Source organism: Uranotaenia lowii, chromosome 2, assembly GCF_029784155.1.
Source record: "Uranotaenia lowii strain MFRU-FL chromosome 2, ASM2978415v1, whole genome shotgun sequence".
Lineage (NCBI taxonomy): Eukaryota > Metazoa > Arthropoda > Insecta > Diptera > Culicidae > Uranotaenia > Uranotaenia lowii.
The window spans coordinates 292417847-293365333 of NC_073692.1; the positions used below are offsets into that span (position 1 = coordinate 292417847).

The window sequence follows — 947487 nt, forward strand, 5'->3', positions numbered from 1 at the left end:
TATAGGAGTACAGTTTGATTTGTGGGTGTATACTTTAGATTGAGATGGAAATTTGCACCCGTCAGTTCTCACATACGGGTAATCGATTTCAGGTATCAAATTTTATTTGAGAGGGGTTTTCAGATTTTGTGTAAGGTTCCGGTAAAAAGGGTTCGTGTAAACTACACAAATACTGTTTTTTTATGTTGACTTGATTATACATTGGATTGAGATTAAAATTGGCCCACGGAAGTTTTAATGGACGAGTAATCGATTTCAGATTTCAAGTTTTGTGTAAAGGGCCTGCAAACAAGGTTGCCGAGATCACAGAAAAATCTGTATTATCACAGAATTTTGAGCAAAATTCCGTCACAGAATGTGTGTCACAGATCACAGAATTTTAAAATTTTCACAGAATTCACAGATTTTCTTAATTTGGTAAAGATTTTCAAAATTGTAAAGTTTCATCAAACTTTCGACTTTTTATTTTTCACTCTAATTCATGAAAATTTGGAAAGAAGGTGATTTATTTCTATTAAAAAAGTAAGTACTTTCTAATATATTGATGTTTCACATAATTTCCTAATGAACTTAAAAGAAATAGCGTCACAGAAAACCGTCACAGAATTTAGGTTCAAATCACAGAATTCGAGATTTTTTTTTGTAAAAAACACAGAATTTATTTCGGCAACCTTGCCTGCAAATGGGGTCGTTCATATATTAACTTTTTTGAGAAATAGATGTGAAAATATATCGGATTGGGATTAAAACAAAGGCACTTCTTTGACATCTATCCAGTTTACCAGATTTTCAAATTTCAACACTTTATAACGAATAAGTAATTAGTCTCTGACTGTTCAAATCCTTGAAACAAGATTAAAAAATCTTGTGTGTGTAATTATATTTTAAGTGAAACTAATTAAGTTTAACCGGTTTGTTGATCTAAACTAAAAAGTGGGGTAAAAAAAGTATTTCTATATTTTGGGCAATTACATAACTCGTTATTGCTTTGCATTGATACAACTATTTCAAAAATTAAAAACATTCCGTGAAGAACTTTCTTGACTGCATAAATGTTCCTCAATATTAGACTCTTCGGCACCAGAACAACTAACTTGTTATCCCAACACCAGTCTGAGTGACTCCGTTCCCAGTTTATTGCTTTATTGACACATTGACAAACGATTCATTCATCTTTTCGTTTGTTGGATCGTAAAATTCATTTGCGCATCGCGTCGATTACGCTCGCTCGGTAAAGCAGGAAGGTGGCACAAACATTACATCAACCCAAATTGTTTTCATCTCCCGGGGGATGTCGTAATCTTTTGGATAAGATTTGGTGGTTTCTTTCAGGTTATTGGAAACTGGTGCATGAAAACAATTCTCGGTAGATTGAGGTTGGCATTGTGATCAGATTTCTTATTAATTGTTTATTTACTCTGGGAATTGACGTCAATGCGATACTGGGATAACCTTTATGGACATTCTTGTGCAAAACACTCTTAAGGGATGGCGAATTGAACTTTCTTATTCCAGACTTCTTTATTCCGCATGAAAATGTGATAAACATTCTGAGAATCGTATCTCAGCTCATGTGTTAGTTGAGATGATGATGCTAGTGAATTAAGGTATTTTTTTTTGTTCGGTTTTAGTCGTTTTACCATCTTTATGGCATGGCATTCATAACAACGTTGCAATTATTGAAAAACTTATCCGGTACAACTTTGTTCAATGTTTACTCTTGGGCTCAAACTTACGGACATCGGCTCAGGAAGCAATTGCATGCCAACTGAGCTATATCACAAGCCCTGAAGTAATAAATGATAAACGCTCTTCAAAGAATTGTTTAAATTCAGGAAATGCAACCCCAAAGTGTCAACAGCAAAAACGATAAAAGGTCACAGGAAAAAGTTTTACCTGTCATGATCTCACGCCTTTTTCCTGTATCATCTTGATCGGTGAAATAAATCATATTGCTTTAATGGCCGCAATGATTTGTTCCGAAGATCACCATCATCGGCTGACCGGAGATAATTTCGCATCAATTGAAAACCTCTCACCAAGATCGTCTTCTGCTTCAAGCTTCGAGCAAATTGATAGACTTGCTAGACGGATGGGCTTTGTTTTAATTTCCAGTGCAATCAATATGCAAATCGACGCTGCTGGCGGCTGCAATCGACAAAACCCGATCGGTGCAATACGTTCCCTCTGATCGCCAGAAAAAGGAGGAGCAGGAGGAAGAAAATTTCAAGTTCAAAAATAATGCCTCCCCGCACCGATCAATGCAATGGATGCAATTCAATGGGGTGACGATCGATAATACCGGGTGGCTTGACTTTGATTGATAGCGTTTGACCTTTAGTGGCTCCGGGGTTCGAAGGATATCGTTCCATTCGTTTGTCCGGTGATGATTATTGCTCTCGGAGGATGATCATTCATTCGCTGAATTTACACCCCCCTCGGGGATGTTAAGCCATGGAGATGTCACTGGCGAGAAGCACGCAATCGATGGGTTGGCTTTCGTTTGACACGTGCTTGGGCTTTGTTCCAAGATAAATGTGAGTGCTTTGCGTGTTCTTCAGTGTTAGAAACAACTTGAAGAATCTTAGGTATATTGAACAAAGAAATCTCGGGAATTCCTTGCGATACTTTCCATTCGTAGAATAAGTAACAGAAGCTTTCCTAGTTACCAAAAATCAAATTATGCCTTAAACAGAAGCATTTTAAGTCCACGTTCGATTCAGTATTTCAACTTTATAAAAGAACTTACCCTTTACACGTTATCTTGTTAGGAACGACTTTAAGAGAAAAATACAGCATCTCTGAAAACTTCCAGTCATAGAGGAGACTCTCCCCTATCCACCGCACTCTTAACGAAAAAAATCTATCGGGATGTGTAGATCATCTTTTTTTTTTAAAGACTTGCGAACAAAATACACGAGCGAGTTTTTATTCTTAATTTGCACGAACAACTATTCCTCAATCTTCAAATTTTTCCTTTTAAAGCTTCAATGTATTCACCACAAATGACAAACAAAAATTTAAATGATTTTTTACTTGAAAACTTGTCAAAAATGAAATTTGGAAAAAAGTCAAAAAAATTATCAAAAGTTAGCTTGAATAAGCTGGAAATATAACTAGAAACACTGTGGTTTATTTACAAAAGCATTATTATAAATATGAATTCTATATAATTATTTTAAATGAAAATTGAATGCAGTTTTGAGTTGATTGAAGAAAGTTACAATTTAATCATGGTTTCTCTTTAAAAAATCATTTGTACAAAAGATTTTTTTTTGTATTGTTGAGTTAAAAAATATGAATACCAACTGTTTTGATAAATATTGAATGTATGCAGCATTAAATGTAAAACATCAAGTTTCCAGGTTCCAGAATGCTTAATACATTGAGTCGATTTTGGGTTATTTCAGAATTTCTCAAGCCCTGGAGTCTTAAAACCTTTGTTTTGATTCAAAACTCATTCATGATTTTTTGCAGAATTTTTAAGTAACGTTTACATGAGTAAATTTGAACTTTTGGTATGTATGGAAAAATTCTATATTTTGTACTGAAAAATCAACATCATTTGTGTTTCTTCTGTGGAACCGAGCCTGCTAATGGTTTTTTGTGCCAATTTATGAATTTATTGAAGGAAATTTTTCGTTGAACAACTTTGTCGAAAATCGTAATTCCGTATCTTCGTATCAATATCCGTATCGTAGATAAAAAAATAGGTGTTGAATGGGGGCATGTCTTTTGGCATTGAAAAACTATAAATTTAATTGACATCACTGCTGGGTACCCATCGAAGTATTGCATGACTTCTTTTCATGGTGTCAATTGAATTTATTGTTTTTCAATGCGAAAAGACATAATCGGATCAAACATATAATAAATTTTTGGTAAAATAAGATACGAAGGTACGGTCTAAGACAAAGTTGTTCAGTGGAAAATTTCCTTCAGAAACTATTAAATTGGTACAAAAACCTTTAATAGGTCTGATTGCACAGAAGAATCAAAAATGATGTTGATTTTTCAGTACAAAATATTCAACTTTCCCATACAAACCGAAAAGTATAAATTTACTCATGTAAACGTAGATTAAAAATTCTGCAAAAAATCATGGATGAGTTTTGAACTAAATCAAAGCTTTTTAGACTCAGGGTTTTAGAAACTAAAAAATGACCCCAAATCGGCTCAGTGTAATACTTTCATTAAATTTATATTTATTCAGATCGTCGTAGCTTGTCGTTCCTTTATATTTTTAATTAAATATGATTTTCTTTAATAAAATTTACTTTTTCTTTTCAGGACCCGAACTATTTCCTGGGAATGTGACAATATGCTTACTTCAGACAGGAAAAGAAGGAAGTAAGAGCAACCAAACACGCAGTATTGTTTATTTTAATCTGAAAAAAAATAATTTACTATCCCTTCGAGCCTCGTCAAATCTCCGGAACCAATAAAAATCGAGTCAGAAAATCAATCCTCTCTTGAGTGTCAATATGATACTATTGGAAGTTTGCCGGCTTGTAACTTTATTCGTGCGCATCCAAATAAAAAAAATTCTTTGCGAACCCTCAATGTATTCTATGAGTCTTTAATTTTGCATCATCACTTTTTTATGGAAGCACCCTGAAAGCCCACGAAACAAACTTCCTAATCAGACCTTGAGTGTCAATTTGACACTCCTCGCTTAAAACCGCTATATTAGGGTTACCATATTACGCAACGCCATAAAGAGTACAACAGTTTTTCGATTTTATCACTGTTTTAGAAATCATTCAGAAACCATTTCCAGGACCTTAATTTTTTTTTCAATAGCGTAGAGCGTCTTTGTTCATGATATTTTTCATAGTTTATGTTAAATTAGGAGAAACTGGAGAAAGTGGGAATTTTAAGCCATTACAACATTGCCAATTAGTTACAAGTTATCTGATCCATATGACAATCAAATTTCTTTCATGGAAAAAACTTTTATGCTTTTGCTGTTGGGTTATTCGAAGGTATAGAACCCAAGCAACCGAAAGGCCCATAAAACAGGTACCGTAAAACGGGGTAAGATTGATCACTTTTTTCAATATTTCTCAATTCTTTTTTTCTGTTAAGGGGTATGTGGCATGTTTCATATTTTTAAAACCAGTACTGGACTTCGTCTTTGTTTAGATTTTGATGCTTTGGGGTAATATTGATCAGTCTCTATTTGGACGGTTTTTTACGAGTTTTCTTGATCATAAAGGATACAAAACTCCTTCATAATATTTACAAATGCTGGTAATTGATAATCCTAGGCAGTTCGGAACAAACTCAAATGATATAAAAATAATCATAAAACTCTACAAAATTGAACACAACACTTTCGGTGGCTAAAAGATACTAAATTTTTAACTTTTAGTTCAGTGAATTCTGAGATATACAAAGCTGAATTTCGGTGTTTCTTGATTTGGATTTCTTCGTGGTCCATCAATTAAAATCAAAAGGTGGACAATGATACTGCATAAATTAAGGGGCAAAGCTTTTAACAATATTTATAAAATTTTAACTACATAAACAAATGAAATTTTACCTTCATTCAGTTCTCTAGGCCCTCACATAATTCCCTATATATATTTACTTCAAACTTTACCATTTGATGAGGTTTCAAGCCTTTGGTCCTAGACTGGCTTACTCTTGGAAAACGTCTCGATTTTCGAAATTGTGTAGGGCCGATCTGTTAGCCACACGCACACTGCCTTGACCATTGTTGAGAGTGTCGCCTTTGTCGGAGTTCAACTCGATTCTCCCTCTCTGCTGCACGTACACGAAAGCCGAGCATTCGCGATTTCGAAGCTAATTTTTGACAGCTCGTGTGTGTGCAAGAAAATGTAAACAAACGGGTGGAAATACTAGCTTCTAATATTGTGTCGCCAGTCCAGCGCTGTAAAATCAGTTGAGCGACAATGGATTTTTCTCAGAGTAGGTAAGTTAAACCTAACGTCGGAAGTAGTGCGCTGCAATCGTACGGTGACCCGCCATCCAGCGCACTACTTCCGACGTTAGGTTTAACTTACCTACTCCGAGAAAAATCCATTGTCGCTCAACTGATTTTACAGTTTTTCCCTGTAACGACAATAAATCATTATTTTCTTTGATTTGGTTAGGATTTTCAGAAAATGACGGATACAGATTTAGAGTAGAAGGTTCAGAGATTATTGTGAGCTATAGGAGAAAATGTGTATGTACCGTGAAGCATCGCAAATCGACATAAAAAAAAGGTCAATTTTTTACTACTCCAAAAACTATTCTGAGTATTTTACATATTTTTGAATGAAAACTCGAGCCAAATGCACATTTTCAATTGCAATTTGTTAAAAGAGTAGTCAATTAACGTTCCTTTAAAATTTGGGAAAGACCCAACAATTGGTAAGGTAGAATTTTTCATTCGAGAAAACATAAATTTTTGCTATTTTCTATTAGGTTTCCTTCTGCAGCTGCATACAATCAGGCGTAATAATTTTAAAGCTGGAAAGCGGATTTTTATATTTGATGGTGGTTGACATGAAAAAAAAAATCATATCCTTGGATTACTACACAATTCAAGTTTACTTAAATGCTTTTCAATTTCCATCGTTCAAGGGTTATAAAATGTTTTGTATTTTTATCGGACCTCATGATCTCATTTTTTTTTGGAAAATTTTATTGAAAATTATATTTATACAACCACTAGCCGTAGAAAATTTTAAATTAAAACTTAACATTTTATACTGTCTTAGGCTGAAACTATTTAAATTTTTATATAACGTATTTATTAAATGAAACAACTAAACCAAATCCAATAGTTATAGTTTAAAGTAACAACGAGAAAATCGTTCTTTTATATAGACCAACGAGAATCGCATAAAGTTTAATATGAAGATATGATAAAAAATATTGATTATTGGCAAAAATTAAAAGTTAAGAAAATGGACGAAAAGGTTGATTCACATAGGGGCCGTTCAGATACCACATGGACAGAAAAATGAGATTTTTGACCCCCTCCTCCCCCTCCGTGGGCATTTGGCAAACCCCTGCCTCCCTCCCCGTATGTCCACGTGGACAGATTTGATTTTTTTTTAATCTAATTTGTAATAATTATAATTATTATTAATTTCAAAATTATCATATTTATAGCTTGCTTTCAAGTGGCTACTAGTTGCTTAAACTTAAACTGGAAAGCTTTGCAATTTTAAGATTTTGATTAAAACATCTTAATATTTATTCACCTTTAGAAAATGTTTTGAAAGTAAGTATGTCCACGTGGACACTACCCAAACCCCTACCTCCCTCTCCGTGGACATTTTCATACCCCCTCCTCCCCCCTTAGTTGTCCAGGTGGTATCTGAACGGCCCCATGTTAGTTTTCTCTGACCGACTGACTTTTTTAAAATGGAATTATCAGATAGAATTGACTCTCCTACCAGGCTAATTTATTTAAATTTACTTTAAAACAGTCTCCAATTTTTCAAAGGAGTGTTTTTTTTTCAAAATCATTTGGATTTATGAAAACTTAACTCGAAGCAATGTAAAGTTGTCTATAATTTATCGTTCACCCAGAATGTTGCTCACTCTACATCGTACTACCCCAGATGGCAGCAGCGCAGCTTCGAAAGAGCGGATTGAGTAATGATGCAATGACACCTCATTCGTGGGTCAGCTTTTGGCCAAGTAATTCGCGTGTGTTCTACGCTCGCGTGTGGGGTGATTCCTTCACTATAAAGCGGATGTTGCACAGAAATATCAAAAATTTACCTCAAAATACAACAGAAACTACACCAAAACTACAAATTTACCAAGGAAAAAAAATGAACTGTGACATAATTAACCTGCTGCTTCAAAACGCTTTGATTTCATCAGGAAGGGTGAATGTTTGCAAGCCTTAACAAAAAAATTCTAAATTTTGAAATAACACTTTTACATACATTTGAAATTTTCAAAAACAATCCAAGTTTTTCCCAAATTGAAACTCAACATGTAGGTTTTCAAACGTAGAAAAATGTTTTGGGATATCTTAACTTGAGATTCAGTTATTGATGAATAATGATTATGTGGAAAAATTTCAAGTTGTTCAAAGCTACCCCGATGATCAATACTACCCCGTTTTACGGTACAAAAAAGCTTACTCAGCCGCATCATTGATATGAAACACGTTCTATGCAGCTGAAAATATAAGTTCTTATTGATATTTTCAAGTTCCAAAACATGTGTTATTGATCTTCTATTCAGCTTCCAGCGGCCTTTTAAATCAGCTTCCAAAAAATCGTAAAATGAACAAAAAATTCTTTAACTATCTCAATTGCACACTTGGTATCGGTTCATTTATCACCTTCTCATGATTATTTACTATGTTCAGAACATGATTCCACCATGATGCCACGCGCCGGATTCCAAACTCGAAAAATAGCTAAATTGCTTCTTTCCTACATTTTCTACATAAAGCATGGATCACGACAAATCGGGACGCATTAAAACGGGTCTATCTCGGAGCTATGTAAACGAAATAAAAATGTTTTGTACTTGAAATGTAGGGTTTTTATTGTAAAAATAATAAAAAAAATATTCGGATGTTGTTTTGATGAATTTTTGAACTTTTCATAGAGTGCCTCTCTTTATAGTTTGGACACCCTATTGGCTGACCTCACCGGTCATTTTGTTCCACAATCTCTTGATCTCTGTTGTATACCGAGTCGTCCTACCATTCTTCTTCATCTTCTGCTTAATGTGCTTAACAATTTCCCAAAATTTTTCGATAGGGCGGAATTGAGGCCTTGCCAAATCTGGCGAAAACTTTACTGGTCCTTTGTGAGATCTAATGTACGAAAAAATAACGTTTTTAGGCACTCCTCCTTGTACATTTCGGAGTCCATGGTCTTGTTTTAGCTTAGCTTAGCTTAGCTTGATTGACTACTCACATCCACCTTTAATCATTGAACCTGAAATGCAACATGAAAAATATTCTAAATCAATAGTTGTTGATAAAAAAACAAACGCATTTCAAATTCAATGATCGCAAGCGTGGTTCAGTAGAACGAATTCCACATCGCCAATGGTTGCTACTCCGTGATTGACCGAGGCCATCAATTTTGTCCAGAGGTCAAATGAATGGTATCTGAGATTGACAGAACATCCACAATGAACAAAACTTATGCTCTCTCTTTGAATATCAATGACGGCTCCGGCCAGTAGTCAATGGATAGAAGTAAAATAGAGAAAAAGAATTGAAGATTGAAAGAATAATAATTCACGCTTTAGGACCGAGGCCACCTCTGCATCCTAGAAAAACATTTTTTTTGTGTGGATTGGGTAAAAGGATATGATCAGGAAACACTTTTGACTAGTGTTATGCAATTTGGGTTAAAATCCTATTCTCCTAAGCTCCTGTAATTTCGTATTGAAACTCTTCAATTCAGATAATTTTTTAATAACTACCTAAATAACATTTAATAAGATATCATAAGAGTTCCCATCACAAGTTTTCGCATAATTAACTCCCTGCCTAAAATTCACCTAAATTTACCAAAACTCAAAACAATTTTTGATAAATTTAAGTGGATCATCAAATTGCAGATGATTTGAGTATCGAAATTATAATGGTTTGATCTTATTCTTTACGAATTTCGGAGTCCATGTTCTTGTTTTTCACAAAATCCGAGTTTTTTCGTCCGCAGCTGTAAATACCTTGCCAGATCAAACACTTTTTTTGCAAACTTAACAGCAAAAACGAATTCGAACTTGCCGGGGACATCACCCCGACCAGTGGTTTGTGAAATTTTTGGCCAGGAAGCCGTTTAAAATCCATCTTCACGAACGTTTCTGTATCCATGAGTATGCATCCGTCGTACTTCGTTAGAACCTTGTTGTATAACTTCCGGGCCCGTTCTTTGGCTTCTACATTCTTCTTTAATATCCAGTTTGGTTGCTTACTGGCCCGATAAGATCGTATTCATTTGCGTAGACGAATCCTTCTGACGGTGCACCGTTTGGCATTGAATTCCTTGAAGATGTTACAGCCTTGATCGTTCTCAACACCTCCAAATGCAGTTTCCGAACCTTAGTTCCACTATGACGCTTGGTAATCGATTTGGCCATTTTTAACGATTTCGCGATTTTTGAACATAACCCCCTCAGGTTTTTGACGTGGGTGTCCAAAATTAATTTTCGTCTCGCAGCTTCCATCATGTGCAACTTTTTTGAAACAAAACGAATCATAATAAAATTATCAGCACTGATAGAGGAAATATTTCCGAACAAAGCAATGTCAAAACATTCCAGATCCGACAACTAGGAGCGCTAGGTATAATAAACAGTGCTTCCAGATTTTGGGTGATCCATGCTTTAGTAATATGCAGTTTCCACAGATCATTAGCCTCCTCAAGTACTAGGCATTACATTTTTCAAATTTTTTCTCCCTATTTATCTTCGGGAAATAAAGACAAGACGTGTCAACGAAAATTTTCTGTTTGGAAACCTGCCAGATGACCGCTAAAGTGTTTGTTTGGCTGTACGTTACAATTTTTTTTTTCAAAATATCTTCCCACAAGCAGTCTAAATATTATGTGCAAGATTTGACCACCGTATTTTGTTTATTTTACCAGCAAACAGCTTTTCAACCTTGTAGAAATGAAGTCAGGCTTGTTTATAAGTCAGTTAGACAAACCAGACAGAAAAATTTTACCTTTTTTTTCATCACTTCTTCTATTCATATTTTTGAATTGAGCTTGAAAAAGGCACACCTCTCGTATTCCTCTCACTCCATGGAATCAATAATCTTCAATTTAATTCAAATTGAGGCTTACTATTGGGTCCTCTAGGACTTTTTAAACGATTGACCATGTGAATTTTGGTCGAATAGTTGTTTATATATCTCCCACTGAGACTTTTCTTGATTTGTCCATGAACTTAAGTATCTCAAAAACCACTTGACTGATTGTCATCAAATTTTGTGCACGTACACATTACACTATTTACTAGGTTATTTATTTATTTACATAGTATTCCGTCTCACGACATAACTTGACGAACATAATTCCTAAAATTCACTCGGTCCATGGCAACCGTTCTCCAATTTCTCGGGCACCCCACGTTCGCCAGATCACGCTCCACTTGGTCTAACCACCCCGCTCGTTGCGCTCCCGCTCGTCTTGTTCCTACCGGATTCGTAGCGAACACCTGTTTTGCAGGACAGTCGTCCGGCATTCTCGCAACATGTCCCGCCCAGCGTATCCGGCCAGCCTTCACCACCTTCTGGATACTGGGTTCGCCAAAATCATACTAATCACTTTTAAAACGCTAGTCTTACATTTATCGTTAACATAAATCCATATCATAATCTTATAGTGAATTTTCCTGGCTACAACTTTGTAGAAAACATCAAAGGGATACAAATTGAGAGAAAAGAGTTGTTATGTGGCAAACAGGGTGATTATTATTTCGTATGAATAATCTAATAAAAATTCTTATCACTGATTTCACGAAGAAAAGAAATAGTTTTCTACCAGCATAGTAATTGATTGTAGATTGTTTGAATGTTCAAGATGGTTTATTTATATTAAAAATCAATCTTTTACATAAATTTGACTAGGATAAGATAGCGAAAAATTTCCTTCAGAGAATTTATAAATTGGCACAAAATCCATAAGCAGGCTCGATTGCACAAAAGAAACAAAAAAAATGATGATTCTTCAGAGCAAATTATTAAATTTTCCCATACAAAAATAAAAGTTCATATTTACTTGTGTAAACGTTACTTAAAAATTCTACAAAAATCATGGATGAGTTTTGAACCTAAACGAATCTTTTTAGACCCCAGGGTTTGATAAATTCCAAAATGACCCCAAATCGACTCAGTCTAGTGACGCAATGTTATTTTTTGTTATCATTAAAGTGAGAAAATGGCATTTCAGGAGGAAACCAAAAATGCTGAAATCCACAGACAAATGTTTGCAATGTTTCATACTACCAGATAGAAATTTACCCAGAAAATTGGTAAAATCAATTTTGTCAATTTGAAAAAATGCAAAACTTTAATAAAACAAAAAAAAATATTCGCAAAAAAATCTGACAACTTATAGTGAATTGAGAGAATATTAACAAATAATAGTATTACATCAAATCAACCACTAAAAATTGTAGAAAAAAAAAGTTGTTGTTAAGATTCGGTAATCTTCTTTTTCCATTTGTTCGAAAAAAATCAATGAAAGATATTTCGAGGAACAATGACCGTAATGGGTAAAATTCCTGTAAAAAAGAATTAAAAAAAAGAAAGATATTAGGTTCAGCTCGTCTACTAATGACACAAACGAAAAATCTTTGATTTCCGCTTGAAAACTTGAATTCGACCATACATTCACGAATGTCTCCAAAAACGCTAACCTATGTCAACATGAACAACAGGTTGAAATTTATTTTTGGTTTTATATGACACTTTATCATATTTGTGGTACCCGTTTTTAAGGTTTAACAATCGATTAACAATAAAAAGTATAAAAACCTTCAGAAATCATCAAAAAGGATGAAAGATTTTCAACAAAGATATTTCATTTTGATATCCAGGTGATTTTTCAAAATTTGAGCTTAAATATAAGAAGATAGTTTGCAATATGCATCCTAATCCCAAATATCTGTTCATGAAGACCCAGCTTTCGAATGGTGCAAAAACTAACGATGCTCATTTTCGAAAAATAAAGTTTTCTCCTGCCCCCCCCCCCCTTTCTTACCGATTTTTAATTTAAATGATTTTCAGTTTTCTTAGTTCAAAAATACGTTAAAATAGGGTATTTTTTCTTATTTTCACAGCTAATTCTTTATGATTTTTTATGTTAATTTTGAAATATCTTCGAAATTTATGCATTTTCTCTCAAATCTTTGGTTAACATTTTTTCTTCTTCTTTTTTAGAGTAATTTTTCTATTCTCAAAGAATTTTTTTTTACATTTAATCTTAAAAATGTAAAGTTTGAAGTTTTAAGGAATAACTGTTAGTGATTTTTTTTAAATTTGCGCATGTATTTCTTTGCAATTCATAAAAAAAGTTATTCAAGACGCTTCATGGGTGGTCAAACCTGTTTTTAGGGGTCCACGAAGCTTTTCCAGAATGACCACATTCCAATCTTAGTTCTATTAAGGCATGTCAAACTGGGGGTTTGCGGGCCGCATGCGGCCCGCGGCCTTGGTCAATGCGGCCCGCGTAGCCCCGTCTTAAATTGTCACAAAAAAAAAACCACTGATTTTAATGTAAAATATTACTGCAAAAAACTGAAGTTGTTCAAAGATGTTCAAATTTCTTCTCAGAAAAAACGCGTAACATTGTTGATCTGAACCACAGTTTGAGGTGATTCCCGCTTCCGTGTAACATTGTGTGTAAACATTCATTGCGTAAACAACATAAATATCTTCCAAATATTTTGGATCTATTATTTTTGTTTTACCGAAGGAACAACATTAATATTGTGATATTTTTTAAATTGAAAATGTACGTAAGCGTGAATATCAATATTATTCATTGTAAAAAAGCACATCCTAAATAAGCAAAAAATTTCTGTGATTAAATTTGTAGCTCTGAATAATTTTACATCAGTGACCACTTGTCTAACGTTCAGGTAATTTTGCGGTAAGTGTGTTGGTTGCATCGGAATTGAACAAAAACATATCCCAGCGCTGGAGTTTTCTTATTGTCTCAAACCTATCCGAATACATGAGTATAAACAGCATACATTTTTAATAACACTAGTTAACAATATTTTTTATTCGTAAATTGAGAGTCAGTTTTAATACCAAATCGGTCACTGAATTATAAAAAAACCCAAAAATCCGAAAAAAGTTTTTAAAATACAGTAAAATGAAAAAAATAATTGTGTTTTTTTTCAGCTACTGTTCATAAAATTATCTTTTTCTATAATCTGACCAATCGTCGATTTTAATTTTGATACTTGAAGTCGATAAATAAAGTTCAGTTTTTTGTAAACAATTGCTATCACATCTTATAAGGCCCTCAGAGCCAAAGGGGTATAAGTGCACAAAAGCTACTTTCGAGATAGCACGCTTCAAAGTTTCATTGTTGTGCGATTTTCCATATACTTTTTGGGAAGTTGTAGTGTTTGTCCGTTTAAAAAAGTATGAAGATAAAATTATAAAAATCTGAAATAAGCACTGAATAAAGATTTTAATACAACTAATGGTGCAATACTGCTGGCGAAAATAAGGAAGACCAATGGCAATTTCAAATTTGCTCATTTTCAATGTATTATTCACCAAGAGTCATTATGCGCAAAGCAATTAAAGTTCCAAAATGTGTTAAAACCAGTTTCAGATACTATAAATTTTATCCATTCCCGTAGCTTGAATCATCGCCAATTTTCGACATTTTTGGAAGACATTGGACATGAATTCGATTGTGTTCCCTACTACACAGAAGTACGCTGGCTTTCCTGCCACAAAATATCAAAAAGATTTTTATTTTGCTACGAGAGGAAATAATATTATTTTTGGAAAGAAAGGCGAACCTGGTGAACATTTTCAAGCAGACGACTGGGTTCAGGATTTGGAATTTGCCGTTGATCTCACTGGCCACCTGCAAGATTTGAACTTATAACTTCAAGGAAAAGAAAAACAATGTCATAACTGCTTGTGATGATGTAAAAACTTTCAAGCGAAGTTACGGTTAAGGATCAACCAAATTTCCAAAGAATACCTTGTGCACTTCTCTACGTGTCAAGAACTGAAAAGATTAAATGAGGCTGCATCATTTGGTGAATACGTACTTCACCTAGAATCGTTACTAGATGCATTCAAAAGCAGTTTTCTTGACTTTAATTCATGCGAGCAAGAATTTTCGTTGTTTGTATCTCCATTTTCGTTTGCTCCTGAAAATGCTGCTGATAATTTGCAACTAGATTTGATAGAGCTGCAGTGCGATTCTTTATTAAAAGCGAAATACATTGAAGTGGCTATACCAAAATTTTACAGCTATTTGCCTGAACGCTACGTTGAGTTATGGAAATTTGTTGCCAGTATTCTTGCTATGTTTGCAAGTACCTATTTATGTGAACAGTTTTTTTCCATAATGAAAGCTACAAAAACTTCTCATCGTTCGAGATTATCTAATGAAAATTTATCATCAATAATAAAGTGTCAGTGACAAATTAACTTCAACCTGATATTAATAAACTAGTTTCTCAAAAAAGATGTCAAGCATCAGGACAATAGATATAATGCATTATAATATAAGAATGTTTAACATTAAAAGCTTTAAAAAAAAATTTTACGTAAAGTTTTATTCCAAGTTTATTTATAACTATATTCCATTGTATTGTATCTAATCTCCGCGAAACCAATATGTTATGTTTTCGAACTGATTTTGGCTGCGGCCCTCTACGTCATAGATTTTTTTCAATGCGGCCCGCACACCTATACGAGTTTGACATGCCTGTATTGAGAGATGAGATTTTTTATGGTTTTTGTACCATTTTGAGATAAAGTGATCAAAATCTGTATCGAAAAAATAGTCGGAGAAAAACCTGTATGTTTTTTAATTTACAGTTCTTCTGAATAACAGATGTGTATTGAGATGAATTTCTCTTATTAAATTACCTTATACCCATATTCTTAAAGCAATGAGAGCTCCTAAATGGGTGCAAAGCACTAAATAGTTAGAATTTTGACTGGTGGAATGGAGAGAATAATATGATATTTTCAAAAAAAACTTCTGTAAATTTTAGCATGAAGTTACAGTAAGCATCAAAACATATTTTTTTACGAATAAAACAACTTATTTGTCAAAGTTTAGTATTTTAGAGCAAAGAATCTTACTTCATTTGTCAGCTTCCATTGAAACCAACGAAATTTGTACTCTAAATATCACGGAAAATAGATACCGTAAACTGGGGGAACTTTGATCAGCGGGGTAATTTTGATCAACATGAAATTTTTGCAGATAATCATCATTAACTAGGTATGAAATTAAAATTTCTTAAAACTGTCTATTACGTTTGGAAGCCTGTAAATTGAGTTACAAATAAGCTAAATTTGGTTTATATTAGGAAATTTTTTATATTACTTTAAATTTAATTTTAAAATCTTAAAATATCTGGTTTTTTTAAGGTTCACAAACAAACATCTTTCCTGATCAAATTTCAGCATTAAGAAGCATAAGGGTTGTTTTATTAGAAAGTTTAACTTTTTTCTTAGTTTAGGTTAAGTTTAAGTGTTGTTTTTATGGTCATTTGATGATAATTTTTGGATATTGAAAAAAAAAAGTTAATTTTCCATGAAAAAGCCCGTATAGAAAAAATGACTAAAAACCCTATCAAATGGTTAAGTTTGAAGAAAAAAAGAACATGGGAACAGTACGAGGACTTAGTGAATTGCATGAAGGTAAAATTTTATTTCTTTTTGAAACCAAAAAATATTAAGAAATGTTTATAATTTTTGCCCCTAAATGTATGCAGCAACATTGTCCATCTTTCGAGTATATTTGTTTTTAAAGAAAACGTTGAAAAATTCAGTTGAATCCAAACAAAAAAATACTGTTATCAATATTTTGAGCCTTCTGTGCTTAATGCATCAAAACAATAAATTTGAAGATGTTGAGATACGTAAAAACCATAGTGATCAAAGTTACCCCGAAACTCGAAATCTGGTTTTGTAGCAAATATTTAATTATAACCACCAATGTCGTTTGAATTTACTGTAATCAATTATCATGTTTAATACTCCTCACCTCAGTAAGGGTTTTAAAGTTTTTAGGTATTACGAAAGAGCAACCCCTTGCAAAATATTCAAAAAATGAATGAAAAAAGTGATCAAAGTTCCTCCAGTTTACGGTACATTATATGATAGTTTGCGTAGGGTGTCTTCGGATTCTTACCCAATTTCAAAGATTTAAGTTTTCTACTCTAATTTTCGATTGATTATTTAATTGTTGAAATTATAGATTGCTTTATTTTCGAATGAATCTCTTAATTTTATGAGTTGTCTTGTATGTAAATAATCCGGAGTAGTTACTAAAAGGTTAAACTTTGACATCCGAAAAATATCGACTCAAAGACAAATAAACGGCGGTATATCCAGGCTATTTTCTCTTAAAACCTGATCAAATCCGGGCATTTGATTTCAACATTTTCAATTCAAAATCCGGGCAGTATCCAGGAAATTTTTTACAAACCAGGAATGATTCAACAAAAATGAAGAGAAAAGGTATTTCAGGCTTCCAAAGTACCGATCATGAATATGTTGAAAAAAAAAAATTGCCTAAAATATATCGTTTAGGGATCAAAAACTGTAAAAGCTCCATCTGAGATTTTTTTTCGTTTGATATTGCTAATAAAGTTTGAGAATCCAGGCCAACGAAATCCGTGACAGATGTTTTGACAGGTCCGGATAAAACCGAAGAATCTTACAAGCTTACCATAAACAAAACACTTAACCACAGTTATTTAAAGAAAAAATTCTGTTGTTTAAGCTTAAATTATTATTTTGATCAACCTCTTGGAAAAAAAACTTTTCAATTTATTGGAAAAATTTAAGTATTTAAGACACATTCTAAACCATGAGATTTTCTGTCTTTTTTCATTAAACAAAGAGAGGTCCTCAGAAAACACCCCTAACAAAATTAAGGAGATCGATCTAGTACAAATCGATTTGTTGTTTCCGGATTTCGTTAAGATCGATCTTTTACTGAAGATCTATCAATTCTTTGGTCCAAGAAAACTGGCTGCCTATATGATAAAATTATTCTTACTTAGCACATTGAAGAGACTAGAAAATAGATTCTTATGAAACTTGATTGATTAACTCTTTAATTTTTAATTCATCTAAACTAAACCAAATTCAAATGATCTGAATTTGAATGTAATAGCTAGCAATTACATTCTAGAAACTAAAATAAATCGACTTTTGGTATTTTTATAACTGAATATTTATTCTTTGTGAGTAATTAGAGATCAATAGAATAAAAACAAAAACAAAATGGAATATAAAAAAACGCTCTTTAAAAAATGCTGTATTTCCAAAGATTCAGGAACTCTCAAAAAATGTTTAGTGAAAAACAATCACAAAAATCGTCCTGTTTTAATGAACAATGTTTGGTGAACAATTGCAGAAGGAAAGAACGCAAGAACATAAGAAGGTAAGATAGCATTATGGTAAGAGGACTAGAACGTGAGAATCAAGGTATGTAAGCAAGGAATATTTAAATAAGGTAGTGCCGAGAGCCATATTGGATTTTTTTGTGACGTCACAAAAACGATTGTATCGAAAATTTATATGGGAATGGTAGGAATTTCAAATAAAAACACGTTTTAGAACGAAAATGAATTCCAATTTCATTTCGATTATGTTGTAAGGCCTCTATTTCACTATTTTATGAAGGTTTTTTTGGTCCTTTGGAGATTGCATTATGTTTTTTTTTCCTTATTTTATGTTCCTTGAAGCTAAAACTTGCAAAAAATGAAGAAAAATCAGCTTTTAAGAGGTCTAGCTGGTAGATATTGAGTGTTCGACTGATTGTCATGATTATAATTCAATCGGTTTACCATATACAATTCTTATGTAGAACAATTAACTTCAATATATGATTGTTAAATCAGTATATTAAAATGCCAATAAAAGATTGATATTTTGCATAAAAATTTGTGTTTAGATCACTTTGTTGTAAGAAGGAGCTTAAAAGGCACTGACTTGAACATTTTCATGGAAGACTTTGAAATAATTTTAAAGTTTTGCTAATTTCAGTGGTGAAAATCCACCATTTTTCCTAACTTTGGTGGTTTATTTTATAAAAAAATTATTCGGAAATACACTTTTTTTGTACCGATCTTGAAGAGCAAGAATCCTTCTACAATAATATGTTTTCAAAGTGGTAAATTTCCAGCAGATTCTACGAATTTTCAGCGAAAAAGACAAGTTTCCTAGTAAATCAACAGATTTGTCGTGATTGTGACGTCTCAGCCTCTACCAATACTGAAGCAGGGCTGCCTTGGCACTACCTTCTTTAAATATTCCTTGGTATGTAAGAAGGTTTGAAAGTAAGAAGGTAAAAGGGTAAAATAGCATACGGTAAAAAAGTAAGAATAAAAAAATAGTAAGAAGGAGAGAAAGTTAACAGGTAAGAAAATAAACATATTGGAAACTTGAAAGGTAAGAAGATAAGATAGCAGAGTATCTAGAGAATATATGAAATATGATTCAGTATTTCATTTACTTTGGGAAGCAGTAAAATACACAATTTTGTGGGATAATATCTAGTAAGAACGAATATTGTTCATATTTTTTGAGTCTGTACATTGTACAGTCATAATAAAGTTGACCTAGCCGGTCCATCTTAGCAAAAATTGCCTGCAAGATGAAATCGATAAAGATCAAGGGGCTAATGTTCAATTTGACAGAGCCCAAAGTAAATACATAAATGTTTGCAAACTGAAAGGGAACAACAAATTCGCTCAATTGCGGAAAAAGGTCTGCTTGCGTGGGAGTGCACTTTGAGATGATTTTGAAAAAAACAAAATCAAGCCCACACGCTGCTCATCTCCATTGCACGATTTGTTTTTTTGTGTTGTCTTCCTCAATCGCTAACGATGTGCTCCCCTATGCGCTCGTCTAGGTGGTATCTTAAACGATATTACATAACCCCATTTACCGGCAGCTAGCTCCGGGCAACTGGAAACCCCATTTACAATTAAGGCATATGTTTAAAAATTAGCTCAACACCCTCGCTAGGGTGCAAAAATTTGCCAAGTCTTTCAGACCCTTATATGGATCAGCCGGCAATCTCTTCATTGAGTTTTTCCTTTTTTTTTAACTTATGCCTCCGTTGCACCGATGGGAAATCACCCCGTTTCAAGTTTGTTCGAGTGGGGTGCACTACTTTTCTCGAGGGATGTTTTGGGGAGTGATGTTTTTTAAACTGCAATCAGCAGACGACATGCGATAATAAGCGATTGTTCACAACACGTAACAGGTGTTGTAAATGAGTGATTTTGGAAGAGAACTTTCTGTTAAAACTGCAAGCTGCAATGAAAATTTGTTAAACTTATTTGTTCCAGGATTAGAATTCCAATATAAAAATACTCTAAATCTTCATTATGTGTTGAAATAAATAAGCATAGATACAGTTTTTTCACATTTGGAGTATTAAATTCAGATTTAAAATTGGCATTGCTCTTGTATTTTTTGAATAAAAGTTATGGGTCCAACCTTTTCATTCTCTAATCATTTCTTTGTTCTCGAACTAATTAAATATTGAAAATAAAAATGATACGTTTTATGTTTTATCTTCATCAGTTTTGTCACGCTCATGCTATCATTTAGTAAATTTTTTCGGCAAGATATCGTTTCTCTGACTGCAATATAATTTAGCCACTAAATGCAACACGAAACTCAGATTCTCCCGTCTACAACGCTGTATCATTTTTGGTGCAATTTTTCTACTAACCAAATTGTACGTTTCGTGTGTGCCTCCCCCGAAAATGAGCATGGCTGAAGCAAAGAAGCATAAATACAAGTTGCTGCCACACACTGTTAAGCTCAACTGTCAAAAACATGATATTCTCACATATCTTGCTAGGTAGCACCAAAACAAAAATCGCTGCTGAAGAAGCTGCATTTGAGACGTTCATCCGCCACAATTGGCGAAGAAGGAGTTTCCTCATCACATAGCAGCAAATAATTACCCCCTGCTACCAGAGAGAAAGAGAGTGTGGGTGGGTGGTTGTTGGTGAGGATTTTTCGATTCTTAGATTGGCAATATTTCTGGCTTGGCTTTCTCAGCACGTAGGAGGAGGATGCACCCACCTGTGATTTTCAGCGAAATGAGAAAAAAACCTATTGCCGAAATCTATTTAGCATCGTGGTTTCGTGATAATTGTTTTCGATGGAATAGAACTCGAAACAGCATTCATTTACTGGCCTCATGAGAACACCGAAATCACAGCTGTGATGTGAGGCTTGTGGCAGATCCACCTACGACGATATTTGTGAAACACACCCTCCCAGGGCGATGCCTTCGTTCAAGATCACGAAATATTGAGAAATTGTTGTTTGTGGTTGCTGAACCCGGTGGGGTAAGAAATTTTAAAGCAAAATACTAGTCATCCGATGGACACGTATGTGTCGTTAAGTTGGCTCGTTACCGAATTCCAAAACCCTCAGATGGTGCATCACTACACAGCTTATAATTCTAAGGGGAAAACATTTCTTCAATAAAAACGTCATCTGTCACCATTCAGTTGACCAGGTCAAACTCATTATACCGAGCTGAGAGTCGTGACTGAAACGACAAATTATAGAAGGCTTTTCTTTAAACTCTCTTGGAGATTGTTTATTTCTGCTGGTTAGGTGAAAATAGATATAAAAATTTGTCTTCAACATAAATGTCTACTTGTTACAACAGCTTAACTATAATTCTCTATAGAGTGTCAATATGCCACTATTGGAAGTTTGACGGATTATAACTTTTCCAAATAAATTTTGCACCCACAGATCAGGATCTACCTCAATCATGGTAAGCTGATATTTGCACATAATTGGCACAAGATTTGCACGCTATTGGCAGGAAAAAGCCAATGGGAATAGAGCTAATATTCAAGCCACCTCCCCAAAGGCATAAAACCTAATTTTCGAAAGTGATGGAAAGTTGGCATAAAACCTCCTCATCACTCCTTTATTTTTTTATCTTTCCAATAATCTTTTCAATGATATTTCTTTACAATAATAGAAAACAGTCTTTTCACTAAACATTTTGATTATATAATTGGTAGTGGTTGGGGGTGGCGCTTGCGGTGGCGGTGGATGGAGGTGAACACGGCAATGGCCGGTGGCGAAAAGTTGTAAAATATTTGCACAGGCATAAGTTTCTTTTATGATACGAGTTTCTAGTGGGTTGAAGAGTGATGAAGATCCAGGAGTTTGAGGCATTCCCAGTGAGAAAAGTCTCTTTTATGGGAACGCTGGATAGTCAGGTTACCAGAAGCCGGACCCTTGGTTTAGTTCACGGAATGTATGTTTTTATGTAAGCTCTTGTAAATCTCTTGATGAGATCTTTGAATTTGGCGATGTTCCTTTCTGATCGTATGTTTTCAGGAAGTAGCAAATCTTACCATGATAAGTAAATGCTTTCGTGGGAAATTAGGAGGTGGGCTGTCTGACGTAAAGGCAACTTCGGTGTCTTTAAGAATATCTGTGATACGGGTGGTCGTAAGTTTGGTTATGATGTGCAATTGGGCTATGTAGGTGATTATGGATTATTGAGACAGCTTGTAACTTCCTCAACGCGTTGATTGGAAAACAGTAGATTTATCAGTACAGGTTCTTGGTAGGGTGTAATTAAGGACGCTTATAAGCGACATTCAAACATCTGTTTTGGGCTGCCTGTAGAGGCTTGAGCCGTGTTTTGATAGCAGCTCCCCAGATGAATACTAGGTATTGAAGTTTAGACTGTAAAAACTCATGGTACATAACGGATAGTTGTTTTGAAGGCACGAAGTTTTTAATTTTCCAAAATAGTCCACATGCTGAAGTTACTTCACTTTTTAAAGATTGAATGTGGTGAGTCCATTTCAGAGCTAAATCGATCTTCAATCCGAGATAAGTGAATTTCGACACTTTTTCAATTATCTCTGATTCGACAAGCAGTTCGTGTAATCCACTGTCAGGAGTGCGGGAACGAGTTCAAAATCATGTGCTTCGATTTCGATAAATTCAGGGATAACTTGTTCTCGCTGAAGTATTGTTGAAGAAGGTTCATGTCTTCTGCCATGTGTTGAATTATCGTGACGGGATTTTCCTAGGTGTAATTTTCTAGGTGCCATTTTCTCCTTATGACAATTTTTTGCTTGTTTCAGAGCTCGTAAGTTGTATAGCCGGTACCAAGGCCATGAGACAGATGATTTCTGATGAACGTCAAAACTCATGAAAAACCCTATTTCAAACAAATTGGCCAATAAAAACCTCTACATAACCGAGGGCCACCTTATTATACACTCAGCATAATTTGAAAATTCATTCTCATGTAAACTTAGCTTTTGTTGCATCTAAGCGATTCTGTAATTTAGCTACTCATCTACCATCACTGCTCTTCCGTGGCCAAAATGTTCTCTCCTGACCGAAAGCTAAGCTGGTTCTCGGTCCTTCACGTATCCAGTGAACTGTAGGCTGGATAGGGTACCCATTTTGACCTCCTTGGTCGTTCCTTCGATTGCAGGTTGTTTCGGGTAAGTTTTCCGACCGATCTTGGCAAGCAAAATTAACACACGAATTTGTAATTTACACGCAATTTATTCCCTCAACAAAACTCATTTATTCCGAGTATTAATTAACATTAGGTATGTTGAACTACTCTAAGATTACAGCTAATATAATAATCAAATTGCCATCGATCTACTCGCCTTGCGGCCAAACTAAAACCTGATCTGTTAAACAATTAGATGCGCCTTTTTTTTGATCATAAGAAAAAATAGAACAAACAAGTAGGGCTCCTATGCTATTGTCGATGATTTCAGAAACCAAAATTTCTTCTTTTTGGGTGGATTCTAAAACCAGATTCCCCAACCTCCCTTTCGGGTGCTGTTAATTTTTAGCATCCCCCTGATGTGTTGATCGTCTCTCGCCTTCCTTCCCTCGGATAATTATTGTGGTCGGTCGCACTCCCGTTGGAGCGATTGGGATGATGATGATGATGCTGTGCAGCTCTTTGATCTAAGTTGAAGATGATGATACTGTAGCCACTCTCATGGGATCCTTTGGTTATCTCTTGGTTTGCCTCAGTTGTGGATTGCAGTTAAGCAATTTGGTGACGTCATGAACCAGTGGCTCACAACCACCGTCGCCCCCGGGATGAAGTTGAAGTATGCGTGCCAATTTACACCAGGCTGATGGTAGACCTTCTTCACGCTGACCTTCAGTAATTTTGATTGGCGGTTGCCAACGTTTCGCTCGTCCCTGTAGTTGTGTCAAGTACTCCGTACCCATCTCTTCCAGAATTCTCGTAATTGTTTTTGAACTGCCTGCCATTAGTGTAGTCGGTTCATGGGAATATTGGAGTAGTCGGGATCTGGTAGTTGCTGTACTGGTTTGCGAATTATGAAGTGTTCGGGCGTCAGAGGTACCAGGTCGCTGGGATCTTCTGACTGCGATGTAATTGGTCGTGAGTTCAAGCAGGCCTCAACTTGAACCAACAATGTGGTGAAGTCTTCAGGGTTGACTGGATCGTCCCCCAAGACGCGTATCAAATGATGTTTAGCCGATCGTACCGCCGCCTCCCACAATACTCCGAAGTGTGGCGCGTCGGCCGGATTAAAATGCCACTTGATTCCTTCTCCAGCGTACTGTCGTGCCATTTTCTTCTTATGACCTTCGCTGTTCAGAAGTTTACGAAGCTGATTATTGGCGCCTACAAAATTTGTCCCAATGTCCGAGTAAATGTCCAAATATTTTCTTCGCCTTGCGGTGAATCTCCTGAGTGCTTGAATGAACCGTTCCCTCGACAATTCAGACACCAGCTCGAGGTGTACGGCCTTTGAGGTCATTCAAACAAAAAGGGCGACATAACCTTTAGAAACTGGTCTCCGGGGGGCAAGACGTAGATAAACCGGACCAAAGTAGTCTACACCAGTGCTACTAAAAGGTGCAGCAACAGTGACTCGGGCTGCTGGAAGGGTTGCAGGACCCATGAACTGCTGGATGGCTCTCGGTTTTACTCGAGAGCAACGCTGCCACTGATGTATGTACCACATTCCGGGATTTCCGGGTGATATTCCGACCTCCAAGGGGCCAGTACTTGAACCGCATTGGTCCTAGTAGGAATTGCGGGCTGGCGTGGAGCAAACGCTTGTGGTAGTGATCTATAATCACTATGGTTATCGGGTGTTTTGAAGGTAGGCCTGCCGGATACTTCTCAGAGAATACTGCTTCGCTATAATGTCTGAGTCGACCACCAATTCGGATAAGGTTGTCTTCTGAAAGCATCGGGTTGAAAAATCGTAACTGTGAGCTTCGGGGAACAGGCTGCTTTTTGAGTGCTTTCCATTCTTCATTAAGGTCTTCTTGCTACGCGTGACGAATGATGATGAATTCTGCTTCTTTCAGCTCTTCCGTAGCCAGGAAACCTTCGTTCGTTTCTGAACTGGCTTCAAACACCGACGCAAGGACGCCGTCCTCCTAACCATGCCACTGGACGTTGAAAACCGCTTAACGCACCACCTTCCAAATGTTTCTTTTTCGACCACCGAACACTAAACCGCCTCACGTCGGAATTCTTTAGTTACCTCGTCTTGATTGAATGTTACCGGTGCGTTAGGCCAAGAGCTGTCGTCGTTACTCAGCCATTAAGGCCTTCCCACCATAGTTCGTTGTTGAGAAGGATCTGGAGGAAGGACTGCAGGATCTGGGTCTAGATCAACACCAATCTCTCCTTTTTAAGCCAAATTTGAACAGTATCGAACCAGCAAATGTCAAAATGTCCCAAAACACCAGCATTTTATCAAAGCCTGGAGAAAATCAAGAGGAACTGATTAACAACAAAGGCATCTCAGCTCATGAAATCTCATATCATACACATCCACCCATATGAGATCCCATCCCCCTAGCTCGCTAGTCGTCGTTATGCATCACTATTGCAACGGACCTTAATTGCGGCTAGTCGGTCAGTAAGCAGCTCATCGTCAGCTTGGCATTATGTGAGTAACACACTAGTTGTTACGCTTCTGGAAGAAAGCCTCCACCTTCGAGGAGGGATCGTCTTATCGCTATTGGCTTTCCGGAATAATGAATCCTAGCGGGAGTAGTAATGGTTCCCAGTTAACCCCGACTTGTTCTAAATTCCAGGGAAATTAAATTTAAATGTCGAAAATAATTTGTTGATATTTTTCGTTAGCTTTGATAGTTTTTTTTTACAAATGAAGCTTATCCTGAAAGCTAATTTTCAAATGGTTTTGAGAAAATGTTCCATACCATTCTTATCTAAAATTCTCAAATAACATAACCAATTCATGCCACGCATATTTAGTCCAAATCTTTGTTTTGAAGCGTTACTAATTCTGTCAAATGTGTTGGAGAAGAATATATGTTATCTTACAAAAGTGAACTTTTAAAATAGGTACCAATTAGAGGTTCATTTCATACATTTCAAGTAACCATCAGTCGAATAAAAGCGTTAAACTTTTTGCCATTTTAAAATTAAATTTAATCATTCGGGTTTCAAACCAATTTCCAACATTTTTTAAGTTATGGTTGTAAAAAAAGGGGAAACAAGATACTCTCAAGGCAATAGAATTTCTTCAATTCAAACATCCATTTGTACACTTAAAAACTATCGAAATTTTAAGCTCAAAACATGTTTACTCGGTTTCAATCTTCAATACGAGCGGATCTTCTCGATAGTCCCATTCCAGGCTGAAGAAAAAAAAACTTGTTTTTCGGTGTCAAAGCGCTCAGATTTCTGCGCCCATTTGTTGACTTCTGGGAGATCGAACCTGTGTTAAAATAAATGTAAATGATTTTGGATCAAAGAGTTTGGAGGGTGCCGCAGAAAATTTCGTTGCTGTTAGCATTATGCTCTCTGCGAACGTTTGGGTGTTTGTGTCTTCTGATCTTTTCCAGATACCAGTCTCGATATCGAGACTTCTTTGAGATGGCGAATTTTTCGAAATGACCATCTGTGCAAATCGACCGGAGAATTATGAAAAAAAAATCGTTGGTCACTCGGTCATCGCCTCATCGAGACGGGAACGCTTCATGAATGGAAATTTGCTAAAGCTTTATTGCTCCCCATGGCCTGGCATGGTCCCTCTGATCCGAGACGACCGATCTTAGTTTCGGGGGATTTTCTGGGAACTGATTAGACTTGATGGCTGGTAGATTTATGACGTGACACGGATCGTGAGACGAGATTTGGCACATCTGCTGAAATTTTCACCCTCTCGGGAACAGGTTTTTCCCCCTGCTGGTTAGAAACCGGTTAGGATTGCAAATCAGGACAGTTTTTGGGGAGGTGTTTTATTTTTCTGTGGACCAGCATATAACACCGATAAAACAGCTCGATGAGCACCTGTTGGAACAAAGAGGGATATTTCCTAGAATTGCAAAGTTTTGTCGAGGTAAGATTTCTCGATTCAAATTTTCAGATCCTGATTTTGCAATTCTACGGACAGGCTTTAAGACAGAATTTAAGAATTTCACAAACTTTTATGGGTATAAATACCTACTTATTAATTAATAACCGATTCAATGCTGTTTCGATTAGTGTCTTTTTGTGTAAAAAACAGTCAACAGCTTAAATATGTATATCGAGAAAGTTTCAAACGTAAAGATTAGTTTAGGGCATAGGTCGGCAACCTGCGGCTCACGAGCCGCATGCGGCTCTGAATGTATGACTGCGGCTCTTTTGCTCAATGTGTCAAAGTTTCGAAAATCCTCGAAATTTTCTAGAGTCAACGGACGCAAGATAAGTTTTCTTTCAGTTCAGATAATATTTCCCAGGATTAAAAAGAAACCAAAAAAAAACTACTTAACAGCATCTTGTCAGTTTGCAATCAAGTTGGGATTTAAAAATCCGTTAACGTCTTCATAAAAGTCTGATATTTGGAAGCCTGGAGAAATTTTTCTTCGGTGGATTGGGAAGTTTTCCGTTGGTAAATTCCTCACTGTTGAGATTATGAAATTTAGTTTGTTTTTCTTGAATTGAATATTTTAAAAATAAATTTGCTTTAGGTACCACCAGGCTTCCGAAAAGTACAGCTTTGCTATGACAGCTTTTTTCTTGCCAAACAAACTGTCTCGGTTTTCCTTACCACTCGGTTCGCTGCTGTACCGTCGGTAATGAAACTTAATGCTTCGGCTACATCGCACACGTGCGAGAACCCAGGCTGTATCTGAACAATCTGCTCAAAGCATGCGTTGCCGAAAGTGTTGTGCTCAGAGTAGCCACTCAAAATCAATTTTTGATTTCCCGCATTTTTCCCGTTTTTTTCCCGCATGGTCTCACGAAATTCCCGGTTTTATACAACAGAAAACCAAACAAAATTCCGAATATTCATCCGAATAAACGAAAATCGATTAATTTTAGTGGTAAATGATCTTTAAATTGTTTTTGTTTCAGTTAGTTTACCAATAAACCTACAAATCATTAGATTGATACGCAGGTTTTTTTTTAAATTTCTAAAACTATGTCACTCGATTCGAAAATGTTAAGTGATGCTTGTCAACAAGTACCTCTAAATACACACAGGTCTAAACGTTTTTTTTTGCAATATCTGGATAGTGTGCAACCACATCGGGATTGACCCACGATAAATATCGAGTGATGGCATAAGGCATGGGAGATCGTATAGCCATTTTAGTCAAAAAAATTTCCGCTATTTCTGAATACAAGTATATCCTTGTCGGAGACATGACCAGACTCTTTTTCTTTCTTAATTGCCGATTTGGTTGAGAATCAAATTTCCACGCTTCCAGGAGGTAAAATATTTATTTCTGAGAGTTGAATTCCAAAGTGTTTTTGATTTTATGTAGTCTTTCAGGCTTTACAACTCTTACAAGCCCGGTTAAATCATCGAAGAGAAATGGAACCATCGGTGCTTCTGTCTGATACTCGCATAAAAAAGACTCAACAGTCGAAGCGGCCGTAACAAAAAAAAACTCAATTTTGGTCCAGCAAATTATCCTCTACAGCTTTAGCAACATTGTCGAATACCTTCGACCGGAAAATCGATGAAAAACTCTGCTTAAAATTTTGATGGTTTTCCTTAATCTTTTTCTCCTCTTGTTTTTTTAACTCGTGGACAAACCGTTTGAGATACGGTAGTATTTTGGCAGCACGTTCTGCAATGCGTTCATTTTCCACCCAGTGAACGTCACACAATTTTAACGGAAATGTAGTTGAACCCGCACTGCAGTATAATCTGCCCTTCTAAGTGGAATGTTTTTGAACAGGCTATACAACGCCCTCAAAAATTCATCCAAATTCCATTCACTTTTCCTCAGTCCCTCCTTGAACGAGTTATGAACAGTGTGAAGTCCACAGCTCCCAATGGTGAGAATATCGTACGCCGGATAAGAAGCAAGTTCTTGAAACTCGCTAGTTTGTTTCTTGAGCATTTTCCAATTTTCTGCTGGACCATCCATGGAACACTGGATCACTCGTTTCAGTAGATCAGGATTTTTCGAAAAACATAGTTCCACGCTATTCAGAAGGTTATTCGAGCGCGTCGACGATAAGAATGTAGAACCAATATACCTTGCTTTCCTTTTCACAGCCAAGAATTCCCGACTTTTCGGAAAAATTCCCGCATTTTCCCGTTTTTTCCCGTTGGATTTCAAATCCCGTCTTTTTCCCGCTTTTCCCGTTTTTCCTGAATGGGTGGCCACCCTGGTTGTGCTTTTAGCTGCAGCGAACCCAACCGACAGTTCGGTTTTCATCCCTTTATGCCTCCGGTTTCGAAAATAATTTCATCCTAACTGTCGGCTGCAGGGCGTGACAGTTTGGGCAGGACTGTCACGGGTGACTGTCGTGCCCATACCGTACCCATGCCCGATCATATGCGCTGCTGCTTAGTTCGAATAGATCGAACGAGCCATCTATTCGCACCGAGCAGCAGCATACGATCGGCGCGTAACGCGATATGTGGTGCCGGTGCAGGTTAGGCGAAAAGGGGAGGGGAGGGAGGGTGATTGGGGTGATCACCACCCGCAGTAGCTTCAGGAAAATACGTTCGTTCGAAATCAACTCAGCCCAAGCGAATCTCGGCTACAGTCGGACGGAGTAAGTAGTACTGTCATGCGAAATTCAACGCATTGAAAACTGTCACGAAGATTTTCCCAAATCAGTCACGAAGCTTAAAAAAATTTCATACCCACGAACAAACTCTCGCATGAGGTAAAACAAGCCATCGCTGTACATCGCACGACCGCTCCTTTTAAAACTGTCGGGGAAGAAATATTCGCGAAGCTTTCATCGAGGTGCATTTGCGACATTCGCAAGAATACTGTCGTTCGCCAGTACTTTTCGGAAGCCTGGGTACCACCATTCTGATCAAATATGAACATTAGTTGATGATTTTAATAATGCTTTGAATACTGATAATAATTTTGTTATGTGCATTCTTTCTTAATTTTTTTTGTTTTTAAATTTTTCAAATATTGAATTCCCTCTCTCAATGTTTCTTTTCAAATTCATGAAAGCATTTCACAAATTTTCAAAAATTTAAGTTCTTCGTTCTAATTTTGAACATGAGTTCAAGTGAACAAAATTTTCAAGATTGTTAAAAAATATTTTTGTAAACCGGGAGCTGAGTGCTGGATCTATTTTTAGAATGTCATATATAATATGAATATTTTAATGTATTTATTCGAAGGAACAACTTTATTTGGTAAAGAAGCATTTTCTTCCATAAACTTTAACATATTTTCTTACAACTTTTATTTACACGAAAATACGAGATAGCTATCAAAACTTTCTTTGGCCCTCAGCATATTTATACATCATCGGATGACTCTATTCTTGACAATTACAAAAATCACTACACTGAAATACAGCAAATCTATCAAGAATTACCTTAAAGTATTTTAAAAATATTTTTTTGACTGTTTGAAATATTTGCAATTGTTGTGAATCTTATATCATTATAATCGGTTAACATTTTCGGCTAAATTTAAAATATGAATTTGTGATTAGAATTCATAGAGCATGATATATTTGAGACTCAGAGGTTTAGACAATATTTTTAATGATTTCATAAGTATTGAGAAGAAACTCCTTGAGAGGGTTAGACTTTGAACAGAATTGAGAATTTAAATTTGAATTTTCGTTATCGAAAAATATAATTTTTAAACCTTTTTTTTATTTTACCAGAAATCAAAATGAGAACTAGAAAGCTGAACTGGAATGCTTGTAATGAAAAAAATAATAAGAAATTTTATAACCGTATTATCAGACCACATCTCGCGACCGGTCGTTAAATTTTGTCAAATTTAGACTTATTTTTTTCAATCCGTTAAATGAGCATTCATGGATTTAATTTGTTGGGTTTATTTATTCTAAGGCCCGGAAAATACTTATCTAATTGAAATGATAGTTATATGCGCATAACAAACAAATGAACCTCAATGGTTTTTAGCAGATGTTCAAAACCAAAAAAATTTAGGCTTATTTGCAGAATCTGAAGAAAAAAATAATAGTAACAAACCCTCGCTTATTTTTTAAATTAATTTACCTCTTGTAGAATGCATTTTTATGATATAAAATTTTCAATGCATCTTTTCAATATTTCAACAGAACACATCGAAAGTCTATTTTTTTTATCTGGGAATAGGTGTTAGGAATGAATTGCACCAAAGTCTGAAATGATAAATTTTATCAGGTCACAATAGCAAATCTCCATAATTTCAACGCTACTAAGTTGTACACGTTTAGAAAATTTATTGATTCAGAAGAATGAAAATACCTTCTGTTTGCCAATAAAGCAACGAAAATCTGTGGTGATGTGAAAAAGGTAATAAAACTGAGTTCATTTCAGAATGCCTTGTATCTTAGCAATCACCATTATTTTTAGTAAGGATAAAATAAAGTGCGGCTCTTTCAAACTTGGAAATTTCCTTTATTTGCAATTTTTGGCTCTTCTGTCTCAAAAGGTTGTCGACCGCTGGTTTAGGGAATTAAATTCAAAATGATGTATAGTGAATGTAACGAGGCATGTTGAAAAACTCCAAAAACGTTGCACGAAAAATTAGGCACTCTCTTAATATAAGGAGCACATATTCTACCTTAAAATTAGTCTCCAAACTCGCTTTTTATCGATTCCAAGTGTGTGTCTGATTTCTGAAAAAAAGTAATTAAACGATTTCGAGAAAAAATTATTACCCCTTTATTTTAGGTTTTTTTTCCTCAAGAATCAAGAATTTTAAACAGTTGGAAATGATGAGTACATAAAGAAAAAAAAAATAAAATAAAAAAATACGATTTTTCACTTTTTCCATACATTAATTGTTGCAAATTTGTTACTTTATGAAACGAAGGGTTAAACTTTGCTGAAAGCATAAAGTTGCCAGCAAATAATCTTCTGCCTTTTTCTTTTGGAACATCAGGAAGATTAGAAGTGAAAATCTATATATATATATAAATGGATTTCTGTCTGTCTGTCTGTCTGTTCCCTATAGACTTGTAAACTACTGAACCGATTTGCGTGAAACTTAACAGGTGAGGGTATTGAAGGCAGGAGAAGGTTCCTATTGTGGTTTGAGACCCCTCCCTCTCTCATGAAGGGAGGGAGGGGCCTCCCAAACAAAAGACAATTTTTTGCATAACTCGAGAACCAATCAAGCAAATGGTATCAAAATTGGCATGGGGTGGTATTTGGGAACGAGAAATATTCTATGAATATAAGATACCCCTCCCTCCTCTCAGTGGGGTGATAGCATGGGGGGAGGGGGCTACCTTACTATTTTTCATATAACTCGAGAACTAATCAAGATATTGAAACCAAATTCGGCATGGGAAGGTATTTGGATACGAAAAATATTTCAATGATTATTTGAGACCCCTCCCTTTTTCCAGTAGAAAGGGGGAGGGGGCTTCTTTCATATTTTTTTACATAATTAAAAAACTAATAAACCAAATGGAACCAAATGTGTCATGGGAGGGTATTTAGATAAGAAAAATATTTCTATGATTATTTTAAACCCCTTCCTCTTTCCAGTAGGGAGATATAAAGGAGAGGGGGGGGGGGGGGCTCTTTTATAATTTTTTACATAACTCGAAAACTAATTAAGCAAATAGAACCAAACTTAGCATGGGCGGGTATTTGGGAACGTGACATGTTCTAATGATTGTTTCAGACCCCATCCTTTTCCAGCGGGGAGAAAGAAAAGAGGGAGGGCATGGCACGGAACGATATTTGGGGACGAGAAATGCTTCTATGAATATTTGGTATTCCTCACTTCTTCCAAGAGATGGATGAAAAGGGGAGGAGAGGTCTCTCTTACAATTTTCAGTATAACTGGAGAGCTGATCGAGCAAATTGAACCTTATTTTACATGTGAGTGTATTTGGATACGAGAAATGTTTCTAATATTAATTCAACTTTTTTTTACAAAATTCGAAAAATGGACAAAACTTAACATGGAAAATCATGTTGGTATGATTCTATGAGTACCTGACACACCATTCTCCTTTCAGTGAGTAGGTACATGGGAGGAGGGAGGTGAGCCCAATACAATTTTGTTAGCAAAAGTTTTAAATTTATGCTATTAAAGGGAAGGACAGGGGCGGGGGCTCTCTTATTAGTTTTTTAGCATAAATCCAGACATATCAAGCAAAAATAACCATATTTTATATGTTAGATTACTTGCGAACGATTTATTTGAGACCCTCCTTTTTCAGGGCGAAGCTTAAGGAAACAAATTAAAATTATCAGATCTTCAACACAAATCTAAAGATCAAGATTCATAATATAAGTTTAAGTTATCTTTGTGTTGCAATTCGAAACTCCAGCTATAGCTCTAACTTTATAGCGGTTGCTTATGAATTATGTCATAATTTGATTTAAAATAATGCCAACAAAACATTTTTTTTTTCAATATTTCTGAAAACATCATTTGATTTTGAAAGGTGTAGCAAAGCACACCGGGTCAGCTAGTATTGTATAAAATTGGCCCAAGCAAACTGTCTAGGGGGGCAGATTTTAGCTAAAAAAAGTAGAAGAGGTTGTGTACGCGACACGACCGCAATGTTTACGTAGAATTACAATATTCTATTTTGTTCCACTATATAGATCTATATTAAATCGAAAACTGAACTGGGGTTTAGAAATGGATTAGTCTGTATTGTAAATTTGTGTAAAATTTATAGATGAACACGACAGTTATTGTTAACGAGGGTGCCGTACATTCTAGTATGTTTTGCAAGATATCAAAGTGATTATCAGTCTAACTCTGCCTTTCACCAACAGTGGATGGAAGGGTAAAATCGAAACTGTTTGTTCAGCGTAAAAATCGTTTAATACGTTTGAAGTGCATAGGCGTTTAATTTTGCATCATAGTGCATGAAGCAGGTCAAGCGGGCAGTCTAAAATTAATCCTGGGAAATCTCTTTTTAGATCATCATAAGACCACTGTCGCCTAATTTCGACCGCATGGTTTGGAACGCACTCATAGAATAAGCTGCTGACGGAGCTATTGCCGCCTTTTTATCAACTTTTTACCCCGCGGACTCTACTAGTTTATGTTTTATTGCTTCCTCCGGGTTTTTCTGATTCTCCCTCGTTCTACCAAAATCAACGCTTGCTTTGACGGATTGAAATATCCACTGTTAAATTTTATTTGCCTTAGCTCGGTCAAATGCATGTCATTGAAACCAAAATGTAAACTAGCATAAACTGTAGATTTTGAGGAACACCGTGATCAAATAAATAAATATAGAAATAATACCAGTTTTTCTTTAAATGTAGCACTTTTCCAACGAAAAAGTGAAAAATACGACTTCGGCCTCTCACGAAAGCCAGCTGATTTGGGCTTGGCTGTGAACGTGTGGTTTTGCATTGCAATGCTAATAAAATTTCACCCAACTTTCGAGTTTTTTTCATTTGTAAAAACAATAACTCTTAACAGCTTTTCGCATCGCGTTAAGAATAATTGTTTTCAAAGTGTACGTAGGTCGAGCAGAGACCAGGCAAGTAGTCTGAAATTAAATCTGGACCCTCAATCATTTTTGGGTCGGTCGCTGGATTGCGACCGCGTGGTACAGAACTCAATCGCAAAATGAGCTGCTGATGGCGCTTTTGCCGCCTTTTTATGATCTTTTTTCCTGTGGAACGCTGCGAGTTTTTTTGTTACTTTCCCTGGGTTTTCTGATTCTTCGTTGTACCAAAATCAACGCTTCCTTAGATGGATTCAAATTTGCCGTTTGTCGAAACTGCAGTGACTGCACCCGTTTTCGGGAGACGAAGACGAGTGTATTTCTTGGAGATACAGAAAAACGGCTACCCAACTGAGGCCATTCAGCTACCACGTATGTCCACGTGGACAAGACCCAAACCCATACCCCCCTTTCCGTGGATATTTTCATCCCCCCCCCGTTTCCTCCTAAGTTGACCACGTGGTATGTGAACAGCCCCTTAGGTACTACTGAACTGATTATTTCTTCCTATGCAGATCCCGAAGCTCTAGCCTTCTTGTTCTTAGAAGTCTTCGTCACCACTGCCTTCTCAATGAAGGTCACCCGGCAAAGACTATTAATTCAAAGTTTACGCGATCATCGTCAGGACCATGCGTTGACCGGCGAATGTGTTAAATGTTCTTTTGCTTCGATGTGCTCCGTTTTTATTAGTAACTGGAGGAGCAGCAGCTAGAATCGCGACACGGAACAACACGCATCCGCAGCAATGACATTTTTCAGCCTCTCTTTCATAAACTAGTGGCCCTGAAAAGGGCCGTTTGTGGAATGAAGCAAGAAAATAAATTTCCATGCATTCGACGAACCAGCTGAATAATCTTCGGCCGGCATGATAGTCCCCCGCTTGATGTGGAAGACGAAAAGATTGGTGTCCTCATGCAGTGCCATGAGCTTTGGAATTGCAGATCCGTCTCTCCGTCGATCTCACTAACCAGACGCTGGAAAGGCAGCTTGCGGATCGACTGCTTTTCTGGAAACGCCGGATCTCACGCAAGGCAACGATTCCAGGCCGGAAACGATGCGGTTTCTTCACTTCTCCGGTGGCTAGCCGCTAGAGCACACTTTCGGGCAGCCGTGGTCGCCAGCTGCTTGTGGGAAGCCTTTCGTCCAGTTTCTTTGGTACGCGATGTTTTCACTTTGAAAGCACGAGCACGAATGGAATTTGAGGCAGTGAAAGACACTTCATTTTATAACTTCGTGGGGAAGATTTCCGTTTCATTCGTATTTGCGCTGAATTGGTATTGGTGTACCAACACATAGCCGACCCAAAATAATGTATGGAAAAGATGTCTTTGAAAGAGGCGTTTTTCGTGACGGTCGGTCCGTTCGCGAATTTCAATTTGCCCCCCTATAGTGTTGCCGTAAGACGTAATTCTACGTCAAAAGTTGAAAGTACTTTCAGGAAACTTTTAATTAGAATGTAATAATCCCATCATCCTCTGGAGCTTTCATATTTTTAACATTTTCGAAAATCAATATAAGTTCATCAATATTTGTCTCGCAAGAACTTTCACGTTTAGCTAATAAAAAATATTATCAAATTCAAGGTAAATTTGAGCATCAATTGGACTTCCAACGTATAAATTTAAATCGCGAGCAGATTGTTGAGCTAATTTCTTAACTTTTTTTGCGTTAGTTAAAAAAGTTTATTTCCATCTTTCATAGCAGAAATTGGCTTCATTTTTCCTGGTCCTTGGCCCTTTTTCAAAATTTAGGTTAATTTCTGAAATGGCTTTGAATAAGGTTTCATGTGCTTGCTTTAGCAATATTTTCATAAAGAATAAAATTCAAACCACGTTTGATCTCTTTCTGAAGGTCGCAATAAATAAATTTTCAAGAAGGATCTCTACACCCAAAATCATCTGCACGTCGTAGCTACGTGAAAAACTACATAAGTTTTGTCCACTTTTAAAATGAAATGTTTGTTGATTAACGCATATTGTTTTTGTTTTCTTTTTGATGGAATAAAAAACAATGGAAATTAAATTAAATTGAATTTATTTTCACAATCACTTTGAACAAGTTGCACTATCACTGCACTCATTGCTTTATAAAAATACACTTGCATTATTCACGGGCTTGTGATATAGCTCAGTTAGCAAGTCTGTTGTCTCCTGAGCCGATGTCCACGAGTTCGAGCCCAAGAGTAAACATCGATCACAGTTGTACCGGATAAGTTTTTCAATAACGATCCGCCAACTGTAACGTTGATAAAGTAGCGAATACCATAAAGATGGTAAAACGACTATAATCGAAAAAAAAACAAAAAAAAACTTGCATTATTCGGGTCCACCTTTGATTTGTGAAATCCTGAAATTGAAATAAAAACTTTTATAAAAATTACATCATTAATAAATATCTCAACATTTAAGATACATGTGCCCACCCATTGACGTTGGAACCAAACTTAGGAAGCTAAATTGATGCTTCTCGAGGTGCCGGAAATTCCTCATTCTCCATACTTTTAGGCCAGTGGCAGTGGAAGAATATAATTCAATTCAGCAGGAATCAAATTTCATAGCTTTGACTTACCTTTATCTTTCAAACTTCAAGGGTGTGAAATTTTAAACATCAGCAGCTTCAATTACGGTTCCGGATATCCAGAAAAACACGAAATTACCAAAAACCAAATCGTTCAATTTTAAACATCTGTTAACATCCTGTTGTCATCTTCTTTTCTTATAGGAATTGCTGGCAAAAATTACTCAAAACAGGTTTTATGTCATCCTCTTAGATGTAACGTGAAGTTCATGAGTCAGTCATGTGAAAATAAAGTATTTATCACAACTAGGTCAGGCAAATATTAATTTGCTGCAGCATTTTTGCGGCATTTTTTTTACTTTTCAGCAAAAACCTAGCACTTTTTGAAAAGAGTTGTAATCCTGCCGGAGCCAAACAAAATTAACAAAACTATCAGTTTAGAGATAAGGCATGCTCAGTTTGGTGAAATTTTTAAACTTGTTCAATGCAAAACTCTCTCTTAGACTTAAAAACAAGTTTTGATAATGATCATTCTAATGAAACAAAATTTGTTACCTGCTCACTGATCGGTAATTTAATCAGACCAATTTGACGTTTGAGTGCTTTTTTGTGTATTCCAGCCCTGGTACCACAAAACTTACGTAGAATCGATTGGATGCATCAATAGCTTAGTTTACGTGAAAAATCCCGTGTATTTAATTTCTAAATTATTTTTCGTGTATCTTGTTGATATTGGCGTCGACGAATGCTTTTCAGTCGTATCAAAAACTAAAGATCATCATCGATCAACGGTTGATTAAATTTATGTTTTACTTTGGGTATTGAAGCGGCTTAAGCATTGACTATTAAAGTTGTCAAATTTTCTACAGCCAAATCTATATCTTCTATTGAATTCAGTGGAACGTTTACATCTAAATTACGTTCAATAAAATTCTTATATCGCTCCCAGTTAGCCTTTTGAAAGTTAAAATTGGATTTTAAAGAGTTTTCAATTGGACTTTGAGATAAAGAAAAAGTTACTGGAAGGTGGTCTGAATCGAGGTCCGCATGAGTAACTAATTGACTACAATGCTCGCCTAAATCCGTTAGAACCAAATCAATTGTGGAAGAATTTCTAGTTGATGAAAAACAAGTATGCCCATTAGGATATTCAACAGTATAATAACCTGCAGAGCAGTCATTAAATAAAATATTCCCATTAGAATTTGATGAAATATTATTCCAAGATCGGTGTTTTGCATTAAAGTCACCAATAAAAAAAAATATGATTTATTTCTGGTGAGCTTTTGTAAATCTCCCTTCAAAAAATGTTTCTGTTCGCCGCTACATTTGAAAGGCAAGTATGCGGCAACAATTATAATTTGCCCCATAGAAGTTTCTAATTAAATTCCAATTGTTCTGAGACTTTTGTATTGAAAGAAGGAAAAAGTCTTAAATTGGGACGACTATTGATGACAATAGCTACACCCCACCTTGTCGATCAAGTCGATCATTTCGCAAAATTTTAAAGAAAGCATTGCTTTTCAAGATATTTTCTGGCTTTAAAAAAGTTTCAGTGATTGCAGCAATATGTATGTTGTGGGTTTTCAAAAATAAAAAGAGCTCATTTTGGTTAGCCAGCGAAGATCTAGCGTTCCAATTCATAATCCCCCTTATTCTGCGCCGCGCGTGAGGTGACGATAGTCGAGTCGAGTCGGAGTCACGTGAGTCTTGTACCTTATTCCCGAAGCCGATGTGACAGAGGTTCATGCCCAGCTGACTACTAGATTAGGATAAGAATTCAAAAAGTTCATTCTCAAAGACTTTTCTCACCCAAAGCGACTACTGGAATCGGGTGACTAGGATGACTCGACTATCGTCACCTCACGCGCGGCGCAGAATAAGGGGGAATATTTAAACACCTATTTGGTTCCATGGCGGACTCGTAAAGTCATAATATTTTGTTAGCATAATTAAAGGAAGTTTGAAAAGCTTCAAACATTGAATTTGCTTTCAACATAAGTTGCATCATTTCCATTAAATTTAGGTTCAAAACTCTCACCCACATCAACAAAATTGTTAGAATCAGAAAATGAAGAAGAAATGTTATTTGAATAACTAGGAGTATCCCAAGCCTTCGCATGTACGTTGAAACTTGGTTTTTTCGCATTAGTTTTACCCGAAGCAGGCAACCCATTTTCAACCACCTCTGAAAACGTTAAAAAACGAATCTGTGGCACTGAATCAGCCCAGGTAACATTGAAATCCCTTCGAGCATTACCAAGCCGTGATTCTAAAATAGGCCGAGGCTGACTTCGAACAGGCAGATTGTTTGCCGGCCTGACGTGTGAAGACGAAATAGAGGAAGGAGGAGAAGGAACTTTTCTGAAAACTTTGGGGTTTTTCCTAGAAGCAATAATTTTTGCCCTAACGGGTCAGTCTATGGAATTGGTGGAATGATTAATTGTGCAATTCCCACACCAGAAAAATTCTGTTTGTGATTTATCATCACCAAAAAGGCATTTAGATTTGTGATCATCGAATGAGCCGCAAAGCATGCATCTGGCATTAATTTTACAATTTTTAGTTCCGTGACAAGAAGCTTGACAACGACGACATTGCGTAATATTTTGTAGAGAATTGGTAGAAGATTTCCGAAAAGGTTCAAATTTGACTCGAGAATGAAACATAAGACGACCCTTTCAACAATTTGCGAATTTTTCACCTGATCCTGTTAAAAATGGATCAAATAAAGCTCAGGATCAAAACCAATTCTACTGGTATTATTCGTGTTGGTTCTTTTGCTCAATTGAATTACTTATATCGGAGAAAAACCTAACAAAGAATTCAATTCGGTTGTTATTTCTCCCGGTGTCTGATCGCCGGTGAGGCCACGAAGAACAACTTAAAATGGACGATCACTTTTAGTGTCGTATGTGAAAAAAAGGTGTTTTTTATTATTCAAATAATTTAAAACTTTATGAAAATCATTAAAAGATTCCGCCAATATACGAGCAGTTCCCCTTCAACCGATCTGAAAAGAAATCTTCACATCCTTGACGGAAGTGACGATTTCTTTCCAAAAGGCATTGAAGTCAGGAACCGTGACCGCAATTGGTGGAACCTTTTCATTTTCAAGAGTGTGGGAAGAAGAAGGTTCTTTACTATATCAGAATTAAATATGAATATTTCCGATTTTATGAAGGACATTGAATGAATTGGGAATGTCATCTTTTTTGGCCGATGGATCTGGATTAGGTTTTGCGATTCTTTTTCGTCCTGCTTTTGCGCCGACTGATGATTTTCCTATGCTGTGGAAAAAAAATTGAAAAATATGAATAAAAGAAAATGAAAATAATTTTCGCACTTAATAGTGTTGATTGAATAACAAATAAAAAAAATCATGTAAAATGTTCCTGCAGGAACACAGCAACAATACGTTGCTCCGGCGTACGCATTGACAACTCAACGGTATAGATGAAAGTGTTAAGTACACATATTTTGAACACTAATCACTAATCACTAATCGTACTTCCATAGCCAGAACTTATGTCTGAGTCCCAAAGAATAATAAAAGTGTCTTATTATTCTTCTTGTCTTTGTTCATGTCTATAATTATTTTAACATAAAAACATTAAAATGATCAAAAACACGAAGTGGTTGGGCCTACCATGGAGCAGAGAACGCAGAGATATCCGGAACACAGGAACAGGAAGAAACGTGGACCACCAGTACCATACGTTTCAAATGGGGGGTTATCGTTGGAAGCATGCTAAGAAAAATGCTCCTTGATGAAGTAACCATGCGCGAGGTAAAGAAATTCTGCCAATCACTAGGACCATTCTAGAAGGGCTGGAAATGATTTATTTTGTACACAGAAATCCTAAACCTCAGAATAAAAGATTTTTTAAGAATTTGATGTTTTAATGAAAGGATTCCTAAATATAAAGTTTTATTTTCATCGTTAAACTGTTGAGGATTTCAGTGTTCAATCATTTCTGGTCATCGACCAAGGATAAAGCGCCTTTACTCGCTCTTGAAAATAAAAAAGAGAAACGGAAAATATCAGTAGACCATGAAACCTTTCCAAGTCTGTTTAGAACTCGGAAAGATTTTTTCATAAAAATTACTCCCCCCTCACATTCATTCGGTAAGAAAAATGCACAAAAAATAGAAAAAATCCTGCAAATGTACTCACCAAGCCTTATAAATATCGGAAATATAAACATTTTAATGCAATCGTCTTATACATAAAGTAGGTATAAATAGAACGGGCTCACCAATTATGTCGACAGGGACAGGAATCTCATCAGGTGTGAAAATATATGAACGTGGGTTACGCACTCTGCAATCAATTTTTCTGTCACTGATTTTAGGGACCCTTACCAGTTCTTTCTATACCTCGTGCACTTAGAAATGATATCAGTTTTTACACCCAAAATCCAGGCTAAATCAGCCGGAAAAAAACCAGTACAAAAAGGAGCTATGCAGGAAACCATGTTCACATTTTTTGATATTTTTACGCAATCAACATAAAAACAAATCCATGAGATGTCCTTAGAATAATTACTCGGTTATCTTTCCAATACTAAACACTTTTTAACAACCCAATAATCTGCCAGAACATCACTTGTTTCAAAGCATGTGTGCAAATTTTCTCCCATTAAAAACCACTGACTGAACCAAAACTGAAAAAAATTCTGGAAATTCCATCCATTCAATAATTTATTCCCAATATATTCACTGTTTTTCTTCATTTTGATGACTGCATCCACCCGTTTATTCCACATTGCGCACAATTAAAATTTTCTTATTTTCGAAAATCCCGAATGTACTGCAAACTATGTTTCACTAATCTGCTTGATAGAATGCGATATATCTTTCACCTAATTATCCCAAACCATCAACAATATTTTCAGAATGTTTGATCGCCCATCACTTCCCCCAACCGGGCAATAGCATTCTGAAGTACACCATAAACCACTTCGGCAACTTCCGTCAGTCACTTTTCAAAATATTTTCCACTATGCTGCTCTTTTACCCCTAGTTAATTTTAATTTTATTGAAAATTTTGCTGGAAGAAAATAAAAACGCGTGCGTTGCCAAAAAGTCATGGCTTCGTTAAGTACACATATTTTGAACACGTGTCTATACTCCGGATGAACTAAAAACTGAGCCTCAATAATGATCAATCATTTCTTTAAATGAATTATCAAAAAATCATTGCAAGAAAAGAAAACAAAAAAGTATCAAAACAATATTACAAATGTAACCACAAAACCGTACATCGATCTCCTCCTCGGCATTCTCTCGCCCCGTAAGCTTTTCTCTTCTTTTCCAAAATTCACCACTCCATAAGCCGGAGCCGGAATTGATCTATGCTTCGCTCTCCGTTGTGGTGAATTTGTTATGCTCGCCTTCCATGCTCCCGGTTAAGGTCTAGCTCAATGCTGGTTTAGCCATTTTACCGATTCGATGGTTGAGACTAAGCCGGGGTAGGTACTTTTAGTTTCTATGCTAGTAGTGCTAGTTTTTTTTTTTCTTTCATTTTACAAATGCGGCCCCCGCGATCGAGTGGAAATGCTGCTCGGGCTTGGGCTTTACGGATTTGGTTTTACTTTCAGCATTATTGGCTAACTCGTTTTTCCATTGAGTTTCAACTACCTATCCACCTTTGCTTAGCATGTTTTCTTCTTTCCATGCCTACTTTCGGCTGACTAGCTGGCTGACTTAAGGTGGTTATAGCCGCCCCATAAAGAGAGTCTATTCGATAGGTTGGTAGTTGAGGAAAGATCGTAAAGCTCGGGCGCCATCACTTTTACTCTCGATTTCACGTTGTTGGGTCCGCATGTTGTTGGTGGAGTTGGCTAGTTGAAGCTCGCTCTGGCTTGGGGACGATCGATGTGTTGTTTGCAAGCAGCGCAGTGGGTGCAAGAAAATTGTGGAGCTGCATTTGCCTTTGCTGTTGATCGGGTTGTGATGCAATCGTTTCTCGCCGACGACGACGGCGGCGGCCAGACTCACTTTCATACGCTGAGCGTCGGTCGTTGTGCCGGGGAGCTTTTGCAGTTCTTGGTTCGAGCTTTACTGATCTTGGGTGTGCATGGCTACCTTATGCTTTTGAATAGTTGCTTCAAGTCTAAGTACCTTAACAAGGTATAGAATTATGTTCTTTGGATGAAATTGCTTCTAACTTTCATTTGTCCGTAACCTTAAAATCAGATACACGATAAATGAACTTGCTGTAGATACCCAATCCATTAGAAACTGAAAATTGATAAAGGATGTTGAATGCACTAATTTTGAATTGATTTGCAAAAACTTGTGAATCAGAATCAAACATTTGTGCCAACATTTTTTTAGAAAAAACAACAGTTTATGGTGATATTCTAAGAAGAATGTGCGAAGATATTTTTACCATATCCTTTGTCATCGCAAATTTCTGAAAAACACATAAACTTAGACATTTAAAAAAATCGAGTCATTTTCATTACCAACACAACGCTGCAAAAATTTTAAAATGGCGATCCAAAATTGAAAACCTAAAATAAGATTCATTCATTCATCATTCAAAATTCTTATTTTAATTCAGATTAAAAAAATCAATAATGAATTCAGATTGCAACACAGAACATCATATATAAAATGGTGGATTGATGATTGAGGGCTCTGAAACAAATGTGAATTTTTGGCTCATGTCAAAATATTGATCTTAAAGCTAAACTCATTAATCGCTTTTTTACATTTCCGATCGAATTGAAATTCGGAAGAAGATCCATAATTCAAATTTCACAATAAGTAATGTTAATAAATTAAATTCAATTATGAGCTTAATCTGAGTTTTGAATATAAATGCTGTATCTGAGTTCTGAACCTGAATTCATATTCAGGTTCAGAACTCAGATACAGAATTAATACTAAAAATTCAGATTAAGTTCATAAATGAGTTATAGTTATCAAGCTTACTATTTTGATGAGGAATTCAAATTGCAAGAGATCGCAGACTTATATTTTTTTTGTTATTTGAATTTCATAATTTCAAATTTGTAACCAAAGTCAGTAAGTTTTTATTTGAAAAACAAAGTCTCAGGATTTTAATCGAGGGATTCATTTTTATGAAAAGTATTTGCAAATAATGAAAGATCTAAGAAATTAAATAATATTATTATTGCCAAGGAGCCATATTTCAAACTAAAACTTAATCCGGATCGAGATTTCAAGTATGAGGTTCAAACCGCAAAATTAATTTTACTTTTCAAAATTTAATTTGATTCAACCAACGATGTAGCATGCAATCTCCTTCTATTTACAAAAGAAAGAATTTTCCTATTGCATTCAACCCACTTCGTACCATGTTGTCGAGTGTTTTAACAAATTATGTTCTTATTCTTATTTAAATCTAGCAATATTTCATTTAACCCTAACATCGAATAAAACAAATAAACATTCACTCAACTTAACAATGTACCAATTTAAAAACAACAAGAATTTTGTAACAAACTGTTACATTTCATACAAATTTAAAAATCCAAGATAAAATATGCTTGTACATCGATTGAAATGATTAGTTGCACTAGAATTGCACTGTAATTTCTTTAAAAAAATCAGCTTTTGCCAAGTTTTTTAAATAACGTCAACTGCGTTTGGCTTTTCAAATATTTACTAATGTGCCAGAGACAAGTTTCACAAATGGTTAATGTTACCTTATTTTGATCGCCGCTAGGGGACAAATGAAAAATGGAAACTAAGGATTTTTACAACTTTTTCACATTGTTTACCAAAGCTGGTAGACTGGAAATTCACTGCTTAGTTTTAGTATCCAATTTTGTACTTTTCCGCAAAAAATAGTATTTTTTGTCAATAATTGTAATCTTTTCAATAAACATATTTTCGATAGTAAGTTTCACAAATGTAGTAAGTTGATAGGACATTTAACTTTAAACTTCTGATTTGATTTAAGTAATTTTAAAAGTAAACGTCGAAGAAACTTAGTTCACCAATGTCAATCGACCAACTCATTCGTAAATTTTGAGTCTTAAGTGATATTTGAAGGTTATTTGGTCCTCGGGAACTTTGAAAAAGCTAGTTCTGTCATTTTGACTTTTTTTAGATCAACCTCTTTCCCTACAACATATATTAATCAGCTTTAAAAACTGCAATCAAATCTCAACTTCAATTATATTAACATCCATGAATCTGCAAAAATTATCATAACAAATTGAAAATAAACTGAGCTATGGTTAAATGCAAAACTAGTGAATCAAAGCAATCGAATGATTCCTCCGATTGCTTTGATTCAGTTGAATCATTCAACCAAGCAGGCTAACACCACAATAGAGCAAAACTAGTATTTTCTTCAGAAATGAAAAAGCTTTATTTGTAAGCACAACAAGAAAATAAAATTCGATTCTTCACACTAGTCGGTAGATTAATGAACGATTTGACATTTGAACGATTTTTTTTATTTTTTCTTTCAAATTATCCTGCCCTGGATTGTTTGTTATACCGGCGACGAAAAAATAAATAAAGTATTATTTAAAATATATCGTTTTGTCCTTCACTTCGATACAAAATAAAACACTATTGTTTAAATGTTTTATTAAATAGAATCTTATTAACATCTTGTTTATGTTTACAAAATGCATATTTTTTTTACTCAAAATTGATCTTGTCCATCATTTCGTTGTTTGCTTTATGGACATATGGTCAGAGATACCGGTCCATAATACATCAGCAGACCCCTGCTGAAACCAGAAAGAAGAAGAAGAAGAATTTGTTTGCTTTTGAATAAGTTTTCAATATCGGTTTTGGCGAAAACAAAATATCTAATACCGGTTTTTGAAAAGGTGCTGACGAAAAATCTGTAAAATTACATCAAATATGATGAAAAAAAATAAAAAGAAGCATCACATATGACGGAATTTTCAGTTCGAGTTGAATATTACACGCTTGTTAAATTTTCAGAACGTTTAATACAAAAATTGTGATGAATTTTAAAACCACCGACTTTTCAAAAAAAAAAAAAAAAACTTTTTGGTTAGTCGCTTTCACACTTCGACCTTTAACTTTCTTCCGAAGAATGTACCCGATCCAAGGCATAAGGGAGGTCTCCGGACACAAACTAGGAGAACTTTTTCAACAAATCTTCTGGCCACCCGCTATGGTGCACTTGACTGAACACTTGTTTCAATTTGTGTGTGCCTGTTCTTGACAATCTGTATTTTTACATGGCATTATCCCGTTCAGTGTAATGTTATGTAGTTTTACTTCACAATCAATGTACATGTCGTGTGTTGTGTAACTTTAAGAAATGTCTGATTCAGTGCTGTTAAGGATTCATATAATTTCAACAGTTTGGATTTTTTTGTAGAATTACATCACTTAAGATGTAAAGTAAAAAAAGCTTTATAAGTGACGACATTTTATATTAGGAAATCGTGTTCTGTGTCATGTAATTGTTAAGGAGTGTATTCGAAAAATTTGCAACACTTTGTTTTGTGTCTAATGATGCATGAATGAAAATTGATAAAATCCAGCAAAACTCAGTGGTAATATTAAGTTTACATGTGTAAATTTCTGTTAAGTAATTTTTGAGAGAGCCTCCAATGAAGCAGTTTTTTTACTTTAATTTTGAGCTACACGTGCGCCATCTACAATACATACTATGAACCACCCTTATTCTAATCAAGGCTATTTTTGATTACGTTTTCTGTTTCCTGAAGCTTGACTTTCAAAATAACTCGAAAATTTTGATTTGGTCGAATTTAACCAATTGTCCTTCCTCGGCAAAAAAAAAAACACGTTTCCAGATCCAACTAAGTAGAGCAACTAATCATAGTATAAACTTTTTGGAACCTATTGAAGTGTTTTGCCGGGAAAACAGTCGCATTTGGAGGCAGTTGTATATTCATCCATTCATCGTGTCAAACGTTATGAAATACTGAGTGATTTGCAGTTTTCACAGATCGTCTACAGCTTCCTCAAATAGTAGACCAAATTTTCTGATTGGACACTTGCCAGGTGACCGCTAAAGAGCTCGTTTTGCTGTCCATTACGACATTATCCAAAATATCCACTAGCAGTTCAAATATTTTGCTCACGATTCGACCATCGTATTTAGTTTATTTTACCGGTGGCAGCTTTTCTACCTTGTAGAAATTAAATCAGTCCTATTTATTAGTCAACCACATGAACCAGTCAAAATAAATATCTTTTTTATCACTTCCTCTATTGATATTTTCGAATTGAGCATGAAAAAATCTCTCACATGCCTTAACTTCATGGAATCAATCATCTTCAAATTTATTAAAATTTTAGTTCACTATTGAATCCCATAGGACTATTTGAACGATTGTCTATGTGAATTTTTTTTGAATAGTTGATTTTCAGCTGTTTTCGACTTAATTACAAACAGATGCAACCATTTGAAAATTTTTCTCGGACTTTGTTGATTTTGAAAATATATATAGGCCTCTCTATACTTGAAAAGAAATTGCAGTTGAGCTTTAGTCTTTTTTCTAAACAAAAAAAAACTGAATGAATCTTAACAAAGTTTGATGAAATCTAAAATCTGCTTCATTTTACAAAAATGAATGTACTTTGCATAAGCGAAAATTGGATGACAGATAACGTAAATGATATTTTGCTAACAATTGCAAACAGCTAACAAATTATAATCTATTTAGAAATGATCGAGTTGGTAGAATGGGAAGAGGTATAGCTATTTTTTTTAGAAACCATATTAATTCTTCGATAATGTGAAAATCGGATCGTGATTGCCGCACTGAGTTCATTTTATATGAAATTTTGATGGAATATACGAAAATATTGATTGGTGAGTTTAACAATCCCCAAGATAATGATTGTAGTGATATTTAATGGTTTTTTAAGAAGTTATCTCCCATATGGTTTCGTTTGTTGTCTTGGTGGTTTCAATACAAATCTCATCGATATTAATTCTGTTAAATCATAATAATTTTTATCAATGATGTCAACAAACAGTATACAGAGTATATGTTTTGAGCCAACATATTTTCATAGCTCTGGGCAGTCACAACTAGATCTAAATTTAACGAACGATATTACTTAAAAGCTCAAATTTAACCAAATTAAATTCCCAGCGCTTTCAAATCATGATTTGATTTTTGCTCTCTTAGATTTTAATACGATTCGTACAATTCAAACACATTCTTATCGCGAGTACAATGAAATAAACCAAGACATGTTGATTCGAGAATTTGAAAGAGTTGATTGGAAGCTATTTTGTAGCATGGATGATCCTGATATCTTGAAAAACTTTTTCAACTTAAATATTGGCAATATTATATAGAAATGCGTATCAATACGTCAGTAGTAGGATATATTGACAGTTCTTTACGAACACTACCTTACCGAAACGCCTCAGCCCTAACCTCTAAACAAGAATGAAACAATTGGTTTTATCAGAAGGGCGTACCCGAAGCGCAATTTTCCTAATACAAATCTGCCGTTTTCGCCCCTTCGAGAAACCGGTTGACTTTTCAATGTTTAATTGATTTTGAACGCTACCCAGTGGAGCCAGGTCAAACAATTTTTAAATATTCGCACTGATTATTTTAAATGTTATCCAAAAATCACTATAATTTTAAAAACAAATTTAACAATGTTTTGAAAAGTCCTGCCTGTTCATATCTCAGTTCAAGTAATAAATTTAGCCTTAAAAGTAAACATGTTCAGTAGTAATTGTTACTTGTTTGAAATCAACTTGTAGCAATTAGTTTGAAATATGCTCATAACTCTTGTTAATTTGTAGAAATTGAACCGTTTCATGGAACACTTTCAGCTTCTTTATAACTCACTACTGCCTAAACACCCAAAATTTCCAACGATATCATATACATTATCTTTACTGAAATTAAGTTTTTGCGTATACGCGAGGCACAAATACGATTTTTTTTAATCTGAAAAGTTGCAATCAAAAGTATAGGGAATGTTGAAAGTTCATAATCGAGTTTAAGTGTTCAAGAAAAAAAGGAGCATATATTAATTTTTGTCATAACAACCTGTCAACTCTGATGAGGCCAAATCCAAAACAAATTTCGAGGTTAAGGCTGAGGCCAACCAGCTATTAATACCATCGACCGTATAAACCCTTATAGAACGAGCAATCGTAGATAGAAAATTAGCGTACAGACAATCGAAAATCACACGTGAGATAAATAAATAATCTTGGTTTTTATAGAAGACTTCGGAATCGTGTCGATTTTCTCGTTTACAATGCAAAAAGAAATTACTTCAATAGGTACTTTGATCTTAATCTACCATCAAAAGCAATATGGAAAAGATTGAAAAAAATCCAGAATTCTTAAAACATGCTCTAAACCGTAGAATGGTTTTCATGCCGAAGAAGTATTCACTCGTAATAACATGCAAAATAATTATTTTTATCAACCTGGGGTTCCTTTGGTTTTCATGAAGTTAAAGAGAATGAAGTATTGAGCTAGATTTTCGACATCCAATCTGATGCAATCGTGTTAGATGAAAATCCTCTTAGACTCATCAAACAGCTTCTACCAGATATTTTAAACCCCTCTTATCTATATTTTTAATAAAGTTTTAACTACTGGAAATTATCCTCAAACAAAGAAACATTCTTAAATAATCTCAATAAAAAAAACAATTTAAGCTCGTTGGACCATCTTCGTCTTGTAAGCACTCTTTGTGCTTCATTAAAACAGCACAAAAAAAAAGCTGAGATAAAAGTATTAGACAACATGTATTTAGTTATCGACAAGTCTCAATCTGTTGTTTTGGTTCTTCTAGATTTTTCAAGAGTATTCGACAGATTAATAACGGTGTCCTATGCAGGAAACTGTCAGAAAAACTTTGATTTCTGAGTTCTAGAAATTTCGTTGATAAACTCGTATTTAACTAATCGTTTTCATACTCTTCCTTACAATGCTCAATTTTCAACGCCACTTCAAATCATATATGGAGTTCCTTAGGGATTCATTCTAGGTCCCATTCTTTTTACACTGTACATTAGAGTGCCCCAAATGACCCGACTTTCTAAAAAGTTATGCGCTGCGGGCTAAAATTAATCCTAGGCCTAGTACAAGATCTTATGCCGAATTCGGGCCAGATCGGATCACGGGAAGGAGTCGCTCAACGAACTCGAGTTTTTCATGGGATTTTAAGACATTTTTTTCGAGAGAAACATGAAAAACCTGTTTTTCATCAACAGCTATGATTCCCTTCTGTTGATTTCATTTGAATACCTCTTCAATTCTCAAAGTATAAATCATGACAAATATTTCTTCCGAAGACTGTATTTCGATTAGAGTTAAAATAAATAAGTTGCTAGGCTTCAAAAATTGGCAAACTTTTTCCAGGGTGATATTCATCAGTGTTTATGAGGCCTCAATATGTTCGACCGCCCTACTTATAAACAATCATGAATACCACCCTTAAAAAGTTTGCCCATTTTTGAAGCCCAATAACTTTTAAATCTTAACTCTTATCGGAATGCAATCTTCGGATGAAATATTTTTCATAGTTTAGGTTTTGAGAAAATTTGTATTCAAAAGAGATCGGCCCAAGGGAACCAAAGGTATTGATGAAAAGCTGGTTTTTCACGTTTCTCCCGAACAAAATGTCTTAAAATCCCATAAAAACTTCAGGCTCGTTGAGCAATCCTTCCCGTGAGCCGATCTGGCCCGAATATGGCATGAGATCTTGTACTAGGCCTCGGATAAATTTTAGTCTGCAGCGCATAACATTTCACAGGTTTTGAATATTCCATACAAATTAAGGACAATCTACTCTACATAAACAATCTTCCCAATATTCTTAAACACTTTCAAATACATATTTTTTCAGATGATGTGCAGCTTTATTTAGACTATACAAGCTTGTCAGAAGGGTGCATAAACGTTCGTATCGATGATTGTCTATTATAAAAGCTTTATCGTTAAATGTTGAAAATCACATGCAGCTCTGCTGAAAAAAAAAATAATTCGATGCAAATAGTTCCTAAAATTAGCAATACTCCTATGACTATTGTATCGAAGTTTGGGTTTTAAAATACTAAGTAATTTCAAATGGGATTCGTGTATATTTACTTCAACAGTGTGGGAAAATATACTATTCCATAAGAACCCTTCGTTATCACAAAATCTTTATAAACACCGACTTGAAGATACAACTTTTCAAGCCATTGATATTTCCCCATTTTATCGCTTGCAATTTTTTACTGTTTCAGGTTTTTCAAGCGGTTCTTAACAACTTCGGGTTGCTCTTAATTCTTTCGTGAGGTTTGCTTTCAACCTAATCCGAATGAACCATGTTTCGCATTTGCAAACTCGTATAATTGGATGATCTTTTGAAAATTTTCCAAAAATCCTAAGTTGCCTATTTATTTCAATTTGTTCCATTGTAAGAAACCTACATATCTTTACATTAAATAATCTCAACTAAGTTCTAAAGCATTGAAAATTTACATTTCTCGTCACAGATTAGAGCTTTACAGCAATTCGATTTTTGTTAGAGGTGTAAGCTATTGGAATTCACTTCCTAGTTCTTTAACGTTAAAAAATTCGTTTGCAGTTTAAAAAAAATGTTTGAGCACTTTACAAATTAAGATTGGGGTTTTTTTTTTAAATTTTTGTCTCAATTGTTTATTTATCTTGAATTCGGATCTAAAGCACATGGATTTCTATCAACGCGCAAAATGTAAAATTGAATAAAATTGAAAAAGATATAATATCTTCCTACGTTACTTATTAAAGTATCAATAATAATAATAATTAATAATAAAAGCATCACCAAATACAAATCGATTTTACGGATCCCTGGAACCTTAAAAAAGATATTGATATATTATTATAGGGTTAGTTGCCCTACTTTGGACCCATTAAGCGGTGGTTTTTAAATAATCAAGGTTTTCTCACAATTGGACGGGAAATTTATATCCTTCAGGAAGTTCATTTATAAGTCATAATCTTATCTGCAAGTTACAATGAAAATTTTCAACATGGGTTTCGCCATTATTGAGAGATTTGCAAAGATATGGATGATTTAAATTTCCAACTTTGAACCTACTGTTCCTATTTTGGTACTGGACCGGTTCCTCTCATTGGACCTAGAACTAAAACTCCTATAAAAAGTTTTATTTTCGAAAATAACAAATTTATTGTAAACGTAAACTTAAATCAATTACTGTAATAAAATAGTATTACAGCTTTTTAATATTTAAAAAACTAAAATTTCTGTTATGAATATCAAAAACACTTTTATTCCCCGTCAGCTCTATCAGCAAAACGATAGCTGAAACTTGATTGTGTTTACTTACATATAGTTTATTTGCGTAAATCTGGCAAAAATGTTGGAAATATTCAATATTGGTTCTGAATTATGCCCCAACTAAAAATTCGTAACATTGTTGATTTGTTGGTTTTGAAACAAAGATTTGGTGATGTCAGGTCTAAACATGGAACATCAAAGTTGAAAGTTTCCTATATTTGGACCCTTTGCAAATTTTCCGAGTTTTCCATTGATTTTCATGAATTTTTGGAAAAATGGGTAGTATGGTTCATATTCTTCACAGTGAAAGTAATTTCCCCTTAAACTTTGGCTTGGAAAGTTAAAAATCGTGAATTTTCCTTAAACACTCTAATTTCTTAATACGCGCCCCACTAAATGAGCTGTCTGATTTACCAATGATGAAGAGGTACATTTTTAAAAACGTTGAAAATTTTATCAGAAAAACTTTTAATGGCAAAAAACGGTATGGTAGGGTTCAGGAAGAATAAGAGTTCATTGTGTGCATAGGAATATCTTTATTTTATGTCAGCAAAATGAATTATTTTCAATTTTCGGCATTTTAGGACTAAAGTAGGCTCTAGGTCCAAAGTAGGAGCACTCACCTATATAATATTATTAACTACGAGAGTTTTGTTGATCCATGTTCCATAAGTGGGACCTCAGTATGGATTTTAAGCGCATATTTATCAGTCTCATGTCAGTCATGTTCACACATTTGTTTTTAAACGCGTTTGCTGTAAATTTTACATATTGTTTAGTTGTGTGAGGTCTATTCTATCGCCAGAACTAATGTAACCCTCTACGAACCATAGCTTCCAACCCGAGTTTAACCACCCAGTGATCTAGTGGGAGATCTCTAAGCGGTTGAATATTTATCTGTTCCTAAAGCTGCCGTTTCGTTTGTAGGCAATTCATTAAATTTTGATTTTGATTTTTTATTGATTTCTTAGTAAAATGAAAAACTAATGATGAATTTATTATTCATGGTATTCTTCTTAAATTACAACGATAATTTTCCAAATTAACTAACATTCCGTTGAAAGCTCTGATAAGAGAACTTCACAATCACGATCACGACCATTGCTAAGAACCAAATGCAACACAACGTCGTCGTCGCACGACATAAAGCTTTCCCTTGAAGCCGTCTCACCTCAGGCTTAACCTTAAGTTCTCTCCTACTCTCTCGAATTTCCACTCGTCCAACAAACGACTCCAACGATCGACGCGACCAACTTCATTCATACCGTGCTAGCTAGCCAGGCGCGGAAGCTTTTCCTTTCAGTTTCATTCACAACATCCGGGAGTCACTTGTCACATCGCCATCGAGGAGAGCATGCGCGTGATCAGTGAGTAGTGACTTCACGAGCTTGCGCACGACCCGAAAAAGTGGCGAGCTTTTGAAGCGTCGAGACGCCTAAGAACTACTACCGAACTGGTTGCACGTTGTTGGGTTAAGTTTTAGTAGTCAGAAGGTAGTCGTCGATCGCGGGTTGAGAGCTTTCGCGGATTTTTGGGTGCCTACGACGCCGTATTCACCGTCTCAAAAGTTTCGACGCATTCGGTAACGTCGCCATAACCGTCGTCGTTTGTCGGTGGGGTGCCTCCATTCGGGCTCAGATTTTCATGGATTAGTTAACGTTTAACCGTCTCACCGATAAGCTCGTTGTTTTTCCGTCTTAGGGAGTCAGTCCGTTGGGTGTTCTATCTATCTCGTAGTGCTCTCCGGTTGGTGATCGGGAGTGTTTGGAGTTCTGACTCTCTAGAGTGTTCGGCTAATCGATTCTGTGTGTGACTTGTGTGGAGCCACTATTTCTGATTCTGGAGTCAGTGGCAAGTGAAGCGATTTGAAGTTGTGCATGGTTCGAAAAGAAAGTGAATCTTTTCCCCTTTTCAATCTGTTATTGGTTATTGTAGTGTTGTAAAGTCCAGAGTGTTTTGCCGTTTGGGTTTTCGATTCGATTGCTTTGAACGATCACCCGAGGATCGCCACGAGGGGCACCTTTTGGAGCTCGTTTTGTGCGAGTGCGCGCATTTCGTACAATTAAAAGTGAAGTTGAGCACTTTTTTTTTCTCCTCGCGACCAATGAAGGCAAAATAAAATAATTCATAAGGCGAGCATATGAAGGTATACGTTGCATGGTATAAGAGTCGTTGCTGGCCAAGTGTTCAAGTCCAGCTAAGTCGTGTGCTATGAACGGACTTTCCGCCTTAGCTGTCTGAGTGAGTCGTTTTTTTGCTGCTGCTTCTTGAGGCAAGTCTTGCCCGTACCTAGAGTAAAGTGCAGTGAAACCAGCTGAGAGTTGTGGCAGTTTGTGAAACAAGTTACAAACTCGGTAGTAGAAGTTTTTTTTTGCAGTTCCAGCTATTTCCATCCGACTCTTTTTTTCTTAGCTTGGACTAAAAATATACAGCATTTGAAAGCTGCGGTGCAGTCATCTTATCAGATGCAAATCGAGTTTCGTAGATTTTACACGCACTAGACCAAAACTGCCCTCAAAAATCACCGAATCAAGTTCAAGCTAAAAACGGAAACTACCAAACGTTAACGCCTAGACGCACCGAAAAAGTAAAACAAAGCGCACGGCAAAAGTTACTTAACGCGGTGAAAGAAAACAAAAGTGAATTTGCGGCTAAGTAGCCACCATTCCGTTAAAAAAATTAGACAAACTGAAAGAAAGAAGCAATGAATAACCAGAAAGGAACCGAGCGAAGAAGTGAATCAATTAAACGGTGCGCGCAACTAAAAAATTAAAAACGAAAGAAAAAAAAACGAAACAAGATCGGAAATCTCCGGAACGAGTCGTCGCGCTGCGATTTTTCTTCTACACCTTTAAAACAACTTCCTTTCGTCGTCTTCTTTGTTCGCATCTTCGTGTAGCTGTGATATTTTCTTCGTCTCTATCTCGTTTGAATCTCGTCAAATTGCCGCCACCAAACTTTATGTAACTCGGCTGTTCGGCTCAGCTTAACTCAACACACTGTTTTGTGGAGATTACTCCATCCAAAGTTAAATTCCAACCAAAAGAAAAAAAACCCAAACCGAAGGCCGGAGAAAGAAAATTTCTTCCTCAGACGTGTGCGGACAGACAGACCCCTGACCGAATGATAATTGGCCACGGCCACGGCGATTGAATGAAATATAATCCCCCCGAAATAAAAAAAAAATCGGAAAATAAAAACGGAATAATCGTGGAGACGCGAAATTACGCACTCGATGCGCAACTTTAAACGATCGGTGCCCACGAACAACAAGTGCCGGAAAACTAACTCACTCACACGAGCGTTTGAAACAACAACAACAACAGCATCAACAAAATTGCTGAGAAGCTTTTAATTAGTGTTAAAATTAGATAAAAGTATTTCTGTTTCCGAACGCGCGGAACGTGAATCTTAAAACGTGCGCCTTTGAGAGTGTTGTTTTTTTTTCCTTTGAATTGAGAATTTGTGTTCAAGTGATAGAATTTTGTGTTGTTGAGGTTGCCTGTGACAGAAGAATTTGATTCTTAAGTGAGATCTTTTTTTTTTATTAAAGCCGAAAAAATTGAAGTGTTGATTGGTTTTTTTTTTATCGAGAAGGCTCTTGAAATAAGGTTTGTGTCAATGGCTGGATAAAAACCAAGCGAGAGTATTTGAGAGGGTTTTTTCTGTTGCTGAGATCGATCTGATCGAGTGTTTGATCAAGAGGGCAATCATCGCCGTAGAGCAGTTTCTTGTGTGCGGTACAACGGATTCTATTCATCTTCCTAGCTCAGACAGATCAATGAGAATCGTTCTTTGGTGTTAAAAACGATCAAGTAAGTGATAGTTTTATTTTCGATTCATGGGCTTACATAGAGGATTGTATTTTGTCAGCAACAAGTGAATAGTAAATACTTCTTGAAAAAATGGATACTCAACAAACAGATTGATGACTGCTTGAAAATCATAAATGTACATGAAGTTATCTTTCTCTCTGCACTTGTAGTCGCTGTTCAGTTTCGTTGTCAGCTCTATCGTTGAAGTCTTTCAAAGTTTTTCCTTTGAGATTGTCGGGATTTGACCTCAGCAAACTGAACGCGCCATCTGCATTTGTTCGAGACCCTTGAGTTTATTGTAATAATGTTTTCAACTTAAACAAGAAGTTATCTGTAAACCTCATCAACCAGTAGGAACAAGTAGTTTACAATCGAAGAAAACCATCTCCATGAGTTATATTCGGTTTTTCGGACTCACATCAAAATTACATGAATTTTAACATTTGAACTTTAAAAACTTTCTAATGTTGCTCAGTTTGGTTGTTCGTAGCCCGGCGAAATTATAATTACATGAACAAAATACTACACTAATAGGATAGACAATTAACAAATGTTTCAAAAAAAATAGATGATTTTTAGGGGAGAATGGTTATACTTGATTCCTTTTTCTTATCTTCATTCTATCTTTTTCTAAAATTTTTTAACAGTTCGCTGTCTTTTACATTTTCTGACAGCGTGTAACTTCAAGTTTATATGCTGCAAAAATTAGATCGATACATGTAGATGAACTAGAAACGGTTTGGAAGGATTTTAAAAATTGTGATATTTTGAAAGTTAAAGGAGACTTGATCCTTTATAAAAGAAGACTTGATTCTTTAATCATGGGTACCCTAAGCTTTGGGAAAATCTAGCAAAATCCAAAGATAAAAGGTCCGTTCACCACTTTTGAACAAATATGAGTTCTCATTTCACAGTTTTAGTATCAGACAAAGAGAACTTTAAAGGTTTGTCTACTATCCTATAGTCATTGCATACTTTAAGGGGAAATTTTCTAGTTTTAAGAAAAATGCAGTATTTTGAGTCCTTTTTAACAGATTATTACTTGATAAACATCAGTTAATGGAGAAATTTTAGTTTTTTCGTGACATCGTATGATCACGATTCATTTAGAAGAAAAATATATCTTTCTGAACTCTAGGGATCAATTAAACCCATAACATACAATTTGGAAAACCTTTTCTTTAAAAAATTGAGAGCTTACAATTGTTTTGAAAATAAGGCATTCTGAAGTTCATGTTATACTCTTACGATTGACATATTGCAATAAATATTTTTATAATTATTTTTTCGTGTGGCAAACATTTTATAGTGATAAAAAAAGATCTTCAACTCACATTTCGTAAGGTTTTTCAAGCAAAGTGCAATGCAAATTTCATTTTTTTTACATAACAGGTTTGTTGTTATGTTCTATTTGATATTTGATATTTGTAAGACATTCCTGTTTCGAGGTGTAGCGAAGGAATGAAATATCTTCATCCTACAGTATTTTGACTCTTTTTCAACAGAATGTTCACGATTCATTCAGAGGAAAATTTATTTAGATTCATTTAGAGGATCAATTAACCTATAAAATACATTTTGGAAAGCTTTTTCTTGAAATAATTGAGAGTTTACTGTTGTTTTAAAAATATGGCATTGAGAAGTGCATATTTTACTTCAACGATTGGCATTTTGGAGAAATACTTTTAGGTATTATATTTTTTTTCGTATGTTAAACATTTTAAAGTGATAAAAACGATCTTTAAGTCACATAATGTTAGATTTTTCAAACAATGTGATATAACTTAGAAAAAAATTTGATCTATGGAAAACGTTTCAGTTCCGAGATATGGCTGAGGAATAAAGTATCCCCAGGGACCAAGTATCGTCATTCTCCCCTACTTAAAATTAAAAACTTTAGTGTAAATCATAATCCAGCGGTGATCATCTATTAACACAAAACTTTAGTTTGTACATTCTCTGGCATTTGCTTGAACCTTGAAATATGGAGAAATATTGAATTTTTCATCGTTTGGGACAGTATGAAGGTTTTATACCTTCAATACATTATTCACTGAAATCTAAAAAATTTCCAGGCGAATTAAAAAATGAAAAGAAAAAGTTTTATCCTGAGTTTTTAGATTTTCACAATTTAGGCCTCAAAAATCCAATTGAGTTCAGACTTAGAATCAGTTTAAAAATGTTTCTCGACAACGAGCACTTATAAAGATTTCATGAGAAATCGAATGAACTGCTGAAAATTGGATCTGATTTTTGTTCGAGGACAAATATTGTTGATCAAGATTTTTCATAATCCCAACATAGTTTTCCCGATCAGATAAACTTTTCAAACTTTTGTACCGGAAAAGGAGTTTATTTCACTTTCCACGCTGTTTTCGTGAAAAGGTTCAAAATTAAAAAAAAAACAACAGTAAATTTGAAAAGTGTTGCTATGCAGTATAACATAAGACATACCCGTAGGAACGAAGGGGTTATTTGGGGTTTAAATCCCCTCCATGAGGGTCGAAAATATTTCAGGCAAAATATTCTTCTCAAAAATCAAAATTTTAAATTCTTATACCAATTTTGATGAACGGCTAAAATGAATCAAGAGTAACAATCTCGGCTCAGATCTAATGCCAAAACCTCTTAATCTTTTACCAGGTCCACAATTCTACTTCAGGTTTTCAAACCTTTTCACATTTGATGATAGATATTTAACGACTGTACTCGTTAAACGATATCAAAAGTAATTCACAAAAGAAATAGATGTATGAATTTTGGATACAGTCCTTAGTCTCGAATAACGAATTTTCAATAAGATTAGACTCACAAAGGTTGTCCGTAGGCCAGATTTTGCCCAAATGTTTTTATCTTACTTGAAAAATCAAAGCAAAATTTAAATTGCCTCATACCAGTTTTGTGTTTTGCGTCCAAAACATTTTTTTAACAAATTTTATCCGAATAAACTGGCTGATGGGTTCCGATAAAAAGATCAACTTTTCGAGTTTTTTTTCTTCTTCGTTTTAATTGAAGAAATTCTAAATTTGCTTGGATATTGCCCAGATTTTCGGTTGTAAACTGTGAAATCGAATGCCCGGATATTGCAAGGTTTTTAGATATTATAGCTTGGGTGTGCCCTGCCCGGATAAGTGCGGGAAATTATCTGATGAGCTTAGGTTTGAATAATTTTCGATGTTCTGGTTCCATTTTTTTTTTAAATATAAATCTTAATTTGTTCCCTGTGACGGGATTGTGGAATCTGTATCCAGTTTATTATTCTTGATTTTCAGTTCGGTTCATCATTGGTATCTGATTCAAATCTTGGTTTTCATTTAAAACTAAATAATATTCATGTTCCATGTTCGAAACTTTTCATTCCGGAGTATCTAAAGAAAATATTGAAAATAACAAACCATTTATAAGATTTGGCTTTAAAATTTTTACTCATAATTTTTATGCAGAAATGAAACCTAAAAAAATCCAAAATGGTGATCCAGAACTGAAATACCAGAGTTTTATCATTCGGAACTGTCATTCAGATTCACTAGTTGGATTACAAGTAAATAATTGAAAAAATCCGTATAGAAAATCAAAGATTCAAAATTGAAACGAGAAATTTCTGGTTGAAGATTTATTCATAATAATGAATAATTATTGTGAATTTTTGTTGTCTGAAGACGATTTCACTTAGGAATTCCGAATTTTTATTCAGCTTCCAAATGCAGAATTGCGGTTTTTGAAAAATCTCAATTGTAATTTAAATTTTTTTACAGGATTGTAATGATAAAATAAATTTTTAATGATATTGTTGATTAAATAAATAGTAGGTACTTAATATTCAGGTTCCGGAAAATTCAGCTGCAAATAAACTTTTGTTGTTGTTCAACCTAATTTATATTGTTAATACCTACTTAAAAACAAGGATTTGAACAAAACTATTGAATTTATAATAGTTAAATATAAATCTGATTTGAACACCAAACAAGTTTTTCGTTCAAATGAAGCCTTCAAGATCCCTCATTTATATTTAGAAGCTTCAAAAAAGCTGAACACTTTTAAGAACTTATTTTTGAAAGTTATGATTTTAAATGAAATTAAACCCGAATAATGAAAAACTCTTAGTATTACTTTTTTTTACAAATCTTTATATATGCGTTTTTAAGCAAAAAAGTTATAGGAAAATTTTTGTCAACAACCAACCCCTCCTTCCCCATGAGGAGGTTCATCCTACGGTCCTGAATTAAGATTATGACAGCAGTTCTTATTAATTTTTTAATATTTAGGTCCAGTAAAAGACGATTTTATTTTTAAAATTGAGATATCCCCATTAGACTTAAATGCTTTTCTTTCCAGCTTTTGGAAATATTATAAAATCTAAATTGAGTTCCATAATACATAAATATAAAAAGAAATGAAAATTAAACCATAACTGTACCAAGTTGTTTAACTACTTATATTTTTCGAGAGATTTTTGAGCATTCTAAACATTGAAACAAGCATGTTATATATTTCTTAAAAAAATATTTGTCGAAATTTGTTTGTCAACCAAGAAAGAACTCAAAATATAGACTTTGATAGAAAAAGTTTGATCAATAATCATTGTTGAAATAAAAAAAACAACTGTCAGAATCTATCCCAAGCAAAAAAAAGTCACACATTTACTTAAATGAAGGCTTTGAAAGTTACATATTGGTCGACAAAAAGAAACAACGGCCAAATTCCTTTGAGTATATTATATGTATATGGATTTTTGGATTTTGGAGAACTTTTTTTTAAGAACAATAACGGATTGCAATTAAAAAAATAGTCGAAAAACTGGGATACAAAATTCAGGTGAAGATTGATCAGTCCAAGTGCTTTTCGTTAAACAGTTTTGAAATTTAATTGCTCTTAAAAAGCCTCTTATTTCAAATAGATATGTACAGAGGAAAATTTATTTTAACTATAATTAATGTTTTTATCACCAACGTTAACAAATAATTTCAATCCATGGTAATTATTGGTGATTCAGCTAAAAATATTCATATAGAATAAAAACTGGTCTTGGCCCGGATTTCGTTGATACAGGCCTGGATTTTACCCGGATTTATTCATTTGATTTGCTAAATCAAACAAACAAAAAACAAGCTGTGTTGTTAAAATTTATTATTTATGCCTTCAAAACGAAATTTTTCCAGCTCGTTTGATAAAAGTATTCATGGACGAATTTTTGGAAGCCTAATATAAGATTAAAAATATGCTGTTGAGTTTTTATGAAAAAAAATTTTTTTTTCAATTTTTTGCTTAATTTATGTTGAGTAATTTCTGGGTTTAGACTAAATTTGCTCTGAAATTTCAACGATTTTTGGTCAACAGTTTTCAAATCAAATTCCCGGATTTTGGCATGATTTTGGTATGGAATAGTCCGGATTTGTCCGGCCCGAATACGTGCTGATAAAATTCTGGCAACCTTACCTTAATGGGGAGGATAAAAAGCTTCAGTTTTGATATTGAATTTGCGACGTGAAAAGTCGAGCTCGTTAAAATCGTTCGAACAATCTAGCTAGACCAACTCTTAACAGCACGTTATAAAATTCTGTAAACAATTTTTCAACCCAACGAGTAATATTCTTTCATAAAATTCCTTTTTACTTTATTTACAGAGATTTTTACCATCGTGGCTAGTCGTTATCTAGTTTTTTTCTTCGAAAAACTTGATTGACGATTTCAAACTGAAAGGATGAAAAGTTTAAATTTGTAGTTAGCTGAACTGGATTCAATTTTGATTATTGAAAGTTTTTTGTTTAAATTTCGGAGAAGTAAAATGAATGTTTTACTGATAGCATCTAATATTATATTCCTTGCAAAAAAGTTGCAGTGTAAGTGCCAAAATCGACAATTTTGAGTTTAGTTTTCTAATCTACTTATCTTAATCTACATCTGGTGAAAAGATTCGGATTTTTTTGAAATTTTATCATTCTTGGGAATGAACTAAAACAGCTGAAATTGAAAAAAAAAATTATAAAAAAGTGAAGCACCGTTAACAATATTGAAAAAAGTTTTCTTGAAACTATCATTTGGGCACGATTCTGACCTCCTCAAATATAATTAACTCAGAACACATAATTTGTGCGATTTCAACAGGAAACTTGAATCTGAAATCAGATATCCGAATCGGAAAAGGGATTTAAAATCTTAGTCTTGAATGGGAATCGAAAACCTTGAAATTGAATCTTAATCTGTATCTTGTCCTGTAATCTTAACCTGTATCTGGAGTCGTAATCATTAACCTGAATCTGAAATCTAATCCTGAATTCCGAATCGTAATTCGAACAGATGTTTGATTTTCAATGATCATAAATTCTTATTGATAAAACTGAATACGAGCACATCATCATAAACGGGAAATAGAAATCTTTTTTCAGTTCAATTTGAACTAAGATTTTCAAATCCAAAATAAGCACGTTTTTTGATAATAGTGGAATATTTCAAAAATCGTTAAGTATGAAAATCCCAATTTAAATCTCATCAAGAAACATAGACTACTTTCAAATCCTCTTATAATAGGGTTGTCAACTGGGTCATCTTCCGCTTTTTTGTTGAGTGGCCCGCCGTTCCGGTTTTCCCTCAAATTATTCCGGTTTTTCTCATGGATAACTTTTACAAAGTTCACTGACCTATACTGGAAAAGATCTAACTTTAGCCTCAATTTAAATTCATTTGTTCAACACAAAAAAACTTTCTAAACGTCTTTTTTTTCTCAAAATAAAAGACACAACACAAAACAAATTTTCGAATACGTCCTTTTTCTCAAAATAAGCGTTTATTTTTTAGAGGTCACACAAGACCATGCTGAATTACCATAAAGTTACAGTAAAATTCTGATTCAGTGAAGCTTTCTTGGAGCACTTTCAATCACTGCAATGTAAACAACTTTGGTATGAAGAAAATGTTGTTTAAGTTGCTTCCAAATGATTATAGATCTTAATTTTTCGACAGAATCTTAGTGAAATGGTCTTTTATCATACTCCACTTTTTTTTTATTCCATTTTCCAAAGTATACAATGATGTGAGTTTTCCTGAGTTTTAAAATTTTAAAAACAAATTTAAAATATATTTCTTACTACACAAAGGTTTTTTACGCGATCAAATCTGCCGTTTACGTGTAGGACTTGAAACATATCTGAAATAACGTGTTAATGTGAGAACCGTGGAAAATAACCGTGTACCTGTATGGCAAAAAACCGTGTGAATAGAAGTCATGTAAGAAAAAATTAACAAAATCTATCCGGTTTGAGAAAAAAACCTTAGTATCTAATAATTTCTTAAATGTCCGGCCTTTTTCGATTGTGTCCTACTTTTTGTTGTGAAATGTCCATCTTTTTTCTGAAAGAATCTGGCAAGCCTTCCTTTTAACTAAGCATTTTTTTTTAAATTATAATGAATTCTTTATAAAAAAGTTGCTTTTTGAGTTTCAAGGGAAATTCTGGATGCAGATTCTAAACACTGAGGGCTTTAAATAAGGTTGTGTTTTGAATTGAATATAAAGCAGTGAAAATGCTGTATGATCTATGTAAAAAAAGTTACTGTTCCCGAATTTTTATTAACTATGAATAAAACACTTTACATTTTCTCATTAAACTAGAAAATTTAACAAAAATGTTTTGGAACCCGGGAACTTAAACGAAATTTGAGTGTTGTTATCCAATAATTAGTTGGTTACCTCACCAATGACGTTTTCACGTTCTTAAGTTGTTCGCAATTGAATTAATTCAATTAAGGACTCAATTCTTTATACGTACATTCTAGTCTCGAGAATGTTATCAAATCAAATTGAATAAATAAAAAAATATATAACAATAAATTTTGATGGACGTTTTTGAGTTCTTGATTATAAAGTATTCAATTTATTGAAAAACGTTGTGAAAATTTTCAAATGCTTCGACTTATGCTTTAAAAATATCTTAGATTCCTTTGGATTGAGGGTTCCTCAAAAAATGTTATCGATAATGAGATAAAATAAACGAAAAGATGTCTATATTCTCAGATGCGTAAGTGGTATGAATTGTTTTAATGATTTTTCCTATATTCAAGAGCCAAGCTAGAGCCAACCAACTGAATTGTGTAGATCTGTGTTATCAGTTTCATTTTGCTATAACTATTTAAATTTGATATATTCTAAATTTCTCAAAGTTCCAACAATTTTCTGGTTTCTGCTTACACTCACCTGAATTCAGTTTCAATAAATTATTGTAAACTATAGCTGCTCGGTCATTCGAATGATTGATTTAAAAAAAATCTAAACTTAAAATACTTGAGAAGAGTTTCGTTGTTTGTTTTCCTAGATCAAAGTTACATAGTGTTCCCTGTTTGCTAGAAAAAGGTTTTACTAGGATTTTCGTTTTATAAAAAAAATTGAAAATGTTTGATCATTTTTTTCGTCTAAAAAATAAGCTAGCCGATAGTTTTGTTATATTTATTGTGAATGTTTTTGTCAGAAAAGCCATCTTGGTACCTTCTCTTTGTCCCATTGTTCAAATTCGCGTCAATATTTGCACTAAGCCAAAAATTATGCTAATCGATGTCGCCATTTTCAGTTTCGATGTTGGTTTTTGTGCTCGTATGTTTCAGTCGGTTGGTCTTCAGCAACCAGTTTCTGGTTCTTTTTTCCTCCTCCCAATGAGAAAAGCACTTGCCACACATTAACATTCTTGGCAGAGATTTTCCAGTTTTTGCCGAAAAAAAAAAACGCTGACCACCTCTAGTTTAGGTGTTTTGCATAATGCTTTCGGTGTCATCGTTAGCATAGCTCTAAGAACACTGTCTTGCTTTTGGTGATGTTTTTGCTCCGATTTCTTTTCAGTATTCTTCAATACACTAATTCTCGCAAATCAAATAATTTGCAAGAAATATGCTTGTTTTCGGTAGTCAAACTGATCATAGTCATGTATTCGGTTGATGTTTTTTTTCCTTTTAATAAAAAATAAATATAACCGGTTGCACCGTAAAGGATATCGAATTTCGGAAGCGAAACTTATCTGAAATCCGCTGTCAGTAGAGCCTCAAATAACAGCAAGATAGATCAATTTATTAGATTCTACTTATCCTGTTTTAACGGAACTGGCTTAAAACGGCTTTCAAATTTCAAATTCCAATCAAGCTTTCGTATAGAAAAATCACTTGAATATATCACCAAACATAAAACACTTTTGTGCCTCTTAGCTTATGTTATTCTTTTTGTTATATGTTGTTATATGTACCTTTCTTTCAAATTTCTATAAAATAAATTCTCTCTAGTTTTCATTCCGCCGCACATGCCATTAAAATTATAATCATGTTATGCTTTTTGCGTATCGAGTATTTTAAAACACTTTTTTTCGCTTTCTCACAACAGTGGTTAGAAGAAAATCATTTTCAGCTAACCTTTCAGTTACATAAAACAAATTTTCGGTCTTCAACGACAATCTTCGGCCGGAAAATTAGCCACTTGCTCTTGCTGGTCGCGGGCTGCTCATCTCTCGTAATGTTAAAAATTATCTCCTGCTCACCTAGAGTGAAAGTTGTTTTCTCGAGTCGATTTGTCTGACCAACGCGCGACTAACTAAGATGCTTGCCGGCAAATGGTTGGTCATCTTCTACTATAGGCGGCTTTTTACTTACCTCACTCAGCCTCCTCCAACTTTCGGATGTCTCTTGGTTGATCATTCGGAAAAGAGCTGTTGGTTGAACCAACTAAATCTATCTCGTCGTGTTCGAGTAATTTTCGGATGTTGTAATAGGTAGTACTCAACAACAAAAAACGTTTGAAGAAAATCATTGCTACTTTGCTTAGTTTCCAGTCTGACTGAGATGGGAGAAATTGAAGTCTTTGATGATCTGTCAGTTTACGTCAAAGTTTTGGTGTAAGCAAAAAAGGCTTGAATTCAGCTTTGAAGAACAACAAATGGGTTCTATTTCTTTGGAAAGCAATTAACACATTTGTACTGATGTTGAGAGAAATAATTGAAAAGGTTAGAATGACTCAAACTTAGTTTAACTCCTAAAGAGCATTTTTCAATAACAGAACTGTGCCAAAAAAGATATAGATTCAGTCAAACACCCACGTTTGGCACTAAAACCCTTCAACCGGAAACTTCCATCAGTTCGCATCATAATGTTCCTCTGCGGATGAGCACGATTAATTGCCAAATCGGAGAAATTTTAATGGCTTTTTCTCGTTTGGCTAAGCTTGTTTTGTCTTTTCGCACCTCCACGCCTGCGCTTGGGCCGATCTTATTTGCTCGCATTTTGGATTCCGTTGCGCAACCGATGATCGTGGGTCACTTATTTTTTTTGGTTTAACACTTTACTTTTTATGTGTGAATTTTTGGTGATTAATTTACAAACCTTGATTCATCATATTTCTGTTTAATTTTAATTTGTTGAATTACAGGTGTTGTTGTAAAGCGTGCAATTTTACAATCAAAGGAAGAAAAAAAATGAGAAAAATAATTTCTTATTTGAATGTGTAATACTTTAAGCACTAAACACGGTGTATTGGCTTGTATCGACAAATTAGTTTTTTTAATTTGAACAACTCTTGAACTCAAAACTTTGCTATTAGTTTAGTTTGAGCATCATCTTCTTCTTCTTTTTAGTTCTGTAGCATTTATTTTAGTTTTTTCAACTACCACACTCTTAAGTTCTTTGAAATGTGTCACAGCTACAATACACTTTACACAGCTATCGTTAACTGTCTTAAATCTCATAACTACAGGAAGAATATCATGAAACGAAAGGCACAAAATGAGTTACCATAAAAACACCTTCCGTTTGGTACCCATTTCAAATCTTATACCGCCAAAAATGCGATAGAAAAACGAACAATAGTGACTAGTTATAACTATGAAAATCTAAAAAAGCAATTAGTGTAATCAACAAAAAATCAACGCTAATAAAGTTTATATACTAAGTTGTCCAATTTTACATTGTAAACAAAAAGTAGAAAAAGGGGAAAATATAGAAAAAAGTAAACAGTAAAAATAATATCTAATGTTTATAAATGACCCTTTAACCTTGTAAGACATTCAGGTCAGAACAGTAGACAGTAAGATTTTACTAAAAGCACACAGAAACGATTCAATTGTGAGTAGGATCAACCATTTTTCACAATTTTTTTTAATAATTTAGTTATAATAGAATAATTTTAGAATGTTAGGTGTTAAAAATAATAATGGTATTTGAATATAAAGCGAAATCTTCATGGAAAAAAAGACCAGAAACCCAAAAAGAGGAAGTTGCCGCTCACTTCCTAAATTCTTGAAAAGAAAATCATTTTACGAAGAAATAACCAAACAAATTGCCCATAGTCATCATAATACAGCAAAAAAAATCATGAATAAATGCAAGAAAGAGCTAGAAAAATTGGAAAATAATATGAATTTTTAAGATATATTGTAAAAAAGATTCTTGTACATTAAAGATCATAATGTTCATACGAGCCCTTTCTAAAAAAAATGTTTGGAATAAAATGTGGCTTCTGGAGGATGATTAAAATTTTACCGAATGTGACACGATTTGGCATTCTTGTTTGCGATTTTTCAACGTTGTTTAAAATTAGGACATTTCTGATGACTCACACTTTAGTGTGAGTGGGATACGAAAACTATAATACGGCTCGATGCGCTCTGCATTTTTTACATTGGTCACAATAAGTTAAGAGACTTTTTTAAAAATTAACAAAACATACCTTTAATATCTGACTCATTTTTGTTAACCGGGGAAACATTTATAACATTTGCCTGATTTGTAGCCTATTCATTTTACTACTCATAACGTTTATCGGCTAAAAAAAAAAAATTTGGTCTATAATCGATATACTGAGGTTGCCAGAATTTTTTCAGCACGTTTCCAGGCCAGAAAAATTCGGGCAATTTTATATAAAAACCTGAAAAAAAACCGAGCATTTGATTTCAAAATTGACGACCAAAAATCCGGGCAATATTCGAGCAAATTTTGTGAAAACGCAGAAATTTCCCAAAACAAATCAAGAAAAAAGTGAAATTTTTTTTTATCAAAACTCATCGACAGATTTTAAATCGTATTTCAAGCTCCAAAAAATCCTTCTATGATTTTTTTTATGAACTTGCTCGAATAATTTCGTTTTTGAGACATAAGCCAAGTTTTCGCTTAACTTGTTTTTTGTTTGATTTTCCTAATACAGTGAATAAATCTGAGCTAAATCTTGGCTTTTTTTTAGTGAAATCCAAACAACCGGCCGGACTGTTCTCGAATTTTGAAATAAATATCCAGGCAAACTCAAATAAAACCGGGCAATCTGGAAACAAAACAATATACGCTTTAAGAAACATGGTACAGGAGTCAATGGAAAACTCGAGTAAATTTAGTTATAAATAACACTTAAGATCACAATCAAAGTTGTGCAATATTTAACAAAATCTATTTTAAAAAAAATATTTACAAATGCTCTACAGAAAAGGCGCAAGTCTTCGAATTCTCAGACATCTGTTGAAATAACCTTTTTTACGACATTTCAAACTGATTGCCGTGCGTGCGCTATTCCGATTAAGCTCCCTCATTTCAAACTGAGTTTTTGGATTTTTTGATAAACTTCACTTTTACCATAAAAATTGGAGTCCACTTTCTTTCGTAAACACCCCCGAAAGGTTCACTGTACTTATTGACATAAATATGTGTGCGTCATTTTATCCATACGTAGCTTCTAATCAATGAATTATAGGCGCTTTTTACTTCCTAATGCGTCATAGTTAAACAATCTTATTCGGGTTTAAAGTTTTTTTTATTGACACCAAATAAACTGTTTTAGAAATAGGAATATGTGATAAAACATTTTATTGCGAAAAAAAAAATCGTGTTTTTTCATCTATTAGAGCACTTGCAACGGTACAGACGTAAACATTGGTTTCAGGTATACCAGTTTTGGCACAATTTCAAAATCAAAATCGGCTTAAACACGCACTCTCCACCGGTGTGATAGCATATTTAAAACGGATACACTTTCATTCCAGACCCTCAACATTTGAGAAGAAAAAAACAATTTTATTAGAAAAAATACATAAGTTTGAGTTTCACACAATCTAACATGTTGAAATTCATTCTAAGAATATTGTTTTTGACAGAACCGTCAGGATAGAACCACCAGGATTTCATTAACTTAAAAGCCAAAATTACTACACAGTGAGAAAAAAGGCTAAATTAAACAAAAAATCATTTTTATTTGAAAATCAAACAAATGTATGTATTTGTTTGGCAAACTACATTATTAATATTTTAAAAATAAAGGTTTTAACTCAACGATCAACTTTCCCCAGTACTGCGAGTAATTTTGACTTCTGAGAAAAAAGTTATTGAAGTTTTCTTTTTGTTTATTTTTCAAAATTTACGAAAATACGAATATAATCGATCAATTATGAGTACAGGACATGTTTGTTTATGAGGTAAAAGTGAGCCCCCGTGCCAGTGGAAAATAAACGAAAACGCTTTTAGTGATTTATTAAAATTGAAATCAACTGCCACCCACGATTTCCCCTCAATTTAATCGAAAGTACTAGAGTAGACTAAACAGCAATTTATTTATTTATTAGTACTAAGTCAAGAATTGTGTGACATGCATTTTTAATACGTGAAATGGTTTTTATTAACATCTTTTCTCTATTTATGTTAAGTAGAGGCTGGTTGAAGCGAAAAAAAACATTCAAATATTATCTCAAAAATAAACAATTATCACACTCAATGTTACCCAAACATGTGTAAAAATAATCATCGTTGGCTAAAATTTTCTCACCGTGAACCCCAAACGTCAAATCGATCCGTTGTATTTTTTAAAATCCTGTTTCAAATTTGCATGAACCATTTTGGAACAAAGGCGTACAACAGTTGGGAATTTGGAAATCGATAACTGTGCTCAACAGCAATTTACGCCACCGATGCCAGAAGGACTATTTTAGCGTGTCCCTAAACTTAATTTTCCATACACCTTTGGGACCGGCCTTAGTTTGATTGTGACTGGTGGTATTAAAAATAATCCAAATTGTCAATAAATGGGAACAAATTGGACTTAACCTTGCATTCAACAAACTTGTACAATATTGAAAAAGCGAGAAAATTTAGACTGAAAATTTAAAAAAAAATATCAATTTCAACAGGTGATACAATCTTTATCTTTTACAATATGACCTTCACTCTTTTAACTCTTAGAATTTTCGAAGAGTTTACCGATCCACTACTGCTATATGCTAAGAAAAAAGATCCCTGCTCATATACAAAATGTGCTCATATAAAAAGATTGAATGTCATTACTTCATGTGATGTCTTTAGCCTTTTTGCCAAATATTTAATACTAGAACCACAAATATTTTGAAATAGTATGATTTCCTTTGGAACCATTTTTTATCATTCTACTGTGCAAAATTTAAAAAAATATCTTACAGGTGAATGATCAGTTTAAAAAACCAAAATTTTAATTATTCACTTAAAAAAAAAACCAAAACAAAGTTACTTGCTTTTTTTAAAGCATGGTTAATCATCATTTTATGCACGTGGTTAAAATGTTATTTATTTCATGAAGTGTTCCAAAATTATTAAACATTTTCATATTTATATTTTATATTCAAGCTTATGTAAATAGTATTTTTAAGGGAAGAATTCTTCATTCATGTACGTCAGTAGACAACATTTAATATATTCAATAAACGGTCTAAAATCAGATACAATTAGTTTCAGGAGTGATTAACAAAAAATCCACGTTTTGCAAAGAATTTGGTCAGTTTGCTATTCATGCATAGAACATCAACAAGATGACAGCGACCTTTATAAAAAAATGTATAAGAACCGAACGAAATAAAGTTTTCATCTGAAAGTTAAGACCAAATTAGATAGTTACCAGTGAAAAAAGTAAAAATGACCCAAAGATCACATGGGACACTTCTGCATAAAACAGTTTTATACACTCAAGAAACATTTATCAAGAATGCCATGTGAAAATATACATAGATTTTTGCTGCAATGAAAATATCACTAGATAAACGTGAATAAGGCAGCAAACAAAGCTCGTGTTGGCATTTAAGAATTCGCGTAATGTTTTAGTGAGTTATAGGTGAATTCGGTTGAATCATGCAGTGTTTGTGAAAATAATGTTCATCGAATATGAATGGGGTTTTATTCTGCTTCGTGCATTTCAAGTCGATTTCATTTAAATATGAACGTAGAAGTTTTATGGTATCTTTTAAATATTTATTGAATGTTTTAAGTAAGCAGGAAAATTTAATAATTTCAAAACAAAGTATTTGCTGAAAAAAACTAAAGATGTATATAGCAATCACATAACAACGTTTTTTATTACTCACTCTGCTAAATATGGCGTGGATCTGTGGTTGCAAGGTTGCCGAAAAAAAAATTTCTGGGTTTTTGCGAAAAGAAATGCTGACTTCCTGTCATTTTACCCAAAAATTCTGTGATGGTTGTCGGTGATGCTATTTACTTCAATTTCATTGAAAATCCATTTATTGGACTTTTACTACATTTTAAGTAAACTGTAAGTTTGCAAAAAATAAAGCACAGTTTTGTTTTAATAAAAATTCACTAACCCCACTTACCTCGATGTTCCATACTTGAAATTTAAATTTTGCATCACTGTCTTTTAAATCTTATAAATAAATGGGTTTAAAACTATTGATATTTATTTCTAAACAATCTCTCAAAATCGATTTTGGGCGTACAAAAAATTAAAACTTGTAAGAGGAATTTGGCCATATTTGACCTGCCTCGAATTCATTATTAATTTTGTTGAAAGCCTGGATACATTCAAAAATTCTGTAATCAACGATAATTAAACTATAAAGTGACCGAATATTTAGTACATTTCAAATTCAAAAGGAATCCATCGATAGTCTTTTCAATTATATCGTAGTTAAATTCCACTCAAAGCTCTTACCCAAAATCAGAATGTATGATTTCAGAACAAATCAATACCTCATACCAGAAATTATCGAGCCAGTAGTGAGCAGTATGATGCTTTGTTTAATCAAAATAACTAGAACTGTTAGCATTAAACTCAAAACCACCTAAAATCTAACAATAACTGAAAGTTTAAAATGAAATTTAATTCAATGTGGTCCGTGTTTTTAAACCTTCATAAAAGTTGATTGTTTAACGAAATTTTGAGCAAATTTTCCCCACAGAGGTATCATTTTTTTAAATTAATTGAAATCGCGCCTCAGAAATCATTAACAGATTTTTTTGTATAAATATATAAGATTTACAGATATTTATTAAAATCTTCAACATAGTTTTGTTTTCGGTAGCTTTTCCTTATAAATTATGTAGCTTGAAGTTTTTGAAGCTCACTTACTGTCGAAAAGTTGTTTCTCGATCAGATGTGCCTTTACAAATTTTTCAAACAATTTACTTTTGACGCAGAAAAATCGTTCACTTCTAGCGATCGATAGCGATTTTTTTCTTGTCCGATCGACTAATGCAACTCAACTCCAGTGCATCAAATATTTCAAGAAGGGTATCAATCACTGCTCGAGAGAGTTGGATAGCAAAATACACTCCGGTGTTCTGCAGTGCTACTTCCTTGGCACTCTTCTATTTTAATTTTTCCTCATATTTTTTTTTATTTGTACATAAGCATTGCAAAATAATACTGTAAAATCAACGAACGACTAGGTCGAATCGCAATTTTAAGTTGTGAAGTTCAGCATTCTATTTTATTGTCTCAAAAATCACTTAAATTACATTAAGCTTGTCAGATTGCCAGGTTTTACCCAGACTTGCCCGTAAATTCTATACTAAATGAGGGATAAGTCATACAAAAAATACAAATTAAGATTGTATAAAATTTTATTTTTTCGTCCAAAAACGAATTTTTTTGAGCAAATTTTATCAAAACAATCATGAAAGATATTTTGGAAATCGATACGATTTAAAGTTGGCTGATGTTTTTCGAGGAAAAGAAAAGTGTTTTTCTTCTTGTTTTTTGTTTAGTTATTCGGGGTTTAGCTAGGGTTTGCATGGCCCTAAGACGAACGGGGAAAATTCTGGCAACCTTAAATGACATAATCTTCTTATCCCTCGCTTATCCGCTCTGCTGGAACAAATAAATATCCATAATGTGGTACTCTAACCAGTCATTATATTTAACAGTTTTTGGTTTTTAAACATTTATCGATGTTTTTTTAAAACATAAAGTGCGCATATAGGAATTTCCACCCTTAAAATGGGTATTATCAATATACTCAGCTAATGAGGATACAATTGAGTTGCATTATGGCAAAACAAGTGTAATTTTGAAAAATCTGTCAAATGTGATCATTATTTTGACGATAATCAATTCCTGATGAGAATAAACCTAAAAAATGTGTGGTTTTCTACCGCTGTTTTACGTTTTTAATTCCAGAGTAGTCGGAAACAGTAATGGTTTAACATTAGGTACGATATACATATTTACTTCTTGTATGATTAAGTTTCATCTTGCGGTTTTCCAAATATTGAATTCATAGAAAAAAATCTTATTTCACAAAACCAAAATTTTAACACTTTTCTGAAGGCATACAAGGTATAACCAGAACAAGTATTTTTTCTGATTTTCTAGATTAAATGGGGCCAAATTTCCATAGAAACTTAAGCGTTATTGATCAACACCCTAGAGCAAGGCGGGTAAAGTTTCAGGTGTGTTCTTATACCAATGCACGGAATCGTCCATTTTGTGACAGGCAATCGTAATCGTAGGCATGGTAGACGAACAATTCGCTGTCAAAAAACGCTCCGTCTCCACCTCCCACCAATGAGAAACTTTTGGTACCCCTTGCCTACTTTTCCTCAATATGCACCCACCCTACTGACCCACCCTGCCCTAGAGGAAACTTGAGAAAAATTTGCATGATACCTTGTGGCTGACAGAGCAAAAAATCTGTTTAGTTCCAAAAGTTTTATTCCTGTTTTTTAACCACTCTTATAAACACGTTTGGAAATGTAATGGTGAATAATTCACACTTTCCTGTAGAATTTTTTTTTTATTTTTTTTTCCACGCATTGCTTAACATTGTTAAAATTTCATAAACGGGTTGAACGATAACTAGAGTGTTCACCTCTTGTGCTCCGAAGGAAACATCAACGATCAAACTATTAGCTTAAGCGAATAAAGATGCTTTTATTTCGTTTCCCACATCGGAGCGCGTGATAATCCACACCAATTCAGTCATCAACTAGCGGCTCACAGCCGTCAAATATTTCAGAATCACTAACAACAGTGGAAAAATTTAGTCAGCACCATATTCAACTTAATCTAAAACACGCTACACCTCGTCAAGGATCTCCACTATCGCGCTTCACAAATTGATTGATCTTGTAGGCTGCTTGGAGTTCCGTTTGGCGTTTTTTCACTGTTCATTAAATAGATCACCAACACTGGAGAGAACAAAATTTGGACAAGTGAGAAAATCGAATGAGTTTTTTGGAACATTCATAGCGGAGTTGATTCACCTACCTATGGACAATTTTATTGATTACAACCTGTCCTTGGCATCAACACGGCTATGTTTAGATTTTGTCGACTTTTGGAGTTTCATTGTACAAAAACTGTCGCAGTCAACAAAAAAGTCGCTCCAAAGTGATACCGCCAATAAAAGACGGATTTCGAGAGCCCCCGAAATGGGGTGCCCGGGGGGAAGTTTTAAAGCTCTCATCTACATATCCTGCCAGCCAGGCGTTATCAAAATCGCGCTAGCCGACCGTGAAATGGTTTATTGACTTCCCTGGTGAGAGGAGAACCCCTCAGCGAGCGGTGGATTCTAGAGCATGACGGGCTCTAAATATATTGATTTTGATTCGGATTAACAAATAAGGCATAGCTTGGCTCTATTAGTCGAAAAAACAAGGGTGGATTTCACACCAGTGAGTTTGGGGCATGAAATTGGCGAACGCCCCAGTAAAATTTCAGCTTCGAAATCATAATCGCCGGATTGGGCAATCTACTGAAAACCGCCCGCCCGCTCGACGACTCAAGGTGGAACTTTTCTACGGCTGATGGCGGCGGTGGGGTTGTTATTATTTTTTGTTTCGTTTTCCTCGATCGCTCGACTTTCCGATGTCGTAAATCTGACCGAAAGTATAAATCCATAGAGAGCTTCGAGCGCAAAACCAAAACAAAAATTCATCCAAAAGCGGCAGCCGGCAATTGTGCCGTAATCGGACCCCCGAAAGCCATACGCCAAACAAACGCCAATCGTCGTTGTTGCCATATCGCGGGTTTTGCGGGTTTGTTTCGATTTCTGAGCCAAGTTGTTGGCTGGCTGGCGTTGGCATAAAATATCATTGAACGCGACAAACTCGAGGCGATATCGAAGCGCGGAATCAATAAGGAAAAACTTAAAAAGAGCCATACATAACAATAAAATAAAGCTCGCCAAAATGTGCTCCACAATAATCCGGGGGCTGCGCTCTGGCTGGTGTAACTGGATACGGTTTATTTGAAAAGTGCCACTTGCCAACTGCCTTTCGTTCGGCGTTGAAGGAAAATCAGCCTCGAGACCCAGTGTTAAACCAAAACAAAAGCCGATGTTTACCTACTAAATAATTCAAGGTGTGTGCAGTATGAGTGAGCAAAGTCCCGCTTGTAATGCATGTAGGTATTGGTGTAAGTAGCCATGTAGTCATGTAACAGCGAAGAGCCCCCCGAACGGAACACGCGATCATCTCCTCAAGGCGCGTGGTTGGTCACTTAAATGGTCGGATTATTGCTTTCTTCTACACTATAGCATTATGTGGCTTTTTTAACTATCGGTAGCCTGAGTGTGCAAAAACGAAAGAAATAGCTTTAAAGAGAAGCTGCACGTGACTGATCAGGTGAGCATATGGGTAGCTCTTGATTATCCCAAGGTGATGTTTAGAATGATTGGAAACATATCTGTAGCTAAATTCTTTGGGAATCTCAGTTATTTTTTGATTGTATTCTAAACTAGGTTTGCTTGTCAGGAGACCGTTTTCCAGTTCTGATTTTCACGAGTTCAACATTATGTTTCTTGGGGTATGGACTTGACTTTATCTCGGGAGAGTTTTGCATAGTTCCCATTGAGTAAAAAGCTTAGTCCTGACAACTACCTACTTTGATTAGTCCCTCAATGGACTCATATGATTTTCTCAAAGCTTTGTCCTCCCGAGGATTAAAATTTAAGAGCATCATGTTATAGCTGAACTTCTGTAACTGTGACTTCTGTAATTTTTTAACTAACACAGTTTCAGTTTCGGATTAAGGCTGCGCAGATCTCATACCTAAGTTCAGACCTAGACTGCATTATAAAAAAGGCATTTTAAATTCAGATTCTAACCTTACATTTGCTCTTCTAATATAGATCTCTTATTGATAGTAAACATCAAATCAAACATTTATACCTCAGGTCTCATATTTTTACTAAAATAAATCAGGGATTCGGATTTCGAATCACGCAACAGTTCAACACTAAACTCAAACTGCTACTAGACTCGAAGCCTCAAACTTCCAAATCATAGACATAAACGTTCGGCGTAGATCCACTATTGAAATTCAGACCTCAGACTTACATAAATAGGCCTCGACTCTATCTGCAACTACGAAATTCGGCTGCGATTGGAGACCTAGTTCAAAAACCAGCAATCATAATCTGAAATACTAACTTTCGAGATTCAAAACAAAAATTTCAACTCAGATCTCAAACAGAAAATTGACATCCGTGTTAACTTCTTGAATAGTCATAACAATCGAAACTCTACTAGCCTTGCGTTATAGAAAGGCCTGCACCATGCATCGTTGGACAGAGAGTCGAAAGGCCTGTTGGTACTCCGAATTTCCGAAAACCCTAAACAGCCCTTTCAGGATACTTAAACTTTCCATCTCTATTCAAGGAACTGCACCTACAGCAGCCCTTTCAGGGTATTAAAACCTTTGAATCTCCTTGTACTTTCCTTCAAGTACTTATACCTTATACGGCTTATACCTTAAGACTCTACCTTCTTCGCAGTCGAACTTCTAGGGGGAAGAGTATTCACGCCACGGAATACTCTCGGGTAGAGTGACTTCACGTCGTCAGCGGGTGAGTCACTCGAGTCGGTGTAGGATGAAGTCTTCGCCGGGAATAATCCGAGTGGTTTTCGCAAAGCCCCGGACGTGTGCTGTGACAGACGCGAGTCTAGGATAAACTGCTCTCGATTCTGCACACGGACGGGCAAAGTGAAGAGGGCCTCGAGACGAACCAAGCAGAGCCAAGATCTCGAGTCGTTAAAGGAGAGGTCATTGGTCTCTTGCAGTGGTCTCGAACAGAGACGGAGCGCACGATAGTCGTGCAAACCAAGCGAGCCTCGAGTTACGAGTAAAGGCCGAACCTCAAGTCGTCAGAAGAGAGGTCCTTAGTCTTGAATTGTAACAAGAGGCAGGGTATATATGCTGGAGTTTCGACTTAAAACCGAGTAAGCCAAAGAGCGCTTAAGCGCGGACTTGGTCTCCCATCTCGGGTACAGCCTTCGATGCAGGTCCGAATGGGAATTATAACCAGAGGCACCAGGTGGACTTTAAGGCTTAGGGGTACATAGTATCAAGAGTCGGCTAATTGCACCTATGGACCCAAAATAGCATACTGGGGAGATGCGGTGGCTCGCCGTGCCTTGGAATGCAATCCGTAAAAAGAATTTACCACCTGGGTGATCAACTAATAAATAAAAATACATCAATTCAAGTACTGCCCCTCTCGGGGTGTTTGTACATGTCTAATGTGCTGCCCCTCTACTTCAACTCAAGTGCTGCCCCTTTCGGGTGTTTGAATAAAACTCAAGTACTACCCCTCTCATGGAGTTTGTACATATCTCAAGTACTGTCCCTCTCATGGGGTTTGTACATATCTCATGTGCTGCCCCTCTCAGGGGGTTTGTACCTCGACCTTTGAACAAACAGTTCGTCGTATAGAATCTCCCAACACATGCTTGTCCAACCTGTCCTTCTAAAACACTTCTTGCTAAAGCAAGCGGTCGTCCCAACACACTTGGCAACAATAAGCAGTTAATTTTTCGAGAATTGAAACGCAAGCTTTCGTTCTTTTCTACAATCTGTAGTTATTAGGAGTTGTCTAACTCTTTCATAGTTCAACGATGAGGAGTGAGTTGTTGACTCCAAACCTCTCGTAAACATTAAGAAACAAGAAAATCTGAACGTCTGAAGAGTGTCCCCTTTCAAGATGCATTAAAAATGGGTGAACAGCAACAGACAAGCTAAGGAAGAGACCGGTCAGATAAAACATTTACACAAATGTCGATGCGGCAGGAAGCTGTCTCCCCTACTCTCTGAAATTCTCTGAAAAATTCGACTCCAACAATGAACTTCCTTGGAGGTGAAATTATCGGCATACGATTCTGTGCCGAACCGCCATTAACAAGCCGGATTAACTTATAAATGTACCCATAGAAGAGGTTGGAAAAATCCATTGCCTATTAGCAAATATTTGGGCTGAAAATTCCACAATTCTCATTTAATAGGAATCCATTCCCTTTCCCTTTTCCTTCACAAGATGAAGGAAAGCCACCGTTGTGCGATTTTCGGTCATTGATCGGTGGCAGAAAACCTTTGCAAAATATTCTTCGTTCTCCAGACGGCTAAGGAAGTAACACTGGTTAAGATGTCGGCAAGGTCTCATAATAATGATGATTTGAGTTCGATACTCACTTCCCTACGGCCATGTAATTTTTTTATTTTCTTGTTTCTGGGATGAATTACCCAATAGGATGAAAATCCCATAAAATTATTTTTCTTGTTTCACTTAAATGTAGTGGTCATGCATCATTTTGTTTGGGAGATTGAGTCTTTGAGCCAGTAGTGCCTTTCCAATCGTACCATGTTTAGTACAGTACACTTTTCAGCGCATATTCTTCACAGAAATTTGCTGAATAGGCATTGGATTTTTGCAACCTCTTCTATGGTTGTGGTGAATGACAAACAAAGTTAAGTTGAAGGGGTCATCTTTTGTAGTCGCTATGCTCCACCAATAATGTGATCTTTGGAGACGTTTGGCACTATGAAAAATAAGATCGAGTAAGAGCTCTATGGTTAAGATCGAGGACTTCAACCCATGAACAGAAGAATGAGTCAGCTGACTAACTAGTTACGAAGAACTGGGAAATGTTGGTAATTTCAGAATCTACCAAAATTACCAACCATAATACTTGAATCCATCGTGACATCTATGATGGATTTAGGTTCAGGTTCGTCGAGAGTCCAGTCAACACCTCCAGAATACGACCAGCGTCTGTCAGTATTTTTATCGGTTTCATGTGCACACTCTCACACTTCTTTAAAACTAATTAAGAAGCTGACTAAACTGTAACTTCAGTAGTAGTTGCTTCATTTGTTGTTGCATCGGTTGTTGTTTCTTCAGTTGTTGGTAGCTTCAGTTTTTGTAGCTTCAGTTGTTATAGCTTCAGTAGTAGTTGCTTCAGTTGATGTAACTTCAGTTGTTTTAGCTCTAGTTGTTGTGTCTTCAGTTTTGTTGCTTTAGCGGTTGTAGCTTCAGTTGTTGTAGCTTCCGTTATTGTTGCTTCAGTAATTGTAGCGTCAATTGTTGAAGCGGCAGTTGCCGTAGCTTCAGTTGTTGTAGCTAAAGTTGTTAGAGCTTCAGTTGTTGTAGCCACAGTTGTGTTTGCTTTAGTTGAGGTAGCTTCAGTTGTTGTTGTCTCAGTTGAGGTAGCTTCAGTTATTAAGCTTCAGTTGTTAAGCTTCAGTTGAAGCTTTAGTTGTAGCTTCAGTTGTAGCTGCTTCAGTTGTTGTAGCTTCAGTAGTTCTGTCTCCAGTTTTGTTGCTTCAGTGGTTGTAGCTTCAGTTGTTGTAGCTTCAGTAGTAATTGCTTCAGTAGTAATTGTTTCAGTTGTTGTTGCTTCTATTTGTTGTAGCTAAAGTTGTTGTTGCTTCAGTTGTGGTAGCTTCAGTTGGAGTAGCTTCAGTGGTTGTAGCTTCGATTTGTTGTAGCTTCGATTTGTTGTAGCTTCGATTTGTTGTAGCTTCGATTTGTTGTAGCTTCGATTTGTTGTAGCTTTAATTGTAGTTGCTTCAGTTGTGGTAGCTAAAGTTGTTGAAGCTTCAGTTGTTGTAACTTCAGTTGTTGTAGCTTCGGTTGTTGTAGTTTCAGTTGTTGTAGGGTAGGCTAAAAGACTGTTTAGTATGGGTATGTTAACTAAAAATTTGAGATTGGGGTGATCACTAACCTTATTTCAGCGCAATCAGATGTCATTGCAGTTGGACCTTTCGGTATCGACTCCAAACGCGCAATTGCATGCCCGGGGTAATGTGAGCAGCTGCAATGGCCGATCAAACGCAGATCATGTCGGACACCTCGACGATCATATGCAATAGACGGAAGGTATTGTTGAGTGTTACCAGCGACTATAAAGTTAAAACATCATCTGAAGCGGACCGTGTGGATGCGTTCGTGTGCGTGGTAGAATAACTCAAACTAAAGTGGAGATAAGTTCTGACCATCTGAGCGTCTTTGTGTATTAGTATAGGTATCAAAGTCGGTGAAGGATGAATCTAGTAGCAACGAAATGCGTTTTGAGCCAGCTTTGAGTCATTAAGAGGAGCGCTCAGACCTCGAACCGATAAGATGGGATCTCATGTCAGATCTTACGTTAATTTGTTATTTCTCGAGGCTATCATGAGGAGATGTTGCACTGGAGTGTATACTGAAGGTGTACATCTTTGGAGGGTATAATGGCTAGCATCTTACAAATGCTAAAAACACCAACCCACAGAAAGTATAGCATGTATACCGTGACCGAGAATCGAACGGGACCGTTGACATAGAAGACTTGAAGGCTATCTTCTACGCGGCGTTCACCGTATCGAATGAAAGGAAAGTAGAAGGTTGAAATTGTTATCCTTTGATACATTGATAAACCATAAGTGATCATTTCTACTCATGGGCCCTACTTTTGAATTATTTTTTTCAAATCTCCTAGAGAAGTTGGTTCCAATAATATTTTTCAAGAGTATTTACAAGTGAAATTTTATGGAACCAATCCTGACCATTTGCCAGTGATCAATTCGAGTTTTCTATCAATCCTACTATTATGTGGCCAGTGTTGAAAGTGTAGTAAATAAAATCTCATCGCTGAACATTTTTTAAACTATTGGTTATAGACTTGGAACTTTTGGAATGAAATCTTTACCCGTTAGCTCAAAATCTTCAAATTGTAACTTATGTAGTTTTTGATTCGTTGCAACTAGATGAAAAGTGTTTGGAATATTTCAGACGCAATGTATTTGTTCCCAGTTATGTTGACTGTCAAATGCAAATCCTTTGAATTTGTTTTTATTCATTCGATTTAGTCACAAACGTTTGACTAATTTTCAATAATTCAATTTTTGTAACATGTTGACCCAGGGGTTTGCTGGCTTTTCGTGCATAGCGTATAAACTCTAATTTCATCGAACCAACTCAATCTATAGGACCGAAACCTACACCAACAAAACAACTGTAGGCTGGCTGTCCCAGTGCCATAGAGTCTAATATGTGTGGAATTGTTTGCAAAAAATGTTATACATACTACAGGTAAACCTACAACACGGCTTAACAACAGTTCCGATCGCGATTGGCTTTTTATTGGCACGTCACGTTTCGGCTTCGTCATCATCGTGTGCCGCGACGTCTTCGTAATCGTAACAACGAAACGACGACAACTCGTAGCTTAGCGTAAGTATATCGCGATTACCTATTAGTTAGTTATTCTACTGATTTACCTGCCATTTATCGCACATCCAGAGCACGTAAATATGTAAAAGGTACCTTACCGACTACTCAATACCAACAAAAAAATCGACGGCCGTGCGCCTCAAAAGAAAACTAAACCGACACAAGACGGCAAAGTCGTAAGCTCGCGTGGCGGTGGCGTCGCGACGACATGGTAACGACGATTACACGATCAGCGAGTAATGGCGATTTATTTCCCTTTCGTTTTGATACAGAAAAGGAAAAAAAAACTAGACTCAATCGCCGCCGCCATCATGGGCAAAAACTAACCGACATGTGCCATGTATTTACCTACCCAATTCACCAAGCTAGGTGTAGTGTTCTACTTCTCCTAAGTCGACGACGACGTCGGCTAACTTGGCTTAAGTTATGACGTCAGGTTGTTCGAGTACAGGTTTTACTTTCATTTTCAATAAGTCGATTTCGTTTGACTCGTGCGAACAGTAGGGAGTAAATAAGTAGAATGTGTTTTTTTCTACAAACATGGCATTTGCTATGTCTTTTGTTTTGATCAAAATAATGTCATGAACTGAATACTATCATCAGTCTCTTTATGAGACCTCGAGTATATATTCTGCAAAACAACCAATGTATTACCCCTTTTACCAGTGATTAGGTTTTAATGTTAATTTTTTTGCAAAGTTGGCTACTTCCGTATTTTTTGATTAACCGGAGATTTCTCGGAAGCCTTTCTTTTACTAACCACTTGTATTCTATCACGAAGTTCTTATGTATAGGAATTTTCCCTAACTATCTCAAAAAATCTTTACGGCATGACTGCTACATAAGAGTAACTCTCTCATTCAACTCATCTTTTTCAAGGCGTTTTACAGTAGGGTTTGTTGAGTGGCAACTTTTCTCGAAATAAAAAAAACCCTGTAGTTTCCGTTTTGATCAAAACGAACGACAGAATTTTTGGCAGCTTTGATAATGAAGTTTAGGTACCCAGGTTTTGGTTTGAAATTTTGTGTGGAAAAACACGATAATTAATTTGGAAAATGTCACTTTTTTGATTTTCCTTGCATGTATTGAGCTCAAGCAATGCAAATGAAATTCCAATACATGAACTGGAAAATTTCCTTGCTAAATCTTGCGAAAACGGCAAAGCGATTGGAATAGCGAGAAAATAGTTATAAATAGCTCAAACAGAGTATTCTTTATTTCAATAAAAGAAACTAGCAACACTGACAGATTTTCCGTCCAATTAGGAGAACGTAACAGGTAACAAGAACGTTATTGATTTTGGATTGCTAAAATGTTCTGATGAAATGATTTGTTTTAGATTCTCTATAATTTGTGAAAAAGTTAGATTTACCAGAAATTTAAAGTCACCAGATACAACGCTTTATGCAAACATTAAACTTAAATTGGGTGGAGCATATTATAAATTAAGTTTGGACATTTCCAATCGTTCAGCTTGTTGAGCTCGAACAAATTCATGCCTTTTTTCGAACGAGCCTACACTTTGTCTGAAGTCACCGACACCTTCTTAACCAGCCGTTCGATACCTTGACTATCTCATGGCATATTTTATTTACGCTTCAGCATTTAAAATAACAAGAAATAAATGTCCTAGAACAATGTCTCGGAACCAGAGATGCCAATATGCCTGATTTTTCAGGGATTGCCTGATTTTTCGAGGCTCTGCCTGACAACCTGAAAAGCCATTGAATTTCCCTGATTTTTAAAAATATGCCTGATTTTGCCTGATTTTTGCGAATGTGATGAAAAGTGGGCAGTAAGGAACTAAATTAGGTACCATTGCTTAAATTAAAAAAGCTAAAATATGGCTGAATGAAAGCAATCGAAAGATTCCCTTTAATTCATATTTTAAAAAGCGAATGAAACAGTATCTTGCGGCTTTGATTCAGTAAAATAATGCAACCAAGTAGGCTCACAACACAGTAAAAATGTACAGTGATGACCAAAAAAAAAAAAGGTCATCACTTTGAGCGGAATTTCCGTTACTTATGTAGCCTGATTTTGCCTGATTTTTATTTCACCAGTTCCCTGATTATTGAAGAAATATGTTGGCAACCCTGCTCGGAACAATTCTTATCAAGCATATTATGCTCTCTCAAAAATAGGGAATGAGATTTGGTTATAAATAGAATTTAAAGTGTTAGAAAATAAAATAAAATGTCCTAAGGCAATAATTGTGTCAGACTAACAAAAACTCACAGGATCAATGAGGCGTCTTACAATTTTCTTGTAACTCTTACTGCTTTGCCGTTTTCTGCATAGTTGTAGTTAGAAAATTTTCTAGTAAGCTCTATTTATTGAAATCCCAATTGTATAGTATGAAATTCCAGAGAAACAAAAAAGTGACATTCTCCGAACGAATTTACACGTATTTTTTAAACAAAATCTTAAATCAAAACCCGGGTAGCTGAATCGCATTTTGAAAATTTTTGTGGTTTGAAGACTATTTTTTTTTATGATTTTGTTGCTCAAATTATGTATAAAAACAAAAAAAAAGCTTCTATATGCATTTGGATATTCATTCCAGGTTTGATTACATAAGTCATCTTTCGTACACTAAGAAAATATTAAATTACCTACAGTTTTTACGTGAAAACTACATGTTTTTCTATCAGCTAACAAATTCTGTGGATGATTTTATTATAATAGAAAATCAGCTTTTTCCATAAAACAAACTTGCAAATAAAATCAAATTCTTTCTTCTATTTATGATTTTCAGCTGAAATTTGAAATTGCATTAAAATTATAAGTATCCGATCTCTTACGATTTAAATTCCTGAACGAAATAGTTATCTTGATATTTTTTGTTCATTTTAAAACTGATTTCTGAACATGAATTTTGAACATCAACTTTGATTCTAAATTCTGAACCTGCATTCTTAAAGTGGATTGATTCTCTGCTTTCAGTCTCAAGTTAATTTTCCATCCAACGTTTCGATTCTTATAGGATCTTTATCAGGGACTAAATATTTTTACAACATTAAGTTTACGTCTACTGTATCTAGGTTATTCTTACCGAAAAAGTTGTCGTTTTTTGTCCGGTTTGATATAGCTTTTCGTTTACTGCTGTTGGTTTCTGTTTTGAACTATTGTAAGATGTGTTGGATTTTTTGTGTAAGTTATAATTTTATGTGTGACTTACAGTTAAAAATTCTTTTTCTGGGCTGTTGTTGATTTTTAAAACATTTTTTATGAACAAAATACTAGCACTGTGTACACTTTTTAATGTTGTGTGTGTTTTTTTTTAAATTTATGATGGCGTTTGTGGTGTACTCATAAAGTCTGGTTGTTGGTTTTTTTTTGTGTTGGTTCCTTTTTATAAAACAAAAGAACGGAAGCACAACGAAATCCTGCATTCAAAATTTATAATTTGAATCTATTTCCAAATTTTAATACCTTTCCTGAATCTTAATTCAAAATCAGAATTTTTATTTTGAACCAACATGTGAAATATGTTTCAGAGTCTTCAATCATCAATCAATTATTAAAATATTGAAATTTTTGGTTACAATTTGGACTCATTATTTCAATTTTCTTTTAATTTCTTGTGAATTTAAATTTAAATATGAGTTTCAAAAGATAGATCTGGCTCCAAGTTTTCAAATCTGGATTGTCGTTTTGAAGCTTTGCTATGTTTCAATTCTGCATTAGAATTAAGTTCAAGAACTTAGAATCTGAATACGAATCAAAAATTTCGGAGGGTTCATGATTTTCTTTTTTCATATTCGGATGATTATCATTTAGTTTAGTTTTGAAAATCCGTATGCATTTCGAAATTCATAGATCAAACTTTGTATGAAATACAAAACCAATTTTTAGACCAGCTCTTTATTTTTAAATACTAATAATGATTCGAATTGAGGATAAAAAATCCTTTTCAAGATACAGAATACGAAAATCGTGACTATCCCAGTTCTGCCCGGATGCCCGGTTGTAGTACAAAATTGTTCGGATATTTCCTGGATTTATTCACATTATTTGCAAAATAAGGCAAGAAATTCGAATTCATCAATGATAAGTTTTGATTTTTTGGGTCCAAAAGTGATTTATTTAGAGTAATTTTCATCAAAGTAAACATGAAATTTTCAAAGAATTTTCCTTTATCTTACTCTTGTCATTCTTTCCAATATTGCTTAGATTTAAAAAAAAATCCCCGGATATTGCCTGGCTTTCTTCACTTTTTTTTCCTGGACCCTCATGGAGGGAGGGGGGTTAACCTCCAAAACTCATGACCTCTCCTACGACAGTATCAAAAATTAAATATTTGATAAACTACTGGAACAAATTATAAGAATTTATCTATTATCGAAAAACTAAAATTAGATTAACTAAAATATTATTAAATTTATATAATTGAAAATATTATTGCTATATTTATTTATGTTAACGTTTTCTGTTCTGGGAAACTGTTTACTGACACGGAAAATAATAAAAAGGTAAAATTTACCGAGTTAGCAAAGGTGAACGCTCGTGAAAGCCAAAAAGGTAACTTCTACCTCTTCGAGGTAAAATTTACCTGAATCGAGGTTGGTAAAAAGGTACAATTCACCGAGAAAAAAGGTGAATCCAAAAAAGGTAAATCTTATCTCGTAGCGAGGTGAAGTTCACCTTAATTGAGCTCAATAAAAAAGTATAATTCACCTAGAAAAAAAGGTAAATCCAAATAAGGTAAAACTTACCTCGTAGTGAAATGAAATTGACCTGGATTGAGCTAAACAAAACGGTACAATTCATCTCGAACAAAAGTAATTATTTGACGAATCCGTTTATTGAGGTTAAGCTGTTTTGTCGTTCAGAAGGAAAGTTATGTTTCGTGCCAATATGGGAAAATCGGAACAGCTTTTGTTTCAGATCGGCCCAGCTTCGAGGTATATTTCACGTCATCCTCCAGATATCATTCCGGAAAAGCCGGATCTGTCTGGATTAGTCGCCATTATGGCGCGGAAGAACGTGAAGCTGAATTGCCACGAGCCTGGCGAAAAAGGATTTACTTCAATAATTTTTTAAACACGGTTTTTAAATAAATGAATAGTCCCTATTTATTTCAAATAAATATAAATATTTGAATGAATTTTGTTTTCATTTTTATTGAAGAAACCAACCAAACCAAAAAGCATTTACATTTTAAATCAGTGAATGGGAAAATGGTATTATTTACTATTTTGCTAGGTGAATGCGAAAATGGTAAAATTTACCTTTTTGCCAGGTGAATTGAAAAAATGGTAATATTTACCTTTTTGTTAGGTGAATGAAAAAAAGGTAAAATTTACCTCGAAAGAGGGGTGGAAAAAATCACCTCGCAAAAAGTTAAATTTTACCTTTTTATTATTTTCCGTTGAGGAAAAACCCAGCACAATAAACAGTTTAACTTATTTGTACGCATAATTGCGTCTGCAAAGATCGAAATTTAACTTCCAATTAAACCACAAAATTGATTGAAAAATATGGGGCTTATACTGACAAATAGCGAATACAGTGAGATTGAAATAAGATATACATTTTCTGAAATTATGATGTAATTCGAAAAAGGAATCCAAAATTTATATTCACAAAAATGTGTAACTGTGTTACATATAGTTCTGGCCTGCTTTAATATTGGCTATCAGTATTAATTTCTTAGCGTGTCTAAAAAATAAAAAAAATGTGTACTGGCAGCGACATCTAATGGATGTATGGCCACCTTGGATTTTGGTTTGAAACTGCGGTTAGTATTTTTACACACGGTTTGAGCTCCAGCTCGAAAATTGTTCTCTGTGCTACATCCATACGAATCTATTGCAAATATTCATTACTATATATTTAATTGGCTTTCAGTTAGCCGTTAGCTGAAAGTCCTTTTATAGGACTTCGCTCACTTTTACAGCACAGTCATCGGTTTTGATTAGCAATGCCAAACATTGCACGCATGCATGTTGTTCGTATAGAAATAAGAGAAAATGTTTTTTTTTTAAATTTCAGTACAACAGATTGGCAACTGTAGAACAACATTAACCTTTTGTGAATATTTTTCCTGATTTTCCTAACTGTGTGGAACTGTGATAAATTATCTCTCATGTCTTTACAAAGTCAAAAGTAGATCTACACTAACCTTGCCTGTTTGCCGCTTTTATCCAGATTTGCACGGATATTTAAAACAAAATTAGAGAGAATTCCGATGTAGCCCGGTTGCCCGAATTTTATTAAAAAATGCTCGGATTTTGAACGGATTTATTTACTTTATTCGCTAAAATCAAACTAGAAAATCAAATTGTATTGAGAATTTTTTGTATTTATTCGTACAGAACAAAATTTCTCGAGCAAGTTTTATGAAAATAATCCTGACAGGTTATTTCGAAGCCTAAAAACACGATTTAAAATCTGCTGATGTGTACAATTGGAAAAATATATTTCAGGAGTATTCTTTTTATTGCATCATTCAGTGGTTTTGACCTAAATTCAAAAATTTTGAAATCAAATGCCTGGATGTTGTCAGATTTGTACATAAAATAGCCCCGATTTGTCTGGCCCGGATACGTGTGGAAAAAAATCTGGAAACATCAATCTAGACATTGTTTTGCCTGTCAGCAGAGATGTCAATGTGCCTGATTTTTCAGGTATTGCCTGATTTTTCAAGGCTCTGCCTGACAATCTGATAAGCCATTGAATTTTTTTAAGCCTGATTTTTTTAAATATGCCTGATTTTTGCGAATGTGATGAAAAATGGGTAGTAAGGAACTGGATTAGGTACCATTGCTGAAGTGAAAAAGTGTAAATGTGGCTGAATCAAAGCAATCGAAAGATTCCCTTGAATTCTTTAAAAAAAAAGGGAATTAAAGGGAATCTTTCGATTGCTCTGATTCAGTAGAATTATTCATCCAAATAGGCTCACAACGCATATTAGAGAGAAAATGAGGATCGGTGACCAAGAAAAAGGTCATCACTTTTAGCGAAATTTCCGTTACTTTAGCTTAGCCTGATTTTGCCTGATTTTTATGTCACCAGGTCCCTGATTTTTGAAAAAAAATATAGGCAACCCTGCCTGTCAGCAATAATTTATGCTTTAAAGAATTTCAAGTCTAGTTTTCTTTCGCTCGGAAAAATTCAAATAACCTACGTCTCAATTTATTTTTGCTAGGCTCACATACTCAATACATGTATGCAATTCCAGTTTCTCATTCATATGTGTAAGATTGTTCAAACAGTCTAATGTAGACGCCCGCTGACTGTTCAAAGCAAAGTGAAGATTCAATTGGTCGTGCAAAAAAAAAATACAAATCTAAAAACTGCAAACAGCTGAGCTAGCTTAGATATCGGGTTAATCACACGCTCCAGTTTCGATTTAATAATAGGTAGCTCAGCAATGAACTTTCCGGTTGAACTTAAGTAGGAATAAAAAAAGCTCTTCCACCTAGCAAAAACACAGCCAAGTGTAGGAATTCTACCGGAAAACAGCTGTTGCGTTGCGCCTCGGGAGCTTTATTTTATTTTTTTTTCGCTTGTTATGATATTTAGAGTGTGTGTCGTCAGCACCATTAATGCCACATAGCGGAAATGAAGTCTCTCAGGCTGGCGCGCGCGATTCCGAGAGGGATCTGTTGTTATGATAATTAGTTAACAAAATTGGTTCTGAACTTTTTTTTTCTATATAGAATAGTCGTTCCCATTCCAATCTTCGGCATTCGGTGAATGGCGAAGTTGGTTTTTTCTTCTCTTAAAATTCAAATCTGTGTTCAAAATTTAATTTTCTCCAAGTCGCGCAAAACTGGTTTCTCTTCTGAGCTAGGTGGGGCACACCTTAAGAGTCGAAATACTACTACATACTACACTAGTCTCAGATTTTACCACCACTTAAGATATTTGTATTACAGTAGAACTTCTTGGAGGATTTAGCCGTCTTATTTTTCTTCTACTGTTCCGTCTAGCAAATATCAAGCTGTAAAGTTTAGGAAATTTCGTCTACGGTGGCGCGTGTTCTCGACTTCGAGACGAAGTTCAGCCCTAAAGTTCAAACCGACCTCACGTTGTTGTTGCTGAGTCAACGACAGAAGACGGTGGCGTTTGGGTAATTCTTGGTTGAATTGTTTGTGCCAAGTTTGGCTCCTAGCATTTGAACAGATTTGCACCCATCTCAGATATGGGGTACCGGTAAGGTTAACAAATCGAGTACTAACTACAATAAGCCTTAGTCGCGACTTTGACGACTGGCGGAAAAATAAAACTTTGATTTCCCATGGCAATTCGCGGCACAGGCTAGTCGCCGGTTTTCGGGTGGTTTGGATCCAAGGTATCCAAAATGCTACAAAGTCTACTACAAACATAAGAAACAGCACTCCCACCATTCCTATAGCTAGCTAGTGGAGATTAAGTCTTGGTGTTTTTGGCGTGCCGGTACCATAAACTATGTATTTTGTACTACCCTATTCAGATTGCCAACCCAACCCTGTTAGCCTCTCAAGATAGTGAGATCACTTTGTGTGGATTGAATGATCAACCGAAAATTTACTTTGTCTAGCTGTGTACATTAACAGAAGAATGTGACTTATGTGAGCTTTGTCGTCAGTCACTGGAGGGTTTCAAACAATTTGTTGTTTTCGAAAAAAGTAGTTGAAAAAATCCAGAAACCTGTGTAAAATTTCAAATGCTATCACTTAAACTAAGCTTGCCAGATCGACCATTTTTATCCGGGTTTGTCCGGATATTAAATAAGAAATTTGGGAAAAGTCCGGTACAGCCCGGATGCCCAGATTAAATTGAAAAAGCCCAGATTTTATTTATTGGTCACTGTCTACGGCAATTTAATGTCATACAGACTGATTACTTAATCTTATCTTAAAACTATCCTTACTTACATTGAAATCAAAATATACATACACTTGGTTGAACAATTTACAAGATATGTCAAACGGGTTATAAAATTCGTTCCTACCATAGTTGTTCACTCTCAGAGGCTCAAAACCCCGTAAGGAACGAGAGGGGACATGAAACGGTATCATTTCCACGAGGCTAGCACTATCAATATTACCGGATATGACGTCGAATATAAACAGACGACGAAGTAGTATAATACGTGAACCAATCGGTTCGATGTTCAAGATTCCACATCGAGCATGATAATGTGGAAGGCGTTGAGGTTCGTTCCATGGTAGGTTAGGCAGTGCGTATCTCAGGAATCGCTTTTGAACTGACTCGAGTAGCTTCTATCCTCCGATCGTGTTTGGTGCCCAGACTTGAATATTGTACTCCAATCCACAGCGAACAAGCGAGCAATATAAAGCTTTGAGAGTTGTAGTGTCATTGAATCCTTTGGTATTCCTGACAAAAAATCCTAGGACTGTTTTTGCTTTTGCTACCGTTACAGCTAAGTGTTCCTTGAATGATAGGGACTTATCCACAATAACACCGAGATCTCGAATAGACTCAACTTTTCCAATAGCCACGTTATCAGCTGTGTATTGATGCGAAATTAAAACCCTACTTCTGGTGAACGTAATAATCTTACATTTTTTAAGATTCACTTCCATCGTATTCACTTTGCACCAAAGCATAAGCTTATCGAGGTCCTGCTGTAGTGACAGGCAGTCTGTGTAGTGAGCTATTGAACGGTACATTTTGAGATCGTCTGCATAGAAAACTAATTCGGAATCGATAATGTGGACCCAGATGGCTGTGGACAAAAGTGGACCCAGATGGCTGCCTTGAGGAACACCGGATGGAACCATAATGTTTCGGGATTTGATGTGACCTTGTCTGACGAAAGCAGTTCTGCCTTGAAGATATGATTCAAGCCATTTCACCAGCCAAGTAGGGAATCCCATTTTGTCCAGTTTATCAATCAGGTGCTTGTGGGGTAGTCGATCGAAAGCCTTTGAGAAGTCCACGTAGATTGCATCCACTTGCGTCTTATTTGCCAAAGAACTGCTAACGAAGGGGACATAAACAATCAGGTTTGACAATGTTGATCTCTTTTTTCTAAAACCGTGCTGACATTCATCAATGATATGAGATGCAACTGTGGTCATTGCGTTAAAGATCAGTAGTTCGAAAACCTTTGCCAAGCAATTTAATATAGAAATTCCACGGTAATTCTCTACGAGGTGAATGTTCCCAGATTTATGGATAGGTGTTATTGCAGCAGTTTTCCAGGCTTTTGGGAAGATTGATGATTACAAGGATTTATTAAAAATGATGCTTACTGGGAGTGCCAAAGAGTTACAGCATCGTTTAATAAATAGCGGGGGCAGAACATCTGGTCCAGCTCCCTTACGCTCGTTTAATTCTTTAAAAGCCTTTGTCACGTCGCTTGGGGTAACTTTTATTTCGCCCGGATTTATTCAACTTATTTTCCCGGATATATTCAACTTATTTGCCCGGATTTATTCAACTTATTTGCCCGAATTTATTCAACTTATTTGCCAAATCAAACAACTTGTATTGTAATTTTTCTTTTATTTGTGCGGCCAAAACGAAATTTTTCGAGAAAGATTTATTAAAATTATCATGGAAGGTTTTATGGTAGCGAAAAACGATTTCAAATCTACTTAAAAGTTGAAATAAAAAAAAAAATTTTCTTGATTTTTTTTAGCAATTTCTGGGATTTGACCTAATTTGCCTGGATATTACTCGGATTTTTGGTAGAAAATTTTGAAATCAAATTCTCGGATTATGCCTGGTTTTTAGATAAAATATGTATGTATGTATGTATGTGGATATGTAAAAAATTATCCGATAAGCTTAATTGAAACAAGCCATTCCAAATAAATAAGAAAAAGTGTCATCTGTTGCTCTATTGAAAAGTTACAAATCAACTTCTGAAGTATGGACGCATACGTAAAAGTACTAAAAAATTAAATCCTACACTTTAATCACAGACACCAGATACGACATCTAGTGTCTGCGCTTTTCTTCTGGTAAACTTGGTAAATTTATCCGGTAAATTTAGTATTTACTCTTTTTACTTAAGAAACTCTCGAGATAACTAACATATCTTGAAAGTAAAGATGAATCAGAGGTTGCCAAAAAAAAAATCATCGTTTATTTGAAATAAAATTCTGACTTTTTGTGATTTTAAAAAGAAGTTCTGTGACGGGTTTTATGTTGCAAAAAGCATTAATTTAATAGAAAAGTCATGAGAAATTGTGTCTCTTTTACATTTTACTTGAGAAATATTAGTAAAAAATAACACTCTTATCATAATTGATGTTGACATAAAAGATTAGAATTTCAGAAATACGTACAAAAATCTAAAAAATCTGTTAAATCTATGAATATTAAAAAAATCTGTGTTCTGTGACAGAGATTCTGTGATAAAAATTTGCTTAAAATTCTGTGAAATTATAGATTTTTTGTGATTTCAGCAACCTTGGTTTGGACACACGTTTCAAGGCTTAGCTTGTAAATCTGTTCATATGTGAATTAATCCCAATATCATTACACGTGCTCTCTCGAATAATTTATTTTCTTAACTACCATTTAAACAAAAAGTCGTTTGTTCCTACTTACGATTTATTAATACATTATATATCATACTCTTCAGGAGAGCAATGGCATGACATTTGTACGGCATGGTAAAGGTGATGATCACTCTGCTCTTTGGGATATTTCCATAAAAGAAAGTGGACAAAAATATTATTACCATTTTTTCAACAATTTGACAATTTTCTTCGGATTCTTATGGTTCAAACTAGAATTCTTAGATCATTTTTTGACATTATTACGTAGAATTTGAGATAGTTGCATTTTTGCTAGCTGGTATAAACGCCCATAGTGAATAAGCCAAATAAGCCGCTTTAAATCTCTTCATCGCAAGTGGTTGCAACCTCATTCAGCTCTGTTAGCACATACCTAATACTTGAATTTATTCAAAGTTACAGCATTTATCTAATGAAAAAAAATACGTCGAAAATCTTTGAAATTTTGATTATTTTAAGCGATTTTCATAATTTGATTTCAAAATAACCGTGAAAATTTAGTCAAAACCCAGAAATTACTCAACATAAATTAAGAAAAAGAATTGAAATTTTTCTTTAGTCAAAACTCATCTCAACTCAAAAATTTCATGTTAGGCTTCGGAAAAACCTTTCATGATAATTTTTTTAAAACTTCGATTTGGAGGCATATAAAAATTACAACAAAATAAGTTTATTCTAATTTGACTTGACAAATAAAGTGAAATAATCCGGGAAAATCCAGGCATTCTTCAATGAAATCTGAGAGTGAGCCGTTTCCAAATTTTATATTAAATATTCGGGAAAACTCGGATAAAACCGAGCAATCTGACATCCCTATTCATGCGTTTTTCTTCTTTTTCTCAACTTCAATGTCACACTAAACTACACGTTTAAGAAGGCTTGCTTTTAAATATACAATTATGTATGGCACTTAAAACTTTTAGTTTTTAGTGTTTCTCATTACGTTATTTCGAATTTTTTTTTCGACAAATTATGTTTTTCTACTTTTTTCATCATTATTTATCAATATCTTGAGTATGGTACCTACTTAAGCTCCAAAACTTTGAACATCTACTAATCAAACTGTCAGATTTCCATAAAAATATAGAAAAAATATTGGTGAAAATCACTTTTTCGATTTTTGTCCGCCTGATATCCTATAGTACTATGTAACCAACGATAAAAGTCGCGAAGAATTTTAGTTTTTCAAACAAATTCGTTTACGTTATTTTTCAACCATCAAAAGAAATAGCATGGACGAAACTTTTAATACACGAGGTATATCTTTTTTAAATTTTTTTTTAAACTTTAAATCATAAAAAAGCGAAATAAAGAAATGCGAGGTAAAAGAGTTGCTACTCAAAATAATCAATTCATCCGCATTGTTTCTTTTTTTTTTTTCAAGTTAATGCATTGATATGAAAATTGAATTTTCACTTAAATTTATCGTTCTGGTGATTTGATCTCTAGTAGTTTTAGTTTTGTCCCTTGAACTTAACCTGAAGTTAGAACATTTTCAAAAAATCGTACTTAATATTCAAAGCCGATCATCTCGGGATAGGGCGGACCAAATTTCACTACTTTAAGTTCAATAGAATCCTTATTCTTTACTTCTCAAAAACAATAAAAAAATTTGTACAAAAATTTAAGAATGTGCTTTTAATTAATAAAATAGACACTTAAGTACTCGTCCAAAAGTTTGGGATCACCCCTCAGTATGGTGTATCGGCCAAAAGTTTGGGATCATTCTTTTAAAAACATGCAAATTTATCTCATTCATATCTTTCTCATCTAACATCGTATTGCAGATCTGAAGGGTGCATTTGAAAGCTTAGAAATTGTCGTTTTTTTTTTCATAAATTCATACAAAAGTAATATTTTAAAATGATAACCATATCTCTTATTATCTTTCAAATGAGATCAGAAGATTTGCCATATGTCCTAAGATGGCTGAGATATGAACGATCAAAATTTGCATGTTTTTTAGCGGGTGATCCCAAACTTTTGGCCGGCAGTGTATATCCTGTTGATGCATTGGCATGGAATTTAATTTTCTCTTAAATTTTTCATTGAGGTGATCTTTTGAAGCAAGTCACAGGAGCGTATGACTTCTATATTTGATTTTATTTTATTCGCAACATACATATTTAGGTAATATGAAACAATGACAAAAAATATTGAAAAAACTATTTTTCCGTGAATGAAGGCTAAACTTATACCAATGTTTGATAGCTAAATGTCTTTCAATTCGAAACATCGTGGTAGGTTAACTTTTAATTGCAAACCTAGAGTGTGACTGAAACCTTTTTAAAACATAATTCTTCTTCTAACGACGTTCTAAATAATGCAAATAACTTCAAAATAACAAAATTGAATTTCTTATTTTTTCTTTCGGACTTGAAACCACTTTGAAAAATCATAAGAGGGAGGAGGATAACCCGAAGATTATTCAAAATAGCGATCACATAGAACATGTTGGACAAAACCTTGTATGCACTAAGATTGTTTACAATGTGCATTGTTCAAAACCAAAAAATCGAGGTTTATATACTTCAAACTCGAATACAAAACGCGATAGAATTCTTACCTAGCTCTTTTTACGCTCTTGAATGTTGAGTACTCGAATAATTTATTAAAATTTAAACAAATATGCTTAAGAATTCATTTTTTGCCCTGGAGGAAGACAAAGGAAGCATTTGATATTCGTTCCGGAAAAGAATCAAAACTTTTCATATGGGAGAAAACACAATTGCACTTTTCGTGATGTAGCTCCTATATGTTTTGAGCCATCACGGCAGCCTAAAATTTTTCAATCATATGTGTATATGTTGGTTTTTATTAGCTTTTAATCAAAACTCAGAGAAAAGTGTTGATTCTGAAAAAAAAAAAACGTAGAGAATGATGGTTATATTTTGAGAATTTGCAATATTTTGATATTTGATATAAAATAAGGTTGTTTTCAAGTTACAAGAACTAAAAATTTGGTCTTCAAGCGTTTCAGGCTCGAGTAATTTTCGTAATTTTTTGGTGTGTATGCTTTTTGGGAGTAAGGTAAGCATTGCTGCGGTGATGATGGGTGTGTTTTTCTCTGCAGAAAAATTGAAAACAGAGAAAATTTTCGAAAATTTACATTAAATGTGAAGCAAATTAAACTGTACGGACCCAAATTTTCCGGATTCCGTTACTTACCTGCATTAAAATGAAATATTTAAGGCTAGAAAAGCTTTCCGGAGAAGCTTAATTCAAAACTATGGCAGATTGGGTACCAGTTTACCTCTTACAAGTTTCCTCTGGATGTATCCCAGGCCCTCTTGCCGCAGTTGGTGTGTGAAATATCATAAATTATATCCAGGAATTATTTATACATAGGTACTATCTGATCCGGTGTACTTTTCTACACCTTCCAATAATGACTTAAATTGGTTAAAATTATTTAAATTTTAATATTGTTGTAGGCATCATTTTAAACAAAATTTCAAAATAATTCAGAACTTTTAAATTAGGGTTTCAGTTGGAGTTTTGAATTGCAACACAAAGATGAATTCATGTATATTATTTACTGAAACATGATCTTAACATATATTTGTTTTTTTTTTTAAGATCTGACACATATGTATGTGTCAAATATTTGATTCAAAATTTGATGAGCCAAATATTGGTACGCAAATAACGTTTCTTATAAAATAATTTCCATTTTGCTTGATAAACTTATCATCATCGATTAAAGTAAAAAAAAACTTATATGGGAGACCCCCTTCCCCTATCCATCTCCTACTGCTATAAGGATGAAGGCATTTATTTTATTTGCACCCATTTTTCCTTTCCAAAAACCCTCTCAGAGCAGAGCAGAGTTTGTTCCATTTGTTAACAATTTTTAAAGCTTTATAACCAAATTATATTTCGATAAGTTCTCAGGTTTAGCAAAAAAAAATGGTTGCCCCTTGTCCTTTCTATATCCACAATGGAAGGCTGGAGGAGTCTCAAATGATCATATAAGCATTTCTATACCTCATGCTCTCTCATACCAAATTTGGATCTGTTTGCTTGATAAGTTATCAAAAGATGAAAAAATTATCAGAAAACCCCCTCCCTTCTCATATCTCTCTACAGAAAAGAAAGATTGGTACCAAATATAAACAGAATTTTTTGTTCGTAGTAAAAACTTTTCCAAGCCAAATTTGATTCCATTCACTCGAACAGTCCCCGTGTATGCAATATAAAATTGCTAGGGAGGTCCACTTCTCACTTCATATCTTCCCAATGCATTGAAGATGGGAAGGGTCTCGAATAATCATAAAAACATTTCTCGTACCGTAATACCGTCCTATGTTAAATTTGGCTCGAATTGCTGGATTGGTTTTCCAGTTTCAGTTCGATTCAGTTTCTTCCTATCAACTCCACAAAGTTTTGTTTCATTTGTTTGATTAGCTCTTTGGTTTTGCAAAAAATAAAGGGAGATCCCCTTCCCTTCGTATCCACTTATGAAAGAAATGGGCCTCAAATAATCACAGAAGCATTCCTCGTACCCAAATACCCTCCCAGGTCAAATTTGGTACCATTTGCTTCATCGGTTCTCGAGTTATGCAAAAATTAGTCTATTGCTTGGAAGTCCCCCCCCCCCAACTTCATGCGAGCGGGAGGGGTCTAAAACCATTATAGGAAGTTTATCTAGCTTGTCATACCGCCCCCCCCCCCCCCCCTCTGCCAAGTTTCACGCAAATCGGTTCAGTAGTTTATTAGTCCATTGAGAACAGACAGACAGGCAGACAGGCAGACAGGCAGACAGACAGATAGACAGAGATCCATTTTTATGAATCTCGTGTGAGCTTTCATTACGTCGTACGAAACATCTTAAGAATTCACAGAAAACTGCTGCAAAAGTTATCAAAACAACTTCAAAATTTGTATTTTATATAAAGAATCTGTTGTCCAAACTACAAATATTCTCAATGGAAAAAAAGTTGCTACTAGTTTATGTCAGTTCTTGTATTTTTTTGTAGTAAAATTGTTCGTTTACATTTTGTTTCCCGCAAGGTATATAGAAGTTTCAAAAATTGTTCGAATATATAATATTTCTATTTATATTGTTTAGGAGCCCCCCTAAACAAAAACGATTAAACAATACTTGAAATAATTTCATGACTTCAAAAACTTCATTTTGTGCCAAATTTTATCATAATCGTTTGAAAATCGTTCGAGTTCTGTAACATTTTACCCCAGTCTAAATTTCAAACAAAGGGATTTTTTAATACAATAACTCATCCAGATAAAATAAAACCTGTCAACCAACTATATAAATCATTTGATTGTATTAAAACATGTTTGTGTAGAAAACTTGATTAAACTCACTTGTAAATTAATCAGATTATGTCATATATTATGTTTGTTTGTATGAGAGCCCCTCCTCCCCCCTCCCAAGTCGGAGAGCTCTGAAACTGTTATCGAAACCATCATCAGTCCTACAAACGGTCAAATACCAAATTTCACGTTGATATATTCAGCAGATACTGAGTCTATAGAGAACAGACAAACAGACAAACATTCTATAGCAAGAAAAAAACTTATGAACATCTAAATTCGGGAGTTCAAAATTGCAGCTTTTTTAAATGACAAATTAAGTTATTCCCTTTTACCAGATAATCTTTATAGTTTTCATTTTACCGTTTATTAGAACAACTTGTGCCACAATTCAATACAAATTTGAATCTAGTCAAGCGACCCTCTTAGAGTTGATCAAATGAGTTGACATGCTCCTTTCTGAAAGGCCAAGAAATGTATTAACCCTTAAGGTTTGGATTCTGCGTAACAAAAATTTTAAGACCACCTGATGTATAAGTTTGTTTTAAAATTTAGGCAATCACTACTCATACTAAGTGTTCAAAGTCCAGTCTATACACTAAGCAAAAAATTCAATCATGAATTTGCATCGCTAAATATCAAACCACCACATTTAAATCATGCAATTGAAGCTTTGTCTGTACTTCATCGTGCCAAAAGTCTCAAGACAAATCTCAAGACTTCATGCACATTGGGTAGAAAACAATTTACGGGAGGAGGGGAGCCTCTGGTACATCCATTATTATTGTTCCCGCTCAGTTTTGACACACCTTGAAAGTGGTATTCGACATAAAGATGTTCGTTCAGTAAATTTTGCTTCAAGCGAATAGCTCTTGGCATTGTTCAGCATAATTCTTAGCTTGGCTGTATGACCATGAGCGTTTTTTTTGTTCTAAGCTTTTAGCTGTGCTTTGCTTGGCTATGAATGATTTTTGAAAGTTATTTATTGTTATTTTAGAGTTGTTTTTACAATGCCTTAATAAACAATACAATGATTATAAATACGAAAATCTATTATTACAAATTAAAATTATGGAAAATGCTTAAACATCTTGGTTCTAAATTCAATTAAATTATATAATACCCTTTCTGATTAAAGCGGGGAAAATTGAGTTCTTTTGCAACTCTTGCCGGTTCTTCTAGTTGCCGATTAATTTTATTCACCTGATTTCGTCACCTCTCGTGATACAGTTTGGAGCTGATAGTCACTTATTTAGAAGGAGAGGCACAGCAAAAAAAACCTTAATAATCAAAACCGGCTGATATGGCGGCTGCAGTTTGAGCGTAATATGAGCAGGCCTATTGCAACTCTACTCGAGCTTGAGCACATGCTCTCGTATCACGTTCAAATGGAACTCGTTTGAATCGAGTTGGAGCAGTTTTGATTTTAAATTTGGCTCTTGAAAAATATGAAACATCCAGAAGTAACATTTTTTTGGTTCGAAATGTGATTGACTAAAATTCCAAAATAAATATATTCATTTTCAAATAAATTCCATCTTGTTGGGAAAACAAATGTGGAAATTTGTTGATGTTAATCAATCTTACAATAAAAAAAATATTTGTAGGCCTAAATTTATCGGATTATGCAATTAATCGAATGATTCTATCTTAAGAGGTGGAATTTTTATCCTACCTGAGCTCTGAAACATTTTGCCAACGGAATGAGATATCCTCGTTAAACAATCCCAATAACTCTTATCACGTTCTAAAATCTTTGATAGATTTAAGGTGCTTTATGTGGTCGGAATTTTTCGCCCTTTTTATTTCTTCTCCTTGAAAGGAGATCGCGACCGAGATTGGGTCCCGGGTAAGGTGCTGGCAGTGACTAACTGGTTAATATTATGCAAACGATCGCAGTTTTTTCTCCACGAAATAAAAACGAAGTCAAACTGGTAAACTGGCGACAACATTTTATCACAGCCACACACACTTACTTTAGAAGCAAAACGGGCGGCCGATTGGGCAACTTGTTTCGATTAGAGCAGCCGATATTGGATCGAAATTGGCCCTTTTTCGCAATTTGTACCTGTTTTTGGAAATGATCTGGCCCGGAAGATTGTGGGACTTTTCAAGTTCGGCAAAACAAATTTTGGCGCGGTAGGAATACATATATTTTGGGGGATGTAATAAAATTTATGGGTGCGCGTCGTCGTCGGCTCTTGCGCATGGGGATTACATGGGCTTGTTAGCGTTAAAAATTTACGATCTGATTAATTTTTACAACTTTTTTCCAGAAACTATTCCGGTAAGAATTTGTCCTGAGGTGATGGCCAAGCCGAATTTTACAGGTGCCATATGGTTGGGATTATTTTTCATGTTGCTATAAAATATTAAAGTATCACTCGAATGACGCGTTAATAAAAATAAGCCTCTATAGGATGGCCCAAAACAAGCAAGTGTTTATGAATAAATTCAATAAACTTAGTATTCAAACAAACTCGTAATGCCTACATACTCCAAAACAGCAATAAAAATCAAGATTCTTCTTATTTTATTTCTAATGTCGGTATTTTTTTTCTTTACAGGTGAGTGCTCTTCAAATTTCCTTCAAATAAATAAGGTATAAAGATATGAAAGTTTATATTTAAGTTGGATTATTAAACGTATTTTTTCATAAGAATTTCAAAATTTATAGTAAAAAATCGAAAATTCTTTTAGATTAGGTTCATTGTTGAATTTTCAAAATTCGTACTTATACATTTCTATTCAACTAATAAAACATGAAACTCAAAAAAGAAAACACAAAGCTTTTTTGTTCTAAAACCGGTTAGTTGCCATTTTATTTTTAAGAATTGGAAGTTGAGTGTATCAACAAAAGTTTTATTTTAAGGGGTTAAAAACAAATAATGATTATTGAGAAATGTTTGAAATTAAATTCTTCCTTCAATGAATAACAAAATAAAAAATGTAATCTCAAATTATTGGCTCATACTTCTGATGTAAAATCGAGCACTGAATCCAAAAATGAAATTCAATAAATTTTAGTGAAACAGCTTTGTGTTATGCTCAAATTATGAAATTTTGTTAAAAGAAAAAAAGTATTTATACATTAGGGTGATTTTTATTTTGAAACTTTCAGGAATCATAGCTCCCACCCCCTAAGCTTAGTCCAATAAGTTCAATTAGTCCAATTAGTCATTAGTTTTAGTTTATTCGGATTACTCTGAGGCGACCCTCATAGACCTTGAAATTTAAAAGGAAGTTTCTATGGGAAAGAGTTATTTTTACGAAAAAAAAATTATAATTTATTCTGGCACCTTTGCAAAACAATGTATCAAAGCAATCGAAAGATTCCTTTTGATTCAACCACAATAAATGAAAAGTTCATATACCGGTATTTCGATAGCAACTTTCTACTTTCTTTAGTGAGCGTTTTCGATGAAATGCGATGAAAATCACACATTTAATTGCAAATAACTCATCTCAGTCAACTTGTATCGCATCACTGGTTGAACTACAATTCCTGAAATTCTGAGCTTTCTAGCATACTGGAAACGTATATAAGAACACAAAGAGTGAAAGTATATCGATTTTCCATACATTTTGCCGAAAATCTCCATACAAATTACAAATCCTTTGCGCCAGCTCGTGCTTCTGCCAAATGACCTGAAACTTTCAGAAAGTCATTTTTTTACCTAAATGCACAAATCTAGGGGGTGCGCGTTGAAAAACATATTGTAAAAATCATCCCATACAATTTTGGGCCAGTCTTATATACATACATCTGATAACACTGATAATAACTGCATTGCATCGAACTAACCATTTTTTTAGAGATGAGATGAAGGATATGCAGAAAAAAAAAATCAAATTTTATAAAAGTAAAATAAAATAATAGTTGTATGCAACACTGAAAATAAATACAATAAAATAAAATTCTTTGGCAACGTTTGTTGTTTTGGCAAAACTAGGCAAATCAAAGTCAGTCATTGATCTATTCTTGTGAGTGATATACGTGTCTGAGTGAATCTCTGAGTTGAGATTCATAAGAATCGTAAAATCACGACAATGGCTTTTTGGTAGATGAGCACAGATTTCAAGCTGATGCTCAGAAATGCTTCCGGCTCCTTTTATTAAGACGGAGAGTTTGGACAAGCGCAGATTTTAAAAGCTGCTGCTTTGATTGTTTGTTTTTCCGGTAAATCAGATGGAGATACTAAAAATCTCAAATTGTTAAGGCTGCTGCTTTGATTGTTTGTTTCTCCGGTAAATAAGACGGAGAGGGCGCAGCTATGATTGTATGTTTTGATTTGACCTTCAGGTGGAATAAGGTGGATTGGCTTAGGAAGCGTAGCTTCTATGACTATTGCTGCTGATTGTTTTGATTTGGCCATTCCGTTAATAAAAAACGGATTGACTTAGGAAGCGCAGATTTTGAAGGTTGGTACTGATTGTATGTTTTAATTTGGCCTTCCGATGATATAAAATGGATTGGCAAAGAAGCGCAGATTTATAAGACTGCTGCTATGATTGTTTCTTTTGATTTGACCTTCCGGTGGAAAAAGGCGGATTGGCATAGAAAGCGCAGATTTCTATGATGGTTGCTGTTGATTGTTTGTTTTGATTTGGCCTTTCGGTGGAAAAAAGATGAAATTGGCTTAGGAAGCGCAGATTTTTAAAGTTGCTGCTGTTGATTTGGCCTTCCAATGGAAATATCCGAATGGCTCCGAAAGCGCAGATTTCCAAGGCTTTTTAAAGTTTGCTGCTGATTGTGTGTTTTGATTTGTCCTTTAAAAAAATTGATTGGCTTAGGAAGTGCAGATTTATAAGGCTGCTGCTATGATCGTTTGTTTTGATTTGGTCTTCCGGTGGAAGTAACGGAATGGCGTAGGAAGCGCGGATTATTAAGGCTGCTGTAGCTGATCGTTTATTTTGACTAGGCTTCCCAGTTTAAAAAGACGGAATGGCTTATGAAGCGCAGATTTTCAAGACAACTTCTGCTGATTGTTTGCTTTGGTTTGGTCTTCCGGTGTAAAATGATGGAATTGGTTTAGGAAGCGCAGATTTTCAAGACTGTCCAGCTAGTTGTTTATTTTGGTTTGGCTTTCCGAAGGAAAAGGACGAATTGGCTTAGGAAGCGCAGATTTATAACGCTGCTTCTGATGGTTGTTTGTTTTGATTTGCCCGTGTGGTTGGAAATGCCAACGTAGAATCACGGCAATGGCAAAACAACTGACACATCGGCCACAAAGAGAAAAAATTAAAACAATACAAAACAAATATGGATTAATCTTTTTTCTTCTATTTATTTATTTTTTTTTTTTTTTTGTTTCGATTATAGTCGTTTTACCATCTTTATGGCATTCGCGGCTTTATCAACGTTGCAGTTGGCGGATCGTTATTGAAAAACTGATCCGGTACAACTGTGTTCGATGTTTACTCTTGGGCTCGAACTCGCGGACATCGGCTCAGGAGACAACAGACTTGCCAACTGAGCTATATCACAAGCCCTCCTTCTATTTATGCTTTCCCGTGTATTTCTCAAAAAAAGTATAGAAAAGTATAGCTTTGTTGAGGTGTAACTTTTTGCGTTTAGTTTAAAACTAAAAGCTGACTTTTGAGAAACCATTCGAAGACTTGAAAATTTCATTGAAATGAACTTTTTTTTATAAATTTTTCAACTTTAAGTTGAAACTGCAAAAGCCAGATTGCCCGATTTTTTTCGGGTTTGCTCGGATATTTAGAACAAAATTTGAGAACACTCCGGCCCGGCCATAAAAAGCCCGGATTTTGCCCAGATTTATTCATTTTATTAGGCAAATTAAACAAAAAAAAAACTAATAGGGTTGTTAATTTTTAATATGTGCCTCCAAAACAAAATTTTTTGGGCAAGTTTTATAAAAAATATCATGAAATGTTTTTGGAAGCCTAAAATACGGTTTAAAAACTGTCGATACGTTTTGATGAAAAAAAAAATATTTTCAATTTTTTTTCTTTAATTTTGTTGGGTAATTGCTGGGTTTTGACCAAATTTGCCCGGTTATAGGCTGGGTTTTTTTTTGCAAATTTTCGATCAAATGACTGGATTTTGCCAGGTTTTTATATAAAATTGCCCGGATTTGTCCAGCCCGGATACGTGGTGAGAAATTCTGGCAACCTTACTCATACAGCTTAGAGCCATCCTATTAAATCCAAATGTCTCGGACTAAGTAGCATCAATTTGAAATTTCTATTTTGACCATTGAAGGTAATCATTTTTGAAATCCATCCTTTAAATAAAACTTTTGAGTACAAATTACAATATTACTGATATTTGTCAATTTATGGTCGCAAACACGATAAACATTCGTTTTAGAAAAATTCAATTCCAACGAGGGTTTTGGACGAGATGTTAAGGTTAAAGAAATAATATTTTGTTTGAACTGTTTATGTCAGTTCACTGTTCTACTGAGTACGAGCCCATATACATATGTCCTCGATGTTTTTTCACATTTTTTAGCATTATTCAGTGCTGCAAAAAAAAATCAAATAATTTTAATGTATATATGAAGGATTTCCAAAGCCGATGGCTCGTCGAAGGAAGGTAACCTACCCTCAGAAATCTAAAATGTCCACTGTCCAGCTATCCGTGTCGCTGGCAATAATTTCTTTTCTCCTAAGATGCGTTCAAAAAATTCACAAAGATGCGTGGTAGTGAGGAAAATTACTCAAATCAATAAATAAATACAAACAATTTTGTTTAGAAATTTGTTACTATTAAAAAAAAATACGAACCTGAAATATGAACTATTTTGATCTTAAAGCTAGAAAGTAGAATTTCAATGAATAAATCATCAAACACTATACAATCAAAACACTAATCGGATATCCTTTAATCGATATACACCACTTACGAGGAAACGGGAGACACGAATAGCGATATCTGGTAACAAAAATGGAAGTGTTACACTGTGATTTTTTCCGGAGCTTTTATCAGAGATGCCAGGTGTTCTGATTTTTCAAAATTCGTCCTGATTTCCGTAAAAACACAAACAATAGTAATCGATGGATTTATGTTTTAGTTAATTTGGTATAGGTCAGAATCGCTTTTTTAATTTTATCAAGAAAATTAAAAAGTTTGATGCAAATTTGCCTCTATAACATAGAATGGTTAGCCTTGGTAACAATTGGTAAGCATTGAATTTTAAGCCTGAACATAAATTTTTGCCATTCTTCCTCTATATTGGAAACATGGATGAAGCTTAGATAAATGGTCTATCAACCTCACATTTTGATGATGATTAGCCTATTTGTTCTGAAATTTCCAGAGTCTAACAAGAAAAAAAAGCCCAAGATAGAAACAACACCATGTTTGGATCTTAAATCGTCAAAAGCACTAATGGCTTAATTGGAAAACCAAATTATAGAACACGATAGGATTTTTCGATTAAGTTTAACGAACTTGAGTTCAGCTAAAATAACTCATCCGTCTTCTAGTATAGAAAAAGTGGCGAATAGTAGTGTGTATAATATGGCAACAGAATAAATAAATATTATTTTTCCTAACTGTTTGCATTCAAAACAATTATGCAAAAATGAGAAGTTTTTTTTATATACAATCGAAATTAAAAATGATAGCCCTGATACACTTATTTTGTGTAAATATTTTCAAAACATGGCAAATTTTCTTAAAACATATTTTCACAATTTATTCATTCAAGTTTTTAAAGTTTTTGTGTAGGAATAGGAATGAAAAAAAAAATTATTTATTATAACTGGCATCCCTGACTAAGTCGTGTCCGGAATTCATGCTATCACTAGTGAACCTGCTTGTTAGAAAAGCGACATCAGATTCCTCTAAAAATAAAATATCTGGCCACATTACCGAAAGATTGAACTAAAAAATCCTCCGCACTACTTTCGGGCTCAATGTTCAAGCTCTAAAGTGAACGCCCAGTAAATCCAACAAACATTATTTGTTTTTATGCCCGGTTGATCGCGTTAAAGGTTATTACTTGAATTTTGTGACCGATCGGATAGTTTTATAACTACGAACATGAACCACCCAAGCAGTGAAAAAACTTGCTCCGAATCATAAATTACAAGTTTTAAAAATATTTGCTTGCACTACAACAGCAATATCAATACCCTCTTTGGTTGAGTTTTCAGTTGAAAAGCCAAAAGCTCTACGACCAGGCAGGGGTGTCAGGTGTCCTGATTTCGCCTGTAGTTATGCAACCTTATCAGAGCTGCATGTTATTTTCATCAACTTAATGGTGTCCTGAAAAATACTAATTTTTTTCATCGCAGTGTCCTGATTTTCGTCAAAACCACCTGGCACCCCTGTCTACGACAAAAGCTCGGATCGATTGGAATCGATTTTGACAGTTATTTTGTATCGATTGGAATTTTGTCAATAAAGAGACAATTTTTCGTTCAGAACTTTTTCTGTTTTGCATGCATGTGGTTGCTCAATTCTATTTATTTATTTAATTTCTTGATCTTCTTCTTTTTCATCAATACCCTCTACCACCATCGTGTAGAGCTGTCAAACTTCATGTTAAATAAAACGACCTGCGCAGCATATCATATGGGCAAAACCATCAGTTGGCTCCAATCGAGAAAAATGTATTTGATATTTCCGAACATTTTAGCAATACTTATTAAAAAAAATTAAAAACCATTTGCCTAAAAACTTATGCTAAATATCAAATTATTGTTTTTTGAATATCAAAATTAGGGAATTTTCCATTAAATTTTTGATATTTGAAAGTTTTTCCATATCTTGTTTTTTTTTGTCAATTTTACTTATATCTGGAAGATGCCCTCAACCGATCGTTTGCTTTTTATCGACTTTGCAAATGCATACTTCTTATGTTCCTACTAAAAAAAACTTAAAATATGCCATTTTATCGTGAGGTGATGTAAGGTGATGCTTTCAGAAAAAACATGACAATTAGGAAGTTCTTAAAAAGCGTAATTGTGTAGCCAAACTTTTACGTATATTATTAGCAAAATTGTTCATAGAAAGTACACCTAGATATTTTTTTAACGCGGATTGATTTTCCTCTGGTTTTCTAACATGACTTCTATTTACATTTATTTTGTTTTTTTTGCCATATGCACTGTTATCTCCCACGGTTAACACGAATTAACACGGTATATACGAAAAAATATTTCAAATCGTACATTTAAACGGCGGATTTAGGTACTACCGTAGGTAAACCTTTGTGTAATTTGTATAAAATATAGTTTGTTTGGTGATGTGTTTAAAAGTTTGAAAACTCGAGAAAATTTCCATCTTTACTTTGGACAATTGAGTCGGAAAGGTTTCGTATAATATAAAGCAAGTAAACTAAGATTCCGTTGAAAAATTTATCACTATAATTCTATAATCTGTTATTATTTGGAACCATATTTTCTTCATACTTCATACTCTTCATTCGTTGAACGTGCTCCATAACACTTAACTCAATCAGAATCTTATTGTAATGCTAAGAGTTGTTCACTGAACTGTTCAGTTGTTCAGTATGTATTGTCTTATATATACTTTGAGAAATGCTGCTTATTTTTAGAAAAATACGTATTTGAAAGATTTTCTGTTCATCATAGGATTCAAGTTCAGACTAAAGATCGAGTTTATTCCAGTGCTAGACAGTTAACTTTGTAAAAGTTTTCCAAGGTGAAAAACGGGGCATTTTGATGAAAAAGCGGGAGAGAGACATTCAAAAAAAAAAACGGGACATGTCTCGCTTTTGCGGGACGAATGGCAACCCTAATTTAATACGATGGCGTAAGCATGGGAAACTGTGGAAGGCACTGATAATTCGCAATAAATAAATTGTAAACAAATTTTCAATATTTATCTGGTGTTTGAGTATCTGATCTAAAGAGCAGCGCATGTGTATAAAATTGAGAGCAAAAAAGTGGAATTTGCAGTTTCGCTAACATAAATAGTGTCAAATTTTCAAACTTGACACTTGACATGCCACCTTCTAAGAGGCCAGGAAACAATTTCAGCCCTTCATGGTTTTGATTCTAGAATATAATACTATTTTTTACAGTCCTATTGGTCGGTTTTTAAAAATCAGTTTAATTGAGAGGTCATTTTGACGCATTGGGAATTCTAAAGAAAGATTTTTAAAACCTTGAGCTATCAGTGTAAATTTTCTAAACTGACTTTTTAATGTTTTGCGATACAATTATTCTCTTCTAGCTTTTCAATTAATAACACTGATGCATTTGTGAAGATTCAAACACCCCCAAAAAAAACTTCAGAAATCTGATATTTTTTCCTTAAAAACAAATTAAATTTTTACTGTTATTTATATCTGTGATGTCATCTAAATCTGAAAATATCTGATTTGCCAATAATGCTAGTGTTTAAAAAATTAAACATAACTTTGAAATCTCCAAAATCTAAAAAAGATTATAACGTTTGAACCAAATGGCATGGCTTACATCCCATGAGTCAATTTCAATATATTCGAATTTGTTTTTGCTGAACCTTCAATATCACAGCAATTAGCAATCGTCTAATTGAAGAGTTTCATAAGTGTGACCCACATCTTCAAAAATGGGAATCTCGCTAGGACTAGTTTAGTAGGCCATCATCAACATGCATCGATAGATGGCTGGATGACCTCTTAACACTGAACTTATCACAAAACCATCCCTTCACTAGCCAAGGGGTGCCAATTTTTTTTTGTGGTCGTCCTCATCTTCTTGGTCGAGTGTGACACCATCACATTTTAAACGCCCGTCGTACATGTTGCTGTGCTATATCGTATCTTACTTCTATCTTCATACCAGATAAACTCGTTCGTATGATGATGACCCCTAGCTTGCTGGCATCTTTCCCAGCGTGAAACTGACCGCCATCAGCTCAAGTTGACCCATGGAAGATGTTTGCTGTTTATGGGGTCCACCATATGTTGGAAGCACCCCCGATCGTATGGGTTTGGGTTTTGCTGCCAGCATGTCTTCTGTCTGACTATTGATTGTAACGTTGCATCATGCATGATTAGACGGTTTTGGGTATATACAATTACCGCAAATTGTAATTATAAATGATTTTTTTCGTGAATGAAGGTTGATGGCATTTGAACAGTTGAAAAAGATTATTGAGGTCATCTTATAAGAAAAAAAAACCTTTCTCAGGTTCACCATAAGCAAGTTTTATCTGTAGTAAGTTTGAATAAAGTTCTCTAAAACAAACACGGTAACCGACTAGAAAAAAAATTAAGGTTTATATGGGAATTATAGGACAAATTTAAATATGTCTACCTTTAGTCTAATGAAGACGTGTCTTTCAATGTTGCAACAAATGTGATCGAACCTGCACCAAAACCGATCAGATACTTAAATGTTTACCGCTATCGTCATCAAATTCCAGTGCCAATCTCCCGATCTGCATAGCTTTCATTTTCACATCAATCTCGCTAAATGTCAACTCATCACACCACCAGCTGCTTCAGCTTTGCCGTTACTCCTCTAAAGCAGCCCTCCTGTTGTCCCCGATTTTTACGAACCCTCCATTAGTGCACCTCTAATTGAGTACCATCGTCACTAGTAAGGAAAAAAAAGTGCTACCGAATATACTGAAGAACCGTTTTAACCTTAGAAAACGATCCTCCGAAACGATCTATTACGAGTTCACTGCCGAAATGAAGAGAAGGATTTATTATCTCGCCACTCCAAATCTAGCGCCATAAAAGTTGGACGCATGTTTTTGTATCGGTTTACTAACTTTTGGCGCGACGACGGCAAGCCACTTACTAAGTATTTTAGTAGGTGGGTATCAAGACGATATCTGCTAGTTGGCCATCTCAACTTGCCAAGATCACCCTACGAAGATCGCGATGAACCCAAAATTAAATGGCCCCGCGCGCGAGGCTTATTCCAAATGGCAGATACATACATACTCCGTTAAACGATGCGATCCGATGCATATGTAAGCGACAGGGAGATTGTAATTGCAAATAAGTTTTCATCAACAAATGATGAGGATTGAACTTTCGGTGGTGCAGTTAATGGAGATTCCGAACAACCATCAATCCGTCGAATGTGTGTGATATAACGACCCCGTCGATTGACATTTGAAGGATTGTGAAAGATGTGGCCTTATGGGTTCTGAAGTCATCTGGAAAAGGCTTCAATCGATTTAGTGTTGTAAGATTTTTTTTTCGTTTAACGCTAATAACTGACTGCTATGGTATGCTATGTCATCGTTTTGATTCTTAAGACACGCATCCATGTCATTTTTTTTTTTATCAAAAACATCTCATCACAACAATTACAAGATTGCATAGAAACTTATTAAACTTTTTTTTACAGTTGCCTTATGAGGTTTTTTCGTCAACACCAAAAAAGCACAGTTTTATGTTTTTTATTTTTCTTGGATCACGTCTTATGGCAACACTTTTTGTTACTTTAAAAGACATCCTAATTAAAAGACTCTTGAACTTAAAACTTATTGGTGCATACGAGTGCTTGTGAAACACATTAGCCTGATAAAAATTCAGATATTGGTCATGATATTTGTAAAAACATGGATTAGGTGAATGAGAAGATTTAAAAATCTGCTCTTCATCAATAGAACATAATTCATGATCAAAATTTCAATTATAGCAAATCGAATGTGAAATAGTATCGAACAGAGTTCAGCATCAAAGGAAATGGAAAAATCATATTTTCTCAAGACCTTTCCATTGGTTCCTTTTTTAATTCAAATAGATTTTACACATGAAAATACTCAAGTTTGATTATTTCGCATTACAGTTTTTTCAATCCATGATGAATTAAGGCAGGGAGCATATAAAACATGTTAGCAGTTTTTGTTTTTTCTCTCGATTTCGTGAGTTCTCTCAGTTTTTTTTTTTTCAATTTTTCCCTGCAAACGAGTAGAAGTCAAATTTCGTTATCTGACGCCACACACGATGGTGACTTTAAAATGCTGTTAATGGTCGAAAATTGTCATGCGAGTTTCAGTGATTTACAGTATTTTCAACCGTCATCTTGCTTTAAAGATGGCGCCAGGAAGCTCCAATTCGAATATTTTGAGAGTTTTATACAATTATCTTTGATTTACAGCATATTGAAGTTTAGCGGAAGTCATCATCTTGGAATTCAATTCACCCAATACCCAGATCGTGAGGGTTTCGTGTGATTTTAGTCTTTTTTAGCATTTAAAGTTCAGTGGAAGCCGCCATATTGGATTTCAAGATGGCGTCAAATAGTGCAATTCAACTTATTTTAGTTTAGCCCTTTCGACTTATACCCATATTATGGGGGTTTCAAGCAAATATCAGTAATATACAGGTTTGAAAAGGAAAACCGAAGCCGCCATCTTGGATTTAAAGATGGTGTCAGAATACCAAATTCGATGTCTTATTGTATAACCTTTCAGCCAATACAAATATTGCTGCAAAATAGAAAAAGGTGTTCTTCCAGCAGATATTCATTTTAATAATGCCCATTTTTTATATCTTTTCTGCTATTCACGCTAGAGTAAAGCTTCAAGGTGGTGCAATAATCTGGTGACGAAAATAATCTTAGAAAGATGTTATTTTACGAATATTTCAGTGAAATCGGAAGCCGGAATCTTCCGCGATAAAGCTTAATAACATTTCTTATAACCAGTTGGATCAAGTACTCAGAATACAAAATCACGATCGGGATCAAGAACCCAGAATTCAGGATCAGGATCGAGATCAAAATACGAGCTCTTGAGATGGAAATCCGAGATGGAAATATCCGATTCGAATGTGGCATCATGATTCAGGATTGCTTATTAAGACCTGAATCTTGGATGGGGATCGGGATCAACTAGGTACTCAATACCTGGGATCAGGTTCAGGATCTGAAACAGGGAGTAGCTCAACTCGACCCAATGTGCCCTCTTATCAAAAGCATGACTCAACAATCAACTGATGGCGACCGGCGTTTTATGAAAGCGCGGTTGAGGGATCCCAAAATTATGAACATCGTTCGCCTTTATTTGTCCGACCTTCATGACAAGGATTCATCTTTGTGCCATGAAGGGATGACAAGTGCAAGGAAAAGCTTGGCTTCCGAAGGACTCCCGACATCGATCCATGAGCTCAGAAAAATATTTTTCGAGGTTCATCAGGAGTACGGCGTAACATAAAAGGCGGCTTTGGTTGATTTAGAGTCTTATCGAAGCTATATCCATAAATACTCACCGAATCCAACACCTTTAGCGTAAGGGAGGAGCGGGCTATATGCGCCTATTAAGAAGAATACTGATTTAATCAAATATTACATCGAATATATGTACAAAAACTATGTACACATGAGCAGACATCTGTTTTCTATAGATTGGAGAATTTTTTTTGTTAAAATCTCCTTCTGTTTTTGAGAAATCGATTTTATTATAACTGTTGTCAAAATAGCCGAACCTCAAACCGTGCCGGCTAAACGCGCCTATTTATGTTTTAGGTGGTAAAATTTATCTTTTTTTGGCAATATTTCCGTATAATTTCATTGGAAATGCTAGAAACTGATATTTTTCATACGACAAAGCTGAAGTTTTATAGAAAACTATGTCTTTTTATAACTTTATAGAATAAACAAATTTAGGGTTGCCATAATATGGAGGAATTTCATTCCTAAGATAAATTTTATCAAATCTGTTTTGAGATCTTCAATTTGCTCTTAAGATGTTTATTAGAGCTTGATTTGAATTTTAAATGATAAAAATCATATATTTATTCTGTTTAACCTGTTATTTTATCGGCATTTTACAAACATGATGGGGGCATACAAAAACACTCTCTTATTCCACTTTCCCATTATTATGAAACCATCATAAATTTGCTTAAATTAGTTTTACTTCTAAGGTTCATTTGAATAAGAAACAAAAACCTCCAAATTTTTGTTTTGAGCTTCTTTACATACAATTTTTAAAAGACAAAATATTACATCAAAAGGTATCAAAACCTTGTATGATTTTTATTTTTTTTTGAGTTGGTTTATTCATAAAATTCTTTCTTGCCTTATATTCAAAGCGTATCACCCTCAAAATGCATTGATTGGATATGTTGTCTTGTCAGCCATTTCGTCAAACGGCCGTAGGCCCATTTAGGAAACCTTTCTCCTAATAGAGAGAGCAGTAAAAAATTTCACAATCCGACTTTTCGAAAGTAAGGACTTCTTTTGAAGAGAAAGAGGTAAATAATTAATTGTTAGGCATCATGCATTCAAATATCTCTAAACTTTCGCGGCTGAAGTTTTGATTTACTGTCTGAATTTCAATCGCATGAAAGGTCCCGCTGGAATTAAATATAATAATTTACTTGGTTCGTCTTTCACAGCAGCTTTGCCAACTGAAACAAACTGGAACGAAAGCGTTAAAAGTGATGAGATCTTTGGAAGCGTGTTTAGTGTTTCTAGGGACGATAGGAGCCTTCAAGAGTCTGAGAAGAAGTCAGTCGGAGAAGTTTTTAAAGCTAAACCTTTCTAGAAAAATACTACTTCAAAATTTAATGAATTCAAGCATATTTAGGGAAAATGCACATTTTCGTTTCTGTGTGTTTTTACCACAAAATGCAAGTAAAATTTCATTTTGTAAATTCTTAAACAGTGCACAAAAAATACTTAAAGAAAAACTTCCAAAAGTTTAAGTTCACATATATGGGGACATTCATCAACGCAATGCTGACTTCATCTCGGACCCTGAAAATAAAGTTTCCTTCTCCCAGTCATTGGGGAAAACAATACTTTGCATTACATATTTGACAAAAACGCCAAGTTAGACCTTAACCAGGTTAATCACGTACAAAATCAAGAAACTTTTTTTTTTTCTTTCATTCTCTTTTGGCGCAGACCTTTGGTCCATGACAGCCAAGTTTTGTATCAAGAAAATTGTAATTTGAATCTTCTTTTGACGGATATTCTTGAAGATTTCTATGTGACCGAATCATTGAATCCATTGAGGAAGAATGAAAATTTTCATACAGTGATTGAATTTTTTTTCTAATACATAAATACAACTGACCCAGACTGCCAGTTTAAAGAAGTCATCGAAAAATAAACTTACCTGTGGCAATCGGCAACAAATTGTTAAAGATGATGGAAATGTCGAATCATCGGTTAGTGACTTTTATCATATTTTGAACAAAATCATTTCAGAATCATTACAGAAAAAGCGACGCAACACAGTGGTTCAAATCCCCAAAAAACTGGAAAAAGTAAAATTTTCAAGTCAGTGACAACAAATTTTATTACTGAGGATTCGAATCTTCAATTCTCAAATAACGTTTTGATGAAATAAGATATTTTCTAGGACTTTTTATACACCTTCACTGAAATAAATAAGAACGACAACTTAAACATAAAAATAAAAACTAGGATTTTTTATTCTTTACTACAAAAAATTAATAAAATGACATCTAGGGGAGATGAGGGCATAACGAGCACCCGAGGCATAATGAGAACTACGCTTTTCTACGAAAGTGCGTATTTTCTTAAATAAATTTTCATGAGGATTTGTTTCGTACTTCCTATAGTATTAATTTTTCACAAAAAAAGGAATCTCCTTATCATCTTTACAGAGATATTTAAAAAAAAACTAGCTTGGTTCTCAAGTTACGAAAATATTATAATTTTTGAGCACCACGAAATAAGCTCTTATGATCTTAAAATAACCTTGATCTATAATGTACGCACTGCAACATGATGTACACATTGTTTCTCAATTTTTACCATCAAAAAAGTTTTGATTTTTCATTTTTATCAATTTTAAAACACGTTTTTACTTAAATTTGTTGACTAGGGGCATATAGAGCACCATATTATCGAGGCATAATGAGCATTTTCTGCCGTAGAATCTAGCAGCGAATTAAAATTGATTTATAGCGCCACACCTTGAATTGTTTTCATCCGACAATTTAGCCTATTGGTAAGGTGTCGGAGAGGTAATCAAAAGACTAGAGTTAGATTTCTGTTCGAGGTGATTTTTTTCCATTCACAATTCATGATCGATTTTTTTATTGTTACATTATACGGCTAGTAGCATCATCCTCCGAACAAAGCACTTAATGTATGAGCGTGCGTGAATTGTTTGTATACTACAAACAGATCTAGATTATTTTGTTATTGCTTTGTTTGATGAATCTACGACTCACCTGACTTCATCGAATTGAATTCGCTGCTAGATTCCCCGGCAAAAACGCACATCTTGCTCTGATTAATGGTGCTCGTACTGCCTCAGGGGGGGTTCTCATTATGCCTCCACAGTGGCTGGTTTTCAGCTTTTGGCAAAATTTTTTAAAATGCATTTTTTAACGTTTTCATTTAGTTTTTCACGTTTCAGCCCGTTAGGGAATAGGCTTTTCAAGTGTCTGAACACGAAACAATGATGTAACCTCCATATTATAGCTATTTTCTATGGTTAAATAACCGTTTTCCTTAAGGTGGCCATTATGCCCCCATCTCCCCTATATCTTTTTAATTCAAAAAATGTCAAAACCGAAGTGATATAATCTATTTTCCAGATTTGAGATGAAAAACATACACAATATAAAGAACTAATAAAGTTTCACATGAGTGATGATAAAAAAAGTTCTATTTTCTCTGTTTATTTTTCGGAAGCAAAAATGCTGGCGCTGCCGATCGCCGTGGTTAAATATACACCGTTTGAAAGGTGGAAGCTTCAAGAAAAACATATCTTAAAACCAGCTGCTTGTTTTTGCTTAATTTTTAATACGATAGCTTTGAGTGGAATGCTGTTTGGTTCAAAAATGAAAATGTCAATATTTATACAAAGTAAATCAGGCATTGTTTTCTTTGATATTTTTGTAAATTCATCATAAACATCACCATGAAGAATTCAATCAACTGGCCTAGGAGTAGTTGGAAGTCCATACTAAATTTTTACAAAAATATTCATATATAATCGAAATCTATTCAATTTTACAGTATGAGACTAATAAAAAGACTGTTATGAAAATTTTTGAAAAAAAACCAAAAAAAAAAATTCAATTTTCCACATACATTCTTCAATAAAAAAGCTTTCTAATAATTTTTGCTAACTTTTTTTTTAACTTCAAACCACTGTGCGCCATAGAAACCTTAAACATCCAATTTGGTTTCATAAACATGAACATATTATTTAGAAATATACGATCAACTGATTTCAGAAATCAAAAATGCAATTCATTTTTCAAGAAATCTATACCACTTATCCGAAAAAGTATCGCAACCATGATTATTTTGCATTTTATCCAAATTATCAATTATCTTCTTGAACAGGATATTTGAAATGGTTTGAAAAAGGAACCTGGCCCAGTTGGAATTCCTTTATTATTTATAAAGAACCTTGTCAAAGAACTTACATACCGTCACACGGAGCATCATGCAACAGCAGAGTTTTTTAGATGCAACATTTGTTTATCACTACACTTATTCAATTTTTATTTGAATAAAATGTAATGAAAGTATCATTTAATGATTACAAATCGACAGTGACAGCTTACACATAATGACAACAAAGTGAAAAGGTATCGGCTAATTCGGTTTTGTATGCTTCGTAATAATCACTCTTAAAGTTATGTAGCAGTTCAATTGCCGGACCGTTTAGATACGAGATCAGGGTTTGGGATAATGGATCTGGAACAGAAACCAGAATCAAGATTTATGATCCAAGACTAGAATCCAGAATCGGAATCCGAAAGTCAGTACTGGGACTAGGATGTCATATTAGTATTTAAGGTTCTAGTTTAGAATCAGGACCCATGATTTAAGATCAGAATCAATAACCAGAATTATTGGTCATGATCCAGGACTAGGAGCAGTTGATTTTCTTTTGTATAACAAGCAATACATTGGCAAAATAAGAGTGTTGATATAAACGTATAAAAAATCCGGGCATCATCCGGGCCACTTTTTTCTAAACTAAGGAATAACTCAACAAAAATCATGAAAAAAATCAAAACTTATCAACATTCGGGCAATTTGGCAAGCTTAGTAAAAATACTGTTACTCACATTCGGTCTTCCTAAGAAAATGTTTTTTCTTTCGATTTTCCTGAGTTTTGTTTTAAATCAATACGGTTGTTGGTTATTTCAACGGCTCGTTTGTTTGATTTTTGTAAAACAATCACAGTGGACTTCGTGTTCAGAGTAGTGAGTAGTGAATAACAATAGACCAATCCCCAAGAAGGCTACATGCAGCCATCGTCAATCCAACAACCCAAAACAAGTACGGCAATGTCACGAATAGCCCATTAGCGAAGCATTCCTGCCAGTTTGAATGTCAGGCAGAAGAATCTCCACGTAATCGAGTGCAAATCCGAAGCGTTGATTCCGGGCGCCCAAACCCAACTCAACTCAAACCAAGGTAGAAGCAAATCAAAATAGGTGCCAGAGCCACATTTTGTAACGCCTTTGGCACACTTTAGCGGCTATCCGACACTTTAAGCGAGTTGGGTAGAAAAAAACTGAAAATCATCCTATAACGCCAAGCCCCGGCTGCTGGGTTGTCATCGTCGTGGATCGCCCCTCGTCAAAGCCGAAAGAGCTGACAACTGCCGAAGCGAGGGGCGAGCCGACGGGTTCGTTTATTTGCAAATATAGAAGCGCCCACAATTAGCTTGTGCCGAACCGACTCAGACTCTGAGTGGATGGCGGCCGGCCTCAGTTGTTTTGTTTTCCAAGAAGCGAACCGGGGCTTTGGAGGTTTCGAAACAGTTTTCGGGGAGCCAGCTAGAAGACAATGAATGCAAAAGGGGCAGCAGCAACACGATAATGCATTATGGGACCCTCCTCAATCAGCCACAGACACAGACAGCGAGACCCGCAATAGTCAATTGCAAAGCCGAGCGATGCTGGTGAACAAGTTTTTTTTTCTTTTCGCGGGTTTCGCGGTTAGAAATCAAAAAAGTTAAGTAATAAACCCCCATACACAACAACAGTAACAATTGGGTTGTAATTGTGTGCTGGAGAACAATTGAAACCACATTCGTTAATTCTTACTTTTTTTCCACAGCTGTAGTCGTCGCGTGTTGGCTTAGATGTATGCCGGACTGGGTTTTACTGTTTTCGGAAAATTTCCTTCTTGGTTAGATGAAAATTCGATTATATGGTTTGGGACAAACCCAAAAGGTTTTGTAATGTTTTCTGGGTCCTTATAAAACATGGAAACTCTTTTATATGTTCCTTTGGTCACGACTTCTAAACGTTTATAATGAAAATTTGCCTAATTATGAGGCGATTCTCCCTTTCTAACGAACTATTCACGAAAAAAGAACAAATTTTATTAAAAGATTTGCCAACAAAAAAACGTGTAAATTTTCCGAATTCCCAAAAACTTCTATCTTTACATTTTTAGGCTTGAATGAGTTGAGGCTTCTTAAGAAATTGATAATTTAACAAAACATTTTAATTGAAAATATGCTAAAACTACAAATTCGGCAAAACGTACGGCAATTGAACTGCTACATTAGACTGAGTTAATTTGGGATCATTTTTGAAATCCTCAAACCCCTTTTGAAGAATTTTCAGTAACGTTTACATGAGTAAATTTTAACTTTAAGGTTTGTATGGGAAAATTGAATATTTTGTACTGAAAAATCAACATCATTTTTGTTACTTCTGTGGAATCGAGCCATAGTTTTTGTGCCAATTTATAAATTTCGTGTCTTATTTGGCAAAAAAATTATTACCTGTTTTAGAGAGGTATGTCTTTTGGAATTGAAAAACAATCAATTCAATTGACATCACGGCTGGGGGCCTCGTGCACTCGGAAGATAATATGAGATCAGAAGCATGTACTTCACAACGATATGGTGAGGCTCGTCAAGCTACTGTGGCGACACCTACCATGGTGAAGATCATCAGGATGCGCCCTGAGAGAAATCCTCGAGATAGTTTCGCTAAATTGGCGATAGATTTGAATATACTGCATCAAAATTGCAGTCAGATCTTGTTAGATGATTCTGGAACCAAGCCTTACAAAATCCTGAGATTTCAAGACCTTCCGTTAGGACAGATGCATTATTTTATTTACATAGTATACCGTCTCACGACATAACTTGACGAACATAATTCCTATAATTCACTCGGTCCATGGCTACCGTTCTCCAATTTCTCGGGCACCGCACGCTCGCCAGATTACGCTCCACTTGGTCTAACCACCTCGCTCGTTGCGCCCCCGCTTGTCTTGTTCCTACCGGATTCGTAGCGAACACCTGTTTTGCAGGACAGTCGTCCGGAATTCTCGCAACATGTCCCGCCCAGCGTATCCGGCCAGACTTCACCACCTTCTGGATACTGGGTTCGCCGTAGAGTCGCGCGAGCTTGTGGTTCATCCTTCGCCCCCACACTCCGTTCTCCTGCACGCCACCAAAGATGGTTCTTAACACTCGTCGCTCGAATACTCCGAGTGTACGCAGGTCCTCCTCGAGCAATATCCATGTCTCGTGTCCATAGAGAACAACCGGTCTAATGAGCGTCATATTTAGGTTACATTGGGGAAAAACGTTTCAATATTGCCCTGTTTAATTAATAGTCTTATTTATTTTCAATTGGTCATTGAAAACAACTTCGATAATATTAAGCGATTTAAAAAAAGGTAAATTTTGAAAGAGTGAGAGAGAGAAGTTGCTGCACACTGCTCCTTCTCCTACAATTGTATCTTATTGAACTAAATCAGAGATATTTAGATAAATTTAAAAATTAGACGAAAAATTCGAGTTTCTTAATTCATTTCCTATATAAACTTATTTTGATCAATCTCAAATCTAAGAACAAAAAATGTTAATTTAAAGATGATTTTCGTTTTTTTATACCTAAAAGTCACAAAAATTATTGACTTATGAGTTAATTAAGGAATCTCTCGTTTATTACGAGAGTTTTTTACGAGAGTTTACTAATGAAAGTTATACAGTTATTGTAGAAAAGAAGAAAAGTTGAAAAAAATGGCATTATTATTTTTTTGAGCTTTTACATACACAAGGACATTTTAATGAATTTCTTTTTGCGATTTTTAGTTCGTATTACTTAAGTTATTGAAACTGTTTTCAATACTTTGATATATTGTTACAATTATTCTGATAGATTTATTGTTCTAAATAGACATTGGGAAACATCGTCTTGGTTTTATCAATTCTGAAATCCATTTCGCATTGTGAATTGTGATCGAAGTATTTATTTCTTAATCTGAATTTAATTCAGAAAAAAAACTATGAAATGTGATTCTGATGTCTCGATCATTAAGAATTCTATTTTAATTGGTTTGCACTTGAATTTAACTTAATCTGGAACAAATAAAATGACAATTTAACCCTTCGTTTTGAATAGTTACAAATAACAAACAAAGAATGTATGAATCAAGTAAAAAAAATTTCACAGATGATCAAATTATTCCCATTTATTTTAAACAGATTTTCAAAGAAATAAATTGAAAATAGAGATGTACCGAATAGTGGTATTCGGCGAACGGCCGAATACCGAATATTGACCTTTACAACTATTCGGCCAAACGAATATTCGGTCGAATATTCTATTGAGTTTTTAGTGAAAAATACCTAAGTGGTTATTTTAATGCTTTTTATTTCTTCCATAATTATGCCCCTCATGTTTTTAGTCAATTATTTTCAACCAGATGATATAATCGGATGATGTATTACGAGATATTTTTTAAGTAGGAGTCGTTCTGAATTTGAAAATATCACCAATAACTGAAAAGACATCTGATGACTAGTCACTTCTAGGGTGTTTATCACCAGAAAATTGCGTTCTCGTGAAATCTGGGACCAGACATGTCGAAATAAGTGCCAAGCTATTTGAAATTACTTCTTCGATATTGCATTAGATGAAGATTCAATTTGAGCAAGATATCTTCAAATATGTTGTTGAAAAGAAAGATCTTTAACCTTAAGCATACCATACTTTCAAACACACGTATTCACACGGTTCACAGGCGTTCAGGACATTAAAAAGAAATAAAAAAAAGGCCAAAATTTATGTTTACTTAGAAATTTTAAAATAATCGTTATTGAACACAAATCTAAAATTTTCAAAGAAAAACTTGAGTTTTTTATTTGATTTGGCAAATAATCTGAATAAATCCGAGCAAAATTCGGGAAGTTTTATACAATATCTGGACATCCCCCCCAGATTTTATTTATCTGGAATCTTTACTGATTTTACTTATCTGGAATCTATACTGGATTTATGGGCAAGCCTGAATTCAGAAAATCTAGGATAAACTATAATCCAGGTATAAAACGATACTACGCTCCTGAACGAATGTACAGTGAAAGATACGCGGATACACCTTAGATGTTTTGCTGAAACCATAAGGTTTAAATGATTGTGTATCTTTTACAACATTACTTTTGGATGTTTTATAAATTATCCAAAATCAAGTCTGTAGTAGATATTCGGCCTATTTGGCCTATTCGGCCGAATACTTAGCTCAACTATTCGGTGAACCGAATATTCGGCTTAACGGTTTTTCGGCAGTATTCGGCGCCGAATATTCGGCCGACCGAATATTCAGTACATCTCTAATTGAAAATCATAAAATTGGGGATCAATGTATGATAGCACAAGTCAACAACATTCAGAATATAAAATAAGGTTAAAATCAAGTAATTGTGAGTGATTTAGCCTTCTGAAAAAAGTTACACATGTTTTTTTTCCAGTTCATCGAAAGCTCAATTACACAAAATTTCAATGAAAATTTGAAACCAAAAAAAAACCTTAGATATTTTTTAAGGAAGCCTTACGCAGTTCTTAACAAAGCTATTAAATAATTGAAAATCTTCAATGTAAAAATCATTTATGTAAACACCCATTTTATGATGTCAGGAAAAGTTTTATTTTTTCTTCAATACATTTTTTCAAATTTTATTTTTTCATTTATTCATATGAAACTAGAAAATCTAGATAAAAATAATCTCCTTCATTAATAAAAGGATAGTATAAATATTCAAAATCAATTTTTAGTTTTAATGCAGCTTTATTTGATATTCAGCTATCAATGACTGACTTCAGTAAAAAATGGTAAATTTTAAAATTTCTACGAGTTATAACTCTAAACTAAATCTAGACAAAATGTGTCCAAATATTCGATTTCACAACGACAAAACAATTTACAATCAGTAACTTAAACAAAGCTTAGAGTTTTAATCAATTGCAATTAAAATAATTAAGTTTTTTTTGTCAAATCTGAATCTGGCTATCTAATAACTAAATTTTAATTATCATTACTCGAATGATCTGGAAACAAAATTGACTGGCGTGAATCTTGAAACCCAGCCATATTGGTCAAAAATTACTTCAAGATCTTTCGAGTTTTCAACTCGAAAGAATGTCGAGTTGCCGAGTAAATAGTTGCCTGATTCAACGTTCTAGTTTAAGTTTCTAAATTCGTAATATTGTATATTCGATTTTTATTTTGTAAGGGTACATTTTTTCACCCATGATGGTAAATATTGAAAACGGAATACTGAATATAAATTATGATTTTAGAATTTTGAACGAACAAAATTTTTTAATATTATCTGTTTCGAGTTCCATAACTAACGCAGCAGAAAAGCATTTTTGGTGTCTGTGTTTTAATAACTGATTACGAGCGATTTAAGCGTCCTGATCTCGAATCTTTTGTCAGATTCTGTCTTTTACCTTTAGGATTCAGATTTCGCCGAAATATTCTAGTTTCAGTTATACAACGCTTTAAAAAAGAAGAAAAAATTTATGATTTTAAGAAATTTTTCAACATAATACCTAATACAATTATTACAAATATCACTAAAGAATGCCTTTGGGTTTTTTATTTTGAAGATTACAATTCATTTTGCCACTTTGTTGTAGACTGCAAATCGATTTTACTTAAACCTTACTTTTAAAAATATCCACGATTTAATTAGAGACACGCTTTTGAATTGATGTGTTTGTCCATTTTTTATTTATTTTTCGAAAATTTGTATGTTTCTGTGTGAATTATTTTCTCAAAATCTGAACAAATCACCTAATATAGAAACACGAAAAATCGTTTGGCATCATGAGCAAAAATTGTTTATTTTTGCACTAACCTCCCTTTTGGCTTCGAATGTTTATGAAGTTTCAATTTTACATGATGATTTGTAAAATGAAAACTTAAATAACTTTTTTCTCAATAGTCAAAATTACCCGCGGTCTCCTGGAAAGTTGCTTATTGATTTAAAATCATAAACTTCAGAACACTTATAATATTTTCCAGTTTTGCCACAAAAAGTGCACAAATTCCTATAGGATAGAGTGTATTTTTGTGTATTTTTGTTAATTTTCTAAAGTTTTTGTATGATAACTGTTGAGCTGGTGGCAAAAAAAAACTAATAGAATATTTGGAATCAACGCCTTGAAATAAGTCAAAGTTAGCTCTTTAATTCTTTGCACCTTTTTTTCAATAATGGCTGATATGAATTTAAAATTCAAATTATCATTCTGAAATAAAAATCCTTTTCATTTTTCCAAATTCAATGTTTTAATTTTTAATTTTAATTCATGATTTTCCTTCGATTTAAATTCAATTTATTTTCGATAACCCTTCAGAACAAATCCTGCTTTTAAACTTTATTTATTGAAATCAGTATGATACCAAAGCCAAAATTAAATTTAAATAACGTTTTGCTCAGAATAATTTCAAAACTTCTGGTCAATGTATTTTGAACTAAAAAAGCTACTGGCAGTAAGTTTTAAAATTTACCACCATTCTGGAATAATTCTTTTAAGAAAAAAAAGATCAAATGAAAAAATGCTCAATCGACAACAAATGGACAAATGTGTTCAATACTTTTTACCAAGAAAGTAGTGAAATGAGTTTCTTTAACCCATGAGGTTATGAAATGAACAATAGAACAGGGTTTCTCAAGATAAACATTAATGGTTACAAAATTAAAAGATAGATAAGAAAGATAGACTGCCAGTAGAAGTCTTACGCTTCTAAAGCGACTATTGAGAAATTGATCATCCCTTTTAAAAATTGACTTCTTTTTAAATTTCTTAATAAAACCTCTTTTCTCTAATAAATTTTCCCACGGAGTGAAAAATTTAAAAAATGCGAGGGTGCACCGACTAGAAATACTTCTAAATTTTTATAGAAGTTTGTGCATTTTCGTATATTGTGTAACGATTATTTCCCCCCAACAATGCTTCTACAAACTACTTGAATGGGTAACTGCTTTTTAAGGCGTTTCTAAAATTTCAAAAAGCTTTTAAGAGGGTTTCAAGAGATTCTCCTAGCAGTAAGGAATATGTCTTTGAGCTAAAACTATTTTTCAATCTGCTTAACTTCTCATTACCATGACGTGAAATGATAAAACATCGATTGTAGGATGAATTGAAATTCAGAAAAGAAGGCTTCTAATTCAAAAATATAATTTTTTTAAATCATCCAAACACTGTTTTTGAGTTTGAAATCGAAGATGACAATCAAATTCTACTCACTCAATTTCAGTATCTTTTCATTTCTGCTAACTTTCTATTCGTCTGTAATTATCATAAAAACTGATCCTGAAATTGATTGTTATACGTTATTCAATTAAGGAAATATATTTTGATAATAATTTAGAAGTATTTCTGACCTTACTAAAGAAAGTAAAAAAAAAATTATTTCATATTACAAATTAATTTGAAATATCTGAAATATCTGGAATTCTGATGAACTATTTCCCATTCTCTGGCCCTGTGATATCTGTTAATTGAATAAAAATACGTGTGCTGTCGTTCGTGTGTCACTTAAGACTAATCTATTTGCTACTTTCTTTACAGTGCTGCGTGCGGTGACCGACCGAACATAGTACAGTCCGAAAGTGCGGAGTCAGCATCTTGCGCTGAGCCCTCACATTGGACTTTGTTCGATATACAGTTTGTTTATGCTTTGCATGCATAAACGAACTGTAATATTGATAAATACAATGTTGCGGGTCCACCACACTGAAATTAATTTAATTAATTTAAATTTTTAATCCTCAAGATTGGGAAAAGTAAACAAAAAGTAAAGTTTTATAACTTTATTAGCAGGTGTCAATATTACTTGGGATTTTGAAGAAAGTTGAAAAAACCTTTATTTTAAAATTTTTACTAATGTTTTGAAGTTTAGTCAGAAAAGTGAAGAATTTTCTTACATAATTTTTACTGTTGTAAATTAGCTTTAAAATTCATTGCAACTTAGAAAACTGTGAATTTTGTGGCCTTGTGCAATTGATTTAAATCCTTTTAAATATGGAGTTGCATAACAAGAAATCAATAATTTAATTGTGGTTTAAATTGATTTCTTCAATAAAACTTCGCATCAAACCATTTTTCTTATAAAAGTGAATAGTAATAAAGGATTGAAAATAATATGACATCTTAATATTATATAACTCATTTTAGTGGGTTGTGCCACATTAGAACATCAAACTACATCAGTAACACGCAGCGTATAACAAGACAAAACACTTAATGTTATTACTAACGGAAAGAAAGGATTTTATTTTTTTTCTCTGTTTGACAATATAATATAGTGAATAGTGTGCACTTTGATAAACGTTCTAGAGAAAAACTTATAAGCAATTATACAACTGTGTAATTAGCTCAATAAATTGATTTTTTTAAAAATATTTTTCAGGTAATTTGAATATGATTGAATTATCGATCCAAATTTGGCTTGAAGATTTATTTTAAAAATTTCAATTTTTTAGTACAGCAAAAATATGAAAAAAACATTAATTCATTTATTTAAATCTTGGAGAATGATATAAATTTTTCGGTGCCATATTTTCCGAGCAATCGTTAAGTTTACATTTTCTAAGAACCAATTTTTCACAATGTTCATGAACTATGAACGATAAGCTCAATTGAAGTATTAGAAGTTTCAATTTGAAACCTATTCTTTAGAAAAATTTGTATTATGGTACTGATGGAAAGATTCTGATAAAACAAAAGACAAAAATTTCATTTTTTTTTTAAATTCTTTTCAAAGTTTTATTTAACTGAAAGAAGAACTGGGAAATGTAAATTCCACAAAAAGACAAATTTGAATTAATTAGAGTAAACTCCTAATTAATTCCGTTTACAAGGGGTATTTTATTTGGATTTTGGCAAAACGTTAAGAAGTTTAATATATCTAGAATAAGTTGCATGCACATGCACATTTTCTTTCATAAACTCGAATCACGATTTCTATCAATGCACAAGATTAAGAAATTACCGATTTGAATTGGAACTTGATCAAAATTAAAGCAGACACTGTAATGCTGTTTTATTTTGAACTGCTGAATGATTTTGAAAAAAAAAACGATTAATGATAACTGAAAAAAAAATTAATCCAATATAAAAAAACAATGGATTTATCTCTTAATAAATTTTTATCTTTAAGTTAAAAGATGAGATATTATAATTTTTCCTAGAGATACAACACTCTTATAAACTAAAATTCTACTTTTGTGGATAAATCGATATTAATATTCATAATAATTTCTGGCATTATTGAAGGACATTTTTTAGCATTTGTTTTGAAAGGTTGAGATTTTAGTAGAGATGTACCGAATATTCAGTCGGCCGAATATTCGGCGTTGAAAACCGCCCAAAAACAGTTAGGCCGAATATTCGGTTCACCGAATACTTGAGCTAAGAGAGAAAATTCTAATTTAAAGTCTTCATATTAATAAAAACCGCTTTGAAACTCATGGCATCAAGAAAAATGTGAATTTGACAGACCTAAAAGCTTGGCAGAGTCATAATGCTGATTGGAAAGGATTGAATACAGTTTCGTATAGTTTATTATAGTAAAAAAATCAGTTGGGCTCAAATGTTTATGTTACATGTTTGGTTTTTAATTATTGGAGTAAAGTGAATTGAATTGTTGTTTTTGTTGGATATTGGATTGCGCCTTGATGTTGTTGTTTAATTTTCCATGGCGACCGTCAAAATTTGGCCTCAATTAGGCTACGATTTCACCGTGACAGTCCTCTTTTCAGTTTTTTTTTGGCTTATCTCAAGTAGCATTAATCTAACAATAAATTTTTCAATTTCTTTCAACAAAAATTGAATGACATCGATATTTTGACTGTTTCGATTGTCAAGCTGCAAATTAGTAAGTACTTCCTTCGTTGTTCATATGTTTTTTTTGTAAGTTCAACAAACCTTCCTCGGTTCACAATAAAGGAAGGGGGTTTTGACGAATTAGTGCTTATACTAATGAGCGCGATCCGATTGTATCGGGAAAAATCGTGAAATTTCACAGCGTGGCCTTTGTCCGCTCATTGAACCGAACGATATTTTTCCGTCCATTCATGTTCCTCGGTACTTTACGCCATTAACGTTACGAAGAGCTATGGTATAGATTTCCATCGGTCTGTACCATATAGTTTGCCAATTATTGATGGCAACGATCGTGGGGTCTCTAATTACAGATCGATCGGTCGATCGATTGGCGGATGGATGCAACCTGAACAACTAGATCGAACTTTGTGCCACCACAGCTTGAATCACTGCAGCTGTTGTTTTATTTTTGCTGAGGTTGAACTCATTGATGCACATAATTTGAGGAAGAGTCTCGGCAGCCGACATGAGCATACGCCGTCAGTTATTGGGGGCCATGTTTAGTAATGAAACCCTTCGGTGAACGAAAATGAGGGAGAAAAAATACCTTCATAAAACACAACGACCAACAACCCTTCCCAACAGTTACTTAAGTAGCGGTTTCATTTGAAAATTAATGTTGGTGAATTGAAGAAAAAACTTCAATGACTTATTTATTGCTGGTTCGGTTTCGGTGAGCTTTGTCAACGATTGATCACAAAAAATGAATTCTGTTCTTTTTTGTGTACATATTTTGAGATTGAAACTTTTTCTACGTTCTGGAAAATGAAATATGATAATTATTACTATTATCATTATAATTTTTTACAAAAAATAAATTCATAGGGAAATCTCATCATATTTCAAGAACGTCTTAGCCAATCAAACCGAGCCTGCCGCAATGTTTGCCTATTGATAGTGCTAATTTTTCCAACGAAAATGCTCTACCTCAATACTTAAACATCGGAGAATTTGACAACAGCCTCAGTCGTTCATTCGCAATCGCTGCTAATGGTGCACGTGATTGGCGTTTTGTAGATTTTTGTTGTTAATGGAAATTTCTTGCCGCGGCCAAAGTCTCGCATAATGCCGAAAGACGGGAGCAGCAACAGCAGCAGCAGAAAAAAGAGTCACTGTCCCCATTGATTTACAGCACCCGATCCAGAACTGTTGCTGCTCCGTATACTTTTTTTTTTATTTCCATAGGGCTGAAGCCTCTTCTTCGATTGTGCCCCTCGCGTTATTTATTTTCATTATTACCGAAACGCCGATAAAGTTGAAACATGGAAGTGGTCTCGCTCGCCGAACGGAGGAGGAGCCCTCCAGAAGAGCGTGTGTCCCACGTTTGTTGTTGGGACAACCCGAGTTGATATCGAACAGATCGGCGTGTTTAAATTAATATGATTTTATTTCGTTGGATTTTCTTTCGGAATGGTCGAGAAAAAAAATCGGCCAGGGGACTCATTCCAGGATTCGGAATTTGGTTTTTTTTTTCCAGAGACTTTCCCGGTTGACCGTATAGCAGCAAACATTTTCAATGAATTTCGGAGGTTCCTTTCTCCCTGTTTTCTCAGAATACTTTTGCTACGGATAAGAGGGTGTGTTTAAATTCTTATTTTAGGTATTTTTTAGGTTTTTTATTGCACTTTGAAGAAAAAAATAATTCCGATGTGGTTTTGATGAAATTTCGAACTTTTAGTGAAAGACGGTACAAAACGCCAGAAATAAAAGAATAATCCCAGATACTTGGTCACTTGTTTGACGTCTGTCGGATAGAAAATGAGCTTCTGGATGGCTTCTAAATGTGAATTGTTTGGCTTAATACCTTTATCACTAGCTGTGAAGCCCAATAACTCTATTTCAGTATAACAAAACTGACACTTTCATAATTTTAGAACCTTCCTTGATGAACGTATCCAACACCATGTTGATAAACCGCTGAAACATGGCAGGGGCATTTCGCAACCCAAAGGGTATCCTTACATACTCATATTGTCCACCGGATGTCACAAAAACAGTAAACGGAACAGAATCTGGTGACATGCTTTCTTATGGAATTCATTCTTCAAATCCAAAACGGAGAAATATTTTTTCCCTTCAACTCGCTCCAAGCAATCATCAATAAGCGGTATCGGATAACTATCACGTACGGTAATTTTGTTTAAGGACCTGTAATCAATACACATACGACGTTTACCGGATTTCTTCGTCCTCAATACAATAGGAAACGAAAAAGAATCCACAATTTTATTCATCTCAACTTTATCAGCATAAAAATGCCGCCCAGTTGGCCTCTTCATGAAGGGAATCGATAGAAGAAGCAACTCGGGGACACTGGGTCGTGGTCATGGCTTATCTGACCGGTTCCGGAACGAAATATTTCAAAGTAATTGGATTGAGACTTGCAACATGTTGATAGGAAGCTTATGGCCTCTTCATGAAGGAAATCGATAGGAAAAGCGATCCAGGAACACCGGGTCGTGGCCATGGCCCAGTAAGGGATCAAGGGCCACATAATGTGGGACATCTTGAGCCACCTATATAAATATGTTTTCTCAACAGTCATAACTTAAAATATCTTTACCTCATCTGAATAGTTTTGTATGCCAAATAACTCAGTACTTTTGAATTGCTTCTTCTACCGATTGCCTTTATTGTTTATTGTTTATTGAAAATAATATCATCTGACAAAGGTGTCTTAATGATCTACTTAATACTATTTGTACATAACATTATAGGCATTCTTAGTTTCGTAATTGTACGCTTAAATCAGATTCAATCCGACGTCTAAAAATTGAAATGGATACATTAAAGTCAAAGTGTGTAAAATGATGTAAAAAGCATGTTATTGCGGAACGTAGAGGGTCGTTGCTGCCATAGCGTGTACTTCTTGATTCCAGAGAGAGCCAATTTCGATTGCGAAGAGTTCGTTCTGGTGCATAGATGTTACATCGGGAAAGCAGCCATGCGCAATCGATTTCGTTCCGTAAAATCTTTGCCACGAATAGAGATTGGCCGATGGAATGACGATTCGATAGCGTCTGGAGACCAAGCAGGGCACAACGATGAGCATAAGGCGGCAGGTTTAAAGGATTCTCCCAGGGTAGCTCACGAAGAGCATAACGCACAAATCGTCGTTGAATTGCCTCAAAACGCGTAATCCAAGCAGCTTCGAAAGGCCACCATACCAGGTTCGCCGATTCCAGTATTGATCGAACCAGGCAGCAATACAGAGCTCGCAAGCAGATCGGATCGGTGAATTCTTTACTCAAACGTTTGATGAATCCCAGCATGCGGTTTGCCTTTTCAAGTACCACAGAGTAATGACGTTTAAAAGTCATACGACTGTCCAATAAGACGCCAAGATCCTTTATTTCCTCCACACGATGCAACTGCTCACCCAGTATATTGTAATTATAGAAGAACGGATGTTTCCTGCGCCCAAATGTTATAATACAGCACTTTCGAAACGCTCAAAACCAATAAATTACAGGTACACCAGCTCACTACTATGTCCAGGAAGCGTTGTAACGCGTAACAATCAGCTAGACTGTTTATAACTAAATATATTTTTAAATCGTCCACATACTGGAGGACGCCACATCCCATGAGTAGCAAATTTATATCATTACAGAACAGCGTTAACAATAATGGACCCAGATTGCTACCTTGTGGTACGCCAGAGTTTGGAATGAAATCAAAAGATTCAGAAGAACCAATTTTAACAGCTAATCGGCGATTCGTTAGGTAACTTTTTATCCATGCACACAGTCTTTCGGAAAATCCTAAGCGTTGCAATTTTTTCAGGAGGATTTCATGATTCACTGAATCGAATGCAGCTGATATATCTGTGTAAATAGCATCGATTTGTTTGCCGCCATCCATTTTCGATATACAGAAGGATGTGAAAACTGTTAGATTTGAAGTTACCGATCGTTTAGGGAAAAATCCATGCTGATTCTCAGAGATCCAGTTCCGACAAGCTGAGAACATAACATCGTTGACGATCCTCTCCAATACCTTTGAGCATGCAGCTAGCGATGTGACACCTCTGTAATTAAGAACATCTTGTTTGTCGCCTTTTTTGTGGACTGGACTCATATGTGATTTTTTCCAGATGGAAGGGAATTTCTGTTGTACTAGGGACTGATTAAAGATGTGGGTAAGAGGTTTTATCAGTGAATTGCGACATTTTTTCAATACGCACGCTGGTATTCCATCTTGTCCGAATGAAGTGGAATACTTCAAATTAATGATAGCCTCTGAGACCATTTCCTCACTAATAGCAAAAACGTCCAGATCCAGAACATCAATGGGTAATCGCGTGACGGCAGCGTTTAACTGATCGGCAGTTAGCGATTCGACTGAAAAAATACTGGAGAAGTGCGTTGCAAAAAGGTTGCATTTTTCAGCAGGTGACGTAGCAAATCTACTATTTAGTTGGAGTATCGCAGGAAGACCGGATTCTTTCCGTTTGGAGTTCACAAATTTCCAGAACTGTTTACGATTACGCCGAAGTTTACTCTGAGTGCGATTTACATAAAGGCGATAGCAAAGTCGATTGTATATCCTATATCGTTTTGTAGCATCGTTTAGTTTGATTTTTGTAAATGGGCACCTGGAATTACAAAACTTCCGCAGCAATTTCGAACGTGTCTGTTTCAAACGCTTCAGGTGAGCATTAGTCCAAGGAGGTCGAAGAGGAGGCCGCACCAGGGATACGGATCGGTCAAAAACTTCATCCAAAATTGCGCAAAAAGTACTAACAGCCATATCAACATCAGTACAGCTATGGAAATTAGACCAATCATATTCAGAGAGAACACGGTTGATTGTATCGAAATCCGCCAGACTAAAGTCACAAGCAGATGTATCGAAAACCTCTACAAACTCAATGGGATTCGGGAACGAAATTTCAAATTGTAAAGGAGGATGATACATGTCTATTGGGACGACGACATCGCTGGCCTCGATTATGGAGCTGATCATAATAGATTCATCCGAAAAAACCAAATCCAACGTTCGATTTTGGAAGTTACGTATCCCGTTTCGTTGATTCATTCCATTCAATGTTGTTCCGTCCAAGAGTTGAGCACCACCAGAGGCCAACAGCTTTCTATTCATATGCTGCAAGTCTCAATCCAATTACTTAGAAATATTTCGTTCAGGAACCAGTCAGATTGGCCACGGCAACGACCCAGTGTCCCCTAATCGCTTCTCCTTTTGATTTCTTCCATGAAGAGGCCATAAGCTTTCTATCAATATGTCGCAAGTCTCAATCTGTTAGTTTTGATATATTTCGTTCCGAAACCAGCCAGATTGGCCATGACCCATTGTCCCCGAATCACTTCTCCTATTCACTCTCATCATGAAGAATGCAAGAGCTTTCTATCAATATGTCGCAAGTCTCAATTCGATAACTTTTATTCCGGAATTAACCAGATTGGCCATGGCCACGACCCAGTGTCCCCGAGTCGCTTCTCCTATCGATTTCCTTCATGAAGGGGCCATGAGCTTTCCTCTAATATGCCGCAAGTCTCAATCCGATAACTTTGACATATTTCGTTCCGGAACCGGCCAGATTGGCCATGGCCACGACTCAGTGTCTCTGCCCTGAACAACTACATTTGTAGTCTATGTTTACCCTCAAATGACTTTCGATTCACCTATACTTTCAACCCATTTCGACTGGAGAGTCCACAACAATCTCTGTTCTAGCGATCACGACCCCATAATCATTTCTCCCATTATTAGCGATTCTAAATAATGTCTTCCATCGTCCAAAGTTTATTACACAGGCAGCAGACTGGATGTTGCACCAAAATTTGGTTTCCACCTTAACCTAGATAATCTCCAAGAAGAAGATGGTTTGAGTACGATTGATCTGTTTAATAATTTTATTGTATCAGCTGCTACCGAGTCTATCCCTAAAACTTCAAGTAGTGTAAAGAGACCCAAACCCCCTTGGTGGACCTCTAAGGTTTCAGAGGCCATTCCAGGAAGGTAGAGAGCGTTGAGGATTTTTAAGTCTCATATATCTAGTGAAACAGAAATTGAGTATAAAAAAGCAAGAGCTAGAGCAAAGAAAATTACATGAACCGCGAGAATTGAAAGTTGGCAGAACTTCGTTCCCACTATAAATACATCCACTAAAGAAGTCTGGAATAAAATTCAAAATATTCAGGGAAAATCGAAATCACAATCCATTACTGCAATTGAACTAAATGGTTCTTTGATAACTGATCATCGTCATTTTGTAGAAGCAATAGGAAAGTCGTTTGAGTCTATATCTAGCTCTAGTAAATACCCTCAAAATTTTCTACTTAATAAAAACTCTTTAGAAAACCTTCCCTCGATAAAGATGAGATAAATTTTAACGAACCTTTTACAATGATTGAATTAAAAATGGCTTTGGCTACATGCAAAGGATCGTCCGCCGGATCAGATCTGATTCCCTATAAGATGCTTAAAAATTTACCAAATGACGGATTCTTTTAAAAGATGTCCACGATGATATTGCCACAATATGAAATTGCTCTTTCTTTTTAACCGTTGAGAAGAATTTAATGAAAATTTGGGTGGATTTAGTTCACAGTGCATTGTTTACATCCTGCAAGTTTTAAAACCCTGCGATCAAAACTCACGGAAATGGAGTCGAAAGAACAGTTCGTGCATGATTGTCCATCGCTAAAACGTTGGGAATCGCGAATTCCACGATGTCGCGAGTGATAGAGCGGTTCGAGGAATGATTGACCACCGACCGGAAGCCCAGAAGTGAAGGAAAAAGTATTCCGTACAACACAAAAAATCACAACCGCGTAATTGGGGCCTTCAACCGAAACCCAAACGCCTCCGTTTGGGATGTGTGAGAAGGCCAAAACTAAGGCTGGGCTTCGAACGTTCAAGGTACAAAATGCCCCTAATTGTGACGAGAAGCAGAACATGTCCATCAATACACTTGCCGGAAGTTGTACCTCAACAAGCTGATGAAAATTGAATGCTGCATCATGGACGACGAAACATATTTGAAGGCCGACTTCAAACAGATCCCCGGTAACCTGTTTTTCACGGCTAAGGATAGGTTCAGCGTTCCGGAGCATGTCTGCACTTAGAGGATGTTCAAATTTGCGAAAAAATTCCTGGTTTGGCAAGCCATTTGCACGTGCCGGAAGCGGAGTGCACCTTTCGTGACCCAGGACACGATGAACGGACAGATGTTGGTACATGAAAGAGTACCTCCAGAAGCAGCTGCTTCCTCTCCTGAAGGCTCACAACGTCCCAACAATCTTCTGGCCGGATTTGCCCTCATGCCACTACTCCAAGGACGTGCTGAAGTGGTATGTGGACAATAAGGACAATTTTGTACCGAAAAGGTTCAACCCTCCCATCACTCCGGAGCTCCGCCCCATCGAGAAGTACTGGGCGATTATGAAGCAGCACCTTCTTAAACGATCTAAGGTAGTGAAGACAGTCGAGGAACTGAAGAAAGTATGGGTTGAAATATCTTAGATATCTAATTCTGTAGGCTTAAGTCCTAAAAAAATGCTGTTTGCCTGCAATAATCCTAGAGAGTAACATTTTTGGAAAGCTCATGCGAGTTTCACTATAAAAAGGGATGATTTTATTTACGGGACGTAGTTAAAAATCTGTATTTCAAAATGAAAAAAAACTGTAGATATTTGAGTTGAAACTGAATTTGATGGTTTTCTGTTTTTTTCATTTTTTCATAATCTATATACTGCTTTAATTTTTTACAAATTTGTTTGAATAACTTAGGATTGTCTCACTAACCGAGCCGGTGGAAAAAAAATCTTCCCATTGACCATTCGATTGCCTCTCGGAATCTTCTGGACGACAGATTCATGCTACACGAAACATCTGTAATGTTGTCGGTTGGCGGCGGCGAACGGCAAGACAGAGATCTCAAGCCAGACCCACAGGAATAACCAGAAGAGCAAAAAAAAAAATGCTAATACGTTCCTGCCCGGGGTAGAGCTGAGGTAAATAAGAGGCTCCAGAGGCTAAGCAGAAAAAAATCAACAAGAACCGCCAAATTTATGCGAAATTTTACGGCAAACCCGCAAGGAATTCTTCGCGCGATCACCCGCGTCTTGGACACAAGGCTTTTTTCTCGGTTTGGCTTTTGGCTTTCTCGAAGTGTGTCGTCAGCTACCTTTGGCCTTTTATGTCCCACCACGGATCGTGTGTCGCACCAGAAGTTTGATTTCTTTTTTTTTTGGCTGGCTGGCTCATAAGACTATTTGCTGGAAGATTTGAGCGAAAAAAGTTGAAGTTGAAGAAGAGGGAGGAGGTGATGGGAGAAAACAAGAATGAAAGCTGAAATCTCGCGCAGCTGGGCTTGGGGGAGAATTAAAAATTCAAAATTTCTGCATATATTTAGGCGAAAAACTGGATTCGAGTGAAACTTTTTTTTTTCGGGAGAGCCGCGCGAATTGTTGTTTGGCATTTTGATTGTTTTCCTCATTCAAATTCGATGATTTTGGTTTCTCCTTCAATTGATTCGTATGTTGTTGACGGACTTCTGAGGGGGAATTCGATGAGTCTTTCCCAAGGGATGGTTTTGATGATGTTTGCCAATCAACAGCACCATTTGATGAGTCATCGACGATTGAAAATTTGGAATTGTTGAAATTTCTTACAATTTTGACAAATTTTTCGATTAACAAAGATTTTCCATGTCATAGATTTGTAACGGATATTTTTGTGTCACCAACAATGCCAACAAATTATTTTAGGGCACCACTTTCGGAATGGAAGATTGCTTAAAAGTGTTGAAAATTCCGACTCAAACCCTTTTACAGGGCCATTCCAACGTCTTATCTTGAAACAAGGTAGTCCATAATACATATTTTTATTTTTTTGGACAGGCAATTCATTACTGTTTCAAAATGTTTTATAGCTAAAGATTCGTAAAGTTCAGGCATTTCTTGTCAAGAGGATTCGTTGTGAAATGACATCAAAAACTAGTTTGTGTCTAGAGAAAATTTGTATCCTCTAGTTTCAAGCCAGAATTGCTTCGTTGAAGTTCATTTATAAGTTTTTTAAATAATGATCATTATTCACTCTCAAGTTCACTGAAAGGTATTGCTTCTCGTCACGCAATTGTTTGTGTTCCAAAATTTAAGCAAGGTCGTGACCATTAGTGCAGTATTTTTCAATTGACTGGTTAAGTTTGTTTCCGTGTTCTTTCAGATCGCGTGTAAATAAATTGCTCGAAAAAACAAGAAAACCTTCAAACTGTGTGAACACAAATCTTCTTCAGCTAGCTTCAAGCAACATTGTATTAATTTTTTTTCTTTCCTTTCTTCTTTCAGGTACGTACACTTTGTAGTTTGTTTCATTTTGACGGTTCGACGCACTGGAGATAGGTCTGCGGGGTAAATAACAAAAATACTCAAATTCAGTATTCAAAAAATATAGTTCATCTCTCATCTGATACAATTGTTAAAACAAACCATTTTTCAAACATTTACATCAATACTTTCAAATGCAACTGGAATTTCTACGATTTTAGGAAACTTTTCATATCGATGTTCGTCGCTTGCCAGAGTTCGCGCTCGTTGAAGTCTTTTGTTGTTTTCTTTCAAGTAACGCTGATTCATTGCAGTTTAAATGGAAAATTCCAACCCTCACAGACGAAAGTTCAGTTCCGATTGACTCGTTCCGAATGGATAACAAATCGGAAAAGATCAACAAAATAAATATTTACGAGTCGCGCGACCCCACAATTACTTACCCCTTAACGAGATTACCCATTCAGCTGTGATGATGATGATGATGAAACCGGTAACGTAACATTTGTCAATGCGCCATTGCTATTATTGTGGGGTAGTGAAATTACTCTCACTTTTATCGTCGTCGTCTTCGTCGTCGTGATGGTGGTGAATGAAAAGCGATAAAAAGAGTCGAGGAAAAGCCTACCTACTGAAGATGACCAGAGGTTTTCTGACTGATCGATACTTATCTACTACAGGTGTAGTCGATCATCCGTTCGCGATGAGGAATGTTTGAAGCTTTTATCATCCAACCGACGACCGGTTCGGCAATGTTCACATACCGGATGATTGCGATAATGATATGCTACCTTCCTTCTGAATGACATGCGTCAGTGAGATAATGTTGGGGTGCTCTTGATATTTTTTTCTGTTTTGTTTTGCTCTTGTGAGATAATGTTAACCTGATGTTATGTCTTTTGAACAGACAACCAAAGATATTATGCCTAAAGAAAATCTGATTTTTTATTATCGATTTTGAAAAATTTTAATACAAAAATCCTTATTTTGTAAAGGGGTTTAACAAATCAACTGTTAAAATCCTTCCCGACGCGAAGCAACACTTGAATGCCACCCAAAATACCTAAGTTTGGAGGCAAACTTCCCAATTTTTCTTCTCAAAATATGCACCAAAAACCTTCAAAGTGCCAAAAGTATTAAAAATGTGCTTCAGGAGTTGCCCGTTGTATGATTTCCCAAAGAAGTGGAAAAACGGCTTTGTCCGGTGGGAATTTCTTTTCTGTTATTGCCTGCTGATGCGTTTTGTGCTACCACCAATTGAATTTGGCTCAAATATGGCTATTCTTAGTGCCACGTCTCTTCCGCATACAAGCTATCTTCTGGTGGGAAATTCCTTCGATCCGGTTCGAAGGACCAAATGTTGAGGCTGAGATTGGGCTCACTGGATGATCCGAACAGTTTGTTTCCATTTTACTCCTGTTATTATTGAACGGCCCAGAAAATAGAAACCAAATATCATGAACTTCAACAACTTACGTGAAATAAGCACTGATATTTTGCAATCTTCAACTGCAACCATTTCCACCACACATTAAAAAGCAAACCTTCCACTTAATCGGATTCGAAGAAATTAGACAGTTTCTTATTTTGATTGGTAGAATTTAAGATTTGCCTATGGCAAAAAACAACGCACAACTGAGGAGACCAAGTTTGATTTATTGAGCTTTGTACATTTTTATTGTTTCTTGAGAAAACGGTATTCTAATTTTTACATTTGGGTTTTCATTTGTATCAACAATGACTGTTTTTGAAAGGTTATGTTAAATTAAAGTTGTTTCACATAAACTTTAAAAATAAAAACCTTCTTATTTTGAGATATGAATATTTAAAATTGCGAAATATTTTTTTCGATCTAAGAAAATTAATTCCACATATATTTTTTTAGAAATATGTCTTCCATTATTCGAATTTTAAATTTTAAAATATTTTAACATGAAATATATTGTTAAAAGATGATTACTAAAAACGAGTCATTAATCTAACAAGGCTTGCCGTGAATTTGAAGTTTGAGAGTTGTATTGAAGAATACAAATTTTGAATCTATTGACTTTACATTGTAGTTAAACTTGAATGCGATTTTCTATCGGCAGGTGAAAATTTTTTACATAGTTGTGTCTAGTTGATGTCTGGAGCCATGTGTCTGGTTGATTCTTTAAAAATTCCCGCTTATTTTTCTCGTCGTTTTTTTCAATTCATGTCCAACATCCATCGATTTGAAATTCAAATGTAAAATTCCCAATCCTTTCATCCTGTGTTTTTCTCAATAAGTATTTTTATCATTCCACCAACTTCAGTTTATCGTCTTGAAAAATAAATTATATCAGGTCTTATCCTAAACTGCGTAAACTGCTCATAAAAATATGAATTTAAACTTCAAAATTATCTGATTATAAATATTTTTTATTAAAATATACAAGGAAATTCATCTCATATTTCTGACAGGGTGGCAAGCGCGTTTCTTTTTGGAAATTTCCTGTTTTCCCGGTTTTCCGGATTGAGATTTATGATTTTCCGTATTTTAAAAAACACAAATAATTATGATGATCGGGTTTTGTTTGACAAAAAAATAAAAGATATTTTTTATGATTGTTGAACGAAAATATGTGAGAGGACTAAAAATTATTAAGTATTTCATTCTTGATTATTAAAAGTTATTCGGGTGTGTAGGTAAAACAGTAAGAAATAATGCTTGTTGTAATAATCTTAGCCGAAATTTTTACCTTTTTTCAGACTTTCACACCAACTTCGCTTGTTATAAGGAAAGATCCTTCATTTTTGCATGAGATAAAATAAAGTTTCGATGTAATGTGCCATATGATATTTTCGAAATTTCATGTTGAAATATCAAATTTTACTATTGAACTCTGGTTTCTGAACTCTTTAATTTGAAATATAATCATGAACGATGAATTTCGGATTGAAAAGCCAATAAATCGACTTTTTTTTATTTGGATTCATAATTCGAATGTCATTTTTTATTTCTGACGCTTGTCTTCTGAAAAAAAAAACAAGACTGCTGTGCAACTGTTTGACACGTTGCGGACCAAATACGAGATTCCTCGAGTACGCTTCACTGAGAAACATAACTCAAATGTGATTCTTTGATATGAAAAAACTAGTTGTGTACAACACTTCCAATAACTCAAAGATACCTGATTTGTAGAATTTGGCCCAGTCATTTCTGTGATAGAGAATGTCATATTTTGGTGTTTTCGGGCTTAGTTGTGTTGACACAGATTCCGCTAAATCTTAAATGTCGGAAAGACAGGGCCGGATTAAGCCATCGGGGGGCCCGGGGCAATTTTTCTCGGGGGGCCCCAATGATTCATTTTTTTTTCAAATGCTATCCCAGAGAATCCGTAACATTTCAACCGTATAAAAGAACTGGAGATGAGTTCAGTACACTGTCTTCGAATAGCCATGTTGTCTGCGTAAAAGATAGTTTTTGGTATCTTCAAATAAATTTTTTTAATTTATCACGTGCAAACATTGCGGAAGAGTTTAGAAATCTCTCAAAAACGAAAGCTTTGATTTGAGCTGCAAAATGCAAAATTTAATTTTCATATATTTTTTAAATATCCTTATCACCAAATTAAATTCTCTGATTTGAAAAAAATCACCAGATAGATATTTTGAATGATTCTCATTTCATCATTAATTGTCTGGTTTGTGCTTTATCGAATAATATATTCAAAATGACAATTGGGAAGTATCATGAAGATTTGAAACATAGAATACAAAATTAACAAAATGATTAATTTCACATTCCATAGAGATACAGATATAAGAGTTTAAGAATTTCAGGTTATATTCAGAACCACAATTCAGTGTCTCAAATCAAAATCATAAATTCAAATCAAGTTTTGAGGAAGAAAATATACATTAAATAAAAAAAGAGATTCAGAGTTACAATCAGAGCCAAAGCAGGAATTGCACCAAATATGAATTTCAATTTTATATCTTTGAAATCCAAAAAAAACCTTTTCATCCCAGTTTATAAGTATAATTCTCATCAGATAAAAAAAATTGTAATCAAATTGTTATTCTGATTGTGACAAAAGTTTCATTCGAAGCCTCAAAGCCAAAGGGGTAGAAGTGCAAAAATAGTCGATTAAAAAAAAACAGAATAGAGATTAAACACAGAATGATTTTAGTACCTTAAACAAAGATCCCGAGTTCTAAAAATTCAGAAAAACTATGAAACTGAACTTCAGTAAGTGAAGAAACAGCATAAGGCTTGAAAATCTCAATGAATTTAATTTGGAAAAATGTAAGATTAAAAACATAGAAATATTCATGTTAAGAGAGTCACTTAATGATATAAGCAACTCAACTATGAGATCGTTTTTATTATAATTATAAAATGATCATTTGGAAAATGATATGCTGAATTCAGGATATTTACTACTGTCAAATCTGTTGAAAATGTTTCCATACGAATTTCAAGTCTAAGACAGAAATTGGGATTGTACTGTCGATTGGTCCAATTTAAGCAACTACAGTTCTTTTTTTAGATTTTATTTGTAAAAATAGGTAGGGAAAATGGTTTAGAATTTAAAAACCAACGTAAATTTCAATAGCAATGATTGAAAAGAGAAAAGTCATAAAAATACCCGGTATCAACCCGGACACTTCCCGCGTAAAATTCTGAAATGATTATCATAAAGCTTCTCTGTTATCTTTTAGCACTGAGAGCCAGTTTTGACGAAATTTGCTGCTATTTTTGTACAGTAATCGTTTCTTGGAAAGTTAACGTAATAATAAACAGTTTTATTGTGCTAGACGTTTATATGTAATGAAAATCTGGAGATATTTTTCTATACTTTAGCTTTTCTGTACAGAATATCCTGACTGACATGTTCGGATGGAATAAAATGAAAATTTGAGATGTTTGCCTCATATTCTTCCTAATTTATGTTGATTAATTTAGGAATTCAGTTAACATTATTTTTGGTCAGATTTTGGGTTGAAATTTTGTATTTCAATATCAATATTGTGATATTTTCAGCCCGCAAAATTCGCGAGAACTCCTTTTCTACTTACTATAGGGGACGTCTTATGTAAGAAAAAACTATTCAAGATATTATTTCATTGGGGCCTTTTTAGTTGGTTTATTTCAAGTTTTCATTCCGAATATCTAGTCTTGAATTCTTTTCATAGATTTGAAGAAATTGGAGTAGTATGATTAAAGTAATGTTAAAGCTTTTTTTCCCTCGGGGGGCCCCCCTGAGCCAGGGGGCCCGGGGCAATTGCCCCTTTTGCCCCCCCGTTAATCCGGCTTTGCGGAAAGGCCAAGTCGATGGAGATCAATACAGGAAATCCCTCCAGTTTCATGGTAGCTGGGCAACTAGTTGAGAAAGTGGAGTGCTTCCAGTATCTTGGTAGCCAGATAACGCCTGATGGTGGTACCAGAAAAGACATCGAAACCCGGATCAGAAAGGCCCGATTTGCGTTTGCGAGTCTCCGAAACATCTGGCGGTCACGCCAGATCTCTCTACGAACGAAAACCCGAATCTTCAACTCAAACGTCAAATCCGTATTGCTGTACGGGTGCGAAACTTGGTGCACATATGCGGTGACGACGCGAAAACTGCAAGTATTTGTAAACCGCTGCCTGCGGAACATCATCCGCGCTTGGTGGCCTGGCAACTGGATCTCGAATGAGGAACTACATCGCCGGTGTCATCAAAGGGCGCTAGAAATCGAGATTCGGGAACGTAAGTGGAGATGGATTGGGCACACGCTGCGAAAAGATGAAAACGAGATTTGCAGAGAGGCGCTTGACTGGAATCCAGAAGGTCATCGAAGAAGAGGCAGGCCCAGAAACTCGTGGCGGCGAAGCTTAGCCGCTGAAATTCGAACTGTCGACGAGAATCTTGACTGGGACCAAGTGAAGACGCTGGCTCCGGATCGTCAACAGTGGAGGTCTTTTACCACGGCCCTATGCACCGGAGGATCGGCGCGGGATCATTAAGTACGTTAAGTAAGTGTTGGATGACATTCCAAAAGAGCGAGGACGAATATCCCAAAAAAAAGTTAACCTTAACCTCTTTTGAAACCTGAGTTCTAGATGCTGGATACTGAATCTATTTAGCTAATTTCTGGTTTATATATCTGAATTCTAAGTCTGAACTTTCAGTCCAACTTAAAAATTCATGTTTTTATCTGATTTTTCACTTTGTAATCCTACTCAAATTTTGAAAATTTTTGTTAGTTGAAATTTGCTTTAAAATTCCGATTTTTGAGATCAATACCTAATGTTGGTGATTTCGAAATATCAAATGTGATTCCATAACTCAATAACTTATAATCTGAACTAAAGATTTTTTTAATATCAAGAATGTGGTCGCATCAATTAAAATTTGTTTTCAATTTTGTGCTAAATGATAAGAGAATATTTTTGAAACCAAATGAGAAAAGCACCTCGAGGTTATGTCGTTTGTCAAAAATTTGATATTTTATTTTTGAATTAATGTTAGTTTTTAACAATTTGTAGTATGCGTAGGACTCCAAATGGCCCAACTTTTGAAAAAGTTATGCGCTTAAGGCTAAAATTGATCCTTTATCTAGCACAAGATCTCATACCAAACTTAAGCCAGATCGGATCACGGGAAGGGGTCGATCAACGAGCCTGAAGTTTGTATGGGATTTTGATATTTTGTTTGCGAGGGATATGAAAAACCAGTTTTTCATCAATAACTTTGGTCTCTTTCGGCCGATTTCTTTTGAATACGGTTTTTTAAAAGCTTAAACTATGAAAAATATATTATCCATAGACTGCTTTTCGATTCGAGTTCGAGATAAAAAGTTATTAAGCTTTTAAAATGGGCTAGCTTTTTTAAAGTGATATTCATCACAGTTAATGGGTATGAGCCACTGCATCGAACATTTCTTCAATATTTTATCAATTAAAAACTTGGAGTTTTTTTTCGAATAATTTTAATTGTTGATTTATGTACCGATAACCCAATGATTTGGAATGTGTTAAAATGTAAAAAAATAAAAAGACTACTGTACAGGATTTTAACCCGGAATTTCCGGCTTTCTAAGCCAACGCATGAGCAAGATTGATGCTTTGCCCTGAATTCACTGGGTAAACCACATAGTCCTGTAGCATAGTCAGTAATGTTTTGGGCTAGAAAGCCGAAGATTGTGGGTTCACATCCTGTTTTTAATTTTTTCCGACATTTTTCAAATAAAAAGGTTTTTTCATTTTCCTTTACTTCTTTGTCAATAAAGGTAATATTGACATGGACTCATTTCCAATGAAAAATATCTAGTTATATCTAGTTACCTACATATATTTTAAAATAAGATTGCCAGATTTTTTTCAGCACGTATCCGGGCCAGACAAATCTGGGCAATGTAATATAAAAAACCTGGTTTAATCCAAACATTTGGTTTCAAAACTTTAGACCGACAATCTGGGCAACATCCGGGCAAATTTTGTCAAAATCCAGAAATTACTCAACAAAATTCATCCACAGATTTTAAATCGTGTTTAAGGCTTCCCAAAATCAGGATTTTGCTCAAATTTTGTTATAAATATCCGGGCAAACCCGGATAAAACCGGGTAATCTAACAATCTTATGTTAAATCAGTTATTAAAATCTAATCAAGAGTTCTTAGTTTTGAGCTGTAATGTTAATCAAACGCTGTTTTTTTATCTTTTATTTCATTTCTTAAAAAAAAGACGATTGATTACTTTCTTTTTATTTATTTGCTTCGACAAACATCGTTGGATATATATGTTGTCTTAAACCACATGATTTTTTTTATTATTCGTAATCATACTGTCCTTATTACAAAGCTTTTTCTTTTGCATCTTTTCCATTTTCAGACGATCTCGATAATCGAGATTGTGTGGGGGGGTGGGAGCTGGGGGGGGGAGGGTGTTAAATAAAATTTTCAGCTGAATATTAACCTGAGGATAAAAGAAACAAGTTCAAAGATTATTATTTATTATTTTGATTTCATAATTAAAATCCTGTGACTGAAGTTTTCAAAATTAAAATCTAGATTTTTCAAAAAAACTAGTTCTTTGAAATGAATCTAGATCATATTTCGTATATGTGATTTTTACCAGGTTTGTGTTTCTAAACTGATTTTGATTGAATTCAAAATTTTAATTTAGAATCACTAATCAAAGTTATCCAGCTGCGATCTCCTCCAATTTGAACCCTTAATGAAATTTTAACATTGATATTTTAAAATTGATTATAAAACTTAAATTTGAGCTTAAATTTGAATAAAAACCTTGGACTTTAGTTCTGCATTTGTGTAGAATTCTGCATTTTGAACCCAAATTCAAAACCTGAATCTAAATTTCAGATAAGAAATCCTATTAATTTGAAAACAAAAAGCGAAATTTGTATCAGAAAACCTTAACCAGAAATATTTGATTCTAAATTCATTGTTTTCAATGTGATTTTTTCATTTTTTTTCGTAATTGAGCTTTAACTTTAAATAAAATTGTGAATGATAAAATTGTTTCATATTTTCCTATTTTGGGATGAATAAACCCACTTGAATGAAAATCCCCGAGAAAAAAAAAACATTTTCAGTTTTGGACTCGTTGAACTTTCTCATGTTTCAACTTTGCATATTAGTTTAGGATAAACATTTCAGATCCAAGTCTTAAAATTGGTTTGAATTTTAAATATTTTCTTTTAGTTATCCGAAATTTATAGGTTCAAATATGGAAAATTAATCATATTTTAGATTGAAACGCAACACCAAGGTTCGAAGCAGGATTCTATACCAATGATGAACCAAACTGAAAATCAAGAACAATAAACTGAATACTTACAAGTTTTATTCCCGCGAGTATCCGAGCTGAGCAAATTCAGCCAATTTTATACTAAAACCTTGCAAAATTAGGGCATATTGTTTCAAAGTTTTCTCAAAAATCTGGCCAATTTGCAGGCAATTTTCGGAATTATTCCATTAATATTATGAAGAAAAATATATGGAAAACTAATAAACACATCAGTCGATTCTGAATCATTTTTAAAGCTTCCAATAAATCGTGAATGTTTTTTTTTGACAAAATTTGTTAAAAAAAGGATCTGGGCACAAGATACATAATTCTAGAAACTCAATTGAAATTTTCGTTTGACTTTGCAAATAGGATTCGAAAATCTGGTCAAAATCCGGTAAGCTTAGTCTAACTTTATTGGGATTCAATATTTGGGACTGATTACTTTCACCAAGTGAGAAATTTTTTGAAAAACTGTTGTAGAATTGTGGACCTGGAATGAGATTTTGAGGTTCTGGAGTCGAAATTGGTACTCTTGAATAATTTTCGTTGTTCATCAAAAATTGATTAGATTCAAATTTTATGTTCTTGAAAAAAAAAATCACTTGGCATTTTTCGACCTTAACCCCCGTTCCTACGGCTATGGCTGTTAGTTCTTTAATGCAGATTTGATATTACCATACGTTAAAATTTTAGCACTAGATTTTTTGACGTGTTTGGAGTTTCATTTAGCAAATTATAAAAAAAAAACTTGAGTTTCTAGGAGAAAATCCGTGTCACTCTCATACTGCTTGATGAATAATGATTTAAAAATCGTTTCTCTAGCTTCAAACATCTTTTTTATCCCTTATTTAATTATTTTGTTCAAAAAAGCTTATGATTTTTAATTTGATCCATTTAACTATTGGAATCATTAACGATCAACATGATAATCATTTTTTTTTTAAACGAACACAAACACATAATTCTTGTAATGAATAATCTAAACGAAATTTCTATAATTATTCTTGCATTATTTCATCTACTAAAATTTGGTGCTGGTAACAATTTCATGAGACTGTTATTATTGCGAAAAATTTGTAAGTAAAAAGATATATTTGTAGGTTGCTCAACACTCTAAAGCTATTTTCCGAGCTGGAAGGTATGAAAAACACATTTTAGTAGTAAGTGACTCGTGTCGTAAATAAGTACAGTGAATATCGGATTTTTTCACCCTCAGGATCATGTTTTTTATGTACATTTCAAAAAACATCAAAAAACAAATTGTGGAAGATGGGAGTTATTCCACCTTTTGTATTATCTACTGATTTTATGGATAAAATGATTTTTTTTTTTCGATAAACAAATACTTGATTTATTGGTTTTGTGCAATGATATAGTATGCAATTTTGTTATAAACAAGCTTTCGTACAATTTATTCTAATTTATTTGTTTTTCGCATTTTTTTATTCTCCCCCTATCTTGATGTTTCAACTCCGAGTGACAAAAGAGAGATTTGAAATTTGTTCCGGCCTTATTAAGTGGACATAAATGACGTGACCAGTAATACAGTGTGGAAGAGTTTTCGTGAGCTATTAATTGATTGATTAATATGGAAAAAGCTTAAAATATGAATTATTCCATGCGCATATTGGTTCAAGCATTTTGTTTTGTCCGGTATTATCGAGAACGTTGATTAAAACGTTCTAGATTAGAGGTTGAAAAACATTTTGTTGAAGAATATTTTTCATGGAAGCACGATGCTGAAGTACACGGGTGAAGTACATTGAACAGTTATTTAGCTGTTCTAAGAAATCTATTAGTTCCGTCTCCATCAACATGCATTCAATTAGTTGGATTTCAATCCAATTGAAAATGGGCTCATATTGAGTTTTGTTTGCTTTGAAATAAATATGGTGACAAAATCGAGTCAAAAAAAATCGAGAGTAGACTAAATCGGAGCCAGAAAAAAACGATGCCTGATAAATCAAGTTTTCACTGTGCTGCTCATCATTCCTTAGGTCATAACTTCGGAACACTTACTCGAATCAAAGCAATCATTTCGGAAGAAGTAGTGTGATGATTTGTATAAAAAGGAGCACACTATTTCAGTTGTGTATGATTAAAAAATCCTAGGGATTGCGAATTTTAGGTTGCTCTCTGTAATCCACAGTAAAGGAGCAGAATCAAATCCACGCAAAACTGGTGGATAACAAAACTAACCATGAAATATTCAACAAACAATTAAATATTAAATATTTATTTTAGAAGTGGTCCCAAGGTAGTTGTATCATCTATTTGTTTATTAAGAATAACAGAATGACACTTATCAAAGTGGTCTTAAAAAGGTCCGTTACCCTTTATTATTTTGATTGTGTTGGTTATTTTCACAACTTTGAAATCCCTCTCTACAGTCAAACCAATTAAAAGGATAATCTTTTATTGAATTTTATCGCCGCATGACAAAAAACTTGAACGAACTTTTAAAAAATCACTAAAAATATATTAAGCTTAGTACATTAGTCCCTTAAAAGTCTTCACACATTCGCTCCTGACAAGCAGCTGACACATGGGCAAGTTTGAATGACTTCATCATTGAGGGGACTTTGCGAAATGGCTAAGCTTGTCTTTGCTAGCTGTCGTTCGGAGAAGTTGAAGACGGATTTCTCAACTTCCACAAAGTCTGTTCAACAAATCTTCTAGGTTTGGCTCTGACAGAGACCACAAGAAAAGAAACCTTCACCGGTAACGACGACGACAAGAAGTCTTCTCCTTCGACACACCTCCCCAAGAATGGACTGTCTCTGACTGCACAATGAAACCATACGGGGAGTTTTTTTTTCTGAAGAAGTAATCCTCTGAACTGAACCAAACCTCACCTCACTCACAAATTAACTTGGCCAGTGGCAGGGGCAAATCAAATGGTGTGATGTTTCTATTTGTGAAACTGCCTCGATGCACGCAAATTCCGATTTAATCATCCGAATGTTGGGAAACGAGCAAACAAACCGAAAAAAAATACAAATCGAATGAGACGTTTGGTTTGAGGTTGAGGTTTAAACCGCGCTGGCCATAATCCGACACTTTAGCGATGCAGCGATTGGCTTCTTCAAGTGAACATCTTGAATGAAGCAATAATCCATTAATTAATGATCATTATTGAGGCCCGTATGCATGAGTGATTGTGTTAGTCCGAGGCTCATTATTCGGATACGATTCATAAATTTAGCCAATCCATTTGAGTGTGTTGCTGGAAGTGCAGCAACAATGTCTGTCGATTTGCTAATTTTGAAATGAAATTCTATACAATGTTGTGAATGAATAGGTGTTTGAAATTTAATCGGTACATTATCATTCTTCAATGAAAATTCCCTCATAGCTACCTAAAAAGCACTAATTTGACCTATCAGCAGGTTTTTTTTTGTTCCAACTCTCCTAATTCAAGGATGCAAGTAATAGCTTTCTCACGGTTGTTTCTTCATCGGTCAAATTTAATTATGGCTCTTCAAACAACAATGGCGACGGGCGGTCGTTTTTTTGACACCTTTCGGGCCCACAGACAATTCAATGCTGTTAATTTGAACCAACCCCGGCTGAGCTGACACTTTGAAAACTGTGAACGGCGGAAAAAAAAATGATACAAATGAGAAGAAATCCGGACGAAAAAAGCGCAGCGATACAGTTAAATGTCAGCATCCAATCAGTTTTGGGCCAACCTTCGTCAGCTAGCTCGGAAGAGTTCATTTATGAAAAAAGAGGTTCAAAATTGGCAAAACGAATCAGTGAAAAAGATAATCTCACGAAGTGAGCCTAGTTGACAGGCAGTTTTAACACTTTATGAGGTTTATTTAACACTTTATGAAGGTTCTCACCCTTATGAATTACTAAGTGTTTATCAGAAGCAAAAATTGAGACCTTCACTTTGTTGAGATTTTCTTTTAAATTTTGTCAAAAAAAATTTTTCTATTAATTGTTACTTATATCATGGTTAATGGCAACATAATTCATTAATGTGAAAATAGACACTTCCTGAAGAAATAAAAATTCGTTCTTTATTCGCAAAATTACAGAATATACGGGTAAATTTCGCTCATATTAAAAGATAGAAATGATAAAAGAAAAAAAAACAACACATTTACACTAGATATTAAGGAAGAACAGTTCATTACAAAAACGATAAATTAAAACAAAACAAGCTCAAAAAAGATAAAAAAGAAAATGCAAGATCAACAGGATAAAACCAAAAAAAAACTAATTGCTACCAGATAAAACAATCAAAAAAAAATAAAAAGAAGGTGAAAGAACACAAACAAAAAACAAGATGGAAAAACGTCAAGCATAAAAAAATAAACAAATAAAAAAAACATAACAAAGCAATATATCTCAAAAGAGGATAAATCAAGGTTCAATCATTATAAACATGATAAACATGCGAAACCTTGAAAACACATTATTCATTTATTTCTTTATTTCGACAAATTTATGTAGATTTTAAAAGTACTTAATGCATTATTTTTTTCAAATGAGAACAGAGTTAATAAGTCAGTGAAATAATAACAGTTTAATTTGAATAACACAACTGACAGCTAAGTCAGTGAAATAATAACAGTTTAATTTGAATAACACAACTGACAGCTTTGAAGAAAATAATTTGAGTCTTTTGGGAGTTATGGCTCATAAGATATAATTTTTGAAATTGTTGGTTTATTTCGATACAATTTTGCAAGTTTCTTCAAAACATTGTTCATAAAGTGCAAATAGATGTTTGTGATTGATTGAGGTTAAAACATTTTAAAAGATTTACAAATTTGAAGAAATATCAGCAATTTACCAAAAACTACTTTTTTCAAAAACATAAATAAATTTTATTTGAGCATTTTTTCTGTAACTTTTCTTCAATTTCTCAAACAAACATTGAAATATTGGGAAAAAATACCAGGGGCTGAGTTCTTTTACAAGTATTTTTTATTTATTTATTTATTTATTAAGTCAAACTATGTAGACTACAATACTTAAAACTACTTAAAACTAATGTAAGCTATTTTGTTGTTCTATGAAGTTGTTTTTGAATGCCTTTTTTAATTGTGTTTTGTTCATCGCTACGTCTATAATTTCACTTTGTAAATTGTATTTGTACATCATTTGATTAATAGGTTGATGTTTTGCATAGTCTTTGTCGTAAAGTTTAATGTAGAATAAATGTTTATTTCTTAATGGACGGGAGGGTGCGTAAAAATTTAGTTTTGAAAGTAATTCAGGACTGTCTATTCTTTGTGTAACAACATCATTTACAAATGCAATTTGGGAAAATTCTCTGCGTTTACTGAGAGGTTCTATATCAATAAGCTTACAACGAGATTCATACGATGGCAGAGGAAAAGTGGTCCAATTTATTTTACGTAGCGCATATAACAAAAATTGTTTTTGAACTGATTCGAGACGTTGCTCGTGAATATTTGAATAAGGATTCCATATGATGCTACAATACTCCAGTATCGAACGAACATAGGATATATAAAGTGATTTTATGGTGTATGGGTCTTGAAAGTGTTTGCTGAAACGTTTTACAAATCCTAGCATGCAATTTGCTTTATTGATGATATTGTTCTGATGTTCTACAAACGTGAGTTTTGAATCCAGTATGACGCCAAGATCCCTTACAATTTTGCATTTTTGTACTGGTTGATTGCCTAATTTTGTTTCAATGATGGGGTAACTTTGCTTTCTGCTAAATGATATAGAGTTGCATTTTTTAACATTCAATTGAAGTAAACTTTTGTTGCACCATTCAAAGAAAACATTGATTTCGTTTTGAAATGTTTCAACATCTTCGGTTGTTTTTATTTTCAGAAATAGTTTAATATCGTCGGCGTATATTAGGTATTCAATCCGTTTTAGAATAAAGGAAATGTCGTTAACGAACAGTATGAAGGAGAAAGGAGAGGTCCTAAATGAGACCCCTGAGGCACACCAGAGGTCACAGCTACAGATTTAGATAATTCGTTTTGGAAACGAACGATTTGTGTTCGATCAGTTAAATATGATTGTAACCAGGAGAGAAGATTTGGATGAAAGCCAATTTTTTTTAATTTGAAGATTAAAAGGGGTATGTCAATGCGATCAAAGGCTTTGCTAAAGTCGGTATAAATAGCCTCAACATGAAAGCCTTTGCTCATAGAATCGATAACGTATGTAACGAATTCGAGAAGATTTGATGCTGTAGAGCGCCCTTTGAAGAAACCATGTTGTTTACTCGTTATAATATTTTTTACTTGTTGATAAATTTTTTCATTTATTATTGATTCAAAAAGTTTTGGGATGCAAGACAAAATAGCTATTCCTCTATAATTTCGTACATCTGATTTTTTTCCGGACTTGAAAATCGGAATTAAAAAAGATTTTTTCCAAAATTTGGGTACTTTTCTATAATTTAATGACATATTAAAAAGAATCAGAAGAGGCTCTGTCAATTCGGCCGCCAAGTTTTTAAGAAAACATGGGGGAAGTCCATCAGGCCCTGCTCCTTTGGAAGCATCAAGTTTTCTAAGTCCTTCGGAAACATTATTGTAATCAATTTCATTGACCTGAATGTCACACGCTAAATCTGGAATGATTGAAAAGTATTCCCTATCTCGGTCAGCCTCAGTGAAAGAAGTGTACACTTCTTGAAAAAATGTTGCAAATAAGTTAGAAATTTCCAGTGGATTATTTCCAATGCTTCCGTCAAGTGTCAATTGAGTAGGGAAGTTTGAATTCTTCATCTGCTTTTTAGTATAGCCAAAGAACGCTTTTGGGTTTTGTTTAATTTCTTTTTCAATTTTCTGATTGTATTTTTCAAAAGAACTTTTTATACATGAATTAAGCTGGTTGCATAAATTTATATAATTTTGATGATTTGTAACACTTCTATCACTTCTGTAGACTTTATGAGCTTTTTGCTTCCTATTTTGTAAGTTTTTCAAATCCTTGTTATACCAGACAGGGTGTTTAGAGCTGTAGGACCTTCTTTTAAATTTTGAAGGAACATAACTGTTTATTAGATTAATCATTATGTTATAAAAGGTTTCTACTGTTGTATCAACATTTCCTTCATTCTTCAATACACTTGACCACTCTATATTAATTAGTTCTAGTTTCAATAGTTCGAAGTTTGAATTCTGATAGTCTGGCATTTCCTCGTATTCCCAGTCGCGAGGTTTGGCACAGTTATGGATAAAGAGCGAGTATTCTATCGCTTTGTGAAATGCTTCGTTTTTCCATAGTGGATCAGCCGATTCGTTTACGCAAAAGTCTTCTGTACAGTTAGTAAAAAGTAGATCAAGATAATTATTGTTACTATTTTTAACATGATTTACTTGGTTTAAGCCTAAAATAGAAGCTTTGCCGAAGATTAATTGTAACGTTTCGTTTTCGCCTACGACTGGAAGTAGAATTGCTTCATTGTCATCATCCAAAATAAAGTCAGCGTTGCGTTGATTGAAATCGCCATAAATATGTAATTTTGCTTCCGGTTGTTCAGCTAATGTATTTTCAAGAATTTGGAAGAATAATTCAAAATAATGTGAAGTGGCATATTCAGGTGGAAAGTACACGGAAGCAAAAATGTGCATTTCTTTTGCCAATAATGTTTTTACAAAGATAGAATCAAATTCAGTATATGTTTGCGTTGTAATTTCTTCTGAGGGAAAAATAGAATCCAAAGCTACAAGAACGCCGCCACCTGACTTTTTTTTGGACAATGCTAAATTTCTATCGCTGCGGAACACATTAAACCTCGAACCGAAAACTTCTTCACTGTTAACGCTAGCGTCCCAGCTAGTTTCAGTAAAGAGAACAATTTGAAAAGAGGAGCCTAAAAGTTTCAAGCTTATTTCCTTCATTTTTACCGCGCTTCTCATACGGTTCACATTTTGGCAATAAGCTAGAATTTCGATCGAAGATCTAGTACCTACATTGGCACGCGTCGTTGGGGCAGAAAATTATATTGCCCATACATTACCGGGTAATCAAACGCCGTGGGAGCCGTTGGAGCGCGATGGCAGCATGGGGCAGCAAACGGTGTGACGTACGGGTTGGGAAACGGATAGGCAAACGTCGCTTGTGGGGAGACAGGTGGCACTGAAGGCGTCATGTTTCCGTTATGATTCGTTGGCAAATTTGATGGGACGGCAGGTACAGTAATTCTCGGACGTCTTTTACGGCGCGGTGATACTTCAGGCGAAGAATTCGTTGGCAAATTTGGTGGGACGGTGGGTGCAGTAATTATCGGACGTCTATTACGGCGCGGTGACGGCACGGGGCTTGGTGTTCCTCGAACGTTGTCCTTTGGAGGGTTTAAAGTTTCACCCCTTATAAATTGGATACCTCGTTTGCTTCTGCGTTTACTGGGGCTGGCTGGCGGACGCGAAAAAAGGTTTTTGGCCGCCGCAAGAAGCTCTCGATCAGGCGGTAGTGAATAATTCATGTTGTGGGTAGAACGGCTATTGATGTGGGGGTTCATATTATTGTTGTTAATATTACGCGCCTTGCGTTGCCGTCTTTTTTTTGCTCTATCGGCTTTTAGTTGCTGCTTCTTGCGGCGCAACTGTCGATTGTCGTATTCCGTCCAATCGGCTTTCCATACTTTTATGGTACCCAGAAGGCGCCAACCTGAGACAATTTTTTGACTTATTTGTTGATTCAATTCCTCGGCCAAACACGTTCTTGGTTCAAGCAAAGGGGTGACTGGTTTTGCTGCAACTGCGTCGTGAATCGACCGTAGTTCATCAATCAGGTCCACGTTACTCGATGGGTTTTGGACGGTTGCCCTTAGTGCATTAAGTTCCAAGGCAATGGACTGGAGCGAAGGAGTAAGCTCCTGTTCTAAATTGGAGAAGCAATTTTTGTGCTGCTCCTCCACCATGGACATAAGGCAATTTTGATGGCCTGAGATCATTTCTTCCAGCATTTCGAAGGTTTGCGCCATCTTCTTTTTATGTGCGTCGAAAGTTGACACGTATTGCTCTTTCATAGACGATGAGAGCGTGTCAAATAAATTATCTGCTGACGGAGATGGTCGCATGGCCGCTTTTATCAATGAGGAGAGTTCATTCTTTTGGATACTTATTTGATTCGAGAGTGTATCGATACCTTCAATCAAAGTTTCAATATATGACAATTTTGAAACCTTAGAGCTCAACTTCTCATATGCCGTATTTTGCAATTTGAGCTGCTCCAATATTTGTGTTTGCTGGGTCATCATTTTTGTATGGTCAATCTGCTCGTTCATTGAAAGTTGGCAGTCATGGCACACCGGGAGCATGAACCGCCTAATCGATTCTTCACAATTCCGCTGCACTCCAATACAGGCAGCATGGTACCTTCGGTGGCATGGTCCAGTACACGTCCAAAGGTGGACGCTATCAACGATATTACATGTGGCGATATGGCACGGCATGTTTCTATAACACTTTTTTATAAACTTTTGAAAAAAAAAAAATTATACTGACGAAGGCACTTCGAGCACTAGACGGCTATGACGAAAAAATAAATAATTTTAACTTAAGGAACTGCGCGAAAACACGTCTGTATCACACGGCGGTTCGAATCGGAATCGAATAAATGAAAACAAAACAAGAAAAAACACAAAGACCAAACAAGATCAAAAAGACATGAACATGATAGAATACGATGAAAAAGACTAAAAAAAGTCAAACAAGATGATAAACTTGAAAAAATTTCACATTTCCTAAAAATAAATGAAATAGAACAGAAAATAAAACAAGATGAAAAATAAATATGAAGACAAAACAAGATAAAAAAAATGAAGATTAAACCAAAAAAAAAAAACAAATAAAGTTTATTAAAAAAATTATTAATTTTCAAAGTTGTCAGAATTGACAGAAGAAATAAACATTTTGATAAAAATAACGGAATTTAAAGTTTTTCTTGAATGACAAAATGTGTTGCTGAAATCCAAAAGCATTTGAGAAATCTTCGCAAATTTTCTATTTGTCAATTTTGTCAATTTGTCAATTTTGTCAATTTTGTCAATTTTGTCAATTTTGTCAATTTTGTCAATTTTGTCAATTTTGTCAATTTTGTCAATTTTGTCAATTTTGTCAATTTTGTCAATTTTGTCAATTTTGTCAATTTTGTAAATTTTGTCAATTTTGTCAATTTTGTCAATTTTGTCAATTTTGTCAATTTTGTCGATTTTGTCAATTTTGTGAATTTTGTCAATTTTGTCAATTTTGTCAATTTTGTCAATTTTGTCAATTTTGTCAATTTCGTCAATTTTGTCAATTTTGTCAATTTTGTCAATTTTGTCAATTTTGTCAATTTTGTCAATTTTGTCAATTTTGTCAATTTTGTCAATTTTGTCAATTTTGTCAATTTGGTCAATTTTGTCAATTTTGTCAATTTTGTCAATTTTGTCAATTTTGTCAATTTTGTCAATTTTGTCAATTTTGTCAATTTTTGTCAATTTTGTCATTTTTGTTAATTCGATATTTTTGACAGTTTTTAAATTTATGAAATTTTGACATTTTTGAAATTTTTGAAATTTTTGACATTATTAACATTTTTGACATTATTAACATTTTTGAAATTTTTGACATTTTTGACATTTTTGACATTTTTGACATTTTTGACATTTTTGACATTTTTGACATTTTTGACATTTTTGACATTTTTGACATTTTTGACATTTTTGACGTTTTTGACATTTTTGACATTTTTGACTTTTTTGACATTTTTGACATTTTTGACATTTTTGACATTTTTGACATTTTTGACATTTTTGACATTTTTGACATTTTTGACATTTTTGACATTTTTGACATTTTTGACATTTTTGACATTTTTGACATTTTTGACATTTTTGACATTTTTGACATTTTTGACATTTTTGACATTTTTGACATTTTTGACATTTTTGACATTTTTGACATTTTTGACATTTTTGACATTTTTGACATTTTTGACATTTTTGACATTTTTGACATTTTTGACATTTTTGACATTTTTGACATTTTTGACATTTTTGACATTTTTGACATTTTTGACATTTTTGACATTTTTGACATTTTTGACATTTTTGACATTTTTGACATTTTTGACATTTTTGACATTTTTGACATTTTTGACATTTTTGACATTTTTGACATTTTTGACATTTTTGACATTTTTGACATTTTTGACATTTTTGACATTTTTGACATTTTTGACATTTTTGACATTTTTGACATTTTTGACATTTTTGACATTTTTGACATTTTTGACATTTTTGACATTTTTGACATTTTTGACATTTTTGACATTTTTGACATTTTTGACATTTTTGACATTTTTGACATTTTTGACATTTTTGACATTTTTGACATTTTTGACATTTTTGACATTTTTGACATTTTTGACATTTTTGACATTTCTGACATTTCTGACATTTTTGACATTTTTGTCATTTTTGACATTTTTGACATTTTTTACATTTTTTACATTTTTGACATTTTTGACATTTTTGACATTTTTGACATTTTTGACATTTTTGACATTTTTGACATTTTTGACATTTTTGACATTTTTGACATTTTTGACATTTTTGACATTTTTGACATTTTTGACATTTTTGACATTTTTGACATTTTTGACATTTTTGACATTTTTGACATTTTTGACATTTTTGACATTTTTGACATTTTTGACATTTTTGACATTTTTGACATTTTTGTCATTTTTGACATTTTTGACATTTTTGACATTTTTGACATTTTTGACATTTTTGACATTTTTGACATTTTTGACATTTTTGACATTTTTGACATTTTTGACATTTTTGACATTTTTGACATTTTTGACATTTTTGACATTTTTGACATTTTTGACATTTTTGACATTTTTGACATTTTTGACATTTTTGACATTTTTGACATTTTTGACATTTTTGACATTTTTGACATTTTTGACATTTTTGACATTTTTGACATTTTTGACATTTTTGACATTTTTGACATTTTTGACATTTTTGACATTTTTGACATTTCTGACATTTCTGACATTTTTGACATTTTTGACATTTTTGACATTTTTGACATTTTTGACATTTCTGACATTTTTGACATTTTTGACATTCTTTACATTTTTTATATTTTTTATATTTTTGACATTTTTGACATTTTTGTCTTTTTCTACATTTTTGGCATTTTTTACGTGAAACTATTATAATAAGGGTTAAATCAAGAGTTTATCATTATATTCAGCAAATTATATGCTGGAATGAAAACATTCATGCCACAACACGGTAAGGAACGAATATCAATTTTTGGATCCTACCAAATGTCTCGTTAACATGCAACGAAAAATGTAGAAATTGATTCTCATATTCACCTGCGGCTAAAATAAAGTAAATTGTTTTCCGAAAATTACTATGATTATCAACTTTTACTCCCAGCAGCGACCGTGTGCGTCTAGTCCAGTTAGGTTGGTCAATCTTGAGCTTTATGTCAAAAATTGATTCGAAACAACCCAAAAAAAATCACATCTTGCCATCTTGTCAATTTTCTCAAGTGGACCTCCCACGGAAATCTACTCGTGGCCAGCCAAAAATCATCGATCCCCGGGTAATCGATTAATGGCAATCGGCTTGTTGCCTCGATGAAATACGACCATTAATGTGCTCATACAATTACCATATTTTGGCAATGGTTTTTTTTTCTGCCTCTGCTGTTGCTACTCAGCTCTCAATGGACCGGCGAATTGTCTACGCGGAAATTTTCGTTGTCGACTTATGTTTGCTTTTGATGGCGATGTGGCAGATGGCAGCACACGCACGCATCATCGTCCGCAGTCATACGATCTGGTCACGTATCTTTTTAAAAAGCAATTATGCATAAATAAGAGATACTAGACAGGCACTTTGGGTAGCAGAAGATGGAGTGAAAAAAAGAACTCAAATAAACAAGCAAGCTCTAGTCAAGATCAGTAAATTAGTGATGTTTATGGATGTATTTTTTGGGGAGGGCACTCCATGCTGCACCATTTCTGACCAGGTGGTGACTTATTGAACTTGGTTTCGCGCTAAGGTGGGGCGAAGTGCTGTTTTTCCTCTTGTGACTATCAGCAAATTGATAACACATTCAATGTGTTTGTGAGCTTAGCATCCTAGCAGACGCTTTGGAATTCGTGGAAGCACAAATTTTCAGTGCTAAGCCGTTCACAACTTCCGAGGTTGGAAAGCGAATTATGCAAGGAAATCAATCGTCTCCATTCAAGAGGCGCTCGGTTTGCACGTGTCTTCTCCAGGTCGAGAGTTGAATGACACCTTAAATAGGTGTGTTTTTTGCTCTCTGGATAGGAAGCTGAATTCATTCACGTATACGTCCTGGGAACACGTTTTTGCTGATGTCATGAGCCAGGGAGCTGAACTCCGTTAAGTTTTTTATCTGCCCAATTTTTTGTTTTTGGCTAAAGAGTCAGTGACCATTTGACATAAATTTTTGATATGGCTCGTTAATTTCGTCAACTATTTTATTTGTTTACAGACTTGGTTCTTGGCTTTAAGATATCATCTAGGGCCTGTATTTACTTTTTGACGTCATTTTGTCTTAGGACATAAACTGAAACGTTAAATGATTCAGTAAAGTCAAGCTTTCTCAACATAGAAAAGACAATGAATCCATGAACTTTTTCTCTCGATACTGACAATCTTATGCTGTATTAAACTGAGTTCTGATCCACTAACTATCCACTAGAACTATCTTTTTTTCGTCTCGAATTAGTATTCGAGGACGTCATTTATACTTAAAATGTGCCACAGTGTTTTTGTGTGAATTTTGATGCATTAATTTTCATTTCTATGACGCAATACTCTTAACCTAATCGTTTTTCCTCACGACTCAGGATAATATGTTGAAATAGACAGTAACTTCGAGTGAACCTGTTTCTTACGCAATTTAAAATTTACAAAAGCTTGATCACATATTACATTTGTCCGTTATATTTATCACGTTTGTCTTCGTTCATAGCTTTCTCTTCTGCGTGCCCAATTTTCTGTACTTTCCGCTTTATATAAAGCAATTTTCCTTAGATATCAAAAATTAAACGTTAAGAACGTCTTTATTGACTCAAATATCTCGAGGGTCTGAAAGCTGAAAATGAATACTACTTTTACATGTTCCTTATAGATCCTGTTAAATTTTGCCAACACTAGGTATTTTTCAAAAGCCTTGTTTTACTTCCTCTTAACTCCAACAGTAAAGTATTTAACAGCTTCTTGTTGGTCAATTAAAAAATGTTCAAGGGAATTTTTGGAATTCGCATGAAAACTGTGTATGCAACTCGGACCAAAACGCGTTTTTTTATCACTTATCGTTTCTATCCATTTTGAAAAGCCTCGATGGATAAATTTACGACTCGTGCTGAAAAATCCAATTTTTGTATCTTGTTGCATCAATAACTATTTTAGATGGTAAAACTCGCCGAAAAACATCAATAAAATTCATCAACAAAATTTATTTCATTACGAATGCAATGGTTTTAGTGAATGCGAGATTTTCATCTGTCGAATCAGATCCTCGCAAAAGTCTTAAAATTCGAGTAATCAACCAGAACTGGTTGAAATTTATAATCCATTTTAAAACAAATTCTTTTTTTGATCGCCTTAATCTTTGGACTAAATTTCAAGTTTTTTAAAATGAATGTTGTCAAAGATACAGCGAAAGAAGTGAAGCAACTCCAAATTTCCTTTTTTCGGGTAAAGCTATATCTAATTTTTTTTTCAGTTATGTTTCCAGTTAATTTTGTAGAGTGTTAGTTGGATATAGATTCTCCTTCCTGGGATTTCCAGACCCGAAAATTCATTAATTAGGTATTTCATTTTTTTTAGCAAGAATCATTTAAGTTTGTTGGTTAAGGTACTTAGGTTTTATAGATAAGTATTGTTCGATCTTCTGAAAAAAATCGATTCCGAAGATCGATTCAACTGAAAGGTTCCAAGATCGATCCACCTAAAAGAAACGAAGCAAAAAGATCCATTTCTGCCAGTTCGATCTTTCAAACTTTTGTGATGAATACTGCCTGTGGGCTGCATTTTACTGAAATTAATAGTGAAAACCGAAAAATGCAGTAAAATGCAGCCCACAGGCAGTATTCATCACAAAAGTTTGAAAGATCGAACTGGCAGAAATGGATCTTTTTGCTTCGATTCTTTTAGGTGGATCGATCTTGGAACCTTTCAGTTGAATCGATCTTCGGAATCGATTTTTTTCAGAAGATCGAGTATTTAAAATTTTATTACTTTTGTTGAGAAATATATTACACTAGCTGACCCGGTGTGCTTTGCTACACCTTCTAAAAACCAAAAAATCATGTGAAAATAGTTTCATTATAAGTTTTTTTTTCGATATTTTCAATGAGAGCTTTAACACCAAATCATTATTGGAATACATAAGAGATTAAATTCTCTGAAATGTTTTTTTTTAACTTGTTCTGAAATTGTTTTTCAATATTGGTTTCAAATTTGATTCCCTTCTCTTATCCCCCACTGGAAGGTGAAATCGATTTTTATAACCATAGAATCCTTTAAAGTACTCTTATACTCTCTAAAGTAAAATTTGGTTAAATTTATTTGATGAGCTCTTGAATTTATCAAAATAAACTTATGAACCATAACTACCATTTTAAGACACGAACGACATGATAGTGTTAAAGTGTCTCTAACCAAGCAAAAAAAAAAAAATAACTACAATTTCGTGTCCGGTTAGGGAATCCAAATCGTTTCGTGTATTTAAATACTCTTTCCAATTTTTTATCATCTGCCAGGCACTCGAGTTATTAAAAAAAAATGTATGGAAGCTCAGCTTCCTCATTCATCGAATCAGTGAAATGGAGAAAAAGCCATAAATAATCATTTAAAAAAAAAATCTACTCAAATACCCTCTGCTATTTTATTTTTCAATAATAATAATTCAATAATAAGTTCTCTAGTGATCCAAAAATATTAAATGAAAACCTCCTACCTCCTTCCCTTTTCCAGTTGGAGAGAGAGAGATTTCGAAACATAAAAAAATAACATTTCTTGTACTCGAATATACTTCCATGATAAGTTTAGTTTTTTTTGTTCAATTATTTCTCGAGTAAAAGGGACACCCCCTCCTCCCTTTTTATCCCCCCCCCCCCTTTGGAAGGATAGACGGTTCTCAAAATTTCGTAGAAACTTGACTCGTTGCATTATACTTCCCATGTGCATGATTTGTCCTCGAAAAATGCATGAAATTGTATGGATGACCCTTTGTATCTCCCCAATCGAAGAGGGTGAAGTCCCAAATAATCATAGAAACATTTCTGGTATCCAAATAACCACTCATGTGAAATTTGGATCCATTTGCTTGATTAGTTCTTGACCTTTGTAAAAAATTGTATGGGATAACCCCCCCCCCCCCCCTTATCTATCTCCTCACTAGAAAGAGAGAGGAGCCTCAAACCATCATTAAAATATTTTTACTTCCCATATACCCTCGCATGCCAAATTTGGCTACGATTGCTTGATCAGTTCTCAAATTGTGCAAAAAATTGTATGGGAGCCCTCCTCCCCGCTTTCTATTACATCATTGGAGGGAGGGAGGGGTACAAAACCATTTAAGGAACATTTTTCGTAACCAAATACACTCCCATAGCAAATTTGGTTCCAAACTTTTGAGTTGAAATTATAAGCGCGTTAAATAGGAGTAACTTTTAATGTGGAAATTCGACTGATTAAAAACAATACAACCATTTTAATTTAAGCTTATTCTGAAAAGACAACGGATTTTTATATACGCAGGTTAAGGCAAAAAGGTAACGTGTTCACTGTTCACCTATAATCTGTAAGGCTCAACTTCAATTTTTAAAGCATCCAAAATTTTCAAGGATAATTTTCATTGATAGTGCTCTATTAAAATATTTTTATTTGTTTCGATTACAGTCGTTTTAACATCTTTATGTCATTCGCGCAGTGGTCGACACTAAAACGCTAATCCGCTAATCGCTAGTTGGCCCGATTACTTTTTGTTAGCGGTTTAATTTACCGCTAAATTTTGATTGAGCTAGCGAATTAAAAAGTTCCGCTATTTTTTGGTTCCGCTAAATGAAGAATGCTAACTTCCATTTACTTGTTTCAAATTCACAAATTATTACTGATTGAAGTAGACTTTTTGTCATTTGACAAGTAATGGAGACATCGGGCATCATTCTTACACCAGTATGCGCTCCAAGTGAAAATGGTCACATCGAATAGTCTCAGGGCAGAAATGCCTCATACAGATTAACTTTTTTTTCGCTTTAAGTACTTCTTTTCTCAACATTCTCAGACAAACAATTCAATAAATATTGTTAAACAGTTTTAAACTATTTTAAACATCATATATATAATTCAAAGCTAGAAGGTCAATTTTTAGATACTGTTTATTGCTTGCAAAAGTACAGTAAACGGCCTACTTGATCAATATTTTACATGACTTTAGCATGGTCGTCCACATGCGGTGATTAGTTGAAATGTGCTTTTTAGGTTTATCGATGGATTTTCAAAAGCTTTTCCAGATTTCTAAGTTTGTTTAGATCTCACATTACTATCTCACACGGCAAGTCTCGAATAATAAATGCTCGAAAAATTCGCTTTTTACAACTTGTTTTAAGTGGATGAGATATGTACTTTTCACAAAGCTGTTTATACAAGTATTTCAAATCAGGTAAAATAAAAATAAGGCAGTATCACCATATTTGCATATTGATTTCATTTAGTTTTTTAGATACACGTTTGGTAATGCTCCTATCATGAGAATTTTGCATTACTATTTTAAACATTTGAAAAAAATGTGAAACCTGGTTAAAGATTTTTCAACCGACTGGGCACAATAAACAATTTGCACTATGTTTGTATAGTATTTGAGCAAACGAATTGAGATGCAACCATAATCCATGCTGTTGCCATCCTGTTTACGTTATTGTTTATCAACAGTTAACGATAAGCGATTAACGCTGTAAGCTTGAAGCGATAACTTTTTCCGCTAATTTAGCGGTTTTAATTAGTGATCGCTAAATTTGAATGAGTTAGCGATTTAATTAGCGCCGCTAATTTTTCAATTAGCGATGCCGAACACAGCATTCGCGACTTCTATCAACGATGCAGTTGGCGGACAGTCTTCTTAAAACTTATCCGGTACAACTATGATCGGTGTTTACTCTTGTGCTAGAACTCTTAGACATCGGCTCGGGAAGTAACTGACTAGCCAACTGAGCTATATCACAAGCCACAATTTTAGGAATATAATAATTCTAATGAAGTTATAAAATGAACGTTTAAATTTACTTTTTATTGTGGTCTCATCTCAAGGCTCAACAGCCTTCTACCAAGTTTCGACTTTGAAACTTGAAAGTTTCAATAAGAACTTAAATCTAGAGCAGAATTAAATGCTATTTAGAGAAGCAATTTTAATGTTTAGTTCAAAGCTGAGTTACCTTTCAAGTGGCCGTTCTATGAATTTTTCGATTACTTGAGCATTTGATAAAAATTCTCGTTTTCCTCAAGAATATAGGTGGAGTTAAAAACGCTATATGTATATCAAGCCAGTCTCGAGCATATTGACTTGGAAGCTCAAACCATGAAAAGCAAGCTTATTTCATTTAGAAATGGGATAGTTGCGAATGCGTGTAGGTATCTCAAAAACCATTCGTTTGATCGAGATACTTTCTATACTCCCGTCCCGGAAGCTGCTTGTAGTCGGCTTTGACGTAGGTTTTGTCGTCCAGTACCACGCAGTCAAACTTCGTCAGCATCGTCGTGAACAGCCTCCGGGATCGCACTTTGGCCTTTGTATTTTGTTTATCATCGCGATTTGGAGTCACTACCTTCTTGTAAGTCGATAGTCCGGCTCGTTTTTTTGGCTCAATGCACGGTTGTAGACGATACACCCAGCTTATTTGCGGCATCTCGGAGAGAGAGGTTAGGGTTTCGCTTGAAACTACCGGCAACTCTCTTTGTCGTCTCAGCGGCTTCCGGTTTTCGATTTCCCCCCAATCCAGACTTCCTGGCTGTCGACAAACGTTCCCCAAACACTTTAATTACATTTTTAACGGTTGATTTGGCAACTTTTAGCGATTTGCCAGCTTTGCGTGCGAGTAGCTCGGATTTTCGCGATGCGCGAGCAAAATTTTGGTACGCTGCTCTTCTTCCTTGGACGTCATTTTGACATCTTTAGAGTAAATTCCAAAATCAAAAAAGGAGCAACATTCTACACACACACACACACCTTCAAAATGAGGGGTGTTCAGGTTTTTTAAATGCAAAATTAAAAGAAATACGTCAAGTTGATATTGACCAAAATTTTGACCGTATCACCCTTTAAATAACTTTTTTTAAAGAAACAAATTGAAATTACAAATAAACAACCTAACCTAATATTTATTGATGCAACTAAAATATTTTCTCTAAGAAACCGTGTTGATTCGTGTCGAAGACAAACAACCGAGTTAAATAAAGCCGTGTTTGGAATATGGAGGAAAAACAACCCGTATTAAAAAGATCTGAGAGTACAATAGTTTGTTGTGATTTCTTCCCCAATAAATTTTGGTTTAAGGCACGCACAGTGCCACAGGGCAGGACCTATGAAAGCTTGGCCAAACCCCCTTTTTGTAAATTTCGAAAATTCATCCTAAATTTTTGGTTTTCAGAAACTGGACATTACTTCGATCACAAATCTGTCAAACAAATCATAAAATTCGTTGTTTCATACAATTTTCTACGTAGGTGAAGTTGGGGTTTGATATAGTAGCATTTTATTGCAAAAACAAAAAAAAATTTCAATACTCCACTTAAATTTTATTTCTTCTAGAAAAAAAAAATTAGCATAGATGTGTTCAGAATAATGTGAAATTTATTTATTTATTCAAGGATGAAGAATTGAAAAAAAAACGTATTTTTAACGAGCATAAACGTATAACGTTAAAAAATTACAAATTTTTATCATATTCAGACATCTGGAAAACATGTTTCCCTACGTTACCCCACTCTCATTCCTACTCAAACATTTAAATGGAAGTCTCAGCTATCCATCAAAATAAAAACTAGTTGCCACTTTTTGCCAATTCAAAAGTTATTCACGTTATTATTGGGCAATTTTCGTACTTTTGTGCTTTTAATAATGGTTTTTGCTAGAAAAACTTTAACTCCATCGAGTATGAAATTCAGCTTATTAAAATTTTTTTCAAAACTTATTCAAATGGAAAAAATCTAGATCTTTTAGTTTTACTCAAAAATAAATTAAAAGTGATTTACACACTGAATGTTTGTGGAAATAAAAAAATCAATACAAGTATGTTTTATTGCGCTCATATTAAGCAACAGCCTACTTGATCCATTACGTACTTATATCAGGTACCAATATTAGTTTATGGCTTATTTATCTGAACTTATTTGTTCTGTAAATGAGCTCTGACCTCGTGCACATGATTTTTTATTGGTTTGAAAAAAGTTTGGCTGATTTTTTCAGAAGTTTTTTTTTCGAGGTTTGGTTCAAAATGTTCCGAAAATGAGACTTAATGCTCAACTTTAGTTCGGTTTGATTGCTGAATCCATTTATTCCATTTTATATTTAATTTGTATGGATGTATTCGTTTCAAAGATGGAATGAGTTTTAAGCCATCATAATAAACGATTTGTCATACCTCGAAATCATCAGAGGTCAAATTTGGGTCAATTGGCTTGATTTGTTCTTGTCAAGTTCCTACCGATTGTTAAATCTTTCGTGGTTGTTTGATTGGTTTTAAGAAATGTAGAAAATTTTAATAAATAATAATAATAATAATAATAGAAAATTTGTACCATTTCTATGAAATCTCCTTCTTCCAGTAAAGAGATGGGTCTCAAACTAGCGTTGAAATAACGTGCATTTCTCTCTTGACAAATTTGGATCCATCTGCATTATTAATTCGAGAGTTGTGCAGATATTCAGGTAACATTTGTATTGGAGACCCCTATTCTTGTGAGGGGAGAGATTTCAAAACATCATTTAACTTTTTAACGGTCCTAAAAAACAGTGAAAATTTTCACGCCGATCGACTGAGTAGCTTCCAAGTTAATAAGGATATCAGCCATACAAAGTTATCTAGATCAGATTTCACAACATCAAGATGAAAAAAAGTTATATCAAATTAAAGATTTTGATCAGTTGAACCACTTTTCAGAAGATTTCAAAGCAGTAAGATTTGATTTGAAAAAGTTATAAATTTTTGACCGTAGATTGTTCAGGTCTGCCTCACTGTGGCACGCAAGCAGAGTAAAAACTTCTTATTCTTACGAGTGATTCCATAAGAATCGGAATGCAATCCATATGACTATAAAGTAGCATCTCACTTTCACGTACGAAAAGTTGTATAGCAAACTCATAAGCGAGCCTATCGCGATTAATCACTGACCGCTTTTTCTACGAGCGTCACTTTTAGGAACTCGGAAACGACCAAGATTTTTTAACGGGGGGCCACTTGTGAGTATTTCGGTCAACAATTTGAAACCTTGGATCTGAAATAAATCTCTGTTCTTAAACCAACACTTATTTTTCCTATACTCTGGACCATTAAGCAAAGTTATAGAAAATTTAGAGTTGTAAATACGTTACAGGAAGGCTAAATTATGGAAAAACTAATCAACCATATCTAAAAGCTAGTTTATTCTGAACCTAGATGAACCTAGATGTTTCCCAGTTCCCTAATTACAACATGGATTCTTCCAGGCTTCTACACAACATGTCATTGTATCATTGAGTAAGGGGCTTTACTACCGTTACATTATCAATGTGAACGGGAAAATTGTGCCAAGCCTTTTTTAAACTTTAAAACCTCAAGAAAGGTGAGAAATTGAGTTACATCTATTCAGAGTGATATGAAGCTTTGAAGCTAAATTGGCTGAGGAATGACATTTCCATTTCTCGTTCACAATATCGATTTTTTTTGTACATTTATATACCGTCCCAAAAAAAGTAAGCCGTCTTCTTGCAGGTTTCAACGAACTGTCTACACATGGGGTCAAGGTTCTTCCTCCATTTCAAACCCGCTCAATTGGGACTCAAAACTGACCGGATGGAACGCTCCTTAGTTGGCTGATTTACGTTCAGGTCGGTCCGATCGCTGATATGGGCAAGCCCAAAATACCCAACGAAATGCATGACGCTCCTTTTAAATTTGAAGCAAAAACAAAAACCATTCGCCGGTACCTCCTACCTTCTAGCAATAATAAATACAAATGAAAAAATAACATTAGAAGGGCAGTTTTGCTAACGGGGGACGTGCAAGTTTTCGAGTGAGCAATGAAACTGAATCACACAAGTGTACAGTTACTCACTGCATTCACTACTTGCTCAGGAAGTGACCAAAGAAGGAAATAAAAACAGTTTCGTGGTGCCGATTTTTTGCCCCAGTTTTATAAATTAACTCGGTAATTTGATTTTTCGTGTACCAAGAGTCTGCTTATGATTTTGAAGTCTGAAGTGAGTTTTTTAACCAAGTTACTTTTAAACATCCAATCGAATAACTCTCACATCCAAAGATTGCCCTCTAAACGGTGACTGGGAGACCGGTATTCGCTTCGATAGTAAAAGTACTATCGATTGATCTGCTGTGCAAGTTGCTTGTTTTAAACTTACTACAGACCTTCTTATTGTATACTATAATATGTAGTAGTAAGAGTTGCTGTTGTTGTTTTGGGTCGTTGATCGAAGACCTAATGGCCCACTCCCCTTTTCGTGAACTCTCGCTCGGCATAACTGTAATGCACACCTTAGATCTGTGATCAAAGGGGATCGGCTAAGGCAAGCGATCGTGTTGTAGTTCATTACTCTGTTTTGATTTTTTTCTTCATCACAATGTCTGCCAGAATTAGGGAATAAAGTGGAAAAGTTGAAAAACTATAATATTTAAAAAAAAAACTGATTTTTTTTTCAATTGTGGCGCTAAGAATGCCAAAATCTTGAAAAAAGATTCTAGATACTAATTGAAATCTTTGACCATGTTAACCTGCACCCCACTATCCCCTAGACAGACTAGGACAGTTCAAGGCACGGCCGTTCAGCAACAATCCACCCGGCAAGTTCCTTGCTGAAATTATTGGCATTGCTCGGGTGAATGTGTTGAATGTTTTCCGGGGCAAGCCTTTCGGTAGGTTGACGGAGCCACCCAGTTACAAAACCGCTCGAATCAGCAAATGGTGGATCTTAATCACATATATCTTAAATGAAATAATGAATACATTTTTCGATAGAAATGAAGAAATAGGAATAATAATCATAATTTTACATTTACTATTGCCCTATTTTGCTTTTGATGTTAATATGACACTATTGGAAGTTCGGCGGCTGATACCTTAAATCTGGAACATCCAAACAAAAAAAAAATTCTTGTTCGACCCTCAATGAAATAATGAAATATCTAATTTTACGATATTAACACGACTTTTTTTTTAACTTTTTGGGCTGATGATCTAAAAACAATTCAAATAAATGTATCATGTATTGTTTTTTTTAAGATCATTTCCACACAAATTTAGAAAAGTGGTGTAAAAAACCGTACTTTTCAATCAATTTTCCGTCAAAATTGTCGATTCAGTCGCAGCAGATAATTTGAAAAAAAAAACTATTGCAAAGTTTACGTAATTTTGCGTAATTCTTTTTTCACTGAATTTTTAAAATATGGTCGCAAGATTTCTGCTATAGATTTATATTCACGAGAAAGGAAATTTGATAAAAGTTCTTGTGTGCTATGAATAGATTCTAACTTTACATTTCTTGGCCACTAAGTTTGTTTTGAGTATTTCGTAGCTGATCTACAATATTTTTTTTCAAGCATGTTTTTTAAGAATTTTTTTCTTAGACGTTGACTAACAAAAACTAATGTGTTGTTTAAAAACATATTGAGTTACGTTACGAGATTTCCAAAACTATAAATTTTGTACAAATCGGTTAAGAAACAAGAGATATATAGCGGAATTAGTCAGGAGTGTCAAATTGACACTTCAGGAACTTAAACGGGTGTACATTTTTTGCACGGATGAAGGTTAAATTATTGTGATTTGCAACACTCATGTAAACATTGAGCAATGCAAAAGAGGGAGCTTTTTCTCTGTCTCACAGGGGATTCTCACTTATCCAGGTTCTTTTTTATAAAGGAACAGGTAGATAAATTAATTTATTACAAAATTTGGGAATCGGCCCGGTTTCTCGGATTTCGTTGAAAAAAGCCCAGATTTTGCCGGGATTTATTCAATTTATATGTCTAATCAAACAAAAAAAAAACAAATTGTGTTGTGTTGTTATTTGGCAACCTTAACATAGATGCATATCTACATGTGATTCGAAAATGCAAAATAGCCATATAATATTCAAATCAATTCAATAAATCCAATAAATTGCATAGAGATGATGCTCCTTCTCAATGTTTTTCTAAGCAAATATCACAACCAGTGATTTTAAATTTTTTTCACCCACCGCCCAATTTTGCTTAGTATTTGAGCACAACGCCCTTCATGAGCAAATTTAGTACGGTACACAGAATTCAAATACACTGCAGATTTTGCGATTAGAAAACCTTTTGCCTGTACTGCAAATAATGTGATTTTCTCCCAACTGAGCTTATTTCTAAACAAAATCTTTTAATAAAGTTTGCCAGATTGCCCGGTTTTATCCGGGTTTGCCAGGATATTTAATTCAAAATTTGGGAAAAGTCCAATCCAGCCCGGAAACCCAGATTTCGTAAAAACAGCCCGGATTTTGCCAAGATTTATTCACTATATTTGCCAAATCAAACAGAGAAAAAACAGTTGTGTCTAACTTTTTTTTTAATTTATGCGTCGAAATCGAAATTTTATGAGAAATTTGCAAAAAAACAATCTCGAAAGATGTTTTGGAAGCCTTAAATACGAATTTGAATGAAGTGATAAGTTTTGTTGAAAAAAAATATTTCAAGTTTTTTTCCTTGATTTTTGTTGAGTAATTCCGGGGTTTTAAAGAAATTAGCCCGGATATTGCCTGGATTTTTAGTCGAAAATTTCGAAAACAAATGCCCGGATTTATCTTGCCCGTATAGGTGCTAAAAAAAATTCTAGCTACCTTACTTAAAATCCATTAAGTGTTAAGGCATTTGTTCAATGATAGTTCAAGAAAAAAATCCGGAACAGTTTTCAAAATTTTTAAAAATATGCATTTTGAAAAAAATACACTTATAATCCTGATAAAAAAAATAAAAAACACCCATTAATCTAGTTAAAACCGGGGAAAAATACCTCGTTTTTAAAAACTAATTTTATTAGCATTTAATAGCTGGTTAAGCAAAGCTTATCATATTTCCTTAAAAACCCAGATTTATTCATTTACATACAAAATCAAACAACGAGCTGAATTGATTTATTTTTATTGAAATAAACATTAACGATTTTTCGGAGCGATAAAATACGACTAAAAATCTGTTGATAAAGCTTAGTTCTTTTAGAAATGGGACACTTTCATTTGCTAATAGCTCGTTAACTAGTTATTGGATATTAAAAATTTTGACAGCATTTTGTTGCCTGTAAAAAGTACTATTCGACCTATTTTTTTCAAAATTTAAAATTTACTCGTTTTTGAGATATGTACGATGCAAGAGAAAAAGAAAAAAATAATTTTGCACAGTTTCCTTTAAAATTCGTCATTATCAAATTGATAGCTGACAAAACCGTTGATTATTCAAAGAATTACTGAGTTTTTGTGGTGGATAAGTATGCAAACACTGTCAATAATGTCCACAAAGTTCAAATCAAGTATTGGAGTGAAGCACATGATCGGCAACAACGGTTAAGGGTCATCAAGGAAGTCAAGTCTCATACCAGCCTTTTTAATTTTCAATAAACGAAAAACTAAGGGTAGATCGCTGAAATGTCCAAAACAATTTTCTCCGATAAGCTGAAAGTGTTGCCTAGTGATGACTCATTGAAACCTAACCTCAAACAACCATTTTTTGATAGTTCCAAAGCTCTTAAGCTGTTAAACCGGTACAAAAAAAAAACGTTAAAAAATGTGATCAAAAATAATCAAATTTGTTCATTTCGAAACAACTGTATATTCACTGAAATGCTTCCAGTTTCTTTTAAAAGAGAAGTATTGGACCGAAAAGTATCAGAAATTGAAGAAGGAAGGTGAAGCCACCTAAAATATAGATTTTACGAAGTATAAGTTGAAGAAACTGATCAATACCATGACTGAGAAAAGTGTGCGCCGGCCAATGGGAGATACCAAAAATAAAGTAGAAATTTCCTTAACAAAAAACAGTAAATATTTTTTTTCAAATTTTTTCATGAAAGATCATAACATTACCTTCATTTTCTTCATAGAAACTATTTCGTTCAAACGAATAGTTTTTGAGATACAGGCATTCGTAACTGTCCCATTTCTAAAAGAACTAAGCTTTATGATTCGATGCGCAAAAATGAATGATGAAAATTATTTTCTTCTTGATTTTTGTTGAAAAGATTTATGAAGAGATTAATAAGAGGTTGTTGAAAAGTACTGGGCTTGGGTCTTTTTTGCCGGATATGGGCCTGATTTTGGATTGATTTTTTTTCTTTGATTCGAATGACTGAGTTTTGATCGTTTTCTAAACAAAATAGCCAGGATATACCCGGTGGAATTTTGTTTGCAAAATGTTAGTAACAAGGCAGTCAGGCATCTCATGAACTTTTTAATACTTTTAGCAAAATGACTTTCTATTATAGAGGTTCAAGGATGAGAAAATCATGGAATCCGATGATTTCTTTTACTTATAGAGGTTTTTCTTTTCCAGATTTGACTATATTATCTTCTGAATAAGTAGAATGTTAAAAATGTTCAGAAGGTTTCTAAATTTTGATGTTACTAGAGTCGTTAAAAATTCAATAAAAAATCAACTTTATGACATGAAATTTATACTTAAAATCTGAAATTGGATGCTTGATTGTTTAAAATAACTAACCCTATCGGTTAGAAGTTCAAGCAGAGTTTTCTGGTTTGTTTCATTATTTATATTTCAGTGGCTTGAAGCCAAAAGAGGTTAAAGTGCATAAAAACTTTTTTCGGGAAACACGGAAAGTTTTCGCCCTGTGCAGTTTCCATATGTTTTTCAAAAAGTTTATGTTTTTGTCCAAACAAAGAAGAATGGGGAAGAATGGGGATGCTTGATCTTTTTTTCTTATTTTCATCATATCTTTTTGGAAACATTTTGCAGATCAACGTCTTTTGCATTTTCTGAACCCGTAGATGAGATAGAAGCATATTTGTAGGACCAAAAAATTGTGATATTTCAAAAGTTTGTAGAAGGTTTGACCTTTTATTATACGAGGCTTGATCCTTTTATCAGGGTTCCCTAGGTTTTAGAAAACATCAAGCAAAATCTAAAGATCAAAGTTTCATTTTGGCCATTTTTGTTTTCATTTCACAGTTTATAAGTGTTAGACAAAAAGAATTCTAATTCTGCATACTTGAAGGCGCATTCTTCAAATTTTCAGATAAAAGGACTCAATCCTTTTTATCATGAAAATCATTAGATAAATATGAGTCATCCGATGAATACTTTTTTTCAATAATTTCATGCTAAGCAATGATTAACATCCATTCAGAAGAAAGATATGTATATCTTTTTGGACTCGAGAGATCAAGTGAACTTACAACATACATTTTGGAAAACTTTAAAAAATGAGAGTTCACTATTGCTTTGAAAATATGACAATAAGAAGTTCATATTTTACTCTAACAATTGTTTTATTGGTAGAAATATTTTTTTAGACATTTTTTTTTTAAATTTTTTGAGATAACTTTTTTTTTGTTTTGTTCAATTTTGCAAATTTTTCTTTAGCATTTGATCTATGTAAGACATTCCAGATTCGAGATAAGCTGAGGAATCAAGTATCCTCAGGGATCAAGTACCCTCATTCAACCCCGAAAACTCTAAAAATTGTACCAAAATTAATTATAAATATGATGCATATCTTGGCATTATATACTCAAATTTACCCATATTGTCACTTACACCAGTTTGTCTCTGAGTGTCTTCTTTAAATTTCAAACTAACTCAGCTAATTCCATCAATCGGTTTGAAAAGGAAATACAAACTAAATTCACAAATTTGGGGTCTAATTTTAGATTTATTAACAATATCGAAAATTTTTATTCAACACTGATCAAAATCACATTTAGATTTCAGTTCAGTATGATTAAATTTAATGTTCCTTGTACTTGATTATGACCATGCGCCATTTTCATAAATATAAAATTGAAATTTTTGAAATTTTCATATGATTTATCCATGCTTAAAATTCGAATGTTGAATTTCATTTCACCATTATGACTATGAATTTAAATCTTACATTCAAAATTATTAGCTTAGTTCCATGAGCTGTTCAAGTTAAAGATAGTATTATGTTCCATGATATCAAAATTTATACAGATGATGGATATTGAGGTTAATATTGCAATGCAGAATTCTCATTACATAATTTTTTGATTCAAATTTAATTTTTGTGAAACTTTTAACGGGACCACTAGAAAAACGAATTTTCCCTCGGGTAAAAATTTTCCACTGACGTCTGTCTTGTAGCCAACGGACACTTAATCGGATCAGGTGGCAATCCGATGTCTGGCTGACATGTTTTAGTGGATTTTCCTGTTTGTTTATCTTTCACAGAAGTGCAGGGAATCTGTAAAAATTAACGATTTGCGTTTTTGCGCATAACATAGTATCAAAAATTTCAAATTTAAAAAACTCATAATTACAACGATATAAATATATTTTAATGTTTGACAAAGAAGTTAGGTTTAAATGATTTGGATTTTTTTAACTAGTTTCCCTCACTTGGGCTGCTTAGAAAAAAAATTGTTTGAAAAAATTGGATCCACGGTCTACATATACTTTTAGCAAAGACAAACAGACATAAATAAATAAATAAATATTATGATGCCGAAAAAAGTGCAAACAAAAATTTTGCTGTTTGTACTAAGCCGTGCATTTTAATTTTTATTTTTTCTTATGAAATTTGGCCAATTAAAATAAATCAATCCGAAGATAAGATAGTTTACTTAATTTTTTTCATAAGACTAAGTGCGAAAGCAGTCTTTTCAACAGTTTGATTTCTTTCCTCAGTTAGGTTTTCCGTTTGGTGCTCTAATTTTGAATGAAATTTTCATTAACGGCAGCAGCAAATCGAAAAATAAACTTAATTCCCGAAAACGTTAAAGTTGAAGTTTCTGAAAATAAGCACATTGGTCTCTTAATTCGTGATTTTATAGTGAGTTTATGTAAATGCATCATTTTTTTTACAAAAGCATTTAATAAGAATAATTTAAGTACAAATCCGTGGATTCAATTTTTTTTATCAACAACATCCGCCATTTTCTCAAAACAAAAAAGAGTATCAACGGTTCAACGGTCTAAACCTCAACACCTTGTAATGTATTGTCACTAAGCGAGCTTTTTCAAACTATTTACCTCAAAATGTTTACTTGCTTTTATTCGATTCTGGTAAACCAACTGACCGAATGCTATTTCCAAAACAATATCTGTTGATTTATGTAATTTGCCGTTTCCCCAATAAATTATAAAAATCAAGGGATTTAAAAATTAATATTGTTATTTTAAGACATACCGTTAAAAAAACTGTTATTTCATCAAAACTTCTCGATCAATTGTCTTTATTATTTAAATTTCAGCACACTTTTGTACATGAACGAATAGTTACATTTTTGGCGGGAGATTCCTACTGATTTACTTATCATCCGTCCCAAAATCAGTTGGTTGAAGCCACCAGCCAGATTTTCCTATGCACTTTATTTCCACTCTCGAAAGCTGCTTCTGTTCAATTTATTACGAGAAGGAGATTCCAAAAGGTGAGCTTGTGTTTTCCTCTCATAAGAGCACTGTAGAGCGTTTCAACTCTTCATATGATTCCTGGATGAAATATTTAAAAAATGGTGTAATTTCTCCGAGAGAAATAGAATATAAATGTACTCACACTTTTGTGACCAGGAAATTCTGCAGAAACTACAGCTCTATACAACATTCTTCAACTTATTCACATGCATTTTATAAGAAAAAGTGTCTGGTTGTCAGGGAAAAATAAACAAATACAAACGGCCACCATGAAGAAAAGTGAAATTTTTTTTCAAGATGGAGTTGCGCAATCTGGTGGCGATATTGTCTAGCTCTCTGGTTTAAGGTCATGGTTTCTCGGAGAACGGAATGGGAGTGTCCTGTCTGTTTGTCTGTGCTTTTAGTTTTACCAAATTTATCAGCTCTTTTGCTTTCCTACAAAATTTTATTCGTCAAAATTTAATAGAAATGTCTTTTTACATCAATTTTTATTTGATCTAGAATCATATGATAGGTTTTACATCATCAAACAGGAACAAAAAGTTACATTTTTCAATAGCAAGTAGCTTTTCCCGAATGAACACTCAGGGTCATTAATAAAATTGAAAAAAATTCTAGCTTTTATCTTGTTTTGAGTTATAAAAAAAACCCAAACGACTGATTTGAATGGATCTTTGAACATTTTTTTTGCATTGCCCTCTGTATCAAAATTGAATTAAAAAAAAACGATCGTGTGCTATCCACATTTGGAATGGAAATAATTTGATTTTTCTCTTCTCTTCCTACAATTTTAATAGTTCAAGGCTGTGTGACACAAAAACCATTAGCAGGCTCGGTTCCCTAGAAGAAACAAAAATGATGTTGATTTTTTAGTACAAAATATTCAATTTTCCCATACAAACCTAAAAGTTCAAATTTACTCATGTAAACATTACTTAAAAATTCTGCAAAAAAACATGCATGAGTTTTGGACCAAAACGAAGCTTTTAAGATCCTAGGGTTTGATAAATTCAAAAATTACCCCAAATCGACTTAGTCTAATAATGTATACCATTAGCTAAACGGGAATCTTTATTCAAAATACCACTACGGAAATCTCAGTACTGCAAAGTTATGCCTAGGTTTTATGTTGATGAATTCATATGGATAAGTCAATTCATATTTATGGACTTTTTTATAATTGAAATTACCAACATTGTTTAATTTTTACTACTTTTTGGTAGGCAAATGAAATAACAATATTTTTTTTCCTTTATTTTCAGCCCCACCCGGCCAAGATGACGCTTCTTGGCGTATACCTGGCGGCATCATGGACAATACTTTTCGGTTACAGCGTCGCCATGCCAGATGTAAGTAATGCACAGTAAACCTTACGTTTATATTTTCTAAATATCAATTCTTAAGATAAAAACTCCATTCTTCAAACAACCACCAATTGAAAGTCCATTCAAGCGGGTTTGTCGATTTCTATTAAGCCTCTCAGAATTCACACCAGCTAAGCTACGGCCCGGCTAAGTCATGCAACCGAGATATTCCATCAAAAGTATGTTCTCGCGATTGTTTCAACCTTAAGCTCGGTCGATTGGCGGCGGCATTGCGCACATGCACTAAATAGAAATGAAACCCTCCCTCATCAAGTGGGGGTGGATGATTGCATCAAACACAACATGCTTGCCGGCTGTCCATTCGGCCGCTATAATTTAGAGAGGGTTTAAGCAAACAAAACCTGAGACCTTTGTGGCAACCGCATCAGCGACTTAGTAGGAGGTAGAAGGTACCCACAATTACTGTCTGTTCTGATTCTAACTGAGCTCGGTGAGATTTTTTTTCTGAACACGGGGATGACTCAACATCGATAAGCTTTGGCAAATAAACTAATCGCTTTGCTCCAGTACCTAGTTGTAGTGTTGAGGCTGAAATTTATGAGTCGAAAGAATCATCGTGAGAACTTTTTCCCACTAGTTTATCGCGTCTTTGTTCACAGCTCACATTTTAATGGTCGATCGATAATGGCATTAGCCGGTCTGATCGGTCGGACGATGCACTCTACTTAAAATCGGTTGAGAGAAAAAAAAACAGCATGGCAGAATGCATTTCATTCTTGGGCGTTAGCTACTTAACGATTGGAGTTAGAAAACGTGGCAAACTGTGCAACTCACACAGTTCGGCTTAACCTTTTGGATTTATTTTTTCTTCACACATTTCTTTCTTTTAAATCTGTTTCATTTACAGTCTGGGTTCTCGGCTTCAACTGCAACTAATTTATGTTATTTGCACTGGGACCGGAGCTTATTCAATAATTTTATTGGCCAATAAAGATGAAGAATGAATGAATGAGAAAATAATATGCAAATTTCCGTGGGACATTTGATACCCCACCATATGTGTGCTACAAATTATTAATGGGACAAAGGTTCTATCGAACGATGAATGAAAGTAAATGCGAAACGATTCTTTGCTAAAGGTTTACTGCTTTTCAAAGAACAATCGATAAACCGTCTGGTTAAATGTCGTTAGCCGGCAAAAAGATTTATGTAACACTTAATTTTATGTGGATCTTTTGAGTAAACTTTACATTCGTGAAGAGTTTTAAAAATTACAGTTTACTCAAAAAAGTATCAAGTTCAAAAATAAGCTATCTATTTTCAAAGTTTCATCTATGTATGACCCATTCCAGCGTGACGTCACAACGTTTGCAAAATTGTTTGTTTTATATTGTATGTAAATTTTACAGTTAAAACATATCGCACATTGAAAAAAATATATACCTCTAAGTTCAGAATTTAATTCGCTACAATTTGAAATTAAAAGTATTATTATTGAACAAATAGTTATCAAAATATAAGTAAAACCGCATTTTTCTGCTCTTCTATTCGATCAAATGTTATGAAAATTTCAGAAAAGTTTTGATTCATTACAACCAAAACTTCGCTGTTTTAGATTTTTTCAAATGTTGACTAAAATTTATTTTAGAGCGATTCAGTTTCGTGAGGTCACAGTGCGCCGTTTTTTTTTTCTAAAAGCACGGCAAAGCAATGCAAAGCTTTGTGACTTCACGAAATGTTATGATCAGCTACATGAAATAACCCAATGTATAATATTGAAATTAATGCTCAGTTCACTATACATGTTTAAAAACTCAACAAATAGTGTAAATTGGTGATGAAATCGATCCATTTATTCCCAAAAAATTAGAGCATTGAATCTTAAAAGGCCCATATAAGCAGATATGGTTTGCAACACTGCGCATATCAATTTTATTCGAAATTTTCATGTGTGATCATGTGAATATTATTTAGAAAAATCTTATACTAGGAAAATGTTATACGTAGATGCGTTGAAATGTGTTTCTGAATCTTTTAAATATTTAATTGCAACGGAAAGGAAAAACAAATGATAAATTCAAAAGCCTTTGATCTTTTAAAAGTTAGTTATATCTAACTACACAAATAACACACGACGTATTACAGGACACGACACTTAACGTTCTTACTAACGGAAAAAACGGAACTAAAATTACCTTTTTGTCGACCGGTTTCGGGCTCGATGTTGCCCATCTACAGGACGATGTCCGACTGATTCCGCAGAAGAAAAACACTAACACAGCATCATACTATCACGTAGTATTTGTCGAAGAGGGGTTGGTTTTTATACATTTTTGTTTGCCAAGTTGAAAAGCGGCGAAATGATAGGCGCGTCATCCTCGTTCATTAAAGGCCTCTCTGAAGTCGTGATGTACATCGATTCCCAGGCATTTAAATGTGACGCTTTTCGAACACATTTTTTGAATTTCACCTTTTCCCAATCTATGGAATGGTTGAATTCTGATGCATGGGCGGCTACACTGGATTCGTTGGATCTGTTGTTTTCTACGGCGTTTTTATGCTCCTTTATCCGTGTTTTAAATTTGCGCCTTGTTTGGCCAATATAGACCGCCGGGCAGGCCTCGCAAGGTATCTCGTAGATACCAGATCTTTCCTCCGTAGGCACCTTATCCTTTAGTGAAACCAAACAATCTTTTAGGGTGTTGGAACTTTTGTAAGCCACTTTCAAACCGTGGTTGGAGAGGATCTTCCGAATGCCATTGGTCAGTGGTGGGTGGAACGGCAAACTGACCCTTTGGGATTCTTCCTTTTCTGGTTTGAAAGTGGTGGCATTACTTCGGAACCTTTTTCTTTCGTGTTTGCGTAGGATTTTATACACGAATTTTTCGTCATAACCGTTCAGATTGGCCGCCAATAAAATCCTTTCTTTTTCGCTTTCAAACTCACTGTTTTCCATCGGTATGTTGAACAAACGGTGTGCCATTGAATGAAACGCAGCTTGTTTTTGTGCACCAAAATGATTTGAATCTACCGTTATGTAGCGATCGGTTGATGTCGGTTTTCGGTAGATTCCAAATTTCACCGTGCTATCATCTTTTCTGGAGATGAGCAGGTCGAGAAAAGGGAGTTTTCCATCCACTTCTTTTTCGACGGTGAAATTGATCGAGCTGTGTTGGCTATTCAAGAGCTCAAGAGTTTGTGGGAGATATCGTTCTTTAACTGTGGCGAAGATATCGTCGACGTAGCGCCACCAAACTCGGGGGAAAAGTTTTTCCCTTTTTTCGAGATCGCCTTCAAAATCGCTCATGAACAGCTCGGCGAGCAAAGGGGAAAGTTTGCTTCCCATACTGAGGCCAAAGGTTTGCTTGAAGAATCTCCCCCGGAATATGAAATAGTTTTGGTTCATACATACCTCAGCTATGGTCACGTACGCTTCTATACAATTTGGTGGTGCTCTGCGTTTTTCCAAATGTCTCCGAAGGCTGCGTAAGGCGTCAGGAATGGGGACGCTAGGAAAAAGTGCGGAGACGTCAAACGAAACCAAAATCTCACCTCGACGCACTTTGAAATTTTCCAATTTTTCCACTAGCTCCACCGAATTTTTGACACTTTTTCCGTGTTTGATCGGGTATTTTCTCATTTCCTCGACCAGCCATGCTGCCATTTTTTCAGTTGGAGTGCAAATATTCGAAGAAATAGGCCTCATCGCAATCGGGTTTTTGTGTATTTTTGGGAGGCAATACAAGGAGGCTACTTTTGGGTTCGGGACTAGAAATTTTCTTTCTAATTTTTGTTCACCCATTAAAAGGGCTACTTTTTGCCTTGCGTTGTTAGCCTCCTCGATCAACGAATTGAGAGGGTCTTTTGGCTTACCATTTTTGTACATGCATTCTTCGTACGGCCCTGTAGAAATCATGTCCCGAACCTTATTGTCGTAATCTTGTCGATCCAAAATTACTACGGCATTACCTTTATCCTCCCGCGTAAAAACAACTTCATGTTTTTTCAGCTGAGCAATAACTTTTTCAGGACTGCCTATCCCCCGTTTTGAGCGACACTTTTTCCTTTTTGCGGCTTTGAGAATAGAATTCTCAATATCGTGGCGCAGGGCAGCTTTGGAGGGAAAATTCCTAAACTGTATAGCGCTTTCGATATTGTTCACTATCTCGGCCACTGGGGCACTTTCTTGGGCCACGGCAAAATTCAACCCTTTATTTAGCATGGCATTCTCATCTTCCGTCAATTGAATTGACGACAGATTCACTACAAATTTCTCAATAGTTTTTGGTACCCCCGTATTCTTCTTTGTTGGCTGGCCGTTCGCAAGAGAAGCCAATTTTTTGCGGTGCTTTTGTTTTGTAGCAATTGTACGTTTGCACAGATTGCCGTTTAAACCATTAAGCGCCGTCTGCCAACACATCTTTTTCTTCGCGGCGCACTGCAGCACTATGCACTCGGCAGCTGTGTGGAATTCTTCTTTTCTCAATAGCTTCAAGTGAAGCTGCTCTTCAACAATTGATAATGATTGATGTTTGGATTTAATTTCTTCAGCCAACCATATTTTTTGTGCACTTTTGGTGGCTATATCACTTGCTCGACTATGTGTCGATGCTTTTATGCTTATAAATTTTGGAACCAAACCCCTTCTTCTGCACTTTGTTAGGAATTGGATATCCAATAACAGTTTCTTCTTTTTGGTAGTTAAAAGTGGTGTGTAGTTAAAAGTTCTTACGTTGGCACAAACCACTAAAATGAGTTATATCTAACTGTTTTATGATAACTTTAATCAAAATGCGTTTTTAAGATGAAATATTGTCATAATTAAAGCATTAGAACATTGGTTTGGCATCACTCGCCGAAGGCGGTCGCGTTTTTATCGCTGCTAGTGAAAAAAAAAAACAATTTCGTCGAAAGAGTGGTTTCAAAGTTTATTTTTGAAGTGCGACTACAATAAAACCGTGGGTGCAATATTACACCGATTGGAAAAGGATTATTCCTTACCAGCAGCCGGATACATCCGAATAAAATCTCCCGCAGCGCCGGTTGGATCTTATTGGAAGCCCGAATAATTCGGACTTTGATTGCCGTTGTCGGGGAACCAACTCATCCTGGTGACCACAATTGTTGACCATCTACGTCCTGATCAAGGCGGACAGGCAGTACGGACGGACGGACATCCGATCGAAAGAAAACCACGTGGCGGTCGGCCATTGTTGACGTTAGATATTTGGACCATCGCAGACACTGAAGGAAATCGTCGTTTTCGAATTAAGAAACAAGTTTGTAACTTCTTTTTTTTTCTCTTTTCCTACCCTATCATTTTCACTATTATATTTTGAATTTTCAGTGCTTCGTTCAAATTTTGAAAACGGAAGACACTAGTGTCTCCGTTGATAAAAATGGACGAAGGCGGGGGGTTAAACGCCTCAACCGAGGACGATGAGAATTCAACCTACGAGAATGAAGAGCATTTGGAGGATACAGATGATGCTGGTCCCTCAAATGCGATCCATTCTCAGGTGGGTGGTAATTCTTCATCGCCCTCGGTTAAGAGTGGAACAACCCGGCTCCGAAAATACACAGAGGGCTCATCTCTCACTGGACCTTGGGTGGTTTTCATCCGGCCCAAAGTAAATGGTAAGCAACTAAATGTGGTACAGATCACCAAAGATCTGGCGAGGTGGCCCTCTGTATCTAGTATTACTAAAGTACGTCCGAACAAGCTGCGCGTTGTTGTGGCTGACCGGAAAGCCGCAAATGAAATTGTAGCCAGCAATTTCATTAACCTTGAGTACCGTGTTTACATCCCCTCTCGAGACGTAGAGATCGAGGGCGTGATCACAGAGATGAGTCTCAAGGAGGAGTACATTAAATCCAACGGCGTTGGTAAGTTCAAGAGCCTTGATTCGACTTCGGTTGAAATCTTGGATTGTCGCCAACTCAGAACTACCACCGTCGTTAATGGAGATAAAAGGTACACTCCTTCAGCCTCATTTCGTGTTACCTTCGCAGGTACCGCCCTCCCTAACTACGTCTTGATTGACGGAGTTTTGAGGCTTCCTGTGCGGCTCTTTGTGCCTCGACCGATGCAATGTAAAAATTGCATAAAATTGGGACACACAGCGTCCCACTGCTACAACAAGACGCGTTGTCCCAACTGTGGGGAGACTCATGGGGAAGGAGCGTGCTCAGCAATAGAGCAGAAATGTGTCTATTGCGGGGGCTCACCCCATGATATCTCCCTGTGCGAGGCATTCAAGAGCCGCTGGGATAAACAAAGGCGCTCTTTGAAGGAACGGTCAAAACGTTCCTATGCCGCAATTTTAAAGAGCGCGGCGCCTCCGACCCAACCCCAATGCAGTAACATCTTCTCAGTGCTGTCAGTTGACAGTGAAGACACTGATTCCACTGATCAGGATAGACCAGTTATCTTCGTTGGAAACTCCCGGAAACGGGCAAAACCTGCTCCTAAAACCCCCAAAGTTCCGGAAAAAATACCCTCAGTTAGCTCTACAATAAATAATAGACAAAAACCATCAAGTTCGAGAAATGCCAAAACAGGCCCTCCTGGATTCCCCATGAAATTTGTACCCCAGAGTAAACCAGAAGTGGCAGGATCTTCGAAGTCTCCAATATCCAACGTAGTTTCGGGAGAACCAACCTCCCAAGCGGGAATTTTCAAGCTAACTGATATAGTAAATGGAATATTATCGTTTTTCAACGTATCTGAATCCATAAGAGACATTGTTTTCGCAATGCTCCCCTTGGCAAAGACATTTTTGAAGCAATTGATGCAAACCTGGCCCCTTCTTTCAGTGTTTATCTCTCTCGATGGCTAATTTACGCCGAGAGGTCGGAGATATCACTGTTCTACAGTGGAATTGTCGTAGTCTAATTCCGAAAATGGATCCGTTCAAACATCTTCTTCATGAAATAAATTGTGACATTTTTGCGTTGTCCGAAACTTGGCTTTCTTCTCAATCGAACATTTCATTCCACGATTTTAATGTTATCCGTCTGGATCGTTACGATTCTTATGGAGGGGTGCTTTTGGGGATCAATAAGCGCCACTCCTTTTACAGAATCCACCTTCCATTATCAGGCGGAATTGAAGCTGTTGCGTGTCATACAACTATAAGAGGTAAGGACTTATGTGTTGTCAGTTTGTACTGGCCTCAGAGAGTTGCAGTGGATCGAAATCACCTAGAGGACCTGTGCTCAGTGCTCCCTGAGCCAAGGTTAATCCTGGGCGATTTCAATTCGCATGGAACTGTCTGGGGAGAACAAATTGACGATAGTCGTTCTACTCTTATCTATGACATTTGTGATAGTTTCAATTTAACAGTTTTGAACACGGGAGAAAAAACACGAATACCTAAACCACCTGCAAGACACAGTGCAATTGACCTCTCACTCTGCTCAAATTCACTATCATTGGATTGCCAGTGGAAGGTAATCCCTGATCCCAATGGTAGTGATCATTTGCCTATCAAAATTACAATCACCAATGGGGTCAGCTCTTCAAACACAATAAATATGACATATGACCTTACAAGACACATCGACTGGAAAAAGTACACGGACGAAATAACATCAGCTATCGGTTCTACGAATGTTTTACCTCCTACCGAGGAGTACCACTTTCTTTCACGATTAATACATGAAAGTGCACTTCGTGCTCAAACAAAACCCATCCCAGACTCATCAGTTCCTCGAAGGCCTCCAAACCCATGGTGGGACCAGCAGTGTTCCAAGCTTTATAAGGACAAATCAAAAGCATTCAAAGATTTTCGGAAATATGGATCTCTCGCCCTTTTTGAAGTATATGTTTCCCTTGAAAATAAGTTTAAAAAATTGATCAAGGGGAAGAAAAAGGCGTACTGGAGGAATTTTGTGGGTGGCTTATCACGAGAAACATCCTTGAGTACCTTGTGGAGAGTGGCACGCAGCATGCGTAATCGATCATCTACGAATGAAAGTGAGGAATATTCACATAGATGGATATTTAACTTCGCACGGAAAGTCTGTCCAGACTCTACGCCTGTACAAAAAATAATACGGGATGTGCCTCCAGATAGGTGTGGTATGGATTCCAGCTTTTCGATGGTCGAATTCTCACTTGCCCTCCTCTCTTGCAACAATTCAGCTCCGGGTATTGATAAAATCAAATTTAACTTGTTGAAAAACCTTCCGGACGCTGCCAAATTTCGCTTGTTAAATTTATTTAATCAATTCTTGGAGCATAACATTGTTCCCCAAGAGTGGAGACAAGTGAGAGTTATCGCTATCCAAAAGCCCGGAAAACCAGCGTCCGATGCGAATTCGTACCGTCCAATAGCGATGTTGTCTTGTATACGCAAATTGATGGAGAAAATGATTTTGTTTCGTTTGGATAAATGGGTTGAAACAAATGGTCTCCTTTCAGATACTCAATTTGGGTTTCGAAGGGGCAGAGGGACAAACGATTGTCTTGCTTTGCTGTCGTCAGAGATACAAATGGCGTACGCAAAACGTGAGCAAATGGCTTCAGTGTTTCTGGACTTAAAGGGAGCTTTTGATGCAGTTTCAATAGAGGTGTTGTCAGACAAGTTGCACTCCCGGGGTCTGCCTCCTCTCTTGAACAACATCTTATACAGCTTGCTTTGTGAGAAACATCTGAACTTTGCTCACGGAGATATTGCAATTAGAAGAACCTCTTACATGGGCCTCCCGCAGGGTTCATGTTTAAGTCCACTTTTGTACAACTTTTACGTAAGTGACATCGACAGTTGTCTCTCTGAAGGCTGCACTCTAAGGCAACTTGCAGATGACGGCGTGGTGTCTGTCACAGGATCTTCCGAGTCTCATCTGCACAGACCTTTACAAGATACTTTAGACAGATTGTCTTCCTGGGCTTTAGGGCTTGGGATTGAGTTTTCCCCTCAGAAAACGGAGATGGTGGTTTTCTCTAAGAAACATAGACCTGCTCAACCTAAGCTTCAACTCCTAGGCAGAACGATCACTCAATCGAGGTGTTTCAAGTATCTTGGGGTTTGGTTTGATTCCAAGTGTACCTGGAGAGCCCACATTGAGTATCTGAAAGGAAAATGCCAACAAAGAATCAATTTTCTCCGATCAATCACTGGCACCTGGTGGGGAGCCCATCCAGAAGATCTTTTAAAATTGTATCGAACAACTATTCTTTCAGTGATGGAGTATGGTAGCTTCTGTTTCCAGTCAGCTGCTAAAACTCACCTCATCAAACTCGAGCGTATCCAATATCGTTGTCTCCGCATAGCGTTGGGCTGTATGCCCTCAACGCATAACATGAGTCTTGAAGTTTTAGCAGGCATACTCCCACTGAAAGATCGATTTAATTTATTATCTCTCCGGTTCCTCATCAGGTGTGAGGTCATGAACCCATTGGTGATCGTAAATTTTGAAAGGCTGCTTGAGCAAAATCTTCAAATAAGATTTATGTCTATATATCATGTCTTTATGTCCATGCAGTTTAATCCTTCTTCGTACTCTCCAACTCGTGTTTTCATCCATGACTACGACACCTCTTCTGTCCAGTTTGATTTGTCTATGCAGCAAGAAATTCGTGGAATCCCGGAATCGCATCGTCCACTTTTGATTCCAAGAATTTTCGATGCTAAATATAGACACGTCGATGCTGATAAAATGTACTTTACCGATGGGTCTCTAATAGAGGAATCAACGGGATTTGGAGTTTTCAACGAAATAGCTAGCGCCTCATATAATCTCCAGTCACCATGTTCTGTATACATTGCAGAGTTAGCAGCCATTTTTTGGGCGTTGGAAAGCGTCGCATCACGGCCAACAGAACACTACTATATTGTAACGGACAGTCTTAGTTCTGTTGAAGCAATCCGTTCAATAAGATCGGGAAAGCACTCGCCGTATTTCCTCGGGAAGATACGAGATATTCTGAGTGCTTTATCAAAACGTTGCTTTGCCATCACCTTTGTTTGGGTCCCCTCACATTGCTCGATAATGGGTAATGAGAGGGCAGACTCTCTGGCAAAAGTGGGGGCGACAGAAGGCGACACGTATCACCGTGAAATCGTCTTCGACGAATTTTACTTCTTGGCACGAAGGAACTCTGTTGTCAACTGGCAGCGCAAATGGAAAGAGGATGATATGGGTCGGTGGCTCCACTCGATTATTCCAAAGGTAAGCCTCAAACCCTGGTTTAATAGATTGGACCTGAGTCGGGATTTTATTCGTATATTCTCCCGTCTCATGTCCAATCATTATTCCATGGATGCGGTACTCTATCGTTTAAATATTGCTGGCAGCAATTTGTGTGGCTGTGGCCAAGGTTACCACGACATCGAGCATATTGTTTGGTCGTGCGAGGTCCATCTTGTCGCTAGAACGAATTTGATAGACTCCCTTCGGGCCCGAGGAAAACCACCCTATGTTCCAGTGAGGGATGTGTTAGCTGTGCTAGATTTGGACTACATGTTCGAAATTTATCTTTTTCTAAAAGCTATCGATCTCCGTCTATAATTCTTTTCAATTTCCTATTTCCCTTTCTATCTTTTTCTCCTCTTGAAACAAAAAGTGCTAGACCTAAGTAATCAATTGTTATAAACACAAAAACGAGTTTGGCTCCTTAAAACTCAAAGGTATGAGCCGTTTCAAATAAAGTAATTTATAAAAAAAAAAAGCATTAGAACATAAAAATTCAAAGAAGAATCGGTTGATATAAATCAAAATTATTCATGAAAACTGTTACAGGTTTGTTGCGCAACCCCTTTCCGTAGTATAATATGGCCCTAATTTTGCATGAGACCGTGTGCTTGTACCTTCATATTTAAATAGTTTAATTCAGTTAAAAGTCTCTTCGTGGGATTAAATGTGAATTAGGGGTTAGATTTCGATTATCTAGTTACATTCTTTGAGGTGGAAGTTTCAATTTGGCTCCCGTACAAAATTAACAAAAAATTGACTACTACTAGGTACTAGGTAATTGTACGATGAAAATGTGACTTTTCCACGAAAAATGAGAAGATTCTACTTCGTAGAGTAGTTGTATGTGTTATTTTGTATTGACAAACATTGGATTTTTTTTCTCGAGTGAAAGAAACTAAGTCTCTGTGATAGGTCCAGGAATAATAAATTGTTATTCGTACTACACAACGCTGTCCTTTTTATTTTTTTTTTGGTTTTTTTCTCAATCTGAGCTATGGCTGTTTGAAAAATATGTACATCTTTTTGATAGCAAAAGCCTTTTAACTAACGAATGCTTCAAGATAGACATTTGTTGTCAAAGTAAAAAAAGTGCGCATTTTTTTTTGATTTGTTAAAAGTTTTAAGAAGACACCACTAATGTTTAAATTCAATCAATAGACTTAGAGCAGTGTTTTGTTAGACACGCTCTAACCTTTCAACATTGAAAAAATCATTGCGTGCTTCCTAATCGTTATATAATTTTGATGTCTTGGATAAAGTAGTTTTAATAGGTATTGGTTGCAATTTTGTGCAAGACAATTTTACTCTTTCTTCACAATTGAAAAGGTTAGTGTGTCGATATCATGGAAAAATGACACGTCCTTATATCTGATACTGTACAGTTAAAGCACATTATTAATATTATGGTTTCTTCGTTGTAAATTTTGTCTCACTGGATTCGCGTTGTGGACCACTGTGTAATGGAAATGGATTCGAAGTCAACTTGAATTTTGATATTTCATCCACTCTACCATCTTGCTAAGTCTACAAATGAGCACAACAAAAAAGATTAATTACCTGGTCAGGATCAATCGGATTCCGATCATTATTTTATTTGAAGAGGTAAAACTATTAAGCCAATTTTTATAAATTATTTCAGTTCGAAATTTTCTGAAAGTCTACTATAAGTGGGTTTTATAAAATTGTGGATTGCATATTGTTGGACTCTAGGAAATAATCCAAATAGAAAATATTCCTCGCAAATTGGTACAGTACACCTGGGTTAGCGAGAGTCCAGGAGACCGACTTTTTTCTTGCATAAAGAGTTTTCTCCCCCATTCAGGATTCCTCCTTAAGAGGTTTCGAAGCACATAAATGCTAATGTTGCTCAAGAAATTTACAAAACACAATCAAATTCAATATACCCTGTGTATCTGAAAATAAAATATCCATTCAATATTAATAATTACCCAAAACGTTTATTGACTAATTCTCAATTTTCCTTCGCTCCACGATGCCATGGAAACGTTGTTTTCTTAAATTTCACAAGGCAGGGAAAAACGCTCGCTTATAGAGCTTTTGGGAGAAATAAAATCATGGGACCTGGCGATTTCTCTCACTTCTAGAGGTTTTTCGATTATCCAGTTCTCTCTTATCCAGGTTCGACTGTATTTCACAAAAATGTCCAACACGTTTTTATTAAAAAAAAACAAATTTATGATTTTAATTCAGATACATTCGAAGATAATTTTAAATCCGTTAGCTTAGGGTTGGCGACACTGACTTAAACCCATTTATCGGGAAAACTTGTGGTAATTTTTTTGTTAAGTCTTGTTTTAACAAAAATGTTGAAGAAAATTAATGGAATAGGCTAAGCTTGCCACATTCAATCGCTTTCATCCGTTCCTGTCCGAATATTCAATGTTAAAATTTAGGAATGCGTTCCGGCGTGGTGAGACGAAAATCTTTAAAAAAAACCCATTTCATCCACGTTTCTTGCACATTACAACCCAATGAAAAACTCAAGTTGAGTGATGATAATTTTCAATTTTTGCTTCATACATCAATCTGGCAAGCAAAGATTAACCCGATGGTATGTTAATAATTTTTTTGTCATTAATTTATGAGAAATTAGCAAAAAAACTGGCAAAACGATGATTTATAAATAGATGCCCCATGTTTGATATAAATATGCTAAATCGTAATGCAATTAGTTTGCAGTTTGAAACTTTGTTTTTCAACAGCCAAAAAATTAGTGGTTTCTTACATGTTCAGTAGCATTATTCGAATTAAAATGAAATTATTTTGCAACGTAAGCAATTTTATTACCCGTTTCAAAAATCAAGCGATCACCATAATTGGTTTATACCCAAAGCCCACTAAAATATTTAAAAAAAAATCTGTTAATTTCAGTTCAATTCAAGTTGAAGTTGATTGAGTAAAAATGTTTTTTTCTAACCCTGAGAGCAAAAAAAAGTTTGAAAAAAGTTTTCACGAGATCTAAACTTTTTGAAGATGAAAGTGGGTGTGAGTAATTTATTCTAGTTTCTAAATATATCAAAATGAAGTGAATTTGTTTTACCAGGTCGTCTGTAGTTGGTTCCGAATGAAAAAAAAGTCCCAAAAAACAATTTTATTTTTAAATTGCTTATAAGTTTTGACAGCTTTGTAGTATTACAGTATTTCATTTATGGTTGGTCATGAATACATCTATCCGACGATGTAACGACGATGTTACGACTAACATCTATCCCGGATTTTCCGGTGCAAAAAATCCTACTTAAAACAAGGACCTCCAATTTTGTTTTTGCTTCGCTGTATATCATTTTTCATCAGAATTTCAAAACTTAAGTTTTTTTTCTCGTTAATTTCATTACAATTTTTATAGAACATATATGGTCTCTTTGAAATCTCAGTTCTTCAGTACATTGAAATGACGTTTAAGATGCTTTGAATCTGCGCTTCGGGTCATATTAGCCCAAACAGCTTTGGAGGGTTAAGTAAATTATTCTATGAATCAATTTGTGTCATCTAATGAATTAAGCTGAAAATTTGTATCCATTCATGATGCCAAAAGTTTCTCAAATATAGTTCTCAATCAAAATTTTTCACTTTAAAACAAAGGTATGTATTTGACAATGTTTTTAAATTTGCCTTGATTATGATTGCCAGATTACCCGGGTTTATACGGGTTTGGCCAGATATTTAATATAAAATTTGGGAGCAGTCCTGCCCGGCCCGGGTGCCTGGATTTTATTGAAAATAGCCCGGATCATGCACGGATTTATTCACTTTATTTCGCAAATCAAACAAAAAAAAAAAAACAAACTTTGTTAAAGAAATTTTCGAACTATGCGTCCAACGAAATTTTTTTAACGAGTTTAACAAAAATTACTATAAGAGGTTTTTTAAGCCTAAAATACTATTTAAAATCTGTTGATAAATTTAGCTGGATAAATTTATTTTTCAATTTTTTTTCTTGATTTTTGATGAGTAACTTTTGGGGTTTTGACAAAATTTTCCAGGGTATTGCCCGGTTTTTAGTCGTCAATTTTGAAAACAAAGGCCCAGATTTTATCAGGTTTTTATAAAAAAAATTGTCAGGATTTGCCCGGCCCGGTAACGTGCTAAAAAATTCTGGCAACCTTAGCCTAGATGGTTCTGATGGTTTCAGCCTATTCCGCGAATTAATGAACCCCAGATTTTTTCCGTTGAAACTTTAAAACGCCTGCAGAAAATTATTTGTACCTTTATTTATGCAAAATTAGAACGTTTTGCGCTTATTCAGTAAATATTTTTTTAAATCCTTTCTTATTAGGTGGCCCACAAAATAAAAAAAAAAAACATGGGAGGAAAACGTCAACTTTTGCAGCGGTCTAATGAGTACCAATGACAAATTTCTGCCCTCTTTGTATTAATACGATAAAATTAAATTTAATTGTAAAATTTGTTCGTTTCCGACACAGCCTGGTTTTAAGAATTTGGTTAAGAAATTAAACATATTCACAAAACTATACGAATTGATCAAGTGAATTATACTACCTAGTTACTATTTTTTTTATGACTTCGAACGTTTGTTCAAATAAAAACAATCTTTTATTCAAATATCAAAATAAATCGCTAAAAAACCTATGCAGCATAATCTACTCTAGTGGCTGTAGTAAACTTCCAACAACAACCTTGCTATTTGAGCTAACTACGCAGCTTGCCCCTCATTAATATTATTATCTCTGCTAGTAAAAAGCAACAGCAACAGCTAGCCCAAGCACCCAGATCGGACTCAATGAATCAATGCACAAGTACCCAGCCAAGTGCAGCGGGATGTTTGCATACTCAGCAGCTTTTTTCTCAACCCTAAAAGCCCTTGCCAGCGAGCAACACTTTTCTCTCAGACAGCCCCACACACCTTTGCTGTTTGTCGGTTCTAGGCAGACATATAGCCCATGTGTTTATTTTTCATACATAATTTATTTCATGTTTTAAATTCAAATAAAAAATGGATTTCTTCAAATTCAAAATCAGTGAGAAATTTTAATTCTATTGAGGCTTAAAAAAATAATGTGTGACTTTTTATTCTAATATACTTACTATTGCAATGGTTCATGCTAATCCGAATCAACTCGCACTAAGCCTTGTACAAATGATTAGCGCCACTTAACCCGATTCCGTCCAAACGGCAAATGAAACCTTTGCAGTTCAGGCGAAGTGTATAATGGTTGTTCAGTTGTAGCTTTACCCAGTGAATCTAGGGACGGAAAAAATGTTAAAAAAGTTAGAAACATTATGCAATCCGATAACAGAAGGAGTAATGAAGCAAAAACTTACCAAGCTAGAGTTCCTTTGGCATTAGAGTTCAAATTTAATGATTTTACTTAGGTTTCATACCTATTTTACAAATAATTCTGTTAGTGCTACTAACACAGTGGCTCATCGAATAAATATATCAAGGTATTCAACATGAGTAACAATTATCGATTGCACAATTGACACTGCAAATAAGATACCATTACAGCTTGTTTATCAGATGTTTAAGTCATTAATGTGCAAAACATCACTGTTCGAATTCCATGTCAACGACGAACGGCATCAAAATGCTTCATAATCATCAACGTTATGGTCCATCATCAGGGTCTGCATAAACCAACGACTTCGACGATTCATATCATTCAAGAATTTGCTCTCGAGATTGAGTAACAATGGTCACGACAAGAAGTGGGCAGGTTTCTATAGGAGGAAAAAAAACTGACGACGATACCTCTCACCAACAATCAACCAAGAGACCGACCGGATGCAAAAACTCAATCCAACGAGACGTGGGGAAGCAAAACTATGAGAATGCAACTGGAATCGCGTGCTCGAGATAACTGCGCGAGGGTCCAAGAAAACCAAACCGAATAATAAGAGGTGAAGAAAAATAAAAAAAAAATGGTGGCAAGGTCACGTCGGAAGTGCTCCGGTTATGCAACAACAATACCTACCGAACCGACAACAACCGACAGAGAACGACGATAAAAGGCGAACCGCTCGCTGCTGCTGCTCGTGTGAGGAGGGCCGAACAAAACATAACAACACCCTTCTTCGTTTGTGGGGTAAATAGGTACCTATCCAGCTAGAGAGACAATCGAGCTAGCGTCTCCGACACATTCCGCAACCTCCCATTATAGTCCGCGATGCGGTTATTAATAATATTTTCGCTCCCGGCAATTGGCTGCAAGATGCCTGGCAGTAAGCCATCTGGGGCTTTTGAGAAGGTTCGATGGATGCTGGGACGGAACCTATATTAATGGTCTTCTTAATCACACTGCTGATGCTAGCATTAGTCTCCGAGATATCGAGGACCCTTTCTTAGTCGGTAATATAGACCAGGTTGAAAAATGTTGTGTTGCAAAGTGTTGATCGGTTGCAAAAAGATGGAATAGTTTGATTAGAATTTATCTTTAAGCCAATTCCGCCAATTCTGCCGACAAAATTTAGAATAAAAAATTAATTAAACATTCAAGCAGTGTAATTTTTGTTTTAGGTTAAGCTTAGCTTGTTTGACTACTCATATCCAACTCAAATCAATAAACTCGAAATGTTTTATGTAAAAGCTTTATAAGTATCCATTCTAGAGGATATTCAATATTGTTATTATGTTATCAATATCTTCATAAATTTCGAATTCCATGATCGACTGCGTGGCTCAGCAGAAAAAGTTATATGTCGCCAATGGTTAATAGAGTCCATCATTTTTACGCAATGTAAAAAAAATGGTGCTTGGGATTAGTATTACATTTTCAATGCATTTATGCATCTTCCGATGCTCTTCCTGTTTAAAATGATTAATAACGGCGCCGGCCACGTCCCAGTAGTCAATGGGGATAAAAGGAAGGAATGTTAGTAAGATACTTATTTGGTTCAACTAGCAACCTCTTGTATCTGTAGAATCAAAAAAAAAAAAAAATAAATAAATAAGCCAAAGCAGAGATAAGTCAGTATTACCAGCCATGGAAACCGTCTGTACGTCTGCGAATCCATATTCAAGTATCCAAGTAAGGGGTAACCATTCACATTTCTAGCTTTTTCCCGCAACTTACTCCCTATTTCATCAAAGAATTTACAAAAAGGCGTAAAAAAATCAAAAACTAATATTTGAAATTGTCGGTGCTTTTAAATACATAATTGATTATATCTTCAATCTTTTTTTATCGTTCAGATTTATTCAGGGCCGGATTAAGCCATCAAATGCTATCCCAGAGAATACAAAACCTTTTAAACGTGTAAGAGAACTGGAGTTAAGTTTAGTAAACTGTCTTCAAATAGCCATGTTGTCTGCGTAGAAGATAGTTTCTGGTATCCTCAAATAAAAATTGTTAAATAATCACGTGCAAAAATCTCGGAAGAGTTTAGAAATTTTTCAAAAATGTGCTTCAAAATGAAAAATTAAATTCTCATTTTATTTCATTTCATCATTAATCGTCTGGTTTGTGCTTTATCGAAACATAATCACCTAATGACCATTGGAAAGAAAAAATCATGAAGATTTGAAACATAGAATATAAAATTAAAAAAAAAAATAAACAAAATAATTAAATTCAAATGCCATAATGGTATCTACAGATATAAGAGGTTAAGAATTCAAAACTCAAAATCAGGTTATATTTAGAACCACATTTCAGTGGCTCAAATATAAATGATAGTTTTGAATCAAGTTTTGAGAAACAAAATATGAATTAAATAAAAGAAAAGTGATTGAAAGTTACAATCAGAGCCATAGCAGCCATTGCATCAAATGTGAATTTCAATTTTATATCTTTGAAATGAAAAAACCTTTTCATGAGACGCTAATGAATATGATTCTCATCAGATAAAAAATATGTTTGAAACACAAAATCAGTTATCAATTTATAGACCAACGGAAATTTCAATTATTGAAAAGTAAAGATTTATAATACTAACACGTTTACTGCCCGGGTAAAATTCTGAAATGTTTATCATAAAGTTTCTCTGTTCTCGCTTAGCACTGTAAGCCAGTTTTGGCGAAATTAGTTGTAATTCAAGTGCATTAACCATTACTTGGAAAGTTAACTTAAGCACAATCATCATTATTGAGCAAGACGTTGTATGTTATCATAATGAGGAGATGTTTTTTTTATTTATTTTACTTTATATGTTTCGATAAAAAAATTGAAAATTTGAGGTGTTTTCCCTCATATTCTTCTTAATTTTTTTTCGAATTCGGTTTTGGTACATTACTGTCCAGATTTTGGGTTGAAAATTTTGAAATTCAATACCAAGATTTTGATATTCTCAGCTCGCAAAATAGGGGAGAACTTCTTCCCTTCTACTCTAGGGGCTCCCTAAACTTATGTAAGAGAAAAACTATTCTAGATATTATTTCACGAGGAAAAATATTGCAAGTTTTTATTCCGATTTTCTAGTGTTGATTTCTTTACTTAGATTTGTAGCAGTATGATTAAAGTTATGTTAAAACTTTTTTTTCTTCGGGGCCCCCCCTGAGCCTGGGGGCCCAGGGCAATTGCCCCTTTTGCCACCCCTTTAATCCGGCCTTGGATTTATTGAATAATTTAAAAACCATTCATCTTATTATTTTTGGTATTACATTAAAAAAAGGCATTAATTTTAATAGATATTCATGCACCTGCATTTTCTCTTATGGTTAGGCTAAATCAAAACTTTAACTGAAAAATTCATACAAGATTTCCCAGCAAACATTTTTCTACACAAACATTTTTTCTACACATTTGTGTAGAATAGTTTTGATAAACGTTCCATACACATTATAAAATGATCGTATGAAAGTTGCAAAATTAGCTTTTACCTACCAAAGTGGAGGCAATATATAAACATAAATTTCGTTTCTTTCTAAAGTGACGAAAAATACACCAATTGGGCGTTGATCAACACCATATTCGTACCTATCAGAATAATGCAAGAGAGCGCAAGATTTTGCTCTTATAGCCTAAATTAGTTGCCATCGATAATATTTTCCAGTTGTCTCATTGGTCAATAAAACTCAATTCCCATTTGATTGCACTGCTGGTTGCCGAGAAAACGGGACGATGATTTTCTCATTTGAAGCCCTCGCGGGAGCTTAATACTTTAAAAATTTACAAACATGGTGGGCTTTCTATCATACCGCTTCAAACTAACTTCATACAACATTGTATACGATATTTTTTTACTATGCCGTTGGAATTGCTATTCGCAACACCATTATAAACGATTTAACTCATCATTTCAGATACAATTTTATGATTTCTGGGTTCTATTTCATGGATTTCTTGTTTGTGATAGTTCACATGCTGGTATTTCCATAAAAATGTTCAATCTATCTAATGTAGGGGAACTGGGGGTAAGACGCACACGTTAAGAAGAATTCTTTATAACTCGTATATGAATAATGCCATCCAGTAAATTCGACAAAATTTTTAAAGAGGAGACTGCTCTTCACCAGAATATAAAATATAAAAAAAAACATTTAAACCAATAATATATGTCTTTATCGTTAAATTTTTAAAGGTTTTCTAAAGTATGATTTCAATTTCGTTTGGGACAAAGTGCGCTTATGTATGTGTGTACCCAAACGCGCCTTTAAACGTTTAATACGTGATTATTGATTCAAGTGCCTTCGAAAGTGTTTGACAGGTAAGAACACTTTTATTCCACTTCACAGATGGAAAAATGTATTGCTACGCACAGTGCTGCCAGATATACTGATATTCTTGAGAATAGTTAAAAATAGAAATTCAGGAATTTTGAAAATTTCACTTCGCCCTGCCTCGACATGTTTATTAAAAATCGTTCAAATAATAGAAATAATAATATAATTGGGAAATTTTTCATAATGTGATGAGTATAAAGACCAATGTTCACCATTAGATTAGATGAAAAGTGATTTTTTTGCTTTGAGATACCGTAATTCCTTACGACGAAAACATTGCAAGGATGACTCCTTTAAATTATAGTTTTAGTTTTTTGTTAAATTTAAGTAATAAAGAAAACTGAGAAGGTCTACAAATATTTAGGAACGCACAAAAGTGTAAAACGTACAGACTGGCATTTTCAGAAATGTTGAAAAATGTTTGTTTCGTGAAATACTGATGATGGGTCATCTCGTCGGCTCTGCGCAGTTTATATCCAGTTCCTCTATCTATATATTTTTAAAACACGCTTACTGTTTGATAAAATTATCAATATTTTATTGAGAAAAAAACGGAAAGCTCAATTTTTATATTGAGTACAATATAATGCAATCTACTATATTCAGTTGATAAAAAAAACTGCTTCAATAAAATATTGCTGTTAGACAAGACATGCTTAAATCGCGAGTCTACATACTCGCAATTTGTCATATTTACAGATCAATTGAATAACTGCAATGATGGTATCGGTAAGGGTTGCCAACAATTTTTTTTTTCAAAATTCAGGGACATAAAAAATAAAAATCAGGATACATGGTTTAACGGAAATTTCGGTCGAAGTGAGGGCTTTTTTTGGCCATGAATCCACATTTTGACCTCTATTAAATAATGTCTTAAATGCTGTTCCGTACCACTCATTTTCCATCATATTCACAAAAATCAGGGTCCCGAGGGTGCCTAATCGGGAAAGTGCATGGCAACCTTCCAAATGAACGAATTTCAAATCAAATCACAAAAACCAGGGAAAGTCAAGCTTATTTCCCAAAACCTGGGAAAACCGGAGGCTTATCAGGTTATCAGATTAAGCCTCCAAAAATCAGGTAAATTCTGAAAAAAAAACAGACACATTTTTTTCTCCTTTCAAAACCAGTACAACACTGCCGAATAAACAAACAAGATGACAGCATCTAGTGGTGCACCAGTGCAACACTAGTGCAATACTCGGCATAAACAAATACGATATAAGCAAAGCAATTGAGAGATTCTCTTAAATTTCCTTTTTTTTTAAATAAGAAATAAAGGAAATCTTCCGATTGCTTTGATTCAGCCACAATTTTATTTTTTAGCTTCAGCAATGGTACCTAATCCACTTCTACTACCCATTTTTCATCACATTCGTAAAAATCAGGCAAAATCAAACATATTTTCAAAAAAATCGGGGAAAATACAATGGCTTATCAGGTTGTCGGACTGAGCCTCGAAAAATCAGGCAAATCCTAAAAAGGCACATTGGCACATTAGCATCTCTGGTTTTATGAATTCAAAATTCAAAGTCGTGTTCCTTCGGCAGCCGAACACATCAATTGGACAACGCAGCGGGGCGTGGCTAAAAGCATCGGGCAACGAACGTTCGTGCGCATTTTGTGTTCGGTAAGCTTCGTTTGTTGTTTCGTTGTGTGATTTTATTTCGGCGATGCTTCGAAATCATCAATGCAGAACTGTTTTCTTCGTTTTGTGCGAATTGACGTCGTGATTGAAAAAAAAACAACAGACTGATTTTTGCCGAAACGAGTTTACGCATGTCTGTCATTCGGATCGGAATCCAGCTTGTTGCCGTCAGGATGTAGCTTTGATTTTCTCCTAGATCCTGTTCAAACATCATTTTTAATTATAATATATTTCGTTCTGTTGTTTATGTGAAATTTTCCTAACAATTTTTTTTAAAGTGACACTCACATATTATCACATACTTTTTTATAACGAAAAAAAATGTTATCATTAATGTGTGGCGCTCTAAATTCTTGAATCCTTTAAGATATCTTCTAGTTTTGTACGCAATCTAGCTTATTTTTTATATACGATTAACTAAAAAGAACTCTGAAAATTTCGAGACGTGGAATGTTTGCAAACATATTTTTCCAGATTGCCAACTTGATAAATTTGTATTTCTGTTTAAAATAAGTTATTAAAACATTGCAAACAAGCGAATAGATAATTTCCTGAGTCCCTTAGGTTAGAATATCTGATATAAAAATTTTAGATGCTGTATGCAAAGCGCAATGTGAACTTCTAAGAATAATAAAACTGTTGAGCTTGATCTCAATCAACTAATTCTAAATCAACCATGCTTACGATTAATGACTTTGATATGCTAATTAATTGTGGTTTACGTGCAAAAAACAATACATGTAATAAATTTGTTTTTTTTTTCAGCGCGGGAAGATTTTATCAGCTCTCACTCTAATGCGCTCACAATGACACAAAACATCTCGGTTTCGGAAATCAGGAAGCAACTCTGCTGATCCGCAACAATAATGCAATAAAAAACAATAACAACAACAATAACATTAACATCAACATCATCATCATTGCGAGCAGCATCAGCAAACGGCAGCTAAATGAAACGAGCATTATGGCACCTGATAAACCGCAGCATTTTTCACCTTTTGCTGAATAATTCGCTGCCTCCGGGTGTGCTGATGAAGATGGAAAATGGGAAAGAAAGAGAGAGGAACTGTCTGTCGGTAGATTTGCATTTTTTCCCAGGCTTACATAACATATTTTTCCGCTCTCTGAAGCAATCTTAAGTCGGGGTCCAATCTATGTGAATCAGTCAGTAGGTAGGCAGTGCGATGAATGCTTCGAGTACGGGGAGATGATCTGTAATTAGGTACCATTAGAGGTGTGGGCATCTGGCTGAGGTGTTAAGGTTATTGTGGTCTGACATTTGACCATTTTGTCAAATTATTAAAACGGAGATCAACTTATTCAAAAATTCCATCTGAAACTGATGGTCTGAAATTAAATCTTTAATAAGGAACTTCGAACCACCCTAGTTAAAAAAAATCGTACAAACCGTCACTTTTAGGTATCAAACTTTCAGTAGTACTGATTAGGATCGGCCTAGAGATCATTCCAATTCCGAATAAGTAATAATCAAATGCCATCCAACAAGACCGAAAGTAAGAGGTTTACAACCGAACAGCTCGATTGTAATGGAGACCCTTTGATTAGGATCTCAAAATTGGGAAACAAATGGCGTTAACGATCATGGGTAATCACCCTTTGAAGCTACTCAAATCCATCATAATCATCTTCATCATCATCACCTGAACCCGGCATGAAGGCACGATTCAATATCGTGAGGTGCATCTTGCATTTATGTTTGAATCATGAAATGCCCCCGGCGGAGCAGTTCAGTTGGGAAGACCGAACGAACGATTCTCAACTTTCGGGTGGCGTCTACCGGGTCTAGTTTGCTACCTTACTATTGAAGGCATCAGGGCGACTTTCATGGGGAAGTTAAACTTCCCCGATAGAAAGCTGCACCTGAAAGTTTGCAGCGGTTTTCTTTCCGGTTTGGAGGCACGCAATTCTGGAATGCAATTAGTTTGGTTGATTGGTGTTTTGTTTAACGCTAAATTTAAATCAAACGTGTTTATTTTGATTAAGTTTATTCTGATGATGCTGAAGATAGAACATTGAAATGAACATATTTGAGGTTACAAATTTGAATAAACAAATTATTTGTCAGTGGTTGGTGATTGAATTTCCGGGTTTACAATATCCGGTTTTATGTTTTAATAAATTTTGGGGATAGCTTATATAATTTAGTTTTATAATACTAAGCCCTCAGAGGCGGAACGTAGTGCCTTGAGACTCTCCAAATACAAAACTCTCTATGAAGGAGATCTTACAGGACACCTCAAAATCCTAAAGAAATTTAAATTAAACTCACTTATTGTGAAAAATGATGACTGGATGGAGCCCATTTTCAACCTAGACATACCATACAATGTAACTATCAATGATAGGGACGTGTGGGAGTCAGGTGGACCTACGGTTCCTCCCAGATCGATCCTATTCTTCACTGATGGGTCAAAAATGGATAAAAGAACTGGGGCAGGGGTTTTCGGACCTAGACTCAGGATCTCAATTCCTATGGGAAACTGGCCAACAGTATTCCAAGCTGAAATTCAAGCCATTCTAGAATGCACCTTAGCCTGTTTGAAAAGGGGATACAGGTACACAAGTATCTGCATGTTCTCTGACAGCCAGGCTGCTCTCCGAGCACTAAGTACGTTCACATGTTACTCCAAACTAGTTTGGGAGTGTATAGTTGCACTAAGAAACCTGGCCATAAGGAACAGAGTATCTTTATTCTGGGTACCAGGCCACTGCGGTATCCTAGGGAACGAAGAAGCAGACCAACTAGCTAGGGAAGGATCTCAGGGACTGTTGATTGGACCTGAACCTTTCTGCGGAGTATCGAGAAGTGCTTTGACTATGGAGCTCAAGAACTGGGAAAGCACCACTATTGTTTCCAACTGGAAAACAGCGGAGGGAGCAACCCAGGCAAAAAGATTCATTGAACCAAGCGCACGACTCTCAAAAAACATGTTGAACTTAAGTAAGCACGAATTAAGTACTTACACAGGTCTCTTGACCGGACATTGTCCAACAAAACAGCATCTCAAAAGGATAAACATAATTCTGAACGATGACTGTCGGTTCTGCGGGTTCGAAAAAGAAACTGCAGAGCATCTTCTATGCAACTGCTGCGCCCTCCTAAATAGGAGAGAGCGTGTACTTGGGGCAAAGTTAATTAGCGCACAAGACATATGGTTGCATATCAGCCCTAAGAAGGTTATATCATACATCTTTGATATCATACCCGATTGGGATAAAATGCTTAGTCAGCAATCAACTGTCACTCCAATCAATAGTGCAGGTGAACCTGACAGCATATAGTAACGCGGGGTAAACACCACAATAGATCAACTACTGGTCGCAGTGGGCTCTCCCCTACAGGAAAAAAAAGCCCTCAGTGCTTAAAGAGTATAAGTTAAGGTTGCCAAATTGTCCGGTGTTTCTGGTTTGCCCGGATATTAAATAAAAAATTAAGGAAAAGTCCGGTTCGGCCCGGTTGCCCGGATTTCATTGAAAACAGCCCGGATTTTGCCTGGATTTATTCATTTTATTTGCCAAAACAAAAAAAAAACCCACTTGCATTTTTGCACTTTTTTTTTATTTATGCATTCAAATCGAAATTTTCTGAGCAATTTTTATGAAAATAACCTTGAATGTTTTTTGGAAGCCAATAATACGATGTAATAAACTGATGAGTTTGAATGAAACATCTGAAACAAATCTTGCAACCTTTGTATAAGTTCAAAAATAGAGGATTTCAAATTGATGATGCCAAACAATTCTACTATTTCAAACTTTATTCGATGATTTTTTCGGATTATAAATTTTCTTTAACATACTATGACGTATGATAAAAATGCCAAATTTCGAAAAATATATCGAAAATTGCTAAACACGACAATTTAACAGCGTGTTTTCTCTAAATTAGCGTTTATACATTTATACCCTTTCGGCTCCAGGGGAACTTGTATCTACTCGATTCAGCTGAAACCTCAGTACAAAGCACGATTCGAACACTGTCTATAAGACAGAAATTGAATAATTTTGTAACTGTTTTGATTTCTTCTAGAGATGTACCGAATAGTGGTATTCGGCGAACGGCCGAATACCGAATATTGACCTTTTCAACTATTCGGCCAAACGAATATTCGGCCGAATATTCGGCCGAATATTCGGTCGAATATTCTATTGAGTTTTCAATGAAAAAATCTTAAGCGATTATTTCAATGGTTTCCATTTCTTCCATATTAATGCCCCTCATGTTTAAAGTCGATTATTCTCAACCAGATGATGTTATCGGATGATGTATTACAAGATATTTTTCAAGAAAAAATCTTTTTTGTTGTCGTACGTTTATTTAAAGAGGGTTTAAGCCTTAAACTTTTACCCTCAGCAGGTGTCTTTCTGATTTTTAAAATGTTATTAATAACTGAAAAAACATCAGATGACTAGTCGCTTCTAGAGCGACTAGAGATTGCGTTCCTATGAAATCTGGTGCAAAACATGTCGAAACAGGTGCAAACTATTTGAAATTGCTTCTCTGATATTGAATTTTATGAAGGTCGAATTTAAGCAAGGTATTTTCAAAAGCATATCATACTTTCAACCACACGTATACAAACAATCAGGCATTCAGGACGATTGTTGAAAATAAAATTAAAAAGTTCAAAATTTATGCATGTTTTTAAATTTATGAAAAATCGTTATTGAAGACAAGATCTAAATAATATTAAAGAGCAATTTGAGTTTTTGATTTGATTTAGCAAATAATCTGAATAAACCCGAGCAAAACTCGGGAAGGTGTAAACAATATCTGGACATCTCGGCCAGATTTGACTTATCTAGATTCTTTACTGGATTTATGGGAAAACCTGAATATATCCAGAAAATCTGGAATAAACTATAATCAAAGTATGAAGCGATACTTGTCAGCCTTCTCCTGAACGATCTACAATGAAAGATACGCGGATACATCATAGATGTTTCGCTGAAACCATAAGTTTTTAATGATTGTGTAGCTTTTACATAATAACTTTTGGATATTTGATAAATTATCCAAAATTATTTGAAAAATTTACAAGTCTGTAGTAGATATTCGGCCTATTCGGCCTATTCGGCCGAATACTTAGCTCAACTATTCGGTGAGCCGAATATTCGGCCTAACGGTTTTTCGGCGGTATTCGGCGCCGAATATTCGGCCGACCGAATATTCGGTACATCTCTAATTTCTTCGAACTTAACATTCGTTGATCTAGCTGCGTGACTGCGTGAGGCCCATCGTTCTCTTTTCGGTGTTGTTTCTCGTTCTCTCAGACTTTTGTGAGTTATTCTGTCTTTCGTGTATGCACGCTTAGTTAAGAAATATTTATTTTGAATAATTACTAACCTTTTGAAGTATTTCAATTTTGAAATATGTATCTGCGTCCTCTGACAAATAATACAATAATTTTGCTAAAGGTACTATACATATCATTAAACTCATTTGTTACGCAAATAAGGAGCCAAGACTTGGAGAACCTTTTAAACAATGTAATTCGTATGAGTCTTAAACTCCAGCCGATGGTCTCGGATAACGCCCAGATCGTTGATGTGGTCACAATTGGAGGCGATATATCTACAATGACAAGATTACAACGATTCGATTTCCCACAAAAAGCAAAATAAACGAAAAAAAAATTCCCCGACCGAGATTTGAACTCCAGTCCTCCGAGTCGGCTGTCCGATATCTTACCACGATGTCAACTCATCAACTGATATGGTCCACGGAGACCGGAAAGAGTGTTAATTGAAGGACCGCCCATTTATCGTAAATCAGTTCACTCAAATCGTAAATGTTGAATTAGCATATTCTCAACGTTTTGAAGACATATTTACGAATTGACTAAACTGCTATCGGATTAATCTTTTTTTAGTCAAAGCTTGTCGTAAATGAATGATGGAAAATCACTCAATACCAACGTGTTAACGATGGTTATTGGAAATGTCTTAATATTCGATTTGGATTATCATTTCTATTACTATTTCATATTAGCTGGGGTCCATCTGGTTGATGGTTTCGTTTCCGAGAGTGTAGTCTGCATGAAGAGAGTTCCGCTTGTGAGAAAACTTAATTGCTGTGTTTCAGAGGCAGGCAGTTGGTGTCACACTAGTGAGCGAAGGTGTTGAACTGCCTTTGCAAGAAATCGACATCGTCTTGGCCATTGATGGTGTGGAATAGTTTGAGGTCGTAGACATTCGCAAGTTTTGGGCCGTTCAAGAGAGTGAGTGCATCGTTAAAATAGATGACGAAAATTATCGGTTCCAAGTGGCTTTCCTGGGGCACAACTGAACAAGTGGAAAACTGTCTTGAAAGGTAATTTCCAGTTTGCACTGATAACTTTCGTCCCGTTAAATAGCTTCGAAACCAGTCCAGTAGGGATCCACAGAATCCTAAGCGTTCGAGTATAGCTTTAACAATATCGTGATCAACTTTATAGAAAACAGCAGACAGATCAGTATAGATGGCGTCAGTTTGGGACTTCCTGGCTATCATGCACGATCAATGTAAAAGTCAGCAAATTTTTTATCGTGGAAAAATCCGTGCTGATCGTTGGAAAAGTATTGCTTTGAGGACGAAAAAATCGGACAACCTATTCGAACAGTTTGGCTACCGAATACAGAGCTGATATTCCGCTGTAGTTGTTTAATCTCCCTTATTTATCTTCTGTGTTGTGAACAGGGAACATGTAAGCTTCTTTCCAAAGCGAGGAAAACATTGTGAAGTCCAGCGAAGGTCGAAAAACATGTTGTTGTGTCGGAGGTTTCGGATACAATCAAAAGACGTCTGCTAGATTGCGCGGGCAAGGTAAAACTGATTGTATTCTCTCGTTCTGATCTATACATCGAATCGTGCTATAACAGGGTTGTATTCAATAGGTGTTTCTGAAAGTGTTGCCAACTTGGCTGGATTGTCTACGACACTACATTCCTCTTTTACCTTAAAATTGGACGACATTTTGCAGATCAAAATCGTTTAAATAGATCGGCCGTTTGTTTGTACGAAGCGGTCTGGTTCGTGGTTGAGGAGCTTGGGGTCTTCCATTGGATGGTGATTCAGCCTGACCTTCTTCGCCCATTGGTAGTTGTACGACAGTTTGTGAGGACTCGGTTTCCTGTTCGGCGGTGCATTCGTCTTGTTGTAGCATCTGGTTATTTGGTGGTTCATCTGAAAATAGCTTTTTAAGATGATTAGTATTTCGGTGTATGATTTTCCCGGATTCCTTAGATTTCAAGGTAACATCAGCTCCGTTACGGGTTTGAATTTCGAATTCTTCAGCATCAAATGTTGTTGACAGTTTGTTTTCTTTCTGTACGCGTTTTGCTACGACTGTATCTCCAACTTTAAGATCCTTCATTTCAGCACGCCGCTTTCGGTTCGCATATTCCGAGCTTCGAAATTTCCCGATCCTGTCTCGATCTTTGATTTCTTCCAGAATGTTTTGTTGCTTTTTAATAAGACCAGGTAACTTATCTTTGATGATTCGGCCAAACATTAAGGATGATGGTGCCACTCCGGTTGTGGAATGAGGGGTAGAATTTTGCATTAGGACAAACATTCTGAGGTCCCATTTCCAGTCAGAACCTTCCGTTTCCTGACTTATTTTCAACCTTTTTCCTATAGTTCTATTTACCCTCTCCACTTCCCCGTTGGCTTGTGGCCAGTAAGGGGTGGTTTTTCTGTGTTCAATGCCGAATTGTTCTAAGAAACTTTTGAATTCAGAGCTTAGAAATTGGGGTCCGTTATCTGTCTTTATAGATTCAGGCATGCCGAATCTACAAAAAGTTTCATGTAATGCACGAATTGTCAATGAAGCCGTTATCTGTTTCATTATGATGACTTCAGTGAATCTGCTAAAGTAATCTATTAGTACTAGAAGATTATGTCCTGTTGGAAGGGGACCAACAAAATCTGCGGCGATGTGTGTCCATGGCTGATTGGGCATTTCAGTTGTACGTAATGGTTCAGGTGGATCGAGACTTGACACCAGGATACAAGCCTTGCATTTTTTTACGATTTCCTCGACATTTTTATCTAATTGTGGCCACCAAACTTTTTGTCTTAGATTTCGTTTCATAACTACCATCCCCGGATGAGTCTCGTGTGCTATTTCCAGAATCTTCTGTCGAAGTGTTTTGGGAATAATCAGCCTGTCCCCTCGTAGTAACAAACTTCCTGAACCGCTTAATTCTGATTCAAAAGGTTTGAATTCCCGGCAGTTTTCGGTCCATACTCCAGTTTCCAAACATTTTCTGAGCTCTTCAAACTGTAGATCATTTGCCGACGATGATTCTACTTCCTGAATTGATATAGCATTCGGTATCTCTACTCGACTTAAGTGATATATACAAGCTTCACCCGCTACATCAAAATCCGTTGGCACCTGAATTGACAGTCTTGAGAGTGCATCAGCAAGGTTAGAATCGCCGGGAATGTGGATCACTTCAAAATTGTATGCCTGTAAGCGCATAACCCACCTCTCAATTCTGGCACATGGTTTTGATCGTGGTTTGAATAAAAATTGTAGAGGTTTGCAGTCTGTCATCAGTTTAAACCGAGTACCAAGTAGGTATAGCTGAAATTTATCTACAGCCCATACCAGGGCAAGAGCTTCCTTTTCGGTTTGGAAATACCTTTTTTCAATGTCAGTGAGCGCCTTACTTGCAAATGAAATAATCCTCGTTTCATTTTTGGAGTTCTTCTGTAGGAGTATTGCTCCCAAACCTGTTGGACTTGCATCCGCTACAACCATAATTTCATCCTTAGGGTCAAAATATCCCAAAAATTGGGAATTGCATACCAGTTCTTTAATTTCATTGAATGCTTTATGATGCTCTTCCAGCCATTGATATTTTTCGCCTGTTTTCAATAATTTTCGTAATGCGTCTGTTTTATCTGCTAAACGTGGTATAAATCGCCCAATATATGTCACTAAGCCCAAAAAGCTTCTTAATTCAGAGATGTTATTTGGTTCGCGAAATGATTTTACTGCCGCCAATTTACTCTCCGTTGGCCTTATACCTTTGGCAGAAAGTTCATGCCCCAGAAACTCAATCTTTGGAACATTATACATGCACTTCCCTTCATTCAACATTATACCATACTCTTTCAGTCGTTGTAACAAGCGATCGAGCCGCTGATCATGCTCTTCTTGATTCCTACCCGTCACAAGAATATCATCCAGATACACCGTAACCCCGTGTAAACCCGCTACCACGGATTCCATCACCTTTTGGAATAGCTCCGGGGCACAACAAATTCCAAACATGAGTCGTTTGAATCTATTGAATGAATTGAAAAAAAACTCAGTAAAAACTACAATTATTTTAGGTTTATTTATTTTTTTATTATTATTAAAAGAATGTTCCGGAAAATATACATAAGGGAAATCACCTGAAAAGACCTTGCTTTGTAATGAATGTCGTTATTTCTCGTGAATTCTCAGCTATTTCAACCTGATGATAGGCCTCTCGTATATCGACTTTTGAGAACCTCGTTGCTCCGCTAATCCCTCCAAACAGCTCTTCAACGATGGGAAGCGGGTGATTCTCTCTCAATACAGCCTCATTCGCTTTACGCATGTCTACGCACAAGCGAATCTCCCCTGAGTCCTTAATTATTGGCACGACGGGTGAAACCCAAGGAGACGGTTTTCGAACTTCTTCGATGATATCCTGATGAAGGAGATATTGCAGTTTTGTAGCAATTTTTTCCTCTAGAGCAAACGGGGCCCGCCTGTATGGTTGTTGAACCGGTTTAATATTGTGATCTATAGGAATTTCCACTAGTACACCCTTGATTTTAGGAAAAGTTCCAACGGAAACAGAATCGATATTGTATCCAATCTTGAGAACCTTCAGGCGTTTAGCTGTTTCATCTCCAAGTAAGTTTTGTTTTCCATTTTCTGCAACGTAAAAAACGGCCGTTGTGGTATTCTCTCCGGCGGATATTTCTGCACAAAACATGCCACACATTTTTAGAGGAGTATCTGAACCATATGCTTTAAAATTGCGGTCAACCTCGTTTTTGAAACTCAATACAGCTCTCGTCGTTTTAAGCTTATTCCATGTTTTTACATCGATTAAGTTTGCTGCCGCGCCGGAGTCAATGGCCATTTGAACACTGAGTCCTGCAATCTTAAACATGAATAAATTTTGTCCCATCACAAAGCATATCTCATTTGCGGAATCGGTATCTTTATCATAACTTTTTGGTACGTTTTGTTTGACGTCACTGTAAATAGCCTTAATTGGTTTTGTGGTATGTAAATTCTTGACACCTGTACTTTTAGTGCACCATGTTGCATAATGGCCAGACCCACCGCAGTTTTTGCATTCAGCATTCTTAGCTGGGCACTTTTGTGACCATCTTAGATGACCCTTTCTTCCGCATCCAAAACACGTACGGGTTTCGGCATCTTGTACATGAAAAGGTGGAGTAGGCTTTGTCAGTTCCCTTTGACGCGGAACCCAGTTTCTTGGAGTGTCGTAGCCAAAACTTGGTCTGTTCACTCGTTGTTGTACTCTACTGTATTGATTTCGGTGAACCAGACGACTGGATTGGCCAAAATTTTGGTTTCGTGCTCTAGGCATTTCCGAAAAAGTTACTTTGTTAACTTCTATCTCATTTGTATTTTTGTCTTGTCTTGTGAGATGTTTACATTGTATCTCAACATCTTCAATAGTTCTACCCATCGCAACCACTTCGTTGAGAGTGCGATCTTTCTCTAACGTCTTCTTTCGAAGTGTCTCGGAATAGCATTTTTCGGCTATCTGGTCAATAATCATCGTATCCAGAGTATCTGGATCCCATTCGCACCGACTTGCCTGGACTCGTAATCTCATGAAGAAATCATTAAACCTTTCCCCACTATGTTGCCGAATTTTCCGAAAAATACTGCGTTCATAGGTTCTCCTTTGAGTTGGTTCGAAATGAGCATCTAATTTCTTTACAGCTACGTCAAAGAATGGCGGGTCAGGAGTAACATATGGTACTTCATTAACACCCGGCAAATTTTCAAAAATGTCTTGGAGATCAGGCCCCCCAAGGTGCAATAATTGATTGCGCTTTTCACGTTGACCAGTTATATTATTTGCCTCCAAATAATATTCGAGCGAGCGCTTCCATCTCCTCCATTGTGCTCCCAATTGAGATTGGTCAACTTTGGCATCAAATGGTAAAATTGGTCGAAAATTGTTCATTCTAAAACAAAGCCCAAAATAATTAGTCTGAAGTTTTTTTTCCATCTCATTTTTAATGTAATATTCCGTTTCTTCAACCACCAATCGAAAATATCAATTTTTCCCAGATCCTTAAAACAAGTTCTGAATCGCGTTCTAATGCTGAAAATGCTTTTGTTTCATTTCGTTCATCCCCATGTATTTGTAATGCCAAATTTTCAAAATGTCTTCCCCGAATACAAGTGGTTCTGCGCAACCACCAGCTCTTATTATTGCATATTTGCCCCAGTTGTTAACGTTATTCAAAGAAAACCACTATCATCGGTAACTCAATACACCAATGGTGTCTAATCATGTCATATTTTCTTGTATGTCTGTACCACTAAAGTCGTTGCGTTATTTTTTTTTTTTTTTTTGTACAAGTAAAACGACTGTTATTCCGATCAGCACCTCTACCAAAAAAAATAATAAAATTTCATCACTACACTCATGTACCATAAAAAATCGTTTTCGATTTTTTCTTTCGTTCAACACTAAGTGAATCCGACACACGGTCCATTTCACTTAAACATACATCGCGATGATAGATGCCATCTTGTTCCAGCATGTTAATTTCTACTTACACTGTACTGGTGGATCCGACACTCAGCCCATTCCACGTATGCATACCATCGACACTCGGTCTCTATCTTTGGTCAACCATCTTACTTACATCTGAAGTGAATCCAACTCTCGGTTCCTTTCACTTCTTTTCTCAAACTGATACTCGGTCTGTAAAGTTCGTTCATCGACACGCGGTCGGAATTTTCTTCCACACAAAAGGAGCTTAGAAGTGAATCCAACTCTCGGTTCATTTCACTTCGTTTTTTATACCAAATTGAAACTAAAACAAAACAACAACAAAGTGAATCCGACCCTCGGTCCATTTCACTTGCAATTTTCCGACTCGCAGTCCTGATTCCTTTCCAAATAGCGATTAAACGAGAACATTCCTTGTTTGACTCATTTCATTGTGTTTTTTCTCTTCGAAAAAAAAATATCATTCAACATTTTCATTTTTTTTTTCTTTTTTTTTTTTAAATTTTAGTTGACACTCAAAAACATTCGACGATAAAAAAAAGAAAATACTGTTTCAGCGAAATTCGTATCGATCGACAAATTAAAAGGATACTTACATTTTCAGATGTTTTTTCTCTCATTCGTTTTACTAACCTGCGCAAACATCATACGCATGTATGAACGTTTCCGACCATCCGGCCACCCCTCCTTTACTCTGGTATCAACTCAACCCACTCCGAAACTCACATATACAAACTTACCAGAATTTGTAATTTTCCGTGTGCTCTAGCTTCTTCCCACCACAGCTAAAAAAAAATCACATTTACTATATTTCCTTTCTTTTCTGTGCACAAACTCTTGCTCGTTTTATACCAGTATTAGTTTCCTCTAATCCTGTTCCCACCTTAAACACAGCTTTATGAATTTTCCATACGCATTACTTAAACCCGCACTCTTTTCCATTCAAGAGGAGATGTTTTTCTTCCTTTCATCTCTTTTCTCCATTCAACCACTCAATATTAAATTGCTCATGCTTCCTTGGTATTAGACAAATCCACAACAGAATTCTCCATCCATTTTTTTCTTGTATGACATCCAACCCACAGCCAAAAAAAACATTCCCCATGGTTGCTCACTTCGTTCGCATCATTTTTTTCTTCCTGAGGCTTTCAATAAAACACAACCCATACATAGCCATCGAATCACTCCCAACAATTGTATACCTTTGCTTATTAAGCCCCCACCCATACTTTTACAATCACATATTGCATCATCAGAACTTATGCGGATCCTCCATTTTGGAATCCCACGAGGTTAAGAAACGGAATATTACCACCTTTTCCATTCTCAAAATGACACAATTTGTTTCACTTACTTGCTCTCACAACCGAACCGGCAATAAAAAAAAAATTCCAATCAATATACTTATTCCGAACACACGATTTATTCCTCCTCATCGCCAGATGTTGTGTCGGAGGTTTCGGATACAATCAAAAGACGTCTGCTAGATTGCGCGGGCAAGGTAAAACTGATTGTATTCTCTCGTTCTGATCTATACATCGAATCGTGCTATAACAGGGTTGTATTCAATAGGTGTTTCTGAAAGTGTTGCCAACTTGGCTGGATTGTCTACGACACTACACATGTCTGATGAGAATCAGTAAATGATGCATGAAACGTTTCAAGGAGAAAGCTGGTAAAATGGCTGCGTCATCAAAAAAAAAACCGTTAAAGGAAGAGTCTGGAGGTGAGATATTTCCCACAGCCATATCCAGTTGCTCTGGGGAAATGGACCCAGTTGTGAAAACGCTAGAAAATTTCTCAGCAAAAAGATTGTGTTCAGTCCGACAAGCGGACTGAGAAGAGAGCGAGAGGGGATGAACGCGAGAGGAGCGCCAGCCAATCAGCGAGCAGCAGCCGACGGGACGAAAGTATAAAAACGCGCGCTCCCGCGCGTTGCGTGATCAGTCTTTTTTCAACCACCATCGCGGAAACATCGGTTTGGATAAATCGGAGAAGAAGGAAGAGAACAGCCAGCCAGCAGTGGCCTTCTCTGAGACCAACCGAGGAGAGCAAGCCGACGATACTCGTCGTACAGTGACTGGAGAATAAGTGTAAATAGTTCAAAAGAAATAAATCCACAATGTTCCATTAGAAGTGTGTTGTTCCTCTGTGCTTCCTCCTCCAGCTGCTTCCGATCCAATCGGCTCTTATCAGAGCCCCCCTTAGAAGAGTTTAGTTTGGGATCACTGCAAGCTAGTGATCAACCGGCCTTGGCCTCCAGGCAGCCAGTCCGAGGACCTGCCTCCACTGGTGAGACAACCACCAGGGGTTGTCTAGAAGAGGCTCGCTCCCGCAAGGGGAGTGAGTCCCATCAGTGGTTGTTTTGCTAAGCGCCGCCTTACAGTCCAATGGCTTTTCATGGCCACAACAGATTGCCTTTTTTAAGATCGGTGTTCGCTGTGTAGCCGTTCAACATCATTTGGGACGGAAGCCCGGATCCTTTCCGCTGATTTTTGATGTACTTTCAGAAAGATATCCGGATGTTCTTTAAATCGCGCTGTAGTCGGTGGAGATGGTTTGGGAGCACAGCCTACTGTCTTTTTGTACGCCAAGGTTAGCTTGCGGTATTCTTTCATTGTGACCGGACTTGTGACCGGACTTGTGACCGGACGGCATTCCGAGCGTCGCAGTGTAGGCCGCGATCAGGGAGTTTCCCGATATGTTCCAAACATCGTTTTAACTATACGTGATGGAACGGGTGTTCCCTGATACGTGAAAACAGCAGAAACTCGTCCTTCTGAAAAAAAAAAACCGCGTAAGCCTCTAGGAGACCCATCGGCGTATCGGCCGATCTGTCTACTGAATACAGCGGGTCCTGGAGAAGGTGATTCAGAACCGACTTCAGAGATACACTGAAAGCGAGGGCGGACTCTCGAAAAAACAGTCTGGTTTACGTAGAGGTCGCAGCACTGTAGATGCCATCTGCTCGGTCATCGAGGTAGCGGACAGAGCCAGGTTAACCAAGAGGAGAGGGCTCCGTTTTTGCGCCGTGGTCACTCTGGTTGTGACGAACGCCTTAAACAGTGTCAGTTGGACAGCGATTGTGTCGTCGCTCATCCAAATAAGGATCCCGGCATATCTGTATAAGGTTATGGAAAGTTGGCAATGGCCACGGCCGCACTCACACGGATGATGCCGAAGTAGTAAAAGGAGGATCCTGGCAAGTGTGATCACATCAATCTTGCGGTACGGAGCAGCCCCAGACAACCAGAAGTCGTATTTTCTTTTACAGATTAAATCGTATAGAATGTTATTTATACTCATTTCCGTATATCTGCACCTACAATGTGCGGTCCATGCATATTCTTTACCGTATTTAAAAGCATTGCATGATTTTATTACGACAAGAAGAGAGACTCGTATTTATGTACATATGAACTCGACCTTTGTGTACGACAATTCGATTTTTTTTCTTCATCATATAAATTTTTCAATTTTTCAAAGTCTGATGTCTGTGGTGCGTTCAGTATTCAAGATAAAGAGTTGAAAAACTGGGAATATCTTAGTTAAATATTAAGTTATTAACTAGTAAAAATAAAAAAGCGATCCGATAAAGTTCAGTTTTTGACTTTTTGCCGCCTCAAACCCCATAGTGCAGTGTTCGGAAAATCGCTCAAGAAAAGCAATCAGGAATGGTTTCTAGCTAGAATGATGCTACCTCCGAGTGCTGTGATACGCACGTGGTAAAAGTACCCATTGAATATATGTCGAAAATCAACACTAACTTGATACAAGAAGATATACCATGCCCCACCGGAGGCTACCGTTGCTATTCGTCACGTGGCTAATCGACGGTGACCGACATACTTGGTGATACATTTTGAACGTCGCTCCCTCAATCATTCCCGAACGTCTATCCTCGCATCATTGTTGATAGTGCTCGTTATTGATAGACGATCATTAATGTTTCAAAAGGAAAAATCTGAATAAATACCAGGACCACATGTTCAAAAAAGCTGTAGCACATGCTGGACAGTTCATTGCGGTTACCTAGTCATGATTTTGTCCTTCTAGGCAAAACGAAAAATAAAAAATCATCTGATAGCCTACATAGATCGCTCAGAACTGATACATATCAGTTATGATCCTAAAGGTTGAAAGTCGTTAGGGGAAGGAAATCAGCATCGAGACGTTCGTTGCTGATAGTCTGCGTCCTTTTTTACCTCATCATGTATCGCAAAAGTGTTTCAAATACAGAAGCGTCGTTGTCATGCATGATTATTTGTATGATTTGGTTGAAGAAGGAAAATTTGACTGCTTTGATTTTTTGGCTCTGAATGTAGTCAAGCATGGCTCAGTAAAAATGATTGATTTTCGGAAGCATGGAGTAGACGGACCCCAAAGACAGGGGGCTGTCGAGTAGAGTGCGCCCGACCCCACGGTTTGAAACTACCAAGATAAGGCAACATCTTCTGCGCAGCGGATGCCGTGGGTGCGCCGCGTTTGTGCGTAGAATGCTCCACCTTCGGGGAGAATCCGAGTTGGGCGGTTTCCAACGGCAGAAGCTGCGGAGATAAGACTTGACCTTCTTCGCAGTGGAAATCGTTGGGAAAGGGTTATTCCACGATCGGGGAATACCCACGGGTAGAGTGGCTCTCGACGCCGGGTGAACCATTCGAGTCGGAGTAGGATGGCGTCTTCATCGGGAATCATCCGAGTACCGCGCGTGTGCCGTTATAGGCGCGAGTCTAGGATAAGCTGCTCTCGTTCTGGCACACGACGGGCAAGGTGGTGAACCTCGAATCCTGAAGATAAGAGATCGGATCATTTACTACCATTTTGCAACGAAAAATTTGAATTTTGACTGTTCTGTCGAAAAATTAATGTCAAATCTTAAAAGTCTGGAAATGTCTGCAAGAAATGACAAATGTCTGGAAGCTTGGCTAAAAAGCCAAAAAAAATGTCTTGCATAAGTCCTATAAGTCTGGAAGATCCAGACAAAACCTGGAAGGTTAACATCAACGATGAGAACTGTGTTTTGTTTACTGTCTGTTTGGGTGTAGAATGACAACTCATTCCAATTAAAATTCATACGTTGAGGACTTCTAACACCAATTCTAACACTTGTCAAAAGTGCCTCTGACTATGCCCATCGTGGGCTCTGATACTGGCTACAAGGGCTTCTGACTGTAACCGTTCCTGGCTGCTGATGTGGTTGTGCTGATCAGTGGTCGGTTGGAGAATGAGGACGAGTCAAGGACTGACCTTGGCTTGACCCTACTGAAATCATCTTTGGTGCCGAATTTTGGCCGTTTTTTTCGGCTTGCATAGCTATCGGTGATGTTCGCAGCATTTCCATGTTTTTCTGGGACTTTTCCACCTCTACACCCATAGAAGTTGCAAAAATCCAATGCCTATTTGCAAAACTCTGTGCTGAAAATGCGCTGAAAAGTGGACTACTAGCAAAAAGACTTGAGCTCCTCAGGTAAATGACACATGTTCACGAAATAAGAAAAACATGTAATGGGATTTTCATCCCAAGAAAGAATATAGTGAGAATCGAACTCAAAGCAACATATCTTCTCGACTTGTCAGTCCGGTATCTTAACCAATGGACCATCTGAGTCGGTTAGCAACCGCAAATTCATTATCATATTACTTCTGCTACCACTGATTATCAAAAAAACGCACTGCCATGGTCGTCTGCCGTTTGGCCGGTTGTTTTTGTTGCATCCTCCTCTGTCATCGATGGGAAAGGAATGAGAATGAGATGGGAATGAGGTGGAAAGGGAAAATAGAAACTGTTTTCTATTGCCGGCCGGTTAACATACACACGCACAGCTCATCTTGGCTGATAGTTTTTGCCATTTTGGTAGGAAACAAAGAATATTTTTTTCTGATGCCGGTTTACATACACACACAGCGTTCGTTACATCATTCGACAATATCCTTGCTAACTGATTGTTTTGCCTTGAGATAGGATATGGTATAAGTTTTATTCAGTTTCTTTCAGATATATGCAATGCGGTTGTGCTGGGAGGACAATGTCAGTTATTAGAAAGCTTGTTAATGCCGGTTCGACATAAAATCTAATACCGATTATTCCAAATCCAAGTTAGCTCATTATTTTATTAGAGTCAGATCTGTGGGTGTAGGGTTCCCAGGATAGCCTTGTTCATTCCTGAACAGTCACAAACAACATAAAATGATGAAACGGCTTCAATGGAGACAAAATGCTTAATTTCAAAGCTAATTTACAATTTAACAAGGTTTGGGGAATGATATTGATTTTAACGGAATAAGATATTCCCCAATATTCGGATACGAATTAAATAAACGCGAACACGACTGGTTCGTTCGAAAGTCAAAACTATATTAAAGCTATTTACAGAGTTTGGGATACACAAAGGAATCACTTGCGATCGGGTGATCGCATTGTTCGCTGGCCGACGACCGTCATCATCGCACGTAGTGGTGTTGGTGGGCGATCGGCCAAACGATCATCGGATGATGATCATCGAATTTTTGGTGGTGTGTTGATCCAAGATTTTGTTCGCTTGTGCGGACGATCGGATGATTCCGCCACAAAGGTATGAAATTTTTACTTATTTTACACTTCTAAAACGTCGATCAATCACTTATTTCCGCAGAAATTTTCATGCTGCTCAGATCAGACTGACTGCACTCAGACTGATTTTGAACCGTGATCTTGACACTCGTCGGAGCATCGGTTCCAATAAAATTCCATAAAGTGCCAGTAAAGATCCAATTAATAACCCAAAGCTGGTAAATGAGGGAATAGGAGAAAAAAAACTACCCACCACCTGCATAGATGGAAGTTGAGGACTGCATTTGTTGTTAGTTGCATTTTTATTTTTGTTCAACCTCATCTAAATTCAATTCAAACTAGGTTGAGTCGAGCGCGCGCTCGATCGCAATTCATCTGGCAGATAATCTTCAATGGAACTCACTCTTGTAGCTTCGAAGTTCACCCGGATTACCTCAAGTCTAGAACCATTTTGTCGATGACTGTGGTAGGTAGGATGTAATTGTAGGTGACCGTCATTTGTGAATACGCGCCATCATTCTACAAGATCACAGTTTTAGCTCTAGAACACGAGAGACTCTTTTTATGGGGGGACCAACAATTTATTCTTACGCTAGAGGTGGACGGTCAGCTAACTGGCTTATCTGAGATCGATTCAAATTACATGCTGTTTCGATAAACAGAATGGCGAGGATAAACTAAAGCAAGCAACTTGTAAAAAGATCAACGATACTTGGGCGAGTGATCTAGGTTTACAAGTTCAGATTAGATTTTGTTCTGTGTTCTCCAAGCTGACAATCCATAAATGTACGAGTACATTACAGATTGTCCATAATGGTCAGTTTATTAAATTTTAATTGATTTTTAATTGCAAAAAAAGTTTTTCTAGTATCAAATGAACATAATTGAAACCAACGACTCAAAAGGGTGACACTTGAAATCACGATTTCTCGCATTATTAATTTGACTGATCACCATCTCACCAAAATTTTGGAAGCCACGACAAACTCGATTGTTCCAAACCCGAAACCAAACGACAGCAACGACGGTGGACAAGTTAAATCATCAACTTGGGCGACCAAAAAGCGTAACCGACCCAAATCAGTTTCGTGGTGCCAAAATAGCAGTCAGTGGCAAAACAAACTAGAAGCCGAAAGCAGCAGAGAGTTCAGATTACGCAAACGCAAGCCAAAAGTATAAGCCTAAAGCCAAAAAAAAAGGGCGGTTTACCAATGAATGTTGTTTAGTGAATCGGTGCCCCTAAAACAGGGCTTCGGTTTTTAGTTCAAGTGCAAAACAACAGTGTCGCGTGTTGCTTGTTGTTTAACGTCGCGAATGCACTTTGCTGAGTCTAGTTTGAAGTTAAACAGCTAACATATATGCATTAGCTACTAACCGCACTAAGCTACTAAATACTGTCACTGTCATCGTTGAATTACCAACTACAATGCGCTTCGACTATGACTGGGTCGTTTTGTATCCGCCCCATGAGCATCATCAAACAGTCAGACTAGCAGACATATGTCAGTGAGGTCGAGGTAACGCAGCGCCGTCTTCTGTCGGCTTTTGGCGGATTAGGGTCTCAATCAGTTCACTGTCATTGGGACACAACTGTGTCAGAGGCTGAAGATCATTGGGTTTTGGAAACTGGAGCTCGCACACATTGAATGTCATTGACAGAATGAGACATCTTTAGGTTTATTGATCTCTTTAAAGATTTCAAAACGTAAAAAGAAATATAGGGGAGATGAGGGCATAACGAGCACCCGAGGCATAATGAGAACTACGCTTTTCTACGAAAGTGCGTATTTTCTTAAATAAATTTTCATGAGGATTTGTTTCGTACTTCCTATAGTATTAATTTTTCACAAAAAAAGGAATCTCCTTATCGTCTTTACAGAGATATTTAAAAAAAACTAGCTTGGTTCTCAAGTTACGAAAATATTATAATTTTCGAGCACCACGAAATAAGCTCTTATGATCTTAAAATAACCTTGATCTATAATGTACGCACTGCAACATGATGTACACATTGTTTCTCAATTTTTACCATCAGAAAATTTTTGATTTTTCACTTTTATCAATTTTAAAACACGTTTTTACTTAAATTTGTTGACTAGGGGCATATAGAGCACCATATTATCGAGGCATAATGAGCATTTTCTGCCGTAGAATCTAGCAGCGAATTAAAATTGATTTATAGCGCCACACCTTGACTAGTTTTCATCCGACGATTTAGCCTATTGGTAAGGTGTTGGAGAGGTAATCAAAAGACTAGAGTTAGATTTCTGTTCGAGGTGATTTTTTTCCATTCACAATTCATGATCGATTTTTTTATTGTTACATTATACGGCTAGTAGCATCATCCTCCGAACAAACACTTAATGTATGAGCGTACGTGAATTGTTTGTATTCTACTAACAGACCTAGATTATTTTGTTATTGCTTTGTTTGATGAATCTATGACTCACCTGACTTCATCGAATTGAATTCGCTGCAAGATTCCCCGGCAAAAACGCACATCTTGCTCTGATTAATGGTGCTCATACTGCCTCAGGGGGGGGGGTTCTCATTATGCCTCCACAGTGACTGGTTTTCAGCTTTTGGCAAAATTTTTTAAAATGCATTTTTTAACGTTTTCATCTAGTTTTTCGCGTTTCAGCCCGTTAGGGAATAGGCTTTTCAAGTGTCTGAACACGAAACAATAATGTAACCTCCATATTATAGCTATTTTCTATGGTTAAATAACCGTTTTCCTTAAGGTGGCCATTATGCCCCCATCTCCCCTATTGTTTTTCCTTTTACAAAGGTTAAACAAATAGTACAGTATGAGTACCTACTGATTTTAGGCACATGCAAAGGTCTCATCATGAGGGGGAAAGATGAGTTTTGAAATACAAATTTAGCTAGAAATAATAACAAATCTAAAATTACACAATAAATAAGGAATTTGATTTCTTACACCATTTTCTTAAAAATGAAAGTTTCAAATCAATACTATTTCCGGTAAGTCATTGATAAGTTATTTTTTATTTGATGTTCCTTTTTCTGAACTGCGAATTTGCTTCAAAATTATTTCTTATTTAGCAGTCTAGTTTCCAAATTTGGAATGAATATTTCCGAAACACAGATTTGTAATAAATCTAAATTCTGAAATAAATGTCACATCAGGTCAAAAATTATCCATGATTAAATTTGTTAGGAAAATGATAATAATTGATATTCGTTATTTATCTTAATTACCATTTCTTTTCTTCATTTTCAATTGATTTGATTGATTGAAAAATTCTGTTGTAGTATTTTGAATTTGAAAAAAAAAATTAATCACGATTTGAAATGTGTTCATGATTACTTTATACATTTATGATACATCATATTCAATTATACTGGCTTAGTACGTGTCACGTCGCAAATGATCAATAAAAAACTGATAAAAAAAATACAAGTAAGGAATTCCACGATTTGTTGTAAATGTTGAAAGCACAAAGCAAATACAAATTAAGTCAATATTTCGCAACCAAATTAAGTTCCAAAGTTGCTACTTCGAATCATTCGTTGAACTTTTTAAAGAATTATTCTAAAATCATGATTAATTTATGGTTAAATATAATAAAAATAAATAAAAAGATTATAAATTTTCAGGATTTATAGTTCAAAATTTCAAGCTCTGAAGATTTTGTCAATTTCAATTTTTTGATTGGGTTCTGGAAGGCACAGAAGGTAGGAACTATGTTTTTTTTATTGTAAATTTAGATTCTTAGGCTCTTGTTTTTAAAACACAAAAATTCTGAATTGAAAAACAAAGGCAAACTTTTAAAACATATTTCTCAAAATTTAAATATACCATTCGGTAAGTTTATTTGAAAATTAAAACAATATATGAAGATAAAAATATGAGTTTTCAAACACTTAAGAAGGATTTTTTCAAATAATCACGTAAAAAGTCAATGTTTCAATGATTAATTTGGTATACTTTATCGTCCTGAACTAGCATCTTTTGCCAAATATTGATTATCACCAAAATTGCCGAAAAAAAATCTGTATTTTTAAGAAAAAATTCTAACTTTCTCTGATTTTACCTAAAAATTCTGTGATGGTTTTCTGTGATGATATTTTCATCAACTTCATTAAAAGTGCATGATAAATTGTGTTTTTTTTTACATTTCAGTTGGGAAAAATAATTTTACATTACCAATGTTATCATATTTTCCAAATTCAAAGTAAGAAATCATAATTTTATATTGGCCAAAAAAATTATAGTTTTGAAAATCTATTCAAAATTCAAAAATTCCGTGTAATCTGTGAATATTTCAAAATTCTGTGTTCTGTGACACAGATTCTGTGATGAAAGCTTGTCCAAATTCTGTGAAGTTACAGATTTTCCTGTGATTTCGGCAACCTTGGTTATCACTTTTATATTTAGTGATATGTATTTCTTTTTTTAAATTTCTTTTCCGATATGTAATTTATTTCTAAAACTTCAACTGTTACTGAGGAAAATGCATAAAAAATAACAACAACCACAGTTATCTTAACAATTTATAATACTAGTTCAAATTGAAACCGATTTTTACATTCAAGCTAATACATACATTACAAGTAGCGAAAACTGATTACATAAAAGTTATTCAAGGAAAACACTAATCGTCGCAAAATACGATCTGATTGCATAAAACCCGTATTTTTTATGTAATTAAGTACCGTAAACCGGGGCAACATTGATCACCCGGACTTTGATCAAAATGAAATTTTTCCACATAATCATCAATAACTAAGTCTAAATTTAAAATATCTTATAACTTTTTTCTACGTTTTAAAACCTATGAGTTAAATTTAAAAATGGAAAAAAATCTTGGTTTTTTTTTTCAAAATTTCAACTATAAGTAAAACTAAAATTTCATAATCTTGAAATATCTCGGTATTTTTTCGAAGGCTCGCAAACAAACACCCTTTCTGATGAAATCAAAGCGTAAAGAAGCAGCACTTTGATTTATGTGAGAGTCCAACTTTTTTGCTTAGTAAATTTATAGTTTTGGTGTGGTTTATTGTAGTTTGAGGTAAAATTTTGATATTTAAAAAAAAGGGACATTTTTCAAAATTTAGCCTGTCCAGGACAAAAGAATAGTTAAAATAAAAAAAGGAGAATAGTGTGAGGGCCTAGGGACTTGAATGAAAACAAAATTTCATTTGTTTTTGTAGTTTTTTTTTATTTATTTATTTATTAACGGTTTTCTTGGCAGTTGGATTAGTCTGAAGACTGTTGTCAACTGCTCATGCCAGTGCTTGTACAGATGTGTACGTGAAAACACTTTTCCTTTGCTTTCTTCCGGGGGATGCTCTGGGTTACCGACTAGTGTCTACATTTCACATTTCTATTTTGCTACAGTTAAAATGTTATAAGTTGAGTTGAAAAATTAAGCCCCTTTATTTATGCGGAATCATTGTCCCTCTTTCAATTCTCATTGTTGTTCGGCCTTAACACATTAAGGACCGCGACGTTGTTTTTTTCTGGACCGCAAAGAAATCTTGACCAAGAAACACCGATTAGAATATCTCAGAATTTACTGGACCAAAATTAACAAATTTAGTATCTTTGAGCCACCGAAAATGGTGTGATCAATTTTGTAGAGTTTCATGATAAGATTTATAGTGTCCCTAAGAGTAGCTCATTCGCAGAAATGAAAGAACGAGAATTCTCATGCTTGGTCCGCAATTTGTAAACAATTAGCGTTTCGATTATGAGCAGGGGAATTTTTTAAATTTTATTTACAACTGCCTTAGCAATGGATAAACTAGCATTTGTAAATATTATGAAGGTGTTTTGTATCATTTATGATCAAGAAAACTCGATAAAATTGTCAAAATGAAGATGATTAAGGATGAATTCGAAATTTAAAAAAAAAATTAAATGTAGGTACTATTTGATAATTTATTTTAAAATTCTTAAAAATTATTTGTTTTTCAAAGATAATAGAAAATTTCGAAAATGCGTTGAAAAAAATATTTATAAGGGTAAGCTATATCTTTAAAGTCTTCATTTTTTAGCAACAAAATAAGAACTTACTGTCATTGATGGTTGGAATCTTTGGAATAGCTCAAGAATCTTTTTGATTTACTTTTTTCAATTTAAACATATAATAAGTTTGTTTTTTAATCTATCAATATCTTTAAAAAAAACTTATTCTATATTCAAATCGAATGAGCCTAATCTTCCAAATTTTTGAGTTAATTTCAAAACACAAACTAACGCCCGTAGGCAAATAAAATCAAATTTTCAAAAGTGAAAGTTAAAGATTACAATTTTACGCTTAAAAATTTTAGTTCGAAATTTAGATCTTCAATAAACTGAATTATTTATAACGTTCAACAATGCACCAATAAAACATGGAACTCTCTGCGGATTTTTTATTTTTATTCTACACAAATTGTGAATTAAACCTCAAATTCTACTTAACACTTGTAATTGTCAGCTTAATTGTGAATACAAACAGGCTTTGATTAAAACCCAAATTTTTTAAATGGAATTGAAAATTAAAATTGTGAACCTGCGCCCTCTTGCGATGAGAGTTCCTCAACTATTCTTGCGATTAAATAACAGCAATCTTGATATTTTTCCTTGGTTTTCCTTCTGTTTTCGATTTTCAATTCGATTTCTTAAATGTACAAAAAACGAGCTGTGAACTCATATTCAATATCAGAACTTTTGATATAAACCAAGAAGTGACAGTTTTTTTTCCGAGCCCTCAATCATGAACCTTATCTTTTAAATTAAGATGTTTTGGGTATCAATTTGTTTAAATTGGACATGTGAATCTGAATCTAAATTAGAGTTTCGAATGATGAAGCTTTACCTGAATTGGGTTTATTTCAACTAGTCTCTGTGACGAAATCTAAGTTTCTTTAAAAAAATAGAATTTGTCATGTTTGTTTGTTTCATTAAATCATATTCAAAACTATGATGATTCCTAGCCCTTAGAGCAAAAGAAGTATAAATGCAAAATTAATCGTCTTTAGTATATAACACCAAACGATTTTTAATGTTTCAAGCTATATTTACGCTTTTATGCACATGAATATACCCTTTGACTTCAAAGGCCTCATATAGTTTTGAAACTTAAAACACTTGAATGGTTGTTTCTTGGAAAAAATAATCGATAACCTTGCTTTTAACTTTTTATAATCAAGATGTTTTAGGCATCAACTTGTTAGGAGTTTCGACGTAAATATATGTCTTCTAGATTCAAATGTTATATTTAAGATATTTAATTTTTGACAATTATTTTGGCTGGAGGATATTAAAACTAACCTACTTAATTCAAATTCAATTTTTAAATTAATTGCATGATTTGAAGCAAAATTAAAACTGTCCTTTATTTAAAAGGATTTTCCCCTCACATTATTTTAAAACAATTTTTATTTTTTATAATTTTATAAAATTAAATTATATGATTTTTTTCCAAACTAGGATAGAAAAAAAAATGTTTAATAGAAATGATTTTTGTTGGAACGCCATCACTGGTTCGTGAAGTTGCATGCCAAGATAAGCCATTCAAATCATTTAAAATTTTCTCACTCTTGATTGAATCTGTTCGTTGTTTATAATTTTATCTTTATTTTTATGTTTTTTTCTGAATCCGTCGGTATTTTTAGTGATTTTTCTAAAAGAAAACATGTGTGCAAAATCAACCCGATGGTTGATGGATGCACTAGCAAGATAGTTTTATTTGCATTTCTGCAACATGAAAAAAATATAACACAGTTGTTGAGATTTAATTGTTGGTAAAGGTATGCAGAATTTTAACAAATATGATTTTTTTTGAGGTTTTAATTTTCAATATTTTTAGTACTTTATTTGGACATGAAACACCAAAACGCATATTGCCATGCTAAGAAAAGCTGTATGCCAAAATAAGGCTCACTTCCCCTATCCTTATAAGCGATTTTGAGATATGTTTGTTTCCTATATTCTCTTCAATTACAATTCCTTTGAACCAGCTGGAAAAAAATAATTAGCTATCTACAAAATATGTAGATATACGATTTTGCACTTTGAAAGTTCAAATATTCAAAAAAAAGTTCATACATTTTTTTTTTTAATTTATTCTTTTTGAATTTGTCGTTTAACCAAGTTTGTCGTAAATTATTCATGGAAAAATGCCTCCAGTTATGTCACAGCATGATTGAAAAATAACAGTATAACCACAATTTAGGAGCAAATCCAATTTCTTTTTCATTTTTATGTTCTCTATTATTTGTTTTACAGTAAATGGATGAAAAATAGATTCCATGCAATCGTAGGCCAGGGACCGAATTCTTGACCGAAGACTGCTTATAAGCATACGATTTACGATGGTTTTGACCACTTTTTTCAGTCTTTTGCAAAAGTTTCGATAAGATCTATAGGCTCCACATGTTTTCTTAAATACGATTTGGTATGGGCTCAAAAAGTTCTTATTGGTCTCGCTTATTTGGTACTATCTGGATTTGCGGGATTGGTACCAATCCATCGTGTCCTTTGAGTAGTGAATTGTGGGAGAATCAGGTCAAACCAGTACTGGTTTACCGGCCATGCTTGTGGATCATGGCATGAAGCGACTGTTAGGCACTCGCGAACGTAAACAGCTGTATTCATTGAGTTAGTGATTCGGAAAGTTTGCCACGTTTACATTTGGCTTGTTAAACCATTGTATTTTTACCGCATTTTTCTGTAAAAATTATATTTTTTCGTCTCGTCAACACGTTGATCACCCCGAACAGTGTTTTACCCAGAGGCGTTTTGTTATTAAATTTGTCCAAGATAACGCACTTCAGTTGATCATACTTAATTTACGAGCTCTTGGTTGGATAGAAGCAGCTTGTTTTGGACTCCGCTTCGAATTCTTTTGCTTTTAATATGACTTTAGACCTAATCTTACCTTGGTACGATGGACAGTGCAAAGAAAAGATTCCACTTTTTTGATCATATCTTAAACTGAGACAGTCTTCCTACTGGCGTAAGAACGCATGACTTTTCGGTCCAAAGTTTTGTCCACCAGATCGTCCAATGTTTTTGTCCACAGAGCAGCTTTCCTTTACATAGGGGGACTGGGGGTATAATGCCCAGTGTGGGCAAAACGCGCCACTGCAATATCTAGCTAGATATACACTTTTTTAAAGAATTCTGTACGTAATTTTCTTCTAATTAACAGTAGAAATCTTTTGTACAAAAAATTAGCATCAAATATGCGATAAATCCCTGCAAAAATCCAAAAATATTTTTCAAGCCATATTCTTTGGAATTTTTGCCTTGACTTTCGTAAGGAATTACGGCATCTATCGTCAAAAAAAATACCTGACATCTGTTACAATGATGACCATTGGTCTTGAGAAGCATCACAAAACGAAAAATTTCCTTATTTAATTATTTATTCTGTTATTTTGAATGATTTTGAATAAACATGTCTAGGTAGGGCAAAACGCGCCATGTCCGTTTATTTCTAAGCATGTTTCATATTTGTTTAAATGTATATGCAGTTTCATCATATCAATTTTAAAGATATTTATATGTTGTATTGGAAAACATAACTTGAATATAAACGAATATATTTAAAATTCCTGAATTTAATATAGATTTAATTAACTATTCACAAGAGTTTCAGTATATCTGGCAGCACTGCGCGTAGCAATACATTTTTCCATCTGTGGAGTAGAATAGAAGTTTTTTTACCTGGCAAACACTTTCGGAGGCACTTGAATCAATAAACACTTATTATACGTTAAATGGCACGATTGGGTACACACATATGCGCATTATGCCCCTACTGAATCTGAAATCCAATTTTCAACCTACTCTTCAAACTTCATTAAATTTGTGGCCTTTTTTGACCTTCCAGTTTTTCTAACTATTAAATTTAGACAAAAAATAAACCAAACTTTCAAACACATCCGAAAATTAAAGTTAATCTTTTCAAATGTTCTCTAAAACAAGGCTTTTTCTTAACGTGGGCGTTATGCCCCCTCTTCCCCTACTTCCGAATTGCATTCGTACACGATATTGTTTATCTCACGATAAATCTGATGAACAATATTGTTTGAAGTTGAAGTTGTTTCAAAGAGCTCCATTAAAACCAATAAAGAAATGTTGGTTTTGATTAATTTTTTCAAATGCAGATTGCAACACGTGATGAGGTCAATATTTTCAAGCAAATGTTTTTTAGCTTTACACAAATAGCAACGTGACTGGAGTGTTACTATGAGTTTAGTTCCAAAAACTCACATGCACTCCATCAAAATGTATCTGCAAAAAGGGGTCCCTCGAAAATCTTGAAGGCTACAACCGCCCTTCAATAAACCTTGAAAATATCACTCGAAACTGATTCAAGATATCGGAATTCCCTCCTTCGATCGAAAAACAAAAACTTGTTCCGATACCTTCAAGCTATCGAGGATAGGACCACAAAACGGATCTCTCCAAGGCACAACCTAGACCTACAGAGGCCTACAGCTTCTGTTTTCTTCACGTACTGACTCTTGACATCTCCCAACCAAAACAGACCATTTTGTCTCAAATGAACCGCACTCTCTAGATACTAAAGCTTACTGGTGGGCCGATACTATTTTAACACCCAACTTGCTATCCTTCCTCATCCATTCGGTCAAACTTGCCTCCATCGATGCATGTTTCGAAAAACCGCCGCCGCCGCCATTATCTGTTTACGGTCTTGCCGATCCGGATATCCTTCAATCTGAGGGGGGCCAATTTTGGACTTCTAGCAAGTACCTAGTCCTAGCAGAGGTACTTTACTGGTACAAAACTCGTTCCAAGCTTGTAAAATGCAATGCTGAAACGACTAAAAAAAAATTGAATCAACCAACTTAATCACTACTCCTGCCTGGCACTGAAATAAACATGAATGGTTCTTAACTGTTCGTCGCGGCCGATCGTTGGTGTTGTGGAAAATTAATCGATGTCATAAGAGATTTGCTGACACGCGTTCCAGTGATTTTGTCGAGCTTTAGCCGTGTGTCATTTGTTTGGGTTTTAGCGGCCCGTTTGGATTTGAGTGAGACATGCAATTTTGTTTGGGCGAGAAAAAAATAACACATTTTTCGCTTACTTTTTTGAAGTTCTGATAGCCGGAAGTCGGGGATCAGATGTCAAACAAGCAACCGTTGTGAAATATTTGTGCCGATCAAAGATTAATAAAGTTTTTTTCCTAAATTTTAAATAAAACGGTGGAAACGTGTCACACTAATTTGTAAATATTTGTTTAACGTGTAAGTTTTGCGAAGACTTGTATTCTTCAGTGTGATTGATTCTCCTTACGAATGATCGTATAGAGCACGTATTTATAGGAAGGATTTTTGCTTCGATATTTTCATCTTTAGACATGACATAACATATTACTAACTGGGCAAATCCGGATTTTTTTTCCAAAACCTGCCCAAAATTCGTTTTGAAACGTATAAATTAAAAAAAAAATAGTTCAATTCACGTATTTGTTGTTTTTAATGTTTTGTTCAGCAAATAAAATGATCCGGGTAACATCCGGGCTTTATTTTTTTGCAATGAAATCCGGACATCCGGAACAGATCAGACTTTTCCTAAATTTTGAATCAATTAACCGAGAAAGTTCGGATAAAACCGGGCAAAGCTACTCATTCCACAAAAGTTTGTGTAAAACTCAGAGGAATTCCTAGTCGCACAACCCCTGAATTTTTTAAAACTTTCCACTTTGAGAAAGTTTCTCAAACAGTGGATGCAACGATATTACTTAAGTAATAAAAAATGAAATTTCGATAAGAGTTTTCAATTAGGTAGCAGTAGACTGAGTCGATTTGGTGTCATTTTTGAGTTTTTCAAAACCTGGGGACAAAAAAACTTCGTTTTGGTTCGAAACTTAACTTAGGTTTCTATTGCAGAAGTTTCAAGTAACGTTCACAAGAGTTTATTCTAACTTTTTGGTTTGCATGGGGGAAATAGAATATTTTGTTCTGCAAAATTCAACATATTTTTTGTTTCTGGTAAGGGGTCTAGAAAATCTTCCGTGGATGAGTTCTAGGGGCTCGCAAGAAAATCAGCTTAACACACAGATCGTTTGAAAATCTTTAGAAGTCAAATTTTCTCGCGAGATTAAAGGAATTTGATTTTTGATTTAAAACATTAAAGAAGAACATTTTAAAAAAATCAAATGGAGGCTGTTTGCTGAATAACCGTTAAGAATCTTGTAATGCTGACCAATGTTATGCAGAATGCCCGCGAAAGAGCTGAATTGCCTATCAGGTGACGGTGCTCATTTAATCGACGTTGTATTCAAAATCTGGTTTAGAATAAATGACGTAAAATATCCTGAAAAAAATCATGTTTTTTTGAAAATAAGCTGAAAATGCAGGATTAACTAACAAAATAAGTAAAAAACTATAACCTTGTGTTATCAATTTTGTACACTTAAAAAAGACTGTAACTAATCGATTCCATTTATATGTTTCATTCTATTGCAGCTCCACCTGCAGATGTCGGCCGACCAACTGCGGGAGGTTTTTCACGTGGAACATCCGGGTGCGGTGCCACACTACGAGGTGGTCCAGCTAACCCATCACACGAATGCCCCTCTCCGGCTAGGACTCCATCAGAGGCGGAAACGTAGTATAGACACCGGTGGGCCTCCCAATTCCTTTCCGGCATTTAGTGGAGGAAACGACCTCCCAGCATCCTCAAAACATCACGTGAAGAAAGATCTGAGCAAAGTGCCGTTTAGTGGGAAAGTGAGTGAAAGTTTGTTTCCTCCCAAGAGGAAGTTCGTTGGACCGGTGCCGGTGGAACAAAGTTCCCAGTTGCCGGAAGAAGTGCAACCTCAGCAGCAAAATGCGAGAGGAGAAGATAGTGATAGTGAGACAGTGAATGGGATCAGTGATGTGAGCTTGAGCGACATCAAAGAGCATCGGGTTTCGTTCAGTGCCTTCGGGGACAGCGTGAACCTTACGTTGCAGAAAACGGAAGGCCTGTTCCGGCAAGGAGAGCCCCACTCGTTGCGCATGTGGAACGTTCGGGTTGATCCCAACGCTACGCAAGGATTGGTCTACGAGGAGATACACGATGAGGTGAGTGATTGGAATCAAACTTTGACACGCCTGGATCTATAATGATTAAAAAATTCTGGGTCAGATGAGGGTTAATGCTTGTTACTGTTTATGATTTTCTATTCTGTTTTTATTAGTTTCATGTTAATTCCTAAGTCATTCAGTGTAAAATCAAACAAAATGGGAGATCCTTTTCGATAAATACAGATTTCATTGCGAACTTTGACTCATGAATCGCAAAAAGAACTGCTTTGCCAATGACTTTTTTTTTATTTACATAACCCTGGAAAAAACATTTCATGTAATTATTGAAAGCTCGAACTAGCAGTGGATTCATATTTATTTATTTTGAAATATTTATCATATTTTTATGAAATACTCAGCTTCTGCTCATGTTAGCAAAAATTGTAGCAAGAATAGGCAATGCCAATAACTGAAGACAAACTCCATTTCTAATTTGAATTTTCTGGATGAAATATGTAAAAATTTCTTCTTTCATACCATTTTCCACACAAAGTTAAACACGTTGCGCTAATACAGGAATCAATCAATCTAAAATTTACACCGATGCTTGGTGACCCAAAAAGCAAAATCGTATGGGAACAAAAAGTTATGTTTTGCAGCGGTCTAAAGTACACCTAATTATTCTGTTCCTAGTCGCATTATTACTCAAGGAAAGTTCCATAAAACAGGTACGAAATGCGTAAGCCAATCATTTATCCTAAGTACATTTTATGCAGCTCAATCGAACACGCTACCACAATGCCTAGATGTTACTGTAGCTGATACTAAAACTTGAAGCCATCCAACCAGACAGCCAAAGAGAATGCACCTCAATGCATTTTGAACTCGGTTTTGAGTACCGTAAAACGGGGTATCTTTGATCACCGGGGTAAATTTGACCATTAATAAACTTTTCCACATTATCATCAATAGCTCAGTCTGTAGCTTGTATTTTTGAAAACTGTTTTCTGCGTTTGAAAGCCTATTAGTTGAGTAACAAATAGGCAAAATTTGGTTTATATTTGAATTTTTTTTCTGCTAGTAAAAAATCCAATTTCAAAATCTTAAAATATCAATATTTCCAAAGCTCGCAAACAAACAGCTCTCCTGATGATACCAAAAAGCATTTAGAAGCAAACGGGTTGTTGAATGTGAAAGAACAACTTGTTTTCTTTGTATATGAACAGTTATAGTGCTATTTTTATAGCCATTTAATGATAAATTTTTGATATTTAAAAAATAAGGACATTTTCCAAGAGTAAGCCCGCATTGGACAAATGGATAGGAACCCTATCAAATGATTAATTTTGAAGAAAAAATGAAAATGGATATAGTGGTAGAACCTAGGGGAATGTGTGAAGGTAAAATTTCATTTGTATTTTGAAGCTCAAACTTTTTAGCAATTATAATTGTTTTTGCCCCTAAATGTAGGCAGCATCATAATTCTTTTTTCGATTATAAATATTTTTTAAATAAAACGATAAAAACCAAGGTAAAACTGATAAACTAGCATTTGTAAATGTTGTGAAGGTGTTTTGTATCCTTTATGACCAAGAAAACTTGTTAAAACCGTCAGAATTGAGACTGATCAATGTCACCCCAAAGCATCAATTTCTGAACAGAGACGAAATAGATTTTAAAATCAATTTTAAAGAGGTCTTATAAATTTCTGCAGCCATGTTTTACGTTCATAGGAGTCCAGTACTGGTTTTAAAAATATAAAACATGCCAAATTCCCCTTAACAGTAAAAATAATTGAAATATATTGAAAAAATTGATCAATATTGCCCCGGATTACGGTACTTTTGTGCACTTTTTATAACTTTAGTCACATGTAACGTACATAGAAATCCTTTTTTCAATTTTCAAGTTCATTAAGGCCGGAACAAATATCAATTTCTTCTTTTGTCACCCCCTCCCCCCCATCAAAATTTCCAAAAAAACACGAAGGGGGAAATAAATAAAGTTTGAAGTATTTTATGGAAATTTCGAAAAATTTGTCAAATATTCAAATGATTACAAGAGCAACAAACAAATTGTGAAAGATGGGAGTTTCATCACCTTTTGTATTCTTGATTTCATTGAATTTTTCGGTTTAAAATTACTTGATTTTTCATTTTTGTGCAATGATAATGTATGCAACATTGATGCGTACAAGATTTTGTGCAATTTATTCTAATTTATTAGTTTTTTGCATTATTTTTTAATATTTCCCCCAACGCGATGCTCCAACCCCTAGAGACAAAAGAAGGATTTGAAATTGGTTCCGGCCTAATGAGAACATTTAATTAACTTTCTGGAATTGGATAGTTTTTACTCTTTTTCAACAAATATGTAACTTTTAAAGCCATAATTTAAGTAAAAATATTACTTTTGGTTACTTGAGTATTACACTTGATAAGATATGATAATTCTATGATTATTTACATGCAACGATAGAAACTCGATTTTTTTTTTAAATGAGATGATTTACCGCTAAATAAGTGGATAACTACGTTTAACTAGTAATTGTAGTAATTTATGTACTTCAGACAACTTTTTTTTAATTTATATTTTTTGCGCACACTGTTGATTTTTTATAGTTTAACTTTAGTGAAGACACTTTAATTATGTTAAAATTGATGATATTTGTTGTCCTTGGAGTCTGCCTTTTTATGAATTTTCTTTTCAAGTTAAAGTTAAGTATGGCAAACTTTTTTTTTATATTTCATTTTTCAAAAGTTCACTTTCCAGATATATTTATTTTACCTTCATACCTTTAAAATAAAGTTTCGAGTAAACTAATATCCTGTCAAAGTAGCCTCTAAGGCAAATAAACTTCTTTGACTTTGAGGGAATCCAAACAATCTTACGATTGTTCTGCCATACTACTGGTTTCCAAATTTCGAAATTAGCTGTTGCATCCAAAAGACGAATCCTGAAGAATGGTATTCAAAAGGGGTCGTTTCCAAGCTGGATTACATTTGAACTAAAAAAATTCTCATTATTAGCTTCAGTAGGTACCAAATATCAGCTCCTTAGACCGAATTGAGGCTGAGTCTCTAGAAAGCGTTTAAGATGTGCAAAAATTGGCAGAATTAAGATGGCCCAACATCAAATAAGCGTGGGGGCACAAATAACCTTGTTCTGTACGAATCAATCGAACAAGTGAACAAACGCATATAGAGTGTTTTTTCAGCTATTTGCGTCCATTCTGACTCTCCACGCCTTTAGCTTCATGCAAAATAGTAAGACATTTTCAGTTGTCCGTGAGAACTTATTCTTAACGTTCAAAGAGAAGAAAAATTTGAATCGGAATGCACAACTAAGAGAGAGCAAAAATGAAAAAGGATAACTGCTAGTATTGTGTGCTTGCGGATGATTTTCTCACTCACGGGTGTTTTGTTTGATCTGCAAATTTTATCGGAGGATAACGATTTTGGAATCCCCTGCATTTTATACGATCTTTTCACTATGTAGTTGAAATTGCGATTTGCAAAACCATTGTAAACGACTTAACGTAAACGTATGTAAACGTATTTTATTTTAATTTTTTTTCTTGATGTACTCGCCATTTCCAAGTGTTAAAAACGATTTTTAAAGAAAAATAAAAAATCATGAAACGGAGGGTTAAGTTATCATTTCTGATACAATTTGTGTATACTGGGCTTATACAGGCGATTAAAGCTGAATCAAAATAGAGTTTTAAAACTAATCGTTTTCTATTACATACCCAGACAACCAGAAGTCGTATTTTATTTTACAGACTATATCGTATAGAATGTAATTTAAACTCATTTTCGTATATCTGCACCTACAATGTGCGGCCTATGCATATTCTTTATCGTATTTAGATGCATTGCATGATTTTATTACTACAAGAAGAGAGACTCGTATTTATGTACATATAAACTCGACCTATGTGTACTCTCGTTGCGGTATCTCCGGTCGCGGCGCGCGTCGATGTATTTTAATTCATGGGTGGTTTAAGAAAGTTGTGAAACATTAGGAAGGAATTTTATCCTTTCACCAATCGAGGCATACTTAATAGTTGTCGAGCGATCCGACGCGTTTTTCGAAAATAATTGGGATTAATCACATTGCGTTGCGGCCACCGTAGAAGTGAAATTTTGAAAAATTGTTTCGTGGTTCGATAGAATGACTCACGGGCAGTGAATAATTTGCAGTTTGTGATTCGCGCCGATGTATTTTGTTTATTGAAAATTGTGAAATATTAGAATGGGCGTTCATATTTTGTCGGATGGTGCCAAGCGGAGTTATAGTGCAAGAAATTCTACGCGGTCTTGTTGTTGCATGTGCATTTTTATGAGCGAGAAAATTACTGGTGGCGGAGGCTCAAAAAGTTCGGTCTACGCACACATTAATATCGAACGGTTTGCGTTGTTTGTGGGTGGAACATTTGTACGGTTTTCGTTTGCTTTTCATTGTGTGGTATTTCATCAATGAGTTTTACTTAAAAGCTGGAGTAAAGATATGTGTGTAAGCGTAGTGTCATCGGGTCAAACATCCGAAATCCGAATCCTGTTTAAACCGCTTGGCTGTCGGCGTTGGTTGAATGATGGCGGCTACGGATAGGCTGCCGGAATGAGCGAAACAGAACCCGGTGAGGAAATTCCATTTATAAGAATATCTTTGTTAATTTCATCATTCACAGACACCTAACCATTTGATTTTTTTTTTTTTTGCTTCGATTATAGTCGTTTTACCATCATTATGGCATTCGCGACTTTATCAACGTTACAGTTGGCGGATCGTTATTGAAAAACTTATCCGGTACAACTGTGTTCGATGTTTACTCTTGGGCTCGAACTCGCGGACATCTGCTCAGAAGACAACAGACTTGCCAACTGAGCTATATCACAAGCCCAATAACCATTTGATGTATTCCTTTTCTTGTTTTTCACCCTGTGATGAGCTTTCTTCTTGGCTGAGGATAATTCAAAATTTGACTTAGTATGAATTGCAATGCAGTTCTATGCTATTTAAGTAGAACCTTCAATATTTCAGTTATCCGGTGAAGATATTCGAATCGCTAGATAGGGACACAATGTTAGTTTCCTGTGGCACCGAATCATTTTTCATAATAAAATAAATCAACATTAAATTAATAAATTGCCTACCATATAAACTATGCCTTTACCTATTTATAAAATTTGCCGTAGATTTAAAATTTCTTTCCAGGTCCGTATCCTTTTATTAAAGAAAACTGTTTACTCTATATAACTGCATATTTATTGAATATTTTCCTTTCCACTAGATATTTTATAATATTTATATTTTTAGAAGGAATGCATCTGGGGATAACCCAATGAAAGTATTGCAAGCGGCACGGGTAGCCGGCCATTGTAGGTTTCTGAGGGTTGGATGCCTTCCTTCGACGAACCATCGGACCGTGGAAGCCCTAGAAGAAATTCGAAGGCCAAGCCACACAGACATAGGCAGGACCTTGCTACCGATGGGGGAACCATACATACATACATACATACATATAAACTCGACCTATGTGTACGATAATTTGCAAAAAATCTGTGAAACGACCGATATACCCCAGACAACCGGAAGACGTATTTTATTTTACAGATTATATCGTATACAGTGTAATTGAAACTCATTTTCGTAGATCTGCACCTACAATGTTCGGCCCATGCATATTCTTTATCGTATTTAAATACATTGCATGATTTTATTACGACAATACAATCCAATTCAAGAAATTGTATGCTAATGTACTTATATGGACTCCAAAATATACGTATATACTGGTTTTGCTGCATTATATGCTATATGTTTACACGTATATTTGTGTTGCAAATTCAAAATACCCACCAAATGGTTGTCTGAGACGATGATCAGCCATGATTGACAGAGTTTGTCGTGCTATGCATAAAATTATTCGAAATTAAGATTTTTTTTAACATGAAATACAATTTACGATAACAACCAGGTGTTGGATCTTAGCAGAAAGAAAATCAGCTCGCGACTTTGCTTGCCACTTGGAGATATATGCTATAAAATCGTTTATAACTGCATTGATTCGTAATAATGTGCATGTAATCGTATACCTATGCCAATTAATTCGCATGTCTGATTTTCGTAAAACGTATTTGCTGGCAATCGTAAAAGAATACATATAAGTTCAATAAAATCGTTTATGATAATACGACATCGATGATTAGACTAGTATTTAAAGAGGCTTCAAAATGCTGATCTATTTTTAGATCATCGGTGACGTGTTCTACGATCTTAAAGACTTAAGTTATAGAAATATACGATTTGCTTTTGGTTTAATGCCTTTGAAGCAAATCCTCATGTATTTATTTATTCCAAATAGCGTCGAGGAACCATCATGAGCTGCAGATCGTATCGTCAGTGGATCAAGTCCATGTACTAACAATAACTTCATGAACGTTTGAAAAATACCAGCAATCAGGCAAATATTAAATTTGTACGATATAAACTTGAATTTGACAGCAAAAAACGCATTTCTTTGAAATAATCTTATTTTTATTATTTTTGGGGATGCATAAACCAATTGGTTTAAAGTACAAAAAAAATAATAATCTTATTTTTATTCAACTGACGGAAAATTAGAGCCCTGCACTAAAGTCGCAAAAGACGACCAAATAAGTCGTCAAACTTTCCATAGTTTTACGAAAAATGTCTTATATTACAACTTCAATCATCTATATGATGATGTAAATTGTCATAGTATAGGTATTCCAAAAATAATCAGGGTAGTCGCAAATGATGCGCATGACAAATCGTGCAAATCGTAATTTAATACAATCCAAATCAAGAATATGTTTGCTAATGTACCTATATGGCCTCCAAAACGATACGTATATACTGGTTTTGCTACATTATATACGATATGTTTACACGTATATTTGCACGTATATTTGTGTTGCAAATTCGAAATACCCACCAATTGCCGAAGTAGGGCCATCAGAAGCATTGTACAACAATATCTCTGGAGGATCTCCGTGCTGTTTTTTAGTGCAAATTCAAGACCAATACTGCTACATGTGGATTCATTGCTCCAGTAGGTTGAAGCTTTACGAAATCCGCAATATCGACCATTGTTATCTAGAAAAAGCAGTTTTTCCGCTTTTGGGCCCTAAAGGGTAAGAATACTTGCCTGCCAAATTCACAGGTCTATACCTAAAGGAACATCCCGTGTTATCAAAAACTCCCAGCTGTACGGTGTGATACCGGGGATGACCTTGAAATGGCACTGACCGAGTTTTACGGAAAAAGTGCCAGCGAGAATTTTCGGAGGCGTTCGCAACTGACTGAAGAAGTGTATTGAGGTCGTGCGAGGGAATTTTGAGCCCATCTTAATTTTTTTTGTCGTTTTTAGTTTTCGTCAAGAGTCCATAGCACGTTGCTTGTTAAACACTGCCGTTCCAAGCACAATTGTCCTATGTGAAAAACGTGCAAATGAGAAACACGTGATTGAAATTTCAGCTATATTTTCAATATTTCTCTATATCTGAAAATTCATCGACAGTGTTTTTGTAGTAAACAGTTCAAAAATACATTACCTACAACAAATTGAAAATTAGAGTGAAAAATGCTTTTTGGGTCACTTTTGCGTAGAATCAGAACGCACACCGATGCTAGTTTTACGAAAAACTGTCACACGGCTACACATTCAATATCATTTTATAAGCTCGCATAATTTATATTTTCCCCAAACAATTAAGTTGAATCGTAATTTAAGACCGTTTAACCGTTCCTCTTTGTTTATAAAAAAAAGTATATTTGAGTAACGATCTGGTAAAAGTGTTGATGGAATTTTTCTCTATGTATATCACTGAAGGCTCCTCGCTTCACCCCTACCCACTATTTTTGTATTTTTCTAGTTGAGTTACATTATATTAAGCAGTTAAATTTCATTTTAAGAGAATTTTTTGATAAAGTTTGCATTTTTCATAGAATTTTCTCTAGTGTGACATTTTTGCGTAGAAACATCCACATAAAGACAACCACTTTGATGAAAATTTCGTATAAATTCAGAACAAAGTATACTTGTTATGTGTTTTTATTCGAAAGTTAATACTAAAAGAGATTGTTTCCATCAAAAAAGTGAAAAAGACTCAAAAGTCGCATGGGATAGTTTGGCTTGGAACGGCAGTTCAGGTGCATATATTTGATTAATTATCAGGCAGGGTAGAGGAATTTAAGCATTTTTAAAGTACGGAAACTTTATTGTCACCCTTTATTTCCATAAAAAAAAAATCCAGAACACCCATCCTTCTTCTTATTCATAAACTTGTTAAAGAATAAAGCTATCTTCTTTCAAATGGTTGAAGCTCTGGTATAATGACGTTCACACTCTCCTACTGGTCTACTGCTCGCATTTACGAGCGGCCCACATCTATAGGGGAGCAATCAATGTCTACACAGGAAAAACAACAATCAAACAACTCTCGAAGTATTCCGCAATTGGAACAAATACCTGTGTTACGCTAAAAAAACACGTGTTATCTACCCGTCTTCCAACAGCTCACTCTCCTCTCATCAAATTAAGTGTCTAAGTCTATGTTTGCTCACCTTTCCGCAAGTCTATTTTCCTCAGTCAGTCGTTTGACTTAATGACTGACAGAAGAGGATTACGATAACCAAGATAGTCTAGGCATCATAGTCATCGCCGTCATGATCATCATCATTGAGTATCAGATAGGCTCACCCAGACGATTACTTTTTCCCACCCACTTCCGATCTCCACCTTGCAATGCAATGATGGTTCAGCAAAAGCCTTCCTTCGACCTTTCTCAGATTGAGAAATTTGCTATCTCACTACGATTTTTTCTATATTGTTTTTAATAGCACAGTGATACATTCTGAACTAATAATGGTTAAAACTGATTTTCAAATGTTATTTATTATTTTTGACAAAATTTGCTGTTTTTTATCATTTAATTAAAATTTATGAAATTCTAAAAATTAGGGTTTTTTTTTAAATATTATTTATATTATTCCACCACAGTTGAATGTTTTCGCGTTTATTTTGCTTTCCCACTGACATGTTTCTTCCTACTCAAACTCTAGACGTTTTGCACGCGCCAAGTTGCTCTGAGTCTATTTAGTTGTATCAATGCCGAAGTTGCATGATGTTGTTATCGATGTTGTTGTTGTTTTCCCCTTGCTGTTGTTGCTTGTTACCAACCAGTCTTACAATTTATATAAAACTTTTGCGGTGTTATCTCGGCCGGGTCCGAAAGCCCTGTTGCATCGTTTAGCTTTTTCCTATCTTGGGACCCGTTTTCCGCATATCGTTTCGTGAGCGAACGCTTACTGAAAATGTAGAAGGCTGGAAAAATAGTCGAAAACCATTAGGTCTTCATTTAAATATTTGAAAAAAAAAGTTAATTTTAAATAAGGTTCATTGAATAAAAAGACATGTTATTAACTCCTTTATAATTTAAATTGGCATTTCAGTCGGAAGGAAGCAACTACTAGAATTTACAATTTGCCCGACGTTTCGGCCTTTGGCCTTGGCCTTCCTTAAGGTATATCTAAAATTATTTATATTTTTTGAAATTTTTTTTAATATTAAATTGCAAATTTTACAAAACAAGCGCCGATTTGGTCTAGCGGATAGGCTGGCGCGAGTCTGGTTTTGGTAAGCCAGGCATACTGGGTTCGATTCCCGGTATCGGTAAGAAAAGCTTTTGGGTTCGAATCCCATAAGTGTTTTCTCTTATAACTGACTATATAATAATAGTGTTCAATCAGTTGCCAGCTGGCCAAGTATATACACGAGTGCGGAATGCCTGTCGTAGATTCATAACACTAAAAATGTGATGAATTTTATACGGTTGCGGAACTGATAGTCTCGTTCTCCAAATAAGACTTACATGTACACTAAACACATTCATTACATGACAGTTCACACGTAGCCATGGTGTCGGGTATGTGGTGATTTGCATTGAAGATTAGCCGAACTCATGATCTAAAGAATGCAATTCAGCGCATACGTTGGCAAAACTGCGGTGAGTCCGTGCACCCATTGTGGATTATCTACATGAAATTAAAAGTTATTTATTTTGAAAATAAGTCCTTGAAGTTGCCTATTAGCTCAGTTGTTAACCAGTTGCCTTCTAAGCTGATGTCCGTGAGTTTGAGCGCAAGAGTAAACATCGAACACAGTTGTTGCAGATAAGTTTTTCGATGCCTGGTGCGCCAACTACATCATTGATAAAAGTCGCCAACGGCACAATGAGGTAGACTACGACTATACTCGAAACAAAGAAAAAGGATTTTGAACGTTTCATTTAGAAAAAAAAAACAAACAAATTCTTTTGAATTAATGCAGATTTTTTATTTTTTTGTATGTAATTTTCTCCAGGTTTGTGTTTCTAGACTGACTTTGCTTGAAATTAGAATTATAATTTTGAATCGAGAATCAATATTTTGAAACCGCAATCTCCTTCAATTTGAATCCTTAATGGAATCTTAACATTGATATTTTAAAATTGATTATAAAACATCAATTTGAGCTAAATCTTAAAACAAACCTTGGATTTAAGTTCCAAATCTGAATTTTGCATTTTGAATCCGAATTGAAAATCATAATCTTAATTCCAGATAAGAAATCCTATGAATTGGAAATCAAAAAACGAAAATTGTATCAGAACCTTTGAATTTTGAATGTATGGTTTTCAAAGTGATTTTTCTAAATTATTAAACTTTTAAATTTAAATAGCATTGTGAATGATGAAATTGTTTCACATTTTTCAATTCTGGACTCATGAAACTTTCTTAATCCAAATGTAAAAAATGGTTTGAATTTTAAATATTTTCTTTCTTTCTCAAGCTGTATTCTTCCATATTTTCTCGTTTTACCAATTTGGAATATGATTTTTCATTTAACTAATCTCTTTGCTTTCCTAGTAATTCCGTTCAATAAAATCTCTTCACAAGTGTTCAAATGTGAATCGCAAACGCATCGCTTACGGACCAATTGCTTTTGGCTATCTTGTTAATAATAACCGATTTGAAATCATAGAAGAATATGATCTAAATTATATCAGTAATATCTGTTACGTCAAGCGCAAAATTAGTGTATTTTCTTTATAATGGACAAGTATTCAGTCCCTTCTATCTTTGGATTGGTAACAGAATTTTGTAGAGGTTAATGTCCGTTCATATAAAGACATTTAATTGTAAAAATTGCGTCATGGTTATTCAATCATTCAAGCCGTACAAGCATCGTTTCCATGGAAAAAATGTTCAAAAAATATTTTCTTTTAGGTTGCCAAAAGGCTTTAAAATTCCCTATTAAATCAAGCTTCTGATCAAAACTTGTATCGCATGTCGACAGTCATATCTATTTCACCTGATATATGTCACTTCTCTTGTATTGACACATGTTCCCTTAGCTTTGGAATGGTTATAGTGTTAAGAAGAGTCGAAGCTCCTTTAATATCGTACTCTGATATTTCGTATCATACGTCAATCCTGGTTCTGGAATCAACTGCTACAGCGTCGTGTAGTGTTAATATCACTTGTTTCAAATTTGGAGTCACAGAAGCTCATTGTAGTCGTCTAACCAGAGCGCTAACTGGTCAGTTAAATAAAAATATATAAAATCAAAACTTTGTGTTCTGAATCGTCTCCTGTATGGTTAAGCTATGATTCAGAGGTACTATTGTACCTATATTTACCTTCCACTTAGTGTGTACATGTCCCTCTTTTGCCCGACTACATTTTTTCTTAATGTTTGTCAGAATTTAACAGAGTAAGTTAAAAAAAAGTCCTTGTTTCCAATATTATGATTAAAAAAAAAGCTTCATTGCTTAAAAATCCCTATGTGGATAGGCTAAAGGCCAACTTTGCCATTATAAAATCGTTTAATTGCCCTCATTATAGCATCCTGGTTAGAACATTTTCTGATCATTGTAAATTCAAATCTCCTGAATTTTGTAGTTGTGAATCAATAATGTATGATTCTTTTTAGCTCATATATGCCTGATTTTCGTTTGATAGAAAGCTTTTATGTACTCTCGCCTATCCTGTTATAAGTGTATCTAATTCTAAGAATTTAAACTAAAATAACAATCTGTCATTTTTCACCCACTGTGGTTATAAGCTTCAAGGCTTCAAAATCCCTACGTGGATCGGCTTTATGCCCTAAATATTTATTTATTTTCTAATCCTTTTACGGTTTTCAGGTTTCTCAGGTATATGATGAAATCTGTAAAAAAAGGCTAGGCACAATTTTCCCGTTTGTTTGGATAACGTGCCGCTATCAAGCCTACCCATTTTCTGATACCTGATACCTGATAATTCCAGATAAGAAATCCTATGAATTGGAAATCAAAAAACGAAAATTGTATCAGAACCTTTGAATTTTGAATGTATGGTTTTCAAAGTGATTTTTCTAAATTATTAAACTTTTAAATTTAAATAGCATTGTGAATGATGAAATTGTTTCACATTTTTCAATTCTGAACTCATGAAACTTTCTTAATCCAAATGTAAAAAATGGTTTGAATTTTAAATATTTTCTTTTTTCATAATCCGAAATTATGAGTTTTGAATATGGAGAATTTATCAAATTTCAGATTGAAATGATGATGATCCAAACTGAAAATATGGCAAATTTCGGAATCATTCCAACGAAATCAAGAAGAAAAACACATGGAAAACTGTTTATAATTTTTTTTTAAAAACATTAACCGTTTCAGAATCATCAAAAAAAAATTCAGGCTTCCAGAAAATCGTTTATGTTTATTTTGACAAAATTTGTTTGAAAAAAATGATTTGGACGCAAGATACATTATTCAAAGGACTCAATTGAAATTTTGGTTTGATTTTGCAAATAGAGTGAGCAAACCTGGTCAAAATCCGGACAATCTGGTAAATTTATTCTAACATTATTGGGATTAAACATTTGGGACTCAATTACTATCAACAAGTGAGAAATTTTTGGAAAATCCGTTGTAGAATTGTGGTCCTGGAATGAGATTTTGAGGTTTTGGAGTCGAGTTTGTTACACTTTTGTTACTTTTGAATAATTTAAGTAGTTCATCAAATAAAATTAATATAAGACATACACCATGTAAGCCGATTTAGGCTTTACAGACTGAATAAATGACGCGGACAACTTAAGATTATCATTTAACACCCAGTACCGAGATGGGAATCGAACCCACTCGACCACCGAGACGTACAAAATCCTAAATTACTAAAAAATCCAAATTTTCTAAAAAGCATTTAGAAATTGACATTAAAACCAGTTTACCCCTTTAAACATTACTTAAAAACTAAGAATGAGTTCTGAACCAATACAAAAATGAATTTAAATCGACTGAGTCTATTGTACATTACATAGACTTGTATATGTGAGGAAATTAAATTAGCTTCCAACGAATAATGAACCTATAGTTTATTCAAAATATTAGCTAAACTAGACGTTCTACTAAGGTTGCCAAAATTTTCCTACACGTATCCGGGCCGTGCAATTCCAGGTTTTTTTTATCAAAAAACCTGTCTGTACCCGGTCATTTGATTTCAAAATTTTCAACCAAAAATCCGAGTAATATTCGGGTATATTTGGTGACAACTTTACAATTATTCGACAAAAAATCAAGAAGAAAAACATTGGAAATTTTTTTATCGACTCATAAGCACATAAACACATAGCCAGATTGTATGTCGTTTTTCCAAAACCCGTTCATGATTATTCTGAATAAACTTCTTTAAAATCATTTTGTTTTTGGGGGCAAAAATCAAAAATAATACAAAATAACTCAATTAGATTTTTTTTGGGTGATTTTGCAAATAAAGTTGAAAAAATTCGAGCAAAATTTGGAAGTGGGGGGTGGGAACTAAATCAGGGCAATCATGCCAGACCGGACTTATCCAAATTTTGTATAAAAAAAAAACGGGCTTCACCGGATTATACCGGGCAATTTGGCAAGCTTAGCATATTGCCTGTCATATTAGATGTTTTTTTTCGAATTTTGACAAATTTTTAGTACTTATTTGGACGAAAGTTTAAAATCTAACAATTGAAATTTATTACAAATATTGTGTAAAAATATATTAATAATTTTTTTTGTCATATAACAGTCTTTAGACCAAACATTTAGGAGGACGTGGTCAAAACGTTCAAAACTTAGTCGAATGAACATTCCAAAAACTTCTTAATGGATATTTTAAACCGTAATTTAGATCTTCGTAGATTGTCAGCGTTTACTAACATTATTTTAATAACCATTTTCGAAACGTAATTCACCTAGGTATTCATAATCAAAAGTTTTCTAGAAATTTTACTTTACGCTCATTATGGACTAAGCTTTCCAGATGTTTTACTGAACTTATCCAGACTGGCAAATCCGGACATAACCCAAAAACCTAGTCAAATTTGGAAATCGGATTTAAAAATTATCAGCTCAAAAATAGGCCAATATACAGGCAATTCTGGCCAAAATCCAGGATTTTCTAAAAACATTCTTCTGAAGTTCGAGAGAAAAGGTGAAAGATAAACGCATAAAAAATTACGAACCATATCAACTACATTTAAAAGTTAACAGCAACGAATATGACAATTGTTATAAATTTTTATTTCAATTGAACTTTTTGCTTTGCTTTTTATTGGCTCAGCTTTGTATTCGGCCAGCTGTGTGATCCTTGGGATATGAATTTATAATATTAATCCTTTTATACTCTTATTTATTAAATTTACTGTGCTTATAATAGGTCTGATATTCATAGACAGGGACGTAGGATGAAGTGCTTGAAAAATTCATACATACAGAATAGTAAAAGAAAAAAGATATTAAGAGTATCTCATAATTCGGGTAAAAGTTCTTTCATATAAATATGTATAAGTCATTATGTTCTTTCGAAAACATATTTACAGTTTACAGTTTACAAATTTACTAGATTACTAGAGGGGTTCTAAAGGCTTCATTTGAAGGATTCATCTAAAAGGAAAGCTAGTTAGGGGTTCGAATCAGTTTTATTTTTGACTCTTGTGAATTCGATACATTCAGATTTTTGTTTAAATCTTGGTTTTTGAAGTATCTACAATATAAATTATGTTAAACAACATACTAATAAAATATTATTCTAGCCGAATTCTCTAGAACCTAAAGAAAAAGTACAAGTTTGTTTTAATCATCATCAACATTATAGCTAGAATATAATAATTTATAAAAGATTTCTCTAGTTTTAATTTTGACTCGAGAATTCTATTTTTTATATGAATTCTTTCATAAATAATTTATTCGTAATTCAACTAGTCAGTATGAATGAAAATTCCAAATGATGAACTTCTGGTATTTCAATTCTGGATCACTATTTTGGAACTTTTTTAAGTTTCAATTCTGCGTAATAACTAAGAGTAAAAATTTCTATACAAAATTTAGAAATGGTTTGTTATTTTAATTATTTTGATACACCGTAATTATGAGATTTAATCATGCAAAATGAATCTAGTTTTAGTTTTGGATGCAAAACCAAAATTTGAAGCAGGATTTTGTCCCAATGATGAATAGAACATTTGACAAATTTTGATTTTTCAAGAAAAAAAAATTGAACCAGAACATTGGAAATGATTCAAATCTTAGCTCATCAGATACTCTCCGCACTTATTCGGACAGGGTGGATCCGGGATATTTTATCTTGAAACCTTGGAAAATCCAAGCACTCGATTTCAAAGTTTCGAACCTAAAATCTTGGCAATATCTAGGCATATTTGGGGATTCTTCTAAAAAAATCAAGAAAAAATCTCGAAAAGTTGTGTTTTTTAATCGAAATACATTTTTTTGGATAAACTCAAGAATTTTTTTTTACATAAAATGCAAAGTAATTATCACGCAATGTCAATTTTTTTTAATTTAAATTTCCCAAATAAAGTAAAATATTCGGGCAGAATTAGGGCAATCAGGCAACCAAAACGAGTCTAATCTTTCTGAAAATACGATATTTGAGACTAAGGACTGAACCTAAAATTCATGCACCAACTTCTTTTGTGAATACCTTTTGATAGCATTTTTCGAGTAAGGTTTTTAAATATCTATCGAGAGAATTTTTTTTGATAAACTGTATTAGAATTGTGGACTTGGTATAAGATTTCGAGGTCTTGGCCTAAGTTCTGAGTCGAGATTGTTACTCTTCATTCACTTCAGTTGATTTGTTGAGAATTGAAATTTTGAGTTTAGAGGAGAAAATTTTGCTTGACATTTTTTGGACTCTCATAAGGGCAAGGGGGGGTGTTACACCCATAAACTCCCCTCCCCCCCCAGTTTATACGGCTATGTTCAGAGATAAACCATATGTTTGACAAAAGAAGTTACAATTTTCCAAATCAGTGTTACTTAATCCAATTGAAAAAATGATTGCATGCATATAGGATATTAGAGAAATTTCATGTTTCTTTGCAGAGATCTAATTACTAAGCGTACATCTTTTGAGGATATGATGGCTCGCATATTGTTAATGCTAAAGCCACCAGCCCACAAAACCGTGACAAAAATTCGATCTCATGACCTCTGGGTTAGAAGACTTGAAAACTATCCTCTAGACCACGGTCGGCAAATCCCAATATCTACCAATTTTATACCAAGTTAAAAACACAATTCAGTTAAATTTTTCAATTCAAATTCCAGAACTCGAAGCAGACTTTGAATCGAAAATGACGAAAATTGCTTCTTATAGTTTCTACCAAACTTTTGAATCAAAAAGGATACCCAATAATTAAAAACGAAAAAAAAATCGTTTTATCTTATTATTAGCAACTCTTAATGTAACTGTCTTAAGTTTCATAACATTCTCCCTCATGGATGTTTCTAGGACAAGTGATTATTCATAAAATTTCCCAACCATGCGGTTCTGCAGGTCGACCAGTTTATCATATCCACACATTATTGATGAAACCGCAAGAACCAATCCATCAAGAACACATCAGCCCCGTCTGGGTAACCACATTCATGCCGGTTCTGATGTCTTGAGGAAAATTTTGTAACCCCCCCCTAGAGAGCACTAACTGTTCTGCAAATATGCAGGTCAACCTTTTTGGAAGTATCACGGTACCCACTTAAAGGGCTTTCGATTGTTGGGTCTTTGGTCTTGGGTCAACGCTGATGCTGCAAGAAGACCATATCTGGCCGATTGTTCGTGACCCATTGGACGAATCACCGGTCGACCTACTAACACGTGAATCAATATCTGTATGTAGCCTATACCCATAAGGTCTCCGGCATGTCTGGGAGATTCTCAGCTACCGTAAGACCGTCTGGTAATCTGCAACTTCCGGTCCCTATCCAAGATATTGCGCCGCTCAAATGGAACGGATGGTTGCGAGTGATGTATGCAAAATTTGCTTTCAGAATCGTACTTTTTCAAGTTTCCCATAGAAGACCAAAATGGACGGATGACGGCGGATTGCTTCATGGAACATTGATTTCAAAGAGGGGTCGTTTGATTCATGAGCCGACCAACACCTACCCAGATTAGCGCCTTCCTTCCGATCGATCCACGTTGAATGGGACTGAATCGAGTCGGCAGCCAAGAGAATGGCACACAGAACATCTGTGTCAAGTGGTTTGGCCGGTGGAAGTCGGATTGAAATAAGTCCGGACAACAAGTGCCACTTTGAGCTGGCCAGCTTACCGACTAAATACCAGCTTCAGGCGTCTTATTGACTAATGAATGGTTCGATTGTTGGTTTTTTTCCTCGGGAAATCACTCGCCAGTCAGATTCAGCGATTTGCATTCCTCCCATTTCATGCAATTGAACTAGCAGCCAGAAGATATGTTAAAATGTGTGGGGGGTTTCTTCGAATGCAATGTAAACATGTCGCGGATTGTTGCTGGCCATGCTGACCTGTAATTAGTTTGAAGGTCGCGCAGATTTAATCTAGATGTTGAACATCGTCCCAGACGGGCCGTTACTTGCAGGTGTTACACCGATTCCGTTGATTGTGGGTGCCAATAATCCGTAATTGTGGTTTTAAGCGTCCGTTAAGAAGGTTTTGGAATGTTTTGGTAAATTACAAGCCTTGTCAGCTTTCCTTCGATATAATATTAATCGTTCTTGGCATCTCCTCTTGAATGTCCACAACCAAATTCTTTTGTATGACTAAAAGTTTAGTATTACACAACCTTGGTTTTTTTATCAACATTTTTAAAGTACTAGAATAGTTTCTTCAGCTACAAAGTTGTGCACGCCATATAGAACTCCAAGATGGCAGCATTCGCTTTGCTTTAAAATTCTGTTATTTACTGAAAATCGCACGAAATCCCCACAATTTTGGTATTGGGTAAAAGAGCTATATGAGTAGAAGTCAAATTTCACCATCTGCCGCCATCCAAGACCGTGACTTCCGTTGATCTTTAAAATGCTGTAAATGATATAAAATCTTAATAAAATTTCATGGGATTTTTAGTGATTCACAGTATTTTTTAATTAAGGGGAAGCTGTCATCTTAGATATGATAGTGGCATATAAAAGCGAAATTTGACTTCTACTCGTTTAACTCTTTCACTCAATACCCATATTGTAGGAGTTTCATACGATTTTCAGTGATTTACAGAGCATTTTGAAGTTCAGCGGAAGCCGCCATATTGGAATTCAATATGGCGTTTGATAGCGAAATTTGACTTCTTCTAGTTTTGTTCTTTCAACTTATACCCATATTATGGGGGTTTCGAGATGGTGTAAAATAGCCAAATTCGACTTGTAAACACTCGCTGAGCCCTTTCAATTTAAACCTATATTGTAGGGGTTCCATGCAATTTTTAGCCATTTACAGCATTTTTATGTTAAGTGGATGAAACCATCTTTGATTTCTAGATGGCACCGGACAGTGAATTTCGACTTCTATTCGTTTAGCCCGTTCACCCAATACCCCTATTGTGGATGTTTCATGAGCCGCTATCTTAGAATATTGATGGCGTCCAGCAACAACTTTTTTCTGCTACTAGTTGGGCCCTTTCACTCAATGCTTGAATTGTAGAGATATGCATACCACTTCTGGTGATTTGAAGTATTTTTATATTGTTTTATCCAACTCAAAAATAACACACGTGACTTATCAAAACTGTTTAAAAAATGGGAGTTTCAATTTAAATATGTGCAATATAGCCTGTTTTGACGTCTGCATCGAAAATTGTCACCTAATTTTATTACGGTGTCATGCAAAAAAAAAATGCTAGGAAGAAACTTCTAAGTATATGTTTTATTGGTGTTGAAATAGAGCATTCAGAATAGAGTGTCCTACCCGGGATTTCCCGGTTGGATATTCCCGGGAATTTAAAAAATTCGGGAATTCCCGAATCACGGGAAACGCTTAAAAAATCCCGGGAATTCCCGAAGCCAATAAAAAGTGCTAAATTACTACAAATTTACACGATCCAATTTGGAAAAATGAATCAGATTGAACGAGGAAAATGATAGTTCTTAATTGGTGGTTTAGCCTTAAATATTATTTTTTCTTGAATCTGAGTTTAAACATTGAATTTTGATAAAAAATAGTATTTATGATCGTAAATTTAGTGTAAAAGAGCAAAAAGAAATAGAATCTATAAAACCAAACAATTCCGATAATGAAACGGTACGGAAAGAATCTGAATGTTCTATTTCTCAACACTCATCATTAGGAACTTCTGTTTCGTATACTGTTGACAGTAGCAAAATCATCAGCAATGAAATGACATATTGTTAAACTAATGGATAGTTATCTGAAAATTTACGATACTTGATGAATTACCTGAAATCTAGCTGACCAACTGCTATCGATAGTGAAAAATCATTGTAAATAATTCAAAATTATTGCAGCTAAATTCAGACCAGTGTGTCGGTTAGAGTACTTTATTTGTGGGTCTTGGATTTATTTATAGAATTGTTGAATCATTAAAGAAGTTTGAAATGTATTGCAATACTCCTACCTGGAATTTAAAAATATCATATTTATAAGGATTCGTACGCAGTAGATGGTTAAGATCTTCATATTCTTTTTTCCCGGGATCCCGGGAATTCCCGGGAAAAGGGTCGTCAGATTTCCCGATTCCCGGGAACGTTAAAATGACCGGGAAATGGACACTCTAATTCAGAACACTTTCTTAACAACTTAAACAGTACATTAAGTAAAAATTTGATAAGCATTTTCAGAACTACCTGAAAACAAATGATTGAATCAAGAATCCAAGCATTTTTTTATGATCATAATAACACCCAAACCTGGAATTTTTGGAATATTCGACTCACCAAACAGTAGCGCGTCGTTTACGGTCATAAAGATCGAATTTTTTCAAACTACGAAGTAAATTTTAAGATGAACATTAAAAACTGAATTTGGATCTCCGTAAAAATTCCAAGCAATACGGGAGAGCATTTCTAAAAGCTTTGTAATATTAATGTGTTATGATGAATCATTATACCATTCATCAAATTATGTCCATAGTTTGGCTGCAAATTTTTGTGTTCAAAAATCTAATTTTTCTTGAATTCTTCATCAGGATTGAACTCCTCAAAATATTTTCATAGTGCTTACTTTAGAATAACCCATTATTTTTCGATGGGTCTCTATCCGGTTTATTAATCGTATCCTTGTCCTTGATTACAAAATTGCCCACCTTTGTTTCAGATATCTCCAAGGCATTATTTTAACAAGGAAACTTTCGAAAATATGACGAAATGGAGCGGAAGTCTGCTCTATAGCTTACTTCGGCATTTTAACTGCCCCAAAAATACGGATTCGGATACGAAAAGCCTCTGTAGAACATTTTTACGGCAATTCAGGCTTTGTTCGAGTCTCGATTTTCTTCAAAAATTTTTGTATTTGTTTTCATTTTTTCGACGCTTTTAAACTATACAAATCAAACAAAAACATACCAGTTATTTAGCCGTCGACCGTGGCCTAGAGGATAGCGCTCAAGTCTTCTAAGCCAGAGGTCATGAGATTAAGTTTTGGTCACGGCAAACATAGTATTCTTTCTGTGGGTTGGTGGTGTTAGCATTAGTAAAATGCTAGCCATTATATCCTTAAAAGATGTACGATTAGTTTTAAGTAAAATTTAGATCTCTTCAAAGAAACATGAAGTTTCACTGAGATCCTATATGTGTGTGTTTGTTTTAAAATCGCTTTATTAAGACGATTTCATACCAACTTTATTTTTTAAAATTGGTTCAATAGTTTTGCAGCTGGAGACAAAATTGTAAACCGATAATTGGCAAATTGATCAATTGTTTCAGAATAACTAATAAAATGCTTGTAGCACGTTATAAACTTAGGTAAATCATACCAAAGTTTTATTTTATCATAAAATAAATGAAATATCAAATAATTGTAAAAGCATTGAAAAAGATGTTTGGCATCCAATTTGTATAGAATTACCACATAGTGCCCTGATCAAAGAATAGAAATTTCACTTGAAAATGTCACCACACGTTTGTGTTCATGATCACAAACTAATAATCTATTTTGACTATATTATTCTTCATTCCAATATTTCGAGTTCTAAATGTTTTTGAAAACAAAACTCGCCGTTAACTGCGTGATTCGAAGTTGTTTTGCAACGTACCGAGAAAAAGTACGAAATAAATTTCCCTCGTCTAACAGAGAGTGATGCCAAGTTTTTCAACTTTCAATAAATCGACAATTGAAAAAATACATTGTCACCAATACATTTCAAACTATCTATATGCAAATTTTCTTCAAAAAATATTCAAAGGGTTATTTCCACAGCGTTTCTCACGCTTCTTCATGCATAATGAATCAGGTCAGACATTAAAATATGAAAACATTAATAAATTTTGTGAAATGATTGTTTTCATTGATTGATAAACTTTGTGAAACATTTTTCTATGAAGATAAGTTTTTGAGGATTCTGCTTAAATTATGAAGAATCTGTGTCACAAACAAAGATGCTGGGAAGTTCACATAAAAAATGTTTCGATACAAAAAAAACATAAAAGCTTGTTTTTCAAATCTTTTGGAAGTCTGAAAATCTGTTATATTGATAATTAACCAGACTTTCTTAAAGTTTATGATTTGTACAATGTATTTTTTTGCATCTCTATTGTCCATGAACGATGATCAAACAAAACTAAAAAAAATCATTTCTTATTTTAAACTTTATTAAAATAACAAAAACTTTTAACAACCAAAATCGTGAAATTCAAAGGAAATTTTGTAAACACTTAACTTGAAACACAAATCTATTATAAGGGATGTACAATACAATATCATAAAATAAGTTTTAATGTTTTTCTAAAAAATCGGCTTAAAAATAAACTTAAAAAACATTTTTCTTTATTAAAATGCTCTTTGAAATACATAAAATTATTCATTATTATGCTCTGGTCAAATGAAAAAATTTTTAATGTTAATTTTTAAACTTCTCGAAATTGGCAAATGTTTGCAAATATCAGGGTAAAAATAATGCAACGATTTTTTTTTATTTTCACAAGTAGTTTGTAACACAATCAAACTCAAAATAGTGTTTGAATCTTTAGTCTTAAGATTTTTGGATTAAATTTAACCGCTTATTTCAAAACGAAAAGGAAAACTTTTTATTTACAACTTCAAAAATAGTTACTCTCAATTCCCCCCGGTTTATGGATTGCATTGGGTCAAAAATTTATTCACATTTAATTATCAAATTATCAGAAATGTAAAATTTTGTTTTTTTTAAATATTTCCAAAAATAAATACATACATAATGTAATCAAGGATGCCGAAATCACAGAAAAAATTGTATTATCACAGATTTTTGAGCAAAAAATCGTCACAGATCACAGAATATTTGTAAAATTTCTCAGAGTTCACAGATTTTCTAAACTTTGTTCAGACTCCAAAGTTATGAACCTTTTTGACTTTTTATTCCTGACTCAATTCATAAAAACTTGAAAACAAAGAAAAGTAATTTTATTTTTTCCTGTTACAACTGTGAAGATTTTCCAACTTATTGATGTTTCATGTGATTTTTCAATGAACTACATAAAAATTAAGTCACAGGAACAAACAGATCTACATTTTCAAAAAGAATACATTGCTGAGACCTGACTTAATGGCTGATATGAATAACGCTCTAATAATTGCTTTTGCTATTTTTGAGCAGTTTTGTGAGTCAAATACTTCGAATGGTATGCATATTTTTATTCCGGAGATGGTTGAAAGTAAATGTTTTACTCTGCTTTTTCATACTAATTTAGTTGATCAAATGCTTTCAAATTTAGCCATTCTAAAGTTAGAGCTATTTTCTTATTCATATCACCTAATGTTTCAATGCAATGCACCCTAGATATCTCATTTCTCGTGGAAATGGAAATTTTAGTAATTTTTAATCTTTTTTGTTTCGAGAAAAGTTAAAACACAATTGTATTGATGGGTTTCTTGATTCAAATACATTCTTACAGCAAGTAAATTTTCAAATTATTTACAGGTTTAATCTACATGACATTGATGTATAGTTGATATTTTTTTGCTCCTTTTACGTTTTGCCTCATGATTTAGAACAGCGCAATACTCTTCACGCGCCATGTAAATTGCCTAATTTCCCCCGAATTAGTTTTTATGGATTCATCCTAGAAGTTTGGAAGAAAAATCACCTTTTGTGGTCTGTGATGTCAATCTGAACTGATCTGAAACTTAAATTGATTGAAAAATTAAATGAGAATTTAAATGATTAAATGATTTGAAATCTTTTTTTTTTGCTCCGGTAAATTATTTTTCCGTTTCATAAAGCCAAAAGTAACAAAAATGAAAATCGAAACATCTCTTCATTATTTCAATTAACAATTCCTGCAGTTGATAAAATTATTTATTTATTCATTCATTTTTTATTTTTTAAAAAAAAACCTTATCTATGTACTTAGATTTTCAAATTACCCGAATAAATTTTTGGAGTAGATAAAAATAATCAATGCAGATAATTTCATCCAAACAGTCTTGAACAAAAGTTAATAAGTTGTTTAAACAATATTTATGAATATTGAGTTCTTGGCGGTGTTGCTAGATTTTTTTTTTTCTAGATAAAAACACTGATGAACTGATGTACAAGCGCGAACAAAAAATCTTCAGAAACTTGTGTAAAATTTCCAGTGCTCTCTTTTAAAGAAGCCGTTAAAAAGTGACAAAAAACAGTGCCATCTATTGCTTGATTTGTAACTTTTGAACGGCGCAATAGATGACACTGTTTCTAGATAGCTCTTTTGAAGGTAGGAATTTTTCGAGAGAGCGCAATGATGTTTGAACTCATTATTAAATAAACTTAAATAAAATTAAATTAATTGCTCTATATAGTTAGATGAACTATGAATAAATTTCAGCTGAGAAAAATAGCATCATCATAATGTTGTCACTAGAGAGACTCACGAAATGACAGATATACAAGATTGAATTATAAAATTCCAGAAACGTATTCAAAATTTCAAATTCTATAATTTAAACAAGCCGAATCAACTTTTGAAGTACCTGATTTTTGGAAAAAAGCAACTGTATATGATCTAAAAAAATAATAAACTAACATCGTGGAAAAATGGACGGCTACAATATATTCACAACAAGGTAAATTCATCTGGTTGATTTTACCTTGATTCTTTTTACTAAAGAGTTACTTAGCACTAACAACTTTGAACAAGTCAGACGAATCAGTTATTTTATCCAGTTGAGCTTAAAATTAACAATCCAACGAAGAAATTCTGATTCTATTCTTCTCTGAGCGGGTATTTTCACGCATCTTCTCTGTTTCCATTAAGTGCTTCATGCTAGTTTGAAGCAATTCGAAAAACAGCTTTAAGCGTAAAATTTTGATAACGCAGATCAGAAATGTGTTACGAATCTTCAACATCAATTTGCTCGAAACTCGTCAAATAGATATGACCTTTTCATAAGTGACTAAAAGTTTGTTATTTTGTTTTGTTTACATTTCATTTTCTTCTTGACAGTTCTCTCTGGTGTCCTTGGAGACATCTGGTGGCTCAACCAAAAAACATAAAATTGATTCAAAACGGTCGTCGGGACTTTACACACTTTTCGAGGCTTAGCTTGTACATCAGTTCATCAGTGATAAAAATACAAGGGAGGCTGAGTCGGCCGAAAGCCATTCAGCTGAAGGTTATTCGGCTGATGCACGTTAGACCGAATGGGTTATCTGGCCGAATGGGTTATTCGGCCGACAATTATCCAAACCGAAAGGATGTTCAGCAGAATGGTTACTTGTCCGAATGGCCATTAGGCCGAATGGTCGTAAGGCCACATGGACGATAGGTCGAATGATCGCAAAGCCGAATGATCGAATCCGGCCTTGCATCCATTCGGACTGATGACTATTTGGCCTTACGATTATTCGGCCTAACATGCAAAAAAGCGATAATGTGTCTAAAAAGCCGTGCATAAATTCGGCCCAACGACCATTCAGCCTAACAACCATTCGGCCTTGTGACCATTTGGGCTTATGACCTTCTAGCATCCATTCGGCCTTACGATCATTCGGCCTAATGACCATTCGGCCAAATGACCATTCGGCCAAATGACCATTCGGCCTACCCAGCAAACATTTTTGTAGGTATATTTCTCAACAACTCTGTTATACGTTTCATATACATTATAGAATGATCGTATAAAACACGAAAAAAAAGCATTTACCTACCAAAGTGGAGGCAATATACATACAATTTTTTTAACTTCTGGCTAAAGCGATAAGAATATACGATTTCGACAACATATTCATACATACTTAAAGAATGCAAGAGAGCACAAGTTTTTTCTCTCAACGCATGCGAACTGTTGCCAGCGACAATATTTGCTGCTTCTGTCATTGGGCAATTCTTGCAAATACACCATCTGATTTTTAGCAATCTGGTTGCACTACTGGTCGCAAAGAGAACAACAAAGCTCTTCTCTCTTTTGACCCACGCGGGAGAAATAAAGGAACGAAATCGTCTTCAAAATCTGCAAACATGGCGGACTCGTTTTATCATATCCGATTCAAACCATATTTAATACGACTTCGAGTAACGATTTTTACGACATTTTACTTGCGTTAGTTGGAATTACGATTCGCAGTAACGTTTTTAATGATTTGAGTTATCATTTTTAATGCGATTTCATGTTTGCTGGGTAATGACCATTCGGCCAAATGATCATTCGGCCTAACGACCTTTCGGCATAGCATCCATTCAGCCATACGAACATTCGGTCGCACGACTTTTCGGCCTTGCGATAATTCCGTCTTACTGCCATCCAGCATAATGACCACACGGCCAAATAATATTCGGCCAAATATTCTTCGTCCTAATGTCCCATTTGGCTTATTGTCCTATTCGGCCCAACATCCGTCGGCCTTTTAACACAATTGGCCTAGAGACCTTCGGCCTAGCGACCCTCGGCCTAACATCTTTCGGCTGAATGTTTTTCTCCACATTATGATCGCTTTGCGATCTTCTTTTTTTTTTATTTCATGAGATTAAATATTCTTTTTTTTCGTATTGTCGATTCATTATCTATGTGTCATTTGCGATTTCATAACAAAGTTGCACACAGTCATTGAAAATCTTATCCGATACAACTGTGTTCGATCTTGCGGACATCGTCTCAGGTGGCAACTGACTGGTCAACTGAGCTTTATTACAAGCCACGACGACATCAATTTTAAATATATTTTTTTATACAAAAACTTCAAATCAATACCATCCGCGTCCGGGAAGTCGTGCGGTTCGGTTCGGTCAGTTTTCGTCCACTATAAGCGGTTATGATTTGTGCGGTTTTCGGTTGGATTGATTTGTAATTGTAAAAAAAGGATATTTAAGGGTGGTAAAAGTGAAATGGCTAAAGTTTAAAAAGTGATTACTGAAAAAAAAGTGAAATAAATGGAAAAGTGTGTTAAGTCAGCCTCAATCTGCCTAGCTGCTATAGGGGCTGGTTATTAGTAGGTCTGGTTATACATAATAAATTGAGATTCGTCGATCCATTTACGGTGTGCCGTTGTCGTTTGCTGAAAAGTTACCGGTTGATTGAAAATTTCCAATTTAATCAAAAGGGTCCGCTCTATATGAAGTGCATTTTAAGTATCGAGATGTGCGCTTTTTCATTCGTTTCATTCGTGCAGAAACAAACGCGCTCGATTGCCATTCGTCCCATCTCGCTCCGTCAAGAGAAATTGATAGCTAGAATGTAGCCGAAAATACCGAGCTTCTCCAATCGTTTCGTGCAGTTTCGCGAAGTGCGTATGTAAGTGTGCCCCTTCTCGCCTACCATACAGTAATTAGGTAATTGCTGCGGGTTGGACTACGGAACAGGCCGAGATGATCAAAAGCTCTTCAATAATGAAAGATAAGTGGTTTTCGTTTTAATTAAGGTTCTCTCTTTATAAACTGGAAACTATAATTTTGTATCTATAAAAAATCATTGAAAATAACTTAGCAAAAAAACAGATAACCACCAAGTCGTGTTCTAAGTCCTAACAAGTCCCACGGCTAGTAGTCATTAAATTTTTGCAGCGAATTCAAATACAGCATCGAAGCAAGCCTTGCACCGGTTACATGTCAGCAGAGCGAGCCCGTGAACGGGGTCCGGTGATAAATTTTCAAACTGTTATTTTTCTCTATCTCTCTTCGGCAATATAGTTTAACTAACAAATCTCGTAGTATATTTTTTACAGCTATAGCATTATTCATTTGAAGTAAGCTATTTTAGTTTTTTTCTTCTTTTCATTCAGATTTATTTTAATTTTAAAATTAATTTTTTAATTTTGTTGAATAATTACTCTTGCATATCGAATGTAACATAACCCTTTACTTTCATTATTTAGCATCCCAAGGACATGTAGCTGTTGATTATTATAAACTAAAAGATTTAATGATAATTGAAGTGTCATATTTGACTCTAATGATCATACTTAATTTCTTCACACTGTTTACAGTTTATCGGATATTATTCAAGAGAAAGGGCAGAACTGAGTTCATTTAAATTTTTTTTTCCAGATTAACAATTTCCGCACATTATCATATTATTGAAGATGAAAATTTATTTCAAACTTAACACATCAAAATTTTCTTTCAAGCTTTTCATTCCCACGAATATATAAGATGTTGAGTTGAAATAATTGTTACCAGAACAAACTTTTCCAGGAAATTGAATATCTGAATTGACTTTAAATTTAGTTAAACATGTATTTTATTTTTGTTATACATGTGTGTTTTGTTATTGTTTTTGATATCTACCAACTCTAAAAAATAATTTTAAAAAGTGAGAAGAAACTCATCAAAATTAACTAATACTTTATCAACTTTGTTCAATAATTTAGGTAGCAGATTGTTTTCTTATTTTTAGAATATGATCAATACATTATTTACACAGTAGAATTTTTAAAACAAAATTTTCGATTTCAGATTTTTAACAGTGCAGATTTGGGTACTTCGTCAAAATCATAAAAATAACACTCAATTTATTTTGTTTGTTCGGCAGCTTTATTAAAATAAATTTTTGATTCGTTCTAGCAATTTGTTTATTTATTTATCTTCGACAGAATCTATTTTTTATTACAACTATATACCTCGCGTGAGCTTTCCTTACGTAGTATAAAATACCTTAAAAATTCACAGAAAACTACTGCAAAAGTTATCAAAACAATCGTAAAAATTGTATTTCACAAATAAAATATGTTGTCCAGGCTACAAATATTCAAAATGGAAAGAAGTTGCGACTAGTTTATGTTTTTTTTTTCGTAATAAAACTCTTTATTTACATTTTATTTCATTCGACATAATTACATTTTTGAATAATTTTCAATAATAGCTGGCTAACTCTTGTTCTTTTTTCCGCTACATCGATAAAAATGTAAACTTTGTAAGTTAATAATTTTGTTTAAATTTTACAATTCAAAAAAAATCTCATCAAATGCTCCTCAATATAGGCATTCCTTGTTTTATTTTTCTTCTCATTTACATAATAAAAATATTATAGATTATTCACACTAACAAATTTTAGTTTCAGCACCTTTCATAGATTGCAGTTTATACATACGTTTTTCAAGTTTCAAAAAATGTTGAAGGCTCTTTTTATGACTCTACGATATAGACGATTTTTAATATTTCCTGAGAAAATATACAACATTCTTCAGTATATGATTGTATATTTTTAGAATGCATCATCTCGTTATTCAACATTATCTCTCCCATTTCTAATAATTTCATTATCATTTTCTGTTCTATTTTCTTTAACATGTTTGAAACCAACACATTTTAATTTGGTTAGTTATCATTTAATAGTTTTCCAGCATAATACATATCTCCATAAATAACATCATGTATTAGATAACATTATAATACATATTTTATATTTAATTAACATATTATATTGTATTGTAATGTACCATATAACTTTGTATCATATTATTATATCCTATTATCTAACATAAATTGGATTTCATTATATTAAATTGTACTATTGTTCAAATTTTCATTATTACAAATTTTTCAGTATTCAAATATTCTTCCATATGAAACTATTAACAAATTTTTATGTTTTCAGATATCGTTATAATTTTTCAGATTAACTTTTTTGAAACACATTGTGATAGAACGGATAACTCAACATCTTTGCGAAATATCTATAATATAATACTGGAATATTGTTTATCGCCGCGCTTTAATGTAATTTGAATCATCGACGTTTTTCGGCGGATTTTAGAATCAAAAACGTTATTACCAGTTGTCCAGACGTTTCGAGCTACTATGGCTTTCGCTCCTCTTCAGTGGACACTAAAATTATATTTTAAACAATGAATTTTTAACCTTAATTTACAATATTTAAAATCTTACAAACTACTGGCCTTCGTCTATACTAGTTTGATTCGGGACATTTTGTTTTGATTTTCGTTTACATCTGTATGTTAGTGTTTGTGACAATTTTTTGATTACAGAGTCGTAAGCTGTCTTAAAATTACAGGAGTCTATCTGCCTATTGACTACATTGTTGTCACCTCTAATCTTAATGTAAAAAGTTTCAGCTGTGATTCTTGTATTATAGCCTGTAACTTTTTCTAAAATGTTTGTATTGTCGAAGTCGAAAAGGTGACCAGTTTCCAAACTGTGTTGTGCTAGTCCAGTGCTTATTTGTTTTGTAGATACATTCGTTTTATGTTGTTTTAATCTTTTTTCCAAGAACTGACTAGTTTCACCTATATATGATTTGTTACATTTACCACAATTGATTTCATACACGACGTTGGTATTTTTGTTTTTGGGGATTTTGTCCTTAGTTTTTGTTAGGATCAGATTTTTAATTTTATCTAAAGGCTGGAAGGCGACATTAATGTCAAATTGCCATAAGTACCTTGAAAGTTTCTCCCCCAATCCTGAACAATACGGAATAGTTATAAATTTGCTTGAATTTCTATTGATTATACTTAAAGTGTTATAAATTTTATGTGTTCGTTCTTTGACAATACTCGTAACAAAATATTGTGGATAGTTGTTTAAGTTCAAAATTGACCCGTTGACTCGATTTGTTTACATTTGGCAGTTTCGTCCTTTTGAAATGTTACGCTAGTTATAAAAACTTCACATCAAAACCCATGAAACTATTTTTACGTTTGAAAAAATAAAAATCTTTTTTGGAGCTATAAAGGAACTGTTAAGATCTCAGGCGTTATGAAATTCAAAGATTTGACACAGTTAAAAAAATAAGGTAAAGAAAATTTAAAAAATTCATAAAGCAGTATAAGATCTAGCAGGTCCGTCTTTTTTATCTTCCCGATAGGATTGATGAGCTGCAAAACACTGAACAAATTTCACATCAGTAGAGTTTTTATCTGATACATCGAACGTTTGTTAGAATCATATGAATATTCAGAAGAAAAGAAAAAAAACAAAATGCCTGAATTGTTAAAAAGTTATAGTTTTGATTTTGGAACCTCATGGTTCATTTTCAAGTATTCAAAATTGTTGACAGTTTTTTTTTTAAATGTTTGATTTTGAGTAGCTTAAATTTTTTATTGTTAAAATTTCATAAGATCGCAGATTGCTTGAAGTTCTATGTACATAATAGCATAAACTAATCAAACATAAATTGTTCTAAGCTCAACTAATCTAGATCAACATCAATCTTACCAATAAATGGCTTCTTTATGGCTAAAATCCGCAATTATTCAGTCTCTAAGCTGCTGCCACATAATGTTCTCGCCCATTGTAGTTTATTATAACACATTTAGCGGCGACAAAGAACGAATCCTAACCTTCCAAGAAACGAAACAAGCACAAAAAAAACCCGGTCAACATGCAAATAACACTTGTTTGCGGTTTACGCTTTTGCATATCCATAAATTGTACAATTCATCGGAGGTGTACTTACTTACAAGGAGTAAATCGCACTGGACACTAGCTTCTTAGACGACTTAAATAGAAACGAAACAAGAACTTGAACTTTCTGGGAGGCTCCTTCATCAGTGCCAGGCGCCTCCAAAGGCTGCCGCAGGGTTTTAGTTTTTTTTCCGTATAGGAACAAAGTCCCACTAATAGCTACTGCCTTAAGAACTAAAAGTCGCTTATTTATTGTGGAAGAACTGAATTACCATAAGGGTATAATTTGCAAACTCAATGAGCAGTGAGTCTAATATAATCTAATGCTTTCTGTCGTCCAGTGGCAATATGGAAGGAGGTCTCCGATTCGGACACCTGTCAACTTCAGGGCTCGACGTTGTTGAGGTTTCTACATCTTGTTGTTCTAAGAAGAGAGAAAAACGGCTTTTGAAGGTCACGATCAATCCAATATGTACTAGGAACACACAAATTGTGATCGAATGACATACACGCTCGAGGACTGTTGTTAAGGGATTCGTTTCACAACAAACCGCTGCTAGCGACATCTGAGTGACGGAATAAAGTACCTCCACCTGTTTCAGAAGGCACCACGTTTTAAGATCTCGATTTATGGCCTCATGGAATGCTCCCTCGAGCAGCTCAGAACCGGAGCTTTTTGGTTTGGGCAAACATTCAGATTATTCTGAAGAGTGAGCACAAACAAAACACGTATGTTTATCCTTCTGCCCGTCGACGACCATTTGGCAAATAACAAGTCTATGCGGTGTGTGAATTAAAAGGTGCTTTTAAGCGGGGTGAACCAATTTATGATCTATTAGTTGGGTTTCATAACATAAATCTACCGTACAACTTTACATTGAAACATCTCTTCTGACAACCGTTCATATGGTCGAGCTTCTTACGAAAAGGTCGAAACTAGAACAGTGTCACTTTGAGAAGCATCACCCTAAGTGGGTCGGTGAGCAGCGGCCTGTGGTTCTAAATGCAAATTTCGTGTCATTTTGTGCTGTGTTGTCCAAAGTTCTCACCCTCAAACCGAATGATGACGACTCGGTTCCATAAATACCTGCCAACTAACCCGCTAAAAGAGTTTGACGTTTTGCGGGCCCATTGAAATCGTATCCAAATAAGTGTTTTTCTCTCATTTTGTGGCCATTCTTACTTTTAGTGACACGTCAGGCTGTTGGCCAGTTTGGTGTGAACAGAAGTTAATGAGTTGACATGGATATGGATTCGTGTCGGTCGGCTCGGGTCGATAAATGGCGTTACTGCTCGGTGCAATTTAGTATTTTATAAGGTTTTATTAGGTTTGTCACAGTTTTTATGAAGCGCCGCCGAGGCGCGTTCGGCAGTAGTTGAACGGTGAGCTTTTTCCGATGTAATCTGGCCATAGAATAATAAGAAAACGAAGTGAATAAAATCTGGCTATCGTTTTAATTACATTCCCAAAACCTGGTTCATACCTTCATTTTGTTATGATCATTGAAAAGTATGTTTAAGTAGAGATGGACGGATTTATGTATCCAATGAAGAAATTTTTAGACTTTAAGTTTTGGCCAACACGTGCACCATCTGTAATGCATACTACGAACCAACTTTTTCATATCACCTTGACCTTCAAAATAACTCAAAATATATATGGAAGAGTGGGGAATCATGAGCCACTTTTTTTCGTTGTTCCATAGCTTCTTTTTTATAAAAGATAAAATGAAAAACAAAAATGGTATGGTTTTCTACATTTTCAAGGTATCATAAGGATTTTTTTTTTTAAATTTAATAAGTTATTTTCCCCAAATTCTGACTTAAAAAAAAGCAATATTTTTTGGATTTTGAAAAATGGTGGGGAATTGTGGGCCACTAAATCCAAATTGACCAAATAACATGCAAAGTTTATAAGTTGACCCAAAACTGAGATTTAATAATTCATTTCGTTATTTTAAAGTAAGTTCAGATAATGAAATAAAAAAGTGAGCTGTTTTTGATCGAATAGATTCCAAAACCCGACTCGCGAACGTTTTGGCAAAATTCCTTATATAGGATGGACAAAATATTTTTCAAAACTCTTCATTTGGTTATGCCAAACTTTACAGATAGGAAAAACGTATTTTAAGTTCTGAATGTGTATAAAAACATAAATATATAGGTAGTTCAAGATGTGTGGCCCAGGATTCCCCACAAGCTATGATTTGCAAATTGGTTGCAATTGTGTGACTTATTGATGTTTCATCAAAAATTCCTTTTCCACGTGAAAGATCATGACAAAACTAAGATCATAAGCGTATGAGCATATTTTTGTTATGAACTGTAGGTTCCCCATCGATGCTATTAGCGGGTTTATTTTTAATTATGAAAGTAAATTTTTCTAACTTTTTTTAGCTTGATAAATAAAAGAAGCATATGATCCGTATTTAAGTCAGCAACATATAGAAATATATGCTCACGCAAAGCGACGACGGTGACAGTTGGTTCGAAATTTTTATCTCAACACACATCTGAGATATTAAAGGTGGCCCACGTTTCCCCATGGCCCACGATACCCTACTCTCCCCTAATATATAAAGTATAAACATTGTGTGACCAAGAAGTTCTAGGTAGAAAAAAACGGTAGTATTTCGAGGCAGTCTTTTTGAATTTTTATCCATCCATCGTGTTAATCGATTTGAAAGAATGAGTAATTTGCAGTTTCCCTAGATCGTTAGCCTCCTCAAGGACTCGATATTGTCTCGATTTTATCTCCGAGAAACACAGGCGAGACTTATCAACGAAAATTATCTGGTTGGCAACCTGCCAGGTGACCGCAAAAAGTTCGTTTTGCTGTCCAATATAACATTTTTCAATCTATCTCCCCACAAGCAGTCCAAATATTGTGTACGATCTGACCACCATTTTTGCTAATTTTACCGGTGACAGCTTTTCTACCTTGTATAAATAAAGTCAGGCCTATTGGGTCTTCTTGGACTTCTTAAACGATTTACCATGTGTAATTCGATCGAATATTTGATTTCCAGCTGTTTTTGGGTCTCTCACTGGGACTTTTCTAAATTTTTTTCGATCCTGCCCAAAGAAATTTGTCATAGAAATTCAGTATTGGACGCTATCTTCAAAACTATTGGACTGACTGTCACCAAATTGTGTACACTTACACATTACATTATTAGGTCGCTTCAATGAAAATTTCATCATTTTCCATCCAAAATAATCACAAAACAAAGTGTTGCATTTTTTCCGAATACACTTCTTAAGAGCATCTTACAAAATTTCAGTCGTCAAAACAAGCCTTACTTCTGAATTACAATAATTGGATTTCATTATCGAGGTTAAATTCATAACCTTCGGATTATAAATGAATTCGTTTATATGAAAGTTCAGCTTGTGTTTTCCAATGAATCGCATTCCAAACGAATCTCAATTGATAGATACTACGAAATTTTTAAAGAGTTCTTAACAACTTGTATCCCTGGGAGCAGTCTCATGCAAGGTTGCGAAAAAAATGCTGTGTTTTTGACAAAAAAACTCGAATTCTGTGATTTGAACCAAAAACTTTGTGACGGTTTTCTGTAACGCTTTTTCAATGAAGTTTTTGGGTAATCATGCCAAACATCAACAAATTAGAAATTTCTTACAATTTTAATAGAAAAAAAATCAATTTACTTTACCATGTTTTCATTATAGTCAGACTTCAAATGTCGAAAATAATAAAAAAAACATTATAATTTTGGAAATAGGTACAAAATTTAAAAAATCTGTGAGTTCTGTGAAAATTTAAAAAAATCTTTGATCTGTAACACAGATTTCAGCTAACTTTTTTCTCTCATAAGTAAACGCAAAATTAATTGTTGACAATGGTTTTGGATTTTTTTTTACCTTTGAAAAATTCTACTTATAGTGACCTACAATAATGTAATAATATTACGTTCGCCTGAGAATACATTAATGTTAACTAATATTAGTAAGACAATTCTTTTCAAACATATTTTATATCATAGGCATGGTATACATGGTAGCCAATCATTTGCGAAAGCTGGGAATTGTGGGGAAAAGTTTAGATTTTAAATCCATCTCCATTCAATCTGGAAAAAAATTGCGAATTCCTACAAGAAAATAATGCATGACAATAACTGAAATTTTATTAAATTTAACCACTCAATCCATGTTGTGGAAAATTAAAAACGAGACTTTGAGCAAATAAAAATGATAACATCCTAGGATTCAGTCCAAAAACCGGAACCTTGGCTCCCTTAAACTAAAAGGTTCGAGCCGTGTCAAATAAATGAATTAAAAAAAATAGGATTCAGTCCAGTGGTTATCGATAATTAGTACCTACATACTTAGAAACTAGAAATTTCTCCCTTATAATTTCTTAACGAATACTCCCTTATAACCTTACATCAGTTTATTTTAAAATGATACAATATACAAATAACTAAAACAGCATTGAACATTTGAATTAACGTCTTAGAAGATCTGAAAAATTGAAAATTGAAAAAGTGTTGTAAAAACCCCTGTGAAAATTCCTCAAAAATCCTGTAATTCGTATTTTGACAATCTAAAAATGCAAAAATTTCGTCAACTTTTCAATCCTTTTTTCAAAATTTTCCTGGTACGGGGTTCACACCACATCAAACATAATCTTGAAAAAATTTAAAATATATATCATTATGGGCAACGTATAGCTTCTAACTTCAGCTTTCTTGGACACTTAGTGAATTTTTTTTTAGCATTCCGTAGCTGGAAGCACGTTTTTTAGTAATTCTTCTTAGAATTTAGAGTTTGGACAACTGAAGTGTTGTGTTGAATAATGCCTGGAAAACAAATTTTAGTTAGGGGAGAACTGTACAAGACGCACCAGCGAGGTTAAATAGCCCATGCCTTTCTTTCTCAAAAATATAATAACCTTTGGCTCCGAATGGTGTTTTTCTTCATTTTAATTGTAGCAAATGAGCATTTTCATCATTTTCATCATTGAAAAGTTCACAAAAACGACTTTAATTCTAAGAAACAGAAGAATTAATGGATTCTGCCTAAAACTAGTTATTTTTTTTGGTTAACATATAAGGTTTTATGGTAAACCAGTCTACGCTATCTCATCCAACTGCAGCTTTTCGTTATAACACTCGTATGCACTTTCGAATGACAATTAATATTTTCACTAACTTCCCCAAATTTTAACAAAAATCAATCATATAAAAATTGGGGCAGAATGCCCGCAAAACCACTTGTTTTAAGGTCAAATTTTGAATGCAGTTAACTTTTCAGAAAAACCAAATGTCGAAACAAAATGTCTTTCTGTTGATTTGCTGACTCCCAAATTACGATAAGAATGCATAATTATAACAAATTTCGTCCTTGTTTGAGTTTAAAAGGTGCACCAATATTTGACTCGAAGAAGTTATCTGCCGCCATGTTTGCCGCGATATCAGTCAAGAAATTGAATTCCGTTGCCTACCTGAAGGCGTTTAACCTATAAGGATATAAAAAAGTGAATTTTGAACAGCAAAATTTTCGTTAAATTAAGCAATAATAAATGATTTTTTGCCAAAGTATGGTTAGTTTGCAAAAATACGATGAACATGTAATAAAAAATTTGATGTTTTAATTACTATATTCCGTATAATCATTGTTCCATTTCTCACCACCCATCCGGTATGGTGCGTTCTGTCCACTAGTTTTGGCGTTCTACCCCGCGGCTTGTTTTCTGGCTATTTAAGATTTTCACAAAAATATTACCAAAATCGTGTTTTTAAGATATTATTTCTTTTTGATAAGATGTAAAAGTGATCACTGAATCGTCGTGAACTTTCAATTTGGTTCATAGATGATGGGTATCGCTGTAAATAGCGATTATGCTTAACTGGTGCGTCTTGTACAGTTCTACCCTACATTACAAGGAATTTGTCAAGAAATAAAAGAGATATAGCTGTTTCAAGTGAAGAGGGTCAAATTGACGCTCAAGGTCTGATTAGGTAGTTTTTTTCCCGGGCTTTCAGGGTGCGTCCTTAAAAAATATTTCAAGAATTCATTGAGGGTCCCAGAAGAATATTTTGTATGTACTCCAATTATTAGTTGAGTCTATTCGAGATCTCGGTGTTATTGTGGATAAGTCCCTATCATTCAAGGAACATTTAGCTGCAACGGTAGCAAAAGCAAAAACAGTCCTAGGATTTTTGGTCAGGAATACCAAAGGATTCAATGACACTACAACTCTCAAAGCTTTATATTGCTCGCTTGTTCGCTGTGGATTGGAGTACAATATTCAAGTCTGGGCACCAAACACGATCGGAGGATTGAAGCTACTCGAGTCAGTTCAAAAGCGATTCCTGAGATACGCACTGCCTAACCTACCATAGAACGAACCTCAACACATTCCACATTACCATGCTCGATGTGGAATCTTAAACATCGAACCGATTGGTTCACGTATTATACTACTTCGTCGTCTGTTTATATTCGACGTCATATCCGGTAATATTGATAGTGCTAGCCTTGTGGAAATGATACCGTTTCATGTCCCCTCTCGTTCCTTACGGGGTTTTGAGCCTCTGAGACTGAACAACTACCATTGGTAGGAACGAATTGTATAACCCGTTTGACATATCTTGTAAATTGTTCAACCAAGTGTATGTATATTTTGATTTCAATGTAAGTAAGGATAGTTTTAAGATAAGATTAAGTAATCAGTCTGTATGACATTAAATTGCCGTAGACAGTGACCAATAAATAAATAAATTATACATGCTGCCAATCTTTCAAAAGTGTCATATTGACACTCAAGAGCGGATGAAGGTCAACAATGTTTTTAATGAAACTTTACTCATTATACAGACCCCTCCCGCCCAATCATTATTCTCTTAACGTATCCTTTCACTACAAAATGATCGCTTATTCGGATGTTAGTAGACAAAACAGCAGGAATAACAATAATGAAATATTCAATCTCTAATTAGTTCCTTTGGCTAGTTTTGACTAATAAAAACATATTTTAAAAACCCGATTTAATACACTTAACAGTGGATTGGAGGCTTTCTTACATAGTGTAAATTATCTTTGGAAACATATAAGACAATAATGGATTCCTTATTTCTGAATTATATATGATTAATCTATAAAAAAAAAGATTATGATTAAAGAAAATCAAAAGCAAAAATTACTAAACTCAATATAAAAAAGCCAGTACGTTTTTTGGAGGATAAGCGAGCTGATATTCAACGAGTTCATTTACTATCAAAATATTTCAAACTGTTTAAGTTTGAGAGCCACATGTTTCGACGCTCACTAGTGGTCAAGGGGTTAGCCTCCTAAACTCTTATGATATATGTCGTGGGATCGATTCTCGGCTGTTTGACGAACTTTTTGTCAAATTTTGTATTGCCTCGGTAATTAATTTAGCGATTGCTGGCAACTGCTGCTGAGCAAATGGCTACCTTTTTTGGAGCCAACGTAGGCATGATATGTTCTATGGAATGGAACAATTTTAAACAATTTTGTTTTTTTTTTGGTTTTGAGATATGACCTACAGGAAAAAATCCAATTTTTTGATACTAAATTCATCAAAATCGTGAAACCTAGAATAGGAGTTAATGTGGTAAGAACGTTTCAATGGAACATACAAATTCACGGACATCATCGTAACTCGTCAAGCTGAGTCGATTGGTATATATAAAGTGGGGTCTTGGACCCTTAATTAATGATATCCTCAACTGACCGTTCGCTATGCCTTTCTGTGAGAAAGCCAAAAAACATCCACGAGAATTGATTTTCAATGAGGGGTAGTTGATGATAAAGAAACATGTATCTTCTCTTAAAGAAATTGCCAAGAATTTCATATGTTTTGGCGAATTGTTCAACATCATTAACATTGTGGTTTTTTTCAAAGAACCAAATCTCAAACTCAAATCTTTAACTAGGATTGAATTCACACAAATTTGATTTGAACAGATTTTTTTTTCGTTTTTTCATGATTTTTGTTGAATTATTTCAAGATTCAGCTACTAACAAACTTATTTAATGTTTTCTGCAATTAAAACTGCTTTTTTTTTCAAAAAATATACCGTATCATAAGTTAGAGAAATGAAAGTGATCGGTTGTGTTTATGACAGCTTCGTGAAAATTATCTCGAAAGATTTTTTGACTATGGAAGCGTTATTTGAAAAATTGATAAATACGAAATTGAACCATGTGAAGAAGAAAGAAAGATTTGAAAACAAGTTCTCAAGAGGTGTATCTGTTTTTATTCAAATTTAGTTATGGCGTTACTGAAACTCGTTTCCGGTAAATTAAGCGCTACCAGATCGGCCAACAAAAGAGTCCTGCTGCCTCGGTGAGCCCGTTCCGATCTATTTTGTATTAGGATGATCTTATATATTAAGACAACTCATTTTTTTTTTGTTATTTCATTCTACAACATTTCTCACTTTATAATGTTGTTGATCAAGCATCATAAATTTAATTAGTAATGGATTTGAGAAGTCATGAAAGTAAGTAATTAAAAAAAACTTTGAGCAGAGTCGAATTCTACCGGATTTGAAAATTTTGTATGTTGTATGTATGTTGGTTATCCACCATGGGTGCACGGATTCACCGCAGTTTCTGCCAAAGTATGGGTTCACATACATTCCTTAGTTTATTAGGTTCGACAAATCTCCAATGCAGCGCGCCACCATACCCGGACCCCATGGCTTCGTATGAACTGTTATGTGGTGAATGTATTGCGTGTGTTGATGTAGGTATATTTTGGAAGAACGAATCAATCAGGTGGGCTAGTTTACTTACAGGTATTCCGGCATCCGTGTATATACCTGGCCAGCTGGCAACTGATTGAACATTCCAATTATATAGTCAGTTATATAATGAAACTCATCTTACCTGTCGGCCCGCTTATGGGATTCGAACCCAAAAGTTTTTCTTGCCGATGCCGGGAATCGAACCCAGTACGCCTGGCGTACCAATACCAGACTCGCGCCAGCCTATCCACTAGACCACATCGGCGCTCTCTACCGGATTTGAAAATTTTGTGCACAGAAAGTCAATCGTGTACACGTCCTCTCAAGATTTTTCGTGAGTTGATATTTAAAACTTTGTAAAAGTATGTTCTGTAGGATGTGACATTACACATCTGCCCAACCAGACATTTTCAAGTGCAGTTTCCGATAGAAAGTTGTTCAATTTTATACGCCAATTAGCGTTAAAAATCTAAGTGATCATTACACTTTGAGATTGTTGTTGAATTTCTAAGCTCAAGATATTTTTTAGGATTATTGAAAAACCAGTAAATTTGAATCTTTCGTTCAAAAATAGAATTATTTTAAAGGGAAAACTTTAATGATAATCCATGCTTGAAACTTACTATTTTTATAAGGTGAGAATAGCTGATCTACAGAAACCCAAATGTAATATTCTATATTCTAATTATTATTGCGGTGAGTATCGTTATTTCCAAATTTCTTAACAGCATTTAATGTATCAATATTCCATATATACTTTCCCAAATGACATAAATTCATATTTAGGTCTTTACATATTCAAAATATCATATGAAGCGTTTGGTAGGGAAGGGATCTCCACGCTTCCTTCCGTCCCTGTATCCTGCATCTTTCGCGGTTTTCATCACATGGTTGGCCTGGCCGTAGTAATATCTGCAATGTATAGGAATATGTAACAGGTAATACGCTGAAAAGAAAAATGATATGATGCCTACATGTTTTGGCCATGTTGATGTGAGAAGAAGAAGAAGAAGAAGAAGAATATACCGTATCATAAGTTAATCTTTTCCGTTTTATGAGTACCAGTACTAGTAGGGTGACGGACTTATTTTGGACCACCTTGTCTAGATGTCTTATAAAGCGAATCATGAAATTTTGTTACAAATTTAGTTAATGTCTGTGCAATAAATTTGTTTATGATAATTTGCTTTACAAGAGAGCTAGACAAGGTGATCCAAAATAAGTGCCCTGGTCCCAAATAAGTCCATTACCCTTCTTCCACTGGTACTCATAAAGTGGAAAAGGTTAAAAAAAAAACCTTTAAATTGCAGAAAACTTGAAATAAGTTAGTAGCATAGTTATCTTGAACTTTGGTGTTTACCTTTGAAGACATTAATTTATTTTAGTGAAATGAATACACCTGAAACCTTTTGTATACATTTTTTTTTCGAATATTTTTCTTTACGTTTATATGTATAGCAACTCAGGACAAATTTTGTGATAAAATTCACATGGCAACGATATTCTCATTATTTCGAAGTGTAAAATAAGAACTTGGGCACTCAAAAACAATTATCAACGTATTGGATATACAGATTTCAATTAAATAATCAACTTTCCCATAAGTCAAACCGTTTTGCAGTCTTCGAGAAAATTGTTAAATAAGTAAACACTTTTAATATTTTCTCAATAAATTTCTGAAAAAAATGTTGAAAATCGATGTAAATTTATAAATTAGAACTTAATTTTCAAAAGCGCTGTTGGCTGTATATCTGCAACAAGAATATCTATGCAAAATCTGTATCTTGGATTGAATGAGGGATAAAAAATTGATACAAAATCAGCTTCCAGTTTACATGTATCAAAGGTCGATTTTACCTAATACTGTTCAATTTAAAAATTTCTACACGCCACACCACCAAAACTAGAGGTGATAGACGAAATCTGACAAATGTTCTTAATTCAGTACGCTAAAATCTTCCACAATCAGTTGTTGAAACATACACACTTAATCTTTTCTCCTGTGGTCGGGACGATTTCGTCCTGTATTTTCAACAGCTGAAATTACAGGACGATTTCAGGACAACAAAACAGCTCAGGAAAACATCTGTCAAATTCGCCTGGATCTTCGAAACGGTTTTCTCCTGTGACTTGCAGGGACTTTGGAAATTTTCCTGTGAGCTCGAAACGGTTTCCTACTGTGAAATGTATTCCGCTACCCTTTCCCCTGGTTCGATTTTTTTTTCAATTTGGAATAAATTTCAATGCATTGTTTAAAAAAAATGAAACACAGTTGTTGTTTAAACAAGTTCCATATATTTCAAGAAACTTTTTCCTCTTCTTTATTAGTACATTTCACTTTTTTTGCACATTTCACCATTCTTCGCAATCATAAGTCACAAACAAATTTCTTTTCTGAAAGTAGAAAAAGAAAAGATTTCCATTTTTATCATTACCCAAAGCTGAATGGTAAAGAAACTTACCGATGCGCCATTCGATCCATGGAATTTAAATCCTTGCGCTCCTGTTCCATTTCCATGTCAGCAAATATCTTAATGGATCGACCAAAGCTCCAAAACCGGGGCGAAAGAATACCACACCAGCCGAAGAGTTTTTCCACGCAGTTCTGTGATTTTAATGGTTAAAAGTTCACCAGAACCTGGTTCCGGTTGCACATGATGAAGAGTCGTTCTCAGCAGCCAACAAAATAAAAACTTCTAAAATTCACCAACAAGCGTACGGTAACCGCAGAAAATTACAAGTTGAAACGTTTGGCGGTTTTAATTTTCATGCCCATGTGGAAAAGAGAGAAAAAAAACTTGTTGTATTTTGAACAGGAGAGCAAGAGAAAGAAAATTTGACAACAATTGGATGTCCCGTGATTCTGGAGAACACTGTCCTGCATTCACGGGGATACATTAAGTTTCTGTGCTCTCGTAGCAAGTTTGTCTTGGATTCCAGGAGAGATGAAGCGTCCTGAGATTCGGGTGAGTTTCCTTTCGAACTTCGTTTAAATTGAGCAGCTTTCCCGTGACTCAGAGATTCATGGTCCCGAGCGAGATAAATGCAATCTTAGTGTGTAGGCACCAAAAAACGCCTTATCCTTTGATATTATTAAATGAATTTTTTTTCTTGGTTTCATTGTGCTTGCATGTGCTTATAAAAATTAATTAATCGCATAACTAAACATAAAATTTAACAATTAACTTCTTTCATACTTGACTTGGCTAATGTTTTGAACAGTTTGTATAAAATGTGCCTCTTAATTAGGACCCGTTTCATTTCAATACACTTTTTTATAATCTTCATAACAAATTTTAACGATAAAACAAACATTTTTACTTTGTTTTGAAAAGATCTATTGTTTAAAAAAACCCGATGATTTTCAAATGGTGGATTACTTATTTTTCTAATATTATCACTGCGCATTTGAAAATGTGCAGAATTTGGGCCGGTCACTTTGAAGATTTGAATAAACTGATTTCATTTGAAATAAAATACAATTTTTGGGTTTGGAGTAAAAAAGTAGAAAAAATAATTTAATTTAAAGAAGAAAATCGTTGTATTGAATGATTGATTTTTTTCTTCAGATTTTAGGAATCTTTTATTTTTGAAGGTCCTGCGGGAACACGTCGGATAAAATGCTAGAAATCGAAAATTTAAATTGATCGCCAACCCTAGGAAGAAAAAAGATAAAGATATCCGTTTTGTTGAGAAAAAAAGAAAATTTGTTCAGAGTATGTATTTCTTTTGTTGATTTTGAATGTTTCAAAGTTTATTATTTTTATTTAAAAAAAGATTATTCTTTTATCGACGTTATGTTCAACGTATTTTTTTTAATATTCCTAGAAATGTGCCAAATAGAATAAAACATCGATGCAGTTATCTAAACAAATTTTAAAAATTTTGTTTTTCGATTTATTGAATTGGATTTCATCTAAAAGCTAGAAAATTACGCCTTAAAGTATGCAATAAATACAGGGTTGCAGACAAAGTTTTAGAATTCATTTTGTCTGTCACTTACAAACTGTGAAATGAGTATAAATATGGCAATAAATATTGAACGAACTTTTTATCTTCGGATTTTACTAGATTTTCGCCTAGGGTCAGGGCACCCTGGATTAAGGATCAAGTCTCCTGTCATTTCAAAAACAACAAAATTTTTTAGTCTCACGAAAATGCTTCTAAATCATCTACGAGTTTATGTATCGTTCTAATTTTTGAAACATATTAACTTGAAATTATGCGCTGTCAGAAAATACAAAAGACGGCAAGTTTCTAAATTTTCTCAAAAAGATATGATGAAAATCAGAAAAGGGGATCAAATATCCCCATTCTCCCCTAATTACATTTTCCATCGAATAGAAATTCCAATAGAAGGTGAATTTTTAAAAATTTTACAAAACATATACAAGATTTTTTTTTAAATTCATTTTTAAAATTTTCGAATATGTCCCGTTGACGTAATCAAATAGATTTAATGTTACAGCAATAAACCAAATTTGAGTGCATAATTTGCATCTCAATTAAAACATCGGCCCAGCAGGAGATCGTCTGTAAGGTGCCGGCAAACCAATTTGAATGATAAAAAACCTGTGCTGATTGATTTCTCTCATCGAACTTCTTCTCGACTAATTGGAGCCCTTGATTCAATCGATCTCTGCCAATTTGTGTTTGATGTTTTTTTCTTTCATACCAAACCCTTTCTGAATTTCATTCATTTTGTCGTTTCCTCTGACAGCTCTCTGTGGATTCAATAAATTACCGCATCATTTAAAAACCCGCCAAAATCAACTCCCAATGTAGGTAATTTGCATACATTTGCATGGTTCATTATTGTTGGTATGTTTTTTCTTCCCAACAAAATTTTCCATGTAAAGACGAGTTCGGCCAAGTTGTTTTCGAAAGTCAACAACTTGACTCGGATGATGTTTGTTGGATTTGGGTAGGATTTTTACCCTCAGTCAACATATTGCCTACCTTCATAGGCATACAAACAAATTTAGCTGTCTGTTGTTCAAAGGTGGTAAAAATTGATAGCCGATAGAAATCTGTTTGACCGATTTATTATCGCTACCTTGGAAGACATTCAACTCGCTTATTTTTGGACACAAGGTCAATGTTCGAAGCGGGTTTTTCTCTCATTCATAAGAAGATATGTGATCTTCAATTTATTGAAAAAGTCAACTCGAATGGCTGTCAAGAAAATTTTTAAAATTATGTGTAATTTTTTTATTCAAATTGATGAAATTAAACTACAAAAATTAAAAGGGATTCCATTGAGAATTTTTTTTATGTTTCTATTAAACATATAGGTTGTTGAATTCCATCCGAAAGTAAAAAGTTCAATTGGATTTCACCCACTTAATCAAGACAAATGGCAACTTAACGAAAGTGTATCGAAAATGCCATGTCCGACTAATGAGATCCGATTTCAAAATTAAAATCTGCCGATTGTTTTGGAAACTCTTCTCACATGAGAGGAAGGAAGGAAGAAAGGAAGGATGAGCTTATGAATGAAAATTGCTTCTTCCATCTGGGACCACAACCTTCCATCTTTTTTTTTTGCATTCATTAGGGCAAAACTGCCAAACGAATAATCAAAACAAAACACAAATTAATGGCATCCTAACGAAGGTATGGGAATACAAACATTTACACTCTTGTTCCATCGTGTGTCGGACTTCCAGACGACAAGATGACTTGCCCCCTTAAGCGAGCCATTTCCAGAACTGATGAGTGCAGAACCGCCTCTTTTCCACGACACGGTACCCATTAATAAGCATATTACTTTGCTCTGATTAATCTGTGGCTGGTGCTGATTAGTAAACAATCCTATCAAGGGATCAGAATCGGTTTGATTAAACGCTTTGTCGATGGGACGACGCTTAATTGCGTTATTTATTAAGTAATTAAGCTGTCATCTGACGTTATAAGAATGCAGGTATATGCATCCAGAGATGTTTGTACAAGTGAAGGTGATTTATGTATGTTCAGGAGGTTGTTTCACATCGATCTTAATTTTATCGTAATATCCATTTAATTATTGCATTTCGAATGAACCTTTGTGTGTGAGTTCAGTCAATGGAAATAATTCACGAACACAAAAATCGAGTTTGTTATTTATATAAAAATCCATCTGAGCAACTCACGTCGACAGATTTTTAGTCAGGGAAGCATCCCCAAATGCTTTTAAAGGTCCATGAAGCCATATTTAAAATTATAAAGATTTAATTTTACAAGACGTCTAGAAAAATTACAATTCAATATTTAAGAAATATTTTTATTTGAATTTCTGGCAAAAATATTCAAACTCGGAATACATTTAATAGGAATAGTTTCAAAAGTTACTGGCAACACTGCAGCAAATGAAAAAAAAAATAACCCACTGGCTGGGGTGCCAGGTGGTTTTGACAAAAAATCAGGATTTATTAGGACACCCCTAAATTGATGAAAATAACATGCAGCTCTGCTTAAATTGCATAACTAAAGGCGAAATACAGGTGCTGAAGACGCCTCAAATTATGCAACTAGAGCAAGAAGAAAGTTGGATGGCCTGAAAATAATATTTAAAAACAATATTTAAATATCATTTGAACCAAAGATTATTTATCATCGGTTAAACTGGTTAAACTATTTTATTAAAGATTTGTTTGATTTTCTCACCGTTGAACTATAAATTTGGTTATAGTTTAGATGTTTTTCAAAAATCAGGACAGATCAGGACATTTTAAGGGTCCTTTTTTTAAAAATCAGGACAATTCAAGCGTTTTTGAAAAATCAGGACGGCCTCTCGAAAATCAGGACAAATCCTGAAAATTCAGGACACCTGATACCCCTGCCCGCTGGGCAAGAAAAGAGAAAAAAATAAAAAAAAAATCGCTCAAATGCCAACTGGGTTGCCAGGTGCCCAGATTTGTCTGTAAAACCAAGACTTTTGACCCTTCGTCCAGATATTGGTCAGACACAGATTTTGCCCAGATTTTTGCTTAGAGTGCCCAGATTTTACAGACTTTCAAAATTGAGTGATGAAATCGATATTCATGTATCGAATTTGATCCGCAAGTGCCAGATTAGACTGTAAATCTCGCTAGTATTCATGGGTATTTGACCAATGATTCATTAAACTTTTTTTTTTTAAATAAGACTGGCATGGTACGTGGTAGGAAACTGTGTTAGTTATATAGTTCTCAACTCGAAAATAACCCGAATACAAACACATCCCCCCCCCTCTCCCACACTTTTTTTCAAAATTGCCCAGATTTTTTATCCTCAACACCTGGCATCCCTGAATGCCAAACTGGTCTGATTAAATCACCGATCAGTGAGTGAGTACCAAACTTTGTTTCTTGGAAATTATCATTATAAAAACTTTTTTTTAAGTTCTAAAGAAAGTTTTTCACTAAACAGGCTTGCAAATTAAATCAAACTGAGCATACCTTATGCATTAAAAAATTGTTTTGTTGATTTTGTTGGTTCCCGCATGACTTTTTATTTTAAACGATTACAACTCTTCGCAAACTGCTCAGTTTTTTATCGGAAAGTTAAACAAAATGCAGCTGCGAAATTCTATTTGCCTTTCCCAGGTTAACCTTAATCTGCTCTTGAGTGTCAATATGACACTATTGGAAGTTTGGTAGCTTGTAACTTTATTCGGGTGCATCCAAATAAAAAAAAACCTTCGGGGGCTCACAGTAAATTCCTCAAATCTTTAATTTTACATCATTACTTTTTTATGGACGCAACCTAAAAGCTCAGGAATACTAACTCCCTGATAAGACCATGAGTGTCAATTTGACACTTCTCGCTAAAAACCGACATATCTCTCTTGTTTCTCAGCCAATTTTTACAGAATTGATAGTTTTGGAAACCTCGTAATATAAGTCAAATATGTTTATCAGACAATATTCAGCTACAACACTTCAGTTTTCCGTTATTCAAAGACTACGAAAAAATTTGAAAATACATGCTTAAGAAAAAGACTGAAGATTAGCTATGGAAAGCTGAAAAAAATTTCACTAATTGTCCAAGAAATTATCATCTTACGGAAATATACTCATTATTCAGTGCAAAGTTGAATGTAAATCTTAGAAAATATGAAAAATTGCAATCGTTATTTTTAAGAACCTTTTTTATCATTCGGGTCCATAAATTGCAACTTGAAAAAAAAAACGTTCGAACAACCGCTATCCTTGAAAACTCGTCAAAAACTTGTGTGTTTCGTATTATAAGTATCTAAAAATGGAAAAATGTTCAAATTACGTCAACTCACAGAGATCTGTGGTCAACTTTCCAATCCTATTTTCAAAATTAATTTGGTGTGACTTTCTTTGATTGAAAAATATGGATTTACACCACGATTTACATTGTTGTAGTCATGTTCTAAAAAAAATCTAGAAAATATGCCCTTATGTGCTTCTAACTTCAGCTTTTTTTGAGCATTCCGTAGCAGATTTACAGTTTTTCCCCACAGCATATATTTTTAGGATTTTTTTATTTGAATAAACTTTGAATAACGGAAAACTGAAGTGTTGTAGCTGAATATTATCTGAAAAACATATTGGACTTACATTACGAAGTTTCCTAAACTATAAATTTTATAAAAATCTTAATAAAAAAACAAGAGAGATGTATTAGTTTTAGTCAGAAGTGTCTAATTGACACTCCAGGGACTGTAACGGGTTAAAATTTCAGGGACTGATGAGGGTTAATTTTTATGAAGACTGCAAAATAAATTAGTTCCTTCGAAATAAAGGTTTTTTTTCTTGTGACCAATCAATGCACAAAACTACTTAAATTTAATTTTTCTTTTTCTTTTCCTCTCACCATATTTAAAGAAATCCAAAAAACAAATGAATTTTTATTGAAACTTTGAAGCATTATTAAAAATTTGAACGGCCATCCGTCAGCTCGCAAGTAATCGTTAGAGGAAGTTCACTCGTGTTGAGAAAAAGTGGTAGAAATTTTGACACTTGAAAATTCTACAATGCAAGCATTTTTTCACGACCTACTGCCGTCATTTTTTTTTAATAACAGAGTTTCTATTTCAGCTGTGTGTGATAGTAATCCAACTACTTATGCATCACAGCTTGCAAAAATAGACATAATGTTGATGATAAAAATGACGGCAGTTGATCTTTAATAAAAAATCACATTGTAAATTTTTTAAAATGTGCTTCAAGTATCAAATGTTCTACCATGAGTAAACTTGCTCTTAGAGCAAGTTCACTGGTGTTGGGAAAAAGTGGTAGAAATTTTGACATTTTGAAAATTTTACCATGCAAAAATGTTTTCAAGATCTTGGGGCGTTGTATTTTTTTACAATACTGTTTCTATTTCAGCCATATGTGATAGAAATATTGCTATTTTTGCATCACAGCATGCGACAATACAACACGTGTTGTAAAATAACTTGAAGGCCACAGATCTTGAAAATGTTTTTACATGGCAAAATTATCAAAATGTGCCGTAAGTGTCAAAATTTCTATCACTTTTTCCCAACACCAGTGAACTTGCTCTTAAATGAGCAAAAACAAAAAAAAATCTCCTCTCCTTTCTTACTTCGGTCCAGCGACGCGACATTAAAATCGGTACTTTCAAGCCCGAAAAAAATCGGTATTCGGTATAGAAATTTCAAAAATGTGTATAAATACCGATATATTTCGAAGCTTTTAAAAAAAGTTTTTTGGGAGAATATTGAAAAAATTGCTATTATTCAAAAGTTTCATGAAAAAAACAAATATTTTTAACAATTACTTCAACATTCAGTTGTTTAGCTCATTCAATATGTACAGATGACGAACGACCCTGCGTGGTTAAATTTCTCTTGAGAACTTAAATTTCCCTTTTCCTTTTTCAATTTGTATAGAATGCTTAAACACCATGAATACTACATTTTTGATAACCAGATAATCTTAGAATCCATGTTAAGCTTTTCTTCTGTTTCAAATGATTTTTTTTTCGAAACTTAACTTTCAATTAGTTTAAAAAGTTTTTCAATTTGCTGATTTTTTCAACTGTTTGGTAATTGAAATTTAGTTCCTTTCTGTTTGCTTACAATTCGTACATAGGAATTATTTGTAAATTTTGTGAAGAATTCAACAATTTTTGTTGTTTTAACTTTTCCCTTAAGAAACTTTAACATCTGTTATTAATCTTCGTATCAATCATTAATCAGACTCAAGGCAAAGTTTGATTAGTGATTTGACATTCGCTCAGTATCGCGATTTAAAAAAATTCTAATTTTTGTTAAGGAGACAGTCCTCTGCAGCCATATTGTGATATTCACTTTTAACACTTTATTTTCCTTTAGTATTTTTATGCTTTCAAATTTTTTATACTGAATACTTTTTATTTCGAGCGCACACTTATCTTAGTTCCTTTTTTTAAATTCATCTTCAAGATACGATCTATTAACGTCTGAAACTACCATAATCTCTTATATACTATTTTGATGACCAAGATTCCATCTTAAAACAGTTGATATAGAAAACAAAGTTCCTATGCACTAAGTTGAGGCTTGTTAGCTGATAACTAGCCTAAGATTTGTTCAAAATTTGAAAATAATAATGAAAAACGATAGTTTTGATTGCATTTTGGAAATAGTTTTTCTGTTTGATCAAATTTGTCAAAAATCGGAATGAAATCGGTATGTTTCGGCAAAAATCGGTATTCGGTATATACCGATTTTTGGTCGAAAATTTCCTCCTGTGTGGCATCCCTGACTTGCCTGATTTTTGGAGGCCCAACCTGATAACATGATAAGCCTTCGTTTTTCCTTGATTTTTGGAATTATGCCTGATTTTCCCTGATTTATTTGTAACATGATGGAAAATGAGGAGTACGGATCTGCATTAAAGACATCGGTGGAGGTCAAAATATGGATCGATGAAATAGAAAGTCCTCACTTCGACCGACATTTTCGTTAATCCCAATTTCATGATTTTTGGCCTTCATGTGAAAAATAAGATTCTCACGACCTAAACTCAGCGCTAGAGGATACAATCGAAAGTAACAACAGTAGATAGAAAGTGAAGTAAATCAAAAATTTAATGCTGAAAACATTATTTACATAAAAATTTAGTGTTTACTACCAAAATGATCTTGAAATAATCACTTTCTTTTTCTTTGAAAAAAAAAAAACATTAATACGTAACTGGTATACTTTCCCAAAATGATTTTTTCAACACCAGCCGATCAGTGAATGGACAATAGATTAGTTTTTTTTGTCCGGATGGATCCTGCTGTAGAGATGATATGAACTCTATGCACGAAATAAATAAAATTTAATTGAAATTATATCAAACAATAGTTGTATTCGGCAACACTGAAGGTGGATAAAATAAAATAAATATATATAGCAACATTTGCTATCTTGGCAACATTAGGCAAAACGAACAAAACAAAGTCAGTCATTGTTGATCATTTCTTGTGAGTGACAGACGTGTATAAATGAATCTCTGAATTGAGATTCTTAAAAATCGTAAAATCATAATGGCGTAATTGTTAGAAGAAGCACAAAGAGCGCAGATAGTCAAGGCTGCTGCTATGGAAAATTAGTTTCTGATTCGGCCTCCGATAGAATTGGAACAGGGAGTGCAGATTTTGAAGGCTGCTGCCACGGAAAAATGTTTCTGGTTCAGCTTCCGGTAGAAAGACGGATTGACAAAGGTAGCGAAGATTTTGAAGGCTGCTGCTACGGAAGCGCAAATTTTTAAGGATGCTGCTACTGCTGATTGTTTGTTTCGCTTTGGCCTTCCGGTGGAAAAAGACAGATTGGCTTTGGAATCGCAAATTTTCAAGGTTGCTGCTGCTGATTGTTCGTTTTGATAAGACCTCCGATAGAAAGACGGATTGACACAGAAAGCGCAGATTTTCAAGGCTGCTGCTACGAGTTTTTTTTTTCTGATTTGGCCTTCAGTAGAAAGACAGATTGGCTTAAGAAGCGCAGATTTTTAAGGTTGCTGCTGCAGATTGTTTGCTTTAATTTGGCCTTCCGGTAAAAGAGACGGAATTGAGTTAGGAAGCGCAGCTTTTAAAAGCTGCTGCTGCTGATTGTTGATTATGATTTGCCCTCCTGGTGGAAAAAGACGGATTCGATAAGAGAAGCACAAATTTTTAAGACTGCTGCTGCTGAGTTTTGGTTATGATTTGACCTTCGGTGGAAAAACACGGAATCGAGATATTTAAGCCAGTTCCTGCTGATGATTTGTTATGATTTGGCCTTCAGGTGGAAACAGGTGTGTTGGCTTAGGAAGCGCAGATTTTTAAGCATACTTCTGATGATTATAAGTTTTGATTTGGCCTTCCGGTGGGAAGAGGCGGATTGGCTTTGAAAGCGTAGACTTTTAAGGCTTGTGCTGCTAATTGCTTGCTTTGATGGCCTTCTGATTGGGAAGGTTGTTGCTAAGATTACTTTCGGATTGTTCCGGCTCTGGTAGACAAGGACAGAGCGTCTGAAAATGCACATATTGGAGTGCTAAGATTATTTTCGGATTGTACTGGATTGTTATAGTATTCAAAGACAGAGCGACAGGGATAGTACAGGTTATTAGGATTTTAGGATTTTTTTTAATTGTTCCGGCTATGGAAAACACAGGAAAAACACATAGATGGAATGTAAAATTGAAATAAAGGATATTTGAAAAATAAAATTTTGTTTTCAAGAAAAATAAAAATTGCTTAAAAAGTTTATATTGAGTGTAAAGATGTTATGAAGGATATTCACAAAATAAATAAAATTAAATTGAAATTATATGAAACAATAATTGTATTCGGTAACACTAAAGGTAAATAAAGTAAAAAAAAATATCTATAGCAACGTTTGTTATTTTGGAAACACTAGGCAAAACAAACAGAACAAAGTCAGTCATTTATCTATAGGGCTCTTGCTACACACACATACAAGAGGTCTGTTTTGCGCACAACACTTTTCATATGCAGAAAAAGCAAAGTTTAAACAAAACTTCGCATTTTCCGTTAATGTTTGCACATTTTCTCTTAAAAAGGGTATACATATTTTGGATCATCTGGTAAAAAGTGGAAATGATACTGAAGATATTTAATAAAAAATAAGTCCACACAATCCGGAATCAAACTTACAAAAAAAAAACACAAATATTTTGGCTTCTTTATAATTTGCTGTTAAACAGAAATCTGTCAATAGTTTTTATAATTTACTAGAAAAAATAACTTTCTTCTGTCGAGTCATTATTGATTTTACATGGAGCTGTCCCTTTTGTTTGCCTAACGGCTTACTTATACTATTACACAGTGCAAAAGCCCTATTCTTGTGAGTGTCAGACGTGTATGAGTGAATCTCTGAATTGAGATTTGTAAAAGTCGTAAAATCACGACACCTCCGTGAGTAATTTTGAGGATCTAATGCTTGCATCGACGCGTGGGACTTGAAGTGTTGCTTTGAAAACTAAACAACTAATTTTATATTTTTATTTTCTAAAAAAATAAAAATAAAATAAAATAAAATTTTTATTATATTATTATATCCACAACAATATGAACACCAGAAGTTTCTTTCAAACAAGTTTCAAATTTTACATGTGTTTTTCTCGGTTTGAAATTTTTACACGATGGACTTGGCAGCAAGGTTGCCGAAAAAATTCTGTGTTTTTGACAAAAAAATTCTGGAATTCTGTGATTTGAACCAAAAATTCTGTGACGGTTTTCTGTGACGCTATTTCTTTGAAATTTATTGAGAAATTATGTCAAACATCAATTAACTGGAAACTACTTACAGTTTTAATAGAAAAAAAAAATTAATTTGCATTAACTTGTTATTCTATTTTCATGAATTTAAGTCAGAAATAAAAAGTCGAGAGTGACAAAAAAATTTATAATCTGGGAAATCTGTACAAATTTAAGAAAATCTGTGAATTCTGTGAAAATTATAAAAATTCTGTGATCTGTGACACAGATTCTGTGACGAAATTTTGCTCAAATTTCTGTGATAATACAGATTTTTCTGTGATTTCGGCAACCTTGCTTGGCAGTTTTGTGACTTAAGCAACTTTCAGATTGATTAATGAGTACATAGAATTCACTCACGGGAATTGGACTGTTTTTAATATTTTTCATCCAAAATATAACTTCCAAAACTCTCATTTAAGTAAATGTGATACTTTCAGTTGCTTGGGCTTTAGACTGAGTCGATTTGGTGTCATTTTTGAATTTCTCAAACCCGGGGGTCTAAAAAACTTCGTTTTGGTCCCTACTCATCCATGATTTTTTGCAGAATTTTTAAGTTAGGTTTACATGAGTAAATTTTAACTTCTAGGTTTGTATGGGAAAATTGAATATTTAGTACTGAAAAATCAACATAATTTTTGTTTGTTTTGTGAAACCAAACCAGCTGATGGTTTTTGCGACAATTTTCAACTTTTCCAAAGAAAATTTTCCGTTGAACAACTTTGTTGAAGACTATAACTTCGTAGGCTACTTTTCATGCTATTTTTCTCGAGGCTCCAACAGTGATGTCAATTTTTTTTTGTTTATCAATGCGAAAAGACTTACCCCCATTAAACAGCTAATAATTTTTTTACCATACAAGATACGAAGTTACGGTTTTGAACATAGTTGTTCAGAGAAAAATTTTCTTTAGGAAATTTACAAATTGGCATAAGCTGACGAGGTTCCACAGAAGAAACAAAAATGATGTTGATTTTTTAGTTCAAAATATTAAATTTTCCCCTACAAACCTAAAAGTTCGAATTTACTGATGTAAACGTTACTTGAAAACTCTACAAAAAATCATGGATGAGTAAGGGACCAAAACAAAGCTTTTTAGACCTCAGGGTTTAAGAAATTCAAAAATGACCCCAAATCGACTCAGTCTATTGGGCATGCCTCGCCCGGAGAATAAAAAGTTCACATAAAAGTACTACCAGTATGTGGATTTGTTTTCTTCATAATGGGCCAAAATGAGCTAATGTATCCACCGTGGATACATTAGCTCATTTTTGCTGGTTTTATTGATATAGTTTTGTGTTTTTTTAGTTAAGAAATGTGCCACTTTAATGGATGAAACCAAAGGACTAAAATGTTTTTTCTCTGTACAAAAAATTAATGTTCACTAAGTTTACTCAAACTAACTCACGTTTTCCTCAAATCTATTCTAAATTTGAAAAATGATTCCCCTTTCTATAAAGAGAACGAGTTTCAATCTTCGCATTAACAGTTCCCGGCCTCAAAAACTTATTCACGTCAATTTTCATATTTATCTGTCTTGACATACAGACCAAACAATTTTTATATTAAGATTTGCATTGTTGCTTTTGAAATTTTCTTCGTGATTGAAACTTTTCTGTTAAAATTTCAGATTAAAAACTGATTTTTCTCATAAATTGTAATAACTGCCAATTTACGGAGAAGTTTTGTTACATGTAACAAAATATCTCTGACTCGAAAAAACCTTGGATACCAAATTTTATTTTATTCCTACCCTCCGTTCAAACGTGATGGTGTTACAAAGAAAACGCCTCCATTTTTATAAATAAAATTTGCTATTTTTGTCATTCTTCATCATTTTTAAGTTATTTTTTTTCTCATTTTTAATTTGTTCGTTTTTGGCAACATTTGATTTTGGCAGCATTTGATAAACCAAACAAGAAAAGTGCCTAATGCATCAAAACATTTTATGAAAAAACTAAAAATGATCAAAAAATTACTAAAAAATATGTAAATGATAATAGTAACAGTTTTTTTTTTGCAGAAATAAGTGGAAAAAAATTGAGAAAAAACCGTTCGATTTTGGCATCACAAAATATTCGGGCGTGTTGCCAGAATCGAACGGAGTCTGATTTTTTTTTTATTTTCATCTTTTTGTAATTTTTGAGTAGGTGTTTTATATATTTCTTTTAAATTTTTGTTTTGTTGTTGTATTTAACCTCTATAAAAGAACGTAGAAATATGTTTATGATATTTGTCTAAATTATATTGGTCCTATTATAGCAAAAAAAAATTGAGGTTATGTTGTTAGTACAATCTTCGAATGTTGCCCAAAATCAAAAGTTGCCAAAAACGGACGGGAAAGTATTTTCTACATACTAGAAAATTGGCCGATTTTCTGTGTGAAATCGTTCTTAAAATACATAAACTGCTCGGTTTATTGTTAATTGTTAGAGATTTCTTTCTCGATAAAGCTCAAAGCATCAATCGCTAATTTTATGTTTTGTTCTCTATTTCCAGGTACGTAACCGATTGTGCTCCCCGAATGGCAAGTATCAGTCGGTCTTAACTTGGTAAAAAAAAATGTAAGTAAATTATGGCTCCGAAGGAAGGATTTACTACTCTATTCGAATGCGCAACCTGAATGGTTCTTTGAAACAAAAAATTTCCGTGTGTCATAAGTGAGATAGCTAGTAAGTAACCGAAGACAAGTGCAACTGGTAGAAAATATTACCAACAGAGAGAAAAAAAACTGGACCAGACGCTTCCGCATTAGGCTCTTCCAAAACACTCAGAAGATAGTATCTCTCCGATAGGATTGCACAATCCGTACGTTCGTTCGTCCATCCTATGTTGTCGGTTCCAAGAAAGAGAGGCTCGCCAGATTCAGATCAAATCGACTGCGCGTTGGACAAGACGTCGTTTTATGGTGCAACCTGATTCATAAATGTACTATCTGGTCAGTCAGTGTGAAAGTGTAACATTGCACGGCTTTTCTTTTGCTTCTGAATAAAGTACATGCCACAGGCTTTGATCCTATCATGTGTGATACCATGACAAATTAAGAGTATAAAAGCTAATGTTTTCCCACCGTGTCTAACCCTGACCAGATGCCGTTAAAGACATAAAAAAATGAAAAAAGTCTGATTGTTAATGATGAGAAATTAAAAAAAAACCAATCCTGTGAAACAGTTTTTCTTAAAATTAGGTTTCAGAAACAGGATCTGATTCTGAGAACATGTTGATCTTTCTTATGCCGAGATTTTTCTCAAGGAAATTAACCACAAAAACGAAAGCAACATCCATTTGGGATACCAACTTCCTATTTCCTTCTCGAGTAATACTGGGTGCCATGGACATATTGGTGGGTACCTTCAAATGACAGTTTCACAGGCCGATTTTCACCGCCAATTCAAACCAAGACGCTAGCAATTACCATAATGACAACAACCGTGCTGTCGTGGCGAATTGCCCGGGAAATGATCGAACCCAACCAAGTAGGTCTCGCTAAGTAGGTATCCATCGAACGCACCGGGTGTAATTTGTTAGGAACAATTTACTACGGTCAACTAAACCTGTCCTCAACACTCGTATGTCACGCATTCGATCCCATCTACATCAGTGGATCTACAAATCACACGTTTGCCTGATGAAATGGATTTCCTCAACGATCAATGATTCATAAGCCAATGCTAACGGTCCTAACAGTAGCTAGAGGGTATACAAATTAGGCATTCTATTCGGTGGCAATCCGACTCGAGCTTTTTCTAAGCCAAACAGTCTCTCGAATGCAGTTATAAAATCTACCCAAAACGAAGAAAGATGCTATAAAATAGAAAAAATATAACCGAAACGTGAATGCCAAGGATGCATGGTCTTGACGATCGATAGTTTAGTCGGTGGGAATTTCGCAATAACTGGATCGTGACACCGAAAAGCTCTGCTGTTATCAGCGCAGCTATGCGATAACCGCTAAAATCGATTGGATGGCAGCAGGTGGAGTGCATGCTGTCTGATCCGCGGAAAACAGGTTGATGCTGTCGTATTTAACCCATTTTGATCAGGCTGGTTCTATTGGATTTCTTTATTGATGGATGGATTCAATTTTCTGGAGCTTGATCATCAAACTTAGAATAGATTTTTTTTAATACAGTACACAGAATAACACAGAAGTAACACAATAAAAATATGTATGGCTTCCCGCGACCCTTTATTTCCCGCAATATCATTTCCTCGTCTCCAAATAACCTCCCCTACCTTATTTGATCTCATATGTGCGTATAGTTCTCGCATTATGCCAATAATACTATTCGCAAACCCCTCCTTTTTTCCTTCTAACATATACCCACTAGCAGAAATGAGAGGCATCAAGTAATTATAGAATCATTTTGGTCCATTCGTTGATTACTCAATCTCTTTCCCATAGAAAATGCTAGTTAAAATGAATTATATGGATGTCCTCCTTATCTCCCCACCGGAATAGTCATGGAAACATATCTAGTACCTAAATTTCCTTCCCTTACCAAATTTGAACCCATTTGCTTGATAATTCCTCGAGATGTACAGCAAAAATTGTATGAAAGCCTCCCTCCTCCCTTCCCATCTTCCCTTTGAAAGGAAAGAACAGCATCAAAATTTTGTCGTGTACAAACACCCTCTATTTTCATGCCCCTTCTAATCTTTATATCTTCTAACGAGGAAGTAGGGAAAGATACCAATCTATCATAAAAATATTCCTCGTATTCAAATATTTTCCGTACCATTCCAAATTCGGTTCCCATTGCTTGATTAGTTCTCTAGATACGCAAAAAATGTATCAAAGTCCCCCCTAACTTCTTCCTTTTTCTGCACAGGAAAGAGAGAGGGGTCTTAGACTATGATATTTTGTAACTTTTCTTGAATCCAAATGTCCTGTCATGCCAAAATCCGTTCCATTCTTGAGTTATAAAAAAAACTATAAAAGAACTCCCTCCCCCTTCTTATCTCCCCATTGAAAAATGGAGGGGTACCAAACTATCATAGGAACATAATAATTTCAGAACCCTTCAACTTCCAAGAGGGAGGGCTCGCATATAAAAATAGCAAAACATATGCCTCGATCTGATTAATTTTCAAAAAATGTTTATCAAATTTTCTAAAAAAATTTGTTTTGACAAAATTGAATGTTGGTTATTTACATTTGAATGAAAAGTTGTATTTGAAAAACTTTTGTAGGAAAAATAAGGGAAGATTCTTAAAAATTTGTTGGAAAAAAATGTCAGACCCCGAACAAATTTCAAACGATGTTGATCAAATTTGGCATACATAGGGGAGAGTATACTTGATCCCTGTGGATACTTGATTTCTTCTATGAATCTCTAAACAGGAATGTCTTACAAAAATCAAATTTTCTAGTAAAATATGCTAATAAAAAAAAAATAAAAATTCTGTTATTTCAACAGATTTTAAAATTTTTATTTTTAATATCATTGAACTTCGTTTGAAAAATTTAACAAAATGTGATTTGAAGATTTTTATTTATCACTTAAAAATGTTTCTCATATGAAAAATATATGATGATAATTTTTTAAGAGGTGAAATCACCGTGAATTTGTTTATTGAAATTAATTTGCGGCTTTATCGGTGAGGATTAATGTGGATTGATGCGGGACAAAGAATTTAGTATGTGGTCAAGCTTCTATTTCAAATGCTCTTCGCTCTTTTCATCACCTTAGAATTTTCTTCTGATCTTCTATCCCTCTTTCATTTCAACTGTTTAATCCTCACCTATAAAGCCGCAAATTAATTTTATGATGATAATTTTAATTTAATTTTATCTGATGGAGAAAGCAAAGGGCATTGCTGTGTGGTGGCGGCTTATAGAATACTACCACTGGGATACTGGTCCACGTCGTAAAAGGCGACTTATCCAGTACTTCCCATATGCGTTAGTCATTCTTCAAATGCGACTATCACATTGGGAGGGGGGGAAACTTGGCTTGGGATTTTGAAGTTCTAAGCCAAGTTTTCTTCAGGGAGGATTCACCAATTGTGCTTTTTGCTTTTAATGCGCATGCACGAGTTGAATTCTCCTAAATTTTGTAAACACCCGCTTCAGGGTGGTTCTGTGCCTGTGGGCCCCAAAGTGGGGGTAGGAGGGTGAATAATAATCCTACCTTAAGCAGAACGTTGTTAAGGTCTGCATTATAGCCAGGCACTGGTGCAAAAGGCCGTATTTTTCCTGGCAACTCGTGGGATTCAGATTATACACACGATTTTTAAATTTTCATCCTGTATGGGATACCCCGCTTCATGCGTCGATATGAAGGTGCAGGGGTTCTTGTGTGTGATGAAAATATGTGTGGAATTCTTTGATAGAAATGCTTTCTATTAAGGTTGCACAGATAAATCTGCAGCACAAAAGAACCGCTACACTTAACTTATGTCGTTTAATCCTTAATGGAACTGCATCAATCGCCTTGGTGCAAGAACCCTATTTCCGAAATGGAACTTTTTACTTAGGGAATTTGCTCAAACCAAACTTTACTGTGTTCAGTGTAATTGGAATGACTAATGCCCGAATAATGCCTCGTGCATGTATATTGATAAACAATTCTTTAAATGCAACACTTATACCCAATCTAACAACAAGAGATATTTGCGTCGTTCAGGTTTCGCTGCCTGATAGAAAATACGTCTACTGTTCAGCATACTTACCATATGAACAATCATCCCCTACGGATGATTTAAAAAATGTCATTTCATTCTGTGAATCACAAAATACACCTCTTGTAATAGGCTGTGATGCCAATGCTCATCATTTTGTATGGGGTAGCTCAGATATCAATCTGAGAGGCTTAAATTTAATGGAATATTTAAGCAGCACTGATTTAGAAATTCTAAATGTAGGAAATAAACCAACTTTTGTTAGGTGTGACAGAGAAGAGGTGATTGACATCACACTTTGTTCTAGAACAATTTCTCAGGAAATTTCAAATTGGCATGTGCCTAACGAAGAATCGATTTCTGACCACAGGTTTATCTATTTTGAACACTCAGGTGAGTTTTAAGAAACAATTACATTCAGAAACCCAAGAACAACTAATTGGGACCTTTATTTGGAGCATATTGCTATTAAATTTCATGGATATACACCTGAAATTACTACTCCTTCTGAGTTGAATGAATTGGTTGCAAAAACCACCGAAATTATTTTAAATTCTTATGAAGAAGCGTGTCCCGTACGAACGTTGAAATTCAACAAAAACAGTACACCATGGTGGAACTCAAATCTCAGAAAATTACGAAAAAACTGCAGACGCTCTTGGAACCGAAGGCGCACGGAAGGTTTTGATGCCTTCAAGTTGGCTCGCAGAGCTTACCGGAAAGCAACAAGAGCTGCCGAACGCTCAAGTTGGTAGAACTACTGCACAAACATTTCAAGCTTGCACGAAGCAAGTAGGTTAAATAAAGTCTTAGCCAAATCAAAAGATTATCAGGTTTCATACCTTAAAACCCCTAGTGGTGATTATACATCAGACGACGAAGAAACATTAAGTTGTCTATTCAATACCCACTTTCCAGGATGTGTTGATCAAGATTCATCGATAGAGCCTGAGTTCTTTTCTGGAAGTCTAGATTCCTTGCATTTTGCTCGGAAAATAGTTACTACAGAATCGATCAAATGGGCAATCGATGGTTTTGCTCAATACAAATCTCCTGGAAGTGACGGTTTATTTCCAGTTTTGCTTCAAAAAGGTTTCGATCATTTCAAACACATATTAAGAAAAATAATGATAAGCAGTTTTGCTCATGGATATATTCCTAAACTTTGGCGGCAGATAGCCGTGAAATTCATCCCTAAAGGGGGACGATCATCATACGACGAAGCCAAAAGCTTTCGTCCTATTAGTCTAAGTTCATTTCTATTAAAAGCACTTGAACGTTTAATTGATCATCATATCAGGCAAGAATGCCTTGTCCAACATCCGCCTAATGCGACACAACATGCATACCAAACAGGAAAATCAACATTAACTCTTCTGCACAACGTAGTACATAATATTGAAAATAGTTTTTCACAGAAAGAATCATGTCTAGGAGCATTTCTAGACATAGAAGGAGCATTTGATAATGTCTCGTTTACATCAATAATGGATGCGGCACTACTTCATGGAGTGCCTAGTGTAATAACTAACTGGATTAGCGCAATGCTAAGTAACAGGAATCTTCATTCGTCTTTAAGACAGGCTTCAATAACAAAAGTTAGCACACGTGGTTGCCCACAGAGAGGTGTACTATCACCTCTTTTAAGGAACCTAGTTGCAGACGGTTTGCTGAGAAAACTCAATGACCGTGGAATACCAACCTATGGATTCGCAGATGATTATCTTCTGCTGGTAAGAGGTTTGTGCATAAGCACATTATTTGATATAATGCAACAAGCTCTGCGCTCTGTTGAACGATGGTGTTCTCATGTAGAACTTTCAGTTAATCCTCTAAAAACTAATATTGTTTTATTTACTAAAAAACGTATCACCCGCGGGGTGCACCCTCTGCTGTTTTATGGTTCCGAAATCACCGTGTCTAATCAAGTTAAATATTTGGGTGTCATTCTTGACTCCAAATTAAACTGGTCCGATCACATCGAATTCAGAATCAAAAAAGCATGCATGGCTTTCGGCCAATGCCGACGTGCAATCGGAAAAAACTGGGGACTCAAACCTAAACATATTCACTGGATTTATTCCACAATAGTAAGACCAATTCTGGCCTATGGGTGTCTAGTGTGGTGGCAGAAAGGAGAAGTTGCAACAGTTCGGACTAAACTAAATCACCTTCAAAGAATGTGTCTTTTGGGGATGTCCAGATCGTTCACTACAACTCCTACTGCAGCACTAGAGGCTCTGTTTTCTATCAAACCTCTACACTTGTTCCTAAAACAGGAAGCCTTCTCATGTGCTTTTCGTCTACAGGCAGTTGGTCTCTGGCTGTCAGGAAATATCGAAAGATCATCGAGTCATACAAATGTGTGGCCTGAATTAGTTAGATTAAACAAGTTTAATCTAGCGCCAAACGATTTAACACTCTCGAGTAGTTTTCCCTACATGGGGTTTAAAGTCAAATTTCCTTCTCCTCAAGAATGGTTATCAGGTTTCGTAGAGGACCAAATGTCCTCTCATATTGTATTCTATACTGACGGTTCATTATCAAACGGCCGTGCAGGTGCAGGAATCTACTGTCACGAGTTGAACATAGAATATGCTCAACCTCTAGGAAAATATTGTACAGTTTTTCAGGCTGAGCTATATGCTATTATGTATGGAGTGCAAATTGCACTTCAAAAGAAGATTATGTTCAGAACAATTTATTTCTGTTCAGATAGCCAAGCAGCTATCAAATCACTCAGTGCTTCCAGTTCTAGATCAAAACTGGTAATCGCATGCCGGAAAGCAATCGAAGAACTTGCTGAAGGCAATGGATTAAACCTTCTATGGGTACCCGGACATAAGGGAATTTTTGGAAACGAATGCGCCGACGAACTAGCTAGAGCTGGGTCGGAAAAGGAATTTTACGGACCAGAGCCGGCTGTCCCAATATCACCATGTTGGTTCAGAAACCAAATCCAAACTTGGTCCTCTAACCAGCATGAACGATACTGGGAAGAGTTGGACACTTGTCGTCAAACTAAATTATTTTTAGAAAAACCATCTCCAATCATATCGAGTTACTTATTAACTTTAAATAAATTTCATTGCAGCATCTTGATCAGAGCACTCACCGGTCATTGTAAACTCAACTATCACATGCACAACATTCAGCGTGCTGAATCTCCAGTATGTGGTAGTTGTGAATCAGATGTGGAAGATCTCTTCCATCTTATATGTAACTGTCCCTCATTTGCCAGACTACGTTTTCGTACTCTGGGATCTTACGCTTTAAGCGAATCTGAGTTTAAGAAATTAAACTTAAAAAACATTCTATCATTCCTTACCGAATGTAGAAAAGAGCTTTAATGCTAATAATCCCTAGTGGAAAGGCTTTATGCTATCTTAAATAGATTGAATTTATTTCTTCCTTTTATAGGTTTTTCAGGTTTCTCAGGTAAATGATGAAATCTTGGATAAAAAAGGCTAGGCACAATTTTCCCGTATGTTTGGATAACGTGCCGCTATTAAGCCTACCCCCATTCTGATACCTGATACCTGAAAGGGCATTAAACATAGAATTGCACAAAAACTTGCGCTGTAAGTCCAAAAATCCCAATTTTTTTTAAGAAATCCCCGAGTTGTCGCGTATTTTCCCCATGGAATTTAAGTCCCAACATTTCCCCGCTCCTGAAAATTAAATTAGTCATTATGAAGAGAATGAACTACAGAATTCAAAAGGGTCATGTATGCAAAACAATCTTTAATTTTTTCCCGTTTTTTTCAGGTTTTTCCCGATTTTCCTGGTTTGCCGGCCGCCTTTGCATTTAGTAAATGGACCTCATAACTTGTTTCTGATGATTTAAATTTTTTTTTATTTATTTCATTTAATAAAAACTGTCAACCAAAAAATCGTATCTAAACATAAATAAAATTTGATTATTTTTGTATATGAGCCTAGCGATTGACGCATAAATAATTTCATTACATCACAAACTTGAATAAAGTCTGCTTCATTTAATATTGGAACACAAACAATTGCGTGTAGTTCAGTCATTTATTAACGAATTCATAATTTGTTTTTCATACAAATGTAGCATTTTCTTTACTCTTTCATAAAAAAAAATTTAAAAAATTATTCATTGCTGTTTCGAAGAAATTCTCGTACTCGTACTCGTAAGAAAACTGTGCACAATTTGATCTCTCCGTTCGGCTTCCATGGCGGTTGTTTACAAAATGCTATCGTTTGGTGTTATGACATAAATATATGGTGAAAGGTAATGAATTTCCGACACGTGGGTGAAAAAAGTTTCCAAATCCGTCCACTAGGAGCGCCACAATGAGCAAAAGAATTTGTTCCAATATTAAATGAAGCAGACTTTACATTGGGGAGAATGGGGATACTTGATCCCCTTTTTTTTATTTTCATCATATCTTTTTGGGAAAATATAGCATTTTGCATTTTTCTAACAGCGTGTAATTTCAAGTTTATTTGCTTCAAATAAATGAACGATACATGAACCCATAGATAAAGTAGAGGAATTTTCGTGAGACTTAAAAAATTGTGATCTTTTTAAGTTACAGGAGACACTTAAGGAGACTTGCTCCTTAATGCAGGGTTCCCTGACCCTAGGCAAAAATCTAGTAAAATCCGAAGATAAAACTATTTTCTGTCATATTCGTTCTCGTTTCACAGTTTGTAAGTGTTAGACAAAGAGAATTCCAAAACCTTGACTACTACCCTAAAGTCATTGCATACTTGAAGGCGCAATTTTCTGGTTTTTAGATAAATACAGCACTTTTAGTCCTTGTCAACAGAAAATTACTGGATTATTATTAATTAGTTATTGGACAAATATTAGTAATTTTATGATAACCAATCATTGCAATCCATTTAGAAGAAAGATATATCGTTTTGGACTCTATAGGGATCAATTATACCCATACCATACATTTTGGATAAATTCTTTAAAAAAATTGAGAGTTTCTTTTTGCTTTGAAAATATGGCATAATGTAGTTCAAATGATACTCTACCGATTGACATCTTGGAATAAATATTATCATCATAAAATTAATTTGCGGCTTTATCGGTGAGGATTAAAGAGTTGAAATGAAAGACGGATAGAAGATCAGAAGAAAATTCTAAGGTGGTGAAAACAGCGAAGAGCATTTGAAATAGAAGCTTGACCACATACTAAATTCTTTGTCCCGCATCAATCCACCGATAAAGCCGCAAATTAATTTTATGATGATAATATTTATTCCACTGTTAGTAGGATGGATTGGCTAAGAAAGTGCAGATTTTTAAGGGTTCTGCTCATTGCTTGTTTTGATTTGGCCTTCCGGTGGAAAAAGATAGATTGACTTAGAAAGCGCAGATTTTTAAGGCTGCTACTGCTGATCGTCTGTTTTGATTTGGCCTTCCGGTGTAAAAGGCGGATTGGCTTAGAAAGCGCAGATTTTTAAGGCTGCTGCTCATTGCTTGTTTTGATTTGGCCTTCCGGTCGGAAAAGGCGGATTGGCTCAGAAAGCCCAGATTTTAAAGACTGCGACTGATTGGTTGTTTTGATTTAGCCTTCCGGTGAAAGAAGACTGATTGGCTAAGACAGCGCAGATTTTTAAGGCTGTTGCTGCTGATTGTTTGTTTTGATTTGGCCCTCCGTTGGAAAAAGACGTATTGGCTTAAAAAGCGCAGATTTTTAAGGCTATTGCTTATTGTTTGTTTTAATTTGGCCTTCCGATGGAAAAGGCGGATTGGCATAAGAAGCGCATATTTTTAAGGCTGCTGCTGCTGCTGATTGTTTTCTTTGATTTGACCTTCTGGTTGGGAAGATTATTGCTAAGGATACTTTGGGATTGTTCCGGTACTGGTAAAAAACGCAAATTGACAAGAAAAGCACAGTTTGGAAAGGCTGTGGCTAAGAATGTTTTCGGATAGTTCCGGCTCTGGTAAACAAACACAAACGAAAGGAAAAACACAGATAAGGAAATACTTTGCTTAAATTGGAATGTAGATTGAGATGAAGAGTATTTAAAAAATAAAATTTTGTTTTAAAGAAAAACAAAAGTCGGTGAATGAAAATTTCTATTGAATATAGAGGTCATAAGGAATATAGAGATGAGAGAAAGGATATGCAGAAAATGAATAAAATTTAATAGATTTGAAAAACCTGTGCTAAGAATAGATTATAGAATTAAGAGAAAAGACATTCGGACAAATAAACAACATCTTTTGCTTAGAATGGAATGAAGAATAAAGATGAAGGACATTTGGTAAATCAAATCTAGTTTAGAAAAAAAACTTAAAGCGATAATTAATAATTTTCAGTTGGGAATAGAGGTAAGAAGGAATAATATTAGATGAAGGATTTCCAGAAATTAAATCATATTTAAAAATATAAACTAAAATAAAACTTGTATTTGGCAACATAGAAGTTCATTAAAATAATATAAATTTCATGGCAGCGTTTGTTATTTTGGCAACACTAGGCAAAACAAACAAAACAAAGTTAGTCATTGATCGATTCTTGAGAGTGACTGTGTCTAAGTGAATCTCTGAATTGATATTCGTAAATATTCTTGGAATCACGACAATGTCACAGTCAGTAGGTCGGATTGGCTTAGGAAGCGCAGATTTTTAAAGCCGTTGCTACTAATTGTTTTTTTTTTATTTGTCTTTCCTGTGGAAAAAGACGGATTGGCTTAAAAAGCGCAGATTTTAACGGCTGCAGCTGTTAAGAAAGTTGTTTGAGTACGACGGTTAACTTCTCGCCTGCTTGAAAAAAAATCTTGATCCGCTTGAATGCTTGTATGTAATGCATCATCTTGCTCAATACCTCGAGTCCTAAGTAGTGTAGCTTTTATGCATTCTTACTCTTTTTACTCATTCAATATATTAATTTTCAAGAGACTTTTTTTTAACAATTCGAAATTTAGGATAACTGTGAAAGTCTAAGGCTTAAACCCTCTTAATTTATAATATGTTCATAACAGGTTAGTTTCAACACCGATGACTCGAGATTGCTGCAATATTTTACCATATTTTTCGCTATCATGGCTGATTTTTTGTGACTCCATTTCGACAAACAGCTATAACTGTTCAACCCTGTTTTTGTCACCCATAAATCAAAGAAGTGCGGCTGCCAGTCAGGCAGGTTTTGTGATGAATTCTCCGAATGACGGAGGCCAAAGTTAAACGTTGATCCATTCGGAGGTGAGATGAGCCTCTCGATTTTCACACACTATTTAGCGAATCATAAAAACGACTGATTTATTGGCCATAAGTCAATTGAAATTTGAAATTGGAATCAGTCCCAGTTGATGGCATTTGGCAGAAAACAAATATGTCACTTGATGATATTTGGGCGGATCTTCTTTGAGGAGATTTGATTTTGGGTGTGTTCAAGTATATCTTAAATGAAAAGCATCATCAACTTATTGAACCGAACTTAATTACGTGCCAAAAATTGTTGAAACATTCATCCATCCATTACATTGTCTGAACTAGACAAGTTAAATTTTTTTATATTGCTTTCATTATTGCAATACAAAGCGGCCGCACTCCATTAAACCCTTCAACTAGAACTTGGTAGATTTGTTTTCTGTTTACCGAAAACAAATGGACCACATGTAATCACCTTTTCAAAGGTTAGAACATATGTTTGCGTTAAAACCTTGCGCGATAACGTATTAAATCTATCCATTAGGGACCAACAACTTATAGGCAACCGTGGAAGTTAATCTTGAAAAAAAAAACAACACTTTCGATTGCCATGAAGAAAATGAGGCCCTTTAGGGTGCTTTTAACAAGTCAAAGTAACTTATACTAGTCAGTCAGTTAGTCGAAGCCATTGAGGAAAAATACCTCACGGTCATCGATTAGTTGCGCTAGCTAGGTTTTCGTAAATCGAAAGGGCATAGCGAGGAACACATAGAAAAGAGAGAGAAAAAAAACACGTTAAACCTTAAACCGTATGCAGAACTAATTTGCGGTAAATTTCATGTTCATTCTGAAGAAATGTGCGGTTATCCAAATTACGTACCTCGTAAGCCTGTGAGCTCTTTATTTGTTTACAAACAGCCGAGCAGCGATTGAAGCTGAATTTGACTGAATGTGTGGTTGCTTCGGGTGGGCTGAAGAAATCTGCATTTCAAGGTTGGGCCAATGTCATCAGCTGGGGTTTGCTGGGTGATTTTCTACCGAAAAAAGATAAATTGTTGCAAATAACGATGCAAATTTATGCGATCACATGGAGAAAGTGTGTCATTGATGATCTGGTCTGAGGGTGCACTTTGATTCGATTTTGTTACTTTCATAGCTAATTTTAAAGCTAAGAGAATTGAGCTGGTTGAGAGGTTAGTCTTTTAAGTTTAAGTCTCAGTATTGAAAATGAGCAATTGAGATTTTTTTCCTTTGTAGGGGAGAGCATACTGCGGCCAGTAGTTGATCTATTGTAGTAATTTCTCCGCATTACTATATGTTATCTGGCTCACTTGCACTATAGATTGCAGTGACAATTGATTGCTGATTGAGTATCTTGTCCCAATCGGGTTTGATATTGTTGAAACTCATTCGCGACGACCAAACGAGCGATGTTAACACTGCGGCAATTATTCTGGACTAACAAACTGTCAAACTGACTGTCAAATGTTAATAATAATGGGCGATGGGCGCGCTCGCAATCCCGGTATACGATTTCTCGTGTGTTAAACAGAGAGAGAAATAGCCTTCACTCCAATTTCACTCCGATTAGCTGTCATTTTTATGGAAATCTGTGTAAGAGTAAAGAGCCGGCTTTTTTTCTTTTAAGCAGGCCCAAGCCCACTAGAAAGTCGCAAGTGAGAGAGAACGTCAATTCGCTATTGTTCTAGAATCGACGGAGAATGAATTCGTAGTATTCACTAGAATTTTTGCCAGTTGAATAGATCGGAAAACATTGGGGAGGTGTTGTCAATATGACGGATGGATAATCCAATATATAAATCACTATTGTAACCTGACCTTTCAACATGATTTGACGAGAATAAATATGATTTGTTGTGATATCACAACAGATCTTCTTAGGACTTATGTGAAACCATATGTATTGTGCGCTCATTAACTTTGCCCCAAGTTTACGCTCTCTTCAATTTAGGAGGGCACAGTTGTACGTGTTCTGCAGTTTCATTTTTGAACCTGCAGACCCAACAGCCATTGTTTTGGATAATGTTTATACTTTTGAAATGGTGTTTTGTTGGACAATGTCCGGTCGATAGATCTGTGTGAGTACTTAACTCATGCTTACTTAAACTCAACATGTTTTTTTTGAGAGTCGAGTGCTTGGTTCAATAAATCATTTCGCCTGAGCAGTTCCCTTGGTTGTTCTCCAATTTGCTTTCCCAGTTTTTGAGCTCCATGGTCAAAGAACTCCTCGATACTCCGCAGAAAGGTTCAGGTTCAATCAACAGTCCCTGAGATCCTTCACTAGCTAGTGTGTTAGCTCTGTTCCTTATGTCCAGGTTTCTTAGTGCAACAGTACAATCTCATACTAGTTTGGAGTAACATGTGAACATACTTAGTGCTTGAAGAGTGGCAGGGAACCATTAACGCATTAACCAGCATTGGAATAAGAAAATTTCCTTCATCGAGGCTGTTTTGATAGCAAGCCAAAACATGCTCTCAAATTACACTTTTCTAGAATGTAAAACGGATGCTGTGTAAAAGAGGTACATTTTGTCGGAAAAATTGTTGCCCAGAAGGTAAATCCCGGTTTACGGATTGTATTCCAAAGCACGACGAGCCACCACGTCCTTCCAGTTTGCTACTCTGGTCCATGAGTACAGACTCATGATATACTCCGTGCATACCTCCTACTCCTTAAACTCCCTCTGGAGCCACAAACCTGATTTCCACCTCGAATTGTTTAACACACTATGCTTCAATAGGGGGAGGTCTATTCACGCAAGTGCGCTCCAATGCAATACCTATTAACGAGACCACTTTCAAAACAATTCATCCTTACGACTCGACGCATGAACCTTCGTCTAACGACTTGAAAACCGAAATCTCCTCGCAGTGACAGTGACGAGATTCCCATAAACCTCTCTTCTTCGCGACTCGAGACCTGATCTCTCCTCTAACGATTCGAGATCCTACCCCTCCTCACATCGACTCGAGGTTGACCTCTTCTCCGCTCGATTCAAGGTCCGATCTCTCCTCTAGCGATTCGAGATCTGACCTCTCCTCGTAATGACTCGAGGTGACCACTTATATCCCTCCTCTTGTTGATTAACGACCTGATCAAGACCCGAGACCCGTGTTCATGTCGTAAAAACTCGGGGTTGACCACACAAACCTCTCCTCCTGAAGATTGGAATCCTGATATCTCCTCTAACGACTCGAAGGCCGACCTCTTATCTCCAGGATTCGAGGTTTGCCACTTTTATGCGCGTCCTGTGCCAATCGAGAGCAACTTATCCTAGACTCGCACATGAATCAGCACACGCGCGGGACTTAATGCAGCTACTCGGATGATTCCCGACGAAGACGTCATCCTACTCCTACTCGAATGGCTCACCCGACGTTGAGAGCAACTTTACCCGTGGGTATTTCCCGATCGTGGAATAACCCTTTCACAAAGATTTCCACTGCAAAGAAGGTCAAGTCTTATCTCAGTACCTTCGGTGGTTGGAAACCACACTACTCATCTCACCCACCTCGAAGGTGGAGCATCCTTTGCACGAACGCGGCGCACCGAATGCATCCGCTACGCAGAAATTATTGCCTTATCTTTGTAGCTTCAAACCGTGGCGTCGGACGCACAATACTCTACAGCCTCCCATCGATGGGGTCAGTCTACTCCGATCGTTGTCAGGTCGTCTATCCCTTTGGCTGGCGACGTATCTTTTTCTGCCCTTCGTGTGCCAGATCGAGAGCAGCTTGTCCTGAACTTGCGCCTGTCACGGCACACGATCGGGAGTTTGAACGCTACGACTCGGATGTTTCCCGACAGTGACAACATTCTACTCCGACTCGAGAGGCTCGCCCGGCATCGAGAACCTATCTACCCGTGGGTATCCCCCGACAGTGGTTAACCCTTCTTCCTTAGGAAGCGCCCTACTCGGATACCCCCCGACATTGGGGTATCCTACTCACGTTCACGGCGCACCCCTGACCTCCGCTACGCAGAAGATGATGCTTTATCTTTGTAGCTTCGATCAAGGGATCGGACGCACACTACTCAGACGCTCCCCGTCGATGGAGTCATCCTACAACGTTTGCGGACTGCCGTTGGTTCCAACTCCTATGCAGGGTAGTCATGATCCGGGTTAACCCATCGCTGACCGCATGCCAAGTGTTGGAATCCGCACACATCCTCTGTACCACGTTGTCTGCTGTCGTGTCGGACACCGCAGGAAACCTCGGACAGACAAACACCACATGATCGGGTGTTTCCTCTGCGTCCCCACAATCTGGGCAATATGGCGAAGCCACATGTCCAAACCGGTAGTGGTACTTCATGAAGCATCCATGACCAGTCAGGAATTGCGTCATATAGAAGTCCACTTCACCGTGCCTTCTCCCGATCCAGTTCCCGATGTGCAGAATTTGACGATGGGTCCACCTTCCTCTCGTTGAGCTGCCCCACAGCTGCTGCCAGTTGGACATTGAGTCCTCATTGGCAAGATCTCGTGCATTGGGCGTGTCTTTGTTGTCGTAGCAATAGACATCCTCCTCAAGCAAAACCGAGATGGGCATAACACCCGCCACTACACAGGCGGCTTCGGACGACAAGGTCCGGTATCCGCTGATAACCCTCAGGTTCATCAGCCGCTGAACGCTGCTAAGTCGCTGCATTTTACAGTTTCTTCCCAAGGCCTGCCTCCAGGCTGCTGCTCCGTACCGCAAGATTGATGTGGTCACACTTGCCAGGATCCTCCTTTTACTACTTCGGATTGCCGCGGAGTTCGGCATCATCCGTGCGAGTGCGGCCGTGGCCATTGCAACTCTCTTGCACACGTAGTCGACATGGCTCGCAAAGCTGAGCCTGTCATGTATCATCACTCCTAGGTACTTGGTTGCTCGTTTGGACACGATATTGCACGGTCCAACTGCAATGGTACTTGTTTGGGGTGAGCACCAGCCTTGCCAGATCTACGGATTTCTCCGTAGTTCTACGGATTTTCAGCATTTCTACGGATCTACGGATCGATGCTCGAAATCTACGGATACTTTTTTCCATTTTCCTAAAATCTACGGACTTGAGCGGTTTTCAATCTGGCAACGCTGGTGAGCACATGTCCGGTTGCTGGGAGATGGATATCGATCTTGAAGTTCCGGGGAGCTCAGTAGATCTTCCAGCGCTTCCTGTACTACATCGTACGGGTCCGCTCGAACCTCGCTCGGTGTTTCTATCGATTTCGCCATCGGGTCCATCGGGTTGGCAGATTGCCTAACCGGTGAACGTCTAAGGCCACTCCCGTCGAACGGATTCTGGCTTTCGCCTTTATCCGTTCCATCGTTTTTCTTGGTTTTGATGATTTTATTCATTCTTTATCCCACGAGTCGCACGGTAAATAAAGGTCGACTGCGCCAGTGACTTGCTTAGCGCAGCAAGGACTGGGATACTGTGGGGTGTGTCCTGGTGTCCCACAGGCAACCGTTAGAGACTTGAACATTCGGGACTTTACACATTCGGGACTTTGAACACTACGACTCGGATACTCAATACCAATGGGCAAACCCCGACAGTGGTTAACCCTCTCTCTGCGAAGTCTGCTACCAGGAAGGTATAGTTTTATCCCCGCATTCTACATCCAACATTTCTTTATTTTGCTTTAAAACTTGTTTTTTTTCAATAGATTTTCGTAAAGAAAAAAAATAAATGAAATGTTTTTCAACCTTGAATTTTAACACCCGGTGATTTACGTTAACATCCTTTTTCTACGAAAATGAGAGATAGTCTTCTTCACATCCTTACATTTTTCAGTGGAGTTTTGCTTACAGCTAGTTTTTTTAATTTTTTTTTCGCGAAATCATAATATGTTCGTATTCATATTGAATAACAACATCAACACAACTTTGAAAGCAAACATTTTGACAATATCTTATATTTTCAGTTGCATTTTTTTAAAGTTTTATTAGTGATATCAATTGCAAATGCATTCCATTCGTTGCATACTAAATAACGGGTTTCCACCCAACTTCATTACATCCATTAGATATCGATTAATTTCAGCCGAAGTAGTTTGATGAATAACGTCAACACTTAATTAAGCCGGTGTCAACAGAATATGAAATGAAATGACTTTATCAAGCGGAGGAAAAAGTGATTAGATTATTTAGCTACTGCATGAAACTTGGATGAAAAATGGACGTGTTGCATAGTGTTGAATAGTTTTTATTGTTAAGTTGGAGCATGGAGTTGTACAGTAATTCTTAAACCGAATCTCAGAATGAGGCGAATTTTTTTTTCAATTATTTCACCGACCATTTTCTTCCAAACCTCTCATACCTTTGTCAGAATGGTCAGAATCTAACTTTGAATGAATAATTCATCGCACGGGGGGTGATATTCTAATGAGTCTGTCGCCGACATCCCTGCGGATCAATCTGCCGGCGGCATCTGGCCGCGCCGGTTTCCCATTTCTAAAGCAGCGCTTAAAGTTATTGATTAGATCGTTTCCTGAGAGGTTTTTTCTTCCAAACACTTAAGCTACTTGCCTGAACTTATCTTAGTCAGGTGCCTAGCATAGCCGCTCTGAGATCCAGATTTAGAAAGGATTTTCGAGAGAGATTTATGACAGCATCGCCCTACTAAATAGTCACGCCCAGGCTCAAGGTCGATCCTTCGGATAAGGGAAGGGAGTCGATACATTAGGTTGTCAGTTATTGCGCAACTGGGCGACTTACGGAGCTAAATTTTTTTATCAAATTGTGCTGCAAATAGCTGAGAAAATTTGAAAAAAAACTTTGTAAGATTTTCATTGATGCAACAACTTAAATCAGAGATGTACCGAATATTCGACCGGCAGAATATTAACTTAAAACCTTTTAGCTGAAAGTTCGGTTATTCGATTAGTTGAGCTAAGTATTCGGCCGAAAAGGCCGAATATTTATTTTCGAAAATTCATTTAATAAAAGACTTTTAAAATTTCCAAAATTTTGTTGGAAAATTAAAAAAAATATCCAAAAGAAAAGTGGAAAAAGCTACACAATCATCAAAAACTAAAGTTTTCAGTAAAACATCTTGAGTGAATTCGTGTAGCTTTCACTGTAGAACGTGTTGGAGAATGCTGACCAGTATCGCTTTAAACTTTAAGATTATTTCAGTTTTTCATGGATATATCCAGGCTTGCTCATAAATTCAATAAAGAATCCGAGATAAGTAAAATCTGAATAGAATGTTCAGATAGGGGAGAATAGGGATACTTGATCCGCTTTCTAATTTTCTTCGTATCTTTTTGGGAAAATTTAGCAACTTCAAATGTATATGCTTTAAAAGTTAGAACGATACATGAACTCAGAGATGAACTAGAAGCATTTTCGTGAGACTAAAAAAATTGTGATATTTTTTATGTTACAGGAGACTTGACCCTTAATTAAGGGTGCCCAGACCATAGGTAAAAATCTAGTAAGATCCGAAGATAGAAGGACCGTTGACTATTGTTGGCCATATTAGGTAGTTTTCATTTCACAGTTTGTAAGTATCAGACAAAGAGAATTCTAGAAGTTTGTCTTCTACCCTGAAGTCATAGCATACTTTAAGGCGCAATTTTCTTTTTAGATTTTTTAGTTTTTAGATAAAAACAGTGTTTTTAGTTCTTTTTAACATATAATTACTGGATTAACATAAGATATTGGACAAATATTAGTAATTTTTTGATAACTAATGATCACGATACAATCAGAAGAAAAATATTTCTTTACGGACTCTAGGAATCAATTATACATTTTAGAAAACTTCTATTTGAAAGAAAGTTGGAAGTTTACTATTGCTTTGAAAATAAGGTATAAAGAAGCTATATATACTTTAACCAGTGCTCTAACGATTGACATATTGGAATAATATTATTTATGGGAGAAACATTTTGAAGTGATAAAAAAGATCTTAAAATCACATTTTGTTAAATTTTTAAAATTTGTTGAGATAACAGCATTGTTGTTTTGTTCTATTTCCACATTTTTCTAAAAAAATGATATTTGTAAGACATTCCTGTTTCGAGATATAGCGACGGCATCAAATATCCTCATTCTTTCCTATTGTAAGAAACTTCCGTAATTTTGCAAAGGGTTATTATTTTTCTCAAATTTAATATTTTCTTAATCAGATTAAAACTCAAATTTCTTTCTGGACAATTTTGTTTTCTGTTTCCAAATTCGATTTCAGAGGTAATTACAAAAGTGAACATGAGGTTTCATAATTCTCAGAAACGATTTGAGCGCTACTGCTATGGGGCGATTAAAAATTTTAATTTCAAGTAAACTTTAATCACTTTGTTCCTGTATTTCTTGGAATAATTTTTTTTTTCATATTTGCCTTTTATCAAACTTTTTCGAAATTGCTCAGAGGCATGCTTAAAATTAAGGATCATCTTATTTTTAAATACCTTTTTTGAAAAAAAATGCTCAAATTCGATTTTCATTTTATTCAATATCAAACAGAGAGTTTTTGCACCTTTGGTAGTGGAAACAAGTACGTTCTAACGGTCTACTTTCGAATCTTTTATTTCGGGTGAAGTTCACTTCCGCGAATAGTGGTTTGGTTGCGAGCTCAATCGGCGGAGCAAAGAGTTTTGTGAAGAAGTGGAGAAATTCCTCAAAGTGCTTGATAAAGACGATATACAAACAATTTAGTTGGTCCCGGCTAGTGGCATCATTTGTCCATTGTTTTGACATAGCGACAGAACCAAGCCAACTAGAAAGCAGCTTCATGCAATATTGCTTGCAAGTAGAGCTTGCACGGCTAAAGCGCTAGCCATCTAGTTGCGAGCGAAAAGCTTCACCAGCAGCAGCATCTCAATGTCACCTGTGAGACATCTGCTGTAAAACGTCTGAAGCTCTAACTACACACCGCACATGTAAGAAACCATACGCCTCCATCGAAAAATCTGTTGAGGAAACGTGGTTAAACGCATCAATCGCAGTGCGCGCGAGCTGGTCGTTCCAGCACCGAGCTTGTTTGTACCTTTTGGACGTCTTGGGCAAGTCTCGTAGAAAAAGGGTAAAACGTCCCTACTTTAGGTTGTACCTTTAACGCTTGGCCAAAGTAGTATCAAAGGGAAAAGCGTAGACGTTACCCGCTTCGGCGGAAACGCATTACCGGTCACTTGTACCTTTAACCCTTGGGTGAACCGAAGCAATTTGAGGTAAAAGGGTAGTCGTTCCTCACTACGGTGAAAACGCATTAGTCTGATTCGTTATTTATTCCTGAGAAAAGTTCTCATCTGAAGAAACCTTGAAAGCTACACCTAGTTGGCAGCCGTCATGGCTGCAGTAAGCCCCCCCACGGGGGCAACGACAACAAGAGATCCTCCCGATAGAAATGATAGGACACTGCCTGAATATATGGATCGATTGGGAACCTTCGGAAAGCTAATTATTTTGTCGTTAGTCCCAGCTGATGAGCAGCACCCATTACCCAAAAATCCGTTCATCATCAGCAAATCTCTTGACCAATCCATCGGAAAAATTGAAGCTGCGTACACGGAAAACAACGGAACGAAGTACGTTATTAAGACTCGTAGCTCAAAGCTAGCTGCAAAGCTCACGCAAATGACAGAACTGATTGATGGCACGAAAATTCAAATAATTCCCCACCCCGTCCTAAATGTAAGTCGTTGTGTGATTAGCTGCAAAGAAGCCAGCGAACTTTCGGAGGATGAATTACAAACAGAACTCTCTTCTCAAGGAGTGATTAAAGTCCGCAGAATAACTCGTACGGAAAACAAAAATAAAATCAATACACCGACAGTTGTCCTGACAATTTCTGGAACAGTTATTCCCAAGGAAATCAGAGTGGGAATTATAAATTGCAGAACTCGCCTGTTCTACCCATCTCCATTAGTCTGTTACAAATGTTGTACTTATGGACATACAAAAGATAAATGTAACAACGATGAAGTATGCAAACACTGTTCGAATATCCACGAAACTGCTGAAGACAATCAATGCCAAGAAAACGCCTTCTGCAAAAACTGCAGAGGGAGTCACTCCCCGATCTCCAGAAATTGTCTATTGTATCGGAAAGAAGAAGAGATTGTAAAAATCAAAATCGACAGCGGAATAACATTTGGAGAAGCTAGAAAAGTCTACGCTCAGAAACACGCTGAAAACTCTTACGCCAACGTCTGTGGAGCACAACAGCGTCTCGATCAAACCCGCAGAGATCAAGCAAAAGACCTGCAAATAGCTAAATTGACCCAAGAGAACGCAGAGCTCAAACAAAAAGTGCCACAAATAAACGAATCGGAAGAAATTGGAAAACTTCGAAGGGAAATAGAAAACCTCAGAAAAGTCGCAAAGGAATTTTACTTACTAAAAGCGAAATTGAAATCTGCAGAGGAGCAGTTGGAAATTTCCGAGAGCACATCTGAACATGAAATGGAATTGGATGATGAACAATTATCCCTTTCTTCCGCAAAATCGACAACGTTTGAAGAAACGCCAAAGTTCAAAAAACAGAAGCTGAGCTCTAAAAACTCACTACCACTAAGTTCACCCACGAAATCAGAAGAAATCGCTGAGAGTCAATACCAGCCCGTAGTCAAGAGAAGAGGTCGCCCCCCGAAGAATAAAAATGGCCAGCAAAACAAACAGTAACTGCATTATGAATGACACTGCACTCGAACATGGACACGACTACGGACTACAGATTATCGAAACTGAAACGGACGGCATTGAACCACGCAACTCAACAGGAAACTCTAACGGAACGACTGGAAACACACGACAACGGCAAAACATCCACCACTCGTTGGGGACCGGTGAAGAAGGAGTAGCCCCCCCTCTTCTGAATACAGGAGAAGACGATCGAGGAAGCGGGAGCGGGAGCGGGGAAGCTATCCCTCAACCTGTGTTCTGTCAGCCTACTCATCGCTCTACCAGCTCAGGAATACCTACGAGACTAAACATACCACCAACTGTAATTTCCTGGAACATTCAAGGACTAAGGCCCAAGAAGGCTGAACTGGATATTCTCATCCAAGAATTTCAGCCACGAGTATTATGCCTGCAGGAAACAATGTGCCAACCCCAACATCGCCCACGGATTTCGGGATACAATGTATATCACCGCCCCCGCTCGACAGGAAGCCGAGCATCAGGCGGAGTTGCAATTGCAGTAAAGGAGAATATCGACAGCACAGAAATTGAGCTCGAAACTACTTTCGAAGCGGTAGCCATCCAAATTGGAGTTCCATTCAACGTGAACGTTTTAAACATTTATTTACCACCACGAGAGCATATTGAAAAGTCGCAATTAACAGCCCTCATTAATCAAATCCCAAAGCCGACTCTATTAATCGGAGATTTGAACGCCCACCACCCGTTGTGGGGTTCGGACCATGTCAGTGTACGTGGGAGCACCATAGCCGAACTAATAGAGGAATACAACTTGATCATGCTTAATAACGGAGAGCCGACATATGTCGACCAACGACACGGAACCTTCTCCTGCCTAGATGTAGCCGTCTGTTCAAACGAGCTAGCAGGATTACTTGAGTGGGACGTGGTATCTGATGCCTTCAGTAGCGACCATCTACCGATAAGAGTTATTTTTCCTGGGAATATTACTCCTCAAACTCGCCGAAAGAGCTGGAAAATTGAGGAAGCCAACTGGGAACTGTACCAAGGTGCTCTTAGTTTCATTCGAGATTACAACGTAGAAGTACAAGTCGAAAAAATTACACAAACTATACTCAATGCAGCTGAATTGTCCATCCCTCAATCTAAAGGCTTCTCAGGAAAAAAGTGCGTCCCATGGTGGAATCCAACAATTGCAGAACTCGTGAAAAAAAGGAGGAGTGCACTGAGACGGCTTAAAGCCAACAGAGTACACCAAGAACAACAAGAAGAAAACTTTCGGAGCGCAAACGCTGCTGCAAAAGAAGCTATCATCGAAGCAAAGAGAAAAAGCTGGCAAGAACTTGCGGAAAATTTCTCCTCACAGACCCCGCTGAAGGAAATGTGGAGTAATTACCGGAAAATTCAAGGGAAGAATCAGAACAGCCAAATAAGTTCGATATGCTACGATGGCAAAACAGCGACAGACTCTGATGCAATTTGTGAGCTCCTCGGAATCGCTTTTCAAAATGTGTCCAGCGAGAGTGCATACAGGCAAAATTTTGTTACGCACAAACGGCGGGTTGAATCAAATCCGTTGTTCATACCTGCTGATACAGGCCATCACAACCGGAGCTTCAGCATGTACGAACTCGAAGAAGCGTTGGAAGGACTTAAAGGACTCCATTACGGGATGATAACCCATCTCCCCTTAGATGGTAAACAATTGCTTCTGGATACATACAATCGGCTGTGGGAAGAATCTGTGTACCCGACGGAATGGACGAAATCCCTTGTCGTGCCAATATTTAAAGGCAAAGGGCAGCGCTCAGACCCTCTGAACTATCGCCCAATTTATCTCAACAGCTGTTTGGGAAAGGTCTTTGAACGCATGATCAACAATCGACTGATGCACCTGCTGGAAACCAGAGGATTGCTCTATAAACATCAATATGCGTTTCGAAAGGGAAGAAGCACCACAGATCACCTCTGCACGTTGGAAGAGATAATCCGTGAAGTGTTCAGCAAAAACCTTGTAGCACAGGTAGCCTTCCTGGACATAAGCAAGGCATACGACACAACGTGGCGTCGGCTTTGTTTGGAACAGTTGGCGAACAACAACATCGGTGGAAAAATGCTAAGTTTTCTACAAGAAACACTACGCAAAAGAGTTTTCCAAGTAACAACGAACGGAACAATGTCAAGCAGCAAAACGATGGAGACCGGCCTGTGCCAAGGTTCGGTTCTTAGTGGTACCATGTTTTTACTGGCAATAAATACCCTGGACAACTACCTGCCAGCAAATATACAATGCTTGATATACGCTGATGATGTCATCTTAATCGCAACCGGTCCTGACGCCGAGAGCACAGAAAATAAGCTGCAAATTGCCTTTAACCAGCTTGAATCATGGGAATCAAAATCAGGATTCAAAATATCAGCAGAAAAGAGCGTCACTGTCGTATATCGTACACCTCGAAAGAAGAAACCACCGAGCCGAAGCAACTTAAAGCTGAATGGAGCCATAGTGCCTCGTAAGACCAGCCATAAATGCCTTGGAGTAATACTCGACCAACACCTGAAGTTCCGAGCTCACGCCGAAGAGGTGAAAGCAGCATGCCAACAAAAAATTATCTTCATTCGGAGTATAGCCTCTAGAACTTGGGGAGGAGATCGGAACACCTTGCTAAAGTTGTACCGTTCAACAATATTGGAAAAACTCCTCTACGCAGCTCCTATCTTGTCCGCAATGGACGGAAAAGCTCTTCAATCCCTGGAAAAAGTACATAACGCAGGTCTCCGGGCGATAGTAGGTGCATTCATCACAAGCCCGATTGTGAGTCTTCAGGTCGAAACTGGAATCCCCAGTTTGAAAACATTAATCGATCAGCGAACTATGCTTTATACGGTTCGTCGCTCAGCCGTTGGCCATGCAGAGCAAAATTTTCGAACTGAAGTCACCGCAGTGGTCGAGAATAATGTCAGCAGTAGCAGCAGCTCTAGTGACGAGGGTTCTAGTTCTGATGAACGGTGGGGAGAAAGACCGAGAATTCAAGCAAACACCTTCCAAAATAGAGGACGAGATGGAATGAAAGAACTAGGTGTTCACCTTCCAAGAATAGCTAGTTTTGGTATCCCAGAATGCCCACCATGGCACAGAACGAAGCCTCGAGTAGATAAAAGTCTGCACATAAAACTTGCTCAAGGAGCTCCTCCAAATGATCTAAGAAACACTTTTTGTGTGCTACGGCGTACAAAATATCGCATCCATAGGACAATTTATACCGACGGATCCAAGCAGAATTCTAAGTGTGGATATGGCGTAGTAAGCGAGGAATTCGTGCTTCAAAAACGACTGAATGACATATGCAACATTTTCGCAGCGGAGAGCGAGGCCGTCAAGCATGCACTTTCATGGATTGTCGATCAACGAGTTGCCCGGGCCTATCTCCTTTGTACGGACTCCATGAGTGTGATAACGAGTCTGGAAAAGCACAAGGTAAATTCCAGGTGGAAAGATCATATACAAATCCTCCTTCATAAGATAACAGAAATAGGCGCAGAGGTAGTATTTTGTTGGGTTCCGAGTCATATTGGCATTCCCGGAAATGAGAAAGCTGACCAGGAGGCAAAAAAGGCGTTGGAACTAACAGAAGACGAACAACTTCTCGTCGACTTAAAAGAAGTTCGGAAAATCATCAAAAATCAAATAACAAATAGATGGCAGGCTGACTGGCACTCGAGTCCTAATAACAAACTGCGTGAGGTTAAAAACACCGTATTACCCTTCAAAGCTGTGTTCCAAAGTAATAGGCGAGAAGATGTCATCTTAGCACGACTGCGCATCGGGCACACTCAGCTCACACATGCATTTCTTCTGGACAAAGTTGATCGCCCACTGTGCCCCAGGTGTAATGAAGCATTAACAGTGAAGCATTTTATGGCAATGTGTCCACAACTGGAAGACGAACGGAGAAACCATGGAGTTCCAGGAAATCTGAGAGAAGCTTTAGCGGACGACAGCAGCATGGCGAAAAAAGTTTTGGAATATCTAAAATTTATTCAGTTGTATGATAGAATTTAAGCTTTATTGTATTATTGATAAATAGTTTGGACCGAATGTTAAAAAAGGTCCTAAATAAAAAAAAAAAAAAAAAAAAAAAATATCAAACAGGCAATTTCAAATTGCTTGGCACCTTTTTGGACATTTTTTGTCTCAGATTTCAGAAAGATAAACAACTTAGAAGTGACAATTGATATCCTTTCAGTAAGTAGTAACATTGTAGTAGTAAAATTTACTTGTGATTCAATTTAGAAATCCTCTTAAATATCAATTTTGAATTTTTTTCTTTAATATTTTGGGTGATGATGGAAAATGGAATAGAGTTAACTATTATTGATTGACTCTGATCTCCGTTCCTGTTTTTTTTTTAATTTTAGGTCTTTATTTTGAATCCATTTTCAAAAATCAATTAATTTTTGTTCCAACTCGAATAAGAAGTAGGCTTTAAACCACCCTAACCCGCTCTTGAGTGTCGATTTGACACTATTGGAAGTTTGGCGGCTTGTAACTTTCTTCGGGTGTATCCAAATAATACAATTTCTTGGGGAACCCTCAATTAATTCTCACAATCTTCAATTTTGCATCATTGTTTTTGACACTCCTTTTTAAAACTGCTATATCTCTCTTGTTTCTCAACCGATTTTTACAAAGTTTGTGGTTTTGTAAACCTTGTAATGTAACACAAATGTGTTTTTCAAACCATATTCACCTTCAGCAGTTCAGTTTTTCGTTACTCAATGTCTGAGAATAAAAAATCCGAAAAATCATGCTTCGGAAAAAATTCTATAAATTAGCTACAGAATGCTCAAACAATATTTCAATAAGTGTAAAAGAAATCTGAAGTGAAAAGATATACGATGGACATAAGTACATTTGTTTGGAAATTGTTTGAGAAAATGACCACAAAAATGAAAAAAGTGTTGTCAAAACCACAATTTTTCATCAAAGAATCGTCTAAATTGTTCTAGTCATATCATAGTTACGTTACAAGGGTTCCAAAAATATTGGTTTTAGTCAGAAGTGTCAAATATACACGATATTAATTTGGTGCTCCACTAAATCGTAGTCAGTTTTTGTGGTTATTACCAAATTGAAAGGAAATTTAAAATTATTAATTAACTTTAACTTCTTCGCAAACAATCGATATCCATAAAAAAAATCTGGTTTTCTTTTTTACCAAACACTGAAATTTTTCATGTTTTTTTTTACGTTTCATCAATTTTTTGAACCATTTTCTGTTAAAATGCTTTTTTGGTATTTCAATGTCAAGAGATTTTATGAAAAGAGATTATAAATTAAATTTAAACAGTTTCTCTTCTTCTTATAAGCAGAGATGTTAAAATCGCGAGTCTACATACTCGCACTTTGCCCTTCTTTGCAGAACGATTTTATTTCGTTAAACTCAATCTGCAATGATGCTATCTAAAGTTCAACTCGGAAAGCATCAGGAAGTAAGCTTCGGGTAAACTCGGCAGGAGTAAACAGCAATCGGGGGAGAAACATCAGCGAAGCAAACGAACAGTTCAGCGAATTAAAGAAAAAATCGTTTTCGTTCGGCAGCCGAACACATCAATCGGACAACGCATGGAGGCGTGGCTAAAAGTGATAGATACAAGGGAACGGGAAACGAGCGAGAGAAGGGTGCGAGGAATGTTAACTCGGTCCGTCGGGCAACGATCGCTCGTGAGCATTCGTGTACGGTAAGCTTCGTTCTGTTGTTTCATTGGTGTGATTTTATTCCTGCGAGGAGGGGAAAACATCAACTCGGAACTGTTCTCTTTGTTTTGTGTGCAATCACGTCATGATTGGAACGAAGATAAAATCAATCTGCACACAACAAGTTAAACTCGGAAAAAATCAGCCGAATGATTCTTTCCGAGGCGAGTTTAAACACCGCTGCTTATAAGCTTAATAATAAGCTTAATAAGGTTAATAAACTGTTTCTTGATTTGAAGTTCTGTAAATGAACATTTAATTGAGATTAATTGAGATTAATTGAGATTAATTGAGATTAATCGAATTCACATAAATAAATAATTTCAGAGATTTTTTTTACCAAATTTCGTTAAAGAGGTTAGAGCTTACGGTCTTGATGCTTGACAATATTGACAGAATTTAAGGACTTTTTAAATTGATTTTCAGGGATTGGATCACTAACGCTGTTTTAATTAAAATCGTATGATATTGGTAATGTGTATTTTCTAAATATAATTTCTCAATTTGTTAATATTTGACATTCTTTTCTAATGAATTAAAAAGCATTTGATATAAATTATTCACAGACATTAAAAGTCAAATCACAAAATTGCAGGTATTGTTTTGTTAGGCACTAAAAATTTTTGTCTCAAACTTTGATATTAAGCCATGTCGATGATCAATCTCAAATTGCTCACCCTGACAATGCTATTCAAATTAGGAAAGTCATATCCGTTAATAAATATTCAAGAACAAAAGTGTCACACTTAGTTTTTTTTTATTCTATTCACTTTATCAATGAACTTAAAAATTTCAGTGTTCATCTGTAGCCTACGAGTTGTTTTGTCGCTTTTCAAATCCTCTTTCATTTCTTTTGAATTTTTAAGTGGTATTTAAAAAACTATGATAAATGTAATCTGAATAGGTAAAATACAATATAACGCATTTGACAATAATATTGTAGCTATACTAAGGTTGCCATGCCAGATTTCCCGGTTTTATCCGAGTTTACCAGGATATTTAAAACAAAAATTTAGGAAAAAAATTAGCAAAAAAAATAAAATAAATTGTGTTCTTAATATTTTTGATTTATGCCTATAAAACTAATTTGTTGAGCTAGTTTGCGAAAATAATCATGACAGGTTTTTTGGAAGCCTTAAATACGATTAAGATTCGGTCAACGAATTTTGATGAAACATTTTTGATCATTTTTTTTTCTTGATTTTTGTAGAGTAATTTCTGGGTTTTGACAAAATTTGCCCGAATATTGCCCAGAGTTTAAGTCACAATTTTGAAAAGAAAAGCCCGGATATTGTCAGGTTTTTATATAAAATAAGGTATTTCCTTTGACAGACGTTGGTCCGCTTTGTTTTTTTTTGTTTTGAAAATCAAATTGTTGATTTTCATTTTGAACTGTGAAGATTAGAATTGTTCAATGATTTATCGAAATAGAAATCGTTTTCGTTCAAATTGAATATTCATCTTCATTTTCAAACTCAAGATTGTGGTTGAGATAATTTTGAAGGGTGACATCCAAATCCTTTTGGGCGACTTCATATATGTATGTATGTATGTTGGTTTTGCACCATGGGTGCACGGATTCGCTGCAGTTTCTGCCTAAGTATGTATTCACGTGCATTCTTTAGATTATTAAGTACGAAAAATCCATAATGCAACGCGTACACTATACCTGAACCCTATGGTTTCGTATGAACTGTTATGGAGTGAATGTATTGTGTAAATGTATTGTGATAATGTAAGGTATTTTTTGGAAGAACGAGTCAATCAGTGGGCTAGTTTACTTAAAGGTATTCCGGCATCCGTGTATATTTCTGGCCAGCTAGCAACTGATTCTTATTATATAGTCAGTTATAAGAGGAAACAAATCTTACCTGTCGTCCACTTATGGGATTCGAACCCAAAAGTTTGCTTGCCGATACCGGGAATCGAACCCAGTACGCCTAGCATACCAAAACCAGACTCGTGCCAGCCTATCCGCTAGACCACATCGACGCTTTCAAATCCACTTAGGCAACTTCAACGCAAAAATTGGCCCCAATAATTAGGACTTTGAGCGCATCATGGGGTGCCTGGGTGGTCTAGAACAGATGAGTGAAAACGGAGAGCTGTTTGTAGAGATTTGTGGTAAAAACAACATGGTGATTGGTGGATCGCTCTTCCTCCATCGACCAGCTCATAAGGTCACTTGGAAGTTTGATATTGATTTCGAACATTTATTTGTAGCCTGAACGGAAAATTCGCTGAGTCAGTTAACGAAAATGTAAGAAGTAAGCATTAGAGCGCTTTGAAATGCGATTCAGAAGTAGGGGTTTGTTTGTTTATTTGTCTATCGTGTTATTCATCCCTATACAAAAGTAGGGAGGAAATCAATTTCATGGACAAAACAATATGGACGGAAACCCGGTCCGGTGGACGAAACATTGGACCGAGAAGTCATGCTTGCGTACGCCAGTAGGAAGACTGCCTGAGTTCGGGATGTGGCCAAAAAAGTTGGATCCCCTCTCCGTGCCGTCCATCATGCAAAGATTGGATTGGGTTTTGAGACTTATAAGAAGCAAAAGACGTCGAAGCGAAGTGAAAAACAAGCTGCTTCGGTCTTTGTCGGGATTGCCAAAGTGTTGGCGAGACGGTGGCATCAATTATTACAGGAAAAATTGGTAAAAAGAGTAATGATTTGTCAAGTCATATGTAACTGTGGCATACATTCCCCAGTACTGTTTTTCCTTCAGTCCACAACTCCAAGGACATGATAGCTTGGTAAGAATCCAACAAAATCCCGAGCTTACCGAAAAAGATGAATTCACCAAATTGTTCTCAAACGAGACCGATTGAAACTTGTTGCACCAGTACCAAATCGTATTTAAAAAATCATGTGAAGCCTGCTCTGCTGATACTATCGAAAACATTGCAAAAGACTGGAAACAATTGTCAAAATCATCACAAATCACTTTATGCTGAAGCTAATGAGCCGTCTTCGATCCAAAATTCGATGACTTGCGGGAATATAGTTTTAATTTACTGTTATTGATTCACTGTAGAAAAAAAACTAACTTAAAAGTGAAAAAATGGATTTGTTCCACAATTGTGTTCAAACTGTTCATTTTTAATCGTGCTTAGACCACTGATAAGCTGATATAATTCCCCCTGCGTAGAAGAAAAATTTTCATCGCCCAGAGCTCCTGGCGCCAACTAGCTCATCATTCCCTAAGCTTCGTTTCCCGATCATGTAATGATACCAATAGCTAAATTTCGATTTTTTCGTAAATCATGAAATTTTCATTTGACAATTCGAAAATATTTTTTATGAAGAGTGATTTAACTCAGTTAGTTTAAATTTTAGTTTCAATGTATCGGATCAACTCCATCAACTGAACTCAACTGAAGAAAAGTGTATGATCTTTTGAAAATTTTATCCAAAGGGGAAATTTGAAGGAATTCCATATGATCTAGAAAGTATTTTTTTCTAATAAAATGCCAAGACTAAATCGTTGACCATAAGATCCTTTTTTAAAGAACTGCTACTTTTTTCCTCAATAAGATAAAGATCATTTTAACTTTGAAAGTCTTTAATTCTATAACTTTAATTCATTTGCTTAAGTTAATTCTTAAAAACTGTTAAACTTTAATTCAATTATATTGTGAAATTATTTTTTTAATTTTAATATCCTATTAATTGGAATAGTTTTTTCTTTAATATGAAAAATTGCTTTTCATATCTAGGCACGTTTCAAATTTTGTTCCTCAAATTCAAAGCTCAATGAATCTAGTACATTTCATCCATCGGGACCTTTTTTCACTGGGAAGAAAACAAAACAAAAAATTGAACACTATAGCAACTTATAATTTTGCACGCAGAAAAATTGAAGCAGGCTAAAAATGCTTGGTAGATAATAAAATTTCTATATATTTTTCTACGTGTCATTAGAACACGTGGAGTAATTTTTGAATGCTAGCGCCCCATCACAACCAGTGTATTAATCACTTACTAAGCAGTTAAGACACGAACCTTTGGTTGATGGGAATGTGGTTCAGAGTTATATAAGTTTATCAGTGCTTAGACATAATGGGACCCCCTAGTACTTTCGTTTAAAGTATTTTGACTAACAGTATGTTTTAGTGAACAAAACGTGTGTTGGTTTTCCTATTAATCAATAAAAAGAATTCAATTGAGCAACCCAACCGAGATAAGTGGGAAGGAAATGGGACCAAGGGTGATTCGGTTCCGTTTTTCCAGGTCACCTTGACCAGACCAGACCAGCTCTCCGGCAAGATCAGCAATATCAGAATCGGTAGCCAGCGCAAAACAAGTGAAACAATTCAGAAACAACGACAGCAACAACAACAACAACAACAACTGGTCTGTCAAAGCTAGTAGGTACCAGTAATAGAAATAGAATAACTAAACTATTTTATATCGATTTGTGATTCAAAGGATCAAGTAGAAGTAGTTAAACCAGAGCTTGAGGCAGTGGGGGAGGTTGCAAAACGCGCGTAAGATCGAATCGGGTGTTGAGGTCGCGAAGGTCGTTCAGTTCGTTCCTTCGGCTTATGTCAGCCGGTCTCAGCCGGAATGGGAGGTATAGTTTAGTTTGTCGTCCTGTCCGAACATGTCAGATCGAATCCGCTGGGGAAAACTCACCCCTACACCTTCCCTTCCCATTCAATAAATCATTCATTCCATATCGGTTAGCCAACAAAAGTAGCGGACACGCGAACTTACTGCTATCGAAGAAGTGAGGAGGCTGTGTATCGATCTCGATTGGCGTATCTAGATCACCACGATCAAGTGCGTCAACCAGGCCATATTCATTCGTTTCTGGAGAATAGTAGGTATCACCTGTGTGGTGTGTAAAGGCTTTTAACATTCCATTCATGTGTAACACCGCAAGTTACGAGCTTTTTTATTCTATATCTCAGGGCAGGGGGCGGACAACAAAACGGGGGCCACCCTGGGGGCGTTTGATCAGCAGAATGACAAGTGTATGCGCGCGTGTGTGTGTGAAAATGTTCTACAAAACTTGGATCGGTTCGGCTTCGACTACAAAGAGAGCATTTAGCACCCGTTGACTCGTGTTTTCCCGCTCGGAAACAGCCGTATAATCGTCGTTTTCGTTGTCGTCGTCATCCAAATGTCCGACCCGCGAGCAGCGACGAGACTTGCATAGATGATAAATGGCTAGCGATTATTATTTGGTGGAACAGAACTTTATTGGGCGACGATTTTGGCACCCGAGACCTTGAACTGGCACAAATACCTGTACCTGGTATTTTGTGATTTTTTTTGCTAATGGATTCTATGGAGTCCCTTAAAAATGGAGCTGGATCATTTGGTGAGAAGACTATGATTTTCACTCGGTGTCTTCCTCGTTTCGATGATTGATGATTATGATCTCAACCCGCTTGAAGAAAAATTGCCGACATCACTTAATCTTTCCATTTGTACTAAGAAGATGATTGAGTATTGTATAGAATTGAATAGTATAGTATAGTATAGTATAGTATAGTATAGTATAGTATAGTATAGTATAGTATAGTATAGTATAGTATAGTATAGTATAGTATAGTATAGTATAGTATAGTATAGTATAGTATAGTATAGTATAGTATAGTATAGTATAGTATAGTATAGTATAGTATAGTATAGTATAGTATAGTATAGTATAGTATAGTATAGTATAGTATAGTATAGTATAGTATAGTATAGTATAGTATAGTATAGTATAGTATAGTATAGTATAGTATAGTATAGTATAGTATAGTATAGTATAGTATAGTATAGTATAGTATAGTATAGTATAGTATAGTATAGTATAGTATAGTATAGTATAGTATAGTATAGTATAGTATAATATAGTATAGTTATTTGACACATGTTAGCATCTTTACATTCTCAAAATACGGAACAATGAATTTCTCACGAATTTGAACTTTTTGTCAATTTGCAATTGAAATTTTATTTGAGCATTTCGTAGCTACAGTCACTTTTTACAAGAAAGTTTTTTCGAATTGTTTTCTTAGACTTTGGATAACGGAAAACTGAAGTGTTGTAGCTGAATATAGTCTGAGAATCATATCTAAGTTACATTACGAGGTTTCTAAAACCATGATTTTTTTACAAATCTGTTAAGAAACAAGAGTAAACATCGAACACAGTTGTTCCGAATAAGGTCTGCCAACTGCAACGTTGATATAAAGTCGTGAATTCCATAAAGAAGGTAAAAGGACTATAATCGAATAAAAAATATGAAACAACTGCAACATTAATACGTCGAATACGAGCATTTATACAAGAGATAAGAAAAAGCACAATTCATTTATGATAATTTAAAATCATATATTTTTGAAACAACCTGAACTTAAGAAAATAAGATTTGCCACTTTCCAGGATAGATATAAATTGTCTTAAGTACATTTTAATTTGTAGAATCATGTAATAAAATGGTTTTTTTTTGTTTACTTTCAGGTGAGCAAAAATGAATACAGCCAACAGTTCGTGAGTACAGGAAAGCACAAATTGAGAAGACATACACGTCACGTCTGAGTTCAAAATGTTTCATGTCATAATCATAACTGTTTTATATGAACTGTTTTAGATTAACCTGTAGTTTTCCTTAAACGGCTCTAAATTCATATGTAAATAACTCAATTATAATTTTTCAAATTAAATTTAACAAAATTCAGCATGTTCAACAATGAGAATAATTTAAGATTATTTTTCCTTCATAATCTACAAAAAAAATCTGAATCATAATTCCTCTCGAAACTTTCTGGTACAACCTAATCCATTTTTCAAACATTGCGAAAGATAGTTGATTGATATCGAAGTAGAAGAATATTTGGTCCAGGAATTCAACACATCGTTGCATTGTTCCTCACTGGCAAATTATTTCTATAATTTGAAAATTCATCTATGTCAATGTACCGTCAACTGGGGCATCATGCAACACTGTTCAACTTCAATTGCTTCTTTAAACTCAATGCTCACAGATAATCATACCGCATGTTCATCAAAAGTTTTAAGGTTGATCTGAAATCGAATTGACATAGACAGAAAAATAATTAGTTTCAAACATGCGATTTTCATCCTACTAAGAAAAAGGGGTAAGTAAGTTGCAACAAACTTTGTTTTTAATGAAAAATCAAACGTAAACGTTTGAAAATTTAAATTTTTTGATATATTTGTGATGTCATTTCGCGTAATTTTACATTTTTGTTGTCAAAAATATTTAAAAAAAAAACATATGAATGCTGCATACATTTGGGGGTTAAAAATACTACAAAAAATTCTACTAAATAAAATCATAAAAATAAATATTTGGATGGATGAAATTTTTAAATTAACAAACGTGTGATGCAAAACAATCATTTTCCTGCATATGGAAAAGTGATTTAAAAGGTGAATTTTTGATTTGCATTTTGATGCATTTATGACCAGCCTGTTAATTGAATTATAAAAAAAAATATATAAAAATTGTGTGATTGTCCGAAAAATATTACAACACAAACAGTCTTAGTGGAGGATAATAAAAGCAACATACAGTTTGAAGGCCAATCTGTCATACTGGATAAAGTTTTTCACGGCATCGAAAAAACTAAAAATTTGTGAATCTTTTGCTCGATTTTTTAATTTCAAAGGAGAATAAAAAAATTATCTCACGACGTAAGAAAATATGTCATCATCATTTTGACATCATTAAATGATAACTTTATTACATTATATTTAAATTAAAATTGAATAAGTCTAATGGTTTTTAAATTTTGCATCTAACCCTGCTGTTGCATGATGCCCCGTTCGATAGTATGTTTTATAACTCTCATAACTAATTATATTGATGAAAATATTATGATGTCAATTTGGTAGGCCTTCAGATTACCATTTATTTTGATTTTAATTGAAGAAAAACTTGCTCTTAAAATTGTTTCAGGCAAATGTTAAAAATTATTATTATAATAATATTACATAGTTGTTTGTTATATATTTCCAAAATTATCCGTCCAACAAAATCAAGCCAAACCTTCCCTTTCCATTTTAGCGTTCCGAGAATCGGGAAATCTGACGATCATTTTTCCGTCCCGGGAAAATTTTTAAACGGAGGTTTTGACACTTTACTGCACACGAAAACTTATCAATATGGTATTTTTAAATTTTAAGGAAGTAAGTTTTGCAAAACATTTCAAACTTTTTTAATGCCTCCTAAATTCAATCAGCAATTATAAAACCCAAGACCCAAAACTAAGCCCCCCGACTAAGGGGGACCTCCTGGTAAAAAAGCATTACTTTAATCATACCAAGTACCGTAATCCGGGGTGATATTGATCACTTTTTTCAATACTTTTCGATAATTTTTTCTGTTAAGGGGAATGTTGCATGTTTCATATTTTTAAAACCAGTACTGGACTCCTATGATATATATCACTAAATGACTATAAAAATAGCACTATGATTGAACACATAGAAAGAAAAAAGTAGTTTTTTCACTTTCAACAACCCGATTGCTTCTAAATACTTTTTGGTATCATTAGGAGAGCTGTTTGTTTGCGAGCCTGGGAAAAAATAAATATTTAAGGATTTTCAAATTTCATTTTTACTAACAGAAAAAAAAATCAAAAACAAACCAAATTTTGCCTATTCAATACTCAAGAAAAAGGCTTTCAAATGTGAAAAACAGTTTTCAAAAATTCAAACTATAGACTGAGTTTTTGATGATAATGTGCAAAAATTTATTCTTGATCAAAGTTTCCCCGGTGATCAAAGTTACCCCGTTTTACGGTACTTGAAATTTTGAAAAGGAAATAGAAACTAGAAAATTAAAACCTAAAATATAAATGCTCAGAGGGTCCCCTTGAAATAATATCTAGAATAGTTTGACTCGAATATAAGCTAAGAGCCTCCTCTCCTAGAGTGAATATTGCATCATTTTTGCAGTTATGAAGGCTCAGCAAATTAGGACCATTTTTTCCATTACTTGGTAAAATCTGTGCATATGATTTGAATTTGTTTTAAACAAAATCCTATAAAACTTACAGAATTTAGTGGTTATTTGAATAAAATAATTAAAAACACTTCGAAAAAAAAAAGAATAATACTGCAAATTACAGCAAAATTATAATCGTTTTCCAAACTTCCAAATTAAAATAAATTTAGCTAAAGCTAGCTCAAAAAAATTTAACCCTACTTGAATATTCTGTTTTTTTTCTGTGTATAAATCCAGCAAAATGTTTCTACAATATTGTGGAAACTAGCCAGACCGTAGTTTGCTTTACTTGTACATTTATTTTGAAATCCGTGTATGTCCGAAAAAATCTGGAAAATCATGAATGTCTACCCACAAAGATTATTACATCAGGTTCTACAATTTATTTAATAAAGAATATATTTTAGTAGTTCCCAGTGAATGAAGCATTATGCTTTAAAAAGGAAATATTTTCTCAAGAGTAAAAAATTGTTTAGGCTTTGATGACGATCAGAGTTACTTTGTTGAGATTTGAAGAAATTGCAGTATCTTATCATCAGTTTTTGATTGAAGACTTGCGGCACAGAATAGGTAGAACGAAGAAAAACACCGACCATTTCAAATAAGTTCGAATGTCTTGCAAAATTGCAAGGTACATTGCTTTTAACTCAAACTTTACCGTTATTTAAGAGGAATTTATATTTCATGTTTATCAAAATTAACTTGATTTTATAAAAAAAAATATTCCTGAATGTTATCCGGACAATATCAGAGCAAATTTCGGGAATTATTGAAATTAAAAAATTAAAAACTTAGGGAAAAACATTTAAGTCAAATGGAATTGAATTTATTAAATCGGGAAATCTAGAATGCCCACTTAATAAGCTAAGTATGAGTCTGTTTAACCCTTTCCTTCCCATGGTAGCACAGGGGATCCACAACTTTGCACTGCTCGCATTTGAACTGGGCGCTTTGGATCAAAACCATTTTCTCGCCGAATGTGTAGATATGAGTCAAGAAACATTTCACGAAATTTGAAGAAAATCGATTCGCTAGGTTTTTCTTGGTAGATCAAAAGCTGCAAAATAGTCAGATTTTTTTAGAATTTAAATCATGTCGTCATTTTTTGTTCGATAACTTGACAAGTTTTTATAATTTCACTCAAATAAAAATACTGACGTGCAGAAGGTTACACTGGGAACAAAACGTACTTTTCTTCTTGTGAAGCTTTTTTATCAAAACTCATGAATATCGTCAAAAAAATTTTCGCTTCAGTATAGTTTATTCACCTGCTTAAATGACCTCATCTATCGAAATATTTGTAAAAGTTCGTGATTTTTTCGAAAAACGACATGTTTTGTTTTCCTGGCGCAAGTGCCATGGCGACCATTGTTCAAGGCAAAAATGAGAATATCAAATATTTCAATAAATAGACTATCGAAGGATAGGCATACCAATGAAGTTTTTTTTTACCAAATAGGATCGTTTGAGTTTGTGATCAATGAGGTGATAAAATTCCATGTTTATCTGCAATTATTTCTTGTTTTTTATTTATACCCTATGTGTTGTTATCTTCCCAATGGAGCATATATGATCCAGCTCAAAACCCAAATTAATCGAATGGATCATTAAAGTAGCCTTAAATTATGCATCTTTTGTGCTAGAACTCTAGTTTTAAATCAAAAATTTATACTTTTAAAACGGAAAAAACCTCGTGGGAAGGAAAGAGTTAATGTCAAATTATTGTTAGTATTTTGAACATTATTAGATTTGCAAATATAAATTAAGGAAATTTTTTAGTTGTCTCAATAGGTCCAATCGGCCATACTGAGATTTTTATTGAATTTTCATTCCAGTTTCAATCTTAGATTGGATTCTCAAATTGAAACTTTTCCAACTGAAGTTTTCTACTTTTGCTTCTGATTGGCCTTTATAAAAAAATTTACTGAAGTGACTATACTGCATTCAGCTTATCATTTTCCAATTGATAATCCTGAAATTGTTTTAATTACAAACAGAGATACTATTTATTGTCATTGTCAAGTCTTGTGTTGTTTTTATCCAGTTACATGTTTTTTTTTAAATTTCGGGAACTCGAGATTTTAGTTGAAATTTCTGAACTAAGGTTGCCAGATTGCCAGACTTTTAGATAAAATGTCCGGCCAGGGTACGTGCTGAAAAAAAGAATTGGCAACCATATTTTAAAGTCATCTAATTTTTTTAAGGATTCAGGATTATGTCTAATCTACATTCGCATTTAATGTGTTCAAATTTATTTTTTATCACATTTAGAATGAATTTTTGACAAATTTTTCTGTTTCCAATACTTGATGTAAAATTCTGAATCCACATCAATTTTTTTTTTTCAACACGTTAAATAAAAACGATATCTTTGTGTTTATGAATGTGAAATTGAAATAAATATTTTGTTTTGAATTGAAAATTTAGTAATTTCTTCTTTGGCTTTGATTTTAACCTTGTATTTCAAGCTAGTTTATGAATTGCATTTATAATTTGTTTTCAAATATTGATGTTGCTGTACTGTGTGTATACTTTTGAACTCTCATACCCGTATCTCAACAGAATTTGAATATAACTCGTAGGGGCCCCTTAGAAAAATAGCCCCGGCATCACCCGGTCCTGAATGAATCTTTTAATAATTCCATCAGGAAATTTATGTTTTTCTTTAAAAAAAACTTAAATGGTAACAATCTATCAACTGGTTGGGAAATGAATAAATTGGTTTATTTGTGATTTCATTTCACTTAAGCAGATTCAGAAAAACTTTTTGGACAATTAAAACGAGAAATTTCAGCAAGTACACCAATTATTGTTACACCTTTTTAAACACATTATTAATTATGTCATATTAATAGACTTTACTTTTTCTTGTTTCGATTATAGTCGTTTTACCATCTTTATGGCATTCGCGACTTTATCAACGTTGCAGTTGGCGGATCGTTATTGAAAAACTATCCGGTACAACTGTGTTCGATGTTTACTCTTGGGCTCGAACTCGCGGACATCGGCTCAGGAGACAACAGACTTGCCAACTGAGCTATATCACAAGCCCAATAGACTTTACTTGAAAAAGGCATAATAAATGCCGAAACGTCGAATGAAGAAATAAAAATCGTTTTAAGAGTTTTTCTTAACTGAAATCGCCGAAAATCAATTTATTCAGATTCTTAAATGTTCTGTTTTCTTTTTTGTAGAGAAATGAATCTAACTGTAAGTTGAAATTTCAGGGACTAGACAAGATGAAAATTAATGTTGAAAAACATGCGAAAAAAATTCGCCTTGTCTCCCGGTAGGACTTGAACCCACATCTTGCGCCTCTCCGGGGTCCATGTATTAACATTTTACTACAGTAGACAACCTGGCGTATGAAAGTTATACTGGTCGAGTGTCGAAGTCTATCGGAATGAAGGGAATTGTTTTCCCATGTGATCATCATTTTCGTAGTCTATTTCTATTCCCATCATTTCGACTTTCGTTAGTTGGATTCAAATTTGGATATTTTTTTTAGGCACGGCGTTCTGTTTTCTTTTCAAAAGATTTGTGGATCAAAATCTGATATCATGGTGCAGGATAAGGCAGTATAAAGTAATAAAGACTCAGTGTTCATCAATCAGGATCAAGTTCCCTGAAACTTGAATCAGGATCAAGATCAGAGTCCGGAGAGTTCAAGATCATCGTTAGAATTCAAGATTTACATATGATCCAAAATTAAAGATTATGGATGCAAGTTTATCAGTATCATCATTAGTAGTTGGCCCGTGCTGAATAAAAATTTGGTATATGATGATAATGCTTCTAAATAAAATTCTACCCACTCATTTTCACCATTTTATATTTTTTCGAACTTTCTATCCTAAAGTTGCCAGAGTTTTTTCAGCACGTATCCGGGCAATTTTATATAAAAACCTGGTAAAATCCGGGCATATGATTCTAAAATTGATAACCATCAAACCGGGCAACATCCGGGCAAATTTGGTCAAAACTCAGAAATTACTCAACAAATACAAAGGAAAAAAAATTAAAAATATTTTTCATCAAAACTCTTTGACAGATTTTATATGTATTTTGGGCTTCCAAAAAACCTTTCATGATCATTTTTATGAAATTTGCTCAAAATATTTCGTTTTGGAGGCATACATCAAAAAAATAACATAACAATTTTTTTTGTTTGATTTGTCAAAAAAAAGGGATTTGTCCAATAATCTGGGGAAAATACGAGCATTTAAAATGAAATACCGGCAACTGGGCCGGGCCGGAATGTTCCCAAATTTTGTTTTAAATATCCTGGCAAACCTGGATAAAACCGGGAAATCTGACAGCCTTATATTATCCGTCTAAAGAACTTTCAAAATGCAAATCAATTAACAACCATAAATTTCGTTGATAAATCTCTTCTTTAGGATTGAGTATCTAGATCCAAGATACGGACTCGTGTTGAATGATCAAAATCCTAAGTTTATAATCAAGTATCCAGAAGCCAGAATCAAGATCAAAACAGAAAGCCTGGAGCGGAATGCAGCCTTAGGGTTAAGAATCTAAATAATTAACATAATATTCACAAAGAGATTAACCAGCTGAAAGCTGGAAATCTCTATAGAAAGATATTCAAAAGGAAATTAGAAACATAATATTCACAGATAAGGCCGTTAATGAATTTACAAAAAAAAACCATTATCACCATATAATATTTAGGATTCTGCATCAGGGTTCTGGACCAGAATCCAAAATCGGAGATAGGGGTTCATGATCCAAAATCAAGACAAGGAAATCACGAAAACCAGAATTTGGGATCAAGATTCGAATCCCCGATTAGAGTCTAGGATCAAGATCATGGTTCATAATCGAGTATCGGGATAAGGATTCAGGTTCCTTATTCCAGGATCCTGAATCTTGAATCAGGATCTGATCAGGTTCATTATAAAAATCGGATGAAGAGAAATCTTTGGAAGTTTTCGCAAAAATATTCGAAACAGCATGAAGCTGAAAAAAAAGTCGAAACTCATATTGCATCACATGATTTAACAGCTAGTCGAAATGATTCAAAGCATGAAGAATGTTGATGTTCTTGAAAGGGCTTTGTCAAACTTAATGATACTTTCAACTTTTGACGCATAATCCAGTTCATTTGATTGATAAATGTGTCCGCATCGACTAAATCATAAATGTTAATGTCTTTATTGAATTTATTGAGAGCAGTTTAAAACCGTCCAATCAACAAAACAGATCTTTTTATCCGTTGTTTGAAACCTTTAGAGAGTGGCAATAAAACTTTGACGATTTTTTCCACATACCTAAGAGGGCGAAAGGGTGAAACACCGGAGGTCGAAAATACACTGCAATAAAAAAAAAACCTTAAGCGCCCTTTAAGCCCGTCTTAATTTTGACTGACACTGTTGACACTGACTGTGATAAATAATAGACTCCTCAACCAATTGATTCATGATCAGCAAAAGCGACAGGTGCATGTTGGTTTCCAATTCAGAATGTGCATCGTAATTTTGGGCAATTTCGATTGGATCGATTGTGACCACCGGCCATAGATCAGATTCCGCCTTTAAAAGCCTAATAGATTGGTACCTACAATATATTTATTTCCTCAGATTGGGTCTAGCGTGTGTCACCTTCAAGGGCTCTTTTTTTTACAACTTTTAAGTCGAGTGTTGATTCCAAACCAATAGTTTTTTTGCTCTTGATTGCTCTATTCTGCAGCAGGTGGTTGACTAGACTGGTATTAACAAATCACTGGGTAGGAATTTGTTTTGACAACTGGTTAAAGGTGAAATAATGAGACTTGTCGAAAGAAACCATGAAATTATTTCAATACGAATTTCAAGTTAAACGATTATTCGATCTTATGTTTCGAAAGATTACATTGATCTATCTTAAAATTAAAATGAAGAATAATAAAAAAAATTCTTGACTCAATCAGACCTCATAGAAGTTTCTACTTAAAAAAAAACTTTTTGACAAGCCTTACCGGTGGCCTTTGCTTCCAGATTCCTCAAGACCGGAACCACCAATTGGAGGAATTCGACCGAAGTTATGTGTGACCGATCTTTACGATCTGTGAATAAACTCGAGCACGGCCCACATCATTCGTTGAGGTCTCTGAGGAGAGATATATGTATGAAGTTAGGCTAGACTAAGCCGTATGCTATGAATGGCTCAAGGCTGCTCGAAATACCTTCATGAGAACATACAGACGTAGAAGAGCGCAGAGACACTAGAGCCAAGCTGCTACAATTTATTGGCGCAGTTGTCAACTTTGGCCGAGGTTCGATGATGAATGTTCGTTTAATTGAGCATTTAGGCAAGGTTGTTGTTGTCTGGTGTGGACTTTCGGGAAATTTATTGGTCTTTTTGGTCGACGTTCGTCGATGACATGCGATGATTTGTGGAAGCTGCGCCAATTAGCTTAATTAATCAAAAAAAGGCTGAAGGACGTGGTTGAGATCCCGATGAGGGACGGCCCTCCCACGCGAAATTCGATTAATTTAGCTAAGTTTACGAAAACATTTCCTCAAAGTGGGACACACTTCGAAGTTTTTCCCATCATAAGAAGCCTCCAGCATCGATTGAAGTTAGATAAAATTAAAAGTTTTTCCTCCAAGACATGTTATGTAATTGAATCAATACCAGACACAAACAGTAATCAATTAATGTCTGAACATGGAATCTCTGGTGCTTTTTTCTTTTATTGTTCCTTCGGCGGATTGGCATCTCGGTCGGTACAGACATTTACGTCAGTAGATGATGCAAATTGAAGACCCAGACTCTGACTGCAATAACATTTAAATTGAATCAGACCACCTATCTAATCGCTGCTGATGGCCGCAAGTGGAAACAGAAACTGCCTTTCGGTTTTGCCTGCTTGCCGAAGCCGGAAGAGTTGAGCAGCGACCCCAAAAGATCAAACCAATCAAACCAGCTAAACTGTAGTGTTTTGTGACTTTTCAATGGATTTTGAGCTACCCTTTTTTTGGACAGTGGTACCATCTCAGCTCATTTGTAGATTTTAGGTTAGCTCAATAGAAGAACTTAGATGAATAGTTTTGAATTGACTTTCTTTTATGTTTGTTACTTATTCATGAAATCAAAACATGTTCTGAGATTGGAAATTGGTTATTTTTACCTCACAATACTTTGGAAGCTGAAAAATTAGTTTCAAACATAAACGTTCATTTTTTTCTTCTTTCTCTTGTCAATGACTCATCAAAATGCACTTCTTATCATCGTTTTTACATTGTGTCTTGCAAGACTTACAGATTTTTGTTTAAAGACTGCTTCTGAACTGCATTTGCTTTATGATATAATGGAATTATACAGATGGTCTTTTTTTTTAACTATTTCGAAAAAAAAGAGTTAGGCGTAATTCACCACTTTCTAGAGAAGACTTTCCCCTATCAAACAAATAAAATCGATTGCAGTTTTCCTGATATTTATGCATAAAACATAAAATTTTCCATTTTAAGCTAAAGATGTATTGAGTTTCCTCCGAAATCAATAATTTTGGCAAAAAGGTATAAATTTCGATGAAATTTTTAAAATTTTCAATGAAAAACCTTTAGAATTAGCTATTAAAATTACTGTCAACTATAAAAAAATATACAAAAACACTTTCATAAAGGGGTCTCTTCTATAGGTATCAATTACATTCGGGGATAAAATGCAATTTTGAGGTGAGAAAAAAAAATACAATTAAATTATGGAACATTGAATTAATCACTTGTACTTTGGGCATATTCGGGTGAAGATTTGAAGAAAAAAAATTGAAAACCAACTGTTTATATAACTTTTGAATGAATTTTGCATTATGCAGGGTGTGGTGAACTGACGATTAATCTGAATCATAATTTAGAATCTCACTTCAATACGTCCGTCTCTCACCTTATAAGGCCAATAACTGATTTATGTTTTTGTTTACATTTTGAAGCTTCTATATCAGTATTGCCAGATATTTGTTTTTTTACTTTTATTTTTATTCTGTATATTTTTTATCTCATCTCCACTTTTCTTCTCAGCTCTTTTCTCAAATTATTCTTAATTCTAAATTTGATAAGCAATTTTCTTAACCGATTCATTTTCAATTTGATTTTCTTTATTCTTGAATACTTCAGTTGATCTTCCTTTTAAATTCGTTCCTAATGAAACAAACAATGCAGCAGCCTTTCAATTCTGCGCTTCTTCAGTCTGTTTTATTTACCGGAACTGGCAACATTTCAAAACAATACTAAGCAGCAATCTATCAAAACTGCGCTTCTTCAGTCCGTCTTGTTTACCGGAACTGCTATTATTTTAAAAAAAATCAAAGCAGCAGCCTTTCAAATCTGCGCTCATGTCACCAACTACGACATTGCCGTGAACTGACGATTAATCTGAATCATAGTTCAGAATCTCGTTTTAAAACATCCATCTCTCACACGGTTAAACCAACAACACATTTGTGTTTTTGTTTACACTTTAAAGCTTTTATATCAGTGTTGCCACATATATGTTTTATCTTTTTTTTTAACTTTCATTTTTATTCTGTACGTTCTTCATCTCATCTTCACATCCCTTTTCACCATTAATCAAAAATTTTGATTTTCATTCCAATAAGCAATTTTCAAAATCGATTATTTTTGAATCTGTTTTACAAAATTTAAAGTTCTTATATGCTTAAAGTTATATCATAAGTGCAATAAATAATTAAATAAAAAAAAATGAAAAAAACGTATTTTCGAAAAATTGTTTATTTTTTCGATGCAAAAATTTTGAAATCTTATATACTTACAGCATAAACTCCTTAAGTTGAGTTTTTTTCAAATTTGAAGTAGTTATAATTTTGCTTTATTTTATGTACATATTCTATTTTCAAAATTTGTAAGGATGAAAATTAGGCCTGAGATGATTTAAACACGAGAAAGACCGCATTAGTAAAAATGACTGGTTGGACACTTTGTTTGTTGCATATCTTTTAAATGCTTTGTTATATAAATTCGCGAAAAATACGACTATTCATGAATTTCGAAAAACAACAAACCTTTGTACTCATGTATTAAAATTTGAACTCATAAGTTTGGAAACTGAATGAAATAATATTTCATCATAAAAGCACGGAATAACTGCAAATTCGCCGAAAAAAATTATATAGAGTGAAATAGTTCTCAACTTGCTTCATATACAAAATACTTAATTTAAATTTAAATCAGTTGAAATGTCATTTGATATACACGGATATTAACAGTACCAAATAAACAAAACTTTCGTTTGTTCAGTTGAGTTCATCATCATCAAGTAATTTAATAACTAGCTTATTTTAACACGTACTTTATCCTAGTAATGTTTTTCATGAACGGTAAACATTTAATTTTTTAAATTTGTCAAGATTTCTTCTCGCTTGATTTTGATAGGTAAAGTTTTAAACCATGAGTGGCCAAACCATGGCTCGCGATCAGCTTTTTGTGGCCCGCGAAGCTCTTTTTGGAAAAATCATGTTCTAGGAATTGAACGTTTTTCTTAGTTTGCATACATCATTTTTATAAATATACCTGACTCTACACTAACTAAATTCAAAATAAAGATCTGAAAATCTCTTTGAATTGATAAAAGTCAAAGAGGTAAAAGTGTATAAAAACTAATTTTGAGAAAAAAAGATTTAAAATTATTGTGTTCTGCCATTTTCCATACATTTTTCGAACATTTGCAGTTTTCTTTCAAACGATAAACTTTAAAAATTTGAAAAAATTACTAGACATAATGTGAAAAATGGAGAATCGCTTGGCATTTTTTACTAAAATTCAATCATGTTTTCACTTATGCTCCGTAGGTTCTGAGGGCCTCATATAATTTTCTGAGGTCGGCATTAAAACGCTATTCGCTAGTTAGTCCGCTACATTTTTGTTTATATATTTATTTTATAACTTTATTTTTAGAAAAATTACGGCTAAAAAACTCCATAACCTTGCAGAGAATAACATTTATCAGCATTCCGGCTTGAAAAATGGCACCTAGTGGAGTTTTTTTATTCGTTATTCCAACAGAAATCCCGTAATACCTTAAATCTGCCAGCAAAAAAGTAGCGGACTAATTAGCGATTAGCGATTCAACGCCAGACAGAAGAAGAAACCATATATCAGCATTCTTCCTTGACTGATTTCTTGTGGTGGAGTTTGTCTATCTGTTAGTACAATCGTTTGGTCAAAAAATTAATTAAAACGATAATTATTTAACAAAAACGGAATCGACAAATTAGCGATTAGCGCTTTAATGCCGAACACTGATAATTTTACAAAAAAGGCTACCGTCACTGAATAAAAAGCAATAACGATTACGTACAATTATACGGTTTGACACATTTGACACATTATTTGTAAATTCCATTACACATTTTTCAATGTTTTCCGATTAGGTTTTTATGATTACGTATCATTGGTATGAAGAGCCGTCAAGCGAACTCTAGTTGGGTGGCCTAAGAAAAAATGTAAGATCGTATTCAAATCGTAAAAAAAATCATATCAACATCATAATTAAAATTATACCTTTACAACAAATTCAACCTTTCGTAACTTGAATGCTACTTCAACTACTTCATTCATTCATTAAAATTTACTTACTTTGGCAAACTAAGTAAAATATCAAAAGTTTGCTCTGTAATTTTTTCCAATTTTTTTTTTTGCTTAGCTTCAACAGAAAAGGGTATATTCACGAAAATAAAACCAATTCCATATATATATTTTAATTGGCAACGTGCTTTGTATTTATGTACATCGATAATGGAAAACTTGACAGAATTTAGAGTTTGGTACAACTACAACGGTTTTGTGCTGACAAATCTATCATAAATACGACTTTTTTTAAGCAAAATTATTGCTTCAAAAAGAAAGGCTTTCCCAATACACTTATCAAATCGAGATACTCAAAAATTCGATTGAATTGAGGATGGGGTCCGTACCAAGATTGCCGAAATAAATTCTGTGTTTTTGTAAAAAATTCTGTCTTTCCGTGATTTTACCCAAAAATTCTGTGATGGTTTTGTGTGATGCTATTTCTTTTAATCTTATTGAAAATTCATGATAAGTTGGGGTTTTTTCACATGTACGTTGGGTACAATCATAAAAAGTTACCAATCTTATCATTTTTTTTTAATTCTATGTAAAAAAAAAAATTCCATATTGGGCAAAATAATTAAAATTTTGGAAATCCATTTTAAATTCAAACATTCTGTGAAATCTGTGAATTTTTCGAATTTTTGTGTTCTGAGTCACAGACTCTGTGATGCAAATTATCTCAAAATTCTGTGAAACTACAGATTTTTCTGTGATTTCGACAACCTTGGTCCAGACTTTGAAAAATCAATATTATTGATGATATAACGAAACTTCGTTGAAAAATTTATTCTTTTAAATTTCAAAAATTTGTCTGAGAAGAACGGTGAAAACTTTGGAAAATGGGCGGTTATTTTTATATTTGGAGACCAGAAACTTGACTAGACGTCCATTGTAGACACGTGATTTGTTATTGCTGGGATGAATAAACCGAGAAGGTTTAAAATAACATAAAAAGATTGACGTACATACGTATGTTTGGGGGGGATTGCAGCAAATCTTCGAACTGCGTAATATTTCTACTAAATATCAAATGGAGCAAAATTAGTAAAAATAAGAGGGGACCAAAATGACTTATTAAGATCAAAACCTTTTTCAAAAAATCTGTTATTATTTGTTTTAAAGCAGATGAAAGAAGGGCAGAAATCAAAATGCGGTGATATTATTGCCTTGTACAAGTAAATAAGACTCGAAATGGTTTTTGAAATTCAATTATTACACCAAGATACTTAATTTCGTGAACTATTTCAAGACGTACACCATCGATACTAACATTTATTATATCACAGTGTGCAGGCTTGTTGGATACAATCAAACATTTAATTTTCGAGACATTCAGTATCAACATTTTAAAATTCAACCATTTACTTTCCAAGCAACCGTAAGCACTATAACATAGCCCTTAAGCAACACCATATTCCCATATATAACTCTCAATTAATGCTTGTTTTGCACTTTATGCGTATATAATGCAAAATTAATGCTAAAAAGGCGAAATAGCGGGCTGAATAAATGCTATCACAACTTAGCCTTTGATAAGCATTACAAATGCTGAATTAGAGCACCATCAAAACGTAATTTTTCACCAGCCGTATAAAAGCATTAACAATGCATACTTGGATCACCTTTTAATTTTTTAATTGATTGATCATGATTGATGTGAAACGCAAATTCAAAATGGGAAATTATTCTTTGATTAATTAAAATGAACAAAAATTAAAAAATCAAATCAAATCAACCTGCTGAATGAAGGATTATGTCTGCTTAATGAAGGGTTCTTTGAAATAAGAAATGAAACCGAGGATCCCGCAGCAGCCTTTATCTTTTCTTGCGCCTTTACGATTTCGACCACTCTTGATAATAATAAGGTAGTTAAAAAAAACCCGTACTTCAAGTACTGTTTGAGTCACACATAAGATTTAAAGCTTTTTAAAAGCTTTGTATAAGCATTAACAGGAAGTTTAAGTGCTACAGTCTTAATGCTTGTTAACTTTATATTTATTTATTTATTTCGCTAAACATTGTAGGTTACATATATAATAACTTAAAGCTAGGGATTACCATTTTCAAATAGGCTTAATAATAATGATTTTAATTTACATATACAAAGTCAGGTTCTTCGGTGCCTGTTACCGTATAAATCTTTTTTCAGCTGCTGTTTTGACATGGTAAAGTCTATGTTCTCATAATATTTATTTTAACTATACATTAAACAATTCATTGGACTATATTTTCCATAATCAGTTCGAGTAGAGGTTATAATGAAAAGATTTCTTGTTCTTAAATGGACATAAAAGTTTAATTGATTTAGTAGATAAGCAGACTGAACGCGCTGATTAATTATGTCGTTTACGAAACAGATTGCAGCAAACTTTCTTCTTACACTTAATGTTTCTATGTTTATAAGCAGGCAACGTGATTCATAGCTAGGTAATTGGCTCTGAGACCATCCTAAATTTCGTAAAGCGAATAGAACAAATTTTTTCTGGACTGATTCCAAACGGCTTTTATGTGAAATTTTGAAAAAGCGACCATACAGCGCTACAATACTCAAGAATGGATCTAACATAAGCTGTGTACAATGTTTTTATTGTGTATGGGTCTTTTAAACTATAACTAAAGCGTTTTATAAATGCTAACATACTGTTTGATTTCTGGATTATTGAGTTATAGTGATCTACAAAGGTAAGTTTTGAGTCCAATATCACTCCAAGGTCTCTAATCTTGTTGATTCTCTTGACAGGATCATCTCCCAATTTGACAATTTCATATGACTGACATTTTCTTCTGGTAAATACAATATTTGAACATTTTGCCAAGTTAAGTTTGAGCAGACTTTTAATGCATCATTTGTTAAACACATTAACTTCGTTTTGAAAGATTCTGAAGTAGCTCTATATTTGCATATCGTGCTATCATTAGTGCTAATTTTTTTTATTGCTTCTATACATTAATAATGCTTATATAAATCTAAAAAGCATTATGAATATTGGTAAATAATGCTAACTTGCATTAGAAATGTTGATTTAATTCTGATTAAGGGTTAATGCTTAATGCTTATGTTTACTTGGGTTAAGTTTTTTAGATCACAGTTCAGTTGTACAACAGCAGCATTAGCATTGTCATTAGCAATAAATATTACAGTATCGTCAGCAAACAAATGTATATCACAGTGTTTCAGGATTCGTTTCATGTCATTAATGTATAAAATATAAAGCAAGGGTCCAAGCACACTACCTTGTGGTACACCGACATTCGTTTCTTTGGTATTGGATATCACAGTGGCATACTTCGTACGTTGATAACGGCATTCTAAATACGATTGGAACCAATTTAGAGTTGTCCCCTTTATACCGTGTTTCCATAGAGTTTTTATAATATTTCTACTGGAAATAGTCACTCTGTTCTGGAACAAGCAGTTTACTCGTGTCAATATAATTTATCAATTGTTCCTTAACTGCTAACTCAAATACTTTCTCGCACAGGGAAAGCATATTAATTGGACGAAATTCTTCTGCTTTCGATGTACCATTGATTTTTTCTATTGGGTCAACCAAAGATTCTTTCCAAGAGCGGGGAAAAATTTCAGTCCGTAGTAGAGATGTACCGAATAGTGGTATTCGGCGAACGGGCGAATACCGAATATTATCCTTTTCAACTATTCGGCCAAACGAATATTCGGCCGAATATTCGGTCGAATATTTGGTCGAATAGAATATTGAGTTTTTCATAGAAATTCAAAAGAGAAAATTTCATTTTAATACACCTTATGTTTTTGAATCGATTATTTTCAGCCAGCTGTATAATACATCAGATCTTTCTTTAATTAGAGAGAGGTCTCTTCGATTTTCAAAATGTCACTAATAGTTGGAAGGACATCAGATGAATGTCGCTTCTAGGACGTTTATCACCAAAGAGATTGGGTTCCAATGAAATCTGGGACAAAACATGCCAAAACAGATGCCAAGCTATTTGAAATTGCTTATTTTATATTGAATCAGATGAATGTCAATTTCTTTCCAGATGTCTTCAAAAGAGTTACCAAAAAAAAACGTTGATCTTTAACTTTAAAAATACCATATTTTTTACCAAACGAATCCACCCGGCCACTGGCCACTGCACTGGCCACCACGGGCACTGTAAGCAAAATGGTTTATATCAAGGTTCATTTTCCGCTCAATGTTGATGCTTTTTTTTTCAATTTATGCAGATTCTTCGGAAGTTCTGTGAGTTAAAGCACACCGTGAACCCTAATGTTTCTTAAACAAGAATGATTTTTTAATTCAGTTTTATCTTTATTATTATTAAGTTTTATTAGTGACACTTTACCATCTTCGTGGCATTCGTGTCATCAGTTTTATGTGATTTTCTTTTAAAATTACTGAAAGATGCAATCCATTGCAAAAAATATTTTTTAAACCTCAACCCAATGTTTCCACAAAGCCAGTTATTTATTGTTAAGCGCAGAATAGATAGTAGACAGATGTTAAACAAAACATTCCAACAAATACTCACACACCACACCTACATATCTACTTTAAAAGTAAATTTTTATCACGATTAATCTTCTTGGGATTTTTCCCACTAATATGAACAGGCGCACCCATAAGTGTACTTAAAAATAATCAAAAAAGTTCAATAATTATGAAATAAATAAATTCAAATTGCAACATCTAAGTCCTGGCAACGCTGCTCACCACCTGCTCAAGAGTAACTCCGCCAAAGCTTTCGTGAGCCGTAAATTCTATCTCGCTGCGTTTTTTTCCCCCGGAAGAAAATCGAAAGCATTGACTTTTCCTGGCAATGCAATGCATTGAAATTACTCCAGACCAAATCGAGCAAGAAGCCCAACAACCGTTTGGAAAGCCTCCGCCCACCCATTTTGGTCCACTTCAGTCAGTGGTCACAAACAGCCGACAAAGATATTTAGATGGCACGTCTTGTTCGAGTCTTCGCAGAAAAATTTTAAAGCCCCCAACAAGCATGTCAATATCTCGTTTCGATATGGGAAGTAACTTTAGCAAGCTGCAGATCCGCCGGCATTTTGCCTGTTACATCAATTTGTTTTACAGGTTTGCACAAACTGGTTACTGACTGGAACGTGTGCTTGCTTAGCCAGTGTCAGCAAAAGGTTTGTTCGTCAGTCAGTCAGTCAGTTGGTTGATGGTTGAGACTTGAGACGATTCGGTTCGACAAGGAGGTCTATTTAGTTACATTTTCCCTGGTAACCTAATGACGAGACATGGACACGACGTGAAATTAGTGACATTTCTGTTGAGCTTTTCTACAGCAGTTAATTTCAGCTGAACTTTGGAAGCAGGAAGTATTGAAACTTGCCGTTCATTAGCTTTGACAAGTGGTGTAATTGGTTGAGGGGCACAGAAAATGTTACTCGAACGTGCAATGAATCGTGTTTACAACCAATTTGAATCCCTTAAATCTTTAGTTTTTTTTTTAAATTCATGAGTTGAAGAAGGTTTAGTCAAAATTTGAATACAACATTAAATATTTTTCGGTCTTTAAAGTATATCAAAAAGTTAGTTTTGAAATATTATTTTTCTATCATCTAGGTAAAAAAATGTTTGAAATCCTTTAAAATTTTCGAGTTTGAAATTTTGCCTCAATGTAATGCCTACGTAATGATTGCGAAGACATTGGAAAAAATATTGGAGACGAACCCTGTACCCGACCCTTAAACAAAACCTGTAACCAATTACTGTTAAAAACTATACTGTTAAAACCTCATGTGCAGATTTTCATTACAGTCAGTTGCATAATCGATAAGCCCCAATTACCATTTAATCACAAGCTCCTCAGTTAAAAGCGAAATAAAATTCGTACGCCATAAGGTAGTGTTTTTTTTATCAACACTTTTTGACATGTTCAATAAACTGAGTCGAATTGGAGTCATTTTTGAATTTCTCAAACCCTGGGGTCTAAGAAGCTTCGTCTTGGTCCAAAACTCGTCCATGATTTTTTGCAGAATATTAGGTATCGTTTACATGAGTAAATTTAACCGTGAATAGGTTTGTATGGGAAAATTGAATATTTTGAACTGAGAAAATCAACATCATTTTTGTTCCTTCTGTGGACACAGAAAAAGTGTCAATAGAATTTATTGTTTATCAATGCCAAAAGATATACCCCTGCTAAACAGCTAAAAACTTGTTTGCCTAATGTATACGAAATTACTATCTTCGACAAAGTTGTTCAGCGAAAAATTTTTTTGAGAATTTATAAATTGGCACAAAAACCATCAGCTGGCTTGGTTCCACGGAAGAATAAAAAATGATGTTGATTTTTCAGTACAAAATACTCAATTTTCCCATACAAACCTTAAAAGTTTAAAATAACTCATGTAAACGTTACTTAAAAAATCTGCAAAAAATCACGGATGAGTTTTAGACCAACACGAAGCTTTTAAGATCCCAGGGTTTGAGAAATTCAATAATGACCAGAAATCAATTCAGTCTAATTTTCAATCAATCATGAAATCAGGTGAAATATTTTTCGTGCGTCGATTTTTAATGAAAATTTTTCTGAAATGTTTCGGGATTGGTAATATTTTTGGTTAAATTTGTACGGGAGCCCTCTTTACAGAAACGAAAAACTCTGTTAAATATTTTAAATCAACTCATTACTTTAAATCTTACACTTGTGCAAAATTTGATCAAAACATTTTGAAAATTATTCGTGTTCTAACACATTGATTTCAAGGATCGTTTCAATACAAAAACATCTGAATTGGAATATTGTTTATCGCCGCGCTTTAATGTAATTTGAATCATCGACGTTTTTCGGCAGATTCTAAAATCCGCCGAAAAACGTCGATGATTCAAATAACAAACATCTGAATATGTCAAAACTTGTCCATCAAGAGAATAAATCATCTCATTACGATAAAATTCGTTTGGGTCGCAGATTTGATGAAAATCCCTAATTATTGGTATGGATTGTGTCACATTCGTTATTAATTTTGTATAAGAACAACCCCCTTCCTTTCAACCATAGGGGTTTGTTACTATAATAGAAACCATCATTGGCCCAAAAACCCTCAGATGCCAAATTTCTCGATGATCGGTTATGTAGTTTCCGAGTATATAGGGAACAGAAAGACAGACAGATAAACGTTTATTTTTACATACTTTCATTAAAGTTATATAGCAAAAAAAGGTGGCAAAAAAACAACCCATTTGCTGCTTTTAGCTACCGGTAAAACCGGTAAAACCGTCCATTTTCTCAATACCGGAATACCGGCATTTGGGCCGGTAAAAAACCGGTATTTCCGGTAAATTTTTATCATTCATTGGCGTTGTAATAAAATTGACACAGCTACATGTTTTTTTTATTATCAAATATGTATGACTACAAATACTCAAATTTTGTTCAGTCAGCTTCAAAATCTAAGCTCAATGAACCTTACTGCAAGGTTTATTTGAGATTTGATTATTGCTAAAAGTTGTCGACGTAACTTTTTGAATTAAAACTATAGTAGCGTTCTTAAGACCATTGAAAAGCTGCAATATCTTTCTTAGATAATGTTTTTTCATGAAACTTTACTCTTTTTAGTTCAGCTATAGAACTCCAAAACATTGAAAGACTGCACAAGTGTACAATGACTGAAACAAAAAAAAAACAGCTATAAGAAATTTAAGATTGCTACACAATAATCACTGTATTTTTCATTGAAAAACTGGAATTTGATCAAAAGATGCAAAAATGTTTTATCTATAAACAGGCCAAATTTGTCAAAATCGTTGTAAGCAATGCACGGCCTTTCTAAGCAAGTTTGTCCCATGTGGAAAAACGTGCAAACGAGAAAAACGCGATTGAAATATCAGCTATATTTCCAATTTTTCTCTCAAACTAAAAAATCACCGACAGTTTTTTCGTAGTGAACAGTTCAAGTTTATAATTTTTCAATGTTTTCAGCCAAAAAAATTACATTTCCTACAAAAAAAAAAAAAACAGCAAATTAGAGCCAAAAATGCTCCGTGTGACACTTTTGCATAGAATCAGAACGCATGCCGATGCTAGTTCTACGAAAAACTTTCACACGGCTACAATTTTTCTATCATTTTAAAAGCTTGCGTAGTTTATTTTTTTCCAAAAACTTGTTTATGAATTAATAAAGTCATTTTTCAACGAAAATTTTTTTTGAATATTAAATTTCATATCATTTTTATGAAAGCTTATAAAAACTTTTACTAAATCTGTAAAATAACGACAAAAATTCGTTGAAAATTACATGAAACTTCTATAATTTCTGCACCGATACTTTTTCATGAATTCGATATACTTTGGAAAATACCGGTTTTACCGGTTTTATCGGTTTTATAAATTACAAATACCGAAATACCGGATTTGAAAAAAAAACAGGTAAATCCGACCACCTTAATTTTTTACAAGATAAGAAATAAATAGCATAAGTATAATCTATTTCCGAGGAAAAAATGTTAAAAAAGTTTACTAGATTTTTTTTAAAATTTATATAACTGATACTTCATCTATCCTCACGTAGTGAAAGAAAAAAACAAATCTTTTAAGGTTCTGTGCAAGATATGAAATTTTAACAAAGACATGAGAAGAACTGATAAAGTTATCTAGTAATCACAGTTGTAATAAAAAGATTGTCTGCAAGAAATAATCAGCATACGAATTCTTACTTGCTGCAAAAACGTTAGGATTACCTGTTTGAATTGGCGTCAAACTTTGGAAGTTTAGGGTGAGATCAATCCATTTCTTTTTCCTCATTTTAACTTCACAAATACATGGTCACTTTAAAACACATCCTTCTTTAAACATATAAAGCGTTTGGCAGGAATCTATATTTTTTACGTTTTTTCATCTCATGATTGGCCTGGTCGTAGAAGCAGATATACTTTAACCGATAAACACCACTCAACAGAAATTGGGAGACGCGAATAGCGCTATCTTGGGACTGAAATGGAAGTACTACACTGTGTTTTTTTTTTCGAAGCTTTGCAGAGGTTCCAAATGTCCTGATTTTAAAGGATTTGTTCTGATTTTTTTTTATTATCGCGGATTTAATAGTATCCTATTTTTTGAAAAAGGGTCGAATTGTTCTGATGTTTCAAAATTGCCCTAATTTTCATCAAATTTGGTTTCATTAGAATGATCATTATTAAAACTTTGTTCAAGTCTTTGAAAGAGTTTGGCATTGTACAGGTTTACAAGCATGCCATATTTTTAAAACAATGGTTTTTTTTATTTTGGGTCCGGCACGAGTTTACAAGTATTTTCAAAAAGTGCTTAGTTTTCTGACGAAAAGTAAAAAAAAATGCAGCAAAAATGCTGCAGCGAATTTCTTTGAGGTTTACAGCCTTCGCTTATGTAATCTAGTGGTGTTCTAAAAGATTCAGATTTTTTTTTATGTCTTGATTTTTGACAAAAACAGCCGGCAAAGAAATAGAGAAGATAAAAAAATTGTGAAGGAAAAACATAAGTTACTAGCTGACTCGGTGCGCTTTGCTTCACCTTCTAGAAATCTATTAATCGCGTGAAAATAATTTTATTATAAATTAATTTTCGATATTGTTGAATGGGATCTTTTACATCAAATTATTATTGGAGTAAAAGAAGATTAGATTCTCTGAAATTATTTTTTTTAAACTGGATCTTAAATAGTTTTTCAATCATGGTTCTAAATTTGATATTAAAACTCGTTTTTATTTTCCTTTTTCTCTCAATATGGGGAGAGTTCACGAACTGCTATAACAACGTTTCACATATGGCTCCATTGGCCCGATAAGTTTTCGAGCTCTATTTTTTTTCTTTTTTCCTTTTCTTCTCTTGAAGAAGGAAAGGTCTTGAATCTTAAAAAAAACCTCTCATGTAAAATATGGTTTCTTTAGCTTGAAAAGTTTAAAAAACTATACGATAAAACCTCCCCCATCCTCGGCTCCGCACTGTTTGGAACCTTTCCTTAAAAAAAACAGAATATTTTTTGTACTCGAATACTTTATCTTTCAAATTTGGTTCCATCTGTTGGATGAGTTCTCAAGTTATACAAAAAATTGTGCTGAACTCCTTTTCCACTCTCTTATCCCCGCTGGAGGGTGAAAAGGGGTTTTTTTTAATAACCATAAAACCATTTTTGATGAGTTCTTGAATTTATCAAAACAAACGTATGACAGCTCTCTTTTCTAGCCCATCCCGTGAGGGGATCCAAATCATCTTAGAAATATTTCTTGTATTGAAATAATTTTTCAAATTTGTTACCATCTTCTAGATTAGCACTCAAGTACCTAAAAATATTGTATGGGAGCTCCCCTTCCGTCTTCCTATCGAATCAGTGAAAGAAGGAAGAAAGTCTTAAACAATCATAGAAAAAAAAAATCTACTCGAAGAAATTCTGTAATATTATTTGAATAATACGTTCTCGAGTGATACAAAAGATAGTAGGATAGTATCTCTCCGCGAAACATAAAGAAAACATTTCTAGTACTTGAATATGAATCCATGATAAATTTGGATTTTTATTCGATTGAGGCTATGATCATTTAGTATTCGGACACTTTATTTTGGTGATAGTTTCTTTAGTTGAGCTCGGATTTGCAAAACTTTGGCAGCATTGTATTGGTTATAATAAGGACTATCTTGCTTATTAATTTCATATTTTTAAATCTACGAGTGTTTGAGATATTTACTATGCAAAAAGACATGATAAAAATAATTTTGCACAATCGCCTTAGAAATTCTTCATTGTCGATTTGAAAACTCATGAACTGTTGATTTTTTCTGAAACTTTTTTTGGCCCAAATGGTTAAGAAGTATAAGAAGCCACTCTAGGATGCTCACGAAGTTTAAACCAAGAATCGTAGTGGAACCTTTGATCTCAGCTATGGTAAAAAGTCTATGGTTATTGACGATAACTTAATGCAGACTCCTTAACTTAGCAGTAAATGCGTTTCCGGCTGGCAATTAGTGCTGCCTGTCTAGTAGATACTCAGCATATAACTAAAAATGAGCAGTTCCATGGATCGCAATGTGTTCAGATCAGATGTGTTCTGATGGTCTTAGAAATTTATGTTAAAACAAAATTTAAGAGGTCAAATACTTCGAGATGCCTACTAAAGAAAAGGTTCCAAACAGATTCCAATTGGTTTTTCCAGGTGAATTTGTGTAAAAGATCATAATTTTGCAAAGGTTTTGCTTCTGTGGTATAAATAATAGATCAATACATAACTGAAAAAAGTGTGTAAAATTAAAAAAGATGTTTTATGTTAAGGTTACAGTATTTCTTGAAATCAATAATTTTTTTTTTCATATTTTAACATTAAATCATATAAACACCTTCATTTCCTCCATAGAAAGTTTTTCGATCAAATGAATAGTTTTTAAAATTTACACGTTTGTAACTGCCCGGATTCTAAATGATCACAGCCTTAGTTCTTGAGTAATGCATTAAAGGGAGACTCTTTCCCCCTTCTTATCCACCCGATGGAAGGACAATTGGGTTTCAAACTTGACCCGTAGCTTTATACCTTCCTAAGTGAGATTTAGATTCATGTGCATGATTAGTTATCGAATAATGCATAAAATTGTACGGAAGATCCGCTCCCTCCTTTGTTTCTCCCCCATCGAAGAGGGTTTGGACCCAAATAATCATAGAAGCTTTCTCATACCCATATAACCGGCCATGTTAAATTTGTTCCAGGGAAAGGGAGGGGTCTCAAACCATTATAGGAACCTTTTCCGGCCTCCAATACCCCCAACTGCCAAGTTGATCTAAAATTGTTCAATAGTTTTCGAGTCTATAGGGAACAGACAGATAGACAGACAGACAAAAATTTATTTTTTCCTAGGTATATTTAAGCTATTTGTTAAAATTTAAAACTATTCCCATTTTTAAATATTTCGTTTCATAAATTAAAATCTTGAATATCAAAACTTAGAAACGTCCCCCAGGAATGCCGATCTTATTGTTAAAGTCTGCTTCATTTAATATTGGAACAAATTCTTTTGCTCATTGTGGCGCTCCTAGTGGACGGATTTGGAAACTTTTTTCACCCACGTGTCGGGAAATTCATTACCTTTCACCATGTATTTATGTCATAACACCAAACGATAGCATTTTGTAAACAACCGCCATGGAAGCCGAACGGAGAGATCGAATTGTGCACAGTTTTCTTGAAAATCCATTGTTGTCGGCATCGAAGCTAGCTAAACAGCTTAAAATGCCCAGAAATACCGTATGGCGTGTTATCAAGCAGTACAAGGAAACATTGACGACGGCTCGGAAGCCGCATTCGAAGCGTCGGAGTGGAACTGTCGACCGGAAACTGCGTGGGAAAGTCATCAAGGCCGTCAAGAGGAATCCCAATCTTTCAGACCGCGATTTGGCCAATAAGTTCCAGGCCGCTCACAGTACGGTGCGACGAATTCGTCTCCGGGAAGGAATAAGGTCATTCCGAGCCAGCAAACAGCCAAATCGGACGCTGAAGCAGAACAATGTGGCCAGAAACCGTGCTCGAAAGCTGTACGACCAAGTGCTGACCAAGTTCGACGGATGTATTCTGATGGACGATGAGACCTACGTGAAGGCGGACTTTGGGCAAATCCCAGGTCAAAAATTTTATTTGGCGACGGCTCGTGGGGATGTACCTGCAAAATTTAAGTTCGTGTTTGCGGATAAATTCGCCCGCAAGTACATGATTTGGCAGGGGATATGCAGTTGTGGACAGAAAACCAAAGTCTTTCTCACTGACAAGACAATGACATCAGAAGTCTACAAAAAAGAGTGCCTACAGAAACGGATTCTGCCGTTTATTCGTGCCCACGACCGTCCAGTAATGTTTTGGCCGGACCTCGCAAGCTGCCATTAAAGCAAAACGGTTATGGAATAGTACGCAACGAACGGGGTCAGCGTAATACCGAAGGACCTCAAACCCCCAAACTGCCCCCAGTTCCGGCCGATAGAGAAATACTGGGCAATCACGAAGCGGAGGCTTAAGGCAAAGGGAAAACTTGTTAGGAACATGTCTCAAATGAAGAACTGGTGGAATCAAATCGCCAAAACAGTGGACGAAAAGGGTGTGCGCCGCCTAATGTGCCGTATTACGGGAAAACGGAATTGAACAGGCATGTACCGGGTCAGCCAAAGCAGCCGCCCGCTTACGACATGCGGAGCTGGAAAAGGCAGTTAAACAAGCTTGTAGACGAGACAAGAGAGTCTGGACAAACTCCCTAGCCGAAGAGGGAGAAAAAGCCGCCGCCAATCGAGATATTCGATTACTTTATGACATATGTACTAATGCTAGAATGCCGCTAATAGATCGAGCAGGTCAGTTATTGACCGATCGAACAGATTAGCTCAAACGATGGACTCTCTTCCGAATCACGAACAGCGATGGCCAACAGAACCCGCAGCTCGCAGCGCCCACAGTAAGTCGCATTAATGGCGTCAACTGGGAAGCGCCCTCAATGGCTGAAATCGAAGCGGCTATCAAAAGCATGAAATCCAACTAAGTGCCTGGGATCGATTGCATCCCTGCTGAAATGCTGAAAGCCGACCCTGTCTTGTCAGCACAAATGCTGCACCGTCTTTTCGCTGACATCTGGGATACTGCAACATTCCCGGCCGACTGGATGCAGGGTATCCTCGTAAAGGTCCCGAAGAAAGGAGACCTGACAGAGTGTGGTAACTGGCGTTGATCTGTACAACCCTCAAAGTACTCTGTAAAGTGATCCTGAACAGGATCCAGGAGAAAATTGACTCTACCCTCCGAATTCAACAAGCTTGGATTCAAATGCGGACGATCATGTGTGAACCACATCACAACGCTACGAGTCATACTGGAACAAATCAACTAATACCAGGACTCTCTCCTACTGGTGTTCGTTGATTTCAAAAAAACATTTGACAGACACAAAACCATCTGGGCTGCCCTTGGACGACGAGGAGTTCCAGAGAAACCAGTCCATCTCATCGAAGCTCAGTACGAAGCATTTTCGAGCAAAGTCTTGCACGACGGTTTTTCGTCCGATCCAATCCCGGTAACTGCTGGAGTGAGATATGTGATGTATCTTATAACTGCTACTTTTTCTCATCGTAATGGATGAGATTCTGACTGGATTGATCGATTGTGCAGCGAACCGAGGATTGCCGTAGAATCCTTCAACAATGAAGCAACTAAATGTTTTGCTTGCCCAAAAAAAAAAAAGACATGTAGAACAAACTCGACGACCTCACCAAAAGCTCCAAGGCAGCGGGTCTCAAAGTCAATGTCGGAAAGTCCAAATCGTCGGAAATCAACACAGAGAATCCTTCCAATTTCGTGGTAGCTAGGCAGCAGGTTAACAAAGTCGAGTGCTTCCAGTATCTTGGCAGCCAGATAACGCCTGATGGTGGTACCGACAAAGACATCGAAACCCGGATCAGAAATTCTCAATTTGCGTTTGTACAGATTATCAGAATCTTCACTCAATTGTCAAATCCGTATTGTAGTCCGGACGTGAAACTTGGTGTACATCTGCGGTGACGACGCAAAAACTGCAAGTATTTGTGAATCGCTGCCTGCGGAGTATCATCCGCGCTTGGTGGCCTAGCAACTGGGTCTCAAATGAAGAACTACATCGCTGGTGTCATCAAAGGGCGCTAAAAATCGAGATTCGTGAACGTAAGTGAAGATGGATTGGGCACACGCTGCGAAGAGATGAGAACGAGATTTGCAGAGAGGCGCTTGAATGGAATTCAGAGGGACATCGAAGGGGAGGAAGACCCAAAAACTCGTGGCAGCGAAACTTAACCGCCGAAATCCGAACTGTCGACGAGAAACTTGACTGGGATCAAGTTAAGGCGCTGGCTTCGGATCGTCAACAGTGGACGTTTTTTAATACGGCCCTATGCGTCAGAGAATCGATGCGGGACCATTAAGTAAGTAAGTATTTAAGAGGTTTGTAACCTGTTCCGGCGGAAAAAAACAAATACGGTATTAAATTGTTTAAAGGATTACTGTTTACTACTTTTTCAACAACCGAAGAGGTTTTTATTTACAAGTTTCGTAAATGAATTTGTTAGTGAATTCATACCTCGAAAAATCGCAAGTTTTGGAACTGGTCCCCGTACTCGTTAGACGAGCTCTAGACTATTTGATTTGCAAAACAACAGTTTTCCAATGAAAAGTTTTTGAAATCTGCTACTGTAACACGCTTCCCAGCCATGATTACATCCGATTTCAAACTGTCAGCCGTGACTAGTCAAGCGGACAGCCAAATTAATCGAATGTCATTGCACGGAACATACGCCATTCATGCAAAAGGAGCCCAAGAGTACATTGTTTCCGAAAGAATCCTACCATTAGCAGTGATTCGATCTTTCTACTCGACATGACTCGCAACATGACATTACACCAAAAAAAAAACAGCAGCCCCCAAACTATCGTTCGATTCGACCCTCCTCGTCTCTTCAAAAGCCATTGCGGTGCGCGGAAAACTCACTGAATGGAATCGGACCTTCCGCGATCTGAACCGCGGCAGACAGACGACATGTCCTCAAATAAAAGAAACAAACCAACATTGGGAACATAGGCCAACTTGGTGGAACACGCTTAGGCCTGACCTGTCACGGTCATGTTCCTTCGATCGTCATAGTCGTTGATCCGCGGGCAGTTTCGTTTATCATATTTCTCCATTTCGTAGGCGGATGTGTTTATTAAAAGGCGGTCGGCGAAGATCGGATCTCTGATTGGTTGAGCTTGTAAGGCGCAAAGGGGTGATGGTCTTCGGGTGGCGTTTTACTGACAAGTGGAAAATGACGGTGTCATTTTCCTTCAGCCGAAGCGTCCGGACCAAGTCTCTCCTCGCCAAAGCGCGAATTCAAAGGCGCTTAAGCATGTTTGTTTGGTTTCTTTTCTTCCGTGGCGGGTTTTTGTTGTTTTTCCTCTAGATGCCGCCATCATCGTCGTCGAGGAAATAGCTTTGTGTGTGAAATGGAGTAGCAAAAGAAGCTGATTTGTTTGCTACGGATGACGTTTTCCTGAATAGAGAGGGTGACATCACAAAGAAACCGAGAAGACGCGGTCTCATTATTAGCATTACTATTTGCCGGCAGTCAGCGAGGATTGCGGCGGACAATTCGGAATGTGCCTACATTCATGGAGAGTTCAAAGCAGTTGTGTCATTTGAATGCTCAATGAATGAATGAGTTGCAAAGTTGTGGATGATGATGATGAAGTAATAGGCTTTCGGGAGCATAATGAACACATTCTGTACGTGGCTTGCATCCGGAATTGTTGTTTGTGAATTGAGATGGCAAATTTGTAGGCATAACTAATGAGTCTATTTCAGCGTTGCGTCATCGTGTCAAAACTTCTGTGTCAACCATCTTCCGAGGCAATCTTCTTCTGGGATAGTCTTTCTGAAGACTTAATTTCTTGGAACTAGAAAATCTTTCCTGGAAGCCAGTAGAGCAACAAAGTAGCAAAGATGTTTGATGCGTCCAGAATACATTATGATCGCTGTATCTGGAAGTTTTTTTAGTTATTAACACCTTTTAGCATCACAGAGCTATACGTTCTCAGCGGTCGTTGCCTTTTTAGTGATCTTCGATTTGTTAAAAGACGTTAAAAAATTTTTATAAAATCAATTAATATCATGTTTCTTTTTCTTTTCCAGAATGCTCCAGAGGAAGATCACTTTGGTAATGTTTACCAAGATCAGAAAAATATGGCCGCAGTTCTTATGCGGAGACACCTGGAAAGTGGCGATCTAATAATGGTAAGTTTATTTTTAACATTATTAAATTTTTAGAAATATTATAAATTGGATTCAAAGTAAAAAACTCAAAGATTCTTATCCCAACTTAAAAGATCACAGGATCAATAAGGAAGCCAAACTACTAGGGATCAAGACCCGAGTAAAATTATTAATCTTCCCATTAAAGTCAGCTGATCTTTCAGAACCCACTTATCATGCCAGCAGGTAACCCAGAAGTAGTTCAAGGTTCTCGACCTTTCCTCGTTCAAAAGGAACAGAACATAAACTCGCAAAAATTAGACCCATCAACACCCATCAACATGACGACTATTAAAACAACACAAAAAAGCCTTGCTCGGTTTTGAATGAAACGGTTCCTTCTAATCAGAATCACTCAGTCAGTCTTCGCTACTTAGCTTCCAACGATGATAATGATGATGATCACGACACGATGAAGACTTAATGGTAGGTGTTTGGTTCATTGTGTGTTAAGAAGCGTAAAGCACCTCGGCAAACTTCCAGTGACGAATGGGGGTTGTTCTTTCCTAATTCCAAACATCCTCTCTCAAAGAAGCCGGTGACTTTTGGGGGAGGACCATGATTTAGCACTTTAGCTTCCCATTCTTGGGAGCCAGCAACGAACTCCGGCGGTTCATATCTCTCCGGCCCCTAATGAATGGTCGAAAGCTTAAATCGTGTTGGAAAGAATGGAACAAGGAAAAATCTAACTATTTACGTTTGAGGTTGAAAAAAACATTCAGCTGCATTGTGTGTTGTTGTTACTGCTCGACGGGGAATCTGAAATTAATTGAATACTTTTGTTCAGCCCCAGAAGTGTCAGACCACGACACCCAGCTGGTTGGCTGGATCTCGATAATGATAACCCCTGTCAGTGTAGGCTGCACTCATTAGTTGGATTGCTTCTCAAATTGACCGGAAAATAATCGTGCTTTTGAGGCATGTTTGGCACTGTTCGTTCTTTCTTTCGAGACCTTGTGCTTCCGAAGCTCTGGAGTTCAGCACGAGTTAATTTGCTGAACGCTATGATTTAAGCATAAGCTGTAAAACAGATTCATTCCATCCTGATACAATGTACCCTCGCTCTTAAAGAGACATTTCTCGGCTCGAAAAGTTGGATATTTACGTCGAGTGCTAAATAATAGAATTTTACAACTTGTTGCATGAATAACAATCATCTCTTCAAGTTAACGATTTGAAGTGTGAATATGTTGTTCTCATGCAATGCCAATGAAATTCCAATCCATGAAAATTACTGGAAAGTTCTTTCAATACTACTTTAAAGAAGACGACAAAGCGGTTGAAATAGCGAGAAAATAGTTTCGACGCGTCAAATAGAAATTTTTTTTCATGACAGAAACTAGCAACACCAACAGGTTTTCCGTCCAATCTTAAGAAATATTATTTTAACGAGATAGTTATTGATTTCAGAGTCGTCAAATGTTCTGATGCAATCATCAACATCAACATTAGGACTGCTGGAATACCATAAAGACAGCCATCAACAGCGTTGCGTAGAACGTCATTCATTAGGCATGTCGATTCATTGTCGAAGGAACTCGACGGAACGACTGATTCGACGAGGAGTGTAGGAGAGTTGCGCTATTCCAGCTGAAACATCCATTTCCTAAAATCCTTCGCTCGTCATGTATTGTAGATTACGGTTCTGGAAATAGCTTTCCACTAATTTTCAGAGATATTTCATTATCCTCATTTTAATAAACGAAAATGCACTCGCTGCCCAGCTGACACTGTTTGTTTATTTTTTTTTTGTTATTTGTGTAAATGTTGATCCTAATGATAGCTATTAAAGGCGTTGCGCACGTCCAATGTTACTACCGCACAAAAACGATCCCCTATTCTCTCCTTGAGTCTAGCATTATCAGCCGTTTCGATGAATGTTGGAATGCCGCCAACTGTGCATCCCCCTTGTCGAAAGCCAAATTGATTGTTGGACAATCCGCCTTCGCCCTCGGTGTACCGCTGGATACGATTCAAGATTATCTATTCCAGAACCTTTCAACCGTATCCAGTAGGTATGCCGATGGGTTCCCCAATGGCTTTCCTGGTTTGGGCAGCAGAACCAGATTCCGCCGTTTCTACACCTCTAGAAGCGTCCTTTCCTCAATACAAATTTGCAGTAACGATCGGAACATAATCGCGGCCTTAAATGCAATGTTCGGGATACCATTTGGACCGGGAGCCTTTTTCAGCTGAAGGGATTTTGCGTGTGGCGCAGTTCTTCCAATGATGTTAGCTCCTCCTCGCTCGTATCCCAGTCGAACGGAACTTTCAGCCAGCTATTGATATTATGTTGAGGAAACAGCTCTCTCGTTATTTCATCACATTTCAGGTGGTGCGCTACCGCTTTCGTTTTTTGCCATGACTATCCTGTAGGCATCACAACATGGTCGGTCATTGGTATCAAGACAAAGTTTCCTCAAACATGCTATTTCACTCCCTATTATTGCCTTGCAGAGGTTTTTTTTCGCATTTTTGAAAAGCGACCTACGCTCGTCTCTTTCAGTTTCAGTTCATGCTCTCTGCATGTTTTGCCTAGCGCGAAGGTACACAAATTCGCGATTTCCTCTGTCCACCACTTCAACACCTCGACAAAGACTTTCCGGTCAAATTGTTTTGCCCTCCAGCGTCGTTCACCTACCATTATCTCTTATCTGACCGACTGTGTACTCTTACCCATAGGATAGTGGATCGCAAAGTGGTCGCTATGAATGTATTCCTCGCTCACTCTTCAATTACTTTTCCATCTGGGACTAGCAAATGTGATATCTATAATGGATTCACGTCCCTCTGTATGGTAGGTCCTACATTCGCCAGGTCCACATTCAGCCTTGCAAATGCTTCAAGTAGACTCTGTCCTCTGGCGTTCGTAAGGAAACTACCCCATTACTGGGCCCACGCATTAAACCCCCCCGCAAAATCCCCGAGTTTCAATCTGTTAGCACTCCGACTATCTTATCCATCGTAGGGCTAAATTTCTCCAAGGTCCACCTCGGTGGAGCGTAGCAGCTACAGAAGAAGTCTATCACGGAGCCTTCTTCATTCGATGTGACTACTTCGTGTATGGGAAGCTTTTCTGTCACTCTTATTGCGACCAGATTGGCACTATCGGTCACCCAATGTGTGCCATTCAGGGCTCTATAATAGGGGTCTGCTATTAACGCTATATCTAGCCTCTTCCACCGCCATCTGTCGCAGATGCTGTTGTGATTCGTGACAGTGATTAAGGTTTATTTGGATTACTCCAAGCCCTTGGTATCGCTGCTAGCGCGTTTTGTAGGCAGGGCACCTTGGCTTGCCAGTTACATGATCACCAGTGCAAATAATACACTTCGCTGGATTACTGCACCTAGCTGCTAATAAAATTTATTTATTGTACATCAACAGATCACATATTGATCCTAATGATAAAATTAAAAATTAAAATTAAAGACACTACAAATACAATGGTCTACACAAAACTTAAAGCTTTAAGGATTTTTCTTCGGAATGCATCCCTCGAAACGTCAAAATCAAAATGCTCGGAGTAGCGGTTGAATGTCTTGATTACACCTATAAGTGCTGTGTTAGCCCCATAATTATTCAAACGAAGAGGGACGTAGAGCTGGAAATCACGATTTCTCAAACCACGTGGTCGTATGTTGAGTTGAAGACCTTCCAACAGTGCTGGACAATCAGTTCTTGATGAAAGCAAATCAGCTACGACTTGGGCTCGTGCGGCGGTCCTGCGGGCTTGCAGCGTGTCGATGTCGATTAAACGACAGCGGCTCTCGTAGCTGGGAAGTCGGAACGGGTCTTGCCAGCTCAGGAGACGAAGGGCGAATCTCATAAAGCGCCGTTGGATAGCCTCAATACGCTCAGAGCCGTTTTGGTAATAAGGGCACCAGATAGCAGAGGCGTATTCGAGGATCGAACGAACCAAACTGCAATAGAGACTCTTCAAGCAGTAAATATCTTTGAAGTCTTTCGCCATGCGAAACAATAGACCTAGGCTTCTAGAAGCTTTATCGACGATGTAATTGGTATGAATCTTGAAATCCATCCGTCTGTCAAGAATGACACCAAGATCTTTCACGTGCTCAACTCGAGCAATAGCCTCGCCGCCGAGAAAATACGCTGCATTTGATGGAAGCCGCTTACGGGAAAAAGAAATTGCTGCGCATTTACTACGATTCAAAGGCAGACAATTGACATCGCACCAGGAGGCGAAGAGGTTGAACTGGTCCTGCAGGAACTTGGCATCGTCAGGGCCGGAGATGGGATGAAACAACTTCAAGTCGTCTGCGTAAGCTAATTTTGGTCCATCGAGGAGTAACAGCACGTCGTTGAAATAAATCAAGAACAGTATTGGTCCTAAATGGCTCCCTTGTGGCACTCCAGAGGTGGCGAAAAACTGGTTGGAGAAGGATTCTCCCGTTCGGACAGTAAGTTTCCGACCTACCAGGTAGCTGCGAAACCATTCCAGTAGAGACCCACAAAAACCAATGCGATCGAGTTTGGCGATAGCAATTTCATGGTTCACTTTGTCGAAAGCGGCTGACAGGTCGGTGTAGATGACGTCTGTTTGGAATCCTGAAGCAAAACTGTCTTGCACCTTAGACGTAAACGCCAGCAGGTTTGTGGTCGTAGAGCGCTTAGGCATAAAGCCATGTTGATCTTCGAAGATCCGATATCAGCGACTCGTAGCACGCCAGAGAGCGGCGAAAGAAAGCGTTCTTTAATAGTTTGCAACACTCATCGCAAACCCAAAGCAGGTTTTTGTTGTCAGACTTCGATTTTAGGTGGAATGCTAAACTGCAAAGGCCTTGGCAAACGATGATATCTGTATCGTTTGTTGGTTTAGCGCTCTTATCACAGGCCATTTCGTTCGAAGACATAAACGTAACAAAAATGAAAAAGATTTATTGCAACTATCAGTGCCTTATCTGTTCACTAGAATCTTTGATGGGTTCAATTTGATCGAAGGTCCACGTCTGATTGTCTATGTCACGAGCGGGAACAAAAACAAAACAAACAACAAGTTTGCAGCGCGTAGTTATCAAACTTTCGGAGGTGTTTTCACGGCTCGGAGAGGGCAAAACAGTTTAGTTTCCACAATCCGCGGCTGGACCGGTACGAGAATGGTGCACAGGACACAAACGGAACGAATAAATCCGAAGAGTTCACGGGAAAAACAATAAAAAAAAGCGAAGCACAGTAAGTACACACTATACACAAACGTTTGAACAAAGCATGTAGCATGCTATGTGAACGGATTCCCCGCACCCCCAGCATAATCCTCGTCTGTTAACTCCCTTGCAGTCAAACGACTTGTGGCCGTACTCCATGCATCTAAAGCATACCTCTGATTGCTGGGAGATGGTTATCTGAAAAACTGACCATCCCACCTTTAGCCGCCTGCACTCGAGTGCTGGCTGCTACCACTGTAAGCCTCACAATTGCAACCTGTGTTCCGTGTTTGAAAGGACCCTGTCTCAATCGGATCGAGATCTGATCTTCGCCGATCTTATACTGGTCGACTAGCGCTATTCGGCCTTCATCTTCTGTCGTAATTTCGTCGAGGTTTTTGATACGCCTTCTCGCCTAGAACTTCTTCCGCTAGTACCTTGAAGGATGCACTCTTTGTTGCTGGACTTCGTTTCAACTCCCATGAACAGCACACCTTGGGCAACTTGGGTTGTTTCTTTCCAATAAGTCCGGTAGAGTATTCCAGTTCCGTTTGCCATTGTCGTCATCGAGAGGGGGTTGCTGAATTAAGTCGCCTCTTAGGACATGAACCAGTGACCCAGGAGTAGTATTCTTGGGTCGCTACTCCACGGCGGTGTAGGAGGGTGATGCAGAACACCACACCCATCGAAACTTGGCAAATCACCGAAAGGGAAGAGGCCACGAGTCCAAATTTTCCAGGAGAAAGGCGCTTGGAGGAGCAGGAGCTCGAGAAGCTGAAACAGCTGCATCGTTCACAAGAAACACGTAAATTCTATCAGAAACTCAACGCATCCCGCAATGGGTTCTTGCCGCAAGCCGAAATATGCCGTGATAAGGATGAAGGCATCCTGACGCACAATCGTTAGGTGATCAAAAGGTGGAAGTAGCACTTCGATGAACACCTGAACGGCGCACATGAGAAAGACCAAGACAGTGGGGGAAGTTACATCGCCAGAATAGCCGACGATGCGAAGAGGAGCCACTCTCAACGATTAAGGAAATCAATCGCCTGGCATGGACAGCATCGCAACTGAACTCATCAAAATAGGCTCGGACAAGTTGGCCGATTGCCTGCACCGATTGATGGTCTAGATCTGGGACACAGAACAGCTATCGGAGTAGTGGAAGGAGGGGGTTATATGCCCATGTACAAGAAGGGCGACAAATTGAACTGTGAGAACTATCGAGCGATCACTGTCCCAAATGCCGCCCTAATCCCGAATCCTACTCCACCGCCTACACCACAAGCAAACAGATTCGTGGGATCGTCATCGGGCCGGCTTTATGTAGGGACGGTCCACGACGGACCAGATCGTCACGCTACGGCAACTGGTGAAGGCAACGATGGATGGAACTCAGTGTTGTGTGCGGGTTTCGGCTGAATTGTCAAGTTCTTTTGATTGGCGCAGGTTGCGCATGATGTGCAACGTGGCGCTAGAAGGTGTTATTCGATGAGCGGTTGGTGAAATATGGGGCACGATTTTCAACAGATCCAGTCAACTTATCTACTTTTCCTCGACATATTGATATAGTCAACAGATCATCTGCGGCGGTGGAGGATTCCTACCGCAAACTGAAACGCGAAGCAGGAAGGATTGAGTTAATGATTTAAACGTTCAATACGAAGTATAAGCTGGCCTGCGGAACCGAGACCGACCGATCTCGCTTGTCCAGTAATAACAAAATCACGATCAACGGCGACGAGCTGGAGATAGTCGAAGACTCTGTCCATCGCGGCTCAATGGTGGTCGCAAATAATAACACCAGCAGGGGATCCGACGGCAAATAATTAGCGGAAGTCGTGCCCACGATGGACTCCACAAGCAACTGCGGTTGAGAAGATCTAGCCATTTCTTGAAGTGTAACCTGTACACGACGCCCATTAGAACGGCTGTCCTCTACGGGTACGAGATGTGGAATGATGATCTGGCGAATGTGGGATGCCCGAGAAGTAGAAGAACGGTTGCCATGGACTGAGTGAATTGGAGGAATATTGTTCATCAGGTTATGTTGTGAGAAGAAAAACCATAAATAAATAAAGGACTGTAGTGACCGGGCGTCCTTTTCTGAGGGCACATTTATTTTTTTCGACACTTCATATTTTTAGGCGTCCGTCCGTGTGAAATCTCTTTTCTTAATTGGCTATATTTATTACTCACACCAAAGTGCTTCTAAGAGCTGCTCACGCACACCTTTTGAATGACGCAGAAACACACGCACACTCACAGACACTCACGTCGAATTTTCGCTCAACTGTCATGTTCTAGTGGCACTCGCGAGTTCATTTTTGCAAATTCTCTTAAAAGTATGCAGGCCTCCATTTTTGCGTACACTTTCAATGTATGTAAGTCCATAGCCCCAACATATTTACTATTCAATTCTGGGTAACCATACCAATTTCCTACAATCTTCTACTTTTCATTCGATAAATTGTAAAAGGCCGTTGTTGAACCTAGTTGTGTCGCTCGGGCGATGGGTGATCGATCTTCCGACTGTGGGGGTGACTGTGCAGTGGGTTTTTGGCTGTATCTTCGGATTGTGAGCTTTCCTTCCTACCTAAGAGGTTCGGCGCCGATTGTCCGACGCATAGGGCTATGATAAAAGATCTCCACTGCTGGCGATCCTAGCCCGCGTCTTCATTTGTGCCAGCCAAGGTTGTTGCCAACTATGCAGATTTCTGCTTCTAAACTACATCGCCACGAGCTTCTGGGCCTGCCTCTTCTTCGATGCCCATCTGAATTCCCGTCAAGCGCCTCTCTGCAAATCCAATTTTCATCTCTTCGCTTTCGCTTGGGCTTTCGGGAGAAGTGAAAATGATCTTAGGACACTAAAAAAGGAGATGAAGGCGTTAAAATTACCTAATCAAAACTCTTTATTTGAAAGTACCCGATTCAACTATATCTAATCGCCGCGACGTTAAACAATTAAATCGTTTTTCGCGAATTCTAGCCCTTGTTTGCCCCTTCGGAGTCCGAGATCAGAAACCTATCTCATTCTTTCTCAAATTGTAGGTTAACAACGCGTCCCGAAGAAGATCGTTCACCTGATGCAAAAAAAAGTCGGAGGTGAGTGGTCTGCAGAAGACAGCGGCTCAAGTTTCATGTTTTGAAGTAGAAATGTTTCGGTTGATCTAGCATCTTCATCTGCGTGGAGATGTTTCTAATGATTGAACAAATTGGGTGGCATTCGAAGTATTGCAAAGTGTGTGTTTTTTGCTCTTTTTTTTAAATTGGAATAAATTTCGGAATATTACAGGTTTGCTTATAATGAATCAATTGAATTTGATATGACCAAGTGAATGTATTATGGATATTGGGTTTTAATTTAGAATATTTATTTCTAAAAAACCGTCACATCTTTATGGTATAACAAGCTTATCAAATACTTAAAATTGTCATTAAGGGGGGAAAAGGGTCTAACGGGTAAAAAAACACCCCTTTCACGAATTTTTTTTAGAGCTATCGTTCAAACAAATGTATTCAAATTTTTTGCATTATACAAAGCATTGTTAAAAGAACATTTAGTATTTTTTTCGAAGAAAAATATTGAAAAATAAGCCGGTGACGGAGCACTTTCGAGGATGCCTTTTAGAAAACAGGATCTACGGTGGACACTGTATCTCAGCACGGAATCATCTGAAGTCAAAAAATCAGAGCAAAATATTTTTAATAGATGTTTTTCTGGACCCCAACGATTTTATTTAACTTGGAAATTAATTTTTACGGCCTTATCGGTGAAAGTTATGTTCTCATAGTGAGAACATTTCAAGAATTGAAAATTATAGATGGATAGAAGAACATAACAACCGGTACAAGTCTGACGTCGATAGAACCGTTGTACTGTTTACGGGAGCTTTTCAGAGCGACCACATACTTTCCTTTTGTTCGTTCGCACTGCAAGTTTCGCGGTGCGAACCACGCAAGATCAACTATTGTGTTGTGTTAGACTCAACCCTGTCCGATTCTAACATTTCAAAATAGTTGATCCGTGATTGAACAAAAGTTAAGTATGTGGTGAAAATGCTTCTTAAAAAATTCTACCCGCTCATTTCAACACCTATAATTTTCTTCTAATCTTCTTCTATCCATCTATAAATGTCTACGGACTTTAAAAATATGCTTTCGAGAAAAACGCGTTTGAAGTTTCTGCTTAGATAAAAGAATAAAGGCCTATAAGAGGAGATAAAGGCCTATAATTTCTACAGTTTTGCTTCGATTGACTTGAAAATTTAACACAACTTTTTTTTTTTTTTTTTTTTTTTTTTTGAGACAACCCGTGCAGGATATGAGAAGGCAATGCAAATCTAGCCGTGCTTAAAAATGTCCAAACTTGATTCCAACTACCGTAAGATGAAAATGATTATGATCACATGGGAGAACTAGGGTAAGTGAGCCCTATTTTGGTATGGTCCTTATCTTGGCATGCCAACATGTCTTTTCATGTTTTTTCAGGTCCAAATTGAGCTAAAACATTTTGAATATATTTTCATTGCGAAGATAATAATTTGTTTCAAATCTCTGCATACCGAATTTTTTGATTGTTTGTACTTTATTGAAGTAGTTAATTTTTTTCGATCTGCATCCGAGGCAATTATGTTGGAAATCACCATATGAAAATCAGATGAACTCACCTTTCTAGTGCAACTGTTAAATTCCCATGCGATTTCAAAAGCGGACATTCATTTGAAAAATTTGCAATAAACACTCATGCCTACAGTTAAACACGGCAAAAAATCTAAAAATACTAGAAAGACAAAAGAGTTAATATTTATTTAGGTATTGAATAAAAATTTAAAACTAATTTTGTTCCTTTTCTTGGCATGACACTTCAATCGAAATACACCACCAGTGTTGGAAGCTGGAAAAAATTCATGTTCATTAAAGAGGTATTTTTGGGCTGATGTTTTCTCTAAAAATTCGTTTAAAACTACGCACAAATGTTTTCATACTAATTGGGTTGTATGATAAAACCGTTTCTATCAACTTAAGCATCGAAATAAGTTGGAGAACAAAAAAGATTCGACTGACTAAAAGTCATATCCAAGCATTGAAAATGCAAAAATCGCTATTTGGAAACCATGATTCGAAGGCACATTGGTGTGCGTGAGAACAGCATTTGCATTGCAGTCTGCCGAGCAAAAGCCACGTGGTCTCCTACAGAACACAGTGGTTCGAAATAAAGAAAAATTAAGTGAAATTAAGCAACTCGCAAGACTTAAGATGTTTTGCTTACCTAAAGACTGTTAGATCAATGGCAATTTATGACTTTAGTATATAAAATACATAATTCATTGAGTTTTGGAATCGTTTTCTATTGCTTGGGAACCATATAAATACTCAGATTTAATTTTTTGGATTTTTGTTCGGATTTTTTCCTGGGAACAGAAGTTGGAAGTTCAGGAAAATATCGTTTTCTTTCCAATTATTCCTTATAACATTAGATGTGAGTCGAATTAAAAAAAAATGTTTTAGCAAGGTTTACATTCTAACATCTTTTTGGCGTGTCAAACCACTGCGCAACGCCCCGGGCATTCGAGATGGTTCTTGCTAGAAGCTCAGAATCTCAGCTAACAAATCCAAAAGGGCAAAATTTTAAAATACCATTCAAGGAATTTTTCAATTTTTTATTTTATGAAACCAAACTCCACAATATGAAGATAGTTGTTTCGTAGTGAAAATAACCCTATGTGTTGCAATCGCAAGTCTCTTAGAGTATTTTACTATCAACTTATGGTCTATAAAAACTCAAAAGGAAAAATTTAAGCAATGATTTATAAATGACAACACATCATGATGCACAGAACGATATAAATTTCGTAAAGAATCTGTCGTTAGGCTTAGCATTCCTGAATTTGTCCAGTTAGCATTCAAGTCAGGAAATTGAAAAAAAACTGAGCAAAAAAATCCAAGCAATTTTTCCAATATTTGGAAAAATCTAATCGATGAGAATAGTTCAAAATAAGATATTTCAATTCAACGTTACAATACCACTTTCACAACAACCACGTTCAAGTCATTTTTTTTTTGTTATAATTAGTTTATCTGACACGGCTCAAACCTTTCAGTATTACTTCCTTTCAAGTCGTAAAAAACTTCGCAAAAGTGATGAACTGTGAAATCTCTTTAAAAAATTTCGAGAAATGTGAATCAATTGGGGCCAGAAACGGATATTTTACCTCAATATTCTGGCAGCTGGCCCACACCAACTGTTTTTAAAACTCTACGTTGAAAAACTGGGCTAGTCTTGATAAGCCCATGCCATCTGAAATACTTTTTCTAGATTGATTGGCTTTGATTGATTTTATCATTCCTTCATAAGTAACTTACTATATACATATTGGAAAAATTTTGGAAGAGTTCAGTTTAAAAAGTTTTCTTACATAATATGTTAGTTTAGATTTCATCAAAGGGATTTAATGTTCATAAAAAACAGTAAGTTCAAACCACTCGCGGACATAATTCGTTTCTGAATCGGTCCCCCTGATGAAGGTTTGGTTGTCATTCATAAACCAATGTTTCTTGTTCATATACAAATATTCTGAAACAACTTGAGGTGTTTATAATCATCACTTTGATTATTTGAGTGAAAAGTTTAAAGTTTCAAAAATTAAAAAAAAATTGTGGAAATTCTGGACTTCCGACTTTTTGAAATGAAAGCTTTTTTTTGTGTTTCCTTTCCAACCGAATTTCATCAATGTTTTCAAAAGCCTTTTTGTTGTATGAGTGAAGCCCGGTGTTCCATCGTCGCATAGAACTTTACGCTCAGGTGACGTCATTCTGTCAGTGGCCTTATATTCAGAATAGCCAACGATTCTGTTAACTGACAATTGAGCATTGTTGGTAAAGATCTATTGCACATTGCTGGTGGCCAAGAATCGGATCATTGAAACGGCAAACAATTGGTACGGCGGCCAAGTAATTGGAGCACCGCAGTGAGTACTTTGCATGCATTTTGCTCACAATAATGAAAGTTCTATAGAGAAAACATATTTTTGTTGAATTCTAAGCATGTTAGCAAGTAAATTCTTCAAAGGATGTTCTATGGTGCACTCAACAGGAAGGTTGGAATATTGAAAAAAAGGGTAGACCATGCCTTAGGTGCCAAGGTCGGGTACATTTACCCTATTCCCTTTTTTTCGCATGTTTTTCAACATCGATTTTCTCTTATCTAGTCCCTGAAATTCCATCTAAGTTGGATTCATTTCTCTACAATTTAACACAACATTCTTGGAATGATTTACAATAAGAAAATAAAAAAAATAAAAAATCGATTTTGTCAAAGTGCTAGACCCTACTCCCCCCTTAAAATAGCGTTCACTAGCTTAGGAATTTCGAGATGCATTCATGAACTCGAAAAAAAACGAAACTGAAAACATAACATTGGCAACACAAATTTCTCCTTTTCCACAACACAACATAAAACTGTTGTAATCCCTACGACAAACTAATAGAAACCTGTTCCAGACCGTTTACGATAATCTACGATCGAAAGCCCTCCAACCGGCAACCCTTGCCGGTAGTGGTTCAATTCATCTCCCGGTGTGCGGTGCCTCATAGGTTTCCAAAAAACCTTAAAACACACACAAAACTTGTTTGCAAATCACCTGTTCCAACACCTTGGAACATGAAATGGCAACTCAACCGTCGTCGCCGTCGTGTGCCAAGTTTTGAGCCATAATCATAACCATCATAATGACACGTCACATTTACACTCCACGGCACCAAAAGGCTTCGGACGTTGGCGATGATGCCGAGGTGATATGAGAAACCCGGTTTGTTCCGGTCTTTGGTCGTCGATGTCTTCTTCCTCGTTCGGTGGGCCACCAGGCCCACGATAGATGTGAAAAATAAAAACTCGTAGAGGTCTTACGTAAACTTCAAGCTCGGCATCGCTCAGATCAGTCTCGTTTGGACAAATTTTCGGGGGAAGCCACGGTTTTACCGATTCGGAAGTGGAAGTGAAAAACGTAAACAAAAACATGGAAATCGGTTGCATTATTCACAGACCACGCGGGCGGTGGAAGCTGATACCGACTTTTTTCATCTCTCCCTCAGCGGGCTGCTTAGGAGTTATGCGGAGTAGCATCACCGACCTACGAAAGTTGCAGCCGGTTTTGATGAATGGATGACTGATCTCTGACCCGACCCAGAGCCCAGCCCAGCAGTCAAGATCAGTCAGCCGGTTGGCCGGTCGATCGATCGATGGCTGTGGTTGTGAAACACTTTCACTGTCAATATCAAGTTTATGTGGAGTCATCGGCATTCGGTTTCGGTATCTTCCTCATCTTCCCGGTTAAGCTTTGTGATTGCGATGGGCGGAATGGAAGTTTTAAAATTATGAAAAGTTCCATTCGGTTAGCGTAAATGTTTAAGTGTAGTTAGCTAAATTTGAAATGGAATTAAATATATAGTCCTTAAAAAATTTCAAACAAAAAGAAACACACATTTGAAAAACTCAAGAACTTATCAAGCAATTGGAGCCAAAACTGACATGCGTGGGTATTTGAGTAGTATAACCATCCTATTACTTTGTAATAGGATGGTTGGGGATTGCTCCCTCTTTATAAATAATAGGGAGATAGAAAGAGAGTAGGGGGACTTCCACACAATTTTTGCATAAATCTAGAACTCATCGAGCAAATGGAACCAAATTTTGCATGGGATGGTATTTGGATACGAAAAAAATGTCTGCCATTGTTTGACACTCAGATTTTTTTCATTGGATAGATAGGAAGAGGCGAAGGGTCCCTATTAATTTTTTCGCTAAACTTGAAAACTAATCAAGTGGAACTCAAGGAAGGATATGATAAGACCGGAACAAATTTAAATTCGTTTGATGGCTGGAAATAATTAAATAAATCCTTCGGGAACCTTCTCCTTTCAGCGCAAAATTGTGTCCAGAATCTTAATTCTACCATCAGTCTCGTGCTTGATGGTGATTTGAAGCATTTGAAGAAAACTGTTGAACGTGTTCAGAATGTCCATTTGTTGATCGTTTTCGGCAGCAACCAAGCAATCGTTGACGTACCTATCACTTGAAAAACATAGGCGTGATTCCCTTTCCTCGAAGCTCAGCAAGCGTAAATTTCACTTCAAACCACAACAGTTGGATGTGTTTGCTGCCGTGAGTGGGTTCGTCCCACTAAAACCACCTTGGGCTTCATGTGTCTGATGTGCCCCTTGGTTTTCACCCTATGATACTTCGTCAAGGGTTAAGTTGTGCTCATGCACTTTTACATTCATCTTTTTTTTCATCTCTTGTTCTTATTACTGTAGGAAAGATCGTAGCTGAGTACGTGAGACCTTTTAACGCGATCGTCGACATTGAATCCATATTCTGGTGACGGGTGTATTTCCTGGGAGGCCCCATCATATCAAACACGTGTGACGCTCTCTTTAAGGCAGAAACACAATACAGCGTCGGTCGTCGCGTCACGTCAGCGGTAAACGCTGTCGATAAGTACTAAAACGCGGACGCGACGCACCCGACGATTTTTGCATAACAATTCAGCGTCAAGAGACATCTAAGATATCTCTTGACGCTGAATTGTGATGCAAAAATCGTCGGGAGCGTCGCGTCCGCGTTTTAGTACTTATCGACAGCGTTGACCGCTGACGTGACGCGACGACCGACGCTGTATTGTGTTTCTGCCTTAAGCCTCTCAGTTTAGCCACATGTTGCACACGCTAACTTTTGGCTACCCCTTAAAGGCGTAAAAATGGCCCGTTATTGAGAACCTCCATGATCTGTCAAATAACGGGTCATTTTGTCGGGTCAATATTACCCCTTATTTAGAAAAGCTCGAGTCTGCTTCAAAGGGGTAGTTTTAGATGTTGTTACATTCATAACGTTGTCATTTGTCCGGTTAATTAGCAGCGATGAAAAAAATTGTAAGTAATTGATTGAATAAATATTCGTATTCTTTCCTTTTTGGAATTACAATGTATTCATCTTATTATTTCAGAGCTGCGCAGTTCCAGATGAGCGCGACGAAAACAAGCCGTTGATTGAAGGTCGATTCCCATAGAAGGGGAAAATTTAAATTTTCAAATAATATGAAATTATTTTCGTCATTTAAATAAACCAAATAAAACTTATGATATCTTGTTGTGATTTATTGCCCAGCATTCATTTCCGATAAGCAGCTCCTAAAATTTCCACCACAAGAAGCCTTTCAAATAAGGGGTAATCATCTGCTATAAGCATTTGTAATAAGGGGTATTTTCATCCGCTGAAGCGTTATCAGGCTGAGTACCCCTTAAAGAGTACAGAAGCTTTATCCGGAAAAAGGATTCTCCCAGTCTTATTGAATAACGGGTCAAAAGTATTCGTTAAGGGGTAGCCAAAAGTTAGCGTGCAAGTCTTGGAGTTCTTCCTCTTTACTTTCGCTCTCTCGGGAATTTTTTTGGGCCTGGCTAGTAGAACTACCAAAATGAGTGTTGCGACCAGGAGTATGAAATGTTACACGATTTCTCTATGTATAGTGTGACCAACATCTATTTGCTAAATGTTAGGGAAACTTGTTTTTTAGCTTTTTTCCTCAAATTTAAGCTTATTTTGCCACGATGGCATTGGAGATGAAAGCTCAAATCTGAGAAAAAAAAAGCTTAAATCTGAGAAGAAAAGCTTAAATCTGGGTGATGTGCTCCACACGATTGTATCCCATTTACCCGAAAACCATTGCCCAGAATGAATTTTTCCCAGAATGACAAATACCCGAAATCAAACCCCAGAATGAACCATTTCCCAGAAAAAAATTCCCCAGAATGCACCATTTACCAGAAATTTTTTTCCCAGAATGGACCATTTCCCAGAATTTTTTTCCCCAGAATGGAACATTTACCAGAATGGCACAAATCCTAGATTTTTTTTCCCCTAGTATTTTTATTTGTTTTTTTTTTCTAATGAATTCTTGTATATTTCATATGATTCGAAATTAATTTTTTCAAAATGACTTTTTAAATGAAACTACGACTTTGAAATTTTCCAACTAAATTTATTTTAAAACCAATATTGTGCTTTGTTTATGGTTTGGGTACTTTAATTGATTCAATGCTTACCATGGTCCTTTTAAAAACCGTTTTGGTATCCGACTCCTCACGCTGCGCGTTCGAACTTGAAAGACGTTTTGTCCTTCACGCTGTCGCGTGGCGGACGGGGCTAAGGGATCACACCTAGCTTTCACGCAGACCTAGGAAGCCCCGGCAGACCTAGACCAATGTCTTAGGGCCGCCGCTTCCGACGGCAGGTCGGCGGCCACCTCGGATTTGGGAGCTTCGGCGGCTTTGTGCCGCCTTACCCCCTTCATCCTCGTTGGTTGCGGCTTTGCCGCAAAAGATTAAAGTTATGAAACCCCATTTTTTTGTAACAATTCCTGTTTTATAAATCATTTCTAGTAAGGAAAAATGTTTTCAATTTTCTGGGAAATGATTCTTCTGGCGATAAAATTTCTGGTAGATGGTTCATTCTGGTGAAAAAAATTCTGGGAAATGGTACATTCTGGCGAAAATTTTTCTGGGGAATGGTTCGTCTAGGGAATGGTTCTTTCTGGCGATTGGAATTCTGGGGATTTTTTATTCTGGGCAATGGCTTTCGGGTAAATGGAGTACAACCCTCCACACGACTTCTATAACGTTGCATCCGGGTGGTGGCGACGAACGTGTTAAGCCTCACCACACGTATGAGTCCAGAATATCGCGCCCTTAGATTGCCTTGCTTTTGGTAAGTGGTGTCATACAAGGCCAAAGACTTTCCTGAACCTGACTTTTCTGAACACTTTGATTTCGATGCATCGAGGGATTTATTCGGAAGAAAAATTTTAATAACGTTTTGAACAGTGTAGTTTCTGTAGTGTTTTTATTTTTAATTTTAATAGACTTGTTTTGTATACTTTTAATCATTGGGATCAACATGTGATCCGTTAATTTGTTACCGAGTAATAATAATAATTAGGTTGACTTTCTCTTTTTCTCCGTTTATCCTCTCTCCTGATCCGTATCAGATCACATATGATCTGCTAGATTTCATCGTATAAAGATCGCCATGAAAGTTATTTGCGAAACATTTCATTTACAACATTCTCAGCGTTCAAGGTTCAAAGTTTCCTTCGCCTTTACATGAACGTAGGGCAGACAAATTTCGCATGTGCTGCTGATTCCTCTATATCTACGCATTCCGGGCAACATGGCGAGCTTATGAGCTTAAATCGATGAATGTATCGCCCAAAAAAACCGTGGTTCACAGTGATAAGAAACCAGAAAGGCTGGCAGAAAGTGGATTCTCGAAGCGCTGAAAATCAGCTATCCAAATATTCCATCGTATTCCGGCATTTTCAGGCTACAAGAAACCATAAAAATGATAGTCATAACCTTACCCACTTAGGAGTTCTGAAAGGAATGCTAAGAGAAGTTTGAATATTTTTGAAAATTTTACACCTTATTTAATAACATACATTTGAATTTGTGTTTTAAAATGAAGTTGAGATTTTTGACATGGAATCTAGTAGCAAAACACGATAAATATTTAAGGTTTTTAAACCCCAATGTTCACGTTCGTGTATCTCACTTCTCAAAAGTGTTATCCGAGTTGAATTAATTTTATTTATATTAAGCATCACTAAATCACAATAGTTTATAGTCAACTCTCTTCTTTTAAGATAGTAGACTAAACAAAAACAACAATAACGATCAAATAAACATCGGCAGTTAGTGCACTGTAGAACTTTGTGCAATAAACAAGTAGTACCTCTTTGAACTGAATAAAGTTGGTTTATCATTAAAGTGAATTCCCGCAAATATTCATTAGTTCCGGAAGTAACTGTCATTGAGGAAGAAAACTTAGAAAGCTTAGGCGTGTGGTTACTAACAGCTTCGCATGTTTGGTGTTGCACTTTCGGTTACCAGTTCTAAGTGCCAACAACATCACTTCGGAGTTACTCGAGGTGAACTTTTGGGAGATTTTCAAATCGTTCGCACTTCACTTTAGTTATCAGGCAGTATTGATATTATTTTCAAATTTTTCTCACTATTCACTACTCAACCTTTAATACAATGTTAATAATAGGCGATGGAAGTGAAAAGTTTTTTCCTCTCCTTAAGAAAACCCGTAAGATCTGGGCTTCGCTGCTTCGAAGATGTGGTGTGTCCTCCAACAGTTATCTCCATATGCGTCACAACTCTTTCGTTGGTCACGAGTAATACTTCGTTTTATGGTGGGCTATCTGAAGCTTAACTCCTTATATTCAGATGCCAACACTTTCTACGGAAACTGTTAAAAGGTCTTCCACAACCTCGATTGTTTCGCCGGTGATGATGAGCACAATATCGTCTACAAATCCGACTATCTGCGAGCCTGCTAGTAGTTCAGCTTTACCATGACATTATACATGGCATTCCCGAGTACAGGTTAGAGTATGGAACCCTGTAGAACGCCTGCTGTTAGGGCAGCAGATCGTAGTCCGATTTTGGTTTCGTAGGTCAAGACACGATTTCCAAAAATAGCACCTTATTATCCTACAGAGGGTATAAGGAACACGCATCCTGTGCTTTCCAGCTAGCATTGTTGATGGCATTTTTCACGTCGATCGTCACAATGGCGCAACGACGAACACCTTTCCTCTTCTTTTGATATGCGCGTTTCGTGTGCTCTGTCACCATAGGGATGGAGTCCACTGTGGATTTTTACTTCCAAAAACAGAACTATCTGTTCGACAGTCCCCTTTTTTCTTCTGTGCAAACAGTTAGTCTGTTGAATATAATCCTCTCTAGTAGTTTACCGGGGGGAATCCAATATACATATGGATCTTTACAATGATGGGGATTTTCCGGGTTTCGGTAGTAACACCTGCTTAACAGTTTTCCACAGGTTGGGGAAAGATCCCTCGTCGAGACACTTTTGTAACACCACTCTGAAAGTATCCGGAATTGTCTGTACCTTTACCACTGAATTTGGAATTCCATCCGGCCTTATTCACCGCGAGTTTCTTGGCGATGGCCACAAGTTCCTCATTCGTTACTGGCTCAATGCCGTGGACTCCCACGTCATACGGGGCTAGTGGCCATTATGTCGAGCCATACTGTGGGAAAAGATGCCCAACAATCTCCTTCAAATTTTCCGGACACCTTTTGGTCAACGACCTCGGGCTACCAAATCTGCAACTCTATAGGTTTGGCCAAATGGGTTGTCATCTACGCTCTGACGCAGTCGTAATAGCTCACTTGAGTGCAACCCTGACTACTCGATAAACGGCACCTCTCGTTTCTCTATCGGCATAGTTTCTCGCTCGTTGAGCTCGTCACCTGGCTTTTAGGCAAATTGCACGCAGCTCGGCAATTTCTGATGTCCACCAGTAAGCCGGTCGTCGCCACCACTTGGGTATACTTCTTCGTGCAGCATGTACGTGTTACGAAAAGGAAAGCTTAATTAAAAAAAATTAGATCCGTAATCAAACACTGGCTTAAGCACAAAAATTCTAAACTAATTGGCCAAATCCTAAAAAAACCAAACTAAGTGAGAGCTCTCACGGATCAGCTTCCGGTCCGACAGGAGCGGCATACTTCAGCTGAATCTGGATTCCTTTACGCAGTAAATAAACCGAAAAAGGCCGATGGTGTTCTGCCAAGTCACGGGTTTTCGTAAGTGATCATCAAAACAGGAATCCACAATGAAAAAACTTACTCGGCCTTTCTGCATTCGCGTACTTGGGCGCGTGAGAGCGATCTTCGTTGACCTCTTTCGAAACATTTTACTGGCAGTGAAAACTGCCGATTCCGCGTTAAGCGGTCTCTTGCCAGCGGAATAGGCATCCCGATCGCTCCCACGATCAATCTCAGGATCCGATGCCACAGCACCTTGGTCGTCCGGCAGCTTTCGACACGATGCTCAATGTCACACTGGCAATATGTCATCACGTGATCGAACTTGATCGCACTTTGTGGCACCCGAACACACACAGCACTAACCGGCGACTGGGTGAGATAACGCCCGAAAACAGAATGACCCGATCGCAGCAGCTGGCGGCCCTTTTATCACTTCGCAACTCGTACGATCCTGTGGTGACGGATAGGGAAAATGAAAGAATGTGCAAAGTTCTTGCCTAGCTATCTAACTTGGACTATTTATCAAGTGTTGATCGTTTGAATGCTACTTCTAGCAGTGGTTCCCAAGCTGAGTTATGAAACTGATCAAAAGCTTTTTCATCCATCTCCGCTCTTGAACCGGTGTGGTTGCCTCCAAACCACAAGATTTTGGCATCCTACGCTATAGCGTATCGCCTGGTGATACTAAAACAATGATCCGGGTCCCTAACCGGCTAATTGTCCTTTTTTGCTGAGTGACTCTGGTAACCCTATGAAAAAAAATCTAAAAAATGGGAAATTGTAGAATTCCTTATTTAAGGAAATATCAGAAAATTTACTGTCTAAGGCTTTAACCGTTCCTGAGATATCGCTTCGAGAAAATACATTTCGGGTCATATAGAACCCGACTGCACAAGAAGGTTGAATTTGTCAAGTTCAGTTATGACTGACAACTAAATTCATGGAAAACATCCAATAATTATCCTGTCGGCCCACTGTAAGTTGAAATCTTCATTCCCTTCAACGATCTTAATATTTCCACGGACTCATCGAACCCGGTGGAAGATTTCGGAACCAAATCCGAGCCCTCTAAGAGGAATATTATTCAAGGTAGCGGTTTCACCCGACCTCTAACCGAAGAAAAAAAACACAGAGAGAAGTCTGAAGAGCGCAGCAATCGTCAATCATAGATATTACCCGGCAGCCAACTCGTGACTTCCAGCAGTTCGAGTATTGATTTGATTGGAAGACCCTCTCGAGACACCCTCGATCAAATGGGCCCCCAAGGGCTATAATAAGAGTTTTTTTTTTTATCTTCGAACCTTTCTTCTTTCACTTGGCTTTTCACACTCTCGCTTTCGATGAGACTTAAGATGTGATGATTTCCGATGAAACCGAAACCAAGCTGAAGAAAAAACAACACTGAAGAGTTCATAATTCAACATGTGGTTTTACGACCTTACAATATCAATTTATGTAAAATTGATACAAATGGGCAAGTGATTGGGCAAATGAGATTCGAATGAACGATCGGCGTGTGGTTTTTCTAACGTGAGGTTTTTGTGCGTAGGGTTAGCCGATACTCATCTGGAATATTAAGTAGCTCATCATCAATGAAGACTTACGGCGTGGTTTATTGAATAGGTCCCGTTATTGAATAGGTGCATGATAGACTTTCGTTAGCTGTTGAATAGCATGAGTAGCTGAAGCAAAAGGTATGGTTACCTTGAAGTGGTCGAAGGTGAAATTTTGATGTTGATTTCGATTTCATTTGAGTGTGAAATCGGTGAAGTGGAATAACGAAATGAGATGTGGGAAATAAACTTAAAACAGCTTTTAGAAATAAACAATTCTCGATATTTTTTATTTTGAACGATAATTCTTATAACATGGCGTTTTTGTGGGGCTCAATCAACGAAAAAAATTTCGGCAGCTCTGACAATTTGCCACAAATAGAAGACCGATACGACCGATAAATGAAGTAGGGGAGAGTGGGGCAACGTGGACAACTCTGAATATCTCATCTGTGTTTTGAGATAAAAATCTCAATCCAACTGTCATCGTTGTCGCTTGGCATAAGCATTCTTGGAGTTTCCAATTTTCGCAAATTTGACTAAGAGCGATTAAAATGTGATAAATCGATTAATAAAGCATCGCAATGGACTCAGACGACTGAAAATTCGACTTTTTCACAAGAGATGGAGATGATTTCTTTCACAGGGTCTTAAAAAGTTTGTATTTGTATTGAAAAACGAACTTTGGAATTTTTTTTGCTTGAATTAAAAAAATTACTTATTTCTCATAATTTCACAATCCAATTATTCGTATTTGAACTGAATAATGCCGTCAAAAAATAATTAATTTTTCGTTTGCACCAATCCGAGATATGACAGTTTAAAAAGTACAAGTTTTTGCTACTTATAACTAACGAGAACCTCTAGTAACAATCATTTGTCAACGTATTAGTGGCCTATCTCATCTTCTAGATCACAATTTTCCGACATTGAGTTTTGATTTGTTGCTGCAGGAAATTACAATCTATTAATTCCTCATTGGCCGTTATTGATCGATGCGTTTAAGAATTCTTAGAAAATGCAAATCTTTCCCCATTAATCATCGGAAGCGACAAGATGTGGCTGCACTTGGTAGGGGCCAGTTGATCTTGACTGTTTCCAATAAGTGAGCAAAAGTGCGATGATCTACATGACCTAGAGAAAGGTAATCTCCGGAAACCTTCTCGAGAAATTGAAGTCCATCGTGGATGATGGATGAGGTATCAACCTGGGCAAGGATAATTCTTAAAATCCATACCGAGTTGAGTTACTGGATGGGCTTTTAATTGACCCACACACGCACTGTTTTTTTTTCTCGTTCCCAGATGCCCTAAGGTTGCGAATTTTCAGTCTTCAAGCGTGATGAAGGCGGAAGAAAGACAAACAGCACTTGGGGATGACCCACTCACTTGTTCGCCTTGGCCCCGGAGGGTGTTTTTTTACTCTTCCTCACTAGCTCAATATGTTCTTTTAAACGCTGTATAATTTATTAATCAAACCCCAGACATTGAGAGGTAAAACTGGGGAGAAAATTGCATAAAATATGATGACAAGCCTATTTGCGGAAGAGTCTTTCGTGGGTTCGTCGCCGGATGAGAGCAGCTAAAGCAAAAAAAAAACCTCCCGGGACACCAGACTGCCTTCAACTTTGTTGGTAACACTTTTCTTAATGGCATTGATTATGGTGTGCCGATGGGAATGATGATGAAGATGATGAGATGGTCATGATCAGATAGTACCTTCCCCTGGTTGATGTCCACCTCTTTCTTGACTTTCTGGGATATTGCGTAATCGATCCGTGATCGGACGTCGATCGGCATATCTATATTTTTTACTCCTTAAAAGTTCTCCTCCTTCGAATGGAGTGCAAAAATACATTATGGTTGCGATTAATGCACTGTTGAACATAAATTTTCTCACTGTTACAAACGTCTGTCGGCTAGTAGGTAATTGTAATGTGTGGTTGAAGTTAATCAATTTATGACCGAGACAGCGATATTGTCGGGTCGTTTATGCAGTTTACTTGAACCCAACGCACCTTCTTTGTCCTCAGGTTTGAATTGATAGTTTATGATACTTATGAAAATACGTAACATGCTGTTACATTTTTGAAATTTATAACGTTGTCAGTTGATGTAATGAGTGTAATGAAGTATCTTTAGACATTATTATCAATTCACCCTATGATAACATATGTCTTGCTCTGTATTTAAGATTTTTATGAACGTTAAATATTTATAAAAACCAGTTATCAGTTTCATTATTGATTTTTTTTTTGGATACCTACCACTGCGACTAGCTAATGAATGTTTTTCACTTATCTTATAATTGTCATCAGGATTTTGAAGACTCTTTTATGATTTACTTACTTAGATACTTACTTAATGATCCCGCGCCGATCCTCCGGTGCATAGGGCCGTGGTAAAAGACCTCCACTGTTGACGATCCGGAGCCAGCGTCTTCACCTGGTCCCAGTCAAGATTCTCGTCGACAGTTCGGATTTCAGCGGCTAGGCTTCGCCGCCACGAGTTTCTGGGCCTGCCTCTTCTTCGATGACCTTCTGGATTCCAGTCAAGCGCCTCTCTGCAAATCTCGTTTTCATCTTTTCGCAGCGTGTGCCCAATCCATCTCCACTTACGTTCCCGAATCTCGATTTCTAGCGCCCTTTGATGACACCGGCGATGTAGTTCCTCATTCGAGATCCAGTTGCCAGGCCACCAAGCGCGGATGATGTTCCGCAGGCAGCGGTTTACAAATACTTGCAGTTTTCGCGTCGTCACCGCATATGTGCACCAAGTTTCGCACCCGTACAGCAATACGGATTTGACGTTTGAGTTGAAGATTCGGATTTTTGTTCGTAGAGAGATCTGGCGTGACCGCCAGATGTTTCGGAGACTCGCAAACGCAAAACGGGCCTTTCTGATCCGGGTTTCGATGTCTTTCCTGGTACCACCATCAGGCGTTATCTGGCTACCAAGATACTGGAAGCACTCCACTTTCTCAACTTGTTGCCCAGCTACCATGAAACTGGAGGGATTTCCTGTGTTGATCTCCATCGACTTGGTCTTTCCGACATTGACTTTGAGACCTGCTGCCTTGGAACTTTCGGTGAGGTCGTCGAGTTTGCTCTGCATGTCCGGTTGTGTTTGGGCGAGCAAAACAATATCGTCAGCCAGGTCAAGGTCGTTCAGTTGCTCCATTGTTAAAGGATTCCACGGCAATCCTCGGTTCGGTGCACAGTCGATCGATCCAGTCAGAATCTCATCCATTACGATAAGGAAAAGTAGCGGTGATAAGATACATCCTTGTCTCACTCCAGCAGTTACCGGGATTGGTTCGGACAAGACACCATCGTCCAAAACCTTGCACGAAAATGCCTCGTATTGTGCTTCGATGAGATGGACTAGTTTCTCTGGGACCCCTCGTCGCCTTAGAGCCGCCCAGATGTTTTCATGATTAAGTCGGTCGAATGCTTTTTCGAAATCAACGAACACCAGCAGAAGAGAGTCCTGGAATTCGTTGATTTGTTCCAGTATGATTCGTAGCGTTGTGATGTGGTCCACACATGATCGTCCGGATCGGAATCCAGCTTGTTGCCGTCGGAGTGTAGCGTCGATTTTCTCCTGGATCCTGTTCAGGATCACTTTGCAGAGTACTTTGAGGGTTGTACAGATCAACGTTATGCCTCGCCAGTTACCGCACTCTGTCAGGTCTCCTTTCTTCGGGACCTTTACGAGGATACCCTGCATCCAGTCGGCCGGGAATGTTGCAGTATCCCAGATGTCAGCGAAAAGACGGTGCAACATTTGTGCTGACAGGGCAGGGTCGGCTTTCAGCATTTCAGCAGGGATGCAATCGATCCCAGGTGCTTTGTTGGATTTCATGTTTTTGATTGCCGCTTCTATTTCAGCCAGCGAGGGCGCTTCCGAGTTGACGCCATTTATGCGACTTACTGTTGGCGCTTCAAGCTGCGGGTTCTGTTGGCCATCGCTATTCGTGACTCGGAAGAGTTGTTCGAAGTGCTCAGTCCATCGTTTGAGCTGATCTGTTCGATCGGTCAATAACTGACCTGCTCGGTCTTTCAGCGGCATTCTTGCATTAGTCCTTGCACCACTGAGGCGGCGAGAAATGTCATAAAGTAATCGGATATCTCCATTGGCGGCGGCTCTTTCCCCCTCTTCGGCTAGGGAGTTTGTCCAGGCTCTCTTGTCTCGTCTACAAGCTCGTTTAACTGCCTTTTCCAGCTCCGCATATCGTAAGCGGGCGGCTGCTTTGGCTGACCCGGTACATGCCTGTTCAATTCCGACTTTCGCCTTTCTCCGATCATCGACCATCCTCCAAGTTTCATCGGACATCCATTCACTTCTTCTTCCACAAACTTTACCGAGAGTACCATGGCTCGTCGTGATAAAGGCATTCTTGATTCCACACCACTGTTCTTCGACTGTTCCGTCTGTCGGCAGCTCCGAGGCTCGAGATTCTAGCTGTTCAACGTATGCCCTTTTCACCTCTGGATTCTCCAACCGGCGGACGTCGTATCGACACCCGACTTTCTCCTCGCGCCGTTGGACACGCGCAACTCTCAGTCGTATCTCGCCAAGGACGAGGTGATGGTCAGATGCAATGTCTGCGCTTCGTTTGTTGCGGACATCAAGAAGGCTCCTTCTCCATTTTCGGCTGATGCAGATGTGGTCAATTTGATTTTCTGTTCGGCCATCTCGGGATACCCAAGTGACCTTATGTGCTGGTCGATGGGGGAAGAGCGATCCACCGATCACCATGTTGTTGTTGCCACAAAATTCTACAAACAGCTCTCCGTTTTCGCTCATCTGTTTATGATTTATAGCATACAAAAAAATAATAAAAAATAACAAGCTTAAGCTTTGTAAATGTGCCTTTGGATTTCATTTTTTCTACTCATCAATAGTTTAAAACTCGTATAATTTCCAGAATGGCGATCCAATTTTTTAAGGTGAAGTGATCATAAAGTTTATCATTAACAATTGACAATTGGATATTAGTAACAACGGGTTCATTAACGATCATTTTAAATAAAAAAATACAGATCATGCTCATAGTTTATTTTTATATTATCATGCTCATAGTATGCATATTAAAACAAAATTAAGCTCATCAGCTCGCAAATTTTAGAAAATGAATAATATCATGTGAGGTTTCTGACTACTAAGAGTTTATTATTGAAAGTTTCGACTGTAGTGTACTAGAGTGGCACGTCAAAATTTAAGTTCTTATTGATACTTTCATGTTCCAAAACAAGTCTCAATGATCTTCTATTCAGCTTACAGCGTCCTTTTTATTCAGCTTCCGAAAAATTGCAAAATAAGCAAAAAATCTCTCTCTATCTCAACTGAACCCTTGGCTTCGGTTCATACCACCTTTTCTAGATTATTTACTGTGTTCTGTACCGGTGCTACCATGATGCCACGTGCCGGATTCCAAACTCGACAAATTGCTCAACTGCTTCTTTCCTACATTTCCAACATATATCCCATCAAAATGGTCACTCAATTGCTAAATTACTTATTGAAAAAAAACTTGCCCGGCTTGGGGATCGAACCCCGACCATCGTGGAGAGAATCGGACACGCTACCACAAGACCACGCCTAGATGTTGTTCTTACTGAAAATAAAACTCGAAGTGGTGATTTGATTTTGAAAGCATATCAATGCACTTTTTGTGACTTACCAAATCCCGTATTGAGCACTTTTGTGCCCTTTATGTGACTTAAGTCCTCCATAACGTACGTATAGATCACTTTTGCAACTTTCAAGTTCGTTAATGAGTACATATAGTTTACTCATGGGAATTGGGCAAAACAAATTACATACAACGTACATATTAATCAATTTTGCAACTTTCAGTACAAAAAATTCACTAAAGGGAATTAGGCAATTGATTCTTTTTTTCAGCCAATATGTTACTGTCAATGCCTTCATTCAAGTAAATATGTGACTTTTGGTCGCTTGAGTTCAGCTCAATTGGACTTGATTTAGGGATGCCTCAAAGTGATTAAGTTTCACCTCAAAAATCACCACAGAAAGACCAAAGGAAAACGGTATCATCGAAATATCAATGTTGATACCAAATGACTTAAAAATGTAGAATGCTTCGAAATCTGGTATTATCATAAACAATTTGTTTGTCAGAAACCGACTTCAAAATTTCAAAAATCACGTAAGGAGGACCAACGGAAATTCAAATAATCTAAGCTTAAATTTTAATGCCAAATGACTTAAAAATATATGAAACGTCGAAAAAAAAAATTGTGCTAAGAAACAACTCTCTGGGACTTATGTACTATTTATAAACCAACAGACATTTGCCTCTCACGACGGACAACAAAATTTGCAGAAAAATCCTAAATCTAATATTCTCTACCTTATTACATAAAATTTTCATTTAAAAAAATCGTTTAAGTTTTTACACATGTTATGCTGATATGAAATATTCTTCAAGAAAACAATTTTAGTCTCAGTTTTATTATGCGTTTCTTGTTCTTCTAAATGGGAGAGGGTTTGATAATTTATTCAAGGTAACAAAATTTAAATTTTTCCGAGGTGCAATGCATTTAAAACGAATTATTGACTAATTTGAGAGCCCTGCATGTAAATATGCAAGTATTCTATCAGCTTTTGTTATTAAAATAACTTTTCAAAACATGTTAAAATTATTTAAGGAAGTTTTGCACTTTTTTATTTAATGAACTTGAAAACAAAAACATTGCATTCTAAAATTATTGTTTTTAATTTATTATCAACTTAATTTTCCTAATTTCGTCAAGACTTCAAGTAATTTTGAGTTCTGCGAAAAAAGTAATGGTAGTTTTTTATTTGTTTACTTGTACTTTTTTTCATTTATCGATTTTTAAAAGATTTAAATTTTCAATACTTTTCAAAGCAAAAATCGAATCGCTTTGGAGGTTCCAACAAATTTATGAATGAACACAATGAACAAATGATGAATAAAATTTAGTTTTTTTTTAAACTTTCTCCAATAATATTACAAAATACTTTCCAAATATTGAAAACTGTTGAATTCTATTTTTTTCATCATTATTAAAATATTATTAAATATTATTGAATAAAGTATAATACACAAAACTAGAATCAGATTTCTTCTAAAATGTTGGTTTAATAGTTAATCAGTCATCAATGATTGATTTCACTTGAATCTCACACATTTCAAATTTACATATAATCAAAACTAAACGTGATAGTCCAAGTTTGCAAAATATTCGAGTTCAGGACACTGAAATCTTCCAAACCAATCATTAAAACAGCATTAAAATGTTGTCCCCTTGAGTTTTTATAATGATAAGACGTTTTTAATGTAAATAAAATTCCTTACATGTTAAAAAAAATCATTTTCATCTTAATATTTTGTTTTAATTTTTCAAATGAATTTACCGAATTCTATAGAACAACTTTTTATTCAATTTTTAATTAAATTTAATAAATTTAAAGTAAAGCTTTTTAAATGTAAAGAAATATTCTCAATGTTTTTTTCATTCTGAATTTTTGTTTTCTTAAAGCATCGAAAAACCTTTACATTTTTCCAAATCAAAAATGCACATTTTAGATCGCGATTAATTTTATATTCAAATTCGAAACATTTCAACCAACTTTTCTGTTGAAAAATGTAAATAAAAATGAATAATAAATAACAATTACTATAATTTTCCAAACAATTGATCATGGTTGATTGATCTACTTTAGAAATCAGGTTTTTTTTTCTCAAATCTGCTTAGAAATAATTAAGATCATATTTTAATTTCATAGACTACGCGATTAATTGAAATTTGATGGAAAACTCGTTACAAAAACCCGAATGATGCTTTTTTTGAGTTTTACTAACATTTTAGTCATTTGGAAATCAGCTGGATGTTTACTCCTGTACGCAGCCAAAATTCGGTTGAGCACAAAATGATTTTTTAAAAAATGATTATTTTTAATGTAGGGGAAACTGGGGATACTCGATCCCTTTTCCTTGTTTCCATCATATCTTTTTGGAAAAAATTACAGCTCGTTGCCTTTTGTATTTTCTGACAGCGTGTAGTTTCAAGTTAATATGCTCCGGAAATAAAAAAGAAACCTGATCCCGTTGATGGATTAGAAGCATTCTGGTGGGACATAAAAAAATACTGATATTTTCAAAGATAAGGGAGACTTGATCCCATATTAAAGAAGACTTGATATTTTATTCGGGAGAGCCAAACCCTTGAAAAAAAATCAAACAAAATCGATAGCTGGAAGGTCTATAGACTGTTTTGATCTATATAAATTCGCATTTAACAATTAAGAGGTGCTAGAAAAAGAGTTTTCTAAAATTGTATATTCAACCCTATGCATACTTGAAGGCGCTTAATTCTAATTTTACATAAAATAATTTTTTTTTAGACATTTTTACGAAGCTATTTTCGAAAAATATATTAGTAAGTAAATAATTAATTCCGCACTTTGCAATGATCACGATCTATTCAGAAGTAAAAAATATTCTTTTAAAATCTAGGGATCGATTGAACCCACAATGAACATTTTAGAAAACTTTGTTTGCACAATAGTTGAGAGCCTACCATTGCTTCGAAAATATGGCATTATAAAGTCCATGTTATACCCAAACGGTTGATGTATTTTAATAAATATTTTTGTTACTATTTTTTTCATGTAAGAAATGGATGAAAAAAGATTTTCAAGTAACATTTTATGAAATTTTTCAAACAAAGTGCAATAACTCAAAAACTTAATTTGTTAAAAAAATTTGAGCTTATAGCATGTAAGTGAGGCTGTTTTTCTAGAAATCCAGGATACTCTTTTCATTCATTAATTTGAAATTGGTTTAACTTAAAATGTCTTTTGGGGTATATGTAATAGAAAAATATTCTAGTATGAGCAGGGCCGGATTAAGCCATCGGGGGGCCCGGGGCAATTTTCCTTGGGGGGCCCTTATGATTCGATTTTAATTTCAACTGCTATCCCAGAGAATACGGAACCTTTTGAACGTGTAAAAGAACTGGAGATGAGTTGAGTAAATTGTCTTCAAATAGCCATGTTGTCTGTGTAGAAGATGATTGGTGGTATCTTCAAAAAAAAATTATTGATGATTTACGTGCAAACATTGCGGTAGAGTTTTGAAATTTCTCAAAATAAAAGCCCTAATTTGAGCTACAAAATGCAAAATTAAATTCTCATTTTTTTAATACCCTTATTACCAACTTAAATTCCCTGATAGACCAGAAAATAGACCAGATCGATATTTTAATGATTTTCATTTCAGCATTAATCGTCTGGTTTGTGCCTCATCGAGAAATATTTACCTTATGACGATGGGAAAATGTCATGAAGATTTGAAACATAGAATACAAAATTCAATAGAAATAAACAAAATAATTAAATTCAAATGCCATAGCGATACGGGTATAAGAGTTTAAAAATTCAAAACTTAAAATCAGGTGAAATTTAGAACCACAATTCAGTGTCTGACACTGACAATTCAGTCTGAATAAAATTTAAAATAAAAGTGATTTAAAGTTACAATCAGAGCCAAAGAAGAAATTGCATCGAACGTGAGTTTCAATTTTATATCTTTGAAACAAAAAACCTTATCATTAAAGACATACACCGTCTTAGCCGATTTAGGCTTTACAGACTGAATAAATGACGTGGACAACTTAAGATTAACATTTAACACCCAGTACCAAGATGGGAATCGAACCCATGCCATCAGTGAGCCAGCGATTACCGTCTTACCACGCTAACCACTCGACCACCGAGACGTACATCATGAGCTGTTTATGGATATGATTCTTATCAGATAAAAAAAATTGTTATCAAATTGATATTTTAAAGGTGACAAAAGATCTAAATGAGTTTAGTACCCTAAACAAAAATCCTGAGTGCTCAAAATTCAAAAATACTATGAAACTGAACTTCAGTAACTGAAGAAACAACACATGTCCTAAAAATCTCAATGAATTGAATCTGGACAAAGATAACATTAAAAACAAAGAAATATTTATGTTAAGAGAATCACTCAATAATAGTAGCAACTCAACTATGAGATCGTATTTATGATAATTTGAAAACGATTATTTGTTAAATAATATACTGAATTCAGGATATTTACTTCAGTAAATGATAAAATTTTGGTTAAATCAGTTGAAAATGTTGCAAGTCTAAGACAGAAATTGGGATGGAAATTCAATAATGAAACTCTGTACCGTCGATTGGTCTAATTTATGCAACTACAATTTTTTAAGGTTTTTTTTTCCAAGAATAAAGAGGGAAATGGAATGTATATACCAATGGAAATTTCAATAATAATGATTTAAAAGTGAAAAGTTATAATAATACCCGGAATTAACACGTTTACTGTCAGGGTAAAATTCTGATATGTTTATCATAAAGCTTTTCTTTACTCTGTTTAAGAAACGAATGCCATACAGATGGTAAAGTGTCTCAAATAAAATTATAATAATAATTTTCTTTACTCTCTTAGAACTGTGAGACAGTTTCGGCGAAATAAGCTGCTATTTTTGTGCAGTAACCGTTACTTGAAATGTTAATGTAATAACAAACATTATTATTGTGCTCAAGACGTCTGTATGTAATGAAAATGAGGAGATGTTTTTTTCCTTTATTTTACCAAATATGTTTCGATAAAAAAAACGAAAATTTGAGATGGTTTGCCTCAAAATCCTCTAAAAAAATTTTCGAATTCAGTGTACAATATTTTTGTTCAGATTTTGGTTGAAAACTTTGAAATTCAATACCAAGATTTTGATATTCTCAGCTCTCAAAATGTGGCAGAACTCTTTCCCTTCTTACTCAAGGGCCCCCTCTTAACCTATGGAAGGGAAAAACTATTCTAGATTTTATTTCTCGGGGCCCCCTTTAGTAGTTATATTTCAAGTTCTCATTCCGATTTTCTAGTTTTGATTTCTTTTCATTGATTTGTAGCAGTATGATTAAAGTAATGTTAAAACTTTTTTTCCTCGGGGGGCCCCCTGAGCCGGGGGGCCCCGGGGCAATTGCCCCTTTTGCCCCCCCCCTTAATCCGGCCTTGAGTATGAGCTAATAATGCCATAGGTACGATACTTATACAATAAGACAACCGTTTGAACAACAGATTGAAAAACAGTTAGTTAAGTTTTAATATTTACATATATATTTTTTCGAATTTTGTTTTCACTAAGATTCTTCGGAATGGTTCTGGTTGTTATTTTTCTTTCTTAACATTGAAATTTAAATGTACTGAACTTATATTTGTATAACTATAAAGACGCTAATTTTTTTTATCTTTTCTTTCTATTTGCAGGTAAATATGACTATCCATAATAAAACAAGTAAGCAATTGAAAGCACAGATTTATATGTCATGACACATCAAACTTTAACTCAAATACAACCCTCAACAAGACACATGTTTCAACACGATCTCAAAGGTTAATGAAAACCGATGCTCATGGCATCCATTATCATACCTGATACTAATCGGTCATCATAAAGCTTAGTTCTTTTAGAAATGGGACACTTTCATTTGCCAATAGCTCGTTAACTAGTTATTGGATATTGAAAATTTTGACAGCATTTTGTTGCCTGTAAAAAGTACTATTCGACCTATTTTTTTCAAAATTTAATATTTACGCGTTTTTGAGATATGTACGATGCAAGAGAAAAAGAAAAAAATAATTTTGCACAGTTTCCTTGAAAATACGTCATTATCAAATTGATAGCTGACAAAACCGTTGATTATTCAAAGAATTACTGAGTTTCTGTGGTGGATAAGTATGCAAACACTGTCAATAATGTCCACAAAGTTCAAATCAAGCATTGGAGAGAAGCACATGATCGGCAACAACGGTTCAGGCTCATCAAGGAAGTCGAGTCTCATACCAGCATTTTTAATTTTCAATAAACGAAAAACTAAGGGTAGATCGCTGAAACGTCCAAAACAATTTTCTCCGATAAGCTGAAAGTGTTGCCTAGTGATGACTCATTGAAATCCAACCTCAAACAACCATTTTTTGATAGTTCCAAAGCTCTTAAGCTGAAAAACCGGTACCGAAAAAAAACGTTCAAAAATGTGGTCAAAAATATTCAAATTTGTTCATTTCGAAACAACTGTATCCACTAAAATGCTTCCAGTTTCCAGTGTCCAGAGAAGAATTGGACCAAAAAGTATCAGAAATTGAAGAAGGAGGGTGAAGCTACCTAAAATATAAATTTTACGAAGTATAAGTTGGAGAAACTGATCAATACCATGACTGAAAAAAGTGTGCGCCGGCCAATGGGAGATACCACGAATAAAGTAGAAATTTCTTTAACAAAAAACGGTAAATATTTTTTTTCAAATTTTTTCATAAAAGTTCATAACATTACCTTCTTTTTCTTCATAGAAAGTATTTCGTTCAAACGAATGGTTTTTTAGACACAGGCATTCGTAAATGTCCCATTTCTAAAAGAACTAAGCTTTAATTCACTGTAAGCGAAACGCGTCATGAGGTTTTGCCAACCCCCTAGCAAAATAATCAAACTTCCATCAAGTTTCGTTGAAGGCGTCGTCTAGAAGAAGAAAAAAATCATCACTTCTCATCGAAATTATACCCATTAATATCTGAAATGCGCTCTCCGTTGGTAAAGTTTATGATTTCCTTCCATTCAAGGCCACAACCATGCAATAATGATATGCAATCATAGACCGTCGTATTTGCTGTTAAAAGAAAGGAGCAAAAAAAAAAACAATTTGTAACGATGATCATCCGTTTTTGCGAGTTAGGTAAAGCTATAATTGAATTTTTGATTAGATAAATATTCATCTCTTAAAGCTTGAAAGTCTAATTTAAGGCTCAAAAAAGATTCAAAAAATGTTGAGCCCTGTTTTTGTAAGGCTCTGATCAATGATTGAGTAACATCGTTTCGATAGCTCAATTTTTTTTTAACAAACGACAAAAATAACAAAAATGACAAAAATGACAAAAATGACAAAAATGACAAAAATGACAAAAATGACAAAAATGACAAAAATGACAAAAATGACAAAAATTACTAAAATTACAGAAATTACAAAAATTACAAAAATTACAAAAAATACAAAAAATACAAAAATACAAAAATGAGAAAAATTAGAAAAATTCCAAAAATTACAAAAATGACAAAAATGACAAAAATGACAAAAGTGACAAAAATTACAAAAATGACAAAAATGACAAAAATGACAAAAATGACAAAAATGACAAAAATGACAAAAATGACAAAAATGACAAAAATGACAAAATGACAAAAATGACAAAAAATAAAAAAATTTCAAAAATATAAAAAAATACATCAATGACAAAAATAACAAAAATTACAAAAATTACAAAATAACAAAAAATAACAAAAATAACAAAAATTACAAAATTACTAAAATTACTAAAATTACAAAAATCAAAAAAAAATTACAAGAATTACAAAAATTACAAAAATTACAAAAATAGCTAAAATGATAAAAATTACAAAAATTACAAAAGTTACAAAAATTACAAAAATAACAAAATTACAAAAATTACAAAGATTACAAAAATTACAAAAATTACAAAAATTACAAAAATTACAAAAATTACAAAAATTACAAAAATTACAAAAATTACAAAAATTACAAAAATTACAAAAATAGCTAAAATGATAAAAATTACAAAAATTACAAAAGTTACAAAAATTACAAAAATTACAAAATTACAAAAACTACAAAAATTACAAAAATTACAAAAATTAAAAAATTACAAAAATTACAAAAAATTCAAAAATTACAAAAATTACAAAAATTACAAAAATTACAAAAATTACAAAAATTATAAAAATTACTAATATTATAAAAATTATAAAAATTACAAAAATGACAAATATGACAGAAATGACAAACGCGACAAAAATGAAAATGAAAAAAAAACGACCAAAAATATAGAAATGACAAAAAAAAACACAAAAAAATGTCACGAAAATGATTCAAATAACAAAGACGACGGAACAGTGACACAAAAACACAGAAAAATGATACAAAAACGACACAAAGATGGCATTCAAATGTCACAAGAATGCCACGATATTGACACAAAAATACTACAAAAAATGAAAATAAAAAATGGCAAAAGAATTATTCAAATATAACCCAAAAATAAAACCAAAATATTTAAAAAAATGATTCAAAAATGTCAAAATTCAAAAATACACATAAACACTAAAGTGGCACAACAAAAAATGACAAGAAAATGACTTAAAAATAACAGAAAAAGACACCAAAACGACACGAATGACACTATAAAGCCACAAAATAGACAAAAAACGACTCTTAAATGACATGAAAAAAGAAACAAAAATAGACAAATATGACACATAAATGTATGTATGTATGTATGTATGTATGTATCCACCTTGGGTTTGCGGCAGCGCCGCGGTTATGGCCAAAAAAATAACCCACACGTCCATCTTGGCTACCACGCAACAAATTATAACCCCTCAATGAGACTTTTAAGGGAATGGAATCGTAAGCAGAGTCACTTACGGTATCCAGGGTTGTAAAAGGAAAAGTCTCGAGAAACTATAACCATATTGTTGACTAACCAAGATGGCATGTAAATTATAATCCCGCCCCCAAGGCTTACGAAAAAAGAGTGCATCCTTATTTTACAAAAAGTAATCAAATACGCTATTTTTCACAACCATGCCAAATTCCCTTGACATAAATTGAGAAACGTCCAGTATTCGAAACGGGTAACAAGCACATACAGCTACCCGCTCCTTTTGCAAAACAAGGTTACCCTGATGCCCCTACCCTAGTTGTTTGAATTTATAATAATGATAATATGAATGTTGGTTAATCGCCGCGATATATTGTTGTTGAATTTAATCGACGTTTTTCGGCGAGTTTTACAAATTAAAAACTGTTTTTTACCAGTTGTCCAGACGTTTCGAGCTACTTTGGCGTTCGCTCCTCTTCAGTGGACACTAAAATATATTTTAAATTACAATTTAATACTACAATTACAATTTTTGATTTCAAACTTATAAATTACTGGCTTTCGTCCATACTAATTTGTTCTGGCTCAGTTTGTTTTGGTTTTCGTTTACATTTGTGTGTCAGTGTCTGTGTTAATTTGGAAATGACGGGGTCGTATGCTGTTTTAAAATTACATGAATCCCGTTGTCTGTTTACAACATTGTTGTCCCCTCTTAGTTTTATGTAAAAAGTTTCTGTAGTTATTCTTGCGTTGTATCCTGCTACTCTTTCTAAAATGTTGGTGTTTTCAAAATCAAAAACATGACCAGTTTCTAAGCTGTGTTGTGCTAAACCAGTGCTCATTTGTTTCGTTGATACATTTGTTTTATGTTGCTTGATTCGTTTTTCTAAAAACTGGCTAGTTTCACCAACGTATGATTTCTTACACTTTCCACATTTTATTTCGTAGACCACATTAATGTTTTTATTTTTTGGAATTTTATCTTTTGTTTTTGTGAAAATTACGTTTTTTATTTTGTCTAATGGCTGGAAAGCAACATTAATATCAAATTGCCTTAGATATCTGGCTAGTTTTTCTCCTAAGCCGGCACAGTAGGGGATGGTTACAAAATTATTCATAATCTTATTCGTAACACTTAGGCTATTATAAATTTGATGTGTTCTTTCTTTTATAATATTAGAAACTAAATTCCTTGGATAGTTATTAAGTTTTAGAATTTTGTTAACTGTACTCAATGTTTTTTCCCTGTAAACAGTGTGTGTGAGTCTTATTGCTCTGTCTACTAGTGCTACAACTGTGTTCTTTTTGTGTGAAAAAGGGCTTAATGAATTAAAATCAAGATAGCGTCCTTCTTCATACAGCTTCGAGTTTGTTGATGAAATGAGAAGAATTTTTCTTCCCCCGGAGACGGTTTTATTCTCGTTGGATGTTGTTTCCCTTTTTACAAATGTGCCTGTCGATTTTGCCATGGAAACTATTGAAAACCGTTGGGATGATATAAAACAACATACACTTATTGAAAAATGTAGTTTTTTATAACTATTGGACCTGGTGCTAAAATCTACATTTTTTCAATACAACGGAAAATTTTACGCCCAGAAGTTTGGAGTCCCAATGGGTTCACCACTGAGTCCTGTGGTTGCTTCAATAGCTCTCGAACGGATCGAGCAGTCTGCGCTTGCTGAGCTGCGAGGAAAGGGAATCGCGCCGGTGTTTTTCAAGCGATACGTCGACGATTGCTTGGTCGCTGCCAAAAACGAGCAACAAATGGAAATTTTGAACACGTTCAACAGTTTTCATCAGAGGCTTCAATTCACCATCGAGCACGAGACTGATGGTAGAATTAAGTTCCTAGACACAATTTTGCGCCGAGAGGAGGATGTTATCACGACAGATCGGTTCCCGAAGGATGAAGAAGGACGCTATCTTGATTTTAATTCATTAAGCCCTTTTTCACACAAAAAGAACACAGTTGTAGCACTAGTAGACAGAGCAATAAGACTCACACACACTGTTTACAGGGAAAAAACATTGAGTACAGTTAACAAAATTCTAAAACTTAATAACTATCCAAGGAATTTAGTTTCTAATATTATAAAAGAAAGAACACATCAAATTTATAATAGGCTAAGTGTTACGAATAAGATTATGAATAATTTTGTAACCATCCCCTACTGTGCCGGCTTAGGAGAAAAACTAGCCAGATATCTAAGGCAATTTGATATTAATGTTGCTTTCCAGCCATTAGACAAAATAAAAAACGTAATTTTCACAAAAACAAAAGATAAAATTCCAAAAAATAAAAACATTAATGTGGTCTACGAAATAAAATGTGGAAAGTGTAAGAAATCATACGTTGGTGAAACTAGCCAGTTTTTAGAAAAACGAATCAAGCAACATAAAACAAATGTATCAACGAAACAAATGAGCACTGGTTTAGCACAACACAGCTTAGAAACTGGTCATGTTTTTGATTTTGAAAACACCAACATTTTAGAAAGAGTAGCAGGATACAACGCAAGAATAACTACAGAAACTTTTTACATAAAACTAAGAGGGGACAACAATGTTGTAAACAGACAACGGGATTCATGTAATTTTAAAACAGCATACGACCCCGTCATTTCCAAATTAACACAGACACTGACACACAAATGTAAACGAAAACCAAAACAAACTGAGCCAGAACAAATTAGTATGGACGAAAGCCAGTAATTTATAAGTTTGAAATCAAAAATTGTAATTGTAGTATTAAATTGTAATTTAAAATATATTTTAGTGTCCACTGAAGAGGAGCGAACGCCAAAGTAGCTCGAAACGTCTGGACAACTGGTAAAAAACAGTTTTTAATTTGTAAAACTCGCCGAAAAACGTCGATTAAATTCAACAACAATAATGATAATATGAATAATAGAACAATATAATATAATTCAATACAATATATGTTATGATATTCGACTATATAATGTAATACGTTACACTACAATATAATAATGTAATACCTACTATAATATAATATAATAAAACTAGCAGACCCGGTAAACTTCGTCTTACTATGTTAAACTTGGCGTCTATTTCATTTTTTTCTTCGCTGTTTAACTTCAAAAAAACATAAAATCTTGAGTTGTTAATCGTCTCGCTTTCTTGAACATGTCCTAGTTTTTTCCCATATCCAACTTTTCCGTTTGCTAGAATTGTCCCGCTTAATTATATCGGAATCAAATCTAAGAATTTTAACTCAATTCTACGGCTCTTTCCATAAATTAACAAAAAATTTGCTCCAATCAATCTTACATGCATCTTACATGAATACTTTTCATTTACATTTCTTTGATTCGGATGCTTTGAATACTGCCGAATTGGTATCAGATATCAGCTTCCCGCTGCAATTTCGATTTTTTCAGCACTCAACGTAACCATCAAACTTGGCAAGCCTTATTCTAAAAGAAATCTACTCTTTGTAACTTGTTCCATAAATAACATATGTTGATTATATCTATGTTTCATTTATTGTATACCATTCAGTTGACTTACTCCGCTTTGCTCAAGATCACTTTAAGGTTGAAACTGAAATCAAAACTTTTTCATTTATTGAAATATATTGCATATGAAACTTTATGGATGAAGCATTTTGAATGTTGGGACAATTTTTGGAGTATTTACCCAATATTCTGCCTAGCGCAGCACTTTTAGCTCCCGACAGATTTGGATGGTACATTTTTTAAAACTGAAGAAATAAAAAACATTAGAGAAGATATTTTACAAACCATTTTCAAGCCGCTTGCTGTTCACTATCCTCACCCTTGGAAGCAGTGGTTATTAATATCCATATTTTCATCAAAACCACGTCAAAAAAAAGTTCGCCCTCTTTTTATTTGTCGGAGCAAAAATTGCAAAATTTATTCAATAAAATATAAACTCAATAAATCAAGTTTTATTGATTTATTGGTTTAATGTTCAAAGGAATTTAATTTGGTTTTGAAAGGAGAAAAACATATGTTTAATTTTTTTGTTATTAACAGTGTTGAAGGTGATTTACGATTTCATTTAAGATTATGTGATATTTTCAAGATTCAATAACATTTAATTGGAATGCAGGTTTTTAAAAATTAAATACATAAAAAGAACTAATCTGTTAAGGCTACGATGATTTCATGTGTTCATTCTATTTTCTAGAAATTTTCATGTAAATTTACCTCGAAACCTTTAACATTTAAGTGTCTTTCTTTATTATACATTGTTATTTTTATTAAAGAAACATCGGGGCAAGTGCAAATGGATATCATCACAGTTCAACTTTAATATTCTTTCAAAAAGAAAAAGAAAGACTTTAAAATGAATTTTATATTTGTTCCTGTTTGTCTTTTTCATCACCTTTCATTGATATATCTGCAGTTTTTCTCCAGAATAAAATAATTCTTGGTTCTTCAATTTTCTGAATACTGTTTAATCAAAAGACCTTCATTTACGAAGACATTTATTAATTTTTGATTATCCGCTTCAGATTTAACACTCAGGATACACTTTCTGACTATTTAAGAGAAAAATTGGTATGTATATGTTTCATGGCTAAATAGCGCGCTGCCACTTGTTTCACCGTGTGAAATGACAGGAGTTAATATTATGTATTTTCAACACTTTCAGGTCATCATAAAAACTTATCAAAAAAAAATTCTGCATCTGCTATCAAAAAATTATGCTTCTGGAATATCAATCACAAAAAAAAATTCAACAAAAACGCGAATCTAAAGTCTTTTCTATGTAGCCAAAATATGTTAAACAAAAACACACGTTTATGTTAAGTACGAACTTGAATTCTGTGTAAATAAACAGGGAACCTGTAAACAGTTTTTTGGTGGAAGATTTAAAAAAAGTTGAGTTTATTTAGTCAGATTGATTATTCGGGCCCAACCATTTATAAACTAAGAAATCGTGCATACATTTTTTGTAAATGTTGAAGGTTTGCACTTCTTTGCATTCGGCCTTTAAATAAACATTAATCCTATATAATCCATTTTATAGGACAGGCTCTTGTTCAGTTCATGTGTCTGTTCATTTTTGACGGATTTTGTAGTTGTTCTGTTAATTTAAAGGCGCTTGATACAACTTCAGTAAAGCACATTTGTATATGTTCGAAAAATGTTTCTAGGCGTATTGGATTATAAACCAAATCTTTCGACTTTTCTTTTTTTAAATGTCCGTAAAGAGTCATACCATTATTTCATACGCATCAGTACTAAATTCGTATTTTTCAGACAAAAATTCCTTCTTTAAATAACACGAATTAAAGTTTTTTTTTAATTATTTAAATGGTTTTAATTTGATCGGCAAAATATCAATTTGGGTCACATCTAGGCGTCATTCATTACTATGTGCTGTACAAATGATCTAGGAATCAAGAAGAAAAAACACATCTAGGCTTCATATGGCCACCACATGCATTGAAATTATGCTTGGCTGAAAAATGCGCGCCCAAATATTCCTACTAATAACAATCAGTATGCTATGCCATGGTTACTACCCTCTCTCGACGTTTGCTCGCGACGCCTCGACCTTGGAGACGAAAAACAAACCGCCCGGCTGGCGCTTAAAGGAAAAAAAAATCTCGAATGGAAGCCATGACTTTAATTTGATTGAAAAAACTACAAATTTTATTAAAACGGACAATTGATGCGACTTTTGGTTATTTTTATTAGATATAAAGCGATTCGCATGGCTACAGAATATTCTAAAAATAATTTCATTCGAATCGTTTGGGTCATTTTGGAGGAGTAGTACTACAAACACCGTTACAAGAGAATTTTATATAATAGATATATGAATTATAATGTTATCTAATATATAATGTTATTCCTGGTAATGTTGATTATGCTGCAATTGAATCCCGAAGAAGATGCTCCTGGAATGTTAATAAAATGAAGAAAAAATCAGAATCTTATGTTAAATGTAGAATTCCATGATGTCATAATATAATTAAATATATTTATGTTGATTGGCATCGAAGAAGCTGTAAAAATCAAATCATTATAAATTTTTATTTCAATTTTTGGCACTATTCTAAAATTCTTATTTGAATCTTAACTAGGATGGTCGTGTATTTAGTTTAACGGTTGAGTTTAATAATGTTAGTACATAATGCTATATGAGAATTAGCAATATAGGTAAAAATGAAAGTTCAAATAATTAATTAAAAAGGATAATACTGGTCGGCTGAGCTGAAAGATAAAAACCTTTGAACTAAATATAGTTTTTTGCTGGATTTAATAAATAATCATATGTGTATATGTATATTGTTCATAAACTATTTGAGAAAAACTTAATAAAGTGAATTTAATGAATTATGCATATTAATAAATTTCACGTGACGTGAGGATCGTTCTTTCTAATATCTGGCTGAACGTGTAGCTGTAATAAATGTTAAGGTAAATCAGTGAGAACGACGAAAATTGATTGCTTTCAACAGTAATCCATTCGATGAATTTGTGAACATTTTGGCGCAGACCTTAAGTAAAGATAGTTAATTAAGGGGGGGGTAGGGTCTAACACTTTAAAAAAATCGATTTTTTTATTTTTTTATTTTGTTATTGTAAAACATTTCAAGAATGTTGTGTCAAATTTTCAAGTCAATTGAAGCAAAACTGTAGAAGTTATAGGCCTTAATCTCCTCCTATCTAATACTGCAAGAAAGCAAGAGCAGAAACTTCAAACGCGTTTTTCTCGAAAGCACATTTTTAAAGCCCGTGGACATCGTCATTTGAAAACTACTTATCCGATTCTTTTCAAAATTGGAATATATTTTCTACATATAAAATACCAGACCCCAACGTTTTTCTTTTTTGATTTTTTTACTTTGGGGAGATTTTATAGGTGAAAAATGGCGGATTTTTAAGTGAAAAATCGTAGTTTTTACTTTCAACAGCCACAAAAATTTCATAAAAATATTTTTATGCTAAATAAAAACGTTGGGGTCCAGAAAAACATCTATTAAAAATATTTTGCTCTGATTTTTTGACTTCAGATGATTCTGTGCTGAGATACAGTGTCCACCGCAAATCCTGTTTTCTAAAAGGCATCCTCGAAAAGGCTCCGTCACCGGCTCATTTTTCAATATTTTTCTACGAAAAAAATACTAAATGTTCTTTTAACATTGCTTTGTATAATGCAAAAAAAATAAATACATTTGTTTGAACGATAGCTCTAAAAAAAAATTGGGAAAATGGTGTTTTTTTATACCCGTTCGACCCTACCCCCCCTCCCCCTTAAGTAGTAAATGGTTGATCAACTATTGTCAAATATCCTTCAAGTTCAAAAAAGTTTGCTGAGAAAAAAAAAACATTTATTTCGTTATTTGTAGATTAATTTTTGAAAGTGAAAAATAATATTTTTTTCATGTGCAAGCGTTCAACTAGGTGGGGGGACAGACCCGCCCACGATCCTGTGCTGGTGAGTTAGCAGAATGCTTTTCTCAAGAATCCCTTTAATCGGCTGCCCGGGTGGATCCCCTGATACCCCGAATCACAATTAGTTAAACAATGATAAGGAAATAAGACTACTACTACTACTTAAATGTATGTATGTATGTATGTATGTATGTATGTATTATCCATCCAACGACCCCCTGAGCTGGCAGGTATGTTATGCAAAAGAGCCAATGTTAATCTATTTGATTAACATTGTCCAATCGCGGGTGCTGGTGGTGTTAGCTCTATTGAAATTCCAGTAACCCATTTCAGAATGGCAACTGCACATCCCGAGGTTACTTTCATTGCCGATAAGCCCCGCCCAAGCATAGCCACATAACCAAACGGGTCATGTAATTATGATTAAACTTTCCTTTTTTCATTGTTGACATATCCAGGTACTTCATATATATAATTACCTAATTATATAAACTTAGCACCCTAATATGTCCAATGAAAGATGGACGTGTATATAGTATAAAATTTGAATTATAAGTATTTTTATGGTATTTATGAAGATATATGTAATTGGCAAAAATCAATATATTTATTATTAAATGGTTATTTGAAATATTGAAAATAATAATTTTGATAATTAAATATTTAAAAGTTGATAAGAGGGACCGGAAGCAGAAAAATATCTTATTATAATATTGATACTGAAAATAAAATATAAAATATTAGTAATAGACAAGCATGGTTTTCCAATAAAAATAAAGTTTGCTGCAAGTTACCCCATTTTCAGGATAAGGTGAAAATTGCATGTTTTAAGAAATTGAAAATAATTTGCAAAACCAATTATTTTTAAGACTATATTAATTTGGTGTCCTATCAACTTTGAAACTTTTGATGCATAAACTTTGTGATTATCTGTCGATATAACTTCTAAGAAGTGATTGAAGTGGGAAATTTTTGCATGTTAAAATAAAGTATAAACAAAATTTTCAATATTTTTTTTTAAATCATAGTAAATCATTTCGAGTGATGAGGTTGCTGTAAGTTATTTAGTTGATTGCCTGAAAATCGTAATGCATGTTATTTCGTAATGAATATTATTTAAATGCATTTTTTTTAGAAAAGAATAATTTTACGTTCATTTCTTTTATTTAATAACATGTCCGTGATCATCTCATGTAAAATAAAACAGATTAAAATAAGGTTTTAACGCCGAAATGATAATGCTGAAATAAAAATTAGATTAACTTACAATTAAAAGTAAAATAAATATCGATTTTTCTGATGAACCTGGTAATAAACAAGTAAATAATGAAAACATTAAACACTTATAAAATAAACAAATTTGAATTTTCAAATAAGAAATTATAGAAATGAATAGATATCCAACTTGAATTTAAACGATTTTCTTTAGTTGACTCCTGTTATTAATTTTTAAGTTTATAACTTTGATTTATAATTTTCTATACAATTCTTTCGAACAAAAAATTACCCTAGTATATTTTTCACCAATTTGTCGGAAATAAATTCAATTATCCTGCACGATCATAAATAAACATTAAATTTTATGATCGTTCAAAACTCTGTTATTTATACTCTACTCATGCTGATCTGAAAAAAAAAACATTCACAAGATCTTGAAAACATTTGAAGTTATGTCCGCAATAATTCGCAATTCCACAGTAAACCTGAAATAATAAAAGGTTTAAAATATTGATTTTTTCCTTAATTTCACAAGCTGTGACGGTGACCTTTAGTGGGAAAATGAAACTCCATCGTAATTTAGATCTTAAATCGCACCACCAACTTAGTATGTAGTCACAATATCGACCGCACCTAAAACTATTTTAAAATATTCAATAATATTTTAAACTATTGTTTCTAGAAAATAACAATTCCTCTTCATTCTATGCTTATCAGATAAAACAGAGGATGGGAAAACGAGATCCCTCGTGACTCAATTAATGATTAATGAAATTTGAAAATTACATAATCAATTAAATATAATGATAATAATTATAAGAAAATCATGTTACTATTAAAATATGATTTAAAATATTAAATATTATTTCCAAAATTTTTACAAAATAAGTGAAACCTGAAAGAATAAGATAATCGAAAATTTTATGCAATAGTTATTAATGTAATGCATAGTTTTAATTATTATTTCTAAAGCATAGTCTTTATATGGTGATAAACAAAATAATCACATTCTTCGAACTACTTATCACACGGTCTGCCACTTATCATTAGAGCAAAAGTTGGTCAACTTCTGTTCTCCTACAAAAAGAGAACGCATATGGGATGTAATGCAGCATCAAGTTTGTAACGAATGAACCTATAATTGTTGTCCAGTGAAAAAAAAACTTTTTTTAAATATTAAGTATCTCATACATATTAGCGTGATCGTAGAAGAAATAACAAATTACGAATATTAGATGAATTTCGTCAATCTATCGAGGAAACCTTAATAACTACCATTAAGAAAAGATCTAGTATTTTCAGGTAGAAGTTATAAAGTCCCTTTTCCGATTGCCAATTGAAATTGTAGAAGAAGTTTATCCCACTAAACTAAAATAGCTTTACACTAGATAAGTTGAATTCTAAACTGATCTACCAATCAGAAAGGCTTACACTAAAAGGATCCAGCACTAAAGAATGTAAATTAAAAAAAGCACAGATATCAGAAATAAATTAAGTAAAACTTATACTTAGCTTTGATCAAATTATGTGTGAAAAACTCTTCGGACACCTTCGAAATTTGTAGCGACTTCCCCGCATCGTTGTGAAGCGTAGAAAATATATTTTTCGTGGTTTGTTTTGTTCTGCTTCCATTTGGGTTGACGTTTGTCGACCAAAGGCGTTACGTTTCGTTTCTCGTTTGTTTTCCGTAACGTCTCATCGAGGGAGAATTTAATCAGATAATCCGAATGAAAGGCATGCAAAATGATAAGCAAATGGGAGCACTTATTTTCGATCAGGGGACAGTTCGAAAGTGGAACGGTGAAAATTTTGGCTCACATAATTTTAAACATCAAATATGGCACTATCGTAGAAGCGATTTGAAGAACTTTCACACACATTCACTGGCGCGCTTTCACAACTTTAATATTATAACCACACAGCCACTCAGTTCAGCTTTTTACAATACTAAATTAAGATTTTCAGCACCGCTAGTAATGAAACATTTATATCGAGCAGCGTTGGCAGCCTATCTCCCTAGACAAATATGACACATAAATGATACAAAAATGATACCATAATGACACGAAAAATTTAAAAAATGACAAAGAATTGACAAAACAATGGCCCTAATACAAAAATCACACAAAAATGGAACAAAATGACACAAAAATGGCACGATAAATAACACCAAAATGACAAAAACGACCACATGATGACTTAAAACTGACTCAAAAATTACAAAAAACTTACATAAAAATGACACGAAAATGCCAAAACAATTATACAAAAATTGGGAAAGGATTTATCAAAATGACACAAAAATGAGACTTAAATATGACTAAAATGATTCAAAAAATCCAAAATTCAAAAATAACACAAAAAAACTTAAATGGCCCGAATATAAAACAAAAATGACTTAAACATTAGGGAAAAAGTCACCAAAATGATACATCTAATATATAAAAATGAGTTGGACTATATATGTTTGTTTGTTTGTATGCACCTTACACAAATCCACACCGCTGAACCGATCAGCCTGAAATTTGGTACAGAGATGTAGTTGAACCAGTGTAAGGTTTTAGTAATAGTTATGAGCTCCTCCCACCTAAGAGAAGGGACCCTCCCATACAACTTTCGGTTTTGTTCACACAAACCAAAAGTCATGGCTCACATTTTGCTAACAGATTTTCGTTTCCTTTGGCGGGTTTTTTTTTCACCATCTCCATGGGCCAGGCATTAGAAACGACCATTCAGAGTTCACGTGTACTGGACAGCAAATCAAAGCTTGCTGAGCCTTAAGGATTTGAAAGGGGAAACTTTGGCGGTTTTTTTGTCCTTCAACTGTTCAAAGCACGTGGTACCGGTACGAGATATTGGGATGCAAAATATGCCTACATTTTGAATTGAAAAATACAACTAGCCTAAATAATTAATTGGAATATATTGACTAGAATTATAGTGGCTTTCGAAGTGCTTTTTACCGCCTCTGGAGGGCTTTGAGGGTCTACAAAAGCATACAGTGAACTGAACAGTGAACAATAAATTGACTTTTTCAGCGGAACAACTATTTTCACTGAGTGTTGAAAAATGTATGAACCGATTTTCATAAATTCCAGCTTTTAAGAGCCAATTATTTTCATATTTTTGGGATTTTTCATAGAGAAAGATAAATTAATTAGATTCAGAGTTATAAGTCCAAGGCTGCGATTTTAACGCTTCGATAGCTTTCGAGGAATTCAAACGGGGGTTTAGAAAATTGATTAGGAAATTAAATCCAAGGTTTTGAGTGTTATAAAATCCAATTTCATTGGCCAATTTCTAACTTTTGAGTCATTTTTGGTCATCAATGTGACTTGACAGCATTGAACACTTTTCGAAATAATCAATGGGATGATTGTGTCCACCAATGGAAACATTGAAATAGAACTCAAATTAAATCTATTTCTTAAAATTATAATGGTAACTTCGGTTCAGAGATAGTTTGTTTTCGATAATTTCAAAAAACTATAAGTAAAACTTTCAACATTTAAAAACAAGTACCGTAATCCGGGGTAATATTGATCACTTTTTTCAATATATTTCGATTATTTTTCCTGTTAAGGGGAATATGGCATGTTTTATATTTTTAAAACCAGTACTGGACTCCTATGAACGTAAAACATGGATGCAGAAATTTATTAGACCTCTTTAAATTTTACAAAAAAAATCGTTTTTGCCTCTGTTCAGAATTTGATACAGTGGGGTAATATTGATCAGTCTCTATTCTGTCGGTTTTAACGAGTTTCCTTGATCATAAAGGATACAAAACACCTTTATAATTATAATAAATGCTAGTTCATCAATTTAACTTTGATTTTCAACGTTTTATTTTAAAAATATTTATAATCGAAAAAGAACTAAGATACTGCCTACATTTAGGGGCAAAAATAATAATAATTGCTAAATAGTTTGAGCTTCAAATTACAAATGAAATTTTACCTTCATACATTCCCCTTGGCCCTTCCACTATTTTCATTTTCATTTTTTCATCAAAGTTAACGATTTGATAAGGTTCCTATCCATTTGTCCAATACGGGCTTACTCTTTGAAAATGTTCTTATTTTTGTAATATAAAAAAATTATCATTAAATTACAATTAAAAAAGCACTATAACTGTTCATATACAAAGAAAAAAAAGTTGTTCTTTCACATTAAACAACCCGTTTGCTTCTAAATGCTTTTTGGTATCATCAGGAGGGCTGTTTGTTTGCGAGCCTTGGAAAAACAGATATTTTAAGATTTTGAAATTAGATTTTTTACTAACAGAAAAAATTTCAAATACAAACCAAATTTTGCCTATTTCATACTCAATTGATAAGCTTTCAAACGTAGAAAACAGTTTTCAAAAATTCAAACTATAGACTGAGTTATTGATGATAATGTGGAAAAGTTTATTGTTGGTCAAATTTACCCCGGTGATCAAAGTCACCCCGTTTTACGGTACTCATAAAGCAGTGTGATTATAAAAAGCACACATACTATTGAAAACATGCAAAGTGAGTTTTAAACATGGTTCAACAATATTCTTAAGTCTTTTTTGAAAATTTCTTAGTAAATAAAACTTGAATATACTATTGTACAGGGAGATCAGCCAGCTTGAAAAGTGGGATGATCTCCAAAAAAAAGATTTTTATCAAATGGGGGATGTGAAAGTTTAACAAACAGTTTCATCAGCTGAAGATAAAAAAATCAGGTAAAAGCTATTCAAGCTTCCTTAGAAATGGTGGGTGGGAAAAAATGATTGTTATGATAGGATGAACAAGCATTCAAGGGATATAATTTTGAGTTACTTTGAACACAAACCTCATATTCAAAATTATAAATACGAGAAAAACAATAATCTCAATCTAAACTTAAAAAAGACTAACAAAACTTACAAAGCTAACATGGCCTAAAATTTACAAAATTTCTTATATCTAATGATGAATACAAAGCTTCCCAAATTTTGAGAAGTCAAACGACTCATTTGGAATTTTTGCTTAAGCGAACCCGAGCAAGGCCGGGTAAAATCAGCTAGTATTACATAATAATGACACAAAAATGACGGAAAAACGACTTTTTTATGTTATAAAAAATGAAACAAAAGTTACACAGAAATAGACTAATCTGACACATAAATAATACGAAAAAGACAACATAATAACACAAAAAGAAAAAATGACACATAATTGACACAACAAAGGAAATGATACAAAAATGATTCAAAAAATGGAACAAAATGACATAAAAATGTAGCGATAAATAAAACCTAAATGATACAAATGACAGCAAAAAGACACAAAAATGACTTAAAAATGACCCAAAAATGACCCAAAACTCATACAAAAATGACACAAAAATGACACAAAAATGCCACCAAAAATTGAACATAAATGACACAAAAAAGATACAAAAATTACACAAAAACGACTCAAAACAAACAACGAAACAAAAATGACAAAAAGCGAACAAAATTCACACAAAAATGAAGGATTCAAAAATATCACAAAATGACTCATGAATTAATCATATTAAACTGACACAAAAATGACACACACAAAACAAAAATGGCACGAAAAGGATGTAAAAATGTTACAAAAAAGGAACCAACGTGACATAATAATAAACCGAAAATGACACAAAAACATTAAAAACAACGACACAAAAATGACACAAAAATACACAAAAATTTCACATAAATTCACAATTTTTTTGTGTATTTATGTGTCATTTTTGTGTCGTTGGTTTTATTAGTTTTGTGTCATTTTCGATTAATGACACCATAATGAAACTCTAAAGTGACACAAAAATAATATAAAAGTTATACAACAATGACACAGAATTGATCAAAAATGATACACAATTGACACAAGAATGACACCAAAATTGAACAATAAACAAAAGTGACATCATAATGACACAAAAATAACACAGAAAAGACACAAAAATGACACAAAAATGACACAAAAATGACACAAAAATGACACAAAAATGACACAAAAATGACACAAAAATGACACAAAAAAGACACAAAAATGACACAAAATGACACAAAAATAGCACAAAAATGACACCAAAATGACACAGAAATGACACAAAAATGGCACAAAAATGACACGAAAGTGACACAAAACTGTTTCAAATAAAAGAAAAAATGACACCAAAATGAAACAAAAATGAGGCAAAAACGACTCAAAATGACACAAAAATTACACTAAAATGTCTCAAAAATGCTACAAAAATGACATAAAAAACAAATATCGTAAAAAAGACACACAAATTATACAAAAATGAAACAAAAATTACTTACAATAACATAAAAATGACATAAAAATTACACAAAAATAGCCCATAAATGACAAAAAAGTGACACAAAAATTAAACTAAATTGATACAAGATTGACAAAACTAACGCAAAAATGACAAAAAAAAATGAAAGACCAATGAAACGAAAATGTCACTAAAATGACATAAATAACACCCAATAATGGCATAATAATGACTAAAAATTAAAAAAAATAATACAAAAAAAACAAAAAATGATACAAAAGTAACTCAAAATGACACATTATGTCCCAAAAATGTCTTAAAAATGACAAAAAAATCGCAAAAAAAAAAATTAACAAAAATGATACAAAACTGACGCAAAGATAAAACGAAAATGACTCAAAAGTGGCACAAAAATGACAAAATGATGACTAAACAATAACACAGGAAAAATTACACAAAAATGACCCATGAATGACACAAAAGTGACTAAAATAACACAAAAATTAAACTACGATAATACATAACTTCACAAAGTGGCACAAAAATAACACAAGAATGATATTAAAATGCTATCATAATGACCCAAAAATTACTTGAAAATGACACAAATCTGACACAATAGTGCTTCAAAAATGACAAAAAAAACAAAAATTACACAGAAATGAAACCAAAATAACACAAAAATGATTCAAAAATGACTCAAAACGACACAAAAGTTACACTAAAATGTTTAAAAAATGCTACAAAAATGTCAACAAAAATCGCACAAAAAAGACACAAAAATTATACAAAAATAACTCAAAAATGGTACAAAAATGCTACAAAAATGATACATAAACTACTTAAAAATGACAAAAATATTACACAATAATGCATTAAAAAATGGCATAAAAAAATGACACAAAAATGATAGAAAAATGGAACAAAAATAAAATTTTCGAAACTCTGATGGGCCATTGCATTATTAGAATAAAATATGATTTACAACTCTGCTCACGATGTCGTTAGAACATGAAGGACAGGCATCAAACTTACAGTACAAGAAGTCGTGTGTAGCATAAGAAAACAACCTTTTCCAACCATTCTTTAGTTAGATCAATCGAAAAGGCTTTAAGAACAAGAAGATTGGCTAACCTTCTTGTAACATTTTACCTCCTTCTTTAAACCGGAGCAAAAATCGTGTCAGAATAGAACCAGCCACGATGACTCGTCAGCATCCAATCATGGATCGAACAAATCAACCATATTGAAACCTTAATAAGAACGGAAAGATAGAAAAAAAAACCCCGACCAGTAAAGAATCAGTTCTCAGTGTTTATTTGCAGAAACATAACCTTGCATAATCCCTCGTTGTGGCCGCGTGCCATCGGATGACATAAGAAAATGTGCTCGCATAATGGTGGATGGCGGCGGCGTGTGACTGAAGAATCGGATTAGCCGCGTTAGGAAAACAAAGCTTATTGCGGCCAATCCATCTTTGACTCTGACTTTGCGGTTCATCTACTTGGGCTGCTGATTCATGATGAGTTGCTCCGAGCTCATTAACACTTCACTTAGAGGGTAGGTACTCTCTTTGGCCGGAGGCTCACTTGGCTTTCAACGAAAAATTTTGCGAATTTTTTTTCGGACTTTACTTTTTTTAATTTTTCTGTAAAATTTCAAACGTTAATTTCTTGAGTCCAAACAATAATTTATTTAAAAAATATATTCTTACCAATTTAAACTCATCAACGGCCCATTGTGCCTGATTCAGAAGTGTCGAATGACAACTGTTCTTCAGCACTCGCAACATCACTTCTAAAGAGGGCCACCAAGGTTGGTTACATTGAAGATTTCTTTTGATGGACAAGACCTTGGAATCAATCGGTTAAGAATTTCATAATGAGATCGATTTCTGCCGCTAGAATCATTCATACATGTCGTTGCCCAGAGGATCCGCAAAGAATTCACCGGAGACCTTACCTTACCTATAGCGTGCCAAACGCAATGCAATGTCTCCAAGAACTTGGCCGTTTGACGAATTGGCTGTTCGTCAGTCAGTCAGTCATTCAGTTATTTAGCTGTCGCTCGGTGAATTAATCCGATAATTGTCGGCAATTAATTGGTCGGCCTGGGCCAAAGGACTCGCGGCTGATGGAGTTGAGTAACATGAGAATGAGAATCCGTTTGATTGGAATCCCAAGAAGGTTGTTTATTTGAAATTCGAAACATCGGGGGATTATTCCATTTAATGTTAAAGGGCGCCATTTGGTAGTCAACTCATGGAACTTGGAGGGAACAAAGAAAAGTGTTCAGTTGACTTGATTTATTTTACACAGACCGAAAAATGGGAAATAACAGGTAATAAAAGCCATCAAAATGCACAAAAAAAATTAGTAGAGATCGCTTCACCGGTGAGAATAATAAAAATAAAAAAACCAAAATTGGATATCATACTTTCCTGTATGAGGGCCAAAAGAAGCAGCTCGCCTTTGCTTTATTGTGTCAATATAAAACTATTGGAAGTTTGGCGGCTTATAACCGTTTTCGGGCGCAAGATTTTCAAACTGAAATGGCTCGAAATATAAAATTCAAAACTAAGGATTCAAAATAGACACTTTAATTTGTGCACCATCGTTTGAACTGTAATAAAGAACTTCTGTACCTTAACAGAAAATGAAAGTATTCAAAGTTTTGATACCAAAATCATGGACCACAACAAACTTATAATATGATTTGGAAATGTTTCAATTATGTCTTTGAATTAAATTGATGGCACTTCAGAAAAGGTTCAAGGAACGCGCATAAACATTAGTATTTGTTAAAAAAAAATCGTACAAGCTCACATTTTTCCTTATTTCTTTGATTCAATTTTATTAAGGTTTACTAAGTTCACCATCAAAATAGAATCGATGGCTGAAAGAATTTTGTGACAATATTTTTTCTATCTCATTTTGGCTTGAACAATGCTTATAAAACTAAAAATAAAAATGTATAGGTTCTTTATAGTTATTCAGGTTGAAAGTTGGTTATTTATTTTGAATCTTTATTTTCGAGAATAAGTCCAAGAAGTTGCCATTTTTTTAAGTTTAAGAAAAAAAAAAAGGAGGTTATGAAGGTTTAATTTATAAGAGAACTTTTCTGCTTACTTTAATCAGCAAGTAATAACCTTATTCTCTCTAACCACAAAATAACTTTTTTCCGGTTCAATCAGATTTATTGTCGACTCTTGAAAACTGGATTCAAAATCAAGATTTTAGTATGACACTTTAATGTGTTCACGAAATTAAAAAAAAAATATTAAAGTTGAATTTTAATTTGATGATAAAGTACTTTCACCAATACAAATTAATAATGAATAATTAGAATCTTGTGTTTATTTTATTTTAATCGATATCTAGATTTTTCAATAAACTAAATCTTGGAATTGAATCCAAACTTTATGTTTTATTAGGTATTTCTTTTGGTTTGTGGTTCAAATTTGACTCTGATTGCATAATTTTAAATTTCAATCATGAAACTACAAACTCCTGCTATTTCAATTAAGAATATTCTAAAAGTGGTGTTTTAATCTTGGTTACAAAACTAAACTTCAAGCTTAACCTCAAATCTCTTATTAAAAGTTGGAATTTCTAGATTTCAATCAGAATTTTCTCTTCAGTTATTTATTCGAAATTCAACTAGTGTATTTTAATGAAAATTGCTTATAAAAACGCTCTTTCAATTCTGGATCACCATCATGAAATTTTCTAAAATTCCGACTTTGTATAACAGCTCAAAACTTTAAATCCAAATTCATTCGTATTCGGAATGATGAGTTTCGAATAAGGAAAGTGCAACTAGTTTAAATTTGAAATGCTAAACCGAGACTCGAATCAAGATTTTTTGTCATTGATGGAAAACTGAAATTCAAGTTTGATGAACTGGATATAGAATCCAAAATCTGCCAAATGCATAACTCGAATGACATAATTTAAATTTTTGTTTGCTTTTGCAATTAAAGTGAACCCATTTGGGTTAGACCTGGGCAATCTCGCAATCTGGGAAATATTGAAATTCAATATTTGGACTAATTTGCTAATAACAAGTGAGGAAATTTTCGATAAACTATAGTAGAATTGTTGTCCTGCCTGGGATATGATTTCGAGGTTCCTACTTCTGAGTCGCGATTGTTACTCTTGAATTATATTGGTTATTTATGAAAAATTGCATACAAATTTGAAATTTTAAGTTAAGAAAATAAAATTTCGCTTGGCATTTTTGGAGCCTCATCGAGGTATTAAAACATCATTTTAAAATTATATTATCATAGTTTTTTCACATTTCTACCTAATCTATAAGGCCAATTATCAATTTCTTCCTAAGAACCCGAAGGAGGAAATAAATAAAGTTTGAAGTAATTTATGTTAATTTTGAAAAAAATTCCAATATCTGAAAGATTCCAAGACCAAAAAACAAATTTTAGAAGATGGGAGTTATTGCACCTTTTGTTTTCTTGATTTGATTGAAATTTTCGATAAAAAATTACTTGATTTATAGGATTTGTTCAACGATATAGTATGCAATTTCGTTGCATACAAGCTTCCGCTCAATGTATTCCAATTTATTTGTTTTTCGCATTGTTTTTTATTGTCATCCCCCCCTCCCTCGCGATGTTCCAACTCCGAGTGATAAAAGAAAGATTTGAAATTTGTTCCGGCCTAATTGATTTTTTTTTCTTTTATTCTTTATTGGAGGATAAAAGGCAATTCTCACAGGAATTGAAAAAAAACAAGCAATAAATGTACAAATTTTGATATTTTTCGATGCTATGAAAACTTTACTAAGCATGATGGATTGGTTTAATCCTTTCATTTATAAACTAAGGATTTTTTTAAATCTTTACCGACACTGTTGGTGTAAAAATATTTTTCAGCTCAGCCAGAATTTTTTTTTTCATTATGAATTTTTTTTTATAATTAAGTTACCTGTCTGGAGTTAAATGCAACAAAATTCAATTCAAATTGACCTTGTAAATATCGTTTCTATAGGCTAGAACACGATTTGTTAACATCTAAATTTCATCTATCTAAACATTCATTTTCATGATTTCAGCTTGTATTTTTTTCATAGTATTTTACCCCTAAATGTAGGCAACAAAATGAAACAGGTTTATTGATAGAAATAATGTCAAATTGTATTCGAACGAAAGTAATATTTATTTTTTTTCTATTAAATTGGTGTTTTTATGCGTTATTACCTTTATAGCAACTTAATTATATCAAAATTCTCACATTTTTTTACGTTTCAAGTATTTTTATTTTCAATAAAAAAAAAATTGGGCAAGTTACTTCATTTTATGAGTAGGGTGAAAATTACATCACAGTGTCTTTGGGAAAACTTTATCGCTAATGCATCGCTATTTCTTGCACCATATGAAAGTTGGGACATGCCTCTTTCATTTGAGCCCAATTTTGAAATAGCCCTTCGGGGGGTCTAGAACATTTTATTTCTTGAAGTTTTTTTTTCAAATCTTTACCTAATCACTGTTAAAATGTTTGTATTAGCTTTAGCGTTATTCCAACTCCATATGTCAAAAATATGAACTTATTGGAAAATTTCCTATTTAAAATTTTGTCGAAAACATTAAAGTGATACAAATTGAGAGAAAGAGCTGTAATGTCGCAAATAAAATGATGATTAATTTATTTGAAAAATGTAATAAATCTTCTCATCACTGCATGTACCAACCAAGGTTGCCGAAAAAAAAATACTGTGTTTAAAAAAAAAATTCAGACTTTCTGTGATTTGACCCAAAAATGCTGTGATAGATTTCTGTAATGCTATTTCTTTGAATTTCATAAAAAATTCTTGATAAATTGGGTATTTTTACAGTTTAGTTCTGCAAAATCAATTACCATTACCAAACTTATCATACTTATCTATTTCAGAGTAAGAAATCTTAATTTGAAATTGACCAAAAAAATAATTTTATTTATTTATTTATTTTAAAGGGATTTTATCTCCACAGGAGGCATTCGTCCCTTAATCCAAAAAAATATATGAATATATATAAATTTTGAAGTCCATTCAAAAATTCTGTGAAATCTGTGAAAATTTTAAAATTCTGTGTTCTGTGACACAGATTCTATGATGTAAATTTGCTCAAAATTCTGTGGAAATACACATTTTTCTGTCATCTGGACAACTTAGGTACCAACACCAGAAATAGTATTATGACGACTTAGTTTTTGATTGTAGAGTATCAAAATATTTGGTTCATTTACATTCAAAAATCAATCTCTGTATATATTTGATCAGAATAATCTTAATTAAAGAGCATTCATGGGTTTTTTATATGAAAAAAATGTCTTCTACTTTTGATGAAAACTATGTAAGTATTTTAAGCTTAGTTAGTTTGAGGACTTTCATGAACATATATTTTTGACTAGGAAACAAATTTGACTTTTTTTTTAAGTTTAAACTCTAATTTTAAATAATTCACTTGGATATCAAAACAAAATATCTTATGGAAAATCATTCAACCGTTTTAGAGAATTTTTGAGATTTACATACTTTAAACTGTAAATCGATTGTTAAACCTTAGATTATAAGCATGAAAAAAATCAACATGTTTGATTACATAAGCTTGTGTTTCAAGCGGCATTCGTGTATGTAAGGATTGTGGTTGAATTCGAGTTTACACACTTTCTTAAGCGAAAATTCAAGATTGATGATTTTTTTTTCATAGAAAAAAGGGTTTCATTTTACTTTCAGTTGGTTGACTAGGTTTTTTTCAACAGTTTTTTTGATTTGATTTTAATTTTGATTTCTAAAAGTTAAGCTTTTGTTCAAATTAAGCTGCAAACATTTTTCTGTAAAGTTTTGCATTTTTGGCTTTCCGCTGAAATGTCATTTTCTTTATTTTCATGGAAAAAAACCCTTCAGAGCTGATAGTGTCAGGACAAATGAAATTGCAGTGACCTCAAATGTTTAAAATAGTTTTTCTTTATTTATTTAGCTTGATTTTGAACGTGCTCAAAAAAATCTTCAAAAAACAAGAAAAAAGTTCAAGACCCCCGGTGGATTATTTCAAATTTTGGTTAAAAGAGAGGAGGAAAATCTCTGATTTCGAATGGTGCTTTTATTAGCGATGCTTATTTCTCAAGAATAAAATTGTTTTGTCAGAGACACCGTGTGTATGTTCTTAGAAATTGAAAAATAACTGATGGAACTCAATTTGTGTTCCATCAACCTTAAATTTTTTATGCATGAGCTTTATGATAATCTGTGGATACTTTTAGTAAAATCTATCATTAATAACTCATGAACCAACAAATCTACATCAAAATCAAAAACTGATTTTGAATCTCTTTGTTATCATCCATTCAATCATCTTTTGAGATTTTGCCTAGATATTATCTATTCTGAGATGAACACATAGCTTTTATAAAATTAAATTCTACAATGTTTAGAAATTTTTACAGATAACATTACAGCTATTTCTGACACCGCTGAAGAAAGTGTTCGAGTATTTGATGTGAAAGATTTCAATTCATTTGAATTCTTTGAACAAATTACAAAACGAATGGACTTATGGTTTTATAAATATTTGAGATTCAATTTAGATTGAAAATTTTTCAAACTTGCTGTATTTTGCAAAATTTCAAATTATAGACAATAAGAAAACTTCTATAACTTATTTTCCGGAAGTCAAAATAACTCGTGACCTTCAAAAAAGTTGACCCTTTAACTTCCGAATTTTTGTTATATTCTCAGTTATTCAGTTCTTTGCACCTCGAATTTTTTTTTGCTTCTGTAATCAGTTCTCTTCTCGTTTTGTCAAACTTCACACTCCTTTTTACAGGGTCCGGCAATTGAAGTGCTACATTGGAACTAACGAATAATTTGATCAAATCAAAAACTTTTTCTTTCAAATTTAATACAATTTACATCAAAACAGATCATCTTTTTAAAATCCATTGGTGCCTTTCGATTTTTTGTCCTTGAGCTTAACCACTCGCTGCAGAAGCTCAAGGCACATATTCTTAAAAGCCCGCTGGTGGTTTTTGTGGTATCCCAGAATTCAACTAGATGGTGCTTCAGAACTTCCAACCCGTCATGTTTTGTAGAGTAGACTTCGTGCTTCTGAATACCCTAGACAGCCAAGTCTATAAGGTTCAGGTCCGGCGAACTCCCCGACCACTTCGTACTCGGAATTAACCCTCGAAAAAAAATCGCACACAAAAATGGGAATCTCTTTCCTTCGTAAGCCAATGCGAAGTTCTGCTGAAAAACCACCAACCAAAACCAAAATTAGGACGTGTCCACAGTTTTAGGACATGCCGTAGAACTATTTTCGATACGTAAATTGATTGATCTACACCTCTTCAGGGTGGTGTTCGGTTGATCTTCATCAGGAAATTACGGTCGATTCCGACTCAGACCTTTAATAAGACAGATTTCTGCCGTTTTGTGGCCTTTAATACGTTTGCATACGTTCGTGATCTTTCTGGCAACCAAAATCTCTAGTTCTGTTTTTTCGCAGAAAACACGATATTCTCCGATTTTTTCATGCGCGGATCGCGTAAGCTGCGCCTTCGCACTTTCTACCCGCTCTTGCTTCTGTTCAAACGAAAGGTCTTGAAATCTTAGGATCTTGTAGGGCTGGGCCTAAAGATCATCTTCCAAGATCCGACGGCAATTTTGATCCGGTGTATTAAAATCTATCGCCAATTTAGTGTTACTACGCCAAGAAATTCTCTCAGGGTGCATCTTGATGATCTTCACCATGATAGGTGTCGCCACTGTAGCTTGACGATCCCCGCTATACTATACTTGGGTTCTTCTGATCTCCAGGTATCTTCCAAGTGCGAGCCAAAATTTTAAAAAATACATACATTCATTGGACAACTCACGAAATATATCTTTCTACCGTTTCACAGCCTGGAACTAGGCAATCAAAGCACTACGTTAAGGTTCGCGGACTATTTTTACAAAAAACACTTGATTACAAAATTAACAAATATATCCTCTGACATCTTAGACATAATGTTAACATGGCAACAAATTGTCATCTAACTCAGTTTTGTATTCTTCGAAATAATCACTCCTAAAGTTTTGTAGTAGTTCAATTGCCGGGCCTTGTATTCTAATTCGATGTGAAATTTTGGAGCAACATCATTCAAAATTCGAAACTTGTTCGTTGCCAAGCGCCATCCAGGCCGGTACAAAAATTTAAGCACTTTGAAAAGCCATTATCAATTCGAATATTTCATTTTGTTTAAATATGATATCCGGATTATTAGAAAATACTAGACTGTTCTTAAGTCGGAATTCAAGCCGAACTTATATCTTTCAGTTCATACACAGCCGTTGGTTCCCTACAAATTCCTAGCTTCAACATGGTTGCCCAAATTATTTCGTCACTGTTTATTAACCAATAGGCAAACGACCGTACAAATATTCCCAGCTCAACCAAAACATTATCGTGCAACATTTTTACTACTTTACGACCTCACAAATCAGTTTTATGACTTTATTGCTGCGACAACATAGTCGGGGGCTGACTTCGGTTGAAACTTTTTGGAGAAAAAAGGAAACCACAAAACCTACACACATTTCGATTCAGCAGCAGTCTGAAGGCTCCTAGCCAGCGCTCAAATAACTTGGTTTAGAAAGAGACGAACCCGGCTTTTCCTAATGTTGTTTTGTTCTTTCGCTAAAACAAAGCCAAACGTCAACCGAAATGGGCAAAACTGAATGGATGAATGGAGTTTTGAGTCAAGAAAAATTCTCAATGGCAATGTGACAATATATTTGGTTGACAATCTCTTGGCCGGTATCAGGAAATTGATGTGGCTTTGCCTAAACTAAATTTAGAACTAATGTTCTGCAAAGCTGTTCAAATTTAAATCTGTTGTCGTAGAGTCATGGAAAATGTTAAAACAAAATTTTAACTAGGTCATCAACCAGACCCGAATGATCTACCATGGTTAAAAGGCCTTTAAAAAATATTATTTTTATTTAACTAGGTTATGAAGTGATCATTGTATTTTAATCAAAAGTTCATTCTTTTAAAATTGACTATTGACAAAATATAGTTCATTTTAAAAATGGCGGTTAATGAATTAAAGTTGATAATGGTTTCAAACAAATTAAAAATGAGACTCGAAGTAACCAATTATAGATCAACAGGCTACATTAAGTTGTTTTTTATAATCATAACAATTTAAACGACAATTATTTCAATACCTACATCTGACTTCACCGGATTCAAGGAAATATAAATTACACACATGTGATTCTCACGTGCTTCAAATTGGCGAAACGAACAAAACAAGGAGGAAGGAATAATCCAAACCAGAAAACCTAGAAGAAACAAAAAACTGTGAGCCCGATTTGTTCGAATCTTAATAATCGGTTCCGGCCAAACGAGCGAAACACAATTACAAAACGATTCGAACGGATTGATCGAAACCTGACGAATCGACCTTCCCCAACAATGAATGAATAAATGAACGGAGACAACAGACATATGGGCGAAAAAAAAACAACGCTTGTAGAAACTTTCAAATTACGACTTGGGGAGGTTCTGGGATTAAAACGAAAACTAAATTCAGGTTTTTAAATTAAAAATCTTATACATAAAGAAAAGGTTTTTTTTTGTCACCATCACGTATAAACGGACGGTCGGAATGAAGTGAAATTTGGTATCCGAGGGTTTTTCGGGTCAGATATGGTTTGTATAATAGTTTCAAAAATCCCACTTTTTATGGAAGGGGGGCCCCAATACAAAATCAAATTAAAATAAGATACAACTCTAACAATTTTAAGGCGATTTTCAAACAAATTGTATTACGAGCACGAAGAAGTTAGCGAATAAACTAAGGACGTGTAGATGAAGTTAAACATTTTTTAGTGATTTTTCAGTTAAAGATTACATGTAAAATAACCAGCTGTTTGTTTTTAACAAGAAATGTACCGAATATTTACTTTTTGAACTATTAGGCAAAATGAATATTGGGTCGAAAATTCAATCATTATCCCATTCTTCATTTAATTTTATTGGGTGAAACATGATCTGTAAATTGGGTTTCCAAGAAAGTTTTAATTTTTTTTTCACGTGTTTCCAGTGCGGTTTTTAAATTTTATCCCGAAAAGGATTAGCCGAGTTCGTGTTATGTTTCCGTGAAATGTCCTGTTTCGAGGAAGTTATAAATAGATGCTATTTTCTAGGTTTTATTTCTTCTTCGAGGCAGCTGAGTAGAGAGGGGCTTGTAATACGCCCTCCCAGACCGGCTGCGATGGAACATGAGCTATATCATATGGTTTGAGCGAAACGGTTCCACTTTCCAAGTTTAAGATTAGTTAATTTTGTTTGTTTATCCATTTTACTAACTTTTCAAGAAATTTTGCCTGTAACACTAGTTTACAGCATTTTTGAACTTCGTAGACTGAAGGTCTTTTTTAATGTAAAATCAGGCGCTTACAAGTTGACACTCAGACTTCACAGTGAGAGGACGCTTTCGACGATCACTGAGCCTATTGTGAAGACTTTGCCGTAGTATCGGCCATTTGTATTTTTTTCCGCATAGTATTGCGGCTGGAAACAAAATGGAAGACATAGTGAAGAACACGTTGGTTTTTCAATTTCCGGAGAAATCAGCAGCCCCGTCGCTGACTGAGATGGCGCGATTTGTAAAAGCGCTGAATGCAGACACAGCATCGATGGAAAGCACCTATCGCATCACGGACGAAAGGTGCGTGTGCATTAAGTTTTCCTCCGAGAACGCAATGAAGGACGCATTGCTTCAAAACGCGGAGGTACAGCAGTTCCACTATTCGAACAGAACCACGGTAGATATCAAGATGTCGGTTGCTGGAGGTTGCCTACGATATGTCAGGGTGTTCGACCTTCCACCAGAGGTATCGGATTTGGACGTTTCACTTGTCCTAGGAAAGTATGGTGTGGTGAAACGGTCGGTTCGAGAGAAGTTCCCTGCTGAGTTCGAACTGAATATGTACACGGGTGTACGTGGCTTGTACATGATAATAAAGAAAGACATTCCGGCCACCTTGTACTTTCAGAATCGCAGGGGACGGATCTATTATGAGAACTTGAAGCACAAATGCTTCTTGTGCAAGCAGGAAGGCCACTTGAAGGCAGATTGTCCGCGCAAATCAGCAGCTGATAGTATTCAACTGGATACTAGCGTGCCATCTGCTAGTAACTCATACGCCAGCGCTCTCAAGAGCAAACCCGCCGCAGTTGCTGGAGAGCTGAACTTGGTTTCTCTTACTCCAAGAAACCGAGCTAATGTTGATCTGAACGGAAAAACAACGGAGAAGGGAAATGAGCTACTCGTGAGTGCCAAGGAGAAAGAGGAAAATGTGGAGGAAGCCGAAGCCGCTGAGAAGCACGACGATGTCATGGTTGTAGAGGACAACGAGGTGGGCAAAGTTACGAAAAGGAAGCACGTCTCTGAAGGAAGGTCTACGACTGACAGCGAGGAGGAGATTGCAAACGGCTCATCGGTAGAAACGAACAGGACGTCAAGAATGTGCTGAAAAGCATTGCTGATCACTCCAACGCCATGGAGAAGGGAAGGTATCGGAAAAGCAGTAAGTAGTTATACAGTTTTCCCTGCTGCTTTGTTCTTTTAAGGGGGGGGGTAGGGTCTAACACTTTAAAAAAATCGATTTTTTTATTTTTTTATTTTCTTATTGTAAAACATTTCAAGAATGTTGTGTCAAATTTTCAAGTCAATTGAAGCAAAACTGTTGAAGTTATAGGCCTTTATCTCCTCCTATCTAATACTGCAAGAAAGCAAGAGCAGAAACTTCAAACGCGTTTTTCTCGAAAGCACATTTTTAAAGTCCGTGGACATCGTCATTTGAAAACTACTTATCCGATTCTTTTCAAATTTGGAACATATTTTCTACATATAAAATACCAGACCCCAACGTATTTCTTTTTTGATTTTTTTACTTTGGGGAGATTTTAGAGGTGAAAAATGGGAGATTTTTAAGTGAAAAATCGTAGTTTTTACTTCAAACAGCCACAAAAATTTCATAAAAATAAGTTAAATAAAAACGTTGGGGTCCAGAAAAACATCTATAAAAAATATTTTGCTCTGATTTTTTGACTTCAGATGATTCTGTGCTGAGATACAGTGTCCACCGCAAATCCTGTTTTCTAAAAGGCATCCTCGAAAGTGCTCCGTCACCGGCTCATTTTTCCATATTTTTCTACGAAAAAATTACTAAATGTTCTTTTAACAATGCTTTGTATAATGCAAAAAATTTGAATACATTTGTTTGAACGATAGCTCTAGAAAAAAATCGTGAAAATGGTGTTTTTTTTATACCCGTTAGACCCTACCCCCCCCTTAAGGCTCTTTGTCATATGATGGCCTCCTGAATTGTTTCCACTTTGTTACATGCAAAGTGGATAACAGATCACACTCTTGCAGTAAGTTGTTGCTTTCACAATCCTATATTGAGCCATGAATTATGTCAGGAGAATTTGTACGTTAAACATAAATTCTATAACAATTCAGGCTAAAAAAAATCTGCTCAGGGATTTTATCCATCAATATGATTTGGACATCATACTTCTTCAGGAAGTATCATTTTGTAACTTTTCCTTCATTCCAACCCATCATGCTATAGTTAATAGAAGTAACTCCAATCTGGGCACAGCAATTCTGATCAGAAAAACTTTAAACTTTGAAAATCTTATGTTGGATCCTTCGGGTCGCATAACATCAATTTTGCATGAAGACATAAATATCATTAATGTGTATGGCCACTCTGGCTCGCAACATAGGGATGACAGGGAAGAGTTGTTTGGAGAAAAAATAGTTCCTTTTATTGGGCGAGCAACTCCCACGCACATTGTGATTGGTGGCGATTTTAATTGCATATTGGATGAGAGAGACTTCAAGAATAGTAAAGGGCCGCTGTGTAAAGGACTAAAGGTTCTCGTGAATTCTCTTAAGCTTGTAGATCTTGGTGCGCCCAACAGGCGTTTTACTTTTCTAAGGAATAACTCAGCCTCAAGGTTAGATAGATTCTATTCAAATAGTGATTTTGCTAAGAGAGTTGCCAAATATGAAGTAGTAGGAGTACCTTTCTCAGATCACCATGCCGTTATTATGAACTACTCTATACAACAATCTGTAGTGGCACCAGTTATGGGTCGAGGCTACTGGAAGATCAATCACACAATGCTTAAAATGGAAGAAACCTCTGTCGACTTTGGTAAAACTTATGAAGAGTTGAAAAAAAGAAGGAAATACCAAAATAGTTTTGCAGAGTGGTGGTCTTATGACTTCAAAGCTAAAGTGCGTCAATTTTACAAACAAAAATCCTTTGAGTTCAATCAGCAAACTGCAAAAAATAAAGAGAAATGGTACCAAAAATTAAATGAACTGTTAGAGAAACAAGCTATTGGAGATGTCGTGGATGATGAAATAAGTGTTGTTAAATCAAAAATTTTTGAAGTTGAACATCGGCGGTTGGCTTCATATCAGACTCGATTTCAGCCATCAACAATGATGGACTCGGAAAAGATGAGCATCTATCAAGTGTCCGCGATAGTTAAAAGAGGTTACAACTCTCCGTTAATGAATTTTTCTAATGATTATCAGACTTCTAAACAATATGTTCACCAACATTATCAGGAACTATTTAAGAAAAACGATCAATCAATCGGTAGGCAATATCCATCACTAAATTTCATTAACAAATCTTTATCCGATGATGCAAACGTTGAACTTACGAAACTGATAGAAGAAGATGAATTACGAACAATCATTAAGCAAACAAGCAAGAAGAAATCTCCAGGCCCAGATGGGATCACATATGAATTCTATGAACATCATTTTGAAATTTTAAAAAGTGATATGCTACATCTGTTCAACGGAATATTAAACGATGAATTACCAGTTCAAGACAATTTTTCCAATGGTATAATAACTCTAATTCCCAAAACTGGAAGTAAATCTGATATCAACAATTACCGACCTATAAGTCTTTTAAATACTGATTATAAAATTCTGGCCAAAATAATGTCGGGTCGTCTTGCTAAATGTATGAATGAGATTATTTGCGAAGGGCAAACAGCTGGAGTTCCAAATAAATCTTGTATTTCCAATCTCGATCAAATAAGAACATTAGTCACAAGAGCTCAACAATCCAAAAGAGTTAAATTTGCTTTGCTAACTGTAGATTTGGAAAAAGCCTTTGATTCCGTAAATCACAATAGATTGTGGGAAGTTATGCAAAAGCTAAATATTTCACCTACTATTATTCAATTAATGATGAACTTGTATTCTAAAGCTTCCTCGCAAGTTTTAGTAAATGGTTCTCTAACATCTTCTTTCCCGATAGAAAAATCTGTCAGACAAGGATGTCCCATGTCCATGCAACTTTTTCCATTATATTTGGAACCTCTTATACGACAATTATATGATTGTTTATTGGGACTTAACGTAGACAAAAAGATAATTAAAGTGTCTGCCTACGCAGATGATTTGACCTTGCTGATCAGGAACGACAATGAATTTGATTCAATTATTTCGTGTTTTGATGAATTCACTAGAATCGCTGGAATTAAAATCAATGTTAAAAAATCTGGATTCATAAGATTTAACAACTGCATCTTAGGTCCTCAAAAGGTCGAAGAAAGAGAAAAATTGAAGATACTTGGATTGATAGTATATGGGACATGGAAAGAGATGGTGGACAACAACTATGATTTACTGATCAACAGATTTAAAGTAACCTGTGAACTTCACTCCATGCGTCACTTGTCTTTACTAGGCAGAACAATAATGCTTAATACATACTTACATACTGTCTAAGCTATGGTACATTTCTCAAATTATTCCACCATCGAATGCACACATTGCAGAAATAAAAAAAATTACAGGATTTTTTGTATGGCGCTCACACTTTTCTAAGATTAAAAAAAAAACAGCTTTATTTAGAATATGAGAAAGGTGGACTTAGATTGCTGGATCCAGAAAGTCAATGCAAATCACTATTTGTAAAAAATCTTTTAGTTCAATGTGGAGAAAAAGTAGAACATTTTTTAACCAAAATCGAAAATGTTAAAGGTCTTACTATAAACGCCAAAAAGTGGATAACTGAGGCCAAGCAATTAGGCGAAAAAGATATTATCCTATCCAATAGTAACATCTATTCTTTGTTTATAAAAGAACTTAACATAACTCCTGATGTAAAGGAAAAGTTTCCTACTTTAGAATGGGATTTTATTTGGGAAAACATAAACCAAAATTTTCTTTCGATTAATACAAGATCTATGCTTTATATGATATTCAATGATGTAATTGCCAACAAAACAAAAATGTTCAAGTACACGAATCTTGTAGACAACAATATTTGTGAAATATGTAACCAACCAGACACGAACTATCATAGAATTAAGTTTTGTACAAAATCAGGCATTGTTTGGAACTGGATAGGAAAAATAATGGAGCAAAGATTTAAAATCAAGTTAAATAGTCCTGAAGAAATTTTATACAGTAGAATATCTCATAGAAATTGTAAAAATAAGGCAGCCTTATGGCTGGTCTCAGAAGCTATTGTTTACAACGTTGTTCATTATCAGAATCCTAGTCTTTATGAATTTAAAAAAGTAATAAGGGAGCAAAGATGGAATAATTGGAAAGTTTTTAAGAAACATTTTGCTGATAACCTTAACATTTGCTAAAATGACAAATTTTCAAAGAATTATTAATTATGTAATCAGTAGTTTATAATTAGAAATAATATGTCTGTATCTAGGATTTTAAGTGAATAAAAGTATTTTTTAAATAAAAAAAAAAAATCTGAAAATGAAATACAAAAAAATCTCAGTAGAAAAGTTTTTGAGTTATGCTCTAAATATAAAATTTTGGAAAAATATAAAAAGTACTTGTACTTAGATTGAAATATCTCGGACTGCATTACAGAAATTTGAAATCTCTTTTTTGCATATTTAAGGTGAACAAATTTTCTATCGATCATCTGAACTTCATTTCTGCGCATCATCAACAGTATTGATGTAATAAGTGGCTTTATGAAAGAAAAAATTATAAAAAACGCATTTTTTAGAGAAAATTTTGTTTGAGCTAAAATTTAAGAGTCGATAGTAACATTTAAAAAATCTGATTTTCTATTGACCTTAAAAGTGAGTTCAAAACAAAGATTTAAAACGGTTGTTTATCAAAATCGGTTGAAAACTGAAGAAGTTACGGTTACTTTACCATAACAGTGATTTTTGCATTTTTTTTATTTATTTAACTAACCGCAGTATACTAATCATAGTATAGGAAGAATTAAACTTGGTAAATCTCACTCGCTCCAAGTCAAAACTATTTTTTAGCTAACCAAAAGATCACATACCAAATTTCAGAAAGATCTGATCATGGGGAGGGGTTGCTTGAGTTTCAAACGTGAATTGGATTTTATGGCAATATCCCCGGGAGAAGCAAAAAATACTGGTTTTTCATTAATAACTTTTTTCTTCACTAGCCGATTGTTTTTTCTGGTTAATTTTATTTAAGCTAAAGTTCAGACAAACATTTCACTCGAAGATTGTAACACGATTGGCCTTGAAAATAAAAAGTTATTGCGGTTCAAAGATTGTATTTTGGCTTAAAATTCTCGTATAAATCTTAATGCGTAAAAAGTACTCATTTCGTGTTAGACATTTTTTTTTTAAATAAGAGCAACTGGGTTTCTAGAACTTGTTTGACGATTTAAATCTATGAAAACGCTTTTTATGAATCATTTTTTCTACATTTTTTGATAATTATGATGAAAATACCATATTCTGAAATATACCAGACATTTTTTACAACATTTCAAACAAAATTAGATATCATATAATATTATTAAAACTGTAATAAGTCGGTTGAATTGTCGCTTATCGGTTTTGAAAGTTTACCCTAAGAAACATATAGCCTATCCGTCAATTCCGGACGATTGCGTTTTGTTTGAAAAATAACCATTTTTCAACATCTCTGATGTGGTTGAAAAATAACCACATTCTCATTTTACAAGAATATAGTTCCAGAACACGGTACTTGTGTGAATGAATATACCAACCCTTGGTCATCCTCCATGAGCGTGTACGCTGGACGGTCAGTCAGTCAGACTGCGATTAAGCGAGCGAGTCAAATAGTGTGTGCATTCTCTAGTAGTTTGTGATCCGGTGGTTCAACGGCGTTGTTTCCGAGCTTTCGGAGCTCCGGACAGGTCTGCACATTTGACGACCGTAGCAGGTGTTTCTCCTTGACTTACTAAAGCGGATTGGAGAAACGAAATGTGAACCGAAAAGAAAAACACGTATTCTAAGATTCACGTAGAAATAATTATAGTCAAACTCGCTTTAAAATCAAATGGATTACAAGCTACCCATTGTTAAACAAACTGAGTAATATAAATGCCAATTGGGTAAAAGCATTTGTAACAAAAAAAAGCTACGCTGTTTCTATTTCAGTCAAATGGAAAAAAGGGAAACCGTAGTTTCAAATGTGGGAAATAAGTGATTTTACGAATTAGCAGATTTTGAAATATCGCCAAAATTGGCATTGATGAACATGAGATATAAAACGAATTGAGAACACAGCTTGATCATGTGATTCACAATTTCAAACGAGTTGAGAGACCAGCTTGAAATTGAAAGGTAGTTGAGAAGGCAGCCTTAACATATCGATAAGAATTCAAGCGAGTTGAGAGGACAGTTTGGAATTCAAAGGTGAGTTGTGAAAACTGCCTGAAAGTATTGATCGGAATTCAAGCGAGTTGAGAGGACAGCTTAGAATACAAAGACGAGTTGAGAGGACAGCCTGATCATATCGATAAGAGATCAAGCGAGTTCAGAGGACAGCCTAAAAATATCGATAAGAATTTAAACGAGTTCAGAGGACAGCATGGAATTGAAGGCGAGTTGAGAGGACAACCTTAACATATCGATAAGTATTCAAGCGCGTTGAGAGAACAGTTTGAAATTGAAAGACGAGTTGGGAGGACAGCCTGAACATATCAATAAGTATTCCTGCGAGTTCAGAGGACAGCTTGGAATTCAATGGTGAGTTGAGAGGACAGCCTGAACATATCGATAAGTATTCAAGCGAATTGAGAGGACCGCTTGGAATTGAAAGGCGAATTGAAGAGACAGCCTGAACGATATCGATCAAAATTCAAACGAGTTGAAAGTACAGCTTGGAATTGAAAGGCGAGTTTAGAGGATAGCCTGAAAATATGGATAAAAAATCAAGTGAGTTGAGAGAACAGCTTGAAATACAAAGGCGAGTTGAGAGGACAGCCTTAACATATCGATAAGTATTCAAGGAAAGAGGACAGCTTAAAATTCTAAAATTTTTACTTGGGCACTGGAACCTGCGTTGATTACTTATTTCAACAAAAATTTGTATTGTTGATATTGAAAAGCATTGCATTCGTTAAATAAATAAAGTTTCTGCGAAATAATTTTCGCTTATTTCTATTTTATTTTCTGGACAGCGAAGACTATCAAGGAAATGTGTTAGATGATATGAGCTTCACGCAGAAACAAGTAAGAACTGATTTAGATTCAAAGAATTTCGGGTACAAACAAAATCCTTTTTTCATTTGAACCAATTTCTTGAGCTTTATATCGAAAATTATACTTTTATGAAGAAATGATTATTTTTTTTTTGGATTTTAGTAGATGTGAATGTCATGGAAAAAATGTCACAAGTGTCTCTTTTCCGACTGTTATAAAGTTCATAGATCGCAAAAAAAATAAAATAAGATCGCTATCCAAAATGCGTTTATTTATTAGTTGCCGTGAGATTAATCGCAAAAACAAAACAAATAAATGATGATTATCAGCACAAGTATCGCGAGAAATTGACTTTCAACTTGCGACACCTCTAGTGAAAGGATTTGACTTGTAGGTGACGAAAACTAGTATTGCGAGCTCGCTAGTAAAATTTGCTGGTATTTGTACCGTTAAAAATAAGTTTAGCTCCGATTTCAACTTGCAACCGGTCGACTGAAAGGGTTTGACTTGTAGATGACAAAATTAGTTGCGCAAGTTCGCCAGTACAAGCTACTAGTGTTAGTACTGCGAAAAATAAGTTTTGCTCCGCATCAACTTTCGACCCCTGTAGTGGAAGATTTTGACTAGTAGGTGATGAAAATTAGTGTCGCGAGCTCACTAGTATAAGCTTTCTTCACCTACAAATCAAGCATTTTCAGTATAGGGAGTCGCAAGTTGAAATCGGAGCTGAAATTATTTCTACCGGTACTAACACTAGCAGCTTGTAGTAGCGAACTCGCGACACCTGTTTTCGTTACCTTCAAGTCAAGCCCTTTCACTAGAGGGGTCGCAAGTTGAAATCGGAGCTTAGCTTATTGCTCGCAGTATTTGTGCCGTTAATCATCATTAATTTGTTTAATTTCACGTTTAATCTCCCCAAAGCTCATGGAAACTAATTAATATTCGAATCATCTACTACATCTATGGCTTCTTATCTTCGTACCTTATTAGGCAAAAAAAAAATTAGCTATTTATTTGTCGAATGAGATACGAAGTTACGGTCTTCGACCAAGTTGTTGAGTAGAAAATTGCCTTTGGAAAATTTATAAATTTTCACCAAAACCTTTAGCAGGCTCCATTCCACATATCTACTGATGTTAATTTTTCAGTAAAAAATATTCAAATTTCTCATATGTTCAAATTTACTCATGTAAACGTTACTTAAAAATTCTGTCAAAAACCATGGATGAGTATTGAACCAAAACGATGCCTTTTAGACTCCTGGGTTTGAGAAATTCAAAAATGACCCCAAATCGACTTAGTCTAATTAAAACTTAGTCTTCTCCCATATATAGACCTTCTAAGATTTTCACTTTACCAATGCTTAGCCAGGAAGTTATAATATAAGTGGGATAATTAAATTTTAGCTCCACCCCATATAGTCTCAGAAACAGTTTTTACACATTCTTCTATCAACGCGTAGAGGAAGTCTGCTGTCAATTCTGGGCGTCAATCTTTGGAGGTTTCAATTGATACGGATCGGTAATGACGGGCGTTTTTTTTTCTCGGCAGTGATGAAGATCAGAAAAAAAACAGATCAATGAATGGTCTCTCTGGGCGCAAAGGAGAATCGAAACTGATTGAAGAGAACAATTCAGTGGTACGATTTAATGACTATCATTGGTCGGTGATGGGCTACTAAATAGTGCGGTCCAATTGCTCATCCTTCTTTAACGTTTTAACGTGGTCCTTAGAACTTTTTCAAAATACTGTTCTATTGACTGTTTGAGTTCATTTTTTTTTGTATAAAATTAACTAAAAAGTCAATTAAACCACTCTAGGGGTGGTAAGCTCCCCATTTAATGCCGTCATGTTGCGGCATTTCACGACCGGTTGGTTACGGTTACTTTTTACGCCAGCCGCCCGTGTCGTCTGGCCAGGAACTGGTTTCCGAATGAAAGTGAAATCCAAACCAACCAACCAAAAACCCAAACAGAAAAATCGTGGACTCTTGGTTGAGATCAATGGAGGTCAATGTCGTGGGCCCAGACAGACAGTCAGACGGCTGATGATGGGTTTTTGTGGTTGAGTAGCTAAATCACGAGACCGGGCGTTGTTGTACCTACTTCGGTGCTTCCTCTTTCTCGTTAGCTTCCTCCTTCATTGAGAGGCGCGTTTATCTAAATCAACTCCTGGTACTGGAACTGGATGGGGGAAAGGAAATCAAACGATCAATCAAACTGCCGGGCTGAGAGGCGTGTAGCAGCATTTTAGTCAGTGGTAGCCCCAAGAATTTTGAATGGTGTTTGAACGGTTTTTTCAACAATGAGAAGTTTTTTTTTAATGACTGACAAGGTGCTGAAGCGTGGAAGTTGGGAGTTGATTGAATTTTTTTTGATAATGCATTTGATCTCGATGAAAGGGAAATCAGGAACTAAACTTGTTGGAGCATAAGCATCATGAAATGTGTCTGTCAGATGTTGGATGTTTTTTTTTACTATTTTACTTAATTTGATGTGTAAGAATAAGAATAATATTGTCTTTATTGATATAAGGTTACGAGGGAAACATTTATCGAAGATCTATACCTATGAAATTTTACAGCTATTCTAGATCATAACAAGAGTATTCATATATGAATAAACTAATCCCATTTTTAACATGTGCTAGTTTTCCTGTGTTATTTCTGTTTATAATTTTCTGTATCGTACTAAATTAAACATTCCAATAACGTTTATTCTTTTTTTTTGCTTTCAGGTGAGTGACGCTACCGATCAATTGGAAATCTACGGTATTTATAGTCTCCGTAAAACATCCTTTCGATTATTTAGTCATAAGTAAATAAGTAAAAGAAAGAAACAAACTACATTTCGATTCATACAAATATTGACATGAATTTGAAATCATAACTATTGAGCAAAGTTGTTTAACATTTCACTGAGTCCAGTCTTAATGACATTTATTGAGCATTGAACTTTTAAGCTATATTAAAGTTTAACCGCCCTACTGGCCCTACTATCGACAGCTTTTTTTACGTTTTTAAGCTCAGGTCGGTACAAAGAGTGTAAGCTTATTCTTATGTTATATGAAAATATTAAAAATATTGCATTTTTAAGTTCATTTCAGGTGAATTGAGGTTTTTTTTAAATTAAAATTAAATATCTTTGAAATTTTCAAATTTTAAAAGTGACTTGAACATTATTTTGAAGAATTAAACAATGAAATGAGCTATTTTGATCTTTTCGTCTAACTCTAGATCTTGTTCTGAAACTCAGATTTTTAGTTGTTTATTCATATTTCGGATTCTTAATAATTATTTTAAGTTCTCAGTCCAGATCTCCAGTCTGAACTAAAATATTAACTTCAAATGACATACAAGAAACTCATGGCCGTAAAAATAGAAGCTGTTTGAGGATTAAACCCCTCATTAAACCAATAATTTAAAACGAACAAAGTAAAGAGCGACATTCAGCATCAAATTCATTTGAAACAATAAAGAAAAAATTTCAAAAGTGTTTAAAAACAATAAAAATTTCAAAATATAAAAAAAAAGTAATAAATAATAATAAAAAAAAATAAAATAAAAAACTCTAAAACAAATATAAAAAATATAGAAAAAGTGAAAATTATAAAAAAAATTCAAAAAATTTAAAAAAATATTTAAAAAATGCATAAAATTCTTCAATTTTAGAAAAAAACATCTTGATAAACTGGTCATTGAAAAACTTATCCGGAACAACTGTGATCGATGTTTATTCTTGGGCTCGAATTCACGGACATCGGCTCATGTAGCAACTGACTTGCCAATTGAGCTAAATCACAAGCCCCTAAGATCAGAAATACAAATTTTAAATTCTCCATAATTCTTATTAATGTCTCTATGAATGCTTCAATGGGATTTATATTTTCAACTCAAATTACACAACCTCGTATAAAACGTAAAAAAAATAAGAAAAAAAACCTGGAAAAGCAGATGATGGGACGCGTTAATAATGTTCATGTTCCCTCAATTGCGAAATGTAAAATAAATATTAGTTTAGTAAATTTCATGATTTTCGCCACTTCAATTTAACATATTTATTGACCAACACTCAATCAATAAAACCTATAAGGTAGGAGAAAGTTTTTAAAATTATGTACAATATTTTAGCAAACTATTGAAAATATTGAAAAAAATGTCAAAATTGAAGTAATTTAAAAATATTATGAACGTTTTGAAATCTACAAAATTGTCATTAATGACACAAATGGCAATTTCATAAAACCGACAAAATAGAAATAAAACTACTTTAAAAAACTGACAAAATTTATCATTTTAACAAAAAATACAAAATTGACAAAACAAATAAAATTATAATTTATTGTAACTAACTTAAGGTTGCCAGATTGCCCGGTTTTATCCGGGTTTGCCTGGCTATTTCAAACAAAATTTGGGAATAGTCCAGTCCGGTTGTCTGGATTTCATTGAAAAATGCCCGTATGTTGCTCGGATTATTCTCTTTATTTGGCGAATCAAACAAAAAAAAAACAACTAACGCCTCCAAAACGAAATTTTTTGAGCAAGTTTTATAAAAATAATAATAAACGTTTTTTGGAAGCCTTAAATACGATGCAAACTGATCTGTCGATGAGTTTTGGTCAAAAATTTTTTTTTCAATTTTTTATCTTGATTTTTGTTGAGTAATTCCTAGGTTAAGAGAAAATGTGCCCGGCTATTGCCCGAATTTAGTGTCGTAACTTTTAAAAACAAATGCCCGGATTAACATTTGACAAAATTTACACTTTCGAAAAAAATTAACAAAATTGCCAGACTTACAAATTTGACAGTAATGCAAAAAATATCGAAATTGACATAATGAAAAAAAAAAAACAATCAAAGGTTATAAAAATGTCAAAAATGACGACTATGTGAAAAGTTAAAAATGAAAAATGTCAAAAATGAAAAATATAACCATAAATAACAAAATCAAATTATTGACAAAAATTAAATAAATTACAATATTGAAATTATTGAACAAAATGATAAACGATTCTCAAAGATGAAAAATTACATAAAGACAAAAACGTTAAATTAGTTAAAATAGAAAAACAAATAAAAAAAATTATTTTTCAGTTTTGTCAGTTTTGTCAGTTTTGTCATTTTTGTGCACTTAGTCAGTTCTGATAATTATGCCTGTTTTTAAGGTTTTTTATTTGAAAATTATCTTCAATTTTATGAAGAGATTAACCACCGTAATTTATGTTTGTTACTTTGATTGAGGAACAAAAATTTGGTATTTGATGATAATTCTTCTAAATAAATTCTATCTGCTCATTTTCACTATCCTTCAGTTCATCGAACCTTCTATCCATCTATATAAAAAAAATCATAAAGGACATCACTTTTCACCGCTAAGGCCGATCAATTAAAGTAACAAATAATTTTCAATTATGTCAGTTTTGTTATGTTTATCAATTTTTTTAAATTTCGGCATTTTTGTACCTTTTGTCAATTTTGTCAATTTTGTCAGTTTTGTCAATTTTGTCAATTTTGTCAATTTTGTCAATTTTGTCAATTTTGTCAATTTTGTCAATTTTGTCAATTTTGTCAGTTTTGTCAATTTTGTCAATTTTGTCAATTTTGTAAATTTTGTCAATTTTGTCCATTTTGTCAATGTTGTCAATTTTGTCAATTTTGTCAATTTTGTCAATTTTGTCAATTTTATCAATTTTGTCAATTTTGTCAATTTTGTCAATTTTGTCAATTCTGTCAATTTTGTCAATTTTGTCAATTTTGTCAATTTTGTCAATTTTGTCAATTTTGTCAATTTTGTCAATTTTGTCAATTTTGTCAATTTTGTAAATTTTGTAAATTTTGTCAATTTTGTCAATTTTGTCAATTTTGTCAATTTTGTCAATTTTGTCAATTTTGTCAATTTTGTCAATTTTGTCAATTTTGTCAATTTTGTCAATTTTGTCAATTTTGTCAATTTTGTCAATTTTGTCAATTTTGTCAATTTTGTCAATTTTGTCAATTTTGTCAATTTTGTCAATTTTGTCAATTTTGTCAATTTTGTCAATTTTGTCAATTTTGTCAATTTTGTCAATTTTGTCAATTTTGTCAATTTTGTCAATTTTGTCAATTTTGTCAATTTTGTCAATTTTGTCAATTTTGTCAATTTTGTCAATTTTGTCAATTTTGTCAATTTTGTCAATTTTGTCAATTTTGTCAATTTTGTCAATTTTGTCAATTTTGTCAATTTTGTCAATTTTGTCAATTTTGTCAATTTTGTCAATTTTGTCAATTTTGTCAATTTTGTCAATTTTGTCAATTTTGTCAATTTTGTCAATTTTGTCAATTTTGTCAATTTTGCAATTTTGTCAATTTTGTCAATTTTGCAATTTCGTCAATTTTTTCAATATTGTCAATATTATCAATATTGTCAATATTGTCAATTTTGTCAATTGCGAATTTCAATAATTAAACTGAAATTTTTTTTTGAAATTTTGAGCGTTTTGGAACGAATTCTTGAGTTTTAATTTTGTGATAATTTTTTAAAATCGAATAACATTCAAGTGTGATTTAAAGCAATTTCAACATTATCTTCAAGGGGAGCAAAACAGATCGCTTTTTAAGTTTCTCATCTGAAAATGGTGCCTTTTGCTTATTTTTGAGTATTTGAAAATCTTTGAGCTCGTTTTATGAACTTGTTATGACTTAAAATAAAATAATAGGGGAGAATGAGGATACTTGATCCGTGGAGATACTTGATTCCTTAGCTATATCTTCGAAACTGGAATGTCTTACAAAGATCAAATGTTCTAGAAAAATGTGCCAAAAATCAGCTAAATAACAATGCTTGTAGTTTAAAAAACTTAAACAAAATAATTGTTTGAGTAATTGAACTTTGTTTGAAAAATTTCACAAAATGTAACTTGAAGATCTTTTTCCATCACTTTCAAATGTGCCTTACATGAGAAAATTATGAAAAAAATATTTGTTCCAATGTATCAATCGTTCGAGCGTGAAATGAACTTCATAATGCCATATTTTCAAAGCAATGGAAAACTCTCAACTTTTTTCAGAAAAAGTTTTCTAAAATGTTGATTATGGGTACAATTGATCCCCTAGCGTTGGGCACAAATGATCCCCCTTCCAAACGGCATATTCTTCTTCTGAATTGATCGTTATGATTGCTGATTACGAAATTACTAATATTTATCCAAATACTAATATTTATCAAACAATTGTCTGAAGAAAAGAGCAAAAATAATTAATTTTCTCTTCATTATAAAAAATAGCGCCTTTAAGTATGCAATATCACTAGCGTTGAGACCAAGTTATAGAATTTTCTTCTTATGTCTGCTATGAATTGTGAAATGAGAACAAACATGACCAAAATAGTCAATTAACATTCTATCTTGGGGTTTTGTTTGATTTTTATATTATATTTTTAAAATTTTTATAAAAGATCAAGTCTCCCCTAACTTCAGAAAAATCGCAATTTTTTTACTCCCACGAAAATGCTTCTAGTTCATCAACGGGTTCAAGTATCGTAGAAACTTAAAGTTACAAGCTGTCAGAAAATGTCAAAGACGGCGAGTTGCTAAATTTTACATGTGGTGAACACGTATACTCCGTCCGGAGTATACGTGTTCACCACATGTAGACTTCGGACCAACCAGATTTCATTGTATAGGTTAAGGTAGTGCCACCTCTATCCCGGTACTACTTCTCCTAAATAATGAAATGTTGCAGGGTAAAGTATGGTGTACGTTAATAAGTTTCCTCGCAAAAATGCTCTTTCGCTCTTTTCAACATCTGTAAATTTTCTTCTCACTTCTCTATCCATCTTTATCAATTTCATAACTACTTTTCACCGATATGCCGAAAAATAAATTTACAAAATTAATTAACGGTGGTTAACTTATCTTAAAAATCAAAAAGAAAATAAGAAAAGGGGATCAAGTATCCCCACTCTCCCCTACTGAGTTTAAAGCTTCCCAAGCTACCATAAGTTCCATAAATTAGGTATGAAAAACCTCACTTCCGATGCAGCTCAAAATTAAAGTTCTTATTGATACTTTCATGTTCCAATACAAGTCTAAATGAAGGTGAAATAACAGTGTTGTAGACGCCTGAATTTATGCAACAGATTTGTATGAAATTCGTTTATTTGGAAGGGTGCCAGAATTTTTTCAGCACGTACCCGGGCTGGAAAATCCGGGCTATTTTCACCTAAAAACCTGGTAAAATCTGGTCCTTTGATCCCAAAATGTCGACCGAAAATCCGGGCAACATCTGGTCAAATTTGGTCCAAATCCTGGAAATACTCAACACAATTTGATTTTATTCAATGTTTTGGCAAACAAAGTGAATAAAGCCAGGAAAAATCCGGGCATTTCTAACGATAAGGCTCTAATCATGCAACAGCAGAACTCAACTTCTTGGCTGGCTTGAAGTTTACATAGAAAAAAAGCGTTTTATTCATCTGAACCAAAGATTACTATTGGATTTAGAGTTTTAAATATTGTTTACAGAATTGTTTGATGTTCTCATTGATTAATTAAATATTCAATCATAATTTAAATTTATTTTTCTTCCTTTTTTCTCAATAGGTTTTTCACGTTTTCAAAATAGGAATATTGACTTACAACTAAAGTTCTAGATCAAAAAATGCATAATTTTAGTCTACTTTAAAGATCCAGTAGATAAATTTGAGTCTTATATATGCTCCATTGGAAAGATAAAAACACATAGGATGCAAATAAAAATAAGAATAACGGCAAAAATACACATACTCATACATCACAATCTTATACGGTTCATTTTATATTTCTTGAGTAGATATATCCTAAGGTCGACAGATTGCCCAGTTTTATCCGGGTTTGCTCGGATATTTAGTGCAAAATTTGGGAACAGTCCGGCCCGCCCGGTTGCCCGGATTTCGTTGAAAAATGCCCGGGTTTTGCTTGGATTTATTCACTTTTTTGGCAAATTTAACAAGAAACAGCAAACACCTCCAATACGGAATTTTTCGAGCATGTTTAATGAAAATAATCATCAATGGTTTTTTTGAAGACTAAAATACGATTTAGAATCTGTTGATGAATTTTGATGAACTTTTTTATTTATTTGTTTTTCTTGATTTTTGTTGAGTAATTTCTGGGTTTTGAAAAAGTTTGCCCGGTTATTGCCCGAATTTATGATCTTCAATTTGAAATCAAATGGCCGGATTTTGCAAGGTTTTAATATAAAACTGCCCGTGTTTCCAACCCGGATACGTGCTGAAAAAATCTGGCAATCTTAGCGTATCCTTCCAAATTCAAACTATTAAATTTTTTTAAATTTTTGTTTTTGGCTTAACCAATGGCCGCCATGACACTTGGCGCCAAAAAAACTGAAGAAACGTTTTTTGAAAACTCATTTAACTTTCAATATTTTTTCACACCAGTGGTTTTTTAGTACGTGAAATACCGTTTCTGAAGAGAAATCCCAACAAGAAGAAAAAACCCAGCTAACATGAAATCGTAATAGAAATGATAATCCAAATCGACTATTAAGACATTTTCAATAACTATCGTTAACACGTTGGTATAGAGTAATTTTCTATCATTCCTTTACGACAAGCTTTGTCCAAAAAAGTGGAATAGAATAGCAGTCTACACATGCAACATTCTACACGTCACGTCAGTATTTTTATATGTGAATCATTATTGAAACTTGTTAAATTATTGAATATCGAATGACGACTTGATTAAAATTTGAAAAAAAAATCCACGAATGGCTCATTTCAATGAGCGGCTCAGAGCCCATCTCTCAAATCATTGAGATGGTTCATTTGGACGGCTCAAAATTCAATCGTGACTCGCAACTCAACATAAACTTAAGAGCAAAGAACAGCTGAAAGCCGTTCATTCGCTTCTCGAAACAAAGAACCTTGATGGTTAAAAAAAGAGCCACGGCACGGCTCGTAAATGAAGCACGGTTCGAAAAAAAATCGCAACTCGCCGCTCAAATCTGGTTTAAAAACTTAACGGAAAAAGCGGAGTATGGAGAGCCGTTCGATTCGCTCGAATAAGCTGCTCGCTCACCATCCTCTGCTCGGTTCTTTTTCGAACCATGGCTTTTTTCGTGCTGCGTCGTTTTGAATCATCACGGCTCTTTTGGTTCAAGAGCACGAACGAACTGCTATTCTCCGCTCGTCAGTTAATGTTGCTTGTTTAATGATGGGAGGATAACTAAGAGCTTTTTTGGAAAGAACGAGCGAATCGTGGCCCGTTCGAACCACGGTTTTTTATTCGAAAGAACGGACGGCTCTCCATTCTCCTCTCTTGCATTTTTCATCGATTATGTCTTTCAACCAGTGTTCTGTTGAGCAATATGTCACGGCTCATTTTCGAACCACGGTTCTTTTTTTTATGAGCCACGATTCGTTCGCTCTATTTCCCAGCAAACATGAGATCGTATCAGAATGGAAAACTTAAGTCGTTTAACATGATGTTTTTTTGTTAGTTCTTTAGTTGAAACGGCTAATTCCTTTAGGCTTTAAGAAGCCAAACTCGTTTTGTATTCTTACAATTTGTAGTCTTAGTTTAATACTTGTTTAGACGAAAAAGGAGGATAGAAAGGGATATATAAGAATGAAAAGAATTACAGACGAAGATCAGTAGCTTTTATGAAAAGATATATTTCGAACATGTAGTCCAAGTCTAGAACAGCTAATACATCCCTAACTGGAACATTGTTTGGTTTTCTTCGGGCCCGAAGGGAATCTATGAAGTTCGTTCTGGCAACAAGGTGGTCCTCACACGACCAACCAATATGATCAATGTCATGTAACCTAGGCCGCAACCGCATAAATTGCTATGAGCAATATTTATATGATAGAGTGCCGCATTCAAGGAATAATGATCGGACATGAGACGGGAAAACATACGAATAAAATCTCGACTTAGATCCAACTTATTGAACCAGGGTTTAAGGCAAACCTTTGGGATAATCGAGTGAAGCCATCGACCCCACTCACCCTCGTCCCATTCGCGCTGTCAGTTGACAAGGGAGTTTCTCCGAGCCAAGAAGTAGAATTCGTTGAATACGATTTCACGCTGGTAAATGTTGCTTTCCATCGCACCTACATTTGCAAGCCCTCTCATTGCCTACTATCGAGAAATGTGAGGGGACCCAGACAAAGGTGATGGAAAAGCAACGTCTAGATAATGTAGTCAATATATCTCGTATCTTTTCCAGGAAGTACGGCATGAACTTTCCTGGTCATAAAGAGCGGATTTCTTCAACAGAGATAACCATGATGTTGCGAATCGCAATTCTAAATGCATAGTGAAAAGATCGTATAAAATGTCGTCCGAAGTCAGTTTAAATCGAATAACGTAAAATAATGTCTATGAGAACAAAATCTAGCGCTCTCTTGCATGCTTTCGGTATGGTATGATTAAGATGTCGGATAACATGGTGTCAACATGGTGTAGTTTTCGTCGCATTAGAAAGAAATGAAATTTATGTACATATGTATATTGCCTCCACTTAGGTTGGTAAATGCTGTTATTCAACTTTCATTCGATCATTCTATAATGTATATGGAACGTATATCAAAACAGCATAAGAATATAGCTACAAAAATGTTTGCTGGGTTGAAGAACCGGTTCAAATGAGCGGCTTTTGAACGTTTGAAAATCTCTATCCTCAGCACAATGCGCAATAGATTTTTCCAGAGAAGGGAGTTCTCTTCATTAGCAAATGTGAATGATGTCGCTCACGCTTATGTGTTGACAATCTCACTCTTGATTGCATTTTGCATAGCTTGGAAGGGATCTAAAGAAAAACAAAATTACACTCTCTTTCACTTGACATGCTGACCTGGGGAGTTTTGTCATGCATGATGGTATTTAGATACCTTTTTCTTTTCGTTACAAAAGTTGGAACTGAAAATTTTTCTTATTTCACCCACACAGTTATATACATATAGTTGTACAATCGTGTCAATCTTATTGACCCTGAACGCTAAACTTATTGAAACAGAGTTGTAACTATATTTTTTCAAAAAAGCCTTGCTAAATTTCGCTGAACAAAAAAACACTAAATCCAGATTACCTTATATGGTTAAAAAATAGACTGTTAATTTTCTTGCTTATGAGTAGGTACTGAAGTTCAACATATAAGCTTATTTTTTCAAAATCAAATCGGTTGAAATCAATTATTTCGATTCTGTTCTTTCTCGTGTCATAAAAAAGTTATTTCGACTTCCATTGAAAATTTACTCTCCTAGTCAATTATGCTTTTACATGTACGCCGTATTCTAAAAAAAGGCAGTCGAGAACTCAAAATACTGTACACCCATCACATAGTGATTCTTTATTTTGTTAGAGAATATTTTTAATAGAAAGTTTTCTATAACAATTTATTCATCAAGTCTCATGACTTAATTTAATAAAAGCCTTAACCATGTCCTTCACGCGCCGATCGATCGGTCCATCCAAGCATGTTTCAATGCATCGATGCATACATAAATAAATTCTTCTTTCCTTTACCACGAACTTGAATTTGGACCGTGCAAAATTGTCTAGACTACAGCTCATCAAGCTGCGCAGCGTCGAGGTTACCCATTTAGGCTCAACTTTCGGGTGAAACTGCCAATGAAGTTGCATTAAAGCACTGGGTGCCCTTTTGATGCCTTCCACCCCATTGCCATTGTTGGTTAGTTAGGCTTCAATCTTATTAAGACCGTAAGGACACACACGCACGACGCATCACACGGAATTTTCATTCAGCCTGGCAGTGGCATTGAACTTATTCTTCGCGCGTGATCGAAAGATGAGGGAGATGATTGAAACGTTTCTACAAACTTGACTTTCAGATCGATTGAAGCAATGTGCAGACATCTCTGTTGAGGTGCAATGTTTTTCTAAGATCTACTCTACATTTTTAGGCAAAGCACTAGTTAGACAATTCTAAAAATATTCACTTGAATAAATTGTCTGGTTCCACTTGAACGGATTCTCGTACACAAATAGTTCCCCGATTGACAGGACGGAAGGGTTATGAATAATTCGTCGAGATCAAGATTGTTATGGTTTCCTGTCAAACAGATTTTCATTAAATGTCACCCGCAAGAGAGATCCTTTCAATTACGAGTAGCACTCGAAGAGTCTTTGGAGGTCTTGTGGTGGCACATACATTACAAAAATTGGTATTGGCATTTCGAGTGCCTTGCATACTGGATGAAGAATTACCGTTCTCTGTCAGTAAATTGAGAGATCAAATCGGCTCAAACGCGTTAGGCTTGAAGGTGACGTTAATAAATCTTAACTATCCAGAAATCCAGTAGCGGTCTCGAGAGGAAGCTAGCCGGAGGCTGTTTGTGATGATGATGAATCAGTTTCCATTTTAAATGTCATTTATTGATCTACTTTCGATGACTTATGAGTGGGTAGGCACTTACAATTAATCTTATGGTAAATATGTATGGAGGTCAATGTCGTGAGAAAAGACCATTAAGATTTTTCTGATTGTAAAACTTAGAGGACTGTATATCGAATATTTTTTTAATTTTGTTTCTGCTGATAATGGGTTAATGTGTCTATTGCTGTGAAAAAAATGTTTTTTTTTTTAGTTTCAGCGTTTTAGGTAAAAACTACTTTTTCACATGAACCAGCTTATTTTTTATTCAACCCTGATATGTTGACAAATTCAACCGTTTCAGCTCAAGCACCCAGCCATTCTTTCTAGTGCCTTAAGTTCTTAACAGAGAAGTAATGCAATCATTAGATTCCATTCAGCTCCCATGAGAAGCACTTCAGCGCGAAGGGAAAAACAATAAATAATTAGATAATCTACACTACCTAGTGTCTTATGAATGGTTACGCAGCGAGATTGTGCTGCGGCTTCAAAGTGCTCCAGCGAAATAAGATTCGCGCGGTAGGCAAATTTTTGTACGCATTGAAATGCAGCCGCGAAACCTAAGAATAATTAATTCATTTTCGCAATTGGAAGCAATTTTTATGAGTACAAATTGAATGTTGGCTGTTTAATTGTTTCAGAAGTTGAATGGGTAGCTAATAATAATAAATGCTGTGCTGGACTGGAACAATAATCTAAAACGTTCTCAGTCATTTGTTAGCCTTTTATGGTTGAATCATGCATCTCATTTGCGTTTTAATGATCCTTAATCAACACCTTTTCGGTGTAAATGTCACTGAATGATAACGAGAGCAATCATAGAATGTGACAGAATGTTAGAGACATCACGAGAATTGCACGATGACACGCATATCAAATGTCATTTGAAAGAATAATTGATCACATTAGGCATTCCTAACAATTAGAAAGTTATTAATTAATGAAGATTGCTAAGCTTTAATTTGTTCACTTATATGCTAACATTATGGACAACTAACATTTGTGATTAAATTCAGTAGCCCAGTTTAGTTGAATTCTGAAATAATTGTCTTTAAAATGATCGAACCAAAAAGCATTTTTTAAATAGTTTTCAGAAACTCCGAGACAATAAGCACTCAAAACAGAATACTATAAATTTAAAATAAGAAGTTAAAACTCAATAATTTTACCATGGTATTTGCAAGAAGAAGGGTTCCTTACTTTAGGTGTTGCGGTGTTTAAAATGATCAAAGGCATATTAATTATAGTTCTTCTTTGATAAACTTTGACAATAGAGGAAAGACTATAGAAATTTAAAATTTGCAAACGGAATTTGGAATAAACGGTTTACGGGCAAGAAATCGGAATCAGATTTAAACGCGTTACTTTCAACATTTATTATTAAGTTTATTGAAAAGTTCCCATTTGGCAAGAGGACCGATCCTTTGCTCTTCCTCTTGAGTACCGTAAAACGAAGTAACATTGATCCTCGGGGTAGCTTTGATCAACATGGAATTTTTCCACATAATCATCAATAACTAAGTTGAAAAATCTGAAAACTTTTTTTTTACGTTTGAAAACCTACATGATGAGTTTCAAATTGTGAAAAATTATGTTTGGTTTTGAAAAACTCAAATGTAAGTAAAAATGTTATTTCAAAATCTTGAAATAACTATTTTTTCTAACGCTCGCAAACAAACACTCTTCCTGATGAAATCAAAGCGTTTAGAAGCACCAGTTTCATTTATGAGACAGTTCATCTTTTTTTTCTAAGTAAATTTTTAGTTTTGGTGTAGTTTTTTTTTGTTTTTTGAGGTAGATTTTTGATATTTAAAAAATAGGGACGTTTTCCAACAATAAGCCAGTCTAGGACAAAAGGCTATCAAATGGTAGAGTTTAAGAAAAAAATTAAAAGGGTATAATGCGAAGGCCTAGAGAATTAAGTGAAGGCGAAGTTTCATTTTTCTAAAGATAAAATTTTATAAGTAATGTTAAAAAATTTAGCCCCAGAATTGATGCAGCATCATTGTCCATATTTCAATTTTAATTGTTTTTTGGCCTTAACACACGAATTGCCTTAGTTACTCAATAACTAGCATTTTTAAATATTAGGAAGGTGATTTGTATCCTTTAAGATCAAGATAACTCGTTACAACCGTCAAAATAGGACTGATCAATGTTACCCCAAAGCATTAAATCCTAAACATAGATGAAAATGATTTTTAAATCAAATTTAAAGTAGTCTAATAAATTTCTGCCACCATGTTTAACGTTCATAGGAGTCCAGTACAGGTTTAAAAAATATGAAACATGCCACATTCCCCTTAACAGAAAAAATAATCGAGAAATATTGAAAAAAGTGATCAATCTTACCCCGTTTTACAGTTATGAATGCTTCCAGATTTTTTACGATTTCAACGGACTAAGATAAGATGTAAGATAGATCAGCTATCAAACTATTCTATCATTTGAGCTTTCAAAAGTTTGTGTGGCCTGATACATTAATTCTACCAAAATCGGATTTTTTAGATTTCTACCATTCAAATCGCAATATCTCAGAAACTAAGCTACGCCTATAAGTGAAATTTTGCAGAGGGTTTGTTGAAATATAAAGTTAGCATGCCTGAAGTTTTCAAAAGTTCTATCGATGGGATCAAAAGCTACACGAGGTACAATATTTCAGGCATGAATTTTGGACAAATGTTTCCATAGGAAAATCATATCCTAACAAACAAAACAATATTGTGAGATTCTCATTTCAAAAAACAGATGGATAATTTATTCCATTTTTTTATTGCTTTTAATAGGAATTTTTTGACAGATTTTTGGGTAGAAAAGTTATTGATCTCATGAATCGTCCAAAATTCTATAGAAATCGCATTTTTCTATTCATTCCTGAAATATTGAGCCTCGCGTAGTTTTTGATCCCTTCGATTGAACTTTTCATAAGCTTCAGACATGCTATCTTCATATTTTAACAAACAGTCTGCAAATTTTCAATAAAAAGTGGTGGGAAGTTTCTGAGATATTGAAGTTGGAATGCTAAAAGTCCGAAAAGTCCTATTTTCGTAGAATTACTTAATCTCATGCCACACAAACTTTTGAATGCTGAAATTTTGTGATATATAAGTTTGATAGTTGATCTATCGTACGCAGAAAATTTTAATAAAATACATATATCATAAAGGTTAAAAATTATTGAAGTTAAAATTCGAAGTGACAGTGCGCGTGCTTCCAATTTCTATAGAATTTTATATAAACAATACAGTAAATATCGAGGGAAACTTTTTTGTGAATTTAAAAGGGTTACTTTCTAATTCAGTTTGATCTATGAGATCATTTCATTGTTTGTATTGTCAAAAAACTTGTATACGGGTTTGAGAATAATTATCAGATACATTAAATTCAAAACATAAAATTCGCATGAGGAGTTTATTCGAAAAAAGGGCAACACTTTGTTTTGTGATTGACTTTTGAATGCGTGGATCGAAATTGATGAAATTTTCATTGAAACTACCAATGTATACATGTGCAAAATTTGGAACCAATCTGTCAATTGGGTTTTGATATAGCGTCGGATACAGAAGCTCATTGACCAACATTTTAGGGGCAGGTTCCTAAAGAATGCAGCATGGTTACCGAAATCACAGGAAAATCTGTAATTTTACAGAATTTTGAGCAAATTTTCATAACAGAATCTGTCTCACAGAACACAGATTTTTTAAGTACCTATTCACAGATTTCATGATTTCACAAAATTTTAGAATTTTGAATGGGTTTCCAGAATTACAAAAAATGATAATATGGGAAATTTTAATTGATTTTCCCCAACTCAAAAGTAAAAAAAGCCAATCCGTAATGAGGTTTCAATGAAATTAAAGGAAATAGCTTCTTAGAAAACCATCACACAATTTTGAGGTAAAATCACAAAAAGTCAAAATTTTTTTCTCAAAAACTCAGAATTTATTTTAGGCAACCTTGGAATGTAGGAAAGTCCCGATTGTAGACCTTAAAACAGCTGAAAATCAGCTATATATTCGACCAAAATTCTTATAGTACTCTTTCAGAAGGCCTAAAGAATCTAACAGTGAGCGAAAAAAGATGGTTATGATGATTGATTTCATGAAAATAAAGAATGTAAAAGGTTCATTCAAACGCTATTGGAAAAATTTCGATTGGAAAAGTGGTAAAGAAGGTCAATTATTTTTTGTCTTTTTTGTTCAGCTGACAAAAAGACAGCCCTGATTTCATGTCTGCACTGTAAAGAAGATGCTCACCGGTAAAATTAACAAAATACGTTTGTCAAATAGTGCGCAAAATATTTGTTCCGCTAGCGAGTAGATATTTCCGAAAAATTACGTGAAGAACTGCAAAATTATACCTTTAGCGACACCTAGCAGGTTTAAAGCCAAAAACTTTTCGTTCACAAGTCTCGCTTAGATGTACCAGAAAAAAAAACGAAGGAAAAATTTGAATATTGATGCCTAGTACTTGAGGTGGCTTACGATCTGTGGAAGTTTCACATAAAAAATGACATAATTAGTGTCTAAATATACGAAAAAGGCTACCGCTTAGTCGCTTGATAGATCGTGACAAAAATAAGCACATGAAAACATTACATTACTAGGCAGCTTCACTGATACATTCATAATTTTCCATCCGTACATTCAAAAGTTAAACACAACACAAAGCGTTGCACTTTTTCGTATAAGGCTATGATCATTTAGAATCCGGACAGTTACAAACGTGTGTATTTAAAAAATTATTTATTTCAACGCTACTAAAATTTTGCTTATCCGAGCTCTAGTAACGTTGCTATCATCGAAAAAAGTGTCCGGGTACTAAATGATCATAGCTTTATACTTACCATATACTTAACATCGATACTTTTTACACCATTCTAGAACCTTCCTTTCATTTTCATCTCAGTATTGTATTTAAGTTTGTTATTTTTGTAATTTTGCATACCTGAGACTAAAGACTTTCTACCAAAGATGAACCGAATTGAAAATCTGGATCTGGATTCACAATTCGATCACAGGCATCAAATTTTGATTAAAACAAATTGAATCCAAACCATCGGAAATTATTTAAACCTAAGCCGAGCTGATATTTTTAAGACTTATCAGGGTAGGGGAAATCCGGACTATTTAATCCAAAATCACTGCAAATTCGAGCATTCGATTTCAAAGTTTACAACCCAAAATCTGGGCATTATCCAGGCTAATTTGGAAACTTTTCAATTAAAATATGTAGAAATAAAAAAAAACTTGAAACATTTTTTTTTGTCGAAGTACATCAGCCAGTTTTTTTAAATAAAAATTGCTCAAAAATTGTCTTACGCATCACGTGATCACGCAATTTGAAATTTTCTTTTTATATTGCAAAACAAAGTGAAAACTTGCGGGAAAAATCCGTGCAATCTGGCAACCTTAGTAAGTGTTTATTCTTACTGAAAATTCGATATTCGGGACTAAGGACTGTACTTAAAGTTCATACATCAACTTCTTTTGTGAAAAACTTTGGATAGCGTTTTTCGAGTACAGTCTTTAAATTTCTTTCAACAAGTGAGAAAACTTTCGAAAATTGTAGTAGAACTGTGCTGCCATGTTACGCCGAATTGACGCATAAACCAGTTTTGTTTTTAGCGAATAAAAGCGATTTTATCTTTTTCCTCTTTATTCGTTCAAATGGGACTTTTCATAAAATGTGATCTATAGAATTTATGAAAAGATAGATGACAAATGCAGCCTTTTGAAACACAATTCTTTATTTACCGAAAAACTCGTATAATTGCTTCAAATGGATATGCGGCAATTCGGCGTATAAACGTTTGTTTTGATTTGGCGATTCTCTGGGGGAGTGATGTTTATCCTTAGTCTTGTCGTGCAATTGGAACAAATTTCGTTCTTCAGTTGAAATGGCTAGTACGTTGGATCTTCTTAAATTGTATTATAGTGTGGAAGAAAATTTGAGTGATGCCACTTCTCAAGGTATGTATTTTTTTTGTACATTAAAAACAATTTCCAGTCGTTAATAAAATTTGAGTTAGAGCTTTAAAAATAAATACCTAATACTGTTGATTTCACAACACAAACAAATTTATTTGAAATACAACACAACTTAAAATTTATGAAAAATAAGTTGTATTCTTCAAATGTTAAATAATTTCTCTAGTTTTTAAATTAATTAAGATGTTGACATTTGCATACAAATTTTATTAAACAGCCTAAACACCTTCTGTTTTAGAGACCCCTTTTTTCTGAAGAATGGAGGGTGGGGGGGGGGGGGGAGGGGCTTCTCTATTTATTTTTGAACAGGTAGTCATGTTAGAATATGATTTTATTCCAAATCTGAAGAATGTCGCTTGTAAATTATACTAGTTATTGAAATGGTTCTGTAACACTTTCAAAAACGCATAGATATGCGTCACTTCGGCGTATAAATCGCACTTTTGGCGATTCGTTTTCCTCAATTTTCTCAAAAACTGTTTGATGTTTTTTTAAATTTTATGAAACCATTTGAAAGCTCGTAAGAAAACGCACAAAATAGCGTAGAAAAGTCAAAATCGAAAAAATTGATATGCGTCACTTCGGCAGTGTGGACCTGGGATAAGATTTAGAGGTTTAGCCCTAATTACGAGTCGAGACTGTTACTCTTGATTCACTTTAGTCGTTCATCAAAATTTGATTTAGTATTTGAAATTTCGAGTTTAGAGAATAAAATTTTGCTCAACATTTTTGGAACCCCCCTACTCCGTTCCTCCGGCCATGTTAGAAGGTGTATCAAAGAAGTTATTTCATAAATTTAATATGTTACAGGAGACACTACAGGTTTTCGTAGCGTACATTCCCAATTTTCTTTTGTGAAATATTTTAATATTTTGAATCATGTACAAGTATTCAACGAATTTCAACAGCTTCCCTCAATTGCTTGATAGCATAAGACGTAATCAAATGAGAAAAAAAAACAAGTATGACGTTGAAAAGATTTCAATAGATTTCAATAGATACAAAAGTCGGAAGTACGCGTAAAGTAGTCAACTTTGAAAAATTGTAGTAAATTTATTTTTCATTTTATCGAAAATTTAAATAAACAAAATGTTAGAATAAAAATAAATTTTGTAATCATATTTTTTTTTAAACTTTACCGCCCCTCAAATAGTCTTTACAAGCAATAGAATGAAAAGTTGGTTTTTCAGACCACTTTTTTGGACTTTTTGTTACCACTTCTATAAAAAAAAAATTTTAAAAATATTTCTTGGCTTCATCATGTAGACATTAACTTCAGCTTTCATGTGCATAAAGCTAAAAATTTTAGACTTGTAATATATGAACTACAGCACTTTTCCTGAGGCATGTTTTTTCGGATTTTTTTTGTTTCATGCTGAATAACGAAAAAACTATAAGCTTTAGCTAAATATAAAGTTCTAAACATATTTTACTGACATTACAAAGTTTTTAGTGATATAAATTTCATTTTAATAAGTTAAGATATGATATGAAAAGAGTTATAACGATTTTTGCTTGGAGTGTGAAATTGACACTCTAAGGTCTGATAAGGGTAACGAAATCTTGTGCTGATGAGGGTTAAATCGTTTTTAAGGCTGTAAAAAAACATTCATGATTATTTTTTAAAATTTGCTCAAAAAAATTCGTTTTGAACGCATAAATAAAAAAACATTACACCACAAATAATGTGATTAAAACCGGGCTTAATCCACCTTTTCCAATGAAATCCGGGCAGCCGAACCGAACCAAACTTTTCCCAAATTTTGTATCATATATCCGGGCAAATCCGAAAAAAACTAGGCAATCTGGCAACCTTACTATATACTCTTGAGGAAAACCTCAACTGTTAGCGAATGTTCAAGTAATCGAAAGTTCCATAAAACGATCACTTGAAAGTTTAATCAGTCTTCAAATAGAATCTTAGCTATAGATTTTAAGTTCTTATCGGAACTTTAAAAACTCATAATCGATAGGTTATAGATCCTTATTTATCTACATTTGAATTATTACATCCCTCATATTAATAATTTAATATTGCCTCTAATCTTGATCAAAATTATAGGAACTTGAAAAATTTGGATACTTGAAGAATTTTATTTGAGGCTTCCAGATGATAGCTGAACATGTGTCCTTCGACCAATATCTGTGGCTGGATTGATGGTATTAAAACACCAGCATGAATAAGAAAAATCTGGAGCCTTTTTTTATTTGGCATTTTACCAAGTGAGCTAACACAAAATGGTTGAATTGATTTAATAAATCAAGATACAAGTTTTAGACTTATTCCTATTTATATAATGCGCTTTTTATTTGAACTTCATAGTATTTCGTACGGAGAAATGCTTTTATTAATTCTTTTTTTGATAAGTCTTAAACATTCAACCAAAGTCATGAAAAGTTTAACATTCTGATGTTGAATTTGAAAATATATATTTTATATGCTCATACACTTCATACAGACTTTTGGAATGTATTAGCTTTCCTGCCGTTTTTCACTTTTTACTTCAGTATAAAGCAGCCCTCAGGCAACACCGCTCTTTATTTAAAATTTAGAAGATCGATCAGCTTGTTTAGGTGGATTAAACCTGGAACCATACAGCTGAATCGATCTTTTCCAGAAGATCGAACAATCCTAGTCTAGAAGTACCGCCTGCATCACCAAATATCATTCAATATATAATTGTTATGATAGAAATAATAACAATTAATCTAGTATATTCACCAAAAAGGCAATTCATATGAAATTTTAAATCTGCAATATCAAAACAAAATGTAATTCCAGAAAATTAACGAAAATGCTTATGTTTTAGTTGTTTTCGCTACCTTTGAAAATTTGTCAAATACGCTGTGTTCCGTATTTTGAAAATCAAAAGATGCAAAAATGTTCCAAAGCACGTCAACATTCCAATCCTCTTTTCGAAATTAATCTGGTTTGTCTTAAACAATTTTTAAAGCTCATTGATTAAAAAGCACGATTTTCACACCACGTTTTTTTCATTTTTTTGTGGTCATGATTTTAGTAAATTTAAAAAAAAAAATATACCCAAAGATTTTTTTCGATTATAGTCGTTTTAAAATTTTTATGTCATTCATTCATTTATATCAACGATGCAGTTGACGGACAGTCATTGTCAGTACAACTGTGATCGATGTTTACTCTTGGGCTCGAACTCACGGACACCGGCTTAGGAAGCAATTGACTTGCTAACTGAGCTATATCACAAGGCCATAGTCCCTGAATAAGATTTTTTTTTATTTGGATTTGACCTTAACAAAGGTATAAGCCGCCAAACTACCAATAGTTTCAAATTGACACTCAAGAGCGGAAAAGGGTTAAGATACAAAACACATCGATTGATCCGATGCACAGCATAATCGCACGACTGTCCATCCAGTAAAGGTGATTAAATTTAGCCACGCGTTCTACCGCAAATTATTTGAATGATCTCGTAAATTAACACCATGAATTGTTCGGAACGATCGTGAGTTAAATTACGCTTGACACTATACAAGCATTGAATCGATTTCGCACAATCCCGCCCGATTATGCCGAGTGGTACGGCTTATGATTAGCAAATTTATGACCGGTAAACATTCATTCATTTTGAGGAATAGCTATTGCCGAGTAAGGGAGCAAATCTTTAGGCAAGTGCCTCGTTCGATACCGCACTGACCAGCGACCATCTAACCTTCTCACCCACTTTGATCACTTCCAAATCGCTTCTCTCGTCATAATCTGACAATTTCTCTGGTTGACGGAGTGTCGGAAGCAGGTTGGAATGTTGAAAATCATTATAAGGTACCTTAAGTAAAACAATGTTTTTGAAGAGAACATTTTAGATTTTGGAATTTCGATTTAGAAAGTCAAGAATAATTTTTTCAAAAAAAAATCTGCATTGAGGTTCCGACGGGGTAATCTTAAAGTCTGTGAGAAGAAACTTAACTGAAGCATTTAAAGCAGGATACTTCCCAGAACCTGCCGCCTATTCACTAGGTCAAGTTCAAGTTGCAATTTGAAACAAGTTCACAACTTCGTTCCTATGAGTTGGACTAAGCCACAACTTAATACAGAACATGGACTACCGGACAAGTTCTGCTACCAAAGAACTTGCCTTTGGCTAAACTCAGTTTGGCGCCGCCTTTTCAACAAGAACTCACCGTGACCGAAAACGATATGATAGCTAAGCAGTTTCCCGATTGCTGGAAGATTAATGGATATCAATCAAAAGTGGTGCACGTATGCATGTGTACCACCGCCTAAATGAATGAATGCTTCTGAGGATTTGCCATTTGACTACTCTTAGCACCTACCAGGCTCTGTTCAGCATGAGAATTGAGACTTGTTGTCGTTGAAATAATAGTTGCTGTCATGAATAAAATCGTACGTAGGTGATTTCGATGAATGGAGCCGACAGTAAATTGAATTTCGTCGTCCAGCTCGGTCCATTTAGTGAAGGTGTTGAATGCGAAAAAAAAACAGATCAAGAGGAAAACCTTCGGGAGGGTCAAGTTTAAACACTCCATTCAAAAGCCAATCACCAGCAACTTTGAATGGTTAAATGCTTTATACCACACCCGTGAAAAGATTTACGTTTGCCTAGTTCTTCTTTCTGAGAACTATTAAATCGATTGAATGAGGAACTCATTGAATTTTTAATAATGTTATTTTTCTTTCTTTTATTTTCAGGTAATTTCAACTTTCAAACCCACCATGAAATTTTGTGAGTACGATACATAAAATACGTGAAATGTAAACAGAAACAAAATGTATAAAAATACTAGCAGACCCGGTAAACTCCGTCTTACCATTTAAAACTTGGCGTCCATTTTCCATTTTTTCTTCGCTTTAGAAAAGAATCAAATGTCGAGTTGTTAATTGTCTCGCTTTCGTGAACATGTCCTAGTTTTTTTACAGTTCCCTCCTTTCCGTTTACTCGAATTGTTCTGCTTAATTCTATCGAAATCAAATCTAAGAATTTTAACTCAATTCTATGGGTCTTTACTTAAATTATCAAAAAATTACCTTATATAAATCTAAGATGCATCTTACATGAATACTTTTTTATTTACTTTTCTTTAAATCGGATGTTTTGCATATTGCCGAATGGTATCATCATAGCTGCAGTCATCAGCTTCCCGTTGCAAATTCGCTTTTTCCAGCACTCAACGTAATTATCAAACTTGGCAAGCCTAGTGCTAAAAAAATCCACGTTTTGTAATTTGTTTCATTGTTAATATCTATGTCAAAACATTTATTGAATACCATTTACCATTAATTGGAATTTTTTGCATATGAAACTTTATGGAATTCGAATTTTGAATATCGAGACAATTTTTGGAGTATTTGCCCAATATTCTGCTTAACGCAGCACGTTCAGCTTCCAATTAGCTTTTATTTTTTAGAACTGAAGAAATAAAAAACATTAGAGAAGATTATTCACTAACCATTTTTTGTTCACCAACCTCACCCTTCGAAGCAGTTTTAATAAATATCCAATTAAACCAATTGTTTTTTAAGATTCTAAAATTGGGGTGTTCTGATTTCAAAGTTACCTGAACAGTGTTGGAGGTGATCTGCAATTTCATTTAAGATTATGTTATATTTTCAAGATTCAATAACATTTAATTGAAAAGCAAATTTCAAAAAAAATAATTTTTTTGTAGTTCAAAAAAGTGATCTGTTAAGACTACGATGAATTCATGAGTTCATTTTCTGGAAATTTTTCATTTCATCTCGAAACCTTATAAAAAATGTTTGTTTCTTTTTATTGTAAATTGTTATTTAAAAAAAATAATACCGGGGGAAGTGCAAACGGATGTCATTACAGTTAAACTTTCATATTCTTTCAAAAAGAAATATCAGAGAATACATTTGTACCATTTATTGGTGTAAGTGAAAACACATAGCTCATTTCCAGATGCGTCAGTATAAAGACTATAAAATGAATTTAATACTTGTTCCTGTTTGTCTTTTTCATCTACTTTCATATCCTGCAATTTTTCTGCAGAATAAAATAATGCTTGGGACTTTAATTCTACTGATTACTGTTTAACCAAAAGACCTTCGTTAACAAAGACATTGAATAATTTTGAATATCCGCTTCAGATTTAACACTCGGGATACCCTTTTGACAATTTTGGAGATAAAATTCTTAAAAGGTAGATGTTTCATCAATAAAAGGCGCATTGGTACTTGTTCCACCCTGCGAAATAACAGAAGTTAATATTATTTTTAACACTTTCAGATCATAATAAAATCAAATACAAAAAAAATCTGCTTCTGAGTTGGGCCCAAAAATTTCTAAATGAAGAAATAATTTATACATTTTTTGTAAATGCTGAACGTTTGCACTTGCTCTGTTGTACCTTCTCAACTGAAATTTCTTCCGAAAAATGCATATGCTCACTTTTAGTTATGAAAAAGTGGTTTATTTTATGATAACTTTCATTTATGCTTGCAAAAAATCAAAAAGTTCTTTGCATTCGGCCTTAAAATAAACATCAATCCTGTATAATCCATTTTAAAGGACTGGCTCTTGTTCAGTTCATGTGTATATTCATTTTCATGGGATTTTGTTGTTGTTCTGAAAATCTAAAGGCGCTTGATACATTTTCAGTTAAGAACCTTTGAACATTTTCGAAAAATGATTCCTAGGCGTATTGGATTATAAAATTGTATGTAAATCTGCCCAATTTTTTTTCCCAAACGTCCGCAAAGGGTCATACCATTACATCATATGCATCAGTTTAAATTCATATTTTTAGACAATAATTGCTGCTCTAATTAAAACAAAATCGAAATCGTTTTGATTTTTAAAACTGTTTATATGGTTTTGATTCGTTCGGCAAAATATCAATCTGGGTCACATCTAGGCGTCATTCATTAATATGTGCTGTACAAATGAGCTAGGAATCAAGAAAAAAATCACATCTAGGCTTCATAGCTCCACCACGTGCATTGAGAGTATGCCTGGTCGAGAAATACGCCCCAAAATGTTCCCACTTATCAGTATGCTATGCCATGGTTACTATTCTCTCGCGACGTTTGCTCACGACGCCTTGACCATGGAGACGAAAAACAAACCGCCCGGCGCCCAAAAGAAAGAAAACTTCTAAAAAATGTAAGCCATGACTTTTATTTGATTCAAATTTTTACAAATTTAATTATTTCGGACAATTGATGCAAATTTTTGTTATTTTTATTCGATAAAAACCGATTCGCATGCCTACAGAGTATTCTAAAAATAATTTCATTTGCATCTTTTGCTCCATTTCAGAGGAGTAGTACTACAAACACCGTTACAAGAGAATTTTATATAATAGATAATTTAAAGAGGATTATTGTTAGGATTTAAAAAATAATCTGGTTAAGATCATTCTTGTATTTGAAATTGTTTTGATAGTGAATCGAAGTATGTTGGTTTGATAATGTTTGATATATTGTGTGACACAAACCACCAGAATCAGGTTGCGGGTCCTTACGCTAATTCTGACCCGCAACATGATACTGAACCTGTCCCAAAACATTATCCCGTTTCTGATTCCATTCCAGACAGGGTGTCCAGATTGCAAACCGTTCAAATCCGTAGATTATCCGAAAATTATATGAATTCAGGTTAAATGAGATTTAAAGCCTGGTTTTGGTTCGAATCATCGTTTATCCGCAAAATCCATATAATTTATTCAATTACCCCTAGAAAATCCATATAAAATGCTGCAAATCCGAGAATTACAAGCATCGATTCGTAGATCCGAAGAAGTGCTCAACATCCGTAGATCTACGAAGAAATATGTAGATCTGACGCTGTTCCTGGATCGTGGTCTCGGATTCTGATTCTCGATCCTTATCCTTGACTCTTACTCTGCTCCTGTAATTGATTCGAGATCACAATCACGTTTCATACCTTGAATCCTGAAACTAGATTCTGAGTCTCGGATCCTACTACTGGAGATTCCATTACTGCATAAGCATTAAGGTTCTAAATCAATAGTTTTTTAACTTTATAGGGGAACATGCCCTATTATGCGCCACCTAAGCGAATCGCTGATTTTCTATGTATTCCACGTACAAATTATGTTAAAAATGGGTGCAATCGTTGAAGAAAATTGTTTTCTACAAATGCCTATGATTTTTTATTACTCAAATTGCTATAGTTGCTTCAAAAACTTAATTTTTATAAACCTTATTCAAAGCCACAGAACAAAACTGTGTTGCAAATACGCGCCGCCGTGTATTCAATACGCGCCTAGCAGCCGAACACACCCGAAAGCAGCCGAAGACCGAAAACACACCAATACTTACAGACACTTTGAATGAAAATAAAATCATAATGGACTAATCAAAATTTAAAAAAAAAATAAAAGTAGTTTTTTTGGGCTGAATTAACGCTCAAAATAAGGTTTTAGACTTTTTGTTCATCTTCAATGAAAATTGGCCTTTTTGAAAAATTAATGCTATTTTCAGCCTACTACGATTGGCGCGTTATAACGAGCGCATGGGCCGTGATAAAACATACCCATGAAAAGCATACCATAGCGAGTTAGGTATAATTTTTTAACATTAAATCGTAGTTTAGATTCTCCTCTATCGATGTGTCAGAAAATATTGTCTTATTCGTTTTTCTCTGCTTGGTGACACCTTATTGAATGTGTTTTAAAATTTAGATCGAAATGAAGAAAAACCTAAATTGTGAAATTATCACACGCCACAGGAGCATTTTAAGGAAAAATTCATACTTGCCATGACCAATCACAGCATTTAGAACAAATTGGTAATATTTTGCAGGTTTGAAATGCTTCAAATTCTTGAAAACAAGGGAGGCGCGTATTAGCCACATGGGGCGTTATATGAACTTTTCCCCTACCTTTTGAGCGAGTTTCAAAAACAATCAAACTGGTTTCCAATATTACTGAACTAATAAATTGAGGATCAAAATCAGGAGTTGAATTAAAAAAAAAATTAAAAAATGCAAACATTCATTAAGTTACACTAAATAAATGATAATTTGCTGGAAGAAAATAACACAGGAACATAAATCCAATTATCTCGAGCTGCAAAACATTTCATGGTTTCTCTGATAGAACATTTTTATTTATCGAAAACTAGCATCGCTAATTTTTTCACAATTTAAGATCTTGCTTGCTTCTTTCATTCAATGTCAAATTTGAAAAAAAAATCATCGGGGTTCTCGAACAATTTATTTTTTAACCTTTTTATTGTTTATTCATATGCCAAATCATATTTATCTCTGTTAAAACACTTGTCTTATCTTAAGCGCTACTTCAAACTCCATATGTCAATAACATGACCTAATAGAACAATTTCTTGCTACAACTTTGTTGAAGACATCAAAGTCATACAAATTGAGAGAAAAGAGTTCTTATGTCTCAAACAGAGTGATTATTATTTCATTTGGAAAATCTTTTTGAAATTCTCATTGCTAATTGTACTAAGACCAGAAATTGTATTCTGAAGACTGGATTATTGATTGGAGAGTGTCAAAATGCTCAGGATGGTTCCATTATATTAAAAAAGTGAATGTTTTACATAAATTTTATCAAGATTTTCTGAGGAAAAGAGAATATACATGGTTTTAACAAAATTGTTGGCTCCTGCTTTACTAGAAAATTTTTTTGCTCATTTCTTACTTTGAGCAGTGTTACCTCTTGAAAATGTGTAAAATCTTGGCAATATAATGTAATAAAAACTATTTTTAGCATTTTAAGCCTCTTCTTAAATATAATTTCCCTCCTCCAAGGGGTTTTTATTCATTAAAACAATTGAAAAATGACATTCCATCAGAAATCCAAATATACAGAAATCCAAAGATAAATGTTTGCAGTGTTCCATATATGTAGAGTACCTACTACAAGAAAAAAACGCATTTTAAAATATTTTTTAAGAAATTTGCAAAAAATGTCGTTAGTTTGAAAAAATGCGGATCTTTTAGAGGCAAAATTAAAAAGATTCAGATTCAATTGAATTTTTCGTCGTTTTCTTCCGAAAACAAAAATATTCAAAAGATGGAGAATGTTGCTGCAAACTTTCAGGGGCAAATGTTATAAACATTTCTCAATGTGCTTTGGCCACAAGAACAAATGAAATTTTACCTTTATGCAGTTTCCCAGGTCCAATACTGTTCCCTTGTTATTTTTTTCTTCAATATTAACCATTTGATAGGGGTTTCATTGAATTTTTCTATAAGGTACACCGGGGTAAGTGGGGACGGTGGCTATTAAAACAATACTGTGTACAATTTTTTCAACTTTTTAATGCAGAATGTTAAATTTACTTGTAATCTATCCAATAACTGTAAAAGAGTTACGGTTCCGACAATTGCGGATGTTTACGGTGACTTTTTGTAAATTTTCTATTTTCAACTACGATGTGGAGTTGATGTACATCTTTTTCAATCGCAAATTTCTCGTAAACTAGCTGGCTCTTGACGAAAAACTCTACATTGAAACAATCCTTACATTCGAAACAACCAGTTAGGAAAAGAAACGACGGTTAAAAATTGAGAAAAAAGGGTTTATTTGCAAAAATCTAAAATTTTGTCTCCAAACCCTACCTGGGGTAAGTGGGGACGGCTTTATAAAACTTGATGTTTACACATTTTTTAAATTTTCTCTCCTTCATTCAATACAATTTAGCTTTATTTAGCATTTAGATAAAGAAAAATTGGAAAAAGTACTTTTTTTTTCTAAAATAAGTATATATTTTCGATAATATCGGATTACACACAATAATTATTGAAAGATGCCTTATTAATAGTACCATGAACTTTTTTCAAAATTTCGGACGGTTCGAGCAATAATGTAACGCATTCAACCAAAAAAACACAAATTTGTTGAAAATTTCCTGAGAAATCAAAGGGAAAATCTACCGTCCCCACTTACCCCATAAAGCGGGGCAAGTGAAGACACTAGCAGTCCATAACAATTTACGTGAGAACTTTTTTCGCTTTGCTTCTATCAAGCTCATCTCTTCAGCATTTGTGGAAAACATGTTCAGCATCATATTGAATGCAATTTTATCAAAATTGACCCACTGCTGATTTTTTAAAGATTTTTTAAAGTTGAACTATGTGAAAACCCGTCCCCACTTACCCCGGTGTACCTTACAGGCTTTCTCAAAGAAAATATCCGTTTTTAAATACCCAAAAACTATCGCAGAATGACCATAAAAAAACACTAAAACTATACTTATACAAAGGAAAATAAAAAAAACTTTCACAAAGAACAACCCATTACTTTCTAAATGCTATTATTTTATCAGGAGAACATATCTTCGAAACAAAAACATATATTTCAAAAAATTTCAATTACATTTTGAAAAATATAAAAAAAAATCCTATTACAAACCAAATTAAGCCTATTTGTAACTCAGTTTATAGATTTTCAAACGTAGAAAACAGTTTTTAGATATTTCAACTTCAGACTAAGTAAATGATGATTATCTGTCAAAATTTCATTTGATCAAAAATACCCAGATGATCAAAGTTCCTCCAGTTTACGGAACTAAAAAAAATTTATTAATTTTGAATTTTCGCTTACTTAATATGTGCAGGCTCACATTCGACAGTGATCACATGTCACATCACATGTCCTAACATTTTTCTACCCTACAAGAAATAACTAAATCCTCAGGATACAATTTGTGGTCCTGGTACAATCAGCGATTTGAAGTTTAAATAAATAGCTTTCCAAAGGAAATATAATCACTCTGTTCGCGACATTACAACTCTTTTCCCTCAGTTTGTATCAATTTGATGTCTTGAACAAACTTGTAGCCAGGGAATTTTTCTATTCGATCATGCGATTGACATATAGCGTTGAAATAACGCAAAAGATAAGATAAGTGTTTAAACAGAGATTAGTATGATTTTGCATTTGAATAAACCATTAAAAAGTTCCAAAAACTTCAAATATTTCAATTGTTCTAGACTAGGGTTAACATAAAAACTCTTTTAAGAGTACATTTACTCTTTTTCGATCGAGAAATGAGCGTACTCTTCTTTTTTTGTGAAATCTTGCGGTTTGTACCCTTTTTTGTAGAAAGACATTTTATCAGAGAAACGAACTTATTTGTTTCAGTTCTTAAATTGGTGTCCCTATATGTACAAGAAATCCGAAAGAAATACAAAACTTTATGAATTCATGGCACGGTACTCCAGGTTTCTCTACTTTGTTGAGTTTTCCAAACGATGAATTCAAATGGAAAGCATCACTAAGCGATAAAAATCTAAACTTTTCGTTAAATACAATTTTTCTGTTTCATTAGCAGTACTTTTCTATAAGTAAAATACAACAACTTCAAAAGTTTTAGACCGCTTTTGAGAGAAACTTCTCCCAGGCCTCGAAAAAAAACTGTGCAGGCAATCAGCGCCTTCAAATATGCAATTAGCGCTCAAACATTTGGCAAAGAGCACAACAGCAATTTGAACTCTTTTTGAAATGCAACTTTTTCTGATCTTTTATGACTTTAACGTACTATTTTTGTCTTTGAAGGATATGTTCACCCTATTATAGACCCCCGATGGATTATTTCAAATTTCGGTTCAAATAAAAGGGGAAAGTCCCATCTTTTGAATGGTAAAATAATTTGAAGTTTTGTCTCAGAAACACCGTGATTTATTAAGAATACCCTTTGCCTCATATTTATATTGAAAAAAATGCTATCGATCTTTAACACTTCACGATCAACGTTATTGTTGATTTTTGTAAATTTAGTATCGGAAAAACGACGAATAAAACATTTTAAAAATTCCACCATGACCTAGCCTAATCGATATGTTTGGATACTTAACTTTTTTCTTGAATTTCCACTCTATTGAAACCAAATATTTCCCTGGTGAGGCGATCTAGGGACTATCTGGTAGGTGGATTTAGCAACTTTGAAATTTACTGGAGTTGGTTATTTTTGTGCCATTTTTGGAAACTGCCATACGTTTCCACGGGGATGTCAGTTAAGCTGACGAAATCTGACCGAAACATTCCAGGATTATCATAAAGTTCAAACAAACTTAACCGTAACCGTTTTAGTGTAGACAGTAAATTAAGATGTGAATAAACGAGAATAATCTTTTTATGCTTTAGAAATCGACGAACACAAAAGTTTTTGCCACGAAAACTCCGACTATATCATCACAAAGTCAAATACCAACCATGTTACTTTTCACAAAACTATCGTAAATAATTTTAAACGACATTCTTGGCAGTATTTTAATTATTTTTCACCACTCTAACCATAGATTTTTTTCTAAAACAACAGTTTTGTCTCATTTTTTTCTAGGTCAGGCAAATAGAAATTTTGCTGCAGCATTTTTTTTTACTTTTCGACAAAAAAAAATCAACAAAGCGGTTGCTTCATAGATGAGGCATGCTCAGTTTGGTGAAACTTGTAAACTTATCCAATGAAAAACTCTGTCAACCACTTAATAAAAGTTTTAAGAATGGTCATTCTAATGAATCAAAATTTGATGTCTGCTCACTGGTCGGTGATTTAATCAGATCAATTTGACATTTGAGCGCCTTTTTTGTTTTTTCTTCTGTTTTCCACCCCTGGATTCTTTTGATTGATGAATGATTTTGAAGGAAAGTGTGCACAGTAGACCGCTGCAGGCTTTGTATGGGAAATCTGAAATTTATAAGTTATTACAACTCCCATACCATTTTTTGATGGTATTTTCACACACAAAAATCTCCGTAAAGTTTGGAAGCGATAATACATTGAGTCCTGATTTAGCGCAACGAGTTTTAATTTTTGATGGAGAATTACATGGGGAATCATTTTTCTATTCAAACATCGTTACAGATTTACAGAAACTTTAAAAAAAAAACAAAAAAAGGCGAATTACTATTCCTCGAATTAATCTGTACAAATGATGTGAAGGTACTATGATGCATAGTTGTAACACAACAAAGATATTTGGAATTCTGAAAAGATTTATCAAAAACTCAGAAGAGTTTGCTTTACTCATGGCATCGCTGCCTGAAAACTTGCATGCAAGTTATTCTTTCCCAGATCGAAGGAACGGTCCCGAATCGGTTCGAAATCGATCAAAAATCAGTCCAAAGCCAGTCCGTTCAACAGGTGAAGATTTTAATGTTTAATTCTCCATAAACTAAAATTAGTTACTTTAAACTATGGTGGTATTATTTAGAATAAAAGCCCCATTATTACAGTATAACAATCATAACTTGTGTACTTTTCAATCGATTTCGAGACTATTCTAGCACCTAGATTTGGTTTTGCACTGGATCGCAGCGTTCTCAGGCACTAAGTGAAATTCTTTTCGAGTACTTATCAACTGATTTATAGCCTTTTCCAGAAGCCTGTTTTTCGATTTTTTTTCTTCGAGTTTGAATAACTTTGAGAAAAATAATTGTATCTCAATTTTGTCTGAAAATCGTATTTGAGTCACATTACGAACTTTCTAAAACTATAAACTTTGTAGAAATCGGTCGAGAAACAAGAAAGTTTTAGGCGAAAGTGTTTGCCGCAATTTGACCGCTCGCGGTATGCAAAGGTATACCACATGCCTAACTTAATCTTATTTTTTAACTTGGTTGTGAATTTCGGGAACGTTTCACCACATATATCACCGTGTATCTCCTATAATCTTAAAAAAATTGTATCCTACTTTTACTTTAAAACTTTCCCCGTACAAATTTCCATAAAAATTTAAAAACCGTTGTGCTAATTTAGGGATGATCCAAATCATCTTATATTTAACACAGATGATTGGAGAGCAAAAAGGAATCGGAAAAACACATGTGAACAAAAAGTCAGTTTTTGCAGCGATCTAGTGCACAGTTTTTTGGCTTCTGCTTGTGTATCGTCAATATTTCTAAAACAACTGTTTGTACAAAAATCCGGTAGTCGCAATCCCTGTTCAAACACGCCTTCATTCATAAATATTTTAAATGTCTCTCGCTCTCCAAAAATAGAACGCCTAGAATCTGGCGCTAATAGCCCTGTGCCTGTATTGCACAGGCTATAGATTTATAACCCAATAAACTGTTGATCAGTACACACTCGTTCCGTTTGATCCTTTTGTTCTGTGTCTGATCGTTCGCTAAAAATAAATTTCTGTCCATCCGAACCGTCGCGTTTTTATTCGTCCAATAAAAGTTTCTCCAGTTAATTGAGTGTAAATCAATTGTCCCCGAAAATCTCCGATCATCCAATTCCGGTAAAAACAACAACTATATTAAAAATTCTGACAAAAATAGGCAGGATAGTATATTTTATAATCAACAGAACACTGTCCAAAATTTTTAAGTCTAATCATAAGGAACGTAGCTATAATCTAAAGAAAGTATCCAATTTTTGTACTGAACAAAGTGTGTCAAAATTTAAAAAAAAATCTGGTGGGGCTTAAATTTTTCATGGGAATTAGTGCTAGCCCTAAAATCAATTAAAGCGTGCAACATGTAAGGTTTCAAAGTCGGCTGATTTGTGCCACCATAGTTCTGCATCATTATTCTGGGTTAAATAACCGGATCTTGGTTTTGGATAATAATTCTGAAAAATAATCCTCATTCTAGACTCTGATTGTGGAATCCGGTTCTGATCATGATTCCTGATGTTGGTTCATTATTTTAAACCTTGAACTCTGACCTTGATCCCGATTTCTTATCCTGATTATGAATTAAATTCGTGGATAATGATCTTAGAGCTTGTTTCCGGTTATTCATTCTTAAAGCCTGACCCAACATTATAAAACCATATCCGCATCGTGGGCCCTGATCCCAAATCTTGAACTCTGACCTCAGATCGTGGATCCCGATTTCGGATTTTGACCAACAATCTCAAATCCTGGCCGTTCTTATATTCTGATCCCAGATTCTGATTCCACACTCTGATCCCAGATTCTGATCCTGATACTGATCCTAATTCTGATCCTGATTCTGATCCCGAAAATTGAATACATTATTCTGATTTTGAATCCTGGTTCCTGATCCTGATGGTGAATCTTGAATCATGATCTCACAACCTATCTTAAATTTTGACCCCAAATACTAATTCTGAACCCTGATTCTAGATCCAGATTTTGATTTCTGGTTCTGATCCTGTTTCCAGATTCAGGATTATTGATCCTACGAGGCATCATTAAGGTTTCAGTGAGACCTACACTTAGGATTATCGAGGTATCCATACATGAAAAGCGAGACCCAAATGTTGGGATTGTACCACCTTTTTCGGGAAAAATGATACAAAAAATTTACTTCAAGGCATGATACCAAAATTAGTTACCATTTTGCCGTAAAAGTCTGCTCGGGATCCTGATCCTGGATTCTGAGTTATTGATTCTAATCCTTGGGCATTCCGGACCTCGATATATGATGTTCGATGATACTAAACTCAAAACTGAGACCCTGGCCCTGAACTCTTCTTTCCGAACTTGATCCCTATAGTGGATGTTGAATTCTGAACACGAATTCTTATTCCGGGTTTCTAATTCTGATTTTTATCACTGATGCTCATTCAAATACTTGATCCTGATCCAGACCCCACAAACTGATCCAGAACCCTAAGCCCAGATTCTGATACTGATCCTGATTCAAGATTCTCCGGATAGAGATTCTGATTTCCGAATTGATACTGATAGTTGATTCTGGATGATGCTAATCCTGGATCCCGATCCCGGATTAGGATTCTGACCTGAGCTTGCCTTCTGGTTTTGTATGAAAATGGTGACTTGGTTTACGCGGAAGCTCAGATAAACAGAACTCGAATAAGCCAGGTTCTACTGTATTTTAGTTTTGCCAGTTTGTTAAGAAATTCTGCTTGTCTGATATCGTTATACTCATGCCATTCAACCTAAAGCCTATGTACGAAACCAAAGACTAACGTAAAATACATTGTATTTAGGTAACTCGAAAGTGTTCCAGCATCCCAGCATCAATTTATGGGAATAAATTGTTCATAATTTAAATTTGACAGGTGCTCACTACTGATCAGTTACGTACGTAAGGCTCGAGTCACTGCTGCGCCGCCGCAAAAGTAAAAACATCCACCCAAACAAGCATTTCATGACTGGTCTTTGAAAACAGAAAACAATCCGTAGCGCAGCCGAAACGCAGAAAGGCAGAAAACTGGTTCAGTAGAGTAGGAGGATAACCAGCATAATTTATAGACAGTCGAGTCTTGGTGATGTTGCTCTAGATCCCAAGCCGCTGAACATGGATACCCAATCGCAGAAAACTTCCGTCTCCATGTTGTGCTGGTAGATTACCAACGTGTAGCTTAATGATGGTTGTCTTAAATAAAAGTTAACCGACAGGATTGGCAGTTGTTTTTGCCTTTCTTGGTCGATCGTGTAACCGCAAAGAATCGATCGAAGCCCGAATAAAGCGAAGAAAAGAACCCTCGGTCCGGGTTCGGTAACAGCTAGGAGTTGATGGAAATTGCGACAGGCCATGGTTATTTCTGGTTTTCCAGGATTGAATGGGCGACGATGTTTTCATTTAAAAAAAATATGACAGGACATGTTGAAGACTAAAATAAATTTAATCAAAACTTCTAAGAAGCCAAAACAATTCCTGTTAAATGAGGGGAATCGACAGATCTTACGACTTGGTTTAGACGAAGGTTGCCAGATTGCCCTATGCACCGGAGGATCGGCGCGGGAACATTAACTTCAACGCACTTTTTTTAAGACCGCCAGATAGTACGAGTTACGACAAAAAAGTTATAAGGGGTAGAAGAAATGTATTTACCGCTCAACCTTGAGATTAGAATTCCTTCCTTCTTCTCTTCATAACTGTTTTGACGTAATGCGTACCATCTGACGGCCTTGAAAGGAAATGTGTGAAATTACGTCAAGATTTAGCAATCCAAACTTGCCAATCAATCGATCCAATTTTAAATTTATCAAATGTTTGTCTCGGAGGAGCTTCATCTACCGTAACGAATCTTCTACACTTAAAAAACTCTTCACATGAATGCTACGTAAAATTCTACATGGATCTTTTTAAAATGAAAATAACTTAAATCTACGTGAATTTATAAAAAATTAAACATCCTTTACAATTATAAAAAGTCATTACACCATATGTCGCTATGAAACTCTCGTTCTCGTACTAAATTATCGGGAAAGACTGGTTCATGGAAGTGTGAGAGAATTTGAAATTAAGGATTTTTTTTTTCTCCTAATCAATTTTAAAATCTATTTGATTTATTCCATAGCAAATAAACATATTTATGCCCATTTGAATGTAGCTGGAGCTCAGTAATGTTACTGGTTTTTGTGGTTATGTATGATAGTTTAGTTCAAGATGTTTTTTTTTGGTTAGTTAGGTTAGTTTTTGATTTTTTTAGTATTTTTGCGTTAAATAGAAGCTTAGATAATAAGGAGAAAATTTTACGGAAAGAATTAAAAAATTTCTGAAAGAAATAGATTTACTTATCTCACATAAACTTTCTATGCAGTAAGGGTTTATACGGTCCTGATATACGAAATTATCGGACTTTTCCTTAAATGAGAAAGTCTAGAAATTCTCATTTTAAGTTTTTTGAATAGGGTTCGAATGTAATTGTCTTGGGTGAATTGAACTTTTATCTGAATGTAGGATATGAATCTATTGAAGTTGAGTTCTTATCAATAAACAACCAATAAACATAAAAATAGGGTTACCAGGCTCACCCAGCAAAAAGGACAATAAGCCGGTTAGAGTCATATAGACCAGGATAACTGTTTTTGATATAAAATCAAAACTTCAGAACCGATTATTAAAAAGTTTTGATTAAGTTTTTTGTGGTCTTCAGAAACCGATCTGAAATTGCTTTTCTTTTCAATACATTGATTTTTTTAATCGAAATGGATAAATTTGTTATGAAAAAAACTGATAGGTTGCCCAATTTGAGTACTTAACCTTCCAAAGCCGTTCGCTAAATATCCGTTTTGGGGAAATATGCGTTGTAATTTGATTTCGTTCTCCTGGCTGTAAATGTTAACCGATTTTGATGATATTATATTCATTGTGTAGGTAATTTATTCTAATTACTCAACATTTCAAAATAAAGTCGATATGTATTACCAGGTTTTCAGAAACTGGTTCAGAAAGTTAAAAGTCCGAAAAATCAATTTTATTTTTAAAATACTCATAACTTCTGACAGCTTTTCTGTATTTAATTATTTCATTGATGTTTGAAATTGTCAAGAATCCATCTGTCCGACAATGTATAGATAGGTTGGGGTCCAATGAAAGTTTTTACCGCTATGACAGATCTTCCGGTAGAAAAAAGTCTTACTTTAAAAAAACGACATCCAGTTTTGGCTTTGCTTAGCTGTATTTCATTTCTCAATGAACCGATCTTAAAAACTCAAATTTTAGTTTTTTTTGCGTTAATTTGATCATTATTTTCATAGAACATACTTGGTATGTCAAAACTACCAGTTCATCAGTATATTGGAATGATGATAAAGATGTTTGAAATGTGCGCGTCGGGTCATATTGACCCGAACGGCTTTGGAGGGTTAATCAGATATATTGATTATTGTTTAACGCTTTCCGTTTCACTGCGCTCAACTTCCAAAAAATTTTAAATTTGTATAGCAAATAATATTATTAGAAATGAAAAACGATCCTTTGATTAAATCAGGAATATTAAATCTACATATTGGGTCCATTTAATGCCGATTGCCGGATAAGCTGTAATAAGCTAAGCGTACTGCGGAATTTTTTCATTGTGAGGTTTTTTCGGCTATAGTTGGAATAAAAATAATTAAAAATGTAGTTATTATTCATTAATTTTGATCATTTGAATCAACAAATCATTTATCGACCTAGTTTAATGAATATTTGCTGATTATTTAGTAAAATACAATGATTTTCAAGAAGAAAGTCAATGATTTTTCTGTTTTTCATAGATTTTCATTTATGGCACATTATTTAAAAAACCAAAAATTTTTATTACCTCAAATCAAATTTTTAAACCAGCCAAAATTAAACTGACACAGAGAAATTTCATTTTTTGAACCGGGATAGTTACGATCTTCGTTCAAAAACGACAATTTTTTTAACCATTTTGTCTTTCATCTCAATTTTCAGACGCCTGAAAATAATTAACAAATTAATTCAAAAGAAATCATATCAAGGATCATAATATCAACTGATAAGTTGGCATCGTGGCATTCCACCGCGAATGAGGAGGACTGGAGTTCAAATCTCGGTCGAGAAAGTTTTTTTAATTCAAATTGCTTATGTGGAATCGTTTATTTTGCTTTTTAAGGGGAAATTGAAACGTTAGAATCTTGTCATGGCAGATATATTTATGCTATTTTAATAAGTATAATACAATCATTTCATCTGGTATATTTGTTTGAATAATTCAGTTGTTCCTGCGATGTATCTTCTTAAATGTTTACTGGGTAACCTTCAAATTGTTCCTTTTTTAATCAAATGGGGTTAATAACTAATTTTCAAATTCTTAAGTATATTCAATGTAATTTTAAACTCTTGAATTTCAAGGTATATATTTCATTCTGAACCCAAGCTTATTTTTGTTAAGAAATGAAAAAAAAAATCAATTAAACTTTAACATTACTATAGGAAATGCTCTTTGCCCTTATTTATATTTCTTATGTTCGTTTCAAATTTAACTACCATAGCTGATTTTAAGAATAAATTAATTTCAAATAAGTTGAAAGCATTTTACAAAGGACTTTATGAATTTGTTTTTTTTTTTTTTCAAACAACACTGTCATATTTGAAGAAACCAAATACAATACTAAGAACAAAAACTTAAATATCTAAAATATGGTAATATTGTACCGAAAGAAAGAAAAAACGAATTTCAAAAACGTCTCATTGCATTTATTGACCTTTTAAACGTGTTCAAAAATATTGTTAAGAATTTTTTTTTCCATTTCAATTGAGTTCAATATTTTCATGAAATAATACATTTATCAGGCGAATTTTGTTAATATTGTGTAATGCATTGATTTAAAAAATAAATATTTATATTCAAAAACTTTTCAAGCTTTCTTATAAAACCAATAACTTCGTATGGTGAAAAACTAAAAACTTTTAATACTTCAATTGCACTTTCTCAATCACAAAAAAAGTTTAAAAATGAAATTATTCAGGTTTTTAACAACATTACAATGCTTATTTTGAAATTTAATAAAAACATGATTACTTGGGCAAAAAATATCAATTCATTTAGGTAAAGAACCCAGCGATACTTAAATAAAGCCGACCGTGGCTTAGAGGATAGCATTCAAGTCTTCCAAGCCAGAGGTCATGAGATCGAGTCTCGGTCACGGCATACATAGTACTCTTTCTGTGGGTTAGTGGTGTTAGCATTAATAAGATGCTAGCCATTATATCCTTGAAAGATGTACGCTTTAGTCTTAAGTAGAACTTAGATCTCTTCAAAGAAACATCAAGTTTCACTGAGATCCTATATGTGTGTGTTCGTTTTATAAAAAAAGTTAATAAAACTTAGAAACACACGAATATATATGGTTCAACATTTTATAACAGAGTTATGTAAAGAACTAAAACAGAGATTTCCAATATTTACCAAGAATATAGGTAAAATAAACAACTCGTAAAATTAAAAATAAAAAAAGTTTTGCAAGCAACATTTTCAAATTATTTTAAAAATTCACATTTTGTGGAAATATTTTGAAAATAGTTGTTTAGTTTGATTTGACATGATTCTGACCTGTTGGAGAAACGTTTGAAAAGAGCCTATCTCAAAACAGATAGGTCATTTTAAAAAAAAACTTTGCAAAAATTTTATTATGTCTTTTTCCAAGTCACATACGAACTTATGTTTGTAATAAAATGTTATTGTAAACAACAGACAATTTTAAAAATCAATAATTGCTATATTTGAGAAAATCTTTCATGAACTTGCTAGATCATCTACCAAACGTGACATTTGAACAAATTCATTCGAATGCATTTACACTCAAGGTTCAAGGCTTAATTAAAGGCATTTATTTGAAGATTTTAAAATTTTCAATCAAACTTATATTTAATACAGTAGAACCCCGCCAAGCCAAGCTTCCGTTTACGAGCTTCAGCGTTATCAGAGCCACAATTTTCAAACAAAATTCTTTTAAAGTTGCTTTTTACCACCGCGATGATTTGCATGCTAGTGCCTACTTTGGTCCTAAATTGTCGAAAGTTTTAATTTATTCATTTCAGGGGCATGGATTTAAGATGATCTTACGCAAACAATTAAATGTCAATCTTCCTAAATGATATCAAACCGCTTTTTGACATAAAAAGTAACTTCAATGAAATCCTCAACGTTTTTAAAAATGTACTGTCTCTTCAGTGTGATAAAACAGAAAGCTAATTCATGAGAGACATTTTGAGAAATAAGAGTGAATAAGAAAAAGAATACTTTATCCATTTATCTTAACCAAAACTAGGGAAACCACTACCGCTGTGATAAATATGAACTTTTCTACATATTTTTTACAAAAGTTGAGGAAAATCTTTAGAAAATTCAGAACGATTGCATAGAATCCAATAAGAGGAAACTTTTGATCGTCACGTTCCACTTTAAGGCCAAAAGTTATAAAAATATTTGTTTCAATATCAACCAATAAATATAGGTGCGAATTTTCATAAGAGCATAATTTAGATCTAAAGCATGCACATAATTTAGAACCTGAGCATTTTGAACATTTTTGATCAACTTTATGTAAATATGGTACAAGTGAAGACGAAAAAGTTCTCATTAATGTGATGCTTATAATACTGACTGGGGGTGAAAATGTTAGGAATATTCTTAACGAGTACTTTAGAGTTTATTTCAATCGTGATAGAAAAAAAATTGTACAGTATAACGTTTTTTTATATTTTACTAGGACCTGAATATTTAAACAGTATGTTCAAAGTTGAAAATTTTGGTCGTCCGCATCATTGTAAATATTTAAAACCGGCGATACAAAACTTCAAAATAATCATTCCAACTTGCAGCTGAAATCTTTGACTTCAAATAGATTTGCTGAAAAAATGCCGTCCCACGGTGTCTCTGATTTAGATAGAACAATTTTATGCACCATTTGAAAGCTGGGATTACCCCTTTCATTTCAACAAGCAATGCTAGTTTTCGAAAAATAAAGCTTTTTCCCAGAGACACTGTGATCCATTTGGATGAAAAACATGGATTTATAAAAACCACCGCTTAAAGGTTCCAAAAAGGGCAATTAAACCTATTTTATCAACGTTTTGCATATATTAAAGTCTATCTAAACTTGCCGAAAAAGCGGGGTTCTACTGTTTTCAGTAAATCATGAATTATTGTTATTACATTTCGTGATTTTATTTGAGTGCTAGCTGATCCCGCTTGAATTTCGTTACGCTTTCCATCATGAGTACGTCAAGATGAGTTTGGAATATTGAATTTGATGCATTTTTTCGTCAACATCGGGTAAAACATTCAACAGAGTTTAAAGTTACCACTTTTTCTTGTCCTACAACTTGAAGTTCAAATTATGAGGTTGATTGGCTTTTTAATAAAATTTATGTGAGAGTGTTCACTTCTCGATCGTTGCAAAATCATGAAATTATAACAGAAACATGTACTATTTGTTTATTTGCATGTCTCCTCTACTTGACCGTCACACTAAAATTGGATGACTGTCTTACACAAAATTATTGTACAAAACACTGAAATTCTAATAAGGACGACCTCTTTTACCGTCCCATGGCCCCAAATTTGAGAATTGAAATCAACTTAACGTTCCTCCAAGCTCCCTTGTGCTATGTTCAAAAAATTTGTATGTTAATATCTTGGAAAAAATGAACAATTAATATAGACGACCCCTTTGACTGACCCGTGACCCTGAACTTGCTTCCAGGAATCAATTGCTCATATCTCATAACCCCCATCTGCAGATTTTCAGTACATTTCTATGCATAATTAAGACCATATCGCAAAAACAATGTACAAACATTATGGACGACCCCTTTGCCGACCCCCTTAGCCAAAATTTGAAACCTGAGAGCAAAAGAACGTCCCTCAATGTTCCTATGTGAAAATTGTCATCTCAATCCAATGCAATGCAATGTACAATAATCGCAAAAAAAATTGAACGGTTGATATGGACGACTTCTTTGGCTGACCTCTGACCCTTAACTTAAAGCCTGGAATGGATTGGTTGTTTGTCAAACACTCATAAGCTTATTTTCATTACAATTCTATGTACAATAACGCCAATATAGTAAAAACAGTGAACAGTTGATATGAACGACCCCTTTGACTGACCCAAATATGAAACTTGAAATCAATTTCTCGAAACTTAAAACTCCTTAAAACTTAAAAATTTTAACGCCAATATCACAAAAACATTGAACAGTTAATACGGATCGATATAGAGAATTTAGTCAATGTTTTTGTTATTTATGCAGATATCCTTTTAAGGGATTCGCTGGATTTGGAATGCTATCATTTAAAACTAGGATTTTAAGCATTTCAATAGCCTGTTTTTTACCTTTTTTATACTTCAAAACTGTATTTTGAGTATGATAAAAAAAAAAACATAAGTTGCCAAAGTTGCACGAAAGAACTCCAATAATGACCTTCCTTGGAGGTGGAATTATCGGCATAACATTATATCCCGAACCGGCACAAACAAGCTTTCTCATCGCTGGCATTTTTCCTCCCAGCGCAACCGCATTGCATATGTCTGAAAGAAACCAAATAAAACATTACCCATACGGTATGTAAATCGGCTGGCAATTGAAAACAGTTTCAATTTTCCCATTTTCATCCCTTCCCCTCCCATTCTCATCTCTTTTCCTTGAGAGACAATGGAGGATTAAAAAACCGGCCAAACGGCAAATGGCCAAAGCAGTGGCCATGGCCATGGACAATAAACCTTTGAACTTTTAACTAGCTTATTAGAATTAGATAAAATCAAATTTTTGCTTAAGTTTGTTAAAATATTTTTGAATTGAATTTTACTCAAAATTCTCTCTTTAATTTCAAAGCCATTAAAACAAAATTTACCTGATGACTTAAAATCTCATAAAACAATTCAACAAATTTGATTTACGTAAAAACATCGATAATGTTCATTAAACTCCTTACAAAATTATCAACGATTTGCATTCTTTTCCTAACTTTTGGAAGTTAAAACTAAGCCTCTAGTAGTTTTTTCCTTGAATTAACCAAAGGAAGCGTTAACCGCCTTTGAAGGATATTTTTTCAAAAAAAGTTGAAAAAATTTCATATTTTAAAATTTAAACAGTCGAAACAATTTTATTATGTTTAAGTTGAGCATACAATCGCTCTCATTTTACATAATTTTTTTGGCCTATTCTAACAGTTTTGAATCGATGAAGGTACACTGTTGACACGCCCTTATATTGGATTTCAATTAAATAAAATGACGCAATTACCATCCAGAAACTGAGGGCCAATGTTGTGGTTTATTTTCTGATGATTTCGATTGAAGAACTGGACACAAGATAGCCGTGAAAGATAATAATGTCCACCTAGGAGAATCTGGATCCGTTTTCTGGAGCCCTTAACATGTGAATGCAAATTCAAATATATTTTCTTTCGTAATAAAATATCACTTAAATAATGTCAAACGATGTTTTTTTATTTACCAACTTTCAAATACAAACCAAATAAGCAACGATGAAAATAGCTGATTTACCACGGCTTCCCCTAGTGATTAATATATATGGTGAATGTTAAGAGAAAGGATTCGCCCCATTCGATGTAATTGTTTCCTTGTTCCTTAAATTGGCCGCTGGGAAATAACCGGATCAAACCTTTCTGGGAAACTTGCTTAACAACATCGATGATATAATCTGATTCCACATAAACCACATGATGAAAGGTTGAAAATTATATCCAATAAAGTGGATGTTGGGTGATCGGGTAAATTCAATTGGGCTTATTAAACAGGTGTTTTGTATTTTTTTTATTTTCTGAACTCTTCACGTTATCATTTCTTGACATAAACAACTTTCTAAGTTGATTTAATAAATATTCTGAAATTACTTAACTCGACGAAGCAACGGTAGACAAAATGTCAAGTAGACACAATGTTCAACAAATTTATCACAAAGTGCGATCTAGATCAAACTTAAATTTGCAATTCTCATTAAACGCGTTTCGAACGCTGTCACTCCGATCCTAAATAGTCGAACCAATCCCAGTGCAAGTGAAATGGTCAACGAAAGTAAACAAACCGCGAACCGATTTTCAAGCCTCAAGTGGCTAGCTCGGCTAGTGTTAATTACTTATTTCTACACCTTCTAAGCGATTGGGGATTGCCCCCATGTCGGTTTTTTTTCGTCATTTGCTTCAGTTTTCGTTGTTACGACGACATCCATTTTTGCTGAAATTGAAACCCACTTCAGGGAGATCACTATCGTTAATTACGATATGTGGGCCCGGTTCGTGAATGTTTGTGCTGTAACACCTTCTCTATTTTTCCCCTGCCAAAGAGAGAGAAGATCACACTTAAATGGAGCAAACCGTTTCTTACGCGTCAGTGGCACCTTCAATAAGAAAGCTCACGTTTTGCGCGAGTTAAGTCGAACACACTCCTATAATTCACTCACTTTGCTCCGGAATGCTAGCCGTTACGTATTGGTTGTTACAGTTTTTTTTGTTAATGTTGTTGTCTTCTGTCAAAGAGAATTTCTTTTGGTTTAATTTCTCGATGGGTCCTAGAGTGCCTAGAGCGTGACTTCAAAGCGCGGTGTTTTTTTTATTAGAAATGTCGATCGAAAAATGCACTCTTAAGCAGAGCAGCATAACCGCTTTTTGCGCATAACGGACCAGTCCGACTAGTTCCACTTCACTTAGAGATGAACTTAATTAACGAGGTTTACGTAAAACTCATGTAAATCGTGAAATTGTCAGGTCTGGTTGATCCTTGTCTCAAATAAAAGTGCTCTCTTGATTTATTATGGGAAGTTTGAAAATAAATCCGAAATTTAAATTTAATTTCATAACATAAAGATTACTTGAATCGTTCAACATCGGAATATGCAGAATTAGATTTGAGATTGAACCTTGTGCTACTCTCATTATGATGTACTTCATGATTTGTGTTGTCAGGAAGATTTTGCTTATCAAGAACAAACTGTGTTAGTTACTTCAAACTTCTGTAATCTGGATCATGACTTTGGTCACTGAGTCAAGATACAAGTTATGGGGTTAGATCCTGATCTTGATCCCAGAATATCTATACTTGATCCTGTTCCTAACCATAGATCATGGAGCCTGATTTGATTCCTGATCCTGGATCTAAATCCTGATTTAGGACTTTGGACAAAATAAACAAGATTTATAAAACAAAATTGACAAAATTGTCAAAATTGATAAAATTGACAAAATTGGCAAAATTGACAAAATTGACAAAATTGACAAAATTGACAAAATTGACAAAATTGACAAAATTGACAAAATTGACAAAATTGACAAAATTGACAAAATTGACAAAATTGACAAAATTGACAAAATTGACAAAATTGACAAAATTGACAAAATTGACAAAATTGACAAAATTGACAAAATTGACAAAATTGACAAAATTGACAAAATTGACAAAATTGACAAAATTGACAAAATTGACAAAATTGACAAAATTGACAAAATTGACAAAATTGACAAAATTGACAAAATTGACAAAATTGACAAAATTGACAAAATTGACAAAATTGACAAAATTGACAAAATTGACAAAATTGACAAAATTGACAAAATTGACAAAATTGACAAAATTGACCAAATTGACAAAATTGACAGAATTGACAAAATTGACAAAATTGACAAAATTGACAAAATTGACAAAACTGACAAAATTGACAAAATTGACAAAATTGACAAAATTGACAAAATTGACAAAATTGACAAAATTGACAAAATTGACAAAATTGACAAAATTGACAAAATTGACAAAATTGACAAAATTGACAAAATTGACAAAATTGACAAAATTGACAAAATTGACAAAATTGACAAAATTGACAAAATTGACAATATTGACAAAATTGATAAAATTAAGCAAATTGCCAAAATTTTCAAAATTAACAAAATTGACTAAATTGATAGAAATTAACAAAATTGACAAAATTGACAAACTTGACAAAAATTGTACAGAATTTAGAAAATTTACAAAATTGATAAAATTGACAAACAATTACAAAAATTATTCAATGGGTAACAAATGACAATAAATGACAGAAAAGACAAAACTGACGAAAATGACTAGTAAAAATGACAAAATTGACAAGAATGATAGAAAAGGCAAACATTACAAAATTCAAAAAAAAAAAAACAAAACGAAAAGAATTTGTTGACTATTTGACTATTTTGAAAAAAAAAAAAAAAAGGCTGAACTCAACTTACAGTTTGTCGAAACTGACGAAATTTACAAAAAGAACAAAATTTACTCAATCGACCAAATCAACAAAATCGACTTATTTGGAAAAAATAACTAGATTAACACCATTAACAAAACTATCATCACTGACAGGATAGACCAAAGATTATAAATTAATCAAATTGAAAAAGTAAGTCAAACTAACACACTTCACAAAAATTGAAAACCAACATTTTATGAATTGTCTCAGTTTTGTAAAATTAATCAATTTTTATTCAATTTTGTAAATTTTTCAACTTTTAGCAATATTGTTTTATTTTGCAAAATTTCTCAATCCTTTCAATTAAGTCAGCAAAATGGTAGCAAAATAAAGCATCAGTAACGTTTCAATAATTTTTATTTGAGAACAAGCTTGGACAAAATAAGGTATCAGCAGCATACTGATAGCATAATTTAGTGTTGTTTTCTTCGTGAAAGCAAAACTTAGCAACACTAAGCTATAAGTAATTTATTTCAACAAAAAAATTTAAAAAAAAATCTAAATGATGAATCATTTATCAACAAAACTAAGCATCATTACATTTTTTTTTATTTTTATGTTAAAAAAGCAATTGACATAAAAACGTTAGAGCAATTTTCTGTTCTAACGATTATAACAAACATTTCATCAGAAACCTAATTTTTAAACAAAATTTAATATTTCAAATTCTACGGATTTGAAAGATATGCAATTTATGGCATTTTTTGTGAAAAACAAATTTAATTTTCTTCCTCCTAAAATGATTTACTAAATATTTATTCAGATATAAATAAACAAACGTACAATCACTGTACCATGCAATTTCTATCTAGGAGTTTGCAGGCCGTATGACGCTGGTTTATGTATACGGATTCGAAAGGAAATAAATGCCATCCTAAACTTTACTCATTTTAAAAATTACACAACTTTTTTTATGAACTTTCACGATATACCTTTAAAATAAAAAAAAATCTGCGTTCAGTGGAAATGAGTGAAATAGGTCAAAACAAACAGTGAAATGCGAATAGTAAAGCCGGGATGAAAAAAAGGATACCGGGATGAAAAATTTATTTGCCAATTAAAATCCCGTGAAAAAAAATCAACAACTGCCAGTAAAATGTAAAATCAAAAGTTTCATGTTGTGCACAGCAAAAATAACACAAGGAAACAGCGTGTTTGGTTCCTACTTTATTTGTCATATAATTATTCAACATCCTTAATTGAAATCATTCTTCAGATTCTGTCTATAAACCGTTTTTTGGTGATGTGGCGTATGAGAATTTGAAAATTGATCGGATTTGAGATAAATATATCTTTGATGATTTATTAACCAATTTACCTACAAGCAAAACAATAAGAGATTTCAAATCTATTCATGATTTTTCTTTCAATGTAGGGTTCAGATATTTTTATTTGGGACACACAACGCTAAGAAATAAATTAAATTTTATAGTTTTCAGAAATTTGAATGGATAAAACTATTTCTGACATCAATTAAAAAAGTCGTTGAGATTTTTATATTCAAGATTTTAACTGCAACTTTGTTGTGCTAATTGATTTGACTTATTAAGAAATGCCAAAGCCTCCGTTTGCTGAAAATCGTTTTAAAAATATCGTCTAAAACGGCGTCTTTCGGAAAATTTGTAAAAAATTTCAATAAGAAAACTTCTATTGCTTTTTTCACATAATTAAATTATTCGCGGTCCTGGGGAAACTTCTGCATTGAGTTAATATTTAATTTATGTTTTAAATTATTAGCAATTTTCAAAACTTATTTCCAAAATCAAAGCTAATGTAAATTTGGAATCAACCCTCAAATGATCAAAAATTATCTCTTAAATTCTTTTTTCCTCAGAAAAATGTGATGACATTTAATTACATACAAATGTGAGGCGCGAATAAGAAAACAAGAAAAAAACATTTACGTGTTTCAAATCACCAGCCAAGCTGCCTGACTTTTAGCAGCTGTGGGTGTGTATGTGTGTGTGCGTATGTAAGCACGCTGTAGGAAAGCAAAACAGTTCTCGTTTTCAACTCCGTCTCCCATCATGAGATAACCTCCGGCCACTTCCCGGCAATGTTATACAAACCGTATGGAGCACATCTCTCAAATTTTCCCTTATATTTCCCCTTTTTTGACAGATTTTAGCTTTTTTCTTCAGATTTGAGCTTTCATCTCCTATGCTCTCAAGGCAAAAAAAAGCTTAAATCTGAGGAAAAAAAGCTTAAAAACGAGATTCACCAACACTTAGTTAACACTAGAAAGACCGCACCAGTCAAAATGACTGGTGGGACACTTTGTTTGTTGAATATCTTTTAAACACTACGCTCTAAAAATTCGCAAAAAATACGACTTTTCATGAATTTTGAATCTCTAGCTCATTTAATAAGCGAGTGAAATTTCGCCATGGACACTCGGACCGTGACCAGTCAAAATGACTGGTAAAATTCACAAACCTATAACTCAAACAAGATAAATTTTTTTCGCTTGCTTTTGGTTTTATTTGCAATCTACATTCAAGACAAAGAGCCTTAGTTGATTTATGGTGGGCAGGAGTGTGTCATAAGCTATGAAATTATTGATTTTCGATGCGAAGTCATGGAAATTTGTAGAAAAAGTTCTCGGATCGACCGCTGTGTGGCGCTGCAAGCACTTGACTCCCAATTTTTTTGGTCTGTTTTGTTGCTCAACTATAATCGAACTTTCTGTCAAAATTTGGCGAAATTTCATCAAGATTTGTAAAAGTTATGTTAGTTTTAATACATGTCCATTCGAGTAATCGAGTAATTTTAGGTGATAAATTTGTTTTATACTGAACTAGTATGAGTAAAATAATTATGAATTGTATACTTATTTATTCAAATTTGAAGACCTTATGTCAATGAAACTGAACAATTTAAATGATTTTTTTTTATATTTGATTATTCTTCATACGTTGGTTATCCACCATGGGTGCACGGATTCACCGCAGTTTCTGCCCAAGTATGTATTCACATGCATTCTTAGATTATTAGGTTCGACAAATTTCCAATTCAAGTTCTCTTACAGGTATTCCGGCACCCGTGAATAAAGCTAGCAACTGATTGAACATTCTTATTATAAGATGAAACACATCTTACCTGTCGGCAACTTACGGGGTTTGAACCCTAGAGTTTTCTTGCCGATACCGGGAATCGAACCCAGTACACCTGGCATACCTAGACTAGACTCACGCCAGTCTATCTGATAGATGATATTTTTGAGTTAGATATGATAGGCATTTGAAATGCAACATTAGTCAAACGAAAAACTTTTAAGGAAAAACAAATCAATGTGTACATTTGACCATGTTGATTAATTATTTTTATTTCCACTGTTTTCTGTCGCACGACATAACTTGATGCATATAATTCCTAAAATTCACTCGATCCATGATAACCGTTTTCCAATTTCTTGGATTTTGATCAGATCTTATCAGATAAATATACGATGGCAAAAACCTGTTTTTTAATAATAAATAAATAAATTTATTATTTCAAGATATAATTGAAACATTTTTTTTCCAGGAATGAAAAAACGGAGCTTAAAATAAAAATCGTTTTTTAAATAATTATGTCTCAACATGAAAGACATGATTTCGACTCTGGTTTAGTTAAGATTTGTAATAATGCTTTTTAAAAAATTGCAAAAAGTCCAATATTTGATTAAAACGCGGTGAATCCGTGCACCCATAGTGAAAAACCATGTATATAACACAAATTTTCATTTGAATCTTTAAAAGTCTTTATTCTTTACCTTTAACATGCAAAAAAATTGATTTTCTATGAATGGCGGTGAATCCGTGCACTCATGGTAAATTGCTCTACTTATATAAAAAATATGCTTCAAAACCTACAATATCAGGTATAATTTATAGGCATCGGGTTGAAAAACTTCAGAGCGATGGATGCTAGAAAACATCTACTAAAATAAAACTGAAGTGAAACCGTGCACCCATGGTCAATAACCATAGCCATCTAACATGTTTTTATTATTAGATTGATAATGTGTTTCAATTTTTTGATAATTATTTGACATAGATATTCATTTTATAAAATACACGCATTCGTCAACTATGCCAAACTGAGGTGATTCCGGGCACCCATGGTGAAAAAATATTTCAATTTTATAACAAAAATGTTATCGAATTAATAACAAAAGAATTTCAAAAGAAAAAATTTAAAAATATTTTGATAGAAAAAATTTCCCCTTTACCAGTCATTTTGACTGGTCACGGTCCGAATAGGTATATTCAATTTGCCGGTCCTTCTAGTGTTAAAAGATGTTGGTCACACGATACATAGACAAATCCTGAATCGTAGCCGGGATCTGCCTCCGGCCAAACGCTCGACACTGTGCATTGTTTTGGTGATGGGCCGTTGCACAACGACTATGATAATTAACTCTCGTTCACAATCTGGCTCAAGTGGTACCCTGATTAAGGCGTCAGATGGGCAAAATAAAGGCAGAAAATTTTGTGAGTTCAATTCCCACCGACGGCATTTTGTTTTTTTTTAACTTTATTGTTTATGAGACGAGTTAAATGATCCAATAGGAGTAAAATTCCATAAAATATTTTTCTTGTTTCGCTTTAGTGGTATGTATTTAGTGGTCGTACATCTATTTGCCTGAGGGCTCGAGTCTTTATGACAGTGAGAGGAAAAGTGAACATATCATCTTTGGTGAAATGCACATTTCAGCGCATCTTCTGCACATAGTTAGCTCCGATCGGCATTGAAATTTTTCAACCTCTTCTTTGGGTGTAGAGGAAAACAAAATTTCAACTTCAAAAATTACCTGAGATATACTGAAAGTTACGAAAATATAACTTGACTAGATGACCCGGTAAACTTCGTTTTACCTTTTACTGAACAAATCGTTGGAAAATGTTTAACTTTATCTGCATGACTTTAACTTCGTGCTCGTGAGTCAATTTTCATGGGAATCGTCATAAAATTAATCAACTTGTGTCAGTGTCATATTTCAAGTTGAATTTGTATGAAAGCCACCCTTTCATAATAAGTGAAATTCTCGAGGCTATTATACAAACCATCTTTGACCCAAAAAACCCTCGGATGTCAAAGTTCACTTCATTCCGAACGTCGGTTTATACGTGATGGTGTAACAAAGAAAACGCCTTCATTTTTACATATGGGAGCCTTCTTTCCCTAAAAAGTGAGATTCTCGAAACTATGATACAAACCATCTCTGCCTCGAAAACCCTCCGATAAAAAATTTCACTTCATTCCGACTGTCCGTTTATACTTGATGGTGTTACACTGCATAACTCGAATACCTATCAATCTAATGAAAATAAATTTGCATATGGAGAGTATAAGAATTTGGGTACAAGAGATATTTCTATGGTCACCCCTCCGTCCTTCCAGTGGAATGTGAATAAATCTAGCCAGATCTTCACAAGATTTTCACAGATTTTCAATAAATATTCAGTGTATATGAAGAAAAAAAATGTGTTAAAAATACAAAACTCTGCACGATTTTCTGAAATCCTGATGTTATGAATTCCATTGAAAAGATATTTCTACAGATGAATCGAATGACATTGTTGTACATTGAATGTACATTTTTTTAACAATTCAAATTATAATCAATGTAAAAACATTTTCAAAATTAAGAATCAGAAATCCAAAGTCCACAGTATAATATAAAATTTATAACTTTGAAAATATGTTGAATATCTGATAATTTTGTGAAAAAATTCAAAATTCTGTTATACGACACAGACTTTGAGATGAAAATTTGCTCATAATTCTGTGAAATCACAAATCTTTCTGTGATTTAGGCAACCTTGCGTACGAGTTCGGAAAAATCCAAATTATTGAAATCTGACATAAGCATTCTAGACTTTATTATTCTTAAGTTTTCAATATTAAATAGTGTTAATCGACTGATTGACGCTCACTTAACTTTAAACTAATAGCTTAGTAGGAACTTCCGGCTGTACGGTAAATATAATCTGATAGATATTCTGATAGATATATTGAATTCATTACGGGGCGTCCCTTAATGGATGAAGAAAGCTATCTTTTGCTAATGAATTTTCAAGGTGAATTTAAAACATCGGAAATATCTGCTTGGTAGATTAAAAAAGAGTTGTTTCTAACTTCTAAACGAATGCATAATCATTCACTATCACAAAAAAGTAGTTTCATGAAAGCCCCGTCTATGTTGACTTTGAAAATAATTGCCTACATGCTCTGAATATTTTAAACATATCCACATAATTCGCTACATCGTTTAAGTGTGCGATACAGGCAGTTGATATTGTAGAATTTTCCGGTAGAGTCCATCTTCGTTCAGATAAATGATGTATTTGATTTCACATTCAAATACAAATCTACAGGAAAGTTGCAAATTATCAGTACTCATGAAAAAGTATTTCAATACCAATGCAATTAAAAAAATATAATCATTTTCCAAATATCAAGGCATTTGGCATCCCTGAACACCCAAAAAAATCCAAACACGAACATCTGTGTATCGCTCTCCACAGGGCGAATTTGTCGATATTAGTACCGGATTATCACGTTTATCGTGCGCCCTTCTAATAATTCGGTTCTGCTCTCCAATGGTTTAAGGTTAGGGCTGAGGCCTCCTGCTAAAGTAGTGGTCGTGTAGAACTGTCAATATATCCTAATAGCGGTATTTCGGTAATACTCAACCGAACACCAATATTTCTGTAATATAATTTTTGAAGATTCAACCGTCCTGAATTGAAACCATTCGTCAGATAATGTCTGTAACCTTTATTTTTATTGATATGGCGTGTGATAATTTTAAAATTGATCAGTTTGAAAAAAATCGATAAACCAATCAACTTACAAGAAACTAAAAACAGATTCAAAAGCAATTCATTATCTTTCTTTCAATCGAGGATTTAGATTTTACCTACATATTTTAGTTTCTGAAACACAACGCTAAGAAATAAATTAAATTTTTAAATTTTAAAACATTCGAGTGGTTATAACTATTTCTGATATCAATTAAAAATTTTGTTGAGTTTTTCATATTCAAGTTTTTAACTGATTTAACAACTTTGCTGTAGACTTAAAAATGATTTCACTTATTAAGAAATATCAATGATTTTATTAAGATATATTTTTTTAAATATCGTCAAAATCTGCGTCTTTTCCAGAGTTCGTATAAACTTTCAAAAAGGAAACTCCAATAGCTTTTTTCTATAAAATCTAATTATACTCACGGACTTAAGGGAAACTTGTCCATTAATTTAATATTTTATTTTAATAACATTGTAATGTTCAACATTTTTGCCAAAAAGAGCACAAATCTATATTTCCACCAATTTTACCAACTTTCAAAACTTACTTCGAAAATCGAAGCAAATGGATGAAAGATTACTGCAAATTTGGAATCAACCCTCAATAGATCAAAAAGAAACTCCTTAATTCTTTGCTCCCCTCAGACAAATGTGTTGAAGGTTACGTATTTTTTAAATTAAACTTGTTGAAAAATAAGATCACTGTTGTTTTAAATTCCGTACCCAAACTTTAAGAAATTTTCTGCTGTGCATAGACAACTGCCACTATACAAAATAACAGTCATTCTATTCGAACATAAAATACAAAACCGAACTGAATAACGTAGGGGAGTGTGAGGTTATTGATGTTTCATCAAAAATTCCTTTTCGACGTGAAGGAACTTGACAAAACTAAGATCATAAGCGTATGAGCATATGAACTTTAGGTTCCCCATCGATGCAATTAGCGGTGCTTGTTTAATTATGTAATTTTTTTTAATTTTTGTGAGCTTGATAAAGAGAAGAAGCATATGAAGCGTATTGAAGTCAACAACATATAGAAAAATATGCGACGGCGATGACAAATGGATTGAGATTTTTATCTCAACACACATCTGAGATATTTAGAGCGGCCCATGTTACCCCACTCTCCCCAACTTCAAGTTCTGAAATCTACGATAAGCTTAAATCAAGCTTTCAAAAATTCCAAACCAATACTCTTCCTATTGATACGTCCCATGCCAAAAATCGAAGCATCAGTCAATCTCGCCAATTCTGTTCATGTTCATTCTAAAGCTGATAAAATATCTCATCCATTCACGAAGTGTTGAGTAACTCCGATCATGTCATATTATTTAATAAATTTTTATCATTTCTCTTTCCAGGTGCGTAAAACCAAAAAAAAAACTTCACATTTCCCATTAGCCCGGGTGCCTGGTTATGAGTAAGTAAACCACACTGCCTGATGTCTGGTTCCATTTTCGGTGCAGTCAATTTGGGGGATTATCCTTAATTACCGAAACCCCCAAGTTGGCAGCAGCGACGACGACGACGATGAACGACTGGCTTTTTGGCCAGACAGACAGCTTCAACTGATTATTGCATCACCCGCAAATTGCTGCTACTTTACGATCGAAAACAGTAATTTCTGGCAGCAGCTACTTTTTCCACTCATCATGCCTCTTACCGAATCGGAAAGTTGATCTGCTTTCAGTTGGGTACCGATTTTCTTTCACTTTTCCGCAAGGCAACTGGCGCTAGGAGCTGCCTCAATGAGTTCTGAGATGCTCGGTCGATGAAAAGGTATCCATTTTTGTTGAAAGCCTATCCTTTCAATGTTTCTAAAAAGTGTTCACGCCTAGTCTTAGTTTTGATCAAAAATGTACATTAATCACCTGATCTCGCCGTAAATTAAGCTTCTACTCAGCTCGCCTTTCAGTTGTAAACCGGCGATTATGTTCGGTGCAGAGGCTTAAAATTGACACCTCCAACAGGAGTAAAACGCAAGTAAAAACACCTATTCGACAACCATTTTTCCAAGTAGTAGGTAATCTTGAATCTGACCATCAAGAAAGAGACCTACTTTAAGGCTCCTCTCGAAAAAAAAAATCCGTTCCCATTTCCTTTCTCGGAACTACTCAGCAGCCAGACTTTCAACATCTCTTGAGCATTGCATTACTTTTTCATGAATGTGGGGGCTGAGTCGAAACAGCTGACAGTTTATGTTAGTTCTTTTTTTCCTCTTCTAAACGCGTCACTTTCTCACTGAAGACGCATGAGAGTAGCCATTCAATGGCGTTGGCGTAATCCAAAACCAACTACCGTAAGTCCTGAGTAAGTTTGTACGAAAGAAGGTTTGTACTTTCCCTTTCACGGATGACGAGGCGTCGTTCGTGTGATTCGGTAACAACGAGTGCTGCTTGTGACCCGGAATCTCCGAGATGACGGAAATTAGATAAACAGAGGTCAGTCGGACAAATTTAAAAAGTGCTACTGTAAAGAAAGATTACAGCAGAAATCATCTCAAATCTTCAAAGACTCTTCAGAATCTTTTAAAAATGTCCTTCTTATATTTACACGCAATTTATGAAAATTTTAAATGAGTGGAAAAATATTGATTCTGATAAATAACGAATTTCAATAACATCCTTAAAAGTCCGGATAGTAATGAAAATAATCAAAAATAAACAAAACCCGTTAATCCATTTTGCTACAAAGCCAATGCCTGTGAAGCAAACTGAGTGAATCTTCAAAACCGATTATAACTGCCTTCACAAATTTGCAAGTGCCCATCGAAGGTGGGGTAAACATGACATGGCATGGATGGTTGTTGTTTTAAATTTACCTTCTCCGGCCGGGTGGTCCCACCATATGATGGGAATTGACACTGGAAATGCGAAATGACCCACTGCTGGCTGGTGGATTACCCTTTTTTGGGTATATGTACGACGTACGTATAGGCCAATAAATAGTTCCTCGACATATCATCGATTCAGGGGACGACGCTACGAAGTAATCGAAATTGTCAATAATAAACGCGCCCCTCCACAGAAGTATGTAATACCAACTCCAGGGCAGGAAACAATGTACTATCTTGACGTAATCTGACGCCACACTTCACTTTTGGATGATTGGGGAGGCGCGTTGCGTAACCTTCTACAAACAATCCTCCATATGAATGGTTGAGGACCAATGAACGAATCCATCCAAACGAGGCCAACCGATAAGGCCGAGAGTTTTGTACGATTACTCAAATTTAGCAGCAGCAGCGACACATTTGCTTCCTTCTGGGTTGGGTGCAGGAAAAAAAAAGAAAAGCTATTCAGCGTGTTCTTTTTTTGGATTATCACCTTAAATGGGGAAGCCACCCCAGGCTCCCAAAAGGGTTTTGGCCAACAGACGACGCGACTTGCCGGCTTGAGGCAAGGTTGAAAGAATTTTAACGATGACCATTAAAATTGACTTACATTATCCATGGTTGTCCGATCGTTGGAAAACGGTTGGCTGAAGCCAAACTTAAAAAAATGAAAGCATTTTCATGTGAGTTCAATTTTCCAACGCTGACGACATTTTATGCCTGAGATTTTTCAAAATTTTCCAGCTCAAATCTTGAAGAAATTAATAAAAATTTGTAAGATACATTAATAACGAATTGACGCGACGTTAGGTTTCCAGTTCATGGATTTCAATTTAAATTTTGAAGCAGCTGCCTATTTCTAAATATCACTTGGAATTAAATAAAGGATAAATAAAGTTATCATCAGTAAAAAGATTTTCATTACAAAATAATAAAAAAAAAGTTAATTTCAATAGAAAAAATTATTCAAACGGCCGTCAAGATAATTGTGTCTTTTTCAGATCTTGAAAAAATAAGCAACTTTGGAAATTTGGTCGGATAAGCCAAAGTAAGTTCTGAATAAAAAAAATTAAACAATTGTCACATTAAAGAAAAGACTTTTTACTATCTAAGGCACTATTCACAATAAATTTTTTTGAGCAAATGGTTTTCTACGCAAATTTCTAACATCAATGGTTTTACAAAGATCTGTCATTAATGTTTATTTATTCTGAAGACAGAATGCAGTTTAGATGCTAAAAAGAAAGAGACAGCATAAATAATATTGTTTTTTGCAGAAATGAATCTGAGAGTTTTTTTTCAAACTTGTTCTCTATTGACTTCAGACTACGTGGTTCCGCATTCTGTCTTTGATAGACCTAAATCAACAAAGAGAACAAACCTTTTAAAAGTATTCAAAAAAAACTACAGTATTTCTGAATACCTTGATCGTTTTTCATTGATTATTTAGCAATATTATTTATTGTGCATTAAATTTGTACATTTAATGCAATAAATTGTGTTCAAAATCATCTTCAAAATTTTCTAACTTATGTTAACTTTTGAAAAATGTTAACGTGTTTAAGATTCAAAATGTGAAATTTTAGATTAAAAAAACTATTAGTGGAAAAAGGAGTGACTATTTTTCTGTACGTGGATATACTATAATTTGGTCGAATCTTGAAAATATAAAAATATTTATAAGTATTAGTATATCAGTTTTTAAGCTATGGCGTTTCCAAAATAAAAAAATCCAGCAGTTTAGCAGTTTGAAAGAATAGGTCAGTAATATTAATTAAGCTTTCCCGATATTTTCTAAACCTGGCATATGCCGGGCATCAAAATTTTAACTCAAAAATTGGCCAAATTCGGCAAACATCCAGTAATTTCTGAAAAATTCAGGAAAAAAGGTGAAAGATAAACACATGCAAATTTGTTTTTTTAAGTGCGGAACATCAGGGAAGATCAAATTAAAAGTCAAAATCAATCAAATGTTTGGAAGTTACTTAATTTTAATGAAACAATAAATGCTGCTATTTGACGAAAAAAATTATGCAAACTGATTTGAGCTTATGGTTTCGATTTTGCTCATAAACTGTAGTTTGGGTTTGTCAGATTGACCGGGTTTATCCAGGTTTTAACGGATATTTAATATATAATTTGGGAAAAGTCCAGTCCAGCCTAATTGCCCAGATTTCGCCCGATTTTAATTCCTTTATTGAACAAAAAAACAAATTTTGTTGTTTTTTTACTTATGCGTCCAGATCGAAATTTTTTAAGGTAATTTTATAAAAATAATCATGAAAGGGCCTTCGGAAACCTAAAACACAATTTAAAATTTGCTGACAAATTTTGATGAAAATTTTTTTAAGTGTTTTTTATTTTGGATGAATATTTCCTGGAATAAAAACCATATTTATAAAATTAAAAGCTTAGAAGCTTCAATTTTACCAGAAATTGAAACGAATTTTTATATCTTATTTTCCCCAATAATATATAATTTTCGTTTTTTATTATTTGAGAAAAACCCACATAAAAGCTATGAAACAATGTCAAAAGACTTATTTAAAATCAATTTTTGTTTTAGATAAAGTTTTGCCCAGATTTTGACCTGGATTTTTGTCGACAATTTTGTAAATAACCGAGTTTTGCTAGGTTTTAAGATAAAATAAGGATACGTGCTGAAAAAATTGTGGCAACCTTACTGTAGATACATTCAGGCAGAATCGGAGCTTTTTTCTTCGAAATTCGGTAGCCCGGTAGGATCGAGCTTTTCCCATTTTTTGCTTTTAAAACCCGAGCAAACTGTAATATCTAAGTTGTACAGAAGAAAACTTAAAAAATATTCTATATAATTTTGATGTTTTGAGGTCAAATCAGATTAAAGTTTTTGCCTAGATTTGATAGTTTGATAAACATGAATATTCAATTAACAACTCCCAACTGTTTGGGAGTCCCAATCATTTTTGAAGAAAATTAAATAGGACACTAATAGGTGCAGGTCTACAAATCTTGAAAATCCCAAGTATTTTTGACCTCTGAAAGAAAAGATACAACTCATCTATTGTCTAGTTTTGTTCTACTTATGGTATTTTAATATGGGAGCCCTCCCCCTGCCAGGTCGAAGGGCTCTGAAACTGTTATAAAAATCCATTTCCGGCTTCAAAAATCCTCAGGGATCAAATTTTACGTTGATCGGCTCAGTAGTTTCTGAGTCTATAAGGATCTTACTTAAAACAGTTCTTATTCTTGAAATTTTGTTTGTTTATTTTTTTATCATTGTGTGGTGATTACCAAAATCTAAAAAAAGATTCAAATTCAGAGAGCCGAAAAATCATTTCAAATGAAATTTCGAACTGCGCTTTTTTCGAATTAAAAACGTTTTCTTAAATCGTTCGACTTAAAAAAAAACATCTAGATCCTCCAATAAATTATTTAATTGTGATTTTTTCAAAGCTTGGATTAAAGAGTGTAACCGATAAGAAGCAACACTTTATTTTTGGAATTTTTGATTGCAAAGATGAAATTGATGAAATTTTTAGTGAATTTACCCAGTAATGTAAAGGGTACGTGTGTAAAATGCAGATGCTTATAGGCAAAACCTTTTAGGAGAGGATCGAAAAAAAAATCTTGTAAATTCCTAGTGATAGACCCAAGAACAGCTGGAAACTAACTATTTGACCAAAGTTCAAAGGTGAATTGTTTAAGAAGTCCAAGGGGATCTATCAATGAGATAAAAAATGAATTAAAGTGAAGATGATTGATTCCATGAAGTTGAAGAATTTGAGAGGATGTATCAATCGGAATCTGAAAATTTTATTAGAAGAAGCGTTAAAAAATGTAATTTTTTGACTGATTAATCTAGCTGACCTATAAACAGGCTTGATTTAATGTCTACCAGATTCTACCAGCTGCCCACTGGTAAAATAAACCAAATACGGTAGTGAAATCGTGCGAAAAATATTTGGACCATTGCTTAAAGATATTTTGAAAAATTTCGTAATGAACAACAAAATGAACTCTTGATGATTGGCTTAATATACAAAGAAAACTGTCTCCAAATGCTACCGTTTCCCTGCATAGCATCTTAATAGGTCCCACAAAGTTTTTACTTTCTTTTGGTTGGAGCTTGAATCGTGACATTACGTGAAAACTGTGGTGGAGTGATAAAAAGTCCAATATGTTGTTCTTGTGCCGAAGGAATAAAATTTGCTGAATTCGTCATAACATCAAACATGTTTAAAATTTTGAGTAATTTTGAATGTAAAGCTTAAGAAAATAAACAATAATATCCAAAACAGCCTTGAATTTGATTTATAGTACCTATACCTACATCAAAGGTGGCGCACGTGGTGCCCAAAAATAAAAATCGAAAAACTGCTTCATTGAACGCTTACTCTAAAACCACTAGACAGAACGTCACAATAATTTGCACATGTAAGAATTTCATTACCGGCTAGTTACGCTAAAAATTCCATAAATTTCTATTTATTCTTTCAAAAATTATTCACAAAATAAAGTGTTGCTTTTTTTCGAATACATTCCATTATTTTATATCGCATTTCTTCCTAATAGAGCTTGTTTTGACAATCATTAGAAAACTTTGAATTGTTTTCTTGCACCAAAAAGATTGCTTCGATGCTCGAAAACTACAAGGTCGTTGATGTTGTGTGACCCTTCAAATTAAATTAAAGAAAATTCTTCCCCTGGGGGGCCGAAACAAATTCATCGACGATACCTCAAAGCAGAAGCATTTAATGGCCACAATAATTCCCCAAAACCAAATAAAGATGTGATAATTGCAACTTCGTCTAGTCTGTTGTTGTCTAGACGATCTTTCTAGGTTAGGTCTACGATTATGCCGTAGCAGATCTTTGGAATCTGAATGCATCCGAATTGCCGGCACTGACATTGAACTTCAATGTTCAAATTAAAACCCGATTTACACCCGGTGTGTGTCTGTTTATTTAGAGGTCTGTTTGGTTTGTGGAAAGTGGAGAGGGCCTAATTTAGTTTGTCGCGATTTGGATCGCTCGAAGTTTTTTTCACTATTTACTTTCAAAGATTTAATTTGTTTAGTGTAGAGATTTTTTCCTTTTATTTATTTATTCAATGGTCCGAACTGAACAACAGGGCGTCTTTGTGTGCCAATTATGGGTGGAAATTGATTTTTAGGTTTTTGGCAATGACTTTGAAACCAACTGAAGCCATCATGGTGTTGATGATGAGACTCCAAATGTGTTCGGAAGGTCTTGGACGAAGCGCTTGGAATTTGTTTGGTCACGGTGAATCTGTTTCCTTAAATGGTAGAGATTTGATTGATGCAACTAAATGGTGTTGGATATAGGAAAATTTCTTTCCACCTTTATTGGTTTGTCTTCGAATTTATTGAATCAACTTTTAGCAAGATGATTTGTTGACTTATTGAAAACCTTGGAGTAAGGTTTCAGCTGCAAATTTTGGAACAGATGTTTACCAGAATTTCGAAAATTAGAATAATGATAACGCAATAAGACCCAATTTTTTTTTTAAATAATGTATCTTAAAATTTTGTGTTTTAGTAGGTCTGAGAATAAGCAGTAAACTTAAGCAAATGCATGCTATTTATATGTTTCCTGGAAAAATCCTGATTGTTACACAAATTTACAAGACCTTCAAAAAACCGCAAATTTATTGACTCTTCCATGTTTCTAATGTAAAATTGGGCGCTGTATTCGTACACAAAAGTGACTCAAATGAGAGATTTCAGGTTTATTCACATTCAATATGAGGGAAACAGATTTTTAATTAATGACATGTGGCCCGAGATTTTTTAACATATGTACAGGTATTTTTTTTTTTCAAAAAATAGCATATTTTGAACATAACTCATACCTTTTTTGATTTTTTTTATTTCATTTTTGAATTCAGCACCCGATTTGACAATAGAAATAAGGATCAGTCAATTAATTAGCATTTTTCTTCTAATTGTGTAAACAAGTGTAACACAATACACGAACAATCAATGAATTCGCGAGAAAATCACACATTTAACTGCGAATATCTCACCACAGTAAACTCGTATCACGTTACAATCAAACTTGTTCTACACTGTTCGAACAAGAAAATTTTGCAATTCCGAGCCATATAGGCATATTTTAGAGCATAAAGAGTGAAAGTATGTTGATTTTCCATACATTTTGTCGAGAATATCCATAAAAATTTGAAGTCGATTGCGTCAGCTTGTGTTTCAATCAATTGAGCTGAAGCTTTTAAAAAGCTATTTCTTCACCTAATGGCACCAATCTGGTAGAAGCCGCGTTGAAAATCGCTCGAAAAATTATCCCATACAAGTATAGACCAGTCACATATATATTGACAAATTTAAACTTTAGACGCGGCCAACCGAAAATTGAATTACAAAAGTTTAAATTAAGCTTGTAATTTAGCAGTAAAATAAAAATGTAAATAAAAAAATTTAAAAAGTCAATCAATAGTTTTATAATCATTTCGCTTTTCAAAATAATTTGCATAGTGTTCATCAGTCTGTGTATGATTCCTTTTTCATTAAATTATGTGAATATTTCAATTAAAGTTTCTTACATTAATTTGCACTACAAGATAACTTAAAGGTTAAATTTTTCTGGACGAATGAGAAATTTCTAGATGTAAAAATATAACTGAAAAACAATAAATTGACATTGAATAAACTGAATAAAAAAACAACTAAAACTATAGAGTGATGATTATGAATCCAACATTTTGAGTCGATTGCAACAAACGTCTACACACTCACTTTTTTCAAGGTGTCATCAATTCAAAAACTGATTTCATCTTAGTTGGGAGTGCTAAATCCGAATAAAAAAAACTATTTATTCTTTAACTTTATTTTATAGATTCAAGAGTTAGTCCAAAAAATGGCATATGTTCATAAAAAACTTGAACACTTTTTTTTGGATCGAATAAAAAATCCTTTTTTTTTCAAAAGTAAATATTTTTTATCTTTGAAAGTATTGTTAAAAACCAAAAATCTCTTTAGTCTGAAACAATGTTCAGTTAAACAATCAATTGTTAAGCCTTTTTTTAGTTGTGATAAAATATCCTTAAAAAGATGACAATTGGAACTGAAAATGAAGATTATTAAAAATGGATCAGTTTTAAGTGGATTCCGAAGAATTCAGAGTTTGAGGATTTTTTTGTGAAAAAGCTTTTGATCTCCTTTTTTGAAAAATTAATTTATACTCAATTTGAGTTTGATTTTGTATTTAAGATGTTAAAATGCTTTCAGAAAAAATACCCTTGTCATCAGCAAACACTACAAAACGGTAGTTAGCATATTTTTGAAAAATCAACAACAATAATTTAATATTCGATTTTTAAATAAAAGCGTGAAAAACAATACTAAATCAGTAATTAAACATGTTTTTGATATTTCTGAACTGAAACAAGCCAATTCTAGAAATTGAAAGATACTAAATTCTCATCTGATTTGATCCAGTTATTTTTGGGATATAGAATGTCAAAATTTGAGGTTACTCAGCATAGCTTTCTTCGCGGTCCTTAATGTGTTAAGCTAAGGTTGCCAGATCTTTTTCTGCACTATTCCGGGCTAATTTATCTAAAAACCTGTCAAAATCGAGCATATGATTAAAAAAATTTAAACTCAAAATCCGGGAAATAGTATGGTAAATTAGAGAAAACCGAAGAATTTTTCAACAATAATTAAGAAATAAAATGCTTGAAACAATTTTTTTATTTTAATTTTTTTTTCTGGGGATTTTCAACCAATAGGCTGATTCATCCCTACGTCGTTTTTTTATGAAAACACATCAGCAAATTTGAATTGTCTTTAAGCCTATCAAAACACCGTCCATTATTATTTTAATGAAAAAAATTATAACAAAAAATCCTTTTTGAACCAAAAAAACCATATTGAAATGACTCGATTTGAGTATTTGTTTGATTTGGCAAATAGAGTGAATAAATTAGGGCAAAATCCACGATATTTTCAACGAAGTCTAGACATCTGGATCGGACCGGGCTTTCCTCAAATTTTGTTTCAATTATGTAAAGCATTTCATAATCCCAGATTTTATCTGGGCCTGTCCAGATATTCAGTGCAAAATTAGGAACAAGTTCCGTACGACCCGGATTACCGGTTTTTGTGAAAAACTGCCTGGATGTTTCCCGGATTTTTGGGTGAATCATCTCCGAATCAACAACAACAAAATATTGAAGCTTTTAATATGATTAGATCGCTGTTGATGTGCTTTGATGAAATATTGTAATTTGAAGTAATTTTCTTTCCTGTTCTTTTTTCATTCCTTCGAGTAATGTACGGATATTGCTCAGATGTAACCGGATATTGATCGGTTTTAAATTGGGAAACGCTAAGGTTAGTAAGATAGAGTCCTGCAACGTGACGCATTAAACAAAATAAGGAAAATTTTGAATCATAAAAAACTTCTAAACGTTATTAGTTTAAACCTTTTGACCGAAATTTGAGGATTTTCCTCCAGATAGTTACAAAGAAGCCTAATAAACACTCCACCTTTAAAAATGGTTGAAATTTTCTAAAACGTTGTGAGATATGAACTGTTTTATGAGGAGAAAAATGACATCAAAAAATGGATCCTCAAAGTTTTTGTTTGTTTTGTTTACTATTATGAGACCTTGCTTGCTATAAATAAACAGAGGGTCTCGAAAGTGTTGATATACTAAGGGGAAAATGTTGAAATTTTCGAAATATTAAAAATGTCCGTTTTACCCGCTGTGTCCGTCTTACCCGACTTTCCCCTACCTGAAATTAGTAAAAATCATTTAGCTTTTTTGTAAGTATGATTTTAAATCAATTCAAATAAAATTCAGCATAAATCAGAAAATTTTACATAAGTCAGAAACAACCCTTTTTTTAAATGAGAACTGCAGCTGGAGATTTTAACAGCAATACAAAGATTCTTATCCCATGATAAATTCTTAAGCGATACAATAAAATCATATGAAACCCCTTGCTTCCTTCCTATCTCCACCCTGCAAGGCGGAAAAGTTTATAACAATCTTGGAAACTTATCTCGTACCCAAATACCTCAAAATATGCCAAAAAAAAATTGAATTAGGGCCCTTTCCTCTATGTACTTATTGGAAGAAGGGTGGTGTCTCAAATAATAATAAAGGGTGATGCGGTCAAAATTTGGTCAAGGGAAAACGCGTGTAAATCGGTGAAATCGTTTATTAAAAAAATCAAATTAAATTTCTTTTTCAACTTTAATTAGTATAAAATTCAGGAAAAATATTCAATCAGGCTCCCACTTTTCCAAATCCGAGTTGCCGGGCCTTACGCTTAACCCCTGTTATCAGATTTTGTACAGCCACCTTGTCCACCTTCTTTGCCGCAGAAAGCCAGTTTGCCTTGAACTGCTGCTCGTCCTTAGCAGTTTTTTTGGTCTTCTTTAGGTTCCGCTTGACAATAGCCGAGTATTTCTCGATTGGGCGGAGCTCTGGCGTGTTGGGAGGGATCTTGTCCTTGGGAACTACCTGCACGTTGTTGGCTGAGTACAACTCCATGGCCTTTTTACCGTAATGGCAAGATGCCAAATCCGGCCAAAACAGTACGGAACAACCGTTTTTCTTCAGGAAATGCAGCAGACGTTTATTCATACACTCTTTCACGTAAATTTCTTGGTTGGCAGTCCCGGAAGCTATGAAAATGCTGCTTTTCAAGCCACAGGTACAGATGGCTTGCCAAACCAGATATTTCTTCGCGAACTTTGACAGTTTCATGTGCTTGAAAATATCTACTACCTTTCCCCTTCTTTTTGCGGTATAAAACTTCTGTCCAGGAAGCTGCTTGTAGTCGGCTTTGACGTAGGTTTAGTCGTCCATTACCACGCAGTCAAACTTCGTCAGCATCGTCGTGTACAGCCTCCGGGATCGCGCTTTGGCCATCGTATTTTGTTTATCATCGCGATTTGGAGTCACTACCTTCTTGTAAGTTGATAGTCCGGCTCGTTTTTTGGCTCGATGTAAGGTTGTAGACGATACACCCAGCTTATTTGCGGCATCTCGGAGAGAGAGGTTAGGGTTTCGCTTGAAACTACCGGCAACTCTCTTTGTCGTCTTAGCGGCTTCCGGTTTTCGATTTCCCCAACGATCCAGACTTCCTGGCTGTCGACTAACGTTCCCCAAACACTTTAATTACATTTGTAACGGTTGAATTTCGCGCTGCGCGAGCAAAATTTTGATACGCTGCTCTTCTTCCTTGGACGGCATTTTGACAACTGGAGAGTGAATTCCAAAATCCAAATAGGAGCAACATTCTACACACACACACACACACACACACACACACACACCTTCAAAATGAGGGGTGTTTAGGTTTTTTAAATGTGAAATTGAAAGAAATACGTTAAGTTGATATTGAAAAATTTTGACCGTATCACCCTTTAGAGTCATTTTTCGTGGCCCTAGTTATTTTCCATGTGAAATTTGGTTTCAAATTCTCTAGTTGTCCACAAAAATGTACCTATGGGAACGTCTCTACTTTTATCCCTTATGAAAAAATGGAGGGGTTCCAAATTATCATACAAACTATTTCTCGTATCATATGCTCTTCCATGCCAAATATGTTTCCATTGGTTGATTAGTTCTCAAGTTATTCAAAAACTTGTACACGAGTTTCTTTCCTATCTCCTCAGTGTGAAGAGAAAGTGGTACCAAATTTCGATCCAAACCTTTTGTGTTCTCAACTACCCTTCCATACCAAATCTGTTTCGAATTGTTCAAGAGATATACAATAAATATTGTATGGGAGCCTCACTCCTCCCTCCCAACCTCTCAACCAAATATATTTCTCGTAATTCATCTGCTTGAATAGTTTTCGAATAATGTAAAGTTGTTAGAAGACTGTTAGAAGAAACACGAATTGACCCCCTTCAGTTCAAAACTTCGAATCGACCAGAGCAACCACCGAACGACGGCCCATTTTGGTGATCTTCAAACCGATCGTTTTAGTTTAGTGACACCATTGCATATCTTTAATCGACAAAAGACCAAAATTCAGACCTGTCTCCCGATGTCGATCAACGTAAATGTTCAGTTCACTGACGCAAAAGTAGCGGCACCAGTGAAGTGATGATGGTGGGGCATCGACGCCCCATCGTATACCCACTAACTTTCAGGTGGAATAGAAATGCAACCAAGGTCGCGCTGGAAGGTGGCCACCGGTTTTTGCTTCTACTTCTTCATTTTCTTCGTTGAGCGTTATTCACAAGACGGGGCAGCGCCTCAAGATTCAACTTGTTTTGCTCTCTGTCTTCGGCTCGTTTTCCGATCATCAATCGGTTGCAAACGATTGTAAACCAGGCACCCCCCGAAAAAAGTCTGGTCAGCAGCCATTCGTTTTCTGGGTTAACAATCAGCTGCACGGCGAAAGGTTCAAGGTCGTTGGTGCAGCATCTTCATCGAGAGATTTATACCGAAAGATGTATCCTCTCAGGTGAATGAAATATACATACCCACCTAGACAGCGTCAGAGATTACATCTCTCTTCATCTTTGTTTATTTTGAAAAAATAACTTTGCCGCGTTAAACGAATGGACCCGTTTAGCGACTTAAGGTCGCCGTTTGCATGGAAATGACACATAAGTTTTGGTTGTTGTTTGTTTTGAGACACAACACTGACCCGGGCATTTACTGCAAGCGATGATGATCTTTATCGAGTTTTGAAGACCCCCTTTTTCGGCAGCCATCTTCGTTGGGTACCTAGCAATTTTTTTTCATAAACCTGAATGCATCGGTTGTATGAGATACATAAAAAAAATAATGGACTGAGATGCAGTTATCGAGGACTGTGATCAGACGATGAAACTTGCAATTATGATTCGAGAAAAAACTACAGTTAAAAAGGCAATCTTTAGGAAGCCATCTCCAGTTGTTCAGCAAACGACCAAACGTATTAGTTTGCAGTGTTCAAGGGGGTCACCTTAATTAAACATATCATCAATAAGATTGCGAATACGTTTGAAACAGTTATTATGAATAAAATATCGGAACACAGGAGTATTTTTTACGCCAATACATACAGTATCGTTCATAATTGTATAGAAATTGGAAGCACGTACACTGTCACTTCAACTTAGAACTCCGATAACTTTTTACTCTTATGCTATTTTTTGATCAAATTTTCTGCGTAAGATAGATCAACTATCGCATTATTATATCATTATCGATTTTGGTTGATATTTTTCGGTGAAAATTAAGTCAAATCCAAACAACTTCTTTACGTTTCGGCTTACTGTTTTGTTTCGGCCATCTTCAGAAAAACTGTATTTCATAAAATTTTAAAAAATAGAATATAATAATAAAATAGAATATAATACATGTATTATATTCTATTTTTTAAAATTTTATGAAATACAGTTTTTCTGAAGATGGCCGAAACAAAACAGTAAGCCGAAACGTAAAGAAGTTGTTTGGATTTGACTTAATTTTCACCGAAAAATATCAACCAAAATCGATAATAACAATTAGCGGTGATCGAAAATCGTCCCCATTATTATATCACGAAATATGAGCTTTCTAAAGTTTTTGTGGCCTGAAATACAGTAATTCTACGAAAATAGGACTTTTTGGAATTTTACCATTCAAACTTCAAGAAACTATGCTACGGTTTTTATTAAAATTTTGCAGAGTGATTAATGTAATATAAAGTTAGCATGCCGAAAATTTTTTTTAAATGTTCTATCGATAGGATCAACAGTTACGCGAGGTACAATATTTTAGGCATGAACCTAAGAATGCGATTTCTATTAGACTTTTGGACGAATGCTTCCATAGGAAAATCATTAAAAAGGTTTTTCTCAAGAAAAATTTTAAAATTTTTCGTTTCTAATAAATAAAAGGGAAGCAAATGATGTTCCGTTTTTGTAAAAAAGAATATTCGCTAAACATTTCAAATCATTTAAAATATTTCGATTTTTAATGATCAAGATTAAGTGATGAATCTGTTCAATTTTGGCAGGTTTAATTACCTTAAATTAAAAACAAAAAATGTTTATGAAAGTACATGAATTCGTTTTTATCCTTTTTCAGTTTTGTTTTTGTCAAAAATTTGTCCTCATAAAAAATACGCAAAGCTCTGCAAATTATTATTATTACTAAAATTTTATTTGAATGCGGCCCGCCAAAAGAATTTCAAAATAAAAGGGGCCCATTGCTTTAAAAGGTTACTCACCACTGCAGTAGAGGGTTAAGAGATTCTATGATCTGAAATCTGAAACAACGTCGAACGATCTGAATGAATTAGGTTCTTTTGTATTACAAATAAGAAAGTGTAACATAGTCTAGAAAAAAGGAGTTGCAATTCACAAACGAGAGTTGACAAATCACACCAAACCAAATAACATCCACCAAATAAAAAAATGAACACGCACATAAAGGATCTCAGTGAAACTTAATGTTTCTTAGAAGAGACCTATTTTAAATAACTCTTAGGCGTAGGGTAATAACCGACGAACACTTTCAATATTTCGAACACTACTCTGTTTGACACAAATCTAATGATGATAATATGTTCACCTTGGAGCATCAACACCTTCGAGACACTTTGTTTTTTTTTTACATCAAGCAAGGTCTCATAATAGTAAACAATACAAACAAAAACTTTGAGGATCTATTATATGGTGTAATATTTATCCTCAGAAAAAACTTCATAACTCGCAACATTTTCGATAATTTCAACCGTTTTCGAAGGTGGAAGGGCTTGTACAAAAAACGTTTTGAATAAAATGCTGCTAAGGCGGGTAAAACAGGCACATAAATTTCTCCGGATATTTCAAATTTTTCATCTTTCATTTTTCACTATTTAGCAAGAACAATTGTCGGTCGAAAAGCACTCAGCATCTCAAACAGGCCATTAAAACTGAGAAAACTGGATCTCCGGTGAAGACAGCGCCTATAAAATATGGAATTCCGAAAAATAAACCCTATACCGCTTCTAGACTAGGACGTTCTCAAATACTTAACTCACAAAAGTACTGATTCAAAGCGATCGAAAGATTCGTTTTAATTCAATCACGGTATACCGTGGTCTTTTACAGTAATGTTTCCGGCATGATGTACCTTTCTACTAGAGATGTACCGAATAGTGGTATTCGGCGAACGGCCGAATACCGAATATTGACTTTTTCAACTATTCGGCCAAACGAATATTCGGCCGAATATTCAGCCGAATATTCGGTCGAATATTCTATTGAGTTATTAATAAAAAAAAACTTAAGCGATTATTTAAATGCTTTCTATTTCTTCCATGTTAATACCCCTCATGTTTTAGTCGATAATGTTAAACCAGATGACATTCTCGGATGATGTATTATAAGATATTTTTGAAGTAGGGGTCTTTCAGATTTTTAAAATGTCACCAATTACTGAAAAGACATCAGATGATTCGTGGCTTATAGAGCATTTATCACCAAAGAGATTGCGTTCCTGTGAAACCTGGGATAAAACGTGTCGAAACAGATGCCAGGCATTTTGAAATTGCTTCTCTGATATTGAATTAGATGAAGGTCGAATTTGAGCAAGATATCTTCAAAATAGTTGTTGAAAAAATTGATGATCTTTAACTTTAAGCATACCATACTTTCAACAACACGTATCCACACGGGTTTTGAAAAAAAAATAGGGCAAAATTTATGTATATTTTGAAATTTTTGAAAAATCGTTATTGAACAGAAAATTCAAAAAATTTTAAAGAGGAATTTGACTTTTTTTTCATTTAGCAAATAATCTGAATAAACCCGAGCAAAACTCGGGAAGTTTTTTTTAAATATCCGGACATCCTGGCCAGATTCGACTTATCTAGATTTTTAAGTGGATTTATGGGCAAGCTGGAATATATCCAGAAAATCTGGAATAAATTATAATTAAAGTATAAAACGATACCGTTCAGCATTCTCCTGCACGATCTTCAGTGAAAGATACGCGGATACACCTTAGATGTTTTACTTAAACCATGTTTTTCCTTTTTTTTAACCCATTAAGGTCATTCTTCCTCGTCAATAACTGCTGAAACCATAAGTTTTCAATGATTGTGTGGTTTTTACTACATTACTTTATAAATAATCCAAAATTTTTTGAAAAATTTACAAGTCTGTAGTAGATATTCGGCCTATTCGGCCTATTCGGCCGAATACTTAGCTCAACTATTCGGTGAGCCGAATATTCGGCTTAACGGTTTTTCGGCGGTATTCGGCCGACCGAATATTCGGTACATCTCTACTTTCTACCCATTGCAGTGTCCGCTTTACCCGAAGTATTTGAAAAGTATTATTTGCAAGCATGGAAGGAAATTTACTAATTCCCATACGTAATGCGATAGCAAACAACTTAAACTGTCCATATGCACAAAAATTGCGATGAAAAAAGCAATATCTGATTTTTTTTATTCTACCTTAGGGTGTCCGTCTTACCCGACTATCCCCTTCATCTTTCAATGACATGATGGCGAGCATCTTACTAATGCTAAAACTCCTAGCCCACAGAAAGAGTACTATTTATTTATTTACACAGTGTTCCGTCTCACGACATAACTTGACGAACATAATTCCTAAAATTCACTCGGTTCATAGCAACCGTTCTCCAATTTCTTGGGCATCCCACGTTCCCCAGATCACGCTCCACTTGGTCTAACCACCTCGCTCGTTGCGCCTCCGCTCGTTTTGTTCCTACCGGATTCGTAGCGAACACCTGTTATGCAGGACAGTCGTCCGGCATTCTCGCAACATGTTCCGCCCAGCGTATCTAGCCAGCCTTCACCACCTCGCGCGAGCTCGTGGTTCATCCTTCGCCTCCACACTCCGTTCTCCTGTATGCCGCCAAAGATGGTTCTTAACACTCGTCGCTCGAATACTCCGAGTGTACGCAGGTCCTCCTCGAGCAATATCCATGTCTCGTGCCCGTAGAGAACAACCGGTCTAATGAGCGTCATATACAGGTTACATTTCGTGCGAGGGCTAAAGGCAGAAACACAATACAGCGTCGGTCGTCGCGTCACGTCAGCGGTCAACGCTATCGATAAGTACTAAAACGCGGACGCGACGCACCCGACGATTTTTGCATCACAATTCAGCCTTAAGAGACATCTTAGATGTCTCTTGACGCTGAATTGTGATGCAAAAATCGTCGGGTGCGTCGCGTCCGCGTTTTAGTACTTATCGACAGCGTTGACCGCTGACGTGACGCGACGACCGACGCTGTATTGTGTTTCTGCCTTAAGTCTTCTGGACCGCAGTTGCTTGTGGAGTCCATAGTAGGCACGACTTCCGCTGATAATTCGCCTCCGGATCTCACGGCTGGTGTCATTGTCTGCGGTCACCAGTGAGCCGAGATAGACAAAGTCTTCGACTATCTCCAGCTCGTCGCCGTCGATCGTGACCTTGTTATTACTGGACAAGCGGGTTCGGTCGGCCTCGGATCCGCACGCCAGCATGAACTTCGTCTTGGACGTATTAATTACAACCCAATCCTTCCTGCTTCGCGTTTCAGTTTGCGGTAGATCTCCTCCACCGCCGCAGATGATCTGCCGACTATGTCAATGTCATCGGCAAAGCAGATAAGTTGACTGGATCTGTTGAAAATCGTGCCCCGCATTTCGCCCACCGCTCGTCGAATAACACCTTCTAGCGCCACGTTGAACATCATGCAGGATAAACCATCACCTTGTCGAAGCCCCCTGCGCGATTCGAATTAACTCGACAATTCATCCGAGATCCGCACACAGCACTGCGTTCCATCCATCCGCCTTGGTCAGTCTGATCAGCTTCCCGGAAAAGCCGTTCTCGTCCATGATTTTCCATAGCTCGTTACGGTTGATCGTGTCGTATGCGGCTTTGAAGTCGATGAATAGATGGTGCGTAGGGACTTGGTGTTCCCGGCATTTTTGGAGGATTTGCCGTGAAGTGAATATCTGGTCCGTCGTAGACCATCCCTCCATGAAGCCGGCCTGATGACTTCCCACGAATCTGTTTGCTTGTGGCGTTAGGCGGCGGAGTAGGATTCGGGACAACACTTTGTAGGCGGCATTGAGGAGAGTGATCGCTCGGTAGTTCTCACAGTCCAATTTGTAGCCCTTCTTGTATATAGGGCATATTATCCCCTCCTTCCTTTCCTCCGGTAGCTATTCTATGTCCCAGATCCGGACTATCAACCGGTGTAGGCAGATTGGCAGATTGCCAACTTGTCCGGGCCCATTTTAATGAGTTCAGCTGCGATGCCATCCTTCCCAGCCGACTTGTTTCTATTCAGCTGGCGAATGGCTTCCTTAACTTCACTCATCGTTGGGAGTGGCTCCTCTACGTCGTTGCCTACGCCGGCGATGTACCTTCCCCCACCGTCTTGATCTCCTGCATTTGCGCCGTTCAGGTGTTCATCGAAGTGCTGCTTCCACCTTTTGATCACCTCACGATTGTCCGTTAGGATGCCTCCGTCCTTATCCCGGCACATTTCGGCTTGCGGCACGAAGCGTTTGCGGGATGCGTTGAGTTTCTTATAGCACTTTCGTGTTTCTTGGGAACGATGCAGCTGCTCCAGCTCCTCGAGCTCCTCCTCCTACAGGCGGCGCTTTTTCTCCTGGAAAAGTCGGACTCGCTGCCTCTTCCGCTGTCGGTGACGCCTCTTTGCACTTCTGCCGCCCGCGCGGCATTCTCTTCGTCCATCACCCTCCTACACTCTTCGTCGAACCAGTCGTTCCGCCGAGTTCCCTCCACATAACCGATGACGTTCTCCGCAGCACTGTTGATGACTGCCTTGATGGTATCCCAACAGTCCTCGAGAGGGGCTTCGTCAAGCTCGCCCTCTGCCGGCAGCGCTGCTTCGACCGATTGTGCGTAGTCTGGCTCGACCTCAGGTTGCTTCAGTCGTGCGCACTTCCCGGCAATGTTATACAAACCGTATGAAGCACATCTCTCAGATTTCCCCTCAGATTTCCGCTTTTTTGACAGATTTAAGCTTTTTTCTTCAGATTTGAGCTTTCATCTCCTATGCTCTCAAGGCAAAAAAAGCTTAAATCTGAGGAGAAAAAGCTTAAAAACAAGATTCACCAACACTTAGTTAATAGATGTTGGTCACACGATACATAGACAAATCCTGTATCGTTGCCGGGACCTGGTCGTGCGATATTTAACCGAGGCAGGCGCCGGTTTCGTGTGTTGTTCACTACGGAGAGTTTTGGGCGCATCTTCACCATCACCAGATAATGGTCCGACTCGATGTTGGCGCCCCGACAGGATCTGACGTCGATGATGTCCGAGAAGTGAAAGCTGTCAATCAAAACGTGGTCGATCTGTGATTGCGTTTGGTACGGTGATCTCCAGGTGTACTTGTGTGTGTTTATGAATAAAAAATAAAGGTACTATACTAAAAAGCAAAAAGCTTTGCGATCAGTTTTGTAAATATGCTTGTTGTGAAATTGTAAAATTTTTATTCGACCAAAAATCTGTAGGAATCTTTTATTATTTTTATTTCACAAAATTCTATTTGGAATGTTTTTTTTTTAATTTTTGTTCTAGGCTATGAAATTTATTTAAATTTTTTCCCCTCTGCGCTTTTAAACCATTTTTCCATTAAGTAGGAAACAAATTTGCCACAGTTTTTGTACTAAATTTAAAATCTAACTTTTTCATTCTCGATGCATATCTAACTGTTTATAAATATTTTTAAGGAAAAAAATCATGAAAAACAATAACACAATTTTATATAGAATCTTCCTTCCACAGTTAATGTTCCCCATTCATCTGGGAGCAAAATGGGTCATAAAATCTGTAAGCTTCAAATCTGGAAACGTGAGCTTTGTTTTCGTTTATTAGCGTTATCTTGCCGCCCATTGTTAAAACCAAATTAAGTTGTTGTGTAGTTTTGCATCGATAGCCTTTGGACACAATGGATCGTAACCGAAGATAAACCAGAGAACTCATTAAAAAGTATTCTCCTCGGCTAATGATATGAAATTAACACCTCTTCCATAAATAGCTTTGATCGCGATAGATGGAGAGGGATGAAAATCTCTTGTTTTAAGCAAACAGGAAAAAACAAACTAGCGGAAATAATAACTTATTTAATTTTATTGCACCCCATCTAATCGGGAGTAGCACGATTGATCATAATTGTTAGAATGAGTTTCTTCTCGACGATAATTGTGGTAAGAAATCGAATGAAACAACTGGTGGGTACCGATTTTTTTTAGATATGAATGTTTAATGTGGTCAAAATAAATCTATTTGACAAATTAAAAAATAAAAATTCTGCTATGCTAATGTTTGATTTGTTTCAGAATATTAACAATAATGTTTATTGTTATGCCTTTTACGACGAATAGGAATAGCATTAACATTTCACTGCATTGTTACCCTTTAATTTATTAAAATGCCCCTACGGTTCCAGTTTGTTCACCTTTAAACATCATTAGGCATCCACACATTTGGGACCCACATTAGTTTTTTTTTTCTTTGTAGAGCACCCTTATTTTCCCTCCGGTTGATCCGGTCCACTGACACTGACCGCATTTCATTGATTAGCACCCATGAGAATCGACAAACGAACTACACACGCACAGCACAATGGGATTATCTAATCCCAAAGCCCAACTCTAAACCTTTCTCAAGCAAGACCCTCTTTGGGCACCCTGCTCGTAAACAAAGGGTTTCTGTTGCGAAGTCTTGCTTGAAACAAGAAAAAGTGACTCACTGCCTTTTGTGGAGGTGTGTAATCAGTTTTATCTCTAGGCCCAACCAATGGACTGAACTGACTGAATGATTATCACACAGTGGTGTCAATTGACAGATGATAATTGGGCCGGCTTACGAAATGTGTGCGGTTTCCAAAATGGTAACGGAATATCAACAAACATTGACATAACATGTGATTTGTTTTTTTTTTCTTAGAGCAGGACTTTTAAAAGTAACACAGATGCACAAATTCTCAATATCTAATATGAATATCGTGACGAAGATCATACCTGTTTAAGAAAACTGTGTTTAAACCAAAATCTGAAATCTGTCTTTAAAATTTAACAAGAATAACTCTTGGTGTTAAACAATTTCAACTGCACCTACTTTTTTTTCGAGTATTGTCGTTTACCATCCAAAACTTTTCCGGTTCATCTGAGTTTGGTGTTTACTCTTAGGCTCCAACTCGCGGACATCGGCTCAGGAGACATCAGACTTGACAACTAAGCTATATCATAAGCCCACTGCACCTTCTGAGATTCGAGTTCAAAACTCATCCTTGGTTTTTTTAATGGACTCAGGCTTGTGTATGTACAGTACAGTAGGGTGGCCATAGATGAATGGGAAAAATTCTATCATCGAATAATAAAAATCGCCAATACACATTTCGTAGATTGGTACAAAAACTTAGCTGTGCAAAATTTCAGCTAAATCGGACTTCATTAAGGGCTGTCTCAAGGCGCCCAAAGTTTCAGTTTTTTAACACTCAAAAATCACCTAAGGCAGGACCAAAGGAAATCGGAAAAATTGAAATAATAATGTTGATGCCAAATGACATATAAATGCATTAAACGTCGAAATCTCGAAAAAGAATTGAGCGAAAATCGATCTCTGGGACTACCACTAAAACAGCAAAAACAGAGTTTTTTTTCTTCGAATTTTTAGTGTTTCTAAACGAAAAAGCTCATGATTGACTGCTATCCAAAACTAATGTTAAATTTATATATCAATGGAAAGCCAATAACTTGGCCAACAAGACCCACTCAAAAAATTATACGAACTCGACCGAACTCTTAAGATTATAACTTTCTGAAAATGGCATTATTTTGGATATTTTAGTATATATCCTTTCTTAGTACATACAAACACATATTTTTGAGATATTCCACAAAATTGTGTGTTTTAACAATTTAAACAACTTTCTCAAATATACTTAGGTTGTAAATCGTACACTGAAAAAGAAATCAAACGAAAACTCAAAATTATTTGAATTATTTATAAAATGCTCGAAACTTGTAAGATTTTCATGCGATCTTGATGGTGTCTTTAGAAAAGTTTCTTGTCATAATAAGAATGCAACTTTTGGGAAAACATCAAGGTTCTAAACTAATTATTTTAAAAAATATTTTTTTTATTTCCCTTCCAAGTGAAAAAAAATCACTTTTTCTTTCATGAATTTGATAGATCATCGAAAAATATGAAAATGTTTTAAAGACATTAAATGTCTACCATTTACCGTTTGTCCGCAAATAATTTTGATCGCGTTTTAGGTGCATTAACCCCTGTGTGCATCTTTAATTTCTTCTTACTTTCTATCCGTCTAGAAAATTTCATAATCTTAAGATGTTCCTTCTAAAACAGGCATAACTTCTCACCGATAAGGACGAATAATTAGGTAGTTAAAATGAATACGTCAGACACTAGATACATAGTAGTATTCTTTTCGGGTCCTATGATATTAGGAATTTTTTCACGGAAATCGGACACATGTATAAGAAATTTTTTGTACACATGTTTATCTAAAAGCATTTTGAAATCAATTTCGAATCAACAATCAATCACAAAAGGCACTAGCAGAAATCTTTGAACTCGTACAAATAAAAGTTTGTGAATATTTTGTGATATATTTCTCACAGTCCCCCAGGATTTAAAATCTCACAAAATTTTAATTCCAATCAAAATTGCAACTTTCTATCGATATTAAACTTCTTGAAATGCACTTTGAGGCCAATTAAATTTAGTGGTTCCAAAGCCATTTCGAGAAAGGGAAAAAAAGTGATATAGTTTTACAATATACATATGTATGTCACTGCAATTGAGAAATATTACGATACCTAAGGTCGTTAATAAGAAACATTACTAAACGATTAACTTAGATGGATAAACCCGACAAAAATGAAATCAAAGTTTTCCATTTCCATTACGACGCTATTTAACAATGATGAATAAACATTGATAACAAACTGGAAAGCCGTTAAATGTGAATAATTTGAAAAAAAATATATCGACCATACCATCCCTCAAAAAAGTTCTTCAGCTCAAATTTTGTTTTTAAAACATCGATCTCCAGCATCTTATATTGCCAATTGAAATCAATTTTAGGAAAAGAAGTAGTGGAGTAATAATCACAGCTATTTTTAAGGTTTAGAAAACCACTTAATCATACATTCTCAAAACCCTAAATTTTGATCGCTTTTGCGCATTATTCAAAATTTGTTGTTATTGTTCCGGATAAAAAATCTTCAAAATCAAATCTTTGCATAATACAAGGGGCTATCTCTAAGGTCTCCGAAATATTGCCAAAAATAATTACATAGTACAAAACTTGTAAAAATTTGCTGAATAGTCCAAATTTTGCATAATCATTTAAATTCATAAAAAAAATTAGAATGGTCAAGATAATCATTATTGAAATTGTCAAAATTTAAAGAGTGTTGTAATTGGAAAAAGGGTGTTGTAATTGGAAAAAGGGTCAAAATTTTCAAAGTTTAAAAATTTTTAAGATAAATAAAATTGTTGCAAAAAAACTACAAAATTAACAAATATATTAGAAAGTGAAAATGTTTAAATGATAACCCTTGAATCAAAACTAAATGTATAACAAATCATATTTGCATTCAGTGACGCCATATCAATTACAATAAGATCTTAAATTTGAGGCACCTCAAAAAAGATGAATATTGTATTGAATTTTCTAAATGCTTTATCTGCTCTCAGTATAACTAATTTTTCTAATTTTTTTGTTTATTACAGGTAAGATGTTGTCTTCAAATCTGGAGTACATGTGAGTTAAAGTTTCCAAAAAGAGGTAATCGTTTAACAATAACAATAATATTATCTACTCATCTGAATTATTGTAAGATTGTATGAGGACGGTAAAATAATTTTGGTTGAGGCTACAGAATCTGGCGATCACAATTGAAGTAACAATTTAAGTCTGCATAACCTAGAGTTGTCATCCGTCCCACAAAAGCGGGACATGTCCCGCTTTTTTTTTAATGTCCCGCTTTTTTTCTCAGAAAACTTTTACAAAGTTTCCTGACTTACACAGGATAAAAATTTAAGCCTCGATTTCTATTCATTGGTTCCACAAAGAATACCTCTCAATTTCGTCCTCTTTCTCAATATAAGCAATATTTTCCATAGTTTATATAAGACAATATTGAATAACTCTAAAGTGACAGTAAGAATATGAATCAGCTAAGCGTTCTTCGAACATGTTCAACCAAAAGCAATGTAAATAACTTTAGTATGAAGAAAATATTGTTAAAGTAACTTCCAAATGATTATTGATCATAATTTTTCGACGGAATCTTAGTTAAATTACCTTTAACCATACAACACCTTTTTCGACTCAACTGTCCAAAGGATTGAATGATGGAAGTTTTCTTGAGATTTTAAATTTTCAAAATAACTTTGAAATATATTTGATATCATATAAAGATTTTTTACGGAGTATTCAATCCGCCGTTGACATGACTTGAAATGTTTTCCCTTAAATAACGTGTTAATTTGCGAGAACCGTCGTGAGAATAACCGTGATTTTATTAATAATACAGTAATAAAAGTCATGCAAAAAAAAATCCAAGTGTACTTTCTACGAATAACTTTAGATGATAGTAGGTACACATATAAGTTTGGCTGTAAATTTAAGCTTTTTTTTAAGAGTTTCCTGAATGTCCCGCTTTTTTCAGCTATGTCCCGTTTGTTTTTTGTAAAATGTCCCGCAATTTTCTGAAAAAAGCTGGTAAGCCTAGCATAACCAAATATCTATTCTGCACTTTTTTCGTACATTGTTAAGAGTTTGCAGCAAAACTGATTTAAAGTTTGAACCAAACAATTCGAATTTTGTTAAAAAATTTCACATAAATTTGCTTACATTGAATAACGAACAATTAATAAAACCATGAACCGCTTTGCAATAATTTTTGCTAGGAACACTTCACACCTAATTGAAGGAAAATTATTATTTTTTTTATGATGTTGGAAGTTGATGTATGGAATTTATTCAAAATAAACGATATTTTTTTTATTTGTGAACTTTAACTAGAGATTAAAAAAACTCCACATAACTTTATTCTAATTATATAAAGGATAGATTCTCACATTTCTGAACTTTTTCATATTGCAAATTGGGCTGCCTTTTTTGCCATTTTTGAAGATCGGTTTCGAACAGTAGAAGCACTTTTTCTTCAAATTTGACTGAGCAAATAATTTTTCGGATCAAGAACTAGATTGATCTCTAATTGGATCTTAAATTTTCTCTCGAAAATTCAGTTTTCTAAAGTTTCCTTTAAAAACATCCCTCTTATATTTTAAAGCAATGGCAATATAAATTGCTGTGTATTATGAGTTACTTGTTTTCAGAACTCCCAAAAACACGGTTAAATGGCGGTATTTGAAATACTCCTCTGATTTTAACCGTATCATGTAATTTATTTGCTGATCGAAATTCATGAAAACCAATTGGAACATCAAAAATAAATAGAAACATTTGTAGTTATTTATTGATAAAATAAATCAGTTAAATATAATAAAAACAATTTATTGCGTATTTTTTATTTAAAACTGCCGTGTGTTTGGTGATAAAAACAACCATTTGAATAAAAGCTGATATTCAAAAAAAAGCTCCTTTATACCCTTATTTTAAAATTTTGGTAAATATTTTCGAATGTATTAAAAAACTCTTATCTTACTAAAAATTAATGTCGACTGGTAAAAAAGAAAAAAGTAAACGAAAAATTGAAAATGTGTTAAGTACCGCATCTAAAATTTGTGTAACTGGTTTGATTTAACTTTTTTGAGTAAAATTTGAGTTGAAATTAGCTTAAATGAAGCTTTCTAGAACATGAGACATTTTGCAAAAAACTGATAGAAAATTTGAACACTGGAAACCACTTACCAAGCTATTAAAATTTTAAATTTTATTCGGTGAAATTTATTTAATGGTTTTTTTAGTAAATATGGATATAATAAGGTATTATTAGTGAAATTATGATAATTGAAGAGTTTTAGTTAGTTTTAGAGGCAAAAATTTTGAAAACATAGTTTCGCCAGGTTTTATGGGAATTGGACCACAGAATCTTTTTAAACCTGGAAAAATGTAGGCATTCGAATTTGATTTTTTTTAAACCACATTCGAAGAAACATAAGCAGAATTGAGCGATTTTTCAAAAAAAAAAAATCCAAGAAAAATTAAAATAAAAATATCTCGATTTTTTTGTTTATCAAAACACGTCAGCTGCGTTCAATTTTTTTAAAAATAAAAGAATCTATTTAGAATAAGGGGCCATTCAAATATTACGTAACGAGTTTAGGAGGGGAGGGGGCATAATAGCCTGTTACGCTTTGTAGATTTTAGATAGAAAATCTGATCCGAATGTGTTATGTAGGGGGCTGGAAGGGGGGAGTTGTTGGAGTTGAAAATTATGGAAAAATGTGTTATGTAATATTTGAACGGGCCTTAAGCTTGCTCAGAAAATTGAGTCCAATTTCAGTATTCTATTATTAAATAATGGGAATAAATCCAGAAAAATACGGACTTTTTTTTACAATACACTGGTAATCGAATCAGCCTATAATTTGCTTTACTTTGATGTCCCAGGCATGTCCAAAAAATTCGGGAAGTATGGAAAACTTATCCTACAATAAATATCACAAGCCAACAAAACTTATATTTTTCCAATGTGCAAAGAAAAAAAGAGCTTATTTCAAATCAAAATCTGCAATAAAATTTCATATTCTTGAAGCTTTGGTTTTCGTGAGAACTTTAGAAATTAGTTAAAAATTCAAAAGAGAAATTTTTGCACTTTTACCAAATCTCCTAAAATCGGATATTGAAACAAAAAACCTAAAATTTCGTGGAAAATCTCAAGTTTCTTATTTTGTTTTTGAATTTCATTTGTAAGTTGTTTCTCTTACCTTGATTTGAAAGTATAGTTATGATAAAATAAGAGACACTGAATTGTGGTTCTGAATAAAATCTGGTTTAAGGTTTTGAATCATACTCTTTTACTGTTATATCTTCATGAAATTTATATTTATCTCTTTGGTTATATTTTATTTTATTTTATTTTGAACTTTTTAACTGAGATCTTTATGTTACTTTCCAATTGTCATTAGAGAAATATGTATTTTGCTTTCGACAATGGACATACCAAGGCATCATTATAATATTCATACATATATTCTGGATTTTTTTAATTTTGGGGGTTTAAATTAATGATAGAGCTATTAAATAATTTGCGAAATGAATTTTTCTTTTAACAGTTCTACACGAAGCAAAAAAATAGATACATCAGTTATATAACGCGTCTACTATTACATAAATATGATTGTTTGGTTCTGACCCGAAAATACGATCAAGCCAACCATCAGAATATTCGATGCCACAAAAATGGCTATGGCTAAACTAGCGATATTTAAATCCAATAGAATGACTGTTTTAACCGTAACTGCTATTCCCCATAAAAGTAGAAAATTATTGATGTATTGATGTATTATTGATGTAATAATTGATGTATGATATATTGATATTGAGGCAGGCAAAATTGATTGTTATTACCGTTCAAAATAAAACACATTTTTTTCTCAATAAAACTCATATTTTGCAACCGATTTTTTTGGTCTCATGGCCAAGATATGCTGGGGGAAGTAAAACACCATGGCCCCGAAAGAAAAAAAATGGTTCCGTTAAAAGTCCGACCGATAGAATTATGTAAATATTTGAAAACTAACACGATATTATTGGTCCGGGAATCTGGTCGGAAATCCGAAGTACGCCTGCTGCTACTCTTTGCCCATTGATATCTAAAACGAACATTATCTAACATTATCTTATTACAATAAAAAAAACAACTTCAAAAGAAACTAGCATTACCTTTTCACTACTTGGTGGCGATAAACTTTTCCAGAAAAAAACTCCAACACCTCTTTTGGCTTTTACTTTATTTTTAATTCCCAAACCAAATAAACATATTACTTGTTATTCTGGGAAATCAATGTTGGTTGAACAAAATTCGAGATCGAATAAAGCTTGAATGATATTTGAAAAGTAACTATCAGATTGTATAATGAAGGCTAGGAAAAATAGCTAAATCTACCAGCTGTTGATATATTTTAGCAATAAGCATTTGAGAAATCTTCTACGGACAAATCAACTTCACATGAACGCTAGTTTATTCGTAGTAATGGACGTTGATTAAATAAACTTATGAGTTCAACCAAAAATCTGTGATATGGAAGCTAACAATACGAATTTTGATAACAACTAGTAGAGTTTTTTATCCGTGTAATCGGGGTTTTCATTTTCAATATGTTCATAAACTCGTCTACAATGTTTGCTCGAGATGTTTTCAATATTTTTGTTTGGAGAAGAAGATACATACCAGAAACTACCTTCTAAGCAGCCATAATGGAAGTTTTTTTTTTTTTGTGTGTTTAAAATATTTTGTATTCTCTGGGATGAAATATATGAAACAAAAAATCACACCGAAAAAAAAACAGCAAAAACAAAAACTAATTCGAGTTTGACAGATCTATTGCTGGTTTTTCAGCAATGCAGATCAAGTGCTAGAGCAACAGCAAGAGGGAGAATGTTCGCAGGTTTCCAGCAATAATTTGGATTATTGGACGTTTCCAGTATTTTTTTTGCTGGGAAATCTAGTCAAAAATATGCTGTGTAGGGTCAAGTGGGGTAATTAAGAACACGGGGTAATTCCGAACAAGTGCCATACGTGCTGGTGTGGGGGCTGAATGAACACAAAAAGTTCCAAAAGTGGTAGTTTAACATCCGATTAATAGCTATAAGCTGTTTCCGATCTGTTTTCAAATCCTAATGATATAATTTCAGATGTTTTGAAAAATCATTACCCCGTGGAACGGAAATCGTTTTGGACAGTGTTCAATGTTTTGAATATCTGATCACAGGAAATCCAGCTAGAATGTTGTTATCAACTGATTTACATCCGGTTAATGATGTTTTGTCTGGATTTTGAAGGAATTTTAAAAAATATTATTAGCACAGATTCACAGATGACTGTTCATATTTACCCCATAGTTTTCGTCCTATGGGGTAATTTCCTGACATTTCTTTGGCTTTTTGATGGTCAAATGTTTTATTCATCAACTTCGGGGGCCATTCATTTATTACCCTAGCATTTCCAGACCCCCTTCCCCCTCCTCCCCTTGTAAGAAATTTCTCAAAAAAATAACCCCCCCCCCCTTCTGTATGATCTTAACACAGGACCGTAAAGAAATCTTAGCCAGGAAACATCAACACTCGGCATTCTATATCCCAGGAACTTACTGGACCAAATTTTACAAATTTCATAATAAAATTAAGTCCGCAATGTGTTAAGTTTTGAATTTTTGAGAAATTGATTTTTTTTCTTCCAAAAATGAGATTCGGATTTAGAAAAAAAAAAAAAGCTATGCTAGTTCTTTTCAGTCTTTGAAAAAATGTTTTGCACACAATTTTATCAAAACTTAATAAAACTTCAAGAGCGAAAAAAGTTTATAAAACAGAAATTTTGAAAAAAAACTAAATCAGCATTTAAACGAGTCTTAATTTTGTTTTAAAAAAAAGTGATAAGAACTTGCTTTTTGTTGATAGAAAAAAATTCAGTCAAATGTTTTCTCAGGTTTAGTAAGTGGTGCGGGAGGATAGTTTTACTGGTAATACCGAAACCGAATCCCAGGAATAGTTTTCTAACACCGAATATAGGTTTTAAGTCCTTCCAAAACCAGTTCTTTTTGTATTGATAAATAACAAAGTTATAAACTAGACTTGGAGAAATAATTTTACTATACTAAAAAAAATCCAACATTTTTTAACAAAAGGTTTGCTGCTCGAGTTTTTATTCATTACCGCGTGAAATTTAACATTATTATAAACCTTAAATCTCTTTGGTCAACAGTGAAATATGTGAAAAGCCACGATAAATTTAAAAGATGAATAAGTCCACAAAACAAAGATCAAAAAGATAAATTTTCTTGTATGTTTGGACAACGTGCTGCTATTGAGAGCATTAGAATTACTGCAAAGAATAATTGTTTATGATTACATTCGGATATCAAAGATCCAAAATCTATTTTCTTGCAGTGTTATTTTTATACATAGTTACCTTTTTCAATCTTTATTTATTCGAATACATTTTCTGAAATTTAGTACAAAATGAAAATCTGTTGGTTGAAAATTTTCTCTTCCAGTTTGGTGATGAAAACTTCTGCAGTAATAATTTTGTTTTGAGAAAATAGAGTTACTAATGTGAAATTTCGTACAGGTGATAAAAATTAATTAGTGTAAATATTTTTCAAAACAGTCGATCATATAGAATTGACAAGCCTTGCAAAAAATGACTGTTCACTGATCCAAGAAGATTTTAATGGGTGTTTTTGTGAAACAACCATCTTTTAAAAAAATTAGAACTTTCTGTATACAGTGAGGGGCAAAATAAAGTGTCCAAATTATTTTTTTTATCATTTCTTTTATTTTTCTGGTTAAAATTCACCGAAAACGCATCGTAATCATTTTTAAAATATTGTTTATTATGTGCTTTTTAATTTTTGTTAATGTAGCGCTGGAAAAAAAGAAAGTTTTTCTGACCGAAAATAAACAATTAATATTCCAATAAAAAATGGGCAAAATAAAGTGTCCAACTCAAAAATCAATATAATTTCGACAAGTTTCCATCGCGAGGCCCCTCGAATTTGTCTGTTTTGTGTATTTTGACGTTTCATAAACAACTGGCTTGGCTCTGGAGTATTCAAACAGGTGTCTACACTCGAATAAGTTGTAAAACATGGAGAACGCATAAATTTCTGTTCCATTCCGTTGTCCATCCGGAAACTGGTTGTTCGTGATGTGAATAACGGTCAAACGCAACGGGAAGTGGCCAAGCTCTACGAAATCAGCAAAACAGCGGTATCAAAAATCATGAAGAAGATGAAAACGTTCGGATCGGAGATGGAGCGCCCAGGACGAGGACTAAAGCCCAAGACAGATGCCAGAACGGACAAGAAAATCATTCTTGAAGTGAAGAAAAACGCAATAACAACAATCCGGCAGATACAGAAAGAGTTCCAATTTTCGGTATTGCGTTGTACTGTCCGTCGCCGCATCCATGCAAAGGAGTACCATAGAAAGATCGCAGTGAGAAGGCCTTTCATCAGCCAGGTGAACAAGGCTAAGCGGCTCAAGTTCGTCAAGGAACACGCCGATAAACGGCTCGAGTACTGGAAAACATTGTTGTGGGCCGACGAATCCAAATTCGAGCTATTCAACCGGAAGAAGCGGGATCATATGTGGCGCAAGTCGGGTGAGGAGCTCCAAGATCGCCATATCCAAGGAACAGTCAAGCACGGAGGAGGTAACGTGATGGTGTGGGGGTGCTTTTCTTGTGGTGGGGTGGGCAATTTGGTAAAAATTGACGGAATCATTACAGCTGAGTCATATTCCAATATCCTGCGGGAAAACCTCGAGGTGTCCCTCATCAAGACGGGCCTCGAAGAGCGCTTCGTTTTACAGCAGAATAACGATCCGAAGCATACAGCCAATCTGATGAAGTCATTTTTCCGTTCCTGCCGCATCAGACCCCTTGAATGGCCCCCACAAGGTCCTGATCTGAACCCCATCGAAAATCTGTGGGCCATCCTCGATGCTCTGATTGATAAGATTGGTGTGATAAATTAAAAATACTTATTTTGATACCATGGAGCATGCGTGGGAGTAACTCGACCCACAACACTTGCACAACCTTGTTGAAAGTATACCGAAGCACTTGTAGGCGGTGTTGAAGGCCGAAGGAGGCCATACCCATTATTAAATCGTTCTTGTTTGCCTTCAGTTTGAATCAATTTGAAGCTGTACCGATCTGGACACTTTATTTTGCCCCTGTTTTTTTGGAATATTAATTGTTTTTTTTTTTCTATCAGAAAAACTTTTATTTTTAACAGCGCAACATTAACAAAAATTTTAAAGAACATAATAAACAATATTTAAAAAACGATTACGATGCATTTTGGTTGAATTTTAACCAGAAAAATAAAAGAAATTGAAAAAAAGTTATTTGGACACTTTATTTTGCCCCTCACTGTATGTATAGGCTTCAATTTTATGATATCTCGCACGTACGTGAAAAGCATAACCTACGACATTTAGGTGAAAACTTGATGTTTGCTGCGCAGGACATTTAAAACGGATGTAAAAACTATCAAGTAGCCTAACTCGCCTAAAATTTCACACGTATGGAGAGCTCCTATAACATAAAAATGATCTGCAACGACATAAAGGATACGAAAGAAAAAGAAACCAACAAAAACGTAAAAGATGCAACAATTTAAGATGCAAAAATTTAACTACCGAAACAAAAGATATAAAAAATCAATACAAAAGAACACTAAATAGCTATTTTTTGCGTTGTTTTACGTACCTCTAAATTTTGATTACATTTCTTTATCTTATAATTTTCTACATGAATTGAATTGAGTTTTTATTAAACAACCCATTTTTTTATTACTGCTAATTATTTTCATTATTTGGTGTTGAATTGAGATTTTCTGACACCATATAAATCATATTGGACAAGTCTCGGGGTAAATATGAACAGCGTTCGGGGTAATTATGAACATAATTTTTTAAGTAAAAATCACCATACACTCCTTACTATGGGTAAATGTAACGTATAAATACTGTTACTTTTTAAAAATTTTATACCAAGTCCGTAATCCTTGTTCATAATTACCCCCTAGACAGGGGGGTTAATATGAACAGACGGGATAATTATGAACAGACGTCTCAAGGACATAGGTTGCGACCAAGAAAAAAAAGTTGTTCTACAGAATGATGAAGAGCACGGAAACATACAATATTGGCAGGTTTTCAGAATTTATGATAAGAAATAAACATATGGTGGCTGTGAATGTGCCAAATGGAGAAATTTTGTCCATAATTACCCCACCTAGCCCTACTTCATCAAACAGCAGAATTTTCATCTAAATTTTGATGCTTTAACACGGGTAGTATTAGCATCATCTTACCGGAGTATTGTATTACCTCAAAAGAACCTTCAGATCAACTTCAACCTTCCCAAGGTGTGCCATTCACTCTCCAGTCGAGTCAAGTCGAGACTCACCTGCAGCCAGCCTCTGAGGATTGTTGCAAAAGTGGGTAGATTTCCATCCGACCGTTTGCGGTACCCCGAAGCAAGACCGGAACCTAAAAGACTTGAAAGATCGCTGTCGACTCTCCGATGAAGCGTTGATGATCCTCCTCAAGCGACTCACACCCGGGCACGCAAGTGTGAAATATTTAACCTTTTGCCGATCGGTTCGAGCCACTTAAATATTGACCAATCGATTAAAGAGGTTCTTTTCCGAGAGCGTTGTACATTCATAAATCCACACTTGGTGTAGGTACCCAACAGTAGATTTGTATACAAAGTTTTGCGGCAACTTGTTGGCAAAATAAATCAACTCGCAGATTTCAAAACATTGCCGGCACAAACACTGCCTCCAGGTGCCAAGCTATGTACCTTTGCGTATCGGTTAGGAAATATGTCTAAAATTAATCTACGCGAGCAAGACGCGAGACGAATCGATTGGAGATGCGTTTGTTCCTTTCTAAAAGTGAATCGAACGTCCGCTTCGAGGGTTCTTTCTTAAAAACAAAATACATCAATTTCGATTCGGGTCATTACATTTGGATGATAGTTTTTCCTTCTTAATTTGGCAGCCAATCGCACTGGTTGAAACATCCAAATGATTAATAGGTTCTTGCTGGTGGTGGTAGAACACATTTAACATCGTGAGCTGGGTCTCAAGAATCGACCGAGGGACCCGCTTAAGGTCCGTTTTGTTCAAATGAATTGTGGGTAACCAATTCGTACGGTAGGACCAAAAGTGCATCCGCGATGCCCCGAAAGGTTAATTGAATGTTGAGCGCGGGTCGTGAGATGGAAGAACTACCAACAACTGCAGGCTGTTGAGGTTGAGTTGATTGACTTCTAAGGTATTTTGACAGGATGGATTCGGGGTTTCGTCATAGCTGTTGCCGTCTGCCTGTCAAATTGTTGGCGCTTCAGCTGTTTTGGTAACGCTTCCAAAAGTACTGATTGGTTAAGGTCAAATGGAAGCGTGATGAGGCTTATTAGTCAAATTCATTCAGCTTTTTAAGGTTAGGACGAAGTTCACCGCTACATTTTGATTCATGTGGCTAAGAGACCTTATTTATGTTTTTACTTACCTTTCTAGAATAGAATAAGCATGTAAATTTACAATTTACAATACTTCAAATGGGTCAACTGATATTACACAGCAAACAATTTTGGAAAATAAAATATTTCATGGTTACATCCTACTATATTTTAATGTCAACGAATAAAACTGTCATTCAATTAGTTCATCGTGAGTGATCTCCAATTTGAGAAAAAATGCTATAGTGCGAACTACTTCCGGTCGCTATTTTGGTTCGAAAGTTTGTCATTTCGCCAGCGTGAATTTCAAGAGCAAATAGGAACAAAGTTGCGAAATGGTTCGTGACATACCACTTGTGAATCGGATAGTGTTGTTATGAAATTTTGAATGATTGAATGCACAGTCAGACTCATTTGTTTATGGGTAGCATATTTCAAGGGAATCGATGGTTTTCATCTCGATTAATGGAACTATTCAATACATGTATATGAAAAATTATGTTGTTTTTCGACTTAAAAAAATAGAAACGGAGAGTATGAAATGTTGATTAAAATTAAACTTAAATATTTTCGACTCAAGAAGACAGATTGAAGAAGTAAAGTATATACAAAAAAAACTGCCTGACTTATTTTCTGGTTTGATTATAAACATATTGACGATCCTTTTGGTTGATAAGAATTCATGTCTGGTCAATCAGTGAATGATGTATGGCTAAGGTTGCCTGGCTTTACTCGGGTTTGCCCAAATATTTAATTCAAAATTTTACAAAAGTCTCGTCTCGTTTCATTGAAAAAAGCCCGTATTTTGCCCGAATTTATTCACATATATTGCCAAAACAGACAAAAAAAGCTAACTGTGTTGTAATTTTTTTTAATGCTTCCAAAACGAAATTTTTTGAGCAAGTTTTATAAAAGTAGTAATCATGAAAAATTTCTTGAAAGCCGAACACACGATTTAGAAACTGCTGATGAAAACAATTTTTTTTTCCTTAGTTCGTGTTGAATAGTTCCTGGGTTTTGACCGAATTTTTCCGGATATTCCCGGAATTTTAATCAAAATTTTGGAATTAATGCTCGGATTTTGACAGGATAAATAGCCGTGATTTGCCCAGCCCGTCTACGTACTGCAAAATCTGGCAACCTTCAGTATGCCCCAGCTACAACAGAGCCCCAGCTTCAATTCGGTAGTTTGGAATTAGGTAGTTCACCTTGCAGAAACAGATTTAAAAAATACAGGAAGAATTTTTGGAATAATTTTAGAATGCCATTTTTGATTCCCTCTACCCACCAAGTTGGGAACATTAAAACATTGGTAAAAATGTTAACAAAATTGTTGAATTGACAAATTCTTTGGAAACACAAACGTTCAAACTGTCTCATTTTTAAACATGGATTAACTGCATGTTTTTTTGCCCAGGAATTTACATAGGTTAGGTGACCTACTTTGGCACTTAAACAGTGGTTTTAGTTTTTTACAAACCGCTTATTTTTTCCCCGAAAAACGTTTATGAATTCAATTGAATATTGTATACTTAAGAATCCACCACGAATCAAATTATTATTAATTTTAAGGATATAGTAACGCTGTTATGAAGTTTCACAAAATAAGTATCAGCACAGTGAGCAGCACACCTTTTTTGTTTTTCATTGAAGTTTATTTGCATAATGCTGAGGGAAGAATCAGGATACTCAATCCCTGGGGTCCCTTAGCGATATCTCGGAACCGGAATGTCGGACAAAGGTAAAATGTTCTAGAATAAGGTTGCTTATTTTTTTCGGCCCGTGTCACTCGGACAAATCCGAGCTATTTTATTTAAAAATCTGAAAAAAATTCGAGCATTTTTTTTTCAAAATTGTCGAGCAAAAAACCGGACAAAATCCTGACAAAATTTATTCCAAACATAGAAATTACTAAAAAAAAGAATATAAGAAAAGTTAAAAAAAATCTTCATCACAAAAATTCATCAGCAGATTTCAAATCGTGTGTGAGGCTTCCAAAAAACCATTAATGATAGTTTTTACGAAATTTTGTTAATTTTGTGTATGGGGATCGACTGAATATATTGTTTTTCCTATGGGAATTCCGGCTTGCAGTCTTTTTTTAAGCAAAAACGATTTTTGTTTTTATAAATCCAACGATTCAATCCGTTTTGGATCTTCTTCAGGGACTGAAAATGTATTTTTATAAAGTATTTTACCGATTACAAATATGTGAAATTTACCTAAAAAGTTTCGTTTTCTTGTTGAGGTCGACTCGGCTGGTCGTTTTGAAGCTGTCTTTTAATCTGTTTTTAAATGTTTCCGAATTAAATCGTGTTTTGTTATAACAAAGGTGTTGTGTTTAACTTACTGTGAATAGTTTTTCATGGATAAAATCCGTTTGTCTGGTGTTTTTGGGATAGTTTTTCCTCAGCATCAGAATATGCACAGTCTTCACTTTTCACTTTTTGTTTTGTTGTTGTTAAATGTCAGCTTGTTGTGTGTTTTGTTTTGGGTGGTGTTTTTTTATTTTGTTTTCTGTGTTTTGGATCTTCGTTTATTGATTGTATAGTTTTGAAAATGTTAGAATATGTAGGGTGGATGTTTTCAGTGTCTTTTTTAATGTTTATGGCATTTTTTGTTGTTTTAATGTGGTAGCTTTCCAGCATTCGTAATTTTCCTTGGTTGTCTCCTCTGTCGATGATCCGAACTCCATCGATGTCGAACAGGTGGTTCATAGCTATCTCATGGTCCAAGAGTGCAGTTTGTTGTCGAAGTTTTGCTATTGGGCAAGCGTTTTAGTTCGTTAGTTTGGCAGCGGTGTTGTGACATTCGTTGTTTTAGTTTCACGCTTGTGAGACCTATATAGCATGCCTTGCATTTTTCACCATTTTCTTCTTGAGTGTCTTCCTCTTGATTCTCATCATTATTTTTCCATGTTCCTTTACATTTTATTTTGTATATGACGTTGGTGTTTTCGTCATATGGTGTTTTGTCTTTTACAATTGGAAATAGTGATCCGATTGTTTTTGTTTGTTTGCATGCTATTCTTGTATTTTTATAATCTGAGTGCAATGTTTTAATAATTTGTGTTGTAAGGTTTTCGATATTTGTTAGAGAACGGTAAATGTATTTTTCTGTATTTTCGTTCTCGTTCATAGCTTCTTCTGGTATCGTTTTTTCATATGATTTGTTAATGATTCGGTTTATGAGAGACATAGGGTAGTCATTCAAGCTAAGTTGTTTCCGAATGATATTATTAGCTTGGATGGTTCCTGAATGTGATGAGAACTTCATGACTCTCTTGGCGAAATTAACAGCTACATTTATCTTCTGATGAAGCGGATGGAACGAGTGAAAATTAAGAAATCGCCCCGATGCTATTGGTTTCATATACCAATCGGTGGTGATTTTTCCCTCTTCGCTTCTATACAGTATCGTGTCCAAAAATGGCATTCGACCGGTTGTTTCTGTTTCTACTGTAAATTGTATATTTTTGTGTTGTGAGTTAAAAGTTTCATTGATGGATTCAACTTTGTTTTTTGGTAGAAGCAGAAACAGGTCGTCTACATACTTTCTAACATGCAGTGGTGTGCAAGAACATGCGTGTATGGCATCGTCCAGTAGGTCCTCCAATACTAATGTGCTGATTGGATTACTCATCGGGTTCCCCATGGCACAGCCAGATTTTTGTTTGAAGTAGGTTCTGTCGAAGCTAAAGTAGCTGCTATCAAAACAAAACTCTACTATTTCCCAAAATATATCAACGCATATAGGTGTGTGTTCCGAGATCTGGTCCCAGTGTTTTAGTACACTCTTTCGTACGAGTTCGATGGGTATCGAAGTAAAAAGTGAAACCACATCGAAGGATACCATGATATGGTCATCGGGTACAGTGAGTGTGTGTACAAATTCACAAAATTCGAAAGAGTTTTTTATATCGTATTTTGATTTGATCGATTTTTGTATAATCGTTCCTATGAACGTCCTGATAGACGTGAAAACAGCAAAAAAGCTGCGCACATATAAAGCGGTCTGCCCAGCGATTTACGGTCAACCAAAATCCCATAAGGTAGGTCTCCCCCTCCGTCCCGTAGTCTCCTGTATGACTGCCCCTTCCTATGAACTATCAAAGTTCATAGGAACGATTATACAAAAATCGCAAATCAAAATACGATATATAAAACTCTTTCGAATTTTGTGAATTTGTACACACACTCACTGTACCCGATGACCATATCATGGTATCCTTCGATGTGGTTTCACTTTTTACTTCGATACCCATCGAACTCGTACGAAAGAGTGTACTAAAACACTGGGACCAGATCTCGGAACACACACCTATATGCGTTGATATATTTTGGGAAATAGTAGAGTTTTGTTTTGATAGCAGCTACTTTAGCTTCGACAGAACCTACTTCAAACAAAAATCTGGCTGTGCCATGGGGAACCCGATGAGTAATCCAATCAGCACATTAGTATTGGAGGACCTACTGGACGATGCCATACACGCATGTTCTTGCACACCACTGCATGTTAGAAAGTATGTAGACGACCTGTTTCTGCTTCTACCAAAAAACAAAGTTGAATCCATCAATGAAACTTTTAACTCACAACACAAAAATATACAATTTACAGTAGAAACAGAAACAACCGGTCGAATGCCATTTTTGGACACGATACTGTATAGAAGCGAAGAGGGAAAAATCACCACCGATTGGTATATGAAACCAATAGCATCGGGGCGATTTCTTAATTTTCACTCGTTCCATCCGCTTCATCAGAAGATAAATGTAGCTGTTAATTTCGCCAAGAGAGTCATGAAGTTCTCATCACATTCAGGAACCATCCAAGCTAATAATATCATTCGGAAACAACTTAGCTTGAATGACTACCCTATGTCTCTCATAAACCGAATCATTAACAAATCATATGAAAAAACGATACCAGAAGAAGCTATGAACGAGAACGAAAATACAGAAAAATACATTTACCGTTCTCTAACAAATATCGAAAACCTTACAACACAAATTATTAAAACATTGCACTCAGATTATAAAAATACAAGAATAGCATGCAAACAAACAAAAACAATCGGATCACTATTTCCAATTGTAAAAGACAAAACACCATATGACGAAAACACCAACGTCATATACAAAATAAAATGTAAAGGAACATGGAAAAATAATGATGAGAATCAAGAGGAAGACACTCAAGAAGAAAATGGTGAAAAATGCAAGGCATGCTATATAGGTCTCACAAGCGTGAAACTAAAACAACGAATGTCACAACACCGCTGCCAAACTAACGAACTAAAACGCTTGCCCAATAGCAAAACTTCGACAACAAACTGCACTCTTGGACCATGAGATAGCTATGAACCACCTGTTCGACATCGATGGAGTTCGGATCATCGACAGAGGAGACAACCAAGGAAAATTACGAATGCTGGAAAGCTGCCACATTAAAACAACAAAAAATGCCATAAACATTAAAAAAGACACTGAAAACATCCACCCTACATATTCTAACATTTTCAAAACTATACAATCAATAAACGAAGATCCAAAACACAGAAAACAAAATAAAAAAACACCACCCAAAACAAAACACACAACAAGCTGACATTTAACAACAACAAAACAAAAAGTGAAAAGTGAAGACTGTGCATATTCTGATGCTGAGGAAAAACTATCCCAAAAACACCAGACAAACGGATTTTATCCATGAAAAACTATTCACAGTAAGTTAAACACAACACCTTTGTTATAACAAAACACGATTTAATTCGGAAACATTTAAAAACAGATTAAAAGACAGCTTCAAAACGACCAGCCGAGTCGACCTCAACAAGAAAACGAAACTTTTTAGGTAAATTTCACATATTTGTAATCGGTAAAATACTTTATAAAAATACATTTTCAGTCCCTGAAGAAGATCCAAAACGGATTGAAACGTTGGATTTATAAAAACAAAAATCGTTTTTGCTTAAAAAAAGACTGCAAGCCGGAATTCCCATAGGAAAAAGAAATTTTGTTAAAAAAATTCGTTTTGGACGCTTAAAACAAATTTTTAAAACAATTTTTTTAGTTAGTTTGAGAATGAGAATGAGAATAAACCCGGGCAAAATCGGGATTTTTTCAAAGAAAATGGCAACCGTGCTAGGCCGGACTTTTCCCAAATTTCATATTAAATGACAAGCCTAGATAAAATCAGGTAATCTGGCAACCTTATTCTAGAAAAATGTGCCAAATAAAATAAAAAAATAAACAATACAAAGCTGTCGTCTCTAAAAAATTAAAAAAAAATCTTTTTTTAAATTTATTATACTTTGTTAGAAAAATTTAACAAAATGTGACTTCAAATTTCAGATTATATCATAAAAAACCATTTCAATAGGAGAACTGTAGATGGAAACGATTTCATCTTTTTAAGGAAACTTGATCTTAAAATTTGTTTTTTAAGATCTAAAATTTTTACTACCTTTGTTTTTGTATGTTTTATGAGTTCTTCAATTATGCTAAAATATATGTTTTGTTTGGATTCTTCACTCTTTCCCTTTCTCTGAAAAAAACTTATCTCCTTTCCATCTCCGCTCTGAAAATGGAAGGGTCCAAAATTATTCGTACATAGACAACCTCTCTTATACAAGGTAGTCTCTTTTGATTGACAACTTCTCGATTTATGCTAAAAAAACTGTATGGGTGCCCCCTCCCCTCTTTCCCTTTCCAATCCTCCACCAGTTTAAGGAGGTAAGCGTTTCTAATAATCATACTACTCTGTTCGTACTTCTCTCTTTTTATGAGATAAGTTCTCGATTTGTGCTAATTTTTTTAAAGAAATTGGGGAGGTCTCAAACAATCAGAAATATTCCTCGTAATCCATTCGCTTGAAAAGTTTTCCAGTTATGTAAAAAAATTTAAAGGAGGAATCATCTATCATACCTTAATACCATCTCAGGCAAAATTTAGTTTCATTCGATCGATTTGTTCTTCAGTTATAGAAAAAGTTGCATGGAAGCCCCCCCTCCCTCTTCTATTTTCCCATCGGAAGAAGAGAGGAGTTCAAACTAATCATACAATCATTTATCGATCCAATTCATCCACCCATGTCAAATTTGGTTTTTTCCATTTGTTCGATTCGTTCTTCAATTATGCAAAAAATTGTAGGGCAGCCCCTCTCTTTCTTTAATCACCCCGTTGGAAGAAGATTTGAGTGCCAAATATTTATTGAACAATTTCTCGTACCCTATTTTTTTTCAAACTTGGTTCCATTTGCTTGATTTGTTTTTGAGCTATTCAAAAAATTGTAAGACCCTTACCTATCTCCCTACTGGAAAAACGGAGGTAATAATCGAAGAAATATTTCTTGTACCCAAATATCCTCCCACGCCAAATTTGATACCATTTGCATGATCGGTTCTTGAGATATGCAAACATTTGTCTTTTGTTTGGGAGGCCCCCTTTCCCTTTCCTGTGAGAGAGAGGGGTCTCTAATCATAATAAGAACCTTCCCCGGCTTCCAATGCCCCACGTGCCAAATTTTAAGCAAATCGGTTCAGTAGTTTCCGAGTCTTTTGGGAACAGACAGACAAGAATTCATCTTCTGTTCAATGTTTCCATTATTTATCCAAAAAGGCCTGAACAAATATCAAATTCTTCTTTTGTAACCCCTTCCCTTTCGATTTTCCCGAACATCCTGAAGGGGAGAATAGCAAAAGTTTAAGGTTTTTTACTGAATAATTTGATTATTTAAACAAAAAATTCAAACATTTGAAGAGGGAAAGTCAATCTGTAGAAGATGGGAATTGTATTACCTTTAATATTCGAGATTTTTCTTTATTTTCGATCTACAATAACTAGATTCTTCAGTGTTTTTCGTTGTACATAGTATGCAAGTTTTTTGCATGCAAGCTTTTGTCCAATTTGTTACAGTTTATTGAAAATTTGGATTATTTTTCATAATCTTCCCCTCGTGATATTTCAACTCAAAGTAACAGATAAAGAATTTCATTTTTCTTTCGAATTGCCAAATTGCTTAGTAAAATGGACTCTTAAAAGAGTTTTTTTAATCTTAAAATAAAATAAAATGGTTTCTTTAAATATGCACTGACTAAAGAACAGTAGACAAACATTTAGAAATCTATTTCAGTGAAATGTAAAATTAGAACTAATATATCCAAATATAACCAAATATGAGCCTTTCAAATTTTGGTCACCAAAGCTTTTATAAAACATGTGATTTTCATGAGCATCTTTTCTACTGCCAGTCAAGATTTCAGGTAAAATATGTATGATATAGTATCTTAAAATAAATGCGCCTCGTCAAATCTGATGGTCAATCATGATGGAATTGATGGAAAATAGGCCTGAAAAAAAATTTATAAATACTTGACATTGCGAATCCATCAATATGGGGTCATTTTGTACCTTTCGATCAGTAAATGAGGATAGAATTGGAATAAACCATGAATAGAAGTCGAATTTCGTTATCTGACGCCATCTTGAAATCCAAGATGGCGGCTTCCGCTCAACTTTAATGCTGTAAATGACTAACGTCTTAATAATATATTTTTGTATATATTGGTTACTCCTCTTATTTGAAGAATATCAATATTATTATTACATGAGAAAGGTTAGCATAAAATTAATTTTGATCATGTTTACGTGGAAACATACATCATTTCAAGTTAGCTTTCACTCAACTCCAAAAGTGTTCTCATTGCCAGACACAAAGAATTATTTGACCAAAGTTTACACTGCCGCTATTCGCAAGACTGTCCCATATGCATTTTCGTCATTTTTCAGTTTATCTCAAAAATCGTTCAAATACAGTTAGTTCTTCAGTTTAGACTAAAAACTTTCATAACTTTGTTCTCAACATATATGAAAAAAATACCAAGTCATGTCTGTCCCATATGAAATATACCCGCAAAGCTGTCCCATATGTCTATTTTTACCGAATGCTTTAAAATTGCTCCTCTAATTTACGTTAATTTTACAAATATTCATACAATGTGTGCGACAAAATAAGCATTCATTAAAATTACGAAAGTTAGACTAGATAAAACAGTACAGTAAAGTCAAATATAACAATTTCCATAATTTTTACAATCTATGATTAGCCTGCCTAAAGGGTAAATTTCACAAAACTGTTTTTTTTATCTCGCATGAGGCTTATTGAATTGTTCGTTGTAAAACATGGAAAATAGTCAGCTACAAAGCCATATTTTTTTAGATTTTTGTCATGCTGTTACTTGCTGCTTGGACTTCCATAAAATCTATGAACCAAAATACGCGTACCTGGTAGCACACGCGTAAGTCATGTTGTATTGATTTTTCTCATTAAATATTTGCAGCCAAGATGCTTTGCTGTTTCTGATTCAGCATTAGTTTAATTTGTTGGTATCTATAGTCTTTCTAAAAAGATAATCGACCGAAAAACTTTCCAAAAGATGAAGGTACACGTACAGGTTGTTTTATTCATGGAACGTTGTTATTGATTTTATTTTAGACCTACTCAATTCTTACGATAAACTTACGTTATCTTTATCTAAATATGTTATAAACATCATTTTAAACATATTTTCATCAGTAAACAACCAGTAAAGTGAATAATACAACACAGATAGAGAGAATCAAATGATCAACTCTCAAAAGAAAAGCCAAATATGGGACAGCTTTGCGGGTACATTTAATACGCATGCGAAATATACTCGCAAGGCTGTCCCATCATTATTTTCTCCTCTGCATCAACAAATTTCAAAGCAAAACAACATTGGGCGAAATTCTTCAACGATTATCTTAATATCTGTGAAGAAAGAAATAGAAAAGGTAAAGTTTTGACCGAGAAATCCACGAAAGTTTATAAAAATCTTCAAAGCCGTTTTTCTCGGTTCGTTGTTTTTGCATATGGGACAGACTTGCCGGCAGCGGCAGTACACCAATAGCACAAAAACGTAGGAAAATGACTCAAATCACTTTCAAAGATCTTGAGAAATTGAATTGTTTAATACTGACGATCCGAAGAAGCCTTTCATTAAAATTTTTTTTTTAAACCAGAAAACCATTTAGATCGATGAAATAACTAGACGATTTACATGTTAATCGCAGGAAAGTTTAAATTTCTGCGAGAACCCCAATATTTTTGAGTTTAATTCCTTATCTCCTGCTTACCATTTGAGGGTGTTTGTTTCAAGTGTTTTAAGTCTTCATTTTCTTTGAATTCAGTGTTTTGACCAAATTTGCCCGGGTATTGCCAGAATTTTGAAATGGAAATTTGGAAACAATTGCTCGGATTTTGCCATACCATAAATTTATATAAAACAGGATTGGAGTATATATCAGTTAGTTAGAGCATTTTAATTAAAAACGTTAATGGGTTTCAGAAATTTCATCTTAATTTTGTGCATTTTCGATGTTGATTGCATGTAAATTTGAAACTTGAAATGGACTTCGAATATTCAAATCTTTTTTAGAAAAATTAACATTAAAGTTACAATTTTAAAATCTAGATCCTAGTGATGTGTAAAGAATTTTTTTCAAAGTTTAAAATTTCATCCTGGCCATTAAACAATATTCTGAGTCAGTTTAGTGCTCAGTTCTCAAAGAAATGTTCAGGTGCATAAATTTTGAAATATTTTAAAAGAAGTTGTAATATATTTTTTTTAATCAACATGATTTTTCTTTCAACTGGAATTGAGCCATCTTACCTTTACGTGCCAATTTATATTAAGAAAAAAAAAGAAGTCTTTTACTAAACGACTTTGCGAAAGGCGTAAATCCATATCTCTTAAAGCAACCTGATAAAAGCTGTTAATAGCAGGTTTATCTGTTGGCATCGTTTTATGAGAGTTTTTTCTTGAAGTCTTTTTTTCAATGCATTGTAATTTAATATCTATTTGTCGTTTTTTCAGCGCTTCATGATATTTTTTTTAATTTGGTTTTCTTTTTTTTACAATAAGGGAACATAAAAGATTTCTATTAATAAAATAACTTTGGTACAGCAATTGGCCAAAATTTTTAAATTATAAACTAAAACTTCTTTTAATTTTAATACGCATTTAAATTCAAAAAAATTACCAGCAATAACTAAGAAAAAAAAAATCAAACATATTTATGAAAATTTTGCAAAAAAATCTTCAAAACAGCATAGATTTCATAGAGAAAAAAAATTGCGATAAATCAGTAAATCGAACTCTAGACAGAACTTTGCATTTGTTTATACAAAATTTCAAGTTTAATCTGCGTATCTTAATATAAAATGAAAATACCAGTAAAAGTTATACTGTTTAATTCAAAAATAAATTTGGTACAAGAGCTAAGGTAAAAAATTAAATTTTTTCAATATTTTTATACAGTTATCAAAAAATCCTATAAAAATATATTAAAAGTCGTTTAAAATGAGGGTTTCATCACAATCATATAAATGTTCATTCTGAGAGATTTTTCTTGATTCATTAACAATATTTCATACCCAAAACCTTTTGAATCGAGCAAACGATAACTCTGTTCGTAATTATTAAGTCAAACACTGTTGAAAATGTTGATTGCGATATACATACATGCATATCTATTTAGTTTAACATTTGCTTAGTAAATTCTTCGATATTAAAAAAGCACTTATAATAAAACTTGCCACCACGCATACAAAATTTTTTGCAAACATATTGAAATGATATTATTAAAATCAAGAATGAATTCCATTACCTTACACATATCTACCTTAATTTCTCCTGTGAGCTCGCTCTCTCAGATTGAGTAACCCTTTTTTCGAAGAAAGGACGTGACGCAATTTTCCCACCGGGGCACCAGACACAACATCACATATCGTTACGAAGCCACGATCAGAATATCAATTTCAATCGAAGCGGAGGGATCGCGTGTCAAAATATGGACATCACGAGAGGGCTCGCTTCACGTCCATTCGATGCATAATCGATTGATTTCGATCGCTTGCCACTAACCTAAACGGGTGAACTTATTGTAGTCATTCTTGGCCCCAGCACGCCAAAAAGGTGCTTCTGGTACATTTTAATTAGAGGCACAAATGATGACAGCTAACGGATTCCGGTAAGGATTTATTACGTGACATTAATCGTTTGTTCTGGACGAGAATAAATCTATTGGATAGAAATTGATGAATGAAGAAAGGGTTTAAATTACTATGAATCAGTATGAGAAAAGCGTGACTAACATCGAAGCGATCAATTGAAGATGATACTTCGATAGCAGGATCATGAAAGAATTTTGCATTTTCAAGCTTGGATTGAAATGTGAAGAAAGAAGCAGATGAGAGTGAAAGATTAATGTGACATTTGTCTGATTTTTATCGTTTGCAAATGTCATGACTTCTAAGAATCAACGATCCGCCAATTGATGGATTTTTTTTTGTTCTCTTTCTCATTCCAGGAGGGTAGTATAGGACATCAACTAGTGATAAAACCAGTGCCAACCGAAATCTCCCAGGCGGAGGACGGAAGTGTTCATCACGTTATCTATAAGCGGACGGTGGACGAACAAAATCACGATGATACCAGCGATTATGGTGAGTTGGATTCCTAGAATTCGTATTTACAGTGACCGGCACAAATAAAAATCCACCCATCTGTTATGTCGATATTTTCAGTTTCTCAAAATCATTAAAAATTTCAGTGAATTCGTTGGAAAGCTGGTAATTTCAAGATAATTTTAAAATTTTGGCCTTGATGATTCACTGACCACATCGTGTTTATAAATAAAATTCATGTTGGAGCTAGGGATGGGCCCAAGATTGGTTTTGGACATGTAGATCCATGGATGGAAAAAAACTCCTCAGATCGGCTTGTCCAGTGAAAGAGAGTGCAATTTTTTTCGTCTGCTCTCCCCAGGCTGGGCGGAGAGAAATGAATCGCACTGCAATCAAGAGTGAGATCAACACATTAGGGTGAGCGAGAGCATTCACATCCGCTGATGAAAAAAATTCCCTACTCCGCGAAAAATCTATAGCGCATTGTGTTGAGGAGAAATCTGAGAGCTAACACAGTTTATTCTTGGTATGTTCACGAGAAAAGATACTGCTCTCCAAACCAAAGGTACCAGAGGTGTCCTGATTTTCAGGATTTGTCCTGTTTTTCGAGAGGTTGTCCTGATTTTTCAAAAACCCTCGAATTGTTCTGATTTTTGAAAATTGGTCTTTAAAGTGTCCTGAATTGTTCAGATTTATAAAAATGAGTAAATAAGTAACAAATTATAATTGAATTTGTTGTTAAATGATGAGATCTAATAACATCAAACAAATCTATAATAAAACAGTTAAACCTATTACACTGATGGATTTCTAAGGTTCAGATGATATTTAAATGGTGTTTTTCGATGTAAACTGCAAGCCAGCCGACAAGTAAATCTCTTCTGTTGCATAAATGAAAGCGTCTACACTCTACAGCACCGTTATGTAAGCATTATTTATGCAATCAAAGATGAGTTGCATTTTATTTCCACCAATCTACTGGTGTCCTAAAAACCCTGCTTTTTTAACGCGAATCTTGATTTTTGATGAAACCACCTGGCACCCCTGCTCCAAACGCCACCTTTGGCAGTATTTTTAAAAGAAAAATTTTTTAACATAGCAGTGAGCTTGGTAGCCAAAAACACTAATTATCTTAAGAATTACAAATTATTTCAAAATATATTGGTCCAGATTCTGTTAGCACAGAAGACAGATTTTGAGGATATCGATGGATCATTTTATAAGGAAAAAGACAAAATTCAGATCAAGTCATCGAAATAATAACACAGTTGAAAGTAGCTTCCGGATTTAAAAAACAACTTTTAGAAAATTTATTGATTTTAATTATTGAAAAATTGAGCGAACAGAAATGGCATCAACAGTCAAACAAAATTTAAAAAAAAACAGATTTGAATAATATTCTACACTCATGACCTTTTTGTAGAAAGTGTACATTTGCGTGCAGATTTTTGTCGGAGTATTAGTTTTTCAATAAGAATAGAGAAGAATGAAGATACTTGAATATACTGTACAAATTGCAGTACGGTTTCAGACCTGGATCGAGTACGCTAATTGCTATCACAGAGTTAGTTGATTCTATTATTTCAAAAATTGATTCAAAGAATATCGTTGGTGCTTTGTTCTTGGATCTTAAAAAAGCCTTCGACACACTAAACCACGACATATTATTGTCCAAATTGAATGAATACGGAATAAGAGGTGCTGCTAACAACATCCTTCGCAGTTATTTATCGGAAAGGAAACAATTCGTAGCGATCGAAAATACTAGAAGCGATTTGAGAAACATTGATATTGGTGTACCCCAAGGAAGCAACATTGGTCCGTTACTTTTTCTTTTGTATGTAAACGATCTTTGTAATTTACCACTGAAAGGCACAGCTCGATTATTTGCTGATGATACAGCTATTTTTTATTCAGCTGCATCAACGAATGTTATAACTCAACAAATTGAAAATGATTTGAAGTTACTATCAAAATATTTTAAATGCAACTTGCTTTCTCTAAACTATACAAAAACCAAATATATGTTGTTTCGTTCTTCACATAAAAAAATACTGTCAAATAATGACCCAATTATGGATGGAATTGTTATTGAGAGAGTTCACTACTTCAAGTACCTAGGAATTTTCTTGGATGAAACACTTTCTTGGAGTTGTCACACAGAGAACCTAGTAAAAAAAATTTCTCCTCTTTGCGGTGTTTTGTGGAAATTAAGAAACTTAGTACCCCAACATGTTCTTTTAAAGTTTTACTATGCATTTATTCAGTCTCATCTAAACTATCTTATTTTGATATGGGGAAGAGCCTCCTTGTCACATCTTCAAAAACTTCAGACCCTACAGAATAGATGTTTGAAAAACATCTTCAGACTACCCCTGCTTTTTCCTACCCAACAGCTATACTCTCTGGGAACGCACAACATTCTTCCAATAACCGAACTCTGTAATTTGCAAACCGTTATATATGTTCATGATAATATACACTCGAGTAGCAATAACCAAAACCTTAATTTTACTACGGGATTAAGAACCCACAATACCCGTCAAAATAATTACTTGCAACGATGCCGATCCATGACATCTTTAGGGCAAAAAAGAATTTCTTTTATAGGACCTACAATATACAACGCTTCACCTACTGAAATAAAGACCATCAACAACCGTTCCATGTTTAAAGTCAAAGTAGTACAGTTATTAAAAGAAAAATTGAATCGTTAAAAAAGTCGATCAACAACCAGTTTTTTTAAATCAAATTTTGTTTGTTTTTGTAGCATCGTAGTTTTCTTTTGTCGTATTTTTAACTATTAATAAGTAAACTTAAGTAAATGTAGCATAATATTTGATTAGTTAACATTATTAAAAAAAAGAAATGGATCTCTTTAAAGGAAATTTTCTTCCATTGAGATCCTTATCGTAATATTGTTTAATTATAGCATACATTTCCTCGCAGTAAATAATAAACTTTTGTGTTCTCAGCATGATTAAAATTTTGTTCGCGTTGAAATTTCTTTGTTTTGCTGCCAGACGTGCTGAGAACAGTAGCGTCCATTACCAGGGGGCTCAATTGAGCCTCTTGGTGTGGGGGAGTGTGGTGGGCCGCTACAAAAAAAAAAAAAAAAAAAAAAAAAAAAAAAAAAAAAAAAAAAAAAAAAAAAAAAAAAAAAAAAAAAACTTGATCCCTGGAGATACTTGATTACTCCGCTATATCTCGAAACTGGAATGTCTTACATATATCGAATGTTCTAGAAAATTTCCAAAATAGAGCAAAACAACAAACCTGAAAAAATATAACCCACTCGAAAAAATATAATCAAAATAATAATTTCAATATGTCAATCGTTAGAGTATAAAATGTGTTTTTTAATACCACATTTTCAAAGCAATAGTAAACTCTCAATTTTTTAAAGAAAAAGTTTTCCAAAATGTATGTTTTGGGTTTTTTCGATCCCTCGAGTCCAAAAATATATATCTTTCTTCTGAATGAATGTTGATCATCGCTAAACACGAAATTATTAATATTTATTCAATGGCTTATATTTATTATGTAAATTCCTATTAAAAAGGACTCAAAAAGTGCATTTTTCTACAAATTAGGAAATTGCGCCTATAATTGCAATGATTATAGAGTTTTAGACAAACTGTTAGAATTCTTTTTGTCTGACACCTATAAACTGTGGAATGAATTCAAATATGGCCAAAACAGTCAATGGGACTTCAAGTCTCCTTTAACTTTCTAACTATCACATTTCTTCTTTAATTCACAAGGAAACGCTTCATGTATCGATCTAAATTCTGCAGCATATAAACTTGAAATTACACGCTGTCAAAAATGCAAAAGACGGCGATCTTCTAAATGTTTCCCAAAGATATGATGAAAATAAGAAAAATGAATCAAGTATCTCCATTCCCCCCAAATGATTTGAAGTGGCATCGCTGATTGCGGGGAGGAAATTGTCGTTATTTTTTGTACGTTGTGTAGTGGGAGTCTAAATAATTGACTGCAACACTAGAGCGCTCTTGGTTAGAATTCTCTTTCTCCCATTAAAATGCGCAAGCTCTCACACATTTTCCGTCCGAGTCGCTCAAAGCTCGGATAACGAGTGAAACCCGATCAGCGAAAGAGGATAGGTAACACTCGGAAGCCGAATTGAAAACAGTGTTGTTATCTTTAGGGTCTTTTTTTTTTGGGAGAAGATGACCAACCATGCGTAGATCAAAAGAATACTGCTGTTGTCTACGCTTTTTGGCTTGGGTCATTATTTTTACTAAAGAATAGTTTACTAAAGAATGTATTTAAAAATGTATTTTCTATTTTTCTTGAATATGTCCCGTTTTTAGCATGGATTATTCCAAGTTCTCGTCAAAAATGTCGCTTTTATCATCTGCAAACAAATTTGCATTGATTCGCATAAAAATTTTCACCGACGACCTCTTTAGACACATTATTACCATATTCTCCATTTTTACCGTTGGTTATTTGTGCCGGTCACTGTTTTTCATTAGGGGAGGAGCGGGCTATATGCGCCTATTAAGCAGAACACTGATTTAATCAAATACCACATCGAATATGTGTACACAAACTATATACACGTGTGCAGGCATCTGTTTTCTATACGTTGGAGTAATTTTTATGTTAAAATTTTCTTCTGTTTCCTAGGAAATGATTTTATTATAAGTGCTGTCTAAAATGCCGAATCTCAAACCGTGCGAGCTAAATGCGCCTTTTTATGTTTTGAACAAAATTTCTGTTTTTTGGGCAATATTTCCGTATAATTTCATTGAAACTGCTAGAAAGTAATAATTTCCGTAGTACAAATCTGAAGTTTTATAAAAATCTATGTATATTATAGTTTTATGGAATAAAACAAAAGTTAGGGTTGCCATACTATGGAGGCAGTTCATCCATGAGAAAAACTTAATCAAATCTGTTTTAAGATCTTCAATTCTCTCTTAAGATGTTATTCAGAGCTTAGATTTGAAGGTTCAATGATGAATATCATTTATTTATTCTATTTAACTTGTTATTTTAGGACGGAGGCATTTTACAAACATGATGGGGGCATACAAAAACACTCTACTATTCCACTATATAATCATTATTAAACCACCACAAAAGCTGAAATATGTTTAATTTCTAAAGTTCATTTGAGTAAGAAACAAAAACCATCCTAGTTTTTGTTTTAAGCTTCTTTACGTATAATTTTTAAATGTCGAAATATTACATCAAAATGTATCAAAACCTTGTATGATTTTTTAATTTTTTTTTGAGTTTGTAAATTCATAAAATTTTTTCTTGCCCTATGTTCTAAGCGTATCACCCTTAAAATGTATTGGTCTGATAAGCTGTCTAATTAGCCATTTCATCAAACAGCCGTAGGGTCATTTAACCCGATAGGCCCATTTAGGAAACCTTTCCCCTACTGCCATCAGCAGTCACACTTTACACTAATTAGCAGACCCTTCCACAGTGGGGAATGTAAACCCCAAATCTCAAAAATATCAAAGCGGCAGGTTGGTAGATCTGAAATAATACCTACTATTCTTATATGAAATATTCTCAAGAATTCAATTTTTGCCAGTGTTTTCCAGAACGATTTGCGCATGAATTGATTTAGCTCTAATTACCCAGAGAAAAGTTATCATATCTTCGAAAATAGCATTCTAGCAAAATATTTTTTCAAGGGAAATGTGTTTGGAAACAATTCTATTGTGTAGTGGAAGTTTCATAACAGTTGATAGAACGCAATAGAAGAAGGAGTAGGGGAAAGGTTTCCTAAATGGGCCTATCGGGTTAAATGCGCCTACGGCCGTTAGACGAAATGGCTGACAAGACAACATATCTAATCAATGCATTTTGAGGGTGATACGCTTCGAACATAAGGCAAGAAAAAAATTTATGAAGGAACCAACTCAAAAAATTAAAAAATTCATACAAGGTTTTGATTCCTTTTGATGTAATATTTTGACTTTTAAAAATTATACGTAAATAAGCTCAAAACAAAAAGTTGGGTGGTTTTTGTTTTTAATTCAAATGAACATTAAGAGTAAAACATATTTATGCTTTTAAGATGGTTTCATAATGATGGGAAAGTGGAATAAGAGAGTGTTTTTGTAAGAACCCAACATGTTTGTAAAATGCCGTTATCCTTAAATAACAGGTTAAATAGAATAAATATATGATTTTTATCATTAAAACATCAAATCTAAGCTCTGATTAAAATTTTAAGAGCAAATCGAATATATCAAAAAAGATTTGATAAAATTTATCTCAGGAATGAAATTCCTCCATATGATGGCAACCCTAAATTTTGATTATTCCATAAAGTTATGAAAGACAAAGATTTTTATAAAACTTCAGCTTTGTCGTATGAAAGTTATCAGTTTCTAGCATTTCCAATGAAAGTATACGAAAGTATTGTCAAAAAAACAGAAATTTAATCTAAAACATAAATAGGCGCGTTTAGCCCGCACGTTTTGAGGTTCGACAATTTTGACAACAGTTATAGTAAAATCAATTTCTCAAAAACGGAAGAAGATTTCAACAAAAAATTTACTCCAATGTATAGAAAACAGATGTCAGCTCATGTGTATATAGTTTTTGTACACATATCCGATGTAATATTTGATTAAATCAGTATTCTGCTTAATAGGCGCATATTGCTTGATCCTTCCCTAGGCTTTGCCTTGATGGCAGCGCACGTGTTTTTATCCCTCCGCCCGTGGAAATTTTGTGTATTTATTGGTATACATACCTACGTAAGAAGTGAAAATTATCAAAAAGTCGTGATAAAAGACTATATTCAAACAGTTTGAAGATATGTTTGGCCCAGAAAAAGGTTGATACCATGCTTTAAAATGATAACATGTGATTCTGCAATAAATATCTATTGCAAAATCGTTAAATATTTCACTTTTTAGACAGTCGTCGTTTGGTCGAGTTTTCTATTCGATGTAATAAAGTTGCAACAGAAAAAGGGATAAAAATTGCCAGCGGCCTTGGCGTAAATAGTGGTTAGAGTTCAAGTCATCTACGCCAAAGTTTATGAGATCGAATCCTGGTCATGGCATACATAGTACACTTTCTGTGGTCTGGTAGTTTTAGCATTTGTAAGATGCTAGCCATCATTACTTCGAAAGATGTGCGCTTAGAGTTAAGGAAAAAAGATCTCTTAAAAGAAACATGAAGTTTCACTGAGATCCTATGTGTGTGTGTGTGTTCGTTAAAAAAAATAGGGATTAGAAAATTAGAAGTGAAAGTGCGTCTTGAGGTTATTTTTGTTCAAATGATGGTGTAATCGCATAATATTGAAAGTGTTTTGATATTGAATTGAAACAAAATGTTTGCCTCAGTGAAAAAATCAAAATTGTGACGTTCGGAAGAAAAATATTTGAGCAGCATCATAGTCAAATTTTGACCAAAAAATTGTATTTCGAGATAACACCAGATTTCGATGTTTTTGCATTTTTAAGGCATTGGCATCAAAATTCAAATTTCATTTTTTCCGACTTCCTTTGGGAAATTTTTGAGGGACAATAATCTGCACCTCTGTACACTTTGAAAAACCCTCAATCAAGTCCAATTAAGCTTAAATTTGGCACAGGTAATTTTTTTTGTGCCAATATACAAAAGGTTTATATTTTGTTAAATTAATTCCTGATGTCTGTATAAAGCCACGTTCAGTGGTTAGTCGTACTAATTGAAGATTTCTTTTCATGAAAGTATATAACCGATTGTATTTATTGTATAGCGGGTTGGCGATTCTGTTGACTAATTATCTAAAGCGTACGGTTCAAAGAAAAGATTGAGTTGAGTTTGACGTCGGTAGCTTCGCTCGAAATGTCGAAATAACTATTTATATATCGACAATATTCTATCATTCTCAACATGTTGATTTTTTTCTATAACTAGAGGAAATACCCAATCCCTAAACAGTCAATAGTTCCATATGTTTCACTAAAAAAATGTTTGGAAGGGTTTTGTAACATTTTTTTCAAGATGAATTTATTTATCTTATCTATTTGAGACCAAAAACCAATTTTGAATTAAATAAAAAAAATTAAACATGTTGGAAAACTACCAATGCTCTCAAAAGATGATAAAAGCCATCGTTAAAGATAACCGATACACATATATCTCTATTAACTAAGAGCCTTTAATTGAAATCTGATGAAGAAGCGCTCGGTTTGATGAATATTACAGACTAATTAACACCTGTGCGGTCGTGTTGTAGAAAACTTAATAAATCATTCACTCGACTCAAGTCGCTTCCCTACTAGTAAGATCAACCAGCAAACATTTGTTGATGTCGTTATCTTTGCTCTATCTTCCTCCGCGGAACAGCCTTCATGGAACCGGACCGGTTACAGAAGCGATTTCGCAGCAAACGGCAGGCTTACTACAAGCAATCGCGGGTGCTGGACACCACCATCTATCCGGAGATCCTGGTCATCGTGGATTACGACGGGTATCGGTTACACGGAGGCGATAATGTCCAGGTGAAGCGGTACTTCGTTTCCTTCTGGAATGGCGTGGATCTGCGATATCGGCTGCTCAAAGGACCCAAAGTGCGCATCAGCATCGCCGGTATCATCATCTCACGGGTAAGTCGGGAGTTCTTTGATGAGGTAGTAAAACAATGAACCAGTTTTTTTAATGTCTACGAATCTATGATTCGTGGAATTTCTCACATCGGAGTCAATTGTTCCTCATTTTTTATGAATTTGAAATCTTAAATTGCATATTATTTTTTTTTAACTTTTTATTGAGCTTGAAAAAATTAATCGGTTTCACGACAGATTTAAATATTCTTAAATATAAAGTGTATAGGAACTCTCAATCAATCACAATTTTCCAACGTGTTTTGATAACGTCCCAGCAAACATGAAATCGTAATAGAAATGATGATCGAAATCGAATATTGAGACATTTTCAATAACGATCGTAAACACGTTGGTATTGAGTGTTTTTCTATCATTCATTTACGACAAGCTTTGCCCAAAAAAGTTGAATCGGATTGTAATCACATTTACTCTGGGGGAGAATGTAAACCGTATAGAGTAAGTTGTTACCCGAAATGTCCCGCAAACCTGCAATGCTAATGACCACCTCACTTGTGCGCCAACGACGGAGATCATCCGCCGATGTGAGACGGCGTGTTGGATGCCCAGCTAGTTAAACTTTCTCTCAGGGCGGGTCAAGCGGACGGAAAAGGATAAATACTCTTAAGCGAAACCCAAAACGCAAAGTATAGAATTTGCAATACGAGACGAACCAACCCAAAACTTACTTTGTCCAAATGAGCTTCGCTCACAAAATACCATTTTAGCTTTATATTCGGTAGCTCTCAATCAAAACATAACATGAATACAATATTATATCCGTAATTGTAACCTGAGGCTATTTACCCTGGGTTTGCAAACCATATTATAAATATTTGGTCGAACTAAACTGTTAATGTTTCATATAATAATGTTTATATATCTTATAGTCTAGAGAAGATCTGACCTTATTTGTTGCCGACGCAGTCGGATAGTTGTCCACGGTTCCGTTTCGGTGGTGACAATTATTGTGGTCGAACCACAGACGAACGGCTTCAGCGACTACCGAGGCTTGGTCTGGTTGACTCAGAGCTCGGATGGGAGCTCCTACTGACCTGGCCTAACCCGTGAGCTAGATTCGGATCGCCGATCGGAGAACCCGATGGGGAATCCACGGTAGCCGTGTCCACTGGCTCAGGGCAGAGACTGGTGCCCCTACGGACGGATGACAGCATGCAATGCCGACCCGGAAGTGTCGGAAACCCTTAGCTCGGAACCCTAACGGGAGTTCCTACGGCTTGATTCGGCTGGTGAGCACAGCTTTTACGCTAGCCAGATGGCTTGCGTCTTCGACCACTAACCGACCGGGGTACTTTGGCTCGGAGGTGGTTGCTGGTACCTCCTACGGACGTGCAAGCTGCCTGGATGACCTTGACCACGCTATTGCCGTTCACTCGGCCCAAACGTTGTTTTCTCCCACTGGCCAGACTCGGTTCAAGAGGCTGGATTCGGAAGCGACTGGCCGAGACGACGGAACTGTAGAATCTACAGAAAAAAACCTTCGTGTGAAGGTTTAATCTACACACACGTGTACGATTAGGTTATGTATCACACGAAAAACGGACAAAACGGACAATGGTCATACCTGATGATCTTCTTTAATCTAACGGATAGATCTCTTTGCTGTAGCTTTAATGTGGTATTATTAGAGCAGTTCTAGTACAGAATGGATATCATTTAGTATTTCGTTTTTGTTTAACAAAATTCTTATCACTCACTTTCAAACACGCTATTCATCGTATGTACCGATGATACATTTAGCGACAGTAAATAAAGGCTGGAAATATTATAATAAATCTTTACAAACTATTCCACCATGTGGTATTTCACCGCAGCCTACCATTTGTATCGAACGGAAACGGAAACACTTAAAATCTGCTGCGTGTACAAAACTTCAACTGCTCTCGATGAAGCCCAACGAACAAAGAGGCTTGAGTCAGCTCCTCGTGGCTTTACCAATCCCTTGGATAAGTCGCCAAACTCACACAATGGGTTTCGGTCGAACCTAAGAGTTAGTGGGAAAGGTAGAAAGAATGCCACAGTTGATCAAGTTGTACTAAAAGATTTATCCAAGACACCGCTCATATACACTGAGGTGATTCTAATAAACGGTGTACAAAATACTGTTACAGGATAGCAGTTGAGTGAACTCCTAAATATGCCTCCAAAAAGTTGAGAATATGCTAATTCGACAAAAACGATTTGAGTGAACTGATTTACGATAAATGGGCGGTCCTTCAATTGACGCTCTATTCCTCTCCCTTTCTTCATTTGAGCGGTTCGTAGAAAGCAAATCCCACATATATAGATATAGCGTGGATGATATCAATTAATGTGTTGGCATCGTGGTAAGATACCGGACGGTGGACTCGGAGGACTGGATTTCAAATCTCGGTCGGGGAACTTTTTTTTCATGTTAATCCAATTACTTAGAATCGTATATTTTGCTTTTTGTGGGGATATCAAATCGTTTTAATCTTGTCATTGAAGATATATCACCTCCACTTTTGTGGCTATATGCTATTTTGGTAAGTTTAATACAATCTTTTTATCTGGTATATTACTTTGAATAATTTTGTTGTTCCTGCGATATACCTTATTAAATGTTAGCTGGGGTGCCACTAAGTATCATGCCTATACCTTCTCTTTCTGAACTTCTTCCTTAACCCTAGTTTACTCTTGAGTATCAATATGACATCATTGGAAGTTTGACGACTTGTAGCTTTATTCGGATGCATCCAAGTAAAAAGATTGCTTCCCGGGAACCCTTAATGAATTCATGAAATCTTTAATTTGACATCATTACATGGACGCTCCCTGAAAGCCCAGAAAAAAACTCTCTTATCAGACCTTGAGTGTCAATATGACACTCCTGACTTAAACCACTTTTATCAGAGTGGCCACTCAATTTAAACTTTTCATTTTCTGCATTTTCCCGACATTTCCACGCTTGGTTTCACGAAATTCCCGATTCTCAAAAACAAAAAATGAGTCAAAGGTTTTCTATCAAAAACTGAAAATGGGCAAAGTAAGAATTCAATTCAGAAATGGTTTTGATTATACTCGGTGAATTCAGGTCAGGTCATTAAGTGATGTGCTTTTTTTCCATACAACCGCCATTTCATTCTGTTTGATATTTCATCTAAAAATATTTCTTAGTATTTAATTACATATATAATAGAGGAAAAATGGTCGGAATTTGAGCAGACAGAACAAAACGTCATCAGCATTTTTTCGAAAAACTTCAGTTTATTGTACATATATTCATACAAGAGACAAATTTTATTAATTGAAAGGACGAGAATCACTTGTTTTTATCCATGAAATTATCCATGATATTTAAATTCAAATGTTGTTTGAAAATTATCTCATGACGATGGCTTTTAGTTCGGCCTGATCAAAGCTAATCAAATTTTCGTGAATTTGTTTAATTAACCTTTAAATTAATTTAATTAAATTAAATTAAGTTAAATTAAAGAATGCTAGGCATTTATTAGAAAATTATTCATTTAAAGTTTATGTCCAAACCGTTTCACTATTTAAAGATTCAACGATTCAAAAATTCTCCTTAAAGCTAAAGTAAACGACAAATCTCTTAATTTTTTATGCAGATATCGACCATTATTGAAGTTCTTATTAAAATGCTATTTTAATTACATTTAATTTTTCAATTGAAAAGTTTATGTTCGGAATTTTGCTAAAACATTCCGTTGATTAAGGGGGGGTACGGTCGAACGGGTAAAAAAAACACCATTTTCACGATTTTTTTTTTAGAGTTATCGTTCAAACAAATGTATTCAAATTTTTTGCATTATACAAAACATTGTTAAAAGAACATTTAGTAATTTTTTCGTAGAAAAATATTGAAAAATGAGCCGGTGACGGAGCACTTTCTAGGATGCCTTTTAGAAAACAGGATTTGCGGTGGACACTGTATCTCAGCACAGAATCATCTGAAGTCAAAAAATCAGAGCAAAATATTTTTAATAGTTGTTTTTCTGGACCCCAACGTTTTTATTTAACTTAAAAAAAATTTCATAAAATTTTTGTGGCTGTTTGAAGTAAAAACTTCGATTTTTCACGAAAAAATCCGCAATTTTTTATCTATAAAATCTCCCCAAAGTAAAAAAAAAAATAGAAAAGAAAAACGTTGGGGTCTGGTGTTTTATATGTAGAAAATATGTTCCAAATTTGAAAAGAATAGGATAAGTAGTTTTCAAATGACGATGTCCACGGACTTTAAAAATGTGCTTTCGAGAAAAACGCGTTTGAAGTTTCTGCTCTTGCTTTCTTGCAGTATTAGATAGGAGGAGATAAAGGCCTATAATTTCTACAGTTTTGCTTCAATTGACTTGAAAATTTGACACAACATTCTTGAAATGTTTTACAATAAGAAAATTAAAAAAATAAAAAATCGATTTTTTGAAAGTGTTAGAATTTTAAAATAAATAGATCCTTGTGTGTCATGAATAGCTTCTAACTTCAGCATTCTTGGAACAAAAGTGATTTTTTTTAGAAAGATTTCGTAGTTTATCTTCAGTCTATTTTCCGAAGCATGTTTTATTGGATTTTTTCTTACCCTTTGAATAACGGAATATTGAAGCGCTGTACATATTGAAGTTACATCACGAGGTTTCCAAAACTAAAATTTTTGTAAATTTTGGTTAAAATACAAGAGAGATATAGGGATTTTAGTAAGGAGTGTAAATTTGACAATCTCGGTAGGAAATCTAACGGGAAAACAATTCTTGAGGGAAAAGAAAAAATAAAAAAAAAAGCAATAAGCAATAAGCAAATGAGCAATTGTGTTTCCTTCAATTAGAAATTTCTTAATCTTTTGCAAAAATCTTATAAATTGAAAATAAATGTTATAAAGCAATGATAAACTTTCCTCAAGACCACAAAAGTTTTTAGAGATTTCAATTTATTTCCTTTACCCGCATTCTGTACAATACAAAAACATATTTAATTTTTTTTTATTTTAAACTTAATTGCAGGATTTGACAAATTAAATTAAATAAAGCCTTTTTTCCCAACTTTTATAAGTACTGTCAGTAGTATTTGTGATGATATGTTTCAAAATTTTTGAATACTGTAGAATTTAACTCTTTTAGATTATTTATTAATATCTTTTTCAAAATATTATTCCTTGATTGAAGGAAGTATGAAAGACAAATTCAGACCCTTTTTTCATGTAGATTTATTAGTTCATCTTTTTTTTAGTTTATTAGTTATCATTAATTGATTTCACTCAATACTCGACATCATTCAAATTAGAGTTTGGGACGCCAAAATCTACCAGTTTTTAAACATAGGCTCCAAAATACTGTTCCCTTGAGTAATCAATTCAATTTTTCCAAATCCAAATTTAAATATAAAGGAGAATAAACCCTAACATCACTGAGAAAAGTTTTCAAGCTATTGGTATTAAAGATTTTCAACCATTTAACTACTTTGTTGAAATCAGCAAAACATTATGAATTATGCTGTTAAATAACAAAGAATTGGTTAAACTTTAAAATGCCTTCAAAATTTCTTTGAATTTCAAATGTTTTATAGAATCAAAAAATGAAAACAATCTTCTGTGATTTTTTCCCAGATTTCAAAATTACTAACTGTCCTGATGGCAGTCTATAATTGATCAAAATTTTTGAATAATAGCAACAACAATTTTTGTAAGTAGAGTCAGAAATAAGAGAACATCACACACAAATTTTATAATTACACGTAAATAATTGTAGAATCCCTGAAGATGATGTCATACGACATCGAAACGTCGGTTTAAAAATAAATTTCGTTTGTTAAAAGATAATTGGACTGATTTGCTGGAAATAAATACACATAACTTTTGAATCAATTTTTAATTATCAAACATTCTAGAAATTTTCTCAAAACTATATGAGAAAAATATGCCCATAAATCATTCAAATCAGTTCTAAAAACCAAATGTCTCAGGAAAAAAAATTGTAGATCTGTTTTATATAAGTACTCTTCTAAAATTTTGATTTTCTTTAGACATCCAATTCTTATGTTTATATTGACTATTCTCGTTTATTTTTAGTGGAAAAATCATCTAAATACTGATACAATATTTTGAAATAAAAATTCGAATTTCTAATCAGTGCAGAAATTCGTATCTTTTTAAGGATTTCAATAGCCAAACTTAGCCATTTATTTTTTGAAAATTTCCGTTTCCTTTTCGTATACTTTTCATATGATTTTTACTTCTGATTCAATCATCTTTTCTAAAGTTTTTATTTTTATGCTTAAATATGACACTGCATTTTTTTTTTTTGCATGTTTCTTTGTTCTAAGTTGTTACTGTTCTAAGCTTTGATAAAAAAAAAAATGCCAAAATTGCGTGAATTCGTTGAAAATACTGTTTAATATCCCCTCTTAGCTCAAAAGTAAGCAAATCAGCACTCTCCCACGATAAATAAAAATAGAGGAGTAAATAAACTTCCAGCTAGAGCCGCCCATATCGCTAGAAGTGAGTATACGACATAAATCATTCGCCAACTCAAACTTTGACCGCGGTGGATGCTGCTCCTCGATGCCTCTTGTCAATATTTACGAGTTTTAACTAAATAAACTCGATAAGCAACTTCCGCGTTGCCATGCGGTGTGGCGGCTCAAAAAAAAGTGTGAGCGATATGCTCTTGGCATGTGTGAGATAAAAGATTGAAGCATCTTCAATCGAATTGACTGAACTGAGGAGACTATCGGTCGTCATCTTGATAGACTTTGAAGAAGCATCTTGCTTGCAGCCATCTATCCGATTCAATCATTCATCTCTGACGGATTGGCTAAGCTGTTGTAGGTAGATGATTGATGGTCGAGGAGGTGTTTCAGAAGTTTTAGTGATGAAACGATGAATGAAACATGGCGAGGCAGATGTTTTTTCGAAGCAATCTGATATCAGCAATTAGATGGAACAAGTTAATTGATGAGATATAATTTGGAGATGTTTCATAAATGGTTATCTTGATGGTTTTAGCCATATTGCTCTAGAGTGGGTTCTAGCAATGTGAGAATTTTTACTATAAATGAAGTAGATGTTCTTTATATGTAGTATGTATATGATAAACGAAGTAAAACTTTGTTCAACAAAAAAAAAACGTTAAACAAACTATTGCACTTTAGAAAAAAAAATCTGCCAAAAAATTGATACATAGTGTGGATATGCCGAAAATCTCTACAATGTTCACAGTTTTACTTGGACACACACGATTTTTTTTATATAACACAAACACAAGTTAGATTTAATATCTATTCAAGAAATTTTTTATCGCTATTGTTCAGTGAAGTTTTGATGAAAATATTTGTTTTGAAGCTTAGTGCATTTAGAAACGGGACACTTTCATTTGGTTATAGCTAAATAAGTCTCTAGTTTTCGGACATGCGAAATTTTGACAGCATAATGTTGCCTGTAAAAAGTTCTATCCTGCTTATTTTTTTCAAAATTTTTAAACTAACGCATTTTCGAGACATTCAAGATGCGAGAGAAGAAGGCAAAATTAACTAGGCACGGTTTTCTTAAAAATACATCAATATGATATGGAGTGCTGACAAAACAAGAGACGACCAATTTAAGGAACTCAGAAAGGGCCAGGATTTGGAGCGGGGGCTGCGTTAAGGAGCACTCAATCAATAGTTAGATAGGATTTATCTCAAATTATCCACAACATCAATGCTAGGACAAATTTTTACTGCATTTCAGGCTAGTAAGCAATCATATTTGTCGAAGTACATTCTAAGGTGCCCAATACAGGACGGCAACAATCATGGGAAATTTAATCAATCATGCCTTAGGATCCAAGGTCGTAAACATTTACCCTGTACCGAAAATCACTATGCTTAGGTGGTGAAATAGTATGAAAAAACTGCTAACAATGTCCAGAAAGTTCAAACCAAATATTAGAGTTAAGCACATATTCGGAAACAACGGTTAAAGATCATCACGAAAATAAAGGATTATACCAGCATTTTAAATTATGAATAAGCGCAAAACTCTGTGTAGATTGCTGAAATTTTCAAAAAAATATCTCTAAGAGATCAGAAGAGCTGCTCATGACACATGACAAATTTTCTGTTAGTTCCAGAGCTCAAAACTGTTAAGCCGATGCCGAGCCAATGCGACAGATAACTTTTGATGGACGACAAAAAATTTTTTTTGTTTCGATTATAGTCGTTTTACCATCTTTATGGCATCCGCGACTTTGCAAAACTTATGAAAAAACAATATTTCACAAGTTAAGGCATTTGAATTCTTTAACATCGCTGCTTCATATTTGCAGATTGTTTTAGGAAAAATATCATGATATGGCAAGACTCTGCTTCTGTAAAAAAAAAATTCGTGGAAACTTTGGATTTCGGTGTTTTCAAAAGCTTAAAAAGAGTAGCTTGTTTGATAACTTCGTGACTTACTATCTCAACTAATCGATTTTACTTTTAATTGGGTGTTATTATTATTTTGTTACTTTGATTTATCGGCCTAGCGGTGAAAAGTGATGTCCTTTTTAGTAGGGACATCTAAAGATTATGAAATTTTTTTTTATATAGATGGATAGAAGGTAAGAAGAAATGAAAGATGGTGAAAATGAGCGGGTAGAATTTGTCTAGAAGCATTACCATCACATACCAAATTTTTGTTCCTCACGTATGTGATGGTAATGCTTCTAGACAAATTCTACCCGCTCATTTTCACCATCTTTCATTTCTTCTTACCTTCTATCCATCTATATAAAAAAAAAAAAAAATTTCATAATCTTTAGATGTCCCTACTAAAAAGGACATCACTTTTCACCGCTAGGCCGATAAATCAAAGTAACAAACAAAAATTACGGTGGTTAATCTCTTCATAAAAGTTATTATTATTCTACACTGTTTTTGTCCGATTTTTTCAGCTGACATTCCAGTAAAAACGTGTTGAAGTGGTACAAAATAAGCAAGTTTTGTAAATTCGGAATGGTTTTATCCATCAAATTGTCCCCAGTTTTTGCCAAATAAGCAGTATTCAAAACAGTAGCAGAAATTGAAAAAGAAGGATGCAGTCCCCTAAATCACCGATGTGATTTAATATTACTGGAAAAACCTCATCAATATCATAATTGAAAAAAGTATGCGAGATATACCAAGAATAAAGTATAGATTTTTCTTACAAAAACGATAAGAATGTTTTTCATATTTTTTCATAAATATTCATAAGATACCCTTCATTTCTTCTCAGGAAGTTTTTCGATTAAACGATTTGTTTTCAAGATACGCGCATTCATAACTGACCCATTACTAAATGAACTAAGCTATATTTTTTAATAACAAGTTAAGAAACGTAACAACGGATGTTGTTACATGTTTACGAATGATTACAAATTTAACACCGTCAACAAAGATTTAAGACTCTGAAAGGAAGGCTTGAAATGAAAATTAGAGCTAAACAAAAGAAAAGAGTTAAGATATAGCTAATACACGATTAATAATAAAAACATAATCTCGGCATCAAGCATTGAACTACAGAATATATATAAAAAAAAATAAAAAAGCCAATTAAAAAATCCAAATATAGCTCAAAATTAATAAAAACGATTCCAAATGAGAATTATACATAAGTCAGTTTGATTGCTGAACTTGGGAATCAGAATGCCCGGTCAATATTTTGCAAATCATGGTATTTCATGCAAAGTAAATAGTCAGGCAATAGCTAACTCTTTAGGCAAAAGCTGTGACAATATTTAAAATTAGAAATTAAAGAAAGAAAAAAGATTTTAATTTAAGAGAAAAAGAAAAACGCTAGTTTTTTTCAATATTCAAATCTAAAGGTTCAGACTATCACAGCATTCCAGTTTTTTCTTGAGATTATTCGGGCATTTCTGGGATTTTTCTAAATCCAGCAAAAATCTGGTGTATGACTTCATAAAAAAGAAGGTGAAAATGTAAAAAAAAAATCACTTTTTTATCGCAGCAGTGTTCAAATTGTTTTGAAAACTTTAAAAAAAATCTTTATTTTATTGACCCTTAGAAGTTATTTTGAACCCAAAACTAAACCACAAAACCCGGATCCTGGCTGGACCAGATTGTCTCGGATTTTTTATGTCATTATTTCTATCATAATTCTTAAAGGAATTGCTGACCCACTTTGGTGTCTTTAGATGAAAGTTGCATCAAAAATTGGACTATACAATGGTTTTTTTTTGCAGAATATTTGGTGATGCAGTCGGTACTTTTGAACACCATCTAAAGTTTATTCAAAATTTTTCATGTCCTAGATCATTATGTAATTTATGTTAAATATTTTATTTGAAAAACTGATAAAACATCACTGCGTTTTGATGTGCTAATTTATGATTTCCGTCGAGATATGTTTCATTGAAATATGGTTTAATTTTATTTACAAAAAAAATCTAACCGAATCGAAATCGAAAAATAAAAATTTTAGAAATCTGAAAAAAATGTTTTACATTCATAAAAATGATAAAAAAAATTTCAATTTTAAGGAACATCTGAAGACCCTCGGTGCAAACCCGTCAGAAAATATAAAAAAATCCCCATCAACTCAATACATATCAAAATTCATGAGAATTTTATATCCATTTTTGTGTTGCATGTAGCTTAAGTTTACATCAGAATCGATGTTTATTTTAGATATATATTACTAGCTCACCCAGTGTGCTTTGCTACACCTTCCAAAAATCAATCAAATGTGTGGAAAAAAATTATGTTAAATATTTGTTCATCATTTCAAATTAAATTTCAATATCTTTACAATGAAATCTGCAATTTGAACTAAGAATAGCAAAAAAAAATTATTATTTTTTAAATTATGATCAAAACTTGTTTTTTAATAATTTTTTAATTTTCAATTAAGAATTGATTTTCAATTGGCTCTCCCTTCCGAAATGGGGAGGAAAATAAATTTTACATTTATTCCTTTCGTTTAATAAGCTTTCGTTTTTTAGAAAAAAAAATTATAAGAGTCTCCATCTGCTTGTTCCTATTGCTCTTCTGAAAAAGGATGGGTCTTTAATCGTCATAAAAAAAAACTTTGTGTACACAAAACCCTTACGCGTTAAATTCGTTTTCTTTTGCTTGACTTTTTTTAAACTATGCGAAAAGCGTGCATGGGAGTCCTATCCCCCATTATCATCTCTACACAGTATGGAATCTCTTCTTCTAAATAACAAAAAAATAGGGACTTTTCTTGTACTTAAATGCTTTTTTCTGTCAAAATTTTCTCCACTTGCGGAACTCCTCTCTTCCTTTAATATCCCCTGAAAGAAGGAAGGGGGTTTCAAATAACCATAGAATCATTTATCATACTAGTATAATACTCAGTCTGTTAAATTTAAATCCATTTATCTGATAAGCTCTTGAATGATGCAAAAAAAAGACATACTTCATATGTTAAATTTCTTGTATTCAAAAAAATTCCTCGAGTTCTCGAGTATCGCAAACAAAAATGTATGGGAGCTCCCCTTTGCATTTGTACTCAAAAACCCTCTGTTTAATTTGAATAATAAGTTCCCGAGTGACCCCCAAACATTATTTGAAAGCCTCTCATCCTCTTCCTCTTTTCTTATTGGAGAGAGGGAGGGGTCCCAAAACATAAAAAAATAAAATTCTTGTGCCCTAATCCTTTTCCATGAGAAATTTGAATCCATTTCTTGAATAAGTTCTCGAGATGTGCTAAAATTGTATTGGAGTCTCCCTCATTTCTTCTTATATCCCCAAAGGAAAAATGGAGGGATTTTAAATATTTTTTTACCCCACATACTCTCCCATGCCAAATTTGATTCCATTTTCTTGATTGGTTCTCAAGTTTTGCATAAACTTGTAAAGAAGTCGCTCCCTCTTCCTTATCTCCCAACTGAAATCAAAGAGTGGTACAAAATATCAATAGAAACTTTTTTTGTTCTCTCCTTACATTGTTTTCTAGAAATGCAATATAAATTGTATGGAAGTAAACTCCTTCCTTTCTTTCTTGCCAATTGAAGAAGGGAGGAGCAGGAGTCTCATATAATCATTAAAAATATTTCTCGTTTTCAAATACCCTCACATGCTAAATTTGGTACCAATAACTTGAATAGTTTTCGAGTAATGGTTAAAAATTATACGTGAGCCAAACTCTGTCTTTCAATATCCTCGCTGAAAGAAAAAATGGATAACAAAAATTGACGGAAACATTTATCGTACCTCTATCAAAACTGCCATACCAAATTTTATTCCATTAGCTCAATTTTTTCTTCAGTTTCAATAAAAAAGTTTGGAAACTTAGAAGTCTCCCTCCCCCTTTTCAATTTCCCCATTAGAATGAGGGTCAAATAATCAGAAAACATTTCTCGTACCCAAATACCCTCCCATGCCAAATTTGGTTCCATTTGTTTGATCGGTTCTCGAGTTATGCAAACATGTGTTTTTTTATTTGACCACCAAACCAAACCAAACAAATATCAATTTCTTCTTCTGTCAGTCCCCCCCCCCCTCCTTCAAAATTTCCAAAAACCCGAAGGGGAGAGTAAATAAAGTTTGAAGTATTTTATGTAAATTTCGAAAAATTTATCAAATATCCGAAAGATTACAAGAGTGGAAAGAACAGAGTTTTATCTCCTTCTGTATTCTTGATATTATTGATTTTTTCGATGAAAAATTATGGATTTTTAGGTTTTATGCAATGATATAATCTGCAATTTAGTTGCATATAAGCTTTCATACAATTTACTCTATTTTATTATTTTGGACAATACTCTTGAGGAAGACCACCAAAAATGGTCGAAACGTCGGGCATTTCAAAAAGAAAGTTTTTTGCTAGAAGTCCAAAATCGAAAAAAAGCCAAAAATAAATCATTAAACATAAAAAACGGTCGATAACATAAACCTAATTTTTTCGCATTATTTTTTATCATAACTCCACTCGCGATGTTCAAACTCTGAGTGACAAAAGAAGGATTTGAAATTTGTTCTGGTCTGGCCTAACTTGAACCTTCCCCTGCCTTCAGAACCCCAACCTGCCAGGTTTCATAAAAATCGGATCAGTAGTTTCTAAGTCAGAATGACAGACCAACAGACAGAAATCCATTTATATATACATCGATTCCGCTTCGAAGAAATTGACGCTTGAATGTATTATGAAATGAATTACATGTAGTTTTAAAATTTTTTCAGTGCTTTGATGTATGAGATTTGTATGTATGTAGTTTAAAAAGAGCTTAAAAAACCTTTCAGTACCGTTATGTGCATTTCACTTGTTGATACAATTTGAAGGATGAGTAAAAATAATAGGAAAAAAATGTTATTTACAAAACAAAAACCTGCACTATGAGTTACTGAAAAATAACAAAAGAAACATTTTCATATGTGATGAAAGAAATTAGAGAAACATGAACTATCAAAGAACGAAAGAACATAAGCCGTAAATATCATGAAAATTTCGAAAAAGATACAACGGCTCACCGACAGGAGCCAGGTACAAAGATGTACCAAGCGATTTCATAACATCAGTATTGAACAAAAGAAAGGAATTTCGACATTTTTTGGATGTCATGACTTTTGATCTCAAAGAATCAAACGAACACAGTATGGAAAGCCTTTTCTACAATTTACGTAAACCTATCTCAAGCCAAATAACATTACAATGCCAAATATCAAGCTGATTGGTTTACAGTAACGTTGCCAGAACCTCTATAGCACGTATCCGGGCCTGACATTTGATTTCAAAATTGTCGACAAATAATCCGGGCAAAATGCCGGCCGGACCGGACTTTTCAAATTTTGTTTTAAATATCGGGGCAAACCCGGATAAAACCGGGCAATCTGGCAACCTTAGTTTACAGTGTGCATTTGTATAAAAGACATATGTGCTTATGTGAAAACATCCAAACAAACATATGTAGTCCAACTCATCCTTATACATAAGAAGGAAACCCAGAAAAATCGTCACAAAACAAGACCTGTTTTGAATTGGTAAAACAACTGAAATCTAAAACAATATAAATTTGGTTTTTACTGATATTTATCTGGGATTTATCCTAAGGTTGCCAGAATGTCCGGGTTTGCCCGGGCGTTCAATATAAAATTTGGGAAATGTTCGATCCGGGCCGTTCGAATTTTGCTGAAAAAGCCTCCTCCAATAAAATTAAAAAAAAAATGTGATTTAATTTTTTTTTATTTATGCCTAAATATGAAATTTGAAAACAAATTTCCTAAAAATAATCAGGAAAAGTTATTTTGAAGCCTTAAACACGATTAAAGATTTTTTGATGATATTTATAAAAAAAAAATTGACCAAATTTTCGATTTCGCCAGGTTTTTAGATAAAAACGGGTCGGATTCGTCCGACCAGGATACGTACTTTAAAAATTCTGGAAATCTTAATTTAACCCCAGTTTTCCTGCAAATAAGTTATTTTCTTATTCTAGAGGATTTATGAAGTGAAGTTCAAAATATGCATTATATTTTGGAGGGAATCCACCGGATATGTTTCTTTGAACTTCATACATGATTTTTTCAATTGTTTTCAATTGATCCCCTGTAATTTGTGGCATTTAAATTTAAAATTAAAATCGAAAGATGAACAATGATGTTGCATAAATTAAGGGGCTAAATTTTATAACATTACTTATAATATATTAAATGCAAAAACAAATGAAATTTTGCCTTCATTCTATTCCCTAGGCCCTCGCACTATTCCTCATTTATTTTATCCTTCAAACTTCACCATTTGATGGGTTTCTAGCCTTTTGTCCTAGACTGGCTGACTCTTGGAAAATGTCTCTATTTTTTAAATATCAAAAACTTACCTCAATCTGCAACAAAAACTACACCAAATTTACTCACATAGATCAACCTGTTTGCTTCTGAGCGCATTGATTTCAACAGGGAGGGTGTTTGTTTGCGAGCCTTCGAAAAAATGGATATTTCAAAACTTTGAAATTTCATTTTTGTAACATTTAAAATTTTCAAGAGCAAACCAAGTTTTTTTTCCAATTTGAAACTCAACTTATAGGTTTTGAAACGCAGAAAACAGCTTTGATTTCAATTTTAGATTTAGTTATCGATGATTATGTGGAAAAAAAATCGTGTGGATCTAAGTTACCCCGGTTTGCGGTACAACCTAACATTTTAAATTTAAAACATTTCAGTTTAAATTCGTAAATTTTTAATGTTTGTGTTTACCAAATAGATAAACTTTTAAGTTTATTTTTCGCCATTTCTTTGCCCTCGTCTTAATTGAACTATGACCAACTGAATTGGGGGACAATGGTTTTATAGAAGAATAAAGGATACTTCTCTTTCATTTATTTCCTGAGGTTCGTACTTAGTTATTGTTATATCGTTCACTTGATATGTGCTGTTTTTCAAGTAATTCTCTTTATAACCTCTCCATTTAGTTTAAAACAAACCTTAAATTTCATCACGTTGTTCATAGAGCCCCACTCACTCGTTCAACAAAGATGCACATATTGATAAAATCGAATAAAAAATCTCAATGTCAACAACTTTTTTAGCGGGGCTGACCGTTCCCATCGCTGGGTGCGGAGTTAAATAAATTCGCACCTACCTACCTACTAAATACATGAACTGAGCTGAACAGCATCACCCAGCGCATCTCATCTGCTGCTACCCGATTCACGAATCACCGGCATCGGGCAGATGAGACTTTTACTTTCAAAACCAACTTATTTAGTGGGTTTCTCACTGACCGCAGCAACTTAAGCCGGTTTGTCGCTTCAGCTGAGCAGACCCTGATCGTGTAATGTCACTGCTTTTGGATTAATATGTTTTTTTTTCATCAACCAACCCTTTCTGCACCAAACACAGTCTGGAGAGAAAAAAAAACCTGTTTGTCACAAAAGTGGGCATTTCATGTTTTTATTATTACATTATGGCCTACTGCCCGTTAAATCGCGAAAACTGTTGCTGTTGGGTGACATCTTTACCAGCAATGCCATGTTCGTGAGGATTAAATTGTCGTTTTTGGGGTCGTTTAATTAAGACAGGATTTTTCCCCTGTCGACATACTGAGTTGTCGAACAAATCTTCAGTTATAGAACAAAGCTACCAAGTTACATGTAGGAAAATCAATCAACCAATGCCGTTTTGAGAATGCCCACAACTAAGCTTATCACTCTTCACAAAATAAAAGTTTTATAAAACCTGATAAATTAAGGCTTGGTGAGTTGAACAGTGTTCGAATAGTTATTATTATTTTTAAAAGTTCAAGATAGATATTTATTTGATCGAGATAACATTTCAGAGAAAACCTTAACAAGCTTGCGTTCCTCTAAAAGTTTCCTATATAAATTGAGTATAATTTTACTTTTACATAAGACGCTCTAGATTGTTTCTAAGAAATTTTTATACAGTTAAATATAGGTACCTACACTATTTCTAATCCTAATGTCTCTACTCAGACGGTTGTATAAATTTGGGCCTGTTGAGGTCAATCTTCTTTCTCCAACTCTTGTTGAAGCATTTCAAACAAATAATCTATCGATAAACTTGGTGTTGTAGTTATGTGTTACATGTTGTACATTAAAATTGTGGGGGATGTTTTTAGTTTTACCAATCCATTGCATAATTATTAACGTTTGCAAGTACTTTAAACAGCTTATTGGAAGTATATTATGACCTGACAGATTATATAATTCTAAGCTAGGATAGATGAAAGAAAATTAAAACATTGATTTTAGGCATCTGTTCTGCTGAATGAATCTTCAATGTCAATTTGAAATGCAATCAAGGTCCTGTTCGAAGTTGATAAAGTGTGATTTACACTAAATAGTGTGAAATGAAGTTTAAACTACAGTAAAAATAAACTGAAAAAAGTCACTTCAACAGAGCTTAATAAGGGGCTCATAAAAATTTATAAAATAAGACTAACATGACAAAAAAGCAAGTAATAAAATGCCTTACTAAAGCATAGTTCTTGAAGAAATGGGAGAGTTACGAATTCGTGTGTCTATTTTTGGTACCTGCCATCGGTCAGCGTACACTTTTTTCAGTCATGATAATGATCAGTTCCTTTTTCAAACTGATACTTCGTATTATCTGTATTTTAGGTGGCTACATCATCCTCCTGCAATTTCTTCTACTTTTCGGACCAATACTTCTCTTTTCAAAGAAACTGAGGGCAATTTAGTGGATACAACTGTTTGGAAATTTACTGATTTGATTATTTTTGAGCCACTTTTTAAGCGTTTTCAATGGAATTTCTGCTGGCAAAATCTGGCAATACCGAAGTAAAACCATCAGGAGATTGAACTTAAAGTATAATCGGTTAGTATTGATCGTAGGTTGTGAAGGGTACATAAAAGATCGCTCTTTTCGGGCTTTTGAAAACAGCGAAAACCATAGTTTTCGTTTTGAAAATTGTTGTTTTTTTTTCACAGGAGCAAAATTTTGGCAAATCATTATATTTTCTACAAAATAACCAGCAAATTTATACTTTAATATACTCGGGACCTTGCCACGAGCAGACGTAGTATAGGGTTCAAAAGCTGGAATTTGTTTAAAATAGGATATTTCATAATTTTTGTCGTTCACAGAAATCATCTGTCCCATAGCCTCGGAACCGACGGCTTACGAGCTGTGGAACTAGAAAAAATTTGTTGTTTGAGGTAAAGTTTGAATGCCTCATTACCGGGCAACACTTTCAGCTTTTGGGAGAAAAAAAATTGGAAACTTCAGCGATCTACCCTTAGCATATTGTAAATTAAAAATGCTGGTAGGAGACTTGATTTCCCTGATGACAATAAACCGTAGTTGCCGATCATATGCTTCACTCCAATGCTTGATTTGAACTAAGTGGACATTTTTGACAGTATTTGCATACTTTTCCATCATTCACACACAGTAATTTTTCGAATAATCAACGGATTTGTCAACTATAAATTTGATAATGATGGATTTTAAATGAAACTGTGCAAAATTATTTTTTCCTTTTTCTCTTGCATCGTAAATATAAATTTTGCATTTTTATTGTTATACATTTTCAATCTAACAGCGGCTATTTTTGTGATCGTAATAATGAATTGATAAAGAAAAAACAAATTTTTGCAGTGTTTCGATGAGCTAAATTTTTCTAATAATTCTTTTTGTAATTTGAGAAAGGTTTTAAACTAAGGTTGCCAGAGATTTTCAGCACCTATCCGGGCCGGACAAATCCGAGCTATTTAATATAAAAAACTGGCAAAATCCAGGCAATTGATTTTAAAACTGTTGATCACCAATCCCGGCAATATCCGGGAAAATTTGGTTATCAGCAGATTTTTAATCGTGTTTTAGGTTTTCCAAAAACCTTTTACTTACCAGTTGCAGTTTGCGGAAAATGAGCTAGATTTATTGAGGTTAAATTATCTCTCAGTTCAGATTTTTGTTGTCAATATGTAGGGGAGATAAGGGCATATTAGTCACCTTAAGGAACACGATTAATTACCCATACGAAACACTTGCAGTAAGTGAGTTGCACCATGGATCGTGTTCAGGCAATAAAGAAGTTCAATTCGCATTCTGTTGAAAATTTGAAAAGTTGATAGTAACGCTGAAAAATGCATTTTAAAAACGTTCGCCAAAAACTCACTGGGACACTAGACAGAGTTTTGAATTTCTCAAAACCTGAGGTTTAAAAAGCTTCGTCTTTGTTCAAAACTCATCTATGATTGTTTTGCAGAGTTTTCAAGTAGCGTTTACATGAGTAAATTTAAGATTTTAAGTTTGTAAGAGGAAATCGAATATTTTATACTGAAAAATCAACATTAATTTTGTTTCTTATTTGGAACCAAGCCTGCTCATGGTTTTTGTGCCAATTTATAAATTTCTGTAAGGAAATTTTCCGCTAAACAACTTGGTCGAAAATCATAACTTCGAATATTATTAGACAACAAAGTGATAAGCTGTTCAAGTTTTATAGCATTGGTAAACGAATAATTCAATTGACATCACTGCTGCGTGCCTAGCGAAGTATTGCATGACTACTTTTCATGCAATACTTCACGAGGCACCAGCAGTGATGTCAATTGAATTTATAGTTTTCCAAGCCAATAGACATACCCCTGTAATTCAACTAATTACTATTTGCCTAGTAAGATAAAAGGTCAATCTTCGACAAAGTTTTTCGTCGGAAAATTTATTTAAATGAATTTATAAATTGGCACAAAATTCATGAGCTGGCTAGGTCCACAAACAAGTACAAAATGATGTTAATTTTTTAGAACAAAATATTCAATTTTCTCATACAAACTTCAAAGTTCAAATTTACTCACGTAAACGTTACTTAATAATTATGCCAAAAAAATATGGATAAGTTTTGAATCAAGACAAAGCGTTTTAGACTCCAAGATTCGAGAAATTCAAAAATGACTCCAAATCGGCTCAGTCTACTGGGGCAGTATAAGCACCATTAATCGGGGAACAAAGGGCATTTTCTGCCGTAGAATCTTGCAGTTTTGCGCTTACTGATTTAATCCTGATCTTTATGCTTTCAGAAGTCTACCAGTTTTGCATAAGTTTCGAACTAAATGTAAGCGATGGCGACTCGTAGAAGTTGTCAAAGTTATGGATGAGCAATTTAACATTTTATTTGAAGTAAAAGTTTGCTACTATGTAGGGCCGGATTAAGCCTAAAAACCTTTTTGTGAGATGTTTATGAATATGATTCTCATCAAAAAAAAATCAAATTGTTATTCTAAATGTAACAAAAGTTTCATTCGATTCCCTCAAAGCCAAAGGGCTATAGGTGCAAAAATGATCGATTGAAAAAAAAAACAAAACAGAGATTAAATGTTTAAAACACAGAATGAGTTTAGTACCTTAAACAAAGATACCGAGTTCAAAAAATTCAGAAAAACCATGAAACTGAACTTCAGTAACTGAAGAAATAAAACTTAAAAATCTCAATGGATTGATTCTGTAAAAAGAAAGGATTAAAAACATAGAAATATTCATGTTTAGAGCATCACTTAATGGTAGAAGCAACTAAACTATAAGATCGCTTTGATGATCATTTGGAAAATGATATGCTGAATTCAGGATATCCCGAGCAGACTTTTATGGCAAAATTATACCTAATTTTGCTATCATGCCATGAAAGTAAAATGAGGTATCATTTTGCCCGAATAAAGGTGGTACAATGCCAAAATTTGGGTCTCACTTTTCATATACGGATACCTCAATCATGTCAAGTGTAGGTTTCAATGAGACCTTAATGATACCTTATTTAGCCAACGTTTCAAAACGATTTTCGAGGGCATAACGATGCCACTTTTAGGTATAATTCACAGCCAAAATTTGGCATCGTTGTGATATTAAATCCGCTGCCAAACGAGGCATCATTGAGCTTCTTTAAAAATAAAATTTGGCATCATTGTGCCATATTTCTTTTTAAAACGATACTCAAATTTTGGTAATTTAACACCATTTTTCGGGCGAAATAACACCAAATTCGTCATTCAGGCAAAATTATGATTATTTTGCCAGTAAAGTCTGCTCGGGAATAACTTGTGACATAAATCACAAATAATTATTGCAATCGCTAGTGTTGGAATGAATCATTAAATCCTTGCAAAAAATCGCCTGTTCTTATGCAATTACCCTGCATTACACTAGCAATATGCGATGAATATTCATACTTTAAAAATCGCCTTCAGTTATGCAGCGTATATAACACTTTTCACGTGAACGTGTCGTAATTTTTTTTTAGTGTTTTAATCATTTTTTAATGTGATTTTAGTTGAGCGATGTGTGAAATATGAGAAAATCTCGTGAACAAAGTCATTGGAAAATTGTTTTTTTTTGTAAACGAAAGTTCTTCACATGTAATCTTATATTGTGATTACTACAATCGTATTACATTAGCGCCTGAGTACAGAAAACGATTATGGGTGATTTTGAATAAAAATAAAAACAGTAATAATTTGTTTTCCTTAAAATCGTTTCCCAGCTAGGGCTACGCTCAAAACCGCTTAACTGCCGAAGTATATGATAACATCATAACCAAGTTAACCACAATAGTAGGTCATCATTTAGCTACTGGTTCTTTTTATCGATTAGTTAAGTCAATTAATATGATACGAGCGCGCATGAAGCACGTTATCATATTAATTACATAATTCAAGGCACAACTGAACTATCGACATTAAGGCATTTAGAATTTGTTGGTCAGTAACTCGAACGAATAAAAATTTTTAGGCTCATCAATAAGAGCATAACATTTAATTAGTTTTTTGTAGCAGTGCTATAAATTTTGTATACATTCAGGTGTTATGCTGTGACACATTTTTATGCCTTTTTAAGACTTATTTACACTTTTGGTGGCTAACAGTAATCACTGATTTTTCATTTCATTCGGAAGACTTTATACATGTAATTTTCTTAATTTCTTTTCGATAAATAACTTTTTCCTAACTACACAATTTTCCTATGACACCTTTTTCTTTGTTTTTCTATATAAAATATTGTTCCCAAGTAGTTTCGGAGGCCTTGCAGTCTGTAATTAAATAAAAACATACATTAGCAAAGTGAGGTTTTTGAAAACAGTTGAATTATTATTATTATTATATATTAAATGCAATTTTAACACTTATGGAAAAATAAATCATTTGGAGAAAAAAAATTATATATAAGTTGCAGTGTTTGCCTTTAATAATTTAAAAAAAAAGTTTAATTTCAGTATGCATGTGAAAAAAAACAAAACAAATGCTGACTCAAAAACAAAGACAAACAAAAAAAACTTCGGTTAAGTACATTACACACTAACATTGCAATTTTTTACTAAAACTTATTCCATACATTTAGAAGATGTTTTGCTTGAACCACTGCAGAGAAAATTATTTAATAATCTACACAGTAAGATTAGCACCACAACAGTAATACAGAGGACTTTCTTACCAGATAATGTGTTCCTTTTGTTTGAACTTGTTACAACAATATGGGCATTACTAGAGCGACTGTATTACCGAACATGGTCCGTTAGGTGCCACTTCTGGTTAAAGATTCTTTTGGTAACAGCTTTGCTGATGGGTTTGCTGTTGACGGATGTAGTTTACTGGAAGTAAAAAAGTGAAATGCTTGAGTTGTGTTTAATGGTTTAGTGAAGATTTCAGTTCTGTGCCTAGCGTTTTAGTTAGATATATTTTTAGTTATATCGTTTTTAGGATACATTTGTGAATTAAAAAGCAATTTCAAAATTACAAATTACATTCAATTGTCTAAAATTATTGCTACAACCAAACAATAGTTACTTTAAAGATAGACAACTAAATGATGAAGTAGATCATACGAATTGAACATTTCAACCCTATAAGTTGATTATAAAAGCCATACATGAAATTCAAAAACACTCTTCGAGTTGGTAAGCAATATTCTAGAAAATAATATCCCAAGTGGTGGCCTAAAGTAATGTGTTTGACGTGGTATGGTCTGTATCAGAAACCGATTCCAATACTATAAATTCAGGCGTATTCAGAATGAAGTCTTCCACACTGATACTGGTCCCGTCAGTATATTTTTTTAATAAACATTGGGAAATATATCATCTATAGATAGTCTTTGTGAATCGGAAAAATAACTAAGTTGAATCTATCAAAAAGAACTATTGTTTCGAATTAAAAAAAATTGAAATCTTAAATGATGAAAATTGCTCTGATGGCTCAAGAACGTTCGCAAAAGCACCTATGCTTTTTAGAAACAAATCAAAATAGCAACTTACATTCATAATAACTATGGCCAACCCTGGCCGTAGTATTCTGGTCGCAAACGGTTGAATTAAGCCCATTAACGGTCTAGTTGACTGGCCCATTAGCAACATCACGGAACGCTAAAAATTAAATGGGTGAAACATCGAACTTCGTTTGCTGGGATCGAACACTTCCGGAACGTGAATTTAGGCAGTCGATCCGTTTCGGTGTTGCACATGGGTCGGTAACAACATCTTGAACTTTGGCTTCACTTCCGGAAGATGTTACAGCGGTGACGTGTGTGGGAGGGATGGGAAGTTCCTTGAGCGGACACGTGTGATGCACACTACCGCTGCGGCCGGATGAGTTAGCGCAAATTCTGTAACTCGGGATGATCGCTCAGCTTTTTTGATAAAAAAATTATTACTGCTGAAAAGACACTGAACATCACTGTTACCTATAGGCGATTCTAAATAACAACTGCCGGTACTGCTCGCAGCAGATTCAAAGAGATCCGTAAAAAATATTGATCCTGAAATAAGTATTAGGTACAAATAAAAAGGTTAGTCAGTTTGTAAAGATAATGAAATGGTTCACTCACCAGAAACGGAATCAAATTATCGCTCGCCTTCGAGAACACTTTCGATCCACTAGTAAACAAAAACTTTTGTTTACATTTTTTGCGATGCATGTTTGGATCAGTGACACTCTATGTATGTCCAATACGATTGTTATGTTTGAAATGAGCTCAGCTTAAGCAATTAATGTCTCGATTAATTTCCATAATTTTTTGTACAGAATTGAATCAAATTTTAAGTTACGGTAAAAGCGTTCCTTGAAAGGACAATAATTTGCTCAATAGAATGCTCTTACGTTCTGTGAAAACAACATTGTAAACGAACTGTTTAGAAGTTTGTGCCTTCTTAAAACAGGCTTTTAAGAAGCTTAATTTCAGCGGGCTTTCCCCGTCCAAAGAAAAACAAAAAGGAACGTGACAAATTTGAAGCTTGGATTATAAGTTTTAATAATGTGATTCATTTTTTCCATTTTTTTCCGTTTTGCTCGTGTTGATTCGATCCTGCAGCTTGAATATTCAACTAAATACAAGGTTATTGGTTTGAGAAGCGAAGATATTCACTTAATTATTTTACAGTGATTTTGAATTTTAACACTTATTCATCGTAAGCTATTTACTGGAGTTAATAATAGATTCACTAAAATCCGTTTCAATCCAAGATGTACATCAGTTTGATGGAATTTTCAGCGCTAAACAAAGTTATTGCCGTTTTTTGAAGAAACATTACATGATATGTTTCGCTTTTGCAGAATACCTAATATGATTTAGACAAACGCTGTTAATATGTTTTAATATTCTTTAGTGTTGATTAAATATAACAACTATAACAACAACTATAAAGATAGTAGAAAAAACTGACGAAGGATAAAAAAATTTAAAAATTTAATTACAAATAGAAACAAAAGATTGAAAATGACAAAGCTAACTAAGAACTTATGTAAAATCATAAATGGAATCAAAATAGCGAATATTTACAACAATTGACAAAAGGTACTAAGTGCTCCTAAAACATGATAAAAAATAGCAATGGTTGAAAATTTGTAATATATAACGTCAATTACAATAACAATGGTTTTATTATGCAAATATTTAAAAGAAAGTTGAGAAAAAACCGTTTGATTTTGACAACACATTTTTTCAAGTCTTCATCTACAAGCATAGGTGTAACTTCAGATTTCGAAATAATGATACCTTACTGATGCCTATTTTTGCAATCACTGAAAAATCAATACTAGAAATGCGCGCTCTATGCCGGCAACAAACAAATAAATCTGCTTTTTGTGTTCAGTTAGATTAAATTTTGAACATTTAAATAAAATTGATTTTTCATCACAGAAAATCGAATACCAAATCATGCTTTCATTTTGATCTCACTTTTCCGCCTTATCGTGATAAATGAAACCTTAATGATACCTTGTTTTGATATCTTGGAAAAAAACGAAACCAAATAATGCTTTCATTTTGGTCTCAATGCCTTATTTAAGTATTGATTTGGCATCAAATTTCAATATATTGATGCTTTAATGAAACCTAGTTTTGCCATTGGGAGAAATGCGATACTAAATATTGCTATCAATTTGGCATTGATAGCTCATTTTGGTTACTGCTTGCTATCGATTCAGGCATCAAAGTCTACTCGGGATTTACTTCAGAGATAAAATTTTGGTTAAATCAGCTGGAAATGTTTAAATACAAATTTCAAGTCTAAACAGAAATTGGGATCAAAATTATATAAGAAAAAACTCTGTACTGCGATCGGTCCAATTTAAGCAACTACAGTAATTTTTAAAGATTTTTTTTTTTCAAAAATAGGTCAGGAAAAGGGTATAGAGTTTTGAAACCAACGGTAATTTCAATAGTGATGATTGAAAAGTGAAAAGTTATAATAATACCCGGTATCAACCCGGATACTGCCCGGGTAAAATTCTTAAATGTTTATCATAAAGCTTATCTATAACAAAAATGTTTGGATGTTTTTCTTTATTTTACCTGTTCTGTATAGAATATCCTAACTGACATTTTTCGATAAAAACAATGAAAATTTGAGATGTTTTGCTTCATACTGTAGAATTTTTTTTCTCATTCAATTTACAATATTTTTGTACAGATTCTGAGTTGAAAATTTTGAAATTTAATCCAAAGATTTTGATATTCTCAACTTGCAAAATGCGGGAGAACTCCTTCACTGCTTACTTTAGGGGGCCTCCTTAACTTATGTAAGAGAAATACAATTCAAAATATAATTTCACGGAGGCCCCTTTGGTTGTTATATATCAAGTTTTCGTTCCGATTTTCTAGTTTTGATTTCTTTTCATAGATTTAAAGAAATTGAAGTAGTATCTTATCAGTGGTAGTATGATTAAAGTAATGTTAAAACTTTTGACGTAGAATTACGTCTTACGGGAACATTATAGGGGTACAAATTGAAATTCGCGAACGAATCTCGCGTCACGAAAACGTTCCAATTAAAGGACATCTTTTCCGAAGAATAATTCGAATCGGTTGTGTGTTGGTACACCAATACTAATAAAGCGCAAATACAAATTGGTGCGCAAAACACCCGAGCGAAAAAACCTCGATCGTCGACCCAAACTGCACTAGATCCGAAGTTATAAAAGGGCAAAGATTGCGCCTCCACGGTTTCATTTGGTTTTGGGCATTCTCCCGTGTGGTCGGAGAGGCATTATTTCCTAGAGTAGTTGATGTACTTACACTGCCGGCCAAAAGTTTGGAAACAATTTTTGGATGCCATATCTCAGCAAATTTATGGCACATTGCATATCTTTTCTTTGTATGTATTCGGCAATAATTTTATACTAAGCCTTACAGATTCGCATAAACTCGTAAGATGACAGAGCTTTAGGTGATAAAAACTCCAGGCTTTTTTAGAGTTGGTAAAAATTATCAAGAATTAATCAATCTTTTCTTGAAGTTTTCATGAAGCACAAATTTATTTTAACAAATTTCCAACAAGTAAGCTTAATATATTAGCGATACGTTGTTTGATATCAGGGATAAAGATGATATAAAGTTGCATATTTTTGAAGACCGATAACAAACTTTTGACCGATTCACCATACTTCGGGGTGATCCCAAACTTTTGATCGATAACTTACACTGATGGACAAAAGTTTTCGACACATGCTAACTCATCGCATCTTACTACATTAATTCAGAAAAGTTGGTGATGTGAATAGATTCTGGGGAATGTTCTCTATTTAAGGGCATAAAATTTTCTATACTCAACTTTTCCTCCATAAGAAGGATAGACTATGCTAAAAGGACGAACATTTCAACAAAACACTAAAAGTGTCGAATGTTTATGTGCATCAGTCTAAGTAGCTATTTTGATAATTGAAGTACAAGGCTATCTATTGCTCAAAGTTTAACGATGTACTTTGATAAGTATGTATGTTTTCATGGTTTTTGGCCGGCAGTCTACTTTAAATTGATCCGGAAGAAAACCCAATGGATCAAAGCAAGCTTTTGTGCGTCGATACTCGCATGTGTTTTCAACCCTTTTTCGTTATTATGCTTTGAACTTTACTCTCGTTTTGCGTGCGCTAAGATATTTTCGGAATATAAAATAAAAATTTGAGCGAATTAGATTAGTTGCTCGGCAACTTTTGAACTAAACACTTGCAAGTTCAACAAGGGCTTGGCTCTATCGCTTTTGCGATAGTGTTGCAATGCTTAGGAAGTCGGCGGTGGAGCTGGTGCTTATTTGGTTTACATGTTGCTGTGTAAAGGGGTGAGGGCTGACTTGAAACGGCACCATTGATAACAAGAAAAAATATAAAAGTCAAAATTTATCGAATGCTACATATTCGTTATAAATAATTAAATAAATTTTTGTGAAATGGAAAAAAATATTTCGTAATTATACGCAAACTTTGTGGTTGTGATATACAATCTCTTAAACTTTTTTACCCTCAGGGGTAAAGGGCAATTGCCCCTTTAACCCCTCCCCCTTCCTTAATCCGGCCTTGCTACTACGCCAGTGTAAATAAACGAAAACGCTATTAGTGTTAAATCTATAATCCTCTTGTAATTTTACCCAATAGTCTCAAAAGGTTATAGAATTTTAGTCCTGCATGATAAACTAAGACTAGTTCTGACAAATGTTAAGGTTGTGAAAATTATGTTATGGTGATCGGGTATTTGAAATCGGGAAATATAAATGTGATTAAAATTGCCCCTCGCCGTTTCAATGTTGATAGGAAGCGAATTTCTTCTACCTAAAGCGCTATAGCTTTGATCTTTCCACCTAGAATACTTTCATTTCTGTCTAAAAGGTAGAACCTTGAACTTCATAACTCGCCGAAATGCCAAAAATTAAATAGGAATATATCCCAGCGGCGATCAAAATAAGATAACTTTTTATCTTCTATAACAAAGAAGTAAGGAAGCAAAACAAGTGGCCCATGATACCCCACACCTCCCTAATAGAAATTGCTGATGATAAGAAACACAGTCTCAGTTTCTCAATTTCAATTGTTTTAAACATTTTTTTTCCAAAAATCATCAAACCTAACTTTAATAGGTACTATGATTGTATGATGAAAATCTTTAAAAAAAAAATGTCTACTCGTTCATTTTAAACATTTTTCTTCTTTCTTCTAATCTTTTTCTGTCCATTTTTGATTTTTTCAAACTATGAAATTTTGTTACTAAAAGATCATAATTTTTACCGATAAGGCCGCAAAATTCATTCCCATATAATTGCTTAGCTTGATTGACTACTCATATCCACCTTAAATCATTGAACTCGAAATGCTTCATTAACAGGTTTTTGTTTATTAAAATCGATTCTAGAAGAACTAGATATGTTTTCCATTTCATTTCAAACTATACATTTCGAATTCCATGATTGCTGGCAAAGCGGATCAAGTTCCACATCGCCAATGGTTGCTACTCCGTGATTAATCGAGGCCATCAATTTTGCACAAAGTCCAAAAGAATGGTGCTTGGGATTAGGAGCAATTCTTGTTGTACAAATCTGATGCTCTCCCTTGTTTATATGACTTATATGATTAATAACGGCGCCGGCCACGTCCTAGTAGTCTATGGGGAAAAGGGAAGGATTGTTAGTAAGAAACCATTGAAGTTCAACTAGCAACCTCTCGCTCCTGCATACTCTAAAAATATTTTTTGAAATAGTCAGAACCAAAGACGAGCTAGTATCACCAACTATGGAAACCGTCTATACGTCTGCGAATCCATATTCAAGTATCCAAGGAAGGACTTGTGTTAGTTTGTGAAAGGTAGAGATCAGGGTCCATTTTGGTAAATGGTGCGATCATGATTTTCCTACACATCCTATGCTCCTAGGCATTTCCTAAGGAAACTCCTATAACTATGAGGCATATGATAAAATGTCAAATAAAAATGGATCGAGTAAAATATTGAAGGCGATCATTCAAATTTCTTCTTTGATAAACTTAAAATTCATTCAAATATAATTGTTATTTTAACATATGTATGTATTCTAGGCATTCAGCTCGCTTAGAAGCAACTAAAGCTCAGTGAAGAAAACATAAAAGCATGTCATGAAAAATTATATTTATATTTTTATGAAAATATACAACCAAATATGAAAAAAAGACTACACCAAAAGACACGACCACATGCATCTGTTACAATTGATAAAACTATAGATTAATCTTGATTTTATACACTTTTGGAGTCTATAGCATTATTCTGATCATTTAAAAAAAAAAGAAATAACTTGAAATGTTTTTCCAGAATTTATAGAAAATGGAGTGTTTTTATTCGATCATGTTTATTTATAGAGGATTTTAACCAGCTTGGTCATTCTTCCTCTTTAGAAAGTGTGTATATATATTTCGTCTCAATTCTACAGTTTATCCAACAGTTTTGCACTTTTCAGGAACATCAATAGTTTGTCCTCTTTTGTTATGTTTAAAGTTGCCGATAAGTCGTAACCGATTCTACTGTTTTGCCGTTCCGTTGCTTACAGCCTGCACTCTCCGATTTCTTTTTTAATTCGTATCAATTCATCATTACATTTATATTACATTATTACATTAAACTAGCTGGACAGTTCAATAATGAACTGTGCAGAGCCCTATAGTTTACTAATCACTAAAATTTGTATATTCGACTTAAATTTGCTGAGCGCAATCAAGTTTTTTTTATGTAGAAGAACATCATGTAATGTCAAAAATATTTAAAACTTACAACTAAAAACTAAAAATATCCTTAAATTGAACTAATCTGCATTCTCCGATAATATGCGAAACTGTGAGTGGTTCATTGCATGAGTTGCATGTGATTATTCCTTTTGTAAAGAACTTCAGGTGCGTTAACTTCGTGTGCCCTATCCTAAGCCTTGTCAAGGCAAGTTGGTCGAGAGAAGAACTACTTACTAAAAGCATATATCGGACAGCACTGAAACCCACAATCTCCTGCTTCATTTGGCTAATAGATTACGGAACATTTTTCTGATTTTTTGATATTCTTTTTTTATCTGAGAGAAGTAAATTTTTTTTTTACTAATGAACTCATAAATAAGTAAAAATATCACATAATTTTTCAGAGTATCCGCCATTTGAAAGCATATTCCACAATATCACATAAGAAGTTCATTGAATTTTAACTGTCAAAGGTGCTTCATAGCCAACGGCTGTTTGTAACTTTAACTGTTGATTTTTCTAGGTACTCGGCTGTGATAAACTGTTAGGTGGCTGCAACTTCCATGTGCGTTTAATGACTCTCAAAGGCTAGTCAACCCAAACGTATATAAATCCGTTAGTGAACACCGGACAATCCTTTGCACAATAATATGACGCTTCTGGCCATTAACAGAAATAAGGAACACTGGAATCGTTTATGTTTTTTACTAACGGCGGGTTCGGACATGAAAAAAAGGTGAACTCAACACCTTTGCCACTCATTTGACCTCCTTAGGATCAACGAACTTTTTCGATGGCTTCAGTTGCATCACTTAGGCATGATCTCTCTAGTATGAACTCAACAAAATAATCTTCAGATTTTACGTTATTTCCCACTTTCCCTATTTTATATGATTTCTATTTTCCACATTTTTGAAAATGTGTCGGTTAAAACACACTTCACGTAATTTTCATAAACGCATCAATCTAACTGAAAATTCACATAAGTGACATTCGTTCTTATTATTCACCTATTTTATCCGAAGTCGATTGGAAAAAAAATGTATAGATTTTAATCTTATTATCTTATTTATTCACATTCTATCCTAAATATCGTGATCGTGTGTCTTCTTCAAGATACTCAATCCTGTGACCTTTTCCGAAACATTCACTCGGATTAGCTCATCTTAATATTATGCCATGATACTCCATATTATGACCATAACTAGTAGAGTAGCTGGAAGGTACCAAAGTGGCTTAACCGAGTGATCAAGTACCCACTCATCAACAACGCAATCGTCAAGTTAACATCATCTCGTAAGTCGTAAGTAAGTACAGGGGTTCATCTTTCGATGGCAACTCCGACGATCATCGGTCAAGCGCAGGAGAACCCTAATGGCAAAGGCAAGAATTGCCGTTGGCATTTAGGAGAGCATCATCCCTGTCATGTCTGTTGCGGAGCGCAATTTTTAATATAATGTAATAATAAGTGCACCTTCTGGTTACCGTTTTGTGATTGCTCCCGGTTCGGGCAAGTGAGTTGTCTGCCTAAAGGAAGGCCCCCGATGAGTTCAACCATTAAAGTAAAGTGACTTTTAGTGTGGGATCACAAATCACTGTAAGCTGCTCCTGCCAGAGCGATGTCGATTGGCAAAATCTTAATTGAAAACCACCTTTGCAACACTGCCGCCAAATAAATTAACACGGTCTGAGCCTGGCAGCTGGGAGCGAAATCTATGGGAAAATGCAATCCTGCAGTGATCTACTTTGTACCGGTTAGTCTTATGAAGAGTTCAACTTTGGAGCTCTGAGAGCTTAGGCAAAGACTATTGCTTTATAGATTCAAAATAGGTTGTTGACACTTGTAATTCATCGTATTAAAGCTTCAAAATTTCGGTTATTTTTGCTGAAATATCGATCTGAGAAATAATTTTTCGATTTAATTCTCTGGTACCTACTCATCTTATTATAGTCAATCCAGACAACTGCAAAGAAGGCTGAGTGACCCTACTTTGGAGCTTGAGCCTTCTTTGGTTCTAAAATGCCGAAAAAAGGTGACCAACAAGATGTTCTTAACTACAGAGGTATGCCTTCGCTAGCTGCCTGTTCGAAGGTATTTCAGAGGATCGTCAACGATGTCATGTTTTCAGCAGGCCGGAACTGGATCTTTGAGAATGAGAATGGATTTATTCCTAAACGCTCGGTAACTTCAAACCTGCGATGGTTTTAGCATCCTTCTGCATATCAAATATGGATGGCGGCAAACAAATCGATGCGATATATGCCGATATTTTGGCGGCATGATTCTGTAAACCATGATATTCTCCTGAAAAAATTGCAACGATTGGGGTTCTCTGAACGAATGTGTGCGTGGATCAGAAGCTACCTAACGGATCGTCGATCGTTGTTAAAATTGGTTCTGCTGAATCCTCTGACTTTATTCCTAAGTCCGGGGTACCCCAAGGAAGCGATTGGGGTCCTTTATTGTTTAGACTGTTCTGTAATTACATCAATTTGTTGCCCACTGGGTGAGGAGTTCTGCTGTATGCGGATGACTTAAAAATATTCTTAGTCTTAAACAGTCAATCTGACTGCTTCAAGTTGCAACGCTTCTTAGACACACTTGTGAACTGGTGCGCTATCACTTACCTTGCTTTGAGTGTTGCAAAGTGCTGTATTATCACATTTGGGCGCAGGGAAAATCATTTAGTCTATAATTACAATATTATGGGCGAGCTGATGCATCGTGTTGAGGAGATTAGGGATCTTGGCATTTTTTTGGACAGTCAAATGACTTTTAAGCGGCATTACTCTGTGGTACTCGAGAAGGCTACCCGAATGCTGGGATTTATCAAACATTTGAGCAAAGAATTCACAGATCCGGTCTGCTTGCGAGCTCTGTATTGCTGTTTGGTGCGATCAATATTGGAATCCGCGAATCTTGTATGGTGGACTTTTGAAGCTGCATGGACAGCGGATTTCAAATTATATAAAATTTAATGGAAACTGCCCGTGTTATACTGTCGGATACTAAAATCGACCTTTAGATAGATCAAATCTATAATCTAGCAGGGTTCAAAATAAATGGATATAAAATTTATCAATATGATAGCAAGAATAACTACCATCAGTTTGGATAGACCAAGGAGTAAAATGTTTGAGGCTATTTATTAAAATAAAACATGCTCAAGACTGCACAACAGAGAACTGTCTTTAATAAAAACAAATTAATTGAAAATAAAAAATGGATAAAATTATGAACATTTTATTACATACAGAATAACCAACTACGCCTACAAAATTTAACTAAAAATCAGAAAATTTTGTCACAGTATTATGACAAAAAATCACTTACTTCGAGAATTTGGTTCGTCAAAAACACATTTTTTTTCGGTAACCTTGATCTTATCGCAATTTGACATAAAAAGTCATTCTAATAAAATTGTCAACGTTTTTAAAAACGAACTCCCTTTTCAGTGGTAAAGCAAATATCTTTATCCCTTAGTGGGAATCATTTTATCAAATCAGAGTGAAAAAGAGAAATAATTTTTTTTTTAACTTTCCAAGCCAAAGTTTGAATGGAAACTTTGAGACCGCTGCAAAAATGACTTTTTGCTGCCATATGTTTTTTAGATTCCTATTGAGTCGTCATGCATCAGTGTAAAATTTGAGATGATTTAATTGATTCCTGAGTAAGCGCAATGCGTTTCAATTTTGTATGGAAATTTGTATGGAAGAAGAAATTTTTGCACATGATCCATAAAACTCATATAAGCTTGAAATGAATAGGATCTTTGATTTTTGGTTTTGACTTTTCTTAAGGTTTATTTTTGTTGCAAACATGACAAGCAGCAGAGCTTTTTATTGAAAAAGTTATAACCATTTCGAAATAGCAAAATCTGAATCCATTGAACAGTATTTAAAAATGGCAGACTTTGCTTGCTAGAGCTTTCATAAATTTATAAAAACTTTCAGCGGTACAATGAACCATTCTACCTGATTTAAAAAAAAAACATTGAGGAACACGCTTTATTGTTGGACCTGACATCATCAAAACATTGCTTCAATCCAACCAATCCATTAAGCTGCGAATTTTTACAAATTATCCATAAATCATTGATTTTATGTGAAATGCCCTAGTGTAGGCAAGTTATGCTCCAAAATATTAGATCAAAACGACACGAAAACAACCCAATGTTCACGTTGAAAATAAATTAATTCTGTTAATAAATTCGAAAAAAGTGATAAAAATATGTTTTTCAATACTGATGTTATGAAATCGCTTGGTACATCTTTGTACCTGAAAATAATCACATTTTCGTAGGTGATGGAAAGATTTAGAGAAACATGAGGTATCAAAGAACGAAACAACATAAGCCGTAAATATCATGAATTTTTCGAAAAAGAGCTCGATTGCTCGTGTTGGCCAATTTCATCATGTTCATTGTGGTGAAATTGGCTAACGCGCCGTTGTACTGAAGCGTCCTGCCGGTGAGCCGTTGTATCTTTTTCGAAATTTTCATGATATTTACGGCTTATGTTCTTTCGTTCTTTGATAGTTCATGTTTCTCTAATTTCTTTCATCACATATGAAAATGTGATCATTTTCAGCTACAAAGATGTACCAAGCGATTTCATAACATTAGTATTGATTCCGAAAAATCAATTTTATTTTTAAAATGCTCATAACTTTTGACAGCTTTTCTGTATTTAAGTGTTTCATTGATGTTTGAAATCGTCAAGAATCCATCTATTCGACAGTGTATAGATATGTTGGGGTCCAATGAATGTTTTGACCGCTATCTCCGATCTTCCGGTAGAAAAAAATCTAATTTTAAAAAAACGATATCCAATTTTTGCTTTGCTTACCTGTATTTCATTTCACAATGAACCGATTTTCAAAACTCAAATTTCAATTTTTTGACGTTAATTTCATCATTATTTTCATAGAACATACTTGGTCTGTCAAAATTCCAAGTTCTTCAGTATATTGGAATGATGATGAAGAGATTTTAAATGTGCGCTTTGGGTCATATTGACCCGAACGGCATGGGAAGGTTAAGTAAACATACGACAACAACAAAAGGTTTTTAATAAAATTTTTATGTTTTAACAAACTTTCTGGGAAATTACCCAAAAATTCGGTGTGTTCTGTGCGTCTATTTTTACGTTTTACTTAAGAAAAATAAATTAACATTACCATTTTTATTATATTTATCTAATTGAAATATAATTATCCAAAATTTATATCAATAAAAGAAATTTATTTTGAAAAAACGTCCAAGATTTTAAAATTTTGTGAAATCTGTAAATATTTCTAAAAATCAGTGTTCTATGACACAGATTCTGTGTTGAAAATTGGTTCAAAATTCTAGGAAATTATAGATTTTTCTGTGATTTCGGCAACCTTGATTCATACCCCCGCTGAAAATCCCTTACTGCATTCACAGTAGCGGCACATAGACAGAAAATGATACCCCGTCCTGGAGGTCTGGAGGGTTTCTTCCGCGACACTAAAAGTCATTTTCTTTGGTAAAATAACTCGCACTGCACTCAATTTTGATCTGATTACTTTTTCACCGCTTCTCACCATTACCAAATGGAAAATTTCAGAACAGGACCTTCTTGGTTTGTAAGAACGTTAAGTGTCGTTTCCTGTAATATGCCATGTTTTAATTGAACAACTGAATTGAACAGGTTTTAAGTGATTTTTATGAAGCAAGTACACAAGTAATTTTCTTCATAACCAAGAATTGAAAGTCACCCTCTTTAAAAGCATCAGCGTACAGTTCAATCTCGTTCTTTTTCCGTTCTTGGAAATCGAAAAATCTTGCAGACAATTTCCAAAAAGTTCCCTCGTTTCCAAAACAAAAATGTTAATTTTAAGGGGGGGGGGGGGGGGGTAGGGTCTAACGGGTATAAAAAAACACCATTTTCACGATTTTTTTCTAGAGCTATCGTTCAAACAAATGTATTCAAATTTCTTGCATTATACAAAGCATTGTTAAAAGAACATTTAGTAATTTTTTCGTAGAAAAATATTGAAAAATGAGCCGGTGACGGAGCATTTTCGAGGATGCCTTCTAGAAAACAGGATTTGCGGTGGACACTGTATCTCAGCACAGAATCATCTGAAGTCAAAAAATCAGAGCAAAATATTTTTAATAGATGTTTTTCTGGACCCCACCGTTTTTATTTAACTTAAAAATATTTTTATGAAATTTTTGTGGCTGTTTGAAGTAAAAACTACGATTTTTCACTTAAAAATCCGCCATTTTTCACCTGTAAAATCTCCCCAAAGTAAAAAAAAAGAAAAACGTTGGGGTCTGGTATTTTATATGTAGAAAATATGTTCCAAATTTGAAAAGAATCGGATAAGTAGTTTTCAAATGACGGTGTCCACGGACTTTAAAAATGTGCTTTCGAGAAAAACGCGTTTAAAGTTTCTGCTCTTGCTTTCTTGCAGTATTAGATAGGAGGAGATAAAGGCCTATAACTTCAACAGTTTTGCTTCAATTGACTTGAAAATTTGACACAACATTCTTGAAATGTTTTACAATAAGAAAATAAAAAAATAAAAAAATCGATTTTTTGAAAGTGTTAGACCCCCCCCCCTTAATTCCGAAGCATTTCAGGATTATGATTTTGATGCTATTTCATTCGGTTGATCGTAAGAAACATCCCAAGGAACAAAAGTTTTACAAAAAAGTGAAAAGTTTTGTATCTGATGATAGAAAATACTGTTTTAAGTAAAATAGTTTTAAGAAATTTTACTTAAAAACATGTCTTATAATTTCATATTTTGGTGAATAACCTTCGTGATAAAAAAAGCCTGCGGATCAAATTACTTTGTAGAATATTTTGAAAATTCAATAATGACTAGAAAAAAGCTATGATTTAAAAAACTGGCGTGAAATGAACGTTCAAGAAAATTTACGTTTCACAATAAGATTCATGAATTGTCTATTTTAAACAAATTTGTCGAAGACTGCGAAGAGATTGAACCAACGGTTTACAAAATGGATTATTTATCTCACTTAAAAGGGGAATAAATAACAAAAAAATCATTAAGTTTTCTGACAGAGCACATTTTACTGTTAAACTTCTTCGGAATTCCCCAATTCCGTGAATTACTGAACCCCGGGAAACGCTAAGAAATCTCGTGTTTTCCCGAAGCCAATCAAAAGTGCTAAATGGCTAAAAATGTACACGATATAAAAAGAAAAAATGGATCAGACTGAGCAAGGGAAATGATAGTTCTACCTTTACATATATATGGCTTGGACTTCAATTTTTTTTTCTAAAAATTGGTAAATGAATTGAATTTGATAGAAAATGTAAGTTCGGTTCGATAAATTGGTGTGAAAGTGAAAAACGACAAAGAATCTATTCACCCAAACAATTCCAATTTAAAAACTCTACAAGAAGAATCTGAATGTTCTAACACTCATCATTTTGAACTTTCATTTCGCAAATTGTTGACAGTAAAAAAAATCATCGGCAAAGAAATGACATATTTTTAATTTAACTGAAAGTTATATGAAAATTTATGAGATTTGATGAATAACCTATCGATTGTGAAAAATCTTACTCAATTCTTTCTCATTTTTTCAGCAAGAATCAGTCTAGTTTGTAGTTAAAAGTACTTAATATTTGGACCATGGGTGTTATAATTTCCAATTGAAATTTCGAGGCAATAAAAAAGTTTGAAATGTTTTGAAATACTACTACAATAAAATATAAAAATATTTAAAGATAAGGTTACGTATGCAGTAAAGTGCTGAAATCTTAAATTTCAATCTTTCAAGGGATTCCGTGAATAAAAATAAAAATATAAAAATCATCAGATTTCCCGATTCTCGGGAACACTAAAAAGGCCGTGAAACGGACACTTTTGTGGGGTAAATGTAACAAACGATGCTGTCTGAAGAATATTCAAAAGATTTTCATCAGATTTTTTCCACACATTAGTTGAACATAAAGATTTTATGAACTAAAAACCTTCAAAAGAACTCAAGATTTTCTAATTTATCGAAGTTATGGCAAATTTAGAATTGTCTACCTTCGGCAAAAAAAACAACATTATTGACTTTCTATCATTCTACTACAGTTTTTGTAGAACGAAACGATTTCAGATCCAACCAAAATAGGGTTATTTTGTATTTACATAGTATTCCGTCTCACGACATAACTTGACGAACATAATTCCTATAATTCACTCGGTCCATGGCAACCGTTCTCCAATTCCTCGGGCACCCCACGTTCGCCAGATCACGCTCCACTTGGTCTAACCACCTCGCTCGTTGCGCCCCCGCTCGTCTTGTTCCTACCGGATTCGTAGCGAACACCTGTTTTGCAGGACAGTCGTCCGGCATTCTCGCAACATGTCCCGCCCAGCGTATCCGGCCAGCTTTTACCACCGTCTGGATACTGGATTCGCCGTAGAGTCGCGCGAGCTCGTGGTTCATCCTTCGCCTCCACATTCCGTTCTCCTGTACGCCGCCAAAGATGGTTCTTAACACTCGTCGCTCGAATACTCCGAGTGTACGCAGGTCCTCCTCGAGCAATATCCATGTCTCGTGCCCGTAGAGAACAACCGGTCTAATAAGCGTCATATACAGGTTACACTTCGTGCGAGGGCTAAGTCTTCTCGACCGCAGTTGCTTGTGTAGGCACGACTTCCGCTGATAATTCGCCTCCGGATCTCACGGCTGGTGTCATTGTCTGCGGTCACCAGTGAGCCGAGATAGACAAAGTCTTCGACTATCTCCAGCTCGTCGCCGTCGATCGTGACCTTGTTATTACTGGACAAGCGGGTTCGGTCGGTCTCGGATCCGCAGGCCAGCATATACTTCGTCTTGTACGTATTAATCATCAATCCAATCCTTCCTGCTTCGCGTTTCAGTTTGCGGTAGATCTCCTCCACCGCCGCAGTTGATCTGCCGGCTATATCAATGTCATCGGCAAAGCAGATAAGTTGACTGGATCTGTTGAAAATCGTGCCCCGCATTTCGCCGACCGCTCGTCGAATAACACCTTCTAGCGCCACGTTGAACATCATGCAGGATAGACCATCACCTTGTCGAAGCCCCCTGCGCGATTCGAATGAACTCGACAATTCACCCGAAATCCGCACACAGCACTGCGTTCCATCCATCGTCGCCTTGATCAGTCTGATCAGCTTCCCGGAAAAGCCGTTCTCGTCCATGATTTTCCATAGCTCGTTACGGTCGATCGTGTCGTATGCGGCTTTGAAGTCGATGAATAGATGGTGCTTAGGGACTTGGTGTTCACGGCATTTTTGGAGGATTTGCCGTAATGTGAATATCTGGTCCGTCGTAGACCGTCCCTCCATAAAGCCGGCCTGATGACTTCCCACGAATCTGTTTGCTTGTGGCGTTAGGCGGCGGAGTAGGATTCGGGACAACACTTTGTAGGCGGCATTGAGGACAGTGATCGCTCGGTAGTTCTCACAGTCCAATTTGTCGCCCTTCTTGTAGATGGGGCATATTACCCCCTCCTTCCAATCCTCCGGTAGCTGTTCTATGTCCCAGATCCGGATTATCAACCGGTGTAGGCAATCGGCCAACCTGTCCGGGCCCATTTTGATGAGTACAGCTGCGATGCCATCCTTCCCAGCCGACTTGTTTCTATTCAGCTGGCGAATGGCTTCCTCACGTCGTTGGCTACGCCGGCGATGTACCTTCCCCACCGTCTTGATCTCCTGCATGTGCGCCGTTCAGGTGTTCATCGAAGTGCTGCTTCCACCTTTTGATCACCTCACGATTGTCCGTCAGGATACCCCCGTCCTTATCCCGGCACATTTCGGCTTGCGGCACGAAGCCTTTGCGGGATGCGTTGAGTTTCTGATAGAACTTTCGTGTTTCTTGGGAACGATGCAGCTGCTCCAGCTCCTCGAGCTGCCAACCAAACCAAAATAGGGTATCAACTTTAAAAAAATCCTTGAAAGGGCTATGAAAGGAAAACGGTCGGTTTTGTAGGCATTTTTTCTGTACTTTGGCCGTTAATTTTGCCAATCATAATGTACCACCTGACAATATGTAGCTTTCACAGATCGCCATTCAAATTCAGTGCAAAATATTTTTTTAAATTTTTCTTCTCTTTCTTCTCCGGAACATTCAGATGAGCCTTGTAGTTAACGAAAAATTTCTAACAGTAGGTCCACCAGGTGCCCGCTAGAAAGTTTGTTTTGGTTTCCTTCACAAATTTTTTAAAAATTTGAACTCGCTAACGGGTTTACCATTTTGCGCACGGTTTGACCATCGTGGGCAACGTTTTTATCATATCATATTAGTATATCTGTTTTTTTTTTAATTGTGCGAATAAGACGGAAAAATTGACCTGCTTCACCACTTCCCCAGTTAAAGGGTTCGTTTCATTTTATTAAACCTCTCACTTCCCATACCTTCATACCCATACCATACTAACCATTCTTAATTTTATTCGGATTTTAGCTCATTGTTAGGTTGTCTAGAACTTCTTGAATGATTTACGACTTGAATTTTGGTCGCATAGTTGATTTTCAGCGGTTGCGGGGTCTCTTTATGGGACTTTCCTAGATTTTTCAATATCCTGCCCAAAATTTTTTGTCGATCAATTTATGCATTAGACGCTATCTCAAAAACCACTTGACGGATCATCACCAAGTTTTGCACATGTAAACATAACATTACTAGGTAGTATCTTTGGAAATTAAATCCATTTCCATCCATCCGCTAAAAAATCATCAACAAATGAAAGTGTTGCATTTTTTCGAATGCAGTCCTTAAGACAACTTTATGCATCTATTTTATTTTTTTTTTTACGAAAAATGTACTTGCAAAAAAAATCTAAATTAAGTCCTGCACATCTGACAAAAAACCGTTTAAAGACATGCTTCACGTGATGAGAATTGTCTACTGTCCGTCTTATCTTTAAGATCTCAAGCATATAAAAAACTATTTTAATTTGATTACCGTAGATGGCGACTTCCTGATGCACATTCCGGCTCGCCTTTATCGGCGCACACGATCAAGAGATACGAAAATCTGAAAAATTCCACAATCAACATGTGTGGTCCCACGTTTCGAACTCATCCTAATGGCACCTAATAAACCATTCACCTTACACTCAACAATAAGGTTCGCGCGCGGATGATGATTAAAGATGTTCACTCCCAGCTGGCAAGGTTAATGAGTTAACCATTTGGATCAGTCGCCAATAAAAAAAAAAGTCTGCGAATCGAATTAGTAGCAGGTATACGATCTTCCCAGCCCAGCCTCGGAAATGGCCAATAAACTCGGTAGTCATTCTTTTCGTTTTTTGCGTCTTCTACTACATATCGATTTTCTAAAACTTGTTGAAACCATTTAGCATTGTGAAGATCGTTATCGCCCGGAGCTTAGTCGGGATGTGCGCTGTTGGAAAAATACAATTCATTGATTAATTGCACGTTTGATGCGATCAAGATCGATAATCCGTCTTCGAGCCGATAAGATCTGATGCCTGGCGGACTAATTTGAATGTTTATTGAAAATTATACGGTTTTAGCTGATTTTGGAAAATAACAAAGCGTGACCACATTTCGCGAAACGAGCTAAAATGCGGAAATAAACACCTATACTTGTAGTTTTATGGGAAAATGATTACGTCGAAACTGGATAAGCGAGAACTGATTCGGCAAGAAACCTCTTCAAGTGAGGGAACTCTTCATGTCAAGCCTTTTTATAGCACTAATTTTCTGTAAGTGATAATGATAACCCTCACTTAAGAATTATTTTTTAAGTTTACTCAGGAGAAAGAAAAACTATCAATACATTCCCACACAGGGGTTTCAAAATATTCTTCTGACAACTATTTTTTTCCCGTCACAGTCCCTGAAGTGTAAATTTGACACTCCTGACTAAAACCGCTATATCTCCCTTGTTTTCAACCGATATAAAAATGTACAGTATTTAAAAGCTTATAACGAACTCAAATATGTTTCTCAGACAATATTCAGCTACAACACTTTATTTTTCCGTTTTTAAATTGTACAAAAAAAAATCCGAATAAGCATGCTTCGGAAAAAAAAAATCGTAATTCAGCTACGAAATGCTCAGAAAAATATTCACTTAGTTCCAAAGAAAGCTGAAGTTTGAAGCTACATGTTGCGCACAAGAATATTAGTTGGAAATTTTTGTGACCATGGCCACAAAAAAATGTGAAAAAAATGGTGAAAACAGTACATTTCAATCAAAGAACCATAAAAATTGTTTTACTCACAGTAGAAAAAAATTGAAAAGTGGATTGGAAAGCTGAAGAAATTTGACACATTTTTGCACCTCAAGATTCTCGAAATACGAAACACAGAATTTTTGACGAATTTTCAAGATTTTTTTGTCAATTTTCCATAAATGAAACAGATTACAAGGTTTCTAAAACTGTAAATTGAATGCAAATCGGTTAAAAACCAAGAGAGTTATGGCAATTTTAAGCGAGGAGTGTGAAATAGACACTCAAGGTCTGATTAGGGAGTTTTTTTTTGTCTGGGCTTCCAGGGTGCGTCTATGAAAAAATAACGATGCAAAATCAAAGAATTTATTCATTTATTGAGGGTCCCAGAAGAATTTTTTTTATTTGCATGCGCCTTAAAAAAAGATACAAGCCGCAAAATTTCCAAAAGTTGAATAGACCATTACATGTCTTGTGGCTTAAGCTATAAAGTTACATTGCATAAGTTTCCTTTGTGGTCAAAATGAACGCTTGAATTTTTGAAGATTTTTTAAATGAGATAGAAGTACCCGGGCTTCAATTTTAAAATTTGTATGGAAAAACGTGAATATTTGATCGGAGACTGTACCTTTTTTTAATATTTTGTTTTCACGCGATGCAAATAATTTTCCAATACATAGAGCTTACTGGAAAATTCACTGGCTAAATCCGCATGATCCACACCGCTCGATAACTTTTCCACTGCGCCAGTGCCGGATTTTAAAGATGACAGCAACATTTCTACCAACTTTTCCGGATGAAAAATTATTTGCTGCGGTTCGCTGTGTCTTGTGAATGTCTGAAATTTAATTCAACAGATGCACAAAGTTAGCGAACGTCGACCAGAGGTGCATTCCAAAGTTTGCATTATTTTTGCGTTTATTTTTCACTCGATACGCTTATTATATTTCATGAGAGTATAGGTTAATTGCTCAAAACCGTTTAAAAAATAATTACCTAATATTCAAATGTAACAATTTTTTTCCTTTAATTTAACAAACTTTAATTTAATCCGACTAGAAAAATTCAAATGGGGTAACACATTTGTTAATTATTTTTTCCTAAAATTAACCACATGGCAGTCTTGAGAAACTTACATAGTGTTCAGTCCACCAAGCGGACTGAAGAATGGGAGAAACCGAGAGAGCGGAGAAAACCCGTTGCGCGACGCCCAAGTAGCGAGAGCTATAAATACAAGCGGTCGCGCTCCTGTCGGGTGAGTTTTGATCCAACCGTCGCGCGAGCAACATCGTCCCGAGAGAGCCGAGAGCGGCTCAGAAAGAGAACCAGCCAGCAGTGGGCTGCATCAAGGCCACCAGAAGGAAGCAGTAATCAGCGTTGCTCGTCGATTAAGAAGTGGAAGAAGTGATAGTAAATTAGTGTGAATAGCTACTTAGAGAAAATAAACAATGAAGCATTATTAAGCAACGAGTTCTCTTTTGCTTCACTCCTGCTCTTGCTCCGATTCCACAACCAATCGGCTCTTTTCAGAGCCATCTATAGAAAGAGTTTGCGATCACTGTGGAAGACAGTGATCGACCCGGCCTTGGCCCGCCCAGGTACAGTCCGAGGACTTGCCTCCACCGGTGAGACAACAACTGAGGTTGTCTGGGAGAGACTCACTTCCACGAGGGGAATGAGTCCCATCGGTGGTTGTTTTCCAAGCGCCGCCCCACGTCCACTAAAGGTTGTTCATGGCCCAACATGAAATGGTCCTTCGAACCGGATGAGGAATTCGGTACCTTCCGACGGAATACCTCCGTCTTTGAGAGAGCGGATCGGGAAGCAAAGTGATGTGAGTGAGGCATAGAGGAAGCAAAGTGAACAAGAGGAAATGAATCCAGATCCAGCGAGAAGAAACGAGAAGCTTCAGGCGCTTATCTACATCCGTGGATTGGCGCAACGCAACATCCAGCGAGTAAAATTGGTTCTCAAACGAGCCTACCAGGAGAAAATTGGGCTAACTGCAGCTCAATTGAGAGTGTATCAACGAAGTATCGAGTGCTCTAAGGCTGAGTACTCCAAGCACCACCAAGATATCATCGCACTGACGTCATCAACAGACCGAGAGCAACAAGATGACATTTATTTTGAGTTCGTGGCGCTATATGAAGAGGTGTCCATAGCAATCGAGAGTCGCCTTGAATGGGTTCGAGCGATGCCAATTCATCAGCCACGATCTGAGAGTTGCCAGCGACAATTGGTCCCCCCAGAAGAGGCGAGTCTTCTACCGCAGGATTGCAACAAGGTCGAGCGATCCAAGCAAGCGGATCCAGCAGAAGCAAAATTCATGCCAGGTTCAGCAGCTCGGGTTCGCATTCCAGCGAGCGAGCCACTGACAAGCGGTGTGTCGCCGTACAATGCTGCTTCGAAGGTTCCAGAAAGTTCGACGACAACCACCAACCGGGACAACTTCTCACTTTCCGGTGGGGAGTATGTTCAGTCCGACAAGCGGACTGAGAAGAGAGCGGGAGGAGGAGAACGCGAGATGAACGCCAGCCAATCAGCGAGCAGCAGCCGACCCGACGAAGGTATAAAAACGCGCGTTCCCGCGCGTTGCATCATCAGTCTATTTTCAACCACCATCGCGGCAACATCGGTCCGGAGAGATCGAAAGAGAAGGAAGAGAAGAGCCAGCCAGCAGTGGCCTTCTCTGAGACCACCCGAGGAGAGAAAGCCAACGATACTCGGCGTACAGTGACAAAGTAAATTAGTGTAGAAAGCAGAGGTGCAAAGCATCGCATCATTTTGTAAGCAACGTTTGACTTTTTCCCGACCACATCAAACTAACTTCATCTTCGGAAGCGTCGGCTTGCGAACATAGCACGCCGACTTTTGATTGTAAATGAACGCATCGCAACGACGCTGTGGCACGATTGGTTCAAATGACTGCATCTCTTAAGTTCATTCCGATGCTTTGCGAACAGTTCGCCTACTGATTTTAAGGCGACGTCAACCGAAGGATCCGTTCGTTTGAATTTATCGGGGATAAGTACAAACGACCTTATCGAGATAGGGTCGTTTGAACATTCAATTGAATGTTCACTTTTGAACGTTCAATTGTATGTTCGTCTGATGCGTTCGGCAGCCTAAGGCAAGACGCCGAGCCGTGTTAGGATGGGATGGATTATCGATATGGTGCATTGCTTGCGTGTGGTGTTCGGACGTCGCTCGACGATTGAGGGTGTCGGGTGTCTTGTAGCGCGCGGATGACTAGGTAAAGAGAATGAGGCGCAGTTACAGTTTACTTTAAAAGTCCATTTTTACTGAATAAAATGCAAACCGCCCAACTACGGTTGGGCTTGTAAGAGATTGTTTAATCTTTTTCAATCCAATTTGCGGATATTGGCTGTTTGCTTTAGTTCTGAACCTTAAACTAAAGCAAACCATCATTATCCGCGAAATTTAATTTCAGGTTCAGTATGCATGAAAATCTGTTTTTAGATTTCAGATTCCCATTTCAGATTCCCATTTCAGATTCCCATTTCAGATTCAGATTTCAGATTCAAATTTCAGATTCAGATTTCAGATTCAGATTTCAGATTCAGATTTCAGATTCAGATTTCAGATTTGAGATTCAGATTTCAGATTCAGATTTCAGATTCAGATTTCCGATTTCAGATTCCAGATTCAGATTTCAGATTCAGATTTCAGATTCAGATTTCAGATTCAGATTTCAGATTCAGATTTTAGATTCAGATTCAGATTTCAGATTCAGGTTTCAGATTCAGATTTCAGATTCAGATTTCAGATTCAGATTTCAGATTCAGATTTCAGATTTCAGATTCAGATTTCAGATTCAGATTTCAGATTCAGATTTCAGATTCAGATTTCAGATTCAGATTTCAGATTCAGATTTCAGATTCAGATTTCAGGTTCAGATTCCAGATTCAGATTTCAGATTCAGATTTCAGATTCAGATTTCAGATTCAGATTTCAGATTCAGATTTCAGGTTCAGATTTCAGATTCAGATTTCAGATTCAGATTTCAGATTCAGATTTCAGATTCAGATTTCAGATTCAGATTTCAGATTCAGATTTCAGATTCAGATTTCAGATTCAGATTTCAGATTCAGATTTCAGATTCAGATTTCAGATTCAGATTTCAGATTCAGATTCAGATTTCAGAATCAGATTTCAGATTTAGATTTCAGATTCAGATTTCAGATTCAGATTTCAGATTCAGATTTCAGGTTCAGATTTCAGATTCAGATTTCAGATTCAGATTTCAGATTGAGATTTTACATTCATATTTCAGAATCATATTTTGATTTAGATTTCAAATTTCAGATCCTGATTCAGATATCGGATTCAGGTTTCATATTAAGTATTCAGTTTTAGAATTAAGGTTAAGATTTTGGGTTTAGATTTCAGATTCATATTTGAGGTCCTGCTTACTGAAAATTACTTTTTGTTTGGAGCCGAAGGGGTATAAGTGCAGACCCCTTTGCCACCAACCCAAACGTCATTTCCTGTACGAAGTGTTCATTCCATCGGGACGGAATAAAAAGGAATTTAATTGGCATTTGAAAAGTAAATCATGTTTGAAATATACTACCAACAGTTAATCATTTCATTGCATTTACTGATAGTTCTTGTGAACAAAATATTATCATATTTTTCATTAATATTAATATTGTATTAATATTATTCTTAATCATATTGTGTACGCCACGAATTTGGGACTCAATATATTTAAGCTCAATGTGTATAAGTATGAGATGATTGGGTTAACGTTGAAGCGCTAGTCGTAAATGTACTGTTAAACATCAACTCATAATGAGCGGAAGGCCATTTCCAATCTGAAATCTGAATCTGAAATCTGAATCTGAAATCTGAATCTGAAATCTGAATCTGAAATCTGAATCTGAAATCTGAATCTGAAATCTGAATCTGAAATCTGAATCTGAAATCTGAATCTGAAATCTGAATCTGAAATCTGAATCTGAAATCTGAATCTGAAATCTGAATCTGAAATCTGAATCTGAAATCTGAATCTGAAATCTGAATCTGAAATCTGAATCTGAAATCTGAATCTGAAATCTGAATCTGAAATCTGAATCTGAAATCTGAATCTGAAATCTGAATCTGAAATCTGAATCTGAAATCTGAATCTGAAATCTGAATCTGAAATCTGAATCTGAAATCTGAATCTGAAATCTGAATCTGACATCTGAATCTGACATCTGAATCTGAAATCTGAATCTGAAATCTGAATCTGAAATCTGAATCTGAAATCTGAATCTGAAATCTGAATCTGAAATCAGAATCTGAAATCTGAATCTGAAATCTGAATCTGAAATCTGAATCTGAATCTGAAATCTGAATCTGAAATCTGAATCTGAAATCTGAATCTGAAATCTGAATCTGAAATCTGAATCTGAAATCTGAATCTGAAATCTGAATCTGAAATGGGAATCTGAAATCTGAAAACAGATTTTCATGCATACTGAACCTGAAATTAAATTTCGCGGATAATGATGGTTTGCTTTAGTTTAAGGTTCAGAACTAAAGCAAACAGCCAATATCCGCAAATTGGATTGAAAAAGAATAAACAATCCCTTACAAGCCCAACCGTAGTTGGGCGGTTTGCATTTTATTCAGTAAAATTGGACTTTTAAAGTAAACTGTAACTGCGCCTCATTCTCTTTACCTAGTCATCCGCGCGCTACAAGACACCCGACACCCTCAATCGTCGAGCGACGTCCGAACACCACACGCAAGCAATGCACCATATCGATAATCCATCCCATCCTAACACGGCTCGGCGTCTTGCCTTAGGCTGCCGAACGCATCAGACGAACATACAATTGAACGTTCAAAAGTGAACATTCAATTGAATGTTCAAACGACCCTATCTCGATAAGGTCGTTTGTACTTATCCCCGATAAATTCAAACGAACGGATCCTTCGGTTGACGTCGCCTTAAAATCAGTAGGCGAACTGTTCGCAAAGCATCGGAATGAACTTAAGAGATGCAGTCATTTGAACCAATCGTGCCACAGCGTCGTTGCGATGCGTTCATTTTTTTCAACCACAAGTTAGGCGTCGTAGCTGATCTTAACCTTTTCAAGAAATAATCAGCTTGCGACTTTTTCTCGACGACGTTTGCGCTGAACGTTCATTTGCACCTCTGCCAATGCTTTCTACTAGAAAGAGAAAATAAATCTAGAATGTTCCAGCAGTAAATAAGTCTTGTTCCTCCGTGCTTCCTCCTCGTTGCTTCCGATCCAATCGGCTCTTATCAGAGCCCCCTTAGAAGAGTTTAGTTGCGATCACTGCGAGACAGTGATCGACCCGGCCTTGGCCCCAGGTACAGTCTGAGGACTTGCCTCCACCGGTGAGACAGCAACGGAGGTTGTCTAGGAGAGGCTCACTCCCACGAGGGGAATGAGTCCCATCGGTGGTTAGTTTTCCAAGCGCCGCCCCTACAGTCCAATGGCTTTTCATGGCCACAACACATAGTATCAGTCAGTACAGTTCATTTCATTAAACATCCATTTTATAAGGCACATGCGCAAATTGAGGGAAGAAAATGTTCTTGGCACAGAAGAAAAATCAGAAAAGTGGTAGGTTTAACCTAAGGTTGCCAGGTTGTCGGTTTTATTCGGGTTTGCTCAGATATTTATTACTTAATTCGAGAACAGCCCGGCCCGACCTGATTGCCTGGATTTTATTGAAAAATGCCCGGATTTTACCCGGATTTTGCCCGGATTTATTCACTTTATTTGGCAAATTAAATAAAAAAAACAACGAACACCTCCAAAACGAAATTTTTTGAGCAAGTTTTACAAAAACAATCATGAAAGGTTTTTTGATGCCTAAAATACGGTTCAAAATCAATCGATGAGTATTGATGAAAAAAAAAATAATTTTTTTTCTCAATTTTTGTTGAGGAATGTCTGAGTTATGACAAAATTTGCCCGGATATTGCCCAGATTTTTGGTCGTCATTTTGAAATCGAATGCTCAGATTTTGCAAGGTTTTTATGTTAAAATTACCCAGTTTTTTCGGCCCGGAAACGTGCTGACCTTAGTTAAACCATCTGTTCGGATCAATATAAAACGAAACGCAGATTCAAAGATCTGAGATTTTTAGACACCAAGTATGTTCTATTTAAATTATTATCAAATTAACGAGAAAAGACTAAAATTTGAGTTCAGAAAATAAATTTGTTGAGAAACAAGATATAGCAAAGAAAAGCCAAAATTGGATGTAATTTTTTTTTAAGTAAGATATGTATCTACAGGAAAATCCGGGAAGGATTATTCATCATCGGATTGAAATATTTTTGAAAATTCTAAAAATCAAAGAAACTGACAATACTGCAAAGTTGCCAGAAATTATAAGCTATTTAAAAATAAATTTGATTTGTGGGACTTTTCTCATTCGGAACCAACTACAAATGTTCTAGTAAAACCAATCCACTTATTTTGAAATATGTGTTAACTAGAATCAATTAACTACTCAATGAATTTTTTAAAATCAAAATCAGTCAACATTTGTGAACACGGGATTAACAGCATACTTTAAGTCAAATTTATAAACAACCCTCAGACGAATAAGACCTAAATTAATTTAAACAAAACCAGTGTGTCGATCGCTACCATTGATCTTAGACATTGAACAAATTAAAAAAAAACTCAAATTAAACCAAAAGTATAATTACTTAACACAACTTATGATGAACATCTTTTGCATTCCTACTGGAAGAAAAAATATCATTTTATACCCAATAGGATCTTTCAAAATAACGTTTTTTAAAATCACTTCAGCTTTCAATTTAACTTGCAAAGTTCATTTTGAAGAAAAAAAAATCTCTAAAATTTAATGATTGCACCCAAATATCAAAATTTAACATAATTAAATGCTTAATTTTGCAAACAAACTCAATGCAAAATTTGGTGACTTTCCATAAAATTGGGTTTTCCAGGCCCGACTGGGAATGTCACGATTTTTTCTCGGATATCCGGAAAAAAACGGAACAATCTGAAATGCTTAAAGTTACAGATAAGCATGGGCATCTGTAATTCAAGTGGGAAAGTGATTATTTTTAGCACTGAAATATTGACAAAACTGTGAAACCATTAAGAAGTGAAATATTTTTGTTTCGAAAAGTCATGCCAAACTAAGATAGATTGAATCATTTTAGGAAAGGATAATGACAATTCACATCAATGTCATAATATTTTCATAAATTCGCTCCAGAAATCCTATCCCAGCAGTGGTATTTTGACTAAGTAAATTAGCAAAACCTTCGAAACATTAGAAAATTTCAAGAATTTAGAATCAAAACTGTAAATAAGATTCTTCGGGAAAATTGCTTAAAAATCCTTAAAATTATGTAAATTTTATCCTAAACAGAACAAAAAAACAGCTTATGTACCGTTTGTAGGAAGAAACAAGAGCTTCGAGAACAAATTTAAACTGTAAAAAACTTTAAAAAATATGCGCAGAAAAGAGAAATTAAAGTCAATAATTTTTGATAAAGGATCAGTGACAAAGAACGATTTCCATAAAAAATAATACAACAATTAGTTTGAAAGTCTCTATACTTTCAAATGTAAGTACAAAGTCTTTAATAAGTCGTAAAGAAAAGCCTTCGTAAATTTGCACTTTTCATAAAAAAAAACAAAGCAAATGATTCCTCTTTTTAGAAGAACGAGTGACGGCAAAGAAGTAAAAATCAATCGAAAAAAATCAAATAATTCAAAAATTATTATGAAACTTACTGAGATCGGAAGTCACGACTGGTATTATCGACTTGATTTGAAAACGGGGTTCAATTTCTCTTAAAAGATTTCAAGCCAACAACACATGAGTTTATTTTATATTTCCTTTTTTAGTGATTTTTAAACTTCTACAAATTATATCAATCAAAAACCCTCTTGGCAGAGAAAAGGTTAACAGCGATTAGGTAGCATTAGGAAATAAAGTTTTTGATAAATTTGAATCAGTATCATTTTGAGTGCGGTCCGTCGAAAATATTTGAAATTAAAATTGGCCCGTGTTGGTTCAAAAGGTTGCTCACCCCTGTTTTAGATCAAATGCGAAATTTTTTAACGAAACCAAATTGCTCTATCCCCTTGTTAAAAACATCATGACTTTTCATATAGAAAGTGGAAAAGTGTCATTAAGAAAACATTGCAAAAATCGTTTTTAATGCTGCTTGCAAACGTTTTGGGGTGCCAAATATGGGATAATAAAATTATCATTAAATACTGTGCAAACCCCGATTGATTTAGACAACAATCATTTTTGGAAACATTGTGCCAAAATTGAACGGTTTTTTTTAACCAACTCTCCTTAATGTTTCCGCTTTTTAAGGACCTATATAAGGTCAGAAAAATGTTGAAATCCTTCTTTTGTAGCTTGGCGTTGAGCCAAGTTGGAGACAAAAATTTTCCTATAACATTGCTGCTTGAACTATACATGTCGGAATGCTAAAAACATGCATAGGTTCTATCTAATTATTCATGTTTAAGTTATTTCACATGAAAAGTTATTTACTTTAAATCTCTACTTTTGGTTAATAAGTCCAAGAAGTTACAAATTTTCTTTTCAGTTTTAAAAAATAAATAAGGAATTTTGAGGGTTTCATTTAAAAAAAATTTTTTGTTTTTATTCAATTAAATAAGCAAATCATAAGCTAACTATTTTTAACCACACGCATTATCATTTTAAGCATTGGTGAAAATGTGTCAAATATGTTTTAAGAAATAGAAGTGAGAAATTGAGTTTGCCCTTCAAAACAGATTAACTATCTTGTCTTGTAAGGTCGATTGAAATTTGTGATTTTACTTTGAAACTTTGTTTTTGAAGAGCCAGCAATATAAATAGTGTTTAAGATCAAACTAATGAAATATATGGATTTTCACTCGTAAATAGATGGATTGACCAACAAAAATGTTCATTATTGATTCAGTTCATAATTAGGATTCGATCAATAGCTTTTCAAAGTTAAAATCTAGATTTTCTTTGGAACAAAATCCTCAAAATTTGTGATTTCTTCTGATTTGTGTTGCCAAATGGAGTTTGAGGCAAAATAAAATTTTAAATTCTTTAACGAAATACTCACATTGATTTTTTAATCTTTTATTCGAGCCGAAAAAAAAAATATTTATTTATTTTATTTTATTTTCAATTTTTAATCTGAATCTTGTATTTTCAACGTGATTTCAAAGGCCTGAATTCCGAATCTGAAAACGATTTTTGAATCAGAATTCCAGATAAAAATTCATATTTATTTTGTATGAACGAAAAAGCAAAATTTGTATCCGAACCTTCAACCAGAAATCTTTTATTTGCATTCTGAATTATTTTAAATTTGGAACATACCTAAACTTAAGTGATTCCAATTATAAATAAAAATTTAAAATAAAAATTTCAAATTCAAATCTTTAAAATGGTTTGTAATTTTGATTTATTTTTTCATACTCCGAAATTATGAGTTTGGAATATGAAATTTGCATCTATTTTCAGTTTGAAATACAAAACTAAAACCCGAGTCAGAATTTTGTACCAACTGAGCAAAGCCCGAGACTGTTATATCGCAATTTTCCCCGAAATCCGGTCAATAATGACAACATTGGCAAATTTGCAAATTATTCAATAAAAATCGTGCGGGAAACACTTAAAAATGTTTTCAAAATTCATAATTATAAAGACTAACTTGAAATTTTGTTTGATTATGCAAAGAATGAGAAATAATTCGGTTATAATCTAGGCAATGTGGCAAGCTAAGTCTAAACGTATTGAAATTTGATATTCGGGACTTAATTTTTATCAACCAGTGAGAAGTTTTTTTCAAAATTGTATTCAAATTGTGTACCTGGGGAAAGATTTCGAGGATTTTGCTTTAGTTCTGAGTCGAGATTGTTACTCTTGAATCATTTGAGACGTTTCTAGAAATTTCATCAGGAAATTGAAAGTATGAGTTAAGAGAAGAACATTTCGTTTTGTAGTTTGAGACTCTCACGGGGGGCTTTAACCCTCAAAAACCCTCCATTCCTACGGCCATGATCAGGATAATATTCATCAAATAAATTTTAAATCTACATGGAATTTCTGCTTTTTTTCAATTTAATTTTTTTTTATCGCAAAATGGGATATTAGACCGCTGCAGAAAATGTTTGTTTTCTCCAATATACTTTTTTGATGCCTTTTGGGTCATCAAGCGTCAGTGTTAAATTCAAATTGATTTGGCTGATTCCTGAATTAGTGCAATGCTATTCAATTTTGTATAAACATTTGTATGCAAGAAGAAATTTTTGCGTTTTGTGTATAATCACGAAAAATCAAATAAGGTTGAAATGTAGTTTGGCGTTATTTATTGGTTTTGCCTATTCTTAAGCTTCATGTTTTGGTAACATGGAAAGAATCGAAGTCTTTCACCAAAACAGTTCTAATATGACTGGTCCTCTCTCGAAATTTCGAAAAAAAACCCAAAGGGGGGAGTAAATAAAGTTTGAAGTATTTTACGTGAATTTCGAAAAAAAATTACGATATTCGAAAGATTACAAGACCAAACCCTTCTTCTTTGCGATGTTCCAACTCCAAGTGACAAAAAAAAATTTAAATTTGTTCCGGTATTATTTAAAAATCAAAAATCTGAATTCAATTAGAATTATTTAAAAAAAAATGGCAGGTTTTGATGGCTAGAGCTTTCAAAAATAATAAGTATTTTTGTCTAGGTTAAATAAATCAACAAATTCATTGGCTATGCAAAGCAGTTTTTTGCGATTTTATTATTTTCATTCTATGTTAAAACAACTTTGAAATGATCAGTCAAAAACGCTAAAATTTAAAAAAAAATTAAATTTTTATTGAGCATAACATCGAATATCTTTTATAGAGTTTTCTGGGGTTATATTTGAGGTTCATTTACATGAAATGTACTGCAAGAATCAAGAATATCTTAAATCCAAAGATGTATTTTTAAAAACTTTTAGCATATCTCTGGCAATTTTTTAAAAGAATATTTTTGTTATTCCATACAAATTTCCATACAAATTTAAAATCGTTGCGCTAATTCAGGACTGAATGAATCGCATCCAAAGTTTTTATTGCCACTTGTGGCAATAAAAATAACCTCAAAAAATGATGGGAGATCTTATTCATAAGATCGTGAACAAAGCCTATCTTGTATGTAATTGACAAAAAGAATTTGTTTACTTTAATCAACATTATTTAGCTTAATGTTGAAAAATTTTCTAAAACCTGCACTTAAAAGTTAAATCTGGTTGTCTCAGAGTAGGGTGGACCAAATTTAGAAATTATAATTACACTTCGAATCTTATCATAACCCATTTGTTGAATTTTTAAATTTAAATTGTACTTAAGTAAATAAAATAGCTACTTAAGTTAAGGACCAAAAGATTGGGATCACCCCTTAGTATGGTGTATCGGTCAAAGTTTGGGATTAACAATCTTATTTCGTTCGTATCTCTGTCATCAAACAAGTTGTACCTACTTTGTGAGCATTTAGTGAACACATTTTTTTCAGATGAACTTCGTGAAAACTTTTGCTAAAGTTTTATCATTCAACAATCGCAAACGCAAATATCATATTCAAACAACAACTTGTAGTTATCGTTAATTTCATTCGATAAGTATTTATTCGTGTATCTCAGCCTTCATCCTCACTAGAATGTTGGTTTCAAGTTTTCAAACAAGCTAAATTTGGTACACAAGAATCATTTGAATCTTTTAGATGTGTACATTGTGTTGCTCTGATGTTTACATGTCAGTTCCCTTGCAATTGTAGATCCCTGATACTATTTTAACAACATTGTTAATGCTCGTACATCACATCACATCGTTTTTCAAAAACAGAAATATTAAATATTTTAAGTTTCTATACTTCTTCTGACTCGAAAATAAACCTATTCTCAAAAAATGAGTTTTCAAAAAATTTGCAAATTGATTTAATCTAAAGCATTTTAGTCCAATATGTACCTCTCTATTATTTTACACATGTAGATAATTTTTCACTAGATGTATAATGATGATTTTTATTTTTCTCTCTTTCCAGGTGAGTTGTCAAAACATTCTGTCTTCTCATAACTTGAAGGTGACCTCAGCGCATTCAATGAATTATTTCAAAGGTATTTTGGAGAGCAAACTTAAAATTTGTTCAATAATCTTTCTTTATGACCAAGCAGTAAACAACTTAATTGTAACCGACATAAAACGATTTTTCAACGAATTTCTTCTTAGACTTTATAACTATGTATAACAACATCCAATCAAATAATTGAGCAAGAACAGTTGTTTTCTAATCGCAATGAGTTTGAATAATTCTCAGCGTTCAAGGATGCTCCATTCAAAACACGATGACTAAAACTCGAATAAAAAACCCTCAATGAAGTTCCGAAATAGCAAAATTGAAAAAAATCACGACTAACGTTGACAGGCAGGTGTCAAACAAGCGATAAAATTCGTCAAAATTGTTTACCTTCGCTCGGCGATATGTTGTTTATTTGGCATGTAAACTAAGAGTTCAAAACCAACCGTAAATAACCCTTCCAAAATCGTTCGAGTCAGAGTTTTGGGGTGTTTTGCATTTTAATGGGTCCAGCATGCGGAAACCTGTTGTTGTTCCATTCAGTTCGTTCTTTTTCTAAGGGCTAGTCCATTCAACGAAAGATTCCGTTGTGGTTTTTTTAGTGGAAGACCTAGAATAGCTCCAAAAGATTTGTTTATGATTGTTTCATTTAAATACCTACTAAATTCGGGGTGCTGAGGAACGTACTATTGAAAAGGATTTTTTTCGGAATTCAACGACAGACCTTCTGGTTGTCAGGAAGATTCCTTTTTGGAATTCGATTTGATCGAACATAAAATGGTACAGCTTCACTCTATTCCACAATTTGGACACCACCAAGACAGACAGTGAGTTGTTTGAATAATGAGCTAGTTATTAATAATAAGAATGGCATCAGGAAGTATGCGACGTTCTCATTGACGTTTCATGACGTTCTCTAAAACACAAAACTTCAATGTCGATTTTAGTCATTTTTCCTCGAAACCAACCCTTCAATGAAGTAGTGCTGCTTCTGTTCACTCGAAAATAAAATTTATTAGCTCATCATGAAATCCAATGTTTATTTTCTAGGTCAGCTACTCAGTGGTTCTTTTCATCTCCTGCTATCAATTTCAAGTCAGCAATTTCGTAATTTCTTCCAAACCTTCATCTTTTTGCCTTCTCACTTCTGGGTAGGTATCTCTCATCGCGAACCAATGATCGCGCGTTTAACCTTTAACCAAACAATGCAAAACCGAACCAAGTTGAGGGGACAACACCGTCGCTAATCTCCAGAAGATGAAAGATGGTGACAAATTGATGTCATAAACGTGGGAACCATTCCTCGGTTGAACTTGAGCAAATTGCAACAGAAAGTTTTCTATGTTTGTCTTCTATTGTTGTCAACTGAGAAACGATTGAATGTTGAATGGTAGAATTTCATAAAATTATACACAGCTCCTGCGATACCATAACCCTTTGTTTCATAAAGTAACAGATCTGCAACAACCAATGTATGAAAAAGGTGAAAAATCGTATTTTATTATAATTCTTTTTCTCAATGAACACATAATTTCCAACTGTTCAAAATGATATTTAAAGGAAAATAAAATATCATGTAATGAGGTTTCTTGCATCTGAATACATAATCAATAGTTTGTTTTGAGACAATCGATATATTGATAATCTATGAGTAGAAATTAGATCCAAATAGCTAAAAAAAATATTTGAATCAAGTGAAATTCTGATCCTATAAAAAATTGAAAAATGTAGTTTTGAACGTTGTTCACTCAAAAAAATTCCTATAAAGAAAAGAATGTTATGACGGACATTTTCAATATTTTGAAAATTATAAAGTTTAGCACAAATCTTATTATTGAAATGTATTTGCCTAAATTTTAAATCACTTTTGAGACCATTGATTGATCTATTCACAGCAAGCAAGGTCTCATAATAGTAAACAAATAAACAATAATTTTGAGGATGTACCATTTGACGTTATTTAAATTTAACCAGAAAATTACCCCTAACTCACAACATTTTCAGACACTTTGACCGTTTTAACGGTGAAATGTTTATTAGGCTTCTTATTGACTAGCTGGATGAAAATCAGCAAATTTCGGTCGACGTGCTTGAGTGGTGAACGTTTCAAAAAAAGTTGCTAGGTCGGGTAAGACGGACACTTTAAGGTAGGGTAAAAAGGACACTAAATTTTTTCCAGGTAGGTATCTTAAACATTGATCACTTTTTTAATTCATTTTCGAATATTTAGGAAGAGGTTGCTTTTTTGTAACACTTTAGTTTTAAAATACTAACTGAGGTAAGGAGTACAAAGCCCGATCATTGATTGCAGAAAATTCAAACGACATTAGTGGCTAAATGTTTGTAACAAAACCTGATTTTAGGTTTCGGGGTAACTTTGATCACTACGGTTTAAACAACATCTTCAAAGGTATTGTTTTGACAGGGGTATGTCTTTTCGCATAGATAAACATTGAATTCAATTGAGATCATTGCTCAAGCCTCGCGAAGTATTGCATGAAAAGTAGTCATGAAATACCTCGCCAGGCACCCAGCAGTGATGTCAACTGAATTTATTGTTAATTAATGCGAAAAGACATACCCCTGTAAAAAAGCTAATAAGTTTTTTGTCTAATAAGATACAAAGGTAGTGTCTTCGACAAAGTTGTTCAGCGGAAAATTTCCTTAAGGAATTTTATAAAAAGGCACAAAAACCATCAGGTGGCTCGGATCCACAAGAAAAACAAAAATGATGTTGATTTTTCAGTGCAAAATATTCAATTTTTCCATACAAACCTTAAAATTCTACAAAAAATCAAGGATGAGTTTTGGACCAAGACGAAGCTTTTTAGACCCCAGGGTTTGAGAAATTTAAAAACGACTCCAAATCGACTCAGTCTAATGTTATAATTTTATCAGGAGAGGTGTTTGTTTGTGAGCCTTCGAAAAAACAGATTTTTTATAACTTTAAAATACAAGGTAATATACATAATCTCCAACTGCAAACCAAAATTAGCCTATCAAAAAATCAATTTATAGGCTTTCAAACGCAGAAAACAGTTTTCAGATATTTTAAAAAGACATACACCGTCTTAGCCAATTTAGGCTTTACAGACTGAATGAATGGCGTGGATAACTTAAGATTAACATTTAAACACCCAGTACCGAGATGGGAATAGAACCCATGCCATCATCGCATCAGCGATTACCGTCTTACCACGCTAACCACTCGACCACCGAGGACGTAACTTCAGATTTGCAAAAATTGCATGTTTACCGTATTTAAAATTGCTCATTGCTTTGATCCTCCATATGCCATCTACCTTTTTTACGCAGTGTTTTTATCCGAACATTTTTGGTGCCGATGTTTCAATCACTGAATCTGGAAGATTTTAGAGTCCTGAATTCGAATCATTTATCAGATTTTGTCAATTACTTCTATTGTCGAGGATATGGCGTGTGAAAATTTTAAAATTCGATCAGTTTTGAGTAAAATCTGTATTTGATAAGTGATAAACTAACAATCCCTCATGAAAACAAAAAACAGATTTCGAATCTGTTTACGATCCTTAATCCAATGAAGGATTCAGATCTTGCAAGATATTCTACTCCCGCGATTCAGCCCTTACTCCAATCATGAGTTCTCGGTATCACTAAACACAATTAAATGATTCCTTATACTGGTTGACAGGTTTTGTAATATTTTGGGGGGGGGGGGGGGGGGGGTGGGGGTCTGGGGTTACCTCACAAATTCATGATACAGAACTTGATCGATTTTCAAACGATTATGATCAAATTTGGCAGAAAATGATGTTTTTGATGTCATGAAATTATTGAAAGTAATATCTTATTGTTTTTGTAAAGAGGGCTCTTTTAAAAAATTGAAATATGATAAATTCAAACAATTTTCGAAACATCTTTAAATGTAGAATTAATTTATGTCTGTCTGTCTGTTCCCTAAAAACTCGGAAACTATTGAACCAATTTTCTTGAAAATTGGCAGTTAGTGGCTTCTGAGAACGAGGAAAGTTCTTATAATAGTTTGGGACCCATCCCTTTCACTTTAAGGATGGGGGGGTCTCTCAAACAGAAATAACAATTCTTCATAACTCGTGAACTGATCATGCAAATGGAACCGAATTTGGCGTGGGAGTGAATTTTGGAACGAAATATGTTTCTATCAACATCTCTCTTATAGTTGTTTACATACTTTAAATTTTTCTAAGGTTATTTTAGTCACCTCCTTTCTTCCAGCGAGGAGAAAGGGAAGGGAGGGAAGTTTCATTGCATAATTCGAGAACTATTCCTGCAAGTGGAATCGAATTTGGCATGGGGGAGTATTCGAGAGATGTTTCTGTGAATATTCGGTACCCTCATTCAATTGGGTCGATGGAAGAGGGAAGGGACTCTTTTAAATTTTCAGAATAACTGGAGAGCTGATCGAGCAAATGGAACCAAATTTCTCAAGTGAGGGTATTTGAATAAGAAATATTTCTATGATAAATTTAAGACCCTCCCGAATTTTAGCGGATGATATAAAGGGAGCACCTCTTTCACCTTCATACATTTTTTTGTATACCTCATGAACTAACCAAGCAAAGGGAACCGGATTTGTTATAGGCTGGTATTTTAATACAAGAAACATTTCTATGATTTTTTGAAACCATTCCTCCCTTGCAGTAGCAGGACAGGATTGGGAATATAAAAAGCGTGGAGGAGGGCTTCCATACAATATTTTTTGCACAACTCTATAGTTTATCTAACAAATGTACATAATTTGACATGGAAAATAATGGTATGATTCTATGATTATTTGAGACATCACCCTAGGTGCATAGGATAGCCTTATACAATTTTGTTAGCATATGTTCTTATTACTAGCAAACTTCTACGAGGAAAGTGTTCTATATAAATTTTGTTGTAAAGCTTGAAAACTTATTAGCCAATGGAACTGATTTTGATCTGAAATCGTTTTTGGATACGGAAAAATGGGTATAATTGTCAGTGACTCCGTCTCTTCTTTCAACAAGGAGGATGCGAACGAAAAGAGGGCTCCCGTGCAAGTTTTTTGTCATAACTCGACAAACAGAAGGGACCATATTTTTTAATATCGGTTGTTTATGTACCATCAATTTGAGACCTTTCCTTTTCAGGGAGGGTTCGAGAAGAAAACGAGCATTAATATTTATATTTATACTGGATTTGACATTACTCGAAAACTCTTTTCAATCAATTGGGGTAAAATATGGCATATGATAATTTTCAGATACTTTAAATCTTTCTTTGGTATAAATGGTAGGGATCGTTTGAAGAAAGGGAGGAAGTGATGAATTCATATCAATTAAAGAATTACCAGAATAAAAATTTCCAATCTCGAAAACAAGACCAAGTTTCAAAAAATTAGTATGCAAGGTGTAGCATAACACACCGAGTCAGCTAGTGTGTCATAATTTTGGCTTAAAGAAACACCATATTCAAAAGAAATCGGCCGAAAGGAACTGAAGTTATTTATGAAAAAACTAGTTTTCCATGTTTCTTCCGAAAAAAATGTCTCAAAATCCCATAGGCACTTTAAGCTCGTTGAGCGACCCCTTCCCGTGATCCGATCTGGCCCAAATTTGACATGTAATCTTGTAGCAGGCTTAGGATTATTTTTAGCTAGCAGCACATAACTTTTTAAAAATTGGGACATTTGGGCACTCCTATCAAGATCTATTTTGGTAAATGGTACAATCGTGTTTTCCTGCACCTTCTATGGTTCAAGATATTTCTTAAGGAAATTCCAATTTATATTTTTCAGGCAAAGATAAGAAGTTTAATAGTACAGTAAAAATGTGTTAATTTTTTTATTAAATTAACTTGTTTTCCGAATTTTCGTTCCTGATACACTTAATGTGTTTTCAAAATCGACCTTTCAGAGTAAAGCTACTTCTATCAACTTTGATAAATATTGAAAAAGAGATATTTCAAATATTGAAATTTGTTGATAGATAAAGAGAATCTCCATTTTGTTCTTTTCAATTTTTTACTTGTAATGTAGATTATGATTACTGAATAAGATCGTTCTTGGAAACTCATCAGTGCAATTCAACTCTTTGCCTCATATTGATTTCACGATTGCAAGGAGAAAACAGTATAAAAATAATATCCGTGGTTAAAACACGAAAACTTTTTTTTATTTTCTTAGCAATCATTTCTATAAATTTTTCAGATTTTCAAAATAAACTGAGTCCAAAGATGATTGTATAATTTATTTACTAAGATCATCTTTTTTTTTTTAGTTATCTCACACATATTTATTCTATGAATCGTCAACTAATTGTATTGAATGCTTTTTAAAACAAAGAGAGAGTGGAACTATCTAATATCCTCTTTTGATCCTATTGCGCTAAAAAAGCGAATTTTAAAAAGACGAGAGTTCAAAGAGTCGAGAGAGACCTACCTACTAAAATGCTTTAGAAAAACTAGGATTCTAAAAAGAATCTCTAAAGCCGAATATTAAATTTTTTTTTTTTTGAATTACCAAACTCAAAAGAAAATAAAACAAAATGAGCTTCTGAAACTTGTGAAAAATAACTTTTTTGAGGGTGAAAAAATCACCAGAGATGAGAAATGGGCATATAAAACATTTCATAAAATTTCACAAAAATCTAACTATTTTATTTAAGCTTCATTAATGTTTATCTCAACCAATGAATGAAAAATGAAAGTCAATCATCGAAAGACGATAATTTATGAAGCCTTCACTGCCGGCAAAAAGTTTGGGATCACCCACTAAAAAACATGCAAATTTTGATCGTTCATATTTTAGCCGTCTTAGGACATATTGCAAATCTAATAATCTCATTTGAAAGATAACAAGCAATAGCTATTACGAAGATATTTTGCCCAGAAGTGATGTTTAATTTTTGTACCTCCAACTTAACCTAAAGTTAGATCATTTTCAAAAAATCGCTCTCAATATTCAAAGCCGATCATCTCGAGATAGGGTGGACCAAATTTCAAAATTTGAATTGCATTAGAATCCTTATTCTTTACTTTAAAAACACAATAAAAAAATTGTGCAAAAATTTAAGAATATTCTTTTAATAAATAAAATAAACACTTAAGTTAACGTTCAAAAGTTTGGGATCACCCCTTAGTATGGTGTGTCGGCTAAAAGTTTGGGATCATTCTTTTAAAACCTGCAAATTTGTCTCATTCATATCTTTCTCATCTAACATCGTATTGCATTTCTGAAGGATTAATTTAAAAGATTAGGAATTGATGTTTTTTCATAAATTCATTCAAAAATTATATTTCAAAGTGATTAACATAAAAAAACTACCTGAAATTAATTGTTTTTTTTTTTAAAGTTCACACTTATGATTCTGAAACCCTTCAGATCTGCAATACGATGTTAGATGAGAAAGATATGAATGAGACAAATTTGCATGTTTTTAAAAGAATGATCCCAAATTTTTGGCCGATAATCCAAGTGTCTATTTTATTATTTAAAAGAATATTCTCAAATTTTTGCACAAAATTTTCATATTGTGTTTTGAGAAGTAAAGAATAAGGATCCCTATGCAACTCAAATTAAGAAATTTGGTCCACCCTATCCCGAGATGATCGCCTTTAGATATTGAGAGCGATTTTTTGAAAATGTTCTATCTTTAGTTTAAGTTTGAGGTACAAAACTAAAAAAGCATTTCTGGGCAAAATATCTTCGAAATAGCTATTGCTCATTATCATTCAGATGAGATCAGAAGATTTGAAATGTCCTAAGACGAATGAGATATGAACGATCAGAATTTGGATGTTTTTTAGCGGGTGATCCCAAACTTTTGGCCGGCAGTGTATATTTTATTTTAAAAATCGATATTGCTAGAAATCAAACTTAGCTGTCCAACAATACGTTTAAATTCATTAACAGAATCAATGCTTCTGCTTCGATAATACCTCAAAGCTCTGAATGTTTCATCTGTGAACTGTAAATCCCATAAAAATTTACATTGTAACTTTTCATAAGTCAAAATTTCAAATCAAATATTTAGATGTTGACCGTCTGTTTAGTTGCCGAAGATTTTTATCACTCCAAATATGTTTTAATCGCGCCTCTAGGTATACTATATTTGAAATAGATAAACAAATGGCTGCAGGTAACGTTTACGCCTGTCATGATACTATCTTTTCGAATCCAAAACACTTTCATGGATTTTTTTTTTCTTTTTTTTTTTTTTGAGAAAAACGAACACAAACACATACAGGATCTCAATGAAACTTGATGTTTCCTCGAAGAGATTCCTTTTTCTTAACTCTAAGCGTACATCTTTCGAGGATATTATGGCTAGTATCTTGCAACTGCTAAAACCACCAACCCACAGAAAGTGTACTATGTATGCCGTGACCGGGATTCGATCTCACATCCGCTGGCTTAGAAGACATGAAGGCTATCCTCTACGCTACGAGCAGTGCTTTCACGTTCTTGGTTAGTTTTGCAACAAAATTTGTATGGTTAGCTCTTAAGCTACACAACATATATTTTTATGTAATCTCCCTATTGTAAGACGGGTAAAGCTTTGAATAATACAAAAATTGATTTCATTTGCTTATTAAGTTCTCGAGATATGGTAAAAATCATGACTCAGGAAAAAAGAAAAAAAGTCTTGAGTAAACATAAAACATTTCCATGCAAAATTTATGTCTGTTTGCATGATAAGCTCTCGAGTTATGCAAAAATTGTATGGAAGGTCAAGCATAAAAAGACAAAAGAAAATAAAAGGCGTTACAATTCACGAGAGCTTTTCAACAACATGTTCTCTAGCCTAAAATTTCAACACCTATCAAGCTTTCTCCTATTGGCGCACTCATGCATGTCTATCCACTTTCCTTTCATATTTTAAAAAATTAATAGAAAATAAATTTTCTCGGGTTTTTTATTCCGCCGAGCACGCCAAATTAGAATCAAAACAAAACATAGGGACGCTCGTCTCACTTCTTATCATCTCACTGAAAAACGCGAGGGGTCTGAAATCTAATCATTTCTCAAATTCAAATACATTTCCATGCCAAATTCGTTTTAATTGGCTGTATCAGTTCATAAAAATTATATGAGAGACCCTTCCTCCCTTCCTATTTCTCCCCTGGAATCATCGAAACATTTTAGTACCTACCCAAATATCATCACCAGCCAAACTCAGTTCCATTTTCTTGATAAGTTCTCGGGTTTTGCAAAAAAAAAATACGGGAGTACCCTTGACATTTTGTTTCTCCTCATAGGAAGGAGGGAGGGGTGCTTATCTATCTTACTAAAATTAAAAGTACCCAAATATCTCTTCAAGCCAAATTTGGTTCAATTTACTTAATAAGTTTTTGAATAACGCAAAGAATATGTATAGAGGATCTCCTCCCCCCATCATATTCTCCCAATATAAGGAGGGGTCTCAAATAGCCATCGAACAATTTCTCGTATCCAACTACCCTCTCATACAAAATTATATGATTGGAATCACAAACATTATGGTCAAATTATATGATTGGAATCACAAACATTATGGTCACCATCAGCAGAACGACACCTGATCCTATAGAAGTCTGCCGCATACTATCCTTTGACCTTTTGCATTATTCGGTCATAGTGTTTAAAAGTAAACAAAAAATATTTTCAATGTCAAAAAAAACATCACTTCAAACTTACCAATCAGAAGGTCAGAATTAATTACGCCACAATTTCCTATGACGAATAAAATATGGCTGATGGAATGAATTTGTTCATTATTTTTTCTCAATGAGGTTCTTGGTTCTAACACTCTAAAAAGCGGTTCGTAAGACGTATCTTATGAACATAACAATAACAATTTTGCTGAGTGTGAAGATCTTGAATCACGAACTTGTTTTCAATGTAAAAAAATCAATGATTAGACCAACATCATTTGAAAATTGGAATTCAAGCCAAAAATATTTAAACTCTCAGTTTTTCACTTTAAAATACAAACATGTAATTTTGCAAAAACCAAGTCTTAAACGAGTTTGTCTCCTTAAAGCTCAAAGGTATGAGTCGTTTAAAATAAAAAACATATACAAAAAAACAAGTTGCGTATTTGAATGTTACTTGATGAGGAAAGATTAAAAAGTATGAAACTTTTTTAAAAATATTTAATTTTTCAATTTTTAATCTTTCCAGAAAAGGGAAAAACTACACACAGTGCAAATATCGCCATAAGTAGATACATTTTATTGACAACATTGTATGTGGTTTGACTATATCTCCTTCAGAAAAAGATGACACACGGCATTGCATCTCCAGGTGTTGTAAATCTTACAGCATCTGCGCCATCAACGAGTTTACAGAACATTTCTTGTTCTACCTTCCCATTGTAGTGGTTTTTTTTCTCTGCAGATATTGACTAAAGGTTAAGAGATTTACGATGAAATGCATCCACCGTACCATCTTTGACAGAGGAAACTCCCATGAATTGATCAAACAAAACCGTACTCGATGATGCGATATGGCTGATCAGAGTCCTTCACCCGCTTACCCTGAGAAGACAGAACTAGTTGGTTCCATAAATCAACCATCATGGGTGTCAACTGCGACGGAGACGCTGCGCAAACTTGGTTCCTTCCTTCCTTTTTCCTGAAATTTGTTAACGGAGAAAACCTCCAACTTGTATGACAAGTAGACGACATGGCGGTAGGTCATTGAAGAACAAAAGATTTGCTGATTGCAGCCGGTTTGTGGAAAAAATGAATGAACCCATCTTCATCGAGGTTCGTCGCTTGGTCGCCTCTCCAGAACGTTGAAGTCGTTTGTCTTTCAAAATGAGCTATAAAATTGTTGTTAATTTTTATATACCTTCTCGCCTTTTGCTCCTTGCACTGCACGTGCTGCAGCTCCTCTTTCCAGGTACCTACCCAATGAAGAATTTTTATGGCGCGACAAAGTAGCGCGAATGAAGTTGCAAGTATTTATGAAAGCACCAGATCGCGGGACCTCTATGTTGCGGTGATAAAGCAAGAGGCGCGCGCACGCGTTCAAAGTTATGAGTATGTTTTGTTTCAAAATTTGCGCTCGTAAAACCTAAAACTAATGGGCAAGCATGCGAACCACCACCTATGGTTTGGGTCATGGAAAGAGCAACGAACTGTGCTGATTGCGTTTAGCGATGGGTTTGGAAGATAAATTCGGTACATTAGCGCCATGAATGGGCGATTTGGCAAGTTTATTAACCTTATTAGATGGACCTACGAATGAAAGTTATCTTAAAGAGCTTATCAAGGATTTTTTTAAATATAAAGTCCGTGAAAATTGTCAGAAGCAAACAATTGTCGAACATTCATGGCACACAAGAGTGTTTTATTTACCCCAAAACCTGGGCAAAACCTCAAAATCAAAATTTAAAAAAAACTGAAAATTTTAAGTTTTTCTGTTGTCAGGTTTTTTTTTGTATACATATTAGAGTTGTCGAATTTTAACCATTGGTTCTGTGTATTCGTGATGGCATAGCTCGAAACATCGTTGAATTTAAATTGTATTGAATTAAGGCTAAAATTGCGATTTTTTATTGTAGTAGAGAAGCTCAACAAAATAGTAGAACATTTTCGAAAAAAAATGCAATATTAAATTTTATAAATTATAACTTTTTCGGGCTCCTCTGGGCAAAATTTCTCATATCACACTAATGCTTTTAACTTCCTTAAACATGTCCAAAGAAAAATCTTCTGCATACTTTCCCGCTCGGGCTACTTTCAATTTCTAAAAATTTTAAAGTTTGAGCTTTTTTTGTCCCCAATTTTTCCTATAATAGCTGATATTTTGTTCAAACTTTTGTTAATGGATTTCATTTGCTCAACAATGGACGAATACAAAAAAATAGAACAAATTATGTTTTTAAATATATGATCATTCATTTTGAAGTACTTTTACATCAATAGGCAATAAACAATACACCGAGAAAATATAGAGTTTTGTGCAGATTTTAAAGGTGAATGCAGGTAAATTTTTCTTAACTGCAATTATTTTGCATAAAAATTCCATTCCATAATAAAATAATCCGTAATTAGAGTTTTTTTTTTTTGCATGAAACAAAACTTAGGAGCTAAAGTATGTATAATTTACCAACAAACAAACAAACAAAATTTAGAAAACTAACTCAAATTCCACGTGATATTTTTGATTTTCAGCTGAATTCTGAGAACAATCTAATGTTGATTAAAAATTAGATATCTGGAAATTGAATTGACAAGCAAATTTCGAAGTTCATAATCTCTTGAGTTTCTTAACAATACCTCCGAATAGCAATGTCGCCACCAGGCACAGTAGTTCAAATCCCCAAAAAGTTGGAAAAACATCCATTTTTAAAGGCAGCGACAATCAATTTTTTTATGTTGGAATCCAATAAAAAAATAATAAATAGCTAATAAATATAAAAATAATAAAAATAAAAAAATAGCTTTTTATTAATTTTTTCCAACTTTTTTAGATTTTCAACCAATGTGCCAGGGTGCACTAGACAAAATCAAGGTTATTAGATCACAAGGTTCTCTGACTTTGTCAGTAAGTAGGCGAGGAGAGAGCGGTGAGGTTCAGTGAGTTTGTTTGTAAACATCGGTAAATTTGTTTGAGCTGAAGGCTTTCTTGGTAAACAAACTCCACGAACTCCGAAGCAGCCAAATCAAAATGGCTGATTCGGAAGTTTTGCATATCGTTACACCTCCTATATATACACACCTTGGTCTGAATATTAAAACTTTACCATCATAGTAGCTGTTTGTTTTTAATATGAAGCCTTGAACAAATCAAACTTGAAAGTAAACAAAGTACGTATTATCCAAAAAATAAAGTCTGTCAAGTGTTTTAGTTCCAAATTTCCAAAAAAAAAACCCGAAGAAACTCTACCTCTAGTGTCCAAACGGATCGTGATTTTATTCGAAATAGTTTGTACCAGATAGTTTCTTCTACAACTGTTCCAAAATCGGGAAAATCGTCAACCTCTGCTGAGTGTATGAGCCAGTTCTGTGATTTCTTTTAAGTCCAATTGGCATGAGTTGAAAAAAAATGTGACAGCATTATCAAATATTTCAACTCAAAAAATAAGAATTAGGTATAATAACGGAAAAAACAATTCGGTTTTTTCATATTCCATATGTTTTTTGTTTGTTTGCTTTAAAGCACATGAACCAGACTTTTAAATACCAGATCTTGTTAATTAAGCAACTGCTCACAAATCGAAAGTTGAACCAACAATAATAGCACAATCATTTCAATTCATTTCTTTTTAATTAAAAAAAACCTCTGGAGGTGATTCAGCGTGTAATAGTTTTGTAGAAAAAAATCAGATAAATAGGTGCCCAAATTGCTTTGCGGGAAAGGTCTGCATTGGGGAAGGTTTTTTTTATCAATTGGCTGTCACTCTCTGTAAAGTTCTAACTGGAGTATCATTTGATCAAATCAAACATACAATAGATGACGAGTTTGACACAAATGTGTTAGCTAAAGAAACGCACTTATTTCTCAATCACTTATAAATGGCTTCCAACAGTTTAAAGAACATTTTTATCCAAGCTTCATAAGGATTTTATGCATCAAAAAATAGGTAGAAAGTGCTTTCCAAATTAGACATTAGACATAAATATTATGCAAGATTTCAACAACAATTCAGAATAGTCTGTTTTTTTTTGTAATATTTTATGAAAAGTTAGATTTCATGAGTATCTTGATGGTTCTTCATTTTGCTAACGGTTCATGACTGCATTTTGTCTTAATGTCTTAATGTTGACACCAGATGGCAATGCAGGCATTTTTGCGAAAAGTTTGTACATTTTTCTTCGAAGTGTCATGTCTGTTTGTTTGCGCTCACTCCATTACCATAATTTGATTTTGAATTTTTATTTGTAAGTGTAGTGTAGAAAATCTCGCTTGTTTTTTTTGGACGCTTATGGGGGGGGGGGGGGGGGTTAGACCCAAAACACCCCTTCCCCTCTTTTCTTCTTCTGAACACTGAAACAAATTTGATGCGTTAATAATTCGTAAGGCCGAATTTTCAATTAATTCTAAACTTTCAATTTAAAAATTCAATATTTAAAGGGTAATAATTTTTTTAAAAAATCAATAAATTGTGTTACATCAATATGCTTCCACATATAACTGAAAATTTCTACAATTTTATTGAGGGCTTAATAAATTGTCACCACCTACTTTCAAGAAAGTTCTTCAATCTTGTCGACACCATCAATTTGTGTCCATGATACTCTATCCATCTGTAATTTTCAAAACTCTATACAAGTACAACCGATCGATCCACAATAAAATCTTCAGAATTAAAAATCTATTTTTAGACAAATACACTACATCCTGATTAAGTATGTGCCGCATTTTTTTTTTTTGTCATTGTAAATTGTACATTCATTCAATTTTAATTATGTTTCATCAATATGCATTCATTTTCTGAAAGAACCTACTAGTTCCCATCAACTGTTGACCACACAACGTTTCGTATTCAAAAATTTTATTGATTAATTAACAAAAAAAAACACTGAAACTTCTTTCCATGGCAATCAAACTTTTTGCTTAGAAATTATTTCGAAAATCACCGAGAGATCACATTAGAACTTGAATTTTTTTTGACGGTCGCCAGAAAGATAACCAACGTTAAGTTTTCATTAGTATGTTTTAAAGCAGTGGTTTTCAAAGTGGTCCCTACCGCACCCCCCCCCCCCCCCCCCCCCCCCGGGAAGCGTTGAGATGCCATTTTGAAATTTGAAGGGCATTGGAAGGGCTCAGAGCAGAGCAGAATTCTTGAATATTTAATGGGTTCTCAGATATATAATGTTTATCAATATAAAATTTAGATTTCTTTTTAAATTTTTTTAAGCTTTGCACAATGTGGAAAAATGTGTATAAACAGCAAAGAAATTCAATACCTTCCGTCTTACATAAGCCAAATCTACTTTCCTTTAGTGAAAATGTCCAGAGAATCGATTGGGCATAGTTTCAGACGCCACACAAGCTTACAAAAGAAAATAAAGTGCCTCATGAACCCTTTAATTTCCCTCTATTTTGTATACAATCAAGAAAAACACTGAATTAAACTAGATAATTTTGAACAAAAATAGATCTATCTTTTGTGATTTTTACGAGGAATCAAACGAAGGCTGTTTGAGCCACCTCACGTATCGTTAAATGGAGTTATGGCCGTTTTACCCTCATTTTTTTTCAACATTTTAAGTATAGTTCAGAAAAAGCATGTTCGGACATGAAAATTGTTGTAAAGAGGTATCCAACGCAATAGAGATGTACCGAATATTCGGTCGGCCGAATATTTGGCGCCGAATATCGCTGAAAAACCGTTAAGCCGAATATTCGGCTTACCGAATAGTTGAGCTAAGTATTCGGCCGAATAGGCCGAATATCTACTACCGACTTGTAAATTTTTCAAATAATTTTTAATAATTTATAAAATTTATAAAATATCCAAAAGTAATGTTGTAAAAGCTACATAATCATTAAAAATTTATGGTTTCAGCAAAACATCTAATGTGTATCCGCGTATCTTTCTTTCACTGTACAGGAGAATGCTGAACGGTATCGCTTTATACTTTGATTATAGTTTATTCCAGATTTTCTGGATATATTCTGGCTTGCCCATAAATCCAGTAAAGAATCCAGATAAGTCAAATCTGGACAGGATGTCCAGATATGGTTTAATACTCACCTAGGTTTGCTCGCGTTTATTCAGAATATTTGCTTAATCAAATAAAAAACTCAAATTCCTCTTTAAAATTATTTAGATTTTGTGTTAAATTTTTCAAAAATTTCAAAATTTCAACATAAATTTTGCCCTTTTTAATTTTAATTTTTACGAAAATCATTCTGATTGCTTGACCGTCTGGATACGTGTGGTTGAAAGTACGGTATGCTTAAGGTTAATGATAATCTTTCATTTCAGCAACTATTTAAAAGATATTTTGCTAAAAAACGACCTTCATCTAATTCAGTATCAGAGTAGCAATTTTAAAAAGCTTGACACCTGTTTCGACATTTTATATCCCAGATTTAACAGGAACGCAATCGCTTTGGTGATAAACGCCCTCGAAGCGACTTATCATCTGATGTCTTTTCAGTTATTGGTGACATTTAAAAATCAGAAAGACCCTTACTTAAAAAATATTTTGTAATACATCATCCAATAGTATCATCTGGTTGAAAAAATCGACTTAAATCGTGAGGGGCATTAATATGGAAGAAATAGAAAGCATTGAAATAATCGCTTAATGTTTTTTCATTGAAAACTCAATAGATTATTAAACCGAATATTCGGCCGAATAGTTGAAATGGTCAATATTCGGTATTCGGCCGTTCGCCGAATACCACTTTTCGGTACATCTCTACAACGCAGGTTTCAGTGATGGAATAGAGTTATCTTAATTCAGTTTTGTCTTAGTGTGAGTATGTTACAATACAAATATATTAATTAGCGATAGCTTATTGTCACTTTCCACTTCTCATATTCCCTAACCGGCAATATACTCATTTCTGCATAAGTTATTTGGTTCTTCTATTCAGAATTTCTGGCAACACTGTTGTGTGCCCACAAACCCAACTTCGGTAGTGTCACTTAACCGTGTACCGCGTTTATCATCATCACCTGTGATCAGGGGCGCCAGGGGGTTTTGACAAAAATCAGGACACCACGATGAAAAAAGTCAGGATTTTTCAGGACACCACTAAATTGATGAAAATAACATACAGCTCTGCTTAGATTGCATAACTAAAGGCGAAATACAAGTCCTGAAGACGCCTCGAATTATGCAACTAAAGCGAGAAGAACCTTGGATGGCCTGAAGTTTATATCGAAAAACACTATTTAAATATCATTTAAACCAAAGATTATCATCGGTTAAACTGTTTAAACTATTTTGTTAAAGATTTGTTTGATTTTCTCACCGTTGAACAATAAATTTAGTTATAATTAAGTTAGTTTTAAAAAAATCAGGACAAATCAGGACATTGCAAGGGTCATTTTTCAAGAATCAGGACAATTCAAGCGTTTTCGAAAAAACAGGACGGCCTCTCGAAAATCAGGACAAATCCTGAAAAATCAGGACACCTGACACCCCTGCCTGTGATTAGCATTCAACGGTTCTATTGTTCGAAATTTGCAATTGCATGGAAAAACAAACCAACCAAAACAATGTGTTGTTTCGGTTTCTTTGAAGAATAGCAAATGTCCTCTGCTGAAGTGTTCGGGATCTTCCGGAACCTATCCGAAACCGTAAGTATTAACAAATATTTTGAACCAAATGAGTCTTATCTCATATGGTTTCGAACCGCACGCAGCGTCAAAAGGTATTATGCCTTTTTTTTACCTCAAATCCCCTACATTTTTCAAATATTTCAGAAAAAGCACGTTCTTACCTGAAAATTTTGACGAAAGAGACTTATCTTGTGTTTGTTTTTCGAGAAATCCAGTGATGGCTATTTAAGCAACCGCTCGTTTCGTAAAATCCTGTTAAAGCTGATTTTACCCTTGATTCCCCTAATTTTTCAATAAATTATGAAAATAGAAAGTTCTGACTTGAAAATTTGGAATCAAATGAAACCTATCTTATGTGATTTTTTTCGAGGAATCAAATGAAGGCTGTTTGAGCCACCGCACGCATTGTAAAATGGAATTATGGTCATTTTCCCCTCCATTCCCCCACATTTTCCAAATATTTCAGAAAGAAAAGTTCCGACCTGAAAGTTTTGAACTAAATGGGACTAATCTTATGTGATTTTTAAGAAATCGAAAAAGGCTATTTGAACCACCGCACGCATCGTTGATTGGAGCTATGGCTGCATTTACTCTCAATTCCCCTACATTTTTAAAATATGAAGTTCATTCGATTTCTCGGGAAAAATCACACAAGGTAAGTCTCATTTGGTTTTATATTTCCAAGTCCGAACATGCATTTCTCATAAATATATGAAAACTGTGGAGGAATTGAGGGTAAAGCAGCCATAACTCCATTTTCCAATGGCTGCGGTGGCTCAAACAGCCTTCATTCAAATCCTTGAACAAAAATCACTCAAAAAAAGATCTCGTTTTTTTCAAAATTTTCCAGTCCGAACCTGGGGGAGGAAGACTGAATAAAAAAAGAAAAAAATCTGTCAAACGTCAAATTTCTCTCATCAATCTACCGACCAGTGCGAAGGTTCAAAATTTTACTTTCTTATTTAGTGATTTTCAATAAAACTTTGTTGATGCTGAAAAGCACTTGTTTTGCTTGAAACAATGATTTAATTAAGATTTGTTTTGCTCTGGCAAATTCTAGCATGATCAGGGGTATTAAGTCGCTCAAATTTCGTTAAAGTTTTGAAGCTGATACATAAAAATGGTTTGATTAATGGTTGTTCTAAAAATAGCTAAATCTAAATTTATCACCTAAACAACTGAGTTACACGACTCGCTACACGAAACTGATCATCTAAATTTGAAATTTGAACGATTACAAATCTTTTCAACAATTGCTGGCTTTTTGCCGAACAGTAAAAAAAACGATACAGAAAACGATACAGCGAATTTCAGTCTTCCTCCCCCAGGTCCGAACCAGTTCATTCTGGACTTTATTAAACATGTTGGGTATTTGAGGGTGAAACGGCCATAACTCCATTGAATGATGCGTGCGGAAGCTCAAACAGCCTTCATTCGATTTCCAGAAAAAAAAAACCACACAAGATAGGTATCATGTGCTCCAAAATCTTCCAGTTCAAATAAGCTTATTCTGACCTATACTAAAAAATGTTGGGACATTGAGGGAAAAACAGCCATAACTCAATTTTGCGAAGCGTGCGATGGCTCAAGCAGCCTTCATTCGACTACTCGGAAGAAAAAAATCACACAAGATAGGTCTCATTCGATTCAAAATTTTCAAGTCCGCATGTGCTTTTTTTCTCAATTATGTGAAGAAATGGAGGGGAATTGAGTATAAAACGACCATAACTCCATTTCACGATGCGTGCGGTGGCTCAAACAGTCTTCATTTGATTCCTCGAAAAAAATAACACAAGATAGATCTATTTATGTTCAAAAATTTCTAGTTCAAATCAGTGTTATTCTTGATGGTTTATAAAATATAGGGGTATAAGGAATATTAGGGATTTAAAAGGTGCTATGTTTCTGTCCGTAAGCTTGTGTGGCGTCTGAAACTATGTCCAATCAATTTTCCGGACATTTTTACTAAAGTAAAGTATGTTTCAAACCATTTGGTGTAGGGAAGATTGTGCGTTGATTTTATCCATTAATTAATTCATCTTCCAAACGTGCGTCACACGTGATTAAAACGTGATTTTTATTGCAAAACCAACGTAACATTTTATCTTGCGAAAACAAACGCGCATTTTTCACAAATTATTACCGTTGATATCAGATTTCCTCTTGCACATCCCCACGCCGACGACGACATCAGAAGCCTACCAAAGTTAGTCAATAGCAGTAATTCATATTAATTATCCGTTAATCCGCTCGCAGGGGCTGACCAGCTTGCGACAAATATCATCCCCTACTCAGCCCTTCTAACCCTCGTGACGAGAATCCAAGGCATCCATCATCAATCCGAATCGACAAACTAGCCAAAGGACTGCCGTTGTGCAATAAAGCATTAGCAAAACAATAAAGTAGGTAGCAAGCAGTTAACGACTGCACTTTTGCAAACGGCCGGGCGCGCGTTAAATTTAGAAGCAAAACAACGAACGTCGAGATGAACGAAACCGGTCAATGAGTCAGTCAGCTGAGTCCAAGATTACCGATGCAAATAGCGCCCTATAGCGGAACCTCGACCGATGCAATGTTAGGTATTAACATTCGCATCTCACTAACTATTAAGTATAGCTTTAGGGGTTGAGCTTCAAAGAGGGTGGAGGGTCTGCCGATAATTTTTCCCCGCTCATCAACTATTGCCAAGTCAGGCGACCGACCGGAAGGTGGTTATTTGGCACCGCAAGATACATTTTCACAGATTGTATATTAGGGGTAGTTTGTTGCGGCAACCCCTTTGGGCAATTGAGGGTTGAAAAGCGCCTCTAAATTGAAGAGCTTGGAAAATTGATACAGAAGCATAAAAGCGGTTGCGTTTGAAAGATTTTTGTAGAAATTGAGAAAAACAGCTTGGAAAAATGTTAAAATCAATTTTTGAATCTTCTTTAAAATTTTTGAGAAAGTTGAACGTCGCTAATCCAACAAAAAACTAAAAAAAATTATTTCATTACAAATCCATTTGCATTTTTTTGGAATTTATTTTCTGTTACTCACTGTGTTTTAAATTTGTTTACTAGTTAGTTTCTACACGTGATATGAAGAAAGTTATCGAAAATTAAAACTCTCAACCATCTGGTCGCCTGTTGTCATCTTTTGTCGTTAAAAATTAACTTTTATCTTCCTTTCGACTTTCGAATGAATGGGAATTTTATTGATTGTGAATGCTTTTGCCATATCATACAGAGTACAGGTCCCGGCAGTCAGCCATTCATTGATGAGTGATGTGATAATACATCCGCGTCGTTTATTTTGCACCGTAGGGTCGCTGGTTTTATGAACGTAAACAAACACTTTTGACGGGTTACACTCGGGGGGAGGGCGCGTTTGAATTTTAAAAGTTACAACTTAACAGTTGTCCCAGTCATAATCAATTTTTCATCAATACCAAACATGATCTCATTTGAATATTTTGCATTTTCCAAACTGGTTTTCCCATTTCGCACGTGTGACAGTCAGGTTTGATTACAACTTTCAATGTTTGATTGAACTTTATCGATTGTTTATCGCTGTTTGTCGTATAACTGTTGTAAAATTTGTAAGAGATCATTAGAAAAGAATCGTGATAGTCGATTGATGTTTTCCTGTTTTCATTCATGAGTTTTACATTATACATTAAAACTGGTTATAGTTTTAAAAATTTATAAGGCACCTAGGATTTCAGATTATATTGAATGAAATCAATTGTGACAAATCCCAATTAGTTTCAGAAACACTTCTCCTCTTTTATTTAGCAGGGTCAATTGAACTTCAACATCCAATTACCAGTAATCACAAATCTTATTCACAACAACAAACGAAGTCTGCCCCCACATGTATTGCATAACTGTTAGAGTAGACTGAGTCGATTTGGGGTCATTTTTTAATTTCTCAAACCCTGTGGTCTTAAAAGCTTCGTTTTGGTCCAAAACTCATCCATGATTTTTTCCAGAATTTTTATGTAACGTTTACATGAGTAAATTTGAACTTTTAGGTTTGTATGGGAAAATTGAATATTTTGTACTGAAAAACCAACATCATTTTTGTTTCTTCTGTAGAACCAAACCTGCTAATGGTTTTTTAACCAATTTATAAATTTCCTGAAGTAAATTTTCTGTTGAACAACTTTGTCGAATATCATGACGTCGTATCTTTTTAGACAAAAAACTTATCAGCTGTTTAATAGTTGTATGTCATTTTGCATTGATAAACAATAAATTCAATTGACCCCACTGCCGGGTGCTTAGCGGGGTATTGCAAGATAACTTATCATGCAATCTTTCGTGGGGCACAAGCAGTGGTGTTAATTGAATTTATTGTTTATCAACGCAAAAAGACATACGCCTGTTAAATAGCTAATAACTTTTTTTGTCTAAAAAGATACGAAGTTATGATATTCAACAAAGTTGTTTAACGGAAAATTTCCTTTAAGAAATTTATAAATTGGCACAAGAACCTTTAGCAGGTTCGGTTCCACAGAAGAAACAAAAATGATGTTGATTTTTCAGTACAAAATATTCAATTTTCCCATACAAACCTAAAAGTTCAAATTTACTCATGTAAACGTTACTTAAAAATTCTGCAAAAATCATGGATGAGTTTTGGGCCAAACCGAAGCTTTTAAGACCCCAGGGTTTGAGAAATTCAAAAATAACCCCAAATCGACTCAGTCTACTGTTAGAGCCCTTCTGTAGCCGTATGACAACCCGCCATACTGTAAATGAACCCTTTATTCCGAGACAAGAAACAAAATAAATTGCTTCATCTTCATATTTGGAATGTTAGTATGGGCCAAAGTGCTCACAAGATGAGTCCATTAGCGGGTGTTTTTCTTCTATGTTTCTTTCACATGTTATTTCGACCTTTGCCAGGCGGGCTTTTCCATCAATCAAACTCATTCACCTCTGACACACACGAGACGAAAGACGTCTGCCGATGACAGCTCGCCTGCAGACTTTTTTTTTGTTTTAGGACCACGGTGCACTGTGACAACGTTCTGTTGTTGGGCTCATTTGCTAAGAATTAACTGCAGATTTATTCGACTAAGACTGAAGATTGCTGACGATTTTCGATGAATTCGAAATTCCTAATTTTAAAAAGTTGATTCTGAGTAGTTTGAAAAGAGTTAAAAAACGATTGAATTGGAATTTACACAAACGGAAAATGTCAATTATGAAAAATAATAAGTTGTAAGTAGCTTCTGGATTTTAAACACCTAAAACACAGATAATTAATACATTTTGATTATTGAATAATTGAGAGAATAGATAAAGTATCAACTAACAAACAACATTTTTGTAAAAAAATACAAATTTTTCTTATAGTTCCCAATGATGATCTTTTTCGTTGTTGATGCACATTTCGATGCAAATTTTATCGGTGAAATTTTTTTTTTAATCAGAGTGAAGATTTGAATGATTTGAATGTGGCAGTGCTGACAACGGGGAAGACATTTTTGTTATTTTTTGTACGTTGTGTGGTGGGAGTCATAAATAATTTTTATCTTAATTTACATTGAGACGCAGCGTTGCCAGATTGCTAACCGCTGAAATCCGTAGATTAGACCAAAAACGAAAAAAGGCACTGATTTTGGCAAAATAAAATTTGATGACAATTTTTTTTGTCGTCAGGTACAATTTTCGTTTATCCGTTAATTCTGTGATGTGCTCGATGTCTACTGATCGACGGTTCTCTCCAGACTGACCCTCTGTTCTCGTCGCTGCTCGTTATTTATATTCTTTCGTACTCTTAGCGCACTCATATGACAACGTGGGTTTTCTAGTCAATTCAGGATGCCACATCCTCCCTTTGATCAAAAATGGATTCTTTGAAATAATTTACAATCTCATAATCTGATAAAAATAATAAATATCATAATCCCAAATAATGCTGTTATTTTCGTTTGTTTTTATTCAAATCTTTCTCTTTCTATTTCTTTCTCTTGATCACCCACGTTCCCATTTTCACTACCACTTCCAGTTTCAGATGTCAATACAAATATTTTCTAACGTTCATTCTATTCTTGAAGTTTTATCTCTATTTTTCTCTATTATCCTCCTATGGATCACATTTTTTGAACTCATTTTTTCAATCTGATTTCTATATTTCATCGATTTTCATCTTGACCAACAGCTTTTTTGTAATACAGGATTTGGGCATTTCATCGCCTTCCATTTTCAATTTTTTTCGACACCTGAACATTTTTACTCGGCTCAAAACGTTTGCAATCCTTTTTTTTCCTGCGCCTTGGGCTTAACCCGACTGCAGTTATCATTAAATAATAACACTGTCCTGGGCTTAACTCGACTAGTGTTTTGTTTTCTTTTTGCGTCATGGGCCTTACCCGACTGCGTCAGTTCGGAAATAATAACACTGTCTTGAGCTTGACTCGACTAGTGTTTTTTTTTTTGCGCCTTGGGCCGAACCCGGCTGCAATAATTTCGAACTATATCAAAATACACTGCCTTGAGCTAAACTCGACTAGTGTTTCTCATCATTGCTAAATATTTGTGGTCCCTTTAAATATACTCGCACTCCATAAAGAAACAGTGGGCTCCGTTGAGTCCTTTTCTTTACAACTCCATGTCAACTTAGTACAGAAAGTCCAATAGCTTTAACGCAGCTCACATTCGAAAATCGACACAACTTTGATCCCGCAACACGCATCGCACGCTTGGGGAATCGAAATACGCCTCCTGGCTTACGCACCATTCTGGGAACTGCAACACGATATCGCCATCGGTCCTGGCACTACCCCTCTCTCTGACCAACACCATACTAAACTCTTTCAAGGGGAGAGGCAGCACTCGACTCCTGGCACGGATCGCCAATGTGATGTGCTCGATGTCTACTGATCGACGGTTCTCTCCAGACTGACCCTCTGTTCTCGTCGCTGCTCGTTATTTATATTCTTTCGTACTCTTAGCGCACTCATATGGCTACGTGGGTTTTCTAGTCTATTCAGGATGCCACAAATTCCTTAACAATTTTCGATAATCCGTAGTAGGGAAACATGCTCTATTTAAAGCGGGCCATAGACTACACAAATTCGATGATTCCACGACGATTGTTTGATCTATGCTCGCCCACACACTATACAAACATATTTCACGCGAACACAAATGATTGCGGCGAAAACAGCAACAGCAACAAAAAAAACCATCTCCACCCCGGCTGGGAAAATGTTTTGTACAAAATATTTCGAACCCGACCGATTTTACTCCAACCGTTTGGGCGCTCATTCAAGCAGTGCCATACACTATGCAAATCGTGCTCACAGCGACAAAATCTCATCGAATTTCATCGCATTTGTACAAATGTTGTGTAGTCTGTGGCCCGCTTAACACTAGGGCGCTCTTGGCTAGAATTCTCTTTCTCACACTCAGATGCGAGAGCTCTCACATTTGCTGTCAAAGCAGTGATGCCACATTTAAATCGATATTTTCAACACCGAAACATCTGAATAATTCGGTATGAAAATTCCAAAAAATTGCATAAATACCGTTTTTTTTTTGAAGCCATCGAAACCAAGTTTATTGAAAGAATATTAAAAAAAATGCCTATTTTCAAACATCATATATTGCTAAAGCCTAATGCAGCTTTATTGTGTTATTCACTTTAAACACTATTATCAAAACTACACAGGGGATCCTTTGTTTTGGTTCCTATTGTTTGAAAACTGATTTTGGAAGATTTTGGCGTCCTGGATTCAAAACATTTGCCAGATTTTGTCTATCACCTGTATTGTTGGTTATACGATGTGTGTGAAATTTCGACATTGCTCAGTTTTGGATAATATCGATCTTTGACAAATAATAAACTAATAGTCATATGTACATGAAAACTAAAAGCTGATTTTGATTCAATTTATTATTCCTCATTCAGTCATGTCTTCATCGCGGACTTCGTAAATGTTGATTATTGAGTGAGAAAATGTATTTTGAATTGTTATGTTTTACTGCTTTGCCAAAAAAGTGCCCAGATTTATACAATCAATTTAAACCTATTTTCAAAAGTTATCTCAAAACCAAGAGCAGACAAAAAAAACTGCAATGCAGTTATCTTGGGTCCTCAGTATTACACATACAACTTAAAGATATAATCTATTAACGTCATAAACTACTATTATTTCTTGTCTACAATGTTATTCGATTATCAAGATTCGTTGACATAGAATGTCGATTGCACTGAGAGTTGCTGGCTTATAAGGCAATTAAAAAAAAACGATTGTTTTGTTTTTTTTTAATCATAGGTTTGTTTATTAAGGCATTTCATTTTGCCGAGTGTATCACTTAACTTATCTATGTTAGTAGAAGAGGGGCCGTAATAGTAGCGGCGAGTCAACTGTCAGATTTTATTTTAATTAAGGTAAGGGAAAGGAAATCCGGAATCGGAATGCAAACGATATGCTCTGCCAAAAAATTGGTATTCGGTATATACCGATTTTTGGTAAAAAAAAATTTCATCAAAATCGGTATACCGGAAAATCGGTATGTGTGGCATCTCTGCGTCATAGTCGCTTACAATCAGGGTTGCCAATGTGTCTGGTTTTTCAGGATTTGTCTTATTTTTCGAGGCTCAACCTGATGATTGTTTTCCCAGATTTTTGGAAATAAGCCTGATTTTCTCTGATTTTTGTGAATATGATTGAAAATGGGAAGCAAGAACTGCATTAAAGCCATTGGTGGAGGTCAAAATGTGGATTGACAATCAAAAAAGTCCTTACTTCGACCAAAATTTACCATAAAACCATAAGTATATCCTGATTTTTATTTCTGATGCCCCAGAATTTTGAAAAAAAAATTGGCAACCCTGCTTACAGCTCGTGTAAACTCGGGTAACACTCGGAAGCCGAAATGAAAAGAGTGTTGTTTTTTCCTGGCTCGTTGTCGTTTATGAAGGGCCGACAACGTACCACTCGTGTTTTGAAGTATCTGTAACATTTTATGCCTGAAAAATATTACCACTTTGTTTTAAATGCCATGTTATTGGCCATGACAAGTATGCATTTTATCTTAAATACCCCTGTGTCGTAAAAATTCCACAATTTAGCTTTTTGTTGATTTCGATGTTAATTTAAAACACTTTCAACAAGGTGTTACCAAGCTGGGAAAAATGAATAAGACAATATGATCTGAAACATCGATGGAGGAGAACCTAAACATTGATTTTGTGCTTAAAAATCATACTTAACTCACTAAGATACGCTTTTTATGGGTAGGTTCTATCAAGGCCCATGTGCTCGTTATAACGCGCCAATCATAAAATCCTGAAAAAAAACATTAATTATCCAAAACAACCAAATTTCATTGAGAATGAACAAAAAGTTTACTTTTTTTTTACAAATCTTTGCTTCGAAAATCAATAATTTTATAATAACTGACACACTTTTTTAAACCAAAATCCAACTAGGGGAACCGTTTTGAATTAGAAAAAAATTAATTTACTAAAGATGGCAAAAATAGACAAAAAAAAAATTTTTAACTAAAGTAAGCAGGACGCTCCTTTTGAAAGCTGTAATACAATTTTTTTTCTCAAGTGATGTAACGTTATATCAAATTTCATGGTGAAAAATTACATTAGGTCGCAAAAACTGTCATTCAAAAGAATCGTAAAATCCCTGAAAAATAAGCAGAGAACAGACGTACAAGCTAGCCCACAAAATTTGTGTAAAAATTCCAACGCTCTTTTTGAACCAATTTATGTTTTTTGGCTGGGCCACCAGATGTCTCCCAATACACCAAAGAGAACTGTCAAAACAAAACTGAGAAAAAATATCAAAATTTAAGTCAGTTTTAAACAGGTCGTATGAGCTATTTGACATGTTTGAAGAAAATCACTGTTGGAGTTTCGTAACAAACTCGTCATGTTGCATGAAAAATTTATTCTTAAATTTATTCTGTATTTTCTTCAAACTTGCGAGAAGAACCGTAAAATGGGGTAGGATAACTTTTTTTCAATATTTCTCGATTATTTTTTCTGTTAAAGGAAATGTGGCATGTTTCATATTTTCAAAATCAATACTGGACACCTATGAACGTAAAACATGGTTAAAAAAATTTATAAGACTGCTATAAATATGATTTAAAATTCGATTTAGTCTTAGTTTAGAATTTGATCTCAATACTGATGTTATGAAATCGCTTGGTACATCTTTGTACCTGAAAATGATCACATTTTCATATGTGATGAAAGAAATTAGAGAAACATGAACTATCAAAGAACGAAAGAACATAAGCCGTAAATATCATGAAAATTTCGAAAAAGATACAACGGCTCCAGAAGGTCCAGCAGTTGATCGGCAGAGCTCGATTGCTCGTGTTCGCCGGTTCCATCACGTTCACCGTGGTGGAATTGGCTAACGCGCCGTTGTACCGAAGCGGAGATTGCAGGTTCAAGTCCTGTCGGTGAGCCGTTGTATCTTTTTCGAAATTTTCATGATATTTACGGCTTATGTTCTTTCGTTCTTTGATAGTTCATGTTTCTCTAATTTCTTTCATCACATATGAAAATGTAGAATTTGATGCTTTGGGGTTACATAGATCAGTCTCTATGTTGACGGTTTTAACTAGTTTTTTTATCATAAAGGATACAAAACACCTTCATAATACTTACAAATGCTAGTAATTGATAAACTAAATAAATTGATTGTTCAATGATGAGAACAACAAACAAATCTTAAATTAAATAGTTAAACCATTTAACCAATGATATTCTTTAATTCCAATGATATTTAAATGATGTTTTTGGATATTAATTCCAAGGTTATTCTCGCTTCAGTTGCATAATTCGAGGCGTCTTCAGCACCTATTTTTCGCCTTTCGTTATGCAATCTAAGCCGAACTGCATGTAATTTTCACCAATTCATTGGTGTCCTGAAAAATCCTGATTTTTTCTTCGCGGTGTACTGATTTTTGACAAAACGATTTGGCACCTCTGATCCTAGGTGTAGTGCCAGCTAGCTATGACTATGGATAAACGGCAAAGCAATCTCCTAAAACATATCAACTTGTAAACTTGTCCATACATGGCTGCTCTAGTGATGAAAACTTTTAACTTTTTTTGACAGCCAAATTAACAATTGTGAATTATTTAACTTGCCAAATCATCAACTTGTGAACAAATTTATTCTCGAAAATTCATTCTAACCTATCTGGAACATTCCTCTTAAGGTTAGCAAGATGAAATTGCTGCCTCGAGTTTAGTCAATCTCGAGAGTTTGAAAGTTTTGGCGATCATTCCTCATGACCATATAGGGTTTGCCACTTGGTTGTGCAAAATTAATTTCCTCCTCGTTAGCAGATAAACAAATCTTACAGATGAAAACGCTGTCATTAGTTTCTCGGTTCGAAAACTAGAGGCGCTGCCTTCAATAAAATAAAACCATACAATTCTGAGTGGTACAAGCTTTACAATTATTGAAAGAATATCGAAATATGTAAAATAAGAATGTAGATTTTCCAAAAACTTCATTTAAGCAATTTTTTTGCACATGTTTCTAAATTTCTTTTACACAATTGCAACCGCTAACTTTCCGTACTGATCGCAGGCCCCACAAGTCAGTTATCACATCAATCTTTCTAGTTCTTTCTGCGCCGGGGATCTTCAGATCTTCTCCAAAATTGACAAAATCTTCAGAGTTCCACCGTCTATTTCGGAACAAATTATCGCAAATTATCTGAAAATTTGAGCCGGGGGTCTTCAGATCGACACCAAAATTTATAGAATCTTCAGAGCTGCACCGTATATTTTCAGAAAACAACCTGGAGCACTACCGATGCTAAACTGAATGCATAAACAAAACAAACATGACAGCAAAAAGTTCAAAACTGGCAGTGACTTGGTGCAAAACTGGGAATAAACGAATATGCTATTAGATTATTGGTTAGAACTTGAAGTATTTTTTGAAATAGTATTTGATATTTACCTGCTTTGATCGGTATTTTTATTCCCACATTTTAAATGCGCGCGCTACCCGCATATGTGAGTGAAGTTGTTCGACCATTGTTTGTTTTCAATGCAAAAAATAGATTTATTGCCATTATGTATTTCATAACTCTTAAAGGGGTTGTTGGCCCACTTTAGTGTCTTCAGATGAAAGTTGCCTCATGAATTGGGTTACAAAATGCTATTTTTGCAGAATATTCGGTGATGCAGACGGTACTTTTAGACACCATTTAAAGCTTATTTACAATTTTTCATGTAAAAGTATAGTTGCCAGATTGCCGGGTTTTATCCGGGTTTTCTCGGATACTTAATACACAATTTGGGAACAGTCCAACCCGGCCCGGTTGCCCAGATTTTATCGAAAAATGCCCGGATTTATTCAAATCGAACAATAATAACGATTTTTTTTTTGTAATATTTTGAACAAGTTCTAAAAAAAACAATCACGGCAGGTTAAAACGGAAGCCTAAAATTTGATTTAAAATCTGTCGATGAAGATTTTTCGTGAATTTTTTTTTTTGATTTTTGTTAAGTAAATTCTGGGTTTTTATCAAATTTTCCAAGATTTTGGATCGTCAATTTTGCCGGATTTTTCCAGTTTTATAATTAAAATGTTTTTGTATTTTGTTTTTAAAAATTCTATTTGAAAAGCTGATGAAATGTCAATGCGTTTTGATGTGGTACTTTATGATTTTCGTTGAAAAATAACAGAGATATGTAGGTTTGAAATATAGCTGTATTTTATTTACAGAAAAATCTAGGTGAATCAAACTCAAATCATAATTTTTTTAAGAACTCTTTTAAAATACAAGTATTTTCATGTCATAAAAATGAATCAAATTTTCAATTTTGAGAAAATAAAAATTGAAATAATATAAACAAACCCACATTTGAATTAGCCATTACGCATTTATAACACTTACATAGATAAATGGAGAATAAACCTAAAAAAAAGTTTTCCAAGCCTTTGAAAGTTCGAAAATTTTATTTCGAACGGTTGCCATTTTTCACAATAAGCGTGATTGACAATTTAGAGAACATTGGGCTCAAGTTATGAATGTTGAATTAGAATCTTCATCATAAACACAAAAAAAAGGTTTTCCAGATGGTTAAATGATTTCTCTTTAAAAATATTTTCAAGCAAATACAAATTTCCATCACAATTTTTTGTATGTCAACTTTTGGTTGCCTATAGTCTGGAGCAATAAAAACAGAGCATCCTAGAGTAAATATTTGAAATTAAGATTCAGCAAGCAGTCACAAAACTCCCACCCGGGGGTCAAGGTTCGTTTGAAAGCGGTCGATTGCTGATTGGAGAGGCCCACGGCGCGTAGCATCTGTGAATTTCTAAATATTTTCAACCAGACGCTTCCGCCATTTTTACGACATCAACAAAAGCAACAACAACTTTATTATTATGAACTAATTAGTGTTCGATATTTTAACGGCAGAAGCATCAGAGCGCCACCAAGTTGGAGCTGTGAATAAAAATAATACTAGGTATAACAATAATAACCCATTAACACTGACTGACTGAATGAGTGGGTGATGTGTTGGGGTAAAGTTCGGCAGGAAGGGAGCCAAGTTTGTGAATAGCTTTACATCGTTCGACTCAAATCCATCAACATTCAAACAACCTCAGGGAAGCTCTCTATACACAGAGTGTTGCTCACTTGGCGCGTTTTATGAATTATTACTCCTCAAATGGTAAAACATTTCCATGTTGACAGCTTAACAGTTTGTCGGGTGAGGATTTTCGATAAGCACACTCTAATGGTGTTATTTTGGTTTATGGCATGAAATAGGACAGCCGGGTCGTGGGAAAATCGGTTGAACCTTCCAAGGCTGTTGTTACTTTAGGCTTCTGAATTGACCCTAACAGATTTGTCAAAACGTTACCCAATTTGACAGTCTTGTCACTTCTTATTGCTGTTTGACGTTAATCTAAAGTATTATCTAAGTTGTAAAACATAAGACGGAGAATGACGGGAAATCGCAAAGTTTTTCCTTGTCAAACACCAACAAGTGTAGGAAGGAAATCATCCGCATGTCAGTTGGATATAAAAGTAGACATATCAGTCAGTCGGTCAACCTGTGCCCAGATCGTGAAACACATTCAAAATTAAGGAAATACTCACTCTTCATATGATGGCACAGTTGGATTCAATCCACTCAACATTAGCTCATACATTGCATCGCAGAATAATGTGATACCTTCTCCTGGCTCTGTTCGGAAAGGCCGGAATGGTCGTTGCTTTTTGGTCAATTGAATCTCATGTGATGCTATAGTGTAATGTTTGCAGACAAGGATCGTCCATTTAAAACGAAACATTTTAAGTGCCACGCCGGTTCGTCTCTTGCGTCGTTGAAGTCTTTTGTTTTCAAAAGCTTTTAACGGAATTCTCTTCTAATTCGTAAATAACATTTAACTACGCAATTTAAAGAGCTACCCTTTCTCAGCTCAGAGTCTCACTACCATACTAATTGCAGTCAATGGAATGCATCATGTCCGCAAAGAGGGAAGCCCACATTCATATGCTACTGAGTGTGGTAAAATTGTGATTTTATGTCAGTAGAGTCATCTTCAGCGACCGGCTCACTATTCCTTTCACTTCCTCGTGGCACATAATCGAAAGATGGCTCTAATGTCTGCTGAAAGCTTGGCTACCCTTTTGCTTACTTCTTTGCGAACGCCCATAGACAATTTTTAAGGACCATTAATGATTTTACTTGATGCTTTTTTAGTAAAATTAAAAAAAAAACATTCTCTTTTGAGAAAAAAAAAAACAACTTACTAATGTTTTATTAGTTACGAAAAAAGTAAAGAAATCAATGAGACACGTCTAAAATCATTTATGTTTTATTTGAAATGTCTGCTCTGCTAGTTTTCAATAGCAAGGCTCAGAACCGCAGTATACAGACCGATAAATTTGGTCAAAACTTGAATAAATGTAATTGTGATCATGTCCTGAATTGAATTTAGCCCCCTCAAAGTATCAGCTGTGCTTCTTACTAAAGGCAAAAAAATGTCCCGCGAACCGGTTGCTAAATTAAGTCGAATTTGTTAAATTATCGATACGCGCAGTATTCGTAGCTGCTGAGCCGCTTTTGACAGCAATCAATTTGTCAACCACTTTTTGTGAGGTTATCATATAGGTGAAATTTGCATGCGGCTGATTCCAAAACTTCAAAGCTGGTCTATCTATTTACATTTTAAGTTGTCCGATAAATGAAAACAACATTTCAAATGTACATACAACTATTCTCGATTTATTGACACCACCCTCGATAAAGCTTGAGAGTTGAAATTAAATGAATTTTGAACCAACTTTTATTTACAGTGAATTGGAACAAGTTCAACTATCAATGAAACTACTTCATTCGTAATGATACTTGTCATATAATGAGTACAAATGTTTCAAAACAGGTTGTTCAACTTATTTCAATTTTAGAAAAAACAATTACCTCAGACACTTTCCACACTGCTTCGATCCAACGGCTTCAACTCTATTCGAGAGACGCTCAATATCAACCAGTGTTGTTTATTGGTTTGTATTCTCACTGGTAGACTAAGATTATATTATATTACTAGCTGATCCCGTTCGAACGCTTGGCTTCAAACTTTTAATATGTATTAAGGAGTTTGTGCTTAGATGGTAATAGAGATGCATTTTAACGACATTGATATCGATTTAAATTCCGTCTAATATTTTAAAAGAAGGAATTTCAGGCTACTAACTTTGGTTCTCCTTACGGTTTTGACTCAGCGAAAAAAAATAAATGCTGCTTTCATGCAAATTTTTGACCTCATCTGTGAAGAACTGAGTGCATCAAATCACATCGAACACAAAAATTTACCTGTCCCGTTTGAGTCCATTTTAAATTTTGATGAAGATTCCGGAAAATGTAATCTTTGTAATTACCATGAGTTAGCTTGCCAGATTGCCTGGTTTACCCGGGTTTGTCCGAATATTTGACTCAAATATTTGGAAATCCCCGGTCCGGCTCGGTTGCTTGGATTTCGTTAATAAAGCCCATAATTGGATCTGATTTATTTACATACAAAATCAAACAAAAAATCCAAAATGAGATTTTTTTTTCAAGGAATTTAACAGCAAACTGTCATTCTTCCCAACCCGAAAAAAAAATGAGATATGAGAAGTTTTGTATTTATATGTACCCGATTTCTTGACGAGCTAAATTTCTGGGGTTGAAATTCACGTTATTTCGTAAAAAGCTCTTGCTCAGTGAATGATCTACTGATTAAGTAAATTTATGATTTTTTGGTTTCTTATATATAAGTTAATATTGATTGCATCTTGAAAACCAAGAATTCAAATCAAGTTAAAACAATAAATACCATAAATTAATTACTTGTAGAATGTTTGTTTCCAAATAAGTCAGCAGAACTCTACAATGATTACATTGGTGAAAGTTGCGTTGTCGTACTGCGAATTATTTTAATGATTGTAAGTGAGAGTAAGTGGAATACGACCCTAATGTTTTCTGTGAATAAATTCGTATGACAGAATACGAACAAAAATGGATTATTGCCAAAATGCGAATAAATTTTGTGTGGCAGAACACAAATTTAAGAAAAAAATCCATTTAGAGTGGCAGGAGTGTTAAATTTTATCGACGTTTTTCGTCGAGTTTTACAAATTAAAAACGGGTTTTTACTAGTTGTCCTGACGTTTCGAGCTACTTTGGCGTTCGCTCCTCTTCAGTGGACACTAAAATATATTTTAAGTTACAAATTATTGCTATAATTACAATTGTAGTTTTATTTTTTGGAATTTCATCTTTTGTTATCGTGAAAATTACGTTTTTTTATTTAAAAACATTAATGTGGTCTACGAAATAAAATGTGGAGTGTGTGAAAAATCATACGATGGTGAAACTAGCCAGTTTTTAGAAAAACGAATCCAACAACATCAAACAAATGTATCAACGAAACAAATGAGCACTGGTTTAGCACAACACAGCTTAGAAACTGGTCATATTATATTTTGAAAACACCCAAATTTAAGAAAAAGTAGCAACGCAAGAATGATTACAGAAACTTTTTACATAAAACTAAGAAGGGACAACAATGTTGCAAACAGACAACAAGATATATGTAATTTTAAAACAGCATACGACCCCGCCATTTCCAAATTAAAACAGACACTGACACACAAATGTAAACGAAAAACAAAACAAACTGAGCCAGGACAAATTAGTATGGACGAAAGCCAGTAATTTGTAAGTTTGAAATAAAAAATTGTAATTGTTGTATTAATTTCTAATTTAAAATATATTTTATTGTCCACTGAAGAGGAGCGAACGCCAAAGTAGCTCGAAACGTCAGGACAACTAGTAAAAAAACCGTTTTAAGTTTGTAAAACTCGCCGAAAAACGTCGATAAAATTCTACAGGAATATAAAAATCATATTTTTTTGGAAAACATGGTTGAAATTTTTTTTATGTAACGCAAAAATCATAGATTGAAGCTGATTGTAATTTGCGTAATGGCGTACTACGGAAAATTTTAAATAAGTGTGTCAGTACACGAATAGTAAGGAAATTTATCAGAGAAAGATATTTTAAAAAGTATAAAATTGAAGTTATCGACCAGATAAGTATAAAATTTGACGAAAAAGTGAATGAGATAGGGAAGAAAAAAATCGAAAAAAGAGAGAGTTAAAAATCATAATCAAATTGAAATGAAATTTGAGATACATTAGAGCGAATTGAGAAAATAATAGAAAAGTCGAAAAAAGGAAAATGTGAACTGGAAAAAGAATCAATGATATTTAAGAAGGAAAATTTTTAAATAAATTTATGAAAATTGCGATAAGCAAAAAAAAAAAGAACTGAAAAGAAGGAAGTGAGAATTGACCAGGAAGCTAAAAACTAAACACGATTATAGTAATCAAGAAATGAATTAAGACTGTAAAAAAAAGTCTGAAAATGTAATAAACGAGAACTAAAGTAAAAAATTGTTATTTTAATTAGAGACGGATGAGATTTACTCCATAAGTAAAAGGTAAGTAAGGATTGAAGAATGCAAAATTAGACGAAAAAGTTTGAATGAGAATAAAGAACGAAAAAAGATATTCATTTGATTAAAAATGCGATAAGGATCAGGAAAGGAAAGTGAAGACTATATTAAGCGAAACTAAGAGGAGAGACAGTAAACAAACCGACAAGCAGCCGAATAGAATAAAATTGTGCTGCTTTATTTTTTGTAAGTGATGTGAAGTATTGTAATTTTGATAAATGTAATTAATTTTAAAAGTTTAAAGTTTTTAATAAAAGTTAATATTTTTAGACGTCTGATGATGGGTGAAGAAAAGTAACCCGAAACTTTACGTAATTTAAAAAATTTGTTTCACTCACCGAAAAAAGTCAATAAAAAAATCGTATATTAAACTTTAAAATGAAAATGAGAAAAAAAAAGTAGGAGTGTTTTGTAAGAAGTGGAAGCTTTCGAGTTCGAGTTCGAGTATTTGAGTATGTAACTCATATATTAGAACAAAGAGAAGGTTGAGCTCGTTTTAATTTCTAATTTATGTGCTATTCAGGATAAACGTCACAGAACCACATTCCAGGAATATGCTTGTTTTTTAGTTAGTTATTTGGGTAAAATTTAAAGAGACTTCAAATTTTTTTTTAAGAATCGTACAATGTTCCAAAATACACAAGATTACATAAAATCAGGGAAAGCAATACTGTGTTCCAAATACTTAAGAAAAAATCTTCACATAGTAAACTAGATGGTGTGCGAAAACATCGTTAGATAAAGTTCTTATGAAAGTATATTATTACATTCACGAAGAGTAGAAAATTTAAAATAAGAGTAGAGAAGTTGACGAGTGTAGGGAATAGAGCCTGAAACAACAAAATAATTTAAATAAACAAAAATATTGTGCTTATTTCTGTTTGTGAATCTCGTTTTTATGCATTTTTTTTTCCTCAGATTCAAGCTTTTTTTTCCGCAGATTTAAGTTTTTTTTACCTTGATGGCATTGGAGATGAAAGCTCAAATCTGTGAAAAAAAATCTAAAATTTGATGAAAAAAAAGCTTAAATCTGAGAGATGTTCTCCACATGGCTTCTATTACGCTGCATCTGAGAGCTTTTATGAAACTTTATAACAGATTAGCTGATCCTATACAAACTTCGTTTCGCTTTCAATTCAGAATATGTCATGAACAGTTTGAATGAATGGCAGTTACCAGGCATTTTCAAGATGCATTTCCGGATGCATTGTTAAGCAATAATTGCAAAAATGTTGAACCCGTAATATGGACGATTACGTTTTCTGTCGTTTGCTACTAAATTCTAAATACTATATGAATTTTCGTCCCGATGCGATACACACTCACGTAATTACTTCAAAAACAAATTTGACAGTTAATAATGAAGACCCTCTTTTCTGTCGTTTGTTCTAATTTTAAAATCAAAAATCAATTGACCGTCCCAACCCCCGTGTATAAATTTTGGCTGGCCCCTTGAACAAAATTTGATACAGACTGTCCGTCCCTAAAAATATCCGAGTGCAAATTATCTCCTCAATCCGATGTATGATAACGTCAATATCACAAAAATATTGAAAACTTAATATGAACGACCCCTTTTGCCGACCCCTGACCCGAAACGCAATAACTAAAATCAATTTTCCATCTCTCAAAACGCCCATGTGCAAATTTTCATAACAATCCGACCAAAAATAACGTCAATAACACGAAAGCAATATTTGTGTTGTATGGACGACCCCCTTCAAAAGGGCTCACTTTGCTCTGAGAAAAATTGGAAGCATTAGAACACTTTAAACAAAAGTCAGAGTACAATTTGTTTTTCAATATTTTTGTAAACTCATAGTGATATATTTATCAAGCATGTGTACAGGTATAATAGAATCGTAGATCTATATAGAAAACTTTTTTCTAATATACTCAATGCAGATAATTTTGTTTTATTCTTGAAAAATAACATCTGTAAAGAACTTAACTGACTGTTTGAACATGTGAAATCTTTTTAACTATTTCTACCCAAACTACGTATTCGAACAGGAAGGAGTGTGAAGTTTCACCAAATTTGACTATTATTTTATTCTAATTATACCAAAGTAACTATATAACCATACAGTTTCTGATTTTTCTAAGCATTATAATTCGTATCTTGTTGCAACATAATTTGATATATTGAGGTCGCTGAAACCTTCTTAACTTAATGTTCAAAAACATAGTCATAAATACTCACTTTCACAATCTTTGCGTATCTTTTTCTTATTTTGAGAAAACTATGTTGAAAGTCTTCAAAATACGGTGACTTTCAGTCCAAGCCCATCAAAGAATGTTTCCGCATTTTCAACATACATATATAAGAATCGCATAAATTTACTAACCATTCATCGATTGCTATTTCCAAACGCGAGTTGTCTGAAATCGATAAAAGTAAAGCGAGTGTTATGGAAAATCTGCCATGCTATCTAATTTTAACTCGATTTTATCTCTTTAATCTCTTTATTTTCTTCAGTCAGTGCAACCAAACTAGTGAAAAAAAATTTATACGTTTTGAAAATCCTAAATCAAAATTAAAGATTAAATTATAAATGAACGTAAGCCGTCGAATTAATCAAACATCAATTAATTAATATTTCTCTTTCACCCGACATAAGTCCGGAAATTAATGATGATTGCCGCTTAGGTCACTCCACCAAGTGATTGATATGTAATGTAACGTAATCAATCGAAGATAATAAATAAATGAAAGTGAAAGTTGCCCTGTCGTTTAACCCGGTTGCTGATGAATTCTCTCTCTTTTTCCCCTGCCAGGGTCGCGATGCCACCCCGTACCTAGAACGGAATCGCGTGGGCCGAGACGCCATCGATTCAGCGGCCGCCCTCACCGACATGGGCAAGTATCTGTTCCGGGAGCGACGATTGCCTGTGTACGACATTGCCGTAGCCATCACCAAGTAAGTATAGCGTGGTTGTCCAATTCGAATCGCGCGGAGGCCGGAAAGCAGACGACCGAAAAGAAGAAATAAACAGGACTAAATATTTTCTCCAAAGAGAAAGCGATCAATTAGGAGAGGATCCCGTATTCCTCGAAAGAGCACAAACAGACTCGTTAAATCTGCACCCTCCACATCGGAGTATCCCGGGAGAAAACGAACAATCCTACAAGGACTCTACGAACTTGCACCATGGACTGAGAAACGAAAAGTGCTGCACCAACCATGAAGGACTAAGTGAACGGTTTGATTGTAAAAAGAAAGACTAATCAACAGACCAGTTGAAATCGACCGGACAAATGTTCAAAGTCAGAATGTTAACTTATAACTTTCTTCTCTACCGTAGCTGATCTATTCTACTTCAATTACTACAAACACACCCTATTGCATGTAACTAAACGTTCCTTTCCCTTTTGATTCCTTTATTGTGGTGTAAATTTGTTTTCTTTGAATATAAATATTATTTTTTTTTTTGTAAAAATCAAATGATTGATAAATAAGCGGTTCAAACTATGAAACTTTCAACATTCAGTATGAATCAAAATGTTATCACCTCTATGTTTTAGTTAAATGTGAATATCGATGACTTTGTTTTTCTTAAGATTGCCGCACGATGATACGATGATTTTGCATTGACGGATTGCAGGATTCAATTCGGCTCTCCACATTTTTTCGTTGGTTTCTGGTTCTGATTCCTGATCCACAGTACGTAGATTCTTATCAATGGGAACTTACCTGATTCAACCTTGCTTTTCATCGGCCCTCCTCCAAATGTTTTCAATTCAACTGGAATCTAATCCGTTGTACTCCCTAACTTTGAAAAACTCACTTCATCCAAGTTTCGACTGATAACACAGTGTGGGGAAGTTGAAGTTGATCGTTGTTTCGTTGATCTTACAGTAAATAACATTGTTGAGCTTTTTTGAGCTGTTTATCCATCGAATTTACTAAAGAGGATGTACTCATGGAATACCCAGGTACCCAACCCTGTTCCCTTAAATCTGCTTTGAATCTCTCACTTTGATCTATCTAGAACTGCGTTTGAGCTTTCCTTTGAGTGTGGGATGTCATATCCGCGTTGGTACGCTTTACGCCAAACCGCATGAATGAAACTATCTACAACCTATAATGAATTATGACCACTCCTCTTTGTGACTCAAGGTCTGACTTGACCTTTAACGACTGATTCGATTTGAGGTCCGACTTTCTGCTCGCGCTCGTCGAATGCAAATCGAGGGTCGCATCCAAAACTTTACGCTACGACTCGAATGATTCCCTACAAAGACTTTGTCTATCACCGATTCAAAAGGCTTGGACGGCGTCGAATTGTCTCTTCTTCGAGAGTATTTTCCACCGAAAAGTAACTTGATCCCTTATGATTCGATTGAGTAGAAGGTTAAGTTTTGTGCCCACAAAATCACTCGTAGGATAAAGCACTACTCGAATACGCTCTCCAATTTTAGCCACTACCTCCACTACGCAGTTAAATGGTAACATGGTTCCCGGGGAACTGAAATGAAGGGATCCCATAAACTCTGCCTGGAGCCTTTAAGCTTGGTACCTACCTCGAAATGTCATTAAACTATCCTTTGGTGCGAGAGAGCACACTTGCGTTAGTGCGCTTCACGAATTACAAACAGACGAAACCACTCACAGAAATACGTCTTCTCATTACTCGAAGCCGGGGCTCTGATTTAAGGACTCAAACTCCATAATGCTTCTTCATGATTCGAGGTAAGCGCAAAAAACTCTCCGCTTGGCAACTCGAGGGCTGGTCTCTGAAGACTCGAGATCTGATCCCTCCTCGCACATGTCTCATGTGCATGACATGTCCATGACTAAAAGAAAAGCAGCGGCTAGACCAGCCATGGCAAGGTACTCTCGATTACGGAACCTCACGGCCGGTTGGCCTTTGGGTAAACAAGGACTTCACGGATAATGTACAGAAAACCTGAAATTCAATGATTTTTTGTTTTTTTAATAATGTTTTTATGCGGCGTGTTACCTGTGTGTACGAAACAATGTTCTGCCTGTAATGTGCCAATGTAAAAAAGCTCACTAACCGTGATATACTGCTCATGGTGTTGCGTCCCGACGTCGTGGTTCCGGAAATCCAGTTCTGGAAGCAGGAGGACCGTCGATGTATTGATATATGTGTCGAAGGGATGCCAAAACTTTCGGCACCAGCGCGCGTTGCTAGTCCAGTTGTCGTTGGCGTCGAGTTTGCCTCGTATCCGGACAGGCCAAGAAGGGAAGTTCTCCTTGGAAGTTAGGATTCCGCAGATCCCGAGGAAGATGATGATGGTCTTTTACGGTTAGGCGCAAGACCACAAAGAATCTGCGGGCCGAGCCGTGAAGATGCCATCTGGTGTTTCCAGGCGAATTCCTTGGAATAACAGGATCACTTAACACAACACGGACTTTGCTCACGGACGCCTGATTCAGAAGAGCGATTTTTTTTGGAAGATAGATTCCTTTTCGCTTTCCATTTTTCTCTTTTTCTTTCCTCCTTTTTCTCCTCTGTTAATTGACAGCAGGCAGCAGTAAAAATGTAGCCTACTGTGGTGCTATCTTTTTGTGAGACTTTACAACACGGGTTGTTCTGATGGGAGCATTTAACGGCAGCAATGATAGCAATTCTGAGCAATCCACGTGGTTCTGCAGGAGTTCGAAGATGAAAAGCCGTTGTAGGTAAACGCGCCTTGATTCCAGTGTCAGCAAATTCAATAACAAACAGCGTTGTTCATAAGGCGGAAGGTTATGAGCATCGATCCATGGTAGTTGACGCAGGGCATATCTGATGAAGCATCGTTTTACTCTCTCGACGCTGTTTACATGCACAGTCTGATATGGTCCCCAAATTTGTACCCCGTACTCCATAATACTGCTCACAAGAGCACAGTACAAAGATTTTAAACTGTAGACGTCATTAAAGAATTATGTGTTTCGTCGTATAAAGCCAAGAACTGCAAAGCCTTTGCTACTGTTGCGGAGATATGCTGGGAAAAGTTTAGCTTACTGTCCAAAATAATTCCAAGGTCCTTGACAGTAGATGTCCGGTTCAAAACGGTCGTTAGTACTGTATATTTGAAATTCAGTGGACGACACGTAGCAAGAGAATGAGATGACACTGTACTTAGTAACATTGGGTGCCATACCGTTTTGATAGCACCAACTTGAAAATGTTTCCACGTCCCTTTTGAAGTGCACAACAATCAACCAGATAGGAATCCGTTCGGAAAATTTTGAGATCATCGGAGTACAGTAACTTTTCTGATTCGATCATGGAGCTTAGGTCGTTTATGAAGAGAAGAAAGATCAAAGGTCCTAAATGGCTTCAATGAGGAACTCCATAAGTGATTTCAAAAGGTTCCGAGTTAATGTTTTTCAGTCATACAAAGTCAGTTCGGCCTACAAGATATGAGTTGAGCCACGTACAAAGCCAATTTGGGAGTCCAATACGACGCTTTTTTCAATAGCCAGCTCGTGTGATACCTTATCGAAAGCCTTGCTGAAGTCTACATACACAGCATCGACTTGTTGACGTTTTTCTAGTCTAGAAACCAACTTGACTTGGCTTGATATCTAGTCTACCGACTCGAGACCTGACTTCTCCTTGACTACTCGAGGTTAACACGCATGCGACTCGAGATCCCACCTCTCATCATAGAGATTTGGGGTTGAATAAACAAACCTCTCTTAATGGATATCTTATATTTGTAGCTACAACCTTGGGACCGGATATACATTACTCGATAGCCCCCGTCGATGGGGTCTGTCTTCTCCGACCGTTGTCCGGTCTTCTTCTCTCCTTTCGGCTGGCAACTCTTAGATTTTCAGCCTCGTGGCTCCTTCTGCCATCGTGTGCCGATCAAGTGTCGCTTGTCTTAGATTTATACCTGTCACAGCACAAGTTTGGAACTTTTTTACGATACGACTCGGTTGTTTCCCGACAATAACGACATCCTACATAGGCACGAAAAGCTTGCCCGATGTCTTAAGCCTCTCTAATCGAGAGTATCCGCTGACAGTGGTTCACCCTTTGAAACAGGTTGAGTACCACTAACTTTCAGTGCGTGCTACACGGCTAACTCTTACCCTAAAAACAAACAATCAAAACCCAAAACTTCGTAGATACAATCACAATTTAGTCTTACGACATATTAAAAACCTAAGGTAGCTAAATATAATGTGTTGCGATGTTTCGGAGTTAAATAATTAATATCAGCGATTACTATAACTACTTATAATTCGAGTTTATTGCGATCTCGTTTACTAGCCGCTAACCGATAAGCGCGCGCTTTTTAGTAGTCTCTCCACAACTGACTACTTCCTGTGTTTCTCGGTCCATCTGTCATAAAAAGGCTCCTGTCACTCAGCTGCAGATAAAAGCCTTTCGTGGTATCCCAACATCTCCCTCTCAATAAAGATGATAGTCTCTGTATCGAATGGGAATGGTTCGTGTTCTAGCAGATCTCCTCAATGGAACCACAGCTTCACTCGCTTCTGCTGTAGGCATCTCTGGTGTGGCAATTTTCCTCGTTGGCTGCATGTCAAAACTGTCGATCAATATGTCCAAAGGAAGTTGCTGATGATCACTCGGTCCTTCACTGTAGCGACGTATCATTTGGTTAATGTGTGCTGATACAATTCGCCCGTTGTTCAACTTCACCATATACATCACGCTCCCGCGACATTTAACCACTTCCCCCGAGCGCCACTTCGATGATCCTCGCACATGCTGCTGAACATACACTGCATCGCCAATCTCAAAACGTCGTATTCCTTCTACATCCGGAACCTCATATTTCGTGGTGTTCTTTGGTGGAAACAAAAGATCTAAATGTGAACGTATACGACGTCCAAATAAAAGTTCAGATGGTGATTTTCCTTCACTAGCATTACGGTTCGGAGTTATTCTGTAGTTTAACAAAAATGTGTCTAAAGCTGATTGCAAGTCTCCTTCTGGATGATAAATTTTGGCCAGCGATCGTTTAAACGTGTCCACAAATCTCTCAGCCTGCCCGTTAGACTGCGGGTGGTAAGGTGGACTTCGTATGTGCTCAATGCCATTCTGGGTACAAAATTTGAGGAAAATATCCGCAGTGAATTGCCGACCATTATCACTGACTAGCGTTTCCGGCATTCCAAAACGACAGAAAACATCTCGAAGCATTTTAATTGTAGTGGCTGAAGTACAAGTTTTGGATGGAATTATTTCGGGCCATTTGGTAAAAGCGTCTACAATTATCAAAAAATACCAACCGTAATGCGGCCCTGCATAGTCAATATGCACTCTTTGGAAGGGCCTAATTGTTTCAGGCCATGCCTGCGGATTTGCTCGAGCTGGAGCTTTCAAAGATATGGCGCACTGTCCACATCCGCGTACCCACTCTTGAATATCAGAATCTAGCCGTGGCCAATAGATGTAGCTTCTTGCCAAGGCTTTCATCCGCTCTATGCCTGGATGAGCAGTATGCAATTGTTTCAAGACCTTCGTGCGATAACAGCGCGGTATGACCAGACGATCTCCGAACATAAGGCAACCCTCAGTGATGGATAAAGAGTCCCTTATTTCGTAGAATTTCTTCGTTTCTCCTTGAAGCTTGTTAGTTGTTACCGGCCAACCATTCTGAAGAAAGTTGACAACCTTCGAAAGCTCATCGTCTTTGTTGAAAGCAGAGCGAATCATTCTAAAACTGAGAGGTATATTTAACGAATTTATAGCAACATGAAGTACCTCTTTTAAATCTGCGTCAACTGATACGGCTGCTATGACAATATCATCGTCTGGTTTTGCACATCGATTGATCAGTCTAGACAATAGATCTGCATTTCCGAAGTCAGTGGTTCGCACATAAAGAATTTCAAAGTCGTACGCTAAGAGCGTTACTGCCCATCTCTGTAGTCGATTCGCAGCATAAACTGGCACTCCTTTCTTAGATCCGAAAATAGAAAGTAAAGGCTTGTGATCCGTTTCCAGCTTAAAATGGCGTCCATAGATAAAACGGTGAAAACGGGTAACAGCAAAAATCAAAGCAAGACCTTCTTTTTCTATTTGTCCGTAATTTTGTTCTGCTGATGATAGCGCACGAGATACATGATAAATCGCTTTCCTAGTACCATCCGGAAAAACGTGTTGGATGCAGGCACCGATACCAAAGTTAGATGCATCAGCGGAAACGATTATTGGCAAATGTGGATCGTAGTGTGTCAGTGCCAAATCTGATAACAAAATCGTTTTAAAAGAGTCGAAACTTTTCTGGCATTGTTCAGTCCATTCAAAATGCGTACTCGATGACTTCAATAAATTGTCCAAGGGATACCGCAAATTACGCATATGCGGGATAAATTTTCCATAATAATTTACAGCACCCAAAAATGACCGTAATGTTGCAACATCGGTTGGTGCTGGCATGTTAGAAATGGCCAGTGCTTTTTCCGGATCTGGACGTATTCCCGTACGATCAATGATGTGGCCTAAGTACTTTACTGACTCCGCAAAGAATTGGCATTTCTCTTCCTTCAACCGTAATCCGAACTCTCGAAATTTCTTCAGCACCTGTTCTAGACGGTCATCATGCTCTGCTTTCGTACAGCCAGTGATAATGACATCGTCTATGTACGGTTTCACGCCAGGAATTCCTGCAAGAATGGTGTCTATTACTTGCTGGAATGCTCCAGGTGCGGAACGTAGTCCCGGTGAAAGGCGATTGTATTGATAGAGGCCTTTGTGTGTATTTATAGTCAGGTACTTACGGGACTCTTCCGAAACGTTCATCAGCAAATAACCGTCACGAAGATCCAAAATGCTGAACATAATTCCACCGGTTAAAGTTGCGAATATCTCGTCTAGAGTTGGAAGTGGGTATTTGTGAGGCGTTAACACTGCATTCAAGCCAGTCGAATAGTCTCCACATATCCGCACCGTCTTATCCGACTTTTTAACGACCACGATAGGGGCTACCCAATCGGAAAACGAGACAGGGGTGATAACACCACGTCTTTCGAGCCTGTCCAACTCCTGCTCAACAAGGTTTAGAGAACCAAAAGAAACTGGTCGCTTTGGTCGAAAAACAGGAACGGCGCCGTCTTTCACTGTTAGGTTAACTTCAACTTTGGCACATACACTTGGTTCATTAGAAAACACATCCGAGTATCTGGATTTCAGTGCTCTTATTTGATTATCGTCGGATAGGTGCAGATTCCGACAAATGCTGCTAATAGGAACGTCCCAAATGCCAAACCGTTCGATCCAATCGATTCCCAGAATGTTAAGATTGGATTTGGTAACGTAAACAGTACCTTGTTTTGATTTTCCTGCTAACGTCAAAGTTGCTTGAAACTGCGATGATAGTTGTAAGTTGGACCCAGATGCTGTTAGCGCTCTTGCTGATGTAGTTGTGGTGACAGGTTTACCAATGATAGCCCAGCGCTTTTCAGAAATCACTGTGATGTCAGACGCAGTATCAAGCTGTAGATCTGTTTTGACACCGTTTACTAACACTACAACATATTTCCTCGACGCCACATTCAGTACTTGATTACACACCAACGATCGAGATTTGTATCGGTGCCAATTATTACCATCTCCGCGACCACCACCTGAACGATTATGTTTGTATGGCACATTTCTGGATGGACGAATACAGCCACAATAACCTTCTTTATGCCCGACTTGTTGACATTCCGCACAACGATGGTTTGCGTACTCACATTCACGAACGAAATGAACTCCGCCACACAACCAACAGGGAGCTTTCGGTAGATTCGTTGATGTTGCTCGAGTATCAGTGTGTGTAGCTGCCCTATGCACAGAATTCACTTCTTGCTGCTCAACCATAGATGTGTCTTTCCGCAAATTCACTAGCCTGTTACATTCATCCGCCAGTAGAGCCAGGGTCATGGTATCTGGTTCGGTTTCTAGTCGATTTATAAGACGCATTCTTATTTCCGCTTCATCTGGCGATTGCAAGCCGCATACGAACACTAGGCACTTAAATTGATCAACGGTTGTTCTGCCAACATTAAACTCTTCACAGCGCCGGTTAACTGCCGCAGAATAGCTTATATAATCTTCGTGGCTGGATTTTACCGTTTGGAGACAACGATAACGTTTTCGAAACATAGATGTGCCTTCGCCGAAAACAACTTGGAGTTTCGCAATCGTTTCATCAAAATTTAAATCCTTTGGAGTTTTTGGAAGTATGAAATCGACATAACGTTGATGTGACACAGGGGAAAACTTTCTTAGCAATAATCTAACTTTGCTCGCGTCGTCCAGTGCTGACGCATCCTTGCTGAACAAATCCTCATAACGGCTATACCAAGTTAGGAAAGTAACTTCATTTTCGGGATCGTACACAAATTCGGACATAGTGTTTGATAACGATTCCAAAACAAACTCATTAGCATTCGTTTTTTGTGCCACTGAATTTTTAACTAATTCTTCGAGAAGTTTCTGCTGACCTTGAAGAATACTCATAAGGAGTTGATCGCTTGGTGGATGATTGGTAGCCATCGTTGTTCTAGAAATTCCAAATGGCTTAAACGAACGTTTTAAGAAACACACGCAACCGGAATCCTCGTCGCCAAAATGTTGTGATGTTTCGGAGTTAAATAATTAATATCAGCGATTACTATAACTACTTATAATTCGAGTTTATTGCGATCTCGTTTACTAGCCGCTAACCGATAAGCGCGCGCTTTTTAGTAGTCTCTCCACAACTGACTACTTCCTGTGTTTCTCAGTTCATCTGTCATAAAAAGGCTCCTGTCACTCAGCTGCAGATAAAAGCCTTTCGTGGTATCCCAACATAATGTCTACTCACGGGTCCGTTTCTTACCTTAACTTCCAAACAATAACAATGTTCAAATCACTGCTTGGACGGCACAAGTGTATTACTCATAGCATTCAACTTCACAGTCGCATCCGGTAAACTGGCAACCCTGTCGGGCTGCACTGGTCGAAGGGCTCATGTCAACTTCCCGAAGCACCTCCGTCAACTGCTTCCAGCTGACTCTTGCCGCGTCAGCACTTTTTCCTCCGCAAAAGCGGGACTCGCAAAACCAAAATGGCGCAAAATCGAGTTCGGCTCAGTAACGGCTCAGTTCCCAAAACTACCCTATCAATAATAAATCCTAGCTTTAGAATTAGCTGATCCAACACATCAAACAACCAACTCACCTAAAGGGGCCGTTTTGTGCTAGGTCTAATAGCAACTGGTCAATGCGAGGTCGTCTAGGTACGACTCTACAATATTTATCAATCACTTGAATGGTTTTGTTTGGGAAGGGAATTCTTTATGTTTGAACTCTCCCTTTGCCTGGTCTAGAAGCGGCGGCTCCTTCTTTTTCCTTTTGTCCTGCGGCATCGAAGTCTTTCGCAATCTATGGCAAATAATTGTGTCTTAGCACTCTCATCTTTTTTCGTATCACAACGTTTTACTCGCCCACTAAGGGTCGTTGTCTGTTCCCGATTACAGCTTCCACCGTCGGTCGGATGAAACCAATTGTTATGGCTTGTGTGCCTGCAAAATCAACGTTATCCTGACACAGTTTCGCAATGAACGTTTGCACTTCACTCACTCACCCAGCTGGAATGGTTTCTTTTGCCTTCTTATTCAGTCGTTTTCTCAAACCCGGCGCTTTCTTCGATCTACAGTTAGAAGCAAGTTTTGGTAAGGAAAAGTGATAACTACATCTGCAGTATTACCTTAGTTTTCGCTAGACTCTATTTTGTTGCCGCTAAGGAACACTTAACGAGCACCTGTACTACACTCTGTGAGTTGAAGAAATGCCTGATTTCATGCGATTCGACAACGTTAGTTCGCTTTATCTCACCTTATGACCCACGCGGTTCCAAAATCTTCTCGATTGTCCTGAATGCGACTCTGAAATGCGAAAAAATGGCACGATTTTAGTCACAAACTATTTTCACAGCGATGGGGAGCCGAACGATGAATTTGTCTTCTTCGGTTGCTATTATTTTGATTTTTCGATTATTGTTTGTTTTGCTTTCCCATGTGTGCGTTTGACAGAGATACACTCTCATTTATAAACACGCATTTATGGTGGGTTTTTGACTCAGATGGTCGGACTACACGCACAAAACAAAATAGCTACACGAACTTAATTATTATGCTACAGCTCTTTCTACAAGATCCACTGCAGAAAAGTCGGTTCTTTTATCCCATTAGTTTCCTTCATAGGATGCGGCAGCACTCGGATAATAACCGACGCTATAGTATCATACACACGCATGTGGTGCATCCATGACTTCCACTACGGAGAAGGTCAATCTTTGTGGTTTCAATCATGGGATCTGACACACGCTACTCAGATTCTCTCCGAATAGAGAATAATCACACACCATCCACGGACTGCTGTAGATTCCAGCCCTCTTGATAGGCAGTCATGATCCGAGTGAACCCGTCACTGACCCGACTTTCGTGTCCGCAACCGGCCGCAACGTGCCACAACGAACATTGGACAAGTGAACGCCACATGTTCAGATGTTTTCTCTATCTCACCGAAAGTCTGGAAAAAAGGCGAAATCACTTTTCCGATACTTCATGATCATCGGGCAAAATGGCGAAACCACGTGTCCGGATTTCATGATCATGTAGAAGTCAACTTCACCGTCCCTTTGCACATACATATTGGCCAGTGTGCCAACGGGTAATGTGGCTTACCCATTTTTGCAGAGTGACCGATTTCTACCTCTTTTGCACAACCGGAAGATTTTAAGGAATTCCATGATCATCGTTTGAAACGCCGTATGTACCCCGAACAGTATAATATTTAAGCTGTTAAAAATAAATTTCCAAAGACCGCTTAGTATGAATTTGATTTGTCTACATGTTTATTAAATTTGTAACTCATTTTACACCACTAAATCCTCTATCCCACCTTCTCCTCAAAACCGTTCCTAAATATTTCATCCTTCCCACACACATGAAAAAAAACCTTCCCATCCCAAGAACCCAAAATTGTGTATCACTAACTTCAATTGAGATTTTCCACAGGTATGATATGTGCAGAAGAAGGAAAGGCGGTCGCTGTACGAAAGGCACAGCCGGTAATGATTCTCTGCTAGATCTTCAACTAGTTGTTACGATAATTTCACATACCTACTCTTAGTATTGTGTTTTTCTTTTCCTCGAGGGAAGAAAAATCATGCCCGTATTCAGAAGTTAATTGTCACCTTATCTTAACCGCATTTACCCGCTACTACCTACGTACCTGCCTGCCTGAATAATAAAATCCCAACGAAAGGGACCACCCAATGACCCTCCACACACCCACCCACAGACTGTTGCCAAATTTCACTAATACGCGTAGATATGCATCTTTGTTTTTAACTTTTGTTTCTGTCATGTTGCTTCCAAAAAGCATAAACCTATCGGTTTGGAGTAGCTTAGCAATCAAAAGCTACGTGATGCTAGCAAAAGATAATTAGTAACTTAATTGGTCCTCCAGATCAATCCATTTAGTAGAAGTAGTTCTAACAAAAACAAACAATTAAACCAATCTTATGAAACTGCATTGAGAACCTAACCTCAAAAAACGAATTTACGTACGTCATAATACAGCTACGAACAAATCAGAAGGACTTATCAGGACTTTTGACCAAACGTCAGAAACATAAACAAGATGGCGTCCAAAGAGACAATGTTTATTTATAAATGTATGTTCCTACCCCTTTTTCCTCGATTTCCTGTTCCCTATCTTAATAGTTCCTGAGCTTTCGCTCCCCCATTTACCTCCTTTTGTTTATATAGCTGTTCCACCGATTTTCCCATTGTTTTATACATGTTTTGATCAAATAAAAGCTGGAAATTATTACCTTCTGTTACAGACTAGATATGTGTAGAAGACAGTACGCAAATGACGCGTGTAATCGCGGTACTGCAGGTAATTATAGGCCAACAAATCGGCTCCTCACCACCAATCAATTTCCACCAATAATCGAATTGTTTATGTATCAATTTCAACCTGGGACACCAACATTTTGGTGTACTGTTGTTTTGATCTATTGTTTTCTCTGTCATCAATATTCTCTTGTGTAGAGCACCAACAACTACTGTTTGTTTGTTTTGTTTTCCTTCATTGTATCCTATTCTATTCGCGTTCTCAAACTGATTGACTCTTTCACTGCGTGGGAATTGTTTGCACTCATAAAACCTAAGTGCTTATTTTCTACTTTTGTTTCTGTTCTCTCCTCTCTCTCTCATTCTCTCACAATTGGCTCTAAGTTTCAGAAATGACTGCCCTATCTCTCTGTGTGGTCACAACTCCTGTAAAAACTTTCGGTAGAGAAATTCTTGTAAAAAAATCTTTTCATCACTGTGATTTTTCATCGATTCAGATGTAAATTGTCATCAAGCGTCTTTCTCTTTGAGGTTTTTAAATGTTTTTAATCATAATGGCACTTTTCAAATTAAATCACTTTCTCATATGATTTTATTTTTTTTATAAATGTGTAAATTCAAAATCATTGTACACAAACATTTTTTAAATAACACTTCTATCGGAATCTTATATATAAAAATGGAGGCGTTTTCTTTGTGATAACATCACGTATGAATGGTCGATCGGAATGAAGTGAAATTTGGTATCCGAGGGTTTTTTGGGTCAGAGATGGTTTGTATAATACTTTCAAGAATCTCACTTTTTATGAAAGGGGGGTCCCCATACAAAATTATCTCTTCACATCTTATATATAAAAATGGAGGCGTTTTCTTTGTGATAACATCACGTATGAATGGTCGGTCGGAATGAAGTGAAATTTGGTATCCGAGGGTTTTTTGGGTCAGAGATGGTTTGTATAATACTTTCAAGAATCTCACTTTTTATGAAAGGGGGGTCCCCATACAAAGTTATCTCTTCTTCACATCTTCTTATATATAAAAATGGAGGCGTTTTCTTTGTGATAACATCACGTATGAATGGTCGGTCGGAATGAAGTGAAATTTGGTATCCGAGGGTTTTTTGGGTCAGAGATGGTTTGTATAATGCTTTCAAGAATCTCACTTTTTATGAAAGGGGGGTCCCCATACAAAGTTATCTCTTCTTCACATCTTCTTATATATAAAAATGGAGGCGTTTTCTTTGTGATAACATCACGTATGAATGGTCGGTCGGAATGAAGTGAAATTTGGTATCCGAGGGTTTTTGGGTCAGAGATGGTTTGTATAATACTTTCAAGAATCTCACTTTTTATGAAAGGGGGGTCCCCATACAAAATTATCTCTTCACATCTTATATATAAAAATGGAGGCGTTTTCTTTGTGATAACATCACGTATGAATGGTCGATCGGAATGAAGTGAAATTTGGTATCCGAGGGTTTTTTGGGTCAGAGATGGTTTGTATAATACTTTCAAGAATCTCACTTTTTATGAAAGGGGGGTCCCCATACAAAATTATCTCTTCACATCTTATATATAAAAATGGAGGCGTTTTCTTTGTGATAACATCACGTATGAATGGTCGGTCGGAATGAAGTGAAATTTGGTATCCGAGGGTTTTTTGGGTCAGAGATGGTTTGTATAATACTTTCAAGAATCTCACTTTTTATGAAAGGGGGGTCCCCATACAAAGTTATCTCTTCTTCACATCTTCTTATATATAAAAATGGAGGCGTTTTCTTTGTGATAACATCACGTATGAATGGTCGGTCGGAATGAAGTGAAATTTGGTATCCGAGGGTTTTTTGGGTCAGAGATGGTTTGTATAATGCTTTCAAGAATCTCACTTTTTATGAAAGGGGGGTCCCCATACAAAGTTATCTCTTCTTCACATCTTCTTATATATAAAAATGGAGGCGTTTTCTTTGTGATAACATCACGTATGAATGGTCGGTCGGAATGAAGTGAAATTTGGTATCCGAGGGTTTTTGGGTCAGAGATGGTTTGTATAATACTTTCAAGAATCTCACTTTTTATGAAAGGGGGGTCCCCATACAAAATTATCTCTTCACATCTTCTTATATATAAAAACTAGCTGACCCGGTAAACTTCGTTTTACCTTCAAAAGTATAAATCGTAATAAATGTTTAATTTCATCTACACGTCCTTAACTGCATTGTGCTCGCCAATAGATTCTTATGGAAATCGTAACAAATAAAGTTTAATTTGTATTGGGACCCCCTATCATCGAAAGTGAGATCCTTGAAACTATTATGCAAACCATCTCTGACCCAAAAAACCCTCGGATACCAAATTTCACTTCATTCCGACCGACCATTCATACGTGATGTTATTACAAAGAAAACGCCTTCATTTTTATATATAAGATGTGAAGAGATAATTTTGTATGGGGACCCCCCTTTCATAAAAAGTGAGATTCTTGAAAGTATTATACAAACCATCTCTGACCCAAAAAACCCTCGGATACCAAATTTCACTTCATTCCGACCGACCATTCATACGTGATGTTATCACAAAGAAAACGCCTCCATTTTTATATATAAGAAGATGTGAAGAGATAATTTTGTATGGGGACCCCCCTTTCATAAAAAGTGAGATTCTTGAAAGTATTATACAAACCATCTCTGACCCAAAAAACCCTCGGATACCAAATTTCACTTCATTCCGACCGACCATTCATACGTGATGTTATCACAAAGAAAACGCCTCCATTTTTATATATAAGAAGATGTGAAGAGATAATTTTGTATGGGGACCCCCCTTTCATAAAAAGTTAGATTCTTGAAAGTATTATACAAACCATCTCTGACCCAAAAAACCCTCGGATACCAAATTTCACTTGATTCCGACCGACCATTCATACGTGATGTTATCACAAAGAAAACGCCTCCATTTTTATATATAAGAAGATGTGAAGAAGAGATAACTTTGTATGGGGACCCCCCTTTCATAAAAAGTGAGATTCTTGAAAGTATTATACAAACCATCTCTGACCCAAAAAACCCTCGGATACCAAATTTCACTTCATTCCGACCGACCATTCATACGTGATGTTATCACAAAGAAAACGCCTCCATTTTTATATATAAGATGTGAAGAGATAATTTTGTATGGGGACCCCCCTTTCATAAAAAGTGAGATTCTTGAAAGTATTATACAAACCATCTCTGACCCAAAAAACCCTCGGATACCAAATTTCACTTCATTCCGACCGACCATTCATACGTGATGTTATCACAAAGAAAACGCCTCCATTTTTATATATAAGAAGATGTGAAGAGATAATTTTGTATGGGGACCCCCCTTTCATAAAAAGTGAGATTCTTGAAAGTATTATACAAACCATCTCTGACCCAAAAACCCTCGGATACCAAATTTCACTTCATTCCGACCGACCATTCATACGTGATGTTATCACAAAGAAAACGCCTCCATTTTTATATATAAGAAGATGTGAAGAAGAGATAACTTTGTATGGGGACCCCCCTTTCATAAAAAGTGAGATTCTTGAAAGCATTATACAAACCATCTCTGACCCAAAAAACCCTCGGATACCAAATTTCACTTCATTCCGACCGACCATTCATACGTGATGTTATCACAAAGAAAACGCCTCCATTTTTATATATAAGAAGATGTGAAGAAGAGATAACTTTGTATGGGGACCCCCCTTTCATAAAAAGTGAGATTCTTGAAAGTATTATACAAACCATCTCTGACCCAAAAAACCCTCGGATACCAAATTTCACTTCATTCCGACCGACCATTCATACGTGATGTTATCACAAAGAAAACGCCTCCATTTTTATATATAAGATGTGAAGAGATAATTTTGTATGGGGACCCCCCTTTCATAAAAAGTGAGATTCTTGAAAGTATTATACAAACCATCTCTGACCCAAAAAACCCTCGGATACCAAATTTCACTTCATTCCGATCGACCATTCATACGTGATGTTATCACAAAGAAAACGCCTCCATTTTTATATATAAGATGGAGGCGTTTTCTTTGTGATAACATCACGTATGAATGGTCGGTCGGAATGAAGTGAAATTTGGTATCCGAGGGTTTTTTGGGTCAGAGATGGTTTGTATAATACTTTCAAGAATCTCACTTTTTATGAAAGGGGGGTCCCCATACAAAATTATCTCTTCACATCTTATATATAAAAATGGAGGCGTTTTCTTTGTGATAACATCACGTATGAATGGTCGGTCGGAATGAAGTGAAATTTGGTATCCGAGGGTTTTTTGGGTCAGAGATGGTTTGTATAATACTTTCAAGAATCTCACTTTTTATGAAAGGGGGGTCCCCATACAAAGTTATCTCTTCTTCACATCTTCTTATATATAAAAATGGAGGCGTTTTCTTTGTGATAACATCACGTATGAATGGTCGGTCGGAATCAAGTGAAATTTGGTATCCGAGGGTTTTTTGGGTCAGAGATGGTTTGTATAATACTTTCAAGAATCTAACTTTTTATGAAAGGGGGGTCCCCATACAAAATTATCTCTTCACATCTTCTTATATATAAAAATGGAGGCGTTTTCTTTGTGATAACATCACGTATGAATGGTCGGTCGGAATGAAGTGAAATTTGGTATCCGAGGGTTTTTTGGGTCAGAGATGGTTTGTATAATACTTTCAAGAATCTCACTTTTTATGAAAGGGGGGTCCCCATACAAAATTATCTCTTCACATCTTCTTATATATAAAAATGGAGGCGTTTTCTTTGTGATAACATCACGTATGAATGGTCGGTCGGAATGAAGTGAAATTTGGTATCCGAGGGTTTTTTGGGTCAGAGATGGTTTGTATAATACTTTCAAGAATCTCACTTTTTATGAAAGGGGGGTCCCCATACAAAATTATCTCTTCACATCTTATATATAAAAATGAAGGCGTTTTCTTTGTAATAACATCACGTATGAATGGTCGGTCGGAATGAAGTGAAATTTGGTATCCGAGGGTTTTTTGGGTCAGAGATGGTTTGCATAATAGTTTCAAGGATCTCACTTTCGATGATAGGGGGTCCCAATACAAATTAAACTTTATTTGTTACGATTTCCATAAGAATCTATTGGCGAGCACAATGCAGTTAAGGACGTGTAGATGAAATTAAACATTTATTACGATTTATACTTTTGAAGGTAAAACGAAGTTTACCGGGTCAGCTAGTCTTATATATAAAAATGGAGGCGTTTTCTTTGTGATAACATCACGTATGAATGGTCGGTCGGAATGAAGTGAAATTTGGTATCCGAGGGTTTTTTGGGTCAGAGATGGTTTGTATAATGCTTTCAAGAATCTCACTTTTTATGAAAGGGGGGTCCCCATACAAAGTTATCTCTTCTTCACATCTTCTTATATATAAAAATGGAGGCGTTTTCTTTGTGATAACATCACGTATGAATGGTCGGTCGGAATGAAGTGAAATTTGGTATCCGAGGGTTTTTGGGTCAGAGATGGTTTGTATAATGCTTTCAAGAATCTCACTTTTTATGAAAGGGGGGTCCCCATACAAAATTATCTCTTCACATCTTCTTATATATAAAAATGGAGGCGTTTTCTTTGTGATAACATCACGTATGAATGGTCGGTCGGAATGAAGTGAAATTTGGTATCCGAGGGTTTTTTGGGTCAGAGATGGTTTGTATAATACTTTCAAGAATCTCACTTTTTATGAAAGGGGGGTCCCCATACAAAATTATCTCTTCACATCTTATATATAAAAATGGAGGCGTTTTCTTTGTGATAACATCACGTATGAATGGTCGGTCGGAATGAAGTGAAATTTGGTATCCGAGGGTTTTTTGGGTCAGAGATGGTTTGTATAATACTTTCAAGAATCTCACTTTTTATGAAAGGGGGGTCCCCATACAAAGTTATCTCTTCTTCACATCTTCTTATATATAAAAATGGAGGCGTTTTCTTTGTGATAACATCACGTATGAATGGTCGGTCGGAATCAAGTGAAATTTGGTATCCGAGGGTTTTTTGGGTCAGAGATGGTTTGTATAATACTTTCAAGAATCTAACTTTTTATGAAAGGGGGGTCCCCATACAAAATTATCTCTTCACATCTTCTTATATATAAAAATGGAGGCGTTTTCTTTGTGATAACATCACGTATGAATGGTCGGTCGGAATGAAGTGAAATTTGGTATCCGAGGGTTTTTTGGGTCAGAGATGGTTTGTATAATACTTTCAAGAATCTCACTTTTTATGAAAGGGGGGTCCCCATACAAAATTATCTCTTCACATCTTCTTATATATAAAAATGGAGGCGTTTTCTTTGTGATAACATCACGTATGAATGGTCGGTCGGAATGAAGTGAAATTTGGTATCCGAGGGTTTTTTGGGTCAGAGATGGTTTGTATAATACTTTCAAGAATCTCACTTTTTATGAAAGGGGGGTCCCCATACAAAATTATCTCTTCACATCTTATATATAAAAATGAAGGCGTTTTCTTTGTAATAACATCACGTATGAATGGTCGGTCGGAATGAAGTGAAATTTGGTATCCGAGGGTTTTTTGGGTCAGAGATGGTTTGCATAATAGTTTCAAGGATCTCACTTTCGATGATAGGGGGTCCCAATACAAATTAAACTTTATTTGTTACGATTTCCATAAGAATCTATTGGCGAGCACAATGCAGTTAAGGACGTGTAGATGAAATTAAACATTTATTACGATTTATACTTTTGAAGGTAAAACGAAGTTTACCGGGTCAGCTAGTTTTTATATATAAGAAGATGTGAAGAGATAATTCTATAATTCTATATATAATTATAATCTATCGGAATATATGTATATATATAGAATTTTTCAAAAGTCAATAATATGGTAATTTTACTATTTTTATGTTAATGATAAGCACAAATCAGTTTTACATGCACTTATTAAGGGTTAGTTAACTTTTTTAAGAAGAAATCTTTTTAGTTTGTTAGAATGAAAAAGGGAACATAATTTTTCAAATATACTTCATTTCAAATGTTTTCAGATTGTTTTCGAACATAATTGATACTATTTATCACTTTGTTTTATTGTTTATTCTTTTTTTTCTTGTGAGAGTTAACATCCCAAAGAAAACAGATTAAACGAACCGGTTTAGCCACCGACCATGGCTTAGGGCTTAGAGAATAGCGTTCAAGTCTTTCAAGCCAGAGGTCAGGAGATCGAATCAGTACTATGCTTACATAGTACAAAGTTCTCTTTCTGAGAGCTGGTGGTTTAAGCATTTGTTAAATGCTAGCCATCATATCCTTGGAAGATGTTTGTTGAGTTTCATTTTGATTGCTGTATTATGCAGCTAGTTTTATTGTTTTTTTTATGACAGCGCTTAAAATGCTTAGATTTTTCCTTCCACCAATTAAAAATAGTTTTGGAAGTTCTGAGTTTTAACTAAACATCATGTTTAAGGTGTTTAAAACAGTTCAGAAACTCTGTAAAAACTTCAATCAAACACAACATTTTAACTTTGCTGTCTGAATGCTTTTTTGAAACACGTGGTGTTAGTGTTTATAATCCGTATCAAATTAAGTGTCAGTTCTTAATCAAATTAAATCGTTTTTTATTGTAATATTTTGATAAGATTTAACAGATCAGTTTTCTAAAATCTCATACACTTTAAACATATGTTTTCCTTTTCTGTAACTAGTAATCGCCATTTACGAAACATTAAAACCTTACATTAAAAGGCAGTTTCAATATGTTATGGTTATTCTAAATGTCTGAAGATAGTTCTTTATATTCGTTACAAAGATGTCCATAAATTTCCTTGAAAAAAAAGGATTTTATTTAATTCTTAAAAAAATGTAGAAATCATATTAAAACAAATTTTTAGAAGAACTTGCGATTTGGTTTTAAACAAAAAGCATTTTTTGAAATTAGAATTAAACAAATCTAAAAATAAATGGAAAAAAATGGCAATATAATATTTTACTAGCCCAAAAATTCTTTTGAGCTTATGGAGCCAGCTTTGAAAGTTTGAACATTTTTTATTCGTATTATTAAAAGTTTTACTGATTTTTTGTCTCTGACACCCATTTAAAGATTTTAAAAGTTCCACTAGAGCTCTTTCAGCGATTTTTTCTTGTAAATTTTGCAATCTTTTCTTTAAAAAAATAAATGTATTCTGAGAAGTTCACAGGAGCAAACAGAGGAAATTTTTAGAATATTGTGAGCAATTCATAAATGCTGAAATATTTTATCAAATAGAACAATGCAAGATGTTTCTTTTCTACTTATTACAAAAATGAATTTCTCTGCAGACATGATTTTGGTAATCAACACCTAAGTTTTTTTTTTCAACCGAAGATTCAATGTAAACAAATCCTCTTGCATAATTGAAGTAAAAAAGAAAATAACCAAAACCCATTGTAAGTAAAAAAAACTATTACAAAAAATGTATTCGATTTTCAGGGTAAATGAAGAGTTTTTCGATTCAAACTCAACATAAAAATTCAATATCAGTTCATTTCAATAAATTTTAGTTCTAATTATTTTTATTTTTATTTTTATTTGCAGCAATAAATTCCACATATTTTATTTTTATCAATTCTGTTATTAATATTGTTATAATTTAAAATTTATATTTTTTTAAAGCCAGAAGTGTATAGTTTTGAAATTTTAGACTTGAAAAAACTTATGAAATTTTTTTTGGGAGAAGAAAAATAAGTTATTAAAATAAATGAAAACAAGAACATGATTAAATAATTTTTCCAAAATTATTCAATTTAGAATATTTTAAATTTTAACCGTTTTTATCATATAAAATATCAAAAATAAGCAGAGCAACTATGATGTTCACTGTTATTTTTGTCAAAGTAGTAAAAATTTAATATCAGTGCATTCATCATAAAATTTACCATTTGAAAAATTGCGTTATTTGGTAAATGAAATTTAATTGTATGAGAACTGAAGATGAGAATTTTCGGTTTGGTTTGGAAAAACTTCTTTTCAACTATATTGTTTATTTCTTGTAAATAATTATTTACAATTTCGCAATGTTTTTGAAAATATTAGATGAAGTTATGTGATATTTTGTATTCAAATTACTATAAACAGTGTGTTGCAAGATCATGAGAAAAATATTCAATTTCATTGATAAAATTCAAAAGAGACTTTGGATTACTTTCTAAAGTTCTGGATCAAATTAGTTCTCAAGATGACAGGCGTGATAAAATCACAAAATAGATTTGTATTTACGTAATTTAAATGCACAAATTTCTAAATTGTTGAATATCTTGGCTGTAATCTCTCTAATGATCTGTTTGATATTTTAATCGATAGTTTTTATATCATTTTTAAATAGTTTTTTTCGAACCTATTTCATATTTCGAAAAATCAACTGGTACATAAAACCCTAAAACTGAAACTTTGAAATTTGGCTGCTAAAGTTAAGTTTATTTAGGAATGGGACAGTAGACTGAATCGATTTGAGATCATTTTTATATTTTTCCAACCCTGGGGTCTAAAAATTTCGTTTTGGGTCAAAACATATCCATGACTTTTATGTTTGTATGGAAAATTTTAATATTTTGTTCTGAAAAATCAACATCATGTTTATTTCTTCTGTGAAACCGAGCCTATAGATTTTGTGCTAATTAATAAATTCTCTACAGGAAATTCCCTACTGAACAACTTTGTCGAAGGCCGTAACTTCGTATCTTATTAGGCAATAAAAGCTAAAAGCTTTTTGTCAATGCTTTTTGGCATTGAAAAATAAAAAAAAATCAATCGACATCACTGCTGGTTCCTCACGAAGTATTGCATGAAATGTTGACATGCAATACCTCGCAAGGCACGCAGCAGTGATGTCGATTGGTTTTATTGAATTTAAAATGCCAAAAGACATGCCCCCATTAAAAACCTAATAACTTGTTTGTCTAATAAGAAACAACAAAGTTGTTTAGCGGAAACTTCTATGTAGAGAATTTATAAATTGTACGAAAAGTGTACCATAAGCGAGTTCGATTCCACAAAAAAAAAACAAAAATGATGTTGATATTCCAGAACATAATTTTCAATTTTTCCATACAAACCTAAAAGTCCAAATTTACTCATGTAAACGTTACTTAAAAATTCTGTCAAAAATCATGGATGAGTTTTAAATCAAAATGTAGCTTTAAAGACCCCATTGTATAAAAAAGTCAAAAATGACCCCAAATTGACTTATTCTAATGAGACAGTTATGAATGCGTGAATCTTCAAAAAACGACCGTTTGATCTAAATACTTTCTAAGAAGAAGGAAATGAAGGTAATCTTATGATAAATCATGAAAAATATGAAAAAAGGTTATCATTTTTAGTTGGAAATATTCCAACTTTATTCGTGTCATGATATTGATCAGATCATTCAGTCATGATATTGATCAGTTTTACACTTAAATTTAGTCAAATCGGTAGAAAAGTTGGCTGAATTTTCCTTCTTCAATTTTCGCTACTTTTTTGCCAAGTACTTCTTTTTAAATAGTAATTAGGATCAATTTCGAGGATTGAGCTTTCGGCAGATTTCAATTTTGAAATTGACAAGACCTGGTTTTTTGTGTTTCTCTAAAACACGTTTTTATTGAAATGTCTGGCTGACAAAATCTGACAAAAACATAGCAGAATCATCATCAGATTCAATTGAAAGTAATTTCGATTGGTTTAGATCGCAGGTTTTCAGCTATACAAACAACAGTACTCATTTTAGGTTTTTAAAAACAATGAAAAGCAGTTAATATACCTCTCTCAGATATCTTAAACTTCTCTTTTAAAAATTTCAAAACAGTTAAAATGAGCCAAACAGTAAAAATGAACATCTGCCTACCGTCAACTCTTATAAAGTAATAAGGTGTATTAGGGTGTCCCAAAATTGCATAGCTTCTGGGAATCTGGGGGCTCACCCTCCAAATGGTAGATTAGGATGTGCAGAACAAACTTTTGTATGGGGCCGACTAAAAAAAATCATGTTTAGAGGTTCCGCAAGCGCGATCTTTGAAAGAAGTCCACTTTCAAAAGGTTTGATTTTAAATAAATTCTGAGTCCAAAAAATTTATAATTTATAATTTATACATTTATTTATACTTATAATTTATACATTTATTATTTTTTAAATTTTTTTTTGAGTTAAATACTACTCGTAAAAAATGAGAAATAAACCAAATTTGTATCAAAATGTAAGACAAGCAGGCTATTTCCAAGAAAAAAAAAATTGTTGGTCCAAAATTTTTGGATTCATCTGAACAAAATGTGTACCAAGCGTAGAATATTATTGATACCAATGCCATCAAAAGATGCAAATTTTTATGCACTTAAACTTTGCTGAACAAAATATGTTGTTTGTATCATTGTGTGAAGAGCTATTCACGGTTTTATCCTTAACAAAAACTAAAAGTTAGGATATCTTTAATTCAATTTATCAAATTTGTCTCAATAAATAACTACTTTAAAATCAAAATACTTGTAAAAAAATACTTGGATGGTTTAAGGTAGTCATCAGAAGGCCATTTGCCAAATTTGAGCGGAATCGGACAACAGGAAGGGGTTGCACTGAATCTCAAGTGTAAAAGGGATTCTGAGACATAGTGTTCTAAAAAAGCATAAAAAACTGGTTTTTCATCATAATTTTTTTTCTTTACCAATCGATTGCTTGATAATGTAAATTTTATTAAAATTTCAATTGAGACTAACATTTTACCTGAAGACTGCAACTCGATTGGACTTAAAACAAAAAAGTTATGGCTGTTCAAAGATTGTATTTTTGTGGCAAATTGTCCTATAAAACGCAATGAGTAAAATGTACTCATTGTGTGTAACGACAATTTGCCACAAAAATACAATCTTTGAACAGCCATAACTTTTTTGTTTTAAGTCCAATCGAGAATCCCTTTTACACTTGAGATTCAGTGCAACCCTTTCCTGTTGTTCGATTCCGCTCAAATTTGGCAAATGGCCTTCTGATGACTCCCTTAAACCATCAAAGTCTTTTTTTACAAGTATTTTGATTTTAAAGTAGGTATTTATTAAGAAAAATTTGATAAATTGAATAAAAAATATCCTAAATTGTGATTTTTGCTAAGGATTAAACCTCGAATAGCTCTTCACACAATGATACAAACAACATATTTTGTTCAGCAAAGTTTAAGTGCACAAAAATCTGCATCTTTTGATGGCATTGGTATCAATAATATTCTACGCTTGGTACACATTTTGTTCAGTTGAATCCAAAAATTTTGGATCAAAAAAATTTTTTTTTCTTGGAAATAGCCTACTTGTTTTTCATTTTGATACAAATTTGGTTCATTTTTCATTTTTTACGTGTAGTATTTAACTCAAACAAAATTTAAAAAATATAAAATGTATAAATTTTTGGACCCAGAATTTATTTAAAATCAAATCTTTTGAAAGTGGACTTTTTTCAAAGATCGCGCTTGCGGAACCTCTAAACATGATTTTTTTTTAGTCGGCCCCATACAAAAGTTTGTTCTGCACATCCTAATCTACCATTTGGAGGGTGAGCCCCCAGATTTCCAGAAGTTAGGCAATTTTGGGACACCCTAGTGTATACTTCATTTCTAAACAGATTCTCGTTCAATTTCATCATTTTTTTCTGTTTCTTTGAATAAAATTTACATCGAAGAATTATCCATGCTCAGTGATGGTTTGAATCATTTGACTTATTTTTGAATCATTTGGTTATAACTTCTTTTGAAAACATTTTTCCATGAAATGATGTTCTAAACTTTAGTAGATACAGATCTAAGCTACAACTTTCTTGTATGTCATAAATATGTATCTTCAATGTGGTATGAATTGTAGGATTTAATCCAACCCGCTAATCCAAATGATTGTGATTACGATCATTGCTCAAAAATTTAAACTTTTCGATTTCTCATTCATAAGGCATAAGAGATACAGGTTTGTGTTGGTCACAAAAGTTGCAGCTAAGATCTAGTTCTACTAAAGTTTAGAACATCATTTCTGGGAAAAATGTTTTCAAAAGAAGTTATAAGCAAATGATTCAAAATTAAGTCAAATGATTCAAACCATCACTGTCCATGCTTATGAACTTTCATACATTTAATTTTAAATTTTCTATTTAATTTACAACCTTCTTACTGAAAATATTTTTCCAGCTTATCCTCGTTTATTTCAATCTTTCAAATCTCTGTAATGCTGTACAGTAAATAATTTTTTTCAACTGTCCAATTAATTGATTTCCACTTAACTTTTACTCGAAAAGTAATCCTCTGCAATTTTTCCAGATTACAAATGACTCAGTTACAAACTGTTTAACTCCGACACTGCTTCATGTACTTGTTCCACAAAAAACTAACAATCTGGTGAAGGTTATCCATAAAAAAAGGTTTATATAGATTTAAGCTTTCTACTAACCTTCTATGATTTAGCGTAAGTTGTTGGTGTAATGGCTCCTTTTGTAAATATGCATATTCAACTTCCAAATCAGTTCTTCTGTACAAAGTTTCGAACTACCACTAACCATAATTCTGTACTGTTTCATCGCGCAATGCAATGCATCCTGGTGGTCCGCTTTGCTGCTAACCGAAATCGAAACCAAAACAAAAACAATCCTCCCACCCCTCAAAAGGTTTTGCGTACGTTGGAGGCGCTTGCGTCGTGAACAAGCGGCTGGAGAAGGTCAACAGTGTTGCCATCATTGAGGATACCGGTGGTTTCAGCGGAATCATCGTTGCCGCCCACGAGGTTGGCCATCTGTGAGTATCAACCGCCTGTGATGACACTATTTTGTTCTGTAAGAAATGTTTTGCCTTAATTTTGAACCTCTTTTACAGCCTCGGAGCTGTCCACGATGGGTCTCCTCCACCGAGCTATCTGGGTGGACCTGGGGCCGAGAAGTGCCGCTGGGAGGACGGGTACATCATGTCCGATCTGCGACACACGGAACGGGGCTTCCGGTGGTCACCATGCAGTGTTCAAAGCTTCCATCACTTCCTCAAGTAAGTTTAATTTAGTTTTTTTCGTGTTTTAATCATTTGTTTCTAGTATCATTCTATTTATGTTACGATTTATAATTGAAAACTAGGAAAATCGTTTATTTCGAATGAATCAATCTATCCTAGAAACTCTTTATGAACTATGTATGTCGTATTTTTTCATAAGATTAGACTTTTGAGTTATAAGATAAATTAATTTACAAGTACAAGAACAAACCTGTCTTGTCTCTCGGTTCATCGAATCGACTCTTGGTATTACCCCTACTCTTTGGAGACCCTACTCTTGATCACACCTCGAATCGCGATGAAACTTTACTTTAAAGTAGAAAGTATGCAGGTGACTTCTTTCCGATACTCATAAACTTAAGGGTGATACGGTCAAAATTTGGTCAAGGGAAAACGTGTGTAAATCGGTGAAATCGTTTATTTAAAAAATCAAATTTAATTTCTTTTTCAAGTTTAATTAGTATAAAATTCAGGAAAAATATTCAGTTAGGCTTCCGCTTTTACAAATCCGAATTGCCGGGCCTTACGCTTAACCCCTGCCATCAGATTTTGTACAGCCACCTTGTCCACCTTCTTCGCCGCAGAAAGCCAGATTGCCTTGAACTCCTGCTCGTCCTTTGCAGTTTTTTGGTCTTATTTAGATTCCGCTTGACAATAGCCCAGTATTTCTCAATTGGGCGGAGCTCTGGCGTGTTGGGAGGGTTCTTGTCGTTGGGAACCACCTGCACGTTGTTGGCGGCGTAACACTCCATGGCCTTTTCACCGTAATGGCAAGATGCCAAATCCGGCCAAAACAGTACGGAACAATCGTGTTTCTTCAGGAAAGGCAGCAGACGTTTATTCAAACACTCTTTCACGTAAATTTCTTGGTTGACAGTCCCGGAAGCTATGAAAATGCTGCTTTTCAAGCCACAGGTACAGATAGCTTGCCAAACCAGATATTTCTTCGCGAGCTTAGACAGTTTCATGTTCTTGAAAATATCTGCTACCTTTCCCCTTCCTTTTGCCGTATAAAACTCCTATCCCGGAAGCTGCTTGTAGTCGGCTTTGACGTAGGTTTCGTCGTCCATTACCACGCAGTCAAACTTCGTCAGCATCGTCGTGTACAGCCTCCGGGATCGCGCTTTGGCCGTCGTATATTGTTTATCATCGCGATTTGGAGTCACTACCTTCTTGTAAGTCGATAGTCCGGATCGTTTTTTTGGCTCGATGCACGGTTGTAGACGATACACCCAGCTTATTTGCGGCATCTCGGAGAGAGAGGTTAGGGTTTCGCTTGAAACTACCTCCAACTCTCTTTGTCGTCTCAGCGGCTTCCGGTTTTCATTTTCCCCCCGATGCAGACTTCCTGGCTGTCGACAAACATTCCCCAAACACTTTCATTACATTTGTAACGGTTGATTTGGCAACTTTTAGCGATTTTTCCAGCTTTGCGTGCGAGTAGCTAGGATTTTCGCGATGCGCGAGCAAAATTTTGATACGGTGCTCTTCTTCCTTGGACGACATTTTGACAACTGAAGAGTGAATTCTAAAATCAAATAGGAGCAACATTCTACACACACACACCTTCAAAATGAGGGGTGTTCAGGTTTTTTAAATGCAAAATTGAATGAAATACGTCAAGTTGATATTGACCAAATTTTGACTGTATTTAATCCTCTCCGTCTAAAGGTACTCATTTGCGACTTCCTCTGAATCGTGAGATTCATGGTTTGCTTTCCACATCGAAACGCGTTACGATCGGGAACCCCTCATTCTGGACTAGCATCCTTTTACGTTACCAAGCTTCTTCGTTACTTATCAGATCAACACTCTGTGTGGTCAGCTGCGTCCAATCTCAACTTCTGCACCAGCTGAACCGTTCGACTTCTGCGCTGAGCAATCCTGGGACTCCACCTTCCGGCCGCCAGTAACACGTATTCTGCACTGGTGGTCCCCTGCGCTTTGCGCTTTGAGAGTACCCCGTTCGATCTAACTAATTTGGATGGAATAGAGTTTATTCTTTATTCCTATTCTAAGTATGATCTTCACGTAGCTACTCTTAACACTAGTGCCACCAGTGATCGTCAATACCCGAATTGCCCATATTTAAGTTTCAACAGATCTCATTCCACGAACACTGGCTCTTTTCAAAACGTTTTTGAAAACTAGGCATTTGGGTGAGTGAAAAGACTTCAAATATCTTGTAATACAGCTAGGTTGCGAGGTTTTCGTTTCGAACGTGATTATAAGTGAGAAGAAAAATTTAAACCCAAGTGAAAGTGGTCAAATCACTTGCTATACCCGCTGGAGATGGCACTCGGACACATCAACAAAACTTATTGGTCGGATTCTTTTCGTTGAAACTAATTCCATCACTGATCAAGTGAGAATGTAGTTGAATCAAAAGATTTTGAAATGGATTCAATTGAAGGAGATAATTTATACTTATTAGGTCTCAGTTCTCATTCAAGTCCTTAGAGAGGTATGTATGTTATGTATAAAACAGACTCTGTTTTATTACTATCGCTTGATTGACTATTATTCGATGAATATTGTACCCTTTACCCATCTGAGAAAAACAATTCAAGTAAATTTTGTGTGACACGATTACGTATAACTTATGGATCAGAAATGCCTCATCATCATGGTAGAAAACATTTTTATTTTCACAATAATCACATGCCTGCGATTTAATGCTTTGGTGCTTATTTCTACTTAAGCCTAGTGTCGTGACGGCACTTGCTCACAATCATAAGCAAGACGGATCACGTGCTTCTCCGATAAAATTCTCCAATAAACTGAGCTAAAGCGTTAGCCGATCTTATCGCGTTGCGAAAACGAAACTTACAATGTGCGAGCAAGACTTATCCGGTTTCGCTTTCTTCAATTTGACTTTTCTCTCACTCTCAGATTTTTCGACTCAATTTGAGCTTTATGTTTACGTTTAGGGTAGAAACATTTGTTTTACAAAGTTGCTAACCTTTTGTAGCATTGATAATGTGAGGTATCGATATTTATATTTGATAATGATTATTATTATTTATAACTGCCAATGCTACACACTACACCTAGTTATACCGCTGATCCGTTGTTGAGTGTACAAGGCCCCGGCGTACTTCCTTTAAACAGAATCCTTTCTTTCTACTTCGAATCACAGGAAAATCAGCTGACTCATAAGTCAAAACGCAAGGGTGGAAGAACCAAAATGAAGTCGAGATAACGATATTCCAGCATTATGTTGGTGAAGTGCTCTCTTATCCCGTTTTCTTCACCAACACCGTTGATTGTCGATTCGTTCAATGCTTCTTGCAACATTACGTCACACACAATCACTATTCTTTTACTTGACGATCACTAACACAAGTCTTCAGCAAAAAATGAAGTGATCTCTCCCAGCTTCGGGAATGAGAGACGTCCGCATGCTATCTGTGATTGGTCGGGTATGTACGCGCTCGATACAGGTTCTCCAATACTAGTATGCTATACGGTCACTGCCTCACTTCCGCTACTTCACCTTCGCTGCCTCACTTGCTAAGTCTTCCTTCACTGCCGTTCAATCTTTATAGAGGTGCTGCCTCGAGTCAATTATAGAAAAGTCGGATACTCGGGTGTGTTGACGATGGAATGCTTCGGTTGGATCATCCTTTATCTGTTGCGACGAGCCTCTATAAAAGCCCCGAGGGCAGTCCTTACTCATGCAAATTCCGCGGTGTGACGGAATTATGGAATACAATTCTGTTCCCAAATGGTTTGCTTCTATCCTGTCTCACTGTCGTTCACATGCATTAACGATCGAATGTCTGGTCACCCTACAACCGTGTATCGGTAGCGAAACGCGTTGATGATCCTATGTTCCAAAGATGCAACATTTTGGATATTTGTTCGATAGACTTCTATGCTATACCTTTATACTAAGCTACTATTTACTGGTCTTTTTTATTAGTTGAACACCTAGGTGATAAATCCTTTTTACGGATTGCATTCCACGGCACGGCGAGAGACCGAGTCCCTCCAGTATGCTGGAGGCCCCACAGGCTCCGTGGAGATAAGACATGACCTTAGCTACTACTGGTCTGGCCAAAGTTCCTGAGTAAACTACCTTGAGTATACGATCACTCACGTGTTCTCGGTAAATGCGTGTGGATGAGTTCATGTACCTGATATTGTTAGTTTCTTAGAAACCTTTTCGCTGCACTTTCATGCTTGTTGGGCATTACCTTTTGTCATGAATCGTTTCTTCCCTCGCTACCGTTCCTAACAGTTAAACAGTTCGGGTATTTGGCGACTCTCGACGCGTTATCCGGATGAGAGAATATTTTTGTCGTTTAATGTTCATCAGGAAAGCAATTATCTAAGTTATTTTGTCGATACTCCTCCTTATTTCATATAGCTTTTTATTATGCGTCAATTTTCTACGTTGGAGATGCAGTTTGAGGATTGGAATTGACTACCTTTCGCCTTTCTACCGTAGAAGACATCGTTTCACTGGGGACACTAGAATTGAATGACTCAGCGGAAGTTATCTTTCCAGCATTTGACAGTGTATTGACTGGTGTCGTTGGCATCTCGAGCAGATCGGTTGGTGGTGGATAACAGTTTACATGACTACTGTGAATATTTGGTTTTGTGGACATTTAGCTCGTTCATGGATTTTTAATTATTTGTTTGATACTTGAATATTAATAAATTATTAACGGTAATTTGTACTAGCCATTCACAGATTGAAAATCTTTTTAGCTTCGTCGACTGTCGACTTCTTTCTATATGAATACCAGCAAATTCTTTCACTCCCAGCAGTAAAGCATGCAAACCACAGCGTAACATAAAATCACGAGGTTGACACTGTCAGTAAGGATTTTCATCCAATCTTGATATCAGACATGACCCTAAAGTGAAACGCCTTTCAGCATCCAAAAACGAACTCATGCCGCTGAACGCAATACACACTACGAGCAGCTCCTTCATATCCCTCTGGTTAACTTGACTTCTGCGCTTATATTTGTGACATCTGGCTGACCTCTGCAATTAAAATCAAACACAAGTTACCTGAAAATATATAAGAGCAACCACTAACTAACTTTTATATCATCTGTCGATCAACACGAATGCTATTAGGATAGTGAAGTGTCCCTTATAAAACTTAAAAACAAATAAATGTGTTCATAGCCCGTTGAATTAATTCATTTGCTCGATACATCAAGAACCTAAATATAGACCTGGTTCTAAGGTCTAAGTAGTTTTCATGGTACATTGATGATATCAGTATCATAAAAAACTGACCTCTTACGTCGTCAAACCTGTTTTGAGATCCGAGAACGAGTTTTATCTCCGTCGGTTTTCTTTTTAAGTTGACATTTTCCGGTGATAATGGATTCTAATTATTACAACCCCTTTTGCTTCTCTAGCGTCAAGAAAGCATTCGGCGAAATAATTATTTTCTTAAAATGACTTACATTATTCAGTGAGCCGAAAAGTAGAAGAAGTTATTATTGTTTGATTCCACAATCATCAAATCATCATCAAAAAGATAAGAGAATGACGATCCAGATTGAGTGGCATCCCGAGCAGACTTTGATGCCTGAACCGATAGCAAACGGTAACCAAAATAAGCTATCAATACCAAAATGATAGCATAATTGGGTATCGTATTTTTCCCGATGGCAAAATTAGGTTTCATTGAAGCATCAATATGTCGAAAGATGATACCTAACCAATACCTAAATAAGGCATTGATACCAAAATGAAAGCACTTTTTGGTTTTGTTTTTTCCAAGATAACAAAACAAAGCATCATTCAAGAAAAGTGAGATCAAAATGATAGCATGATTTAGTATTCAATTTTGTGTGATGAAAAATTTAATTTAAATAGATGTTAAAAAACCATTCGAGCTGAAAACAAACAGCAAATTTGTTCGTTACCGTGCGTGTTTTAAGTATTGATTTTTCAGTCATGACAAAAATAGGCATCATTAAGGTATCACTATTTTGCAAACTGAAATTACACCAGTTTGTTAACAAACAAACATACGTTATCAGCATGTGCGGGCATTAATTGGTGGGTGTTGATTTTTCATTAATATCAAAACTAGGCATCATTAGGGTGTCATTAATTTTTACCTGTCATTTTAATTTCCGCATAAAAACAACAATAAAAAATAATCAAAACTGCTAATCTTTTTCTTAAAAAATCTTAATTTTCATACAATAGCAAACTGAGACCAAACCGAGGAGTAGTAGAGTTATAGTAAAATTAAATATAAAAGAAAACTTAAAATTCACACTGTGTGTTTTTTTATGAGGTCTTAGAGCGAAAGGTATATTATATGAGTGCAAAAAGGGTCGATTTTAAGTGAATGAGTTAAAAAGCGTTATTATTAATAATATTAAAAGTAAATTTAGATTTATTTTATTCAAAAGTATTTTTGTGATTTAGTTCAACAAAATTTTTTTTTTTTCGTTCTATTCACAACTTTGCCAGAAGAGGGTGAATTAACGTTAAAAATTGCAATTTCGAATCAATATACAAAAACCGATGACCTCTTTATAAAAATTCTCGCATTGTTTTTTCCAAATATTTAATTAGAAATCACACTGAAATAAGAAATTAAAATTAAACGTGTGATTAGAAAGGTTGACTTTAAATAACGCATCCTGTAGTTTAACTTAATACCGTGAAAACATAAAATGAAAAAAAAAAATGCCAAAAGTCTCTTAACTTTTGCATATAAATGACGTTTTACACTTTTTGGCTTTTTGATGAAGAAATTATTTGTAATTTCCCAAGCAACCAAAAGTCGCGTTTTTACTTAACTCCGAACTCCGAAGTTCACATTTGGCTGAAAAAATGTTTTACGGGAACTTCAGGTGACTCTTGTCGCGTAAAAGTCACTCAGGAACTTCCATCGCCCTTTGAAAGGTTAAACTATCGATAACGGAACTTCTAAGCGCTTTTAATGGAACTTCTTTCAAGAAGGTCGATAACGTTCGCGTAACATTCCAAAACGCACCATTAAGATACTTGAAGGTGTTTTAAAGAACCTATTTGGGAATTCTAAGCGACATGTCAAAAATGTTTTTCAAGAAGGTCGATAACGTTCGCGTAACATTCTAAAGCGCACCATTAAGATACTTGAAGGTGTTTTAAAGAACCTATTTGGGAATTCTAAGCGACATGTCAAAAATGTCTGTCAATTTCTTGTCATGGTATTTGTTTTGTTTATATCTGTACTGATATTTACAAATGGAATTCAAGATTTTTTCGAATTTTTCTTATAAATGTTAAATAAGATATTCGAATAAATTTTTGATGATGCGAATTTTTGTTATGATTCATGTTGTGTACTGAAAGTCATTTGAACGAAATAAGGTACCTTCTATTGACCAACCTCACTCAATCATCCCAAATGACGTTAAGTTTAAATACTAATCATTACAGTGGCAATTAGCTATTGCTGAATTGGTCAAGAGGCTGGTGAGTTTCATTGCAACCTAGAGAGCAGCGGTTCAATTCTCTAGGCGTGTTAGCAGCTTTTGTAATCAAAACATATAATTAAAATCAATGAGATAGACCATGATAGACCGGCAACCTAGCATCTGACATGTGGTTGTCAGTGCAATCTGTCAATCGGATTTTTTTTTTCGGCGCGTAGAAGTTTCTTGACATTCTCTTAGAAGCTGAATAGCGTTCTCTACAGCCACCTAAACGAACTTGAAAGTAGCTTTAAGAACTTAAATTTTGGGCTGATTAGCATTCTCTTCAGACACAAACGAGAGCTGATTAAGCTTCTATGGAACCTTTCTAAGGGAATTCTGGTTGCTTGGGTTCTTTTCAATTCACTAGAAAAATAAATTTTAAATTGAATTTGTAATATTTGAGGCCTTAAGATACAGGTTATGAGTACAAAAATGATCGATTTTGAACTAATAATGTCAAAAGATTTTTCATATTTCGAATTATAATTTTTCAAATTTTTCAAATTTTCATTACATACTTTTACGTTTGAAATAAAAATTTTCAAAAAAATGTATGGAAACGGGCTAAACACAACACAACTAATAAGCATGTTTCCTCGAAATTTGGTTTTATGCACTTTTTTGTTTTATTTGTCTTATTTTCATATGTTAAACTGACATTGTGATGGCATTATGAACAAATTCATTTCATTTTTTCCATTTCATTTCTTTATCGAAAAAAGTCGCTATCTGTCGCTAACAAGTAATTAATATTGTCTTTTGGGATGGAAGTTAATTTTCGAGCAATGTTTTACATTCGCTTTTATTCGTACAAAGCAGTGATTAACATGAAGAAATAATGATACACTATTCGGACAACTCGCACATACATAATAGATAAAGCAAACTTTGTGCCCTTCGCGCAATAACTTTACATGTACGAGAAATTTTAACTTAAATTAAGACTGCGTCCGCGAATTCCAAATCGAATTGCAAACAGTGCTTTATATTATTTTCAGTTTAAGTTCGAATGAATAATCGTGTAACAAAGTAAACAAATACCCTTGTGTTCAGTTTTTGTTTTTGTTCCTCCGCGAGCGCTCCAGAAATGTATCCCGCGCAAGTTGGGCCAACACTGGCCCTAGCGGTCTCGTCAACAGGGACAACTTTAAAGAAAAAAAATGTATCCCGCGTTCATTTTAAACACCTGCATATCGATCCGATGCCGATTTCCCGACTCGTAGGGCCGAAATATAAAATCTCCAATCGCTGGCGACCCGGAACCAGTGTCTTCATTTGCTGCCAGCCAAGGTTCTCATCAACTTACTGTGAGTATTTCAGCCGCTGGAGTACGCCGCCACCAGCTTCAGGGCTAGCCTCTTCAATTTCAATTATAAATATTCAAAAAATAAAAACCACTTCCAGTCAGATCATCATTGATAACAACCGTCGTAACTGGAACAACAACGACGATGCAAAGCAAATCGAAGACCCGGAAGAAGGTAATTTGCCCCATCAGATCGGATTTGGAGCTAAACATTTCCGAGGAATCTCTTCGCCTTCCAGAGCAGGCAGTCAGCATGTTTGGATTAATCTGGTTCGTCTAATGTGGTCCTTTGATGACTTGATTGGTGCAAGAAGGAAGATGGGAAAAATGTTGAAGAAGACATTAGACTGGTAAGGTCATCTATTTTATTATTACTCTACTGGCGCACACCCGTAAATATATTGTAGTTCGTAGAAGAGTCCAACACTGTTCCTATTATTAAGTTCATTGTAACATGACATTTTCCTGATTAGGTAATCTACAATAATTATTGTTGATAACTACTTATTGCCAACTCAAGTCCATCCTCTGCCATTAGAGCCAAAGAAGAGCACGGTCCATATTAATGTGTCCGAAAAAAAGTAACAAAATTTAGTGAAGTTTTGTTGTCTTGCAAAACTATTATTCTTTGATCTACATCTCTTTCTGGTTAATATTTCGATGAGTTTAAACAGTTCTACATTTGCCAAAAGTCTTCCTGTTAGTTTAAAATTTACATAAACTGTTCGACCCATGCTCGTTACTTTTCTAGCTATCTGATAGTTCTTATTTTCTTTATATGAAAAAAAACACTGCAACTTACGTTTTCCCCATTGGAAGGCCAAAGAAAATTCTGCTATCGATCCTCCTGCGGAAGATTCCCAGGTGAAGTTTTATCGCAGGTCCTATTATCCAAACTTCTTCAAAGACATAATCGTTGGAACTCAGGTATTTCGTTTAGCAGAAAAATTTCCCACCTAAAAGTTTCAATAGTTCAAATTTCATTACGCCAAAAAAAACAATGAGATTTATTAAAAGGGCGATTGCCATTTATGTTAATAAATATTTATTTAAAAAAAACCTTTAGGTTAATTTAATTGAAATTAAATAATATAAATTTTTCAATATACCACAAAGGTAAACAAATGAAGAAAAACAAACAAATTTTCCCGTTGATTGATAATCGATTCCATGTAGGTTTTGTAAGTTTTTCGAAAATCGAGAATACGACGCGACGATTTGAAAGGGTATGATATTTCATCGAATGCATTCAAGACGCGTACATATAAACGGGTGACATATTGTCGTTATCAAACCAAGGTACTTATAGGGACACTGCATGCAACTGCAGGCAGTGATGCCAGGTAGTTTTATAGAAAATCAGGACACCACGAAGAAAAAAAAAGGATTTACAAGACATAACTAATGAAGCATAGATTACATTAATGAAAGCGAAATATAGGTACTGCAGACGCCTTAATTTAAGAAACTGAGGCGAGCAGAATCTAGGGTGGTCTGCAATTTATATGGAAAACATCATTTTAATATCATCTGAACCGAAGAGTATTGTCAGTAAAACTACTTTTTTTTACAGATTTGTTAGATATCCTGATGATTTCAATTACAGTTAATATATTTTGTTTTGAAAATCAGGACAATTCAGTACATTTCTCAAAAACTAGGATAATTTAGAAAATCACGACGGTCTCTCGAAAACCAGTACAAATCCTGAAAAATCAGGACACTTTGCACCTCTGCCTGCTGGTCACAGTCAGGTCGAGTACAACTTCGGGTGTGTTCTTATACCAATACACGGAATTGTCCATCTTGTGACAGGCAATCGTAATCGTAGGCATGGTAGGCGAACAATTGGCTGTCAAAAAGCGCTCCGTCTCCTCCCCCAACCAATGAGAAACTTTTGGTACCCCTTGCCTACTTTTCCTCAATATGCATCCACCCGTAGCTGTAGGCACTCTGGTCACAGTGACACCTATAATAACCTTGCACGGAAAAAAATTGAGTGGTTATCCCAAAGACGCTGTCATGATAATTTTACCATTACAGCGCTATAGTATTTTCAACCACGAAAATTTTAACATCGATTTTGTAAAAGTGCGCATGAAACAATATTGAAATTACTATGTACCTGGTAATTTTCGATAACTCTCAATGTTTGTTGTCGAAAATACTATGGTCATGATAATTTCATCATAATTTCTATTACAACTAGCATCCGCATAGTAATTTAGACATTGTGGCACCAATTCATATCAATAAAATACTACGCACATGGTACTTTTGAGAACAAAACATTATTGACTCAAAAACATCAGTGCGTATGATAATTTTACCATGCAAAACATTCTTGTTGTTTACACTAATTCAGGATCATTAATCATCAAACTCGTGAGTAAAAAAACTTATTTTGAGCTGCTTTAAAGTTTCATAACTTTGAAAATCATTCCAGAGCATCGGGAGAACACACTAACATTGACCGACGTGTGTCGGAAGTGTGAATTTTAATGTTTCAAATAATGTCATAATGCATGCATGCCAATAAACAAACAAACATACATAGTAATTTTACTATTTAAATCAAGCTCCTCGCTCCTCCTAATCTTTATCATAACACATAATAGTTTCATCATGAAACATATCAATTATACTAGGCACGAAGTAAAACAATGCATCATTTCATTGACAGTTTTACTAAAACGCAGTCGAATTTACTATGCGCAGCCAAATTGAGCACATGGTAAAAAAGCTATGCGTAAGGTATTATAAACAACAAAACATATTTGACTCAAAAATATGGTTGCCTGTTGTTCATTTAAACCACGGATTTAGTAATTTTACTATGCTTTTTTTTGTGTGTGGTTACACAACAACGATAGCTCACCTGTTTATGTACGCGTGTTGAATGCATTCACGGAAATATCATACATTTTCAAATTGTCGTATTTTCGGTTGTCGAATATCTTACAAGAATTGCATGAATTCGGTTTTCGTTTGTTTTTTGTTTCGTTTATTTATTCATGATGGTTGATTTGAAAATATAGTATATAATAATGGAATTTGCCAAAAAAATTCAGATATTCAACAACATAAATATCAATCACCCTTTCAATGTATATGATTGTTTTTTTCCATGGCAACAAAAATTTAATAGGACCAAATTTGTTTGGAGAAAGATTTTGCAGAAAAAATTTCGCTTATCACATTGTCTGAAAAAAATTAAAGAAAAATGTATCACATCCGAAATTCGCAGATTATTATCAAACTAACTGAAATTATGTTGGATTAGTCAGGGTAAAAACTGTGTGGAATAGAACGCAAATATTATAATATTTTCGATATCTGTGAATCGCCCTTTGAGATATCTTGTTGTTTGCTTTTTTTCTAGCTGTTATTTTATCTTGCGGGTTTTGTGAACGTCGAAATTATTGAGAATTATTTTAGAAATTTGGATAGGTAGTTCCAGCGATTATGTACCCTGGAGAATCTTGGCTAAGATGCAGCCCAGATTGAAAACATTTTGCTTAGCACATCGAATTGCAGGATTTCTCAACAATGGACAGAGGAAATTTCATCAATCTTCGGCATTCTGTAAGTAATTTTTTTTCCTTTGAAGTTGTCCTTGTTGTGGGACCGCTAGGGCCAGCGTTGGCCCAACTTTCGCTGTAAGTAAAGTTTAACGTCGGAAAAATGGAAAGCTTTGAAAAAAGTTTAATAAAAGTAACTGCTAAAGCTTATCCCGAGCAGACGTTTAAGGCAAAACAACACCTTATTTTGCTATCATGGCTTGAATGTAAAATTTGGTACTATTTTGCCCGAATAAAGGTGATACAATACCAAAATTCGGGTATAGTTTTAGATTGAAAGATAACACAGTGATGCGAGATTTTTCTTTTAGTGAAAGCTTAATGATGTCTTGTTTCGAACCATTTTTAAAAAAATATTTGATATCACAACGATGCCATATTTTGGTTGTTAATAATCAGCGGAAGTCGTGCCTACTATGGACTCCACAAGCAACTGCGGTCGAGAAGACTTAGCCCTCGCACGAAGTGTAACCTGTATACGACGCTTATTAGACCGGTTGTTCTCTACGGGCACGAGACATGGATATTGCTCGAGGAGGACCTGCGTACACTCGGAGTATTCGAGCGACGAGTGTTAAGAACCATCTTTGGCGGCGTACAGGAGAACGGAGTGTGGAGGCGAAGGATGAACCACGAGCTCGCGCGACTCTACGGCGAACCCAGTATCCAGAAGGTGGTGAAGGCTGGCCGGATACGCTGGGCGGGACATGTTGCGAGAATGCCGGATGACTGTCCTGCAAAACAGGTGTTCGCCACGAATCCGGTAGGAACAAGACGAGCAGGGGCGCAACGAGCGAGGTGGTTAGACCAAGTGGAGCGTGATCTGGCGAACGTGGGGTGCCCGAGAAATTTGAGAACGGTTGCCATGGACCGAGTGAATTTTAGGAATTATGTTCGTCAAGTTATGTCGTAAGACGGAATACTATGTAAATAAAAAATGGTTGTTAATTATACCTAAAGTTGGTATCAATATGCCCTCAAAACTCGTTTTGAAACGTTGGCTAAAAGAGGTATCATTAAGGTTTCAGTGAAACCTAAAGTTGATATGATTGAGGTATCCATATATGAAAAGTGAGACCCAAATTTTGGCATTGTACCACCTTTATTCGGGCAAAATGATACCTCATGATACTTTCAAGGCATGATAGCAAAATTAGGTATAATTTTGCCATAAAAGTCTGCTCGGGATAGTCTCATATATTCCGTCGATAGTCCAGATAAAAGACATAATTTTAATCATAACTAGAACAGGTCGAATGTGATACCTTGATTTGATAAAAGACAGATTAGCAGTGTCCGGCACAAAAACGCTAATCCGCTAATCGCTAATTAGTCCGCTAACTTTCGGTTAGCGAATTAATTTTCTCGCTATATTTTTCTTCAGCTAGCGGATAAGAAAGTTTCGCTAATTTTTAGTTCCGCTAACTAAAGAACGCTAATTCTTTGAATTGTTAATTTGCCCAAAGACTTATAGATGATAAATTCGGCATCATTCAGGTTTAAAATTTTGAATCCAATCAGGTATTTAAATTTTCGTTAAAAATTGATTTCAGAAGCTATTCGATCTCGATTTTGATTGGAATCATAGGAATAAGAGTCTATTTGAATTGTCTTCATTTGAATTTATGTCTTAAGCATAAGCCTTCTTCGAATATAAAAGAGATGAAAAAAGTTGTGAAAAATGAGATTCCCAGAATAAAATAAGTCAATAAATCAATCAACCTTTTGAGCATTATTGTCAAAAGAGATGAAAAACTTTTTCGGACAAAACAAAACATCTAACTAAAGGTTGCATTAACTGATGTAAAAAAATTAAAGAACGGGTGAATATTTTGAAAAATTTGATTCATTTTTTTTCCTTTTACTTTCTACCAAATACTCTTAACTAAAACTAAAAGTGGACTGACGCAACTGATATGGACAGAAATATTACAAAATTAGTTCGAAAACTGCCCCTATTGATATCATTTAGTAACTTTTCTAGTCAATATATAATTAAATAATTAATATAATTATGATAATTAAAGATGGCTGCAAAATTTGTGTTTTGCTTGCTTTTCAAAACTTTCTACTATCGATTAGCGATTAGCGCTTTATAATAAATCGATAACTTCAACGCAACATATAGCGGTTTTAATTAGCGATCGCTAACTTTGACCGAGATAGCGATCTAATTAGCGCCGCTAACATTTTAGTTAGCGATGCCGAACACTGCAGATTAGACGTCATGATGTGAGCTACAGAGTATGGCCTCCGGCGCCATGCTTTTGAACAGTCCGAGCTAGAATTAAATTCAGAGGCCTTGTAGAATTTAAGGCATGACCAGGTGTATTAGTCCTGTTAAAATGAATAAATGTACGCAGGTTTCAGTGGTGGATAAGAGTTATCTTATTTCATGTTTCGTCAGTCTAGTCACAAACTACACAATTCTTTAGCGATTGCTATTGTCGCACTCTCCACTTATCATATTCTCTATCCGAGAAAGTACTCATATTTGAATGACTAAATGAGAAACTATTCATTTTTGTGTGAATATTCTGAGTTATCCACTCAGAATATCTGGTGACACTGCTGAGTTACCAGTTTGAGTCACGTGTTTGTAACAGAAACTTTCATTTTGAATTTTGAAAAATCGATAACGTGATGGTAAATAAAGTTTTTGCAGGTATTTGTAGTGAAACAATCATCAAAATATTCGAAAGTTTCTCAATATATTCTTTCGGAGGATTATTTTTAATTGGGTGTGAGTCGGGAAACTAATAAATTTTCTAGTAGTTCAATGTTTCTAAAAATCTTGTTCTGTTGAACCCCTAACAGAAGGAAACAAAACTCTAAGCATGCAAAAATTTCTGTATTTACAGTGGCGACACCGCCAGCTGCCTGCAAAACCCACCTCACGAGGACGAAGCCCTGGGCCGGTCACTTCCGGGAACGCTGCTCTCGCTCGATGCCCAATGCCGCCGGGATCGGGGAACCTCGGCCTGCTTCAAGGATGAACGCGTCTGCGCCCAGCTGTTCTGCTTCGACTCGGCCAGTGGCTACTGCGTGGCGTATCGGCCCGCTGCCGAGGGCTCCACCTGTGGCGATGGACAAGTATTAAGGAATTTTAGAAAGAAGAAGTTTTGGATTGATTTGTGGTTTTCGTTCTCCTTTTTAGCACTGTCTGGATGGGCGCTGCGTGGCAGAGCACGAAAACATAATCCCAGACTACTCGCAGCACACGCCATCGTACACGCGCTTCAACCAGCCGCAGCAACCAAGTGTCAAGTATGTATGATCCTCTAGAGCTCTAGAAATCGTCCTGCACATCTCATGTCAACCCGATTAGGTCACACGCACACACCCACAGTTAGGAACATATGAGATCACGCACTCTGATTATTTTTGATAGGAGAGTTTCACGAACGTTTTGAAGCCCCATACAAGAGAGAAAGGATCAGTCAGCTCTGATTTATCACTATGTGTATATACTATTTGTTTAGAGAGGTCATTCACCACCAGTATATCTACCCAAAATCAAACAAACAAACAATCAAACCTGTTGAAAGATGCAATTTTAACGGATCAACTTCTCTAGATTTAACTACGACGACAAGTCAGGTCAGCAGGGAGAATATTATGAACCGTCTAGTAGCACTGCGTCGTCCACCACCTCAACCACCACAAGTACAACATCAACAACAACGACAACCACCACCACCACCACTACACCACCTCCGCCGCCACCGACGTCGACGAGGAACTATTACCAATATTTCAACCACAAATCCACGAGTACATATCACAGTAATTTCCAATCTCCTCCTAGTTCTAGTTATAATGGTAACAGCGGTAATAACTATAACCATTACAACCATAACGATAATCAAAACAACCATCATCAACAACAACAACAACAACCGACAACTGAATCAGACTACTACCGCACAAAAGCGACCAAGACCCCGTACGTGTTCAGTAAATACACATTCAGCTCGACCAAGAGCCCATACACTTACCAAAGCCTGTTTACGGTGAGTAGTACTAGTCCAGCGACCACAACTACTACTACCACAACAACACCACAGTCCCCGGCACACTACTGGGACCACTACAATCAACACCACCAATACAATCAACAACAACCACACCATTACGAAGATTCGGCGAGCACTTCCTCACCCACAACCACCACCACGACGACTACGCACAAACCGAAATCCACGTACCATCCGGTGTTCGATGTGTACTTCAACCGGATCGCACAGACGACCACACGCAATCCGTACAACTTCAGTTTCTACGTTAAGCGCACGACCAAGGCCCCGAACTACGCGTTGAACTACGTGGGGGCCAACAGTCAGCAGAGTCCGCAGGCCCGGACTCTGAACGGTGCCACGGTGGGAAGTAGTTTCGGTAGTAGTGGATAAACAAATGGCTAGGTCCTGGAAGGAGGCCTTAGAGAGCGAAAAAAAATCCAGGATAGAAGAAAATATTAGAACAAAAAAAAACACCAAAAACGAAAAACTTGAACGCACACGGTGGGATTTGATCCCCATTTGGTTGAATCTTGACAGAGGAACACAAACACGCACCACGCAACAGACGATGCCAGCACGTCATGTCACGCGCATTCGTCAGTCAGTCCGTCTGTTCGACCGGGGGGTGATTCACTGTTGTGTTGTTGCTCGATTCTTCCCAAACCCCGCATTTACCGTCGAAGGGGGGTGGCGAAATGTTTGAGTTGTTTCAAACGGGTTTTTCAACTTTGTGTTTGTGTGTTCACTGCTTCTCCCCCCCCTGCTTTTACGATTTCCGAATATCTGTAAACAAACAATAACGCACCTCACTTTCTGTCTGTTTCTCACTCTCCGTTTCTCTGTCACTTTTTACTCTTGCCGTTAGTATTCCGGTCTCTTTATTATACATACTAGTTAAGGTAGTAAATATAAAGATATCTCAGAGAGCCATCACCAGAAACTATGGCAGAAGTGCAATTTTTGCACTGTAAACACGCTTAGAAGCAAATAATTTTTTTTTAATAGATTTAAAAGTTTTTGCATAGTTTATATGAACTCCACAGGAGCATAATACAACAGGGTTTCAATAAGTTATCTTTCAGAATTTAGAAAAAAAAATGGTTGAGATTCTTTAAAAAAAACCCTCTGACCTCTACATTTTAAATTAATTTATATTGTCTTGATCATTAAATTTGATGCAATGAGAAAGATTGACCTAAAAGATGTGTTTTATTTGAACTTTTTTTTTAAACAGTGAGTGAAACAAGAATAGTACCACTATTAGGTTTTATTGTAAAAATATGAATGACTGAAAATCATCAAAATGTTCTACTACTGATTGTTATAAATTCTTCAACGGATAAATCAAACATGAGTTTACTATTTTTGGAAGAAGCAATTGGCGTTGAAGACCAAAAATATTTAAAAAAAAAAGTTTTTAAAATTCTGATTGGAACCTCTATTGGAATTTCTACAAAATTCAATATAACTTCTTAAAATTTTCCGTGTAAAAGCAAACAATAATACTTCCACAAACTACTTGAATGGATAACTGCATTTCTATGCGTTTTCTAGTATATCAAAGGTTTTAATGGAGTTTTTAAGAGATCTTCCTCTAGCACTGAAGAATTTGACATTTGAGAAATAATTGTTTACCAAACTCAAGCAACCAGAATTCCCTTAAAAGGGTTTCATAGAAGCTAAATCAACTCTCATTTCTGTCAGAAGGGAATTCTAATCAGCCCAAAATTTAAGTTCTTAAAGCTGCTTTGAAGTTCGATAAGGTGTCTGAAGAGAATGCTATTCAACTTCTAAGAGTATGTCAAAAAACTTCTAGGTGCCGAAAAAATCTGATTGACAGATTGCTCTCACAACCAGGTGACAGATTGCTAGGTTGACAGTCTATCATAGTCTATCTTATTGAGTTTGATTATATTGGTTATTTTTTGCTATTTACGCCTAGAGAATTGAGCCGCTGTTCTCTAGGTTGCAATGAACCACACCAGCCTCTCGACCAATCCAGCAATAGTTCATTGCCACTGTAGTGATTAGTATTTAAACTCAATGTCATTTAAGATGATTGAATGGGTTGTTCAATATATCGTACCTCATTTCGTTAAAAGCACTTTCAGTACACTAAATAATAACAAAAATTCTCATCATCAAAAATTTATTCAAATATCTTAACATTGATGAGAAAAATTCGAAAAATTCTTGAATTGCATTTGTAAATATCAATACTGATACAATCAAAACAAATACCATGACAAAAAATTAACAGAAATTTTTGACATGTCACTTAGAATTCCCTTATAGGTTCTTTAAAGCAGCTAGAAGTATCTTAACGGTACGTTAGAAAGTGTTAAGCGAACGTTATCGACCTTCTTGAAAGAAGTTGCATTAAAAGCGCTTAGAAGTTTCGTTATCGATAATTGAAACTTTCAAAGGGCTATGGAAGTTCCTGAGTAACTTTTACGTGACAAGAGTAACCTGAAGCTCCCGTAAAACATTTATTCAGTCTAACATGAACTTTGGATTTCCATCTTATAGTAAAACGCAATTTTTGGTTGCTTGAAAAATAGTATCTTGGCTGAATTTGAATCCAAAACCAGTTTACTTATTCGAGAATATTTTTTTAAGCAGTAATACACTATTTTTCTCAGTTTTAAGTCGTAGATGACAGCACTATCTTGCTGTCCATTTTCGACTATCCGAGTTTAATTAAGATGTTCTGGGTGGTTTTGGTCTAGAAATGAGTTCTTGGTACACAAACAAATGAATTTGTTTATTAATGAATAAGAATTGCATCAAGGCCACTAAATAGTGGATTTCTTAGACCGATAATTAGCTTAGATTTTTTTTTATCAGTAAATCTCACTTTTTCCAGCTCAAGTCGTAGATGGCAGCACTGTGTTGCAGTTAATCCAAATTAATTCTTAATATCGATTTTCCGGATTTATTTGGGCCCATCTTGATCTTTTGGAAGTAGTTTTCCAAAACAGTTCTGTTGAATTTCACGCTGATTTTTTTCAGCGGTTTCAGCAGGTTTTCTGAATTTGCTTATCTCACTAGCACAAGAATATACCTACCTGCCGAAGTTTCTGCCCATTTCTACTTCGAAATTCAATTGCAAATTAAACCACCAATACTGCTTGCCACCTGGTCCATCAAACTTCATCGAAAAATACAACGTTTGATAGACCAGATAGCTAGAAATGTTATTGGTATGATTTGAAAAAGATTCGGAAATTGAAATGAGCAAAAACTTTGGCGGTGCTAAATTCTTGTGCTGCACAGTGGTCCAATTCTCAAAAAAGCTGGCAAAAAGTCTGTTTTCAACAATTTTGTAAAAATTCAAAAAAAAGATTTATTTTAATAATCAGTAAATATATTCTTGTATTAAAATTTTCCAACAGATTGCTGCAAAATCTATCACATCCTAGAAAGGTTAAATGAATCTAAAATTATCTCAAAATTGAAATACATATGAAATTAAATCAATACAGATTGACCTGACAACGCTCTAGTACCGATCACTTTTTTTAATTTTTCATTAATTGACAAGTCAATATAGAAATTTTATGATAGATGAGAATTGTTCAACCATTTCGCCACTAGTGATCAAAATTTTGAAAAAAAAGGTTTGTAGGCTTTTTTTCTTAAATGATCATTTATTATATCAATGGTTGTTTTTACACAAAACACCTAATTTACATTTTAAACGAGAAATACAAACTTTTTGCTACATTTAACTTTTAATATTTATTTTTAATTTATTTCATATTTCATATTTTCAAATAATACCATAAAAGTTTCTAACAATTTTTGAAGTTTCAATTGGTTTTCATGAATATTGAACAGCAAAAAAGGTTCTATGATTTGAACAATAATCAGAGGAATATTTGAGAAACCGTAATTTAATTATGTGTTGGGAGTTTTCCTAATAGTAAAAATAACACAGAAATTCATATTGATATTGCTTCAAAACATGAAAAGGATGTTTGATGAATGGATTTTGAGAAAAATCAACCTAGAGATTCAGTAAAATATCAATTTAGTTCGTGATCCGGGAGGTTATTGGCTAAGAAGTCAAATTTGATGAAAAAAGTTGTACAAATCTTTGACGTCGTTCTCCAAAAATGGCAAAAAATTGAAGCCCAATTTGCCATATTTTGTTGCCCAAAAATGTGGGAATTTATCCAACCTAAAATTAGAGTGGAGTGATGTGGAGTTTTTTTTAAATTTCTAGTTGAAGTTATAAAATTCAAAATATTTATCGTTTTTTGCAACAAAACTACATATAAAAAATTTCTACTTTATTCCAAATCACAAACTTTTATTAGATAAAGTGTAAAATATGCCGAACAAAAATATAAAAATAATTGAAAGCAATATATATTCGCGATTTGAATATCTATTCGTTTTTCAATGTAAGCAAACCTTTGCGAATTTTTCAAGTAATATTAAATCTTTTCTTGGCATTTCTTTGAGAACTCCGAAACGGGTAAACTTAAGACTATCATTTTCATGGTTTCATTTAGCTTGAAAATGCTGGAACACGATGAAATATTTGGATAGATAATTTTGAGCGCTTCAAAAATCGACTTTCTGCCAGCTTTTCTGGGTTTTGGACCACTGTGTGCTGGTGAGATTTTGCAAATTCAGAAAATCTTTTTTCAGCGTGAAATTCAACAAAACTGATGTGGAAAACTATCATCTTCCAAATGATCATGATGAGTCTTAATAATCCCGGTAAATCGATATTGAAAATTAATTTGGATTGACTGCAAGACAGTGCTGCCATCTACGACTGGAACTGAAAAAAGTGTGATTTACTGGAAAAAAAATCAATGATTTCAAATTAACCCAGTATGTTTGTTTTATCATTTCATGTCATATTTACTTAGAGAGCAGACGTACAAGTTGAACAAAAAATCTTCAAAAAAATTGTAAAATTTCAAACGCTGTAATCCAAAAAAATATGTTGAAAATTGACTTGAAACAGTGCCATTTATTGCGCCGTTCAAAAGTTACTTATTAAATGTTCAAATACCCAGTTTTCGAAAAGGCGTAGACGTATATGAGCTCATTAATAACTCTAATTGACAGCATTTTTGAAATAAGTAAACTGATGATCACTTTTAATGTGAAATCGGACGCTGATTCCAAAAATGAAATTCAAAAAATCTCAGTAGGAAAGTTTTTGAGTTATGCTCCAAATATGAAATTTTCTAAAAATTAAAAAAGTACTTTTCCTCGGATTCCATTATTTCGGATCAAAATCGGTTGATAGTTGAAGAAGTTATGGTTACTTTACCGTACAGTAATTTTTGCATATTTGAACAATTTAACGAACCGCGGTGTATTTTTACCTATCATAGTATAGGAAGAATTAAACATGGTAAATTTCACTCGCTCTCAGTCAAATTTTTTTATAAGATTACCAGAAGGTTACATGCCATCGAATTCCATTTTCGGATTCAGCGCCCAATTTCACATTAAAAAAAGGATAGAAAACAAAGCTCACGATTTTTTTTAAAATTTTGTAAACTATAGTGTAATCAATGTATTGCTAGATAAATGCAATAAGAGTTGATTTGACTGGAAATTCTGTCCTTTTTATTTTATAAATTTTCCTTATTGACTTTTTTTGGTGAGTGAATCAACTATTTTTTTTATTTACGCAACGTTTCGTTACTTTTCTTCACCCATCTGATGATGGGTGCTCCAGAGAATCCAGAAATGTTGCAAACGTTTAAAAAAAAAAGTTGTTTTACTCACCAAAAAAGTCAATAAGTAAAAACCGTATAAAAAGTATCGGTGATAAACCTTCATTAATTCCTTCATTTTTGCACTACTGAGGAAGTCAAAATAACAGTTTTACAACAAGTTTTTGCATTTCTTGAACGATTATTGAGGACGAATCGGCTACATGACTGGATGTTAAAAACATTCTTGACAATCAGTCTAGACATCTCAAAGTGGGTTACTTTCAAGTATCTCTTGAAGGAAGCTTGAAGGAAATAGCGTTTAACTTTTAAGATATTTTCCATTATGCAACCGGACGAAAGTGTTACGAAACTTTAACAGCAGCTTTCTTGAAACATGCCAAACAGTTCATACGACCTGTTCAAAACTGACCAAAATTTTGTATTTTTTTTCTCAGTTCTGTTCTGACAGTTCTCTTTTGTGTGTTTGGTGACATCTGGTGGCCCAGCCAAAAACAAAAATTGGTTCAAAACGATCATTGGAAATTTTACACAAGTTTCGTGGTCTAGCATGAACGTCTGTTCTCTGTGATATTAATGAAGAAATTAAGCAGTTTGATAAAGAATCATAGCTCAAATGTCAAATTCCTTGATACTAGAGGAAAATCTCTTAAAAACAATTCAAAAACCTTCGAAATACTAGAAAAGGCTTAAAAGTACAGTTATCTCTTCAAATAGTTTGTAGAAGCATGATTGTTCACTTTTAAACAGTAAATTTTAAAAAATGATCTTAATTTTTTGTAATTCGACGGTTTTTCATACTCAACGCCAATTGTTTCATCTAAAAAAGTAAACTCATGGTTGATTTATCAGTTGATCAATTCAAAACAAATTTCAGAAGAAAGTTTTTAATGATTCTCAATCATTCATATTTTAACAAGTGAAACACAAAGTTGTACTATTTTTTTTAACTCACTGTATTAAATTGCCTGGGATCTGAAAAGCTTCTGATTTGCTCAAAGTGAAAGTGTTATTTTTCATATTTTCAAATTGAAGTAATTGATTCAATGTATAAAATGGAAACATACGAAATTTAGGACTTGCATTGCAAAAATTTTGAGAATAAAGAAAATAGAAGGAACAAGCAACAGGAACAAATTTAAATTTTTTCCATCAATAGGTGGCGTAAAAGTCAGTTCAATGTGAAAACTAGCGAGGTGGGGTATCTTTATATTTACTTTCTTTGAAACAAGTATTATTTTTGTTCGGTTATGATTATAAATGTTGATCAGAGTTATTTGTTTTTGAACAATTGTTTACGTTGTTTTTTTTGTTTGTAACACGGTCTTGCACTTTTGCTCTTTACATATAATCCTCGGAACTAAATCTGTAACTAACAGTTCGATATTATTTTTAAATTAATTCTAACCACAAAAAAAGAGAGCACACGCCCTTTTCGTCTAAACGAAGTTAAAACAAAATTATTTATATTAAAAAAAAACAATCAAACGCAACTCGAAAAGTCTGCCATTTATTTATGAAACAAAAAAAAAATCAAAAATGAAACCTAGCAAAGTAAGTGCACCCTGCCACATGGAATGAAATTACATTCCACCAAACATATTTTTCGCGGGATTACGAAAAATCAAATAAAAAGCCACGCTACGACTAGTACCACTACTTCTACTACTACCAAATGCACACCTCCAAGACACATCACGGGTAAGAAATTGCACTTTGTCAAAGCAAATGATTTGAAAAGAAAACAACTTGATTCTCCCTAAAAAGCTCAACTTGTCTCATCAACTCTATTCTGGAATTTCTTTTTAAAATAAATTCTCAAGTGGCACAAACTGTTAACTTTTCCCACCTGAAATCTGAAAATCTGTTAACGACAATCTTGTAAATTTGCCTTTTCACTGCCAAACGGTCACCGTAACATTGTAATTTAGATCTCACGGATTCTCGAAACATTTATAAAAAAAAACTCTATACAAATTCTCGCTCTCTGAAACTGACTTTCGACTACCTACCTAATAGTGTCTTGCTCTATTATATAATTAAATAAAAAACTACTCGACTCTCCACTCTGTACATAAACTGTCTAGAAACCTAGCACTGTCACTGGTACTGTTTACTATTATTGCGCATAACAACAACAACTACAAAACCATTCACCACTACTACCTACACCTATTTACCTACTGATGAACTGTGATCCACCCCAACTCTATTCAGAACAACAAACTTTTCCTTCGACTTTCAATCATTTTAATTCAATCGAAAGCTAACCTCTTTCGTTCTTAAGGATTGTAGTCTAACCAAAAAATGATAACACAATAGTTTGATAAGATGGCTTTACCCCATGCGACCTAACCTCCTATCGTTATTTTGCCCTAACGTACGCTAACGTTGCCTCTCAAAAATTGATATAATAAACCATAACAAGCATGCATGAATGTTTTCGTTCCATCAGTTTGACATTCGGCGCTAACAATTGATGAACATATTGTTGAATGTTTGATTGTATGTATGCGTATTTGCGGAACTTATGTAAAAAGGCAGGCTACATATCGATGTAAAAAAACAAAACATTTGGGAAAATTTCCGGTCGGTTGGCATCACGGAAATCTAGCTCGGAGCTGCGGAGGATTTTCTCAGGAAGGACACCGAGGGCTGATCCCAGGAGAAGTGACTGAACATCGGCAATTGCATCAGAAGAAGAAGAAATGAATTTTGTCTTTAGGAATCAAATTTTAGATTACAGATAAAATTTAAGGGGCTCAATCCATTTGATCTTTTTTTTTTATCAATATTTCTAAGAATTTCATATACCATTCAATCCTACTGCTACAAGCAAAGTCACAATTTGGAATCTCTATATACTGTGTCGTAAATCGGCTGCCAGAATAGCTCACTACTGGGCACCCTGGCCTGGCTCAGTTTATCATCGCCATGGTGTATCAACGACTGGTATGTGTGCCGGATCGGCATGATCCGGCTCGAAGGACCGTGTTCAGGATCGCTCAAATCAATTCAGGCAGATATCAGCCCTATCGTCCAAGGTCGATCATAGTCAGAGGCTTAAGTGGCAAGCGTTAGAAGTCTCAAAGGATCACAGAGTGATGAAAGATATCTAGCACTGCAAATTAGTTAAAACCATTCCGTATAGCACACTCCAATTCATAATTATTATTATTGCCGAGAGAAATTTTTTACAGTTATGAAAAAAGGAATAGACAGGCATTAGTGCGCCAATAGAAGAAAGCTTGATAGGTGCTGAAATTTTAGGCTAGAGGGCATGTTGATGAAAATTTCAGCACCTATCAAGCTTTCTTCTATTGGCGCACTAATGCCTGTCTCTAAGAGTGCCCCAAATGACCCGACATTTGAAAAAGTTATGCGCTGCAGGCTTAAATTAATCCTATGCCTAGTATAAGATCTCATGCCAAATTTGGGCCACATCGATTCGCGGGAAGGGGTCGCTCAACGAGCTTGAAGTTTGTATGGGATTTTGAGACATTTTGTTCGGGAGAAACATGAAAAACCAGATTTTCATCAATAACTTTGGTTCCCTCCGGTCGATTTCTTTTGAGTACGGCTTTTCTTAAATCCCAAATGACAAATATTTCATCCGCGGACTGCATTTCGAGAAGAGTTTCTCCCAAACAAAATGTCTCAAAATTTCATACAAACTTAAGTCTTGTTGAGTGACCCCTTCCCGTGATCCGATTTGGCCCAAATTTGGCATGAGATCTTGTACTAGGCCTAGGATCAATTTTAGCCTGCAGCGTAAAACATTTCACAGGTTTTTATTTCCCATACAAATTTGGGGCAGTCTACTGTCTATCCAATTTTCTTTCATGTCTGTAAAATATTTCTCTCTAAAAGTTTCTTCTCGCCGAGCATGCCATGAAAATTTGAATCATTATTATTGTTTTGGAAATGAGTGAGCTTTTTATCCTACCAGTGATATCTATCGCCAAATACCCTCTGTTGACGATCCTGAACATGGTCCTTCGAGCCGGATCTCGTCGACAGTATTGACGCTCAGAGCAATGGTTAATGGTTGCACCATGAGCTAAGCCCGTGCTACAGTACAGGGAACTGTAGTCGACTACCTTCCCTGCCTCTGGCCCGACGATTTTCTGGTAGCTCTCGGTTCAACGACCTTCTATTGACCCTGGCCTAACTCCACCTCGGTAATGGTAATGGTCCTGGCTCACAGTGCGTGGTCCAAAACGGCCAAAAGGGGCCTGTCAAATGTCTTCAGAACATGAAAAAATCAAACATGAAATTACAATTGTATTACGAAGAAACGTTTTAAAATGTTGGCTTGTGATATAGCTTAGATGGAAAGTTAGTTACTTCCTGAGCCGATGTCCATGAGTTCGAGCCCAAGAGACAACATCGTTGTACTGGATAAGTTTTTCAATAACTGTCCCCACCAACTGCAGCGTTGATATAAAATGAGCAATGCCAGTAAGATTGTAAAAACGACTATAACCGAGAAATAACGATTTTAGAATTTTGAAATCTTCTGTGAACAGCGTGATTTGAGTGGCTAAACATATGTTTAGAATAAGATTGTCAAACTTTTAAATATCAGCGCGTAGCCGGGCTGGCAAAATCCGGGCATTTGATTTAAAAATTGTCGACCAAAATACGGACAATATCCGGGTTAGTTTGGTCAAAACCGAGGAATTACCCATCAAAAATCAAGAAAAAACTTTTTTTTTCAACAACGCAACAACGTTTTGGACGCATACATTAAAAAAATTAAAACACATATTATGAGAATGAGAATGAGAATAAACACGGACGAAATCCGGGCTTTTCCAATGAAATCCAGGCAATCGGGCCGGACCGGACTTTTCCCAAATTTCAAATGAAATATCCGGGCAAATCCGGATAAAACAGGACAATCTGGCAACCTTAGTTATGAACATCACATTCAAATTCATCGTAATCAAACAATAGTTTAGAAAAAAAACAACTTTTAAGAAACTTTTGAAAACTATCAATTTAAAAAAAAAACTTTAAATGATGAGATACTATAAGGTTGCCAGAATTTTTTTTACTACCATCCAGGCCTAGCAGTTCCGGGCATTTTTTCAAAAAAAAACCTGGCAAAATCCGGGCATGGATTTCAATATTTCAAATCCAAAAACCGGGCAAAAACCGGGCAAAATTTAGGTGTTATTATTTATAAAAGCAAAGAAAAAATGTAAAAAAATCGAAATTAATATTTTTTTAATGTAATTGCAGACTTCCAACAACTTTTTGGAACACTTAAATATTTAAAGTTTTATAAAAGTGAATCAGCGAAATTATTTGAAACAACCATTGAAAATTACCATACCGATAATCGATTTTGCTGAAATTTACTCAAAAACTTTGTTTTTTTTTTTTGGTTTCTTTGTGAAAATTGTGAAAAATCCGGGCAATATCCGGACTTTTTTCACGATATCCGGGCAACCGGGCCGGGCCGGACTTTCTCGAAATTTTGCATCAAACATCCGGGTAAACCCGGATAAAACCGGGCAATCTGGCAAGCTTATGATACTATCTATATCTCTATCCATCTCTTTTTATATATTATTTTCATATAAGGTAACAGCCTGCTATGAGTTTATGATAAATTCAGGTTATCGGCGATGGAATCGAAAAGTTATTCTTTCTTTCCTTAAGAAACCCCCTTAAGATCTGTCAAAAGTTGGGTGAAATTTTAGCTGCATCCCACTTGCACTAATGCAAATCCATCACCCAAATTCGGCAGCGCTTCCATCGCCTATAAAGGATGTTTCAAGGAGCAAATGTTCTGTCAAAGATACTAAAAAAACAACACCTGTCCAAGGAATATTTAAATAGGCGATGGAGGCGCTGCCGAATTTGGGTGATGGTTTTGCATTAGTGCAAGTGGGATGCAACTAAAATTTCACCCAACTTTTGACAGATCTTACAGGGTTTTCTTAAGGAGAGAAAGAATAACTTTTCGATTCAATCGCCTATAAGGTGGTGCTGAGCCTAATATGGTATAGGGTTTTTTGTAACGTCACAAAGACGATTTTATCGAAAATTTATACGAAAGTGACAGAAATTACAAAAAAAACATCTTTTAGAACAAAATTGAATTCCGATTTCATTTGATTGTGTTGTTGTACGCATGCGGGAAAACCCCGTTACAAAATACACAAAAATGCTCGAACTTCTATAAAAATTTAGAACTTTGCCAGTCGGTAAACCTTTGAATTATACAAAATTTTCCTCTCCGTAGGAATAGTTATAAAATACAATTATTTAAATTGCCGTTATGGTAAAAAAAATTAAATTGCAGTAAAATTTTCCAATCAGGTCCAATAAATTTACCAATAGGCGCTTCAGAAGCATAGGACTTCTACTGGCAGTCAAACCGTCTTACCCTCCGTTCAAAATTGTAACAATTGTTTAATGTTAACCCTAACAACGCATTTTTTTCGCTGTGAGTTCAATAAAATTTTGTTTTATGATTTCATGCAACTTAAATGAATTTTTACCTTTTTTCAAATGTTAGCTTGAAGAACAGTATAAGAGTTGATAGAATGTAATTTAATGCATATTTGGATTCAGCAGGCCCAAACCAGTAGGAACCAAGGAAGCCGAAATGACAGAAAAATCTGTAATTTCACAGAATTTTTAGAAAATTTTCATCACATAATCTGTGTCACCGAACACACAATTTTGAAATATTCACAGATTTTACAGAATTTATGAATTTTGAATGGATTTCCAAAATTATATTTTTTTTTAACCAATATGAAATTTAAATTTCTTTCTTTGAATTAATAATGAAAGTATAATAGGATTGGTAATGTTATTTGATTTTTTTCAAACTAAAATGTTTAACAGACCCATTTTAACATAATTTTCAATTAAATTGAAGAAAATAGCATCACAGAAAACTATCATAGATTTATTGGGTAAAATCACAGATAGACAGAATTATTTTTCTCAAAAACGAAGAATTTTTTTCAGCAACCTTGGTAAGAACCAGCTCTTAAATTTTTTAAGTTAAGGAAAAATGTGAATTTGGTTGCCTTATGCTTTCAGAAATTGATCCTTTATTTCATGATTTCTCGGAAATTCTTACTTTTCGAAACGAAGGCTTCAAATTACATGTCATCCGTACCATATTGAATAAAATTAATAATTTTGCGTGGTACCTTGAAATTCAAGAGGAAATCGATGAAAGTAGAGTTCCCAAAATTCCAGACATCAAAATCACAAATAATAATTTTATTTCAGAATTTACCTAAGATTTAGAAATTAAATTCTCCGACCGAAATTCGCAATAAAAAATGAGCTTCAAAGAATATTTAAAAAAAAACACAATATTCCAAAATCTCTATTCAGAAAATACGTCAAAATAATGCGATAATATCAAAGTTTTAAAATTAAGTTTCAACTTATGGCAATGATAATAAAACTTATCTCGAATATTCGCTTTTTTGAACGTATGAGAATTATTAACATTTCGTTATGTTTGGAGAAGCTCAAAAAAAAAGATAGTTGAAAGATTTCTCAAAATTTTCCTTTTTTTCATCAACATATACAGACCCCGTTCGTTGTTGGCAACACGTCCGTAAATTTTATGCTGCCGTAATCGAATGTTGCCAAAATCGAATGGTATTTTTGTCAATATTTATTTTTTTATTTTATTTCAAATTAATCAAAATTAATGCGAAACATAATATTAGTTAAAAAAAAATAATTTAGCTCAATTTTATTAGTTTAAGCAATTGAAAATGGAAAAAAATATATTTTTTACTGTTCGAAACTATTGTTATAAGGTTTTTTTTTAAATCAGGCTTATATGATGTTTTAAATAAATTTGCAATACACTTGAAATAAAAATTAAAAATTGAAAAAGTGACAAAATACTATCTTGTTTAGGATGTGGCTATACACAAATGGTTTTGCACGGTTGTTGCCAAAATCGAACGGAGTTTGAATATTTCTTTTCTGTCGACCGTGGCTTAGAGGATAGCATTCAAGTCTTCTAAGCCAGAGGTCATGAGATCGAGTCTCGGTCACAGCATACTTAGTACTCTTTCTGTGGGTAGGTGATGTTAGCATTAGTAAGATGCTAGCCATTATACCCTTGAAAGATGTACGCTTTAGTATTAAGTAGAATTTAGATCTCTTCAAAGAAACATGAAGTTTCACTAAGATCCTATATGTGTGTGTTCGATCATTTCTCTTCAATATTTATAACGAGAGATTCCTTAATGAACTCATGAGCCGATATTTTTAGACTCCATGAGTCCTCGGTATACAAAATACGAAAACTTTCTTTCAAACAAATTTTTTTCCGCAGATTTGCAGATTGAAATTTTATCAAAGGATACATAAATAAGTTTATTTAGAAAACGGTTTAAACAACTTTTAATTTCTTTTCTTATTTTTCAAAATAGACATCTGACTTAGTTCAATAAGATCAAATTGGAAGAAGGGGCAGTGTGCAGGATCTTCCTCCCCCTTCACTATATGAACCTTTTTTCACTAGATATCAAAATTGTGTAAATTATGTTATGAAGTTTGTTTATCCTGTAAAGATTCCATTATATATTTTTTATTATTTTTTTATTAAATGCTTTGTCCCCTTGAAGTTAAAGCGTCCAAAAATAAAGAAAAAAAATCAGCTTTAAAAAGATCTAGCTGGCAGTTATTGAGTGTTCAACTGACAAAAATAAATGATTGTTACCTTAGTTTACTAAAGTAGCAAAAACTGAAATGACTTCAACATTTATTTCCAGCAGATTCTTCGAGTTATCAATGAATCATGCAAGATTCCTTGTAAATTAAAAGATTTTCCGCTGAGCTGTCTTGGCACCTTCTTCAAATATTTCTTGACGTTTTTTGTAATTTTGCACGACTATGTAACCTCCTGATGGCTCCAAATCACTGACATTCCAGTGGCTTGAGTTTCTATTTAAGTTGATATTTCGTGGATTTGAACTTGTTAAATCAGTAAATCCCAAGGACAAATTTGTACTTCAGACTTTCTGTAAGTTTGTTTCGTCCTGTTTATGTTCATTTGAGTCATCATTCTCATCCATCTAGGGAGTTTGACTTTACTTTTCATGATTTGCAAACATCATACATCGGTTTTTCCCTTTAGGTGGTCTCCTTAAGAATTCTGGATTGTTAAATTTCTTACTATGGCTGAACAAGGATGAGCATCTACAGTAGACTGGCCCAAATTTGTATGGGATGATTTTTACAACAAGAAGCACGAGCTGGCGCAAAGGACTTGAAATTTGTATGGAGATTTTCGGCAAAATGAATGAAAAATCGACATACTATCACTCTTTGTGTTCTAAAATATGTTGCCAATATGATAGAAAGCTCAAAATTTCAAGAATAGTAGTTCAAACAATGGCAAACAAGTTTTTAGAAGATTGTGACGCGATACGAATTGGCTGTGATGAGTTATTTGCAATTGAATGTGTGATTTTTTTTTTTGCATTTCATCGATATATCGTGAACGATGTCGCTTTGTCACACTATGAAAATAACAGATAGGAAGTTTGTATACTTGGCAAAGTTGTATCTTATCTTATAACAAATATCTTTGCAAAAAGTTGAAAGAAAGGTTTGCTTTCTAGCATACATTTTGCCGAAAATCTCCATACAAATTCCAAGTCCTTTGCGCCGGCTCGTGCTTCTGCCAAATGACCAGAAATCTTCAGAAAGTCATTATTTTACCTAAAGGCACCAACCTAGAGGGTGCCGCGTGGAATGTAAGGATTTTTTTTGGTTATGGGTCAGTCTAATCTACAAAATTGGCAAATGAACTATTCAATAATTTTTTTAAAGTAAATTTCTGCATTAAAATTGTAGAAAATACTTCAAATGTGGTTAAAAATACCGTCTGCATAAACCATAACGTTATAATAGCAATTTGTCAGAGTATAGTAATCATGTTTCGGTAAAGCGTTGGATTAAAATTTAAATTCTGAAGATAAATTGATAACACTAGTTTACAGCATTTTTGAACTAAGTAAGCTGCCGATCACTTTTGATGTAAAATCAGGCACTGAGTCCGGAAATGATATTCAAAAAAGAACTCAGTGGAACAGTTTTTAAGTAATGTTTCAAATATGAAATTTTGAAAAAATAAGAACAGTACTTGCACTTGGATTCAAATTTTTTGGACTGCTTAAAGTTCATTTGAAATCTCTTTTTTGCATATTAAAGGTGAATTACTTTGCTAACAATCATCTGAACTTCTCTTTTGCGTATGATCAAAAGTATGGCTGGTAATAGTGAATTTCTGATAGAAAAAAAATGATGAAAAAGGCATTTTTTAGAGAAAATTTTGATTTATTGACAGCTTTAGACTCGATAGTAACATTTTAAAAATCTGATTTTCTATGGACCAATCGTGTTGCCGTCATGGGGAGAAGTATTTTTACGAATGCCAAAATGCCAAAAATTAAATAAGAATTTAGGCTTTAGAAAAATTATTCATTAAATTCAATCAGCCAATGAAGAAGAAAGTTTTTAATGAAAAACCAGTATTTGAAGATTCAAGTAATCCCTCCCCATGGTCAGATCTTATTGATATTTGGCATGTGAACTTCTGGTAAGCTAATGATCAATTTTAGGTTGGAGCAAGTGAGATTTATCATGTTTAATTTTTCCTATACAGTGTACCGTAGTGTACTAATCTTAGTATAGGCTATACTAAGATTAGTTCACTGCTGTTCGTTAAATTATTCAAAAATGCAAACATTTCTGTTTTATTAAAGAACTTCTTCAATATTCAACTGATTTTGAAAATAATCACTTAAAATCTTTGTTTTGAATTGACATTTATAGTCCATAGATCCAAACTCAGATTTTCCAAATGTTATTCTCGAGTCTGAAACTGTCTATAATACCAAATATTCTCTGAAAAAAACATTTTTCATCATATTTTCTATCAGAAATTCACTATTTTCAGCAATAATTTTGATCAAACGCACAAGTAAAGTTCAGATGATCAATAGTAAGGTTATTCACCTTCAATATGCAAAAAAAAAATCAAATTAGCTTTATGCAGGCCACGAGATTTGAATCCAGTACAAGTATTTTTTATTTTTTCAAAATTCCATATATAAAGCATAACACAAAAACTGTTCTACTGAGATTTTTTATAATCATTTTCGGATTCAGCGCCCGATTTAACATTAGAAATTAGGGTCGATTAATAAATTTCACGATGTCGTTCACTAGTGTAATCAATTTTTTGAATAATAAATCAACAGAGAAGGTTAGATTAGCAGAGAAGTTGAGAAAAATACCGACGGCACACTGTGTAGGATTTGAACTCTCCATCTATGGCTTTCTAGGCTTACGCATTACCGACTAAGTCCGATTTAAAATACATGCAGGGACTTTAAAACTTTGAAATTTCGTTGAAGTCCAAATGCATTATTGATTTTGAAGAGTATTTGAAAATTCAATTTGAATAAACTTTTTTTATACTGGTTTTCTTTCCAATTTTCTAATTAGGAACTAGGATCCTAAATTCTGTATCAATAGTCTCGAAACAAAATTTATCAACAAAATGCTGCCATATTGATAAATGTTTTTTAAATGCAAAAGAATAATAGACATACCTATAGGTAGTTGTGTGATTCAATAATTGTAAAAAAAAATATTGTCAGTTAAATTTAAGAGAAAAAAAACGATGTAATTACTGTACAAATAGGTTCTGCGATTTATGCTTGTTAATCTTTATCCACTAAATGCATGAACGAAAAACAAAAACATTCTGTAGAAATTTCGCCTCCAACTCTGTAGATCCTGTGTGAAATATCGTTTATTTTCCACCAATACCTATTTTGTAGATTTGCTCCTGAAAAAAAATCATAACTTCTCATCAATTCTCCAGTAGCAATCGGCACAAACTAGCTATCGACGCTTCCATTTTGAATAAGCCGATTCCCCACCCATGAATTGAGTAGATTTTAACCATTTTACCTTCTATAGAATTAATTTTGCATTCTCATTTTAGCATTTCCAGTAGTAGTTTTTTTTACTTCCTCTCATCTTAGCACTCAAATTTTCCCCTCAAACTTCCAGCTGTATAATGCTCGTGTATTTTTTCTCGCTGCCTTCTAAAACCCACATTTATTCGCATCTTTAGAGAATAAGTTAGAATTTTACTCTTTAAACGCTACTAATATTTTTTCTGTTTTTTCATTAATTTTTTTCCTCTTCCATAAAACCGTTGATCAACAGTGGATGATGAAACCGATCGACGATACAAAAATTTCATGAATGCCATCAAACGGAAACGGTTACAACATCTGAAGGAGCAGCTTCGGCAGCAGGAAATCGTCAGCAATCAGCAGTGAACTTCTTTCGAAAACCGAAAAACATCTGACAAATGAGAATTCAAATTTATCATTACAAAAAAAACACAAAGGCCACAACAACAACAAAATAAAATGTTAAGTTTTGTTAAAGTTTCCATAGAAACCAACTCCTAGGCTTTAATATTTTTTAAGAGCAGAGACTGACCTGAACCTGATCCTGCAAGGGAGCGAACCTCCTTGCCGAACTCGGTTTTATTTTGAGCACGAAAAGAAGGAATTTCGATCGACTCGTGAATGTGAACAGTTTTTTATTCCCTTGTGAATTGAAAAAAAAACAAATTTTTCTAATTTGAGCTTTCCCAATTATTATTATTATTAATATTTATTTAAAGGGTCCTTTAGCAATTGTCATTCGGGTCAAAAAGAGCTTTCCCAATGATCAGAAAAAAAATCAGACTCAAAATCAAAATAAGAATTACAATTGAATATTCAGATTCAGAATTCAGGTTTTAAATTAATAACTCTTCTATTTTTAAATTTTCAAGGGAATAATAATGTGTTCGTCCACTAAATTATAAAACTAGTAAACAAATCCGATCTTCCTGAAAATTTTTGAGCACTAAAGCTCAAGAAGTCAAAATGAAAACCAGTCTGCTTCATTGGCGTTGATCATTCATGATATTCAATCAGACATCTAACGAACAAAACAAATACTAGAAAGACGAAAATAGACAACCTATCTTTAGCTAAAGTTTAGCGACTGCAACGTTAAGCGGTGGCAATAAGCACTAGAAAAACTTTTTCAAAAAAAAAGTTAGTAGGAATTCAACAACGTCGTAGCTAAGTAGTATGTCGTGGGATTTATGCGCATGAACAAACTTAAATTATACAGAAAAAAAACGAGAGAAGGCAGAAAAAAAAATTCAACAATCATTGTGATATAAATTTGTGCAAATAGGTGAAAACAAAAGAAACAGCTGCAAGTTAGTTTGTTTCTTTTATGTAAGGTAATATTATTATTGATACTTTCCATTTACCAAGTAGGTTATAAAAAGACGTAATTTATTAAAAATTATGGTCCATTTCAGAACTAGCTTAAGATAAAAACGAACAAACGTCAAAGAAATGAGTTGAACAAGTGACTTTTCCAGTTACATGTTAACAGCGACATTTTCATGCTGAAAATGTTAGCCAATTCATTCTATGAAATCAACCCGACAAAGCTTTAAAAATGTCTAGATTGGCAATTCTAAATGTTGAAATTACCCAAACGTTACAATATTTCAAAATGGAATGTAAACATCCGTCCGCCATTTGTTTCAGTGCAGATTTGCGAAACAAACCTTGCCATAAACGAAATCAAGAAAAGCTTCTTAACATAATTTGTTAGTAAGTCAATCAATCCCAAACGTAACTACAATCACAAAACCATCCTTCAATCCGAAGTGATTCCTACCGATCAAATAAGAGATCTCTCGAAACTGATCTGCCAAGCCAAGCCAATAGGTGGTATGAATAAGAAAAAAGCAATTACTTCGATAGCTTTTACTTAGCTCGAACTTTAGAATGGCTAAATTTGAAAGCATTTTCTTGACTAGATATGAAAAAGAAGAGAAAAACATTTACTTTCAACCTGCTCCGGATTAAAAATATGCATGCCATTCGAAGTATTTGACTCACAAAACTGCTCGAAAATAGCAAAAGCAATTACTAGAGCTTTATTCATATCAGCCAATGTTCGCCGACTTTAAACGCCCCGATGTAGGCAAAGCCGGCGTTACCCTCCGATCAAAGCACACGAAAAAAGAGGAAAACCAGTTTTTGAGTTTTCTTCTCCGATACCTACCGGCACAATTTGAGTAAACCCAGCTTAGCGGACTGCAGCTTGCATTCCCTGTGAAGCTGGGCGAAAAACATTTACCACCGAACGACAAATCAATCTTCAATTTGTTAACCATAACAACAAAATCAGAACAAGAAACTGCCTTACTAAGCAAATAGAAAAGTGTTTTTTGCCGATATCAATCGTAATACTGCCCTACAGAAGGAGAAAACATTACAAAACATAACATCGAAAAACAACGAGCATACCCACAAAAGAAGAACAAAAACTGTTAAATGTTAACTCTCCATGCGAAATTCTCAAAAAAAATAACACACACAAACAACGAAAGTCAAACAAACATTGTAAATATGAACCCATTCTAGGAGATACGACAGAAAAAATTCAACGCAAATTCGATGCAACCATTATATTGGAAGTGTCCCAATCCTTGATGGAAATTTGAAATTTCGACACGCTAGTCAAACTAGCAAACGTTTCGGTGAAAGTATGCAAAGGCTTTTTACAACTTTGCACCCAAGTTTGTGCAAACGAATCTTTATCAATCATCCTAGTTATGCTGCTAGCTGCTAGGTGTATAGCCTCTTAATTTATCCCGTTTTAAGTAACTTAGGACCGTAGGGCAACTTTGAGAAAAGAAAACGAAACTCAAATAGCTGTCCCCATTATTGCGCTAAATCAACCCTTAAACCATTCTCCCATTCTCTCAATGAACTCAATTGAGCTATTTTTAATTACCACTCTGAGAAATTGGAACATTAAAGCGTCTGATTCCTAACTGAAGAAGAAAAAGCAATAGGAAACTATTTTATCTATTATTTAAGAGATACTTAAGAACACATCCACCCACACACAAACTTTTGAATGGAAACGTTAACGGTAACGTGGGGTATTTCCTCGTGCTTCAATGGAGTACATAAACACACTCTGTATAGAACACAACATAAAAAAACCAATTTGAAAAAAATACAAACTCCATTCGAAGCCGATTTGAAAAAAAAACTGTTGTAGGGAAATGTTTAGTAGGTAACCTATTGTTTAGTTTGTTTATTTTTATTCTGCTCTTCTTCGCTGTATCGTTTCGTGTAAAATATATTATGTAGTAAAGTAAAGAAACGAGAAAGATGATGATGATAATAAATGAAAAACAATCCAAGAGAGTATTTTGGAATGAATAATTGTTGAGTTTTTTTTTTATTTAACAACCGAAAATCCAATACGTATGTATTTTGAAACAGAAGATAGATGAGAACCACTGTCCAATTCCCTATGAAGTTGTTCAAGATTTTATCACATGAAAAACAATATTGCTGACACCTATTAATTATTTTCTTTACTAGTTAACAATAAAAAGAATAACTTGGCGTAGGAGAATTTGATTTGATTCACAAAACAACATGATCCCTCCACCATCTTCGAATGTCAGTAAGGATTTTTATTTTTTTTTTTTTTAAATAATAGGAGGTGTACCAAAAAATGTTAACAAAAAATGTTCCAAAAACAAGGACCGAATATATCATCGTCCATGAATAAGAAACATTTTCGTGGAGCGAAAAGTAAATTGATTTATGAAAGTTAACTTTTTATTTAATTCAGCTTAACTTTTCATTTAATTAACCTTTGTCTAAAATTAAAAATATATTAAATAGATGAAAGGTCATTGACTACTTTTTACCCACATTGCTTCTCATGTCACAGGTTTTAAGATTTAAAATTTATTTTTAAATTTGCCTTCAACCCTAAGATAGCATTAGAATAAAAAGTAGGCAAAAGTAGTATTTTAGAAAATTTATTCGAAAAGAAACTAGAGCTACGGCAGCTACCCTTGATATTATAAATATATGGCATTGTAAAGTTCATATTATCAAAATTATTTCATAATGCTTGTTTACCAATCATTGCGCTTGTGCGCCTTATCGTACAACAGTGCTGCTTAAAAATTATAATAAATTCATGTTAATATTCTTAAATTCTGACCACCTCACAATTAAATTTTGAAAAACTTACATGCTTAAAAGTTGATGAACTATAAAGGTAGAATATATTTTGATTAGAAATTTAAATGTAAAAAGTTATTGAAAAGCTTGTTTTTCTTAAGTCAAAATATGAATTTATTTATTCACATAATGTTCAGACATTAATGAAATATATGTGATATTTTTTCATGTCATGTCACTCAAATGTGCGAAATAACTTCAAAAATTATTTTTTTGTAAATATACGTTCCTTTACTGATTTGAAGAGTATCAATATTCTGATCACTAAACTAAATTGAAAAAATATGAATTTGCAACAAATTCATGTGGTGAGAGAAATAATTTTATGTTTTCACTCATCTCCAAAAGTGTTGTCTATGGCCGGACACAAAAACGTAGCAAAATGGCTCAAATCACTTGCACAGGGGAATATGGAACATTCTTTAAAGCCTTTCATAAACAAGTTTTTTACAAACTAAAATGGAACATAAGTTTAAAAAAAAAACATGAGAAAATTTGTCTATGACTGGACAGTAAAATTTAAAGTTTGTAAAGGACCAAAATTTTTTCGTTTTTAAATCCTTATCTTATGTTAACCATTTAAGAGTGCTATAGAGATGGAAAAAATCAAAGTTTCAAGTTGAAATAACGTTGGATATTTTCTTGGTAATAGACAACAATATAATGTCCTGTCATAGACTAATTGCATTTTTTTTTAAATTACCTAATATTTTGTTTTAACTTCTGTTTTGTTATCTTATACCTGCGGTAGTAGAATGATAACTAACCAATGACGACGTTTATGTGCAATTCACATTTTACAAACCGATAAAACTGACCACAACATCAGTACGGTAAGTGAGCCTAATCTCGCTATATTTTGTCAGAGGTTTTCTGATTTGACATCAGTAGGCGAAATCTTTAATTCTTTAATATACAATTTTTTGGTAACTAAGTTTCGAATTTTTTTCTGAACTCTGTTATAGTTTGAAATAATCATTTCAAGCTTTAGTTCACGAAATATATCATGTTTTTTAAAGTGTGTCGATGTTCCTTATTTGGCACTAATTGTTCCTAATGTTAACATATAGGTGTTCCTTATGTAAACATATGAGGAATAATGTATCCACGTACCCAATATTACACAATTTATTCCTGATTTTGCATATGGGTCTGTTTTTTTTTATTACTTTAATGAGAAAAATCTCGAAACTCACATTTTTCTAAATTTTATTACGTTTTTGGAATATGAATAAGGAAATAAGGACTATTGAAATCCTACACAATATTCCTTAACGCTAGTTTTGAAGAAAGTAGTGGATGTTGAGCTTATTAAAATTTAAACTTTACCTATTCCTTAGAAAATTGTTATTGTAATGGATACAAATAAGTACAGTCATACAGAGCATCATGCAACATCATGGTTAGATGCAACATTTGAGTACCACAAAACTTATTCAATTTATTTTTATATAATGTAATAAAATTAACATTTAATGATGATCCCATAGTATCTCGCATCGTGAGATAGTTTTTTGAAGTTTTTAATCCTCATAGAAAATTTAAAAAAATGAAATTTTTACATTACACAGTATGACGGATTGGCTTAATGATATTCCCTACAAACTTAATATCTAATAATTTTGTTATCCTATATCAACACTGTTGGTGTATAAATTTTTTACGGACAAACATTTAATTTTTTTTTAAATGAATATTTTTTCGTTACCAGTCTGAGCTAAAATGCATAAACATGCAAATCAATGCTTCACAGTTAAAATCTTGTTTCCATGTGTTTGAATATGATTTAAAAATTTTTTTTGTAGTATTTTTTATCCTTAAATGCAAACAGCATCTTTATGCTTTCTCTTAAAGAAATCATTGATAAAAAAAAAATTAAAATTTAATTCGAAAAAGATAAAAAATAACTGCAGATCGTGCTTAATGCGTAACGAAATTACGAATATATCAGAAACTATAACTTTTCAAACTTTTTCGATTGATTTTGCATTAAAAACAAAGGTTGTTGCAATCGCATGGTTTTGTAAATTTAAAAACAACTGGTGAAACCAATTATTTTCCTGATTACGTCAATTTGATGTCCCATTAACCTTAAAACTTTTGATGAACAAGCTGTATGATTATCTGTAGACATTTGGTTTTTAGAAGCCATTGAAGTTGAAAAGTGTTGCATTATGCCCCAGGTGACGGTATACAACGTATTTTTTTATTTAGATTTTATCCATTTTTTTCTTTCGATTCTGTTCTTGTCGAGAAGCTCTCTGTAACTTGATGGTTTCCTTTTCTGTCGCGTAGGGCTCGATCTTTACAACCTGCAAAAATATGTTTTCAACATTTTCAGCATTGAAATACTAAATTTTCAAGAAAAAAAATCGGTTGACAAATGCAACTTTTATCTTCCATTTCTAAAAAGGTATTTTTTAAGAAATATGCTAACAATTCTATTCAATTAGACATGCTTTGAAACAATCCGAATTTTACGAAAAATCCTGTGTGTTAGAAAACTAATTTGATTGTTAAATTGCCAAATTAGGAAACCTACCTTAAGTCAATATCACCAACTATAGAAACCGTCTATACGTCTGCGAATCTATATTCGAATATCCATGGAAAGTCGTTCAATTAGTTGTACCTGCCGTCAGCAGCCGATCGAAGTGTGAAGAGATTTGCCAGTCACTCTCAGGAGAAATTTTGACCATGTGTAGGAGCTTCGCCAGTCGATGATGGAGAAATGTTGATTGTTGTCGTGCTTTATCCGCCATGCGAGTAGTGAGACTCCGTCAATTGAGAACAGTGCCAGTCGGTTGATGAAACAAAACAAGTCGGGTCAAGCGTGACGGGCGAAATTTACCATCACTGATACTTCTATCAAAATACGAAGAATACTCATAAGGAGATATACAAAATATTGAAGCTTTGTCAATGGATGAAGTGAATTTCCTTTCTGTTCCTTTTAATTTTTAATTTGATTTGTAGGTTGTGATAACTGACTAAGATCGTTTTTGGAAACTCATCAGTGCAATTCGACTCTTGACCTCAGTTTGATTCCGTGATTGCACGGAGAAAACAAATCAAAATGTGTAAAAATTAAAATAATAGATTTAAAATTCATAAAATTCAATAAAATTCAATTACATAGTTCTTAAGATTTTTTGCTTTCAAAATATTACGCCTATGAAATTCTACTTGTTTTAATATTGTCGGGATCCTACTTGTTCGGATAATATTCAAGCCAGATTTTTAACTATTCCTTGTATCAGCCAGTAACAGATCAAATGTAAAATATTTATTTATAATGCATGTTAGATAGGTTTTTCAGAAAATATGCGAATAAAGGAACTTACAAGTTTAGTTTCGCACATGAGGTTTTCCTCAAGCAGACTGCCTAACCTTAGTGAAATTTGTGAGATAGATGGTTTGATACTTCCAACTATCCGAAAACTAATTTTTGTTCACACGTGGCAAACGATAAATGTTGTTCGCGAGCTTCAATAGAAATTTTCCTAATTAAATGAGATGGCTTTACTTCGTCCACGACCAAACACTTAACTTTCTATTGTACTCTTCTGAACTATAATTTTCAATTTAACTTTTCCTCCACTTTAACTTTTCTCTGCTTAACTCCCCTCTACTACTACTACTCTCTCTTTTTCTTCCGATTTACTGCTTTTCCTCTCTCATGACATTCGTGACATTCAATTGACATTTTGTCTTTCCGACAGGGCCGTCCATCGAGCCCAGCGGTGTTGATCGTAACACTACTGAAAATATTCTTATACGAAAATGTGAAATTTAATAGATGTTCATGATAGATATGCTCTGGTAGTAGACTTTAAATATTTAAATATGTGTGATAAATTTTAAACTTTCGAAAAAGATTTAAAAAAAGAGATGATTTCCAGGCAACAGAGAAATGGCAATGAAAGTGATGGAATATTTGAAATCCATTCAATTATATAACAAAACTTAGTATAACTTTGTAGCATGGAAACAGCAAGGGACCGAATGTAAAAAAAGGTTCTTAATAAAAATAAATAAATAAATAAATAAATAAATAAATAAATAAATAAATAAATAAATAAATAAATAAATAAATAAATAAATAAATAAATAAATAAATAAATAAATAAATAAATAAATAAATAAATAAATAAATAAATAAATAAATAAATAAATAAATAAATAAATAAATAATTCAGCTACTAATAATTCTATACCACAAACTTCATTTTCATTTTTGAACTCGATGCAGCATCATCTGAAAACTATGTTTGAAATGGTAATTTTGATAAAGAAATATTCCAAATAAATGACACCTGTCTATTTAAACATGTTTTGAAAAATTTATGAAGCACTGAAGATTTAATTACAATCCTGAAAAAAATAAGTTAAGAATTTATCATTTTTGAGATAGTGAGAGAGAATCATTTACTTCGTACTAGTAGGTTTATTGATAAAGTACTACCTACCTACCTAAGGGTCCAGCGCCGATTGACCGGCGCATAGGGCTGAGATAAAAGACCTCCACTGCTGGCGATCCGGAGCCAGCGTCTTCACTTGCTGCCAGCCAAGGTTCTCGTCAACTGTGCGGATTTCAGCGGCTAGACTTCGCCGCCACGAGCTTTTGGGCCTGCCTCTTCTTCGATGCCCATCTGGATTCCAGTCAAGCGCCTCTCTGCAAATCTCGTTTTCACCTCTTCGCAGCGTGTGCCCAATCCATCTCCACTTACGTTCTCGAATCTCGATTTCTAGCGCCCTTTGATGACACCGGCGATGAAGTTCAACGTTTGAGATCCAGTTGCCAGGCCACCAAGCGCGGATGATGTTCCGCAGGCAGCGATTCACAAAAACTTGCAGTTTTCGCGTCGTCACCGCATATGTGCACCAAGTCTCACACCCGTACAGCAATACGGATTTGACGTTTGAGTTGAAGATTCGGATCTTAGTTCGTAGAGAGATCTGGCGTGACCGCCAGATGTTTCGGAGACTCGCAAACGCAAATCGGGCTTTTCTGATCCGGGTTTCGATGTCCTTCTTGGTACCACCATCAGGCGTAATCTGGCTACCAAGATACTGGAAGCACTCCACTGTCTCAACCTGTTGTCCAGCTACCACGAAATTGGAACGATTTCCTGTATTGATTTCCATCGACTTGGTCTTTCCGACATTGATTTTGAGACCTGCTGCCTTGGAGCTTTCGGTGAGGTCATCGAGTTTGCTCTGCATGTCTTGTTGTGTTTGGGCGAGCAAAACAATATCGTCTGCCAGGTCAAGGTCGTTCAGTTGCTCCATTGTTAAAGGATTCCACGGCAATCCTCGGTTCGGTGCACAGTCGATCGATCCAGTCAGAATCTCATCCATTACGATGAGGAAAAGTAGCGGTGATAAGATACATCCTTGTCTCACTCCAGCAGTTACCGGGATTGGTTCGGACAAGACACCGTCGTGTAAGACCTTGCACGAAAATGCCTCGTACTGTGCTTCGATGAGATGGACTAGTTTCTCTGGGACCCCTCGTCGTCTAAGAGCAGCCCAGATGTTTTCGTGGTTCAGTCGGTCAAATGCTTTTTCGAAATCAACGAACACCAGCAGAAGAGAGTCCTGGAATTCGTTGATTTGTTCCAGTATTATTCGTAGCGTTGTGATGTGGTCCACACATGATCGTCCGGATCGGAATCCAGCTTGTTGCCGTCGGAGTGTAGCGTCGATTTTCTCCTGGATCCTGTTCAGGATCACTTTGCAGAGTACTTTAAGGGTTGTACAGATCAAAGTTATGCCACGCCAGTTACCGCACTCTGTTAGGTCTCCTTTCTTTGGGACCTTTACGAGGATACCCTGCATCCAGTCGGCCGGGAATGTTGCAGTATCCCAAATGTCAGCGAAAAGACGGTGCAACATTTGTGCTGACAAGGCAGGGTCGGCTTTGAGCATTTCAGCAGGAATGCAATCGATTCCAGGCGCTTTGTTGGATTTCATGTCCTTGATTGCCAATTGGGTTATTTCTTCTCTCAGTTTCTGTAACAATATAAGGTATCAGGAGCAGTAGGTTGTTAGCCTAAAGTCCCTATCCCGCGATGGGGCTGCCATCTTGGACTTAGCTGGCGGGAGCTGCATTTCATAAATTCAGCCGCTTGCTGCAAGACAGACGCTGTTTGAGCCGCCCCTGACCTGGAGAACAGACGCTCGGTTGTTGTTGCACGCCGCCCCTGACCTGGGGAACAGACGCGTGCGGCCACCTTCTCAGTCTGCATGCGACCAAAGCATCCACCGGGGTTGGGTACCCGATCTCCGCTTAGGTTACTCGCACCCCAGCCGGCACCGCGGGGAGGTAGAGATAGGAGTTGTGAATAAGAGGTGATATGACCACTATGGGGTCTCGTGTTGCACATTATCCACCGTTTACCAGCCGGGTTGTACTCCATTTTTTTTTTTCATTCTGGGCAATGGTTTTCGGGTAAATGGTTGTACTCCATTTACCCGAAAACCATTGCCCAGAATGAAAAATCCCCAGAATTTCAATCGCCAGAAAGAACCATTCCCCAGAATTTTTTCCCCCAGACGAACCATTCCCCAGAAAAATTTTCGCCAGAATGTACCATTTCCCAGAAATTTTTTCACCAGAATGAACCATGTACCAGAAATTTTTTCGCCTGAAGAACCATTTCCCAGAAAATTGAAAACATTTATCCTTACTAGAAATTATTTTAAAATAAAAAGAATTGTTACTAACAAAAAAGGGGTTTCATAACGGCAAAGCCGCAACCAACGAGGATGAAGGTCCCAAATCCGAGGAGGCCGCCGACCCGCCGTCGGAAGCGGCGGCCCTAAGACATTGGTCAAGGTCTGCCGGGGCTTCCTAGGTCTGCGTGAAAGCTAGGGGTGATCCCTTAGCCCCGTCCGCCACGCGACAGCGTGAAGGACAAAACGTCTTTCAAGTTCGAACGCGCAGCGTGAGGAGTCGGATACCAAAACGGTTTTTTAAAGGACCATGGTAAGCATTGAATCAATTAAAGTACCCAAACCATAAACAAAGTACGGTATTGATTATAAAATAAATTTCGTTGGAAAATTTCAAAGTCGTAGTTTCTTTTACAAAATCATTTTGAAAAAATTAATTTCGAATCATATGAAATATTGAAGAATTCATTAGAAAAAAAAACAAATAAAAATACTAGGGGAAAAAATCTGGGATTTGTGCCATTCTGGTAAATGTTTCATTCTGGGGAAAAAACTCTGGGAAATGGTCCATTCAGGGAAAAAAATTCTGGTAAATGGTGCATTCTGGGGAATTTTTTTCTGGGAAATGGTTCATTCTGGGGTTTGATTTCGGGTATTTGTCATTCTGGGAAAAATTCATTCTGGGCAATGGTTTTCGGGTAAATGGGATACAATCATGCCTCGGTTGTATGGTGCCCCTACTACCAAAATGGCTCGGAGCGTATCGAGGCCATCCAGAGGCGTTTTTTGCGCTTCGCTCTCCGGAACCTGAACTGACAAGACCCGTTCCGACTTCCCAGCTACGAAAGCCGCTGCCGCCTTATCGACATCGACACGCTGCAGGCCCGCCGGACCGCAACACGGGCATCTATTGTTGCCTGCTTTCGTCGAGAACCGACTGCCCTGCACTGCTAGAAGCACTCCAACTCAGCGTACGATCCCGAGGCTTGAGGAATCCGACAGAATAACTACGGAGCTAATACAGCGCTAATTGGTGCAATAAGGACGTTTAACCGCTTCTCCGATCATTTTGATTTTGACGTTTCGAGGGAATTATTCCGAAGAAGAATCCTTAGTGCTTTAAGTATAGTATAGGGTAAATTCCGTGTAATTGTAGTTTGTCTTTAATTTTTAATCTCTCATTTGGATCAATATGTGATCTGTTGATGAAAATAAACAAATAACACAATTAAATATTGAAAAAAAACCTTTTTATTCTAGCTATTCTAAGATTGAGAACTGCTGGAAACTGGAGAAAAAGAAAAAAAAATACAAAGAGAACAACATCGTTGCACAGAGTTATTCAACGTCATATATTAAAAATAAACAAAGAATATGTGCTTGTGTAACTTTTCTATTAAGTTTTCATTGGTCATTCATTGTGCTATTGAGAACTTTTGCATGTTGTGTCCATCTTATAGGTCATTTCACACAAAAATAATGGTTTTCGCACATTTCGGGGGAAGGGTAAAAAAAGTTCGTTCAATCCATGAACGTAATTTATTTACGCCGTCTAAGACAAAAGTTCCCTCTCCAATTTTTATGGATAAGTACTTTGCATTTATGGTCGGTTCCTGAACATAAGGAAAAAAATCACGAAAAAAATTGTGACAGTATGTGATAGAAAACATCCAGACATGTAAAGGCATAAATTATGAAAATTTGGGTTGTAGTTTTGATTTTTTAACCAAAACACTAATCTACTAAAAAGTTTTGTTTTTGTTGAGATGGTACGGTGCCTGTTTAAAAAATAAATGCACTGATAAGGCATCTTATTTTTGTTTAATGTAGATACGATTGCTGCTGCTGTGATTCAATGAAAACCTGAAATTTCACTTTCCTTTCTTTCTTGTATGTTTTTAGCCAAGATTTTGTTCAGGTTTGCCTTTTTTAAATTTTTTTCTAAAAATCCCCTTGAACTGCCGACCGTGTTATAGAAAGTATGGTATGCTTAAGGTTAACCTTCCTAGGCCGTTCGCAAAATTTTGAACAAATTATTTTTCGCTTGTTTTGACTAGTAAATTGATTTCGTTCCACTGGTCACATATCTTGACCGATATTTATGAATTTAGATTCATTGTTTAGGTAATTTATTCAAGATTTTAAATATATAAAATTTAAATCGATTTGACTTAGCAGATGTCCTATAGAACGCTTTGAACAGAAAAAAGACATCATTTTAAAATTCTTATATCTGCAGTATAGGTTAGTGTAATAATTTTTTTTATATGTTTTGAAATTGTGAAAAATAAATCTTTTTAAACATATATAAAAAATTTAGGGTCCCATGGGAATTTTGGTCGCGATCTTGGAATTACCGGAAAAAAAAATTCTCACTTTTCAAAAGAGGTAACATTTTTTCTTAGCAGCGCAGTATCTCATTCATAATTGGACCGATTTTCAAAATTTAAAATTTTAGTTTTATTTTGATAACATGATAATCATTTTCACTGAATACACTTAGCATCTCAAATATTACTGTTATTCGTAGTACGAGAATGAAAACAAGAAAAAAACCGTGATTTTCGAACCCGTCTGTTATGATGCGCACATTTCTCATTTTGTTATCGTGATTTCTTAAAACTTTTCATCAAACCTGCCCATTTTTTATATACCCAATGATAGATTTTAATCTCTACAATCGATTGATATGCTGTTTATGTAGTTTTTCAAAAATTTGTAGCGTAAATCGAACAAAATCCATGGCTCTCCCAGTCGTGCTCTCGAAATCTGCCGTCCTATGGCAGACTGAAGGAATCGCCCGCATGGTTACGTAGGGTGGTTTGTGCTGATACGTATGAATATTTTTACGTACCTAATTCATAGCTAAGTCATTGTCTTCATCATTTTGATTGTTTTTCAGCTTTTCAAAGTTACAGAGACCTAGTTCAGAAATGTTTTTAGAATTCTCATTTGGCAAAATAATTTCGGTGGCATCTTCTTTGATTTTTATTTGTAACATAAAATTTACATACATACATAAGACTTTTACACAAGTGTGAATGATTTCGGTGTTAATTTTTGAATTATTTCAAAACAATACGTATTAAAATAAGATTTGCTGTTTATATTTCAGATTACAAATCTGAACTTCAAATCCGAATGAAGAATAAAATTTTAGAATAAATAATTCAATATTCATGATTCATTTTTCTATGTTCACAATTTATTTTTTCTGAATTCAAAACTCTTAAATCGAAATAATAAAATTGTTCACAATACTAAGCTTCCAATGGTGAATTTTGAATTAAAAGTCCACAATTTTCAATTCTTTTTTAAACCCTTATTTAAAGAATAAAACAAACTCACGATTGAAAACTCGTACTCAAAAATTGTAAGTTTCATATTTATGATACTAAAATCGAAACTATCAAATTTAAATTTGAATTCTGATTTTTGTTGGGTTATAAATTTGAAATTAAGAATAAGCAATTCTTTTGTCTTAGTTTTCAATTACTAATTTATTCATTATAAATTCCAATTCTGAACTCTTAGAAAAATGTTAATTTGAATTGCAAAATTCATATTTGGAAATTTAAAAATTGAAATAAAAAATCCGAAAAACTAGTTTAGATCTCACAATTCGAAGCACAGCATTATGAATCCATAAAACTATTTCTGAAGTTTTAATCATAAATTATTTATAATTTATTTAGAGTTTTTTTAAATTTTTTTTTAATCCTGATAATAAGTTAAAATTATGAATCTTTTTGAAGAAAACATGAGTAAAATCATAAAAATCACACTTGTGTAAATGAAGAATGTCTTTTTCAAATAATATCACTGAAACAAAAGATGTCGATGACAATTTTCTGGAACATAATGTCTTAACCTTTTTAAACACGAGTTTTTTTGAAATTGATATGGCAATCACTAATTCATTCAAAGCTTCTTTTAATTCTCATAACACCACGAAGAGTTCAAATTATGATTTAAATTACTTTTATGCATATTTTGTCTTATATTTTACATGTAAATTAAAACTCGATATTTAAAGTATTATAAACTTAAAGATTTAAATCGTTGTAATATTGGTTGTGATTGTTTTTCATATAACAATATCCACGCGCTTCCGAAATAATTCAAACTAAGTGTCGTTTTGAAACCACACTATGCATTAAAGATAAAATAAATTCTGAACTAGGTCTCTGTAACTTTGAAAAGCTGAAAAACAATCAAAATGATGAAGACAATGACTTAGCTATGAATTAGGTACGTAAAAATATTCATACGTATCAGCACAAACCACCCTACGTAACCATGCGGGCGATTCCTTCAGTCTGCCATAGGACGGCAGATTTCGAGAGCACGACTGGGAGAGCCATGGATTTTGTTCGATTTACGCTACAAATTTTTGAAAAACTACATAAACAGCATATCAATCGATTGTAGAGATTAAAATCTATCATTGGGTATATAAAAAATGGGCAGGTTTGATGAAAAGTTTTAAGAAATCACGATAACAAAATGAGAAATGTGCGCATCAAAACAGACGGGTTCGAAAATCACGATTTTTTTCTTGTTTTCATTCTCGTATTACGAATAACAGTAATATTTGAGATACTAAGTGTATTCAGTAAAAATGATTATCATGTTATCAAAATAAAACTAAAATTTGAACTTTGGAAATCGGTTTAGTTAAGAATGAGATACAACACTGCAAAGCAAAAGTTCATAAAAAGAAGCTTTTTTCAGAAATTCCACGCTAGCGACCAAAAATTCCATATGACCATCAATTTTTATATATGTTTAAAAAGATTTATTTTTCACAATTTCAAAACTTATTAAATAATTTCAATACGTCAAAGCAATTAGAAGATATGGGAATTCTGAGAAGACATTATTTTCTGGGGTTTTTTCCTTTCGGAGCAGAATCCAGACGTTCGGATAAGTTACATCAACTGAAATTTTATACATTCAGAAATTAGAATAAATTTCCTAACTAATGAATGTAAAATCATGAAAATCGGTTAACATATATCATCAGGGGAACGCGCGCAAACTCTCGGGTCATATTGACCCGAACGGCTTTCGTGTAACTTTTTTTTTCGGCTTGCCAGTTGTGGCATATCCGGTGGTCACAGGAAGTTGCTTTTTTTACAGGTTATGTATCTCGTGGTTTTAGTAATATGTTCCAAGTTTCATATTTTTTCGATTTTTTTCAAAAGAGTTATGACGATTTTAAAGTTCGCTTCGGGTCATATTGACCCGAACGGCCTAGGAAGGTTAAAGATCATCGCTCATTTACACAACTATTTCATGGAAATTTTTCCCTAATTCAAATTTCATCTAATTCAAATAAGCAATGTCGAATTGCTTTGCACATGTTTTGACGTGTTTTGTCACAGATTTTACAGGAATCTATTCTTTTTGGTGATAAAAGCCCTAGAAGCGACAAGTCATCAGATGAGCTTGCTTTCAGTTATTGGTGATATTTTCAATATCAGAGAGACTAAGAAAAAGAGGGAAATTGAAATAATAGCTTTTTAATTGGTATTTAAAACTTGACAGAATATTCGACCGAATATTCGGCCGAATATTCGTTTGACCGAATAGTAGAAAAGGTCAACATTCGGTATTCGGCCGTTCGCCGAATAGCACTATTCGGTACATCTCTAGTTCAAATAGACTGGAGTGCCCCAAATGACCCGACTTTTGAAAAAGCTATGCGCTGCAGGCTAAAATTGATCTTCGGCCTAGTACAAGATCTCATGCCAAATTTGGGCCAGATCGGATCATGGGAAGGGGTCGCTCAACGAACCTGAAGTTGTATGGGATTTTGAGATATTTTGTTCGGGAGAAACATGAAAAATCAGTATTTCATTAATAACTTTGGTTCCCGTCTGCGATTTCTTTCAGGTTTTATTAAAGCCTGAGATATCAGAAATATTTCATCCTAAGGCTGCATTTCAATAACAGTTAAGATAAAAAAGTTATTAGGCTTCAAAAATGGGATAACTTTTTTAACGGTGGTATTCAGCACTGTTAATGAGGCGTCAATATGTTCGACCGCCTCGACTCATTAACAGTGATGAATACCATCCTTAAGAAAGTTAGCCAATTTTTGAAGCCAAATTACACTCTTATCTTAACTCTTATTGAAATGCAGCCTTCGGATGAAATATTCTTCATAATTTAGGCTTTAATAAAACCCGTTAATGAATAAAAATCGGCAGACAGAAACCAAAGTTATTATTGAAAAAAAAAACCGTTTTTGAAAGAAATCGGCCGACGGGAACCAAAGTTATTGATGATATACTGGTTTTTCATGTTTCTCCCGAACAAAATGTCTCAAAATCCCATAAAACTTCAGGCTCGTTGAGCGACCCCTTCCCGTGATCCGATCTGGCCCAAATTCGGCATGAGATCTTGTACTAGGACTAGGATTAATTTCAGCCTGCAGCACATAACATTTTACAGGTTTTGAATTTCTCATACAAATTTGGGGCAGTCTAATATAGCCCCTAACCCAAAAAATAAGTTTTAGAGTTTTCTTTCTTCGGTTGCTCAATTTAAAAACCACCCTTTCAATACAGTTCTTTATCTAAACGTATAGGCTATCTTAATTTTTTCAATGATCAAAATATTTATTTATTTATTCATTTATTTATTTATTTATTCATTGAAAAAAGTAAAACAACTCATACTTCCACGAAATAAAACTTCTTCAATCACTACATTCCCAAGTCGGTTACACTACGTGAAGCAGTATAACAAACAAACATGAAGCTTTTATTTTCGAACAGTTTTCAGTAGATCTTTCTCCTCGCCGATGTTGCCGAGCTTTTACAAAAGACTTCAACGCACCGATTCGCCGTAGCAAGCGACGAACTTTTTTTCCAATCCAAATCTTTAGGCGAAAACTGCCTTCTGCCGGTGAAAGAACATGTTCGGCGTATGAGATGAATTAATTTCACGCCAAAAGAAGAGACCTCCTCTCGAGTGTGTGTGTGTTTATGCATTTTTCGTGCCGCGTTGTGCGGTGGCGAAATTTGGATTTGCCAAAATCGAATCAATCGAGATCAAGGTTAGGTTAGGTGTTTGGCTTTTTCAAACGTTCGTGAAGCGTAATCTTGTTGGATGCTTTGTTTTGGCTAGGGCTTGCTGATTGATTCTGTGATGGATTTTGGAGAGAACGTTGAAGTTGATAACAGATTGTTTGGTGATATTTTCCAAGAAAGTCATGTGGAAGGTCCGGTAGATTTTCAACCGAATCGTTCGCACAAATTCAAAAACTAAACGATAGATAGAGAATCTGAAATCACTGGAAGAAGCTGTCATAATTGTAAATAAACGTGTTAATGTTTCTTTTCAGTTGTATGTATTGCTGAGAAGACTCGTACAAACTTCATCGTATATCATGGGACAGCCATTCGAGTGAGTGGGTGGTTATTTGGCGTTGATTCGGTTGATGGTTCCAAATGTTTACTCAGCTCATTTGTCCATCCTCTACACATCATCATTTCGTGAACGAACTGTCGTAATGGATTACAAACACCGGCTCGTCCAAACGTTAGCTTAGATACTATAAATATAGCCCAGAAAGATCGGTGGTGCGTGAAAGAAGCGGAATCGTCAATTAGATTCGTCACAGATTAAATAACCGTTCGTCTTAAATAATTTTTTAAGAACTTTCGGCACTTAGCTGTAAGCAAATATTCTGTTAAAAAAAACCGAAATAGAGTTTAGTTTGGTAAATTTGAAGCTACCATCACTAACTGTTGTCCATTTATCGAGACTACTAATCAGCGGTCATGAAATTTGCGCGCCAAAAATTTCCCAACGCACATCATAAATTAAAGCATAGAGAAGGAAAAAAAAGCCTACGCTTGTAGGTCAACGCGTCTTTTTGCACGATCCACATACTTCGCAGAATCACAGATCAGCTTATATCTATATACTCTTTGGATAACCATCAGAAGGTGCCAATTGTGCACGAATGTATGTAGTATGGTCGGATAGTTAAACCATATGTAGTGAGCAACGCGATTATGCAACTCCAACTGCTGCCAGATCACAGCTTTCGGTGTGTCTTATTAGAGTGAGTGCTTTGCTTCGCCATTGCTGCGCACTATTGGTTTAACCTTTCTTGGGGTGTCCGAATTCTGGCGAGATGGTTGTTTTATGAGAGCCTAAACCAAAAAAAAAACATAAAATTAGTATCATTTTATGGCCATATGAAACCTCTCTTTTGGAAAATTAATTGCAGCAGCACGGACGGCTGCAGAATTGTGAGGCAATTTACGGTATTTACGAAACCATTACATGATGTTGGTGTGAACGAACAGCAATGTTTACGAAAGGGCTGATTCCTAAATTTTGGCAAGTGATTCGCAGTTTTCAAGGGTAGGTTGATACCTCCTTTAAAATCTCTGGGCCTTGTGAAGTTTCAAAACCACGAAATAATTTTTTTCAATCAATCTCAAATACCTCGCGATAGTGTAACTAATAGTGTATCACCAAGAAAAAGAATGTCAACAAGTGCATCGTACAAATGGATTTGTGCGTTAGAAAAAAAAACGCTGTTGCCAGGCTACTAAGTAACTAAAGAACACATTGATACAAAATATAGCGGAATAGCGGCCAAAGGACGTGTCTTGAAGCTGTACAATGAGATGCTTTCAAAGTATGAAGGATAAACATCCAAGAAAAGAGGTTTAAAAACCCAAGTAACCAAAAGTCGCATAGTTACTAGAACGTGTGCATTTAAAGTTTCGTAAGTGACGACTTACACATGAATCTGAATACTGTCTTTTTCTTAAAGAAATTTTCATACAATATGGTTTCTTTTTCCTATCTAAAAACGCTTTTTGTGGTCTATTTTTTTTAATTGGTGAAATCTGGGGCTACTGCTGTTTTGGATTTTTTTTCTTGCACCAAAAATTAAAACATCGCGAAGAAAAACAATCCGGAATTTTCAAGAAATTAGTAGATTGGTAGAATTAAAATGCAGACCTTAATGAAGGCGAAATAAAGATGTTGTAAACGCCTAATACATGCAATACATGATATCATCTTGTTTGCTGGCATGCAGTTTGCGTCGAAAAACACCGTTTGATTATCATCTGAACCGAAGATTATCATCGGTTTAAGAGGTTAAATTATTTTATTACAAATTCATTTGATGATCTCATCATTTAACTAAAAATTCAATTACAATTTCGATGTTTACTTTTTTTTGGAAATCTAGGACAATTTAAAGACCAATTTTAAAAAATCAGGACAATTCGAGAGTTTTTGAAAATCAGGAAGGCCACGTAACGAAAATCAGGACAAATCCAGAAAAATCAATACACCATGTGTTCATAGAGCAGCGTCTTTTCTCTTAAACGTACCGAAAAAAACTGTGTTAGATCCCAGATTTCGCCTCAACCGCAGTGCTGTCAATTGTTTTTCAGAAATGTCTGGAAGCTTTTGAAAAATGTCTGGAAAAGTGTGGAAAAGTCTGGATGGCAAAAATTTATAAATTGCCGTCTCTAGGAAATAACACTTATTACTTCATCATAATCATACATTCTATACACTATCAATGCCTGAGACTATTGTGGTGATGTCGGCGGTACTATATTTATGTTTTACTTCCTGTTTTACTACCATCTTCGTGGCATTCCTCACTCTTCAATTTCTAACTCGAATCATTTCCTGCCATTTTGCAACGAAAATTTTGAATTTTTACTGTTTTGTCAGAACATTAGTGTCGAAACTCAATAGTATGAAAATGTCTGGAAGAAATGACAAAAGTCTGGAAGTCTGGAAACCTTAAAAAAAATGTCTGGACAAAGTACAAAAAGTGTGGAAGATCTAGAAAAAATCTGGAAGGTTGACATCACTGCTCAACAGTAGATTTTCCCGGAGAAGGGAGTTCTCTTCATCTGCGGATGTGATTACTCTCGCTCTCTCTTATGTGTATACAGTTTTACACTCTCGATTGCAGTGCGGTTTATCTCTCCCCACACAGCTTGGCGGAAGAAGACAAAAAAAATTGCATTCTCACTGAACAAGCTGAACTGAGGAGTTTTGCCATCTGTGTTGGTAACAGTTCAATCTACCATGCTCATTTAGATGTTTAACCAAAAACATTGCTCTTTTGCCTACGCTGATGGTGAATTGGACAAAAATGAATGGCGGGAGAAACATAAAAAAAGTAAAAATTATTTGGGAAATGTATATTAGACTGCCCCATATTTGTATGGGAAATTCAAAACCTGTGAAATGTTATGCGCTGCAGGCTAAAATTGATCCTAGGCCTTGTACAAGATCTCATGCCAAATTTGGGCCAGATCGGATCACGGGAAGGGTCGCTCAACGAATCTTCACTCTTATCGAAATGCAGTCTTCGGATGACATATTTGTCATAGTTTAGGCTTTAAGATAAACCGTTTTTGAAAGAAATCGGCCGACGGGAATCAAAGTTTTTGATGAAAAACTGGTTTTTCATGCTTCTCCCGAACAGAATGGCTCAAAATCCCATACAAACTTCAGGCTCGTTGAGCGACCCCTTCCCGTGATCCGATCTGGCCCAAATTCGGCATGAGATCTTGTACTAGGCCTAGTAGGGGAACATGCTCTATTATGCGCCACCTAAGCGAATCGCTGATTTTCTATGTATTCCACGTACAAATTGAGATAAAAATGAGTGCAATCGTTGAAGAAAATTGTTATCTACAAATGCCTATGATTTTTTAATACTCAAATTGCTATAGTTGCTTCAAAAACTTGATTTTTAAAAACCATATTCAAAGCCACAGAACAAAACTGTGTTGCAAATACGCGCCGCCGTGTATTCAATACGCGCCTAGCAGCCGAGCACACCCGAAAGCAGCCGAAGACCGAAAACACACCAATACTTACAGACACTTTGAATGAAAATTATATCAAAATGGACTAATCAAAATTGAAAAAAAATAAAAGTAGATTTTTTGGGCTGAATTAACGCTCAAAATAAGGTTTTAGACTTTTTGTTCATTTTCAATGAAAATTGGCCTTTTTGAAAAATTAATGCTATTTTCAGCCTACTAAGATTGGCGCGTTATAACGAGCGCATGGGCCGTGATAAAACATACCCATAAAAAGCATACCATAGCGAGTTCGGTATAATTTTTTAGCATAAAATCGTAGTTTAGATTCTCCTCTATCGATGTGTCAGAAAATATTGTCTTAATCGTTTTTCTCTGCTTGGTGACACCTTATTGAAAGTGTTTTAAAATTTAGATCGAAATGAAGAAAAACCTAAATTGTGAAATTATCACGCCACAGGGGCATTTTAAGGAAAAATTCATACTTGCCATGATCAATAACAGCATTTAGAACAAATTGGTAATATTTTGCAGGCTTAAAATGCTTCAGATTCTTCAAAACAAGGGTGGCGCGTATTAGCCACATGGGGCGTTATATGAACTTTTCCCCTATCAATTTTAGCCTGCAGCGCATAACATTTCACAGGTTTTGAATTTCCCATACAAATTTGAGGCAGTCTAATATACATTTCCCAAATAATTTTTACTTTTTTTTTATGTTTCTCCCGCCATCCATTTTTGTCCAATTCACCATCAGTGTAGGCAAAAGAGCAATGTTTTTGGTTAAACATCTAAATGAGCATGAGTCTGTGGTTAAACTACCAAAATGAGCGTGGCGACGAACGTATTATCTTTCCTTTAACTTTGTTTCCCACTGTCATGCGTATAATTCAGTTGCGCTGGGAGGTTAATGCCGGTTGTCTCATATGGAATCACCGCTGCCGGCGTTCACATCGTATGCCAATGACGTTGACATAATGAGAACTCATGATTTTAGTAAAGGCTATATCTTGGGTTAGATCTATACGAGAACCCGTCAATTTGACGGGTGGAAGAAAGCAAGACTATTGAAAATTACTACAGTACTGAGTTCTATCAAACTAACAATTTGAAATAAATAATTCACTTTCTTCATAACATAGAGTAATTTTAGCTTTTGCGAAAATAGCTTAGGTTTCATTTTGTTTTTTTTTGCTGTCCTGGAATTTCGCAGCCAAATATGGCATATTTAAGACACATTCCACCGTAACGTGAAATCGCTTTTATGGACTTTTCTGAACTGTTACCATTCTAGTAGTTAACCAATTTACTTGAAAATGAAAAAAATAGTAGCAAACGGTCTTAAATTGAATTTTCTTGAATATAATTTGGTTATTTAAAAAATTTTGTCGTTTGTGTTGTGGTCAATTACTTTTGTGACGTGAATTCACGCTAGAACTGACCATTTTTGACTTCAGTACATAAAACTTTGATTTCTTGTTCTTTCTGCGGAAACAGAATATCGGTGTTTACAAATTGTTGTTGTTTATAATTTGATGTGAGTTGCTTTTCGATTGCACATCAACGAACAAAGTCATGTCTCTTTCAAGTTGTGTCGTGAATTCACTATGTTTAAACAGAGCAGGGTAGTGAACTTCGTGTAACGAAATTTCTACTTATTCTGAGCCATTCTTAACAACCCTTAAAATTTATGAACACATTCAAAAGTGATATTTTGATATTCCGGACAGACAGAAAGACAAACAGACAGATCAGGCAGATCTATTGCTTTTTAGTAAAACTTTGACCACCAACCCAAAACACGTTTCAATTGTACAAAGATTATTTTTCTTGTTAAAACTCAAAGTTGTATTCTATTTCAAACAGAAAGTTTATAAAACAAATGAAGGTAATTAGAAGGCAATTAATTAATGTCGATGACGTATCTTTTCAACTACTAGAAAGAATGAACTCCTACAACTCCTACAGCATTTAATTTTTGAATTGACACTTAAATTGCAGGTTTATTTATACATTCACGATTCGCACGAAAAAGTCGCCTCTTTGCATCACTCGTTCAGTGTAATTATTTTTACGTTATGGCTCTAGAGGGGTCTGTGCTTTCGAGCACCAGAAGCGAAGTGCCACTAGTTCTCATTTTATTAGTCTCGCTTAAATTCAACGAACTCCCGGCACAAGAACTAGGCCTAAGTGAGTACATACATATATTTGCAATATCCAGTATAGGTGAAGCCCTTTCCATTTTTTATCTGTACTGTATACGTTACCTACCACTAAACCTAATTTGGATTGCATTTTTTTTGCTTTTAAGCTTCTTGGTTCACAAAACTATGCAACGCGTCGTCATCGTTGGAGTCTTTCTTTTAAAATATTTTGGACTTGGCGACACGCGATGGGTGCAGCTGCAACCGGTTGACACTTCATTATATCGCATTTTTATCGTATCGACTTCGTTGGAGGCGATTCTTGTCAACATTTTATTGTGTTTATATTGCGATGCCAATTCTGTGATTTTGTCAAGGAAATTATTTCATATTATGTTTGATGGCAATTGTCAATTTTTCGGCTGTTTACCGACAAAACTAGCCTTGAAAATTAACTTGTAATTCAGCTTTTAGAACAATATTTTACAACGCACGAGTGCTTTCATAACTGATTTTGCGAAACAAATACGTCGTTGTAAAAATGTGTTTCTGCACGTTGTTGGCGCGTTTTCGAAGCAGCATCAGTGTATGATGCTGTGGTATATATTTTGACTGTAGGTATTTTCAGTATTCTCGTTTTATTTAATAATCACAAGCTCAAATAGATATTCTGTGGTATTTAATGATTTTCAAAGATATTTTCTACTTAACAATAAGGGCAACTGCAATTCGGATTTGTTAGCACCAAAATAAGATCTCGTCCTGTGAGAAAATACCACTGGTCATTTATGTGCTGTTCAACTGTTTATCACTTCAAAAAATTTGTGTCCAAATCACAAAATTTTGTATCTAGCTTAAACCAGTTTAATAAAAAATTGTCTACCGGTGCCCTCAGTGAGTTTGGAGTTTGGAAAGTTCACTGGTGTTAGGGGAAAGTGGTAGAAATTTTGACACTTGTAGCACATATTGAAAATTGTAACATGCAAAAATGTTTTCAAGATCATTGGGCGTTGTATTGTTTTACAACACTGCTTCTATTCCAGCCATATGTGATAGAAATATTGCAATTTTTTCATCACAGCATGCGAGAATACAACTTACTTACTTAATGATCCCGCGCCGATCCTCCGGTGCATAGGGCCGTGGTAAAAGACCTCCACTGTTGACGATCGGGAGCCAGCGTCTTCACCTGGTCCCAGTCAAGATTCTCGTCGACAGTTCGGATTTCAGCGGCTATACTTCACCGCCACGAGTTTCTGGGTCTGCCTCTTCTTCGATGACCTTCTGGATTCCAATCTAGCGCCTGTCTGCAATCCATCTCCACTTACGTTCCCGAATCTCGATTTCTAGCGGCCTTTGATGACACCGGCGATGTAGTTGCTCATTCGAGATCCAGTTGCCAGGCCTACAAGCGCGGATGATATTCCGCAGGCAGCGGTTTACAAATACTTGCAGTTTTCGCGTCGTCACCGCATATGTGCACCAAGTTTCGCACCCGTACAGCAATACGGATTTGACGTTTGAGTTGAAGATTCGGATTTTCGTTCGTAGAGAGATCTGGCGTGACCGCCAGATGTTTCGGAGACTCGCAAACGCAAATCGGGCCTTTCTGATCCGGGTTTCGATGTCTTTCCTGGTACCACCATCAGGCGTTATCTGGCTACCAAGATACAGGAAGCATTCCACTTTCTCAATTTGTTGCCCAGCTACCATGAAACTGGAGGGATTTCCTGTGTTGATCTCCATTGACTTGGTCTTTCCGACATTGACTTTGAGACCTGCTGCCTTGGAACTTTCGGTGAGGTCGTCGAGTTTGCTCTGCATATCCGGTTGCGTTTGGGCAAGCAAAACAATATCGTCAGCCAAGTCAAGGTCGTTCAGATGCTCCATTGTTGAAGGATTCCACGGCAATCCTCGGTTCGGTGCACAGTCGATCGATCCAGTCAGAATCTCATCCATTACGATTAGAAAAAGAAGCAGTGATAAAATACATCCTTGTCTCACTCCAGCAGTTACCGGGATTGGTTCGGACAAGACACCGTCGTGCAAGACCTTGCACGAAAATGCCTCGTATTGTGCTTCGATGAGATGGACTAGTTTCTCTGGGACCCCTCATCGCCTTAGAGCCGCCCAGATGTTTTCATGGTTAAGTCGGTCGAATGCTTTTTCGAAATCAATGTGGTCCACACATGATCGTCCGGATCGGAATCCAGCTTGTTGCCGTCGGAGTGTAGCGTCGATTTTCTCCTGGATCCTGTTCAGGATCACTTTGCAGAGTACTTTGAGGGTTGTACAGATCAACGTTATGCCTCGCCAGTTACCGCACTCTGTCAGGTCTCCTTTCTTCGGGACCTTAACGAGGATACCCTGCATCCAGTCGGCCGGGAATGTTGCAGTATCCCAGATGTCTGCGAAAAGACGGTGCAACATTTGTGCTGACAGGGCAGGGTCGGCTTTCAGCATTTCAGCAGGGATGCAATCGATCCCAGGTGCTTTGTTGGATTTCATGTTTTTGATTGCCGCTTCTATTTCAGCCAGCAAGGGCGCTTCCGAGTTGACGCCATTTATGCGACTTACTGTTGGCGCTTCGAGCTGCGGGTTTTGTTGGCCATCGCTATTCGTGACTCGGAAGAGTTGTTCGAAGTGCTCAGTCCATCGTTTGAGCTGATCTGTTCGATCGGTCAATAACTGACCTGCTCGGTCTTTCAGCGGCGTTCTTGCATTAGTCCTTGCACCACTGAGGCGGCGAGAAATGTCATAAAGTAATCGGATATCTCCATTGGCGGCGGCTCTCTCTCCCTCTTCGGCTAGGGAGTTTGTCCAGGCTCTCTTGTCTCGTCTACAAGCTCGTTTAACTGCCTTTTCCAGCTCCGCATATCGTAAGCGGGCGGCTGCTTTGGCTGACCCGGTACATGCCTGCTCAATTCCGACTTTCGCCTTTCTCCGATCATCGATCATCCTCCAAGTTTCATCCGACCTCCATTCATTCCTTCTTCCACAAACTTTACCGAGAGTACCATGGTTCGTCGTGATAAAGGCATTGTTGATTCCATACCACTGTTCTTCGACTGTTCCGTCTGTCGGCAGCTCCGAGGCTCGGGATTCTAGCTGTTCAACGTATGCCCTTTTCACCTCTGGATTCTCCAACCGGCGGACGTCGTATCGACACCCGACTTTCTCCTCGCGCCGTTGGACACGCGCAACTCTCAGTCGTATCTCGCCAAGGACGAGGTGATGGTCAGATGCAATGTCTGCGCGCTTCGTTTGTTGCGGACATCAAGAAGGCTCCTTCTCCATTTTCGGCTGATGCAGATGTGGTCAATTTGATTTTCTGTTCGGCCATCTCGAGATACCCAAGTGACCGTATGTGCTGGTCGATGGGGGAAGAGCGATCCGCCGATCACCATGTTGTTGTTGCCACAAAATTCTACAAACAGCTCTCCGTTTTCGCTCATCTGTCCTAGGCCATGGCGCCCCATGATGCGCTCAAGGTCTTGATTGTCGGAGCCAATCTTTGCGTTGAAGTCGCCCAAATGGATTTGAATGTCACCCTTCGGAATTCTCTCTACCACGCTGTTCAGTTGACTGTAAAACTGCTCTTTCTCCTGCAAATCGGCAACGTCAGTTGGCGCATAACACTGGACCATTGTAAGGTTTCTAACCCGTGTTCTGAATCTGGCTACGATTATTCTTTCGTTTATCGGTTCCCATCTAATGAGGGCCGCGTAGGCCTGCGGGCTTAACAGGAAACCAACTCCTCGTTCCCGAGTAGCATGTTCTTCTCGTATGCCAGAGTAAAGCAGGACTTGCTCGGACTGTGTCTTGTGTTCTCCAGTGTTAGGCCAACGGACTTCGCTCAGTCCTAGAATTTCAAACTTGAGGCGGCTAGCTTCTCTAGCTAGTTGAGCCAGCTTGCCTTGTTGAGCAAGGGTTAAAACATTCCAAGTTCAAATTCGTGTCCATGTTTTCATGTTAAAAGTCGTCGCCAAAGTTCCCGATCGGTCATTTCTTTCGGATTCCGTAACAAGTTTACAACACGTGTTGTAAACACTCTTAAAGGCCACAGATTTTGAAATATTTTCGCATAGTAAAGTTTTTAAAATGTGCTAACAGTGTCAAAATTTCTACCACTTTCTTTTAACACCAGTGAACTTGGTCTAACATCTAAAAGAAAAACCGAAGCAGCATAAAGTGTTCCAATACCGTCAATCAAAATTTAAGATCAAGCCACTACCTTTTGGCCGCTGGGGAAAGCTTGGAGTAAACTAAGCCTAAAAATTAAAATAAATCAGAGTTCTAGGGAACTATTGAAAGTTCATTAAAGGTACGTCAAAACTTGTTGGCGATTCAAATTTTAAGGGAGTCATTTTAAAGTAAACTAGCTGACCAGGTAAACTTCGTTTTACCTTTGAATAAATAAATCATTATTAATGTTTAACTACACTTACATACATATCCTTAACTTCTTTGTGCTTGTGAATCAATTTTTGTGAAAATCGTATTAAACTATTCGACTTGCGTCCCATTTAAAGTTGATTTTGTATGGGGGCAAACTTCCACAAAAAGTGAGATTCTTGAAACTACTATACCAACCATCTCTGACCCCGAAAACCCTTGGATACCAAATTTCACTTCGTTCCGACGGTCCGTTTATACGTGATGGTGTTACAAAGAGAACGCCTAAAATAATAACTCATGTATTTCACTTAAGTTTAGATGTGATTCCTCATTCCTGGAATGGGAAGGTAGGAGGAGGAAGAAAGAAAACTATAATGTTATTACAAAACTTATTAGTATCTCCTTTTGATTTAATGAAAAAAGCTCAGCCATTATGAGGAAAAGAGGGAGCATTGAGATCAATAAATCATCTTTTTTTTTGTCAAAACATTCTTGTTTTCGTTGTATCGCAAGTAAACTTTTCATCTGAAAAAATTCTCGAGTTGTGTCGAATACATGTCTCACATTAATAACACAGAGCAGCTTACAGTATTGTATAATTTTCAAAAACTAATTTAAGAAGTTTTGACGAATTTTCTGATAAATATAAATCTCTATTTTCTCGTCAAAAACTAAGAATTCATCAAATTTATGCAAATCGTACTAAAAAACGGGTGCGTGAAGACAAGTGATTTATGACGTAGTTTGTAGTACTTGAATCAGGATTTAAGATGTGGTATTATGTTTATGAATCCACTTGTCCCATTTTACCATAGAAGTTTTAAAAATTAAGGGAAATTTAAACTTGAAATTGCAATAAAAGAAAGAAAGCTTTATACATCCGCACTGAATAGAGATAAAACTGTGATTATTTCGGCAAAGTTTCATATGTAGATGATATCTACAATTTTACGGATAAAATTTTGTCTCTATCTTTTCAAACACTATAGTTAGTGTTCTTATTTTTATCGTAGTAGGCTAATTTTCAATACTTTCACGTTATGAGGAACAATCCAACAAGTAAATGTTGGGAAGACACCTAGCAGCTAAAGTGAAAAACAAAAGTGCTAGGAAAAAAGATCCATTTTAGGCAAACAAGAAGAATAATAACACTCTTTTACTTTTCTTTGGGACTCAGACATAAGTTCTGAACGTGGACTTACGAATCAAATGAACAAAATATTGAGACTTGGAATCACGTTGAAAAACAGGTAGGTTTAGCAATGCATAAACAATATTCTTTGGGCTTGAAAATAAAAATGAAAGTGAGAATAAAAACAAAAACAAGTCTCTAGATAACATCCGCTTACACAGATCCTTGCCCTCGCCGTCTCGTAGACTACAGCTTTCAACAGAATACTGGACTTTTAGTAGGAACGAGCCACGAGCAGTTTGGATTTAGTAACCTACTAAGCTAGTTTGTCCAGCCCGCGCTCGCGGTAGAACACTCAGCGGGGTTTTTCTCAATTTTCGGTGGAGTTTTGCGGTTTGCTGAATGCAACTGGCCGAATAAATATGTTGACTGGAGCAATACCGCGACCGACCGGTTCGACCCCATCGAGATCGTCGAGAGGTCTCTTGGACCATATTTGCGCTTGAGTGGCATGTGGCGGCGCGGCTGCATCTACTTACCGAAATTTTGTATGGGGTTGATAGTAGGTACAACAGCACACTACTCGCCGCATACATCTAGATACGTAGGTACAAGAAAGAAGTCAGCGCGCGCCTCGAAAGACAAACTCGCAGAGTCGCACTTTTGGCAGGACCAGGTCAACTCAGTCGAAAGTCTCCTTCGGCGCGGTACGGTTGCGAGTGTGCTCCTCAATCAGTCGGCGTAATCGATTCAATTCGATTCGATCTGTGCGTGTGGTTTATCCCCCTCATTCTTTTGGCTCTATTCTCAAGTGGCTTATCTTAGGTCTTTGGATCAGCGCATTGTTTGATTAACAGTCTGTGATTGCCGTTGATGCAGAAACTTGTGCGTGAAGTTTGATCACGTGTGTGACGTCATTTGCTTCCTGATTTCTGATTGCATAACCCAGAATTTGCGGATCTTGTGGTGCAAGCCTGAAGAAAGTCTCTTTATGGCTTTGTGAAATTCGAAAGGTGTGTATTGAGTGATATCGTGTGGTGTACGTATTGACAAATATTATTCGAGGCTGCAAGTTTCGAATCAAACAACCAAAATGGCTGTGATACTAATTTTAAATGTCAATCAACGGCAAAACTCCAATATAAAAAAGTGCAGCAACATTTCTTCATGAAGAACCATTCCGTCGTTCGTCTGGGTGACCCCGACAAAACTCGTAAAATAATGGTGCAAAACGTGGTGAATGAATGAGCTCGAGGGGCTCTAGGGGGCCCCAGATGAAGATAGCAAGAGCCCCCAAAAACAGGATTACAACTCCGAAGGTCGTCTTACGTGAAGAAAATAAAAGTCAGTCAGCCAGTCAGTCACTCAGTCAATACTGGGTAGTGGCCTGGCGTCTTATGACTCTGACTGACCGACTGACTATCTCTACATAGTGAAAGCCACGGCTAAATGCTTTTTGGGCAGGGTTTTTCTTCTGAATTATTGGCGCACACTGGTTCGTTCGGGGAGTTCAATGGTTTTGTGCCAATGTCATACCGTACAACAAATCATATTCGAAAATTCAATGGAATATCATTGTCAGGTGGTCGCTCGACTATCGATTGGTTTGTGTGAAAGTAAAATCTCTTCGATGGTGGGGACAACGTGTTTGATGAGTTTTACTCAATGTGCTAAGGTCTTCAAAAAAACAAGGTTTATATAGCTTAAAATAACATCTGCGAATATTGTAATCATGTTGAATACTCTTTGGAGTTGAGTATTAGCTTAGGACACATTTTTTTTCCAATACATTATGAATTATGATCAATGTTTATTACCGTACCCAAATTTATCGTATTTCTGTATAATAACAATCTTTCCTGTAAAGTACCAACGTGCATTTGTTACTAAATTTCGGTTATATGTTTGAAGAAGCACATATTTTTTAACAATTTGGGTGACTATTTTCTACAGCCGCACAACTCTGCTTCGGTTAATTGTGAATTTCGTGATTTACTCAATAATACAACGTGGAAATACCAAATAACGATGCCCTAGTAAACAAAAAAGAAGGGATTGATTGAAACATAGAAACATTCTAGAAGAATACTAGACTATTCATTACGATTTTTTTTGTTTATGATGATTTTCGAATTTTGGGATCCATTCTGTAGCCTTGGAAAAATCGATAAGATGGGTTTATTTTAGATGGGATCTTTTCGATCTTTTTATTTTTATTTCTTCTGTATTTCCTATCTTTTAAGATATTGTGCCAAATAATTTCTTCTGTATCATCAGAATCCCTGATAGAAAAAAGTAAACCATTTCAGTGAAATATTAAGTTAAAGATGCCTTTTAGTCATTTAAATTGCTAGCTTGTGGATTTAAATCAACTGTTTAAGTCCTTTTACAGGCCAGTTCTTGAATATTCGAAAATACGGAATGTTCTGAGAACCTGATATAAGTTTAAATTTTACAGAATCATGGCATCTGGTAGCTCTTAATTTCTGATTTCAATGCTCTAAAACATGGGTGGCCAAACCATGGCCCGCGGGCCACATGTGGACGCGACAAACTTTTTGTGGCCCGCGAAGCTCTTTTTGTAAAAACCTAACCATATTCTGTGAATTGAACGTTTTTCTTGGTCTGCATATATCATTTGGATAAATATGTCTGAATCACTGAATCTACACTAACTAAATTCAAAATAAAGATCTAACAATTTCTTTGAATTGATATAAGTCAAAGGGGTAAAAGTTTATAAACACTAATTTCAAGAAAACACGCTTTTGAATTGTAGTGATTGGCCATTTTCCATACATTTTCGAACATTATCAATTCTCTTGCGAACTTAAAAGTATGCGAATATAATTTTGAAAATCTGAAAAAATCAACATTTAGAAATTGAAACATGGAGAATCGTTCGGCAATATTAACTCAAAATCGATCAATTTTACACTTATAGCCATTATAGGCTATGAGGGCCTCATACAATTTTACAAAAAAGGATATCGTCACAGAATTAAAAAAAACAATTACAATTAAAAATTCTGAATGATCAAAATTGTACGGTATTTGACACATTCTCTGTAAATTCCATCACACCTTTTTCGATATTTTCCGATTGGGTTTTGGTGACTACATAACATTGGTATAAAGAGAATTCAAACGGACTCTAGTTTTTATATTGATGAGTTTGGATAGCCTCAGAAAGATAATAAGACCGTTTAAAATCGAAAAATAAATTAAAATTAAAATGAAAATAATATTTACAACAACTTCAACCATTATTAACATAAATTCGACTTCATCAACTTCATCCATCAGAATTGAATAACTTTTGTAAATTATTTTTAAATATCGAAAGTTTGCTTTGTAAATATTTCCCATTTGTTAATTTTTGCAAAGCTTTAACAGAAAACGGTATATTATGAAAATTACACCAAATCCGAATATATTTTAATTGACAACGTGCTCTGTAATAATGAACATCAGTTATGAAAAATTAGACAGGATTTGCAGTTGGGTAGTAGAATTCAACTAGCACCAGTTTGGTACTGATAAATCTATCAGAAAAAAGAAAAATTTACATTACTTATGATATAACAAAAGTTTGTTAAAAATTATTCTTTAAATGTCAAAAGCTTGTGAACGTTACTTTTTCATCCATTCTATTCTGTGTTTTTTTAAATCCTCGACCATTTTTTTCTAATGAGAATGGTAAACTTGAAAACTTTGGATAAAAACGATCACTTTTTATATTTGGAGAACATAAAACTGACTAAATGTCCATTGTAGTCACGCGATTTTTCCTTTTTTGGGATAGATAAACCGAGGAGGTTTTAAATCCCTTGAAAAGATTGACGTACATACATAAGTTGGGAGGGGTTATTCATTTCGTCTGGCGTAATATTTCCACTATTTTTCAAATGGAGCAAAACTTGTGAAAATATACAAGTTACAAAACTGATTTATTAAGATACTGTATGCTCGATGTGACAAAGGTAAATGTTTTTTATAGCGTTTTAAAAAATCTCTTATTATTTTTTTTTTAACACTCTAGAAAAAAAATTTTTTGGGCCGCCAGCCGATCTCAGTTCTGAAATTTGGCCCGTCTGTTGAGAATGTTGGCCACCCATGCTCTAAAATCAATCACTTTATTGTTAAAGTAAAATTTCTGTAAACTTTATGTAAAATTTGTCGGTAATGCTAGTTTCTTGAAATGAAAAAAGAATGCTCTGTTTGTGACGTTGTAGCTAGTTTCTCTATTTTGTATGTAGAGAATTTTCCAGTTCCCATTTACTGGGATTTCATTTGCATTGCGTGAGTACAAACTTTAAAAAAATAAAATTCTCCGAACAAATTTTCGCATTTTTTTCATACAAAACTTCATTTACATTCATCTAAATCCCATTTTAAAAATCTGCACACGTTCTGTCGTTCGATTTGTCGAAAAAGGAAATTTTTTAGACTACAGGGTTTTAGAAATTTTATAAAAATTGCAGTTCCATACCCCTTAATCAAGTCCGATTGAGCTGAAATATTGCAAAGTTAAGATTTTGAGTCAATCAACAAAATGCATTTTGTCAGTATTGAAATTGGACATCATCATTTAGCCGGCCACCCTGGTGTAGGTACATTTAAAATATGTTTTATTAACCTTGCAAGAAAAAAGAAATTAAAATTAAAGATTTAAGCAAAGAAACAAATAACGTTTCAGAGCTGGATATGACTGATTTGGATGCGCTGAATACAATTATCCATTATTAGGACTTCAACCAAATCGTAACGAATATAAAAAATGACGCTAAACTCAAGATGCACTGTGATTTTTTAATCAATTTAAATATAAAATCATGCGAAATAATTTGATTTAACTTTTAAGTCATGTATGCAACTGTCTTGTTAAATTGAGTAACTCGCAATCAGATTTCTCAGTTGTGAAAAGAAAATTAATAAGTAAAATGATAGAAAAATTTACGATCACAAAGTTTTAAAGTTGATAATTAATCTCACCAAAGATAAAAATCTTGTACCAAGCATAGCATAGCATAGCAAAGCAAAGCATAGCAAAGCATAGCATAGCATAGCAAAGCATAGCATAGGGTGACTACACACATCTTGAATTGGCTGATACACCAAGTACAACTAATAATCAAAAACAACACAAGATGCCAAAATGAGTACCTGGACTGAATACTCATTTCAAGCGTTGGTATTGAATATGAATGTACACCGCGAAAAGTCAATATAATCATTTTAGGGACGATCTGAAACAGCTTAATAAAACTTTTCAGGTTCAGAGAACTCATACGACCCAGAATGCTGTGTTCAGAATGGTGGAGAAGAATTATTTATTGGGAATCCTACTTGGCAATTAGGATTGATGAAGAAAAAAATTAAAAAATACCGACTAAATAAAATGTTAGATTACTCAAAAAAGAGCAATTGTATAGTAAAAAAAAGGAACGAGCTCACAAATCTTTGGATATCTGTGATCATGATGTACATATTGATTTGGATATGAGGTGCTACGATGCTTTAATCATCTCCAGTGGGGCCGATAGTCTAGTTCTCTAGGATTGCCGCGTCATATTTTTCACGGCTTCATCCCGGTATGAATTTCTTGTCCATCCTCAAATATATGTACATTGTTTCGAATAACTTCGAAATCAACATAATCCATCAACTTCTTGAATAACTCCTTCAATTTGCATTACTTTAATATTAACACGCGCACGAGGGAACTAAAGAATTTTTTTTTCTTTTTGGTCACAGCAATCAGTGTTTTTTTTTATTTTCATCGTTTGCTGTTCCCAGCATTAATTTTTCAATGTTAATACCTAGTTTCTTATTATCTTTCCTTAATACGATTTTTTATTTCAATATCATCAAACAATATCATCACTGTTACATCACTACCGAACTTCGATAGAATTTAGACATGTCTCTTTTAAAAGAATAGAACATTTTCTCGGGGCCGAAATAAACACGACCAACCACGATAACTTTTCATGGCCAACTCACAAAGATAAAAAAAAAGTTGTACCTACATGGAAAATCATAATTTAAGAAAAACTATTTAAGAAATTACCAATCATAGTTACTTCGTGGAAAAGCTTTTTGTCATAAGCCCTATTAAAGGGTGATACGGTCAAAATTTGGTCAATATCAACTTGACGTATTTCTTTCAATTTTGCATTTAAAAAACCTGAACACCCCTCATTTTGAAGGTGTTGCTTCTATTTTGATTTTGGAATTCGCTCTTCAGTTGTCAAAATGCCGTCCATCGAAGAAGAGCAGCGTATGAAAATTTTGCTCGCGCATCGCAAAAATCCGAGCTACTCGCACGCAAAGCTGGCAAAGTCGCTAAAAATTGCCAAATCAACCGTAACAAATGTAATTAAAGTGTTTGGGGAATGTTTGTCGACAGCCAGGAAGTCTGTATCGGGGGGAAATTGAAAACCGGAAGCCGCTCAGACGACAAAGAGAGTTGCCGGTAGTTTCAAGCGAAACCCTAACCTCTCTCTCCGAGATGCCGCAAATAAGCTGGGTGTATCGTCTTCAACCGTGCATCGAGCCAAAAAACGAGCCGGACTATCGACTAACAAGAAGGTAGTGACTCCAAATTGCGATAATAAACCAAATACGACGGCCAAAGTGCGATCCCGGAGGCTGTACACGACGATGCTGACGAAGTTTGACTGCGTGGTAATGGACGACGAAACCTACATCAAAGCCGACTACAAGCAGCTTCCGGGACAGGAGTCTTATACGGTAAAAGGAAGGGGAAAGGTAGCAGATATTTTCAAGCACATGAAACTGTCAAAGTTTGCGAAGAAATATCTGGTTTGGCAAGCCATCTGTACCTGTGGCTTGAAAAGCTGCATTTTCATAGCTTCCGGGACTGTCAACCAAGAAATTTACGTGAAAGAGTGTTTGAAGAAACGTCTGCTGCCTTTCCTGAAGAAACACGGTTGTTCCGTACTGTTTTGGCCGGATTTGGCATCTAGCCATTACGGTAAAAAGGCCATGGAGTGGTACGCCGCCAACAACGTGCAGGTTCCCAAGGACAAGAACCCTCCTAACACGCCAGATCTCCGCAAAATTGAGAAATACTGGGCTATTGTCAAGCGGAACCTAAAGAAGACCAAAAAAATTGCTAAGGACGAGCAGCAGTTCAAAGCAAACTGGCTTTCTGCGGCGAAGAAGGTGGACAAGGTGGCTGTACAAAATCTGATGGCAGGGGTTAAGCGTAAGGCCCAGCAATTCGGATTTGGAAAAAAAAATCGGAAGCCTAACTGAATATTTTTCCTTAATTTTATACTAATAAAACTTGAAAAAGAAATTTAGTTTGATTTTTTAAATAAACGATTTCACCGATTTACACGCGTTTTCTCTCGACCAAATTTTGACCGTATCACCCTTTAATCGCTAATTTGTCTGTTCCGTTTTTGTTAGATAATTATTGCTTTCATTTATTTTTTTCACCAAACTTTTGTACTGGCAGATAGACTAACGTCATCACAAGTAATCAGTCAAGGAAGAATGCTGATATATGCTTTTTTCTAGTGTCTGGAGTTAAATCGCTAATTAGTTCGCTACTTTTTTGTCGACAAGTTTATTCGCTTACGGGATTTCTGTTGAAAAAAGAATAAACAAACTATACTATGTGCAATTATTCTAGCAATAATGCTGATAAATGTTATTTTCTATAAAGTGATGGATTTTTTCAGCCGTAAGTTCTCCAGAAATAAAGTTAAAAAATAAATATTAAAACAAAAATGTAGCGGACTAACTAGCGAATAGCGTTTTAATGCCGACCTCTGCTGAAACGGAATGAATGATTGATGTGTGTTTGTGTTTCAAAGTCAAAAAACTTCAGCAAACTTACTTTTTATCAAAATTGATTGACTAGAGGAAAATATAATTGTCGTATGAAAGCATTCGTCCACATTTCTAAAGAAATCGGAGTTTTTGTTCTTGCGTTTCTTTTGCTGTGAAAACTTTTGAAATCTGCCACATTGAAACGTAGCTTCGCGAGAACTACTATCACAGAGAACAGACGTCACAAGCTAGCCCACGAAACTTGTGTAAAAATCCCAACACCCTTTTTGAACTAATTTTTGTTTTTTGGCTACGATTACGCCTTTTCGAAAACTGGGCACTTAAAAGTTGATTTGTAACTCTTGAACGGCGCAATAGATGACACTGTTTGCAGTCAGTTTCTAACGTATTTTTTTGGTGATAGCATTTGAAATTTTACACACTTTTTTGACGGTTTTTTGTTCGAGCTTGTACGTCTGTTTTCTGTGCTACTATGAAGAATTTTCGCAAAAGGCTTTGATTAGTATCTCAAATATAAGAGATTGAATAAACAAGTCCAAAAAGCTAAATTTTCAAACAACTACTGAATCACATAATTGAAAAAAAAAACGCATTATTTTGTCAGTTAAACGTGTGATTACCGGTCTATCTTTGATAGGGAATATGAATAAAAGACATGAGAAGAAACAAAAAAATCACGTTTAAAGGTTAAAATGACTGCGAAAACATTATGCACTGTGTATTAGTATCACAACTCGATCATTTTATGTTAGCGTGATTTTCCCTGATTTTTATTTTCAAGCTCCCTGAATTTTGGAAAAAAAATGTTGGCAACCCTGCGCGTGGTGCGAAACAATAGAATTCCAGCATATAGAAACGAGATTTAGAAGGTGAATCTTTGATTTGCATTTTGATGCCTTTTAGCCTAGACTGGTAACTGAATTATAAAAATATTTATTTTAAAAAATTGGTGATTGTCCGAAGAAGATTTTTAAACCAAAACAGTATAAAGTTTGTATGTGATATCATTGAGCCAATCCGTCATTCCCCCTAAGGGTCCGGCGCCGATTGACCGACGCATAGGGCTGAGATAAAAGATCTCCACTGCTGGCGATCCGGAGCCAGCGTCTTCACTTGCTGCCAGCCAAGGCTCTCGTCAACTTTGGAATTTCAGCGGTAATTCTGGGATAAATTTTTTACGACATCGGAAAATGTCAAAACTTGTACATCTAATGCTCGACTTTTTAATTTTCTAAGAGAATCAAAAACAATAAAAAACTATCTCACGGTTTGAGAAACTATGTCAACATCATTTTGTTATGTTTAATAACCCATTGAATTCTCAAATTTCACTAAAAATGTTCCAATCAATTTTGAAAATTTGTTATGTCTTATGTTATGTCTTATTTGAAACATCTAACACTTTAGAAACATATCAATTCAATTTAGTATTGCGGGTATTTCAAAATTGACAAATCGATTCAATTTATATTTTGCACCAATATTTGCTTCCTTCGAAACGACTGCTCCAGCCCAGTGTGCAAGGACAGAATGTGCGCTGGGTGTGGAAGCTGCACGCCGATCGAAACCGACGACGAAGAGTTCGTTGTGCTCCCCTGGACATTATGTAATCCTTCCAACAGCGGACGAATGGCTCTCGATCAATGGTGGTAGGCTGCAATCTATACGCAGACTTCTTGGCCAAAGAAGAGATCAAGAGACCAAGACGACGACGGCAATCGTCCGTCAATAAGAGCGTCATTGGCCTGGCCTGGTCTGGTCTGGTCCGATGACGATGCGACGTCACACCTGAACTCTCTAGCCAGCCACCTAGGCTCTTGGTCAGTCACTCGGTCAGTGTGCCAGTCAGTGGTCAGAAGTGGCTGGACTCCGACCGAGACTGACTGGACAGACGAGACAATCTTGGCAGTGAAAGAAGCAAAAAACGAGAGGGAGTCTCAGCAAAAGCAAAAGCTGCCCAACACAAATATGCGCATATTTTGCGCCAATGTTGACCCAAATATTACGGCGAGCGCGCGCATCGATTTCGTATTTGGCTGACTGTGCTGCACCAATCTTCTTTCTTGCTCTCTTATCCCCCGGTCATCTCATCCGCCTACCCCGCACCCGCCTACACAAACAAATGTGAATGAATCGATTGCGCAGAACATCATCGAGGCGAGATCCATTCAAGTGGTCGGCTCGATGGTGGAATGTGATTGTTTTCCTTCTGCACTTTTCAATGATGGCGATGATGACAATCAATGATGCTGGTGTGGTACCAACCAAGTGATCTTTTGTCGGCTGTTGTTTTGATGATTGGGCTCCACACCATCATGCATGGGGTGATTCTACTAAATACGTCTCAACCTCCACCCCAATCGACGATGTCCGACAAATTGGTGATAATGGATTGGCAATTGTGAAACAGTGAATTCCTGCAGCAACACCAAAGTCGCAGCCCGATTGGGACAGACAGAGCCGTGAGTGAGCCAAGTCAGTCAGTCAATCAGTCAGTGGATGGATGGATGTGGAAATTCTATTGCGGATCTTCGCATGCATGAAGGATCCGGCTGAAGTGTCTCCATTTGTACGACCTTAAAAATGTTTGATACAATAGTTAACAATCTAAGATCACAGTCTTGTATTGAATTCAAAATATCCTCGGTATTGATATTTACTTGACAGTACAGCAGGAATATAGAACAAAAAATGGACAATTGAAGATCGTCACTGTACGGAGTTGTGATTCCTTTATAGAGGATAAAAATGTACCGTAGACTTATTATGTATCAAAATATACTTTTCACGCCCTGAGGTGATCATTGACGGTTTTTAATGGACTCTTTAATCAGTTAAAACTAAAACAAAACGAAGAGATTATAATTATTATTTATTGTACATCATCAGATCACATATTGATTCTAATGAAAAAAAAAAATTAAAAATTAAAACTAAAGACACTACAAATACAATTGTCTACACAAAACTTAAAGCTTTAAGGATTTTTCTTTGGAATGCATCCCTTGAAACGTCAAAATCAGAATGTTCGGAGTAGCGGTTGAATGTCTTGATTACACCAATAAGTGCTGTGTTAGCCCCATAATTATTCAAACGAAGAGGGACGCAGAGCTGGACATCACGATTTCTCAAACCACGTGGTCGTATGTTGAGTTGAAGACCTTCCAACTGTGCGGGACAATCAGTTCTGGATGAAAGCAAATCAGCTACGATAGAGGCTCGTGCGGCGGTCCTGCGGGCTTGCAGCCTGTCGATGTCGATTAAGCGACAGCGGCTCTCGTAGCTGGGAAGTAGGAACGGGTCTTGCCAGCTCATGTGTCGAAGGGCGAATCTCATAAAGCGCCGTTGGATAGCCTCAATACCAGGGCACCAGATAGCAGAGACGTATTCAAGGATCGAACGAAAGAAACTGCAATAAAGACTCTTCAAACAGTAAATATCTTTGAAGTCTTTCGCCATGCGGAACAGTAGACCTAGGCTTCTAGAAGCTTTATCAACGATGTAATTGGTGTGAATCTTGAAATCCATCCGTTTGTCAAGAATGACACCACCCAGACAACCAGAAGTCGTATTTTCTTTTACAGATTACATCGTATAGAATGTTATTTATACTCATTTTCGTATATCTGCACCTGCAATGTGCGGTCCATGCATATTCTTTATCGTATTTAAAACCATTGCATGATTTTATTACGACAAGAAGAGACACTCGTATTTATGTACATATGAACTCGATCTTTGTGTACGACAATTCGCAAAAAATCCGTGAAACGACCGATATACGGTGATCAGCAGTGACTGAGAGATTTTGTCGTGCTATGCATAAAATAATTCGTAATAATGTACATGCAATCGTATACCTTTGCAAACTAATTCGCATGTCTGATTTTCGTAAAATGTATTTGCTGGCAATCGTAAAAGAATACAAAAAAGTTCAATAAAATCGTTTATAATAATGGAACATCGATGATTGGAATCGAATTAAAGGAGGCTTCAAAATGTTGGTCTATTTTTAGATCATCGATGACGTGTTTTACGATTTAAAAGATTTAAGTTAGAGAAATATACGATTTGCTTTTGGTTTAATGCCTTTGAAGCAAATCCCCTTGAATTTATATATTCCAGATAGCGTCGAGGAACCATCATGAGCTGCAGATCGTATGGTCAGGGGATCAAGTCCAGGAACTAACAATAAAATCAGCAATCAGGCAAATAATAAATTTGTACGATATAAACTTGAATTTGACAGCAAAAAACGCATTTCTTTGAAATAATCTTATTCTTATTATTTTTATGGATGAATAAACTGATTGGTTTAAAGTATAAAAAAAAATAATAAACTTATTTTTATTCAACTGACGGAAAATGGGAGCTCTGCACTCAAGTCGCAAAAGACGACCAAATAAGTCATCAAACTTTCCATATTGTTACGAAAAATGTCGTATATTACAACCTCAATCATCTATATGATGATGTAAATTGTCATAGTATATTCCAAAAAGAATCAGGGTAGTCGTAAATGATGCGTATGACAAGTCGTGCAAATCGTAATTTAATACAATCCAAATCAGAATATGTTTGCTAATGTACCTATATGGCCTCCAAAATGATACGTATATACTGGTTTTGCTACATTATATACGATATGTTTACACGTATATTTGCATGTATATTTGCGTTGCAAATTCGAAATACCCACCAAATGGTTGTCTGGGCAGGATCTTTCACGTGCTCAACTCGAGCAATAGCCTCGTCGCCGAGAAAATACACTGCATTTGATGGAAGTCGCTTACGGGAAAAAGAAATTGCTGCGCATTTACTACGATTCAAGGGCAGACAATTGACATCGCACCAGGAGGCGAAGAGGTTGAACTGGTCCTGCAGGAACTTGGCATCGTCAGGGCCGGAGATGGGATAAAACAACTTCAGGCCGTCTGCGTAAGCTAATTTTGATCCATCAAGGAGCAGCATCGAGTCGTTGAAATAAATCAAGAATAGTATTGGTCCTAAATGGCTCCCTTGAGGCACTCCAGAGGTGGCGAAAAACTGGTTAGAGAAGGATTCTGCCGTTCGGACAATAAGTTTCCGACCTACCAGGTAGCTGCGAAACCATTCCAGTAGAGACCCAAAAAAACCAATGCGATCGAGCTTGGCGATAGCAATTTCATGATTCACATTGTCGAAAGCGGCTGACAGGTCGGTGAAGATGGCGTCTGTTTGGAATCCTGAAGCAAAACTGTCTTGCACCTTAGACGTAAACACCAGCAGGTTTGTAATCGTAGAGCGCTTAGGCATGAAGCCATGTTGATCATAAGAAAAATATGGTTTGCAGTACGAGAAGATAGGGTCTAAAACAACCAGCTCAAATAACTTGGCAATAGCGCATAAGGCAGAAATACCGCGATAGTTGTTGACATTCCTCCTGTCGCCTTTCTTGTAGACCGGAAACATGTAGGTTTCTTTCCATATAGGGGAGAACGTAGACGTGTTGAGCGATGCTTGGAAGATTCGTTTTATAGGTGTTAGCATATGTGATATGCAGCGCTTCAAACAAGTGACTGGTATACCGTCCGGTCCTGCAGAATAACTGTGTTTCAGCTTCATTGCGAAATTATCAAATGAAGTGCTCAAATGAGGGACGTTGCTTGTTGCACTATTTAACTGCTGGCTGGTTGCCTTGGCTATTACATGCTCTATTTCCATGATAGTCTTTGGGCAGAAACACAATGCACGCGAGCGAGCGAGCGAGCGATTTTTGAATGAACCTGAAATGAATTTCGCGCGAACATTTTTCAGGATCGTTCACAGTGCACGCGACGAACGGGATGCGATTTACACTGAGAAAAAACTTTATGGATAATAAAGAAAATAATATTTATGTAAATCAATTTATAGGGAATTGAAAGAATAATTTTTAAGAGGTTATTTTTGTTTAAATAATTATAAAATAATTCGTATGTGACATTCAATTAAAATTTTTAACAGCGTCATAAAACCATTCAATTATTTTAATTGCCGAATCCACAAACCGAAGTTTTCATCGCTATCAGCGCCGGCGACTTTCACTGACGTCAAATCATGTTGACCCGAAAAATCCACGTCACGTGACTCGCGGAATAAGCACCAAAGATTTTATTTCAGAAGCACTTTAATCAAAGATAAATTTGTTCTAGAGTCATATTTATTATTTAATTTTATCGTTATCCTTGCTCATGTTACAGATTGAACAAGTAAAATTTACCTTTTTCTGGATATAAATGTTCTGTGCTCAGCAGTTGAGTGTTTTCTTTGGTTACAGATGTTATGATGCTATAAATTTTTTCTAGGAGTTTTCATTATGAGTCCAAGCAACTGATTTTGATCTGGCAGCTGCGTTTCTTTTCCAGTCGACATATTTTGAACTGTATAATCATGTTTATAGTAATTTAAGATGAAGGGAAATGATAAATAACCATTTTTGCAGCTAGTACTCCAAATACTTTTCAGCTAATCTACTCTTGTTTTAGATATTTAAAACAATATCCATATATCAATTTCTCTACACTCAGAAATGAAAAAAATATAAAAATATTATTGTCAATTGCATGAATTTTTAGACTATTGAGAGAATCTGATTTGACAGGTAACAACTCCGCACTCACTAACACCATCACATTCTTTATATAAACTATCATGTGCTAAAAGTTGAAAAGGGACTATATGAAAAAAGGACCAACATCATGCAGAGTTCAGTTACTTTAAATTATTTCTACAAAAAATCAACTTTCATACGCACCGTTGCCGTCTTCAACAAACTGCGCAGATTGCACCTATTTAGACCCCCGTGCAAATAATTTGCGCACAGTAAAATCTGCTCACAGACCTTTACATAGACAATGACACATATCGATATTCTTTACATCTTTGGATAAAATTGAATTAAAAACAATTGCGACTGGTGTGTCAGTAAAAACTGTCAGTGAATCCATAATTTTTTGGCTAATTTTTCAGTAATTCGAAAAACGCCCGAATTGTTGAGGGAGAATTGTGATACGTCTTTTGAGCGTAGAACACCGTCAACTTGTATAGTGTATCTTTAGCTAAAAGCTATTAATATTTCATTAGCAACATAGAAATTCAGTTATTTTATCCGACTTACAAATTTCGTAACCTCAATTTTCCTAATTCTCCTTCCAACAACTATATCCAACACACTCGCACGTGCTACAATCAGGTAAGTACAATTTAGGTAAATATCATTGTTTTAATTTAATTTTACTTACAATAATATTATTTCTTTTCTATTTCAGATTCCAATGAACTCTATCGCGTGGACAATTCAATGCTATCGTACTTCCTGTTGACTTTGTGAATTCTACTCAACTGATTTTAATATTGTTTACTGTCATCATCATTCGTTCTCAATCATCATCATAAACTAAACACTCTGAGAAAAGCTCCTATCAATTATCCGACAGTTGAGATACAATTTCAAACTACCTACTTATTCTTAACTACTTTTGTTTAATTATTGATCGGCTAACACGAATAATGCATGATTTATTTGTTCCACTGACATTCTTGTACCCGAATGTACAGGATGCATTCTGTTTTCTGTTCGTTTCTTTTCATATGTTGATCGGTCAATTTTCGTTATTAAACTCCTTGGTTCGCATTTAATAATAATTTTCGCCAAAACAATAACGATTATGCCGTTTGGAAATGTGATTCGAAAATCAGAAGCAAGCAACGGCTGATTTGAAAAACTGACACGGGTTGTCTATGTGTGCGTCAGTGCGAAAATATTTCTGCGTGGAAATTATTTGCACAGGAGTCTAAATAGGTGCAATTTCCGCAATATTTTTCAAGCTTTTTCAAGCTTCACCGTGCCCACTCACTGAGTTATTTTTCAGCGTGTAATAACTGAAATATTTCTCGTCGAGAAATATCTCGGTTATTAAAATTTTTAGAAATATCTACGGCAGTGACATCTGGTGGTGGAGATCGGAATGAAATTCAAAGCGACAGTTGCACAAAAGAATTATTGCTAATTTTCTTTGGTTATTAAAAATAAAATTATTTCACTTTTAACGTTTTATTTGGAATCATTTAAAATAAAATAAAAATCAAAATGAACCACAAATGTCAACCTAGTCAAAATTACACATTGACGAACTTAGGACCTTGGACCACAGTCGCCTGTCTCGGGACTTTAAAAGATTTCGGAGCTACTCAAGCGTTATCCAGTACAGTGAAATTGCCTCAGGTTGCTCTGAAAATTAAAAAAAAAAACAAAATGATTTAATAAAATGCATACACCTAATGGCAATGACACTTACCTGATATACAACAACTTCGACACCAAGCGAAACGATCGAATCGTCAAGAATTTTATTCTCGAGTTCCGGTGTCATGTGAGCAAGCTTAGATTCATTGAAATCGATTAACAGATGAATCTGCGGATCATCGGAAACCGACAAGAATTCTGTATCTGAATCGGGACCGGGAGAGGAAAGACAAAATCTTCCATGGCTTGAACAACTTCCCAGCTTTGCTGTGACTCCCGGGAGGTTGGCAGACATTCTCGATTATCGTCGTGTATCAGAACTACCGGAGTTCTATGCTGGCTATCGAACCTTATCGAACGAGTTCCTTCCAATAATAGCAACAACAAACAGCAACTGCCAAAAAAAATGAAAAAAGTGACAGCTTGAAATGTTTCGAATATAAATTTTAAGCGCAAGGTGATTTATCACTGAGAAATGTTTCCAAAGTATTAAAAATAATAACGCTATACTTATTTTTTATTGACTGTAATAATTTATCGCCTGAAAATTACAGGATAAATACATAAAAGGTATTTTGATATTTTTTCTATTTCTGAGTGTACACTCAGAAATGAATAAAATATAAAAATTATTTCTTTTTATGTATTCTGTAATTACCAGGCCAATATTTTTTTCAGTCCTTTAAAAATAGGTATCGGGTTATTATTTTTTAATACTTTGGAAATATTTCTGCTTGAGAAATCATTCTGTGCATAAAATTTAGAGTGCGAAACATTTCAACCTGTCATTTTGGTTTTCTTTTTCTTTCTTTTGTTGATGGATCGATGGCATTTTGTTTTGATCGTCGCGAATGTTTTGATTTTGAAACATGTACGACGCATCCACAATGGACTCGGAAAATTGGTGACCGCTTAAACAATATGACCGTCAACTGGAACGGAAAACCAGTGTCGATGCACGGCCGACCTCACATGGTCAGTTTTTCAGTGCATAGAACAAAAGTAAATCCGGTGGAAACTTGGATACCTCGTGCACATGCAATTCGATCAAACGGATCTCTGAAGTGAAGGAATTATAACCTGTTGAGAATCATAAGAGTGCCGCAAGTCCCAACCGGGTGCTGCATGTTAAGGTGGGTGAGCGTATTTTCAAACGTAAAATTATATTCATGTATTCATGGGAACGAAAAATCCGTATTTAAATAATATATTTTCACAAAACTTCAACCATAAAAAATTAAGAAAAAATAACTTAAGAACTATTTACTTATTTCCAGATACATCAACAACAAATTTGGACGTCTTTCGAGGACATGTGGAGAACCTGATGGTTCAATTCTTCCACAATAAATTAATACTAATGCGGATGTCGTGGACCTCCCTATGGTCAGTTTTATGGTAATCATCACTAACAAGTGTACTCAATGCGCAAATTAAACAATTCTTTCAGGAACGCTATTACCGCATGCATGATTCGTTTTCAACGAAAAAATTAAATAGTGATTATGTCGACAATTTCGAAATATCTGAAAGAAAAATTTTATATTCATATTGTATGTGATTTAAAAATGTTTAAAATAAACTTGAAAATTCTCAAATATTTGAAAAATGCATAACAATTCTCTTATCAATGAAATAATCCTGAAAAATAACCACCGATTTAAATTCCATTTAATTCACCACCACCAGATGTCACTGTCGTAGATATTTCTCAATGCATAAATTTTAATAACCGAGATATTTCTCGATGAGAAATATTTCAGTTATTACACGGCGAGAAATAATTCTGGAAGTGGGCACGGTAAAGCTTGAAAATACATGAAAAATAATAAATTTATATTTTTTTCATTTCTGAGTGTAGGAAAAGTTGTTTTATTTGTTCTTTAAAAAAAAGGAGTTTTTGTTTTTCGGAGAAAATTATTTTTTACAAACCATCTTATTTATTTTGGCATCAAAACTTCACGTTCTTAAATTATTCAAGCAATTAAAAATGGAATGAAAAATTTTTGGATCGTGCGAGACCTGATGACCACGCAATTTGTCATCGGAATCTCCAAAGGTTTCAAATAATTAGAGAAAAAACGCGCGCCGGTATATGGAACATGCATCTTATGCAGCTTGGCGAAAAAATAAATTCACAATGTTTAATTTTTTCCCCGAAGTAATGTGTTTTTTACAGCACAAAGAACATTCATCATTTCAAATTCACCGTGCTGCAAAATAATACGAATTTCTCTTCAGAATTTGCTGGTCACCATTTCGTCCATATACTGGACAAACGACAGGTACATGCTGGAAAAACTTTGTCATCATTGAAATTGACCTCTGCTTCGAATTTATTTAAAAAGTTAGTCGAGGAAAATCGTTTTTTTTTATTATTTAAAAATAACGCGATATATTTTCAAATAAAACTGCCGAGAAATAATCTCAGTGCAGGTTCATATGAAGTTTGGGTGAACCAAAACAAAGTATTCACGCGACTGCTGCGACGGATAATTTTCCGAATGGTATTTCGCGCGAGTAGTACGAATCGCGTCGCTTGCACTGTGAACGGTCTCACAGTTTTCAACGTGTTCAAATGAGGTGCGATTCTTCGCGCGAATCGCTCGCTCGCTCGCTCGCGTGCACTGTGTTTCTACCCTTTGAGTCTAGTATGATTCCTAGATATTTCACCTGTGATTCGAAGTTTAGCACTTCCCCATCTACTGTTAGAGTTTTTAGTGCAGTTTTTCGTCTCGTAGTGAATGCCAGGGCCGTAGGAAGAACCGACCCATGGAAGGGAGGAGGGGGGGGGGGGGGGGGTTGGTGACTGATTTTTACCTAAGATTTTTTGCACAACAACGTACGAATAAAAAAAAAAACAAATTATGTTTGTTACTATATGATTATTCATTTTTAAGTTCTCATTCAAAGTTTTTGTATTAAATCGTTTCTTTAGAAAAGTGGTCCTTAGCCTAAAAGGTGAACTAATTATTTTTTATTTAACCTTTAGAAACAAAACTTGGAATTTTCTTTCATCGAAGGTTGAAATTTATGAATTTGTTTAAGAGTTTGGTAGATCAAAATTATTTGATTTGAGCATAAATTAATTTCTTTTTAGGCTTGCCTTCTAAAAAAAAGTTATTCTATGCTCAAATCAAACAAGCCCAATCTTCAAAACTCTTTTGCTAATTCCTAGATTGTAACCTTTGAAGAAAATAGATAAAAATTTCCAAAAAAAAAACAGTAAAGGATAAAAAATTTTCAGATCAAATTTGCTTGATGCAAACTTGAACTAAATTTATGATTCTAACTTGAAATTTAGCTTTAAAAACTGCAATATGATATTGCCACTATCAATAATGTTAAACAATACACCGGGAAAATATAGAATTTGGTGCAGATTTTTTTGGTGAAGATCAGGATATTTAACACGAAATATTTTTTATGAAGAATCAATTCCATAATAAAAATCCTGTGGATTAGTTTTTTAAAATATTATTTGGGTTATTTTGCATAAAACAAAACATATAAAAATAACCCAAATACTTTTTTATATCTGTGATTTTCAGCTAGATTGTGTGTACAAACTAATTCTGAATAAAAAATTTTAAATTCCGTAATTTTTAAGTTCATGTTCTCTTGAATTCCTCTACAATAATATGTTGATTAAAAACCCCATTAACAACTTAAATCTTTTCCTGAATTTTAAATCTTAATTCTGAACCTGGATTCAAAAATTGAACTTTGAATCTGTTTTTGAATTTCGATACGATTTCTGAAATGTACAATAAGTACGATTTACGAATCTTAATTCCAGATCAGAATTTTTTGAGCCAAGTTTTTGAGCCATCTTTCATGAATCTATTATTTAAATTCTGTATCGCTAGTTTAATCTTAATTCATTTTTCAATTATTTATTTTTTATCTGCGTTGTGAATTTTAATCGAAATTTGAATTTTAAATGATGAATCTGAATCTGAGTTTTTAATTCTGAATCATCACTTAGAAGCTTAAAGTGTTTAAAGTTGGTGTTAGATTCAAAGATTAATATTCAGTCCTGAATTTCTATGATAAGGTGTCAGATTGCTCGATAAATAGTATAAATATTCCCGGATATTTAATATTAAATTTAGAAGAAATTCGGTCACACATGTGCCCGGTTTTCGTAGGAAAAGCCCGTATTTTACCGGGTCTGTTCTTATTCTCAGTTTTGAATCAAACTTTTAAAAACAAATTGTGTTGTAAATTATTTTTTACTTATGTGTCCGAAATTTCTGTTTCTGTTCAAGTTTTTCTTGATTTTTGATTAGCAATTCCTTGGTTCCGATCAAAATTGGCCGGTATTGCCTGGATTTTGGTCGATAATTTTGAAATCAAATACCCGGTTTTCCCAGGTTTTCATATAAAACAGCTCGAATTTTTTAGACCCGGATACGTTTTGAAAAAATTCTGACAACCTTATTCTATGAACAAGTGAAAAAATTTAGAAAAACTGTAGCAGAATTTTGAAATTGGGATAGGTTTTTAAAGTTTTTGCATTAGTTTTTAGTCTAGATTGTTACTCTTGAATATCTTCGCTCTTTGATCATAATTTGATTATGGATTTAAAATTTTGAGTGTAGAGTAGAAAACCTCGTTTGCTTTTTTGGATCCTCATGGGGGGGTTTAACCCCCAAAAACTCCCCGTTCCGAACATGCTTTTTAAAAGTCCGAACATGCTTTTTCTGAACTATTTGAAAAATGTAAGGGAATTGAGGGTACAACAGCCATTACTCCATTTTCCAAAGCGTGGGGAGGCTTGAACAACCTCCATTAGATTCTTCAAGTAAAATCGCACAAGATAGATCTATTTTTGTCCAAAATTTTCAAGTCTAAGTTAGTTATTTTCTGGATTGTTTACTACATACAGGGAAATTAGAAGTTGAAAAGGCACTATAACTCCGTTCGTAAGCTCGTGCGGCGTCTGAAAATACGTTCAATCGATTTTCCGGACATTTTCACTAATGGAAAGTACATTTTCATAGATTTGTTTCATGTAGGAGGGAAGAGATCGAATTTCTTCGCGGTTTATACACTTTTTTCCTCATTGTGCAGCGGTCATGACGACGTGCATTGTACTCTTTCTGTGAGTTGGTGGTTTTAGTATTTGTAAAATGCTGGCCATAATATCCTTGAGGAATGTAGGGGGAAACTGTATAAAACTGTTGCCGTAATCGCTATTTACAGCGATACCAATCAAATAAACCCAAATTGAACGAAATAGATTTACGTCTCACTAAAAAGAAAAAAAAAAGAAATGTTAAAAACAAGGTTTTGAGGATATTTTTGTAAAAAAAAACCATAACATCTAAAAACACACCACGAGATAGAACGCCAAAATCTAGACTAGCCCAAAACCTAATCTACTAGAACGCACCATACCAAAAGCACTGACCATACTGACTGGACACTCGCTTTCGTTTGTTGGATAATTTTCCAACAGTACGCAATATCGATTCCCAAGTGCGCATCGATCGATTTGAACAAATTCTATGCCAATTAGAAAGTGCCACCCAACTTTAAAAAAAGCTAATTCCTTCAATAAAATTGGGCTTAACAGGGACATTATTCGTACAGGGAATTTGTATCGGGAAAATGAGAGGTTCGCCACCTACCGTCGGTATTGTGAACCTGCAAAATTTGACAAAAAAAATTAGCCAGAAAATGCTTGAATTTTCGGTTCTAAGTGTTCTGTCAGTGTGATCAGTGCAGAAAGGGTGGTCAGAAATGGAACAATGATTATACGGAATGTAATAATTGAAATATCTAATGTTTTATAACACGTTCATCGTATTTTTGTGAACTAACCATACTTTGGAAAAAAAATGTTGTTATTGCAAAAATGATCGAATATTCGGCGTTTTAAAATACACTTTTTGGTATCCTTATAGGTAAAACGCCTTCAAATAGGCAACGAAGTTCCATTTCTTGTCTATTATCGCGGCAAACATGGTGGAGGATGACTTTTAAGAAAACACGTGGTCTTGCGGGCATTCAGCCCCAATTTTGATATGATTGTTTTTAGTTAAAATTTGTTGGAAGTAAGTGAAACTCAACTAAATATTTATAGTTTTCTGAAAGTGCATACGAGTAAAAAAACGAAAAGCTGTGGTTTTAACAGATTGCACAGCCTTGTTGACCATAAAACCTTATATGTTAAACATGAAGAATTACAAGTTTCACGCAGATTCGATTAATTCTTCTATTTCTAAGAAATAAAATCGTTTTGAGTGAACTTTTTACCTGAGCAAGGATATAAAACGTGTTTGTCGTAATGAAATAAAAAATTTGAAATTTGGATACGAAAAATTTATTTTTTTAATCGAACAATTTAATATTTTTCTTTTATTTGACCAATAAAAAAATCGTCCATGCTTTTTTGTAACAAAATATTATTCATTTGAGTCCAATTTTCAAAAAATAGAGATTGAAATAAGTAATTTGTTTCAATACCTTGCACTCTGATCATCAGCGCCTCAATTTTAATGAAGGCAAAGCTCTTCTTGAAAATTCAGGTTCGAAAATTATAATTCTCACATTCGATTGATTTAAATTTTACTACATTTGTTGAGGGAGAATTCTAGATCTAGATTCTAGATCCGTTTTAGTTGATTCAGTCAAAACTAAAACAACAATTTGCATTTGTTTATGTTTTCATTTCGCCACTTCAATGACTCACTTCTTCTCACGATCACCAACAATGCCAATTTTCCTCGTTTTGGCATCAACCCGCTGATCCACAAAAAATAAATCCTCCAGCTTCCTACATATGTATAACTCCGGCATAAATCAACCGATTTTGCTTAGGAAGCAAAACAAATCAGACCGCGTGGTGGGCTTCCACGGGGCGGCGCTGCATCGACGCCGATCAGCTGTTGAGCAGATCGAATTGAGTGCGTCGCATCGCATTGCATCAGACCCCATCCGGCATGGGTCAGGTTTTTGTTTTTGCCTTTCAGAAATGGAACTCACTCTCCAAAACAACTGATAAGAACCGGACCACCTTTTAGAGAAACACCCAGAGAGCGATCTACGGAAGCGTCGCTCCCAGCGCCGATGACGACGCCCGGATCCACGCATCGCAACGCGATGAGGCGTAAGCGCGCAATTTCGAGGCATATCGCGCGTTGCGCAGAGTCAAGGCGTCGCGACGCTCCGCAAATGGTAGAACACATTGTTGGTTGATGCTTAAAGATTGGTTTGGATTGAATTCGGAAGTGTCCCCGTCCGGTGTCGCCGATCAGTATGTGATCGCCGTTCGACTTGATTGGTTGGTGTTATTTGTTGTTGTAAGAGAACACAGTCTCACTCTTCGAGTCTTCGAGTCCGGACCCTCGAGAACATCCGCTAGATTTTTTTCGCGAAAAGTTCTTGCGCCGTATAAGACACGTTTGGTTCGGCGTCACCGCAGACAGTCGATATCTGGCTCTGAATCGCGGCACACGTGGACGTTTGGACGTTGAGAATTTTTCGTGTGAATGGTGTAACCAATCTCAAACAACCATTTGATGATTCCATTTCCTATGCGTGGTGCCATTGTGTAGTGACATTTTGGTGTTGTAATTTTGTAACGAGAGGACCCCTACTTAAGTACAGTGTTAGCGTTTGGTTGATTCGGTTTAAACGGCTATTCGACTGTATTGTGTAAAGTGTTTGAGAATTGGTGAACGGCTTCGTTTGAAGGTATGAATGAAATTAGTGAAGTGAAAAAGATGTTAATACTGACTGAGAAATGTCGTTGCATTGTATCGAACAAGTACATTGTGTCACTTCGAGATCAGATTGTTTATGATTTAGAGAACAATCTACTGCTAAAAGGAAGTCACAGTAAGGTGAAAATTGAAGGAGTAATGCTGCAGTGAGCACTATTCATTAATTTTACATTTTTTTTTAAATAATTACCAGTAAACCAAATACATTCGTATTCGAGCCCTGAATTTTTGGTGATTAAGTCTGATACCAAGATCTGATTAGTAAACATCAGATTATGTATTTAAGATTCATATTTTGAATTTCAAATTTGAAAATATTGACTTTGACTTTGAAGTATTCAAATTATAAACTTGTTTCAGTTTTGAATTTTGAATTTCAATTTGAAGTCCCATTCAAAATTTTGGTTCATTAAATCTTACTTTTTTTCTACTTTCTACTATTCTACTAATTGATATCCAGAATTCAACATAAGATTTTGACATTGAAATTCTGATTTCCCAATCCAGGTCACTGAGATCTAACTCTTTTTTTTACCTGAATACCTGGAATTTACCTGTTGAGGGTATTCAGGTGATCTCAATTCAATATTCTAAAAACTGTTCGTGATCTCAAATTTTCACCTTTGGAATTCGATTTTCGATCACAGACTTTGGAAGACGCAGTTTCGAAAGTGTACACCAACATGAAACAGAAATTCATAATTCGCCAAAAAGATTTAAAAATAATTTAAACTTTGCAATAACCAATTTGTCTTTACGAAACTTAAATTCCAACCTGGCATCAAAAACTTAGATTTTGTTTTAACGTTCAAAATTATTGAAATTTTTCTCTTGGTCTAGATAGTAGATACTTCACCACAAACTTTTCTAGGAGATAATCAATAAAATATTGCAGCAAAAAACACCTTAATTCCATCAGTTGAAACAATTCGTTAAATCAGTTGCCAAGTTTGTTAGGAAAGCGACAAAGTTTCGCTGCCAGAATGTCTGTCGTGATCGACCGGCTAAATTCATCCACTTGGATAGTGCTAATTTAGCTCTCGTCACCTGTGCTAATCGAAATCATTTTTCCGATGTTAATTGATCGGCTTGCGCGATCGGCGGTTTACATCTGAAAAAGTGATAAAATATATTAGAAATCATTGATACGAAACTTTTCAAGCTGATGATTGTACAGATTATGGTGCCTTTTTTTTAATAAAATGGCATTTTGAAAATTTTGCGAGCAATTTTAGATGAGAATATTTTCTATACAAAACTGTGTTCCCAATAAAAAAAAAAACAGTAAGGAAAACAAGTCATAAATAAATTCAAGTTGTGTGATAAAACTTTCCTTTTTTTAGTTCAATCTTCAAATCTTTGATTTTTAAGCTTGAACTGACCACCATTGAAAACCATTTTGATTTTTTAAAACTAATTACTTATTTAATTTTGGACCCCAGGCACGGTTGCCGAAATCACAGAAAAATGTAAAATTTCACAGAATTTTGAGCTAATTTTCAGGGTGGCCAAGATTATTAACAAGCGGGCCAAATTTGAGAAATGAAATTTGCTTGCGGGTCAAACAACATTTTTTTCTTTGATTTTGAATTGAACAGAAACATTTCTAAATATGCCTATGTTTCCTCAGGTGAAGATTTGCATATTATATACTTATTTGTATCCAGATTCTATACGTACGACAGATATTTTGAAAATATGGCTAATATTTTACAAATTCCGCGTCCCTTAGGGATAATTTTAAAACTCTGACAGAAAACAATAAAAAAATTTTTTGTGAATAATGTTATATTATATCAAATTAAAAAAATAAACAATCTGAAAGTAGAAATGTTTGAATAAATAGTAACGTTCAAAAGTATTTGGCATTTCAAAAGATTTTTATAAACGTCCTTAAAATGAGTCATATCGAATTTATTTCAGAAGTAAGGACCTCCTCATCTCTTTCGTGTCAAACCTCAAAATTTAAATCTTTTTAACCCGTAGTATCCAAAGCGGTTAAAATTTCAGTTGAAATTTTTTATAATATCACATTGATTTGATTTATGTGTAGGGAAAACCTTCACCAAACAAGATGGGACCTTCTACCAACTAAAATTTGTTTAAAAAAAAGCAAGTACTTTTAAAGAAAATGTATAATCAAATAACTTGAAGTTTTCTGAGAATTGTAATTTTCTGGTTTTAGTTGAAATCTAGATAAATCTTACACAACTATCAGTTCTTTATAGTTTTTATTACTGATTAACACAAATACAAAACATGCTGTTAATACTAAACTATTCTATTGAAGTTTTGCATAATTTAACAAATTTGAAACATTAACAAAGCCGAATTAAGTATTTGTAAATAATTTGCAAAAGTTGAAAAATTTTGATTGATTAACAATATTTTTAAAACAAAGTTTTGTTTCAGTAATTTTTTTCTATTCAATTTGTTTAAAAAATAATAGAAAGTTTTTTGATTTGTGTTGCGTTCTACATTGATAATGTATAGAGTCCATTAATTTTGCATGGAAGCTTCTTACACATAAAGAAAAATTGAAGTTGCTATAATAATATAATTTTGATTCTGATGTAAATGTGATTCTGTTAATTTTTTTATTCAACGATCACTGTCTTACTGTCTCCCTTCCAAAGGAAAACAAGAGTGTGCTTGAAAGCTCTCATCACTGCCATAAAATGATGGAAACTACTTTTTTTTCGATGGTACGAAGTTTACAAAAAACCAATTGTTATTATTCCTTTATTCAATGGAAACCTTTTTGTAAAATGACATCAAATAAGATTTCTTAGACTTTTTTTGTTTGTTTGCATTTGGTGTGTAGTTTGGGAACACCATTTCCGAAGAAAAATATTCAATTCTCAGAACATATTTATCTTGCAAAGAACTTCGTGGCCACAAAAAGACAGGGTTGGCCACCCAAAATGATCATTCTCAAATTATAATTAAAAAAAACGCTCTCATATTTAGTTGAGCAACGAATTTCATTGAGCGATTCTCTTAACATGAATATTTGAATATTTTCAATTTCATTTTTTTCCAGATTTATGATTTTTTTTCTTGAAAATATAATTTTAATTCTAAATTTATTTTTGTTTGACAAAAGCTTCTTATTTTTTTTGAATATTTAAAGAAAAATAAATTAAAATAATGTTCAATTTCACGTTCAAAATCAACACATCACATGATCACATTTTTTTGTGTTTGAAAAATATGAAAGTTAAAAAACATTTGGGTTTGAGTTATAAATTTTGCAGTTCCTGCGTTCCTCTGATTGTAACTTTGATTTGATTTGTATTTGAATTTCATTTGTTATTTTATAGTATAATTTTAATTTGAGACCTTGAATTGTGGGTCTGAATAAAATCCTATTTTAAGTTTTGAATTTTACTGTTAAACTGTCTGCCTCTCCATGGAATTTAAATTTATTTCCGTTGATTTTTTTTATTTTAGATTCATTGTCTGAAGTCTGAATGTTACTTCACAATATTCATGAGGAAAATATTTATCCTGTTTTCGATGAAGCTCATACCAACTGATTGATTATTAATTAAAAAGAGTTAAATAAACTATTTTTTTAAATTCATCCAGAGATTTCTGGGTGGTGATCTATAAATGTTATTAAATAAACTGCGAATTGAATTTTGTATTGAACAGCTCTAATCGGCATTTTCATTTTAGTTCAGTTGATTAGTTCTTCCGCAATGTTTGCACGTGATGAATTAGCAATTATTGTTTCAAGATATCAGACATAATGGTGAATTGACGGCAATATAACGAACTCTTCACAGTTCCTTTGTATGTTTGAAATATTATGTGATCTCTGGGACAGCGTATAAAAAAAAGGTTTGAAAGGCCCCCTGTAAAAAGTTGCCCCGGGCCTCGATGGTTTAATCCGGCCCTGACTGGTGTTTAAGTGAAGTGATAAGTGATAGAAACATAATTTACGTAATTTTCAAATGGATTGTAGGTAAATTTCCCATGTAAATTAAATGTGAAAAGGGATTCTGCTTCAGACACATTCCACGCGCTTGTACCGCTCAAAAGTGATTTTTATCCGTTCTTGTATAAAAAAACTCAAACCTGTCTATAATTTTGATAATTTAAATCACACAAAACCAACGAAAAAAAGAAAAAAAAACTTTACACATGTTTTATATGATTTAGAAAATAATTTTTTTGGTTGGAAAAAGTGGTCATTTTGACAACATTTACAACATTATTTCTTAAAATATATGGATGAATTTATTTTGGATTTTTTTAATAGGTTTTGAAGCCAAAAAACACTGCTTTATAGGATTTGTAGAAAAAAGAATCTGTTTATATTCAATGTGGTTGCTCCGAAAAGCGAACAAAAACAGTCGCAAATGAGTGAATTCACGTCACAAAAAAAGGAACTTTTAAATTTTACGGGAAAATTTTGACATTTTCTTACATAAAAAAATGATATCTTCTTTGAAAATGCTAAGACGGTTCTAAAACACTAAATTTTATAGAAATCGGTTGTAATCTAGCTGAGTTATAACAGCGCGAGTGTGTGAATTCACGTCACGAAATTTGATTCTTGTAAAATTTTATATGGAAAATATGCTCTGAAAGCTATTTCGACCCTCCATATGGTCGGATTTTTACAAATCGAACATAATTTAGTTGATTTTTTAAAAGTACGTGATTTTCAAATAAAAATACAAAAAGATTGAAAAAAAATAAAAAAAAGTTCAAGTGAATCTTTGAGCGAAGACTGCGAAAAACAGTAGTAATTTTAACGTATGATCCCTCAATATGTTGCTATTCAAGTGCCAATCAAAAGAAGGAAAAAGTTATGCAGGTGAAGATACTGAAAATTTATGTTTGTAGAAGTCGGAACAAAAAAATATCGTTTTTGGAAGTGAACATAAAATTTGAAGGCTCTAAAGAATGGTTCAGTATAACTTTATAATTCGTGACGTGAATTCAGTCAATTGCCCTGTTCTGTTTGAAGTGAGTGAATTCACGCCACAAATTCAAATAAGCATAACTTCGTTCGTTGTTGTTCAATCGAAAAGCTACGCACATCAAATCGTGGATAATTGTTTATTCTACAACTCATTCGAAGACATTGATATTCTATTCCCACAGATAGAACAGGAAATCAAGGTTGTATGTACTGAAGTCATAAGTGGTCAATTCAAGCGTGAATTCACGTCACAAAAGTAATCGATTACAACAAAAACATCTTACATTTTTTAATGACCAATTTATATTCATTTTGAAGGAAATTCAATTTGCGACCGTTTGCAACAGTTTTTTTTTTAAATTTTAAAGTAAATTGGTTGACTTCTAGAATGATAACAGTGCAGAAAAGTCCGGAAAAGCGATTTCACGTCACGGTGGAATGTGTCTACAGCGTTTCACGTATATGTCATTGAACGAGTGACTTATTTTCGTATCCTTTAACTAAAAATTGTTCTGATTTTAAAGGTAAACTTAATTAAGTCGAATAGATTTTAGGTTAATGAGCAAAAATAACGTGAACATCACATAGAATGCACCAAATCCTTGTAAACTTTGCGGATCAATTTGCGGTTCTTCACGTAACTCGAGTGTGTCTTTGTTTTAACAACATTTAACTGTAGGGATTAGGATTGAGTAGAAGATGAAATAAGTTGTAGATTTACCAAATACTCAAAGAAGTGAGGACGATGTAGGCGAAAAAAGATTTACGATGCACGACTGTGAGAACGTGATCCAGTTGCGTTAGTAAACGTTATCACATTTTATCGAGAGAAGAGAAAAGGAGGGGCGCAATTAGTGTGTTGGTAAAATCAGCAGAGAAAATAGTGGTGTATGTTTGATATTATGTGTGTATGAAAAAAGTTCGTTAAGCTTGGTTGAAGAAATCTAACTGATGAGAAAAGATATTTGAAGCGTAAGCACGCGTTTTAGAATGGCGCCGGTCACTACATTATTTGTGTGAATTTTACGTTAGAATCAAGGATTTTTTTTTATTTTGCTTCTAAATTAAGCTTGCCAATTGGGACTGGGCCTGCTAAATAGAATAAAGGCTCTTTACTATTACACAGATTTCCATAAGAATGAAAGCTAATCGGAGTGAAATTGGAGTGAATGCTATTGCTTTCTCTGTTTAACACACGAGAAATCGTATAGGGGGAAGTGTTCCTAAATGCGCATGTTAGGTAATATGCGCATACAGCCGATTGACGATATGGCTGGAGATTCATCATATCTAATCAGTGCAGTTTGAGGGTAGTACGCTTTTAACACATGGCATGAAAAAATAAAATTGTTATATAAAGTCGAAAAAATTTAAAAATTCAAACAAGATTTTTGTCAGTTTTGATATAATATATTGAATTTTAATTATCGTGCGTACAGATTCTGTAAACAAAAATTTTAATGGTTTTTCTTTCTTATTCATCTGGAAATCGGAAATTCAACAAATTGAAGCTGAGGCAAAGTTGTAGATGATAAGATATTGGAATACGAGACACGTTCTGAATGCCCATATCAAGGCAGGTTAAATGCCTATATCAAGAAAAATAGATTATTCTTATAAATTTTTTACTTCCTATCATTTAAACATTAAATCTTCGCTCAAATCACGATCTTTCAGCAAAAAAAGAAAAACTTCATACTGATCCGATAAAAATACAATATAAACAAAATATTACCATGAAATATGGCCATATGGCATACTTAACTATGTTTCATGCAAAGAATGAGTGATGTAAAAAATTTCACCAAAATTTCAGCCTTGACGTATGCCTAACATCCGTTTCTACCATTTTCAATTAAATAATTTCAAAATATTGCGAGTGTAAATGAAATATAGCTTAAAACATAAATATGCGCATTTAGCCCGCCGGTTTCGGAAATCGGCTATTTTGACTTCTTTTATTATAAAATTATTTTCACAAAAACTGTAAGAGATTTTAACAGAAAAATTGCTCTTACGTATAGAAAACAGATGTCCGCTCATGTGCATATAGTTTTCAGGCTCCTATCTATCGGAATATGGGAGAATATGAGTGTTTTCCTTAATATGCGCATATTACCCGCCTCTCCCCTACCGGGTTTGCGAGCGCGCCCATCGCCCATTTTCCCTGTTTTACCCGGACTTGCCCAGATATTTAATACAAAGAAAAGTGCGGTTCTACCCGGTTGCCTGGATTTTGTTGAAAACAACGCGAGTTTTGCCCGAATTTATTCACTTTATTCTTGAAACCTTACAAAAATCTGAAATAAATTTATATACTTTTTTATTGTTGCGTCCCAAAACGAATTGTTTAATTGGGGAAAAACATATTCAAGGTGTTTTTCTCTAGATTTTTTATCGAATAATTCCGTGGTTTTGATCAGTTTTGCCCGGAAAAATTCTTTCATACTTATTCTCAGTGCTTCACGTAAACCAGGCAAAAATTATCGTAACGAGTGGATACGTGAAAATCCACATGATTTTAATGTTCCTTCTTCAGCAAACTGGGCCGTAAAAATCTGGACGATTTTAATTTACACCATACAAAATCCGTGCATTCAATTTATGTTTTTTTCAATCCAAATTCCTGATAATATTCAATCCAGGCATATCTGGAATATATCAGCGCTATCAATTCAGGCTTTTATTTTTTTTTAATGTTTATTGTGATAAAATGATCACAATTCTATGTACAACATTGAAGCTCGAGCAAGTGCTTATAAACCCCTCCTAGCAATCTAAAGTTATTATCAAAAGCATGAAGCAAAATTTGAGTTCTATCTAATCTGAAACTTTTGTTGTGATGATTTACACAGATAGTCAAGCTCTAATTTTGTGGTTTTTTTTTTTTTCAACGTTTGAATTCAAGACAGAATCAAATAATTCTTTACCCCTATCCTATCCCTAAATTTTTTTCTCTCAAATTTGCTGCAATTGTAATTTTCATCATTCAGATTGAAATGTAGAATTTTCAAATATTATTTGAGAATGTGAAGTAGAATCTTATCTTAAATTCTGATAAAAGATTTAAATTATTTCATGGAATGCTTTTGCCAAGTGTCTATGATAAAGTTGCCGGGTTTGCCCGGATATTTAATACAAAACTTGACAAAAGTCCGGTCCGGCCCGGATTTCATTTCAAAAAGCCCGGATTTCATTTCAAAAAGCCCGGATTTTCCCGTATTTATTCACTTTATTTGCCGAAACATATTGTGTTGTAAAAATTTATCTATATGCATCCAAAACGAAAATTTTTGAGCAATTAAAAAAAATATGAAAGATTTTTTGAAGGCCTAAAATACGATTTTAAAACTGCTGATGAGAAAAAAATTTTTTTTGGTGTTGTAATCCCTGGGATTTGACCAAATTTACCCGGATATTGCCCGGATTTTGGTCGACATTTTGGAATCAAATTTTTCAATTCAAATTCAAATGCCAGGTCTTTAGATAAAATAGCCCGGATTTGTCTGACCCGGGTACGTGCTGAAAAATTCTGGCAACTTTAGTCTAAGAACATATACTAGTTTGACGTGATTTTTTTTGTAAAGGTTAATCACCGACTGCGTTAATCAAAAATAACTTTTTTCTCGCTTATGGTTTTTTGATGCCTTTTGGGTCACCAGTTTTAGAGTGAAGTTTTAGAAGATTTGGTTGATTCCTAAAATAGCGCAACACGTTTCAATTTTGTATGGAAGAAGAAATTTTTGCACATCATCCCAAAAATTCAAATAAGCTTGAAATGAAGTCGGTCTTTGATGTTTGGTTTTGACTATTCTTAAGCTTCAGTTTTTGCTTATATGACAAGCAGCTAAGCATTTCATGAAAAAAGTTATAACCATTTCATAATAAAACATCTGAATCCATCGAAAAGTATTTAAAAATGACAGACTTTACTTCCTGGAGCTTTTAATAAATTCATGAAATGTTTTTGCAAAGGTTATATAAATCAATAGATTTCCTATGCAAAGCTATGCAAAGCAGTTTCTGGGATTTTTTAACCTCATTCTATTTTTACACACCTTTCAAATAAGCAGTAAAAAACGCTAAAATTTAAAAAAAAAATTTTGAAAACAAAATTTTAGTATAACGTCGAATATCTTCAGTACAAGTTAGCTTTGTGCTTTGTTCACATGAATTGTACCGTAAGAATCAAGGAAAATGTTCATCAAGAGTTATATTTTTTAGAACTTTCAGTATATCTCTGGCGATTTAAGAATGAAAAATTTTGTTTTCTCATACACATTTCTATACAAAACAATACTCGTTGCTCTAATTCAGGACTGCATGGATCGCTTCCAATTTTTGTTATGCTATTTCTGGCAGCAAAACAACCCAAAAAAGTTATGGGAGGTGTAAAAATTTAAGAATTTGAAATTTTCATACAAAGCTTGCAGCGTTCTATTATTCAACTTTTGAAGAGAGGCAAAAAAAATTGCATCAAATCGTTTTTTACGAAAAAAAATCGAATCGAAAAGGCTCACTGAAGAAAGTAGTAAGTTGCTATCGAAATACCGGTATATGAACTTTTCATTTACCGTGGTTGAATTAAAAGGAATCTTTCGATTCCCTATCAAATTGAAACTTGTTTTGCTAAATCAGGATTGATTGAAGCGCTATCAAAATTTTAAGAAATTTATTCTACTGTAAATTCAATAAAAAAAACCAGAAAATGTGTAAAAGTTTACACTTTTATACTTTTCCCTATAAAGCTGCTGCAGTCTATTGACCACTCAGTTGAGAATTTCATTTAAAAAAATTATATCACCAAAGCACAAAATTTGAAATATTAAAAACAGAATTCCCGAAAATTGGAATTTAAGTGCAATTTTTCTCTCTTCTTTTTGGGAGTTTAGACGGTGATTCTAATGATGAAGAAAGGGAAAATTGGTCTTTTTATTGATATACATATCAAAATTTGATTATGAATATTAAAAATGAAAGTCGAATAATTGCGTTTATATTTTTAAATTAAACATATAATAGAAGTTTATTTTAACATTGCAATGTACCATTTTAATCACTTTCATAACATTCACTGTTCTAAATTTTGATTAAAAATGATTTTCAGATCAGACCAAAAAGATATAAAAACTTTATGGGAGACTGTTGGCATCTGGTGCTAATTGGCATTTTTTCAAAACAACTACAGTTCATTGGCCACATGGTATGACGAAATATTATTGGCAAGAGAGTATCCGTTAAAACTATTTCTTATTTCTTCGCGAATTTTTGATACATGCAAATAATATTGCTGAAAGCCAAGTATAGTGCAAGGAACTATTGGGCTAGTCGAATTTCGCGTTCGGATATAGGTATCGTTTTCATATTACAGTGGAAAAAATGTGTACTTGCGACTTGCGTAGTCATCGTTTTCGTTTCTGGATCAACGAAAAAATGTTCTCATATATGCTAATGCCAAATCCAAACAAAACTTAACCAAATTGTGTAAAAAAAAGAATCTCATCCAAACATCCGGTTAATGCAGTTCATACACCCAATTTGCACCTTCAACTGATTCACAAAAGCACGAGGTTCAAAATTCACACAGAATTTTCTAGATGATCAATGAGATGAGAAGATAACTAAATAAACACAGTTATTTAGCCAACATTTCATCAGAAGTTTGTCTTGTTGTCAATTTTAAATTTCATGCGTCATATCTTATTTTGCGAAAAAAAAACTCGAAAAATTTTTATATACATAATGACTAATTTTTAAAATTTTGTTTTTTCCACAGCGTGTCCGTTTTGACTGACCAGAAAAGGTGTCGATTGATGATTTGCAACAATTTTCGTTAGAAAAGTATAACAAACTTCATCGCTTGGATGGTTCAAATTCGAAGAAAGATTTCAACACAATCAACTCAAGTGCAGTGCAAACGAATTTCTATCTCCTACTTACATGTGTAGTTGTTCAAAATATCGATCTTAAAGTTTTTTTCTAAGGTAGTGTCTAGGACCTAATCCTAATTGCATTCGTATGCTAAATTTTTCGTCGTTGATAGGCTGTGGTAACAAGTCTCACCCGGCTACAAAACTGCATTTTACAGTTGCGGAACGTAAAAATTTTTGAACCGTGAAGAGTCGACTAATGAGTGCAATCGCGTAACTTGACCCGAAAAGAGGTGATCGACCAATTTTTACAAGACGCGAAACAAAACATCTTCAGCTGGGCAGGTGGACGACGTGAAGCCGAAAATTACAAAATTCGAAGTGCCATTGTGAAAGTGAGAGTTGTTATCGTAAGCAGCTCTAGTTGAAGCAATACAGAGAAAAATATAAAATCATTAAAAAAAAACACCAAAAAACGCAGAAGCAACATGACCGTGGCGCAATCATTTGAAGATGTTCTGCATGAATCGGCAGCCGCCCACGATTTGCCGCATCTGTCTGGGGGTGGCGGAGGAGGAGGCTTAATCATGTCTGACGCTTCTATCATCAACAACAACAACAACAATAATAACAACAATCACAACAACAACAACAACAACAATATCAACACAATCAACGTCAACATCAATGAAGCCGATGTCGGGCAGATCGAGCGGAAGCTGACCGAAATTCAACAGTTTTATGACCGTGCCAGCGTCTTCATCACCGGTGGAACCGGATTTTTGGGCAAAAGTAAGTTCGGTGATCTTTTAAGAAAAATAGTTTAGAAAAATTGATAAAATGCAATTCAACAGAACTTTAATTTGAGTAATTTTTCGTCAAAAGTTTTAGTGTTATCATTTTTTTTATAGATTTTTCATTATAAATAGTACAATTTCCACCGGAGGGTCTAACATTGTTTTTCAAACGCAGTTTTTTATTTGCAGTTTTTAAGTTTATTCAAAAAATATGTAAACATGACGTTTTTGTGCTACAATAACATTTTAACAGTTATTTGAATAGGGAAAGTGAGCCTTAACTTGGCATGCTCCTTCACTTGGCATGCCAAAATGCATCTTGGTGAAATACATGTTAAGATATAGGCCTAAAAATAAGACAAAATCAAACATCGAAGAAAATCGTATTTGATAACATTCTGCATTAAAGTAATTTACAATTGAATCCTTATAACTGCGTTAATTTTTTTTTCACTTGCCAAAACTGCAAATTAAATTATGATCGGCGGAAAAGCCAAAACGAACCGACCTTGCTAGTGCATCTGTCACCTTTCGTATTGGTTTTAAGCTCATACTTCCTTATGGAAAAAATCACTAAAAATATCGTTGGTTATAGGAAAACATGACAAAAAATATAAAATTATAACTTACGTCAAACATCGAACATGCTTGGCAACTTGCATCCGATAAATAAGGCCAGAGCTGGATAAAAGCGCTCAAACCTCAAGTTGGTCCGATTAAATCATCGACCAGTGGGCAGGTAACAAATTTTGTTTTATTAAAATAACTATTATAAAAACTTTTTTAAGTCTTTAAGAGAGTTTTGCATTGATCGGGTACACAAATTATACCAAACTGAGCATGCCTTATCTATAAAACAATACCCAAGTAACCATTAAGCCGTATAAATGGCCCAGATTTGGCATTATAGTGGGATATAGAAAATGCTCAACAAAGCCTGAAAGCTCCATCTTCTACTTTAGTGTTGATTAAAAGCCACTTTTGGCCTGCAAATCGGCTAATATAGTGCCTAAGCGGAAACGTCAAAATATTTTTCCAGTGGGTACAACCCACTGATGAAAAAATAAAAAAAAGTAAAATAGATGTTTATGTTTTGTCTTATTTTCCTATGTATTTATTTGTTTTTCCTTCTTCCTCACTCCTCCGTTCCTTAGCTGTGGATTTTTTTAGTCGTATGTATATTGCTGCAGAAGCAGGAATTGAACTTTCAATCTACCGGTGCTTTGCGTTTATCAACGCCTCTGCTCCTTGAACTATTTCGTACATCTATCAATCAAGGAAAATTTGTCGTATTTGAATTGAAATGATCTACCGTTGCCTAAACATGAAATTTTACCTGACCACTATAGAAAAGAAAAGAATTATAATTTAAGGGATTAAAGAAAGATAAAAACAATCAGCATGATTTTCTTCAAAATTTTAGATTTATTCAATTTTTCGTCACAGAAATATCTTCGCCGTTCTTCCTTCTGACAACACATTTCAACAAAATTTTATGTCAATCACCGATTCACAAAATACAAACATTTCACATCTATCACATTATTGAAAGGAAACTCGGCTCGTTTTTCTGCTTCTTCAGAGCCAATCGGACAGTATTTTTCGGATGATCTAGTAGTTCCCCACCTCCTTTAGCGCAGATCCTTTCACCTTCATGGCACTCGAGACTCCAGAGCTTCAAGGTCCAACGGGATCTTCACCAGCTCGGTGGTTAGTTTTAGCTATAGACCGTCTTCTGCTCCAGGAACCACTGGAACAGCTCAAATCTTGTCTTCCGTTCACAATTTTGATCGCTGGCAAAATCCTCTGACTCGATAGGCATCTTGATCGAAGATTGTTATTCTTTTTGTTAAGAATTTGCCATCTGTTTTTTTCTTTTTCTCAAAACGTCAAGCACAAAGCCGATTAATGGCACTAAAATTTATTGTCTTAGCTCAGACAGGGCCTATTTGACAATTAAATGTCACAAAGTCTATTGGCATTTGTGAATATTCTTAACAGCTAATAGGCACTGAAATGCTGTAATGCTGCCTAAATGCGACTTACAACAGTGCTTAATGGTTTGTTGGGTAGTTTTATCTTATACAATTACAACTCTTTTCAAAATGTGCTCAGTTTTTCGCCAAAAAGTAAAAAAATGCGTTCAGAAAATGGCAAATCTGTCCAATTTTGTATTTATAAAACGACATCTAATTTATTCCGACGTTTCGGTGCTTATTGACACCATCATCAGGATCATCAAAGATGTCGTTTATTACTTGTTTTTGTACAACCGTACTGTCAGGATTATTTTATGCAGAATTAATTTCAAATTCAAAATTTTTTTTCTAAAAACTTTCTATGAGAAGCACAGTGGTGTATTTTCAGGCGGTACTATTGTTTTGCAATGATTCTTTTTGCATTGTTTCTGATATCGAACCAAAAACAACAATTTTGAATTGGAAATTGATTCTGCATACAACAAAGGGTGTCCGCGATGAAATTGTCACACACAAAATTGATACGCAAAATTCGGGGTTTCATCCGATTGCCATCACATTTTCAGGAATTGATAAATAACTATTAAACTTAATTTTACCATTTTACTCGTATTTTATTTACAGTCCATACGCAAATGCCCCCACCTTGGCCTTAACCGCGACCATAAGATTCTGCACAACCTGTGAATCAACCGTTTTTTTATGTAAACCCATACTTTCTTCAGTTCCTCGACTATCTTCACTACCTTAGGTCGTTTAAAAAGGTACCCAAGCAATAAAAAGTCACATATTTACTTGGATGAAGGCATTGAAAGTTTCATATTGGCTGACAAAGAGAATCAACTGCACAATTCCCTTCAGTGAACTTTATATACTCATTATTGAACTTAAATGTTGCAAAAGCGATTCATATCTACGTTGTATCCCAAGTAACAATTTTAGCTTTATTATGGTCAGCAAAATATCGTTTGGACTATCGCATTAATCTTCATAAAAAGCTAAAGCGCATTCTATAACATCACCTGGACTCTAATAAAGCCAAAATCAGGCTATTTGGCCCTACCCTAGAAACGTCATCAAGACATATAATTGTTGGTCATAAATGTTGGTCACCAAAGCTTTTAAAAAGCTATTATAAAACATGTTAGAATTTTTTGTTTTTTTCGGTTCTGTCAGTTCTCGGAGTTTTTTTTTTATTTTTTCCAGCAACCATAATGGTTGATGAATGATGATTGCATTATTCAGATATGATTTGGTAAAATTAATAGCTAAAAATCCAATGTTTTAACCATATATTGAGCTTCTTTTCTACTGCCAGTCAAGATTTTAGGTAAAATGTATATGAAATAGTATCTTAAAATAAATGCGCCTCGTCAAATCTGATGGTCAATCATGATGGAATTCATGGAAAAAGGCCTGACAAAATATTTTTCAATGCTTGCATTGTGAATCCATCAACATGGCGTCATTTTGTGCCCTTCGATTTTGCAACCAACATGGCGTGAGTCAATTCATAGTTTTATTATGGTTTAATGATGACCCCAAAAAAAGCTACGATTTGACGTTTCTCTCGCAAGCCAGCCAATTACACGCTTAGGATGAGTTCCTCATTTCTGAGTTGTTAATCATTAGTACAGTAAATGAGGACAGACTTTTTTAATAAATAGGGATTGGTTGTGAATGACCCGTGGAATAAATCATGAGTTGAAGTCAAATTTCGTTGTCTGACGCCATCTTGAAATCCAAGATGGCGGCTTCTGCTGAACTTTAAAATGTTGTAAATGACTTTAAATCGCATGAAACCCCAACAATATGGGTATTGAGTGAAAGGGCTCAACGAGTAGAAGTCGAATTTTGCTTTGAGACGCCATTTTGAAATTCAAGATGGCGGCATCCGCTCATCTTTTAATGCTGTAAATGACAAAAAGTCGCATTAAACCATCTCTATACGGGTATTAGGTGAACGGGCTAAACTAGAAGAAGTCGATTTTTTTTTCTTTCCGACGCCATCTTGAAATCCAAGATGGTGGGTTCCGATAAACTTTGAAATGCTGGTAATCACTGGAAATCGCATGAAAGACCCACAATATTGGTATTTGGAGAAAGGGCTAAACTAGAAGTCGTATTTTGCTATCGGACGTCATATTAAAATGCTGTTAATCACTGAAAATCACATGAAACTCCCACAATATGGATATAAATTGAAAAGGATCAACGAGTAGAATACAAATTTCGATATCAGGCGTCATCTTGAAATCCAAGATGGCAGCTTCCACTGAACATTAAAATGATTGAAATCACTGAAAGTCACTTGAAATTCCCACAATATGGTCATTGGCTAAAATGGATTAACCAGTTTAAGAGGAATTTCTCTATCAGACGCCATCTTGAAATCCAAGATGGTGACTTTCGCTGAACCTTAAAATGCAGGATTAACTAAAAATTGCATGAAACCCCCACAATATGGGTATTGGCTAAAGGGCTTAACTAGAAAAGTAAAATTTCGCAATCAAGTGCATCTCGAAATCCAAGATGGCGGCTTCCACTGAATTTGAAAATGTTGTTAATTACTAAAAATAGCATGAAGCTCCTACAATATGGGTATTGGGTTAAAGGGCCAAACGAGTAGAAGTCGAAGTTTGCTATCAAACGCCATCTTGAATTGGGGTATTGGGTGAAAGGGCAACACTTAAAGCATTTCAGAGAAACGCGAAATAAGATATTCGACTTCTATCGTTTAGCCTTATTATCGAATACAATATATTTTGGGGGTTTCATACCTTTTTCATTCATTTACAGTATTTTTGAGTTCTGCTGAAGCCACCATCTTGGATTTCAATATAGCGCCAAAAAGCAAAAATTAACTTCTTATAGCTTATCCCAATTCAAAAATATCCATATTTTGAAGGTTTCATGCGATATTCAATGATTTATAGCATTTTAAAAGTTTATCGTAAGCCGCCATCTTGGATTTCAAGATGGCGTCAGATAGCGAAATTCGACTTCTACTCGTATAGCCCTTTTACCCAATACCAATATTGTTTGGGTTTCATATCATTTTTAGTCATTTTCTACATTTCAAAGTGCAGCGGAAGCCGCCATCTTGGATTTTAAGATGGCGTCAGACAACGAAATTTTACTTCTACCGGTTGATCTCTTTCAACTTATACCCATATTGTAAGGGTTTTATGCAATTTCCAGTCATATACAGTATTTTCAAGTTGAGTGGTAGCCGCCATCTTGGAATTTAAGATGGCGACGGACAACGAAATTCGACTTCTACTCGTTTATTACTTTCTTCGAATAACAATATTAAAAAGGTTTCATGATATTTTCAGTTATTTACAACTTTGAAAATAAAAGCGGAAGCCGCCATCTTGTATTAATGATGGCGTCAAGCAACAAATTTTGTTCCTCCTATTTGAACCCTTTCACTCAATACTCATATTGTAGAGTTTCATTCCACTTGCGGTAATTCGAAGTTTTCATAGATTTTTATAATTTTTATTATTTCAACTCAAAATCAACACACAGAACTTATCAAAAATGTGTAAAAATGGGAATTCCTATTCAAATATGTGCTATCTAATCTGAGCGTGTCCTGTTTTGACGTCTTGATCAAGAACTGTCACTAAGTTTTATGGCGGTTTAATAATCAGGCACTGAGTGCTATTATAGAACATGCAAAAAAAAAGCTTGGAGCAAACTTCTAAGTTTGTGTTTTATTATAGTTTAAACGTAGCATTCCTAACTCTTTCTAAATAACTAAAACAGTATGTTTAATGGAAGATTTATGAGAGTTTTCAAAACTATCTGAAAACAGATGATCGATTCAAGAATATAAGCATTTTGCATGACCATAATAAAACCGTCATAAAACGAGCTGCACAAAAAAAGCCATAATAAAACCATAATAAAACATCGAAATGCTAGTTGGCTGAATCTGTGTTACTTGGGATGTGACTTGTTTTGCCCAATTTCCATGAGTGAACTATATGTACTCATTAATGAACTTGAAAGTTGCAAAAGTGATTTATACATACGTTGTACGGAAGTTGAGTCACATAAAGGGCACAAAAGTGCTTAAAGCGGGATTTGTCAAGTCACAAAAAGTACATTGAGGTGCTTTCAAAATAAAATCACCACTTCGAGTTTTAATTTCAGTTCGGGGTTCGATTCCCAAGACAGGCAAGTTTTTTTTCAATAAGTGATTTGGTAATTGAGGGCCCATTTTGATACGATATATGTAAGAAATATAGGAAAGAAACAATTGAGCAATTTGTCGAGTTTGGAATCCGCAGCGTGGCATTATGGCGACACCATGTACAGAACATAGTAAATAATCAAGAGAAGGTGATATTAACCGATGCCAAGGGTGCAGTTGAGATAGAGAGAGATGTGTTGCTCATTTTACGATTTTTTGGAAGCTGAATAAAAAGGCCGCTGGAAGCTGAATAGAAGATCATTAAGACTTGTTTTGGAACTAGAACTGGAGTATCAATAAGAACTTAAATTTTGAGCTGCGTTGAGTTGAGGAGTTGAGGAACTGAAGAAAGTATGGGGTTACATGCGAAAAAACGGTTGATTCACGGGTTGTGCAGAATCTTATGGCCGCGGTTAAGGCCAACGAGCGGGCATTTGTGTATGGACTGTAAATAAAATTCGAGTGAAATGGTAAACTTTAATAGTTATTTATCAATTCCTGATAATTGGATGGCAATCGGATAAAAACTCGAATTTTGCGAATCAATTTTGTGTGAAGCAATTTCACCGTGGACACCCTTTAATTCGGACAGTACGTTTTTACAAAAAAAAAATTAATAAACGACAACTTTGATCCCTGATGATGGTGTCAATAAACACCGAAACGTCGGAATAAATTAAACGTCGTTTATAAATACAAAATTGGACTGATTGGCCGTTTTTTTAAACACTAAAATATACAGTCGAAATTTTCATAATCAACGTAAAAAAATGCTGCAGTAAATTTCTATTTTCCTGACCTAGCTCAATACAGATCTAGAAAAAGGTGAGAAAAAAGCTAAAATAAGTCGTTCTTGCAAAACTTGTTATTCTGAGATGGTCAATATTTTTCGTCTCGAACAATTTTATTCTCCATCTATCTTAGATTAGGGTGTCCATATCCTTCAACGCCAAAAACAGTACGTTGAAACCATATTTCAAAATATTTAGGAAAAACGGAAGAAACCAGGAAATTTCAATTCAAATAGTGACAATTAGTTGCTAGTTATGTGACTTACCTGGCAATTATGACCTTCCAAAAAATACTTTTACAAATTGAAAGTTTTTAGTCGTTTTTAGTTTTTGTTCATTTTCTTGCAGATTTTTAATGAAGGGTCAAAGGATTGTTGAATTATTCGAAGCGATAGGTTAAAAACATCGCAAACATGAAAAAATGTTGCATTTCAAAAAGAGCTCAAATTGCTGTTGTGCTCTTTGCCAACTGTTTGGGCGCTAATTGCATATTCAAAGGAGGAAAAATCGTTACGTAACGATGTGCATACCTCCCCCCTCCCCCATGTCACAAATCGTAACGCTTGAGCTTACTCCCCCTCCCCTAGGAGCGTTACGTAATTTATGGATGCCCCCAAACTTGTTTTTAACGAAAAACTCAAATTTTAATAGACTTTTGATGCTTTTCATTTTAATTCATCGTTTGGAAAATTCAACAAAGTAGAGAAACCTGAAAACCATGCCATGAATGCATAAAGTGTTGTATTTCTTTCGGACTTCTTCTGCATATAACTTAAGAACTGGAAGAAATAAGTTCGTTTCTCTGACAAAAAAGACAAAAAAGTACGTATGGTAACCCTATCCTAGATCAATATTTGAAAGGTTTTGGATATTTCGCTGAACGCTCGAAACACTTTTTTAACTTATTGTTCGAATTCATTCACGTTTTAACGATTCAAGCTTGTTTACTTGAGTAGGAAGCTAAATTTTGTATGCTTGTTCGCATTCGATGAATACGAAACTAGTAAACTAAATATTAAAACATTTTTATAGATACAAAAAGGTTATTTGCTAAACAAAAATATGCTATTTATGAAAATTGATCGGTGTTTTTGCCGAAGTTCGAAAACCTGAACAAAAGCCGCTCTATCATTCACACATTCATTCCACGCCATCCGGTATTGGTTAGATTCAAGTTTTCTAGGTGAAGGTGAAGGAGAAGCAGCATCATCGGAGCATATTGTGTAACACGTATAAGTCACCTTTCATTGATTTATATGCAGACCGGTCGAAGAAACTTATTCAGGGTCAAATTTTTAAGAGCACCGCTCAAATAAAATATTCGCACCAAACTGGTTCGGGCGGAAAGTGACGAAAAATCTGCATTCAGCGCCACTAAACAGATGCGGATTTTCGGGGGTCAATCCATTTTGTGCCTTCCTTTTACTCAAATGTAAACCTATTGACGCAGAGTATTTTTATTTTGGGTTTCTTCGACAAAATCGTCACCCAAGAATGGGAGACAAAAATAACCCAGCTAGAAAACAGAGATTGATATGCGCGTTAAATGTGCGTACAGGCGACGTTTTCGGCCCATTGCGATAAATTGATTTTTTGCTAACCACGTGCGGTTAAATTTTTTAAGTATGGGTGAGGAAAATCATCCTCGACAACCAGTTGTAGTTACTACAGTCTAAGTCGAAATTATAAATCGTTTGTAACGTTGTAATCGTTGTATCAATCGAATGTTTTTGTAACGTTAACTCAATAAAAAAATGACCCTGTTGAACGTCTTGCCAATTTAGTTCAACAAAACATGAATGAAATTATGGATCTTCTCCAGCAACTTCAATTTATTAAAATAAACTTGTGAATTTAAAAACTGAAGTTTATGATTTTCTATTTGTCTAATCAATTTAAAAAAAACAACACACATAAAGACACAATTGTGAATGAAATGTACTAGTAAAAAATTTAAATCGTGGGAGACGAAAGTTTCTTTTTTCCAAAATAAGATTTCCATAATTTAACATATTTCTGATGTTGTTTACACTTGAAGTTTCAAATAAAAATTTCCAACATGTGCTTGGCACAATTCCAAAGGAAACAAAAATATTTCATAATTTTTTAAAACGGTTTCAATTAGCTGTGGTTAAATCCAGGGGCTCGAATAGAGTGCAAACAAAAATTTGAAATATGTAAGCATCACTCTAGTCTAAGGTTGCCAGATTGCCCGAATATTTCATACAAAATTTGGAAACAGTCCGACCTGGCCCAGTTGCCCGGATTTCATTGAAAAAAGCCCGGGTTTTGCCTGAATTTATTCACTATTTTATGACAGATGAAACAAAAAAAACAAATTGTGTTGTAGAATTTTTTTAATGTATGCCTCCAAAATGATTTTTTTAGCAAGTTTTATAAAAATAATCATGAAAGGTTTTTTGAAAACCTTGAAAACTTTTTAAAATCTGCCTGTATATTTTAATGAAAATATTTTTTTTTTCAATTTATTTCTTGATTTTGGTTGAGTAATTTCTGGGTTTTGATAAAATTTGCCCTGATATTGCCCGGATTTCGGTAGTCAGTTTCGAAACCAAATACCCGGATCCTTAGACATTTCATTTTACGACACGCATAGAACGAATTCTGACTATAACGTGTCCCTGAAAACTGCAACCTTTAAAATAAATCAGCTGTAATTAACAAAACCTGTAATTTTAAATTGTTTTCCTTGAAATTTAACGAAGAAACATTTATTATTACCGCAAATGTCCTGTAAAACAGTTATACACTAAAAATTAAATGTCACGTACCTAATCATGTTTTCGACCTGTAAAATTACGGTAAATGTCCTGCTCCTTTTTGTTACAGGACATTTGCGTAATTTTACAGGAAAAAATTTTTGCTGTGTGTTCACAAATTGAAACTTATTTTTGATTGTAAATTTAAAATTGAAATTCTACAAACCATTGGTTTTGAAACACAAATCTTGTCAACTAAAAAACCATAACTCTTAGGTTTTATCCTAAAAAAGTGAAATCAAACACGTTCAGAATTTGAAATAAACCATTTCAACTTTAAAATTTAATCATTAAATACCAATTTAACATACCAACAAACGGATAGCCATGCGGGAGGTGTTTACTACTCACGATACGATACATAATTAAAAAAAATACATATAAAACCTAGTACCTATCTGTGTATTACTTTATTTATGATTAATACCTTTGATTCAAAAAGCGAGACATTTCACAAAAAAAATGCGAGGCACAGCCGATAAAAAGTGAGCCATTTGAGAAACTCTTAGAAACAGCATAATTGGCAAAGTAATAGACAAAATCTGACCAAAGTTTCGAGTTCAGGAGGCCAAAATTTCCAAATCAATCATTGAAAAATAGGCGTTAAAAATTAAGGAATATTACCCTGCTTTATTATTGGTACAGACTGTGTCGTCACAATCACGAAAACTCTGTTGATTTACTAGGAAATTTGCCTTTTTCGTTGATAATTAGAAGAATTTGTTGGAAATTTTCAACTTTCAAAACATGTTATTATAGAAAGATTTTTGCTCTTCAAGATTGGTACAAAACAAGTTGGATTTTCGTGTAATTTTTATATAAAATAGACCATCGAAGTTCGAAAAAATGGTGAATTTTTCTCACTCAAATTTGCAAAACTTTGATGTTTGAGAGTCTTCCATGAAAATTTTCAAGTCAGTACAATTTAAGATCCTTATTACGATAAACTTTGTAAAGCTATATTTTTCTTCATTTTTGCAGGTTTTAGCTTCAAGATAACATTGCATTCAAGAATTAAATAAGAAAAAAAACATAATGCAATCTTCAAAAGAACCAAAAAATTTCACAACATAGTAAAATAGCGGCCTTACAACACTATCAAAATGAAATTGGAAATCATTTTTGTTGTAAAACCTGTTTTTCTTTGAAATTTCTACCATTCGCATATAAATTATCGATGAATGCGTTTTTGTGACGTCACAAAAAATCGAATATGGCTCTCGACACTACCTAATTTAAATATTCCTTGGTTTTTTTTTTAAATATGTCTTTATTTGTATCAATTCATCATTACATTTATATTACATTATTTCATTAAATTAGGTGTTCAGCTCAATAATGAACTGTTCAGAGCCCTATAGTTAACTAGATATTAAAAATTTATTTGTAAAAATTAAATTTGCTTAGCGCAATTAAGTATTTAATGTAGGAGAACATCCTGTAATGGCAAAAGTATTTTAAACTTAAAACTAAACACTATCCTAAAATTAAACTAGTTATAAAGAGAACGAATCTCTGCGATGGAAGACTGCATCGATTTGCCTCTGAAGTTGTAGATGATTTTGTTGGCCATCTCTTCGATCGATTCAATGCCCGCAATCCGATGAAGATCTTCGGTGGTGGTGGAAGCCGCAAAATCATTTTCAGAACCTTGTTCTGAATCCTCTGGATGGCTTTCTTCCTCGTCGCGCAGCAGCTAGACCAAATCGGAACTGCATACATTATCGCTGGTCGGAAAACTTGCTTATAAATAAGCATCTTATTCTTCAGGCACAGCCGGGATTTCCTGTTGATGAGAGAATAAAGAGATTTAGTATTTTTTTTTCATATGTGATGAAAGAAATTAGAGAAACATGAACTATCAAAGAACGAAAGAACATAAGCCGTAAATATCATGAAAATTTCGAAAAAGATACAACGGCTCACCGACAGGACTTGAACCTGCAATCTCCGCTTCGGTACAACGGCGCGTTAGCCAATTCCACCACGGTGAACGTGATGGAACCGGCGAACACGAGCAATCGAGCTCTGCCGATCAACTGCTGGACCTTCTATCGAAACACCATGTATATCCCGCATGTGATCTTTCCCTCTATTGATCTCTCTTGTTTCTCTAACCCCACCCATCGACTCGGGATTTTAGCCGAGCGAGCACATGGTCGATTGCTTCGGGTTTGCCGCAACTTACGGTCAGATGGTGTTTCGAGAAGGTCCAGCAGTTGATCGGCAGAGCTCGATTGCTCGTGTTCGCCGGTTCCATCACGTTCACCGTGGTGGAATTGGCTAACGCGCCGTTGTACCGAAGCGGAGATTGCAGGTTCAAGTCCTGTCGGTGAGCCGTTGTATCTTTTTCGAAATTTTCATGATATTTACGGCTTATGTTCTTTCGTTCTTTGATAGTTCATGTTTCTCTAATTTCTTTCATCACATATGAAAATGGGATCATTTTCAGGTACAAAGATGTACCAAGCGATTTCATAACGTCAGTATTGAGATTTAGTATATTTATTACACTTAGATTGAATATCTTCAATGTGATTTTTAAAAGTAAGATTCCGATCAAGTGTAAGTCCCAAGTACTTCACGTGATCAGACCATTCTAATGAAACCCCATTAAAAGTTATGGAATGATTTTCATTAGGTTTTAAAAATTGAGCTCTTTGCTTATGGGGAAATAAAATAAGTTGAGTTTTGGAAGCGTTAGGAGAAATTTTCCACATTTTCAAGTAATTCAAAAAGGAATTTAAATTTTGTTGCAATCTACTGCGTACCACCCGTAAATTTCGACCTTGGGCTAGAAGCAAAGTATCATCAGCAAATAATCTTCTACCTTTTCCTTCTGGTACATCAGGAAGATCAGAAGTAAAAATATTGTATAAGATTGGCCCAAGTATACTACCCTGAGGGATCCCAGCTCTAATGGGTGTCCTTTCAGAGCATGAATTTTGATAGCTTACTTGTAAGGTTCGGCTAGTCAAATAATTTTGTATAATTTTGGTGAGATATACAGGAAAATCAAATCGAGCTAATTTAGCTACTAAACCTTTGTGCCAAACACTGTCAAAAGCTTTTTCAATATCAAGAAGAGCAACACCAGTTGAATAACCCTCAGACTTGCTAGCGTTAATCATATTAGTTACACTCAAAAGTTGATGTGTAGTAGAATGTCCATGACGTAAACCAAATTGTTCATCAGGGAAAATAGAATTCTGATTAATGTGAATCATCATTCTATCCAAAATAACTCTCTCAAATAGTTTACTTAAAGATGGAAGCAAACTAATTGGTCGATAACTTGAAGGCTCTGAAGAACTTTTTCCAGGTTTTAAAATTGGAGTTACTTTGGCATTTTTCCATTTATTGGGAAAATAAGCCAAGTGTAAACATTTATTGAAGATTTTAACTAAAAAATTTAAAGTGCTTTCAGGCAACTTTTTAATAAGAATATAGAAAATCCCATCTTCCCCTGGGGCTTTCATATTTTTAAATTTTTTGCAAATCAATTTAAGTTCATCAATATTTGTCTCACAAGAACTTTCAAATACATTTTGTTTAGAAAGAATATCATCAAATTCAAGGGAAATTTGAGCATCAATTGGACTTACAACGTTTAAATTAAAATCATGAGCAGACTCAAATTGTTGGGCCAATTTTTGAGCTTTTTCTGCATTCGTTAAAAGAAGTTTATCCCCATCTTTCAAAGTAGGAATTGGCTTCTGGGGCTTTTTCAGAATTTTAGTTAATTTCCAAAATGGCTTTGAGTAGGGTTTTATGTCCTCTACTGCTTTGGCAAAATTTTCATTACGAATGAAATTTAAACGACGTTTGATCTCTTTTTGAAGGTCGCAATAAATAAATTTCAAATAAGGATCCCTAGTACGTTGATATTGGCGTCGACGAATGTTTTTCAGTCGTATCAAAAACTGAAGATCATCATCAATTTAAGGTTGATTAAATTTATGTTTAACTTTGGGTATTGAAGCGGCTTTAGCATTGACTATTGAAGTTGTCAAATTTTCTACAGCCAAATAGATATCTTCAATTAAATTCAGTGGAACGTTTACATTCAAATTACGTTCAATAAAATTCCTATATCGCTCCCAGTCAGCTTTTTGAAAGTTAAAAGTTGATTTTAAAGGGTTTTCAATGGGACTTTGGGATAAAGAAAAAGTTACTGGAAGGTGGTCTGAATCGAGGTCCGCATGAGTAACTAATTGACTACAATACTCGCCTAAATCCGTTAGAACCAAATCAATTGTGGAAGGATTTCTAATCGAAGAGAAACAAGTATGCCCATTAGGATATTCAACAGTGTAATAACCTTCAGAGCAGTCATTAAATAAAATGTTCCCATTTGAATTTGATGAAATATTATTCCAAGACCGGTGTTTTGCATTAAAGTCAGCAATAATAAAAAATTTAGATTTGTTTCTGGTGAGTTTTTGTAAATCTCCCTTTAAAAAATTTTTCTGTTCACCGCTACATTGAAAAGGCAAATATGCGGCAATAATTATAATTTTCCCTATAGACGTTTCTAATTCAATTCCAATTGTTTCTAAGACTTTTGTATTGAAAGAAGGAAGAAGTCTAAATTTGAGACGACTATTGATGACAATAGCTACACCCCTACCCTTGTCGATCAAGTCGATCATTTCGCAAAATTTTAAAGAAAGCATTGCTTTTCAAGTTATTTTCTGGCTTTAAAAATGTTTCAGTGATGGCAGCAATATGTATGTTTTGAGTTTTCAAAAATAAAAAGAATTCATCTTGGTTAGCCAGCAAAGATCTAGCATTCCAATTCATAATATTTAAACATCTATTTGGATCCATGAGGGAATCGTAAAGTCATAATAATTTTGTTAGCATAATTAAAAGAAGTTTAGAAAGCTTCAAACATTGAATTTGCTTTCAACATAAGTTGCATCATTTCCATTAAATTTTGATGCAAAAATTTTAATTTTTCCTCAGTAATCTCACCCAAATCAACAAAATTGTTAGGATCAGAAAATGAAGGAGAAGAACAAGTATTTGAATTTCGGGGATTTTCCCAAGCCTTCGCATGAACGTTGAGACTTGGTTTTTTTCCCATTTTTATTAGTTATGCCTGGAGAGGGCAACCCATTTTCAACCACCTCTGAGAACGATAAACAACGAGTCTGCGGCGCAGATTCAGCACAGGTAACATTAAAATCACTTCGGGTATTACCCAGCCGTGATTCCAATGTAGACCGAGGCTGACCGCGAACAGGCAGGTTGTTTGCCGGCCCGACGTGTGAAGACGAAAAAGAGGAAGGAGGAGAAGAAACATTTCTGGAAACTTTGGGATTTTTCCTAGAAGCAATAATTTTTGCCCTGATGGGACAGTCTAGCGAATTCGAGGAATGATTACCTGCGCAATTCGCACACTTAAAAAAATCTGTTTTTGGCTTATCACCACCATAAAGGCATTTAGATTTTTCATGATCGAATAAGCCGCAAAGCATGCATCTGGCATTCATTCTACAATTTTTAGTGCCGTGACAAAAAGCTTGACAACGACGACATTGCGTAATATTTTGAAGGAAATTGGTTGAAGATTTTCGAAAAGGTTCGAATTTGACTCGACAATGAAACATAAGACGAGCCTTTTCAAGAATTTGCAAATTATTAACTTGATCCTTTTTAAAATGGATCAAATAAAGCTCAGGAGCAAAACCAACACTACTGATATTATTCGTGTTGGTTCTTTTCCTCATTTGAATTACTTGAATCGGAGAAAAACCTAACAAAGAATTTAATTCAGTTGTGATCTCATCCGGTGTCTGATCACCGGTGAGACCACGAAGTACAACTTTAAAAGGACGATCACTTCTAGTATCGTACGTAAAAAATTGGTGTTTTTTATTATTCAAATAATTTAAAATTTTTTGAAAATCATTAAAAGATTCCGCCAAAATACGAGCAGTTCTCCTTCGACCGATCTGAAAAGAAATCTTCACATCCCTGACGGAAGTGACGATTTCTTTTCGAAAGGCATTGAAGTCGGAAATCGTAACCGTAATTGGTGGAACCTTTTCATTTTTAAGAGTATAAGAAGAAGAAGGTTTCTTAGTACTCTTATCAGAATTAAATATGAATATTTCCTCATCACCGATGTTATGAAGGACATCGAATGAATTGGAAATTTCAACTTTTTTGGGCGATGGGCCTGAATTAGGTTCGGCAATCCGTTTTCTTCCGGCCCTTGAACCGGCCGATGACTTCCCCATGCTGGAAAGAAAAGAGAAAAATATGAATAAAAGAAAATAGAAATAATTTTAGCACTGAAAAGTGCTGATTGAAAAGCAGGTAAGGAAAAAATAGATAATGTAAAAATGTTCCTGCAGGTACACAGCAACGATACGATGCTCCGGCGTACGTGTTGACGGCTCAACGGTACAGATGGAAGTGGGTATTCCTTGGTTAAAAATGCTGTTTTCATGAGTTAATATTAAAATTTTATAAATAATTTTTTTGAACGGTAAACGTTTTTTTTTATTTTTTTTCTCAAATGTTTAAAAACTAATCTTTTATATAGTCATATTTTACAATAAGCATTCGAGATTTTTTTTTTTGAACGTGCCTTGCCTTGCCAGACAAATCCGGGCTTTTTACTCAAAAATTTGTCAAGATACAGACATTGCACACTGGTGCAGAACATCAATCTAGCTGTACGAAATTAATAGCGCCCAGGGATGAAGAGATAGACATTTGATGTCTTCAGCAACATTGTTCAGTTTAACATGAAGAATATTCTAGAATAAAAATTTATGCCAAAGGGTCCACCGATAGCGAGATAAAAATGTGGCTTGTTACAACTTTGTTTCAAAGACAGTGAACCATTTTATCCAATCTACATCATGTCAGGTTCAAAAAGCTGTTTTTTCAAGAGATTTTTTTCTCTTTGACTGTTACTCCTGAGGGTGATGTGATAGGACTTTGACATATTCAATAAACTTAAGTATTTTGATCAGATAAACAACTTTGTCCAAGACATCAAAGCCCTAATTTAAAAAACAAAAAAGTTAGCTTTTTTATCTCGCTATCGGTGGACCCCTCGGCATAAATTTTTATACTAGAATATGCTCCATGTAAAACTGAACAATGTTGCTGAAGACATCAAATGTATATCTCTTCAGCTCTGGGCGATATTAATTTCTTACAGCTAGATCAATCGATTGATGTTTTGCACCACTGTGCATTGGTTTCTACATTTAAAACACGAAAACTAGGCTCTGTCAGAGCAAATTAAGATATTTTCTATAAAAAGCGAAAGAAAATGTGAAAAATAAACACATCAAAAATGATTTTTCTCCAAGGCATATCAGTGGCGTTAAAATCTTATCTAAGGATTCAAAATGAAAAATGTGAAACTATTTTGCTAAAACAAGTTAACAACACATTTGGTATCTGACGGAAAAATATTAAATTTCGTTATCTGAATTGATTTTTAAGTTGGGGTTTCAAGAATTGTGAAAAATTCGGGCTTTTCCTTGATAAAATTCAGAGATTGATAATTAAAGCAATAATATCTGCGCATGGAATTTCTTATTTTTATTTTTCTATTACTTATCGATTATTCACGAGACTAAATTTCTCAACCTATACTTTGTCAGTATAAGCTTTCAATGATGAATCGAATTTTTTATGTTATAAATATGTAAGTGAGCTTCAAAAATAAACTTTTTAGCCTTTTATTTTGATAAGTGGAAGAATTTTAACCCTTACTTTGATTACATTTGGCATTCGTTTTCTAATGTTTCGAAAATACTGATTTCAAAGTTTTCAACTAGACTGCTTCAAAATTTACTTTCAAGCACATTTTTAATTTAGAACGAGGAACATCAAGTTGAGTATTTTTTTAATAACTGAACAATGATTTGAAATTTTGATTTTTAATTGTTTTGAATCGAAACGGTAATTTTTTCCATGTTTGTGTTATGATCATAAGTAGGAAAATTAGTAAGTTAGTTAGTAGTTAGTAGTAAAAATAATTTCCTGTATTATTCTGCATTTTTGGTATTGTTCATATTTCTAGCTGAATTAAAGTTTCGAAATCCTCCCCCATGGACGCGTCCTGTGCACGGGCATGGCCAATAGGCCAATAGCTCTCAGTAAGCCCGTTTAAAATTGTACGACTAATAAAAAAATCTTGATTCGAAATTTGTGTTTTCCAAAGTCTTTTAAGTCAAATAAAGAGTTCAAAGCTTTATTTTTATTCAAGAAAAAAATCTTGTGCTTTGAAAACATACTTTATAAATAAGTGTCATAATAGAGATAAATAAAGCACACAATGTTGTGAGAATGCCGGACGACTGTCCTGCAAAATAGGTGTTCGCTACGAATACTTCATACCGGACGAGACGGGGGCGCAACGAACAAGGTGGTTAGACCAAGTGGAGCGTGATCTGGCGAACGTGAGGTGTCCGAGGAGAAATTGGAGAACGGTTGCCATGGACCGAGTGAATTTTAGTAATTATTATCGTCAAGCTATGTCGTGAGACGGAATATACCCTCCTCTCCATTCTGTGGATAATTAGAAGGGGGGGGGGGGCTCCTTTACATTTTCTAGCATAATTGAAAATTTTTTAAAGCATATGAATCTAAATTTGGCATGGGAAGGTATTTTAATACGAGAAATGTCTCTATGATATTTTGAGAACCCTCTGTTCTTCCTGTGGGGAAAGTTTAAGGTGGAAGGGTGCACTCTTACAATTTTTTTAACATAACTCGAGAACTTATCCAGCAAATGTAGCGAAATTTCGCTTGGTAGGGTATTTGAGTAGTTACGAGGAATCCTCCTTCCAGCTTTTGCGGATGGGAAGGGGAAAGGGGGAGTTCATACAAGTTTTTTGGCATAAACTGAGCATTTATGATACCTACAAAAAAAAACAAAATTTAAATAATTTCTTAAAATTTCATATTTTTTTGGAAAGTGTTGCAACGCACACCGGGTCAGCTAGTTGTATAAATGACTACATGCATTAAATATTTCCGAGAGAATGCATTTGGGGCTAATCTGAGAGACTATTGCAAGTGGAGTGGATTGCCAACCATTATAGGTCTCTGAAGGTTGTATGCCTTCCCTCGAAGAACCATCGGCCGCGGAAGTCCTAGAAGCAATTCGAAGGCCAAGCCACACAATCATAGGCTGGACCTTGCTTCCAATGGGGAAACAATATCTATACATACATTCATACATACATACAAATATCTATACAAAAAGTAAATTCGGTTATTGGTGAGAAAAACAAATTGAACAAGCAAAAATTATAACCAAAAAGTTCTTCGATAGATTCAATTCAACCCGCATTGAAAATTATGTTTCCCTAAGCGAAGATGAATATAAATCAGATCCGGTATTGATTTTGTTTTAGTAATCTTCTCACGAATTGCCTGCCAGAGAATAAAGCCAATTTGAATCTACTTTCTCGAAGAAGAACAGGTTAGTTATCGAAAACTATTTGAGTACTGCCAATTTGAAGAAACCCCTCCTTCATTCATGGCAGTAGCTATGTTCTACCAAACAAAATCCGCACGATGTGTTTCATTCATCCGATGGCGATTCGGTCTATCCAGCTCTAGTCAGTCGCAATATCGTAAATCAATCACTTTCGCTCCTATCTCACCGACTTGAATGAAATTAGCATATACCTACACCACTCATCATAAGATCGATGATACCGCTTAGATTAAGCTTAAAGCTCCGAAACTTTTCACAACCGTTAAATGTGTGTGATTGAATTTTGAATTTTATGACTTACAGCGAGACACACCTCCCTGAGATAAGATGGGTTTTATTCTCCTTTTCTGTTGAACTATCATCGAAAGGGATCTCGATAACAAGCTGAAAACCTGTCATTGAACGTTAAAAAAATTAAGCTTGAAACATTATCTCGCGAAACAAAGGCTAAAAATTTTTACATTGATTTCCGCGAACGTGCCAACTCACTTAAAAAATTTTGCGATTCAGATTTCTAAAAATTACATTTGACAAAAAAGGAGTAAATGTTTGACAAAGAATAAAAAAAACCGCTATCCAACTGAAAACTTCCTGATTGTATGTGACACACCTGCCGTCAAATTATGCTATCTCCGAAAATGGCAAATCGTGTGAAAACGGACCACCTCTGCTGTGCCGCCATACTATTTTGTTTTGTTTTGTGTGGTATAGCAGGTAGTACGACTCCACAAAACGGCTTCAAAAGAGTTACAATTTTTCATGTCATATCGCCAAGGGCATTCTTCAGCCCCGTTCATCTTCTTCTTCCTCAAACGACGGCGACAGCTTAGTGACAATACAAATTTTCAATGATCTGCAACCGGTGATGATCGTCAGATTTCCAGCAACCCGTCCCAAAGCTCTGTCACTACTCGTGGAGCTCGACTATTGGCCAAGGGTGTGTCACATAAATCGGATGGCCGCCGAAAGAACGAGACACGATGGATGGTTGACAATAAATGTCACTTTCTGACTGGGCCTCGATGCGGATGTGCTCAAAATATTGAATCCACTGTTGACTTGCAGAATTATCGACAACATTCGAGCTTGGGGCTTTAAACTTAAGAATCTTTTTTCTCTTTTTCTCTGTCTATTCATCATCCTCCGCAGCACTCATCTACAAATTGCTGACCAGCTGCCCGGGACTGGAAAACATCTTCCTGCTCATCCGAAGTAAACGAGGGAAAGATATATTCTCGCGGGTGGAGGAGATTTTCGAAGATGCTGTGAGTATTGTTATTAAATATAATGCTAATATTATGTTATTGCTTCCTAATCTAATTGTACCGATCATTTTGAAGGATAGGTCTATCGCTTCCTATATTTTTTTTTTAAATATTCTGTTTCAGTCCAACAGATCTCAACCTCTCCTGTTTAATGCTGCTACTTTTTGACTCCCTTTCTCTCTTACCTTAAATCGTTCTTACTCTCGTAATCTCTTACTCTCTTATTTTATTACTCTCTTACTCTCTTACTCTATTATTCTCATAATCCCTTACTCTCCTACTCTCTTACTCTGTTACTCTCTTACTCTTACTCTCTTACTCTCTTACTCTCTTACTCTCTTACTCTCTTACTCTCTTACTCTCTTACTCTCTTACTCTCTTACTCTCTTACTCTCTTACTCTCTTACTCTCTTACTCTCTTACTCTCTTACTCTCTTACTCTCTTACTCTCTTACTCTCTTACTCTCTTACTCTCTTACTCTCTTACTCTCTCACTTTCTTAACTCCCTTACTCTCTTACTCTCTTAATCTTTTACTCTCTTACTCTCTTACTCTCTCACTACTACTCTCTCACTCTTACTCTTTCACTCTCTTACTCTCTTATTCTCTTACTCTCTTACTATCTTACTCTCTTACTCTCTTGCTCTCTTACTTTCTTACTCTCTTACTCTCTTACTCTCTTACTCTCTTACTCTCTTACTCTCTCACTCTCTTACTCTCTTACTCTCTTACTCTCTTACTCTCTTACTCTCTTACTCTCTTACTCTCTTACTCTCTTACTCTCTTACTCTCTTACTATCTTACTCTCTTACTCTCTCACTCTCATACTCTCTTACTATCCTACTCTCCTACTCTCCTTCTCTCTTACTCTCTTACTCTCTTACTCTCTTACTCTCTTACTCTCTTACTCTCATACTCTCTTACTCTCTTACTCTCTTACTCTCTTACTCTCTTAATCTCTTACTCTCTTACTCTCTTACTCTCTCACTTTCTTACTCTCATACGCCATTACTCTCTTACTCCCTTACTCTCTCACTCTCTGAGTCTTAATACAGAATACTCCCTTAGTTTTACTTAAACTTTAAACATATTTTCCCTAATCTTTCTTTCTCAGATGTTTAACAAAATGAAACAGGCCTGCCCCAAGTATGATCACAAAATCAGAGCCATCTCCGGAGACTGTATGCTACCCAGCCTTGGTATCAGCTCCTCGGATCGGGAAATGCTTGTCGAAAACGTAAGTTCCCTTCCTCCAGCTTACTCTCGGTTCCAGAAACATGTTTGATTTTTCCCCTCAGCAAAATAAACCCCGTAAAATCGTTCTCCACGTAGTTCCTCCTTCTTTGTCGTCTGCTTTGTCTGTGCCTGTGTGTTGTTGTTCTCTTATCTCGCAAACAATTCTACACAGGTGAACATCGTATTCCACCTGGCCGCCACGGTCCGATTCGACGAGAAGATGAAGACGGCCATGCAGATCAACGTGAAAGCCTGCCGGGACATACTGGACCTGTGCTACGAAATGAAGCAGCTCAAATCGATCATCTACGTATCGACGGCCTACACCCAGTGCCCCCAGAAGGTCGTCGAGGAGCGCTTCTACGAGGCGCCGATCGATTCGAACAAGATGATCTCACTGACCGACTGCGTCAGCGACACCATGATGGAGGAGATTACGCCAATGTAAGTGAGTTTCGACTTTTAGCGATGTCCAGCTTTTACTAGGATTGTGTAGGAAATAGAAATTCAGTTAAAAACTAAAATGGAGGTTCCTTCCTGTTGGATTAATCTTCATAGATTCTTTAATCATCAAGATTTTGAAATGCTATGAATGCTGAAATCGTTCCTGCCCTGCTTGAAGGCATCATGTCAAATTTCAGAAAGTTTGGTTAACTCTAAGGGGTCATTCATCGATATGCTCAAATTTTTATGAAAATTTGACACCATACAGTGAACGAAATAAGAAGAGCAGCACTATGTGTTTTGCTTATTAAAATATGAATAATTGAAAATTACAAAAATTTTCTTCCACAGTTTGTTCTAAATTACTTAACGGATAAATCAAGCATATATTTACTTTTTTTTGGACGTAGCAATTGGCGTTGAGTACCAAAAATAGGAAAAAAGGGGTGTGAAATAAAAATAGCACCACTTGAGTTTTTCAACAAAAACAAGATTATTTTTCAAAATTGACTGTGTAAAAGTGAATAATAATGCTTCTACGAATTATTTGAATAGATAACTGCATTTTAAGGAGTTTTCCAGAATTCCAAAGGCTTTCAAAGGTTTTAAAAGGAGGTTTTAATAGATGCTCCTCTAGCGTTAAGAAATTTTATATTTGAGCTGTAATTCTTTACCAAACTACTTACTTTCTTCATTAAAATGACGTGAAATGATGAAACAAACATTCGGGATTAATTTTGAATCAGAAAAAAATTGGTTGGAAATTAAAAACTTTGATTTTGTATAGTAAACCACACTTTTTCCAGTTTTAAGTCGTAGATGGCAGCACTGTCTTGCAGTTAAAACCAAATTTAGTCTCAATATTGATTTTCCAGGTTTATTTAGGCCCATATTCATCATTTTGAGGTATTTTCTCATCACAGTTCTGTGGAAGTTCACGCTGCAGAAAGCTTTCTGGATTTGCAAAAGAATCACCAACACAGAATGTCCAACCGCCAAAATTCCTGCTCATCTCAACTTTCAATTCAATTGCAAATCCAATAATACTGCTAGCCGCCTGGTCCATCAAGCTCCATCGCAAAGTATAACTTTATTCTGATAATCGGTCCAACAAATCAACTTTTAGTGACCTTGATGCAATTATTTTTTTTTTTTTTGGATTTAGTGAATTTCCAAAGCGTTCACACGGTACATGTATTTATTTTTTGACCAAAATCATCCAGCACTCCCTAATTAATCCCGAATATTCGAAAATGGGCGTGAGTTTGGATAAATGGCAAGAGAGTGCTGCCATCTTAGACTTAAAACTAGAGAAATAGTGTTTGACTATTAAAAAACAATAGTATTTTTGAATTGCTATTTGGATTCAAACTCAGCCTCAAATCTATGTTTCATCATTTTGCATCATGCTTATGAATGTTAATGAATAAATCAAGCAGTTTGATAAAGTTTTATAGCTCAAATATCAAATTCCTTAACGCTAGAGGAGCATCTATTAAAACCCCATTTTAAAAACTTTGAAAACTATTGAAATTCAAGCAATTTCCTTAAAATGCAGTTATCTATTCAATTAATTCGTACAAGCATTTTTATTCACTTATACACAGTAAATTTTAAAAAAATAATCATGTTTTTATTGAAAAACTCAAGTGGTGCTATTCTTATTTCGCACCCCTTTTTCACATTTTTGGTCCTCAACGCCAATTGCTACGTCCAAAAAAAGTAAACTTATGCTTGATATATTTGTTAAGCAATTCAGAACAAACTGTGGAAGAAAGTTTTCGTAATTTTCAATCATTCATATTTTAACAAGCAAAACACATAGTGGTGCTATTTTCATTTCGCTCACTGTGCACCCATAGAAGAAGTTGCAAAAATCTGATGCCTATTTAGCAAAACTTTATGTGCTAAAAAGTGTACTGTACCAAATATGATATGATTGGAGAAGCACTACTGGCATAAAAAATTAAACTCCCAAGCAAAATGGTGCATGACCATACATACATACCATACTATTCATGACATACAAGCGAAACACGAAAAACATGTTATGGGATTTTCATCCTGTTGGATAATTCATCTAAAAAAATAGTGAGAATCAAACTCACTGCAACAATCTCATCTCGGCTTGCCTGTCCGATATCTTACCCAGCGCTCCATCTGAGTTGGTTAGCAAACGAAGGTTTATTGCCATAATCTTTCTGCGACAACACCCAGGTAACCACCAAGCATTTAAAACAGCAAGTAAGTAGCACTATATACGCATATACGGCAGATGGATTCAAGCTACTAAGCATTAGATAAGCATTTATGTAGCCCTAAATGCTACTCAAATGCAGGTTTTGGCAAAATATACGGCTACTTTAGTGCTAAACCCTACAAATGTTCCCAACTTGGGATTTAACCCTCATCCGCATTAGATTTCATTACCCTAATCAGCACTAGGAGTGTCAATTTGACACTCCAAGCTAAAATCGTCATAACTCTTTTTATATCTAACCGATTACAACGCAACGTATATCAATAGAAACCTTGTAATGTTAGTAAAATATGTTTTGAACATTATATATAGCTAAAGCTTATAGTTTCCTCGTTATTCAGCACGAAAGAAAAAAAAATCCGAAAAAACATGCCTCAGGAAAATTGCTGTAGTTCATATGATACATGTCCAAAAAAATATTTGTCTTATGCATATGAAAACTGATGTTAATGTCTACATCATGAAGCTAAGAAATATTTTTTTTAGTTTTTTTTAATGAAATGGTCGCAAAAAGTTCAAAAAAGTGGTCTGAAAAACCTACTTTTCATTCGATTGCTCGTAAATACTGTTTGAGCGATGGTAGAGTTTTTGAAAAAAATATGACTTCAAATCTATTAAAATTCTAACATTTTGCTGTCTTTAGATTTTCCATGCAACAAAAATTGAATTTACTGGAATTTTTCAAAGTTCACTACTTTGCGCGATTTTTTTACAAATTGAAATTTCATCTGTTTTTGTGGTCCACCGTCAGGTTGTACCCGGATTTTCATTGCTTTTACTTTGTTTGGACCAATCAAGAGTATATTCATTGGAAAGCAAAATTAATCTACATTCTAGTAGAGTGCAACAATTCACACTGTGAGATTTCACAAATATATGAAAATTATAAACGTAAAATCATTCCTGAATTTCTAGAACCACAAGCAGCACGACCAGCAAAACGTGTTTGTTTGCTCTCCGAGTAGGTACGGTGGGTGGTGATTTGGGCAGAGAGTGAAGCCGAGAGCCGAAATATTGATGCGTGTCGTCGTCTGTCGGCTTCGCTCTCTGACCAAATCACCACCCACCGTACCTACTCGGAGAGCAAACAAACACGTTTTCCTGGACGTGCTGCTTGAGGTTCTAGAAATTCAGGAATGATTTTACGTTTATAACTTTCATATTTTTGTGAAATCTCACAGCGTGAATTGTAGCACCTCACTAGAATGTAGATTAAGTGTGCTTTCCATTGAATATACTTTTGATTGGTCCAAACAAAGTAAAAGCACTGATAATCCGGGTACAACCTGACGGTGGACCACAAAAACAGATGAAATTTCAATTTGTAAAAAAATCGCGCAAAGTAGTGAACTTTGAAAAATTCCAGTAAATTCAATTTTTGTTGCATGGAAAATCTAAAGACAGCAAAATGTTAGAATTTTAATAGATTTTGAAATCATATTTTTTCAAAAACTCTACCATCGCTCAAACAGTATTTACAAGCAATCGAATGAAAAGTAGGTTTTTCAGACCACTTTTTTGAACTTTTTGTGACCATTTCATTAAAAAAAATTTAAAAAAAATATTTCTTAGCTTCATGATGTAGACATTAACTTCAGCTTTCATAAGCATAAGACAAATATTTTTTTGGACATGTATTATATGAACTACAGCACTTTTCCTGAGGCATGTTTTTTCAGATTTTTTTTTCTTTCATGCTGAATAACAAGAAAACTATAAGCTTTAGCTATATATAATGGTCTAAACATATTTTACTGACATTACAAGGTTTCTATTGATATAAGTTTTGTATGAAGTTCAAATCAATTCAAACGAATTAAATAGATTTTACTTTTGGAGTGTCAAAATGACACTCAAAGTCGGAAAAGGGAGTTTTTTTGTCCAGGCTTCGCCCATAAATAAAGTAAAGATACAATATTAAAGAACTTTTGAATTCATTTAGGGTCTCCAAAGAAATTTTTCTTTTTTGAAGCTTCTGAAAAAAAGTTACAAGCATTCAAACTTGTAATAGTGTCAAAATGACACTCTAATGCGGATGAGGGTTAAAAAGCATTTGAAATGCTGATTTAATTTAATGCTTCGCCGTTTCTTTTAAACAAAAAAAAATATCCTGTGATAACCACTCACAGATATTTTTATCTCGTGTTCTTCTTTACCGACCCACTCCTCTCTTTCTTTGCTGCATATCACCCTCTCTTTGTTCACTCGACCTTTTACCATTGCATACCACACCCTTGTGTGGTGAAAACTTTTGGAGTTGATGTTCCTCCTCCTGGAACGGGATTCGAACCTGGATCCTAGCGACATCCTTTATCCGTTGAGCTATAAGAGAAGACCTGATGGAACATGATGTTTTTGTTCCATTTAAACACAACGTCACCTGCATTTGAATAGCATTCAGGGCTACATAATTTCTTATCTAATGCATTGTAGCTTTAATCCGTCTGCCGTATATTCGTATATAGATCTACTTACGTGCTGTTTTAAATGCTTGGTGGTTACCTGGGTTGTGTCCATCTTTAAACAGTGTGAGCATTTTTTAGTGACACCAAGATAAGGAGTAAATGCAAAGAATCACAAGAAGGCAATCTTAAACGGGGTGTGTCCACATACACCTTTTTCATTTTTCCTTTCTCGCGAGTCTTATAGGTCTGATAATGTCCATCGTAGATTTTACTACGGAATCCGGCATCTGTTCGCTTATGTGCACTCTTTATTGGATAAGTGTTTACATTTAAATAAATCCTTTTGACGTTCTCCAACGGTGGTGTATTTTAAACATCCATGAATAGCATTGAAGTTCACGGTTCCTTAAAAATTATGGACAGTTACTTTCACATATAACAGAAAATAATTATAGTATATTACCTTTTATAAACGCTCTAGCTGGAGAATCACAGATGAAAGCTTTTATTTTGACACTAAGTTTGAGGCCATTGCTAATAATACCTGTATTTAAAATTGGTAGGGCTTCATCAACGAATGGTTCCAAATATTCTTCAACACGTTTCGGTTTGATTTTACCGTGGAATACCCCAATAATCATTGGTTTAATATTCGGTTCTTCATGCACGTTAAATAAAATAGGCCAAACTTGATCTGTACCATTTTTAAATAGCGGCAGACCATCAATATTGAAATTGACAGAAATTTCACGAGAATTTCTAAGCTGTTAAAAGCTTCGCGAAGACATTGTTCTGTAAAAATATGTTATCGTTATCTCAAGTTTCTTTACAATAATATTCAGCACTTAGCAAATCCATTATGCCAATATTGACCTCTTTGTATTTCAATAATTTTGGCAGTTTCTCGAGGGGTTTCTAGTAAACGCCGTGGATCCGTAAGTAGCATGCGATCATATTGCGATAAACGTGATAGAAGAGGTTTCAGCGCGGAATGGGATATTTTGAACTCTAAACTCCATTGACGAAGAAACGTTGAAAGGTCTGACTCAACTTCAATTATTCTATCGATGCCATCTGATTCACCGTCAGGGCTATAATAATCTTCTTCTGAAGGTTCTGCATCCTCACCAGTATCTAAGGCATCGTCATCGTAATTCAATAGAGGTATTGAGGACGTATCCAAAGGTGTTACATCTGGAGCATCTTGCGTTGAAAATGGTGTTGGAAGTGGATGAGTACTTGTTGACGGTGTATTCAACAAAGTGTTTGGTGTGCCCGAAGGATTGGCAAGATCACTGTTCGATGAATCATCTATTTCACTATACCGCTTCACATTCCGATTGTATGAGCCACTTATGATGATATTTTCCTACTTTTTTGAACGATCAATTTTTCTTATATGCACAATATTAATCACTCTTCAAGTATTCAAAACAAACATCTGTACACAAAGAAAAACATGCCATCTATAAATATGAAGGAATGGGTATAAATCAGGTACGTTGGTATATAAGTTGTTTTGTTTGATTATACCTAGACATTATGATACGATTATGAATGAACAACCAACTGAACACCTAGGTAGAATTCAGCAAACTGTTTAAGTTTAACATCATAATGAAAACTTTTGGGTAAAATAAAGTCACATATTAAAATTCGCCCAACAACTCGTTTTACAAAGCCCTCTACGGTTTACGGTACCTACAAACCAGAAATAAGCATCTTCAATAAATCAGCATTATATCTGCATTTCCACTGCTTCTTGCAGTCAATTAGCATTAAATATGCGTAGCTGTTTTTAATCAGCATCCAAAATGCGATTTTAAATATTTTTTTCATTGCATTATTCAAGCATTGAAATCGCTATTTTATGGCTATTGTGCATTCAAAAAACTGTTTACTGACTAAAAGCCTTTAAATAGAATATCACATGCTAATATGAAACAACTATGCATTTCAAATGCTTATATACTTCAACAAGCAGCGGAAATACAGATATAATGCTGATTTACTGTTTATGCTAATGTTTAATAAAAAAACGCACTGCACTGGCCGTCTGCCGTTTGGCCGGTGTTTTTCATCATCCTTCATCTTTGATGGGAAAGGGATTAGAATAGGAAAGGAATGAGAAACTAGAAACTGACTAGAATCATGGCTGTTGGTTGGAAGCAAAATTTGTTTTCTAATGCCGGTTTACGTTCATACTGTAATCATACACAGCGTCCGGTACATCATTCGATAATATCTTTTCTGGCTGATTGTTTCCATCCCACTTTGTTTTACGATAGGATATTAGATATGTTTTATATATATTATCTTTCAGACATATGCAATGCGATTGCGCTGGGAGGACAATGTCAGTTATAAGAAAGCTTGTTATTATCGGTCCGGCATAGAATCTTATACCGATAATACCACCGCCAAAAAAGTTGATTATTGGAGTAGAGTCTGATTTGTGGGTGCATAAATTCAATTTCGATGCACACAAGAAAAATATTCGAGATTGAAAGTGCTTCCAAAGAAAAATCCTGGTTCTGAGAAGTGTAAAGTTTAAAATATTAAATATCTTTTTAATTTTTTTTAATCCATTGCATAGAGGTGATAATTTTGGAAGCATTTTTATCCTTATTTATTTCGAAAGAATGGTGACCCAAAACTTTCACATTCATTTTTTTTTTCAGCCAATAAAGATTGTGGAATGAAATTTTGAATGGAAATTTTGAAAAAAAAAATGACTCTAAGTAGAAATTTCTAGCAGTTGAAGTCAAGTAACAAAAAAAGCAAAACATTCACTTACCTCTGACATGACAAACTAGCTAAAACTGATGTATGTTTATAAGGGTGGCAGCCGAATGGGTCATGTCGAGTTTCGAAAAACGACCATGTACATTTTATAGATTTACACAAAAAACTGCAAAATTTCAGCTTAATCAGACATGATTCAGGTTGCCTCATAGCTCAAAGGTCAAAGTTTCGGTTTATTCGGGGAACTGAAATGAAGGGAGAAAATTCGTCAATGATCACACAAACTGTGCAGCCAATGATTGAATTTGTGGTAATTTATCGGAGAGAATTAGAAGGTTTGAGTTCGAATGAGAGAAACCAGTGCTCAGAGAGAGCGAAAATGTGCTTATTGTTTCAAATTGTGGCAATTTGTGAAGCAGTTGTGGAATTTTTATCATTACCTTTCCAAATGCAAAGAATTCTCTCTTGATTTTAATCCCTTGGTTTTTTTATCCTCAAAAACCGAAATTTTGATTTTGATGCCACATGACTTAAAACGCGTAAAACGTCAAAATCTGATGTTCTCCCGAATTTGTTTTTTGGCAAATCAACTTTAAAATTTCAAAAATCGTCGAAAGGGGAATCAAAGGAAATTCGGAAAATCAAAATTTTGATCTTGTTGCTACATGACTTAGAAATGCACGAAACGTCGAGATCTGGTGTTATCTCGAGAAAAAAATTTTGGGCAAAATTCGACTTTCTAGGACTTCTCGATCTTCAAAAAACCTGTCGTTTTTCCGCATCTTTATGGCATTCGGGACTTAAAATCAACTCTGCAGTTGGCGAACGGTTATTGAAAAACTTATCCGGTAGAACTTAATAATTTTTTTTTATTTACATAGTATTCCGTCTCACGACATAACTTGACGAACATAATTCCTAAAATTCACTCGATCCATGGCAACCGTTCTCCAATTTCTCGGGCACCCCACGTTCGCCAGATCACGCTCCACTTGGTCTAACCACCTCGCTCGTTGCGCCCCCGCTCGTCTTGTTCCTACCGGATTCGTAGCGAACACCTGTTTTGCAGGACAGTCGTCCGGCATTCTCGCAACATGTCCCGCCCAGCGTATCCGGCCAGCTTTCACCACCTTCTGGATACTGGGTTCGCCGAAGAGTCGCGCGAGCTCGTGGTTCATCCTTCGCCTCCACACTCCGTTCTCCTGTACGCCGCCAAAGATGGTTCTTAACACTCGTCGCTGGAATACTCCGAGTGTACGCAGGTCCTCCTCGAGCAATATCCATGTCTCGTGCCCGTAGAGAACAACCGGTCTAATGAGCGTCATATACAGGTTACACTTTGTGCGAGGGCTAAGTTTTCTCGACCGCAGTTGCTTGTGGAGTGCATAGTAAGCACGACTTCCGCTGATAATTCGCCTCCGGATCTCACGGCTGGTGTCATTGTCTGCGGTCACCAGTGAGCCGAGATAGACAAAGTCTTCGACTATCTCCAGCTCGTCGCCGTCGATCGTGACCTTGTTATTACTGGACAAGCGGGTTCGGTCGGTCTCGGATCCGCAGGCCAGCATGTACTTCGGCTTGGACGTATTAATCATCAACCCAATCCTTCCTGCTTCGCCTTTCAGTTTGCGGTAGATCTCCTCCACCGCCGCAGATGATCTGCCGACTATATCAATGTCATCGGCAAAGCAGATAAGTTGACTGGATCTGTTGAAAATCGTGCCCCGCATTTCGCCCACCGCTCGTCGAATAACACCTTCTAGCGCCACGTTGAACATCATGCAGGATAGACCATCACCTTGTCGAAGTCCCCTGCGCGATTCGAATGAACTCGACAATTCGACGGTAGAACTGAAATTGAAATTGATTTCAAATAGAAATAACAATTTGTTGAGATTTATGCAAAAAAAATCAAATGTAACGACTAGGAGTGAATAAATATGTCTTATTTCTTTGGTTGTATTTAAGTGATATTTTTTAATTAAGCACATTAAATTTTAAAGTTACATATCTTATCAATGCCAAGCTTATACCCTTTTCTGGCAAAGCTTATCGTAGAAAATTTTTATTCCCCATGGTCTAATTGATATTTTTATTGTCCTCCTAAAAACTAGCTTGCTGGATAAGTGGCCAAATACCTACACCTTCACCAAGGCAATTGCTGAGGACGTCGTACGACAAAACAGCCGAGGCATGCCGATTGGCATGTTCCGACCGGGTATCGGTAAGTAGAACAAATAGATTAAACTTTTAAGTATTGTATTAAGTATGGATAAAATTGCGATTCAAGTGCGTTCTTTCTCAAATAAGCAGGAAGGAACCTTCTAGAAGGTTCTTCAATGTAACTTGAACCAGTTCTTTCTGAGTTGAAAAAACTAGAAGTGCATTGCCTTGATATGCATGTGCAGCACCAGCCGGGGTCTTAAAGGTGACTAAATTAAGCGGAATCTAGCATGGAAATGGAAAAATTCGCTGCACTTAGGTTCTCGAAGCTTCTAATGACGTCGTCTTAAGCTGTTTGTCCTACAAATGGCAACTACTAGCAAGCCCCCTCACCGGCCCAAAGCCTTTTCGGAGAACGGTCAGTCTTATAGTATCTACATATATCTTCGATGGCGTAGGGCAAATCGATAGATTGAGAACGTTAACCCCTGCTTCTACTAAATAACTACTAGCATCTGGCCTGGGCGGCGTAAAAAACCCGTTCGTATTACATCAATTTTGTCAAGTCCACCCAGTTCGGTCCATGACATGCAGAAAATTAACGATCGAAAGTTGGGAAATGGTCGATTGCTAGTAACAGAACAACTAGTCTGCCTTATGACAGCTGGTCGTTAAAAATCGCGAAAAGGCATTAAAGGCTTCTAGTACAAAGGAGTCCTTTACGACTAGTAATCCCATTAAGTTTTTCATTTGAGAATTTTTCACGGTGCAACAGTGGGAAAACTGTATTATCAAGTTTCAACAGTTGAACATTTATTACAATCGAATCAATTCAGTTGAGTAAATTTATTAATCCATAAAATTAAAAAAAAAATAAAAAAAACACTAATTCTAATTTGAACAATTAGATAGATAAAGCTCTTAGGTCCGCAATTTTCAATTTTACTCTTCTGTGGACATTTACATTAGAATCAGAAAGTTAGCTGTCTACATCTAAATTACACACCAACTCGCTCAATGGAGCCGAGCTCATGCATCAAAAGTCAAACCAGTTTCACAATAAAGCGGTTCTAGTTTACGTCTTGTATGTTTTTAGAATTTCAAAATTATGCAACCGCATGGGGGCTGGAAAAGTTGCAATGTTGCTTGACCGTATAAGCATTTCTGTTCTGTAGCATAGAAAAAAAGGAGACCATTAATTTGTTGTTGCTCTTAAGCTTTGGAATACAAAATTTTATTTTGAAGTAATTCAACCAATAGATTATCTGATCTGATCTGTTTACTATGCTATGCACTAAGGAGTGTATTCGAAAAAATGTAACACTTTGTTTTGTGAATGCAGGAAGGATTGGGTTGATGATTAATACGTCCAAGACGAAGTACATGCTGGCCTGCGGATCCGAGACCGACCGAACCCGCTTGTCCAGTAATAACAAGGTCACGATCGACGGCGACGAGCTGGAGATAGTCGAAGACTTTGTCTATCTCGGCTCACTGGTGACCGCAGACAATGACACCAGCCGTGAGATCCGGAGGCGAATTATCAGCGGAAGTCGTGCCTACTATGGACTCCACAAGCAACTGCGGTCGAGAAGACTTAGCCCTCGCACGAAGTGTAACCTGTATATGACGCTTATTAGACCGGTTGTTCTCTACGGGCACGAGACATGGATATTGCTCGAGGAGGACCTGCGTACACTCGGAGTATTCGAGCGACGAGTGTTAAGAACCATCTTTGGCGGCGTACAGGAGAACGGAATGTGGAGGCGAAGGATGAACCACGAGCTCGCGCGACTCTACGGCGAACCCAGTATCCAGAAGGTGGTGAAGGCTGGCCGGATACGCTGGGCGGGACATGTTGCGAGAATGCCGGATGACTGTCCTGCAAAACAGGTGTTCGCCACGAATCCGGTAGGAACAAGCCGAGCGGGGGCGCAACGAGCGAGGTGGTTAGACCAAGTGGAGCGTGATCTGGCGAACGTGGGGTGCCCGAGAAATTGGAGAACGGTTGCCATGGACCGAGTGAATTTTAGGAATTATGTTCGTCAAGTTATTTACATAGACGGAATACTATGTAAATAAATAAATAAATGTTTTGTGAATAACTTGTTAATGCATGGATGGAAATTGATAAAATTTTCGGCCAAGCAGCTTAGTAAAGTAATGTGCACATGTGCAAAATTTTGTGACGTGGTTTTTCAGACAGAAGTTTATTTTTGGCACCACGCGCGCTATTTATAATGTATGCTATGTGCCACCCATTTTCCAAATCAAAGCTATTTTTGTTACGTTTTCTATGTCCTGAACCTTTAAAAAACTCAAAATTTCTAATTTGGTCTCAGTTAAGACAAATTTAGCCGATTGTCCTTTCGGCACAAAAACAATATATTTGACTATCTATCACTCCACCACAATTTTTGCTTAGAGGTACGATTCTAGAACCAAAAAACAATTTTGTGAGATCTATTGAAGTACTATGCAGGCATTTGGAAGCAGTCTTCTTTGTATGTTTAGCCATTCATCGTGTCAATCGAAACATTGGCTGAGTTGCAGCTTCCATAGATTGTCAGCCTCCTCAAGTACTATTTTTATCAAATTTTTCTACATTTTTAACTACGGAAAAACAGACGATTCTTGTCAACGAAAAGTTTTTGGCTGGAAACCAGCAAATTATCCGACATAGAGTTCCTTTTCCTATCCATTAAATTTTTTTAAATATCTTCTCACTTGCGGTACAAAAATTCTGCGCATGATTTGATCACCGTATTTTGTTTATTTTACCGGCGAGCATTCTAGAAATGAAGTCAGGCCAGTTTATGAGTTCGCTAGATAAACCAATCAAAAAAATGTAGGTACCTTTAAAATCACTTTTCCCATTGAACCTTTGGATTGCGCTTGATGAAATATTTCACTTTCCTTAACTTGATGGAATCAATCATCTTCACTTTTATTCAAATTTAAGCTAATTTTTAGATCCTCTAGGACTCCTAAAACGATTTGCTTTATGAATTTTGGTCGAATATTTGATTTCCAGCTATTTTTGGATCTCCCACTGGGACTTTCCTGTATTTTTTCTCGATCGTGCCCAAAAAACGCTGTCTCGAAACCCCCTTGAGAGATAGTCACTGAACTTTGCACACGTACACATTATATTAGTAGGAAGCTTCACTGAAAATTTCATCAATTTCCAGCCTACATTTAAAAGCTAACAAAGTGTTGCATTTTCTTCTGAATACGCTCATTACTTACCACAGACAAGATTCTTTAATGGAGAAGTAAGATCAACAATCTGAGTTTAATACTGAATATAATCTCCTCACATTTTAATTCTTGGCATATTATGAACACATAACGAACGCATTATATTCAACTAGCTGATTCCGTGCGAACTCCGTTTCGCTTTAAACTTTGAATATGTAATAAAGAGTTTTTGCTTGAGCAATTCATACATACAGAATATTTTAAAGTTGTTTTACAATAGAAGTTTTTACAAAAGAAGTTAGGTATTTATTTTAAATCCTTACTTTCGAAATGAAGTCCAAATAGAATGTAGTTTTATACAAATTTTAAACATAAATAATGGATTTTCAAGGTTCCATGTAAGAGCTTTTTTCGTAAATATGTACTTAAATCAGCAACGAATAAGCTAATTCTTTTCAACCACATAATATTCAGAAAATAAAGTAAGATATTATGTTTGCAGTTCAAATCAGATTCATTTTCTACGCTTGCAACCTCGGTTAGAATTTAAAATTTTAGTTTGGAACTTTATTTCTAAATAATTTGTAATATAAATAATGTTGAACAACAAATCAATAAAATTAATTAACAGCTTAATTTTTGCTTTAAAATCAAGTACAAATTCATTGACCAATTGAAATTCATCTATATATATATAAAAATGAATGTTTGTCTGTCTGTCTGTTACCTATAGACTCGGAAACTACTGAACCGATCATCGTGAAACTTGGCATCTGAGGGTTTTTGGGGCCGGGGATGGTTTCTGTAATAGTCAAAACTCCGTCCGATTTAAGGGAGTGGGGGCTTCCATACAAAGTTTGTAGTTTTTCGGAACAAATTAAAGTCATGACATCCATTTTCTCGAGATTTTTTCTTCCTTTGGGCGGTTTGTTTTTCGTCTCCAAGGTCGAGGCGTCGCGAGCCAACGTCGTGAGAGGATAGTAACAATGGCATAGCATACTGTTCAGAGGGAATATTTTGGCGCGTATTTCTCAACCAAGCCTATTTTCAGTGCAAGGGGTGGCGATATGAAGCCTTGATGTGATTTTTTTTTCTACTTGATTCCTAGCTCATTTGTACAGCACATTTATGGTTATGAATGACGCCTAGATGTGACCCAGATAGACATTTTGCCGATCAAATAAAACATATAAATTTTTTTTGACAAAATCTGAAATTGAACAGTCATGGCATTCAATTTTAGAGATTTTCTTTTCTTTGAGGGGTGTGTTTTTCGTCTCTATGGTCAAGCAAATGTCGTCGTAAGTGGATAGTAACCTAAGCTGTTCGTTGATCGCTAGAAAAATTGAACAATTAGGCGCCTGTTTCTCAACCAAGTACCTATATTTCTTATGCACGTGGGGGCGATATGCAACCTAGATGTGCATTTCTTGCTTAATTGTACACAGCACGTGGAAATAAATGACCCCTAGATGTGACATGGATTGGTATTTTATCAATCGAATCAAAAGCAATTGAAAGATTTGCAAAAATACTTCCATATTTGTTGTCCATATAGCATTTGTTGGCTAAAAAATGTAAATTTAGTTCTGATGCTAATGAAATAATGGTATGATACTTTGTGAACAATAAATAAAAAAATACTGAAAGTAAAGAATTTACATACATTTTTTAACCCATTTTGCCTACAAGGTTATTTTTGAATCATGTTGATATCAGAAATATGAATAAGACGTTTTCTACAGAGGAAGATCGGAAACATTTAGTTGAACATGTAAAAATGTACTTAACTGGAAAAGATGGAAAAAAATCGATCTGACACATGAACTGATCAAGAACCCTTTCTTTAAATTAGATAAGATATGACTGACGTGTTCATAAGTGAAAGGTATCAGTGAAATAAACTGATTTTTATAGACCAAAAGTGAGGGAATTCATTTCCCGAAATAATTTTCATTCAAGGAACATAAGAGCATGTTCAAACTTTCAACTTTTCTCTGTTACAAAAAAAAATAAAAAATTATGTTTCATTCTAAAAATTGTTACTTCGGCCCAAATCTACATCTGAAACGAATTTAGAAATGAAAATGGGAGAAATTTTAAATAATTATGGAATAAAATATATTTTTGCTAACATGCCAATTTAAGTACGTAGTAAACATGAAAAGTATTTTTGTGTTACATGGCTGCATAAAAGAGACTTTTGATCCGCTTCTTTTTCGAAATGTGAGACTTTACCACCGATATTCAACTGGAAGCAAAATTTTCTTACACGGTGGGGCAAGGGCAAACGTCGAACTTCTAAGAAACTCATCTTCAAAATGATTCAATAAGTTGGAAAGACCAGAAGGGGTATTTTGAATGTTGAAACTGAAGCGGATATTTAAAATTCTTAAATGTCTTTGTAAATGAATATTTATACTGCTGGAATACTGCAGAAATATCAATGAATCTTGATAAACAAAGAAACAGATATACGTATTAAATCCATTTTGAAGCCATTACTCTGACGCATCTGAAAATAAGCTTTGCATTTACCCTTGCCCCAATATAGATATGGGACAAATGTTAACTTAGAAATTTGTTTTTGCCAACATTTTACAATATTTGACTTTCAAAAAGAAAATAAAAAACGCGGAGAAATTATTTAGTGATGCAACTGATATTTTTTGCTTTAATAAATTTATTTAAAAAAAAAAGAAATTTGCACTGTATAAAATCGATAATTTTCATACCATGATAAGTGTTGTTTGGGAAAACTTCAAGCTATAATGTCTCATGTCCACGAGTTTGGCATATGGCGAAACATTTTTTTAACATAATTTTGGCGCAAAAAGGATATATATTCAAACTGCTTCGAAGGGCGGGGATGGTGAAAAAAGCTGTATGAAAATGTTTATTAAAAATCCTTTTTATTGTTTTTTTTTTTAAATTTCGATAGCTTATTTTTTAACTTCAAAAATTACATCATCTAAAGCTAATCAGGGGCTGGAAGTGCTCATAATACAGAATTTTAGGAATATACTCAAAAAACTGTCCCGATTCACGCTATTGATCGGTTTTCAAAATTCTATTTCCATAAAGTACAGTGTGCAATAACTTCCAATATGCGAATCTTTTTCTTTCAATTAGAAATTTATGTAAACTTGAGCCTGGTAAATCAGCCAACCTTCTTCAAGCAGTGGGGGAAAAAATTGGAAAAGACGGCTCCCCGTAGCTCCCATGTAAGTTTAAGATAAAGAGCTTTTCAAAGAAGGGACCATATTTCAAAAGAGGGTTTTTTGCGTACAGATATTTGGCATAACTCAAAAATAGATGTGACAAATGTTTTTATGGAAGTTCGTAACTTCTCACTTTGGAAAAAATGTGGAAAATCCATAAATATTGACATTATGTGAGTCATTATGAAGCTTTAAAAACAAAGTATAAATTTCAGATCTTGAAAAACAAATTTAGAGAAGCTTCAGTAAATAATATATACCATCTTTGAATTGCTATTTGGAACTTCAGCTGCAGCTTTCATTTCAAAGTTGTTGGTTCTAAACCATGATGAGGTTTGATTTAAAAAAAATGCTTACAAAAATCTAAATATGAATAAATTTTTACAAATAACATTTATTTTTGCAAGGTGTAGCAATGCACACCGGGTCAGCTAGTTATCAATATAAATATTGTATAGGGTGATTTGCCAATCGTTGTCCCCTAACCCATTGTTGCACAGCATGACTTAAATTGTCAATATTTCAGCTGTTTTTCAACTTTTCCTCAAAAATAATACTGAATCATGTGATTCGGAATGTTTTCTGATGAAATGAGGCTTTTGTTATATTTTCTGCTGGTAAGTGTGTATCTTATGACAGTTTTAATTTTTCTTGTTTTTTTCGTGCGGTTTATGTGCTTATTGTTAACAAAAACCTTAACATTCCTTCTACGGCAAATAAGGTTTAACGTTAGAACAAAACATTTTTCGTATCAGTTTTCTATACGAAACGTTTGTTGGACAATTTTAACACCATGATTTTGAAAAAAAAATATAATCCATACTTAACCAGAAAATATGTTGAATCGTGCAACAATTGGTCCGCTCAATCTCCTCCTGCCCCATTGTTGTACATAATTCCGCTGCAAAATTTGTTTAGAAATTTCAAATTTATAAATTCATATACCTCCAATAACTTTGTTTGGTTGTTTTTACAGCTAAAAATAGCAATTAAAATTTTGGAAGTGATTGATTAAGTCCTGAATTATAACAACGTGTTTTGAATTAGTAAGGAGGCTTGTACGGGAAAATCCTAATTTTCATTCAAAAACCATCAGCGTTGTACTGAAAGTTCAAAAAGTATAATTTTGTATTTTTAAAAAATATTTCTTGTTTCTTGCAATACATTGCATGTGAACAAAAACTAAACCTAACTTGTACCCCAGAAATGATATTCATAGTCATACAAAAAATTCAAAATAGGTAAATATTTTTTAATTTTAGAGTTTTTACAGCTAATTTGAAAGCTGGTTAACCGGATTAAAATAAGAATCGCATTATACTGCTTTGCATAGCCCATAAGTGTGATAATTTAAAACTTTTGCAAAAACATGAAATTATTGAAAGCTTTAGAAAGCAAATCCTGGAATTTTACGATACTTTTCAATGGATTACGATTTTTTATTTCGAAATGATTATAACTTTTTTCATGAAATACTTTGCTTCTTCTCATGCTAGCAAACAATTAATCTTAAGAATGGGCAAAATCAATAATTTGAAACAAAATTAATTTCAAACATATTTGAATTTCTAGTACATGCGAAAAGTTCTTCTTGCGTACAAATTGTCATAAAAAATTGAACACGTTCATTGACTACATGCAACTAAAACAACTCGAATTTTCTATTGATATGACATGTTTTTTTATGAATAAGTGGATATTTACGTTTAACTAGTAATTTTAGTAAATTCCGTGCTTTAATTAATTTTTTTCTACTCAGAATTTTCACATCTTTTGCACTCAATGTTGATTTTTAATAATTAATCCAATAATTCAAAGTCACTTCATAAATCCATAAGTTTATTTTTTCTACCGTCAAATCTTAAAAATGAAGTTTTGAAATTATTAAACTCGTTGAAAAAGCTTATGTATGTATGAAAATCGGGCAATTTGCATTATCTGAAAAGTATCAAAGTCAACTAAACTGCATTGGCTTAGAGAGACTACTTTTTTATTAGATTTATTTTGAAATCCTTTATCCCGATCATTTACTCAACATTTTATGCAAAGAATCTAAAAGCTGTTCTGAAAAAAACTGTTTCTCTAATTTCGTGACGACAAATCTAAAAGAATTTTATTCCATGTCAACAACGATCCCCTTGATATTGTTAGTAATATTGTCAGAATATTGTACAGGAGGAAAACTACGACCCTTAATCCCAAGACTAGAAGTCGAAGGTTGGAAGACCCGAAATATTACTTATCGGACGTGCAATTTTCTCAGGAATTCGAATCTGCCGTCGAGTTGCCGTCACTGGAGACATCTATGTGAAGCTTTATTTGGCCCTTATCATCCAGACAATTAAACAGTCATAGCTTTGTGAAACTTAATTTGATCCAAAACCGTTTTTCTGGCGGAAAACTCTTGGGAAGAATTACTATGTGATGTGATTGTTTCCTGAAATTGATGAAATGCTACAGAGGTTACATTAATTACAAATAAACCCACTTATATGAAAAAAATATTTAAATCAATTAACTTTTCGAAAAAAAAAATTCTTATACAAAATTGTATATCGTGAGCATAAATCAGTCAAACGATCTGAAACTTTGGGCGTGCTTGTGTCCATTTTCAAGTTTTAAATTGAGATTCATTATGTAAAAATCGATCGACATTCAAGTAAGTTCTAAAACATTTGTTTAATAAAATCGCATCTTCTTCATAGGGGTGAAAAGGGGCAAAACAGATCACGTTCTCTTATCTTTACACCTGTTAAAAGCCACTTAAAAATTAAGCATTAAATACCTTTCAGTTCATTCTGTGGGATTTTAAAGACACAAAATTTTATGTTGGTATGACATATAAAGAAAAAGGCTCAACACTGAACAAATTAAGTTAAATAACACTCCACTCAAATGGCATCGGGTAAATTAAGAGGTGGATTTGAGTTTCTGAGAAAACTTCACGTGTGATAAATGCTATTCCAGACACTCAAACCGTTGGCTTTGTGTTTTTTCTTTTTGGCCGAATTGGAATTGGAAACTTCATTGGACGGTTTATATGGAAGAAGCCCCGCCCCCCTCCCCCCCTTCATAATGGGCCGTCTAAAAATTAGATTGCATTTGAACTAAAAGTTCTCATAATAAGCTTCCTCAACAAATATCAGCCTATTCGACCTCTTGGTGACTGATTTTTGAAATGTGCAACTATTGGAAAAAATCGGACAACATTATGCACGACACAAAATTTGCGTGTGCAACTATTGGGCGCAGACAAGCTGTTTTAAATGATTTTTTAAATTTTTATGTCACTTTTTTCAAACACTTGAACTTTTGGATCTTGTTGACCAATCCTGTATGTGTGCATCGACAAAAAAAATCGAGTGAATTATGTTGAAATGACTCATATACAGCATAAACACCAAAATCATGTGCTTAGCTGTGCAACGATTGGCAAATCACCCTAATAAGAATCCTGTGAATATTCAAAAAAAAAACAACTCTAGATCTAGGGGAGATGGGGGCATAATGGCCAACTTAAGGAAAACGTTTATTTAACCATAGAGAACAGCTGTAATATGTGAATTATATCATTGTTTCATGTTCAGACACTCAAATAGTCTATTGCCTAATTGGATGAAACTTGAAAAAGTAGATAAAAACGTTTAAAAATGCATTTTAAAAAATTTTGCCGAAAGCTGAAAACCAGTCACTGTAGAGGCATGATGAGAAACCCCCTGAGGCAGTATGAGCACCATTAATGAAGGCATAATGAGCGTTTTCTGCCGAGGATTCTAGCAGCAAATTCGACTCGATGAAGTCAACTGAGTAATTGAGCTACAGCTTGACTAGAATCGTCTGACGATTTGGCCTATTGGTAAGATGTCGGAGAGGTAATCAGTAGGCTCGAGTTTGATTCCTGGTCGAGGTGATTTTTTTTTTCATTTATCATTCATGATAATAATTGCACTAAACGGTAAGGCGTAGATTCATCAAACAAAGCGATAACAAAATAATCTAGGTCTGTTTGTAGAATTCAAAGAATTAACACATGCTTATACATTATGTTTCTGGTGTTTTGTTTGACGGATGATGCTTTGATGCTATTAGCCGTAAAATGTAATAATAAAAAAAACAATCATGAATGGTATGTGCAAAAAAAAATCCCCTCGAACAGGAATCGAACTCGAGTTTACTGATTACCTCTCCGACACCTTACCAATAGGCCAAATCTACAGACGAAACAAGCCAAGATGTAGCTCTATTATTCAGTTGATTTCATCGAGTTGAATGCGCTTCTAAATTCCCCGGCAGAAAATGCTCATTATGCCTTCATTCATAGTGCTCTGTTCGCCTCTAGTGAACAAATTAAAGTAAAAAAGCGTTTTAAAATTGATTAAAGTGAAAAATCAAAAATTTTATGATGTTGAAAATTGCGAAACAATGTGTAGATCATGTTGTAGTGCGTACATTTCAGATCAAGATGATTTAAAGGTCATAAAAGCTTATTTGGTGGTGCTCAAAAATTATAATATTTTCGTCACTTGAGAACCTAGCTGGTTAGTATTTAATATTTCTGTAAATATGAAAAGGATATTTCTTTTTTGGTGAAAAATTAATACTATAGGTAGTACGAAACAAGTTCTTATGAAAATATGTTTAAGAAAATACGTACTTATGTAGAAAAAAGGAGTGCTCATGATGCCCTGGGTGCTCATTATGCCCTTATCTCCCCTATACTAATCAAAGAAAGAAATCTTTAAAATGAATCACAATTTTGTTTTATATTTGTGGTTCCTACTGATTTTTTTCCAATATGACTTTGTTTTGATATAAAATTTAAATTTTTAATCCAGAATTAAAACTATAAAACTGCGATCTCCTACAATTTTAATCCTTAAATAATATAATTCTTAAATTGATATTTTTATCTTGATTATTAAACTCAATTTCTAGCTGAATCTGAATCTGAGTTTTTAATTTCAATTCTGGATCTGAATCCTGCCTTTTGAATCTCGGTTCAAAATCTGAATTCCAAATCTGATAACGATTTTTTAACCTAAGTTCCAGATGATAATTTCTTTTAATTATGAACTAAAATGTGAAATTTGTACCAGAATCTTCAACAAGATTTATCTCATTTGACTTCTGAACCTTCGATTTGCATATGAATTTTATCTTCAGTAATACGAAATTCAATTTGTAAATCTACACGGACAGAAAAAACAACCTACTCTAGGTACTTTTGACGTAAATCGCCACTTCAGTGCAGGAACTTACTAGTAGGTTAAAGCACAACAACCTAAAAGTAGGTAGTTGTGCTTTAAGGTACCAGTGGGTGAAAATGACTTACTTCGTTATTTTACGGAAAAAAGCAGAAAAATGGGAAAATCGCTGGAAAATTAATATTTAAATGTGATCTTCAACCTTTTTTCATGCTTCTCAACATGTAATGAAAAATGTTTACAAAGTTTTATCAGTCCAAAGGTAAATTTATTTAATATAGATATATTTTTTTACTTTTATACAATAAAATTTCTTTCTCCTAAACGATTTCAAATCAATATAACATTACTGTTGCCTTTCAAACAATTCATATGAAACGATATGCGATTAATTGAGTTCACAAATTTCAAAACATGATATTATTTTACACTTTACATTATTCACCAAATTTTTGGTATTGTCATAATAATTTTTAATTTTGTAAACTTTCGATCAATTTATACGATTTTGGTCTTATCATTATTTTAAGTATATCGAAAATATATTAAAAAAAAAGCAATATCAGCAATTTTATCTTTGAGAAGATTTTTTCAATTATTCATCGGTTTTGCGTGTTACGTTAATAGATAACTTTACGATCCGCGGCTTTCCAAAGATCCATGTTAGAAAGAGTTCATCATATCAATAATACATAACAGCTTTTTTATCCTTAAACTACCGATTAAACTCTACAACCGATTCCTCTACAACCAGATACAGACGTACGCGAATTACCAGCGGTGGCCCGTGTAGGTGGTACAACGGGAGGAATAAACATTTTTATCGCACCAACCTTGGCAACGGTTTTCGTTACAAACAACTGGTTTAGCACCAGCTGCTCGTTTCACTTTTGCCTTCAACTCTGGTGGTTCCACTGTTTGGAATTCCTTAGTGTGAATGTTTCGGTCCTGTAAATAAATGATTTTTTTAACTATATTTTTGTCATTTTCTTCACATATTTAAATATTTTACCTTAATAGGTCTTTCCGGGGGCACAACGACAATAAATTTTAATCCGGGGATTTCAGGCCCTTTGCTTGGTTATACAATGTTGTAGAATTAAATGGGTCCATCGGGACCGTGTGTTCCGTTTATTCGCTTACCACCGATTTAAACAACATTAGCAATGCTGTGAACTGGGATACTTTCAATTGATTCAGCAGCGCCTGGCGGACCAAATCCGGGGAGAACTTGTATCAGATAAGGATTTCTTTTCCATCATATTTCATGAAACCATTGCTAGAAAAAAATATTTAAAAAGGTATCAAATGGAATTGTAAAATACTTTTCAAACCTTTACTTTTTGCGGCAGCATCCAATAGCTCCACGATTGTCTGGTTCCCGTTCCGCAAAATCACCATTTGATTTTTCTATTTCTTCCCGTTCGTACTGGAATTGGTAGATTTCGGTATTGGAGGAAGTGGCTTCAGTTGACTGTTTGAGTACTTGTTCGCCGGGGCATAAGGCTTTTGGTTCCGGGACATACCTGTAGGTGGTATTAGACGAGTAGGTAACCGAAGCACCAGAATTTTGTCCCTGCCAAAAACAAATGGAGTGAAAAATAAAAAAAAATCAATTTTTCGCAGTTGTACATTAGGTATTATATGTAATAGTTCAACAAGTAATTTAACAACTTACCGGAAACTACTTCGCAAGAATTAACCGGGATGCAGTGCAATGGATACATTTAAATTTAGCTATGGTCTACATTTTATTAATTTTCTTTTTCGCTTGTAGAAAACATTAACACCGAAACCTAAAATACAAAATGTCGGGCGAAAAATGGTTACCCATCCAGTGGGTACTTTGATGAAAAGCCCTAAGTAGATCAAAACTACCCCACGGTGTCTCTGAGAGAAAACTTTATTTTTCTAAAATTAGCATCGCTAATTTTTGCATCATTCGAAAGCTGGGACTTTCCCCTTTCAGTTGAGCCCAAATTTGAAATAATCCACCGGGGGGTCTAGAACATTTTATTTTTTTGAAGATTTTTTAACCTTTTTAATGGTTTTTCAAAGACAAAATCATACTAATCACTGTAAAAACGCTCATTTTTCCTTTAGCACAAATCCAACGTCATATGTCAATAATATGATTTAATAGGAAATTTCCCTGGCTACAATTTTGTGGAAGGCATCAAAGTGATACAAATTGAGAGAAAGGAGTTGGAATGTCACGAACAGAGTTATTATTATTTCATTTGTAAAATCTAATAAAACTTCTCACCACTGATTGTACTAAGACCAGAAAAAGTATTCTACGAGCTTTGTTATTAATTGTAGAGTGTATAAATGCTCAAATCGGTTTATTTACATTAAAAAATAAATCTTTTACATGAAGTTGAGCCGGATTACCTGAAGTTATGAGCATTTGAAGGGTTTTATTCTAGAAAAATTGTCTCCCGCCTTTCTTGAAATTTAGTTATTTATATTTTGAGCTAATTTAGTTTGAATACTTTATGAACAAACATCTAGGGCTAGGGAAAAATAAGATTTGCTTCTTACATTTAAGCCAAAATTCTAAATAATTCACCTGGATTTCATAATCCAACATCTTTGTTGAAAATCTTTCATCCTGTTTGATGATTTCTGAAGGTTTTCATACTTTTCACTTTAGATTGATTGTAAAACCTTAGACAAGCATAATAAAGTGTCATATATAAAATTTAAAAAAAAAATTAATCTTTTGTTTATGTTTGATTGCATAAATTAGTGTTTTTGAAGGCACTCGTGTATGTAAAAATTTGATTTGTAAAGAAAAATTCTAGATTGTTCATTTTTCTCAAAAGTACACGAACCGAACCTAATTTCTTTCATTGATTTATTTATAAAAAGAAAAAAAAAGGAGATTAAAATATCTCAACATCAAATTTGTTTTCAACAATTTTAAGAGGTTGATTTGATGTAATACTATTATCCGAAAATATTTTCTCAATTCACTTTTAGTTGTCAGATCTAAAATAATCTTTTTTTATTTCGTTTTCTGAAAATTTTTCATTTGTTCATATTGATGATTTTTTTTTTCAAATTTCCTAAACAGAAAAAAACATGGGTTTTAAAATAAAAATTAATTCAAATCTCAATACATTGGAAAAAAAAATTGAACCAAAGCTGGCTTGCAACAAACTTGTATACAATCTACATTGCACGAAATCAAACAATCGAGAAAATTAAGATCAAACATTTGAAAAAAAATTCTAAATGACAGGTAATATTACTCCCATCTTCTACAGTTTGGCTTTCGCTCTTTCAACTGTTTGAATTTTCGAAAAATGTATCAAATCATTATTTAAAATATCTTAAACTTTATTTATTCCCCACTTAGGGATTTTTAGAAAAATCGGAGTGATAAAAAAAAAGAATTTGATATTTGTTCCGGAATAATAAAACCCCAAAAATGCTCATAACTTCAGATAATCTTGATCAATTTTATGTAAAAGATTGATTTTTTAATTTAAATAAATCGTTTGAACATTTATACACTCTACAATCAATAACAAAGCTCGTAGAATACTTTTTTTGGTCTTAGTACAATCAGTGGTGAGAAGTTTTATTAGATTTTTCAAATGAAATAATAATAATAACTCTGTTTCTGACATTCCAACTCCTTTCTCTCAATTCGTATCACTTTGATGTCTTCTACAAAATTGTAGCCAGGGAAATTTCCTATTAAATCATATCATTGACATGTGATGTTGGATTTATGCTTAAGGGAAGACGAGCGTTTTCACAGTTAAAAGCATGATATTGTCTTTAAAAAGTACCATTGAAAAGGTTAAAAAATCTTCAAAAAAATAAAATGTTCTAGACCCCCCGGTGGATTATTTCAAATTTGGGCTCAAATGAAAGGGGAAAGTCCCAGCTTTCGCATGGTGCAAAAATTAGCGATGCTAATTTTCGATAAATAAAATCGTTCCATCAGAGACACCGTGACCCACCAGAAACTACGTACTTTGGGCTTAATATGTGTCTACCCAGTAGTGGGTAGTCAAGTGAGTAGTTTGATTTTGTCCGTGTAATGGAATATTGCGAATGATTAAACTATTATGAAACTTTCTTAAGTTTCAATTTTCCAAAAAAAATTCAAAGTTGTAATGTTGTAATAGTAGTAATTTTCTTTTATTCTTTTCACATTCCGAAATGATGAGTTTTGAATATGGGAAATGCATCTAGATAAGGTTATGAAATGCAAAACCAAGATTCGAATCAGGTTTTTTTTTTTCTCAATGATTATCCAAACTGGATTTCAAGAACCAAACAATAAAAAAATGCGAAATCTGATCACAGACATCGAACTTTGATGTTTATAAACAAGTTTGAAACCAAAAAAACAGAAATTATTCTAACCTTAGCTTACCAGATATTTTTCCTCCAATATCCGGGGCGTGCAAATTCGGGTCATTTCCCCCACTATCCACCAACATTTAAAACCAAAACCGCGCAAAAACAGAGAACAATCAATGGAGGAACCCTTTTGCTGACCGTTGCCCCGAGATTTGACACCTGAAATCAATTGAGTGTCCCTCAAAACTCCTATGTGTAAAAGATGGAATCTCATTCCAATGTGTATTAGCGTCAATATCGCAAAAACATTGAATAGGTCATATAAAAGACCCCTTTGGCCAACCCCTGGCCCAATATTGGATAATTGAAATCAATTGCTCGGTTTTTTAAAAACACTCATGTGCAAACTATCACCAAATTCCGAATTTTAATAACGCCAATATCGCAAAAAGAATATTTATCTTATACAGTGAGCGAAATAAGAATAGTAACACTATGTGTTTTGCTATGTGATTCAAAATAAACCCAGAATGTTTGTTTCGTCATTTCACGTCATTTTGATGAAGAAAGTAAACAGATCGGTAAAAAAATTCGATTAAAATACCAAATTCCTTAGTTCTAGAAGAGCATCTCTTAAAGCCCTCTTTTAAAACCTTTGAAAACCTTTGGAATTCTAGAAAACTCCTTTAAATGCAGTTTTCTATTAAAATAATTCGGAGAAGCATTAATTTTCGCTTTTACACCAGTAATTTTTCAGAAATAATCTTGTTTTTGTTGAAAAACACAAGTGGTCCTATCCTTATTTCGCACCCCTTTATTCATATTTTTGGTCCTCAACGCCAATTGCTACGTCCACAATAAAAAGAAAACTTATGCTTGATTTATCCGTTAAACAATTCAAAACCAATTGTAGAAAACGGGCTTGTGATATAGCTCAGTTAGCAAGTCTGTTGTCTCCTGAGCAGATGTCCGCGAGTTCGAGCCCAAGAGTAAACATCCGCCAACTGCAACGTTGATTAAGTCGCGAATGCCATAAAGATGGTAAAACGACTATAATCGAAACAAAAACAAAATTGTAGAAAAAATTATTGGTGATTTTCAATCATTCATATTTTAACAGAGCAAAACGCATACAGGTACTATTCTTATTTCGCTCACTGTATGAACGACCCCCTTCAAAAGGGGTCTTCCGAAAATCTGAAAACATTTTTCATCATTCCTGGCTCTTATGAGCATCCATGCCAATTTTTAGCTATCAAGGTCTTAAGAACCATTAGAGGACAAACAAACACACAGAAATTGCTTTATAAGTATCTTATCTTTAAAAAATGGAGGCAATTTTTTGTGGCCCCATAACATCGAAAAGAGTTATCAGAATCATTTGAAATTTCTGTATCCGAAAGTTTTATGGGCCAAAGATGGTTTGTATAATAGTTTCAAAACCCTCTCATTTTATGGAAGAGGTCCTAACATACAAAATCAACATCAACAATTCGAACGACTTTCAGGCGATTTTCATAAAAATATGCTCAAAAATATGATTTGAGAAAAGAAGTAATTTTTTCTATTTTCAGAATGACCCCTATCAATTTTAAAATGGGAGGGAGGGGGCTCCCATACATGATATTCATGAATTCGGTACACACTCAGGCTTTGTTATGACAAAAACGGAGAACTACCGTTCAAAATCAACATGTAATTCTATGCAACACAAACAATTTTTAAGTGATTTTCATAGAAACTGATCTACAAACAAGTGTTGACAAAATGCGATTTATTGAACTAAATTAAGAAAACAAACAAGTTTTGATACATGGCCACTTTTTATGTAACTAGAGATCCATTAGAATCTGCTCTTTCGATTAATATCATTTTACTTTTTTGTAGAAGTTCGAAAACGTTTTCAAAGTTTACTGAAAGCAGTCAGATTTCAACCAATTTGGCCCTCATTTTCAGCAAGTTGGTGTACAAGTCTCGCGCCCCGCTGTAGCCGCAGAAGAAACAAAATCCTTTAGATCTCTTGTTGATCACCAAATCTACTACCAATCGTAATATATGTTTAAATTTAAAAATTGGAAGGATTATTTCTCATAATTGAAATATACTGCTTGAATCATTATAAATATTTTATCATTTGAGCTCATCAGTAATACATTTTTTTAAAGATATTATCATGCTTCTATTCGTTTATCTCATGAAGCATTTCTACTATATTGCATCTTTTCGCATATGAGTCCCTAGTGTAAAAACTGTAAACCGAGAAAAACGCTTGTAAAGTTTGAAACTTTTTTTCATGAAAACAATCGTATGCTTCATTTTTTGTTAAAACCTATCGATAGTTCGGATAGCAAACACCTCATAAAGGGTGTCCACGATTAGACTGCCACACACAAAATTGATTCGAAAAATTCGAGTTTTCATCCGATTGCCATCAAATTTTCAGGGATTGAAAAATAACTAAAAAAATTCATTTTATCATTTTACCCGTATTTTATTTACAGTCCATATGCAAATGCCCGCACCTTGGCCTTAACCCCGGCCATGAGATTCTGCACAACCTGTTATTATTTATTTCTTTTTATTATTTATTATCTGAAATCTGAATCTGAAATCTGAATCTGAAATCTGAATCTGAAATCTGAATCTGAAATCTGAATCTGAAATCTGAATCTGAAATCTGAATCTGAAATCTGAATCTGAAATCTGAATCTGAAATCTGAATCTGAAATCTGAATCTGAAATCTGAATCTGAAATCTGAATCTGAAATCTGAATCTGAAATCTGAATCTGAAATCTGAATCTGAAATCTGAATCTGAAATCTGAATCTGAAATCTGAATCTGAAATCTGAATCTGAAATCTGAATCTGAAATCTGAATCTGAAATCTGAATCTGAAATCTGAATCTGAAATCTGAATCTGAAATCTGAATCTGAAATCTGAGTCTGATATCTGAATCTGAAATCTGAAATCTGAAATCTGAAATCTGAAATCTGAAATCTGAATCTGAAATCTGATTCTGAAATCTGAATCTGAAATCTGAATCTGAAATCTGAATCTGAAATCTGAAATCTGAATCTGAAATCTGAATTTGAAATCTGAATCTGAAATCTGAATCTGAAATCTGAATCTGAAATCTGAATCTGAAATCTGAATCTGAAATCTGAATCTGAAATCTGAATCTGAAATCTGAATCTGAAATCTGAATCTGAAATCTGAATCTGAAATCTGAATCTGAAATCTGAATCTGAAATCTGAATCTGAAATCTGAATCTGAAATCTGAATCTGAAATCTGAATCTGAAATCTGAATCTGAAATCTGAATCTGAAATCTGAATCTGAAATCTGAATATGAAATCTGAATCTGAAATCTGAATCTGAAATCTGAATCTGAAATCTGAATCTGAAATCTGAATCTGAAATCTGAATCTGAAATCTGAATCTGAAATCTGAATCTGAAATCTGAATCTGAAATCTGAGTCTGATATCTGAATCTGAAATCTGAAATCTGAAATCTGAAATCTGAAATCTGAAATCTGAAATCTGAAATCTGAAATCTGAAATCTGAAATCTGAATCTGAAATCTGATTCTGAAATCTGAATCTGAAATCTGAATCTGAAATCTGAATCTGAAATCTGAAATCTGAATCTGAAATCTGAATTTGAAATCTGAATCTGAAATCTGAATCTGAAATCTGAATCTGAAATCTGAATCTGAAATCTGAATCTGAAATCTGAATCTGAAATCTGAATCTGAAATCTGAATCTGAAATCTGAATCTGAAATCTGAATCTGAAGTCTGAATCTGAAATCTGAATCTGAAAACTGAATATCAAATCTGAATCAAATTTGGTATTTATCAGGATGAAAAACCGAACTAAAGCCTCATCTAATAAATTATAGTTCGAATTTAGAGTTGAATTTAAGAAAGATTATATAAAAAATATTTAGAAAAATAAACAACAAATTCATCTTCACTTAAACATGTGATTCGCATGATGCGAATAGTCTCAAATTCAGTTTTCAGATTATGTCATACTAAATTAATTTTATATTGACTTTTCATCATTTTGTCAAGGTTTTAAGTTTAAAATTTTCATAAATTTTCTTAAATGTGTTTCACAATCACAACTCTTGATATTCTTAATATGAAACTAACATTTTCATCATATTAAAAAATTCCATATACATTCATGTTGCTGAACTTTCAAGTCTCTGAACGTAATTCTGGAACAAAAAATCTACAGCCCTAAACCAAAACAAAACCTGACCAACATCACGAGATCGCTTAGTGAAGCACAGATGAAGTGAAGTTAAAACCAAATAAATAGTAAAATTGAAGTTCATCTGCGTCGATCGCCTCTCGGTAACTTGACATTGACATTGAATTGTTGTAAAGAGCTTTTGACCGGTTTCTGCTTCCTTTAGCTTCCTCCGCGAGCAAATCTTGGAATGTTCGAGACGTTTCGAACGCTTAAGTAATTTGCAACCGATTCTTACTTATGAATGGGTTTGGGGAGACCTACCCCACACGTCAACTCAGCGTGAGCTAGCGTTGTTTGTTGAAAGAAAAATATCGGGCCGCCTTTGCTGCTTTCGGCAGTCAGCTTTCAATCTTCAATTGCTCTAGCTAGGGGCCCAATCATTGTTGCCCCCCAAAGTCACGGGCATCATAATTACGACCGCACATTCGTAAGCATAATGTTAGGCTGTCGCGATAATTTAGCCCTCAAGGTAAGGCTGGTCAATTTAGGAGATTGTGATTTGGTTAAACTGCGTTAAAAATGATTCGATAAACGGTTGAGTTTGCACCGTTTTCGATTTGTGTTTAGGTTCTACGATCTCTTAAACTTTCTGTTAATTAATAGTTTATGGTTGGTATTTGTAGAACTAGCTCATCCGGATGTTAAACTAAAATTAAAATAATAACTAATTTGCTAGCTTATATTGTTTGAACATTCAAATCAGCCGTAATCGCAAGCTATTTTCCTAATCAGTAATTAGAAAGCCTTCAATGAGAAAGAGCCAAACAAGAATTGTTGTTAGGAAGGTTAACTAGCACTCCTTGCATAGTGAACAATAATTTTGTTGTTTCTATTTTGTTCACGAATATTATTTTTTGATGGAATATTCATTTTATTGATAAGCCCGAATTTATCACTAAAAACTACACAGCAAAAATTATTTCCTGTAAAATTACGCAGTTGTCCTGTAACAATAAGGAGCAGGACATTTTTCAGGTCGAAAAACAAATTACGTGACTACTTTTAAACAAATTACGTGATTACTTTTAGTGTACAACTTTTTTACAGGACATTTGCTGTAATAATAAATGAATCTTTGTTAACTTTGAAGGAAAACAATTTAAAATTACAGGTTTTGTTAATTACAGGATGATTTATTTTAAAGGTTTCAGTGTCAGTGACACGTAATAGTCAAAAAAAATTTCTGTGTAGTTTTATACTCGTCAAAAATAAATTATAAATTAAATTAAAAGCTCGACTGAATACCTTAGATGAATAGACTACATTCTACATCGAAAACGCAATTCTGAAATTCAGATCTCAACTTAAGTTCCGAGAAACACTAGAATCTAAGAGTATAGAACTAATTTGTTAGCTTTAAATAAAAATCTTCAGTATTGAATCTAATCCAATTTGAGAAGTTGATAAAAAAAAAGTTTCCGTAGAATTGGGAAATTTAAAAAACTTGATTTAAAATCGGAAATCTACAGTTAGGAATGTAATTTTTATTCTGTCTGTCTGAATTTCAATAAGCCGTTTGACATCTGATTTATGAACAAGAATATAAATTTGAATCTGTACCGAAAATCTTAATTTAGTAACTTAATTTGAAATGTGGAGTTCAAATATGAATTATGAAATGAAAATCTGAAATCTGATTAGGAGATCTCAATCAGAAAACTGAATCACAAACTTAAATTAAAAGTTAAATTCTGAAACTGAAATCTGGATTGGATATACAGAGAGTTCAAAAGTTTTTCATTTTGAAATTCCCGGTTTTTTCGGTTATAATACAAGGTTATTAAAAGTTACTCATCGCTTTTTGGTTAAAATATCGATTACGGAACTTAGAAGCGCTGTTAATGCAACTTCTTTCACGACTTCATTTACTCTTTAAAAAATTGACATTAAAAAATATTTTTCATAACGAACACTACCTAATGTTCATGATGCTTACATATAGTTTTATGAAATACAATTCTGTACCAAATTTTGAAAATCTATCATCTGTACGTACAGATTCTGTACCAAAAATGAGCTCAAAAATCTGTACCTGTCTAGATAAATCTGTACATGTGGCAACCATGTTCTCTAGGCGTAAGTAGCTTTTGTTATCAATACCAATAATTAAAATCAATGAGATACAGGCGCGGTCCTATGGGGGGGGGGTGATCGGGGGGATCACCCCCTCCAAGCGGCAAAAAACCGTTACAAAATACTCGCAAACGCAGGATTTTATATGAAAACTAAGAACTTTTCCTAGTAGGTGTACTTTCGAATTCTCAAATTTTTCCACTCCGTGGGGGGTTTGTTCAATAAAAGAATTTATTAATCACTTAATAGCTTAAAATTGAAAAAAGTGAGTCCACCGAACTTAAACAGCAGTAACTTGCAATTCGCTGGACCAAATTTCACCAAATAACTTTTGTTGAAGTACTTACAGCGTTGATTTCGAATTTGCTGACCATACACGGAAAATAATTAAAAGGTAAAATTTACCGAGACAGCAAAGGTGAATGCTCGCAAAAGCCAAAAAGGTAACTTCTACCTATTCGAGGTGAAACTCACCTCACAGCGAGGTAAAATATACCTGAAACGAAGAATGAAAAAAGGTACAATTCACCGAGAAAAAATGTGAATCCAAAAAAGGTAAATTTCACCTCGCAAAAAGGTAAATTTTACCTTTTTTTTATTTTCCGTGTATATTATATTATACGCTGCCGGCCATAAGTTTGGGATCACCCCCTATCCTGGCCATATCTCAGTCATCTTATGACATACTATTGCATTTCTTTTGATCTCATTCTTAAGTCGATGAGCAAAACCTTCTTCGAATGTTATTGACAAAATGTATATGTTAACTTATTATGACTTAAAGTTGGGTTAAAGTTGGAACATTTTCGAAAAATCGCACTTTATATTTAAACCCGATCAGTTCAGGGTTGGGTGGACCGAATTTAAAAATTTGAGTTGCGTTTGAATCTTTTTTCATAAATATAAAAACACATTTTTTTAAATTTTGTGCTGAAAATTGCATAGTGTCTTAAATCGATAAAAATGATAAAATAGCAATTTATGTTAACGATCAAAAGTTTGAGCTAGCCCCTCGGTATGGAGTATTGGCAAAAAGTTTGGGATCATGCGAAACATGCAATTTAAATCCGTGCAATCAAACTACGTTTGCCAATCTGATAAGTTATCTTTAATGCTGATGAGTTTTTTTTAAGTTTTTTGGATATTTAGTGAAAATGTTTTTTCAGACTAACTTCGTTAAAACTTTAGCTATAGTTTGATCATTTTTTGATAATAATCCTTTTTAGAAGTAAAAAAAACATTTAAGAGTTAAACTACCTTTGGGACCGTTCAGATACCACGTGGACAAAAAAAAGAGATTTTACCCCCTCCCCCCTACTCGTGCACAAGTGTGGATATATGGCAACCTCACCCCCCTTCCCCAGATGTCCACCTAAACTGATTCGATTTTTGTTGCCTACATCTAATACTACATTTCCATTTCTTGGTTTATTTTTCATTGCAAGCTACGATTTCTACAGAATGCATCTCCAAAGCCCATATTTTTTTCTGAGTTAAAGATACCGAAACTGACTAGACAATTTAAAAAAAAATACATTTAAATTTCTGATTTTTTTTAAATAAAATCTTATTTTAGAACGTATTTTTTAACACTAGAAGGACCGGCAAATTGAATATACCTATTCGGACCGCGACCAGTCAAAATGACTGGTGAAGGGGAAATTTTTTAAATCATAATATTTTTAACTTTTTTCTTTTGAAATTATTTTGTTATTTATTCGATATCATTTTTGTTATAAAATGGAAATATTTTTTCACCATGGGTGCACGGATTCACCTCATTCTGGCATAGTTGACGAATGCGTGTATGTCATAAAATGAATATTTCAAATAATTATCAAAAAATTAAAACACATTATAAACCCAATTATAAAATCATGTTAGATAGCTATGGGTATTGACCATGGGTGCACTGTTTCACTTCAATTTTGTTTTAATAGATATTTTCTAGCATCCACCGCTCTAAAATTTTTCAACACGTTGCCTATAAATTATACCTGATATTGTAGGTTTTGAAGCATACTTTTTCTATAAGTAGAGCAATTCACCATGGGTGCACGGATTCACCGCCATTCATCCAAAATAATTTTTTTGCATACTAAAGGTAAAAAATAAAGACTTTTATAGATTCAAATGAAAATTTGAGTTAAATACATGGTTTTTCACTATGGGTGCACTGATTCACTGCGTTTCAGTCAATTATTGGACTTTTTGCAAATTTTTAAAAACATTTTTAAAAATCTTAACTAATCCAAAATCGAAACCACGTCTTTCATGTTGAGACATAATGACTTAAATGACGATTTTTATTTAAAGTTCCGTTTTTTCATTCCTGGAAAAAAAATTATTTTGATTTTATCTTGAAATAATAAATTTATTTATTTAATATTTAAAAAAACAGGTTTTTGCAATCGTATATTTATCTGATAAGATCTGATCAACATCCAAGAAATTGGAAACCGGTTACCATGGACCGAGTGAATTTTAGGAATTATATGCATCAAGTTATGTCGTGCGACGGAAAACAGTGAAAATAAAAATAATAAATCAACATTGTCAAATGTACACGTTGATTTGTTTTTCCTTAAAAGTTTTTTGATTGATCAATATTGCATTTCAAATACTTATCATATCTAACTCAAAAATATTTTGTGTTCTGAAGCAAGTTGAAAACGATTTATTTCTATATCATTTTCAACGGCGAATTTACAGCCAATCCGTGCACCCATGTTGAAATATCTTAGCGCCGAGTCTGTTCGAGGTATGTCAGGCGTACTAGGTTCGACTCCCGGTATCGGCAAGAAAACTCTTGGGTTCAAACCCCATAAGTTTGCCAACAGGTAAGATGTGTTTACTCTTATAATAAGAATGTTTAATAAGAATGTTCAACCAGTTGCCTGCTGGCCAGGTATAAACACGGGTGCCAGAATACCTGTATGTGAACTGGCATTGGAAATTTGTCGAACCTAATAATCTAAGAATGCATGTGAATACATACTTGGGCAGAAACTGCGGTGAATCCGTGCACCCATGCTGGATATCCAACATATAAAAAATATTCCGAGCACCCATGTTGAAATATCATTTTAATTATTCAGTTTCATAGCTGATGTCTTCAAATTTGAATAAATACGTACACAATTCATAATTACTTTACTCATTGTAGTTTAATATAAAACATATTTATCACCTAAAACTACTCGATTTCGCGAATGGACATGTACTAAATCTAATATAACTTATACAAATCTTGATGAAATTTTGCCAAATTTTGACAGAAAGTTTGATTACAGTTGAGCAACAAAACGGACTGAAAAAATTGGGAGTCAAGTGCTTGAAGCGCCACACAGCGGTCAATCCGAGAACTTTTTCTACAAATTTTCATTACTTCGCATCGAAAATCAATAATTTTATAGCTAATAACACACTCTTGCCCACCATAAATCAACTAAGGCTCATTGTCTTGAATGTAGATTGCAAATAAAACCAAAAGCAAGCGAAATTTTTTTATCTTGTTTGAGTTATAGGGTTGTGAATTTTACCAGTCATTTTGACTGGTCACGGTCCGAGTGTCCATGGCGAAATTTTTCTTGCTTATTGAAAGAGCTAGTGAAATAAAAAATACACAGTTTTGTAGAGATTCAAAATTCACGAAAAGTCGTATTTTTTGCGATTTTTTAGAGCATAGTATTTAAAAGATATTCAACAAACAAAGTGTCCAACCAGTCATTTTGACTGGTGCGGTCTTTCTAGTGTTAAAAAAAGCTTTTATTTTATTTGCCTCGACGTATCGATTTTGATTTATTCATATAAAACGATTCTTCATAATTTGGTAACTTTCCATATTTGTAGAATTTTTATTTAAATACTTTTACGATTGAAAAAAAATACAAATTTAAGATAAATATATGGAAAATGGCCAAACACATTAAATTAAAAATATGTTTTCTCAAAATAACTTTTTTTTAAAATTAATCATTTATTTTTCTTTCGAAGGCTCGTTTACTATGATATTTTCGTCTTCCATTAGCTTTTATGCACTTATACTCCTTTGGCTCGAAAGGCGTCATACATTTTGAGCCGTTATCACAACTGAACAATTTTAATAATATCAATAGTTAAATAATATAAAAAAAAATCCATTCATTAATTTGAAACTTTTAAAATTAAGTTAATTAAGGAAGAAATGGTTACGATAAAGTTGTTCTGAGATCAAATTATGATTATAGTTATAAAAATAAATTTCAATTATGGTGATTTTATGGTAATAAAAAATTACATTAAAAATTTTAAACTTAGATTATTGGTTGAAACTTGATATCAGTTATGCTTCAATTTCTGTAAAAAGCTCAAAAAATAGTGTTTTTCACCTGCTTTGATTAGTACTTTTGCTCCAAAGCTGTAAGAGGCTCGCCTTATCTGCGTATGTATGTGAGTGCAGTTGTTCACGCGTTGTTTGTTTTCTATGCAAAAAATGAAATTTATTCTCATCAATTCTATCATCAGTTTTGAATTAATTACTCACAATGGTATTTTTCTCAGAATATTCGGTAATTCAGACTTTTGAACACATTTTAAGCTTATTTACGATTTTTCATGTTCATGCTATCTATTTTAAGAATATTCGTTTCACCGAATACTTTAAAAAAGCTAATAGTCGGTATTCGGCCGTTTGCAATATTCTATACATCTCTAATGATATATGTTCAATTTTCTAAAAATACTGAAAATACTACTACTGGAACTAGAGATGAATCTGATAAAAATCGAGTTCAGAAATTTATATCCAAAATCAGTTTTTAAAGCATAGGCTCCAAAAACTTGCCTATGTTTTAATTTTTTCCAGGTGAGATAAAACTATTCCGTCATCCCCGACTGTTTTTACGGAAACAAAGCAATCGCTCAAGTTAAACATTCGTAAGACATTTTTCTCATTTTTGACCAACACGGATGGATTTCAGGATTCACACCAATTATATCTCCGATATTGTTTTTAGCTCATCTACACAACAATATTTAAAATTATGAGTAGAAATCCAGCTTAAATTTTAGGCTAAAAAATCTACTATGAATCTGAATGTTTGGTTATTTCAATTGCAATTGATTATGACTTTTCACTGAAATATTGAAATAGAATTAACTTTCAGAAATTATTTCTACAGTGAGCGAAATAAGAATAGCACCACTATGTGTTTTGCTTGTAAAAATATGAATGTTTGAAAATCACCAAAATTTTCTTCTATAAATTGTTTTGAATTGTTCAACGGATAAATCAAGCATAAGTTTACTTTTTTTGGACGTTGCAATTGGCGTTGGGGACCAAAACTATGGAAAAAGGGTGCGTAATAAGAATAGGACCACTTGTGTTTTTCAACGAAAACAAGATTATTTCTAAAAATTTACCGTGTAAAAGAGAATAATAATGCTTCTACGAATTATTTGAATAGATAACTGTATTTTAAGGAGTTTTCTAGGATTGCAAAAATTTTCAAAGGTATTAAAAGGGGGTTTTAAGAAATGCTCCTCTAGCGTTTAGGAATTTGATACTTGAGCTATAATACTTTATCAAACTGCTTTATTTCTTCATTATCATTCATAAGTATGATGCAAATTGACGAAACATCGATTTGAGGCTGAATTTGAATAAAAAAAACAGGCTTCAAATTCAAAAATACTAATGTTTTTAAATAGTCAAACGCTATTTCTCTAGTTTCAAGTCATAGATGGCAGCACTATCTTGCAATTAAACCGAATTGATACCCATTTTTGTATATCTGGGATTAATTCAGGTGTGCTGGATGATTTTGGTCAAGAAATAAGTACTTGGTACCGTGTGACCGCCTTGGAAATTATAAGTTCACAATATCAAAAAATTAAAATTTCATCAAGTCCCGATAAAAGTGAATTTCTTGGACCGATAATCAGAATAATTTTGTAATTTTGTACTTTTGATGAATCAGATAACTAGCAGTATTATTGATATGATTTGAAATTGAATCGGAAGTTAAGATGAGCAGGAATTTTGGCGATAGTATATTCTTGTGCTGGTGATTTTTTTTGCAAATCCGGAAAAGATGTCTGCAGCGTGAACTCCAACAAAAGTGTGTTGGAAAACTACCTCGAAATGATGAATATGGGCCTCAATAAGCCTGAAAAATAAATAATGAGACTTAATTTGGTTTTAACGGCAAGATAGTGCTGCCATCTATGACTTGAAACTGGAAAAAGTGATGTTTACTGAAAAAAAAAAATCTAAGTTTATGAATTCCAACCTGTTTTTTCCCGATTTAAAATAAACCAAAAATGTTTGATTCATCATTTCACGTCATTTTAATGAAAAAAATAAGTAGTTTGGTGAAGAATTACAGCTCAAATATCAAATTCCTTAGTTCTAGAAGAGCATCTCTAAAAACACCATTTCAAAACTATTGAAAATCTTTGGAATTCTAGAAAACTCCTTAAAATGCAGTTATCTATTCAAATAATTCGTAGAAGCAATATTATTCACTTTTACACGGTAATTTTTTAGAAATAATCTTGTTTTTGTTGAAAAACACAAGTGGTCCTATTCTTATTTCGCACCCTTTTTCCATAGTTTTGGTCCTCAACGCCAATTGCAACGTCCAAAAAAAGTAAACTTATGCTTGATTTATCCGTTGAACAATTCAAAACAATTTATAGAAGAAAATTTTGGTGACAAGCAAAACACATAGTGGTGCTATTTTTATTTCGCTCACTGTATATTCGATATTCTTTTATTTTATTCAAACATGATACAAAAAGTTTGGAAATATTGAGAACATGAAAAAAAACTACTTTTCACTTTTTTAAATTATTCGTTGCAAATGAGTTACTATTTATTTGGATTCAGTTACAATAAAAAAAATCTAGTATGAGAGTGAGAGCTCGAAATTCAAGAAAAAACAAATAAAAATGAAGTGTCAAAAACTTCATACTTAAGAATATGATTTTGATGATCTTATTTAGAATTAAATTTATATTTAAAATTGAAGAATTGGAACAAGAATTAATAATAATTCCATACTTTCGAACAACGATTCAGCAAAATACTTTAGAAAAATAATTGTATATTCAGTTTTTAATTCACAGCAATTATTAAAGAACACTTTTCTTAAATAATTGTTTTGAAATTGTTGCAAAATGAGAATCATGAAAATTTTGGTGAGGGTCTTACGCTGATATGAAGATGCCCAGTAAAAATATAGTGGATAACTTGAAGATTTTTTTTAAATATTTTCTTCTACGAAAATGTGTGTTTAATTTTCATTTGTGAAATGATATTTATATCGGAAAATTCTTTAAAGAATTCTTAAAGTTATAATTTTTAAAACTACCAATTGTAAAAATTACAAAAATAATCTTTTTATCAACACTTTTTCGCAGTGAACATCTAAGATTCGCAGATTGTTTTATAAAAGGATATAAAAATAAGTGCATTGAGAAAATTTGTTAAAAGTTTTCACTAATTTTTAAACTGTGACCCAAAGATGGGTCTTGACTCAAACATTCAGTCAGCGAAACTTTTTTTGTAGAGAAATGAATCCAACTTAGATGAAATTTCAGGGACTAGATAAGGGAAAATTGATGTTGAAAAAAATGCGAAAAAAAAAATTATCGCCTTGCCTCCCGGTGAGACTTGAACCCACATCTTGCGCCTCTCCGGGGCCCATGTATTAACATTCTACTACAGGAGACCAACCTGGCGTAAGAATATTATACTGGTTGAGTGTCGATGTCTATCGGAATGAAGGGAATAGTTCTCCCATGTGATCATAATCATTTTTCTTGGTCTCATCAACATCAATTTTCCCTTATCTAGTCCCTGAAATTTCATCTAAGTTGAATTCATTTCTCTACAAAAAAAGTTTTCACTAATTTTTGAAATTACAAACCTACAAAATACAAGTCTTATTTGCAACTGTAAACCCCCCTCCCCCTCCATTCTGTTTCTCAAAATAAACGTTTTTTCGCTAGCTATTTAGGATATTGACTGATTTTTGAAAATTTGGAAAATCACCCAGAAAGCCCCCCCCCCCCCCCCCATTAGGACCGCCCCTGATGCGATAGACTATGATAGACCGGCAATCTAACATTCTGTCATCTTGTTGTCAAAGCAATCTGTCAACCGGATTTTTTTTCCGGCACCTAAAAGTTTTTTGACATTCTCTTAGAAGCTGAATATCATTCTCTTCAGCCACTTAAACGAACTTCGAACGAAAGTTGACTCTACCGTTTTCCGACATGCTTTTCTTCTGTTTTAAACCCGAATTTTAAAGCGAAAAATATTTTCTTTACAATTTAATACAGATTCTATCCTGTTTTTAAAGAGCCCATAAATTGAAAAAAAAATCTTATTAATTTTTAATTTCTTGTTAAAGTATTTATTTTTAAACAATTAACCAAACATTGATTTTGCTTCATAAATCCAAAAAGCTCTTAATGCAGAAATCACAATCTCAAATAAGAATTATTTATTAAAATAAAAAAAAATTGAAAAAAATATGTGTAACAAATTACACAGTCTTGAATTTGCAGTTTTAGGGATCATTAAACAGCATATCAAAGTTTGGGCTATAAAAAAACAAAAATGATACATTTGGTTCAATTCAGATTCACCCCCTGTATTTTTTAGCCAGAGATTTTCAATTTCGAATTGAATATTTAAAAACAACAGGGAAAAGGTATTTTAAATTATGGTTTATATGATAATGAAATCAAAGTTCTTAGTCCAATTACCATTAGAAAACATTCAGATATTGATTAATTTCATAATGTAGTAAAATAGTAGTTGACAGTTTGCAGTTTAAATTGAATTTAAATTAAATTTACTCGAATTTGACTGTAGGACTATTTAAAAATCTGAACACTGAACTCAGAACCCACGAAGCTCAAGATAAAATTTCCATATATAATTTTAGAAATCCGAGATCAGTTTTTTCAATTAGTGATTAAAAATTAAACTGTACCGGATATTTGAGCCAAATATTACCCGAACTTTAAATTTGTCTAATATTCAGCGCACCAAATAGTTGCGCCTAGTATTTGGCCGAATATATGCATATTTTAAAGAAATTTCACAATAAAAAATGACATAGAATTTTTAAACAAAACATTCCTACCATTTCTAAATCCCGTACTGCATACGGCCTCATAAATGGTCTCGATTTTTTTTAAGTTTTAAGCTTGATTCAGAACTGCATAATTTTATAATCCAAAAAAAAAATCTTATACCTACCATTTTTTAAAGAATTAAACTTTTGTTGCATAAATTTTTAAGTTAGAGGTGAATCAAGGTATTTCCATCGACACATTTTTTTCATGCAGTAGAAGGTTAGCTTTGTTAAGCAGAAACATGTGGATTTTTGTTCAGTGAAAATAGTTACAGTTAATTGTTCACCATATGATTTTATTTTGAGTCACTTTCTGGAGGTAAAATAATTTAAAATAACTGTTCCGGTTAATGATAAAATTGTAAAATATTGTATAATGTTTTCTTGAAAGCAACCTCTGTATCAGGATTACAAATTTTATAAATTTTCTGCAAAATCCAGCTGAGCTAAGCTGGTAAAGCCAAAACTAAGTTGAATAGTGTACATGTAAGGTATCAAAATCAAAGAGACTTAAAAAGTTATATAGATTTTTTTTATGAAACTACGCTCAGTTATAAAATGCAGATTACAATAAAAACATGATATGTTCTTGTTTTCAAATCTGTAAAACGACTGAACTATTAAAATTATCCGCAAGGAATAGCGGTGCCTTAGTTTATAGAACTGATTTTGAAAGATGTGGCCGTTTTGAAACCGAATCATTTTTCAGATCCCTCTGAAACCTTTAGTTCTGATGATGTTGCGTTTTTCAATTACTAAGTTTTGAGTAAAATCATTCATAGACAACGAAGAACCGACAACCCTCTGTAAAAACAAAAACTGATATAAAATCTTTTTATTATCCACCATTTGATCGAAGATCAAGATATGAACTAACTATTCTATTTTGAGCAAGAAATCCCCGGTTTTATCAAAAGTCAAAAATACTCGCAACATTTGAAAAAATTGATTATTGATTTAAAACTTTCAATTTCTTTCTTCTTGCGTGTATCTTAGAAACGTCTCATTTTTTTTTTTTAATAAATATTCAACAGATTTTTACCTTTTTTTAAAGTTAACCTTTTAATCTTGAAAATTGGAGCTGGTAGAAAAAATCAAATAGCATTTTTGAATTCAGCACCCTCTAATTATACGAAATTATCAAGTGGCTTTTTGAATTTTTTACCTCATTCTGTGAGACAGTTTTGAACTCTATATTTCGGTGAAAATTTAGTCTTTTTTTCAGATTTCAGATTTCAGATTTCAAAATTTATTGTTTTCTTTCTTACCACACATTTTTTAAACTTTTGAATTCTGACATACAATTTTAATTATAATTCTGATTTTTTGAATTTTGAGTTAAATAGTTAAATCCTTTATCTTGGAACCAAAACTGAATTTTGGTTCCCCTTTCTTATTTTTTTCCGGTTTTGGGTCTGAATTCCCCGTTTTTCCGGAGCGATTTTAAATTCCCGGATTTACCGGTTCTGTGGCTACCCCTGAATCATGAAACTTACTCTTAACTGTGAAACCCAGCAGACGAGCTGAGGCGCAACGAGCGAGGTGGTTAGACCAAAGTGGAATGTGATCTCGCGCATGCGAAAAATCCAATAAGCTGAAGAACGGTTGCCGTTGAACGAGTTATTTGGAGGAATAATGTTCATCAATTTATGCCGTGGGACTGAATATCGTATAAATGTATTAATCCAACTTACTCTAAACTTACCTTCCTTTGATCTCCTCTGTTTGCAAAATTATTGTGATAACACACTGTAACACACTGGGATATCATCCTCTGGGATGATTCTTCCCTGAAATAATTTCGGATATTGCAATGTGAGAAGGCACTTTTTTTTTATTTGAAAAGATATTCATCTTTATTGTACGTTTTATTCCGCTGGTTTCATTCACAGTTACATTCAGCTTATTAATCCTGTAAGCTTATACAGATTAAGTTTTGTTGGTTCTTTCTCACGCAAGTATTTGAAATAAAGACGTTGATTATATTAATTCTTGTTTGTCGAAATTTAAACTTTCTGCTGTTGTTTGGCTGACGGTTTGTGTTTTTTCTTCTTCCTTTGTTATATTAAAGTGTTGAGTTTATATTATGATTGGATACTGATGCATTTCAATGTTGGAAATTGAATTTTAAAAACAAAACTGAGCGACTGTGATAATCCAATGAAAAGCAGTTCGTTCACGAAATCCGACACCGGTTACTAAGTAATGTGTAAAATTAAGATATTTTCAATTTGAGTGCACAGCGACTGTAACGGATCCTTTTGTGTTGAATCATGCACATATCGCTCTCGAAAGTAAGTGTTCGCTAGGGGCTAGCTGGCGTCAATTGATGGGGAGTTTAGTAGTCCCGGTTGACAGGGCTGCGGGATCGGGAACGGGATGCCTTCCGGAGGCTAGCAGAGCGGGATCGGTCACGGGAGCGAGAGCGGGAACGGGAGTAAGAGCGTCGGCCACCGGCACGGGGACGTTCGAAGGATCGTGAGCGCCGTCGGAAGCGATCCGGAGAACGATCTCGACCATTGAAGCGTCCACGACCGCCACCTCCTCCACGCTGTGGCGAAGAGGGACGTCCGTAGCGGGCCATTTGAATGCGAAGCTCCCTGCCGTCTAACATGCGTCCGTCCAATCCATCCAGGGCGTCCTGGGCGTCGCGCTTGTCGTAGAATCGAACGAAGGCAAAACCACGGCTTTCCCGGGAACGGCGATCACGTGGAATGTAGATATCGCCCACCTGGCCGTAGCGTTCGAAGGTTCTGCGCAGATCATCCGGAGTTGTCCGGTAGGTCAGATTGTCGACCTTCAGCGATACCATCCCGTCGATCTTCGGTGGAGGCCTTCCGTAGCTCATGATGATTGGCTAGCTGGCTGCTGTTTCTGGGATAGTTGTTGACTAAACCGTTAAAATGCACTCTGGAACAAGAGAATACGGATACTTGTTGTAAACTGATGATTATATAATTCGGAAGCAAGGGTATTTGGATGGCATGTAGGTATACCTAACATATTACAGGTAATATCAATCACAGGTATGTTTAGTTGGTGTTTGCAGGCTTTGGTGAGGTAAAATTATTTTGGCGGTAAGAAATCAAAGGTTGGATACGATTTTTTGTACTGTCGAACGTCAGGTCAAAATTTAAGTATCATTTCTAAAATTAAAATCTGTATACCATTTTACAGAAAACTATCAATTAGAAGCCTGTTCACCTTAAAAATTGGTACTTCTCCAAACTATTCAGGTTACCTTAAACTAAACCAATGTAAGCTTCGGCTAAATAAGACTTCAATGGAGTTGTGGTACCTTATTTGCCGATCAACAAATACGCGGCTCAAGTTCACCGATGTTGCGATTGTCAATTGTTGCTGACAATCCTTTTTTCCAAAGACGAACTTGAACTCTGGACATAATGTTGTTTGAAGTTTTCGTTTTTTTCCTCTGCTATTGACAACCATTTATGCCGACGAGCTAACTTACACCCCATTTCAGAGTTTTTTTTCTTTTTCATTTTCACACTTACCTCACCTAGAGCATGCTCTCGTAAGTATTGCTTTTTTGTCAGTTTAACCTTCATCAGGCATCATCATCATCGTCGCACATTTAAGAGCTCGACGCATATCTTGCTAAGTTCAGATCAGCTGCTTTGGGGTTCGAGTCTAGCTAGTTAGACCTAGGCCTGTTTGGCGTCACATTCTTGCATAACAATATGTGATTTCTTGTGCTGCTTGGTCGACTATTTGAGAAAAAAATAACCCCAAACACACAACAAGTGCGGTTGCCTAAAAGTTCGAATATAATTTTTGTAGAATTCCTACCTTCACTTAACATTTCAATTTTCGGAAAACATTGTTCCCTTCAACCTACTCAAAAGGCAATCAATAGTATTGAGATATCTTTGACACCTGTTTGTCAACGGAACACAAAGACCGGTTGATCACGGGCAGTGGTCTCAGACCATTGTCAATATGTAGTCAAAAAACGACAAAATCAAGATGGTCCATCCTGCATGGAGTCAATGAACTCTAAAATGATGAGATGTCAATCTTTTCCATGAAGATCAAATTGTCTGGGATGAATAAATCCAAGAGGTTTATCGAATTTCAACCACTAAACAGAGAAAAAAGCTGCAGTTCAAAATATTTTTCATACGCCTCAAAATTTATTTTAGCATACTACTGTAACGCAGAGGCGATTGAAATCGCTGTATTTCAAAACAATAAATTTACAAATGAATCGGCAATTGCATTTCTTTTTGTGATATTTTTTTTATCGAATCTTAAAATATTTTCGGGTAAATTCATAACGCTACTGCTGCTGCAAGAGTGGCGCCAACCGAAAAGAAAGTTTGGGATCGGACTCGAATGAGGGCCTAGGATTTGGTGTATAAATTGAGAAAAAAGAAAATTAAATGTATTACTCATTGAAAATTTTTACTGTGAACAAATAATAGATCATAACCCAGAAATGATTCTTTTTATTTTGAACTAATAAGTTATTTTTAAATTTTACCTATAGTGATTGTATAATGACAAAATGAAGTAATGCGAATTAAATTGCCTCTTTCAAAATTATTTGACCATTTTAGCTGCTTCAACTTCAACCCCGGTAATTTTTCAGAGTAACATTTTGGTTCATATCTGTGACCAGCTTAGAATATCTTGACATAACTGAAGAAAAAAAAATTGTTTTATATTCTCATAGAACTTCCAATTCAGTTCCGCTTGGAACCAAATAGTTAGTAAGCAGTTCATTAGAAAGATCGATACTTCAAATTGACCTTATATATTTAAAGATGCTTCAAACGCACATAAATGTTTTGTGAGATTTTTGAAGATTTCTCATGTTCGTGTAAAAGTGGGAATTATGTACTGTACTTTAAATGTCCAACATTAAATAAATATGCGACTTTTGGTTTCTTGGGATTCTTTTTCTATATGTTAAAGAGCTCTTATCTTCTTTTTTTTAATCTACGTATTATATACACAATTGTCCAGAATTGACTTGACATTTATGCTTAACATCCGTTGAAATTCATTACTAGTTGTACGTCTATGTTATTCCATGATTTTTTTCATCTTGGTGTTGAGAAAATTGAGCTTGAGTGTGGCAGTAGACTGAGTCGATTTGTAATCATTTTTGAATTTCTCAAACTCTGGGGTCTAAAAAACTTTATTTTTGTTCAAAGCTCATCCATGGTTTTTTGCAGTTTATCAGCATCATTTTTGTTTCTTCTTTGGAACCGAGCCTGCTCATGGTTTTTGTGCTAATTTATAACTTCTCTATAGGAATTTTTCGTATCTTTTTAAACAAAAAAGTTTGACTATTTTTCGTGCAATACTTCGCGAACTACCAGCAGTGATGTCAATTAAATTTATTGTTTTCAATTCCAAAAGACATACCCATGAAAAACAGCAACTTAGTTGTCTTATAAGTTACGAAGTTACGGTCTTCGACAAATTCAGCAAAAAATTTCCTTTAAAAAATGTATAAATTGACACAAAAACGGTTCCACAGAAGCAATAAGAATGAGTTCAAAATATTCAATTTTCCATAAAAACCTTTAAGTTAAAATTTACTCATGTAAACGTTATTTGAAAATTCTGAAAAAAAAATTATGGATGAATTTTGAATCAAGATGAAGCTTTTAAGACCCCAGGGTTTGAGAAATTCAAAAATAACTTCCAATCGACTCAGTCTAATATGGCAGTCTAGTGAACAAACAATGTCGAAATTTATAGGTTTAAAGACTGTTGTGTTACACTTGTTTTTTTCTATTTCTTTTTTTTTTTTTTTGTAGTAGTAAGTTCGACAGAGGAAATATGTTTTTTTCGGGTTTTTTTACTTGCAATCTCGTATTTAGCTAAATCGACGTATTGATTTACGTAGCCAACGTTTCGATTCTCATTGGATCTTCTTCAGGGACTAAAATATTGTTTATTTAGTCGGTTCTGCTGATCATAATTGATGCTTTCATACCGAAAAGATGCCGTTTTCTTGTGAGTGTCGACTCGGCTGGTTGTGTAAAGCTGTTTTTTATCTGTTTTCCGGATAATTTAAATTAATTTGTGTTTTTTTTATATAAGGTTTCTGCGTACAGATGTTTTCAGGTGAAAATCCGTAGTGTTTTTGGATTAATTTCAACAGCATCGAACTTTAAGCACAGTCTTCGTTTTGAACTTATATTGTTTTGATCAATATTCAGCTGTTTATACACTGCCGGCAAAAGGTTGGGTTTGGATAACGTGCTGCTATTAAGCCCACTCCCGTTATGATATGTTAAGTTTTTATCACCTAAACTTAACTTAAAGTTGGGGCACTTTTCAAAAACTGCAAAAACATCAAACCCGATCATCTCAAGGTGGGTTGGACCAATTTTCAAAATTCGAGTTGCATTCAAATCCCTTTTTTCATATTTATCAAAACACATTTGTTAAATTTTGTGAAAACAATTTGTAATGTACTTGAAATAAATAAAATAGCTTGCTAAAGTTATCGTTAATAAGTTTGGGATCACCCCGCAACATATTGTAAAGGCCATAATTTAGGGACCTGTCTTCTAAAACAAGCATTTTTATTTCACGCATATCTCGGTTATCAAACATCGATTTGTTTATCTGGTAAGATGATTTAGAAGCTTATGAGTTGAACATACTTTACGGATATTTAGTTAAAGTATTTTTGAAGACTAACTCCATTAAACATTTAGCTAAAGTTCGATCATTTTCTGATAATTTTCACCAAATAGTCCGCCCGTTAAAAAAAACACGCAATTTTGATTTGACCATAACATAGTTGTCTTACATTTACAAGTTTTTGCAGAACGATTGGGCTTAAGCTCATGCTCTGCACTTACTTATGAAATAGTTATTGAAAGTATAAGTATTGAAATCATATGGTTCATGATATCACAACTTTACACTCATTTAAAAACTGATGTTCCAATCTTAGTATACGTTTTTCTGATAATCATCTACGATATATGTTTTAGCCTCCTATATAAAATGCAGATCCCAAACTAATGGCCGTTACACCATACCTGCGGGGTGATCCCAAACTTTTGAACGAAAACTTACGTACTATTTTATTCATTTTAAGTACCATACATAAACTGGGGGAACTTTGATCAAAATGAAATTTTCGCAGATAATCATCATTAACTGAGTCTGAAGTTAAAATATCTGTAAACTGTTTTCTACGTTTGAAAGCTTATAAATTGAGTTTCAAATAGACTAAGTTTGGTTTGTAGTTGGAGATTTTTTTTATATTACTTAAAATGTAGTTTTAAAGTTTTGAAACATCTGTTTTTTTCGAAGACTCACAAACAAACACCTTTTCTTATAAAATGATAGCATTTAGAAGCATTTGGTTTTGTATGAAAGTTTCAATTTTTCCTTTATATAGGTATAGTTTTAGAGTTATTTTTATGGTCATTCTATGATAAATTTTGTATATTTAAAAAACGAACATTTTCTATTAGAAAGCCTGTATAGAACAAATGCCAACAAAAGTGGTTGAGTTTCAATAGAAAAAGAACATAGGAACAGTAGTAGGACCTAGGGAATTGCATGAAGGTAAGATTTAATTTTTTTTTGGAACCAAAAATATTGAGAAATGTTTATAATGTTTGCCCCAAAATGTATGCAGCAACATTGTCCATCTGTTGAGTATATTTGTTTTTGAAAGAAAACGTTAAAAAATTAAATTGAGTCCAAACAAAAATCTACTGTTCATGATGTTTTAAGCCTTCTGTGCTTATTGGCATCAAAACAATAATTTTGAAGATGTTGAGATACGTTACAACCAACCCAGCTAACATGAAATCGTAATAGAAATGATAATCCAAATCGACTATTAACTCATTTTCAATAACCATCGTAAACACTTTGGGTATTAAGTGAAAAAAGTTGAATCGGATATAGCAGTTTAGTCAATTCGTAAATATGTCTCCAAAAAGTTGAAAATATGCTAATTCGACATTTACGATTTGAGTGAACTGATTTACGATAAATGGGCGGTCCTTCAATTGACACTCTATGAGGGCTCTTCCTTTGACCGGTTCGTAAAAAGAAAATCTCATCTATAGAGCTATAGCGTGGATCATATCAACTGATGAGTTGGCATCGTGGTAAGCTATCGGACAGCGAACTCGGAGGAATGGAGTTCAAATCTCGGTCGAAGAAATTTTTTTTTTCGTTTATTTTGCTTTTTGTGGGAAAATCGAAACGTTGGAATCTTGTCATTGTAGATATATCGCCCCCACTTTTGTAGCTATATGTCATTTTAGTAACTTTAATACAATCTATTAATCTGGTATATTTGTTTGAATAATTCTGTTGTTCCTGCATTATACCTTCATAAATGTTTGCTGGGATAGTGATCAGATGAACCCCGAAACATGAAATCTTGGTATTGTAACTAAACATTTAGTTATAGCCACTAAAGTCATTTGAATATTCTACTATCAATGATCATGCTTCACAGTCCATACCTCAGTAAGTATTTTGAAAATTTTTAGTGCTACAAAAAAGCAACCCCTTCAAAAATATTCTAAAATGAATTAAAAAATGGATCAATGTTCCCCCAGTTTACGGTACATTACTAATTTTTTGCACAAAGTTTAACAAATGTGTTTTGATAAATATGAAAAAAGGATTTTAATGCAACTCGAATTTAAAAGTTTGGTCCACCCCACCTTGAGATGATCGGGTTTGAATTTTAAGTGCAGTTTTTGAAAAGTGTCCCAACTTTAAGCTAAGTTTAGGCAATATAAGCTTAACTTTTTGTCAAAAACATTCTAAGAAGCTTTTGCTCACGATCTATCGAATGAATTGCAACATGTCATAAAATGGCTGAGATATGGTCGATCATGTTTTTGAAGTGGCACTTTTGGTCGGCAGTGTATGTGTGTTGATGATGTAGTTTTTTGTGTGCATTTTTTTATCTGCCAGTTCGCATATTTTTCCGAGTAATTGGAAAATGTTTGCGTATGAAGAGTGGATGTTTTCTATGTCTTTCTTAATGTGTTAGTGTTTTCTCCATATTTTTAATTTTCGTTCAACTGTTTCTCAACATTCAGATAGTAGATTGGCATTGAGAAAAGAATATCCGGCGTACTTGAAAATTTACAGCCTATCAAAAGATAATGTCTTGAAAACAACACTAGCACTAGCCCAGTGAGTGATTCACCACCAAACTTTTTCCACTAATGCCATGAACTGTGTTCGTTCCTCAATCACCTCGAAAGTCCCCAAATCGATTAAAATGTCGCTCACGTTCCTCATCAGGCATCAATTTAACTTTTTTTTTCCCTTTCGTACGTGTCAATTCGCATTGGTGGTGTCAGTGGTGAATTTTCTATTAACTACGACGATGAAAGCCTTCAATGACTACTTAAATACAAACCAGACTTTGGACGAGTACCCTCACGTCCGTCCGTTGTCGAAATTTGGCGGGACATGGCCCGGAGGACACCGGACAGAGTAAAGACCTCCGTCGAGTCATCAGTTGGTTAGTTAGCAAGCTTTTGTCGCGCAACCTTTAAACGGAGAGACAGACAAACAAACAAACATGTCGTCGTCCCGTTGATCTGTTGACGGTGTTCGATTTGTGCGGAGGTCAAACGCTATCAGATGCCGAAGAAATAGTTGGGCTGATGCGCCACCTGGTCCAACGGCCTTGATCTTGTGCGATCGATCGAGAAAAGAAACCCGCCGTTTGGTTGGACATTAGGTAGTTCGTTTGGTAAAAAGAAATCTTGATCGAGCCCATCGTCCGATCATAGATAAATAGGTAGCAAATCAATCCGAGGTAAACCTCCCCGAAAATTTTACGCCTTTCGGATATTCCGTCGGGCGAGCCCCAAAGTGGAAGACGAAACGGACTTGATTAATGCTCTCGGTATGGATGGAGGATCCCAACAAATTCGGAGCACGTCTGACCTCCAGAATTCTCTAATGCCATAAACAATCAGCAGCCTGCCGCCGCCGCCGGGTTGTTTGACGCGGTGATATTCGTGCCACGGTTTTTCTAGTAGATCAACCGGCGCGTTGATTTGGCACGTGCTGCACTGATTAGGCGATCTAAACTGCAGATATTATTTCTCTTAACTACTGTATAGTGCTGCTATTTACCATGCCGTTTGTTTGCTGGAGACATGTCGTCGTTAAGTGTAGGCGTCTTTCGCTTCCTAATGGGGGTGGATGCACTTTGAAAGAACCCGGCTGAACTTTGAGGCTTTTTCGGTTGGTACCAGGGTTGACGTTTTGAAGGACACTCAACTTTTTTAGTTGAGAAGTTTAAGTATCCACACCCATAGAAGAAGTTGCAAAAATCCAATGCCTATTTAGCAAATCTCTGTGCCGAAGATGCGCTGAAAAGTGTACTGTACCAAAGATGATATGATTGGAAAAGTATACTGGCATAAAGACTCGAGCTCCCAAGAAAAATGATGTGCCACTACATTCAAGCGAAACAAGAAAAACATTTCATGGGTTTTTCAACCTATTGGATAACTCATCCAAAAAATATATATAGTGAGAATCGAACTCACTGCAACATCCCACCCAAGCTTGCCAGTCTGATATCTTATCCAGTGCACCATCTGAGTCGGTTAGCGACCAAAAATGTATTGTCATAATTGTTCTGATACCGCCGATTACAAAAAAAACGCACTGCACTGGCCGTCTGTCGTTTGGCCGGTGTCTTTTTTCATCCTCCTTTGTCTTTGATGGGAAACGGATGAAAATGGGAGAGGAATGGGGTGGAAATGGGAAACTAGAAACTGACTAGAGAACAAATAATGTTTTTTCTTCAAATGCCGGAACATCATTCAACAATATCCTTGCTGCCTGATTGGTTCCATTCCGCTTTGACTTGTGATAGGATATGGGATATGTTATATTTTGTTTCTTTCAGACATATGCTATGCGGTTGCGCTGGAAGGATAATCCCAGTTATTAGAAAGGTTGTTAATGCCGATCCGGCATATAATCTTATACCAATAATTCCACTTCTAAGGATGTTCATTATTGGAGTAGAATTTGATTTGTGGGTGCACCATTCAGAATATGGTTAGGGATCTTTAAATAACGGAAATGTCCCAAATTGTTTTTTTTTTTCAATATACATGTTGGGCCTTATAGGAAAAGTATAACTTTTTTTACAGCCGATAGCATTGGACACGTGAGGTCCATATCAAGCTTGCTTTATTTAGAATATGAACAAACTTTTGCTCATATTGTGGCGCTCCTGATGAACGGATTCGAAAGTTCTTGGCGCCCACGTATCGGGAATTTTGTCGGCTTCACGTATGCATTGCTAACATTCCGCAAATTGACTGTATTTTGTGAACAATCAACATGAAAGCCGAAAGAAGGGAAAAAATTGTACACAATTATTTGGAAAATCCATTGTGCTCTGCATCTAGGCTAGCTAAACAGTAGAAATTGCCTAGAAATACAGTATGTAAAAGACATACACCGTCTTAGCCGTTTTAGGCTTTACAGACTGAATTAATGGACATGGACAACTCAAGATTAACATTTAACACCCAGTACCGAGATGGGAATCGAACCCATGCCATCAGTGGACCAGCGATTACCGTCTTATCACGCTAACCACTCGACCATCGAGATGTATGGCGCGTTATTAAACGGTATAAGGACCCAGACAACCAGAAGTCGTATATTATTTTACAGATTATATCGTATGAATGTTATTTAAACTCATTTTCGTATATCTGCACCTACAATGTGCGGCCCTTGAATATCCTTTATCGTATTTAAATGCATTGCATGTTTTTATTACGACAATTCGTATATCTGCATCTACAATGTGCGTCACATTCGTCACATGCATATTCTTTATCGTATTTGAATACATTGCATGATTTCATTACGAAAAACAATCCAAATCAAGAATATGTGTGCTAATGTACCTATATGACCTCCAAAGTGATACGTATATACTGGTTTTGCTGCATTATATACGATACGTTTACACGTATATTTGCACGTATATTTGTGTTGCAAATTTGATATACCCACCAAATGGTTGTCTGGGGAAACATCCCAAGCAACCAAAAGACGCGTTTTTACTTAAAGATGGAACTCTGAAGCTAACATTTGGCTGAAAAAATGTTTTACGGGGACTTCAGGTGACTCTTGTCGCGTAAAAGTTACTCAGGAACTTCCATCGGCCTTTGAAAGGTTAAATTATCGATTACGGAACTTCTAAGCACTTTTGATGGAACTTTCGCTTAACACTTTCTAACGCACCATTAAGATACTTCAAGGTGTTTTAGAGAACCTATATGGGAATTCTAAGCGACATGTCAAAAGGTCTGTCAATTTCTTGTCATGGTATTTGTTTTGTTTGTATCTGTACTGATATTTACAAATGGAATTCAAGATTTTTTCGAATTTTTCTTATACCTAAATGTTGAGATATTCGAATAAATTTTTGATGATGCGAATTTTTGTTATTATTCATATTGTGTCCTGTAAGTCCTTTAAACGAAATAAGGTACAATCTATTGATCAACCCATTCAATCATCTCAAATGACATTTTAAATACTTATTATCACAGTGGCAATGAACTATTGCTGGATTGGTCGAGAGGCTGGTGAGTTTCATTGTAACCTAGAGAGCAGCGGTTCAATTCTCTAGGCGTATAAGCAGCTTTTGTAATCAAAACAATGTAATTAAAATCAATGAAATAGACCATGATAGACCGACAACCTAGCAATCTGACATCTGGTTGTCAGAGCAATCTGTTAATCGGATTTTTTTCGGCACGTAGAAGTTTCTTGACATTCTTTTAGAAGCTGAATAGCGTTCTCTACAGCCACCCAAACGAACTTGAAAGTAGCTTTAAGAACTTAAATTTTGGGCTGATTAGCATTCTCTTCAGACCCAAACGAGAGCTGATTAAGCTTCTGTGAAACCTTTTTAAGGAAATTCTGGTTGCTTGGGATTGACGACGATTCGGAGGCCTCAAGCCAATCGTCGGAGTGGAACTTTCGACCGGGAACTGCATGGTAAGATTTTGAAGATGATTAAGATGAATTCAAATCTGTCAGACCGTGATTTGGCCAGAAAATTCGATGTTGCCCAAAGTACCGTGAGGAGAAATCGACTCCGGGAAGGAATCAAGTCGCATCGAGCTAGCAAACAGCCAAATCGGAATAGTGTGGCCAAAGTCCGTGCTCGGAAGCTATACGACCAGGTTCTGGCCAAGTTCAAAGGGTAACTTCTGATGGACGATGAAACCTATGTCAAGGCTAACTTCGGGCAAATCCAATATCAAAAATTTTACATGGCAACGACTCGGGGAGATGTTCCAGTCAAATTTAATTTGGTTTTGCCGACAAATTTGCACGGAAATTTATGATTTGGCAGGGCATTTGCAGCTGCGAAAACGAAAGTTTTCGTTACAAATAAGACAATGACGTAGGAACTACGCCCAAAAACGAATTTCGCCGTCCATTTGATACCACGACCATCCCGTAATGTTTTGGCCAGATTTAGCAAGCGCTGGACGAAAAAGGTGTGTGCCGCCTTATGATCCGTGTTACAGGAAAAATTAGAGGATTCCTTCGAAACCGTGACGAATAATTTTACTCGTATTTTTTCTCAAACGTATGAAGAAAACGCTACATTTGTATGAAAAAAGATCTTGAATTCAATAATAAATAACTGAAATACAGGCAATTGTTTTTGTTCCAATTCTATCCTTCCGGTTCTTCTGAAATTAAGCATAAACATCGAGCACAATTGCTAAACATTCAAACAACTAGGAAAACTTGTTGAACCAAGTTTCACAAATGTGGTCTGGTTGAATTACTTGAAGTTTCTAGTTTAAGTTTATGTACTTTATTTAATTCTAACCCCAAAGAATTTTGAAATATGTTTTCAACTTTAGAGGCTATTTTTTTTAACAAAAAGTTTCCTCTTTTTACCATCGTTTTTTAATGATTTAACTTGTCGTAAAAACTTTGTTGAACATTATGGATATGCTCCGAGTTTTCAACCTTTCAACAATGTTACAACTTTTGAATTTTCAAAACCTTATCAATTTGAAAAAAAAAATCATGCCAGCGAAATAGTTTTGGAGTCAATTATTGATAAATTTACCACCGCAAACTTTTCCGGAAGCGAACTGCGATACTTTTTACATTGGCACAGAAATCAATGTAAAAACCCGTGAATTAATTGGTAGTTAAACTGCAGCACTGCATCCAACAAACAAAAATCGCCCTCAAGGCGAACAGGAAGTCTTCCACCATGTGATGATGGCCAAAATGTAAAAGTAGTTTTTGAATGACCAGCTCCTAATCGAGATGATTTCATTGAGCAAGTACTGCACTGCACATAACGAAACACAATTAATGAATGAAGAACCTGATCCCAGGAGGAGGAATTGATGAGGTGAGGGTTATTTAAGCCACCGATCATCGGCTTCCGAGAATTTCCTCAATGACGGCGATCCAATTTTACACTGGAACGCTGAAATTAAACAGGTTTTTAATAAACAAAAAATAGAAAAAAGCCGAGATAATGGGTCGGCGATCTTATTGAAGCTTTTAAAAACTGGAGTGAAATGCAACTATGAAAATCGCAGAAACTACAGGAAACATACTTAGGAGAAGATGTCAACTATATAGCCGTGGCAATATCGAAAATCCGCGAGCGTCACTTTCGGAACCAATAAAAAAAAGTGTAGGCATTCCAAGGTGGCTCGTAACTCTTTTTGGACAAACACCCTGAAAGTTCAGTTCGGGTGAGCGCATTGTCCGCTTTACGGGGAGCTTGAATATTATAACAATAATAAAAATAATTTTAAAGCCAGCATTACAACCCGCGTAGACCAATGAAGCAAAATAAAACGTACGCGTGAGTGTCGTCCTCCGATGGAACGTGATTGCGTCCCCATCGCGATCGCCCCCTCGTCAGTCAGTCAGCCATTCAATCATGCCGGGAAGATCCGCAGACAGCTGATTAAGGTGCGCGTGCTTTTATGTACGCGCATTGAAAACGAATTTCCATCGAAAGTTGTTCAATTAGGTCATACTTCTTTTTGAAAACAAAGCTCAATAGCTCTCTAGACTCAAAACGATTGACTAATGATGTTTTTTTCTTTTTTTTTACAGTGATCGCCACCTACCAGGAGCCGGTGCCGGGATGGATCGACAATTTCTACGGTCCCACGGGTGTGATTGCTGGAGCCGGAACTGGAGTGCTTCGGACGCTTCGAGCAGATCCTAAAAAGGTGGCCAACATGGTTCCGGTCGATCTGTGCGTCAATGGTATCATTTCCGCTGCCTGGGACATCGCCGAGCGTTTCCGAACGTGAGAGTCGCAATTTTGACGAGCGTCATCCACAAAATAATTCTTTATTAAATTTGCAGAGAAATCATGCCGGATCCGGAGATTCCGGTGTACAATTTCTGTACCGAGAAGAGCAACTGCATAACGTGGGGGGATTTCTGCTACACGACCATCAAGTTTGGATCGATGTACCCGACGCTCAAATCGATCTGGTACCTGTGCTACCAGAGCCATCCGAACAAGATCATGCACTACCTGGCGATTCTGTTCCTGCACTACGCACCGGCGATATTTTTCGATGTCATTGCCCTGTTCATAGGACGGAAGCCCAGGTAAGTTTGACTTTTTTCAAGAACAGATAGTGCTTCTACTTACTTCACTCAGGAATTCAAATTCAACAATAAACTTTAGAAAAATTAAAATTGAAAAAAAAAAACAAAATATTCTCGAAATCGATTGTACATTTAAAATTGGAAGGTGTTGTTCGTTGTCCTTACATTACTTGAAAACTGTAGAAAGTTGTCCTTCCATCACTGGAAAGTTGTAGATCCAATTGAGATGCAATTTGTTATTTCAGGGTTCTCGGGACTGAGGGTGGTTTCTGCAGGTGTTACATATATTTATCTTCCATATAAATCTTCTTTGTTTATTTGTATAAAAATCAACGGATTACATGTTGATCGGTCGAATATCTGGACAATTTAATGGATTGATGTTTTTCTCGACGAATTGCATGTTATTGTCTGAAAGCCACTGCAGTACGGGCTTGGTGTAATGTGCAGATGCCAAATCCGGCCAGAAGAGAAGTGATGCTTTTTTATAGAGAGGCAGCTATCTTTATTCTTTGTAAACCTTTTGTGTAGAAAACACTTGACCGCATACCACAGGTTTTGTGTGGTGTACTTTGAACCGTTTTGCGAGTTGCATTGCATATCCTTAACCTGAACTATAGTTCATAACTGACAGGCTTACGTACTCCTAACAATGAATATTTGGTTGTAGGTAACACCATTTTCAGTGCACCAAGTGTGTCGAATTGAATTTTCTTAGTTTCAAGATCAATATGAACACGAAGATAAAAAAAAACTAATCCAAACAAATTGATTACACAACACTTTTAAGCATGTAAACAAACTTTTGCTTGGAAGCATACAGAAAAAAAGTTCACCAAGTTTTGAGTAAACTAGTTTTAAAAGTTGCTAATGACCTTCCTATACAGTTTTTAAATCGATGAGATTTTCTAAAGGGCGAACACGAAATTATTGCGACAAATCAACCAAATTTTGCACACTTTCTCATTGATGTGTATTGTTTACATGCTGTCAAACTCGAAGTCGTGTTTTTGGATTCAACGAAAATGGAGGTGACCTAACGCAAGTCGAGAAAACAAATTCTTTCCAAACACCTGGAATTTTCTGACCTGTCGCCCCGGCAGTTGGGAAAAATATTGAACCATTCAACCGTTTCCAGAGTGTTGAAGTGGTTCCAGAAGCAGTTGACGTTGAACCACGGCAAAGGAGCTGAAAGAAAACCGGGACGAGAACAAAAAGACGGAGGGAAAGGTGAAGCGGATGATTGGAGCAAATCCCAACGTCTTAAGCCGTGATTTGCCTAAAAAGATCAGCATGTCGCAGAGCTACGTCCAGAATCCAGAAAAGAGAGCTGGACTACAGTATTGTTCCGATTTTGTCAGCCTCATCTTGAATTTAGGGCTGACAAAACATGGTACCTGACAAAATCGGGAAAAAAATTTCTTGAAAAAAATAATATCAATTTTGATTTGATAATTGTCCGTTTACTTGTTATTTCGATATTTTATGTCAATATCGTGATAAGGGACATTGACCCCTTTTCTTTATTTTTTACCCTTCTTACAAAGAAGGGTATACATGTCGCTTGAAAAACCAACTTTCGATCCGAGGCCCGGAGGGCCAAGTGTCATATACCATTCGACTCAGTTCGTCGAGATCGGACCATGAGTGTATTATTTTTTTTCAAGATGGAAATTTGACTTCAAACCATAACAGCCGGGTGTTTGCTGCCGTGAGTGGGTTCGTCCCACTAAAACCACCTTGAGCTTCGTGTGCCAGATGTGCCCCTGGTACACGATGTGTTTTTTTTTTTTAGTTGATCACCCAGGTGGTAAATCCTTTTTACGGATTGCATTCCAAGGCACGGCGAGCGACCGAGTCCCCCCAGTATGCTACTCTGGGTCCATGGGTGCAATTGGACGACTCATGATACTATGTACCCCTACGCCATAAAGTCCACCTGGGGCCTCTGGCCATAATTCCCATCCGGACCTGCAACGAAGGCTGTACCCAAGATGGGAGACCAAGTCCGCGCTTAAGCGCTCTTCGGCAAACTCCAGTTCGAGTCAAACTCCAGCATATATACCCTGCCTCTTGTTACGATTCAAGAATAAGGACCCCGCCTCTAACGACTTGAGATCCGGCCTTTACTCGCAAATCGAGACTAGCTTGGTTGCCACGAAAAAACGTGCGCTCCGCCTCTGTTCGAGACCACTGCAAGAGACCAATGACCTCTCCTCTAACGACTTGAGGTCTTGGCTCCGCCTGGCTTGGCTCGAGGCCCTCCCCTCTTTGCCCGTCCGTGTGCCGATCGAGAGCAGCTTATCCTGGACACGCGCCTGTCACAGCACACGTCCGGGGCTTTACGAAAAACTACTCGGATGGTTCCCGGCGAAGAATTCATCCTACACCGACTCAGGTGACTCACCCGCCGACAACGTGAAGTCACCCTACCCGAGAGTATTTCGCGGCGTAAATACTCTTCCCCCTACGAGTTCGACTACGAAGAAGGTCTAGTCTTATCCCCGCAGCCTCCCTCGTAGGGAGCGCGTTCTACTCAGATACTCCGCGGCGGTAGAGGTATCCTACACAACGATCGCGACGTACCTAAACAGCTCGGCATACGCAGAAGGTAAAGTCTTATCTTTGTATGCTTTACTGCTAGGATCGGACGCACACTACTCGAATGCCCCCCGCCGAAAGGACATCCTACTCCGACCGTGGTCCGGTCTTCCTCCTCCCTTTTTGGCTGGCAACCCTAGGGTTTTTGCCCGCCGTGTGCCGAATCGAGAGCAGCTTATCTTAGACTCGCGCCTGTCACAGCACATGTACGGGTCTTAGACGCTTGCGACTCAGATGAATCCCGACGGTGATGTCATCCTACCCGACTCGAGTGGCTCATTCGACGGCGACGTGAGACCACTCTACCCGAGAGTACTCCGCGACGTGAATACTCTTCCCCCTACGAGTTCGACTGCGGAGAAGGTCTTGTCTTATCCCCACAGCCTCCGTCGCAGGTGGCGCGTTCGACTCGGATACTCCGCGACGATAACGTTGGAGGTATCCTACACACAGACGCGCGACGTACCTAGCAGCTCGGCATACGCAGAAGGTAAAGTCTTATCTTTGTATGCTTTACTGCCAAGGTCGGACGCACACTACTCAGGTGTTCCCCGACGAAGGAGTCACCCTACACCGATCGCGGACTGGTGCTGGTTCCAACTCCTCTGCAGGGCAGTCATGATCCGGGTGAACCCATCGCTGACCACGCGCCAAATGTTGGCGTCCTCGCACATCCTCTGCACGATGTTGTCGGCTGTCGTGTTTGGTCCGCAGGCGGCAAGCATGTTAGCACGTACCTCCTCGAACCTTGGACAGCTGAACACTTCGTGTTCTGGCGTCTCTACTATGTCTCCGCAGGTTAGACAGGATGGCGAAGCCACGTGTCCAAACCGATGGTGGTACTGCATGAAACATCCGCGACCAGTCAGGAACTGTGTCATGCAAAAGTCCACCTCACCATGTCTTCGATCCATCCAGGATCCGATATTAGGGATCAAGCGATGGGCGACCGGCCACGTTCCGAGCTGTCCCACTGGTGCTGCCAGTTGGACAGCGAGGTTTCTCTGGCATGTTTCCGCACGTCGGGCATGTGCCTGTGCTCGTAGCAGAAGGCATCTTCCTCTAGCAAGACCGAGATGGGCATGACCCCCGCCACAACATCAGCGGCTACCGAGGACACCGTTCGGTATGCGCTGATTACACGCAGGTTCATCAGCCGCTGCACACTGCAGAGCTTTTGCAGATTACACTGCCTGCTCAAGGCTGCCTTCCAGGCTGCCACTCCGTAACGCAGAATGGACGAGGACACTCGCCAGGACCCTCCTTCTGCTGCAGCGGATCGCCGAGTTGTTCGACATGGCCCGTGAGAGGGCTGCTGTCGCCATTGCCGCTCTTTTGCAGGCGTAGTCGACGTGGGCCGTGAAGCTCAGCCGGTCGTCAATCATCACCCCCAGGTATTTTACCGCACGCTTGGACTCAATTTCGCACGGTTCAACTGCGATCGTCCCTGATTGTGCTGAAATCAGGTTGGTGATCAGCACCATCTCGGTCTTGTGGTGAGCCAGGCGTAGGCTCTTGGAGCGCATCCAGTTTTCCACCTTCTCAATAGCTACTGTGGCGAGTAGCTCGACTTCCTCCGTTGACGGGCCCGATGCCAGGAGAACTACATCGTCGACGAATCCCACAAGTCTCACTCCTGTGGGGAGACGCAGTCTCAGCAGTTCGTCGTAGACGATGTTCTACAATACCGGGCCAAGTATCGCCGGGCCAAGTAGTTGGCGGTCACGGAAGTAACACTCCACCATCCTACAGATATATGCCGGAATACTCATGTTGATGAGCGACGACGCAATCGCTGCCCAACTGACGCTGTTAAACGCGCTCACAGAATCACAGCTGAATCTGGAACGGCTCAGGTGTATCACAGCTGAATATCACAGAATCCGGACGGAATGTCTCCAATCTGGCAACTCATCCTGGCTGCACTGCTTCGACGGGCGTACCGCAGCTGCCCGGTGCATCTCCGACGACTTCCGGCTCGATCAGGCTGGCTCTCACCATGTCCGCACCTTACTTCCGCAAAAACCGGACTCGCAAAGCCAAAATGGCGAAAAATTGAGTCCCGAAAAGCGATCGGCTCTTGAGCAACGGCTCAGCTTCCAAGAACGACAAAATTGAAATTTATTGCGACTTTAGGTTTGGCTCATGCAGTGCAATAATAAGGCTCTTACTCAATGGGGCCGTTGTCTCCTGCTAGATTTATAGGCTACCGTCTGTTACTGGGCACCCGACAGTACTTTATCGAACAGTTACTTTAATGGGTCTAGGAGGGGAGTTTTAAGGTTAGACTAACCCTTTGCTTTGTCTCGGAGTTGTGAAGCATTCTTTCTCCTTCTTTTTTTTTGCTCTTGGACACCAAATCCCTCAGCAAATGCTGTTTGTTTGAGAGGGTCATCATCGAAGGAAAAGTGTTGTTTTACCTGAGCTTTGGTTGTTTATTCTTCCGGCTAATCTAGACTCGGATTCCGTCTGTAAACTATATAATACTTCGTTAGGCCGTTACTTGCAGGGCAACTTTCATCTCACCTTAGCAGCAGCAATTCCGAATCCCCGTTTGACCACAGCTGGGCACTTATTTGTCCACAGGGGAGCACTTATTTGTCCGCTGCCTGCGAGTCGAAGAAATGTGAAGCTGATCCACTTTATCTCACCTTATTGAAGAACGATACGGATATCTCCTCCTTCAATTCTGGCTGCGACTCTGGGGCCAAATGGGGGAATTTCAGCAATAAATGCTTTTACTGCGATGAAGAATCGAAATCCAAATTTTCTTCTTTGGTTGCGTTGTTTTGACTTGTTGATTGTTGTTTACGTTATTTTCCCAAGTGTGCGTTTGATGTTTACACTCTAAGTTCTAAACACTCATTCTTTGGTCTTCTATTAACTCTGATGGTAGAACACGCTCAGAAAGAAATAACTACACTGACTTAATTATAATGCTACATACTTTAGCATCCAAATGGGGCTGACTAGAACCAGGTACCGACCCGTAGCCGTATTGGTCGATGATATTTTTCATGCTTGTGTGGTGTACTTAAGCATGTAAACAAATTTTTGCTTGCTTACACACAGAAAAATGTTCACCCATTTATTAAATAAACTAGTTTTAAAAATTGCTAATGACTTTTTTATACAGTTCTTAAATTGAGGAGATTTTCTGCTGTATCGAAAAGAACACAAATAAGTTTTGTGTATATGAGTTCATTTTTGCCTTCAAAAACCTTCCTCACGTGTAGATAAGGGGGCTTCCATACAAAATTAATAAATAATTTAAAGCATGTCAAACACCTTTCAAGAAATTTTCATTAAATTTTGTACGAAAGAAGTTTTGATACAACTACATAATTTGTGAAATCTGTAAGACTTCAAAAAGGTATACAGCATGTCCAAGTACGTGATCAAAGGTTGTGACATCTTTATGTTCATTCATCGTAAAAGAATTTCATTTCTTTATTGGTCACTGGACAGTCTCTTTAGGAACTAAACAACAAGAGGAGTTTAAAAAACGGTCATTCGCTTTAATCGCTTGTTAATCCACAAACTCTCGATCAACCTTCTACAACAAACAGAAATGCTTATCTTTCCGGAGGTTCAAAATCTGCCTTATTTTTCAACTCGTTTCCTTAGAAGCTGATAGCCTGAGTTTGCCAAACCTGACGTGAGCCGGAATTTGCTTGTTAATTCCCGAAAACCACGTAAAAAAACCCTTTAATTTCTGCAGCTCTAAAACTTGAAATAATAAGACATGTAACTTGACATTTAAGACCTGAGGCCTGAGACCTGAGACTTTAGACTTGAGAAATGAGATCTGAGACCTGCGAACTTGTACCTGAGACTTGAGACCTGACAATTGAGACATGAGACTTTCGACATGACACCTGAGACTTAAGACATGACACCTGAGACCTGAGACTTGCGACATGAAACACGGGACATTTGACATAAGACCTGAGACATGAGACATGTAACATGAGACATTAGACCTGAGACATAAGTTATGTCTCAGGTCTATCGTCTCAAGTCTCATGTCTCAGGTCCCAGGTATCAGGTGTCATGTCTTAAGTCTCAAGTCGCAGGTCTCAGATGTCATGTCGAAAGTCTCAAGTCTCAGGTATCAGTTCTAATGATCTCATGTCTTTGGTCTCGAGTCTCATGTCTCAGGTCTAAAGTCTCAGGTCTCATGTTTCATGGCTCTTGTCTCATGCCTCAGGTCTAAAGTCTCAGGTCTCATGTTTCATGGCTCTTGTCTCATGCCTCAGGTCGCATGTCTTATGTCTCATGCTCAGGTCTTAAGTCTCATTTCTCTTGTCTCAGGTCCCAGGTCTCGGGTCTCATTTCTCGTGTCTCAGATCTTAGGTCTCATATTTCAGGTCTCAAGCCTTAGGTCTTATGTCTCAGGTCTCAAGTCTCAGATCTCAGGTCTCTGGTCTAAGGTCTCATGTATCACGTTCTTAGTATCACAGCTAAGATTTTCCCAACTTCAAAAAGATGCTAAGTGTTTTCCTTTGAAAAGTACCTAGAATATTTTCTCTCAAAAACCGTGTTAATTCGCGAAATCCGTGTTAAAAAAAACCGTGTTAATTCCAAATACCGTGTAAAAAAAACCGTGTAAAAAACAACATTTCATCAATCTTATTGTAACGAAGTTTACCGAGTCAGCAGCCAGTTTAAGCTTAATCTCATTTAAAATTAATTCTGTCTAGATTCCCGTTGCAATGACAACATTATGTGTATTCGAAATATGTTTTTACGATTTTTTTTTTTTTGCGTTGGCTGTATTTATTTAACTAGTACTCGTTTATTTAGATTATTTCATTCAAAGGCAGATAGAAAAATCCACTAAACCAGATAATAGAGTAGCAGTTTGTATAATTCAGTATCAAAATTTCGGAATAAGGACATTCAAATAAGAAATCAAGATACCAAGTACTTAGCTAAATGCAATTTTCTGTTTGTTCCATTGATTTCATAGATCCGAAAACTCTGACTAAAATTTGAGACTTGATTTTGGGTTCCCTTTTAATTCGATTTTCCGAATCTCTCATTTCAGACTCATGCGCACCTACAAGAAGATCCACCGCTTCATGGACGTGATCGAGTACTTCTCCATGCGCCAGTGGGACTTCCGGATGGGCAACATCAACGGGCTGTGGCGGCGGCTGTCCCGGGCCGATCAGAAGGAGTTCTTCTTCGATATGCGCCAAATCAACTGGGACTTCTTCCTGGAGCACTATTTCCGCGGCATCCGGCAGTACCTGCTCAAGGACCCGCTCGAAACCGTCCCGGAGGCCCTGATCCGATGGAATCGGTAATGTCCCGATCTAGCTTCGGTCGAGTGTCTTTGTTGAATTAATTTTTTCTCTTCCCAAACAGTCTCTACTGGCTACACCAAGCTACCAAGGTGATTGTGCTGCTACTGGTGTACAAGTTGGTCTGTTCAATCTGGGGCTTCCTGAGCTAAGCGCCGTGAAGCGTTTACAAAGTACCTTCCCATCATTAAGAGCATCCTTCTTTCGAAGGATCTCGGCATTGCAACATCCGCACAACATTCACCGAACAAAATCATGAAGCCATTATTACAAAAAAAAAATCAACCATCATACACAATTGTGCGTAAAAATCGTTTGCGCGTGACAACGAATTCAAAGATTCTTTCGTCTAGCTTTAGAAATAATCCGTTTTGTGTTAGATTTTACTTTTAGAGATAGGAAAGAAAAGATAACGGTAGAACCAAGTTTTGGTTCAAGAACAAAAAAAGTACAGCTTAATCGCTAGGAAGGTAGCTCTAATTTCAGATAAAGCATGATTTTCAACCTGTCGTAAAGCTTTTATAGTTCAAGGTAGGCGATATCCTTCGTCTTTAGAGAAACAAAAATGTTTTCGATTTACTGTTATGACTCTGTTTTTTTTTTATTATTTGTGTCTATAGGTTGTCTCTTGACATTCCACTAAGTTAGGTTTTGGCTAAACGAACGAAAAAAAACCCTGACAAACTTTAAGGAAAAGACATTTCAAGACATTTTTGTAAATTTAGATCCCCATGCGCGCATCCACCCTAGTACATACCATTGATGTATTGTTAAACAGAAATATTTCTTAGGTCTGTTAGAAGAATATGCCTTGGTTAAGTCTGTCAACGATCATGAACACGGAGCGTTATCGGTAAATATTTAACCAATCTAACCTAGACCCATGGGTACAACAGCGAGAAGACGAAAAAAAACGCGATGCAACGGTCGTTCGGGTTTTTGAACGATCGGAGTTATATTTTTTTTTGTAAATTTATTTTGTAGAAAAACCGATTAATAAAATAATGTTAGCTAAAAGTTGTTTGCTAATTATTTGTTCTTGCCTTCGAATCAAATCAACTCCCAAAACATGTCTGAAAATTCTTAGTCATAATAATACAATTTCTTATCACTCACTTCGAAAAATCAAAATTACAAACATTATCTAAAGACAGTGATTCCAGTGGCCCAGCGTATTCCCTTGTTGTAAACCACTTTTGTCGAGAATGCGCCAGATCTCAAATGCACTAGCTTAACCCTCATCCGCATCAGATTTCATTACCCTAATCAGCAGTGTCAATTTGACACTACAAGCTAAAATCGTTATAACTTTTAGCGTGTTAAACCGATCTAAACAAAACTTATATCATCATTATTTCGGCTCTCGGCTTGGCTCTCTGTCCAAATCACCACGCATCGTACCTACTCGGAGAGCAAACAAACACGTTTTGCTGGACGTGCTGCTTGTGGTTCTAGAAATTCAGGAATGATTTAACGTTTATAATTTTCATATTTTTGTGAAATCTCACAGCGTGAATTGTTGCACCTCACTAGAATGTAGATTAAATTAGCTTTCCAATGAATATACTTTTGATTGGTCCAAACAAAGTAAAAGCACTGAAAATCCGGGTACAACCTGACGGTGGACCATAAAAACAGAAGAAATTTCAATTTGCAAAAAATCACGCAAAGTAGTGAACTTTGAAAAATTCCAGTAACTTCAATTTTTGTTGCATGGAAAATCTAAAAACAGTAAAATGTTAGAATTTTAATAGATTTTGTAGTCATATTTTTTCAAAAACTCTACCATCGCTCAAACAGTATTTACAAGCAATCGAATGAAAATTAGGTTTTTCAGACAACTTTTTTGAACTTTTTGCGACCATTTCATTAAAAAAAAATTTAAAAAAAATATTTCTTGGCTTCATGCTGTAGACATTAACTGCAGCTTCCATATGCATAAGAAAAATAAATATTTTTTTGGACGTGAACTACAACAGTTTTCCTGAGGCATGTTTTTTTCATTTTTTTTTTCTTTCATGCTGAATAACGAGAAGACTAGAAGCTTTAGCTATATATTATGTTCTAAACATATTTTACTGACATTACAAGGTTTTTATTGATATAAGTTTTATATGAAATTCATAATAATTCAAACGACTTAGATAGATTTTACTTCTGGAGTGTCTAATTGACAGTCTAAGTCGGAAAAGGGAGTTTTTTGTCCAGACTTCCAGGGTTCGTCCATAAAAAAAGTAAAGGTACAATATTAAAGAACTTTTGAATTAATTTAGGGTCCCCGAAGAAATTTTTGTATTTTGAAAAAAGTTACAAGCCTTCAAACTTGCAATAGTGTCAAAATGACACTCTAATGCGGATGAGGGTTAAGGAGTGTATTGAAAATAAATTATTAACACATTTTTTTCATTGTATAGAGTTGTTTTTGACATTTCTTACGCACACTTGCTGAGCGTGTACAGATGAGACGGGACAATCAACCGCAAAAAACTCTCAGTACAAAAAACGGGCAGCCGGTCGACACACTTGGTCGTTTTTGAGGTTGATTGTCCCAAAACTGAAAATTGTTGGTGAAACAATCAGCACAATATCACCATCACTACCAGTGGCAAATAGGACTATTGATTTTATTGATGATTCAAACAAAGAAACAGTTCGGAAGTGTCTTTAAAAGCTTATTCTTACAGTTTATATGGAAATACAAGTAAAAAAGTAAATATTGGTAATATTCTCGGACTTTCGACTTGAAGCGTTTGATTAGGTTTTGTACAGCTTATTGATCCTGCTTCTTGGCCGCAGCATTCCATTTTTTCTTGAAAACCGCCATGGTCCTGTTGGCCTTACCATCCTTCTTGAAAAGTCTCTTGACGATAGCCCAATATCGTTCTATGGGGCGAAGCTGGGGGCAGTTTGATGGGTTAATATTTTTCTCAACGAAATCTACATCGTTATCCTCAAACCATCTAAGAGTGGATTTAGCGTAGTGGGCTGACGCCAAATCCGGCCAGAACAATGGAGGGGTCGTATGTTTCTTATATAGTGGCAGCAACCTTTTCTGCAAACACTCCTTTTGGTAGATATCGGCATTTATTGTTCCTTTTGTAAAGAAACTCGCCGACTTCAATCCGCAGGAGCAGATTGCCTGCCACACAAGCACTTTCTGGACAAATTTTTCCACCTCAATCGACTTTTCGTGGTCACTCCCCCAATAGCTGCAGTGTAGAATTGTTGTCCCGGAAGTGTACTGGAATTCTCTTTTACATAAGTTTCATCGTCCATGAAAATGCACGCATCTGGCTTCTGCAAAATCCGATGGTATAGCTTCCGGGCTCTGGTTTTGGCTCGTGATTTTTGTTCAGCCGTTTGTTTGGACACTTTCTGCTTCTTGTATGCCTTCGTGTTGTTCCGCTGTAACATTCCGATCGATGTCCCAGCTTTTTTCGCCAAATTCCGTATGGACATCGATCGATTCCAGTTGATGAGGTTAATTACCTTACGGTCCAGATTTGGGTCAGATGGTCCTGGTTTTCTGCTATCTTCCTGGCGAATCATCGAACGTATAGTGTTCCCCGAACTTGTGGATGATGGATTTTACGCTCGCCGGATGAATGCCGAAACGTTTCGCCACTTCATTAATCGTGATGCCCTTCTCTCGCATCCAAGTGACCAACACACGAATTTTAACTTCGTTTTTATTCGCGACATTTTGGGAGAAACGAATGTTTCAAACGTAAACAAAGCGCTGGTTCACTCTTGACAGATCAAGATGCTACATTAGACTGAGTCGATTTGGGGTCATTTTTGAATTTCTCAAACTCTGGGGTCTTAAAAGCTTCGTTTTGGTCCAAAACTCAACCACGATTTTTTGCAGAATTTTTAAGTAACGTTTACATGAGTAAATTTGAACTTTTAGGTTTGTATGGGAAAATTGAATATTTTGTACTGAAAAATCAACATCATTTTTGTTTCTTTTGTGGAACCGAGCCTGCTAATGGTTTTTGTGCCAATTTATAAATTCCTTCAAGGAATTTTCCGCTGAACAGAATATCATAACTTAGTATCTTTTTAGACAAAAAAGTTATTAGCTCTTTAATAGGTGTATGGGTACAAACACAGTGAGCGCGAAGCGAACTGCGAAGCGAAATATTCATTCACCGGATGAATTTCGCAAGTTCGTTTTTGAAGGCCGGCCACAGTGCACGCGAATTGCGATGCGGTTCAACACTGAAAAAAACCTTCGGTGTTTTGAAAAAATTAATCACGCGAGAAAAATTTTTTGCACATTTATTTGCAGAAACAAAACTGTGATCGAGATGTACCGCACAAAAAAACTAATCCGCGTAAGTTCTGAAAAACCACGTTAATTCCGGAAAACCTCGGAAAAAAACCTTGCGCGTTCTAGGACCGCAGGGATTATGAAAAGGAATCTTAAGGACAAGAATACTAGGTGCCTGGACTTTATGAGGACGTCGGAGAACAGATTTATGACGCCCAAATCCAAGATGGCGGCTTCAGCCTAACATCAAAATGCTTTAAATTACTGAAAATCGCATAAAACTCCCATAACTTGGGTATTACGTGAAAGGAACCAATTAGTAAAAGTCGAATTTTGCAGTCTGACGCTATGAAACGCGATCTTAAAATTCAATACGACGGCTTCCGCTCAACTTTAAAACATTTTAAATTACTGAAAATCGCAAAAAAAAATCTACCAAAACTATGACAGAAACATAACAAAATTATGGAAAAAATATTACAATATTATAATAACAAAAATTACAAAACGCTGAAAAAACTTTGATAAAAATATGGCAAAGGTGATAAAAATTACAATATTATAACAACAAAAATTACGAAACACTGACAAAAATTTGATAAAAATATGGCAAAGGTGACAAAAATCGTTCAAATAAGATAAAAATATATTTAACGAAGCTATGAAAAAAATATGATAAAAATGTAACAAAACTATGATAAAAAAAAATTGGCAAAGATAGTTATAGTACTGTAAGATTTTTGTCATTTTCTTTAATTTTTATCATAATTTTTCCATGTTTTCATTTGTCGTATTTTTGTCATAGTTCTGTCATTTGATTTTATTTTTTTTATAGTTAATATAGATAGTTGATTACTCTTGTATTTGAACTCACGGACATTGGCTTAGGAGGGAACTAACTTGCCAACTGAGTTACACATATCACAAGCCCATAGATTTGTCTTGATTTTGTCATTTGTTCGTCATATTTGCCAAATATTTGTAACATATTCATCATTATATGTTCGGATTTGTCATTTTTTTTGTTAAAATTTTGTAATTTTAAGGTCGTATTTGTCATCATTGTATCATTTTTCTTACATATATTTGAAAGTATATTGTTATATTTTTATCTCATTCTTCATAATTTTGTCAGATTTTTGTCATTATTTTGTCAATTTTTTGTCATATTTTTTTCAGAACTTTGTCATATTCTAGCCTATATTTTTTCATTTTTATGTCAAATTTTTGACATATTTTTACCACTTATGTAATAATTTTTTTATAGTTTTATATATGTTTATCAGATTTTTGTGATTTTATTGTAAATTTTTTATTATTATTTTGTCAGTTTTGTAAATTTGTTTTCAAATATTTATCCTTATATTAGTTCTGTCAGAACATTTTATTGTCAAATTTTGATTATAATTTTGTCATAATTTTTTCTCATTTGTCATAGTTTTGCCATTTTTGTGATTTTTTCCTCATATTTTTGTCTAATTTTTGTAATGTTTGTCATATTTTTTTACCACATTTGTCTCGTTTTATTCAAAGTGTTGTCATTTGTCACTATTTTGTTTGTCATATTTTTGTCATATTTTAAATTTTAGTAATATAGTTATTCATATTTTTCCACAGTTTGGTTATATTTTTGTCAATATTACTTCATTTATATAACACTTGTCATATTTTTGTTTATTTCTTTCAGTGATTTTTGCAGTCTTCTCTAAATTTTTGTTAAACTTCAGTCATTTTTCATCTACTTTTTGATCACTTTTACTCATTTCTTATATTGTGAATGGATCACGCGATTTTCAGTTATTTACTGCATTTTGAATTAAGCGGAAATCGCCATCTTTGATTTCAAGATGGCGTCGGACAGCCAAATTCGACTTCTACTTATTGAGCACTTTCATCTTAAACCCATATTGTGGGAGTTTCATGTGCTTTTCAGTCACTTCCAGCATTTTAAAGTTGAGTCGAAGGAGCCATATTGGATTTCAAGATGGCGTCGGACAACGAATTCCAACTTCTATCCGTTCAGCCCCTTCACCCTATACAAATATTGTGGGGCTTTCATGCCACCGGTCGTTTATTGCCAGTTAGAAATTGTTTTAAATGAAAAAGACTGAAACCGCGTTTTTTTTTCGAACATCCGTGCTAAAAAACCGTGCATTTTTCATAACCAACACAGAAACGGCAATGATAATTAAATAAATATACTTTTGAAAAAGATTTTTTGATAAATAATCATTTGCGATACAAAATATCCGAGAGAATATTTTCAGTGTATGTCCAGATGAACAGGATGAATTCGCGCGATCCAGCCGGGTCTTCGCACAAGAATTCGCTTGCACTGTGGCCGGTCGATGTTTTTTTCAACGTGTTTCAATGAGAAGCAGTTTTTCGCGCGAATTGGAAATTCGCTTCGCACTTCGCTTCGCGCTCACTGTGAATTCGACCTATGTCTTTTGGCATTGATAATCAAGAAATTCAATTGACACCACTGCTGGGTGCCAAGCGAAGTATTGCAAGACCACTTTTCATGTCATACTTCGTGGGGCACAAGCAGTGGTGTCAATTGAATTCATGGTTTATCAATCCAAAAAGACATACACCTGTTAAAGAGCTAATAACTTTTTTGTCTAAAAAGATACTAAATTATGATATTCGACAAAGTTGTTCAGCGGAAAATTTCCTTGAAGGAATTTATAAATTGGCACAAAAACCATTAGCAAGCTCGGTTCCACAGAAGAAACAAAAATGATGTTGATTTTTCAGTACAAAATATTCAATTTTCCCATACAAACCTAAAAGTTCAAATTTACTCATGTAAACGTTACTTAAAAATTCTGCAAAAAATCATGGATGAGTTTTGGACCAAAACGAAGCTTTTAGGACCCCAGGGTTTGAGAAATTCAAAAATGACCCCAAATCGACTCAGTCTAATGCTACATACAGATGAGCACAGTTGTGGTCGTTCACGCGTTAGTAAATAGAAGGCCCAAATATGTTTAAAGTTAATTTTCGATACACTCTCTAGTTCGATTCTTTAGATCATGTTCCAATCATTGACTAATGACGGCCGAATACGACATTATGAAAATAACATCTTCTATCCAACCACTAGTAACCACTAGTGAATTGTTTCTGAAAAGGGTTTGTATTAATAATAAAGGGTAGATAAAGTACCTTTTTTTGGGTTAATTATAGACACTTTAAAACCTTCATGCCATTCGTGTCTTTTAAAAGGTGGTGGTTTTCAATAAATGTTTGGATACTTAGAAACAAGTCGCATTCCCATAGAAATTTGAGTACGACTAGTTCACTGTGTCCATCATATTGAAGTTTTTCCATTAAACTATTCTGTATTCCGTGTTTGATCCGGAAAGATTCATATCCTCTGCAGTCCACAAGAATATGTTGAACCGTGATCTGTACACCGCAGAAAGTGCATATAGGTGGTGGTTTCCGTTCAAAAACATAGGCGTGGGTGAGTCTAGTGGTTCCAATCCGAAGACGAGTTAAAATGCGTTGTTCCGAGCTGCAGTTTCTATCGGAAGTTTTGGAAGGGGAGTTTTTAATTTGCCTTAAAAACGAACTGTTTGTGTGCCATTTACTGTGCCAAACATTCCGAACTGTGGTTACAACGAAACTGATAGCATCTTGAGATGGGATTGCAATATTACTCGGAGAATCCATTCGTCCGATGTTTGCTTGTCGGTCGGCCTCTTCATTTCTTTCTATGCCGGCAGTGTTCAGTGAAGACGCATCCAATCAGCTGGCAGAGTCCGTGAGTATAATCGCTGAATCATTGTCGCATTTGTTGATGGCCATTTTCAAGGCTATAGCTTCTGCAGAGAACACACTGCAACATCCAGGAAGGACATAACTGAACTTATTACCTTTTATCACAATTCCAGCTCCAGTCTGATTTCCTAATTTGGATCCATCTGTATAAATCTATCCGTGTGCTGCATAATGTTGTTCGATAAAGTTACTAAAGATTGGTTATAGCCATACTCTTGGTAGTTTCAACTTTGATCGAATTCGATGGTCTACTCTTATTTAAAAAGACATGAATAAATGACAGACTGAATAAATGACTTGGACAACTTAAGATTAACAATTGGAGAGTACCATTTCCGGTTGGATAGTCGTGAAAGGGGTGCTAGGCTTGGAAGTGTTTTACCAGTCAAATGAAAGAAATTTTCGAGACTTCTAGTGTTCAGAGAAGAAATGTTGAATCCTTTTTCGTTCGAATTGATAGTTGACACTGTGCAATAATTGATCGAAAAGGCAGCCAACCTGCTTCAGCCAAGAATGATTCCGTGGGGATGTAACTAAAGGCTCCAGAAACTATTTCGTTGTATGTTGGAGCGAATTCTTTATCGAGTGATTCAATTGTAATGCTTGTTATGGGCAATCCGAATAGAAACTTTGAAATTATCCATAAAGTGCCTACTTTGAGTAAGATAAAGTACCTATGTTTAATGTTTTCTATCAGTTGATGTTTAGATATACTGGTTAAAAATACAGTTTATGTTTGTCTGTGCAAGGAAGGTTCTGAATCTTCCGATGGTTATTTCCGAGCCTTGAAGTGTTGATTCTGTAGTAACAAAAATATGGTTATTTTTCACAACAGAGTGTCAAACATTTGTACTCCTTTTGCCATTCTTGCAATGATTCGTATTTCGCGAAGTCTAAAGTATCGTTTAAGGGGAATGTATCATAACTTTATCCTTATCGGTGGAAGTGTTCACACAAAGTACAAAAATTAAACAATTCGGAATGTAATCTCGATTTATTCCGACTAAACATTACCTTATCGTACTCCATCACCAAGCCATCGAATATGTCACGTAAAACTACTAGTCTAATCTTGTCGCCGCTTAATTGTTCAATCGCTCTTGCCGATAAGCGGCAGATAGCGATTGTGCATCATTAATCCTCTGGCTAGCATTGCACAGGACAGCACACAGATGACACCCGGCGGCATGAACTTTCCGGAACGGGACCATCTGGCACCCATCATGCCGGCCAACACCAGCGAGGTGCCGAGCTGCAAAAGTGGCCTGGGAGGCTCCTGTGAGGTCAGGAATGCGCCATACCCCAGGATGGCACCGAACGTCAACCCAGCGGCCAACGACGGAACGGAACCTTGATAAGAGAGTTGGAAATTGGGGAGAATGGGGGGACACACCGGGTGAAAGTTTATTCCAAGTAGGTTACAACATTTTATATCTTACCAGCTTTGGCGTAGCCCAAAACTCCACCAGCTGCTACGGTAGCGGCGTAAGCAAAACCCCAGATATCAGCCGGCATGTTTCAAGAAAGAAGTTAATTACACAATCCAAAATGAAATGCTGCTTTCAAGTAGGAATGCAAAACAACCAAAGTGGTATCTTTAAAATGCCTGCCTATATTGCTCTTTAGGCAGTAAAATTCCAATTTGCGGCTGTTGGCGGCCTAACCAAATTTAAGCTGCGGCTGTCGCAGGAAAAGCTACTTTTCACCGCAAACACCAATAACACCCCAGCCACGTTCCGGTTTCCGCAAACAGGGACCAGCTGCCGCGGCGAACTGTCACACAGGAAAAAGCAAGCCGAAACTGCCGGAAACGCTTGGGAAAGCGGAACAGCCAAAGTTAAAAACATGTTTTTGATGCTACTTAGCGTAAAAAATTGATGATTTTTACATACCTTTCTGTGGAAGCTTGAGGGCGCAGCTAAGCGTTGATAGCACTACACTGATTCCGATGATTTTGGAGCAGAATTCCACTTTAATAACGGTAAGCAATTTCACTAACCAGCAGTAACAGCGCGCCGGCAACTCGCGAAGTGAGGAACGAAAAGAAACGGAGCGGACTGAACTGCACTGGAACAAATTGCTCGGTGGGAATTGAGGGTAAATTCGTGGTAGAGTTACACTGAAAATATACTTGAAAATTAAAAAAAAGTTAACCATTTTGAAAAAATCGTCTTTGACCTTCATGGTTTTTAGACTTGGTAAAATTTAATTGTGTTCTGTCTGAACTTTTAAAATTTTCAATTTTATAGTCTATGTAAAATACATTAAAAATCAAATTATTTTCATTTATTTTGAAAATTAAAATTGTTTTCATTTAATATTCGAGGATATTTGCCCGTAGGTGAATAAGGACGGTCACATTGCTGCAGCCACATGTGTTGTTGAGGTTTAGTAAACTCTAAATTCTATCAAAAGAGGGACACATAAAAAAAATACTTATATCTAAAGTTCAGGATGTGTAGCGTGTAAAACAACGCTAAAAACCCTGGTAATTACCGAAACCCGTACGAAACCATGCTTACACGGAAAATAATAAAAAGGTAAAATTTACCGAGACAGCAAAGGTGAATGCTCGCAAAAGCCAAAAAGGTAACTTCTACCTATTCGAGGTGAAACTCACCTCACAGCGAGGTAAAATATACCTGAAACGAAGAATGAAAAAAGGTACAATTCACGAGAAAAAATGTGAATCCAAAAAAGGTAAATTTCACCTCGTAGCGAGGTGAAGTTCACCTGAATTGAGCTGAATCAAAAAAGTATAATTCACCTAGAAAGAAAGGTAAATCCAAATAAGGTAAAATTTACCTCGTAGCCAGGTGAAGTTGACCTGGATTGAGCTCAACAAAACGGTACAAATCATCTCGAAAAAAAGTAACTATTTGACGAATCCGTTTATTGAGGTTAAGCTGTTTTGCCGTTGAGGAACAAGTTCTGCTTCGTGCACAATATGTGAAAATCGGAACAAAATGGTAAGTGTTTTCTTAGATTTCATTTAGTTGTGCTGGTTCTCTTCATAATACTTTGCTTTTGTTTCAGATCGGCCCACAGAGCTTCGTGTTGTATTCCCGTCAGCCTTCAGATATTATTCCGGACAAGCCGGACCTGACAAGCTTGGCGAACAAAGGACCTGCCTCAACAATTTTTAAAGAACACGGTGATATATTTCAAAAATAAATATTAGGTAACTCCCTATTTATTTCAAATAAATACCAATTTTTTCATGAATTGTGTTTTTTTTAAATTAATTATTATTGAAGAAACCAATCAAACAAACAAGCATTTACCTTTTAAATCAGTGAATGGGAAAACGGTATTATTTACTATTTTGCTAGGTGAATGAGAAAATGGTAAAATCTACCTTTTTGCTAGGTGAATTGAAAAAAGGTAAAATTTACCTTTTTGCTAGGTGAATGAAAAAAAGGTAAAATTTACCTCGAAAGAGGGGTGGAAAAAATTCACCTCGCAAAAAGGTAAATTTTACCTTTTTTTTATTTTCCGTGTATTGCAATAAACCGCAAAAAAAAATATCAAGCTTATTTCAAGATGCGTTCGACTTTTGTACACTCAGCCGAAAAGGAAACATTAAATTCACCTGGATTTTCACGTAGGCACTCATTACGTGAATTTTCGCTTGGTTTACGTGAAGCACCTAGAAGCTAATACGAAATCACTTAATCCTTACGTGAAATTCCCATAGCTGTCATGCTTCCAAAACAAAGACACGTTCGATTTACGTGAGGATCCAATAAACCGTCAATCACAAACGGGTTTATTGAATTCTATGTGATGTTCACGTAGCTCTGAATGGCTCAATTACGTGAAATCTATGTGAAAGAAAAATTATACCCAATATGGCGCGCGTGAATCGAAGTTCTATCGGCTGCCAAAAAGAGAAGTTTTTTTTTGTGACGGAGAAGCTGTAATTTCGTAAGTAGTAAAAATATCATTGTTTGATTGTTATTTATATATTTGGCACTAGCTGACCCGGTGTGCTTTGCTACACCTTTCAAAATCAAATTATATTTTCAAAAATTATTCAAATTTTTATTGGTTTGTTGGCATTATTTTAAATCAAGTTATAAACTAAATTCATAAGCAACCGCTATAAAATGAGAGCTGCAGCTGAAGTTTCGAATTGCAACACAAAGATAACTTCAACTAATATTCTGAATCTTGCTCTATAAATTTGTGTTAAAGATCTGATAATTTTAATCTGTCTGGAGGGTCTCAAATTAATCATACGCAAACAATCTAACTTATTAAATTTGGTTGTTTTTGCTTAATATGTTCTGGATTTATGCCAAAAAAACTGATAAGAGAGACCTCTCCCCTGTCCTTCCCTTCACCTCCTGCTGAATGGAGGTCGTGATCTTTAAAAATCATACCAATTTTTTTTCGTTCCCAAAAACCCTCTTATATCAAATATAATTCCATTGGTTGATAAGTTTTTAAGCTTAACAACAAAATGTATATGAAGCCTCCTCCTTTCTTCCCCTCTCTACACTGTAAAGCGTAAGGGTCTATAACAATCGTAGAAACATATCTCGTAACCAAGTACTTTTCCATGTCATATTTGTTTCCATTTGTTGGCTTCGTTAGCATAAATTGAGAACTTATGCTAACAAAATTGAGAACTTATGCTAACAAAATTGTATTGAGCTCACCTCCCTCCTCCATTGTACCTACTCACTGAAAGTGTGTCAGATAATCATAGAATCATACCAAAATGATTTTCCATGTTAAGTTTTGTCCATTTCTCGGATTTTGTAAAAAAAAGAAGTTATATGTAAGCTTCCATCCATCCAGCTTCCGTTCCTTTTTTCCCAATTATATTATTCCACTGCAAGAAAGGAATTGTTTGACATAGAAAAATTTCTCGCATTGATATACCATCCCATGCCAAATTTGGTTTTATTTGCTTTGTAAAGTCTTGAGTTATGAATAAACTTGAGAGGAAGTACCATTCCCCCTTCCATTCTCCCCATTGAATGGAGGGTTTTTTTTGTACTCAAATACTTTTTGAAACCAAATTTTTATCATTTGCCCGATTATTTCTCGAGTTATGCAAAAAAATGTATGGAAGCCCCTTTTCCCTCTTTCTATCTTTCCGCTGAAAAAAAGGTGGGACTTCAATTTAACATAAAAACATTTCTCGTATCCAAATACCTTCACATACCAAATATGGTTCAATTTGCTCGATCAGCTCTCTAATAATACTGAAAATTGTAAGGGAGACCTCTTCTCCCCCTTATCATCCAACTCTTTGAAGAAGTGAGCCAAATATTCATAGAAGAATTTCTCGTACCCAAATATCGATCCATGCCAAATTTGGTTCCATTTGCTGTTGTAGTTCTTGAGTTATGCAATAAAAATTGTATGATACTTCCCTCCCTCTTTCCTTTCTCCCCGCTGGAAGAAGGAAGTGGTCTCAAACAATCATTAGAACATGTCACGTTCCCAAATACCCGCCCATGCCAAATTTGGTTTCATTTGCTTTATTGGTGTTTAAGTTACGTAAATAATTATAAAAGAGGCCCCTCCCCCTTTATATCTCCCTACAGGAAAGAGGGAGGGTCTCAAATAACCATAGAAATATTTTTCGTATCCAAATACATTCCTATGCCAAATTTGATTCCATTTGCTTTATTAGTTTTTGAGTTATGTAAAAAAAAAAATATGAAAGAGGCCCCTCCCCCTTTCAACTGGAAAGAGGGAGGGGTCTCAAATAATCATTGAAATATTTTTCGTATCAAAATACCTTCCCATGCCAAATTTGATTCCAATATCTTGATTAGTTTTCGAGTTATATGAAAAATTGTAATGTAGCCCCCCTCCCCCCTTCCTATCACCCCACTGGGAGGAGAGAGGGGTACCTTATATTCATAGAAATATTCCCTATCCCCAAATAACACCCCATGTCAAATTTGATACCATTTGCTTGATTGGATCTCGAGTTATGCAAAAAATTGTCTTTTGTTTGGGAGGCCCCTCCCCCCCTTACTGTTAGGGGAAGGGGTCTCAAACCATAATAGAAACCTTCCCCGGCCTCCAATACCTCTGCCTGCCAAGTTTCACGTAAATCGGTTCAGTAGTTTCTGAGTCTATAGGGAACAGACAGACAGACAGACAGACAGACAGACAGACAGACAGACAGACAGACAGACAGAAATTCATTTTTATATATATAGATTTCAACAGGATGCGGAATTGGAGCAGCTGGAACGATCAGCCAATCGTTATATGAAGCCAAATTGAATACAAATTTGTGAAGTGAAGTGAGTGAAATGTTAAGTGAAGTAAAATTTTATATAGTTAAGTGTAACTAAAAAAATATTGTGATGTGTTATTCAGCTAAATAAAATATTTTCTCCGAAATAACTATTTTTAATTTCATTGATGTGAATACAGCACAATACGTTCATATTTTAATTAAATCTACGTGAAAAGTATGCAGTAGATCGAATCTTTATTCACATCCGATCTATATTATTATCACGTACGCTTCACCTACAACTCATATGAAAATTACGTGAATTCTGCTAGCTGCGAAGGCTCTGTTTGCTACCTGAAATTCACGTAGGTTTCACATGATTTTCATGGTGGCAAAAATCCATGTACATTTTCACGTAGCGTTCATGTGAAAAGTTTTTTCGGTGTAAGTTGGTACTGGCATTGGCATTGGCAAATTGGTACTGAAATCAGCTCTGAAATTCAAAATAATGAGACAAGAAACCTGAGACCTGAGACATATAAAACCTGAGATAGAAGACCTAGGTGTCAGCTGACACCTTGTGTTACCGCTGCTTTGAACGGTCCCTCTGATCATTCTCGTACCCCTCGATTGACAGAACAGAATGACAGAAATTGATAGAAAGAGAATAGGGAGAGAGATAGGAAGTGGATAGCTGTCATGCAGATTTTTGAAAGTCATTGAAAATTGGGAAACGTGAGATTTCGGACCTGCAATACAAATCTATGAAGATTGTTCTTTTATACTTTGCGCTTAGTTCAATCTTTATTAGATAAAATTAAGAATCTACAAATAGTTGGGAGTAGTTAGAGTGAGAGGTTACTAAATCTTTTAGCACTATCACCACAAATCTGCGTGATTCGCTAGGGAGACCTCCGAAATTTCCCAACATTCTAAAAGATTTACCAGCGATGTCACAAGAAGGTGGACACAGTTGCGCTGCGAAATGCAATCTTCCGGACACTAGTCGCATGGTCGCCTGCGATCGTTGCGGCCTATGGTGGCACTTCGAGTGCGTGAACGTCGGAGACAGCATCAACGAGAAAGACTTCCTGTGCCCTAAATGTAAATCGGAAGCCGAGCCTCCTCGAAACACTTCGGTTGCCGGATCCATTTCTTCCGCCAGTTCCTCGCAGCGACGTGCACTTCTCGAATTGAAGAAGTTAGAGGAAATTAAAGCGCTGCAGCTGCAACAACTGGACATCGATAGGCGCGAGCAGGAACAACGTTTCGAGCTCGAGAAACTCCAGCATACTACGGCCATGGAGCGGAAGAAGCTGGAACTAGAAAAGAAATTTCTGGACGATAAATATCGGGTGATGACGAAGGAAGACGGCGACGATGATGACGGGAGAAGCCAAAAATCTGCCCGAAGTTCCGACAGCAATGTTCTGCGATGGAAAGTGGATCGACTTCTGGCGAGCACAACAGTAACGACGATTGCCTCGACGCTCCCAGAGACAGCTTCCGCACCAGCGACGACTGCGACAGCGAACATCAGTGTTGGTCAGGTGCGAATCTCCGATGATCCGGTGCAATCAGCTTCAGGAATTTCAAAGCAACCTGCAACAACCACTTCCGGACCACTGTCAGGTACCAACATCAACAACCCAGGTACCTTAGATATAAGTTATCACACCGATTTTATCCGATTTCCGCAAAATTTATATACTACCGCGACAAATGTTGTAGCAAATAAGGTCTATACCGCTGTATCAAATGTGATGCCTAATTATATACCGATAAACACTTACGTTAGCTCGTCTATTCGCGAACCGATACTGTCGACGGGTACGATTCCTAAGCGTAACACTTTTCCGACGACGTCGAATTTGCCTACGATGCAGCTACCGTCCGCTGCTCTACCGCAGGTTCCAGGGCAACAATATTCGCTTAATCCCGGTAAATCGAATCCTAGTTTTGTGTACCCTAATATTTCACGCTGTGCTCCGAGTGCTGGTGCAGAACTTTATCCACCGAGTCAGCCGATTTCGACGGCCGCGGATTGCGGTCCGATATTTTTCCCGCAGCCTGGAGCTGCACCCTTCGCTACCCATGCTGAGAGAGCCTATCGTATGCCGGGTTCTTTCGTTCCGGAGCAGTTTGTTGCTGTACCTACGCTGAACGATTCATCGTATCCAGGGCCGAACGATTATCTGACGTTTTTTCCTACGCATCCAGGGGCGACTATCATCCAAGGGGACGTTCCCGCTCGGGCGAACTTCGACGCTGCAAATGATTCCGGAGGTTTCGAGCAACACATGAACAGCCGGGCATTTCAAGGACCCACCCCCCAACAGTTGGCGGCCCGCCAATTCATGGCACGTGATTTGCCGACATTCTCTGGCGATCCAGAGGACTGGCCCTTATTCTCGAGCATGTACTACAATTCCAGCCAATCATGTGGGTTGTCTGATACCGAAAACTTGATGCGTTTGCAACGTAGCTTACGAGGCCAGGCGTTCGAGGCGGTTCGTAGCAAACTTTTGCTTCCGAATTGTGTTCCGGAGGTGATGGAAACTTTGAAAGCCCTCTTTGGCAGACCAGAGATGCTGATTCAAAACCTGTTGAAGAAGGTTAAGGAAACGCCTGCACCAAAATCGGATAAGCTCGAATCTCTCATAGCTTTTGGGACAGTGGTACGAAATTTAACGGATCATCTGATAGCTGGTGGTCAAGTCGCGCATCTAAATAATCCTAATCTTCTTTTCGACTTGGTCCAAAAATTGCCTGCGGATAGACAAATTCAATGGGTCATGTACAAGGGACAATTCAGTGATCCGAATCTCCGGACTTTTGCACATTTTTTATCTATCCTGGTGAATGCTGCTTCCGAGGTGACGCCCTTTTTGAATAGTAAACCGGATTCACGACAACCTAAATCCGGTGGCTCAGGAGCTCGGGGTTTTATCCACACACACATCGCGCAAAATACTAAGGTCGAGGTGCCAAATTCGTCGGTTGAAAGCTCCGGTAATAACGACAAAATGTGTAAGGTCTGTCGTAAGTCCGATCATCGGGTCAAGGACTGTGTCGAGTTCAGGAACAAGAGTGTCGAGGATCGTTGGAATTTGGTTAATCAGCTGTTCTTGTGTCGGACTTGCTTATTCCAACACGGCCGAAGACGGTGTCAACTAAAAAAGGCATGCGGGGAACAAGGTTGCAACTACAAACACCATCCGCTACTTCACACTCCGAAAGCGAACCCCATTCCAGCGAGTGTAAATAGCCATCGTCACGAAAACCGCTCGTCGCTTTTCCGAATCCTGCCGGTGACGTTGCACTTTGGAGGAAGATCCGTGAATGTTTTTGCTTTCTTCGATGACGGGTCGTCGATTACTCTCGTGGAGAACAGCATAGCAGAGGACCTAGGGATTGAAGGAAAAGGTGGAATTTTGTGCCTAACGTGGACAGCCGACGTAACACGGGATGAACCCAACTCGAAGTGGGTCTCGTTTGATATTTCCGGGGAAAATTCCGCTCACCGATACCATTTGAACAATGTGAGAACAGTAGATAATCTGGCTCTTCCGGGACAAACTTTGGAGTACAAACGATTATCCGAGCAGTACCCACATCTTTCTGGAATTCCGATGATAGATTACCAAAACGCTGTGCCGAAAATACTCATTGGCAACGATAATGCGCATCTAGCAGTTCCTCTCCGTCGACGAGAAGGTAGCAGCGACGCACCCATTGCGACTAAGTCTCGTCTGGGATGGACCATCCACGGGCCGATATTCGAACATACAAAATCGGGTCCGCAGTGTAATTTTCATCTTTGCCAGTGCTCCACGAAACTTGAAACGTTGCATGATCTCGTAAAACAATCGTTTACCGTTGAGAACCTGGGAATCAGTTTCCGCGGAACTTCCGAATCGGATGAGGATCGGCGTGCTCGAAACATACTCGAGGCTACAACAAGACGAGTCGGTCAAAGGTTCGAAACCGGCTTATTATTCAAATATGATTATCTAGAATTTCCCGACAGTCGTCCCATGGCGCTGAGGCGCATGCAGTGTCTTGAACGGCGAATGGCCGCCGATCCTGTAATAGGAAACAGTGTCCGAAAACAGATATCGGAGTACCTACAAAAGGGATATCTACGAAAAGCAACAGAAACCGATCTGAATGAAACAGATCCTCGCCGGGTGTGGTATTTACCACTTGGGATCGTCATTAATCCTAAAAAACCCGGGAAAATCAGAATATTCTGCGATGCAGCGGCGAAAGTAGATGGAGTGAGCTTAAATAGTGTTCTGATTAAAGGTCCTGATTTATTGCTATCCCTCCCGAGAGTACTGTGCGGGTTCCGTGAAAAAAAAGTAGCCGTATGCGCGGACATAAGGGAGATGTTTCATCAGGTCCTGATACGTGACGCCGATGTTCAGGTCCAACGAATACTGTGGAGAGACGACCCGAAACTGGAGCCTACCGTTTTTCTCATGAAAGTTGCCACCTTTGGAGCCACCTGTTCACCCTGTTCGGCGCAATATGTGAAGAACAAAAACGCAAAGGAGTTTTAACTACAGTATCCGGCCGCCGTAAATTCGATTATCCACCACCACTATATGGACGACTATCTAGAGAGCTTCGATACCGAAGAGGAAGCTGCGCAGAGGGCTCGAGAAATAAAGTATGTCCACGCACAGGCTGGCTTCGAAATCCATTCGTGGTCGTCGAATTCTGAACGGGTTTTGAACGTCGTTGGAGAAGCTGATCCGTCTGCGGTCAAAAGGTTCGATACGAGTGTGGAGTGTGAAACAGAACGTATCCTGGGAATGTTGTGGCTGCGACAAGAAGATTCATTCACGTTTTCTTCCAATTTCGCGAGTATTCCTGACTGGCCGACGAAGCGGGAGGTGTTACGCACCGTCATGAGTCTTTACGATCCTTTGGGCCTCCTTTCACACTTCACGATTCACGGGAAAATCTTGATACAGGATATCTGGCGAAGCGGCATTTCGTGGGATCATCCGATTCCGGAATCTCTTCAAGTAAGCTGGAAGCGATGTGTGTCGTTGTTTTCGGAGCTGGATAAAATACGAATCCCTCGTTGCTATTTTCCGGAATGCGTCTCAACAGAACTCGATGATCTCCAACTCCATATGTTTGTAGACGCTAGCGAAGCTGCCTACGGATGTGCCGCATATCTGAGAGCTACTGTCGGAGGAGCTGTCCGTTGCGTCCTAGTTGCAGCGAAAACCAAAGTGGCACCATTGAAAACCCTGTCGATACCACGTCTCGAACTACAAGCTGCGCTCATAGGAAGTCGTCTTCTCTTCTTCTTCTTCATCTTCATTCTTGCTGCATCTCTCGATGCAGACTTGTTTCAATGGGACCGGTGACTAGACCATATGCCCAGCAATAGTATGTAGCATATTAGATAGCATTATAGACTTTCGTATTTAAACCTTATCATGCGACTTCCTTGGCGTTTCCTTTTTTATTCTTCTTAGTAATACAATAATATTGTATAATTTTCAGGTGGCTTCTCTTGTTTTTATGTGTCACTTTGTATTTAAATATGTATCAAATCGTGGAGGATAATATAATGCAGAAATTATTGGGTGTTTGTTATAGGATTTTCTAAAATTTCAGGATTATGGATCATATCAAAAGGTAAGAATTGTTTCGCAATTTCTTTTATGTTCTCCCGGACCTTGCCTTTGGCCTGAGCATCGTTCATGATTGCAGTATAGAGCCTCATGATGTGCTCCTGAATGTCAATAAGGTGGTAGCTTTTGGGTTGTTGATCAGACTGCTGCGACTGCTGTCTTACTTTTTTCTGAACTATTTCCAACTGTTCTCCTGTCGTATTATTTTCTTTGCGCTTACCTTTATTTAATGCTGTCACCCAATGTTCTGCTTCTCCTACCTTCTCCGGGTTGTTCAATCCTGTGCCCGTTTGATCTATCTCCCTGTCGATTCGAACTCGCTTACGGTTGTGATCTTCATTTGGTTTTGTGGTTACTGTTGCTGGAGGGAGTCGTTTTTTATCCACTTTCTTTGGTGGAACTGCCTTTTTTAGAGTCTGAGAAAAACTCTCCTGTGGAGTTGGGGCATCCGAAAATTCCAGCAGTGCATTGAATCTATTGGAAGTCGGTAAGGTGAACCTTTCCTTCGCTTCTATGAAGGTTAGTCCATGTTTGGCCATAAGTGCTTTAATGGTATTTTGGCGAACTTGTTCCGGACACTTGACATCAGTGGTACAATGCTCAGTTTTACAGTATAAGCAGCTCGGTTGTTTTTGGCATCGGTCAAATTCATCGTCTTGATGTTGCTCTCCACACCTGTGGCAACGCTTGGCGCTGCGACAGTCCTCAGTCTTGTGATTATATCTAAGACAATTTAAACACAAAATTGCCTTTCGATAGTAAGGTGTAACTTTTAAGACGCAGCAATACAATTTCACCGTCTCCGGAAGCCGGTTTGAACGGAAAGTAATTTTGACCCGAGTTGTCGGTGTGGGTTTTTTATTTTCGAAGCGGTTCAGTCGGTAAATATCCATTATCTGGGCTGAACTTTGAATATCCCGCTGTATTTCCTCAGGACTAATGTCAGTTGGTACATCTGAGATTACCCCTGTCACGGTTATGAGGTGTTGAGGGACAAAGGCTTTATAACCGTAAGATTTGACAACATCACTGTATATGAGTCTATTTGCGGAATTGTAATCGTTCAGGTAAACAATCACTTTATATTTTCCTGAGTTTTTTATTTCCGAAATAGCATTTTCGACTCCAAAGATCCGACGCAACATACGCCCCACTGAAATTTTGTTGATTCCCGCTAGATTGGGGTTGGTGCTAGCTGCCCCCTCGTTAGTGTGGGTCTTTTCAACATAAACCCTGAACGGCTGACTATCGTTTGCGTTGTATGAATAATTTACTTTCTCCTTAGTTCTGGAACTTCCTGGTTCTGATTCCCGTAGGTTGAGGGGCGATGGTGGATTTTGAGTAGGATCCGGTGGTTTCGGGGGAGGCAGTGGGCTCTGGACAAACCTCATGGGTACATCCATTCCTTCACCATTCATGTCGCTTTATTGGACGCTACACCATTCCAAAATGGCGGTGGCGAAAATATTTTATAGGATTTCTTTTCTGGACCAGCACTTAATTTTGGTGGATACGCTGTAATTGGCGTAAATAATAACACGCGCGTGACGATTTGACGTCGTTTCCGATAAAAACTATCGCTGCGCGATGCAAAAGACCACTAAAACTTATTGCGCAAAAAAAAAAAACGTAACCGTTTTCATACACAGGTCTTTCAAAGATTGAAATGGTCTAGTATGGAAGTCGTCTTCTCGAAAATGTCAACACTATGCATTCCTACAAAGTTCGCCAACGTTTCATTTGGAGCGATTCTAAAACTGTTATGTCCTGGATAAACTCAGATCAACGCAAGTTCAACCACCCAGCCAACATGAAATCGTAAAAGAAATCATCGTCGAATTCGTATTTGGGTGCATCTCAAATCGGATTCGTAAATGTGTTCACTTAACATTCGACCATATCGTATATTCATCGTAGAAGATGTTAAAACCGAATGAAATACGATTTTATTACGATATGTTGGATAAAGTCGTATTTAGTTTGACCGATGTCAAATGAAATCTTATATCAATCGCAAAAGATTTCTTAAGGCGCATTTTATTCGTACATAAAGTACTCTCGTATCGAAATCGTAATTGACTACTGACAGAATCGTAAAGAATCACACATAAGCATCATTCATTATCGCTTTTGTGCATTCACGCAGAGAAAACTTGGATTTTGATACAAAACAAAACTGACTTTGATTCAAAACATTCAGTTTTTTGAATCAAACTCCTGTTTTCTTTGAATCAATGAATTATCGTTCTGATTCAAATGAATAATTTTTGAAAGAAAGAATTAATTTTTTGAACTGAATAATTTTGGACTTCCCGAATACGAAAATATTGTAACTTAACAGTTCCTGTAATAGTTATAAAACGATAAGAAACAGAGTAAAAAAACGTTTAAAGAATGATATCTGAAACCATAAAAAACATTGCACTTATCTTGAATTCCAAAACGACGGTCTGTTGAATATGGCGTTAAGTTATGTTACTGTTTAAAACTGTTAAAACACTTATATGGAAGAATTGTTCTGCAAATAGTTGAGATAACGTACGAAAACCGCTTATAGAAAACGTATTCCGTACATCAAACTGTTTTAGTTACAGTTATTCTTAAAGTTCTCTTGTAAATGAACAATTACAGTAAAAGTTGTATAATGATCCAATATGACGTTCTTCCAACGTCGTATTCTGAATCGTACGGGAATAGGGCCCGCACACACACAAAAGAAAATTTTCTTATTCGTGAAAAAAATAAAAACTATTTTCAGATTTTGTACAATTTATATTTATTATACATTTTATTCATAACACACTTATAATAAACACTATTACCACAACTGTCTTGCAACCAGCCCCAGATTTGTGAGTTAAAACTGTGGTCCGATGGAAAGGGGTTCCTCCTGAAACGGCGAGTTCTAGTTTAGGACCACTCCATACCCTCCCGACTGAAGGAATGTATTTTTTTCATCAGCTCCTCCACCAGGTCCCATCTCCGACACACGGGCGGAACGTAGGAGCATGCGCATGTAGCTGCAGCTGCTTAATCCTGAATCCTCATCTCTTTCTGCGTGCCGCATTGCTCCTCCAGCGAAAATGTTGCTGAAAAAAATAATACCCTTTTCATGTTTGTTATTGTAAATGCGTATAATTAGATTTACCTGTTGCGGCCTTCGCTGTATAAAGTTCTTGTATGTCCTTGAAAATCGATTTGCGGCTGCCGATTGCCGTCCAGCAAACCACAATCGGAGAGAACTTTGGTGCTGGAATTTATCGGTACGGGCTGGTACGGGACTTTGAAACGCGAAAAACGAAAACTTATTGTGTTGTCGGCAGTGATGTCAACTAGACTGTTTTTCAAAATTGTACCCATATCGAATAAAATTGTGAAAATAAAAAGAGGTTATTGAAGATTAATTTTTATTCTATCTTTTATCGTCTCATAGGGGGGTTGAAAATATTTACTATATTTGTAAATGTAGCATAATAAATGAGTAACAAAAAAAGTATTTCAATGGATGCGACATGTTAAACTCACCTCAAGTCTCAACAGCATAAGTAACATTAAGTATAAAATATCAAAAGATTTTGTTGGTATATTCAAAAAACTTGAAATTACATTTTAAAACTTACACTGCACCGCCATCAACTATAATTTTTGTCCTTAGTAAATAATGATATATAAAAAATCTATAGATTTTTCCTATAATGAACTTGTCATAATAATTATTACCCTTTGATACTTGATTAGATTGTAGTATTGAAGGTAAATAACAACTCCTTATACGGCGGAGCCATTGTAGTAGTGACAAAAACGTGTTAATTTTATGTATCTGTTTGGAGTAATCTAAAAAAAAATCAATAAATGAATGTATTTAAAATACATACATTTTCACAAATCAGGGCTAAGTTTTTTTTATCAAACCATCTGGCATCTCTGATCCGCATTTCGGTCATTTTGACGTGAGTTTGACATATGACATAAACGCTATGCGTTAAGGTTCGAGAACAGTTTTGCGATTATTTATAACATTGAAGTAAATCGTTTAAACCTTCATTCACTTTTTCAGATACCATCACTTATTCAGATGAACGTTCATATTTCGTTCTTATCGTTGTCGAAGTAAAGTTTAAAATAATAGCTACGTTTACCGAAACAATCACTATTTCTAAAGCCGTAGATGTATCGTTTTGATTATTTAAGATATAGTTTTTTGGTATGCGGGTTTGCTTTTAAACAAATTCTTTGATTCAAAAGAAATTTGTTCAATTGCACATTTCGTTAAAAACAAAGTAAATTTTCTTTTAACCAAAGAAAATTGCTTTCAACAGAAAGGAATAATTTCTTTAAATTAAAATTTTAAACTTAGAAGATATTTTAGATTGAGCAAAAACCGAATTTCGAATAAAGTTTGTCCAGTTGTGTTGAAAATCAAAACTAGTGAATAGAGATATAGCTTTAGGAGGATTCAGGATGAAGAATGGTAAGTGTGTGTTAATCCATTAATCAAAAAGTGAATGTTTAAGATTTTACATAAACTTTTGCATTACAGGACCACGGCAGATTCCGCCCCAAATCCAGCGGTCTGATTATCTTCGGCCCGATCTTCAGCGGTTATCACCAGTTGGATGACCACTAAAGCTAGCAACCGGAGCTGCTTCCAGAAGTCTATTGAGCGGCCCAAGAAGAATGCCCTCAGGCCAAAATTAGGACCAAAATTATAGTGAACCAGTGTTAGTGTAAATTTTGTGAATAAAAATGAATTTTAAAAGTAAATTCTTTCTTTTTATTATTCAAAATTCCTTATAGGAACTTCGGGACAACAGAAAATATTTCTTCCAATTGGAATAAAAGGAAAATGGTTCAATGAACTAATCCTTTTAAATCTAAATCTAAATTACATTGTAGCAAACGAGAACAACTTTGCATCAAATGGAACTGTTTTTTGTTTCAAAGCATTAATATTTTGATTCAAAGATTTTTCAAAAGAAAAATTCTTTGAAACAAAGAAAAATGTCTTTGAATCAAAGGAATTTTTATTTATCCCAAAATCAAAGGAAAAAATCCTTTGTTTTTGCGGCACTTTCCTTTGAAATAAAAAATCTTTTCGCTGCGTGTTGCTAACCAGCATCGCATAAAGGGTCAATTCGACTCAATTATGTGTCGTATTTATTAGAATGGTTAGTGCACATTAAAAAGTAAGTAACATAATTTTTACGTGCATTCGTCATCGCTTCGCGCGCGCGCAAGTTTATTTTGGTCATTTTGGTACCGTTTTGCGTATGCACAATCGCAGAAAAAAAAACTGTGCGGTGACTTTGCACAGCAACGGGTTAAAACTTCCAAGGATAAGACACCTGGAACCCGAACTCCTGAACGAAGAGAACCTCTGGGGGAGAAACAAACTGGCTGTACCGGCTGTACCTTTCCTGAGGATCACCAGAAAGAAGAACTCGGCCACACAGTAGGCTCGTGTCCATTGGCCAGCGGGTAAGGTAAGTGGCACATTGTGACTTTCCTGTCAGGGCAAGACCAAAAATCTAATGGGCTGAGCAAATGACCCACAAAAATGCAAAAAAAACAATAACACTCATTTTTTCCCCCACGCATCTAGGTTTAAACATCAAGAATCAACGTCCAGCGACGAAGATTCGGTTAACAAACCGGGGTTGGCTATTATTGTCAGCAGCAGAAACAAGTGTGGGTCCATGTCGGTCAACGAGATCCGTTTACCAACGGAAACGTAACGAATTCTTGCAAATCTTAAAAGCGTAAGTGTATGGAAATCCTTAAGTTCAAAGGATCAAAAAACATTTCTTTTTTTATTTTCATTTTAGATTGTAATAGTTACAACAACAACAACAGTTACAAAATTCCATTTGAGACACACGGCAGCCTTTAAAAAGTTTCTCGACGGTTGGATCTGTCCCCCTTCGACGATTACCATGCACCACCTCTTTGCAACCCACTACTATATCAACCATGCTACTGGAACAGCTAGTTATTTCACGATTTTGTTTCGGAATCCAGCACAAAACCGGAAGACAAATCCGTCACGGGCGCTGTGGGAACAAGGCTGAAGCTGGTCTTCAGACTTATTGCCGAAATCGTGCGAAAATTCGTAAGAAAACGCATTACGATAACTTAAACTAATAAATTTATGTAAGTATATTTGTTTTAAATTTAGTACTCCTGGATTTTACAAGAATTTTCTTTTTCAGCAATAAGACGATTAATAATAATGTTCTGGTCAGTCTCGTTTGAACTACGGTACGTTGCACATCGTGTGTGTGAGCTGAATCGAAATCTAATTTATTTTTCTTCTCTCCTTCCACACGCTATTGTCGAGCGGTGCAATGACCCACAACGATACACCAAGGTCATCGAAAAATGAAGTTCGAGTGCGGAAATATCACGAAAATTATGCTGGGCCATATCTCGTTATGGCTGAAACAAATGTCGGAAATATATCTGCTGCGAAGATTGCTAAAAGTCTGGTGAAGAAATTTGGTGACGATTTTGTACGTGCTATGCCGGTTTCTAAAACCAAAATGAAAATTTTGATGCGATCGAGGGATGCTGCTAATGAAATAGCAGGCATCGGTACCTCAAATGAAGTGCGTTTTTTTATCCCCCAACGGCTGGTGGAGTGCCTTGGGGTAGCCTATATTGAGCCGGATATTTGTGATGAAGAATTGAAGTTTGCTAATGCGTACGATAAACGCAAGTCGAATCAAGTTGATAACCCGGAGATAGTTCATGCTCGTCGTGTGCTTAGAAAATTAGCTGATGATAAAGAGGAAGCCCTGTTTACGGTGATTTTTACTTTCGCTGGGCAGAGTTTACCTACTCACATCGAGTTGAATAGAGTGCTTTATTCTGTTAAGCAGTACATTTATCCTGTCCGCCAGTGTGGTAACTGCTGGCGCTTGGGACATGATAAAAAAGGATGCAAGAGTGCTAAACGCTGTAACCAATGCTTGGAGCAAGTGGGCGGCGAAGATCATGCATGTGAAAATAGTGAGCCCCAGTGCGTTAACTGTTTGGGCTCCCATCGGGCCAATGATCACAAGCTTTGTCCGAAAATAATTCAAAAAAAGAAAACCGATAAAGAGCGGCGCGACACTTTTTCACAAGGACGTGTCGATTGGTTTTGTGGAACAACTTCAAATGAATCATCAAACTCACTAATTATCATCTCCCAACCAACAACAAAATCCACCGTGGCAGTTGCTTGCCAAACAAGTAATGTTGACAAGAATGGGTCTAATCCTTCCAGCAAACGTCGTTATAATGTCGATTCGGACGATGAGCTTCCCCAACTTGAAGTTAACATTTCTGACGGGGTTTGCGATTCGATCCGATCGACGATTGAATCTACTGAGGTCATCGATATCGTTGCAGAGGCTCTGGAAGTTCCTGAGGAAGATGTTGAAACTCGACAAAAAATTCAACAAATGGTTTTGGAGAGAATTTCGGATGTTGTAAGTGATAAAATGAAAGGATATTTTGCTAATCTCAGATTATGAAAAACACCACACCAAGCACTTTAACAGCCACCGTTCCTCTGCAATGTCTACAATGGAATTGTAGAGGGATAAATAGTAAACGCTCATCGTTAATCCAGCTCATAAATACACACAATATCAATATTTCGCTTTTGAGTGAAACACATCTCGACAATCACACAAACTTTAGTCTACCGCAGCACACCATTTTTCGTAAAGATCACAGACGAAACTCGATGGGCGTAGCCATCGCGATTCGTTCAGAACTGAATCCCGTAGCATTTCCTATTGCACTGTCAGCGGATATTCAAGCCGTTGCCTGCCAGATCAAATACATCTCCGGGTTGATCACTATTGTATCTGTGTACATACACCCGCAAGCCAACATATCGCAGACTCAGTTTGATAATTTTTTATCAACCGTTCCGAAACCGTGCATCATTGGAGGAGACTTTAACGCAAAACATCACCTATGGGGAAGCGATCATGGAAACACACGTGGAGACCGTCTTCATCAAGCCATCGAAACATCTCATCTCGTCATTCTCAACAATGGTCAGCCAACTAGGTTTGATGTAAACCGGTCGTGGGGCGCAATTGATATCACGCTGGTTTCTTCGAGCCTTAGTTTGTGCTTCGACTGGGAGGTTTTGGATTCACCAAATGGAAGCGATCATTTTCCGATAGTTTTTCATTCGAGTACTACATGCGCGATGAAATTCTACTCTGGAATCAATGTTCGGAAAATCGACTGGGAACGTTTTACCGGAAGCCTCGAGGAATCATTCGTCGAAAATGGAGAACCGGATAGCTTTGATGTCTTCTTTGAGCTGATTTGGCAAGCACTGCGCAGATCCTGTCCATCAGTAAACTCGAACCACACTCGCCGAATACCGCAACCCTATTGGGACGAAGAGCTAACAGAAGCGAAGAAAGCCACCAGAGTTGCTTTCCGCGCTTGGAAACGAGAGCTGTCAACCGAAGCTTACGAAGGGTACGCTAATACAGAACGAAGGTTCAGAAATTTGGTACGCGAGAAGAAGAGGAAAAGTTGGCAACATTTTTGTGATAGTTGTGATAGTTCTACGTCCCTCACAACCTTATGGAGGATGGCTAGAAGATTCAAAGGGCGCGGAGAGCCATCAAAAAACCTTAGAATTTCGGACAATTTGGCCAACGATGTTTTGGACAAGTTGGCTCCCTCATCTGCCAAAAATCCACCCCCGGCTTTTCTACAATGTTCGTGTTGCCCTCAAACTGGTTTACCATTCTCAGTATCGGATATTCAAGCAGTTTTAAAAATCGGTAAAGATTCGGCTCCTGGTTTGGATGGTGTTCCATATTCCGTCATAAATCATCTCCCATGGGCGGCGCTTAGTCAGTTGCGAAAAATCTATTGCCAAATTTTTGCTTCAGGAAGAATTCCGGAAAGCTGGAAAACCTTTAAAATTGTACCGATTCCTAAAAGTGGTCATGATCCGATTTCTCCTTCTGCTGTTCGCCCAATCGCGTTAGCTTCATGTTTTCGCAAAGTGTATGAACTCATAATCAAAGATCGACTAGAACATTTCATCGAAAACAACAACTTGTTCCCTTCAGCTATCAACGGTTTTAGGAAAGGACGAGGAACAATGGATGCGTTGTTTCCCCTGATTAATGAAGCTTCTTTAGCTTTGAAAAGAAGAGAGCATGTGGTGATATGTAGCCTCGATATCAAAGCCGCCTACGACAACGTGGAAATTAATGTTCTGGTCCGCGAATTACGCTCATTAACAGTCCCTGAATGCCTAGTAAGAAGTATCTTCCATCTTTTTCAAGAAAGGAATTTGTGCATTTCAAATGGATTAGATTCAATATCTAGGACAACGTGGAAAGGCCTTCCTCAGGGATCTCCACTAAGTCCGTTATGCTTTAATGTTGTGATCAGTGGATTGATCAACAGTGTCCCTCCTGATGTGATAACCGTAAATTACGCCGATGACACAACAATTGCTGTAAGAGGAACCTCGCTGGAGCATAGTTGCAAATCTCTCCAAAGGGCAGTGGATATAGTTGTGGAAAATATTTTCGACCTTGGGTTAGAACTTTCGCCCACGAAATGTAAGTGCCTTCTGATCTCGACACAACAATGCGATAATCCCCCAGAAATAAATATCGGCGGTTGCACTTTGGAATACGTCAGATCCCTGAGGTTACTCGGCATGTACCTCACACGAAATCTGTCGTGGTCGTGTCATATTAGAGAGGTACAAAAACGTACGGCTCCGTATCTTAACTTTCTACGAAGCATATCGGGCCAGTCATGGGGAGCACATCCAGCAGCAATGTTAGCTATTTTCAAGTCATGTGTGAGATCAATATTGGAATACGGTTCCATATTTATGACGGAGTTAACACAAAAAGAAGCCATCGTTTTGGATAGACTACAATGGGCAGGAATTCGAATCTGTTTGGGCTCCACAAAAACCACCCACACAGGTTCACTCGAAGTGATGGCTGGTATTATTCCGCTGCAACAAAGAAGAGAACTTGCTGTCATGCGTTTTGTAAATAAAAGAGCGTCACTTTCTTCTTGGCATGGTCAATACTCCAGACCGATCTTGGAAGGTGGCTTAGTGGCTACCGGAATACACCGCGCCATAAGAATGCTTAACGAATTTATTCCACTTGAACAGCCTCTAAATAATCTCCCATGCTACATGGTCAACCGTGAAGTTGTAAGAACAATAATATCCATTGATCTCACTGTTAAACGGTTATGTTCAGAACACCAGAACTCATCGGCAGCTGATTTGGTTTCAAACTATCTCTTGGAAGTGTATGCCAACGCGAAAATCTTGGCAACTGACGGGTCGAAAGATATACACGGCACAGGTTATGCTGTGGTAAATAGTTTTGGAGCGCCTGCAGAAGGGATCAAACTCGACAGTAAAGCATCAGTTTATATGGCAGAGCTTCTAGCAATCAGGCATGCTGCGAAAATGATCGTAAGCCTTCCTGTTGCTCAGTATATTATTCTAACCGATAGTTTGAGTTGTCTCACGAGCCTTCAAAAAATCAACATCAATCAAAAATATCCCGTTGCTTGGTACGATATAAAAGCTTCCATTCTTGAAGGACAAAGAATGGGGCACGAGATCCATCTGATATGGGTTCCGTCTCACAGAGGTATTCCAATGAACGAGTTGGCAGATCAAGAGGCGAAAAGTGCGTGCATCAATGGTGGTACAGCAGATTATATTTTAACATCATTCGACATCCAGTTTCCGATTCGGCGTACAACAGTGCACAAATGGCAAGCAAAGTGGAATGCAGGAACTAAAGGACGTTTCTGTCACAGCATCATCTCTAACGTTTCGCTCCAACCATGGTTTAGTAGCTTGGATCTCAACCGCAGACAAATTGTAATCCTTTCCAAATTAATATCAAATCATTCACGGCTCCCTGCTCATCTGACTAGAAATGGTATCCTATTGGACGCGACGTGCAGTTGTGGCGAATCCACCGCAGATCCTGATCACATTATCTTCGCATGCAGCAGATTTGAAAATCTTCGTAGACTGTAGGGACGTACCTTGCGTTATGAAAACATTGAACAGAGCTAACAGAAAAACGTAACGTATACGAGCGAAGAGGAACTGTCAAGAGTAACGGCGAGAGTGAAAGGGGGGAGATGAAAAAGGGGACTTGGGTGTAGACGGTGAAATGGTTTGGACGTGCGAAAATACGGTGATAGATTTGTATAATTTACGGAATAAAGATAGGAATGGAAATTCAAAGAAACCGAGTTTTGGAGACTCTACAATGGCGACGAGGAAACAACGGATCGAATGGTATGTATTAAAAGATATCTTGATGAGAAAATGAGATTTTTATGGTGAACAAAGGTGTGCTCAGTCTCTACAACATGGCGTTTCAAATTTTCGCGCAGTGGAATAAGCACGAAGCAAATTGGAAAAATTGGTTTGTGCCGAGTGCTATAATGAACGTTTAACGGCAGAAGAGTTTTTTTCGGCACATTCCAGTTAGTGTTTTATTTTGTTTTTTTTCCTACATGCTGCAGATGTTTAATGGCAGTGAGACGGAAAAGGAAAAAGGTCTTGATGTTCATTCTAGTGGACAGTTGTTCCGAGGAGCAATTCGGGTTTGTGTTGGGAATGGAAAAAAAACGAAAAGATGGTGGAGTACTGTAAGATCCTGAGGGACAGTGCGAAATCCGAGAAAACCTAAAGTTCTGAGGAACAAGATATTGGAAATTCGATTTAAGTTTGGAATTGAAGAGCTTGGTAGAGAATAACCCTGAGGGATAGAGAGATGTGTTCTGAAGAATGGTTTTCTTGTTCTGAGGAACAATGAGTGTTTTGTTCTGAGGAACATTAATGATTTGTTCTGAGGAACAATTTTTGACTTGTTCTGAGGAACAGTTTTTGACTTGTTCTGAGGAACAATTTTTGACTTGTTCTGAGGAACAGTTTTTGACTTGTTCTGAGGAACAATTAGTGACTTGTTCTGAGGAACAATTAGTGACTTGTTCTGAGGAACAATTAGTGACTTGTTCTGAGGAACAATTAGTAACTTGTTCTGAGGAACAAATGGTGATATGTTCTGAGGAACAATTAATGATTTGTTTCGAGGAACAAATAGTGATTTTTCTGAAAAACAATAAAGGGATTTGATTTTAGGAACATTTTATGATATCCCGAATAGCAAAGACCATGGTATTAAAATAACTGAACAATGGTTTTTAGTTTAACAATAAAATCCATCGTATATTAATCGTTTTTGAAAATATCAGAAACACGGTAAAACAATAATTTTATTGTAATTATTATTGTTACAGTGTACTTCATGGTAAAATCAAAATCCAAACCAAAAAGAACATTAGTAAAATTTTGCTAGCTTTGCATATATCAATTTTTTCGTGTAGATATTTGTTTTTGCGACCGCGTGCCATTATGGCCAAAATATTTTTTTTTTTGTGGCTGACAATTTTCTTGTGAAATCGCCGTGGTAAGTCCTTTTGTAACAATAACTAACTTCATTTACCTTATTCCCTACAATTTTAACTCATTTGTTTGGTAGTTTTTAGCAGTTTCGCGGCTCCTGCTACAGCGAGAATGACAACATCAGAACGATCATGGATTTGCAACACGAATCAATCAACCACCCCAAACCAGTTGCTTCAACTAGTAGCAACAGCAACCCATTGCAGTATGAGGACAACGATTCTGAAAATTATCCGAAGGAGGAAGCTGGGGATGCTGGAACTTCCAGTGGTTCTTCCACCGAGCTTTCTCTACCAATTCGTTTACCACCAGTTCCGGAACGCCAACCAAGTAGAGTTAGCTGCCTGTCCAGAATCCATCTTTGAACCATGGTCCGGTGCCGAATATCAAAAAGGACTGAAGACGAACATCATGCTTATCGAAGTGTTCGATAATATTATCCTAGGTTATTTGCATCTGAATGATTCCTTGCTCAATTCAGAAAGAATCCTGCAACTATGGGTACGGCTTCCGGGTAGCAACGCTCCAGGCCTCAATACTTGCATTTTGAAGCTGGCTATATGGACACCATTTCGACTTCAAGCGGTAATCACTTCCGAAAGTTAGGAAATCTTTTTGTGAACGACGACAAAAATGCTGTAACGCTTCTGTTCAGGAGTAAATCAACCGATTTCTTCTTTGGAAGTAACATATATGTAAGTGCATAGATCTGTTTCTTAGATGTTCTTAAGCAATGTTTTAATACAATAAACCTTTTTTCCACAGGTTAGACTAACTGTATGTAAACAAGTTTTGGAGTTGTTCGTTTGGCTTGAGCTGAAATGTAATGTTCAAGGCAAGCTGAAGCAAATTCTTTTGAAGGTCCTGCACCATTTAGTGCAGCTTAAATGAGCCTTCTCTAATCAACAGAGACCTATCGACGCTTGTCAGCTGATTAAAGTGTTACTTAGTATTTTTCATATGACAAACGCGACCTCGGTGTTTCAATAAGCGTCATAGAATGTGTCTGTAAGTAGCTGTACTTAAAACCTTCTAATTTGTGCTTATCGATATAAAATATTTTTTTTCTAGCACCTCTTGTGTACAACAACATCGTTAATTTGAACAAATGATTCTGTAAATGATCGTCGGGAACCTGTTATTCGAACTACATGTTTGGCAACAGATTTGATAGCCCCTTTGCGCCAGTTTTTGTTGCAAAAATCTCCCGTCAAAGCAAAACAGCGACGGACATCACGCTACTGATTGATCTGCTGAAATTAGCTCCATATTTGTTAATACAAAGGACCATCGGACAGGCAGCGAAGATAACGCTACTGCCTATGACAATTTAGCATTTTTCAACGATCTGAACACGATTTTGGAATCATCTGCTTCGATAGCCAATTTCTCTTATGTGAGGATACAGGAGGTCCAAGTTGGCAGCAATGTTGCTGGTCCGAGGAGTGTTAATGCTTCTGCTCATGGAATCGCTCATGGATTTAATTTCAAATCAGGGTTGAACTTAAGCAACAATAACCTCTATAATAAAAGGAATTCAAACAATTAAGTATAAATAAATATAAAATTCTTAATTTCTTTTTTCAATAAACCAGTTTGCTACAGTTTTTTCGTGTTTTAAGGAATTATATTCCTGATTGGCCGTGCTTTTAAATAAACGTTTATAAAGTTTATTGAAAAGCACAACTAATCACGAATAAAATTCTTTGAAACAAGAAAGAACTTTAGCAAACTATTCCAATCCATAAAAATTAAATTATTCATAGTAAACCATGAAATTTCACGGTTAAAACTATAATCATATACCATAGAAAAACCTTGATTTCCATCTTCGTTTCAACAATGGAAATAAATGGATTTTCATGGTTTTATTGTGAAAAATTGGAAGCTGATATTACCATGAACTTCATATTTTTGAGCTTCCGAATGTATGGAAAATCGCCATTTTTTTCATGGTCACGCTGCATAACAATACCCCTTTTTCATGGTTATTTTTGCCAAAACGATGAAATGTATGGTCGAAAACTATGAATTCCAATGTACATTTACGGTATCGAGGACGATAATAATCATTGTGTAAACCATGCAATTAATGGTCGGTGAAAATGGAATTCATGGTTTTTTCACGGTACATTTCTATTCGGGATGTTTTGAGAAACATATTGTGATTTGTTATGTAGAACAATTAATTATGTGTTCTGAGAAAAAAAAAACGATTTGTTCTAAGGAACAATTAGACATTTGTTTTGAGGAACAAATTGTGATATATTCTGGGATTATTGTTTTGAGGGACAAGTTGTGATTTTTCTGTGGAACGTAGGTTGAAAGCATTTTGTTGTATTTTTTTTAAGCAAAGGGGGGAATCATCAATGATGCATTAGATGACGATAATGATGCAGATGGAACTGAGAAAAAAAGTGTTTTTATTCCTTTGAGGATTCAGGCACGTAAGAATTTTCCAATTACTCTGAAGAGTGATGATCGATAGTTCTGAGGAAACAGGAACAATATCCCAATTGAGTAAGGAAAATAGTTCTGAGGAACTATTCTGAGAAACTGAACTCATATCAGATCAGGAGACGTTTTTGCTTAAAAGGTTGGGACTCCGAGGAGTCCGGATGGTTCTGAGCAACTGGGTTAGCGTTAAAGCGCTATGCCCTTTTACACTTACCAGAATTTCTAGGACTCTAACTCTGAAGAGTGTAAGTAATTTACACAGGTTACAGTACTTGCTTTAAGGAGTTATAAACTTAAATCGAATGTTGGATTTAAATTAATTTTGAAGAGCAATGCACAGTGCGGTGTTGGATAGTGGTATTGGTACATCAATTTTTAGATGTGTTGATGAAGAACAGAACAAGAACATTATACTTGTTCTGAATTTAAATCACTGCTGGTCAGTTGTGATTTCTTGTTCGATGAACCTCGTAGTGGGCGTCTGTCAACTCCAAATTTTCATTAAGCATCTGGATATTGTTTTATAATAAAGAAATTGGTTGGCACGAATGCATTGGTAATTTTAGTCTAAATTCTAACATACGTAACGATGATCTGGATTCAAGGTTTGCTAAGAGTTGAGTATGCAGTTAATATATCAACAGATTATTCTAGATTTTCTAGCGGGCAGACAAAGAAAATAGAGGAAATAATTAATGTCACATGATAATACAAAGTACAGGACATTATATAGCCAGCAGATTGTGGCCTAGAGGATATCATCCTTGTCTTCTAAGCCAACGCTCATGAGATCGAATCCCGGTCGTAGATTGCACATCGAGATCCTACCTAGAGATGTGTGTGTGCTTATGGTGCTACAACTTCAACCAATAGTGCAGGGGTGTCAGGTCAGGTAGCATGGCAAAGAAATGGTAACGCGAGGTAGCACCACGAGGTAGCTGTCAGTATAGTCAGTGGTAAAAGGTTTTCTCTGATTACTAGCTCCGGTGCCTCATTGCTGCCAAAGGCAAAGAATATAAACAAAATAACAATGATTATGTATTTCAAATGTTTTCTATTTAAGAGTCACTCAACTGAAGAAACTAGCTTTCTTTTTAACGTAAAGCTTCGACTCATGTAACGGATAAACTGCTATTGGTAGAAATATTAGAAATATTACAAAATTAACAAACAAGTGAGGGTTGGAGATAAATTAAAAAAAAATAAGGGAGGACTATATTGACGATAATTGTTGTTGAAATAAAAACGAACTATTTCATTAAAAAGATCATGTTCTAGTAAAACGCATTAAAAAAAGGCAACCAGATAAAATATGGTTCGGATATCATTGGTAAACCTTTAGCCAACATCGGAAAAACGTTACTTCATTCATTTTATGATAAGCAAAAAAAACGTGCCCGACTCGCAGTCTAGAAAAGATTCAGATATAGTTAGTAGTTAGATTGTACCCTAAAGTATGTATTCGAACGTTTTTGAAATATCGGAACCAAGGTGTGTATATAAAGTAGGTGTTACCGAATATCGAATTCCCGATTCAGCCATTTTGGCTATTTAGACTATGCAACTATGCGGAACTCATTGAGAGCCCCGCTCACTCCTGGCCTACTTACTGTGAAAGTCGGAGAACCTCGTGTATCAAAAAAAACCTTGATCAGAACTAAGGAAACGTTACCAGCAAGAACCTACTTGGCTTTTACCAAATAGCGAAGATAAAAATAAATACACGTCTCTATCGGCAGCCATTGCTGTTGTAATAACGAAACTTGAAATATATTTGATAGATGTTTTGTCCCTCTGATATACAGCCAGTGATAGTCGCTGATTGTTGTATAGACGAATATCTCGATTTAGGGTTTCATCGACGATACCTCCTTAGACTAAGAAGTGTTAGGAGGGATGTAGGGACGTACCTTGCGTTATGAAAACATTGAACAGAGCTAACAGAAAAACGTAACGTATACGAGCGAAGAGGAACTGTCAAGAGTAACGGCGAGAGTGAAAGGGGGGAGATGAAAAAGGGGACTTGGGTGTAGACGGTGAAATGGTTTGGACGTGCGAAAATACGGTGATAGATTTGTATAATTTACGGAATAAAGATAGGAATGGAAATTCAAAGAAACCGAGTTTTGGAGACTCTACATAGACCTATTTGGCGAATTTTAATGAAAAAAGGAATTCCACCCGATATTCATTTGATACTAAAAAAGAAAGACATTGAATTATATAAAACGATAGCTAATTTTGTAATTGAATGTAAAATAGACATGTAAGTAGAAGAGTAATTAACACTTGGCCGGTTATGTTATAGAGGTAAAGCCAATAAAAAAATTAAAAAAAAAAAAAAAATAATAATGTTCTGGTACCAGCTGATTGAAAAAATATCTACAATATTACAGATCTACTGCATTACTGATCATGCATTAATTGATTTAGAACAAATTGTAGATAACTCATGGGAGGTGATTTGGGAACGATGACAACTGATGCCGAGGGAAGTGATTGGAATAGATCCGCTTTCTAAATTTAAGCTATCCATGTCCAACCAAATTGAAAAACATCCCTACTACATAACAGAAATCAAGGGTTACTTGGAAGTGTGTACCGGTATGAAACATCTTAAAGCTAGCAATAATATTAATACTGTTAACTCCATTTTTATATTTCAGCTTCGTCATAATGAGAAGACCAATATTGCATTATGAGTGAGAGCTGTAAGCTACTAGAAAATTCCTTGAGTTACAAGAAAACTTAAAATTTGATGTTGGATATTTTGTGCACCGCTTTTTAATAGTGTTGATCCAACAACTTGGAAAGAAGTTTTATGAAATGTAAGTTCTATCGGACGCTTTAAAAATTAGGTTCATACTAATTTATATATCTTTCTTTTTTAGATTGCATGACGACGCATAGCTACTACTTTTAGATTATGATGTTGGCCGAAAACTGTCGTAAAAGCAATTGTTATTATAATTTAAATCACATTTGTATTTAATTTTAACTGATATTTGTTTTAATTAGGAAAAACAAACAGCAGTTGTGATAGGAATATTTTTGAGAATGATTCATTGTAAATTTGGAAAAACAAAACATATGAGTAAACGTATTGAATTGCAATAGAAATCCATTTTTGACTTTTTCTTGTAGAATCGTATTTCAATCCCAATAATACACATTACATGCTACATACTGTGGTACGCAAAATCGCTTTACTGTTCAAATCGTATAACATTAAAACAAACCTCGTATAAAGTGTGGTCTAAATCACCAAACGATCGTTAAATTTCCTCACATCGTAAAAAAGTGCAATACATCTCCTATAGAATGAGAATTAAGTTGTCACTCGATGTTAAAATCTATGTACATCTTACAAGACTTCAAAACACATCGTTCAAAATGTGACTTAAATCGCCAATCGGCGGTCGGATTTCTTCAAATCGTACAGGAGGTGTACACACATCGTTGAAAGTGTCCTTTAAACAGTCATCCAATGTCATATTACTTCATATCGTAAAACTGTTCAACACACCTCCTATAAAGTGCGACTTAAGTTGTGAATCGATGTTCAATTTTCTGAACATCGTATTAACCTGCAACACACCTCGCATAATTGGTGACTTAAATCGTCATTTCATCGTCAGTTCGCTTCAAGTCGTACAAGGGTGAAACACACATCGCGTAAAGTGTGGATGGAACTGTCAATCATCTCTTCATCGTAAATGTGCAACAATCAAATCGTTTAACGTAACGTACAACATACCACCAATGCAACATATGGTACCAAAGTAAATCAATCATCGCAATAACATCGTATACGATGTTGTCGAAGTCGTAAATCTGAAAATAATCAAAACATGTACGTATATCGCCTCCACTTTTGGTAGGTATATGCTTTTTTCTAACGTTTTATACGATGATTATTGTCGACATAGATGTACGTATATCTTTTGATATACCTACCAAATTGTTGGCTGGGCAGTTTGTGGCGTGCCGAGTCGGAGAGATTTTGGAGAGAACCGATGTGAGCGAATGGAGGTGGATTCCAACTAAATTGAACGTGGCCGACGATATGACTAAGTGGGCATCCCCTCCGGATTTTTCCTCGTCTGGTAGATGGTTTTTGGGTCCGGATTTTTTGTACGAAGATGTGGAAACGTGGCCTCGGCAGAACTCCATTGTGGAAGAGACGAACGAAGAGTGCCGTAATCGCAATGTGGAGAGGGTAACAGTACACGCTGCTTTTGAGCCGGAGCCGATGATCAATTGGAGAAACTTCTCTCAGTGGAACCGACTTGTCCGAGCGGCGAGCTATGTGTATCGTTATTTGTGGAATTTCGACGGACGGCGAAGGAGGAACCGCTTAAGCTGGGGTTACTCGACCAAGAAGAAATTGAGGCAGGGGAGATGTTTGTCTACCGTTGTATCCAGAAAGAGTCGTTTGCCGAAGAACTCGCCCTCTTAAAACGAGCCCGATCCCGATCGCCTGACGGAAAGAGTCGGACCCTCAAACCCACCAGCAAACTTTCGCAGCTATCTCCGTTCATTGATGATCGCGGCGTTCTCCGGATGGAGTCCAGAATAAGTGTGGCCGCCTTCGTATCCTATGATACCCGAAATCCAATAATATTACCACCTGAAAGCCGAGCAACGCATCTCTTAGTGCATGAGATGCACAAGAAATATCTGCACCAAAATCACGAGACGGTCGTCAACGAGATCCGGCAGAAGTTTCACGTGTCACGCCTGAAGTCGCTGGTTCGTCGATTATCAAAAGATTGCCTTCACTGCCGGGTGTATAAAGCTGTCCCGAGTGTTCCCCGTATGGCGCCTCTACCTGCCGCACGTCTTGGTGCGTTCTTTCGGCCTTTCTCCTTTGTAGGGCTTGATTTTTTTGGTCCGATGCTAGTTCGAGTAGGGCGCTCTACCGTCAAGCGCTGGGTGGCCCTCTTCACCTGTTTAACCATCAGGGCGGTGCATTTGGAGGTGGTTCATTCTCTAACGACGATGTCCTGTAAGATGGCGGTGCGGCGTTTCGTTGGCCGGAGGGGGTCTCCGGTCGAGATCTACTCCGACAACGGGACCAACTTCTGTGGAGCCAGGAACGAGCTGATGAAGGATTGGGACGAGATCAACCATCACTTAGCCAACTCATTCACGAACTCGAAGACCAAATGGCGATTAAACCCCCCATCGGCACCCCACATGGGAGGAGCATGGGAGCGGCTCGTCAGGTCCGTCAAAGTTGCCTTTTATGCGATGAGCACTACGAAGACCCCCAATGAAGAGACATTTGCTACGTTGATTGTTGAAGCTGAAGCCATCGTCAATTCGAGACCACTGACTTTCGTTTCCCTCGAAAATGATTCCCAAGAAGCGCTCACACCCAACCACTTTATGCTGCTGAGTTCGAGTGGAACGGTTCAACCTCCCAAAGAAACTCTGGAACCTAAATTAGCAACAAGAGACGACTGGAATTTGAATCGCCATCTTGCGGATATGTTTTGGCATCGTTGGGTGAAGGAATACTTGCCGGTGATAGCCCGACGCACTAAATGGTTTTCCGAGACGAAGGTGTTGGAATGCGGAGATCTGGTAGTTGTGGTGGATGAAACTCTTCGAAATGGTTGGCTGAGAGGACGAGTGACAGAAGTACGAACAGGTGCAGACGGACGAGTGCGCCAAGCTGTGGTGCAAACATCTTCAGGGATTGTTACGAGACCGGTAGCAAAGATAGCGGTTTTAGATCTCTGTACTCGTAAGCCGTCGATGGATACCTTGCCTTACGGGAGGGGGGATGTTACCGCTGCTTTGAACGGTCCCTCTGATCATTCTCGTACCCCTCGATTGACAGAACAGAATGACAGAAATTGATAGAAAGAGAATAGGGAGAGAGATAGGAAGTGGATAGCTGTCATGCAGATTTTTGAAAGTCATTGAAAATTGGGAAACGTGAGATTTCGCAATCTTCAAATCTATGAAGATTGTTCTTTTATACTTTGCGCTTAGTTCAATCTTTATTAGATAAAATTAAGAATCTACAAATAGTTGGGAGTAGTTAGAGTGAGAGGTTACTAAATCTTTTAGCACTATCACCACAAATCTGCGTGATTCGCTAGGGAGACCTCCGAAATTTCCCAACACCTTGAGACCCGGAACATGGGACCTGAGTCCTGAGACATCAGACCACAGAAGTCCGAAATAGACGTAAGACATGAATAGTGAGACTATAGAGACGTGAGAATGAGACGTGAAACGTAAGATGATATGAGATATGAGAAGTGGTACGTGAGATGTGAGAAGTGAAACCGGTCTCATGCCTCGTTTATCACATGATCTCAGTGCCCATGTCTCAGGTCTCACCTTTCAAGCCTCAGTGCCAATCCCACTTCAGCTCCCAACTTCAAACATTTCAAACCGTTTTCCGTTGAATCTTTAGTCATTTTCCCTCAGTCCATTTAACCCAGATATCGTGTTAACACATTAAGGACCGCAAAGAAATGTAAGCTGGGAATCAACTAAATTCGGAATTCTCTATCTCAGAAACCATTTATTGAACATTTATTTTATATAATTTAGTTTTTTTGAGTTACCGGGTGTTGTGTATATTTTTGTCGAATTTATTTATAATGTTTGAGTTATGCATCTAAGCGTAGCCAAATCAATGTGTTATTTCGCGAAAACAATGTCAAAAACGTACTTATTGCGAAAAAAAGTCATGAAAAAAAACTTCGGTGTATTTTAAGAATGGATACTGCCATTGGGGATTTTCAGCCGAAAAAATCGCTGTTAGGTGCTTCATATACCCAGTCAATACTTAATTGGTACCTATCTAATTGTCCAAAAAAAATGGCACCAAGTCTGTTTTAATCCATTCTGCAATTACATTACCAAGTGCTCGGTAAATTTTGGCGAATTTGTTTTCCACTTTTTTAACTTCTCATAATTTTATTGGACTTTAAATAACTATAATCTGTGTAATTTAAAAAATGGATTTCTCTTGTTTCTATTTATCATACACTCGTATCACTTAATTTTGTTGAACTTTATTTAATTTATTACACTTAGGCATGTGCAAATTATGTGCGGATAGAAGAAATGTATATTCTATGTATATTGTTTTTTTTTCAATAATTTGATTAAAATTGTTCTCTGATAAATGTTTCAAGTTTTGTATGGATCTGCCCGGATATTTTCCTGTTTGCTTGTTCCAAACTGACCATCATTTTCTAACTGTTTTCTTTGTAACATTTACATGCAAGATGTTTCTACAAACGGGTTTTCTTCTTCAAGGGAGCGATGAATTGTGGGCAAGGGTATTTTCATATACCATTCACAGGGAATACCTTACACTTAAAATTATTATAATAGGTATTATATTCGTTTTACATTTTCTATTTCTGTTTGTTTTATTTTTAAATTTTGATCGAAGAAATTTACATCAGCGTCCGTAAAACAGCAATGTCCTACTACTTTTTTATACTATCGATAGATTTTGGGCCCCCAAAATCTTGCGACAAAGGATGGTGGGGATTTTATTGATTATTCTATTCCTAGCTTTTACCTTCAACGACGTTTATTTCTACATAGTTTGATAATACAGAAAAAACAGAAAGGAAATCGCTTCGAGTTATGATTTGCTATTTCATTTTCTCTCTCTCTCTATTTTGCCTGTAATATACTAAAGAAAACCTTACATATGACTAGACTAATCTTGGACAAAATCGAAATATAAATTAGTTCTCTCAATGCCTTTTCTGGAAAATTCAATTCTTTCAGAGTTTTGAGATCCTACCATCAAAATGCTTAATCCAGAGCAAATATTTCGTCAAATAAAATTCCAGTCTATTGATTGTCGAACACCTAAACTACTTTTGTGAAAAAGTTCTGGTTTCAACGTTCGATGGATCCAATTGGCCCATTAGGTGGTTTTTATTTTCAACAAGTAATTGATATTTGTTTTTTAAATAGTATTAAACCAAATCTGAAACTTCAATTTTCAATAACTATTACTGACCATCGGTTTTATTGCTTTAACGAAGTTTCTATTTAAAACCTGAAACAAATGAAAAAATGAAAAGGTGTACCATTCAAATGAAGTCACATTCGCAAAAATTAATGCATGGCATTCATTTCATCATTTGAACTTGTTTCTGTTGGAATTAATAAATGAATCTTTCTTGCAAAAGCTATCGTATAATTTTCGGGTTCGTATTTCGTTGTGCTTCGAAAAAAACTTTTAATTTCGTTTGCACAGATCGGATGATATGGAAGATTTTAATTTCATTCCATCCATGCTCTCGGTTTTGTGTTTTTGTAAAGTATTTGGTATAACACGGGCTTCTGTCTAGCTCCTAACAGTTTTCCTAAATAGATATTATATATACCTAAATAGTTTTGTTTTACACTTTTATTTTCAATAGAAAAGGTACAGCAATAGATTTTATTCTTGATGACTTATCAGTTATATATGTAGTAAATTACAGTTTGTATCGTTCTAGATATTTGTTTGAACGCACTTACAACTTAACGGTTAGTTAGCGCAATGCATGTGTGGTGTTTTTGTTCTGTTTCGGTAATTTATAGATTAATTTCTGTTAGGTAGTTATTGAAAAGGATTATCATACAGTGACATTGAAATGTATCAATTTGTAAGATGTAACAGTACACACAGCAGAAACGAAGCATTGAATGCGTAAGGCGAGTAATGAGACGTGGTGGATTTTTACACCTATGCCTAAGGGATACTAATCTAATGCCTAAGCAGTTTTTATTCCGGAAATTAATGTACCTAGTTTTACACTCAAAAAAGCGTTTCGATAAAAAAAAAATTGTAAACTGAAAAGGTCTACATCTATAAGCGAAAATCTAAACTTTCATTTACGTATGTGAAAAATTGTGTTGAATGCAATCCTAAATATTACAATAGAGCAGTGTTGGCATGAGTAATATGTCCTCCACAATCAATTTGAAAAGATGAAGAAATTGATTCGTGCTATGGCTTGTGCTGTAAATTAAATTGTTGAGTTTTTTTTAATAAAATACTTATAAAAAGGCTTTTCTGTATTTTATGCCTTAAAACAGTTGGATACTATTTTTTAACAAAGTGAAATGATTTCTCCTTTGTTGGGCCCAACTATTACCCAATTGGTAAAGTTTTTTAGACAATATGGCAATGCAATATTCAATTATGAACAGGCTCAAGGTTGACAAAGCTACCAGTAAAAATTCAGAGTCTGTCACATAAATTAACGGATTCACCTATGGTTGAAGCGGTTTCGATTTATTCCTTCTAATCCAAATAAGGAAAAATGAAACACTTGTTATTTCACAGTAGAATGAATTTAGTAATGCATTTATTACCGACAACGTCTCTACAATAATTTTGCAAGGTTTTTCAAGAAGTTCGAAAAGCGTTACCTATTTTGATTTTTTCGCTTGTTTTGTCTTATTTTTATTTTAATAATATGTATTGGCAGAATACTAAACTTTTATGATTGCGTTAAAACCAGACAGCTACGTAGAAACATTTACGGAAGTACAAAATTAAATCAAACTTAAAAATTGTGCCACTTAGATGTGTAAACTATCAGCGGAAGCAATTAGTAATAGGTGTCTTTTGAAAAAAAAAACTCCAAAATCACAAGCAATATTTCACACACGCAAACGCACTGCATAGTCTTAAGCCCAAACTTCTTTTTCCTATTTTACCTACACGATTTCTAACTACCAAGCCTAACCTTCCCACAATCGTACACTGGAATTATCTTTCATGTTAACAGAGAGGAACCAGAAAACCTAAACCATATCCTACTATCCCACAATTTTTCAAAGAAAAATTAACGTGGTATTGTAATTCCCAGCAGAAAAAAATCCAACATTATGTTAAGTATGAATTTTTAAACATAAACTTTACCATCACCATCGACTGCAACAATTTCGACATTCAACGGTTCCGCTGGCTTTAGGCCAGCCTGTTCCTCACCCCGTTCCCGAGCAATCGATTCGCCGCATTCAACCGGAACTGACGATCTAACTGTCGCACCAGTTTCTGTTCCAGTTTTATTGCCTCTGCTAGTGTTTTCCTCTCTGCTACGTTGCACTCAGACGTACTGAAAGTTGTCGGGCCGTAAAAGCGGCTCGTGTTCCACGTGTTTGTCCATGTCGAAATACTGCATCCAGTCGGTTCGCTGTGGCTTCACGATGCCGCAGCCACACTCGAGGAAGTCGAACAGATTCTTCAACGGGCCACGGGTGAACGGACTCTTGCCACCCTTGGCCTGGAAGTGTCGATAGCGACCTCGGTTCATTCGCTCGTTCGTAGTCATTCCCAGACAGACAACTTGATATGTCTGGCAGATAGTTAAAACCGTTACCCAGGACATGTGCAGCAAGGCGTTGGCCATTACCCAGCCAACCCAAGGATTACAAGAACCGATGGCAACGATGGCATTCCACAGACCTGAAAGAACTTGCGATGAGAACGCATCACAGAAATACAAAAACTAAAAAAAACCAAACAGAAACTAAAGCCTTCGACTACGTACCTTCCTCCATGTTGACGTTGCACGCTTTAACGTAGAAATTGGCTCCTCCGTACAGCATCCAACCGCACATGATCAGCAAACTCCACAGGAATCCCATAAAGTATTTGTGGTTCTTGGCACCTGTTAAAATTGTGTCAAATTAATCTACCAAGAACTATTTTATTCTAATCTACAAAAACCAACTCACCGATACAGTTGCCAACCCATGGGCAGTGATGATCGAACCGGGCGACGCATCGATCGCATACTGAGCAGTGCTTGGATCGGACCGGACGGCGAACTAGGCATGCCGAGCAGAAGGCCGAGGGTTCGAAACCTCCGCCACCGCGTTCCGACAGCTCGATGATGGTCTGGAAGGAAAGGGAATTTAAACATCCGTTTTGCATTAATTCTCGAATTTTCTCAACACCCCCTTCCTCGAATACGACAACGGCCCGATTTACTCGAATGAACCAAATGTAACAGAAAAAACTACGCATAAGGTGTGCGTTTCCCAAGATTTTCATCGCAGAGAATACTGCCACTGGGATATTGGTCCATGTCGTACAAGGCGGCTTATCCAGTACACCCCAGATAAAGGATGTCCATGATGAAATTGCATTAACTTTTTAAACGTTGGGTAGAATTGAATGAAAATTTGGGTCGATTTAGTTCATAGTGCATTGTTTACATCCTGCAAGTTTTAAAGTCCTGTGATAAAAACTCGCGGAAATGCAGTCGTAAGAACAGCTCGTGCGTGATTAAATCTTGTGCATTCATCACGAGAACAAGGATCTCTCGCATTGTTCTATCGCTAAAACGTTGGGAATCGCGAATTCCACGGTGTCGCGAGTGATTAAGCGGTTCGAGGAACGATTGACAAACGATCGGAAGCGCAGAAGTGAAGGAAAAAGTAATCCGTACAACAAAAATCACAACCGCGTAGTTGGGGCCTTTAACCGAACCCCGAACGCCTCCATTCGGGATGTGGCTAAGAAGCTGCACCTAAGCCGAAGTTTTGTCCAGAAGGCCAAAACTAAGGCTGGGATTCGAACGTTCGAGGTACAAAAGGCCCCTAATCGCGACTAGAAGCAGAACAAGTCCGCCAAACCCTGTGCCAGGAAGTTGTACCTCAACATGCTGACGAAAGTTGAATGCTGCGTCATGGACGACGAAACATATGTGAAGGCCGACTTCAAACAGATCCCCGGCAACCTGTTTTTCATTGTCCGCACTCAGAAGATGTCCAAATATGCGAATAAATACCTGGTTTGGCAAGCCATCTGCACGTGCGGAAAGCGGGTTGCACCTCAGGACACGATGAACGGACTGGTGTACATGAAAGAGTGCCTCCAGAAGCGGCTGCTTCCACTCCTGAAGGCCCACAACGTCCCAACAATCTTCTGGCCGGATTTCGCATCATGCCACTACTCCAAGGACGTGCTGAAGTGGTATGCGGACAATAAGGTCAATAAGGTCGAAAATGTTCAACCCTCCCAACACTCCGGAGCTCCGCCCCATCGAGAAATACTGGGCGATTATGAAGCAGCACCTTCTTTAACGACCTGAGGTAGTGAAGACAGTCGAGGAACTAGAGAAAGTATGGGTTTACATGCAAAAAAACGGTTGTATCTTGGTAGCCAGATAACGCCTGATGGTGGTACCAGGAAAGACATAGAAACCCGGATCAGAAAGGCCCGATTTGCGTTTGCGAGTCTCCGAAACATCTGGTGGTTACCCCAGATCTCTCTACGAACAAAAATTCGAATCTTCAACTCAAACGTCAAATCGTATTGCTGTACGGGTGCGAAACTTGGTGCACATATGCGGTAACGACGCGAAAACTGCAAGTATTTGTAAATCGCTGCCTGCGGAATATCATCCGCGCTTGGTGGTCTGGCAACTGGATCTCAAACGTTGAACGTTGACGCCGGTGTCATCAAAAGGCGCTAGAAATCGAGATTCCGGAACGTAAGTGGATATGGATTGGGCACACGCTGCGAAGAGATGAAAACGAGATTTGCAGAGAGGCGCTAGATTGGATTCCAGAAAGTCATCGAAGAAGAGGCAGACCCAGAAACTCGTGGCGGCGAACCCTAGCCGCTGAAATCCGAACTGTCGACGAAAATCTTGACTGGGACCAGGTGAAGACGCTGGCTCCGGATCGTCAACGGTGGAGGTCTTTTATCACGGCCCTATGCACCGGAGGATCGGCGCGGGATCATTAAGTAAGTAAGTAAGTAAGTTTGGCAATATGTTAATATTCGGTCATGTACTGCCAGAATTGCAAGCAGTTGGATCATACGGCCGCCAGTGGTCATAGTCCACCCGACGAGATCAATATTCCTTATATGACCTCACAAAGAATGTAGATTGGAAAAAGTATGCATCGGGTATTAGCGATGCCATCGACTTAACGGACGAACTACCTCTGGAGGCAGAGTAAGGTTTCATCTCCGGAACGATAATGGACTGTGCAATCGGGGTACAGGCACTGATGAACTGATGTACAAGCTAAGCCTTGAAAAGTGTGTAAAGTCCCAACGACTGTTTTGAATCAATTTATGTTTTTTGGTTGAGCCACCAGATGTCTCCAAGGACACCAGAGAGAACTGTCAAGAAGAAAATTAAATGTAAACAAAACAAAATAACAAATTTTTAGTCAATTATGAAAAGGTCGTATCTATTTAACGAGTTTCGAGCAAATTGATTTTGAAGATTTGTTACACATTTATGATTTGCGTTATCAAAGTTTTACGCTTAAAGCTGTTTTCCGATTTGCTCCAAACTAGCATGAAGCACTTAATATAAACAGGTATGATGCGTGAAAATGCCCGCTCAGAGTAGCTTAGAATCTGCATTTCATCGTTGGATTGTTAATTTTAAGCTCAACTTAATAAAATAACTGATTCGTCTGGCTTGTTCAAAGTTGTTAGTTAGTCCTTTTTAGTAAAAAGAATCAAGGTAAAATTTGTTTACGACGTTAGTTTATAAATTTTTGAGATCATATACAGTTGCGCGCTTCCAAGAATCAGGTACTTCAAAAGTTGGTTCGGCTTGTTTGAATGATAGCATTTGAAATTTGGAATACGTATCTGGAATTTAATAATTACAGCTTGTATATTTGTCATTCCGTCCAGTCTCTCTAGTGACAACATTATAATGATGCTATTTTTCTAAGCTGAAATTGATTCGTATAGTTCATCTAATTATGTAGAGCAATTCATGTATTCAAATTTATTTATTAATGAGTTCAAATACCATTGCGCCCTTTCGAAAAATTCTTACTTTCAAAAGAGCTATCTAGAAACAGTGCCATCTATTGCGCCGTTCAAAAGTTACAAATCAAGCAATAGATGGCACTGTTTTTCGTCACTTTTTAACGGCTTCTTTAAAAGAGAGCACTGGAAATTTTACACACGTTTCTGAAGATTTTTTGTTCGAGCTTGTACATCAGTTATCAGTGGTACAGGTAAGACGAAACGAAAACTCGACGATCCGGAAAAGACCTTCTACTCCGTGGTGGGACGGCGAGTGTTCTCGCGCGGGAAATGAAAAGCGTTCAAGAACTTAATCAAGGCCAAGAAACGTGGGAACATGCGTAATCACAGTCCCTCGAACGAAAGTGAGGAAAGTTCGGGTCGATGGCTATTAAAGTTCACGAAAAAGGTCTGCCCGGACGCAGCATCAGCTCGAAAAATATATCGGGATAAAGAGAATAGCTTCGTAACCGAGGAAAAGTTCTTGATGGCCGAACTTTCACTTGCGCTCTGGGTCCTGCAACAATTCAGCTCCCGGACTGGACAGAATCAAATTCAACTTGTTGAAGAATCTATTTGGATTCCGTAGAGGCAAGGGTACGAACGACTGTCTAGCATTACTTTCATCAGACATTCAATTGGCGTTTGCCCAAAAAGAGCAGATGGGGGCAGTATTTCTGGACATCAAAGGGGCATTCGATTCGGTGTCCATAGAAGTGCTATCTAGTAATCTTCACTCTTGCGAACTTTCACCAATTTTGAACAATTTTCTATATAACTTGTTGTCTGAAAAAATCATGCATTTTAGCCATGGAGAAACCAAAGTTGAACGAATTAGTTACCCCAAGGCTCATGTTTAAGTCCCCTGCTATACAACTTTTATGTCCGAGAAATCGATGATTGTATGGCACAAAATTGCACGCTACGACAGTTTGCGGATGACTGTGTTGTTCATATCACAGGTAAAACAGACACTCAAATAAAACCTCCGTTACAAGAAACTCTAAATAATTTATAACATTGGGGCAGGAATCTAGGTATCGAGTTTTCGCATAATAAAATCGAGTTAGTAGTTTTTTCAAGGAAGTATTCCCCTCCTCAAAAAGAGTTCATTATTATTATTTTTATTAATATTTATTAAAGACCCTTTAACAATTGTCATTCGGGTCAAAAAGAGCTCCTTATGATGGGTAGAATTCTAACTCAATCTCTTAGTTTTAAATATTTAGGTGTCTGGTTCGACTCTAAATGCCTCTGGGGAAAACATATTAGGTACATGACTCAAAAATGCCAAAGGAGAATCTATTTTCTTCGAACGATTACTGGAACCTGGTGGGGTGCTCATTCACAGGACCTCATCAGGTTATACCAAAACAACGATACTGTCGGTCATAGAATACGGAAGCTTTTGCTTTGAGTCCGCTGCGAAAACTCACTCGATCAAACTCGAACGAATACAGTATCGTTGTTTGTGTATTGCTATGGGTTGTCGACACATACGACGAGTCTCGAAGTACTGGCGGGAGTGATGGCGGAGGTGAGAAGGCGGACTCATTGGCTAAGGTGGCCGCGTTACAGGTGAAATCTTTGAGAGGATAATAAATTACAATGAATACTTTTCAATACCCCGCACTTTAGCGATTAACACTTGGCAGTCTAGCTGGGATAAAGGCACACTGGGACGATTATCCCTAAGGTTCCGACGAAGGAATGGTTTAAGCATTTCAACATGAGTCGCGATTTCATTCGCGTAGTTTTTCGGCTCATGTTAAATCACTACCGGCTTGACGCGCATTTGTTTCGTATACAACTAGTTACAAGCAATGTTTGTGTTTGTGGGGATGGCTACCACGACATTGATCATGATGTGTGGACATGTGAACGGTTTGATCGATCGAGGGCTTGGCTACTGGATACCCTTAGGGCCCCAAATAAACTACCTGGAGTTCCAATTCGAGACATCTTGGCAAACTTAGATCTTTAATATTTGTACCCTATTTACAAATATCTTAAAATGTATGACTTGGTCGTTTAGTCCTCTACCCCTACTCTATCTAATGCTTTTCTCGTCTATTCATTAGAACAACCTCTCGTCCGACCGGATCGAAAACACCGGAAAGAAGTCTGGCCAGGAAGACAATACCTACGGTAGCTAACGAAACCACGCTACAGGAAGTCACCACCGATCCAAGACGAAAAACTGTTCTCGAGAGCAACCCTAGCAATCCCTTTCTCTTCCTAAAGTCAAACAAAAACTAACAGTTGAGTAGCCGCGACGATTACGCCCCCCCCCCCCCCTTTCCCCCCTTACTAACACGACACAAAAGTGAAATGAATACTTGGTGCAAAAAACTTTATGAGTTAAATGTCTTAATAAAACTATTTGTAAATAAAAAAAACATGCTTTGATAAAACTACTTGTAAATAAAAAAAGGTTTTAAAATCAGAAAATTTTTTTGATGAAAATAATCCATATTGGTTTTCAAGAGTTCAATCGGTAGCACTCACCCTAAAACGTTGTTCCTGAGTCGGTTGAATTACTCCCGGGTCGCCACGCCATGATTTCAGGAAGCACAGCCACAATCCGGCACTGCAGGTCAGGAACGACACAGAAGCTAGGAACGAAACGGTCGGCGCAATGTAGGTCATCCAGGTAACGTAGAACCACGCCTTGGTGGCCATGTAAACGCTCAGCGGCAGCAGCGCCATCAGGGTTTCATCGAACAGCGTTTGTCCGATTGTGTGCGATAGAGCGTAAAGGCAGCCTAGCAGAAATACTTTGATGATGAGAAGAGTTTCGGCGCAGAATATAAGACCCGCTAGATAGAACACGAGGAAGGGCGTTGCTATCATGGACCACCAGCGGAATCGTTTGTCCAGCGTAAATCTGACCAGTGGATTTCTTCGTTGGGATTGCTGAGTGAGTTCCCGGACTTTTTCCGATACTTTGGAACCGATCCAGATGGATCCCAGGTGAGGTTGCAGCATTGTCAAGGGACTGTCGCCTCTCAGATTGGGAATGTCCAGAGAAGATTTACCCTTGAGGATCAGGGTACTGACGGCGGTAGCATTTCTGGCCAAAATTGCCCAATGAAGAGCCGTGTTGCCATGTGTGTGATCCGCTAAACTTGGATTGGCACCAAGTGTGAGCAAAAGTCGGACGGGATCAAGGGCAGAAATTTTCCATGCTGCCCACATGAGAGCGGTCATTCCACCACGGTCCTGAAGATCCGGATTGACTCCCCTTGCTATGAAGTAAGCCACCAAGGCTGTGTGACCAAATTGAGCAGCCAAATGAATGCAAGAGCAACCTTCCGCATCCCGCAGACTTGGATCGGCTCCAGCGGCCAGCAAAAGAACAACGGCACCCAAATGACCTTGTCGGGTAGCCCAATGAAGGGGAGTCGCATTAAGTTCCCCACCCACTGCATCCACGATTGCTCCCTTTTCAAGAAAATATTTGATAATGTCTTTTCTGTTGTTGATGGCGGCCCAATGGAGCAAAGTGACCGTTTCGCTGTCCGGCTGATTGACGTCCCATCCTGCCTCGATTAGTTCATTAACCCGGCCAATTGCACCATACTGGGTCGCTTTGACAATGTCAAAACCACTGTAATCATGTTCAACAGGAGCCACGGCAGATTCGTGACTTATCAGTCCATCCCGATCAGGTCTGTCCGGTTCAGCACAGCCACCGGCAGCAGCACTGCAGGCGCTCTGATACATCGTTGTTTTTCCGCCTCTAGCTTCTACGAAAGATTCACCACCATTAAACACTCACCGTAACCAGGAATCCGTACAAAACACCGTCAAAACAATGTTCCGGAAGTAACTTTTCACACGCAATTAGTCACTTTAATTGGCCCCCCACTAGAACTTGATCCAAGGTTCAACCTCAGCTAATATTTGCTCGGATTTGGTAGCGCTGATAACGCCCGCTATTTGGGGGACACGGTTCCACGGGTTTTGCGAGCTGCACCAGTTCACTTTTGCTATTATCGTTCGAAAATAATCGCGAAAAAAGCGACGAAGATTCGATTTTTCCTCCCCGCGGCAGAGGACTTTTTCTCCTCACCAGGGTTGTCAGATGGTTTTTAAAAAAATCTGTATCGGCCTCATGAAAAAATCTGTATTTATCTGTATTTGAACTTTAACGACCAAAATCTTATATTATTGTTTTCTATGTAAGCTTATCGCTTAATATGCTATTTGGAAATCAGTTTTGATGGTTTTAACGTATTCATTATTCACAAATTGACAATTTATTTCATTAATTGAACTTTACCTAGAGCAGGGGCGAAAAACCTATTGAACCAACGGGCCAGTTTTATTTCAAAATATTCTCGGAAGGCCGCGCTTCTAGGGATGAATCATCCCAGAGGATGAAAATCCCGTATAAAAAAAAAAAAAGGAAGGCCGCGCTAATATGAAATAAAACTCGTCAATCATTTATCGAACTCTATAGATAATAACAAAAAGATTTGCTAGATAATAAAAAGTTTAATCGTAATAATTACAAATTTTAAGCGATTTTTTTATTTCAAATAATTTATTTTAAGTCTTAGAAAAAATAGTTTTTCAATTAACTTTAACTTCTTCGCAAACATTCGTTCTTCCAAACATAGGCATCATTTGCTTCACATTTTTCCTTAAAAACGTACGATGCACAAACACGTTTAACGCCTTTCCATATAATAATCATTTTTATCTTAACTGGCGGTATCTACTCATTACTTTCTTTAAAAGTCTTCTGGAGCTATGTATCTATATCACAGCAATATCTAAAAAACTAGAGAGATATTTTTTTTTATTTTTGTGGTTCAAATTCACTGATCTAAACTTCGGTTTTCTGTACGTATTTCCAAAAAAAAATCCACAGTTTAAATTGGCCCTACGAAGCCTGTCGTGACTTTCGTTTACCGCTGACATTTTGGTTTCACAAAATAACCACGAATTTTTAAAAATATCGATTCACAAAATAACCGCAAACTTTTTTTTTAAATCACCGCAAACTTCTTAAAGAACCTTTAAGATAAATTCTGTAAACTATAGTTCAAGCGAAAGGTTCTTTAAGAAGTTTGCGGTGATTTAAAAAAAAAAGTTTGCGGTTAGTTTGGGAATCGATATTTTTAAAAATTCGTGGTTATTTTGTGAAACCAAAATGTCAGCGGTAAACGAAAGTCACGACAAAGCCCTGATTTTTTTTCCTGCAATTCGCGAAAAACATTTTTAATATAACGTGTCAATCAAATTTGCTGAAATCCTGGGAATAACACAAATTTCACAGATTCCCAAGCAAATTTCAGGAGAGTCTACATTCTTTATTGTTTTTAAGCATTTTTAATAGATTTTATTAATTAAACTTTAGTGCCACTGGGAAAAGATTTCGAAGGCCTAACAGATTTTAAACCTTTCTGTTGTCTTTCATTCAATCAATCTTGCTTAGATATTTTAGTTTCAGAAACACAACGCTTTAACAAATCTAATAATATCGAAATAATAAATCTGGCATCATTCAAAAAAGTTTTTGAGAATTTGATATTTAGGATTTTAACTTATTTCCCAACCTTGCCGAAGTCTACAAAACGTTTTGACTGGTGCCTTAAGGAACATGAAAGAATTATTTTGTTCATTAAATTTAGTTCAAAATTTCCATTTTTTGTTGAATTGGAACAAAAATGACACTCAGAAATGAATAAAATATAAAAAACATTTATATTTAATAACTCAGTAATTTCTTTGCGTGTAATCATAAAGTTATTTAAAAAAAAGTTTTGAGTTATTATTTTTTAATGCATCGGAAACATTTCTAGATGAGAAATCATTCGGTGCATAAAATTTAGAATCCATCGAAACATTTCAACCTGTCATTTTTTGCGGTTACATTGTTGTTGTTGTTGAAAACGCAAATCGTTTGTCGTTTGGTATCGAAATTCTACGTAGTCTTTACAAATTAAAATTAAACAAGTATGTAACACTGTGATCCGGCACTTACATAAAAATAAACTAATTCCTTTTTAAATTTACAGGCAAAATGTCCGGAAAGGATGTCTGGGTGTGGTTATCACAATCGAGAGGACATGAGATTTTCTTTTTGGACTGGAGGAGGAGTTCTTCGAATATTTTCCAAATTTGAAAAGATAGAGGGCATTATTGTGAACATGATAAAAGGATTGAGGAACGGAGGAGCCACAGACTGAACGGTGAAATTAGTGTTAGATTCAGCTGTTGTACTAAATTTAAAGAATTTTATTACATAAAGAGAATCATTAAGGAATTCCTACGAGTTGGCAGGAGTAGGATTTTCTAGTGAAATCTTATAGGATTTTTTTTCCAAATTGAGATTAATATTAAGTTCCGATAGGTACCCTCAGAAATAAGTGTTAATATTAAATCGATCCATATGTTTTGTTTCAAATGGGTGTGGGATTTATAATTTAAATTGTAAGTAGATATGTATCAAAAACACCAAATAAAATTTTCAAACATGAAAAATTGTTTTTTTTTTTCTGGCAATGTTGTCTTACAATATTAAGAAAACTCTGAAATACAACCACCGTTTTAAATTTCGTTTCATTGACCACCACCAGATGTCACTGTCGTAGATATTTCTCAAAATTTTAATAACCGAGATATTTCTCGACGAGAAATATTTCAGTTATTACACCCCGAGAAATAACTCTGGGAGTGGGCACGGTGAAGCGGGAAAATACATGAAAAATAATAAATTTATATTTTTTTCATTTCTGAGTGGACAAAACGGAAACTTTCATCACTTTTTCTTCCAAAATCAAAATTACTCGCGGTCCTCGAGAAAGTCGATAACTAAATTGAAACAATTTTTTTTTATATCTTTGTCATGTAGTTTTGCCAGCGCATAAATTTATTGAATGCATTTTTTAACCTATTTTCAGTATTTATATTTAAAATAAGAGCTTATATCACTCTTATATTGCTTGAAATTTTCTGCCATGTGTTATCGATGAAAATTGTAAATCTAATTTTTAAATCCTTAGCACATTTAGGACTAACTATGAAAAGTTTCGTCTAAGAAACATCACGCATGATTTTTTCCTGTATTTATGAACTAAAACTGGTTTCAATAAGTGGGCTGGGTTAAAAAAAAATACTGCATATCGTATAAGAAATGAATTTGTTTTAAAATTCTAAAGTGTTCTCCTAGTTTATTCAGTTAAAGAGTTTTGAATTTAAAAAACTGAGGATGCAAACCTAATTGAATCTGAAATAAGAATTTTCTATATTATTCTCAATCTTTTTCTTTTTATGTGATAATCTTAAATACCACACTACTTTATAGATATCAAACTTAAAGAGAAGAGGTTTTATACTGATTTTATTATCAAAATTTGTTTACTCTGTTTGGCGGGGGCTATCATTCGCCGTTAAAACAATAAAGGTATGCTGTTGAGAAAAAGAGACTATTAAAGCTCCTACTAACCTATAATAAATGATGGTTACAGTCTTCACAAAAGCTTACTTGTAGAAGTTAATGGTCTGGATAAATTATATGTGCTGTTGCAAGCATTTGCGGTATACTGCAGTTCGAAAGAAAAAGGTTTAAAAAGATTTAGCTCAGTTAGCCCGTGGAAACCATTTCATCAACAATTGGTTTAGATTTTCTAAAAAATCTGTATAAATCTGTATCAATGTTCAAAAATCTGTATAAAAATCTGTATCTGTATCTTATCTGTATTGACGTTGAAAAATCTGTATAATACAGAAAAATCTGTATATATGACACCGCTGCTCCTCACTCGCAACTGACAGCATGCAAGTTCGTCATTAGAACAATCATCAGCCAAATTGTGACGGTAGGGCAGCTGTCAAGTACGCTTGTTGGCCTATTGGGTAAATGGGGCTTATTTTAGACATCTTCGGAAATTCAATTTTCTTAGCTATTTATAAGGTGGATCTCATTTGTCGTATAGTCGAAAGTGTGGCAGACATGTGCCCAATACAAATAAAAAAAAGTTCAATTTCTTTGAATAATTCAAAATTTAATAAGTACCATTTCCTTTCTGTTACAAAAAATCTGTTTTCAAAATAAAAATCATAACAAACGCACTCACTTGCGATGTGTTGCGGCAAGAGTGGAGAAAACCGAGTGCTGCCTGTAGCTGTCATCAGATTGACATTTCGATCTGGCAACATTGACCGTTGGAGCGGGGGCAGAGTGAAAATTTATCTTTGTTGAGAAAGTACCGTTATGATAGTTTTGAGAAAAAGTACCACGCGACGCAACAGTAGAAAAGTTTGTTGATTTAGTGCGGCATTAAGAGGTTTTCGGTTGTTTTAAAGTTAGAAGATTTGTGAACCTTTATTGTACCAGCTGGAGGGACAAGTAAGTTGTCTAGATGTAGATTAGAACTATTTCCTTTATTCATTTTGATTGTTCGCACAGATTCGTAGCCAGGACAAATTTAGATTTGCCTTTGAGCGAGGTGTAAAGCCATTATTGTTGTTGTGAACATTTAGCGTTGCGGTGAGTACTAAATATTTGAATGAATCTGTAAAGCATTATAAATTAGTTCTAAACCATAAAACAGGTTAGGCCAACGGCGAAAATTAGAAAGTTGCTAGGTTTCGTTTGGCTTGGGGAGGTCGACTAAATGTAAGTCTAGCTTATCCATTTACATAACCTCATTCTGATGATTTTGTATTTTGTATTTTTAGTCTTGAAGTTTATTTCTATACACCAGTTTTGTATTGGTACAAATATACTGTCGGAACTCGACCCAATCCCCTGTTTTTACTGACCTACGGCAACAATTCTTCAAGAATTTACACGATGGCCACTGAGATGAGTTCCAGCGATTATTACAACACCATCGATCTGGAAAATGCATTCAGCTGTGTGGCATGTGATAAGCCGGATTCAGCCGACAATGTTGTCGCTTGCGATCGGTGCTCCAATTGGTGGCACTTTTCCTGTGCCGGAGTAGGAGCCGATATTAAGCATCAAGCTTGGGTGTGTGCAAAATGCCTTCCGACAAAAACCGCTTCCAACCGGTCCTCACCTTCCGTCCGCAGGGCAAAACTCGAGCTGGAGTTGAAGCGAGTGGAGGAGGAACAGGAGCTGGACAAACGGTATCTTGCAAAACGATACCAAGTGATGAAGGATTTGGTGGAGGAAGATGATTCACACAGCAGCCGGTCACAGGAAATAGAATTGCCGAAAGAAAAGTCGCAGCGAACTGCAAACTGGGTGGCTAGCCAAACACATTCTGACACGGAAGGTGCAGTCGGTGGACAGATTCCACGCGACATCCAGAATGTTCCTTATGGAGAAGTGGTCACCAGGAAAGAGGAGCAGTGTCAAAAACCGAAAACCGTGCCTACCCTGCAGCAGCAACTACGCGCCTGGCAGGGAAATGAACGACCGTCCGTAATGCAGCTTCAAGAGCTGCAAAATCAATTCAATCTGTGTCGATTGGCATTGACACCCCCTGCAATTGCACAGCAACAGTTGGAAACAGCTTCATTCCCTCCAGCTGAGAAACGAGATGAGCCGATATATCCACCCAAGCAGCAGTTGGTTCCAACAACAACAACAGTTTGTTCATCAGGTGCAATGGCTCAGTCAGCAAAAGCACCTTTGTTTCCGCAGCCAGTTTTACCGACTATTTCGGAGCGATCCGAGAACAGCGAGGAGCGAGTTAATCAACAACTACCTGAACCTGCTGTTCCGGTTACCCAAGTTGAGTTTCCTGTCGCAAATGTGGAGCGACGAACGAATACTCTTGCGCCAGGTCCATCCAAGTCACAAGCGGCAGCCCGTCAAGTTCTGCCACGAGATTTGCCGCCGTTTTCCGGAGATCCTGTGGACTGGCCGGTATTCATAATCCAATATAATTACACGACGGAGGCGTGTGGTTTCAGCGAAGGCGAAAATATGATCCGCCTGCAACGATGCCTTAAAGGAGCGGCATGGGAAGCAGTCCGAAGCCGATTGATCTTACCAGCATCGGTTCCTCGTGTCATTCAAGAATTGCGGATGCGCTTTGGTCGTCCGGATCTTTTGGTGCACTCACTAATCGAGCGTGTTAAGGCCACTCCATCTCCGAAAGCGGACCGACTCGAGACACTCATCGAATTCGGGACCGTAGTGCAAGCTCTCTGCGATCACATCATTGCAGCCGAACTAACGGATCATCTGGCCAACCCTAGCCTGCTTAAGGATCTGATCGGAAAACTTCCGACCGAGTACCAGATGCGATGGGCCAGCTATCGAAGGGTGCATGAAGTGGTTAACCTCCAGACGTTTGGAGCGTTTATGGAAGAGGTCGTGACTGATGCCTATAGTGTCACCACCTACAGTGCGGAATCAAAACGACATCCGACTAGACGAGAAAAGCACAAAGTAGAACGGAGTTTTGTGCACTCCGATACCGGGGGGAGCTCAGCTGTAAACCCCCGGGGTACGCTCGGAAATTCACAACGAACGATTGCGTGTGCGGTATGCCAAAAGTTGGGGCATCGTGCACGAGACTGTCGTACATTTCAACAGCTATCTGTCGATGAACGGTGGAAGCGGATTCAAGAGCTGGCCCTATGCAGAACGTGCCTGTATGCACATGGTCGACGACCGTGTAATAATAGGAATCGCTGTGGTGTCAACGGTTGCAGTAAACGGCACCATCCTCTCCTGCACCAGTCTGTACCGCCGAAGCCATCCAACAACACACCATCAAGCTCGCCCTCAGAAACTGTCAGCCATCATTCTACTGCTTCATCTTTGCTGTACCGCATAATCCCGATCGTTTTGTACAACGGTAACTCATCGGTTGATACCTTTGCATTCATTGATGAAGGCTCATCATTGACGATGATAGAAACGGAGTTGGCTGATAAACTAGGCTTGAATGGGCGAAAGCAGCCGTTATGCTTGAAGTGGACAAGCAATGTTACGAGAGTGGAAAACGAATCGAAGCGTGTTGGCTTCTCTATTTCGGGAGCAGGTCAAACCAAGCGATACCCACTCGTCAATGTCGGTACCATCCAATCGTTAGATCTTCCGAAACAAACTCTTCCGATCAGCACGATGAAGCAAAAGTTCCCTCATCTTAGAGGATAGCCTATTAAAGGTTTCGAAAACGTTTGTCCACAGCTTCTTATTGGACTCGATAACCTAAAACTTGTTGTCCCTCTCAAGGCGAGAGAAGGAGGTGCTGGAGATCCTACCGCCGTACGCACTCGCTTAGGGTGGTGCGTTTATGGTGGTACGCGAGATGACCAGACTCCAACGATTAGTTACCATGTGTGTGAGTGCCAGGACGAAACTCCTTTTGATGAAGCTGCTAAAAGGTTTTTTGCCGTCGAAGAAGAAGGAACCAAAGTATTTCAACCGATTGTCAGCGACGAAGATAAACGAGCGATAAAAATACTGAAGGATACAACAAAAAGGGTCGGAGACAGATTCGAATCGGGGTTACTCTGGAGGTACGACTACGTAGAGTTCCCTGATAGTTACGCCATGTGTTTTGGAAGGCTACAGTGTCTTGAGCGAAAGATGTTGAAGGATCCCCTGTTAAGAGAAAGCATCACACGTCAAATCCGCGAGTACCAACAAAAGGGATATTGTCATCGAGCAACACCTTCTGAGTTAGACACTGCAGATGTCCGTCGTACTTGGTACCTTCCCCTCGGAGCTGTGACCAATCCTAAAAAACCAGGCAAGGTACGGCTGATATGGGATGCGGCCGCCCGAGTCGATGGAATATCGCTAAATACACTGCTGCTGAAGGGCCCGGATCAGCTCACATCCCTACCAGCTGTTTTGTTCAGATTTCGCCAACATCCGGTCGCAGTTTCGGGGGACATAAAGGAGATGTATCATCAAATCCGCATCCGCGAAGAGGATCGGTCGGCGCAGCGATTTTTATGGCGCGACGATCCTGATGTTGATCCTGAAATTTTTGTTATGGACTTCGCCACCTTCGGGTCATCCTGTTCGCCTGCCACGGCACAATTTGTCAAAAATACCAATGCACAGCAGTTCATCGAGGAGTATCCTGACGCCGTCGAAAATATTATTTCCGGCCATTATGTTGACGATTATGTTGCGAGTTTTCGGAGCATTGAACAAGCCCAGCGAATTACCAGTCAAGTAAAGGAGATCCACCTGAAGGGTGGGTTTGAATTGCGTAACTTCTGCTCCAATTGTCCACAAGTTGTAGAGCACCTAGGAGAGATGTCATCGGAAACAATTAAAGATTTGAATCCCGGGAAAGGAGAAGCATCCGAACGAGTTCTCGGAATAATCTGGGACACAGCCAAGGACGAATTCAGATTTCCTATGGTTATGCGTGATGACATGGCGTTCCTGATTCAGAACAAATCTACTCCTACGAAACGACAGATTCTGCGATACGTCATGACCATGTTTGATCCACTAGGATTGTTGGCTCCGTATCTCATTTTTGGGAAAATTATAATCCAAGAGGCCTGGCGTAAGAAGCTCGGTTGGGACGAGCCAGTTGACGACGATACTTGCGAATTGTGGCATCGATGGGTTGAAATGCTGAAGCACATTAACAACATAGGAATACAGCGAAGTTACTTCTCGGAAGCTCCTCAGAACATCGAAATCCACACATTTGTGGACGCCAGCGAGGTTGCATATTCATGTGCAGTCTACTTCCGTTACATCAACTCCCGAGGTGGCAGTGAGGTCGCATTGGTGGCCGCTAAGACCAAGGTTGCCCCGCTCAAACCGTGGACTATACCCCGCTTGGAGATCCAAGGATGTGTTCTAGGCGCTCGTTTGACACAGTTTGTCGTTCAAAACCATTCACTGCGAGTTACGAGACGCTGTTTCTGGACCGATTCAAGCACGGCTCTGAGCTGGATCCTGGAAGACCCCCGGAAATATCACCGCTTCGTGGCATTCAGGGTCGCAGAAATCCTGGAGTTGACCAACCGGAACGAATGGAGATGGGTCCCGTCGAAGCAGAACCCTGCCGACGAAGCAACAAAGTGGGGATCAGGCCCTTTCTTTAAAGTGACGAGCATCTGGTATAGTGGACCGGAATTCCTGAGACTGTCCGAGGATCGATGGCCAGTCAGTAAAGTGGTATCGACGACTGAAGAGGAACTACGGGCGTGTTATTCACATCATGATGTGCCCTTTTTCCCACCTGTTATTGACTATCGTCGCTTCTCAAAATGGTGCCGAATTCTACGAACAACAGCATACGTCCACCGTTACATTGCCAACAGACAATTGCCTCCTGAACGTCGCAACTTAGGCTGTCTTACGAGAGCAGAACTGCAGAAGGCTGAACGTTCTTTGTTTATGTTGGCCCAACGCGAAGCATATCCCGATGAAGTTGTAACCCTTAAAAGAAATCTAAAATTGCCGAAGAAGGATCAAATATGTATTGAAAAATCCAGTCGAATCTATCAGCTGACCCCGAGTATCGACGAGTACGGGGTTCTTCGTCTCGACGGAAGAATCGCTGCAGTAAAAGGTGTTAAGAAGGACGCAAAGTTCCCGGTGATACTTCCCAAGGAACACTGGATTACCTTTTTGTACATCGATGAATTGCATCGTAGATTTCATCACGCCAACAACGAGACCGTGGTTAATGAAGCACGGCAACGTATTCACGTACCAGCACTACGATCTTTGGTGAGAACAGTAGCGAAGAAATGTCAACAGTGCGCTGTTTACAAGGCTCGACCAGCTATTCCCAGGATGGCACCGCTACCGGTGGCCCGATTGTCGTCGCAAGTCCGTCCCTTTTCGAATGTAGGGCTGGACTACTTTGGTCCGTTAATGGTGCGAGTCGGAAGGAGTAACGTGAAAAGGTGGGTAGCTCTCTTCACGTGCCTTACGGTGAGAGCCGTCCATCTAGAACCTGTTCACAGCTTGACTACCGAATCCTGCATTGCTGCTATACGCCGATTCATCGGCCGAAGAGGTGCCCCAGCCGAAGTGCACAGTGACAATGGGACGAACTTCCAGGGTGCCGAGAAAATACTTCGTCAACAAATCAACTCCGGTGTTGAAGCCACATTCACGAATACTACCACAACGTGGCATTTCATTCCCCCGGCTGCTCCCCATATGGGTGGAGCTTGGGAAAGGATGGTCCGGTCCGTCAAGCAGGCGTTGTTGGACGCATACCACGATAAACTGGACGACGAGAAACTGCAAACACTACTGGTTGAGGCCGAATCCATCGTCAATAGTAGACCGTTGACGTATTTGCCGTTAGACTCCGCGGAGAGTGAAGCGATTACCCCAAACCACTTCCTGCTGGGTAGTTCCGATGGAGTATGTCAGCCGATCGTTGAAACGGAATGCAGCAGCAAACTACTTAGCTACTCATGGAGTCAGCTTCAGAAGCAGTTGAATACGTTCTGGAAGAGGTGGACTCTTGAGTACCTGCCAACTCTGACGAAACGCACTAAGTGGTTCGGGGAGACAAAACCGATCGAAGCTGGAGCCCTAGTAGTACTGGTAGAGGGCAGTAGGAGAAATGGTTGGACCCGAGGTAGAGTCTTGCAGCTGATAACAAACCCGGATGGTAGATGTCGCCAAGCGTTAGTACAAACTCGAGATGGAGTATTTCGTCGACCGTTGTCTCGCCTAGCAGTCCTGGAGGTTGGAGATGGTTGCGGAACCGAGTCTACCGGATTCCACCGGGGGGAGGATGTTGCGGCAAGAGTGGAGAAAACCGAGTGCTGCCTGTAGCTGTCATCAGATTGACATTTCGATCTGGCAACATTGACCGTTGGAGCGGGGGCAGAGTGAAAATTTATCTTTGTTGAGAAAGTACCGTTATGATAGTTTTGAGAAAAAGTACCACGCGACGCAACAGTAGAAAAGTTTGTTGATTTAGTGCGGCATTAAGAGGTTTTCGGTTGTTTTAAAGTTAGAAGATTTGTGAACCTTTATTGTACCAGCTGGAGGGACAAGTAAGTTGTCTAGATGTAGATTAGAACTATTTCCTTTATTCATTTTGATTGTTCGCACAGATTCGTAGCCAGGACAAATTTAGATTTGCCTTTGAGCGAGGTGTAAAGCCATTATTGTTGTTGTGAACATTTAGCGTTGCGGTGAGTACTAAATATTTGAATGAATCTGTAAAGCATTATAAATTAGTTCTAAACCATAAAACAGGTTAGGCCAACGGCGAAAATTAGAAAGTTGCTAGGTTTCGTTTGGCTTGGGGAGGTCGACTAAATGTAAGTCTAGCTTATCCATTTACATAACCTCATTCTGATGATTTTGTATTTTGTATTTTTAGTCTTGAAGTTTATTTCTATACACCAGTTTTGTATTGGTACAAATATACTGTCGGAACTCGACCCAATCCCCTGTTTTTACTGACCTACGGCAACACGATGCTTACAACTCTCTTATATACAAATCAATTAATCATGGACCCTTTGTCGATATAACTTTTAAAATCAATTTAGGTCTTCAGCCAAAATGTTTTTTTTAAATTTACAAGTAGTTTTATTAAGGCATTTAACTCATAAAGTTTTTTTTTTTTGTGCCGAACATTAATTTCACTTTTGTGTGATGTTAGTAAGAGGGGGGCCGTAATCGTCGCGGCTACTCAACTGTTAATTAATTTAACTAGAGGAACGGAAAGAGGATTGTGTAGGGTCGCTCTCGAGTGCAGATTTTCGTCTTGGGTTGGTGGTGGCTTCCTGTAGCATGGTTTCGTTGGCTACCTCAGGTATTGTATTCCTGGCCAGCCTTCTTTCTGGTGTTATCGAACCGGTCGGACGAGAGGTTGTTCTAATGAATAGACGAAGAGAGCATTAGATATAGAGTATAGACAGAGGGAAAGAGGACTAAACGACCAAGTCAGACATTTTAAGATATTTGTATATGATAGATTCCGAGGTGGACAGGTTCGCAGCGGAATCGGCGATGGCCGTACGGAAAGTGACTTGATGGAAAACTGGTTTTATCCCGGAGAAATAAAACGCACGCGAATGGTGTAAATACGTTTAATCGGGAGAAAAGCTAACTTAGAACTAAACCATCCGTTGGCGTACGACAGTGTAGCCAAACGAGACGAACACGCTTATAATATTTCAGCGACAAGGGGTGCACAGTAGCACATATTCTAACACTCCTCCTCTACTTGTGCCCCTTGGCTACTCTCAAGACCGATCAGCTCCGTAACCTTCCTCGCACGTTCCTGCTACTGCCCCATACACTGCTTCTCTGGACGAGATGCTGACGAAAGATTTACGCCGGCTCGCCCACCAGCAGCAGCTCCTCCGACAAAGCAAACCACATCTGCTGTGGTTATCCTGTGAGAACCTGGGTCACTGGCCCATTCAGCATCGACGAACTCCTCGATATTCCGGTCCTTGACACCATCGAGTTTCGGCCTCAAACCACCGGTCCTATGGCAAATCAGCGGAGCTACCACTCCGTCGGAATTCATCCCGCAACGCTGCTTATCGCCTCGAGCCACGAGACGCGCCTTGTACCTTGCTGCCTCACCAGACTCGATCACCCGAGCGTTACGTTCCGGACAATTCTTTGCTTCGGCAAACGACACTGGTTCCACTACTATTTGAGCGACCAAACCAGAAACCTCCGTGCCGAACCCATCGGACTTCTCCTTTACGCACAAAGGATTTCCTGCCGACATTCCAGGAGTAAACTGCTCCTCCTCACTTTGCGCTCCTCCCAAATTTTCAAGCTGATAGCTTTGCTTCGGAACACTCACTTTTCCCGCTCTGTAAGCAAACTCTAGCTTACGGCGTCCATTCTTCCGGTGCCACTGGTGTTGAGAGGATTTTATTTGCTGCTTGATCTCACACTTCCCAACAGTCTCCACCATCTTCAGGTGGTATAAATCACCTGACCGTATGCCCTTCACCACCACTTTTCCTGATTGCTCACGAATGTCCCATTCGTCCTTTCTGAAAACCACTTCAAATTTCTTTGCTGTCAACTTTGGCACAGACAACAAACTGGTATTCAATGAAGGCACATATAAAACGTCCGTCAGCGTAATTGTCACTGTTTCACCGCAGCCATCAACACCAGTCACCACAACCGTACCACATCCGGCCGACTTCACTACTGAGCCATCCGCGAGAACAACATCCCGAGCACACTTTTCCTTGAGCGACGTAAACGCTCCTTTCTCGTTCCACATATGGCTGCTGGCCCCACTGTCAATCACACAGCACTTTGGCGTTTTCCTCCCAGCCATAAATAAAACAGCATTCCGCTCTGTTGCTCGCTCGGCTCTTTGCGGTTCACTTTTTCTTTTGTTTCCCTTCAAATCTGGGCAATCGCGCTTGTAGTGGCCCTTTTCCCGGCACTGGAAACATCGCACTTCCGATTTTCCCCCAAAAGCTCTTCGCGAACCCGCTTCGCTCTTCAGCACTCTCGCTTCCCTTGATGAATCGCCCGAACGTTCCTTTCGGCGCTCCCATTCATCCAAGAGTTTGGATTTCACCAACTGAATTGTCAAATCGTCGTCCGGTCGTCCCTCCAGCGCTGTCACTAAGCCACCATACGATTCGGGCAAACTTCGCAAAATCATCGCGATTTTCAGCGAATCTTCCATTTCCTGCCCCGCACTTTGCAACCGATCAAAAAGCTCGTCTATTTCACAAAGGTGCGATTCCAAATTGCCACCTTCCCGCAGATTCAAGTTGCACAACTTTTTCAGCACTGACGCTCTGGAAGTCACGGTGCACTTCTCGTGATACCTCCGCAAACACTCCCAAAAATCACGAGCCGACTGGGCTGCTTTCACCAAACCATACTGGTTCTCTTCTATGCAGAGCCCCATTGTCGCTCGAGCCTTTTTGTCATCCGCTGACCACTTTGCCGTCACCGGTTCCGGCTTCCGCTCCTCCACCACATAAAATAATCCTTCCCTGGTCAGGAGCATTTCCATCCGGAACTTCCAGGATGACCAGTTCTGATTATCCAGCTTTACAAATTTGCAAATTGCTTCCATTTTTGCTGCCACGGAAAAATCCAACCGCACACCGCAAGCAAAAAAACGCACTAGAGCAAATTTCTTCTCCCGCACCGAAATTTCAAATTTCGCAAAATGGCGGACCACTGCAACACACGCAATTCACTTTTCGCGACTGTTCCGATCAGCACAAATCACTTCCGGAAAACCTCCACTGGGCCCATAACCTGATAGATTCCGAGGTGGACAGGTTCGCAGCGGAATCGGCGATGGCCGTACGGAAAGTGACTTGATGGAAAACTGGTTTTATCCCGGAGAAATAAAACGCACGCGAATGGTGTAAATACGTTTAATCGGGAGAAAAGCTAACTTAGAACTAAACCATCCGTTGGCGTACACACAACGAAAAAAATCTGTAAAATCACATCACATATGATGTAAATAAAAAGAAGCATCATATATGACGGAATTTTCAGTGCTAGTTGGAAATCACACGTCAGTAAAATTTTGCAACGTGTAAAATAAAAAAATGATGTAAAATTGGCAACGTGTAAAATAAAAATGATGTAAATTATAAAATCACTGAATATTGGAAGAGAAACTTTCCAATTGGAATTTGTTTTGTTTTATTTTTTGATTATATGATTCAATAATGGAATTTTCTCATCTCTTCATAAAAATTAAACCTTTTTATACCTAAATTAATTTATTATATTTAGCGACAGAAATTTTTTTTCAGCTCACATTTTTTTATTAGAATTCACTTCAACCTTTCATTTTCTTCCCCGAATCCTAAGTTGAGTAACATCACAGAGAACAACATGGTGGTAAAATGGAGCCGCTTCCGGAACCGCATCCCTACATCATGAAGATCTCCGGGAACCTCACTCGCGGGAAAACTGCTTAAAACAAATACTTTGGTGCACGACTGGACTTGACACTTTGTTTACATTTGTCTATGGTTCTGTTCTTGACAGTCTGTATTTTTACATGACATCATCGCGTTCAGTGTATTGTAATATTAATTAAATTCAAATTCAATGTCCTGTAACTTCCATGTCGTGTAATTTTAAGAAATTTCTATTTCAGTGCTGTTAAGAATTTTGTGTGACCAGAAAAATGTTATAAAATTACATCACATATGATGTAACGAAAAAGAAGCATCACATATGATGGAATTTTCAGTGCGAGTTGAATATTCCACGTCTGTAAACTTCAAAAACCGTGTAAAATTTAAAGACATGTAAAATATTAAAGACGTGTAATATTTAATTCGCACTGAAAATTCCGTCGTATGTGATGCTTCTTTTTATTTACATCATATGTGATGTAAATTTACATCAAATTATCGCGTTCCGTGTCAAGTAATATTTGTGTCATACGAATTCAGTGCTGTTAAGGATTCAACTTTTTTTAATTTGTAAATTTACATCAATAAATCGCGTTCCACGTCATGTAATGATACAGGTTTTCAATTTCAGTGTTGTTAAGGATTCAGATTTTTTTTCTGTGTACGACAGTGTAGCCAAACGAGACGAACACGCTTATAATATTTCAGCGACAAGGGGTGCACAGTAGCACATATTCTAACAGTATTGCGGTTACTGGGAAAATTTCTAATCGCGCGACGGTAGCCTTCCGTGCGGTAGGCTAACCGGAGCAGTAAACACAGTTAAAAAATTCATTCTTACTCACTAATTTCATTGAAAAGTTAAGAAGTAAATTCTTGAATCAATCTTCAAATCATTATTTTGCAAGAGAGGACAAAACATGAAGTCATCGGAATGAAATATTATTATTTTTAGTATTCATTGAGATTGAATTAATTACGAGCGTTAAAATCCCAGACAAAACAAAAAAACAATCTACATTATTGAAAACACATTTTTCCATAGCCTAAGAATTAACTAATTTGGCATGACGAAGATTTTTGATGCGATAAATGCGTCTTTGATACTTTATATGCTGGTCGAATTCAATTATGTTGTCGTTAAAATGTAACAAATCGTATATGAGAAGTTAAAAAAAGGAGTTGTGTACGGTGAATAGTCTATTATAGGAAATAATACCATTCGCATCGCAAAAAATTGGACTGCGCACTCATAACTGCGAAATTTGTGCGATCTGTCAAATCAGTATAAAATCTGACGGTTTTCTACACGCTAACCGCTTTTCAGTTAAACTTTATACGGATAACTCCGACTGCAAAACATAGCACGAAATCCAACATTCAATGAATGATCGCTACCGTGTCGTCGAACTCTAAACTTATTTAAACAACTACAGGTTTTCATTTTTTTTTCGTGAATTTGTCAGCTGGTTGACCCCATCGCAAACAGGTTTTTTTTATTATTCATTTTTCCGTGATTTTGACTGCTGATTGACCAAGTTCAAGGCAAACACAATTTTTTGTTTTGTAAACAATAGATAATCCGATAATAATATTTGGTATACATGTTTGTTTGACAACTTTTTATTAAATCATCTTTCAATGTTTTCCGCTTGTTCATCCGATTTAATTTCAGTCGATAAATAATCCTTATGTAGAACAATGCTCATTTTTTTCTTGAATACTGTAATTTTTTTTTACAGTGGTACCCTACGGGAGCCCAAATCAGCTATCGCAGAAATAGAAAAAAAGAGTGGATCAGCAATATATAGGGTACAAATATTCAAAATCAAAGTTTGCCAAGATGTCTCGAATTGGAACACCAGGTAGTTTACTTCGAGCCCTAAGGGTATCCAGTAGCCAAGCCCTCGATCGATCAAACCATTCACACGTCCACACAACATGATCAATGTCGTGGTAGCCATCCCCACAAACACAAACATTGCTTGTAGCTAGTTGTATTCGAAACAAATGCGCGTCAAGCCGGCAGTGATTTGACATGAGCCGAGAAACCACGCGAATGAAGTCGCGACTCATGTTAAAATGCTTAAACCGCATGCCTTCGTCGGATCCTTAGGGATAATCGTATGGAGCCAACGTACCTTTGTGCCATTATCCCAGCTAGACTGCCAAGCGTTAATCGCTAAAGTGCGAGGTATTGAAAAATATTCATGGTGTCGTCCACATACCACGTGGACAACTTAGGGGGGGGGGGGGGTATGGAAATGTCCACGCTTGTCCACGGAGAGGGGGGTAGGGGTTTGGGTCATGTCCACGTGGACATACTTACTTTCAAAATATTTTCTATAGGTGAATAAATATTAAGATGTTTAAATCAAAATCTTAAAATTGCAAAGCTTTCCAGTTTAAGTTTGAACAATTAGTAGCTACACTACAAGTGGTAAATATAAGAAATTAGAAATTTAAAATTAAAAAAAAAATTAAATCAGGAAATAATTATTCGTTTTTTTTTTCAAAATCAGCCATGTCAAAATCAAAAAGGTAAAAAGTGGTGTTTTCTAACTATCAAATTATAGGTATTTTAAAAAAATCAAATCTGTCCACGACATCCGGGGAGGGGGGTAGGGGTTTGCCAAATGTCCACGCTTGTCCACGGAGGGGAAGGAGGGGGTCAAAAATCTCAATTTTCTGTCCACGTGGTATCTGAACGGCCCCATGGTAAGTTATTATCCTCTCAAAGATTTCACCTTGTAACGCGCCCACCTTAGCCAATGAGTCCGCATTCTCATTGCCTTGAATAAGACAATGAGACGGGATCCAAGCTAAGGTAATCCTATACGAATTTTCGATCAATGCGCCCAATATCCCTGAAATTTCCATCAAAAAATGGGAAGAGCGCTTCATCAGTTTCATCGATCGAATCGCCTCAACGGAGCTGAGACTATACGAATAGATGAAATAGTGGTCTACGGGAAGTGTGCGAATGTGTTCCAAGGTACAATAAATTGCGGCTAGTTCAGCAACGTAAACGAAGTTTCAAAGCGCTCATTGTACACTGCGAAACCAGTCGCGCTGTCGATTCTAGAACCATCAGTAAAGAACATTCTTGTAGGGTCAATTTCACGTACTTTTGATGCAAAGATTGAAGGAATGACGTTGGGTCGGACGTGATCTGGTATTCCACGGATGTCAGCGGTCATGGACAGATCGAATCTTATCAAGGAACTGCTAATCGGGTAAAAGTGACTCGTGTCCGAATTTAATAAAGAAGGATTTCCCGCATACTAAAAAACTATATCTCAAACAGTATTTACGATACATCAACGGCTTCACAAAAAGTGACTGTCTTAGTAAACGTAGCTATTATATTAAACCTTAGATCGACAACGATAAAAACGAAACATGAACGTTCATGTGGAAAAGTGATGGTATCTGGTACGGTAGATAAATAATATGAACGATTTACTTCAATTTCTCTATAATGTAAAATTGATCTCGAACCGTTACCCATAGCGTCCATGATTTACGTCAAAAATTGGCCGAAACGCGGATCAGAGCTGCCAGGTGATTTTGCCCCAAATCAGCATTAGCAACATTATCAGGACGGTCCAATGAATCCAAATTTCAAGTTTTAGCTTAGCTTACTCAACGTCCTATGAATTTAGTTTAACTAAAGAGACTGTAGTAAACAAAGAGGCGTCATCGTATAAGATTTATTAATAAATTATATAGAGATGTTAAGCGGTCTTTTAAACACCTACAAACTTAAGTAAAAAAACAAAATTTCTTTTAATGTAAAATATATTTTGATAACTACCTCTCATTAGAATAAGTTTTTGCGTGAAGGGACCAAGCTACTTTTGAAATGTATGAAAAAATTTCAGAAAAAAGGCAAAGTTCATGTTTGCTTGTTTGTTTTTATTTCATAAATTTATCATGAAATTATTTGATATCATAAAATGCAAGTTTGAGTATGATATTAATAAATTGTAAATATATTTTATTTTATATTCAAAAGAGATAGATCTAATTAAATATGTAAACATGAATCATATGTAAGAACATGATCCCAATATCTGGAGTAATTATTTTGGTTCTGAATAAGATATTACTGTCACGGAAATTAGCGAACATTTTAAAACACTTTGTTCTGAAAGAATCGATTTTCTTGGCACCACTGTTCACAGACGAAAAGTTTACACTTGGAAATTCGGAATCGCGATGCCTTCCAGCCGTCCGGTTTCGCGCGATTTCATAAAAACCCCAAAAGTATGGTGTAAAATCTGTAAACCGCGAAACATAAATCGCAAAACATCAGGTGAGTTGTATAAATTGTATAAGTTGTTCAGTTGTTTCACCGTATCTCGCGTATTTCATTTCCAGAAACCCATCGACTACACATCGAGGAAATGGCGGCTGAAAACTTGCCCCGCTGGAGGAAAATTTTTCATTCCAGCAACGAAATCAATCTAGTGCGTCCGGCCGGTTCAGCCCGACTGGTGGTGTTTAAAACTCCTTCGACCAGCCCCGTTGGCCTTTCACAGCTCGCATGCAGAATATTCCAAAAGAAAAGGAGCTTTGCAATGAAACCAGTCGGATCTCAACCAGCATCGCATTTCTCGCACCGGAAGTGTATCAAAATGGCCCTACATTGCCTATTGCCCTTCCAGGAGGATAAAGTATGCATATTTGATATGTGATGTGTGAAATTGTGAAATCACAACGAGAAAACCAATAAAAAGTATTATTTTTAAAACCTTAGATTCCGTGTTTTCATTTCGCAAAAACAAGACAAAAAAATTTATGCATGTGTGCGTGATTTCCCAACAAACCAATAAGCACTGATATAAGCCGCGTAAGGACAGCATAAAAGCATTTCAGTGCCAATTGGCTGTTTAGAATTATTACAAATGCCAATAAGCCTCGTGACGCTTAAAAGTCAAATGGGCCCTGTCAAAGCTCAGTTAGTTAAATATCTGGCCATTAACCGGCTTACGTATGACATTTTCGAAAAACGTAAACAACGTTGGGTAAAACTTCAAACAAAAAATTGAATGATCTCCAATTAAGTTTCCTTTTTGCGGTTCGGAAGCGAATTTCACCGGCGCGGCGACGAATGTTGTTCGAAATAGAAGTGAGGACGAGAAACCGCCAAATCAACGACTAGCTGGACCACAGGATTTCTCTCGTAGATATGGATAATGTCGCTATGCATACCAAGTGGAAGAATCAGCGGAAATCTTCGAAGATTGGAGCCAGGAGTACGAACCATTGGATCTGCACCAGAAGAAATCCTGCACCGTATTTCCGAACGAAACCACCTAATCGGTCGTGTCGGGGTGGAGCCAATGTACAAGTGCCCCAAGCGGGGGAAGTTTTTTGCTTCTAGTGAAAAATTTGCTTTTGAAAAGATGTGTGAAAAAAATTGACAAAGTAAAAAGAAATTCAAACAAAACCTTGTGAAAAACTATTAAAAATTGTTAAAATAAATCGGTATCGAATTTTGAATACGGCGAATGCGCCAACTGTAAACAAATCCAGATAATCACATAAATGCGTTAAACTATTCATTTTACATCCGAAAATATGATCTCCTTTCAATTTTTCTTATTTTAGTGAAGTTAAATTTAATTTTTTAAATAAGGCGAATAGCTTTTTTTTATGAGTGTGTAATCCCACAGTTCATTCGCCCATTTCCCCTCAAAATTTCCCCGCGAACAAAAGGGCCAATAGTTATTTCGAGATGGAAAAAGGGCATTGAAGTTTTCGAAAAAAAAATTTCCAGGACGAGGAGATGCACAAATCAGTATTTATAAGATCGTTGAATGTGCTAATGTGTTAACGTGATCATTTGGACCCGCTTTCAAGCCGAAATTTGCTTGAATTTGGCTTCTTTAATGAGTGATCCAAAAGGCGAATAGTCATTCTGCAATTCAAAAGGGCACTCCAATTTGGCGAATGAACAAAATGAGAGCACCAGTCTGTGGTAAAAGGGCCCACAGTTGTATTTATTAATTTTTTGTGGTAATTAGTACGGAAAAGCTATATTTATCGATCGGGTGTTGAAATTAAACCAATTTGAAAGCATTTTAGCGACTTCTTTAGGAAAATGATTGTACGCAGCTAAATAGGAAATTGATTTTATTTTCTGAAACTTGGAATGCGTTTTTCTCAAAACAAAGGTCTTGGCGCATTCGCCGTATTCAAAATTTGATACCGAAATATAAGATTTTCAAACTCAGCCGTTCTGTTTGTTTTAGTAAATATCACGAAATATCCTTTTTGTGCTATATCAGCGTCGTGATAGTTGGGGAATTCATCGAATGGAATCCATAGTTTAAATATGTGAAATTTAGCTCCACTGATGCGTGGATGAGATGGTGCATCAAGCAAAGGCGCTGATAATAGCTAGGCCAAGAGTAGTCGAGAGTTCGATTCTTCGGTCATATTCCATTCGGCAAAAAATCAACAGCTGGAAAAGTGGCTAATGGAGATGAGAGAGAAAAAAAGCCTTGGGTGGAAAAAGACAAAACATAAACAATATTTTTGATTTTTTTTTGTGCATTGGGTTGTATTGGTTGTACCCACTGGATTATTTTGACACTTTTTGACAAGCAGTATACCAGCCGAATTGCAGGCCAAAACCGGCTTTTAATCAGCCCTTAAGAGGAATGCAAAGCTAATCGGTTCTGTTGGGCATATTCTAGATTCAACTATAATGCCAAATAAAAGCCACTTCTTACGGCTTAATGGTTACTTGGGTTGTTAGACGTACGGTTTAGAGGAAAGTCTGAATAAAGTTTGAAGAACGCTGTGACAGATCGTTAAAAAACCATTTCTGTAAACATTTCGTTATAACAGAACGTTTAGAAAAACTATAACAGTTATAGTTCGATGAATGTGATACGTTTTCCATAAGCAGATTTTGGATCTTTACCTAACTGTAAGTAGAATAGTTTTTCCATACAACGGTTTTAACAGTTTTTAACAGTTACATTACCTAACAACATATTTAAAATAACATCAATTCAGAATTCACGATTTAAGATATGTATTTTACGATTTCGACTATCGTTTGTTAAACATTTTTTTACGCTTCATCAAATCGTCGTTTGACTTTCCAGAAAATCGTTTGGTAACAATCCTCATTTATGCGGGTTATTTCTAATTGACTAAAAGTAAAAGTATGATAATTATTTACATATTTTACTTGCGGATTAATATTCATAAGCCTTTCCAAATTTTCTATCACCAAAGGATTCATAGTTTCACTTCGAATAAGGAAACGTAGCGATAAATCGAAGAACCGGTTTGTCAACGGCATTACTCCCGCCAGTACTTCGAGACCCATCGTATGTGTCGATTGCATACAACCCATGGCAATACGCAAACAACGATACTGTATTCGTTCTAGTTTAATCAAGTGGGTTTGCGCGGCGGACCCAAAGCAAAAGCTTCAGCCAAAATGTATTTAATTTAGTTTTTACGATTTTTTTTTTTATCTTTTTTGTCATGCTTGAGTAAGCTCAGCGAAAACTAGATAAATGAAATAAAACAACAATAGTTTTGATTCAAGAAACGCTTTTATTGAAACAAACACCTGTTTAATTGTAACGAAACATGATGTTCAGTTCAAAATAATAACGGCGTGTTCGTAAATTGATTTTTTCTATCGAAGTGATTCTTTTTATCGATGCTGGCGTTATTCTTAAATTAAACAAAACTGTATGCAAATGCATTGGAACAAGGTTTTTAGATACACTAGGTTCTCCGACTTTCACAGTAAGTAGGCGAGGAGTGAGCGGGGCTCTCAATGAGTTTGTTTATTTTTTGTTCAGCTTTTCTGTGGTTTGTTGGTAAACAAACTTCATGAGTTCCGCATAGTTGCATAGCCTACATAGCCAAAATGGCTGAATCGGGAATTCGTTATTCGGGAACACCTCCTGAATATATACCCACCTTGCATTGGAAGGTGATTTGACATCTACCAAACAAATCGATGCATCACCAAAAAAAATCAGTTTACGAACGCTCCGTAATATTTGAAACAAAGGAGTTATGCTTTGAGATAAAAAAAACAACTTTGAGTTAATGAATTTATTTTTATTTGTGAAGTGAAAAGTTATTTGAAATAAAGGAAAACGGGATAGAAAAACAAAGGAATTATTATTTGTCCCAGAATCAAAGATAGTATTATTACCGGCGTGTTTTTAAATTGATTTTTTCTATCGAAGTGATTTTTTTTTATCGATGCTGGCGTTCGTAAATCATAAACAAAATGCAAAAGTATTGGAGAGTGATTTGACATCTACGAAAACAATCGATCGACTGATGCATCAACCAAAAAAATCAATTCACGAACATGCCGTAAGCTTCGTTCAGCGACTAAATAATGAAAGGAAAATTTCTTGTCCTAAATTTTATGTATGCCAATTTTAATATTCTGTTCTTAATGCCAATTTTAATATTTTGATTAAACTATAAGCGTTATATAGAACTTAAAAAAAATATTTTGGAACAAATTAGACTTTTTTTGTCACTCACTAGGAGTGGGCCGGGGGGAGGGGGTGTCGGTTTTATCAAAATAATTCAAATTTCAGTTAATTGGAACAAGTCGCACTAATGCTTGTTTGCAACATTTGGACGCTCTGATTTCACAAAATAAAAAAAATTGAGTTATTCAAGATCGAAAACATGAAGAAATATAATATAATAAAATTATGGAATTATACATTCTACCACCTTCTATACAGTTTTATTTTTGTTCTTTCAACTGTTGAAGTTTCGGAATATTTATTAAATTTTTAAATTGATAAAACTTTAAACTTTTTCCCTTCTGAATTTTCAACAAAATCTGAACGGCTTGTGTTTATTTTCAGTGTTTTCACCATCTCTCATCTCCCATCGGCGCTGATGATTGTTGACCTAAAGCTGTTGAGCCAATCAGTGTCCTTTTGTTTTGCTCCGAACTTTCTCATCAGGACGCGCAGTGTGATTTTGCGCGCTCAATTTTTTAGAACCGAATTGCGGATCGGACCGGACCGAACATTGTACGGTTTTAATCAACACAGTAAAACCACTGACCATAGTTGAACAGTTGTGATTCCTTTCAAGTTAGAATAATTACAATTTTTAAATTTTTACACCCCCAGGAAAAAAAAAAGATGAACACCAAACGTAAACCCTTCCAGAAGCCGGCGGAGACTTCCGGTTTCCCAAAAAAGATGCGGTAAGCTTAAATTTTTAAATCTAGAGGATTCTTTTAACGTAAAAAAATGTTGCATTTATAGCCCTGGTGGCGACGATGATGAGGAGGAGTTCGAGAGTTACTTCGAGGCCGAGTTGGCCGGGATGGACGCTGAGGAAGGCGCCGATCAGGCATTGATCGGTCAGGGTCCGGAAGCGGAGAATACCTGTGCCAAATGGAGTCGTCCGCAGCCTAGGGATTACGATCCGGAAGTGGATGCGTTGATATTTCAACAGGTTGATATCGACAACTATATTGGGCAACCTTTGCCGGGCATGCCGGGGGCCCAGATTGGACCAGTTCCGGTGATGCGAATGTTTGGGATTACACAGGAAGGAAACTCGGTGTGTGCCCATGTGCACGGGTTCACGCCGTATCTGTACATAGCTGCTCCGAAGAACTTTGAAAAGCGACATTTGGGAGAGTTTCGACAGGCGCTGGACAAGGCGGTGTTGAATGACATGAGATCGAATAAGGAGAACGTGCAGGAGGCGGTTTTAGACGTTGAGATGGTTGAGAGGCAGTCCATCATGGGGTACAACGGGGAGGATAAGTTTTGGTTCATAAAGATTACGATGGCTTTACCGCGATTGTTGGCGGCCGCCAAGCGCTTGATGGAAAGGGAAATCATCATGGAGTCGATGAATTTCCAGGACTGTCGAGTGTACGAAAGCAACATTGATTTTGATATCCGTTTTATGGTCGATACAGGGGTGGTTGGATGCAGTTGGATTGAATGTCCGACGGGGACATGGAGGATGAGGAAAAAAGGAGGAACTCCGGCCCCTGAAACGCGTTGCCAGATCGAGATAGATGTGGCCTACAACAGGTTTATTGCTCATGAACCGGAAGGCGAATGGAGCAAAGTGGCTCCTTTAAGGATTCTCAGTTTCGATATTGAATGTGCTGGCAGGAAGGGCATTTTTCCGGAACCGCAGCATGATCCAGTAATTCAGATCGCTAACATGGTAATCCGTCAGGGAGATCAGGAACCGTTTCTGAGGAATGTGTTCACTTTGAAGTCTTGTGCACCGATTGTTGGTTCGCAGGTTTTGAGCTATGACTCTGAACAGCAACTGTTGGACAAATGGGCATCGTTTGTGCGAGAACTGGATCCAGATATTCTAACGGGATACAACATCAACAATTTCGACATACCCTATCTGCTGAATCGGGCCAGCCATTTGAAGGTTAAAAATTTTGAATATCTTGGCAGAGTTACGAATATAAGATCAGTCATTAAAGAAACCGTCATTCAATCCAAACAAATGGGTCGTCGAGAGAATAAATCCGTAAATTTTGAAGGTCGTGTCCCGTTTGATTTGTTGTTTGTTCTGTTGCGAGATTACAAACTACGTTCTTATACGCTGAACGCTGTGAGTTACCACTTTTTGCAGGAACAAAAGGAAGATGTCCATCACAGTATTATTACGGATCTGCAGAATGAAAGTGAGCAAACACGAAGACGATTGGCCATGTATTGTTTGAAGGACGCCTATCTACCTCTTCGTCTGTTGAACAAGTTGATGTGTATCGTAAACTACATGGAAATGGCTCGTGTAACGGGCGTTCCACTGTCATGTCTTTTGACGCGAGGTCAGCAGATCAAAGTTATGAGTCAGCTGCTCAGAAAATCGAAAGCTTCCGGTTATCTGATCCCTTCCTATCAAAGCTCCGGTTCCGACGAACAATACGAGGGTGCCACGGTTATCGAACCGAAGCGTGGCTACTATGCGGATCCTATTTCTACCCTCGATTTTGCCTCCCTATATCCCAGTATCATGATGGCTCACAATCTTTGCTACACGACTCTCCTGCAGCCAGGAACTAAAGACAAATTAGGTCTCACAGACGATCAGATCACCCGTACACCAGCCAACAATACCTTCGTAAAGTCTTCGGTAAGAAAAGGACTCCTGCCGGAAATTCTTGAATCGCTTCTGGGCGCTCGTAAACGAGCCAAAGCTGATTTGAAAGTCGAATCCGATCCTTTCAAACGCTCGGTCTTGGATGGTCGTCAGCTAGCTCTGAAGATATCTGCCAATTCCGTGTACGGTTTCACGGGAGCCCAAGTTGGAAAGCTACCATGTCTGGAGATTTCCGGATCCGTAACGGCCTACGGCAGAACTATGATTGAACAAACCAAACAGGAGGTCGAGCAGAAATACACTGTAGAAAATGGATATGAAAACGATGCAGTTGTTATTTATGGTGATACCGATTCCGTGATGGTTAATTTCGGCGTAAAATCTCTGGAACGCAGCATGGAACTTGGTCGTGAGGCGGCTGAATACGTAAGCGCCAAATTCGTTAAACCCATTAAACTAGAATTCGAAAAAGTGTACTATCCCTACTTACTTATCAATAAGAAACGTTACGCGGGCTTATACTTCACCCGTGCCGATAAATACGACAAAATGGACTGCAAGGGTATCGAAACTGTCCGTCGAGATAACTCCCCGCTTGTGGCCAATCTCATGAACTCCTGTTTGCAGAAACTTCTCATCGATCGCAACCCAGACGGTGCAGTAGAACACGCCAAACAAGTTATCGCCGATCTGCTCTGTAATCGCATAGACATTTCCCAGCTGGTCATTACCAAAGAACTGGCAAAAGCCGATTACGCCGCCAAGCAAGCTCACGTGGAACTGGCCGCCAAAATGAAGAAGCGCGATCCTGGCAGCGCCCCAAAACTTGGAGATCGTGTCCCTTACGTCATCATTACTGCAGCCAAAAACACCCCCGCTTACATGAAAGCCGAAGACCCAATTTACGTTCTGGAAAACTGTGTCCCAATCGATGCCAACTACTATCTCGAGAATCAACTTTCAAAACCTCTACTTAGAATCTTCGAACCCATTCTCGGCGAAAAAGCTGAATCCATCCTCCTAAGAGGAGACCACACCCGTACCCGTTCCGTCGTTACGTCAAAAGTTGGAGCCCTAGCAGCCTTCACCAAGAAACGGGACGCCTGCCTCGGCTGTAAGGCCCTGCTACCGGCCAACTACGAAGGTCAAGCGCTCTGTCAGCACTGCAAACCGAAGGAGGCGAATCTGTACCAGCACGAGCTGGAAACCCAGCGGAGTCTGGAGGAGCGCTTCTGTCGCCTGTGGACCCAGTGTCAGCGCTGTCAGGGTTCGCTGCACGAGGAAGTCATCTGCACCAGCCGGGATTGTCCGATTTTCTATATGCGCACCAAAATTAAGATGGAACTGGACACCCAGGAGAAGCGGGTCGCCCGATTCGGGGTACCCTCGTGGTAGAGGACTGATTTGTTTTTGTCGGTGAATTTCGCGTTAATATAAAATAGTTTTTGTTCCATTTCAATTCTTGTTATCTGTTGAATCCGAAATTTATGTTCGAATGTGTTCAAATTTGAAGTAATGATGATCTTGTAGGCACAGCAAACTCTTATGGCTATCAGTCTTAATGCGTTTGTTGATCATTTTAATAAAATTATCTTAAAACAAATTACCTAATATACTAGGTTTCATCCAAGGTTTACTCTGCAATTTAATGATTCTGCAAAATAAAAACCTTGTATTTATGTAGTTTCTGTAAGGCCTCTCCTTGAATATTGCAGTAAAAGGACTGATCACAGTGGAGGTCTTTTACCACGGCCCTATGCACCGGAGGATCGGCGCGGCATCATGAAGTAAGCCACAGGGTGCCGCCAACTGGGGTGCAAGTCACCTCAGCAGAGATCGGGTACCGAACCCTGTTGGTTGCTTTGGTGGCATGCAGACTGAGAAGGTGGCCCACACGCGTCTGTTCTCCAGGTCAGGGGCGACCCCAACAGCGTCCGTCTCGCAGCGAGCGGCTGAATTCATGAAATGCGGTTCCCGCCAGCTAAGTCCAAGATAACAGCACCATCACGGAATAGGTATTCGAGAGCCCAACGTGGCAATGTATATTGCTTTCATTAGTACCTTCTCGAGAAAATGTGTACTTCGTTTTGAGAATCTCTAGAAACTTCTAAATGTCTTCAGTTGACCCTAATATGGACACCGTTAGTGAAGACGAACTACTCGCGAGTCCGTGTGATGAAACAGCCAAACGTCCCGCCAAGTGTCCCTGTTGGCGGGACAAGAAAGTGTGTTCGTGTGATTCAATAGAGTTGAAATTATTAATACAGCGCATGGACGGAGCTGTTATCGACCAACGGTACTTGGATCGGGTATCTACAGAACTCGTTAGATCAATTCAAATGATTGCCGAAGCGATTTCCAGCCGAGATTCTACGGATCTCGGTTTCTATCGGGAATCGGATGGTACCATGCAGCCGAAATGGAAAGTCTTACATGGAAGTCCTTATCAAGCAACTATTTTTATAGTGACTTTAATTTTAAATTGAATTCTTATTCTGCTAAAAACTACAAAGTCTGAAGATTCACACATGTATCAGGTCATCACTTTCAAGGAAAACTGATTCTAGCGTTAATGTATATTTATATATTACTTTTAAGATAATTTAAATTAATGCGACAAGAATCTTCTATCAACCGTATGCTGCAAGCTTTGCACCCGGGTGTTCTTTTCTCTCGCAAAGCATGGTCGAACTGAGCAAAAAAGGATGAAAAATGCAAACTTAGGTTTCCCACAAGGATGCTTCGAACAATTGAATCGTTTTGTTTTCCAGTTTTCTCATCGCAAAACCAATAATCGTCACATAAACTAGCCAAAAATAAAATTAAACGTACGCTTACTGGAGTGCCTCGAAAAGTGGGGGGAACGGACCTTAAACAACTCACATTCGGGATAGAAAGTTTATAATCTTATGCACTTTAAGGTTCTGTGTAAAGTTTTGTTGCTGTTCTAGATTTCAGTTTTGTTGTTTTTTGTCTCTGTTTAAAGCCAACCCCGCGCTACAGCATTCCACCGTATTGGCCTTTGTGGTTGATCGTCGGAAAGTTCGTCGGAGTGGCATCGTCATCATCATATCTCTCATTGCGAACCTAGCTTAGTTCTAGTGACAGGAAGGTTGGGGCATTCTGGTTTGGGTTTTTTGATGGGGAGCTAAACTATTTCCGCGCCTGTAACGCGCTAGCCAGCCAATCCATTGCCTGGTCTAGTCCTTCGCCCTTGGTGGCCGACGTTTTGAAGATTTGGAACGTTCGGTTTTTGAGTGCTTCCAGTCCCAGGGCCTGGTGGACTTCTGCTACGCTCATGCAACCCTCCATGTCTTGTTTGTTCGCCAGCACCATCAGAATAGCGCCGGTTAGCTCGTCTTCCTGTTGGTGGAAAAATAACAAACTTTTAGGAACTCGAGAACTCAATAATAAAGTAGTTATTTTCTTGACATTGAATAAACGACCTTCAGAGCAAACGACTCAGCCGTTCAGCGAGATTATCTTAGCATGCCGCAACAGATTTCCTTATCTAAAAGCTTCACTCACCCTTAACATGTACAGCAGTTCATCTTTCGAAATGCCTATCCTATCCTTATCGGCTGAATCTACCACATAGATGATGGCGTCTGTGTTGCTGTAATAACATCGCCAGTAGGGCCTGAAACATACAGAAGGGAAACCATAGAAACTTTCCAATAATTGTTCCCGAAGATTCAGTCCACTTACCTTATGCTGGTTTGGCCACCTAAATCCCACACCTGAAACTTGAGGTTTTTGTATGTGACCTGCTCGACGTTGAATCCGATGGTCGGAATCGTAGTGACCACTTCACCGACCTGTAACCGGTACAGGATGGTAGTCTTCCCTGCACCGTCCAGACCTAGGATCAGAATTCGCATCTCCCGGTTCCCCAAAAGGCCACGAAAGTAGCTGAACAAGCCTCCTACGGATAAAACAGATATGCAGACGATAATTAGCCGAGCCGCGCTCATTCAATCGATCCACCGATTAAGCCAACGGTATTCCGAGCTCGCAACATATTATTTATTGTTGGCCCCAACTAACTCCCCCCCGAATGTATGGAAACATTACTCACCCATATTTTCCCTGTTTTGTTGTCACCGAAAGAATCCTTCACCTTCCGCTAAAAGCAATGTTTCTTTTCCTTTTTCCCCGAGCCCAGGGAAGCTAACCAAACGTTGAATCGAAGTAAGCTCCAAAGATTACGGTGATAAACGATGAAAATCGGAAAATATGAGGAAAAATTCTGGCCACTTTCGATATCTGCAGCATAAATTAGACGATTCGGCAGTCTGGCAGTTTTCGTACCGATTTGACAGTTTCGTTGACGTGTAAGAATCCCTATAAGAAATAAGTGCAACTGATCGTTCGAAATGTACTACCTTTTAGAGCTAGCCAGTTTCTGATACTCAAAATGGTAGGGTAATTGTTGGTTTTGATAAACCTGTTTTTGTTTATGGTTCAGTTTTGTGCTTTTTTTATTTATTTTTTTCTATTTTTGTTTTCCATTTTCGCTTTCAGTTTTCCATTTTCTTATTTCCATTATCCGCCTTTGGCATTCTGTTTTCCATTTTCTGTTTTTTTTCTTTTGTTTTTCTGTTGTTCTAATTTTCCGTTTTTCTGTTATTTCTGTTTTTCTGCTTTTCTGTATTTCTTTTTCGTGTGTTTCTGTTTTTTTTTTCTGTTTTTCTGCTATTCTGTTCTTCTGCTTTTCTGTTTTTTTGTTTTCCAGTTTTTTCTGTTTTTCTATTTATCTGTTTTTTTTGCTTTTCTGTTTTACTATTTTCTGTTTTTCTGTTTTTCAGATTTTCTGTTTTTCTGTTTTTTCGTTTTCTATTTCGCTATTCTATTTTCCTGTTATTCTGTTATTCTGTTTTTCTGCTTTTCTGCTTCTCTGTTTTCCTGTTTTTCTGTTTTTCTGTTTTTCTGTTTTTCTGTTTTTCGGTTTTTCTGTTTTTCTGTTTTTCTGTTTTTCTGTTTTTCTGTTTTTCTGTTTTTCTGTTTTTCTGTTTTTCTGTTTTTCTGTTTTTTCTGTTTTTCTGTTTTTCTGTTTTTCTGTTTTTCTGTTTTTCTGTTTTTCTGTTTTTCTGTTTTTCTGTTTTTCTGTTTTTCTGTTTTTCTGTTTTTCTGTTTTTCTGTTTTTCTGTTTTTCTGTTTTTCTATTTTTCGGTTTTTCTGTTTTTCTGTTTTTCTGTTTTTCTGTTTTTCTGTTTTTCTATTTTTCTGTTTTTCTGTTTTTCTGTTTTTCTGTTTTTCTGTTTTTCTGTTTCTCTGTTTTTCTGTTTTTCTGTATTTTCTGTTTTTTGTTTTTCTGTTTTTTGTTTTTCTGTTTTTCTGTTTTTCTGTTTTCCCCTTTTGTCTGTTTTTTGTGTTTCTTCGGTTTTCGGTTTTCTGATTTTTTTTCTGTTTTTCTGTTTTTCTGTTTTTCTGTTTTTCTGTTTTTCTGTTTTTCTGTTTTTCTGTTTTTCTGTTTTTCTGTTTTTCTGTTTTTCTGTTTTTCTGTTTTTCTGTTTTTCTGTTTTTCTGTTTTTCTGTTTTTCTGTTTTTCTGTTTTTCTGTTTTTCTGTTTTTCTGTTTTTCTGTTTTTCTGTTTTTCTGTTTTTCTGTTTTTCTGTTTTTCTGTTTTTCTGTTTTTCTGTTTTTCTGTTTTTCTGTTTTTCTGTTTTTCTGTTTTTCTGTTTTTCTGTTTTTCTGTTTTTCTGTTTTTCTGTTTTTCTGTTTTTCTGTTTTTCTGTTTTTCTGTTTTTCTGTTTTTCTGTTTTTCTGTTTTTCTGTTTTTCTGTTTTTCTGTTTTTCTGTTTTTCTGTTTTTCTGTTTTTCTGTTTTTCTGTTTTTCTGTTTTTCTGTTTTTCTGTTTTTCTGTTTTTCTGTTTTTCTGTTTTTCTGTTTTTCTGTTTTTCTGTTTTTCTGTTTTTCTGTTTTTCTGTTTTTCTGTTTTTCTGTTTTTCTGTTTTTCTGTTTTTCTGTTTTTCTGTTTTTCTGTTTTTCTGTTTTTCTGTTTTTCTGTTTTTCTGTTTTTCTGTTTTTCTGTTTTTCTGTTTTTCTGTTTTTCTGTTTTTCTGTTTTTCTGTTTTTCTGTTTTTCTGTTTTTCTGTTTTTCTGTTTTTCTGTTTTTCTGTTTTTCTGTTTTTCTGTTTTTCTGTTTTTCTGTTTTTCTGTTTTTCTGTTTTTCTGTTTTTCTGTTTTTCTGTTTTTCTGTTTTTCTGTTTTTCTGTTTTTCTGTTTTTCTGTTTTTCTGTTTTTCTGTTTTTCTGTTTTTCTGTTTTTCTGTTTTTCTGTTTTTCTGTTTTTCTGTTTTTCTGTTTTTCTGTTTTTCTGTTTTTCTGTTTTTCTGTTTTTCTGTTTTTCTGTTTTTCTGTTTTTCTGTTTTTCTGTTTTTCTGTTTTTCTGTTTTTCTGTTTTTCTGTTTTTCTGTTTTTCTGTTTTTCTGTTTTTCTGTTTTTCTGTTTTTCTGTTTTTCTGTTTTTCTGTTTTTCTGTTTTTCTGTTTTTCTGTTTTTCTGTTTTTCTGTTTTTCTGTTTTTCTGTTTTTCTGTTTTTCTGTTTTTCTGTTTTTCTGTTTTTCTGTTTTTCTGTTTTTCTGTTTTTCTGTTTTTCTGTTTTTCTGTTTTTCTGTTTTTCTGTTTTTCTGTTATTCTGTTATTCTGTTTTTCTGTTCTGTTTTTCTGTTATTGTTTATTTGTTTTCTGTGCTTCTATTGTCCTGTTTTACTATTTTTTTTGATTTTAGGTTTGTTTTTTGCTTTTTGTTTTTTGTTTTTTGTTTTTTGTTTTTTGTTTTTTGTTTTTTGTTCTTTGTTTTTTGTTTTTTGTTTTTTGTTTTTTGTTTTTTGTTTTTTGTTTTTTGTTTTTTGTTTTTTGTTTTTTGTTTTTTGTTTTTTGTTTTTTGTTTTTTGTTTTTTGTTTTTTGTTTTTTGTTTTTTGTTTTTTGTTTTTTGTTTTTTGTTTTTTGTTTTTTGTTTTTTGTTTTTTGTTTTTTGTTTTTTGTTTTTTGTTTTTTGTTTTTTGTTTTTTGTTTTTTGTTTTTTGTTTTTTGTTTTTTGTTTTTTGTTTTTTGTTTTTTGTTTTTTGTTTTTTGTTTTTTGTTTTTTGTTTTTTGTTTTTTGTTTTTTGTTTTTTGTTTTTTGTTTTTTGTTTTTTGTTTTTTGTTTTTTGTTTTTTGTTTTTTGTTTTTTGTTTTTTGTTTTTTGTTTTTTGTTTTTTGTTTTTTGTTTTTTGTTTTTTGTTTTTTGTTTTTTGTTTTTTGTTTTTTGTTTTTTGTTTTTTGTTTTTTGTTTTTTGTTTTTTGTTTTTTGTTTTTTGTTTTTTGTTTTTTGTTTTTTGTTTTTTGTTTTTTGTTTTTTGTTTTTTGTTTTTTGTTTTTTGTTTTTTGTTTTTTGTTTTTTGTTTTTTGTTTTTTGTTTTTTGTTTTTTGTTTTTTGTTTTTTGTTTTTTGTTTTTTGTTTTTTGTTTTTTGTTTTTTGTTTTTTGTTTTTTGTTTTTTGTTTTTTGTTTTTTGTTTTTTGTTTTTTGTTTTTTGTTTTTTGTTTTTTGTTTTTTGTTTTTTGTTTTTTGTTTTTTGTTTTTTGTTTTTTGTTTTTTGTTTTTTGTTTTTTGTTTTTTGTTTTTTGTTTTTTGTTTTTTGTTTTTTGTTTTTTGTTTTTTGTTTTTTGTTTTTTGTTTTTTGTTTTTTGTTTTTTGTTTTTTGTTTTTTGTTTTTTGTTTTTTGTTTTTTGTTTTTTGTTTTTTGTTTTTTGTTTTTTGTTTTTTGTAGAACAACAACTTGTTATAGCTCAGTTGGCCAAGAGTAAACATCGATCACAGTTGTACCGGAAAAGTATTTCAATGACTTTCCGCCAACTGCATGGTTGATATAAGTCACGAATGACATAAACACATTAAAACGACTGTAATTGAAACAATAAAAACAATAATTGAAGACAAACACACTTCTGTTTTGAATATTATTTTGAACCATTAAAATCCGAGTCATGATTACGAGACCTATCATGCGTAGGAATGCGCCTGCCTCAGCATTCTTATGTGATGTGTTCATGATTGCAACTTGTGCCCTTCGCATCAGCTATCAAACTATAAGGCCACTTCTGGCCCGCGAAGAAAACGATGGCTATTGTGTGTGTCTCTCCATCACCAACAATCTACACATGAACACGTTTTCACGCAAAGGTATTTCTTCCGAGTTCCTCGTTCGCCACATCTCCTGGCCACTCTGATCAGTGTTCAGTCAGGCTAGCCGGGAACCCAAACAAAGACCCTTTGCCCTCTGCTGCCGAGATTCCAAGCTCGATCAGTTCAGATGGTTGCAGCAGGGAATTGATTGGGTGACTGAATGGCAAAATATGTGCAAAACGAAAATATGACCGACAACGGAGGCTGAGGCAGAGACAGAGAGAAGCAGAGAAAACCCCATCATAAACTTTCGGGAAGGACAGAAAAACTTACTTTATATTCATAAAAGTTAAATTATTAATTGATTTTACCATTCCTCCATCCAACGGTGCCTATACATGCATATCTGTCATTGATTTCTCAACGTTGGAGAAAGATGCTGAAAGAACATGACGGAACAAAAGTTGTTTCTTTCGAAAAAATCTGTGCAGTCAACTCGGGGATAAGTTTTGAACACGATATGGGACACAGAAATCAAAATTCAAGTATTCAGAAAGTTGTCTGCAATTGATTTTAAAATTTCAATTAATGAATTTTGTGAGTTAATGTAATCCAAAAATAAAATGATTCGAACTATTATAGGTTCTATTCAGTTTGGGATTACAGATTTTAGGATCAGAAGCATAACTTACGCTTAGCTTTAACATTTAACGCCTTTGTGTAGGCAATGAATGTTGTATGAGAAAAGCTTAAGAGCATCATGGCATGTAGACACGTAATCCTCTTTTATGGAAAAAATTTGCTTATGATTAAAACTTTACTAAAAGCGAGACACCACCAAAAAATGGGAAAGCGGGGGCGTTTTAAGAAATTATCAGAGAAATTATTTTAATACAATTTGCACCTTAAATTATAATAGTATTTGGATTACTTTTTTTTAAATATAACAAGCACTGTATCCTCAAACTCTGACAGTGCCGTTAAATGAAAGCTGAAACCTCTAAGAGGAATAAAAAAAATACTACAACAAACTCGTATACTCTAATTGATCACATAAATATGTAGGCTTATACATTTCGAACGTAATCAGCAGCACATTTCACGATTTCATTTTTTTTCCTCTCGCCATTATTAATTGTAAATTCTACTGGAGCCTTCATAATGACATCTTCACATACATACTTTCACTCCGACTGGATGCCAAAAAAATCCTTTTTCGGCGTTTCTGGCCATCCAAAAGAGGGGCCGGTCGTCGTCGTCGTCGTCGTTGTCTTCGAGCCAGGGCGCGTTGGAGATGATTTATCATTTCTGTTCCAATCCGGATCTTTTGCAACCGAAATGTAACTGTACACAAGCCCTCTGTGCCAGGCTTTCAATGTGACCTTGTTTTCTGGCGTGTATGTACAGATTTTTCGCTCCTCGGCCAGTCAAACATAAACTCACATTTTTAGTACACATGAAAATATGACCGTTTGGCCATTCAGGGCCAAAAGGGAGGAAGGGTGGGTAGTTTTGCCATAAACATGAATGTCCAATCAAAAATTGAACCGTATTTTACCGGAACGGAGCAAGAAAGACGGGTCCGATCTTGTCAACGCAAATGAGAATGCGTTTTTTTCCTGCTCACTTGTCTATATAGGCCTTCATTCGCGATACAAGTTTTCTTATTATGAACGATGCATTTTTGGGAATGTCTGTCTATGCTTTCCTCCAGCCAGCCAACGACTTTTGTCATGGATGGTGTTCTGTTTTCATTTTTTATTTATTGTTGAACTGTCCCCAAAGGATTTCTAAAAGGACATCAGACGTTGCTTTGCATGATGCGATTGCTCATACCAAGAATTGGTCACAGTTTTTAGACGGACCACTGCATAGAGGAACGACGCAGAAATGGCATGACTTTTGGCCATTGCATTGCTTTCAATAAATAACTTTCACTCTTTCAGTTTTGCGATCGAAATCGGGTCTGGTTTGTGTAGTTCCAGTAATCAACACGTATTTCGACTAATGAGGTTTGTTGTGAGTTGGTGGATTCTTGAGCAATTTGGAATGACTGCAGTTTCGGTAATATTAAGAAAATAATGCTTCTTTATCTAAGATTTAGAATGAGTTTTTTGGGATGGCTCAGATCTTTAGTTCAATGGGGCCAAATAAGGTTTTTGTGTTGACAATTGAGAACTATAATCTTTACCAGAATACCAAATCCTGCTCCGAAATCTGATTCTAAAATCTGAACTTTAAATTTGAACCAGGAATCTCAGTATGAAATCTGAATTTGAAATCTCAATCTTAAATATGAATCTGAAACATGCGCGGTCCTATGGGGATGGTGATCGGGGTGATCATTCAAAGCGGGAATACACGAAAATGCTAGAGCTTCTAAGAACTAAGAAATTTTCCTTGTTGGTACACTCTTGAATTTCCAAAATTTTCCACTCCGTGTTTTTGGGATAAAAAGCAATTTATATTGCCGTTATGGTAAGAAATATAAATTGCAGCAAAATTTTCCATTGGAGTGCACTCCAGAAGCGTAGGACTTCCGCAGGCAGTTTATCCACGTCTATTTTTCTTATCCGTCGCATAATGGGGAAAAAAGTGTACAAACCGCGAAGAAATTCAATACCTTTCGTCCTACATGACCCAAATCTATGAAATTATACTTTCCTTATGTGAAAATTTCCGGAAATCTATTGGACATAGTTTCAAATGCCGCACAAGCTTGCGAACGGAGATATACTGCCTTTTTAACCCCTAATTCCCTTATATTTTGTAAACATTCCAGAAAAATACTGTTTCGAACCAGAGAATTTTGAACGAAAACAGACCTATCGTGTGTATTTTTTTCTGAGGAATCGAATGAAGGCTGTTTTGGCCACCGCACGCTTCAGAAAATGGAGTTATGGCTGTTTTTACCCTCAATTCCCCTACATTTTTCAATAATTTCAGAAAAAAGCATGTTCGAACTTGAAAATTTTGAACCAAATGGGTAGTATCTTGGGTGGTTTTTTTCGAGCAATCGAATGAAGGCTGTTTGAGCTCCCGCACACTTCTAGAAATGAAGTTATGGCTGTTTTACCTTCAATTCCCCTACATTTTTTAAATTGTTAAGAAAATGCATGTTCGGACTTGAAAATTTTGAACCTTTTGGAACGTGTCTTGTGTGATTTTTTCCGAGGAATCCAATGAAGGCTGTTTGAGCCACCGCACGATTCGGAAAATGGAGTTATGGCTGTTTTTACCCTCAATTCCCCTACATTTTTCAATAATTTCAGAAAAAAGCATGTTCGGACTTGAAAATTTTGACCCAAATGGGTTGTATCCTATGTAATTTTTTTTCGAGGAATCCAACGAAGCCTATTTGAGTCACCGCACGGATTGGAAACAGGAGTTATGGCTGTTTTATCCTCAATTGCCCAACTTTTTTCAAATAGCTCAGAAAAAGGATATTGGGACTTGGTAATTTTGAACCAACTGGATTGTATTTGTGGAGTTTTTTTTTCGAGGATTCGAATGAAGGCTGTTTGAGCCACCGCACGCTTCGAAAAATGGAGTTATAGCTGTTTTACCTTCAATTCCCCTACATTTTTCAAATTGTTAAGAAAACGCATGATCGGACTTGAAAATTTTGAATTTATTGGGACGTATCTTGTGTGATTTTTTCCAAGGAATCTAATGAAGGCTGTTTGAGCCACCGCACGCTTTGGCAAATGGAGTTATGGCTGTTTTTACCCTCAATTCCCCTACATTTTCCAACGATTTCAGAAAAAAGCATGTTCGGACTTGAAAGTTTTGTACCAAATGGGTTGTATCCTATGTAATTTTTTCCAAGGAATCCAACGAAGCCTATTTGAGCCACCGCATGGATTGCAAACAGAAGTTATGGCTGTTTTACCCTCAATTTCCCTACATTTTTCAAATTGTTAAGAAAAAGCATGTTTGGACTTGAAAATTTTGAACCAAATGTAACGTATCATGTGTGATTTTTTTCGAGGAATGCAACGAAGCCTATTTGACACACCGCACACATCGGAAACAGGAGTTATGGCTGTTTTACTCTCAATTCTCTTTCATTTTTCAAAAAGTTCAGAAAAACCGAGATCCGACTTGAAAATTTTGAACCAAACGAGACTTATCTTATGCAATTTTTTCCGAGGAATCCAATGAAGGCTGTTTGAACCACCACACGCTTTGAAATATGGAGTAATAACTGGTTTTACCCTCAATTCTCCTACTTTTTTTCTGAAATCATAGAAGAATGTAGGGGAATTGAGGGTAAAAACAGCCATAACTCCATATTTCAAAGCGTGCGGTGGTTCAAACAACCTTCATTGGATTCCTCGGAAAAAATTGCATGAGATAAGTCTCTTTTGGTTAAAAATTTTCAAGTCCGATCATGGTTTTTCTGAACTTTTTGAAAAATGAAAGGGATATGAGGGTAAAACAGCCATAACTCCTGTTTCCGATGCGTGCGGTGTGTCAAACAGACTTCGTTCCATTCCTCGAAAAAAATCACACATGAAATGTTCCATTTGATTAAAAAATTTCAAGTCCGAACATGCTTTTCATTAACAATTTGAAAAATGTAGGGAAATTGAGGGTGAAACAGCCATAACTTCTGTTTCCAATCCGTGCGGTGGCTACAACCCATTTGGTTCAAAAATTTCAAGTCCGAACATGCTTTTTTCTGACATTATTGAAAAATGTAGGGGAATTAAGGGTAAAAACAGCCATAACTCCATTTTCCGGAGCGTGCGGTGGCTCAAACAGCTTTCATTGGATTCCTCGGAAAAAATCACACAAGATATGTTCCAAAAGGTTCAAAATTTTCAAGTCCGAACATGCATTTTCTTAACAATTTGAAAAATGTAGGGGAATTGAAGGTAAAACAGCCATAACTTCATTTCTAGAAGTGTGCGGGGGCTCAAACAGCCTTAATTCGATTGCTCGAAAAAAATCACACAAGATACAACCTATTTGGTTCAAAATGTTCAAGTCCAAACATGCTTTTTTCAGAAATAATTAAAAAATATAGGGGAATTGAAAGTAAAAGCAGCCATAGGGGAGATGGGGGCATAATGGCCACCTTAAGGAAAACGGTTATTTAACCATAGAAAATAGCTATAATATGGAGGTTACATTATTGTTTCGGGTTCAGACACTTGAAAAGCCTATTCCCTAACGGGCTGAAATGTGAAAAACTAGATGAAAACGTTAAAAATGCATTTTAAAAATTTTTGCCAAAAGCTGAAAACCAGCCACTGTGGAGGCATAATGAGAACCCCCCCCTGAGGCAGTATGAGCACCATTAATCAGAGCAAGATGTGCGTTTTTACCGGGGAATCTAGCAGCGAATTCAATTCGATGAAGTCAGGTGAGTAGTAGATTCATCAAACAAAGCAATAACAAAATAATCTAGGTCTGTTTGTAGAATACAAACAATTCACGCACGCTCATACATTAAGTGCTTTGTTCGGAGGATGATGCTACTAGCCGTATAATGTAACAATAAAAAAAATCGATCATGAATTGTGAATGGAAAAAAATCACCCGAACAGAAATCTAACTCTAGTCTTTTGATTACCTCTCCGACACCTTACACAGCAAAAATTATTCGTGTAATTTTAGATCGGAAACGATGCACGAAAACGGAACATCGTTTTTGATCTAAAATTCTATCACGGCGTGTAAATTTAGATCGAAAGCGATGCACTAAAATGGAACGGATTATTGTCGTGTAAAAATACACTGCGATGTAAAATTTTAGAATTTATTCTGGATATTTGCATTTTTTAGTAAATATTCATGTTTCAAATATTAAAAGCCTTTATAAAAAGTACAAAGATGCAATGATTATTTTTATTAAACAATTATTTTCAAACCAAGCACTTACAGTAAAAAAATTTCACACATAATGGGCAGCGCCGGAAGTTGCAGCAAACGTTGCAGAAGATTTGCACCCTGGTCGGTGTCACCAGTCGAATTTCTGTTGGGAGGATTTCTGTTCCGGCCAATCCGGATCCAGGTCACTGTAAAAAAAGAAAGAAAAACTGTTCATTTCAAAATATTTAGTTTTTATTCTGTATTCCACTTCATTTACCTTCATCCGTTCGGAATTCCATAGCTTTCTCGGGCTTTTTTTATTCATATAGGGGAGAGGCAGGTAATATGCGCATATTAAGGAAAACACTCATTTTCTCCCATATTCCGATAGATAGGAGCCTGAAAACTATACGCACATGAGCGGACATCTGTTTTCTATACGTAAGAGCAATTTTTCTGTTAAAATCACTTACAGTTTTTGTGAAAATTATTTTATAATAAAAGAAGTCAAAATAGCCGATTTCCGAAACCGGCGGGCTAAATGCGCATATTTATGTTTTAAGCTATATTTCATTTACACTCGCAATATTTTGAAATTATTTAATTGAAAATGGTAGAAACGGATGTTAGGCATACGTCAAGGTTGAAATTTTGGTGAAATTTTTTACATCACTAGTTCTTTTGCATGAAACATAGTTAAGTATACCATATGGCCATATTTCATGGTAATATTTTGTTCATATTATATTTTTATCGGATCAGTATGAAGTTCTTCTTTTTTCGCTGTAAGATCGTGATTTGAGCGTAGATTTAATGTTTAAATGATAGGAAGTAAAAAACTTATAAGAATAATCTATTTTTCTTGATATAGGCATTTAACCTGCCTTGATATGGGCATTCAGAACCTGTCTCGTATTCCAATATCTTATCATCTACAACTTTGCCAAAAGCTTCAATTTGTTGAATTTCCGATTTCCAGATGGATAAGAAAGAAAAACCATTAAAATTTTTGTTCACAGAATCTGTACGCACGATAATTAAAATTCAATATATTATATCAAAACTGACAAAAATCTTGTTTGAATTTTTAAATTTTTTCGACTTTATATAACAATTTAATTTTTTCATGCCATGTACTAAAAGCGTACTACCCTCAAACTGCACTGATTAGATATGATGAATCTCTAGCCATATCGTCAATCGGCTGTATGCGCATATTACCTAACATGCGCATTTAGGGACACTTCCCCCTACCGCTTTCAGCAAACAGCAAATCTTGCTCGTACGGTGCCTGTATGGAGCCTTGAAGTTAGAACCTCTGCGATCTTACGACATGGGCTTTCACTTTTTACTTTTGCTATCATCATCTCGAGTAGAAACACATAAACTCAAGCCGTGAAAGAAAGGTAAACAATGAGTCTGTCATAATTTACATCGTTTTTGATATAAAATTATCTCCCAAAGTTGCTTTCTAGATCATGCAGTGTAAATTTATAGCATCGAATTTAATTTTACACTTTTTATTTTAAAGCGATGAAAAATAGACCAAAAATAGTTTGAAATTACATCTTTTTTCAATTACACTAGGGAAAAAATAGATGCCACACGTTTTAGATTGCGTATACTTTTAGAATTTTTTTGCTGTGTACCAATAGGCTAAATCGTCGGATGAAAACTAGTCAAGGTGTGGCGCTATAAATCAATTTTAATTCACTGCTAGATTCTACGGCAGAAAATGCTCATTATGCCTCTATAATATGGTGCTCTATATGCCCCTAGTCAACAAATTTAAGTAAAAACGTGTTTTAAAATTGATAAAAGTGAAAAATCAAAAATTTTATGATGGTAAAAATTGAGAAACAATGTGTACATCATGTTGCAGTGCGTACATTATAGATCAAGGTTATTTTAACATCATAAGAGCTTATTTCGTGGTGCTCAAAAATTATAATATTTTCGTAACTTGAGAACCAAGCTAGTTTTTATTAAATATCTCTGTAAAGATGATAGGGAGATTCCTTTTTTGTGAAAAATTAATACTATAGGAAGTACGAAACAAATCCTCATGAAAATTTATTTAAGAAAATACGTACTTTCGTAGAAAAGCGTAGTGCTCATTATGCCCTGGGTGCTCGTTATGCCCTCATCTCCCCTAACTCCATTTTCTGAAGCTTGCGGTGGCCAAAACAGCCATCATTTGTTTCCTCAGAAAAAATTACACACGATAGGCCTGTTTTCGTTCAAAATTTTGCATGCAGATCTTTGCATTAAAACCTTTTTTTTTTAATATATTTGGAACATGGTACCGTAAAACGGGGTAATATTGATCACTGGGGTAAATTTGACCAACAATAAACTTTTCCACAATATCATTAATAACTCAGTCTATAGTTTGAATTTTCGAAAAATGTTTTCTACGTTTGAAAGCCTATGAATCGAGTATCAAATAAGCAAAATTTGGTTTGTACTTGAAATTTTTTTCTGCAAGTAAAAATCTAATTTGAAAATCTTTAAATATCTATTTTTCAAGGCTCGCAAACAAAGAGCTCTCCTGATGATACCAAAAAGCGTTTGGAAGCAAACGGTTTGTTTAATGTGAAAGAACAACTTTTTTTCTTTGTATATGAACAGTTACAGTGCTATTTTTTATAGTCATTTAATGTTAAATTTTTGATATTTAAAAAATGAGGACATTTTTCAAGAGTAGCCCGTATTGGATAAATGGATAGGAACCTTATAAATCGTTAACTTTGAAGAAAAAATGAAAATGGAATTAGTGGGAGGGCCTAGGGGAATGAGTGAAGGTAAAATTCCATTTGTATTTTGAAGCTCAAACAATTTAGCAATTATTTTAATTTTCGCCCCTAAATGTAGGCAGCATCATAGTCTTTTTTCGATCATACATATTTTTAAAATAAAACGTTAAAAATCAAGGTTAAATTGAGAAACTAGCATTTGTAAATATTATGAAGGTGTTTTGTATCCTTTATGATCAAGAAAACTCGTTAAAACAGTCAAAATAGAGACTGATCAATGTCACCCCAAAGCATCAAATTCTGAACAGAGACTAAAAGATTTTTAAATCAAATTTAAAGTAGTCTAATAAATTTCTGCATCCATGTTTTACGTTCATAGGACCCAGTACTGGTTTTAAAAATTTAAAACATGCCATATTCCCCTTAACAGAAAAAAATAATAGAAATTTATTGAAAAAACTGGTCAATCTTACCCCGGATTACGGTACAACAGTCTTCAAATGTAAGCTTGAATTCAACAAGGCCAGTCGGGACTAGTTTTTAAAAATTTTTTAATCTCGGAAAAATGTGAATTTTGTTGTCTTTTGCTATCAAATATTGATCCTTCATTTCATGATGATTAAATTTAAAAAAAATGAGAACAATATGTCCATCAAGCATAGCCGTAGGGAAGGGGGGGGGGGGGGGGGAGGTAGGTTAGGGGGTTGAGGATCCAATATTGCAAGCGAGGAATTTTACTCTACAATCAAAATTTTAAATTCAGAAGAGTAACAATCTAGACTTAAACCCAATGCCGAAACTTCTAAAACCCATCCTAAGTCTGAAATTCTGCTACACTTTTTCAAAATTATCTCACTTGTTCATGAAAACTCAGGTCTGAATACTAAATTTTGAAATAAATTAAACCTATTTCAGAGGTCCTGATTCTATAAATCCCATAACCAAAATTGTATTCCTATATTCGTATTCCGGATTCTGTATCCAATTAAGGATTCTTGATTTTCAGTTCGAATGATCATAAGAAATTAGAAATGGAAAGCGGCTTTGAAATCCTGGTTCAAATTTGGTTTTATATTTCATGTCAAATTTGATCCCTGTTTTTCTTGCATTTTCAATATTTTGATAAAAGTTTTCCCAATATGAAAAAAAGGAAATTTTGATTTATATTCAAATTTGAAGTTCTTAAACTTAATTCTTACACAAAATTCAAAAATTTAAAGCTATGAAATGGCAATCCAAAATTGAAAAGTCAAAATCAAATTTTTCTTTATTCATATTTAATTTTGGATTTACAATACAGATTAAAAATAATTAATATAAGTAGTGAATTTAGATTAAACCTGAACTACAGAGTTTAAATCATAGATTCATGATTGAGGGCTGTAGAACTGGGCTCATAAAATTCTGATCCGGAATAAGATTCGGAAATCGTATTTTTTGTAGGGCTTGTGATATAGCTCAGTTGGCAAGTCTGTTGTCTCCTGAGCCGATGTCCGCGAGTTCGAGCCCAAGAGTAATAATCGAACACAGTTGTACCGGATAAGTTTTTCAATAACGATCCGCCAATTTCAACGTTGAAAAAGTCGCGAATGCCATAAAGATGGTAAAACGACTATAATCGAAAAAAAAAAGTATTTTTTGTAATTTTCAGAAATCGTATGGAATTTCGTATAAAGATTCAAAGAGCATTTTGAGTTCAGAATTGAGATTCAGAATGCAGACTCATAAATCAGAAAAAAAGTTTAGGTTGTAAAGAAACTTGACGATCAACATCAATTATTGAGGTGTTCATTAAATCAAGAGATCATGAACTTAACACATTGCGGAACAAACACGAGAAATCTCGTTTTTTCGCTTGCCAACAGTGTGCTAAATACAATTCGAAGTATAACTCGAATGGACGGAATTTAAGTGTTAAACTTTATTCAACAAAATTGAACGCAACATTTGCCACAACTTAAAAATACTTAGTTTGTAAACTTTAGTCCAGGAGTTTCTGAGGTATAGAACGCCGAATTTCGGTGTTTCTCGTCATAGATTTCTTTGTGGCCCTTATCTGTTAAGATTGCTTGTCAATTCGATTTCCAGATTTCACTTTTTTAAATCAAAATAAGTTTGTTAACACAATTCAGCTGAAAATCACAAATTCACTGTTTATTGTGTAAAATTATTAACACATTAAGGACACCAAAAATGGCATTTTATGTTTTAGAAACCAATGAAGAAAATTCAACGTAATTTAATAAAGATATTTGAGTAATGGGGGGAAGTGTTATGATAAATTTTGTAGAACGAGGTTTCATTATTAGATTCATAAAGTTTGTATTATTTTTTTAATGGAGCACATTAGCGACAAGCAAAAAAAAAAGAGATAACTCGTATTTGGCCCGCAATGTATTAATATTGCAGTTTTATTAAAGCCAAATTTCATACTAAAATCATTAATTTGGTTCAAGTTTGCATTAAGAAAATTTGATCCAAAAATCTGATGATTTTATCCCTTACTTTTGTTTTGAAAATTGCAATTATTTTCATCAAAGCTTAAAATCTTTGGATTTGCAAAATAGTTCGGAAGATTGAACTTGTTTTTTAACGTTGTACGTTGTGTTCGAAAAAAAAAGTTAAAAAGTCTCAAACTATTCTGAACACATCCATGCTTTTTATTTTTTATTTCATAAAAGAATAAAATTTTAGTGGAGTATTGAAAATATTTTTTTTTTGTTTTTGCGATAAAATGCAACAGCATCAAACCTCAACTTCAAGCCTGTTCAACAGCCAATTGAAATCGGTTTCAATCGATTTCGATTGGTAAATTGTTGTTCACTCAGCCAATGTTGTGATCGAAACTTATCCAATTGACGTTCAATGAAGCCAATCGGAATCGATCGAAACCAATCGAAATCGATCAAGCTCGAGAGCAGGATTCGTTTCTATCGGTTTCTATCGCACTAAGCTTAAAAGCTTAAAAACTAATTCAGTTAAACTGCCCTGTCATTTAAATTTTAAGAAAATCTTATACTCTATTCTACAAGATCTTAAGATACCAAAATAGTACATAATGAATAAGCTAACGAATAAGTGAACATAGTAGATTTAACCATACTACACATAATTCAACGAAACAACACCTTGCTACTTTGTCACTAAATTGTTGTGAGCGCAAGCAAACCTAATGAAGATTATGTCTTGCGTTGTGACTTCAAGCAAACTGTATTCGAGCTCTAAACATAGAAATTTTGTCGAATCAGTGACAACACCATTAACGTTACGTCAGCGAATTGTATTCGTGGTCCAACAAATCGAAATGGAGAATTTTGTCGAATCAATTCAAACCGTAGTGATAAGCGAAATAGCGAAATTTTCGGGAATTTGTTAATATTCCCGAAAATTTCTTTTGGTGTTACAAAGGAGTTGTGTAACATTACTTGCCGCTGGAACTAAATTAGCTGCAGATTGCATAAACGAAATAATCGTGTATCATATAAAATCTACCGCTAAAACTAAACCACACTGATGAACCGCTAAAATCAACCACGACATGCACATTTGCCATGGAACGAACTGTCAAAATCACTTCCGCTACCAAATAAGATCATCTCAGCCTGTGAAAATAACCATCAAAGCCGATTCTTCGTTTGTGGCCTAAACGCTTAGATCAAGCCTGGTTTCAATATCGGGAAACACAAATCGACCTCAACAGAGACACCACTGAATGCCGGAACGCTAGACAGAAAGCGTGTCCTGACTGAATCTCATTTCATGACCACAAGCAAGTCGGGCGAACGCACAAATCACAAAAGAATCAGTCCAGGTTCCGTAATCCAAACCTTCATCGCCGTAACCATTCGGCTACATACGGTCTCGGATTGGCCAAAACATAGACAGGCTGGAGAAAGATTACCACATACCGTACACAGTTGAATACCATCATACAGTGAAACATTCCACTGAAATAACACTTTCGAGGCATCAGGAAAAGGCGATCGAAAAGGCATTCGTTTCCCAGCAAGGAACCTATCGACTCAAGCCAGTTTTGCTGAATCTAGAAGCAAGAAAAGAAAGGTCCTCATCAGAGGGCCTTTCAAAATATATGCTGGCCGCATCAGGAAACGCCTGGAAGTCGGCAACAAATTGTTGATCCCCGAACTGATGGAGAATATCAGTAAATACGCGGAAAGTGGAAAAGACGACAATAACATAGGAGCATGATCGTTGTATTATTGTGAATGGAGGCAAGTCCAAAACAGTTACACTTACGACAGCGTTTTCTAATAGGATTTAAAAACGCTCCAAGGAAGTATTGCATGTTTCGAGCGTTTCGAGAGGAGATTCAATTAGTGTGAGTGTAATCGCTTGGAGGCAGACAGTGACGACGCCGACGCTGAGATTGTTTTGAAAACAAGACCAGCCTCTTGGAAATTACTCAAGACAGTATTGGTGCTGATTCGAGGCAGAGAGTGCATGTGCCCTCAAGCGCAGCAGTATACTGAATTGCATGGAAGCAGAGTGCATGCATGTGTGAAACGAATGAAGGAGTCCGGGGCCCCGTCGAGCGTCAGCTGTTTTGGTGGATTTGTTTACAGCGGTGCTCAATAGATAGGTGCGACTATACATGTAAGTGAACGTTAGCTTATTGTAGCCATAGAGTATAAATCAGATTGATTCTTATCCAATATTTATTATAATGTTGAGCACATGATATAAAGGGCTGAATGGTGTCTTAAAATGATATTATTAGAGTTGAATTGAATCATTATTATTATTTTGATCAATAATCCTTGATCGAGGATCTTGGGGACTGACTGGTGGTCAATTGCTTGCGTTAATGACACAAAATAAAGGGGGGAAATAGAAGTGGTAACACACTAATACAGTTGTTTACTGTCAAAAAACAGCTGATTCGGTTTGTTTTTTAATTTTCAAGTTTGAAAGTGGTGTCATTCGGTGCGGTGTCCTCTGTCGTGTACTGAGTCGGTGGTGCTGTGCCGTGCTAAGTCGGTGTCGGTGGTGCTGTGTTGGTCGGTGCTGCTGTGTCGGTGGTGCTGTGCAAATCATGCTGGGTCGGTGTTGCTGTGAAAGTCGTACTCTGCCATTTATTCTGAGTCGATGGTGCTGTGCCAGTGAAAGTGATGTCGGCCGACGTGGTGTCGGCGGTGCTGTGTCGGAGATGCAGTATTTCGAATAAGCGGACTAGATTTTTACCGTCATACGGTGCTCCCGCCCGGGGAGTGAAAAAAAATCGTTGTTAGCAAATAAGTTTTTTTGAAAAGTTAACCGCAAAATAAATTGATTTAAGTTGATATAAATTGATATAAGAAATAAAATATTGAATAAAAATAAAACGCTAGCTTTATTAAAAAAAAACTTTATACGCATCGTTTTTTTTTATTTTCTTTCCGTCCCCAGAACATAAACTCAGTTTTTTTTTTTGTATTTTCAATTCTAGCGGAGACGCATCGGGAATTGAAAAATTAATTGAAAATAAAATTAAAGGTCATTCCGATTTTGCTTTTTTAAATAAGACAATCAATCCCGAAACCTCATAGTGTATATAGCTGAATAACAAAATGACAATAAACACAGCGCGTTAGTATTAGTGTCTGGCTGTTCATTCAGCAGCCTGATAGAAATCGATCGAAGTCAATTGGAAAAACAGCTGATCAACTGTCAATCCATTTCAATTGATTTCGATTGAGTTCACACCTTTCATCTACGTAGAAAATTGTATGGAATTTTTAAGATATGTTTGACAGATTTGTGATCGGTGTAATGTCCAGTTTTTGAAAAACATAAATTTATGATAAATTATCAAAATTTACAAAATGGGGTTTTGGCCAGCTTTCATACTGCTACTGTGCGACGGTGTCTTGTCCGATCAAATCCCGGTAACTGCTGGAGTGAGACAGGGGTGTATCTTGTCACCGAAACTTTTTCTAATCGTAATGGATGAGATTCTGACTGGATCGATCGACTGTGCACCGAACCGAGCATTGCCGTGGAATCCTTCAACAGTGGAGCAACTGAACGACCTTGACCTAGCTGACGATGTTGTTTTTCTCGCCCAAACACAACCAGATATGCAGAGCAAACTCGACGACCTCACCGAAAGTTCCAAGGCAGCAGGTCTCAAAGTCAATGTCGGAAAGACCAAGTCGATGGAGATCAACACAGGAAATCTCTCTAGTTTCATGGTGGCTGGGCAAAAGGTTGAGAAAGTGAAGTGCTTCCAGTATCTTGGTAGCCAGATAACGCCTGATGGTGGTACCAGGAAAGTCATCGAAACCCGGAGCAGGAAGGGTTTGCGTTTGCGAGTCTCCGAAACATCTGGCCGTCCCGCCAGATCTCTCTACGAACGAAAATCCAAATCTTCAACTCAAACGTCAAATCGCGAAAACTGCAAGTATTTGTAAACCGCTGCTTGTGGAATATCATTCGCTCTTGGTGGCCTGGCAACTGGATCTCAAATGAGGAACTACATCACTGGTGTCATCAAAGGGCGCTAGGAATCGAGATTCGTAAGTGGAGATGGATTGGGCACACGCTGCGAAAAGATGAGAACGAGAGTTGCAGAGAGGCGCTTGAATGGTATCCAGAAGGACATCGTAGCAGAGGCAGACCCAGAAACTCGTAGCGGCGAAGCCTAGCCGCCGAAATACGAACTGTTGACGAGAGTCTTGACAGGGACCAAGTGAAGACACTGGCTCCGGATCGTCAACAGTGAAGGTCTTTTACCACGACTCTATGCACCGGAGGATCGGCGTGGGGACATCAAGTAAGTAAATAAGTTTACATGGTTTTCCGTCTCACGACATACATTACCTGATGAACAATATTCCTCCAATTCACTCGGTCCATGGCAACCGTTCTCAAACTTCTCGGGCATTTCACATTCGCCAGATCACGCTCCACTTGGTCTAACCACCTACCTCACTCGTTTTGCCCCTGCTTGTCTCGTTCCTATCGAATAGGCAGCAAACAGGCCAGCCTTCACCACCTTCTGAATACTGGGTTCGCCAACTCTTAACACTCATCGCTCGAATACTCCGAATGTACACAGGTCCTCCTCGAGCAATACCCACGTCTCGTGCCCTTAGAGGGCAGCCGGTCTAATGAGCGTTGTGTACAGGTTACACTTTGTGAGGGGGCTAAGTCTTATAGACCGCAGTTGATTGTGAAGTCCATAGTAGGCACGACTTCCGCTGATCATTCGCCTTCGGATCTCACGGCTGGTGTCATTTGATGCGGTCACCAGTGAGCCGAGATAGACAAAGATTTCAAGTATCTCCAGCTTGTCGCCGTCGATCGTGACCTTATTATTACTGGTTATGCGGGTGCATATGAATTCGTGCCTTCATGTTAGCAGCCATATTCATTACGTAAATTTTATGAGTCGAATTGTCCAAGGATGCCATTCTTTGAAATCCTATGGGCTAGCCAAACTAATATTGCTAACCTGGTGCCTGCGGCGGGAAACGGAAGTACCTACATAATATCCATTTGTATTGCCAACATTTGTATGCAAATGTGTTATCGGGAATGATATACCCGTGAGCCATTAATGAACGCGTGGTCAATCCTCGTCTCGGGTAGAATTTCAGTTATAATATTTTGCACGATCCCTCTGGCCGGTTTTCCTTCTCTCTGTCCAACCCTGTTTCACAACGCTTCTCGCCGCTCGAATCATTTATAATCCGAAACGACTAGCATAAATATAGATGCCGAGGCTCACACTTCATTTATCTCCCCGGCAAGCTTTCTAAAGCATTCTTTCTGACATTCCAAACTTTTCTGTGTCAGTCGCTTAGATTTTTATTTCTTATATTCGTTCTTCGTTTCTTTTTTTGATCTGAGGTTTGGAATTGATAGTGGTTTAGATTAGGTGACTTTTCGTGCCGTTTTTTAAAACAAAATTTAGGCCAAGCAAAATAAACCTAATGTTTGAGGAACATTTTGAAAAAAAAAAACACTGATTTGAGAAACACGTTACTTTAAATGCTGAAATGAAAATATTTAATCAAACATGAATTTGCCCTTACGCAGATGCATGGTATTCCCTTTTGTCCTGTCCTACCTATGTTCAGCTCTCTTCAGAGTTCAACTGAGTGCGCGAAATATTCCCGAACATGGAAGAAAGCAGCGCGAGAGCCCGAAGAAAACTTGTCTTTCGATCAACTTGTGGTGGCTCTAAACAGTTTTTTTTTCATGGGTACGCGCCAAGGATTGGGAGCAGCATTAAAAGGTGATGAACGGCCCAGGCCGGGCATGCAGAGAAATGCCAACGGTGTGCTGGCAGTATGGTCCTTAGGGGTTCCATTTTATTTCTCACCAAATTTTAATATTTTATGTACCTACTTAAATAAAAAAATGACAAAAATGACAAAAATGACAAAAACGACAAAAATGACAAAAATGACAAAAATGACAAAAATTACAAAAATTACAACAATTACAACAATTACAAAAATTACAAAAATTACAAAAATTACAAAAATTACAAAAATTACAAAAATTACAAAAATTACAAAAATTACAAAAATTACAAAAATTACAAAAATTACAAAAATTACAAAAATTACAAAAATTACAAAAATTACAAAAATTACAAAAATTACAAAAATTACAAAAATGGCAAAAATTACAAAAATTACAAAAATTACAAAAATTACAAAAATTACAAAAATTACAAAAATTACAAAAATTACAAAAATTACAAAAATTACAAAAATTACAAAAATTACAAAAATTACAAAAATTACAAAAATTACAAAAATTACAAAAATTACAAAAATTACAAAAATTACAAAAATTACAAAAATTACAAAAATTACAAAAATTACAAAAATTACAAAAATTACAAAAATTACAAAAATTACAAAAATTACAAAAATTTCAAAAATTTCAAAAATTACAAAAATTACACAAATGACTAAAATGATAAAAATGACTAAAATGATAAAAATGACAAAAATGAAAAAAAACTGAAAAAAATGAAAAAAATTCTAAAAACAACAAAAATGACAAAAATTACAAAAATTACAAAATAATACAAAAAAATTACAAAAATTACAAAAATTACAAAAACTATAAGAAATACAAAAATTACAAAGAAATAACTAAAATGTCAATGATTTAAAAAAATATTTTTTAAAATTTTTTTCATTTATTTACTTTTTTTCATTCATTCATTCATTTTCAAACATGTTATAATTCCTCATTTCAGGTTCGCAAGAGTGTAAAAATCCGAAGTAGATAAGTTTCTTTATAACATTCGTTCAATTACAAATTTTTTCTTAAATTGTTGTCGAGTTCACATTTGATTTCATCTAGACTATGCCGCTGGTTTGCGCTTTTGTACACGCGATACATGTCGCTGTCGCCTTACTTCGGAGAGATTTGGAGAGAACTGACCTCTTCAAGAAAGAAGGAGTAAGACGGGGCAACATTCGTAATACATAAGATTTCGTTGAAAAGGCAAATAAAAACAAATTTGTTTAAATGGATATGATAAATTAAAAGTTAAAAGTTCAAGAGCAAAACCCATAAGTAATTGTTGGTGAGATTTATCCTTAATGCCATATGAGCCCATTGAATGGCTGCTAAATTAACTAAACAAATAAGTCAAGTATGAAGAACATATGGGAGAGTGGAGGGCCACTCTGAATATCTCAAATGTGTGTTGAGATAAAATTCTCACTCCAACTGTCATCGTCGTCGCTTTGCGTTAGAATATCTTTCTACATGTTGTTGACTTAAATACGCATCATATGTTTTTTTTATTTATCAAGCTTAAAAAAGTTTAAAAAAAATTACTTACGTAATTAAACAAGCACTCGCTTATTGCTTATGATTTTATTTTTGTCATGTTCTTTCACGTGTAAAAGGAATTTTTGATGAAACATCAATAAGTCACACAAACGCAAAAAAAATGCAAATCATAGCTTGTGGGGAATCGTGGGCCACATTTCTTTGGCCATCTATATTTTTATGTTTTTAGATACATTCAGAACTTAAAATACGTTTTCCCTATCTGTAAAGTTTTCATATGCCAAATGAAGAGTTATGATAAAATTTTTGTTTCCATCCCATATAAGGAATTTTGCCAAAACGTGCGCGAGCCAGATTTTCGGATCTAACTACTCGATCATACACAACTCTCTTTTTTATTTCTTCATCTGAAATTGCTTCAAAATCGACCCATAAAATTTGCATGTTATTTGGTCAATTTGGATATGAAGGCTCACGATTCCCCCCAATAACTTATTAAAAATTTTAAAAAAAATCCTAATGATACCTTAAAAATGTAGAAACCATACCATTTCTAATTTTCATTCTATCTTTTATAATAAAGAAGTTATGGAACAAAGAAAAAAAGTGACCCATGATTCCCCACTCTCCCATACGATATTTTAATGTGGCATGCAAGATTGCGTTAGCTTATTTCTTAACTATGAAGATGTACTTACGACCTATTGCATTTTCGTTTTGCACAAATGTCATCTTCGTTGATCGATTAGTTTGGTTGAAATAATTAGTTCCTTTGGCCCGAATCTTTATTACTTTCATTCGGAGTTGCTTATAGAAATGTCTCAACAATACTCCTCTCGTGGAAGCCACCGCTGAAACGCATCCGAATTAATTGGGACTTTACCAGGACGTTTCCGGTCATCAACTTCGATGGCACTGCACAGTAGACTAGTTCACTTTTCGGCGTTTTTGTAGATCAAAGACGGACTCATGTGGGTTGTTTCTCTTTTTTTCAATTATTTCTGCCAAATTTGAGATCTATTGAACTCTGTTTTGCGCAATGAGTTGTTGTGAAAAAAGTCAATATTTCTTGAAAATTTTCTTATGAAAGTTCTAGAAAGTCACTGTTAATATAAAACGATAATTTTATGATGCATAGTGGTTGATATTATCAGCATTTTTCTGGATCTGTTTTAGATAATCGTTCAAAACAAACCGAAAAAATTTAAAAAATAAGAAACTACCAACTTGTACAGAAATTTTACTTACAAGTTGAAAGTTTAAAATCTGGAGTAAATCTGAAAAAACTTTCTTTCAAAAAATCTTGTCTTGTTAAGATAGTCTTGTTTATAACTTTTCATTTGATGTTTAAAAAGTAGGGTAAAACTGTACAAAACGCACCAGCTAAGCATAATTGCTGTTTATAGTGATACCAATCATTTAAGAACCAAATTGAAAGTTGACGACGATTCAAGAATGAAATCTACGTATTATCGAAAACAAAAAATATGATAAAAACTCGATTCTGACTATATTTTTGTCAAAAAACTAAAACAGCCAGAAAACAAACCGCGGGGTAGAATGCCAAAACTAGTGGACAGAACGCACCAAACAGGAAGGGTGGTAAGAAATAGAACATTGATTATACGGAATGTAATTATTGAAACATCAAATGTTTAATTACATGTTCATCGTATTTTTGTAAACTACCATTCTTTGGCTAAAAATCATTTAGTATTGCTAAACTCATCGAAAATTTCGCTTTTCAAAATACACTTTTTAATATCCTTATATATAAAACGCCTTCAAGTAGGCAACGAAATTCAATTTTTTTTTGTCTGATATAGTGATATCGCGGCAAACATGGCGGCCGATAATTTTTTCGAATCGAATATTGGTGCACCGTTTTAACTCGAACAAGGACGAAAGTTGTTATAATTATGCATTGTTATCGTAATTTGGGAGTCAGCAAATAAAAAGAATGGCATTTTGTTTTGGTATTCGGGTTTTCTCAAAAATTAACAGCATTCAAAATTTGAGTGTAAAACACGTGGTCTTGTGGGCATTCTGCCCCAATTTTCATATGATTGATTTTTGATAAATTTTGTAGGAAGTTAATAAAATACAACAAAATATTTATAGTCTTCCGAAAGTGCACATGACTGGTAAAACGATAAGCTGTAGTTTCATCAGATTGCGCAGGCTGTTTTACCATAAAACCTTATATGTAGCTTATGAAAAATTACAAGTTTCACGCTGATTCCATTAATTTCTCTGTTTCTAAGAACTAAAGTAGATTTTGTGAACTTTTCATCTATTGAATAATGAAAAAGCTTGTTTGCTTCAATAAAAATCAAGAAAAACATCATTCGAAGCCGTAGGCAAAAATGATCCATTACAAGATTCGGAACTCTTGCGGGAATCGACAGACAAAATCCAAAAGCGCCACCATCAAATGCTGCGGCAGAAATGCAACTATTTAGTAAAACACGCTAAGGAAAAAAAACCAATTTATATTACACGGTCGGAAATAACTAGCAGTTTGAGAGTTCATTTGCACACAAACACAATGAGGTCTTTCTCTACGTGGTCTTGGCTCTCCAGAATTAGCACGGTTTTTCGGTATCAGAGTCGTCATTCGCTATTCAAAGCTCTTTTTTTCCTTACGCGGATAGAAAAATGAGATTTTAGAGCCCCTCCTCCCCCTGCGTTTACAAGCGTGGACATTTGGCAAACCCTTATCCTGTCAGGACATCCGATGACGTGGACAAGTTTGAATTTTTTTTTTCTAAATCTAATTTGACAGTTAGAAAACACTACTTTCTGTTTTATTGTTAAAGAAATTGCTGATTTTGATAAAAAAAACGAAATAGCATTTCCTGAAATGAAATCATTTTAAAAATTTTAAATTTCTAAACTATGATATTTATCACTTGCTTTCAAGTGGCTACTAGGGTAACGGACTTATATTGGACCAGGGGACCTATTATGGACCACTTTGATTAGCTCTCATATGGATCAAGTAATAATGAAAAAATTAGTGCATTACATTGAGGCTTCAACAATATTTGCTAAAAATTTCATGATTTATTGTTTTATAAGAGAGCTAGACAAGGTGGTCCAAAATTGGTCTTCTGGTTCAAAATAAGTCTGTTACCCTAGTTGTTTAAACTTAAACTAGAAAACTTTGCAATTTTAAGATATTGAATTAAACATCTTAATAAAACTAGATAAAATTTATCTTCATCTGAATGAATTAGATTAAATTACATTAAGACCTTGGTAAAATAATCTGTATTATAACATAAATCAGGATCCCAATCAAAATGAATACTTAGCAAAGTCATCAAAACCCTTATTCGCAATATTTTCAGCACTGTTCTGTGGAATTTGGAATCAATAATCAGGCTCAACGAGATATGCAATACAAATAAGTTATCTGTTTTAAATGAAGATTTTTTTTTTAATTGAGGAATCTGAATGCGCAAAAACGAGTCAGGTTCTCAATTAAATTGAGTCAATGGAATAGCTTTTCTCCAAAAATTGGTGAAAGTATGTCAGAGTGCATTTTGCAAATGTATTCCAAATTTGAATTGCAAATGCAAATTAGAGTGCATTTGAACCCCCTGGAACGAGGGATACAAGTGAAAAGTTTAATTATCGAGAAATGTTGACCTTTTCTGTCAGGAGATGGTGTTAAGGTTTGTTAAAGGATTGTCTGTTGGCATTTATATGAAAAATTTCAAGAGCTAGGTATCTTGGAATATAATATTTTTGCCGTAGGTTAGTGTATATTTCTCCTAATTATCTCAAGAAAAGAAGTAAAGTTATTAATCGCAGTGAATAAATTAGTGTAAAATCTGTCGGAGTCCTACACGCTTACCGCTTTTCAGTCAACCTTTGTAAGGATAACTGCGACTGCAAAACTTTGCACGAAATCCAATTTTCAATGGAAGAGATAACATTCAAATATTTATGCGTCAGATTATAAATCATAATTGTGTTACTATTCAAGTTTGAGCTTTTGAAATTTTTCCGGTTTGTTTTGAACGATTGTTTAAAACAGATCCATACAAATACTCAAAATATCAACCACCCGGCAGCATAAAATTATCGTTTTATATCAACAGGGGCTTGCTAGAACTCTCATAAGAAAAAAATCAAGAAAAATTGACATTTTTTTACAAAACCTCATTGTGCAGAACAGAGATTAGTTCAAAAGATCTCAAATTTGGTAGAAATACTTGAAAATGCATGAGGAACAACCCTTATGAGTCCAGCTTTGATCTGCGAAAAAACTAGTCTACTGCACAGTGCTGCACAACATCAACGAAATTAATATCGCCCAGGGATAAAGAGATAGACATTTGATGTCTTAGGCAACATTGTGCAGTTTTACAGGGGGTTTATTTTGATATAAAAAAAAATTGCCGAGGGGTCCACCGATAGAGAGATAAAAATGCGAACTTTTTTTGTTATTCAAATTAGGGCTTTAATGTCTTCGACAAAGTTGTTCATCTGATCAATGTTCATAAATTTGTCGAATGTGTCAAGGTCGTATTAAAGTCTGTTTCACATAGAATCTGGTCGGATAAAATAGATCGTTTCTCCACAAAGAAATAACGTACAACAAAAGTAAAAATGTCATTTTGTAGGGTTTTTATTGCACTTTTAATCTGTCAGCTTTTCGGATTAATTTTTGAACTTTTTTCGTGATACCACCCATCATTTTCTGCACAGTACTGCTGGTAACCTCATTCGCCATCTTGTTCCACCACTTTTCCATTTGAGCGGGTTTTTTCATGGTTCTGCCACATTTCTTCAGTTTGCCCTTAACTTTTGCCCAATATTTCTCGATAGGACGAAAATCCGGACAGTTTGGTGGATTGATACTTTTCCAAACAAAATCGATCTTGTTCTCCTTATACCACTTAACGACATCCCGGCTGTAGTGGCAGCTTGCCAGGTCCGGCCAGAACTTCACCGGACCTTTGTGGGACCGAATGTATGACAAAACACTCTTCTGGAGACAATCTTCTTTGTAAACATTTCCATTCATTGTGTCCCCCCCCCCCCAGTGATGAAAATTTTAGTCTTCTTCCCACAACTACAGATCCCTTGCCAAATCATCAACTTACGAGCAAATTTATCTGCGAAAACAAACTTGAATCTACCCGTAACATTCCCTTTACGCTTCGCAAGGTAATATTTGTGTTCCCGAAATTGGTAACAATACGGTACGAACGAATTCCGTGAATTTAAACAGATTTTATTGATCAGTTAAATTTCTCCTGTAACCGACACAAAATAGAAGAAAACCGCGTGAATACTCATTATTCCTGTATATCTAATTCTATTGCATGTTTAATTACTAAGGACTTACGTTTAGTGTTTTTATGGTATCTCGCTTGCTATCCGCAATGCAATGCAATACGGTTACAGTAAATCGTATTCAGTAATACCTAACATAAGTGCATGTGTAACGTTTCATTATTATGCTTATAGTTTTTGTTCGGATGACTTACGCTTGTAGTATGTGCGGATGTTTGCTTGCTGTCCGAAATTCGATCCAGTACGGTAATACGTAATCGTGCTGCGTGAGACCTAACATATATGATCAACGTTTCTTTATGTTGCAGTGCACAGTCTTAAATTCATGTTCATTACCTGTGGTACTAGTCAGTCCGTCTGTTTTGTACGTATGCCGAAGTCGCTAGTCTTATGAGTATCGCGTGAACTACTATAAACAACGGATTACGGTTAAGAACAAGCTCAGATTCCGAAACTTCGTATAATTTACCTTTTGTTGATAACAACTAGCAATGTCATCCATGCAAAGAGCCTATCAACTATCGCGTAAACTAAATTTAGCAAATTAGGCAACCGGAGAAATAACTTTACCTTTGACGATTACATGCAGTTTTTGGCTATGACATGCATCTGCTTATTATTCTTATCATCTACTTTCTATTTATCAGTGAGCCATGGAAGGCGAGTTTTGGTAGGGACTTGTTGGTAGCGGCGGCGCGTTCGTGTATGACGTAACAATTTGTTACCGGGTATTTGTCCAAAATCCATTTTGACGTAAGTTTCGTCGTCCATCAAAATGCATCCGATGTACTTGGTCAACACTTTCTCGTACAACTTCCTTGCTCTGGTTTTGGCAACCAGGATTTGTTTCAGCGTCCTGTTGGGGTGTTTGCTTGCATGATACGACCGCAAGCCTTCTCGCAAACAATTTCGTCGAGCTGTACTGTGGTTCGTCTTGAACTTTTTCGCCAAATCACGCAAGGAGATTCCAGGATTATTGTGAACTGATCGAA

At 35.4% G+C, this 947487-nt stretch overlaps 10 protein-coding genes and 2 long non-coding RNA genes across 19 annotated transcripts; 7 read left to right on the forward strand and 5 right to left on the reverse strand.

Annotated features, from left to right (window-relative positions):
• Window positions 1-23994: 23994 nt before the first annotated feature.
• On the reverse strand, window positions 23995-24510 carry LOC129742781 (uncharacterized). Its single transcript, XM_055734723.1, has one exon. It carries the CDS (start codon window positions 24508-24510, stop codon window positions 23995-23997), a length of 516 nt encoding a protein of 171 aa, XP_055590698.1.
• Window positions 24511-54000: 29490 nt separating this feature from the next.
• LOC129748797 (A disintegrin and metalloproteinase with thrombospondin motifs like) lies at window positions 54001-687996 on the forward strand. Of its 4 annotated transcripts, none has more exons than XM_055743549.1 (14): window positions 54001-56200; window positions 176866-176952; window positions 229207-229806; window positions 349819-349920; window positions 523103-523238; window positions 531540-531799; window positions 624494-624636; window positions 636536-636591; window positions 650209-650335; window positions 650414-650578; window positions 665784-666015; window positions 666080-666189; window positions 666500-666708; window positions 684899-687996. In XM_055743549.1, exons 2-14 carry the CDS (start codon window positions 176881-176883, stop codon window positions 685012-685014), a joined length of 2328 nt encoding a protein of 775 aa, XP_055599524.1. In that variant the 5' UTR covers window positions 54001-56200; window positions 176866-176880; the 3' UTR covers window positions 685015-687996. The 4 variants fall into 4 exon arrangements, with proteins under 4 accessions (XP_055599524.1, XP_055599525.1, XP_055599526.1 ...); XM_055743550.1 differs by lacking the exon at window positions 636536-636591 and adding an exon at window positions 635703-635755 and having other exon boundaries at window positions 54030-56200; XM_055743551.1 differs by having other exon boundaries at window positions 54030-56200; window positions 666500-666696.
• Window positions 687997-714680: 26684 nt separating this feature from the next.
• On the forward strand, window positions 714681-837181 carry LOC129744496 (fatty acyl-CoA reductase wat). 2 transcript variants are annotated; one of them, XM_055737033.1, is made up of 10 exons: window positions 714681-715015; window positions 748541-749426; window positions 769816-769931; window positions 771046-771168; window positions 771340-771611; window positions 781136-781245; window positions 827745-827943; window positions 828003-828254; window positions 835906-836163; window positions 836229-837181. In XM_055737033.1, exons 2-10 carry the CDS (start codon window positions 749123-749125, stop codon window positions 836314-836316), a joined length of 1722 nt encoding a protein of 573 aa, XP_055593008.1. In that variant the 5' UTR covers window positions 714681-715015; window positions 748541-749122; the 3' UTR covers window positions 836317-837181. The 2 variants fall into 2 exon arrangements, with proteins under 2 accessions (XP_055593008.1, XP_055593010.1); XM_055737035.1 differs by lacking the exon at window positions 714681-715015 and adding an exon at window positions 737384-737799.
• LOC129744498 (uncharacterized) lies at window positions 793186-794625 on the reverse strand. Of its 2 annotated transcripts, none has more exons than XR_008736928.1 (4): window positions 794489-794625; window positions 794151-794386; window positions 793823-794089; window positions 793186-793758 (listed from the first exon to the last, which is right to left on the reverse strand). It is a non-coding gene; the product is annotated as an uncharacterized LOC129744498 (long non-coding RNA). The 2 variants fall into 2 exon arrangements; XR_008736927.1 differs by having other exon boundaries at window positions 794145-794386.
• LOC129744497 (transmembrane protein 14 homolog) lies at window positions 814428-846278 on the reverse strand. 2 transcript variants are annotated; one of them, XM_055737037.1, is made up of 3 exons: window positions 846119-846277; window positions 845666-846039; window positions 845202-845576 (listed from the first exon to the last, which is right to left on the reverse strand). In XM_055737037.1, the coding sequence occupies exons 2-3, from the start codon at window positions 845739-845741 to the stop codon at window positions 845317-845319; spliced, it is 336 nt and encodes a 111-aa protein (XP_055593012.1). In that variant the 5' UTR covers window positions 845742-846039; window positions 846119-846277; the 3' UTR covers window positions 845202-845316. The 2 variants fall into 2 exon arrangements, with proteins under 2 accessions (XP_055593011.1, XP_055593012.1); XM_055737036.1 differs by lacking the exons at window positions 845202-845576; window positions 845666-846039 and adding an exon at window positions 814428-815510 and having other exon boundaries at window positions 846119-846278.
• Window positions 846279-870343: 24065 nt separating this feature from the next.
• On the forward strand, window positions 870344-874033 carry LOC129743681 (uncharacterized). The gene is made up of 3 exons (XR_008736654.1): window positions 870344-873657; window positions 873720-873881; window positions 873945-874033. It is a non-coding gene; the product is annotated as an uncharacterized LOC129743681 (long non-coding RNA).
• A 1421-nt stretch (window positions 874034-875454) lies between these two features.
• On the forward strand, window positions 875455-876921 carry LOC129742783 (uncharacterized). The gene has a single exon (XM_055734724.1). The coding sequence runs from the start codon at window positions 875455-875457 to the stop codon at window positions 876919-876921; it is 1467 nt and encodes a 488-aa protein (XP_055590699.1).
• Window positions 876922-878077: 1156 nt separating this feature from the next.
• Window positions 878078-888914, reverse strand: LOC129743680 (palmitoyltransferase Hip14). Of its 2 annotated transcripts, none has more exons than XM_055735769.1 (4): window positions 887342-888914; window positions 881782-881944; window positions 881595-881714; window positions 878078-881509 (listed from the first exon to the last, which is right to left on the reverse strand). In XM_055735769.1, the coding sequence occupies exons 1-4, from the start codon at window positions 888557-888559 to the stop codon at window positions 881151-881153; spliced, it is 1860 nt and encodes a 619-aa protein (XP_055591744.1). In that variant the 5' UTR covers window positions 888560-888914; the 3' UTR covers window positions 878078-881150. The 2 variants fall into 2 exon arrangements, with proteins under 2 accessions (XP_055591744.1, XP_055591742.1); XM_055735767.1 differs by having other exon boundaries at window positions 878078-881518.
• Window positions 888915-893642: 4728 nt separating this feature from the next.
• LOC129742784 (uncharacterized) lies at window positions 893643-899552 on the forward strand. The gene is made up of 2 exons (XM_055734725.1): window positions 893643-895841; window positions 895962-899552. Exons 1-2 carry the CDS (start codon window positions 893643-893645, stop codon window positions 899550-899552), a joined length of 5790 nt encoding a protein of 1929 aa, XP_055590700.1.
• An 8262-nt stretch (window positions 899553-907814) lies between these two features.
• On the forward strand, window positions 907815-908340 carry LOC129743860 (uncharacterized). The gene is made up of 2 exons (XM_055736073.1): window positions 907815-907937; window positions 908003-908340. The coding sequence occupies exons 1-2, from the start codon at window positions 907841-907843 to the stop codon at window positions 908317-908319; spliced, it is 414 nt and encodes a 137-aa protein (XP_055592048.1). The 5' UTR covers window positions 907815-907840; the 3' UTR covers window positions 908320-908340.
• A 4165-nt stretch (window positions 908341-912505) lies between these two features.
• Window positions 912506-916182, forward strand: LOC129747095 (DNA polymerase delta catalytic subunit). Its single transcript, XM_055741111.1, has 3 exons — window positions 912506-912669; window positions 912772-912848; window positions 912910-916182. Exons 2-3 carry the CDS (start codon window positions 912784-912786, stop codon window positions 916127-916129), a joined length of 3285 nt encoding a protein of 1094 aa, XP_055597086.1. The 5' UTR covers window positions 912506-912669; window positions 912772-912783; the 3' UTR covers window positions 916130-916182.
• Window positions 916183-917303: 1121 nt separating this feature from the next.
• LOC129745590 (ADP-ribosylation factor-like protein 1) lies at window positions 917304-919097 on the reverse strand. Its single transcript, XM_055738746.1, has 4 exons — window positions 918813-919097; window positions 918443-918659; window positions 918263-918374; window positions 917304-918097 (listed from the first exon to the last, which is right to left on the reverse strand). The coding sequence occupies exons 1-4, from the start codon at window positions 918814-918816 to the stop codon at window positions 917888-917890; spliced, it is 543 nt and encodes a 180-aa protein (XP_055594721.1). The 5' UTR covers window positions 918817-919097; the 3' UTR covers window positions 917304-917887.
• Window positions 919098-947487: the final 28390 nt, after the last annotated feature.

What these genes read in the sequence shown, in the direction of transcription:
- LOC129742781 (XM_055734723.1), bottom strand. Translation starts at nt 24,510, where the DNA reads ATGACCTCAAAGGCCGTACACCTCGAGCTGGTGTCTGAATTGTCGAGG.
- LOC129748797 (XM_055743549.1), top strand. Translation starts at nt 176,881, where the DNA reads ATGACGCTTCTTGGCGTATACCTGGCGGCATCATGGACAATACTTTTC. An exon ending in ACAGCGTCGCCATGCCAGAT is followed by an intron (nt 176,953 to 229,206) that starts GTAAGTAATGCA and finishes ATTCTATTGCAG; the next exon opens with CTCCACCTGCAGATGTCGGC. An exon ending in ATCCACGAGTACATATCACA is followed by an intron (nt 666,709 to 684,898) that starts GTAATTTCCAAT and finishes GTTGATCAACAG; the next exon opens with TGGATGATGAAACCGATCGA.
- LOC129744496 (XM_055737033.1), top strand. Translation starts at nt 749,123, where the DNA reads ATGACCGTGGCGCAATCATTTGAAGATGTTCTGCATGAATCGGCAGCC. An exon ending in AACCGGATTTTTGGGCAAAA is followed by an intron (nt 749,427 to 769,815) that starts GTAAGTTCGGTG and finishes CATCCTCCGCAG; the next exon opens with CACTCATCTACAAATTGCTG. An exon ending in CATGTTCCGACCGGGTATCG is followed by an intron (nt 781,246 to 827,744) that starts GTAAGTAGAACA and finishes TTTTTTTTACAG; the next exon opens with TGATCGCCACCTACCAGGAG.
- LOC129744497 (XM_055737036.1), bottom strand. Translation starts at nt 815,448, where the DNA reads ATGAGCTACGGAAGGCCTCCACCGAAGATCGACGGGATGGTATCGCTG.
- LOC129742783 (XM_055734724.1), top strand. Translation starts at nt 875,455, where the DNA reads ATGTTTGTCTACCGTTGTATCCAGAAAGAGTCGTTTGCCGAAGAACTC.
- LOC129743680 (XM_055735767.1), bottom strand. Translation starts at nt 888,559, where the DNA reads ATGTATCAGAGCGCCTGCAGTGCTGCTGCCGGTGGCTGTGCTGAACCG. An exon ending in CTCAGGAACAACGTTTTAGG is followed by an intron (nt 881,945 to 887,341) that starts GTGAGTGCTACC and finishes CTTTCCTTCCAG; the next exon opens with ACCATCATCGAGCTGTCGGA. An exon ending in CAACGTCAACATGGAGGAAG is followed by an intron (nt 881,519 to 881,594) that starts GTACGTAGTCGA and finishes TCTCATCGCAAG; the next exon opens with TTCTTTCAGGTCTGTGGAAT.
- LOC129742784 (XM_055734725.1), top strand. Translation starts at nt 893,643, where the DNA reads ATGGCCACTGAGATGAGTTCCAGCGATTATTACAACACCATCGATCTG. An exon ending in AGCGATACCCACTCGTCAAT is followed by an intron (nt 895,842 to 895,961) that starts GTCGGTACCATC and finishes GTTTGTCCACAG; the next exon opens with CTTCTTATTGGACTCGATAA.
- LOC129743860 (XM_055736073.1), top strand. Translation starts at nt 907,841, where the DNA reads ATGCCTTCCAGCCGTCCGGTTTCGCGCGATTTCATAAAAACCCCAAAA. An exon ending in CATAAATCGCAAAACATCAG is followed by an intron (nt 907,938 to 908,002) that starts GTGAGTTGTATA and finishes TTTCATTTCCAG; the next exon opens with AAACCCATCGACTACACATC.
- LOC129747095 (XM_055741111.1), top strand. Translation starts at nt 912,784, where the DNA reads ATGAACACCAAACGTAAACCCTTCCAGAAGCCGGCGGAGACTTCCGGT. An exon ending in GGTTTCCCAAAAAAGATGCG is followed by an intron (nt 912,849 to 912,909) that starts GTAAGCTTAAAT and finishes TTGCATTTATAG; the next exon opens with CCCTGGTGGCGACGATGATG.
- LOC129745590 (XM_055738746.1), bottom strand. An exon ending in GGTGGCCAAACCAGCATAAG is followed by an intron (nt 918,375 to 918,442) that starts GTAAGTGGACTG and finishes TGTATGTTTCAG; the next exon opens with GCCCTACTGGCGATGTTATT. An exon ending in AACTGCTGTACATGTTAAGG is followed by an intron (nt 918,098 to 918,262) that starts GTGAGTGAAGCT and finishes TTCCACCAACAG; the next exon opens with GAAGACGAGCTAACCGGCGC.